The 1,153,433-nt window shown below is 37.6% G+C and overlaps 2 protein-coding genes and 1 pseudogene across 10 annotated transcripts; 2 read left to right on the forward strand and 1 right to left on the reverse strand.

Annotated features, from left to right (window-relative positions):
- Positions 1 to 16,538: 16,538 nt before the first annotated feature.
- TDRD3 (tudor domain containing 3) lies at positions 16,539 to 178,646 on the reverse strand. Of its 8 annotated transcripts, none has more exons than XM_041730866.1 (15): positions 178,523 to 178,646; positions 122,485 to 122,569; positions 116,816 to 116,877; positions 103,310 to 103,470; positions 98,074 to 98,215; positions 90,402 to 90,473; positions 88,082 to 88,231; positions 81,153 to 81,293; positions 79,119 to 79,275; positions 78,329 to 78,454; positions 56,911 to 57,755; positions 52,113 to 52,238; positions 41,076 to 41,161; positions 21,520 to 21,645; positions 16,539 to 16,787 (listed from the first exon to the last, which is right to left on the reverse strand). In XM_041730866.1, the coding sequence occupies exons 4-15, from the start codon at positions 103,381 to 103,383 to the stop codon at positions 16,715 to 16,717; spliced, it is 2,118 nt and encodes a 705-aa protein (XP_041586800.1). In that variant the 5' UTR covers positions 103,384 to 103,470; positions 116,816 to 116,877; positions 122,485 to 122,569; positions 178,523 to 178,646; the 3' UTR covers positions 16,539 to 16,714. The 8 variants fall into 8 exon arrangements, with proteins under 8 accessions (XP_041586800.1, XP_041586794.1, XP_041586799.1 ...); XM_041730860.1 differs by having other exon boundaries at positions 116,816 to 116,881; positions 178,076 to 178,602; XM_041730865.1 differs by lacking the exon at positions 178,523 to 178,646 and adding an exon at positions 176,762 to 176,885.
- On the forward strand, positions 144,000 to 144,955 carry LOC121476790 (annotated as a pseudogene).
- Positions 178,647 to 379,658: 201,012 nt separating the features above from the next.
- Positions 379,659 to 876,191, forward strand: DIAPH3 (diaphanous related formin 3). Of its 2 annotated transcripts, XM_041731170.1 has the most exons (28): positions 379,659 to 379,987; positions 407,424 to 407,456; positions 426,733 to 426,900; positions 453,459 to 453,563; positions 497,555 to 497,685; positions 525,877 to 525,951; positions 526,039 to 526,108; positions 530,497 to 530,633; positions 532,679 to 532,784; positions 545,138 to 545,248; positions 545,534 to 545,652; positions 546,481 to 546,597; positions 550,731 to 550,849; positions 553,783 to 553,847; positions 559,649 to 559,753; positions 563,141 to 563,449; positions 564,197 to 564,311; positions 601,668 to 601,763; positions 610,396 to 610,490; positions 614,753 to 614,854; positions 648,400 to 648,639; positions 664,017 to 664,146; positions 681,713 to 681,837; positions 689,953 to 690,117; positions 708,811 to 708,946; positions 743,652 to 743,747; positions 744,259 to 744,318; positions 874,979 to 876,191. In XM_041731170.1, exons 1-28 carry the CDS (start codon positions 379,796 to 379,798, stop codon positions 875,239 to 875,241), a joined length of 3,585 nt encoding a protein of 1,194 aa, XP_041587104.1. In that variant the 5' UTR covers positions 379,659 to 379,795; the 3' UTR covers positions 875,242 to 876,191. The 2 variants fall into 2 exon arrangements, with proteins under 2 accessions (XP_041587104.1, XP_041587103.1); XM_041731169.1 differs by lacking the exon at positions 407,424 to 407,456.
- The last annotated feature ends 277,242 nt before the right edge of the window (positions 876,192 to 1,153,433 follow it).

Raw genomic sequence — 1,153,433 nt, forward strand, 5'->3', positions numbered from 1 at the left:
GGAAACTGAGCTTACCCTCTTGGTGGATGTGGCCCCAAAAAGACACAACTAAGTCAAGGAATGGGAAAAGGAAGAGTTTTCCTTGTAACAAGTCAAGGAGAACACTGGGGCTATTTCCCGAAGTAGTGTCTTCCCAACAACAAAACTGGGGAAATTTAAAGCTAAGATTGTGTACATATTCATGAAGGGGCTTGCGTAATGGGGAGTAGAGCATGGAACTGGGGCAAAAGTCATCCTAAGGTGACCTGAGTCCAGGTCAAAGTCATGAGGACCTACAAGGATCAGCAACATTACTTCTCTGGCTCCAGGTGGTCCAGTATCTGAGCCCTCAAAATGGTTTCTCCTGCAAAGAAAACTCAAAAAGTGTGTGTGAGGTTGAGTTAGGGACAAATGGGGCAAGACTAGGTAGGGGGGCACAGAAACAGGCTCACAAAAACCCCAAAAATGCTGAGGTATAAGGAAACCAGAGATAAGGGAACAAGCCAGACCACACTGCCCTAGGTATGGGCCGGGAGGGTGTCTTTTTTATGGCAGTCATCTGTGACCAACAAAGAATAACCAGACCCCAAAGAAGAAGTAAGGTGTCAAAGATGTTATCACTAGTCCTTAATCAATGGTGGTATCAGTAGAAGGATTTAGGTTCTCTGGTTGGCTTCCAATAGAAGACCAAGCCTACAAGCTCTCAGTGGCAACCCAGTGGGGACCCCTCTCACTTCTGAGAGCTTTCTCTGTATCCTCACTTAATAAGCTTCTATCCCTTTACTTACTCTCCTTTCTTTGACCCCATGAGACAAGAATCAAGCTCTCCTGTGTCAAGGCCAGTGTTCACTTCTGAATAAGATCAGGCTACCTCTTGGCCTCCTAGTGGCTCTCTGCTCCCACATTCTGTCACAGGGTGGTGGGGGTGGGGGAGCCTAGCATGATTTTTCTTGGGTCAAGAAAGCTATGTGTTGTCTTTCTTTTTCTGGGGACCCCCTACCTCTGCTCATGGGGTGACTGTCTGCATTAGCTTATTAGCTTTATCTAGTGGAGAAACAAATTCTATCTTTATGACAAGAGGTATTTTGCAACTTGCAACTGGGCACCTCGCCTCTCAGGGAAGCTGGGAGATAGGGGGGCTCTATCCCTTTTTACATTTCAAAGAGATGCCTCCCAGGTCCTTGAGAGAAGCGTTCATGGGTCATCAAGCTGACAAAGGCCTATCTAGTTTTCAAAGGATTTATATACATTTCAAAGAGAGAAGAAACTACTTACAATTACAAGTTTTCTAAAGTGAAAAGTCTGAGAAAAAGGAGGGAGAAGGAATCTCTTTCCTCATTTTCAACAGGGAGAATTACACCTCTTATTTTTAATTTTCCCTTATAACACACCTCACCCCCAAGTCTTCTATTCTGAGGCCGAGAGCTGCACTTTTAAAGCTCTGCAGGCGATCCTGCTAATCAGTTCAGAAGGGCTGAGAGTTGCAGCCAGTGGGGAGCATCCCCAGGAGACCGGCTGGAATGCATATTCCCAGGGCAGGAGCCAGAACCACAGCAGCAGAATCTCGAGGGGGCAGCTAGCAGCTGCCTGTAAACCAGCCTTCTGGAGGATTCTGCGGGTCTCTAAAGGTGGCGCCTTGCTGCCCCAGGCGACAGCGCCGATTTTTCCCAAGGGGATACCTGTATCTAGGGAGACCTGATTTCCACAGGCCACACAGACTTGGTTAGTTTGAAGGCATTATTTTCTAGATCCTCAAATTTTCATTTTATTCTTTCTCAAACTGATGTTCCTGAGCATATTGCCTGTGTCTCCTCAGCCACTCCTTCCTCAACCTCCCATCTGGTCAGGGTCATCTTTCTCTCTCTCTCTCTCTCTTAACAAAGGAAACACATAAAAAGGCGGGCTGTGCATTTATGGCTGTCCAACACCCCTACCCCATCCAATATGCTTTCCATACGAACCTGGACATTTCGAAGGAGGAGAAGTAGGCGCAGAGGGGAAGGAGGAGGAGGGAGGCACACCTCTTAACTTCCATGAGGCTGAGAATGATGCTTTCCTCCTGGTTGGGGGGGTGAGGAGGGCCTGCTATGGAGACAATTCAAGAAGGAAGAACTCCTGAGGGAGAGTCCCAGAGTGGCTGAGAAGAGAACATGGCCAGGAAGTACCGAAGGCATCTTTTTTCACTGTGACAAATACACAGCAAGGCTCCATCTACCTTAGAATTCATAAGTGAGATGAATGTTTTAAAGACAGGTATTAGGGCACCTGGGTGGCTCAGTGGACTAAGCGTTCGATTCTTGATTTTAGCTCAGGTCATGATCTCAGGGTTGTGGGACTGAGCCCCACATCGGGCTCCACACTGAGCACAGAGTCTGCTTCAGATTCTCTCTCCCTCATATTCCCCCTCTGCTCTTCCTCTCATTCTCACTCGTGCTCTCTCTTTAATATAAATAAATAAAATCTTCAAAAAATTAAAAAATTAAAATTAAAAATACCCTCCAAATCCCCATGCTTTTATTTGCCTGACCAGTCTGACATGAGGACTGGCTTTGGCTAACCTATGGAAAATGTCCAAAAACTGGATGAGTTAAATGTGCAGATCCAAGGCTTTGAAGAAAATACATAAATATGCTAAAAGCACTTACACAACATGGTGGGGGTTGTATCTTTGCAACTTAATACAATTCTCATAAAATTTTTTATAACACCTTAAAAGTATGCTAGAAGTTATATAGTTGGTTTTGTTTTATATTATGGTGTTTGGGGATTATGTAGAAAAAATGTTTACAAAGCATAGCCCCCCAAAATTGGGATGCTTGAGATCTTAGGTAAACACTCCATTCAGGGCTACCCAGCCCAGAACAAGCAGAGACCAAAGAAGGAGCATCCCCCCAACTCACAGCCCACCCCCACCAGCACCACTGGTGCCAACAGCTCTGTATTTGTGGTAAGTGTAACAAAGTCTTGAAGGGTCCTAATACAAAACCCTGATGGGGATGCCTGGGTGGCTCAGCAGTTGACCACCTGCCTTCGGCCCAGGGCGTGATCCTGGAGGCCCGGGATCAAGTCCCACATCAGGCTCCCTTCATGGAGCCTGTTTCTCCCCCTGCCTGTGTCTCTGCCTCTCTCTTTCTCTCTCTCTCTGTGTCTCTCATGAATAAATAAATAAAATCTTAAAAAAAAAAACCCTGCAAACATTGCTGAAAGGAAGTCCATATGATGCTGAGTAGAAACTTAGAAAAGAACAAAAGTTAGGAAAAGAAATGCCCATGAAATTTTTCTCATAGTTAGAAATATTACCAATTCCTTGAGATGTGAAAGGTGCTTATTAACTTCCCTTAAGCGAACTGTACAGGGATTAATTGAAATCTTGGGGTATTGCAGCAGAGATAGCCCCAGACTCAGGAAATGGGCATAAACCAAGTAATGGTGAGGAACCCAGGAAATTCTCTTGCTCTTTCCCTTCTGTTTGTTGGTGAGCAGTAAATGCTTTCTACTCAGGGTGGCTCAGCTGGCTAAGCATCTGATTCTCAATTTATGTTCAGATCATGATCTCAGAGTTGTAAGATGGAGCTCTGCATTAAGTCCCCATTGGGCTCTGCACTCAGTGGGAATTCTGCTCAAAGAATCTTTCCCTCTGCCCCTCTCCACACCGCCTCAAAGAATAAATAAATCTTTTTTAAAAAATGCTTACTACTCTGTCACAGTAGATTGGCTCTAGTTCCTGAATAGAGAAAATGATAAAACAGGTTCAGTAACTTCTGAATTTGATTTGTTGCAGATCTGTTTGTCTAAAGACAAACCTCACTGGCCCACCAAGGTCCTCTCCTGGGCCAGGGAGCCATGGTGAAGGGAACTAGATCACATTTTTAATAACGTCATTGAAGTGTTCAAGCTTTTCAGTCACTGGGCTTTACAATCACTGCTCCATTTAACCTCATATTAATAGCTTCCAGCCAAAGGCCACAAAAAAACATACCTGCCATTGAATGAGTGTGGTTTATTGGCTCACTGAACTGAAAGATATCACATGCCATGGAGAACTGTGGGATGTTTTAGTAAGAGGATGCTGGAAAGAACTTACAGGTATTTTAAAACGTGCATGAATATTATACATAGAAAGCCCTAAAGACTCCACCTCAAGATTGCTAGAACTTATACAGCAATTTGACAGTGTGGCAGGATACAAAATCAATGCCCAGAAGTCAGTGGCATTTCTGTGCACTAATAATGAGACTGAAGACAGAAAAATTAAGGAGTCAATCCCATTTATAATTGCACTCTAAAGCATAAGATACCTAGGAATAATCCTAACCAAAGAGGTAAAAGATCTCTACCCTAAAAACTACAGAACACTTCTGAAAGAAATTGAGGAAGACACAAAGAGATGGAAAAATATTCCATGCTCATGGATTGGAAGAATTAATATGGTGAAAATGTCTGTGCTACCCGGGGCAATTTACACGTTGAGTGCAATCCCCATCAAAATACCATGGACTTTCTTCAGAAGTTGGAACAAATCATCTTAAGATTTGTGTGGAATCAGAAAAGACCCCCAATAGCCAGGGGAATATTGAAAAAGAAAACCAGAGCTGGGGGCACCACAATGCTGGATTTCAAGTTGTACTACAAAGCTGTGATCATCAAGACAGTGTGCTACTGGCACAAAAACAGACACATTGATCAATGGAACAGAATAGAGAACCCAGAAATGGGCTCTCAACTCTATGGTCAACTAATATTCGACAAAGCAGGAAAGACTATCCACTGGAAAAAGGACAGTCTCTTCAACAAATGGTGCTGGGAAAATTGGACAGCCACGTTCAGAAGAATGAAACTGGACCATTCTCTTAGACCATACACAAAGATTAACTCAAAATGGATAAAAGATCTAAATGCGAGACAAGAATCCATCAAAATCCTAGAGGAGGGATCCCTGGGTGGCGCAGTGGTTTGGCGCCTGCCTTTGGCCAAGGGCGCGATCCTGGAGACCGAGGATCGAATCCCACGTCGGGCTCCCGGTGCATGGAGCCTGCTTCTCCCTCTGCCTGTGTCTCTGCCTCTCTCTCTCTCTATGTGACTATCATAAATAAATAAAAATTTTAAAAAAATCCTACAGGAGAACACAGGCAACACCTTTTTTGAACTTGGCCACAGCAACTTCTTGCAAGATACATCTATGAAGGCAAGGGAAGCAAAAGCAAAAATGAACTATTGAGACTTAAGATAAAAAGCTTCTGCGCAGCAAAAGAAACAGTCAACGAAACTAAAAGACAACCTACAGAAAAGACATGAATCGAAATCTCACAGAGGAAGACATAGACATGGCCAACAAGCACATGAGAGGGACGCCTGGGTGGTTCAGCAGTTGAGCTGAACCTTCTGCCTATGTCTCTGCTTTTCTCTCTCTGTCTTTCATGAATAAATAAATAAAATCTTAAAAAAAACAAAACAAAACACCAAAAAATAAGCACATGAGAAAATGCTCCGCATCACTTGCCATCAGGGAAATACAAATCAAAACCACAATGAGATACCACCTCACACCAGTGAGAATGGGGAAAATTAACAAGACAGGAAACAACCAATGTTGGAGAGGATGTGGAGAAAGGGGAACCCTCGTGCACTGTTGGTGGGAATGTGAACTGGTGCAGCCACTCTGGAAAACTGTGTGGAGGTTCCCCAAAGAGTTAAAAATAGACCTGCCCTAGACCCAGCAATTGCACTGTTGGGTATTTACCCCAAAGATACAGATGCAGTGAAACGCCGGGACACCTGCACCCCGATGTTTCTAGCAGCAATGGCCACAATAGCCAAACTGTGGAAGGAGCCTCAGTGTCCATCGAAAGATGAATGGATAAAGAAGATGTGGTCTATGTAGACAATGGAATATTCCTCAGCCATTAGAAACAATGAACCACCATTTGCTTCAATGTGGATGGAACTGGAGGGTATTATGCTGAGTGAAGTAAGTCAGTCAGAGAAGGAAAAACATTATATGGTCTCATTCATTTGGGGAATATAAAAAATAGTGAAAGGGAATAAAGGGGAAAGGAGAGAAAATGAGTGAAAATATCAGTGAGGGAGACAGAACATGAGAGGCTCCTAACTCTGGGAAATGAACAAGGGGTAGTGGAAGGGGAGGTGGACAGGGGGTTGGGGTGACTGGGCGATAGGCACTGGGGGGGGCACTTGGTGGGATGAGCACTGGGTGTTATGCTATATGTTGGCAAATTGAACTCCAATAAAAAAATATACAAAAAAAAATAAAACGTGCATGAGATTTTGCTTTCATTCAAGTTTGATGAGGACAACAGATCACTAGATACTTGCCATTTAAAGGATAGTTTAGTATGTACAGTTCCCCCAGAGTAGGGGGCAAACCAGAGGAAAAAACTATAGATTTTTCTCTGCAGTCAGAGAGCAAGGGGAATGACTGCTTATTGTGGTTTCCCAGGAAGGAATGGGCTGACCAGGTTTAGGAGAGTTTGAATAATTTCACTGGGGGGGGGGGGGGGGTGGTTAGAAGCTGTCCTTAGTTGTCTGATGCCTGGTGCTGAGAAGATTAGCAAGTAGAGGTGGCCTTTGGATTGGTTAGTTTGCATATGAGAGGGGATCAAGGCAGCAGTGCTGGCAATCAAAACATCAGATACGGAAACTAGAAAATGTGGTTAATACAGTAAGATTTGGCCTGGTGGTAGCAGACTTTTGGGATGGTACAAGAAAAGTGGGCTTTGCTCAGCACTGGATGTTGTCAAAAAGCAACCAAATTTTGTGATTGGATGTTTATCTAGATGGTGGGACAAATGAGGTAGAACATTGAAGTGATAGCCAGAAAAAGGGGTTGGTCATTTTTGTGGTTTGGATAATATTCTTATTTTGGCTTTTTTTTTTCTTCTTATTTCTGTTGTTGAGTTTTGATATTCAGATATTATTATGGAGTGCTTTTCTTGTTTCTTGCTTCAGCATAGTCACAGTGATGTTTTCTGATGTCGGTATTCTGTGAAATTGTTTATGGGCAATGAGAGAGGTGAGGGCCGAGCCCGCCTGTCTCTCACAATAATCCTAGAAGGTAAGTACCGTTGAGCACTGGACAAAGCAGGAGTTAGGGGCACCAATCTCCACGTGTAGTCACAAATCCATATATACCTTTTGACTCCCACCCCAAAACTTAACTACTAAGAGACCACTGTTGACCAGAAGCCTCACCAATAACATAAACAGTTAGCACATACTTTGTATATGTATTATATACACTAAGTATTCTTACAATAAAGTAAGCTAGACAAAAGAGAAATGTTATTAAGAAAATCATCAGGAAGAGAAATATGTTTACAGTATTGTACTGTGCTTGCTGAAAAAAAATCTGCATGTAAATGGACCCATGCAGTTAAACTCATGTTGTTCAAGGGTCAACTGCACTACTATTATCTCTGTTTCCCAGTTGGGGAAATAGGCTTAGGGAGTTTAAGCTTATTTACTAAAGTCACAAAATCAAGAACTTTTGTTTCCAGCTACCTCATGATTCTACTTCCACCCTACTGTAAATAAATACTGTGTAAACATTATTTTTGTTTGCCAAGTTCTTCCCTCTCTGAGATTATATGCTCAAGATAGGGGGGGAATGCAATACTAAGAGGATTTTGCATCTGGATAAACAATAAAAAAGATGTCCATTCAGGGCACCTGGGTGACTCAGTCAGTTAAGTGTCTGCCTTCAGCTCAGGACATGGTCTCTGGGTTTGAGCCCCTCATTGGGCTCCCTGCTCAGCAAGGAGCCTGCTTCTCCCTCTGCCTTTCCCTCTACTTGTGCTCTCTGGCTCTCTCTCTCTCTCTCTCTGTCAAATAAATAAATACATAAATAAATAAATAATATATTTTTTTAATGTTCAGTCTTCTGAAAATGTTCTTTAAATGAATTCATAAGTAATTCCATTGGCGTATTGTAGTGTGACTCTGATAATATAAGTCACCTTCTTTTATTGGTGTCTTAAATCTAAGTAAAGAATGAGATTAAAAAAAAAAAGAATCAGATTCAGGGCTTAAAGTTGAAACATTTGAACCCAGAAAATCCCATCTCAGTAACTGGACATGACCTTCCTGAGTAGGAACCATTTGCCATGATGAATCTAAGAATTAAGTTCCAAGAAGTGATAAAAATGGAAGTTGGAAGGAACAATTCCTATTGGAATAAGCTGGTTTTATATAAGCAGCTTACCTACAGCATATGACACAATTTTATACTAAGTTGATTAAATTAATTCATGGGAGAAATTATTTTAGGAGATAACTAAACTGTAATCTGGCCAGGCCAAAATGTTTCTACGTGTGTTGTCCATGAACAAGGACATAGCTGATGGGCTGAATTGCCTGGGCCTTCCTCCTCAGCAGGACAAAACAAAAACAAAAACAAAAAAACAAAAACAAAAACAAAAAACAACCAAAAACAAAACAAAACAACTCAAAGCTTTTTTAAGGGATACAAAGAAAAATTCAGATGCAAGGGGTTGTATATATAAAGAGGATTATTGTTTTGTGCATACCATGAAGACAGGGAAAAATTTCTATGTCTCATCTCAAAATGAAATGCTTCATATAAAATGGTTATGAAAATCTTCAACCTTGTGATTATCATAGGTATCTGGATTCCTCTATTGAGTTTATGAGCGTTAGCGTGTTATAAATCCAAAGCAACAGGTTAAGACAAAATGTGCCAGTTATTTATTTCATGTACATAAACCTGAGCACAAAGAACAGAAGAGTCACAGTAAGTATGTAAATACGTCTCTAAAACTGTATTTATGTTAGCATGGAGACGTCCACACAGAGCTAGTGGGAAATCAGTGTGGGGGAAATTACTGCATGTTTGCCAAAAACCCCATGGAAAGCTTCGAAGAACCCAAAGTACTGTAAAAATGCCAGAATTATTCATCTATGAGCTGTATTTTCCCAAGAGATCTAAAAGATTTATAAAATAAAAACAAGTACCTATTAAGTAGCAAATTAAGCCTCATGTACTAGAGCTACTTCTGTCAGCACTGGAAAACTGTAGAGTAAATACAAAGAACAAAACCTGAAAGGGTTCAGACAGGCAAATGTTTATCCAAATCCCTAGTCCTTTTAAAGAAATACTGGGGTTTCTGACAGATGAAAGTTTAACAACAGAAAATGTAGGCTCACATACATATTTATGAAACCTCAGGCCATAAGAAGAGTTAGTCTAAGCAGTAGTAAGTAACACAACAAAAATATCAACAATTATAACAACCTATCTGTCCTCTGAGTATCAAGAGCTTTATAAGTAACAGCAACAATTTAGAGAGTTCCTAAAGTCATCACAAAGAATTAATACTTTTACATTAAATATTTCTTAACAGAGACAATTATGACTGTCAACATATTGTTAGTACAACCCAGTGAAGAGTGAAAAGTTAGGAGTGTTTCACTGAATGTAGCCGTAACGTCCAGTATTATTTCAGTGAGTTAGGTAAGGAGCAAAAAAATACTCACATTGGGTTCACAACTGTTTTTATTGAGGTATAATTGGAATACAGAAAAGTGAACATAACTAGATTAATTTGATAAATTTTGACAAAAAATACATACTCGTGAAACCATCACCACAATCAAGGGAATGAACACATCCATTGCCCCAGAAAGCTTCTACATGCCCTTTGGTAATTCCTCCCTCCCCCTACTCCCCACTACTCCTCCCAGCCTCAGCGAACACTCATCCATCTGCTTTCTGTCACTATGGATCACTTTGCATTTTCTATAGTTTTCTACAAATGTTATCATACAGTATGTTTGGTCTCTCATTCTCTTTCTCTCAGGAAGCGGAGAAGGATCTAGCCTCTTTCACTCAGCATAATTGTTTTGAAATATATACATGTTGATGCTTTTTATTTCTTTTTATTGCTAAGTAGTGTTTCATTTATAGATATACTACAATTGGTTAATGCCCTCACATGTTTGTTGGGGAGGAAAACTTTTGCTCTACCCTTCAAAATCCTATTGAGTGGTCTAAGAATTAAACTGACATGAGACAGATTAACATTTAGTCTTTTTCATTTTCCTATCCATAAACTGTCTCCCTTCCCTTTGAAATCCCAGACCCAAACCCACAGGCAGTCAAGCAATTGAGACTTTTATGCTATCTGGAGCTAGGGGGACTGGGGTTTGGGTCCTTCCTGGAGCAGGTCCTCTAACTAAATTCTTTGAAACAGTTAGTGAGAAGGTCAAAGATTCTTCCTATCTTCTGTTTCTTAAAAATAATCAGCCTACAATAATCCACATGCCAAAGAAAACATTTTGGGATAACAAATTTTGTTCCCTTACATGTTAATAGACATTGGGTTGTTTCCAGTTTGGGGCTACTTTAAATACACTATGAACATTCATGTACAAGTCTAAGTATGAACATATGCCTTCATTAGCATGGGTAAATTACTAGGAGTAAAATGACTGGGTAATATAATAGATATTTTTTAAGAATCTGCCAAACTGTTACCCAAACGGTACCATTTTACATTCTTACCAGTGGTGTATGAGAGTTCAAGTTCCTCCACATCTTGGTCTAGTGAGACTTTTCAATTTTGGTCATATTTATATGTGTGTAGTAGTTAACTCATTATGATTTTAGTTTGCATTTCCTTGATGTTGAGTATCTTTTCATGTGCTTACTTGTCATCTGTATATCTTCTTTGGTCAACTGTATGTTTGAGTCTTTGGCCCATTTTTTATTGGGTTGTTTTCTTACTGGGTTTTGAGAATTCTTTATTCATTCTATATAGAAGTCCTTTATTGGATATGTGGTTTGAAAATATTTTTTTTCCAAGTCTGTGTCTTTTCTTTTCATTCTCTTAACAATGTCTTTGAAACGCAGAAGTTCTTAATTTGATTAAGTACTGTTTATCAATTGTTCTTTCATGGATCATGTTTTTGGTGTTCTAGAGTTTACAATTCTGTCTAAATGCAAAGTCATAAAGATTTCCTATATTTTCTCCCAGATGTTCTATAGTTTTAGGTCTATGAGCCATTTCTGTGATATTCTGCACTGCGTAATCTACCTACCTTGTCTTTCCTCAACTCCCTCCTCCATCTCTCAACTCACAGAGAATAGGTACTGCCTGGGTTTCCCCTCCCTACACTGTGGTCTTGAAACTTGCTCCAGGGAGCAATCTGGAACAATTGCAGGGCTCACCTGGTTGCTTTCCATCTGTCAAGACTCACTGTACCTTGTTGCCTTGTGTCCAACGTCTTGAGTTTCAGTGTCTCACATATTTTGTCTAGTTCTTTAAGCATTTTAGCCTGGAAGGTAAATCCATCCTCAGTTTCTCTATCCTGACCCAAAGAAGGCCTCTAACTCTTGAACTTTAACAAAATTGCCTTTCTTTAATGACAAACAGGCAAGAGCTTGCCACTCAGAATATGTCACCACATCCCTCTAAGCTTTGTTCTTTTCCTATAAAACTCCAAAGAACTTAGCCTGTGATAATTATGGATATTTCTGTACTCCTCCAACTAATCAACATAAAAAAAAAAGTCCAGTCTGCCCTTTTTTGAGGGTATTTTTCCTAACTACAGCTGTTCTAAATTTATTAAAAACCAACCAATCAACCAACTCTACCCAGACCCCACAAGATGAGCAGTTAGTCTCTTAAAGCATTCTTGGAATTGAACTGTTATATTACTTCAGTTAAGGCCATCCTAATATGAAACAAAATATGATGTCATTATAGTTCTCTCAAGTTACAATGTTCACTACCCTGGATTATATAATGTGCACCTGACAGCACTAGCAAGCATTGTCTTGAGATTTTAACCTACATTATCAGTCTAACCATGGTCATAAACTTTGCTATCTGGAAAGAAGGCAGATGGAAAAATTAGCAAAGAAAAGAGAAAGGAGTTACCATGTGCCAGAATAATCCATCCAGTGCCGAGACCACCCTCAAACTCTCACCATAGGTGGTGATAATGCTAGGATTTCTACATCCTGGGTGGGGGCAAGAATTCTGCTTTATGCAGATGGCCTCCTCTCTTAGAGAATGAGAGCTGAAAGAGTCTGGTCTTTGTTTTCAGCTATTTCTCCAAGAGCTCTTTTGTTTATATAAAATCCTTATTTTGACTTTCCAGTTCCCCTTTGATCACTGTGTTCCTGGCACCCACTAGGCTTTGTCAAGGGAGACAGTTTCACCCTCTTGTGAGCAGGATCTCCAATAGTTATTGTAAGCACCTTTTTAAGCCCCATATTCACCAGGTAGCAAAGCCAGCTTTTCTTGGGATTTCTGTAGCCCAGAGGGGTCCCAGGTCTTTTGTAGCAGGCACTGTGCTATTGGTGCGTTTCATGCCTGTGTTCTCAAAGGACAGAAAATAAATGAGAGGAAAATAAACGTTCGCCAAATGTGTCTCTTTATCAACCCTGTCATTCCTCAAATTTGGAAACAGTTATCAGTTAGCTGTGCTTCTAGCATGGGGGTCCAAATATCCCTTTCAGGGGCCTCTTTTACTGAAGCAGTTCATGGTGGCCCTGTTTTCTTTTAAGTAATGTGCCAGGCCCTCTGCCCACACTTGTTGGCAAACCTGACAAAAGGGGAACCTAGAGGATTGAGCTCTTGTGCATGAGCCACCAAGCCTGCACCCTGTGCCCTGCATTTCTCCTAGTGTTGGATCCTGTGGGTCTTGTGGGACGTCCTGCCTGCTGTCATCCAGCCCTGAGCTTCCCCTCACCCCTCTGCTAGATGTTCCCTGGCATGGAGCAACAGAGAGCCCTGGGTTACCTCAGCCTCAGCGAGGGCCTCTCTCAGCCATATGTGGAATCTATTCCTCTGGCTGAACACCCTCTCAACTGTACTTTCTCCTTCTCATGTATGTAAAGTATATGATACCAAACTCAACATTTTCCTGCTGTAGTTAAAACAACTGAGCTAGCCCTGTTCTCTTTCCTATTTCTATTAAACCATTTTTGATGTCTGTGGCCTTGTCTTTTTCTTTATGCAAACATACTGTCTAAATGAATTTTTTATCTGCAGCATTTCACCTCAGGAAGTATTCCTGGAATGCGAGATAGACCAAAATGGTAGACAATCTGGCACATTTTACTTTTGAAAAACTGCATAAAATAGCTACCCCCAAAAGGGACAAACGACGGGGCCTATGACAGGTTTCTCTAAGCTATGCACTGACACTCTAAGTTGCTCACACATAGGACAAGATCTTGTTAGTCAGGGTAAGTGCTAGTAACAGTGGGAACACCTCTCCTAGCACCATCAGGCATTCTTCTCCTTTATTCTGTGTGGTTACTCCTTGCAGTCTGCTGAGCCACACACCAGGTTAGGGACGGTGTATTAGCGAATCACAAAGAAAGGCCAACCATAGAAACACTAGAAAAAAAATATGAGGCTGGGGGTGTGACCCATATGACCTCAGCCTGGAAAGTCAAGTAAATTACACACTCTTTAATAGGACAGAGACAGCCTCCCCATAGTGTTAGTCCTAAAAAGCTCGAAGTGTAATTAGGGAGAAAGGAAATGAAAGGGAGAGGGAGAAAGGAAGAAATAGGGAGATGATGGGAGGGAAAGAAAAGAAGATGAGAGGGGGCTCAAGGCCAAAATAGATGACAAAATTTCATGTTCTGCTTTAAAGAAGGCCTTAGAAATTTTCTCAAAGCCTACCGACTCCTTGTTTTCTTCATTTATTAGCCGATACTTGTTTCCACAGTATTTTAATAAGTGAAAGGGGCAAGGGTGGGGAAGACACAGTTAGCAGTACTGACCCAGCCCTCATGTCAGGTGTCAGGTCCAACCGGAGAAGTGCTAGAAGTCTGGAGGCAGCCTCAGGTGCTTCCCCAAACTTTGAAGACTTTTTTTTTTTCCCCAGAATATTAATACCCACAGGCCAGAGGGGGAAAACTATTTTAAAATTAAAAACATTATTAAAAAAATAATACAGAACATAAAACGTTAAAATTATAAATGAGTAATTTTTAGAAGTTTAACAAAAATAAAAGTCAATGAAAAACATTTAAGAGATGAAGTTTATAATAAAGAGAATGTGAAAAGGATGATATGCAGATAGCAAAGCAAACTGATAAAAGGAAAGGGAGTTAGACCATGAGCACCATGAGACTGGAGATCATGTCGGTCTTGCGGACATGTGCCCAAGACACTGTCAGTACTCAGGAACTATTTGCCGAACAAATACAGAAACATTAATTTTTGAACTGACATTAAAATCATTTTTTTTCTTTGAAAGGAGGAAAAAAAGAATTGGAGCTAAGAATATGGATATAGAAAGTCAAAGGGAAAGAAGGGTTTGAGACAAGAGGGAGAACCAGAAGAAGGGAGAGGGAGGGTTAGGAGGGGGAGAGAAGCTTTGGGCCACAGAACTGGGAGGAAAAGCCAGAGCTGAACAGCATCCTTTACCGTAATTATCAAACTGTAAGCATGCCTAAAGGGCTACTTAACACGACAGAAATACATCCACAATGCAAACCAAACCAAAACCAAAACAGACAATAAGGGGGGAAAAGAGGGAAAAGGCAGTCTCCTAACGCAGACTTCTAAGAGCCTCCCGTGGGGGTACTTGTCCACTGTCTGCTCTAACACTTGCACTTTGGGGCCCCGGGTGAGTGAGGTCACCTCTCGGAAGGAGCTACTTGAGCTGCAGAATGGAGATAGAAATGCGTTCCTCATAGAGTTGTTGTGAAGATTACAAAAGGCAATGAACGAGAAGTGCTTGACCCAGTGCTGGCGCCTCGGGAAACCTCGCAAAGGGTAATGATTATTTTATTATTACACACCCCATCCTCGCACCCGGGCCCGCAGTTGCCTTTAATAACACAAAATTCCAGAGAAGCTTAGCTTTTGGGATAGCTGGCCCAGTGTATCTTGCTCTGTCAGAAATGGGCGCCTTCCCCTGGGTGCTCCAGCTGCCACCAGCAATCAGGAGGACAGCTCGCCTGGTCCACTTGCTGCCCAACTCGAACTTTTCTTGAGATCTTCAGGTCAAATCACAACTAGCACATATTATCAGTCAGAACTGTTCTTAGGGACTGTTGTGCTATCAGGTAACCAGCAGTCAACACTGGTGCCATCCACTGAGTCTATTCTGGGTAACAGTGGGTATTGCTAGGTTTTGCTGTTTCCATCAGGTGAACAAGAAGCGTGGAGAACCAGGACCTTCATCTGAGCTCTTCTGCTTCTTCCCTCATTGACCTATCAGCTGTCAAATTCATCAAAACTATGACGAGCCTTCCTCCGGTTCTCAACCCAGGAGACACGTTAGCTTACTTGGAGATCTTTTTAAAACCACCATGCCCAAGCCATCCCCTTCCTAGTTGATTATGTTGCACAGCAACGGTAAAGGACAAAAAACAAAATGTGAAAAACTCAACGCTGCTGGCCATGCATTTTCACCTGTATCCTTTCACTTGTTACGATGTAGAAACAATCAACTGTGGGTTAGTAAAGAAAATGTACAATTCACAGGTCCTGAGAGAGAGCCTGAAGCCCTCTCCTTCAAAGTATGACATTCTGTCAATTACTTTGGCCAGAAGGTTCTGTTCTCTTCTTCCTTCCTTCTTTCTTTCCTCCCTCTCCTTCCCTCTATTCTTTCTTTTTTAACTGTTCTTCTGACTTCGCAGAACTAAGACTATGGGAAGACTGTCTTTGCCGTGTTACCCAAAGTTTGTAGTTCAGACATATTCCTTCTCTGTAATGGGCATCCTGGTCTCCCTCTCCTTTAGGCAAGTATCTGGGCTTGTAGACACATATCTTCTGCCTCGAAACATGCTTCCACCCCCACTGGTAATGTCGGGGCACTTGGGTCAGGCCTAAACTAATCAATCCACAGACCCTTGCTGAAGTCACTGGTTCGTAGGCAGAAAAGCAGCACAGACTGTGAGTAAACGCGGCCTCAGGGGAAAGGCTTCTTTTCTCTTCTGAGTGCACTTCTAGAAGTGACCACAAGCCCATCCCTGGACTCAATAGCTCTGGGAGTTGAAGCCGTCTCATGATCCCATGGGGCAGCTGATGCCAGAGACAGCAGAAATGAAAGATGCAAAGAATCAGGGTCTTTTGTGACAACTCTGAGTTACTGAATTAAATCAGCTGAAACCCACTGAGCTTCTGGTAGTTCAGTGAGCCAGTTAATTCCCTTTAGTGTTTTAAGCCGGTTTGAGTTGGGTTTTCCATTATCAGCAACCAGATACATCTTGAAAGATCCATTGCAAATTTTAAAAGGAAGGGAATGCCTGGTTTTGGATTGGATTACACTTGAAAAAGCTAGCAGAATGCTAAAAACAGTATATTCAAACATTAAATATGTTTTCCTATCGTACTTAGCAGCTCTCACCTTACTAAGAACTGCTATCCAGTTGCAGGTTGTTTTTGCAGGAAACGTGGCCAGCTGTGTCAGTCAGTTTATTCTCTGATAATAGTGGTGGGGAGGACTTCAGTATCCTGGGACTGCTGTTCTATTCTATACTATGGGGTTAACACCAGACCAACAAGAAAGATACTGTTCAGCAAATAAAACATACAGTAAAACAATGTATATAACAGCGCATTGGTTTTATTGATGGCAGAAGAAAAAATTCTCTTTCACTGGTAAAAGGTACTTGCTTTACTTAACTTAGTATTTTTTTTTCCCATTCTTCGCATCAGTTGGATTTTTCTCCCCTCTAAAATCTGCTTTTCGATTCTCCAATAGTAATATTCATCACGGCTGCACCTTATTCTGGAGGGAAAGTAGGAAGTCTATCAACAGGTTTTGACCAGTCAATGGCTCCTTTCTTCACAAAGACTCTATTTAAAAGAGAAGAGGAAAGTGAGATTGAATCCTCAAATTGGCTTTTCTGTAGTCATGATACACTTCTGCTGAAACATATGTGAATGTAAGCATTGGTAATAAATATTAATAGATCTCAAGTATAATCAAGTGGACACTGCTGTCTAATTATAAACATAATTTCTATAAATCAATATATAAACAAAAAGCAAATCTTTTTTTTTTTAAAGCAAATCTTTCAAAGTAATTTGTCTTCTAGAAATTCTTAAGAGTACATCTCTGTCATTGTGAGCCTCATTATTGCTGGCACGTCAACTTCAGGAATTTGAATTAACTACACGGTATTTAACACAGGATGACCTGGAAAAGCTGCAGTCTGCCAGTGGGCTGCTTCTCCCCATCCTACCTACCTCCATTTCCCCTTTGAACACTTTTGGACCAGTTTAGTCTGCATGGTAATTTATGTAAGCCTATTACCCGCTCCTGTCTGCTCCCAACCTTTACCGGGCATCACTCTAGTTGAACCACCTTGAATGGTGACAACAGAAAGAGCTAAGAGAAGGGGAGAGAAGCCTGTCTGCCATAGTCGTGTTCCAGCTGCATGCATGAACGAATGCTTGGCAGGGCCCAGCAGAGTGCCCTGGGCTGCATATAAACAGCTCATATGTCTTCAGAAGTAAATAGTCCCCTGCTAGGAAAGTGAGGAGCTCTGGGTACTGTTATCCTCACATAATGCCTATCCTGCTGGCACCAGGGGGTTCTGTGACAGCTATCTTTATAGCAATCATTTCTCTGACCTTGATTTGAAAAGTTTTACAAAGGGACGCTCGACCAGATTGTTGTTTTTTTTTTTTTAAAAAAAGACATTTAAAAAAGTATCTTTTACTAGCTGAAAATGGTGTCAAAACCTGGATTTTAGAAATAAAGTCATGACATTTATATAGTAGTCTATGCGTGGCTCTTGGTTTCAAGGTTTCACATTGATATGTGAAATTGTGAAGATGGGTCTCTCGACAAATAAGAAACTAGAACGGAATATTCAAAGCGACTCAACATTTATTAAACTGCTTTCCCCGTTGAGTCGTAACTTTGGTGGCCCCAGGGGGCTTCATGCTGATGTGTCTCACAGAGTCTTCCCACACAGGCCTCCTACTTCTCTTTTCACAGCAGGACTCCTCAACTGGGCTACAGCAATACATTCTTAGTGTCCTTCCCTCCTGGGGCTGTAATCCACTCTACATACGGCAGCAATATAGCCTAAGCTTAATTTTGATCATATTACTCTCATTCAGAAGTTTATGGCCACCAAACACACCAAACTCTTAATGCAGCTAAAGCCGCACTCTTGTGTCACCACCAGTAACTATGTTAAACATCTACTGTTTGGGTTCACATATGCTACTGTTGCCACTGGAAGCTACTTGCTGTGACCTCGGCTTCTTCCCTTCTTTAAGTGTTCCTTGGCCTTTAGAATTTCCTCAGACATCTCTACCCTACCCTGACAATGAAGCTTCAAATTGATTCCCGACGGCTGCCCCTACTAGTTGGGATCTGGTTCCCAGGACTCCAATCATGTCAGAAACCTCTTCAAATGCATGCAATTTGGGTCAGTTTCACTGATTAAAGAACTATGTATAATTCCTCTGTCCATAGCTACACATATTTCTGAGTTATCTGGGACAATTATGACAAGTGCAGGAACTAAAAGTTTGGAGTTTGGGCCCTCTCTCCTCAAGTCTCATACTGGGTCCTATTTCCCCACATTGCTCCCCGACACCTAGCTTGGACTCCCAGGTATCTCTTGCTTTTGCTAGTCACTGATGATATGCTTAGTACCAAGACCAAATAGAATCCAACTCCTTCTCCACTTCGGGTGACGTATGTACGTGCATGTGGGGAGGTGGTGGTGGGATAGAGGGCTTGTAAAGAAAACTTTTTAGGACAATCAAAGAATGTGTAAATTACACACCAAGAACTTTATGAAAATATACTTATTTAATAAACACTGACTGAACAGGTACTATGTGTCATTCATCACCTAGCAAAGTACCCAAAACATTATAAAAAAAAAAAGTATGACTATGAAATTACAGTTTTTAAGTGAGAATAAAAGTGCCTTAAGTGTTTCTTACTATCTTGAATAATTTTAGATAACAAAACCTACAAAAAATTTCAGCATATATTAGAATTCATACTTATATTTGCTGGAAGTCAAATGGCAGGCTACAATGGATATCTTCTTTTTTTAACACTTGAATTAATGGAAACCAGTAATGAGGAAACAAAAATATCTTTTCTCTCAAGAAGAAAATAACATTGGTTGTGTGACAAGAACAAGAAGAGTAATTCTTAATACTGGTGAACCTCTCATTCAAAGGCAGTATATTAAAAAAAAGAATTCTACTTCATAATTTTTGATGTTTGAATAAAAATCAAAAATTTTTTTTCAACCAAGAGCATATGTGTTTTACTTATTTATTTTTCAGAGTAAATTTTGCAGGGAGGGGTTTCCTTAGTGATAACATCACAAGACTGCCCCCCCCCACCATTTATCCCCCATGCAGTGCAGCAAAATTAATCTTCTTATCAATGTCAGGAATCCAACATCTCTGTCACACATCTCTCCCATCAACAGTACAATTTGAAGCAAGCATCTGGGAAAAATGGGATGTTTTAACTCAGAGAAAACAGAAAACCACTAATGTTGTGATGTTTCAGCTGATTGGGGGCAGCCTGCATTGTGGTATTAGATATTGATGAACTACAATTACCACGGAGCTATGGTTTCTGATTTACTTGAAGCAGTACATTCTTTTTCAGAGGAAATTTTCCATGGAAGCCTAATCTAGAAAACGTATGGAAGAAAAACCAAAGGGTGGAGAGGATGTAGTTCCAGCCTTCAGGCTGCAGCCTTACTTCCCGCTCCCCAACTCGCCTCTACTTCAGGCCCTATACGGCTTCTCTTCTGCAGCCTCACGATATCACGGACAAGTCCTAGTCCTGCATCTCCTGTTAGGCAAACACTGCCCTATAGCAATCAGGGAGCTGAGAACCTTCCCCCTTATTTTAAAACCTTGATTAACCAATTTAGACATGCTTGGAAAGCTAAGAGGGAATTTTCAGTTTTCATTCGCCCTGAGAGTGATTTAATTGTAAGCATGCTGAATATATGTTAAAAGTGAGCGTTCAGTCTGGCACAATGGAAAGTTGTGAAGGTCCCTACATGTACTTTGATTCTGCTTTGGTCAGTGCTTGCTGACCACAGAAAAATGCCCAAAGTCGTGAAGTAGTCCTTCTATAGTACTGTGGACAGTAGGTCACGTCTGTTTACATGATAGCCTTGTATTAAGCACAAAGAAAAGCCAGTTGATGAGATGAAGAAGATGCAACGCTGGCCGGCTCAGGTAAAACGGAAGTCGAGTTAACATGAGACCTCCACTCCTGGCAGGCTGCTACATAAGGAGCTAAGGACTAGAACATAGTAGAAAACATTCCTTCACTTAGGATGGCAGAGCTAATTTGCAACCAGTGAAGGAGTTTGGGGAAAACCGAAGGACATCTAAGACTCCGGGACAGTGCTGCCCAGCACAAATACAATGGGAGACACATGGGCAATTTTAAATTTTCCATTAGTCACTTAAAAAAAAATACAAATGGGGAAATTAACTTTAATAACATATTTAATCCAACTGATCAGAAATATTCTTATTTCAATACATAATACAAATTACTGATATTTTATTTTTTTTACCTAAGTCTTTAAAATCTGATATGTATTTTTCAGTTATAGCACATCTCAATTCAGACTAGCTGCATTCCAAGCACTAAAAACTTAACAGCTGGTTTGAAAAATTGAGAGGGTCACTTAGTAGGGGGAAAATACAATATGGATAACAGCCTTTGCAAAATGAATAGCTGAAATGAGAAATTGAGAACAGTTTCTTAAAAATTCTCAATTGTCTTGCTACTGAGAAGAGACTCAGAAAAAAAGAAATATTTAGGTCTAAAATACTCTCATAGTCTTTATAGTAATATATAACAAAAGCTGTAACTGGAAAACTCTGAAAATATTCAAAAGTCCGGACATAATGAAAAAATAGAAACGTTACTAAAGATGACAAAAGTATTTCCTCCTAATAACATTAAAAAAAGAAGGTCTTTGTTGATCAAAATGAGATGCTTTAGATTGGTCTCATAATATCCTGACTTCTTCGTTATATTTCTCATCCTTCCTATTGAAAATGATTTTCAGAGAGCAACTCTCTGAAACTCTAAGATGAAAGTTTCTGGATCGATAGCATAGGGCCCCCAAACCCCATCTCTGTAAGCAATCACATTATCTTCACCCAACTCCTGAAAATATAATATGAAACATTTCCTCTTTCTAAAAAGGATCGGAATTAATTAAACAATAAAAAACTCAATTATACAAGTTGGTGATTATCCTTTGTTTCCTTTTATTTTCTTCCTGCTTTCAAAGTTAAAGACATTTTACTGATTGGTATCACCTCCCATAGAAGAGCGTGGGTACAGAGAAAAAAGGGCATTACAGGTAGCATTTGTGGGGAAAGGCTTGGTGGAAAAGTAGCTTGTAACTATGGTATAATCTTACATACTTTATAATTGAAAGGTGTGAAACATCCGTTTTTTTCTATTATATTATTACAAAATATTAACAATTGGACCCACATATTCAACGTAAATAGCATTGTTCTTTATACGGAAACCATCTCACAATGCCTATTTTACCTTCTCATATTAGTTCCGGGCCCGGGGAGGTTGGTAAAACTGCTGGGTGGGCCGAGTGGATCTTCTTGGCTGGCCATCACCTCCTCTACGGAACTCAAGCGTTTGGTCATAGGTGCCTTCTTCCTCCTATTTGTAAAGAGTAGTGATTTAAACACGTTCAGAATAGCTACAAGTTTCCTAAGTTAAATACTTTATGGTGCCGATTTTGATATGCCTCTTAAGCTGCCCTGGGATTCACATCTGTCAACTTTTATAACAGAGGGAAGCAAGGGGAAGGAAAAAAAAGGGGGGACATTGTTAAAACTCTTTTGGTCCTTGATAACAGAAGAATGAACTTGACAGTGGTAAGATTAGAATCAAATTTAATTCAAGAAAAGGAAACTATTTCCACATAATAGCATGATTATCTCACCAAATGACTTGACACAAGGGGGTGAAATCACAAAAAAGCAAGCATTATAACAAAAATTTTCCTGAATATTTGGACTTCTAAATATTTCTAGGTATTTGTCATGGAAAGGGATTTTGGTAAGATACGGAAAAGGGGTTGAAGAGCCAGAGAACGTTCACCAGCTGTCTGTCCTCATCTGATGAAATCTCCAACATCGTTAAGAACCTTACATCTAGAGACAGGAAAAAATAATGGATTGGAATGAGGAGGAAATACAATTTACATATAAAGAAAGCTTCATGCAAGACATAGCAATCGGCACAGTAAGACACAAACTATTTTCTTCTCATTTTCTTTCTTACTGAGGGGATACATCTATCAGCTTGAGGAATAGCATGGAAAATTAGGATAAGCAGATTAAACAGCAGAAAGAATACAGTTAATTATAATATTTGAAAAGAACTTAGAAGCAACAGAAATGTAGCCAAAGCCACACTGGTTTCTTACTGAGTGCTGCCACCCTGTTATTTTAGTATTTTGAAATTAATGCAGCTATGAAGTATGTTCCCTTTTAAAGACAGAAAAAAATTGGCTCTCAGTTTTGTTTATGAAAGAAACAGCATCTATTTCAAAAGTAGGGTTTAAATTCCAACTGAATTATCAGAGCACAATAATTTGCATCATTTTGAAAATGTATCCCTCTTCTTCCTCCTCCTCACATTATCTCTGGGTCTTTCCCAAAAGATTGCTTTCCTTTAACCCTATTAATAACATAAGAAGTTATAAAGGACTGAGTTCTATTCTTCAAATTTTACAGATCCAACTACTGCAATTTTACCTGAGAGAAGCAGAAAGATGCTAAGATAATTTGATCAAACCCTATCATTTAGAAATGATATTTAATATTTAGCACGAACATAACTCTCATTATTAGGCATCCTCCAAGGTATTTGTAAGAAAGAATCATTATTTCAATTTTATACAAAGGACACTGAAGCCCAGGAAAACTTTGTGACTTTGCCCTGATACTTCTAAGGCAAACCTGGGTTTCGATTCAAATGCAACTGCTTAAATCTTTACATCTCAGTCTGCATGTCAAAGAAATAAACCAACAGCCCCAAATTAATGACATCCTTAAGGGGCCATCATCACTTAAATAAGAGAATGGAGAAATTTGACCATATATTGACACCACTCAATAACTGCATTTTAGAGACAAACTTCCAGATTAGCTCTCCTTTCTCTATGCCCCTTTCATTAATAACCAATCTCAAAATGGTTAGAAGTGTCAGATATTATGTCTATAATTTAGTAAAGCAATTAAATGCAGTAAGAAAAATTAAAAAGTGTTCGGGAAAGGAGAGAATTATTTTTTACTATTCTGGTCACTGTTCTGAATGATGACTGTCAAATATTATAGCTAAATTTGAAAAGGAGCTATTTAATTTTATGACATATGACAACATTTGAAGCTTTGCATATTAACTAAGAAGAATGAAAACATATTCGCTACTGTAGTAGATGAAGTAAGTATTTCAGGAATTAGAATCAAAAATTTTTTTTCTTCACACCCAGCTGCAGCACTGGTCAGAGGACATCTAAAAATCTATACTTTATCAATAAAAAAAACACTGTTAAAGGTAGGAAACTACATTTGCTGAGAGAGTGAGCTGGATTTATATAATATGACATAGCTATTTGAAAAGCTGTCTCTACTGTGTTTAAAAGATTCACAGACTATACCAGCCAGAGCCAATTAAATAGTTTTATAAAGATGACTGACCATGAGATTTCTTTCACATTATTTGATGTCTTCACAATCTTTTTATACAAAGTAGAAGCAAAAAATAAAAATGGTTCTGACAGCTTGGTTTTCAGTTATTGTCAAAGGCACAATCTTGCTTTTTTAACTTTTAAATATTCCTCTTGCAGAATACTTGAGGGCAAACCTGGTCACCCACAGAAACTACTTCCTATAGTCCACAGCTAGTAATTTTTAGCACTGAAGGAGTACCTTTCCATTTTATATAATACACAGCTCAACTTAATAGGTGAGTATATTTGGAGTCATCTTTGAACGAATGACATTTATACCTGGTTCTTCCTTCTAACTTATCTCCTTCCTTTATGTATTGCTACTCTGTAACGGATTTAAAACTAAAAAAAAAATTATTAATTTTATAGTTCATGAACATATTTTTAAAAATCTGACACTGTGTTTGAGCTGGCATAGTCCTGGAAGGCCATATGGTCTGTCCCTTGCCTTAGACCTGACAGATGAGGAATCTCTAAGCCCTGAGAGGTGAGCTCACTTTCCCATGTCACAGAGCTTATTCAAGGAAGAGTACAGACCAGGGCCATTTTGTTTCTGACTCTCAGGTAAGAGTCTTTAAAAAACTTGTGATAACTTTCATAAAATGAAACTGATCCATATTATCTTCACCCAACATTTGAGATTCAGAACTAGTTATTGGGACTCAAATTTTTGTCCACCTAAACCTGGTTCAAAAATACTAAATAACTAATATTTGAATATTTATGCACCATCTTTTCATACCAATACTTACTAGCGTATTGCTCCTTTTAATGAGATGATACAAAATGCAATAATCATTGTGACATCAAGCATGAATGAAATATTTTGAAGAAAACAAAAAAGTCCCAGCACCAATGTAAAAAGGAGATGTACAACTTCATCTATAAAACACATCTGACGGGTCACAATATCTTTTCTGTGTATCCCCTTCATTGTCTCATTAGCGTACTATACCTGGAGCGAGAACACAAATACATACTTCCTCATTTATAAATGAGCTGTGGTACAAAAGCTCATTGTAAATCAGTCACTTGGAACCTGGAGCATACCTCAGTAAAAGATATGTAACATTTAAATAGAAGCTGGGTTCTCTATTCTTCAAGGTGAAGTGCAATTAAGCATACAAACCAGTATTTTAAGGAAAGTGCTAGATCGGTGGTTCTCAACTGGGGGTGATTTTACCCCCTAAGAGACATTACCCATTGTCTGGAGACACATCTGAGGGGTGCTATTGGCATCTCGTGGGTCTAGAGATATTTTTGACTGTTACAAACTGAGGGGACAGGGAGTGGGGGAATTGCTACATCTAAGGGGTGGAGACCAGGGATGCTGCTAAGCATCAACAACGGCAACGGGACACCCCAGGCAACGGGACACCTGGGTGGCTCAGCTGTTAAGCCATCTGCCTTGAGCCCAGCGCGTGATCCTCGAGTCCCAGGATCGAGTCCCACGTCGGGTTCCCTGTACGGAGCCTGCTTCTCCCTCTGCCTGTGTCTCTGCCTCTGCCTCTCTCTCTCTCTCTCTCTCTCTCTCCCCCTGTCTCTCATGAATATATAAACAGAAATGAAATCTCTCTTTAAAAAAAAAAAAAAAGCCCAGGCAACAAAGAATTATCCAGTCCTAATGCTAACAGGGCCCCGAGTAAGGAGGATAAACCTCCTACTCTGAAGTGCCAGGGTAGATTGGAAAATAATTCTGAAATTCAAGAAGTTTGGGTTTGCCACCCTTCCACTTTTTCCTTTGGAACATTTCTTCTGCCTCTGCCTCTAAGGCCTTAAACGCTGACCCAAATCTCTATGGAACTTTTGCTGGGGGCGGGGGCCTCTATTTGTCCACAATGCTACATTTTCCTCTGTGCCAGTGACACATTCATATTATCTTGTCTTAAATTACCATTTCTTCAGGATTTTCCCACAGCTGTAACTCTGAGGAGACAATCAGAGATTATTCGGTTGCTGAGAGTAGGAAGCAGGGATGGCCATTCTCTTCACAAAAAAAAAAAAAAAAAAAAAAAAAAAAGAACTTAGAAAAAACTTAATATTGTGATACGTCCTTTAATAGCTATTTTGTGCATAATCTAGTAATGTTTCTTCTAGTCAGTTCCTTCTAACAGTTTGTAGTTATAAAAATACATGATCAAGCATATGAAATGTATATCATGTCCTCTCAACACTGGGCCTTGACATTTAGGATATTTTGAACAATGAAATACTCACGAGTAGTTATCTCCTTCAGTGACTCACAGATTAGCTACTCACTCTGAATTTTCAGGCTACCTTTTACCTGCCTGGTGAGCTTGTGTAGTCAGTTTATAGAAATATAAACTAATTTTAATACAACACCTAGGCCAAAGTGAAAGACAAACTTCTTTCCCAAAACATCATATAATAAAGGGGAAAATACGGAGGTAATGAAAAGATTAGTGGTTGCCCAAGGTTATGGGGAACAGAAGGATGAAGAGGCAGAGCAGAGGGAATTTTTAGGGCAGTGAAACCATTCTGTTATGATACTATTACGGTAAATATGTGTTATTACACATTTGCCCAAACCTGCTGAATCCTAATGTAAGCTATGGACTCCGGGCAATAAGGTGTCAACGTAGATTTATCAATGACAGCAAATGCATTGCTCTGGCAGGGATGTTGGTAATGTGGGGGCTACATGTGAGGCAGGGCAGGTAGCATATGAGAAGTCTCTGTACCCTCCTTTCAGAGGAATCTAAAACTGCTCTAAAAAAACCCACCAAAGTCTGTTAAAAAAAAAAAAACCAAAAAACAAAAAACAGGCAGTAAAATAGGCCATGTCAGTGGGATACTTTGTGCCTTGTAGAGTGCTGGTGATATGGTAGGTCCTTAGTATTTGATGAAATATTTCTTGACCTGCCTTATTTAAATTGGCACATTTTCAATCCATTCAGATTCTTCTTTCTGTGGTTATCAGTAACTAGGATATGACAATTAAGTTTCTTTCATCCTTGGGATGCCATGAGAATTAATTAATGTGTGAAAACCACTTTGAAGTTTATTGAGCTTTCTGAATTGGTTCTAGGCTGTACTTAATTTTGATTATACCTTGGATATTCATAACATTTCCTCTTTGTCCTCACTGAAAAACTTTGACCTTTGATTTTATGTTTCAGTCCAAACAGCGAAATAAAGTAACTCTGTCCCATCCAAAAACAAAAACAAAAAAATCACATAATGGACCCTAAAAGTAGAACTTAAAATATTCTTAAGTAATCTATTTTAGATAAATTATACTAATATCCTACTATATTGGAGTAACTTAAAGTTGAAAGCAAAAGCTGGATTGGCTTTTATTTTCTGTGAAGTTTATGGATAAAATCTGTGCCCAAAAGAATCATGTATTATGATCAACACTGAACTTTACCAATTTATCTTAAAAAATATGCTCCAAATGAATATTTATAGCTCTATGACAAAGTAAACCAGGCTTGTGGTAGCCTGGAACCACAAACTGTAAAACAGGAAGTTTCTGTAATGAAGAGTAATCCAAATAACTAAGAAACTATTATTTGCTCAAGTAAGTAGTACCACCACCTGAGCTAAAACAGAGGTCTTCTGATTCATAGTCCTGTCTGCCCTTCACCTTGCTTCCAAGTAATGAGGGTGAGGAATACAGTTATAACAGATTTCAAAACTGGAAGGGGAAATTGGAGATAACCTGATTGAGCAGATTAAATTTTTAAAGAATATTATTATTTGTATTTTGGGTAAATGTTCTTCTTTCATATGAAATTTTATATAGAGTTTCAATATAAAATAGGTGGGCCTAGGTTAGAGTGAGTGTATGCAAGCAGTATCACCTTGACTTGCTCTTCCTCAGTCCCTCCAGCTCTGTAACTCCCTAAACTACAAAAATTAACCCCTCCCCCCCATTTCAACCTCTGCTGTACACTAGGAACTAGCTGGATTGACTGACTTGATTAATACAAGAAAGTAAGCTGATGGAAGAATAGGAACCAGAACGTAGGCCTCTGACTGAGTTCAGAGGCCTTTTCACTTTTACTTTCTATCACAGAGAAAATCTAAACCCTTCTTTTGACTTCTATGAACTAAATGTCTCACTTGATAAAAAAAAAAACTCACCTTCCATACCTAAGTGGGAAAAAAATCTCAGGTTTCATTAACATAAGAGAAAGTCATTATGTATAACCAAAATAAGTAAATTTTATGATAGACTAATTTCCTTGTCTTTGAAACTTTGAATAAAATACCATTTGAGAATAAAATATAATGGGGAATTATAATCAGTGGATCTAAGATCATCTCTTTAATATGTACCATGTCCTAGAATATTTTATTTAAATATTTATATCAACATATTTTATAGCAGAAAAGAAAAACAATGATTCAAGACCAAAAAAAAAAAAAATCTAATTACTAAACAACTATCCTAAAATGTATGGCTGATAGAATACAATGTTTTCATTCCTGTATCATGCAGGATTTCAGGAGACATTTCAATATGGTTCTGATTTTCTCCTTTCAGAAAAAACTACATTTTCTAGAGTTACATAAAAATTGAAACTATTGGGCAGCCCCGGTGGCACAGCGGTTTAGCGCTGCCTGCAGCCCAGGGTGTGATCCTGGAGACCCAGGATCAAGTCCCACATCAGGCTCCCTGCATGGAGCCTGCTTCTTCCTCTGCCTGTGTCTCTGCCTCTCTCTCTCTTTCTTTCTGTGTCTCTATGAACAAATAAATAAAAAATCTTTAAAAAAATAAAAAATCTATAAAAAAATTGAAACTGTTGATGATTCTGGAAGATACTAGGAAATCATGTGAATACCTAGTTCAAGGATTCTACTCTATGCTCTGCCAACCAATGCAAAGCCTGAGTGACAACTTAACTTGAACATAGAAGAATGCTGGATGTTTGTTTAATTGACAGCAAAGCAAACACAGTACTATTCATCACAGTCCTTCCCCTAATATCATTAACACCATCCACTCTTCAAAACAGAGTAAACAAGCTATTTTTGGCAGCTTAGGCACTCAAGGAAATTGAACTACACTTCTTCCTTATTTTTACCACAAGAATATGAAAAAGAGACTAGTAAACATGTTACCCTTAACAAATTGCAAATGATAAAAATACAGATTGTCTCTTATGCAAAAACACACCTGAGTTTGCTTACAACTTGGAATACAGAAAAAGGGAATGAATGTTTATTCCACTATGTGTTTGGCATTTTGTATTATATCTCATTTAATCCTTCCAACGATGTTTTGAATTACTTAAGCACATCATTCTACATATGAAGAAATTAAGGCTCAGGGTAATTTACACAAAGTTATGTAAGTGGCTATGCCTGAATAAGAGCCCTGGACTGTTTGTTCCAAAATTCTTTCCATAGCATCACATAGTATATATTTACATATTTTGTTTCAGATAGTTTTAATTTTTTCTAATGGTTAGCTTAAGATCATTTTAAGTAAATGGTATGGCCTCTGCCCTGAGGCCTCTGTCCTAGCATAAACATCATTTACTGGTCATAATCTTTTTTGAAATACTATAGTAAAGTCCAAGGAACGTCATAAGAATGTATACCTCTCTCAAACTCATTGGCTGTTTTAGCTAAAGGTTAAATAGATTCTAAGGTTGCCCAGAAATCAAGGCAGGGAGCACATCCTGTTTCCAGATATGCCAATCTACTCAAAGATTTCCTTGAGAGATACATTGGTATTTGAGCCCTCAGTCTCTTTGGTCAGATCTGAGTCTGAGTTTAGACTCCACCACTTCTAGGCATGTTACTCAATTTCTCTTGGTCTCAATTTTCTTACACAGAAAACAGTAATGAACTCATAGGTTTACATGGGGAACCATATGAAGTAATACCTGAGAAGCGTTTATCAAATAAGCCTTTAAACTGCCTATTATTCTAAAGTAAGTAACTCTTTGGCAATATAATATACATGGCCCACTTTGTTAAACTACCTAGAATCACAGACTTTGCTAAAATTCAGGAAGTTTGTTGCTAGAGTACTCCTCAAATTGCTTTGGACAGATAAGGAAAGTGGAAGAGCCACTGAAAACAAATGAAAGAGTCAGTGCAAGGAGAAAGATTCTTGCCATCTGCTTTCCTCTTATTTCTATGGTAATTAAAAAAAATTATCTATACACTAAAACCAGTACTTTAATATTCTAAATCACTCTGTTGTTACCCCTGGTTTTATTTCTTTGAGAGGAAGTATTTTTGTTCAATTATAGAGAAAAAGGGCAAATAGAACCAAAAAAGGGGAGGAAATTAGCAAAGAAGCATTTTTTAAATCAATCAAAAGTTATAGACACTATTTGCATAAAATCTGAATATTTTAAGAGGAAGCCAAAAATAAGTTAACATGATCAGCCTCTTTGAATATCTATCTTGCCTTTAGATTATATCCTTGAAATTTTGGTAAATGCTATAAAAAGGGACCAGTTAGAAACACTATTTAAAAAGTGGAAGTACAGCAAAATGATTAATAACAGAAAATGCCTATCTATCCCTGTTACTATGTTTTCAGGTCAATGCCCACTAATTATCTTTGCAAAAGCAACTGCTTTCTCAAATATGCTAAATGAAGAAATATGTTTTAGAATATTTTATGGTTAAGACATATGAGCACTAATCACAAGTGGTTAATCATTTCACTTCTCATAATTTATATCATTTTTACATCTTAAATGGGCAGGCTAATATAACATAATTTAAGATAGGTTAACTCATTCTTTCTCTGAAAGTAATAATTACTGCACCATCATGCCAGACCACTTCTTACTCTAAAAGTCAGCCTGATGCACATTATGTAACTGACCACCTGAGACAAATAGTTAAGGCATGCTACAGTGACCTGTAATACAGATTTAAGAAACAAAGATAGAAAAAAATCTCCATGTCAAATTGATAAAATATAGGTCAGCTCTTTAAAAAGCACGAAGGGTTGGAGTGGGGATGGGACATGTGACTTGACATGCTTGATATAACTATAAGAAAAAGATAGTCATGCCTAATAACACAGAAACAAAATCATTGCTGATGTTTTCACCCCTTTAGTGAAAGTAAAGGAAAATAAGACTAAAAGGAAAAGAGTTAAACATTTAAATCTTAAAGCAGATAGCACCCAATGTGGTGAACATCATTTTTGCATTTGAATTCCATTCACACCTAAAAACCCATAATAACAAAGTCTGCATAACGTACTAAAAATATTTCTCTTTAGTGAAACATAATGTTAACAGATATTTAGAAACCCTAATCAATTAACAGGCTAGCTAACAAAGCCAGTTTTAGAAATGTGAAGTAGTCCAGGAGTCAGTGATCTGATGTCTGCAGTACAAGAACCACCTACCCCCTCAGAGAACTCTGTTGGAACTCAGGCTTCCTCTAGCAGCCAACTCCACCTCTGTCCTGCACAAGAAAGGACAAATCTACATTTCCACTTACATTTTCTCATTGAGCCTGTTTCTTTTGCCATATGAAAGATTTTAAGCTACTTTAAAAAAAGCATTATATCTCTCTTTCGTCTATTTTCTAGAATCCAAAGACTCAGCTCCTGGAATCACTTGTCAAATACCATTATTTCCAGAATCTCCCATCATCTTGATCGTTTTGTTCCTTTATGTATTTTAATATTTACTCTTCCATGTAACCTAGTTTTCAGAACAATATTTCAAGTAGGGTCTGCTTGGAACATAATACTATTATTTCCCATGATAAGCAAACTCTATATAAATCTATAAATGTAATCTGGGACACCTGACTGGCTCAGTGGTTGAGCCTCTGCCTTTGGCTCAGGGCATGATCCTGGTCCAGGGACCGAGTCCCACATCGGGCTCCCTGTGAGGAACCTGCTTCTCCCTCTGTCTAGTCTCTGCTTCTCTCTGTGTCTCTCAGGAATAAATAAATATTAAAAAAATAAATCTATTAATGTAATCTAACCTTGTTTTAATGTTTTTAGCAGCTGCTCAATCACTGCTTGTTCATATTGCGCTTGTCATCAAGCAAAATCCTTACAACCTACTCCTAGGTCTATGTCATTCTGTATTTGAAATAATTATTTCCCCAATCAAAATCTCAAATTTAAGTACAGTTGAAATCCATACACTAATGAAAGATATTATTTTGGCACAGATTTATCACTGGTATACTCTGAGTAACTATAATATTAAGTCAGTTTTTCTGACAAGTTATTTTATTTATTTTTTGCATACTGAAAACTAGAGGACTATCATCTAAAAGGGTAAGACCTAAATAGATGGCTAAAATATTAGTTTAATAGGGGTGGTGGAAGGGGAGGAGGGCGGGGGATGGGGGTGAATGGGTGACGGGTACTGAGGGGGGCACTTGATGGGATGAGCACTGGGTGTTATTCTGTATGTTGGCAAATTGAACATCAATAAAAAAATAAATTATTAAAAAAAATAAAATATTAGTTTAATATTGAAACTAGATTTGAGGGAATTTAGAAGATGAAAAGGGGGTCTCGGTATGAGGTTAAACTCTCTTAGCAACAGAATAGTAGGTGAAAGGAATAGGTTGATTTTTTCCCTGCCCTATGTGAAATACTGCCTAGCCTCCTCAGAAATATAAGCTGATACTTCTACCCACATACGTCTTCATCCATTTAAAATTCTCTAAATTCATGAGAATTAAAATTGAATGAGCTAAATGTTTGAAAGATACCTTAATCAAAAAAGTATACCACATACTGAGCACAAGCTTACTGCAATGCTGAATATTTTTATATACACAATTTCATTAAACTCCCATGAAAATCCTGAAGTAGTTTGGTATCATTAATCTTCATTTACAGGTAAAATGTAAAATCACGTACTGTGGTGTCAATGAGTCCAAAACTTAAATATCAGCTCTGTGACTTACTAGCTCAATGACTGTAGACAAGTTACTTCATGACTCTGAAGCTAGTATTTGTAATCTTCCTTGTGGATAAAATGGGAACACAAAAATTATTTCATAGGGTTCTTGTAGATATTACACCAATTAATGCAGGTCATTATACAAGGTACCTGTGTGTGAGTGTTCCAATTATAATCAAGTTCTAAAGAGAAGGATTCTAATCTTCACATTCTCAACCATTTCTTCCCCTTTACCTCAATACTTAGTAGAGAAATAACATATCATCTTGGTGTTATCGAAATGTAAATTACTCTCAGTATGCTTAAATTTATAGATTTCTTTTCCTCATGTTGAGATTTCAAAATGTTCAGTATATGAGGAGTTAGCTTTTTCTTTAAAAAAAAAAAAATCATTCTCTTTCCGAGTTTAGGAGACCCTCTCAGTCATTTTTGATGGTTGAAGAAAGAGAAAGGCATCACAAAGATTTTCTCCAAGAATAATAAGGGAGAGAACTTATCTCTGTCAACTCAGGTAAAGGAAAATCAGACCATATATGTCACCCAATTTAATTGAGTCTATTAAACATATTATAATTTCCCATAATACTATCTAGGTTTACTGAAATTGAGGAACCCTGTCTTAGATGTTCAAGGCAGGCTAGGGAAACTGATAATATACTTTTGAGAGTAATTTGCTTATTATCTTACACAAAGGGAGAACATAATAAATGTTTGTTTCTATTAAATATGTGTTTTGTTTTCCTTGTACAAGAATGACGCTATTCCTCTCTGTTCCATAGAGCCACAGTGGAACAATGACAAGCTAGGAAGTATTACAGTCAAAAGATTTTCTTAGGTTTTTCAAACATTTAATATGTACTTTTCTGAAAAGTATTAAGGTGAAACAACTAACTTTTTAAAAATTCTAAATTCAGCCATAAGATTACTTAAAATATACTCCCTTATGCAACTTAAAACTCTTTTCTTCTCTCCTCTACCTCATCCCTCCCCACCACAACGTAAGCTGCTTATTAAAAAACGAAAACAGGGCAGCCCCAGTGGCTTAGCGGTTTAGCGCCACCTTCAACCCAGGGCGTGATCCTGCTTCTCCCTCTGCCTGTGCCTCTGCCTCTCTCTCTCTGTGTCTTTCATGAATAAATAAATAAAATCTTAACAAAAACAAAAAACAAAACTAAGGCAAGTAGATCCTCTGGACTAGAAAAAAAGGACAGTAGACAATCAGTGATGATGTCATTATTGTACAGGAATTTGTAAAACTGAGGATAATTAAGGCTTGTTGAAAAGTAAGACTAGGAAAGTTTAGGATATTCTTAACAGTTTATAAACCCTGAAAGTTCTAAAGTGTATGATGGTAGTCAAATTCCACTTTCATTATCTATGAATAAGAACATGACAGTCTTTTAAAAGCTGAATCAAAATGAGGAGAAAAGCCCGTCCAGGGTTAAACACTAATTTATGCAATCCCTGGTTTCGACAAGAGTCCTGTCAATGTCAAGCAGCAGGTACGCTGACAGCAGGGTGGGCTGAACAGCTTTGTGTCAGAGCTAGGACGGAAGTCACCAATTTATGAAGGCTGCTACAAACAGTACTTCAAAAGTGTGAAGAAAAATGGTTTTGCATAAAGAAAGTGATGGAAATTTTTATAACTTTGCAGGCAATACTATTAGCTTGAAGGAACACAGCTCTTTCATTTTGTGGGAAAAACTCACTTACTTAAAAAGATTTATGGATTTTTATTTTACGCCTGCATTTTAAGAATCCTAATAGAGAAGTTCATTATACTAGCAACATTATAATAGAAAAGAAAGTTTTAAAAGGAAATATAAAAGAAAAAGGAATTAATTTAAAGAAAAGGATGGTGCAAAGAAGCAGTTTGGATTTCCCTGTAAGAGAGATAATTTGGGATGGATACCCAACTCTTGATTTGAAAGTTCCAATCAGCAACTGCTGATGTTGCAGTCCGGGGCCAACAAACATTACTTTGAAGAGATGGACAATAACGGAAGCTGCTCTTTCCAAAGCTCTGAAGGAAAACTAAAGAAGTGGTGCCAACAGTAATTAAGGACCTATCTGCCAAGCATTTCAATTATTTAGTGACTGAACAAAATGTTTACTGAGCAGCTACTATGATCTTTTCAATGACCCTATCAAATTGCATATTTTTTATTACTATTTTTCAGAAGAGAAAACAAAAGTGAGGTTAACAAAGGTTATATATCTTGCCCAGGTTATGTTGGTCTCTCAGCACATCCCAGTGGATGCAGAGGCTGACAGAGAGAATTAGATTGATCATGTGAAACCTCTTCGAGATTTATATAAATAGATCAAAATCAAGTGCTTTCCACCTCACTTGCATTTTAAACACATCAGGAAATTAATAAAGTAGATATAATAACATTTGGGTGCTACCATTCTTATTGTAAAACACAAATTATCCATAATGTTATCTACTCTGAAGGACTCAACTGAGGGAACAAACAGCCCTGAGATGGCTACACTCTCCATAAACAGCTACTATACTTTAAATGAATTAATGGAAGTAAAGAGCTTAGACTAATGTTGGCTGCAAAATTAAGTGTTCAATAAAGTGCACTATTATTACTACTTCACAAGTGTAAAGTTCTATTCTTTATAATGCCACATAAAGCATAAACAGTTTTTCTTCCACTGCTTTGAGTCGAGCAATTTGACTATATTATCCTAGTGATTTTGAGAGGCTGAAAACCTAACACACAATGCTAAATGAGCCTTTAGGAGGCACTTTACATTTCCAAAGTGATTCTTACAGTTATTGGTGTTAATAACCGATATAATATAAAAAGAGGCTAAGAAATCCAGTCACAATTAGCAACATGTTCATTTTTCTTCCAATGAAGAAAGAAACCCAGAAGCAATCTTCTTTACTGGGGCAAATCTTACCAGCTTCCCAAATATAGTAATTGTCTTTGTAAAATTCATTTGAGTTAACGTTCCCCATCTTGCTATCTACAGATAAGGAGTATTAACTCCCCAGAGAACATGACTACTGAGAAGGAAAGTATAACAAAGCAGTAAAATGTACCAATACAAACTATTACATGTTCCAAGATATTTATCCTCAGAAGCTTAGATTAACACAAATAATTCTGTTGTATACTTAATTGTAAATGTTCTAACTTTACCTAAGAATTGATAACTATATAATACATTTTAAACAAGAGATATTCCCTAATTTCATAATTTGATAAACCTCATAGTATTATGCTTCTCTGTTTGTTTCAGTGTTATCACATTCAGAAGCATAAACTTTCAGACAGACTATTTTTCTAAGCTGTCTCTGGTCTCAGTGAGAGACCAAATGTTGTTTAGACCCTTTTAGAAACTTTATCAATACTGTCGTGTGGTATGTCCATTAAGAGTTATCTTCTTCAATGCCAGAATAAGAGCATTCCATGATAATTGATAAATTAACTCTATGATCATGAAGAGCATATGTTCTTAACAGGATTACCTAATTTCTTATTTGGATTTTGTTTTATAGCTAGTAGGGAACAACTCTTTATAAGTGTTAAGAAAAAATTTAGAAGAGCATTGAAAAAAAAATTCCTCATTTAATAGTGTTAGGAAAATCTCTCTCCATGAATGAGTCAGTAATAGATAGGTCAACAGATAGATGAGGTCTCATGAGATTTAAGTTTTTTTTTTTTTTTTTAATTTCCTACCTTATTTTGTTCTCTAATCGAACAATTTAGTAACTATCACAGCTTTCTAAACATTGGTATCTTTCATGTGCTTCCGTGCATGGTCACACACACACACACAATGGGTCTTAGAATGTTCAAGTACCTAATTAACATTTCTATCTATCTACTATATCACTCAGTACCTGGTATGAAGTTGTCAAGAAGCTCCCAAACTTTGGTAATATTCCTAGGATTATATTAATGTTAATGGTTTAGGCATAAGTGCCCACCCTCACAGAACATTTTCTGGGACTGAATTATGCTGAAGCTGTAGGGCAATAATATAGTCATTATGTAGACTTTCAAATATCAGGTTCCTAGTGAGGCCCTCTACTGAAGACTGGCTAGGGGTTAACTATTAGTTTCTGTTTAATAAACACGGAAAATTCTTCCCATTTGTACATCCATTTAAACTTTTCTTGTAGCTACTAAAAGACTTGAAACTGAGAATGAATTCTCACAGTATGTTTTCCACATGATTTCTACTAAGGGTTGAAAACTTTTGCTGTGAAAATACATTCTTGGTCAATTCCATCTGCCATGTTCCTGGGCATTTCCTAAATCCTTACTTTTCTCTTCAAAATTCCTCTCCTATTCTTGACCTCATTTACTTTCAACTGATGACCTGCTTTTACTTCACAGAAAAAAAGAGTTCATTAGAATTATTTAGCTTCCTTCCATGAAACCCAACAATTTAACCTCACCACACCTATGTTTACTTCTTTCTCCTCCTCTCGCTAGTGTTCCTCACATACTCAAAGTCACATGTGACTGTGCCCCACTTTCTTATCATGGCCTGGGTTTTTAAAAATCTTTACTCCTATTTTCACAACCTCTCCTTCTCTCTTTGCTTCACTATGCCTTTGACGTAAATAGGCTTGAGTTTTTACCCTGAGTTCTTTTACTCTTTATTTTCATCCTCTATACTTTTCGTCTTCACAACCAAGATCTTAAAAGTAGCCTACACTTCATTTTCTTATTTCACAAGAAACCATAAGTTGCGATACACATGCAGCATTCCACTGGAAATGCATTCTATAGTTGCCAATCACCTATTGATTGCCAAACCCAACAGGTACTTTTCAGTTCTTATCTTTCTTGATGTTTCCAGCATTAGATATGGATTCAGCACCCATACCTGCTGTCCTCTCTGGCTACAGCTTCTCAGTGCCCCTTCCCACCCCTTAACTGTGAAATTCCCCCAAAGTCTGATCCCATTCCTTGGCTTTCTCTTTTTGCACACTTGCTCTAGGCAGGCTCATCTATAATCTTTACCTTTGCCTAAACTCTGATGACTCCAACATCCTTACCACTCGCCTTAACTCTTATACCTGGTCTACATGCTCTCTTTCTGAAACCCATTTTCTATATTAGGGCAATAATTTCTCTCTATCTAAAAGATTTTATTTATTTGAGGGGGGGGTGAGGGGGAAGTCTGACAAGGGGCTTGATCCCAGGACCCGGAGATCATGACCTGAGCTGAAGGCAGATGCTTAACCGACTGAGCCACTAGGGCAATTATCTCTTAAAGCAAAGATCACATCGTGACATTCTAGTGCACACAGTGTTTCAGTCTTTTCATCCCTATTGTGAGGGATGAAATTCAAACTTCTTAGCATAACCCACCTTCCTCTCCACACTTTGACCCCACCTGCCTATGCAGTCTCATCTACTGACATTTACTACACCCATCTATACTGTTGCCAAATATACCTTGTTCTACCATGCCCTCTAGAATTTCCCTGACTTCTCTCTTTCCTCCCTTTTCCCCCAAACCTAACTAACTGCCCTTCCAGACTTTCAAGACTCACATTAAACTTCAGTCATCCAGATTTAACAAATATTTAATTGAGGGTGCCTTATTTTTCAGTGCTGTTCTGAACACCCAAGTATTAGCTGAGACAGAGCTCTGTTCTCACACTGATTTCACTTAGGAGTTGGAGGCAGGAACAAGATATGCAGAAAATAAAGCAGGGCAAAGGGGTTAGAGAGTTTGTGTGATGGCTCACTGCTGCTTTTGAATAGGATGGTCAGAGAAGATATTGATTCTTCCATGAGCCAGTTCCCGACTCAGTTAGGTATTCTGTGCTCTGTTCATGATAAAGAGATGTTGGTTTACTTGCTGGGCTCCTCTGCTAGTCTGTGACTCCTTGAGAGCAGAGATTGCTCATCTATGCATTTCCATTTTCTAGCACATAATCATTATAAGGAAATGTGTCCAGCACTGTTCTGGGTGGAGAGATAAAGCCACATAATAAGTGCTCAAAAAAGGATTTTTGGAATAGACTGATACATACTTGAAATGATAATAGGAAAACCTCAAATATAAAATTTCACTTTATATTTAATATTTTAAAAATATATCAAATACTAAAAAGGGATGAAGAGTCAAACAAAATATAACTATATAGTAACATATTTCTGAAACCATGAATGGTAAGTACAGATTAAAGAAACATTTCATAGGAAAAATTTATTTTGCTCTGCATATGAAAGCACTTGGAAAAGACTAGATTCTGAAGATGTGTAAGCATTTTGGGAACAGTATAACTAAGGGAGAATATTGCAAGGAATTGGGAAATAGGTTGTATGGATAGAGTGAGAGCAGGTGATAAGACTTTGTATAGGTAACTCTATTTGTTTAGTTGTGGGGGTATTTCATTTACTAATGACAGACAGGAACAAGTTTAAGGCTCACAGTATTTTATCATGAAAAACCATAATCATGTTGCTGTTACCTTCACTGAAGGAAAAGGCAAAATTAAAATTGAAAGGTGATATTTTCTCATCTTTCTCCTCCCATATTTTCATATCTTTTTGCAAATTTTGAGGTTTTTCTTAAAGACTAAAATTCCTGAGTTATGAACAACTTTCTTCTTACTATTTTATTTTGCTTGCTTTTACTTTTTCAAGTTAAAAATGTAATACAAAATTACAGAGTTTATAAAATCGAAAAAAGTATGTATACACATACTTAAGAGTGTACATAATTCTACTACGCTAAACCACTCAGTATATTCTCATTCAAATCTATACATTACTTTCATTTAGTCATCATAAGTATTTCCCATGATATTACAGCCTTCATAATGATTTTTCAACACAGCTGTGAAATACTTCATCTAGGAGTTGGGAGATCACTTATTTTAACATTCTCTTATTGTTAGGCATTTAGGTAACTTCTAGTTTTTACTATTATCACAATGCTCCAATCATCTCTCAGAAATTAGCTTATTTCCTTTGTTCTTTCCCTAGAAGAGATTAACTGTTGGATTATTGATTTAAAGGGTATGAACACTTTTAAGGTTTAGTAAAATCAGAAGGGCCACATCAATTTACACTGCCATCATCAAAGTATGAGTACTCACATCCCTGCACCTTTGCCAGCATGAGCATTATCTAATTTTTTCCCATTAACTTATACATTTAACACTGCACTTAATTGTTTCAATTTGTATTTGAATACTACTAGAGTTCAATATTTCTCTCTCATTTTTAGTAATGAAAGATGACACTGCTACTTCAGCAAGAAACCATATTGAGCGTAAGTCAACGGTTCAAGGCTGTAAAAATAAAATAAAATAAAATAAAATAAAATAAAATAAAATAAAATAAAATAAAATAAAATAAAATAAAATAAAATAAAATAAAATAAAATAAAATAAAATAAAATAAATCTGTAAGTTAATCTAATCATGGCATGATTAACTGTTATTGTGCTCCATGATAATTAGGCATTAATGGCAAGCAGTTCACGGCTATTATTACTATTATTTACACATAGCCAGATCAAGCATTCTGAGATTATGAGGAGGGCTGGACCAAGTAGATATATAAGGTCTTTGTTATGCCCTCAAAGAGCCTTTGATCTGGAACCAGATGTGATCCAGACGCAAGTTCTCTTTCTTCCTTAGCTCCACATAGCCTCCATAAACCAAGCACCCAATAAAGATTACAGGCATTATAAATGTAGTTTGGCTGAAGGTGGGCTAGAACTTACTTTGGTGGGAAGCAAAGATGGCCTCGTCAGATATAACTCAAAGACTGGCCAAAGAAATGCCTATTAAATCCCTTGTTTCGTCTCTCTAAGATTATTTCTCAAGCTAAGGATCTTGGTTTTCAGAGAGACACCTGAAGAACTTTTAAATTCTGAACTATTTCAATCTCCTTTCCCATAGAGGAAAAAAAAGGACTAGAGGCACAATCATATTCCCATTTTCCCAGTCAACCTTATTAACTCATGCAGGAGTGATCTGGATACAGGATTTAAAGGACCTCCCTCTGCCAAAAACCTTTCTTCTCAACACTATCTGAACGTCCCATACATTAGATTTCTTGACATTTCTAAGCACATAATTCTGAGAAGATTAAAGGAGAAAGGTTGGCATGTGAAGGGTAAGAGGGGGTAGGAGTAATCCACACTTCACTGTGAAATTAATTTAACTAGACTGGTTTTATATTCTTAGAATACTTAACTCTGAAGCATGCAGAAGATAGGAATAAGAAATTCTAATATGGGGATGACATAAGGACAAGCAAAAGGAATTAAGTCATTTTGAGTTGCTTTAAAAATAATATAGCTGAGGGCACTATACTATACAAGAATAGGGAAGAAGGCCACGCTTTTAATAAAAATGTAGGTTTCTATACACCTTGTGAGTTTACAAAGCACATTTCCATTGATCATATTAATCCTCACAGCAACCCTGTACTGAAACTGAGACCCAGAGATAGTAAGTAACTTACCCAAAGTCACATAGGTAGTAAGTGGTAGAGCCGGGACTCGACCCAGGTCTTCTGATTCCTCCTGTGCATTTCCAGCTCCCCTGGAGCTGAAGCAGGGGCAAAAAGGGAGGTGGAAGTAATTTGCCCAAGACCAGCCTTGCCCTCTCCCGTTCTTTTAAAGGCCAAGCAGAGCAGACATTTAACTGTTGCAGTGACCCTTTTCCATCAATTCCCTTGGGATGCAGCACACAGAATCTGAAAATGTGTCTCAGCCTTGGACTTAAAAATGGCAATAAGTAGTAAACGATGTCAGAAGCAACTTTGGCAGTACTTTGCCACTGATGTGAAATTTACTGGAATTTCAAAGTGTAGTAAATCTCACTTCAGAAAGTAAAACTTATTTCTATAATTGAAATTATTTAAAGCAGTTTGTTTGAAATTTTTTGTGTAGCAGTTTCAGTCAAACCTTTTAAACTATACCGATATAAAAACTATTTTAAAAAATACTTAAGAACCAAGATGTCAATTCTACATTTAACCTACTCTATGGGTGTTTTTTTCTAACTTAATGATTTTCCCTCAGTGATTATTTTCACTAAAGCCATTATAATCATTAGAATGGACAGAATATTCAGTCTTTTATAGCCAATTTTAAGCATTTTCAACAAATTATTAGGAAAATTATATTCTTGAGATGTAAATCTTATGTTCATTTCTAAATTATATCTAAAATGTTTTTAATGTAGCCTTTTATAATTAATTTTCTATGACAAAATTTAGAGTTTCCAGTCTCCAGTTTCTTGAAGAGTTTCTTAGGGAATTATATATTTTAATTTCTCATCTCAATTACTTACGTTTCTAGTAAGTTTTAAACACATTTAGTGAGAAATTTTTCTCTTCTTTGCTTATTTCCTAAAAATGCAAGGATACAATTTAAATCAACTGGGCATATAATCAACTTTTCACCATTTCTAGATCTTTCTGTACTCAGCTCCAGTACATCTCAGTCTCTAACAGTCTTTGTGTTTATGAGATCTACTATCAGTAGGGCTAGGTGTTAAGTAAGCATCAATTATAATCAGGGATTATGAAAGATCAATCAGGAAAACCAATTTATTTGTGCACAAATCTTTTAGAGGCTTTTTGAACTTGAAAAGATGCTCTATTTAACCAGACTTCATTTGAGGATTAATCCTGTCTGAGGTGGAACAAATCCAACCTAATAGTTAAAAGTTATGTGAAACCTTTAAGATGAATAAAAGGCAAATATTCAGATAAAAACAAAAGAGGAAGAGAACAAGGAGGAGGAATCTGGATAAGGAGGGAGAGGAAAAGGAGAGAAGGGGAACAAAAGAAGAGAAAAAAATATTTACCTAGAATAAACAAAAAACTTCAAGTAAGTACTAATACTCTCAAGCTTTTGATATGGCTCCCTTTTCCCTTTGCTTTAAGACTTCAATTTCATATTTTAAAAATCTAATTGTCTAACATTGTTTTACATACTCATGGTCAAATTCAGAAATTCCCAATGATAATAAGACTTACATTATCTGATCACTTTATGAGATAAACAAAAAATTAGTGTACTTTTCTCCATGTTATTTTCAGCCTTATTTACATAAGTCTTTTCAAGATAAAATTATTATTATATTCTCCTAAATCATTCATTCAATCGTACCAAAAATGGTTGCCAACATTAAAAAAAGGAACACGAACCCACGAATTTTAAAATTTGAATCATATAGAAACAGAATTAAACTGACTTCTAATATTTTACTTTGTATAGTAAGTTCTTGGTTGAGCAGGACCAAGAGGGCTTACCCTAATTTCTTAATTACATGCCCTGGGGAAAAATGAGCATATTTCAGGCAAGCTAAAAATGCCAATAAAAGGTCATTAAAAAGTTACCACTGGTTTTGAAAAGTCAACATCAGACTTCCCCACTTTCTTCCTTCATTACTGGCCTTTGTTTACCATGCATAACAAAATTGTATTCAAGAACCACACCAACAACGGTTCCCAGACTTGAACCATCTCAGTCTGATGGAGGCCTTATTAATATTTATAAAGTGGCTTCTGGAAGGAAAGAAATATATCTTCGGCTTCTCTTATATTCTTTTAATCCCTTGGGTATATAGGACAATCTATTTTCTAAAGTAGCTTTGCTACAAAAAGCATTTGAAGAATATTTATTGAAAAACTATCCTATTTAAAACTGTTATGCTTGGGCTTGATGTCTGACAAAGGACTCTTCAGTAATAAAGGTGACCACCAGAACTACATAAATCATTCAACACATAATTTCTGACCTCCTTCCACTGTTCTAGTTATCAAGCCAGTTCATGTGCTCACTTAAAATTCTAATCCCCTCAAGCTCTAAAAGAGCTAGCACTTACAGTATATATCTACATCTTATTTATAGAGTTCCTATGCACTCCCACTAACTATTATCCAACCATAAATTCTGCCCTTGTTTATAATTATAAGTGCCTGGAAAGGGCAGGTTTCTTAAAATAAGAATTTTCCCCCCTCCAGATCACTCAAGTGAGCTCTGGAATTATATCCAAGATTATCAATTCATCTCACTTAACTGCTGTTACCAGGAAAACAAGAACAGGGGATCAAGAGCAGTTAAGTATAAGAGCTTACTTATTTTCCAGGAGGCTTTAACAAGCTTTTAACTAATTAAAACAATATTATTCAAGAGCTTTAGAACACAACAATGTATTAGTAAAAGAGCATTATAAATGTTGAAACAAAACTGAATTTTTGGTCTTTCGGATTCTCCATCACTTAAAAATGTTCACTTATCCAATGGAATTAACTTGCTTTGAAACTTTCTTTTGAAATGTCATCTTAACAAAAAAAGGGATTTCACATTTTGCCTTAGACTAGTTTATTGGAAAATAACAAATACAAAATCCAAATAAATGGTGAAAATACCTTACTGTTGGAACATGTAAAGATCATGTGGGTTATTAGGTGAGAATTACAAAGACAGTAATATTATAAAAGCTATGATGGTAGTCTTCACAAATGACAATTTCTAAAAGTTAACGCATAGAAGTTTTCAGAATTAGAGTTAAGTTAAAATAAAATTTAAAAACCAGTGAGTTATATATAATTCTATGTAAGATAAGATCTTAATTTTATTTTTATGTAATAAAATACTGTTACTAATGGCATAAGTACTTAGAAGGGACATAAAATTTCAGGAACATATTCTGTCCTTTATTCAAAGAAAGGTTAAGAATCTTAGAATGTGTTTGAGGACAAACTGTCTTTTATATATTTAGTCTCTATTTGTAACATAAAAATAGAATATTATGTTATAAATAAGAAGTTTAGAACAGCTAAAACCATATAATTAAAGATAAATCTTCATCCTATCTTAAAGCTGGAAAATTTGAAAACTAGAAAGAAGGTGACAAGACAGCTAAGATCTTTTCCAGAATATATCCTAATATCCTATAGGCTTTCTATAATAGACAAAAAAAAAAAAAAAGAATTCCACGAGCAAATAAGTTTGTGAAGCAATATACACTACTTCTCTCTCTTAGAGATTAAAATATGTATCACTGATGTGAATGTTCAATAGCAATTTCTAAATAAAAATAATCAAAAATAAAAGCACTCAAAGCAAATGAACATAAGCTCATAGATCTAATAAGTGATTTCAGCAAGGTTGCAGGATAACTATAAATCACTATCGAAGGAAATAACAGAAGACCCAAAAAGATAGAGAAAAACATAATAAAATAAAATAAAATACTTAGTCTTGAGAAGTCCCATAATAAAAAAGTGCACTTATTTTTTTTTAAGCCAGCATTTTCCAAATTTATTTAATCTGAGAGCAGAAGTAATGTTCTCAGAACACACTTCAGAAAACTCTGAGCTAGATGGACCAGGCATTAAAAAGTATGCACAAAAAAATTAATGATTTTTGTATTCTTATGGTGGTCTAAGATGCTTAATTAGAGCCTCTTCAGTTATGTTTACTCTTAATAAACTACATGGATTTTCTTTTTTAAGGCAAACAAAATGTACTCACTGTTGTAGTATTTCCTTTCCCTTCTGAATGGAGCTTTCAGTCAATGACAGGTGCTAGGGGAGTTATTTCAAGCCAATGTGTAAAACTCTTGCTAGTAGTTCCCAAGTTTAATGGATTTGGAAGCTCTATAACAAAGAGTATTTCTCACAAGGAGACATATCAACTCCACTCTTTCCTAGAGATGTGATAGTGAAACCTATTGCTCATGATTCTAGAGTAAACAGTCCAGGTCTAATAAAGTTCAGAAAATTAAGATCAGTAGGAAGGGTAGTCCATGTACATCAAGAGATAATATCTTCTGAAGGTACCAAAAAAGAAAAAAGAAAAAAAAAAGCCAGGTGGATACGAAGCTGTTTTGGAAATAGAGTGATAACAGAGAGAGATGTCTAATAAACAAGATAACCATGTAAAATTAAAAAAGAGAACGGACAACTCACAACTGACTATATATAGTATGCCATCAAATATATATTCTAAATCCCCTCATAGCCCATCACCATCAAGGATCACAAACATTGACTTCGAAGGAGGAAAAATGTGCTGTGGGGGCTCCATCTGAAAGCAAATAAAGTCTATGGTGCAATGAGCAACATTATTTTTCTGCTTTTTTAGATGCAGATGGAAAAGGGTCAGAAATTTACTAGAAACTAAAATAGAGCTATGTGTATCTTTTTAATTCAAGGATGCCTCTTCAGATTTATAAGTCTTCAAAATATACTGAATATGAGTGTCTAGTCAAGGCACATGTCCAATACAAGAGTAAGATCTTTGGGAACAGAGAAATAAAACAAAACAAAAATATTCCTCAGATTCATTTATTTTATTACTTTACTTCCTGTGCAGTGAGTATATTAGCAAGTCTTGTATTGTAAAAGAATGGTAAAATTCAGTGCAGTTTGAATTGCAGTTTTAAAAGTCCTGGTAAGTAAAATAAATGAAAAAAACAAAAATTTACTTTTAAAAGAAAACAAGGCTTGAGCCTACTGAATCAAAAAGGTCAAAGGGAAAAATAAGTTCACCTGACAATCCCAGCACCCTTCATTTGCAGGTCTCACTCATGATGCCTCCTTAAGACTACTTTGAAGGAAAAAGTAAATCATGTAATATTCAGCATAAACCTAAAGCATCATAATTTAATTCCCAATTAACCAACATCATAATTCAGGGCTCCACACTTTAGGTTGCTATTAATAAAGGTGAGACTTAGAAGATAAAAGATTAACATAATATCTATTAGTATTCATTTATACAAAAAGAAAATGCTGCAGATTTTTCCAACTTGATTCTTAATGTTGTTATTCAAATAATTTAAGGCTTGAATTATTTTATGAATTGTAATTAAAGTTAGAAACAAATCTGAGTAGTATGTCTATTCTAACAGAATAAAAAGACAGAAAGCATCTTAGGTAATACCCTGACATGTTGCTTTGCTTCAGAAGTTATTTCATCTTCAGAAAAAGTAACATGAAATAAAAATATAATCTGTACATTCACTGCTCAATAAAGAACAACTCAGATTACCCAGAAACCTTTTAAAGATGTTTTTATATATAGTTCCTTTGAGTAGATTACAATATATTATCAAACAGCAAAATTCAAACAATACTTTTTGTACAGGTTCTTAAAATTATTATCTAGCATATTATTCTTTTACTATTAATTTATGTAGTGAAATAAAATGTTTCTGTTGAATAATATAGCAGGGTCAAAACTAGATGTCAGTATTTTCATAATAATCTGTCAGGTTTGGCTATCACAAACGAAATATGGGCTTCAAAGGGTAGATACCAACAGTATTAAATTGACATATCCATGCATATGGCATGCATTTATGAATGAATAATCTCTCCCTCTATGTGAGCAGCTTTCATATCTCCAGTAAAATCCTTCTGTATATTCTACAACCTTTGATGGGAATTGTGAAAGGCTGGGTAATTGATGAAGAAATAAAGAATATCAAATACAACCAAGCTTCATTAAATTGAAGCTTGAAGATGTTGCATGGAATCCCCAAATTCCATCACCTGTGATTTGAAAATTATGTTCTTAAATGGAGCCAAGCCAGCTGTACAGTTTTATCTGCTTAACTCTGTTAATACTGCAACAAAACAGAACAACATGAGCACTGCCCATATGACAATGTTTGAAAGAAAGTTTCTGGAAATATGCATGGTGGAAGAAAATATATTTCAGTCTTTCAGTGACCTTGATCAACTTGTACTTTTAGTGCAGAAATTTAAGTATGGTAAATTATACCCATTAATTTATTTAAGAATTTATCAGCAAGAATGAAAAACCTCTGGACTATGATCAAATATGGGCTTGTACTTTTTATTAGATACTAATTGGCAGAACTTCACTGTTACATAATTCTAATTTTCCTTTGAAGTTAATGATTTCTATAACAATTGTCCTCTTTTTAATATCTATTATGATCTTTTGATATCAAATACAAACTAGTTATAGCCTAACTTTATCACTACATCATTAAAATTACTAACATGACCTTGTTCTAATACGTTTAGGATCTATTTTAACTCATTAATTTATGTATCCTAACTCTCAATCTCCTTCCTCATTAAATAGGTTAGAGTTTTTTGGTTATATGTTTCTTTTTAATATTTTTATTAGTGTAGAATAATTTATAGTTTTTTGTGAACATCATTTGACTTTAAAAAGATAACTTTCAAATGTGTATCCCAGGATGTCATTATAAAATATTTGTGCAAAGTTACTTTGAAAGTAAAACTTGAGATTGATAGTTCTTTTTGTAAAGTATACAAAACCTGAAAAAATATATATCATAATTATTTTAAAAAGAACCAAAAAATAAATTTTACTTTTAAAATAGATAAATAGATAAGAACTTTAAAAATAGATAAAATTCATTAGGTCATACCTTTTCCTTCCACATTAATTTCATCTTCAAACTAAGGTGGAATAAAATAAAGACCTAAACATTATTTAAATTACAACTTCAGTAAATAAGACTTTTCCACTTGTATTTTACCTTAAAGCTTCAAGAAGAAAGAATAAAGACCCTCATGAGATATTTTAGTTTGTTTCACATAACTGGACCTATAACTTTCTTCTAACTTTATGCAGTATGCAGGGATTTTTGTGTGTTTTATGCATTAACATATACCCTTCACCTAGAATAGTGCCTGGCACCTAATAGGTGTACAATGAATATTTGCTGAGTAGATGAATACAGAAAAATATTTAAAACAGGATGATTATTTAAAAGGTAATTAACAATCCATCTGTCCAGAATCAATGCCCAAGATGGTGTGTATGTTAAGGCCTTAGAACTAAACATTATCTACATAATTACAATTAATTTCATTGGAACAACAGCTGAACAAGCTCTTTTCCTGATATTAAAAAGTACTATGAATTTATAAAAAAAGGTTTAGAAACCACCAAGTTCTAAAACATTTCTTGGGATATAAAAGCCTCCATAGAATCCAGGTCATAAAAATACTTGGAAAATCAAGACTTGACAAGTGTCTCTCCAGGCTTAGGAAAGCAATTCAAAAGCAACTACACTTTAAAAACACAAAAGGTCTGTCTAAGCAGCAGTGCCAGGGTATTTTACAGTAACTCCAAATTGCCTGTGGCATCTTTTTACTGGTTTCCCGGTATTAGTTTTAGAGTTAAAAGGAACCAATTTGGAAAGGGCCTGCAGGAACACAAAAAGCAGTTTTCTCTGCCCCCCAATGTTTTCTCATACAGTCATCAGAAATATAAGATAATGTTACGCTTTTCTTCCTATATAATTTTACAAATAATATGAGACTCCCTAATGCTTCATTTACTTTGGGAAAATAAGGAAAATCGTACAATGTTTAAAGAACATTGCGGGAAACAGTAAGAGCAATTATCCAGTTAAGAGTAAGTTATGAACCCCATACTATGTGTGATAGTTGGAGAGTTCACCATAATAAAGTCACTAAAATTAAGAGAGAATATTTAATGACAGCTAAAAGAACCAGCTGAAGTCTAGCTAGAACAAAATAAATATTTAGTCTACAGAGCAAATAATTCCTAAACTTCACAAGAAAAATATTAACCTTTAGATTTAAAGTATTAAGTTGGTTTTTATTTTAATTTTCCATACAAGAGACTATTAACTTAGTCACTGTGTCTTTTAATATTTCATGCTTTTTATTCAATGATTTCTCCTTACGCCTTTAAGAGACCATACAGGCAACTGATTTCTACAAAAGCTTTTGATTTATATGCAGGCTTTTGGGTGGTTTTTCCTGCAAACTATTAGAAAAATCTTCAATGAGTGATCATTGCTACATTTAAGAAAACGAAGTTCTTCCAAAACCTTACACCAATAACAAACACCTTAATAAAAGATACAATATAATTTCACAATTAAAAATAGTGCAAGAGTGAAAAATTAAAAGTGACACAATCCATGGTGTGAGTGAACAACTGTACTAAGGCTTCTAAAAACTTCACTGTACCTTTGCAGCCCTTTAATTTTTCTAATGGGACTTATCAATTAGAGTTATCTTCTTATTCATCTGGTGAATATTTTGCTTTTGATTAATTTAAAATTTGTCACAATTCCAGTTACAAAAAGAGAAAGTGCTCATAGACTCTCAACATGGCTATTCTCAGAGGCCAAGACAATTCAACACTAACTCTACATTAAACGTATTGAGAACTGCATACATTCTTTTTCTTCAGGGGCTTTTTTTATGCATATATGCACATATGCATTTTTTTAAAATGGAGATGAATGAAGATATGTTAAGCTGGTGGCTTCTGCATATCAAGGAGATGCTTCTGCAAACTAAGTCAATTATTCATGCAGAAAATAAGAAAGAATGCTCTCATCCCCAATAACAATGTTCATGATCCAAAAATATTTGTTATATTAATGCAAAATCATAAAATATCAATAAGCACAGGAGAAAAAAATATCAGAATCACCAAAAGATTTAATGATTCTATCCTGCTTCTTTCTGTAAAATATTTCAATTATCTTATAAAAATTTTTTACATTGACTGCAAAAAAGTAAATCAGTAAAAAAATAGAATAAAGCATAGATGAATATTCACAAATGGGTAGAAAGAATATGAAAATATTGCTGTGGTTCAGAATCACTACATGGGCTGTGACAACTGATAAAACTATTGTCCAGCTAAGTTTACATAGACTTAAAATCAATGATAAAGCAATGAGGAATATTAAGGAGGAGAAAGGAAAAGTCACTGACTGTAGAAAGAAAATGATCACTCAGTACCAAACACCTTTGAATGAAAGAGCTACAGTGAGGAATGACAAATGTGCTCATCAGTTATGGCCACCCTGAAACAGAAAAAGGAAGTAGAAAAGAAGTGAAGTAAGGAAACTAAATTTTTCTCTAGGGAGAAAAGAATAAAATCAATCTCATCAAATCCTCTTAAAAAAATTTAAAAACATAAAGGTAAAAATTCCATTTTGACTCTTCGACTGTAATAGTTTAAACACATTTGGGAGCACATTATGAACAGCAAATTAGGCTTCATCTTCTAGAAATACAGACTTAAAAATAATTACTTTTACCATCAAAATAAGATTAAGATGTATTAATGGAAAAAAGACTGTAAATATAGTCGCATGAAAGTCAGAAGGGGAAAGATATGTTACATCAAGTTTCTTCAAGAAAAGAAGGACATAAACTAAATATTGATGGTATTTCAGTCTTTCGGAGAAAAAGTGGCCAGACAATGAGAGTGAGGGAAAAGAGCTCTTAATTAAACATATGAACCATTAGTAATATACTATAAAATATGAAATGATAATTTATCTAGAAAATGATAGTTTTGGGATCCCTGGGTGGCGCAGCGGTTTGGCGCTTGCCTTTGGCCCAGGGCGCGATCCTGGAGACCCGGGATCGAATCCCACATCAGGCTCCCGGTGCATGGAGCCTGCTTCTCCCTCTGCCTATGTCTCTGCCCCTCTCTCTCTCTCTCTCTCTGACTATCATAAATAAATAAATTAAAAAAAAAAAAAAAAAAAAAAAAAAAAAAAAAAAAAAAAAAAAGAAAATGATAGTTTTTCTAGAATAAAATGGTAAAGAATAAAGTTCCATGGCCCAATGCATAATTACTGGTACTAGGCTTTTTGTTATTTTATTTCTCTTGGAAAGGAGTGATGGAGGGGTAGATGACATTGAGGTGGTAAGAGAAAAATGTAAGAAGACCAAAACTAAACTAAAGCTAGCAAATGAGAAAACACTCTATACTTCAAAGATAAGGCTATCATAATTTTAGAGCGTATTTTGCTATTTTAGAGAAATAGAAACCTATCAGACTTCTAATGATAAGTATATTAACAGGTATCATAAATTGAGGAAAGGAAATAAAAAAACTATATGAAACTAATTTTAATATACCTTGCCCTCCTGTTTTTCCCTAACTATAACTGAGTATCTAAAGTCACCTAAGTCCTTTATAAAATGGACTCCCATGAGACCAATAGTTCTAAATTACATCAACAAAATTATCACAGAGCTTTGACATACATTGGCAACAAAATCAAATAATCGTTAAACAGAGATATTATAGTTAATACATACATATACATATGCAGCATGACTTCATATGTAATTCAAAGTTCTTTTCTTAATCTGATATGTAAAGAATATACACATATCCAACAGAGATTTGAATTTGACAACTGCTGGACATAATTTAGTCAAATTTAAAGTAACAAATTGGGAAAGAACAAAATATGCATAAAAACTTGCAAACGTAAATAAGGGCACCTATTTCCAAAGCAAAATATAACAAAGCATTACACAAGAAAAGTTAATTCCAATGCATTCATTTTTATTGTAGCTCAATGTAATTAATTAGAATATTACGTTAAAAGTGGCCAGTTTTAAGCAAATTCAAAATATTTTTTCACACTGGCAAATCTTGTGTTGCTATGAGTAATCGTTTAGAGTTATGTATTTTCTTCAAAATAACTTATGCCTCCGTACAGAATTTGGATCACGTACCCATGCCTCTGTCTGAATGGGCCTGATGTTGCTTAGTAGCACCTCTTCATAGTTTCCATAGTCAATGAATTTAACAACTGCTGTCATACCTGAAGAATGGAGAGCTTCAACTTCTGCTCGGTAAAACTGAGGAGATAAAAAGGAGTTTTCAATATGGCAATCGACATTGTCTACAAAGGGCAGTATTTGATAGAAACAAATACTCAAAGTGTTACAATATGCATTTTTTTGGAAGCTCGGTTTTCAGATTAATTTTTAGTGAGATATGTATATATTGTGAGATGATTACTGCAGTAAGTTTAGTTAATGTTCATCACCACACATAGTTACAAAACTTTTTTTCTATGCTGAAAACTCTTAAGATCTACTCTCTTAGTAACTTCAAGTAAGCAATATTTGAAAGGAAATTTTTAAGGGAATAATATTTTTAAGAAAGAAAAATTACCTTTAGATAATCATAAATTGGCTAAAAAAACGGGAGAAATTCTCACCTCCATATGAGTTCTGACATACACTGAGCAGTAGTAAGATTTCAGGACAGAACTAAGAAGCTCAGTAGAGAAGAATATTCACATATTAATGGGTGTAAAAAGAACTAATGTTATGTCTTGTAGTTAGCCACTGAAGCCCTTTGAGAACATTAGTTACACAATTCTTACCTACTAATCAGAAAATGTAACTATGGAGCAATCTATGTAACAAATAGAAATATATGACAAAAATAAATCTCAAAGAAGGGGACTCACTGCCAGCCACCACGGGCAGCTGGCATGAAGTAGGAATAAACACATTAGTTATATCCAAGACTTGTAGGATTTGAGACATGGCAAGACCAGACACTTTTATTTTGTCAGTTTACCTAGTGTAATTTGGCTCTGGGAAACTAATTCACGTTAACAAACACACAAGGAATTGATTTACATAACAATAACAATCTTAAATTTTTTTTCTGTTAAGGTAACTAGGAATAGGTCAACTAACTATTTGGAGTACTTCTCTACTATATGTCAACCCGTTCAGGACCCAAATTACAGGTCTGAATGTTGCTTAGTGAAGATGAAATGAAAACGAAAACTATTTATTCTTAAGGAATACTTCCTTCAAACGAGGGTAGCTGGAGGCTCTTACTACAACAATATCTACTCTAAGAGTATCTCTTTTATAAGCTCACCAGAATCAGAAAAAGCTAAAAGTAACAAGAATTCTTATTATCTATAACCTTGTAAAATATGTTATCCTGAGTATAGTAGGAGAAAAAAATCTGTTTTTACTGATCAACTAGTATATGTAACATCACAAAGGTTATTAAGTTAATCCATAGTGTTTTCTTCCTAGGTCTGGATGCTGGTAAATTCAGAGACACCATGCTGGAATTTTTCTTTCCTTTTTTTTTTTGGGGGGGGGGGGGGTGGTGGTGGTTCTTGTATTAGAGTTCTTGATATACATTCACATCTATCTATCCCTTCCTCCTTTATTTCTTAGCCTTACACTTCAGTGATCTGTGAATTACTGTGAGAATTTCTGGACGTATGCTTCAATTATAAGCTCCTCAGATAATTATATCAGTTCTGATAAGTTCAACAAATGAAAGTCATAATATAGCCTCGGAAAATAAAGAAGTTGACATCCTTTAAGAAGCTTAGAGTCTAATAAAAAACAGCCTGTGTAAAAAGAAATGACTTTTATATAATGTGGAGTATACTGTACTAATGGTGCAGTGATATGGTACTTAATAAGACTCAGGAGTTTGGGAAGAATTTGTTGGAACAGATGACAATGGATACAGCAGTCTTCAAGGATGAAGAAGGTTTAGCTAAGTAAAAAAACTGAGGAGGGTGTTCCACAGAAAGTTAATGAGACATAAAATATGGAGATGAGAGCAGAAAACTACAGTTTAGAATTAATTATGGCATGATATGAGAAGGGTCAACCAATAGGAAATTAGACAGGACAAGAAGGTAAGTGACAGAAGATAGAGGCTCTATATGCATGCTACAGGCTGTATTTGTTCCACAATGAAAGATTTTAACTAGGAAGAATGACATGGTATAAGATCAGGATCAGTAATAGTAGTCCCAATGACAAATTTAAGAGGAATAAGGTTTAAGGCAAGAAAACCATTTTGGAGGCTGTTATAGTATTCCAGTTGAGAGGGCAGAAAGAACTGAACTAAATATAGCAGTCTAGAGAAGAAGGAGAATTTTCCCAAATTCTCAAATCTTTCTATGGAAATAAAGGTTGAGAAAAGGCAAGATAGTGTGAAGAATTTTTTAAATGTTAGATTATTCTAATGAGTTGATTATCTTCATAACAGCACTATAATGCAATTAAGATTACAGTTTCTTAACGACAGTTATAACTCATGTTTTTCTTAAATCTTTATCTTGGTTGGTCTCTGGTTAAAAAATAGGAAAGTTGACTATTCTTGACAAACATTTAAAAGCTATCTTACATTAGGTGTTTTCAGAAGATAACTAATCCTATCTCTTTCAGGGGGTAAATATTGTTTATTTGTTTAATGGTGCAATGTTTAGAGAGCCCCCAGTCCCTCACTCTAAAATGAACGTACACATTCAATTAAAGTCAGAAGAGTCACCTTAGAAGATCATCCAATTCTAAGAATACTCTAAAAGCTCAAAACATTTTGGGAATTTTTAGGTACTCTCTTTCACAAACTATATGACATTATATTCAATATATTCAGAAAAGGCAACAGATGAATTTGGTATTATTGATCTTTTTGAGATAATTACACCTATAAGTAAAACTTTATTAATAATTTCATCAAGTGTTTGAAGAAATTAGGATAATAGCATATCCAGAATTATCTGATAGATCCCAAGTACCTGACACTTACCAACTACTCAATTATGGTTTTACTCAGTATTTGTTAAGGAACTCGTCTGTTAAGTCTAACATCTGAATACATATAGGTCTGTTATTATTCTCTGTTGCTTATTTGTTTCTCACTCATTTTCTCTATTTTTAACCAGGCTTCCAAATTTTTTTATAGGATACCAGACATCACAGATGAAATACTGAAGAGGTTTTAGAAAAAAAAAAAATTTTTTCCAAAAGGAAGATTATATTTTCTTTTGGCAGGCAGATGAAGTACAAACAGATATCCTTGAGCCTGTAAATGGTTGGTTGTAGGCTTTGTAATGGCTTGTATTAGTTTTGCACTTACTACTAGGGCATGATCCTTGAGGGATTTCAATGGAAAGCATGAGTCATAATACTAAGCCTTTCAAAAGTTAATGCACTTGGAAATCCTTTTACTTCCTCTGTTCATCAAGATCACCAACAATCAGACATTGTTCAATACAAAAAAAAAAAAAACATTTTTCCATTCTCAGCTTAATCAAACTTTCACAGAAGCATTTGACACAAGTACCCCTCTCCTTGCTGCTATCATCAAGGAACATCTAACACCCTGCTTATGCTTCATCATTCACTGAACACAGGAGGGCCTGGTTCCTGATTCCTGGCCCTCTCGTATCCTTTTAAAAGATCCAACCACATTCCCTAGCCTGAAATTCAGTTCCTTGAAAACTACAGTTAACTTTGTCTTCATCACTCCTTCTAGCCAAACTCTCATTGAGCATAGCCTTATTTTATCAACTGAAAACTACTCTACCTATGAAATACTTATTTCCAATATTTTTTCTTTAACTTGACCCTCACATCCAACCAGGTCTCTCACACTAGAACTCCTCTTTTTTAAAATTAAAAAAAAAATAAAAAAAAAATAAAAAAATAAAAATAAATAAATTTTTTATTATGATCTTGCTGATATCTCCAGTGCCCTACCACTCTCCTTTTTTTCTAATGTAAGTACCCACTTCAGAATTAACTAATTAACAGATCCCTCCACTGCGGGAGAAGCAGGGCAGTAGGGCTGCAGAGGAAAACTAGACAGACATAACCCTGCCTTTAAGAAACTTAAAATTATGGTAGAGGATGGAGCTATCAACCCAAGAACCAACACTAAAAATACTGACAAACTGTAGCAAGTTCTGGAAATGGCCCCAACATCACTTCCTGGAGAAGCCTTCTTTGACTTGCCCCCAAGCCCCCAAGAACGAGAAGAGCTGGTAGAGGGGGAAACATGTGCAAAGTTCCTTCTCTCTGAGGCTCCCTCTTCCCTCTTCCCCTTCTTATTCTCTGTTGGGTCTTCTCCCTCTGATCCACTGTATTCCTTCTTGACCTTATCTTCTGTCTTTCCCTTCCCCTTTCCTCATGATTTTTTGCTTTCTTTTGTAGACAGCATATAATGCAGAACTAAAGAATGCTTAAATTACTGTCTTAATTATTATCATTTATTGTTAGCTAAATAATTAGCTTTTCTGTTCTGATTTCTTTTAAGTAAGCCAATTGTATATTTTCTTTAATTTAAATGAAATCCATAGAATTTAACTCTGTGCTACTCCACTCATTTTCTTCCTTGTGAATCGGCATAACTTTACTAGAAAGAAAAGCAAACACTGACAGTTGATGATAAATGAAGTAACTGATCAACTTCACTTCATCACCTTTAAATACTGCTCTGATATACAATCTAAAATTAGAACTTACCTAACCAAATTTTGAGACTGATTCTCCCTAAACATCCATAAAACATATTAAATATTTTACTTTTCCTTTTTTATAAATTACATATCTATGAACCTGCTCAAAGACCTTAAACATGTACGGCCATAGAACCAAAGTCCCAGTCCCAAGGCAATGGCCTTCTATGGCCTCGCTAGAATGCGACATTCAGTAATATTAGTATATGATAGCTTGACAGCATGCATACCTTGTTGTCTTCCCAATAAAGTGCAAAACATTCATCTCCAGGTTTCCACAATTTTGCATACTCCATAGGAATAGATGATTCTAGTACTTTTTCTGGTTTAATGGGCCCAGATCTTCTTTTGGGCCCACTGTTGTAAAATACTTTATCATCGTAAGGTGTAGCTGTGATGGGTCCTGCCGGCTTAATCGGTCCCACTCGCCTGCCCCTCAGTGGCATGTCTGTCTCTCCATTTGGAACACCAAGGAAACTATTAGTTCGGACAGGATTCTGGAAATCGGTATTTACATTAAAATGTTTTTCAATTTTTACACCACTGAAAGTTTCGTTACTTGTTCGTGGCTTCCTGTCATAAAAATGATCAGGATTTGCTGTTTGGTTTTCTCTTTTCCCACGTTTCTGGTTATTATAATCAGTGGATTCTTGAGCAAGTGGATTTTCCTTTGCCTCTGCATAGGATGGACCTTTGCCTGATCTGCTTTGCATAGAGTTATCCCTTTTTTTAAAAGCACCGTCGTGCTGAGAACTGAAAGGGTATGAAGGCTCTTTAGTTCTGTCGTATCTAGAGTAGGGTCTATCACACTTGATTCTGTCTTCAGCCCATGCTTCAGACCCTGAAGAAGTACTGGGTCTTTCGGAACCTCTGTTTCTAGGTAATCCACTGCCTTCTAAAACTGACTTTGAATTTTGGGTGTCTCTTTGAAAACGAGGAGGTTTCTCATTTCTTGGCTGTCTGGTATCATTTCGAGGAAGATGTCTTGGTTGATTGTTATCTTTTACTCCATTTTGCTCAGTATTTGACAATCTGTGTTGTCCCTGATGAAGCTGCTGTGGCTGTGATTTAGGTTCTGAAAAGTACAAGGGTATTATATACATATTAAAATGAAGACTCTGCAGTAATATCTAGTGATTTAAAGATATCTAAAAAATTATTAATACAAATCATCAAATTATTTATTTTAACATTTTCCACTACCTTCCCACCTCATTATCTTAATCCCCCTCTACTTCCTTAGAGTTCTGTTGTTTCTAATGTCCAGTTTTCCTGGTCAGGCGCGTTAGTAAAGTAAAGCAATGATATGAACCATGAGAAAATGAGGGATGATCCAAAAGGAATTTGTCTTTGTCCTTGGATGTTTGCATTCTTATAATATAGCTATCTACATGCGCTATTCTGGTCATTCATTTCCCAAGACATTAATGAAAAAGAATTGCAAACTGCTAAGATGCTGCTATAAAGCTGCTAAGTACAACCTTTGCCCAATTCCTGGAATCTTGTTTCAATTTAAATATGTATGCCTTCAATGTCAGTCAAGTTCTAGCCTTTGCAAAAATGTTACTCCTCTAACCTGCCTGGATCTGGAGTTGCTAAGTGTTTAGATTACAAATAGATACCTTACTACAGAAGATAATTAATAATTGCTTTTGACTTATCAAAGTAATTAAGAGGAGGTACCACTTGGAAATACAGAAAAAAGTATCAAAAATATTATTAAGCACAATTGTGCAGATAATGTTCAATTAGGAATCCAAAGCAGTGACAAAGATAACTTAATGATAACTTAATGGCTGTGTTTCATGTAGGGATTTTTGTTCTATTTCAATCTGTTAACTTGTCATTTACACTTTCTTCCTCCATTGTTTTATGTAGCATGTCTATAACCCTATCACCAAACATATTGACTGGTCTTTGGTGTACATGTCTTGTTTCTCTTGTCATACACAAGGGTCACGATATTTCTCAACAGTGGCACTACTGAGATTTTGGGTGAGACTGTTTCTTGCACTGCAAGAAAATTAACCTTTCTGTCATCCAGACACTAAATACCAAAGCATATTCCCTAATCACTGGGACAACCAAAACAGTTTTCGTACATCTGCAAAAGGCACTGGAGGCAAAGGGTACCAGGTAAAATGTCTCAAGCAACAGGGATAAAGAGAAGACCTTTAAAAGTTCCTGAATGGCAAAATAAGTCACAGTCTAAAGACCAAGACTCAAAATGGCAAGAAACTTCTCAACAGAACCACTGGAAGCTAAAGCCAATCTAGGGGCTTTAAGTGTCTTTGAAATTAAAGGAAAATTATGTCCTAAGTACAATTCTATACCCAGCCAAATCACCCATTAATTTTGACAAAGAATATATATTTTTTCATATATGCAAGATCTCAAACAGTGGCCAAGACTACTTAGAGATTTTCTTTAAAAATCACCTTTTCCCAAATTTGCTTTATTACACAAATATCTTATTTTTAACAATTGTAATCAATATTGTATTTTTCTTTAGAGAGAAGAAAAATGGTCACCTTTAGTTTCTCTGGCATTATTATCCAGGAGTGATAATTTAGGGAAGCAGGAAGAGTGAACATAAGGAGGACACAAATGAGCATTTTCAGCAGAAAGCATGTACCAGCATTTGTTCCAGTCATTCTCACAGAATAAGAACAGCAGTTGCCTCTTGCTGACTATCTGTTGTGTACTAGGCCCCACATACTAGCACTTTATATACATTACCAATAGTCTCTAGGGCAGTCTCAAGATAAAGATGTTATGAGATTTATGGGATAGAAATAGGTCCCTTGTGAGTTGAAGAAGATTTTCAGCTTCCAAAATCAGTTAAATATGAAGATATTTTATTTGCTGTCAATAGGTTTGAATAGATATTTGAGAAGTGAGCATTTTAGATTTGCTACGTTTAGGAATGAAATTTTAAAGGTATTCTAGTTAGAGCCACCAATACCTCTGATGGTCAGGAAGTACAAGTAACTTAGGTCATCATGAGAGTAACTAAGTATCCTGGACTATGGATAGGGATCTGGATAATCATGTATACAGAATGTAGGTGTGAGAGAATTTGATTTTAATTCTTCTAAAAGAAAAAAAAAGGAAAAGATTTCCATAATTATTTGATGATGTACATTAGATTACAGAGTAAAACAAGTAACTTACTAATAATGAATATACTTTATCTCTATTATTATGCTGAGATAGTACAGTGAGAGAAGAATCCATAAAGAAAACTACTTTTAAAAATAAGTTTAGAGGGATCCCTGGGTGGCGCAGCGGTTTGGCGCCTGCCTTTGGCCCAGGGCGCGATCCTGGAGACCCGGGATCGAATCCCACGTCGGGCTCCTGGTGCATGGAGCCTGCTTCTCCCTCTGCCTGTGTCTCTGCCTCTCTCTCTCCCTCTGTGTGACTATCATAAATAAATAAAAAAAAAAAAAATTAAAAATAAGTTTAGAAATAAACTAAGTAAGGAGAAAATACAACTGTGATTTTTTTAAAAAAGATTTTATTTATTTATTTATTCATGAGAGACACAGAACGAGAGAGAGGCAGAGACACAGGCAGAGAGAGAAGCAGACTCCATGCAGGGAGCCAGATGTGAGACTCGACCCTGGGATCACACCCTGAGCCAAAGGCAGAGGCCCAACCACTGAGCCACTCAGTCCCTACAACTGTGATTTTAAAAAAACATAGTTTTCATATACATCCATTTTTTTCCTAAAATAAAATAACAGTAAGCCAAGAAAAAAGGTCATTAAATGTTGCATCATTCCTGAAATGTCCTTAAATCCAATATCTTTTCTTAGATTATGTAATGAAGTCAGATACCATAGTAAGAATTTTGAAAGTGAGCTATCCTATTAAATAAATACCAGAAGATGCTCAATTAATAAATTGTGGAAAATGTGATTTTAAACAAAGAAATAGCCACAGCAACTTCTTGCAAGATACATCCATGAAGGCAAAAGAAACAAAAGCAAAAATGAATTATTGGGACTTCATCAAGATAAAAAGCTTCTGCACAGCAAAAGATACCATCAACAAAACTAAAAGACAACCTACAGAATGGGAGAAGATATTTGCAAATGACGTATCAGATAAAGGGCTAGTTTCTAAGATCTATAAAGAACTTATTAAACTCAACTGCAAAGAAACAAACAATCCAATCATGAAATGGGCAAGAGACATGAACAGAAATCTCACAGAGAAAGACATAGACATGGCCAACAAGCACATGAGAAAATGCTCCACATCACTGGCCATCAGGGAAACACAAATCAAAACCACAATGAGATACCACCTCACACCAGTGAGAATAGGGAAAATTAACAAGACAGGAAACCACAAATGTTGGAGAGGATGTGGAGAAAGGGGAACCCTTCTGCACTGTTGGTGGGAATGTGAACTGGTGCAGCCACTCTGGAAAACTGTGTGGAGGTTCCTCAAAGAGTTAAAAATAGATCTGCCCTATGACCCAGCAATTGCACTGCTGGGGATTTACCCCAAAGATACAGATGCAGTGAAACGCTGGGACACCTGCACCCCGATGTTTCTAGCAGCAATGTCCACAATAGCCAAATTGTGGAAGGAGCCTCGGTGTCCATTGAAAGATGAATGGATAAAGAAGATGTGGTCTATGTATACAATGGAATATTCCTCAGCCATTAGAAATGACAAATACCCACCTTTTGCTTCGACGTGGATGGACCTGGAGGGTATTATGCTGAATGAAACAAGTCAATCGGAAAAGGACAAACATTATATGGTCTCATTCATTTGGGGAATATAAAAATTAGTGAAAGGGAATAGAGGGAAAGGAGAGAAAATGAGTGAAAATATCAGTGAGGGTGACAAAACATAAGAGACACCCAACTCTGGGAAATGAACAAGGGGTAGTGGAAAGGGAGGTGGGCAGGGGGTTGGGGTGACTGGGTGATGGGCACTGAGGGGGGCACTTGGCGGGATGAGCACTGGGTGTTATGCTATCTGTTGGCAAATCGAACTCCAATAAAAAAATAAATTAAAAAAATAAAAAATAAAATAAAGAAATAGCACCAAAATCAAATGGAAAGCTCCTCAGTTCTCCACTCAGAATCTAGTTGCTCTCTGCCACACTTCTTCAGAAGGCATGATGATTTCAAATCACCCATAATACTACTCAACACCACAGGCAGGCTACAATCACTCTAGTAATAAATATACTGAGATATTTTTCTATACAGGCAGTAGAATAAAATTGTTTTTAATGACCTGAAGAAACATGAAACAGAAATATATATAGAAATCGGTAACATTTAATATTAAATAGGAGAAAAAAGGGGCAAGATTAGCAAAAAATCATGGAAAAATTCATCAAAAACTGGATAAACTGTGAAAACCTCTAGAAGAACAAAGTGATTCCCCAAGAAGTCTCCACACCCAGTGTGAGGCTTGAACTCACAACCCTGAGTTCGGGAGTTGCATGCTCCACTAACTGAATCAGTCAGGTACCTCTAAAAGATCAAAGTGATAAAAAAGCTCATATGAAAACTAATAAAAGATTGCTGTATGAGTTCTGTCTGACTTATGAGTTTCAAATGTATGTTTATAAGATAATTGATTATGTTTTATATTCTCATGATTTGAAATGCAAGGGTCATTAAAAATGAATTTATTAATTACCACAAATTATTTGGGTTTGTATATAGGAAGGTGCTGAATTAATCAGGCATGTTAAAATATTAATACTTCTTCACTGAATATTCATTTTCCAGTTGTAGATGTACCTGAATTTTATAGCAGAAAATCAGGTACATTTTGCTTCCCAAGGTGATTCTTCAATTTATTCTGAGATATCTACCAGAAGAAGTGACTTAATATTTATTAAGATTTTACTATGTGCTTAACTCTACTCTGAAGATCTTTTGCCTACATTATTTCATGTAATTCTCACAATCATCTTGAAGGACAATATTATCTTTACTTTACAAATAAAGAAATAAAGAAGGCTAGAAGCTACAGAATGTTGATGCCAGAATTTAAAATCAAATCTAACTGAAGCCACTATTTTCCACTATGCCAACTTGCCTACCCAGAGAAACAAAACAATGCAACTAACAACATTTAGCTATAATTTTATCGCCTACATCTGTTCATTTCTGGTGAAATGCAGAAATCACAAAGGCTTTTTCCCAATCCCTGATGGGCTGAAAAAATTGGATACCAGGGAAATTTGGATACTACCAGAATCCTGACCTAAAATTAAGTCTCTATCCGTTAATGCAGAAAAAAACTAAAACCCTTATTAACAGTTGGACAGGTATTTGGAATCAGAGATAGCAGTGTGTAGGGTACAACCTCTGGAGAAGGACTGCATAGGTTATACCACAGCTCTGCCACTTAATAGGTTTGTAATCTTAGACAAGATAAAACTTTTCTGAGCCTCATCTTTAAGACAGGGATAACAATAGAGTCTACCTCAGAGGATTAACTAGGTTAATACATGCAAAGTACTTAGAACAATATCTGGCTTTAATAAGCATGCAGTAAATGTGGGATGTCACAGTTATTATTATTACTAGCATTATAATTATGCAAACAAATTTAAATAATATTGGATGATAAATTGCTTCCCTATTTACACATCTCCCCTACCACCAAACCCTAACTTTAGTTGGGATCATTCCCTTGCTTTATTTTTTTGTCTGCATTTATTTTTATTGTTGTTGTTGAAAATAGAGCAGAAAGAATGTTTTAGTAAAAACGTCACTATCATTTTGATACTGCATGCTCTTTATTTTTTAAAGGAGGGTACTTTAAATATTATTATATATTAACCATATATATAATACATAATATTATATTAACCAAATTGAGGGTGAAGTGTAAGTCTTACTCAGCATTGTTTTTTCCAGTGCCTACCTATAAAACAGCAAACAGATGGTATTCAGGAAGTATTTGCTAAAAGAAAGATATAGTTACTAAAAACAATGGGAATGGAACAAGCTTCTAAGTTCAAAATCATTACCTGTTTAACACTGTCACCTGGGCTCTGCTAAGGGAGCAACACTGAAATAGAAAATCCATTTTCTGTCTTACTTTCTCTTAGAAAGGTTTGCATCAAAGCATACTGGGACAGAGTTAGAATGAATTCAAGAGGTTACAAAGAAACACTGCACAACATAGAAACACTGAGCTCAGGCCAAATACATTCATTCTTCCACTTCTGAATACTGCGTCTTTGACAAAGCCACAAAGAGCTCCAGTTTCTTCATCTGGAAAGTGCAGATAATTAGACTTATTACAAGATTCTGGTGAAGAATCAATTAGAAATAGTTGTGAAATTGCTTTTCTCGTGGCCCATATAGGGACTTTGGAATTAGACTGACAATCAAACTTAAATCCCAGTTCTACCACACGGCAGCGGTGTGACCTTTTAAAATTGGAATAATGCTACCTACCTATTTTCTTCATTCAGTTACTCTATACTATAGTTAAGTGAGCACGGACTATGGACAAGTGTCAACACATCTAGTCACTATATACAAAGCAGCAGTAAAACTCATAATCTCTCTATCCTGTGGTGCTTTAGGTATAATGGGAAGAAGCAGACTTCTGCTTAAGTAAACAAACTAACAACACAGTTTAAAATTATGATAATGACTAAGAGGGAAATAGATAGACTTTTATATAAAACTGGGAGGAGTGGGAGTATCCATTTTAGGAGGAAAAATTCTCTGAAGAAGTGTGCTTTGGCTGTGCCCTAAAGGGAACCAATGCAATGAAAGGAAGAGTAGTCCAAGAAGAAGGTATAGCACACACGAAAGTCTTGGGCTGGAAACTTGCTTCATAAAGATAATGTGTCCCTGAAAAGAATCCTTGCAGGTAAAAACATAATCACCAATAACTATTAGTTGCAAGGGGGAAAAGTTAAATATACCAATACTCCAAAACTGGTGTCCATTATGCTAAATAAGAACAGCAAATCCCAGAATAAAAGGACACAAAAATGAACATTAGTAATCTGATGTGACATTTTTTTTTTAAGATTTTATTTATTTTTCATGAGAGACACAGAGAGAGAGAGGTAGAGACACAGGCAGGGAGAAACAGGCTCCATGCAGGGAGCCTGATGTGGGACTCGATCCAGGGTCTCCAGGATCACACCCTGGGCTGAAGGCGGCACTAAACGGCTGAGCCACCTGGGCTACCCATAATGTGACATTTTTCTTTTTTAATATTTATTTATTTATTTTTAAAGATTTTTATTTTGTTTATTCATGAGATACAGAGAGAGAGAGAGAGAGAGAGAGAGAGAGAGAGAGAGAGAGAGGCAGAGACACAGGCAGAGGGAGAAGCAGGCTTCATGCAGGGAGCCCGATGTGGGACTCGATCCCCGGACTCCAGGATCACCTCTGGGCTGAAGGCGGCGCTAAACCACTAAGCTACCCAGGGATCCCCAACATTTTTCTTTTGTTACTCAAAGATACAGTTTCTTTTTATTCTCATGATACTCTTTCATAGTTGTGACACACATTAAGCTTAAGGCTAAGCTCATAAATCAACTTATTTATGATATCAATGTTCACAGAATTAATCTTTTAGTATCCCAAACTCCCTTTAAAAACAGAGAGAGAAAAGTCCATGAAGAAAAGGGGGGCATGAAGCATAAAATCATTGCTGCTATAAATGAACAAATATGCAAACACTGAAAAAGTACACAACACCCATCAGTGATACAGCTACAAAGATGGCCATTCTCCAGTCATGCTTAACAGGCATGAAAAGTCCAAACCAGTCCTTACAAATGCAAAAGAAAAAAAAATTTGTTCGGGAGTACATAAAATTCCTCATATAGTTAAAAGACCAACTTAGCTCAGGGTACAACTATAACATTCCCATTTTACAACTAAGGAAGTTGGAGAAGCTTAACCAAGATGATACAACTAAGTAGGGCCGAGCTGGGATTAACCATCCAGTCAGTTTCCAGACATCACTATTAACTTCCCTGCTATACCTCCTCAACAAAAGATACTAATAGCATTAAATTAAAAAGTACTAATTAAATTAAAAAGTGCATTAAATTAAAAAGTACTAATTAAATTAAAAAGTACATTAAAAGTACTAATAGCATTAAATCATTCATAACCATGAGTCACTTTCAGTATTTCCCTGTGGAACACAGGTTGGGATTACCACAAAAATTTTTTGCCAGGATAAAAAAATAATTGCCTGTACAAATCAATCCACTAAATGAGAATACATATGTTTAACTTAGCTGATTTTCCCTTTTTCTTCTTTATTAAACAAATTGCAGGAATACGAATGCATCACAAATTTCATATGTAAAATATGCCACTGGATTAATTTGACTTTTCTTCTACCTGTAAACACACTAAACGCAAATTTTGTTCTCTTCAGAGGGTATTTGTAGCCACAATTTGGCCTTTTCTCTATCAGTAAGTAACAGACACTCTAAAACAGAGTTTTGCCTCCTGGTAGATGAGCAAAGTCTTGTTCTGAGTATTTTCAGTGTATTACGATCACACATGCATCCTTGCCTGCACAGTGCCAGAACATGTCCTAGTTGTCTTGCCTCTAGCCTCTCTTCACTTCTCAACTTGGATTCCACTTTTTCTGGGAGGTCCTTCTCTATACCCAGAGACTGAGCCAAGCATCCTTGCTCTGTGCACAGCAATATACACAATAACAGCACAACAGAGAAATGCCACAATCTTTCTCCTATGCTAGACTTTAAGACCTCTAAACGGTGTTCTTTTACCAGTATATCCTTTCTAACATAGTACCTGCCACATGGTAAGCCTCAAGTTAATACTGTGGAATGAATAAATAATCATTCATTATTTCCCAGACTGAATATGCATTGCTCTTACAAAGAAAAAACAATTTTAGAAAATAAAGGTTTTTTTCCTGGTAATTACTACTGTCTATTCATACCACCACGGTAGCATAATCTCTTGTAATCTGTATTTTCTAACAAGTGCAAGAAGAAAAAATACACCTCTATGGGTATAATGTTCTTTTCCTCCAGTGAAGAAGCATTAAAGAAGATGAGGTAATGGGGTACAGTGCCATTGCTTTGTGGAGCCTGACATGTTTCCTGTCGTTGCTCCATCCTTACCTGAGTCATCAGAGCTCTTAATCCTAACGCATTAAACCCTAAACTATACAGGCCCATTCCTTATTTCTTTCCTTTCAACCAACTCTAATACCTAAACTGTCAGTCACACCTCTGTGTTTCTTTCTTTTCTTTCTCTTTTTTTTTTTTAAGAAAATCTCCAAGCATTTGGAAATTTTTTTTAAAGATTTTATTTATTTATTAGAGAGAGATGGGGGCAGAGACACAGGCAGAGGGAGAAGCAGGCTCCGTGCAGGGAGCCCGACGTGGGACTCGATCCCTGGTCTCCAGGATCACGCCCTGGGCTTAAGGTGACACTAAACCGCTCAGCCACTGCGGCTGCCCACCTGTGTTTCTTATAAAACTCTTCTCAAACTGGATTATTTCATCTTCCTAGCATATCCTGGACATACAATAACACAAGAATTTTTAATCAATGTAGCACTGCAGTGTTACTATCATCCCCATACTACTCAATGTCATTAATGCCTTCAGTACAACTGCGCATTGGTGGAATTGCATAAATCAGGTAACGTTCCCTTGTTAACAGGCTGAGTGTTTATACAAGAGGTGCTAAACTGGCGAGTCGGAAACCATTCAGAAATAACAATTAAAAAAAAACAATTTATATTATTTTTGCTTTAACTCAAATATCAATGTTTACTACAGAAAATACACTGGAAACACCGACTAAAATGTCACTTATCAAACTTGTAAAAACTGAAAGGATGATGTGTCAAAACAACTAGAACTCTCATATAGGAAGCTCAGTCAAACATAAGAAACTAAACTTGAACTAAACTGATCTTTTCCTCCAAGCTGATTAATATTTCTCAGGATCATGAGTATAATTTTAGACTCCATATTATCTCTGTAACACATTTCTTACAAATCACACAGAAAACTATAGCAAAACAAAAGTGAGAACTCTTAACAACTTAAAGCCAAAATATGCGAGTGAAATTAAAACCACTATAATTTCAGGGACAAAAACAAAAAAAAAAAAAAGAAAGAGGATTTTTATGAAGAAAAAGCAAAATAATATCTGTTTATGGCTAGAATACTATTTTTATTTTATTATTATTTATTTATTTATTTTTAAATAATTTATTCATTTATTCATGAGAGACACACAGAGAGAGGCAGAGGCATAAGCAGAGGGAGAAGCAGGCTCCCTGCAGGAAGCTCTACATGGGACTCAATCCCAGGACCCCAGAATCATGACCTGAGCCAAAGGCAGACGCTCAACCACCGAGCCACCCATGTGCCCCTAGAATACTATTTTAAAAAGCCATAGTACCATGGTACAAGAGGTTACCTACTGACGTATAAAATGATTCAAGGAGAATAGCTGAAACTACTGCAGAATAATTCTCCAACAAGTAAAACAAAACAAAAATAAATTATTGAAGGTATTTGTTACAAAAAGCTGGTCTCAACTGACTAGAACATGAATTCATATCATAACTAAAGCATAACCCTTTCTAATATTTCTATGTCTATATTTCAGCCATTTTATCCCTTTTTTCTTTTTTTACCTCAAAACAATCATGATACAAATTTGGGCTTTTTGTATAAAATATGTTGTGTATATTCTGTAATGAGAACGAACTCTTTGGCTCTGAAAATTTGTCTATAATTTTCTCTACAAATTTATTCTGTATGAATGAATTCTGACTTAGATTATAAAATATAAGACCAAGGATTATGTCTCTTGCCTTGGAGGTACATATAAACACAAGTAGTTTTTAAATGATTATGCTTTCCATATATCATAAAAATAAAATGTAACCTTTTAAAAATATAGTGCGAGAGACAGGAAGAGAGATCACCCATCATCCTAAGCATATGGCTTAACTTTTTCATGCTATACTAATTATGCTTTTTTTTTTTTACCAATCTCTTTAAAATACTCATTTTAATGCCAATATAACATTTATCTGCTGGTTATCCTTCAGCTTGTATTCTTTTTTTTTATTAAAGATTTTATTTATTTATTCATGAGAGAGAGAGAGAAGCAGAGACACAGGCAGAGGGAAAAGCAGGCTCCATGCAAGGAGCCCAACGCAGGTGCTAAACCCCTGAGCCACCTGGGCTGCCCTTCAGCTTGTGTTCTAACCGCACCACTTCACTGGCACTATTTTCATCAATGTTTTTCAATCAGTGGTGTGCTGGACCCAACTTGAACACTGCTCTAGAGCTGACATCAAATTTTTAGAAAAATCTGGAAGCTGGTTGTTAAACTACTGATGGTGTGACACTGGACACAGTGGAGATATTTCTACCACAAAAATCATCCCAGAGCCTGCTGTTAAACATTCACCTGTACCCTGTTGATGCTATGTAAACTCAATGGACACTCTCACTTTCCCTCTTACTCCTCCTGCTTCTTTGGCAGCTGCTTTGTCAGTTTCCTTTACTGGCTCCTCCACCTCTACTTGATCTCTAAATTCAACTGCCTGCTTGATGTCTCTCCTTGATTTTTAAAAATTAACATGTCTTAAAATTAAACTCTTTTTTTTAAATTAATTTTTATTGGTGTTCAATTTACCAACATACAGAAAAACACCCAGTGCTCATCCCATCAAGTGACCACCTCAGTGCCCGTCACCCATTCCCCTCCAACACCCGCCCTCCTCCTCTTCCACCACCCTTAGTTCGTTTCCCCGAGTTAGGAGTCTTTATGTTCTGTCTCCCTTCCTGATATTTCCCAACACTTCTTTTCCCTCTTTCTGCCCCCCAAATCAATAGGTACTTAGAAACGGAGCACCACAGAAAGAGTTCTGAGCTGGGAATCAGACAGTGGGCCATGTTACAGTTCCTTAGTTCTTATGGGTAACATGTATTATCACTTCAAATCTATTATTTATCTGTCAAATGGAAGTAATATATATTTTGCATTTGCAGATGATTAAACAAATGACATGCAAAGCACCCAGAACAGTTCCTACCATATAACAGATGTTCAATAATGGCACCTATTATTTTATTTTTATGGTCAATAAATGCTTACATGAATGGACCATTAATTGAGGAGGAGGAAAACAGAAGAATGGCAAAAATGAAAAAGAGGCTCGTGTATTCTAGTATCCTGAGAAAAGCTATATCTATCTTCTATAGATTTAAGCCCCCCCCCAAATTAATTATATATCACACTTTGTAGCCTGGTTAACAAATCTTAAAAATATATATGCCAAATAATTTGATTTCCATACATTTGCCTGAAAAAATAACCATTGATATGTAAATAATTCAACTGAAATATTTTTGGAAGGTTATTGTTATAGCAAAGTTTAGAAACTTTTACATAACTAACAACATTAATGGAGCTACAATAAATTACTATGCAGCCATTAAAAATTATGCTGATGGGGATGGGGGGGTGGGGGGTGGGGGGGATCCCCAGGTGGCTGAAGGGTTAGCACCGCCTACAGCCCAGGATGTGATCCTGGAGACCCAGGATCAAGTCCCACATTGGGCTCCCTGCATGGAGCCTGCTTCTCCCTCTGCCTGTGTCTCTGCCTCTCTCTCTCTCTCTGTGTGTTTCTCATGAATAAATAAATAAAATCTTAAAAAAAAATTATGCTGACGGGAATATATAATCACACAGAAATATGGTTGTATTTTATTATTAGGACAGAAAAAGCAGCTTTATGTAAGTATGATCTCACACAGAAACAAAACCAGAATATGGTGATAAGATCATGGACCATTTTCCTTTTCTTTTGTTACCTATATTTTGAACTTAATTTTTCCTAGATTTATCAATTAACATCTATACAACAGGAAACAATACACTTTCTGTGGTACCTGATCATGACATTTATTAACATCAATTCTGGTTTTCTATTCTTAAAATACCCTTCTAAGATATGCTTTAAAAAGTGCATTTCAAACTTATGGTAAGCTGATTTTAACCAACTTTCTATATATTTCCTTTAAAATTTTTCCTAAAGTTATCCCTAAATCCACATATGATATTCTATATACATTAAGTTCAAATCACCACTAAATTTACATTCATAAAAGGACATTACATATGCAGCACTCTGGCATATTTTTATTTCAGTATTCTATAGATTGCATGAAATATTCAACCCTTTGTTTTAGAATAAGCTTTGTATTAGACAATTTTGTCCAACTGTAATCTAATGTCAGTGTTCTGAGCACATTTAAGTTAGGCTAGGATAAGTTATGAGATTTGGTAGGTGAGGTGTATTAAATACATTTTGACTTACAATGGGTTTACCAGGATGTAAACCTATCTTAAGTCAAGGAAGATCTATACTTGGGAGATCTTTTCTTGAGGAAATTCTTCACAAGAACATCTGGCCTAAAACATACATTTTCTCTTTTCATGACTTAGGTTCCCGCCTTTCCAATTAAGCCATTATCATTATATCTCATTTCCCTCCTACAGGCCCTTCTTCTTCAGTTTTCAAAATTTGATTCTTTCTGTTATTATGGAAGATAGTTAGGTTGGACAGAGATTGGGTAGGAATGCTTTGATGAAATTAATTAAATCAGTTAAGATGTCCTGTGCTTTCCTAAGGGATAGAAGACCTTTTTTTTGGTCTGACTTTCCAGATATGGGGACCATTTCCTTGTTTCTGACAAATATTTTTTTTATTACCTTTTATCTCATATTATGAATGGAGATTTGACACCAATAGCTACAGTGCTCATTTCTCAAAGTCTCTCTGGGCTTCTGTCCCAGCCACTCCACAAACAGCAATGCCAAAATCCCTAGGAGAACTCATTTGAGCTTGGTTAACCAATAATTTACATGATGAAAGGTATTTATCTTTGCCCCCCCCCCCCAAATTTACTTGCAGAGCTGAGTCTTTTTACCTGCATATCTTTATACATCATTATATGTTGGCTTTATGTTACACCTGGAGCTGCCTCGGTCAGTCATTGCTACCATGTGGAAACACTCTGTCAACATACAAAAATAGCAGGATGCAGAGACAAATTTTCTAGTTATTGAGCCAAAAAAAAAAAATCCCTTTTTGCTTATTTCCACTTCTGTGGCTTGCATCTTAAAGCAAACTAATTTAGAAGTTGGTTCCAGGTAATAGGGTGATAAAAGTGATAGAATCTCAAAAACTTGTTTACAAAGAAAGAGTGCAGGGCAGTGAACGTCTCATCCCCTAACAGGAAGTTGGAACTCCTTACTGTGCATTTAAACTGTAGCCTATTGTCTTGAAACAGACCACCTAAGGACGCTGATACTTTAAGAGAATACGGTATGAAAAGGTGTTGATTACTTCTTCTTCTTTTTTTTTAAGATTTTATTTATTTATTTATTTATTTATTTATTTATTTATTTATGAAAGAGAGAGATGGTAAGAGCATGAGTGGGAGGGAGGATCCCCACTGAGCAGGGAGCCCTCTGCAGGGCTTGATCCTAGGACCCTGAGATCATGACCTGAACCAAAGGCAGATGCTGAACCGAGTCACTGCCTTCAATATAACCCTACAAGAAAAAAAAACAAGTTGGCAAGTTTGAAAGTAGAAGGGACACAGATACAACTAGGTAAGAGGTGCTCTTCTCAATTATCACCAACAAGCCAAAAAGGCAAAATCAGATAATCACACATCTTGAGGAATTACAGAACTCTATGACCATGAAACAAAAGAGTTTTGGAAAGCAGAAGATAAGATTAGATCCTGGAAAGAGGAAGCTTGATCACCTATGACCATGTCCAACATTTATAAATGTTGGATGATTCTTAGTTCCTATATTTACTTAATTTAATATCCTTTTCATAAAAATGTCTCTATTTGATTTCATATTTTTCTAAGTGTTTACTCTACATATAACTAGGTTATGTTCCTTTTTTTTTAACTAGGTTATATTCTTTATTCTGCTTTCTAAAATTCTGAGGCAAACTATGAAGAAATAAAACTGGTAACATATAATTTACAGAATAAACTACACAAAAAAGGGACTGTTAGATAAATATAAGAGTTACTCTGTCCAATATTCTCATGCTTTTTGTTCCTTACTCAGAACAAATTAAGGTTATCCTGCTCTTATTTAGATATAGAAAGTTAAAACAGTCAAGTTACTGTCTCAAGGCATTCCTAACCCCATCTCTGTCCAACCTAGCTATCTTCCATAATAACAGAAAGAATCAAATCTACTCTTTCTGTCTCAAGTTGAAATTTAAAATACTATTGTTTTAATGATAGTTATGAATCACTGAGGTGATATATTGATAAAGTATATGATGGAACAAAAATGTATTTTTGAAAGTTGGCTTGATAATCTAACCACCAATTATAACAGCTAGTCTGTAAAACCAAATTCAAAAAGAAAAATCTATATACAAAAGCGTTTTGAAACACACCCCTATCAGAAGCTGATCAATTAAGTCTTCCCAAGTTGACATCAAGTCATTACATATCACATAGAAACACTTTAATTAGTGATTACTGTCAGAGCATAATATAATCCAACCTCATTTTTTTCAGAATACTGATAAAAATGTCAACTAGAATTATGTTTGATTCCAATTTAAAGATACAACAAAAAAGGTAATGTTAAGAGAAAATCTTTAAGATGAGTACATGTGATGATCAATGACCTCTGAAAGAAGTTTTAAAAAATTAGAATAAAGAAATGATAGCACACTTTTAGAGAAAATTATATGATATAATGTGAAAGTAAATGTGTTACTAACCTGCCTTAAATATGTCAAAAGTATATTCTTAAAGGACACATTTTTTTTCCCCAAGAAGCCTGACACATTACACAGAATCTATTATGATAACAACAAGTCTATCCAGGCCTACATTTACTCAGTTAAAAGATGATTTCTAAGGTGCTAAAATTAAAGAAAATTCCAAGACAGCTCATATAAAACAAAACATAGAAGCAAGAAAGATCTGGTTATTCAACTAACCTAGAAACAAAAATTTAAAAACTCCAAATATATGTATCATGACGATTTCTTTATAATCAATCTGGGACTGTAACAGACCCACATAATGACACCAATGCTATGAACATTAAAATGATTAAGATCCTAACTTTTTCCATGAGCTGTCCATGAAGCATTTAACCATTAAATATTATGGAGACTCCATCCTGAAAAGTCTCCTTAATTTTCCTCAGAAAAATGGCCAACAGTTTCTCCCATCAATGAAGACTTACTTTTAGAACTCAAGATTTATAGAACAATGACCAAATTCTGAGAGAAGACCAATTTTATGAAAGTAAAAAGTTATTTTAGGCTTTATTTCCAATTTAGGAAGAAACATAAAATCATAAAATGGGCAAAAAACAATTCAGTCTGCCTCATCCATTCACTTTCCTGTGAACCCCAGCTCACCTAAGAAAACTGCAGCAGCACTGAGTGGGTTAACAAGAGAAAGAATAACAGTGAGGGCCACCACAGGTGAGCATTCACACCTATCCTGTCACCTTCACTGTAACAGGACTGATTACATTAAGGCAGAGCCAGGACAATATAAGGAACATCTACAACCACAGTAATCTTCAGTATATACACCTATCAATTTATTGTTCAGATGTTTGTGGTTATGTGTGTTAAAATGAATCTTTTACGAGTGATGTCAACATCAGCAAAGAAAAAGTTTAGGGCCTGAAGAACTGCTCCTGACAGAATCAGCTTTTGGTCACACATTTAAAACAATGAAATATTAGCCCAAATAGTATTTTCAAGTCTGCCTGATTCAAGTATTTCCTAGCCATTCAAAATAACTAGTTGGTTTTATTTTGGCAATAAAACTTCGAAGTAAAGGATTAAATACTATTACAGATTACTGGCATACATTATTTTATTGTACTTCATAGATATTATATTTTTTTTTACAAACTGGAGGTTTGCAGCAACCCTTTGTCCAGCAAGTCTACTAGCACCATCTTTCCAATAGCATTTGCTCATTTCATGTCTCTATGTCACATTTTGGTAATTCTTACAATATTTCAAATTTATTTACCATTTTTATATTTGTTATGGTGATCTATAATCAGCGATTATGAATTTCCAAAGGCTCAGATGACAACGTTTTTTAGCAATAAAGTTTTTTTTTTTTAAAGATTTTATTTATTTATTCATGAAAGACACAGAGAGAGAGAGAGAGAGAGAGACAGAGACACAGGCAGAAGGAGAAGCAGGCTCCATGCAGGGAGCCCGACGCGGGACTTGATCCGGGGACTCCAGGATCACGCCCTGGGCTGAAGGCAGGCGCTATCCCGCTGAGCCACCCAGACTGCCCAGCAATAAAGTATTTTTAAATCAAGATATATACATTGTATTTTAGACATAATGCAATTGTACATTTAATAGTCTATAGTATGGTGTAAACATAACTTTCGTATGCATTGAAAAGCCAAAAAATTTATTTGACCCACTTTACTGTGCTATTCACTTTATTACACTATAAGCTTTACTGTGGCAGTCTGAACTGAACCTGCAATGTCTCCACGGTATGCCTGTAGAAATATAGATCATGTCTGATTGCTGTGTTCAAAACTGCTTCTGCTAAGCCTTTATATTTTTTTCAGTGTTGTTTACACTAAAGTGTATGATAAAATCCATTTTAGTAAGTATTTCAATGTCCATTTAATTTGTAATTTCTTCTATCTCACAAACTAGACAGTAAGTTTCTTTGGGGCAAGAGCTACAAGATCCCTGTATTTCTCCAAATGTTTAGAAACAGCTCTTTTATTATATCATGTCTCCCTACCACTAGCCATAGACCCGTTACAAATAAATACTACATAAAATGCATTTATAGAATGAAGAATTCCTTGTAACCCATAGAATGAAGTCTCGCTTCAGTCTCAATCCCATTTTCCACTTTGTAGACAGAGAAAAAAAATTGTTTTTCCTAAAAGCACCAAAGAAACTTCATTGGTCTTGTGCCAAGAACCCTTTCATGGCTTTGCAATGCCACTTAGCGAAAATAAAAATTCCTTAGTACACAATCCTCTTTATCTGTCCCCAGCTTCCCACTTCTATCCCTGATCCTTTCTCTCCACCTCTCTCACACTGTCTCAAAGACAGGGAACTGGTGGTGTGCTGCCTCCAAGCCTGGACACCCAGAGCTCCCCCTACTTGGACTGTCTTAATGTAACGTTGCTCCATGGACTTGTCTAAAGTGCCACCTCCTCTACGAAGCATTCTGCTCATCTCCCATCGTTTTCAGCTGGCCTTCCCTCCCAGTACTTCTAGGAAAGAAGGAAAATTTTGCTTCTCTGAAAATAGTGGACACTAAGTATGACAGAAAACAATATATGGGGCTCCTGGGGCGCTCAGTCCATTAAGTATCTGACTCGATTTCCACTCAGGTCATGATATCAGGGTCATGAGACAGAGCCCTGCACTGGGCTCTGCGCTGGGTGTGAAGCCTGCCTAAGATTCTCCCTCTTTCTCTGCCGCTCTTCTCCTGCTTATGCTCTTTCTCTTAAAAAAAAAAAAAGAAAGAAAGAAAGAAAGAAAACTAATATAAGTTGGAGGGATAATTTGTGGTGTTAGGATGATTGCAGAAATGTGATTTGAGATCAATTTAAGAGGCTGTACTGTACAAATGTTAGAAATATCTAATTTCTTGAATTTAGAATTTATGAAGGTCACAGATTATATGCCCTGTAAAAACCAAGGATCTAGAATATTATATATATATATTATACAGTGTCCATATTTTTCTCACATGCTAGCAGATTCTGTATCATATTAATAAGTGACATAAGTAAAACACATTTACTAAAACAATGCCCTGTATGGCCATATGTGCTCATGAATTTCTGTCTCCTCAGAAGCATATCTCTCTAACATTGAGTTAGTTTTTAAGTGTAGTATTTATGTCATGTATCTTAACTTTGATACCTTTTTCCAAATGGAATGCTATTATTTCGTTTTGTTGGTATAGAATATGTTCTGTAAGAACTGGAGCATTATAAGGTACATGGGTCACCATAAAATTGCTATTCTCAGTCTCAATCTCATTATGATTTGGGAGACACTGTAGGAGTCAAAAGCAAATGTACAGAGACAGAAAGATAAAAGAAAATCACATAAGTTCTGATTGGGAGAGTATAAAGGAAGTTGAAACAAAAATATCAAGAAGTCAGAGATTTGAAGAAGCAGTAGAGATTTTCTTACTGGCTTTATAGAAGCAAAGAAACATGTGAACTGCCAATGGAGGGAGTCAGGTGGCAGAACCTGAGAACTTCCAGGAGCTGAAAGCACTACCCAGGCAACAACAAGCAAGAAAATGGGGACTTTAGCCTTATCTACAAGGCAACTAAATTTTGTTAACAACCAGTGAGTATAAGAGAGGACTTCAAGCCTCAGCCAAAATCATAGCCCCAACCAAAATCATAGCCCCAAATGAAATCTTGATTTCAGGATATGAGATGTTGAGCAAATGCCCCAACTAAGTTTGCCTTGATTCCAGACCCACAGAAACTATGAAAGAATAAATTTGCAGTGTTTTAAGCCACTGGCTTTGTGGTAATTTATTAAACAGTAATGGAAGACCAATACATTATGCTTTACAACCAAGAAAATATTGCTGTTGCATGTGTCTACTTACAGATCTCGTCTACATCAAACAGGTTTCTCAAAATACACTGCCTTTTCTATATAATCTAGCAATGAACTTCCATTTTCATGAAATCTGGAAACTTCAAATTTATCAAAGAATTTTATCTCCAAGCTTTCATTTACTTAAAAATATATCTGAAAGAGAAAACTGAATTTAAAAGTGTATTTCCCTAACTTTTTAGAATTATATTTAATTTAATTTAATTTATTTTAGGGGGGGTTCAAAAAGGGACAGTGAGGGAGACAGACGATCTGAAGCAGGCTCCATACCTAGCACAGAGCCCACTGTGGGGCTTAATCTCATAACCCTGAGATGATGACCTGAGCTGAAATTAAGAGTTGGATGCTTAACCCACTGAGCCACCCAGGTGCCCCTGGAATCATATTTTAAAAACATACTATTTTAGAAAATATTTACTATATCCCATACTTAGAAAAAAGACATACATTTCACATACTTATTTATCTTTTCAGTATTTACGTTAATCACTAAAATATATCATGTTAAGGAATACATCATATTGTGAGAGCATACTGACTCATGTGAATATTTTCATATAATATGTAATATGTGGAGAAAGAAGAGAGAGAACAATTTCACAGTCAAAATTTCATATTAGATTATATAATAATAACTTCTCCAACATAACAATCTGTTTTCATAGCTAAATCTATCATCTAGTGAGGCTGGGGGAAAGAGTTTGGTGATATTATCCATCACATAGTTCAAGGGCAAAATAAACTGCCTTTAAGTATGTTCAGAATGTAACAATTAAAATTCTGTTCTGTTTCTGTCAAACAAGAAATTTGTAACTAAAATTTTTTAACACCCAGGATAAAGGTTCATATTATCAGTTGCTTTATTAAACTCTTTTTCTGAATAATTCCAAATCAAGTTTGGTCTTTTAAAAAGAAATCTACTTTAAGTTAGCCTACCTTCCACACTCAATGTCCCCATTTTAGACTCCAAGAAATCAAATAATGTGCTTGGTGCTGATGGCCTTGCATTTCCCAGTTCCTCCTCTTCTTCAGATCTTATTCTCCCCCTGCCTTTTCCTTTACCTTAAGAAGTGAAGAAATGACATAGTTATTGTACATGCAAAAACAAAAGGAGAAACCCCACTAAAATATAATCATCGGTCATCTTAAGTTTGATTTTGTATTTCTTTCTTTTCATATTTTTCTGTGTATTTTATATCTTTTAAATAAAAAAGTTTTAAAATTATTATATTAACCAACACCTTTATTTCTCTAAACGATCTATTTAGAAATTTGAATTTCTTCATGTAAATTATCTCTTAATAGAAAAAATTCATTTTTATAAAATTTTTCTTTAACCACTTATGTTTTAAAAGAACATAGGATTAAGGCTTGAATGACTAAAGAATAACATTAAGTAAAAGTCATGTGCTTGTTAATTTTAAAGTTTGTAAACTAGTTATACAAGGGGCAAAGTTCTAGAAATAATTAATAGAGCCACTTACTTTATAACAGTTTTTCTCTATTGCTTATATCAACTCTGTTAAATAAGGTATTATTAGACCTACTTTACATAAAATGAAGACAAATAGACTTGGAGTAACTTGAAAAAGTCTCCGTGGTTCCAAAATTGGGCTCCTTCCACTTACCATAAACATAAATGAAGTTATGGTGCTTCTCTCCCCCAACAAAACCCCAGCCTGAAAAGCAAACAATACTATCTGGCACATTGCTTAATGAATTCTACCTCTCAGAGGTGGTCCTGTAACAGGTTTGTGTTTATTGCTGTTAAGAAGTACATTCAGTGCTGCTTCTAAGTTGTTGCCATTATCCATTAGAGCTTGCCTGGATGCTTCTTTACTGAAGCCCATTTCTGTTATGTGTTTCAGAGCCTTCTCATCAACCTGTAAATTAAGAAATTAAGAGCAAAACTGTGCTGATGGCCATAAATAAGCAAGGTATAAGTTTTAAACTATATACTGTTTTTTAACTAAAAATTACATCTCTTGCTTATGGAAAAAATATCATACATACAACATTCACTTGCTGCTTTTTCATACCAACAGTCAAGGAAAAATATATATGATATGTGGGGTTATGCCTCAAGTACTCTCTGACTTCACAACTACCATTACAAATGCATGAAAGAAGGAAGGAAGGAAGGAAGGAAGGAAGGAAGGAAGGAAGGAAGGAAGGAAGGAAGGAAGGAAAAAAAGAAGGGAGGGAAGGAGGGAGAGAGGGAGGCAGGCGGAAAGGAAAGGAAAGGAAAGGAAAGGAAAGGAAAGGAAAGGAAAGGAAAGGAAAGGAAAGGAAAGGAAAGGAAAGGAGGAAAATGTGTCAGAATAAAGCTTCTGAAAATAATTAAGTGAAAACTATATAATGAAAATTTTCCTTGATTGATATTTCTATACTTCTATATCCTCAGTGGGATCAATTCCTGGAGCTCTCTACTCCATCATCTTTGTGATGTCACTCCCTTCATGTGTTTAATCCTTACCACAACCCCAAACTGCTGGGCTCTGATGTTCCATAGCAAGATATCCTCAGAAAAGTATTCTCAATTTACTGAAATTTAAAGGCTTTAGTTAAGGACCATATTTTTTGCAGCTCACTATATCTACTTTAACCTGAAAATTGACTTTTTTTAAAAGAATGAAATGGTCATATGTTCAAGGGAGACACAGCCTGGCCCATAGTTATAAACCCATTCTCCCTGGCCAATGACTGATTTAGAAGTGGACATGTGACTTAGCTCTAGATGATAAGACATAAATGGAATTTTCTGGACATTTCAGAAAATATTTTCTTATCTGATAAAATGGCCTATACTCTTTCCTTCCTGCCTTTGAACTTTTTGTGTGAAGATTTAACACACAGAGAATCCTGTAACCCTGAGAAGAAAGCCAAAAAAATCATAGAGATGCCCACCAGAGCTCCAACATTGTTAAACTACTGAATTTATCAGTCTTTGTAACCACCTACTTCTGAATTTCTAGTTATGTGAAATAATAATAATAAAATCATCTAAAGTCATTTAACCTCTAAAGGCAGAGAAAAATGAAGTCTTGTCATTTCACTATATCTGAGGACACTGCAGCATAGCAAAAATAATTTGACTCCCACCATTTATCTTAAAAATCAAGGTATAGGGATCCCTGGGTGGCGCAGCGGTTTGGCGCCTGCCTTTGGCCCAGGGCGCGATCCTGGAGACCCGGGATCGAATCCCACATCAGGCTCCCGGTGCATGGAGCCTGCTTCTCCCTCTGCCTGTGTCTCTGCCTCTCTCTCTTTCTCTCTGTATGACTATCATAAATAAAAAAAAAAAATAAAAATAAAAAAATCAAGGTATATTTTGCAAATGAGACCATAATATACATGTACTCATTCTAATATATTTTTCCCAAAGAGTGAAGCAAAATCACTTCTGACAAAATTTGAGAAAGATGTGGGGAAGGGGAGGGAAAGGATGTTCCTGATGCATCATCTTATAGAATATAATCACTATGAAATATTCTCTAATTTGGTGGCTTTTTATCAATCTATTCCAAAAGACATTATTTGGACATTAGAAATTTAAGAAAAATGGAAGATTTAAGTATATTATCTTTCAAATAATTTAGATTTTCCATAAATTAATTATAATCCTTATTAAAAGCCTTCTGAAAATTGTAAAATCTATCCATAATACACTGAACAAAGTCAGTGGTGGTTATGAGAAAACACAAAAATCAGCAAGGCAAGGAAGAACACATTAATTTTGTGGTTGATTCTTTACCCTTACCAGTTCTCTATAGACACCTTCGTGTTTCCCCTCAGATTTGGCTGACTTTTCTTTTTGTAAAATTTCTCTATTTCGGTTACCAGCAGCACTCATGTTGAGATTACTTCTAGCACCACCACCACCTCCTCCAAATGTCTTGGTCTTTTGATAAGGGAAAGACAAAGAGATGCAAGTAAATAACATTGAAAAATAGTTCTCAAGACTAATCTACAACTAAAACACCTAGTAAAACTGAAGCACCAAAAAGCATCTTAATTATGTTTTACATGAGAAGAATTGAATATTAACTAATTATTTTTAAACAAATATCTACTGGCCATAATCTCTTCTTTTTAATCATCAAAATAAACTTAAACAGACAACAATATAGAAGAAAATAAAATAGTACCAGTATCATGGATCAGGTGTTAAAATAATTCTAGTATACCATACTTTACTGATATGATGAGACCTGGGTTATATAACCAGCTATAAAGCAGGTCTACCTTTAGCAGGTACTAAACATGTCTAGGAATTGATTACATTATGCTCATGATCCAGTAATAAGGTTTAAAAAATATTTATTCATTCATTCATTCATTCATTCATTTATGAAACAGAGAGAGAGAGAAACTGTGAAAGCAAGTCACCAGGAGTGGGAGGGGCAGAGAGACAAGCAGAAGCTCCGCTAGCAGGAAGCTGGAATTAGGGCTCCTCCCAGGATCCTGAAATCATGACCTGAGCCAAAGTCAGGTGCTTAATCAACTGAGCCACCCAGGTTCTCCTGATTTTTTCTTCAAGATTTCATTTATTTATTCATGAGAGACACAGAGAGAGAGGCAGAGACATAGGCAGAGGGAGAAGCAGGTTCCCTGCGGGGAACCCAATGTGGAACTGGATCCCAGGGCCCTGGGATCATGCACTGAGTTGAATGCAGCCGCTCAACCACTGAGCTACTCAGGCATCCCGGGATGCTCCTGATTGTATGATCTTAAAAAGTAAACAAATCATATTAATTTTAACACTAGATTAAAATGCTCCTTACTAACTTATTATTTACCTTAATTATTTAATATGCTATCTTACCAACTACATATAAAAACTTTAAAGTCTGTGTTTCTTATTTTGCCTGATTTATTTGAATAGTTATGTTTAATCACATTTGAAAATCTGATTTGATCTTACTTTTATTAAAACTACTGTGGAAGGACTAGAATGTAAAAATGTTAGTTTGGAAAGATATAAATTCATGACTGAAAAGCAACCCACTGCTGTTACTTGTACAATATCAAATTAAACACCTGGTTATGCAATATCCTTATAGTTCTAGTAGATGTAATAAAAGAGAAAGAAGTCAAGACTTGCTTTTTTATTAGTGATAATAATAGTTTTACATGTGTTTTGAAATTATGACAGTAAGAAAACATTCTAGATATAAATTTATATAACACTGGGAAATTATTTTGAATCAGATGAAAATATAAAGAAATAGAAAAATGATATAAGCGTTAACCAGACAATACATTAAATATTGATTAGGTAGTTGATACACCACAATATTTATATTTTATTTAAATCAAAATTAAAACATCTTCAAAGACCAAAGTTGCATTATTAGATTCATTCAATTTTTGGTTTATGCAATAGATTTGGAATGTCTTGACAGTCATCACTTATAAAACCATAAAGAAAAATGGGAGTTCATATTATTGTGACATAAAGTTTATTAGACTGGGATATAGTGGAGTATAGTTAAGAACATAGGCTTTGGAACTTGACAAGACTGGGACTAAATCTTTGCTCAGCCACTTACTAGTTCCTGCCTTCAGCAAGTTACTTCCATCTCCTGTAAGACAGCTTTCTCATTCTTAAAACAGGGATGAGAAAACCTTCTTCATTGGGATGTTGTAAGAATGAAATGACATCAATAATACAAAGTGATCAATTTAGTAACTGGCACATGGTAAACACTCAGAACCCATGGCAACATTAACTGTTTCGCTGAATATATTAAAACATAATTACCTGGGAACTCTGGACACTGATGTGTTCCAAATTAAATATATTTTTGGAATTTAAATTCCATAACTCCAAAAGTACTTTTTCTTTTGGTACTAGTAAAACAGTCCCATCTTCTGGATGCTTTTCTTTCTTATTTTCTTTCCATTTTTATGGATTAAACAATAAGATAAATAAATTTTCAGAATTGCTTTTCACTGTTTTAAAAGTTGCCACTCACTAAACATAAATATCTAGAAACAACACAACTTAAACATTACCCATAAAGTAAATGGTGTCCTTTATGAGTGACACCATCTTGTCCGTACTGTATAATTTACTGGTGAAATCATCATGACCAAGAAACTCAAGTGGGTCCCTAATGCTCCATAGCAACCTCACTTTATTTCCTTACCCCATCCACCCTTCCAGTCTTCTAGACCACTGTTTTACATATTCCTCTTACTCCTCAAACCTCCAACATCTTCTCCATGTCACCGTTGACCTTGCTGACTTCCTCACTGAAAAAAGCTGAAATAATCATTACAGAACTTGCATAGATTTTCACCACATCAACCCACCCACTGATATCTGCATACTTACTTTCTCTTAACACTGTATATTTTACCATCCACAAGAATATCTAGAGGAATCTAAAGGAAATGAATTCCCCAACTCTACATTATGTCTCAGACCACATCTTACATGATCTTTCAGCAGCTTTTGACAAGTACAATACTCCTTCCTCCATGATGCAATTTCTGCATTCTTTTGTTTTGACACTAACTTCCTGGTTGCACCTTGTCTGGTTCAACCTCTTTCATCCAAACTCTAGTACAACAGGGTTCATTTGTTGCCCCCTTTTATTCTCTTCAGCACTCATTTGGTGATCTCATTTAGCTTTATGATTTTCAAAGGGCATTCATATATCTACTACTTCCAAATGTGTATCTCCTCCAAAGCTCACTTTTTAAATTACATTCTTCTGTCTCACTGCCTATGAAGCCACATGGATGCCTAACAGGCACACTTCAACATTAATATGTTCAAAACAGAATATCAAATCTTTACTCTCAAATCCATTCCACTATAGTCTTCCCCAATTCAAAATGAGCAACTCTAACCTGCCAACTTCTCAGGGCAAAACCCTTGGAATCATTCATGACACCTCTTCGCATGTACCACATTTGGTATCTCAGAAATGGTGACAGCTCTACTTTGAAAATTCCAGAATCTAACTACTTGGCACCACTTAGACAGGTGCCATCTTTATCCAAGATACCATTATTTTTCCCTCCTCGGCTTACTTTAACAATTTTCTAGCTCATCTGACTCAATTTTCTGCTCTAAAATATACTCTGAACCTAGCAGCCAGAATTAGCCTTTTAAAGTTGATGTTACTGCTGTGCTGAAAACCCTTTAAAGACTCTCATTTCTCTCTCAATAAAGGTCAGTGTTTTTAACATGGCTTACAGAGCCCTACATACACTGGCCTCCAACCTCCATTATCACTCTTGACTTTATATTCTACTTCTTGTCCCTTTGTTCTCTCTGCTTCCACTTACTACTTTCCTATTTCTTGAACATATACTCCTGCTGTTGAACCTTTGCAAAGGCTTTTTCTTCTCACATAACCATATAGCTAATTCTCTTACCTCCTTCAAGTCTTGGCTCAAATCTCATCATCCTGAGACCTAATCAAATTACAATATTTAAAACTGAAATCTGCAACTTACTTATTTAGCATGTTTATATTACTTAGTGTCCTTACTAGGATGTAAACTACACAAAATTTAAAAGAATAGTCAATTTCTGACCATCCTATTTATTTATTTTCTCCCAAAAGGTTTATTTGTCACATTTAAAGTACAAAATCAAATACACAGATCCAAATATTGAACCATGTATACTTATCTATACGTATTACTTGGACCTACACAACCCATCTGTACATTCTAATCTAGTCACCAACACTATCTTCTGAGTATAAAGCATAACCTCTAAAAAAAACAAACTTTATTATTAGTAACACTGCTAAAGGTAAACTATTTTCACTTTATCATTTGGAAAGACAGAAACAGATACTGCGCAGGAAGTGGGGAATTTCTAAGTATAAATCCAGTATGTCTACATGGGCTTCTTAAAACATATTCTATAGGAATAATCAATAGATGAATTTTGCCAAAGTCTTTGGGCATATTAAGTATAAAAGAAACATAAGTTATGAGAAAAAACTTTGTTAATTAGTTACATTCCAGAGTTTTTATTTTGATTTTTAATGCAAAGAAAGGACTTAATTTTGTCTAACAGTACAGCATTTCTAAGTCCTATTTTCTATAGAGTTGTAATGAATTTTGGGGGAGATACCTGTATCTTGACCATCCTATTTAAAAATGCACCCCATCCCCAACTGGCATTCCCAACTCTCCAACCTACTCTACATTTTTTCTTCTAATAGCACTTACCAACATCTAACCTACCACATAACTTAGTGTGCTAACAGTCTGTCTCCTTTACTAAAATATAAGATTGATAAGGGCAGAGGTCTTTCATCTTTTTGTTCACTGATTTAACCTAAGCATTTAAAACACTTCCTAGGAGGGTCCTGAGTGGCTCAGTTGGTTAAGCATCCAACTCTTGATTTTGGCTCAATTCATGATCTCAGGGTCATGAGATAGAGTCCTGTGTTGGGCTCTGCATGGGGTGTGGAGCCTGCTTAAAATTCTCTCTCTCCCTCTGCCCCTCCCTGCCCCTTCACACTCACTCTCTCTCTCAAAAATAAAAAATAAAAAAATCCACACTTCCTAGCATATAGATTTTCAAAAGATATTTGCTGAATAAAGGAAAAAAATAAACAAAAATCATGGCTTGATCATGTAGACTCTACTAAATTCATATTGTTTATATGGATAATCATAAAACATCTCTTCAGTATAATTACAGTGTTATATGATTTGGCTGTTCAGACATTTAGATTAAATATAAAACTGGGCAGCCTGCGTGGCTCAGCGGTTTAGTGCCGCCGTCAGCCCAGGGTGTGGGCCTAGACTCCCGGGATCGAGTCCCGCATCGGGCTCCCTGCATGGAGCCTGCTTCTCCTTTTGCCTGTGTCTGTGTCTCTCTCTCTCTGTATCCCTCATGAATAAATTAATAAAATCTATAAATAAATACATAAATACATAAATATCTGTGTGTGTGTGTATGTAGGTGTACTTATCTCTATAGAGAAACATATAGATACAGGGATAATCTACATAGATACAGGGATAATCTACTATAATGCATATAAGTTTAGTCCTAGATTTGCCACTGAGTAACACTAGGCAAGTTCAGTTAGTTTCGAACCAACATCAGTTCCCTCATATATAAATTGGGAAGTTTTAAGCTTCTTCAGAAAACTAGGATTCTTTACTTATCAAATATTATGTAAAATACAATGTGATCAATTATGACTTTAAAAAATGAAGCATATTACAATATAACAATATTCTAGCAAATAGCTATAACCACATCAAACAAAATTTTGGGAGGAAAGTTTGTGTGAGAAAAATGTACATCAAAGGAACCACTTTCCTATAATCATTAAGGAATTGACATATACTCAATATACTCTTTTTAAACTTCATAACTTTAATAGCTTTTTGGGAAAGAAGAAATATATTTTATGTGAACTATGCAAAATATATTAATTTCAAAAACATTAAAAATTATTTTTTAAAAATGTACCTTAGAACATAGGAAATACTAAAGAATACCAATAGTTACATTTATTGAGTGCTCTTAGTTGAAGGAAGATTTGATCTGTGTCATACAGGGTTCTAAATGTTTTAAAGATTATTGATTTAATTCTCACAGCAACCATATGAAGTGGGTACCATTATTATCCCCTTTCATAAATGAAGAAAAATAAAGCATAAAACACTAAGTAAACAACGCAAAGTTGTCAGCAGGATATGCTTCCAGGATGTCTGATTCCAGAACTTGTGCTCTTGGGCCCTACATTAGATTGATAATAGGAAGAACAATCAAAATGCAATAAGTCTCTTACTTATACTTCAAATTTAAATAGGAAAGTAGTTGCTAGCTAAGCTTCTAATGAATAAAGGAAAGTATTTCAATCTCACTGATTAAGAAAAGTCTGTCTAAGCAACTAATCAATGAACTAAAATTTCTTATCAAAGTCTAAAATCAATAAATAACTTGAAAAAACACCTATTTCAAATAAGCAGGAGAGCTTAAATAATGAAAAGAAAACCATTTGGCTGGTAATAGAACATGATGGATTACATGTATATATAAATACATATGATCCAAAGAAAAAATTATTTTTTATTTAGTAGGATGAAGAATGAAAACTAACAAAAATGTTAATCCTTGAACCATTGATTTATCCTCTGATTTTTACCTGCACTCCTCAGAAGTGGCATTTAGCCCAACTAACAAAACTAATTCTGCCATAATGCAAAGTGTCATGTTCAGTTGCCACTCTATTAAGAAGAAAAGGAAGAAGGAGAAAAGGGTAGTTTGTTAGCAAGAATTGTCAAAGAGAGGGCACCGGGGTGGCTCAGTTAAGCATCTGCCTTGGCTCACTCAGGTCATGATCCTGGAGTCCCAGAATGGAGTCTTGGATTGGGTTCCCTGCTCAGCAGGAAGTCTGCTTCTCCCTCTCCCTTAGCTCCTCCCCCCATTCATGCTCTCTCTTTCGCTCACTCTCTCTCTCACAGATAAATTACAAAAAGAAAAAAGAATTGTCAAGGAGATTAAGAAAAAGAATGTATGAGCAAAATGTGTAAGCTTAAGACTCCATAAGTTACCATGGCATTTCTACTGATGAAATATGCAAGAAGAATGTCAAAGTTACCTTCTCTAAAAAGACAATAATGATTATGAGTAACCTAAATAGAACATACTGATAAGAAATAAGAGAAATTTATAATGATTTAGTTTGTTACTTCTTTGCTCTTTGCAACTTCCGCAATAGCAGCAGTCCTTTGCTTTTCAAATTCATCATTATCATTTGTTTGTTTGGCAGGCATCGTAACTTGCAATGTCTTTCTTCGGTCAAGTTCTCTACTATCCACTTGGACGTGGGATATGCACTTCTGGTAATAATAAATAAAAATAAAACACTTCAGTATTTCCAAAAGAGATTCAAGTTTTTCATAAGAAAATAATACCTCATAAGAAATGTTTGTGTCACAACTGAGAACTCATAAAAATATTTTTTTTTCTGAAAGGTTTAAAAATAAAGTAGAAAATTAATTAAAGTAACTTTTAAATCAATATAACTGTAAATAAAATGTAAAGCTACATAAAAATGGCCATCTAATAGGACACATATTTAAAACATACAATAAACCAAGAGATTTAAGTTGCTTTTTTTTAGGATAATGACTTGAAATAATCTTAAATTTCAAACAATCTATATTATTGTACAAGAGGATCTAAGTTTAGTTTCTTTTGGGGGGGGCAGGATAAGTTTAGTTTCTTATGAAGAGTTTGATTTCCATATTATGCCACAATATGCTTGTGAGGGTTAAGGAATATGGTTATTTTAAATATAAAGAGCTCTCTCTGAATTTATAAACCAAAAACTAAACACATATCTGCTCTCTCAATCAGGCTACAAAGTTTTTGATTTTTATTTTCAGAAGACAAATTAAGAAAGTTATCACTGCTGAAAAATAAGTCCTGAATTCTGCTCTCCCTCCCAATCCTAGCAGTAAAAATCCTACAAAATGAACCTTGTCTCAACTTACTAATAAAAAAGAAAAACATGCTCTCAAACAAATATGTTACATAAATACAGATTTCTGGCAATGTAAATATATCCTGTCGATACCAGAACACATTCTGCATAATCTATCTTTAACCCATGTACAAGGCTACGATAAACATGGGAAGAATTTTTCGGAATGGACTCTTGAAAGTAATTAGATTATAAGTCTGAGCAATTCATGAAATTTTATCACCAATATGTTTAAGAAGAAAGCAAATTCTTGCAAACATATATTTATTAGATTCAAATGCAAATTATTAGACTGTTTATGCTCTGTTTCCATTCTGAAGGTTCATTATGACTTTGATAGAAGAGAGACAGTATCACCATGGATCAGACTCTAGGGCATCATGCCTCCTCTCATCTTGACTGTGTCTTGCTCCAAAGCATGGTAAAATCAACATATTTTAAAGTATTTTCAAAACAGACATGATGCAAGAATGACTTTTAATTTCGAGTTAACCCCACAAAAATATTTTTGAAAAGCATGTGTCAACTGATTCTACCCATTTATCTGCTGATCAACTAGATATCTTTTTATCACCAAAATTTTCTAAAAAAAGCTATTATGCTATAGATTTCTGTTTCCCACTTGTATCCCTAAGTCATCTTCGTTCTGAGCTAGCATTCTCAAAGAAAAATAAAGAGCAAACACAAAAAAGATTACCGACAGCTAAATGCTGGTGCCATCATGAAGCAAAGAGAAAGCTGTCACAGGGATTATTCTCAGACTCAGCAGGGATAAAGTAGGGAAAGGCTGCAGGAGACTGTCGTAAACACAGTTTGATGCTGAGTACAATCAGGAAGACCCAAGATACTCACCAGCCAAGGAATTACCTCAGTGTAACATTTTGCAGAGGGAGGATTAAAAATAGGAAGTAGAATACTTTTAGCTTTTATGAAAGAAGGATCAGAGCTGCTGTGGTTTAAAAAATAAATACCAAATAGAAATTAAATTAAGTTCTTGACTGAGATGGGTATTTGGATCAAGAGAGAAGAACAGAATCCAGGAGAGGACAGCTGGGACTGCAGGCCCTACTGGAGTGCAGTGATGCCCCTCCCTGCCTCTGTGTTCTCACCTTTATGTCTCAACCTTCTGTTGATACTTTTATTTTCTCTCTCCCTCTTTTGTTTTTACTGACAAAGTAGGAAATTAGAACATAAATTTGTCTTCTTACTTTCGAATTTTTCTCTCTCTTAAAAGAAAAAGGCCTCTCCCCATCCTATCTTAATTCATTATTAAGTTGCTTTTCAGGTGTGCCTCTTAATTGTTTCAATCTTTGTGTTAAGAGTTCTTGAGAAAAGAATCTACACCAATATTTTAATTAAAGAAAAAACTCCACAACTATTAAATTTCTGTATTTAATGTATTTCCACATAACACCCATGACCTCTAAATGAATAGTTCTGCACAAAACTAAACACTGTTTGAATACAAATGAAAAACAATTTTTTGCTGATTAAAATTCATTTGCCAACATGAAAGTCATTACCTGTCCAAAAGGCACAAAAGGAGGTGGTCCACCTTCAGTTCCAATATTACTTCTATTGTGTTTTGACAAGCTCTGTGAGAAAAGCGAGTCATGAAACAGAAATTATACAATTTACAATGTACCAGGAATCCACTTACTTTTGTAGGTTACATGGAACAGGAAAAAAAAAAAAAAGCCTTCTATAGATTATTTCAAACTACATAATACACTTCATGTAATTAGGCAAAGGTTCTTCCCCAGTTCCTGGAACAGAGCTCCTAAAAACCTTGGAATATCCTGAGAGATAGGGGTAAGAGGAGCATCTTCTGTTATTCATAATATGCTTCTTTGATAATACCTGAGTTTATGCTAATGAGGTGACTAATAATGGGCCCCCAGATAGCTCCAGGATGGGGCTAGCTGCCAGAGGCACCAATAATGTGATCAGAAGGTGGGGGAGACTGAACTAATCACCAATGTCCAATGGTTTGGTCAATCATATGCATATAATGAGCCTCCATGAAACACGTAACAATGAGGTTCTGGGAACTTCCAGGTTGGTGAACATATCCATGTGCTGCGAGGGCAGAGCACTCCCAATTCTACAGGGACAGAAGCTCCTGTGCGTGGGACCTTCTAGATCTTGTATTTCTTCATCTGGCTGTTCATTTGTATCTTTTAGAACATCCTTTATCATAAACCTGTAATAGTAAGTAAAGTGTTTTCCTGAATTCTGTGAGCCATGATAGCAAATTATTAAACTTGAGCAGGGGGTCATGGGAATCCCCAATTTGTAACCACATTGGAGAGACAATAGGTAACCTGGCAGGCCCACTATATGCACTGGCATCTGAAGTGGGAGAGCAGTCTTGTGAGACTGAGTCCTTAAGCTGCCGGGTCTGTACTAACTCTGGGTAGTGTCAGAAGTGAATTAAATTTTAAGACATCCACTTGGTGTCTATAGAGAAGGAGAGAATTGCTTGGTGTGTAAATCCCACATGTTTGGTGTCAAAATGTTGTGACTAGTAACAGTTCATAGGGATACTTATGATAAAAGTGATTTCTAATTATTTAAAGAGGTCATATTATTGTAGTTCATGATTTGGAGGTTACTTTTAATTACAGTAAAATTTCCTCAATAAAGTCTTGTTTTTCAAACCAATTTATACCTTGAAGAACTATTCAACCCCTTGCTCTTTAATAAAGTTAAGCTTTCAAACCCTACTAATTTTAGTTTCCTTTTTTCCTCTTATATTGAAGACTAGAGAGATAACAATGTATTATAAAAATGGAAAAAAGTTTCCTCCCAGCAAAATAATTTCTCACGTCATAAAATCCTTCAAAAACATAATAAGAAATCTTCTGAAGGACTTCTTTCAGTCATCTACTCCTCCTATTTGTTTCATTTTTGAGATGTTAACATGTCTATTAAGTACTAGTTGTCATTTAATACATCTTTTTACCTTAAAATTTTTTTGTGTATCCCTAATAATTATCATTAGAAAATGTTATGCTTAAAATATGCTGTTAAATAGTGGGTGGAAAGAAGTTTTAAAAAATCATGTGCACTTTTCAAACATATTCTTGGAGTTCTCGATTATGTCAAGAATACTACACATTTTAGATAACTTATATAAAGAATGCTAAGACTACAAGTGCCTGAGTGGTACAGTTGGTTTAACATCTGACTCTTGATTTTGGATTAGGTCAAGATCTCAGGGTCATGAGGCTGAGCTCTGCATCAGGCTCTGTGCTCAGCAGGGAGTCTGTTTGAGATTCTCTCTCTCTCTCCCTTCTCCTCCCCATGCTCACTCTCTCATGCTCCCTCTCTCTCTACCCCCCCACCCCCTGCTCACTCCCTCATGCTCTCTCTCTCTCTCTCAAATAAATAAATCTTAAAAAAAAAAAAAAAAGAATGTTAATACTAAAGGCAGCAATACTACTCAGTTGATTAAGCAAAGAATTATGTAAACTGTATAGGAATGTCAGATTTCTATACAAGCTACAGTTAAGATGTTAACCTATTTAAAAAAAAAAAACAGCAAATGCCTAGAGTTATCTAGGGGTCCTTTCCTCAGGTTCAGTTTAGATATAAGAAAAGGATTATTCAAAATCAATCATTTCAATTTATTCTCTAACTTCCTTAAAAAGCTCACATAAGCTACGAATAATACCATCTCTCAATACATATTATATAATTTAAAACACAGGGTTTCTACTTCTCATCCTGATGAATATATAAAAGTCAGACTTTATCTACCTCTATAAACAAATAAGAATCTGGGCAGCATATAAGAAACAACTGTTTTAAGACATAGGAGAGTAAGTGGTGCAGGCCTATAATCCCTCAAAGAGAAAAAGAATACAAAACAGATGGAGCTCTGAATTACTGCTCAGAAGCACGATGCAGGCAGGGAGCACAAGGAACCAAGTTGAGAATATCAATTTCATAGTTCAGGCAGGCTGAAGCAACTGAAAGTTGTAGGGCAGAGTTTTGTAAAAGAGGGACCCATAGAGAAGACAGACTCCAGAAACCAATAGATGAATTCCTGATGTCACTGCTGAGAACCAGAATGAGCAAAAAACAACTGCAAGGTGTAAGCTTCCATTTATAATAGCATCAAAAAGAATAAAATACTTGGGGATACTTGAGTAAAGAGATCTGTACACTGAAAGTTATAAAAAATTGCTAAAAGAAATTAAAGATGATACCAATAAATGTAAAGATATCTCATGGTCATTAATTCAAAGAATTAATACTGTTAAGATGTTAATACTCATTTTAAACATAAGAGACTCAATCACAGGAAACAAACTGAGGGTTGCTGGAGGGGAGGGCAGTGGGGGGATGGGGTAACTGGGTGCTGAGCATTAAGGAGGGCACATGATGTAATGAGCACTGGGTGTTATAGAAGACTGGTGAATCACTGACCTCTACCTCTGAAATCAATAATATATCATATGTTAATTAATTGAATTTAAATAAAATTTTTTAAAAAGATGTCAATACCATTCAATGTGGTCTAGAGATTCAACGCAATTCCTATCAAAATCCCAAGAATTTTTTTTGCAGAGATAGAAAAATTTATCCTAAAATACATATGGAATCTTAAGGGACCCTGAATAGCCGTAACTATCCTGAAAAAGCCTCACACTTCTCAATTATACAACTTACTACAAATTTCTTTAATCAAAACAGTATGGCACCAGCATAAAGACAGACATATGAAACAAGAAAATAAAGAACCCAGAAATAAACCCTTGCTTGCATATATATGGTCAAATGATTTTTGATGAGAGTGGACAAGACCACTGGAGAAAGGAGAGAAATGGTACTAGGTTAATGGATATCCACATGCAAAACAATGAAATTGGACCCTTAATTGTATCATATGCAAAAAACATTAATTTAAAGTGGATCAAATACCTAAATTTAAACCCATAAAACTCTTGGAAGAAAACACAGAAGCAATGTTTCAGGACACTAGATTTAGCAATGAATTCTTATATATGACACCCAAAAGCACAGGCAACCAAAAAACAAACAAACAAACAAAACGAAATTAAACTTCATCAAAATTAAAAACTTATGCATCAAAGGACATTATCAACAGAGTGAAAAGGCAGCCCACAGAATGTGAAAAATATTTGTAAATCATATATCTGATAAAGAATTGATATCAGAAAATATCAAGAACTCATGACAAAAAACTAAACAAACCAGTTAAAAAATGGACAAAGAACTTAAACATTTCTCCAAAGAAGATATACAAATGGCCAATGAAAGGCTACTAAATATCACTAATCATTAGGGAAATACAAATCAAAACCACAACGAGATTCCACTTCACATGTGTTAAGACGGTTATTATAAAAAATTAAATTAAATAACAAGGATTGGCAAGGATGTGGAGAAATTAGATCTCCTGTGCATTGCTGGTGGGAAATAAAATGGTGCAATCACTGTTGAAAACAATATGGCAGTTATTCAAAAAATTAAACATAGAATTAACCATGTGATCTAGCAATTCTACTTCTGGTTATATGCCCCAAAAAACCTGAAAGCAGAAAACTGAACAGGTATTTGCACAACCATGTTCATAACAGCATTGTTCACAATTAGCCAAAACGTAGAAACAACCCTAATGCCCGTCCATCAATGGATGAATGACAAAAACACTGTCTGTCTGTCTATACACACACACACACACACACACACACACACACACACATACACACAATGGAATAGTATTCAGTCTTAAAAGTCAGGCAGTTCTGACACATGCTACAATATGGATGAACGCTGAAAACATTACGCTGCATGAAATAAGGCAGACTTATATGAAGTACCTAGAGTGGCTGAATTCATAGAGACAGAAAGTAGAATGGTGACTGCCAGAGACTAAGGGTGGCTATAGGGAGATGCAAAGTTATCTCATGAGTACAGAATTTAAGTTTTGGTACACAAAAATTCCAGAGATGGATGGTTGTGATGATTGTGTTAACAATATAAGTGTACTTAATGCTACTAAATTTTCACTTAAAATGGTTACAATGTTAAATTTAATGTTACGTATATATTACCATACATACACACACAAAGAAAAAAATACAAATACAAATCTGTCATGGGAAGAGGGTGAGGGGGCACTAAAATGTTACAGAAACTACATTACTTCTCAAATTACATCTGGTTCAGAACTCTCTAGAACTTGTCTTTCTCCAACATACAAAACATTCTGAGGTTTGAGTTTTTCTTCTTTTCATCCCCTATTACCAATTCATTTAAACTGTGTGCTCAAGTGCTCACAGTTTAAATACTGCCCAATGTCCCCTTGCCCTATTTATTTTACAAAACAGTTAGGGCCCTCTTCCAAAATTAACTCTGTGGTTTATGGTTTCTGTGTGTACATCTGACTTCTATGTGTACTACCTGCCAGAGGCTTATTAAGTAATTAAACTCTCCATGGTTTCTATATCACTATGGTTACCAAATCAAAACAGCAACAACAACCATGAAACCAAGGAGAACTATAATCATATTAAGATGTTTTTAAATGCTTTTTAATGTATACTTTTATTGCCTCCTAACAAGAAATATTAACACAGCTTTCAGGAAACAAAATGCAAACGATATAATAAAACATTACAAGGACAACTATCAAACTACTAATAATCAATATGTATGTGTGTGTTTTAGGGGTGAGGAAGTTTCTAGGAATGTTTAACTGACTTTACAGTTAATGAGGTAATTTTGGCTGGGGTTAGGAAAATAATATAAGGTACTGATCTGACTTGAGATCAGATCTGACTTGCATCTTAACATATTTTTAAAAATCTCTAATAATAAAAATACAATTTATTAACTTGTGAAAAGAAAGAGCTACATGAAATGGGTGAGATTTCTCTGGGAAATTCAAAGTTCATAAACTTGGCTATTTATGTGAAACTATCAAGCCACTTCTGAATTACTTGCTTTTATGACATTTTAACTAAACAATGCCATTATGGAACATTATCTTATACTGCATAGTACTGCAGACCTAAATGTAGCTCATTAGTATCATAAGTAATGAGTACTAAGGAATAAAAATGTGCCTAAATGTCTTTATCTATTTACCTCCCAAACAGAGGCACTTTCAAACTAGGACAATAGAAAAGAATAAGGTATCATAAAATAGCAAAAGCTTCTATTGCTAGGCTCCCTTGGCTCACTGTAGATAACAGGAAAGATTTGAGAGTAGCACAAGAACATCAATTTTAGCAAAGAGTAATTAGTTTTATCTGCTTTGTAATTCACTCATTCCACCATCAATTATTATAAAGTTTTTTGGATGTAAGAATCAAGGCTTTCCTTTAGAGGTATGGAAAGTCTAAGAGCTCTCTAATCATAAAATAAGTTATTTAACAGTTCTTTAAGTCCATTTTCTGATCTATATGGACATAATACTCTTTCATAATACTGTTAGGAAGATTACATGGTATACTGATGAGAAGAGTCCAGCATAATACCTACAGATTGTTCAACAAATATTCATGCAATTAAACAAAGCCACAAACAATTCTAACCTCAAGAAGCTTATAATCTATTAAAGGAGGTAAGTAAACATAATTTTAATTCTAGGTAAAAAGAAATGTGTTTTTTGATACAAATAAAATGTTCTAAGAATTCCATAAGGTGCAACTACTTCACTTGGTGAAGAAGTAAGCATTTGACCAGGGTCAAAAAGCATGGGGGCAATTTGGCAGGTGTCAGGAGAAAGAGAATAAGATGAATGATATAAATTGGGAAAAGTTTTTTTTTTCCCAAAAAAGTATAACCGAGGAAAGCACAGAGAATCAAAGAAAGATTTGGCTAGAGCAAAATCCATGCAAAATAATTTAGAAAGTTAAAAAGGAAAATTGGAACTAGGGCTAGACTGTAAACAGCCTTGAATCCAAACTAAGGCATTTGAAATAAAAGCAGGCAGTGATGTGTTCTGCGTGATGCTGAAGGAAGGTAATCTTGAAGAAATAAATAAAATAAATCAGAAGATGAAGAAAGGAAATTTGGAGAAACCAGTGAAAAAGTCACTGCAATAATCCAAATAAGAGATGTAAAAAACTTAAACTAAAATAATCAAGTTGTGAATATTTTTAAAAATTAAAAAATAAGGGCAGCTCAGCGGTTTAGCGCTGCCTTCGGTCCAGGACACGATCCTGGAGACCCGGGATCGAGTCCCACATCAGGCTCCCTGGATGGAACCTGCTTCTCCCTCTGCCTGTGTCTCTGCCCCTCTCTCTCTCTGTGTCTCTCATGAATAAATAAAATCTTCAAAAAATAAAAAATAAAAAAATAAGCTAAAAAAGAAGAAAAGACAAACTATAGCAATAGCAATGGAACTGGAGAGCAAGGAACTGATATAAGATCTGACTCCAGTGGATGAACAGAATTCTTGTTGGAAACAAACTAGAGACATAATCACTAGATAACCTGGATAGACCAGGAGGATGAAGATATCATCAACATAAATAGGGAAAGCATAAACTAAAGTGCCTAGGAAGACAAATGCAGTTAAGAATCTCTCTGCTAGGGGCAGCCCGGGTGGCTTAGTGGTTTAGTGCTGCCTGCAGCCCAGGGCCTGATCCTGGAGTCCTGGGATCAAGTCCCACATCGGGCTCCCTGCATGGAGCCTACTTCTCCTTCTGTGTCTCTGCCTCTCTCTCTCTCTCTCTCTCCCCAATGAATAAATAAATAAAATCTTAAAAAAAAAAAAACCTCTTTGCTATTGTGAAAATCTATACATACTAATTGCTTTCAGTTGTATGTATGTGTGGTTGTACATAGGACAAATAGACATATATTCATATATGTTCACAAGCACTATTTTTTTGCAGAATTATACACAGATACATTATACACAGTTTATAACTGGTGTCTTGGGAGTTTTGAAAACTTGTCAGTAAAGAATTACTTTTTAAAATATGTAATAAAATATAGCAAATACTGAAAAATAACATCTGCTCAAAACAATATACTTAAACAAAGGTAGGTAGTTTTCTGTAAAGATCACTGTGTTCCATTTGATTCAACTCTGACACAAAAGACTGGTTTTACTGTTCATTATGGGAATATTTCCTTAAAACATAGAATGCAATAAAAGGAATATAGTTTTTTTAAAAGTTCAAGCCATTTTTCTTAGTTTACACTTACTCTCTGTAACTCCCATTTCTCAATAAGATGTTCTACTTCACCGCCAAGAACTGTGGTGTTAGAGTCATTCAAGAGCAGGAATCCATTTTTTATATCCACAATGCCTGAGAGCTTCACTTTAGTTCCAGGTGGTGTGTTCAGGCTAAAGCAAAGAAAAAGGAAAAAAAAAAAAAAAAAAAGTTAAAACACACTGAAGCTCCCTCCCCCAACTGGAATTCAGTCCTCAACCTAGTCAAGTTTTTCAAAACACACTCCTACAAAAAAATTTTTTTTTTCAGAGGAGATTGGCTATATATTGTGAATAAATCACCACGGAAGAGGTCAGAAGACCAGGTACAAGGCTATCACATTTTATCTTACTGACAAATGAGTTTCAGTTTCTCCATTAAAAAAAAAATGTGGACAATAAAAATCATATCTCACAAATTTGTACTAAGTAGAATAAGAGATAGAAAAGTACCTTCTCAACTATGCCATGCTGTGCAAATGGAATATCTGTCATGTTTTCCTCTGAGCTTTGACTATGCATGGCAAAGATACTCTATGTGCAAAATTAAATTTCAGTACAGAAAAAAGATATCTGACCAGTAATAATCCTAGAAATTTTATATCTATTTGAGCTACCATAATCCATACAGAACCATGCTCTTTTTTGTTAATTATCTGGTTAAAGATCAAAAGAGAATTATTTACTTTAAAGTTTATTAATTTTAAAAGAACCTGTCTGTTATAAGCAACTAAATATTATCAGATTTAGGGCAAATGTTAACCCATGACCCCTTTTACAAAAACCAGAGACAAAATATTTATCCTTCTACTCACTGTTTGGTAAAATAAACATGGGAAGGAATCCATTTCATTACTGAGATTTATCCTAAAGTAAAAGCACAGAGTCCTGCCCCATCTCTGCACACGCAGCAAGGGATAAAGTACTCTAAATAGGAGAAAAGATATTCTCAAACACTTAGGACAAATTAGGAAATCAGGCTGAAATGGCTTCACGTTGTTCACATTTTTAAACCTCAGGATATTCACCATGTGCTGATATATGCAACAGCAAAATCAGTGCAAGTGGTGATATCATTGGTCTATTTTGAAGAAAGATGGTTGTAAAGCAGTTATTAACAAGAAGAAATAGAATACACTTGTTTTTAAAGTCTCAAAGATCTCATAGAGAGTAAGACATTATCTGGTGAAAACTATTCTGAGGATCCCAAGCTTTGCCATCCCATGTAACTTACAGAACAAATGGTTATGAATAGCCTTGTCTAACCTAACCCTTAAGGAGAAAGCTCTGTGGTAGTAAATAACTAAGACAAGATTTATCAGACTTCAGTATCAGCAATACTTGAATATGGTTACACTAAGTGAAGTTTTTTCCCAATTTCAGGCAATTAGCAGATCCAGATTTTTATATCAACATTTAGGGATTAAAATAAAGTATAGGATACTATACTCTTTAAAGAAAGTACTATCATAACTGAATTGTATCATTTACATAAAACTTATTCTTCAAAATCATTTTTAGCCAACAATTTCTTACAAATTGGTAAAATTAGAAAAAACAATGAAAATGTAGAAACATAAATTAGCAATAAAAGAAACTACATAAGAACTTTAAAAACATGCAAATTACAGGGACATTTAAGTTGTGATAATATAACTTTAAAACTAAAAGCTAATCTGAAAACAAATGATAAACTAATTTTGTATAAAATGACTGTACCTTTCTCAAACCTCTCCCTAATAGGTTAAGAGGAAAAAGTTGCCAAGTTATTTGAAGATGTGCTTACAACTTCATTAGGATAATTGATAAAAAGTCCTACTCACCAAATTAAATGATAGTTCTATTCCCACAAAAGGATAAATAGGTACTAAAATTTTAATATAATTTTTAATACATCACCTTCAGGGCCCTAGCTAACTTTTATTCAGAGAGCATATTTTGATATAATTACTACTTTTATTGGCACCCCAAAGTGCCTCTACTTTCTATTCAATGCAATTTTTAAAAAGCTATAACCAGACAAACACAAAAACAATGAGAAGAAGGTGTTAAAAGTTGAAGCCACTTGAGAAGTAGGACAGAAGAGTTGAAAAAAGCACCACAGAGAAATGCAGTGTCCACTGAAGGCAACACAGTTCGTACCAGGGCCTGCCGTATCCTCTCCAGTGAGTTATTCTACTTTGCTTCTAAAATAACCACTAACCAATCTTACTTTCCTTCTAAGACAAACACCAACTAAGATAAAAGTCTCCCAAATGTTCACAAGTAAGAACAGTTCTGCAGGCTGTTGCTCTTACAGCAACAAAAGCAGACATGCTACTTCAATGATAAGTCAATGAGCAAGCAGTGTTTTTTTTTTTTTCAATTGTCAAACTGCAATAAACTCAACAAAAGAAGCCAGTGAACAACACAAGGGATCCTCCTTTGTAGACGATCTTGTGTTTTCATTTAGCTCAGAGAAATACACAGCAGTAAAATCAGAGAAAGGGCTATTACATGCCAAGTCTTTGAGTCATTTGTGAACTCCTTTGTAGGGAGTCTGACTGAATTTGCCAAAGGAGGAGAGGGAGTCTTTCTCCACAAAAGTAGAAACCTTTCTATTCTTCTAAAAGGCAACAGGGACACCTGGGTGGCTTAGTTGGGTAAGCATCTGACCCTGATCTCAGCTCAGGTCTTGATCTCAGGATTTTGAGTTCAAGCCTCACACTCTGCTCCATGGTGGGCATGCAGCCTATTTAAAAAAAAAAAAAAGACAACATAATCACAAAATCAACAAAACCTGCTTTGTATATGAAAGTCAGTATTTTAGACAAACCTATCTTCTACGGAAGGAAATTCCTTTACCAGAGGCACATAACAGGTTGAAGGAAGAAAAAAAAAAAAAAAGGAAAACTATTGAGCATGTCATAGAACGCCTCAACCTACCACATTTCTTCCTATATACCACCATCTCAAATCACCTAAGCTCTTCCAAATGGAACTTTTCAATCAGATGTTTTCAGGACTCTGTCTCTGCATGTGCTATTCCACCTCTCACCTTTCTCAAAACACCTATTCATATTTTAGGTCTCATTCTAGCCTCCTCCTAGTAGTTAATTTTCTAGACTCCTAATTCTTTTAGTTGATACATTCATCATAATTTGTATACCTATCTGCCTCCCTCATTAGCAGAGAGTTACTTGGGGGCAAAATCTACACTGTTTTTTTTTTGTTTGTTTGTTTGTTTTTTACCTTTGTACCTCCAGCACTGGATAAAAGGGCTGGAACACAGTGGATGCTAAACACTTGTTAAATGCTCACTTAGGAGAGAAATACAGTCTAGGAGTTTACATTAAGTGAAAAAGCTCAAAGGACCCAGAGCAGCACATGTAAGAAATATAAAACGACATTACAAATGTCCAGTGAAAATTCCCACCTTGGAAAATTGCTCAAACTGAACAATGGGGGCACTGAGGAAAAAGGGAACATTTCTCTTTCCTTCTCATTGCTTTTTTCCATTCCAACAGGAATGACTCTAAAAGCCTCTCATAAAAACACATACAGAAGAGTGAAGTTGGACCTGTCTCCCAATACTCACAAAAATTAACTTGAAATGGATCAAGGACTTACGTATAAAACCTGCTACCCTAAAGCTCCTAGAATAAGACATAGGGAAGAAGCTTATCAGTATTGGTCTTGGCAATGGTTTTTTGGACATGACACCAAGAATATAACAAAACAAAAATCAACAAATGGGACTACATCAAACTCAAAAGCTTCTGTACCACACAAAAAATAAAGAGACAATGCACAGAATGGAAAATAGTTTTTGCAAATCATATTTTGGATAAGGGGTTATTTAATATCCAAAAGAAATAAAGAACTCGGTGAACCTAACAAAAAACAGTCCGATTTAAAAATGAGAAGAACTAAACAGACATTTTTCCAAAGAGAACTGCAAAATGATCAAAAGGAAGGTGAAAGCTGTCTAACATTACTACTCATCAGGGAAATGCAAATTAAAAGCACATGAGCTATCACCTCACACCTCTAAGAATGGTTATCATTAAGAACACAAAAGATAACATGTTGGTGAGGATGTAGTGAAAAGGGAATTAATACGTTCTTGGTGGAAATGTAAACTGGCCCAACCACTATGGAAAACAATATGAAGATTCCTCAAAAAATTAAAAATAGACCTACCATATAATCCAGCAATTCTACTTCTGAGTGTATACCAAAGGAAATGAAAACAGGATTCTGACCAGAAACACACACTTCCCTGTTTACTGCAACATTATTCACAGTAACCAAGATATGGAAACAACTCGAATGAATAGATTTAAAAAAAAGATATGATACATATACACAATGGAATATTATTCAGCATGAGAAAGGAAAATATCCTGCCATTTGCAACAACATGAATGGACCTTAAACACATTATGCTAAGCAAGATAATTTAGATAAAAACTATATGATATCATTTATATGTGGAATCCAAATAAATTAAACCTGTAAGAAGAGAATAAAACGGTGGATACCATGGAATGGTGTAGAGGGATGAGATTAAAGGTGTTTAAGGGCACAACTTTATAATGAGCAGTATATAAACCATAGAGATCTAATATACAGTATAATAAACACAATGATGGTACTGTACTATTTATAATGTGATAAATACTGTTACATTAGGGATCATAATATATAAGGGTATCAAAGTACAATGCTATAAATTTAAACTTATGCAATGTTACACATAAAATTTATGCAAATAAAAATAAAAACTTCTTATAAAAATAGTCAAAAGAAGAATTCAGAAAATTGTTAGGGAGTTCCTTGTCCTCTAAGAAAGTGGAGTGATATCTCTGGTTTCATTTCCTAAGAAAACTCATTTGTCTATAAAACTTTTCTATGTGATAGACATAGCTGTCAAAGAAGAAATTGTAACATATTCAGAGAATGTGTTTGTTTGGGAAATTTTTGAGTGACCTAAAATGTATTGAAAAAACAGAAATGATTACTTTTCATACAAAAACATCTTGGATTTTTTTTTTTAATAATTAACATTTAAGGAAAGAGTAATCCCATTCTTATTTTCCTATACAGATAAAGTAGAAATATAAACTCTTTAATTTCTTCTGAAAAATTGTAACATGCACTTAACAGTTCTTTCTAAAATTCGTAAAATTCATTTTGAATAGCACCTTCACACTCTGTAACAAATATACAAAATAAAGTGTCAATCACCTTATTTTTGACATATAACTAAATTCCACAGCTGTGCAACTTATGTGCCCATCAGTCATCTGCAAACGCAGCATTCTCGGTGCAGCCTGAGATTCTTCATTGTCCTTTGGTGCAGCAACATTGCGAATTTTCTGAATTTGCAAAACACATGGACCTTCAAGCTGTCAAAACACAAGGGAATAAATATTACTTTCCAGCCATGGCTTTGTTTTTCATTTATTGTGTTTCTCTCTTAATCGTCATACTTTGTGATTTATAATAATTTCAATTAAATAAGGTAAAAAATTAAATTATGTAACATACGTCAGAGTTTGGGGGGATTTAAAGATAAAACTTCTAAAGCATGTCCTGAATTCATTAATTCTGAATGCATTTTCATAAAGTAATGGGAAAAGTTGAAGAAAACAAAGTTATATTTCTGGATTAAAGGTATATTAATAGATGTTTTTAGTGCTATAAGCTCTAAATTATTCACATACATGCCCTCCCCATCTTCTCCATGTACATTAAGGGGCAATCTGGAATTAAAGAACTCGGTAATTTTTTAAGGTACATCAACTTTACAGCACCAGTTGGAAGGAATGTTTCCTGTTTAAAAACATCAAGTTTAAAGTACACCCTCTTCTGGTATTAATGAAGAATACAATACTCCAAAATTTAAACCATATAAAGTTCAAGAAGTGTGAGCTGTACTTGATTTATTTTCACATTATCTTTTCAAGTAAATTTAAATCTAATGCTGTACTACATGCCTGGCACTAAGGAAAAGAAACACTCTCTCCAGCCACATTTCAATCAAAGACAAAAATTAAAATGATGGACTAACCAGCTATTAAAATTTTTATATAACAAAATATCTATGATATAATTGGGAAATGCTGGTAAGATCTGCTTACATGGCTGAAAAATAACATAAAGTGATATTTTTCACATTATAAAATATTTTATCTCTAAGTAGTATCATACCTACAAAGGTAGAAAAGGGCTATTTTTCTGTGACACAGTCCTAAATAAAATTTTTCTGTGCACATGAATGTAATTTATATTTTCAGCAAAGAAAAATGTAAAATGATTAACATTTACACTTAATCTCTTGAGTGAGCATGTCCCAAGTTAACAAATCTGCTACTGCATATTTACCAATATTTTGCCTATAAAGGAATAATTTTGTTATAAATTTAGTCCTAAAGAATATAATTAGAAAAAAGAGACTAAAATCTCCACCTAAAATTCAGTTACAAAAAAAATTCCAAGATAAAACAAGTCAGAACCTTTAACAAATATAGATAAGCTGCTAATTCAGGATGAACTATTTCTTTTGCTTTGTAATTCCCTTAAAATAAGGACATTTAAGTTATTATTATTATTATTTTTAAGATTTTTATTTATTTATTCATGAGAGACACAGAAAGAGAGAGGCAGAGACATAGACAGAGAGAGAAGCAAGCTCCCTGCAGGGAGCCTGGGGGGACTTGATCCCAGAACTCCAGGATCACACCCTGAGGCAAAGCAGACTCGGTTGCTTAAACCGCTTAAACCGCGGAGCCACCCAGGTGATCCAAGGACATTTAAATGAAACCACTGGAAGGTTATAGTTATTATGTTTATCATTCTCTTTATTTTCAACATGGATGAATATTCAGCTTGCAGGGTTCAATATGATCCACCAACCATATGCAACTATTAAATTTATATTTAAATTAATTAAAATTAAATTAAATTTAAAATTCAACTCTTGAGTAACATTAGCCAAATTTCATATTTCAAATGTTCTGTATCTGGACAACACAGATATAAATTATATATATCACTACAAAAAGTTCTATTAGACAATTGATTATCTAAATCCATGTGTTCCAAAGTGAGACTCAAGCATCCTAAGGAGAGTGCATCCATTGAACTATGAGAGGGAAACTCTTGCTTCTGTTTTAATTCCTGATAAATAAATTAAACTTTCCTAGTATTTCTTATCCAGCATGAGAAGGGCATCCTAACTCAGTCATTTGACATACAGATCACAATGTATCTTTATGGAATTGGGGAGTTCTACAATCCATGAGGGTTGACAGGACACTTTTGTGATTTTATTTGCTTCCAATGTGTGTGTGTGTGTGTGTGTGTGTGTGTGTTTAAAGATTTTATTTATTTACTCATAAGAGACACAGAGGGAGAGGCAGAGAGACACAGGCAGAGGGAGAAGCAGGCTTCATGCAGGGAGCCCGACTTGGGACTCGATCCCGGGTCTCCAGGATCATACCCTGGGCTGAAGGCGGCACTAAACCGCTGAGCCACCCGGGCTGCCCGCTTCCAATGTGTTGTAATAAACTGCTTTTTATTTGTGTGCAGTTAAATGGATATATAGAATATATTACCTAGTTTTAACAATTAATGCTCATAAAATAGACAAGTAGCTTTAAGTTTCTACCAAAGAAACATAAATTGAAGATAATATCGATGACAAAAACACAGGGTAGGAATACAACCATTTTGTTGATCTCCTACATCCTAGCTGACCATAGGAACAAAAGCTAGAGAATGCTAGGAAATAACACCTGCCCCTGGCTCCTAATATTTCCTAATAAGCAACAAGTTCACTTACTTAATTACTCCAACTCCTGGTCTCTCTAGCCCTTTTAGTGGATCGAATAGTGTAGTGACCCCTCAAAAAGATACATCTATCTGGAACCTGTAAAGTAACCTTATTTGGGAAAAGGGACTTTGCATACATAACTGAGGTTAGGATCTAAAGATGAGATCATCCTGAATTAGGATGGGATAGAAATCCAATGATGAGTGAACTTGTAAGATAAAGGGAAATAAACACACAGTATAAATAAACACAGAGAGATGCAGGCTAGAGAGGCCATGTGGAGATGGGGGCAAAAATTGGAGTTTCACATCTACAAGGCAAGAATGTCAAAGACTGCCCACAGCTACCAGAAACTAGGAGAGAGCCATAAAACAGATTTTCCCTAAGAGCCCCCAAGAGGAACCAAACTTGCTGATACATCGATTTTAGACTTCTGGCCTACAGAACTGTGAGAGAATACATTTCCATGTTTCATGCCACTGAGTTTGCCACTGAGTTTGCAGTAATTTGTTACAGAAACCTTGGGAAACTAATACACCCACTCATGGAATGACCTATCTGATTGGGAAGAATATATTGTATACACTGAGCTCAGCATCACCCTTCTTCTTCCTGAGATCTAGCCAGGATCCCTGAGGTATGAACTACTTACTCAGGTTCTGCACGGGACTGACACGACCACAAAGGAGTGTATGTGTGTCTACCTGGCCTGTGGTTCAGTGGGTCCATTTGGCTCTCCCACTAAACCACATCCTTCAAAGAAATTTTCATTCATGATAAAGTTGATATTTTGGCCCACATCTCCCACACTTTACTTCTCAATTGATTCAAAAGCAAAGTGGAAAAGGAGGTACTGTTTATTAGGTTCTTCTTAGAAACTCCTAAATTATACAATCTTGTCATAGTCACTTCTCAGTGTGAATCATCAGGCCTTAATATTAGTGATCCCACAATTCAGAAATGTTCTGTAAGCCCACATATATAATGATATTTCTATTATTATGTTCACAAAATTCAGTTTATTATACTCTGTAGAAAAGAAATACAGAGGTATGGGATCTAAGTAAAACACAATTTGTAGAATAAAATGCTACAGTTCTAAGATTATAAATCCTAACTTTACACTCTAAATCTAAAATCATCTAAAGATGGGGCACTTAGGTAGTTCAATTGATTGAGCATCCGAGACTCAATTTTGGCTCAGGTCATGATCTCAGGGTCATGAGATGGAGCCAGGGTTTGAGCTCCACGCTCAGCAGGGAATCTGATTTCCCCTCTCCCTCTCCCTCTGTCTGTGCCCCTACTCATGCATTCCCTTTCTCTCTCTCTCTAAAATAAATAAATCATTAAAAAATAATAAATAAAATAATCTAAAGGCATTCACAATACTGAATGTGAATTAACCTCAAAATCTGTGTCCAACTAGTGTCAACAGCAACCCCAAACTAAAAAAAATATAAATTTTAAATAATGAAAAACAAAGATTAATCTTTACTCAAAATTTCTCCTTCTTTGGGGAGGGAGCCAAAGGGAAAGAGAGAATCTTAAGCAGGCTCCACGCCCAGTGTGGATCTTGATTTAGGGGTCTATCTCATGACCGTGAAATTATGACTTGAACCAATATCAAGTTAGACTTAACCGAATGAGCCACCTAGGCACTCTTCCTAACATTTCTTTAATGTCTGATTTTCTTTTTTGCATGAGTAATAGGGGACAAGTAAAAGAAATTACTGTAAAAAGTTTAAATAGGTAAAAAAAATTCATTATTGTCTCTCCAGGTAAAGATTCCTCATCATAATAAATGATACCAAATATCTGCCAGAAATATTATCTGAGGCCAAAACAATTCATGCAGGCTTCATTCCTTCTTCTGCTTAGGACGATGGACACCTCTCTCGTGTGAACTCCTAAGCAGTCATATAAACTGATTTGGAATACCAGATTTAAATGGCTCTATTAGTTTATTACTTTATTGATATTAAGTAACACTCCTGTTTATTAATCAGACTCTCCAATGACATGGAGATGGCTGAATGACATGGAACTAGTTGTCTATAGTATGATCACACCTGGAAAACTGAGATTTTTTTCTTTAGGACTCTAGAAATCATCTAAATTTAGACAGTCTATGATTCTTACTGTGAAATATCTGGTAGCCATTTTTAAATAATCTTATCAATTTCCTTGAGAAATAAATTTCCACCATTGATACCTAACATCATAAGCACAGATTCTCCATCAAACTTAGACACAGGACCTACAAATATATTAATTATGAAAGAATCTATGAGTCTGATTAAATTCTGATCAATTTTACAAGATTATTGCAAAGTGGGTTAAAATTAACAGAATAAAAAGTTTCATCCTCCAGTCTTCTTACTTAAAATCATAATTCATTTCATTCTTTATCACTATTTTCAAAGCATTTCCAGTGGCTTCATTAAGATTTCCCGGGGTTCATTTCTTCATTCACTTATATCTAGAGAAGTTTTTGATTAGACTATTCACATCTCTATCTTAGGATCCAAGCCAACAGGACAAATGATTCCAGAAAGCTATCTTGGAAGAAGAAACAGTGGTCCTGCTTTAGCTACTTTAAAAGCCTGAAGGACAGCATTTATGATGCTCTCTTTCTTTTCCTACTTCTTTGTCTGTCAAAACAACTCAATATCATTTTAAGAAAATTTTAACAAACATGAGGATAGGGCAGGAAAAGATCACAGGAAAAAAAAGTATCATTTGTCACACCCTGTACCATTATAAGGATAATATCAGACTCAAAAAAACTAGAATGAAAGACAACTATCTATACAATGTTAGAAATTTCAGAGCATTCCTCACATCATCCATTCAAGCATCTATGCTAAATCTCAATTTGGTCGACATTTCCTCCAGAGAAGATCTATGTGTGCTTCTGGCAGTAACAACACTACAATTGAGAGAGCCTTGACTTTGGGCTAGTGTAAAAGTAACAAAAATGATCTTAGCCAAACCCTCAACTCAGTGTAAGTTAGTAGCACCCCCACTAGCTCCACGTATCCTTTTTGAACAAAGCACTGCTGATTCAGGTGCCCATGATTCCCATATAGAATGATCAAGAAAGATCAAAGCACAAGAAAACATCAAGAGACTCACAAAGAAGCCACAAAGCATGAGAATCATAAATTAAAAAAAATTTAATGTAAGTCTCTAAGGTCTAGAGAGTTTAGAATTATCAAAAGTAGACTACAAAATAATAAGCAAAGACTTGTGCTGGTTCTTTGCAAAAACTAATGAAACTGATACTGAGTAGAACCAATCAAGGAGGAGAGAGTAAAGATGCCAATCAGTGATTTAAGAGAGAATATTAATAAAAATATCAACATACTTTCATCAGCAGTGGAAAAGTAAAAGAGAACTATGCAGAGCAGCCTAAATGCCTACCAATTAGTGAATGAAAAGAAAAAGTGGTATATCCATACAATGGAATACTACTTCAGCAATAAACAGAAACAAACTACTGACACATTAACCTCAAAAACATTACACTAAGTTAAAGAAGCCAGATACAAGACAGTACATATGGTATGATTCCACTCATGCGAAATGTCAACAAAAAGCAAATTAATAAAGAAAACATAAAAGACTATAGATATAACATTAAGAATAATAAGTAAAAGGTAGAAGAATTTAAGATCAATATACAGTTACCAGAGAGAAAAACTAGTAATTTTTTTAAAACACCATTTATAGCAATAAAAATAAAATACTCCAGGAATAAAGCTTACAAAAGATACAAGACCTATATGCCTTTAATAAATTATAAAACTATGGGAAAACCAAATAAATGAAGAGATATATCTAGAAATGTGCTAGAGGCAGCTCATACCAGTTCACAAGAACCTACTGTACACATTTCTTTCCAATTCCAGCATCAATGATTTCATGGTGTAGCTTATAGTCAGCCATGTAGTAATATTTTTGCTACAAAAGGTAGGAAATGCTACATATCAGAGCTTTTTTCTTCTCTTCATAGAGGCAGCTTATAAGCATTTCACTGGTAAATATGATATCATAAGCATATCAACGGTCTTTAAGCTGTCCTGTAAATTCATTGCAATTTCAATCAAAACTCCAACAAATTTTTAGAAACTTGATCATTTGATTCTAAAATTTATATGTGTGTGGGATGGGCAGGGACAGAATAGCCTAAAGAAGAATAACATATCTTACAACCACAAGATTAGAAAAACATGACCATTTCAAGTGCCACAAATGATATAGATCAATGGTACCTCGCATGTACTACTGAAGGTGATATAAATTCGGTACAACTACTTTGAAAAATAATTTGGCATAATCTTATAAAGTTGAACACTGGCTTAGCTCTAGCATGTAACAATTCAATCCCTGGCTATTTCCCCAGAGAAACTCTTACAAAATGCATCAGGAAACATATACAAATTTATTCCTAGAAATAGTGCATCTATTATAAAAACAAAAGAAAAAGAAAAGCACTCAAAATATCCATTAGTAGGAGAATGAGTAAGTAAACTGAGGTATATTTAAACAGTTTAATATTATATGAAAGAGAAAACAAATTAATAATAGGTATATGCCACATGCACACCTATTAGATATAGAACCCTAAATGAAAAAGCAAATTACAGCAGGCAATGTGTGAACATTTTTAAAACTTCAAAACAAAACTACGTATTGTTTAGAAATAACTATGTATGTAAAATAGTTTTAAAAGTAAAGTTAAACTCTAAATTCACAGCAATCATGTTTTGGTGTGGGAGGAGGGAAGAGCCAGACATGGAGATAGGCAGAGTAGTATTGTAATGTTCTAGTTCTTATATCAAGCCTAGGCTTCACAGGTACTCACTTCATTATTAAGCTTTAAAACATATAAATTTGTATGTCTCAAATATTACATTAAAATCGTTTACATATTTTGAAATTAAAGACATTAGGTAGTTCACAGAGGTGTTAGGAGAATTAGAACTAGAACTGCCACCTACACAGTGAGGAAAAAACACTCATAATCAAACCATGGAACTGGTTTGATGGCCGTGGTGTGTTGGTAAAACAGTTCTTAGATGGGGAGAGGAGAGAAGAAGCCTTAATATTTGTAGCATGTCAACTTCCATGGCTGATTTCAATTACCAATAAGTTACTAACTCTAAACTAGGAAGAGATGCTGACAATTAGCATTCAGGAGCTGTAACAAGCTGGATCCAGCACACTGCAAGTGTCTAGCTGTACATCTTGTACCATCAGTCTCACAGGCCCTTGACTACTAATACCCTATAAACTCAATCTTGCTGTAGCTTCTACTACTAGCAGAGAGCATTCACCACAGTTCCTGCTTATTTAAGTGACTAGCCCAAGTCAATAGCAGCTACAGCTGACTAGCAGAGCTGCGGTACATATGCATGGCATTGTTGCAAAGGAGGCTGGGAAAAATGCATCCAGCATTTTCTTCTCCACCACATGACTTCTCCACTACATTCCCATACACACAGGAAGAGAACTCTGGTTCTAGGAATCACAAATGTCCACTGTACTTATCTTCCATGTATTATTATCAGTCAAGATTTTGTCAAGCTCTATTTCTTATAGTTTGTACAATAAAGTAGGTTTTTAAAATTTCTTGTAATTTTCCAAATAGACATAATAATGCTGAATATGTGTGTGTGGGTATGTGTATATATATACCTACACACACATACACTCTCCTAAGATTTTAAATATGTCCCCAAGTGGGATCTACCCACTATTACCTCATTGAGAAGCACATCTCTAAAAACTAATAGTCTAGCAGGAAAAGCAACCTCCCCACCTTACCAAGCTGAGATGGCTGTCCCTTCATCACAAGTACTTCTGACATAATATTTGTTTCACTATATGAACACTGTAAGTTTCTTGATCTCTCATTAGATTATGTGCTCCAACAAGGCAGGGGCTGTCTTGTTGATTTGCTGCATCCCTTGAACTTAGCACAAATATGGATTTGAAACTGCTTGACAAATACAGTATTTCCTTTGTCTTTATAATAATTTACTTAATTTACCTCTAGATCTATAAAGTGTGATAGAATCACTTGTGGATCTTAACTGAGAAAACTGAGAGCAGATGGTAATATACTCTGCCAGAGGTCATTCAGCTACTAAGAGGAAGAATTAGGATTTAGATTTGATCTTACACCAAAGTCTGATGTCTTTCTATTACACATTCTAAAATATGACAAAATTTGTTACATAGCAAAAGCATATATAGGTATAAAGGGCAATGGAAATATTGATGCTTAAAAATTAATTCTGCCCAAAAGAGGTCAAGAAAATTAGGAGAGAAGTAGCATATGAATGGGGATTTTCAGAATAAATAGCAGTTTGCCTGGCAGCAAAGAGAAATTTTAAGAAAGTTACAGTTCCTTCATCTCTGCAGTAAAAAAAGAGAGCAGTAATCATATTTATTTTCAGTGTTTTTCTGAAGGCCACATAGATAAATGCATATAAACTGCTTAACACAGGATCTAGCAGAGTCGATTTTCAGTAAAGAGGGGGAGGGGAAGGGGAGAAAAAGAAGAATTTGCTGGAAATCAGGGTTTTTCTAGAGAAGTTAGAAGCTTGCACAGTCAATCAGAGAAAGACAATTATCATATGGTTTCACTCATATGTGGAATATAGAAATAGTGAAAGGACCATAAGGAAAAGAGTGGAAACTGAGTGCCGGAAAATGAGAGAGGAAGATAAGCCATGAGAGACTCCTAACTCTGGGAAACAAAAAAAGGGTTGCAGAAGGCAAGGTGGGAGAGGGGATAGGATAACTGGGTGATGGACATGATGCGATGAGCGCTAGGTGTTATACTATATGTTGGCAAATTCAATTAAAAAAAAACAACAGATAGGACCTATGTATTGATAAAGGATTACCTAATAATAAATTAGTTTTCAGTTATAGAATCATTAATTCATCACTTGCTAAAAGGCTCATTTTTTGAAAGACTCTTGAAAACATGTCATTAGAGTCATATAAAATGTAAAATGTAGACACTACTTCAAAAATAAAACTTTAGGAGAAAATAAAAAATAAGAATAAAAATTATTTTAAAAAAGCTTGCACAAAAAAGATCAAGAGAAAATTAAGTCAAATTCACTTAGGATGCTGAAAAAAAAAAAAAAAAGCTTTGCAAAAGTAGTCCCTCATCCCTATCTCAAATTTCTCAAGTGATATTCACATACAGTGAGAGTGTAAATGTAAAAAAAAAAAAAAAAAATTAGTCACAGTAAAAAGAAAAACATTCTGAATCATAAATATGGTAGTACCTTTACTAGAAGATCTAAAAGTTTCTACTCCTTAGAAATTTTAAAAACAGGGTATTATAAAAGTCTATTGAGAAACAGACATAGTCTTGAATAGGTTCTCCCAAACTTGAGATCCCCTGTAAAAAGCATCAATTTATACATCAAAGTACAGCACAGAACATAATTTCTCTTATTCAATCATTCAGAACAATTACAGCAAATGAAATATGAGAAAACACTGTGGAACTTCCAGTCAAAAGTAACCCTTCTGCTAGTGTACCATTTGCCTATTTCCACACCTTTATTCTTCACCTCTTTTGCATTTTGTTCTCTAGGAGAATTAAAAAAAAAAAAAAAAAAAAAAGTAAGGTGAACAGTTTGTTTTTCAATTATCAAGAGTATTTGTTTAATATATATTGTTTTGTACAGTTGTTTTTAAACCCCACAGAAGTTCTATTAATATTTGCCAATAAACACTTATAAATAAAGCATAGTAGAATCAATATTTCAGAGTAATCCATTATTCTGAAAAATAAAAGTGCATGTTTAATTTTAATAGCCCACCAGAAGGAACACTGACAAATTGTATTATTTACCACAGAATAAATTAACATACATAAAACATGATAAAATTTTATTTAAATTAAAACTTAAAACTTTTTTCAATTATTTTTCTTTTCAAAAACATCTAATTTTCTAGACTGATGGTGAAAGGGCATTCACTTTGAATTTTAAGGCAGTGAAGCCATCTTGTGGTTGATATTGGTACTGCTAAAGCTTTGAGCCCGTCCTTTCCATTTGTAAAATTAGGTCTTTAATCAGTTTGATGCTTTTTTTGTTTTTTTTTAATCAGTTTGATATTAAAAAAAAAACATACACAACCTCTCATTTTTAAACCTTAGAAGGGAAAAATAAATACAGATCTGAAAGCCTTTGCTTTTTAGGGTTCCACAGCAATGAATAAGGTCGTCACATAGCTGGACTGGTAAAGTATTTTTACATTAACCTATATTTTATAATTCTATACTTTGGTTCAGAGGCTTAAGCTATGGAAATGACTACTGCAACATATTAAACTTAAAAAAGAATATGAAAAATACTAAACAGTATTGTAGAAAGAATAGTTTTACTTTTTTGTCATGACTTTGTTCCATGATTTTTTGCTTAAAAGCCATGAGGTTCCAAGACCTTGTAATACCTAAGATATATAAAGCCTGTCTTGAAACACTCAGAAAAGAAGTTGCAAAAGATGGTTTGTTTCCCCACCACACTTCCTTCCACTCTCACAATCTTTATGGTCTAAAACTCAAACTTCCCCCTGCCTGTGGGAAGACCTGGCTTAGGCGTGGAAGCCTGGAGAAAACAATCTTCTTCCCCCTCAGCATTTCTTTTTTCTTTTCTTTTTTTTTAAGTACCTGAGAGTGGGGGTTGAACTCACGATCCTGAGACCAAGACCTGCACTGAGATCAAGAGTCGGATGCTCAAATAACTGAAACCCAGGTACCACATTCCCCTTTAGCATTTTAAAAATTTATCTGAAACCTTTCTTTGCATTAAGGTCATGGGCAACCTTAGGGAGAAAATACAGGAACTGCAAAATAATGCTAAGAGAATGAAAGGAAAGAGAAAAGAACCTGAACGAAACTACTATATTCATTAACTATTAAGTTACTTGCATTTTTTGCTATTCTACTTTCTCCCAAATTAACAATGATAAAGCAATTACTAAGACTTCAGTCTCAAACTCCAGATGACAGTGCCTTTCTGAAGGCTCCAGATTTGTCTAAGAACAAAAAAGGTGGAAATTCAATGTATCCAGGATTAACTGTCTTCTAACCACAGACCTACAATCTTTCTTACCTGACAGATCAAATTGGCTCTCCATTCTTCGTTTCCACTCTCAAATTCCCAAATGCTAAAAATGGTATTATCCAAGACTTAGTAAATATAATAATAATGATACACACCACGTGAGCATTTACTTTTGGTCTCTCTCAGAACTCTCCATACAACTTTAATCTACTTCCAAGGAGGATTACTGCTTTGATGTTAGTCACTTTTCCTGTAAAGAAGTTGCATTCATCAGAACTATCCAAGAATGCTGCCGAATCTGGGTTCTATAATCCAGAAGGTTGCTAAGTATGCTTCCCAGAACACCAGAATCAACATCCCATGGAAACTTGTCTAAAATAGAAATTTTTGGACTCTGTCTCAGTTCAGTGGAATCAGAAACTGGGGAAATCAGGGGGTACTAGGGGAAGGGCTGGCAATCTGTGTTTTATTCAAGCTTCATGGTGATTCTGGTGTATAGTGAAGTCTGAGAACTACTACCACAACTGAAGAAAGAGAGGTACAGAAACTGGAAAAAACTCTGAGAACAATGAAGCTGATTGAAAAGTTTGAGACAGAATAAACAAAGGAATCAAGATAACTAGCTTTCGCAAAAAGAAACCTGTGGCAATGACATTTACAAGTCTTCAAGTATATGATGAATTATTCCCAAGGGAAAGTAAACAGATGTTCGCCATTTCCCCTAAGGGAAGATAAAGAAGACATTATGAACTTTAAGTGGTAGCATAAGAAATTTAGATTACAATATACTTAAAGTTTGCTGACACAAAGTGTTTTCAAACATTAAAATGAACTGCTGAGGAGTTTATAGAACCTCTGTTCTGAGTATCTGTCTCAAAAACAAGAATAGATTAGAAATTTTCTTATGGTTCTTTCCAACTAAATAATTACCATCATTTATATAAACATTAATATTTAGAAAATGTAATTAACGTTGTTACATTATAGACCTTTTACAATTATCTAAAATTTAAAATATCTAATAACTATTTTAAATAGCGGTGTGTTAAAATGGTAAGAGTATCCAATCACAAAACATACATATTGAAAGTATGTATTTAAATTACATATAATGATGTTCTTTAATACTTCATAAAGTGACTAATAGCACATAAATTTCTTGGCTGACACAATTTACATGTATCTTCAAATAAAAAGAAATTGAAATAAATAAGAAGTAAGTCTGAGTAGTTGGTATATAAAAATTATATCCCTGGATTTTAAAAAGATCACTGAAAAAATTGATAATATGAAAATATATATTTGAAATTATCTAATATATATGGCATATAAATTCACATATTACCATATTATATATAGTACACACTAATATATATATGTGGTCCAAAATGAAAGCAATAACCAAATCCACAGCTTTGACATATTGGTCCTAATATCCTCTCACAATCTTACAATTTTATTTAAATAAGTTCATGAAATAAACATGGAAATAGGTAACTAAAATTAAAAGGTACAAAAAGGTACTACTATCCTGTACTCCAGCAATATCTGGTAAGTCTCACATGTAAGTGTGCCATAATTATAATTCCTTAAACCAACATTTTTTTTAAATGTTGAAAAGTCACCAAAGTTTAAAAGTTCAAGTCAATAATTTTCCATTTGTATAGAAAGTTACTATAAGGATAACTATGACCTATTCACTTCTAAATATTTTGCAGTTGCAATCTTTATTGACAAAAAATAATTCTAGTCAGTTAGTAAATGTTCATATTTATTGTAGTTAGCATAATTTAGGAAGTTAATGTTTTTCTTTACCTTTTCTACCTTTCCACCATTGATGTCACTGGGGAGGAATTTCTTGCCAATTGTTCTTAAGTCTGTCTAAAATAAAAATATTATTATTAAAATATAATTATAGAGAAAAATAAATCTAAATCTAATCTTACTCATAAACAAAAGATGAAATTACTTAAGGTTTGTAGAATTTAAATCAGTATCTTTTAGCTGATTATGAGATCTGTACGTATAATCAACTTTTTCAAGTAACATAGTCCCATACATATGTTGTTTAAAGTACACTGGTAAGTTGAATAGTAATGTTAAAGGCCTTAATTCTGGTGATATTCCTTTTGATAACTTAACTTACTAAATCTTCTTTATTAAAACCTAATGCTTGATTTTATATAAACTGTAGTCTTACTAAAAATATAAATGCTTCAATCCCAAACCAAATGACTCATTTTAAATAAAGAAAAAATTTGATAACTGAATCCTACATAAGATTCATATGAAGAGCCATGAAAACACATTATTCTATTGATTGTGATACCCATAACAAAGCTACATATACATACAAATATCCTAGAGAACAATACATTGCAACAGCAAGAATAGAAAGACTCTATTGTAGTAAAAATTAATATTATTTGCTTAAAGTATAGAAATCAAAGTTAGTGAACAAATGATTAACTATATGAAAGTGCAGAAGAACATATTTCTCAGCAAACCAAAGGAAAACATAAGGACTAACACAAAGTTACAGCATTTCTGATGTAAAAACAAAATTTCAACTATACAGTTTACAAAAAAGCAGAACTTTTAAGGATATTGTCCTCTTTAAGGAGGTAAAAACAAAAAGGAACAATAAGAAAATCACTCACAGGAAAATTATCATTACTCATGAAGAAGGCCTAATTATTTAAGCCAAAAAATTATCCTGATGACTGAGAGTGTGAGGTTAGGTAACTAAATTTATATTGTTCTGTTATTCCTTAAAATATAATAACAGTAGCTCTTCATCTCCTCAAGAGCAAAATAAAAGAAAATAGGCTTAGAGTGCATTTAATCACATAGAGTGTAAGACAGAAATTCATGTTAGAGTTAAGGGGAAAACACCAGATGATTAAAATTACTGTGACATAAAATGAAGACATAAAGTAGGATAGTCTGCTTTGATCACCTACAATAATAGAATGTCCTCTAACATGAAATTATCAGTATGTGGTCAGCTTAAGAAATGAGCATATAAATTATATAATTCCCACAGATCTTTCCAGTCTTTTACTACCATGATTTGTATTTTACTTCTCAATGGAATGCAAGGGTCACTCCTAAGCTAAAACTCACCAAATAGTACTGCCAGACAAACTAAGCCCCAAATCCAAACAGTTGTCTAACAATGTATTAGTTTTATTGTCTTTGCAGCCTCCATCCAATAACAGAGTGAAAGAATTATAAAGCATGCCTCTAGTTGCATGTAGACTTTTCACTTTGAAAATACTGAGTAACAGACAGGGAAAAAAAATTTTTTTATATTAACTTTCCCTGTATTGTTTGTTTTAATCCTAATGTTGATATGCATAAACAACCACTCAGTGGGTGTTTAAATATGCACCGCCCACTTAGTACAACGAACTGCAGAGTAAGCACTTGATGAATGTTAGCTATCATGTTTATTTTAAAAGTGAATTTAAGGCACACATATTTTGTTACCATCTGAACATGAATAATCATCAACTTAGTAATACAACTAACAGTTCATAAAAATACAGGCATTGGTTTGAAATCAAAGGCTAAAATATTTAAATATGTATGAGAAACAGAATAGATACAAATTTTATGATATACTATGGTCCCTCATTTCTGGTTTCTAGCAATAATTATGAAATTTAACTTAAACTAAAATGAGGCATTGATGTAAGTAGGAATAATATTACACTAAAATCATAAACTTTGCATCACTACAAACTGCAGTTAACTAATAGAACCATGGACGCTGCTACAAATTCTCTAAATCCAGCTAATTCATTCCTCTACAAAACGGAAAAAATATCACCAATCCTATCTCATAAAGTTGTTATCAGGCTAAAAGGAGACAATATATTCAAAGTTTACATAACTTTTAAAGTGCTATATGCACATATAATGAATATTATTTTATTCTTCTTTTAGCAAGATTACCCACCAGATCTTTAAATGTCTTACAATCAAAGTCAATTTATAAGTACTGAAAAGGCAATTTTATGATTCAGATGTTATTATATAGGGATTATCAGTAAAACTGGGTCCAAAAATACATTTATATTGGACATAAAAAATTACACAGGAGGAATATTTAATGTATAAATACACACACATGTGTACATACATACAAAAGATTCCTATTTGTTCAAGTAAGTTCAATGGAGTCTCTATTTGGCAAATCATTTTATATCAAACAGAATCTTAAAAGGAATTTAAAAAAAATCTGTTTTTACATGTTTACTAATACATGGTAGTCAGCAATTTAAGACTGAGCTATTATTTAATTTACTTCTGAATAATTCAGGTATTTGAACCCAAAACTGCATGCTGTCATTTTTTAATATTCTTATTCCCCACTTAACCAGAGTAAAAAATTAAGAACTCTTCTTTGCAACAAAAAAGTCTATTCAGAAATGAGTTAGACAGCAGCTCTGAGGCTGCTCTTTTTAGTAGGGCCTGCTTTTATTAGGTTGGCCCTAGGCTGGCATCTGGGAACTTTGTACTCGAACTATTTCCTAACTGGAAATGTGGTTCACTAACTAGACTATTTGAATAAACAATGTAATTTATGGTGAACACCTACTTTCTGGGGGAGGAGTCTTAAAACTGTTTCATCTAGGTGGAGAGTACCTTCATAAGCAGACCAATAATTGCCTTGGGTGCTAGTCTCTAATGGATTTCCCTGGGGAGAAACACTGTACAGTTACCGTTGCTGTTTGAAAGTTCACATTATGCCATTCTGCTTTTACAAGAGACCTGCACGAGTTTTTGCTAACTGAAAGAAATTTGAAGATTTTCATTTTATAGGAAAAGGAAAAAGGCAAAAATAGTATTGAGTGTTTGTGTCACAATGAGCTTTTATAGAAACAGAGTGCATCCCAAACAGTGAGAGGGGCACTGTCAAGCTTCCTCCCCAGGAACTAGCCTCAGCAACTCAGCATCAAACTATAATAGCTTTGAACTGTGTTGTGCACATCTGTGCTTTCTCTTGATTTATTTTGTGCATACTTTAGCAAGATATGCCCTAAGGTATCCAAAAATCCGAAGAGAGGTTACATTTTGGGTTTGGGAATGCTCTAAAATCTTTCCATGTAAATTAATGGTAATTACTTCTTCACTTTATATCCTTTTGGCTTACAAAAGATTTCACAGGAATGCCTTACCCTTCCTCCCTTCCTCCCTCCCTCCCTCCCTCCCTTCATTGCTTCCTTCCTTCCTTTCTTTTTGAGGGAGAGAGAGAGCACGTGTATGTGAGCTGGAGGGCTAGGCGTGGAGGGATAGAGGGAGAGGCAGAAAGAGAATCTTAGGCAGGCTCCATGCCCAGAGCTGAAATGAAGAGTTGGTTGTTCAACCAACTGAGCCACCCAGGTGCCCCAGGAATGCTCTACTTTTGGATAACAGGGAAAACTTGTACATATATTATTGCTTTTCATTGCTGGATAAAGGGAACAAGTTCAGTGTGTCCTGCACGGGACGAGGGGGACACAAGAAAGCTTATGCATACAGTATTCTCCCAATATGTAATAAGTTATATATATTAAGAACCAATAATACAAGTCTTTTTCAACTAGTGACTATTACTCCCTAATCACTCAACACTTCAAAAAAAAAAAAAAAACTTCAACAAAAGTACTACAAATATCTGACTTTATTTAAAGGTGATAAGCTTGAAAAGTAGATTATCTGGTGTAGACTTCATCCTAATTAAAAATATTTATTTTTCCTATCATATGACCTGATAGCTTGAGTATTCCTCCATATATTTCAGGGAAAACTATAAAGACAAATAATTCATAAAATAATGGCCATCAAGTACCCCTTACATATATACAACAAATACTTCATCTTATTTTATTTAAAGTTTCACACCCAAATTACACATAGCTCATTGCTATTTACCGAAGTATATAAATAAGAAAAATAAAAAGAGCAAAAGATTGTCATAAAATCTTTTCCTCATCATCTTTAGAATTTTTTTAAATGAATAGCATTCTTTAAATACTTTTCAAAAGCAGAATTCAATTATTAGAGTGCAAGTCAAAAAAAGTTAAAGTATATAGGAAATATTTGCATTTGTAGTCATAGACAACATGCATAATTTCTAAAACTTACTTTAAAAAATTGGATAGTCTTTTACTAAAAACCTACATCCTTAGTTCAGAAACAAAAAATGATCTTGTTAGTTTTACTGAATAAAATTCAAAGAAGCTGAAAAAAATGACAATTCGAAACAAATTTTATCTGTTTAAATCCATTTAATTGTGTACAAATTAATTTTTATTTTTTTTATTATTTTTATTATTTTTAAAGATTTTATTTATTTATTCATGAGAGACACAAAGAGAGAGAGAGAGAGGCAGAGACACAGGCAGAGGGAAAAGCAGGCTCCCTGCCAGGAGCCCAATGCGGTACTCGAGCCTGGGTCTCCAGGATCACACCCTGGGTGGAAGGTGGCGCTAAACAGCTGAGCCACCCAGGGATCCCCCTTAAAGTAATTTTTAAAGAAAAAGTCATACACAGTTATATTTTATTTTTAAATGTTCTTATCAGTTGCTACCATTTAATGCTTCATGTTATACCTATTTTGCAGTGATATGATGGATCTGTCATATGATTATCTGTCAAGAGAATAATTCTCTTATGAATTTTGTCGACTATCATAATGTATAAATTTAATAGATTAAATTATAAATTTAATAGATTGTTATTATAAAGATCATATGAAAAAATACCCACTGGGGTAACTACAAGGTTGAAAAAAGAATATTCAAATAAATAAATAAATAAATAAATAAATAAATAAATAAATAAATAAATAAAATTTAAAAAAAGAAAAAATAATATTCATTTACTTACGCCCAAATGTCAAACAATTTTAGTAACTTCAAAAAAAAATCCAAAAACCAATCCCAATTATGGAAAAGATACAGCTATAGAGATAAATGGAGGGAGAGAGATTGGAAAGAAATATATATATATAACATAACTGTAATTATGGATGGCTTTAATTTTTTGTTTTTTAAAATGTTCTACAATATACATTACTTTTATCAACAGTAAATGTTAGTTTGAAACAACAGAATTGTCAAAAAGCTATAACCTAGCTAGAGTTCCTATGTTAATGATTTGTTTTGATAAATATGATTAGTATTTTCTGCTATCTACTGTAAATGTTATAAAATTCCATAACTGATCAATGGGGGGAAATGGGAATTTTAATTCTGTATTTTCCTTTTTCATTGCATTCTGTATGATAGATCTTATAAGAAACATGTATTTCTAAAAATTGGGCTGATATGAGATCACCAAATTCAACAAACATCACTGCAACTTAAATATATACTATAAAAACAAAAGATGTTCTCCATATTACTTATCTTAAAATCCAGTTAATTCTATAAGACGTTTTTCATGAAAGCCTCTAGGTTTAAAATGTTTATAAGTTAATAAACAAAACCTACATTGAGAGCAATCAGGATGATGTCATTTATATTGACTTTGTCAGGAGAACTTGTGCAAGCTTCAATGCCTTCATCTGAAAGATACCTGTTAAAATAAAATAAATGGCTTAATATTTTCTAAAATCATAATTAACCAAAATTATATTCTTAAGTCAACATGCAATTTTATTCTGTACTATAGAATTCTACTACTATAAATACTAAAGAAAAAGCCCTGGATATTCCTTATTTACTATCTGTGATAGAACAGAATAGGAAATGCATATTTTCCCTCTTTTGTATTCTTAAAGAGATATTGTGTCAATAAAATTGTCAGTATGCTTTCTAAGAAAAGCTGTTTAAATATCAAAATGCCTCTTAATGAATGTATGAGCTACTCTTACTATTATACAAATATAATATCTGACTGAAATATTTGTTAATACAGAAGTTCTTAGAGACTTGGGATGTGCTATAAAAACAGAACTAAAAACAACATAGATTTAAACTTAATCCCTGACAACTTCCTCTGTCTGCTACTTTCTCATGTTATCTTCTCAAGTCCCCTTTTTTAGACATAACATTCCGGAGAATGTGTTAGTAAATGTTACAGACTTAAAGTGGCATGAAGATAAGCACTTTGTATCTTTTACTTTTCCTGTTCTCTCTTCAGTTTTTTCACTCATTCTCTTAACTTTTGATCTTTTATCTAGTCTAAACCAATCACACATCTGTTGCAGACAATAATTAATTCAAGAGTAAAAAGATTATTGAATCTAGATGGAGAATCCTCTCTACCCATTCATTCATACCCAGTGCAGGCATTTTAAAATTCTTTGATAAATTCTAGAATTCAGGTGTCCCCCCCATCCCCCCAAAGTCTACCTGTCCAAATGCCCATTAACATCCCACATCTTTTATTTTTATATTTTTTAATATTTTATTTTTTAATTTTTTTTAAATAATTTTTATTTATTTATGATAGTCACAGAGAGAGGGAGAGTGAGAGAGGCAGAGACACAGGCAGAGGGAGAGGCAGGCTCCATGCACCGGGAGCCCGACGCGGGATTCGATCCCGGCTCCCCAAGATCGCGCCCTGGGCCAAAGGCAGGCGCCAAACCGCTGCGCCACCCAGGGATCCCAATATTTTTTAATATTTTATTTTTAAATAATTTCTATACCCAATATGGAGCTCGAACTCATGGCCCCGAGATCACACACTCTACTGACTGAGCCAGTCGGGCACCCACATCTCACATCTTTCATAATCAGTATCAACTCCTTTAACCAAAGTGCTGGTGCCAGCACTGCCGCTGCAGACATTTTCCCTCAAAAAAGGATACAGGAGTGTTAGTCAGAACTAACTAACTCAAGCTCATTCCTGATGGCCAGCAATTCCACCATCCATCCCCAATATGAATGATTCTAAGACACTTGTCAATGCAAACTCTACCTACAGACAGCAACCAAAGAGCATGTGCCTTACAAAACATAGAATGAATAATCTCTCAAAAGCTAAAGGGCAGGTGAAAAAGAAAAATAAATTGAAGAATGCAAAAGAAAAATAAGAGATTAAAGGTGATAAGCCTAAGAACAAGATCAAGGAGATAAAAGTCAAGAAAGTATACAAATGAAAGCAAGAATGAGTTTCAGATCATGGCAGTGCTAAACAACAGGGATGAATGAAGTCAAGTAATTAACTGGGTTACAGAGAAAAAGTAGAAGTGTTAAGTACGTAGATGAGTCAGTAAGAATGAATGGAGGGGAGACAGTAATAACAGTACATAAATGATGGGGGAATACAAATGTCTACAGTCAGCATAGACATCTAAAACACTGCTTTAATTCAAAATGGCTGTTAATTTCCTTATTATGCTGTTAAATTTTCATTGTTCTTTGCCACTGACTATATGTCATTAATCATCTTAGAAATTCAGTTCTAGAAATATTAAGTCCCTATTTGTGTGAAAAGTATTATATGAGTCAGTAATAGGATTAGTAAAATGATGAAAATTAAACACCTGCCTTCAAGGAGTTCACTGCCTCTACAGCACAACACAATAAATACATAAATAGTTAGCACGCAAGGCCAAAATAATTATAAATGAAACATTACAGGGGCTCAAAGTGGCTATGGGAGGGGAAAGAGTGCATAAAAGGGAACAGTATGAGCAACAACGTAAAAGTAAAAAGGGTAAAGTACATTCTAGATGTAATAACCTGGAATATTCTGGCTGGAAAATGGGGAAGAAATGAGGGATGAGCACAAATTGAGACTGATTATAGGAAGCAACAGTACACACAGAGATATGGGTGATATCTTAAATGCTGATTAAATAATTACAAAAACACAGCTTCCAAAATTCCTACACAATGTGGCAATAGTATGCAATGACTAATAAAATTCTTTGTTATTCTAGACAGGTGAGTCTTTAGAATTTAAAAGATCAGAGGAAGTGAGATGAATTGGAATAAATCTTTAAAATAATCAAAATTTACCCCTTCAATTCTACAGATGAGGAAAAGGCCCAAAGGAAAAGGCCAAACAGAACTTCCCAAAAATACAAACTTAAGTGATACAAAATTAAAACAAGAATGCCCCCTGATTCTTAGTTCATCAGTCTTTTCACTACAACACATCATTTTTAATTATCAACTATAATGGCTACTGTTAGAAATACGATCTTCTCACAAACATAAGCCAGTATCTGTACAAAACAATTTCCTGATCCACTAGACAATTTTGCCAACACACACAAAAAGGGACAACTAGGCAAACTCAATCAGTGAGCTCCAAAATACATTTAAGAAGAATAAGCCTAGGGGTGCCTGAGGGGTACACATGGTTAAGCTTCTGACTCTTGTTTCGGCTTAGATCCTGATTTCAGAGTCATAAGATTGAGCCCAACATTCAGCTCTGTGCTCAACACAGAGTCTGCTTAAGATTCTTTCCCCTTCCTCCTCTGCCCCTTGCCCACAAGCACACTCTCTCTCAAATGAATAAGTACATCTTTTTAAAAAGTCTAGTTTCATAGTAAAAGATCAGAGAACTAATACTAATAATTAGAGATTCAAAAATCATAATAACAATAAAAATACCTATCCCTACATAATATAAAAAGGGAAAGTCTAACAAAAATTGTAAAGACAGAAGCCATAAAAAGGTGAAAATCTGACTTTATACATGTGTAAGTCAAATACGTGATTCTTTCAAAAAATGCCCGTAAAAGACCTCTTGAATACAACAAATTCCAAAATGTGGCTCAGTCTTAATTTCCACATCTTACAGGTCTCCATTACTCACCCTTCATATTTTGAAAAATCAAAGGATTTGAGCCTTACAGCTATACTATCAAGGAACAGGAGACCCATTCACAGCCTTCCCTAGTAACATCTTGGCGATCTGTCTGTACCATTTTCACTGAAGGACTGAACCTAAATTAACTGTAACTTGGGATTTGCAAATTAATATTTTTGTTTTTGTAAATATTTAAAATTCCAACACTATCAATGAATAAAACAAGTAAAAAGGAATAAATCAAAGAATAAAAGTCGAATTCCCAAATTGGCTTCAAAATGCATCACAGTAATGCAGTAACTTAAAAAACAAAACACAAAATCCAGCAGCCTTAATGAAAGAAATTTGGGGAAAGAAAGGAATTGAGAAATTGGAGCAAGCATTCCAGATCTGATCACTGTACACATCCGCACTATGGACCTGGAGGAAAGAGATTATAATCCGTTCCCATGTACCATCTTTGAGCACGTAAAACTCAAAGGCATAGACCTTAAAGAAGAAACAAATCCTAGAGAGCTCTTGTTTACTAAAGTAGTAAAAGCACACATTTCTCCGTGCTAGTGGAGATTTTGGAACAGTAACATTAATAAGATCACTCATTACTATTCTGTACTAAAAATACATTGAAAGACATTTTATTGACAAGCAAGCCCCTAAGGGGCTAAATTTCTTCATGATACTCACAGAACAGACTAACACTTCTCACTAATTTTAACTTCAAATAATGCCATTTTATTTCATAGTTTAATAGGTGCTCAAATTTTTAAAAAAGATTTTAGGAACTGCTTCCTTTTTTCATAAATAGAAGATATTAAAATCCATCTTACTCAGAGTCACTTAATTTGTAATCCTGAGCAAACTCTTTTCACTATGGAAATAAAAGGTCCAAAATTAATTATTCACCACCAATTTCACACTAAGCAATAAGTGACACAGCCTTATTGCTGATAAGGAGATGGGATTTCCTATTACAAATAATAAATACATATTCAATGAGAAGGGTCACAGCCTAAGTGCTACTAGCAGAACCATCTTCAGTTCATGTTCCAAAGTCATTTGACTGAGTGGATCACCATTACACCTCTTACTACCAGGAAGGGAAAAAACAGCCAATTTCCCTTTCATTCATTCCTCTGAAAGCAGGTAAAATCATTGAGTCTAACTTATTCGCTGGCTGTGATGGACACAGAATGAGGAGGCCCCAGACAAAGTGAAGACTCCATGCCCCATCTAAAGGGGGCAAATCAAATGGCCTCATGTGGTTTTTGTGGTCTTTGATCTATACGTGCTTATTTGCTACTCCATTGGGATTACTGGCCCAAGTATGTAATCTAAATGTCAAAATGGGAATTTTAACAAGTGAAGTCCTGCTTAAACACAAAGAAAATAAAAATAACTAGCTTCCAATTAATTACCCAAGGTCATGTGGAGAAAGAAGAGAATAAAACATGAGAAAATAGGGATCCCTGGGTGGCGCAGTGGTTTGGCGCCTGCCTTTGGCCCAGGGCGCGATCCTGGAGACCCGGGATCGAATCCCACGTCAAGCTCCCGGTGCATGGAGCCTGCTTCTCCCTCTGCCTATGTCTCTGCCTCTCTCTCTCTCTCTCTCTCTCTCTCTCTGTGTGACTATCATAAATAAATAAAAATTAAAAAAAAAAAACATGAGAAAATAATAAAAAAAAAACACTTATATTAAAAGGTATCTTTGGTCCTGTCAAATATGGAAGTTGACAACCTACTGCAAATTCTCAATATATATATATATATTTTTTTTTTTTTTCAGTTAACTCTATACCCAACATAGAGTTTGAACTCCTAACCCCAAGATCAAAAGCCACATGCTCTACCAACTTAGTCAGCCAGGTGCCTCCCTAACACATTAAAAAATATTTTACAAAATTGCCTGAATAAAGCTCTCTCTATCCTCTCTACCTATCCTGTTTCCATCCCCACTGTTTAAGTGAATTGTAACATGCTTGCCAAAAAATTCCTTTTTTGCTATATTCTTATACTTCAGAGATATACTGAGATGATAACTTGCTAATTCCCTCCTTGAGGGCATGAGAAAATGACTTAAAAATTCCTGCTTATGAATATAATTTGGGAAAACATAATGCAGGGCTACCTTGTTTTATTATACTTCACTGTAACTGTGCTTTGCAGATATTGCACTTTTTACAAATTGAAAGTTTGTGGCAACCCTGTGTCAGCAAGTCTATTGGTGTCGTTTTTCCAATAGCATTTGTGCACTTTGTGTGTCACACTTTGGTAATTCTCACAACATTTCAAACCTTTACATCATTATCATATGTTATGGTAAGATCTGAGATCAATGATCTTTGATGTTACTATTGTAATTCTTTTGGGGTGCAATGAACCACACGTATAGAAGAAGGTGAACTTAATCCATAAATATGTGTGCTCTGATGGCTTCACCAACCACTGCACTGCTCTCTCATCTCTCTCCCTGCTCTGTGGGCCTTCCTATGGTCTGAGTTACAATATTGAAATCAAGCCAATTAATAGCCCTACATTGGCCTCTAAGTGCTCAAGTGAAAGGAAGAGTCATCCATTTCTCACTTTAAATCAAAAGCTAAACATTATTAAGTTTAGTGAGGAAGGCATGTAGAAAGCTGAGACAGGCTGAAAGTTAGGCCACTGTACCAGTTAGCTAAGTTGTAAATGCACAGAAACGGTTGTTAAAGGAAAAAGTGCTATTCCAGTGAACAGACAAATGATAAGAAAGTGACACAGCCTTATTGCTGATAAGGAGAAAGTTTTATTGTTTGGATAGAAGATCAAACCAGGCACAACAGTCCCTTAAGCCAAAGCCTAATCCAGAGCAAGGTCCAAACTCTCTTCAGTTCTATGAAGACTGAGAGAAGTGAGGAAGCTGCAGAATTAGTTTGAAGCTAGCAGACGTTAGTTCATGAGGTTTAAGGAAAGAGGCCATCTCCGTAACATTAAAGTGCAAGGCAAAGCAGCAAGTACTGATGTAGAAGATGCAGCAAGATATCCAGAAGATCTAGCTAAAATCATTATTGAAGGTGGCTATACCAAACAATAGATTTTCAATGTAGATGAAACCTCTTTCTATTGGAAGAAGATACCATCTAGAACTTCCATAGCTAGAGAGGAGAACTCAATGCCTGGCTTCAAAGGTTCAAGGGACAGGCTGACTCTCTTTTTACAAGCTAATGCAACTGGTGATTTTAAGTTGAAGCCAATGTTCATTTACCATTCTGAAAATCCTAGGGCCCTTAAGAATTACCCTAAGTCTACTGTGCCTGTGTTCTATAAGAAACAACAATAACAAAGCCTGGAGGACAGCACATCTGTTTACAACATGGTTTACTGAATATTTTCAGCCCAATGTTGAAACTTACTGCTCAGTAAAAAAGACTCCTTTCAAATTACCACTAATTGACAATGCACCTGGTCACCCAAGATCTTTGATGGAGATATACAACAGGATTAATGTTGTTTTCATGCCTGCTAACACAACATGTTATCCACTCTGCAGTCAAGGAATAATTTAGACTTTCAAGTCTGTTACTTAAGAAATAGATTTTGGATAAAAAAAGAAAAAGAAATACATTTTGTAAAGCTATAGCTGCCATAGATAGTGATTCCTCCGATGGATCTGGGCAAAGTAAATTGGAAGAACTTCTGGAAAGGATTCACCAATCTAGATGCCATTAAGAAGATTCCTGATTCATGGAACAGGTCAAAATACCAACATTTACAGGAGTATGGAAGAAATTGATTCCAACCCTCATGGATGACTTTGAGAGGTTCAAGACTTCAGTGAAAGAAGGAACTGAAAAGAAAGAAAGAAAGAAAGAAAGAAAGAAAGAAAGAAAGAAAGAAAGAACTGCAGGTAGGGTAGAAATGGCAAGAAAATTAAAATTAAAAGTGGAGCCTGAAGATGGGACTGAACTGCTGCAATCTCATGATAAAACTTCAATAGATGAGGAGCTGATTCTGATGGATGAGCAAAGAAAGTGGTTTCCTGAGATGGAATCTATTTCTGGTAAAGATACTGTGAAGATGATTGAAACAAAGGATTTAAAATATGGCATAAACTTAGTTGATAAAGCAGCAGCAGGTTTGGGAGGATTGATTCCAATTCTGAAAGAAGTTCTGCTGTGGGTAAAATGTTATCAAACAGCACCACATGCTACAGAGAAATTGTTGTTATAGAGGAAGTCAATTAATGAGGCAAATTTCATTGCTGTCTCATTTTATTTTTTTAAGATTTTATTTACTTATTAGAGATACAGAGAGAGAGAGAGAGAGAGAGAGAGACAGAGACAGAGACAGAGAAGCAGAGACACAGGCAGAGGGAGACGCAGGCTCCATGCAGGGAACCCGACGTGGGACTCCATCCCAGATCTCCAGGATCCCGCCCTGGACCAAAGGTGGCACTAAACTGCTGAGCCACCCGGGCTGCCCGCTGTCTCATTTTTAAAAATTACCACAGCCACCCCAACTTCAGCAACCACACCTTGATCAGTCAACAGCCATCAACACCTAGGCAAGACCTTCCACCAGCAAAAAGATGACAACTCACTGAAAGTGAGATGACAGCATTTTTTAGCAATAAAGTATTTTTAAATTATGTACATTTTGTAGACACAATGCTATTCTATCTACACCTATTGTACAATGCTACTGTAGATTATAGTTAAGACATAACTTTTATATGCACCAGGAAATAAAAAAATTTGACTTGCTTTTTGTGATATTCATTTTACTGTGGTGATATGAAATCAAACCCACAGTATCTCTGAGGTATGCCTGTATTTAACTATACTGAGTAAAAAGATTAGTAAGATAACAAAGCTAATAAAAATTGGCATAAAATTTACTTCAGATCACTTGGAACAGATTAAATCAATACATTCATTATAGTTTATAGATACATGAGGGATAAAAAAAAAATCACTGACGAGAATACAAATTGATATGCCAGTAGTAAGTTGAATGAATCCATGGGATTCTCTGTCTAAATTCCTATTAAACAGAGTAATTAGGAGGACTAAAACACTACTAAAAATAATTCAGAAGAGGACATACTATGACAGACAAAAGAGAAAAATTTTTAAAAAAGTCTTTTTGCCTTTCTGACAAAAGACTGCATTTCTCTATCACTATCATTTTCTTTCCTTCTTTAGTTAAAATGGCCATCTACTATGCCAAAATAAATGCCACTGAATTCTTGGAATCTTTATTCCAACCATTACAATAAGGACCTGAATCAACACTAGCTTAAAATTTAATTTTCTCTGTGGTTTATGTATGAATGTATCAGATGAATAAAGTTATGTTTTATTTAAAGTACACTTAAGTATAATCACTTACTGTTGATCTTAATCAATATAGTACACTATTTTTAATACTATATTTTATCCAGAAATAAACTATTTTTAAAAGTACATTAATTTTTCAGTTTTTAGTTTTTATGATTTCTTTACATACACAAATGTACATTATTTCCATTTAGCTAACTTATAACATGAAGTTTTTTCCACATGTACCATACACCTCAAGAAATCTATTTTAATTTCTTCTACACTAACTGTTCAAGTTGTTATATTATCAAAATAGAATACCAAAAGCAAAGATAGCATCATAAAAAACTTAATATTAACATTTGATATTTTAATTTTTTAAAAGATTTTATTTGAGAGAGAGAGCAAGTGAGAGAGAGCACTATCAGTGGGGCAGGGAGAGGCAGAAGCAGGCTCCCTGCTGTGCTGGGAGCTCCTCAAGGGGCTCAATCCCAGGACTCTGGGATCATAACCCAAGCTGAGGGCAGCTTGGGTTATGATCACTTAAACCAACTTAGCCACCCAGGTGCCCCAAAACCTTAACATTTAAATGCAATTTTTTCATAAAATTAACTGGCACAAAAACTGCAAAGATGAATATGCAAAAAACTAAAAAAAAAAAAGAATTTGCTTAGTACTACAGAGACATTTCTTTCTCTAAACAACTTCTGGATATGTGAAGCATTATGGAAAGCTTTGATATATACCATGATCAATATCCTAATACTCAAACATTTCAATGGCCAGACAAAAAGTTTTTGGCCCTACATTAAACTTTGAGATGGAAATTAGAAAAAATCATAAGGGAAATCATTTGAAAAGCTATTGCTAATTTAAAACACTTGAAAGTGCTTAAATTCTAAAAAACCAAAACCTTTATTTTTGTTAGGCACTTCCTTTAAAATACCGAAGACTTATTGGCAAATTCTGAAGGCTGTACTACTTGAAAACACCACTAGATGACAACCTTGCTTCACAAAGTAAAATAGTACACTCCTACTATTACTGAAAGATAAGCCTCCAAAGATGTACTAAACTAGCTTTAAAATAAAGGTTTTTGGCATTTACCGGCTTGTAAGGAGTAGGAGAGATATTGGAGAAAATAAAATAGACTATTATAATTTTAAAATTAGTGTTTGCCTATCAAGATCACTCAGGGTTTAAAAATAAACTCATTTAGTAAGCATTTAAAAGTTACCTCCTCATAAGAAAAAAAAAATTGAAGAATATCTAATTTCTCTTGTATTGTCTCTTAGGTGCATCCTTTGAAAATAGAGACTTATAAAAAGTACATATAAAGTAGAGAATAACTTTGCTGTGAAGTAGTTACAAAGAATATTTTCAACATTATTTCAATAGTTGCTTTTCTCTGACATCAAAATAAGTAAGCATGACAACTTTAAGAGAACAACCATAAGAAGATAGGTGACAATAAATTACAAACTTCTATTTTTTTATAACCCATTTTCAGATATTAAAATATTTTTCCTATACAAAAACTAACCTATAATGATATTAACCCTGGAATGCTTATTTGGTACAAAAAGTTTTAACAGCTGAGCAAATAAAAGCATATAATTCCCATGAAATCCCATAATAGATATATTACGAAGAATAGTGGCAATGGGAACCTATCTATGTTATTCATTTTTTCTAACCAAGCCTTCACAAAAATTTAAAAGTATAAAATGAAGCCTGTATATTTTTACTTTCATTGGAGGTTATAATTTATATCCTTCCTTCAATTCAACATTTTCCTAGTTTAATTCAGAAGCAGAGCTGAGGTTACGTTTTAGTGACTCATATTTTAAAATATAAGAGTTTTTAATATTTCTGTCATTTTTCCCTCAGCACAAAGGTGATTATCTATAAAACTATACATCAGGTGGAAAGCCTCACTTCAGGCCTGATGCCCTGTCCTCTGGCTACTACAATAGAGTGTTAGAAACTGCAGAATGCATGCCAAGGACCTCCCAGGATTAACCTCAGGTAACTACATACTCAGTTAAGTCTGTATAAGAAATGTTATTTAAAAATATAGCAAAAATTAGAAGGCATTTTTATGAAAAGCTTGGAGAGATTGTTATGTGATCTGTACTGTCTAGTAAGGCATAACTAGATGCTCATCTCGGCCTCACCCTTGAATACATGTGGAATCCTAGGCAATTTAATCTTTCTGCACCTCTGTTTTTCCCCCTAAGGAAAAAATGAAGATAATACTGAAAATATTGATATACAGATCTCAAGAATAAATGAGACAGCATGAAAAACCAAGCATATGCTTGATATAAAGTAGATGCTAATAAATACTAATTTTCTTCCTTTTCTCTTTTTTTAAAAAGATTTTATTTATTTATTTCACATAGAGATAGAGATAGAGTCAGAAAGTACAAGTGGGGGGAATGGCAGAGGGAGAGGGAGAAGCAGACTTTCCACTCAACAGGGAGCTGGATACAAAGCTTGATCCGAGGACTGTGGGATCATGACCTAAGCCCGAAGGCAGATGCTTAACCGACTGAGCCACCCAGGTGCCCTAATTTTCTTCCTTCTTTTTTTTTTTTTTTTCTTTTTTTTTTTTTTTTAAATTTTTATTTATTTATGATAGTCACAGAGAGATAGAGAGAGAGGCAGAGACACAGGCAGAGGGAGAAGCAGGCTCCATGCACCGGGAGCCCGACGTGGGATTCGATCCCGGGTCTCCAGGATCGCGCCCTGGGCCAAAGGCAGGCGCCAAACCGCTGCGCCACCCAGGGATCCCAATTTTCTTCCTTCTTAAACACTGTACCCTTGGTATTTGTTCTGGAAAGTATTTTCAAAACATGATACATGAAGATGCCTTCTGGGTTCTTAGAAAAAAAGAAAAAGAATGAGAATTGCCAAACAAAGGAAATTTCTACAAAGGCTACAACTAAAAGAAGCGTGTGTGTCTGTGTATGTTTCTTTATAGGAAGACTGAACTACATGTTTCTAACATATTACTTACAAGGAGTTCATTGAGAATTGAAGAAAAATGTCAGCAAAATGGAAAGAATTTCATTATTTAATTTGTGGATATCTTCCAATTTTATATCTACAGATACATTTATATAGTTTATAACAATAAAAAATAAGTTATTCCTTGAAATATTACTCAGCCATTAGAAATGACAAATACCCACCATTTGCTTCAACGTGGATGGAACTGGAGGGTATTATGCTGAGTGAAATAAGTCAATCGGAGAAGGACAAACATTATATGTTCTCATTCATTTGGGGAATATAAATAATAGTGAAAGGGAACATAAGGGAAGGGAGAAGAAATGTGTGGGAAATATCAGAAAGGGATACAGAACATAAAGACTCCTAACTCTGGGAAACGAACTAGGGGTGGTGGAAGGGGAGGAGGGCGGGGGGTGGGGGTGAATGGGTGACGGGCACTGAGGGGGGCACTTGACGGGATGAGCACTGGGTGTTATTCTGTATGTTGGCAAATTGAACACCAATAAAAAATAAATTTATTATTTTTTAAAAAAGTTATTCCTTGAAATTGTGCAACTATTTCTGCTCAAAACAAAATTTCTGATGCAAAATTCGGTGCCATCATTTTTGCCCAATCTGCTATATATGTCAAAATTTAAAACAATAATGTCAAAAAATAGCTCATGAGTAACACGCTTAAAATTCTTTAGCAAAGAATTACAGTTGTAATAACTAATTTTAAAATTTGATATTTTATAACTTAAACTAATGTCATTTATTTAAACTTTAAAAAAAAATCAATAAATATGAATTCTAATTTTCATTTCTTTAAAATGCATCTTACATACAAAATGCTTTATGTTGATAAATTTTTTGAAATTAAAATGCTGCAGATGAATTATAAAACTTTAATTTTTAGTTTAGAAGACATCATTTACTTAAGTTAAGCATCTTGAAATGATTATATAAGTAGGCCCTAAATCCAATAACAAGAATCCTTATAGGAAAGAAGCAGGGGTGTTCTCAGACAGAAACACAAAAGGAAGAGACATAGAGACACAGAGAAGGCCATGAGAAGATGAGGCAGATATGGAGTGATGAGGTCTCAAACCACAGATCACCAGCAACTCCCAGAAGTGGGAAAGAGTGAAGTAACTGATGTGGCCTCCGGGACAGCAAGAGTACATATTTCTGTTGTTTTAAGCCACCCGGTTTGAGGTACTTTGTTATAGCAGCCACAGCAAACTAATATTCTTATTAGAAAATAATTATTTGGAAAGTATTGATTCAATAAGAATAATTTTTTGAAAACTAATCCCTTAGGATCTACACAGAAGTACATTTTCTATTCAAATTAAATACCTTGATTCATTAACTATCCCTGAATAAATTCCTTCTGTGATCTTGGTTTTTTAAAGTTTATAAACAATAAAGTACAAACTGTAGAGAGGTATAATAAAAAGCTGAAAGTGGCCCTTCCCCAATTCTCCTTCTAAAAAGTAAACACTATTAACAATCTTAGGCTTTGTATACCCTTGTAATATATATACACATAAATTGGACTGGAATTTAGAGGAAAATATTTGTTTGCTCATAAAAACAATCATTTTACACAAAAGTTTCAGAAGTAAATATTTTCATTTAAGAATATACTACAGTCAACTTTCAGTTCAAGCATAGCGGTGTCCCATCTCATCCTCTTAACATGCAAAGTATTCCCTCCACCTAGGAGCTATACCATAATTCAACAATTCGGGTTGTTTCTAATTTTATAGTAAAAATACTTTCTTGATTCCTGGTTGGCTCAGTTGGTAAAGTGTTTGCCTTCACCTCAGGTCATGATCCCAGGGCCCTGGAATCTAGGCCAGCATCAGGCTCCCTGTTCAGTGGGGAGCCTGCTCCTCCCTCCTACTTGTGCACATGCTCTCTCTCTCACTTGCCCTCTCTCTCTCAAATAAATAAATAAAATCTTTTAAAAAATACTTCCTCTGGTATATCTATAGACACACAATAGAGGATTATTAATATTCTCATAAGAGATATTTTTATAAGAGATATTAATATTCTTTTAAGAGCTATTTCTAAAAGTGGTGCTGCTGTGTTAGAGAAAGAAACTTCAAACTGACATATTTTGTGCTTCTGGAAATATTTAAATGTTTTAATAAAAATGATTGTTTATAAATAATTGCTAATTTTAAGAAACCTTACTTGATGAACAAATATCTCTAGAGTTTTGCAATTAAAAAAGCACTCTCAATGACTAAATAAGAATTTAGGTAAATGACATGATTCCTCCCTACTGTCTCTCAGAATCTTGTATATTAAAGTTTACATACTTGACTTCTGGGATTCCCATACCTATTAGGGCTGTGTGTATGTGTGTGCGTGTGTGTGCGTGAGTTGTTATCACCGTTTAAAAAGACAGGAATCAATATATGATCTTGAAGTGCCAGTTCTAGTTATTATGGAGTAAGACTGTACTGGACATATGACACCTTCTGCTCCCTGCAGAAAATCACCAAAAAGGTTGAAAAAAATAGAAAAATCAACTCCAGCTCCTGCAAGCAAGCAGAAAACACTGGTGGGAAATGCATGTTCACTTGGAATGTGAAAGACCAGGAGCTACAAGTAACTTCTGTCTCCGGTGCTTTAAGTCTAGGACAGAGTGCAGTCTAAAGGGCAGACCAGTAGCAGGTGTGCACAAGGACATACTGATAATCTTTCTGCTCTGAGGAGCAGAAAAAGGAAGTAAGGGAACCAGAAGCACTGAAGAGTGTAGAAGAATCTGGTAAGAGAAAGACCCAAAGAGGGGATCTGCAGACTCTGTCTACCCATCTCTCTGATGATCTCAGAATGACCCATGTGCAGAACACTCACAACAACCCACCTAAAGACAAAAGATTTGATCAGAGAATGGAATTGCTGTACAAAATAAGACTCTACAGTTCATACCCAGAGAAAAAAGGTGCCATGTACAACTTAGGAAACAATATCATCAGTGAAAAGCAACAGAACCAAAATCTCCAACAATTAACAACTCATAATACCCAGAATATAATCCAAAATTACCTAACAGACAAGGAACCAAAAAATGAAACACATTCCCTAGAAAAAAGAAAATCAATAAAATTTGATCCCAAGATGAACCAAATGTTGGAATCAAAAGAAGAATATTAAAATAAATATTGTAACTATTCTTAATTAAGAAAAACTGCTTTCAATACATTAAGGGATGATCTTTCAGTTGAGAGACAGAAATTATTAAAAAATCAAGTGAAGGGATTCCTGGGTGGCTCAGCAGATTAGCACCTGCCTTCAGCCCAGGGTGTGATCCTGGAGTCCCGGGACTGAGTCCCACATTGGGCTCCCTGCATGGAGCCTGCTTCTCCCTCTGTCTGTGTCTCTACCTCTCTCTCTCTCCGTGACTCTCATGAATAAATAAATAAAATCTTAAAAAAAATATCAAGTGAAAGTTCTAGAATGGAAAACTATTTCTGAAATAAAATGAAATTAACAGCAAGATGAACACGTGGAAAGAGTAAGTGAATGATAAGACAAACGTTGCAATATTTCTATATTTTACATAAAGTAGTATACTATTAACAGTAAGTACACTATGAAAAGTTAAGGATATTATATAATATAATCCTTAGGAAAACCACTATAAAAATGATGCAAAAGAGAAATGACAGCATATATCTACACAAAATGTGTACATGAATATTCAAAGTATCATTATTTATAACTGCAAAAACTATAAGTAATCCAAAAGTCCATTGACTGATGAATGGACTTCATTAAGATTGTAATATAATTATATCACAATAAAAAAACCCCAAAAATACACACGATGGTATATGTGAATCTCAAAAACATGATCCCAAGTAAAAGAAGGCAACATACAAAAGACTACACAGTGTATGATTCCATTTAGATAAAATTTTGGAAAAAGCAAAACTATTTGACAGAAAGCAGATCAGCATTGGCCTGGGGTTGGAGTGAGGAAGGGCATCAAGTACAAAGGAGCTTGAAGGTGGGAAATCCATTCACACAACTAAATATATTACCAGTCCATCAAACTGTACTTTTAAAATTGGTGAATTTAATTGTAAGTAAACAATACCTTAGTAAACATAAGAAAGGAGAGAAAGAGAGGATCAGAATTTCAGAAAAGTTTGCTAATATACTAATGATACACAGTAAGTGGCAACAATGGATAAAACAAAAGCCTTTGAATCCTTACTCCAGTCTTTACAGCATGCCAGAGTTACCTTACAGCTTCTTTTTTTATATTTTTTTTAAAGATTTTATTTGTTTATTCATGAGAGACACAGAGAGAGAGTGTCAGAGACACAGGCAGAGGGAAAAGCAGGTTCCATGCAGGGACCCCAACGTGGGACTCGATTCTGGGACTCCAGGACCACGCCCAGAACTAAAGGCAGGCGCTATACCGCTGAGTCACCCAGGGATCCCTACAGCTTCTTTTTTTAATTGAAAATCATGATGAACAAATTCAAAATATAAAAACTTAATCAACAAGATACAAGCCTAAAATTAAATACAATCAGAAATGATCTACATGTTTAAAATAATAATGTAACCATGCTAAAATAAAAAAAAACTAAACCAGTAAACATTAAATTAAGCATTTACATTAAACATTAAAAACTAAACCAATCTTGAACTCTAGTAGGTTTCTTTTTCCACAGTGGTATAGACATAGCAACTCTGAAATTACTTTGAGCAAATGAATAAATACACTGATGATGTTAGGAATCAGGGTTCTCACTGTTGGAGATGGGAGAAATAAATATAGACGGTAGAAGGCTAGAAATAAACATCTGGTGTTGGACTAGAAATAGAAGTTTCAGGATAAACTCATGATTTTATATTTATATATCAACTTATTCATTCTATGTGTGGATTGTCCAGAAACAGCACTGCCTCATGTAATAGTTACATTTTCATTAATCTCATCCTGAAAGAAGCCTTGATATGACTTTTAATTTTAAAAGGGCAAGAAGACATTTTTAAAATAATATCTGGCATATAAAACTTAAGAACTGTTATAGATTACTAAAATCCGAACATTTATAAGCACAAGGCCATCACCATTTTCCAATAAAAACATTTTCACACTTTAAAGATGTACATGTCAACAAAGATGATATTTAATCAAATAATAGTCACAAATAAATATGAAACATATGTTAATAACAATCCTAAAATGAATAAAAGTAAGACTGGCAAGAAGTCAGGTTATTTGGGGAACTATTATTTTAAAAACATGCCTATACAAAAAATGTATGCTGATAAAATCGTATATTGTGAATCTATTTTTTTTAACTTTCACAATTCAGGAAATATAAAACTCGTATTTTGGCAGTACATTCATCTGGCAATAATGTTAAATAAAGAGTCAGACCTTCTCATTTTATCTGTCAAAAAATCTGAAACTTCATTGCCAATGTATATAGACACAAATAGAGTTTCTAGTGTGTGTAACAGCACTCATATGCCAATTAGGTTACAAGAATTTGGCCTTTTACAGGACCAAAAACATTAACAAATAATTTTTTTAAGTTTCCTTAAAGCTAATTCACTTTCATGAATTATTTTTTCCTTCCCTCAGCAAAATTTTTATTTGAGACTTATTTGGCACTACAAATAATGCAAAGTTAAAAGTTCAGACCCATCTTCAAGATGTCTATGTCCAGTGAACTGGCAGACATGACAGCAAAAAGCTATAATAAAAGGAAACAAAAATATTCTAATGTACCCTGTATGAATAAAATGAATTGGGTAATTAGGTCTGCAGGGTAGGCTCTAAGGAGGAAGTGTGGTATCATGGGCTGAGATTAGAAACAACATAACCAACTATCACTTATTTCTTTGAATGATAAATCTTGCATGAGGGCAAAAAGCTCAGAGTTGGGCATCTCAGGTGGATCAGCGGTTTAGTGCTGCCTTCAGCCCAGGGCGCAATCCTGGAGACCTGGGATCAAGTCCCACGTCAGCCTCCTGCATGGAGCCTACTTCTCCCTCTGCCTGTGTCTCTGCCTCTCTCTCTCTCTCATGAATAAATAAAATCTTAAAAAAAAAAAAAAAGCTCAGAGTTGTGAAATAAGCGAATTGTGCAGTCAAAAATATTTTCTATATCTAAATTGTAGCATCAGTAATACATTCTACACTGCAGTGTTAAACTGTTAAGTAGCATCATAAAGTCTTTAATAAGTCAAAAAGTTTTGTTTGTTAATTTTATACCTTTCTTAACAGGTTTTTTTTTTCTTATTTGACAAATAAGAAATGTCTTACATCATCTGTCTTAATAAAAAAAAGATCTCACTTATAATTGAGGCATGTTAATACAATTCTATGGTAGTTGATTATTATTCTACAAAAACCAGTAGATCATCATTTGCCAAAACGACCAATGTCAGAATCAAATAATTCAGGCTTCACCATTTTGCCCTTTAAGAAAGTCACAAGACAAGCTAAGTAACATATTAAATGATCTAAAGAGTCCTTCAATCAACAACCTGTTTTCTTTTCTTTTTTTAATATACAGAGTTAATTAGATGAGGGAATTTAACTTTGCCATTAACATCCTCAGAACATATTTTATATTAGCATATTAGTATGAGGATTGAACACTATTTGTAAGTAACCCTTAAAGTCTCAACATAATAATGTGTAATTTTGCTAAATCACAAATTTGAAGTCCATCCGCTGAGTGGCTGCCTTACAGGAATGAGTTACAGAAGAATTCTGCCAACCACCAGATCTCCACATCTCAGGACAGCTTTTCAGTACTTCACAGTGGTATTCACACAGAATCAGGCCACATCTTTCACCAATACCAGAGGTAGGCTATAATTCTTGTACACGTGGAAAATACATTATAAGCATCATAGCTATTTCCTTGTATCACAAAATGAAAATATTAAGTAACATGGTGTAATAAATTAGGTCACATGCATAATTAAACTCAGGATGCCTTACATTAATATATAATAATAGCAGCCAACACTGCTTATTATGTGCTAGACATCATTCTAAGTGCTTTGTTTATATTAACTTATTTAATCCTCACAACAACCCTATGAGGTATGTACTGGTATTATACATTTTACAGATGAAGAACCTCAAATACGAAGAGCTTAACTGAACTTGTTCATGGGCACACAACTTACGAAAGACAGAGCTAGCATGCTAACGCAGGAGAGTGGTCCCAGTCTATGCTCTGAGTAACTGCGCTTAAACTCAGAGTAAAAAAAAAAATGCTCACAGTTCAACAACCTGGCTTCAAAACTAACTCAGTGTGACCTGTGCTGTGCCTCAGGTCAGTCATCTATAAAATAAGAGACAATCTTAAAGTCCATCTGGGTCTGAGTCATTAAAGATTTCTAAAGTCATAATAGGCCTTTCCTAGCTTCCAACAACTATCAGTCCACCTTTCCAGGCTTGCTGATCCTTTCCCTTTGTTTCTTCAACCATTTCCCTGAAAGTACCTCATCATGCCACCCTAAAACTTGAATTTTACCAGTCAGGATAACATTGTGAGAAGCTTTGCTTTTGCAAAGAAAGTCTTTCCTCAGACCGCTTCCTTTTCTTTAACTATCTTGTGGATAAACTAGGAACATTTTGGCTGTGTACAACAGAAAACCAGACAGGAGGGGAGCAAACTGGAGGCTGAGACATGACTAGGAAGCTACTACGAGGAAGCTAAACCCAAATCAGAGATGAAAATGATCTAGAATAGGGCATTGACAAGGAGGACACAGATAAGCAGCAAGAGGCAAAGGCATTTATTTCTTAAATTATTTATTTATTTATTTATTTATTTATTTATGCAAAAGGCATTTAGAGATGAAATCCTATAGTACCTGGTAACTCAGGGGAAATGAGGGAGAGTGAGAATGCTGAGAGTTAATACTGAGAAGTAGTTTTGGAGGAAAGATGATGAGTTCAGTTTGAGGCAGGTCTGATTTGATGTGTCTGCAAGAAGGCCAAGTGGACATGCCCTGCAGGCAGCAGACTTTTAAAGAGTTGTCTGAGCTGGAGATAAACAGAAAATAAGAGGAGGGGAGAAACAGAAGAGAAAAATGGCTGATGTTCTCTTACTGGCCCCACCCCATACTCAATGGCATACACTCAAAGTCTGGCAGCCAGATATTTGCCACATAAAATAAACACAAAAACAAGAACGAAAAGGAGAAGAGAAGAGAAGAGAAGAGAAGAGAAGAGAAGAGAAGAGAAGAGAAGAGAAGAGAAGAGAACATACATGCAGGTTTTTCTTTAAAGAAGCCAAATGGTTTCTTCAGGAAGAACCAAGATGGGAGGGTTGGGGTGACTGGCACTGAGGGGGGCAGTTGAGGGGATGAGCACTGGGTGATATGCTGTATGTTGACAAATTGAACTCCAATAAAAAAAAATAAAAAAATAAAAACCAAGATGGCAAATAAGGACACTGCATACCACAAAACAAACAAACTCACCCCACTGTAACATTTACAAGTCCTAAAGTGAATTATTAAGTAATCCACTTGGTCACTCCAGAGCAAAGCTTTTTAGTATAAGAGTCCCTTCCAGGTATACAGAGTTTTTCTCCTGGCTCATTTTAATCTGTGAACTAGGGACGCCTGGGTGGCTCAGCGGTTGTGCATCTGCCTTTGGCTCAGGGCATGATCCCGGAGTTCTGGGATCGAGTTCCACATCGGGCTCTCTGCATGGAGCCTGCTTCTCCCTATGCCCGTGTCTCTGCCTCTCTCTCTCTCTCTCTCTCTCTCTCTGTGTCTCTCATAATTAAATAAATAAAATCTTTAAAAAAAATAATCTGTGAACTAATAACCAAACACCAGGGACAACTGGGAAAAGCCTATATATATATATAACATGAAACAGAGACCAAAACTAACAAACAGAAAAGAAAAAAAAAAAAGAGGAAAGAGAAATAATTCAGAAGGGGAAAGGATCTCTGATTATTTCCCCTAGAGTCAAAAGATCAAAGAAAAACAGAGCATAATGAAAAATATTAAAGCATCCACTAAAGAAGACTCCATAAAGAGAAGGGTAGGGTATCATGAAAAAATATTAAAGAAAAAGGGGGTTCCTATAAATTAAAAATATTTAGCAAAATTAAAAACCCAATAGTTAAGTTTGGAAAAAGTCAAGGAAATCATTCAGGAAGTAAAACAATAAAATACAAGATGAGAGAATAAAGTAAAAGAACTACTGAATTGTTCACTTTGAAATGGCTAACTTTATGTTATGTAAAATTTATCTCAATAAATTATTTTTTAAAAAGAAGTTAAAACTGGCTAATAACTTAAAATCAAAGGTTCACTCTTTCAAGCATCAGACATGAGTGGATCCTGGGGCTGTAGATTATGATTTTGAGAAGCTTGATAGGGGCAGTCCTGGTGGACCAGCGGTTTAGTGCCGTCTTGGCCCAGGGCATGATCCTGGAGACCCGGGTCAAGTCCCATGTCGGGCTCCCTGCATGGAGCCTGCTTCTCCCTCTGCCTGTGTCTCTGCCCCTCTCTCTCTCTCTCTGTGTGTCTCGAATGAATGAATGAATGAATGAATGAATGAATGAATAAAATCTTTAAAAAAAAAATAGAAAAGCTTGATAGTTTCAAAGAGCAAGATAAAACTATAGGTCCAGGATACAAAGTACTCAAAGGAAAACAAAATGCAAAAATATATCAAGAGAAATTGTTTTAAAATCATGATTTTAAAAGTTAAAAATTTTTAATTTATTTCCTATAACCCAATTCCAACTCTAGGTAAGCAATCTTGATACAAACCTGAAACACAAGTACAAAGAGATATATAAGGATGCTTCACAACACAACACTGTTTATAATAAATAGCATAAAAATTAGAAATGGGCTCTCTGCTCCTCCCCATTCAACAGACAGCTGCATCTTCTGGTGCAGTGCCAGCCGTGTCCCCGAGACATGATGGTGAAGGTCGGAGTGAACAGATTTGGCCGTATTGGGCACCTGGTCACCAGGGCTGCTTTTAACTCTGGCAAAGTGGATATTGTCGCCATCAATGACCCCTTCATTGATCTCAACTACATGGTGTACATGTTCCAGTATGATTCTACCCACAGCAAATTCCACGGCATAGTCAAGGCTGAGAACGGGAAACCTGTCATCAACGGGAAGTCCATCTCCATCTTCCAGGAGCGAGATCCCACCAACTTCAAATGGGGTGATGCTGGTGCTGAGTATGTTGTGGAGTCCACTGGGGTCTTCACCACCATGGAGAAGGCTGGGGCTCACTTGAAGGGTGGGGCCAAGAGGGTCATCATCTCTGCTCCTTCTGCTGATGGGCGTGAACCACGAGAAGTATGACAACTCCCTCAAGATTGTCAGCAATGCCTCCTGCACCACCAACTGCTTGGCTCCTGTAGCCAAAGTCATCCATGACCACCTTCGGCATCGTGGAGGGCCTCATGACCACCGTCCATGCCATCACTGCCACCCAGAAGACTGTGGACTGCCCCTCTGGGAAGCTGTGGCATGATGGCCAAGGGGCTGCCCAGAACATCATCCCTGCTTCCACTGGCGCCGCCAAGGCTGTGGGCAAGGTTATCCCTGAGCTGAACGGGAAGCTCATTGGCATGGCCTTCCGTGTCCTCACCCCCAATGTGTCAGTTGTGGATCTGACCTGCTGCCTGGAGAAAGCTGCCAAATATGATGACATCAAGAAGGTAGTGAAGCAGGCATCGGAGGGCCCCCTCAAGGGCATCCTGGGCTACACTGAGGACCAGGTTGTCTCCTGCGACTTCAACAGTGACACCCACTCTTCCACCTTTGACGCCGGGGCTGGCATTGCCCTCAATGACCATTTCATCAAGCTCATTTCCTGGTATGACAATGAATTCGGCTAAAGCAACTGGGTGGTGGACCTCATGGTCCACATGGCCTTCAAGGGTAAGAGCCTCCTGGACCACCAGCCCCAGCAAGAACAAGAGGAAGAGAGAGGCCCTCAGCTGCTGGGGAGTCCCTGCCCCAACTTAATCCCCCAACACACTGAGAATCTCCTGATCTCCGATTTACATCTTAGACCCCGAGGAAGGGGAGGGGCTTGGGGCTTGAGCCCTACCTTGCCATGTACCATCAATAAAGTATACTGTACCCCCAAAAGAAAAAAAAATTAGAAATGATCTAAATTGTCAATCCATATGGGAATGGATAAATAAAATGTGAATAAAGTGTGCAGTATATTCCCTCAGTTTCTACTACGTAGCAGTTAAAAACAAACTATGTTGATTCACTTAAGAAATATATATTGAGTGCCAGCTATATGTCAGATACTGTTCTAGGTGCTGGTGATTCCACAATGAGCAAGACAAAGTCCTTGCCTTAAGAGAGCTTACAAATATATCTACATATATCAACATGGACATAGAACAGAAAGAATAAGCTGTGCAATAGTAACTATATAAATTCTTAAATTATTCACTAAGTAATCCTACATATTATTTATGTACACATATAGGTAAATGTTTTTTTAAATCACCTTAGAGAATACATACAAAAATTACAGCAGGGTTCCTTCTGAAAAAGGAATGACAGATAGAGGACTGAAGATGTGAATCAAAAAGAACTATTTGAAATTTCTGTTTTTATTAGGAAAAAAAAAGTCAACGTACCAACTAATAACAGTCAATTCTGGGTATTTGCAACATCAGTAGTTATTTTATTAATCTCTGTGCTTTATTTACTGCCAAAAAGTAAGAGAAGCTAAAGAAATAATCCAGAGGGTCCTATATCTAGTTAAAATAGGTTCTAAAAAGAGAAGAGTATAGAGGAAATTAACAAGGAAAAAAAAAAGGATAATTTCCCAAAGCTAAAAATATAAATAATGACACTGGAAGAACTCAGTAAAAAAGAAAAGTTCCCAAAACAATAAATGGAAGAAAAAATACCCAGATTCTTAACTGTGAATTTTCAGGATACCAGAGATATAAAAAAGGACTCTAAAAAGGTTATAGTCAGTAAATAAGGAAGGAAAAACAAAGAACAAAGAAGAATGAGCCTGGCACCAGACTTTTTATGGTTAATGTCCTCAAAATTATGAAAAAAAATGATTTCCACTTCTAATTCTACAACTATCCAAAATATCACTCAGGTGTGAGGACAAAATAAATATAATTTCAGATATGGAATGGGCAAGAAAATTTACTTTTATCCATGCATTCATAGGAAATTAAACTACATAAGGATGTGACCTAACAAGGAAATGGAATAAACTAAAAAAGAAAATGAATCTGACACAAGAAAATGATAAATTGAAATCTCAAAAGAGAGATGTACAGCAGAACTTTTTAAAAAAATCACTTCAGATTAGAAAAAGAATGGAACACTTCAGAAGGGAGCAGCGGGGAGGGGGGCTGGGGAAGGGAGACACAAGGGGAAGAAGGCATTCCACACTTGTGATCATTTTTTTTTTCTCGATCTTACATATTAACATTTTGGGTTAGATGATTCTTATCTTAGGGGACTGCTTTGTACAGTGTAGGATGTTTAACAGCATTCTTAGGCTCTACACACTAGATGCCAGTGGCACACCCCAAGTTGTGACAACCAAAAAGGTCTCCAGACATTACCAAGTATGCAGGGGCATGGAAAGATGTTGGGAATATGAAGGTAATTGTCAGAACAGGCAGAAGGAAGGAAATAAAGTTGAGATGAGGATAAAGATGATGATGTTGATAACAAGATAACAAGGATGACAAATAAATATTGTCTTTAAATGCCAGCTATGTTAATTAGATGTCATTTAATTGTCATAATAATCCCCCATATTATTTTATCTCTATTTTACAAATAAAATGGAGATTAATTATCCTACATGAAGTTATACAGTTAGTAAACAATGGAATGGTATTTGAGAGAAATGGCAAACTAAGTAAAAAAGCGGCTAGAGGAAGTTCCACTATTCTATTAGCTTGCCCTAGGAACAATGTAAGTCTTGATTTATGATTTCAAAGCTATCTTCTATGTCATACCATAAAGGACTTGAGAGCAAAAGAAAATAAAGCAGAGAGGTAAATGAAAGAAGAAAACTGGAAGGAAATTTACAATTCCATAACTGTATTTATGGCAGATACAGAAAAAAAAAATCACATAGTTCTTCAATGTTTTTTGTAAAAGGAATAGAGACTCTAGTTATTCTAAGGCCACTTATAACTGGGTCAATATAATCCTAAGGGGGGGAAAAAAGGAAGAAAAAGGCTTACTGGGCCTGTATTTTGTTAAAATAAAATAAATAAAAAGTTTATTTTATAGTTTATTTTATAAAATTTAGTTTTTATTTAGTTTAATGGCAAATATGTACTCATTGAAAGAACTTGCTCTACTTTAATCCCATGGATTGAGCATTTTAACAGTTAGAAAAGCTTAATACCTTCTGGCAACCTAAAAATTCTTCTCCTCTCTTCCACTCTCCAGTCATTTATAAAAATATAAAAATAGCAAACAAACAAAACTTGTGCTGGCACCTATTCCTAGAAGATTGCACTTTATATTTTTTACCTTTCTCTGATTAAACAAATAGCTATTCATTGCTATTTGCCACATATCTGAAATGGTTAGCTTTTCATTTTTATAATTAAGATAAACTAAAATTTTTGTATTAGAATCTCATATCTTAAAAATTAATATCAAAGTCCAACTTTTATGAAGAAGTACAATTTTGCTGCATAAAATAACTCAAAGAAAAACATTATTCATGACTACTAATCTATGTTCTAATTAAATAACCCACTACATACACAGTATTATCAACATTTAGTTAATGTCAATGCAACATAAATTAAATCCATTTATATATGTAATCTCATTTATGTTACAGGAGAAACAAATACAAATAATTAGCACCTCAGAGAAATAATCTATCTCTCTAAACATTTTAAAATTCAAATGAAGTCTGAAAAAATAAGATAGCCAGAGCAGACTAAAAATTACAAAGTGGAAATCTAAAGACTATAAACATTGCACTAAAAACAAATAAAAGTGCAATAGCTTCAGATAACCAGGAATTACACTCAACCGAATTATGGCCAGCTAGAACACAGCCATATTTTCCCATAAGTAAAATAAAGGAGTTGGACTACATGACCATTTAGTCTCCAACTCAGCATCTCCATGTCATGATTATCAAGGTACATTCAATAGAATCTTTCTTTGCTCAGTGATATTTCAGGACAATAGAATCTTTCTTTGCTCAGTGATATTTCAGGACAATGAGTTACCTCTTATTACTTCAAGTTAAGAATAGACACAATCAATATACTACCTCAAGTGTACAAAACTTGTAATATTGGGGCGCCTAGTTGGTGAAGTCAGTTAAGCATTTGATCTCAGGGTCATGAGCCCTACATCTGGCTCCATGCTCAGTGCAGAGTCTGCTTGGGACTCTCTCGTCCTTTCCCCTGTCCCTCCCTCCCATGTGCATGCTCTATCTCTCTAAGATAAACAAATAGATCTTTTTAACATTAAAAAAAAAACTTGTAATATTAATGGAAATTATAAGGATAATTTAAAGTCAAAGAAGAATGATTCATTGGTTATTAATTCCACATTTTTCTCAGGGGAAGAGAGAAAGTTCTATAAAATTAGAAATAGCAAGAAAAGAAAGTTTTATAAAAGCAGCAAGAAACCATTATCCTCAACTGTTCAAAACAAACTGGAAAACTACAAATTCATAGGTTTTCTTTTATAATAAATTTATTTTTTATTGGTGTTCAATTTACCACCATACAGAATAACACCCAGGGCTCATCCCGTCAAGTGCCCCCCTCAGTGCCCGTCACCCATTCACCCTCACCCCCCGCCCTCCTCCCCTTCCACCACCCCTAGTTCATTTCCCAGAGTTAGGAGTCTTTATGTTCTGTCTCCCTTTCTGATATTTCCCACACATTTCTTCTCCCTTCCCTTATATTCCCTTTCACTATTATTTATATTCCCCAAATGAATGAGAACATATGCTTGTCCTTCTCCGATTTTTAAAGCCATTAGAGAACTGAGGCCACAAAGAAACTTCCATGAATAAAATTCTGGAAAATGACTAGTCCTTCATAGAAGAGAAGAGATCCACAGTAATTCCATCCTTAGTAAAAAGTAAGAGGAATTTAACACACTTTGAGTAAGGATAAATCACCCATACTTTTAACAGACTTTATAGCCACATATAGTCTAGCCTCACAGATTAGAATCCCAAGGATTTCCAGTCATAAGCAAGTCTTCAACTATATGCCATCTCACACTAGTCTTCACCAATTACTCAGGTATTGTTGGCCAAAAGCTAGAATGTGGGGGAAGGTGGGGGGAAAGACAGAGAGAGAGGGAGAAAAAGAGAGATCCATCAGATTTATTCTGGACTTTCAGCCACAGAAGGATGAGCCCAGAGTAGGGAATCTGAGAGGTACCCTCTGAACACACCAGGCTTTCAGCTACAAATGACTATAGGCAAGGAGGGAGAGAAAAAAGAACTTCTCATCTCCCCCTACCTTCCCCACTCTTGAATCTCCAGGTACTCAAAGTTTTCAACTAGAGGGAGTAAGGCAGGAGCTGAAAGTAACCATTCCAAATCACTCCAGGCTTTAACAGGAAAGACCCAACAGGGCTGAAAGAGGCATACAAAGCAGAATATGAATCATGAGTCTGACAAGTTATACAGCTAAACAGAGAGAAACAGAACTCCCACAGTTTTAAAGCTGGCAGCTTAGCTATGAAGCAAGAGTAGATTCCTGGAATTTGCCAGTGTTTGGCTTCCAGGTCCTATTAAAGAGAAAGTTGTGACCCTACCCTCACAGCACCTGAACCATTGGTGATCTGCCACAAACTAAAACTAAAAAAAAAAAAAAAAAAAAAAAAAAAAAAAGCCACAATAACCACCAACCTGATTAACTTATCTCTCCTTACCCCTACAACTCCAGATTTAGAATGGCATGAAAATGAGTATTATTTATTTCATTCTCTACAGTTGTTTTGTATAAGAACAATGCAATAAAAGATTACATGGCATACCATAAAGCAAAAGTTGATGCAACAATCAAAAGACAAAAAGAGTAGAAGCAGAGCAGAGGTGAGTGAAATGTCAAAACTGGTAGGCACTTGAAACTGGCTATGCTATAAATAAAAAGGCATGGAAGAATTAAACAACAAGCAGGAAGAGAGGAGGAAATTCAAAGAGTATGTAAATTATAAAAAAATAGAAATGTTAAAAATGAAAAAATACAGGATCAGACATAAAGAATTCAATAAATAGGCTTTATAGCAGACACAAAAGAGTAAAGGGTTAGTGAATTTGAACATAGGTTAAAAAAGAAGTAGCTAAATTAAAAAAAAAGAAATTAAAAAATAACAGAATGGAAAATCCAAGATAACCAAGTCTAACATGGAGTGTCAGTAGAGTCCTAAAAAGAAATGAGAAAGAATAAGGCAGAGAAAACATACAAAAAGATAATGTCTACATAATTTCCAAAATTGATCAAAGATACCAAACCAAAGATGCAATAGCTCAACAAACCTCACAGTAACTAAATACAAAGAAAATCACTGCAAGGCACATTACATTCAAACTGATAGTGAAAAAAATAGAAACAAATTCTAATAGCAGTGAGAGAATAAAGACACATTACGTACTGAGGAAAAATATAAGAATTTCTATTAACTTTTCTTCAGAAACAACTCATTTTAAAGCCACATCTTGGGGTACCTGGGTGGCTCAGCTGGTTGAGCTTCCAACTCTTGATTTTGCCTCACGTCATGATCCCAGGGTTGTGAGACTGAGCCCTGCGTCAGGCTCCCTGCTGGGTATGGAGTCTACTTATGATTCTGTCTCTTCCTGTCCCTCTGCCCCTCTCCCCACCACACAAAAAGGTTGAAAGAGAAAATAAAGCCACATTTAAAAAAAAAAAAAAGGAAAGAGTCAATCTATTAATCTATATCCAGAAAAAATATCCTTCAAAAAGGAAAATGAAATAAATTCCTAGATCAAAGCTGAGAGAATTCATCACACACACAATACAAGAAATGCTAACATTAATTATTAGTCATAAGCAAAATAATATAAGATGAAACCATAGGAAAGAATTAAAAGTATCTGAAATGGTAAATACAGAAAACCTTTTTTTTAAGATTTTATCTATTTATTTGACAGACAGAGAGCACACAAGAAGGGGGGAGTGGCAGGCAGAGGGAGAGGGAGAAACAGACTCTGAGGTGAGCAAGGAGCCCAACATGGGGCTCTAGCTCAGGACCCCGGGATCATGACCTAACCTGAAAGCAGAGGCTTAACCACCTGAGCCACTCAAGTGCTACCAATATAGAAAATCTTTTAAACTACCTTTGCATATATATGCAAATTTCTTTAAGACTATAGATTGTTTAAAGTGAAATTAAAAATACTACGAAAAATCAGAAGGACAACAGGCAGGCAGGAATAAATAAAATTACACTGCTGTAAAAGTCTTACATTGCTCATGAAGTATTATTATTTGAAGGCAGACTGTGATAATGTAAAGATTCACACTGTAATCTCCAGAAAAGGAGCCATTTTTAAAATGGCACTACGAAGTATAATGGAAGTCAACATAGGAGACAAAACAGTGCACTAAAAATTACATGCTGCACCAAAAAGAAGGCTGAAAAAGAAGGCACAAAGAACAAATGGAATAAAGAGTAAACAAATAAAATGGGAGACTAAAATAAGCCACACTAACAATTATATTAAATAATGAATTAAACGCTCCAGACTTTCAACTACTAAAAGCAGGAAGTGGAGCTAAAGAATTTAGAGAAGTCTGCTGAGATGCTCATGTTGCTCAGTAACCAGAACTAGGAAAAAGCACTGGAAGGCATTCTCAGCCTTCAGCCTCGCAGGCTGAAGAGAGGGAGCAGGACAAGACTGTCCTCTACCATAGTTACACCAATCTACATTCATGATAGCAACTTAGGAGAGTGTTTCATCACAATCTTGCCAACAGAATATGTCACATATTTAAAAATTTTTGCCACCCTATGGGTGTTCTAGGATATCCCAGTGTCACTTTAATTTGCATGTTTAAGAATCATTTTTCTCTTTTTGTGTGTGAATTGCCCTTCCCACATTTTCTTCTACTATGTGTATGATTTCAAGCAGACTATGTAATCAATTTGGAGTTAATTCTGTGTATGGTATGAAGACATGGATATAATTTTATCTTTCTCCAAATGGCTACCAAGTTGCCCAAGTAACAGGCTTTCATGATGAGCCTTCATTGTTCTGCTCTGAGATGTTGCCTAGGTGAGTGATCTGTTTCTCAGTCCCAAATTCATATTTTGTTGCCTGAACCGTGAAAATGCATCTGAGCCCTATATGTATTTTTTTCTTTGCCAGCCAGCACCATGTTAAGGTTGTCAGTAGAGGACACTGGGGACTGCAAGATAAAAGGGTTCTGCTTCATGATTCAGGTGTGCTTGTCCAATAGGCTCCTATAGTGCAGAGTGGCCAGCGTATCATCCAGCACCATCCCTAGGTGGTTGCCCAGTGTAATGACTGCAGGAAGATCTATCCCTTATGAACAGCTTTTCCTTACATCTTAAAGGTAAATTTCCACAAGTTGCAAGGAAGTGATTTCCAGCAAGTTTTGCTGGTGCAGAACCACAGCAACTCCACTTCCATTCACTGTCCTCTTCAAAATGGTCTGAATCTCAACACTAAAGACAGGGGGAAGTTCTTCCTCCCAAGGAGGATAATAGCTGCTCAATCTGCTACTCCTATACTCTTTGGAATTCTCTTTACTTCATACTAGATAAGCCTTCATTACTCTAATACCCTGTTACACTTCATAATTTCTATCCTAAATTTTCTCTGTTCAAATTACTACATGGGTTTCTCTCTCCTTATTGAGCTGATACATTACCTTTACCACATACTAAGTTTCCATTTGTACTTGAGTCTAATTCAGGACTTTCTGTTCAATTTACTAGTCTGCTTTTTTTATTCATGCAGCAGTACCACACTGCCACAATTACAGAGACTTTATAACTTAATGTTTGGTAGGACTATTTCCCCTCCTCCTGCATATTTTTTTCTTCTCTAAGTGTTTTCCTGGATATTTGTGCATGTTTTTAATGTAAATTTTAGTATCGACTTGCCTAATTTTATAAACTTGTTGGTATTTTTACTGCAATTTTATTGAATTTAGAAACTAACTTGGGGAGAGCTGACATCCTTATAATGTTGAGTTGTTCCATCTAAAAAACAAACATGTCTTTCAAATTTTACTTTTGTGTCTTTAATGAGTGTTTAAATTTTTTCTTCATATAGCTTTTACACATTTGTTAAATTTATTCCTATATATTCAACCTTCTTTGTCTCCATGCTAAACATGTACCATCATTTTTTTGTTTATATAATTTGTGTGTATGAAGGAATTGATTTTTGTATGTTTATATCTTATACTTCCCTAAATTATTTTATTGTTGGATTTAGTTTTATCATTGATTCTCTGGGATTTTGAAGTATATTATATCACCTGCAGATTGAGACAGTTTTAAAGCTTCTTTACCCTGACTTATCTTGTATAATACACTGGCTTAATATCTCCAGTACAATGATGAATAGTTAAAAGTAGGGGGCACTACTTGTTAATGATTTTGTATGTTTCTCCATTAAGTAAGGTAGAGGCTTTAAGACTAAGTTATACAACATCTTATCAAGTTAAAAAAAGTATCCCTTCATTCCTATTTTCTTGAGTGTTTTTATAATGAGTGAATGCTGAATTTTCTCAAAGGCTTTCAAAATCAGCATCAATGGAGATAATATAATTTGTTTCCCTTAGGCTTATTAATATGCTCTGTGATACTAAGAGATTTCTTAGTATTTACCCAAACTTGTATATTTCTTTAATGTGGTACTGAATTCTGTTTGCTATTATTTGTTCAGAAATTTTGCGTCAATGTTAATTAGCTGCATTTGCTATAGTTTTTTGTGCTGTCTATATGGCTTAAGTCTCAGTGTTATACTTCCTTCATAAAAGGAATTAGGAAGTTTTCCATCTTTTTTTCTGGAATCATTTACAAAACATTTAGGATTATATGTTACATGAAGGTTTGGTAGAATTTCCCTGAAAAACCACCTGAGCCCGAGTGCTTTGGGGATTATTCCTTTTTAACTTTCTCTGTTGCTTCTATGGTCATTGGTCAGCTCCAATAGGGTTGCCTCTAGTAATTTGTATTTCCCTAGAAAATTACTTATTTCATATAGGTTTTCAAAAGTATTTGCAAAGTGGCCTCATGATATTTTTTATTTGGTTTCAATTGGTATTTCCCCTTGTTATTTCTTATTTTATATATTTGTGTTTTCTCTTTTCCCTTGAATTAGTTGGATAATGATTTGCCTACTTTGCTAACTCTTCAAAAACATGAGAGTACAGTTCATCACGTGATGAATGGATATAAACAAAATGTGGTGAGTTCCACAAATGGAATACTATTCACCCATAAAATGGAGTGAAGTACTGATACATGTTACAACATGAGCAAACCATAAAAAGATTATGCTAAATGAAAGAAATCAAATATGTAATATCACATATTGTATAAATCTGTTTATATAAAATATCCATAGGCAAATCCACTGAGACAGAAAGCAGGTTAGAGGTTGCCAGGGGCTTGAAGAAAAAGGGGTAGGGAGAATGGTAATGGGTACAAGCTTTCTTTTTGGGTAATAAAAATATTGTAGAATTACATCGTAGTGATGACTGTACAACTTTGTGAATATGCTGAAAGTTACTGAACTGTATACTTTAAAAGGGTAAATTTTATGGTATCAATAAAGCTGACAACTTTTAAAAAGCTACTGCGTGGCCAGGGAGAAAAACATGCCAGGAATTTGGTTTATTTATTAGAGTTACTGTTTTTCTAATCTCTCTCATCAATTTTTGCCTTTATCTTCATTATTTTTCTTCCTTATGCTTTCTTTTGGCTTGCTTTGTTGTTCTTCTAGTTTTTTGTTTTGTGTTTTTAACTGGAAATTTAATTCATTTATTTTTATTTTTTCACTTTTATTGATGACAATGGTTAGTGCAATCAATTTTTCTCTGGATTAACTCCATGATTTTAATTGTATTTCTCTTTTATTAAGAAACTATTTGATGTTTTAAATTTCCAGATGGAAGAGAACATTTTACTTATATTAGCAAACTCTAGTTTTATTGCAGTATAATCAGACTGTTGTTTGTAATACTTCTACTTTATAGATGTTATTAATGCTTTCTTTGTTGCCTATGGATTCAAATTCTACCATATTTGATATCAAGATCACTATCCTTGTTCTCATACTGTTTCCATTTGACTGGTCCTTTTGTCCAACTGATACTTTTGTCCATCCTTTTACTTTTAGTCATTCTAAATCATTTCAAAGTATCTCTCTTATAAATAGAATATAGTTGGTTTTTGTTATGCAAGCCAAGTAAAAAAATAAGTAACTAAAGCCCATTTATATTAATTGTTATAACTGATCTATTTGGTCTCAATTTTAGCATATTTTATAAATTGTGTATTTCCTTATTTTTAGCATTTTGTCCACAAGATGTGTATTCTTTGCTAATTTTGTTTAAATAAATTTTTTTACCAAGTTCTGTATTTTTGTTTTAGTAGTGCCTTTGTACTTTTACCTTTTTTAATTCCTGAGTCCAGGTTCCCCATTTAACTTGTTAACATCTGGCTTATCAGGTACTTTTGGTATTCTGTAATACCTATTGCCTATTTTCCTCTTTCCCTCTCCCCTCTCTTCCTGATTTCTACTTTATTTCTAATGTTGTCACAGTATATAACATTTTTACATTGGTATTTCATCTTCATCCCCATCTTTATTTCAGTTTTATGCATATATTTATATGTTTTTAAATGTTCACCATCAAACCTTCTGGTGAAGTTTCCTAGACATCATTTGGCTGGCTAAAACTCATCTACTAGACTTCTCAAAAGGCATGATGAGTACAGAATTCCCTAAGTTATGACATATTGAAAACTATTTTTATATGGCTTTAATATTTAAAAATATCTTTAAGGCCAGCCCAGGTGGCTCTGTGGTTTAGCGCCGACTTCGGCCTGGGGCATGATCCTGGAGTCCCAGGATCAAGTTCCGCATCGGGCTCCCTGCATGGAGCCTGCTTCTCCCTCTGACTGTGCCTCTTCCCCGCCCACTCCCCCCTCTCTGTGTCTCTCATGAATAAATAAAATCTTTAAAAAAATATATCTTCAACTGCACACAGAACATTCTCCAAAACAGATCACATGTTAGGCCACAAAACAAGTCTCAATAAACTCAAAAAGAATGAAATAATGTTCTTCATCTTTTCAGACCATACTGGTATGAAATTAGAACTCAACCACAATAAAAAATCTAGAAAGAACACAAATACATGGAGGCTAAATAGCATACTACTAAACAATGAATGAGTCGACCAAGGAATCAAGGAGGAAATCAAAATTTACATGGAGATATATGAAAATGAAAATACAATGGTCCAAAACTTTGGGATACAGCAAAAGCTCTTCTAAGAGGAAAGTTTACAATACAGACCTACTTCAAGAAGCAAGAAAAATCTCAAATAAACAACCTAACCTTATCCCTAAAGGAGCTAGAAAAAGAAGAACAAAACCCAAAGCCAGTAAAACGAAGGAAAAAAATAAAGATTAGAGTAGATATAAATGAAATAGACTTAAAAAACAATAAAACAGATAAATGAAACCAGAAGCTGGTTCCGTGAAAAGATAAACAAAAATGATAAACCTTTTTTTTTTTTTTTTCTAAGATTTTATTTATTTGAGAGAGATAGTGAGAAAGAGAGTATAAGCAGGGAGGAGAGGGAGAAAGCAGGAGAAAGCCCCATGTGGGGCTCGATCCCAGAACCCTGAGATTATGACCTGAGCCAAAGGTAGCCACTTAAACAACTGAGCCACCCAGTCCCCCATAGATGAGAAGTCTTTAGTCAGACTCACAAAAGAGAGAGAGAGAAAGAAGAGAGGATTCAAATAAATAAAATCAGAAATGAAAAAGAAGAAACAACCAACACCAAAAAAAAACATAAAAGATTATAAGAAAATAATATGAAAAATTGTATGTCAGCAAACTGGACAACCCAGAAGAAATGGATAAACTGCTAGAAATATATAACCTTCCAAAACTGAATCATGAAGAAATGGAAAATTTGAACACACCAATTACTAGCAATGAAATGGAACTAGTAATAAACTCCCAACAAAAGACCCAATAACTTCATAGGTGAATCCTACCAAACTTTTAAAGAAGAGTTAATACTGATTCTTCTCAAAGTATTCCAAAAAAATTCTACAATTTATTTACTACATTGGCCAATATTACCCTGATATCAAAACAAGATATGAAAAGAAAAGAGAGAACTAGAGAACCATATCACTGATGAATATAGATGCAAAAGTCCTTAACAAAATATCAGCAAACTGCATACAATAATACATTGAAAAGATTATTCACCACAATCAAGTGAGATTTATTCCTGGTATGCAAGGGTAGTTCAATATTTGCAAATCAATCAATGTGAAACATCACATTAACTAAGATGAAAGATAAAATCATATGTTCATCTCAATAGATGCAGAAAAGCATTTGATGGAATTCAATATCCATTCATGACAAAAACTCTCAACAAAGTAGGGTTAGAGGACACATATCACTACACAATAAAGACCACATATGAAAAGCCACAGCTAACATCATACTCAGTGGGGGAAAACAGAGTTTTTCCTTAGATCAGAATAAAATAAGGATGTCCACTCTTACCACTTTTATTCAACAGAGTACTGGAAGTTCTATCCATAGCAAACAGACAACAAAAAGAAAACTGTCACTATTTGCAGAGGACATGATACAATATATAGAAAACCCTAAAGACTTCACCAGAAAACTACTAGAACTGATAAATTCAGTAAAGTTGCAGGATACAAAATTAATATGTAAGGGTAGGGGGAATGTGAATTCTCCAATTTTGTGGTTCTATTGTCTGGTAAGAGTCTAATTTTTCCCTTTTTCTTCTTTTCCTCTTCAAGACCCAAATGGCCAAAGGAAGCTTTTTCCTTTCTTTTTGTCTTTTTTCTGTCCTAGAAGCAATATATTTGAAGGATCATCCTTTAATTCCCTATTCTTTAACATTAGTCTTAATCTTTTAAATAGAGTCTGTACCTTTAAATCACAAACTTTTTCCTTTATATGGCATCTAATACTTTGTAGGTTGCATGCCTGGCTCACTGTAGGGCACCTATCTCTTTAAATCTCCCACCTGGGGCCCTCAATTGGAACCTGTTCCTTTAAGATATGCATACTTTAAAACTGCATATCTTTCCTAATATGCCAAGTTACTTTAGTATTTTCAGATTTAGGGTAGATTTCATCTTTCTGGTAGTCATTCCTATTCATTCTCAAGCCATCATTTTCATATCTCCTCTGCTTTTCCAATAGTTTTACAAGGTCTACCTTGAATCACCAAAGCCCCACATAGAACAGGGTTGGAGTGATGGTGTGTGGAAACATGGTGCTGGTTTTTATTAATGATGTCTTTCTATCCTCAGCTATTTGATAGTTTTAGAATTCTCTGTCTTCACATAATGTTGAAAGTATGTTTTTTATATAGAATTTTCACATGTGTACAGTTATTTTTATAGTTTAAGAAGATTTGGGGACCTTGTTTACTGCACCATTTTCTAGCTATCAGAAGTCTGAGGGCACTTTGTTCAATAAATAAGTAAGCTGATTCTAAAATTCATATGGAAATGCAAAAGATTGAGGATAGTCAAATTACACTGAAGCAAAGATGAGGGCTTACATTAATTGATACCATTTCTTCTTTTAAGTTTCATTAAACAAAACAGCAGATATGGGCATGGGGAAAGTCAATAGAACAATGAAACAGAATAGTATCTAAATATATAGATGCAATCTGGTTACTAGATCTTCAACCAAAATGCCAAGTCAATCCAATACGGAAAGAAAAATCTTAACAAATATTACTGAAACAACTGAATATTTGTATAAAAAAACCAAATAGGGATCCCTGGGTGGCGCAGCGGTTTGGCGCCTGCCTTTGGCCCAGGGCGCGATCCTGGAGACCCGGGATCGAATCCCACGTCGGGCTCCTGGTGCATGGACCCTGCTTCTCCCTCTGCCTGTGTCTCTGCCTCTCTCTGTGTGTGTGACTATCATAAATAAATAAAAATTTTAAAAATAAATAAATAAATAGATAAATAAATAAATAAATAAATAAATAAATAAATAAATAAAACAAATAAACCAGCCTCTTTCCTACTCCATACACCAAAATTAATTAGGCCATATAATATCTAAGTATAACCCTAAAGCTTCTGGAAGCAATCATAAAAGTATATTTTCACAAACTTTTTGAGGTAGGCAACAATTTTTAGACAAAACATAAAATGTACTAATCATAAAAGAAAGAACTGACAAAATCGATCTTCACTAAAAATAAACATTTTTTAAGACTTCATTTATTCATTTGAGACAGAGAAAGAGTGATGTGGAGGGGGAGCAATAGAGAGATAGAGAGAGAGAGAGAGAGAGAGAGAAGCAGACTCCCTACCAAGGGGAAGGCCAATGCGGGGCTTAGACTCCAGAACCCTGAGATCACAACCCAAGCCAAAGGCAGATGCCTACCCGACCAAGTCACCCAGATGCCCTCAAAATTAAACATTTCTAATATCAAAAGATACTATTAATAAAATAAACCAAAAAAAGATGGAGAAATACATTCACAGCATATGTCACTGTGAAAAGACTTATATCTTAGAACATATAAACAATTCCTACAACTCAATATCTAGAAGTCAATCCAATTTTTTTAAGAGGGCAAAAAGTTCAAATAGACATTTCATAAAATAATATATACAAATGGCCAATAAGCACACGAAAAAGGGCTCAATATCTTAATAACTTTAGTCATCAAGAAAATGCATATTAAAATTATAATGAGAACCATTTCATACAGCATAAATGGCTAAAATTAAAAGGATTGAAAACACTGAATTTTGGTGAGATAGTAGAGACGCCAGATGTCTCACACATTGTTAGAGTGTAAAATGTCACATCTGTGGAAATAAAGTGGCTATTTCTTATAAATATAAATCTACCCTATGATCCATCAACTCTACTCCTAGATATTTATTCAAGAGAAATGAAAACATAGGCCCACAAAAATACTGTCCAAGATGTTCACAATCTTATTCCTAATAACTAGACATGAAAAACAACCCAAAATGTCTATCAAAAGGAAAATGATTAAACCAACTATGGCATATTATCTTGTAATACTACTCAACAATAAAAGAATGAACTACTGATACAGGCAAGAACATGAAGGATTCTCAGAAACATGGTCACTGATCTCCAATAAATTCACTTTCAGTGAAGCTTAGGTGACTTGCAGAGACATATGAATAATAACAGCACAATGAGCTAGAGATAAAAGAAGAGTTATAGGAACTCAGAGAAAGGACACCTTCTTCCTGTTAGAGAAGACTTTCTGTAAAAGATGACGACTATGTTTTAAAATGAAAGGCAGGGCACCTGGGTGGCTCAGTCACGTAAGAGACTTGACTCTTGATTGCAGCTCAGGTCATGATCTCTGGGTCCTAGGATTGAGACCCATGTCAGGCTCACCACTCAGCAGAGAGTCTGCTTCTTTCCCTCCCCCTCTTCATCTGCTCTTCCCTTCATCTTACCCCCCACCCCCACTCACATGCTCTCTAAAATGGAAATAAATAAATCTTAAAATAAGATAAAACAAAAGGCAAGAATCAACTAATTTATTTTTTTTTAATTTTTTATTTATTTATGATAGTTACGGAGAGAGAGAGAGGCACAGACACAGGCAGAGGGAGAAGCAGGCTCCATGCACCAGGAGCCTGACGTGGGATTCGATCCTGGGTCTCCAGGATCGTGCCCCGGGCGAAAGGCAGGCGCCAAACCGCTGCGCCACCCAGGGATCCCAAGAATCAACTAATTTAAAAGGAGAAAAGCATTACAGACAGAAAGAGCAAGATGAGAAATAATACAATAATCAGATCCAATATACTGCATACAGGAGAGACCAAGGCTGATGCTGTTAGGAGCAGAAACTGTTAACTAACTGCTGTTAGGCTGATGCTGTTAGGAGCAGAAACTACAGAGAGGAAGGAGCAAGAAAGGAGGCCAGAGAGAAACAAGAGACCATACAAATCCATGTAAGGAAGACGACTTCATCCTGTAGGTGACAAAAAAATCTAAAGGTTAAACAACCATTTTAGATAACTTATCTTAACAGCGCTAGAAAAGATGGATTTGAGAGAGGAAGAAGGAGGCTCCTAATGTGCTCCAAGAATGAAGGCCTGAAGTGGAAAACTATTTAGAAGGTAAAACTGGCAGGACTGTCCCTTACTTTAAATATAAGAGAATGGTTAAGAGGCAAAACTGATTCTTAAGTGACTAGTGAGATGAGTGTATCACTGACTAAGCCAGAATAATAAAGAGAAGAATTTGGGAGACTGGGGAAGAGAAGTATGGTTAGAAGCATGGGAGTGTGAGGTGTCTGTGATACTTAGTTCAAACTGTACAGCAAGTGGTCCATATACCAGTACACATTTTGAAACACAGGTTAGACTGATTTAGGAATCATTAGCATGCAGAAATCAGCTTAAACATGACATCAAATGAGATTCATCAGTTAAAGTAAAAAGAATGAGAAGGTGGAACAAAAATAAAATTTTGGTGTACCAACAGGGAAAGTAAGAAAAGGCAAGGGAAGGGTGGGATAAGAATACTATAGAGAGAGCAAATGAATAGTAAGAAAAGGATGAAGGGAACAAGCATTCTGCAGTGTTAGGGGAGACAAGGAACAGTGAATTTCAAGAACTGCGATGACCAATATCCTCCAATGCAGCAAAGAGGTCAGTAAGGAAAGGCCTGAAATGGATCTCACCAAAACGTCATTAGTAACCTCGGCAAAAGCATTTCAGTAGTGTGGAAGAAGCATAAGTCAGATTATAGCAAACAGCAGAAGCAACAAGTAGGTAGAGGTGAGAAAGCAGAAAATCATAGTTTCATTCACATACTGACTTGGGAATCACACTAAAAAAAGAAGGGAATCAGTAGTTGATCATATCAGCTCAGTCATGAAAAAGATGAGAGCAAGTATTCCCATCTGGCAGTAGTCACTGCTTTTTTATCAATGTGTTTTTAATACTTCATTAGTCAAAAAAAATAACATTACTGCTCCTCTTCAAAAATCCAGATCTAAGAACTACATTATTAAGTCTTTCTTATCTTCCTTTAAAAATCATTACACTTCAAAATATCTTATTTTTAAAGTATTTTTATAAAAATATAAAACAAATATAAATTATATATATTGTTTTAAAAATAAGTACCTTTATTTTCAAAAGGTATTTGGTTTTGAGGCACTCAACAAACTTATGAACTCTTAAGCAAAAAATATCAAAAAACCACCAGCACTAACACTAACAGAATAAATAGTATTAACTGCTTTTATTTTTAAATTCTGGGGGAGGAAAGAAACAAGTCAAGGACATTGCAAGCAAACCAGAATTCTCCATTTCTTCGATTTCCCCTAAGAAAAAATTCACTGAAGTTTATCTCTAAAAAATGTTTGTCTTTAAATGTCCCTGCCTGAATATTGATCTTTCAACCCATCCTTGAAATAAAAGCCAGAGTGATCTTTGTAAACTCAGCAAATCTGATCTTTTCATGACCCTGATTTAAAACTCTCAATGGATCTCTGGTTCAGGGTGGTACTTGGGGAATCCATCAAGTCATCCATACAAGGTTGGGCTATTGGAGAAAAGAGAACAATTCAATTTGCAAATATGTTACAATTTGACATGCAAAATTAATCATTATTTTTACCGAAAAACTAATACACTCTTCAAAACTATTATATTTTTTAAGTGTATGGATGAGCTATGGATGGATGACCAAGATTTGCAAATCCAAATCTTGGATGACCAAGATTGCATTGGTCTATTTAATTTAGCTAAAATTCAGGGCCTGGTTTTCTCAGTAATGGCATTTGCCTATTAATGGTTACATTTGTTAAAAGGCATGTCTGTTGTCACTATATTAGTGATACCTCAATATACCACAGTGGTGAGGTGAAGTGTAAATGTTCTGGTGAAACAGTAATGTAATTTCTATGTGAGAATAATGTCAAAAAATAGAAACTGTGAGATAGAATCCCAGTGAATATGAATCCTATATGGTGGGACCGGCAACTCATCAAGTTTGAGGACTTATCTCCAAAAAGGAAAAATATGAATGAGTATAAAAATGGATATTGAGTCAACTAATATTCGACAAAGCAGGAAAGACTATCCACCGGAAAAAGGACAGTCTCTTCAATAAGTGGTGCTGGGAAAATTGGACAGCTACATGCAGAAGAATGAAACTAGACCATTCTCTTACACCACACACAAAGATAAACTCAGAATGGATGAGAGATCTAAATGTGAGACAAGAATCCATCAAAATCCTACAGGAGAACACAGGCAACACCCTTTTTGAACTTGGCCACAGTAACTTCTTGCAAGATAGTCCATGAAGGCAAGGGAAGCAAAAGCAAAAATGAACTACTGGGACTTAATCAAGATAAAAACCTTCTGCACAGCAAAAGAAACAGTCAACAAAACTAAAAGACAACCTACAGAATGGGAGAAGATATTTGCAAATGACCTATCAGAGAAATGGTTAGTATCTAAGATCTATAAAGAACCTCCTAACTCAACAGCAAAGAAACAAACAATCCAATCATGAAATGGGCAAAAGACACGAACAGAAACTTCAGAGAAAGACTTGGACATGGCCAACAAGCACATGAGAAAATGCTCCGCATCACTGGCCATCTGGGAAATACAAATCAAAACCACAATGAGATACCACTTCACACCAGGGAGAATGGGGAAAATTAACAAGACAGGTAACAACAAATGTTGGAGAGGATGTGGAGAAAGGGGAACCCTCTTGCACCGTTGGTGGGAATGTGTACTGGTGCAGCCACTCTGGAAAACTGTGTGGAAGTTCCTCAAAGAGTTAAAAACAGATCTGCCCTATGACCCAGCAATTGCACTGCTGGGGATTTACCCCAAAGATACAGATGCAGTGAAACGGCAGGACACCTGCACCCCAATGTTTATAGCAGCAATGTCCACACTGTGGGAAGGGCCTCAGTGTCCATTGACAGATGGATAAAGAAGATGTGGTCTGTGTATACAATAGAATATTCCTCAGCCATTAGAAATGACAAATACCCACCATTTGCTTCAACGTGGATGAAACTGGAGGGTATTATGCTGAGTGAAGTAAGTCATTGGAGAAGGACAAACATTATATGGTCTCATTAATTTGGGGAATATAAAAATTAGTGAAAAGGATTAAAAGGGAAAGGAGAGAAATGAGTGGGAAATATCAGTGAGGGTGACAGAACAGGAGAGACTCCTAACACTGGGAAATGAACAAGGGGTAGTGGAAGGGGAGGTGGGCGGGGGGTGGGGGTGACTGGGTGATGGGCACTGAGGGGGGCACTTGACAGGATGAGCACTAGGTGATATGCTATATGTTGGCAAATTGAACTCCAATAAAAAAAATATACCCCACCCCACAAAAAAAGAATGATACTGAGGGCTGCCCGGTGGGGGGGGGGGGGGGGGGGCTCAGCAGTTTAGCGCCACCTTCAGCCCAGGGCCTGATCCTGCAGACCCGGGATCGAGTCCCACGTTGGGCTCCCTGCAAGGAGCCTGCTTCTCTCTCTGCCTGTGTCTGTGCCTCTCTTTCTCAGTGTCTCTCATAAATAAATAAATAAAATCTTAAAAAAAAAATTAAGTGGATATTGAAACACTGGATTTTATGAGACTCTTTGTGCCTAGTCCCCTGAACACTGTTAAAAAACTTCATCTTCAATTGTTGTCCAATCAAGGCATGACATTTTTTTATGAATTCAATTTCTAATCTAAAACAACTTGTTACAAGTAAATTAGGTTAAGTATGATTGGCTACCAAATATGTTTTGTTATTTAAAGACAAGGTTCTATATTTTTCTCAGGATTGATATGTTTTAACAGGCTTTACAACCTCCTATCCACTGTTTCCTCCCCTTAAGCAGTATGATTTGATAAAAACTATCTGGAGTCTAAGTTTTCTATAAAATTCAAAAGTTGTCCAGGTGTGATAGAAATTCTCAATTGAAAGCAATGAAGGATTCCTATCTGCCCTAGGACATAATGGAAAAGTTCTATTAAAATCAGTAGACCATTTCAAAAACACCTGACAATTCTGTGCTTGATAGAAAACCCCACTGCAAGTAGTGGCACATTCCTATCAAATAGTTAGGATTTACTAATCTGTGAGGCAGCTCCATTCATATCAGTCATCACAAATAGGATATAAACAAGGATCATGGTTGTTCTGTAAAGTTTTTTTTGACAAATATTGGACAAGTAGTATATACTACTTATTCCAACCTCTTCTAAGTAATAATAGACTAATGAATCTACTTCACTAATTACTTAGGATTGAGGCAAGTAAACTCTTTCTGTAAAGGGGCAGATAGTAAAACTTGTCTTTTTTCAGGCCATAAGATTTCTGTCACAACTACTCAACTCTGCCCAGAGCACAAAAACATGGTCTAGCTGTGTATGAATAAAACTTTATTTATAAAAGTAAGCATAAGGTCAAACTGGGCCATAGCTTGCCAACTCCTTACTTACAATAAAGCTATACAATCTTTTTTCCCTAAAAACTAGACTCAAAAGATGTCTTTCTTAAAAAATGTCTTTAATCTGGAATGCCTGTGTGGCTCAGGGGTTGAGTGTCTGCTTTTGGCTCAAGGCGTGATCCCAGGATCCAGGATGGAGTCCGCATCAGGCTCCTTGCAGGGAGCCTGCTTTTTCCTCTAAGTCTTTGCCTCTCTCTCTTGAATAATTAAAGTCTTTTAAGAAATGTCTTTAATCTTTAAAAAATTATATTGTTCCATAAATTTACATATTTACTTAACTGGCTCCAAACATTTAATTTTTGAGGACATCTCATTACTGCTTAAATGCAATCTTTATTTTAAATGAAAAGGCAAATACTTGATAACACTGCAGCATTTCAACAAGAGTATTAAATTACCTGCCTTCAGCTTCTGAGACTTAGTAAATTCACATGCAAAGTAAGAGATTGAATATTGACAGTTTTCTCTCTCAAATGTCTATCTATTCTTCCTGTACAAGTAAAATAATATTATATGAAATATTCTCTCCATCTGTATCATTTATCTTTAATTTAAGGCACCAACATTTATAAGATTACCAAATGGTAAGACGTATTTATAATGAGATTCAAAACCCACAAGATACAAGGATTTTGTCTTTACCAAAGTAATCCTCTAAGAGACTATACAAGATATTCTAAAATAAAGGACAACTTTAAAATAAATAAAATATCAGAAATCCATATATGTGCAAATTACATGAGTTTACTGGCAAAAGTAAGTTATGAGAGTCCAGGCTTAATATGCAATAGAAAGACTGCAAGTATTTAGTGGGTCCTCAGCATGTGACAAGCAGTGTTCCCAACCCTTTGTGTGTATCAACTCATTAATCCTCCTAAGTATACCATAGGTTAGGTGCTACAATTGGCACCACTTAACAGATGAGCAAACTGAGGCATCAAGTAATTAATTGATATACTCAATGTTATAGTTAATCAACATCCGAACCAGGACTGACCCTGGCTCAAGGGAGTTGAACTTCAGAGTCCATGCTTTTAAGCACCAACCACATTGCTTCTCAAGAGGCAGGTATACTTGTGTGTCAAACATACTTCAATTAAACCTTAAAATTAAAAATTTTAGTAGGTATAAATTTAACTTAAAATCAAGGATACATAGAGCTGTTTTCATAACTATTTTTTTCCTCAGTAATTGCTCATGGCAACCCAGTTTTGTGATATAATTCTAATTAATTTTAATTAACTAATAATTCTAAAATAAATTAACTATTCAAAATCATGTAATATACTAATCTCAGTTCCAAACACAAATCAATTCCAGCTCATAAGCCTGCTCCTCTTCCACAGTGCTGACTTCCTGCTGACTTCTCAGATCATGTATCTTAGGCAAAAAGAAAAAAAAAATTGGTACTGCTGTGGAGCAATACAAGGCAAGCCGTAACAGCAACAAGCATGCTAAATAAAAAAAGCATTCAGTCAAACAGCCTATTTTTCCACTTTGAAAATACATTTCTTAGATACATAGAAATCTATAATCATACATTTTTTAAATACACTTTCGCTTAAGGCAGTATAGTATTACCAGTAACGATAAACAATTCAATTTACACATAAAACTTATTGTAATGAGGTAAAACATTTTAAAAGACCACCAACAGTCCAACTCAATTTTATTTTCCATGAAAACATGTTTAGGCAGGAATGATCCAAGCCATGTCAAGCAGTATTAGCCAATATGACAACGGCACAGATAAGTCTCATAACACCAATTGTAAACTAATATCAGTTTATATTAATTCATAACTAAAAGTATAAGAAAGTTACAAAATACAGTGGAAAGGTATTACCTCATAACAAACATTACCATTCTTTAGTATGTCACACTAGGTATCCACCACATGATTAACCCAAAAAGGCTTTCAATCCCCTTTTATAAGCAAACATAATATATACACACAAACTACTAATTATTATGGAGTGACATATGATTAGGGAAAGAGAGCTTTGCAAACTAAAAGATCCTTTACAAACATAAGATTATCACTCAAAATAACAAAAAATTTTAAAGTAGAATATTAACAAGTAAATTAAATCAAACATCCAAAAAAACAATGCCTCATTCATTCATACCAAATTCACACAACTTTACCATAATTTGAATAGTATCAGTAAATGAAAAGTTCAAAATGTGTTCAGGTAGAAGGGAACTACTTCAAACGTAGCGGATGGATCTGTGCCCGTCTTCAAACTCTTTGTTACTGCTTCATGATGGAATAAGTACAAAAACTGAGGTAAGCATTTAGAATCTCTTAGAGCAATTTGATATTGCTAAAGATTTTATATATTGATGTGTGAAAAACTGGAAATTTTTAAAATTGGCAGACAGCTTAAGAATCATTGAGCTAGGGGATTAGCACCTGCCTTCGGCCCAGGGCATGACCCTGGAGACCCGGGATCAAGTCCCACATCAGGCTCCCTGAATACAGCCTGCTTCTCCCTCTGCCTGTGTGTGTCTCTGCCTCTCTCTCTCTCTCTCATGAATAAATAAATAAAATCTTTTTTAAAAAAAAAAAGAGAGAGAGAGAGAGAGAGAGAATCATTGAGCTAGACCACATTTCCCAGAATCCCTCTCAGGCAGGTGAGACTAAGTTCTCCGAAACCAAGGAAGTGACGTGTGCCCCTTTTCCCATCAGGGAACTGGCTCTGGCTCTCAGCTGTCCTTTCCTTTCTGGCTACCTAAACTCAGAAGTGGCAGCTACTCTGCTACATGCATGAAAACAATGACAATACCCTAAATAGTACTTCTCAAACTTTAATGTGCAAAAAAAAAAAAAAAAAAAAAAATCACTGGGAAAATCCTGTTAAAACACAGATGTTGCTTTAGTAGCACTAAAATTCTACATTGCTAACAAGCTACTGAGAAATGCTAATGCCACTGGTTCTAGGACCATACCTGGAGTAGCATGTGTTAGGGAACAACAAAACAGTAAGATAGGGGGGAAAAAAAACAAAAAACAGTAAGGTGGAAGGAACCTGGGTCCACAAATGACAGCACAAACCAGATTCCCCATCACTATGGGTTCTTCTGTGATGAGGAGGAAAAAAAAGGCCATGATTTTTAGACCTTTGTAATATGGGGTCTTTGTACATTCCCCTAGATTATAGCCTAATACAGAGCAGTTCTGTAAATATTAGAAAGGTGTACCTCATGTCAGTTTTGCATTTTAATCAAAATAGTATCAATATAAATTCTTATTCACATAAGTATAAACTGGTAAAACTTCAAGGCCCTATGGCCTTTTCAAGATAATCAGACTTCGGAATGCACACTATGATTTCTGTTATGTATCATCTAAATATTATCACTCTACACCCATTAACGCCTACACCACTACACCGGACTATCTTTTTCAAGACATCAAATGAAAAATTAATGAGTAAAATGGCAGGTGCTCTGTGTAACAAAGAAAAGCTAGATGTGCTTACCAACAAAGTTAAATGTTATTTTGGGTGGTTACTTTGCTCCAGCAAGGATGTAAACACAGACACAAAAATGGGCACTGAAATTTCATGGTATCGATATTGCAACCATATTTTTAATATATGTATATAAAATACATATTTATCAATGATTAATTACCAAATAAACACCTAGTTAACATATGCTTATAAGGACTTCTGATAAATGCATAACTAATTAAATAAACAAATAAAAAAGGTAAAAAAGCAATCACAATCAAGAAAAAGCAGTCAAATAATTTATCAGCAGCAACCAAAATAAGGAAAAAGTACATCCTGATCCTGTAAAACTTCAAAACGTCCAAAGAAGAGTCTGATAGAGCCTAGGTACTAATCCTGTACCATCCCTCTTCTAGAAGTACAACTAAGGAAAGAAGTCAAATCAACACAGTCCTGGAGAAACCTCACTATTACTCACAACTTAGAGGGCAACAAACGGAAAGACACAGCAGGCAGCCTGGACAACAGATCATGGCAAACACCCAGGGGCAAAGCCCCTGCGTCCCAACCTAGGCTATCCACTCAGGCAGAAATGGTCAATACTATCTGCCATTCTGAATATGGTAAACTGAGGAAGGCCACTGAGAAGAAGCCTATTTTACACTCTTTGGGACCTAACTAGCAACATATCCATGGTCTTTTTTGGTGTTCATAATTGAAAGTTAAAAGAACAACTTGTGCTTAGCAGGGTCCTCCTGTTAAAACCCAATGGACTGGAACCCTGTGCCAGCTTACTAAATTGGAAAATGTCCAAGTGCCTACTGCTTTGCTTCATCAAAGGCCACAGAATGAATTACAACCTCATCATCCTAATGCCTTTCTAACCAGAGACCCTGAGGTAACAAGCAATTCTGAAACATCAAAAAGAAAAGTAAAAACGTGTAGCATCTCATAAAATATCAAATGAGTAAAGAAATAACTAGGACCTAGGACAAACATACTAAAACCAAACTTCCAAAAATAGTTTCTATTAATGCTGCTTTGAGACTCTCTTGAGACATTTCAAACTCCTACAGAAACAGCTGGTTGTCCCATGCAAAGAAATGTCATCAACATTTTTGTAAGTGTATGTGTTTGTGTTCAGTAAGTATATCAATAAGTAGAGAAAGCATTAACAGGTTATTTCCTGCATTTTTTTCATAAAACTGATTTTTTTTCATTTCATGTTCATTTCACAAGTAAAAGTTTTCTACTCTATACAAAGCTTGAATAAGTTTCATGTTCCTTGAGAACACAAAAACAGTATGATGAAACATACTGAGACTAATTACAATAGTACTAATATTCTATTCCACAAGCATCTCTGTGTCTGCTGTGGACCTTGGGCCCTGCTACATGCTAAGAATGCTATAGAAATATAAGACCAGATTTTCGTCCTACAGGAGCTTACAAAACGTCAATCAAGCTATTTTAACTAATTAGAAAAACCAAATATTTACTTATTTCTTTGGATTACACTCTAATAAGAGTATTGGAATATATTAATGAAAAAAAGGAAAAATTTCACTCACTTTATCATGACCATCTATCAACTTTCTGGACACTTAAACTTGCATACATTCCTATTTCTCCTTCAAAACAAAAGTTAAACTGAATTAATTCCAAAAGCCATTATAAAACGCTGGCTTAATTTACTTAGGAAGTTTTCCCACAAGCATTTAATATTTCACATTCTACATTTTTAAAAAATATGCCTTTATTTTCAAACTTCTTGAGGTCTTGCTTAGGAATTAGGAAAATAAAAACGTTTTTTCTTAACATCTTCACTTAATATCCATGATAGACTGTCTTCTGAAAAGCTGCAGCTGAATTTTATTTGCATTTTATATTTAGAGGAGTTTTGAGGGAATAGAGGTGGAATTTAAAAAAGGGGCCTTCAGCTACCTATATTTATTAAAAATGTCTTAAAAACTGAATCTCTAGTATCAGCAAGTCAGTAATCCAATACTGACCTAAGCAAAGAATCTTGTCACAGAGCTCTTAAAGATATGTCCATATTTTCAGAAAAGTCAATGATCCCCATATTCCAGTGCTTTTTCCTCTCTCTGGCAGCTCCTAATAGGCTAATTCTCTCTTAAAATGCTGAAATTTCTCCCAGCTTGAACCTAGCCTCTTCTTACTCCAAAGCTTTATTTTTTAGATCATAGATCAGTGCTATCTAACAAAGATAATATAAGCCGCATACTTAATAGTAAAAAGAAATGTGAAATTAATTTAATGAATTTTAATACAATATATTGACATTATTTCAATATGTAAACAATATAAAAATGAACAAGGGATATTTACATGCTTTTTTGTACTAAGTCTTCCAAACCTAGTCTGTATTTTATATTTACAGCACATCTGAATTTGAGTTAGACATATTTCAGGTATTCAACAGCCACATATGGCTAATGTCTACCACACTGGACAGTGGAGCCTTAGATGATCTCACCCATGCACTGCTTCAATCATCAACTATATTTGAATGACTCCAAATTTATATCTCTAATCCAGTCTTCTTCCTAGTACAGGATTAGTATTTCCTAATGTCTAACTGGTATCTTATTTTAGATGACATAAAGCCACCTCACACTCAAATAATGTCCAATTTCAATTCATGATCCACCCTTTGAAAGTGTTCTTTTTCTAATACTCCCTATCTAACCGTATTGTAATCAACTCAGGTATAAAAGCCAGAAACCTAGAAATCAATCCCTTAACACCACCTCTCTTTCTTTCCCATATACAATCCATCTAAAAGTTCTGTCCATTTTACCTCATAAATATCACTCAAATCAGCCTCTGCTCTTCCTCTGAATCATCACCACCACTCATGCCAAGCTCGGAGCCATTTTCTTCAATGCAAGCATTTCTCAAAATTTAACTATGATGTCATTCCTCTGTCAACCCTCCCGTCCCCTGATAAAACTTTCCAATTGATTTCCACTGCCTCCAGAATAAAAGCAAGGCCCAAGCTACATGATCTAGACCCTAAGTATCTCCCATCCCATCTCCTTATACTGTACCTATCTTATCCTCCACTCATCCCAGGCCTTCAGACCTTTGTTCTCACCATGCTCCCTACGCCCTATGAACTTTGCATATGCTTCTTTACCCTTACTTAACCAATTTAATTCTCACTCATCCTCCAGATCTCAGGGATGCATTCTTTGACCACTTCAAAGACACCAAATTTCCCTTCTACAAGCTCTTCTAGAACCATGTCCCTTTTTACTTACCTCCAGTATATTTTACAGATGCGATGTTTGAATATGTAATTAATGGCTTTCTCTCCATAAGACCACATCTGATTGTACTAAAGAAAGTGTCTGCTACAGCAAGATGTTTAATAATTATTTGTTGAATGAATGCATCAATGAATCTGCCTTGTTTTTCCCTAGACAAAGACTAGACACTGTATGAGATAGCATATACAACACATCCTGCTTACACATCATTAGTTCTGGAAAGTCTTCCAGACTTCTCAAGTTAAGCCAGTGTATAACATGTTTAAATTCTGACTGACTTGTATATCACTGCAAAAACAAATGGTGCCTCGTGTAGAAGAGGCATAAACAGTTACTACATGTATTTCAGTATACACATTACTATATAGGGTTACACACTGCTCTGCAATATTGTAAAGACTTACTGTTATAAAGATACCGTACTTTCCGCAGCACTGTCCTAAGAGGAGGGTAGCTATTTGCACTTTAAAGGCTGTAAAACTGTAGTAAGTGTAAGAAGCACTCACACATGCACACAGACACACGCCCATAGAGTAGGAGTGTGAAACCTGTAGAGGTTACACTACTAAGGTACACATAGGCTCTGTCCAGTCCCGAGTATGATGTGGTTCTTTTCTCTTTCTCTATATCACCAGGGTGCTTTTTTTCTGCTCTCCAAACCTTTGATTTGACACCCTTGTTAATATTTTACATTATCACAATGCATTTTTTACCCCTTTTCTTCTGCTTTTGTTTTTATCCTATGACTCCACAAATGTTTCTCAATTTTTACATAAAATGTTTTGCATTGCTTGGAGTACAGTCTACTTCTTCTAAAAATCATGTGGAAGTAAAGACTTTTTCAGCTACTTCCAGATTCTATACCTTACAAAAAGTCAGAATTTCTAGATAGATGGGACTTAACTGCAACATGATAAGTCAAACTACCAATATTCTTCTGTTGTCAAAAGGAGAAAACATAAGCCAAAAAAGTTGGTAGAGTTATATTTTTATGGTTCTTGAAATGTTACTATGTAATTTTTACTTGATTTAGCAAATGCTGCTGTGTGAGAGGAGAAAATTATTTTCAACTTGCTGAGGTAGCAAGTTTCTTTTTATACCCCCTTTATGCTTGAGGCAGTCAAGTCTACAGGCAGTTGAAACTAGATTTATAGGTTATTCACCAAAATATCACAGCAAACAGCACCTTGAAACCTTAAAACTTGCACAGTTTAATAGAACATCCAAGCGTTTTTAGCAGTTTATAGTATCAGTAGAAGCCACCAGGCAGTATGTAACATATTTTAAAACAGAAGGTCAACAAGGCTTATTACTGTTGAACTATAATTTCACAAACAACATAAACCAAAGAGATGGTTATAAATGCTCATTAAAGAAATGGGAAATGATTCAAAATAGGATGTCTCTGATAAGCTCCCCTGAAACCAAATATAAAGCAATTGGTTTCTTCTAGTGTTCTTCAACATCATGTATTACTATTTCAGCTAAAAAGTGTTTTAATGGTTCTAAACCTTTCCAAAACAGTGTACCAAGAGTTATGTTTACATCAAAATGGCAGTAACAAAGTATCTTACAATTCTAGATAATAAAATATCTTGCACTTAATATACAACTTATAAAAAACTACCAATATTCCTTAGAAATATACTTATGCCTAAGAGTTATGTTGGGATGAGGGAGCAACACTTCAGATACTCTTTGTGTAAACTTTTATTGTATGACTGTTACCAACAGTGTAGCACATAAAGGTAAAGTTATATTGATAGCGCTGTAAAGGTTGCTTCTCATTTGAACATAGATCACTCATCAGCAATCTCCTGAGGAAGAGGTATATCATTCAGAAAACAGAAGTCATACAAGAAAGGTGTAGAGTGAGCTACAGAACAAGAATCTGACTTTCTTGGTCTTGATCATTAATGTGTTTGGGAGGAAGCATCTACATAATGGCATCTGGAAAGAAGCTCATCTGTGGATAAGTGAAAAGTTAGAAATCAGAAATTCCAGGAAGATGTCCTGAAGTACCACTTTGGAATAGCTATTTCAGAAGAGCATTCACTTTATACTCCATACTGCCACTGTGGTTCCTATTTTATTTATCTCACAGTTGTTCTTCTCTAGTACTAAATTTTGATAAAGACCTTTAAAAAAAAAAAGATTTATTTATTCATGAGAGACACAGACTGAGAGAGAGAGAGAGAGAGGCAGAGACATAGGCAGAGAGAGAAACAGGCTCCTTGAAGGAAGCTCAACGCAGGACTCGATCCTGGATCCCGGGATCACGACCTGAGCCGAAAGCAGGCACCCAACCGCTAAGCCACCCAGGCGTCCCTTGATAAAGATTTTTATAAGCTGTAGTCTTTCTTAGTCGTTCAAAGGTAAAAGATAGGGAAAGGAGTTTGGTGGTGTACATTTGGGCCAGAGGATAGTCAGTATGGTGGGAGCATAATCAGAGAAAGAACACAAAAGAGAAGGTGAAATTCAAGGGGAACAAGGTAAGAAGACCTTTGTGTTCATCCTTCTATTTTCCCTCTAACCCTGCCCTCCTCACCAAAAACACAAAAACAAAAATCCCAGAGCACAACCTGGTTAAGCCTTGTGTGTTAGAAATCTAGAGTTTCTAAGAAAATATGTTCCTTCAGAATTAAATGGAAATGAAACATTTCTAACGCTACCTTACGGTGTCTTGGACTCCATGCTACTGGGTAAGGCAAAGACGTACCATATAGTACCTTAACTTTTCAGATACTCTTAAGACTTTGAAAAATAGAGAATTAACCATTTTCAGATAACCTTAATCAGCACTTAGGTGAGCCATTACAAGATAAAGCTTTCTTTGTTTGCAAAACCACTACTCCTCAGCCTAAGCACCTTATCTTTCCCAAAGAAGTAAATTTACACACCACAAAAAGTACTTTCATCTAATTTTCTATTTTAAAATGTGTTATTTTTTTTTATCAATAATTTATAACAGAAGTGGTCACCATGGCTTGATGGAAAAGAGTTTTTAATCTTTATTCCTTTTCAGGTCCTACAAGTAAGTAAGCATATAGAGTAAGTACTAAGAAAAATGGTTTTGTCGGTGACAATAACAGAACCCTAAGAGTTAAAGGAAGCTCAGAATGTCAGAACCGGAATGAATTGGTCAAAGCTACTCTATGGTCATAAATTCTTCCAGTGGTCTTCTCTGCCTAAACTTTTGAGAGTCTGTATTTTAACATAGTAAATCTCTACTTAAATATGGAATCTAGACAGGCTACTTGAACACACAGGAGATCCTCTTCTCTTCTTTGGCACAAACCTAATATGTTCAAGACCCATTGAGAATCACATGCAAACCTCTAGAGAAGCCTAACTAGACCCTCAGATTACTATTGCCTTTATGAGTCACTGCCATACAAAAGCAACAACGTCTGGTGGAAGAAAAAACATGTTAAATATATCACTTGCAACATAAAGTGACAAATGTTACAATATAACATTGCTGGGCGCTTATAACAAAATAACAATAAAGGGAGGTCCTATCAAAGCTTGGGTAGAGACCCCTGCTATAGAATTCTGATTCACAGGGGCATTCTAAGGTTCATTGTAACAGATTTTAATGAGAACCTACACTGTAGTGCTAGCTCCCTGGCACTACAAATACACAGAAAAATAAGTTGTCGTTTCCTACCCTTAAGGAGCTTGTATTCCAAAAAAGAAAAATTTTAGTAGGTGTTTGGAACCAACATAAATGATAGACTAGCCTTTGGAGGTGGGGTCAAGTTGGAAAGAAGTAAAAGCCCAAGTTTGTAAATGAAATCATATAACTAGGTTGAAGCACTAAGGCTCAATCCAACGAAGAATGGGGAAAAAGTAGAAGAATGATCCAAGATTATTCAAAACATCCTTGTGAGGTAAAGAAAACGAAGGTAGAGATTCCAGAACAACAATAAAACCGAGTAAGGTGAGTTTTTTAACTCCACAATCTGTTACCCTCATGGGGCTCTACACACACACTGTAGGAACCACTCCTCTCCCCAGTTAAACGCACCAGACTTGGAACCGGGCTAGGCTCCCTGTGCTCGCCTTTCAACTCCACAACGTCCTAGCTAGGTCATGAAAGCCCCTTTTTTACAGTTCTGTGCCTGTCTCCTCACCTGTAAAGTGAAACGCCTGTAGAGCCAAGAGCCTCTTCCTCAAAACACAGGTGTTACCACATCACTCCCATCAAAAACTTTGTCCACCAAATCAACTCCATTATCTCTTAGGCGCCTGCCGCCTCCGTAACCTGGGCCCAACCTTTCTCTTTGGGTACCCTCCCACTCCCCGGAACCCACAAGGATCTATGGTCAGTTCCGCAAACCAATAAGCACTTCCCTGCTTTCTGGGTCGCATCTCCAGTGGCTGTCGAGAAAGCCCGTTTCCTCACCGCCTTTCAAAACCCAACTCCCTCCAGGACGTGAACTCTCCCTCCCCTCCAATTCCGCAGCGCGTTAGCCGGGCCCTCTGTCGGGTTTGCCACACTCTTTTCCCGTTTGTGGTTTGTTGGTGGTGGTGTTTTGTTTTGGTTTTGGTTTGGGTTTGTTTTTTTGTTTTTTTGTTTTTTTTTTTTTTTGCATTACTTGTTCGTTTAAGGTCTCCCTCTCTCCTCTTTTTCACCACGACAGTGAACTTCCAGGGAGCTGGGGCAAACCTGTTCTCATCCTCCTTCCCACCGCCCCTCTTCCTCTCCTCCGACTGTGCCTTTGCAGGCCTGGAAAACCTGTTCCCTTATTAAACTGCATGTTCACAACTCTAATGGCCTGGAGTTCCAGTAACTCCTTAATGTCGCATAATTTTTATTTTTATTTTTATTATGATTTTTTCTTTTTTACTGCTTTCAGATTCTCAAATCTTCACAACAACACGTCAAGAAAAGTTTCTACGGCGCAGCCACACGCGTTGACAAGGAGGTCACTCCTAGCTCCAGAAGTTGTGTGTGTGCCATGGAGGGCGGCTGCACGGCTGCCGGGACGGGCACCAACGCGAGGCGGCCCGGCCCGGGCGGCGGCTGCACCGGGCTTGGCTGCGGCGGCTCCGCAACTTGCAGCGGGCCCGCGGGCTGCGGCCGCGCTCGGTTCCCCGCAGCCCTCGCCGCCCCCCGCCCCGCCCCGCCCGCGGCAACACTCGGCCGCTCCCGGGCCGCCCTGCCCGCCGAGCCCGCCGCCCCCGGCCCGGCCCGGCCCGGCCCCGGCCCCGGCCCGCAGCCCGCAGCCCAGGCCGCGCCGCCGCCCCGAGAGGCGCCCGGGGGACTCTCCCGCTCGGCTCCGCGTGGCGCCGGGGGCGGAGCCGGCCCGCAGGGCCCCGGGAGCGGCCGGCGGCCTCCGCCTACCCCGACACGCACCCGCCGCCCCCGACCCCAACAACCCTCCGCGGGGCCCCGGCCCGCGCCCGCGCCCGCTGCCGGGCGGCCGGCGGGACTCGCCACTTACCAACCCGCCTGGGACAACGCCGCGCCGGGGACCTCAGACATGGTAGCTGCTTAGGCCGGGGGTGGTGGTGGCGGGGCGGGGGGGCTGGGGTGGGGGTGGGGGGTAGGCCTCCTACTTGAGACCAAAAAAAAAAAAAAAAAAGAAAGGGGAAAAAAAAAAAAAAACCGAAAGAAAAGAAAAGAAAAAAAAAAAACTCCTCTGGTCGGCGCTGCAACTGGGCATGCTCAGTGCGGCCGGCGCTTCCGCGTGCGGGTTCCGCTCGCCGCGTTTTCCGAGCGGCCGCGGGGGCCGGGCCGGGCCGGGCCGGGCCGGGCGGGGGCCTGGAGCCGCGGGTCCGCCTGGGAGCGGGGGCCGCGAGACTGCTCTCCGCCGCGGGCCCGCAATTGTGTTTCTTTTTTTTTTTTCTTTTTTTTGTTCTGTTTTGTGTTACTTTTCGGAGTTGCACACCTTGGAACCTGACGAGGACGTTTTGGGTTTGTTTTTTTTTCTTTTTTGTTTTTCCCCCTTCCGGAATACACAGTAGCGTCCGCGTGTCCAGCGTCGGCAGGTGCCCCTCACCGGCGGCCGGGAGGCGCTGGACCCGAGGCGCACGGGTCGGGGGCAGCCAGGGCTTCCCGCTCGGGGACGGTAAAGCTCACCCACAAAGGCGTTGCCAGCCACTCTGCAGACAAGTTTCCTTTTTTTTAAAAAAAAAAAAAGACTCTGCGCTTCGATCTGCCCCGACGCAAAGAAAAGACGGTCGCTTTGTTTTCAAGTCCCGCGCCCCGCCCCCAGCCCCGACCGCAGGCGAATCGGCTTGTGGAGGACCCGAGAAAACCTGAAGTTAAGGAGCATGGGTAAGCCGGGCGGTGGTGTCAGTGCCGCTTTTCTCTGTCGCTCTGCCACTGGACCCGTCCAAAGTCCCCAGCGCGGCCCTGTGACGTTGGCGCCGGCATCACCGGGCCCGGCTCCCCCGCCCCCGCCCCCCCCCGGCCGCTGTCCTCTAGCTCTCCACAGGGCTGAAGCGTAGGGGCAGGTCCCCGATTGAGCATGCGCGGCGGTGGCGGCGGCGGCGACGCCGAACGGCGCGTTTGACGCTGCAACGCGATTGGACGGCTGAGACTCACGACAGCCAATCGGAGAGGAGCAGGTGGAACGGGACGCAGACACGCCCTGAAGGTTTGCCCCGCCCTCCCCGCTTTTCCGCCTCTGCGGCTGCTCGGGGTAAGGGCACGTGTGTGGGGGGCTCTGGCCCCGGCTGTCGAGCCACGGGGGGGAAATGGGGGACTGAAGCCCGGTCGCCCGTGGCTGCCTCGTCTGACACCATCATACAGAGGCTCGGAGCAGAGACTGCGGACCTGGACGGAGCCCCCTCCTGGGATCGGGGAGGAGAAGGAAGGAAATCATCGCCGTGGGGGGAGCTCAAGCTCAATACATTTGTTTCTCCTTTTAATTTTTTTTTTTTTTTTTTTTTAATTTATGATAGTCATACAGAGAGAAAGAGAGGCAGAGACACAGGCAGAGGGAGAAGCAGGCTCCATGCACCGGGAGCCCGATGTGGGATTCGATCCCGGGTCTCCAGGATCGCGCCCTGGGCCAAAGGCAAGCGCCAAACCGCTGCGCCACCCAGGGATCCCCTGTTTCTCCTTTTAATTGGGAAACTCCGTTTGGGCTTCCCAAGTCACACTTTTTTTAAAAAAAAAAAATTTGTTTATTTATTCATGAGAGACACAGAGAGAGAGAGAGAGGGGCAGAGGGAGAAGCAGGCTCCATGCAGGGAGCCGGATGCGGGACTCGATCCCAGGTCTCCGAGGTCACGCCCTGGGCTGCAGGCGGCGCTAAACCGCTGCCCCCCCCCCGCCCCCGCCGCCCCCCAAGTCACACTTTTAAAATCGCGGTGCTTTTCTAATGCTATGGAAATATGTTTTCAAGCACACTGCTTGGGAACTTATTTTAATGAAACGTATTTCCAAGGACTTGATCAGAAATCACTCCATGCTGTTGGCTGCAGTCTGGAGCGGTGTGCTGGGTTTAGGCCACACGCATGCTACAAGTGTATTTCGGTTTAAGGACACCATCCTGTCCAGGGGTCAGGAAAAGATCTGCCGTTCTGAAGGTAAACAAAGTTGGTTAATAATTTTTATTGTTTTTTTTTTTTTTTTTTAAGTAGAATCTACTCTCAACCGATTATTTATATTTTGCAATTGGTGTGAGTTGTTAACTATGAAAATGATGCGCTGCCCTGGTATCAGAATTCCTCACTGGCTAAATGGGAACCCTTACAGGTTCTCGTGGTGCAGTGTTGTAAGCACTTAAAATAATTTTAATAAAATGCGCCATGAAACACTATATCCTCTCTTACTTCAAGAAATGTTTTCAAGGGACACGTGGGTGGCTGAGGGGTTGAGCGTCTGCCTTTGGCTCAGGGCAGGATCCCAGGGTCCAGGATTGAGTCCAGCATCAGGTTCCTGTGGGAAGCCTGCTTCTCCCTCTGCCTATGTGTGTGTGTGTGTGTCTGTGTCTCTCTCTGTCTGTTATGAATAAATAAAATCTTAAAAAAAAAAATGTTTTCTAGAATGGGTTGAAGATTACCACTGGAAAAATTTTGGACAATATTAGCATCAAAAAACAATGATAATTTACTGAACTAAAAAAAAAAAATAGGTAAAACGCACGCTTTCAGACGCTTTCAGAGTGGCACTAAAAACAAGTGGTGCCTGGCTGGCTCAGTTGGTAAAGCATGTGACCCTTGGTCTTGGGACTGTAAATTCAAGCCCCACATTGGGTGTAGAGATTACTTAAAAAATAAAAATTTAAAAAAGAAATAAAAGGAGAAGTAATAAAAGTTTTTCTTTCGGAGGTATACCAGAGAATAAATGCAGAACAATTGATACGATTAGAAAAATCACCATTTTCCGAATCATTAACAGTTGATTCAGGCAAAGTTCATCAAAGGATGCTAAAAGCCACTGCTGAAAGGTGGAAGGAGTACAGGATCTTCACATGGTTTCAAGGTATCAAGCCATAATTTAATTATTGCAAAAGAAAATAAATGTACCTTTACCTTAAAAAAGAAAATCACTGCCTTAAATTACTAAAGCTAGGATCACTAATGGGACAATCTGATATTATGGGCTCACTGCTGTAGTGCAACTAGAAATACACATCATCTAAGAAATATTCTTGCAAAATTGTTTAACCTGAATTTAATCAAGCTTCCAGACAGTAGTTCCCAACCAGAAGCTGGATCCCCACCCACCCCCCCTACCGTTTACCCAAATGGGCACATTTGACAATGTCTGGAGACATTATCAGTTGTCATAACCTGGGGAGAGTTACTGCATCTTATGAGTACAGCTAAACATTACACAATAGACAGGACACCTTCCCCACAATGAAGAATTATCTGGCCCAAAATGACAATAGTGCCAAGGTTGAACAGTCCTGGTTTAGATTTAAAAACTGAAATGACATATAGAGGGTATCAGAATAAGTCAAACAGGAAGAAACAGGCAAATAAATACAAACTATGGCATATTCTATTAAAAAACAATAACAATTGACTTGGACTGTTCATTGAACCAATATAATTTTTTTTAAATCTCCATATTAAAGAGACTCAAGAGATGTAACAACAAAATGGAATTTTGGATCTTAAAAAAGGAGATATTTTGTAGTATTATACTTAATCTTGGAAATTTTATGCCAAAGCTTTTATGGCTTTTATGACTGAGGAGTTGTGGTGTCTACAACTTATTTACGTATTCAGAAAAAATAATGGATATATAATACATGTATGTAAAATATACACACATACATGTGTATGTGTAATAAAAGCAAAAGAAGGGATCCCTGGGTGGCGCAGTGGTTTAGCGCCTGCCTTTGGCCCAGGGCGCGATCCTGGAGACCCAGGATCGAATCCCACTTCGGGCTCCCGGTGCATGGAGCCTGCTTCTGCCTCTCTCTCTCTCTCTCTGTGACTATCATAAATAAAAATAAATAAATAAAAATAAAAGCAAGAGAAGGTAAATGTGGCAAAATGCTTAAAATGGGTGAATCTAATTGGAGGTGCTCACTATATTATAACTTTTCTCTAACTTTGAAATTTTTCAAAGTAAAAAGTTATAAGTATAGATTATACTAATTTCTTTCACTTCCAAATTTTTTAATCGGAATTGTTAGTTCCGTGGAAAATGGTAGCAGCTGACTAGACAAAAAAAGAAGGATTTTCATTTTTAATAAGATAAATCATTGATTCACAGAAAAATAAATGAGTTTAAAGTTGGGGGAAATCCTAAGGATGATAGGAGAGCTTTACAAGGGTAGGTTCCTGGGTGGCTCATTCAGTTAAGTATCTGCCTTCGGCTCAGATCATGAGCCCAGGATCCTGGAATTAAGCCCAGTTTGAGGCTTTCTGCTCAGCAGGAAGTCAGCTTCCTCCCTCTTCTTCCACCCACCCCTCTCCTCCCTGTGCTCTCACTCTTTCAACTGGATTTTTTTTTTTTTTTAAATAAAAGAGCTTTGCTAGGTACAAGAGGATAAAAAGGAGGAGGTAGATTTATTTGAAGTCAATGGTGTAAATTAACAGGAGTGAGAGAATTCATTCACTTCTGTTTTGTCTTTATCATTTCAGTGAAGGAAGTGGTTCAGAGTGAAAAGAGATAGAATATGGATAAATAGGGATAGGAACGACAATAAAAGGTAAGGTAATAAGAGTACCTAGTCTCTCTAAAGCACGTTAAATCTTCTGATCTTAAGCCATTAATATCCCAGAGAATACTGAAATAACCTGTGAATAACTTAGATGAGCAAATGCCAGGGAGCCCTAAAAGACTGTTGAGTTCATCTGGAAATGTAGTTGAAGCCTGGAAACAATCAGAATTATTTCCAGTTTTAAGAACAGGAAAGAAGTCTTTAAAACAAATGGTGCTGAAACAATTTTTCCATGTGCAAAAAAGTAAAGTTCTTTACATCATGCATAAAAATTAACCCAAACTAAATCATATATTTAAATGAAAGAGCTAAAAATATTAAATTCCTAGGGGAAAAAAAAAAAGTAGAACCAAATCTCCATGACTTTGGGTTAGGCAATAGATATGACATCCAAAGTACAAGCTAAAAAAAAAAAAAAAAATTAGATAAAGTGGACTTCATCAAAATTTAAGACTTCTGTGATTCAAAGGACACTGGCAAGACAATACAAAGATAATCTACAGAAAGGGAAAAAAATAGGAGTTTGTAGCAAGGATATGTAAAGAACTCTACTGACCCTAAAGTGAAAAGACAACACTAAAATGAACAAAGCATTCGAATAGACATTTTTCCAAAGAAGATATACAATGGCCCAATAAATGATAAAAAGATGCTCAATATCATTAGTCATTAGGGAAATGCAAATCAAAGCACAATAAGATGCTTCATACCCACTAAAGTGGCTATAGTTAAAAAGATGGACAGTAACAAGTGTTGATGAGAATCTGAAGAAATTGGAATCTTCAGGGTGCCTGGGTGGCTCAGTTAAGCATTTGCCTTCGGGCTCAGGTCATGACTCCGATCCCCAGACCAAGCTCCACGTTGGGCTTACTGCTCAGTGGGGAGTCTGCTTCTCTCTCTTTCTCTCTCTCTCTCTCACTCTCTCTCTCTCTCTCTCAAATAAATAAATAAATAAATAAAATCTTTAAGAAATGAATTGGAATCTTCATTTACTGTTGGTGGGAATGTAAAACTGTGCAACCATTTTGGAAAAGAGTTTGGCAGTTTCTCAAACAGTTAAACAGAGTCTCCATATGACTCAGCGATTCTATTCCTAGGTATATATAGTCTAGAGAAACGGAAATTAATTTCCACACAAAAACATGTACTTGATGTTCATAGCAGCATCATTCATTATAGCCAATAAGTGAAAACAATCCATATGTCCATCAACTGATGAATAGATAAACAAAAGGAGTGGGATTCCACAAACTAAAGACAGGGGATTTTGCAGTTAACCCACTAATCATGATTCTAGAACATAGGATTTAGGAGCTGAATTTTTGGGAGGAAGTGTAATTGAAATAGCTAACCTCTAAGGATTAACTTCTAGAATTCTATGATTGTAAATCATGTCAGACAACCTCATTATTTTATTTTATTTTTTTTTTTAGTTTCTGAACTAGTGAATACAAGCTATAGCGTGTGGCCATCAAGACAGACCAGGTCATTCCATGAGAATAAACAACCATAAAATATTAGTGGCTTTTAATTTTTTTAAGTTCATTTTTCTTAAAAAAAAAGAAAAAAATGTTCATTTTTCTTTCATGTTATATGTCCAATGTCAGTGTTTGGAGTGGGGGGAGGAAGGTTTCTGATCATAAATATAATCCTCATTCCAGAATCTTGACAGAGCATTAACCATCTGTAACATTGTTGATTGAAGTAGTAGAGAGTGAAAAGGCTCTGGAGAATCTCACACTGGAAATTAATGGTCTGCCAGAACTGGACATACGACAACACATAAAGTCAATCACCAGGTGCCAGAAGGTGAAGAGCCATAAATATTCAATGGGCAATATTAATGGCTGTGGTAGTCAATGAAGTACCAATGCTATTTGTAATAACAAAACCCTGAAGGTAACCAAAATGTCCATCAATGAGGCAATATTTAAATAAGTTGTAATGGGTGCCATGTAAACATCACCAAAAAAATTAAATAAATCACTATGTACTAAGTGGGATATGTATGTGGAGAAATAACATGAAAAGTTTTAACATGATGAATTAATACAAGTCATTAAGAAAAAGGTAAAAATCCCATGAGAAAAATGGGCAAAGTATATAAGTAGGCAATATACAAAAATGAAATCTAATCAATAAATATGTGAAAATGTTTAACCATATCAATAACCACAAAAATTAATTTTTAGAAATTTTATTGAGATGTAGCTGACATGCAATATTATATTAGTTTAAGATATACAACAGAGTGATTAAAGCAATGGGCTATCAATAAAATTCCACTTTTGGGATGCCTGGGTGGCTCGGTCAGTTAAGTGGCTGACTCTTGATTTCAGTTTAGGTTATGATCTCAGGTTGTGGGATTGAACCCCACATCAGGCTGAGTGTGAGCCTGCTTGAGGATTCTCTCTCTCCCTTTGCCCCACACCCTGCTCTCCACCTCTTTCTAAAATAAATAAATCATTTTTTAAAAAAATAAATAATAAAATAAAATTCTACTTTCATCTAACCCAGTGGCAAAAATTAGTAAAGAATAGCAAATGTTGGCAATAATATGGGGGAAGCTGATTCTTTAATATACTGCTTATAAGAATGAGATTGATAAAACCACTTTAGAGAGTATTTTGGCAATATCTAGCGCAGCTGAAAATATGCATACCTTATAGTTGAGCATTTCCGTTCCTAGATACTTATTCCAGAGAAAGATGTTCATTGATATATTGCCTTAAAATAGGAGAATGAGAACAACTCTGATGTTCAATTAAGGGTAATGAAATCCTCTATGCCAGTTTAAAGAATACATTAGATCTTTCTCTGTGTAAATTTGGTTAGATCTCAACAACATAGCATTTTGTGGAAGGAAGGAAGGAAGGAAGGAAGGAAGGAAGGAAGGAAGGAAGGAAGGAAGGAAGGAAGGAAGGAAAAGAAAAAAAAAAGAAAAAAGAAAAAAGAAAAAAGAAAAGAAAAGAAAAGAAAGTGGTTAGACCAATTCAGTGGTTTGTCAAAGGATTTTCTAAGGACTCCTAGTGGCTCTACTTGGTGCCTCAAGAACCATAGCAGGGTGCAAGGAGAAAGGTGAGGAAAATGGAATCTAGACCTCCAAGCCCTCTCAAAGCTGAACGGCACTCCTTTAACTTGCTTAATGGACTGCATTTTGATGAAAGATTTAATCTAAATGAAGGATTCAACAAATTAAAAGGAGTTATAAGAAATATGAGGTTAGATGAATAAACCAGTTATTCATTCAACAGAGGTTTATTAAACCTATACTGCCAATCATTGTGCTAGACACTGCAGGTAATATTAGCAGTCTCCAGTCTTGATCACGATGGGCTTTGTCAATTACCTCAAAATATAACAAAATATGAGCATAATTGGACATAAATTCTGCAAAATGAGGTACAAGTGATGAAAAACATTGAGGGGACATTACATAAATATTACTAATGTAGATATCTGGGTGGTCATAGAAGTATGATTTTATGTCCTTTAAATGTATGTGTATTTTCCAAAATTAGCATGTTCTACTCTTATAAAAACATACACAGGTCCAATCAGAAAATGGTAGAGTGAATTTATACGGCATCTTTTATTCTCAGAAATCTTAGTGTTTCATATCTATGTGCAGTATTGTTGGTAGTTGTATAAATTTGAAGATTCTTCTACCCTTGCCAAGGATTTTATCATCTAATATACTGCAACATTTCTTATGATATGTATTTTATATTTCTATTTATATTATTTATCTTTGTTATTTGTTATGGATGACATGGATTACGTTTATATATTTGAAATACTATTTCTCATTTAATACATCACTTGCCCTAAGTCTCCTACATATCCTTTTCACTTAATCTTTTTTTGTTATAAGTGACTGAGTACTTCAAATGTCTTTTAGATTTCACTGAACATTTCCAAATCTACACTAAGTAGTTTTGATATTCTACTGAAAGTGCAGTAGATACAGGAGATGTTGTTTCAGGCCTTTTCAGTTTCAATAAAACCTAACTTAGTAAAAATGCAAGAGCTGACAGCCACCAGAGTCCTAGGCGAAATTCCATCTCTACATCTCTGCTGCTCCTGGCACATCTTCTTTGTTCTTTCTCTTTACTTTCTAATTTGTATGGCAGTGTACGTGCTTAGCTCCTGAGTTTACATATTATAGTTCTATCCCCCAGAGAGACCCTCTCTCATCTTAACCTCAAACAGAAATATCAGGGAAGGCATCTGGCATGGCATGACATGGGTAAAGAGCCCAGCAGGGGGTTCAGTCGGTATGGTCAGAGGATGGAATCACATGTTACGCAGAGCCTGCCACAGGACCACCACCTGAGACAAGCAGGCGATTTGAAGTATTTACCTGAGCAGATGCTCCAAATCTATCTACCACAGTTGCATTCCTCCTAAATGTTTATAAATCAAAATTTTAAGAACCTACAATCTAAAAAAAAAAAAATGCTAGTTACACCCACTTATAAAATCGATCCCAATTTAGTGTATTTTCTGGATATAGTCCATTTTTCCCATAATCGTTTTTATTTAAATAAAAATCACCGACAGTCACTTTGCAACAACTTTACAATGTAAACAAGTTTCATAAGTAAGTTACAAGAGGAATTGGCCCATTTTGTTTTCTGCATGTCACAAAGTTAGGATGCATATATTCTGGTTATTTTTTCAATACACTTCAAGCACTATATTCTATCATATTCTGTGAAGCCATTGAATTTACCTTTTAAGCTGTTGGGACAGAGACCATATGTATTTGGTGTCCACACATGAGCTAAAACAGCACACAGGGTGATCTGTTTTTAAAGAGAAATGGAAATTGCCTAGCCAAATCTTTGTAGACTTTTGCTGTAATATTCATACTTAACGAAATTTGCTAAGATTACTTCCCATATTTTCTCACCTTTGATAAAACTACCATATAAATATTTTCTAAATCATTTATTCTCTTCAAAGCTTGCCAGTAACACTAGACCTAACATGCAGCTCCCCCTTCTAATCTTCCCCAGAGTTCAAACACTGCCATTTGTTCCTGCTTTTTCGTACTTAAGCCACTTTTCACCACACTGATAAGACTTATCTAAACTAATCTGAATCAATTTTAGAACTAACATTTCACAAGAAAGTACATGAAAGAACACATAAATATCCTTTATTCTTCCCCTTGTTTTCAATTGATGTTAACTCCTTGCTTTAGAATGATAAAATTCAACGTAAAATGGATGTTAGCTACATTTCTTTATGGATATTTCTTCCACTCTCCATTTCTCTTGAAGTATTGGGAAGTTTTGACCAAATATATACACATATGTATCTATCAAAAAATATATATCAAGTATATGTATATATTTATTTAGTGAACTCTTACTGACAGGTAATTCAGTTAAATTTGTAAATGATAGAGCTAGGATTCCAGAGTATTTTGACTCCAACACACACACACACACACTTAGCTCCAGCACTCCTAAGTAACTGGAAAACAGTGGGATCCTTGACAAGGAGAAGAGGATGAAACGAATGTGCTGATTTTAGATGTGTTAAATCAAAAATGACAAAACCTACCAAGTATCATTTTGAAATTTGGCTATAAACAGATGAAGGACAGATTTAGAGATGATGATTTTTTTGGAGCCATCTTCTTCCACAAAATTGTTCAAGCCTTAAAAGTAAACAGGTTGGGAGAAATAATGTAAACACTGAAGAGAGGCCCAAAGATAAAGCCTAAGGCACGACCACAGTAAAGAGCCAGAGAAAGAGGAAGGAGCAAAGAAACAACAGAAGCTGTATTCAGATGCCAGAAGAACTTGGATGAAAGAAGAGTAAATGACATGATTGGATGATTAAGCCAAATAAACTGAATTCAGTTAGAATATATTTGCTTGACAACCTGCAGACAACACTTTAATAAATAGCAAAAATATATAGTTTTATCCTGTCCATTGATATTCACATATCATTATCATCATCATCACCACAACAAAATGTATTGAAAGTGCCAAGTATTTTCTTAAATGCAAATAAGGAAATGGGATTATAATGGTAAAATGACCTTCTTGAGGTAGCTGTGCCATTAAATGACAAAGCTAGGATTTAGATCCATGTCTATCCAACATCAGATCACCTTCTTAACCAATACGCCATTCCCAAAATATGGGACAAGTAGAGAAGGAGATCATTTCTAGATTTCTACCATGAAATCTCTATTATTTCTATCATAAACATTTCTGTCATGTTTATGGACATGGTTTGAATGCCATTGACCCAATAAATATTTATTGAATCAATAACATAGTGAGAAAGTTGCTCCCCTTTCCAATTCTCTTTCAGTTTGTCTAATGGTCTCAAAAAAGTGGTGTCACTTTGAAGCAAGTATATCTAACATCCCTCCAGCATTTGCCAACCTCCATTTTTAACAAAAATGATAGCAGACCTGAAGGTCAGAATCCTCTGTAGACAATAACATCTAAGCAGAATTAGTAATGTTGCTCTGTTTTCACTGTATGTATGTATTTATTTATTTTTAGAGATTTTATTTATTCATGAGAGACACAGAGAGGCAGAGACATAGGCAGAGGGAGAAACAGGTTCCCACAGGACCCTGATGCAGGACTTGATCCCAGACCCCCAGGATCACAACCTGAGCCTGAAGCCAGACGCTCAACCACTGAGCCACCCAGGTGCCTCTGTATTAATTTTTTATAGCTAAAAAACAGCTCTTTGTGGCAAATTATTCTGGTTTTCCATTTATAACAGTGAATACAGTTTCCTGTCTGAATACACACAAGATTTTAAAAAGTAGCTCTGTTTAAAAACATATTTTAAGCAAATAATAATACAAGAAGTATGTGGAGATGAGAAAAATAGGGTAGCTTGTGGAAGGACTAAAATTAAGAAAAATTGAATTATGTGAAACATCTCTTCCCTTTCTGTGAAATCCTTAATCATAACATTGATGTCAGGAATCAGTTATTTCCCTCCCTCCACTCATTTCCATCATTCTCTCTGTAACTCTGTACCAAGCAACGCTTTCCATGTGATTGCTGTTCATATGGTAGGTATTGTCTTGACTTCTCTTCTTTTTTCTCTCCCTCTTTCCCTTCCTCCCTCTCTCTCTCTTCCTTCCTTCCTCCCTTCTTTCCTTCCTCCCTTCCTTCCTTCCTTCCTTCGTTCCTTCCTTCCTTCCTTCCTTCCTTCCTTCCTTCCTTCCTTATTCTTGCTTACCAGCTGTAGGAGCAGGAGCTAGCATACTGAGCTCAGATGGAATGTTATTAGGCCAAAAAGTTGAGCTGACCTGTGTGACTGCTCTCACAATCTAAATCCCTTCACTGGCTTTCCAGGGCTAAAAATAGTGAGAGCTCTGAATTACCTGCCAGGAGTCACCTCTGATAATTTTCGCTGTAAAGGATTAGAAGGAGAATTTTCTAAACCCAAGGGAAATAAAGCTCATTCACATTCACTTTTATGCCTAAAATGTCTCCATGAGAAATAAAAGGTTGGTGATTGCTTTTCAGAGCTTGTTTTAACCCCTCTGCTCATTTCTTCTATTACCTGTGTTCAAAACTCTTCAATTATCTGTGTTCCACTTCTCAAGAAAGATCTTTAGGCACAGATGATTTCATGTAGTAAAGGATCATGTAAGTAGAGATTAAGGGAGTTTCTGGCAGACTAGTTCTGTCTAGTTAGTGCTTTGAAAAAAACTTGGCCTATAACTCTCATATGAGTTAGGTAATGGGAGTTCTTATGTTGTGCTTTATACCTTTCTATGTATTAGCGCACTTAATCTTAATAACAAAGCTATTAGAGATAGTGTGTGTGTATAAAAATCCCCATCTTGCAGGTGAGGAAACAGGCCCGATTTATAGTTGGTCAACAGCAAAACTGAGGTTTGAGCCTAAACTTCTGATAGTAAGTTATCTATCCTCCACTACCTACTCAATCCCATTCCGCTTGCGCAAACCATTTCAACTGCATTTTTGTGATTTTTGTAAACTCCCAAAGCTACGCTGGATTTTGGGCAGCAGAAGACTTAGAAGTGAAAAAAAAGAAAGGTCAGGTTCTGAGAACAGCAAAGAATAAAACAATAATCAGGGCAGCCAATGGAAAAGGCTGTGGATCTCAACATTTCAACAAAAAAACCTATAATGATGTTTTCAAATAGTTAAATGCTTCAGTAAATGATTTTGAAAAGGGTGATAAACAGAGTAATTTTATAATGCTTCTGCTTGACTCAGAATGAAAGGAAGAGAAAGTAACAGTTCCATGTTTTAGGTATAAGTTATCCAAAACCATTCCTCCAGATACCCATCAAAATTCTGAGAAGTCAAATAAAATCATTGCTAATTAAATGTTAATTATAGATAGCTTATTAGTGGGATCCAAATTTTCACAGATCTTATCTGCCTATGGGTTCAAATGAGGCTACATTAGCATTTATATGCCAATTTTACTGTCACTCTTCACAACACAAGACTTAAGCATTACTTGACTTTGTCCCCTTCTCAGTCCCTGCAATAATTGAACCTAGTTTTGCAAGGATTACTCAGACACTGTGTAATGCACAAGGAGCAACAGTACTTCGCTGTCTTCTGTTCTGGCCTCTTATTCCTGTCTCCTGACTCCAATCCACTAGAGGAAAGAATTTGGATATTGTAATTGTCCAACAACCTCTCTGAAAATGCCAGTTCTCTGTCTAGGAGATTGTTTATTATTCCTCTAAACCTAGAAAACCTCAATATGTCAAACAGCAACTTAGTCTCTACACTGTGTCATGTACATAAAATGGAACTGCCCCTCTACCTTGAGTCTCTCAAGTAGCTCTACCTTGAGTCTTGCAGATCCCTTTGAAAAAGTTTTTCTTCAGCTCTTGGACTTCTTACAGCTCAAACTGGAAACCACATGGAACTAGGTTGAGGAACAGACAATATACTATCCTCTCTATTCTTCTGTCTTGCTGAAAACCATCCCATACATCTCATTTATGCAAGCAGATGTGAGGGAGGTCACAAGGCAGCCTGTTTGTCAGACACATTTACACCTTTTTAACCCCAGCTGGGAAACATCCTCCCCCAATATTAGTTTCAAAAATTTAGATTTCTTGCATATAAGAATTGTATTTCTTTTACATGAATGGTTTTAGAAACATTAAGCCCTTTTTCTAATCAAGGAACAAACTCAAACACGTTTGCTGGGTTCAGCAAATCTGGGTTTGACTCCTGACACTATAATAACGCATTGAGTGGCCTCACTCAGACCATTTACTTTTCAGGGACTCCAGAGAGGTTTTTTTCTACAAAGCATTGGATTTCTGGATAATTGGATTATAAAGTCCTTTAGGCCCTCCAATTATACTTGTATGGTTTCAATTTTAATTTTATTATTTCTGATGTGTTAGGTTCACAGGTTGTATTTTCAGAGATGGCTGCACCAATATGTATCCCATCCCACATGCTCTTGTTACCATGTGATATTCACATGCCTCTACTGACAGGTGGAGTTGATCATTTGCTCCTTTCTAGTCTCTATAACTTCGTTGACCATTCCAATATGGGTGAAGTAAGGCTGCTTGATTTCAGAGGCTTAATCACAGAAGACAAAACAGCTTCCATGTAGCCTCTCCCTGCCACTCCCACCCACCTGCTCCATCTATCTTATGGATGCCCTTAGGCCCCAAGCACCATATTGGGAGGAAGCTCAGGCCACATAAAGATGCCACGTGTAGATGTCAAGCTTAGGCCCCCAACAGATAATCACCAGCAGCTGCCAGACATGTGAGCAAATGAACCCTCAGATGATTCAGACTTCAGCCTTTGGCTCTTCCCACTGAGGGCTCAGACACCTGCAGTGTCCTGTCTGATTTCTAGTTCCTGACCCACAGGAACCGTGAGAAAGAATAAGTGATTATTATTATTTTAAACCATTACACTTGGGAGGTAATCTGTTAGGCAGCCACAGCAATCAGATCCTGGGATATGAGAACCTACAATTCCCTATCATGTGCCAGGCATGGTGCTTGGTCCCTGATTTGTATCCCACATCCTTTAGTCTGCACTATGACCGAGGATTTGTTTTTATACTACATTATTGGACATATCTGTATTTTATGCCAAGTTTTTGGTCGGTAATGCAACTACCTGCTATAACGCTGTCCCTTGGGAAAAATAATTAATACTTTAAGATGTTCCATTTTCTAGTGCTGTTCCCAGAAATGCCCTGTGCTGCCTGTTTGTACAAAGGAAAAACTGCTGTGAGGTAATGAAAACCCATTTCAGAGTTGATGCTCAGAGAGAAATATTTTTATGTCGAGTTCTAAAAAATATATCTTTAAAATGATTAAAAGTGAACTCTACAATGCCTTCCATCTCTAAGGCTTAATTCTGTGAAAGTATCAATATATTTATTTTTCAGGTGTCTTTCAGAAAGAGGAATTTCCATTACTATTATAAAATATGTCTTCTGCCCCTTCTCTCATAATAACTAATATCCATTTTTTCTTAAGCTTTGCTGAAGGTAAAAAGTATGAGAAAAAAGTGATCAAATTAGATAGAAGTGTTCACTCTCACAATGAAAAAAAAACATGTTTTAGATCAGACTCCAATTGTTTACAGAAATGTAGCTGGAGCTTATAGCTAGTGTTTCAGGAAGATACCTATTTTCCCCAGTCTCTATTATGCAGAAACAAAAATAGTAAATTTAGTAATATAGTAAAATTATACATGTACACATAGATATTTATATATATGATTAAATTTATGCATTAATTATGATTGGTGTTAATGAGTATCAGACAGAAGTACTATTATTATCAATTAAAAATATTTTAAATATTTATTACAAATATCATTATTCTTATTGAAATATTTGGGGCTGAAATTCCACTCGTATTGAGTTCAAAGCAGCAATTCAAACTGCTTTGTTTTATCGGTCATCAACAAATGGAACAGATGCAGTTTTTTGTTGACAGATAATATTCAGTGGTATATTGGATCTTGAGCTAGAAACACTGGTGAATATTAAAGTCATAAATAATTCAATCCTTTGTAGCGTCAGTGTATGACCTCAAAATAACCCTGTTCAATCTGAAGCCACTGGTAATGGCCCAAAGTTCGGCAAGGCCAAATCATACTCTGCCATATATAGTAACACACTGTAATATAGAGTTTCAACAAAGAAAATACAGTTAGCATAATAATGAGGCATTAGCCGAAATGCACACGGAGTTGTTGACCTGAAACAAAAAATCTACAGAAAGGATGCGTTCTGAAGGATGCTGACAAAGTAATTAAAATAACTAGAAAAAAGACCTAGCTTAAAACTTAGCAAGTCATAAGTCCTGTCTTAGTCACTTAACCTCTAACTTATGCTCCCTGATCCCTACAGACTATTTTAATATTCATTTATTCAATAGAGTAAATTCAGAACATTGCTGTATTTAATTCTAACACTCCTGCCACCAGCACCTCTACCCCAATACCAAACTTTGCACAATTTCCATAATATGATAATGTCTTTTCCTCTTTGGTGGCTCTTTACTGACTGTGCTCTTAGCCTTGAACACACCTCCCTTCCTTTGTGTGTCAGACTTCACTTCTGGAAGCTCTTACCTGAATGACCCAGACACAATTGCTGCCTCCTCTGGCTGTAGACTCACCAGTCATTTTGTATATCCATTTTCTACAGTCCTCACTGCACCACGTTGATATTAATGATGTATTTATTCATCTATTTCTCCCTTTCCACTGTGAGGTGCTTAAAGGCAGGGACCATTTTTCACTCTTTCATTACCCAGCATGGTCACAAAGCATGGTGGTCAACAGTAGGGACTTGGAAGTAAGACACCCAGGTTAGCTCCTAGCTTTACCTTTTATTAGTAGCGTGATCCAGGGAGAACTACTTAGCTTCTGACCTCATTATCTCTGAATGGACCATCCTAACAGGATTGCTTGGAAGATTAAAGGAGGGAAAATACACATACAATACCTGTTACACAGCAAGTCCTCAACAAACATGGGTTACTGAATGTAGTGTTTGCTGTCATCTGATCAACTTGAAGTGTTTATACTAGGTGAGATCACTCTAGTAGGCTCAGATTAGTGCAGTGATACCATTTGTCTTTTCTCGATTAAAAGAACTTCATGCACTTATGAATCTTACTCAACAAATCTGCAATGCATGGAGATTACTATAAAAAGAATCCATAGAGATATCATTTGACTCAATACCTTCACCTGGTCCAGGACATCCTCAAAACCACAAAACAATCACCGTCATCATAACAGTTATAAATTTATACCAAATTCAGTCCCCATAATCTTTATTAATATAGAAGTGCATTTAAATTAATTTGTCAAAATTAAATATGAAAATAAATTCAGTATTACTACTATAGAAAATATTATTTTATTATATATGAAATATTCAAAATATATAACTATTTAATATCTTTAGAAATGGTCACTAACGGTAAAGAAGTAGGAACAATAGAGGAATAGTTTTCTATTGTGTTTTCTTGTATAGTAGCACTGCCATTATGCTTAGCCCATTGAATAATGTGAAAGTCAGTGTTCCGAAATGGCCAACTACAGGCTCACATGAAACATAATCATGCAGCGGAGGCCACAATCAAGGATGTGACACGTCCAGTGTGCGGCCTCCTGCATGCTAGACACGTAGAACTGGACAAGTGAACTTGATATGGAATCTAATCGTGCTTTTGCTACAGGGCCAGAAGACTTTGAAACATTCGGTATTTTTCAGTATCAACCTCACTCTGAGAAGGAATTTAATCTGGATAATTGCCTGGGTACAAGTTAACCTTATTCATGGTCCTGGACAGTAATAATAATAATGAGCTACCAACTGCTTGAAGCTACAGTCCTGAACACAGAGCAGTGGCTGAATGAAATGGAAATGTCTGTGCAGAGTAGAGAAGCCCTTCTCAGGTAAACTGGAGAGGGTTTCTGAAATAGAGAAACAACAACAACAACAAAATACAACCCTGTCTGTCCCATCTATGCCTCTTTGTCATCTAAACACTGAAGATAATTTCCTCCTCTCCACATGAAAATGCAAAATAACACTAAAGACAGCTCCTACTACTTAAAACCAGTGTGCACAAGGTAGGAAGTGAGAACTGAGCTGAATAATAATACCGTTCAATATTTCCCTCCATTATCACTGCTCTTCATTCCTTCTTCTACTTAAGCTCTTTTCAGAAACGTCAAGCGAATAGCCAGAATGGTAATACCCCAAAACTCACACTGTATTGACAAATAGTGAGGGGTTTTGATCTTTATTATATATAAGCTATAAGGCTTTTAAAATTTAAGCTTCTTAGAAAAGCCTAAGTAAATTCATTCATTCTCACATTTAGACCTTCCAGCAGATGATAGCTTAAAAATTGATTATTCTGACTCTAACAGAGTAAAATAAGATTTCCCAGTAACTATTAGTAAGTGGAATTAAATGTAATGGATAAAAATGTAAATAGATTTTTAATGCCTTGAATTCATATAATTTTTTATTACACCTGAAATTATTTATTAAGGATAGTTTTGTCCTTGTTGCAGCATTGTATAGATAATCTTTCAATCTCCATGTTAGTCATGAAAAAAATTTATATATGCATATGCACATATATATGGGAATTTAGGTAACTGTCTCTTGATCATTTGGATGGTGAAGGAGTTAAAAGGAAAACTCAGGAATCCTGAGCAATTCAAGTCAGTAGATAAATAAGCTCTCACAAATTCTCACCCAGTAACCCTAGCTAATAACCCTGATATACTATTGACTAACTGAAAAGACAAAGGCTTTGTTTTTGTTTTTGTTTTGTTTTAACTCATTCTTGTGGTATCCATAGGTAATATCAGGTGAGGGCTCACTAGAATAGTTACTGGAATGTGAAGGACCCGTAGAGAAATATCTTTTTTATTAAAGGAGATATTCAGGGACAGGCAATCAAAAACTTAACAGGGGTGGAAGTAATTTTTGAAGCTCTCTTGGCAGCAAAACCCTGCCAAAGACTTACTTTCTCCAATTCCTAGGACTCCTCCCATTCTCACCTAAGCCCATTCTATTTTGCCCCATGACACCATTGAAAATGTTCTCATGGGGTTCATCATAGACCTCCACATTGCCAAATCCAGTGCTCACTCTACAACCTATCCAGCATTGGCATTTAGCACATTAATCTATCAGCCTTGACAATGAGCACAATTGAACACTTTTCCTCCCTGATACACATTCTTCATTTTGCTTGCAAGATGCTATCCTCTTGGTTTTTCTTCCACGAGAAAGACAAAAACTTCTTAGAAATTGACCCATTTGAAAGAAAAAGAAATCCATGCTCAGGAAGGCACTCTGCACCAATGCCCTATAATCCAAAATGACTGAGGGCCAGGGATCTGAAGGTTTGCAATATTATTAAAACAAAATTCTCTGCACCAAACCAAAGAAATACAAACAAAGCAGGAGGTGGGAAACCTAGCATGAGATGAGATTGGCACTTCAAAATGTCTAATGCTCAGATTCCTATCTGGCATCTCCTGTTATGAATTCTCTTCTTGCAAAAGGGGATAATTATTCTAATTGCAAATATTCAGTGGGCTTGCAGCTTAGGGGCTAAAGCTGCTTACTTGTTGTCTGTTCACTTGCAGACCATATGTTCATGGTGCTGTGAGACAAAGGCCAAGAGAAAGGCCTTGCCACTGAGGTCTGGGCAAATGAAAAAAACTTAAGGTAGTTGCTAAGACATACAAATTCCCTGCCCAGATTCTGAGTTGGAAGACTCTAATTTAACAAGATAAACAGATTTGGTGATTAACCCATGGAATTGCAAACTCAGAGCCAACAAAATTCGTAAATTGCATTGCTAGAGAAATCTCAAACTTCGTAAACAAAAGTTGGTGACGGTTCAACCTTTAAGTCCTAAGTCATCCTTGGACCTTCTCTCTGTGATGTTCTGATAAATGGTAAATTTGGCTAGAGGGAAGGGGATGATGATTACTGATTTCTGTACTATAAATACTCCCACCATGGCCATTTCAGACTGCCACTGTGTATCATAGAATACAGAGTTGGGATGAGATAATACATCATTGGCTCTCACACTCCTGCCTTCTTTGCCACAATGGAAAGTGGGGTGCTAAAGACATACATCCACCAGCAGAGGAGTCTTTCCTAATGCTCATTATCTGTGGAGGATAGAATCTAGAGAGATCCTTCCAGAGAAAGTACCAGCGGCAGCTAGGTTGACTAAAGATCTTCCTTTATTTCCCAAGCAAAAAGTCCATATTGGTCCTTATCTGTGAACACCCTCAGTTGTTTCCTATTCTACCCTCCTTTCTCTAAGAGTTCTAAATCAAAATTAGCCAATTTCAATTGGCAGTTGCCTTGTGAGTACATTAGAAGTGATTAGGTTTTGCATTTATCCATAGGTTCTCAGAGCATGACCTATTTGAAAACACGCATCATGCAGTTATCTTAAATTCAGAGTGTGATGCAGTAACAGGACCAAATGCTGAGTTGTCCCCCTTTGGGAATGACAAGAGTACACATGGAAGTATATGTCATTATGTGCCAAGCTAAGGCATATTTGGAAGTTTGTGTATGTAAAGAAAGATATGAATTGGTGTTGAGTCACAAAAGGGTAGATTCCACTTGATTTTCTCCAACAGTCATTCTCCCTCTTTTGCTAACTGTATCATATTTGGATTTTTTAAAGGTCTCCATTTCTCTCCCACTCTCATCCATATGGGTCAAGGTACAATTTTGTCTTTCATTCTGCAGAAAACTAGGTGACTCAGACCTGCCCTATCAAACTACTGCTTTTGTCTAGAGAGTAATATGATCTAGGATAGGCAGTAAGGTCCAGTATAAACAAAATCTAGGACTTTTGCTGGAGTTACTGGCAGAAAAAGAGATATTTTCTCTTTTCTTTTGGACTAGAATCTTGAAAGATAGAAGCCTAGAGACCCAGAAGCCACCATTTGGAGCCCTAAAATGATGTTCCACAATGGACAGCATGGTTGAAAGAGGCAAATTGATTTCAGTGCCTGGATCAAGCCAAACTGAAGAAAGTAGATTATATGAGCCAATAGGTCATTTAGCCACTATGGATTGGATTTTTTTTAACCCCTTAGGGCCATTTCAAATACTCCTCTTAGCTTACTTAAAATTAAAGAGAAAAAAATTTGTGCTAAATTAATAAAAGTTTTATCTTTTAACACTTATGCTTCTTCATATTCCCTTAGATTCCTTTAGCCACAATCTGCTTTTTTAATTAAATGGAATACTACCATTTCACAAAAAAAATCAAATCTCATTTAAGAGTGACAGAACTCTTGGGACGTCTGGGTAGCTCAGCGGTTGAATGTCTCTGCCTTCGGCTCAGGGCATGATCCTAGAGTCCTGGGATTGAGTTCTGCATCAGGCTCCCTGCAGGGAGCCTGCTTCTCCCTCTACGTCTCTGCCTCTCTCTCATGAATAAATTAAAAAAAAATCTTTTTTAAAAAAAGAAAGAGTGATAGAATCCTGATTATTTTCTTCCCTATCTGCTACCTTTTCACAAATCCCAGAAAATTAATGCATAAGACAAACATGTCCATGTTTTATGTTTACTAAATTAAGTTGAAAAATTGAGATTTCCACAGTAGTTGGTTTCTGTGACATTGCCCCAGCCCTGTCATCTATGATCAAAAATTCTGCTGCCATCAAGATCCTGTCTCTGCTGCATTCCATTCAATTTTATTGACCCTCAGTCCTGTCTCTACAGAAATCAAGGTGACAAATAGCTCATATAATTAATTTATATTATCATAATAGGAGAAGGACATGCTCCAGTAAAATATCCCTTTTGTCATCACATACAGAAATATTTTGGAACAAGATGACCTTTTGGTGTCCTTCAAATGAAAATTGTACTGGAAACCCCCACTTTGCCCAGTTATTGCAACAATCCCAGCGACTTCTTTTTAAGTCCTGAGTTAAACTAAATATGTCTTGAAAGAGCATGGGATTTTGATTATGTAAAGCTTTATTTACATAAGACAAGTATCAACTGACACCAGGAAAGTGCAATCCAAACATAAGTTAATGTGTCTATTTTTTACATTCAATGATCTATACTCCAAAATAATGCATTTGATCTTTCATTGGACAAAGATGTTACATTTTCTTTTTCTCTTTTTTAAACTATATGTTTCTGTGACATTTCATCTTTCCATTCTCATATTCATAAGGAACGCCTTGTCCCCTCTACTACATGAGGATCAGATAAATTCCCAGGTTGTTTCCTGAACTTTCAGAACTCAGTTGATGGTCTTGGAAACTAGTTTGAACAGAGGAAGGCAGAGAATTTGTGCAGGTCAAGAAGGAAAGAAATTAGGCACGAAATTTTTATCTCAAGAAAAAAATAGGTACTTAATGGGATAGAAATGTAGGGAACATTTATTCTTAATCAGTTGTGTTAGGGATAGACCTATATCTGCACAGAGAGATAAATTAACTAAGATGTTCCATCTACTCTTCTGGCTTCAATTTCCCTCTTTAGACACAAGTGGATTTATTGTGCCTGTTTTGTAAAATTGGCCAAAAAGAAAAAAAGAAAAGAAAAGAAAAAAAAAAGATATTTTAATCACAGTTGTGGTGTTTAAATGGGGTGTCTCTCTCTGTCAGATGAGGCCTTCCAAATGTAGGGCAGCTGATTGGGGGGCAGTTGGTGTTGCAGGTGGTGAAAGCATTCACCTAAGACAGAACAAAGGAGATAGAACTTGATTGCGCACAGCAAAGGAGCTGCAGGCAGGACAGCAGAGGCAAGGCAGTGGGTGCGGGCTGTTTTTAAAGGGGGGAAGATGGAGAGGTATGGCAAGGTAGTATGGATAGAGTTCTCCCTTTTTCGGCAACTGTGTCTGATTATAAATAGTGCATTGGTTAGTTAGGGCCTATGGATATTCTGAGGTAGGGAGCCTGATGGGCCTGTCTGTATTTAGCTAGGAGGCTAAATTCCTTTCTTTCTTTCTTTTTTTTATTATTTTTTTATTTTTTTTATTGGAGTTCAATTTGCCAACATATAGCGTAACACCCAGTGCTCATCCCGCCAAGTACAGGGGGCTAAATTTCTTTAAAAAAACCCTCTCTTCCAAATTGTATAAGCTTCATGAAACACAAAACCTGGATTCACACATGCCTTCAAAATAAGTATCAATAAAATTTTATCTATTTAAATGCAAAGTAAAAAATTCTGCCTATTATCCTGGAGTTTCCAAATATCTGATGATTTGCTAAATTTTTAAAAAATCTCTCATCAAAATGACTGTCTCACCAGGTAGTCATAATCAATGACTGACATTATAGGAAAAAAAAAAAAAAAACACCATCAAATCTGGTTGACAGTCTCTGCCAATTCCCCAGGCAATGAGACTTCATTTCTTTGAGGGTTGAATCCCACTGAAAATTAAAGAAAGTTTTAAATTACTCCGGTTATCATGGAAAATCATGTTCTGGCTCTTTGCCTCCTTCTCATATGGTTCTTCTCATCTAAACACAGCAAGTTCTTCCTTTACATTTTTATTCAATATCTTTTGGCTAAGCATAAAACAGTCTCTATCAATTTCTCACCAGTTCCTGAACATTCCTAAATTGAAATTATTTTAGAGTAGTTATTCATGGGGCTTGCAAGTTGAAACGAAAAAGCAGTGAAAATCAATTTCATTATAAGCTTTGAAGTAAAGGGATGTTGCATCAAAAACTTGACTGGTTGGTAGGTGGTATTTGCTTATTTTATTCTGGAATGCTACAGCACAGCAGCTTTTAAACCACTGAAAAACCCAGCTGGTGATATTCTGAAATACATTCCCTGTACATAATCAGGGAAGTCTCAGCTTGACTGGGTATTTTTGCACAAAATTCACTGAAAAGAATACATCTGTATTATTTCATGGCAGTGACTTCATTTATAACATTACGCACTTTCCTTCTCATAGTGGATGCTTTGGTTAATGATCCTGTTCCATAGCAGGTTGGGTATTTTCTCTAGTGAGTATCAAGATAGTGTGACAACAAACGGTTCTCAAAACCCTAAGGACAGTTCAAAATTCAAAATTTGCAGTACTTAATGGGCCAAAAGCCTAAGGTTTTGAAGCTATGCATACACAAGCAATGTGAAATGGAGGATATTTAAAAATTGACACTTAAACATTTTAATAGTCCAATGTGTTACTGACTTCTATGGGAAACCAGAGCTCTTCCCTGACTCCATTCACTCCAACTAGTGAAAAGAGTCAAGGGCAAAGTGGATTCCCAACTCTACACAATATAGATCTTGATATTTAAAAAAAGGATAATTTAGTGGAAATTACAAAGATATAGTCAATAGAATTTAAATGAAACCATCATCTTTCCTTCCTATGCCACTGGGCTGGCTTTCTTCACTCTCTTCCCTCACTGTGACTAAATGCATCAAGGTAGAGCCTGAGGGTATTTCCTGTATGGGGACCTTACCCTACTCCAATTTGAACAGTATAGCCCTTTGGAGTACCGGAATATCCTAGAGCTAACAGAGGTCTGTTTACCAGCAGAATCCTTATTGAACCTGCCTTAGCTTTGGAAGGTCTAGTGGATGGTTGGGTGGGGCCACAAAAAAGAAGGCATGAAAGTTCCTCTTCAGCCCTCAAAGACATGGCTCTCTTTTTCTCTGCCAGGCTTCCAAGGTGTTGTTTCAGGGGGCTAGATTCAGTGCTTTAAGCCAAACAAAGAAGATCCAAGAGCCACCCCAATCTGTCTCTGGTATAATCTGAAGGAATTCTCGTGGATCTTGTGTCCACCTACTGCACCAAGCAGATGGCCAGATAAGGATTTTGTCCAAAGCCCAGGCATTAGACTTGCATATTATAGTGCCTGTGGGTATCAGGCAGATAGCATGACTGAGCCAGGAAGGCCAGGCCTAAGGAAAATAACAGCATGAATGCCATGAAAAATGCCACTCACCTTCAAGATCAGGGGAAAGAAGTGGTGGGATTGTGGCAAACTGGAATGCTTGCTCAGTCCAAAGTGATCCACTGCTCCTCTGCTCCAGTTGATTATTGTCAGGCGTCCCTAATTTCAAGGGAAATTGGAAATCTGGATTTTTATGTGTAATATGCTGATTTCTTACGTTTTGTCAATTAATGAAATTTAAAAACAGCAACAACATGCTGGTGGATACTATGCAGATCAAGCAAATAATAGCTGCAAACAGGATATGATTAATGGGCCAACAATTTGCAGTCTCTGCCAGGTATGTATCACGTGCTGTGTGATCTTGATGTCCCTGTGACTCTGTGTGGCAGTAAGTTGTTGTTTGAGGAATCGAGATGTCTGGAATTCCTATCTCTTTTTATCAGGTGGTGAAAATAACACTACCCACTTAAAATAATAGATTCTAAAAACAAAGTGGGGAGATTAGAATTCATAGTAATATAATTACTATATTGCATTGAATTGGAATTGAGGTGATAATTTTGCTTTCATTTTCATCTCAAAAGCTTGGGTAGAAAGAGAAAAATCAATGAGATATAAGCCAAGCTACAAACTATAGAGAACTCAGAAAGATTAGAGTGCCATAAAACACTTACATTGACAAACACCGAATGTGAATGAGATTTTGAGGATTAGTTTCTATGCAATATTCAGATTAATTCTAAAAGGTGATGCTAGAGCCCAGAAAAAAATAAATTATATTTGGAAGAAAGAGTAAGAAGTTCTATCTATAGAAAATCTGAAAGTGTACCACTATTATATGAGCTATCACAATATGATTCAACTCAGGGGAAAACCCAAAAAACTATAGTACATTTACTTCATTTTACAAATGTAATAAAATAAGTGCATTTATTAGGGGAAAATTCATGGATTAATTTAAAGGAAATAAGCCACAGGCTCTCTGCAGATAATTTAAAAATAACTCACTGGAAGCTCAAGAAAATGTGTGGCATGAATTAAAAAGACCAGATTTCTGGAAGAAAAAAATTCTTCATGGTTGATTGCAATGTCTAAAATAATGCAATGTCAAAGATGCTATCACAGAAAGGGATAGAACATTTCTTTTAAAATGTAAAGATTGCTCAAGGGGAAGATCAGGTAAAAATAAAATTATGTGAGGAAAAAAATATCTAGAGCTCACCTTGACTTAATATCTCAACGATGTATAGAAGCATGCACGCACACACACACACACACACACACACACACACACCACACTCATGAGTACTAGTGAAATGGGAAATTTGAGTAAGTCAATGGACTGGTCAATGTTAATATGTAAATATCCTTTTGATATTGTAGAAATGTTTTGCAAGATGTTGCTATTGAGGAAATTGGCTAAGGGTACATGCGATCTCTGTATATTGTTTTTTACAACTGTATGTGAATCTAAAACTAGCTTAAAATAAAATTTTGAAACACTAATAATGTAAAATATCTAGGATAAATTTTTAAAATATTGAAAGGTAGGAATCTTGCTAGATAGACACTTAATAACCACAGTGTACATGTACAGAGCAGAATAGAGAGAGAATAATGAGTTGTTGGCTTCCGTCAGAGAAAGACAATTAGGAAACATCTCATTTCTGCATCGTTTTTTGAAAGAGCAAAATAGCTGGTACTATATTAAATATTGGCAACTATATGTACTAGCCTCAAGTTAGTAATAGGTTATGGTAGTTCAGTATCTGTGACTTGTTGCTGTTAGCCACTGTGAGCCCGAGAGGAGTCACATTACATTATTATCTTTGTATGCCTATTGCCCATGAGAGTACCTGGCACATAATAGGCACTCAATAAATGCTTATTTTTCTATAAAAAAGAAAGAATGAGGGAGTGAAGATCTGAGGATTTGTGAAATGCCATGGTAAGCAATGTTGTCAGGAGACAGTATAACTCAATAATTAAGTGAATGTAAGTGAATGGCCACAGAACTTGGACTGAGTTCAAATTCTGGCTCTGTCAATTAGCCAGGGAAGTGATCCAGGGTCTCTAATCCTTAGATAACCACCCTTGAAATGAGGCTGACGGCAATAACACCACTCACTTCAAGGTTTTTGAGAAGCTCAAAAAAGGTAATGCAATAAGAGCATGTCAGTGCAGAGTCTACTACACAATCAACGATCCTCTATGAATGTTAGTTGTTCCTATCCATGAGCAAGATCCCAATGTTAACTTCAAAAAGTATAGGCCAGTAATCTTTTTTTTCCACACTGGGAAAATTAGTAAAAAGTAGAATAATACTAATCACTAACAACTAAGATAAATAGAGCAAATGCAAGATAATCCTCGCACATTTACTGGAGTTCTTCACAATTACAGTTGTTTATTAAATACTTAGTAAATGGCAGGCGCTTTATAAAGTATTTAACTTAACTTTAATAATATCCCTAAGAGGTAAGTACTATTATTATACACTGTTCACACACGAGGAGAACAAAAGAAGTCAACTGATTATTCAACTAACCAAATCAAATGACTTAAAATTGGAAAAGTCAAACTGAGGGGCTACCTTGAGAGCCCCTGATTTGACAGCCACATGATAGTTGTTCCTTTTGGGGAATAAAGAAAATTAAAGTGTGATCAAGGGCCTAAAAATGAAAAGCCATACTGTAGATTATCTGGCAGTACATATTTTATTAGGTAGTAAACACCAAAAATTGTGAAAACAGGAGTCTTGATTTTTAATAAAAATTATTTCTAATGGCTATGTAACTGGTATAGAAACAGTTTTATATATAGGCAGAATCCATGATTTAACTATCTAATGCCTTGATGATTCAAGGAAGAAGCAACTAAAATGATAAAGTAATTCCTGGAAGAATAAAGAGAAAACTAGTGACATCAACTGCCTCTGAAATAATTGAATAATAGGAAGACAGAGAGGAGACCTACCTTTTACTATATACCCTTTAGACTTTTCCAACTTTTTTAACCACGTATTTACAAAAATAAATGGTTTTTTAAAAATACCATGGTCAGGACTTCAAGAGTATTTTTGAATATACAGTTTGATACTATAGAAAACTAAAGTCTTGAACAAATTATCCCTGGGTAGTTACTAGATTAGATAGAGCTTGGCTTCAAGCCAACATGGTTAATGGTTTTTCTTAAACCTAAAATCTATTAATTATTAGATTAACTCTAGACTTCACATAATCTCATTATTAAATACCTTAATAATTTTTATTTCTATACAACTTCAGTCTTTTGGTATTAAAGTTTAATTAACGTTTTAGAATCTGGTCTCAATTTTATATATTTCTTTGCTTGTCTGGTAGAACAGTAATGAACTTTGTGGTAGCCTGAATAAAGTTCTCCCCAAAGATGTCCATGTCCTAATCCCTAGCATCTGTAAATATATTACCTTACAGAGCAAAAGGGATTTTGTAGAGACGTGATTAAATAAGGATCTTGAGATGAAAGATTGTTTTGGATTCTTTGGGTGGACTCAATGTAATCACAAGGGCCCTGATATGAGCAAGGGAGAATGGTCAAAAAAGCAGATGTGAAGAAGACAAAAGCAGAGCTAAGAGTGATGTAGCCATAAACCAAGGAATAAAGGCAGTCTCTAGAAGCTGAAAATGGCAAGGAGTAGATTCTCCTACAGCCTCCAAAAGAAATGCAATCTGCTGACACATTGATATTAGCCCTGTGAGACTCATTTCAGACTTTCGACCAGCAGAACTGTAAGATAATAAATTTGTGTTGTTTGAAGCCGCTAAATTTGTGGCAACTTGTCACAGCAGCAATAGGAAACTAATGCAAATGCTAAATTTCCAGCTTGTTGAATATTGTAAGTCAGAGAACAGATATATGGATAATAGCAAAATCTAAAGATAAAATACAAGACAGTAAATCAAGATTTTACTATAAGCACCAAGTTTACCTGCAAAATTCAAGATTATTATAACAGGAAGGAACAATCAACAAAATTAATTATATCAACGGCAAATTTATAAACACTAAATAATTATCTTAGAAGTGAAAACTCATTATTAAAATTAATTCTCATTGAATAAATATTTACAGACCTAAGCTGGGTGTCTATTGAGGTCTGAGTCCCAGGTGAGTTGAACAAGTCTACAGAACTGAGCAGAGAGCAAGAGCAGAAGGGGAATGAATGGGTCAGCCCCGCAGAATAGAGTATTTGTGGAAGCAGAGCATAGAGGGTGGCTAAGATGCACTAAAGTGCAGGGTGGAGGGAATCTGTGGGTAAGAAGAAAACCTATACCTACATCCGTGGATGAGGATGAACTGTTGGGATTTTTCCAAACACCTAGAATGGTCACCGTGATTTGCCCAGTTCATGAATTCATCTTTATCTACAACTCAATCGTCTATAGAAGTCAAGTAGACTTTCCATTTAGGCCTACAGTAGCCATATGTCAGTACAACAATCAGTACTTGGGGAATCAGAACTCTTGTTCCATAAAAGAATAAAAATATTCCAGATAGTTTATTTCTGTGAGACTTACCACGTCCTTTGTTCCCTTCTTCCTCCACTATAATTTGGTTCCTGAGCCCAACAGACGGATTGCAGATCACGTATAAGAACCTATTTGACACGAGTTAGTTATAACTTTCTTTGACATGAGATTTTGTGAATATAAGTGATAGATGTTCAAACTTTGTGTTTAGTTTAGAGAAATTTACTAGTAATTACTTAAATTTATCTTCTCTTAGAAGTTAAAAATGGACAGGAGAGAGTGTTGCTCAGTAGTTATAATTCATTGGTTAAACAGAATTAACATTTATAAGGTATAAACATGGAGAGATTCGTTTCATATAGACTAATAGAATCATTTCTATTTTACTGTCTTGACTTCTCAAACAAATTCACCTAACCTTTGAAACAAAATTGGAAAAGTTGGTGTTCTTAACTCATTTAAAAGCAGGTTAAATATGTTATGATTAAATGAATAAATCTATACCTTAAGGGATAGTTCAGAGAAATACTTATATACACTGTAGGACTGTTAAAACTTAACTTGTACTAATTGTGTTCAAATTAACTGCCCTATTATCTTCATCTTACAATTCTCTACACTTAGTTAAACACATGGTTCACAATATATTAAAGGATGATGCCTGAAAATAAGAATTAGATAAGCTTATGTTATGATTGGTAAATCAAATTAAGTTGACTAGATGAAGGATAATGAGAGAAAAAACTATTCTTTTTTATTATTGAGGTAAAATTGGTATATAACATTATATAAGTTTCAAATGTACAACATTATAATTTGACATCTGTATGCACTACAAGGTGATCTCCACTAAGTCTAGTTACCATCAGTCACCATCAATTGACTCTTTTCATCTACTTTGCTCATCTCTCATCCCCCTTCTCCTCTGATAACTATAAATCTGTTCTCTGCATCTGTGAATTTGTTTTTGTTTTATTTGGTTTGTTCATTTGTTTTATTATTGTTGTTATTTGCATTTCATATGAGTGAAATCATATGGTATTTGTCTTTCTCCACCTAATGTACTTCACTCATCATAACACCTTTAAAGTCCATCAATGTTGTCACAAATGGCAAGATTTCATTCTTTTTTTAATGCTGAGTAGTATTCTATTGTGTATATATACCACATCTTCTTTATCTACTCATCTTATTGATAAATACTTAGGTTGTTTCCCATTCTTGGCTATGAGAAAAACCATTGTTACAAAGAGATGATGAATCAAGAATGTGAAGTGCTTAAACTCTCTGTGCTGTCATTTATAGAGTTTTGTATCCTAAGATTGAGATTGACCTATGACCTTGACCCATAGTTGCATATTACCTAAACTTCTACTCCTCTGAGTTGTTTTTTATTTTGTTTTATTTTGACTTGTTTTAGAAATAGAAAAAAATGTTTGCACACTTTGCATGTTGGGACGCAAGGAAGTATCTTGCTGTGGACTCGTGCTCCATGAAATGATATACCTGGGGACAGTGATGGATCCAGGCAGAAGCACTCAGTCTACACTGGGCTGTTTATGTCACCTCACCTCCCTGCTACAGTACAATGGACAAGTGACTCAAGATGACTCCCTGGAAACCTTCCCCAGGAGCTGAGGATTCCTTCCTTCAGAATGATGAAACTTAGAGGAAGTGAATTTGGGGTTGGACTTCTGCTCTCCCCACTGCCTGACACTGCCCTTATCAAAAGTCCCAATACATTCAGATTGCCAAAGGACTCACTTTTCTCTTATTTGACTTCTCAGTACATTAAAAGCAGTTGAACACTTTGGCGACAAGTTGACACTTTTATCTTCTGTGGAACTTTTCCCTTACGTTCTATGACTCTATGCTTGATTTTTTCCTACATCACTGGCCATTTCTTCTAGGGCTCCTTGGCTGACTTTTCCTCCTCTGGTGCTCTAAATATTGAATATTCTAGGGTTCTTCCCTTTGCTCCCTTCCCTTTTCTGTCTACACTCTTTCCCTAGAGGTTCTTATCTAGAACCTGGGGTTAAATATCATCTATATGATATAATGGGACCCAAATCTCTCAGTCTCCATATCCATCTTCTCACCTTTGCCTATTTGACATCACCCTTTCATGTCTCTGGAATCTCAGTCCTACCATGGTAGAGCTAATTCATGATTCTCACATTATACTCATCCTTTACCCTAAACTCTTTGCTTCCCTCTCAGGTTTTCGACCTGAGTAAATAATACAGCATCATCATCATCCAACCTGGTTGGTAGAATAAAAAATATTGGCACTATCCCCAGTCGAAAACACTATCATTTCTTACTTAGACCACTGCAGTAACCTTTCCAACTGGTCGCTCCACTTCTGCTGTCTAAGTAAATCACTTCTTGCCATAGCATCACTTGGCATCTTGTCATTCAGATTCAGTTTAAATTGCACCTCCTCAGAGAAATTTTCCATGACCAGTCATTGTTAGATAGTCAACCCACCTGTTTTAATCTTTGGCATAGCTTTTTTCTCTCCCTTTTCATCTTTCTGTCTCTGTCTCTTTCTCCTTAATTTGCAGTTTCCCACTGTTGGAATCTATGCTCCACGTCTTGCTCACCACTGTGACCCTAGCTCCTAGTACAGAGTACAGACTTGATAAACTTGTATTTATTGCCTACATGAAGGAGCAATTGTGCTCCCTGGAGCTTCTCTGAATAATTTGAAATTCTCTTAAATCCCCTGGCCACCAAAAACCTTCTATATAATTAACAACAGCTCTCTGTATTCCGTACCAAGTCATCAACCTTGCCCCCATCATAAACTTATTGAGGTGTTTCTAAAAAGCACCCGTTAACAAAACTGAGGTCTTTATCTTTTACTTATTGATCTAAAAATCTCTATATACATTAAGATATTATCTTTGTATATCAAATTGCAATATTTTACCCCCTATTTTGTTATTGGTACTTTGAATTTATCAGTGGTCTTTAATGTTATTCATTTATTTATTACTGTATAGAAGTTTAAATTTTTGTTATTGTCTTTAGTGTTAGACTTAGAAATACTTTTTATTCCTCCAGATTATATTAATATTTATTTATTCTCTGGTACATATTGGTTTTGCAAATTGTTCTAAATGATTTTCAGGGGTACACAGGTGATTTACTTGGGTGGGACATATTAAAAATTAGTACTCATACTCTTTTTTGTCTAAAAACAAGAAGTTAACAATAGTTTTATTTAATATAGGAGTGAAGATTAATGAAGATATATGATATACCTCAATACCAGTTACTCATAAGTCCATCCTTTTGCCAGTGATGTGAACTGGAGGCAGTATGTGTGGTGGCCTTGAGTTCGGATGACATGGGTTAAAACCAGGCTGATCTTCTTATTTCTATGCTAACGCTTTTTAAAGCTCACACTCTTCATCTGCAAATATGAGATAATAGTAATATCTATCTCAAAGAGTTGTGGCAGATAATTGTGAAATTCTCAATATGATCCCTGGCACGTGGTATGCATCATTACTATTCTTTACTTTTAGCCCTTCAACTTCAAATGGAATTTTCGTTGAAATTGTATTGAATGTATAGATGATTTTATAGAATTGCCATTTTTATAAAGTACAATATTTCCACTCAGGAGCATAGCATATCTCTCATTTTTCAAGACTTTCTTGAAAAGTTTTGCTTTCTTTTTTCCCATTCTTATTAGGCATCTTCCTAGGAGATAGATAGATGGATAGATAGATAGATAGATAGATAGATAGATAGATAGATAGATGATAGATTGATAGATATAATATGTTTATTATTATAAATATATATTGTTGATATTTTTAATGGAGTCTCTTTTCTCATTCTATTGTCTAATTGATTAGTACTTTGAATTCTATCATTATTTAAAGACTTTTCTCTGAATGTATGGTCATATTTCTTCTTTACTAATGATATAAATTTCTCTTCTCTTTTTTTATTGGTCAGACTTATATGATGTTTGCCTAACCTACCAGCCTTAAGATTTTACATATCAATTCTATTTTTGTTTTGTCTATTTTATCGTGCCTCTTTTTAACTTAATTTCTTTTTCCTTATTGATTTATTAATTCTGGGATCCCTGGGTGGCGCAGCGGTTTGGCGCCTGCCTTTGGCCCAGGGCGCGATCCTGGAGACCCGGGATCGAATCCCACGTCAGGCTCCCGGTGCATGGAGCCTGCTTCTCCCTCTGCCTGTATCTCTGCCTCTCTCTCTCTCTCTGTGACTATCATAAATAAAAAAAAAAAAAAAAAAAAATTTGATTTATTAATTCTTCCCACTTTCATTTTTTCAAGTTTTAATTTAAATTCTAGTTAGCTAACATACAGTGCAATATTAGTTTCAGGTATAGAATTTGGTGATCAATACCTCCATACAATACCCAGTGCTCATCACAGCAAGTACACTCTTTAATACCCATCATCCATTTAACCCATCCCCCTGCTCACTTCTCCACATGCAACCCTCGGTTTATTCTCTATAGTCAAGAGTCTGTTTTCTGATTTGCTTCTCTCCCCCTCTCTCCCCCACCATGTTTATGTTTTGTTTCTTAAATTCCACATATGAGTGAAATCATATGGTGTTTGTCTTTCTCTGACTGACTTATTTTGCTTAGCATAATACTCTCTCGCTCCACCCATACCATTACAAATGGCAATAGTTCAATGTTTATGGCTGAGTAATATTCCTGTGTGTGTGTGTGTGTGTGTGTGTGTGTGTGTGTAACCTCTTATTTATCCATTCATCACTCAATGGACACTTGGGCTAGCTCTATAATTTGACAGTAAATAATGCTGCTATAAACATCGTAGTACATATGCCTCTTCGAATCAGTATTTTTGTCTCCTTTGGGCAAATACCTAGTAGCATGATTGTTGGATCATAGGGTAGTTTTATTTTTAACTTTTTAGGAATCTCCATACTATTTTCTAGAGTGGCTGCACCAGTTTGCATTCCCACCAGCAGTGTAAAAGCATTCCTCTTTCTCTGCATCCTTACCAACATCTATTTTCTGTGTTGTTGATTTTAGCTATTCTGACTAAACTCATTATAGTTTTGATTTTTATTTCCCTGTAATGAGTGACATTGAGCATCTTTTCATGTGTCTATTTTTCTGCTTTATTTTTTTATGTTTTTGGGTTTTCCCTCTCTAATGTTTTAGTTGCATATGCTATTTATTTGAAATATAGCTTTGGTTATAATCCACAGAATTTTTTATTCTCTTGGGAGTTTCTTATTGCTAATTTCTAAATTGTCAGGGATCTTCACTTCTGGTAACTCTAGGCTAGAAAATTCAACATTCCCTGGAAAACAATAATCTCCTTAAAATGTTATTGATTATTGACATTCATATACATCTATGTCCTGTTCTACTTAATAGTTTCATTTTTCATATTTAGGAATTTAGGTTTTTAGCATGTATTTGTTATCTCTTTTTGTGTAACAAACTACCACAACTACCACAACTCAGTAGCTGTATACAACATATATTTATTATCTCACAATTTCTATGAGTCAGGATGCCAAACACAGCTTAACTGGATCCTTTGCTCCAGGTCTCATAAGGCTGAAATTAGGTGTGAAGCAGGCTGTGACCTCTTGCAGAGTTTGGGGTTCTCTTCCAAGTTTGCCTGTTTGTTGTAGAATTTATTTCCTTATATACAGGACTGAGGACCCTCTTTCTAACTATACCTATGGGTCACTCTCAACTCTGAAAGGTCCCTGCAATTCCTTACTACGTGGCTTCCCCCAGAGGACCTCCCATAAAAGAGATTTTTGCTTCTACAAGGCCAGCTGAAGACTCTCTGACGTGGGAACCTTCTATTAAAAGATTCACCTGATTAAGTCAGGCCCACCAAAGACAGCTTTCATTTTGATTCATCTTTTTTTTAAGATTTCATTTATTCATTTAAGAGAGAGAGAGAGAGAGAGAGGCACCAGCGGACAGGAGAGGCAGAGGAAGAAGGAGAGGGACAATTAGACTCCCTACTGCTCAGGGAGCCTGATGAAGGCTCGATCTTAGGATTCAGAGATTATGACCTGAGCCATAGGGAGACCTTTAACCATCTAAGCCATCCAGAGGTCCCTTCATTTTAATTAATTTAAAGCCAACTGATTAGAAACCTTAATCGCATCTGCCAAAACTACTCACTTTTTCCATCTAATCTAATCTAACTACAACAGTAACACCCATCATATTTACAGGTCCTGTCCATAGTCAGATGAAGAGGGCTATACAGGAAGTGTAAACTAAGGGACAGAAATCTTTATTATCTTGCAGGAGTAGTTTTATCTCAGTATTACTTTTTAAAGAATTTTTGTGTTTTATTTTTGCTGTTTAATGTTTCAGTGTGAAATTTAGGAACAATTTCTCTAGGTAAAAATAAATCTATTGTACTTTTATTGGGATCACATTAAATTAGCTAATTGACTTAGAAGAAACTTATTTGAAATCCTAACCAGGGATATAATATGTATTTTTATTAATTCAAGTGTTCTATATGTGTCCTTCCTTTGTGTTTAGATTTTTTTTTTCATATAGGCATTGCAAACTTGTGAAAAAGATAGACTTGGAATTTTAATTTTCTTGAAATTGTTCCAATAGCATTAGAGTTCTTTTTTTAAAAGGTTTTCAAAATTCCTGTAAAATTGCCCGGGCCTGGTAATGTTTTTAGATCACACTTTGACAACTGCTATTTTTTTCTTGGAAATTGGTCTGTTTACATATTCTATCTTCTTTATGGTAATTTATTCATTTCATCTAGGTTTTTCAATTTATTTACATAGAGTTGAACAGAGTAATCTCAGAATTCTTTGTCCTTTCTGGGGTTGCTTTCCTACTGTCATTTCTTAATCTATGTAGTTACACTTTCCCTATTTTCCCTTGATTAAGTTAACTTGTTTATGTATTCTATTTTTTTTCCTCATTCAGGTTTTGGATTTGTTTATCAGTTTTATTTTTCTGTTTTTAAAATTCATTGATTCTACTTTCACATTTATCAATACTTTCTTCTATTTTCTTTCAGCTTATTTTTTCTTTTTCAAACCTTTGAAATTGGTAGTTCAATTCATTTACTTTTGTTCCCTCTTTTTAAAATATACATATTTAGGGCTATGATACGATTTAGTACTGTGATATAGTGTTTCCATTATAATTATTATTATAGTTTTAAAGTTCTACAGTTTGAGTTTATATTTCTCCTTTGACCTGTGACCCAAATCATTTACAATTTTTTTAAATTATCAGATGAAAAGCCTTTTTATTTTCTAATTTATTTCTAGTTTTATTATATTGTAATCAAATTTATTGATTGAGGGTAACTCTAGTGTCCAATAATTATCACTTTCCATGACTGCTCCCTAGGTATTTGAAAACAAGCTGCATTTTATATTTTCAGGAACAGAGTTCAACACGCATGAAATAGATTTATTTAATAATGTTGTTTAGGTCTTTTAGAACTTATTCTTCTCAAAAAAAAAAAGTACTTACTCCTCTCCACTCATGTTTTTTTGTCTATCTCTCCTTGTAATTTCTATCATTTGTGCTTTATGAATGTCACTTCTGTTTTGATTGGTGTATAGATTTTTATAACTTTTATATTTTCACTATCAAATGTCCCCTTTGGCATTATAAAGAATATATATTATATAATCCCTTTTATCCTGAATTCCATGTTATCCGATTTTGGCTTCTCAAGACCTACTTCAGTTTCAACTCTTCTGAAAGTTTTAGATGTGTCTGTTGCATACAGAACAAAGTTTTGCTTTGATCTCTAACTTGAAAATATTTTTTCCTTTAATAGGTAAGCTAAGCACTTACATTTATCAATATAATAAGTATTTTTTATCTTAGTTCTGTCATATTGTTCTATGTGATATTATATGATCACAATTATTTTTAAAGTCTTTCCCATATATTTTGTTTAGTTTTGTGTGTATGTAGTTTTTTTGATGTTTAAAAGGGTCTAAATTTTTATTTCTCTATTTATCTTTATTTCTTTAGACACTATTAGTTGCCTATGAGGATCAATGATAATATTAAAATATTTTCTCTTCTCTTTGTTTCTTTTTGTCCTTTTGTGTTCTATTATTAATCAATAAAATTGTATCATAATGTTTGTTAAATCTTCTCTTACTTCCAGTATTTGACCACAAACTTCAAGTAATATACTTTGACTTCCAAAGACTATTGATGGGACAATCTACCTTTTCCTCCCCCTGACTCTCCCAATTTGCTTAACTACTTAATTTCTAAATTAGAAGGACATCATGGTTTATTTCTGTCATTCTAGTCTTATTTCAATCTTGATTCTACAGTTAAATATATTTAATTCTCACTGCAAGTTGTGGCTTTTGTTTCCCTAGTCTTTCTTGGCTGATCATTAATGTCCTCAATAGAAGCATGGGCATTCTTACTTTTTGAGTTCTTAAACGCTTAAAATGTTTCCCAAGGCCTTGAAGGAAAATCTGGGTGGTTATAAAATCATTAACTTAGTAACTTCACTAGGATATGTACAATTCTAGGTCAACTTTCCATGTACCAAGTTTCCATGAACCTTTTCAATAGACTGATTAAAAATTTTTATAACCTTAAGAATTTCTTGTATTATTTGCCATTGATCTGGTCACCTTTAAGCAGTCCAATAATGCATACATTGGCTCTTCTTTGCTTGACTTCTCTATTGTGTTTTTTCTATTTCTTTTAAACTTTTTTTTTTTTTTACTTTTCCCATTTCTATTTTTCTATCCCATGAATTTTCCAGTGTCTATTATCCTATCTTTTACAATTCATCTTTATTTTTGAAACGGCTTTCCCTTTTCTCTTTTATTTTTTTTTTAGTTCTGCCACCTTATGTTTTATTTCTTTCTGTTATTTCACAATACTCATATATAGTGCTTCCATGTGGTTTCTTTTTACAGAAATAATTGTTTCTTTTTTTAAGATTTATTTATTTATTTGTGAGAGAAAAAGAGAGAGAGAGAGAGAGAGACTCTAGGCATTTGAGGGGAGGGGCAAAAAGAGAGGGAGAGAGAATCCCTAGCAGACTATCTGCTTAGCAAGGAGCTGGACGTGAGGCTTGATCCCAGGACCCTGAGGTCATCCCAGGACCTCAAGATCATGACCTGAGCCAAAGGCAGGTGCTTAAACGACTGAGCCACCAGAATGATCTTACAAAAATATTGTATCTATCTCCCGCTCAATGGGCAATTAGCTGGTAATTTAACTTCATGGGTCTGTTTTTGTATCTCAAGGTGCCTAGACTTAAATATCTAAAACTAAGATTCAAAGAGTCTAACTCTCAATATCTTTTGAACAGAGACAAGACCTCTTGAATCATATATAAGATTGAATCGCAAGATGAGACTCTTATGGCTGTACTTGTCTATAGCAAAGTTAAGTACAGAGCTTCCTTAGGAGGAGACGGCATGGGAAAGGCAACAGAACATTCTACAGGCTCCTAATGTGTTTTGGTCAACCTTCACCTCCCCACAAACAGTTCAATTTTACCCAGCATCTCAATCTTACACAAACTGAAACTAATGTTCTAGGTAATTCCATTGGACAGAGAGTAGGAAAGGCTCTTCTTCCTCTATTTCTTCTACAGTTTGTCCCCATCTCTGTCTCTCCCCTCATTGCCTTTCTCTGATGTAATGTTGACTACTGTTGTACGTCTTTGACCCAACAAACACATAGTTTGTGCTTAAAACACACCAACACAGTGTTAAGTACTGGGGTTAGTGCTTGAGAAATAACTCTTATTGAAAGTTATAAAATTTTGATCTATTCTGAGGGAAAAAGCTATGGAAATTCAATCAATAAAGGAGAGAGGCTGTCATACTACAGCTTATTGTTATCTACAATCTGGAAATGTAACAACAAACATACTTTGTGGTTTGCACAGTTTTTATTTATTACATATCATTTTCTCCTTCAGCCAGATTTGTGGCTTGTAAAAATAACCAAATATTTGCTTACAAATTGTTATAATGAAAATCTGTAGCCTGCTGCAGTAAGATTCATGGTCATGGTAACTTTGAAAGCATTTGTTTGCATTTGGAGTGTGGGGGGAATAATTTAAATTTAAAATTTTTGCATAAATTATTTATATGTTGAGTCCAAGATGCAGTGCAATTACGACAACATTTTTTAGAAGCGAGGCAGAAGTTTGAAATTTATAAATACCTCTTTACATTTTGGCGGCACTAGATATAGTTTTCTAGAAAGCTGTATTTTTTGTTGTTTGAATAGCAGTTAGCTGTTTTCATTCTCTCTAACAGATGGAACCAAAGCATTGTGAACATTTTTATTAAAACAGCAAATGAAGCTATGAAAGAAGTGTCACATTGCCAAGTATTCATCTTGCAAATTAAATTCTACAACTTAGCAGGTGGTTTAAGTTCCCTTTAGAAATTTAAAATCAGCTTATTTCATTTCTCTGTGGTTTAACAGAGACACAGGTTCACTTCTGCATTCACTTACACAGAATCTGTTTGCACGTTTCTCAGAATTGACAGTTGGGAAAATATTTGCCAACTCTCACTCAAAACGACTCATGATTGCCATATTCAGATGCTTGAGTCTTCAATTTCCTTCACTATTAAAGTCTTATATCTGTCTCTGGAATCTGTTTGCAAGGCTCTGATGGATCAAAATTTTAAAGCCCAAATTCAGTATTTTTTTTTTTGCTTATTTTGATATACATTATCATTTACTGTACTGGCATGATGCTATCCAGTATGAAAAACTCCCAGTATTAAGTGGTAATTGCTATGGATTCAAAACTCATTTAATCATAATCTCCAATGTGATGGTATTTGGAGATGGGGCCTTTGGGTGGTGATTAGATCATGAGAATGGAACCCTGATGAATGGGATTAGTACCCTTATAAAAAGAGATTCCAGGGAGCATTTTCTCCCCTTCCACCATGTGAAGACACTCAAGAAAGTGTTATCAATGAACTAGGGAGCAGGTCCTTGCCAGACACTGAATCTTCCAACACCTTGATCTTGGACTTCCAAGCCGCTAGAATTATGAGAAATAAGTTTCTGTTGTTTATAAACCATCCGGTCTATGATATTGTTTCAGTAACCTAGACTGCTTCAAGTTTAGAGAATGACAATGAGTTGGCTTTTCCAAGTCTCTACAGGACTGTACTGATTAACAGTAGCAAATCAGACACATTATAGGGCTGGCTTTAGAGGGCATTTCAGAGGTGATGAATTAGAAGCACTTTTACTCCTTTTAATGTCACTACCATAAGATTAATTTCACAAAAGCATCAATTTTCCTCCAAAAAAGTTTTCAATGTTTTTCAACTACCCACAAAATAAAACTTAAGACTCATCATTCACATACTTCTGTTTCACCTTCAAACATTTTTATGACTACTTCTCAACAGATTTTCTTATTCCCTATAAACAGATCCATTGTCTCCCAAGCAAGTTGGTACTACTTTTTCTACCCCTCTGTTCACTTTTACCCTGTGCCTTCCTTCTTTTTGATTGCCTACATCCTTCTTTTCTCTGTAGGCACAACTTATATCATAATATGCCATATCATAACCCTCCTTAACCATCCTAGGTTGCTCCTATTCTCCTTTAAGCCAGTCTGGAACCACTTATTACATAGTTGCTTGTATTGTTTATTTTTCATGTGTATGTTCTATCCCCCCACCAAGTAAAATGTAAGATCCTGATAGTAGAGATGTCATTTTACACACTGAATTTCCAGCACTCCAATTCCTAGGACATAGTGATCAGCAATCTGTCAATGTTGGTAAGGTACAAGATTTCTCCAGGCCACATCAAGAAATATGCAACACAATTAGGACTAGCTCATAGTCCTTGGGATTTACAACTATGGCTAAAGCTTTGCTTGCCTGGCATGCTTTCTCATTTCCCTTCTAGCTTTTCTGAACAGTCTAGCCTTACAGTGTGTAAAGTTGTAAACTTTAGCGCTGAATTTGTCAGAACAGGCTAGTAAACAACCTCAAGGTATTAATAACTTTAAACAAAGTTTGAATTCTCATTCACACCATGTCGGTTCAGAGCCTTTCTCCACATTACCCTTACTCTGAAACCCATGTTAAGATTCCAGTCCCTATCTAGAACATTACCAATGAAGAAGCAGAGGAATCAAGTGTGGCAAATTGTGTGCTGACTCTTAAAACTATCACGTAGAAGTAACACACATGCCCTGGGAGAAAGCTAAACATACAAATCAATGAAATAGAATTAAGAATTCAGAATTAAATCTGTACATTCACAGCCAATTAATTTTTGACAAGGGTGCTGAGAAAATTCAATGGTGAAAGAATAGTCTTTACAATAAATGGTATGGGGATTAGATATCTACAGACAAGAGAATGAAATTGAATCCCTACCTCACGCTGTATAGAAAAATTAATTGAAATAGATTATATAGACTTAAATGTAAAATCTAAATGTAAAATACAAGTATAAAATGTAAATGTAAAATGTAAAGTTAAATGTAAAAGCTAAAATTATAACACATGTGACATAAGACTAAATCTCAGGCTTCTTATATATGACCCAAACAACAAAAGAAAAGACATAGATAAATTGAACTTCATTAAAATGAAAATCTTTGAGCTTTAAAGGATACTATCAAGAAAGCAAAAAGACAACCCAAGGATTGGGAAAATATATTTGCGAATTATATTTGACAAGGGATTTATATCCAAAATGTGTAGAGAACTCTTACAACTCAGCAATCAAAACACAACCCAACAAAAAATGGGCAAAGCATTTGAAAAGACATTTTTCCAGAGAAGTTGTCCAAATGACCAGTAAGCACATGAAAAGATGTTGAACATCATTTGTCATTAGAAAAATGCAAACCAAAATCATAATGAGGTACCCACAAGGATAGTTAAATTTGAAAGACAGAAAACAAGTGTTGATGGAGGAATTGAAACCATTATACATTGCTGATGGGAATGTGAAATGGTACAGCAACTTTGGAAAGCAGTTTAGCAGTTCCTCAAAAAGATATTCATAGAGTTATCATATGATCCAACAGTCCCATTCCTGGACATTTACTCAAAAGTAATGAAAACATATGTCCATGCAAAAACCTGTAAGCAAATGTTATTAGCAGCATTATTCATAATAGCCAAAAAGTAGAGACAACCCAAATGTCTGTCATGGATGAATGGATAAACAAAATGCGGTAAATCTATACAATGAAATATTATTCAACCATAAAAAAGAAATGAAGTACTCATTCATGCAACAGCTTGGATGAACCTTGACAACTTCATGCTAAGTGAAAGAAGCCATTCATGAAAGGCCACATATTTCTAGCAAACATCCAGAATAGGCAAATTTCCACAGAGACAGAAAATAGATTAGCAATGGGCAAGGGAAGGAGAAGAGGAAATGGCGAGTGACTGCTAATGGGTATGGGCTTTCTTTTTGGAGTGGTGAGAATGTTTTGGAATTAGATAATGGCAATAGTTTTACAACTTGTAAATACACTACAAACTACTGAATTGTACAATTGAAGAGGATGGATTTTATGGTATGTTAATTAAATCTCAATAAAGCTTTTTTAAGTCAGATCAAATTACTTCACTCACTTTCATTAGTCAAAGAAAGTCATATGTCCATAAGCCACTCCAATAGGACAAGGAAGTGCAATCCTACCATGTGCCTGAAAAGAAAGTGGAAATATTTGATGAACAGTATTAAGGACTAAAAAAGATAAGCTCAGTCTTGAACCATACAGGGAGTCATGAGCCGCAGGTTAGGCCAATTGTGACCCTACCCTTCTGGATATAATGATTGGTCCAGTAGTAGGCATGTAACTTAAGCAGGCCAACCAATCCTTTGATGGCATGAAGGAATGTTGCAGGCTGAGAAATCTTAGGGTTACTAAGTAGGAGGATGGAGGTCGGAAGCTGTACTACAAGATGTCACCCTTGTGAAGAGAGGCTACATCCAGCTGTGATTTCAACTCCGAGATGTTCAAGATGCAGAAGAATTCTGACTAATGAGTCATTAACAGCCAAGTGGAATCTAATCTTATAATTCTTTGCCCAGCAGAAGTCTCACATGATTTCCTGAGAAATCTTGAGACTATTTCTTCTCTGCCGTCTTCTAGAATTTGCTCTCTTCCCCCACTATTTCCAATGTCTAAAGGGAAGAATTGTTCTCCAACCCAGTCTCTCATGCTCCCCCTTACCTACAACCTCAGCTCCATCTTTAACAGTGTCCCAGAATGAATGATTTTTAATGGGGCTTATTCTTTCTGTGTTTTACTGCCTCTACGGAACAGGTTCTCAAAGCTCTCAGTGATCTCCAACTATTCACACAAATGTGTAATCCCATCCTCTCCAGAGTGGGTTGCACCTTGCGACTGGTTCTAGCAAACAGAATAAAGTAAAAGTGATTTATTACCTCCAAAATTAGGTTACGAAATGACTCTGATTTCCGATTTGCTTTCCCTCTCTCACTTTCCCCCGTGCTCACTCTGATAGAGGCTAGAACCATGCTGTGAGCTTCCCTTTGGAGAGGCCCACATTGCAAGGAATTGAGGGGGGATAACTTTATTATCCCCAAGATAATAAATCCTGTCCATATCACGTGAATGAACATGGAGATGGATATTCCCCCAGTTGAACCTTGAGTTTTCTGCAGCCCAACTGATACTCTGATTTGCATCCTGCCAGAGAACTTGAGAAAGACGACCCACCAAAGCCATGCCCACATTTTTGACATACACACTTTGTTTAACTCACTAAGTCAATTGTTTAACTCACTAAGTTTTGGGGTAACTTCTTATATAGCAAGTGATTACTAATACAGCACCCCTTCCTCAAAATCTTGACAAAAGTTCTCTAGAGGTTAGGGTAAGAACTTGTTACATGTAACTTTGTTCTAAATTGCCCTCAGAAATTATCCTTACTGACTCCTTTCTCAAGACCCGGAACCAAATCAACTCATGCTGTATTTCTTCCTTTCCGTGAGCTGCTTCCTTGCCCCAGTATGCTACCTGGGGAGGTGAAAATGAATTATGTCTCTTCCTTTGCTTGGGTGGTTTTAACCAGAGTTTCAGCCCATTGTGCCCCATAGTTTCTTCTCCCAAGGATACAGTGTTGCTTTTACACCAGTAGAGCCTCATTCTTCCTGGACAGTCAACCAAAACTGTCCAATTTGCAATGAGGATATAGTTCATCACCCACTATAGGAACCTCATTATAATAAGTTCTGGGCCTGGATAAGAATCAGGATAGTGGTGAATTATAGAACAGGCTTACATTGGCTTTTCTATATAAGCAAGTGATGGTTCAACAATCAGGATCTGATCATGTCACCACTAGCTAGCTTCAATCCCCCGCTGGCCTGTCAGTCTCCACTAATGATGCCCCAGCTCCCTAGTGTTCCCCCTCTCATGCTGTTCCCCAATATCCATCCTCACATCCTGGGGTCCAGTGATGCTGTGTTCCTTGGCATTCCCTAGACTTGGTAGGATCTCTCAAACCTGGTGTGTTTGGTATCAGGTTCCTTCTACTACTAAGAAGACTCATTTCTAGGTTTCCTCATGTTCAAAACTTAGGTCATGTAGCACTTTGAGAATCTCCAAGGAGGTCAGGCCTCCTCTCCTCACCTGTTTCTTCTCCACAGGTACAGGCATTGGTAAGACAGGTCGTTTGAAGGGCATTTCATTGATCACCATGAGAGCACAGGGGCTTTCCCTGGGCTGAGCAAAGGGCTTAAGAGGTGAAGCCATGTAAGGCAGTCCTTGAAGTGTTCTGATGTATTGCTAAGAGGAGCAGCAAGCCCAAGACTGCTCTTGTAGCCTCAGCCTGAAGGATCCTGTGGTAAGTGGGAGCCAGGGTGAAGAATGAGACGGAAGGAGGCAAAGAAGGACACTGGGGTTGCATCATCTCAAGGTAACCTAGCTTGCATGATCCTTATGGTCTGTCCTAACTCATTTCAAGTGATTTAGGGCCAAAGCTGATTATTAGTTTCTGTGTGTATGTTTCTTTATAGGACTTTGTAAGAAGGGACTACTGGTTTAAAAAGGATTTGGTGATCCAGGAGCCCTTGTCCCAACTATCTGTATCTTTTCTTTTTTTTTAAGATTTTTTTTATTCATGAGAGCCACAGAGACAGAGGCAGAGACATAAGCAGAGGGAGAATCAGGCTCCCTACAAGGATGTGAGACTCAATCCCAGGACCCTGGGATCATGACCTGAGCCAAAGGCTCAACCACTGAGCCACTCAGCTGCCCCTAGTCTTTGACTATTCTTTAACACATGTGTTTCTCCACCAGACAGGAATCTTCTTGAGAAAAGTGACTATGTTATTCATCTTCAGTAGCTATTATAGTTCTTGTTCTATGGTATTTTTCTCAACATGTACTTAATATATGAATTAATGTTCTATAGGGCCTTAGTTCTTACCTAATCTTTGTCAGATTATAGAAAATGATCATATATTATTGTGACTTTTTCTTAACAAGTTAACATTTACAAGTCTCATCCCCTCATTCAGAAATAAAAATCTGTCCACATTGATATCAGTCCCTGTCCCCTTTCCAGATAGTCTTGATGGCCCCTGCACCTGCAGGCTACTCTGCCCAGCCTCAAAATTAAATAAGAAGATATCAAATCTGCCTATCAACTTTCTCATCCAAGGAATCACTAGCATGTGAAAATATTCAAGCCTAAGCCAGCATTACTAAGTGAGCCCATGAATGCACCTAGGAGAACCCCATAAATAATTGGGGGCTAGGCTGCCTCTCCAGCTTCTTCTGTTTGGGTTTCTAGGATTCCTGTGTCCTAGCCAACATCTCCCACACAGATGCCTGCTCACACACAAGCAACCTTAACTACACTGGTCAGTGCCCGGGTTTCCCATGGAAGCTCAGCAATGTCTCCTGCCAGCAGCGGGCATCTGCCCATTATTGTGTTCCTGCCAACCCTATTCCCCCCAGGGGATTGGGTCCAGCCAGCCCTCCCTTGATTTGGTGACAATAATGACATATAAGACATAGCCGGCGACTAAAATACAATAGGCAGTGACCATTTCACTTCTCCTGCGTAACCTACTGGTCACCCCAGCCCCACTTTCCCCTCAGACCCAAGAGACATCCCTATCCACAGCTCATTTCCCTCAACTCCTCTGGGAAGGCCTTCATCTTTGCTTCCTTATGTTCTGAATATCCATCTCTACCTCGACACCAGTTCCTATAAGAAATCCAGCCAAATAACATATTTTATAATTTTATGTGCATTTTTAGTCAAATTGGGAGGATCAAGGAGCATGAGAGTTTCCAAGACAGCCTCTATCTGCCTCTCTGTGTCCATTTCACCCCCTTGATGCCCTCCCAGGTGATCAAACCTGCTGAGCACAGCCCCAGGGACATGTGTCTGGTCCCTCATAACAGCAGGGCTTCCGCCAGCAGTTTTGGTTTAAAAAGTTTCCTCTTCCTCGTTCTTCTTGTTTTGCATGCAATTTCTAGTATGATTTGGTTTGTGTCTCATAACAGTTCCTTCTGCATAAATCCCTCCATGTCTCACCTATTTGGCTACGCTCTCCCCAGGAGCAAAGCATCACCTTTGGTTCCCACACTTCTTCTGGAACTGGGCTGCCTCTGCCACGCTTGTGCTGGCCTGTTCCCCGAGATTTTGTCTCCCTCCCCCCAGCTGATCCGGCATTGTTTACCACTAAACCCCTGCTTGGGGAAAACCTCAACAATTGACTGGGACAGCAAAGCTTTTTCCATCTCATAGATGTGTGTGCTGAGCCCGAGGCGGTGTTTCCTCCTGAATCTGCATGCAGGGAAGCAGATTAATCACAAAGATCTTAAGCAGGCACTGTTTGTTTTGCATGAACAAACAGCAATTGCTCTTTGTTTAAATTTAATAGTTAAAAATGAACAGTTCTAGTGATAATTACCACATATTTATATTGGCATTTTACTTTTTAAGTTCCAGAAGAACAGCAGTTTAACTCAATTGAATCATATTTATCAAACCAAAGGTTAAATACAACTGCCTTTTAAAATTAGAGAAGACTGTGAACTTACTAAGAAAATGCCCCAAATTAACAGTTATATATAATATACACATCTTTTGTTGGAGACGGGGGTGGGTAGTGAAGAGAGAAATGAAAGGAACTAATAGTAGATCGAAGGAGGGAAATACAAGATTTGTTTACTAACATGGGGGGAAATAGAAAGTCATAGAAAGTCATCATTGCTGCTCACAGTCACACAGGCTGACTTTGGTCATTGGACCAATGAAACACGTTTGTCATAGAAGGCACCGTAGTACAAACCTAACACTAAAATCTTTTCACACCACACAACTAATCCTGTTGATGCAGCACTTACCACACTTACCACTGAGAATGTTGACAGTGGCACTTTTACCAACAATATTGTTCATGATAATTTCATGATTTATAAAATGCATTACTGGCCTATGAATCATGCTTAATTTTAATTCTGTTTCTATTCACTGCAAGGAGGAAATGGCTCTTTCTCATTGTGACAATCCATTTGCACCTCTCTTTAAAATGTGTCTTTCTGGTGTATGGAACATGGACATTTTAATTAAAATTCACCTACATGGGAGCTTCCTACCTGCTTCTAGTAAATAATTCCAAATAGGAATGTTGGAACAATGACCAAATTATGAATTGAGAGCAATCACCAATTTGGAATTAGAGTATATTTCATATAACATGTTTCTTTAAAAAGTGCCTTTAGTTATTTTACTTTCGAAACTGAAGACATAATTTAAATGATGGAATTAGAGGACTGGAAGAGCTTTACATGAGAGATCAACCTCTCCTCGGTTTCCTGGATAAGGTAACGAGAGGTTAATTATGTACCTGAGAACAACAACTGGTAGAAGGCTGGAACTAATACAAAAAGCTCCCGACTCCTAGATTCACATTCTTTCTATAGCCTCAGTCTTCCGCTAGTAAATAAAATTAATCTGAAGTATTAAGCTTCATTGTGTTTTAATAGATCAATTTTCTAAATGAAATTAAGATATCAATATTTCAACCAGTCAAACCATTGACTTTGTGTGGATATAGTTGCATGTTTATAGTATTTTTGCATATTTAATATTCAGGATGGTCTTTCCATAGACCCAATTTTCAATCCCTACAATTACTCAAGGTTGGAGGAAGGATAAGACATAGGCTTTCAATATTTGCGTCTCTTATGCCAAATGAGAATTCAAAAAATTAGTTTCAGTGAGGTTTTAATATTAAAATATGACTTGAATTGTGGAAGAATACATTAATAGGAAATATATATTCATTCTCAGATAAGTAAAATGCTTAATCCATTATTTCTAAGCTGATTTTTTTTGTTGTCTTATGAGATTAGGTTGCTGATTCCATTTTATTAGAAAAGTGCTTTACAATATTCGTTGAACAATACTTCATACAAATAATCTTTCTTGAGAATTTGTAATAAATCTGTGACTTTCTGACAATTAAAAATAGAAATAGCCTTCATATATCACTGTATCAGATAAGCTGCTTCCAGCTACAAGTAACAGAAATCCTAAATTAAACTGACTAAACAACAGGGAAATGTATTAGCTCACAAAAACAGCAAGTTCCCTTTGGCTGATCAGCAGCTCAACCATGTCACCAGGGACTTTGCTTCTTTTAATCTCTTTGCATGGGTGTCCAAAATGCCAGCTTCATCCTCTGTGAAGTAGGTTTTAGCATTATTCCCATTTTACAAATGACAAAATTTATGGCCTTGAAATGATACCTGCACGGTCCCTTCATGGTCATAAAATGCCTGCCAGTAGCAATCAGGGTTATATCATTTACATCCAATGGGAAAGGCAGATACTAGCTTCCTGTTGCTCTCCCTTAAGAGGAAAGAGGAGTTTTCACAGAAGTCTCTAGTACATTTCTTGCAACTCCTTGACCAGAACTGAGCCTCAGATTCATTTTTGTACCAAATGTTGGCAAGGGGGAGGGACAACTTTTAACTCAATGTGACTGGATTCATGAGTCAGGGCCAGTTCTTCAACAATTCATCACAGCTACATTCTGGGGCGGGGTGGTGGTGGGGCATTCTGCATTGATCAGAGGAAGCCCCAACTCCCACTGAAACGTTCTATCATCTTGATTTCCATGACATTACACTCTTAGTTCACCTTCTGGCTCTCTAGTCTCCACCATGTCTCGAACTCCTTTTCTGGCACCTCTTCTTCCTCCCTCCTAAGTGTTGGAGCTCTACATGCCTCCTTCCTAGGTCCCTCTTCTTTCTTCTTTCTCCAAATCTCTCCCTGGTTTATCTTACCCATTCCTGTGGCTTTGGATATCACCCTAAGTTGATAATCTCCAACTCAAAACTTTGTTTCTTTCTTTTAAAGATTTTTGTTTATTTATTCACGAGAGACACAGGGAGAGAAGCAGAGACATAGGCAGAGGGAGAAGTAGGCTCCCTGCGGGGAGCCCCATGTAGGACTTGATCCCAGGACCCCTAAGACCATGACCCAAGTCAAAGGCAGACACTCAACCACTGAGCCACCCAAGTACCCCTCAAAACTTTCTCCTGTGCTCAAGATTCATATAACCTATCCAGCTCTATTCCAACCAAGTGCCACATTCAGGGACTCATGTCTCTTTCATTTCACATCTCTTTTTTCTCCTACAACCAGTGGTTCTCAAACTTGAGCATGCCTCAGAGTCATGCAGAGGACTTGCTAAAACACAGGTTGCTTGGTCTGTCCTCACAGTTTCTGATTCAGTAGGTCCGGGTGAGTACTAGAGAGTCTGCATTTCTAACCAGTTTCTGGGAGATGCGGCTGCCACTGATCTCGGGCAATACTTTGAGAACAAGTGTCCCAGAGTGTTGCCCTGGGAACGTCCAAAGCTGAGTCACTGCCACAGAGAAGGTGTAGCCAGTGGTAAGGGAGGAAAAGAGAGGATGGGGAAGGTACACCCACTGCCTGAGGTATTGGCCCTAAAGTATTATTCATCATTCCCACTGACATTCTATTGGCTCCACCTCAGTGAAGGGAAACTGGGAAATATGATGCAGTCGGACAGTCATTTCCTGGCCACACACATTCTAGTGCCATGAAAGAAGAGAAGAATGGGTTTTGGTGGACCGCTAGGAGTGTTCACCTCTCTCCAGTCTTATAATACCAACTAATAAGCATCCACGCTTGCTTTCTCTTATTTTCTCCAGTGTTTACCAAGGGTTTTCACACTTGCGTCCATACTGTTCTATGCCCAGGTCTTAATTTGTGAAGGTAACTGAGTGACACCTCAGAAAAGCGAATGCCATTGAAAGAAGATTTTTGTATTACTTACATTTCTCAAGAGAAAATAGCCCGCATACATACCACACCATGCAGGGTCAAGGGGGCAGTGCTAGGTTTGGGTCATGGCAGGAGACAGGAATGAGAGAAAGGCTGGCTCAGTCTCTATTGAGGTTTCCATGGAAAGGCAAGGCAGGGCATACAGTTGAGGACTGGTTAGTCTGAATCATCCGGGCTATTAAGATCAAGATGGGCTCTAATTGGCTGGTAACCTGGTCTTGGGATGATTTAGGGTGGGAGAAACATTGGGGTAGTGTGTGAGAACTAGATAAAGTACAGTTTTTGAGAGTACAGATTTAGGTAGGTTGGTTTGCATATGAAAGGAGTGCTCCTGGCCAGGGCCCTTTGCTACCTTTAAGAATTGGCTACTGTTGGGAAGGGTGGTCTTTTCCTGTGCTTGGAAGGCCCTCAAAATGTCAAAACATCATAAGATGCAGAAAATAAAAAACATGATTAATACACCCATGCTCCTCTCCACTTTGTATATGGCTGATTTGTCCTCATTCTTTCATCTCTGTTTAAGTGTCCCCTCCATCGAGGGGTCTTCTCAGAAACACTTTTTAAAAGCAGGTATTAGTCTACTTCACAGACCCTATTTATTTCCTATTTATCACTCAGCACAATGCATTATCTTATTTTATTTTTTAAATTTAGTATCAGGAATACTAAATTCCTTGCTAGGAATCCGCTTCATCAGGACAAGAACCATGCCCTTTTGCTTACCTCTGTATTACTTACATAAAGAGACCATTTTTGTCGGTGACTCAAAACTATGTCCCTTCCCTTCTTTCTTATTAGCAGAATCCTAATTAAGTCCAGGTATTGGGACGTCCTGTTCTCAGGGAGGATAGGACTAGAGGTCTAGGGACAAGCATGTATTCTAATTCTAGCCATTGAGATGCAATGAGAAATCTGGAAAATCTTTTTTGAACTGTATGAGGATGTAATGTCTGGAATTGCAGCAGCCATATTGCAACCATGAGAGAATGACAAGAGAATTGCAGAGACACCAATCCTGAGATCTGACATCATCAAGCTGCTACACTTGCCTCGCAACCACTTATCAATTGTTGAGGGAGATAATAAAAAACACTACATTTTAAAACCACTCTCTGTTGAGGTGGTTAGATGGAGCCAAATGTATTGTGACTTAGCATACTACTTGACACATATAAGCAGTATGTGTTCAATTAATGCAGGTATTTGTTGTTGTTGAATGAATGAAAGACTACATAGCTACGGTAAAATGAAAAAGGTTGAGGTAGATATCCAGATATTTTAACTCACATAAATGACACAAATTTTGTTTTTTGGGCTTTAAATTTAGAGGGGAGGGATGTGGATGCAGGGCACATATTACAAAGACTGGCTATCTTTATTAGCCAACTTATACAAATACTCTTTTGTCCATTTAAATAAAAATTTAATGCGGACTTACTACTTTGAAAAGAACTACATTAAGGAGTCATATAGCATACTGTTTGAAAACACAGGTGACATAAATACTTAAATACAACCACTTAAAACATGGTGACCTTAAGGCAAGTCACTAAATCTCACTTAACTTTATAGTTTACTTCTCTTTAAATAAAGGAAATATTTACACTTAAAAAAGAAATATTTACACTTTTTAAATGTTAATGTGATGAAATAATAAAGTGCTCAATGTCCTCCATACCTAGAAAATAGTAAACACCTGAAAAATAGTTTTATAATTATTATTAAGCCTATTTGAAAGAAACATACAGATGAAAAATAACCCCTTTCCATATCTAAACTATCAGAGAACACTTAGGTAATAAAACAGCACAAGGAATGTGAAGGAAGGAAAGGTCTTTCTGCCCTGGATGGTCAGACAATGTTTCAGTAGAAAAGACATTTGATTGGGACCATTAAGGAAAAGTTGCATTTTAACCTGCAGAGATGAGCAGGGAAGCATGTGTGTCATGGGGGCTGGAAGAGGGACAACTGATCACGGCAACCATATCACGGGTAATAAAACATGGGGACATGTTTTATTTATTTATTTATTACTCTTCTGAGCAGACAGTAGGAGGCGGTTTAGATAGTGACTGATAGAATAGCATGGCCCCAGTATAGGGTTACAGAGGAGGCTCATGGAGATGAGCACATGGAAGGGCTACATCATGGAGGAGTCGCAGAACCTGAGAAGCTAGAGATTTTTGGGTAGTCAATGAGGTGGCAAGAAGGGTTTTGAAGCCAGGCAGGAAAGTGATATGATAAAAATATGGCACTTAATTACCTCACCATCCTTCCTTTGGTTTGCCAAGCTTTAATGGACGTTGACCACCAACTCTGATAATGTAACACAAGTCTGAGAGCAATGAGCTGTGAAGGAAACCTACTGGGTGCCTTTGGAAAATGAATTTTTTTTAAGAAAAAGATAAACAAGGAGAAACTCATTTTGCTATCTTCTTCTGCATCTGGTTCCCCTTGCTGAACTCATGTGAATTCTGTTGTGTGGGGATGTGGTGCTTAGAGCTTCAGCAGCAATCTTGAGTCCAAGAGGAAAGAACTCTCTTAAACACTGAGGATGGTTAAATGGGAAGATTAAAGAAACCTGGGTCTTTGATGACATTATTGATCTGTAGAATCAATTCTGGACCCGCCTAGTCCCAGATGACCTGTTAAGTAAGCTGTAAATATATTATGGTTTCAGCCACTAGTGGTTAGGTTTCCTGTTATTTGTGGTCACAGCGTTCTAACTAAAGCTGAGAAGGATGTTTAAGGAAGACTCATAAGAGATCAATGGAAATGGATTGAGGCAATGATGAAAATGAAGGCAGGCAGTAGAAGAAAATTACTGAGTATGTCTTGTGGGCAATTTTTAAATTAAGAGACATGTATAGCACTTAAATATACCAGGCCCTATGGAGCACTGTGCTCATCTAATTCTCATAAAACCTCTATGAGGTAAGCACATCATTATTACCATTTTCAAACAATGAAACTGTATTATAGACAGATGACACAATTTGCTCAAGGACACACAGCTAGTTGGTAGCAAACATTTATCCAAGCAGTCTAGCTCCAGAGTCTGTGCTCTTAACACGATTTATCTTTCATTTACACACAAGCCCTATGTTACTTCCATATAACAATTCTTTTTTTAAAAAAAAGATCTATTTATTTATTTGAGAGAGAGAGAGAGAGAGAGAGAGGAGGGGAAGCGAGGGGAGGGGCAGAGGGAGAGAATCTTCAAGCGGACTCTCTGCTGAGCTAAGAGCCCAATGCAGGACTCCTCCCAGAACCCTGAGATCATGACCAGAGCCAAACTCAAGTCAGATAGATGCTTAACTGACTGAGGCACCCAGGTGCTCCCATATAACAATTCTATGAGGTAAATGCCACCAGTAGTGCCATTTTACAAATAAGGAAACTGAAACAGAGAGGTCAAGAAATTTAAGGTAAAAAAAAATAATAAAAATATAATAAATAAATAAATAAATAAACAAACAAATAAATAAAAATAAAAATAAAAAAGAAATTTAAGGTCACACATATACCAAGGGATGAAGCAGAAAGTCAATCCCAGTTCCACCTGACTCCAGAGTTCTAACCTTGATGCCAAATTCCCGGTGAGAAGGTTGTTCCAGACATCTGCGTCAGAGAAGTGGCTTCAGAAATGTGAAAGGAGAACCTTATGCAAGATGGATTGGGAAGACGGGTTAAAAAGAACTAGGGATAGATGATGATATGTAAGGGGGAAGGATAGTGATTCTGTTTTTTTTTTTTTTTCAGTACTGAGTGAAAACACAGGGATATGATTTTTTAAAGAGGAAGTCTAGAAAATAAATGAAATGTATAGTCTGAGTGAACACTTAATGATTGTCAGCATATCCAGTGAGTTAGGATCAACTCCAGAAGCAGACATGAGGATGAACTGTTACTTCTTTAAGCAGCAATTTCTACAGGCACCTAAAACCGTGGTCTGGGAGAATGGGTAGATAATTCTACTTAATCATTTTACAAATTAAGATCGTTGAGTCCGTTCTCTAAACAAAGCTCCCTGACAACCCAGCTCCCCCAGAGGTAGGATGGGATTGTCTGTCCCCCCCAGCTCAGGCCTCTGCCACTGCCACATAGAGTCTCCCTTGGTGTAGGTCACAAGCCACGATTTGTTTTCAGAATACAACATATCAAACTCCTGTGGAAGTTGTTCATGACAGGAGCTATACTCACAGAGTCTCTGTGGGCTATTTCCAGGGCTGCCTTCCCAAGGGCCCAGTCGGATAGTAGCTCCAATCCTTAATCACTTTGTTCTTTCCGCTTACAGAACCCTACTTCTACCCCTTGGCCAACACAGATGATTTTCCTAGTTTCTATAGTCCCTGTAGAAGTGTAGCTCTAGGTCAAGGCTTGGTTTTGTGTCAAAAAATTACTTTTCTCATCTCCACTGGAAGCTCAATTTGGTGGCCTCCATAAATTCAACTTAATTCATTCAATAAATAAATAAAATTACGCATTAGCTAAGTGTCAGGCACCACACTAGAAGCTTAAGGCCTAGGAAAGCGGTGTCTCAATGTCTGTAGAGTGCAGGGGAAACACCTGGACAGCTTGTTAGAAATGGAGATGTGAAGGCAGCAGGTCTGGGGTGGGGTGGAGATGCTGTAGTTTTAAAAGGCTCTCAGGTGAGATCCAAGCTGCTCCCACATGAGATCCATTTTGATAACAATGAAGGAAGACAGGAATATAAATAATTAAGCTAAAGCAATAAAGATTTACAGACACAATGATACATATGTGAGAAACTGAGAAAGGAAGGGTGTTTCCCAAAACCCTCTGGTCTGCACTGCTTCCTCAGGAAACTCCCTCAGACTGCTCTTTGTTCCTTTCAGTATTTCTGATTCTACTCTAAGCCCCCACCACCAACTCCTACTCTAAACGCTTGCTAAACACCCACTCCCAACAAATGTTCTCTCCATGTCTGTAAAAGCATCCCTGCGTTTCTCCAATACTCTTCCATTGTTCCACTTTAACTTTTACCTAAATTTCTCATTTTGGCTTCTAACTCCTCATCCTTGGTCATCAGTCACTCCTTAGGAAGGTCCATTTTTCAGACTTTTCATACAATGCCACAATCTGTGATTTTATACTGTGAACATTAGTAGTGTATAAACATACACATGCTATAAGTTTACATTTATATGTTGATTCTTTATATATTATAAGAATAATGGCTAACACTTAAGGAAACGTAAAAGATGCCAAGCACTGTGATACTCATAAAAGTCTATGAGATAGGAACTATTATCACCTCATTTTGCCTATTGAATGTAATTGGGATAGAGAGGTTGAAGTCCTATTGCCATTAACTGGTCGAGTCATAATTTCAATGTTGCATCAGCAGGTAGATCTTCAGAGAATGGTGCCATTTAAAATAAAAGTAGTTACCATACAACCTACTCACTGTCATGATAAGGTTAAGAATGTGTGTTAACCATTCCTCAGGCATGAGGAATCTCCATCATATAAAAGGAACTGGGACATATTCTCTGCATGTGAGGGGATGCCTATTGGGGAGACTTGGTAATCAGCCCGCTTTCAAACCTGGTTAAGTGGCTGTACCATGGTAACTTAGAGCTCTAGATGAGTCTCTTAAACTCTTAATTCACTTCTGCCTTATATAGATGAGAGATTCACTTTTACCTGATGCTTTAGGTTCTGATCAAGCCGTTCAGTCAAGAGTCTCAAATGCAAATACAAATTTTGGTTTTATAAAATCATCTGGGTTTAGCAGGAAATTTGATCTCACTAGAGAAATGTATCATGTTGGGTTCTTTTTAGGCTGCCACTATAATTGAATTGCCTTTTGCCAAAAGGATTATTTTGAACTCATGGAAAACTCCTTAAAAAAAAAAAATGACAATGAAAGCCCAAAGGACATTCAATATAAAACCAAATTATTATAGCATTAAAGGATCTAAGTTAAATCCATGAAGGCAAGAAAATTCAAAGCAAGGTTATAGGAATAAAATTCCCTCAGTTTCATGCCTCACTGCATGTGTATGATCACTTCCTTAAACATATAGGAGGGTGGAGAGGCAGTGAAATTATTTAGCTGGCAACATCCATGGACCTTTAGTTCAGTTAAGGAACTCAAAATATTGGTAATAGGAGCAGGATCATAAGGAAATAATCCAATTTTTTTTCTTTTTCTTCCCTGAAGTGAACCCTTTCATTGTTACTATTCTCTCATCTTTTCCTTGTCATTGGTATTTTCTTCAGCATACTTCCCAGAAGCTATCTTTTGGCCATCAAAATGATACCACAAAAATGTGATTCCATTTCAACTGCTATCACCATCCCTTCACCTAATTACCTTATCATCTCCTGCCCCCAATCATTACTGCCTCCCAGATTCTATCTCCTCATGTTCATTTTCTTTCTCTCTTTTGGCTTATCCTAACCAGAACAATCTTTGTTCTTTTCATTTGGCCCCCTGTTAAACCTCAAATACAATCCATTTCCCATATTGGTGCCTTCACCAGATCTCTCTAGTGTCCTGATAACCAAATATAACTGTTTCAACATTCATACATGTGGGGTGTTCTGATATAAACAGGCAAGGGAAGAACTCCTGAATCAGGGCAAGTAGCAGCTTTTGTCTCTTGTACCAGGTCATTCAAAGAGACTTAGAACTTAGCTATAATGTGCTTCATATTGAGCCTACAAACATTTCCTGGCTCTTCCTATAACAAATTAAAATAAATATTCTGGAGTCATTTTCTTTTATACAGGATAACTCTTTTCTATAAGTGACAATAATCTCTGTCAACTCCCTGGATTCTTTTTCTATGACAACTAAATAGTGTCCCTGCCTTGTATAGGTCCTGATGAGTACACAGTGCAGTATTTATCCCGAGTTGGAAACAATTCCTTCTCCTCTCAACTGTTTGTAGCACATCTTTGGTTGAATCACATATATAGCTTTGCAATTCAGAGAATCAGACATAAGTTATTCCTCTCATTCTTTCTCCCTTTGGAATCAAAATGTTCTGAAATTTGGTAATTCTTCTTACACGGTTTCAATTCAGTGTGTTAACCTTTCCTTTCTGGCTATTATCCATACTACAGAAAAATCTGGGAGAGTAGTGAACCCACCTAGATTCTATTTCCTTAACATTAAATCTCTCTAAGTTAACAGAAATATGCTGATTGATCTTTGGTATGCACACAACTCTTTAACTCAATATCCCTTTCCCCACCTAAGTCAATTTATTCAAATGAGTTAATATAGTGCAATTCTACATCTTTTTCACAAGATGGCACTATAACTTTCTGTATTTGTTATCAAGCAGGGAAATACAAAGGAATTCTAAAATTTATAGTTTAAATTACATAAATTGTAGTTGAATATTAAAGGGATTATAATAGCACAAAACTATATGATGATCTAATTTTCTTTAAGATATTTTAAGTCCCTTAAAAAAAGTAATCAGTGAAAATCAGAATGAACGCAAGGAAATTTGTTTTTTATTTCTCCCTTGTTTTTAATATCTATTAAATCGGGAAAGGCTTTTTCTTTTCTTTAGAATAACATGATATGGTATTTCCACTGGTGTGAAGATGCTAGGCCTCTACTTAGCTTTCACTTTCTTGGTTCAATTTTTCTAATAATGTAGTAAATATTTACCTGGAGATCAACCATTCTGTTGTTATTAATATATAAGAATATCAGAATTTGTTTTTACAGAAATTTAATCTGGGGGAAAATCACAGAACTATGAGTTCAAATTGAGATCTTATTGCTATCTATGAGTGTGACCCTTTAAAGAGTAGACATCTTTTCAAAATAATATCTAGATAATGGAAGCAATAGAGGAAATAAAAAATAAAGCAAAATATAATTCTTTTAAGCAAAGGCCCTGAAATATGCATTTCATATAACTCTATGGAATTATAATAGTTAACATTTATTGAACTCTTACCCTGTGGTATACATATGCTAAATTCTTTTTTTTTTTCTAAGTTCTTTACATGCATGAACTCACTGAATTCTTAAAACCCTATGAAGTGGTTATTATTATTCATATTTTACTTGGGAAGAACTGACATTTAGTAAGATCATTCATTTATTCATTTCTTCCTTCCACAAGTGGTTGTTGAACACCTACTATGTGACTTGAACATTTGAATGGGGAATTTAAACCAAGAATCTACTGAGACCAAAATCCAAGACTCATTCACTTAATTACAGAGCTATAAAGAATCAGTTTCTCAGATAAGCTTAACGGGCAATTAAGTGCTGAAAAAGAGAAAAAAATCCACTATGAGTAAGCAATTTGTCACACCATCAACAACAGCATTAGTTTCTTGCTCTATGTGTTTTCCATAATGTTGATTTAAAGCTTCTTTATACAAGGTTCAAGTTGACCAGAATATGATATGTACTTTAATTATATAATAATTCAACAATCATCTCTTGAATACCTAATCTGTATCAGAATAAAAAACACTTTTGAGCTAAAGATAGGCCTGGCATGACTCCCAATTAAGGTGGTAGGCTAAACAGAAGGGGAAAATTCTTCTATCCCTCTAACAACAACAAAAATATATAGAAATCTTGAAAAAATACTTTAAAATAATTTAAAGTATTTAAATGTAGCCATGTAGCCATGCTCAAGACTAGGAACAAAACATCTCCAGGTTACATAAATGAAGAAAGGATTCAAAGGCTCAGAGTAAGAAGGAATTAAAGTTGCATAGCCCATAATGCACCAGGTACCATAATTGGGACCTTAATACTTTGTGGAGATAAGATGTAAGGTGCAGATCCTATAGACAGCAAGAACTCCATCTTCTGCCTAAAGAGAAAAGAGAAGAAAGAACTGTTGGGCCATAAGACCACCAGGCCTTAGAAAGACCCCAGAGGCAGCCATCTGCCTGGGGATCAAGAAGAAATAATCCACATGGAAGAGTCTAAGTTTAGCTCAAGTGAAAGGATCTAAAGTCACACTACCTGCATTAGTTAGTTGGTACCTCAGTAGAGGCGATAGGAAACAAGCCCTGAAAGGTCCTCCTAGGCCCAGGAGAAACTGCTAGGGAGGATAACTCTTATGGAAGATTAACTCAAACACAGTCATTACATGAGAAAGCTTAGTGGCAAATAAGAGACCCCCCAGTCCTAGCAAAGGGGAGATTTCACAGTCTAATAACAAAGCAATCTGAAGAGGACTTTAATATAAACATGTTTTAAATGTTTAAAGAGACAGAATGTATGTATTTTTAAACGAGCAGATCCTTAAAGCTGAAAGAAGTTGACCACCGGGGGAAAAAATCATAGAAAATAAACAACAGGGTCACTTTTAAAAATTCAACAGACTTGTTAAATGATGGTTTAGTTATAGTATAAGAGAAAATTAGTGAAATGAAAGCTAAATCTCTGGAGGTAACCCAGACCACAGAGAAATAAAAAGACAGAAACCATAAAAGAAGAGTTAAGAGAAGTAGAAGATAGAATGCAAAGATCTGAGTATGAAGAGAAAATGGAAAAAGAGATTTCCAAAGGAAATCAGGACATGAGACCTCGGACTGAGGTAACACATATTATTCTGAGCAAGATAAATAAAAACAAATTCATTCTTAGACATATAATGCAACTGCAAGATAGAGTGTTCAAACTTAAGAATAAAGTGAAAACCTTAGGAGTAACCAGAGAAAAAACTGTTTCACTTGCAAAATGGACCATCAACGTGGACATTGACTTTCCATTAGCAAGAGATTTTTTTTGTATGTTTGTTTGTTTTTTATAGGCTCCACACCCAACCCAGGCTTCAAACACATGACCCTGAGATTCGCATGAGTAAGCCAGTCAGATGCCCCAAGAGGTGTATTTTTTAAAAAAAAAGAAGTACCATAGACAAAAGGGGTGTTGAGTATATTAAATTGTATTCTAAAGTGAGGGCAAATTAAAGACACTTCCAGCTTTATTTGCTTTATTTGACATCTGAAAGAAGTGTAAGTTGGTCAACATGTTCCTCTCATACAAGCATGGCTTTCTCTTTAATGGAAAAGTTGCCCAAAGTGGAGGTGGGAACTGACAAGTACAGGAAAGCCTACTTCTGGTTAAGGGAATGTGTACCAGGTCAAACAGTGGGAAATATTTCTTTTATTTTCTGTTCTGCTAAAAAACGTTGTTAATTGCCTTCCTAAGAAACTCCCATTATGTGAGTTAAAAAACAAAACAAAACTTTTGTTTCAGTAAAAAAGAGGGTTGGACAATTTTTAGACTTCAAAATGTCAACAATAAAGGTTTTCCTTTATGAGTTTTCTTACAGCTTTTTTGTGCGTATTGCTTTTTCTCTGACTTCTATGTCTATCCTTGGGTCAGGGGTAGATCACAGAAGTACAACTTTAGGCATTTTAAATCCCGGGCAAGCTAATTCCTCCTTGTGTGGGTCTGTTCTACACATTACAGGGCATTCAGCATCTCTGGCCTCCACCCACCAATGGCCAATAAATCTCCTTCCCATGCCAGTTACTTTGGCAACTAAAAATTCTCACATATTTTCTGAGGACCAGTTTCACTGCACCACAGACTGCTTTTCTTTTTCCAGTCACCATCAGAGCTACCATCAGCTAGTACGTATCTAAAGACATACTCTTACCACCTTCATCCCCCATTGTCTTATCACCTAGCCATTCAAACAAAGCTGGTTGCAACCAGAACAGCAATTTTGTTCCAAATGATGCTAATTCCCAATCTCAATCCAATAAAATATAATGTTCTCTAATTAATCAATTGTATTAAAGTCAAATTATAAAGACTCATGTTACAGCAGAGAGGCTTGCCCCCTTATCACTGTGTACTCTTGCTGTGCCCCTGTCCATTGACAAATCCTTGAGTTTGTTCTTAATTCTGAGCCCTGAGTACAGTATCTCAACCTCTTACCCATATACACTGTTTGCAGTGAGAAATTCAACTTCAGGTTCACACTGTGTAGTACATATTAGGTCAGAAGTCTAGGAAAATTAGTATTTAGGTCCATATGAAAGTCAGTGAGAAAATCTGGGAATAGTAATATTACTTCTTTCCTGATGACAGAGCATTTTTAAAACCATAAATAAATAACAGGCAGAAAGGAGTAAAATGTTTTCTGCTGACCTCCTAATCGCAGACATAACTGAACCAGGCAAGAGAGGAAACCAGTGAGAACCTTAAAAATGATACGTTCTCTTGGTTTCTTTTCTGAATGTGGTAAAGATCTTCAAACAGGAAACCAGCCTACTTTTATAAACGAAGTATTTCCTCATGGAGATTTTATCCCATTAGAGAGCAGAGTGAGAAAATGTAATCAGTAACAAAGTGATGAGGCAAGAGGTTGGCTTATTTTAGTGGTCAGGGCTGTTTTGAGGCCTGTTGAGATTGTGTAGTCTTGGCATTGGAGGCAGACAACATAGAGGGACCCTCTGTAAATGCAAGGAGAGGAAATGCAGCAAGGTGTCAGACTAAGCCTGAGGCTTAGAAAGAATCCTACACGCAAGTGACAATGGACAAAGCAGCCACCGGGAAAGCAGCCCCTTCGTCCTGTGTAAGATAAGCATCCAGAGAAAAATGTGCAGGACAGCAAAACTGCCAAAGAAAAAAGAAAGAGGAAAGAAAATCATGCCTACATCCAGGACATTTATACCTAGGCTATTGAGGATTGAGTAAGGATCAATGATTCATTCTTTCATCTGTCCATTTATTCACTCAAGCTTTTATGGCATTATTATTATACGTTTGGTGCTGTGCAAGGTATTGCACAAAGATGACAAGATAAAATCCCTGTCCTTCAAGGTTTGGTGAGGAAGACTGACAAATAAGCCAGCAGAATCAAAAGAATGTGATCAAAAGAATGTGATCAAGTGCTATAACAGAATATAAGAGGCTGAGGGAACTTTGAGGAGAGAATGACTTTTTCCTAGGGTGATAGAGAAAGCTAAAAAATACTTCACTGGCTGTGTCTTTAAGGGGTGAAGAGAAAAGCTAAGACAGTGGCACCTGGGCAGCTCGGTCGGGTAAGCACCCTGATTTTGGCTCAGGTCATGATCTTAGGCTTATGAGATTGAGCCCCGTGTGGGGCTGGGTGTGGAGCCTGCTAGAGATTCTCTCTCCCCACCCTCTGCCCCCCAGCCCCCCTCCCCGTGTGTGCCCTCTGAGAGAAAGAAAGAAAGAAAGAAAGAAAGAAAGAAAGAAAGAAAAGAAAGAAAGAAAGAAAGAAAGAAAGAAAGAAAGAAAGAAAGAAAAGAAAGAAAGGAAGCAAGGAAAGCTAAGACATAGAAGTATAGAATAGGATGCTGTGGTGTAGGAACTGCATTTGGCTCATAATGGTCAAAACTTAGGTTGCCTATGGGATAGGGTGGAGGTGGCGGCGAGGCTAAAGAGGCAAGCAAAGGCCTATTTATGAAAGACCTGTGCCATGATAAAGAGGTTTGACTTTATGTTGTAAGAAAACCAGATAAAGGAATGGATTCCAAACACAGAAAATATGACCAACACTTATTACTGAACTATCTAATAGCCATTTTCAAATTCCTTCTTCTTGTCCATTTCTCTTTCAAGAAGCTGAAAAAAAAAACCCCAAAATATCCATCTTGCTGTTCTCCCTTGCAGCTTACTTAGCCATAGGACCCAGTTCTGGTCAAGGTGACCAGAGAGGAAGTCTTCTTGGTAGGCTTCTAGGGAAGATCTTTCCTCCCAGATAAAAGCAGACAGGCAGGAGATAGAAATGTTCTCATCACCCTGGCCATACCCTTGCTTCTTGTCTCTTAATTCTGAGGCCTGAGGACATGATGCCTGGTACTCTGGAAAGACCTAGAGAATCACAGAACCATCAACCAAATGTCATAAAATTTGGAGCTGCTGATCTGATCCCCGACCATATGCATTCAGGCTTTTGTTACATAAACAACATTCTTATTTCTGGCTTCAGCCACTGTCAGCTGGAGTTTTCTATAATATGCAGCCCAAAGCATTCCTAATTGTTACAGAGAGTAAGTTACCAAGAATTACTAAAACATGGGATTTATGAACTAAATTAAACTTACTCTAGGATTTACCAAGGACTGTAAATCAGTATTCTATTTGCTGTTAAACAGCTTTGCAAAGTGTTTATTTACTACTTATGTGTTTCAGATACTTGAAAGTTCTCCTATTTCTGAAAGTATCCTTTATCATCAGTATAACGATGTTATATCGGAGTGGTCACAGTTCTAATTCACCATGATCCTTAGTCTTTAATTATACAAGACTATTAGCTTTATCCTTATCAGTTTAGTTTGTTTTGCATTCTTTGGTTAAGTTTGCAGTGTAGGCTTCTTTTCATTTGATCTTTAATTTTCCAAATACTTGATTTGAGTGGATACACTGTGGTCAAAAGAACTCAACCATATAGCCTATTGATAAAGCAGTAACTCTCACCGAAAACTTGTTTGTACAGGGTGATTTTTAATATGGATTTGTGATTTTTAATATGCAAATACTATCGGGGTACCATAAAACTACATGTAGTTACATAAGCTTAAGTATGAAATCATATTTGTATTTTCCTAAAGTATAAGCAACTCATATATGTTATGAAATACAAATTTTCCTAGTTCCTTCCTTTCCCCACTCATAGCACTCTCTACTCTATAGGGTAGCCGGGTTTGGGCCTTACATTTCTCTAGAATGCTTCTCTACGATTGCTCCCACTGACCACCCAACAGTTCTGCCAATCGCTACTTGGAACCCTGATCCACAGTCCACTTCCCTGAGGCCACCATGTTTCTTTGGTCTCTTCAGACAAGTACATCAATACTGTGCAGGTGTCTGCAAATTTCTCTACTAGAGTGCTAGCAGGGAAAGTATAATTTTCTAGCTAACATAAAATTTTTTATTTTGGTATCAAAAGGAAGGGCACCAGAGACATCTACCTTCGCAAGGAGGTCAGTCTTCCTTCGTAGCCTGCCTCTCCAGCTTACAGGAGAAGTCGTGCCCTCTTCTTCAGTTCTCTCCACCTGCAGCTCTCCTCCTGGGAACACACCACATCTCTGCACAGTAAAAGTCCCCATTTCCTGGTCCCTTCTCCTTCCCCATTCCCAAATACATACTGACGTCAGGCGATTAGGGTTCGATTCCATTTCCGTGTGTGAAAGTGAATATAGATTTTCTATTCTGAGTACCCATTCTATTTTCTTGGTGGTGTCTTCACTTGTAACATGCGGATAATAATAGTAGCCGCTCTCAGAGAGTAGCTAGGAAGGTTAGGGTGATAGCTCACAGCTGTAACAGTGACCGACACATAGACATCACCGTAGAGGAGTTTGTACTGAAAAATAATGTGGGAGCTCCTTTGCCTGGTGCATCTAATTAAGGCGTGTATATCTCCTGATGACAAATACTAATTTCTTTCTGAAATAGAACAATCCAGTCCTGGGCCCGGCTATTAGCTTGTTTAAATTAATGAATAAATAAATAAGTACTAAGATTCAAACAGTACTATTCCAGAAAATACAAATGTAAGGAAAAACTAGGATTAGAAAAGGGCATCGGATTATTTTTAAAACAACATAAAGAGAAAATAATGAAATTCAAGGTGAACTGCAGACTAGGAAATATAGTAAGATAACATACTACGGAAACACAAAGAGAAAAGAGAAAGAAAATCAAGTTGTTTGTTCCATTAAGCAAGCCTCAGAGTTAATGAATCTAGTTTCCTGTGGATTACGGCCAGGAGAAAATGAACAGTTTAGGTAACAGCCAATCCTCACTGGATGCAGAGGTCCAGAAAATTGCCAAGGCAATAGCAGCTATTTATGACATTCTGGGAAGAAACGGATATTGGGAATTTCTTTTTATTAAGCAGCTGAGACAATGGCAGGATACTAGCAAATGATGAAGGTGAGGGACAGAGCATGTTCAAAACTCAGCAGAAATGCAGGCAGCAGCAATACACGTGTCGGGAGTGCTCTGCTCTAAGTGTTTCTTGAATTCAGTTGAGTTGAACAATGAAAGAGATGTAAAAACAGTGCAAAGAAATATGGAAACTAAAAGAAACAGAAGGAGGGGATCCCTGGGTGGCTCAGCGGTAGCAGTTTAGTGCCTGCCTTTGACCCAGGGTGTGATCCTGGAGTCCCGGGATCGAGTCCCACATCAGGCTCCCTACATGGAGCCTGCTTCTCCCTCTGCCTGTGTTTCTGCCTCTGTGTGTGTGTGTGTCTCTCATGAATAAATAAATAAAATCTTTTTAAAAAATAAAAATAAATAAAAGAAACAGAAGGAGAAATTCTGTGCTTTACAGCCTCTCTAAAGACGGGACATGGCTTTTAGTGCCCAAAAAAGTTGGCTTCTAATCTGAACCATGTGTCATCAGGCAAATTCTTAAATACTGTGAACCTCTGTTTCCTCATCTGAAAAAAAAAAGAGATAATATTAGAGAATTGTTATTAATCTGAGTGAAAATGTTATATTGTCCCTGCCTGTTTTATAGCAAGTGCTCTATAAATTATACACCTCTTCCTTTTTTTGTATTTTCACTATTTATTAGCAGAAAATTAGCATACTAAAAAATTAGAGGTCATAAAACAGAAAAAAAACATTTTTAATGGTTTGTGTTGGATACACTTAAAAATGTAAAATTGTTGAAAGAGGTCTGAGATTTACTTATGTCAGTTCTTTAAGAAATCAAAGAATTAGGGGCACCTGGGTGGTGTAGTCCACTGAGCAACAGACTCTTGGTTTCAGCTCAGGTCATGATCTTAGGGTCGTGAGACCAAGCTGTGTCAGTCTCCAAGCTCAGCAGGTAATCTGCTTGAGATTTTTTCTCCCTCTCTCTCTACCCCTCCCCTACCCCATGCTCTTTCCTTTCTTTCTAAAATCAATAAATAAAATCTTTTAAAAAAGGAAATTGAAGAATTAAATCACCAAGCATAATCTTCCATGCTGTATATATTTGTAACTGAAGCCAATCATAGAATAAAATTTGCTTTATACTTATCATATCTACCTCAAACTTCTTTTTTTAAAGTTGTTTTTGTTTTTTTTTTTAATTTTTATTTATTTATGATAGAGAGAGAGAGAGAGAGGCAGAGACACAGGCAGAGGGAGAAGCAGGCTCCATGCACCGGGAGCCCGACGTGGAACTCGATCCGGGTTGCGCCCTGGGCCAAAGGCAGGCACTAAACCCCTGCGCCACCCAGGGATCCCCTACCTCAAACTTCTATATCCCATTTCCTAAATTATATCCTTACTTGAATATCTCATAGACATCTCAAACTTTGCATGTTCAAAACTAATCTCCTGGGTATCTCAACACAGAGATCTCTTTAGAGATTTCCCAGAACAATGGCACCATGTTCACTTAATTCAAACACTGAACCAAACAGGTTCTCTTGAATCATCCTTTCCGTTAGCTCCCACACCCTTTTCATCCCGCCTCCAAAATCTGCCCATGTCTTCATGACTATTGCCACTCGCTGCTCTAAGCCAGTTCCAATCCCTAGCCTGGAATCTGGCCATGGGCCTCTACCCAGCTTCTGACATCATCTTGCTTACTTACTGTCTGTACCTTGCACAGGAAGGAATGATCTTTTGCCATAAGAATGATCTTTTGAACACATCAGATGATGCCATTTGGAGCCTAACAGCCTTCAGTGGATGCCCTTGGACCTGGAGTAAAATTGCACCCCATTCCAAAGCCTGCAGAGCCCAAAATGATCTGGCCCATGACTACTGCTCCACCTCATCTCGCTGCACTCTCTGCCACGCTCACAGACCTTTGACTGTTTCTAGAACATGCCACGCTTGGTCTTATTTCTGGGCTTTTGTACTTGCTACTTCCTTTGTCTGGAAAGCTTTCTCCCGGCTCCTGACATAGCCGACCCCACCCTTCTTTTAGATCTCAGACAAGCCTCTTCTGAACATCCAATGTAAACAATTCCTCCTTTTCACTTTCAATCACTATCACAACTTGTAATTATTTATTGATTTATTGCTTTAGCTTTTACTTATCTGTCTCTCTCACTAGAATTTAGGCTTTATCAGAGCAGAGACTGTGTTTGGCTGATTCTGCAGTGTATCTCTTACATTCAGAACTTGCCTGGCACTTAGGAGACGCTCAATAACTATTTGTGAAATGAATGCATGTTTCATGTGTTTTCTATATTTCTCTATGAATGTATATGTGTAAGTGTTTACATTTACAGTAGAGGCACTGCTTTTAAAAAAAAAAAAAAAGTGAAGTCCCTGTGAGAGGGCAATCAAGTTTTTCTTCCTTTAATTTTCCCATCATTTTAAGAATATTTGCATTTTGTTGTTTCTGTGGTTATTCAAGCCAGACATGAAGATTCCTTTCTCCCACAGTAATTAGCTCCTTCTGGGAAAACTTTTAAGAAAAATTCCTTGTGGTCTTGCCCAATCTGAGCACTGGTCTTATGTAAATCTTTTTCAAATGTTGCTCTTTATATTTCATCTCAACTGGCAAAAATACTGATTGACAGCTTAAAATCCATGTCCCTCTCTTGGAGTGGGAATTGATATAGGGATTAGGAAACCCCAGAACAGAGTCAGAAATCCAACTGGCTGCTACAAAATTGAAGTCCAACAGAACACCCAGGCCAGATGGTTTAAACGTGCCTTGTTACTAATAACTTAGTATAAAGGAGATAATAACTCCCTTGCTAGATAGCATGTTTCAAATGGTTTTAGAGATGGGAATTAAGGCAATAAAAACCAGGTGAATAAACCAATTTTTCTTGTTGAAAATGCAGGTGGTACTTTCCAGTGCAGCTCCTATGTTTTAAGGGAAGATAATAGTAATATAGTTTCCTAATTTTATTATTCTGAAACTTGATTTTTCTTTGCAAAAATCTGAAACATTACACAAATGCAAGATATTATTATAGTTAATATTATTAACATTGACACCATCATTTGTATTAGCTATCGATTGCTGTGTAACGAATTGCTCCCAAAACTTGGTTGGTCAGAGCAACAAGAGTTATTATCTCAGTTTCTGTAGGACAGGAATCTGGGCAAGACTTAACTAGGTCCTTGGCCCGGATTCTCTCACATGTCAGCTGCAGAAATCTCAAGGCTCAAGTGGGGAAGGATCCACTTCCCTGCTCACTCAGGTTGTTGGTTAGCAAGATCCAGTTCCACATTCCTGGGCTGTTCTTCATTTCCTTGCATTGTGGACCACTTCATAGGACAGCTCACTACATGGTACCCTGCTTCATCAGAGCAAGAGAGCAAAGGGGGCAAGAAAGAGCACTATTAAGACTAAATGAAGTGACAACTGGGTGGTTCAGTGGTTGAGCGTCTGCCTTTGGCTCAGTTGTGATCCTGGGGTGCTGGGATCGAGTCCCACATTGGGCTCTCCGCAGGGAGCCTGCTCCTCCCTCTATGTCTCTGCCTCTCTCTGTGTGTCTCATGAATAAATACAATCTTAAAAAAAAAAAAAAAGACTAAATGAAGTCACAGTCTTTTAAAATCTGTCCAAGTGGCAACCTATCACTTTTGCTATATCTTATCTATGTAGAAGCAAGTCGTGAGGTCTATCCCACAAGCAGAGGAAGGGGATTCTATGAGGGAGTGGACACCAAGAGGCAGGGATTGTTAGGACTATTTGAGAAGCAGAACACTCCATCATTACCACTTTCACTATGCTGAAGCAATGTCATCTTGTACTGAAGAAAACAAGTGTTGAAGTTGGAGAAAAGAGATTGAATCCCAGATCTGTTATTTATTAGCCACGTGGCCGGACAAGTGGCTTAACCTCTGTAGGTGTCCATTTCTAATCTCTAAAAATTCTTTCCATAGGATCAGGAGGATTAAAGGAGACATCAAAGTGGGCAGCCCTGGTGGCTCAGCGGTTTAGCACCGCCTTCAGCCCAGGGTGTGATCCTGGAGACCTGTGATGGAGTCCCATGTCGGACTCCCTGCAGGGAGCCTGCTTGTGTATGTCTCTGCCTCTCTCTCTCTGTGTCTCTCATGAATAAATAAATAAATAATCTTAAAGAAAAAAAAAGGAGACATCAAAGTTAAGGCACTTAGCACAATCCTTGGCAATGATAAGTGCTCAATAAGTATTATTAGTAATTATCAGTATAAGACCATACAAGTGGCAGGACCATCAATATTTAGAATTCATATGTGAAAAACCCAAAACCTGAAATGATGTTGGTTTTCTCAATATACATTTGACCCTGACAATGGGGGAGCCAGGCAGTTGACCCCTTGTGCAGTCAAAAATCACATGTAACTTTTGACCTCCCCCTCCCAAAACTTAGCTACTAGCCTCTATTGACTGGAAACCTTACTGATAACATATGTAGCCAATTAACACATATTTTGTATGTTATACATATGATATGCCATATTCTTACACTAAAGGAAGCAAGAACTGGGTGATACGCTATATGTTGGCAAATTGAACTCCAATAAAAAAAAAATAAAGGAAGCAAGAGAAAAAATGTTATTAAAAAATCATAAGGAAGAGAAAACACATTTACGATATTTATGGTATTTATCCAAAAAAAATTGTCATATAAGTGGACTTGCACAGTTTACATCCACATTGTTCAAAGGTCCACTGTTATTAGATAAATTAATCCATCTTTAGGTCCTGTGGAATCTACCTCCAAAAATATACCTTCAATTTTTAGGCCTCTTTATTTTCTCATAGATACATTCTCTTGCAACATCCTCCTAATTGGTCTCCCCATGCCTCTCTTTAAGGTCCTCCACTGAAGCTTCTGTATAGCAACCAAGGTGATCTTTAAAGTATTTTAAGAGACTAAGCCACTCCCCAGCTTTAATACCTTCCAGTGACTTCTCATTTTACATGGAATTCAAGTATTTTAATATGATCTACAAGGACCTGCCTGTTTTTCCAACCTCATCTTCTCCCACTTTACCTTGCCCTTATACTCAGACATACTGGCTTTCCTTTGAGTCCTTGTACTTGTCAAAGCCTCATCTGCCTCAGGGCCTTTGCACAAACTGTTTTCATTACCTGAAACACTCTTCCTCAGATACTTCATCTAGCTGACTCTGGTCATCCTTCAAGTCACGGCACATATTACTTTCTCACAATAGGCTCTGTTCCCTTCCTCCTCCAATCCAAATGGGGCTTTCCCATGACTATTTCTTATAGTATCTTTTGCCTTTCCTTCGCTGTTTCTAACATTATACTCTAGAAGATTATATGTTTAATGTCTGCCTCTCGTGAGAGGGCTGAAACCACATTGGTTTTATTTACCATTTCGTATTCAAGTCCAAGACAATACCTAAATCATAGTACGTATTTACTTTTTAACATCGGTTCTACGTATTTTGAGAAACACTTAAGCACACAAAGGAAGTTTGGAGGTTAGAAAGATAATGTGAACAACATCCGTGGCTTGTCTGATAGAGAATCTAGTGTCCTTTTAGGAAACAGAAGATACTCAAAAGTTGCTCCCCAGTTTCTATCAATAATTCTCTAAAAATAAACATATCCATTGGATAGAAACATACAAACTTAAAACAAGTGTGTAAACCAGAATTGCTTACCATTTTCAGATTGTTTATGTGCCAGAAAACATGCAGTCATTAAAAAAAAATCCCAGGGAGGTGGGGACAACGACTGTCTGGATCTGTACAGCAAAAATGAATATCATCACTTCAATAGGTAGCAATTCATGAAGAAAGAGGCATCCTTGGAGAGCAGTAGCATTGAAAGATGGCAGGTCACAAGTCTGGTGATGGGGGATAAGATGTATGGTATGTATGGAAAATGGTAAGGCCCATTTTCCCCAGCATCATACTCAAGGACAAAAGAACAAAATCTCAATACTTGAGCTGCAGTGTATTTCCTAATACCACATCTCCTTACTTATAACCTCACCTTACCTTCAATGAGCATCCTCAGTGAAAAGAGACACCTCTGTGGATCAGAGAACAGCTTTCTCCCTTTTCCATTCCACTTTAAGGTATTGTATTCGATTTCTTAAAACTAAGTGTTTAAAGGGGCGCCTGGCTCAGTCAGTTTAGTAATTATCAGTATAAGACCATACAAGTCTTCTACTGGCTCAGCCGGTTGAGTGGCTAACTCTTCATTTCTGCTCAGGTCATGACCTCAGGGTCCTGGGATTGGGCTCTGAGTTGGGCTCCACGCTCACTGGGCAGTCTGCTTAAGGATTCTCTCTCTCCCTCTCCTACTCCCCCTCCTCCCACTCACACACTCTCTCTCTTAAAACAAATAAATCTTTTAAAAACGATAAAAAAACATTGTTTACTCAGAGTAGTCTTGTTATTTTTTATTTTTATCTGAAATCATAATACTGAATTTTTAAAATAGCATCTTTTAGAGGTACACACAATACTTACACATGAAGTAATATTTGGGAATTGCTTCCAATGATTTAGGGCAATGGTGGGGACTGCCGATTTAGATAAAACAAGATAGATAATTATTGAACCTGGATGATGATATATGGACGTTCATTAGACTATTCTGCTTATTTTTATTCACCTGAAATTGTTAATAATCAGAAGTTAGAATCTTTACAACTTCCTAGATTCAATTCTCCCAATCCCACCTATGATTACAATGCTGACCATAGTACACATAAAATCCTCGTCGTAGAGAGTTTGGTCTGGTTCACACTGCTACTGTTGGGATCTTGATTTTGCCACTTACTAACATGTATTACTGGTATATGCCGAGAGAGGCAGCATAACTTTTCTGTGACTCAGTTTCCTTTTCTGTAAAATGGGGAGAAAAATGCCATCCTTACGCTATTGTGAAGGTACAATGAAATCATAAATGTTAAATGCACGTAAACGTGAAAGTGGCATATAATAAGTGCTTATTCAGCTAACAATGACAATCATTTATAAATTAATACAATCGATCATTAATTGAGGACTTACTCTACATTGGGCACTATTCTAAAGGGCTGCTATTATTATTCTTAGATTTAGTTATCAGCTAAAATACACAGAAATACTGAGTAAGATGAGAAATCTGCAGAAACGGAGGAGTTGGAATGAAAGAGAAAAAGCACTGAAGAACCAGAATGAGGAAATAGAAATAAATCATGGATGCTGGCTGGAGCAGCCCTGGTGGCTCAGCGGTTTAGCACCGCCTTCGGCCCAGGGCATGATCCTGGAGACCTGGGTTCAAGTCCAACATCGGGCTCCCTGCATGGAGCCTGCTTTTCCCTCTGCCTGTGTCTCTGCCTCTTTCTCTCTCTGTGTCTCTCATGAATAAATAAATAAATAAATAAATAAATAAATAAATAAGTCGTAGGTGCTGGTTTGACTGTTTTCCCCCTTTGTCCCTGTCTCATTAAGCAATAAGGGAGTGATAAGAGGACATCTTTGGTTTCTGAAGGACATAGGACTCCATGGACAGAAGATGTCCTTTGGGGGTTCTCCTTATAATGGATAAGAACACAATTGCCTGGTTAATTAAAAGAAAAAAATCTATTTGCTGGGAAGGAACCCTTATCCATTCAATAAGGACAAACCCAGGAGAATTCTTATCTCAAATTCAAAACCTAAGGGAAAAGATTCATGAGGATTTGATGTGCATTTGTTTCTGAGGCTGCATCTAAAGGAAAAGCCCCATACCTGGTCATAAGTCTGCTTTGCTTACTTACCTGTAGCCACTGTGGCTGGAGAAAGACTCAGAAGCAAGGGCAGGAAGGAAGTTTTTTCCAAGGATAAAGTTTCATTGACAGGTTGAGTGCCACGCTTCGCTTCTCCTTTTGTAGCTGCCCGGTGCTGTTCCTTGTTCCTGCCCGCTAGTTCTCCCCCACCTCTGCCTCTGGTCAGGGACCGAAGACCCCGTGGTGTCCCAGCCCTGATCTGGAGCCCCCTTATTTCCTTGTCTTCTGCTGCCTGCCCAGCCCCTGGCCCACCTGCTCCGACCCTGTAGCCCTCCCGCCCGGTGCTGTCCACCTTGCCACTCTCCAGGTCACCAGTTCCGTGCACCTGCTGCCACCTCATGCCTTGGTGCTGTCAAGAGAAAGCAAGAACAAGAACCGTGACCTTGGAGACTAAGACTCTCAACAGTAACAGAATTATTGGGAGTTGTATTACACTAGAAGGGGAGACAAGTACTGAAGAAAAAAGTTTTTTTTTTTTTTTTTTGGACAGCCTATCAGTTTTTTTTTTTTTTTTTTAATGTGGAACTTTTGTTTAGGAATTCTTTTAGAGTGTATTTGAAAGACTCAGAAAAAATTAAAACTTCAACATAAATCTCAATTACATCATCTATTTCAGGGTGAAGGTTGGGCGAGTCCGGTGTAGGTGGGGATTTGGGCCTCCTCTCGTTGACCACCATATTCTTCGAAGTCATTTCCTCTTTTATGATGTGTGTCAAGATCTGAGTTTTATTTTTAAAAATTTCGTCTTTTCTTTGTTTCCTTCCTTAAGCTAACAGCTAGGGAGAGAAGGAGAATCATCGCACGGTCTCTCCTAATGGCATTTGTAGCAATTACAGGGGAGAATTTGACACTCAGTTTGGCTGATAGGATCTTCTAAACATTGCTGTGAATTTTAGAGAATAACCGATGCTCTCCAGTGACTTTTTTTTCTTCTAATTTGGGTGTAGGGGAGTAGTGGGAGTCCACAGAACCCCCACATTGAGAATCCTGGGAGGGGGGAACTGGTGGAGTCCAGTTGGGTAAGTGCTCGGTGTTGCTTGCATGGGGACTCTTTACCCCTCCCGTGCTGGTTCCTGTGGAGGTCACCAGAGTGGCCTTCGTGTACCTTGGCCGCTCTCCTGAACATCCCCCCAACCCCCCCCCCCTTCTCTTTGAGACCATCAGGGCTATGCAAGGGAAGCTTCCTCAGCTTTCTTCCTTCCCACCAGTGACACTTGGTATCTGTATCATCTCAGCGAAAGGTAACATGTATGTGTGTTAGGGATGGCAGGCAAGAATGCTGCCAAAATGATAGCAGGGGTGTTCACTGGTAGGGAAACTATAAGCGATTGATGCTTTCTTAAAATTTCCATCCTCTGCAAATTGTCAGGAAAGAGCAGTTAATAATATTTCGATCAGAAAAAAAAAATTGTTTTGTGGGGCACCTGGGTGGCTCAGCGGTTGAGCATCTGCCTTCAGCCCAGGGCGTGATCCTGGAGACCCGGGATCGAGTCCCGCATCCGGCTCCCCGCATGGAGCCTGCTTCTCCCTCTGCCTGTGTCTCTGCCTCTCTCTCTCTCTCTGTGTCTCTCATGAATAAATAAATAAAATCTTTAAAAAGAAAAGAAAGAAAGGAAAAGAAAAGAACTGTTTTTTGTAAGCTGACTGAAAGAAATCTTTTTTTCTCTTCCCTTCAATTTTTCTCCTCTTTTCCTTCTTCTGGCACCCTCTTCTTTCCTTAGAGGAGAGCCAATATCAAGTTCAGAAAAACAGCAGAGAGAAACATTTATTTTTGAGACCTCGGAAGAAATAGTTCTTTCCCCTCAGCCCAGTATTCAGTTTGTCTCAGTTTCTTCTGTAGTCACAAGACTCTCTCCATTTTTATCCCTCACCCTGGTCTTGTTCCCTGCCCCTTTTCCAAACTCTGTCCTTCACACAGTACCTAACCTTATCATCCTTTACCCTTTCCTGACCTTTCTTGTTAGTCCTTCCCATGCCTTCTAGATCCATGATCAGCAAAATCCCTTGTATCTTCCCCCCCTCCACCCCCCCTGCCTTGAATGTATCTGCCTGTTCCCTGAGGAGGATACCGCTCCCTGGTCTCCTGTCACCTCAGGGCTGGAAGTAAAGCATAAAATGCTCCTCAATTGCATCCCTAAGCCATCTTTCTTCCTTCAAAGCCCAGATCTTCTGATTCTCTGGTCTTCTCATTTGCCACATTCACTTCCCTCTCTTGGCTGTTATCTATTAACTCCCTTTCTAGAATCCTCTCTCAGAAGATTTTTGTTCACTGTCTTCTCCATCCTTACAGTTGTCATTATTCTCAGTGATGTTTGACATCCACAAGGATGACACATCCTGGACTCTCTGGTCTTGCCCCACCCCAGTTCCAGTAAGCTTTCCTTCACCTCAGGCATCCATAGCCAGGGCGGTGACCCTGGACATCACCAGTAATGGGACACCCCTCTGACACTGCACTTTCACTACACTATTCTTAAATCCTACCTCCTGTCTTTCCAGTCTACTTGCTCCTCTGCACACGGTACTAATCCTTTGACTCCCTCCCCCACCCCCACCTGACATATTAAGTAACCATTTTCTTTCTTTCTTTTTTTTTTTTTAAGTAACCATTTTCTGCTATTCATCATTCCTTTTCTGTTTTCATATCCCTGTTTCCTGGGTAAGATGTCATGGTCCATCACTCCCTGGCAACCACCCTCAATAAACTTGCCCCTCTGATGAAGACATCACATTCCCCTGTCAGAACTCCAACTTGCTTGAACACGTGTGTGCACCAAAGTGGCTAAACATTGCTAGGAAAATGACACACAGGACTGCTGGGGTGACTGGTTGCACCCCGCTCATGATCACAAACCCCAAACGAACAGCCTAATACATTTTTCTAGCAAATGCCCTTTCCCACGGCATGGAACCACGCTTGCACCTTCTGTATCTTCCCACACACCTTCTTGATCCCTCAGGCCCACTTTCTTCACTCTTCACTGGAAAAAAAAAAAAAAGAATTAAGAACTCTTTCTTCTTACTGTTACCAAATAGAAAAACCTACCTACTACACATATTACCTCTTCTTCTTCCTACCTTCCTCTGCTTGTGTCTTGGCTGCCTTCTCTGTCCTTCTCAGACTTCACTCCTTTGACTACTTCCTCTCATCCTAACACTATCAGTCTCTCTGGTTCTACAAGATCATTCCCAGCAGCACACTGGACACACTCAGCTGCGTCCTATTTAAAACAACCATCTCCCTTTACCCTACATTTCCTTTTCACTTTCTCCTTATTTCTCATTTGCTTTACTCTGCAAAACTATTCCCGGATAGGTCCTACACTCACTGTTTCTACTTCTTTATTCTCTCTGTCTTTTTTTTTTTTTTTTTTCAAATCACATCAGTCTGACTTTTGCCTCCACTGTTGCATTCAGTGTCTGCTGTGTATCTAAAATGTATGTGTCCAAAGCATCCTCCACCCCTTGAAATCATTTGCCTTCCAGTCTTCACAGTTAGGACAGTGGGACCTCTTTCCAGAAGCTCAAGCCAAACATCTAAGGGACATTTTTTTTTCTATCTTGTTTCCTTCCCTGCCTCACTTCGACAAGCATCTGGAATCCGCCTATTTCTTTTTCTGTTTACTATTGCCACTCTCTTCCGGGACAATGTTCTCTTAAAAGGGTTTATGCTTCCACTCCTGACCAATTCCAGTCTATTTTGTACAAAACAGCCAGAAGGAGTAATCTGTTTAAATGTAAATTGCATGTTTTAGCACACCCTTTAATGGCATCCCATTATACATACAATACACCCCTAATCACCTCACCTCCAACTCTTCCCTTAGGGCCCAGCTCAGAAATCACTCTCTCCAGATAAGTGTTCTTCCTCCACTCTCAAGTCTGAACCACTTGCCCTTTCCATAGCCCCAGGGTAGCTAGCTCTTCCCCCTACTACCCTATCCCACTCTTGTCTGTTTCTCATAACGCTGTAGATTCTTTTAGAGTGGGGAATATGCTTACTGTGTTTATGATGATGTCCCAAGCTTCGAGCACAGTGTCTAGCAGATAGGATTTCCTTAATAAATATAAATAGACGAATGATTCTCCCTACTTTATATGTCTCTCCCTCATAATCATCACAGTTCATGTCTTTGTTTTTAATATCTCCCTCGTAGACCACTCTCCCCACACGTAATTCATAAAGAATCCTTTTACTGATTTAAGTGAATTTTTTAACCAATACAGGTTTATTGACACTTATCTGATGAACACAAGGCAAATAAGATAAGCTAGCAATTTCTGCAGTCTGTAGAAAATTCAGAGACATGAAAAGGTTCTGTGAGGGAACTTTCTCCTAGAGTGCCAACCACCATAATTACATGTGAAATGGTGACATATGCAGGACCTTCAGGGGCTGATCACACAAAGATCTATCCCAAGGGTCTATGTCCAGGGAAGATGAACAGCAAAAAATAAATAAAATTTTAAAAATGAGAAGAACAACTAGGATTAAGAACTTTCCAGAACAGGGGATCCCTGGGTGGCTCAATGGTTTAGTGCCTGCCTTTGGCTCAGGACATTATCCTAGAGACCCAGGATCGAGACCCAGGATCGAGTCCCAGTCGGGCTCCCTGCATGGAGCCTGCTTCTCCCCCTGCCTGTGTCTCTGCCTCTCTCTCTCTCTGTTTCTCATGAATAAATAAATAGAATCTTAAAAAAAAAATAAAAGAAAAAAGGAAAAAAAGAACTTTCCAGAACAGTTTTTCTTCTAGGTGTAGCTTAAAATCAACCCAAAGCTCAGTGTAAAGTATATTTCATTTGAATTCTTTTTGAACTTTATTGTGTTCTAAACATCTGCAATATATATTAAGGAAGATAGTTTGTTTTGTTTTAATTAATTAATTTATTCATTCAATAAATATTCATTGAGAACTTAGAGGCATAAAGCATTGGCCCAGGTACCAGAAAAGCTCAGAGGGAAAGACCCAAAGGATTAGCTGCTTTCCTTGAGTTTGCATTTGAATAGAAAGATAGACAGTAACCCATTAAGTATATAATCCATTTTTTTAGTTTTAATTGTGGCAAGAGCTATGAATAACCAAGAAACTATGAAAGCACGTAAGGTAAATAATCTTCATTGGCCCTTCCATATGCATCTCTGCTTTTTCTACTCTGCTCTGTGGCCTGGGAGGCTGACCTCTCTGGGCTACACCATGAGTTTCCATGCTATCGGACTTCCCTTTGGGTTTAGCAGAAGACAGGCAGGCAGAAGGGGATCAAGGTCATGGTAATTACCCCCCAGCTCCCTCTCAGACCCACCATGGTGAGGCAGTAGTTGCATTGCTCTCTTCAGGTCCTGGGAACCACTTCATTTTTCGGTCACTGGGGCTTGGGGATAGTCACAGCTCCCATGTGCTGGTCTGGCACTCCTCACCATCCCTGTTGGTTCCCCTTAACCCTGCATGTGTCGTTGTGAATCATCTCCACGTTGAACCCAACAGTTTCCAGTTTGTGCGTGCCACCTATATGCTTTTGGGATCCTGATGAAAAGAGCAGAGAGCTGGGGAAGCTGACTTAATTTAGACAGGAGGGATAAGGGCAAAGAAGACTTCCAGGACAAGTCATATTTAAGCTGAATGTTGGCAGATGTTGCTTTCCTGGTTGGTCCTTATGTTTCCTCTTTTCTCTCTGCATCAATCTAGAAACATCCACATGTCTGGATGTGAGTAATGGCATATTCCATCCATTATTCTCTTCTTTATCCCTTTTTTATCCACTGTCCTCCCTCAACCCTCGCAGTAGACACTTTCTCCTTCTGGTTTCTCTAGGCCTCTCCTTGAATTTCTTTTTGTCCTCTGAGATCTTTCTTCCTTCCTTGCTCTTCCTCCCCAACCTTTCATGTCCTGCCAACATCCCCAACATACATGCACCCTCCTCAATGTGCCCCACAATGTGACCAGAATGTGCCTTCTCCTCACGGCTCCTCTATATTCAGCCATGTGAGATGCTCGCTGTTTTGTGCCTTTGTTCAGTTTTTCTTCTTCTGGATCATCCTAACCTCATCTGTCCCCTCTGTTGAAATCCTATTCAGTTTAAATGCCACCACTCCACAAAGCCTTCTTAAAGGTCTCAGCAGGAAGTGTTCACTTCCATTATTTTTTGTTCCCATAAATACTTTTTAACCTTTCTTATGCTTCCCACATGATTTATAGTTTTGATATTTGTGGAAATGTCTTATTTCTCTCCCATGTTTATTAGCTGTGAGAAGGCAGGGACTAGTTTGTCTACGGAACCAACATGCAACGATGCATCTAATATGGTGTCCAGCACGTAGTAGGAGCACTATGGCACTTAGTATCCATTGCCACATATTTTATCTTCTATGTTGTAGAAAATCATTCTAAGGTTATTCCCTCATACAACAAAATAAATGAAAGCATTAGTGCGCTCTCTGTGTATGTGGTCCTTGGCACTGCTACTTTCATAATGTGCTTTTTTATTGCGATGTAATTAAATTGTACAGCTAAACAAACATAGCTAAGGGAGACAGAGCTAAGACTATTTCCTCCAGTTACAACTTGAAAGCCCTGACTTTCTCCCTCCATTTCCAGTCTTTTTACATTCGAGAATCAGTCATGCCAAAATATTTATCATCTCAGGAAAAAGAAAATAAAAATCTTTTAAGGGCCTCTAGATACCATATAGCTGCATGAAGCTAGACAAGTAGGAATGGGGCATAGACAGATTAATTGAGGAGGAAATGAAAATACGTGTCCCCTAGCTTCATGTTCCACACTTCAAATTGAGATTTCTAAAAGTTCTCTTCCAGGAGGTTTTTTTTATGTCTATTATTTGGTTTGACAAAGTTGGAAGATGAGGAATTGGGGAATTTTAACACCCAAAAGACTTCAATTCTGTGTATTCTTTGTAATTAGATCTGGTTTTAAATGATAACTTTCTTTATTCTGAAGAGATATTTAAAATAGGGCTGCCTGGGTGGCTCAGTCTGTTAAGCATCCGACTCTTGGTTTCAGCTCAGGTCATGATCTCGGGGTCCTGAGGTCAACCCTGTATCAGGCTCCATGCAAGTGTGGAGTCTGCTTGAAATTCTCTCTTTCCCTCTGCCCCTTCTGCTCCTGTCCTCTCTCTCTCTCTCAAATAAATAAATAGGGACACCTGGGTGGCTCAGTGGTTGAGCATCTGCCTTTGGCTCAGGTCATGATCTGGGGTCCCGAGATCGAGTCCTGCATCAGGATCCCCCCAGGAAGCCTGCTTCTCTCTCTTCCTATGTCTCTGCCTCTCTCTGTGTCTCTCATGAATAAATAAATAAAATCTTTAAAAATAAATAAGTCAATATTTAAAAAAGAAGATCTATTGAAAGTAAAGTGCTAATAATACCATGAATTAATCATTTAATGACTTTTTTAACCTTATCATCAGCTCCAATGCATATATTGTCCCCATTTCATTGATGAGGATACAGAGGCTCAAGATATTAATTATCTAATGGCTCTGTTCCAGGGCACAGTTGTCAGATGACAAACCTTCCTTGGTCCAGTGCTCAGGTTCTTAGACGCCATGCATACCTCCTCCTGGCACTATCACTGGAGTGAATGTACATTTGCTTGGCCGTCCTCTGTGTATGCTGCAAATGTCCTACAACTCTCTGAACCCTATATTACCATAGAAAGCCTCTTCCTTAGGCAGGAGAGCTGCACAGAGAGCTAGAGAAGAGATGGCCTGGCCAGAAACATGGCAGGGAAATGGATGCAGCCAGAATGGACCTGTCCTATTCAGAGACCTGATAGGGATTCCTTTGCCTTCTAAGCCAACCACAGCTGGGAAATGAGTCTGATAATTTTCTGGGAAGGAGTCTGTGGGAGGACAATAGAAGGACTTTCTACGCTGCACACACAAGTAAGCATGCTCTGAGAGCATATATCATCATCTATTTTAAAAATCGCTCCTGTGAAAGTGGGTTTTAAAGTGGTTGGGTGGCAGATGTTTTACATAGCTTTCTATGCATATTTAAATAAATTCCCTCCATCCCCCCCACCGTTGTTATATAAGTTGTTTAAACCTCACAAGCCTCAAAGACATAAAGACCTGAGAAAAATATTTTTTATTGAAGTGATATTTTTTTTAATCGAGAAAGCAGTCATCTAAGTGGTTTTTCCTATTTTCTATCTCACGTATAACAAAACACCTCAACAGTAACATGAGAGACAGTATTCAGAAAGCAATTCCAAACACATTAAAAGAGCTGCTTTGGAAAAATGAGTCAAGTGAGTTTTTTCCTCTTTAAAGGCCTCAAAAAAAGAAACACCCTTCTAACAGGGTGCTGGGTTGAAAAGGGGATAAGAAGGGGAACACAATATCTCATCTAAAATCTTGCAGGCAAGAGCGTTTATTACTGCAGGAAGCAGAAGGTGAGCCTAGCTTATAAATGAGATCCTGCAGACGAGGGAGATGCATCTTGCTGAAGTATTACTGTACAGAACGAACCTTTAAAGCTTGGACTCTGAAGGCATAAACCACTGTCAAATAAATCTAAACCGATGTATTCATTTTTAATAAAAGAAAATGTGACATAGCATGGCCACAATAGTATGTAATTTCATCCTTGCATTTCAATTCTCAAGGGTTATTTAATTCTCCTTAAAACATTACTGAAAACTGCAAGGGGTTAGATGAAAATAAATATTCTCACCTAGAATGATCTTCATTTCATCAGCATTTTCCCTGCCATGGAGAAACAATAGTGGAATACTCAAATATGGAGGACCATCTACAATTTATCTATATACTAATTTCAAATGCCCAGTTTGACATATTAATAGTTAGGAGAAGGGATGGCTAATTTATTTATTTATTTTTTTTTGGGGGGGGGTTGGCTAATTTAAAGAAAAAAAAGGCTTTTTAAAGGCTTTTTATTGGGATATTTAAATTTCCAACAAGGAAGGTAACTCCCACAGGGAAGGCATAAATATTAATTGTGAAAAATAAAGAGAATTGAATAGACATGGAAGTTTTTTATTAAAAATGGCTTGCAATATGAATAATCCATGGGGATAATTGCAGCCCTCAAACAAATAATTGACAAAGCTGTTTTAAAAAAATGTTTTCCTTAATGTAACATTAGGTTTTTGACCTCGGGGTTTTTTTCTTTCTTTTTCTCTTCCCTGTTTTCTTTCTTGCATTCCTCCCCTGCTATTTCCAAAGTAGGTTTGTTAGTTATATCAAAAACACACAAACAAGTTGGTAAGTGGAATAGAAATAAAAATTACTTGAAAATAAGGACTTTGCTACAATCCTCTATGAAACTATAGACTCTTTCTGTCACCAACAATGCAGCTGAGTGAATTTTATGGTGACCGAGGCAATGTTAGGCCTTCTTTTTCAATGACCAGAGTCATTAGTTACATCCCTTTTCCAATGCCCAACATACCAGAGAAAATTTTAACTTCCGTTATTTAACTGTATGTAATGTAAGGATGCCTTTCTTGAAGTTCATATCATTCAAAGGAACAGATAAAACAATCAAATAATAAGTTTGATTAAAAAAAATCTGGATACAATTTAAGAAATGGTAACTTTCAGGGATACCGTGTCTAAAACTTTAGTTTCCATGTTGAAGAGAACCTTAAAAAGTTAAAGAGGAAAAAAGTTTGGCAGGTCCTTTAAGAAGTTAAACATAGAAAAAAAAAGTTAAACATAGTCTTAACCATATCACATAGGAATTCCACTCCTAGGTATATACTCCCCAAAATTGAAATAAATATTCCAACAAATACATGTACGTGCATGTTCATAACAGCACTCCTAATAGGCAAAAGGTGGAAACAGCTGAAATGTCCATCAGTGGATGAATAGATAAACAAATTGTCTATAAATAAATACAATGGAATATTATTCAGCTATAAAAAGGACTAAAGTATGATTCATGCTATAACGTGGACAAACCTTGAAAACATGCTAAGTAAAAGAAGCCAGAAACAAAAAGTCAATATTATATGATTCCATTTATATGGAATATCTAGAAGGGGTCAATCCACAAAAACACAGGTGGACTGCTGATTGCCAGGAGCCGGGAATGAGAAGCAATTGCTTAATGGACACAGGATGATGAAAAGGTTTTGGAACTAGATATTTACCAATATTGTGAACATCCTAAATGCTACTGAAATGTTCACTTTAAAGAGGTTAATGTAATGTTGCATGAATTTCATCTCAAAAAAAAAAAAGCAAGCAGCCTTTCAAAAAAACAACAGCAAAAATGTTAAGGAATGAAAACTCAAAACCACTGAAACTATAGCTGAGAAAAATATGGACAGGAAGCATTGGACAGTCAGAATTTGATGTAAATGAATATGTGATAAGATCAGGAAACAGAAAAAATATGAGTCCAGTGGCAACTATGTTATGAACAAAAAACTTCCACAGAGGGATCCCTGGGTGGCGCAGTGGTTTGGCGCTTGCCTTTGGCCCAGGGCGCGATCCTGGAGACCCGGGATCGAATCCCACATCAGGCTCCCGGTGCATGGAGCCTGCTTCTCCCTCTGCCTGTGTCTCTGCCTCTCTCTCTCTCTCTGTGACTATCATAAATAAATAAAAATTAAAAAAAATTTAAAAAAAAAACTTCCACAGAAAAACATTCTTAACAAAAGCAAGCCCTCTCTAGAGCAAACTTAGGAAAAACTCTTTTTAAATGAAGTATTAATAGTACATGTTTTTAAAATGTATATGTTTGAACCAATTACCTAGTAAACATCCTAATTTGATTATTTTGGTTGGTAATTGATAACTCATTCATAGTTCATTAAATTATATAATAATTATCAAATATATGGTGTACTTCAAGGAGTTTAAAGTTGCTCCCTCAATCTTATTTACAGTAGAGTTTTGGTTTGTAAGCCCATTTTCTGAAAGTAACGCAAAGGAAAATTTCAGTCTATCTTTGGTCTGTTGTTTTAAAAAAATCTGGACAGGTTAGGTTTAAATAATTTTAACATACAAGGGGAACCTGGGTGGCTCAGCGGTTGAGCATCTTCCTTTGGCTCAACTTGTGATCCTGGGATCCTGGGATCGAGTCCCGCATCAGGCTTCCCACAGGGAGCCTGCTTCTCCCTCTGCCTATGGCTCTGCCTCTCTGTGTGTTTCTTGTGAATTAATCAATAAAATCTTTAAAAAAATAATTTTAGCATATGAAACAAAATTGTATCAGAATAAAGGACGAGCAATTCTTCAGCACAAAGCAAAGACTAGAGATGTCTACATGTTGGGTCTGAGTTATAGAGATGGCATGATAGACTTATTTCAAATAATTTTAATGATGAGGGTAAGTTAATCGGAGAAAAAGGAGAAAAGTAATCTGAAAAAATGGAGAGCATGTTGAGTACAATACAGCAGGATAAGAGAGCAAATAGGAAAAAGAAATGGAAAGTGTTCAGGAAGCAATTACTCGCTCTCCCAGGGTTCTGTGAGTGATCTAACAGTAGGTGCCCCATGAGTGGAAAGGGGCCACTGTGAGTGAATAGGACCTGAGGGAAGTAATCAGAGATAAGAATAACGAGTATCAGAGGCACAAGACACAGAATAGAGAGAGAGGATGACAAAGTTTACAGCCTGAACTTCAAAGACATGGCACAATAAGGAAGAAAGCTAAAGCTGAGAACTGAATAAAGGGGCTGCTCACAAATATTATGAAAATGTGAGATGATGGAATACAAGCTCGCTCAAGGAGGCAGTGAGGGCATGGGACGGAAAGCCCAGGGATGATGTGCAAAACGCAGTAACATTGTCAAAAGCATAAATGAATTTTTAGCCTTCGCGTTCCAATGTGTAGATAGGAAAGGTGAATAGGTGCTGCGGTTCAGAACAGAGTTCTCAGAAGAAACCAGTTTGGAAAAGCTCAGTCCCATTCTGACTGCAAAATACATAATTAGTCACTGGAAATCAGGGCCATGCAGGGGCGAGAGTGTCTCTTCTACAAGTTTCGAGGAGATGCAGTTAACAGAAATTGAAAAAGAGAAACTTCGAGCCTTTCTCAAACAGTGACCGTGTCCTTGGGGAAAAACCGAGTAAATAGCACAAAGTAAATCACCGAAGGGTAAGAAAATCACTAAGAAAAATCACTAAGAAAAATGATGAAAGAAATCATATGTTATCCTATATCACATTTAGAAACAAATGTGAAAATCAAGGAGTATATTTAACTATTTATTTGAGTTACACCAAAACCAGACCTACCACTTCAGAACCTGTTCAAAAATATTTATATGTATGCATACATATTGGTATCAAGCCGAGTGTTTTGTCTTAATTACTGTCAATTACGATTTCAAATGTCAAATGATAGGGTTTTACATCCAATTTCGTCTTTTCCAGCTCTGTCACTTAAGACTTCTAAGTGTCAGTTTTCTCATCTGTGAGAAGGAGCTAAGGACACCTCTAGTATATGCCACTTGCCATGGAAAGGACCACATGAGATAATGTTGTGATGCTCTCTGCAATTGGTGAAACACTATATTAATATTAACTTTTTGCTGCTATTATGATTACTTATCATTAATGGTCATATTGCCAGCATGTCTCAATCAATATGGAAAGGGGGGAAAAAGGTTATGATCAAAAACAATATAAAGCTGTTGGGTAGGGATCCCTGGGTGGCGCAGCGGTTTGGCGCTTGCTTTTGGCCCGGGGCCCGATCCTGGAGACCTGGAATCGAATCCCACGTCGGGCTCCCAGTGCATGGAGCCTGCTTCTCCCTCTGCCTGTGTCTTTGCCTCTCTGTCTCTCTCTGTGTGACTATCATGAATAAATAAATAAAATCTTTTAAAAAAAAAAAGCTGTTGGGTATAGATGTAACATGATGCTAGAGGAGATAACAAGGTCACTTTCTTCCTACAGAATTGTTTTAATTAAATGCTATATTTTATTAACAACCATATTTTTGTCATAAAAGAGGAAAGACGTCCATTAAAAAAAATGCCTCACACAGAAATTAGTCCAGCGTAATTAGTGTGAATTATCAAAATACCAGCGTATAAGGGCACATGTGCCCTATTATAAAAACCAGGTGTTTAAATAAGATAAAACTGCCTCCTGAATCAATAGGGGATTTGAGCTGAGTTATGCTTTTCAAATATAGAAAGGTTGTTTCTAATTGCTTTTTCTATAGGTACCAAATTTGTGCGTATTATAAAAATGTTTCAAAAAGAAGTTATCAATGTGATGTGAACATTTGTATGCATTTCAGCCACTCTCAATGTATCTTTGGCCCTGACTAAGAAAGAGAATTTAAATATCAATCTAGTATAGAATAATAGAAGGAGAAAATGCTAACGAAAGTGGATGGGGAAAATATTTCTTCCAGAATCTTGAGTTTAGCATAGAAATTTCTGCATGGGTTTTGAGTCCTGGGAAGGGCATGGAAAGATGGAACAAGGTCCTGAAACAGGCAGAGAGTAACCATCAAGAGACAGGTGGTGGGGCTGGCCTTAAAAGGAAGGGGACACCTGAGCCCCTGAGACAAGGTAGGGAGGAATAGAGTACAGGGGTGAATGCAGATAGTTTATAAACAGGGGGTCAGAATTTAAGAAAGGTCATACTAAATGGCCTCAATTTTCTTGATTAATTGGAAAGCAAGACTATCTTTTGAGAGTGGGGCGGGAAGGGGCAGGTGGGGGGAGCTAAAATTAAAAGCAAAACCAAATGAAGCATTAGTCATTGTCACAGATCTAGGACTGGGATTAACCCTAAGAAATGTAAAACTTTTTTTTTCTTTTTTACATCTTTTCCCAAAGATGTAAAAAAAATCACAATCTGGAATCCTAAATCTTTCACATGATTGTCAGATTATCTTTCAATAGTCTATGTTATTCCCATACTCTCTCTCATACAAGCTCTTCACTAAGCTGCTAAAGTGAATGGGGCGTCTGGGTAGTGCATTCGGTTGAGCAATCAACTCTTGATTTTGGCTCAGGTCATGATCTAAGGGTCATGGGATTGAGCCCCGAGTCGGGCTCTGCGCTGAGCCTGGAGTCTGCTTGGGATTCTCTCTGTCCTTCTCCCTCTGCTCCAGACCTCTGAGTTTGCAGGCCTGCTCTCTTTCTATCTCTCAAATAAATAAATTATTCTTAAAAAAAAAAAAAAAAAGACACACATAGTTTGTGTTTTGCTCCGGTTGAAAAAACTGATGCATTAATCTCCAATTCTCCCAGGTTTCCCATGCTTGCAAAAACTAGTTCTCTTCAGATTGATAAGAGAGGTCATTTCCAGGGCCTGATGCATGAGGCTGTCTCTTAGCAATAACATCATTATGAAACCTTAATTCCTACTAAATATCTTCATCTCTGAAGATAATATTCCAGGGGAAATGCCAGCAATCTCTACTCTAATTACTACAGGGTTTCGAGGAAGCTAAGGGTGAAGTCAGTTTGCCCTTCTACTTTTATTTGCCAAGAAATAATTTCGATATCTTGTCCCTTCCATTTTTACCAAAAAAAAAAAAAAAAAAATGTATTAGATAAAGAAAAGTTTGAGTATCTTACCAACAAAGCTCACCTGTCTGATTAGCAATAATAAGCATCTCTATACACTTCAAACATTGGCAAAGATTCTGTCCTTGGCCCAAACTCTAATCAGGCTCCTCCCCTGAGCTCTTCCTTTCAACTAAGCCTCAGCTTTTGAACTTCTGTGTTTGTCCAATCTCAGCAAGAATCCTGCTAAGTCATTTTAGTTAGAGTCCCTCACCCTTTATAACTTGTCACCCCCAGATAGCCAATTTCATTTTCCGCCCTCTCCCAGGTGAGGTCCGATTGCCCTGGCCTGCCTTCAGCAAGGATCCTGTTAGGTCGTTTTTGCCAGAATCACCTTACTCCTAAATGTTTCCTCTTAGTAATCATGAATTATTTTAAAGATTTTATTTATTTACGAAAGACGCAGAGAGAGAGAGAGGCAGAGACACAGGCAGAGGGAGAAGCAGGCTCCATGCTGGGACCCCAATGTGGGACTCAATCCCGGGACCCCAGGATCACACCCTGGGCTGAAGGCAGACGCTCAACCGCTGAGCTACCCAGGCATCCCTAATCATGAATTTTTTTTCTTTAACAACATCAACAGTTAGACGTAGACTTAGAAAGGTGACCAAAGCTTCAGTCCACATACCATAAATCTGCCAAACCACAGTGAAGTGGGACCCATAATATCTCAGCATCCAGTGAAAGAATTGCTCTTTTGGGCCAGTACCCTAAGGACTGTTCTGGTTGCATTGGTTTATGACTACATTAAAGGCGGACACAATGATGGGATCTCCAGGAAGAAGTCTGGTGCCAATTCTGTAAGGAAGCCCCCTTAAGTCTTTGATTAATCTTTATCACATCCCATCAGAGTCATTCAAAACAGCTGGTCAGGGAGGATTTTGGACTCCTGGGGCTGGAACATATGGGAAACTATTCAATGTAATACTATACATGCATAAAGAAGGCAGGAGAATGTATGTCCGCTATGCCTAACCCATACTGAAGGCACAGTTTCATCTTATCCGTAGCTGATCCACATGGAAAATCAAATTTGTGGGTTGTATACACCACAATAGTAAAGCCCTAGATGTCTGGCTCGGAGAAAGGAAATGATGAAACTGTACGATGTCCTAGAAATAGTCAGGACTGCTTCAAAGAGCTAGAGGCTCTATTACCCAGGGCACAGCCTGTCTTCCCACTAACATTCGGCCCATGAAAGGCTGTTGTTGGGACTCCCCCTACATGGGTCAAAGCATTAAGAATCTGTGGTTTGATAGAGAGCATTGAGTTGAAAATGATGCATCTCAGAGAACAGCAAAGACCCAGGAACCAATTAAATGTGCCTACCCAAGGACAGGCAAAATGGGATGGTCTGATTGGATTTAAGGACATTGGGCACCTGGGTGGCCCAGCGGTTGAGTGTCTGCCTTTGACTTAAGTCATGATACCGGGATCCTGGGAAGGAGTCTGGCATCAGGCTTCCTGTGTGGAGCCTGCTTCTCCCTCTGCCTATGTCTCTGCCTCTCCCTCTGTCTCTCTCATGAATGAATAAATAAAATCTTAAAAAAAAAAAAAAAAGATAAAGCAGTTTAAATGAAAAAAAAAAGAAAAGAAAAGATTTTTGGATATCTGTCATATATAGGGAAACAAAGTTCACAAAGCCCATGGTTTATGAGGGTACGGTGCAGCAGGGCCCAAGCTGAGAATACCCGAGCACACGATTTATGACCTACACCTGGACTGGGCCCTTGGTTTGGCCCAGGGACTGGCATCCCTCGCCAGAGTCAAGGAGGGAAGGCAGACCAGCCTGGTGGCCCTTTTACCCCTCTATTTATATCCTTTCCTTACCCGTCTCTGTGAGCGAGACAAAACAAGCCCAGGCCCAGGCCCAGGCCTAGGCTCTGCTGGCTCACCCATCTACCCAAAGGCTGACTAGAAAGTATTCTGAACTGGATAATGCAGACCACTGATGTATCCACATAATCCCCACCGCTCAGCAATGCAGCCTCACCCCTACCCATGGCCAAATCTTTCTCTAATTTCCCAGCAGGCCAAGGCAAGACCCTATTGTTAGATGGGGTCTAATTGCTCCTTTAACTTTTTAAATTTGGCTTATCTTGTTTGCAATCATTCCACTTGAAATGACTGTACCACAGTTGCTTGGATTACTTGCTGTACATGAGCAGTTCATCAAAGGCAGGTAGAAGAATGCATTAACACCATAGTCAGCTGGCTATGCACTTTGGCCAATTTGGACACTGATCCCAAGTCTCCAGAAATATACAAGAAAGATGAATAGGAGAGGTTAGGGTCCTCATCTCCATATGCATCTGACTCCCACAGTTTCTCTACTGCTTGGTTACCATGTGTGGCTGATGTGGGAAAGGTCTCAGATGAGCTATGGCTAAAGCATTGAAAGAGAGTATCATGAAATCTATTGGTCAGGCCAGTTCTTCACTGTAACAGTGGCAATGAGGAGTGATGGGTAAGTGTGAGGAATATAAACCAGAGAGGACACTAACCATGAGAAGACAGTAAGAGGCAAAACACAAGAGATGGAAGGGAAACGTACACGTAATATTATCATAGCCATTTGTGTAGATCAAAGCAAATCATCAGCAACTTCACAGTATTTAGCCTAACAAAAGGAGGCTTGGTATGGTCTCACCTATGATATACTTGAAGAAATAAATCAGCTATGCCATGTCACCGATTAGTTTATTCATTCGTGTAGTCATTCATTTGACAATAATTTATTGAGCTTCTGCTATGTGCCAGGTATTGCTCCAGGCATAGGGATTCAGCAGTGAGCAGGATATCCAAAAATCTCTGTCCTCACAGAGTTGACATCAAGATGGACAAATAACAGAAAGATGGACAAATAACAAATTATGTGTATATGTGTGCAAGCATGTGCAAAAGCAGTGAATATATATTATGTTAGTATTTACATGTACATGGAGTATTACGAGCTAACAAAAATCTAACATTTCGTGTGTGTGTGGGGGAGTATGTATTATGAAGAAAAATAGGTAGAAGTGAAAGATAGGGAGGGACAGTAGGTATGGTATGCAACTGTAAATAAGGGAAGAAGGGTTCAGATATTTGACTTTTGAGCAAAGATCTAAAGGAGATGATGGAGTAATCCATGAGAATATCTGGAAGAAGAAATTTCAGGGAGAGGGGGAACAGCAAAAACATCCAGGCAACTCAAATGGACCGAGCAAAGGAGAACATAATTAGGAGGGGAAGTCAAACCAGTAATGGGAACCATATCATACAGGGCACAGTAAAGATGTGTCTATTACTTGAAGTGGCCAGGAAGCCATTGGAGGATCTTGAGCAGAAAATGATTCTCTGACTTACATTTTTAAAGAATCACTCAGGCTGCTCTGTTGAGAAGAGACCCTGTAGGAGCAAGGGTGGGACTGGGGAGGTGGGGGGGAGTTTGACAACTATTAATCCAGGAGAATTCAGAGGAGAAGGTGAGTGATAGTGATGGACATGGGAAGGAGCCGCCAGATTTGAGGCAGAATTTTGGAGGTAGAATGAATAGGGTTTGGTGTAAGAGTGGTCCTGAGATGTGAGAGTATCAGAGGGGTAAGGAAGACTAAGTTTTGGGTCTGAAAAACTGACTGAATGGAGGAAATGGGAGAAGAAACTATGATGGGAGCAGTAACAGGGAGGTAAACTGTGAAATGCCCAGTTTAGATTGTGTTAAATTTGAGATGTCTGTTAGACATCTTAGGGCCGTATTATGATCATGTTCACTCCAGAGCCAGAGTCGTAAACATTTTCACATATGTATAATTTTTAAATCCCCTCAAATGATCATGCGGCTACATAAATACCTAGTTATTTAAAATTAACTTTATTTTTATGTTATCCCATATGTTAACATATTATTTTTCCAAATGAACGGGAATTATAACAACTGACTGTAAAGAGTGCTATACGAGAATAAACAGAAGTAGAATCTGATCCAACTTATTTAGCATATTAATCACACGATTTGGAAATCTTTGCACTAAAAAAGAAACAAACATGAACACATTCTTCTGTTCTGGCTGATGTTGACTTCACTTTCAAAGTCATCTGTGTTGTCAATACTACAAAGATTAAAATCTATTAATCCTCCTTTATCCATATGTACATGAGAAGTAAAATCTGGCTATTTCTATTTTTTTTTTAATTTATGAGCTTATATCTAGCATTCAGTCATGCAGGACTGTAATTTGCTCGTATGTTCTCTTTACTTTTTTTAAAGTTCAGCCTATATGACTCTCTGGTGTCAAAACAAACATGTCCAGAGTCTTCCAAACCTGTGCACGTTATCCCTTTTTCTTTTACAGAGTCCCAGAGAGGTCAGGGTCTGAGCCCTGGGAGCTGCGAACACAGGTTGTGCTGCCTCCAGGCTGGTGGGTCGTGACAATCACCACGACTGTGGATCAGAGGCAAATGGACATGCGAGGCAGAAATAGTTATATGCACGTCAGTATTTCTGTGATTGAACTGGTTTGACTTGAGCATTTTATCACATCTCTCATTTGTTTCAATAGCCTTTCAGTAAACACTAAAAAGACCCTGGCTTTCAATTAGCAGGAGAAATTCTTGGATGGCCAAAAGAATGAAAAGAGAAATGAGGGAAAGATGCAGTGCGGGATAAGGATAGAATTTTTTTTTTTAAGATTTTATTTATCTATTCATGAAACACACAGAGAGGCAGAGACATAGGAAGAGGGAGAAGCAGGCTTCCTGTGGGGAGCCCGATGTGGGACTTGATCCCAGGACCTGGAGATCATGACCCAAGCCAAAGGCAGATGCTCAACCACTGAGCCACCCAGGTGCCCCAGGAAAGAATCTTTTCTTGGAAAGAAAGGAAGGTAGGTGGGAGGGAAGGAGGGAAGGAAGGAAGGAAGCAAACAAGGAAGGAAGGATGGAGGGGAGGAAGTGAGGGAGAGAGGGGAGTAACCAATGACTCCCTAAATCCAGCTCTGTGCTTATCATATTTTCCCCAGTTTTTCCGTCCCTCCCATTTCCTAGCTGCTACTGTGGTAGGTAGTTTCAAAGACTCTGACGAGGCTGACTTTGTGATTTCCCTCTATTTCCTCCCTCTCCTCACCTCCCTTTTATTCTATTAACCCCCAGAGAGCTTTGACAGAGATAGGCATGCCTCTTAGCCTAAACGTGACATTTTGATCTAAATCAAAATCCAGTGTGAGTAGCTGATGATGCAATTAACAGCACACTCCGTGTTAACCTCGAGATGATCTGGGATTCCTTCCCAACACCTCCTGAGGAAAGACCAGACTCCTCGTAGTCAGCGAGAATTGCAATGCATCTGCAATCTTATGCTCAGCCTGCTATGGGAGAGAATAAAGTGGTTGAACAGGGAAGGCTGCAGACTGGTATTTTTAAATTAAATTATCCAGATAATTGCACAATTCTTGATATCATTACGCTAATATAACACACAGATGGAGCTCAGGGCTGGTCTACCGTAGTAACGTTTTGTGCAACCACTTAAGTGCTTAGGTGCCACCACTGAGCTTGCCTTCCTATGGTCTTTTTCAGTTGCTAGATTTAAAAGAAAAGTAAGCGGACCAAAAAAAAAAAAAAAAAAAAAAAAAAAGCTAGAAAGAAGAAGGAAAGATGAGTGATTTGATCATCACGAACCCCGAAGCCCTGTTAAAAAGTATTTGTACTTTAAAAAATCTTTTTTTGCTGAAAGCTTTTTCAGGAGAAATAAATTATACTGACTCTATATAAATAAAAGCAGAAAGAGCAAAGACGAACATGAACATATATTACCAATGCCATTCATCAAATATAGTTGACACTTCAATCTAATCCGGCAAATGAAAACACAGAAGTTTATAGAGTTATAGGAAGTAAGCAATTTAAACACACCAGGGCACAAGGTCATCTAACAACACAAGTAGGAAGATGTTCCCCCTTTCTTTTCTCTTTTTCTTTCTTTCTTCCATTGGAATCTCTCAAATACCGGCGGATATCCATCCTTTTCACTGGAGGAGGTGATCTTGAAATCAGATCATTAATAACAGCGGTCCAAATGCTCCTTAACAAGTCCACCTTCCTCTAATGTCATAAACTAAAAGGACATTTCGTGCATTTCATACCGTCATTATGGTGCCAGGTTTCCCTTTCCCCAATAAAGTAATACATTTCTTAACTAATTAGTTCATTAATTTTCGATGTGATTCCCAGTAAAAACTCTTCGAGATAGTTAATCTTTCTTAAAAGCGCGTGAGGTTGTAAAAAACAGCTCTTGGAGCCCTGTCACCCCCAATCGTTAACGGTCTGAAAGGGTGAGGAAATGCAGAGCTGCGAAGACACGTCTTGCTTGTTTTTGAAAGCAAACCTCCAAGGCCGCTTTATAACCAGAAATCATATCCATGTCATGCAGATGCTGTGGTAGACTTTACGGTTCCAATTAGGAACGGACAGTTTTCGATGCACTGCTCAAACACTTTGCTAGTCTATATGTAAATACTTCACTAAAACCACTGAACGGTGATGGGGTTCAATATTAATATCGCAAATTAAAGATGACATCGGAATGCCTACTATCCAGAAGAGCGATCAGAGCTCGTGGCAAGGCAATAATCAGCGGCTTAAGCAACTTTCAAGCACCATGGGGGAAAAAACAAATGTGATGGAGCTTGGAAATTGCACTGGTGCATGAAGAACATCCCATATTAAAGAGCAACTGCTGATTGACCCGGTGATGAAGTGGAGGATATGACCATATGCTTCCATAAAGGACATTTGGAAATGGCTTCCAGAGTATCCCCCGAGAACTCCTGACTATTACCTGGTGTATTCCCATTAATTGACAGTGTAAACTTTATCTTGTAACAGTGACACAAGCTGTCAAAATAATGGCCTGCCCTCCTGGGAGGGAAATATTACCTGAATAATTACCTCGCCCAGCATATTTTCCCAATAGAAATATCAAAGGGTGATGATGGCTGGATTTCCCTTAAGTATTATAGTCATTGCCTTGGAAAGAGGAATGGTTTCAACTGCCTTACTCGGCTACCTCGGGTGGGGAAAACAGGTATGTTGTTGTGGGGGATGGGAATTCACACAAGAGGTAGGAGAGGAATCAGGGCCGAGGTTATAATCCCAAGTGTGAGGCCCTCTGCTGTATGCTAAGAATCCTATTCTGGGTCTGCCTCCTCTGGTAAATCATGGTTTACTCATAGAAATTTTTTAAATAAAGATTTTATGTATTTATTCATGAGAGACAGAGAGAGAGAGAGATGCAGAGACACAGGCAGAGGGAGAAGCAGGCCCCATGCAGGGAGCCCGACGCGGGACTCGATCCCGGGACTCCAGGATCACACCCTGGGCCCAAGGCAGGAGCTAAACCTTTGAGCCACCCAGGGATCCCTACTCATAGAAATTAATAACAAAGACCATGTAAGAGAGTGTACACTGATGGCACCAGGCCTAAAACCTAAATCCAAGGATCTCCGCAGAAGAAACTCTGCAATCCTACCCAAAGCACTGTCCCTCCATTTATTTCTTCCTTGATGCTGGCACAAAGACAAGAAAGGAGGACAAACACAAACATAAATAGATGTTGTGCGCCCGTGACAGTGTGAGCAGGGGTCTCAGGAATAGACTCTGGAGAAAGGCGGCTGGACCTCAGATCCTGGCCCTGCTGCCAACCAGCTGTGCGGTATTGGGCAGGTTACTTAATCTCTGTGCTTTAGCTTTCCTCGGGGGAATGTAGCTTCCCTACAGGTCAGAGCCTGGCAAATGTGCTATATAAAGGCACCACTTTTTATTAGTGTCTCCTGGCCCTACAACAGTCTAAGGATATTTTGGGGGAGCAATGTAAGAGCCCAGTGGTTGTTCTGGCCTCAGTTCATCCTCTCTTTGCTTCAAAAGTGAGAAGACAAGTGTTGAGACTGTCTCCTGACCCCCTTCGGCTGTGCCTGCCCTGGCTCCCCTGGAGAAACCACACCCTGGGATGCTGCTCCTGAGGAAGCCAGGTCCAGGCAGGGATGATCCACCCGCCACCAGCGCCTTCTCCACCTGGGAAGGAGACCCGGGCCATAGGCCGGGGGCCACAGGCACCTTTTGCCCATACTGCCTTTCTTTGAACTACATTTTTCCACAAGCTACTCTGCTTCCAAGCATGGGACTATAGCACCATCCCCACTGGTTTCCTGAGGTCACCTCCTGAATACATAGTCTGTGTTAGAAGCCTTGCCCCAGGGTCTTCTTCTGGGGAAACCCAAACTAAGACACTCAGTTGGTGCCTTTTCTTTTCTTTTCTTTTCTTTTCTTTTTTTAAAATTTATTTATTCATGAGAGACAGAGAGAGAGAGAGAGAGAGAGAGAGAAGCAGGCTCTACGCAGGGAGCCTGACATGGGGGACTCGATCCCAGGTCTCCAGAATCATGCCCTGGGCCGAAAGCAGGCGCTAAACCACTGAGCCACCCAGGGATCCCAGTTGGTGCCTTTTCTTTTTTTTCTTTTTCTTCTTCTTTCTTTTTCTTTCTTTCTTTCTTTCTTTCTTTCTTTCTTTCTTTCTTTCTTTCTTTCTTTCTTTTTTTTTTTTTGCCTTTTCCGATGGAGAAACAGAGCCTAAAAATCGGTCAGGGAACTGCAGTGGTTGCGCTGCTTTGGGTGTTACAGATACTGTGTCAACGGCAACGACAAGGCAGGTAGCCCGTCAGCAGGTGCACAAAGTAAGACATGGCCATAAACAACGGTGTTTTATGCAAATCTGGATGGCATTTATTTACAGCCTCCTCTTTTCCCGAACATTCTTGGTTTCCAAGAGGCTTTCAGCTGGTATCAGAAGAAAAGAAACGGGATATGAAAAGGCATCAAAGAGAAGGTTGCTTTGTACTCTAATCGCTGCGAGTGGAGAGACAGGGCGTGAAGAACAGTTGCCACGTTGGGTCGAGATTTTTCCCCCCTGCCCCTTCTCCGGGAGGCTGACACAAATGAGGGGATGTGACATGGGAGCAATCTCCCTGTAACGATCATCCACCGCAACTGTACAATCCATAATGGCTGTAATAGAGAAAGCAAACAGTAATAAAGGCCCATTATCACCTTGCCTCTGTGAGATCAAACAATGCTCAGGTTGATGGAGGGTACACTTTCATGTCTCCCGAAAAGTCCATATTTCTGGATATCACTGAACTACCAAGACTTTTCCTAAGGTGAGGTTAAAAAAATAATTGTGGTTTAGGCGCCTGCTTCAAAAAGGAGAACACACTGCTTTTGAGTTCTGTGAGAGAACAACAGAGATCCTGAATATAGACAGAGTCTCTGACCCATTGTATCGCACGAGAAACATAAAGCTGGGGCTGGCCGTTAACACCTGCCTTGAATTCAGGAGTAGTCAGAGTGGGTAGGACAGGCAGGTGGTATGATGATTTTTTTAATGGCCACTTCAGCAGAGATGGTCACACTGGCATTGTTCTTGGGGAGCAAGCTTCCATTCTGTGAGATGCTTGTCACACTCCAATTAAAAAACAGATTTATTGTGAAGGTGCTGTAGATTCTGGGTCTTCCTCCAACCTGTAGTTTGTCTATTGTGGAGAATCTTACATAAAGAGAAAGTTAGAGGCCGAGAAGAGCTTTTTATAAGTGCGGAGTGGGAAAATATTGCCACTTAAAAAAATACTATTTCTGAAAGAAAGCAGAGGTGTCAGAGACAAAGAGAAAAAGAGGGAGATGTGTCAGTCAGTCAATAGTATTTATTGAGCACTCACTGTGTGGGGAGAACACAAAGGGCATAACGTACTCAGCACTTGTTCTCTGGGAGCTTGGAAGCTGATGGGAGGACGGGCATCAGCACAAGGGAACACTTGGAAGGCATATGATTAATTGCAACTTTGAAGAAGAGTGTGTGTGTGTGTCTGCGTGTGTGTGTGTGTGTGTGTGTGTGTGTGTACCTGGGCCCGTTCGTGTTTGTTTGTATTTAAAGGGAGCTTGAAAGTAAGAAACAGCCATGGTAATGAAATCAGAGACTAAACGCTGCTGAACACAGGAGAAATGATACAGGAATACAAATTATCCGGTAGCACTTTTGTCTTTCAGTTGACTCTTCTCTGAGTGTAAATCAGAAGAGGAAATACAACGCAGGGTACCTTTCTTGTCATTGGGACATCGAGTAACTGGCATCCTACCATGTCTGATAGCTAAGGCTTCAAAGATATGCATCATATGTATTACTGTGCCACCCCATGGAAGTGATCTGACTTGAAAATGCAATGACAGCGAGCCATATTGGGGAACAGAAATTGTTTACGGAATTGCTTGGTCTGTTGGTGAATCCAGGCCCTCATTCAGAATTCATTATTTTATAAACTGCACAAAGGGATTTCCAAGTTGTCAAGCTTGGTTTGTAAAAAATAAAATAAAAAGATATGATAAAATGTCTGGCACAAGCTTTTCTGACTTTAATTTTTTTTCTCTCCCCACTATTCATCTTCCCAGTCATAGCGGGTACTCCATCAGCTGTGATAGCTGCTATTTTCTCTGGATTTAGATCAAACAACCTCAGAACATCCATCAGGGCCATTTTTACATCCTTTCTCCTTTGATGCCAAACCCCAAAGATTCCCCATCATGTACAGTCTGCAAGTTGTGGGGCTGACAAGCATTAGTAACCTTGGAATGTCACCCAGACACCAGCTTTCATCCTGGAGGAGGCTAATGAATTTTGCTGCAACCAACTTGGTCTTGAAATGATTTTTCTTCAGGTCACCTTTCATAGTTAGAATAGTTTGCTTTCTTATAGTTTACTTTTCGTCCGCTGAGTGAGAGCAGCAGAGAGGATTGAGCCCGGGGACAGGAGCGTCTGGAGCACAAAATTGTGCTAACCGCTTTTAACACTGTGTATTTTTTGAGCATCTGAGCAAAAACTCTGATTTCTTAGCGTCCTCATCTGCTAAACGTCATTATGAAGGTGTAGTCCACAGTGTAGGATTTTCAACTTTCTAAGCGGAAGATTCCCTTAAAAAAATAAATACATACCATACACACATAATCTACTTTGAATATATGTGAGTCTAAGAAATTAAAGTTTGGCCCACATGCTTAATAAGTGCACAGCGTTGGAGGCAGGGATCAAAATTTCGTGCCCCAGACTCTTGTCCTCGGGTTGGATCTGTGCCATTTTCACTTGGCAGATGAGAAGTAAACTACAAGAAAGTGAATTATTTTAACTATGAAAGATGATCTTTAAAAAAAAATCATTTCACTCTCATGCGTGCATGCACACACACACACACACACACACACACACCATGTAGTGTTAATTATCCATTTGATACACCTTAAAGGAGAAAATGCAGAATGACATGAAGCGAACTTAATAAAAATTTCAATGGATCTGTGTTTTATTAAGCACCAGAGCAACTCCACATACTCCTTAACGGGCTAGTACACACACGTGTGAGGTGTGTCAAGGCTCCATGCAGCTTGGGCATGCACAAAAGTTTGCCTATTCTTCGAAATAACGGTTTCACAAGTATAAGAACCACGGCTCGGGGCACCTGGGTGGCTCAGTCAGAGCATCTGAACCCTCAGCTCAGCATCTGAGCCTTCAGCTCAGGTCGTGATCCCAGGGTCCCGGGATGGAGTCCCGCATCGAGCTCCCTGCTCAGCGGAGAGCCTGCTTCTCCCCCTCCCTCTGCGGCTCCCCCTGCTTGTGCTCCCTTGCACCCTCTGTATCTCAGCCAAGTAAATAAATTTTAAAACTCTTAAAAAAAAAAAAAACCAACAAACTACGGCTCTAGGTGTATACCAGGCGGTCCCTTATTCCTGGGTCTGTAACGTGCTCCTGGTAGAGAAGAGTTGACGGGGTGCGGGTGGGGGGGTGGGGGGGGAGTCAAGTGTTCGAACTCAGGATGCATGCATTCATGTTAACATTTGTGGAAGTGTAGCCACATGCATTCACCACCGCTTACTCCCCAGGTGCTTAGGACTGCAGAGCCCCTCAAAATTTCAAATCCTAGTAAACCTCATGGATGCATCTTTGCAAGCTAAGTTCCCTCCCCTCTCCCCAGCGTGGGGCTGCTCCTGCAGTCATCTGGATGCCCGACAGCTTCACGGGCTCCGGGCTCCCCAGCACCCACCCCCACCGCGGGTCCCCCTGGGGCACCTGCACCCCGCGCCCGGCTCGCGCTCCGCCCGGGGCGGGTGTCCCGCGCGCCGCGCCCCCAGATCCGCTAGAGGGCGCCAGAGCCCTCCCCGAGCGGGCGCGCTCCCCGGGTCCGAGCATCCCCGTGCGCTGGGAGGCCGCGCTCCTGCCCCGGGACGGGGGTGGGGGTGGGGGGAGCCCCTCCGTCCCTCTAGGCGTCACCCTTTCTCAGCGAGGATCCAAGCAGCAGGTGTCTCTCCCACCCCTCCTCCGTGAAAACAGCTCCCCGCCCCACGAGCCCACCCACAGCCTGAATGTGCCCCCTGCTGTCCTCCCGGGCTTTGCAGGCCCAGCCCTGCACGCCCACCCTCCACTTGGGGCGTCTTGGAGCAACCACCGCAGCACCTCCAAGTTTCAGGCATCCGAATCCCCTGGGGGGGGGGGGGCACCTCGTTAAAATGCAAATTCTGCTGTAGTCAGGCTGCCCTGGGCCTGCATTTATCAGCAGGGACTAGGCTCAAAATTTAAGGGGGCTACAAAACACTGAGCAATCAGGATAAATAATATTCTAATGCAATGTGAATAATACCTAATGCAATGTTTGGGATGTACTATTTATTTATAATCAAATTGTTTTAATATATTAAAATCAATGTTTATTACCATTAATTATTAATAGAATAAATATTTATAGAGATATTTAATTAACGCAATGTTGAACATATTTAATGCGCTATTTTGAAAAAAAAATGCAAATGGATACCCAAAAAATCCACGATAAACAAGATATCCAGACTTTATTTATTTATTTATAAATTTATTTTTTATTGCTGTTCAATTTGCCAACATATAGAATAACACCCAGTGCTCATCCCATCAAGTGCCCCCCTCAGTGCCCGTCACCCAGTCACCCCCACCCCCGGGCCCACCTCCCCTTCCACCACCCCTAGTTCGTTTCCCAGAGTTAGGAGTCTTTATGTTCTGCCTCCCTTTCTGATATTTCCCACTCATTTTTTCTCCTTTCCCCTTTATTCCCTTTCACTATTTTTTATATTCCCCAAATGAATGAGACCATGTAATGTTTGTCCTTCTCTGATTGACTTATTTCACTCAGCATAATACCCTCCAGTTCCATCCACGTCGAAGCAAATGATATTCCAGACTTTAAATAAAGGATTGAAGATCCTAAGTGATGTTGACCACATTTTCAGCAGCAAGGCCCCATAGCCAAAAAAACATTTTAACTTCTCTGAGAAGTTACCTCACCCCCACCCCCACCTCCCACACCATTTTACCAATTAGGCATCAGTCTGCTAATTTGGGTACCCGCTAAGACCACTGACATATATAGGATGTCTCCTCTTACCTTACAACGGCCATGTGAAGTAATTATAATTAGCCAAGGAAACATTTTAGAGCAGTGGTTCTCAACCGGACACTTAGCAGGGCCTGGAAACATTTTGGGTTGTCACAGATCTAAGTGGTCTTCTGGCATCTAGTGGGGAGGTGGCAGGGATCGCACTAACCATCACACAACACACAGGACAGCTCCTCACAGCAAAGAATTATCTGACCCAAAATGTCAGTAATGCCAAGGTCGAGAAACCATGCTATAAAAATAGGATACTATACATAGATTATTATATCACAGATAGTAGACATCATAACTGAATTTGAACTAAAGTTTCCTGACTTTCAAGTTTTTTTCTATTCATCATCTCCCCCCAGCAGAAAGCAAGCATTTCTACTTCTAACCCTGGGCATTGACTTAGTCACAATAAATACTTCCTCTTTGTGTATAAAGGTACACTATAAGAAAATTAATATTCTAGGAGTCTTTGGGGAGAAGCCCGTTGGGTGACAAATAGAAAAGGTTAGGAAGAGTTGCTAACTGTTACCAATTTAGAGCCAATTAAGGATACAAGCCCATTGTGGTTCTATAGAAAGTCAGCTTCAACTATGTATAATGAGAGTAAACCTTGAACCACATTCTCTGGTGTGAAATTTGGAAAAGCTTAACTTACCCTTAAAATTTGTAGCACCCTAGATTTTTTTTTTTAAAGATTTTTATTTATTTATTCATGAGAGACGCAGAGTGGGAGAGGCAGAGACACAGGCAGAGGGAGAAGCAGGCTCCATGCAGGGAGCCTGACGTGGGACTCGATCCCAGGCCTCCAGGATTGTGCCCTGGGCCAAAGGCAGATGCTCGCAACCGCTGAGCCACCCGGGGGGTCCCAGTCCCAGCACCCTAGATCTGAAGCCAGTGGGAACTCACCTAGTTCTCTAAAATGTTCTTATACCTGTCAGTTGATTCATGATGTCAAATGTAAACAAACAAAACAAAAACAAAACAAAATGCTTAGAAACGTGTAAATGTGTAAGTATATGAATTAATAAAACATCAATATAGATTTTCACCTCACAGTATTTTAGGAGTCTTACAAATGAGAGACAACAAACTTACTCTGTACTCCTCGCAATCACGAAAGTATAAAACAACTATGAAAGGTTTTAAAGATCTTAAGGTAAAATTTGCCTGTTCTGTACAAAAAAATAAACATAAAGGTAATATATTAGTTAATAATTATTGCAGAGGGCAGCCCGGGTGGCTCAGTGGTTTAATGTCGCCTCTTGGAGGCCTGGAATCGAGTCCCACGTTAGGCTCCCTGCATGGAGCCTGCTTCTCCCTCTGCCTGTGTCTCTGCCTCAATCTCACTCTGTGTCTCTCATGAATAAATAAATAAAATCTTTAAAAAAAAATTATTGCAGAGCTATGGATTGATGATCTGCTTTCTTTCAGCTCCAAAGCCAGTGTTCTAGGATCTGCTCTGTGACCAACTACATTTCTCAGGCCCCCCTGATGTCTACCTTGTGTTCTTCAGCAGAAGCAGAGACAGGAGACTGGAAGGCAGAAGGAAGGGAGGGTGTTTCTGTCCTGTTGCCCGGTTTCTGGACACCACTGCTCCAAGAGCCTCTGGACTCCTTTGGCACTCCCAGCACCGGACATGTCATCTCCCCTCAGGGGACTGACACCAGCTGTGGGTGACATGGGGACCTCCCATGAATTCCGAGGTTCTAATGACCTCTTCTCCTTTGCTCTCCCAGGCCCGGGATGGGGGTAGCTGCTCCCAGAAGTTACTAAAATCGGGGCTGTTTCAGGATTTCCTTCAAGCCTTCAAACTCTTGTGTAAATAATTCCCTGTATGCAATCCCCTCTGCTTAAAATACCTATTTGGGGCTTCTGTTTTCCTGACTGGAACCTACATACAGGGTATTATGACAAATAAGATACAGCAACAAAACGCATGCAAGAGTGCTAATTACACCTCTTTGCATACAGCTTATCAGTTGTGCATTTCTCAGTGACCCTATTAGAAAGAACATATGTAAAACATGACATGGCATGCTTGGAACAGAACCGGTGCTCATAATAGGGATATTTATTTATTTATTTATTTATTTATTTATTTATTATTGCCATTCATGCTTTGCTTTTCCCCCACTTTAAGAAGTTGAAGATTAGGTGGATCAAGATGATTAAAAAAAAAAATTCCAGCTGTTCAACCAAAAGAAGCAAGGTCTGGAATGTATTTCAATAATGTATCTCAACCAGATGTTAACTAGAGTTTTCTCCTCTTTAAAGAGCAATGATGCCTGTCCAAGAGAAACACTTTAATCATCCCATTTTCCCTTTGGGACTATGGAAAATTGCTGCATGCAAATGCTGCAGGCCTAATTGATCATGTGTGAGTATGGATATGTGACTGTGTATAACTTAGGTTATTCCATGTCTGGCTTGCCCGTTTAGTCTTAATGATACTTCTGCATTTTCCTATATATCCTGGCTGTTCTTAAGTCTTAAAGAAACTTGAATAGTTTGGCAGCCTGGTCTCAGTCATCTAAATTATATGGTGACATAACTGTGAATGTTTTCTCCAAAACACAGAATCCTAGAAATGTTGAGATTTTTCTGACTAGTCTGACAATCATTTTATTCTAAATAAACACAGCAGTTAGTGATTTTATGCCAATTTCCATGACATTCGGTATGTAGGTAAGAGATACATAAATGATTGTATCTTTATAAAGCCAGTTAGACATCTTATAAAATATAATACCTTCTCGTTCATGAGATTCGTGTGAGAGAAGAAGGTTTTCCTTGCCTTCAATTCGCTTGACCACCCTGAGGTCTGCAGTTGATAGAACTATTTATATGGCCACTTTCTGCAGGTTACTGGTGGTCCAACACCATCTTCACTCTCCAGTGAACGAAGAACAACATCTTGGATGCTACTAGGAGTACCCAGGAAACATAAGATATGGGTCTTGCTTTATTAATCAGCACTCTCCAGCAGAATGTGATGGGATAATCATGTGTCTTGACATTAGTGTGGTAAAATGTGTAAATGTATGCCCATGTGGAGGGCTCATTATACTGCACTTAGACACGCATAATGAGAGATAATCCACGGCAGTGAGGCCATGTGGAAGTAAGGGAAGTAATTAGAGTGACCTGGGATATTATTCTGTTTTCTTAGTCCAAGTTCCTCCCAGGAGAATAAAGCCTGAGACTTAGGCTTTTTGTAGGTAGTTTATTTTGGAAAGTGATGCCAGGGACCAGGAGTGAAGAACCAGGTTAGAGTCAAACCAGGAAGGTGGAGAAAAAGACAAATCAAGTGTGCATAATTGAGTTGGTCACCACTGTGGGCAACTGGAGGTCTACCCTGCTGGTACCCCCTGAGTGGCCACTCACAAGAAGCCATTCAGCAAGAAGCACTTACCCATTGGCTCTCCAATCTCCCTTGGATCTCCTTTGGTTGGGGATTGCCCGTGGAGAGTTAACTCCCTCCCACACCTGAGGAGTACCAACCAGAGCACAGGGAGCCCAGGGCAGGTGAGAGAATTGATATTGTCAGCATAAAATGGGTCAGAGCTTGTGCACATCTGTTCACAGTAGCCGTGGCTACAGTAGGAAGCAAGATCAAGAGGATATGGGGCAGTGTCCAAGGGCAATCTGGCAGGGCCAAAGGTCTCCCAATGGAGTTTAAGCAAGGAGGTCTTCTGCCAAAGAGATTTGGCCCTATATGCTACAATCAATGTTTTAATAAGGAAGGTCCTGTCAGGGGGTTCTGGTTTATATTTTCCTAATTTTGTAAACCATCTCATTTCCCAAGACATTTCACTACTAAGCTCTTGTGTTAACTGATAACGTCCTCAACTTTGAAGAAAGGGAAACTTTCTTGTCTTCTTTTAGTCTGGTTCAGATTGTAATCTCTATTGGTTATCAAACAACCCACAGGGCCACCCCTACTTTGCCGGTGGAGGGGGCAAATATTTTGTTTCAAAAAGCAACTGTCTATATAAACAATTTGAGTTACCTGAAATCAGTGTGTTGGTGCTACTCTGATGGTCCATACACTCCTTTAAAAGAAATACTGAGCCTTGGGTAAGAATGATTTGCTCACCAAGCTACACTCCAGGAATGGGCAGGTGACCACAGAGACCCAGGACAACACCACCGATGTGTGTGTGGAATCTCCTCAGAGCATCTAGATAACCCCCATGCCTTTGGTGGTGGGTGGGCAGGATTGCGGAGCACCCCAAAGAGGAACAATGGAGCCCAGGGCCCACACAGGATGGTCTGGGTCAAGGCAGCCTGCTGGGATGGCACTGCACCGCCACTCTAGCTGGTCCCAGCCACCAGAGGAGGACTTAGAACATTCTAAGGAAGATGCTCCAAAACACAGGGGAGAAAGAGGCCAGAGGACCTGAGATCCCCTTGGTCCGGGGTCTAAGGGCAGTACTAGCTTTCCTCCTCACCTGCTTTTTCAAAAGCATCTTTTCTAAAGACCAAATCACTGCTGTTCTGGTGGACTAAACACTTGGAGAAATGGACTTTCCTTTGTGTGCTAATGCCAAGAATTGGGTTTTACGCAGTGCAGAAATATATATATATATATATATATATATATATATATATATATATATATATATATGGAAACCAGTTTTTATCTGCAATACAACCAAGGGGCAGCTCATTAGCAGTATTAAAACACCATCTTCATGCTTTATCTATTACTCTCTAGACATTCATATACCACTTAGAATGTACTCCTGGTTTGAACAGAATGGAATGTATCTCATTTTCATTTGATCTGTAATGGAATCTATAGGCTATACCATATATTCTTTTCTTTATTTTTGAAGATGCCTCTTCATTATTTTAACAGTTGGTTGATATTTCTCACAACCTGTATTTATACCACAGATCCTACAGAAAACAACGTTGCCAAGGTCAGATGGTACAGATATCGTCACACGTGCCCTTTCTTAAGACAGCATTAAAATGCTGCTGCTACTGTTGAACTGCTCCTGTTTCCATGAGGTTAACATATAAAAATGCATTATTCATGAAAGAAAATGCATTTCATATATTTTGCCAATTGTTATTATTGTTCTAGAGGGGCAAATAAATGAAAATGGTGGTAGTTGTGGAAATGCATCCTTATTCAGAACTTAATATACAATACCAATTTAGACTACTTACCTTCTTCAACTTTAAACCTTCCATTAAACTGCAAAGCTTGATGTCAGCTAAACTCTATAAATGTTAATTTAAGGTCAAGGTGCTCCTGGGAAGCATTTGAATGCTTAGAGCAGAGCCCAAGAAAACTTCTTTTCAAAGATTTATGGGATGATATGGCTCCTTTTTGAAAAATAGGAACTCTATTTCTACTTTTTCCAATCACATTCTATTTCAAGCTCTAGGACACACTTTTCTTTATGGATCTTTCTGAGATATTTAATAGCATTCTGGAGATGTTAAAATGCAAATTTTTTCCATGCGTAATGTATAGTGTCTCTCCAATTTAAACTTCATTTAGTAATGCCAAATGCTTTGTATAGTGAGGGATGAATCATCCATAACTCGGGAGCACCTTTGTCCATAAAGTAGCCAACACAAATGCATCCTTTTAAATAGCCAAATTATCATGAGGTAGGATTTTTAGCCAATAATCACTTTTTTTGAATCCGAATCATGTACCAAAATGCATTCAAGTTTCGATTCAAGGAGGACTAGGGTTTATTTTTCTTTGTTGCCCTAGTTACTGTATAGGATAAAGCTGGCCACAAAGGAATCTGAACGTGCCCTCCCCCACCCCCTGGTAGGCTACCAAAGTCTCTTTCAACAGGGATCTGAAATCTTTTTGAGGCAGTGGTTGGGACGAGCAACACAGTTTTTTCTTCCCTGGAAGCCATGAGACCATTCCACTAGTGCAGGAACGTGAGGTGCCCTAAGGGGAGGGACAGCATCATTGCCATCTTCATACTCCTCTCTGGGTTATGGACTTGACAGGCCAAAGTTTATGACTCTCTTAGGAAGCCCCCATCCACAGCCCCTGGTCAAGGAAGGCAGGTCTAGATGGTCCCTTATGCGTTTATATAACATTGCCTATAACATACCAGCTCCTAGAGCAAGTGATGAAAACCCCAGCAAATATATAGACTATCCAGAGGTTTCGTAGGTGGTTTGACATAACAGCTTTGCTCAGAAAGGGATAATGTTCATTAGGCAGGGCAATGAAATTTTTCTCTCAGAAATTTGAAAGTGAACAACAACACAGCCCAGCGATCAGCGGAGGAGTTGAAGGTGAAGGATACAGGGGGAAGGCTGTTTGCAGAGGCCGCGTAGCAGGAAAGGTTGGGAGCGAGCAGAAGCTCTAATAATGCCAGAGTCATAAAGTGGAAACTGGGCATGAGAGAGACATTCTTCGGAATCATCAGGGGAGAGAAGTTAAGTCGTGGTAATTACAAATCACCAGAATCAAAACCATGTCCGTGAGGCTTGGTTGTAAACCTGTCCCTAGTTCCCTGAAATACTTGCTGCCTTTATTATCTGTTTTTACACATTTCCTGCTAATCAAGATAACCTGAGTTCTTGGCCAGGACCCACAAAAAAGGGGTCTGCTGGTGGCCCAGGGAGCTTCAAGTAAGGCTTTGAAATGGACTATAGAATCTTATCTTCTGAAGGAGGACTCTGGACATCCATGACTGACAAGAGGCTGAATCACACAGACTTAACAATAGTTATTGCATTCCCGAGGGAAGTCCAGTCTAAATAGTACCTCTCTGGGGGGGGGGGGGGGGTACGGATGCAGCTGGAGGTTAGTATGGTGTGATTTGCCTCAACAGGAATGCAGAGGAACTGCTGCTCTGAGGGCCTGGGGCAAGAACACCAGTCCTAGACTCACCCTAGGTGACACTGAGAGGCTTGATTGTCTGTCTGTCTGTCTTTCTTTCAAGATTTTATTTATTTATTTGAGAGAGAGTGAGCAGTGAGAGAAGGCGTAGGGGGAGGGGCGGCGGGAGAGGGAGAAGCAGCCTCCCCACTCAGCAGGGAGCCTGACATAGGGCTGGGTTCTGGGACTCCGCCTTTATGACCTCAGCCTAAGGCAGATGCTTCACCGACTGAGCCACCCAGGCACCCTGAGAGGCTTGATTTTCTAGACAAAAGCACATGATGAGGCCTCTCTCTCTCGGTTATCTGAGTGTAGAAGGAAGACTCCAAAATGAAACAGTCTCTTGGAGCTCTTGACACGACAGACTTGTTTGCAACCAGCATTGGCTACCCATTAGGAGCTCATCGTCTGAGAGGAAATCTGGTCTAAATTAGCCAGGAGAATAAGATTAAAATTACAGGGAACTCATCCAGACTTGCTTGTGTGGTGGTGGGCTGAGGTAGAAAGAATGGAACCTAGCCTGAGAGTACCTGAGTTCACTTCCCTGGGCGCCAGTTCCTTCATGGGTAAAACCAGTCGGGGGACTGGATCAACATGAAGACCATAATTTTATTTTATTATTTATTTATTCAATTTATTTTTTTTAAAGATTTTATTTATTTATTCACGAGAGACACAGAGAGAGAGGCAGAGACATAGAGGGAGAAGCAGGCTCCCTGCGGGGAGCCCAATGTGGGACTCAATCCCAGTACTCTGGGATCACTCCCTGAGCCAAAGCCAGGTGCTCAACCACCAAGCCACCCAGTTGTCCCTTTTTATTTATTTTTTAAGATTTATTTATTTTATTTCAGAGAGAGAACGAGTGGAAGGGGCAGAGGGGGAGGGAAAGTGAATCTCAAGCAGACTCCCCCAGACACAGAGGCCGACCCAACCACTCAGAGATCACGACCTAAGCCGAAACTAGGAGTTGGACGCTTAACCCACTGCACCACCCAGGCGCCGCAAAGACCATAATTTTAAAAGATGAGGGTGTCTGTTTTTACTCGGACACCTCCACAGGTTAGAGCCCTGCTCTCCCTGTCACATACTCAGGGATGGAAAGGAATATTTTTTGAAGAGCTTTGCAGTTCTTGGCTTTAATTACCAAATGGTAAGCTCTGAGATTGTGGATAGAGATGTAAATATTGAGCCATTGTCTACTCAGACTCTTAATATTCTGGCTTAATCAAATTTATAAGATGCATATGAGAAAGGGTACAATTCTGTTGAGTAAGCAGTGTCAACAATGGTCTAGAGGGCAGGATGGATGGGCCAGGGAATTGACACCCCTCTAGCTCTTGAGCCCTCAGGCAGAGACTGGCCAGGGCTGGCATATAACTGCTCCTCAGGAGGGATAACTTTTTATTTCTTAAGATTTTATTTATTCATTCTTGAAAGACACAGAGAGAGGCAGAGACACAGGCAGAGGGAGAAACAGGCTTCCCTCGTGGAGCCTGATGTGGGGACTCGATCCCAGGACCCCGTGATCACAACCTGAGCCAAAGGCAGACGCTCAGCCGCTGAGCCACCCAGGTGCCCCCAGGTGGGATAACTTTCAGGCACATGTCCCATCCCAGGTCCCAGAGTTTCCTTGGTGGGACTTGGCTCCAGCTGCCCACAGCTATAAACTATAAATCTGGCTCTCTGAACCAGCGTCCATCCTCAATCTCCCGCCTCCCAGTATAACGTCTCACAAGATGGAAAGGCCCTCATGATAGTTCCCACCTGACTTAGGCTTCTCTGACAGATTCATGCTCCTAAATAGAGAACATATGCTTGTTGGTGGTTGTCTTGGTTTGAGTTCCCCTAGAAGCAACCCCTGAGACAAGACCTTGAGTTGATGTGGATTTGGTCCTAGGAAACCTTGGAGGGAAGTAAGACAGGGATTCGGGAAGGGTGTGTTGTCAAGCCAGCTCGCACTTCCAGCTGCTGGAGCCAAATCTCACTGGAACCCCAGGGAGCCAGCACAAGACACGTGCCCTCAAGTTACCCCACCTCAGGGGCGGTGATAGACCAGCTCTGGCCAGTTTTTGCCTGAGGATTGAAGAGGAGAGTTAATGACCTCCCTGGCCCTCCCAGCCTGACTGGGAGGCTGCCAAGTGGGCTCTGGCAACAGGAGAAAGCGTGAAGCAAAGGAATATGGATGCTCACAGTTGGAAATTATTGAAGCAGTAAGGGTGAGGAAATAGGATTGGGGGGAGAGTGGGTCTGTTATGAAGATGCTAAAGTCTTCACACTTTTATGAGATTTAAAGGGAAAAACAGGAGCCCAATTCTCCTACACTCAGCTCTGGGGCCCTGTGTTCTGGCAGTCGTGCAGCCAGCTCCAAGAAGCTTGCTAGACTCGGCCGCTCTTGCTAGGGAGGGATATTTTGCTTTGTGACTGCACCTTCGGTGTTTTACCCTGAAATTAGAATTTTGCCTGATTCCGAGAAAGAATCAAGGAGTCTGATCATTGCTGCCCACAGGTAAGAAATAATCCATGGCTTATTGACTCATATGTCGCCTCTTTCTAGAAAGATCAGACGCGTTCAGGGTGGTACGGCCGTAGACGTCTGCTGCTGCCTCTGTCTGGAAAGGATCTAAGACAGGTTCATAGCATCATTGGAAATTTTTACAGAGGTTTTGAAATGATTCCTCCGCTGAGATGAGTGACATATTTGTATGCTGACAGTGACAGGGATCTTACTTCCTCACATTTTTTGGATAACATTGTTCAAAAGTTTCTTTACTCATTTATTAAAAAAAATATAGGGGCGCCTGGGTGCCTCAGTCAGTTGAACGTCCAACTCTTGGTTTTAGGTCAGGTCATGGTCTCAGGGGTCATGAAATTGAGCTCCACATTGGGCTCTGGGCTCAATGGGGTGTCTGCTTGGGATTCTCTCTCCCTCCCTTCCCCTCTGCTGGAACCCCCGTGCTTGCTCTTTCACACACAAGTAAATGAACAGCCAAGCACAATACAGTGTGGTGAGCTCCTCGATGAGGTGCATACAGAAGGCATACACAGGAGTGTACCCGCAGGAGGACAGCACTGAGTCTTGGGGTGCTATAGGCCAGAGGATTGAACATGAATGACTAGGCCGAAAGGCAGTGTGCGTATATATGGGCGTGCGTGCACACTTGTCTTTTTGGATATTTGTATGTGTGAATTTTGAGGACGGATCAGTTAGTTTCAGGCCTGAGAGCACACACATGTGTAGAGGCCCAGGGCTTAGAAACTTTGTGACTGTGACTGGAGTGTCAGCTGGGAAGCAAGGAGAGAAAAGATTAGAGGTGGAAGCAGAAACCAGTCATGCCCAGTTGGCGAGATTGCAGGTTTGGCTTTAGTCTGAATGGGCAGTTATCGAAGGTGCTTAAGGGAGGAAACGACATGATCAGGTTTCATTTTTGGAAAAGGACTCTGGCATGTGGATAAAGAGTGGAAGCAGCACACTGGAGGCGAGAGAGCGGCCCTGAGGCAGCTGTGGAAGGTGATAGGAGCTCACAGCCTTTGGGAGGAGGTGGTGGCCACGGGGAAGGGAGAACTAGGCTGCTCCCAAGCTTTCCTTGGCACCCCCGGCAGGGGCAGGAGGCCTTCCTCAGGTGTCTGGGAACTAGACTTACCTCTATGGTGCGTGTAGCGTGACCTATTATAATGTTGACGTGCATGTGTATTTCTCCACAGGATGGTAACATTCCTGCAGTGAATTAATGCTTATTTTCATCTTGTGTCCAGTCCTCCAGCTTTACTTGGCACATGGTCATTTCTTAGATGTTTGCTGAGGGAGAAATACGTATCCCTTACACAGTTCACCCATTTTTCTAGTGTTACCCCTTGGCATCTGTAGGGAACATACTTAAACCTGTTTTGTATTTAAAGTCTTGCCAGAGCTCCCCTGGCTGCTTCCAGGTTCAACAACATAATCCTTTCCAAGGTTGTGTACCCAACTTGGTTTTGAATCCTTTGCCATCCTAGTTCATCTAATGACAGTGAACTCCTAGGCCTTCGCATCACACCTCTAGATTCTTTTTTTTTTTTTTAAGATTTTATTTATTTATTCATGAGAGACAGAGAGACAGAGAGAGAGAGGCAGAGACACAGGCAGAGGGAGAAGCAGGCTCCATGCAGGGAGCCCGACGTGGGACTCGATCCCAGGTCTCCAGGATCACGGGCTGAAGGTGGTGCTAAACCGCTGAGCCATCCGGGCTGCCCACACCTCTAGATTCTTGAAAGAGAAAAGTCAAGCTCCAGAAGGGAAGTGAGACAGAAGAATCTAACCAGCTTTATACTGTTGGCCAATGTCCACTCCTATCTGCATGATCCGTTTCTCCAAAGGCCAAGCTGGAGAGACTTAAAGCAACAAGAAAGTCCTTCATAGGAGTGAACAGCTTCCCCATACTTTCTACAACGTTCTCCATGTAAAGATTGGTGAAGAGGTGGAGAGATTGGATGGAGGGCCAGGTGGGCAAGGGTGGATCCAGCCCCTAAAGCAAAGAGGACAAGGAGAAGCCATCAGTTGAAATGAGAACCCGAGAGGGTCTGCATTGCAGTTTATCCCTTAGGCTGTCAAAGCAGAGTATCAACTTCAATCCCACTCAGAGTGTACCAGCCGTCTCCTTCCCGCAAAACTAAGGCATTTAACATTCCTTGTCATTTTCCTTTAGATATACATGTATAAGCACATACTTTCTAGCAGGAGAAGGAGACGGCAATATTGAAGAATAAAAGTTCCATTGTTCTGTTGCCTCTAAAGTAAATGATGGAAATTATAAGCTAATTTACATATGGGAGATTAGCAGGGTATCCCTTTATTCCTATTAATATATTTTCCCTTCCTAATTATAAAGATTTGAATCTTTTTAAAACAACTTTATACAAAACATTTGTGTGGATATAAGAACTGCATGTTAAATGCTAATTCTGCATGAGTTATTTGCATAACCTCACAAAGGAGCTAAATTGCTTGTATTTAATAATAAATAGAGAGTTTAAAAAGGATTGAGGATATCTTGAGAGAATGTGAAACAGAGAAAAAATTTGCTTCTATTTTAAGATACGGAATTTTTTTTTTCCCACTTTGAATTTAAAACTACTTCTCCATCCTCTAGGGAAAACTTGTCCTAACTTTCCGATAAGCTTAATATTCCAGGGCTCCTCCAACATGGCAATTCAACTATATTGAAGGTGAAGAGCTAATATGTTTTTAAATGAACATGGATAATTTTCAAAAGATGATAAACTGCATCTAAAATAGTTTTACACTTGGAAAGTGGAGACTTTTGAAGATTATAGAGTCTGCATACGCTAGCAAAATGGAAAGAACTGGAGAAGTTATCCAGAGAATTCAGGGTGAATCAAAATTCATAAAGAAAGAAAGATGAAAGACTTTTCTGTAAAGGATGGGATTTAACAGTGTCCCTGACTTGGATGTCAGTTGTCATTTCTGCAGGTGAGAAGGAAAAACATGCAAGTAGGGAGAACACACGGAATAGCTTAGATGATAAACATCAAATCGAAATTAGACGTATTTCTGTTTTGTTGAAGGCTGGAACCAGTCCCTCATCAGCAGGTAGCATGGTAGCCACTTCATCCTTCTCTTTCTCCTCTTTCCCTCAGCTTCCTGCCTAACGGACTCAATATTCTCAATGCACTTTCCATCTCCTTGCTGATTCCTCTTCATTCTCTTTAGTAGGCACCTCTGTCTCCCTTTGACCTTTAACCCTTGGCCTTGTATTCAGTCCTGAGCTTGCTTTTCTTTTTCTCCTATCACCCACTTCTGGATGATCTCCTCCGTTTCCATGGCCTAAGTTCTATCTATGTGCCCCAAATGCCAAATTGACACCCCAGAACCTGCCCTCTGAGCTTGGTTTGCAGATCCATACCAGTTACCTCCTCTCCAGTGTTTCCAGCATCTCCCAAGCAGCAAGCCTATTCAAGGCTACGCTCTTGATGTGGTCCGCCACCGACACCTCCCCAGACTTCTCCACTTCAGCAACTAGTAGCACATCTGCCCATTCTAGCTGCTGGATAGCCACACAATATCTCTGTCACTACTTTAATTTTTTTTTAAAGATTTTATTTATTCTAGAGTGTGCACGAGTTGGGGGAGGGACAGAGGGAGAGAGAGCATCTCATGCAGACTCCATGCTGAGCATGGGGGTCGATCCCACAACCCATGGAATCATGACCTGAGTGGAAACCAAGAGTCAGCTGCTTAACTGACTGAGCCACCCAGGTGCCCCTCTCTGTCACTTCTATGTGGGAAAAGCATGTCGGATTCTTCCATTGTTCGTTTCCACCACTGGCACTCACTCTAGTGTAAGCCACCGTCTCACAGGGACAATTTGTTGGCCTCCCTGACAACTACTGGTACTGGCACTCCACTAACCAGTTTTTCCAGCAACAACAACAATAACATCTTTACTTCCTAAATTGTTATCAGCTTCCTGTCCTTAGAATTGAGAGTCAGATTCTATACCCTATTGCAAAACGGCTACTCTGGGTTGTTGCAAGGTTGACTTGATCTATGAACATGCCATTTAAAAAAAAAAAAAAAAAAAAACTTTCAATGGCTTCCTAGTGCCTAAGAATAAAATCTAAACTCCTTACAATGGTGTTATAGACTGAATGTTGGTGCCTTACCCTCCCCCCCCAAAATTCATATGATGAAATCCTAACCCCCAAGGTGATGGTATTAGGAGGTGGGGTCTTTGGGAAGTAATTAGGTCATGGGGTAGGGTCCCTGTGAATGTGATTAGTGCTCTTATAAAAGCGGCCCCAGATAGCTTCCACATTCCCTTTTGCCACGTGAAGACATGACAGAAAGACAGCCATCTATGACTCTTACTAAATGCGGAATCTTCTGGCACCTTGATATTGGACTTCCCACCCTCTAGAACTGTGAGAAATGAATGTTTGCTATTTAAGCCAGCTAGTCTATGGCATTCCACCATAGCAACCCAAATGCTTGAAGGCAAATGGTCCATAAGGACCCCACATGATCTGGCCCTTGCCAGAGAAAATGTGCCCATCCTCCTGCCCCTTCTGTGTTTCTGACTTCTCGGCAGCCACACTGATCTTTCAACCCCTCAAATACTCGCATACTTTTTCCAGTGTCTGAGACCTTACACATGCTTTTCCTCTACTGGAAATACCCTTTCTCCTGCTTTTTATGTAACCAGCTCTTTGAATTCTCAGCTCACATGCCGCTCCCTTAGTGAGGTCTTCCCTGCCTACCAGTTCTGAGTAAACTTTCTCCTACAGTTTATTGTATATCACTCTACTTTGTCTGTTTCCTTCAAAGCACTGATTATAGTTTGTATTTAATTTTTTTTGTTTACTTGTCTATTGACTGCTGCTTCTACTAAACTGCTAATACCCTAAGAACAGAGATTATATTTGTTTTATTATCTAAAGAGCTTAGTACAATACCTGTCACATACTAGACCTTTTTTTTTTTAAGATTTTATTTATTTATGAGTGACACACAGAGAGAGGCAGAGACATAGGCAGAGGGAGAAGCAGGCTCCCTATGCCTGATATGGAACTCGATCCCAGGACTCTGGGATCACGCCCTGAGCCAAAGGCAGATGCTCAGCCACTAAGCCACCCAGGCATCTCCATACTAGACCTCCAATAAATATTTGCAGAATGAATGAAAAAATAAGTAAATGAATTGAGGGCAGTTACAGAAGTAAAATTGTCTACAAAATTCTTGGTGAGTGAAGCTAGTCAACTGCTTAGTATCTGAAAATTCAGTGGTGAGTCGCTGTAGTTTGCTACTTGATGATTTCATACAGTTTAGGGAAGAAATTATGACCTATAGCAGTATTTCCATGTCTGAAGAATATTAAAGGTTTTGGAATATAGCCTTTCAAAATGTCAAGTGCCTATCGTTTGAGGTTTTTAATGTTTTCAAATGATTTCAGCTAAATTGCATTCTCGTTATTTACTCACAAAACACTTGCATGGCCCCAAGGAATAGAGTCAAGCCTACAAACGAAGATAGGGAAGTCAGCACACGGAGACCGAAGTGGGCGATCTTTGCACATCTCTAATTTTCCTATCATGAGACAGAAAAAATCATGGCAAAGTGACTCTAGAGTAGAACTATACACCAGTGTGGGTTGGGACTAAACAACTTCAGCTCTGACAGTATATGATTCAATGACTCTCAACATTCAATGAGTTGATATGTTTCTTTGGATTTCTATGCCATTTTTTTGGTTCTAATATAATTTTTCCTCAAGTCCTAAATATTACTTCTGGAGTTATCTGGAATAATTATCTATGCAAGGATGATATCAAACCCTTGGCATTCCCAAAACCAAAAATGAATCCCCCCCCCCCCCAAACCAAGAGCATTGTGACCTGCTAGGGAATAGCCTCTGCCCTGATGATTCCTTTGAGTGACATTTCAAAGCTGATTACTTAGGCCTATTCAGACAGATATCCCACTGCAATCAACATCCTTCTTGTGTTTGCCTCAATAGGGATTTTGCCTTAATAAGAAATATAGAATTGGGTTCTTAGTGATAATTATGATAATAATTTTCAAAGGACAAGTCTTTCCCTTAATAAATAATCCTTCTCTAAGAGCAAGCATCCTTGAATCTTATCTCTCCTGCTTTTCAAATGAACATTTCAAAAAATCAATTTTGATACTTGAGACTGATGCAAGGATAAGTGGAATTCTGAAATGACAGAATCTGCTTTTATGTGGATATGAATGTGTACCTAATGCCAACAGTAGGGGGGAAACAAGCAAATTTATTAAGGTCTTCTCTAATCTTCCAAAACCAAAGATAACATCAGATTTATATTAAATAAAATACCCCCTCTCTGTCCTAAAATAGTTAATTAAAACCGACAGAGGTTACCAGATCAGCATATTGCTACCGTTGTAGTTTAATACAAGGCAGGTGGTGTTTGGATGGCTTGAGGTGATTTAGAGCCTATTTGCATTCACCATCCCTCGGTCTACCTCCAATAATAGATAATTAAGTAAAAACAGAGTATTTTCTAGCCTATAGACATCAGTCCTCTGGCCTCCCTTAAATTCACATTGCTGCCTCTAAGCTGCTCATATGTAAGAATTCTGGACCCACCATTGGACACAGCAATATGGTGAGGTAGCTAAAATTATACAAGATTCTAAAGGAGTACAAAGTTAAAATAAATGGCTGGGAGGCAGTGGAAGTACATTATTTTCATGACATTGTCTCTATACCATCACAGTTTAAGGTAGATGCCTGAATTTCACTCTAACAATGGTAAGAGCACTGACCAAAGAGTTGAGAGAGCAGGGTTATGCCATTAGCTGTGGATCCTTATCCTAAAATTGAATGCATTGTATTTCGGCTTGTGGAAAAATAAAATAGGCACTGTTTTATATATCCTGTTAAATACAACTTAAAGACCCCAGAAAGAAAAAAAAGAAGAAGACCCTAGACATTGTATATAAAGTAAACATAAGACACTGAAAGGTGGGAGAAATTTTGGGACTTAAGACACCGTGGTGAGTTCTCTACTTTCTCTTTTAGCCTCATATGTCCCAGACTTGGAGTTAAAGAAGCCAACAATATGGGAATGCCAGTAGGAGCAAGGGAAAAGAGCCACAACAAAGACCTGCTCTCACTCTAGCCAAAGGACCAGAAAATGACAGCTTGGCAAGACAGAAAATTTTCAGACAATAAAAGCCAAGCATCACAGAAAAGACTTTGGCCCCATCCCCATCCCCACTAGCAAAGGCTGCGTAGAGTGAGGAGCTGAGACTTCCACTCACACTCTGCTGTAACAAGGTGCCACAACACCCTTCTAGGGTGATGTCGGACAAGTGGGAAGCCAGGGTATTCATTCCTGCCAAGCAGTAATGAGCCTCTCCCTCTCATATCATTGGAGATCACATGAGAGTCTGTAGTTCCAACCCCATCCAGCAGGAATAAGCTGCCCCTACCCTTGCCCTCCCAGGGTGATGTCGGAGGAGGCCTCGAGGGGAATCAGGACTTTTACCATCAACCAGCAGTAACAAGGCCAACTCCACAATGATGTAAAGACCACAAGAGGAACTGAAAGTCCCACCAGGTGGGGAAGATCCCCTACCAGGTGTCAGCCAAGGCTAAATGACTATAGAGGCTACCTCTACCTGGCAGTCAAAAGGAGGTACCCTTGCCTGTCCTTGAAAGAACAGTGTCCAAGAAAGACAGTTAAATAAAAGGCTTAAATAACATCTAGTGTCTCATTATAAAATAGTCCAGATTTCCATTAAAAACTACCCATACCAATAACAAGGAAGATCTAAAATTAAATTTAAAAAGACTCATGGAGCACGTGGATGGCTCAGGCAATAAAGTGTCTGACTCTTAATTTTGGCTCAGGTCATGATCTCCAGGTTGTGGGATCCAGCCCCAAGATGGGCTCCACACAGAGTGCAGTCTGCTTAGGATTTTCTCTCTCCCTCTGCCCCTTCCCCATTCTCTAAATTTTTTTTTTTAAAAGACTTGATAAATGCCAATACCAAGATGCAGAGATGTTAGAATTATATGACAAAGATTTTAAAGCACCCAACATAAAAATGCTTCAATGAACAATTAAAAAGTTTCGAAATGAATGAAAGAAAAGGTGTCAGCAAAGAATAGAAGGTATAAAAAGAACTAAAGGGAAACTTTAGAACTGTTACATACAAATCACTGAAATAAAATGGGCACAAAAGCAGAATGGAAAGGACAGAGGAAAGAATCAGTGAACTGGAAGATGGAACAACAGAAATTACCCAATCTGAACATCAGAGAGAAAATATACTGAAAAATAAAATGGGGCAGACTGGGTGGCTCAGCAGTTAAGCGCTGTCTTCCGCCCAGGGCATGATCCTGGAGACCCGGGATTGAGTCCCACGTCAGGCTCCCTGCATGGAGCCTGCTTCTCCCTCTGCCTGTGTCTCTGCCTCTCTCTCTCTCTCTCTCTCTCTCTCTCTCTGTAATAAATAAATGAAATCATAAATAAATAAATAAATAAATAAATAAATAAATAAATAAATAGAGTCTCACAGATCTGCAGAACTATAACAAAATATCTAACATCTGAGTTATCCAAATCCCAGAGAAGAGGAGAAAAAGGATGAGATTGAAAGAATCCTCAAAGAATTAATGACTGGAAACTGCCTAAATTTGGCAAGAGAAATAAACCTACAAATTCAAGAAGCTGAGTGAAACCCAAATAGGAAAAGCCCAATGAAATCTATGACAAGACACATCATCATTAACTTCTGAAAACAAAGGACAAAGACAAAATCTTGAAAGCAGCCAAATAAAAATGACACATTACCAATGGGAGGAAAAGAAGAATTCATAGGATCGTGGACTGCTTATCAAAAATCACAAAGGGGGCACCTGGGTGGTTCAGTCAGCTAAGCATCAGACTCTTGATTTCCACTCAGGTCATGAGCTCATGGTCATGAGATCGAGCCTCTCATCAGGCTCTCTGTTGGGTCTGGAGCCTACTAAGATTCTCTCTCTCTCTCCCTCTCCTTCTGCTCCCCCGTCCCCCCGCACTTGCTCACTCTGTCTCAGAAAACTAAAAACCAAAACAAAACACACACAAAAAAACCATGAAGATCAGAAGAAAGTGAAAATTAAAAAATGTATTGAACTGAATGAAAACGAAAACAGAACATACCAAAATCTGTGTGATGCAGCTAAAGCAGTGCTGAGAGGGAAATTTATAGCACTATTAGTATGTTAATAAGAAGAAACATTCTCAAATCAATAATATAACATCTTACCTCAAGAACCTGGAAAAAGGAGAGCAAAAATAAACAAAGCAAGCAGAAGGAAAGAAATAATAAAGAGGAAAAGTTAATGATATTCAAAACAGAAAAACTATGGAGAAAAATGAATTGAACAAAGAGTTGGTTCTTTTTTTAATTCAAGTATAATTAACATACAGTGCTATATTAGTTTCAGGTGTACAGTAAAATGATTCAACAATTCTATATATTTCTCAGTGCTCATCAAGATAAGTGTACTCTTAATCCTCTTTATCTATTTCATCCATCCCCCTCCCACCTCCCCTCTAGTAACCAGCAGTTTATTCTGTGCATTTAAAAGTGTTTTTTGGTCTCTTTTTTTTCTTTGTTCATTTGTTTGCTTCTTATATTCCACACATGAATGGAATCATACTTGTCTTTTTTTTGACTGACTTATTTCATTAGTAATATACGCTCTAGGTCCATTCTTGTTGAAAATGCCAAGATTTCATTCATTCTTATAGCTGAGTATTATTCCAGTGTCTGTGTGTGTACTACATCTTCCTTATCCATTCGTCTATCCATGAACACTTACATTGCTTCCATTCTAGGCAATTGTAAACCATATGACAACAAACAGGGGTACATACATATTTTCAAATTGTGTTTTCATTTTCTTTGGGTAAATACCCAGCAGTGGAATTAGTGGATCATATGATATTTCTATTTTTAATCTTTTCAAGAACCTCTCTACTGTTTTCCATAATGGTTGTACCAATTTGCATTATAACCAAGAGTGCAGGAGATATCCTTTTTCTTCACAACCCCACCACCACTGGTTATTTCTTGTCTTTTAGCCACCTGGCAGATATAAGATGATATCTCATTGTGGTTTTAATTTGCATTTTCCCCACCACGAGTGATGCTTAGCATCTTTTCATGTACCTTTGGCCATGTGTATGACTTCTTTGGAAAAAAGTCTATTCAGGTCCTCTGCCCATTTTTTGGCCAAATTGTTTGAGGGTTTTTTGTGTGTTGAATTGTATGCAAGTTCTTTATATAGTTTGGATGTTAACCCCTTATTGGATACATCATTTGCAAATATCTTCTCTCATTCAGTAGGTTGCCTTTGGGTTTGGTCAATGGTTTTCTTTGTTGTGCAAAGGCTTTTTTTTTTTTTTTTGTGTTGTCTCAATAGTTTGTTTTTGTTTTTATTTTTCTAGCTTGAGGAAATATATCCATAGATATGTTGCTAATGGTGATGTCCAAGAGATTATAACCTAGATTTACTTTTAGGAGTTTAGGGTTTCAGTTCTTATATTTAGGTCCATTTTGAATTTATTTTTGTGTATGGTATAAGAAAGTGGTCCGGTTTTATTCTTTTGAATGTAGCTGTCCAGTTTTCCCAGCACCATTTATTGAAAAGGCAGTCTTTTCCTAATTGTATATGCCTGCCTCCTTTTCATTGATGAATTGACCATATAAGTGTGGGGGTTTTTTTCTGGGCTCTCTTTCCTGTTTTTTTGCCAGTACCCTATAGTTTTGATTGCTGCCACTTTGAGGTATCTTGAAATCTGGGATTGTGATACCTTCAGCTTTGTTCTTTCTCAAGATTGTTTTGGCTATTTGGGGTCTTCCGTGGTTTCATATAAATTTTAGTGTAATTTGTTCTGGTTCTGTGAAAAATATTGTTGGTGTTTTTTTTTTTATTGTTGGTGTTTTGATAGAGATTGTATTAAATCTGTGGATTGCTTTGGGGAATATAGACATTTTAGCATTATTGATTCTTCTAATCCATGAGCATGGAACATCTTTCCATTTGTTTATATCAGCTTCAATTTCCTTCATCAATGTTTTATAATTTTTAGAGTATAGATCTTTTACTTTTTGGATAAGTTTATTCATAAGTATTTTATTATTTTTGGTGTAATTTGTAAATGGGATTGTTTTCTCAATTTCAAAGATCTGGTTCTTTGAAAAGATTAATAACTTTGACAAATTTCCTGTATGGCAAAGAAAAGAGATAAAAGACAGATTACTAATATTAGTAATGAAACAGTCTATTGCTAAAACCCTGAAGACATCAAATGATATTAACGGAATATTAAAAACAGGTATGCACACAAATTTGGTAACTTAGAAGAAATGGACCAATTCTTCAAAAAACACAAATTACCACAATTCACCTAATATGAAAAGCTCTGTAACTGTTAAAAAATTGAATTCATAATTTTAAACACTACTGCCAAATACTTATCTATTCTAAGTGGTTCTATGGAGAATTCTACCAAATGTTTACAAAGTTAACACTAATTTTATACACGATCTCTTCTGGAAAATAAAAGTGCAAGGAGCAGTTCCTAATTCATTTTATGAAGCTAATATTTTTCAGATACCAAAACCAGAAGAAGACAATGCAAAACAAGAAAACACCAATATCCTTCATGAATATATATGCAAAATCTTTAATAAAATATTAGCAAATAGAATTCAGCAATATATAAAACAGAATGATTATATCATGAACAAGTGAGATTCATTCCAGAGATGCAAGACTGGTTCACTATTTGAAAATTATTTAATTTAGTCAATTTATTTTTTTTTATTTGCTTTTTTTTTAAAATTTTTATTTACTTATGATAGTCACAGAGAGAGAGAGAGAGAGAGGCAGAGACACAGGCAGAGGGAGAAGCAGGCTCCATGCACCGGGAGCCTGATGTGGGATTCGATCCCAGGTCTCCAGGATCGTGCCCTGGGCCAAAGGCAGGCGCCAAACTGCTGTGCCACCCAGGGATCCCTAATTTAGTCAATTTGGTATAATTTACTATGGTAAAGAAGAAAAACATAACATTAAATCAATCAATACAGAGCAATCATTTGACAAAATTCAATATCCATTCATAAAAAATAGGAGTAGAGGGGAATTTACACAACTTGATAAAGAACATCCACAAAAAAAAAAAAAAAACCAAACCCTACAACTAACATATTAAATGGCACATTACAAGGACGTCTGCCTTTACTGATGTTATTCAACAAAGTGCTGGAATTTGTTACCAGTGCAATAAGACAATAAAAGGAAATAAAAGGCATATAGATTATAAAAGAAGAAATAGAACTATGTATTCTTCTCCAGAAGACATAATTGCCTATGTAGAAAATTTCAAAATCTACTAGAAAATCTCCTAGAACTAAGTGAATTCAGCAATGTGGCAGGATGCAAGATTTACATACAAAGGTTGATTGCATTTCCATATACTAGCAGTGAACATATGGACCTTAAAATTAAAAACACAACACCTATACAATAGTTTTGTGTGTGTGTGTGTGTGTGTGTGTAAATCTAAAGACATGTACAGGATTGTATGCTAAAACTACACATGCATGATTTATGACATCAAAGATCTAAATAAATAGAAATACAGGGTTCCTAAGTTAGAAGAGAGAAGAGTCAACATAATAAAGATACCAATTCTCTCAAAATTGACATACAAGTTTGACACAATTTCTCTAAAAATTCCAAGTTTATATATATATATAAACTATGTGTATATATATATATATATATATATAATCTAAATTTTATATGAAAAGGTACAGGAACTAAAATAGCTAAAACAATTTTGAAAAGAGAATAAAGTGGGAGGAATCAATCTACCTTGTTTACAGATGGAAGACACAGGTATGCTGTGGTATTGAAGAGGAATAGACACGCAGATTAGTGGAACAGAAGAGAGAACCCAGAAATACATCCACACAAATATGCCTAATAGATTTTTGACAAAGGTACAGAGAAAGATGGTCCATTCAACAAAAAGTGCTTCTAAGAACTAGAAATCTTAGGCTTAAAAAATCAACCACACAAAAACCCTTGACCTAGGTCTCACAACTTATTCAAAAACTTATCACAACTTATTCAAAAAAATTAGCTCAAAATGGATAACAGACATAAATGTAAAAACTATAAAACTTTTAAGAAAATTTTCAACAATAAGAGTTAAGCAAAGACTTCTTTGACTTATACCAAAAATATTTTGGTATATATTTCCTTAAAAAGGAAAAATTGATAAACTGGATTTTATCAAAAATTTTTAAATGTGTGCTTTGTGAAGGACCCTGTTAAGAAAATGAAAGGACTAAATACAGGCTGGCAGAAAATATTTGTAAATCACCTGCCAAAGGTATATTTAGAACATAAAAAGAAATCTCAAAACTGATTCAAACAAACAATCCTACTAGAAAATTGACAAAAAACATGAGAAGACATTTCACCAAAGAGGATATAAAGTGGCAAATAAATACATGAAAAAATGTGCAACAGTATTTGCCATTAGAGAAATGCAAATTAAAATGGAAATTAGGTATCACTGTATGCCTATCAGAATGGCTAAAATAAAGAATAGTGACAACGCCAAATGTTGGTGAGGATGTGGAGAAACTGAATCACTTATATGTTACTGGTGGGAATGTAAAATGGTACACCCACTCTGGAAAAGAGCTTGGCAGTTTCTTAAAAGAATAAAATAAACACGCAATACTATATGACCCAACAATTACACTCCTGGGCATTTATCCCAGGGCAATGAAAACTTACAGTCACACCAAAAAAACCTGTGCACAAGAGTAGATTGTAGTTTTCTTCATGATCCACAAAAGCTGGAAACAATCCAGATGTCCTTCAGTGAGTGAGGGAGTAAACAAACTGGGCCATCCATAGCACAGAATACTGCTCAACAATACAATGGAACAAGCTATTTATTGATCTATCTAACAACTGGATGACTCTCCAGAGAATTATGCTAAGTGGAAAAAAGCCAATCTCAAAAGGTTAGATTTCTGTAACATTATTGAAATGACAACATCATAGAAGTGACAAACAGATTGGTTGCTGCTAGCAGTTAAGGAGTGGGTGATGGTGGGAGAGAAGTGGTGTGGCTTTTACCACAACATGAAATATACTTACCGTGATGGAAGTGTTCCTTAACTTGACTCTATCAATGTTAATATCCTGATTATGACATTGCATTTTAGTTTTATAAGATGTTAGTTTTGAGGGTAAATGGATAAAGTATACACAGAACCTCTCTGAATTTTTTTTTTTTACAACTGTAAAAACATTTTTACAAATGTTTTTTTTTTGCAACTGTTTTTTTTTACAACAAGGTGGATTTACAATTGTGTCAAAAAAAAAAAAAAAAGGAGAGTATCAGCCTGGGTAGTCTCTTATACCACTTTTCAATTCTCTAACTCATTCAGTTATTATTTGAGTTGAACTGTTGTAAATACAAAAAAGTATAAAGTTAAGATACAAAGACTAATTTAAGCTAATAAATTTTTAGCATTTATGACTATAGTAGAAATAGGTCACTGAGTTGGAGATTAATAGACCATATTCAAAATGGTAACTTCTCCTTGCATAATCATCTCAGGTTGAGAATAGTAACTTTAGGGTCAGCTTCTGATAGTCTATCTGAAATAAAGTAAAAGTCTCAGGTTCATTTCATGTAATCTTGTAAAAAGCCCGTGGGAAAAAAATTCTATCACATACGTGTGGCCTGGAGTCATAATAGGAAGGAAGGAATGACAATTTCCCATGTACTACAAAATACTATTCTAAAGAACACAAGGTTAGGTAAATACCGTGTTATCTCTGGCAAAAACAAGGAGAACACAAACTGCACACATCAAAATAATACAATATGGAACAAAACCCAACAACCTATTTGCACAGTGTATCTTTTTTCTGAATGTAACTCATGCATTCATTCTGACTGAATTCTCTTGCATAAGCCAGAGTTTGGTTGAATATAGGCAAAAACAGGACAAACTTGCAATGTGCACTAGGGCTGAACTTGTGTCAAAAATCAGCTCCCAGGGGTCAACAACATGAAATAGAAAGTTAGGCAGGCAATCCAACTAACTGCATTCCAAGGAGCCTAAGATAAGAGGTGAAGTCCAGACTTGAGGCCACGGGTCAGAAACCAGGAGGAGCAGAAATTCTACCCAGAGTAGATGAAGCCTGGGGAAATTATCCACACTATTGTGGCATCACTGAGGATATGTCTCTAGAATATTTGTGTTTTCATCATAGGTGAGAGAGCTGCTAAAGATTCCAGGTTAGTTCAGACACATTTATTTGACAGATATTTCCTAAGAACGCCATATATATATCTTGGATTTTGTGCTAAGTATTGGGGGAGCAAAGGACATTAAATGCTTACAGCTCAGTTGAAGAAAAAGATAAGGTAGCAATGACCAAGACCTTGCTACTTGGATACAGATTGCCCTTGGACACTGCCCCATATCCTCTTGATCTTGCCTCCTACTGTAGCCACGGCTACTGTGAACAGATGTGCACAGGCTCTGACCCATTTTATGCTGATAATATCCATTCTCTCACCTGCCCTGGGCTCCCTGTGCTCTGGTTGGTACTCCTCAGGTGTGGGAGGGAGTTAACTCCCTGAAAAGTTGGAGGTAAGCACGGGGTGAGATGTGTGCTCCCATAGAGGCATTTGTGTTGTTCTGTGGGTTTGTGATGGTAGAGAGATGGAGAGGACGGTAGGCCTGAGAAAATGTTCCCAAGATCCTGTCACTTGAATTGAGTCTTGAAAGGACAAAAAAGAAGAGGAGGGTTGGGAAAGGAATTTCAGGCAGAGAAAAAAAGAATCTGGAAGATACTGAAGCTTGGAAAACTGTGATACCTCTAGAAAAATTACATTTCAGAAGAAATTGACCAAATAAAGCTGGGGCCTTGAGGGACACTAGATAAAGCCATTGATTAGGGGAGGCAGAGAACTGAAAGAAAGGGCACGAAATGGAAGACTGCACAAAGAAAGTTACATCTTCAGGTTGTACTCTATGCCAGTCTCCAGGTTTTCCTCCCTGAGAGAGAGATTTAGAGCCAGTGGTTCTTAAACTGTAATGTGTGTGTGATTCTCCTGGGATTTTAGCAAAAATGCCCATTCTGATGCTTTAGGTTTGGAGAGGGACCTACCTTTCTAATAGGGCTCCAGATGATGTTCTACTCCTGGAGTGAGCTCTTGGTAGCCATGTAGTGATGTCAAAACAATGATTCCCAGATCTTGAGTCCTAAGTTCGTTAAAACTAAATCAAGGGGTCCCCAGGGTGGCTCAGTGGTTTGGCACCTGCCTTTGGCCTAGGGCATGATCCTGGAGTCCCAGGATTGACTCCCACATCAGGCTCCCTGCATGGAGCCTGCTTCTCCCTCTGCCTGTGTCTCTGCCTCTCTCTCTTCTCTCTCTGTGTGTCTCTCATGAATAAATAAAATATTTAGAAAAATAAAAATAAAACAAAAATAAACAAATAAATCCTAAATCAAAATGATATTTGCGGTATGGATTTACATCTAATAGTAGCAACTTATTCAACATCTAATAGTAGCAACTTATTCAACACCAGGAGTGTGTATTGTTCCTTGGGATATCAGTGAAACCATCACAATTAGCAAGAATTTTTAAAACAACTCCATAAAGCATGCCTCTACTATTTCTCAGGTACATTTAAGACATGCAGTACTCAATCGGGGACAAAGTTTTATTAAATGATGATACATTTTTAAAAACCAGTTTTGCATTTTCTTACATAAGAGCAGAGGTAAAAAAAAAAAAATCACCTCTTAGGGGATGACTTGGTCTTTCTGGTGGAGTAAGAAATGGCTGCAAGACTCATGAAAATATGTCAACCAACCACATCAAATACCAGTGACTCAAGGACCCACAGGTCCCGGAGTCATCTCCATTGAGTGAGAAATTGAGAGTAGTACATGGGAGATTTTTGATAGGCCCGGAAGTGGCTGACATCATTTTTTCCCATATTCTGTTGGCCTGAATTCAAAACTTGACTGCAACTCACTGCGCAGAGACTGGGAAATGTCATCTGCCAATATTTTAAAAAGAGCTGAGTTTGAAGTCAATATCTCTGTCAAGTAAGACTGGAGGCTGGGAAGAAGTGGGCCAGGGAACTGTTGTATGTCTTATGGTTACATGTGTGCATGTGGGCTTTTTGAGAATTATTTTAAAAAAATAATAAGGACAATAAAATAAATGGGCATCTAGTCAGGCATTTAGAATTGGCAACTAATCTGTTTTGAGTGACTTTCTTTTTTAAGGTTTTATTTTTTTTTTTTTGAGAGTATACTTGTATTTAGACCTACTTGAAAGTGTAGATAATGAAACAGACAGGAAAAAAATGCCTAAGGTCTGTTAATATTTTATTCAAAATACATATAAATGACTTCCTACTAGATTCCTATGAAAATAATGATGACATTAATAGATTTTAGGGTGTGTTATGAAGACTAAGCATTAAAATATATGAATCTAGATGGTTTTACTTTCTTTTAAAATTAGTCTATAAACTAGTATGTAAAATACCCATTTCTGAATGCTTAATTGATATCTAATAATATTCTCTAGAATTTAGGGAATTAATCTAATTAATTTTGGTAGGCTGACAACAAAAAGCATAGAAAACAACTCAAGAAATGCAGACCATATAACAGATGACTGTTCTTATTACCTCTGGAAATAATAATTCCCAGGGAAGATAAAGCGTTCATCATACTGTTGTAAAATGAATGAAAGCTGCAATTTAAAATTCCAAATCCTGATAACATAACTGTACAAGAGGGGAAAGTCAAATTTACAAGGAACAATTAGAAAAATCATAAATACTTATATTTTCTAAAATTATTTTATAATGTATTTGATCGCTGAGCTATTAAGATTTTTCTCTCATAAAATTATAATAAATCCTAAGCAGTCTGAAAAATCCTATCAGCAGGAAGCATGTGTCTTTTTTTTAATGCAATGTGGCTTTAAAATGAGCAATCCCCAATTATTAACCTTAACGCATCTCAACAGACAGACATAGAGATAAATGCTTTGTTTTTCTGGAGCTCCACACCAGGCACTTTCATCCTTTCCCCCTTCCTTCATAGGAAGCAGTTATATCTTTGCATGGAAGATTTTTAAATCTTTGGAAAAGCAAAATTATTAGAGCAAAACCATGTAGCCACTTGAAAAAAGTACAGGTTTGCCCCACTATCCAAAAGTAGAGCCTTCTTGTAAGCTGAAATGGTGCCAAGGAAAGAAGCAATTATCATTAATTTATATGGGAAAATTTTGAGCATTCTGAGACCCAAAAAATAACCTCTCTTAGTCTTTTCTGATACCTTATGACACATCTTGCTAACAGATGCACAAAATCAATTGAGATGAAACACAGTTGCTCACAGCCACAGTTCAAAGCTGTGGTGGCTTGATGCTGAGTGCAGTTTCCAGGGAAGAAGCTTGTGGGGGGAGCCCTCTCACTGGAAAGAGTGAATGCTGCCTTTATAAAGACTCACCCCAAAACAAATGCTGAATGCTATTTTCACTTTTCACCTTTTTTTCGTAAAAGCAAAAACCCTCTTCAGATTTCTTTCTGTTAGCAAAAACACACTCGTGTAGGTCTTTTATAAAAGCAAAGTGACATAATGTGAACTTTTGAAAAAGCAGGGGATATTTGTATCAGGGTAGGTAATAACAATTGAACTTTTGAGTTATTAAAGCAATAAATTTTTTAATCAATTTGGGGAGTATGATGAGTATCTGAAATCTTTACTTGGTATTAAATGATTTTTCTCTCCTAAGACAAGAATTCTCAGACTGACCTCTTCAGGTTTCTTCAAGACCTAACTCAATTATTATATTTTTCTCTCAGACTTTGTAAAGCAATAAAGTATTTTTAAAAATCAATTTGGTATTTGTTATTTGAGGTAATTTTTTTTTGGTAGTTAGCTGGCACCCAAATCTAGCATATTTATAAACACACTTCTTTCAAGCCTGATGTGATGTCTAGAGTTTTGCTAGAAGCGATACCAGGATCCCTGCTCTAAGTAGAGTTCAGGTGCATATGTGATGATGCTTGGAGGTTGTAGTTGATGATCTCATGTTGGAATGATCCCATCAAGAAAAGAATGAAGCAAGGTGCTTGATGGATCCAGTCTGAAAGTAAGCATATTTGAGATTGCAAACAGGATTTGGGAAACTAAGATTGGAATTTGTTTTAGATCTTCTGGGAAACTCCTTCAGCTCAAGAGAGTGCAAACACCATAAAAAAATCTTTCAGTTGTCGAACAGCTGAATGCTGATGAATGTGCACCTGAAGTGCTCACACCAGCAGATTTACCAGATATGGTACTAACTTGGGGAGTCAGCATATACTGTATACTCACGACCTGCCGGAGTCCAACGACAGGCCTCAGCCTGAAGACGTAGGCAGCAAAAGACACAGTTTGGAAACACATGGTTGTGAGTCATGACCAACTCAAAAATGTCCCAGAATATTTTCAAGGGGATAGAACCATGTATTTGGTGGCTGCTGTCAACAAAACAAAAATCCTTACAATACTGCCTAAATCCTTGACTTGACCTGCTATGCGCCAAATGTTTGTATTGCCCCCAAACTCATATATTGAAATCTTAACTTCTAGAATAGATGGTATTAGGTGGTGCAGCCTTTGGGAGATGTTTAAGTCATAAGGGTGGAGCCCTTATGAATAGGATTCATCTTATGAGAGAGACAGCACAGAGCTTTCTAGCTCCTTCTACCATATGACGACACAGCCTATATGAGAAAGTGCCAGGTATAAACCAGGAAGAGTCGCTTCACCAGAATGCAGCCATGCTGGAGCCTTAAGGCTTCATAGACTTCTCAGCCTCCAGAACTGTGAGAAATCTAGTTCTACTGTTTATAAGCCACTCAGTCTGTAGCATTTTGTTAGAGTAGCCCAAATGGACTAAGACATGCCCTTCTACCTTTTATGGGGATTACTGACTCAGCTCCCTCCCCCATCTCCATCTTCCATGGAAGAAAAGTCTCTTCCATGACTTTTCACATTTGACTGTGAGCTCTTGCCAAGCTAATCTTCCTAAAAAATATTTTTATGATTTCCTTTTTTTTTTTCTCATGACTTCTGTACTTCAGTGAGGTTGGCCCATGAGAAAGATCATTTGTAAAAATGGCTGTTCCCTGTGTTCTATACCATTTGCAATGTGACTTTGCAGCTCCTTCCATTGAGAGGTGGAGTCTAATTCCCTACTACTTTAGCCTGGCATTGTAAGATGCATTGACCAAAATAATGTGGCAAAAGTAGCTGTGAGAGTGCCAGGTTCACGTCTAGGCCTCAAGGGGCCTTGGCATGCTTCTGCTCTTGCTCTCTTGTATCCTTGGCCCCTGCCAAGTGAGAAAAAAAACACACAGCAGCCAACCAGAGCATGAAAGACTGTGGAGACAAGCTTGGGCACTTTAGCCAACAAGCCAGCTGACAAATATAAGTGAGTTTTTCTAGACCAGACCCCAGCTGACCTAGTTGACTGTAGTCCAACTGACAGCAGGCCCAATTAAGATAACACGGAGCTAGCTCACTTCGGCAGATCCACCTAGCCAACCTTAGAATAATAGGCAATAGCAGATGGCCTTTGTTTAAAGTTGGGAGGTGATTTGTTACATAGCAATAACTAAGGAATGTAGCCCCTCTGCATTCGAAGCTTACTCCCAGCTCTGTGTTTATATGCTTTTCCTTATAGAATGCCTCCTTCACTTCCTCCACTTGCATCTGTTCACTTTTAAGACCCAAGTCAAGTGCTGTCTCACAAAGCCCTCTTTGACTACAATCCATATAAATATCTCTCTTCAGTTCAGTAGCACATTTTTCATTTTTCTCTGTAATATTTCATGTATCCTGTATTCAAGTACACAAACCCTGAGTTATATCAACCCCAAACACAGAGCTAGCTCATTTTGGAGGCTCCATAAAAATTTACTAGCTAAAAACAAAAAGATTTGCTGTTCTCCCCACCCATCCAACCTGTGGCATGGTTTGGGCGTCAATACCAACTGCCTCAACTGACCGTGTCTTAGAAATGATTCATAAGTGCAAAAGTTTTCCTGCTGAAGATCTTAATAAAGAGAATTGATGGATATATAAATATAGTTTACTTACACCATCAATTTCCTTTAAATAGAAGAACTGTATTGATAGATTTTTCATACATATATGAAATATATATATGTGATATATATATATATATTCTTAGGAGAATTCCCCCTTTGTAAGGGCTATCAGTTTTTGTTTCTGCTTATTAAGGATGTACTTCATACTCATTTTACTTGACACTACAGGAAATTGCGCGTGACTCAGGCTACATAATTCTGAGCTTATTTCTGAGATGCTTTGTCTATTATTTCAAATTGTCACAAGGTCCATTGACTTTTTACATGCATCAGGTAAAATAAGAAATATGTATATACATACCAATTTAAATGCCATAATAAATTCCCATATGCAGGATCATCCATGACCACCTCGTGTTCTAACATCCCTTTTTTCCCCCAGAACATATGCTACTTACACATGATACTGCAACTATTATAGCATCGGAGTTTTAGTCCAATAAACAGTTATAGCATATTTAACACTTTGAATTCCTCAATCACCTCGGTACAATTCCAACAATTATACTAATTTATTGAAAAATTAATTTCTTTTAGGTGTAGTTTTACTGGATTTTCTTTAGAAATCAAGAAATGCAAGCTCGTTTATTTTTAAAAATCTGTCAGGGGATCCCTGGGTGGCTCAGTGGTTTAGCGCCGCCTTCAGTCCAGGGCCTGATCCTGGAGACCGGGGATCGAGTCCCACATCAGGCTTCCTGCATGGAGCCTGCTTCTCCCTCTGCCTGTGTCTCTGCCTCTCTCTTTCTCTCTCTCCCTCATGAATAAATAAATAAAATCTTAAAAAATAAACAACCTCTCAGCTCAAAACTCTTAATGCTAAGATTAGTGTTAAATAATGATATTACTGAATATTACATATAGACCACTCAAGAAGCAAATTTAAGCCAACTTATAACTTGGCTCAGAAAGTTATCTGTTAGAAGTGTACTGGTTAGAAGGGATAAGAGTAGATCTTCCTTATTTAAAGGCAACCATTTACTGACTTTTTTGTTACGTATCTGGTATACATAGAGAACCTTAGCTTTATAATGTGATTAAATCTTCACAATATTTCCATGAAATAGGCATTAGTATTAGTATAAGGTATTAGTGTTTGCAAATAAGGAAATGGAGATTGTGAGCAGTATCTTGCCTATAATCACATAGATAATGAGCCATATTTTTTTTTCCTCGTTACATGCCTCCCAGGTTGCTCTTGTTTTCAAAAGACCAGATCTATCTCTAAAGTTCCTCTTGAGATCATTCTGGCGGCAAAGTTTTCCCAGCATATCGCTTTATCTAGGTAGCTGTTGACTTCTGTACATAACCAGAACAGGGGAGCGGGTGTGCTCCATGCACAGTTTCCTCACATATATAATTGTAATGCTTGTATCATGATTTAAAAGTCTGATAAACTTATTAGTGCTAAATTACTAGAAACTTGAGGATTAAATCTTTAAAAGTATTTGTGTTTCAAAAGAAGATCACCAAAAAGCAATTGCTGAATCCAAAGGAAGCAGTTACTAGTGATAGAATTTTGGGCAGCTGTGAGGTGTATTATTAGCTCAGTGGATCTCAGTTTGGGTAGCATATTGGAGTCACCTGTGGAGCTTAAAAAAAAAAAAAATCCTTACTCAGCAATCCCCAAAGGTCTGATTCAATTGCTTTGTGCCGTGAATACTGGGTATCAGTGTGTTTTATAAAAGCTGCGAATATAATGATAATGATCAACCAGGGTAGAAGGCCAATAGTTTGGATAAGGAAATCATAAAATACCTGCATATCTAAAAAAGTGGATCTAGCCTTGGTTTTCCTCAGATGGTGTGTCAATGTGTGGCACTGAACTTGCTCTTTGAATGAGACACAAATTTCTCACCAATATGCCAGTAGGTGCACTTCAAGATTTTTAAAAAACCTTTTCTGTGATACTGCTGGAAGACAACATGGGAATAAATGTTTGTAACTCTGAGGTGTGAAATGCCCAGGTTAGACATAAATTCCAGAAGCAAAAACAAAAACAATGGATAAATTGGGCTACAATAGGATCAATTATTTAGGCATAGCCCAAATCACCACAGAATCAAAAGAAAACTCCCAAATTGAATAAAGCTGTTTACTGCATTTTGCCAAATATGTCATTTTGTTAAAATATAAAGGTCTTGAAAGGGCTGAGAGAGCTGAGAGCAGCAATACCCTGATATCAATGAGCACACCTAGCAATCAAATCTTGGTTTCTAAATACCATCCTCCACTGAAAGGAACTTGGCTCGAAAGAGAAATGGTTGAGTCCATAGCCAGAACAGCAAAGAACAAGACAAGCCTGGGACATTGTTGTGTCAGAAAGTAAAGAAATGCTGAAAAAATAACGATGACACATCAAAAGGACACAGGAACACAGGAATCAGGTTCAAGAGAATTCCACTGCCTAAATCTGGGACAATTTCAGTACCCCCAAAATATAATAACTTATTATAATCCATCTAATAAATAGGAATCCATGAACTCTTGCTGATATAAATTTTAAAAATGAAAGTCAAACGAGGAACAGCATATTTACATAGTCTTGAAGCATCTCCCCACAGAATACATATTAATTAAAATAGGGAACATGTAACTTTATAAACAGGGCAGGCAGACATTAGTTGACTTGGGTGATCAAAGTTAACATCAATCAGTAAGGAGATGAATCAAAGTCACATTCCATCGGATAGGATATGGTGAGAACACAGCATCTCTTCTGTGGTACTCCTGCCACAGACACGTAACATGAATCTAATCATGAGGCGACAAAATGAAGGAGACTATTTTTTTAAAAAATTGATCTATAATCTTCATAACTGTTGATATCCTGAAAATCAGGGAAAGACTGAGGAATTATTCTGAACTGAAGGACACTAAAGATATATATAGCACAATTAAATGTAAACTTGATTTCAAACTAGATCCCTTTTCTATAAAGGACATCATTGGAAAAATTGGAAAAACCTGAATGCAGGCCAAAGCTTCAATGGTAGTAAAATGTCACTTTTGATCTCCCAATTTGGGCATTTGTTGATAAATAGGGATATGCCTTTGAACTAAATACTTGGAGATTATGGAACATCAAGTCAGTAACTTACTCTCCAATGGCTCAGAAAAAAAACTCCATATTGTATTTGCAATTTTTCTGTAAGTTTGAAATTGTTTCAAAAAATTTCAGTGCATTGGAATTTATTAGGAAAGCTCAATGAGGTAGAGACGTGCATTTACATATTTTCCCCCAAGGAAAGCAAGAAAATAACAACCCTCTAGATACTAGATATGCTAAACTATATAAGAATTTGCTAGGTAAGTATAAAAAAATCTAACCTCAAGTTTCCCATCACTGGTCTTACTTTGCTTCTAACATTTAGGACTTCTGGAAGTATAGGGAGCTCTCATAAGCAGTATGACTGTTTTATTTCCTTCTCAAAATTCAATGGAAGAAGGAAAGCATCTTTCTGAAGGATGGAAGAGAAAGATATGTAAATAAGCAGAGTCCAAATTTTCTGTGGCAGCTTTCTAACAAATTTGAACCCCAAACTGCAGTTAAAAAAATGTTTTTAAGTACAGACATTTATGAAGTTTCGACAAATATTTCACTTTTTTTTCAGAAGTACACTTTTTTTTTTTAATGCTACCTCTTCTCAGAGATAATAAAAGCATAGTGTTCATTGTATTAGACCTTAAAGAGACCTCTGGAGCTCATCTAACCCAAATACCTCCTGCTGGATTATAGCCCTATCCCCTTTGTTCTGCCCTGGTGGGTACAGAGAACAGATGGAAGTCATCCTCTGATCCTGTGAGCTCCAGGGTCTGCAGATTGAGAGCCTGACCCCTGTGAGGGTGCAGCCATGCCATTCCTGACTCCCTGTGGATCCCCTCCAGCCCGTGTGGATGTCGATATTTTGTGGTTCACAGGCTCCACGGGCAGAAAGTTCTTCAGGACAGCAATGCTTACCTCCCAGCTGGTGGTGTTAATCCTCCTGAATTGTGTCGTTTGTGGACCAAGCTAAATGCAAAAGGGCAGAGACTGCCTTTCATTTTACTCTGAGGATATCTAGGGGACACACAATGGTCATAGTTCACTGCTTCCCAGAGTGTAATCATCTTTCAAACAGAATGGCTTCTTAAAGTCTCTTCCAGACTTCACCTACCCTGAAGAAAGAACATACATTCAGTCTCATGCTCCTCCTTCCTCACCCCACCCTCCTGTAAGATGTATTAACCAGCCATCAAGTGGATTGACTGAATTATGCTTTCATTTTTTGCTGCTACCTGTTAGAAGAGGACACAATATGGAGAGCACCACAGAAGAGGAAAGCAAAAGACAGAGATGTTACTGAAAATTGAGAAATTAACGGGGAACTCTGTCCCAGGGAAATTTGAATTTAAATGTTTTATATCTGAAAGAAACCCCAGGAAATCAATGAATCTTCACAAAATCTGAGTGGGAAAAGACTGTGTAGTCATTTGTTTCAGCTGAACCCTGCTCACTATGGATATTCACAGAAGTTCTTGATCTATAATCCATACTTTTCATTTACAAAAGCTGTTGTCCTTTTTTTCCTTAAATCCAGAGGAAGTAAATTTGTGTAGTATGATCCAGTCTCTGTACTTTAAGTCCTTGTGCTCTACCTGGATAAGGATGTATAAACTCTATATTTCTGAAGCCATCCAACCTCCTTATGAGTTAGGAGCTATTATTTCCTTCATTTCTCAGATGAGAAAACTTAGAGAGTTGAGTCACTTAGTCAGGGCCACACAGCTTACTAGTGGCAGAGGCTAGATTTGAAGCCAGAACTAATTCTGACCAATTATTTCAGTGACCTCATTTTTGAAAAATCATCACTTTTTTATGTGTACAAAGGAATATATGTAACATATAATATTCTGGTTATCTATTCAAAATAGACCACCTTAAACCATGTGACTTAAAACAGCAATTAATTACTATCTCACAGTTCTAAGGATTGATTCAGCTCAGTGGGGTACATCCCACTTGGGTTTCTCAAGTCTTTACAGTTGGGTGGTGTCTGGGGCTAGAGTCATCTGAAAGCTCAGCTGTGCCGGACACTCATGATGGCTTCTCCACTCTTATATCTGGATGCCTCCACTAGGATAGCTGGCCAGACATCTCCCTATCTCCATGCAATCTGTCCATGTGGCTAGCTTGGGTTTCTTCACAGCATGGTGGGCTTGAGGTAGGTAGACTTCCTACATGGTGGCTTACTTCTCCAGAGTGTGTGTTCTAGGAGGCCATGAAGGCAGACCCAAGGCTTTTTATGACTTAAGCTTTTAAGTTGCACAGTGTCACTTCTGCTGCATCTTCTTGATTATGCTGCCAGCTTTAATGTGGGAGGAGACTCCACAAGAGCATAAATATTGGGAAGAGTGGTGCATTGGAGGACCATATTTGCAGACTGGTTGCCAAATATAAGTTGTAATGTGTAATCAAAACAACAGCAGCCATCAGTGTTTCCACCTGACTTACCCCCTTGTGCTCTAGGAGTGGTAAATACTATCCTGAATTGTATGTTTTTATACTCTCATGTGGTTGAAAAACTGTGTGTGTATACAGGCTATTTAGTTTTGCTCATTTTAAAATTCTGTTTGAATCATGTCATATAGGATGTAGTCTTCCATTATTTATATTTTTACTCTCAAAACTATTTTTAAGATTCACTTATTCTGTTGCATATAGATTTACCTACTCATTTTCACTGTTACAGAATATTCTGTTGTGAGAAAGTACCAAAATTTACCCATTCTTCTATTAGTGGATATTTGGGGTGTCCCTGTTTTTTGCAACTATACACACCACAGATGTGAACATTCTTATTTATTTCCTGAGGTTCATATATTAGAATTTTTTCAGATATATCCCCCAAGAGGGGATCCCTGTGGGTCACAGGGAAAATAGACTTTTAATTGGTCTCCCTGACTCCAGGCTCATGCCTCTCTAGTCTATTCTCTACACACTTAGTGGAGTGATCTTTCTAGAATACAAATATGGTGTTATTCCCTTACCTCAGGGCCTTTAGTGGTTCCCCACTGACTATACTAGTTGTCTTCAAACTTCTGTGTAGATTAGAAAAACCTGAGGGGTTGGTCAAAAACATTAGTGTCTTGATCCTGCCACTGGAGATTCTGATGCCATCAGTAAAGGCAGACATATATGTTTTAATAAGTTTCCCAAATAATTCTGTTGCATATCAAAATTTGAGAATCACTAGATACATGATTAAGTCTCAACTCCTTAGTATCACGGAAAATCCTCTCCACGATTTCCATGGAAATTCTTCCTATGACTCCAGCTTTATCTTTTGGCCCACCTTGTCAAATACCCTCAAAGCAAGTAAGGCCAAAGGGCTTGAGATTTTTGGAAATGCCCCCATCCCCATCCCATCCATTTCTTTTCTTTTTTTTTTTTAAGATTTTTATTTATTTATTCATGAGAGACAGAGACAGAGAGAGAGAGAGAGAGAGAGAAAGAAAGAAAGAAAGAAAGAAAGAAAGAAAGAAAGACAGAGACAGAGGCAGAGGGAGAAGCAGGCTCCAGGCAGGGAGCCCGACGTGGGACTCGATCCCGGGACTCCAGGATCACGCTCTGGGCCAAAGGTAGGCACTAAACCACTGAGCCACCCTGGGATCCCCCTGTCCATTTCTTAATGTTGCACCTGTAGTTCTTTATGCTGATTCCTTTTTTTATTGCCAGACTCTTTATACTAAGGGGAAAGAATTTGGAAGTCAAGGAGTCTTTTCCATTGCCAAGTTATCTTCGAACATCTTGCATAGTACCTAGGTGCTTGAGGAATATTTGTCAAATTCATTGATTTCCCCAAGGTCACAAAACCAGTTAATGGTGAATCTGGGACAAGAACTTGGATTTCTTCATTTCTAGCCCAATGATCTTTCTATACCATGCAGCGGGTCTAATGACTAAACAGCACATTATCGTAGTGTTCTTAGTGTCTGGACTGAAAGGAGAAGGTTGACCTTCATTCCCCACTTAAGAAAAGAACTCACATTCACTCCTGAAGGATTATGGTGAAGAGAGTGTAGAAATAAATGTAAATCCTCAGGCCTCCATTTCATCTCCAAAGGACTAAATTATTTTTCTCCAAAACATAGAAAATTTTGCTTCTATTTGCTTTGGTGAATACCTTAACTTTGAAAATCTTCCATTATTTTTAAGGTTGCCTTTGGAAAATTATATCGACCTATTTAACCACTCATCTTGTTCTTATTTGTTATGACTTTATTGGCCTTCACCTGCCTTATATATAATTGCATTATTTATACTCATTTCCATTGTTTTAATAAAAACCCAGGTGGACAATGTGGAATCTGTATAAAACTAGCCATATTTTATCACGCAATTTTGAGAGAGATATTTTGAAGATCCCCCATGGAGCAGAATGTGAATGGGTTGTTATCGTCGTGTTTTGATTTGGCTTCTAGCTTTAGAATTCTCTCCAAACGCTTTCTCAATCAGACTTTGCAGCACTACAATGTAGTGTTTTCATGCTTCTAAATTCCTGCTCTTTGTAGAAAAGCCATGCTGTATGCAACTTCAAAGAAAATATAAACAACAAAAAGATTTATCTGGAAAATCAATTAAGGTGATTATCGGTTAAATGAGGTTAATGCCATGTTGAAAGAAGCCAAGATATTTCCCTTTAGTGACAGATCCTATTTTGCTAATATAAATTCTTTGCCCTGACCGTGAGCCACGGCAGACAATTTGAGACCAGAATAATTAATTAAAAGATACATTTCATGAAACAGATGACATTGACAGAGTAAAAAATAAGCAAAGCAGAATTCACAATCTAAAGATAAAGCACTAAAAAACGTTCAGCCCTTTCAAGTGCTAGAGGTATTTTCTTCTGAGGCACAAAAATGCAGAGAGCAATTCAACCCTTTAGAGGTCTGTTTTTCATCAGCTTTGATCTGAAAATTGAGACAAGTGTTTGGAGTACTGTCGCTGATAAGGAGGAAAGTGAAGGCTGGAAGCATACTCGAACAGAATGTGGTTACTCACACCCTGAACGATTAAACACTCACTGCATTTTTTTAAAAGGCAAATTCTACAAGTCACACAGTTTCAGAAATCATTACAGAGAAAAAGAACAGCACACACAGTACTTTCATAAGAGCAAAAGCTGTCATGACCACAGAATACCAAAGCATAAGCTGTGCACATATTCCCAGTTTCATCTTTAGTTTTTCTTATTTGTTTCTAGACACTGTTTTCTCTGCCACCGACAGTGTTTACAGTCTCTGGCTGTCACATAATGAAACAGAAGCGGAAAGCCTTTATTATGGTTTTAGTGCTTGAGAAAGATACCAGCATAGCTGGGTATCAGACTTCCTTTTGTTTTATTTTGTTTTGTTTTTATTCTCTCTCCTGGGGGAAGACTATTATTTCCTTGATCTGAGAGTCCTAGGGACTCCTTGGTCAGCAGGTCGTTGGCAATTGAAAGGTCAAATTTACAGACCAGTTGTGTGGTTGAGATGCAATCCAGTTTCTCCCTAGAAGTGGGAGAGACATTCCATGAACCAACCCCTCACTGCAATCCTAAGTCTTTGGGTCCAGGCAAGAGGCAGGCCAATAAAGAGTGAAATTCCCCAAGTTGGCCTACGTTCAGCCTGTGGGAAATCTGACCATTTTCCCCAGAGCCTCTTTCAATTTTAGGGAGGTAAGTCTTCACACTCCACAGCTGAAAAATGGAAGCCTCTCACTTAACCCCTGGGCTTTAGTTTTTTCTTTGGCATTAGCCAGAATGTGTGAAATCTCTTTAGAGTTTACCTTTTTAGCACCCATGCTAAATAAGCATGGGAGACGAAGAAGTATACTTAATGGAATCACTGAAACATGACTCAGCACCCCCCTATGTGGCAGATGCCACGTGGCAGTGGAGACACGAAGAGCAGTGAGACAGATCTGCAAACACCTGATTACAGTATAAGGGCAAAATGTGGTTAAGTGCTAGAGTAGGGCCTATGCAGGTTGCTGTAGGGGCTGAGAGGGGATGAACTCATTCTGCTGGATTTTGAGGAAAAAAAGGAGCCTGGGACCATGTGACAGGGGAACGGATGTATTTATCAGCTGAACTAGAGTTCTCCAAGTAGAGAAGGCAGAGAAAACCATTACAGGGGCGCCTGGGTGGCTCAGGAGGTTCAGAGCATCTGGTTAAGTGTCTGCCTTAGCGTGTGCCCTTGGCTCAGGTCTTGATCTTGAGGTCCTGGGATCGAGTCCTGCATGGGCTTCCTGCTCAGTGGGGAGTCTGCTTCTACCTCTCTCTCTGCCCTGCTCCCAGCTCATGCTCTCTCTCTTTCTCTCTCTCTCTCTTTCTAATAAATAAATAAAATCTAAAAAAAAAAGAAGAAAGAAAGAAAAGAGAAAGCAAGCAAGCCATTACAGGAAGAGAAACCTACAAAAGTCATGGTCAGTTGAGTGTTTGAAAAGGTGTATGGAAAACAGTTTGTAAAGTTTCCTATCAAGTGACCTCTTCTGATCAGACTTTGGAAGAAAAAAATTAATCCCACCTGTAACACTGGCAGAGAGGCGAGCAGATGAGATGAATATCAGAGCTGCTTTTCAAAAGAGGTAGAGATGGCTCAGAGGCAGCGGGCAGCAAGACAGGGAAGGAGGAACAGAGGAGAGAGGAAAGCCAGCTGCGGGCCAGGGCCCTTTCCTCCCTGCTGTTCCCACACTGATCTAGTGGATTCTTATTCAGTTTTGCACACATTACCCCAGCAATCTGGTCTTTGGGACAGCACTGATCCCTTGAGTGTCTGGATTCAAAGATGTTTCCAGACTTTACAAAGTCCCAGGGAAAGTGTTGTCTAAGTCCCAGGAGGGAGAGATAGGCAAGGGGTCTTCTCAGAAAAACAAAAAAAGAAAGGGACAAACACTGCCTCCATAGAACTGGGGATCTTGGGACACCTGGGTGGCTCAACAGTTTAGCACCTGCCTTAGGCCCGGGGTGTGATCATGGAGTCCCAGGATCGAGTCCCACATCGGGCTCCCTGCATGGAGCCTGCTTCTCCCTCTGCCTTCGTCTCTGCCTCTCTCTCTGTACCTCTCATGAATAAATAAATAAAATATTAAAAAAAAAAAAAAAGAACTGGGAATCTGAAGCGGGTCAGCTCTTTGGGAGAACTGAGCCTTGACAGCAGTAAAATTGAAAAGAAAAGCAGAAGCCTGTTACCTGAGACTAGTATTAAGGACACAGAATTTCCAGTCCAGTGAGGGTCCTCAACAAGATTGGGACAGATGGAAATCTAAATGGAGAAAAGATTTCTCGGAGAAGCCTTCCCTTATCCCATAATGGGTCAAGAGTCTTTATTATATTCTCTCCAGCAATTGCTCCTCATATACCTTAGCACTTACCCCAGTGTAGGTGATTCAGTTTCATTTTTATGATTATTTCCTTAATGTATTTCTTTGGTCCTGTTAGACTATAAGCTCAATGAGAGAAAACTCTTTTTGCTCATCACCATGCCCTCAAGTGCCTGGCACAGAGCTGGGCAAGTTGTAGGTGCTCAATAAATATTTGATGAGTACATGCCAAGTTGGCTTCCATCTTTTGGGAGATTGATCCATGGTTACATACGTGACCATGACTGCACAACAAATATCAGGTGTTTGACCTATGACACCACTCATTTAAATATTGCCTATGGCTGCTTTTTTGGCTACAATGGCAGAGTTGAGTAGTTGGGCAGAACTTACAACCCATAAAACCTCAGATATTTTGCTACCTGTCTCTTTCCAGAAAAAGCTTGCCAACTGCTGTTCCAGATCTCTCTTAGAATTTTCAGGAACTATAGTGGGTATAAGATCAAGTCAAATGATACAACAATGACACAATCAGCCAAATCCAGAATGTGGCACATTCTAGCCCAGTTTCTTCAACAAATCAATTGCATTAAAAAGAAGGGAAGGATTTTATAGTCATGAGACTTAACAAACACAAATGCTCACAAGGTTACAAGGAGGAAAACAGATGGGTAAATGTGCCACGTATTTAACAAGAGGGAATGAGTAGTCGGACCTAAATGCATTCAAGTGCAGATTTAAAAAATATATATATAATGGCTCCAACTACACACGTTGACTGAGTGAATTTGGTCAAACATGACCTGTGAGTGCCTATGTGGCAGATGAATGCCCCTTTGTGCAGTTGATTGTTATTATTATTCTTTTGTTTCTTGAGATTCTTCAGATCAAATATCCGTAATTTCATTGTATTAGTTATCAACAGGGCTAATTATCACCCCTAATCCCTGTGGAATGTTATCCTCTTGGATTTCTTTTGACTTGCAATATCAATGTTTTTCCCCCGGGAATGAATACCAGTAGGTGTTTTCCCAAGATGAATCACATGTCATGATCATCTACCCACACATTTGGAACCTTGTTAGTTCCATATGTGCTGTGTTTCTATCCTTCCTTCTGTTGAAAACACCTCATTTAGTACCATCTGCAAAGTTTAATAAATTCTTTATTTGTCCCTTCGTAGAACGACCAAGAATATCAAATGAAACCTTTTAAACAGAAATCAGAAGTTGCACAGCTCAGCCTTTGACTAGGTATGTGATCTTAGTCAAGCTGTTAAATCTGGAGGGACCTTTCCATTTTGGTACTTTCCTCCATTCTTTCACTCTCTCCACTTGTTTATTACCTGGAGTACAAGTACTTATGAGGCCTTCCTGCTTTTTATAAGTGTCAGAAACATTGAATAGCCAAGTTGATATACCTTCCTTTTAAAAAATGTTTATTTGTTCTAACTAAATGTTTCGTGAAGGAATTGCATGAAGGAGTTCTCACATGAATTTGTTTCTTTGGTTCTGCTGTGTCATTTAGCCACATTGTGATAAAAAATGTGTGCTTGTACAATGCAAACAGTATAACTGATAAAATATGTGAAGTGCCCTCAATTTCTTATAAAGGAAAAGAAAAACATGGGATATGTACATTATGTGAAATTATATAAGATAAATGAAAATTTATCACATAAGCAGTAGAATGTGTATAGAATTTCAAATGACACATCTATAAAAAGACACCTAAATACCCCCTTTGCAAGTTGAGGGACAAAGAACTTAATAGAAAAATGGGAAAAGATACAAACAGCAATTCCCCTAAAAGGTATAAAAATCATCCATGGTATATGAAAATATGTTCCATAATATATTTTTTATAATTAGAGAAATGCAAATTAAGACAACATTGAGATGCAAGTTGTAACCAATGTGGTTGGTGGTGTTAAAAAGTATGACAACATATTCTGTTGGCCATGCTGTGCGGTGATAGGCACTCTCATATACTGCTGGGAGAATGTAAACTAGCATAACCATTGGGAGGATAATTTGGCAATATCTAACAAAATTACATCCCACTTATAGGAATTTACCCTGATGATATATCTAACAATATGAAGAAGTACATGCATACAGTTATTCATTTCAGCATTCTTTATAACTGTAATATATTTGAAACAATCTAAGTGCTCATGAATCAAAAGTGGTTGAATAAGTACGGTATATCCACACAGTAAAGGACCATGAGGCTATTAAAAAAAAAAAAAGTGAGGAAGATCTATATTAAGTCATTTGGATGAATTTCCAGGATATACTTTTAAGTGAAACATCCAAGTGCAAGAGATTATCATAATATATATAATACAACATGGGAAAATACATGTGTATGTTTTCATACAAACAGAAAGACAGGAAGGATAAACCAGAACTAAGAAGATTGGTCTCTAAAGGACATGAGAGGGGAATGGATGAACAGAATGCCAACAGGTATAGGGCTGAAAGAAGGGACACCTCTCTGAGTACACCTTTTATATATATATATATATATTTATATACTATATATAGAAATATTTATAGAAAGATATATTTATATATATTTATGCATTATATTATTTTTATAATTCTAATAATATAATTTATGTATTTATAAATTTATATATAATTATAAATTATATATAAAACTCTATATAAGTTTAATATTATATATATCATATATTATATAATTATTTATAGAAAAAAATATATTTCTGACTCTGGGAATCATGATAATTCCATGAGTAAGGTTAGCCATCCTCAATAAATAGATAAATCAGGAAGCAGAGAAAACTCAAAATACACACTTAACAAATTTGGAAAACAGTCATTGAACTATATATTGTAAGGCTAAAGAAAAAAATCCCAGTGGTTATTAGTTACTAAATTTGTTTTTCACTGGGGTATGGGTTAGCAATTCAATACCTATGTGTATCCTAGAATTGAGCAGATAAATAAATATACCATGGGTGATCAAAGACTGGTTTTTCCCTGCTGGGGAAAGGAATGAGGTAGGATGGAATGAACCATGGTGGGGTTTTAGAATCAGAGGTATCAGTATGAACTCATGGTCTTTAATATATTTAGAGAGATAGAGAAAAAGATAGAGGTGAGTGTATATATGTATCTACATATATACACATATACAAATTTCTTATGCCTTTTCTCTATAACAGCCCAGGAGCAGTGACACCTCAATGAACCCAACTGGCACTTGATTCTTCAATAAAAAGAGCCAGGGCTCCAGCGTTGAGGCAAGAAAAATAGAGTATCTGAAGTATCTTGTGATGCCAGAAAGTAAGAAATGCTCAAAAACAGATGGGGACATGGGAAAAGGACACAAGATTTCCTTTGAGGGAACTTCCATGGTCAAAGCTGGGAAAAGCCATAAAGTATATAATGAGATTAATAGATTATAACCTGTAGAATAAAATAGAATTCCATGAGTCCATGCTGAGAGTAGCAAATAATTAATATTTTTATGGGAGCCCTTCTTTTCCACAGTATCTTCATCTATAAAGACAGGAGTCAGTAGTATTTATCTTGCGATATCGTTGTAAGGATTCATTGAGACAGTGGATTCAAAACACCAGTTCAAAACACGTGGAAAAGTGTCTGTAAATGTTAACTTCTTTTCCCACCCCACCCCCCTTTTTTAAAACGCAATCCTTTCCCAAAAAGATCAGAGTTCATAGTCTTTGAAGTTAACTAACTGGTAGGGTTTTGATTTAGTTTTAGAAACATCATCTTAGTCATCTTAGTCTTTTTTTTTTTTTTTAGAAGCCTCCTTCAAAATGGTACCTTCTACCTCTTGTCCTGGGGGTGATGGTTAACCTAGACTAGTCACTAGAAATCCATCATCACTTCCCTATGTATTCTGCTTCTTGCTTCACCTTCCCTCCAGGTAGAAATGATGCTCAGCCTCAAATGGTCGGAATCTGTGATTTTGTGCACATCCGAGACAGCTGGCCGTTGAGGGAGCACTGCAGGCTTAGAAGAAGTGACTTGTCTCCTCCTTGGAGGACAGGGCTCTAGGTGGAGCAGCTGTCATTTGCATAAAGAGCTGCTCTCCTAAGGAGGAAGTTCACCTTGGCCCTTCAGCATTTTTCTTTTTCTTTTTTCTTTTATTTTTTTTTTTGGCTTAATATTTGGGTGGCCCCCTTTTAGGGTTGTTAAAGGGTTTGATGGACCTCTATGTGTATTGTCTTCTCTTTCAGAGAGTTAGTATGATCCTTGAAGGCAGAGAATATTTCTACTTTTTTTTGCTAATCCTTTATCATCTAATGTAATAATCTGCACACTGGACTTGATGCTATCAATCCAGCTTTGAGTGCAAACTAATCTTAGCAAACAGATATAAATCCAATTCTTCTGTAGGAAACAGATATAAATCCAATTCTTTTTCTGTTAGAAAGAGATAATACTATCTGTTTTTTACATATTATATAGAGATGTGCAGTCACTTCAGTTTTTAAGTTAGAAAAACATACTACGATGTATGTATAACTGCTTTGGATTCCTGGGCATAAAGACAGATAATTCACTGAATATACTATTACTTCATTTATTCAATAAATATTTACCAAGCATTCATGAGAGCCCTGGCACTGTGTTAAGCAGGATAAGAATGAGACTCAGAGGCCAATAAATGATAGTATCTGCCCTCACTGGGTTTGCAGTCAAATAGAACATGACAGATGTGTACATATGTGCAGCAAAGTGTCATGCCACATGTGCCATGATAACCATCTGCACAAGATACACTACGACACAAGGAAGTTTCAGTAATTCCACCAAAACTATTGAGAAAGGCTTCCCCAAGAAACTATCAGTTTAAGCCAAGTGGGAAACATCATCGAGCAGCAGCATGAAGAACAAATAGAGACTTGACTGCAGGGAGACCACTTAGGGGACAAGTGCAAGAGCCCAGGCTGGAGACCACGAGATCTGGAGCAGCAGAACGGAGAGTAGCTGGCACTATGCAGGGCTCATGGGAAGGGCTGAGTAAATATTTATGGAATATGTGCAAGAGAGAACATCTTTATTAAGATGATAAATGTTAAAGTAGATGTAATAGGAATTAATCATTCATTCACCTAACGAGTATTTATTGTGCATCTACTATATGTCAAGCACTGTTCTGGGTAATGAGGACTTAGAGTTAATACAACAGATTCTGCTGTCAAGAAATTTATATTCTGATGGGGAAGAGAGAATAAACAGAGAGGTAAGCATGTATACGTCAGGTGTGTGTAAGTGCGATGAAGAGAAATGAAGCAGGATAGGAGAACCAGAGAGTAGGAGGCCAGTGGCTTGCCGCTCTTATGTCAGGTGGTCAGGGAGGGCCTCTCGATAGACTTTTCTATCAGCAGACAGCTGACTGAAAGAAGGTGGGGAGCATGTGGGTATCTGAGAGGAGAAAGATCCAGGGAGAAATAGGAAGGCTAGTATGTGCGGCACAGAGGGAGTGCAGGAGTCAGCAGAGGGAGACAGAGAGGAACATTATGGTGGGATGACCTTGGGCAGATTGCGGTGGGATATCTTTTTAAGAGTGCAGGTATCCTAAAGGTTCTGTAAGCAGGTATCGAAGGAGAGTTCTGGGGCTTCCACTGACAGCTCCATTTTATGGTGGGGGTATCTCTGGAAGCACACAGGGCTAGAGAGCTCCAGGCCATTGACGAAGGGAAAACCAAAGAGTGACTCCAGTAAGTGCCCTTGATAAATAGACAAAACTATAACATACATTTATACATACATGCACGTGTGTGCATGAGTGCACGTGCACACATACACACACAGGAATATTATTCAGCCACAAAAACAGAAATCCTGCCATTCGCAACAACATGGATGGACCTTAAGGGCATTATGCTAGGTAAAGTAAGGCAGACAGAGAAAAGCAAATACCTTATGATTTCATTTATAATATAGAATCCAAAAAAAGCTGAGCTCATAGATATAGAGAACAGACTGGGGGGTTGCCAGAGGTGGTGGATGAGGGGTGGGTGAAATGAGTAAAGATGTTCAAAAGGTCCAAGCTTTCAGTTATAAATAAGCTTTGGGGATGTAATATATAGGATGGTGACCATAGTTAATATTGTGTTGTATATTTGAAAGTTGCTGAGGGAATAGTTCTCGAAAGTTCTTATTATGAGAAAAAAAAATTTGTAACCGTGTAGAGTGATGGATGTTAATTAAGCTTATTGTGGTGATCATTTTGATACTTGTATCAAATCATTTTGTTGTGTACCGAAAAACTAATACAATAGGTCAGTTATTTCTCAACTTAAAAGAAAAGGTGACTCCAGGCTTCCTTGTTTGGTTCCTGGTGCCATTCAACCAAATCTAGAATACAGGGAAAGCAAACTAGGGGAGCTGCAAATGATTTCAATTTGGGTATGTTGAGTTTAAGGTGTCTAGGGGACGGCCAAGAGGAGATGTTTAGCAAGTGGTTTAAGTAAACAACTCTAGCTCAGAGAGACTATGGAGCTGGAAAAGAGAGTCATGTGCTTATTTATGACGGTAATATCATGGGAGTTAATGCGGTCATCAGGGAGATGGGAAGTGGGGAGGCAACTGAGGTCAGTATTTGAGGATTAGCAACATTTTAAGAAATGACATAAGTAAATGAGCCTGCAAACAGGACTGAGAAGGAAGGCTGAGAAACAGGAAGAGAAATGATAGAAGTGTGGTATCAAAGAAGTCAATGGAGAAGAGATTTCTCAAGAAGACAGGAATAATCAGCACTGTCCGGTGTGGAAATGCCAGATGGGAGGGGAGAGCATAATGACATTGAGCATGGGTTATTTCTTCCAGAAGTTCTGGTGTGAAAGGAAAAGTGAGGGAGGTGCTAGCTAGGAGGGAATCAAGATAACTCAAGGCAGCATAGTCATCCTCGTGTTTGTTTTTTGTTTTAAAGGTGCTTGAAACTTGAGGAGTTTGTAGCCTTTGGAAAAGAAGCCTTCTTTAAGAGGAAGCTGAAAATCTAGGAGAGAGAGGAAATAGCTAACTGAGCAAGCTCATTAGTGCCAAGAGAGAATGGGAACAGGAATGCTCCTCTTGGAAGAGTGGTTTACAAGTGAAAACGCCCACCCTTTTTATTAAATTATGATCTTGTCATTATTTTAAAATTTGATATTTCAAAAATCGTGGGTTCCTTGCATGACTTGATTTTTTTAATTAAAATTTTTAATTTAATTTAAATATATATATTTTTTCTTGATTATAAAGGTTTTCGGTGCCCCTTAAACTTTGCACCAGAAGCAAAGGCCCCACTTGCCTCGCCCTAGTCCCAGCCCTCTTTTACACAGACATACACCTTATCCACCAATGAAAATGTTGTTAGGATTAATCATCCAGAATAGAGATTAATCCTAGAGTAAGCACTAGGGACTAGAATTATAGGACTTTGGCAGAGACGGACACTGAGGCTTTGGCATGTGAGGCCTGGGTTCCAGGAAGGGAGAAATGCTCAGTGACTTCCATGGAAGGACACTACACAGAAGAGCACCCACAAGGCACCCCCTCCCCCCAACAAATGGGCCTGGCTTTGAATGTAAGTGTATATAATAGTCACTAAGTGTTCACTCAGTCATTCATCTATGATCTAACTCGTATCTTCAGTAAAGTCTTCTTTCTACCAATAATATACTACTGCCCAGAAGAAATATCCCAGACTCTTGATAATGAGCTTACATTATTACAAAATTATGAACCCATGTAGTACATTTCCTTATTTCGGTACATTTCCTTTCTTTCCACTTACCACAATTTATGTCCTTCCTCTTGTGATGACTTTTTATCCATCTATGTCTGTCTGATATATTCATGCAATAGATTTATGAGTTTCATGTCTTTACTCCTTTTCTAACAGTATAAAGTGCTACCCACACAGTTGATTGGCATAGTTTTTATTTCTTGTTGAAACCTAACTTAATTCTTTATTGCTACTGACTTACAATTTTCACTGGTGATAAAGAGAGAATGAGGGAATCCACTTGTAATGATCAGAGTTCACAGCATTATAAAAATAGCTAGTTGATGGCAAAATGCCCCACTAGCCAGTCATGTAAACTTAAGTAATTGTTTTGTCAGGTATCGGCAAAGGAGTAGATTTCTATTAATTTTCTCCTTACCAGCGGTATGATAGTAAACATTTAAAAACTAGCGCTCCAGAAAATAAAAAAAGCCCCAATCTTTTGTGTTTACCAATTTCTATGCTATAAATTTATGATTGATTTCAAGCTGCCAATCTGACACAGCAGAATATGAAATAGGAAGTGTTGTACACAATTATATGATATTTCCACCATGCAGATACAAGGAATGTGTAAGGGTATAGGTAGTTATAAAATAACTAGGAAGTGATGAGTTTTGAGCATTTGCTACTCTTTTTTACAACAAATCTTATTTAGTTCCAAGTTTATACAATTTCGTTTTTAATAGTGGCTTGCAAAATTCCTGAAAATTTAACAATCTGCACTAATGAGCTTGTGCTTTACAGCTCCAGGACACCACTGCCCCTTACTGACTTTAGTGAAAAGGAGTGGGTCATGAGGAGACAGACCTGAAGCATAAAATTCCTTATTTGAAGGACTAGCAGCAGCTCTGAGGGATGGTGGCTGCGTGTGTAGAAGAAATAATGATAGAGAAACTGGAAGACTCAGGAAAAGAAACTTTCAGTGCAAGGGGTACAGGAGTAAAATGTGTTATCATGGCTGTCTTGTCCTCTGAGAAATTCATGAAACTTTGACATATCTAGTTTTGTGCTATACCAGTAGGGCCATGCTATTGGATCTGCCTCATTCCATAACTTTGTTTAGAAACTGGAATGTTTTTCATCTCTAGGTTTATAAACGCCAAGGATCTCATTCTGAAGTTGGAAAATGAGGGTTTATCATAGAGATGGTGAGTCTTCTTAAAAATAATATAAGGGGTTATTATTATTATTTGTAGAGTAATGCTTCTAGGATCAAAGGTTCATTTTCTTTCTTTCTTTCTTTCTTTCTTTCTTTCTTTCTTTCTTTCTTTCTTTCTTCTTTCTTTCTTTCTTTCTTTCTTCTTTCTCAAAATAATATTAGGCATGCCTGAATAGGAAGAAAAGTTCCATCTCTTCAGTTTTATGTCAAAGACAGAACAACTTAGGAGACTCTCTTTGTTACTGTCTCTGCTATCGGGTCTTCCAGATGGGCCATATTCTGGATATGGGCACATGCAAATTCTATTTATTGGGAGGAGAGTCATTTGGGAGAGAGGTCAGTTGATTCTGTGTTGCTCCAGAGCTCTAGCTCACCACATCTGGAGGAAAGTAGGAAGTGCAGACTTGAAAATGTAGTATTGAACCTATGGCCACTTCTGTTTCTAGTGATGAAGCATAATACTGGAATGCAACTTTTTCATGAATGTAGTTACTATACATTATTGTGTTCTATTTATGTGCAACTCAGTGAATTTCCATTCTTTGAGTAAATTACACTTTGATGCCTTCTCTATTTTGGCTGTGAACTATGCCGGTCAAACAAGGCACTTTTGGTATAGGGCAGTGCTTTTCTAAAGATCTTCTTGATAGGAGACACTTGCTGAGCAGTTCCACTCTGCTGTTAAGTTCTAAGTAAGATTCTGTTTGATATAAGAGTTTTTTCATTGCTCAGAAGTCAAGTTTGAAAACCACCGGAAAGACAGAAAAGTGGCTCTACCTATGCCACATGACAAAAATAAGAAAGAATTAATCTGGAAGCATTGGAAAATCACTGTTGGAATTTAGAATATGATACAAGCCAGTTGGTTTAAAGCGTAAAGAGATGTGAATAAAGCCCTTAATATTAAATTGAAGATTGTTGTCCTGATACCGTTTGTACTCAAGGACTATTGATTTTTTTTTAAAAAATCAAGCTGTTTAAAAATGTTGTGCTAAGGATGAAACCATATTCAATGACAAATGGACTGCATAAACTGTCTTCGTGGGGGCCTTATCAAAGCTTTTCACATGGTGCTTGGATGGTTTGTTTTGATGGGGAGAATCTGAGTCAGGCACCCTTATCTGGCTTCATTATTATGGATATGAACATGGTTCCCGAGACTCTCACTAGTTCCACAAAAGGAGATTTAGAAAAAATGCAGCCTGATAAATTCTCCATTCAATGAGAGCTAGAAAATGTTTTATTCTACTGTACTGTAGCTTAAAGACATCTGACCTGAATTTCTGCAGAAAGTTGTTTTTTTATAGGGAGAATATTGAGGTTACAATGTTCGACTATTACTCTCATTTCTTCTCTTTCTCCAAATGGGGTTTGAGTCCCCCCCTCCCCCATTTAGTAATCCAGGAGAACCTAGACATGAAAAACAGCCATCAGGAGAGATGAGAGTTCTGCCAAACATCTGGAAAAACATCTGGAACATCAAGCTCGCTTCATCACTGTATTAACTCAGATCAGTCCAATTCACTCAGAAAAAAAAAAAAAAGCAAACCAGAAAAAAGAGTCATTTTAGATCTGAGGCCCTGTAGCACCTCATTTTCTGCTACTGATGCTTCCCAAACGTTGGTACAGTTGTCTCTTCTGTTTTTTCACGACTGAAAAGCTGGAAAGAACTTAGTGTGTAGGTCGGAAGAAAAAGAAGCCTGTCTTTAGGGTGAGCAACTTCGGACTTTCCATTTACTGGCCAGAGTATTCACTCCAGGGCGGAGCATTATGCAGAAATAACCTGATTTATTTCTTATAACAATGCTGAGGAAGGAAACCTTACTATCCCTTCTTTGTAGATTGGGACATTGAAGTTTTGAGGGATTTCAAGTCTTACCCAAAGTCACTCAGCTGGTAAACGGTAGAAAACGGCTACAAATCCAGATCATGGGACCCCAAGGTCTGAGCACTGAAATGTATATTGTACAACAGTAGAGTCAGAGGAAATGGTGGGCAAGTATCCCGGCCTCAGATACCCACGCAGGGACTGAGAGACAGTGGAAGATGGTGAGCAATTGCTCTTCTCTGGGTAGGGTCTATTTTGGGCCTTGCCTCTGGGCGTTCATCTATGCCTAGACTTCTTTTTGTTTCCATACATAATGTGAAATTTTCTACATCTCTAAAATTTTATTATGTGCCTTATGTAATAATGTGTATAAGGTCAAGTTGCACAGGTCAAGTGTTGAGTAACCCAGTGAGCATCCATCTGTACATCATTATGCTGTAACTACATAGAAAGGGAAAGGAGAAAGATGGGTAGGTTTTTTTATTTGGAGACTCACAGGGCAAGTGTTACATGGCACAAAGGAGTGGGAATGGGAAGGAAAACAGAAATTATGAGAGGAATAGTGATTGGAGAGCACAAGTTAACTCTTGATAGCACACATGCTTCAACAGCATCATGGCTTTGGCTTCTTTCTGTGTATATCACAGCTTATGCTAAAAGAAAGTCTAATTTATTCATTCTTTCATTCAAAGAATGAATTTGGCTTGGATTTGTCATCTCCCTCATACGTTCCCTTAACTCTCATTTCTTCCATGTCTTGAATACTCTTTGGAACATTTGACCAGTTCACAAGAATCCGTCTAACTGTCCCTTCCTGCCCTGTAGGTGTAGACACAACAGTCATCTAGTACAACATGATCCCTCCAAGGACAGCCAAGTCCTTGTTCCTGGCTTAGTCATATACTGTCATGTTTTTCTCCAACACAGACAGAATTTGGCTCTCCCACTAGTTTCCATTAAAATTTCTGATAATCCAGAATATTTTATAATCTTTATAGTTTTTACAGTAAATTAGGTAAAGGGGAGAGGAGTCATTCAGATGTTTCCTGCGCTCTCCTTTTTAACCATCTTTTCTGGGTCACACTCCTTCTCCTTATGTCTGCATAGTAGTTTAGAGTAATCATCTTTTGCAATTTGAGCATGCCCTGAGGGCTGACCCCTTAAGCCAATCAGCTTATAAAATATTACTTCCAAGCTAGATATTCCCTCTCAGGGGAGTTCTGGTCAATATAATGATCTTCTTCAGAGAGGTTTATACTTAGAGGCTGTGACCACTTTTATAATAGCAGTGTTTGGTGAACAAAGAAGTCAATCTTCAGGAAAAAATAAAGAGAAGTAGGGAGCAGAGTGAGAAAGGGAACACTTCTTGGGTAGGTAATGGCTCTCCACAATTCCTGGTTTCTGTTTTCCCTGAGGTCTCTTCTCCCTTCTGTTCTGCCCCTGGTGTTCTGTGAAGTAGCCCATTGCCTTAATAGTTCCCTTTTTAAAGTTAGATTAGCTAGGCTATTTACTTGTCATCCAATAACCTTAATTAAAATATTTCCCTATCAAAAAGCATCACTTTTTATTTATTTTATTTTATTTATTTTTATTTTATTTTTATTTTATTATTTTATGTACTTCATCGCCAACTATCTTGTCTGTGTTTTCCACCCGACTAAAAGCTTCTTAAGGGGAAGGACAGCATTTGTCTTGCTCACTATTTTATTCTCAGCACTTAGCATCTTTCCTGGACGCTGAATAAATATATTTTGAATAACTGCCAGCCAGGTACCAAGCACTATTTTGTGTACTGCGATTATAAAGATAAAAGGTATGATCCTAGACCTTAAATTGTTCAGACTCTAAATTACTCCCAAATCAGCCCAGATCTACTGCCATTCTAATTGTCCCTTGTACTAGTTTGGAATCTTTGAGCTTCAGTCAAGGGGACACTGTTGGCTCAACTGACCAAATCTCACAAAACAGAGGGAAAAAACTGGACCTTGCGGGTAGCTGGAAATGGGGACTAATGTGGTCAGAACTCTTCTCCCTTTCTTGTCTTTATGGATTGACTTCACCATGTCAGAGTTATTTCCTTCCAGTTGCATAATAGTAACCAACAGCAGTTTTCATGTTTATGTTATTCCAGTTGTATCATGATTTTCCTTGGTTCTATTTTGGGGGAAAATCCTGGGGAAGCCCCCCGCCCCCGCCCGTTAGTCCAGCTTGTGTTAAATGTACTTCTCTGTGCCAATTACAGTTGAGGGAAGGTACTGGGATTATTCCAGCCTGGATCATGACCAGAAGGATCTGTAGGATGGTGGCAGCTTCCAATATCAGCCCCATGAATGAGACATGGCTAGAAAGTGATGGGTGCTTTTCTAGGTAGACAAAATAGTAGATATCTACCCACCCTATCCCCTCATCCTCACATCCATCAACTTTCTTCTTTGACTTATTTAACAAAGATCTCATTTAGTACAAAGCGTTGTACTAAGCTCTTGGACTAAGCACTTACATTTTATGTATCAAAATTAAGTTTTTCAAGGAAAACCTATTTTTTCTTAGCTCTTATAATCATAACCTAGTTTTTCCTGCATTTATTTTTCAGAGTCACAGTATAGCAAAACCTTCAGGCACTGGTTTATTTGGACCATCCCAGTGCACATGAATCAGGTGATTTTTATCTTTTGTTCCTATCCTTGCCATCCCTAATCTGTCAGGCAGTCCTGAATCTATACCATCAGACTTGTTTGTTCTACTTCTCTATCCTTTTATCATGGTTCCATTAACTCACATCCAAGGATGTCAAGAGAATAAATAGCCCAATAAAACAAAAGAATATACTTCCAGATTTAAAAAGAAAGAAACATACAAGAAATACATAAATCATGCTGTATGACAATAGCCTGGAAGATTGCATGGGAGGATCTTAGTGTTTTCTGTAAAAAATAAAAAAAAAAAAGAAAAGAAAAAGAAAAATGGAATTTCCATACCTACATCAGCACTTGACAGCTAGAGTTATTGTATACTGGGCACCGAAAAGAAGGGATGGTCATCAGGAATAATTATGCCTGAGTAAACATAATTCCATGAAGGATGACTATATATTTTCTCCGGTGATCATCTTATAATTGGGGATAATTTAAGTATGAATCTAACCTACTTGTTTAAGAAATTCCTAATCACATTTCTTCCTCATAAAGCATAGTTCCCTACAACATGGGTTTGGCATACCAATGTCCTATCATTTAATGTCACACCTATATAATGGAGACTCATGTCCTGATGAACTCTTCCCAGATAAACAGAAAGCGCTTGTCCAAGAGTAATAAACACCTGGCACACAGGTTGCTAAGAGCTCAAATAAAGATAAATTTGTTAGCCTGACCTAAGTGTTCTCAGGACCTCAAATTAATCTAATGTTATCTGACATTTGGTACTTTCTCTATCTAAGCCAAAAAGACCACTCTTTGATCAAGGTCTCATCACTCTTTTTCAAGAAGCAATTGTTATTTTGCCTCTTGGTACTCACCTGCTGCTCCAATCCAATACCTTGTGATTGTCAACTACAGCACCCAAACTCAAGCAGAATATAATTCTAAGGCACTCTGAGTCAAATGTTTGGTTTTTAGAGTCAATACTAATGTAAGGCTAAGCCTAACATCAAAGGGGAACTTTCTTCAAGATTCTCTCATGACTTGAATTAGAAATAAATTATATTAGCATTTAAAGATGCACTTTAGAGATCTCTTAATTTAAGCTCCTGGTTTTACAGTTGAGGAAACTCATATTCCAAGAAGTAATTTCCCCAAGGTCACACAGATCTTAGTAATAGTGCTAACTTACCCTAGAACATAATTTTGTTTTACCTTAATTATGGAGAAAGTGAAACTATTTAACTGTTCAAAATATGTTCTATACATTTTAATATGTTTAGTTATGAAAAACAAAGAATTTTTTCCCCTGTCAATAGAAAGCAGGATTGACAGGCAGCCAGCAAGCTTACCTGCCACTTTCTATAGATTCACAAGTTAGTAATTACTTTACCTTTCTAGGAAATAAGGATTCAGTACACCAAGCTCTGAGAGAAAGAAGGCAATGCGGGGTGGGAGGGTGAGGAAGGGGAACCACTGAAAAGATCATCAGCTGTCCATGCAGAAAACACCTGCCCCAAGATCCCCAGTCAGTATTGCTACCTTTACTATTATTATTTAAAGTAAACAATCTAACTTCCGGTATCATCCCAGAACCAGCTGTGAACACTCTGAATGTTTGCAAGCTCTTAGAAATTTCTTCTCCTTTCCTGACCAAAGCCTGTCTGCTCTTGTCAAAGGTTTACAGAGGCCTGAGGTCACTCCCACTGAAACCTAATCTGATGTGGTGCCTGAAACAGGGAGATGGCTTTAGGTAGGACAAGAATAAGACCACTGGAATCATACTGCATGTACCTCACACCCTAGAGTCCAAAGGGCAGTGTGATCACTGTGTTTCCTACAAACCCTTCTGGGCTTACAAATTTCCCTTGTGTACCATTTTGGCCAGTTAGTCAATTCCTCTCTTCTCTGGCTCTGCCTACTGTCTACACAGGATCACCATACAATACTACATATTTCCCCAAATATTTATCCATTTTATTTATTCAGAGGTAACAGGCCTCCAGCTGACTAGTCTGACCCATGGGGACCAACTGCATTTAAGGGAATTTAAAAATTATTATTATTTCAAACTTTCTCCTCTCAAGATAGTTGATTTAAGCGTGCATTTGTTTAACATCAGAGTGAAATTTCAATAAAAGCAAATTTGCTAACCTGTCTATGTTCTTCAGGAGGCAGATTACAGAAATTGTAAATCCAGAGACAATTCCACAAAGCAATGAAAAAGAATGAATTCTAGCTACTTGTACATCATGGATGAATCTCCCAGATATAGCGGTGAGCAAGTGAAGGGGGACACCAAAGAATACATGCTGAATAATTCCATGTTTATCATGTACAAAAGCAACAAACCTAATCTATGGCGATACAGGTCAGATAGCGGTTGCCGTTGGCAGGGCTATCAGCTGCAAGTGAGCACTGTGGTCCTGCCAGGAGAGTTCTGTCTTGATCTGGGTGGTGACAAAATTTATACTTATATAAATATTCACCCAGTTACAGACTTAAGATGTGTGTGCTTTATTATATATGAATCTATATATTTATATAAGTGTATGAACACACGCAACTATTTATTTACTTTTAATGATTTTATTTCAGAGAGAAAGAGAGCACAGGAGTACAAGCATAAGTGGGGGGGGGAGCAGAGGGAGAAGCAGACTCCCTGCTGAGCTGGGGGCCCTATGCAGGGCTAGATTCCAGGACCCCAGGATCATGACGTGAGCAGAAAGCAGATGCTTAGCTGACTGAGCCACCTAGGCACCCCACAAATATTTATATGTAATGTACACTATACTCATTTGTCTATACCATATATGTATACGTTTACTATGTAAGTGTATAGTGTGCTTTAATTTTTAAAATTGTAAAAGTGTATGATACCTCTATTTTTCAGATAAGCTTTTTAAAGATCTAGTGGCATGCTTCAGTCTCAGATTCATATAAGGTGCATTTGTAGGCTCATCATTCCTATAATTACAAATTTCATCTTCAGAGATACAGCTTATAGTCCTAGCTTCTGTCAATGGGAAGGTTCCTGGCTCACTCCCAGTGTGGTTGCTCCTCTGGGGGCGATCCCAGCCAGGTAGGTTCCCCACCTTCTCTCTCACTTGGTTTGGTCTTCCGGTGTCGCTACGATCATCTGGTGCTTTCATCTTTTAGACACCCCAGATTACCCACACATCGTTTTGGATATGCCAGGCATAGGCAAAAGAACCCTCAGAAATCCTCCTTAAATTCTTCAAATATTTAAAACTTGTTTTATTTCAATTTATTTTTCTTAGAGAGGGAGAGAAGGGCAGAGGGAGAAGGAGAAGGAGAGAATCTTAAGTAGGCTCCACACCCAGTGTGGAGGCTGATCTCACAATCCTAAGATCATGACCTGAGCCAAAATCAAGAGTCTCTTAACCGACTGAGCCACGCATGCGCCCTGAAAAATTATTTTAAATATAACACTATCATAGTAGCAAAGAACATTGTGGTGGATTCATATTCCCCACAAAACTAATATGAGAAACACAGGAATGGGATCCCAGTGATTACAGCACACTAATAAATCATTTCTTTTCCTGTGTCCCGTTTTTTTTGTTCAGCTTTTCCTATATGTATAAGTAATTTAAAATGTGTAACATGCATATCCATAACATTTTTTCTTAACAATTCATCATAGAATTTTGAAAAATATTTCATTACATTGATATATTATTAACTACTTATTCTCATTTTACAAAATGTTTGGTGTGTTTTCAGTTTTTTGGGGAAGGAGTATCTTAGAGCATGTAACTTTTTCACTGTTTTGATGCTGAGCATGGCCTAATTTCCCAGGTACAGGATTATTGTATGAGAAGACTTGTATGGCTCTTGGAACATATAGGCAAGTTTGTTTTAGAAAAGGACTATACTGGGGCACCTGAGTGGTTCAGTGGTTGCGCTTCTGCCTTCAGCTCACAGTGTGATCCCAGGGTGCTAGGATCGAGTCCCGCATCAGACCTGCTTCTCCCTCTGCCTATGTCTCCACCTCTCTTTATATGTCTCTCATGAATAAATAAACAAAACCTTAAAAAAAAGGACTGTACTAATTTCTCAGGTGCTAGCAATGTATAATATATATTATATATTGTACATATAGTATAAGACTAGTTTCACTTGTCTTGTCAACATTAAATAATTTCTTTTTTTTAAGTAACAGCTTTAATGAGATTTCATATACTACCCACACCCATTAGCAGTAACTCCCCATTTTTCCCTCCTCTCAGCCCTTGGCAACCATTAGTCTACTTGCTGTTTTTATGAGTTTGTCTATTCTGGACGTTTTCTATAACTGGAATCATACAGCATGTGATCTTTCATGTCTGGCTTCTTTCACTGAGCCTGTTCTTTAGGTTCATCCATGTTGTGGCATGAATCAGTATTTCATTCCTTTTAATGGCTACATAATATTCCATTGTATAGATATAATACACATTTTTATTAATTCATGAGTTGATGGACAATTGAATTGTTGCCACTCTGCTGCTATGAGCATTTGTGTGTAAGTTTTTGTGTGGATATACTTGAATTCTCTTGGATACATAACTAGGAATAGAATTGCTGGGTTGTAGCAACTCTGTTTTATTTAATGAAGAATTGGTAAACTGTTTTAGAAAACGTGTACCATCTTACATTACCATAGGCAATGTCTAAGGATTCCAATTTCTCCACATCCTGGCCAATGCTCATTATTATCAATCCTTTTTTTATTGTAACCATCCTAGCGTGTGTGAAGTGGTATCTTACTATGGTTTAAATTCAATTGCTGAGTGACTAAAGATAATGAGTATTTTTTCACATGTTTCTTGGCCATTTATAAATATTCTGTGGGGAAATATCTATTCAAATCCTTGTTGTTTTTGATTGGGTTATTTGTCTTTTTGTTGTTGAGTTGTAAGAGTTCTTTATATATTTTGGTTTTTTTTCTTTATATATTTTGAATACATGTCACATATGATTTGTAACTGTTTTCTTCTATTCCTTCAGTTGTTTTTTGCTTATCTTTGAAGCACACGTTTTTAATTTGGATGGAGTCCAGTTTATTTATTTTATCTTTATGTCATTTGTGCTCTTGCTCTAGTATCTAAGAAACCATTCCCTGATCCCAAGTCATGGAGATTTATGACTATGTTTTCTTTAAGAGTTTTATAGTCTTAGCTCTTAAATTTAAGTCTATGAACCATTTTGAGTTAATTTTTGTGGGAAGTAGGGTCCAACTTTATTCTTTTTACATGGATATCCAGTTGTTCCAGCTCCATTTGTTGAAAGACTATTCTTTCTCCCATTGAATTATGTTGGCTTTTTTTTCTCTTTTAGATTTTATTTACTTTTTGAGAGAGAGAGAACATGAACAGGGGAAGAGGGTGGGGAGGGGAAAAAGCAGACTCCCCTCCTGAGCAAGGAGCCTGACCTGAGGCTTGATCCCAGGACTCTGGGATCATGACCTGAGTTGAAGGCAGATGTTTAACTGACTGTGCCACACAAGTGCCCCAAATGGTCTTGGCATTCTTATTGAAATCAGTTGGCCCTAAGTGTAGGGGTTTATTTCTGGATTCTTAATTCCAATTCCATTGACCTATGTTTTCATCCTATACCAGTTATACACTGTCTTGATTACTGTATCTTTATAGTAAATTTTGAAATCAAGAAGAGTGTGTCCTGCAACTTTATCAAGATTGTTTTGGCTATTCTAGATTTCCATATTAATTTTATAATAAGCTTATCAATATCTACCCAAAAAAGGCAGATGAGGTTTTGATAGGTATTATGTTGAATATGCAGATTAATTTGGGGTGTGTTGCCATGTTAACAATATTAAGTCTTCCAATCTATGAACATAAAGTATCTTTCCATTTATTTAGGTCATCTTTATTTTCTTTTCAACAATGTTTTCTGGATTTCAGTGTGTAAGTCTTGCACATATTTTGTTAAATTTATTCCTAAGTAGTTTATTCCTTTTAATGCTATCACAAATGTGATTGCTTTGTTAATTTCATTACAGATTATTCATTGATAGTTTATAGAAATACAACTGACTTTTTAAAAGATTTTCTTTATTTATTCATGAAAGACCAAGAGAGAGAGGGACAAAGGCAGAGGGAGAAGCAGGCTCCCTGTGTGGAGCCTGATGTGGGACTCGATCCAGTACCCCAGGATCACGACCAGCCGAAGGCAGACATTCAACCACTGAGCCACCCAGGTGCCCTTGCTAAACGTAATTTATAAGTTCCAATTGTTTTTTGTGAATTCCTTTAGATTTTCTATCTATAAGATTATATGCCATGGAATACATACAATTTTACTTCTTCCTTTCCACTTCTTTTTTTGTTCTTTTTTTTGTTTTTGTTTTTGTTTTTGTTTCATTTTCTTGCCTCCTTTTTCAAACCTCTAGAATGATACCGAATGAAGGTGTTGAGAGCAAACATTCTTGTCTTGTTCCTGATCTTGGGGGAAAGAATCTAGTCTTTCATCATTGAGTATTATGTCAGCTATGGGTTTTTATAGATGGTCTTTATTAAGTTGAGGGAATTCCTTTCTATTTTTGAGTTATTAAGTTTTTTTCTCATGAAAGTCTATTGGATTTTCTCAAATGTTTTTTCTGTTTATTGTGTGGTTTTTGTTCTCCTTCATTCTATTAATGTGGTATATTACATAGATTGATTTTTATATTTTGAACTACTCATGCATTCCTAGGAGACCTACTTGATCATGGCATATAATCTTTTTTATATGTTGCAAGATTTGGTTTGCTAGGATCTTGCTGAGGATTTTTACATTTATTTTCATAAGAGATATTGGTCTATAGTTTTTTGTGATGTTTTTATGTGGTTTTAGTGTCAGGATATTGAAGCACAGAGAAGCAATTGGGAAGCATTCCCTCCTCTTCTATTTTTTAGAAGAGTTTATGAAGGATTGACATTAATTGTTTTTTAAACATTTGGTAGGATTCACCAGAATATAATTTCCTTTACACTTCTAAATATTATGGTTTTAACACAGTGTTATTTTAATTTGTATTTTTTGATAACTAGCAAGGCTAAACATTTTACCATATGTTTGCTTGCTAATTATCTCTGTTGGCATATATTGTTTGTTCATGTCCTTTGCTCATTTTCATATCAGGGTTTCAGTGTTTTTCTTATCAACTTTAATGAGCTTTTTATAATAGTAACTCTCTGACCATTATGCTTTAATCTAGTAATTCTTCATTATTCAGAAATATTAATGTATTTTAGCTGTAGGGAGGATAAGTCAGGTTTTTATAACTTTTGTTTACATTAATTTTCTCACAGTTTATCCTGTTGACACACAAAATTATTTCATATTTAAAGGAGGAAATAGGAAGTGACAAATCTAATTAACATTTTTATATTCCTTGATGCTCAGACCAATTATTAAAAATTTATTTTCTTGAATATTTATTTGTTTTTACTACATCAAGCTAGGCATATATATTAGACATATCAGATCAGTAAAGTTTTATCCTTCCTCTGAGCTCTTGTTGATAATTCCATGTGTGGGTTTGACTTACTGAGTACATGCTTACACATGCTTACATGTTCAGTTCAACATCAAACTCAACTTTCTCTGACTTTTTTACCCCAGGAAGACATCAAAATGGGAGGAAACAATTTAACCAATATGTACATTGAAAAATTAATTTTGTTCACCATGCTAATGAAGACTTGATGAGTCCTCTATAGTGTCTGTCAAACATTTAATTAACAAGACCAATTGGCATAAAGTCTAATTACAGGATTTTAAGTTACAATAGCATTCCCCACAGACCTATCACAGTGCCTAGGATATCTCCTACTAGAAATGTATTATTAACGATTAGATCTGGAAAAGTCTTATTCCACATATATTGTGTGTGTGTGTGTGTGTGCATATAAGAGAGAGAGAGAGAGAAAGGGAAGGAGGGAGGGAGGAAGGGAGGAAGAGAGAGGATATGGTTGTGTAAATTTAAATGCAGGAAAAGTAAATAACACTCAGAGTCCAAAGGTGCATTTTTGGTAGCACAGATTAGAACCAAATCACTCTTAGAGTCTGCTTTAAGAAAATAAATTAACTAGTGCAGACATTTTTGTTTGTGTGTGTGGGAGGTTGTTTTGTTTTGTTTGCTTTTTGGCTCTTTGCATTGTCACCAAAAACAAAACTGTCATTTGTGTTAGGAAATAAAGGCATGTACCCAGTTATATGTCTTTTCATTCCAGACATACAAAGATAAATGTCCATGCTGACTATATGGAAGGTGGGGAAAATTTTGTTTTAATCATTCTTATGTTTTTCCTTCCCCTTTGATACATTTCTCTTGATCATAAATGTTACTATTCCTATAAATTTTATTCCTTTAAGAAGCATCTCCACAGAATACATCTCTATATGTGCAATTTGATGAAGTATGGTAGGCACTATATTCAACAAAATTCTTTTTTCCCTAAGTTATTCTCATTCCATGTTTTGAACTAGATAAGGCTATAGGCTCTATCATTTATGTCTACATGATCTTTGTACAAGGTACCTAACCTCTCTGGGTCTCAGTTTCCTCTTTCTTAAAGGGGATAATGCCTTCCTTTTAAGATTTTTGAGAGGGTCCACCAAACATTTGCTCCAGCCCTTTTAGCACATGTTGCAAGAATAGAGGCCATTGGCCAAAGGACAAAAGGATAAAAGGCAGCATAGGACAGAGGAGCATCATCAAAGACACAACCCTGTCTTCTCTGCTGCCCAGATTATTTATAGGCCTTGCCCATTAACTGAAAAATGACTCCAAGTGAAGGGAAGGAGAAAAAAGAGAGAAAAAAACTCTTGAAATAATGTGACTATGTAAAATCATGAGTAAGCCAAGGAAACACAGGGATGCCTGAATTCACTATGAATTGGCTAGATGAACTTTTCTTCATTAATTTGAAGTTGTAAGGCTCCTTCCTTATAGTTTGATAAGTGCCTCAGTCCCCAGTATGCTCTTCAATCATAGTTGGATCCAGCTTGTGAGACTAGCTGGAAGATTTGAGGAGGAGGATTTTAAACACTGTTTTTATACCCTTTCTCCTTATTATAGCCTTCATGGATATCCTATGCATTATTATATCCTAAGTGTTGACTCAGCATTTAGGCATCTGCTTCCTTTTGAAGCAAAAAATCTGTGAGTCACTGCTTGGAAACTTTTCTCCAACCTTTCTTAAGTCACCATTTATTTTGACCTATTACTAATGGAAATATTCTGTCCAAAGTCCAGGACTAATGTAGCCTTTACTCACCTTACTCATTTAATCCTCAAATTATGAAAGTCTCTACAGTTCTGACTAAGTGTATCAACATTACAAATAATTCCAACTAGGTCATCACAACTTCAAATAGTAATAAGCATTACCATTAGCAAGAGCCCAGAGAGCAGAGGTCAGGAGTTAGGTTTTCATACAAACTAAAGGCTTCTAAAAGCTTTTACATAGGAAACTGTTTATCAGTTCTACATCCAGTCACATGGATAGGTTTTATTCATCCGGGGAAGTACATATCGATGTGTCAGAAGAAAAACTTCCCTCCCTGAAGACAACTTCTTTATTGCCATTGGTGATGATGCTTCCCGATAAGAGTCAACACTGTGCCTTCACATTATCTGTTTCTATAACTTTGAGAACCTTCCCAGCACATCAGCAAAGGAGGAAAATGAAAAGCAAATGAAAACCTGAGAACAACTTGAAGAAAACAGAGGCACCTCCTGTCTCATTACAGAGTTTAATTAAACTGAGAACTTTTTCCTAAGTTTGGATGCAAATTCATTTGGCAGTGGAAACTGAACTGATATAAAACTGTTTAAAGACTATTTATCCTACTTAGTATGAATATTCACATATTTCTCTGCCTAAATAACAATGTGCTTGATTACAGGACGCACACCCATTGCGGATGTTATATCTCCACACATGACATAAGGTATATGCATTTAATTACCTTCCTGAAACTCAAAAGCTTCTGAACTATACAAACTTCTCTAGTCTCAAAGGTTTTAGATAAAGGAGTGTGAATTAGTGCTAATTTTTCCACTTAGGTTATATAGAATTATTTTAGATATTTTTTCTTTACATGACATTATATCTCCTCATCTGTATCAATAAATTCTAACATATCTAAATGAGAGGAGTAGGTAATTAATGATAAGTAAGCACTTCAAATGATAATATATGTACATACATATAAGTAAAACAAACATATGTTTATGTGTATACAAATACACACAGAGCTCCTATGGCAAAACCCTTGGATTTAGCAAACACAAAGGTGTATCACTGATACTTTCGTTCAACAATCTGTTCTCAGAGGCAAAGCTTAAATCGAGAGCCCTGGCAGCTGGTAGGAAGGATTCCCCCTAAAATGTTTGGCTTTAGAGAAGCTATCTTCAGGCAGAGAACTCACAGATTTCTCTTCAAGTTGCTAAATATCTTAGAGGATCCTGATATTCATGGAATCTAATGTATCTACATATTATTTAAAGAGCTTATATGTGGCATCTGTGTCTACGCTGAGCAAAGCTGAGTGCCGCAAGCATTTCTTCTCGATTCTATTGCAGGAGCAGCAAAGGAGTGAAGGTTTACATTGTTTTGTTTTGTTTTGTTTTTTTTCAGAGAGCTGTAATATATATTCTCTGTATTTCATTTTGTATAATGTGGATAATAATAGTCACATCAAGTGTTGTTCTGCACATTGGATAACACATTAAATGTCAATCCCAGTGCATCCCACGGGAGACCTCTGTGCGGTAATATAGTTAGCATTATTATCCCCAGTTTTCAAATGAGGACCAGAAATTGTAGGTGGCTTGCCCAAGGTCACGTGACTAGCAAACTGGAAAAGTGACACTTGATCTCATTCGGCTGGTGACAGGTTCAGTGCTCTTTCCGTACCATCTCACCATCTAAAATAAATAACGATACCTTTTACCTGAGTTTTTGAAAATGGAAAGGGCTTTGTTATTTTTGTTGGTTATTCAAATAATACATGCTCATTATATAAGCAATTGCACAGTTCTAAAATTGGATAGATATAAAGAAAAAAAAGCACGATAAAATCACTCATCATCAAATCACCCAGAGAGAAGTATGTTTAATTGAGAGTACAACCTTTAAGACAGTTTTTCACGCATAAGCAGATGTAGATACAATGCAACAAGCAAAACAGGTAACATATATATCATGTTTGTAATGCAGTTTTTTCATATAAGATATAGACACATTTCCAATAAGTAAATGTTTTAGTTATGAATTTCAAAATATTTATTAAGATGTACAAGACTGTACTTTTTCAAACAAAACAGAAACAGAATCATAAATACAGGGAACAAACTGGTTGATGGCTGCCAAAGCGGAAGAATTCTGGGTGAGGGGGTGGATGAAATAGGTGAAGGGGATTGAGATGTACAAAATTCCAGTTATAAAATAAACAAGCCACAGGGATGAAAAGTAAAGCATAGGGAATACAGTGAATAGCATTGTAATAAATGAGTATGGTGAAAATAAACCTGTACCTTTCTGAAACTCTGCTTAATTTACTCTTAAGATCTGCAAATCAATCTGTCCAATGCACAGTGGAATCTGTCACTCCTGTGTTTTCTTGCTTATTCAGTGTTTTACATAGTTACATCACTTTATGACTTTTGTTCTCTCTCTCTTTTCCTTTCCTTCCCTGGGGGAAATTTTTCACTTAATGCACAAGAGCCATGAATCACTTAGGCAGCAGAGAAGACAAGGTTGGATACTTGATGATGCTCTCCTCTTCAATGATGCCTTTTATCTGCCTTTTGGCCAACAGTTTGATGCTCGCCACATCTGCTAAGAGGGTTGGAATCATTTTTTTGACATCTGGCTGTCAGATTGTACATTCTCTGTCCACTTTATTCCAAACACAAGGTCTTCTCAAGTTTCTCCACCATCCCATCTGTCTTAGTCTGTTCAGTCTTCTATATCCAAAATAACATAAATTGGGTAGCTTAAACAATAAATGTTTATTTCTTCTAGTTCTAGAGGCTGGGAAGTCTAAGATCAGGGACTAGCTGATGTGTCAGTGGCTGATGAGATCCCATGTCCTGGTTCATAAACAACTATTTTCTCACTCTGTCCTCACATAGTGGAAGGGTCAAGAGAGCTCTCTGGGGCCTTCTTTATAAGGGCACTAATGCCATTCATGAAAGCTCTGCCCTTAAGACCTAATCACCTCTCAAAGTCCTCACCTCCTAATACTGTCACATTTGGGGTTAGGTTTTCACATATGAATTTTGGGGGACACAATCATTTAGTCCATAACACTCCTCTCAACTGCTCTCCCCATGCCAAAAAACATTGTGCTTGGGGCCCTCTGCTGACAGTCATTGTTATTCTACTACTAGGGTACCATGTTGTGGTAGGCTGGATAATAATCCCCCTAATTATTCACATTCTTCTTTCCAGAACTTGTGAATATGTTACCTTATGTGGTAAAAAGGACTTTGCAGATGTGGTTAATTAAAGATCTGGGTAAGGAGAGATTTTAGTGGATTCTTTTGGTGGGCCCAGTAAATCACAAGGCCTTTATTAAAAAAAAAGCAGAAGGATTAGAAGCAGAAAAGGAGAAATGGTAGAAGGAGAGGAAAAGAGAGAGAGACTGGAAGATGTTATACTGCTGGCTTTGGAGATAGAGGAAGAAATCATGAGTCAATAAATGTGTGCAACCTCTGGAAGGTAGAAGAGACGAGACCAGATTCCTCCCTATAGCCTTCAAGAAGGAATGCAGCCCTCCCAACCACCTTGATTTTAGACCATTGAGACCAAGTTTAAAATTTGACCACTAGATGTATAATTTTATACAAAATAAATTTTATACAAAATAAATATATTTTGTTTTAAGCCACTAAGTTTGTGGTAATTTGTTGTAGCAGCAATAGGAAACTAATATACATATGAGGCACAGGGTTTCTTTAAATGTCCTGCAGTGTCCCTGGGCTTTATCTAGTGAAATAGCACATAGGTGTCCTCTCCATCGGTGCTCCTCCAGCCTGCTGCCAAACTCCACTGGACTTCTATATATGTGTTCTATTTGTCCTTCTCCTGAGCCAATGAATGAATTGTTTCAGTAATTTGAGGAGAGAGAAGCTGGACACATATCATTGCAATTTAACCTTGTTCATGTAGACCTCCGGCAACATTTTTAATATTTGCAGAATATTTTAGTATGTGGTTACTCCAGAACTTATTTACTTAGTTCCCCTTTGATGAGTATTTTGATTGCTGTCAAATTTTTACTACTACGAAAAATGCAGACATGAATATTCTTGTATATATATTTTTGATGAGTTATAAAATCATCTCTTTAAGGAAAAGCCCTAGAAACAGATTTTCTAGGTCAAAATTTATGCATATTTACCTTTAGAAACTTACTGCTCACTTGCTTTTCTTTTATGGTTGAAGTAAAAGACGAATCATCTTCTGGTTGTACCAATTTTTGCTTTCACTTATACTCCAGTGTGTAAGGTCCAAGTTTGTCCATACTCTGTCCACTTACGGGTGTTATTCATTTTTTCTTTATTCTCAATGGACCAAAAATATGATCAAATCGGTCTTTTACATGTCTATGTTAATTATTAGGTTTATAATTTTTTTTATGTTTCTGGGCCATTTTTATTCCTTCTCTAGATTCACCAATCATATTTTCAGCCCAATTTCCCATGTCTTTGAGATTAGCCTTTATACGGCACCAATTTTCTCCATGCTTGTCACTTACCTTTCTTCTTTGTATTTATTTCTACTTTTTTATTTTATTTTTTAATTTTTTTTAATTGAAGTATAGTTGACACACCATGTCAGTTGCAGGTGTACAACATAATGATACAATTTCTCTATCTATATTGTGCTGTGCTCACCACAAATGTAGCTACCACCTGTCACCATACCACCATTCAACCCTACTACTACACCATCAACTATATTCCCTATTCTGTGCCTTTACTTCTGTGACGTATTCATTCCATACGTGAAAGCCCAAATCTCCCACTCCTCTTCATCCATTTTGCCCATTCTCCCTTCCCCCTCACCTCTGGCAAGTGTCAGTTTGTTCTCTGTAATTCCTGGGTCTGTTTCTGCTTTGTTTTGTTTTTTAGATTCTACATATTTTTAATTTTACTTTTATGGTTTCTCTGCCACATGAGATTGTCAAGTATGTCAATCATTCGTGTAAAGTTTCTGATTTAAGGTTGAGCTTTTCATTTTAGTGCTATTTGTGATTTGCAGAATGTGATATCTGAAAGCTTGGATCAAGTAGGCATGTTGAAAAAGAAAAACTTTTCCATGACACATGTCAACAGGCTTTATTTCATAATAAATAAATAAATGTACTTTGATTTAACTGAAGATTAAGGCATAATTGAATGACTTTCATAAGTTATACAGTTACGTTTATAACGGTTTGTCCCCCAGAAAGCACAGTCATTTGATGTTATGGTTCAACTAATAAGTTATGCTTCACAATTGGCATCTTTCCCTTCTACAAACTAATAGTCTTTCTAAAGCCCATTTACCTGACACTTCTCTTCCTGCCAAGTCTATTCTTTGCAGAATTGTTTGGATTTTCAAAAGAACTTGGGACACTTCATCTCTGGACAGTTTCTCTCAATGTAGTGTCTTGCTATTCAGACTTAGGTGACAGGCATCGAATCACTGTTGAGCTTACCAGAACTACCTTTGTGCCTGCTGAGAGGTTAGACTACTTTGTTAGGTAGGGTGTATCTCACGTCTTTGAGGAAATGTCTCCTCTACAATAACCAGCAGGAAGCCTTGTGAGAGTATTTATACCAGATTATCAGATCAAACATTTTGACTAAAATGAAAGGTTAACTCAGTTAGGGTATTTACCTGAAAGTTACTGAAGCAGTTGTTTGTGTGAATTAACCGAAACAACCAGCGATTTGGTATTTTGTGAATACAAACTCTATTTTGGATTTTGAAAAATTGAAATCACTGTCCTGGCTTTCATATTTTATTTCAATACACTGTTGTTCTTGGTACTTTGGGGTATGTGTATATGTGTGTATGAGTGTGTGTGTGTGTGTGTGTGTCGGGGAGAGGCAGATGGTAAAGAGAGAAATCCATGCATATAATTGTTTTATAGGTTAGAAGTGTTTTAGCATGGGATTTTCTTAATATCAGTAACTCCTTCAAAGACATTCTTGATCAACTGACATTATTAAACAATTCTCTAAATAAACACTACTGTTACTATGTTCCAGATAACTTAAAATAAGTAAAAGATGCTGGAGTATTACACAGCCATTAAAAGGAATAAACATCAATTTAAAATTCACATTTGTTGAGGTTTTTTTCCCAAATGTGCTTCTACCAAGCGAAACCTGCTAAATCCAATTGATAAACATTTAAGACTTAAACTATGAATGGAAACAAAACCAATGCATTATTTAAAAAATTATAATTTCTGGCTCAAGAATATTATATTGAATATTTTAAAATGTCAGATAACTGGAATGCTAGAAATCTTTAATTTGATTTTGCTAAAACAGCTTGGTTAAAAATTGACTCTATAGGTACTATGTTTTTCTCCTGATAAATTCAAGTAGCTTGTATGAAAAATATCTGATATGTTTTCATCTTATAATCTTTTCTGTAGACATTCAGAAAGCTTTGGTTCCTCTTGACCACATTCTATCTAAATCAAATTCATTTTGTCCAACAAAAAGTTCAGGAAGACTGCACAGAAATATTATTAATGTTGAAATACCAGACATTTTCTAGATAATTCCATAGAAAAGATAATTCTGAATAGGATTTTTTTTATCTTGATAATGTGCTGTTATTCGTTTCTCTTGGAACTATTTTTTTCCTGATAAATACAGTTTTTCTCCTGTGGTGGTAAAACCACTATTTTGCTAATAGTTAACAATGTATCTTCCACATGGTCATTCCCTCTGCTTTGGTTCCTTGACCTTTTACTTCAACAGTGCAAAATTCTCTTCAACAGATTCTTCCTAAAGCTATCCACTAACTTTAACTATGAGATTTCCAAGGAACCCAATACACCCTCTGTCTAATTGCTTTTCATCTCTGACCAGCTTGTCAGTTTTGGCTTCTGATTTATGTGTCCAGAATACCTAAATTCCTATGCTTGTTATGAATTGTAACTTTGGCAAGATCTTTTCTATTTCTAAATTGCACAAATTCCTTTTCATTTCTCTTGTTGAAGGAAGATTTTTTAGAAACAAATTTCAGTATTGTAGACATTTAAGGGACATAATTAATTTCATGCTTGTCCTCATTTATCAGCAAGCTTGCTTCCTCTTTTTGTGTCTCCTTCCCCTGATATATTTGTTAACACTCCACTGAATAGTGTTAATCCTTTATATTATTAGAATATTTTGCTTACTTGCAAACACATATCTTTGCAATGAAAGTTGTCTTCTTATCTGATGTGTACACTTGGTTTCCTTCTTATCTCCTTATTTCCCAAACAGATTTTATTTGCCACAGTGTTTTAGTGGTGTGTATTCATGCCGCTTATTCTATAGAGTTCTTTTCCTGAAGGAGTTAAAGGTAGGTTGAGTTTTCATTGAAATCCCTCAAACTGAATAGTTTCTCCATACCTCTTGGTTCTTTTTCCCTGAGCACTTGGATTATTTGGGATTTTTTTGGTATGAATTATTATATCTCAAGTTTCTATTATTATACTGGAATCAATGATTATCTGCAGTGTATCTGCTTTTTACCCATACTATTCTATAAATACCTATTTATATTTCATCTACAAAATAGCTCTTTACTTTTTAAGTTTTTCTTTAAATTCTAGTCAGTTAACATACAGTGTAATATTAGTTTCAGTTGAACAGTATAGTGATTCCACATCTCCAGTGCTCATCACAAGTGCCCTCCTTAATCCCTATTTAACCCATTCCCCCACCCACCTTCCTTATGGTAACTATCTATGTTTGTTCTCTATAGTTAAGATTCTATTCCTTGGTCTGTTTCTCCTCTTTCGCTCTCTCTCTCTTTAACTTTTGTTCATTTGTTTTATTTCTTAAATTCACATGAGTGCAGTTATATGGTATTTGTCTTTCTCTGATTTATTTTGCTTAGCATTATATTCTCTAGCTCTGTCCATGTTGTTGCAAATGGCAAGATTTCATTCTTTTCTGTGGCTGAGTAATATTCCATTATATATATATATTATAATGGAATTTTATATATATATATATATATATATATATATATATATACATATAAACGGTGGCCGGATCAGGAGCAGATGGTGGTCAAGGGCCTGGGGGAACTGCCTCTCAGAACCACCGAGACAGTGCCCAGTCCTGAGTGGGGATGTAACTAGCTGGAGGATGAGGCCTTATCATCCCTCCTGACTTTGGGGCTCCCTTGGGGTCAGTATATATATATATACTACTTGTTCTTTATCCGCTCATAAGTAGATGGACATTGTGTTGTTTCCATAATTTGGTTATTGTAGATAATTCTGCTATAAACATTGGGGTGCATATATCCTTTTGAACTAGTATTTTTGTATTCTTTGGGTAAATACCCAGTAGTGCAATAGTTGGATCATGGGGTAGTTCTATTTTTAACTTTTTGAAGAATCTCCATACTGTTTTCCAGAGTGGCTGCACCAGTTTTCATTCTCACCAGCAGTGCACAAAGGTTCCCCTTTCTCCACCTCCGTGCCAACAATATTATTTCTTGTCTTTTTGATTTTAGCCATTCTGACAGGTATGAGGTATTATCTCATTGTAGTTTTGATTTGCATTTTCCTGGTGATTAGTGATGTTGAGCATCTTTTCAAGTGCCTGTAGCCATCGGTATGTCTTCTTTGGAAAAATGTCTATTCAGATCCTGTATTTATTTTTTAATTGGATTTTTTTACTTACTTTTATAAGCTATTGTATACTGGATATTAACCTCTTATTCTATATAGTATTTGCAAATATCTTCTCCCATTCAGTAGATTGTCTTTTCATTTTCTTGATGGTTTCCTTTGCTGTAAAAACACTCTTTAGTTTGATGTGGTCTCATTTGTTTATTTTTGCTTTTGTTGCCCTTGCCTGAGGAGACAGATCAAAAATATATATCCATCATTAAGATAAATATCAAATAGCAAACATATTGCCTATGTTGTCTTCTAGGAGTTTTATGGTTTCAGATCTTATACTTAAGTCTTTAACCTATCATAAGTTTATTTTTGTATGTTTTTGTGTAAGGCATAAGAGAAAGATCTATTTTCATTCTTTTGCATGTTGCTTACCAGTTTTTCCAGCACTATTTATTGAAAAGGTTGTCTTTTCCCCATTGTACATTCTTGCTTCATTTGTCATAGATTAATTTACTGTATAATCATGGCTTTATTTCTGGGCTCTGTATTCTGTTCCATTGACCTACGTGTCTGTTTTTTGTGCCAGTATCATACTGTTTTGATTACTACAGCTTTGTGGTACTTGTTGAAATTTGGGACTGTGATAGCTCTCTCTTTGTTCTTCTTTCTCAAGATTCTTTTGGCTATATGGGGTCTTTTGTGGTTCCACACAGATTTTAGAATTATTTGTTCTAGTTATGTGAAAAAATGCCATTGGTATATTGGTAGACATTGCATTGAATTGGTAGGTTACTTTGGGTAGTCTGTATATTTTATTTTATTTTATTTTTTTGAAGATTTTATTTATTTTTTTCATGAGAGACAGAGAGAGAGAGAGAGAGAGAGAGGGAGGGAGGGAGGGAGAGAGGCAGAGACACAGGCAGAGGGAGAAGCAGGCTCCATGCAGGGAGCCTGACGTGGGACTTGATCCCAGGTCTCCAGGATCACACCCTGGGCTGAAGGCAGCGCTAAACCGCTGAGCCACCCGGGTTGTCCAGTCTGGACATTTTAATAATATTATGTCTTCCAATGCATGAGTACAAAATATTTTTCCATTTGTGTTGTCTTCAATTTCTTTCATCAATGTCTTATGTTTTTCTGCATCTAATGGGATGATCATTATCCTTTGTTTTATTAATGTGGTCTATCATATTGATTACAAGAAGTAATTCTGAGAATAAAATAAATGCATATTATTGAAGGAATTATGTAAATATGTAAATTATAATATACTCTGCATAAAGTAATTTTTATTAAAACTCCCTCTTGTTTTTGTAAGGGATCAGAAAATGTGATGTTAATTGATTTATTGCTAAAAGTTTGATCTAGGGAAAGTATATACATTAAAATAAGATTAGGCACAGGAATTAAGGTTGGATAAAAGAAGGAAAAGAGAGGGCTTCCTATTCTCTTGGAATCTAATTCTTTTTTTTTTCTACTTCTGAGTGGTTATAGTTAATTAAAAGGGCCCCTTCTAGTTTCTCACACCATCTTTGTTTTCTACCTTCCTACCTATTCCATCAGCTCAGAAGAGCTTTGACTCTGAGCTAGACAATGCAGCCAGGTCATATCTACACTGTAAGACAATATATCATTATCACTACTCCAAGGAGTCTTTGTAGACATTTTATACCAAATCACCTCTCCCACAAAAATATTTAATACTACCGATTTAATGTATATCTGTTTCTGTACTCTGATCCTTTGGAAAGCCACAATTCATTGCAACTAGCTCTAACATTTTTGGCCCTAAGTATCAATTTTTACCCTCTAGAGGGTTATTATTATCCCCATGGAGAATATGTGTGATGAGGGACAGGTGAGAGAATTAGGATTTCAAGTTCAGCATCTTTCTCTTGTTTAATGTCATAACAAAGCTCCCATTAGCTGAAAACAACTGAAAGCCAGAAGGCAAAGGAGTTCACAGATAGTGTATTTACATCAACCTCCTAGGACACAGAGCTGGATGGAGAAGGATAAAGAGTGGATCTGGTTGGGTGGGCAGAAGATATTAACACAGACAAAAACCAATAGCCATGAAATACATTTTCTATGTGTGGTGGTTTTGAGAACAGGCAAAGTCAAAAGTCAGAAGAGCAGATATATTTAGCAGAGACAGAACAGATGGGAAATCAGGGTAATAAAGAGAGCTTAACACAGAAAACAATAACAATGGCTAGACTGATTGAAGATCTAGTTCTTCTTCTCAAATCTTAAATGCAGGAGTCCTCAAGCAGGAACTGACACTCTAGTTCATGAAGGTTCTGTTAGGGGTGTGGTTCAAAAGAATTGATTACAGCATTTCATTTGATAGATAAAAGAGCCTCAGGAGAAGAAGTGATGTGCAGGAGTTAGAACTTGTGTCTAAATCTCTAATAGACCCCAGATCTTTCCTGGTACACCTCATTATACCACTATATATCTCTTGCTAGCCCAAATTTTCCAGCTCTTCTCTGAAGGCTTCTACTTGATTCTTTCCCATTTCCCTTGCATTCTCCTTAGATTTTTATGGGTAGCAGAGTTTATTCTTGAACAATATAGATGTTAGGGGCACTGATCCCTGGCATAGTCAAAAATCCATTTATAACTTTTGACTCCCCAAATACTTACCTACTAATAACCTACTGTTGACTGGAAGATTTACCCATACCATGAATATATATTTTATATATTATGTGTATTAACATACTGTATCCTAATGATAAAGTAAGCTAAAGAAAAGAAAATGTTTTTAAGACAATCATAAGGAAGAGAAAATACATTTACAGTGCTATACTGTATCTATCCAAAATATCTGCATATAAGAGGACCCACACAATTCAAACCTATGTTGTTCAAGTGTCAACCTTATTAATAAGTTACAAGTGCTTACACTGGGAAATCACATGCAGTAAATTATTCTCAATCATTCACAAATTTGACTTTTCAGCTTGTGACTAATTATGAATGACTCCAAGTTTTCATGGCATATAGTAATTTATAATTTTGCTGAGGGTGCTAGTTTTAGTTCTTTGTGTTACAATTAGCCATCCTTTAGCTAGTGAGTAAGACTAGCTTACTGTCCTGCATTCACATTCAAATCAGCTTTGTGTTTTGCAACTTTTATGGCCATATACAAAGTGAAACATGAGCACAAAACCTTTGTGTGTAGTGATTCATATTGTAATTTTATGATAACAGTTATGCATTATGGTGGTATTTACAAATGGAGGGATTTGCAAAGATATGATGAGGGTCCACTATAATTGAAAATCTAAGGTTATGAAACATAAAAGAAAGATTTTCTCACAAGATTTTAGTTTTGTCACTGTTTTAGATAGCATATAAGAGAAGTCTTCAAAAATGCACAATTGGAAGGAAAAAAGAAGAGACTGAGTCATTATTGTTTTCCTTATAAAATCCTAGAATAAGTTGAGTTTTCTTAATTTATCTAACACCCTTTATAAGAGGCACAAAAATGAAACAAATGGTAATTTTAAGAGAATAGATACTCTGTTCTGCTTAAGATGAAATTACATATTCTCTTGTAAAAGAAAAGATGTCAGAGTTAGCACAGAAGAATGAATTCATGTTATTAAGAATTCACAATTAAAATATTAAAATTCTGACATTATAAAAATGCTCATAAACCCACAACCATCATTTGATGTCAAGATGATATTGTAGTCATTACAAAAATAATATTACCTAGAGATTCTATTCTGAACAAAGACATTAGATAGAAGAACTTTATTAAATAAAATTAGCATTCCTAAAGATGTTTGAAATCCACTTTGAGTAACTTTTGTGATTGTGAACTGTAAATATGAACATTAAGTACATATTTAAACTAGGTGAGTTACGTTGACTTTTTATTTTAATCACATATTGAGTTCTGCAATTTGTAAGAAATAGTAGCAAATTTATATTCAGGACAGCTTTCAATGTTTATGTGCATATTTAAACATTAAAAGTACATTTCTAAGTGATATGACACCTCAATAGGCACTAAATATAGTCAACTTAGCACTGCAGATGAATTGTATTCATGTATATGTTCATCAATAAAATAGAGGACATGCTTCTTTACTTTTTTTTTTTTTTTGTCTATATAGTACAACAATATTGGCAGGTGGTTAACCTTTAAATGAATGTCTGAACCTATCCCTTAGCTTCATTGTCTGGCATTAGTAGCAAGAATCAATTAGTAATGAAGTTTATATAGAGTTGGAAATGTGCACTATAACTGCAAGCTTATTTACTAATACTAATGTGTTTAATCACATGGATGATAGCATAACAATAAAGGGGCATTTTAAAACTATATTTTTCCCTATGTCATGTAAAATTACAGAAAATGCGGAAAAAATAATCTACAACCATTGTGAAAAATCAACTTTTTTAATTTGCCAAGTTTCTTTACATTCTAGGCTATATGCATTAGTAATAAAATTCTCCAAAATTCATTAACAGAGCTATTATTCTGTGGAAACACATCTTTTCCCTTCATGATGGAGAAAATGATATTTACTTGTTTGTGGAGCATGACATTTGGTGTTACCATATTGCAAATGTGAAAACAAGGATTTTATGAATGGTTTTGTTTTCAGATTTTAGGAGATAGCTAAATTTTGTGCAACAAAGTTACCATTTGAGATATACTCCAGGAAACTTATTCTCACTGTCTTCATACATATGTTGACTCTCTAAGGAAATCTATTTTGAAATCTCAAGGTTCATTATAGTTCTACTGCGTACATCCTCAGTTTAATCAGAAATGTCTTTGCAAATCATACCACATTTCTTTTTTCTGCACCTATTAGTTCACTGGAACTATACATTTCTTTGAGTTTCCCATCTCCCTTAATTTGTAAATAAGGCAAATATATAAGTTCTGCTATAAGAATATTTTAAGTAAATTTAAGTAGAATGTTCTGAGACATAGGACATTCTGACCTCAGTTACTTATTTTACTTCTATGATTAAAGATTAATATTCAGATTTTCTTTTTCACTGCTACCCATATAATACCTTGCTCTTCTTGGTCAAGTGTATTTCCTCACCTTCTTCATAGTCTTCCTGAAGTTCTGTTCTTCTTCTTCTTCTTTTTTTTGTATCATTCTTTTATAAATGTTTTCTAAATAAGTAGAATTATACAACCACTTTTCCCTGTAAATGGCAATATATACTGACCGCTATGTAGGGCAGAATAGTGGTCCACCAAAGATGTTCATGTTCTAATCCCTGGAATATGTGAATATGTTACCTTACATGGAAAAAAAAAAAAACGAAGGGTGCAGGTGGAATTGAAGTTGCTAATCTGTTGACTTCAAACTAGGGAGATTATACTTAATTATTGAGGTGGACCCTTAAAAGTAGAAAGGGAAGACTGAAGAATCAGTGAAAGATGTGATAATAATGAAGAGACAAGCAAGTTTTGAGGCATAAAAGAATCTCCTTTTCCTTCCAGAATTCTATTGAAATATTAGTAAAAAAAGTAAATAGGAAAATACATTCATTAAAGAATAAAAAGCAAGAGTGAGAACATCATCAGGTAAGAGATTTTAATAAATATGTAGAAGGTACGAAGTAGATGGGAGCCTGTGATGAATAACCTTAAGTAGAAGAATCTACAGACAAAAACCTATGTAGGAAAACGTCTAGTGGAAGTGAGCATCAGTATTCCCTGCCAAGTCCTGGGAGACTTCAGATTCTATATTTGAAAGTTTAGGAATGGGGAGTGAAAAGTGAGACAGAAATTGAGGTGATTGTGTGAAGCCAACTCTATAGATCAGCTATTCAAATTTCCTCATCTGTATCCCCAGGCTACAAATAAATGAGATAATCTGCCAGAGAAGGGCTAAGTATCCCGTGTGAGGGTTGTCCACCAGAGTAAGCCTCCCTCAAACTGAAAGATGGGAGAAAAGAATCCTGCCTATTCCTTCACTTAAAGTGAAGATAGTCAATTGATTTAATTATATTTGTCAGGTAAATGTTTACATTGTCAATGTAAACACTGTAATCTAATTGATAGAAATGGCAAGTGGTCAAGCCAAGAGAGAGGTAGAAGAAACTAATTTCCTCATTTTATGATAGTTGAGAGATTTCATCTACAGATGTTGAAATGAGAAACAAGATTAAGTATGTATATTATTTAAAATTATGAATGCAACATATTGTGGTAAGCAGCCTCTAAGATGGTCCCCAGTGATCCCTGCCTTCTGGTATTGACATCTTCACGTAATCTCCTCACTTTGAGTGTGGGTTAGATTTATTGATTAACTTCTAAGGAATAGAATACAGCAGAAATGATAGGATGTCACTTGGGATTAGGTTATAAAAAAGGACTGTGACTCTCCCCCCCTCCCGCCCCCCCCCAGTGCTTTGCTGGCCTGCTTAGCTGCCAGGTTGTGAGACAGTCATGTGGAAAGACCTGCAATGATCCTTTTTCCCCATAGGTGAGCCTTTAGGCACAACTGAAGTCCTGAATGGTAAACTCACTGCAACCTCATGAGAATTCTTGAGTCAGAGGTACTCAGCTTAGCCATACCCAGGTTCATGACCCAAAGAAAACTTGGGATAGTAAATCATGTTGTAACATTAATTTTTTTGTAGTATAAATTTATTATGTAGCAATAGTGAATATACATTTTTATATACATATTTACATATGTACACATATACACACATATATAATTTGCTATTGAGTTTATAAAAAATTTTTGCATATAAAAGTTTAATTTTTATATAATTAAATATATAAATAAATATATAAATTAAATATATAAATTAAATATATAAATGATATAAATCATTTCTTTTTTAAAAAGATTTATTCATTCATTTTAGAGAAAGAGAGCAAGCACGGGGAGGGGCAGAGGGCGCGAGAGAGAATCCCAAGCAGATTCCCCACTGAGCATGGAGTCTGACTCGGGACTTGATCCTAGGACCCTGTGATCACGACCTGAGCTGAAATCAAGTCAGTCACTTAACCAACTGAGCTATCCAGGAGCCCCTGTCTCATCATTTCTTTCAGAAATTTTACCTTCTCTATCCATAGATTGTACATATAGTCTATTACATGTTGTATACAAATGTTTTAAACATTTTATATTTTAACTTTAATCCATATGACATGTATTTTTTGTTTAAAATAGAGTCCAGGGCAGCCCGGGTGGCTCAGTTGTTCAGCGCCACCTTCTGCCCAGGGCATGATCCTGGAGACCTGGAATCAAGTCCCACGTCGGGCTCCCTCCATGGAGCCTGCTTCTCCCTCTGCCTGTGTCTCTGCCTCTCTCTCTCTCTTTCTCTCTCTCATTAATAAATAAATAAAAATAAAATATTGACTTTTCACACATGACTAGTCAGTTTTGTCTGCAAAACTTATTTAATAATCTATCATTTTCCCACTTATGTAAATAAATAATTTAATGAGTTATCATATATACTTGGATTTGTTTCTGAAAACTGTACTGTTACAGATCCATTTGTATCTTCCTGTAACAATATCTTACTGATCTGATGAATGCATACTCTAGCTAATTAGTAAAGCAAGTTCTGACTTCATCCAAATTGCTTTTCTTTTCTACATTTATGGGCAGTCAGTCTAAAATGTACAAAAAGCTCACATGGACAAGAAAAAGTTCAAGTTAAAAAATCAGCAAAGATCACAAAAAACATTATTTACAAAAGAGCAATTCTAAATGACCAACAGACATAAACCTATGAAAAAATTCAAATTCTCTAATAGTCATTATTAGCTGATTAAATCAACCATGAGATATAACCTTACCCTATCTGACTGGCAACAATTTAAGAGCTCTAATATCTATTTCTGTTGAGGCTGCAAAAGAAAAGGAACACTTTACCTTACTTTACTGATCTTACTGACGAAAAACTGAAATATGCATTGTTACTGCCTTTTGGGAATTGGTACAGCCTTTTGGTGATATCTTAAAAAATTTAAGAACAGTTCTAACTTTAACCCAGAAATTCTACTCCTGGGAATCTATATCATAGAAATAAATTAACTAGTCATTGAGAGTATTTGCACAGAATGTTAATTGAAGTAATGATCATTGAGGTACAGAACTGAAAGCATTTTTCATTCCCATTAGTAAAAGAATGGCTCAATAAATTATGGAACCTGTATATCATGAAATTTTCAACAATCTAAAAAGAATCTTTAAAATTGTTACAGTTGATTTAGAGAGATTTCCACAAAAAATTCTTGACTGAGAAGAGAAAATGCAGAAAAGTTCAGTAGCATGATCTCAATTTTGTATAATAAGTAGTGGCCAAAAATATACAGGTATTATGCCTATACAGGCATTATCTTTTGGCAAGTGGAGTAAGACCCCCCAAACAAATAAACAAGCATGCAAGCTGAAATCATGTAAATTTATCTTAATAATCAATGGATAGGGCAGCCATGGTGGCACAGCGGTTTGGCACCGCCTGCAGCCTGGGGTGTGATCCTGGAGACCCGGGATCAAGTCCCACATCGGGCTCCCTCCATGGAGTCTGCTTCTCCCTCTCCCTGTGTCTCTGCCTCTCTCTCTCTCTCTCTCTCTCTCTGTGTCTATGAATAAATAAATAAATCTTTAAAAAAATAATCAATGGATAAAACTATGATTGTTCTAAAGCCTTTAAAAATGTAGTCAAAAATTAAAACTTCTGGGTCAATTAGTCATAAATGTATGGAGAAATTAATAAATTGTAAAACTAATCTTTATTCAGTACACCGTAAACTAACATGAAGAAAATTAAGAGTTAAAGCATTTTATTTCTTTGTAAAAAATGTATTAAAACAAACTTATCAAGAATAATTGGAACTAGAACAAGCAATCTCAAAACTTGTGTAGAACCACAAAAAAAGAACCTAGAATAGCTAAAGCAACCTTGAAAAAGAAAAAAAAAAAACTGGAGGTATCATAATTCCAGATTTCAAGTTATGTTACAAAGTGGTAGTAATTAAAACAGTATGGTGCTGGCAAATAATAAACAAACAAACAAACAGGCAAACAAACAAAATTTAAAAAACCCAAACAGATCAATGGAACAGGATAGAAACCCAGAAAAAAAAACCAAACCCAATTTATATGGTCAATTAATCTTTGACAAAGGAGGAAAGATTATGCCATGAGAAAAAGACATTCTTTTCAGTGGTGTTGGGGAACCTGAACAGTTACATGCAAAAGAATGAAATTGGACCACTTGTTTATATCATACACAAAAATAAACTCAAAATGGATTAAATGCCTAAGTGTGAGACCTGAAATCATAAAAATCATTGAAGAGAACACGGGCAGGATTTTCTCTGACATTGGTTACAGCAAAATTTTTCTAGATATGTCTCCTTAGGCAAGAGAGATAGAAGCAAAAATAAACTATTGCGACTACACCAAAATAAAAAGTTTCTGCACAGCAAAGGAACAACCAACAAAACTAAAAGACAACCTGTGGAATGGGAAAAGATATTTTTAAACAATACATCCAATAAAGGGTTAGTATCCAAAATATATAAATAACTTATACAACTCAGCTTCTCCCCATTAAATAGTCCAATTAAAAAATGGCAGAAGGGCAGCCAGGGTGGCTCAGTGGTTTAGCGCCGCCTTCAGCCCAGGGCATGATCCTGGATACCCAGGATCGAGTCCCACGTCAGGCTCCCGGCATGGAGCTTGCTTCTCTCTCTGCCTGTGTCTCTGCCTCTCTCTCTCCTCTCTGTGTTTCTCATGAATAAATACATAAAATATTTTAAAAAATTTTTAAAAATGGGCAGAAGACATTTCTCCAAAGAAGATGTCCAGATAGCCAATAGACACATGAAAAGATGCTCAACATCACCCATCATCAGGGAAATGCAAATCAAAACTACAATGAGACATCACTTCACACCTGTCAGAATGGCTAAAATCAAAAACACAAGAAACACTAGTGTTGGCAAGGATGTGGAAAAAAAGGAACCCTTGGCATTGTTGGTGGGATCGCAAACTGGTGCAGCCACTCTTGAAAATAGTATGGAGGTTCCTCAGAAAGTTAAAAAATAAAACTATCCTATATCTATTAATTGTAATACTGGGTATTTATCTAAAAAAAATACACAAACACTAATTCAAAGGCATACATGCACCCCTATGTTTATAGCAGAATTATTTATTTATAACAGCCAAACTATGGAAGCAGCCCACATGTCCATCAATAGATGAATAGATAAAGAAGAGATGATATATATATGAATATTACTCAGCCATAAAAAAGAGTGAAATAGTGCCATTTGCAACAACATGGATAGAGCTAGAGACTATTATACTAAGCCAAATAAGTCAGAGAAAGACAAATGCCATATGTGATTTCACTCATATGTAGAATTTAAGAAACAAAACTAAGGGGCAAAGGAAAAAGAAAAGAAAGAGAAATCAAGAAACAGTCTCTTAACCTCAGAGAACGAACTGATGGTTACCAGAGGGAAGGTGGTGGGAGATGGATGAAATAGGTAATGAGTATTAAAGAGTACGCTTATCATAATGGGAAAAAAAAGAGTAATTGTAAAAATGCTGTCTTCTTTTCACTGGATAACTTACAAAACAGTGCAGGTATCTCTTCCATGCTTTGGGGAGTTGTCATACTTCTTTATGAGTTTGTTTCAGTTTCTGACACTTTGCCCTTTGCAATTTTTTAAAAAAAGATTTTATTTATTCATGAGAGACACACAGAGAGAGACAGAGACATAGGCAGAGGGAGAAGCAGACTCCCTGTGAGGAGTGCAATGTGGGACTCCATCCCTGAACCCCGGATAGCGCCCTGACCTGAAGGCAGGTGTTCAACCATTGAGCCACCCAGGTACCCCTATCCTTTGCACTTTCAATGTTGTGAAATATCTTCAGAGATTCCTCTAATGTGAATTTTTTGATGGTGTCACTCCCTCTGGAGCATGATTCTTTTAATCACACACTTTGCTCATTTCTGTTAAATCCACCTTGCCTAAGTTCCTCTGGGTGCATAACTAGAGTCTCCGGAATGGCTGCAGTGTCAATATTTCCATACTCAGTTATTTCTCTTAAGCTCCATTTATATTTGATTTGAATTTCACTTCCAGCATTATTACTTTTTCTATCTTTGCTGCTATTTCGTCTTTGCAGCCCATTTCTCTCTTTTGATTATTTAAATTTTGTGAAATATCGTGTGGTTTTATCACTGGCAGAGAAAAAAGGCAACCCAACTATACAGTTTTCCATCTGTGGGTGACCTGAATTAAAAATGTGCCGTGAGGGGATCCCTGGGTGGCTCAGCGGTTTAGCTCCTGCCTTTGGCCCAGGGCATGATCCTGGAGTCCCCGGATAGAATCCCATGTTGGGCTCCCTCCCTGCAGGGAGCCTGCTTCTCTCTCTGCCTGTGTCTTTGCCTCTCTCTCTCTCTGTGTCTCTCATGGATAAATACAATCTTTTTTTAAAAATGTGCAGTGACCAATCATCAACAGATTTTGAAAGAAGGGACGTGATTGGTTAGTGATCACATTTGTTACTTACATGTTGCTGTGGACTAACAAGCTAGGCCCCAAGTTTGTACTTTAGGCAATTATTCACAGCTAATACATCATGGCAACTGAAATTTGAACCATACTCTTGGGGCACTGGTATTATTTCACTGAATGCTGTGGTAAGTGAAATTGCTTTGGGTAGCACCTATGCAAAGTGAAGACTTCCTATACACCAACATACACATGTGATTATATAATCATTTATTTTAAGAAAAAGTTTAATTGTGGTAAAAACCCATAACATAAAATTTACCCATTTTAATCCTTTTTAAACGCACAGCTCATTAGTGTTAGGTATATTCACATTGTTGTGTAACAGATCTTCAGAACTTTTTCATCTTGCCAAGCTACAACTCTATACCCATTAAGCAAGATGAAAGTTTTATATGTTTACATAATCATGAAGAAATATCAAAGGATTCCTAATAGATTGTAAACATGTGCTAATGGGGAAAGACTGTGTTTCTGAATTAAGGGGGGGAGAATTAAGCAAAACATAAAAACAAAACGCAGGAAAAATTGTATTAGGACAAAACATATACCATATTAGCACATTTATGTGCTTATAAATGCAAAAATATTTGTGTGAATATATATACATAAAAATAAAGGTAACTAATCAACAGATAAAAATTAGATTAGCAAAAATTGAGAGTAGGAGATAGCAGAGGGAGTAGAAGGGAGCTAATTTTCTTTCATAATAAAGTCAGTTGATACTGTTGAGTGCTGATAAATTTAGAAAACAAGGCCTAAGTATAATATTCAGTAATATAGAGGTAATGACCAGAAGAACTTGAAATTAAAATGGCTAAATATGTTTATCTCTGCTAAATAGAACTAGGAGTAAAGAATGGGAGATTTTTGCTTAGAGTCTTAATCTTCTGTAATGTTGGATTTTTTTATTACCATATTTATTTTGTTTTTATAATTAAAAAAATGGTAAACTTAGTACATATTCTCGGTGCTTACAATCAAGTTACATACCACTCGAGAATTAAAGTACCATGGAAGGCAGTATCATTCAATGATATAATTATCTTTTTCTAAATATGTATATAATATGATCATTTCTTGTGAAGAAGTGAAGTTTTGTAGCAGCATTAATAAGGAAAAATGAGACACTACATTTAAAGCTTCTATGATCATTATGCAGACAGTAATGTCTAACACCATAAAATACTAAGATGAATTAAGGTAACAGGACAGCAGTAAGAACATTAACGTAAAATTTGAAACCAATTTAAATATCCTATGGTCAGCTATACTATATAATGGAAAAACCAAGTCGGTATCCTCCTTAAGTGGATCAAGACACTTTAGTATTACTAGTATTAGTTAGACATAATAGAAAAATGGATGCTGATCTAAAAGATTTTCTAGAACATGCTTGATGTTGAGTAATTTTAGTATAAGTCATTCATTTCTTTCAAAACTAATCACATTTAAATTATGGCTTTAAATATAATTGTGGGCAAATTTCCAGACTTCCAGGGAAGAGGTGAATGTATACGAATAGGAGGGGGGGTAGTGATCAAATTTTGCCAGGATTTGTGAGTAAAAGTCAAGTCACCTTTTATAGATGTTAAATATAGCATGATAGTGTGGTAGCAGCTGTGTTTGTCTGCTTTCCCCTGCTGTTCTTAAAAGAATGCACCTTGGCACGTTTGTATGGAGCTAAAAAATGGTATGGGATTTTAATTTGCGCATGGTGTAGGGTGGTAGTTGTAATACAAATTTTCTCTAAGTTTTGGTATTGAAAGATGACATATTAATGTGAGAAATTAGATTTTGTTTACCAAGAGGAGCAGAAGATTCGATTACACTTTCTCAATACTAATTTTCAGAATGAATCATGTAAATGGACAGAAAGAATGAAATAAATTAGCAAACCACATGTAGGAGAACATCTGTTGTCCAATCTTATACATGGTAATTAAGGCAGATAGACTATTTGTTTGGTCCCAGCTTTCTCTGAATGCATGTGAAAATCCATCTTGCGGCTATTGCTTTTCTAGGACCATTACAAAGGCTTTGACTCCTCCTAGTTGAGAGGGAGAGAGAGAGAGAAACATGGGTTGTATATTAAACACTTAGTATGCTTTCTCCATGAGAAAATAAGGATTAAATATATTACAGAGAAGGTTCCATGAATCAGTACACATAAAAAAGTCTATAGTATATTTTCAGTTATATTTTATGTTTTGCAAATATGCACGTACAAAAACCTACTAGTCATCTACCATGTTAAAATGTTTTTTACTCCTCAATTTAGTTCTGAAGGTATAATCCATATTAACAATAGTAAAAGAGTTGAGGATTAAGATAGTTAAATAATTTTCAGAATGTTTAAGGTTTTTACAAATCTGACTGTTTATACTGGTGATTGGGTAATTCTCCATGTTACTCTGTGTGGTGAAAGCAAAACGTTGCTTCTACCTTTTATGTTTTTCTTTTACCAATTCTCTTGTCTGTAATTCCCTGTTTAGCTTTTCCTAGAAATTAAACTTAATTCCTTTCTCTCTGAAGGTGCGGAGAGCTCTTTCTAATCTTCAATAAATTTTCAATAATACATGGGTTAAGGTATACTCATGTGTAAAAGAAAGGAAACTCTGGAATATAGCTCAAAAGTTGAATGAGAAAGACCCAGAAATAAAATAATCTGGATATCTGAATAGGTAATGGCAGCTGGGGAGTGTTCATAAAAGGGCCTCTTAGGATTCTTAGGAAAGTTGTATTTGGTAAATTTTAAAAATTTCCTCTTGTTATCTCCAAATCTTCAGAAGAGTTTTATTTTTTTATTATGGACTGTTCGTCTTTACTGAGGGGAACGAAAGGACACATCAAATCCTTAAAAATAATGGGCACTGGCTGTACTTATGAAAACCTGCTCTGGAAAAAAAATCATAGTCTTCATATTATCACACAGGTTTCTTGTCATCTACCCTAGACTTGTCCTCTGGCTTTCTCTCAACCATTCTATATGTCAATTTTGCAGAAAGGTTTAGAACCAGTCAATCGCTGTGCAGTTTTTCTCTCTATATATGTAACTTGAAAGGTGTATTACTATCCCAAGTTAATGATAAAATTTTTTATACCCAAGGTCCACACTAACATTAGGACATGTAAAAGAGACTAATAATTATTGAATGTTCATAGTGTAATATTAATCATCTCATTTCATCTTCATAACCATGGGCCAGAAAGATTAAAAAACTATAACCAGTTAGACCAGTTAGGGTAACAAGTCAATCCCAATGGTTATTACTAATTTTTTTTTTTAGAGACAGTGGGGAAGTAGTAGAGGGAGAAGGGGAGAGAGAATCTTAAGCAGGCTCCATGCCCACTGTGGAGTCCAATGTGGGGCTCAATCCCATGACCCTGAGATCATGACCTGAACTGAAATCAAGGGCTGGTCGCTTAACCAACTGAACCACCTAAGTGTCCAAACCCAGTGGGTTTTATGTGGTAATTTCAGTTATCTGAAATTGCCTGTTCAAGATACTGTTCTATCTCGTTTTTATTGGCTCTTATAGGAATTCCACAATTCCATGTGGCTGTATCTGTGCATCCCAGGATCCCACTTGTAGAACTCTGCTGCCCCTGCTGGGTCCCCTCAACAAAGTAAGACATTTCACTCCCGTGTGATCAGTCAAAGCTCTTTCTCAACTTAATTTGCTTGAATCAGCAAAGAAGATTGCTTGGCCATGCCACTGTAAGTAGGGTCTCAGAATGAAGAAATCATTAAAAAAGAAGGAGAGAAAAGTAGATGTGAGAGATATTAGGGAGGAAGAGAGAAAGGAGGTCCCGGTTGACTTGAATCTCTAGCAGAACAAGCTTTCTGGGCATGCAACCTGTACAGTCATACAGGATTCTGAATTTGGAAGGGCTAGCACAGAAGGTTTAATGCTTCGTTATAGCCATCCTGAAATTTTTAATGACTTTTAAATAAAGGCATCATGGTTTTGTGTTGTTTTTTTTTTTTTCATTTTGTAAATTATGTAGCCAGTTCTGGTCTCCTGTCTAGTTTCTGAAATCTAGTTCCTCCTAGAATGTGAACTTCCTTAGTATTTTTCCCTGCTTTGTAGGAAAATAAAGTCCTTCCATGCTGAAGCTAGTTTGGGTTGAGAATTTGTAACTTGCAATGGAAACACTTGTGACAAACATGTCTTCAAATCTCTACTTTCTATCAGTCCTCAGGTTGTGATACCAACAAACTCTGATTATCTCTGAAGAATAAATTATTCACTTATGAATGATTTATGACACAGTTTTATCACTAAATCTTGTTTTCCTGCCATCTGCCATGCCTTTAGTTGACTTCACAGCATCAATTAGATCGTCCATGGAATGAAAACTAATGTTAGCTACTCTTAAAATATATATATATATATATATATAGTTCATTTATATGTAATATTTTAATATATAAATACTTAAAATACATTTTTTGAAAGTAGAAATATATGATACCTATGTAGCATGTAGCAAATGCACACCAGGGAAAATTATAACATGTGTAGAGTAGTTTCCAGTTTATAAAATGCTTTTACACACAATATATTACTATAGGAAGTTCTCTTTTTTGACTAGAACCACTGGGCGATTGGTGGGTAAACCATCTCCCTGATAATGGGTACATTTTCACATTTCATTATGTTGGAAACAAATGAAAATGGTATCTTACTGCCATATAAAAGCAGGGCTTCTCTACATCTGAAATTCAGTTTGTGATACTGGTCATTCTAAGTTTGTACAGATATAGAGAGGCAGAGAAAACTCCATCTATGGTCAACTGAAACGACAGCAGAGGTCAGCTGCTGCTTTATTGAGACAGAACTCAAAGACAGGGATGCTTTTACCGGAGGAGTAAAGCCAGGTAGGATGAGGACAAGATGCAAGCAATCACGTGTACTCATTAGATGGAAAAGCCCATGTGCTTCACATTATGAAATATTAGGATGAGGCCCTGTCCTCTGCAACCTCACTGTAGTAAGTTTGCTGGAACTGGACTAATTTCAAAAAAGGCATGTGGGCAAATTTATTAAGGACAGAAATACTTGATTTTAAAAGGAAATAGGTCAGGTCTGCATGTGAAGGTTCAGCAGTGATTTGATGGAGGGCTCACACCGGTTTGCACCGGTTTTGTGGGTACCTGAACTGTCTTCCCAGCATCCTCCATAATGCTCATCATTTCTTCCTTTTCCAGATCAGTCTGTCTTTGCTCAAGACCACTGTTTGGGAAGTGAGTAAGGTGCCTCTCTTCCTTGTCACAGTGTAAATGAAGAGAGGATGTTTTGAGGATGTTTTATTTTGTTTACAACAGTTCACTCCCTCCTGTTAGTAAGAAGTGGAAATCAGGTATCGGGACTCCTATAACCAAGAGAGGTGAAGAATGGAGTAATAGAAATGGCAAGACCTTAAAATGAATTCAGGATTTAGTAACCAGCTGAAGGACAACGGCAGATGGTAAGTTTAGAGGTGTACAAATATAATGGGAGGAGGTCAGATGAATTTCGATAGCAATTGCAGGAGAACTGCGTGATAGTTTTGAGGAATAAAGAAGAGAAGACAAACCATATGGTGAGATGGTAATTAGGCTCCAGTGTTTTGCCTTTAAGAAAAGGAAAACCTTGGAAACTTACTTATGAAGACACAACCTAAGGTAAGGGAAAAGATTTATTGGAAAAGGAAAGAAAGAGAGATGGCAATCTAGGTCTAAGTTGTAGAGTTAGGGGGAGATTTTACAGTAAAATTGAAACTAGGGACAGGAAGACAGGAAATATATAGTAATTTAAGCAATACAAAACTATGAATCAGGCTTCCTTATTATAGGAATAGTCGAAGAGTACCGAGAAATGGAACAGAGTTTGCAGAGAAATTATTTGTAAAAAGTAAACAGGAACATTTTGACACTGACAATAAATGAGTAAATTCTCTGCTTATTACAATGCAAATCTGTTCTTCGTGTCCAGGAAGAAAAGTCAGCGTCTTCTTAGAGTGTGGAGAAAAATCTCTGCTGAGTACAGGTGACTAGCTAAGTGTATAAACTCAGAGGTTATTCCATTAGGTGATCCAGGCTTGGGTCTGAGTTTGTTTCTTTTAAGACAATTGAATTCCAAAGTTTCACGCTGTCAAGCAACTAGTGAAAATGCTTTTCTGCTGCTCATTCTCTAGTCAAGGCAGGATTGCCATGCTGATTTGTGGTAGCTTCTGCTTGAAAGGTTTTCCCTCCTATTCTTTTGAGGTCTTGGAGGGGTGTGGAGGCAAAATAGCTGGATTTTACTTTACTTATTTAAAGATTTTATTATTTACTTGAGAGAGAGTGAGAATGAGTGAGAATGAGGGATTGTGAATAGGAGGAGAGCAAGGAGAGAGAGAAGCAGACTCCTCACTGAGCAGGGAGCACAACTCAGGGCTCGATCCCAAGACCCTGGGATCATGACCTGAGACAAAGGTAGACCCTTAACTGACTGAACCACCCAGGTACCCAGAGTAGCTGGATTTTATTTATTTATTTATTTTAAATATTTTATTTATTTTAAATATTTTATTTATTTATTCATGAGAAACCCAAAGAGAGAGGCAGAGACACAGGCAGGGGGAGCAGCAGGCTCCATGCAGGGAGCCCGATGTGGGACTTGATCCTGGGACCCCAGGACCACGACCTGAGCCAAACGCAGACACTCAAAGCCACCCAGGTCCCCAAAGAGCTGGATTTAAAACTGAAGGAGTTAGGAGCAGATTGGATAACCTTTGCAGGGTGCTGTGGCCCTGGGCTGCAGAGTGCACAGAGGGATTAGAGGGGTATCAGGGAAAGTAGACTGAGGCTGGCTCAGTCTGGAGGAGCAGACTGATCAGCAGAGCCTGATCTGAGACAAAGGCAATAGTGTGGAGAGAATGGATTTGAGGGGGATTAAGGAGGAGGAATGGACAGGATTTAGAGGCTGAATGTGAAATGGAGCAGGCCTCTGCCTGGATAACTGGGTAGGCTGTGTGGTTATTCACTGAGGCGAGCTCAAGGGGTGAGAGGCAGGTAGAGAGAGAGATGCTGAATTCACTTTTGTTTGTGGTGCACTTTAGGTGTCTGTGGGATAGTACCATTTTTTTCCCTTCCTAATTCTGACCACCAAACTCTTGATGAATATTTTTCTTTACATTGATTAATTAATATACTCTTGAAGTCGGAGTTATCGGTCTTCTAAACCAGAAACAACAATAGCTTCCCATTATCTGCTAATTTAACTAGTTCAGTTCTTAGAGAGGCAACCTTATTTCATTTCTCCTTCCTAGATTTCAAGGTGTCGTTCACTGTTGACCCTATAACCCTTTGACTTGAGTGTAATTTATCAAAGAGAAGGAAAAGTCAAAGAGAGCTTTCAGGATTTCTGTCTGGAATCCTGAAGAACTGTGGTGGTATTGGTAAACATTGGCAGTTGGTAATGAAATTGTGAGAGGCTCAGTTTTGTTAGGTATTTAAACAAGGAATATCCAAGTAGAATTGCGATTTCATAGAATGTCGGACTAGAGGGGACTTTTTTTTTTTTTTAAGATTTTATTTATTTATTCATGAGAAACACAGAGCAAGAGGCACAGATACAGGCAGAAGGAGAAGCAGGCTCCATGCAGGGAGCCTGATGTGGGACTCGATCCCAGGACTCCAGAATCACACCCTGGGCTGAAGGCAGGTGCTAAAATGCTGAGCCACTCAGGGATCCCTGAGAGGGGACTTTTAAAGTGAAGGAATATTAACACTATTGATCATATACTATATGCCAGGCACTTTGGCAGAACTCCTTCATATATGTCACCTCAATTAATCTTGATGACATGCTTACAGATTATTACAGATTATTTTTCCTGTTTTATGAATGGACATAAAGATTCTCAGATATATATATATATAATATATTTTATCTATTTCTCTATATATTTACATGTATTATATATAACATAAATATATAGTATATCTAAGGTATTAAAATTTCATGGGGTGATTAAGGAAAAATGTCTGCAATGACTCGTTAAGGGGGTGATAATAAATAAAAGGTTGACAAACACTGATGTAGACCCATTTCATTTATAAAGTTTTTCTTTTTTTGCAGAATTCTTTTTTGTTTCATATGAAATCACATGTTAAACACTAATACATACAACAGGTAAAAACAGCGTTGGTTTAAATGCCACTGGGGAGATGGGCCAGAAACATGCCATTTCTGATGCCTTTCCCTCACCTTCTGTGGCAGCCGTTGAGGTACTGATATGAAGCTTAGAGCTCTGAGCATCTTAGTTGGAATAGCTGAGAAACACAATTTAACCTCTTTATTATACAGATGAGTCAACTGAGGCGAGCTTGTAATGTGTAAGCATGAACTCTTACGGTGATTTTATTATTCACACAAAGTGGAACTGAATCAGGCTTTCCTCTGGGGACAGACTATGGAGGAGAGACACACAGAAGATGGGAAAAGAGAGAGAAAAGCCAGAGCAGAGGGCAGGTAAAGAATGTTTAAAGAGATGATGAGAAAAATAAGTGAGATGTTCAAGAAAGATACTCATCACAAGAAAAAAAAATGGGGGGGGGGACTGTGCATAGTGACTAAATGTGGTGAACATTTCACACTATCTACAAATATCTAATCACTATGTTGTATACCTGAAACTATACAATGTGATAGGTCCGTGATATCTCAAAAGATAAATTAATTTGCAAATGGATACTGTCCTCAGCAGCCGCAAATGGAGAGGCCATGGTTTCAGGACAGTGTGTGGGTAGAGCTTGGTTTCACAGGAAACTGGATATTTCAGACACCATCAGCAAATAGGTAAGGATGTTAACTTTGCTAATTATTGCAACTAATTACCTTTCCATGATCAAATAGAAACATCAATACATTAATCACCGCAGATTGAGAAAACAATTTTTAGTCTACTGTATTAAGATGGGTTCAGCTTACGGAATTAGAACACAAAACAATGTGCAAAATGGATGCCTTGAGGACAGACCTCAAGCAAAGGCAGGTCACATGTACATTTGATTTTATATAATGTTGGAAACACAGCATTTCACCTGAGGCCAAAAAAGGAAAAACATATATGATGATGAGATAGAGACATAGATGAAAGAAAAAGAAAATTTGAAAACCTCTATTGAGCACCATGGAATTCTTCCAACAGATTTTACATGCATTTTTACCTTTGAGTGACATCATTGCTCTTTGCTATTGTCAGACAAATCGTTATCCAGGTGACTCAACAAATTATATTTGGGCCTTAGTAATTGTGCTTAGTGTGAGGGAATTAAATTGTAATCTTACAAGAGTCTTAATAATTACTTAATTCTTTTTTGCTATTTCAAATATTGGGAGTGCAATCTGGTAGTGACATCTAACACTTTCAATTGAACCTTAGTTAAGTGTCTCACACTAACAGGAATATTCCTGTTATCCTTTACACAGCTCTATCATCTACAAACATGGGCAGATTAATTTTCTAATCAAAACATTCTGGGAAACTATTAAGCATGACATTAAACTGTGTTATACTAATTATATTCCCTATGAAGAATTTCTATCTGAACTTACAGCAAAAGACCCTGGAGAAAACTTATCAGAGAACAAATTGCTTAAACGTGTTTTAAGAAGAATCACATATTCCTATAATAATTTTGCTTTTCATACCTACCTTAAATCAACTCTGTTCACAGTGATTCACTATGGTGGCAAGATCTTGTTGACCTTGCTAAACAGATTTTTTTTTTTTTAAATGTTAAATCCTGCATAAGTGTGTAACATGGCAAACAGAAGTATTTAGCTCTATTGTGAACATTTGTCCAACATTAATATTTGCTTCTTACTAGAATACTACTCTCATCAAGAAAAAAGAAATAACAGAATTAATTGTGATATACCAAGGGGTGGGTGGGGGTATGGAAATCATTTTAGCAGGGGCCAGAATTAAAATTTCTATAAAGGACCAGATAGTAAACAGCTTAAGTTTTGCAGGCCAGATGGTCTCTGTTGCAACTACTCTGGTCTACAGTTGTACAGAAAAAGGAGTTCTGGACAATATGTAAAAGAATAGGCATAGCTGTATTCTAATACCATTTTATTTATGAAAAGTAGATGGATGATCAAAACCATAATGAGATAACACTTCACACCCGCTAGCATGGCTAGATTCAAAAAGTCAGGTAAAAAAAAAATGTTAGTAAAGCTAGGGCAAAATTGGAAACCTCATGCTCTACTGGTAGGAGTGTAAAATGGTGCAGCCACTTTGGTATAGTTTGGTAGTTCTTTAGACATAGATTAACCATATGACCCTTAATTTCCACTCCTTTGCATATATCCAAGAGATATAAATACTTGTGTCCATGTGACACCGTGTCCATGAATATTTATAGTGGCATTATTTGTAACAGTCAAAAGAAACAACCCAAATGTCCATCAACTGATGAATGGCTAAACAAAAGGTGGTATATCCATACAATGGACTATTACTCAGCCCCTCAGGGATATTGGGCAGTCTTGCGAGATTTTTGGTGACATCTAGTGACTGAGGTCAGAAATGCTGCTAAACATCCTACAAGGCACAGGACAGCCTCTTCTACCCCCATCATAAGAGTTATCAAATGTCAATAGGGCTGAGATTGAGAAACCCAGGTTTACATACGTACATTATATGATTATATCAGTGAGCATTCTGTGTGTATGATTTGCTTTCTCCCCATCTTACATTATGTTGTAAAACAGCAGCAATTTAAACCAACAGAGACAAGCAGGTGGAAAATGTGGACGGAGCCAGGCCGCAAAGCCAGCAGGGTAAGCAACACTAGTATATTGTGTTTTGCTACTGAAGGTTTGAAATGAAGGTGCCAAGTCAGTGCTAATGGCCAGGTAATTATTCTGAAACCCTGTGATTAAGTACGAAGTGCTACAGAACTTTTGTAAAATGAGGTACGCCTCCACAGCAGTAAGGTGGTAAAGCAATGGAGAAAGTGGTCAAGCCACATAAATTAGGCCTTGAATTAGGCTTGCAATTATGTTTCTTTTCCTAATCCACTGACTCCTTGGAAAGTATGCACAGCAAAGCACTGAACTTGTAATTTTTTTTTGGTAGTGTTTCTGTAGAACTACAAAACTTCTTTTGTAGAACTCGGATTTGTTGAGAAAAATTTGTAGAAAGAGGGAAATGCAGTATTTTTTGTTGTTTGTTTCTGGTTCTCTGCCCCTGTATTAATTTGAGGGAGAGAAGGAAAATGCATGTGATAGGAGAGAATAAAAAAAGTGGAAGACATGTAGTGGGAAGGGAATATTTTATTAAAGTAAAAAAAATTAAAATCATCCTAAAAGAAAATTAATTATTTCACTTTTCCCTACCAGCATTTAATAGCTCATTGTGGTCTCAATGCCACTAAATTAAGATTTTTTTTGAGGAATGGAAAGAGTTAAGGGAGAGATCTCCAAAGTTCCTATATTTCTATTAATTTGTATATTTTGTTAAAAACTGAATATAAAACATATCTAACAAACAGAAAATTATAGAAAATAGTAAAATAGACACAAATATACCCACCACTGAGAGGAAATACTTGTCCTAGAAATAAAGTCCTAGATTGACTTTAGATCTTTCCCTTTTATTTTTTATTTTTTTAAAGATCTTATTTATTTATTTATTCATGACAGAGAGAGAGAGAGGCAGAAACACAGGCAGAGGGAGAAGCAGGCTCCATGCAGGGAGCCCGATGTGGGACTCGATCCCGGGTCTCTAGGATCAGGCCCTGGGCTGAAGGCAGCACTAAACCGCTGGGCCACTGGGGTTGCCCAGATCTTTCCCTTTTAATAAATAAAACATTACAGATACCTTAGCTACAAAGTTGCAGCTTCAATTACTTACCTCTTCTTCCTTCACTCTCTGGGAGTAGGTGAAGTTTTGGGGTATATTTCCTTCGTGTTTTTACACACACACACACACACACACACACACACACACACACACAAAGTGTACTTGCCACTTGATTTTCCCTTTTATTCTTGAGATAGATCTACATGTAGACCCATTATTTATTTTTATTTTTAAAATATTTTATTTATTTATTCATTAGAGACCCAGAGAGAGAGGCAGAGACACAGGCAGTGGGAGAAGCAGGCTCCCCATGGGGAACCTGATGCGGGACTCCATCCCAGGACCCTGGGATCACGACCTGAGCCAAAGGCAGCTGCACAACCACTGAACCACCCAAGCACCACAGACCCAGTTATTTGTTTTCAATACAATCTAGGATTCTATCCTATAATAAACCTCTGTGGGTTTTTATTCTTTTTGTGACTGCAGGATGGTGAAACAGTTTACTCTGTTTTGCTATTATGAAGTGTTCAAGAAGTATCTTTGTATGGATACCTTTGGGCTTCTCCAAGGAGACCTGTAGACATGGAAGTGCTGGGTCACAGGTACATGTACCTTCACCTTTACTAGATCTTACCAAGTTTGCTGTCCAAAGTGGTTGTACCACTCTAGTCATCTTTGTAGGAATCCCTACATCTTGGCCAAAACTTGGTGACGTGAGACTTTGTAATATTTGCCAATATGATAAGGGTAAAATGGTGCCTCATAAAATTGTCATAAAAAAATAGATTGGGAATGATACATCCTTTCCCTCAACTTTTCACACCATTCTCTCTTGTCATTAGGAGTGAACCCTCACAAAAATTGTATTAGTCATTGTCTGGATGTTGAGACTGAACAGAAATGGTAAAGGAAAGAAAGATATTTTTGGATTCCAAGCTTCTTCGGGCCTACCTTTTGTCTCATTAAATTTTGTCCAACCCCTGGCCCATGGGGTGTGTTTCCAAAACTATTGACTCAGTGGGGTATAACATCTTCTTGCGGGGGTATCAGAATGAGAATCAATGCATGTTACTGTAAAGTTTAAATAATAAGCAAATTAAAAATGCATTTTTAAAAATGTAAAGCTTAGACAAAAGTATTATTTTTCACAGATGCATTGCAGTTGCTAAGAATTTTTTTTTTAAAGATTTTATCTATTTGAGAGAGAGCATGAGCAGGGGGAGAAGCAGAGGGAGAGGGACACTGAGAGCCCCACACAGGCTTGGATCCCAGGACCCTGAGATCATGATCTGAGTTGAAGTTAGATGCTTAGCTGGCTGAGCCACCCAGGTGCCCCAAGAGTTTCTATAAGAAAAATTTCAGAGTAATCTATGTGAAGCTTGAAAATTAATTATAATAAATTGTTAATAACTTCTGTTAATTTATACTTAGGACATTCTATATGCCAAGGACGGGAGAAAGAAAAGAGCAACCCCCTTCACATCAGGTAGCTGGTTTGACACTTAGAGTAAAGGCTCAAGGTTTTTAAAAGCTAGCCTGACAATCACAGCTAAGCCACATTGTTCTCCTCATGGTCATAATCCCTCAGAGCACCAATATCGGATAAGGTCACTCTGTGTTGAAGTGAGACAGAACAAGACCACTTCTAAGTTTATGCACAAACAACAGCAAGGTCAAGTGCAAATCACAAAAGACCTCCCCCCACCCCCATATTATGAATGACTGTGGCTTTGTTGTCAGTTCCAACTCTAGCCTCATCCTTTTTTAAAAAAAAATTTTAAAGATTTTATTTATTTATTCATGAGAGACACAAAGACAAAGGCAGAGGGAGAAGCTGGCTCCCTGTGGGGAGCCTGATGCAGGACTCAATTCCAGGACCCAGAGATAACACCCTGAGCCAAAGGCAGATGCTCAACCACTGAGCCACCCAGGTGTTCCTCTGGCCTCATTCTTTACCTGCCATTCTCCTAGATAAAACTTATTAGGATACCCAATCATTTACTGTCCCCAATTACTGACAGCACTGAAATCCAGAGTAACCCCCTCACTTGGTTTCAGAGGAACCTTCCACGATCACGTAACCAAAGTCCAAATCCTGTGAGTCTTTTCTGATACTTCCCTACTGGGAAGCCCCACAGTTACCTATAGTGCATGATCTCATTCCCAGAGAGTAATGAACTCCACTTGTTCAACTACAAGCAGTCCTCGTGGGAAGCCCTTCCTCCTGGTGGTCTCTGGTGGGAAGGGCTTTCACAGACATTTCTGAGAACTTTACATATGCTATCTCGTGTAAGCCTGGCAACACCCCTGTTTGTTAGGTATTATTATTATTATTATCCCCTTTTGCAGGTGGAAAGGCAAAGAAAGAAAGTGTAAAACAAAGAAGAAAGAAAGAAAGAAAGAAGTTGTCATCTTCAACATCCCATAGCTAGTAAATGACAGGAAAAAAATTTATACCTGGGCCTCATGGTCATTAAGACCTAAGGAACTACTTCAGTTCTCTGGACGTTGCTGTTCGCCTGGACTTTCCCCTAAATATTATGTGCTCTTTCAAGACAAAGACTGGCACAGAAAGTCTGGAACAGTATAAACAAATAAATATTAAGCAAACAAACAACCCAATGACTATAGCCTAAAGACATACTTGGAACTAAGGACCCTTTTCTGAACCTCACCAGAGTTGCTAGAGTTGTTTCTTTCTTTCTTTTTTCTTTAAAGATTTTATTTATTTATTCATTCACGAGGGACAGAGAGAGAGACACACACACACACAGAGGCAGAGACACAGGCAGAAGGAGAAGCAGGCTCCACGCAGGGAGCCCGTTGTGGGACTTGATCCTGGGTCTCCAGGATCACGCCCTGGGTCAAAGGCAGGTGCTAAACTGCTGAGCCACCCAGGGATCCCCCTAAAGTTGTTTCTTGTACCCAAATCAGGACTGCATGTTTACCAGAGTCTTGGCCCACACCACTTGCATGTAGTCAGAAGACGGACAACTTAAGGAAATAGTTCAAAGGAAAAAGATGACTTTAAAAGAGGGAACAAGCACACTGATGTGTGGGAAAACTGCTTTAGCCTTGAGGCCTGATCTTGGCTATATACAACGAACTCTTGCATGGTTTCAGCTCCAGGCCCTTCATTGTACATCCTCAAGTTTTTTCAGCTCTATGGTCTTGAGCGCTCTAGGCCTTGCTTCTCACCCAGAATGTCTTGTATCTGATGTCCTGCCACTCTTTCCTGCCTAGTGAAAATCCATGGACTCTTCCTTTTGGCTTTCCAGATCTGCTCCTTCAGATTGGATATACCCCTTCTTTGATTTCAATGAACCTTTAAAATGACTGCTATGGGGACTCAGCGGTTGAGCGTCTGCCTTTGGCCCAGGGCGTGATCCTGTAGATCCGGGATCGAGTCCCACGTCGGGCTCCCTGCATGGAGCCTGCTTCTCCCTCTGCCTGTGTCTCTGCCTCTCTCTCTCTTCGTGTCTCTCACGAATAAATAAATAAATCTTAAAAAAATAACTGCTATATATTTATATTATTTTGTTATTTGTGTAAAGGTTTGTGAACCACAGACTGTGAGCTCCTTAGGGACGTGGCCAAGCCCCTTCTGATTTTTAGCGGACCCAGAGCAGGCCCTCAGCTCTTAGGTACTCAGCAGGTGCTCGGTAGGTCCAGAAAGCATCCTTTGGGAGCATCCTGGTTGCTGTTGTTCTCACCTGCCTACCACCTTTTCAGGTTCCAAGATGTGGGAGAGGTAGGTTCTCGTCTCATGGAGTCCAAGAACGAATCTCGGGGAGAAAGGAGAGTAAAGCAATAGTAGTGTATTAAGCAAAGACACAGAGCAAGCTCCCAGAAGTGAGAGGGGTCTGGACAGGGATGCCAATGAGGTTTTTTTTTTTTTTTTTTTTTTTTTTTTTGACTGGCCTTTTATAGAGAACCTGACTAGGGAGATTTCGGCCTTGAGATGTCTTGTGCCATCTCGAGCGAATGGCACGGTTTTGTTGTTGTTTTGGGTCTGGGGAGTCTCTGCGATTACTCTGTAGCCATCAAAGGAAGATACTCCCTAAGATTTGAGGCCCGGTGGCCGGATCTGCTTCCTTATCTCTGGTTGTGTTGCATCTCGGTGTCCTTGGGATTTATGGGAGTCTGACTCGGGGGCCTTCCCCTTATCGCCCCGGCCCGGCCCTATCTGTCCCTTTCCTCTTCCCAGCGGCCCATCCCACCAGGGCCCTCCCGAGTGTTGAGCTCTGTAAGCGCATCTGCATCCTGCCTTCCAGGAGGGCCTTACGGGGATGCTCTTCTCCGGGTTGGGGTGGTCGTCTGGGGAGTGCCCCTGATTTGGGACCACCTCTGATGGGAGTAGGACTCTTACGGGTTGGCAGATGACTTCTCCTTCCCGTGCTTCTCAGATGGTGGAGCAGAGGGTCGCGCCCGCCCTCCCGGGTTAGCAGGAACCGGTTCCCCCGATTCCCAATTCCCGGGAGGTTCTCACGCCTTCCGGGCCCGCTCGCACCCGGGCCGGGTCACAGCCGAGCGGCCAGGACCGCCAGAGCGCTTGAACGGCCAGACGGAGGGGCCGCACAGCCAATCACGTTTCGCTCTGCCCGGAAAAGGCGGGTCGTGGGCGTGGCGATATTGGCAACGCCGCGTCTGATTGGCCGGCGCGGAGCCGTCCGCGGTGGCGGGAGTTTTTGGACGTGCTGGCAGCGGCCCCGGGCAGCAGCGGTTGGGCCGTGAGTTGGGCCGGCGCGGCGGGACCGGGCGGGACCGGGCGGGACCGGGCGGGACCCGGCGGGCAGGTCCCCTCTGGCGGGCTCGCTGTGCCGCCGCCTTTTGTCCCCCACCCCGCCGCACCCCGGAGCTGCGGGGAAAGATGGATCGGCCCCGGCCGCGGCCGCACCACCCGAAGCCCGGCTCGGCCGCCGCGGGGCCGCCCTACCCCGCCTCCGCCTCCGCCTCCGCCTCGCTCCGCAGCTGCAGGGAGAGCAAGATGCCGCGCAGGAAGGGCCCCCAGCGCCCTCCGCCCGGCGCCGTCGAGGAGCCTGGAGAGAAACGCCCCAAGTTCGTGAGTGTCTCCCCGAGCTGTGCTGGGGCAGCTCCTGCCCTCCCCGAGGGCCGCGGCTCGGGTCCGGGATCCTAAAAGTTCCTTCAACTTTGACCACGGGGTGGACCCACGGTGCCTGGGGGATGGGGTGGGGATGGGGGTGGGATGGGGGTGGGATGGGGGTGGGGTGGGGATGGGGTGGGGATGGGGGTGGGGTGGGGATGGGGTGGGGATGGGGTGGGGATGGGGTGGGGAAATTTTGTTCTAGGTTTCCAGAGCTGCCAATCTCCCAGTAGATTTACGAGGCCAGGGCCTAATTCCGTTTGGCTGACACTTGCACTGATCATTGAGTCGCCCCAAGTTCCCTCTGGCCGGCAGGAAAAGCAGGTCGAGTATGTATGTATTGACGTCACCGAGGTGAACATTGCTTTTTTTTTTTTTAAGACTTTATTCATAGAGACAGAGAGAGAGAGAGAGAGGGACACAGGCAGAGGGAGAAGCAGGCTCCCTGCAGGGAGCCTGATGTGGGACCCGATCCTGGGACTCCAGGATCATGCCCTGGGCTGAAGGCAGCGCTAAACCGCTGAGCCACCCGGGCTGCCCAACATTGCATTTATTTATTTATTTTTCCAACATTGCTTTTTTTTTTTTTTTTTTTTAAGTCGAACTTCTCCCCACCTCTCTAGCGTCTTGAGGCTACCAGACATTGCAAAGTGAACTTTTAGGTATTAGGATTTCTTTTTCCGCTTAATTTTAAGGACAAGATTTTTTTTATTTTTTTATTTTTTTAAAGGCAGATGTGATTTTCCCAAGTAGGAACAACTCGTTTTTAAAAAAAAGATTTTTTTTTTAATTGGAGTTCAATTTGCCAACATTTAGCATAACACCCAGTGCTCATCCAGCCAAGTGCCCCCCTCAGTGCCCATCACCCAGTCAACCCCCCCCCCCCCCCCCCCCCCCCCCCCGCCCCGCACTCCCCTTCCACTACCCCTTGTTCGTTTCCCAGTGTTAGGTGTCTCTCATAGGAACAACTCGTTTTAAAACTTGGCGGGCTGTGTAGTCACTGCTAAGGAATGTTTTGCTTAGATGTGCAAAGAAGCCAAAGTATTTGAAACTCGCCATTCTGTTTGCTTCTCTTAGTCACTTTGTCTCCCGAGGCAGCTGTCATGATCAGAGAGGCTTGCAGATCTTTTTGTTGGTGTCAGCTAGTGAAAATAGGTGGCGATGATGGTTTTCTATATGTGTGTGTAAGTAAATTACTGAAGGGTTGATAGCTTTGGGGTGAATCAAACAATTGAAAATTTAATATTGGACCCGTCCATTTTCCTTAGGAGTATGGAAGACTTTTTAAGTTGTAGGTAAAATTATACATGTGCCTTCTGTAAACAAGACTCATTAGGAATTTAAATCAGGACACACACATTAAAGGAGTAGAGATTTGTGGAGGGGGTGTGAGTTGCTAAGCCTAACAGTTAGTTAATAATGATGGTTGAATGAAACTGGGAGCTGAGCTATAAATGTGTATCAGAATACTGAAAATGAGGGATAACATGGATTAATTTTGCTAAATTAAATATCCACATGGCCATGGGCCAGGTGAAGTTTTGCAGGAGGGTCAACTATGTTGTTACTGTTATTTTAACAGAGTTGAGGAATGAATAGGATGCAATTAAACTGGCAAATGCAGGATTCTAGCCAGTATGAGAAGAATCCTGGGGCAATGAGTTTTCTTCCTTTTAGAGGCTGCTCTCTGGGTTAATAATGTCATTCCGTTTTGTTTCTCACTCCTGTGCTCCAGAATGCATGAGGTACGATTTTCTGTGACTCTTCCAGCAAGAATGTCCTGAAAACAGAACCTACACTAATATTTAGATTTAGTTTCATTGAAGGATATATCTGGCAATTTGGATCCTAGTCTGTTCATTTCTTTAAGTACGTTAAAAGGGTTGTTGTAAAGATAAAAAGACCTCTAAAAGCAATCCTTTGAGGCTTAAAAGTTAATAAACATGTCTAACACAGTGTTTGCTTTTGTTTTTTAAGGTTTATTTATTTATTTAAGAGAGAGAGAACCTGAGCGAGTGCGTTTATAGGGGAGGGGCAGGGGAAATGGGAGAGAGAGTTCCATGGCAGACTGCTGATTGCAGCGCTTGTGGGACTCGATCTCACCACCCTGAGATCATGACCTAAGCAGAAACCAAGACTCGATCCCTTAACTGACTGTGCCACCCAAGCGCCCCCATGGTATTTGCTTTTAGATAGGAGTCTAATTTGAATCATGGCTTTATAATTCATTTAGACGTAATTTGGACTATTCCTAATCCCCGAATCTAGCTTAGATTCTTGCTTACATGGTAGTTTCTTTAGCTATATTTTCCATTTCACTAATTCTGTTAGCAGCGATATTTAATCTGCTATTTAACTTGTTTGGGATATTTAAGTTTAGCAATTACAGTTGACTCTTGAACAACATGGGTTTGAATTGTGGAGGTCTACTTATGCATGGATTTCCTACAGTACGGTACTGGAAATTTCTTTTTTCTTATGGTTTTCTTAATAACATTTTCTTTTCCCTAACTTTGTTGTAAGAATCCAGTATATAATATAGCATACAAAATATACGTTAATTGGTTTATGTTATTGGTAAGGCGTCCAGTCAACAGTAGGCTATTGATAGTAAGTTTTTGGGGAGTCAAAAGTTATACACGAATTTTCATTGCATGGGGATCGATCGGTGCCCCTAACCCCTAGGTTGTTCAAGGGTCAACTGTATTTTTTAGTTCTGTAGGTTCCATTTATTTCTTTTTCAAATCTGCCTGGTCATTCCTGACAGTTCTTTGTTTCCTATTACTTTCATTTTTTAGGCATTTCCTATGTTTGAGTCCTTTTGTTCTTTATCTGATAGTTCAGGTGCGTGCAGTTTTTGGACCATGTGCATTGTCTCACACTCACGGTGGCTTATTCCCTTCTGTGCTTGTTGAGCTTTGTAAGCGCATTGCTGTATCTTAACCTGTCTTCCAGGAGGCCTTACCAGGGATGCTGTTCTCTGGAGTGTTTTTCTGGGAGTGCCACTGATTTGGGACCACCTCTTATGGAAGTAGGACTCTTAAGAGAGCCTGGAGTTCCATCTTGAGCCCTTACTCTGTACCCAGCCTGCTTTCTGAGCTGCTCTTCTCAGTTGGCCTGGTTCCACACTGCTCTCAGTCTCAGCCTCATAACTCTTGTTTTGAGGATGGACCCCCATCTCTGGAGACTGTCCCTTGCTTGTCAGATCTCAGCAGTGCCTCTGATAGTGGAGAGCTAGATTCTTCTGTCACCAAGTCAAAGAATGGATCTCGTGGACAAGGAAGAGTGAGCAAAGCAATACAAGCTTATTAAGCAGAGATACAGAGAAAACTCTCAGAAGTGAGAGGGGTCCCGACAAGGTTGCCACTGAGGCCTTTCAGTGTCAGTCTTTTATTGAGCACCTAGCCAGGGAGCCCACCACCTTGAGATCCTTGTTCAGTCTTGGTTTGAGCAGGGACTATTGATAACACCTTAATGACTTCTTTGTGGTCTGGTGAGTTTTTGTGGTTACTTGGGAGCCATTAAAAGAAGATACTCCCTAACATTTTGGAGCTGGGGAGCCAGGTTTATTATTTTTTTCTGTTTTTTGCTGCCCTATCTCTGTTTCCTTGGAATAGGTAGGAGCCTGTCTCTGGGCCTTTTGGTGTCCTTGGGATCTATGGGAGCCCACAGATTTCTGGGAGCCTTTCCCTTATCTTTCCCTGTCTAGCCCCATCTGCCCCTAACTCCTTCCTACATCACCTATACATGTGATTCCTCTGTAGCTTGGCTTGGTTTGCTGGACTGCTACGTCTTGAGTCAGTTCTTGGCTTCCTCTTGATTTCCTATGGAGCCATATTAGCCTGTTAGTGATGTCACCCCTGTGGGCTAATTTAGGTGTTTGGTGTTTTGCATGCCCCACAAAGCTGTAAGCTGGTAGTAGAAGTGAGTAACTGGCCACTTGCTCCAGTCTTAGATTAGGAAGGCACAAAGGAGCTCTTTGTAAAGTAAAATCTTGTTTTACTTTGAGGCTTGATAAAGCAAACACATCCTTGTTTTCTACCATAGGTATAGTCATGAGTCTCAAGTTACTTTTGAATTGTATATAAAAGTTTGTAGTACAGAATTTCTCCCCATAGATCTGTATAAATAGTAGAAATTGCTCTATTGTAAATGTGTAATAGTTTGGCTGCACAGGAAATCAATGATGTGTGGGCTGTTTGTGAACTAACTGACTTGACTTCAGTAGAAAATATGGTAAGCAGCGAGTATGAGGTGCTGGCGATAGTTACTAGGGGATAGGATGCAACCATTGGAGGCTGGGGGTCAAGGCAGGTACCTGGAAGAAGGCTGTGTGAAGGTAGAAAGAGTTCAGGAGGATCATTAAACTTTGCCCTGTCCTAGGTCACACTCTCAGTACCTGAATCCAAGCCTGAGTCCAATTCCCCTCTAGAACAAAATAAAACGGTTGCCCTACTTTCATGAAATGCCTTTCAGTGATATTGGGCATTTTGTTCCTACCTTTTACTACTCCTAGAAACAAACAGTACAAGCAGTACAAACAGTGGTGGCCCCCATATCTAGATTGAGAACAGGATGTATGGCTTCTGGAGAAGTCTACATCTCAGGGCTGTGGGCCAGTTTTTTGGTAGGAGGCCTGTGCATTTGGTGATCCTAGTTGGCAGAGTAGCTCTTATGTTTAATTAGGAATATCCTTTAAAAGTTCTCACAGACTTTAGTGTAAATCTTGCATCTAATTTTATGGTTTCCATCAAACAGATTGTTAATTATTATTTAATTATGTCATTATAGTACCTTCAATTTTGGTTGTGAGAGGTTTTTCACCCTGTCCAGTAATATCTGTATGTCTCCCATCGTGGGCATCATCACTAATAACAGTTACCCTTAATGAACCAAGCTCTTTTCTAGGTGTCCTACACACACACACTCTCACATTCTCCTTTAACCCTTACAACAATCCTATGAGGTGTGTATTTTAGCTTTGTTTGCTGGTTGGGAGAAGCAGAGTGCAGAGGTTGAATTTTGAATTGCCTTAGTTCACACAGCTGCGTGTTGGTGAGGATGGGATTTGAAGCCGGGTAAGCTGTCTTCCATATTTTTAGTTGTTGTCCTGTATTACTTTCCCATGCTATTGGGAGTTTTAATCTTTACTACTTTTCTCATTCAGGAACCATTAAAAATAGTAACACCTTTAATGAATACAGAATTAGTAATTTCCTGATCCTAGGCAGATTGTGAGGTAGGAAGAGGTATGAAGTTGGAGTACTATTGTCTATTGTACTGGGAACTTGAGTGGAGTTGAAATCAGAGTAGGCTTGATGAGATTTCTTTCCATAGCAGGATGGTATTGAAATACCTTACCACTGGGAGTAATTTTTTCAAATAGCAAATCAAATAATCATTATGAACTTAGGGGAGGATTTAAGAGTTTTAATAAGTTAAAATTTGGTGCTGGAATATTTAAGTTACTAGCTTATTAATGAGAACTGTTTGGAAATGCTTGCCATAGGTTGTATTCTCCAAAAATACCCACTGCCATCCTTTCTTAACAGTTTTTTTTTTATTAGAAGAGGCATTATGAATAGCATTTATGAGCAGTAACTTGGTTGCTTTGGGTTTATTTGGAGGCAGGTGTGGCAGGCTGAATAATGAGCACCCTCCAAGGATAGTCATGTCTTAATCCCTGAAACCTGTGTTACCTTGTATCGAAAAAAAGGACTTCAAGTTAAGGTTTTTGGAATGGGGACATTGTTCTGTATTACCAGGCTGGGCCCTAAATGCAAACACAGATGTCCTTGTAAGGGGGAGGCAGGAGAGAGATTTGACCACAGAAAAGGAGAAGGTGATGTGATTCTTAAGGCAGAGATTGGCAATGTAGCCACAAGCCTAAGAATGTTGGCAGCCATCAGAACCTGGAAGAGGGAAGAACTGGTGTCCTCTAGAGCTTCCAGAGGGAGGGAGATACTGCTAACACCTTGATCTGAGCCTGGTGAAACGGATTTCTGATTTCAGGCCTCCAGCGGTGAGAGAATGCATTTTTGTTTTAAGCCATCAAGTTTGTGGTGATTTGTTTTGGCAGCTGAAGGAAACAAACACAGAGGGTAGAGGGTGTAGTTATGACGGTGATCACATTGAAAGGAGGTGTGGTCTAACAGTTTACATCAGATTCGTCTAAATCTCTTCCTTGTGGTATCATTTTGTTTTGGACTCTGTAATGTGGGTGGGTGGGGTGGTGCTGGTGTGGATAGAAGATTCACAGTTTGGTCCTCTGGAACAGTGACTAGAACTTGAGTTTATCTTGTTCTGGCATCGTTTTTGTAGTTGCTAGAAAGCTGAGAAAAGGTGGAGGTGCTCTTTTTTTTTTTGAGTTTATTTCTTCCTTGAGTCCTAAGCTAAAGTGATGCTTTCAGTTGTCCTGAATTGTCAAGACTTGGAGACAGTGTTCTTTTTTTTTTTTTTTTTTTTAATTTCCTTTCAACATGGTTAGTTATCAAATGCCTTTTATTTATTTATTTATTTATGATAGTCACACACACACACACAGAGAGGCAGAGACATAGGCAGAGGGAGAAGCAGGCTCCATACACCGGGAGCCCGACGTGGGATTCGATCCCGGGTCTCCAGGATCGCGCCCTGGGCCAAAGGCAGGCGCCAAACTGCTGCGCCACCCAGGGATCCCGGAGACAGTGTTCTTATTTGAAGGATTTAGTCACTTGAGTGTCGTTCATGCCCAAATCCACCCAATCCATCCAACATTGAAACCTTCATAAGGTAGGATCATTTATTTTATTCAGGCCAGTCTTCTAAGTCAATTGCCTGAATTGCCCCAGACTTTTTTTTTTTTTTTCCTGTTTATCCTTACTAACAAGAGAAAAGAAGTTTTTTTGTCTGTTTGTGTGTTTGTTAATATATGACTTATCAAAAGAAACAAAATATGCCAATTGGCTTTTGGGAGTATGTTTAGCTGCTGAAAATAGATGATATATGGCAATTATTACTTCTGGATCACTCTGGATCTTTTGTGTGTGTGTGTGTGTGTGTGTGTGTGTGTGTAGGTAGAAAGGGGTGGGAGTAGGGATAATTGTCTCAGATTTAAAGCAAGGCTTAATTGCTTTTTTTCAAAGACTCATGTCTTTAATTATGAAGCAAGCAAACTGACATACATTTATTACACTGTGAAACCTTGCATCTCATCTAGTCTGTCTTGTAGCAATTGCTTCTGAACAGATGTTACCTGAAACACCTTTGTGCAGTTGGTAGAATGCTAAAATTTGTCATGCTTTTATTATTGTTGTCGTGAATTAACTCTACTTTATGGCATAACTTTATTGCTGTGTCCTAGAATCTTTATATATTTATTGCCTTATAAATTGGATTTAAAATTGGCTTTTTATATAGAATGTAAATTAACATGTGTATAACTTGTTTATGCTTGCAGAATAATACAGGAAAAAAACTGCTACGTATTGTACTAATGTAATTGTCTTTAACTCAGCACATAGTATCCTCCAAACCAGGAATGAAATGAATGCTACAGAAATATGCTTACCATCACACTCTGCTTGTTTCTCCCAGAAACTAATTTGACTTTTAGATCTATAAAATATAGATTAAGCATAACCTTTTACTTCATGGGATATTAAGGATCAAAGCATGAGCTTTCTTTGAACAGGATCTACAAAGGTAACTTTTCTCTCCAAAGCAGCAGGGTGGCATTGAAATACCTTACCATTGGGAGTAATTTTCTCAAATAGCAAATCAAATAATCATTATTAACTTAGGGGAGGATTTAGGAGTTTCAATAAGTTAAATTTTGGTGCTAGAATATTTAAGTTACTAGCTAATTAATGAGAACCGTTTGGAAATGCTTGCCATTGATTGTGTTCTCCAAAAAGACCCACTGCCATGCTTTCTTAACAGTTTTTTTTTTTTTAAAATAGAAGAGACATGTGAATAGCATTTATGAGCAGTGACTTGGACCACTGTTAGGGTTTGAATCCTAGCTCTGTTATGCATTCTCTTGGGCAAGTTGCTTCTCTCTGTGCCTCAGTTTGCTCATGTGTAAAATGGGATTGTTGGGAAGATTAGAAGTTACTGTGTGATGGGCCTAGGTTAGTACCTGGCTTTTTGTAACCACTATGTAAGTATTTGCCATTTATAGGATTGTTGTTGCTGTCATCATCAGTAGTAATAGTAGTAGTACAAATTTTTCCAGTTTTTAAGGCTTCAGGGATACTACATTGGATATCTGAATGACTTTCCTAGACTGGAAACTCCTAACAGGGTCAGGCTTTTTCCTAATGGTGTGGAAGGGGCAGAGTCCTGCTGTTCTCATTCTGTTGTCCTGTTGTCATTCTGGTGTGCCAGGTGACATTCAGGTTGATGCAGGCTTGTGATTGTGATGGCCAGATGTGATTGTGATGGCCAAATGGTCAGAGCAAGTTTCTCAAGCTTTTGAGAGGTTATGTTTTTATGTGTAAAATGGGGATCATGAAACTATGACTCTTGCATACAAATGAAACTTAGAAAAGATACCTATGAAGGAGACAACCTCAGACTTAGAAAAAAAATTCTTGTGATACTTCAATGTGGACTTGAATAATAATAAAAATAATGTTTCTTATATATGTATAGATATAAAGTAAAAATATAACTCCTTATGCTTATGGCTCTTTTACAACTATAAAACTCGAAGAGATTTACACATAAAACCCAAAACAAAACTATAAAACCAATAAAATTCAAATGAACAACAATATTAATTTAATGTGATTAATGATGATGTTTTGCTGAAATTAAGTCATCGTTGTTGGATTTAATAGTGGGAAGATATGTATATGGTTTGCTGTTTTCCTTTTTGTCTGTTTGACTCTTGGATGAAAATGGAATCCCAGAGGCTGAGGAAGTAAAGGACAGTGATAAAGCAAAAGACTCAGCCCCACACTATTGGTAGAGGCCTGTCATCTACCATTACTATCTTTTTCACAAGATCTTAATGTGAGGCTCTAGATGAAGTAGTAAACTCTTATAAATCTGTTTATGATTAAAAAAAATAATCTAGCCATATGTAGATATTTTCTATTCAATTGTATGAAATTGTTGAAAAGGAGTAGAAAGAATTGGGGCCAAGACCTCCAGCATCTCATTTTCAGATTTCTTAAAATTTGACTTGCCATAGCTCTGAGTATGTGGTTCCTTGAATAGTGTCATCTTGGAATCAAGGACAATCTTTGGAATGGGATTCTTCTAAGTAGAGGAGATTACGAAAACCTATGTAGTGTGATTGTTGTTTGGCCTTCTTCTAGTGCCCTGTTGTGGTACACACACACACACACACACACACACACACACAAGTGTGACCACCACAAACACCACAGGAAGGAAGGATTACGGTTGTAGAGTGGTTTTTCAGATTTCCAGATTATGCTTATTTTACTTCAAATGTTTAAGATAATCTTAGAAAAATACAGCATTTTCTTGTGGACCTGGAGTGTCCGTGAAAGGATTGGCAGAGTCAGTTTGAGGAATCCAAGACGTGACTTAAGAAGTTAGTAGAGTACTTGAATCTGGCAAAGGTTTTGCACCTTTATCTAGCGATGCGCTCAAAGTGATTAGTCTTCGTCTAGCAATGAGCTAAAAGTGATTAGTAAGTGTTTCTCAGTTGTGAAGGGTGTATACAGTGTGCTTCAAAACAGTTTACTTCTTAATAATTTATTGAGGGTAAACATTTCCCTTGCAATTAAAAAAATATTTTGTCATAAAAAAGAAGTATAGAACACCATGTACTCGCCAACAGGCGTCAGAAATGAAGCTTTATAAATCCTATTGAAATGTCTGTTTTCTCCTTTCCTATCAATATCTCCTTGTAATCTTTGTTCTCCATTTCCTTGAGGTAAGGGCCTAGAAGGATTTTTATTTATTTCATGAGGGACCTTCATGGGTTAAAGATGGATAAATACCTGTTCAGCTCTCCAAGGAAATTATTAATTCTAGATTATTCTGAAAGTTAAAAAAGAAAAGTATATGCTTCTTTTGGAGTTATGATGTAGAATTTCTTGAAACTCTTAGACACATGGGTTAATCTAATTGTAGGATCCATAATAGTGCATTTATTTGGCTTATTTTGTTATAAAGTATCTTCCCAGGGTGTGGGGAGTTTTATCCTGTAATTGCTGCATTTTCCTGAGGTGGGTGGTTTATTTGGGCATCAGAAAATGAAACTTGGTAACATTCAGTTTTTAACTAGGATTTACAAATTGGTGACATTAATTGTGGATTCTACTATAGTATTAAACTGTTTTGTTGATCAAATCCTTGGGTAGAATGCAATTCATGAGGACAATTACAATTCATTTCTAATGAAAAATCTGACAGCCTGAGAAATGAACATAAAAACCAGAACACGCATAATCTACAATCAGAAATTCAATGCGACAGTTTCATTTCTTTATAAAAGGTGGTGGTCTCTAATTAAAGCCACACTCTTAACTTCATTCAGCCTCTCTTCCAACGGTATTATTTTGCTCTATTGATATGTTTTCTTGAACCTGTTTTCCCTTACTTTATGCATGTATTTGTGAGCTTTTGGAAGTCACTTTCTCTCTTTTCAGTGCTTGGCCTAGGCTTGAGTTTGCTAGGGTAGGTCTGTGAATGCTTGGCTAATTGAAAATCTATGCAGAATTACTCTTGTAACCTTATACCATCTGGTTCATTAATCTATTCATGATTAATTTAAATTTAAATGTTATTGATATACTCTAAATGTCTATTTCTTTTTATAAAAGATTTCAGTGGTGGTGGGGAAGGGCATGTAGAGGCTACCAGAAACATATCTGGGTCATTGGAGACCTGAACCTGCCCCTTCACTTCAGGCTCCTCCAGGGGCCCGCAGTGTGGCTTCAGAGCCCCACTGTGATTAAAAGGGCTTAGAATGGATTCAGTGGATTCAAATATGGCTGTGTATCCTTGGGCCAATTAATGAACTTCTGTGCCTCAGTTTTCTTATCTGTAAAATGGAATAGATAACTGCAGCATGTCCTCTTAGAGATTGTTGTGAGGAACAGTTGAGGTAATGCATGTTTCTGTAGCTTGGGCACAGTGCCTAGAGGTTAATACATGACAGCTATTATGAGTTTTACTCTTTTGATTCTTTCTCAGATACCAGAGTAGAGGGGGGAATCTCATCTGTAGTGTTGCATTCTGTAGGGTTGGTCATCTTGAAGGAGATGTGACAGGATCTCAGTTATTAGCTGCATTTTGACCATTCTTTTCACCTTCCTACCTCCCTTTCTCCCTGCGTTCCTGCTAGATACCTGCATTGTGTCCAGGAACCCAACCTTAATTCAAGTGGGGAACACACCAAGAGGTCTGGCTCCTGGACATAGATAGCCCCCTCCTTTCTGTTTCATCTGGCCCTCCAGCCCCTTCCTTGCCTCTTCCGCCTCTGTCAGTTTCCTGCTGACTTCTGTTCCACACTATATCTACACTCCATGAAAGTAACCCTGAAACTTTTGAACTAGGATGCCTTCACATTCCTTGCCTCCTTCAACCTACATAAGGTAGACTGGAAGTAAATAACAGAACCTCTGGTTTCCTTGTCCATTTGCCTCAGATCTCCAAGCCTGGAGCAACCCTACAGGCTCTCCTGGGTCTTGGGTCTTGAAGTGGGCTGCTGCATCAGGGTGGCAACCCTCCCAGCTCTGTGAACTGATTCCCTTACACTCAGGATCTCTGGGCCCACTGATGAGCTGGGTCCTCAAAGCTGCTAGATAATAATCATCATCACAATAGCTACATTTATTCAGCTCTCCCAGTGGGCTGGGCACCATTTTAATCAATCCTAATTCACTGCTTTGAAGTAGGCACTCTCACCACCCCTGTGCTGGACATAGTAGAACTGAGGCAGGGAGAAGGGTGTGGGGATTTTCCTGAGCTGCCCTAGCGGGGCGTAGGGAGTGATGGCTACCAGCACAGCCAGCCTAACTCCAGGGTTAGAGCTCTGAACTAGCTCTTTGGTTACCTTCTTTTCCATTTCTCGTAACATTTATGCTTAACCGTTATCAGCACTCTCTTTACCTTCGCTATGGGCCTGATTCCTTTTTGTTGCAAATAGTTTTTTAAATTGAAAAAGTAATGTATGCACCTCTTGAAAAGGCCAGCAGTGTAGCAATACAGAGCGAGATTCACCGAGACTTCCTCACGTCCCAGACCACCAATTCAGCTTTTTCCCCGAACAGAGGCCATGGTGACTTCTATTAATTTCTTTTGTATCCTTTAATGATATTCTGTGTGTATGTGTAAAATACCCACTTGTACCCACACGGGAACATTCCACAGCTTTCGCTTAAAAGATCTTAGAGATAGTTATGCCTCACTCTTAGCGCTCACCTTGACACCTTCTTCAGAGAGAAAATAAAGGCCGTTTTGCTTGAACTTGCTCAATTTCCTGCTGTCTGCACCTGTAATCTTCTATATCTGCAGCACTCCCTCCTTTCCCTTCCAATATCCACAGAAGAAATGTCTGTTTTCCTGTTCAAGGTTAATCCCTTTACCCCTGTTCTTGACCCAGTCCCATTCCATTAGGTATGCTTCATTCTTTATAGGTTGCATTCTCTAAGGATGCTTCAATGCCTCCCATTATAAAAGAAAAGGCAGAAGCAAAACCAGCCTCCCTCTCCGACTTTCTCTTGGCCCTTCTCCCCCTCTGAACGCCATGCTCTGCTTCCTTCTCTTATATTCCATTAGTTCTTTTCACTTATTCATTAAATATTTGAATGCTCTTCATACTAAATATAGCACAGATATAGCACAAGTTTGGTCCTTGTCTTCAGGAGGCTCACATTCAGTCTGGTGTGAAGAGAGGTGTGAACCAACAAATGGGAGGTGTCACCAAGGAGTCCACTTTGTGTCACTTTGAAGGACTCCGCTTCTAAAATTAACCTGGATTAAAATCTTGGCTCCATATTTGGTAGCTGTGTGACCTTGGGGAATTACTGTGTTTTTTTTTTTTGTTTGTTTGTTTCTTCATCTATGAGATGGGAACATCAGTACCTATTTTGTACATTAGATGTGATGATTTAATGTGTTAGAATAGGTGTTGACACATAAGTATTAAACAGCTCTTAGCTTGTTGCTGCTATTATGATGGCATTGGGGAAGGGTAGAGTGTTCTCATTGAGGAGGGATTCAGCGACCTCCCATTGGCTCCTCAACGTTGCCTTTGCTTCTGTTCATTCCACTGAAATTGTTTTGGCAGATCAACAGTTGCCAACCTGGTGGCTGATTTTCAAACTTCATCTTACTTGACTTCTTGACAGTTTTAGCACTGCCCTCACTTCTTGAAACCTTTGCTGTGACACGTTCTTCTCTTCTGATCTTTGCTCATCTCTCCTTGCACCCTTTTAAATTAGTGTTCCTAAATACTGTCTCAAGTAATCTTCCAGTTTACACCTCCTTTCAGCATGAGCTTGTCCATTTCTTTAGCTTTTACTACTACCTAGGTCAGTGTTTTTCAGTAGGACTTTCTGTGATGATATACTCTGTTCTTCTGTGTCCAGTTTGATAGTCACTAGCTCCATGAGGGTAATGCTACCAAAGAGCTGAATTTTTAATTTGGATTAATTTGAATTAATTTAAATAGCCATATGTAGCTGGTGGCCAGTGACAAACTTTGACCTATGTTCCTTTTTAAAGGGACTGCCTGTGGCCCTCAGTGTCTTCTCCCCTAAGTCAGACTGCCTGCTGGTGATGTGATGATTTAGTCCTGTTGGATAACATGCACATCTTATTCTGGGCAAGATGATGCACTTGCCACCATCAATGATAAGTTTATGAGCAAAACAACATCAGCCATGACAGAACCAGGTGTGGGATCACACCTGTTAGAATGGCTGTCATCAAGAAGACAAGAGATAACAAATGATGGTGAGGATATAAAGGGAACACTTTATATGCCCTGGTGGTGGGACTATAAATTGGTTCAGCCACTGTGGAAAAGAATATAGAGGTTCTTCAAAAAATTATAAATAGAACTACTATATAATTCAGCAGTCCCACAGAATATATTATCCAAAGGAAATGAAATCAAGATCTCAAAGATATATCTGCACTCCCATGTCTATTGCAGTATTATTCATAGTAGTCAAGGTATAGAAACAATCTAAATGTCTGTCAACAGATGATTGGATAAAAAAAGATGCAGTAGATATACACATACACAATTGAATATTATTCAGCTACGAGAAAGAAGGAAATCCTGACCTTTGTGACAACATGAATGGACCTGGAAGACATTATGCTTAATGAGATAAGCCAGACAGAGAAAGACATATTATATGATATCACTTTTAGTGTGGAAACTAAAAAAACCAGACTTGGACAAACAGACAGAAAAATGGTAGTTACTGGGGGCCAGGGAAGGGGAGAGGGATGGGGGAATTGGGGAGATTTTAAAGGTTATAAACTTCCAACTAGAACCTAAGTTCTAGATCTCTAATGCACAGCATAGTGATTAGAGTCAACAGGTATCGTATCATCTACTGCAAAATCGCTGAGAGACCAGATCTTAAATGTTCTCGCTACAGAAATAAGTAACAATGTGATGTGACAGAGGCATCAGCTAATGCTATGATGGTAATCACTGCAATATATAAATGTATGAAATCAACACTTTGTACACCTTAAACTTACACAATGCTGTCAATTATATTCAAAAAGAAAATAAATAGGGAGGATAATCTTCACACCCTTGCTAGATGTGCAGTCTTCAATAATTTGTACTAGGTTATTAGGATCATTGGGTACCCTGTGGCTATGGCTGTCAGCTGAGGACTTGCCCATGATCCTTGTTGTTCTGTTTTATTGGTGTCCTTGAATGGTACGATTATCAACATGAAACTATGTACTTTTAGAAGTCCTTTACAAATAGACTTGGGTTATTGTTAGAGTGTTGAATTTTGACGTTGCTGGAAGGTTGCCAAGGGCAATTTAGGCTGTAGTTGCTTGAGGTTGCAGTTTGAATGCAGAAATTGGGGTGCTGAAAACCTAACTTGTGACATAGAATGCTATGTGTTGGAATTTCACTGTGTTGTGATATGACACAGTGCAAATTTGGTGCAGTGTTGGGCTACTCTGTATTTAATCCCATTTATGGATTTATTTTTCAAAATTTCTCTGGATGACAAGTGCAAAAAGCATTAAGATGAGGATCCTCTGTATTTCAGTGTGGGCAGCCTTCGCAGGACAGTGGTAATAGTTTTTGAATCACGAGAAAGAGAAAATAAGTGACCCAGGCTCTTCATGTTTTTCTCTGGAGCCTACTGGATTAGGGTAGCAGCTTCAGGGCAGCTGTTGCGTTTCATAGGTTTTTTTTTTTTTTTTAAATAAAGATTTTGTTTGTTTATTCATGAGAGACACAGAGATAGAGGCAGAGGGAGAAGCAGGCTCCCTGTGGGGAGCCTGATGCGGGACTCCATCCTAGGACCCTGAGCCAAAGGCAGACCGCTCAATCATTGAGCCACTCAGGCGTCCCTCATAGGTTTTTTTGTGCCAGGCTTAGCATGTTGTCTGCTTCTCTTAGATCCTAACTATATCCAGCTTGGTTAATATTTCTAGAAGAAATGTACAATGAACTACATTTTATGGATAATACCAGGACTGCATGTAAGAGTTGGGATTGTGCTCTTTTTCTCTGTTTTTCAGATGTTAATTTTGTAATATACAATCATACTTTGGGCTAATTTTCAGTGACAAAACAGTGTAGAGAATAGTAACAAAAAGTAGTAATCAAATTATGCAAGAGAACTTTGCAGTGATTTAGTTTTTATAAAGAGTTCAGACTCCATCAATAATTTAAAAAAACCTTAATTTTCTTTGATTAGCTATTGCCCTGTAATTTTTTATTTGGATATGGTTTTTTTTTTGAACATGGATATATTTGTGGCTTATGTTTTAGTCTGAATTGGGAGGGCATAGTTTTATATGGCTTGTGGTATATGCTGCAGATTAAATTCTACAAATTGGAAATAAACTATTCATTCCATCTCTATTATACAGTTAAGAGAGCAACTTTAAGACATAAATGGGGAAACTCCCAAGCAAAATATATTCTTATTAGTTTGTAGAAATCACAATCCCCTACCACCCCCAGTTTCTTATATTCACTTAGCTGAACTTTTAAGATACAACTTTGTGGTCAGTGTTAAAATACTTAATAATCATCGAGTTGGGATTATGCTCATTTTTCTTGTTAAGATTTCATTTTCAAATTTCTTTCCCTCAGAAACTGCTTCATATCCACTTCCATCCCTAGATTTGATAACAGCAGCTGTCCCATCATAGCAGTGAGGACTGAGAGAAGGTGAATGAGTCTGGGTTTTGGAGTCAAGTGACCAAGGTCCCATTTCCAGCCTGGCTACTTTTCACTCAGGCAAATCACTTCTGTGACACTTCATTTTCTTATCTCTAAGATGGGGATAATGGCTAATTAAATAGGATTGTTGGGTATATCAGTAATCATGAAGAGTGCTCAGGAAGTGATGTTAGTAGTGATGAGGTGAGCTATATCATATGGGTATTGAGGGAGGTCTTGGGTTTTCTCTCAGAGGCTTTTTTGGCTTAAAGAAACAGATTATTGTACAATATCTAGTTTGAAATTGAAAAGGGCAATTGTAAAGACAAGGAGGGGTGGTATCTTCTTGGATCAAGCACAGTTAAGTGTAGCTTGTCCTCCCAAGAGTTTGGAACCAAGAACTGAAAGCTGGCAGCTTCTCTCATTCTCTTTTCTGGGGTCATACAGCCTTATTTTGCTTCCTACTAGGCATTTGCTCCATTGTTGTATCTCTGCAGAGTACAGCTTCTACTTTGATCTTCACATAGCCAAGCCCAGAGCCTACCAGTTCCAGATATACATGCTCTTGGCTCATGCAAGAACAGATTCTCGTTCTTATCTCCAAATACCGATTTCTGGTAGAGTGAGGATTTGATTGGCTCTGTTTGGATTTAAGGGTTGAGCTTTGCTCACATCTGGGGTCAGGCCCAGCTCACAAATAACAGTGAAGACTCGGGTCCATCCCTGTGACATAGAGAAGGGACTTTGTGCATGAGGCAGAGAAACCAACAATATCTATCATATCTACACATATGGGTCTTTGGAGATTCCTTGATGATAGTCTTGGTACTGGAAGACTGAGTTCAGAAGAATTTGTCCAGGTCAGTGGTTTTTAACCCTGATTGCACATTACAGTCACTTGGGGGAGCTTTATGACAGGCTCTCCTTTGAATATTCTGATATAGTTGGTTTGGAAGATTACTCAAGGAAAGAAAACAAAAACTTTTCAGCTGATTCTCTTGTGTGGTCAGGTTGAAAACCCTGACCTAAAATGTTCCCTGTAGTAGGTCTAGGGGCTCAAAGATGAGGGAAATAGGGCCCCTGGCATATTAAAAATAAAGTAAAAAAAAAAAAAAGAAAATGAAAGACATAAACTGCGAACAATGCTTGTGATTCAAGGGAATTGTAAACAAAGAGATTTGGATGAAGATAGGCGGGCTCATCATTTTTTTTTTTCATATCATTTCTTGATGATAATGAAGGGTGACCCACCCTTACCACAGGTTTATATATACCTATTCAGTATGTTTGCTTACCTCCCATCTCATTCACCCATCTAGCTTGTCCGTGTCCTGAAGTCTAGGTCCTGGGGATGGCATTGGGCAACTGTCACTGCTTGAGTTCTCAGCTCCAAAGAAAAATGACAACACGTGAGAGACCTCAGCAACTGTAAAGAGAATGGTCCAGTATAACTGACACCCAGCAAATAAGAGCTGCTGGCAAAATGACCCTGACAAACATCTCAGGAGCCCCTGCTCAGTTTGGGAGGGGGACCTGCACACATTTACATCAATAACAAATGGATTTAAGTGGATTAGAGTATGACTTCAGTGCCCAGTGGGAGGAGACTATTGGATGTGGCCTTGAGGACAATCTTGGTGACCTGAACCAAGGTGATGCTGGTGGGGTGTTAGCTAACATTTATTAAAGCCTCTTCACTACCAGGTGTCGTACGATGTGAACTTGATGTGGCCTCTCCAACTAAGGCTCCTAACAAGCCTATGGGGACAGGTGCTTTCTGTTATCCTGGTACCAGGAGAAACTGAGGCTCAGAGAGCCCAGGGTCACATAGCTGATCAGTATCCAAGCTGGATTCCAAACTGGGTGAATTTGCGTCTAGAACCCAGGCTGTTAGCCTCTACCTGGGGAACACAGGGCAGTATATGCCCCAGGAGAGGCATGCTGTGGGAAAGTTAGAGAATTTTCCTGAAGCAGGCGGCATTTGAAAGGTGAGTAGTTGAGGTGCAGGATAACAGAAACAGCCTGAGCGCAGGTATTGAGGAGCAAGGGACTAGGGTAGTGTCTCAGTCAGAACCCAGACAAGAAACAGAAACACTGGTGGGTCAATTTAACAGGGGAATTGTTTACAAAAGTGTCAGAGGGGAAAGGGCAAAGAGGAGATGCTGTCCGAGAAGGACCCTGTGGCAGGGCTTAGATGGGCACTTGACCATTTGTGGACACCTTGTGGGAAGAACCCTAGGGCTGTTGCTCAGGCTCCGGTGGGGTCTGGGGGATTATGCTGTAAGGAAACTTCTGTAATTATACTTTTTTTTCTAACTTCCTTTCTCCAAATGTGCTTGGCTGTTCCTTCGACTGCTCCCCTGCTTCTCCCCCCCCCCATAACTAATTCTACATTTAAAAAACAGTAGTTTTGTGAATACAATAGAACTAGCCGAGTTGGTCCCCAAAAATGCCTTTGTGGTCTTTACAGAGTTTTGAAAGTATTTCTAATACTTTTTAGTAAGTGAGCCAACAAGCCACTTAAAGAGCCCTGAAGGAATTGGTTGAGAGCAGCCCTGTTGCTTGTGTTTCCTCTGGGGCATTTTGCATCATGTGCGGATACAACTCTTGTTTACTGGTTAAGTTGATTATTCATAGCGTGTTTTTATACTTGTGTTTGTGACCGTTCCCTTAGGGGAATAAAAAAGCCCCTGGCCTTGACATGGTCTGGCGCCCACCTGCTGCAGTGCCCTCCCTTTCTTCTGACTTGTCTGCGCTGGTTCTCTGTTCCTTGCGCACCCTAGACTCGTTCCTGTCTGGGGGCTGTTTTTCCTCGGAGATTCCTTCCTCCAAGTCCACACAGCTGCCCTGAGTCCGCTTTCTGTTCTGCTCCAACGCCACTTTATCAGTCACACCTATGCTGGTCCCAGCTCCCCACATTGAAAATTGCAACCTGCAAACACTCCCACCTTGCTTTCTGGCCTCCCCTAACCTTGGGCTGCTCTTCTTTTTAGCGTAACAAGTGGCCCCTTCTAACACCCTCTGTAACTTGTTTATTGTGTTCTTCCCCAATGGAAGGAAAGTTCTGGGGCGTCTGGGTGGCTGGGTTAAGCAGCTGCCTTCAGCTCAGCTCGTGATCCCAGGGTACTGGGATCAAGCCCCACATGAGGCTCCCTGCTCAGTGGGGAATCTCCTTCTCCTTCTCCCTTTGCCTGCCACTCCCTCTGCTTGTGTGCTCACCTGCGCGCTCTCTCTGTCAAATAAATATAATCTTAAAAAAAGAAAAGTTCCTTTAGGACAGGAGTCCTTTTTTTATTTACTAGTGTACCTCTTATCAAGAATATAGTAATATTTAATAAACATTGGTTGAGCGCATGCCTTAGGATTCTGTTATGCTGTCAGAAGAGGAAATTTTGTGTTCCACGTTTTATCCAAATCATGCTAAAGATTAATTTGACTTTAGTCTTCAATCGTGGCTATAAGATTTGCCTGTTAATAGCATGTATGTAGTAAGCATGTGTAATTAGCAAGAAGAGATTGCATTGCCTTCTGGTCACTGTTGAACACTTCTGATACGTGCTTCTTTCAGCTGTCTCGTTGTGGTTATTATCTTGCTGCTCTTTTAGTTTTAAGCTTCTAAGGGCAGGGACCAAGTCCTCTTCATTTTTAATGTAGTGTTTTGCCCATGTTGGCAGCCTAATTGTGCAGGAAGAAGATTAGGAGTATGAGATTAGGTTTTGCTTAAAATCCTAAATCCTATTTTATTTTGGTACCATGTCCTTGTTTGCATTAAAAAGTTATCAGGTGAGTGGTATTTACCTTAACATCCTCAACATAGCATGAGATCGTTTACATTTACAATAAAGAAAAATGATAGATTTCTTTTATCTCTGCCATTAATAAGTGTCATAAAATAGAAAAATAAAGCTAAGTCAATATATTATTGCCACAGAAATTGAATTTGTGTCAAAAGGATTTGTGCTTGTGATGTAGTGATTCGTATATTTTTCTTGGAATTAAGTCTCTAGCAGGTGACAACATCAATAATTCACAAAACCAAGGAGCTTTTTGAAATTGGTTAATTTATATATGTGAATTACAAAACCAGTGAATAATGTGCTTAATGTATTCTGACATATTTGAAAATATGCATTGAAAAACCCCTATCCTATTACAGTCTGTGTTTACAGTATTAGATTTTTTAGGGTTTTTTTTTTTCTTCTTTTTTTACTTTTACTACATACATTATTATTTGAAAAGGAACTTATCTGTATTTTCTGCTTGGTGTGGAACATATTATCCATTGTGATGTAAAAAAGCTTTTCTCATTATAAAAATAAGTAAGCCTATTCTAGACAACTAGGAAAATACAGGAAAATATGGGGGGAAAATTGCTCCAAATCCCACAATCCAGGTATATAAACTTAAATGGTTCCTGCCTTTTTTTTTTTTTCATAAGAATGTATATTAATGATTAATGGAGTGGAATTATATTGCATATGCAATTTTAAAAGCAAGGTTTTTTTCCATGTAACAATTGTGAGCATTTTCCTATGTCATTATAGTTCATATGTCAGGACTATGGTTATCGAATCATTCCCACATTCTGGGAAGTTTTAGGTTGATAATTTTAGCTATTTAAGATAAACTCTATATTGACAAGTATTTGTGTACAACTCTCTGGTGTTATTTTCTAATTCTAGATTCTTCATGTAGAATTACAAGGCTAAAGAATGTGACCATAGGATTTATTTCACCAGATCACTCTCTAAAAAGATTCAACAAAACTTAATTTCCTTATGGTGATGCCAGAATGTAAAAAAACCAAAATCCTTCTTGAACAGATAGGGAATGAATGATTCATGGTGCTGTTAGCTTCACGAATATTCAGTCTACATTTGTGTCTTGGACAAGACCTCTAGGAGACTGAATCATGCTCAGAAATAACCCAGGCATGTAGGTAAGCCTCAAGGTAAATCTGGAAGCTTTAGGGCCATTTCCTATAGTGAATACTTAAAATACTTCTCCAGATGACTACAAAGGTCTTGGATTCTGGTGACCTAGAACTAAACCAACTTGTAGAGTTGTTCAGAGACTTGAATTGCCTTTCCTTGGACTTCTTGCAGAGGAGTTTTTGATCTGGGAGTAGAGGTAAAAAGAAATGGAACGGCTGAGGAGAATCTCTTAAAATAGATATTAAAATAGGTATTAAAGCTGTTACTAGAATTAGCCATTCTGTTTTCCTTTTAATTTTACCTCAGGGTTGAAGTATTTTGAAGGAAAAAGAACATTGGAGTTCTATTAGAATAAAAAAAAAAAAGACTTGTTAGGTGCTCAGCTCCTGTGATATCATCTAGGACTGAGGTCCAAGTAACAATTTGATAATTTTTCTAGGGAGGTGGTGGTTTTCTAGCAGTTATGTTGCTGCCTTTTGATCCTTTTAAAAACTTTTTCTCTTAGAAATGAATTTTTTTCACTTCTATGAATGCTTGAATGATGTCTCTGTCTGAAAGGTAATTTTTCTTGATGACTCTTCTTTCCCGAAGAAGGAATTATGGAGAAGGGAGGTTGGATTCTGCCGTGGGTAAGAGTAGAGAAGCCCGGGATTATGGCCAGGTGTCTATCTTTCTGAGGTAGGTGGGGTTTGAATAAATGAACAGATTAAAAGTAGCTATTTTCTCCTGTCTCTAATCTCTCTCACTTGTCTCTGCCTGGAACTAAAAATAGGACCACATGAAGAGCCAGTCAACTTAAAAGCTTTTTTTGTTTGTTTGTTTTACATTATCAAAGAGCCAGCTCTACTCTATCCTTGGTGCTATGAAAGCTTCAGTATTATTTTTGGACGCTTCTGAGATGTTAAATATGGAGCCCTTGAATATTTTCACATCTAGATATGTTTAGTTGCCTGGGAAATGAACCTTTAGGCTCTGTAGTTATGGTTAGTGTCATGATGAGTACTATTCCTTTACATTCCTGCCATCTTTACAATTGGTATTGACATTAAAACAAACAGGTTTCGTGGACCAGAAATAATGTTAGGATAAAGTACATGTTAGTATGTGGTGGAAAGGAATAATCTGGAATTTGAGGCAAGTGTGAGCAGTGCTTTAACATCACCTCACCCACATCTTATGATTAAAAGAATACTGATCCTTTTTTTTGGTTAAAACTTTGTGTCATTAACCTGTTACTGATTTATTTTGACAAGCAAATAGTGTCATGTCATGGCTTGATCTAATGAGCAAGCTTTGATAGTTTAGTACCAAATATATGCTATGAGGTTGAATTATTGTACCTTTAGAGATAGATTAAGCATTTGAATAAGTGATGCAGTAATTCACCCTACACACCAGAGAGTGTCAAATTGTCTTAGAACAGTACTAATTGGTGCCTGTCATTACATGGCAGTAAAACCTGTCCAGATTTTACCAGCTCAGTGTTTCTCACTTCTTTGAAAACTTCTTGTACTTCCTACCTGTACCCTTCATTTAGCTTGTTTCAGGGACACCGGTTTCCAAGCCACAAGTCAAGAAATTGGAATGTGTGCAGGCCAAGGGGATTTTAAGGGCTGGTCCCGGTGGCGGTGGCGCGTGGAGCAGGGTTTCTCACTGGTCCTGCACTGGGTGCTGCATTGCCCTCAGGGTCTCTAGTGCGCAGGCTCCTCAGCCCCCTACTGAATCAGCATCTTGAGAAGCTGAGACCTTGTCATGTTTCACAAAGAAAGTCTTGGTGTGCTTCTAGTGCACACTTAACAAGGTGAAAACCAGGTGGCTGAGAGTGTCTAGTTTATGAAAATTTAGTCTGAGTCAGGTGCCTTCAGAGGCTTTAATCTTACAGGTTTTCCTCCTGTTAGTGGTTCCTCGTAATGACCAGAAGGATGTAAATTAATGAAGTTAAATTGCAACAGCTAAAAATCTTTTTAAATATCACCATGTATTTGGCTTTGACAGTGATCAAGACTTGCTAGCTTGACACTTGATGGTAGCTTCCACACACCTCATGACATGAATGGACAAATCCTTTGCTCCTTGCTAGTTCCAATGTGCTAACCAATGAAAGAAAATATAAAATTTGCCAGAAGTCTTGGGCTACACCTTAGAATCTCTCTCTCTCTCTCTCTCTCTCTCTCTCTCTCTCTCTCTCTGTGTGTGTGTATGTATGTGGACCTTGGGTTTGTATGTTGCTTTGTATTGTATAGTTTATGTGGTCTTGTTTACGTCCTTGTAAACTAAGTTGGTTAGAGAAGGACTATTTCTTCATACCCTTGATATTTACAGCATTTCATGGAGTGCTCTGAAAGCTCTAGATCTATTTTTTGACAGCATGTATGGCCTTCAATAAAGGCTTTGATGCCTTGCTTAAATGTGAATATAGAGATCTATGTTCTGTATTTTTTTTTCTTCAAAAGAACATAGGATCTCCCCCCCCGCCCCCCCAAAAAAACCTATAAAGAACTTTTCTCTTTCAATTCCAGAGTGATCCTCTTGACCATTCATCCTAGGAACAGTCATTAGCAGAAAACATTGTTTCCTATCTATATGAGGTGCTCTTTACTTTTAGAAATAGAATTAGCAAATTGAGCAATGTAGGAACACGGGAGGAAAGAGGAGTTTTTCAGCTTGGGAAAGGAGCCCGAATGTGCTTTAGTACCACAGCTTACTCAATTACCAATGGTTCTGTATACAGAACTGTTTTTTTGAAATTACGGCCAGTTTGATTTATTCCATTACCATAAAACATTAATGACACCTAAACAATCATAGACCAGGTAACGAAACTAAAGGTCATAGAATTACATTTAGGTATGAATGTTTTAATAGGTGTAAAACTGTATGCTTTCAATTTCTGTGTGTGTCTGTAGGTACGAATATAACCCTAAAGGTTGCTATTAGGTTATTTTTCAAGTGTTCCTATCTGCTTCCCTTTAATGTTTCTCTTCCTCCCCCCCCCCTTTTTTTTAAAGATTCTATTTATTCATGAGAGACACACGCACACAGAGGCAGAGAAATAGGCAGAGGGAGAAGCAGGCTCCATGCAGAGAGCCCAATGTGGGGACGCCATCCCAGGTCCCCAGGATCACGACCTGAGCCAAAGGCAGACTCTCAACCGCTGAGTTACCCAGGCATCTCAGAACCAAATTTTTAGATTGGTTTTCCACCTGTCTGCTCTGTTAGTATCTGGTCCTGTCATGGGTCCTTGCATTCACTGTCTCTTCCTGGCCTACTGGCTTCTCTGGATCGTGGTGTGGATAGTGGGGAGAATTGATAGGCAAATGTGTTGCAGAGGAAGAATAATGAACTTGATCTTGGCTTCTTTCTTTTCTCTCAGACTGTTAAACTTCCTGCACTTGGGTCCCTTTGAGTTTTCTTACTTACCCCTGCATTATCGTTCTGTCATAATTCATCACGCTCTTTTTTGTAAAAGATTGTGTGTAATATAGTTAGTAACTGGGCGTATGTATTTGCCTACATAGTTCTTAAAAAAACAACTAAAGCATTGAACAAATGGAGTCCTTTTAAAAGCTAGATTCTCGGGATCCCTGGGTGGCGCAGTGGTTTGGCGCCTGCCTTTGGCCCAGGGTGTGATCCTGGAGACCCGGCACGTCGGGCTCCCTGCATGGAGCCTGCTTCTCCCTCTGCCTGTGTGTCTGCCTCTCTCTCTCTCTCTCTGTGACTATCGTGAATAAATAAAGAAAATCTTTAAAAAAGAAAAAATGCTTAAAAAAAATAAAAGCTATTCTCTCTCTCTCTCTCTCTCTCTTTTTTTTTTTTTTTTTTTAAAGATTTTACTTTATTCATGAGAGACAGGCAGAGACACGGGCAGAGGGCAGAGGGAGAAGCAGGCTCCATGCAGGGAGCCTGACGCAGGACCCGATCCCAGGACTCCAGGATCACGCCCTGGGCCGAAGGCAGGTGCCAAACTGCTGAGCCACCCAGGGATCCCCCTAAAAGCTAGATTCTCAGTGAGATGGTTCAAGGATCAAAAGAAGTTATGACCCCAGAAATGGATCTTACGTGTCTTGTTTCTACATGAGGGTGACTGTACCATTCTGACTTTGACTTGAAAGGGCTGCTCAGCGTTAGGCCTTCGAAGTTAGACAGAAAATGTTGTTTCTGGGTATATTTGTCTTCTGTATATTGTGTCCTGTAACCTCCACCCCCCACTTTTCCTGTCTGGTACTTTATTTTCCATATCTTTTATGTAGTTTTTAGATCATAAATCTTGCTTGGGCTCTGCTCTCATTTCCCTTAAAATTGTCTTAGTTCTCTCAACATCGCTTTTGACATTTTCCTCAAGCAACTCAAACTGATATCTGGGAATATTCCATTGGTGTAAGAAGGTGTTTTTTCTTTACCATGACATACTTTTCTAAGCAGTATTCCGGCCGGATCCTTTTTCTTTGGCCTTATTTCTTAAGTGTTCCTAGAATGCCATGAGTTCGTAGTTGGCCATATTTCTCTTGTTTCATGAGAGGAAGGTGCAATGACCACTTTCAGGTGTGATGTGTCTTGTGATGGGGGTGGAAATCTCTGCTGGCTAAAGAATAGAGAGGTGGTTAGCCACTTGCAGTGGGCTGGAAATCTCTGCTGGCAAAGCACACAGCAGGCAGTTTAGAGGGAAGGGTACCCCACCCAGCCTTTCCACTGCAACTTTTTCCGTGAACTAGAGACGTAGGTGGGCTGGGGTTTGATTTTAATAATGGTCTGTGGGAGGATACTGTGGCCCTGAGTACCTCAGAAATCTTACAGTCCTGCCCAGGAGTACACCCACTCTTACAGACTTCTGTGGTTGCTTGTTATTTTCAAGGGCTGAAGGTAACACTAAAGACAAATTCTACCCCAGAATTCAGTACTAGTTCTGTTAATTTATCCCTTCTTTGCTCTCAGTTTAACAAAGAGTTTAGGCTAGAAGCTAGTGGCATGGCTGGTAAGTGTGGTCAATTATTTAGCTTTGGTTAGACACAAAGATCGTTCTGTGCCCCTCCAGTTAGTATATTCTCTGCTCTAGAGGAAGGAATGTCTTGGTCAAAGAGGAAGAGAATCTGTGATAGTGATTTGCCCCGTACAATTTTTTAATCTGGATTGTCACTGAGATCGATTGATGAGCATAAAGGTGTTTTCCAGTATACAGACACGAATGACAAATTTCATTCCATCAATGCTGAGTTTACTGCCACTCAGGCTGTTAGAAGATGAATGCTAACACATGTCCTTTTATACTTCTAAAATCGGATCTATTTAGGAATGCACTTGACCCTTTTCTGCCCTTTTAAAAGATCTAATGCTACTGAATAAGACGAGGGAGCATTGGAAATTGATTCCAGCTCCTTGAATACAAAATCTTGCCTTGACTCTGGAATTTATAAAACTTAGATTTCTGGCCTTCTTTTTTCCCCTAAATAGTTTTTCTTTTGAACACCACTTTGTAAGAAACTAATTTATTCACTTTCTAAAGTGGCCTTATGTTTGTCTAGCAGGGAAATCAGCAAAAGGGTTCTCAAAGAAACTAGCAATGAAATTGAAAAGTGTCTACTGTCACCACTGGTGATAAATCAAACTGATGTTAAAGATGCAAATAGTCATTCCAGTACTCTCTTCGTTACTAGAATTGTTTAAGTTAATTAAGCCAGCAAAGTACTTCATTATCTACTAGGCTGCATGCTAATGGCAGATTTAAAGTTTCACTGTCTTATGGTTCACATTCCACACCCCCCCCTGCATTTTAAGTCTCCTTATCCATTGTGTTCTAACTCCATATACTTAATGGAAACTAATATTGCTAATTGGGACTATAGATTTATTGAGGCATAGGTTTCTAATTTGTCAGGTTTGCAAGTCCAAGAAATCTTGGGAAACTACCACATTCAGTGTATCTTTTGTCCATCTTTTTGAGAAGGTGATTAAAGCAATATATAATTTAAGAAACAAACAATATATGATTCATTTTTATTAGACTGTCGGGAATTTATGTTCAACGTAGCATTGTAGAATTTTAAAATATATTCTATTAACTAAAATAAAAACTTTTATAAATTACTGATATGATTGGTTTTTCTTTCATTTGCAGCATTTAAATATTAGGACATTGACGGATGATATGGTAAGGTTATGCTCAACATTTCTTTTGTTGTGAATCTTAACTAACCATGTAATGTGGATGGTGTGCTATGCTAATACCTTTGAAACTGCTTAAAAACCTGCATGTTTTGAAAATGTGCTGTTTTTTATAGTGCTAAAATAAGAGGCAGAACTGGTAGAAAAAAATACATGATATTTTTTGCTTTTAGGTTGTAAAAGGAACTAGTTGCTATGTTAATTTAAAAAATTTGTTTAATTACAAATTGTTAGTCAACTTTGAATCATTCAAATCAGCTCTCATTCTTTGGGGATGAATTGCACACTTCAAAAAGAGGTGTAAAAAAAAAAGTAGCTAAAGACCTACAGCTTTTTTGAAATATGTAGTTGCTAATTAAAGTAAACCAGACTAAAATCTCATGCATATATTAAAAAAAATATTGCTCAAAAAAGAGAGAACCAAGCATGCCTTCCTGTTCTGCCTGTTGGTAATCTTGCTTATAAGTAATTAACATGTATAAATTTTTGTCTATTCAAGTACATATTTCTGAGAAATAGATTTTTTGACTGTAACTCTTGGCTAATGGTGTAAAGGATAACAAGAACAGCAATGAGGCCCAAGTAAACAATAATATATATATAAAAGAAAGCACGATAGGACAAAGCAGAGTGTGCTATTGACCTGGTTTTGAATTCAAATTCACCTTTAATCTAAAATGAAACAGATTCTAGAACACAGCATTCAAAAAAATGTTTAGCACCCTTGTTATCCAAAGCACCATCTTGGGTACTTGGATGAAGTGGACATGCAAAGTTGAATGAGACCTAGATTTTGACATGCAGGATTGAAAAAAAATCAATTAGAATGTTCTGTTTTATTCCTCTGGATAATATCTAAGAAAAGAAGTTTGATGTGAACTATTTTGGATAATGTTTTCCATATAATAGTATTTAGAAAATTGTAGTGATATGGAACGCTTACAGAGAGGATGTAATTTCTAACCCTGCAAGGTAGATGTTGTCCTCATCTTAGCACTCAACTGCACTGAGGGTCAGCTAGGTTAAGTACGCAGTTTGCCCAAGTATGCACAGCTGGCCAGGGCTGTAGCTATGGCTTGAATCTTGTTCCACAAAGAACATACACTTCTGTGTGGACTTAGCCTTCAAATGGCTGCTTATGACTAATAATAAAACCATGTGCAATTTTTACAATTGAACATCTTTGAGAATATACAATGGCGGATTCCTTCTTAAAATATAGTTCATATGGCATCTAGTTTACCCATGTAAAGTATACAGTTGAATGGTTTTTAGTATATTCAGGGTTGTACAACCATCACTGAAATCAATTTTAGAACATTTCCATTACCCAAAGAGAAATGTCCTACTTATAAGCAGCCACTTGCCCCAACTCCACCAGCCTCGGGCAATGGCTAGGCTACTTGGTCTATAGCTTGCCTCATTGGGGCATCTCCTATGAATGGAGTCATGATAAAGAATTTAGTCACAAAAGACCACTTTGCATCATATTTTCAAGGTTAATCGTGTTGTAGCTTGCTTTACTACCTTGCTCCTTTCTATTATTGAATGCTATTCTAGGACATTTAAGACTTGATTATGTTTTCTGGGGCACTATACATCTTTTCTTCCTCTTTCTCGTCTTACCTTCATTATGACTGACCTTGCAGATTGCCAACCCACAGCCTCTACCCTAAGTTCTAAGAGTACTTTATTTGCTAAGGAGGCTTTAAGAGGTCCTTCTGGAAGACATCTTGCTCTGATTTTAAGTTAATAAATGGGTTCCTCCACTGTGAAGACTGTAGTCTTCTCTCTCCATTCTGTCTCCATTTCTCTCTCTGCTTGTCCTGGCAGTTGGGCTTGGGAAGTTACCATAGTGTCTTGTGAGGTATTTTTATCAAAGCTATATCACCATATGACATTCTCACCAGTTTAAACATCTTTAGGGAAGAGACAATGTGTTAATTACTTCTAGGTATGTTGTGTGGTACATGTTAAGCATTTTCACTAATTTTTCATTGAAGGAATAAAACAGTAAATCTCTATATTTAATTACTTGCCTAGTCATGTGGTTTTATTGGACTTGGGATGGCTTGGTCCTGGTTAGGCTTTCCAGGGATGGACCCTTGCCTTTATACAGGATAAAGAGGTTTTTTTTTTTTTTTTTTTTTTAAAAAAAAAAAAGCTTTGACAAGAACTTGCTGTCAGACTTTCTGACTACCTGTGTGGATCACTGATGACTGGCTTACCCCTGTCTTTGTCTTAGATGTACACATGACTGTTTCTTATAGATTTCTCCTTGGCCTTTTTTCTCCTTGACCGGCTGACTGAACTGCTGTCTCACTAGTTCTCACTATTCACTTCTGATCTTATGCTTTAGCTTGGCTCTTTTTTTTTTTTTTTTTAAAGATTTTATTTATTCATGAGAGACACACACTGAGAGAGGCAGAGACATAGTCAGAGGGAGAAGCAGGCTCCATGCCGATAGCCTGACGTGGGACTTGATCCCAGGACTCTAGGATCAGGCCCTGGGCTGAAGGCAGCGCTAAACCATTGAGCCACCCGGGCTGCCCTTAGCTTGGCTCTTGAGTGAGTTAGGGCTTAAGTCCGGGGAAGGATCAAGCAGGCAGTCTAGTTCAAGTGGCTAGATCCATTGTTGTGGAGCTTAGAGAAGAAGCCTGGCTATCTTGAATAGACACAGTAAAAAGCAAACCTTACTCATTGATTGATGCAGTGTGGAAAGAGCAATGGATTAGGAATCAGAAGACTTGTTGAAAGACAGAACTTCACCTCTTCTTAGCTCTTTGACTTTGGCAAATCAATTAATTTGTTCACTTGTAAAGTGGGACTAATTATACATACCTTCTCTACTTTGCTCATGGAGTTTTTGTGAGTTTCATTTAAGCTGAAGTGTGTTGGATGGCTGCATTCATTTCTGTCCCTTTTTAACCCCTTTATAAAATACTTCCCAATGCTTAGGCAGTGGAGTGATGTGATGCATTTGCAGTTGAGACTTACACGGTCTATCACAGACCAGTGCAGAATTCCAGGAGGGAGGGAGGGAAAGACAGCTGGATATCTTGGGTGCTGTGTAAACTGTTTCTGGTGAGCGAGAGCTTAGGGAAGCATTTGCCATGGATGCTTTGATGTGTGCTAGCAATATTTTCTAACTAAAGGTGGCCACGCCCACAACATATGTGTTGCATGTGTACTTAATTTAGAACGTCTTCATGTGAGAATAGCATGCTTCGGACAGAACTTGAGAGAAGGTGCATAAGAATGGTGTCAGCTTTAGTCACAGGTTTGTATAATAGTATGTTAGAAACATTTAGTCAAAACATTCTGGGAAGCATTAATGTTAAACACCCATCTCTTTAAATTTTTTTTTTTTTTTTTTTTTAATTTATTTATGATAGTCACAGAGAGAGAGAGAGAGAGGCAGAGACACAGGCTGAGGAAGAAGCAGGCTCCATGCACCGGGAGCCTGATGTGGGATTCGATCCCGGGTCTCCAGGATCGCGCCCTGGGCCAAAGGCAGGCGCCAAACCGTTGCGCCACCCAGGGATCCCTTTTTTAAATTTTTTTTTTTTTTTTTTTTAATTTATTTATGATAGTCACAGAGAGAGAGAGAGAGTAAACACCCATCTCTTTAAGTTGCTTTGATGAAGACCTACAAAAATACTTCACATTTCAAGGTTATTTCTTGAGTTATCAGAATTTCATAGGACACTGGTTGCAGGAAGTATTGCTGTAGTGTTGAGATCCCTAGGCAGAATTTATATACTTGAAACAGTGTTTATTCTACAAATATCTGAGACACCATGATGTATAAAGTACAGTCCAAGGTGAAACGTCATTTAGTTTACAACCATCCATTGTCTATACCTGGGTTGAAAGGAGTGCTTTCCTTGTGGAGACAAAAAGATTGAGACCAGGGCAGTGAAGGGAGGCCAGTTTGAAAAGGTAAACTGGAGGAAATTGAACGTGAACAACATGATGCTGAATTCTCCATCAGTGTGTCCACAGAGTGTTTTGTGGTCTAGAAGTCATTTTTGACTTGCTTATCATCCCTCACAACCATCTGTCTAAAGTGTGGTGCTCCTGCTGATTCTCTTCTTTTATCCCTCCTGCAGCCAGTTTTTACAATTAACTGTTGTAATCTCTGGTTTGGCCTGAAGCAGTGATTTTCAAACTTTCCTGGCTGGGACCCACAGTAAGAAGTACCCTTCATTTTGTAGCCCGGCACACATACGCATATAAATTCTCCCTCAGCTGAAACAATTTTATGAACGATTATTTAATGTTTCTAAGCATAATGAACTCTGATCTTTTCCACTCTTTTCTATTGCTTTTTAGTCCTCTGCCTTCCATTTTAAAAAAGGAGTGGGGGGCTTGCAGATCCAATCCACTATATCGATTTCTTGTCCCACACGTGGTTCACACCTATAGCTTGAAAACAGACATTGGCCTATATAGCAACCAGAGGAAGTCCTCGGGTCTCTCCGTAAAGTGTCTGCTCTTCACTTTATGACACATAGTTGAAAGTGGGTATCTGGGTTTGGGTGGCAGCTCTGCTACTTCCTAGCAGTGTGACTTTACGTAACTCAGATTTAGCTGTTGAGCCTTGATATATCTGGTTATGGAGATTTTTAAGGGATAAATACTGCTGAGATGCTTGGTGAACTATGCATTCACAGTAGTAGTGGTATAGTTAGGGTCATAACATGCATTTTTTTTTTTTGAGGAAAGATTTATATACAATGCACCAGTTTTATGAATGTAAAATGATGAATTTTGACAAATATACAATCATGTATATGTGATGATCATGACATAAAAGCTTTCCATCACCCTAAAAGATTCCCCCTGAGCCCTTGCAGTCAAGTTTTACCCCCTATCCTGGCTCTTGGGAATCATGAATCAGCTTTCTGAAATATATAATTCAGTTTCTAGGATTTCCAGTAAATGGAATCAGTTAGTATGTTGCCTTTGTGTCTGTAGCATAATGCTTTTGAGACCCCTCTAGTGCTTTGGGTATATCAGAAATTTGTTCTTTTTATTCCTGAGTAGTATTCCATTATTTGCTAATACTACATATTATATATTGAATATTATATATTCAATAGTTTGGGTTTCTATTTTGGGGGGATTGAGTAAATTTGTGAACATTTGGGTACAGTTCTTGTGGACCTGTTTTCATTCTGGAAGGGGAATCATCTGGTAACTATGATTAACTTTATAAGAAACTGACAGATTGTTTCCCCTACTGACAAATTATGTTGAGCATCTTTTATTATGCTTATTTGCCATTCCTGTCTTGTCCTGTCTATCACAAGATAGAGGGCCATTCAGATTATTCCTGAGTGAGCCTTGGGCTTTTAAGGAATTTTTTTGTATCTATATTCTAGAATAAGGAGTTTGTGGTGTTTCCTTATTTTTTTTTTTTTTAAATAAAGGACCTATATTTCTCCCTTTCTAACCCTGATAAATACTTGAATTCCACTCCCTCCCTCCCCCATCAGTCTGGGTAGAGGTTTGTCAATTTTATTGATCTTTTCAGAGAACCAGCTTTAGGTTTCATTAATTTCTTGATAATTTTGTTTTTATCTTTCCTTTTGTCTTAATCTTTTTATGATTTCTTAAGGTAGAAACTTACATAATTGATTTGAGCCTTTTGTTTTCTAATATAAAAAAATTACATTATAAATCTTCCTCTGAGAGCTCCTTTAGCTGTATCATTTTCTAACTATTCAAAATATTTTCTAATTTCCTGTTGATTTCTTCTTTCACCCATTGGTTATTTAGGTCTGTGTTTAACTGTTAAAAATTTGGGGTTTTTCCTGATCTCGTACTTTATTCTCTTTTGGCCAGGGACCATACTTGACTTCAGTTGTTTTCAGTTTTCTCAGTCTTGCTCTCTGTTGTAGACTGTGGTCTGTTTTTGTGAATGTCATGTGTGCATTCTGCTTGTATTAGAATTGATCTATGAATCATATTGGTTGACAGTGTTATTCACATCTTGTATTCTGGATTTTTCTGTCTGCTTGCTGTAACAATTATTGAGAGAGAAGTGGGAAGTTTCCCAACTATAACTGGATTTTTATTTCTCTTAGTTCTATCAGTTTTGCTCTGTATATTTTAAAGCTCTGCAATTAAGTGCATATATACTTGGGATTGTACTAAATCTTTCATCATTATGAAATGACTATTTTTATCCCCAGTAATATTCATTAAGTTGTAGTCGTTGGAAATTTACTAGATTTATTGGCTATACTTGATATACAGTTACTGCCATCCTCTTTGAACAAATACTTCTCAGCTCGTGGGACACAAATTTTATTGATTTTTGTATCCCTATGACCTTTCCTTTTCTATTTTGTATGGTTTTCCTTTGCCTATCTTAAACTATTACTTATCAGGTTTCTTTCCTGCAGCCAGTGCTGTATATAGTGCTGGACTGGGGTGATTACCTTAGTCCATATCTTTGTCTACGACCTTTTCTTTAAGTTGAGACCTATTACTACATTGGCCTACCTTCCTTTGGGTGTCTCATCTCTACTTGAAACTCTACTTGCTCCACATTGAATCTTTCACTTTCCTCTTAAGCTTGTTTCTGTTCCTATATTCTCATAGAAGATAGCTTCTTGACGATTATTTCTTGAATCTATTTCCTTTCCTCAGTTCCTTCTATCAGAGCGCAAGGCTTCCTATCTCTTATCAGGATTCTCAAGCAAATTTCTGTTGCTCCCTAAAAAGCCAACTTCTTGCACAGCAGGGTGACCTATCTAAATTATATATCTGACCATATTTTACCTCATTTGAAACTACTTAGGCGCACCTGTTATCTATAAGTTAAGCCTGAGCTCTTTAACATTGGCATATAATAAGGCCTTCAAGGTAGGACCCTGCCTCTCTAACTTGGTAGGCGTTTCTTAGTCCACATACAATAAAGATTCTGTAATTGTTAGCTGTGTGCTGAGTAGGGTTCTAAATGTTAGCTTTATAAATACTTAATGCTCACTTAGAAGCTTGTTGTGAAAATTATCATTCCCATTTTGAAAGATGGAGAAACTGAGGCAAGAGAGATTCAATAACTTAATGTCAGAGGGGTATGAGAAAAAAAACTATGACTCATTCCAGAGAACATGGTCTTTACTAAGAGAGTTATATTGCTATTTAAGTACTATCTCTTTCTCTGCTGAGAGTACCAGTGTGAAATCTCTAAGTATATTTTGTTTTCTGCTTTTCCTCCTGAAGCTGTCTATATGAGACTGCTGACCTTTAAATTGACTAGGAAAAATTGTATCCTAGCTACTGATCTTAATTCGGAGAATTATAAAGACCTATTTTTCTTTTTTTGAAAAGATTTTATTTATTTATTCATGAGCGATAGAGAGAGGCAGAGACTTAGGTAGAGGAAGAAGTGGGCTTCCTGTGGGGAGCCTGACGTGGGATCTTATCTGAACCCAGGATCATGCCTTGAGACATGATGCTCAACTGCTGAGTCACCCAGGCATTCCTATAAAGACCTATTCTAAGATGTTTTCTATGATTGGAAATTATTACTTATTTTTTTAGTATTTCTAGTAAACAAAACTGTTTTTGAGAAACCTTTATCCTGAAGGAATAGTGATGCAAGTGACTGAGGTATGGCAACAGGTTAAGGATAGGAGTATTTTTTTTTTTTTTCTTTAATTGTGAAGGACATGGGAAAACTCTATTGAAACCACTTCACAGATCAAGCAGCAGCAGTCTGTTCCCAGATATAAGTAGAGCTTTCCTGATTCCCCTCAAATGTCCCCTACAGGAATGAGGTCCAAGAGCCATTGGAGATACTACCTACATGTGGGTTCTAATGAGTGCTTTGGGAAGCTTTCATTGTTCTCTGTGGGCCTTGTGACTAGTTCAGTGTAACTGCTACCAGACTACTCCAGAACATTCCTGAATGTTTTTTTGTGAGACTGGTCCACTCAGAGAGGAGTTCCCCTAGATGAATATGCTTAAAGAACTGGGTTTTGTCTACCTGCAGGCTATTCCTGGAGCTACCTAGATGTGCCATCCCTTCTGGGATATATGCTAAATTGGACATGGTACTTATGAAAGGAAAGAATCATTTTATCTATGTGCCTCAATTACAGTTAATAGAACATAAATCATTAGCCTTAAAAAAGAAAAAAGGGCTTAACTTAGAAGAATTACTTAAATTATTCTTGGCCTAATAGAATATAAAATTTTCTGTACTAAAAGTTCATTTTGCATTTTTATGAACTTCTGTTTTCCTTGGTAAGTTTAAAAACCACGAATAATCAAAAAGTGAGATATTTTCCAGTTTTTCTTTGAAATGATATATTCAAAAGAAACACTTCTGTATAAAGTAGATAAACCATCATGGACTGGGACTACCAAATGTATGTGGCAAAATACATCAAAACAAGTTCTATAAGCTTAAATTATTCACTAAGTCAGGTGGGCTTTTCTGAGCCCATTAATATGAGTTAATTAGAGCTTCCTGTACTTAGGTTTTCAGTAGTAACACTTAAGTACTGTCTTAGAATCTTTAAATATTTATGGGATATTTTAGAGAGCTCCTACTCAAATCAGTAGAAACTTGGGAATAAGATCAAGAGCTCTCAGAGTTGAATACACTAAAATGTAGGGTGTACAGACTTGTTTATTCATCCTTTTATCCTTCATTCATTAAGCATTTGAGTGGTTAGTACTGTTATAGGAATACAAAGATAAATATGACTGTCTTTGCCACTTGGAACAGTGGGGAAGTAGATATGTATACAGTTTCCAGTTGTATAGGTAGGTATATACTAATACCATCCTAGGCCCATCACACTGTAGATAGTGTTCATTGGAAGTGGGAAGGTCAATTTTAATGGTGGGAGAAGACTTGGTAGAGAAGGTGACTTTTCAGCTACTTCTGAAGGACAGATTGGAATAGAAGCTGGCAGGAGTTGTAGTAATTTTTTACTCTAAGTTTACTTCCTGGATACCAGCCAAATGGATTTCTAATGCAAGTGTCAGGTTGGCAAGTAGAAAGCAACTGTTGATGTTTTCAGGGGACCTTTGTTTATGGGTATTACTCCTCTTCTAAAAAAAAGTGTAATATTTATCTATAAAACTAATTTGTATTTCCTTTCATGTATGTAGTATTAATATTTGCATACAAGAAATTAGAACTGTACTTAAAGATGTGAGTAGGCATAACTTTGGGGTTGTTTTGAATATACTTTTTAAATTATTCTTTTCTATTGAGTAGGTATTTTTCTTCCCCCCTGGTGTTGTGTTACAGAACTAATGGTTGTTTTCAGTCTAGGAGACTAATATTCAAAGAATCAGTGTTGGGGAGAGTCTAAGTTATTCTTAATGAATGTATAAAAGGCATAACATCTGGAATTCTTCCTAATATTGTTGGGAAGGAATTAGCAAAGCAAGAAGCAATGATTTGTATCCCAGACATGGACGATAGATAAAATAGATTATTCACTTAAAATTAATAGAACACCCACTATATGCCTTGAACAGTTCCAGCAGTAGGTCCAGTAGTGAATAAAATAATAACTCCTCTTCTCAAGGACTTATACCCTGGTTGGGTAAACATATGATAGAGGTAGTTTCAGAATACTGTTCGTACTACGTAGCGGCAAGTACCAGACTTGTTGGCATCTTGCCTAGTCTTGAATCAGGGAGGCTCTTACCTAAGATGTAGTTCAAATTGAGAGCTGAAGATTGAGTTGAAATGAGCTAGATTAAGGGGATGGGATAGGAGTTGTGGTTGTGGATAGGTTTGAAGCACAACATGCACATTTAAAGAGACTTTGGCTTTTTCATTAAATCTGGATCCTACAGTGTAAGAAGGGTGGAGTGGTGAAGAGATTGTCTGGAGGTTCAGATCAGGCTGGACCTTTTTGAGCCACAGTAAGATTGGAATGTCCCCAGAGTAATGGGGATGCAAAGATTGAAAGGTTTTAAGCATAGGAGCGAGGGGGCAGGATTGGATTTGCATTTCAGTAACATCAAAATGTTGTTCAGTATAGAGAATAGCTCTGAGAGTGGTTGGGGGTAAAGGGGCAGAGCACAGCTAGAGGCAAGCCAGGAGGCTGTGGCTGTTGTTCAAGTGTCCTGAAGTAGGACAGTGGCAGTCTGGCAGAGAGGAGATGATTTAAGAAGAGCTTGTCTATATGGTTTCATTTGTTTCCTTCTTAGTTTTCATTAGCTACTACAATTCACAAGACTTCTATTGATCTAAGTCAACATCAGAAGTCCTAATCAATCCATATCAGCACCTAGATGTTTCTTTCCCTATCCAGGTCCATTTATTCTTTTTCTCTGAAATCCTTTCCCAACTCCTCTGGACTTCTCAAGCCCTCCTACTTTGCCCTTTGGCAGTCAAAGCCTGTCTTTGAATGTTTGTTTTCCTTCTTGCTCTAATTGAAACCTAGATGTTCTTTGAAGGCTTTATATTCCTGTTGGCTTCTTCCTTCAAAAGCTTCCAGCTCTTTTTGAGTATTTCTGGTGCAGTTCTCCTGGTTGGTCTAAACTTTAGGTCTTGTAATTTCTGCCACTAATGCATGAAAGACATTAGAACTTGAGTTGTTTTCCTTTCCACCGCTATTTCTGTTAAACTGCAGGGGTTCTTAAACTGCGGGCCATGGACCACCAGAGGGTCTGTAGTAAAATTCATGGTATCCTTGAACTTGAATGGAAAAAAGATTAAATATTTTCATTAACCTTTATGTAAAACTTAGGTTTTTAAAATTATGAAATAGGTGAAAACAAAAAAATTCCAAACACACATATACACAGAATTTGACCTGTGACTTGATGACCACAGAAAACTGGTATGTTCTGTGAGGTAATTGAAGATACTTCAAAAGGTAGTTTGTGTTCAACAATATGTTGCAATTAGACTTACTATTACTTCACGTTATATAATGCATTCATGAAGACCTACTACTATATGATTTTAAAATATTTTCTGGGGATCCCTGGGTGGCGCAGTGGTTTGGCGCCTGCCTTTGGCCCAGGGTGCGATCCTGGAGACCCGGGATTGAATCTCACGTCGGGCTCCCGGTGAATGGAGCCTGCTTCTCCCTCTGCCTGTGTCTCTGCCTCTCTCTCTCTCTCTCTCTCTCTGTGTGTGTGACTATCATAAATAAAGAAAAAAAATATTTAAAATATTTTCTTAACACCCTTTTTTTTTGGTAATTATATCTATTTTAGGCATTTAAAACTATTCTAAGAGGAGCTCTTTATTAGTCTTCTGTTAAATCCTTATTCTAAAGCTTGATGGGTTAAAACAATAATATATAACATTACAGTTTCTTGGGTTTAAGATTTGAAAGCAGCTTAGTGGAATAGCTCTGGTTTGAGGTCTGTCATGGGATTATAAGCACAACATTGGCTCAGGCTGCAGTCATGTGAAGGCTTTGGGGCTAGAGGATCCATTGATAGGGTGTTCACTTCTTTTTTTTTTTTTTTAATTTTTTTTTATTATTATTTATTTATGATAGTCACAGAGAGAGAGAGAGAGAGAGAGAGAGAGGCAGAGACACAGGCAGAGGGAGAAGCAGGCTCCATGCACCGGGAGCCCGATGTGGGATTCGATCCCGGGTCTCCAGGATCGCGCCCTGGGCCAAAGGCAGGCGCCGAACCGCTGCGCCACCCAGGGATCCCAGGGTGTTCACTTCTGACTAGGAAGTTGGCACTGATCATTGGTGGGGGCCTCAGTTCTTTCCTATGTGGGCATCTTCACAGGCTGGTTTGCAACACTTGGCTTTAGTATATTACATACTACGTATTGTAATATATTTTCAAGGAATTTTAATAACCTGCTAAGTACACTTCTCATTTAATAAGCTACCCTATGAAATTTAAATGTGAATACACTACTGTAGGTAGGTACAGTTTTGGAGGGTGATGGTAAACTTTCTTTTCAAAGCCTCTGGCTAAAGAAGGTCTTACAATTTCGCTAAAACCTTAAAAATTTAAGGCTAGGAAGGCCATTTCTAACACTTAGGGCTATGAAAGTTGGAGTGCAATAATGGGTGGCTTGATGGGAATTGTTAATGAATGATAGGATTGTGGCCTTGACTTGGATGATTAGCTCTTCACACCTGCAATAATGAATGGGTAATTTCTTTTTTAAAAATATTTTTATTTATTTATTCATGAGGAATAGAGAGAGGCAGAGACACAGGCAGAGGGAGAAGCAGGCTCCATGCAGGGAGCCTGATGTGGAACTCGATTCTGGAACTCTAGGATCATGCCCTGAGCCAAAGGCAGACAGACGTTCAACTGCTGAGCCACCCAGGTGTCCCAAATGGCCAACTTCTTACCATGTTCTTTCTTAGTAAGACTGATGTCACCAGCATTTTAGTAAAGTCCATGGAACAGGCAGGTATACTATTGGGCTGTCAGTGTGTGCCGTGTCCTATAATTCTCCCGTCAGCCTCACCAGGTTCCCTGATGTATCCTCTTTTCAAGCATCTTTTGAGGTTTCCTCATCCCAGAGTGAAACACTCATTCCTATCTGTTGCTAATTTACTTGGCTTATGATTTTTCTTGGGGGCATCTATGTATTTTGCCTTTATTTATAGTAGCTTCTCTTATTTTTCTTTCAAGTGGTAAGCCTCTTCAGGGACAGTACAGTATCTTTTATATTTTCTCCAGTAATTGCTCATTCCCTTGTACCTTCACGTGTTGATTGCTAGCTCTCTGCTAGATTCCTCAGTGACTGTAACAGTTACCTGTTGCTATGTTAACAAATTATCCCCAAACTTATGACTTAAAACAGCAAACGTTTAACATCTTGCACTTTTTTCTGGAGGCAGGAATTTGATAGTTGCTTAGCTATGTGGTGTTGGCTTGGGATCTCATGAGGTTGTAGTGAAGATGTTGGCTAGAGCTTTTAAAAGTAGTACTCTCTGAGGAGCTATTAGTCCTCTGTTGCTATGTAATAAGTCATCTGAAGGCTCCATTGGGCTTCCAAGACAGCACTCACATGACTGTTGGCAAGAGGCTTCTCTGCCTCTTTTAGTTTCTGTAGCTTAGTTCTTTGCCGTGTGGACCTCCCCTGAGCCTTGAGTGTCTTTCTGGTGTGGCAGCTGTCATACCTAGAATGAGTGATCAAGAGGGAGCAAGATAAAAGCTGTAATGTCTTTTATGATCTAGTCTTGGGAACCAGCACTCCATAATTTCCACAGTATCCTACTGGTTATACAAGACAGGATTATCTGGGACCATGTTAGATACTGGCTACTACAGTGACTCAGACAGTTGATGGTTTGTTGAGCGTGGCACTTATATTTTAGTGGGAAAGAGACCATCAGCCTTTTCAAAATAAATGAAGAAATTCCATGTCTTCGTAAGTCTTACAAATGGAAGAACATAAAAGGGGAATAAGCTCTGTGCGGTGATAATGGGGAGTGTGAGGATCCATGTGATGTGTAGAATGGTCACCAAAGGCATTTCAGGCCATTTAACCTAAAGCTGAAAGGCAAGAAGCAGTTTCATTTCCTATTAACAACTCACCGTGATAGGTCTTATCATGGAAAGTTTAAATAGCTTTGTTAAGGTGATACTACAAGCAGGTAGCTGGGCAGGATTCAGAAGTCAAACTATGGAGCCAGTTTTTTAATCAGCAAGTTGCTTATTTAGTAATAAAGTTAATTAAAAAGCCAAGTGATTTTGGCTGTTAGGTTTTTTTTTTCTTCTGCCCCCCCCCCTTTTAAAAAATATTTATTTATTAGAGAGCAGGGGGAGGGGCAGAGGGAAAGTGAGGCGGAGAGAGAGCTAGGAGATAAGCAGACTCCCTACTGAGCACAGAGCCCAGAACTAGGATGTGGAGCTCAGTCTTACTGCCCCCTACCCTGAAATCATGGTCTGAGCTGAAATCAAGAGTTGGATGCCTAACGGACTGAGCCACCCAGGCACCCCATCTTCTTCTTAAATAGAGTACAAGATTGTGTGAAAATTGGTAGATAATTTTAAGTAACCTTTTTCCAGATTTCAGGTATGCATTCACATAGAATTGACTTAAAATTACAGTGGACTTTTATTTGCTTAATTCTCTTGGATTGCATGAAAATAGGTACTCCCTTAAAGGTTCTAAGGAAGTACATTTAGGATACTTTTTCAGGCTTTTCAAATTAAAAATGGCTAATAATTACAGTATCTTCCTTTTGTTTTAAATTAAAAAAATATCACTGCTGTTAGTATTTAAACCACTGTAATAATAGAACTTTGTCACTATTACAGTGTTATACTATAGTTTAAAATCCAGATAGTTTTTTTAAGAGCCTGTTTTTGGTTTAATTAATTTTATTTAAACTGTAATTACTGATTATCAGTGTGAGATAATACTCAGTAGGGTGCTCATTTAACTTCCTGTGAAGATAAGTGATATTAATTTATAAAATTCAGTACACCCCAGACACAGCTGAAGCCATATTAATTAAGTGTGGTGTACCACCTCCAAATAGCATTAAAATAGAATTCTCTCAGTCTTCTGTGTGTTTAACCAATTCTTCAACAAAGACAAGGCATTGGTGGAGTTTACCTCCTTAGGTTGTGTTCCTAGCTCAACTTCAAGAGCATTCACGTAAAAGGAAAAGCAGCTATGCCAGCGCACAAATTGCAAAACATGTTCCCAAATTGCCACATACAGCACAACCAACTTCTAGTCAGCATAATGGGCATTTCTATTGTGTATTTATGGACAAAAGCTTTTAAAACTTTTACTCTTAGGTTCCATTGTATCTTGCCTCGAGCAAATTGTATGAGCAATTTGATGAAAGATAAACTGGGGGTGTTACTCACCTCGCCCCCCCCCCCCCAATTTCTAGGTGGAGTCACAGCATCCTCCCTTGAAACAAAAACAACCCTCACCCCAAAACTCCCAAAACTTTAGAACATTTAAAATGATGTGATAGTAAAGTTCATTTTGCACCTAACTTGTCGGTCATGCCCAGGTTATGTGGAATCTACCTGTAGTGCTCAGTAGAGGATCACTGGGAATGCTTTTACTTCAAGCCTGAGGTCTTCAACAAATTCAATTTACTGTTGTAGCATGGGAGGATCATATGTATTTTCTTCCTATGGCTCTTTGTGCTAATTTTTCCTACCTTGCCTTTAGCTATCCTAGTGGTAATGTGTGAAATTGTTTTCCACTTGAATAAAATCCAACTTTCCCCCAGAGTTTAGGTGCTAAGCCTATGGGGGAGGTATACTAATTCTGTTTTATTGTTGTTATTGTACAAATTATGATACTGTTTATTGATACAAAAGCAGTTCTACTTCTAAAAACATAATGGAATTTTTTTCATTTATGCAGTTTTAGAAGTTAAATACTATGAAATTATTACATATAAAAGTGTGTTGGAGCTCGTCCTTTATTATTTAGACAGGCAGTTTTCTTATTTTAAGAATTAAACAGATGCATCCAGCCTGATGCTGCCTTTCAAGCTCTTAACACAGTGTGTAAAACACAGAAGAGGCTCAATGACTTTGAGAGAATCTTATTTAGAAAGTTTTGGTTTGTGGAGAAAATTAAAATTTTTTGAACTATCACTGATGGAACTATTAGGTTATATATTCACAAATTAGCTTGTGAATTGCTTAAGCTTACTATTTCCATTCATTGACATGTTTACATTTATAATATTGATGTTGCATTAATGATGTTTGCTTAATTTCACTTCATTATGAGTTTAACATATTAATTAAGTTACTTTTGTGTGTGTGTGTGTGTGTGTGTGTGTGTATGTGGTGTGTGGAGTCAGCATAGGTTTAACACTCAGGAATTGATATTTTCTGTACAGAAGTTACAACAATGAAGTAGTGATTCAGAAGACAGGTGGAGGAACCAGTCCCACTTCTTAATTTTTTTGGTGTCTCCTCATTTTTTAAAACTAATATCAAGAATTGGGGTACAAAGGTACATAGGGACACTAATTTTTGGACCTCTAATCATGTGGAGACAATTTTATGTTTCTGGCTGGTTATTTTCAAAGTAAAGAAATATGTAGATGAGTTGGATGCCCTCCCCTGGCCCCCTATAATTCATCGTGTGTACCTCTTGCTGCGTTTTTTTTTTTTAATATCTATATAGATTTGCCTCTTTATATGCTTGTCTCTGCCACTTCATTGTTATTTGACTTAAATTGAATATAGCTTTTTTTTTTTTTTTTTTTTTTTTGGTATTATAAATATCTGATAGAGTAACATCTCTGTTCTTCATTTGGTAGATCTGGGAACCTGATACCATTTTTTTTTTTTCCCCCAGCCTGAAAAACTTTCTTGACACGTTTTGTAGTACAGGTCTGCTGGAGATCAATTCTTTCAGGTTTGGCTGTCTAAAAGTGTATCCTTCTGCTTTTATTTTTGAAAGGCATTTTTACTGGATATAGAATCCCACATGACAGTAGTTTTCTTCCAGGACTTTAAAGATGCCTTTCTATTGTCTTCTGCTGTAGTTTCTGGTGAGAAATTACTTATTTGTGTCATATTTATCTTGTATGTAATGGGTCTTCATATCTCTGGCTGTGCTTTTGTGGTTTGCCCTTTTAATTTTTAGCAGCTTGACTATGAGGCACCTGGGTGAGGGCTTGTTTGTTTTGGTATTCTTAATAGTTAGCTGTGCTTCTTGTATCCAAGAATTGATTTCTGAAAAATCAATTATTTCAGTCCTTACCTCCTGAAATAGATCTTCGGTATCATTTGCTTTTTCTGGTCCTCAATTACACTTATGTTACAGTGCTTCATTTTGTATCACAGCTCTTGGTTTCTCTGGTGTTTTTTTCGTGGTGTTTCAATCTGCATGATTTTTTCAATCTAGGTTTAGGTTCACCAGTTCTTTTCTCAGCAGTGTTCAGGTTATTCTGGAGTACACCTAATGGATTCTTCATTTGTTGATACATTTTAAATTTTAATCTGTCTTTAAAAATAATCTCCATGACTCTGTTGCTGAAATTGCCCATCTTACATTGTGTCCACTCTTCTTTATGTTCTTCAGCGTTTCTATAAATATCCCTTGAAATGGTCTGACTAGTAAGTCCATCATCCAGCCCATCTCTAGTTCTGTTGCTTTTTGTCTGTGTGTGACATTTCCTTGGTCCTTTGTGAATCTAGCAGTATCTGATTATATGGTGGACATTTTATTTAAATACTGGGGAAATTAACACTTCTAAGAAAGGGTGTGCCTTTTTTTCAGGCTGCTGGACTTGGGGGCCTAGTTGGTGTCATGTCTAGTTGAACTGGGTTTGGCAAAGGTGCTGTTTTAATTTGATTAGTGTCCTCTGGGGCTTCAGGGTTTCTTAGCACTAATGAGATTCAGGCATTCTGCTTTTGGCTTTCCAACTGAACTATTCGTTTTCAAGACTGGGATAACTCTTTCTGCTTTAAAGTTCTGATGCCCTTTCCAGGGTTAATGTAGAGTTCTCTTTGTTTTCCATTCTACTTGCAGCTCTGTTTCTTCAGGAGATCTCTCTGACCTGGTATCTACCCCCCTCTTCAGGTGGCAGTTGTCATTTATTCTCTGAAGGTCCAGAATCTGTCTTTGAGGCTGCTCTCCTGTCTTTTGCCTAATTGAGAATGTTTGGGAAGACAAGGCTCTTTGCCTGGGGAGAGGCCTCCTGGGACACTTCATGCCTTGAGGCATCTTGCCCTCCCTCCCGCTTCTAGCTCATACACTGGGTAAAGGCCTGAGGGGAAGCCTGGGTAGGTGGGTGTAGACTTGCTTCATACCTGGGGCTCCCTGGAATTCTAGTCTCCTGCCAGAATCCATGCTGTCAATAGTTCATTAAAAATCTGGCTGGTTTTTCTTTATCCTTATTTAACTTACTGGTCTATAACTGTTTGTCAGGATCAAAAGCCCCTTGTCATTTCTTGGTAGTCTTTCCAGGAGTTCTGGTGAGTCCTCAGCCCCGATGGGTTGAAGACAACAGAAACTAACTCTGGAGGTTTTCTGGCTTGTTTTTGTTATGAGGATGAGAGCAGTGGTGGTATTTTGTTACTTTCTAAATCCTACTGGAAGCTGTCCTGTTCTTAGTACTTTAAGGATTACATCCTGTTTGATGGACCATGTGTGCGTGTCTTATGTGGCATTTTTCCTAGGCTTTATCTTCACCGTGAACTTAAAGATCTGTTTTGAAAGATAGTGTTTATCTTTGCATCTTACTTAAATCTTGTTTCTTCAGTGAAATAATACTGTGAAGACTTGTCCTTTTAAATTCAGTGTTTTATATCACATTTCTTTAATGGGCTATACTAGCACTATCTGATTGAATTTTTTGTGATGATGGGAATGGTTTATATGTGCTTTGACATGTGGCTCTTGACTTGACATGTGGCTAGTGCAACTGCCAGTCCAAAGAACTGGACTTTTAATTTACATTTAAATAACCACATGTGGCTAGTAGCTACCACGAATAGCACAAATTGATATATACATTATGGCAAAAATAATGTATAGTTACACTGAACAATTCAGAGTGATTTTTGAGTATACTCCTATTAAGTACTTTAAGGCATTTTTTTTGCCTTTTTGGTTGTTACCACTTGTAACTTTGAGTTTGGGTTTTATGTGAGGAATACAATTTATGAAATAAAGTAATTTTCAATGAATAAACAATTAGCTTTATAAACTAATATCTGTGCACTTTGAAATATCAGTGAACTATTTCATTTAATAGAAGAAATCCCATTATAGCAAAAACCGTGGCTTTATATTCTGAGGCTTTAGCCATCTTACTCTATAGTTGCTCATGAAATTCAAATACAGACCAGCCTGAATGAAGAGAAATGTGGTATTTATCAGATCTACAAGTTCTGGAGGTATAAGTAGAATTCAACTCTTAGAATTCCTAAATCACGGTTCATAGTATGCATTATGAAAAGGGCACTGGACAAGAGGGCTGGGAGCTAAGACACTAAATATTAGTTTGATTGCCAACTACTAAATTAGCCCAGTTACCTTTTATAAAACTGCTTAGTTTGCTAATCTGTAAAGCAAAGGTCGCCTGCCATTAGAATCTTAATTCTGTAATTTAAGATTAGAAGGAATCTTTTGGAGGTTGTCTGATTTTCTCTTCTGCCTTTAGACAGGATGGTTACCGAAAACATTTTGTTTTTAACAATTTTAGAGATTCTAAAGCTATATGGCTTCTGATGAAATCATAGTGATAATGTGATTGACCCTGTGGGTTTTTTATTTTGGCAATTAGATAAATGTTGTTGAAGGAGATATTAACATATGTGCTACTTTATCTTTGTAGCTGGATAAATTTGCCAGCATAAGAATTCCAGGGAGCAAGAAAGAGAGACCTCCACTTTCTAACCTGAAGACTGCATTTGCAAGCAATGATTGCTCTTCAGAGATGATGGAAAACATTCCAAAGTCACTGTCAGAGAATGAAGTCTTAGAACTTTTCGAAAAGATGATGGTAAGAATTCTGACATTTTTCATAAAGTGGTTGATGTAAAAACCTTAGCTTCTAATCATGTTAATGGAACAGTAAACATTTAAGACTTGTGTTCCATAGGGTGATTTCTTTTGTCATTGAAGATAGCACTTTAGGTGTACAGAGCTTTAGGATTACAAAAATAAGAACCAGAGGAAAGTTTGCATGCTAGTTTCGTTTGTTTTGTGTATATGTTTAATATATAGAGTACATAAAAAACCCCTCTCAAGTATCAAATGATAAGTTGTTTATTGGCTATATTGGACATATAGTGTATAAATATAAGCTGTATAACTTGTTAATTTGATACATTTATATATTGTAACATGACTGCCGTTGTAGCAAAACTGCATAAATGAAAAAAATTCCATTATGTTTTTAGAAGTAGAACTGCTAACCAGTCCCCCAGCCACAAATGATAATCAGAGTAAAGTGCCTAGTTCAGAAGTAGTTCTGTACAAGCTGGACCCAGGAATACTACCGCCTCTGAGTCCTCTCTCTTAGGAAGCTGATCTCTCTTGGGACACATGAACAAGAAATACATGCAGCAAAGATTATCCACTTAGGATCAGGCCAGATCCCCTGTAAGTTAAAACTAAGCTATTGTTCCATGTCTCCATAGGATTTTCTTCTCTCTTATTTTTTTAAAGATTTTATTTATTTATTCCTGAGAAACACAGAGAAAGAAGAGCAGAGACACAGGCAGAGGGAGAAGCAGGCTTCATGCAGGGAGTGCATTGCCAGACTCCATCCCAGGACTCTGGAATCATGACCTGAGTCAAAGGCAGACGCTCAACCACTGAGCCACCCAGGCATCCCTCTATGGGATTTTCTATATCCTAATCACGAAAGGAACCAAGCCCCAAAGTAACAGGGACCTTGTGATGAGAAAGATAACTTCCCCAAACTTACATGGCATAGGAGTTACGTTCGGCAATGACTTCTGGTTGTTTCTCATATCATGACATGTTCAAAGAGTGCAGATTTTAGAGTTGAAGACCGGACTTTGAAGTTTTCTTCTGTCATTAGCTTGAGCAAGCCTCTTAGCTCCCATTTTTCACTTATACTTTATCTAGTGGAAGATTGATAATGGCTCTTTTAAATGTTGCCTGTGGGGATTAACATTTAGCTGTGGAAAGCAGCACTTGGCATAGTACCTGATACTTACCCAGCTTTTAATTTTTAATTTTTAAAAATTTAAATTCAATTAATTAACATATAATTATTATTAGTTTCAGAGGTGGAGTTCAGTGATTCATTCAAATGATACATTTTGAATCTTAAAGATTACCTAAGTGCTCTGTTGGGGTTCATTTGCATTTTAGAATGATGATCATGGTGCTGTGTATGTTATGTGTGCTGAATTTGTTGATCTTTTTTTCTTGTTTGATGCCTCTCTTAGTTCTCAGGATAACCAGGTTCATGTGGTCCTAGAACATTTAAATCTGAGGAGACTAGAACTTAGTCATTTGGGGTGTGCCTTTTCTGGTGGAGCCACACAGTGTTGTTAGAAGTTGCCTTCAGTTGGTTCCAAAAAAAAATGGAGATTCTGACTCTGTTCATGGCTAACCTTATTTGATCCACAACCCACTATGTTAAGTATGTTCAAAATCATTTGTCACAAAATGAAAGCTAATTGCATCTAAATGGTTACCTATATAGTTCTTACCCTCAAGCTGCTTATCTCCTAGGAGTCAAAACAAATGTTTGAAAAATTAAATAAGAAGTGCCGGAGGGTGGTAATTAATGGTTAAGTTCTTTATAAATTCAGAGTAGGAAGAAATTAAGTTGTGAGATACCTCATTAGCTTCAGGGGAAGCCAAAATTGAAAGGTTATTATAGTAGCTTAAGGAAATTTCAGAGAGCAGATGGACTTAGAGGCAGGCATTGTCTTACAGGGTTGGAATAAGCAGAGGAAAAGGGCATTCTCTCTTAGAAGGGGAGATGACAGTGAGCCAAGACAGAGCTAGGTGCAAATAGCTCATGGGGAGAACCTGTGACAGGTTTGAAAAATGAGACTGGAATGATAATTTGGGGCCAATTAGGAGAGGATTTTGTATGCCATTCTGAAGAGTTGTATAATATTTCAACTCAGAATTTATTTTATCTCTTTTATTTCATCTGCTGGTTTTGACAGCCTAATGAGTTTTTAGGAAAATTCACTTATTTAGAGTGTAAGATGTGTTTGAAATTTGAGACTATTATTCAGCTGGAATCACCAAAATATTTACCTTTATAATGGCTTATTTTCTGTTCATCAAATACTTGTGTCCGGTGTTCTAAATGGAGCTTTAGAAGGCCATAGAGAGCATGCCTAATTTGTATCTCTATAGGATTAATTAGTGTTAGTGATTCCTAACTTTTCATCACTGAGCAATAGGTTTCATTAGTATTGTTTTACCTGAAACCTAGGCTTGGGATATTCTTACCTGTTATGTTAGTTCTTTTTTTTTTTTTTTTAAGATTTTATTTATTTATCCATGAGAGACACACAGAGGCAGAGACAGAGGCAGAGGGAGAAGCAGGCTTCCTGCGGGGAGCGTGATGTGGGGCCTGATCACTGGACTTGGGATCATGCTCTGAGACATGTGATGCTCAACCACTGAGCCACCCAGGCATCCTCTTGATAAAGGTGCTCGATTAACTACATTTAGGTTTCATTAACTACACATGTATAATTCTTTTTAACTCTTTTGTCCCTGTGGGTTGATATTATTTCAGACTTGAACAACCCCCCCCCCCCCCGCAATTTTAGCATATGAGCTGCCAAAGTGGGCACTTTTGTTTTCTTTTGGTTTATATTTTGCTAGCTTTTGCCTCTGTTAATGAGGGTTATATCTTGGTAGTTCTCTTCAATACCACCTTGGAGGACTCAAGATGATAAAGTGCCCTTAGCTACACCCTCATTTCATGTACCATATGTGGAACCACTCAATTAAATTACCTAGGAGATTCTAGAAGGATACTTTTTTTTCATTCCCTTGTGACTATTTTAAGTTTTCCTTTTTGATCATAATTGCTGGTACCATCTGAGTATGCAGAGTGAGTAGGCTATTGATGTTAGATCTTCACAAGGCCAAATCTTAACACCACAAGCCATTAAAAGTACAACTACCTTGACTACTGAATATAGTTCACGGTATTCTGTACCGACTGTGATTATTTGAGGTATTTTTCAGTTGCTCTTAGGAGAAGAGTAAGACTCTGAACCTTTTGTAGTTATGTGTAGGGCAGAGGGATATTGGCATCTTTGAAGTGTTTACACAATACATATTTAATAACTGGGCCCGATCGCCTGTTAAATCTTAAACAGATATCCCTGTTGGCAGAAAATCGTTTGGAATCAAACTCATTTTACTCAGCAGAAGTAAGATGAAATCATTGATGGGTCAGGGCTGGCCAGTTTGCTAATAAGTAAGTTTGTGAGAACTAAGGTCTTGTTTTTTTTTTTTTTTTTTTTTTTAATGAGGAATAGGTTCTTCTCTTCCCTTTTCTGATTGACCGCATGACAATATATTATAGTGGAAGACCTGCTGATGGTTCTGAGGCTGTGAGAAGGGTCTTTTCCTTTCACTAATGTTGGTAAATGATATTTCTCAGGCTTTTCAGGGTATTGCATTTTTGACAAATTTAAAGCTGTTCCTAAGTCTGTAGAGAATGCTGGATATAGGTAGCACTTTAAAAATTTTTTTATTTATTGATGGAATGAAAGAGAGTGGAGGAAGGGGCAGAGGAAGAGGGAGAGAATCTTGAGCAGAATCCCTGTTGAGCACAAAGCCCAGTGATGTGGGGCTCCATCCCACCACCGTGAGATCATGACCTCAGCCAAATTCAAGAGTAGGATGCTTAATGGACTGTGCCACCAGATGCCCTTGTTCATAGTACTTTTATTCTTTTGAAGAAGTCCCATTGAATTGCAGTTTTAATGTCTTGGCATTTGCACCTACAGGGGTTTCTTACCATTTAAAATTTGCATCTAAATTTTTAGTTTTGACATTGTGCAATTTTTTTTTTTAAGATTTTGTTTATTCATGAGAGACAGAGAGAGAGAGAGAGAGAGAGAGAGAGAGAGAGAGAGAGAGAGAAGCAGGTTCCATGCAGGGAGCCTGACATGGGGACTTGATCCCAGATCTCCAGGATCACGCTCTGGGCTGAAGGTGGAGCTAAACCGCTGAGCCACCTGGGCTGCCCGACATTGTGCAATTTTTAAAGCCTTATTTAACTTTACCAAAGGTATTGAAGTAATTTTTAGATAAAGTAAAAACTTTTTATGAACTTTTTTTAAGTCTTCAGTGTGCTGACTTGATTACTTAATGAGAGGTACAGAGTAATACTTGAATATTTGTGATCTCTTCATTTTTATTTTGGAGCTGGATTTACTTGGTCTCTGAGTAATAGTTTCAGTGGGTTTTTGGGTAAGGTTTGGGTTGGGTTTTGTTTTTTAATCAGTGACCAGCACTTAGACTTTTTTTTTTTTTTTTAAGATTTTATTTATTCATGAGGGACAGAGAGGCAGAGACATAGGCAGAGGGAGTAGCAGGTTCCTCACACAGAGCCCGATGAAGGCCTTGATCCTGGACCCTGGGATCACACCCTGAGCCGAAAGCAGATGTTCAATGGCTGAGCCAACCAGGCGTCCCAACACTTAGACTACTTAAGGGCTCTTTCTCCCATTTGTGTTTTGGTAAAAGTGAAATTATTACCCGAAAGCTCCTCTTGGTTTCTCTATTTATCTAGCTTTGTGAAATAGCTGTGGGAACATCTTGTATATACACATTTGATTTCTGGAATTCAAGTTCCAGCATTTACTATTGAATTTACTGTAGGTCTATGTTAACTGATGCTTGAACGAGTTGAATGTGGTAGGTACAAGTTGAAAGTGATTTATTTGCTGTAGCTGTTGCCTCTTTATATCAGCCCCCTTGGCTTATTCTTACCTGCCTCTAGGCGAAATCCCAGGCAGGTCCCAGGCTTTGAGATTAAATAGAAAGATCAATAAAAATAATTTTGATTCCTCCCCCCCACCCCCCAAAAAAAGCTTCTCCCTTTCCCCCTTACAAGCTGGCTCCACTTCAAGTCTCTAGTAGGGACACTTGTTGGGTAGGGAGCTTGGCCTCCTCTGTTTGTCTACCTTACTTTGCTCTGCTCTCTAGACTGCATCTGTCTGCTCCAGGACTAGATGGGAGGCAAGGAGAGGAGGAATAAGAATATGTTTCTGGCCCAGGGTAGGGACGCCCTGGGGTGGTGTTTTTGTTGTCGCTGTAACAAATTACAGCTGATTTGGTGGCTTTAAGTGTCAAAATACTGCCTCCTAGTTTTGCAAATCAAAGTCCAGGTTCTGGCTCCCCTGGTTTCTCTGGTTTCACAAGTCTAAAATCAGTGTCTGATGGTTGGGCTCTTAACACATGCTTTGGGAAGAACCTCTTCCAAGTTCAATGATGGACTTAATCTAGTTCCTCGCTGCTGTAGGACTGAGATCCTTGTTGTCATCGTAGGCTGCCTTAGCTTCCAGAGGCCTCCTTCCTATCCTTTGTGTGGGCCGCTACCTCTCAGTTACCTCAAATCGGTCTCCTGCTTAGAATCTGTATGCCTTCTCCTGTGGCATCTCTTGTCTCCATCTTTTAGAAAGTTCTCTGCTTTTAAGGGTTTATGTATTATATTAGGCTTACCCAGACAGCCCAACGTAATACATCTGCAAAGTCCCCTTTTGCCATGTAATAGAACTTATTTATAGCACCAGAGATTAGGGCATGGATGTCTTTGGGGGACCATTTTGCCTATTACAGGTATAGGAGATCACAAATGCCAGTTCTTTTCTCCTGTGCCATTTTGTGTCCTCTGCTCCCCAGTCTTGCCTATAATTCCCTTGTCACTGGTGACATCTCCTTTGGTCCTCTGCCCTGGTCTTCCATGAGCCCATTCCTTTGCTGGTGTTGCCTTCTGGATGCAGGATCTCTTAGATGGCCCAGGGCTGCTGCTTCTCTGGGATGCACCCACTATCCATGGGAAGCTAGTGTATCCTTTGCCCCTTGTTCCTGTCCTTTCTCATTCTCTTCAGAATCTGTCCTCTCTGAAGTCTAAACTACTCTGGTTCCTTCTTGCTACTCCAGATGTTTACCCTTCTAACTGTAAGTGGCTTTCTAATCATTAGATCTTACATGTAACCCTGCTGACCATTCCCTCTCATCTGCATTTCTCTTTCCTTTAGTTACCATGGCATTCCTTTTCTTCAGATTTTCCTCTTCTCTGGCCAGTCTTTACCAGTTTCCTTTCTAGATTTCCTGTTCTGATTTTCACTTCCTTCAGAGTGTTGCCTCTTGCCCTCTGGCCTTTTCTTTTATCCACTTTGGTTCCTTACAGATTTCTCATTGGGCATGGGAGCTCTTCCATGTTAGAATATCCCCAATATTTTGATGCTTAGCTGTGTCTTCAGGAGAGCAGCTATAATCAAGCTCTCTAAAAGATGCTAAACCTCAACAAACCAGAAACTGATCTTAACCTTTTTCTTTTGATATTTTCCCAGCTTTATTGAGCTATAGTTGACATTGTGTAAGCTTAAGGTATACAGTGTGATTTGATAGAAGGATATATGTATTTTTTAATGTTTTATAATGGCCCAGATATTTATTTTGTTTTATTGAGGTATAGTTGCCACACGGTATTACATTAGTTTCAGGTGTACTACATAGTGATTGGAGTGTATATATTTCTAAATGATTATCACAGTAAGGGTAGTTAACACCCCTGTCACCTCACATAGTTACTATTCCCTACCCTCAATGTCATGGTTAGAATTTTTAAGATTTAGGGGTCCTGGGTGGCTCAGTCAGTTGAGTGTCCGTCTTGATTTCGACTCACGTCATGATCTCAGGGTCCTGGGATCAAGCCCCCATCCGGCTCTGTACTTGGCAGGATGCTGGCTTGAGGATTTCTTCCCCTTTGCTCCTACCCCTACTCTCTCAAATATATATATATTAAAAAGAACTTTTAAGATTTACTCTTAGCAATTTTCAAGTATGCAATACGGAATTAATTAGATTGACCAAGCTGTACATTAGATCCTGAGAATTTACTTGTCTTAGAACTGCAAATTTGTACTCTTTGACCACCTTCATCCATTTCCTCCATTTGGCAGCTCCTGACAACCACTAATCTACTGTTTTTGGGAGTTTGTTATTTTTAGATTGCATATAAAATACTCTGTAGTATTTCTTTGATTTATTTCACCTAGCATAGTGCCCTCAGGATTTACCCACACTTTTGCAAATGGCAGGATTTCCTTTCTTATGGCTGAGTAATATTCTGTGTGTGTGTGTGTGTATGTGTGTGTATGTACACATACACTAGTTTCTTTATCCATTTATCTGAACACTTAGGTTTTTGGCATTTCTTATTATCATAAATAATACTGTGAACATGGGGATACAAGTATCTCTTCCAGAGAGTAGTTTTCATTTCCTTTGGATGTGTACCCAGAAGTGGGATCGCTAAAATCAGACAGTAGTTCTGGTTTTAATTTTTTTTGATAAATTTCCATATTATTTTCCACAGTGGTTGTAACAGTTTACATTCCCACCAATGGTGCACAAGGGTTCCCTTTTCTCCTTTCTTGCTAGCACTGGATAGCTTTTTGCTAACCAATATTTTAATAGCTATGAAGTGATATCCTCTTGTGGTTTTTGATTTGGATTTTCCTGCTCATTAGTGATGCTGAATGCCTTTTCATGAAACTGTTGGTCACTTGTTTATCCTCTTTGGAATAGAGGTTTATTCTGTTCTACTTTTTAATAAGATTTCCTTCTCTGCTTTGAGTTGTATGAGTTCCTTGTATGTTTTGTATATTACTCTTTTATCAGATGTGTGGTTTGCAAATTTTTCTACCATTCTGTAGGTTGCCTTTTCATTTTATTGATGGCTGCTTCTGTGCAAATTTGATGAAAGCCTACATGTTATTTTTATTGCTTATGATTTTTTTGTCCTGTTCAAAAAACATTGCTCAAGACAATGTCTGTGAGCTTCCCTCCTGTATTTTCTTCTCGGAATTTTATAGTTTTAGGTCTTAATTTTAAGTCTTTAATCCATTTTGAATTAATTTTTTGAGTGGTGTAAGGCAAGGGTGCAATTGCATGTGTTTTGTTTTGTTTTGTTTTTTGCTTGTGATTATCCAGTTTTCACAACACTGTTTACTGAAGAGACCATCTTTTGCATGGAGTATTCTTGGCTTTCTTGTCAGATATTAACTGACCATATATGTGTGGGTTTCTTCCTGAGCTCTTGATTCTTTTCCATTGATCTAAGTATCTGTTTTTATGCCAATATAGTATTTTGATTACTGTAGTTTTGTAATGTAGTTTGAAATCAAGAAGTATGATGCTTCCACCTTTATTTTTCAAGATTGCTTTGGTTATTCCTGGTATTCTCTGGTTCCATACGAGTCGTAAGATTGTTTTTGTTTCTATAAAAATGTGGTTGGAATCTTGATAGGGATTGCATCGACTTTATAGATGGCTCTAGGTAGGATGAATATTTTAACAATACTAATTCTTACCTATGAGCATAGAATATTTTCCATTTATTTGTGTCCTCATTTTTTTCATCAATGGCTTTAGACTTTTCAGTGTACAGATCTTTTATCTCCCTGACTAAATTTATTCCTGTTTTATTGACTTCCCATTCTATTGTAAATGAGATTAATTTCTTTTTCAGATAGTTCATTGTTAGTGTACATAAATGCAACTGATTTTTGTTTATATATATATATATATATATCCGCCACTTTACTGAATTCATCTATTCTCAGTTTTTTGATGAAGCCTTCAGGGTTTTCTATATATAATATCCTCTATAAATAGTGACAGTATTACTTCTTCCTTTCCAATTTCTTTTATTTCTTTTATTTCTTGCCTCTGCTCTGGCTAAGACTTCTAGTATTGGGTTGCTTAGGAGTGGTGAGAGTAAGCACCCTTGTCTTGTTACTGATCTTGGAGGAAAAACTTTCAGTCAGTAACCAATTGAGGACAGGTGAACTGTGGGCTTATCATGTAGCCTTTATTATGTTGAGGTATGCTCCCTCTCTTCCCAGTTTACTGAATTTTTATCATGACTGGATGTGGAATTTTGTCAAATGAATCCCACTTATTCATGGTGTATGATCACTTTTAATGTACTACTTAATTTGATTTGCTAGTATTTTGTTGAATTTCTGCATCTAATTTCATTGGTCATAGTAGCCTATAGTACTCTTGTATCCTTGTCTGGTTTTGGCATCAGGGTAATGATAGCTTGGTAGAGTTTGGGAGTGTTCTCTCCTCTTCATTCTTTTGGAAGAGTTTGAGGAAAATTGATATTAATTCTTAAGTGTTTTGCTACCCAGTGAAATTGGTCTTGGCTTTTGGGTGATTTTTGATTACTGATTAAATTTCAGTGCTCTATTGGTGTGTTCTTTGTGATTCAGTTTTGGCAAGTTGTGTGTTTCTGGTAATTTATCCATAGCTTCTAGGTTGTCCAATTTGTTGGTGTGTATATAATTGTTTGCAGTAGTCTCTTATGACGCTTTGTATATCAGTGGTAGCATTTGTAATGTTTCCTCCTTCATTTCTGATTCTGGGGGTTCTCTCTTTACCTAAGAATTGAACATTTTTTTCCTTTCGAACCCACTTCTTGGTTTCATGATAACCACCCCCCCTCTGCCATTTAAAAAACATTCTCTGTTTTTCTTCTAATCTTTATTATTTCTTTAATTTTGGGCTTAGTATTTTTTCTTCAGTTCCTTGAGCTATAAAGCTAGCTTATTAATTGGGGATATTTCTTTTCTTTTAAGGATTTATTTATTTAGAGCAAGAGCACGCATATGTGTGCACACACACATGAGAGTTGGGGGAGGGATAGAGGAGAAGAGAGTGAATCCTCAAGCTGACACCCAGCTGAGCTAGGACCTGGATGCAGTACCTTTAGATCTTGACCTGAGCTGAAACCAAGAGTCAGCTGCTCAATGAGTTGAGCCACCCAGGTGCCCTAATTTGGGATATTTCTGTTTACAGTTTATAGCAGTAAATGCCTGCATTAAACTTGCCTCATAGCACTGCTTTTACTGTATCCTACTGGTATTGGTATGTTGTGATTCTGTTCTCATTTGTCTTCAGGTATTTTTATTTTTCCCTTTTCATTTCTTCTTTGTCCCATTGATTGTGCAAGATGGTATTGTTAAATTTCCACATGTTTGAATTTTCCAGCTTTCCTCTTGTTACTGTCTTCTAGTATCTCACCATCATGATCAAAAAAGATACTTGGAATTTTATCTTGTTGAATTTTTTTTTTTTTGAGGCTTGTTTTGTGGCCTAACATGCTAAATCCTGAAAATGTTCCATGTGTGTTTGAGAAGAATTAGTATTTTGCTGCTAATAAATGGTAGGCTTTGTATATATCCATTCTATAGTATTGTTTAAATTTGGTCTTTCCTGACTGATTTTGTCTGGATAAGAGTGTGGGGTAATCGTATTGTGGTTAATTTCTCCTCAGTTCTGTAATATCTACTGGATATTTTTAAGTTCTCAGATATTGGGTGCATAAATATTTAGATTTGTTTTTTAGCTTCTGAATGAATTGACTGTATCATTACATATTTTCATCTTTTGTGACCATTTTTAGCTGGTCTATTTTTCCTGATAGAAGTGATTTCTTTCTTATTTTTAAGATTTTATTATCTATTTGAGGGTGATAATGAAAGACAGAGAACAAGCTGGTGGAGGGAGAGGGAGAAGCAGATTCCCTGCTGAGTAGGGAGCTCTGATGTGGGGCGCCATCCCAAGACTCTGGGGTCATGACCTGAACTGAAGGCTGATGTTTACCTAAGCCATTCAGGGGCCCCAAAAGTGATATCTTTTGGTTACTGTTTGTTTGGAATAGATTTTTCCGTTCCTTTACTCTTAGCCTACATATACCCCTACAGCTAAAGTGTTTCTCTTGTAGGTAGCTTATCATTGGATCTTCTTAAAATCCATTCAGCCATTTTGTATCTTTTAAGATAATTTTATTTATTTATATTTAATAATAAAGATTTACTATTCTTTTGTTCCTTCATTGTGGTGGTGGTGGTCATTTGTGATTGACTTTTTGTGGCAGTATGTTATGATACCTTATACCTTATACTAACCAAAAGATTTCCCCTGGTGGTTACCATGAGGCTTGTATTAAGATCTTAGAGTTAAAATAACCTGGTTTATGCTGACAATTTCTTTTACTTTTTAGGTTGTGTTACAATTTGCATTACTTTTAGTATTGTCTATCAGTAACAAATTATAGTTCATAGGTTTATTAACCTTTTAAAACTAGCATTGTAAGTGACTTATGCATCACCATTACAATATTACAGAATCAGAATAGGAATTTTTTAGTGAATGAGTTTTATATTTTCCTATACTTTTTGGTGATGATCAGTGTCCTTTTATTTCAGCTTGAGAATTTCTTTTAGCATTTCTTGTAAGGAAGGTTACCGGTGATGAACTCTGTCAGCTTTCAGAAAGTCCTTATCTCTCCTTTATTTATGAAGGACAGCTTTGCTGGATATGGCGTTCTTTGTTGAATTTTTTTTTTTTTCCTTTCAGCACTTTGAGTGTTTCTTTCATTTGTCCTGGAAAGTGTCCACTGGGTAATCTGCTAATAGTCTTGGGGGTCTCCCTTATATGTGACTAGTCCCTTTTCCTTTGTATGCTTTCAACATTCTCTTTGTGACTTTTGGCCATTTAATTATAATGTGTCTCAGTTGCAGCCCTTTTTGGGTCCAACCTATTTGGAAACCCTTGGAACTTTTGAATCTGGATGTCCATTTCTCATCCCAAGTTAGGGAAGTATTCAGCCATTATCACTTTAGACTTTCTGTACCTTTTTTTTTTCCTCCGGAGATTTCTACAATGGATATTTTGTTTCTCTTGTTGGTGTCCCATAGACATTTTTTACTTTCATTTTGCTCCTTTGACTAGAAAACATCAAATGACTTATCTTTGAATACCTTTTGTTTCAGAGCTCTTCAAAGAGGATTATTTGGAATTTTTTGTCAGCGGATAGACCTCTATTTATTTGGGATCAGTTATTGGAAATTTTTTACTTTAGGTGTCATGAATACCGATTTTTAATACCATCCTTACCGTCTTTTCAGTCAGGGGCATGCTTCAGCTTTATTCCTGGTTTCTGGGATTTTCATAGTGCTATCTGGCCTATGGATAGTTAATTGCCTTTGTAGGGGGTATCTGTCAACTTTGGCAATCAATGACCTATGTTGCCATCTTGTTGACTTCACCGTTCTGTCTTATTCTTTTAAACAAAATAAATTCCTCACAAAACTGCTCCTTCCTTAATTCTCTCTCAGAAGCCCACACTGAGATCTGGGAATCCTTCTTGGTCCCACTCAGGCATTAGTCACATCCATTCATTTCTGTCCTTAATAGCTCCTGGTTTTGTTTCTAATCTGTTGAAGCTTTCATTACCTCTTCCCTGGGTTATTGCACTAGTCTTCGATTCACCCTTCCATGTCTCTGCTAAAGAACTCTTACTCTTTAAGTTCTGGCCCAAACATTACTCTTCTTTGACACTTTTCCATGTTCTATCAGACCTAGCACTCTTTAAACCTGTCTCTCACAGTTGCTTGTGTGTAAATCCCTGGTAGAACTTCTCCTTTGTTATTTTGATCTCCCACTAGATTAAATTCATGCAGCAGCATCCAACTGGTTTATCTTAAATAATTGCCTGTTATTTGCATGTTCCTAACTTTTAAGATTTCTAAGATACCACATTCTTCTTACCTGCAGTTCTGCTTAGATGGAAATTACTTTAATTGCCAGTTTTCTCAGTTACATAAAAAATATTAAAATAATAGGAGAGAGATTTCATGCATTCATAGCTTTCTGTTTTGATTTCTCACTTCTCTCTGAAAGAATGAAAACTATGCAAGAAAGGTCACCTATCTCGATGTGATCACTAATAGACATTAAATGAGTGCTACTGATGATAAGATTATTTTGGCAAGGTTTTTAAATTCTGGACTTCCTGTCATCACTTCTAATAATGGAAGAAAAATGGTCTCCTAAAATTGTACAAAGTATATAAGTATGAATAGTGATGCCCTAATCTTTTCTTGGGAAGATGTTTGTCAGCTTTATCTAATATAGGAGAGAACACATTTATAAAACCCTATCATTATCTCTTAAGCATGTGCTTTAGGTGTCTACTGGTATTAAGAGCTTAGATGACCTGTTTAATACATATATCAGCTTGTAGTGTGGGGAAGCATAGATAATAGTAAAGGTGTTCACAATTTGACTTTTGAAACTATTTTCATTGTGTAATGTTGAATCTACTTTTGTTGAAAGATGCTTTTGTTAAATAGGATATTTCAAGTATACAAAAAAATAGAACATAACAAACACCACCACAGATATAATTGAAGTGCCTTGTATACTCTTTAATTCCGTTCTTCTTCCTTAATTCTTTTTTTTTCTTCCTTAATTCTTGAAGGTGAACAATACCCTGAATCTGATAGTTTCATTCCTGTGTCAAACTTTCTGTGTAATAATGTATAGAAACTTTTTAATGTATAGAAACTTTTTTCTTAACCATTGATGGTAGGTCGCTGACTTCATGTCCCATAATCTACTAGTTTTTAGTATTAGTCCCTGCAAATAAAGGACATTCTTCAGCATAACCACAATACAACCACCCAAATAAGAAAGTTAACAGTGATCAATTTCTATCACCCAATGCTCAGACCTTATTCAGGTTTTATCTGTAGTATCAAAAATGGTCTTTATAGGAAAAGAATACAGTTTAGAATCATATGTTTCATTCAACTGTCAAGTTTTTAAAATCTCCTTAATTTTGGAATAGTCCTCATACTTTCCTTTTATGTTTTGAATTTCACATTTTTGAAGATTCCACTTGGTTAATTTGTAGAATGTCCCTGAATTTTCATTGGTACTATAAAGCTTTTTAATTGTAGGTCTGTTAATTGTAAACAGGTTACCTCTTACTTTAAATAATTCATTTTGTAATGATCATAAGTTTGAACATCTCACACATTTATTAGCCCTTTGGTTTATTCTTTGATAAATTTCTTCATATCTTTTGCCTATTTTATTACTAGAGATTTTGTCTTTTTTAATATTGATTTATAGAAATTGTCACCTATTTGGATTAATATTCATGTCCATTTATAAGCTGTAAAGCATCTTGTCCCAGTCGAGGTCTTGTCTTTTTTACTTTCTTTAGGGGTAGATGGATTAAGGTACAGAACTGTAAAATTCCATGTGGACTGACTTATCCATCTCTTTAAGGTCTTGGCTTTTTGTATATTTAAGAAATCCTTCTTGATCCTGACATCATAAATCTGTTCTGTATTTTAGGATTCCATATCCGTATGTCTTGTAAGATATGGATACAGTTTTTCTCCTATGTGGATTTACTGTTTTTTTTTTTTTTTTTTCTGTTATCATTGATTTAATAGTCCTTCTTATCCTTCATTTATCATACCTCCCCTGGTAAAAGTCAAGTTCCTGCCATGTATGTGGATTTGTTTTCGAGATTTGATTTTGTCCATTAGTCTATTTGTCTAACTCTCATTTACATCCATTGTTTTAGTTACTATAGCTGTATATTAAGCCTTATTATCTAAGACCCCCTCCCTCTATTCAAAATCATCTTGACTATTCTTGAGCATTTGTGTTTTTATATTAATTTTAAAATCAGTTAAGTTCCATTATAAACCCTCTTGGGATCTTGATCGGAATTTCAATGAATTTATTGATTTATGCAAAATGAATACTTCTGTGATAAGTTTTCCCTTCTGTGAATATTGTATGTGTTATCTCTAAATTTTTTAGTTCCTTAAACAGTAAAAATTTATGGTTTTTCTCCCTAGGGGCCTTGTACATCTATTTGGTTTATTTTTTATTTCTGATATGTAACTATCTTAAAATTTTTTTAAAGGTTTTATTTATTCATGAGAGTCACAGAGAGAGAGAGAGAGACAGGCAGAGGGAGAAGCAGGCTCCATGCAGGGAGCCTGATGTGCGACTCTATCCCGGGTCTCCAGGATCAGGCCCTGGGCTGAAGACAGCGCTAAACCGCTGAGCCACCTGGGCTGCCCTTAAATTTTTTTTAAACTAAATATTGCCAATCTTTGTTATGAATTTTGGTACCTGGTAACATTACAGAATTCTCACTAGTTTTTATTTGTAGATTCCCTTATATTATTTTGTGTCCTAACAGAATATATGTGAGAAACTTATGTTTTTTACTCCTTTTCCATTGTACTGAGTAGAACTGTACAATAAAAGTTAAAACTGTCTTCTTGAAAGTGATGAGTATTTTTCAAATCTGAGATTTCATTCCAAACATAATAAACCTTGAATTAGGGGACTGAGAAGCTGTTCTTATTTCTATGTACTGCAGCTTCTTAAAAAAGTCCTCTTCTGGCTCCAAATAAGTACTCCACCTGTTTTTTTTTTTTTTTTTAAGTCCTCTCTGCTTCTGAAATGAAGATGAAACACAATCAGTTCCATAACATTTTTTCTAAAAACCCTAGACAAGAGTTAATATGTTCAATTTTTCTCTCCCTAAAGTATTTAGAAAGGTCTTTTCTCATTTTACATTTCAGTTACTTGAGTTATGGTTATTTCCTCACTAGACTGGCCTTTCCAGTAAGGTAGATTCTTGATCCTGCTAACTTTTTTTTTTTTTTTTAAACTGTGTATTTTCTGATTAAGTGAGTGACTCTGATATTTATTTTACTTGTTGATTCATTAGAACTGTAAAAACTTTTTTTTAAAAAATTTTTTTATTATTTATTTATGATAGTGAGAGAGAGACAGAGAGAGAGAGGCAGAGACACAGGCAGAGGGAGAAGCAGGCTCCATGCACCGGGAGCCCGATGTGAGATTCGATCCTGGGTCTCCAGGATCGCGCCCTGGGCCAAAGGCAGGCACCAAACCGCTGCGCCACCCAGGGATCCCGTAAATACTTTTTTTTAAAAAAGATTTTATTTATTCATAAGAGACACAGAGATAGAGACAGACAGAGACAGGCAGAGACACAGGCAGAGGGAGAAGCAGGCTCCTTGCAGGAGGCCTGACGTTTGATTTGATCCTGGGTCTCCAGGATCACCCTGAGCTGAAGGTGGCGCTAAACCGCTGAGCCACCCAGGCTGTCCAGAACTGTCCAGAACTTCTTTAATGAGAACTCTGCTATATGAACTTTTTTTCTAAGAAATGTATGTTAGTGGACAACAGATATTTAACTTCACTCATCTCTGTCTCCATAGTGACTTCACAGTGCATATTGCATGTATTGTCTAGTTATCTGTTTTTTCGGCCTTGGTAACACTGTGTTTAAGCAATCAAATGAAAAAAAAATTAGCACATGTAGAGTTAAATATTGAATGTCTTTTTTTTTTTGAATGTCTTTTTATAAACAAATCAGATGTATTTGAAGTATAAGGTCCAGAAGAAGAAGAAAAAAAAAGCTCAATGAACTTATAAAATAGAATATATGACCACATACATATGTTTTGATACTTACTGTAGTTGGTGGGAGAAGGATTGATCTTGTTAACTTCTTTTTATATTTTTAAAAACTTATTTGCGAGAGTGTGCACATGTGAGGAGGGAGGGAGGGAGAGAGAGCTCACACATGTGGAAGGTGGTGGGGTGGGGCAGAGGGAGAGAAAGAATCTCAGGGGGACTCTGGTTAGCAGGGAACCCCACCTGGGGCTGGATCTCAGGACCCTGAGAACATACCTGAACTTAAACCAAGAGTTGATCACTTAACCAGCTGAACCAGCCAGGTGCCTTACCATCTTGCTAACTTTATTCCATCTTCTCACTCTTTGGATACCTGTGAAAGACTCTATTTCCTATTTCTTTCCCTATCACTTTTTTCCTCCTTAATCCTTGGTCTTGAGGATTTATGCATGGCTATGTCTCTATTCAGATAAATGAATGAGTGCCTGTTTGTGTTGAATGTGGAGGTGATATCTTACCCATAGTTGGAATGAAAAGCTAAACCAAGAAAGATTCTTTTATGTTAATTCTGTTTATTGGTTGCTATAGATTCCCACTAGCAGTTTATTTCAAGTATTAGCATTCTTTACAAATCTGCTTTTCTGTATCATGAGTATTTTTTATTTCCTAACAACTTAAAGTATATTTAAGGTTGATCAGATAAAATGAGAGTGGTTGTGTGGGAATGGTTTGTTTTGATCTATTAGTTGTCCCTTTCCCTTTCTTTTAGGTAGAAATTGAAAAGTTTAGGGAAAGGTGGCTTAAAAGCAATCTGAATAATAATCCAAATAGGAGGAGGAGGAAAAGAGAAGTATTAAGGCAATTGTCAAGTTGATTCATGGGTTGTGTTTGTCAGGGGGGAATAATGTCAATGCCTAGTTGTTTCTCTTTAGATCCAGATAAATGAGAAAATAAATGATTTAGGAGCATTGGATTTTGCCTGGTGAGAGTTCGTTGAACCAATAAAATGGTTAGAGGAATTTTAAGAAGAATAAGTATTATGATAAAGTTTAGGCATGCTCTTTCACCAATTAGGAAGTAAGTCTCTTCTTTTCCAACTGTGTGGACTTTTTCTCAGTCTTCTTTCATCTCAGAAAAGTTGGCTTTTGTATGTTCAGTCCAATGACTATTTATTTATCGTTCGTGTAATTGGTGAAGAAATGGCTATTTGTTTAGAAGAGTTGAAAAGCAAATAAAAAGCTACTTTTATCAGTAGCTGTGTTCTTACTAAAAGATCAGATAACAATTGTTTGTGATTGTACGTTCTTATGTATATGTTTGACCAGTTCCAGTAAGATAATATTTCAAAATAAATTAGTTATGCAGCTCCCTGCATATTAATTTCATTTCTTGTCTATTCAGCTAAAACTCATATGGAAGAAAAGTGATGCTTGAGTTTCTTTTTCCTTTTGTTTTTGATACTGGCTTTGGGACAAATTGAAATTTGGTTTTAAATTGAGATACTTTACACTTCCTATAAGCTCCAGCTCTAGAGTATTTGGTCAAACATTTTATGTGAGTTCTTTATTAGTCTCTGGATAAATACTGTTTTCTGTCTGCTGTCCTGTTAATGAGCTAGCTGTCTGGATTCCTATTAATTTTAATGGGGATTGAGTAAAGATGCCATGGATAGAACAGTGAAAATCCAACATCACTATTGGCGGAACCAAAAAAAGAAAATTCTCTATAATCACATTGATAAGTACAAAGATTACTATAATATTATACATAAGAACATAGTAAAAAGTGGTCAAAAGAAAGATCAGTTATTCTGTAAGGTTAGCATATTTATGGACATGTTGAATATAAAGTAGTAATAGTGTTAATTCTGATTTTTTTCCAAGGTGTATTTATCTCTTAAAGGTTTTCTAGTTTTATGTAAACCTAACTTGAGAATAAAACAAATTACCGATCTAGATAGTAGATTCAGTTAATGTGCACGATTTGAGTGTATATAATTATCTGGAATGAGATCATGAAATCTTTCACTTTATTTGGCACTAAACTGTTCATGATAGTATAAACACTACCCTAGTGTAGGGATAAGCATTAGCAAGACTTTTTTGACATGTGGCATGGAAGATGAATTCCATTGTGATTAAGAACAGAAGAACACTTCTAGTGGAGATAGAGGCAAAATTGTGCTTCTAGGATGTTGAGATCTGAAGTCTCAGGAGAAGTAATTAGGGGATCTTGTGGACCTCTGAAAATGCTTAACCAATTTGTTGCTGTAAACAAAAGAGCAAACTAAGCAAAACAGACTATTTGCAAGAATGATTCTCTTGGTTTTAACTCATGAAACAGAAGCTTTAATACACTATTGAAATGAGAGGATTACTTTTGACTTAAGAATTAATGTTTGATTTTGATATTGCTGTGCTTCCAGTTCTTACCTTCTGATATTATGCTTATTGATCCACATGAATGTTTGGATCGAGGACTGTCCTGTCTCTCCACAAACATTTTCTAACTGGCATGCCTCTGCCTGTCTGTAGAGTTTTTCCTCTCTGGGTGAATTACCTCAAACCTGACCGTCTTCAACTTGCTGTCTGTGCATATTCACTTAATTCTCCAAATAGTCAATCATTTTAAATTTAATCTGACTCTCCATGGTGTTAACTATCCCACTCAACTTGATGTATGTAAATTTAATGAGCATGCTGTCTTGTAAAATCCACATCCGTGAATGAAAATAGTGAGACTAATGTTTGTAACTCAGTTGAAAATATGTCCATTCTGTTTGCCATTCTTTGCTTGATTGCTCCTTAGTGCTCTAACTAGTTGCATGTATTTGCAAGAGTATTAAGATTGGATCTCCCCCCACCCCCACCTCAGTTTTGCCAAGAAAATGTGGGAAATATTTGTACCAGTATTTTTTCAGTAGGATGGAGTCAGGGTGTGTAAAATATAGTAGCAAACTTGTGACTTTCTTGTTGGTGGGAACTTCTGGCCCCATCTGGCACATAGGCAAAATCTTTTGCAGTATCTTAAAAAGCTGCTAATTTGACTATATTCCTTTGACTATATTCTATATCCGGGTCAGAGCTGCTCTTGACACATATGATGTCCTTGTGCAATTTAGAAGAAGGTATAGCCCTCATTCCTCTGGGTGGACATAGTACATCACAGAAACCTAGACAGTTTGAGGGAAGTCTGTAGGATCTCCACTCTGTTCACTTCCCCCCACAGATACCACCCTTGTTCCAGCTCACTGAGGTGGTGTGGGTTTTCCAAGGTTCCGTCCTGGATTTCAGCTTGGCTCTATTTACCGGTGTCAGTACTACTGTCTGAAGAATCCATTTCTGGGGCTCGACCTTGTTTCTGTCACAGTTCTCAGCTAGGGGTGTGAGTATTATCCCTAGCTCCAGCTCCATCCTTCATCTCAATTTCATGTTTTGTCCTGAAATAGGATTAGGAAATTCTGTTTGGGAACTTTTGTTACATCATATTTATTTAGCAAATACCTGGAAGGAAATCCACTGTGGTGTATGCACTGTGAAAGTGGCAGCACGTGTGCAGAAAAAGACCTTTTAAAGGTTACTTGTGAAGGAGAATCAAGGAGGCCATATATAAAGCAGAGCTAGGGTTGAGGGAAGGCTCTTTTTCCTTTTAATTTTAAACCATTAAGGATTAGCATGTTTATATATTGAGACTCAACCAACTGAGAACAATTTAGTGAGATAGGATTGAAAAAGAATAATTGATATGCAGTGCCCTTTCAGGAGGTGAGAGGAACGAGGATCCATAAATGAATGGAATTATCTTTGGATGGATGCAAGAATTGATAAAGATTAGTGTGCAAATAAATTGGTAATATAGGAAATGGGAAATTGGAAGCTTTCTTTTCTCGGCGGAAATTGAAATTTGTTTACTGAAAATGATAGGTAGAAGTGGTAGTTTCATAGTTCTTGGGGAAGGGCAAGCTTGAAATAAGTACCTTAGGGAATTTGAGAAGGAAAAACTAGTTGGCTTTTCCATAAGGAAGCGATGGACCATGGAATTGACTTGCTTTGGGAGAAAATGGAGGAGATGAAGAAGCTAGAGGTTTTATTGAAGTGGTCAGGGTGGAAGTAGGACAAGTGAAAAGAAGATGGGGGCCAGAGAATAGGGTCATGGGGATTATGATGATACTTGAGTAGAACAGTTTTTAGATAATGAAAAAGTCTAGGTATGGTCATGATGACTGTGGTTGAGAAAAATGAAAGTAAAGACTGCTGGTGTGGGGAGGCCAAAGACTGGATGGCAAGGCATGGGATGGGAGAGGAGTCAACACAAGTTGCTGGCAACATAAATAATAAGTCTAATAGTATTAGCCACAAAGGAAATGGGATTTTAGTTGATAATGGAGATAAATACTATGGGAATAAGAATGGAGAGTTAAGGCAGACCAGAGTTCAAATCTCAGCTGTAGTACTATGGGCAACTGAAAGAATTTCCCTAAGCCTCCACTCTCTCCTCAATGAAAAGAGGCTAGTACATACCTTGGGTGGGTTATTCACGATGATTAATGAAAGAGCTTATATATGTTTAGCACTGGCCTGGCCCAAGAACTTAACCATTATTTAAGATGACAGAAATACTAAATCTTTGTGAAAAGCTGTAGAAAGAATTGTGGGAAGAGTGAGGATGGTTTGCAGAGCAGGTTTGGAACGAAAATGGGAAGAAATGTGAGCAACTTAAATTTTGTTTGGGGAAAATCCCAAAGGGTGCCTGACCTTTTAGATTTGGAATGGAATTCTGATACCTTTGTCTTAACTCTAGTCTCGGATTTATTCTGATAGTGGCTTTACTTCCTTCCCCCTCTGTCAAGTCTATATTTATTGTAGCCAAATACACTGCAAACTTTTTACTTAGACTTAAAAAAAGAGTGAGTGATGTTCCATTTTTTTCATTCTTAAATGATTTTATGGCAAAGATGTTATGAATATTTCAGTTTAGTCTTACGAGAATATGATTTTTTTTTTGAGAATATGATTTTGAAACAATCTTAGATTTACAGAAGGGTCACAAAAAGAGCACACAGTTCTTATGTAACCTTCACCCAATGTTCTCAGATGTCACCTTCTGTAACTTGAGTGCAGTTATTAAAACTGAGATATTAATGTTGGTACGATACTAACTACATTATTGAGGTTTTGCCAGTTTTTCTACCCAGGCTTTTTCTGTTCTAGGATCCAATCCAGGATCATACCTTGAGATCAGTTTGCTATATATACTTAGATTCCTTCAGTCAGTGGCATTTCCTTATCTTTCATGATCGGGGGATACTTGAGAAGAATCTTTATTTGTAGAGTACCCCTCAATTTGAGTTTCTTTTGCAGTGTTTTTTTTCTTTTACTAAAATCTATCCTTAGTTCCAGTCAGCCTCGTGTAGTAAAATAGCACAGTGGTTCAATTAAGGTAAAGTTTTTAATTAGAAAGTAATTAACTGAAGGAAAATTAGTTTTTGATGTTGCAACTCCCTGTGTCCCCAGGCAAAACTGTGTCTCAACATGTATATGAAGGTAGCACTATAAATGAGTTAACTTATAATGTATGTTAAGATATTAATAAAACATTAACCATACTCTTCAAAGTTTTGATTTGATAACTGCTTAAGTATTTTTGAGATTATTCAGCTAAATAGCCAACTAATAAATATCTATTAAGTGGGAAATTTGTACACTATACACTATATATCCTATCTCCTATATACTCTTACACTAAATATTAGCCTCACTCAAATTACTCAGCTGGTCTTTTGCAGTTATGTTCTGTGTATTTCCTGTTCAGTGCTTGATTTGTAATATCTAATGAATTACATACATCTATTCCAGTACATTGATATGTTGAAGTAAACCTCATTTCAGGGTTCTCAAAATTTGTACCTGTAGTATCATTTTGTACCTATGCAGGGTACTAGATGATGTCTCATCCTATGTTTGAATGGAAGAATTGGTTAATACAGTGGCTCATATTGCTTGTTGAGGCCGTGAATATGAGTTTCTGTATTATTAAATTCTGTTTAGAAAGAAGCCTTACTATAAAGATAAAGTTATTTTCAAAAGGTGTAGTGGGTGCTGTTGGTACCCCTACAACCCCCCCCTCCCTTTACCAGCCTGGTGCTTACAAACCTCAGGTGATAAATATTGATTCCTAGTGGCTCACAGCTGCCCTATTCAGAGATTTGGGGTTTGGTAACCAGGACCCCGAAGCTAATTGACTGATTTGGAGGTGTGAGGCTGCTCTCTCCCTCTTGGTAGTACTGATAGCTGGGCAATTCGGGTGAAGCCAGAGTCTAGCTGAGGCAACATTTTCAAATGTCTTTTGCCCTGCTCTGTCTTGTTTTTTTTTCACTCCCCTCTCCTGAGTGCATCCCCTCCATTAGTCCTCTGCACCAGAATCCCTGTCTTATACTCTATCTCTAGGGAACTTGACCTAAGACAGTAGAGATACTGTATCATCTGGAGCAGATGTAAACTGAGTAACATAAAAATTGATGACTTGCTTTCAAGGGACCTATTATAATTACCTGGAAACTGCTCTAGACTGGGAGTCTGAGCTCCAGTTCTCACATTTCGAATAGCCAGTTCCCCGTGAAAAGTCGTTTGATTTCTGGGAGTCTGTATTTTCTGTTCTGTAATTCATGGAGTTGAGACAGTGTGATACTCAAAATCTCAGGCTGAAGATTTCCCCTTAAGGCAGGGGTCATTAAATGAAGATGCTAGGCTCCTCTGGATCCCCCGCACCCAACCCTCCCACTCCAGTTTCTTTTTTTTTTTTTTTCTTTTCCCCCACTCCAGTTTCTTGGAGAGCTTTCAGAGGTGCTTAGCTTAGCTCCTATGGGATTAAACATAAAAACGCCGACAGTGTTCAGAGCAGGTTTCCCCAATATGTGCCACTTTGGCATGTGCACTATTTGTGCTGAAGGCGGTTGAGACTCTGTGGGCTCAAGAGAAACTTTTTGCCCCTCTCTGAACCACCTAGAAGAATCTAAATTGGGAGTCTATCCCAGAGAGTTATTATGAGAGAGTAATTTTATCTGAGCAACCCGTGTGTATAGGAGGACAAATATCTAATTAACAAACTTCTTACCTCTCTGTGAATTGCCCTTCTTCTCTTTGAAACCCTTAGCTTATTATGGCATATAGACCTCATTTTACCTTTCTGTCATGGAATCTTTCATGTATGTGGGCTTCTTGTATGTGTGAATCAGATTTGATTTTTCTCCCATTAATCTGCCTCCTGGCAACTTAATTCCTAGATTAATTTAGAAGAACCTATAAAGGGTAGAAGGAATTTTTTTTCTTCCCCCATAACATAGATGTGCATTTGTTAGGAAAAAGCTTCTAATACATTTACCAAGGAATTTGTACCACTGCCAACCCCTCGCCTGCCCCACCGCTAAAATCAGTGTCCAATAAGGCTTTTTTCTTTCAACCTTTTTCTTTGTAGAGGTAAAAATCATCTATTTTATACATTTTGCATTTTTTATACACGACTACATATTTTTCCTTTTCATTACTTCCGTATTTCCTTTTCTTTTGTAAATGGCAGAGCTGGCTTTTCCGGTGCCATTTCTTCCTGGCCATATAGAGATGGCCACCTGTGAGTTAGATGCCTAATGCGAAAGGTGTGTGGTACCATGTAGCTAATTCCAAACTTCTTAGTATCATTTCTTCTTTGTTTCTCTTTTTGCTTTTAAACAGGTACTGTTATGAAGCAAGTGCTATATTTGGATAAGAAAGATGGGATAAGGTAGGGTAAAGAGGTTGGGAGAACTCTGGGTTTCTTCCTTAATTCCCAATATACTACTTTTGTGTGAGCTATCCTCTTGAATATGCCTTTCAAAAAAGAAAGCAGTAGACTTTTTAAAAGCATATCCCTTAAAATTTTATTTTGATTTCAGCCACAATTAATGGACTTCTAGGTTTTTTTATATTCTGTATTTACTGCATATTTTAATTTGCTGGTTAAAGAGGCTGGGTCATGCTTGGCCATTGGACAGAAAAAAATAAAAGTGAATAATTTAATACAGAGGTTCTCAGTACTCTTACTATATCCCTTGCCCTTTTATAACAACTATTCCCATTACTTTCCCTGTAACTTCCCCATTACTTTCTTTCAGTGAAATTCTTTATAGGTAATATACGCTATCTACACTTATAATTTTTAAAATGTACTTAATGCCTTACTGTACTGCATAATACAATAATATACATTTCAATATAAGCAATTGGCTTTGACTGCTCAGGAAGGTATAATAAAGTCATTCTTGAATCTTTGCTTCATGTGAGTATAACAGCAGTGGTGCCACATCCAGTGTTGTCCAGAGATACTCATATTTCAAAAATAGAACACGATTGATGGTAAAGGTTATTTAAAACAAAAAACCCAGTGTAACTATAATTTGCAGAGTAGTTGAATTCTTAGAAAAATCAGTGTATCTTAAAAACTCACAATGCGAAGTATTTGATCTGTGACAATTTACATATTGCATTTTACATTCGATTGAATTAGTCTAGCCTTATAAGTTACGGTTTTCTTTAAGATATGTGCATTTGTCTGCGGGACGCAGGACAGTTTCTTATTGTGTAGGATTAGCCCAGGTGTTGAAGAATGTCTAGCACACCTTAATAAATGCTGGTAGCATCCTCTCAGTCACTGACACCCAAAATATCCCAAGACCTTTCTAAAATCCTAAATGGTATTAAGGCCTATTAAAAGCCCTTGGCTTAAAGGGAAAAAAAAAAAAAAAGGGAGGGGAGAAGAGGGGAACAAAACAAACCCATTATTCACATAATAGGATATTTCTAACTTGAACAGCCAGGAGTGACATTACTAATTACTACCTTTTATTAGAGTGTCAAGTGGAAGAACTTCTAAGATCTTAAATATTTATATCAAGGTGAAATGAAGGAAATTTTGACTTTTAAGTGCTTGAAGGGATTAGTAGCCAAAAACTGAGTCAGCTAAAGGCATAAACTACAGCATCTGATGAATTGTAGCACTCTTACAAAACTTAGAATAAATTTACCCTGCTGGGCTCCACAGGTGATCTAAAGTTCTGATTTTTTTTTTTATGCACCTGTTTCTGCATGGCTATGGAATTCAGGTGTGTTATATCGTACATCACAAATGACCAAGGGCTAATATCTGGAGGAAATCCATTTGTACTGCTTCCCTCAGCCTCCTTTCCCTTTGGCAGAAGAGCCTCTAGCTAAAGTACCTCTTACATAGGAATTCCCATATGTAAGTGGATATTCTTGATATGTATTTTTAGTTAGAATGCAACCTATAGCAAGATCTAGGTTACTTAACCATTTATTTTGATTGGTGCTATTGAGAAATGTTGGATTTTAGGGATGTACTCTTTTTACGAGTACAATTTTTATGTGATTTAGAACACAGAATAAACAAAGTAGTTAGTGGGTATTTTTGATATGCGTAGAGAAGAGACAACTATAGGATGCTTTGCGTTTTGCTAGGATCTAAACCAAGTATTTGATTATATGAGCTTGTAGCTACACAATCTGGAAAGTGCTTGGCTTATATATCTTCTAAATTTTATGACAGCTTGGAGCAGTTCTTTCAGAAATAGTGCAAGATGGCTTCAGGTGCAGCTGTTGTTAATTAAAAAAAAAAAAAGAACAACCTATAGTTGTATATGTGTATTTAAATTGTGAATCTAGATGACCTAATGAAAGGTAGAAGTCTTCAACTATCTAATTATCTACAGTGAAGATAATGTAATTTTACTAACTCTCTGAATTTAAAAAGATTTTCTGATAAGCATTTTAACCTGTTAGAATGATCTAGAGCATGTTTTTTTTTTTTTTTTTTCAGTATCTCCTGCTCTTTTTTCTCCAGGCAAAACTACACGTAAATCATTCCAAAACAATTAATGCTGCTTTAGTCACAAATTATTGATCCCCCTCCCCCCCATTCCTAGGGTATGTAGAATTGCTGTTCTACTTAGATTCTAAAATGAGGCTTTTTAATTGTGTTTTCCAGGAAGATATGAATTTAAATGAAGATAAGAAGGCACCATTGCGGGAAAAGGACTTCAGCATCAAAAAAGAAATGGTGATGCAGTACATTAATACTGCTTCTAAGACAGTAAGTAAAACTGTCAAGTTGAAAAATACTGCTGAACCGTGTTCTAGTGTGGAAAACAACGCATTTGTCTAACGAAGTGCTTACGTTTGTGGGCAGCTGGAATCACAGGGTTTTTGAATGTATAAAGGCCACAAGTAGGATGTTTACTTAATTTAAAAATATTTCTCAAACCTTCCAAAACTGCTTTTGCTTTTTAGCCTCTGGTGTCGGTGAGGAACACTGACTGGGTTGGTTTCCTCACTCCAAGACTTCTTTCCTTGTTAGTGGATTAAGATGGCTATTGATCTCTGATGTCACTTATAAATTGGGGTAATATTTGTATTACAGAAAAGTGAGACTGATTTTACTCTAACTACCTAAATCAGTCCACATAATAGTGGCTGAGAGGCATATCTTTAATGTGAGTTTCCCTACGGATAAAATTATCTTGTAACAAATTATAAATGTAGACATTGAAAGGAGCATTAAGCCTCCACGTGGCTGCCCGTTTTCCAGGGAAACATGAAATATGTGGGTGGAAGTAATGAGGGAATGTCTAAGAAACCATGACTGGCAGGCAGAATCAATTACATTTATTTCATGGGACAACAAATGAGCTTGACCAGTCATATAGAAATTGAATAAATGGATTAGATGAAATCTACAAAACGGGAGCTAATGAAGAAGCAATCAGGAAGACAGTGGAAAATGATTTTGGCTGAATTTAAAATAGAACTGGGTCAGAGAAAAATAACACACTGTGGTTTTCACTAGGTACTTTAACTAAAGGCCAGGTTACGAGAACATAAGTTACTTATGCTTGAGTTCAATTTATCTGAGGCCACTCAGTGACTTGGAGGCTTTTCTTTTGGAAGACAGACTCAAGTGATGTTTAATTTTTAAACATGCCTCGTGTTCAGCAGTCTGATGTTGAGTTGTAGAAATCACTGAGTACTGTACTTTTTCTGGCTCCTTATATAGATGGGTGCTCTATCCTGCTATTTTGACGAAGGTTGCTTTTTATCCCTTAATGCTACCTGGTTATTGCAAATGAGTGTTAGGGACTTGAGAGAGCACTTGTGTTGTTGATGCCCTTTGACATTGGGCATCTTATTTTACCTCTGATTCTCAATGTCCTCATTCATAAGATGGGACTAATATCTGTATCATAGGCTTGTTGTTAGAATTTGTTTATTCCATGAGTGGAACATAAAGATTTTTATAACTGGTGGCTGCCTTTTGTGGTAGCAGAGGTGGTGGTTAGCAATTCAATTGTTAGTTTCTTGTTTTTTTCTTTGTGATTTGTTTGTTCTTGCTGTTGAAATCATTGCACTGTAATTACTGATGTGAATTGACTACATTTTTGAAAATGCAGATTGACCATTAGTAAGTCTACCTCACATTTAGTAAAGTGTCTTTCTATTGGGCAATATTTTAGGCAGTGGAGTTAGAGTGCCAAAATAGGCAGTCATTGTGGCCTATGGAGCAACATAGGACACACGTAACAAACACACAAACGTTTGGTAGATGAAATAGAATGTGGAAAAAACACAGGGGGAGTGGAGATGGCATATTTCCTTTTATTGTATAGTTAACATGCAGTGTTATTAGTTTCAGATGTACAATAGGATTCACTGATTCTGTACATTAGGGCTCTTCACTGGTAAGTGTATTCTTAATCCCCTTTATTTTACCCCATCCCCTCACCCACCTCCCTCTGATGTAACTGTTGCATGGAATAATCAGGGAAGAGTCTCCTGTTAGGGAATTTTAAATCCAATAGGCATGAATTCACTTAATAAATAGAAGGGATATTACATTAGTTAGATCTGGTTTAGGGGGCGTCTGGGTGGCTCAGTTGGTTAAGCATCTTCCTTCAGCTCAGGTCAAGATCCCAGGGTGCTGGGATCCAACCCAGTCTCTGGCTCCCTGCTATACAGGGAGTCTGCTTCTCCCCCACCCTCTGCCTTCCATTCCCCCTGCTTGTGCTTTCTCTCTCTCTTTCTCTCTCTCTCTTTCAAATGAATAAATAAAAACAAAAAAATCTGGTTTAGAAAACCTTGGCATAATACTGCATTTCAATTCTTGAATTTTAGATAATAAACAGACTTTTTAATAGAAGAACAAACTGCTTTGAACTTCATTAAAGTGGATCTATTTCAGTTTGCATTCACTAATTTTAAACTTTAATCCTCTAATCGTTTTGGACTAAGGTTGGAATTTATTTACTAGAATTAGATAATTAGATTATCAGGATTGAAATAGATTAGTTATCTAAAGTATGATTAAAGCATTCACTCATTTAATTAGTGTGTGGAGGATCATGGCTTTTCCTAGGAGGGTTCTGAATAATTTGGCAGATGGTTAACATTGTGGAAAGTTCAAGCTGACCAGTCATCTATTTTTGCTCTGGAAGTAGAAGCACATTAACTCTTAGATACAGACTTTGTCATACCAGCGTATTGAGGTTAATGAGTACAAAAAAAGCTGTTCTGAAGAAAAACCATCAAAATCCATTGGTGGGTTGTTCTAGAGAGTATAAGGGGTATTTGTGTCAGATAAACTTTTATTATAAATTTAGCCTTAGACTTTGCTCTGAGATTCTCTTTTGTGGGTAAGCATTAATATTTTTGAAAATAGCACTGGATTGCCTACAGTTGATAATTTGAAAATGTTTTAGAATTAGTAACCCTCAAACCAGCCCTAAAGTAGTTAAGCTTGGTTTTTGGATTTTGGGGAAAAACAATTCCTTCATCAAGCTAGATTATTTCTAAGACCGTAAGTTTGTTTAAGTAGCCAAATAGTAATGCTGAATTTTTTCAGTTAGAAAAAGATTGTTAAAATGTAAGTAAGCAAAGAGCCTATTTTAGAGGCTGAAAATTCCAGAGTCCCATTTTTCCAGCTTCCTATTGTGTGGATATATGATCCAGATTTGGCCGGTACAGTCTGGAAGCCAGGTCTGCTGGGGTCTTCCGAGGAAGGTTTTTTCCCCCTCCCTCATAAAAAGATCCAGAGCAGAAAACCACTTTTTTTTCCCCTTCTACTTGACATGGCTGTGAGAGGGTATGGGATCCTTGGCACAAGACTCCTTAGAGCTGCTGCTCTGGCTGTGTAAAGTCCTGCCTCCAGATTCTTCCTCATGTGAGGTGATGCATTTCTTATTTAAACCACTTGAGGCTGGGATTTTGCTTTGCTGTTGTGCGTGTCTGGCTGGACTTTCCCGATAGCCTTTTGCCTATGTAGGGTCTCTATCTCTAATTCATTCTGGAAAGTACTTCCCTCGTCAAGTATACTCCAGCTACATGAGAGTGGGTACTACAAGGCCAAGCGGACATTCCTTGGTAGATGACTTGCCTCAGATGTTCAGTAGCAAGTTTATTAAAGAAAACTTCTTTCAGAAAAGAATGAATACGGTCTTGACTTTTATTTGATTACTAGGTGGATGGTAAGTATTCTGCAGTAAGTAGTAAGGACCTTGAAATTAGGATGTAACATGACAGTCCAAATGGAAGAGAATCTCTGGTTCCCAAAGAACGAAAGAAGAAAATTCTGAAATAAAGCAGAGAGGAGCTCTGAAGCCCCAAATTGTGTGAAATTTTCCCCTACTTTCTACCTGGAACTATAATTTAATAAAAATATACCTTATAAATGTATTCAGTCATGCTTACCTTGACTTTGAGTGTTGTTCTCATTCTTTATTGTGGTTTAGTTATTTTTCCCCTTAAAATTCTTAAAGCACCCCTGCAGATAATGTTAAATGATGATTTTGTTATCAGGACTCTAGTGCTTGGAGGAGACAAACCAGGCTTTGAGATAAATCCTAATAGACTTGCTGCCTTCACCCAGTTTTTCTTTCCTTGGTGTTGGTGTATCTATGTCTGTGATTCTCTGACACCGGGTTTGATGTTGGTGTTTGTTTTCTGGTGGGGGCTTGAGTTGTATTCAGGGTGAACCGGCTCTGGGTATATGATGTCTGGGTAATGTGAAAGTCACAGGAAGCCATAGATTACCTTAAAAACAACTGAAGACATGTGCTAAAAGGATACCTGTAGAGAAGAGGATTTAGATCCATAAGGATTCTTCCCTCCTGCAACCCCCACTCCTGCCCCCATCACAAAGGAGTTGCAAAAATGAAAAATATACTTTTCCCATATGTTGAGAAGAAAGAATCTTCTATGTGCTATTTCATTTTTCAACTTTTTCAGGATAAACTGTGGCAATACAAAGCTGGAGAGGAGTCCTGAGAAGTCAAAACCTGCACCCTAGGAAGTGAAAGCAAATCCCTGGAAGGAGAAAGCAGCTCAGAGGGTGTAAGAGGGAGACAGGAGGCTGAATGAATATAAGGCTTTGCATTCTGTGGACGTGAGCTTTTGCTTATCAGTGCTTCCAAGTTCACTGCCCCCCTCTGCCCAAATTATTTTTAAATGCAAGATGGTGAGACTGCCCCATCAGTTTACTTCTATATAGATTACAACTGGACTGCTACCTGTCGCCATGTAGTCTTGTCCTTTGGGTGTATCATTAGATGTGGATAAAAGGCTCTAAGAATTTCTCCAAAATTTATACCTCTTGTTCCTTCTGAATGTGTTAGCTTGGAATCCAAAATCTCTGTAGGCTCCCTGTTCCCTGACTCTCCGTGTCCCCACGCCACTGCCCCCCCCCGCCCACCCCAATCTGTATGTCATAGGAAAGATGTATCACAGCTACAAGTAAAGGGTGACTTTTTTTTTTTTTTTTTAGGGGTAGCTGATAACCAGTAAGGCCTAATTTCACATTTCTCAGCTTCTTAATTAGAACATCTATCCTTTATTTCCTGTTTATATTGAGTTTTTTCCTTTTGTGTCCCTCGCCAGCCCCCCCCCAACCCTGCCCCCCCAGGGAAAGAAGTAGACTTACTCTTTTTGCTCCTGGAAGTCTGCTAGCTTCCTTGGAGTTTTTTTCAGCTTTTCTCTTTCTTAGTCATCTGAGACTGCAGACAACTGCCTGCAATGCTCCTCTGAGGCATGTATTGGAAAAGTCTGCTTAGTGTTTGACTATACTCCTTCTACCCTTAAGTATTTCTGTAGTTCTTGCTTAGACTTTTTTAGTAAGAAGTAAATATCAAATATTACAGAGCATAACTTTAAAAGGCACATAGACTAAGATTAGTATTTTATGCAATGTGATAAAACGAGTCCAAATGGAGTTTGTAAATGTGGTATTATAGATTCTTGAATGTGTGTATGTGTACACGTGTATGTATAGTGTATTTTGAAAGGTGTTACCTTTCTACTTGTTACTAGTTCTTGTTCTAGCCCAGTAGGGTATGCAGTTCAAGTATGGAGGTCATGGTTTTGTCCAGTGTCTTCCATCTAGGCATATTTTGATCTGAAAAGAATTGTTTTAGAAAAATACTAGTGACGTTCAGATTTGTGTATTTTTCCCTAGAGTTCATTTCTTTTAGCCCTGATTTGTTAATACTATATTATTAGGGCATTTTCAGACCTTTCAGACTCTTTGTTTTGGGGTGTGTGTGTTCATTTTCATATGTTAATTTTGGAAAACATTGTCAGATACAGATAAGTTCTTTTTGTTTTTTTTCTCACTTTTGGTCATTATTACTTGAAAGGTTTATATTTTAACCACTGGAAACTTAGGTGAATCAGACAGTTCTATACATTCTTGCTAATTAAAGTTAACGGATTATTTTTTTGGCTTCCATTTCAGGTTAGAGATTTGATTCAAGCACACTTGTAACATAAAAGCTTAGGAAAAAATTGTGGCTGATCCTTCGTATTAGACGTTTACCTATTTATCAACAATGCCCTTGCTTACGATATTTTGCCTTTTTGTCTCCAGGTCTTGCTTGCTGACTAGGAGGAAATATCAGAGCCCCAGGGCAATGAACCAATTTCTTGTTAGGAGTATTTCTTAATAATCTAACTGGCACTTTAATTTCCATTTCTGCCCATATAGGACGGGTTTTATTTATACACAATTAAAATGATCTTCCAACAGCTCAAATTCATCCAGCTTCGTTATGAGTTGTTTCTGGGCAGCACCAGTGGCAGTTAATATGCTTCTGTTCTTACTGCACTGTGTTCTTGCTTAGGCAGGAGATGGTAATGAAGAAACCAGTCATCTTTTTTTTTTTTTCTTATGAGAAATTATGTTAGGTTTAAATTAGAATTGTATGTTTTTGATCCTTTAAAAACCTTAGGGGCACCTGGGTGGCTCAGTTGGTCAGGCATCTGCCTTTGGCTCAGGTCATGATCCCTGCTCAGCAGGAAATCTGTTTATTCCTCTCCCTCTGCCCCTCCCCCTAGCTTATGTTTGCAAGCCTGTGCTCTCTCTCCCGCTCTCTCTGTCTCTCAAATACGTAAATAAAATCTTAGAAAACCTTAAAGATATCTTCTCTTAAAGCAATTTTTAAAAAGACTCACCAGATATAGAAATAATGTTATTTACTGGTAAAACCTAGTATTTTAGAACCTTATGGGGTCACTGATGCTTATACCAATCGTGGCATTGGAGATCATCTGAGGTTGTTTTTATCCTGCTCACTGAGTTGTTTCTTGGTCTGAGATAATTTGCTCATGCTTTTTAGATTTTATGAATGTAATTAAACTTATCATGACCCATAACTGCAAAAGTAGTAAAAACTTTGAAAGTGCCAGAAAAAAGAGGCAGATGATTTGATGGATATGAAAGTGATGAGCAAGTAGCTCAATGGAATGAACCTTTTGAAAGAAGAACTAGTTCTGAAAGAGTATATGAAAATGAAAAAAAAATGCTATGTATCTAGAGTTGCCTTTCAGTGATGGAGGGGAGAGGTAATTCAGGAAACAAGGGGGAAAGAAAGTAGACAGGAACAATGACTCTCAACCTTCTATCCATTAGAATCTTCTGGAGAACTTAAAACTCCTTGGCTTAGACAAGTCAGGATTTAACAAGTCAAGATTCCTGCAGGTAGGACTCAGGCATCCATACTTTGTGAAACTCTCTTGGTGATTCTAGTATATAATCAAGGATGAAAACTATTAGGCTGCACAAGATGAGCCTCATCACTAGAAGTCTTATAGTGTAACATTAATTCAACATAAGACTAAGAAAGAGTTCAACAAAAGACTAAAGGCAAACATAGAGAGTATTTACTAATAAAGCCACTTAGGGTTTCACTACTTTGAATGTGCATCAGGTCAAAATGGGTGTTCAAGTGGCATACTATAGTTACTAAGAAATCCTGATGCTTGGCCACTTGGCCTTCCCCTCTGCTGATTTCATCTACTGTAACAGATGGAAGAATCTGGTCTGCTTTGGGAAAAGATGCCTGATAGATCAGCATTAGTGAGAAGGAAAAGAGTATGCCTGGTTTCAAAGCTTCAGTGGACTGATTTCTCTTCCTCGTTGGGGGTTGTAAACTTAAAACCCTCCTTATTTTAGTTTGGGCTTAAGAGACAGCCTTTTAGTCCTTAATTATTCCTAAATAGAATACATTCTCTACATACTTAAAAATCCTTCAAAGGTTAATCATTTTGATACACAAAAAGCATTATTTCCTAATTTCATGCCTCCCTGACTTATTATCAGTTTCCTAACTGGTGCAATGTAATGGTTCCCCCTACTTTGAAGAAAATAGGGTTGGTATAGCTTCTTACCTTCAATGTAATACAAAACTATTTCAAATCCTTTCAATATCAGAAAGCTTTCCAGGGATAGACCAAGTAAACTGGGAATTCTATCCTTGCGATTCGTTAAGATGTGAAAAAATAGTCCAAAAGTAAATTTAGATAACCTTAGGTTTTGACTATTTCTTGCATATCATTGTTACGCTAGATTTTTTTTTTTTTCTTTTTGGTAGATCTTTTTTTTAAACTTGGGAAAGCTGATCTGTCACTCTCGGTGTGTTAAGTCATTTTCTGGCATTGTTTTTGTAAAGAATGGCTTCATTATACTCATTTAGTAGACTTATTTGTAGTTTATTTACAGTAGGTGTGTAATAACCGTCAGTTCTCTAGTTAAGAGTCTGTTTCTTGATTTGACTTTTTTCCTTTGCTCATTTGTTTTGTTTCTTAAATTCTACATGAGTAAAATTACATGGTATTTCTCTTTTTCTGACTTGTTTTGCTTAGTTTTATACTCTCTAGCTCCATCCATGTTGTTGCAAACGGCAAGATGTAATTCTTTTCCAAGGCTGATTAATATTACATTGTATATCACCTCTTCTTTATCCATTCATCTATCTATGGACAATTGGGCTGTTTCCATAATTTGGCTGTTGTAAATAATGCTGCTATAAACATAAGGGTGCATGTATCCCATTGAATTTGTGTGTTTTTTTTTTTTTTTTTTTTTTTTTTTTTGGATAAATCCCCAGCAGTGTGATTACTGGATGGTAGAGTAGTTCCATTTTTAACTTTTTGAGGAATCTTCATACTGTTTTCCATGATGACTGCACCAGTGTGCATTACACCAATAGTGCAGGAAGGCTCCTGTCCCTCTTCATCCTTTCCAACACTTGTTTCTTGTGTTTTTGATTTTTTTTATTTTTTTATTTTTTTATTTTTTTGTGTTTTTGATTTTTAGCCATTCTGACAGGTGTGAGGTGATCGCTCCTTGTAGTTTTGATTTGCATCTCCGTGATGATGAGTGATGTTGAGTGTCGTCTTATGTGTCTGTTGGCCATCTGTATGTCATCTTTGGAGAAGTGTCTGTTTATGACTTCCCATTTTTTAATTGGATTATTTGTTTTTGTGGTGTTGAGTTGTATAAGTTCTCTAGGTGTTTTGAATACTAACCCTTTATCTAGAAAAAAGTTGTGATGTCCTATGTCAGAAATTACTACCTGTGCTCTGTTCTAGGATTTTTATAGTAACTATAGGCATATAGTTATGTCTTATATTTAGATCCTTAATCCATTTTCAATTTATCTTTGGGTATGGTATAAGCCAATTTTCCCAACACCATTTGTTGAAGAGATTGTCTTTTTCCCATTGCCCATTCTTAGTTGGAATACACTTCTGAAGAGACATTTCCTCGCAAATACTAATGACTTAATGATACAGGAATTTAAGATAATTGCTTGATCCTTTTCTTTTGCCAGTTTTCACTATATTGAATTGGTTTCCTATCAACCTCTGAAGGTAACCAATTATTTTTAATATTAAGATATTATCATTAACATAATTTATACATTATAATTACTATTCTTAGTGAAGCTTTGTTGTCCCATCTTTGACCAGTTGGCTTCTAGTTCTTTTGGCGTGACCTTAGAAGTTTTGAGTTGTTTGATTCCTACTTGGTGTAAGATATGATGATTGAGGTGGTTCTTTGACACTATGCCTAGAATTAATCTTTTCCTTCAGTGGGAAATGGTAACAGTCTGGGTAAGGATGCTTATTGCTGGTGGATTAATCACTGTTTCCAGGCCTCTTCCGTGGAGAGATAGCAAAAGAAAAACATTGGGTATATTAAACAGACTTTTTTCTTTTGCCTATGGGGTCTCTACCTGCTGCTGCTGTTGTACTATGTCTGCATGAATGGAGCATATAGACGTTACATTTTATAGTTTTTTTCTAGTCTTACGTAGCCTTTTCTTCTATGAGCAATTCCCTTCTATTTAGCCCCTGCTTCTTCTTTATTTCTAAGTTACTGTATTTTAATGCTCACCACTAGTCTTTAAGCTGGTGTTTCTCTAGACGTTTGTCTGAAGTTCTGTAGTAGATTCTCTGCAGGGCTCCTGGGAACAGCATTTCCTGAGTATTGCATATTGATAACTGTATGTGCCTTCTATCATTTAGTCAGTTTTATTGGATATAAAATCTTCGGCTCACGTGTTTCTATTTTTTTTTCTTTAGGATGTGAAATATATCATTTTCTTCTGCCATAAGGCATGACAGTATTGCAGTCAAAAGTTCTGCTTGTAACTATTTTTATCCCTTACAGATTACTGGCTCTCTATCTAGATGTCTGAGTTGGGATTATATGATAAACAGTATACTTTCATTATGTACTTTTTAAGTCTTTAAAAATTGTTTTTCTTAAATTTCATGAAAGTGTTCTGTTGTCCTGCTTTGGTTTCTTCTTCAGGGATTCTGCTATCTCTAGGTTATATTTTTGTGTATCTTCAATTTGCCACTTTGTCCCAAATTCTTTATATCTTCTTTATTTTTGTTGTTCTGATTCATTCCTTCTAGTTTCGTTTTTACTTCTGACGTGATTTTCTTATTTTAGTTACCAGCCACCCCTCTCCCCGCCCCTTCTCCCAGTTCTCTGACCTTACTTCTGAGGTTTTTGAATTCTGTTTTGATTCCCCCCAACCCCCATGTCCTATACATTGTCTTAATGTCTCTTACCTCATTTTGAAGTTGTAAGTTACTTTGCCAGGTCTGCAGTTTTGTTTTTGTGGTGACTGTTCATTTTCTGTAGGAATGTTCTGTTCAATTTTGATTCATCCTCAGTACTTGGTCAGAGTGGGGTGCTGTCCTGCAGGGGAGGTTGGGCAGCTCAGTGCTGGGAGTTCAAGGACTGCTCCAGTCTCCTTAGGTCTTTTTTTTTTTTTTTTTTTTTTTTGCCACTTGTGCTCTCCCATAAGTGAGTGGACCAGACTCTACCCAGTTTAGCCACTGTCTTCAAAATAGCCTACTGAGCTTTCTAACGACCACTTCAGGCCTCTTTTGGGCTTCTGGTGTTTTCATGTTCATCTGGCACCTTCTTGCCTCCTCTGTTTCTTCCTGCATAGACATTGATACTGTGTAGATTTTTAGTCATTAGTGGTTTGTCTCTTACTGCTTGTATTTTGAGGATCACAGAGATAAGTTGTTGCTTGGTATTGTTAAGGTTTTGGTTTTGCCCTTTAGTTGTTATTTTCTGTGGGAACCCAGTGAATTCCAAAAACTGTACTGCTGCTGCCATCTGTCCAAATCCTCTAGTTTTCTGATTGTGAGTTTTATATTCTTGACTCAATGCCAATTTATGTCTTTGGTTACAGAACAATTCTGGATTATCCGCATTTCTTCTTTCTTGTCCACACCCTCCTTGACTCAGGGCAGGAAAATGTCATCTAGTAAGGAATACCATTTCTCTATGTAACCTTACCTGAGAGCTCCGAGTTTTGCTGTTTATTCTACCCATAAACTTTCATCAAACCTCTTAATGATCCATGACCTACAAATAGATTTAAATAAAACACTAGTTTTAGTTTTAATTTCTATATTATGTTTATGCAGTGCTATCATCTTCTCATATAATTTCAATAGCTTATGCAGAATGCATCCTGTTTTATATCCCATTGATAGTTGGAAAATTCAGACTGCCCTTCAGTACTTTACCCCACCCCTGGAAAAATAGGTCTCATCTGCTTGTGTGTGTCTATAAATTAGTGAGTGTGTTAAATCTATCGCAGCATGAAATCACTTCAAGCACTGTGAAAGACTATCTTAAAGAATTTAAATTGATTGCAGATGTTGGTGCAATTAAGCAGGCCTGATGAGCTCAGAATCCTGTTTCTCAGATTTGAATATGAATGCATTTTTAAAAATTACAGTGATGTACTCCATGTAAATGGAGTTCATAGGCATCTGAGAGTTTATTTCACCTTGGATTTTAAAATGGTTCGGTGATGTGAAAAGTACGGTGTGACCCCTTTTGCAGATAACTGTATTACTATGAAAGTGTATTACTAATGAAAATGTATCACTCCTCTTAAGTATATAGTTCTGTGCCATCCTTAACCAACCAGAAGTGATTTTGAATGATTATTTCCTTTGTTATTTCATTTGTGAACTTTTTGTGCCTGTGATTCATTTTAAAATTATTCTATAGACAGAGATGTAGGATATCTCCAACTCATTTTTAAGGGGAAAAAAAAAAAGTATAGCAAGCCAAGGGATTTGGCTTAGAGAATGAAAGCCAGGGATCTTCCTTCCCCTTGAGGTCACACTTTGTGACTATTAGAACTCTACCTTCCTGTAGTTGCTTTGGCTTTAAACTGCTGAAATGTAAAAGAAATCTTCTATTTTAAAATACAGCCTACTGGGTTGCAAATTAGACAGTGAATTCTGAAACAAGACTAACAAGATTAAGTAGAGTGTACGGTGTGTTCATTTTCAATTTATTTCAAATTGATCCGTGCACATTAAGTAATTAAACTCATCAATTTCTGTAACACATTGTAAAATGTTATGGACATTAGGACTTTATTATATATACAGTAGTAAAATAAATTACAAAAATGGTAACTGTATTTAGATACTGTTTTTAAATACTAAGAAAATTGCTGAAATATTATTTGAAGTATAGTAATATTAATGACTGGAAATAGGAACAAAGACTACATTCTATCTTTTCCAGAAGGTATGAATTATTAAACTTGTGTTCTACAATATTTTATAAAAGCTTATATAAGCTTATAAAATACTTTTATAAAAGTATTTACTTTACTCATCCTTGCAGTCCATGTTTTTTTGAGGTCAGAATCCCACTTTGTTATTTGTGATATGAGAAAATTCATTATCCCTCTCTAAGGCATAACTTACTAAATAGTAAGATTTTAGGAGCTTTTGTGTTGTAACCTATAGGACGGGAAGTAGGGCAATGATTACATAAGTTTGAGTCATCAAAGTTTAAAGTGTAAAATGGCACTGGGTAAATGGATGATACAGCTGAAGCATTCTTACGTTGGATTCATAATGGAATAAAGTTAAATTAATAAAACCGGCATAAAAATTATTTTTGCTTCTACCTAAAAAATGAACATACATATTCACATGCTGGTCTTTGGATATGGGGCCAAGTCCCTTTCTTTGAGTAGGGTTTGCTCCTACTTTGGTTTGTTCTGTGTAAGGCATACTTATGAAGCACCATTGTGCTTTGTAAGTTTTAGTTTGACCAAGAATTTATACTTGTAAAGCAGTCTTAAGATCAAACTTAGATTTGTCTGATTTTTTTTTTTTAACGATATGATCTTATCTGGTATCTTCCCCCTATCTAATTTGAAAAGTTTTTTTTTTAAAGCACTCATCCTAATCTTGTCTTTTCTAAGCATTAAAGTAATTTATCACAGAAATAACTTCTTTCATTCTCATGTATGGTTATATTAACTAGAAGAGATATCACAGCTAATAAACAGTTTGGGGTACAAAAACTCTGGGTAGTCAGAAAACTCAATTCACAGGAGTAACTATGTGTGGTTACAGCATGCTTTGGGTACCGGTCACTGGAAGTTACAGCATAATAGAAAGCTTGATATTGGATATCTATGTTCAGTACCTTAAGGAAGTCACACTTCAGTGGATTTTTTTTCCTTCTCTTTCTCTCCCCAGTGGGGTCATAAAAATATACTTTTCCATATTTTATCTTTCCCCTACTTAATTGTTCTACCCTCTGTTAGAAATAATGGTCTCTGCTCAAGTGGACTCAAAGAAAATCAGGAACATATTGCCTCATGCATCCAAGAAGCTATTGGCTTCAGATGAGCCTAGATATAGGTTCAGTATATTGGGTATTATTGGCTTCTGACAGGCCTAGATCTAGGTTCTCAAATGACCTAGGGACTCAGTCTTTCTGTATCTGTTAGCTTTGTTTTACTGTGTCTTGGCTTCATTCATGCAGGCCTTTTCCATGGTATATCTAGATGGATAGCAGAAGCTTCTGGCTTAACTACTATATTTTAGATTATCTCTGAAAATTCTTGGTCAGTTACTCCATCAATTAAAAAAAAATAAGATGATCATATATGCCAATGAATGTTGGCTTATTAATAACATGTCTACTGTACTGATACTTAATATACTATTAATTTTATGTAAAAACTAATGTGTTGGGACACCTGGGTGGCTCAATGGTTGAGGGTCTGCCTTTGGCTCAGGGCCTGATCCCAGATTCCCAGAATCGAGTCTCACATTGGGCTCCTTGCATGGAGCCTGCTTCTCCTCCCTCTGCCTATGTCTCTGCCTCCCTTTCTGTGTCTCTCATGAACAAAATCTTAATAAAAAAATATCAAGTGTGTGATTATGAATTGACAATAATAAGATAGAAATGATTTCATTTGAGAATTTTGCCTCCTTCACAAATGTTTAGTTTCTCTTTTGTTTAGTTATGAACACATTTTTAGCTATGCCAGATTGATGATGTAAACTGATAAATAGGCCCTCTTTCTTCTCAAATATTTTTACACAGTCTACAAATTACTTGGTGACTTGCTGTTTTTAAGAACTATAAGATTTTCTGGACTTGGTGCCTTTTTTAAGATAAATGTTAAAATTTTTATCTGTTTTCTTCTAAATATTATACTCCTGCCCTCAATTTTAAAGGTCTTCTTAATTTTATTTTATTTTATTTATTTTATTTTTTTTTTTAAATTTTATTTATTTATGATAGTCATACAGAGAGAAAGAGAGAGAGGCAGAGACACAGGCAGAGGGAGAAGCAGGCTCCATGCACCGGGAGCCCGACGTGGGATTCGATCCCGGGTCTCCAGGATCGCGCCCTGGGCCAAAGGCAGGCGCCAAACCGCTGCGCCACCCAGGGATCCCGGTCTTCTTAATTTTAAATTACCCATTTTAGTTTTTCTAATTCAGTCAATTTTATCCATTCAGGAGTGTTCTGGGAGCATGCATAAACCTGTAGTAGCTACTGTAGTTCTCTGAAGCTCATGTTAACTTCCTTCTTGTCCACAAGAAGGTACCATGAACCAGCTCTCATTCTCTACTTAGCCACATTTGAAGACTTGTTTAAATTTGTTGTTGTGACCTGTGCTTTGCCACCTTTTATGCCTATTGTGTTAATGCCCTGAGTAAGATATGATGTGTCCTCACTCTGCCTTTATTTGTTATACTTGGAGAAAAATGACATTGAGGTCGTGTGTCACCTGGACAAGATAGATCCCTTTAAGAGAATTTTTGTGAATTTGTGATTGCCCACATGTGATGGATCTTGAAGGCTCACAAACTTGGTTTGTCAACATTGTAAGACTTAGTGTATGCATTTTGTGAACCAGGCGTATGATCTAAGCTGTACAAAAGACTGTATAAAATGCAAATGCCACTTTCATAATTTGTAATAAAAATACCATTAAGGGGAAAATTGTTTTGTCATCTCTTTGTAGGTTAGTCTACATAAGAAGTCAAATGATACCGAATTATTGGTTTGTTGAATGATGTGCTATGAAGATAGTAGGGTGTGCTACCCATAGCATTATATGCTTTTCCTACCTTAACTGTCTTCCTACTTCATATAGTTATCCACTGAATTAATGTAATAGACTAGAAGCTCCATGAAGGCAGGGAACACCGAATGCAGCACAGACTAGATATTTGTGTTAATGTGCCTGGTACTCCCTTTCCTGGAAAGACTCAGTGGAACTCTGCAAAATTTTGGGTCTTTGGGCATGTCTGCAGGTAGCCATGCAGACTACTTTCTCCTATGTTAGAATACCGGTTAGAGTACCCTGAAATTGTTAAGGTCATATTTTTTATGGTAACAAAATTCATTTTATCTTGAGGTCATACTTGAGCTTGGTGCACATGTGTAATTTCTTGACACATTTTAATAGGCTCATATTTGATAAATTTTGATTTTTCTGAATTTCAGTTTTTGAAGTTAATTGTAACTTAGTTTTTGGGGGTGTCTTAGTGTTGGCAAAATACATCTCCCTTGTGGTTCATTTCTTTTAGAATAGAATGTGACCAGACTGTTGTTTTTATTTTATTTTTCTTGATACACATTTAAGTTCTGTAGCTCATGATTTTTATTTCCCCCTGAATTCTTGAGAGTTTTCGTAGGACATCGAGTGTTTCAATAACTAAAGTGATTAGAAATTCTAAGATCAACTTGTTTAGTAATCAAGTAACATTGCAAGTGTCATTCATTTATTCAGATGTTCAAATTTAAAATTATTAAAATCAAAGATACAACTTAAAAAGATAAAGTATCACTTAATGAGATGGTCTATGACCAATATGGAAGAATTTCTTACCATCTTAATAGTGCTTTGTTCTTTGGTGAAAAATGATAGATGATTTCTAAGTACTTTTTACATTAAAAAGTTCTGGAGAAGGAATGCTTTTCTTGTAAGGTATGATCAGAATTCAAATGCCGTCTTAATGCATAATAAATAAAAAATGAATAAATGAATGGAATGGCTTGAAGTAATTACTTCTGTATAATGCTTATTTAAAATTAATAACAAAATCTAAGTTAAGAATGTGAATGACGGGAATGCACTAAAGAAAGGTATTTAAAACAGCAATTTTAAGTTTTTTTTTTTTTTAATTTCACAAAGGATGCATTGTTCCAGAAAACTTAGTAAATTTAAGACATAAAGAAGGATATTTAAAAAAAAAAAAATGCTACCAACCCAAGGAGTCAGCTAAAGTATTAAAGTGGTTTTGATTTCAAAACAGCCTGAAAATTCATTAAAACACTAAAACTGAAGTTTCTATAGCAGAAATGTTAAATGTGACTTTTTCTGTTTTGTCAGAGTTTTGGTAGGGGTCCAGAGACTGAAGATAACAGGAGCTAGACCAGTGTGGCCATGAGAAGAGATTGTGAGATTAGTCATGCTACTGTTAACTTCTCATTCAGTTCTAGGCTATATGAGAATAGGTTCATAAATACTTAAAAAAATGGAAGATTAATAGGCTTTCTTTGGAGAGAGTGTGTCAGGGTGCGATGGCATTATCTTCAATTCTTTGTGAGGGAATAAAGCTAAATGAGAGAACCTCTTTGAGAGAACCTCTCAGAAGTTGACTGTATCCCTTTCAATATCCCCCAACCTGGGGATTGGAAACTGTCCCTATTTGTAAATGGTAGATTCTAAAGGCAAAAGGCTGTGTGAGCTGCTTTGATGGCAAAGCTAAAAGAAAAAAATGTTGACCTACTGTTGGACAAGTTAGACTTGTACCAAAACATCGATTAGATATGGACCTCTCAGAAGGCAGGTGGGTTTGAGTATCCTAAGAGTTTTATCTGAGGAGACTACCTGCAACGACCCCAACAGAGTCTATGTAGGCTATACTTAGAAGTCTCAGCAAACTAGTGTCTGAGTAACCCACTTATGTAAATGCTGCCTCCTGGAATGCTTATCAGCTACAACCAGAGGTCAGAGGCACTGGGGTATGACTGCAGTACCTGATGACAACAGTTTACTGCATCTTACCTCTTTCCTTCCTACTCCCCTCAGCCCTGAATGAAGAAGATAATGGAGACAACCCAAGGAGTAGGGATAATGGAGTTGAATCAGTTGGGAAAATAGTGAAGATCTGCAGCTCTGTTCAACACTATTTCTTAGTCTGAGTGAGGGTCCCACTGAGGAAAGGGAGGAACTTTAAGATTGAAATTTGTGATACTATACTTGCCTTTTAAGGAAAAAAAGAACTCAGTCTTCCTTACTATGTTAGATAAGTGGTATGAAATGTGAATATTCTGAGTAAGATAATCTTGAGGTGAATTTTTTAAAAAAAATATTTGAGAAAGCAAGCACACAGAGAGGAGAAGCAGACTCCTCTCTGAGCAGGGAGCCAGATGTGGGCCTGGTGCCAGGACCCTGGGATCATAATCTGAGCCAAAGGCAGACACTTAACCGACTGAGCCACCCAGGTGCCCTTTGAGGTGGATATTTTTAAGTAAGTTAAATTTCAGAAATTATGAAGAAAAAGGTTGTGTATGTTTGTTAATGTAACAACTAAAAACTTCTATATGGGTGGTGATGGGGAGAGAAAGGGAGTAAATATAAAATTTAGAAGAAATAAAAAAATGGAGTAAATTATTTGCTACGTATCACTACTGGGTAAAGAAATGTACACAAATCATTAGGAAAAAGATGAATAACCCAATAGAAAAAATTTCACTTAGTATGAATAGGCAATTTACCCAAGAAGAAACATAAATGGTGAATAGCCATTTGAAAAGATGTTCAATCTCAGTATGTAAATTAAAACAGGTATGGAAAGCATTTTTCATCTGTCAAAAAAGAAAAGCTAAACAGTATTGCTGACAGTATCATTTGGTGAGGGAGTAGAAATATGTAGCAACACAGCCTTATTGGAATATAATTTGTCAGTATCTATTTAAATAAAAAACTTCCATACCCTAATGATCTAACAAGCCCCACTATTTTGAATCTATTTGTATAACAATGAGTTGAAAGTATAAAGATGTATATATGAAGCGGGTCCTTGCAGCACTATGTAAAATGCCAAGAAACTTAACCAGAATACCCACCAGTGGAAAGTGATGAATTTACAGCATATTCGGGGCACCTTGGTGGCTCAGTGGTTGAGCATCTACCTTTGGCTCGGGTCGTGGTCCGGGAATCCTGGGATCGAGTCCTCCTGTATCAGGCTTCAGGGAGCCTGCTTCTCCCACTGTGTATGTCTGCTTCTCTCTGTGTATCTCTCATGAATAAATAAATAAAATCTTAAAAAAAAATTACAGTGTATTCATGTAGTGGTGGATAATACAGCCATTAAGATGAGTGCATTAGATATGACTTGGCCAGGGGATCCCTGGGTGGCGCAGCGGTTTGGCGCCTGCCTTTGGCCCAGGGCGCGATCCTGGAGACCCGGGATCGAATCCCACATCAGGCTCCCGGTGCATGGAGCCTGCTTCTCCCTCCGCCTGTGTCTCTGCCTCTCTCTCTGTCTCTGTGACTATCATAAATAAATAAAAAATTTAAAAAAAAAAAAAAAAAAAAAGATATGACTTGGCCAGTTAGCTGATAAGAAAGAAAAAAGGGCATGTGGATGGTACAACCAGACTGTGTTTAAAGGAAGTTGGTGCTTGAGTACATACGTTTATATGTGAATGAGTAAGTGGTCTGTGTGTTCTCTACCCATTGAAAAGACGACTCTTGGTGGATTCTCCCCAAACTTGCAAAAGCATTTTCAGTGTCAGGCTGTGGTTGGAGAAACTGAGGCAAGGACTTTAATTTCCTTATATACTTAAAAAAGTCTAGTAGGACTACTGATGACTTTTAGTTTTTGGTGTTATTGTGTATTTCTTAGGATAAATAGGTTTTTGGGACTGGAAATGAAGAGGATGATGAGGGGTGAAGAGCTAGAAGGGAGAGAGGGAGGGCAACCAAGTTAGATCCCACTTCTGGATGTGGCTAGATGTGAGCAGTGAACTTACGTAACTGCCCCTTGATTTTTTTTTTAGGCTACAGTCATCCATTCTCTGCATAAAAAAATTGGGACAGCTAATGTGAACAGATCAAGGTCTTTAGGAACCTTCAAGGTGACTTCAAGGAACTCACGGTTTAGGAGAGACCACATGTGTAACAGTAAGAGGAACACTGTGGGATATATGAGCCCTAAGCAATGGTCAAGTGCAGGATTATTGCCCACAGCACTGTGCTGAGAATGCATTATACTCTGTCTTGGGGAGCTAATGGGGGAGACCCTGGACTTTCCTAAGTCTCCCAGCTGGCTGTCTAAGCAGTGCAACAGAATGCTCCTACTGTGGGTTCCTTCAGCCAAGTCTTCAGCCTTGGTCCCAGAAATTATCTTTTTAGAGTATTTTCTTAGCAGAAACAAAATCTGATGTTGTTCCGAATGGAACACCATTTTTGTCTTGTTTATGAAGTCATTTTGCCACAGTGCAGATGGCCTGATAACATGGACCACATTTCAATTACAAAAATAAAAACAAATCAGCAGAGCTAATAGTGTGCTGTTTGCAAAGCTTTTAAATGTAACTTGGAATAGCACACAGATTCATTTTATATTCTTGTAGTAAATTGGCACTCATTTAATAATTACTTTTATTTGCAGACCTTAAGTTTTGGAAACATCTGGGTAAATCTCTGAATAAATTAAATGTTCAGTTTGTGATCATTGCCAAATCGCGTTTATTAAGCATTTTACCTATGTGTGGCAATGCTGCCTGCTGTAAATACCATGCTAAATGAAAAATAGAGATAACCTGGAGACTTGATTCATGAAAGAGGTGTATAGTATTGAAATATATGGAAAGTCTTATTTATTTTTGGAGTATTTAATGATTTTTCTGGGCCTTAGAAATTATTACCTAAACTAATTTTTTCTCCCATCTTAGAAATTAGGAGAGTAGATCTGATAACCTTCAAGTTATTTTCCCTTGCTGACAGTCCTTTGATTCCTGCTTTTATCCAGAATGTCACTCATGTACAAACCCTGCTTTCACAGCCATTTAGTTGAAAACTTGATGTCTGTTTTCACTAAGCAATTAATGTTTTCATTAAGTAATATATAATCATTGTAGAAAAAAAAAACATACAGCCCAAAAAGAAGAAAATAAAAACCATAATTTCTTTGCAAGAAATAATGGTGGCTAGCATTTTTGGTTACTTTTCTTTGGATCCTGCAAAGCAAGTTGAGAGTATCAACTTCAGGGTAGTTGTGGAGAGTAAGTAAAAGTCTGCATATTGTTACTGCATGTGTGGTGTGCAGCATGTGTTAGGTTAAGCATTTAGCAGTACATACCGATGATAGGTGTGTTTTCTAGTGATTTTTAAAGTGTCGGTCTTATTTCTAATATTTCTTATTCTTATATTTCTTATTTCTGATATTTCTTCTGTCCTGATAATGTTCCAACTGATTTTATTCTGAGGCTTGAGAGAGACCCTTAGTAACTGACTTGCAGGAGGTAGTGTAAGGAACTCTTTGATAAAAATGCATTTGTCATCTAGTGTTTTCCAGTATTCTCTGTTGCAAGGAAAAATTTAATGTTCACGTATATAAAAGTGAAGTCTGACAGACCGTTTAGCTGTAGAGAACAACGGGGTGTACAGATTTTTCTCTGAAATTCATGAAATTGGTTATGGCATGCCAAAGATTAGTTCTCAGGTTAATTGGTGTCAAGACATGGTTGCAAACTTACTGGTAAAGTTAAATTAGCAAGAAGAGAAGAATAGTAGAGACACAGTGAAAGCCTCTGTTCAGTGGGTAGAAGCGGAGAAACAAAATAGAGGATTTTGAGAAGCTGCTGCAGCTGCATTTTCAGATAGGATGTACGGCAGTAGAGAAGGATTAGATGGGATTGTCTAGGAGAGGAGGGCTCAGGTGGGAAAATACAATAAAATTGTGCTTCAGGGAGATTGCTGGCTGGGCCCTGAGATGAAGCCTAGAGATGAGGAGTTCCTTGATGGTCATTTGTAAGAGAAACTCTAGGAGAGGGTCGATGGGGCAGTTCACCAAATCTTGAGGGTTTAGAAGTGGATGCAGTCAGGAGGGGGGAATAGTGAGATTACACCATGCTTGTCAGTTTTGGTGGTGGTGATAGAAAAGAAAAATAGTAGCCTGACGGGATTCAGAACCAAAGGAGTTGAAGATGGGTATGATTGAAGGATTTGTGGAAAAAGTCATTGGAGGAAAAGAGGTGCTTGGATTAGACTGATGATTTAGTGTGACAGTCTTACAAATAAGGAAGCAGACATTTTTGCTGAGTAGGAGATTGAGTAAAGCTAGAGGAATACTGATTTTCTTGATTGAAGAGGGAAATTGAGTCAATACTACCTAGTTTGGCTATTTTTAGGGGAGGTGAGGGGCAAAGTCCTGTGTCAAGATAGGGCAGAGATAGGGATAAGAGCTTCAGAAAGAGCTAATGGGTTTTAAACAGGTATTAAAGGGATGGAACATGAATAAAAATACTAATGAAGAATAATGACTTCTAAACTCTGTTTAGTGAAAGAATATTTTTTTATAAAAATGTAGTTTACCCCCCCCCCCCCCCCAATTGCAGAGAAGCACTAGTGTGTCTTAGGGGCCATGGTTAATCCTCGTGTGGTCCACTCTGAGGCTAGGCTATAGAAGCCTAGAGCTCTGAGGAACACTGTCCTAATAGGAGACAAGTAGAATACACAGGAAAGGGTGATGATCTTGATAAATTAGAACCTTGATTATCCCCTTCCTTTTGACTATGAATAGGCCAGAACATTCCTGATTGGGCAAATCACACCAATTCAAGTGACCCTGAGATTAAGACTAGGCTGAGGAGCAGATACCAGAACTAGAAGATCAAGTAAGAAGCTAGAACACATACCTAGGAAATCATACAGAGGAAGAAGCAACACATGGATCTGAAGGGTTCACGTTAAGCGAATGGTTCTACAAGTCTGGGGAGCAAAATCTGTGTAGCATAGGATGTTAATATTGCCTGGTTGATTTTCCTCTCATTTTCATCCATTGGGTATGGATAACTGAGTGTGGAGTGATAACTGTGTGTGTGTGTGTGTGTGTGTGTGTGTGTGTGTTCTCGGGGTACATGAGGTCTGCGGCTAAAGGGAAATGGTGCTTCTGGAATTGTGTATGGCTGTTGTTGGGAGGAGGGCATTGGAAGGCTTTCTCCAGATTGTACTATATAGGTGCTGCAGACAGCACCTGATGATTCAGTGACCCTGTCGCTGCATACAAGGGTGATTTTAAAGCTCACGTTGCAAGTAGCCTCATTGACTACTAGGTAAATGGGTAAGTCAAATGTGGGCTTTATTAAAACTTTATAGAACTCTCGAGAGGGGTTCATGGATTCATTTTTGTCTCAGATTCACAGAGTTATTTCATGAATCCTTTTGCTTACCTGTGTGGTGAGCTTTCTTGTCTGATGGCTTCTTTCCTCCCAGCGCGAGATGATCTTTGTACAGACTATTTGGGGCAGGACAATGTTGGTATAAATTTTCTCTTTCGTAGTTGTTACCTAATGGTTATTAGTAGTCTAATTTTTTTTCCTCTTTGTCTAAATTTTAAGAAGGTAGAAGGGCACCTGGGTGGCTCAGTTGGTTAAATGTGTGTGATTCTTGGTTTTGGCTCAGGTCGGGATCTTGGGGTTGTGAGATTGAGCCACGAGCCTGGTGTCAGCTCATTGCCCAGAGGGGAGTCCGCTTGAGATTCTCTTCCTCTCCCTTTCCACCACTTTGTGCTTTCTCTCTTTGTCTAAAATAAATAAATTTAAAGAAAAAAAAGAAAGGTAGAATTATGTAGGACTAAAGCCATTAGGAATGTAGGTTTAAAATGAGAACAAACCTGTAAAATTATATGTACTTTCTAAAATTAAGTATTAGCCATCATATCCACAGCTTTTGAACCTGGTATCTGGAAGTAAAGCTTATCTCACTTCTGGTATAAGAATTTAGAACATTTTAAAGGATAAAAATTGTGAGAAATTGTATGTTAAGAAAACGACACATTTGTCAATGGAAACTCTTAAGTGTATTATTACCATGGTTCTTAGGAGTAATTTAAATAATACTGTCAATTATACATAAATTTCAAGAGCTTTAGCTATTGTGCATTAAGAAATAATTAGATTTCATTTTCCATAAACCATGTAGTGATATTTTCTTTGTATAAACATGTGGAGACTTAGGAACACTGACATGGGTGGTAAGAATGAGAAATAATTTAAACAGTACTGAATTTTTTCTGATACCTACATGTATCAAATGTAGCAATTCATTAGGGGAGAGTACATCACAGTGTTAGTCAAACCTGTGCTAGTTCAGTGATAGAAGCCCAATTTGAGCTAACTTGAGCAAGAGAGGCAACTTATTGACTCTTCTATCTGGACGAGAATGAATAAGCAGAATGAGGGTCTGATGCCAGGACTTTGTCACCCTTCTTCCCTTACCTCTCAATGTTGGTGTCTTCCCGCCCACTTGGAAATGGAAACCTTGCAGCTGGAAAAGAAAACAAAGGCATAATTAGTTGTTAAAGCTAAAACCAGTTTAACAAACTTAGCATAGGCAAAAGACAAATAATCCGGTGTTTGTGTGTGTGTATCCTTTCTAATGTTTTTTTTTTAATTTTTTTAAATTTATTTATTTATGATAGTTAGAGAGAGAGAGAGGCAGAGACACAGGCAGAGGGAGAAGAAGGCTCCATGCACCAGGAGCCCGATGTGGGATTCGATCCCGGGTCTCCAGGATCGCGCCCTGGGCCAAAGGCAGGCGCCAAACCACTGTGCCACCCAGGGATCCCCTCTAATGGTTTTAACAAGAGATTAATACCTATATTCTGGAACAAGCTTTTATGAATTGCCTAGAAAAAGAAATCAATAGAAAAATGGGCTAAGGGTCTGAAAAGACCATTCAAGAAGAAATCTAAATAAATGCAAATAGAGGTCATTGTGGATATTCAAACTAAAGTGACTTTATACCCATTGCATATTAATTTTTTTTTAAATTTATGAGAGAGAGAGAAGGAGGAGGAGGAGGAGGAGGAGGAAGAGGAGATAGGGGAGGAGCAGAGGGAGAGGGAGAAGCAGGCTCCCCGCTGAGCAGGGTAAGCTGGATGTGGGCTCAATCCCAGGACCCTGGAATCATGACCTGAGCCGAAGGCAGATGATTGACAGACGGAGCTCCCCAGGAACAACCCCCTCCATTGAATATTTTACTATTTTAGTGGGAATGTGGGGGAAAGTACCTTCATACATGGCATTTTTAGAAAGCTATCTGAAATGTCTATGAAAAAGAAAAAATACACATGCTTTTGACTCAGGGTTCCACTCCTGGGATTCTATGGAATAGAAATAAAAACACCAATAGGTGAGGACATTGCACAAAAAGATTTGTTTCTTGGGTAGTATTTATGTTAAAATACTATGTTAAAAACCTGGAAATGGGTGCCTGGGTCCTGGGATTGAGCCCTGCATTGGGCTTCCTTGCTCAATGGGCAACCTGCTTCTCCCTCTCTACCACTTGTGCTCTCTCATATGTTCTCTGTCTCAAATAAAATCCTAAATAACAAACAAACCTGGAAACAAGGGATGATAGGTTATCTGTAACTTTGAATAGTCTGCCAATATTAAAAGGAATGAATCATTTCAGAAACTTCCCTGTGGTGTAAACTAGAAAAGATGCAGAGAATTATATAAGATGATGCCATTAAAAAAAGCAAACTCTCTAACTGTATAATTGTTTATGTGTGTGTATATTTGGATTATGTGCTCCTGGATTAAAATACAGAAAGTACATACCAGACTTTCTTACATGAATTCCTTTACAATAAGAAGAGGATATAGTAGCTAGTTCAAAGAAAAAATTCACTTTTATGGATTTTTGTTAGATTGACTTATTTATATAAATTATAGGCATCACATTTAATCTATATATTTAAAAATATATGTACATACATGAATAAAGTTGTTTTAAAAATTAGGCAAACCAGGCAGCCCTGGGGGCACAGCAGTTTAGCATTGCCTGCAGCCTGGGGTGTGATCCTGGAGACCTGGGATCCAGTCCCACATTGGGCTCCCTGCGTGGGGCCTGCTTATCCCTCTGCCTGTGTCTCTGCCTCTCTCTCGCTCTCTCTGAATGAATAAATAAATCTTTTAAAAAAAATTAGGCAAACTGTATTAAAAGGGCAATAAAGGTTTGGTTACATTAAAAAAAGACTATTAAGGGATTACAGAATATCATATTTTAAATCTGCTCAAAGTAAAGTAACTGAGAAACACAGAAAACCCTAATCTTTGGGCATAAATTGTAGATGGCAGATTGACTGGGAAGGAAATAAACTTGAGGTGATTTCTTAATCACTTTGGTGTTTCCTTCTCCCAACAAGAGATCTGCTGTGTATATATATATATATGGCATTTAATAAATATTGGTTGAATAGAGAGATGTATAATGCTTATTAAATATTGTGTGTGTGTACAGGCCATATATATTGCTTTTAACAAATACTGGTTGAGTAAATGAATGGAAAGATGTACATTGAGAGAGAAATGGACCTTCAAGAAAAAAAAATTTTAAATGTAGTTTGGAATACCAATTATATACATATAATAAGCATGTAACTCTTGAGGAAAGACCTTAAGTTCACTGACAGTTGATACACGTAGGTTAACTTGGTCTTTAATTAGAAGAATAGGGGTAAATGGGATTGGTGGTTGAACAACTGAAACGGAGTATAAGCTGTTGCCAACTGAAGATGTAAGAGATTTGTCTTAGATTTTTAAGAGTTTTGGAATACATATGGCATTATGCCATTCTAGTTTACACAAAACCTGTAATATACCCTAAAACAGTGATTGTATAGTTGTCCTCATGCCTCCACCCCAATCTGGAGCATAGTGTATGCACACAAAGTTATTGAAGGATTGATTTATGACTATAGCATGTGACCTACACAAATTAGTCTAGCACAGTGTACTTTTCATTAGTGTTCTAGAGCTGGTTTGTCTTACATTTAGTGTTATTGCATTGTTTGCTTGAAGCTGGCAATTGGGGAGTATTTATAGAGATTGGCAAATGTTACCAAAAAGTTATTTTTTTTCTGAGCAGTGGCTTTCCAGCAATATACTGTTATTTAATTATGAATCAAGACCTGTGATATGGTGACTGAAAATTGGAAAACAAATTATACATTTCAGAGTTGAGTTGTAATTTAATTTTTTTTAAATCAGGAATTAGTAAGTAGGACATACAAAATGATATTTTATAATATCATTATATATCAATATATAATGATGTTTTATAAAAGTGTTAAATTTTATTTTGATATTTAATAATTATTAGGGGATATGTAAATTTCTGCAGAGGATCTTCAGTTATCATTCTGGAATACATCATTTGAAATGATGATTAAGTAATGCCTCTAGGACCATGTATTTCCTCCTTGGTTTTTGGAATGCTATTTAGTCCCACTGTCATGCCACCCTTATACCTGAATTTGTGCAGTTCTTTATGGAGCATTTCTTTTTGTTGCTTAAAGCTGTGATGAATGGGCATTTCCCTCCTCTTGAGTTAGCAGTGATTTTAGTAGTTAATGACAGTCATTAATGACAGCCTATTTATAAACTACTCTGGAAATTTAAGATCAAATCCAGAGATGAAAAACATGTTGACAGCTTGACACAGGGCAGACCTCTGAGTCGTGATTTTTTTTTAAGATTTATTTATTTATTCATGAGAGGCACACAGAAAGAGGCAGAGACATAGGCAGAGGGAGAAGCAGGCTCCCTGTGGGATCCCAGGACCCTGGGACCCTGGGACCATGACCCAAGTCAAAGGCAGACACTCAACCACTAAGCCACCCAGTTGCCTCTGAGTCATGATCTTTATATTAAGTCCTTACACAATCAGATAAGTAGAAATAGATGAGTGGAATTGTTTAATCTCATTCTACGTGTCCATCTGTCCTTCCCATCCCATCCCACCCCCACCAGGTAAACAAGTATTTTGTGCCAGGCACTGTTCAAGGCAGCAGGGATATTGTGATGAACAAAGCTGACAGTACCCCTGCTTTAATGTAGCCTACATTTTAATGGAGGAAACAAATGGATAATAAAATTGTAAGACAAGGTCTGGGAACACAAGGAATTTGTATTACTTTTTTACTGTTAATGCTTTTGTTCAAATTCTTCCACAGAACTATGGAGCTTGAGATTTGACTCTACTAGGACAGATATCTTTATTTATTCATGTGATTCATGAGGGTACAGTGCTTGGTAGATAGAATAATGTAAAGTTTTAGGAAGTATTTGAAGAGAAATATACTGAATAACTTGGTCTAAGTAGTAATGATACTGAACCACCCTGGAAAGGAAGGAATTACCCCACAAATTGGTAAAAATCCCGAGTGCATTTCCAAAGCTTAATAGGGATTATTGCCAGTTTTGTTTATTATTTGTAATGTATGAGTCATTGCTGGCATTTAAGAGATGCTCAGCAACTATTGTTGAAGAAATGGGTTTAACTATGTTGTTTTAACCAACTGCCCTAACATGGTTTTGATCAGGATAGGATTTAAAAAAAATTTTTTTGTACTAGTTTTTGAGCTCCAGTATTTTGCAGTTCATATAAAGATGACCCCAACATTTATCTTATTCCCAAGGAGTTTTTAGGAGTCCTAAAATATATAAATGTACTGCTAAAACAAGCTAGAAGTTACTAATGCCCAATAGGAGAAATAAACCTTAAAGTGAGAATTTGGAGATTAAGATCATCTCCTGCAGAGGTGACAGAAAAAGTTTCCATGGGGAGTGGCATTTAGCAGGAATGGACAGGTAATATTTGAACCATTTGGAGGTAGGGATGTGGAAGGCTGTAGGAATTACATCAGCAAAGATGTATTTTATGTGTGAGAAACCATGATGTGCCTCTCTGCATTGGAAGTTGTTTATTTTGTCCAGAGTGAAGTTCCTTTGAAAGAGAACAGTAGGATATGAGACTGAAAAAGTAGGTTTGGAAATTTTTTTACCTCCCCTACTGGAGCACTGAATATTTTCGAGAAGAGTGGGATGGTTAGAGAGAGGCTCCTTTGTGTCTGTTAACAGGAGAACCCATTCTCCCTCTTTTGTCTTTTAAGCACCTTGGAGATGGAACATGTTAGGTTTCCTTGTGTGAGGCAAACACACTTTTGTGCCCAACTCTAGTAACACTTTCCAGCTGCTTCTTTCTTATGGTGTTTTTTTTTTTTTTTTTTTGTAGTTGTTCTCTTTGTTTCTTAAAGGTTATAATAAAACTGAGAAGATAATCTTTCTTCCAGTTTCACCTGAACTGGCCTTGTGTCTCTAACCTCAGAGGCCCCTGTTTCTGTCTTCCTCTTGCCCTGTGTCTGACACACAGCTTTTCTGTAACTTGATTTCCAATTATGCAGTGACTTCCTGTTAGCTGTGGGCTAAAGGCACCTTCCATGTTGTGGTTCCTGCGTATTTTGTGTCTTCATTCTTTTCACTCCCTGTACCATCTGTAATGTAGCCATCTAGTTCCTAAAATGCCGTATCTCTTTCACCTTATTTTGCCCATGTTGTCTGTGTAATTCTACTTTCAGCTCCCCATGTTTTAACACCCTGTTCTTGAATTACCTTTTACTGAGAGTCCTTCCTTGATTTCCTGGGTGACAGTTGGGACCTCTCTCCTCCTGCTCACCAAGGATAGATTCCTGTCCAGGCGCCCCAGCCTTGTAACTGTTCAGGTGCTCTTTCTCACCCGATGATGACTATCTCAGGGGCAGAATTTTCTCTTACTTGCTTCTGAGAGTCCCATTACTGACCATAATGGTTGGCACACAATACATTGTTCTAACTGTGTTTATTGAATGACTTATTAGTTAGATAGCTAGGTTTTACAGAACATCCTAGAAATTATGAGCTTGTAAAATTGTTACCATGGCACTATTAAAGTTTTTAAACTTAGCATTTTTCGATGGTCTTTGCAGGAGCATAGTTGTTGAGTAAATTTAGGGACATTAGCTTTTTTTATCCTCTGATTTTGTTTAATAAGTGTTTATGTAGTATCTGCTTAGAACATAATGTCAGGGATTCTGGGAAATAGAAATTGGGACAGTTTTAGCTTTTCTGTATATGTACTTTGACAAGGAAGAACACAAATGAACAATTAACTCCTTTTTGTTGGACTTCAGTTGCTTCTCTTCATTTGAATCAATTTGTTAGTTCATGTTGCTTTCTCTCTAAACAACCCTGCAGACTATGGGCCCTCCTTTGATCTGTAAACTTGCATTAAAAACTGCAAAGTAAAGAGGAATATATACTTTGTGTGACAAACATCACATAATACATAACATAATGTTACTTAAATTAAGAACAATCTGAAAAATATTAATTTTGTGCTGTTCTATATTATTTTTTTTACTAACATACAGATTACATTTGTAGGATAGTATGTGTATATGAAGAAGTTGGTTTTCTTCTATAAATTAAGAAAAAAAACACAGTCTTATACTGTAAATGTAACAATGACACTTGAAAGTACTCAGAATTGTGGAGGCAAATAATTGCAATTACCTGGAGGGACTGAAAAACAAATCGCCTAATTTTGAAGACTGAAACAGCTGGTGTTTTCTTACCTCCCTCTCTCCCCCTTCTTTTTTTGGTAAATGCCCAATGAAGTTTTGTTGTTTTTCTTCTTACATAAACATAATCAACACAATAAAGAAGATAATGAACCAATGACTAAGAGCATCAGCACATTTTTTTTCTCTCTGTTCAGATGTGCCAAATAGATCTTTATCCTTCACTGAACCATCAAATAGAGGCTGGCAAATTAGAACATCCATGTTTATTTAATCAGCTCCTCCCTCCCAACTTTTTTGCGTTTTTGTTTTGTTTTTGTTTTAAAGTACAATTTGTTGTTCAGATGGAACTACACATATTCTAATTCTAAAAGGTATACTAAAGATGGTAAATAGAAAAAAGTGGCCTCATTTGATACAGTGTAACTTGTTTCATTTAATTTCATCTTTCTTTCTTTCTTTCTTTTTTTTTTTTTAAGATTGATTTATTTGTGAGAGACACAGAGAGAGAGGCAGAGACATAGGCAGACGGAGAAGCAGGCTCCTCACAGGGAGCCCGATGTGGGACTCAATCCTGGATCCCAGGATTACACACTGAGCCAAAGGCAGATGCCCCTACGCTGAGCCACCCAGGCGTCCCTCGTTTCATTTTTCAGCAAGAAAATATGACATTTAATGTAAAACATTTTATTTTATTTTTTATTATTTTTTTAATGTAAAACATTTTAAATGGAATGCTTTAAAACCCAAAGATTTGAAAGGAATTCAATTTGAATATAACTGTGTAGCCTTAGAAATAGAATAAAGCATAAAAATTAGTCAATTTGAATATAGTTTTTAAATACTTTTGAATAAAATTTATATAATAAAGTTCATACATCTGTAGTATACTGCTGGATAAATGAATACAGAATAAATACACTAGTGTAACCAGTACCCAGCTGGAGCAATAGGACGATGTTAACCAGTGAATATCTCCTGGTCCTTATTCCTCCTTCTCTTCCAGATAACTTCTGACTTCTAAGACAACAATTTTTCTGTTCTATAAATGTTTTGTAAAACTTTTTTTTTGGTGGAAAAATCCACATAATATGAAATTCATTGTCTTAATGATTTGTAAGTGTACAGTTCATTGACATATAATATCTTTACAATCTTGGTGTGCTGCCTCTGTCTAGTTCCAGCACCTTCCCATCAGCCCCAAAGGAAACCCCTTGCCCTTGGAGCAGTCACTGTGTATCCCAGCCTCCACCCAGTAGAAACCAATAGAAACCCTTTCAGGCTGGTTCCTTTGTCCTTTGGCATATCCCCACCATTCTTTGAACACTTCTCACTGTCTTGTGGGAAGGCTCCCAAGATCATACTGTAGTGTCCTAGCCCCTGCCCTGGAATTAGTCCTTTGTCCAAGGAAGAGTTTCTTTTAGTGGAGAATGCTATTGAGAAATCAGGTCTTCTAATGGGCGGTCTTTATCTCTAGGTCCTTTCAGAGAGAGCTAGTGTGTGTGTGTGTGTGTGTGTGTGTGTGTGTGTGTGTTTATATGTATGACACAAGTATATGCATGTGTGCGTATTTAGAAATTGCATACATGTATATTAAACGTAAGTAAATCCATATATAGAAAACCTATAGTATCTGTGTGTACACATACCCATCTTATATCTATTTTTTTCCTTAGCTATATCTATCCAAATACCTCTCTTTCCATCAGACTACAAGTTTATACTTTTACCTTAGATTTTTACATTCTAGCTTATTTCTCTGAAATACTTATCTAGTTGAAATATAATTAGGTTCACTTATTTGGATTCGTCTCATTTTAGGATTTTCTTCCCATCTTCGTTGATCTGATATTTTTTTCTTTCTGAATGTATGAAAAATTATGTCAGAACTCTATAGGGGTATACTCAAAGCATTGTCACTTACCCTCTTCTCTCTTAGGCGTTCTACTCCTCTCTTACCTATCATATCCCTGTTTACTTCCTGAAGGTATACAGTCTCAGGAATGTTCCTGATTATTTCTTCCTGCCTCTTTTTTTTTTTTTTTAACATAAGCAGATGTTTATTATATCTTATATCTCTTCATAAACACAGGTAATAAATTCTCTGCTAATATTTCCACTTCAAACTTTATCATGAAAATCCTGCTCTAGGGGATCCCTTGGTGGCTCGGCGGTTTAGCGCCTGCCTTCAGCCCAGGGCGTGATTCTGGAGTCCCAGGATCGAGTCCCACATCGGGCTCCTGCATGGAGCCTGCTTCTCCCTCTGCCTGTGTCTCTGCACCTCTCTCTCTCTCTGTCTCTCTCTCATGAATAAATAAATACAATATTAAAAAAAAAGAAAATCCTGCTGTACAGTTCAGAGCTATCCTTGTTCTTTGTTATAACTGCATATTATAGTTCATGCAGTGTGTTCATGGTGTGTGGCTTACCATATTTTATTCAGCTTTTTGTTCTCTGGCTATGGATAGAAGCACTTAACTGTTAATATACATCCTTTGGGCAGCTCAGGTGGCTCAGTAGTTTAGCACCGCCTTCAGCCCAGGGTGTGATCCTGGAGACCCGGGATCGAGTCCTACGTCAGGCTCCCTGCATGGAGCCTGCTTCTCCCTCTGCCTGGGTCTCTGCCTCTCTCTCTCTCTCTGTCTCTCATGAATAAATAAATAAAATCTTAAAAAAAAAAAAAAAACAGCCCAGTACATCCTCTGAGGTTTAAAAGCTAAAAGAACAGGGGTGCCTGGGTGGCTCAGTTGGTTAAGCTTAAGACTCTTGATTTTCACTTGGGTCATGGTCTCAGGGTTGTGAGATTGAACTCTGCACTGGGCATGGAGTCTGTTTAGGATTCTCTTCCTCTGCCTGCCTGCACCTCCCCCCATACTTTGCCTTCCCTCTCTCTCCAAAAAACAAAACAAAACAAAACAAAACAAAACAAAAAACACCACCAAAACAACAATGAAACAAACCTGAAAGAACACCTCGGTTGGGCAGACCCAGTGGCCCAGCAGTTTGGCACTGCCTTTAGCCTGGGGTATGATCCTGGAGACCTGGCATCCAGTCCCATGTTGGGCTCCCTGCATGGAGCCTGCTTCTCCCTCTGCCTGTGTCTCTGCCCTCCCTCCCCCATCATGAATAAATAAAAACTTAAAAAAAAAAAACCCTCGCTTTTGGTTATGGTAACGAGGTGAAAGTTTTATAATAGTAGGATTCAGCAGTTGAAAGAACATTCCTTAAATATACAAAATAGTCTAAAAATTCAAGTGTCATATTGAAGGCAATGGGCTAAAGCTTTCCTATGAATAGCAGGGATGTCGATGCTAGTTAGGTATTGATGGATAATACGAGAGATGTAATGTGTTGAATTTCTTTTATTACTTCAAGTTAATTTCTGAGTGGCTAAAATTAGTGTTGGATCAATCTGGTTTTTTTTTTTTTTTTCCTTCTCCTGTAGAGCTATTTTAGAAACTGAAGGGGAGAACAGCAGGTTTTTCTGCATTTTTATCATGTTCCTTTGTAAACTGTATTTGATAATTCTAAACTTTAACATATGCTATTTTTAATGTATGCTAAAAGCAGCCTCCAAAATTATAGATAGAGTTCTTGGTACATAATTGTGCTCATTAAATATTTACGGAAAAAAAATAACTGCTAAAAGGAACTCTTTGCTAGACTTTTTTGTTGTTGGTGGTGGTAGTGGTGAACGCCCCTTTTGCGCTACTTTTCCTTGCTTGTAGATTCTATGAGTTTGCATAACATCATCTCTGAATAACAGATTTTATTGGTACTGGAGATCTGTTGGGGTTGTAAATGTTCTGAAAGCAAGTAATTCATACAGCAATGGCAGTTTAGTGTTTCTGTTGATCAGTGACATTAGAGATGCTAGAAATCATTTGAAAAATGCACGGAAATTGTTGCAATGCATTTTAATAGCAATATACATGATAGTAATTTAGATTATAATTACCCCCTTGGCAGCAACTGTGCTTACCCTTGTTTTGCACAGTGCTGACTCTGCGGTTTTCTTAAAATATGTCATTATCAATGCAAACTATTTCGTTAAATAGTCTGCAAGTTTCATATTATCTTATTTGTCTTCACTAGTCTCATCACCTGAATTAGGTGCCAAAAATACAGGAGTTACAATGCTAAAGAGAAACTGAGGCAGTTGACTTAGAGTTAGTGACAGACAGAAACAGTCATACAGGGGCACCTGGGTGGCTCAGTTAAGCATCTGTTTTCGGCTCAGCTCAGGATTCCAGGATCCTGGGATCAAGCCCCACCTTGGACTCTCTGCTCAGCAGGGAGTCTGCTTCTCCCTCTACTGCTACCCCTGCTTGTGCTCTCTCTCTGTCAAATAAATTAAATATTAAAAAAAAAAAAGCACACATAGGCGTACAAGACCATGTGTGCATGTACACACAAACTCATCACCATAAGAACTTAGGCTTTTTCACTCCTTTGGTTTTACATTGATGAAATTTTTTGTTGTTGTCGGTCCACTAAAAATGACAAAGTGAATGTCATGGAGAGGGATCTTGAGTCTAGTAACTGCATATAAAAACCAGTTAAGGTTTCCGTGGTTTCTTGTAGTCCTCCCCAAAATGCTAAGTTTTTACCTGCTAGAGGCTGTATGTTTTGGATCCTGTTAAAACATGCCGAGTTTTCTTTGTGCGTTTAGGTATAAGCAACCATTCTCTGTTGTTGGGGATGTAGTATGGGGAATTTGGGTGCAGGCTACATTCCAGGAGGAATAAGGTATGATTTAATGAGTTTAGTACTTGTTTATAATGATTGGAGTTGTATGTAAGAATGTAATTTCTAACTTCTGTGACATCTCAGATAGTGTAGGTAAACTTCTGTCATATGTTAGACATTCTACTAGGGACTAACAGTCATTGTCCTCACGCACATACGCCTTAGAGGGTGTCCTCTTCCTCTAAAAGTCTGTAGAACATGCAGACTTTTAGAGATAGCTCATTTTATATTTTTATTTTATTTTTTCTTTTTAAAGATTTATTTATTTATGATAGACATGAGAGAGAGAGAGAGAGAGAAAGAGAGAGAGAGAGGCAGAGACACAGGAGGAGGGAGAAGCAGGCTCCATGCCGGGAGCCCGACATGGGACTCGATCCCAGGACTCCAGGATCGCGCCTGGGGCCAAAGGCAGGTGGTAAACCGCTGAGCCACCCAGGGATCCCCTCGTTTTACTATTTTTAAAATTAAATCACTGTTAAAGGGTAGATCTCCATATTTGTATAGAAATCATTCAATTATTTGATAAATGAGAGAAAGTTCCTTAATACTTTCTACTGGTAACTGGGAATGGGATGTATTTTTAATTTATCATAGAAATGGTATTTCAAAATCTGCAAACAAGTAAATGAGATAGAATAATGGAGAAACATACTGAAAAGATCTGACACCGGCACTGAGATGAAATGCAGGCATGGACACAGGTACAGATGAAATGACTACCATTACCTTTAATAGTATATAGCAAAAGAAAGAATATTTGGTTTCAGAAATACAGAAATGGTGAAGGAAATAAGTGGTGAAAGAATGTATTACTTTTTATACCTTATTGTTGTACCTTAGAATACATTTAAATAATGAATCTGACAAGGGGAATGTTATATACATTTCTTTCTATCCTGCATTTGGTATTTCAGAATAAAATTTACTAAGGGATTAAAAAAAGATTTAAAAATTATGTTGGATAAATATCCTTCTAATTTTTGTGATGTCAGGCAGACATTCTTATCTCACTAATGTGTTTTGATACCACAGGGGATAAAGCTTTCTAAGTATTTTCATCTTCATGGCTAATGGAATCAGAGATAGGCAGACGTGAGTGTCCTTCCTCTCTCCCCCTACTTCCTGCTTCCTTTGAAGTTCTGTAAAATGAAAGAAACACAAGAAGAGCTGCGCTTAAAAGGAATATTTTTTATTATTCACGTATCCTATTTCTCTCCACAGTTTCGTGTCTTTTGTACCTTTATGTTGATAGTACTCTAATGAAAGGGGAAGTCTTGCTGAAAGCTGATCACCCAATTATCTGCTCTATTTCCTATATCTTCAATTTGAGGTCTTCCTTTCTGAGGAAGTATTCGTTCTTTCAGAAATTTTTCCTGGTAACTTAACTTCCTCTCCTTTCTGGTTTTAATCCTTAGTCTATGTATCCCTTTGATTTTATTATAACCTCATTCATTCATTGAATGCCAGGAATTTTACGAGGCAGAGTCATGAATGAGGCTGCAGCAGAGACACTGTCCTGGTAGATGCATTTCAGGGGACAAGGCTTCACACACAGGTGCTAGCAGGTATGGACGGACTCCTTATCCATAGCTCCCTTCTTGCTCAGAGGGCACCCTAGCCTTTGCTCTTCTTCCTGCTGCTACCGCTGCCCTCATCCTTACCGATGTTGTCCTCCATCCAGCGTTCCATCCTCTCATTTTCTGGACTTTCTCTGATCCACCAATCTTTATTTTTCTAACCAATCTCAACCACTCATTGCCTTGGGTTAAAACAGCACCCATAAATACGGCTTACAAACCTTCCTGAGCATTATCCATTTCTGCTTACTTCCTCTTCCCACTGTGAGAATTCCATAACCCTTCTAGAACTGCTGATCCATTGACTCCACTACTTGTGTCCATCGCCATCCAGCCGCCACACCTTCCTTCCCTTGTGGACCTTATGGACACATACTCCGTTGTTACCTTGAGTAACAATCTGTTCGTTTGCCTCTCTGTCCTTATAAACTCTGTCCTAGATTGAACTAAATAAACTTCCTACCTCTTTGGCCTTTGCACCCCCACACAGACTGCATCTGGGGGAAGCGTGTAGCCACACTAGTGTTTCCTGAGTGACTGCAGTCAACAGGTGAGTCCGTAACACATACCCTACCGCATGGGTCTTGCCAGTACACTTCGTGACTTTCTGAAAAAGATTTCATACCTTTTCTTATACTTCCACTCTGCGATGTGGTCAAACTTTCACACCTCTCTTCCTCATCACCACATCTGCCTGTCTACCTGAACCTTTTCCCTTTGACTCTGCTTTTGCTCTTCTTACAGTGATATACTTTATCAGTGACTGTTTAAAATCAGCTGCCTTCTTTGTATGTCACATCCTGTGTCATCGGCTTAAGAGTTTTTTTTGTTTCCTTGTTTGTTTTCCTGCATCTGTACCTATCTTATGCATTGTCAGTTTCTCCCCTGCTTGGTCATTCCCATCAGCACGCAAACATAGTGTGGTTCCAGCAATACTCCCTCCTCCCCAAATTGTGCTATAGGTTCCCCTCCAGCTGCTGCCCCAGTTCTTTGCTCTCCTTTATGGGAAGTTTCCTCAAGGAGTTGTCCATTCTTCTTGCATTCCCCTGGACCTTCTGACCAGGCTTAATCCCCAGTCCACCTCTCCTACCACTGTTGACCAGATCTCAATGATCAGTAGATGGCAGCACTGCTCACTTAGTTGTTAAGACCGAAAACATCTTTGAATTTAAGTTCTTTCACACCTTACTTCCAAATTATCAGCACCTCTTGTGTGACTTAACTTCATATTGAGCTGATCTCATGCCTTCCATCACTGGCTCCTTGTACCAGGCTCCTGTCAGCTCCTGACCAGACAGTATGCAAGCCTTTTTTATTTTTTTTTTAAAGATCTTATTTATTTATTCATGAGAGACACAGAGAGAGAGGCAGAGACACAGGCAAAGGAAGAAGCAGGCTCCGCGCGAGAGGCCGACATGGGACTCGATCCCGCGTCCCCAGGATCACACCTCGGGCTGAAGGTGGCACCAAACCACTGAGCCACCGGGGCTGCCCTACTCAAGCCTTTTGATTGGTTGTTTCAGGTTTTGCTACTTACAGTCTGTTGCCACACAATAGCTAGGATAATCTTTTAAAAGTGTTTGATTTTAATAGATCTAAAAAATTATCTGCTAGGTCTCTGCCAGGAGTATTCCATCCACTCAGGAAAAAAAACCCAAAGCCCTCACCTGTGGTTTGTAAGACCCCATCAGGGACCAGCAAACTTCTGTCTGAAATGGCCTGACAGTCAACATTTCAGGCTTTGTAAGTCACCCAGGGTTTTACTTACTTGTCCTGGTGCCAGTGTTTCCTCTTCCTCCTCTTCCTGTTTACAAGTTTTTAAAAATGTAAGTAACACTCTTAGCTCAAGAGTCCTACAAAAACATTTGGCATTCAGGCTACAGTTTGTTGTCCCCGGTCCCCAGGACCAGGCACCAGCTTATTGTGTCTCCATTTGTCCTCTACAACTCTGTGTCATGTTCCTTGGCATCTTGAGGTGTCTTTTTGTTGCCTTTGAATCTCCCAGTTCTTTTCTGCTTTTCTCACATCTCTTCCTCCTCTTCATTATGGTCTTTGTCAAATGCTATTTTCTTTCCTCCCTCCAACCCTTCTCCCCTCTCCCTTCTTCCTTTCTCTCTCTCTTTTCTCCTCCCTCCCCTCCTTGATTTATTTGAGGGGGAGAGAGTGCATGAGTGGGGAGAGGCGAAGAGGGAGAGAGAATTTCCAGCCAACTCTCCACTTAGTGCAGAGCCCGACACGGGGCTAGATCTCGTGACCCTGAGAACATGACCTGAGCCAACATCAAGAGTCAGATGCTTAACCAACCAGCCACCCCTCAAATGTTATTTTCTTAGGAAAATGTCATTTACTCAGACTTGGGACTCTCAAATAGCTACTTCCCCTACCACTTACTTTGCTTCTTTCATCTTCCCCGTTTAAGCAGATAGCATCACATTTTAGCTTAGGCCAAAAACCTAGATAGGAGTCATCTTTGACTTTGACTTCACCTCCATTATCTACATCATGTAAACGATGTCAGGAAAGAATGGGTGCTCAATATCCTTTAAGTAGTAAGGGGTAGTTAAAATAATTTTAATACTGAGTGGTGAACATAAAGAACAAGGAATCCATAGATGGGGGACTCAACTTTTATGGCTCACTAAGGCCTATCCCAGGAAGTTAATCTCAGCCCAGATCTGATATGTAGGAATAGGCCTGTATCGGGATGCGTGTGGTAGTGTTGGTGAGGGTTTGAGTGAGAGGGGTGTGTGTTAAGAGGAAGGAATCTCGGGTGAAAATGCAGAAGTTTTTAGATAATAAGTTGTTCAAGCTGGAAATACTTAACTATGGCTGAAATAATTATTTTTAGCCAGTGAGATTATTGTCTTTCCCAGTGTTGGTTGGTAAAACCTACTTACTGCTCCATTTAAAATGTTGTCTGTCTTTAATCCCATCTTCCATCCAAACACAACAAAAACTGTTTACAGATTTACTTCTATGTCTTGTACCAGAGAGTGTTGCTGGTCCAAAGATGGACAGGTTGGTCTTGGTCTTTCTTATGAGTTCAACCATACATTACATTGTATTTCTTGCTTGACTTAGTTTATAGATATACCACAACTTGACAAATGCTTGGGTTGTTCCCAGTCTTTTATTCTTAGGAAAAAAGCTGCTCAGAACATTGTATGAATGTTGTTTTGTTTTGTTTTTCCTCCTGCTTTATGTTTAGCTGTTCAATTGCTGAGTCTTCTGCTCTGTGTATATTTAAAAGAAACTGCCAAACTTTTTGCCAAAATGGTGATACCATTTTTATATTTCCACCAGTAGTATAGGTGAGTTTTAGGTACTTCACATCCATCCCATTCTAGGGGATGTGTAGTGATACCGCATTTGTGGTGGGTGGGTTGTGTTTTGTTTTGGTTTTAAGCTGCATTTCCTTGGTGACAGATGATCTTGAACATCATGTGATTATTGGTTTTTCATATATCTTCTTTGGTTAAGTCCTTTGATCATTTTTTATTTGGGCTGTTTGTCTTGTTACTACTGAGTTGTAGGACTTCATTAAGTGTTCTTTTTTTTTTTTTTAAGATTTTTATTTATTTATTCATGAGAGACACAGAAAGAGGCACAGACAGAGGCAGAGGGAGAAGCAGGCTCCATGCAGGGAGCCTGACGTGGGATTCGATCCTGGGTCTTCAGGATCATGCCCTGGGCTGAAGGCGGCGCTAACCACTGAGCAACCTGGGCTACCCATTAAGTGTTCTTAATATAGATCTTTCTGAGATACATTTATTGTTGGGAGAGGCTGTCTGCCATAGGCCTTGAATATCCATGTATATTTATTCTGAATACGCCAAGAATGCAAAGGCCTGAGCGCTCTTTACTCAACCATTTCTCAATGTTGTGCTTGCAGTAAGCTGCTTTGAGAAGTGATTAGGTCTCCCTGTACACAATGAGCAGACTTGTTACCAATTATTCAGCATAAAATTGGTGAGTCCCCCAAGCTGAGTGTTCTATAATTCAATGCACTGCATGTGCAAGCATCCATCAGGGAGGCCTGTGACATCCCTGTGGGACTTGGTGGGTTGGGGAACCAGTAGAGGCATAATAATTTCTAACTGAGGACTCCTCTGTTTTCTGCCAGCACTCACCAATCAGTAACAGGCTTATGTGGCTTGGCTTGTTATGTTATGTTGGGTAAAGTCTCAGACCAGACTGCACACTTCTTAGCTTGTATTGCAGACATTTTCACCTAGTCGTGGCTTACTCTACATTGTCTTAATGAAGCTTTTGTTAAGAGTTGTTTGCAAAATGGAAGGTTTAAATTTTGATGAAGTCTAATTTATCAATTTTAGTTAGTGCCTTTTGTCCTAAGAAATCTTTGCCTTCCTGAAGGTAGCAAGAAGATTTTCGTCTATGTTTTCTTGTAGATATTAAATTCTTAGCTTGTACATTTAGGTATAAGGTCTAGGTTCACTTTTTCTCTTTTGGAGGTCCAGTTGTTCTAACACCATTTGCTGAGGAGGGTGTTCTTACTCCAATGAATTACATTAATACTTTTGTTGGAAATCATTGACTATATATGTGCAGGTGTATTTCTGGACTATCTTCTATTGATGCTTATACTATTTTAACTTGATTACAGTAGCTTTATAGTAAATCTTGAAATTAGGTAACATCCCCCAACTTTATTCTTTTAAATTGTTCTATGTCAGGTTTCCTGCATTTTTATATACATTTTATTATTTTCTGCATAAATTTTAGAAACTGCTTCTCAATCTTGGCAAAACTTGCTAGGATTTTGATGATGATTATATGGAATATATAGATTATTCAGAAAATGTATTTCTTAGCAATGTCATAATATTGAGTCTTCTGACCCATGAACCTGACATCTTTATTTTGGCCATCTTTAATACCTCTTCACAATGTTTTGTAGTCCTTATAATATAGGTATTTCTCTTGTTTTATTAAACATTTTCCTAATTACTTTGTGGGGGCTCTTTTGATATTTTTTACGAAAATGTTAAATTGTAAAATTTTATTTCCTGACTGTGAGTAATATTTGGAAATGAAAACATTTTTATAGAGGTTGAGCTTTTATTCTATGATCTCACTAAATTCATGTAGATAATTTCATTTACAAATAGTTTTCCTCCTTCTTTTCTAATTTCTATTGTTGGTGCCTTACCACACTAGCTAGTACCTCCAGTACAATAATGAATAGGAATGGGAACATGCTTCCCGTGTTCCCACTTTTAGGGTGATCAATGTGTTGGTTTGACCAACATGGGAATAGAGTAGCTGGAAGACTTTATGAATGGGGGTGTATGATATTCTATTTTGTGTCATGAAACAAAGAATTATTAAGTTCAGTTATCCAAAAATCTATATCTCCTAGAGCATGGATTCAGCTTTCATTTCATGGAATTGACATCTTTTGATTCCATTGAGTTTACCTATAACTATAGTCAGATGGTGGAAGAGTACAAATTCCAGTGTTTTAAGATAACTAAATCCTTACCTTTCGTAATAGTCAAAGGTAATATTGAAAATTTATAAGTTAAAAAAGATCAGAATAAACACATTATTTAGATATAATTAAGTAGCTATCAGAAGAAATAGTTAAGGGTATTAAAATGATTGCCTCTGAAAGAGGTTAAGTGGTGGGGCAGTTGACTGCTTTTCTTAAATTTTACTTTTATATAAATGCATTTGTTGCCTTTTATTCTTAGATTTTATAAGTATTGACTATATGGGCTTACCCATTTATTGTTGAAGGGAACCAGCTGATATTTTCAGTTTCTATTTATTTTGATTCCCTTAAGCACTCCCCCCCCCCAAAATGCTCATCATAATTATTTCAATGATAAACCTAGAGAGTACTACAAAAAGAACATTTGGTTTAACTTCTTTTGTTTTATATTTGGATAAAAATATTGGCCTGATGATATGCACAGGAAACTTGCAACCTACATGCCCAATGATACCTAAATTAGGTAAGTAATAAGATGTGTTAATAGTCTGTAGGGAGGAAAAAAAATTCATTTAAGGTACTGGGATATGTTCATGAAACATGACTAAAAAGTAGCTTACCAAATAATATGCATGATAAAAGATTTTTGAAAGTAAAGTACATGTGCTTATGACTGTATAAGGAATATAATGTACATATTCTCATATGAGAAAAAAACACTTCAAGGAGAAATATCAAATTAGTAGTCATTTTGAGGCACTTTTTTCCCCTCGGTTGCTTTTCAGTTTTCCAGATTTTCTGTGTTGAACAGCCAGTTCAGAGTAATTTAAAGCAGAAAAAAAGTAATGCTATGTCAGTAAAAGTTGAATGTATTCTCTTTAAGATACATAACATAGTCACTGAATTTTTTAGAAATAGTGTTTATTTTCACTTCATTTCCCTTTTCCACTTTACTTTTTTTATTCTGAATTTTGCTTGTAAATTTTTTTCTTTCTCCCCCCCTTTTTAGTAAATTACCACTTTGCTTTTGATGAAAACCATCAGTTTTTCCAGTGCTAACTTGTTTTGCATTATTGAGAATGTTTCCCTGAACAATATTATGGCAAATTAATAATAAAGGAATGAAAAAAAGTGCATCTGATTTCCTGCCATCCCTACTAACCTACTTTTGAACATAGTATAGTCTGTAATGTAAATAGATACAGTTGTATAGTCTGTAATGTAAATAGTCTTGGTTGTATAGTCTGTAATGTAAATAGATACAGTTCTGGACTTTATTGTTTGTTCATCATGCTCATCGTTTTCCATCTGGACCATCTTTGTGTCTTCTTAACAGGTTTCCTGCTTCTGATGCTTCTAATCTGACAGCAGAAATCAAAGTTCTTTTGGTGGCCTGTGAGGATACAGTCCCTTCCATCATAACTTTTCAGTTATCAGTATGGTCACTTTTCTCTCGTTCAGATCTTTATTCTAATACTCAAGTTTGAGGCCTTCAGATTCTTCTGTGACCACCCTATCTGAAATTCATCCTTATTCCTCTTCCCTGCTTTTATGTTTTTCTGTAGCACTTTTTACTAGCTACAAAGCAACCACTTTAACTGCTTTTTTCATTTATTGTCTGCCTGGCTTTCTTCTTCTCCATGGAGAAGACAGCTCCATGCATCTAGGGATTTCTGCCTCCTGTTCACTGTTCTCTGTGTTTGTAACACTTAGAACAGTGTCTGGCACTTAGTAGGCACTAAATGTTGAATAATGAGCCAACTCCACCTCTTACAGCCTGCATTTCAAACTGCTGCCAGAGTGGTCCTTCCAAAACCACCCTGGAACATCTAATTAGATAGGCTTGCTCTGGCCGCTGTCTTTAGTTGTGCTTCCGGTTTGCTTTGCTTTTTTTACCTATGTGCCATGTTTTAGTGAAAGGAGTTCCTAATTCTTGGTCTGCTTAACTGACTGCCCTTCTACCTGTTACTCAAGCTTCCCTCATCTCTCCACCAAGTTAGGGCTTCCTTCTCTGAGTGCCTTGGGTACTGTGTTAGAGGAGTTAGATTTCACTGAAAAGCATTATTTCCTGGCTTGCATTTCTCTTTGTAGACTTAGGTTTTGATAATACCTGTGTATACTGCGCTTAGAACTGAGCATTTAATGGTAGTTGAGTCAATTAATGACTTAGTTGTTTTTTTGTGGTGCTTGAAGTATTAACTTTAATAGGGCTGTTCGTCTATTGGGTTTTGATTTTTATTTTGCATGTGCCTAAAATTACCATATTTTCAGATATATCTATGATGAATACCTCATTGTTCTCCGTGATATTTTGGATTTAAAGAAGTCATTTTAATTTGCAAACCTTTGATGTTTTTATCTTTTGTGAATATCATGGATGATTGTATTTGTGGGCAGAAGGAAATCATTCCCTCAAAATGATACTCAGAGTAGTTGTGTGCACATGCTAATATAAAAAGTGAGATTAATGTAATTGATATTACTTTAATGAAGATAAATTTATTTATTTATTTTTAATTACAGGGAAGTTTTAAGAGTAAGCGCCAGATCTCACCTCAGGAATTCATCCATGAACTGAAAATGGGGTCTGCAGATGAGAGACTTGTCACATGCCTGGAGTCCCTCCGTGTGTCTTTGACTAGTAATCCTGTGAGGTAATTCAACTCTCTGAACGTTATCAGGGCATATTAGTAAATTAAACAGATGTCCTTAATCTGTTCTTTTTATTTAATTCTTTCTTCATGGCACCTGTAAATAGGTGGTATACCTCAATGAGGTCTCAAGGTAAAAAGTGAATATGTAATATTTATATGCATGATGAAATATAGTGTCAATAGTAATTTTTGTTTTTATTACCAAGTGATACATAGCCTGTGGACTTCAAAACAAAAACTTATTATTTTTTTCTTATAGTTTTAAAAAACTGGGGCACCTAGTGTCTGACCTATAATTTCAGTTCAGGTCAAGATCTCATGGGTCATGAGATCAAGCCCCACTTTGAGCTCCATGCTTAATAAGTAGTCTGCTTGAGATTCTTTCTCTCCTTCTACCTCCCCCTACTTTGTTCTTTCTCTAAAATCTATTTTTTTTTTAAAACAGGATGTGTAACTTTTTATTTTATTTTTTTATTTTTTTAAGTTTTATTTATTTATGATAGTCACACAGAGAGAGAGAGAGAGAGGCAGAGACACAGGCAGAGGGAGAAGCAGGCTCCATGCACTGGGAGCCCGATGTGGGATTCGATCCTGGGTCTCCAGGATCGCGCCCTGGGCCAAAGGCAGGCGCCAAACCGCTGCGCCACCCAGGGATCCCTAAAATCTATTTTTTAAAAAGAGAACAATCATGATCACAAATCCATTTGACATTTTTGAGTTTCACTCTAAATTTTGGTATTGTGAATATACTTGCTGTTTTTTTGTTTGACATAGAAAGAAATACCATTAATTAACTTTTCCTTTATTGGAAATGATATAATTTAGGAGCATATAGATTAGTATTGCCAAAATTAGCAAATAAAAATACAAGATGTTGAGTAAAGTCTAAATTTCAGAGATACTAACGCTGAAAATTTTTGTTGTTTATCTGAAATCCAAATTTAACTAGATGTCCTGGATCTGGCAACACTAATACAGGTGTCTCTGTAAATCAGGTTTTAGACTTTTAAGCTCAAAATATTGTTGAAAATCTTCAAGCAGAAGTTGTTTTGAAATGTCTGAGCAGTCATAAAATCAGGATTTCAGAGCCGCAAGGGTCTAAGGTAGATCAGATTTCGCTGCTTTTGTATAATAAATGAATGCTTGTTTTTGCATGAGACTATATATCTGTATTAGGTGTGTGTGTATTCTTAGGGGTAGAGCTGACTGACTATGGAAGTTAATAATATATAATAGAATCTCTTTGATATCCTCTCTGATTAGTACTTTTCTGGACACTTCTGAAGTTTGGTGACAGTATGAAAAAACCCTTGATGGTACAACTATTTAAAACAAAATCTGTACCTGCTGAGACATGAAAGTGAGTGAGATTTAACTGAGGAGTATGAAGAGTGAACAAAGTATATTTTGGTATACTTCAACTTAATCTTTGTTTTTCCATCTACTTCCAGTCTGTTCTTTGGACTGTAAGTTTGGTGGGTAGGAGGCCAGGGACCTCCTATGTCTTATTTACCAGGCACAATGCACAGCACATAAAAAGTACTCAGAGGACCTCTGTTGATTGAAACATGAGGTTGAATTTTAGCCTCTTTCAGTTTTCCCTTGGCTATTGTTACAGACTAAGTTGAATTGGGAATTTGACAGATATAATCATATATGAAGAGCTCTGGTTTCCAGTTTACTCTGTACCTGTTTAATATATTCATTTAAAAATAATTTTTGAGCACCTGATATTTACTAAGCATTGTCTTAGATGTGGGGCTTGGGTCAATAGCAAAGCAGGCCCAGGTGCTGTTCTTAAGAAGTTTAAATGCAGGAAGAGGGTGTTTTGGGGTTGATTGGGGAGACGCACTCATGTCTTAGTTTTTCTGGCAGCCACTGAGCAATGGATTTATTTGTGGCTTTTTAATTTAATTAGAAGTAGACCCTTCCCTTTATCTTTGTAATTTGCTTAGATGAAAATGGTAGCAAAAGAAAAACTACAAAAGTATTTTATATATGAATTAATGTATATTCCAGTGGAAACAATTATGTGTGATTTTGCCTTAAACTACTGGAAAATAATGCTATGTTTTTTAACTTGAACTTTATTTAAAAAAAAAAAAAAACTTGTGGAATTGTTTTTCCAAGAAAGGCCGATTCTAGAATGTATTATCAGGAATCCACAAGCTGTGGTTGTTTCCTGTAAAGGTCTTTTTTATTGAAAATAATGGAAATCTTACCATTGGAAAAGCTTTTCTGAAATTGTGGCGCAAGATGTAGAGAGAAAATAGAGAAGAGACCCACGAATATCTCTGTGTGCTGCTACAATTTGAGGAATGACTTGCCTGGATATGCCTACATTCAAATCTTAGGACTTAGCTGTTAGTTTTGTGTCTGCTACTGTTAAAGTCAGTTTTTCTTTTCTTTTTGTGGTTTAAGATTTTATTTATTTATTTTGAGAGAGAGAGTGCCTCAGAAAGAGAGAGAGAGAGAGCATGAGAGAGGGGAAGGGTAGAGGGAGAGGGTGAAGCAGACTCCCCACTGAGCAGGGAGCCCGATGTGGGACTTGATCCCAGGACCCTGGAATCAAGGCCTGAGCCTAAGGTAGATGCTTAACCGACTGAGCCACCTGGTATCCTAAAGTCAGTTTTTCATATTTTCTTCTTCTTTTTTTTAATGTATAGTTTGTGACTCAGTTTCAAGAGAAACAGAATTTGACTTTTTGTCAACTTTTTAGATCTGTGGTATTACTGAGTAAATCAGAGTTAAGATTCTTTAACATCTGTGAATAGAGTTGAGAAAGAAACGCATTAACTAATGAATGATGATTCTCCAATGCTGGTTTGGGATTGAGTTTTATTTAACTCAAAAATGAAGGAACAAGAAGGAGACTTCCCTCCACCCTACCCCCACCCAGATATGCAATACTTTTAGAGCACTGCCTGCCAGTTACGGGCCACGTCAACCTTTTACCATCTAGACAGTGAATTATATGGAAACTAGTGCATTAAATACCATGTTGTTTGTTACCTTTCATGAAGAGTTGATTTGAAGATCACAAAGTTCTTCTGTTTTGAAGTTTTATTGATTATTCAGTATTCTTGGTGACAGTTTTAAGCTAAAAGACATAGTTGGTTTACTTTTGGAACGCAAGAAAAGACCAACTTCTTCAAATTGTCAATTACAACTTTTAGGGGATCTTGACATAGGCGACAATTAGGTGTGAGCTATGGAACACTTTGAGATGGAAACATAAAAGAGTAGACACTAACATTATTATGATTGATATCAATCATTTGAGTCCATATTCATCTATGTGTATAGCAAATTAGTTACAGAATGGATCTTCATTTTCTTACTTTGATGCAGCTGTCAAGGGCACGATTTCTTTCTCAGAAAATCCAGTCTATCAGGTCCCGTGTTTTGTGATCTTAGGCATTTTTTTCCTTAAGTTACGGTTAACACGTGCATTTTGAAGTTTACAAGACCTGTTTTCTGGCTAACATCCTTTGGTTAAATTTCTAAGGTGCCTTTGTAACTAGGTTTGATAAAGTTGATGACTAACTTCAAAAAAATGACTTTAGAAAAAATGTGCAGTAAAATGTACGTTTACTGCAAGGCAAGTGAACATTGAGGGTCATTATTCCATTTGATCAGTGTCATGTTTGAAATCTAGTTTTTCTGCATTTCTGGGCTTAAACACAAAGCTGGTAGATGAGCTTAATTTTAGAATTGGCGTATGTTGTGCCACGTACCATTTGTGTGAAGAGACCAATAGAAAAGGTTCTGGCAAGCAATGAGATCAACATACTCATTGGTATCAATATGATCTGTAGAAAAAAGTCGAGACCAATAATTTGAGGTTACTGATTCAAATTCAAAATCTTATTTTTATAAAATGTTAAACATATAAAAAAGGCTTTGCATCAGAATGAAACAAGAACCCACTTGCCTACTAATAATGCTAAGGTAGGAATACGGCTTATAACTTTGAAGCTCCCATGCACCCCTGCTAAATCCCGTGTCCCCTTCTTCCACTATACTGTGGTTTGCACTGTTTAGAATTTTGGGCTTATCTTTTTTTCTTTTCATTATGTTTTCACCACATATGTCTTCTTAATTGGTGTATTATTTGGTTTTATATCTTTTTGTGTAACTGGTGGCATATTCCGTGCATTCTTCTGGGACTTTTTCCTCTCTGTTGTATTTCATAGATTTATGTATGTTGATGTGTGCACCTACTTACATATCATCAGAATTCATTCTGTTCCATACCTTTATTGTTTTCTTGTGTTTTAGGCATATTGTAAGTAGCATGCAAATATGCTTTTTAAAAAAATTCTGATAGTCTTTGTTTTCATCTGGTAGTTTTATCATAGGCACTGTAAAAAAGTATTGGAACCTACATCTGACATTTCATTATGAATTTTCAGTTAATTTATGCTACTTTACCACATTCATCTTCCTTTCCACACCCACCTTTTGCTCTTTGTTCCTTTGCTGTATTCTTCCTTAAATTCTTTTGGATAGATTTTTGATCTTTCATTTCACTTTTTTTCCTTACTTATTGATTTGGAAGACATTCCTTTTCTGATCTAAGGAAAGAAAGTTAACTTGTACACAGTAAGGAAATTTAATATGCATATACATGAAAGGGACAAAAATAAGTAATATCCCTTATTTTAAACCTGAGAATACTTTAGCACCAATCATCCTCAGTTAATTTGCTTGCTAGTTTTGTGTGATTTTTTTTTTAAGATTTTATTTATTTATTCATGAGAGAGAGAGAGAGAGAGGCAGAGACACAGGCAGAGGGAGAAGCAGGCTCCATGCAGGAAGCCTGACGTGGGACTCGATCCAAGGACTCCAGGATCACACCCTGGACTGAAGGTGGCGCTAAACTGCTTATCCACCTGATCTGCCCTTGTGTGATATTTTATTTTTTTCTTTTAAATATCACAAATTAGCTATTACTATTGACTTAAGCTACAGATGAGTGTATATGTATATATGCTTGCACACACACATAATTATTCCTTTTTGGGTCTTATTGGTTTGCCTCTGATTTTACTTTTGATTCAGGTTATCATTAGGTCCTTTGGTGTAAATCTTTTGATGGTGAAACTTTTATTTGTCAGACAAGGACTTTCTTTGCCTCTACTTTTTTTGGGAAGAGATTTATTTATATGAGAGAGAGAAGGAGAGAGAGAATGAGAATGAGCAGGGAGGGACAGAGGGAGGAAGAGAGAGAGAGAGAGAGAGCGAGAGAGCAGGGAGCTTGCCACAGGGATCAATCTCAGAACCTGGAGATCATGTCCTGAGCCCAAGGTGGATGCTTAACTGACTGAGCCACCCAGGCATGCTTCACCCCCTGCCTTTTTTTTTTTTTTTAAGATTTTATTTAATTTTTGCCTCTACTTTTGAAGGATGGTTTTCCTAGAGCATGAAATAGACAGTTTTTAGATATGTTAGTACATCAAAAATACTGTTTCTTCTTCTGCCTTTCATTGCTGTTTTTAAGAGGATGGCTCTTGATCTAAACTTCAGTCTTTTCCAGATAATCTGCCTTTTCTTTCTATCCTGCTTTATGATGCTTTTTCTTTGGTGTTCTATAGTTTTAAGTGCCTGATTGGAATACTTCCTATTAATCCTGCTTGGGGCTTTATGTGGGGGCTCCTGAATATGTGTTGGTGTCTTTAATAAGTTCTGTGAAAATTTCCACTATTATCTCTTAAAATTTTTTTTTTCTAATTTTATCTATGTTAGAATGTGGGCCTTCTTCCTTCATGTGCCATTACTTATTACCATCTTTAAGGTTTGCATATATTTGTCTCCCTCTACCATAATTTAAAAAAATCATTTAAATTCAGTTTGTGAACATATAGTGTAATACCTAGTGCTTATCCATGCCATCAAGTGCCCTTCTTAATGCCTGTCACCCAGTCACCTACCCCCCTTCCCACCACCTCCCCTTCTGCAACTGTTTGTTTCCCAGAGTTAGGAGTCTCTAATGGTTTGGATTCCTCTCTGATTCCCCCTCCCCGCCTCAGTGTCCTTCCTTTATAGTCCCTTTCACTATTTCTTTATTCCACATATGAGTGAAACCATATGATAATTGTCTTTCTCTGATTGGCTTATTTCACTTATATGTGGAATATTTAATACCCTACAGTTCCATCCACATCGAAGCAAATGTCCTTGTCCTTTCTGATGACTGAGTAATATTCCAATGTATACATATACCACATCTTCTTTATCCATTCACCTGATGAAGGATTCACCTGATGTCGTGGCTCCTTCTGGAAGCAATTTGTAAAGATTTTCCAGTTTCCTATTTGTTTTTTCACTGATGTTAAATCTGTTGAGTTATACATTGCATTTTAAATTTCCATTTTTATAATTTCATGCCTATAATTTCTCTTTGGTTCTGTTTTAAAACCTCTTGTCTTTTTTTCATAATTGAAAAATTGTTTATTTTTAATAGTTTTATTTCTTTAAACATACTAAATATTCTTATTTTCTATGTTGGTAATTCTAGTAAAAGATTTCCCAGGCCTAATCCTGATTATTTGGTTGTTTGGTTATTTCTTTTCATCTTTATTCATATCTTATTTCTTTGTGTGCTCTGTAATTTTTAAGTGACCTCCTGTCCCTTTGAACTTTGCTAGAATGAACTAAATGATTTTTGACTACTGGGCACTTATGGGTACTAATAAGCTAGGACCAACTTAAACTAAAATTTCTGGTTTGAGGTTTTGTTTGTTTTTATCACACAGGTACCTTACATGTATCTGGCTCCTGAGTTAGAAGTTACCAGAGCATAATTGCCTTGCCCTTTCCTGGGCAGCTGGGCTGGTTTATTTCTGGTTTACTTTCTTACTGCAGATGTGACCCTTTGAGATTCTTAATTTTTGCTGTGTGTCCTAGACTTTAGCTCTTGTCCCTTTGACTCTGCATGATGATCACAAATGAAACACTGATTTCCTTTACATCTGTCCCACAGAGCAGAGCAAGTGGGGCTCAAGGCTGGCTTACCTCTCTGATTCCTCCTCCACCTCTTTAAATCTTTCTTTTAAGGAGGCTTTCCTTTTTTGTCACTTCAGATACAAATCTAAAATCATGTTTCTGTGATGTTGGTTGGTAGTGTGGTTGTAGATCTCTAGTTTAACACAGGAAAAAAAAGTATTAAATTTCTCTACCCAAAATCTAAATTTCTTCGAAAGTTATAAACAGAAAAGTAAAAGCTTTTCTCCTTTTTGTCATTTGATTGTCAGACATGCTAGTCAGGGGTGAACTCCTGTTAATAGTTTCTTGCGTACTTTTGCTCCAGATTTTTAAAGTGCATATGTTAGTATGTTTATATACTTATTTTACTTTACCTTACTGTTGCATACTTTTTTTTTTTTTTTTTTTTTAAAGATGAACCTAGGAACTACAGTTTGGTTGCTCTGCACAATATTTCTCTTGTATTTAAATTAGCTTTATTCTATCCTTTAAATCACCTTGAATCCTTTGATTTTTCTAGTTCTTTTTGAAACAGCATCATCATCTTGCTGGTTCCCTCATTAATGTGGTAAAGAAATATTTGACACTGCTCACTATATCTCTGTGAAGTGATGTGCATATCTTTTTGAAAATCATGGTTTGACATTAGAGGTTTGTGGAATGTGAGAATTCCTCAAAATTATCCTAGAAATTCATGGAGGGAGTGGATGGGTAGAAAATCTGAGTTTTCTACATCCTCTGCCTATCCCAGGGTTGGCAGAAGGGACAGTGAATATGATTAAAGGTGGGGTGTTTGTTGAGTGGAGAAGACTTAGTGTCCCACCTTAATTGTCAGTGCGGTCCTCCAGGCCATCATCCTTCCTCCCTGCCTGCAGAGCCCCTATTCTTAGTTGATCTAAATGATGTTGTGTGGGGTGAGATGTATGTGTGTATGGGGGCTTGCAGGTTCTTTAAACTGAAATATCGACAAATCAATCCTTTCTCTTACCAATGGACCTCTTCTTTTTTTAAAACTTTTATTTATTCATTTATTTTTAATTTAATTAATAAACATATGGTGTATTATTAGTTTCAGAGGTAGAGTTCAGTGATCGGTTGTATATAATACGCAGTGCTCATTATATCACATGCCCTCCTTAATGACCATCACTCCGTTACTCTATTCCCCTACCCACCTCCCCTCCAGCAACCCTCAGTTTGTTTCCAATGGTTAAGAGTCTGTTATAGTTTATCTCTTGGTTTTGTCTTATTTTTCCCTCCCTTCCTCTATGCTTCTCTGTTTTGTTTCTTAAATTCCACATCTGAGTGAAATCATGTGATAATTGTCTTTCTCTGATTGACTCCTTTTGCTTAGCATAATACCTGCTAGATCTGCATGGTTGCAAATGGCAAGATTTCATTTTTTTGATGGTTGAGTAGTATTCCATTGTGTGTGTGTTTATGTGTGTGTATAAATATATATATGAATGTGATATATATACCACATCTTCTTTATCTGGTCATCAGTTGATGGGTATCTTGGCTCTTTCCATAGTTTGGCTGTTGTGGACATTGCTGCTATGAACATTGGGGTGCAGGTGCCCCTTTGGATCACTACATTTGTATCTTTGGTGGAAGGTGGGCCTCTTCTTTTTTTTTTTTTTTTTTTTTAATTTTTATTTATTTATGATAGTCACAGAGAGAGAGAGAGAGAGGCAGAGACATAGGCAGAGGGAGAAGCAGGCTCCATGCACCGGGAGCCTGATGTGGGATTCGATCCCGGGTCTCCAGGATCGTGCCCCGGGCCAAAGGCAAGCGCCAAACCACTGCGCCACCCAGGGATCCCTTTTTTTTTTTTTTTTTTTTAAGGTGGGCCTCTTCTTAAAGCTTAATTATACCATGTTATGATCCTAGAGGAGTCTCTGTTGCTTTTGTCAGTCTTACCAGATGCTTTCCTAGGAAGGAGATGGAATGGAACCAGAATGAGATTTTATGTGTGTATATATATATATATAATATATATATACATATATATTATATATATATATAATTGTGTGTGTGTGTGCGTGCACGTGCGCGCAGTGTATAAGCTATCAGAATCTTAACAGGAAGACAGAAACCAGAGAACGCATGTAAATTTTTTTTTTTTAAGTTAATACCAAAAATTGGTTAAATAACTCATGGAGAGACTGAGAAACCAAATAGGAAACAGTGAGGCACTTGATGAGCAGTAACAGGAAGCTGCTCCCCTCCTGTACTGGAAGGAGAGAAAGAGAACTGTTCTGGAAGCTAATGGGCTGATGTTGAATGGCAGAAATTGGATCCATGGGGAAGATGCAGCTGTTGCCAGAGAAACTTCCAAGGCAGAGGGAGAGAGAGAGCATTATATTCCCTGTTTCTTTTTTCTTTCCACTGGTCATGCCTAGCAGGGAATAGCTGATTACCAACCCTGGGAGCTGAAGCTGCCAGAGTCAGCCCCTTTGAAACTAGAACAGAGCAGCAGAAGGGGAAGAAGAGAAAACCAGGACAAGAGTCAAGATTCTGTAAGTTAGTGAGTGGACACAGTATAGATCAGTACAAGTTAAATTCTTGTAGTTTCATTGGATATGTAGGTAGGTTCTTCGTCTTAACTGCCAGGGGCTTTAAGTAAGTATTTTCATAATATGCTACAGTCATATTGAGTCAGTCATAAACCTTCTAAAACTAAAAAGGACTCTCCTGCTCTGAATATCCTGAAACTACGTCAACTTGAAGGTAGTCAGTTGAGTCCTAAATAAAAGGTCGTGTGCTGAGCTCCTCTGTTGACTTCATTCCTTTTTTAATATTTCACTTTTGCCTCCCAAAGATCTTTTTCTTTTTTTTTAAGATTTTTAAAATTTATTTATTCATGAGAGATGGGGGGGTGGGGGGTGGAGAGGGGGAAGGCAGAGACACAGGCAGAGGGAGAAGCAGGTTCCATGCAGGGAGCCTGACAGGGGATTAGATCCCTGGTCTCCAGAGTCATGCCCTGGACTGAAGGCAGCACTAAACCGCTGAGCCACCTGGGCTGCCCAGATCTTTTTTCTATTTATGACTTCTCCCTTGATTCTGTTTAAAAACCAAAACACTTTATCATTTATTTCATTTTCTCTAACAGCTGCCCTGCTTCACAAACACACATGCAAACTCCTGGTTTTGTGGAGATACAAATAGACCCCGTTGGTGCCCTGGAATTCTGAATGTGTTACGGTAGATACAGAAGTGAGGTTAGGAATAACAACTTCTGTATTCCTGGCTAAGTTGCAAAGCACAGCTGGGACTTCTGAAGGTTCGGTGTAGTTCATCCCACTGAATCAAACTTGCCATGTTGTCATGAGTAACAAGAACAGACAACTCTAGGTCAAGGTCAGGATCCCTTCCCCACTTTCACCAGTTGGATAAATCAGTCTTTCTGGGTAGTGGTTGGTGGAAGAAAATCTTCACATAATGAGTTGGAAGGAGTGACTGAGGGAAGTAATCCCTCCTATTCTCTTCTGGGGAACATAGTAGTAGGCCTCTCCCTGTGTAGAAATGAGATGAGGAGGATGGATAGTAAATGTTCTCACTAATTATATGCTCTAGTTTATTTTTATTCCCCTGACATATTTTAGAATTTTAAAGTAAGACATGAGCTATACAAAAAAATTAAATAAGCCTTAGAAAAAAGTTTGAGAATTAATAATATGTACAGATGTATGGTGTTATTAATAGTGATAATTTCTGAAGTGGATGATGAGAGGAGTAAAGGTTTTCCTAGGTGACCTAATTCCTAAATTTCTTGTGTTTCAATCTTATTCTTTCTTTCCTCTAATTAGTGATACCAGAGGGGCGAGTCATTCAGGTGGTTCTATGTTTTCCTTCCTGTGCTGCTTTGATAAAGTAGCTGCTAGTTACTTGAGGTATTTAAACTAATTAAGGGGGTGTGGGGGGGGAATCCAGAACATTTCAGGTGCTCAAGAGGTACATGTGGCTAGTGGCAAATTGAACAGCACACACAAACCATTTACGTCATTGTAAAAACATTCTATTGGACATTGCACCTTGGTTCTTCATAGGTCCTTGCTTTTTTGGCATAATTATATCCTCAAAGTTAGGTTCAGGACTATGGGAATATATAAAGGAATTGAAGTCTGAAAGATTAAAGGATTTTTAAAACCTCCAAGGATGATCGAGCATTTGTATCAAAAGCACTGAGAGAAGAAATGAGTGATCTAAGGGAGACTGCCTTCATTGAAGGAGTACTGTCTTGGAAGGCTAAGGCAAAGGGAATAGGCTTCATATCAGCTGTTAAGGAATAGAAATGGAAAGGAGAGGTATGGTGTGTGTGAGAATACAAAAGCTATGATCCATGGGCAGCCTTCAGTGTGGCTGGCAGTAGCTGGGATGAGGGAATCAGCAATATGGCACATCATAGAAACATCCCCTTTGATAGGTTAAACATTATTGATTGAATATTTATTTTATGGAACTTTTCTCAGGAAGATGCACTTTTACCTCTTCAAAGTATTTTTTATAGCTTGTTTTCTAATAAAAAGTCAAAGTATAGGTAGGATGTTAATATTCTTCATTTCTTTAGACAATATCATATATCTTAGGACATGTTTTGTATTATTTATGTCTAAATTAACATTCAAGATCCATACTTTTATGGCCCTTAATATTGCTTATTAAAGAAATATTTGTTGAAAATGACCTCTAATTTTAGGTCATTTTGCAGTCTTTTCCAAAGTGTTTTAAAAGAATGAAATATTAATGAAAAATACCCTGAAAGAAAATATTAATGTTTATAAATGAATACTAACCTGATATTTTAAAGGGCATGCCAGTACATCCCAGTGCTTTCACAGTCCTTCCAAAGTTGCTGTAATTTCTTTGAGGGACCTTCCAGAAGACTGATGTTCCCACTGATAGGAGACTTTCTGTTTTGTGTATTGTCTATTCATACTACAGCTTGGTTTTGGCTTATAGATGTATTAAAATGAATTATTATTTGGTTTCAGAGTTAACTCTATCTGCGTCTGAAAAGCTTTGACTTTGAATTCAAGGTTAATAATAAAAGTACAGTACATTGAAAATATAGTAATTGCTTTTAACTGAGAAATACATATATTCTGTACATGGTGAATAAGAGCTGTGTAGCTCAATTTGTACTTGACCTGAAAGGTCCTAGAATTGTAAAGTCCTCCCAATCTACTTTATAATATATAGATGTCCTAGTCTATTTAAAATAAAATATAAATTGCCATTTGAATAGCCAAGATTAATTTTATAAAAAAAATACTCTATTCAAATGTAAAGTCAGTCACAATTAACGTAGTGTCTCAGACCTTTTTAAAATACAGCAGTTTGATATTCAGCATAAAAGAAAAAATATGTGACTGAAAACTAATTTTTCAAAAAGATTGCTGTTTAAAAGACAACAAAAGGTAGTGTTGTAAGAATTTGGGAGAAATACTGTTCTTAAAATTGTATAGTTGTTCCTTACTGTAGCAGTGAAATACAAGAAACTTTGCTTTTCAATGATAATTGTCCATGTCCTCAGAGAATGTAAGCCTTCTATGTCCAAATCTGTAACAGTTATCTGAACGATGTTATTTACTGAATACTTTGGTTTCTTTGGCAAGGATAAATATATTTAGTGGAAAAATTGCTGAACTGCAGATTCTAAAACCCCCTAGTTATTTAATATCCTACATACAAGGAGTCTACATAGTTTGTTCTTTAGACTAATTTTTTCAGCCTTGTTAGATGTTTTAAAAGTATTGCATGGTGTGGGGCTCCTGGGTGGCTCAGTTAGTTAAGTGTCCAACTCTTGATCTCAGCTCCAGTCTTGAACTTAGGATCCTGAGTTCAAGCCCCATGCTGGGTATGGAACCTTCTTCTTCTTTTTTTTTTTTTTTTTTAAATGTATTCCTTAGTGAGTAAAGAATTAAAAATAGGATTTTTGTCTTGGTATTTCCTGCTGTCTCTATACCTAAGAAGGTACATCACTAAAGTTGACCTTTGAACAACATAGGTTTGTGTGTATCCACCTACATGTAGCTATTTTCTTTTAGAATTTCTCAGTATTTTCTGTAGCTTACTGTATTATAAGAATACAGTATATAACACATATACAACATATCTGTTAATTAACTGGATATGTTATCGGTAAGACTTCTGGTCAACAGTAGACTATTAGTAGCTGAGTTTTTGGGGAGTCAAAGTGTTTACATGGATAAACTTTTCCACTGTGCCAGAGGGGATTAGTATCCCTAACACACCCAAGTTGTTCAAAGATTAACTGTATATATAAGGCCTAAATACAAAGTTAGGTAAAATAATATTGTTAAGAGGAGAAAGTTGTAATTTTTATAATTCAGAAAACCTTGTAAATTAAAACTCAACTTTATCATCCATGTTAGTCATGGATTTCCAAGTCTTTTGTTATGGGGTAATCAATATATGTGAGACAGAAGTAGGTGTAGTTTTCATTTGTTAAACATCTTTTATATGTTAAAATTCATAAAAGATAAAAGAAACACTTCAGGGTTAGATCCACTGAGGTCACTTGGAGTGCCTCTGTGGAGCTAAAAAATAGGCTCATTTGAGCAGAAGTCCAATAGAGCTTTGTATAGGAAATGTTCTTGGTCTGTGCTGTTCAGTACTCAAAACATAGGACTATTCAGCCCATGAATTGTGCTTACTGTGACTAAGGAATGGAATTTATTGTTTTTAAATATTTTATTTATTTATTCATGAGAAACAGAGAGGCAGAGACATAGGCAGAGGGAGAAGCAGGCTCCTTACGGGGAGCCCAATGAGGGACTAGATCCCGGAACCTGGGATCATGCCCTGAGCCAAAGACAGCCGCTCAGCCGCTGAGCCACCCAGGTGTCCTAGGGATGGAATTTAAATTTAAATCCACATGTTACTAGAGACTTCCCTTTTGGACAATAGTTTTACAGATGAGAAAGTCATATGATATTCTTGGTGTGCTTGTTTTGAGCCTTTGCATTCTTGAGTCTCTATAGGTATGGCTACTTTCTCTGGCATACTATGGATTTCTGAGGAGGTACACAGAATACTCTGTTGTTGTGGGACTGTAATATGGAACTCAGGAGATCAGGGTGCATGTTAAATGGAGTTGAATAGTAAAAAGAGAACAGGGAAATTAAAACATGAATTAAAATGCATGAGCTGGTATACTGCTCATTTTTCAGGATAGGGGATCAAATATTTTGAGTGTCTTTATACACCTGTCTGTTGGAAAACTAGTAGAAGTCCAAGGCCTTCTCCCTGTCCTCAAATTGCTGAGATTCCATTTGGAGCAAAATGTCTAACACAGCATAGACTAAGTAATACCACCAGCTCTTACCTAATTTAATCTTTAAGTGTGTGGTATGGGTAAAATGCCACCAGTGTACGGCAGAAGGGTATATTTGTTAATCTACTCATGCAACAAGAATTCTCAGGGGCTGTGCTAGGTATCATGATAATGAGACATAGTGAGGAGAGACTTAGACAATACATAATAAATCAAAGATACCACTTCAGTTAAGAAAAAATAAGGGACTGAGAGTAATGATAGAGGGCTTTTAGATGCAAACTGGTCAGAGAATGTCTTTGAGGTGGTAAAGTTTACGAGCATAAGTAGACAAGGAATTAGTTAAGAGAGGCTCAAGGTTTGGTGCAGGCTTGTAGTATCCCCTGGGCAGCAGAGCCCTTTGGTAGGGAAACAGTGTGGCAGGAGGGTGGAGAGAGGGAGGTGGAGTCCCAGAAGCCATGGAGTCATCAGAGAGTTGGGCAGTGCCCAGGACATGAGAGGCCTTAAAAGTGATTTGGTAGAGAGATAAGATTTTTAATCAAAATAAGTATGAGGCTGTTAATGAGTTTTACACAGGAAATGACATATTTCTAAATATACCTGTTAAAGGGACTGCTGCAGGGAGAATGGATTGAAGTGAAGGAGTAGACAGATCAAGAAGGAGACCAGGGCATAGTCACAGGGGTGATGTGTTGAGCATGGCTTGGATGAGTAGTAGTGGTGGAGCAAGTAGTTGGGTGGATTGCAAACAAATTAGAAGCAGAAACTGGAGGACATGTTTAGATTGGATGGTGTGAATGAAAACGTGAGTGAAAACGTGAATGAAAATGAAGGTATGAATGAAAATGTGAATGAAAATGAAGGTGTGAATGAAACGAAGGTGTGAATGAAAATGAAGAATCAAGAATGCCACCTAGGTTGTGTGTGACCTGAACAAATAGGCGGATAGTAATGCCATTAACTGGGACAGGGGAAGATGATTTTATGACTGGTTTCATGCATTTTAGAGAAAATAAAGATATTATTAGTCTTAACCAGGTTAAGTTTGATATGTTTGAGTTTCACAGTTTAAGATACCAAGCAAAGAGCTAAATCATGGAGTCTGGAGCTCTGTGGAGAAATGTAGAGGTATTTATGTATTGTTTGTATGTAGACTGTACATAAAGCCCTGCGAATAGCTGAGAATTCAGGTAGGACAGGTAGGGGTGCGTGCGCGCGCGCGTATGTGTGTGTGTGTGTGTGTGTGTGTATAAAGATATAGAAGAAGGCCCAGAATAAGCCCTGGGGAATCTCCAGCAATTATCCATGGTCTATCAAGGCAAAAGTGGTCATTTGGGAGGAGGAGAACCCAAAAAGACTGGTTGCCTTGAGCCTAAGAGAGGGAATGTTTCAGTAGGGAAAGTGACAAACCACAGAATCTTGAGACCTGGTGCAAGATATTACTGTCAGAATTGGCAAGATGAGGGTTGTTGGTGACCTTTGCAAAAAGCAATTTTGTGGAGTCTGGGTGGCAGAAGCCAGATGAAGTGAGATGGAATAAACGGACAGTGAAGAACTACTGACCATTCTTGTGATGAAATTGAGACCTTTTGCTATAAAAGAAAGAGAAATGGACATAACTAGAGGGATATCTGGGGCCAGGCAGGTAAAACCCAGTAAGTGAATGGAGAAACTTAAATTAATGGGAGTTCAAAGAAGAAGGACACTTGAATTGCCTCTTGAAAGATGAAATAGTTTCATTTGCAGCTGAGGATGCAGTTCTGTGGAGGGGAGCATTGTGAGGGAACATGCAATGAACTCGATCGAATCAGCAGCAGATGATAGACTTAATAATGAAGTTTATGGGACGGGTGTTGGGCAGTAGCAGCAAGTACTTAGGATGAAAACGTGATGGAAGACCTGCAATGTAATGATTTTTCCCCCATACATTGGTTGTCAAATTACTCAATTTAAAATGAATAATTCATTAATGCTTTCCTGAAGTAATGATGTTTTGATTTGATACCAAGAAACCTCCTTACTCATATTTAATACATTCCCAATGATTTCTTTTCCTACAATGTTTCTTTTAATAGTGAACTGAAATTTTGATCAGAGCACATGCTAGGATATGTTATTTTACCTCTATAGTTCTCTTACTTTCATCTAAAGACCAAGAACTCATGTTTCTTATTTTGGTGATTTGTTTTTCATCACTGCAGTTCATCTGGTTTTCTTTTCATTTTATTTTGAACACTTTCGCTAGACGTTTTATACCTTTCAGTATACTATAGTTAAAAAAGTAACCAGGAGAATAAATTTCTTAGTTTGTTACTCTACTGTTTCATCTAATGTTAGAAGTGAGAATGACTGGTTTTAAATACATAAATTCTTTAAAGTCCAATTCCTAGAAAATGCACATTAATGAGTATATTTTGAAGTTTGGAAGATTTTTAAATCAGAACGTTGTTTAGTTCTTGAATTTCTGAATTTCCTTTCTGGCTGCATAATTTAGTGTAATTTTTATGGATGGGCTATCCACTGGGATGTGGGTGTATGTTTGTTTTGCCCTACAGGGCATGTTAATTGCTTTGTGCCCCCCCCGCCCCCCCCTGTTCATTTCAAGTATTTAGTCACCTTGCTAAGAGTAGGTGAAAATGAAAGCTAAAATAAGCTATAATTATATTCAGCTTTGGTGATATATTACTCTGACAGAGGAATGTAAATTGGATTTGGATATTACACAGTATTAAAGCTGACCTTCTAAGGTTAAGGTATAAAATTTGTTACTTTGTCACATGTGACCAGTGATATTTTTTTTTCCCCTTTAAGGATGTTTCTTATATTGATTTTTTTAGCAAAATAACTTTGTGTTTCCCGAGGCATTTATGTAAGATTATTCTTTGGGGTAATTAAAAAGTTTTTTTCTTACTATGAAAAGAGTGCATTATAGGAGGACAAATAATACACAAAAGCAAAATGAAAAAAAGTGGAATATTATCTACTTAGACACTGTAACGTGGGTGGAAGTATCTATGCGTCTACTGAGGAAACCCTTTTGTTTAATGCTATTGGTTTTTTTTTGGAAAAAAAGTGGCTAAAGCGGGGCATGATAAATGATTCACATATATCCTAAACATCCTTTGGATTAAAAAGATTAAAAATCCATTTCTTTTCTCTCTAGGCTTTTGATGTGGAGACCAGGGTAGTGCCTATCTATTTCTTAGTAGAAATAGATGTGGAGGCCAGCCTGTGTCTATTCTACATCTTAAAGTAGACACAGGTTGATTATATACACCACATCTATGATGCATTAGATGATGCAAAATTTTCCTCATATTGCTATTTTAAGGTGTAATGGAAATGTAGCATCTCTTACAAAGTATAGAGTATAGAATTCTTCTTTAAGAAGTCTTTTTGATGATGTCTGTCAATTATATATACACATGTGTTCACATCTACTGTGGCACTTTTTAAAATGTCACTGAAAAAGCTTTTTCAGAGCATTAGGCTTAGTTTTCATAGAAATAGCCATTTTTTACAATGATTTGTCTGTTTATGTAATTTTAATTAAATTATCTAATTACAGTAATTAATACGACTGGCAAAAATATATTTGGAAACAAACCTCACCTCCCATTGGTTGTAGTGGAGGTTACTTGAGCATAATGAGGCAGTCCTACTTCTCCCTGCCAGGGAGGTACCATGGAGACCAGGTGGGGAACTCAGATTCCCACTCATTTCCAGCAATAACAAGAAACCTCTGCTTGGGGCACCTGGGTGGCTCAGTCGGTTACATGTCTGCCTTTAGCTCAGATCATGATCCCAGGGTTCTGGAATTGAGCTCCACATCTGCCTCCCTGCTCAGCAGGGTACCTGCTTCTCCTTTTCCCTCTGCAGCTCCCCCTGCTTGTGCTCTATCCCTCTCTCTCTAATAAATAAATAAAAATCTTAAAAAACAAAATCAAACCCAAAACCTCTTCCCAAGAAGTCAGCGAAGGCTAATTGGAGAACACGGACTTCTGTTTTCACCCAAAGCATTAAGGTGATGCTTTCCTTCATCCACTGGAGAAGTATGATAGGATGGAAGCTAAAAAAATAAGAGGTTGAAGTAAAATCTGGAGTATTATAACGTAATAACCTAAGCTTCCAGCTTTCAACATAAACACTGTCTTACTAAGAAGGAGGAAGATCACAAATTGAATGCAAAAAGACAAGTTATTAATAGATGGCAACACTGAGTTGACAGAGATATTTGAATATTCTTTTAAAAAAGATATTTATTTATTTTAGAGATAGAGAGTGAGTGGGAGGAGGAGCAGAGGAAGAGAGACAAGCCAACTCTGTGCTGAGCATGGAGTCCAGTGCCGGGTTCAATCCCACAGCCCTGCAACCATGACCTGAGCTGAAATCAAGAGTCAGATGCTTAATGGACTGAGCCATCCAGGCCTCCTGAGATATTTGAAGCATCCTTAAAGGATGCTTAAAGGAGCTATCATAAATATGTTTTAATGAACAATTAAGAATATGCTGGAAGAAAAAGAATAATCTCAGCAAATAAATAGAAGAAACTATTCTTTTATAAAGCTCAAAAGGAAATTTTAGAATTGAAAAATACAGTAACTGAAATGAAAAACTCCCTGGAGGAGTACAGCAAAAAATGTAGGAACGAGAGGAAGGAATTGGTGAACTGCAGTATAGAATAATAGAAATTACCCAGTCTAAACAGAAAATGAAAAAAATGTCTTGGTGACTTGTGGTGCTATAACCAAAGACTGAACATTTTGTTATCTAGATCCTAGAAGGACTTGAGAAAGAGGGCAAGGTGAAAGTATATGAAGAAATAATGGTTAAATATTTTCCAAATTTGGCAAAAGACAAACCTACAGATTCAAGAGACCAAATGAACCATTAAAGAAACTAATATTAAAATGTATCATAGTCAAACTTCTGGCAACTCAAAACAGAAAAAAAAATCAGGAAAGCAGCAAGAGATGCTACTTTAGTTATGGGGAGAACCAATGGAATGGCACTGGATTTCTCATTAGAAACTATGGAGGCCCAAAGCATGTAGCAAAACAGTTTTTAAATGAAGAAAACAAAGAATAGGTCAGAATCTTACATGCTGTAAAACTATCCTTCAAGAATGAAGGGGAAATCAAGACATACTCAGATGAGGGAAAACAAAGGGAACTTGTGGCCAGAAGATGCAACTTAATGGACTGGCTAGAGAGGGACACCTGGGTGGCTCAATGGTTGAGCATCTACCTTTGGCTCAGGTCGTGATCCTGGGGTCCTGGGATGGAGTCCTGTATCGGGCTCCCTGCAGGGAGCCTGCTTCTCCCTCTCTCTCTATGTTTCTGCCTCTCTCTCTGTGTCTCTCATGAGTAAGTAAATAAAATCTTAAAAAAAAAAAAAAAAAACCTGGCCAAAGAACATTTTCTAAATAAACCACAAAAGAAGACATCCTTGAAATACTAGGAAGAAAAAGTGTACAGTGTAAGTAAAAATATGGGTAGGTATACTTTTCTTGAATTTTCTAAATTATGTTTGTTAGAAGCAGAAATTATATCTGTCTCATATGGTTCTAAATCGATGTAGAAGAAACACTTAACCCAACTATACTCTAAATGGGGAGGGTAAAGGTTCATAAAGGGAGATGTGTTAGCTTGGGCTGCTATAACAAAAGGGCTACAGACTGAGTGGCTTAAATTCATTCTTCTCACAATTCTGGAGGCTGGAAGCCTTAAGATCATAGGGTAACAGCAGGGTTGGTTTCTTATGTGGCCTGTTTCTTTGGTTTGCAGATGGCCATTGCGTTGTAGTATCCTCACATGGCCTTTCCTCTGTTGGTGTGCAATCCTGGTGTCTTTTTCTCTTACAAGGATGGACAGTAGTCATATTAGATTAGGGCCCTATCCTTATGCTGTCATTTAAACTTAATTATCTTTGTAAAGGCCTTATCTCAAATACAGTCATATTGTGAGTTTGGGCTTCAACATAAGAATTTTGGGGAATACTCTTTTATTTATAACAGGAGGGAAGGTTTGTACAATTCACTCAAGCTTGTAAAATGATGATGCCAATAAACTGATATATTATGATGTACCTACAGTGACCTCTAAAAGAGCTATATGAGCTATAAATAAATACAATAAATTAATAAAAAATGGAATTCTATAACATGTTTAGTAAGCCACGGGAAGACAGGGAAAAGAAAGTAAACAAATAGAATGAACAGGATCCGAAAAATAAATACTAGAGTGAGACCTTAACATGTCAATAATTACATTAAGTGTAAGTGGTTATGCCAATTAAAGGAGATTGGCATAGTAGATTAAAAAATATCACCTGATTATATGCTTACTATCAGAAATTCACTTCAAATATATTTATATAGACAGATGGAAAGTGAAAAGGTAATAAAACATATTATGCAAACCTTAATCAAATGGCAGTTGTGGCTATTTTAATATCCAGTGCTGTAGATCTCAGAGTAAAGAAAAAGATGGATTTTTATGAGTCATTCCACCAAAAGACCTACTCTTCAAACGTCAGATGTGCACAATGTATGAAGCAAAAATCCTAGAATAGGTAAATCCACAATTAGATTTGGAGACCTGACCACTTGATTCACAACTTAGAACACCTAGATGAAAAACCATCAAAGGTGGAGGAACTCAACACTGATATCAAGCAAAAGTACATAATGTGTATTTATAGAGCATCCCATCTAACAGCAGAGTACACATTCTTTTCTTGGAACATATACCAACATAGACTGTAATCCTGGGCCACAAAGCAAACCTTATCAAATTCAGAAGAATTGAAATCCTTCCAAATGTATTCTTCCACCAAAAGACTCAAACTAGAAATCAATAACAGAAAGATAACAGGAAGATATCCAAACATTTGGAAAGTAGACAACACACTTGTATAGAATCCTTGAGTCAAAGAAAAAGTCTCAAAGGAAATAATAAAAAAAAAATACACTCAAGTTAATGAAAATACCACCTTTCAGAACCAGCGGCACACATCTAAAGTATTACTGGGAAGGTAATCTGTGGTACCGAGTGCCTATGTTAGGTAGAGAAAGAGGAAAAGGACTTAAGTCAATAATTTTAGTTAACCACTTCATCTAAAAAAGAAAAAAACAAAAAACAAAAAAACCAAAATCAAAACAATTGGAAACAGAGTAACAATAGAGGAAATCAACGAAATAAGGATGTAGTTCTTTGGGAAGATGAATAAAACAGTTAAACCTTTATTATTAATGACAAAAAGAGACAAATTGCCAGGATCAGCAGTAAAGCTTTATCTCTGCAGACCCTGTGTCACCAGGGTAAATAGGCAGTACTACAAACTTTCAACAAAATTGGACAGCTTATTTGAAAGACCGATTCTTCAAAAAGCAAAGTACTACAACACACCCAATATGAAAAAGAAAATTTGAGTTGTCCACTATTAAGGAAATTATGATCTTAATACTCCCTAAAAGACCTTCAAGTACAAATGATTTCCCTGGAAAACTACAAAGATTAGATGAAAAATTAATACCAATTCTATACAATCTCATCCAGAAAATACAAGATCAGGGAACAGCTCACAATTTATTTTATGATGCTGGTACTGCTAGCAAAACCAAATAAAGACAATAAAACAAAACCCCAAGCCCCAGATTTACAAACAAATGTCTATCATGTAGACGTGAAGATCTTCATTGTAATGGGCTTTATCACAAGGCCGAAGAAGAAAAATCTTATATCAATAGATGCAGACAAAGCTTTGACAAAACTGAACACTTATTCCTGATAAAAACTCTGGGAAAGATAGAAATGTTATGGATTGAGGTTTTTTAAATCCTGATACCTTAGAATGTGACCTTATTTGAAAAGTGGGTCATTACAGATGTAATAAGATGAGGTCATAAAGGAAGAGAGTAGGCTCTTAATCTGATTTATGTCTCTTTAAGAAGAGAGAGAGAGAGTGCCATGTGGTGAGAGGTATGGAAATCCTGGATTAGCCATTATCCCCAGAAGCTGGGAAGAGGCAAGAAAGGGTTCTACCCATGGTCCCAGAGGGAGCCTGGCCCTTCTGACTTTTGTCTTCTAGCCTCCAGAACTATGAGAATGAACTTCTCTTTTATGTCCTCTATTTTAAGGTACTTTGGTATAGCTACTCCAGGAAACTAATAGAGGAAAACTTTCTCAACCGATAACATGAATCTTCAAAAATTCTAAAGTTAACATTAAATGTTAACTGCTGAACATTTCCCCCTCAGGCAGGGGACAAGGTAAGGATGTTTGCTGTCACCCCTCTTGTTCAACATGGTGCTGGTAAAGTTCTAGCCGGAGCAATGAGGTGCAAGCAAAATGAACAAGAACATATAAATCAGAAAGGAGGAAATATTAACTGTCCCTATTTATAGATGATGTAATTGTTTATTACAGTTGAATCTGCAAAAACTAGAACCAAAAATCAGTAAGTTCAGCAACAGTGCAGGATTCAAGATAAAAATCAGTTTTTGTTTTTTTTTTTTGCAAGATGCAGAAGTTTTAGAGCTTTGTCATACCACAGTGTGCATATAGTTGATAATACTGTATACTTAAGGGGAAATTTGTTTTTCATCGGAAAAAAAGATTTCTTTTACTAACAACAAACTTTTAGAAAACACCATTTACTACTGCTTTTCCTTAACACCCCCCCCCAAAAAAAGAAACCCCAACAACTATAAAAAACAAAACCGGTGTAAAATAAACAAATCATGTACAGAACTTATGGCGAAAACTACAAAATCATAATGAAAAAAGTCAAAGTTCTGAATAAATGGAGAGAGATCCTGTGTTCTTCATGTTTGCTTGATGGTTCTTGGCAAAATTCAATTCCTTGCAGTTGTGAGACATCTCTTTTTTTTTCTAGGTGGCTCTCATGTGAGAGTTGTCTCAGCTCTAGAGCCCGCTCCCGCCCTTGCCATGTTCCTTCCTTCTTTCCTCAGTCTTCAAACACATGAAGGCAGATTGAGCCCGTCTCATACTTTTACATCTCTCTTCTTTCTTCTAGCTTCTCTTTGATCCCACTGGGAAATGCTTTCAAGTTCAAGGAACAGATAATTAGACTGGATTCACCTGCATAATTTAGGATAATCTATTTTAAAATACGCTGATTAGTAACCTCAGTTTCCTTTTTTATTTCCTCTTTTGCTATATCAGATAATCATAGCTCCTGGTGTTAGGAAATGGTCTTTTCCAGAGGACAGGGGTGGGATGACTGCCTACCACATATGCCTAATGGTTTCCCATTGCCCATAACATTGTGTAGTTTTTTTTTTTTTTTTTCCCCAGAAGCTCTTTCTTACTTTTTTGGTTTTATCTGATACAGCCACTTCTGGTAGTCAGCACAGGCCAGGCAGTCAGCACAGGCCATGTCTTTCATATTTAATACATTTGCATGTATTCCCTCCGCCTCAGAAACTGCTCTTTCTTTGACTTTTCCTTCAAGACTCAGGTCAGACCTCAGGGGCTTTGTTCTTAGGAGAAGTAGATCCTTCTCTTCCCTTAGCACCAGGATTATAATACTTATTACATTATGGAAATAATTTAGCTCAACATTTGTTTCAACTACTAGTCTGTGATCCTTTCAAGGACAGAGAACATATTTTATTCAGTTTTGTATTTGTCATACCTGCTGCTGTATGGGGCACCCAGTGAGCCCTTCCTAAAGGCTGAGTGACTTCATTAATGAACATTTGTTGTAGTAGTAATGAAATCTCACCCTTTAAGCTGCAATCAAGTCCTAAAGTGTGTTGAGAACAGGGACTCTAGATCCATCATCCTTGGTTCACTGTGGATAAGTACCAGTTCTGAAATCAGAATTGATGTTTTTGGCATGAAGTTTCAGTGATGCTATAGAGAGAGCATCACTGCTTTGTGCAGTATATAAAGTCAGGGTGTGAGCCTGGGCATCAGCAGACCTGGGTGCTATTTCTGAGTGACCTTAACCTCTGTCTGTGTGTTCTTCTCCTTATAGATAGAAATGGAAGGGAATTCAATTTTATTTTAAAACCATTATGGAAGTACTTATTCTGTCCAGGTGCTGAGGAATTTAAAGACGAAATTAGAAATGATCCCTTTCCTACAGGCATCTGTAACTGGCCAGGTTGGCCTTAGGATGTGGTAGTTTTATTCCAGCTCTGACGATCTATGATGCATTGGTCTTTCTCTTCCCTGGGGCACATTTAGGAGGAGAAGTGATAACTAACTGTAGTTTGTGGGAAACCTATGTGGGTAGTGTTCATCTGGTCAGGCAGTAAATCTAAGACCCGATTGTTGCCTCTTTTTTTTCTTTATTCTTTTTTTAATTTAAATTTATTTTGCCAACGTATAGTATAACACTCAGTGCTCATTCCATCAAGTGCCCTCCTTAGTGTTGCTTCTTCTGCTCAACAAGGTGACTGTATTTGCTTCGCAAAGCCAACAATACCTAGGAAACCACTTTGCATACCTTTGATTTCATCCTGTCTGAGGAAGCAATAACTGAATTTCAAAGCCTAAGCTGCTTTGAACATTTAAAGATAGTTTGAACGGTTAATCCTAGAGACCTGCTCTCCTTCTCTTTTTTTTCCTCCCCCTTCTGTTACCTCTTCACCTCTTTTCTCCTGTGTTGAGCCCCCTGCTAGCAGTGCTACATGGCAATATACTTAGAAGTTTTTTCTTGAAGCAATTAAAAGAGAAGAGTTTGATATTTCCTGTTATAGAATTTTAAGAGGTAGATTTTGTGTTAAATTAGTACTTAACACATTACTTTTTGCTGTTTTAAAGCAATTTTTTCCCCAATACAAATGACATACTAATCTCTATGTCATTTCTATTCATGAAGAAGAAACATTTGCACAGTGCTTATTCATCCATGAATGCAGTTTGTAGTTAAACCACATAATGCCTGATGGTACTATGCTGACAGGCACAGAATAAATAGAACAGATTTTGTTTTCTGAAGATTGATCATTTATAGATCAGTTGATAATTTTTTCTCCAGGTTGCTTCTTACATTGATGATGAGAAATTTTTTACTTTTGTAAGGAGCTATGGATTTCAATGAACCCCTGTCAGGACCACAGACCTACCTACTCAATATCACTTTTTATCTTGAACATCTTTTAGAGAAGTAATATTTGCCCCTAGTTTGAAAAATAATGTTGCTGGAAATAGTAAGGGTAGGGGCCAAGGTTTTGAAAGAATGAGTTTGTGAGTGACAGCTTATTAGTAACTATATGCTGGCCTGGCAAATTTTTAAGAAAATAGGGAGTCTTTTTTTGTATATTTAATTTGTGTTTTAAAACAACCTTTCAATAAGTACTTTTACCGGCTTTATATGCGTAAGTATTTAAGTGTTTCTTTGTCATCAAGCACCTTTACTTCCTCCCCTGTGCCCTATCTTACTTTGCTTGTTTTTGATGTTTTAGGTTGTTACCATTCTTTCTGATTTTATTGAGAAATTAATTCCTACCATGAGTTAAAAGACTGTAGTATAATTTGGTATTAATGCCTCTTTACATTCGACTTATTAAGTTTGTTTTATAGAGAATTAGTTTATATGTAATATGTATGAGTGGATGTAAGTTTTATTTTAATGACTCATATAGTCTAGTGCAGGAAAGTTATTGGTGGGTCCAGAAATAGCTGATTTGAGAACTTCTGTGGGTTCCACTAATTCTGACTATAACGTTATATTCAGGGTGATAAAAAAAAAATGGACGTGTTCTATTAATTACTCAGACCAGAAGACTTAACTTGATTTATTTGGATTGATAGCTTCTTAAATTTTATACTGGGCTCCAACATAAGCATATTAAGTGAAACAACGTTTTTTGTTTATTAACATTATTTAAAATTGTTTTGGTATAAGGCAGTTTTAGGAATAACGACTTTGTTTTCCACAGTGATTGGTGGAGATAGCAGTCTGAATAATTCTAAATCAATTATTAGCTTTAGAATATATTCATGGATATACTTTTATATATACAGATTGTAAAAATTCACTTCAAACAAAATACTGATGTCCTGTTGTAGGGTAATGACCCAGGATGGCCTGATGAACAGAATCTATCCACATGTCTCAGTGTCACCCCAAGGAACATTCTCAAATTATTATTATTTTTTAAGATTTTATATATCCATTAGAGAGAGAGAGAGAGAGAGAGCAAGAGGGAGGTGTGGGCGGGGGTGGGGGGTGGAGACAGAGAATCTCAAAGACTGTGGGCTGAGTGCAGGGCCTGACATAGGGCTCCATCTCAGAACCCTGAGATTGTGACCTGAGCCGAAATCACAAGACGGATGCTTAACCAACTGAGCCACCCAGGTTCTCCTATCAAATTACTCTTCAGATGTTTGATTTCAAGCTTCCCTGCTCCATTTGAAATAAGAATAAATATGGAATAGGATGTCAACAAGGTAAACAGTTAAGTGGATGCTGTAGGTGTTTTTAAGAAACATGAAAGTGAGATTTGAAATGCCTACAGGTAACCTGTGTGTTGCTGATAGGGGAGAATAAACTCGTTACTTTTGAAGTAGCATCCTGTTTCAAAATACTGACTTCTCTTTAAGTTGTTTTTCTCCCCTTCACTATAACAGTGATTTTTTAGGCTTTTCTTTTATAGGAGAGAATCAGAGTATGTTTTATTGCTTAAATACATTCTTGAATTAGTTACTCCATTGCTTTTACTGGACAGGAAAGAGATGAATAAAATAGTTGACAAGAGTCTGCCAATCTAAATAGCAAATTGCATTTTTTTTTTTTTTTGGTGGTGGGTAGAATCAGATTCTGAACACTTATAGATAAATAAGCGGTATTCACAAGCGTACAAAATGAGGGTGAATTTTTTTAACAATATTTTTATTTTTATTTCTTTCACTACTGCATTTGGTTTTTATCCTTGTCCTGGGAAATGATCTTAAGTAAGAAAATGGTGTTATATACTGATGGTGACTTAAACGTGGTCTTCATATTTAAGAACTTCTTTTAATTATTGGATGAAATTTTGCCCATAAGGTTCCATCTTTCAAAGGTCCACACTCAAAATCATACATATAAACATATATACAAAGAAGCAGTTACATATCCTATCTTTTCCTTTCTTCCTCTTTATTGAAGACAGCATATATTCTTTATTGTTCAAGGCTTTCTAAATCACTACTGAAAAAAATGTATTAATTTCCATTAAGGTAGCTTTTCTATAATCAAGTTGTGCTGTTGTCAGTAATGTCCTAATTACATTACAGTACTGTGGTTATATCAATGGGTTTATGAAAAGAGGTGGTTAATCAAGATGAATATATTTGTTTAAAAATAATGATGAAGCTCTTTTTTTTTAAAAAAATTGTGCAACTTGGGAAACTCGCATTTATAGGCTGCATGTCATTGGTTTGAGAGATTTTCCTAAGACTTTTCTTTTGATAATTTGATGAATTTTTTCAGCAATCTTTATGTAGATCTGAGTCTTCCCTCTTTCAGTCTTGCCCAATTTCTGCTCTTAGGAAAATTCTAAAATGAGATTTATCCAGTGATGTGCTGGTAAATGTTTTAACAGCCAGCTCTGGGTGGGGGGAGATGCTCTGATTGGCAGCATTTGTGATTCTGTGGTAGAGTACTTCCAACATGGCAGATTTTAGCTACTAACACAATATCACTGGACACAGAGAATGGAAACGATGGGCATAGTCAGCTCTCAAAAGCTGGTTTATCCCATCACTACTCCCCTTTAACTAGTAAGATTAAAACCATGAGTGATTTTGCACATGGTGTTATTCTTGTATTCATGATTAGAACATAACAAGTATAAAATGTTTGTGACTATATAGCATTATTGTGATTTTCCAAACTGGAATACTGACCGTGTATAACTACCTTTTTTTCCTGTTTATCAGTTGGGTGGAAAGCTTTGGACGCGAGGGGCTTGGATTATTACTGGACATTTTGGAAAGACTGATTAGTGGCAAAATGTAAGTATATTCATTTTTATTTTCAACTACGCTATATTTGCATGTCCAATTATAACTCCAATATGGATGTTTTTTATGCCAATGCAGGCAAGAGAAAATTGTAAAGAAGAATCAGCATAAAGTCATACAGTGTCTAAAGGCTTTGATGAATACACAGGTATGTACTTAGGTGACTATATTATATTTGTTCTTCACCAGTTCTTACAGAATTCTTACGAAATAGAGTTGCGTATTATAGAATTTGCACTAGAGAGATGTACTGCTTTGATAAGCTATTGAGTACATAATGGAAAAAATATTGAATTGCATTGATTTCTAGTTTTGTATCAAATCAACCATCTCTCAACAGGAGAAACTTACGGATGAATGGATCCTCTCCTGATGCTTAAATCCTCATGGGCACATTAATTGTCCCTTTGTACTCTTTTTTGTTCCCTTCTCTCTCCTTGCTTTCCTTTTCAATTTTCAAAAGTGTAACACAAACAAGATTTGAAATCATATCTGGTAATGAAACATGGTCTGCAGTTATACTACCAAAGCATTAAGTTGGAAAGTCTTAGTTTTTATAGTCTAGGAACTGAAATATGCAATGAAATTAACGTGAGTAGTTAGGAAACAGGCCTCAGAAATGGAGCAGTGATGCTTAATATACTTAAGTAATATTGAAACCAAAGGTAATAGGGTGGGTCTGCAGAGCTTGCATATTTGAAAAGGATACATTAGAAGAAATACTTGAAGCACCTAACTGAAGTTAGATATATCTGATAGTGTTTCCTTTTTTTTTTTTTTTAAGAATTTATACTGTTAATTTCAGAAATTAGCTCTATCCCATGCCATGTCTTTAGCTCCAACATCTAAACATATCTACCTCATGATGGGTGCAGTAATGACAGGTGTTTTAATTGCCATTAGACAGCAGGGGAGGAATTTTACCTATGGTGTTAGGATGATTTCTGTTTTAGAGCAAAAATGTCTGTATATTAACTTTAATTTTTAATATTTTTACATCTTTAAAATAAGCCTTTAGAGGACAACACACTTAAGTAAGTACTGGTACTTAAACTATTAACATTCGTATTTCTTTTTACTAAATGTAACAAATACTTGTATTTTCTAATTATTTTTATCTTGTTTTTCAGCATTTTCTTGAGCTGAGTTTTCTGTTTCTCACCAGTGACCTATTTTTCACCTCTCTGCCTTCTCTAATCAGATATGATTTTCAAGGAGCCGATCTGATGTAGAAATTCTCTCTATGTTGCTACATATTCAAGTATATTCTAGATTTGACCTGATTGCTCTGTGAGAATTAGATTTTAGGTAGATGGTCTTTTGTAGAATATGCCTTGAGTAAATGAAGAAAGGGAGAGATCTTTCCATACTGAGGAGATAATACTGCTTTTGGGAGGCTCCTTCTAGATTGAGAACATAGATGCTGATAATTTCACTGGTGATGAGACTGAGAGTAGAGAAAACCCAGGAACATAAGTCTTAAACCAAAGAGGCTCATGGATCATTCTTTGAATCTGAGAACAATACCATAATTAAAGTGAGGTGAGGTGGCATATAGGGATTAATATTTGTGCTTGGATTGAGACTGAGTTAGAGAGGGAGTAAACTTTAGGTATTTAGGTTCTAATTAATGTAGTGTGTTTTCTTACAATAGAATGCTTTTGCTTATACTTGTGGGGCTGGAATATATTGTCATTTGTGTTGATTGCTATCACCTGTACTAATAAGAGTAAAAAGTTGCTGATACTAGGAATTAGTATTATAATGTCTGAATTATAAACTTAATGTGTGAAATAATTTTTCAGGAAAGACCCCCACCCCACCAAGATTAGTTGATGGTTTTTCATTTATCTCACTGTGCAGTCTTTATAGGAATTCATAGAATGATGAAAAAAATAAAGGTTTTAAGAGAAAAGCGGTACCTTATTAGATACTAGTAATTAGTTATATCTGTAATATAATGAGCAAATCTAGCAATAGGTGAAAATGAATTTTTAATAATAAACTGGACTATATGGGATTTTCTAAATGGAAGAAGATTTTGAATATTAGGGGAAAAACAAAAGGATGGAAAGTTAAGTCAGTAGCAAGGTGATCAGAACAGGGGATTCATTTTGGTCAGTTAAAGTTTTGGGTGTTGTTTTATGGTATGCGCCCACAGCAAAGGTGCTTAGCCAGCCCTCTTACCTGTTATCTTTGCCCCTGGGACTAACTCAGCATAGATAGTTATTCAGCATCAGTGTTCATGTCCTATTGAGCATCCTACATGAGGATTTAGGGTATTCCCTTTCTCCTAACTAACACTTTTTCAGTTTCTTGAAATTCTATTAGGTAATAATACATCTCAAGTAGAATGCAAATGGATGGAACCTGGCTTTAGTCTTCAGTTTAGAACACATGAGTTTTCATATAAACCAGAGTAGGTCCTTGACATTCAGTAGAAGACATCCTTAGACCTTCCAAAAATTTGTTGCTGCCTCTAATCTTAAATAGGCTTCATTTAATGCACTTTAGATGCTAGCACTGGTAAGTTGATTATTTTTTTCAGAGTCAGCAGTTTTTGTTTTGTTTTACTTTTTTTCTTTTCTTTCTTTCTTTTCTTTTTTTTATTAATAACTGAAAAAGAGTAATTCTATCCAAGCAGGAAGCAATTCTGTCTGCATTTCTAGAAACTCAGTAGTGGTAAGCTGGCCTCATTCCAGCCTGAAAGTGAGCACTGTGTGTTCTTATGTTACCAAAGTCAGAATACTGCCTATGATGGAGCTTGGGAAGTTAGACTAGAGGGTACTAGTCAAAACTATGAAATCAGAGAATGCTCATATTTTGCTCTCCACACGTAGTAGTTTAGAGCTGGAGGGCTTCACAGAGAAGGTAGGTAGTATCATCTGGAGGAAATTGGTATGAGTTCTTTGAGTGGTTGGAAGAGCTACAGGATTCTGGTTCCAGAGATGCCAGCATTGGTTAAGGACATCCTGGTGGGTGGGAAATGAAGGGAAAAGGCATTTACTCAGTCCTCAGGTTTTTAAGGACAGAGCCAGCCCTTTGGTACTTGGTAATCATTGACTGATTGACTTTTTGAATTGGATCTAAGTGGTACTTTATAAGCTTCTGACAATTCCCTGCAATGATTATTAAAGGATATTGTGGTCCTTGGCCCCATGCCTGCTCTCTCTTTCTTTGTTTCCAGTTATGAGAAAGCCCAGGGCATCACAAAAGTGATCGTTTCCTGGCTGGTTTAGCTGTCTACTTTTAAACATTTTCCTGTCACCAATGAGAGGGAGAAGTCTCTCTAAAAAGTGTATCCTGGGGCCCTTGGCCCTTTTGCCTGTGCTTCTCCCTTTGTACCTGTGTTCCTTAGATAGCGGTTTAAAGCAAATGTGGTATTTCAACACAGTGTAACAGCTTCTTTATATAAATGGTATCTCAAGATAGGAAAATTATAAACAAGATTTCATACTCCTCACAGCATTTAGGTCTAAGCTTGTTATAGATTTAGCTTTGATTCTTATATCTAGTGTTAATTTTGAGTTAAGCCATAGTTCATAGGTCTGTTATTGGGATTAAGGTCCTTTATTGTGTTCAGTAGTAATTCTAATCAAGCAATTTCTCACTGTTTAGAAGGATCCTCTGGGATGCATGGAAGATAAATTGTATCATTTTATTGCTTCTATTTATCCTCTGTTATTTGATACTTATCTTCCATAGATTGTAAGTGGGCCCTAAGAGATGTATATATCCTTAAATCAAAACATGAAGTCATTAACATGACTCCTTATCTTCTAATTGGATGTGACATCCTAGAATTGCAAATGAACTTTATCCTTATCCAGCATCATCCCATTCCTATAATGTGTTTACAACTGCTTTGTCTTTCTGATGTGAAAATATCATTCTGATTAGAATATCTATGCTCCTTATGGCAGTTTCTACATGGTATCTGCCCAAATCATCTTTCAACTTGTGCCCATTTTATGACTCTACTGTTACTCTTTAGGTCTGCACTCTGTTATGTGGTTGCCACATGTGGCTGTTGAGCGCTTTTGAAATGTGGCTTGTCTGAATTGAGGTGTGTTGTAAATATAGACACTGGATTTTTGCATACTTAGGAAGAAAAAAGGGTACAATAGCTCATCAGTAAATGTTTTATATTGCTTATGTTGAAGCGATCATATTTTAGATATATTGGATTAATTTTATTCAAATTTTACCTTTTGCTTGAGAACTACATTGCATCTGTGGTTCTCATTCTCTTTCTGTGGGATATTTACTTGGGGTAATATGTCCCTTACCAACCTTTAGGAAGTTATTTATATTTGGTTGAACTATATTTATATAGTTCTTGATGTGACTACTTCTATGAATTTCTATTTTGTAAAATATTTCATAGGATGTTATATATTCCTTATATTTTCTGGCTTTTATTAAGTGTAAATATGTGTTATCCTCTAAACTTTTTAAATAATTATATTTCCTCTTTGGTGCTATTTTTTCCAATAAACTGCTGACATTTAACCTCTTATTTCCAAAATGTTATAGTATGGCTTGGAAAGAATTATGAGTGAAGAGAGGAGTCTTTCGCTATTAGCCAAAGCCATCGATCCTGAGCACCCAAGTATGATGACAGATGTGGTGAAACTCCTCTCTGCGGTATGCATTGTAGGAGAGGAAAGCATGTAAGTCTTCTCATTTTTCTAATGACATTACTGTTAATAAATGAAGTATTACTTAAGCAGCTGATTTAGATTCATAATTGACTGAACAGAAATGTTTGAGTAACCATTATTTCTCAGTCAATATAGAAGTTATAGGCTAACAGGTTTCTATGAAAAACTGATTTCTTCATCATACTTACACTGTTCTGTATTCAAACCCTAAATAAAATTTCTCAATGAAGACTGAAAAATAAATTCAGATGGATTCTGTTTCTTACATATTTTTGTTTTTCAGATAGAGTTAATTCAAAATCGTGTATATTCCCTTATAAAAGCAAACATCGTACTACTAGCAAATCTATTCGTAAAGTAGATTTACAAGGGCTGTATGAAATAGTAGTACTTTACTGGTTAAGGGTACATAGTCTTTGACCGTAAAGTACATCCTGAAGTTTTAAACTTTAATGACATTATCCATATATGTTAGGGTTGGAACTAAAAGACAATTGCATACATTTAAAACATAATTATAAAGATAAACCTTTTTTTTTTTTTTTGAAAGGTTGGGATACTTACTACAGGAAGCATTTATTTTTTAAAAATTTATTTTATTGTTTTTACAGGAAGCATTTAAAAATTAAATGCTTAAAATGCTTTTTTAAAAGACTAAAGATAAGGGGACTTATTTTGATGAGCACTGGGTGTTACATGCAAGTGATGAATCACTAAGTTCTACTCCTGAAACTGATATTACGCTATATGTTAACTAACTAGAATTTAAATAAAAACTTGAAATGAACAAAAAATACCCCAAAAGGATAAAGATAGAAATGCTGAACAACAAGAACAAAGAAATAGCTCTCTCATAAAGGCTAGTCAGAGATCTGCAAGCAGAACCTCCCGCACACATTTGAAAATTGTCCTGGTGGTGACCGTGCCGGGGCAGGTGACTGTTGGGCTGCTCGAAGTGGACTCGCTGGAGAGTGCCCGGGTGCTACTGGACTCGCTCCCCACCTGCAGGCACAGCTGGGGACAACGCTATCCCCAGCGGCAGTCCCAGCCTGCAAAGCCAAGGTGCACAGCTTCAGCACGTTCCCTTTCCCACTTTCAAAGACCATATTAATTTTATTTGCAGAACCCTAAGGGTGTATTAAATATTTACACATAAGATGCTCTTTATACTCCCCCCTCCATCTTTCTCCTCCTCCTCCTCCTCCTGCGTCTACCCCTCCCATTTCTTGTTTCTTCTCTTTTCCTTCTCCCTCTTCCTTCCTTAATGTCTTTTTTCTTTTCCTTCTTCTCATCCCTCTCTTTTCTCTCCTCTTTCTTTACCCTCTCTTTTCCCCCCCTGCTCCTTCACCTTCCTCTCTTTCCACTTCCATATTTATTATTTCTTGACTTCATAATTGGTTATCAAAATGATGTTGATCATGTCTTTGGACCGCATGCCTGTGTCTACAAACTGAGCTTCTACAATATGTTGGATTATGATAACACACTGAAGGAGTAGCAAGTGTAGTTCTTGTGTATCTCTTATTTTTCATGTTTGACTATAAATCCTTACCACTGTATATTCTTGGCTACCAGACTTCATTTATACTCACAAAGAAGGAGAGTGTAGTGGTTAAGAAAGCAGAGACGGTGCTGTCCACACATTGTCTGATTTCAGATGCCTCCTCCATTTGGAGATGTGAGACCTCAGACAAATTGCTGAACTTATTTCTCATTTTTTCCTAATCTATAATAAGGGATAACAAATACCTACTTCATAGAACTATATACATTAAAAAAGAATTAATATTTGTAAATTGGTTTAAATAGTGCCTGATGTGTATGAAGCACTCTATAAATGTTTGATAAATAACCATCATAGGGTTATTAGGAATAAAGGAATAAAAAAAAAGCATGTAGTAGTACTTGATACATGCTATGTACTCAGTAAACTTTCAAAATGTTGCTGTCTGCCTAGGGGTAGGGACTCTGGAGTTCAGCAGATCAAGCAGTTGTATTAAGGCTTTTGGATTATTTGCTGTTTGCAATCTAATTATTTTCAAAATTTTTGATAGCCTCGAAGAAGTTTTAGAAGCTTTAACATCAGCTGGAGAAGAAAGAAAAATTGACAGATTTTCATCCATTGTGGAAGGTCTCCGGCACGATTCAGTTCAACTGCAAGTAAGTTTCATGTATAATCCTCTGTATTGTTTTGTAACATTCAAAGATGAAGCCCTGCATCTCCTCTAGTATTTGGTAAAATTTCAAATAATGCGGAGAATTCAAATGGATAATATATCATAATGTATTTTCAGTTATAACTTGGCATGCACCTATTATTATTTCCTTAGGTTACTTTCCTAGAAGCCGACTTACTAGAGATCTCTGTAAAATATATAATTATAGTCCATGAATTGTTTATTCTTTGTTATCTCATTAGTTAATGATTACAAATTTTAAGATGTTTTGACAATTAAGTGAATTATGGCTTTTCACTGATTTATTAGTTTTTATGTTGGAAAAGTTGAGTTTACAGGAATAATAATGAGACCAAGGTACACTAAGATTTTCAAAGATATTTAAATATTTAAGCGCTCCTAGAAAGCCACTTTTAGACTTCACCATTATAGTGTTCAAGCTGCATAACTAATATTCATTTAATTTCTCCTTTTTTTAAAGAAGAGCTTTTTATTCTGAAATTGTTACAATTATTGCTAATAACCTGAATATCTTTAAGAAAATAATTGATATCTGACCCCTCACCTCCAAATATTTTTAATATTTAATTGATGTGACCCGACTGTTGGGATTTTTAAAGATTCTCAGATGATTCTACTGTGCAGCAATATTTGAAAACCAAGATGTACTAATAGCTATAAAGTTAATCTATTTCACTCTTAATTAGTAAAAAGTTAGTTTTAAATTTTATTTTAAAGCTCTGTGTAGCTTGGCCTTTGTATTGTTTCTTGTTGTGGTAGGAATAGAAAAACCAAATCTTCATGTTAAAAAAAGAAAGATGGTTTTTGTTGAACAATCAGAAAATCTTAGGGATGGTCAAATTAATAAATTTACTGTGGCATTTCCGATAATGGTGTTTGTGATGGTGACCTTTCAGATGACACTGTGAATGGCTAGTGAGGAACCCTTTAGTGATTTGTTCCCTGCCAGGAGGTGGGCCTGGAAATTCGAGTATATGGTCCCTGTTGTGTAGGTCTCCTTCCTGGAGCTTCTGGAAGAAAGCCCCTCCTGACTTATCTGGGCTTGTCAGAAAGCCTGGGAGAGGGGTCTGGGATATGTTGTCCACCTTTGATGTGGACTCTGCTCCTTCAGTATTTTGATGTGTGCTCTAAAGTCTTTTATACACCATTGCTTTCATTTTTCTTCTCCTCCTTTCTCATCTGGCCCCAGAGCTCCTATTTACCACAAGCCTTAATGAATAGTAAATTGAGATTTGTAGAGAAAAGCTGAACACTTAGTTTATCTGAATTTTCCTTTAGTACTTAGGTTACCTTTTATTCATATAATATTTGTACAAATGGTAACAAGTTATCAGATTAATTTTGGTCATTTGTGTAGCGTATTAGAGATCATGTTCAATTCTTAAAATCTCACTTAGGAAATGTAAGAGTCACATGTAAACTTTATCCCTTAAGCACTTTTTATGCTAATGTATACTTTTTATATACACACACTTTTCTAATAACACACATGTCCCAAGAGTGGGAGGAGGAGGGTGGTATCTTATGGTGCAAGGAGGAGACTTGTGAGTCAGACAGCTTGAATTTAAACCCCAGCCCTTAGCATCCTGGCTCTGTGACTCTGGGTCATGTCCCAATCACTTCTATGCTTCAGTTTTCTCACTTGTAAGAGAAGGATAATATTGATCACTATCTCATTGTTGATGTGGGGATTACATAGATTAGCGTATTTAAAATGTTTAGTTTATTTCACATTAATGTTGAGTAAGTGTTAGCCTTAGAAAGTAATTTTGTTAAACTAAAAACAAAGTCGGTGGAGAATGGAGATTGAAGAGGATCTTCCTTCTTCAGAAACATTAGCTATGTTGATGTTAAAGTTGTTATATTACTACAACTCAGCATTATACTATGAACATATCCTGAGGTGAACGAAATGCAGGTTCACACACAGACCATATGCATACTTTTATAGCAGCTTTGTCATAGGCTCAAATTGGAAACAGTCCAGATGTTCTTTAACAGGTGATTGGTTCAACTGTGGTACACTCATTCTACAGAATACTCAGTAATGAAAAAGAATGAACTATGGATTCATACAACAACTTACATGAATCTCCAGGGAATTACCTTGATTGAAAAATGCCAATCATGAAGGGTTACATACTGGATGATTCCATTTATTTAGTGTCCTTGAATGAACCAAATTTTAGAGATGGAGTGCAGTTTAGTGGTTGCCAAAGGTTTGGGATGGGGTCAAGGAAAGTATTGGATGTGGCCATAAATAAATGGCATCAGAGAATTGTGTAACAGTTGTGTTTTTTTAAAAAAATCTTGGTGGCTGGGGATCCCTGGGTGGCGCAGTGGTTTGGTGCTTGCCTTTGGCCCAGGGCGCGATCCTGGAGACCCGGGATCGAATCCCACATCGGGCTCCTGGTGCATGGAGCCTGCTTCTCCCTCTGCCTGTGTCTCTGCCTGCCTCTCTCTCTCTCTCTCTCTCTGTGACTATAATAAATAAAAATTAAAAAAAAAAAATCTTGGTGAAACAGGGGTCCCAATTTGTTGATAGCAGTATTATGGGTACTTAACATTTTAAAGCTCTGAGGAAAGGGGTAAAGAATGTCTTGTTAAGAACTAAGCCATGTTTCATCTAAGTAAATAACATGAATGACTCACTAATTGAAAGGTGATAATTACAACCTTAAAATTCTTGGTTACTTGCATATTAACTTGTTTTGGCTTTCAAACATTGAGGTAAACCTTTAGAATTATAACTGATTGCCATATGAACCTGAAGGCAAACTGCATGTATCAAAAACATTTTTGGGTGTGTTTAGTCATTTCTTTTATGGGTGATTACTCTCAATTTTCCATAGGGAAAATAGATTGGTATAGTTAAAATAAATTTATATTTAGCTAGTAAATATAAGAATTTCTGAACTCAAATGGTCAGTTAAAAATTGGGAATGTATTTATAGAATACATTACGATTTGAAGAAATTAAAATATATTTAAACATTTGGTATGATTTTTGAAATGATTCCTTTTTAAAAACACCTTTATTGAGATAAGATTCACGTATCATAAGTTACCCATGTAAAGTGGACAGTTCAGTATTTTTGTATAATCAGAATTGTATGCAACTTTCACTATAATCAAGAACATTCTCATAACCCCTAAAAGAATCCCCTCATCCCCCTCCAGCTCCTTCACCATCACCCTGCAATACCCTCATTCCTTCTAGCTCTAGGCAACTGCTAATCTACTGTGTCTATAGATTTTCGATATTCTGGATTTTTGATAAAACTCATACAACATGTGGTCTTTTCTGACTTTTGCTCTCACTTAATATTTTCAGTGTTCATTCATGTTGAGGTATTTATCACAACTTCATTTTTTCCCCTCCAAATAATTATACTATTTTATGCATATTCAACATTTTATTTATAATTTGTCATTTGGTGGACATGTGAGTTGTTTCTACTTTTTGACTTTTATAGATTATGCTACCTGTAAATATTGGTGGAGATGATTTCTTTTTTTAATGACTGCTTGTTTGCCATATTTAGTGTTAAGGGAAAAACGGTGAGGGCATCGCTAGCCAGGAACATCTCCCTTGGATAGTTGTTGAAGTCATCTGTTTGACTCAATTCTTGAAAAATTTTTTTTTTCCAAGACATAGGTGGCTGATTATATTTGCTCTTATGAAACTAATTGCCTTAGTTTTAAGTAATTATATTTTTTTTAATGGTTAGTTATTTTTTGAAACACTAAAATTGTTGAAGCTGAGTGCTTTCTAAGGCCAATGTGGTATCATTGATCACTTAAACTAAAATCAGGGGCAAATATCTTACCTCTTTTTCTGATTGGGTGGCTCCCATCATATGGATAAATGCAAACAGATATATATAAATAGTTATTTTTTTTCTCTAGGACCACTTGTAGCCTTAGTTTGGAGAGCTCTTCATGGTTATCTGATGGTGTAGTGCTAGTGTTTGCTTAGATGCTTGAATGTCTTCTATGGTGACCTCTGATGTGAAAGTCTGAATTTGGAGAGACAAACAAATTAACATCTCACTTTTTCATAACATAGATAGTCTTGATGGTCTACATGGTGCTTCTGGATGGAAAGTATTATTTGCAGTTATTTGGGGTCCCCAATTGGGACCTTTATCAAATGGGTGGCTGCTGGGTAATCATGCTTTCAATGTGGCTTCCCAGCTGGCTGATGAACTTTAGGATTCTCAGTTCAGGATAAAATTGAGTCCAATCCTTGCTTTTGGAGGGTCTGAAGATAAGGTGGAGATGCCAGGTTGTGCAACTTCTGAGTTTAGAAGACTCTAATCTTTTATAATGGATTGTAATAGTGCCTGCTTTTAACTCCAGAGAGCTATTATCATAATTATACTGGACATGAAGCATGCCTATCCATTTACTATTCAAACATCATTCAAAAGATCATCCAGAAGATGGACCACCAGTGCCTCTACTTGCAATGGGTGCAGAAATGTAAGAGACTCAGGGTGAATTGTCATGCAGTGGGGAACAGACCACTGAACCTTCTCCTGTTAGCCTCTTGACTTCTCCTTCAGTCTGATCCTCTTGGTATTTTTCCTATACATTCATGGTACCTTGTTGTAGATTGAATAGAATGAAACCTTCATTAATTTTGGTTCATGTGATCCTACAAAGTCTTTTCCTACCTTAGTTATAACTAAAGGGACATCGGGCAAGGGTGGTAGATGATACCCTTAACAGGATTCCATGGACAGGAATGATTGATAAGTCTTTCTAGGATTCTCATGGTAGATCTTGCTCTACCCCAGAAGATGTTTTTCAAAGAGGCAAAAGGCAGAAATATAATCCAAGTTTTGATATCTTTAGAACTGTTATTAGAGGAAAATCAAATTTCAGACCTATTCAGACACCTGGCATGCACATGGTCTTAAAAAATATCTCATTGTTGCATATTAAAGTGCATGAGGTGCTCGCATTAGAGAACAGGAGGAAAAGGTGAAAGTGTCCTGTCGAATATGAAGTTTCATTTATAATACTTATGAATCAGATAACTTGGAAGTGATATTCTTGCTGAAATTTGCTTTGTAGAACAAGGATGTGTTAATCTGGGTCTTTTGAGAAGCAAGATATTTAATATGCATGGGACTAGGGAAAGGCCTCTTAGAGGACCAGGAGAGAGGGCTGGAGGAGGTGGGGAGAAGTCTAACTCACTGCAGATCTGATGCCAGGTGGAGGAGAGAAAGAAAGGTGAGTTGAGGGATGTATCTTTGGCTGCTGTATAGTTCCAAGAGAACTTGGCAGGATCGTTGGGGAATCTTCAAGCTAAAGCCCCTGTGTCCCATTTTAGTATTCTTGGTGTGTTCAGACATTGGCTGGGAGAAGCCCGTGGGAGCATGGCCTCGGCTCACCTGTTGTGATGGATTTCACAGGGTAGCAGCTGGGGCTGGACTGTTGGTCATTTATACTCCCTGCAGTCAAGAGATTGAGAATTGCATTCCCCTGGCTGCTGCAAACACAGTTTTTCTTAAAAACAACAACCACCAAAAAAACCCAAAAATCAAAAACCTCTTTAATTTCTGGATTTCATTGAGCTCAATAACAGGATGGATATTTGCAAAATTGGGTCACATTTTGTTATGTCTCAGTAAGTAGGAAAAATTACCTTTGAGTTATAGTCACTGTATTTTGAAATTTGTTACTAATAATTGAGAAATATGACATTGAAATAAATCATGTTAAAATGACTCTTTAGCTACAGTCAAGTTTATTTGCTTCTGTTTCTTTTTGTTTTTTCTATCCCCCTTAAAAAACGTAGAATATTCCCAGGTTTAATTTTACTGGAGCCCAAATAAAGATATTGAATGAATAAATGAATGAATATAATATATACTATAATGAATAGTCATATTCATTAATTTACTCCTTTTTTTTTTGTTTCAAATATCTCCACCACTACCCCCAAATTACTAAACAAAGTTATTTTCAATTTCAAATAACTTGTTCTCACATTTAATGAAGAACAGAATGAAGAATAGGGATAGTAGAATGTTTTTATATTTAGGACTGTGTTGGAGCCTTCCAGAAGAATATGGAATAAATTTGTTTGAATTCCTCTGTTTTGACTACTTCTATTGAAGTTTACATCAGTAGGATTAATGTATCAATATAAATCGAAATGTTACATGTATTAAAATGGACTGGTAAATATGCCATTAAGCTAAGATGTTAAACACAGTGAAGAATAATCTAATGTGAAGTCCTGTCATAGGGAACATACATCTAAGTATAAATTAGTGGTAAAAATTTTTGTCTAGAATATACTGCCAATTTTCCGAGTTTGCATAATAAATTTCTTCACTTATGCTACAGTAGATCGTAAGAAAGATAAACTTGCCTCATGCTTCAAAGGTAACTGTACAGTTTCATAATTAAGCAGTCAATTAGTTAATTATTCAGTGACTGCTGTGAAGTGAGCTATACAAGAGCTATAAAGAAGTACACTCCTGCCCTTAAGAAGCATATACTTGGGAATCTAAAGCTAGCTTAGTTTTAGAAGTAAAATACAATAGTAGGAATTCCAGCAAAATGCATAGGGGGACACAGAAGAAATTAATGCTGTCTCAGTGGGGGTATGTGTGAATAAATATTTAAAAATCCGTTTGTTTTTTGAGTGGTCTGTTTCATATAAATTATAGCCTCTTAAATCCTACAATTTATTTCTCTGTATTTGTATGGAAATGATACAGTTACCTCAAGCTCTGATTTGTTCTCTTACTGTGTATCATTTATAGAATACTCAGTTGGAAGTCTAAATAAAATAATCTAGAACTTTACATCTGCTGATCTACTAAAGTAGATAGTAGTAAACTATTCCTGTGTTTGTCTACATCTCGTTTGATTAGTTTTTATTCTGAATTAACGCGTGTGCTTTTAAAATTCTTTGGGGTTTCTTTGCACTAGAGGCAAACTATTTCTCTGTAAGCACCATGTACTCATTTTAACTTGATAAATATGAAATTTGATTGTGCAAAGAGAAACTGATGATTTCTGCTATGAGGTGGGGAAGATGAATAACAGTCTAAGCTGTATCTTCCAGGCCCAGATAATAATTATTCACAGATTCTGATAGAATTTTTATGTAAGTACTTGACTGGTACTTGTTTATAATGTGAATTTAGATTTTAAAGCTGATATATTTTGAGTGTTGTATAGCCATCATTTTACTTGTAAAGACCTCTACTTGTATTCAGGACGAACATGTTAACCAAAGTATGAGCTTTCTAAAGAATATACTTGCTTTGGCTGTCAGATACCTTCTCGGTTCCTTCAGCACAATCATGGACACAAAGCATTTGCTCTGGTGGCCTTTGAAAAAATTGGATGGGCTTAATGTTTGAGCCTCAGGCATCACACCTGTTAGAGTACCTTGAATTTTGTGCTTCAGGTTGTTTGTCTGAAAGGGTCACAGGTTTTTGGTCAAAATTTAAAGATTCTTAATGTGTTTATTTTTTCTCATATTTTCACTGAGCATGGTGATAGTGAGCAGTAAGTTAAATTGTGTATGAGAGGAAATTTAGGTGATGGGTATTCACAGATGAAGAAACGTGACCATTTTCAAGGGCAGAAAACTACTTTGCTGATGAAGTGATGTAGATGGTGGCATGTTCCTTTCTTTGTCTTGCTGATTAACCTCTTTCTAGGTCTAATGATTTTTCCTTGATCATTTGCCTTGTTCCTCAGATTGCCTTTGACCAGCTCTGTCCCTCATATTGAATATCTCTTATGAGACTTCTGTTTACGGTTTATTTACTTGGCCCCCTGTTGTGCATCTGTGCCTTCTAGTTTCCTGCGTTGCTGACATTTGTTCCACTCTTTGTAATTACGCTTCCTGCTGCTCCTTTTCCTGGACTTCGTCTGTGGGCTTTGCTGGTCCCATCCCTTGCGGTGAACCTTTTGTTTGCTGCTGCTCTTGAGGCAATATCCCTTCAGCTATATCCTAAGCCTGAGTTGGTCACACACACACACAGCCCTCCAGCTACAGGTTAGGCTAAAAATACTTTTTCTCACGCAAGCCACCTCCTTGATAATTGAGACAAGAGTAACAAAATGAGCTTGCAATATCTGTTAGAATTGAGCCCATGATTTAACACCTAAAGAGAAACACCTTACTTGCTGAAACCAAAGGTTAATAAACTGAAGTATTAAGATGTGTTGGGAGGAAGGAGGAGAATATTCTAGTGCCAATTTTAATGATCTTGGTTGCATGTGGTATATATGAGAAAGTAAATGTTTTCCTACTTGAGACAGCAGCTCTGTCCCTTTATAGGAACTGTTCTTGTCAAGTCATCAATTTGCCAAATGCACCTGTAACTTAATAGTCATCTTAGTTGACCTATTAGAGCCCCTGACTCAATTGGTCACTCTCACTGTCAAAACACTTTCCTCCCATAATCCCTGGGCATTACAATCTTTCTTCTTCTATATCACTACATATTCTACATCAAAAGGCAAATATAAAGCCTTTTTGCTTTATTTCCCCAGCCTTTAAAGCAAAACCTGCAATTGAAATACCCTATTGGTCTTTTCTCTCTGCTACTCCCAAGTGGTTCCATGTAGACCCTGATTTTTGCTTGCAGTTGCTGTGGTAACCTCTTTCTTGAACCTGGCTCTCCTAGAGCCAGTTACCTTCTCCACTTTTTTTTTTTTTTTTTTTAATGCTAATCGCTAATAGATATTTCTAACTTAACATTTCTAAAACCCACGTCCCCTGATAGGTCTTCTCAAACCTCTTTCTCCATCTGAATCAATGATAATCCCATCCTTCGAAATGCCCAGGCCACAAACCTTGGGGTCAGTCTTGACTCTTTATCTCTCCTAGTGATTTCTGTCTTTTTCCATAGTTGTATCCCTAGCACTGAGAAGTGCTTAGTGGGTACCAATAAATAGTCTTGGAGAGAGTGAAATGGTTGAGCATGTAAACAAAGGGTGAATTCTGTATTTTGATGTTCAGAGATAGAAGCTTTAGTTAAATTAAGATGTTTCTAGCAGAGCAGAAGCTCTTTGTTTTCTTATCCTCCTCTGTTCCATAGGGAAGTTCATTTTGTCATGCTATTGAAACAATATGTTAAGTGCAAAGTAATGAAGATTATGTATGCTTCATTTTTGGAACATCAAACAGCATGGCGAATATCACAATACCATTACTTCCATGAGCTTCTTTTAATATCCTGAGCTGACATGGGCTAAGTACCCAGTAACTATTTTTTTTTTAATGAATGAATGATTTCCTAATGTATATTTATTTAATTTATTTTTATTTTTTTAGAGTGTGTGGGGGAGGGGCGGAGGGATGGGGAGAATTTTTTTTTTAAAGATTTTATTTATTTATTTGAGAGAGAGAGAGAGAGAGAGTGTGTGTGTGTGTGTACATGAACAGAGGGAGGGGGGCTGAAAGAGAAGCAGACTCCCTACTAAGCAGGAAGCCTGATGTGGGGCTTGATCCCAGGACTCTGGGATCATGACTTGAGCCAAAGGCAGATGCTTAACTGACTGAGCCACCCAGGCACCTGGGGAGAGAGGATCTTAAACAGGCTTCATGCTCAGCTAGGAGCCTGATGCAGGGCTCTATCTCATGACCAGAGATAGTCAAGAGTCAGACACTTAACGTACTGAACCACTCAGGTGCCTCTCCTAATGTACATTTCAGTCTCAGAATTTTAAAAGTGGAGATTTATCCTATTCTCTAAAACCTGTTTTTCTCCTTGAATTTTATAACTCTGTTAATGGTACTACCTGCTATCTAGTTGACTCCTAGGTGAGGAGTCTCTCGTGAATTCTTCTGAGTCAACCCCATGTCCACTCAACCCTTAAATTCTCTCAGTTTTTCTTACATTTCAAATGTTCAAGCTCTCCTTCATCAGTGCTCACTAGTTGATTCTATAGTAGTTTCTTAACTGATACTGTTACCTCTACTCTTCCCTCTCCTTTACATAGAATTCCTTGTGGTTTCCCTTATTTCCAGTTGAACCTGAATTTTCTGACTGTGCCTCACCTAGCCTGTCGTCTTGTCCAGGCTCATTTCTCATGACTTCTTGTACTGCTCTCTCCAATTCCACCCTCACTAACTACTCAGGAAATCTGAATTCCTTGTAATTAAGTGGAAGGTCCCATGGCTTCTATAACATGTTCATTCTTTAGTTGCTTAGAACATCTCAGCTTGATCCTTCACTTCATCAGGCTGCTTTCTTACTGATCCTTAAGAGCCTGTGCTGTTATCCATCTGTTTTTGTCTTTAGTTTCTCCATATTCCTTATATGTGGAACATATTCCTTCTATGATTGTATCTGTCTTCATGAGGGTAGGCAATATATCCTGTTTACCTTTATAGTTCCCAAGCCTTTCCCACTCACTGTCTGTAGGAATTGATTTTGATGACATAGATGCTATATTGGCACCTGTTTCTGCTGGTATGCTATATTGGTGTGAAATGTGTGATAAAATGGATCTATGTATGTCTGTGTACATGTTGAAAACCTAGAGCTCTTTGATCTTTACCTTGATTATAGAATTATTTTTCTGTAAGGAAGCACTGCATTTTGCTATGTACTTGCACATATTCATAGACATGTTTACATGACCTTGATTAAGAGCAGTTATAGGTTATGATAATAGCAAATTACCATTAGAATTGGGAAGGGATTTTAGATAATTAACTTAAATTCATTATTTCAGCTTTTATAGGAAATTGCCTTTTAGGATGTTTCCTGGAAAGAATTTGGATTATCCTTTTCCCTTCTTTCTCTTCCATTTCAGGCTGCTATTGTTCTGCACATATTTACATTTAGGTCATATTTTCTGCTAATTTTTATGCTGCTTATTTTTGCTGCTTTGAGTTGTCTATAATTCACATCTTTTCCAGAAACCTAGAGACTAATACTAATTTAATTGCTCTAAATGTAGAGAAACATTATTTAAATGTCCTTTGAAATCATTTAAGATTATATACTGTTGCTGAAAAACTATTTTTGTGGGTACCAGGTACCTGGCAAGGAGGTGGATAGAAAGCATTTTAAACTTTGTGACGTGAGACAGTTATAGCTGAGTGAAGTGTACTGGAAAGGTAGCCTCAGTTTTAAGTTTATTCTTTCTTTCTATTTTAAATGTTTCCCTTTTCCCTATTTATCTTCTGGCACATTTCCTTCCTCCAGTTTAAATAGTCTTAAGTTTTGACAGTAGAGGCATGCTGGTCAGATTTTAGTATTTAGACATCAAATACAATAATTACGATATATTTCAACCAGCAGGACCTGAGACCCCTGTCAGTGTCTTAATCCAAAAAAGGCTTTTTAAATTCATATAAACCTTGCCTTAAGGGATGGAGAAAGGACAATTTAGGGAACAGCATGAGGTTAAACATATTGATCAGTAAGCCAGTCATTCTTGTTAGACTCTGGTAGAATGTAGAGTTAGAAAAATAGCATCGTCATCAACAACAAAGAATGCTTTGCTTCTCTAGAGACCATCTCTTTTGCTTTCAATCTCTTTTGTTTCGATTACAGGGATTTTAGAGAATGAAAGATTTCATCCAGTAATTTAAAAAAAAAATGTAGACCCACTTTGAAATTTGGAGAGTTAAATAAGTGGAAAATACAGAGATTTTTACATTTTTATCATTTAAGGTATATAGTAAAGGATGTAATTAGCTATGTAATTTCTCTATGCCTTTGGAATAAACATGACATATATTTTGAATTCTTGCCAAAGTTTAAGAACGACTGCCTGGTTAATTTTACTAATTAAGTGTGCAGAGCTGGTAAGATAGTTTTTGTTATAACAGCCCCATTAACCAAATTCAGGACACTTGCTGACCTTGAAGTGTTTAGAACTTTGGGTTTCTCTTGATGAATGGCAAGTTATTTTACCACTCTATTTTAGGTAAGTATTACATATCCAATAGAGATAATTTCTCAACTAGGATGTTCAGTTTTGTGTTGTATGTGCGTGGAATGATATTTTTGTACAAGAAATTAAGTTTGGGCTAGAGTGAAATTTTTTATGAAATGGTACGGGGCCTAATGTTTCTCTCTCCTATTCCATGAGAACCCCCAAACAGATGAAAAATTAAAAAACAAAACTCCACTGAAATAATATTTCTTGTTTAATATGTAATTGACTAAATAATTTATACAAATCCTATTGTTTTAATAGATTCTTCTGTGAAGGAAGATATTTGATAATTCTTAGAATGAAACCTTGATATTTCAGTTCTGACTCTTTAATGTTGGAATCCGAGCCTAAGTCTCACTGCGCAATCTATTGTAGGTAGCGTGTATGCAGCTCATCAATGCCCTTGTTACATCTCCTGATGATTTGGACTTCAGGCTTCACATCAGAAATGAATTTATGCGTTGTGGATTGAAAGAGATCTTGCCAGTAAGTGCCCTGCAGTCTCCTTATTAATATTTAAATTAGAGGAGTACTTGAATAGGGGGAAATTTAGATAAATTACCTTCAAGAATAATTTATCTGTGGGGGAAAAAAGGCTTGAGTATAAAAATTTGTGAAATATAGATAAGATGTGAGTATTATTTAACACTTTAAGTGTTTGAATGCTATAAATCCAGTCAAATGGTTGATTTATTGTTTATGTTTTTCATTAACTTTTTTGCATTATTAAAAAGAAAACCGTTAATTGTCATTTCTGTTTAATGCCTGTAGGATTTAAAATGTATGAAGAATGATAGCCTGGATATCCAACTTAAAGTCTTTGATGAGCATAAGGAAGAAGATTTGCTTGAGTTCTCCCATCGCCTTGAAGATATTAGAGCTGAACTTGAATATCCTTTTGTTCTGAATTTAGTGAAATACGGAAAATTGTTGCTAAACCCCAACCAACCTTCCAAAATATTAAACTTCTGAAGCCATTTCTGTATAAACAACATAAAGTCAAACCTTTATGAATCAGATTGATTCTATATAAACTTTTCTTATTAGTTTAATGTGTGTTTTTCTGAGTAGATGCATATGTAAATAGACGTTACTGCCTACAGATGGATTCTATTAGGCCTCTCATGTATGTGTACTATCTGTTTTTCCTTCTCATGTTTGGCACCTCCCCTCTCCTAATACTTTCCAACATTAAAATGAGTAAGGTACCCTTATCCTGCTGGTTGGCTTCTGCCCTATGCCTTGGGTGCACACTCACGTGGACCTTTTTTTAACTCTGTGGGTCTGCAGATCTCTGTGCTTTTCCAGAAGTCCACCAGGTTCTCTTCCTCCCCTGGGGCTTATTTGTCCATGGTGGATAGTGCCTGGCAGCAGCTCTCTTGATAAGGGCACTCTGAAAACCTAATATAGTATTCACAACCAGCTGCCTGTTACCCTTGCCACCAGCAACAGCTTGGCTTGAGAGAGGGGAGTGGTTGGAGTTGATCATGGAGGAGAAGCCAGGGAGTCAGGTCAAATTGTCATTTGCAAAATGTTTTCCTGTACTCTGAATCCTAGATACCTGTGTTTTATTTGACATTGACTATACATGTTACATATTCTAGGCTAAGGCACATAATAATCTTTTGAAGTCTTATAGAGAGTAGTTTCTATGCCACGTGACTGCAGTTGTTTGGTGTAGAGGATAAATAAATCCATATATTCCTTAATCAGTTTACTGAAGCATATGATATATACAACATGGTGTGGAACTCAGTTAAGGAAACTAAAGCAGAGGGATATTTCATTTCTATTCTTCAGCACCTTTTGCTGATTCGAAATGATTATAGTATAAGGTAAGAGGAATTATTTTATAAGGTAAGAAGAAGTTATGTGCTTATGTTTTCTTTCGCTAATAAAATTTCTATTAATTATGAAAATCACCTGATGTTTGATTTGGGCAAACGGATAAGTTTCAGATTTTTATTTCTGTCTTAATATTGACTCATGGAATGTGGCATTTCTTCTGGGCATATATTTAGACAGGTGATGGTAAAATGATATTACCGTTATTTTTAAAGCTCCAGTGGATTCTTGGTAACAAGTTTTCATCTAATAAAAATGTGAACTAGCAACAAATTACTAATTTATCATATGATGGATAATATTTTCTGGTTAGTCTTTAGGTAGTAGGAATGATGTTGATAAGTTTCTTTTTAAAAGTTACATGAAGGGTACTAAACCTTGCTTTTATTAGTGTTTAAGTAGCTAGAAAGTGCCTTGATAATACAGTTACATTTAATGTTGCTAATGTATCAGAAAAGCTAGACAAATGACATTTCAAGTTGGATTATATCCTAGCCATCTTGAGCTTAACAGATTGTTTATCCTGTCTGTACCTTATCTATCAGTAGCTGTGTAAGGATATTAGCATCTAAGTTGCTGGGTGGTTATGAAGATGGAATATAGTAGCATGGATAAAACTCCTAGCCAAATAACTGGCACATGGTGTACCCTCAGTAAATGCTCTCTATATCCTCTTTCCACTTTGTTACTGTTTTATGAGGGAACTGAGATCCTTGAATATAAAACCATTTTTGTTGCCTTTAGTTTTGCTGAAATTTCATTCTCAAATACTTTGGGTAGTATATCATTTCTAGTTTCATGCAGAAAAATTTGCTAGACGTGTCTCATTCACTCTGGGTGACATCAGAGGGTGTAGTTCAGGCTTTTGACATACCTAACAAGTGAATAGAATAATAGTTTAAAAAAAAAAAAGTTAAAACTTGGGTTCTTTGGGATGAGTACAGATCATTTGTCTTATCTCTTTCTCTTGTAAATACTAATATAAAATACTAGTACATAGACAAAAGTATTAATAAAATACTAATACATTGATTAAAATACAAATATTAATACATTGATTAAATAATACTTTTAAATATCAGAGGTACCTCGCTGATTATGCTACTATATTTTTTCCCAAATGTTCTTAAAAATAAAATCGAAGCTTCCACTTACTCTAAAGTAACCCTTTCCTTTTCTTGATCCCTGTATGGTTGGTTCTGTCAACCTCTGTTTGATGCTGCTGGAGTTTTCAAGAATTCAAGAATATTGTTTGCTTTCAAAGTTTTCAGTCAGGGGGGTTATATCTTACTTTTGATCCCTTCATTTTACCCTAATCCCTTAATCTGTGCTCCAAGAGGGCATGCGGTTGTGTCTACCTTTAAAACAGATTGAAAAGCTCAACTCTCCTAGGACATGCTCAGGCAATCTTCTCACTTCAATGGAATTAAGAGTCTCAGAGAAAAATTAAACTTGTAGCATCACCAAAGTGACATTACTGAGGCATAGACAGTTATTTTGGTCATTTTTCAAGTACCACATTTTTAATTTGATTCTTATCTATGCTGGATTCTTCTTTGACTCTGTAAGCCCCAGGACCTTTGTCTTTGTTCCAAAAATGGTCCCTGTGAAGTTATCGTTCCTCCTATGACTACTGTAATCAAGACAATTCCATGTTTTTCCCCCATATGCCCAAATTCTCATAGGTATTTATTGTTGTTGTGATTTATTCTTATAGAGCATATATTTTTATTACAAGATTGAGTCAGATTATAGTCATTTACATAATTTGTCATATAGTTATTTAAAATTATTTAACTTTTTATATACAGTAACATTCACACTGAGAGATGTGCAGTTCTATGAATATTGTTCTTTTGGTTTTAGCTTCATTTTTTTGGTTTTTATTATCTTAAGATGGACCTAGATTTTTCCCTTAAATCTTTAATTATCTGAACATTTTTTGTTTAATGAACATTCTAAATAAATATTGATATTCTTAGAAGTTTTTATAAGTGACATTATTTTAGAATGCAAGGTATTCCCATTTAAAAGAATTAGTGGATACGAAAATTAGAAATTTAGCTTACTTTCTCATTTGGAACAAAAGGAAATTTTACTGAAATGGAACTTGATTGAGAATGTACATGAAAGGTAGCCCCTGCCCCCAAGAAAAATGAAGTGCAGAAAGATAATTGGAGGGTGGAGTAGAAGATCAAATTCAATTCTGTAACTCCATGGCTTACATATGCAAAATATTATGCTAGTTGAATGTACATGGGAGATAATTCTGATATCTGGTAAAAATACTAAAGAGAAAGTGAAGATGATTTTTAAATTTCTCCAACAAAAATGAGATATCAGTGAACTAATGACAATTTATGTTCATCCCTTAATTAGGTTATCCACCTATTTCTCTGACATATTTACTGACTTACAATATTGCTCATGGAGATTCTTTTCTAGATATATATTTCTGGAATCCAGAAGTACATTATTTATTTATTTATTTTGCTAGTGTTGCCTTGAAAGAGTTTTTGCGTGAAATTTCAGTTACTTTGTAAATGAACTTATCAGTGAGAACTGTGGAGGTGAGAAAATATTTACTGAGATTATGATTTAAAGAAAAAGCACACTAAATAGCCTATGTTATTAATTCAAAGTCTTTGTATTAAAACAACACTAGGGTAACATTCAGTAAGAGTAAAAAATAATGGAATATATCATCTCAGTTTTCAAATGTGATAGATATAAACGTGTATGCAATTTATGTACCTTAACTATAAATGGGGTTATTATGGCAAAATATTAGGAAATGGGATACTATTTTTTTTTTTGAAAAAAGTTTAGAACATTGAGGAAAGCATTGGTAATACCATCTTGCTTTGGTATGTACCCAAGATCAGTGTCTTAAACATTTTTAGTTTCTCACAATCAATGACCATTTGCATTTGCTGTCTTTGCTAATGTGAAGTTGTTGTGAATTTTATTCAGTACAATGGGTCATTTATTAGGTGTGAGGTAAGTAGATCAAGGGCAAGTGAGACACAGTTTCTAGGGAGAAGAAAAGCTCAAGTGACTAGATATGCTACATGATAAAAATGTGTAGAGGAAAAGTGGGTCAAAAGTCTTTGAGGGAAGAAATGAGTCTTAGTATTGGCTTGGGATGAAAGGCTGACCTCATTGAGATAGCACCCACCCTTTGTCACTTTAGTTTGATTTTGTCATTAAATCTGTTGAATATTTCTTTTAAATTTGTTGACTTAAGTTTTAAGGGATGTTCTTTTGCTTATTACAAACATCGGTGGACTAAAAGCTATAGTGAAAACATCCCTGTATGGAAATTTTAGTTAAACTTTAATTTTTGGACAAAAAAACTGTCATACTAAGTTTTTTCAGTTGTCTTTTGAGTAATAAATATTTATTTGGAATTGTATATAATTTACAGTATCAGTTTTTTTTTTTTTAATTTTATTTATTTATGATAGTCACAGAGAGAGAGAGAGGCAGAGACACAGGCAGAGGGAGAAGCAGGCTCCATGCACCGGGAGCCCGATGTGGGATTCGATCCCGGCTCTCCAGGATCGCGCCCTGGGCCAAAGGCAGGCGCCAAACCGCTGCGCCACCCAGGGATCCCTACAGTATCAGTTTTTAATTGAACTCCACAAGCTTTCTAAAAATAGTTTATGTAGAATTTTAAGAACCTTCCAAAGAATTTTCTTGAAAAAAAGAAATCTATATTTTGGCTTGTGTTAATGAAATGAATTAATGGTAGCTATTTTAGTATGGTAGAGTGGTAGGTTGATCTCTGTTGAGGACTGCTTTTAAGCACATATCACTTCATCTTAATTTTTTTTTTTTTAATGCTTTGTAAATAAGTCAAGGTTCTGATTTTTGTAAAACAAATTATCATTACGGCACTATATTGGCTAAAATAGTATAAAAATTTAATGTCTTAAGACCACTGGAAGGAAAGTGATGACTGTTGTATTTACTCTCACTCCTGTGTTAGATCTGACCTATCAATTGTTGGAACTATACAAAGGTGTAAATTGTTGAACTTGAAGCTTACCAAAGTACTTGATTTTGATGTTAAGTTACACTAATAAGTTGGGTATACATTTATTCTTTTTCTTGGTTTTAGGCAACAGTACTTCAAATTAATTGATGAGTGTGTATCTCAGATTGTATTGCATAGAGATGGGATGGATCCAGACTTCACATATCGGAAAAGACTGGATTTAGATTTAAGTCAGTTTGTTGGTGAGTATTTCTCTAATATTTAAATGGAAGCATTTTATTATTCCCTACTTTGTAGCATTGGTTCTCATGTTGTGACCTGTAGAGTCCTGAGGGCCCTTGATACCCTTTCAGGGCATCCAAAGAGTCAGAACTATTTTCATAACCATACTAAGACCTTATTTGCCTTTTCCGTTGTGTTGGTACTTGTGCTAGTGATGTAAACGTTTGTGGGTCAAACTGCTAGCACTTGGTTAGAAATCAAGGCAGTGACACCAAACCGTGTTAGTAGCTGTTGTATTCCTCACACCGAGTAAAACAAAACATTGAAACTGCTGTGTTTTATTTGAGTGTCCTTGATAAAGAACTGAAAAACACTATTTTATTAAAAGTCTAACCCTTGAGTACACGTTATTTTAGTATCCCCTATGACAAAACAAATTATACATGTTTAGCACTTCTGCCTACCAAAGTACAAGGAGCAAATACCTGTGTGTTTGCTTGTACTATAAGCTGAATTGGTTGTTTTTGTTTTCGTTTTGTTTACTTTTAAGGGATGATCATCATAAAAGCTGTGGCTACTCAGGTGTGACTGTTTGACACACACTTTCTTAAAAAATGAAATAGGTCTGTAATGTCAAGGAAAACAACTGATAGAATTTGTTACCAATGATCAAATTCAAGCTTTCAAGTAAAATTTGAGTTTTGGAAAACTTACATCTGCTATTGTTAGCTTGACAGCTTCCCATTACTCAAATTTTTTTCTGATGAGATCATTGGTGATTATTTTGATATTGTATAATGAGATGTCAGCATTTGGAAAATATGCATGACTCTGTAAACCACTCTTTTCCAAATTCCAATGCCTGATATAAATTCTGCATGGGTAAAGAATTCATGGATTTTAAAGTAACAGAGAAGAAAATATTCATTGATATGTGATCCTACATAGAAACTAATGTGTAAGGAATATGTATATGTCAAATTTTGGTGTAACATGAAAAAATATCCATTATTTGAGTGAGGTGTTTTTTTTTTTCTTCATAGGGTATTTGAGTCCAGGAAGATGTATGGAATATATAGAATGAGAAAGGAGCTAGATAAAATTAGTGGCACTGACAAAGAAAGTGCATATTTCTCTCCACAGGGGAGAAGCAATTAGAAGTTCCTCTTAGTAGTGGGAGGGACAGAGAAATGAGGAAAAACATACTGTAAATACAAAAACAAACTAAAATGTGAGACTATTTTGAATAGTATCTGAAAACCAAGTTTATTCCACCTGGCTATTAGGAATGTTTTTCTTGAGTAGATTAGAGATTTAGACATTGAACTCTTTTTTTTTTTTTTTTAAAGATTTTATTTATTCATGAGAGACGGAGAGAGGCAGAGGCAGAGACACAGACACAGGTAGAGGGAGAAGCAGGCTCCATGCAGGGAGCCTGATGTGGGACTCGATCCCAGGACTCCAAGATTACACCCTGGGCTGAAGGCAGTGCCAAATCATTGAGCCACCCAGGCTGCCCCTACACATTGAACTCTTCAGAAAGAAATAGACTCTATGACTCCATGAGTAAAACATATTTACATAGTTATGACAAATGTGTTGATTTTTAATGTTTACAAAAAACTTAGAGACACAGTGCAAAGGACTTAACAGAAGAGTCCATCTGCTGAGAAGGATTTGGAATCCCACTGTATCACTGTATTTACATGGATAGGTGAATGTAAGGACCTGGGGTTGGACATGAGGGTAGAGAGACATTGGAAAACATGAGGCACAGATAACTTCATATGTTAGAGTGAAAATCAGGAGATACTCTTTTCATAAGGGGAATCAGAGGTTTAAGTATTTATTTAGTGCTACAGAGCCAGCCATTTTAGAAAATAAAATTATTAAAATAAACAGGATTAGACAAGGAATGCCATTTTCATCTTCTATAATAGGAAGCTATCTATAATATATTAAACACATAAATCAAGAAATAATGGTAAATTTTATTTAGAGTTAGGAAGCTAACTGCCAGAATAATCTAATAAAAGAAGAACTGTAAGAGGCTGAATTTCAGAAGTGGAATTGAGTTTTTAGTGTAGTGATTTGGTTGTTACTTTTCATCATAAGCCTTCTCTAATGTGTTTTTTAAAATCATATTTATGTATTCCTTGTATTTAAAAAAGGGATCAAGTACGTTATGGGTAATCTATAGGAATCCCTTCTTCTGCATTGTATCCCATCATGTGCATATATATTGTAGCTTATTTAATCAAGCAGTTATTGATGGACATGTATCTCCAGATGTTGGCTAACAATATTTTAATGAACATTCTTGCTTAAAGGCAAAATCCTAACAATAGAATTGTTGAATAACAGAAAATGCATATTTTAAATTTTAGTACATGTTGCCTATTCATTGGCCAAAATTCATTAATTATACTTCCATTACATGTACTTATGTAGGCAAGTCAGTTTCTCTGTGCTATCTCCAGCACTTGGCATTATTGGATCATTTAATCTTTAATCTGCATCTCATTAAATACAGTTTATATTTTTGTATTAGGTGAAATGAAATATCTGCTCATATGTGTTAGCAACCGTTAATTTTGTGTTCCTAATTTTCGGTTCATTACCGTTGCCCATTTTCCTAACTTGTGTTGGATATTATCTTCTTCCTTCAAAATATTAATGAATTGATGATAGAAACCTTTGAATATTCCATGTTACATTTGAACATTCTCCTCCTCTTGTCTAATAGTTTGAAATTATACTTGCGTTTGTCTTTACCTTTATATCTTATGGTCTTGGTATCACACTTGGAAAATCCTTCTCCATTCCAGTATTAGGAATATATATGAAGTTACTGGCACTATTTCTCATTCTTTTCTATAGTTTTCTTTCAAAACTTTTCAAGTCATAATGATTTTAAGAAGTACTGGAATAAAAAATGTTATTGCAATTTTAGATACTTGCATAGATCAAGCAAAACTAGAAGAGTTTGAAGAGAAAGCATCAGAACTGCACAAGAAAGTAAGTAATTTTGACTAACTTCCCAAGACTACGTGAAGAGTCAGGCATGCTTCTGCCTCAGGCATTTTGCTTTTTGTGCCCACTTTCTTCTTTACCTCCTTCAGGTAGCACAAATGCCATCCTAGATGAAGATTTCCTAGACCATTATATTTAAAAATTTTAACTCTCCACTTCCAACCCTGTCTCTCTCTATGCTGTGTTTTCTTCTCTTGTGTTTATTATCAGACTTCCTACCTGTATTGTCTATTTTTCCCTCTATAATAAACTTTAGGAAGGTTTTTTGTTTGTTGTTATGTGAAGGATTTTGTTTATTCACTGTCCCTGTACCTAGAATAAACCCTGGCCCTCAGAACTTAAAGAATGTGTGAATGAATAAATGAACAAAATGTATAGCGTCAGTTTTAGGATTGGAGTATTTCTCAAGAAATCCTATAACTTAGGCTCTTATGATTGAAATTATATCTAAAAGTTTTAAGAGGTTAACTTGCTTTTTGTTTTGAGTTAAGTGGCTTCATAAGATCTAGTAGAACATATAAACCTTTAATTTTAGAGGTCAAAGGTATCAGATATTACCAGTTCTACTTGTTTCAGCCTAGTAGTATTGCTGACCATCCAGCCATTCCCTACTTTTCTTTAGGGTGATGTTCTAGGATTTCATGTCTGCTCAGCATATACCTATTAGACTTCTTTTCTGTTTTGAAAAACTTATGTTGCCATTGTGGGGTTTCTCACATCTTAAGTAGTCACTCTGCCTTAAATTCTTGTGGCTGGTTTCTCACATTGGAGGAATAAATGGTAATTACTACTACCAGCACCTGAATGAACATATACTAAATGAACATTTACTATGTGTTTGGTACCATGCCTAAGAGGCTACATTTTTTATTTATCTGAACCTAGATGAATCTTGAGAGAGCTATACATTTTTGTAATATTTTAAGATAACATAACTTGCAAATGATAGACAGTTTTTCATAAGTTACTGGGAATATATGAAAAACTTTGTATGTGTCCTGTGTAAGAAGTCCTGAGGTTCACCACTTAGTGAGAGATTAATAACTCCTGAGCCTCTGGCTACAGGCTAGGATTATAGCTATGAATATGATACTGTCCTTGCCCTGGAGCAACATAGGAAACAAATTAATGGATCATTTAAGTGTCATACGTGTTACAGTTGATAGGTGATCATGTCGTAGTGTGACCCCTCACCTGGACTTTGTATTCCAAACTCTCTACTTCGTGTTCTATTTTAACTCTTCAAGAGAAGTAGTAGAAAACTTTCAAGTACTTGATTTGGATGCATCCCAGATAGTATAAATTTTCTTTTATAATCATTTTTAGGTATATGGTATATATTAATGTTGTTAAACATGATACCTTTCTCAACATATTGTTTTGAAATTGTAAAGTTTAAGTGTAAGTAGAAGAAAGACCTTGTTCAAGGTTACTTGTCTGCTTTTAGTCAGAAGTTATATGTCTTAGGTATATTCAGAAAATATTGTTTGCTCCATAAAAGATTTCTATTGCCATACCATTTTGTATATATCAGCAAGAACTTCTTTCTGATAGCTTTATAAGGACACATGTAAATACTTTGCTTTAGGCAGGAAGCTATCATAGTTGCTAGACACATTCTTTATTTTGGTGCATAAATTTGAAAAATGAAGACCAGAAATGTCAGAAAGTACATAGAGAATATTGAATTATCAACCTTCTTGTACAGATGCACTAATACATTTACCCCAGGGAATGAAATTAAGCAGAGTCTCAGCCTTAACTGTGTTTCTTGACATTTTTGCATGTAATTTTGTAAAGCGTAATATTGCTCTAGTAACTCTTTTTGGAGAAGAAGGCTATCATATCTGTTTTTATAAAGTACGTCTTTAATGGAGATTCATTTTTATCCCCAAGGCAACTGTGATTTGACTATGGATATTATAAAAATGCTAAAGCAAAGTTTATATTTTGTTTGATCCTTTTAATAGGCTAGGATGTAGAAATTTATCTCTTTGGTAAGTAATACAGATATTTTAAATATGGCCAAACTAATTTTTTATTTTTTATTTTTTTGGCCAAACTAATTTAATAAATTATTTCAGAGTGTACTAATTATGCCTCTGGTGGTTTTGGTAGTTTTATCTTTGTTCCAGTAAATAATCCTTTTTCTTTCCAAATCTTATTCCGAGCCCTATGAGGTAGGATTGTATATATATTGATATTGTGAAAAAGACTTCATTTTTGTCCTCATAACAATTTAATTTTTTACTTCTTACTAAGCAGCAGTAAACATTGAGCAGTCATAAAAGGGAGAATAGAGAACATGACCTCTCAAAGATTTTCATGCTGGGAGACTGTGGAACTTTAATATATGATATTGACATATTTATTCACAACATATAAAGGGAGATTTGACAGGAATTGGCTCCATTTGTTCATTCAACAAATATTTATTGAGTTTAGTGATAAATGTAAGGCTTCGGAAAGGTAATGAATAAAATAGGTTTGCACTATTAATAAGCTTCCAGGTTGGTGAGTATTACTGAGGTGTGTGAATTTTGATATTTTTATATTACAGTGTAATAACTGTTATGGTAGGAGTACCCTATGTGGTATGTAACCCTATAGAAAGGATTCCTCATCTAGTCTTGGATGGCCAAGGAAAGCTTACCTGAAGAAGAGATAGCTAATGTGAGGTGTCTAGGTGAGATAGCCAAGAAGGAGGGAGATGGAAATTTATGGTGGATTTCTTATAGGCATCTCAAGGTTAATATTTCTGAAACCAAATTCAGTTTTCTTTTATCCTAAAAATGCCTTTTCAGGGGCACCTGCATGGCTCAGTTGCTCAAGTGCCTGACTCCGTGATTTTTTCCCCCACTTAAGTCACCATCTCATGGGTGAGAGCTAACCCCATGTTGTTGGGTTCCATACTCAGTGGGGAATCTACTCAGAGATTCTCTCCCACTTCCCTCCTCCCTTGCTCTCTCGTCCTCTAAAATAATCTTTAAAAAAAAAGCCTTTCCCCCATTTATTTTATATCCCTATTTCTCCCTGAAAGTTCTAATACTTAGTTTCCAGCTTGCAAAGCAATAGAACACCATACTCATCTTAGATATACTCACCTCACTCATTTCCTTCACTCAGCTGTACACTAAGTTTTTAGATTCTGTTAAAAAAAAAAAAAAGTCCCTTCATTTTTTTCCCCCCATTCCTCTGTCTCCTACCTTTGTTTGGGCAGGCCTTCAGTTCTTGCTGGGATAACTGTGGTAGCCTTGAAACTTGCTTTCGTGCCTCTGCTGTTTCTCATTCAGTCCACCTAACACCCTGCTGCACGTTGGGTTTTTCAAAGTGCAAATTTGATCATGTTAATTTCTTATTATAAGTACTCTTGATAGCTTTCCATGGTTTTCAGGCAAAAGGAAAAACATTTTGGTCTATTGTAAAATTCCTTTGAATAATTTTGTTCCTCTCTACGTCTGTGACTTAATTCCTTGCAATTTGTTTTCCTCCCTCCTATGGCCCTTAAACATGGTTGCTTGTCACGTATGCACTGGGCTAGACCTTCTGTTTGAAGTGCTAACTGCCCTTCTCAGCTAACTGGTCAGGTTCTTTAATCCTGGGGTCAAGCATCATACACTCCCATGTCTTCAATCTATTTCTCTCGCTGGTAATTTTCATAGGTTTCGGGTTACTCGCTTGCTTTTGCTTTGCCACCAGACACCACACTAAAAGCGATGGCCATATTCTATTCAACTCTGTATCACTAGCACCTACCACTTTGAGGAACAAACATCAAATGCATGCTATTATTTATTGTATAATGGGAAATAGGTAGTTTGGGGCCAAGTCCCAGGAGATTCTTAGGTAGTAGATTAATGAATGTGGCCTTTAAATGTAACCACTGACAGTTTAAGAGCAAAAGAAGTCCTGTCTTTTGGGTCATTCTTTTTCTTTTTAAAGATTTTATTTATTTATTCATGAGAGACAGAGAGAGAGTCAGAGACACAGGCAGAGGGAGAAGCAGGCTCCATGCAGGGAGCCTGACCTGGGACTTGATCCAGGGTCTCCAGGATCATGCTCTCGGCTGAAGGCAGGAGGTGCTAAACTGCTGAGCCACTCGGGCTGCCCTGGGTCATCCTTTTGAGAGAATAATAGTGTTCAAAAATGTTGGGGGGGCGGGTGATAAAAAAATACTGGTCTTGTTTTTTGCTTTGAAAAATGTTCATTGAGCATTTGAAAATACTTTTATGGACTCATTAGCAGTTTGGAATTCAGGTGAGAAGCTGGAGCTGGTGGTAGGAGTTTGGACACCATCAGTGTATGAATGGGGATTGAAGCACATGGGTGGGGAAGATGCCATTCTACCAGGCATGTGAAGTGAGGCCAACAGAGGGGTGAAGAGTCTTGTCACATGGCAATGTTAGAATATGGCACTGAGGAATGGGCACCTATAAAAGAATTGATAGGAATAGTCAAGAAGGTAACGGGAGAACCAGAACAGTGTGTTGGAATGCAGCACACTGGCGCACAAAGAATGAATATGGGAGCAGATTTGCTTACTGTAATCATGGGGGAGGCAACACATATGAGGGGGATGGGTATATGGAAAATCTTTGGAACCTTTGCCTAATTTTGGTGTAAACCTGAAACAGTTCTAAAAAATAAAATCTATGTAAAATAAACTGTAGAGCATTATCTAAATGTTAATTGGAAGAAGGTGGTATGGTTTCATCTAAACGCCAGATTGGAAGACAAAATCTGGCTTTTACTCTCACGTCTTCACTTACCGGTTCAATGATGAGGGATTAGTTAAGCATCTCTTTGAATTAAGGACAAAATAAGATTCATATATAAGTGCCTTTTGTAAACTGTTGTTTTATATTATTTTTCCCCTACCTGAGATTTGACTGTGTTTTAAAATCTAAAGGCTACTTTTGTGAAGTAGTTGCATATTTTTAGATTTATTTTATTTTTTAAGTGTCAAATAAATGTTCTTGACCATGAGACACTACCCTTTTGAAATTCACCTCTGCTAGGAGAGGTTTTTAGTCATGATGATGATGGCATGATGAAGTTATTTGAATGCAAGATGGGAATTTGCGATGAGTAGCTATATAAATTAGAAAGCTCATTGGATTCACCCAATTTTACTGTTTGCCTTCCTCCCATAAGGTAATGCACCAGGGTTTTTGAAAGATTACCATTAATCTCCCAAAGATTAATTTCCAAAAGATTAATGATCAACAACACAGATTTTATTCTCTTTAATTATTGCTGAAGGTTAGAGCCTACATCAGGGCTCTTAACTCTCCTGACAATGTAAGAGAAAGTGACACATTTACAAAATGGAGTTATTTAATAATAAAAAAAAAATACTAAAATGGGATTCTTTTAATTCCTAGTGATAAACTTCACATAAGTTTAAAGTTTTGCAGGTAGAGGTCACAGAACTCAGTACAGTCCTTTGCTCTTTATTATTGTACACAAAGTTGCAATGATATTTAGGGACTTTTAAGAAAAATGTCAATGTTGAAGATACCTCTGGGCTACTTTGCTCCACCGAGAGGAGAAGGTCACAGACTCCATCTCTGGCTTTGTCTGCTCCCTTGAAAATTGAATGGTTTTTGGTGGAATCCGTAGGGACCTAGAGAAAGGCTTTGGGTGACTTAGCAAAATCTACCATTTCTTTCATAAAATGTTTGTGTCCTACTGAAAGATCATTAGAATCATATTTCTCTATGAAGAATAGTGCTTTTCAATGCCTTCTTTCTGTCTCCTCTCTTTTTTTTTTTTGTTTCCCCCAGTTTGAAAAAGAGTTTACCGACCACCAAGAAACTCAGGCTCAATTGCAGAAAAAAGAAGCAAAGATTAATGAACTTCAAGCAGAGTTACAAGCTTTTAAGTCAGAGGTAAAATACCATCTCTCTGGATTGAATTTGGGTATTGAAAGCTTACCAGGGAAGCAAAGGTCATGTCATATCTTTGTAGCTCACAATGTTTAAACTTTAATTTTACTTGTATCTTTTCATAGAATTGTTTATAAGTGTTTCTATTTTGTAAATTAAAAAAAATTATTTTGCTACCTTTTTTTCAATTTGCATTTTTAAGGATGTCTAAACTTTTACTAATTAATCTGCTTCCTTATTTTTAATTTGGATTTTGTTCCTAATGTCACATGTTTAGTATGTAATCATAAAGGGTAAGAAAGTCTTTTTTTACTCTTAGATTTGTCATTCATCACTGATCTTTATCCCACTACAGGAAATTATTGCTCAAGCTATTTATTTTTCAAAACCTTCAGCCTATGGGTACCTTGCAGTGAAAGATAACCTCTAGCTGAATGAGAACATTTTCTGATAATTTTTCAATTTCCAAAAGTAAACAGATTTAAAACGTGACAAAAAAAGGGAGCAAATCTGGATTATGAGGCAGATAGCTCACATACACCCTCTACACATAAAACATTTAGATAGCAAGAAATACATCATCTGCATGTTATGAACGGATGACAGTAAGGAGCTGGAATATTCATAGCAAAATTTCTTCATGCAGATTTGCATATAGGATGATGAGCAATAAGTATAGTTTTGCTCATTTCCTTTCATCCTAATTTATGGTTATGTCGAAATAGTCTCAGATGTACCATTTCCTATATCGGTGTACTATTTCCTCTATTATTGGCTACTTCAGTTTTCTTTTAAATACTTAGTGGATAGTTTTGTTACAGAGGCTGTAAGAAGGTACCCAAAGAGACAGCTATCTGTTAAGTGTTCAATTTTAGGGGAAAAAAGCTCTTATCTGTAAGAAAATGACTCTCACTGATCTTTCTTTAGTGTACAAGGAGGAAGTAAAATTCATCGAAACTTTGCATCTTTCTTGTGTGCCTCCTTGTCTCTCACACCAAAAGAAATGTTTGATTATATTTCAGATTGAGTTATAGACAGTGGCTGAGAATTTATGTCCAGTTTCCCTTGGTCTGGGCTAATATAATTTTAAAAACTTTTTCTAGTTGAAGCATTACTTGTAAATCCAAACTAAAGAATTCCTGTTGATAAAAAAGAAAATAACCACCAACTTTGGATATATTATTGCTACATGTATTTTATATGAATATGGGAATAAATTTGTCTTAAAACTGAGATTAAATCCAGGAATCTCTTATACTATTTGAAAATATGGATAAGGATGACTAGAATTAGAGACTTCATATTGGCCACCATGTTAATTTTTGAAGAACAACAGGAAAATGTTTTTTTTTGTTGTTGTTGTTGTTTGGATTAGTGTGTGTTTCTCATGAAATCCATTCATTTATCTTAAGATCCTTCTCTTTGATCAAAGCTATAATGAATATGAGGGGTATGAATAAAATATATCCTATTGTCTGATTTTACTTCATTTACCTTCATTCACTTAACAACCAAGTATTGTCAGGTGCTGGGAATATAATCAAGTTAATCACAGGATAATCTGGCCTCATGAATAATATATTTAAGTCAACCATACTGTACCAAATGAACTAAAAAGATAAGAAATTCAACTATATCTTTAAGATGTTAATAATTATAAAATGTATATTGAGTGTGAAAATAACATACATCCTTAATGTTCACAGGGCATACTGTCCATCTTAACAGCAATGCAGCATAATGCTGAATAGCTTCTACTTTATAGTTAATGTTTTTGTTAATATGTTTTTTGATTTGTGGTTTCAATTTCTTTTATGACACGTTTTCGTTGTGTTGATCTCAGATGTCAATTTCAGGCTTTTATACATGATCTGTTTTCCATAAATTTGCCATAAAACTTTTAAAATGATTTATTAACATTTATTAAAGGCCACAATTTGCAAGATAGTGTGTATGTGTCTTAGAATTGAAATGAGTAATTACAGGAAAATAATCCTATCACGAAAAATTATCAACTCTGATCTTCTTTAAAATAATCAAAATGCATTTATTCTTACCATGCCATAGACACAGAACAAAAGTGACCAGTGGACCTATTTGGCTCTTTTTCACTCCTGGTTTTGCATTGCTTTTCTGTGACCCTGGACAGTGTAGAATAGCAACCCCCTTCACTTGTGATTCATCACCCTGTACTTGTCTGCTTTTTCTCTCATCTTTAATTCATTCATCCTACACCTCTTTTTTCAATGGCTGTCATTTGCCAGTTGCAACTTTAGATGCTGGAGAAAGAGGTAGTAAATTATATAGACTTAGTCACTTCCCTCATGGAGCTTATAATCCATCAAAGAGATAAATGCTAATGATTCCATAAGTACATACCACTAGGATAAGGGCAATCAGAAGAGAAGCACACAGTGCTATCAGGGTAAAAGGAGTGGTCAGATGAGGCTTTCCTGAGGAAAGGTTGTGCTAAGACTTGAAAGGATTGGCAGGAACTACCATGTGCCGAGACTTGGGTTCCAGGCAGAAGGAATAGCATGTGCAAGGGCCCTGAGGTTGTTATGAGGTTGGCATAAAGGTGGAATTATATATGAAAGCCACTTGAAAGGCCAGTTCATGAGGATTGTGATGTGCCCTTGCAGGGCCTACTTAAGAATTTCAGATTTTTTTTTTCTCTTAAGATAAAGACATGTGACAATGCTATTTAAGTCTGTTGATCTAATTATTTAACTTCTCATTTAAATGCTAGTATTCCATAGAATTCTGTATATAGAATTGACTTTATGCTGCATACTCTGTAAATACTGATTGAACTTACCTACTCTCGTGACTTTCATTATCACCTAGAAGCTGCTGATTTTCTTTTTTTTTTTTTTAAGGGTTTTTCTTTTTTTTTTTTTTAATTTTTATTTATTTATGTATGATAGTCACAGAGAAAGAGAGAGGCAGAGACACAGGCAGAGGGAGAAGCAGGCTCCATGCACCAGGAGCCCGATGTGGGATTCGATCCCGGGTCTCCAGGATCGTGCCCTGGGCCAAAGGCAGGCGCTAAACCGCTGCGCCACCCAGGGATCCGGAAGCTGCTGATTTTCAAATCTTCTAGACCCATGTACCCGTATCCTTCCTGGACACCTCTTAACTGGGTGGCCGTAACTACCAAAATAGGAAATAATATTTCTGGCAGTTATACTTTTATGAAAAAAAAATGAAATTCTTTAATTGAGGTGGGGGGGGCCCAACTTGGTTGGAATTTTGTTTTTCAGTTAACCCATGTGAAATTGCTGATACTGAATTATCTTTGATTTAAAGTAATCATGTTTGAGGAGAGTATACTTTTACATGTTTCACAGATATTTTTAGTCATGTTTCTTTTTTCCTCTTCTCTTCTAGTTTGGTGCCTTGCCAGCTGGTAGAAATAACTCTTTGCCACAGTCAAAAGAAAATGGAACTGGCCCCCCAGCACTTGCTCCTCCTCTGCCACTGCCATCTTGTGGAGGCATGCCACCTCCACCCCCTCCTCCCCCACCTCCTCCACTTCCAGGAATGCCAATGCCTTTTGGTGGTCCCGTGCCTCCACCACCACCTCTGGGATTTCTCAGTGGGCGAAACTCTCCTCCTCCACCAACCCTACCATTTGGGTTAAAACCAAAGAAAGAATTTAAACCTGAAACCAGCATGAGAAGATTGAATTGGTTAAAGGTAAAACAGAAATAGAGGGAAGAAAACATACTGCCACCTAGATTAAAATTTAATATTTACTTATATTTAATTTCTAGTGGAAATCCTAATCAAAGCGACATTAAATAGACAAGTGTTATTTGAATTCAATAAAAGTGTTAAGACAATGCCCTTTTCTCCCAACTGAGGCTTTCTGGATCAGAAGCTTGGTGAGAGTTAATAGTTGTTACAGTGGGATTTGATTTGTTATTAAATTGGCAATGCAGCATTAGCATCATTGAACCCTATATGAAGTGTTTCTTGGTGTTCTTTGGAACTTTTCTATATTGGTAGCCATTGGAAAAATTCCTGCTAATTATCACAAGTTGATATTCAGTCAGGACACAGAAATTCTGAATCCTACAGAAAGATGGTTTAATGGTCACACAACATTGGGAAATGATGTGTACTGTGCACTTGAATTGTTGGAGTGCATGCGAGCATTACCTGAGACTCTGAGAGGAATAATTAAGGAGAAACAAATTTAATTTCACTCTGCTTCAAACCCTCAACTACGTGATGGTGGAACTTTTTTGTTTTTGTTCCCTTAATAAAACCTTAGCTTCCCGGGGAATTTGTATTTTATTGAACACACTTTGGGGAAAAATATTACAGGGATTACTTCGTAAACATCTGCTGGCAGCTATGGGACCCTGGGTCTGAATGTAGTGATTGCGCTGGGACAGTTGAAACACCCAACTATTTATGAATCCATCTCTCTGACTGCAGATCAGACCTCACGAAATGACTGAAAGCTGTTTCTGGATCAAAGCAAATGAAAATAAGTATGAAAATGTGGATTTGCTCTGTAAACTTGAGAATACGTTTTGTTGCCAACAAAAAGGTAAGTTGAGCATCATGCTTATTTGTTAATTTTAGTATGTTAACACTGCCAATTTTTATATATTAACTTCTGGAGAGCTTCTTATTTTAAGAGTCCTAGACATGATATTTTTACTTCACTAGTGGCTAAGTAAATTATCTAATAAAAAGCAATGTTTAAAATCCAAATTTTGCTATTTACATTAATAGCATGCGCCATCTTTAAAATACAAATGCTTCATACAGAACTTTGTCAAATTTTCAGTATAATAGCTTTTTTGAATATGTTCTAAATTGGACTTTTGAAAAAAAGGAGGTTGTTTTCATAGAGAATTTTGGCATGAGAGTTCCTTTTTGTCAATGGGACATAGAAAAACACAAAAATGAAAGACTTCTGGTTAGAATTTTACCACCCCTTAATATTGCAGTGACTGTCAAAATAACTGGTATGAATCACATAGAAGAAATACCAAATTTATTGAAACCTTGAAAGTTAGCTTAAAATAGAAGTATATGAATAGGTTATATGATCTTTTCCTTAAAAATGATAGCATTCATTTTCTTTCCTTTTTTTTTTTTTGTGATAGTAGCTTTTCTTGTTTTTTTTTTTTTTTTTAATAATTCAAACATTCTTATCTGAAAATTGGATCTCTACCACACGTTTCAGAGTTGATATCCACTTAAGCTATTGGGTTAATTTTTAAGTTCTGTAATGCTTACATTTTAGGCCTATATTACAAGGTACTTAGATCAGTGATTACCTTTTAATTTTCAAAAGGAACCTTTTCACCATAGGCTATGCCACTTATGACTGGGCTCATTGACCACAGAAAGCTGAAGGAGAGAGATGTATTCCAGCTGGAGATGGGAAAGCTTGCTATTGAGAGGGGAGAATTAACTTCTTAAAATACATACTGGGGGGCACCTGGGTGGCACAGCGCAGTCCTTTACGTATCTGCCTTTAGCTCAGGTCATGGTCTCAGGGTCCTGTGTCGTTGGGCTCTCTGCTCAGTGGGGAGCCTGCTTCTCCCTCTCCCTCTGCACCCCTACCCCGCTTGTCCTCTTTCTCTTCTCTCTCTCTCTCTCTCTCTCAGAATCTTAAAAAAGAAGATACTATGTATTAGGCACTATACTATGTATCTGATTAAACTTGATAATCAGAGCAATGAAAGGATATTGGCAGATCCTAAAAGAAAAAAATCATTTGCATTCCTTTGAAATGCTTGTAAAATATAACTATAAATTAGAATCTCTTTCTAGAAAATAATTGTAAGTTAGAAACTCTAAAAGGTGATTTTAAATTAAGGTGGCTTTCCAGGATTTGGGATTAACCCCAAACCTTCAGCAGATATTTTTGGGTACTGTTCTTGACCAAAATGGTAAAACTTGTGTTTTGATCTTTGAAAACAGTGGGAGTTTTCCCAGCAGGCTTATCCTAGGAAAACTTGTGAAGTAAGCAGATCTTAATTTTACCTTTTGATTATGGAGAATGAACATTTTCTTTGAATAAGATTAGTGCACTCTTCAGGCAATCAAGGAAAATATATGGCAGTTAAAATGTGTATTTACATGTAAAACACTTCAGAATTTCAGATTTCATAATCTGGAATTGATTAGTTTTCCCTTTGCTTTCCTAGTAGGTACAAATGGTGGCACCTTAAAGCTATTTAAGTTATACTGCCATCCAGCTACTGTCTCTTTTTTTTCCCTCTTTACTCTGATTACTTTCTTAATTAATGAGGCCCAAAAGGGAAACTTGTTAGCATGTCTTTAATTTAGCTGTAGTGCTAGCCCTAAATGAAATAATTGGACTTTTAAAAAATTCTTAAGTCATCTAACTTTAGCCTTGAGATTCAAGGTTGGAAAAAAAAAAACAACAACAATGTATTTGCAGGATCTAATATTAGTTATAAAGGTGAAGGCGAGGGAAGGACAACCTTTTTCTGAATATTCTGTACTTCCATCCCTTTCTGCCTTTGGACAAGCTGTCCCCTCGCCCCTGAGTCTCTCATTTGACATAGTGGCTGGCCGAGCCCCACAAATTCTATCATTTCTACTCAAATGCTACCTTCTTTCTTCTGTGATGGTGGATGATTTATTGGAAAACAAAATTGATGCTTGCAGAAAAGCAGGATTTTCTATAGATATTTTGTACTAAAGATCAGAAAAGAAGGCGAGACTAAAGTATTTGGAAAGCTTAGACAAGACTAAGGGGCTGGTGGAGTCACCACCTTGCTCCTTGTCTGTTTATTCATGGCCTGGCCCCTGAGGCTTTAGGTCCAAATCTTTTGCCTGTCTCCTGTGACTCCAAAGGTTACTTTGAATCAATTTTGTAATTTCTGCAGAATTCAAAATTAAACCTTGTCACTTATTATTCAGTCCAAGGTGGCCAGACAGTTGCTCTCTGATCTCTAGCTGGCAGGGAAAAGTAGAGGCATTGCCTGCTGGTTGATTTTCATCTTTGGTTTGCATTACAGCTTCATGGAGAAGGACACAGGATTCTTGTTATTGGAGACTCTACTGGGTTTTTAGAGAAATAGAATATCTGTTTTTTTTTTTTTTTCATTGCAGTAATTCTTCTGTCTAAAAACCAGGGCATTTTGTGATAACGTGGATGGACCTTGAGGGCATTATGTTAATTGAAAATATTCAGACAGAGAAAGACAAATACTGTATGATTTCTCTTATATGTAGATTCTCAAGACAACAAAAAAAGTAAACTAAGCTCATAGATAGAACAGATTGGTGGTTGCCAGAGGCATGGGTAGGAGAAATGGGCAAAGGGGGTATAAATTGATTGAACAAACAAAAAACCCAGAGCTATTTCTCTGATTACAAAAGTGAAAGTTCCATCCCAGGAATTTAAAATGGTAAATGCCAATCAGTTGTACTCCCTAAACATTTGAAATAGGTAGAAAGAAAAAAGGAACTGAATTAAATCATTTACTCTCTATCTGTTCTAGTCACATACTCTGTATTTTTTGGTCACTAAGGTTTTTTGTTTGTTTCTATGGAAGACACTGCTTTGGGTTTTATAAACTTTCAGGTTAAGATGCCTGGGTTTTGGTGATTTTATACACTGAAAGTTGGAAAAGGAAGAGGGCCTAATAGTACCCATGGAGCATCTGTGGTATACCACTCGCTGAACTGGGCCATTTTCATGTTACCTTGTCTAATTCAGGAACACATCTCTACTGAGATTTTTCTCCTGCACAACATGCTAAGTCTCCAGAATACCACCCTGCCTCATGCTCTGGTAGAAATAGCAAGGTATTCTAGGTAGGAGCTTGGACATTTCCTCCTAACTCATGTTCTTCTTTATTATATCTTTTCTCAGTTAGATTTTAATAATGTTGTCTTTTAAACTAACCTCCCTGTGATGTTTATAACATTGCTTTAATAGGAAAGTGCCTGTGCCCTATCTTTAGGAGTACAGGAAACTGTCTTAGGCTTTTCCTGTGAAATCAACATGTTTGCCTAATTCAATTGTATTGCTTTTTCTTCTATACCTTATTTTGCTATCAAATATGACTTTGGGGGGCAGCCCAGGTGGCTCAGCGGTTTAGCGCCACCTTCGGCCTGGGGTGTGATCCTGGAGACCCAGGATCGAGTCCCGCATCTGGCTCCCTGCATGGAGCCTGTTTTTCTCTCTGCCTGTGTCTCTGCCTCTCTCTGTCTCTGTCTCTGTCTCTCTCTCCCTCCCTCTGTCTCTCTCTTCCTCTCTCCCTCCCCCCCCCCATCTCTCATCTCTCATGAATAAATAAATATTTTAAAAAATGTGACTTTGGCTTCCTTGTCTTTCTCCTACATTTTCTAGATTTTTGAGTTCTATCTTAGCTTTCTATATTTTAAATTCTTCTGAAAACAAAACGTAGGCATTTTTCCTGGTCATATTTTTCTTTTTCTCATTCTTCCTTATTCATTTCTCCCACTTTTTCTCTCTCCTGTTTTGGCTACCACTCTTCAAGCAAATATCTATTGGGTATACATTGTATGTTAGGCCTTGTGTTTGGCACTGGGGAGAGAAAGACACGTGCCCATTCACGTGTTGCTTTCACAATCTCCATCAAATGCAGTCAAGTTCCCCCTCAAGTTGAAGCACAAGAATGAGGAATGGAATGACAAATGTTGATTTTGATTCAGAAAGGACTGCCATGTTTTACTCTCTTGGGCTCCTGTTAAAACCTAACAAGATTATAAAAGAAAATTGTTTATATATCTCTTTGAAATTTAATCACAATATTCATATATTGAACATTTGGTATCATCAAAATAATGCTAATGACCTGTGTATATTTTACCAGATTGAAAGCATCTGTTGGCTAATTTTTACAGGCTGTTGGAAAATGGATTAAAGTATACTAACAGGTTATTGGTGTTGGATTTATCAACTAAAATTAATATTAATTACTTTCATTATTCACAAACTGTTAATAGGGATTAAAGGGCTTTTTGAAAGTACATGAATAGTCTAATTCACTTAGACTGATTTATTATAAAAATGTGATTCCACAATTGTTAGCTTTCTGAAGTAATCACATTTTATAACAGGTGCATCATATTTGCTAGATAAGGCCAATAAACTGGTTTATAAATAATTCCTCAACTGAACAGTTATGGCATATGGAAACAGTTAATGGATTATGCACTTAAAAACAAATCAAGCTTAGATTTCTGACATCATAGTTCAGTGGACAAAGTATTGGGGTAGGGAGTGATAAACCATGGATTATTCCAGGGACTTGGCTGTGCTCAGGGTGTCACTTTGTATTTGAAACACAATTTATTCCTCTGTATGAACAAAAGTATATAAAAAACATCCTAAACTAGCTCACAAGCCTACATGAAGATGAATAATATAATTTGTAGCAGTGTTTTTTTGGAAATATGTGTTAATAAAGAGGTGATGCCAAGATGAAGGCAATGTATCTTAAACTTTTCTGAGAAGACATTTGACAAACACTAATTTGGAAAGATTGAGGGGGAAGTCAGTGAAGAACTAAATATTTCCCTAGGGATTTTTATCCTTTGGTTCTTGTCTGTATCTGAATCTGAATCGAACTAAAGACTTAAGGAAATGATGACATAGGTCAGACATGTCTTGTTTCACCATTAGAAAGTAACTCATTGTTACCAATTATTTGTATTTTGTGTTGGGTTGCTGAAGAAACAGAAATTTATTCTGAAAGCTCTAAAGAAATAGAACTTAGTGAAAACGGCTAAAGAGAGTGGGGTTGTTTAGCCTGGAGCCACAGGCAACTTTTAAGTCCCAGAATGCTTCAGTTACACGCTTAGTTATACAGTGTATCTTTGGCATCCTGTGATGGGAATTTTAAAGGCCCTTGTAACTAGGCGCATTACTTGTGTATTGTACAAATGCTATAAACAGAAAAGGAGGAGACTTAGATGTGCGTGCATGGGGAGAAGTGCTCATAAACATAGCTTCCTCCCCCTGCTGTTTTCCTCTTCTCTCTTTTCCTTTTAACATTGGAGAGGCGAATGGTTCTAGGGAGCACTGGATGCCTAGAGTCACCTGACTAGTAGTAGATCCGGGTAAACTGTGTTCCTTTTAGATTACAAGGTCACCTTTGGTGTTTTAACTCTTGCAGTCTGTAGTGGTGCACTTGTAGCTGTCCTCTCTTGACAACATTGTAAGGTGTTAGATTTTATTGTCCTCACACATTTTTTTCACTCAGGATTTCTCTTCAGATCCCCATATCTTCTGTCTTCTCCCCATTTACCCAGGTCATCTCTTGTTGCCCTCTGGTTGCTCAAAGTACACTTCCCTATTTCAGGCATTTATTCTTTGCTTTGTCTGCATTATGTTCTCAAGACTCCCACTCATAATTAGTGTACAGTATTAGTCATCTGAAAAAATAAAGGAGACACATCCTTCTGAATGCACGGTTTTATTTTATTTTGCTTTAAAGATTTTATTTATGTCTTCATGAAAGACACAGAGATAGAGAGGCAGAGACATAGGCAGAGGGAGAAGCAAGCTCCCTGCGGGAAGCCTGATGTGGGACTCCATCCCAGGACCCCGGGATCATGACCTGAGCCAAAGGCAGATGCTCAACCATTGAGCCACCCAGGTGCCCTGAATGCGTGATTTTAATCTTAAAGCAATACTTGTAAATCTGGCTCTTCACACTGCTCCTTCCCTCTCCCTCTTCTGCATTCTTCCCTGTTCCCTCTGCCCACCTCCACAGACACTTGCCAGGCTTGGAAGAAATAGGATCATGTGGAGTTAGTATTGCAACCTGATGCCATCACTAGAGCACTAGAGAAGTGTGGGGGGTCGTGGTAGGAGTGTCATAAGGAGATAGATGTAGGAGGCTTCTTGCTGAATTGTATGCTGTTGGAATTAGAAAATAATGTAGTAAATTCTTTTGTAATAGGAAAAAACCTTTAATGAAAATAACTTTTTTAACTTTGAATTTCATAAGTTAGTTTTTGAGGTAACTATGTATTTGTGTTTTTGTGAGTTGGGTGTGTTTTGTCCCTCAAGGCTAAATCATTTAGTCACGGCTTATAATTTGTAACACGTCCTATGCATTTAACACAAGCAATCATGGATTTCTTGGCATCTAAGGAGAGCACCAGATTAGAAACCTTTGGTTATCACAGCTTTCACTTGTCTAAGTGCTTGTCTGTCTTAAAAGAATGGCTGTTTCCAAGGCAGATGCATTCTAGTTCAGGAGTTAACTTAGGGTCTTAGAACTTGGATAAGAAAAAAAAAATTACTTTCACTAATCTCTAATTGAAATTTAGCTTTTCCTTTGGTTATAAATATAAGCAACAAACACATTAGCACCTATGCCATTTCTACTTGTTCAGTTGATAATACTTTTATTTATATCCCACTAGAATTATTTCAGATATGTTAAAAATATTATTGAAACTTCTCACTACTTCAAAATGCGGGTAGCTGCGAGACTTGCAGCTGGCTTCTGTTGTTCAGTACGCTAATAAAGAAGCATATTTTGTCAGTTGGGTCCTCCAGGAGCCAATGCTGAAAGATGTTGGTGTACCAGGTTTTTTTTTTTTAGGACTTGTGCTGTGGGCAATGCAGGTGAAGCGTGAAGGTGGAGAAAGCAGGACTAGGAAGGAAGAGCCTTCAACCGTGACGGAATATGACAAATTCTCAGCCATCCTAGCTGGGAGGGTGCTCTGAGGCAGAGGGCATGTTAGGGGAGTCCCGGGTAGTGCTGCTGTCATGCTCAGCCATTGGCTCGGGTTGCCCAGGAATAACATGGCCTGGACTCAGGAGGATCCTGAGGTTGCTAACGGCTTGACTTGCCAGCCAAGTGCACTCCTTGGCAGGTATATTCCCTTCATAAAGGGAGATCTCCTATGTATTTTATTTTCTGCATTTAAGAATTATTCTGAGAAGCAGTCCACCTCTCTACCAGTGGGACCCATGGCAGCCAAGGTTATGAAGCCCGTCATAGCCTTTCTACCTTGTACAGTGCTGGGCATGAGGCCCAGGCCGGGGGCCTAGGCCTGGATTTGACTGCTGCTTATTTATATATATATATGCAATTTTATTTTTTTAAAAGATTTTATTTATTTGGGGGAGAGAGTGTGTGCACACCCACAGGGAGAGACGGAGGGAGAAGGAATCTCAGGCAGACTCCCTACTGAGCATGGAGCCTGATGAGAGCTCGATCTCACCACCCTGAGACCTGGACCCTGAGATCACCCTGGAGCCAAAGGGTTGGAAGCTTAACTGACTGAGTCACCCAGGCACCCCCTTCCCCTTCTTTTTAATTCAAGGGGCTAATACATTATCTGTAATGAGAATGAGATATTTCATCCAACTAGGAATACCTTTTTATGGTGACTTTAACATCAGGTCATTCATTTTTGGATCCTCTTTAACAGATGAATGTATTTGTTAATGAAAGTATGTCAAATCTGGCAAAACTAAGAAACTCCTTAATGAGATAATAATACAACGGTATTGATGATAATTTTTTTTTTCAGCAGTTGTGTTTACCTTATATCATTTTATTTGCTCCCAAAACAATCCTGTGGGAGAACCAAGGTGAATATTGCATAGATGTTATATGTAAGAGAAACTTGCACTCTTCAAGCCAAGTTGAGCTAAAAGGAGCTGCCCCTCTGAATGGAATATAGATCTGAGTCTAAAGCCAATGCTTCTCTGCTGTGGCATGCTGCTGCTCTGATTAAAAGAAATCCTATTATGTTTTATTTAAAGTGCTCTTCTTTGATTTAAAATAATTTCCTTCTCATCTCCTGCCACCTTACCGCTGCCCCACAGCAGTTCACCCTCAGCCCACAATTTATATTAAAGGCTTTAAAAACTTGCCATTTTTTATTAAGACCATCTTTCATCATTTGGCCCCTCTATTCATTTTTGTAAGTATTTGAGCTGTAAATACCAACACCCTGCTGTGGAGTGTGGAAGGGAGAGGGACTGTGGAGTCTCCCCCACCACACACACACATGTGTGACCCTGGCTTTTGCGGCTGTAGTTCTTTATAAAATGGGGGAGATGATACCCATCTCAGAAGGTGATGTGAGGATTATATCATGAAGATTTTAAAGCATCTTTAATGGCCAGCTCATTGTAGTTGCTCAGGAGTTATTAGCTGAACTTAAATTTTGAGAATGCAGGCTCATTTCCACTTGTAAAATTTTGTGTGCCTCCTCCGAATCTTTTGGATGACCTAGCCAGCTTTAGCCCCACCTTCCACATGAAGTCTTTCAAACCCTAGAACTGCTGCATTAGCTGCCATATGTTAGTGGCCACTTGAGAAGAATTCTGTAGCACTGATTGGTACCATCAGTTTTAGAAAGTATTAATAGATTCTGTACATCCTGTTTCTTTCATTTTTGTGTATGTCTTTGTTGTCAGATGCTTTATTAAATTCCTGTAGAAGGAGGGATCTGTTGAATCAGGAAAATCAGACTGGTTTGGTTTTTTTTTCTCATTTTTTCCCTAAGTTTGTCCATGATTTTTTTTCTTTCAGTTTATAAATCATTAATGGAGTTGAGCCAATAATTTCTGTGATATTATGAGATTTAAAAACTGAGAATTTTAACTTGGCGTGATTGAGCTAATGCTTTGAGAGTGAACTTGAAAAGCTCAATCAGCACTTGGTAAACTCCAGTTCTTGTTACTTATTCATGATTATTTTTGACAGTTATTTACAGTTTCAAAAATTAGCGAGGATGGTATGTAAGGCTTAATGTAATTATAGAACTGGGATGTATTAAGGCGTAGGGAACCTGCATTTGATAGGCCATAAGCTTTACTTGGCTCTTGTATTTGCCTAAATTCTCCCCAGGGTTTGCAGGAAGGGTGATAACTGTTAATTTTCTTATTTTCATAGAGTGCTAGCAGAAGGTTCAGAGGAGTGGTAATTTTTCAGGAATAGATTTTTCCCCCCTCCTCCTGCTTTATGGTGTAAGCTAAAGAAATTATTAGGTGAACCATATACAGTAGATTAAATTCTCCTGTTTTGACATACTAAGAACGTCCTGTGGTTTAGCTCCATTCTTGTTTCCTAAAGTGGTGACTAATTAAGGAAATACATAGAGCTGTCTTTATAACTTAGTTGATAATGAACATTGGTATTTCGGCTTTTCTAACAGCATGTCAAATAATCAATAAGGAGGGAGCGAAACCCCTGAAGTGAGAAGTCTTTATTTTGGAATGTCTTACAGCCCCAAATCTAAGATTGAGAGACACCTTTGGAATTTTCCATGCTGTATTTATAAATCAGTGTTTTCTGGTGAGTTGGTAAGGAACTTTGTCTGCAAGGAAACAATAACTGGCTAAAAGCGATTTAGACAAGAAGTCAGGTGGTTTTCTTAGATTTGGTAAATTCAGGGTCCCAATGATGTCAGGCCTCAGGATTAGCTCTTTTTTACTTTCTTAGCTTTCCTTCCATTTCTAGCATAGGTTAGCTAGTGAGGGTAGGAGGAATCATGCTCACAGATGGGGCTTTGTATTAATTTTGTATTGCTGCTATAACAAATTACTGTGAATTTGGCAATGTAATGCAAGTTCACTGTTTTACTTTTTTTTTTTTTTAAGAATATATTTTTTCATGAGAGAGAGAGGCAGAGACATAGGCAGAGGGGAAAGCAAGCTCACTGCAGGGAGCCTGATCTGGGACTCGATCCCAGGACCCCGGGATCACTATCTCAGCCAAAGACAGACTCTCAACCACTGAGCCACTCAGACACCCCACTGTTTCACATTTCTGTGGGAAGTGCCTCATGGTCTCACCTGGCTAAAATCAGCGTGTCAGAAAGGCTACATTCTGGAGAGTCTGGGGGGGACAATCTGTCTCTTCCTTGCCTTGTCCAGCTTCTAGAGCTGCCCACATATGTGGCTTCCTTAATGACATCCCTCTCAGACTCTGACCTCTGCCAGGAAAGTTTCTTTTGAAGAACTTTGTGATTCAATTGGGTATACCTGGCCAATCCATGCTAGTGTCCTAGTCTTCAGGTTTCTCACTGTCATCATATCTGCAAGGTTTGTTTTTCCACGTAAAGTAAAATATTTACAGTTCTAGGGATTAGAACATGGTCATCTTCCGCAGAGGAGGATGAGGGTGCTAGGATGAGCAGTCCAAAAATTGAAACATTTCACAAGGTACTTGGTATTTGTTTATTCCATTCATTAAAATTATGTCTGTCTTCTTTATGTGTATGTTCCTTTTACAGGAATGCCATATTAGGGTCCTGGGGCATTTTAACTCTGTAAATTTATTTGTTCTGTTCATTAAATGTTATTGAGTTTCAGATTTTTAATAATCACGTTAACATGTTTTTGTTACCACTCCTAAGCGCTTTTCTGGAGTTTTAGGAAAAATCCTTACAAAATGTCTTTCTAAGTACCAGGAAAGATTTTTTTTTCCCTTCTTTAGTCAAATATACTATATTTAATGAATGGGCAACAGGTATCACACATAGTCTATTAAGGTATTTTCTAGTTTGTAATGTACGCTATAAATTTTATTTTTCTTTCTGAGAAATTACTAAATTCTGTATATTTATACATGTATTTTCAACCCAGAAATCTAGGGTAAAGAACCATTGGCATTTAAAATCAAATGGGTGTGGCACATGGCTGGCTCAGTTGGTTAAGTGTCTGCCTTCAGCTCAGGTCGAGTCCCTAGTCAGGCTCCCTGCTCAGTGGGGAGTGTACTTCTCCTTCTCCCTCTGCCTCTCCCTCTACCACCGTGTTCTCACACACGTGCTCTCTTTCTCTCAAATGAATAAAAAAAGTCTTTTTTAAAAAAAGAAAGAAAACAAATTGATTCTTTACTCTTATTTGTTGCCTTTGTATTTTAAGAAAGAAGGAAAAAGTGGTTCTAATTTAGAAAAAGAAATGCATTATATTTTATACATTATTAATTTTTGGGAGATAACTTATGATTACATTATTAACTTTCTACACTTCCTGTTGAAAAACAATTTCCTCACTCTGTTGTTTAGTTTAATATTTAAAAATGCAGATTATGATTCTTGTTTGTGATTTTCACAACATATTTTCATCTGAATAGTGTTTGTTTTGTGATAGAGACTTTGGGAAGAGGGACGTTTCCTGGTCCAGATATTACTCAGACCTAATAAGCATCTATAAATGGATATGAACATACAATTTCATTACAACCTAGAAAATATATGTCGTTATAGTTGCATATTTCACTGGGCAATTTCAAGTACACTATATAAAAAGTTTATTTTAATTGAAAAATTTCATCACTGAGGAAATCCCATTTATTAGAAAGATCTCATGCAACCACATTTCACACAAAATAAGCAATTTATTTTAATTTAATTGTTGGCTGTTAGTCATTTGCCAGTCTACTCTTCTATCATAATAGTGCCTTAGACTCATTCTTTCTGAAGCAGAGCTCTTCTTCCTCCTTTAATCTTCTTTTCTTTTTCAATTAGAGAACCAATTATTTTTCAGGGTTTCACAGGTCACAGTGGGACAGTTTGGCGCTCTGCTCCCACAGCATAGGATTCAACCCAGAAGAGTTGAAATAGCCAGTGGAATAATTGTTTTTAAATGAGGAGTATTAGTGTTTAGAGATTTAATGTTTTTCTTTTTTAAAATTATATTTTTTTCTGAATAATACTTTTCTCAAGTTTTATTGTGCTTCATTTCAAACCTTGCCCATCTATATAAAAGTGAATATGAGCTCTCTGACCAATCATTTGTGTTTCCATTACCCACTTTAGTAGATTGCACAGTGTTTCCTGGACTGATAAGGAGTAAAGCAGCAGTCTGTGCTAGCTTCAGTGTGGTAACAATACTTTTATAATATAATTTCCTAGATGTGTGTGTGTGTGTGTGTTTCATAAACTTACATGTTTATGAAAGAATATCCTTCCATGAACCAGATAATCCAAAATTGATAATCATTTTTTACCGGCTGCTTCATTTTTTACCGGCTGTTTTTTTGCTCTGCAAGATTGTTGAGTGCAGAGAAGGCAACTGATGGGATCATCCCATGCCCATTTTTGTATCTCTGAGGTGTGCTTTATCAAAAAAGCTATTTTCGTGAATGTGTTCTTGATGAATAAGCGTAACTTACCACCTCAATAAATCAAAATTTCTCATTATTCTTGATTATATGAGGGTTGTAAGAAGTCCAGAACAGCTGTTGGAAGCAAAAAGCAATGAGAGAAAGGAGCTGACTTGAACACTAAGAGGGAAGAGGAGCACCTGCTTGGCCCCGATAACCATGCCTGATTCTTGTATTTTAAGACTTAGGCCTTCCTCCCATTTTCATGTGTAGAGGCTGAGGCTCAGAGAAGTTAAAAATCTGGCCCTTGGGGTCACATCATTATCAAGGAGCTAGCAGTCAAGAATTCACTTCTTCCGGACTCCCTACCTTGTGTTCTTTCCTCTCTCACCTGTTTAGACCAGAAAGGGAAAGAGTCCGTGGAAGTGGATGCGGACTGTTGTGGAAATGACCTTGGTATCAGCTCCCCTGACTACCTGTGTGACACACAGTGACCTCTTTTTTTTTCTTCCTTTAACCTTTGGAAGCTCTAACAGCTATTTCATTCATTACATACGTATTTCCAACTTTTTTTTCCCTCTTAAATACCTTTATATTGTTTTCTCCTGTTCTTCCTCTTCTTAAGAAAGTAATGCCAGCTGTCTTCAGATTTTTCACCCCTACAAATAGCACATTTTTCCTATCCCATGTGTGCATGTGTTCTAAAGGATTAAAAAGAAAAAGAAAATCTTCTCTGTTATTGGTAGCTTTTTTAGGGTCTGGTCCAACTTGTATTTCTAGCTGTATTCTCCTTGTTATTTTTCTGCTCTCTACACTAGACTTCAGTAACTTTGGTCTATTTTTTCACCAAGTATGGCTGTGCATTTCATTGCCTCTCCCTGGGTCTTCATCATTTACTCTTGAGTATTTTAATTTGCAGTTTCTACCCATTCCTCATCTCCTACGACAATTCCCCGTGGGAGCTACTGCTGCCTTATTGGCAGTACGTCTTCCACCAGGTTCCGTGTTGACGAGCTTGCCTGGGTTCTGCCCCTGGCTGCTACCTGCTGTGCAGTTTTCTGCTTTCACATGGTTGAACCCTTTCTCTTTCACTGGAGAGTGCCAAAGCCTCTGGAAACCCTTCCCTCTCCTGCTGCTCTGCTCTCTCTTTCATCTCCTACTACCTTCTCCTTTGTTCTTTTACTTCAGCCACACTGGAGACCCCCCCAGATTCGCTGCAGAGGTTCCCTGTCTTGGACACGGAAGGGGAAAAATTAAGTCTTACCATCTGTGACTGTTGACTCCAATGTCGCCTTCTCCGTGAGGCTCCTGCACTTGCTTTCTGACTTAGTACTGCCAGGTTTTCCCATGCGCTCCACCCCTGCATCCCCATGCCAGCTCTTTCTACCTTGTTTTTGTTTTTGTTTTTTTTTTTTTAGATCGTCTGTCAACTTCTAGCATATCATTATCTACCAAGCATGTGTTTGTCTTTTTATTTCTTTGCCCTCATTGGAATTCAAACTCTTTAGGGGAGAGATCTTTGTTTTCCTTTCCTGATGTACTGCTAACCCCTAGCAGAATGCCTGACGCATAGCAGACAGGGAATTAATGTCTGCTGAATGAATGAATGGGCTCTCATTCCTTTAAAAGAGAAATACAATAATTTCATCTTCTCCCAACAAGCTATCTGTTTCTTTTTCATTTTAAGCAAATAGGAATTTTGGATGGAGAGTAGAAATATTTAAGTGATCCAGATTCCAATGATTTCTGCCACTGATGACTTTAGCTCCAAGTGAATAACAAGCTCTTCTATAAACTAGGTTAAAAAAGTTCAGAACTGTGAAGGTGATTGAGGGTGGGATAGGTTCAGGATCTAGATGCTGAAATGATTGACCTTTCTTGCTTGGTTTAGCAGCAAGGATCTGTATAAGGAGGAGGAAAGAGTTGAGGTAAATTCTGTCTTATTGTTGGATGGACCTTGATTCCAAGTGTGCAAACCAAGAATAACTGTTAACAAATAGATTGTAACACATTTTATAGATTCCCCCCCCCCCGAAAATTGCACCTTTGTTGGATATTGATTTTTTTTTTGTAGGAGATGAAATTCATATCACATAAAAACTATTTTTAAGTGAATAATTCCATGGCATTTAGGACATTCACATTGGAGTGCAGCCACCACTTCTGTTTAGTTTTAAAACCTTTCCATCAGTCCAAAGTGAAATCCTGTACCCATTAAGCATTTTTCCCCCTTTGTTCGTTTTCTCCAGCCCTGGCAACCACCAATCTGTTTTCTGTCTGTGTGAATTTATACTGGGTGTTTCATATAAATGGGAGACCTGCAATATGTGACCTTTTTCTGTCTGACTTCTTTCACTTAGCATGGTATTTTTTAGGACCGGACACGTTGTAGCATGTACAGTGCTACATTCCTTTTATGTATATACTATGCTATGTATATATGAATTTTTTTTATTCCTTCTTTGCACATTGAAACTGTTTCCTCGGGATCCCTGGGTGGCGCAGCGGTTTGGCGCCTGCCTTTGGCCCAGGGCGCGATCCTGGAGACCCTGGATCGAATCCCACGTCGGGCTCCCAGTGCATGGAGCCTGCTTCTCCCTCTGCCTATGTCTCTGCCTCTCTCTCTCTCTCTCTCTCTGTGTGACTATCATAAATAAATAAAAAATATTTAAAAAAAAAGAAACGGTTTCCTCTTTTTCTGGGCATTTGTGAATAGTGCTGCTGTGAACATGTATTTGTTTAAATCCTTGTTTTCCATCTTTGCGTAATAGACTTAGGAGTGGAATTGCTGTGTCACATGGTAATTTGGTATTTAGCTTTTTGAGGAATTGCCAAACTGTTTTTCATTGTGGCTGAGTCTTTACATTCCTTCCATCAATGCATTAGGGTTCTAATTTTTCCACATTGTTGTAAATGCTTGTTTTTTTGTTTTTGCTTTTGTTGTTTTTTGGGGGGGATAGTTGTTGACTTTAAGCTTTTAAAAATGTCAAAATTCACTGGAACTGTTTTTATGTAAAGATTTGATTGGGCATAACAAAATCAAGTACATTAACTCTTCTTATAGAGACTAATACAAGCTTTAATCAAGTAGAGAAACTTGGGATACAAATAATAATATAGAAAATTTGAACAGTGGTAGGATTCACAGGTATTACACCTGGGAAGCTTGCAAGTTTACATGAAAGATAATGTGTTATGGGTTATTCTATATTATAACTATAAAATATTACATGTGAGTGAAGTAGACATGAAATATTACTTATGTTCCTAAAATTTTGTAAAGATGGTTAACTATTTACACTGCTATAGTTTATTATTATAAAATAATTGTTACAGAAAACTTAGAAATAGATGAAAGAAAAAAGTACCACCCTAAACTCTGCTACCTACTTTAAATCAGTGTAGGGTTTGCCTGTATTCCCTTTTATCTTTTCGAAATGTGTATAAGCAATATAATTTTGTATTATTTGCACAGATGCATTCTACGCTATTAAATAGGTTTTATAATATTTTGGCTGGCCATTTAGTATTATGTCAGTCATTATATCACAGCTGTTAGACATTTAAGAATCTATTGATTGAAACTGGATTAATTAGAAACAGCTTCATGAGGGGAGGTGGCTTCACCTTGTTGACCCCATGTGAAATTTCTTTCTTTGCTCTGGTGTCATTTCCTTTGAGGTATGCTCTCTGTGACTTTCCAGACTGGGATAGACCTCTCTGTAAGTCCCACATAGCTCTTTTTCATTCATAGCATTGGTTTGTGATTCTCATAAAATTCTTATTTGTGTATTTATTTAATGTTCTCTTTCCTTAATAGACTCAATCTTTCCATGGATAAAACTAGATCTGCCTTCTTCCCTCTCTATTCTTTTCACTGAGGCCAGTATCTGATGTTCACTGATGCTTCATAAGTTTTTTGGATGGGTTAGTGAATAAAAACACAGAGAGAAGGAGAAAAAGTGGAAGTAAAGGCATGGATATGTGCTGAGTGAGTTTGGGGAAATATGTAGGCTTCAGAGTTAAAGAGTAGTAATGGTGTGTACTTCAGTTTCTGTGGGGATGGGTGCAGAGGATAGGTGAAGCAATGAACCAGGAGAGTTGTATCCATATTATGGAGGTCTTTGTATGTAAAATTCAGGCATTTAAATTTAGTTCTATCACATCAATATTAATAATTTAAAATGTTAAATATATTAAATTTTGTCAAAAACATTGAAATGTGTTGAAGATAGATATACTGTGACATAGTGTCTGTTTTAGTATGACAGCTCTGTGTTGTAGTAGGCAAAATCCATAGGCTGGGCTACCATTCAGAGGCCACTTGAATTACTCAGGGAATTAATGATGAAGTCTGGAATCTAGGTTCCTTCCATAGGAGTAAGAGAGATAAGAGAGAGATTTTGGAAATATAGTCAACCAGGATTAGACAATTATTAGCAGGTGGACTTTGGAAAGCATTGCAGAGCCTAGGCTGATGTAAGGTTAATAGTGTGAATTAAGCTGGTGTCTATAGATTTTAGGCTGAAGATAAACAGCTTTTATTTTTACCCAGTTGACTTGAGACACTGTTATGGATCTTCATTTTAGGTTATATCATAGGTTCGCAAAGCTTTTCTGCTTATAGTAAAATATTTTAGTCTCTGTGGGTCATAGGGTCTTTGTTATAGCTACTCAGTTGCACTGCTACAGTGTAAAAGCAGCCACATACTCTATGAAAACTAATGATCATAGCTGTGTTCTAGTAATATTTTATTTACAAAAACAAGTGGCAGACCAGACTTGGCTCATGGGGTTATAGTTTATTGACTACTGAGTTATCTAATTGAAGTTTTATTTCAGATTATATTATTAAATTATACTGGATCCCAGTGTGTATTATGTGACTTCCTTTGACAGTGATCACTAACTGGAAGTAGGACTGGAGAAATGGACTGTTGTATTTAGTTAGGTTTGGCAATTCACCTCATAGACATTTGTGACTAAATGTCAGGTAAGTAAATGGAGAAAGGGCATAGTGGCAACTACCTGAAGAAGTTTGGAAAGTCTAAGTTGGGTGGTGGAAGAAATAAGGGTAGGGGATGTTAAAGGGAAACTAGTTAAAATACAAAGACTAGAGATTTTTGTGAATTTTAAGATCAGGCTTCTTGGACATTAGTGAGAAAATGTGGAATTCTAAGTGCTGTATCTTAGATAAAGACCTTTCAGGAAGAGGTTTAATTCTAAAGAGTCAAATAGTTGTATAGCCAGAATTCTGGAATAAAATGATGGAAATAGAAGCAAGATTCTGAAATAAAAAAATTAATAATGAAAAGCTTCATTTTTGGAATCGGAATGCCTGGTTGGAATCTGGTCTCTCAATTTTTTTTTTTTTTTGGAACTTGGATGAATTTGTAATATTTTTCAGATTAATTTTCTCATCTGAAAAAAGGTTGATAGCTACTCACAAGATTTTCAAGAGACCATGTCTACTGAATGCCTAGCATGATACCTGATTCACATTACTTCATAAATGGCTACTCTTATTATTGGTTCACAGACTGCCTCCCTGTGCACAGAGGGCAAGGAGAGACCACTGAAGGAGGCAGACCACTCCAGACTGATAGATGGCATGTTTAAAAAGCAAGGGAACTTAACTTACAAGACTTGTTTGGGGCAGCTGCAAGATGAGTAGATGTTTGTGCCTACCCATCAAATCTTAAAAATTTATATAGAGGCTTTAACTGGATCCAGTCATGTATACATCTGGATGGTTTCAACAAACCCTACTCTCTCGAGGCTATGTTCTTGGACCAGCCTCCACTGTGGGAATAGTAGAGCATACATTCCAAGGACAGCAGGTCAGGAGTCCCTAGTCACCTGGGTCAAGCTCAAAGATCAGCTGGTCATCATGTCCTCTTGATTATCTTTTCCAACAATTATACTAATTTCATTTGTATTCCTTTATGACAAAGAAGAGTAGCTGTTATGAATCAGGCATTTGGACTGGATATTCTCTAAGTTCCCTTCCATAGCTAAGATTCCTTTTTTTATTGCTATTTACGGTTTCTTCAGTGACAATTAATTTGAATTCATTTTTAAAAATATTTTATCTATTCATGATAGAGAGAGAGAGAGAGAGAGAGAGATAAGCAGAGACACAGGCAGAGGGAGAAGCAGGCTCCATGCAGGGAACCCAATGCGGGGCTCAATCCCAGGACTCCAGGATCAGGCCCTGGGCCAAAGGCAGACACTTAACCGCTGAGCTACCCAGGGATCCCCTTGAATTCATTTTTAAGACCTAGTATTCAATGCTACTTTTTTGAATAGTAAAGGCCTTATGAGATTTAATACAAAACAACTGTTAGAAAGATGTAAAATATTCCCTTCCCTCGTGGTGGTCTTTCAATTAGATCATAAGTTTGGTTTCTGAGTATACTATGTCAAAATTACTGCTTCCATTCATGAAATGGTATAGTAACTGGGGTCAATTTTTGTCATTGGTTTATATCAAAATAGTGAAGAGTTAAGAGAATCAGGCAGTGAGCCATGCAGAGTTAAAGTTAGAGGGGAATGCTGTTTTTGTAATGACATTTTCTTAATTTTTTTTTGAAAACTATTGAACATGAGCATACGACTCTTTATACTAATTGTAATGCATTACTGTACCCCATAATCTATGAGAGTGTTCACCTCTGCACTCTGCCTGTCCAGCTGTTGTCTTGAACAATTATCAGCGAGTTATTATTCCGGTATGAGCTGTGTCATGCTCGAAAGTGGGATAAAAAAATGTTAATGAGCATGCATGAATGTTGGTTGATGAAGGTTAAGTGCTTGCAGATATGCTCTCTGCATTCTTCCCTGTGAATGTTCAGATGGAGGCAATGGGTTCTGATGAGGGATTACAAACAAATAGTGCTGATTGACAGTTCTTGATTTAACATTAAAATGGTATCTAAAGGCAAATTCAGTGTTTCCGCTGAATAATAGACACAGTGTTGTTGACCTCTGATGCAGCTCTATACTTCATCATCAGTTTATTTTACAATTTTCCTTTTCTTTCTGTTGTACCAGATTTTCAAATTCTCTCATTTTGTATTACACATTATTTTAAAGTTGTGCCTGGTGATCGTGGTATAGTTTAGAAAGAAACACTAACATGTCCATTATGTACTTGGGTTTTTAGAATAATAACCTTTCTTTTTTTTTTTTTTTGAATAATGACTTTTCAATTTTAAGTATGACCAAATTAAAATATTATATACAATAGCTATTCAAGCTGATAAGCATGGTCCAGTACTCATCAGCAATATGTTTTTTGTCTTTGTGTCTGTTTGCATGTATTTTTAAATGATGCCCAAGTGCTTTTTCAGCATTTGTCATTTGTATACTAATTAAAATTAGCTACATATATATTCTTTAGAATTTTTGGAGTTGATTTTTACAAACATTGTGTTTCCCATGCTATATATTGAACATGAACTTGAAATAGTTTTTTTTTTTTAATGACAATGCAAGGAATAGTATTAAGTAGTCTTGATGAGGCATTTTTTCTCACTATTGTATCCATTATTAATAATACAAAACTTGGTGTTCCAACTGGAAATTGTGCTTTATATAAAGTCTAAAATATTATACAAATGTTTGTTTTTAACCAATTTTAGCTGAAAGGACTACACAGCAGGATCACAGTGCTTTGCATCTTGTAATGGAAATGGAAAAAGTGGGAATGTTGGTTAGGTAGACATAGAATTGTCAGGTTAGTAAGATCTATAGTGATAATTTTATCATTTAATAGATGAAAAGTGTGATGGCCAAACACAGGATTAAAACCTTTGCCAGTAGAATCATCATTGGATTATTTATCACTCAAATGTTTTCTATATGTGTCCCATGGAGACAGCACCCTGTAATTCAATGCCTATTTAGGAGATTTTATTTATTTTAAGATTTTATTTTATTTATTCATGAGAGGTGCAGAGAGAGAGAGAGGGAGAGAGGCAGAGACACAGTCAGAGGGAGAAGCAGGCTCCATGCAGGGAGCCCAGTGCGGGACTCAATCCTGGGTCTGCAGGATCACACCTGGGGCTGAAGGCAGTGCTAAACCGCTGGGCCACCGGGTCTGCCCCCCCTATTTAGGAGATTTTAATAATACGCTAGAGTGTTCTGTTATACATATATATATATGTATATGTATTTTATATTTTATATTTATATATATTATATATATATATATATATGCATATTTTGAGTATGTGAAGCTTATTTTGTAACAATTTATAGGTTTTTTTCCTGGAACGATAAATTCATGATTATTAGAGGAAATACCGATGTGTTAACTCTGAATTCCAAGGGAAACAGGACAGGAATACCCACCTGGACCTCTTGGCCCTGGTTCCCACATGCATTCTATAGATCGATATTCCTCCACAGAAGAGGGCCTCCTTATCTCCTAGCCCAGCAGCTTTGTACTTACGGACTATTTCTCCTTGGAGCTCCATAATCCCTATTGTATTAAGTGCTTAAGACTTAGTGTTCGTGTGGCTTTTTTTTGTCAGCAAGTGAAATTGGATATACAAATCATACTCCCTCAAGGCTAGCTACTTCTCAGTGCTATGCCTAGGATTGCAGTTATCCACCATCAATCAGCAAGCAGAGGCTCTGGTTTTGGTTATTGAATCAGTCATGGCAAATCATGCAGCACAGCCAACCAGCCAGTCAGCCAAACGACAAATATTGGGTGCCCCTCCTATGACAGGTACAGTCCTAGCTCCTGTGATGCAGTACCAAGCAAGACAAAATTCTTGCCTTTTTGTGGTGTATTTTCTTTTTTTTTTTTTTTTCTTTTTTTTTTTTTTTTTTTTAATTAACTTTTATTGGTGTTTAATTTACCAACATACAGAAAAACACCCAGTGCTCATCCCGTCAAGTGTCCACCTCAGTGCCCGTCACCCATTCCCCTCCAACACCCGCCCTCCTCCCCTTCCACCACCCCTAGTTCGTTTCCCCGAGTTAGGAGTCTTTATGTTCTGTCTCCCTTCCTGATATTTCCCAACATTTCTTTTCCCTTCCTTTATATTCCCTTTCACTATTATTCATATTCCCCAAATGAATGAGAACATACACTGTTTGTCCTTCTCCGATTGACTTATTTCACTCAGCATAATACCCTCCAGTTCCATCCACGTTGAAGCAAATGGTGGGTATTTGTCGTTTCTAATTGCTGAGTAATATTCCATTGTATACATAAACCACATCTTCTTTATCCATTCATCTTTCGATGGACACCGAGGCTCCTTCCACAGTTTGGCTATTGTGGCCACTCTGGAAAACTGTGTGGAGGTTCCTCAAAGAGTTAAAAATAGACCTGCCCTACGACCCAGCAATTGCACTGTTGGGGATTTACCCCAAAGAGTCAGATGCAATGAAACGTCGGGACACCTGCACCCCGATGTTTCTATCAGCAATGTGGTGTATTTTCAAATAGAGAAGGTATTAAATAAACAGCCAAAAATAACTACAGTTTTTTGAACGTCCTATGAAAGTAGTGAGCAAGTTATGGCAATAGCTGCGAGACTGACTAAAGAGGGTGGTCACTGAAGGCCTCTGAGGTCCCAACATTTCATTGGAGACCTGAAGGGGAATTAGGAATTTGCCAGGCAAGGAATCGAAGGACAAGCTCCACAGATATGGGAAATAGCATGTTCAAAGTCCCTTAGGTTGGGAAGAATCTGTAATCTAGTATCCTTCAGAAGCTCAGTGTGGCTGGAGCATATTATGTAAAGGGGAGAATGGTGGGAAGTGGGGTTTGAGTCCTGGATTGCTTGGAAAAGCTTCAGGCAAAAATTTGAGTTGTTTTGGAGAGTGAATATGGTTTATGAAAGCAGGAAGGAAAGGAGAAGGCTAATCCTACTGAAGGTATGATCAGGTCAGCGGAAGATTTGCCTCACTGTTGCAGTATATTCTGGCCCAGGGCATAGGACTATAGAACGGCCCTGTGGTGGTTGATGTTACAGCCTAGGAAGTGGCCTGCTGCGATCCTAGAATGATTGATACTAAAGACAAGTTCTTTCTATATGCTTTGCCACTCTGTTTTCTAAAAGAGTGTGTAAAGAAAGGACTATAGCCCCTTTTCTTTGTAACACATAAGAAAGTTGTTTGAAACAAGTTAGTGTCAAACGTAGTGGTTTTTGACTTAGCTCTGCTTTAACAAATAGTAGAGATGTATTTCAGTAAACTCTCAAAATCCCACTGCATACAAGGCATGGATGATGGTAGAAATCCAATGTGACCACTCCCCTCTTCAAATTCTGTTATTGGATTTCTGCTTCCCTGTGCGGATTGGGTTTGCCTTCCATCTCAGAGATCTGCTATTAGTTCACGAGTAATGGTAATTCTTGAAATAAACCATTCTGTTCTTCAACTGCCTGTGCAGAATGAGACTGGAAAAGACTGAAGCTCTTGCCTTTTGGACTTCTGTTTTTACTAAGAATTTTTTTTCTACATTCTCAAAAAACATAACTATTTTACTTCTTTGTGCATATGTATGTAAATTCATATATTTACATATAGAAAGTGACTCTTCAGACAGAGGGGAAAGAGATGCTTTCTAATCCTGTCTCCTATTCAGCTTTCAAGCCCCACACCTAAAACCACTTAGTCCATGAAGATTTTCCTGATTAATTTAGTCAGATACTTTGCTTCTTTAAACCTCCATGTGTCTTTTCCCTGGATTGGCCTCATTTCTTTTAGTCATTCAAAAATTCACTAACTTTTCAGTAAACTCTTTTAATGGGCTTCTGATGGGTTGTCTTTCAAAAGATGCCTGACTCCTTTAAAAATATTTCACTTTATATAAATGATTCTATGATTGTATAATTTTTATCTTCGTACATATTACTGGTCCAATTTTTTTTTAAAGATTTTATTTATTTATTCATGATAGACAGAGAGAGAGAAAGAGAGAGAGAGGCAGAGACACAGGCAGAGGGAGAAGCAGGCTCCATGCTGGGATCCTGACGTGGGACTCGATCCCAGGTCTCCAGGATCGCGCCTTGGACCAAAGGTAGGCGCCAAACTGCTGAGCCACCCAGGGATCCCCTACTGGTCCAGTTTTAATTGAAAATTTTTAAGGACCAGGATGATGTTTTACTTTCTCTATCTTTCCTTGGATATCTCTGTGCCTTGTGAATGAGTGAGTGAATGAAACTGCTTAAAATTGTTCTTTGTGGTGACAAAGAAGCCCTTGGAGGAGCTCTATATTGACAACTCTTTTTTTGTTTGTTTTTTTGACAGCTCATGTAATTTTAGTTGTTTTCATTGCTCTAACAGGGCTTTCATTGCCCTGGGTGTCTTCCTTCCAAAAACGGAGTTTGGGACTGTGAGAATAGCCTAGAATCAAGAATCTGGTTTTTAGTCTCGAATCTGCCACTGGGTAGTTCTTTGGACTTGGGGAGGGCATTTTTCTAGGCTCTATTACATATCTATAAAATGAGAGTTTCATTTTAGTTTAATATTCGGGGATTTTTTTGAAACTACTCATCTTTGTTAAAATGAAGAACTAAGCAACCAAAATAAACTTTGGGAAAACTGCTGTAAAATCCATGTATCTAGGCTCAGTAGAGGAAGAACTGTACTAATGGTGGTAAGTTTGATCATATTTCTTTTCTCAAAAGAAAATGAGATTATCACTTAGGCATGCTACACTGTAGATGCATCAAATGCTTATATACATATGGAAAAATACAAGGATGTTTATTGTAATAATACTGGTGGCAAAAATTTAGAAACCCCTTAAATAATCATTAAGGAAAGTCATTGATTATGGTAAATTAGGACATGTGGGTGACATACCGTGAAGCTCTTTCAAAGAATGTGGTTGATCCAAACATAGGAACATAGAAGAATGTCTAGTGTCTATTACCTTGTCAACAAGTAAAATGTAGAACAATATATATGGTAAAAGTTTGATTAAAAAGAAAAAAAAAACCTAAACCATATATTTGTATACATGTGTATACATCTGTTTTATATACACACTTAAATATGTATATTTATATTTTATGTGTAGCCCTTTAGAAGATGACTAGCAGGGGCTTTATTACTAGTAACTGTTGTTAACAGTAGTTTGCTTTGGAGGAATATTTACAATAACATGTAGATAAGGGAAAGGAAACTTTGCTTTATTGTTTGAATTGTTGTACAGTGATTTTTAAAAATTCTTTCTCCTAGAAAACATTTCTAGCATAACAGAACAATTAGCTGGACTAGCAGCATGCTTAGGTTTTTGTTTTTTGTTTTTTTTAAACTCTATATTTTATATGTTTAACCAGAAAGTAAAAAGGTGACTTTGCCCTAGTCAATGTAAATGAATCTCAAAAATTGTAACAAGATATGTGAGTCATTTGTTTGATTTTTTTAAACAGTCACTGCTTAGAAATGACCTTAGCTTTCCAAAGTGAAAGAAATTTTTGTCAAGTATATTACATACACAGGGTTCCATTAATTCAGTAAACTGCATTCAGAAAGCAGTATATTCGATAGTTAATTATTGCAAATGGTGCCAGTGATCAGAAGGGACACCCATTTGTAATGAAGGGAATCTGTGTAATGGTTACGCTGAAGAATGTTTGCTCAAGTGTGAGGCTAGAAGTAATTGATGAAGTGGAAGTTGCATATATCTTCCTCAGGCTTAGAAGGAGCAGCTTGTGAAAGGCTGAGAAAGCATTGTGAGTATTCAAGTAGCCAAGTAAAGAGGGCTAAGTAGAGGAATAGGATTTTAAATTTTAAATGCTTTTATGTCACATATTATGTAAGTCAATAGAAATGTGTGTGTTATAGGTGACTTTCTTTTTGGGCATTTGTACGTATACATGAAGAGAAGAGTTTTTGTGGTCCTCATTGGCATTTTAAGATTCGGAATATGATATTTGTTGCTATAGATATCCTTTCCTACTGGAATTGTAGGGGAGTTTATATCCAATATGAATTTCTCTATGAATTGAAGAATCTAATGTAATGCAGCCCATATTTTTGAAAATAACATGTCTGCTCACCTATTAGCACTTGCACGTCTCCCATTCACTGCTTACAGAGCAAGATAGTCTAGTAGACAGGTGCACTCGCTGCCTAAACATGCCATGTACCACGCTCACTTTCCAGAGCTTGCCCTGCTTTGGTTGAAGACCATCCTTCCTATGGAGTCCCAGACCGGAAGCTGGGCACAAATACCTTCTACTCTTGGGTTTCCAAACCCTATTCTGTTGTCTTTTACCTCAGACCCTCTCCCTATAAGCCATTTCTATCTGTGGGAGGAGGAGAGGAGCATAACCCTCTATGGTTGGGTCTAAATTCTGATCCTATCTCCTCTGGTCATCTGCAAGTTTTCTCTTGGTCCAAGAAGTTCTTTTTGTCGTCTTCTGCCTGAGACTCTGTCCTTACCTTCTCTTCTGCATCTTTCCTTTGCACTGTGGAAAATGGGATCCTGTCCCCTTTTAAATAAAGGAAAACCGTGAGCTCATTTAAACGTATTCTCCCTGTAAGTTCCCAGTTCTTGAACTGAACCACATAGCTTTCAAGACTCTTGTCACAGTGTGGATATTAACAGAAACCTAATTTTACACTCAGTGTTGAGGAATGACCTCTTATTCTAAGCATTATCTTTCCCCCAGAAGAAGTAAATGCCATTGATCCTGAAATGGCAAGGCTATGGGAAAAATCTCTGAATAAAAGAAAAAAAAAAAAAAACTTCAGTTATCGTCTCCATTTATTCTCTGGCTCTACTTTCTCTTCAGGGTGGAATGAATCTTAGTCATTCTGCCTTTAATTCCATTCATCTCACATGTTATCACATTTGTAGTTTCTGCTGATGGGCCAGATAGGCTCTAAATGGCCAGGATGATCAGATTTCCAGAGCAGAAAGAGCACAAAAAAGGGAGTCTAGAGTTCTGATGTGCATTTGCCAGACTGTTTTCTATTTTCTGCTACAATTTTCTTACTTATCTTACTTATAAAGTAAGATTTTTATTAGGTGATATTTTATTAATCATTTTAATAGGGGAGAAAGGATTTGAAACTTTGAGAAATTCAAGTAATCATTTGAAATACGTATTACATGTTTCTTGGATAAACAAAAAAGTAAAATAATAATAGCGATATTATTTATTAAAACATTTTAAAGACTCAGAATTTTGACATACACCAGAGTCCCCAGTTAATGGGTGTTCCTAGACGTCAAAAATGTTCTTGGTATTTCATTTTGTGTTCTACGTTAGCTTATTGGTATATGTCTTTTGAACATTAATTTTCACTGTCTGACATTTTCATGAAGCACTTAAACCAGAGATAGTTTTTAATTAGTAAGATTGGGTAGTTTACAGTAAGGGATATTTCGTTTCCTGTAAAGATTGTTCTCTGCTATGATGTTAATGCTTCTCTGCTCGAGTGTCAGGTGGCCCAATATAATGTGAAGCAATTGAGTTTAAAGGAGATTTTCTAATAAGATTTAAACTGTTGCACTCCTATTAATGAAAAGTTTCTTCCCTTTCCCTTTCACGGAATGGTTCTGTTAAGTACTTTCTTCTTTTTCATAGCACATTTGGTTAGTGTGCTAATAAGCATACGATGTTTTTGTGAGCCAGTCTGGAAGATAACTGGAAAATGATGGTTTTATAAATAGCCTGTAACTTTAAATATGGATATTAGGAGGGAGGTTATCTTAAATTCTAGAGTTTTTATGGGAGTTTGGGGGATTATAAAACATCAGGGGATTTCAGAATCCTGTCTTGGTTCAGCCCTCCTTTTTCCTTAGTAAGATATATCTATAGGGATCCACAACAAAGGAAGATAAAGTACCTTTTATTGTTAACGTGGTTATCTGCAGATACTAAGACCTAAGGCTGGCTCCTTCTCTGGGACCCAATATGGTAGTTTATCCATGTGCCAGCTGCTTATGTGACTGGAGATGGAGGGTTGGTTTCAGTGCTAGAAAATGTCAGGCTCTCCTGCCTGTGCCAGGTCTTCAGAAGGGAAGGAAATAAAGGATGAGAGGGCCACACTCCATGCTGGACCTTTTAAAGTGGAGGAGTAAGAAGAGGGTGGAAAGAGGAGCTAAGATCTGCCTTTCATGTAAAGGACCTTGCTTCCTTGCTTGTCTTCCTTAATGACTGTAGTTGACCAGGCTGACATAGTCTTAGGAATAGGAGAGCCGGGCTGTGACTTTGGAGAAGCTGGAAGAGTGATTAGGTTCTTGAAACCCTGGATTGCCCAAGAAGCAAACTCCTTGTACAGTTTGGAGAGGTAATCCAGAGGGAGGTACTAGAGGAAGGATTCTTCCATAGCTGTGTTATCTATGCCATCACCTATGCAGTCAAACCCATATCCATATTAGAGATGCCCTGTGCCATGAATAAGCACCATCTGTGTTTTTGAGCAGCCCTCGGGAAAGACTACATGTATTTTAAATAATCCCAGTTTGATCTGGTTTGAGAATTTGGGGGTCACTTAAGATTTATTGTCTTTTCATTAAAAAAAAAAAAAAAAGAATCCCCTAATCCCTCCATACATTTTTAAATCAAAAAGAGGTCAGATTCACATTATTAAAAAAGAGAATGGTTTGGAATGCAGCCTTACTTTTCCTCTCTTTTTTCATGGTTAATTAATATAAAATTTTATTGCTTAAAGCACATTTAAGTCTGCAGCTCTGTGGTGTTTTATATATTCATATTGTTATATAACCATCGCCACTGTCCATCTTCAGAACTTTTTCATCTTCTCCTGCTGACACCCTGTATCCATTAAACACCAGCTCCCCATTCCCTTCTCACTCATATAAAGATCATTTTAAAAAACATTTCCCTGATCATAGTATACACAAACCCTACTAGTCCTCCCTTACGCACTTCCCTATAGTTGGAAGGTACATGAGAGACCTTTGGGTTGCATTTAGGAAATGTGGTACCCTGGAAGAGAGAGCTGAACAGGAGCCAAGAGTTTTACATGACTATTTAGGATCTACGCAATCTGAGATCTAGTTTGAAGGGATGATAATGTAGACACCTAAGGATCAAAGGCCCAGATTTAAAAAAAAAAATCATCCTGAGTTCCAATGGTTGTGGCATGGAAAAAAGCATAGGCTAGTTGATTCTAGAAAACAGAGTAGAACTCTAGGTAGACCAGTTGGAGACCAGAATGATCTGGAATATTAGCTGGGAGCACTCTTGATCACAGAGGAATAAAGATTTAATAACTGAGAAATTGGGGAAATGACTTGAATTTTCTATTGAGCTATCAGAGATAGGAACATGATATCAGAGGGACAGAGTAACTGCTTATCAGAACATTATAATGTTCAGTTGAATTGAACAGATACCTGGAAACAAACACTCTAAAGTATTTTTGGATCAGAGAAGCTATGTATACTCCTTTCTAGGGCAATGTTAAGCCCATGATGGAGACAAGTCCATGGTTCTCATGGTAGCATGAGTGGGGTGACAACTTTATTTTTCTAATACTAAAACAAATGTTAATGTGAAATATGCATTGATGCTCCACATTCTGATTAGTTTTTTTCAAAAATACAAGATTCTAAAGAATATAAGCATGCTGTCATTGAATCTAATTAAGATAATAAAATTCTACTTCTTAAACCTGAAATTTTTTCTCATTATTTTGGAATAATGGTCATTTTTGTTTCTGATCAGATTTCTTCTATCGAAATTTCGATAACCACTCTGGCCATTTTGATAAAATTCTGTCTTTGCTTTCCCCATCCTCTGATACACCAGGGATGGTCTGCTCACAGTCTAGTACGGCATTGCTTCTTATCTGTTAGTTAATACAATTTATTGTTACTTTTTCTATTCCCTGGTTGCTTAGCACTGTGTGTACAAATACTAATAAGTTGGCTTATTAAGACTTTCCATTCTCTACAGCATGCTAGATATCCTGAATTACCTGTGTCCTCATTTGGATTTAATCCTCCTTTTAAATTAGGAATGTACACCGAGTTCTCATTCTTTTTATAATAGGTTTCCCCCCTTTAGTACATTCCCTTGTGTATGCATTAGCATGCCATGCATTAACTTTTTGAATCTTTGCTCTGTAATTTATTTTAGCAGGGATATATTTTTACTTTCTAATATCAGTTGAGGATATATGGGAATAGCTTGTACTGGCAAAAACAATAGTTAGTAGAAAAATTATATTTTATGAGTACCTGTATTATTCCAGGACTGGGAAGTAGCAGCATTCAAGAAGAATTCCTAGGGGGAGTTAGTTACAGTGGGGAGATTTTGAGGATACATAATAATAATAATAATAACCCCTGAGAGATGTTTTTATGAATTGTGATAGGCTGAGAAAGATCATGTGACAATAGGTCTCTTTTTTTTTGGACTGAATTTTTTTTAATTCTTTCCTGATTCTTTTAGTTTCCTCTCTGACACCTTTTTTGGTCTATTTAATCAAAGGTCATCTCAATTTGTGACTTAATTTAATTATAACATTTAACACTAAGGTACACATGACAAATAGACCTAACTGATTTGGTTATTTTTCTCCCCAGTGCCTGGCTTATTAAGTTAAACATTTTGTTGAATATGTGAATTTGAAAGATATTGATCTTGCCTTTGATTTGAGCTCTTGTTTTTCTATTCTTTCAATTTTGGTTAAGAAGGGGTGTTTACATACAAGGGGACCTAAAGAATGTAGTTCTTTTAGTTTGTGGTGCAAATACCTTTAAGATGAGCAAAATTGCTTAATTTCTGTGATTGTGAAGGTCCTTAGAAATCGCTTGATTGATTTGTTATTTTATATGGGAATAAAGAAAGAAGGAAACATACTTTTAGGTCAACTATGTAGAGGCCATTATAGTTTTGAAGCATAGTTTTCAAGTTTTTTGGCAGACTATATTCTCCTTACCTTAATGATCCTTTTGTATGTGTAGTAATGGTTCAAAAAAATTTTTTTAAATGATGTGACTAATTAAAGATTTATAAAATAATGAAATCCTTCTCCTTGTCCACGTAAGGTTTGAGTTGTAGAGAAAAGTCCTTGAAGACTATTTGTTTTGTGATATCGGTTACTGAAATAGGATGTCATATAAAAAGAAATATGCATTTATTGGCTGCACTTTTGATGATTGCTCTGGTTGAAATAATCTAATCCACAAAATTTTAGTTAGTGTGTTAGCCACTCTTCTTCTTATATCATTCGTAGCCTGTAATTGCCAGGCAGACATCTCTTTGCTAAGTAAAATACTCTGATTAGTAATGACAGTCATATATTAATATTTGAATAGAAAGATAGCCTATCTGTTTCTCCTCTGTTTATTTTCTGTGTAGTTAGGTGCATCGTCATTTATTTATGTGCCTAGAAATACTGAAACTGGGTTTGACAGATCAGATATGACTAAAGCTGTTTATACAATTATGGTTTTCAATACCAAAGCATTTACTTTGACATTTTGCCAAGAGGGTATTGCCAACTTAAAAAGTAATTCATTCCAAGTTTTCACTTTTTTCTATGTATTCCGTGTCTTTTACCTTCAAGCTGCCTAAATCTTCTTTGAAATAATATTCTCCTATCACAGTCATCAGTAGCGATAACTGTCAGAAATCTATTTTCCCTTCCCTGCCATTAGGTTATTCACAAATTCTGACCCTTGAGATTTCCAGGTATATTCCTTTCACAATGTATTGCTGGATAACTGAACCACATTCAGTTAACCACCATTTGGGGAGAGGTAGTGATGGGTGAAATTAAGATTTCCCTTTGGAACTATACATTCTTTCCATAGCATTAAATCCTGCTCCTTGTGCTCAAGAAACCAAGCATTGCTCTCCCTCCACCCCCACCCCCAAGTCCATTCACCTTGAATGCTGAACATGTTCAGCAAGGGAAAATCCTATCAAGTGTCAATGCAAAGCTTGAGGAGTTACCTTTCTCTTACATGCTGGGTTGCAGACCACTTTTTCTCATATGGATTCCCTGCCTCAGACACTGCTCTTGTGCGTGGTGTGACTATCAGTACCCATGTCACCCTTTGTGTGGCTGTGGACAAGAAACTCATAAACTCTGTGCTTAGGCTTCCTCATCAGTAGAATGGTTAGACTTCAAGGACAGTTCTTCTAGAATCTAGAGCCTACAAAATCCCGATACTCTTTGTTAGCCTTTTAGAACCTCAACAGTTAGAAAGCAAGAAGAAAAACAAGTGTAATTAATGCAAAGAAACTCCAATTTATGGATGTCTTCCTGTCCCTGCCTTTTACCTTATATGAAGATTGTGCTCGGCCTCAGTTGTCATTTTCTAAATGTGTGATATATGCTTGCTTTATTTCTGTAGTTGAGTTGATTTTATTGGCTTCTCTCAGTGTCACAGAGAATGCTTATTTAATCTGGTACACTTCCTTTTATCTTCTCAAGGCTGGTCTAATCTAATGAACAAAGGTAATTTATTGTGAACATCTAACGTGTAAAATTTAATAGCATTTGTGCCAAATGAATGCCAGAAAAAAATTGAAATGTTAGTATTTTAAAAACATCCTGACATGAGATACACTTAACCAGGAAGCACCAATGAAAATAGAATAAACAATTATTAGTAGCATTCTTCAATTTAGAATATTCATTATGGAAAGAGAAAACTGTGGTATTACCTTTTGTGCCTTAGCTACTAGCTACTCACACATTTAGAATTGCATATTCTAGAATTTTTGCAATGGTGAAATAATGTATGATAGAATACATTGGATCTTCTGAAAAATGTCACATTTTTAATCAATCTGATTAGAATATAATGGAAAATGAACTGGAATAAACTGCATAACCATGTACCATGGAATTATGATTTTTAATGGAAAATTTAGTATGAAAGCAAAGATTTTGAAAGGAGATTCTTTATATAATTTTGCTGCTATTTTTGAAACTTTGAAAATAGAAAAAGAATAAAGAGAAAATGTAATTAAAAAAGACTTTTTCAGTTCATGGCTCTTGGCAACATAGAAAGTTTTGTCATCTTTGACTTCATTCTGACATAAAACCCTCATAAAATGCGGCATATGCTGTGTTAGTGATCAGAACCATTTTTGAACAGTATTAATCTTCTGTTGGAAAAATGCCGTCTTACACAACATCTCTAGGAAATAAGATTAAACACAGATCTCTAATGGCAAAAAAAGCTAGATCACAAGTATAGATGGCACTAATAGTCTGACTTTATGATTCAGAGTTTCATCTTGTACTTGAGAAAATTTCGTCTTTTAGCAGAAGTGTATTTTATTAGCCTTAGAAGAAGAGCTCTACCAGTGGATGGGATGAGTCCAAAATGTCCTCTGTCAGCTTGTGAGCTGTAGTTAGGCACTCCAGTTCTTGTCCCTGATTTCCCTGAGCCCATGGAGTCTGAGGGCAGGTTACAGGAAGGTAATGATTGTCCTATCTCCTTCTCACAAGTTCTACTAGAGGTCCGGTGTCCCCAGGTCATAGATAAGGGATGTAAGCCACAGTGAGTTAAGTGGTAGGGCTCGGGATGGAGGACTTGATTGGAGATGCCAAGCTCGAGTTGCCTGCAGGACCCTGCACTCTGTTCTGACTAGTATCTCACAGAAATGACATCACCATGGGTAAATGAAATAGGATTTTGTATATGAACTTCATTTCCACTAAACATCTTCATTTGCTCTTATTCCTCTTGAATGCATTTTCAATGTTGCTGCAACATTTGGATCCTGCTTTATCAGGACCTTTGCATAAACATTTCTGTTGGTATTACACTGATTTAAGGCAATCTATTACCTAGCTTCATTTTTTTTTTTTCAATCTCACTTTTTATTAGTTTTCCATGTTGAAACCAAATCAGTCTATTTGGCTAATAAATTATCTGATTTCTAGGGTGTGTGTGTGTGTTAATCCTATTGTCTTTCTCAGAAAACTTTGCTGCTGCTTATCCCTTTATCCCTTTGTCTATATTCTCACTATTTGAAAACATGTTTTTTTTTTTTTTTTTTAAGACTTTATATACTACTTGAGAGAACAAGTGAGAGAGAGCATGAACAGTGGGGAGAGGGAGAAGCAGGCTCCCCACTGAGCAGGGAGCCCAGTGTGTGGCTCCATCCCAGGATCATGACCTGCACCGAAGGCAGATGCTTAACCTACTGAGCCACCCAGATTCCCCTCTGCTCACTATTTCACCATCCTTTGACTATATGGTAATAGGGAAGAGAGAAGAAAATGTAAATATTGTACTATGGGCATACTGATACATTAAACTCAGTAAACCTCTAATTTGTTACATCTATGAAAAGGCAGAGAATTAGTTAAAACTGTGTCAGCCTCTGATTTGAAGGTTGGTCACCACCCCCACTCCCTTTTTAATGTGACACTTGGTCACTTGGTCACCACCCCCACTCCCTTTTTAATGTGACACCTAATATATTTGAAAGCTAGTGGAAAGAATTTGGAGAGAAAGTCTTGTGATTGCTCTTTTATCAGATTCATTGCCTGAAGTTAACTTGCCCAAAGCATTCATTTTCTCATCATGATCATGAGGAGAGCAGTAGTATGACTAGTGATGAAAATTATGTGACCGGTGCAACCAAATGTGTTCAGTGGAATGCCTAGGAGATGGTCAGAGCATGTGGCTTAAAATTAAAGGTTACTAAGTTTCTTTGACTTTTTTCTTTAGACAGGCTGGAACATATTTCAGAATGTCAGAGGATATTGGTATTGAGAAATGAACGGATTAAAAAAAGACTCTGGCCTTTTTTTTATTATTATTTCTTTGCAGATAAAGATAAGAAAAATATACGTTTTCTGAAAAAAAGTAGAGAATTGCCTTTCTCCTTTGGTCTGCAGATTCATACATAAAAACATACACCCTACAGCTATTTATTGAATACCTGCCATGTATGTTCCAGGCCTTACTCTGGGATACTAAGATATAATGATGAACAAAGTTTCTTCATTTAAGAGCCTTATTTCATAGCGGAGGAAGAAAGATAAATGTCATGTTTAAAGTATGTGAAGAGTAGGTGCTTTGGAGGAGCAAAAGGGGCAGAGTGATGGTGTTAGGGGATACTGAGTGGGGGGTGCTATTCCATGTAAGGCAGTAAAGGAAAGCTCTTCCGTTAATGTTGAATAGGATTCTTTGCCCTTTGGTGAAGAGACTGCAGTTGATCAAACCAGGAAGTGGGAGATGTGTTAGAAGGAGTTGTGATGCAGGTGGGAAAGGATGGTAAGCACGAGCAGAGGAAAAGTAGTAGCCAGGGAAATGGTGAGGAATGCTTAGCTTGGGTAACATTTTGGAGTTAGAATTGCCTGGATTGAATGATGGATTGGATATGATTTTGAGGGAAATAGTGGAAAACAGGAGGACTTCAAGCTGAGTTCAGCAATTTGAACAAGAGCATCCCTGTTTTTCTTAATTAATTATTTTTTTATTATTATTTTTGAGATGAGGAAAACTGCTGGAAGAGCAGGTATGGAGGGGTTGTATGTGTCTGGTTTGGGACAATTTAAATTGAAGATTCCCATTAGACATCCAAGTAGAGATGCTGAGAGTAGGCCCTTGGGTATTCAATCTGGAATTCAGGAGACACATTTGGGCAGGATTCTACTTTTGGAAGTCATACCTTCTTTTCATCCCAGTGGCTCCTGCTCTAGATGAGGGCACCATTTATTCTCCTTTGGGTTTTTAGGACTCCCTCTGTCTTGGCCTTCTACTGTTTTACTTTTGCCACTCTTTCAATTCACTTCGAAGAGCCTGAGTTTTTTCTAAAATGCAACTTTTGTGATGTCTGTCACATACTTAAGCCTCCGTGGCTCCTCATTGCTTAGAGGATAAAATCCAGACTTCTTAACCTAGCTTAGAAGGTCTTGCATGATGTGGCACCTGCTTAGTTTCTGGTGTCATTTACTTGCACTCAATATTCTCTGCTCTTACTATTCTCACTTCTTTCTGGGCCCATCAAGTTCTTAGATCTTTAGACCTTCAAACACTGTCTTTCTGTTATCTGATCCATCCTCCTACCACCCCAAACCCTTCTCTCCTGCCTAACTCCTTTTCTCTTTCAAGCTTTTGATTAGGTATCACTTATTACATGAAGACACTCTCTCATAAGTATGGGTTATGGAGTTCTTTATTTACTGTGGTTCTTATCAAAACATTGGAGACTTATCTATATATTGTAGTTGACATTTGCTTTGTGTTCACCGTTGTTGGTCTTTAAATTCTGTTGGGCTAGGATGTTTCTATTTTGTCTAGTATTATGTCTATATCGCCTAGCATAGTCCCTTTTAATTGGTGCTTAAAACTCATTTGAATGAAAGAATAAGTAAAGTTGCTGATTATAAAACACATATGCAAAATTCAACAAAGTTTCTACATTCTAGCAGTAAGTAGTTACAAAGTATAGTGGGGAAGGGTAGAATTAACCGATCTCTCTGCCCCCCATCCCCATACTTAAGAGTATAATTTAGATATACTTAGGACACCTAACTCTAACAATGTGCAGGTTGCCTACAAAGAACACTGTGCTAATCTGAATAACTGTAAACACATGTCATGTTGATGGCTGGGAATTTTGAATATTGTCAACATATCAAATCTCCTTGAATCTATTTACAAATGCCTCATGAGTCAAATACAATTCGAATGGATTTTATTTTTGGAACTTTTGAATTACTCTAAGGTTTGCATGGAAAGATACATGAGAAAAAGGAAGAAAATTTAGAAAGGGAGGCAAAATAATTTGAACATACAATTAAGATACATCATGCAAGGCTTAAGACAGAATGATAGCAGCACAGGAACAGTACTTAGAATAATGGAAGAGAATTAGAAGCCCAGAAAAACAATTAAGGATAAAAGTGTAATATAAAATCAGTTGGGAAAGAGGACTATTAATAAAATGGTAGAGGTAATTAGTTAATAAATATTTTGAAAAATTTAAAAGTTTATCCCTGTCTCACACTATGTACCAAAACATGTGATTATGATGGTCTTTTTTTTGACATAATGTAATTATATTGTGCCATCTTATATATATGAAGATGCTTTTGGAAGCTATTTCCCCTAATATTAGTGATTTATTTGTACATATGTAACTAAACACTTTGCTCCATTATTCTTTATTATCAAGATCCTATTTTTATTAGATGAATGGCTTTGACCACAGGTGCTATCCATGGACACAAAGGAGAGGGAAGATGATAGGATCACTATTGGTTCCAGCTCTTAACCTTGACTATCATATTCTTTGCTGTAAGGACACGTCATACATAGGTTGTTGTTTACCATGATACATTTATTCTCTTTATTTTTTACTAAGGATAGGGAGGTTAGATATATTTGTTGATTTTAAAACTCTCAGATACAATAAGCTAAGTATCAAATTTTGACTGTTTTCAAAGATTTGGAAAACAAATTATAAACCACCTACTCTTCCAGTTTATTAGGAACTATATTTTTAAATAAGCATGGTATATCAGACATAAAATAGCCATGTGTATAAGTTTGCTTAGCCCTCTTAGAGCTAACTACTTAACCTACCCTAAGTGTTTAAATATATTCGTTTATGTAATCGTACATAATTGAGTCCTGTATACTGCTCAAATGTGCTAAGTGTACTCATTCTTAGACCCAATGGTATTGGTTTCTATAATGAACATCAGTTTTGTTTTTCCTATTTGACTTTCAAGCATTTACTCTTAGTTTTTCTAGCATAAAACCACCAGTGCCTATTTGAAACAGTTTAGGTCTTGAGATATCTATTCTTTTTATAACTATGTTTAAAAGAATTCTAGCTTTTTAGATTCTTTGATAATAGTTCACGACCTGTCCTTTTACTGCTGAATGTTTTACTGACATGGATCTATCCTTGGTTTTACAGAGAGAAGAGAAGAAGAAGATTTTGAAGAAAAGAAAGCTATTAAGAAAAAAATTAAAGAGCTTAAATTTTTAGATTCTAAAATTGCCCAGAATCTTTGTACGTATGAAACTTCAGTACTATTACATTAGCAAAACACTGGAGGTGGTTCCTGTAAATTACTTGATTTTCTTTATGACTTGTTTTTCGTTATTTTAATATTTTATTATTTGCATAACAACTTCAAAGGTAATTCTTTTCCTTTAGGCAATCTATGGGTTAAATTCTTCAAAAAAATTAATGCATGTTAGAAAATAAAATTGCAAAAAAATAAAATAAAACAAAATAAAATTGCTAAGGAAAGTGTTTAAAATGAAAATAAGTCTATAACTTACCCTTTGTCTAAGTATATAAATAATGAGTTAAGAAATTTAGGTGATAACATCATATTTTAAAAAATGGTAGTGGATTATTTCTTTTATACCTCTGAATCTCTATTATTTTTGATACTTGATCACACACAAAAGAGGTTGGAATATTAATGGAAATTAGGATGATGAGTAAAATGAATTCCATTATCCCATCTGAGCAGTTCAAAGCCTTTCCTCAGAAGTAATGACTGGAAATATTTTAGATTTAATTACTGTTACAGGAGCTAAATACTTAGTTTTGAATTGTCTCCCTGACTGAATTACTCTGGGAAAAGAGGGCAAAGAGTTTTGCTTCTAACTCATTTCCAACTGCAACTTAAATGCATCAAAGATAGTTTGCTTGGAACTGAGATAATACCATATGTATGTATTACTTTCTAAATTTGTGAGAGGAATATAATGTCGAGAATCTAGAGGCATGGAAAGTTAACGTGGCTTTTTAGTCTGCCTTTCAATTATTACATGCCTCAAGAGAGCTTTAGCAAGTATTGGGAACAAAATTCTTTGGTAAGAGGATAAAGATCCATGCTATCAATGGAAGAAGGAAATATGCTGGGGGCAGTAAGTATAAAAGACAGAGCTGGGGATCCCTGGATGGCTCAGCAGTTTAGTGCCTGCCTTCGGCCCAGGGCGTGCTCCTGGAGTCCCGGGATCGAGTCCTGCATCGGGCTCCTTGCGTGAAGCCTACTTCTCTCTCTGCTTCTCTCTCTCTCTCTTTCTCTCTCTCTCTGTGTCTCTGTCTCTCATGAATAAATAAATAAAATCTTTAAAAAAAAAAAAAAGAGCTGACACTCCTATGGAAGTTTTGAGACCGCCTTCCTTTCATGCTTACTATGACAGAGAACCACCCCTTTTTTGCAGTCTGGATGTGCCAAGATCCCCACGGATAGTGTGTAGACATCGATGTGCTTGGCCAATATACTGCTCTATTTCTGGGTATAAGTTGATTGCACATCCTCCACGTTCTTGAAATTAGACATCGCCATGTGACTTGTTTAGGCCAAGGACAGCGTAGGTGGAGATGAGGTAGCTTTTGCGTGGAAGCATTTATTGCTGGTGTGAGAAACTCCAGTGCTCTTTCTCCTGCACGCAGGATGGCAGTCAAAATGGTGTACATCACCGTGATGTGAAGATAGTATCAGAGCTCTTTCTGTTGTGTAATAGACATGTAGTCTGATTTAGAAATGATTTGTATATTGTATATGTACGTGTACATGCTTAGACTACTGAGATTTGGGGGACTGTTACATGATATAGATAGTTTCAGGGAATTTTCCCTTTTTTTTTTTTAATTTTTATTTATTTATGATAGTCACACAGAGAGAGAGAGAGAGAGAGAGAGAGAGAGAGAGAGAGGCAGAGACACAGGCAGAGGGAGAAGCAGGCTCCATGCACCGGGAGCCTGATGTGGGATTCGATCCCGGGTCTCCAGGATCGCGCCCTGGGCCAAAGGCAGGCGCCAAACCGCTGCGCCACCCAGGGATCCCGGAATTTTCCCTTTAAAGAAATGTTGACTTCAAAGCATTATTAACATAGATAACGTCTAAAAGTTCTGTTCTCTGTGATCTGAAAGAGAGAGTTTTTCTTGAAAAGTGTCCATGACTTGCATTACTGATTCCTAGGCTTAACTCTAAACAGCCTCGTTAAGGTCCTGAAGAAATCAAACTATTTTCTTTCTTTCTTTCTTTCTTTCTTTCTTTCTTTCTTTCTTTCTTTCTTTCTTTCTTTCTTTCTTTCTTTCTCTCTCTCTCTTTCTCTCTTTCTCTCTCTCTCTCTCTCTTTCTCCTTTCCTTTCCTTTCCTTTCCTTTCCTTTCCTTTCCTTTCCTTTCCTTTCCTTTTCTTTCTTTCCTTTCTTCTTTCAAGATGTTATTCATTTGAGAAAGAAAGAGCGCACGCACATGAGCAGGGAGGAAGGGCAGAGGAAGAGGGACAAGCCAGACTCTTGCTGAGCAGACACCTGGACTCAGGGCTTGATCCCAGGACCCTGAGATCATGACCTGAACTGAAGGCAGACCCTTAATCAACTGAGCCATGCAGGTACTCCCAAGAAATACCATTTGTAACAGAATTCTTTTCAGATGGATCAGCCATAATAAGTTAGCATAAATAGCGATCTCAAACTTGAATAATTGACGTTGATATTATTTATGTGACAAAACATGTGCTAAATGGGATTTGAAATTTAATTGTAATGGCTAATAATTATTGATTACCTTTATGTTCTAGTTCTATGTTTGGCCCTTTTTTTTTTTTTAAATTTTATTTATTTATTTATTTATTTATTTATTTATTTATTTATTTATTTATTTATGATAGTCACAGAGAGAGAGAGAGAGGCAGAGACACAGGCGGAGGGAGAAGCAGGCTCCATGCACCGGGAGCCTGATGTGGGATTCGATCCCGGGTCTCCAGGATCGCGCCCTGGGCCAAAGGCAGGCGCCAAACCGCTGCGCCACCCAGGGATCCCTATGTTTGGCCCTTTAATCTTTATTACAAGCCTATCACGTAGGTGGTAGCATTGATATTATGGGTGGGTATAGCAGTTCAGTGACTTGAATAAGGTTGCTTATTTTGAAAATGGTCAGTAGGACTACAGTATGCTATTCCTGTTTGGAAATAACAAATCATGTCTTTTTGTTTTAGCTAGAGTATATATATTCATTCATTTATTTGTTAAACATGTTTTAAAGTATAAGACCGAATAGTCTAGAATTTATACCATGTCATATTATGATGTAATCCATTTCTGGATTCTTCTTGCCCTCTTTGATTGTAGCGAGTATTATGACTTAAGCTTTAAGAAGCTTTAGCAACCTATAATCTTGACCGTAATTATAGTCTGATTCACAGCTGGTTTTTGTCTGTGAAATTCAGTCTTTTGAGATACTGAATTCTGAAAAGAGTCTTGTGGTAGTGCCAAGACTCTATGTTGTCACTTAGAAACCTGAGATACTTTCTCTGAGATTTCTCTTAACTGAAATATTTGATAGAATTTTGGGGAAAGGATCTAAAATCTACTCCTTTGTTTACCTATTTATTCAAGGATATATTAGGTTCTCCCTATATTTGAGTTCATAATTGGTTTGGCAGAGACCCTGGGCTGAGCATAAAAGGTACAGTTCCAGCCACTCTAGGCTTGAGAGATGTCTTAGGAGTTTTACAAAGTTCATATGCTTTACCAGATTTTTGGAGTATTAGAGCTATAAAGGGAAGAACCCTGGAATCTATGAATTAATGTAAAGGTTTAAATATTTATAAGTTCCCTTGAAGAAAACATGTGTGACTGGTTCCAAAATCTGCACACTTTACACTTCTTCACTGAACTCAAAGCTCCCCACTGGGATCTATATAATCACATTTTGAAGGATAAGATGCATGTTAGTAAAAATATTCACTTTAATGGGTCTTTTGGAGGCTTTAAATGAGTATCTCATTCTCAGTAACTTTTAATTTGTTTTTTAAAGGTCTAGCTTGCCTTCTGAATTGTCTGTTATGCATTAGGCCATTTTCAACTATTCTGTCACTTTTTTTGCCCTTAGAGCAACTGTTTTCCGAAAACCTTATTCATAAGCGATAAAAACAACATAGTTAAAAAAACACAACAATAACATAGTTTAGTCTTTGTAAATATAGGTGTTTGATGTGCATGTTATTTTAACTATATAATCATTAATACCTGAAAGCAGTGGATGAATTGCAAATATAGAAGAAAGTAAAGGAATAAATGATGTCCATTTGCAAAATAAACTCTTCTATTAACATTTCATTTTTTTATATGTTACTTATATTGATTATGCAAGTTGTGTAGTTTTGTTTATTCATATGGTTTGTATACTTCAGAAGTGTGTGACATCATAGAAGGTTTTTATCTGTATTTTTTTTTTATCTCCAAGATCATTTTCACTTCGGGCACCAGTTGCAAGTTTGGGGGTCCCCAAGGCCACTCTTAAGTATGATAATTTGTTACAAGATTTTCCAGAACTGACAGAAAGCTATTTGACTCACACTTAAATGGTACAGATTAAAATCAGTCAAGTAAAGAGGTACATGGAGCAGAGTTTAGGAGAATTCTGAGGGTGGAGTTTTCAGCCATGGAGAGCTCTAGCTTCTCCCAGCAATGATGCATAATAATACTCACAGATTATTGCCAACCAGGGAGGCTCACTTAAGCCCTGGTGTCCAGCATTTTTACTAGGTCTTGGTTATATGACCTGAGTTTTCAGACCCTCGAGTGGTAAGGCTAATACTGTGACCCAAAGCCCCCACCATAGGTCACATTATTAGCGTAGACTGTCTGGTGTAACCCGGTGTCTCCAGTAAATAGAGACACTCTCATCACACAGGACAAAAGCCCCGTGGCTTTTGAGAATAGCTCACAGGAAAAAAAATAAATTAAAAAAAAAAAAAAAAGAATAGCTCACAGGAACCGGACCTCACTCGAGCAAGCTGAATCCTTTACCACACAGTCAGGGTCACCTTTTTCCACCCCATGTGTTCTGTTTTCATATTATTCTTTTAAAATTATTTTAATTGCATTGTTATGACATATTATACAGGAGTGAATATATAAAATGGATGCTACAGTTTAATGATCTAAACCAAACACCTACAGCTAAAGAAATAGAACGTGACTCCTACTTTGGAGACTTAATAGGACCTTTTCCAATTTTATCTCCCTTACTATGTGAAGTATCATTATCTTAAATCTTGGTTTAAATATTTCTTTTCTTTATAGTTTTACCAACCATGTACATATTCTTAAGTAAGTTGTTTGGTTTGGGCTGACTTCAAATTGTATATGAATAAAATTATGGCATATTAATGCCTCTAACTGTAGTATGTTCATTTTTATTGTGGTTATAATACCATGTCTTTGAATGCTATACTCTATTCATTTACTCCTTCGTTGACTCTTGGGTTGTTTCCAGCTTTGGTGGTACTAAGGCAAGGTGTGGCAAACTATAGTCCTCATGCTAAATTTTGCCCTTGCCTGTTTGTTGAAACACATTCCTTTGGAACTTAGGACATTTATTCATATATTATCTATGGATGCTTCTGTGCTATGCTAGCAGAGTTGACTCGTTGTGATAGAGACTGTATGGCTTACAAAACCTAAAATATTATGTAGCTGTAACAGAAAAAATTAGGTGACTATTGCTCTAAGTTTATACTGTTCTGTGTTTGTACAAATTTATTCCTCGACAATCACTGCTTGAATATTCCTGCTTCCCTGCCTTACCAGTGCCATGTGTTTTACAAGGATCTAGTGTGGCTTTAAAAAAAATTTTCCTTGTGATTTGTTGAGCATTCTTACTGTGATGATTTGTGTGTCTCTCTGTAATTCTGGAAAATTCTAACATTTTCTCTTCAAATCAGATTTCCTTCAACTGTTCTTTTTATGATTGCCTGTTGCAACGCCAAGTTGACATTTTTAAGGTACCTTTATTCCTCTTCTAGGTCTCTTCACCTAGTATTTTCCCATCTCTTTATAATTTGTGTTTTGGATCACTTCTTTGCCTATGTCTTTGATGTTCTCAGTTTTCTCTTTATCTGATGTCTGATCCATATGTTGTTTTTAATGTCAGTAGTTTAATATATATATATATTCACATATATATATGCAAATAATTTTTTCCAAGTTTTTTTCCTCCCTCAAATCTTGTTTCTTCTTAATAATCTTTTTCTTCCTTTCCTGGCCATTATTTCAAACTTTCATTTTTTAAAATATTTTTTTCTCCCAGGATTTCTGTTTTCCTTCCTTTCAGGGCAGCTCAGTAATTCATTTAAGATATATACACACACGTGCATGCACATGTGTATGTTTTTTAGGTGTTTCAAGGTTTTTTTTTTTTTATTCTTGAAGTATAATTGATGCACAATATTAAAATTAGTTTCAGTTGTACAAGAGAGAGTGATGGGGAACTCTATACTTTTTGCTGTACTGAGGGTATTTCTTGATTAAGATAAAAAATATCCTTTCAGGATGGAGGAGATAGATATTTCAAGAGCTTTTCTCTTCTTTTCCATAATAACTAAAATATATAAAAGTATAATTTTTTTCTCTCAATGACTATATTATGCTTCAGAGTAACTTTATCCTTTGATCTTTGTATTTAATGTTGTAATCTTTTCTATATTTCTGTGTTGTATCCACAGACTAGGTTTCTTGAGTGAAATTTATTGCTTCCTAAAGGGAATTAATAATTTCAGAGTTTCTGCTTAATCTTAGGAAATTTGCAATTCAGGTGTATTTTAACAATTGCCTTTTCAATTTGCCTACTCCTAAGGTTTAACATATTATTACTTTTTTTTTCCCTTTGGTCTTTTTTTTTTTTTTCTTAATCTTTTAATTAAGTCTATATACATTTTGCTCATTTTTCTTTTTAGATCCCTGGGTATTCTAAATGAAGGAAAAACAAATGCTTTCTATCTTAAGGCAGGTTTATCCACTCAGCTTCCTTGCTTTTTAATTGTTTTGGTGCTTTGATGGTATTTCCCTTTTATGGTATCAGATATCAATCTTTTCACAGATTTTCCATCAATTTATACGATTAAGATGTTCTCTTACCGGGGCAGCCCCGGTGGCTCAGCGGTTTAGCGCCGCCTTCAGCCCAGGGCTTGATCCTGTAGACCCGGGATTGAGTCCCATGTCAGACTCCCTGCATGGAGCCTGCTTCTCCCTCTGCATATGTCTCTGCCTTGCTCTCTCTCTCTCTCTCTGTGTCTCTCATGGATAAATAAAATCTTTAAAAAAAAAAAAAAAAGATGTTCTCTTACCATACAGGAGCCAATTTGGCACATTAAATTTCTTTTAGTCTTCATTTTTGTTAATATTTACATTTAATTCTACAATCATATACAACTTGTACATGATATACAGATTTAGATTTCTCTTCCCATCAATTGTTTGATGACATCTTTGAGATCATATAGTTAATATATTTTTGTGCTTTTTTATTGTCTTCTACAGGGTTATCCTGTTATAATTTCATTAATCTCTGTTGCATTAATATTTATGTCATTTATTCTATCTTGTTGGGATACTGAGGATTATACCGATCCATAATTTCTAGTATCATTATCTCATATTTATGACTGAGTTCAGAAATGTGTCAATGAAGCTGGTGATGAGAATACAAATGGTACCCTTGTTGCTTATCTGTAGATGATCCATGGTATCCTCAGGTATATGAAATACAGCCTTCAGGAAAGAAGTAGATCATATTTTCTCAATCTTGTAAAAAATACTGTCCTTCTATGAAAATACCTACAGACAAAATGACCTAAGTTCAGCATATAAAATAAATTAGTGGGCTACTGGTAGCAGATTCTGAGTATGTTCAGGAAGTGGCATAATGCCACTGAAGAAGAGATAGAATAGTAGAGTAAGGTAGGAAACAGCAAAAGCATTACATCTAACACTGAAAATACACATATTTACCTCAGTAGAGCTTTTGAGATCATTGTGTTTTAATATTAGATATATGAGGTATTTAAAAAATGTAAATAATGTTGAAACTCTTAGTAGTAACATATTATCCATTTGGGTAGTTATCCAGGACAATTTATCTTCTAGTATTGGATATTCAAACTTTAGTTAAAAGCAAAAGCTATTTTTCTGGCATATTGTCTAATATTTTTATTTATTATTATTATTTTTAAAAGATTTTATTCGAGAGAGAGAGAGAGAGAGAGGCAGAGACACAGGCAGAGGGTGAAGCAGGCTCCACGCAGGTAGCCCAATGTGGGACTCGATCCGGAGTCTCCAGGATCATGCCCTGGGCTGAAGATGGTGCTAAACCACCAAGCCACCCTGGCTGCCCTAATATTTTTAAATGGGGAAATGCTACTATAATTTGCAGTAGTATTAATGCACTACTTATCAGTTTTCCTAAAATATTTTTTGTTAACTACTTAGTAGGGGTAGAAGATATTATACAAGCTAATAACACATGTTTAGACAAACATTACATGTACATATTGGTGTTTCATGGCTCTTTTTATTACAATGTGATATTTTTATGGCATACCAAGTATATTTCAGGGTTTTTTAAATCACATATAAGTTGGCACCATTCCATGATAGGCTAATAACGAAGTATTAAAAATCAACCTTGGAACCAACATAATAATGTAGGACCATTGCTTAAATACTAGTTCTAAAGCCATAGTAGAAAATGTGCTAATGAACGTTTCTCCCATAGTAATTATATATAATGTTTAAAGTCTCTTATTTTATGAATTATTTTTGATTTTATATATAGAACTACATCTCAAATTCTTCTCTTACTCATTATGAACCTCTCTTTTCTCCTTTTAGCCATCTTCCTGAGCTCTTTTCGGGTGCCATATGAGGAAATCAAAACGATGATATTGGAAGTGGATGAAACACAGTTGGCAGAGTCTATGATTCAGGTAAACAAACTGGCAGAGAGCTTAAATTCCAATATTTCATCACAAGCTTCTCATTAAATAGAAATCTGTAAGTGAAGCAAAATTCTTAAACCAAATCATTCAACTGGAAAATCATTGCTGCATAATTAGTTTTAGCATAACTTCTGCTTTGCCAGGAGATAAAACTCTGCATCTTCTCTTAACTGCAAACCAAATATAATGCTATCAAAATGATTGCATTTCAATTATTTTAAATGACTGTTCTGAAAGACAAATTGTTTAATTTTACATATATGTTTTTGTTTTGGTTACAGTTAAAATTAGTAATATGTTAATTAAAATTTATTTGTATAATTCTTTTAGAATATGTTTTTTTTTGACTTTTGTCTTATAAAGCTCTATTTTGATTTGCTCTAGAAGATAGAGGGAGTGTTCTCTTTATTTAAAAGTTACCTTTATTTAAACAACCCTTCCTCGAGTCATTTATGTTTGTAGGAGTGCTAGAAGTTGTAAGCATAGCATTCGGAATTCATTCAGGAGGCTGCGAGTTTTTTAATGGCTTTTACCCAGAGTAGCATGTAAGGAATACTAGTGTGGTGCCAGAGTTACTTCCTGAATTCCACATAGGCATCAATAATGCATATCTTGATAAAATATAAAATCAGAGTATCAAACCACAAATTATATAGTGAGAGAATAATATCATGTTGACTGTCTTTCATTTTTATAATGGATGGTAGTTAGAAAAATGATTTTTTTAGCAATAAAAAGAAACCAGAGATTATTAGTGTCAACATATATTTAAAACTATTTTAGGCATTTAATCCATCAGTAGATGGTACCTTGAGCAGTTTTTGGTTTTGCCTCTCCTACCTTGTCTTCTGAATGTGGTTGTAATGTAATTCCAGTAGGATTTTTTGCTGTGAATCATTGGGACTCCCAAACACCTGATCCAGTAACTCTTTAAACCTTTATTCTCTAGCACTTTCTTGTTATGAGATCTTTGTCTTTGTTACTGTTGGATTGTAAATGTGCCTTGTTGTTGGGAGTAGATTTCAAGTTCCTTAAAGAATGTTTTTCTCCTTAATACATGTTTGTATTTTTTCTAGTGCATTTGTTGGATATTTACAGAGTAGCTTTTTTTTTTTTTAATTTTTATTTATTTATGATAGTCACAGAGAGAGAGAGAGAGAGAATGAGAGGCAGAGGGAGAAGCAGGCTTCATGCACCGGGAGCCCGACATGAGATTCGATCCTGGGTCTCCAGGATCGCGCCCTGGGCCAAAGGCAGGCGCTAAACCGCTGCGCCACCCAGGGATCCCTACAGAGTAGCTTTTAACTTGATTACATGAATGTGTTGGATGTTCATTTGGATTTTGTTGTGTAGAGATGGGGAAAAATGTGGATTTTTAAAATTCATGTCCAAAGATCATCCAGTTCCATACAGTTTCTTAATATATTAGTTTTCTATTGCAGCTGTAATAATTTACCACAACTCTAGTTGCTTAAAATAACACATTTCTATTGAACAGAAATCTGGCACGTGTCTTACCATGCTAAAGTCGGATGTTGGCAGGCTTGTGTTCCTTTCTGTAGGATTTAGGGGGGAAAGATCCTTTTCTTTGTCTCTCCTGGTTTTTCATGGATGCTCACATTCCTTGGTTTAGGACAACTTTTCTTCAACTCTGGAGCAGTGCTGCCTCCCTCTTCTTTTTACTATAATCACATCTCCTTCTCGCTCCATTATTCTGCCCCTCTCTTCCACTTTTAATTACCATTGTGGTTCAGATAATCCAGGAAAATTTTCCTATTTGAAGGTCAGCTGATAATAACCTTGATTCCCTTTGCTATGTAACTTAATATTTCCACAGGTTCTTGGGATTAAGTGTGAACACCTTGGGGCGGGGAAATGTGGTTCAGGTTGTCATTCTGCCTACCACATCTACTAAATATAAAACTGGTTTTAGAAATTTAAAATCTAAAGACTTGGTTTGGGTATTTATATAGACTAAAAAATAAGAATTTCATGCTATTTGAAGTCTTGTTTTAATTTTAAAAGTATGTACCTAATTGTAAAATGAAGAACTGCTGATTTTGAACAGAGCATGAAGAAAACATTATTTTATAATAATCATCATTTTGGTAAGCTCTGTTCACACTCATGATTTTATTTTGGCATATCTAATCACTTATTCATATATAACTAGATGTCAGTAGTATGTTATTTTTGATGTCAGCTTTCTACCTCATTCTTTGCCCACTTGCCTTCATTTGTCTTTTGTTAATTAATTCAATTAGCAAATATTTTATTACACCCACCATGTTCAGGGCATTATGTCAGGCTCAAGTAGACATAGGTTTTACCTTTTTGGAACCTATAGTTTGTCAAGGAAGATGACATTTACATATAAAATTATAATACAAGATAAACATGGATAGATCAAGATTTTTTTTTTTTTTCCGAATTAGAGGGTGTGTTAGAGGAGTACTGTGCCATGTGTGAAGGTAAGGGTACTTCCATGTGTGCATGTGTGGAGGTGAGGGTTCTTTGGTGTTGAAATATGGATATAGAAAGGGCAGTAGGATTGTATGAGTTACATAGCAAGGATCAGTTATTCTGGCACGAAGAATTCCCTGTGCTGTGAGGGAAAAGCTGGAGGGTGTGTGGGCAACTGCTAAGAGTTTAGTTTGATAGGACCTCAGGATTGGTGAAAGGATGGTACCTTTGATAAAGGGAAAGACAAAGGAAGTTTGGCCTGTATTCTTACAAATCATAATAGTTTTAATACTTCACAGAGCAAAACTGATGAAGTGAAAAATTGATAAATTCATGACAAAAGATAATTATATATTAACTACAAATATTTAAGGGGATTTGATATTTATCTAAAAGGATACTGAAGAAATTCAGAGACCTGATTAGTAAATAACTCAAATAATCCAGCTGTTGGCTAGAATGGTTGAAAGAAACATAAATAACCAGGTCTTTCGGCCTCAGGCAATTTTAATTAGAGAAATTTTTCTTATATGGAAAAATCTTCTACCTGTATTGTTTTTATTCAGTTGGTAGTATTAATAGTACTTTTTTTACGGATGATCTTAAATTGCCACTTTTTTTTGTTTGTTTTTGGCCAGTCAACCAAGTTTTTGTCCAAAGGTACACAGTGAGTCCAAAACTTGTTCTTTGATCTAACTACTTTGATATGTAACATTCTCTAACACTATTTTTAACTAATGACACTTGGGGGGGAGTTTTTCCAGATATATATATATATATATATATATGTATATAGCATGGTATAGGCTTAATTATAACTTGTATTGACTTTGGGTTTGTACAGAGTATATTGATGCTATAATCTGGGGTTGTGAGCACCAACCACTCTTTTAATTTTAATACAGGGACACTAACTTGTTATAACACTATTATAGTCAATTATAATTGGATACAGTGGAAATGTATAGACTTTGTCCGCAGTATTGTGTTATCATTTAAGTTCTAACAGGGAAGATAAGTTGTGTGTTTATTTGGTCTTTCTCCATTGGGAGTATTTCTCTTGTCTAAATGTATATCTTGGGAAAGGCCATGCACAAAGAAGACAGAATAACCAAGAACCTGTGGTTTCTGGACTGCAGATGATACAGGCAAAAGGCCATAGGCACTTAAGTTCACAAAGGATTTCTTTATAAGCTTTTTATCTGCAAAGTACGTCATCCTGTGTCTTCAGTGCCTTTTCAGATTTTCTTTCCCATCAGAAAAGTTAGTTTGTCTTTGTTTTAGAAATATTTTAATTTTTATTATTAAAACTGTAATCATGTTGATTAAATCTTGCAAGCACTTTCATTAAAACTCTCTGGATTTCATTTCTTTCTCTTTCCTTTTAGTACCAATATGATAATTTCTTTTATCCCCTCAAATGAAGTGTTAAAATGTTTGGCTTTGCTGAAATTTCTGACATTTAATTCCCTAAAGCTGAAATATAATTGATCACATTTACCCAGGTGAGAAAGCTATTCCTTTGGTGTAGGTTGAGTTTTTCTTTCTCAGTTATATAGTTAATCAAATAAACATTCAGTAGTGCTTGATATGAATATATAACTCTGGAGAGAGAAGAGGGAAATTGACTCTTTCAAGATGCAGAGGCTGTCGTATAAGGCTGAGGTTACCTAGAAATAAAACTAAAGATTGACTTTTCAGTGGTTTCTTTACCATAGTTTAATAATCTTTCTAGAATTCAGGAAGCGTATATAGTGAAGATATTTTCTTGTGGTTTTCATTTTTAGAACCTAATAAAGCATCTTCCTGATCAAGAACAATTAAGCTCACTGTCTCAGTTCAAGAATGACTATAACAACCTGTGTGAACCCGAGCAATTTGCTGTTGTGGTAAGTACTGTCTCTCAGTGTTAGCTTTCCTGGGCGGGGAGTTTTAGACTCTGTCACCCAGGAAAGGAACTGTCAGGCCTTTTCACATCAGGATTGTTTCACAAATCTTTAATATCCATTCTGCCTTTTTTTTTTTAACCTAAGGATATTTATGGGAAATTATCTTGATTTCAAATATATATGTTGAAATTGTAACCTCAAAGGAAGTCCAAGGAGTTTTTTAAAAGTATAAACATGGTATTTTTGCGTGTGTTCTCTATTTCATGTCAAAAGGTAAGATGAAAACTGCACTGGCTGTGACTGAAGAGTATATTTTGATTTATTCTGGAACTACGTATTCCAGCATATTACAAGAGTAGCTTCAGTTTTTGGTTCTAATCTCTCACCTCCATTCATCTTCTATGTTAGACTCTGGAATTAGAAATATAGTCTTTTTCTGGAAAATGAGGGTGAAAAAATGAATACGTTTTAAAAAAATCTTTAAGATACCTTGATAATCATCTTGTTTCAGCCTCCAATTTTATAGAAGTTGGGGTCTAAAGGGGTGAAAATACTTGTCAATGTTATATATTAGCTGTGTTGCAACTTAAGATTTTATCAAGCTTGCTTTCTTCTATTCTTTTTTCCTATCATTAAATTATCATTTTGAAGTTGGTTACATTCAGTCATCCTGACAATACTTTAGTGTTTCATTTCTTTTTTATATGTAAGGTTATTTTTTTTTCTCTTTTATCTTCAGTTCTATTACCAATCACCAGGATATGATAGAATTGTTATTTGATATAATTTTGAAAACTAGGGTTGGGTAACTGCAGGGCTGTCTGCCTACCATATTTTGCATGTGGTTGGCATTTGTTGAAAAAAGCAAGATTTTTCCTTTTTTTTTTTTTTTTAAGATATATCCTGTTTATAGTCTTACAATTTTGATTATAAAACTTTATAACTTATTTTCTTTACAAAAATGTTTTTCTTTTTTTTACGCAGTTCTCTAGGGTTCCAATTTTTTCTCCTCTTTTTTTCTTTTCTTCTGTATTTTCTTATTTGCTTTATATTCTTTTACCTGATCAGTTTGTCTTTATTTTGATCCCTGTTTGATGCTCTACCTGTAATGTCTTCCACTGGGAATAAGTGAGTAAGGGAGAATTTGCCTTAAATTTTTAACCACAAACTACTTAGAGATTTGATTTTTGCCCATCTTTTTTGCCCTGAAGTTTACAAAATGTAAAGTTACAATTTTAAGATATTTCCCATTCACATTAGATCTGAAATACATATGTGAAAAATGCCTTTTTAGCAAGTAACTTTACATTGCACATCATCACAGGACAAATGTAAAACTCTTGGCATGTTTTAGTGATTTTCACAGAAGAATGAGCTTGAACTTGCAGTTATTTTAGGTGTATTTAAGATAGCCAAGCTATGCCCTCCTTTAAAAATCTGAAGTTTGCATCAAAGAGCCATGATTTACAAGCAGTGTTGTCATAGGGGTCAGAAAGCTAAAACAATTATATTTCTAGATACTAATGCTAGAGGTTATAGTTTTGATTTTAAGACAGAGATAGACCACTTCCATTTCAGGAGGTGTCAACTCAAACTTGACCTTGAATCTACACATTCCATGCCAGGTCATACCTGACTGCAACTGGAATTCAATGTAGAAAGATTAATGCTATTGAAAAACTTCTGCTGTGGACAATATGAACACTGCTTTATCATATGTTTGTGAATATTCTTGAACACATTTTCATAATTTCTAGTTTGTGTGGTACTAACATTTTAAGACCTAATTGCTTTGGTGAAGAAATGAGAAAGAAAGTTGAGGGGGAAAAATACCATAATACAAGCACACACACTATATATATAAAATATATATAAATATAAATATATAGGATATGTTAAAATAGAAATATATATAAATGTTTTGGTTGAATGATAATGTTTTTCAATTATACCTTCTTGCATTCCAACTTTTCTCCATTCCCAATCTGTCTCCCTCTACCTCTCAGACACCTCCCCCACCAAAAAAAGAAAGGAAACCTGCTTAAAGTTCTAAACAATACTTGAGAATTACCAAAGGAGCAAGATGGACAAAACTTGTAGAACAGTGTGGAATGCCTCAAGTTTTTGCTCTTGCTGGATTAAAAGCTCAATATTAAGTTTCTTTAAAGAGTGATATGATATATTTTCAATTTACGAGATTATATAAGGTGATTTGGTGGTTTTAGGTAACTGATTATCATATGTATTTCTATGATTCCCATTATACCGTTTCAGTTTTAAAGTAATAAATTATGTTTGTATTGAAGGTGGGCTATTACCTTGAGGAAAGATAACCTACAGATTCCTACACGACTTTGATCTTGTAGAACAACATTTACTTCTTGACTAAACTTTGGCTTAAAGTACGAATCATTTCTACCTAAAAACCATCAGTGTATCACAGACAAAGAATAGGCAAGGATTAGGATAGCCTTTGCACCCCCAAATAAGGCCAACACTTGCCTTTTCATTTTCACCCAAGACAAACATACTTTTAGTTCTGTATCATCTTCAGGCTTTGTAATCTGATAGTGATTTCTTTTTTTTTTTTTTTAAGATTTTATTTTTTTATTCATAGAGACACAGAGAGAGAATGAGAGGCAGGGACACAGGCAGAGGGAGAAGCAGGCTCCATGCAGAGAGCCTGACGTGGGACTCGATCCCGGGTCTCCAGGATCACGCCCCGGGCTGCAGGTGGCACTGAACCGCTGCGCCACCGGGGCTGCCCTGATAGTGATTTCTATATTGTTTTTATTTTAACAAAAGTCATTTAACAATAGCTCAGTTGATTAAGCATTTGACTCTTGGTCTCTGCTCAGGTCATGATCTCTGGGTCATGAGATTGAGCCCCGAATCAGGCTCTATGCTAGATGTAAAGCCTGCTTAAGATTCTCTCCCTCCCTCCCCCTCTCCTCTCTCTCTCGCTCTAACTAAAAAAATATATATGTATATATCAGTTAAAACTCTAGTTACATTGTTTACCAGTTTAACTCTTTCTTTTATCCAGTTATATAAATTTACTAATTTGATACATGTGATTTCTCAGAAAGGTGTGTTCCATTTCAACAAACCTCAAAATTTGATATGCTAAAACTTACTGTAGTTGTTTGCATTAAATAATGAACCTTAATTCCTCTAAAGAATTATGTAAAATTCAATAAACAAAAAGCATCTCCACCAGGACATTGGTATTTGTTTATTTTATTTTCTCTTTGATAGAAAGGCAGTGTGCAAAAGTAACACATCCAAAATGCTAGTAACCAATGTCAATTGAAGACCAATTAGAAAAACACGTAAATTAGAAATATGTTTTACTTTTGTCATGTATTATTTAGATAGAACTTTTTAGGACTGTATTGCCTATATAGAGTGTGGTATATAAATAGACTATGGAGAAATACTATGCCAATATTCATTAAATTGTATGTCCTTGAAGCTCTTTCAATCATTAAACCATTTGCTATGTCTGTATTCTTTCCAGGTTTCCAGTAATAAAGCGTTTCATGTGCATTTTATTTCTCCCTTGAAATTGGAAGCAAAATGTTTTAATGCAAGTACTATCATTATTCCTTTAAAAAAAAAAAGGACCTTTTAATTCATGAATACTAGATATAGGTACTTTTATGCTATGAAGGATTTAGTCACTCATGTGTTACTTTTAATAATTCAGTCTTAAGGTACCAAATCTCTTCGCAATCCTTATGTCTTGGACATTGGCCAGTATGAGCAGGAAAAGTTCTTAGGTGTTCTAGACCTGTTCTAGTCCATGCACTGTAGTCTAGTTTGCAATGGTGACATTGGTGGTAGTTGGTGGTCTTTTGGAGTTGATCTTCTGGTACTATGAATTCAAGGCCTAATAGTTTCAAGATACTGTTAATTTGTTTTTGTAGCTGGGTATAGTACACTTCTATGCCCTAGGTTTCTGGGAGTTTTTGACATATGAAAAATAATACCCCATCCAAAATCTGAAAAAGTTGTCATTTAATGCTGAGAGATGAAAGGTTCTAGTCAAATGGCATTTTATTTATTTTATTTTATTTTATTTTATTTTATTTTATTTTATTTTATTATTTTATTTTTTTATTTTTATTTATTTATATTTATATTTATTTTATTTTATTATTTTTTCTTATTTTTAAAGATTTTATTTATTCATGACACACACACACACACACACAGGTCGAGAGAGAAGCAGGCTCCATGCAGGGAGCCCGACGTGGGACTTGATCCCGGGACTCCAGGATCAGGCCCTGGGCCGAAGGTAGGCGCTAAACTGCTGAGCCACCCAGGGATCCCCTCAAATGGTATTTTATTTATTTATTTATTTATTTATTTTATTTATTTATTTATTTTCAAATGGTATTTTAAAGGAGTGCTCTGAGAGGTGGTCTGTCTCTGAATCTTTTTGTGTGACTGGAATGAGACAGTTTGCATGCTGATTTTATTTATTGGTTTAGGTTCTGGGCAAAAAACACTGAATACTGACTGATGTGCTTAATTTGAGATATTCTTTTCCCTGGGCAGTTCAGGACTCTCTCTCTGTTGTTGAGAAATTGCTTTATATTTGGTATGCCCTATCCTGGTGCTTTTATTCAACTTAATTTTCTATCAGTAAGTGAAGAAGTGAAAATATACCTGCCTGTCTCTTTGTTTGGGTTTTCACACAATCGTGGCTTAACTGTATAAGAAGTAACATAAGTGAATATTCATTGGGATCAGAAGATGAGCTAAAGTTTGGAAAAATGTCTAAAAATTTGCATTTGAAACTTGGTATAAAAGTTTTTGAGAATTTGTCTCCATATTATTAAATTCTGTTAATCTGCCTGTTCTTCAAAGGGATTAAAACATTTATAGGAAAGGTTGAATTGAACAAATGTCCTGTTTGTGTTCTGTATTTCGAGCTGCCACCATTTGGTGTCACTGTAGGGCAGGGCTTTTAAACTTTGTGCAGGAGAGACCTCCGTTGGTTCTTTTTTTTTTTTTTAATCAAAAAATGTTGTAGGAAGTTTATGCATATTTCCCTGCATTAAAAATGCCTGTTTTAAAATATATGCTAATATTCTTGTAAGACATTTAAATAATGTATAAAAATATTGAATACAATGTGAAAGTTCCTTGTATCTCACTACCTCACTCCATTCCATACAAATTATTTTTAACATTTTGTTGGACTTCCAATCCTGTTTCTTTCTATTCACAAATATATATGTGTTCATATGAACATTTAGAAAAAATACATTGTTTTGAAACTTTCGTTATAAAAAACCTATTTGGAGATCTTTATTTTCATGATGTACTGGTTTTAAATTCTTAAATGGTATTCTTTGGTCTCTCCTGTGACTTTTTTTTAAACTTTTATTATTCTAATGAAGGATGGTTAGTTGGAGGGTTTTTAAGAAGTTTGGATACATCTTCATATATGTATTTGAATATACTGTTCAGAAATATTATGCCAATACCCATTAAATTTAGGTCTCCAGCGTTTTATAAAAGAGTGATTCTACATTCATCCTGATATATGCATTTGAAGGCAGTGTATCTTAGGCATTGTAAGTGTGGTCTCTGGGTTGAAGTCCTAGACCAGTCTTATTAGCTGTGTGCTCTTGAGTAGTTACTTACTTTTCGGTACCTTAATTTTCTTATTTAGGAAATGGGACTATATTATTTCCTGTTGCTGCTATAAAAAATTACCATAAATTTAGTGAGTTCCAAACAACAAAAGATTATAATCATTTAATTCTGGAGATCAGAGGTTCAAAGTGGGTCATCAGGGCTACATTCCCTCAAAGGCTGTAGAAGGGGATTTATTTCCTTTTTCCAACTTCTAGGGGCTGCTCATATTCCTTGGCTCATGGTCCAGCATCTTAGTGGCTTTTGTCATCATGTCTCCTCTGTCTCTCTTGTCTCCTTTTATAAGAGCCCTGTGATTATATTGGGCCTATTTGGATAATCCAGGATGATCTCCTCCCTCAAAAGATTCTCTATTTAATCACATCTGCAAAGTCCCTTTGGAGTGTGAAATAATATATTTGAAAGTGTTAGGATTAGGGCAGCCCCGGTGGCTCAGCAGTTCAGCCCTGCCTGCAGCCCAGGGTGTGATCCTGGAGACCCCATTGAGTCCCACATCAGGCTCCCTGCATGGAGCCTGCTTCTCCCTCTGCCTGTGTCTCTGCCTCTCTCTTTGGGTCTCTCATGAACAAATAAATAAAATCTTAAAAAAAAAAAAAAAAGAAAAGAAAGTGCTAGGATTAGTACATGGTTATTATTTAAGGGAACATTATTCTACCAATCACAGAGACAGTAATAGTGCCTACCTCCCTTGTGTTCTCCTGAGAATTAAAAAATTGATATAGTGAATATGTATAAATCCTCTTATAATAATAAACTCTAAAGGTTAGCTTTGTTATTTTTTTTGGAAAGAGTCACAGAATTTCAATTGCTAGGTTAAAGGTACTTTTAATCTTGATAGTTACTGCCAAATTACTTTTCCAAGAGATGTGTCAGTGTATACTTTTATGAACAATGTATATGTGGACTTTTTTCTGGTGTGGTCTCCAGTATTTATTTATTTATTTTTTGTTTTTATATATTATAGTTCTTGATTATGAGATGATATTGAAGCAGTTATTATATATTTGTTATTTATTTTTCTTAAAACTGCCTGTAATATCTTTTTTCTCCTATCTGTTTTGTCCTTCATTTGTAGGAGCTCATTATATAATCTGAGTGCTACTTTGTAAATATTTGCCATTTTTCTTAATACTTCTCACTTGTCTCTTTGCTTTTATTTATGTCTATTGTATTTTTTGGCAGTTTTGAAGATTGATTTTACTCAACTATCAGAAAGGAGGAATACTTAGCATTTACATTGATGTGGATAGAACTAGAAGTTATTATAATGAGTGAAATAAGTCAGCCAGAGAAAGACAATTACCAATATGTGAAATATAAGAAACAGCACAGAGCATCATAGGGTAAGGGAGGGAAAACTGAATGGGAAATCATCAGAGAGGGAGAAAAACCTTGAGAGACTCTTGACTCTAAGAAACAACCTGAGAGTTGAAGGAGGGGAGGTGGGTAGAAGTTTGGGGTAACTGGGTGATGGGCATATTAAGGGGGGGCACATGATATGATGAGCACTGTGTGTTAATAAGACTGATGAATCATTGACCACTACATTTGAAACTAAGCATTTACTTTATGTTGGCTAATTGAATTTAAATAAAAAAAAAAGTGAGTTGAGATAAAGAAGACTCCTGTTACTTAGTGATAGGAATGTATTCTTGGTGTATGGACAAATTTGGTCCTTTGTATATAATAGGACCAATTGATTCTGTCTTTATTTTTTAAAGATTTTATTTATTCATCAGACACACAAAGAGAGAGAGAGGCAGAGACTTAGGCAGAGGGAGAAGCAGGCATCATACAAGGAGCCTGATGTGGGACTCGATCCCAGGACTCTAGGATCACACCCTGAGCTGAAGGCAGGCGCTTAACCACTGAGCCATCCAGGCATCCCTGATTCTGTCTTTAGTTTGATTGTGGGGAACACCTGTAAATATGTAAAATGAGTGTGAAATGCCACAGACTTTACTGCGTCCCTAACATCCTTCAGTTGCTTTCCATAGCTCTTACATGGATGTCTTCAGTTCTTCTAAATAGCATAGGCTTTAAAAAAAAAATCATTGAGGTATAAATGACATATGATAAAATGCACTTCTTTAGGATTTGTAGAATTTGATTAATTTTTACATATGACTATACTCTTGAAACCATCCCCATAATCAAGATAATGAGCATGTTTCCTCAGGCCTTTCTAGAAGCCCCTCCTTCCCATCCATCCAGAACTCAGTCTTTTTTTTTTTTTTTTTTTTTTAAGATTTGATGTATTTATTCATGAGAGACACAGAGAAAGAGAGAGGCAGAGATACAGGCAGAGGGAGAAGCAGGCTTCATCCAGGGAGCCCAATGTGGGACTTGATCCCGGGAGTCCAGGATCACGTCCTGGGCTGAAGGCAGGCGCTCAACCGCTTAGCCACCCAGGCATCCCAGAACTCAGTCTTTAATGAAGCATTCCTGCTGCTCCTCCTTCCTCTGGTCTCAGTTTTCACATATACTTCATCTTTCTTTAACTTGCTGAACTCTGAAGGTACCTTACTTAAGCCAATTGGTATGCTTCCCTTTCCTCCTCCTTTCCATTTTGAGAAAGACTCCTCTGAAATACTTTCTCTATAAAATTCAGTATCCCTCCTCTTTGTTACCATAATGTCCTGTGCATATCTCCAAACGGCTCTTATATCCCTAGAACATAATTGTTCTTTAACGCATGACAGTCTTCATTTATGCTCAGAACTTTCTGCAGGCTGAAGTAGCTCATGTTCATCTTCATATTCTCAGCAGATGGTATATCTTCTGGCACATGGTGACCATAGGATATTAGCTAAATGAATACGTGCAATAAAGAAGACATGAACAGAAAGTAAGGAAAATATATGGTAAGAACAATAAAATAACAAAGTTTGAAGAATTTTTTTAAAGAAGATTTTGTTGTTTTGGAGCAGTTTTTAGTTCATAACAACGGTGGGAGGAAGATAAGAGATTTCCCATATACTGTCCCGCTACCACATCTGTGGCCTCCCCTATTATCAACATCACCCCCACCTCAGAGTGGTACATTCATTACAGTTGATGAACTTGCTCTGACACGTTATTATCATCTAAATTCCATAGTTTACATTACAGTTCACTCTTGGTGTTGTACATTTTCTGGGTTTCGACAAATGTGTAATGATGTGTATCCATCTTTATGGTATCATATGAATATTGTTATTGCTCTAAAACAAATGTCTTTTGAAATCACTTTAAAATTTTTTAACTTAAATTTCAATTAGTTAACATACAGTGTAATATTAATTTCAGGTATACAATATAGTGATTCATGCTTCCATACACCTGGTGCTCATCACAACAAGGGAACTCCTTAATTCCTATTACCCATTTAAACTCTCCCTCTAACCAACTTCCTCTGGTAACCATCAGTTTGTTCTCTGTTAGTTAGGAGTGTTTATTAGTTTGCCCCCCTCTCTCTCTACTTATCCTTTTGTTCCTTTGTTTTGTTTCTTATTCATTCACTGGTCGATGGATACTTGGGCTGTTTTCATAATTTGGCTATTGCAAATAAAAGATTGGGGTGCATGTATTCCTTTGAATTAGTACTTTTATATTTGGGTAAATATCTACTAGTGCAGTTGCTGGATCATAGGGTAGTTCTGTTTTAACTTTTTGAGGAACCTCCATATTATTTTCCCGAGTGGCTGTACCAGTTTGCATTCCTATCCGCAATACAAGAGGCTGTCCGTTTCTCCACATCCTCACCAATACCTATTGTTTCTTACATTGTTGTTTTTAACCATTTTAACAGACATAAGGTGATATCTCACTGATTTGATTTGCATTTCCCTGATGATGAGTGATGTCAAAGCATCTTTTCATGTGTCTGTTGACCATCTGTATTTTGGAAAAATGTGTGTTCATGTCTTCTGCCCATTTTTTAATTGTATTATTCGTTTTGGGGGTATTGAGTTTGATAAGTTCTTTATTTTGGATACTAACCCTCTGTCTGATATATCATTTGCAAATATCTTCTCCCACTCCATAGGTTTGCCTTTCAGTTTTGTTGTTTCCTTGGCTGTGCAGAAGCTTTTCGTTTTGATATCCCATTAGTTTATTTTTGCTTTTGTTTCCCTTGCCTCAGGAAACATAAAGTCACTTTTTAAACTAAAAATCTTAAGTATTTTTGAGATAATTATTTTAATTTTTGTTAAAATTAATCTCTCTAGATAACGACTTCTCTGTGGCAAGAATGGGTGAATTCAAAAGCAAACCAATAACTTATGACATAAAAGTCTGAATTCACTCTTTTTTAAAAAAGTAGAACTTAACCACCCTGTGTAATGCTGCCATTTGTTCAACTGTCACAATGCACTACTGTTCTTTTGATATCACACCTACCTTGGACTTTTACCTTGATGCTCTTTGAACTCAGAAGGCCATTTTTTTTTTCAGTCCATTAAATATTCAGGGTAGCCTGTAGAGTATTTCTTATGATACCTAGTGATTTTATTTTATAATAGATGTTGAGGAAATTATGATTTGTTGCAAGAATCATGGCTTATTGAAACACCTTTAGGAAAAACTGAGCAAGATAGGTAAGGAATCCGAGAGAATATCTCCACTGAGCTATTGCTTTCCCAGCCTAAATATCTCCAAGTCTGTCTTTCATGCTTTAGGTGTTGATTATTTCAAGAGCTTTGCAAATGTTCTGCTACAAGATCAGTAATGTTTCACGGAGTTACCACTTTAAAACATAATAAAAGACGTGAAGTTAGTATGATACAATTTCTTTTCCGTTTTGGTTTCTGTAATTACTTCTTCCTTTTCTCCTTGATAATTCATCTTCACTCTCGCCTGTTAATGAGCGAAATCTCGCCAGTCTCTCCTCCTGGAAGATAGAGTTCTGTTTTGTCTTCTGCTTTTTGTGCCTGTCCTGGAGTCCAAGTTCTTTCAGATTCCATGATGCTTTAGACAGCGCTTTGGCAAACTCATCTGCAAATCTTTCACTACCCAGGGAGGACATTTGTTTAGAATAATAAATGATTATAACTAGATTCATAGCTATTTAAATCTTAGAGGTCTGCTTCTCTTAAGATCCTAAGCATTCAGCTGTTGTTCGGTTATTCTTGTCACTCTGCTTTGCAACCTTCTTGACATGCTTCTACCAGGATCCAGGACTTAATATAGGCTCGCCAGCACAGATGGTTTTTCTTTCACCTAGTTCAGGGCTTATTAATTTAGCTTGCTTTCGATTCTCATTGATTTGCAGCTAAAATTCTGCAGACATGTAGTACTTCCATAATTTTTCTCATGCTCTGATTTTTGTCTTCTGTCACCTTCAGTAGTTTAAGCCAAAATAGTCACAATGCTATTTGAAGTTAGAGACATTTTGTTGGTTTGAGGAGTTAAAATCAGTTGTCAGTTGGAAGGTATCTTCACCTTGCCCACTCGACTCTAATAATTTTCTCAGAAGATCTTTTTCCATTTTTCCACACAGATTTTTTTTTGTAGTTCTTCCTACACATGACACAATGGAATTAGACATTGATAAAACTTGTAAAAGTCCACTTACTTCTTCTCTATACAAGCTTAACAGGTAGTACAAAATAATGTGTAATACATGTGTCGATTCAACCAAATATACCGAAATATACAGAAAATTGGAGGTTTTCTTATGTTTGACTTAACATGGCTTCACTGCCAATAGATTGAGTATATTTAAGAACCATTCTACTATTGATTTGAGCCAGCATTAGAGTCTTATGAAATGGCTCCAGGTAGCAATTTTTCCATTAATGTAGACCCTGGCCTTTTGATGTTACAGGGGACTTAGGTTGCCAGATATTTTATGGAAGAATTGAGACCTTGAAGTTAAATTGGTAACTGCACCACCATCTGATCTTTTTATTTTAATACCTTGCTCCCAGGGTTCTGAAATGATTTATTGATTTGTGCATTTATATGACAAATATTTATGGAACACCTACTGTGCACTGGGCATTGCTCTAGGCCCTGGGTGAGTTGCAGTGGGTGTGTCTCTTATTCCTTATTGGTCTTCCATTTCTGAAGATGCTAACATTATACACATAAACAGTAAAATATCAAGTAATAATAACTACTCCTCAGGAAGTAGTGGGGTGAGGGTACATGTACGTGTGTATGTGAGATTGACAAGACTAGGGAACACTTCTGAAGAGATGATATTTAGCCAGAGCCACATAACTGTAGTTTGCTGTGTCGCTGTATTGGGGAGAGCACATCATAGACGGAGGAAACCATGAGTACCCAGGCTTTGAAGGATAAGTGAGCTTGGCACAGCCAAGGACAGTGGCTGTGGCAGAGTAAGGAGTGGTAGGGGATGAGGTTAGACTTCCTGGGCCTTGGAGCCATGAAGTGAGGCCCATGTACTTTATGATAAGAAAGCTGTCAGGGTTTTTAACAAATAAGTGAAATGATCAGACTGATGCTTTATGAGTATTGTTCTGGCAGCTATGTGTGGGGGGACAGATTGTGGGGTGGGTGCATAAACTGAAGTCAGTGGCCATTTAACATGCCATTCTAACTAATTATTAAGGTGAGGAATAGTGCTGGCTTGCCAGGCTGGATGGCATGGTCTCTGGGTTAGCACTGGTCAGATTCTGGATGTATTTGGGTAGATTGGATTGGGGATATGAGAGAAATCAGGCTGACTCCAAAGTTTGTGGCCTGTGTCACTAGAAAGATAAGCATTTCCAGTCACAGAGATGGGGAAGAAGGTGTGCCAGCGGAAGAGCCTGGGAAGGAGCCTCACTTAACATGTCTGTAAACATCCAAGTGGACACATGAAGGGTGTAGTTGGGATATAAGCTAGGAGTTCAGGGCTAGAGGCATAAATCTGGGACCATGGCATTTATAGCTGTGGCTCTGGGTGAAATCACCTAGGGAGTGACTTAGAAATGCCACACAGGAGGCAGGGAAGGGCAAGGCGAAATATGCAAACCTACTGATTTGGTTTTGTTTTGTTTTCTTCCCCCATCATCTCCCAAGAGAGGGACTCACCAACAGCAAGGTTTTGTTTTTGCAACTACCACCTCTCTGAGGAGAATTGTCGCCCCTGGTTTAGGGAATTACACCAGGTGATTTTTATGGTATGACACTATTGCAGTTTGTTTCAAAACCTAAGTGTGAGGTCTATTTGGCATTTGTAGAGTATAATTCATCAAGGACTTTTGGAAAGAAGCTACCGTTCATGAGAATATGTATCTGCAGAAAGAAAGAAAAAAACCTCTTTTGCCTCTGAACCTTCCTCTCATATGAAAGAAAATTGAATAATCTCTAATATATAATAATACTAAAGGTATAGAGACTATATCATAAACTAAGATAAAGTTAAAATGCCTAAAGTATGTAGGCATATTCCATGATACAATAACCCTCTCATTTAATCAAGGGATTGAGTTCATTTAGTTCAAATCGACATAAAAATAGTAATATCAAATCCTGCCAGTAAGGGGGGAAAAAAATCACTCACATACTACCAATTGTATTCTCCGTAGAGTGGGAGGGTAAGTTGAATTGAGCTCTAAACGAGTTCTCTTACGAGCTTTTGTTACCATCGTTCCCTTGAAATTAGTAGAATGTCAGCTATATTAAATAACTTTGCAATTCCTTAATTTATTAGAACTAATGAAAACACAGCATGATCAGAATAATAAGCTCTTTCACTGAGTTACTAACTCACAAAGTTTGAATTTTCAACTGTGATTTATCTTGATCTTCCCTCTTTATTCACTTGACGGCAAAAAGGTACAATGTTTGCTTGTGTTTTATATAACATGCAGGAAGATGTGAGAAAGATTTGATATCAAATAGTATCTACCTCAGTTTATCTTCAACTAGTCTATTTTTCACACACCAGCCAGTGATGTAAGTCAGATAATATTCTCTTTACTTATAATCCTAGAATGGTTTCCCACCTCAGGGGAAAATCTCAAATCCTTGGTAGTCAACCAAGCTCTATAGAATTTACCATTGCCTCCATATTCTTTTTTTTTTTTTTTTTTAAGATTTTATTTATTTATAATAGACATAGAGACACACACAGAGAGAGAGAGAGAGAGAGAGGGGCAGAGACACAGGCAGAGGGAGAAGCAGGTTCCAAGCTGGGAGCCCGATGTGGGACTCGATCCCGGGACTCCAGGATCGCGCCCTGGGCCAAAGGCAGGCGCTAAACTGCTGAGCCACCCAGGGATCCCTGCCTCCATATTCTTGATTCATCTTCTACTGTGTTTTCTTAGCTAACTCTGCTTTAACCACACGGCCTCTGTACTGTTCCTTGCGATGCCAATCACATTCTTGAGGGTTTTATATTTGCTGTTTGCTCTCCTTGGACCTTGCTTCCACCACATAACCAAATGAGTTATTCCTTAATGTCCTTTCAGTCTTTGTTCATATGTCAACTTCTGAACGTCTTCTCTGAGCACTCGGCTTGAAATTGCATGCCTACTTGCCCAATGCACTTCTTTTCCTCATCCCTGCTTTTTCTCCCAAGTATTTATTGTCTTCTCATTATATTATGTTCTGTCAATTAACCTATCTATTAGTCTATCATAAGAATGTCTATCACATCAAGAATCATTGTCTCTTGGTGAATTCCTAATGTCTTGAACACTACTTGGCATGTAAGAAGCACTCCATAAATATCTGATGAATGAATGAATAAATGTTCCGTAACGTACTTTATGATTTATTTTAAATACTGAAATAAAGTATGTAGGCTTAGTGAGGCTTGTTATACAACATATTCCTATCATTGAGACATGGATCTGGGTTAAAACAACTTGGTATTCCAAATTCCTTCAAATATCCTTCATTGTATTTCTAACCCAATTAGACAGGTCTGAGTTTGAATACTTAATTTACCACGTACCAGCTATGAAACTTTGAACAAGTCTCTTAACACTCCTCAATTTCATTTTCTTTATTTATAAAACATGTGAATTTAGAACTTATCTCATTAGGTTGTGGTAAGATTTAAAGGAGGACATTTGTGGGTGGTCAGTAGAGAATCAGTACCCAGTTATGTTAGCTGCTGTCCAACTCCTCCTCATACTTGTGTTTTAAATGTTTTCATGCGTTGAGGTCCAGTTGAGAACCCACTTTCTTGCTTGAGTCCTTTCCTAATTTACAGTTGGAATGCTCTCTCTCTCTCTCTCTCTCTCTCTCTCTGTTCTCTGATCCTCTTTCATGTTTTACACTGAGAGTTACTTTCAGGTTATGCACAACCTCATAATTCCAAATCCAATGTAATCCTTTTGTGTCTTGTCTGTGTACTCTCGACCTAGGGTCAGTATTTCACCCTGTTAACTCTATCTACTTGCTTGTCCTCTCCTTCAGCTCCCATGTCTGCTTGTCTGATTACTTCCTGGACTCTTTTCCCATTTCTTCTAATACTTAAACCAGCATCTTACTCAGGTTCTGTTTTCTTCTCTCTTTTCATACACTCCTCTTTCTCAATGATTTTATCCACCCCACAATTATTTATTAACTCCTTTGGACAATGTTTAGACATTCTATACTTTTTGTACTTTGTATATTTTTTAAATATGCAGAATTCAGTGTTGCACAAAGCAGCAATGGGGATAAGTAAAGGTGTGATGCAAAAGTAGCTACCGACTGATGAACATTTTGGTTGCAATCAGTTATCCTAACTCCAGGATCTTCTGTTGAGACATGGTGCCAGAATAGTTGTTTTCTGTTTGTGGGAACAACCTTCAAGAGTACAATTCTAGTTACTGAAAACCTGAGTAGGTTAAGTTCCCCTGCTGGTATTAGTTGCACATGTTAGAGTCAAATATATGAGCTATGTAGACTTGACTAGGTCTATTCAACTGAAGACCTTAGCCTTAGAAATCCCCTGAAATTAAAATCATCCAGTTGCATACAGTGACAGATTGATGGTTATTATTGAAAGCATAATCAAGGACAAAAGATACTAGAAATTGAATTTAACTCTATGAGATATTACAACACAGCAGGTTAGACTTCTGCTTATAAGGCATCCCATGCAATGGGGTAGCTAGAGATTAGAATCTGACTCAATGTTAGTTTAGTCTATTTTTTTAATATATCTGAGGTTTGTTGCGCTTAGATGAGGGTTTGAATGATAGCAGAGAGAATAAATTTTGGAGTTTCAGTTCAATGATGTAAGTGTTGCACTCAAATGAGTAACCGTAGAGCAGCCAAGTAACTACACGGCAGTTAAATTAGTTGACTTCTGTATAGTAATATACAGTTCACAAAGTGGGTTTATATACATTTGCCTGATAGATCCTTCGCGGCTGCCCTTTAAGGTTGCAGGAACTGAAACTCTCATATAGAGTAGGTGCCTTAATCTCTGTATCTTATAAACAAAAGAGAAGGACTCATATTCAGGATTTCTGTATTATCTTTTGTTTCAACCACACTATGTTGTTTCGAGATACAAGGCTCTTGACATGTTAGCAAAGAAGTAGATGTATGTATACAGGAGGTGGGCAAAAGGCAAATGAAGGGAAAGGTTTTTAAAAAGGCTTTAGCCTACATTGCGTTTCTGCTTAAGACCAGTCCTATACCTCCTTTTCTTTGCAGAAAACCAAATATCATTTTGTATCTTCAGAAACTCAGGGCCCAAGTGGGAGGGAAATCTCTGTCCTTCCTTGAAGAGCCTGATGAGTGTATGTGTTTTTGGAATGTGAACTGCCTTATTGGGCTCATTACTCCGTAAGTCTGACCACTGAACTTCATTAAGAAGCCTTTCCCTCATTTCCTGTCCTCTGGTTGACAGAAAACTGGCACTGGGATGCTAAGGATGAGAGCCCTTGAAAACTTTTCTGGGATACCCAGAATCAATTGTAAAGTTTCATTTAACTTATTTTGCACAGTGGCTCCTGAGACGGAAGATGATGGTGTTCGGTGCTGTTTTTCTGGCTCGTTATAGTACTTGTCTGAGTTTTGTTTTGTCTTTTCCTTTTCTCTCTTGGCTTATATTTTCATTTTGTGTTGAATTGTATGTTTCATTAAGCATTCTTATCTTCCATACCAGACGTGGCCTTTTTGAAAGGATAAATGTGTTTGTTTTCTTTCCTCTAACACTGGGTCAAGTTTCCTGTCCTGCAACTCAACTATTATCCATTATTAATGTTATTTTTCTTTCTTTACCAAGGATGGCAATTTTGTGTCTAAGTCCACGTATTATATTTATTTAAGGGATGGGATAGGGAACAAAGGGATTTCCTAGCCCCCTTTATTGGAAAGCAACTTTTTATATACCCTTGGCCTAATCACTACCAAATTATATGACATTATATTTGTCCAAGTTCCCGTCTGCTAGGAAAATCTAATTGTGTGTGTACTGTAGCACTCACAGTACATTAACTTATATTGATGCGTTAAATAGTCACGATTTAGCATAAATTTTAATATGTTTAAGAGTTCTCATGGTTGGTGGCTTTATGCTAAAATTGTGATTGAACCCAGTATTCTGTTGATTTTTCCCCCCCTCACCCATGTCACATTATGTGTCTTCCTGCAGTAAGCCATGTGCCATTACTAAAGTTTTATGCTGTGGGCAAGTAGAGTTTTTCTATTCTCTTTTATCAGTGTTTTCTTTGAAGGTAGCTGCCCTTGGAATGACTAGCCACAGTCAAGCCCCTAAATCATTCTGATCAATTCAGTGCTGGTATGTTCTGAAAGGATTTAAGGTTCTAGCAGCTTTGTAGTCTCTTTTTTTCTTTTTTTTTGACGTTATATTTATGCTTCGCCTAAGTTCTGACCCGGAATTTTTTTTAAAGCATTCCATAGTTTGAATGTAATTAAGAGAAAACCAGTTCACTTCATGACAGTTCTTGATTAATTTTCTATCTGTTCTCTCTCGTTCTACTACTTGACACACTTTTTTGCCTTGTTTACTTTTCTAATTTTATCTCTTAGGAGGGCTGTGTTCTTAGCCCTTTATTTCTCACTAGGTTCTTATAATCTCCTTTGGAATGATTTGTAATTCTGACTGCTGGTTTTAGTAGTTCCCTCTCTTGCCAGTTAAAGACTACCTTTTCCCAGACTTTATCCTCCCCTGAGATGCAGGTTTTCACTTTTTTTGTTTCCTAACCATGCTCTGTGCCGGAGCCTGAATCCTGCCATCAGACTGTCCTTTGTCTCACCACACCTTAATCAGTATCTCCCTAGTTCCCCCATTTCGCCTGCAATGCAGACACAGACCTGGCCCCTCCGACACCTTTGGACAAAGTACAGACATACTTTATGACTGAAGGGCAGAGATGTTGACAGAAAACCGTATCACAGTGACTTAGTTGGAATGCTCCCGAATGCACCCACCAAGTCAGTGGCTTGACTATAACCTAAACCTAAATGCTGAATGAATTTCTGAAAGGCCATTGATTTTATTTTTAGAAGCCTGTGAATGAATTTTATTTGTCCTTGTGTAGAAACAGAGAATAAGAATTGCAAACAATTGATACTAAGAGACATGGCAAGGTGTGTGTCATTCTTAATGGATTTATATTTGGAATAAATACAGAAAAACCTATGCCATTAATATTCTGGCGTCAGAGAAAGAGCAAGATTTTGTAAAATAGCATAGGAGAAATCAAAGTGAAGGCAAGGAATTGGTCATTTAAGTAAGAGTATTTGGGACACTCGTTACTTTAAAATATGAGGTAGTTAGCAAATGTCACAGGAAAAGGCCCTCTTATTCTTCATCACTTTTGAATAATCTAATCTACAACACAGAGCTTTTCCTGTGTCCCTGTCTCTTCCCTCCAGTATCCCTGACCCTGCTTCCCCTTAGTACCACCCAGAACTTGAATGTCTACTAGTGAGATCAGCTTCCAGAGATAGAGATAAAAGGGTCAGCTGGTTAGAATTACATCCAAGGATCTGACTATGTTATGTATGTACATATATTTGCAGGCAGGGGCGGGGTTGGGGGGGATCTATCAATTCCAACTTTCTCTTTTACTCTGTGACTATTTTTATCTGGTCCACTGATCAATCTTGAGCATGTAATTAATTAGCCACTTGCAAGTGTAGAGGATTTAGCCAAAGTGGCTCTTAAATATAAGTATCATGTTTATGGTATTTTGATGATTTCTCTTAATCCCTCTTTTATTAAATGAAGGCCTGCAAGCCAGGCAGAGGGATTGCCATACCTGGAATGCTTTTGTTTCATACATGTTAATGAATGGTAATGGGAAGCCAACTTTAAAGTAGAATAAAGTGTGGATTTTAAATTTAGAATGATACTACTGAGAAAATACAAACTTTCAAGGATGGTGATACTGGGCCAGTCTGTCATAACTGCAGTTTTTTTTCATTTTTACTGTTGATTATTTAGTGTGTTTCGGGTCCTGTGCCTCACACTTCAAACGTACTGTCCTTTCCCACAGAGCTGCTAGTGATCTCTTATGATAAAACTAAATGGATTAAAAAAAAAAAAAAAACAACTAAATGAGATTATGTCACCTCCAAGCTTAAAATACTCTAAAACTTTTAAAATTTACTTTGTGTTGTATTAATACAGCCACTCCAGCTTTATTTTAGTGATAACATAGCCTATCCTGTTTGTCCTTTATTTTTTAAGCTACTATTATTACAGGTAGCATATGAGTTCTTTAGTCCAATCTAATGATTTCTACTTCTTCAGTGTAGTATTGACTGTTTTCTAATGTGGTTATTGATATGGTGGGATTTGAATCCGTAATCTTGCTATATTTATTTTGTTTCTCATGTATTCTTTGGTACTCTTTCTCTTGGATTGAGTATTTTAGTGATTTTATCTTTTTCTTGACTTATTAGGTATAACTCTTTGTTTTATTGATGGTCGCATTAGTGTTTATACTATCTATTTTATAACTCCAATTGATATACTGCTTTATGTGTGGTATAAAGTCTTAGAACAGTGTACCCCTGTTTTCCAACACCTGGGGGCTTCATGCTATCGTTATCCTACATTTTCCCTCAGCAAGGGTTTAAAACTCCTAACACATGGTTATTTACTTCCAAGGATCAGTAGTCTTTTACATCTACTCACATACATATTTCCAGCGTTCTTCACTTGTCTGTGCAAATCTTTCTTGCATTTAGAATCTTCCTCCTTCTCCCTGAAGAAATGGCTATAGCATTTCTTCTAGTGCTAATGAATTCTTTCGGTTTTTGTATGTATGAGCAAGTTTCTTCCTCATGTTCATTTTGAAAAATATTCTCATGGGTATAGAATTCCAGACTGATACCTTTTTCTTTTGGTCCTTACTGTTCCTGCACAGTCTTCTTGTTTGAATTATTTTGGGCAAGCAATCTGCCATCACTCTCCTCTTTATTTTTTTGTCCATATCTCTTTTATTCTTTATTGTCTGTTTTCAAAGGTTTTCTCTTCATCACTAGTTTTGAACAATTTGATTTTGATGTACCTTGCGTGTAGTTTTCTTCATATTTGTTGTCCATGGAGTTCATTGAGTTTGTGAATCTGTAGGTTTACAGTTCTCATTGAATTTGAAGATTTTTACCATTATTATTGTTTTTTTCAAATACTTATTCTCTACCTCTCTTCTCTGTTTCAGGGACTTAAGTTGCATATATTTTATTATTACATATGTATTTAGTCCTTTTAAAGGTGTTCCATCTCACTGATGCTTTTTGTTTTCTTTTTCATCTTTTTCATTTGTGATAATGTCAATGACTGTGTATACCAGTTAATTATTTTCTTGTGTGGGGTTTAATCTGCTGTTTTTTTAATTTTCATTCATTCATCTCAGACATCATAATCTTTTTCTATACAAATTCAGGCCTGGGTATTTTTAAAAATATCTTTCATCTCTTTAAAATTCTTAATTTTTCCACAACCTTCTCAACATGTGAATAGTTTTATAATAACTTTTCTCTGTTTATACTTCTGTCATTTTTGCATTCTTGTATCAATCTTTCTCATCAATAGTTATATATTCTTATTACTTTGAGTGGCTAATAATTTGTGTTTGAGTGCCAAAGGTTTGTTTGTTTTACCATGCTGTACTCTAGATACTTTTTTGTACTCTTATAAATATTCTTGAGCTTTGTTTTCAGAGGCAGTTAAGTTACTTGCCAACACTCTTGATACTTAACATGGCTTAATTTTATTTATTATTTATGATAGGCACACAGTGAGAGAGAGAGAGAAGCAGAGACACAGGCAGAGGGAGAAGCAGGCTCCATGCACCGGGAGCCCGACGTGGGATTCGATCCCGGGTCTCCAGGATCGTGCCCTGGGCCAAAGGCAGGCGCTAAACCGCTGCGCCACCCAGGGATCCCCTTAACATGGCTTATATTTATGTTTTGTTCCATGGAATTAGAGGAGCCATCAGTCTAGAGCTTATTTAACCCCAAGATTGAGGCAATATTATTCTGAGTATTCAACTCAATGTCCCATGAATTTTGAAGTTTTCCCATTTTGGCTGATTAGAACAAGTACTCTTCCTACCCTGTGTGAGAATCAGGCATAGTGGCCTCTAGTGTTTTTAGCTGATGGTTTTCTCACATGCATGTGCGGGTCAACACCAGAGCTAAAAACATATGGGGAACCTCTCGAGATCTCCAGAGCTTTCTCTCTGTGCTGCTCTTTCTGGTACTCTGTCCCAAGAACTGCAGTTGCTTTGGCATTATCAGACTCCTCCCTGCCTCTCCTTAATTCATGGAGACTCCGTGACTCGACCTGACTTCCTTCTCCCTGTGCTGCACTTTGGAAATTCTTTCCAAAGAAGTGAATTGGCATGGTCACGGTCCTCATCTTTTTTCCCCTTTATCAGGCACCACTGTCCCATACTGCCTGGTGTCTATCATCTAAAAACTATTGCTTCACTCAGGGTGGTAAGTCTAGTCCCTGTTTTCCCATCTTTGGCCAGAAAAGGAATTTCCCTTTGGAATTGAAAATGGTTTCTAATTTTATTATAATTTGTAAGATGATGGAGTACCTATTTCTTGAAACCCGTAGTTGACTATTCCCTTCCTTATTTACCATGTTGCAGTCCTATTTATTTACTGTCCCCATCACAGATTTGCCTTTACTCTGGTAGTTCCAGCTGCCTCAGCCCAAATGCCACTTCATCATGGAAGCACACTTCCTAATGTTGTCCCGCATCATTCTCTATCTCCTGTACCCTACTTAGTCATAGCACTTGTCTTTATCTTAAAGGGTCTTGTCTATTTGTTTCTCTTTTTTGCTTCCTTTCTCTGCTTACTTAGAGTACTCTGCATTTGCACCAGGTCCTTCCTTGTCATCTTATTTTTAATATGAATTTCCAAGGCCAAAAACTGTGTTTGACACATAATAAATATTTGACACATAAATAAACAAGTAATTGTATCTGACTCCAAAAGGAGGCACTACCATTTCATAGATGAGGCAACTTGTTCACTCAACCAGTAACTATTTCTGCTCAGCTGTGCACTCATTCTTTTCTGACACTAAAAGATAATATTCCCATTTCTTGTGGTGGCCACTGCTCTTGTGTTTCTCTTTGCTGTAGGCACTCACTGTACCTGAAGTTGTTTTTAGTAGTGGTTTCGGTATGCTTCATTAGTGGAGCAATTTATTTTTAATATTTAAAGATTAACTTTGAGTTAATAATATATACAAATGCTTAGAACATTCAAGTAGGAGCTGAAATTATTGAACTTGAAATTAAGTTTTTAGAAATTTGGGACTTTAAATCTTCTAAATAGACAAATAAAAAGTGGAGCATTTAAGCCTATAATAGGAAATCTGGTTTCTTTGTTGCTTTTTGGTATGGAAACATGATGCTTTCTAGTCAGACCCTCTATGTAGTATTGAAATTTTATGGCACAATCTGCTTAATTTGTTTCATTTGCAAAAACAAAACAAAACATCATTACAGTCACATACTAATTACTAGCCATACATCATTCATTTGAAATAAAGCCTAAAGCATTTTGTGGTTATAAGCAAAAAAGGTCTCTTATGATTCATCACTTTGCAAGCAACATTGTTTTAAGGTTGCTTTTTTAGATCCAAGTATCATCTAGTGCCTGGGAAGCATTTTCTGTATTCTGCAAATCTCATTATCTAGGTTTTCGTGTTCTCTTCTTGAGCCTGTTTTGGAAATAATGGAAAGGAGAAGCTGGACTCAAGGAACTAAGTTACTATAGAGCCAGGCAGTTGCATCAAACTTGTGGCTCAAGGTGCAGTTGTGGGTATTGGCTGCTTTCTGTCTCATTCGTGAGGCCTTCAGAAAAGGTCTTAAAGTGCATTTTTAATAAAATTGTGGGAATACTACAATATTCTACTCAATGAACTGACCCCACTAATGCAAAGGTGAAAGTTTGATGAAAATATATTATATATGTACTATTTAGGTAGACTTCAAGTATCTCCCCATAAACTGCTTATTAGTTACAAAGGAAAAGTACAGTAACTTTACATTGGAAGACCTGGCGAGCATCACTTTAACCGTGTGTGTGTGTGTGTGTGTGTGTGTGTGTAAGATAGAGAGTATGATAAAACAAATGGGGCAAAATAGAAATAGCCGGTTAATGTAAAGTCTCTTTTTTTGGTGTTATTAAAACTGAAATTATAAGTTTTTAAAATTCCATTTACAGTAACATAAAAACATAAAACACTTAGTAAATTCACAAAATCTGTATAAACCACTAACAAAGATAAAAGTAGCAAAATATGCAAATCATCTGTTATAAGGCAGTAGACAAGCAGTAGAAAAAAGCTGCAAGCCTTGAGAAAAGAAACTAATCCTAACTTCATGAATGCCCAGCTTTTAGCCTGGTGAAAGTTTTACAGTTAATAGAATGGAGAGCTGGAGTTTAAACAGAAGCTGTGTTTTTCTCCAGATTTGGGATTTCACGTGCAAAGACTTTATATGGATATTATGAGTATGTTCAAAGAACTAAAGGAAATTATCTTCAAGAAATTAAAAAAAACACACACACAAAACAATATGGTCTTAATTGAGAAACCTCTGCAGGAAAATGAAAACTATAAAAATTTACCATATGGAAATTCTCAAACTGAAGTTTAATAACTGAATTGAAATATTTAGTGTGTAGGTTTAATAGTAATTGGAGATAGCAGAAGAATCAGTGAATTTGAAGGCAGCTCTATGGAGGTTATTTTATCTTAAAAGTGTAGCTAAGAAAATATTGTGTAAAAAATGAACAGAACCTTAGATTTTGCTGGATAAATACTCGTCATTCCAAAACACCTATAATTGGTGTCCCCAAAGTTGAAGAGAGTGAGATTGTGGCTCCCAAAATATTTGAAGAAATAATGGCTAAGAAATTCCAAATTGAGTAAGAAATAGAAATTTAAGGCTCAAGGAGCTCAGCATATTCCAACCAGGGTAATATAAAGGAAGACACCTTGGTACATCCTAGTCAAACTGCTAAAAGCCAGAGATAAAGAAAAAAATTATGAATGTAACTTGGTGCTAGGTGTTGGGGTGAGGGTTGATTGAGAGATTGCATAGGGAAAACGAGAGATTTTGCCGACTTTGTAGAAATAATGGAAAGCAGAAGTCAACAGAGGGGCGTTGAAATAATAATAAGAAAAACCCCTGTAAACTCAAAATTCTCTCTTTAGGAGATATGCTTCCCAAAAGAGGATATTTTAGAATAAAGACATTTTTAATGAACTGAAAATGTTAGCTTAGTATGTGGCTATCAGACCTGCCCTACCAGAAATGCTAAAGCTTGGGGCACCTGGGTGGCGCAGTGGTTGAGTGTCTGCTTTTGGCTCAGTTCGTGATCCCGGGGTCTGGGATCGAGTTCCACATCAGGTTCCTCACAGGGAACCTGCTTCTCCCTCTGCCTGTGTCTCTGAGTCTCTCTGTGTCTGTGTCTCATGAATGAATAAATAAAATCTTAAAGAAAATGCTAAAAAGGTTATCCTTCAAGCCAAAGGGAAACAATACCAGAAAGAAGCTCAGATCCACAAAAAGTAATAAAGAGCACCTGAAATAGTAAGTTGTTTTCCCTTCTCATAAATTACTTAAAAGAAAACTGATAATTAAAAAAAAAAATTACTGCAGGATGGGGTTTATAATGTACATAGAAGTAAAAGGTGAGATAATTGCACAAATGATGGGGCACAAGTGAAATTTTGCAGCTAAAACATTACACATCTGAAATGAATCACGTGGTGTGAAATGGAGGAAGGCTGAGGCAGGAAAAGCAAAGCATGTACAGGTGTCATATTTTGACTTAATAGTAACTCTAAGTAGACTGATACGTAGGGATGCATTTTACTAGTCCTAGAGCAGCCAGAAAAAATAAAATGAAAAGAGACAGGACTCAGAAGCCAGTAGAAGTAAAATGGAATGCTAAAAATTGCTTGATTACATCTCATCTTTTTCCCGCTTTTGTAGTTGAAAAGCAGAAGGGACAAACGGAAAATAGCAACAATAAGAAAAGTAGCCTAGCTATGTATATTTCAGAGAATATATACTTCAAGGCAAAGCATATTATAGAAATAGTGATATTACACAATGATAGAAGGAGTCATTTAGTAGGAATAATTGTCTTCAATATATAAGCTTCTAATAACAGCATCAAAATTCATCAAGCACAAACTGGCTGAATTAAGTGGAGAAATAGATAACTCCCTAATCTTCACCTTTAATGTCCCTTTTTCAGTAAATTCTAGAAAAAATATTTAGAAAATATATCCCCTCCAATAAATTAAATATATAGAAAATCAAGACCATTCTATGAGCTGTCTTGTTCTAGTGTTTGGGGCTTCCTCAGAACAACCGCGGAATATGCATTCTTCTCAAACAGACATGGAACCTTCACCAAAGTAGGCCATATGGGAATGTAAAATATATCTCAATAATTTTCAGAAGATTGAAATCTTAGTGAGTAGGTTTTCTGTTAAAACTAAATTGGACAATAAATAATAATGGAACATCTCTATTTGAATATCGCATAATATGGTTTTTAATTACTTGTAGGTCAAAGAGAAAGCTATTTTGAACTGAATGCAAACACTGAAAAACAAAATCAAATTCTTAAATTACTGATATCAGGAAACAGAGAATTTCAGTACAGAAAATTAGACTTGAACATCTATGCAAAAGTTAACAAAATATTTTTAAATCAAATATTTCAGGGCATAAAGAGAATATGTCATGACCAAGTGGTAGAAGGTTGACTTAGCATTTAAAAATTAATGTAGTTAACCATATTACCAGGAAAAAAAAGGGGGCAAAAATCACATTATCTAAGTAGATGCAAAATAACAAGTATTCAGAATTTAAATTTATGATAAACAAAAGTTCTTAGCAACGAGAAACAGGACAAGCTTCTTCAACCTGATAAAGGACATCTACGGAAAACCTGTAACTCTCCTCATAACTGATGGTGAAAGATTAAATGATTTGTCACTTTTGACTGGAATCCAGGCAAGATTATCTATTCTTACACTTCTATTCAGCATTATAATGCATGTTTTAAACTGTATAGTAAGAAAAGAAAAAGAAATTAAAGGCCTGTGCATTGGAAATGAGAAAGTATAAACCATATTTTGAGTGACCCAATTGTTATGAATCTCTTATGGATTCACATAAAGCAATGTGCTTAAAGTTACCAGTGAATTTAATAAGATCACAGAATAGTCAGTATACCCGAATAAGTTGTAATTTTCTCTATAAGCCATGGCATATTGGAAGCCAAAATAAAAATAGTACTATTTACTCCAGTGTCCAAAAACTTAAAATACTTATGAAAAAAATTTCACTAAAACCTGCTATGAAAACCGTAAGATATTTCTGAGAGAAATTAAAGAAATTGTAAATGGGAAATTAGGCATGCTCATCGAGTGGAAGGCTCAGTATTGTTAAGATTTCATTTTTCCCTCAAGTGATCTTAGGTTTCTAATATGATACACGTTCCCAGTCAAAATCCCAGTGGGTTTTATTATAGTAATTGACAGGAAATTACAAAAAAAAACAAAAAACAAAAAACAAAAAACCTTATGGCATGCAAAGGACCTAGATGAGTTAAAATGAGTTTTGAAAAAAGAACAGGCTTGGAAGATGTAGACAACTGATGTGATAATCAAGACAGTAACATTTTGGCTTAAAAATACACAAACTTTTTCTAGAAAGTTTAGAAGTAAATCTGCAAAGATACCATCAACTGATTTTCAACAGAGGCTTCAAGGCTAGTGAGTGGGGAAAGGATCTTTTATTTATTTAACTGTACTGCACTGCTTGGATATCTTACGAACTGAAATGAATCTCAAGTCTTGCATCATACCACACAGAATAATTAATGAGGAATGGAATATAGATCTGACATGCAAAGATAAAATATAAAATACCTATCAAGTGGTGTAAACCACAGCAAAGCAGTTTAACAATTTCCTATAAAGTACACATTCATATTCTATTTTTTAGATACTTAATTAAAATGAGAAGATTCATACAAGAATATTCATAATGTCCTGTATGAGTTTCCGCAGGCCTCCATAACAAATGCCCACAACTGTGGTGGTTTAAAACAACAAATTTATTCTCTCACATTTCTGGAGACCAGAAATCCTAAATCGAGGTGTTGGCAGGTTGGTTCCTTCTGGAGGCTTTGAGGAAGAATCTGTTCCCTGCCTCTCTTCTCACTTGTGGTAGCTGCTCACAGTCACGACTTTGTTTCCTAGCTTGTAGGATTACTCCTCCTCCCTTGCATTGCCTTCTCTTGTGTGTTTCTCTCGCCCTTCGCTTTTTTTTTTTAATTAAAATGACGTCAGTCACTTAATTTAGAGTTCCCTAAATCTAGCTTGATCTCATGTAGAGATCCCTAATTCCATCAGTAAAGATCTTATTTCCAAATAGAGTCATGTTCACAGGTACCTGGGATTAGAACTTGACATACCATCTATCCAGTTCCCTGTTTAACCCAACCCCTATGTAGCCCCAGACTAGAAAACAAGAGTCCTTCAACATGGTATATTTTGGGTATATTTTTACAATGAAATATTGCTCATTAATAAAAACGAATAAAGTACTGCATCGCACTACATATATTTGAATCTCAAAGTCCTTTTGTTCAGTGAAAGAAGTCAGACACAAGGAGTGTTTACTGAAAGTTTCATTAATATAAATTTGAAGAACAGGCAAAACTTAGTTATTGTGATAGAAATCAAAACATTGGTTTCCTATGATAGGGTGGGGATTGTCTGGAAGCAGACATGAATGAATTTAAGACACCAGAATGGTTCTGGGTTTTATGCCAGCTTTTTAATTCATCAGATATGAAACTTCTGTGTTAAGAGTATTTGCTAAGACTGCCAAATTAAATAAGTCTCTTGCTCTCTAGCTTTCCCACTTACAGATCCTAAGCATTGACAGAACTCATTTGGACCTCCTGTGAAATCCTTAGTGGTCTGGAATTGATAAGTACTTGTAAACAAAGATAAAGCAATATCTGATGGCTATAACTAATTTTCTATTTCTTGACTAGCTAGAGGAATATACATTTTATCCTTTTAATATTTTTTGTATAATTCTTGGCTTTGCTTCTACAAAAAAAAAACTGTAAGAAAACATACCATATGTACTTTGCTGTTATGTGGTCTTAAAAAAATAATTTTAGCTTCAAGCTTTAATATCATAAGGGCACATTTATTAAAACTTTTTTTGTATTCTGAGCACTACCCAGACATAAGGTACTTAAAGAGCTATGTTTTGATGCATTTCTCTCTTTTTTTAAGATTTTATTTATTTTGAAAGAGAGACCAAGTGAGTGAGTGGGGTGGGGGCAGAGGGAGAAAAATCTCAAGCAGACTCACCGCTGAGCACAGAGCCCCACATGGGGCTCCATCTCAGGACCCTGAGATCATGACCTGAGCTGCAATCAAGAGTGGATGCTCAACCAACTGAGCCACCCAGGCACCCCTTTGGATGCATCTCTTGAAAATGAAATGAACTGTCCTTTTTTCCTGAGGATTCGGGAAATCTTGAAGAAAATAGTGGCCAGCTAACAGTAAAGGATAGATATATTTTTATGTATAGTTCAGCTTAAGAAATCTAGTTAAAAACTTTTTTCTAAGAGTCTTAATTCTGCTAATACATGCGCATTGCTTTCTTAGATGTCACATTCCTCCCTCAACCCTTCCTCATTTTCTCTTGGACAATGATGCCTTTGTTTTTTCACATTCTGCTTGCTTATGGCACCTCTCCCACAGAGAACGGAAGAATTAGCTAATGAGGAAATATGAGTGGAGAGTGCAGTGTGAGCGGACAACAAACACGAATCTGGATAATACTAAAAATTCAGCACAACAGGAGGTAGTTGGGAAAGGAATGGAGTCTGAAGTAGTAGCAGGCAGTGCTCACAGCAGGGTCATCTCTATAGTGTTTTGTCTTATAACTATTTTGGTGCAATTAAAGTCCATTCCTACTCCTGGGAAAACGTAAGGGTAGTTTGAGGATCCGATGGTTTTTAAGTTGTGATTATTTATTTCCACACTGTGTTGCTCAGAGTGGCATGCACACATGATTGGCAGCAAGTTAGCTTGAGGGCCGTGTCCTACTGGCATGTGACCTCAAAAGAGTCCTTTAATCTTTGTGAAACATTATTGTGTTATTCCCCCCCCCCCTTTTTTTTAAGATTTTATTTATTTATGAGAGACACACAGAGAGAGGTAGAGACACAGGAAGAGGGAGGAGAAGCAGGCTCTATGCAGGGAGCCCAATGCGGGACTCGATCCGAGGCCTCTGGGATCATGCCCGGAGCTAAAGGCAGACACTCAACTGCTGAGCCACACAGGCACCCCTATTGTGTTACTCCTGATACATGTACAAAGTATATGAAGTAAAGGTTTAAAGCAGCCAGTTAAGACTGAAGTGAATGGCTTTTCAATCAGTTGGTTACTTGTAGTGTTAACTAAGTAAATGGTTAAAATAGTTTTAAAATGACTTTAGGGAAGGATAGCAAAGATATAGAGCATGTACTAAAATTTCTTTTGAGGTAAGGCTATGCAAGTCTGCAGGCAAGAAGGTGGGGAGGACCCAACAGGTTTTAAATAAGCTGGTTTCGGGGATCCCTGGGTGGCTCAGCGGTTTGGCACCTGCCTTTGGCCCAGGGTACGGTCCTGGAGTCCTGGGATCGAGTCCCATGTTGGGCTCCTGGCATGGAGCCTGCTTCTCCCTCCTCCTGTGTCCCTGCCTCTCTCTCTCTCTCTCTCTCTCTATGTCTATCATAAATAAATAAACAAATCTTTTAAAATAAATAAATAAGCTGGTTTCTGAATATCTCTTATCTATAAAAGAAGTAATGAGGACTAGATTTGGCATTAAACATAGTTGGTATAAAAATGCCTAATTCTATTTTCTCCCCAGTAAATCAATGGATAACATTAAAACTATATGTGAAAAACATACTCGTAATAAGGTGATGGAAGTTGACATCTTCCTGAGGACATTTTCTACTTTTTACCCTTTAAGATAGATGGAAAGACTCAGATGATCCAAGGGTGGCAGTCATGACTTAGATGACTCACAGCTCTGAGAGGGCACTGAGTCAGTACCTGTTGGTTCATTATTCTCTAAAGGTCTTTCATTTCATCTCTTTTCTGACAACACTCATGTTGCCAGCAACACAAGACTATAAAGATTACCCTTGGAGTTCTGTATATTGCTTGTGGCTTGATTTTCACCAGCTACTCTTTTAAAGGTGTTCTCATTGTGACATGGGACATCTATGGTCATGGGGTGGGGAGATTGCAGGAACGCTGCCCTCTGCTTTCAAACAATAAAATACTTGTAATCCAAGTATTTTCACTGTATTTTTCATGCCTTTAGATTGATCTTCAGATTACAACTCCTTATTGTCAGAGTTTGGTGATGTGAGTTTATATTACGAAGACTCTAACAATTGGAAGTCTACCTCTGTGAAAGCAGAATTCTGATTTCTTCTAGAATTCTAATTATTATCTCTCACCATTAAACTTTTATAACTCATTCTCCTCCTCCTCCTCCTTTTTGGTGACTTTCTGTTACCTTTGAGAGTATTGAGCACTACAGTGCTCCATTTCTGCATCCAGCCTCGCTTGTGGCAGAAAAATGAGAGTTTCCTTAGCAAGCAAACAAAATGCAAATCTTGTGTTAACACATCATGTGAAGTGACAAAGAAACATCCTTCAGGAATTTAAAGAAAATTTTTTTTTCTAATTTATAAACCTTTTTCCTTTGATCCTATGTGAAGAAAGACTTTGATTTGATTAATGACAAAAAGGACCCTGTGATTATCATAGGTCCCAAGATCTAGATCTTAGAAGGTTAGTGTTCTTTCAGGGCTTTGTTTTGTTTTTAAATAACAGGGACAGATTTCCTGGAGGATCAGAGTCGGGCCATTCAGTGGTGGACTCGAGACTATAATGAGCTCCAGGTTATTTCTCAGGTTCTTTTTCAGCTCAGTGATTCTGTTCACTAAAATAAATGTATTTCATGTTAGTCAGAATACTGTTTGAAATTTGGAAGGAAAAACAATATGAAAAGGACATCTAATTTTAAAAGATGTTGCTCAAAGATGTGTTTTTTAGGATTCCTTTCCCGACTTTGCTTTGTAAGGCATTTTCATGAACTCGGAGCATTTTGTTCTGCATTACATCATACACTTACTCTATCTTTTCAAGGTACCTGTCCCCAGTGCCAGGTACACTCATTACTCATATAAATCTAGGTTATATTTTTCTAGGAAAATTAATTACTTTATACTGGCTACATATGGTTAGCTTGTCAGCAGGAAGGCTTTAACATATTTTGGGGCAGTATAATATAACATTTAAGCAAAGTTTTTTTCTCTTTGTGCGTAAGGTAGTACGTTAATATAGATTAAAATTAACATATTTCATAATACAAATATTTTCCTGGAATGCTTCCAAGTTTACTGCAAAGTAACAAAGTATCATGAATTGAGGGCACAGGTTGAAACTATGCCATGGGTGCATCATATACCTTTTGAATGGCCATAACCATGTGTACTTAAGTGATTACTCATGTGGCTTACTATTCTAAAGGATATAGTAAATGTAATAGAGCATGATACAAAATTGACCCAGGATAATATGAATACCATTTGCAACATTTAAGGATAAAAGCGTAGGGAATTTGGCCCATTGGGAACATTTAAGACACCTGAATTAACCTTGTGAGACATAATCACTGCTTAACTTTACTTCATGTCCTGGAAAAACAGGTCCAAACAGAAGGATTCATGCCCAGTAAGAATTGGTATTCTAATAGGGCTTCATTTTATCTTTCTAACATTTTGTATTTATTTCATGAAGCCATTATTTTTGCTTTGTTTTTAAGTCTTTGTCGAGCCTACAGTCTTTCTACTTTCTTGTAGGAAGAGAAAAAAGCTTCCTCTACACAGGCATATTGGAAGACATTCCTTGAACTGTGGGAGTTTTAAAATACTTAAAAGTCTTTGTAAAGAGAAGTCATTACAATAGTCAAACTCTTAGCATCTTGGCCATGTACACTTAAACATTTAATCAGTCAAGTAGCTGGGAAGAATACTAAATGTGAATTAGCTATTTATATAATTTACTAAAATCTTTTCAGTCACTGTGTGGATTCGGTCCATTTGAAGATGTTCTCTCAGAGGTATCTGTGGAGAGCTAATCCCTTATTGCTCAGTCCTGGTTAGACGGGGATGCTGGGCTGTACCATTACATCGAGCAGTGTCTGTAATATCCTTTTGAATCGAATAAATTCAGGCTTTGGTCTATTTCATTTTAAATAACAGTCATTATATTATGAACAGATAGTCTTGTGCCTCCTGAACAGAAATCCTATAAGCTTCATGTGAAGCTCTTGTTCTTTAATTTTTTCCTTTAGGTTCTGTGACTGATGGAACTAGTCCCTATTTTAACCCTATGGTGTCTGTCACTATCTTCTTTCCCCCCCCTGAACTTGCTTCACACTGCTTTTGATATTTATAATAGTTGTTGAAGTTCAGTAGTTTTACTGTTACTGCCTCATCGAGGTGCTTCACCTCTCAAATCCCTTAGTGTACTTGGCCAAGGAATTCATAGCTTAAATGCTCTCTGTCTCCAGCCTTTAGTTAAATGGCTCTTCTCTTCCCTTGTGATAGAACTGGAGGGAGTAAGCTCCAGGCAAGAACTTGCTGACCCTCTAGCCTTTTTGTTCTTTTTAAAGATTTCAACCCCTCTCCCCCGCTCCATTCCCAACAAGGAGTCCCAAACAGGGTTAACTTGGCATAGGATGGACCAGGAGCTTTGCATGGCTTCTGTCTTTGGCTATGCCCACATCCCCTCACACCGACTCTGCTAATCCAGTGTGTGTCAGGAGTCATTCGACTTCGTGTGTTTCTCAAGAAAGTCAATTTAGTACAAATTGGGACCTATTTACTTTCCCTCCGTCTAACACATACTGTTAGTCAGCGGGGCTTCTGAGGACAGCCGTTGCTATTTGAAGAAAACAAACTCTCTTTAGACCCTTCAGAATGTTTTAAACATGACCCAACAGTTTCAATATTGAACAAAAATTAATGATAGAAATGCTTGGTGATTTGTGGCCTCTGTACCCTGTTACTTTTTTACAGTGTGGTTTCTGTTAAGAAATTATATGCACTTTATTACTCTAACATTGTCCTTTAATTAAAGCTTGCTTTTCATGGGGGCATCTAAATTGTTAATTTTTTCTTTGAGGACTGACTCTTGATTGCTTACAAAAACAAGCAGGGCTTTTCTCTCTCCCTGCTATCAGTTTGAAGGGACATATTGCTTCCTCGGCACTGTCATACCAATAAATCATCCCAGATTACTTGCAGTCGTACAGTACTAAAGTATACCATGCATTTTAAAGGAAATCTGCTATTTTCTTTTCAATCAGATGAGCAATGTGAAGAGACTACGGCCACGGCTCAGTGCTATTCTCTTTAAGCTTCAGTTTGAAGAGCAGGTGAACAACATCAAACCTGACATCATGGCTGTCAGTACTGCCTGCGAGGAGATAAAGAAGAGCAAAAGCTTCAGCAAGTTGCTGGAACTTATATTGCTAATGGGAAACTACATGAATGCTGGCTCCCGGAATGCTCAAACCTTCGGATTTAACCTTAGCTCTCTCTGTAAAGTGAGTTTGTTTTTTAAAAACACGTATTTACCTGACCACTTATTCTGAAATGTCAGCCCTGATTACATTATTTAAATATTTTTATTTTGATGTGCTCATTATCAAGAACTTGAACTAAACCAGGAACCCAAACCCAGAGTGAACTGAGCTAATTTACTCAACCTCTGAGCTAAATCCAAATACTAATTTTCTCTGATCTGCAAATCCAACTGAAGGATTTTGTTTAATAACAGAATTATGTTGTAAACCTATGCTTTCCCAAACTAATGAAATGGAACATCAAAATATTATTTAAATCTAAAATTCAATTCAGGCCCCTGCAAATGATGGTATATATGTATTGAGAGTTGCTTAGCTTTGCCACTACGATTTTTACCTTTAACTATTTGAATATTTCTTTGCTGCTTTTTTTTTTTCCGTAAGCTGTCTAAAGGGAGAAAAGAATGAGACTGCTTTATATAAAGGGAAAATCGTTTTATTAGGAATAAACATGCCTCAGATGTCATTGATGATTTTGAAAAGTTTCTATCTAAATATAATTTTAAAGGATGTGAAAATTGAGTAAGTTTAGAGATTTGTTTTTTTCCCTCCTGGGTTCTTCTACAGGTTAAATGTCCTTATAGCAAATATATTCACTGTTTTATGTAACAGAGTTCTTTCCTCAGAAGTGGGCCATGGTAATAGTGCTTTATTGATCTGCTTACAACAAATTCTTCTCCGTTACACATCACAAGAAAAGCTTTCTTTTGTTCTTGACCTGCTAACATCTATACTACCTGATTAAGGAGTTTGATGACTGGTTTTCCCTGCTATCCAGAAATCTCGCTTCATGCCACTTCGCTTGTACAAAAGACCGATGTTAGTATGAACCTGTTTCTAAACTGAAATCTGAAGAGGACTGCTTCTCTGCTTTACACCATTTGGCTTATGAAAGTTTTCATGGCAACCCTATAACTTTGGGTAGCAGGAGAAACTTGATTGCTATTGCCAGTTAGATAGGGAAGGTGAGAAACAAGTCCAGTTTAAGCCAAAGGTTTGCTCTCAGTGCTTTCATGACTTACCTTGTATAATTTTCCCGACCTACGCCACCTCTTGGTATCAACACCTTGTGAATTTGCTCTACTCCATCTCCATCTTTGTATTTTCCTCTCATTTTCTGAGTCTGATAGATCAGTTAAGATTCCTAGCATGGGGATGCAAATCCTAATACATGTGTTGAAGACTTTGCACACTTAAAGAGTGCTTACTTATTCCTGCACCAGATGCTTGACCTCATCATCTCATTGAGTGGATGCAATTATCATGTGGCATACAGAGACCCCTGTTTTTCCACTTGTAAACCATTATGATTAAAATTTTTAATAGTACAATATACAAAAAGTTATGGCAACAGAGTTGAGAGAGAAAGGCTAACTCAGTTACGGGAAGAACATTAAGCATTGAGAAGAGGAATAGGAATTTAGAGCTGGATCTGCAAGTATGAGTGGATGTTCCTGAGAGGCAAAGCCATTCTAGACTATAGCCATCAGTTTGCATAAAGGAACATATAGTGGCATACATGAGTACACCAAGTGATCAGAAGCCTAGACGGGAGAGGAGTGGAGATAATGTAAATGAAATAGTAAATTGGTCTAGATTGAAAAGCATCTCCAGTGGCATGCCTTATGGTGAAGATTTAGTCCTTTATTTCAAGAGCTGTCTCATAGCAATGTAATTCTAATAGCAGTATGGAAAGGAGTAAGCTTCACTGTCCAGTACCGTTACCATTAGCCACGTGTGGCTGTTTACATTTAAATTAATTAAACTTTAAATAAAATTAGGAAATACTTTGGTCACCCTTGCCACATTTCAAGTGACTAAGTGTCCATATGTGTTGGCAGTATAAATATAGGATATTTCCAAAACTGTAGAATATTCTGGATAGCACTGGGTGAGAAGGTTATGCTTGGGAGAGACTCGGTGACTGGCTAATGTGTAGTGAGTGACCCAGGAACTCAAGCTGAGAACATAGATGGAGAAATAATGAGGGGGGAATGAGAGAAAACAGGGAGGCATCAAAGATATCTCCTTGTTGCTGACATGTTTGAAGTGGTTGCTCCAAAGGGATTGATTTCATGCTGTTTTTAGTGTTTCCTACCCCTGGTTTACCTCAGTGTCTTAAAGTGAACCTGATGGAAGCTGCCTTCATTATTTAGCAAATATTACAGAACAGTTTGTGTCTATTATGTACTTGAGATGATGGAAATGCAATTAGGGTAGCAGTGAAAGGGTTTGGGATAGGATGGGAGAGGGGGCGAAAGGGAGTGGTGTATACATTTGAGGAACATCTAGGGAACTGTCAGAATATAGTGATGATGAACGAGGAGGTGGGAGGGCAAGGAGGCAAGTACAACTGCCAAAATCAGGCTTTCCCTGACAGGGAAGCAAAGGAAGAAAAACAAGATGAAGAGCGAAGTCAGGGAGACGTTTACATCTGCAAATCAACTGGAGTTTGTTTTTTAGTATTAAGTGTCTATTCCTCTTTAGAGCTTGCATCTCAGAACTCCAGTCAGCTCACAGAGAGTTGACCATATGCCCTCCCTCATGCCTTCTTTGCAGAGGAGCTGTGACAAGAGATTAGGTCTGATCCATGAGGTTGAATAGCCTGATACAGTGCCGGATGCATAGTAAATACTCAGTAAATCGCTGTTGTGTGAATGGCAATGCAACAGACAAAATGGACACAAAGTTGTGCCTCTTAGTTATGCAGTTGAAAGTAGGCATCCTCTCATACTGATGGACGGTGGCTGATGCACAGTAAGTTACAAATGTAATGATGCTGCTAGTACTTTAGTTAATCTGTAGACCAGTTAGTCTGTCTCCAGATAAGAGTCGACTGTATTTTCAGGCCATGATACCAGATATTTTGATCATCCCTATTAGAAGTCTTCTGTTGTGCAAGAAACAAAATAAATACTACAACTTTTTATTTTTTATTAGCCTACATGTCAAGTTGAAAGCATATATTGAACAAGATGATATCTCATCATGTTTGTTATCTGAAGTAGCAGCTTGATCTTTGACAATTGTGATTGAATTTTCACACTGAGTATAAAGCATTTGGTTTGATGATAAGCCCCCATAAAAGGAATTTCATATTTATTTGACAGTAGAAAGACAGGATGATATTTTAATCTGGTAAAACATGCTGGGTAATTATATGTCATCTAATATTCTATATTCAAAATCTTTACTTTTAAATACCCCTTATAAATTTAGGTCTGGCACAAAAAGTATATGAAAATTTGTATTACATTGTTAATTTTGCATTGTTTAAAAATAGTTATGTGAGTCATGAAATCTGCATACATTATTAATTTTAGGGGCTATACTACATCTTTGTATACATTTATAATTGAGGTAGCTAAATGCAGTAACTGAGTTCAGAGGGGAAAAGGTTTGTGCTCTCTTTTTTCCCTAAAGATTTGATGTGGTCTCTGATAAATATAAAAGTAAAATATGGGACATAAGATAAACATGAGTAAGAATCTATTAAGTTATAAAAAATTGGGGCAGCCCAGGTGGCTCAGCGGTTTAGCACTGCCTTTAGTCCAGGGCCTGATCCTGGAGACCCAGGATCGAGCCCCACGTCGGGCTCCCTGCATGGAGCCTTCTTCTCCCTCTGCCTGTGTCTCTGCCTCCCTCTCTCTCTCTGTGTCTCTCATGAATAGATGAATAAAATATTTAAAAAAATAAAAAATAAAAAATTAAAGTAGGCATTTAGGTTTGAGGCTTAGTGAAGTGCAAACACGGTAATGAAACTTTTCATGAGCTAAAGATGAGATTTCTCTTATTAGCCAAAGCTGAACTGTATAAGAAAATGTATTGTTATAAGAGAAAAATAAGATGTTGAACTATGGTCTTTAATACAGTAAGTGAAAGCATCAGTTACATTAGAATCTTTCTTTTAGAGCTATCTCCCCCGCCCCTCCCTCTTTTCTTATCCTACAAATATGAACAGAGCCTCTTAGGGCCTGACACTCCAAGAGAACCCTCAGGGTAAGATACAGATGTACTTTTCAGGTACATAATGCTATTCCTAGTTTAAGTAAAATGGTGTAACTATGCTTTCTTATGGCTTGACCATTTAAAAGTATAAACCTTAGAATATATAAAAGAGTGGATGGACTTCTTATCATTCATGAAGTCCTCCAAAGATATTGCTAGACTTTAAATAATAATTGGATAATATGCAGTTGGAGATTATATTCTCTTTTTTCAGGACCTGCTACTGATTAAATGCAAGTCCATTTCCTTAGAAATTCAGGCAGTAAATGGTAAGTGATTGCCTGACCAAAATGCCCACCTAGAAAAAATGCATATGTGGTTGTGTTGAAGTTAATTTTCTTAGAGAACCTGTTGGTAGGGCAAAGATCTTTTTCTTCAAGTAGATCAGTAGTCCAGCAAAAGAGTGAGTTGACCCCATCATCAAAGTTAAACACCATATTAAAGTATATGAGAGGATTTTAACTTGTGAGTTTAAAAAATAGATGTTATTAATCCCTACACTATGGCTATAACATGTGTTTAATATTTCTTAATGCTTAATGATAGATAATTTTGGAATAGCAAATTATCCTGATCAATACAACTGGATGATGTAGCTGTAAAATGTAGGTCTTTGTTCTAAGTAATTAAATAAACTATATCTGGAGAGTAGATAGAGATTTTGGTAGAGTTACGAATTGCAATAATTTTGTCAGTGTTTATGCTGTTTTGGGGGAAAATTGCAGAAACAAGTAATTATTGATTCCATTATAAGTGTATCGGTATTATCATTTTGTAGGAGACTTTTCTGTTCTCCGTGGTGGTCGACCACACAGTGAGTTCTTCTCAAAGATGAAGTCATCCAAAGATATGTAGTAGTAATGGGAGTGTGGAGGGCTTAGAAGTTAGGTATTAAAAGGGTAGGCAGTTGGAGGCAAGATTTGTTTTTGCTTGATTTTGATTTTTTGTCTGTTCATTTAGGTGCATGAAATTTTGATCTGATCTCCTAATATTCTCTTTACAAGTGCAGCCTAACCAAAAGTAGAATAAAGCTGACCAAAGCTGTGATGGAGAAGATTTTTATATTTATTCTTTCTTTATTTTTTAAAGATTTACTTATTTATTTGTGAGAGAAAGGGGGCTTGAGCAAGTGAGGGGAGAAGCAGAGGGAGAGAGAGTCCTGAAGCAGGCTCCCCAGTGAACATGGAGCACAACTGGGGTTCTGTCCCAGGTCCCAGCTCTGAGATCATGACCTGAGTCGAAATCAAGAGCTGGCCGCTTTACTGACTAAGCCACCCAAGTTCCCCTGGAGAAGATTTTTTAAGGAAAAAACTCCCCAAAGCAAAACTGTTTAATTTCCTTTTTTTGTATAATGCCCCCACCAACTCCAGTGAGTGATTTCTTGAAATAATGAAAAGCTCTTCTTGTAGTACGTTGATTCTCAATCTCTACAGTACCTTTAAGAAATACTGATGTGTCAGCTCCACATTGAATCAATTACTTCAGCATATATGGATATGGATGTTTAGTGGCTTTTTAAAGGTCCCCGAGGTAATTTTAGTGCACAAACCGAACTGAGAATCACTGTTTTCTACCCTACTTCATATCCCAGAATGGAAAATCCCTGATTGGTGGTGTGGAACCAGCCAACAAGCAAACATACAAAAGCAAAACCCAACCAACATAGGAACAAAAACAAAAAAGAACCAGCTCCACGTCACTGAAGGATGAGTGGTGAAAATATTTCAGAAAACTGCCTTTTTTTCTTTTTTTCCATGCCAAGCTGAGCACTACTCTGAAAGTGAAGGAAAGGAGTGAGTGGAGTGTGAATCTCAGGCACCCAGTGGAACTGAAATAAGTTGATGGCCAGTGTCCTGAGTTATTTTGCAGGGCTCTATCTTGTATAGGTAGAATTTCACTCATTATAAAAAGCAGGAGACAAATACCTCTGCCTGTCACCTGTTATAGTCATACAGGGTAATACTGTGAAGCTTTTGTGAAATTTTACTTCTGATATATCACCTTTTCCCTCGCTCTATGAAGTTATTTTAAAGAAAGACCTCTGCCAAACAAATCCATTGTTCCATCTGCATTGTGTTTTAGAAGGATTTAGAGAGGTTTTTATTCTTTATCAGATTGGCAAAATCACACCAGTGAATTTTGGCACCCTTTGAAAGTAAAGCAGTTTTTGGCCAAAGACTTGCAGATAACAAATGCCATTCTTATTTTACATCTAGCCAATTAAGTCATTGAAATATTGACTTCCAAAGTAATGTGAAGCTATTTAGGATTCTTAACCCCTTTGATTCATTCATTAACACAATTAATTTGTAGCATTTTTCAATAAATATTTGATTTTACTAAGTAATGTTTTTGATAAATTTTACATTTTTTTCAGTTGCTATTAAGCATTGTAACTTGGAATTATTCTTTTACTAGGATTAGAGTGGCTTTGCTCATAAACAGCAAATACACTGTTTGCTGTCATCTCACCATTCTCATGAAGAGCAAAGCTAATCCATCAAAATTCCTTTATCCCAAACACAGAGCCTCAGCATTGTCCTTAACACTGTACTTGTAGACAGCTACTATCCATTAGAGGTAGCACCCAAGATGAATCTTACCAACCATCTCTGTTTTAGTTCAGTCTCCTATTTTTATACATTTTAAAAATGAAAAATCAAAAGTTGAATAATATGCTCCATTCCTGATACTCTAGGAACTTATTGTTTACCTCTTCTTTGTCAAGGATCTTCATTGTACCTACGTTTTTGGGATAGAGGCAAAACGTGCACCATTATTATATCTATAGTTATAGTTAGAGAGTGGCATTTGTGAACATTTGTTCTTAGATGGCAGATGTGAGGGAGTACGATGATAAAAATGGGTGCACACCCAAGGCAAAGACATTACAAAAAAGGAAATTATTGGTTAATATCTCTTATAAACATAGATGCAAAAATTCTTAGCAAAAGGTTATAAGCCAAGACTAATGATGTATAAAAAAAATTACATGCCACACCCAAGTGGGACAGGTACAAGAGGCTAGTTAAACATTTGAAAATCAATTAACAGAATTAATTACACCCACAGGCTAAAGAAGAAAAACCATTTGATCATATCAGTATATGTAGAAAATGCATTTGATAAAAGCCAACTTCCATTCATGTAAAACACTTAAACTAGAAATATAGGGGGGACTTCCTCAAATTTATAAGAATATCTATAAAAACTACAGTTCCCATTATACCTAATGTAAGAAACTGAATGTTTATGTCTTTGGGAACAAGGAAAGGCTATCCCTGCTCACCATTCTTATTCAACGTTGTATTGGAAGTCTTAGCTGATACAGTAATACAAGAAAATTGAACAAAAGGTATTTAGATTGAGAAGGAATAAATAAAAGTGTCTTTGTTCATAAGTAAAATGATTGCCTATATAGAAAATCACCCCAAATTGACCAAAAAGAAAAAAAGTAAAATACTTCCTGGAACTAATAAGTGATTATAGCAAAGTTTTAGGATATGCCATAGACATAAAAAATTTAATTACTTTCCAAATATCAGCATTGAACAATTGGAACTTGAAAGTAAAAACAGTATCACTTATGTTAGTACACATTTACATACAAATTTAGTGTTACTAACACATTTAGTGTTAGTACACTAAAATACATACAAGATTCATATGAGAAAGACTATAGAACTTTGATGAAAGAAATCAATAAAGATCTAATAAGGAAATAGATATCCATGTTAAGGGAAAAGAATATTCCATATTAAGCTGTCTCTTCTTCCAACTTAATATGTAGATTCAATGTAATCCAAATCGTAATCCCAGTAAATTATTTTGTGAATATTGTTGAGCTGATTCTAAAGGTTATATGGATATGTAAAAGACCCATAATAGCCAACCCAACACTGAAGAACAGAGTTGGAGGACTAATACTATTGGACTTGAAGACTACGGTAGTCAAAACATTGTTGTATTGATTTAAAACATAGATAAATGGAACAAAATAGAGTGCTCAGAAAAAGCTCCATATAGTCAAATCTTTAACAAAGAAACAAAGGCAATTCAGTGGAGGAATAATACTCTCTTGAGGAAATGGTGCTGGAACAATTGCACATAAACATGCAAGAGAAAATGTGTGTACATATAGACCTCACGCCTTTCATAAGAATTCACTCAAAATAGAGGCTGAAATGTAAAAATGCAAAACTCTACAACTTCTAAAAGAGAAGAGAAAATATAGGTGACTTTGGGTTTGGCAGTGACTTTTTAGATAAGATACCAAAAGCATGAACCTTGAAAGAAAAATATTGCCAGGTTGGATTTCATTAAAATTAAAAATTTCTGCTCTGCAAAAAACACTTAAGATAGAAGACAAACCACAGACTCGGAGAAAATCTTTGCTAATACCTAACTGATAAAGGACTTGTATCCAAAATATACAGATAATTCTTAAAACTCAACAAGAAGTGGTCAAAAGACTTAACCAGACACATCACCAAAGAAGATTTACAAATGGCAGTAAATATATGAACAGATAACCAACATCATATGTCAGTAGAGAATTGCAAGCTAAAATAATGTGACAGCACTACACACCTAAGAGAAGGGCCAAAATCTGAAACACTGGCAAAGATGTGGTACAATAGGAACTGTCATTCATTACTGAAGAGAACGCAAAATGGTACATTCTACATTGGAAAATTGTTAGGCAGTTGTCAAGTTAGACACAGTTTTTTTGTTTTGTTTTGTTTTGTTTTTTAAAGATTTATTTTAGAGAGCATGAGCAGGAGGCACAGGGGGAGAGAGAGTCTCAAGTAGACTCCATACCCTGACACAGGGCTCGACTTAATGACTCTGTGATCACCACCTGAGCTGAAACCAAGACTCAGATACTTAACTGACTTCACAACCCAGGTGCCTCATGTTAAACATATATTTAACAGAGGATTCAGTGATCACACTCTTAAACTTACTCAAAGAAGTTGAAAACCTGCACAAAAGGGCAGCCCTGGTGGTGCAGCAGTTTAGCGCCGCCTGCAGCCCAGGGTGTGATCCTGGAGACCCAGGATCCAGTCCCACGTTAGGCTCCCTGCTTGGAGCCTGCTTCTCCCTCTGCCTGTGTCGCTGCCTCTCTCTCTGTGTCTCTATTAATGGATAAGTAAAATCTTCTAAAGAAAACCTGAACAAAAATATTTATAGCAGCTTTATTTGTGATTGCCAAACTATGGAAACAATCCAGATGTCCTTCGGTAGGTGAATGAGTAAACTGTGATGCCTCCATACAATAGAATATTATTCAATAATAAATGATCTCCCAAGCCTAGAAAAGACTTGGAGGAAGTAATATGCATTACTTAGATGCATATTAAGTAAAAGAAGTCAATTTGAAAAGCCTACATACTGGAAGCCATACATATATGGCTTTTTGGAAAAGAGAAAATTAGATAGTAAGCTGTGTTAGGAAGGCAAGAAGAAAGAGATGAATAGATTGAGCGCAGGAAATTTAGGGGGGAGGGAGGACGTATTCTGCATGACAGGGTAATGGTAGATACATGATATTATGCATTCTTTCTATGCGACTGTAGAAGGCAGAGTGAACCCTAATGTAAACAGTGGATCTCAAGTTGATATATCAATATCAGCACATCATTTGGGATGTACAACATACTAATAGGGGAATTTTGCTGGAGGAAAAGGTATATGGGAACTCTGTTATTTTCTGCTTATATTTTTTCTGTAAAGCTGGAGCTGCTTTAAAAAAATAAAATCCAGTGTTTAAAAAATAAAGGTAAAACATTTACTTTAAAATTAATATATTTGACCCAGTTATATTAACTGAAGAACACTGAACTGTTTTGTATGTCCTGTGGAATGAGAAGGCTGTGTAAACAGAACATTGAACAATACAGTAGATAATGTAATAAGCTAAAAGTTTTACTACAGCACAGAAATGCTGCAACACTGCAGTTTCTGTGCACCAAAATCCAAGAGAAATAAATTAAAAACATAATTCAGGTAAAGTAGAGGGGGAATATGAAAGAATTCAGCTTATAATTATAGGAATCCACATTATATAAAACATTTTCTTCCTTATTTAATGTTTCAACTCATCATTTTAAAATGAAAATTATACAATATAAATAATGTTTACTAATGAATATCACAAATTATTTGTCTAATGTTCCTTTTTAAAATCTATTATCAATTGATCTCTACTTATATTAAAAATCATTTTGAAAGTTTATGGTATTAATAGTTACAGCAATGACATAGATGACATTAAGCATCTTATTTAAATTAAGATTTTATTTCCATTGTAGAGATAACTAATCTCCTTCAAAAGTTTAACCAACATGCTGGTTATTTTGTTAATGTGGTTACACATATAAAGAAGCATTATTCATTGCATAGTTGTGATTTACACTAGTGGGTTTTTACTGGTGCATTGAGCTTCCTGACCGAGAAAATGTGTTATATTCTATGACAGTATGTGTTAACGCATCTACTTTTGTGTGAATACCTTTAACCTAAATTTAGAGATACTATTTCATAAGTACGCAAATCACTTTATTCTGCATAGGATTTAAAATGGAGTATGATATACTTGTTAGAGGATATACTTGTTCAAGGCTGTTAAAGGTTAAACTTTACAGCCATCTTTTCATCTAACCATATTCCTATAATGTTTTGTCAGCACTAATCTATCAGCAATGTTGAAAGACTTGTTTTGAGTGATAAGATTCAGGTGGCATTTTATTAAATTTATAGATATAACACTAGAAAGAATGTCATGCTCTCAGAACTAGAAAATGACTCAGGGTAGAAGGTGTCTGTTTTTAGAGGCTTTCCAGGCTAGAATTAATAGGTTACAGGACTTCAGTATTTTAAATGTCATTGTTGTTCTTTTGTTGCTTACTATTATTTTTGCCCACTATGGTTTTGAGAAATTTGTTTATTTGACACATGATAATCTCAAGATTTTTGTAGAGAGACTGTTTTGTAGTGGTTATCAACTTTGGATTCACACAGACATGTGTTCAAACCTTGGTTTTACCAGATAGAAGCTATGTTATCTGGGGTATGTTACATGATCTCTCTCCAAACTTTTTTCTCCTCCTTAGTTATGGGTATAATACTAGTTCTTCATAAAGATATTATGTGTTTTAAGCACTAAATATTTCTTTGGCTAGTTCTGGTGTCAGGATAAGTGCCACATAAGAGTTGTGGCTATTGGGCAGCCCCCGTGGCCCAGCAGTTTAGCACCGCCTTCAGCCGAGGGCGTGATCCTGGAAACCCGGGATCGAGTCCCACATCGGGGTCCCTACATGGAGCCTGCTTCTCCCTTTGCCTGTATCTCTGCCTCTCTCTGTGTTTCTCATGAATAAATAAATACAATCTTCAAAAAGAAAAAGTTGCGGCTATAATAGTATCAGTGATATTAGTGTTAATGGCATTAATATTAATATTGATTATTGATATTTATAATTAAAAATCAACATTGATCATTACCAATATTAATGGGTCTTCTAGATTCTCATAATTTTGTCATTTTATGATGTTCAACAATGTCAACAGCTAGAGAGTCTGTGCTGTTTTGATACATACTTAGATAATAGAAACACGGTAATGGGATCAAAGTTAATAATTTGGCAGTACTCTATGGCTTACGTGTCATTAGTCAAAGAGTAAGGGGCCTTTGGATTCTGAGGATCACCAAAAAGATACTCAGCTTTTATTTTAGGAATTTGCCTTGTGATTAAAACAATGGAATATTCTTTAAATGCCATCCAAGTTTGTGCTGAATGGCTTAAAAATATTTCAAAACATTGCATTGTAGCTACAAAGGAATTCTACTCCAGAGTGACAAGTAGGCCATGATTTATTACAGGATCTTCTTTTAACATTATTTGTCTGGAATGAACAGAGCAGTTGAAGAAACTCCATCCATCTTTTTGTTTATTTGACATTCATACTGCATTAAATGTACCTTAAAGAAACAATATACAAATAAGAAATTCTCCTTAACAGCCATGATTACTCATCAGCAAGATACATCTCTTGGCAATAAAACAAAAGGAAGCCTGTCAAGCAATGTCTCTTAAAATTTAAATAAAGCAGATTTTTTAAACCTAACCGAATTTTTAAAGCAAATATTTTAGCTTCATTTTCTTTCCAAGAGTTAGCATTACGAAGTGTGCTCAAGTGAACTATTCTTTCTCTTCAACAAAATTAGCACCATCCCCCAAGCTTTCCTTATTCTGCTAGCTCAGATGCTGATTATGTAGGATATGAGTAATTAGTGGAAATAGAATGCACCTTTTTGTTCATGTTTATCAAAAGTCAAAAAAAAATGAGCAAATAGGTAAAGATGTTGATAAATATCTTCTTGTGCATTCATGCTTTTAGAAGATGGTCTTCATTCTTTTTTGTAAAGCGTTTTGGGGAAAGGAGGGAAGGAATAGAATCATTGGGGGAAGAAGAATACCTTTGTGTACTTTGTCCTGAAAATGTTAGGACCTGAATGAAGATTCTCCACCCTAGAATTTAAAGCAACAAAGCAATTTATACATGAGACACCAGATGTTATTGACAGTTGGTTGCCATCTTTGTTTTTTTATCTAAACTCCTCATTTATTAGTCCTACTTTCAAATTTATTTGGAAATTTGATTTTTCTTTTGTCTTATATTTGTTAAATACAGATTCTGAAAGTATGGGAGAATGTCGCTTCCATTTACTATTCAGTAGATATTCTTTTTAATATTAGGCTGTTGACGATTCTCTCCTTGCTAACCAGTTGATGTTTTCAGTAATACAGCCAGCAGAGAACCCTCCTCTGTGAATTGCCGTCTAGCTTTGTGATGGTCTTTGAATAACTTGAATCTTTGTTTGACTTGTATACTTAACATTTACTAAACTGGTGGATGCTATAAACTATCTTAAACTCCAGAATTCTAAATCTGAATTTTTACTGCTCATGAATAAAGATCAAGATTGATCCAGCTGGTTGTTGTTAGATCAGAGTTTTCTTGATATATTAATCCTAGCAGTTGCTGACTATTTAGATATGTCGTATCTAGCACTGGAAAGCTCTTTCCAGTCTTTACAAATTATAGAGGTAGATGATGCTTGTGCTGATCAACATTCCATATGGGCTGCATGTCTAGTTTCACAAGAAAGGAGCATTGTGAAGAGGGGATGTAACCAGTGTGAGTCGGGAGCTGAGAGTCCATAGAAGCGATGCTATTCCCCACATGGTCATTGCTGTCACGGGGATGGAGGGATAGAAGAGTTCACTACTAGGGTACTTGAAAAACTAAATAAAAACAAAGCCAAAGACAGCTTTTACGTTGTCTTGGTCGTACAAGAGAAAATTATTAAATTTATGAAAGTTTGCTACTTTTACTCTGGCCTTATCCACTCAAGATGATAGTATGAAGGAAATTATGGACCAAAGGTAGCTTAATAAATCAGATTAACATTCTCAATATATGTGAATACAGACTGAAATATTCTAAATGTCCTTATTAGCATGTAAAAAATAACTGTGAACTGGGATTATCACTAGGTTATATATTTGCATGTAAATATATATATTTATATAAATATATATACACACAGGGACATTTATTTATATGTAAAAACATACATGCATGTGTATGTTTTTACATATAAAACATACATACATATATATATATACACACACACACACATGCATGTATATATATATATATATATATATACATTTTCATTCTGTGCTCCTGTTTGGGTTCATTTGATCAACTTTTAAGCTTTGGGCACTTAAGGGCTCACAAAATGGCAAGCCTAGACCATTATACTCCTCTGAGTTCTAACCAGGGCTGCTCAACGGTTTATCCACCACCAGGGGATAGGAAATTCGTTCTTGGGAAGCAAAAGTATCTGGCTGTTTTTATGTGTAAAGCATAGATATACAGTATGTGAACAGATATATGGTATACTTATGATTTTAAAATTTCATAGATGCATATGCTTAGGAAAAAAAATACCTAAAAATGCTCTTTAGCCAGCAATGATGAAAGAAAAAGATTGAGAAATACTTTTGTACACCTTTATCCATCTACATCCTTTGTGGGCATTTTTACTTGGATGCTCCTTAAAAGCTTCAACCTCAACTTGTGCAAAACTGAACCCGGGCTCTTTGCGTACCACACTGCACCCACCTCTGTTTCTCTATCTTTCCGTTAACTTTAATCCATTGCATCACCTGGGTCTCTGTGCCCCCTCTGTCCCATTGTTCCCATCCCGGAGGCTCTGCCCTGGGTCAGGCCGTTGTCTCTCCCTGCCTGGACTGTTGTTAGGGGTTTGTGAGTTACTCTTCCTTCTTCTGTTCTTTGCCTTGCTTTTTTTTTTTTTCTTTTTTCTTTTTTTGTCTTTTATCCACACTGTGCTAGAGGGAGCCTTCTAAACTGTGGGTCTCATCATCTCTTACCCAATTTAAAAACTCCCCAGTTCTTAGGGTTCAAAATCTTTCTACTACTGCATGGCATACCTTTCCTCCTGTTATCTGGTCTTTTCCTGTCTTCCCAGACTTATCTTTCTACTCTCTATTGTCTTCCTCAACACACACTTCTTTTTCAGAGTCACTCAGCCTCCTCAGATGTGTCGTTTTCTTCCTCATCTGTGGCCTTTTTCAAATACTGCTCCATCTGCTTGTGGTATAGCACTTCTAAAGTTTCTTCTTCCCTTCCTCTCTGTCCCATACAACTCCCTGTCTACCAGTGTTCAGTCCAGGTGTCTAGTCCTCTGAGGCATGCTTTGTGATTATGTTTTGGTATACTGTTGGTCACACCTGGGTAAATGTCCCTGTGTGTGTGTATGTTTATGTGTGTTGGGCATGTGTATTTTTCCCCCCACTAAACACCTTCTTGAGGAACCAAACCTGTGTCTTATTTTGTTGTATCTCCAACTCCAGCATCTACTAGGCATTCCATAAATACGTGCCAAATTTAAAAAAAAAGAAAAAAAAAGGAACAAACGCCTAGGGTTAAGTACTACTATATAGACTTTCGGGTTCTTCTGTTTTCTTAAGTGTTTGTCATGTATTTTCCCCCATAGAATGTTGCATAATAGATTGGATTAAGTTTATACTTTCTTTTCAACAAATGCTAATGACTTGAAACAACAATACTTAGAGAGTAGCTTTTCAAGTATTTAAGCATTTGCAATTCAAAAATAGAATTAACTAATTTTACAATTCATTTACTTCTTACCTACAAAATACAATATTAACATTATGTAAGTAGACATATTATCAAAATATTTTTAACTGTTTTTTTCTCCCTCTCATCTTGTCTAGCTAAAGGACACGAAATCAGCAGATCAGAAAACAACACTACTTCATTTTCTTGTGGAAGTATGTGAAGAAAAGTATCCTGATATCCTGAATTTTGTGGATGATTTGGAACATTTAGACAAAGCTAGTAAAGGTTTGTGCTTTTATAGAAAACATTTTATTGTGCTGGGTCTTCAGTTAGTACATAAAGACAGAAAATAATACCTTTTATTTGAACATACTTGATACTTTGCCACAGTGTTTTCATACTGAATCTGTCATTCTAAAAGCAGAATGTTGTAGGACATTTATTTTATGAGTTGTCATTATTGGAACTCTGAATTTAATTTTTTTATTACATAACAAGGCCCTGAATTTAAAATATAAAAATATGCTGTTGTGTAATTTAAACCTTATCGACACCTACCAGCCCTACCCCCTGCTGCTCAGCTGCTTCCACAGTAGTCATGGTGATGCTCTCTTGATTCAGTATCCTTCACTTGGGGGCTATCATTGTGTCTGGGCCACGCCCCAGTAATCAATGTCCCCACTTAGCCTGAGTTCTAAATCTATCTCTACCCACACCAAAGTTAGAGACTGCATCCTTTGTCCTAGTAGAGCCTAAAGTGCCAGAAATTCCATTCAGCCCTTTATAATGCCCAGATATCTAATCTTCTGGTTCCTACTGGATTTAGATCAGGTTGCAAAGGGTCATGATAGGTAGGACCTGTTATTAATAGCTCGTTATGAATATAATTTAAATGCAATTTTTGACCACTTGAAGAATCCAATTTTTATATATCGATTCAATGGAAAAAATTTTATTTGTTCCAACAACCAATTTATGAATACATGAATATATGCATGCATGCATACATGCATGCATCTTGGAAGACAACTCATTTGAAGTGGTGAGCTCTCTGTATTGTCATCGTGTTGAAAACTGGTCATTAGAAATGTCAGGCTATTTTTGTGATGTTTATTGTCTTAAAATTGGAATTTGTCAACTTAAGAGCACTTCCCCTCACCCCCATATTTTAGTGAATATTCATTCTTTAAAAAAGTCACCTTTGTCATTTTCTACTCCCTTTTTAAGTTGTTTCTTCTGTAAGATGGGGATTGCAGCACTCTATCTGCAGAGTGGCATTGTGGTTGGATGAGATGGTCTTTGACACTTTTTCCTGAGATGTATGTTTCTTCGAAGTATGTATCTCATACAGCCAGCTGAGGTGGGGGTGGTGGGTAGTTAGAAATACTTAGTCTGAATGTTTAAGACCAAAAATAAGCTTTATACTCTATGCTCCTGCATGCTTAATGTTGTAATGATGTTGGGATTACTTACTTTGCCCTTGTGCTACCTAACTTAGAATGTCCTAGGAATAAGAATATAGTGACCATACATATGGGTGTGAGTGTTTTAATGGAATTTAAAAAAAGGGAAAATAATTAAATTATTTTCTTAAACAATGAGGTAGGGCAAAAGTACATGAGGGGGGCAGCATTAAAAATAACTCAGTGATACTCAAAATAGCTTTTAAGTGATTGATTCTTTAATTCAGGGAAGGTAACTTCTCTAAAATGAGATTTTGGAAATTTTGGATTAAAATTTAAGTAAACAGGCCAAAAGAGAATTGAAAGTGATGAATGGTAAGCATGATAAGTAAAAGAATAGTAGATGAAAAAGTTACACTTAATACCTTGAAATATAGAGAAAGCTCTTTTTCTGGAGAAAAGATAGCAGAGTAGAGTGATAGCTTATATCAACATTAGGTCTTTGGGAAGAATTAAATATATGCGAGCATTTTATGATCATGACACTTTGCATTCTTTGACCACTTCACCATTGTTTCCTCCTGGTTCTAAAACTGAGCAGTAAGCTGGAACATACTTCTTTTCAGATGTATGTTTTAGTATAGGATTTATTTTCCAGCAGTTTTGCTCTAAATTAAGTTTTTAGAATATCATTTATCTATTTTGACTCACTTGATTGTACTAAAATTCTGTATAAGTATTTCATTATTTTGCCTTTGAAAACAAACTTTAATAAGGGCTTGTAGAGTTGTAACTTGGTAATTAGGTACTTCTGTTTGTTTTCTTTTTTAATGTTTCTGTCGGGGGCATCTAGGGCTTTGGAGGTTTTTCATTTCCATCTGTTATAGCGGAGGCATGCATATGTGTATAGGTCAGCAGATAACATGAACGTGTTTCGCCGGCAGCAATCAACTAGATATTTGAAAGAGAAAAGCCATCACTGAGATGTAGCAGATATAGAGGGATATAGATTTTTTTATATAGTATAAGTGGTTATTGAGTATAATTTCTTCATGTGATTATATTATCCTATTAATGAGTGAGATTTTAGAGGAATGAGTATAATAGTTTTCTATGAAATAAGTCTGAGTTTGCTTTGGAAAATTTCAGTGGCTTTATATTATATATCATCATTTAAAAGTTTCCATATTTGAAGTCTCCTCAGTGAGCTATCACATGAATTAAAAAGTACCTTTGTTTTTGAGACATAACAAAATCCTGGCCATTAAGTCCTCGTGGATCAGCAGGGGGATCTTTCAATGCAACTAATGAGCTTACCCGTATGACAATTTTCAAAAATCTACTTCATTAAGGCTGTTTCTTTTCTAAGAGATAATGGCTTACAGCTTTTCTGTTGTATTTCAGTGAAAATATTTTGGGTCATTATTGTATTTCTATATACCGTTGCAATATTTCTTCCTTTTTTTTTTTTCCTGGTCTTTTAAGGGTTGAATACATTGTTCTCTTGTCTAAACAGTTGAAGTTAATGGACTCTAATCTGTGAAGGTTTTATTGATTATTTCACATTAACCTGCTTCATTATTAACTTGGAATGGTATTTTATTAATGAGTAGAAAATATGACAAAACTCTGGGGATTTGGGGGAGCATATTAAAGTAAAACCAATATAAGTTTATAAGTGTGACCTTGTTCAGCCCTGTCTCTTTTAGGGTCATCGTATCTCTGCTGTATATTTATTTCTCTTCTTGCCTAGATAGTCTGAATTCTAGGAATGCCATGCAAGTCCAGTCTGTTACTCATCTCTTCATTTGATAAGCATGTGTTGTTTGATAACTCAGTGTCCCCTGACACTGTGCCCTTGTCTTGTCGCTGGTCCAAGGTTTGGTTCCTGCATTATGGTGCAACCCAGGTGACCATACTGGCATGTCCTCACTGGCTCCTCTTGCATCCTTAGGATCCTTTACTTCCTCCTCCTCTTCGATTCAGTCTCTTAGTATTGCCAAGTGTTATCAGACTAATCCTGAGCCCTTCTTTTCCTTTCTCCCATTAACTCCTTAGGTGATCTCTTCAGTTTCCAAGGGCTTAAATACTGTCATTCCATTAATGACTTACAAATCAGCACCCCAGTCTGCCCTGCTAAGCTCCCCATGTGCATACCCAGCAGGGTCTTTGCCATCTCCAGCAACACCACAACCCAGAGACCATACTACACCCCTAAAGCATGGCTCTTAATTCCTCTCCTTCCTGTAACCTCTCCTCCCCAAATTTTACTTACTTGAGAAAATCCTTCTTAGCACCCTTTCTTTTGATTTCCTTCTTCTCATTCACCTGGTCCCTTTCCAGCCTTCACGTCACCTAGAGCCCTGTGGTAAGTTCTAAGTTAGATCTATGGCAAGTGGCGGCTGCAGCCTAGAATGTTGCCTCATTGCCTCCTTCAGCAGGCAGCTTAGTGTAAATGTCACCTTCCCTCTGGTGCTTTTTCCTGGCCATTCTGAGGAGCCTTACCTAAGCTACGGTGTGCTCTACTTTTTCCTTCAAGATAGATTCATGTTTTCCAAAAAATCTGAGACCTCTCTAAGAACTCAGAGTCCAGGTTAGAGACTATTCCTGGAAGTACTGAAAGGGCTGCCAGAGAAACAGCTGCCTTCCTTGTATTGTCAGAGTGGATTTAATGTTTCCCCATTTCTGATGTTTTTCACTTTTTTCCATTTCCACATGGTTGGCTTTCAGGAGCATTCTTTGATATCCTACATTTGATATTTGTCCTCTCCATTTTATTGACTTCTCTGCTTTTAAGATGATTTGTTTGCTTTTAGCTAGTAACTCCTTGATCTGACCCAAATATTTGTCTACTCAAATACATCACCAATTCCAGTGCCTTGTGACTTTCCAACATTTGATGATAAATGGCTTACTAAATACCAAATGTTTATCTTTTATTCACCTACTGTGAGCACTTAGAATGCTTCATTTCCAGGTGGCTGCCACCTGGAAATGCGTAGTGTTTGAAAATTCAAATTCATCTGCTGTAACAAGCAAAAAGCATTTTCAAAGGCTCCCATTAACCTTCTTATACTATATGCTTCTAAAAATGCCAATTAAAATGTATTAGTTTGATGTATATATTTTCAATATTCAGGATTAATTAATTCAATTGCATTTTGTACATTAAGTATATACTGTAAATACATAAAAATACTTGTGCAATAGACTTAATAACATAAATAACATTATGTTACTTGAAACCGTTATATCAGGGAAGTCATAGGTTGGGGCCTCAAAATTTTGTGAGATAAATAATTCATCTGGTATTTCAGGTCAGTTGTAGGATATTAGAGTTTTATGAAAATACTCATTTGTGTGCATTTTCATCAATATAGTGAAATAATTTAAAAGAATAAAGTGGGGGGCGTTTATAATAAAATAATTTAGAGAAGACAGCCACATAGACTATCACTTTAATTAAATTGTCAAGAAAGAACACAAAAGTATATTCTGGTAGAAGCTGAATTCTTCTTTGTGTCCAAGCCTTTTCCTATGTGGATTCTTAATCCTTAGTCTCTCAGATTGTGATTGAATGTGGAGGTAGGTGTTTAAAGCGGCGATTAAGTAAAATGAGGCTCTTAGGGTAGAACATAATCCAGTGTGAACTGTATCCTTATAAGGAGAGGAAATTTGGACAGATAGACACCAGGGATTCACACGTACACAGACTGACAATGTGAGGACTGAGCAAGAAGGTGGCCATCTGCAAGCCAAGGAAAGAGACTTCAGAAGAAACCAAATCTACTGACACTTTGATCTTAGACTTCAGAACTATGAGAAAATAAGTTTCTGTTGTTTAAGCCACCCAGTCCATGACATTTGTGATGCAGCCCTGGCAAACTAATAGAATACCCTAAGGCACTTCTCTTGCTTAGAGTTTCTTTCTTTTTTTTTTTTCTTCTAAAGATTTTATTTATTTATTTATTTATTTATTTATTTATTTATTTATTTATTTATTTATTTATTTATAAGAGACAGAGAGAGAGACAGACAGACAGAGATAGGCAGATGGAGAAGCAGGCTCCATGCAGGGAGCCCGACATGGGACTCCTGGATCAAGCCCTGGGCTGAAGATGGTTCTAAACCGCTGAGCCATCCGGGCCCCCCTGCTTAGAGTGTCTTTTACAGTAGAATAGAGTACGTATGTGGAATGATTTTTTTTACTTGATCAGATTACTTAAAGAAATAGTTAAAGACCTGCTGTGTTAGGTGTTCACTAGTAATCAAGTTTGGGATATCAAAGGTTCTTGTACAAACCATGAATTATCACATGACTTTATGTAATTACAAGTATGCCTCAATTCCTTTTTTGAATAGACCTAACATAAATTAGTACATGTATAAGGAAATATTGAGGCAATCTAAATAAATATATTCATGAGTATTCACATTTAATTTCAGGGTTAGATCTATGGTATCTCCTAGATTTTATTTTTGGAATGAGTTTGTTTATACTGGTATATTAAGTCTTTGTTCTATTTTGCCTTTTTTTTTTTTTACTTGCTGTATCCCTCTGTATATTTCTTTACCACCTACCTCTCTTTTGCTACTTTAATAGTTGTAATTTTATTATAAGCAAGTAGTCAATAAAGGCTAGTAACATTCTGAATTATCTTTTGACTCTTTTCTGAAAGGGAGGTGTGGATGGATGGTTGTACCTTTTTTTACATTATCCTATAGAAATAGTGAAAACAGGGTACCTGGGTGGCTCAGTGGTTAAACGTCTGCCTTTGGCTCAGGTCGTGATTCTTGGGTCCTGGGATCAAGTCCTACATTGGGCTCCCCTTGAAGAGCCTCTCTCTCCCTCTTCCTATGTCTCTGTCTCTGTGTGTGTGTGTGTCTGTCATGAATAAATAAATGAAATCTTAATTAATTAAAGTTTATATTGTAGACTTGCACATAAGGTTGTATTGCATGGTTTCTCTGTGCAAATATAAACTAATTTGAAAAGCAGCATAATGGAATGTAGAAAGACCATTGCCAAAGTCCCCAGAAGGATTAAGGATTCTCTAGACTGACATTGAAGAACACTAGGCGTGAAGGAACTATACTTCCAGCTAAAGATTGCTTTTTGAGATACTGAGCTGAGAACATTTCCTGAATCGGCTGCTGCTGGGGCTGATAGATGATGATGAAGAAGAAAAACACATCAGGAAGACCCCTCTCTATCTTTTTAGAGGTTAGCAGACTGAAAATGGCATCAATACAGCATTAATCTTTTCAAGAAACTAACAGTTTACAGTGTTTGCAGATTTGGGGCCAGCTGCAGATTTGAAATAGCTACTGGAACAATTCTATCAGTGTCACCCGTGAGCCCTAGCTAACATCAAGTAACAGTACGTCAAGTAATAGGGCAGGATCAACAGTGACAACCAAGGTCTTAGAGTTCTCTTAGCCGGCTGACTGCAAAGCCATCTAAGTTTACTGCGTCTCAGTTTTGTAATAGGAAGTTGAAAATTATAAACAAGGTGGATGAAAGAAAATTTCAGAATGAGAGCTTTCTGAAGGATAGCTTCACATAACAAATCTGTACACTCTGAAGAAGCCTAAGCAGTGGATGGAACTAACTCCCTCACCGCAATCTGCTGAATGTCACTGCTCACTAGGTTGACAGGTAGCCAGCTGGTTGAAGAGGCATGGGGTGGCTCAGCTGCTGCAGGTAAAACTGCCAACTGCTCCCCAGAAACCAGGCTGTACACAGCTTGCAAAGTCTTGAAATAATAGTTGTGTTAGTTTCGTTGGGCTGCCATAACCGATTACCACCCGCTAGGTTCCTTTAAACAGTAGAAATGTAGGAATTTGTTCTCTAATTATTCAGAAGTACAGAAGTCTGAAATCAAAGTGTTGGTAGGATGAGTTCTTTCTGGAAGCCTCTCAAGGAGGAGGCATCTCATGCCTCTCTCTTAGCTTCTTCTGGTAGCTGCTAGCAATCCTTGATAGTATCTTCTCCTCCATGTCTCTCTCACCTTTCTTTGTAAAGATACTGGTCATTTGATTTAAGCCTCACCCTAAATCCAGGGTGATTTCATTTCGAGATCTTAAACTGCTTCCTTGTGCAAAGATCCTATTTCCAAATAAGTCACGTGCTGACGTGCTTTGTGGCCATGGATTTGGAGGTGAGAGGGAGGCTGATTAATTCCCTCTAGTCATCCTTGTTCTCACTCCCATAACTGCATGGAAATTAGCACCATCTGAGTGTCATGAAATGGTGAAGTGTAGTCACACAGATAGACATATATATGGAAAGCATTTAGCATTATGTTGTGAAATGTTTGGTTGTTTAAGGGTTATTGTTGATGAGCTTATGAAATACTCTTTTCTTTCATCGTTACATGCATTACATGCAAATACTAAAGCAGTTAAAACAAATCCATGGGACACCTGGGTGGCTCAGTGGTTGAACGTCTGCCTTTGGCTCAGGGTGTGATCCTGGAATCCCGGGATAGAGTCCCACATCAGGCTTCCTGTAAGGAGCCTGCTTCTCCCTCTGCCTATGTCTCTGCCTCTCTCTCTCTCTCTCTCTGTCTCTCATGAATAAATAAATAAAATCTTAAAAAACAAAAAACAAAAAACTGAAATCCATTATATGCCTCTGAATTTAAGGAATTTTTACTAACAAGTAGTGACAATTACAGTAACTCCAATAAATCATTTCAGTGGGCAAAATAAAAATGTGATCCCTAGTAGATCATGGGGGTATTATATTATGGGGGAAGCTGTTGTAGTCACAAACTCTCAATTTAGATGATTGGGAATCAAACCCCAGCTCTGCCCATTGCTAGAAGTAAAACCTTGGATGAGTTCCTTGTCCCCACTGGGTCTCAATGTTCTTACCTGTAAAATAGGGATAATAGCTGAACTTAATTCAGAAATTTGTTGTGAGTTTATAGGTTAATATGTGTAGATCATTATAAAGCTTGAATCGCATACTATAAGAACTATATAAATATTTTCTATATTTGCTATAGTTGTAGCTGTTACTTTTCAGTGATTATTTCTTGTTGACACATCTGCTTATTCTATCATTAATGATGCAGATAAACATGAGTCTCTGTGAATAATATAATTACATAATTTTAACATGTATTCTCAATAGTTACTTGAACAGATTCCAACTGTGTCTTGCCTGAAACTTATGCAAGCTTTACAGTTTCTTAGATCTATGTTATTGAAAAATTTATTTACCTTTCTAAAAATTAAAGACTGATATACATGTAGGAAACTGTACAGATCATTAATGTGCAACACAATGCATTTTCACCAGTTGAGCAGAGTAGCAAAGGGAATGGAATTTGGAAAATGAGTTCAATTTTCCTTCAGCCTGAGTCACTATTTTTATTTCCTGTTTTGAACTTTGATAATAAGATTTCTTTTGAAAGAGAGCTTCTACTATTAAAAAGCTATATAAAAAGTGGCTAGGGTCCAGCAACTCTTCAACAATTTGGAGCAGATTTTTTTCTGTAAGTGTTTGCATATTATTAAAAAAAAAAACCAAATTTACCAGCCTGGAATTGTTAAGGAATTAGTTACTTGGAAATGTTTTCCATTTCCATGTGAAAATATGAAATATGAGCTAACACTTAAGATAAATGATATGTGATAGAAACATTGAAAAAGATATTTACCTTCATAGAAAAACCTAAAGAAGATATGTTCTCAATAATCTTCCCCTCTGCTCTCAGCAGAGGTCATCTTCAAGTATAGATTTAAAATTGATCAGCAGTGAGGCTCTTTTGTCAGTAAACATGTGTATCACTATTAGGACAGTTTCTCAGCAGCTGTCTGTCAAACTATGTATTTTAAGGAAAAAAAGTACTAGTGTTCATTAATAGTTTGGGATATGTTTTGAGCCCATAAGGAAAGAAATCTTTCCAAACAGTTTATTAAATTCTCACTGTACAAACAATGTGCTAGGCACTTGTGTTAGTAAGGATCAGACTTGACTTTGACAGGTTAAAAAAAAAAAAGAAACAATGACTTAAAGAAGATTGATTCATTCATTATTTTAAGAGCCATTTAAGAGCCACAGTGAGTGCCTCTTCTGTCCAGGCACAATTTAGGATACTGTATAGAGCCATGAGGACATAAGAAATGTATCTGCCCTTTTGAAGTTTACATTTTATGGGATGTATGCCAAAGGAAGAAGCCCATATATATTATGAAGGATGGTTAGCTCTGGAGTTCCAGGACAGGGTTTTGGTTTTGTTTTGTTTTGTTTCACAATCAAGGTCACGTGGTCAGAGGACACCCCATAGAGAAGGTGGTCTTTGTGAAAAATGGTGAAGAAAGTGTGAGGGAGGAGGCAATGCAATTTGGGTGTCTGAGAGAAGCACTCTAGGCAGAGAGAAGAGCAATGTTTAAGTCCCAGGATATAGAAGTGAGACTGGAACAGAGGGAGGGAGGGCAGGTGAGGAGATAAGGTCAGAAAAGTAGTAGCAGGTTCTATAGGACAGATTCACCATTATACAGATTTTGACTTTACTCTGAGATGGGATGCCATTAGAAAGGTTTCGAGTAGAAGACTTGCATCTGACGTTTATTTTTAAAGGATTGTTTTGACTGCTGTGCTGGGGAAAAAATACAGAAGTACAAGGGCAGAAGCAGTGAAACCACTCAGATGCTGTAATAATCATCCAGGGAAGAAAGCATGTTGGCTAAGGCCAGGAGATAGCAACAGTGGTGGCAAGTATTCACGTTTTGAAGGTAGAACCAATAGTAGTGGGCGTGTTGGGTATGAGAGAAAGAGGAGTCACAACACCAATCATTTACTGAGATGTAGAAGCAGATTCAAGGAGGAAGATATGTTCCAATCTGAAAATGTGAGTTTAAGATGCCTATGAAATATTAAGGAAAGATATTTAACAGACAGTTGGAGTTTAGGGGAAAGATACAGGCAGAAAAAAAAATTTGCAATTCTTCAGGTCTAGAGATACACAGTCCAGGATTTGATATGTTCCCTCATAGTCATATGTGAAAATTTGTCTTATAATTTGCACAACATCCAGTCTGTACTTAATATTTAACCATGGGCCACAGTAAAAGTGGTGACATCTCCCACACGCATGCACACAAAACCATTATCCTGAGGGGACATTTTGAATATCGTGACAAAGTTCTCTCTGATGGACCTCTTTTGTGTAATATTTACAGTGTACTTGAACATCTTATTTGGAGAAGGAATTTTCAGATTTTTAGAGGTAAACATAGTGTGTTAACTAGGTTTGTATGTACCACTGCTACTGGTTTCTAAAAAGCTGATTTACCTTAACACCCTCTTCATAGTTGTAGAGGACAAGGCTGTAGAAGCCAAGGCTGAACTGACCTGAGGGAGACCTTCCACTGGGCTGCGTTACCCTTACTCTGCTTGTCTCCCACCTTACCTCCTTCCAGGTGCCATAGCAGATGTAGGCTATTCCTTTGCAGCATGATGTATTAAAAAAAAATAATAACCACATTATTTAAAAAATAAAAACTCTCATTGCATATAATACAGTTAATTAGGGAATGCAAGTTAGGACAATTTATTTAATATAAGGGGTCCCATTAAGAATTAGAACAATGGAATGGCAGAAAAGCTGAGCAGAGGAAAGCCAGTGCTTGGTGAGGACAACTGGCCCCTCGTTTCCCACTACTTTCAATTTACCTTTGCCTGTTATGAACCAAGCTGCAATTCATTTTGAGCTTGTGCGTTTCTGTCCTCTTGCTTCAGTTCTATACTTTTTCAAAATAATAATGGGTTTCATAATGCGCTTCTAGGACTTAGATTTTGTTATAAGCCTACTTGATGTTGAGGTTTTTAAAATGCTACTGAGATCTTCTCCATTTTGTCCATCTACTTTGCTGTTTTCTTTAAACTTGCATTTATAAAACGTTCTTAGAGTTCTATAAAATACCTTTATTTGGTTGGAAGCCTGAAATGCTATAATGCCTAGTTTGTTGCCCTTGCAAAATAACTGTTTGTGAGCACAGGAAAGTTCATTTAGGTTGCGTGTCTGAATTGTTTTAAGGTAATGTTGTTAGGGAAGCATCCTTTAAATCAATTTCCCTAGACTGTTCCATGATATGTAAGGATGAATATGACACTTCTTAGTAAGCTTGTTATAAAATAATAACCAGCACCTTCAGGAGATAGCCACAGAGGATTGTTACTTAACTGCAAAAATTACTTAAATGTATGTACTTTCTACTCTCTTTCTTAAAAATCTTAGTAGATGGTGGTGGAGGCCATCGCATTACAGAAAGCCTATATTCATGATTACTTTAAAGTTAAATATTTATGCTTGTGACTTTTAACTTTTATACTTAACACCTCTAATGCATAATTATCGTAATGACAAGGCACTTGAAGACAAATCTGTGTGTTGAATTTTAAGATTTTAGATATGTACTCTATTAACCTCAAGAGGTTAAAGCTAAATCCAAAATCCATTCCTTCAGCAAATATTTGAGTGTCTGCAGTATGTTATGTAACTGAAGATACAAAGATAAATAAAATATGGTATCTTCCCTCGAGGAATTCCTAGTCATTTGGGAGAGGAAGACAACACACAAAGATAAAAGTAATGGAGTATAGTCATTGCAAAGATAGAGATGATTACCAGGTGTGATGAGTGGGGAAGGCACCTCACTAGGGGGCTAGCCAGAGATTTTGACTCTTGTTATCATGTATGAGTAGGAGTGATGGAGGGGTATATTGGACAAGGCACATAGACGTATTTTTTCCAGCGTCAGTACCTACAGAGTGTGTGAAAAGGAGTGGGGAGAGGGAACTAGGAGGAAGATGTTGCTCTGAGAATAAAGTGTAGCAAAATGCGAAATAGTCAAGCCAGATTGTGGGTGGAGCTCCAACGTTGTCATGAGAGTGGTTTCCTAGCTGGCTTTTAGCAGAGAAAGGGCATCTTTAAATTCGTGTTTGTCTGAAAACTCCTCTACAGTGTGGAGGAGGCACTGAAGAAAAAAAAGGAGACCAGAGATCAGAGAAGAGATTAGGATCCTGATGACTTGAATGGTGCTCCAGTGAGCAAGAACTTAAGTAGCAGGCAAGAAATTAAGAACTGTTTGCCAAGTAAAATGGCTGTGATGTTGTGATTGGATCTGAGGGCTGCGAGGAGAGGGAAGAGTAAAAGCTAGCAATTTTCTACCACAGGAAACACAATTCAGGGTTCTGTTGCCCACCGGGATGTGGAAATTACAGATGGACAGTTGCCTGGGGGCAGACATACCTAGCATCTGAGGTGACAGAGAGACTTCCCATCCGACTGAATATTAACTGAGGAAAACACAAAAGTGAAAATTGCCCTTAAAATAATCTAATCTATTTCATTTGATGCTAGCTATGTTTTGTTACTTCCAAATAATGGAAAGGAATGAAAAAAATAAGATTAATTTCTTGGTCAAGGAATGTGACAACGTGGAAAGATAAAATTCATACAGGTCACATACAAAGATATCAGTAAATTAACACTTCCTTGAGAGTGTACAATTTAAAACTTTGCTGTAGTTGAGATTTTTAAAACAAAAAATGCATATAATCACTGGCTTCAAAGAACTTGACACTTACAAACAGTGTTATTAAAATTATGTTTGAAGATGTATAAAGGAATTATCTGTGGAAATAGAATTGCTGAAAAAGAAAGACCCCAATGAAATTCCTCTGTATTCTTTGGTTTTACCCATTGGTTGGCCCAGGCATGGTTAGCCTAGAATTTGCTCACATACCTTCTCTCTTCCAAGTGTGCTTTGGTCCTTATTTTAAAAACCAGTGAAAGTTGGTCACTTAACACTTAAATCCTCTTAAGCATAATGTACAAATACTATAACCAGAGACCGATGATGAAGCATAAATAATGGCTTAGTGGGATTTGTAGAGTAGCTGCAAGAAGCGTTTTTGAAGACTACCTGCTTACTCTTTATAGCATCAACATGAAATGTTTGAATATACCCCAAATGGTCTTAATATTTTATTCTTGAAATTAGCAACTTTTCTTTTTAGACTGACTTCCACAACACTGTTCCTGGCCTGATGATGATGGTGATGATTCTTTTTACTTTGTCTTTGAGTCTACCATTACTTATTTCAGCCTTTAAACTTTTCATTTCTTATTGAGTGCTAAGAATCACACTTCATCATGTACTCTCTTAAAAAAATATCCTCCTCATCGTACGTTACAGCATTTGATCTTTTATGAAATGCCTATGAAGTAAAAGTAGGAGGTAGGATTCTTCCCATTTCACTGATGCGGAAACTAAACCAGTGAGAAATTGCTTCAAATCCTAATGATAGTAGAAGATAGTTTCTGACCCACTGGGTAACAAAGAGTTGGAAAAGGCTCACAGGATAATTTCATATGTGTTTTTTTCTTAAACCTTTCTCTCATCACCCTGGGAAGTGCTCATCACTCACAGGGATGGCTCTGTGTTCAATTACAAGCATTTGGCTCTTCAGGGGGCAGCCCAGGCTGTTAGACCCCTCTGAGCAACACAGCTCATGAATCAAAAATGTACTTGTTTTACACCTCCTCACAGGTACTGGAATTTTGCCTTCTTTCCAGACATGTACTTCTGTATATCCATGTGGCATATTTAAAAATATGTACTTGGTCATTTTCCAGGTTCCTGGTATAGAGCTTGTAAAACCTTTGGAATTTCTAAAGTGATAAAAGTGTATTTTGTATGCTAATGAGATGACCCAGGCAAATGAGGGGCGGGGAGGACCCTAGATAGCTCCAGGGTAAGGGCCTGGTCCCCAGAGGCAACAACATGTGATTGGAGGGTTAGAATTATCACCTACCCCCTGACATCCAGATTGGGGAAAGGGGCTGGAGATAGAGTTGAGTCACCAACGAATGTTTATTTATTTGATCAGTCATGCCTGTCACATGAAGTTTCAGTAACTCTGAAACAATTAGGCTAAGAAGCTTCTCTTTGGAGAACACATTGAGGTGCTAGGGTATACCCATAGAAACCATGGAAACTATACTACCTCCCCACCCCCATTTGTTTTATGCATAGCTTCCCTATGGCTGTTCCTGAATTGGATCCTTTATAATAAAACTGTAATAGCAGGGATGCCTGGGTGGCTCAGCGGTTGAGTGTCTGCCTTTGGCTCAGGGCATGATCCCAGAGTCACTGATCGAGTGCCACATCGGGCTCCCTGCATGGAGCCTGCTTCTCTCTCTGCCAGTGTCTCTGCCTCTCTCTGTGTGTGTCTCTCGTGGATAAATAAATAAAATCTTAAAAAAAAAAAAAACTGTAATAGCAGGTATAGTGTTTTCTTGAGTTCTGTAAAACATCAAATTGTGGAAAATAAGTGGGGAGAGGGGCATTGAAACCCCTGAATCTATAGCCAGTTAGTCAGAAGTGTGGGTTATGGGTGGTCCCTGGGTCTTGTGATTAGCTTCTGAAGTGAGGACGGTCTCATGAGGCAAAGGCCTTAAACTCCTGGAGTCTGCATTAATTAGAGGTAGTTAGTGTCAGAATTTAACTGGAAGATGACCCAAATGGTTTCAGAGAATCGGAGAACTGATAGCTGCTGGAATGATGTTTTAGGTGTCAGGAAAAAAAAAAAAAAAAAAAAAGAATCCAACTATATTCCCTCCCAGTGTTTGCCTTGTGTTTTTTTGTTACATTGGAGTCCCCTAGACTTTTATTCGTTGTTTCTTTAGGTATTTCCCAAATACGATGTGTATGTATAATAAATTGGATTAGTACATGAAAACATAGTATTTTAAGCATGTGGTTTTGTTCCATGGTGTATTAACACATTAAGTTGAAATGTTCACTTAAAAAATATGGTAGCATATCTATCTGCCACCCAGCCATCCGTCCAGAATGCTTACATCTAGTCCCCTGGGTTTGGCCATATGTGGATTACTTGTGACTGCACCAGGCAAGATTATACAAAAAGACAGTCATTGTGTGAAAGCCACATCTGTACGTAAATATTGTTACCAACAGATAGGTGGCAGTTGTAAAAATAAAATCTCTGTAGAGCAAAATTGTTAAAAATGAAGTCTGGAATGGAATTGCCTGAGTTCAAATTCTGACGTTACTTCTTTTAGTTGTTTGACTTTTCCTTACTGAACTCTAGTTTTGTTATCTGTAAAATGGGATAATAGCAATATCTATTTTTGTGATTATCTTGTGAGGATTCTAAAAATTAATGGAAAATGCTTAAGACAGGACCTCAGGACACTCCGTACATTTTAGCCACTGCTACTTTTATCCCTACCACTACCACTGCAACTGTCACTACTAATATTAGACTACTAATGGGTTTTTTTTTAACCTGATTTATAGCATAAAGTAAAGCTGTCCAGCTTATAAACTGTTCTGAGCACATATTTACTCAAAATGATTTTATGTGTTTTTGAACTTTTATTTATTTAATGAGAAGTTTCCTAGTTTAAGGAAGTATAAAAGTGACTGAGCCAACTGTAAGATTTCTTGAGAAATGATAGAGGAAATGCTAACGAAATATTAGATAAGAGATCAAATAGACTAGCAGAGCAAAAGGAATCTTCTTGTAGTGCAGATAGAGAACTTAAAAAGAAGCAAAAAAAAAAAAAATTTGAAAACGAGAAGAGTAAATGAAACACCCCAGGCCTAATTAAATAGATGTCTTGGTTGTGAATAATTGACAAACATGTAAAATTGGAAGAACATAGCATAGGAACCATGTGTTACCATCATGAAGCACGTACAGCAAGATTTGGGCACTTGAGTTAAATAGATTGAATTACTTAATGCACTAAATGCTGCCATGATAGAAATACTTTATGTACTCTTTTATCTGCATCATTGTCTTAAACTTAAGGCTGACAGAATGGGGAAACATGAGCAGCAAAAAGCTAATGAGAAAATATGCACCCGTATAACTTCAGAAAGGCTTCACTACAGTAGGAGCCAAAGGCTAAAGTAGCATCACTTGGGCACAAACAGCTAGTAGGTTCTTTGAAGAATTCATTCATTCATTGGCCTCATGGGGCATTGATGCCTGGGTGGCTCAGTCGGTTAGACGTCTGACTGTTGATTTTAGCTCAGGTCATTATCCCAGGGGAATGAGATCCTGCTCCCTGCTGAGTGTGGAGTCTGCTTTTCCCTTTCCCTCTGCCCCTCCCTCTGCTCATGCACACTCTCCCTCCCGCCCTCTCTCTCTCCTACTCGCCCTCCCCCCGCAAATGAATTTAAAAAAAAATCAAAAACTTGTATCTGTAAAGTAGCCTGTAATTGATTTTATAACAAAATATGTCAAGGTTTTATTATCACCTATTAATATGTTAGAATAGCAAATGTTATTTTGCATACAGCTAGTTTAAAAAACAAAACTCCGTGTTCTTATGCAACATTGTTTTTCATGCTTCCCTTCTAATTCCATTTTATTGAACCAAGACTATAAACATATTTTTTTTTAACTCAGTCCCATTTCGTTGGGCATTTAGGTTGCTTTCAAAGATATTCTCGTTCTTACAAATGAAATCTGACTTATATCCAGTCCTCAGGATTAATTGGAAGCCTAAAAATGGTAGCATGGTCAGAATTATTATATGTATTTTAAACATTATTTCATATCGTTCACAGTAACGGGAAGTAAAAGAAAAAAAATTTTAATTAAAATTCAATCTGAACCCCCAAATTTGATTTGGGTCACTATATCTTTATATAGTGTCAATTTTCTTTTCTTCATGTCATTTCAAATTACACATAGATTTTAGGCAGTGAGTCTTAAACATCCTGCTGGGTGACCAATACGTTCAGATTGTGCCTTAGTGCCCTGTTTTACCATTTGCTCTTTCATGTGCACTGTGAGAGCAACTTGGAGTCAAAGAAGGGAAATTGGTGTTAGATAATAAACACAGATTGTGCTCAGGGTACCAGTAAAGCAAATGTGACATTTGTTACACATGTTGCTCAAGTAGCTTCTGATACCTTTTCATTCCTGTCGCAGATTAGCTTGGACAAGAGAGCACTCTTTTCCCCCTATCTTTTCCACATGCTCATTGTTTCTTCTCGAGATCAAGATCTGAAAAAATATTAAAATTATATTGAAATGAGTTTAATGTTTAAAGGTCTGTATTTACCCCTCTTTTTCTGAATATACTGATTATTTTGTAATGTTTATGGAGGTTAAGGGGCCTAATTTTAAACAAAACTTTATTAAGTGTGGTTTGTGTGAGCATTTCCTAAATTTCATCTTACATTTATTAAAATATGAAATTTCCTTTATTTTTGCATTTGAAAATCTAAAGGTTTAAAAACAAATCAGTGACATTTATTTTGTGTTTAGTGGAATTTTCTTACTTTATTATTGTAAGATTTTTCACAAATATTTTGTTCCTAGAGTGTTTTACCTTTTATATATTATAATTTTGTCCTTTCAAGGCATTTAATATACTCTCTTTTAGTCTCTGTAGAAACGCTGGAAAAGAATTTGAAGCAGATGGGAAGGCAGCTTCAACAGCTTGAGAAAGATTTGGAAACCTTTCCCCCTCCTGAGGACTTGCATGATAAGTTTGTGACAAAGATGTCCATATCCTTCTGATATCTAAATAACTTAAGTCACTAGTCAACTAGAGTTACAATTTATTTAATGTTGTAGGTATAATTGCATAACCAGTGGTTATTCTGTAGTGCCAAATAAGAGTTTAACTTTTGCCTTCTTGCAGGAAAATTTATCAGTGTGTTTACCTATCATGAATAATACAGAAATGTATTCTGCTTTCAATTCCTTTTTTTTTTTTCTTGGTATCAATTTGGATATTTTCTCTCCTCTCTTCCCTTCCATTTGCTTTGTATCCTTCTGATGTTCATGGTAAATTGAAAGGACATGAAAACTCAGTTTGAATCTAACATCATGATGTGATTTAGATCCTTTTGAAATGTTTCAAGAAGGAAACAAACATTTTATAAACTGGTATGACTCGTCAGCCTAATTTCAAGGGTTGGTATAAAAATTATCTCATATTCCAGAAACTTTAATATTTCCTTTAGAAATACTGCATGGTTCCAAAATTAAAATGGAATTTGTCATGATCACCACTTGTGTAGGTCTTCTCCAAACCCAAAATAAAATCCCTGTGTGTGTGTATTTATATATAAATGAGACTTGAGTCCTGCCTAATTTAAGGTTTCTTTTGAATTCGATTATCTTTGGTTTCACCAACTTTGTGGCTTAATCTCTATTGAGTAATTGAAGTAATAAACTTTTTTTTTAATTTCCTGAAATGAATGTTGAGTTGCTTTGCAAACCATTCTGTGAGATTAGAGACTGATATCTTTTGTGTTATAATAAAGTATCACTACTATGCATTATTAAAATCTCATATGGACCTCAGAATTTTATATGAAAGGATAACCCACTTCCAATGAGCTCTTATAAATAGACACTCCTAATATTTTAAACTGTGAGACTTGAAATAAAATAACTATTTTTCCTCTTTTCATATCTGTTCCCCTGAGATTTTAGCAAATCACAAAATTATTATTTGGTTTGTCATAGATTTTACTGTATATGCTTTCAGCTTAATTGTGAATTAGCTCAATTTTTAGCTTTCTTTACTGTCTCTTTTGGGAAATACCATAAAAATGTACTCAAGCAACAATCAATTCAGGCTAATGTGTTTATTTCCTTTCATATCTTTCCTACCCATTCAGTTTCTTCTTTTATTAGGCAGGGCACCCTTATTACTATGTTTGAGAAGGTGTTTTTTTGTTTTTGTTTTTTTTTTAACTAAAAGTAAAGTCTGTATTTACTCATCAAAAAAATACTTTCTCAGCACCTACTCATGTGGTGAAGTATGCTTTTTAAAACTAAATTTGTTATTGCAGAGTTACATTAGCTTCATCATTCTTAGCTTTTTTCCCCCTCAATCATTTTATCATTTTAAAATATTCATATGTGACAGTTTATTTTAATCATTAAGCACTATTAATTGAAGTACTTTCATCATTCCCTATAGAGAGAATGCATTTTAGAAAAGGGTTTACTTGGCATACAGTTTCTGGCAATACACTGTGAGCGTACTAATTAGGAGACTCAGGTTTCTGGAACCTATAACCTAAGATAAATTCCTGAGCTTAGAGAGAAGGTGATAGAATCCTGCTCAGCAGACGATCCCAGGACCTATCCATACTTGTATTCATATGACACAAGAAGCTGAATGATGTCGGTTTCTTGAAAGGTATGCAGCTCATAAAAAGCAACCAGCAGGAAATCAGAATCAGGAAGGATGAGGCTTTGTTGGAAACAATTTTTCATTCAGAGTACAATTATACTCCATGGACAAGAAAGCTACTACATCCTGTCGCTAAATATCACAACCTAGAAGCCTCTAATGAACTGATTAGCATTCATGTATCTCTTGGAAGTCAGATATATGAACAGTTGGTGCACTTTGCTATTGACAAAGCTTATAATCATAAATATTCTTTGCTGAGATTAGATTGCACTCGTTTGCTTTTCATCTTGGTTAGACATACTAGTTTCGAAGTAATTAAATTCATTCATTGCAAAGCTTTGTTTACTTTAATTAGGACTGACAACAAGTCACATTTGGAATATTAAATGGGTTTATATAGATCTTATTAACATGGCAAATTGTGAGCTTCTTATCAGATCTTAGAAAGTGAAAGAATTTGGAAACTAAAATGCACAATGAATAAAAATTATTTAACTAAAATGTGGGTTATTAATGCTGGAACTTTGTTTACGTTTTAAGTTTTAGTGCTTATTATTTGAAACACATGTCAAGTGGTTTGGTTCGTCAACCAGTTCTGAAAGAATTGATATTATCTAAGTTGTTAGGGATGCATTTTTACAAGTAGATATTTAAACAATCATAATTTAGTAACGTAAATAATCCGTTAATTGAATTGTTTCCAATTATAACGATAGAACTTTGTTATCTGAAATTTCACTATTAGCATTCAATTATACCATATTGTAATTTTACTCTTCCAGTGCATGCTTTTTATTTACATACACTACTGAGTATAAAAAGATGAATTTAGTTCATCCTTTAAAATGCATATACAATTATTTCATATATATCACATTTACTTTTTAGTAATAATTATGTTATTTTCCAATTGTTAAGCCAGGGTCAGAAATATAATTGGAGTTGACTATTTCCACTGTAAATATTTGCTTGAAAAATGTGTGACACGAATTCGAAGCAGGGCCACCGATATTGGTATATGCAAACTATTACATGTGAAATGTACATACTTAGCTCCTAAACGTGAGAAAATTTGGAAAATGCCAGGATTCGTGTCATGTGGTACCTGTTCGTTTCTTCTGAACTTTAGATTCTAGAATATTTATTTTAAGGAAACTAATAAATAGATCCTAGATTGTTGCCTTTGAAGTCCTCCTTGTGCAGGATTTGCCTTTTCTTGTCTTCCTACCCCATCTCCTGAGTTTCTTAGAAAAAAGTCATTCTGCCAAACATTTATATATTTTTCTCTTTGTCACAACTTATGTTACAATACCTTGGCTTTTTCCATGTTATAATCTTTACATTTCTTCATTGCAGTCCTACTTTATTTTCATATTTTTTTCTTGTTCTAGTATATTGCAATGTTTTAGACATTTTTGGAATTATTACATAGATGCTAAAACTATTCCAATAAATTCCTTGAAAGACTTGGGTCATATATCTATATTCCACACTGTGTAAAACACAGCATCTTTTAGGTAAAGGAATTCAGTACGTTTCTATTTAATTAAACAGTGGTTAGTAAAATAGAGGAATGGGATCTGTGGAACATAAAATGTATAATACCTGTACATTTGTAAGAGTGCAAGTTTGGGTAATTGGATGATTTGTATTAGCAGATTTTTCTTTTGAATTACCCTTCTCTCTCTTTTTCTTCCTTCTTTCGTTGTCTTCCATTTACATTCTTTTTTTTTTTTTTTTTAAAGATTTTATTTATTTGACAGCACAAGTAGGGGGAGCAGCAGAGGGAAGAGAAGCAGGCTCCCCACTGAGGAAGGAGCCCAACACTTGAGGCTTGATCCCAGGACTCCGGATCACGACCTGAGCCAAAGGTAGATGCTTAACAGACTGAGGCACCTAGGCTCCCTTTCCCTTTACATTCTTTTTTTTTTTTTTTTTTAATTTTTTTTTTATTTATTTATGATAGTCACAGAGAGAGAGAGAGAGAGAGAGAGAGAGAGAGGCAGAGACACAGGCGGAGGGAGAAGCAGGCTCCATGCACCGGGAGCCCGATGTGGGATTCGATCCCGGGCCTCCAGGATCGCGCCCTGGGCCAAAGGCAGGCGCCAAACCGCTGCGCCACCCAGGGATCCCCTCCCTTTACATTCTTAACAAACTTTTAAAACTCTGGTTAAAATATCCTGGTTCTCATCCAAATTGGTAATGATCTTTTCCTCCCCTGAGATCTCACAGTGCTTATAGAAGGTACTATACCACATGGCGCTCATCGCTCTTCATAGTTACACCCTGGTTGTTCCTAGTAATGTCACCTTAGTCGGGACTTCCCTGACAACCCAACGTAAACTGGCGTCTCTTAGTCTCTATAATATCACACACTTTTATTTTCATCATCCTACTTCTCAACTCTCTGAACATCTCATGCATTGACTTCTTTATCCTCTGTCATCACACTCCAGAACATGTGTTTCATGACATCAGGGATTCTGACTACCTCGTTAACTAGTGTTTTCTCTATTGGCCAGAAGAGTAGAATGCAGTGGAGCTTAGTGAATACTTATCAAATGGCTGGCTGGATCCTGAGTACTTAAGATGATCTATAAAAGGTATTAGACATATAGGACTGATTGAAGCTGGTCCTTGTAAGATGTGTTAATGGAAGTAATGGATATCTTTCTTGGGGGAAGCACTATAATGAGGGCGGGACATGAGACTAAATGTAGACTGTGTTTGTGCTGGGAGGTTTCACCATCTCCCATCAGTAATGATGTAGCGTGCCTCGTTAATGTAACCATTTATTCTGGCCTATCAGACAATCATTTTAAACCGAAAATTAATTTGACTATTTCCCAAATTGTTTCTGTTCAATCACAATTTTACCCATTCTTGTGGGTAATTCCAGTTATTCAAAGCTCCACTTCATTCCTTTGGAAGCAAATTGTTTCAGAGATAGCAATGATAAGAAAATTAACTTATAAAGCACTCTAGATGTTAAAACAGACCATGTCATTTCCATGGTTTTGGCTCTTGGCTTTCTTTCTCATCACATCTTTTTACTGTTTACATAGAACTGTACTTTGATTAAGAATGCTCGGGGGCGCGGGCGCCTTGGTGCCTCAGTCATTTAAGCTTCTGCCTTTGGCTCAGATCATGATCCCAGGGTCCTGGGATGGAGTCCTGCATCAGAGTCCCTGCTCAGTGGGGAGTCTGCGTCTCCCTCTGCCTCTGCTTGCCTCTCCCCCTGGCTTGTGTTCTCTCTGTCAAATAAATAAAATCTTTAAAAAAGAAAAGATGATCAGGGTGGCACCTGGGTGGAGTAGTGGGTTAAGTATCCGACTCTTGATTTTAGTTCTGATCTGATCCTCAGGGTCGTGAGATGGAGCCCTGGAACGGGCTCCACACTCAATGGGGAGTCTGCTTGAGTTCCTCTGTCACTCTCCCTCTGCCTTTGCCCCTCTCCTCAAATAAATAAATAGATCTTAAAAAAAAAAAAAAAAAACTTCTCTCTCTCCCTCTGCCCTGCCCATATGCACCTTCTCTCTCTCTCTCTCTGTCTCTCTCTCTCTCTTTCTGTGTTTCTCAAAAAAAAAAAAAAAAAAATGTTCAGGCATATTTCTGAAGTTTCACTAACTTGTGATTACTACCTGAAAATCTTAAAAAGTGTTATTGGATAATACTTACAGTTTTATTTTAACCTGTTGACCTAATTGATTCTTGAGAATGGGCATATTCCCAGGTATGAGGATAAAATTACTAGTATTTGTAAAGTGCCTATTATTAAAATGCAAAACATTAACACACAAGGAGGGGAAAGAAAAGGAGTAACTTTAGGGCCATACAATTAGAAACCCCCCTTAAAGTAGTACACTTGGTGTGTTGTCCAGTACACCTAATTTTCAGGGACACAATTAGCCCTTAGCATTACAACCAAATTGTATGTGTGTGAACGCGTAGATGTGAAGTATTTTCAGTGGAAGTTCCATGGCTTTCATCGCACTTTTGAGAAGGCCTGTTACCTATGCCACCAAAGTTTAGGAATGATGACACACTAGGGGAAAATGAATAATTGGCACCAATGTGGTGGCAGATGAGTAGACTTAATGCAGCAGAGAAGATGGAACATAGCATCCACAGACAAGGCTGACAATCAGAGGTGACCATCCTCCAGAAATGTGGCAAGAACAAAGGACAAGTAGGGAATTGAACTAGAAGAGAAAACTCAGCTGTGTTCCAGCAGAGTACAATGGATTACCAATGCTGTGTGTTCAGTGTAATGAACATAGCTGAAGAGATGAGAGGCGGCTTTGTGGAAAGGGAAGAATTGAAGGAAGCTTTGAATGATAAGATAGAAAACAGTTTCTCTTTTAAGCAAGAGTTAAGGATGTATAAATAATCCATATGGCGATAGTCTGTATCTGAGACACAAATGATTTTAGGTGAGAGTTAATAGATTGAATAAAGAAACCAATATTGATTTCTGACCTTACTATATAAATGAAGGAATGATTATTTCACATTACAAATGAATCACCATATGGTCCATTTAATGTTAGTTCCTGAGTGCGTTTCAAATGTGATTTTTAAATTTACATAAATTCACTTTATAATATTTCATAAATATGGATATTTCATAAGACAGAGTGATTGGAAATCTGTCACGTGTGACTGTATTGTTAAAATTTCTTGTGATTTTGTGATTTGAGTAATTATACAAAATCTGTTGCTATTTAACCAAGTATTAAAAAGTGATACCACACTTAAATTCATCAACCACTGCTACTCTTATGATCTAGATTCTAAAAAATGTAAGGAGGCATTTTGCTATTCAGATGATTATAAATTGAGCCACAGAATGATCTATAGATTTTTCTTAAAGGTTGTTAAAAAGTATCAACTCTTGCGTTAGAATCCAGACTTCCTACATTCTAGTTTATTCTTTTTTTCCTAAAATACTATATATAAAATAACGTAGTATGAGGGTGGGGGGAAAAGGAGGAGAAAGAAAGAACCAGCCTAGAAGGGCAAATAGGTAATCTGTAGACTGACTAGACATAGATACAAGTCAGCTGTGATTGCCTGAGATGTCTTTCCTTTTGGAGAAGTTGGGTTCTAATTATTAGAAATTTTCCATGCTCCTTGGATGTCACCACCCATCTGGCAGCAGTGCTACTTCTTTCTTTCTCAAAATGAAGGGCCCCAATCCGTTTCCTTATTTTATCTTCCACTGAGGAATACTGTGATTAGAGAAGCCCTATCTTTTGAAATTGTGGAAAACCTTTCCTTTAGATTATAAACATTCCATGTTTGGTTTCCTTTTCTTAGTCTGAATCTATTATATCTAACTTTAAAAAAAAAAGTCACACTAATATATTTTTTTACATTCAAGACAATAAGATGGCTTCGATAAGCTTAATTCTGTATGTTCCATTTCTTTTAAATGTCCCAGTTTAAAGGAGCCATAGAGGATTATGAATGATACTCTTTACAGAGTCATCTTTTCAAAATGAGGTATAGTATATCTAACTGCATTAGCAATTTGTCACACCACAAAGGAAATTCTATGGTTTGTTTAAAAATTGTTTTCTAATGCCATCACTACATTCACACTGTTAGTCTTCTGAAAATCAGTGTGTTTTGAACTGTGTTGTCATAAATAAGAATGAGAGAAGAGCATTTCTGTATGTGCACGTGTTTGTACCAGATCATAGTTGTAAATCAAGCAATGCGTAGAGTAAGGTATGTAACCACTTTTCCAAAGGAGAGTTAAAACATGAAGTTACATAATATTTGAAGTTTTTAATGTAACTCTTAATTTGTTTTTTAATAACTTTAGAAATTTAAAACTTAAAATGAGCAAGTGGGCAATAAAAATACTAAGTATTCACATTCATTGCTAAATTCTATTTATTTCTCTAAGAACTTTGCCTTTTTAATTCCTGTAGTCCTCACAACAGCCCTGTAAAATGAGTGGTATTCCATATTACAAGTGAGGAAATTATAGCACACAGAGATCGAGGCATTTGCCCATAGCCACTACCACTAGATGCAGGAACCTCAAATTGACCCCGGTTGTCCAATTTCACCTCTATGGTCAGCACCCATGTAGTTGATTTCAGTATCATTGGAATTCCTCAATTTCAACTACTGAGCTCTAATTTAAATTGTGTTGCGTGATCTGGATAACAGGCAAGTTGGAAGTAGAATCTCCTTGGACTCAAATTGTAAAAGAAAAATATTAAATAAATATTCAACTTTTCTGATAATTTGGACAAAGTTAAGAGATTGAATTTAAGATTTCACTGCTGTATAGGATAGATTGAATTATAAGAGCAGTGAAACCGGTAATTTTGGCATTTGAGAAATGTTTAACAGTGACTAACAATTCAAACATTGGACTCACAGGGTTTATTTATTTATTTTCTTCTAAAACATCACTTTGTAAACTTCAGAATCCCTTAACTGTAACATACAGCTTTGTTATCAGTGCAAAAGAACAATATGAGAAACTTCTAAAGTTACATGAAAATATGGAGAAGTTATACCAGAGTGTGATGGGATACTATGCCATTGATGTGAAGAAGATGTCCGTGGAAGACTTTTTTAATGACTTGAATAATTTCAGAACCACATTCATGGTATGTTAAAAATTTTAATTTGTTTTTTTTTAAAGTATTTGTGTCTATACTATCTCATCGATGATCATTTTAATTTCATTACTTTATTCCATTCTTCTTGTCTGCAGTAAAACCTACCTTTCTTGATGTTGAAAATTAGCTTTAAAAATTTCAGATTTTAATACTATTGAAAACTATGTGGTTTATTCTCTTGTTGGTCTTCCCAACATTAAGCTGTAATTGGAAATTTTGATTGAAAAATGTGACAAATTCCGAAGTTTTTCATAAAGATTCCCCTCCTGGCCAATTATAGAGCACTTTTGTAATATGTTTTTGGCTATGAATTTGTTTCTTTATACTTAAGATCAATATGTATTTTTGTGGTGTAATTTTACCAAATTCCATGAAGCTTTTATGAAGAGTTTTTTTCCTTTCCTTTTCTTTTCTTAATGCGTTGTACAATTAGCTACCTGCGATTTGCCTTTGAATGGATTTTACATTCCTAGGGTTTCCTTTAGATACTTTAATAGGGAGGTCAGGTCTTTGATGTGGAATCCTTTCATTTAGGCATTAAAAAGATCTTTTGAAAAGTATTAGCTGATTAGATGAGGGGGAAAAAAGCCACACACATATTAAAAGCATTGTTGCCTCCCTGGGGAAACTAGTGATACATTTCTGCAACAAAAAATTATATTATTGTAAATAGATGGGTAAATCATTTCTCTATCTCAGCAGATGTTTGTGGGGCTTAAAAGTTTAGAAGGGTAAAGAAAACTTGAATTTTAAAGAAGTGGCTCTTTTTTACTATCAGGAAAAATTTATTGCTGAATTTATTGGACTTGTTTATAATCATTTGGTTATAACGAGATAGTCCTTTAATAAAACTCAGTATTTTAAAGGAAAACTAATCTACAATAAATACATACTTGGCTTATAGCTTTAGTTTTTTCCCTCTGAAAGTTCAAAATGATTCTTTAATTTTTCACTACCAGAAGTTGAAGAAGTGGATTTGATTGATAAATATATTTACTATGTGCCTATATGTGTGATATATTGTACAATATATTTAACTTTTATATGTTACGAGGCAACGTGGCCTAGTGGAGTAGCAAAGGCCTTGCAGTCTGAGAGAGCTAAGTTTGGACTCCATACTAGTTATGTGACTGTGAACTGATGTAACCTTCCTGAGCCTCAGTTTCCATATTTATAAATAGAAATATTAATTCCTCTCTCATAAAAGTATTTATTAAGCCAGGTAATATAAAGTATCACAGTTGTTTAATAAAGTAGTGTGCAGTGAAGGATTAATTTAATAGGCTTGAGGTATTCTAACCCTGCATATATCAAAGAAAGTCCTCACCTTCTACTGGCTCTTGGCAGATCACCTGTAAGCCCTTGGAATATCTTGTCTCATAAGGATATTTTCGTATGCCTGGGGACTTGGACCAAACTACAGATAGCTTTTTGCTAGAAATGTGATTTATGATGAGCACCTGTTCTTGCTCACCTGAAGCACTGGACCCCTCTGTTCAGTTTCTCCTCCAAAGGAGGTTAGAGGCTGAGTAGCAAAGGTTGTCCATGTGGAAGGTCCACTGACCTTCTTGATAAAAAACTCTTGACACCAAGGCATGGGAGAGTTCCCTTGGTTGGCAGTACTTCCTATGTGTTATCACACATCATTGCTAGAATAATGGAACTCCTCTGGGAGAAATCAGTGGTGATTTTGATCTGTCCCCTTTCACTGTAATAAACTATAACCATGAGTACAAGAGCTTTCTAAGTTCTGGATCCTTCCAACAAATGTCAAACCAGAGGGTGGTCTTGGAGACCCCTGACAAAACTATGCATAAAAGTATAAGATAGCTCTATGAATTAACAATACCTATCATTTTTGAGTGTTCCGTGAGCCAGATATTCTTCCAAATGCCTTATGCATGTTATCTTAGTCAATCCTTTTTTTTTTTTTTTAAAGATTTTATTTATTCATAGAAATGCAGAGAGAGAGAGGCAGAGAAGCAGGCTCCATGCAGAGAGCCTGATGTGGGACTCGATCCAGGGTCTCCAGGATCATGCCCTGGGCTGCAGGCAGCGCTAAACCGCTGCACCACCGGGGCTGCCCATCTTAGTCAATCCTGATAATAATTTTTCACCTTTCACTCTTATCATCCTTCTGTGGCACAGAAGTAGAACATAACTAGCTCAATGTCATCTAGCTACGAAATTGTGGAACTAGAATTTGAACCCATACAGGCTTCTTCCAAGAAGCCTATACAATGAAATACTATGTAGTGCTCCCTCCCATGTTTTATAGCTTGTGTTCTATTTTACAAATAATATCACTGGCATAGGAAGGGTTTTCTAATGAAACCAAGGCCATACTGTTATCAGGCATTCAGATTGGCATTTGAATCAAGTCTAATTGCAAATTTTCCTAAGATCTAGTAGGATTAGAGGGCTTTGGGCATTCTCAGAGTAATTTAAGCATTGTGTTACTAGGTGGTAGGCAGAAGGAGAAAGTGTATGAATGGAAAAGCATTCAAAGGAAAAGGGTAATACAGTGACAGCTATACTTGGTCTCTTTCAGAGTTCACGTGGGTCCTAGAAATAGATTCTGTCACATACACATACATACATTGTACTAAATTAAACTCATTAAACTCATTAGGGCTAAATATTAAAATTATTTTTATTTAAATGAATAATTTGGAGAGGAAATTTGGGGGGGTGTCAAAAATAAAAACTGAGAGGAGAGTGATTCTGTCAAGGTCAAATTTTATTCTTTCTTCCTTTCTGGTAAATATGGTTATACTGCTTGAATTTTAGATAGTGTATGCTGAAAAAGACCACAGTGTCAACATTGGTGAAAACTTTTGACAAGTGTTTCTCAAATTCTCTTGATCCCTTAAGTTGCTATTTAATTCTACACTATTCAACTTTGAAAATTCAGTTAACTTACTGAATCAGTGTGAAAATATTAGCAACAGATGTGGAACTTTAATGTGTTAAAGGTCTTTTCTGGAATAGCATATTAATACAATAGGCAAAAATATATATTTCCTTTTTAAGAAATTACTGGTAAGGTACGTTTATATATTACTCATCCACTGGTATTTAGGAATACTTTTTGTCATGAATGAGCAAATCTTACCGTTAAAGTGGAGGTCCATTTTGTATTACATACAAGGAGTTGGAATCACTGTCCGCATTCCATACCTGTCCCTCACCCCCTCAACTATGGCAATTTTCCATGGAATATTTTCTCTCAAGTTTTTTTTTTTTTAAGATTTTTTATTTATTCAGAGAGACAGAGAGACAGAGAGAGAGAGAGAGAGAGAGAGAGAGGCAGAGACAGAGGCAGAGGGAGAAGCAGGCTCCATGCAGGGAGCCTGATGTGGGACTCGATCCCGGAACTGCAGGATCACACCCTGGGCTGAAGGTGGCGCTAAACCGCTGAGTCCCCCGGGGTGCCCTTCTCTCAAGTTTAAACCATTCTACTTACAGTTCCCTAGGCCTAGAACATTCTGTCCATACTTTGCTTGGCTAAATTACTATCTTCACCTTTCTGATCTCTGCTTAGACTTCACTTCATCTAGTAAGACCTGTGTCTATCTTGCTTATCTTGGTTTCTCTAGTGTAATTCATGGCATATAACAAATAAATTTGTGAAGTTATAAATATTCTCATCTACAATGGGTGCCAGGCTTTAAAAACTAATATATACAGTGCTAGCTAAGTGCCAGGTGCCCTAACAATAACCAGATGTGGTATCCATACAGTTTTTATTCCCATTTTAGAAGAGAAAACTGAGGCTTGGAAAGGTTGTGACTTGCCAGCAATTGATGGAGCTGAGGGACTAACCTGAAGGAGTTTTGCACAGTATATGCTGTATATGGCTGAAGTCTATTAATTCCTATTAAACATGGAAATTACATTTAATAGGACTAACAGGACTAATCTGAAACCTAATCCCTACCCAAAATTTAAAAAAAAATGCGGCTTTTATTTTTAATAGTGATTTGGTTTGTGAATAATTTATCCAAAAATCTTTATATTTTAGAATTGCCCCAGAATTTACTCTCAAGCAATTAAGGCCTGGCTCATTTTTATTTTGAGCCCTTACTATACCTTTTACCAACCCATGTAATCTCTTACCAGTGTTACTAGGATCTCTTAACATTTGTTTAGATATAGCTGTTCAGGTTTTTTGTTTGTTTGTTTCTCCCTTTCCTTTCTGAGAGACCTTACACAATAGCTAAAGAAGGAACATCTGTTCTAGACTGCTGCCTCAAGCCATGTAGGCCAAGGGGGAAAATGTCTATGATCATGTAGCTTCCTCTGAGGAGCACCTGTTCATTTTGACAGCAGCTTAACTCACCTCTTTTCTAGGTGGAGATTCTTAACAGGCAATTCATTTGTTGTTGTTTTAACAATATACTCTAGGTAGATGGTTTCTACTTAGAACTGCTGATCAACTTCCAAGAAATGGGGAGTAAGTTTCCATTGTCATTTTATTTAGTTCCATTTTTATTACCTTCTTCAACAAGACATATCCAAAAACAACCTCCACTAATTGAGGGCCACCTTCTTGCTAGACTCCATGCTACATGCTTTATATTTGTGTGTCATCCGACTTTGTCTTCCAGCATTCTTGTGAGGTACAGAATGTCACCCGTACGGTAAGTAGGGGTAGAGAATCTTAGTGCCTTTTTGCAGAGGGCTTCAGAATTGGTAGAGGCTAGGATTTGAATGGGAGCCTGGGTGACTCCAAAGCCTGGACTTTTGAAAATATTTCCAAGTAGACTGTTCATCAGAGAGTTTGGAAGAATTGTTGAAATGTGATTTTTTTAAAGGCATTTTTGGTAACTTATTAGAATCAGCACAAGACATACTTTATTTCCTCACTCCTTGATAGAGTAACTTTCTATTTACAGCGGTGGGTTCATGATAGAAGAATGTTTGTTGGTCTGGTTTAATTTCAAATCGTTGAATGTTTTCTTTCAAAACTAGAGGACTATTAATGTACCCCCAAAATCACAGTGAAGGTTAAGCTGAGGGATAGAGAGTCAGTATCTTTGTGTAATAGATTTTTTTTTCCTGTAGGATTCATGGGAACCATTGAGTTCTAATTGAAGATACTTGATCTTGTACTATAGGCTGAGTACATTGGTGTCTTACCAGGCATCAAGCTTCATTCACCAAGTGAAGTTCATGCCTTCAGTTGTGTACTGTTGTAAAACAATAATCATGCTTTTCCACTTCTGATTGGCTTTAGATACATTGTTACATGCAATTACCAATGTACCCATTACTCACAGAGGTGCATGCTTCTACAGGATGAAGTGAGTCCATTATGGAATTCTTGTTGGCTTTTAGTAGGACCTTCTACCTCCCCCTCTATCCTACCTAACAGCTGTAGCATGTTCATGTTGGTCCTTTGAGTTTAAACTTAATTTTCATAGGTCTCGTTGGTCACTGTGACCTTGAAGCATAATGTGTGTCCTGGCCTCACTTCTCATTTATACTTATATTGAGAATTTTGCTCAAAGTGCCTTTACTCACGCCTGAAATATGTGGTCTCTTCTTTAACATTTTAATTCCTTATCTTGGTGATACTTTCCTTTTCCATCACTGAAAATTCTTTTGCAATTCTTTCTTTAGCAGAATTATTAGCACAGTACAACAACACTCTTAACTCCTTAAGCAAATTTCATCTGACACTTTATTTTGCTTAACAACCTCATCTTAGAGAAATACTTCTGAATGCTTCCCCTCTTAGCTCTCCTTTGTTATTTGTTCCCTTATAGATAACATGTTTGAAAACAATTTTCCAATTGAATTATACTTAAGAATATGTCAATTTTCTGTTTATTTGGAGTATAATTGATACACAATGTTAATTTAATTTCAGGTGCACAACATAGTGATTGAACACCTCTATACATTATGCTGTGTTCACCACAAGTGTAGCTGTGTAGTTACCATCTATCATGACGCAATATTGTTGACTATATTCCCAATGCTGTATCTTTCATCCCCGTGATTTATTCATTCCATAACTGGAAACCTGGATCTCCCACTCCCCTTCACTCATTTGCCCTTCCTCTCAGCCCCCTCTCCTATGACAGCCACTAATATATTTTCTTTATTTACAGATCTCTTTTTGTTAATTTTCTGCTTTAATTAGACATATGTAACCACTATGATGACCCTCTGAGTTTACAATTTTATATACTCCCATACAGAATTGGTGTCATTACATGTAAAAAAGTCCGACTTTTTTGGTTCATGTAGCTATTTTTTTCTGAGCATGTGTAGGGATTTTAAAGGACTGATGAAAAAGATCACTGGGCATCCTTCTTTATCATTCCTCATAACCTGCATATCTGAGCACCCCACTTTCAGGTTAGGATTTTGATGATGAGAAGAGCAATCCCTGCCTTAAAGAGGATTACTGTTGCATACACAAAAGGTTGGGGTAGCCTCTCTTAGGTTTTTTTGTGCACTGGGTTTGGGTATATGTGCCATACTTTGCAGTTTTTCTTGTCCCTAAAGTTCAGTTGTTTCCTCCCTGAACCTCCTTCCCCACATACATACCTCTCATCTGAATTGTGTAATGACAGTCACAGAGAAAGATATCCTGTGATTTCTTCAAATCTGATGTGATTTATGAACTTGGCCTATGGTAAGCCTCACCCTTTCTGCTTGTTTTTAAGAGTGGTATTTTGCCATCTGCCTTATTTTTGGGAAGAAGGCAGTGGCTGAGAGTACAGGCTCTGGCATCAGAGCATCCGGGGTGATAGAACTATGGCAAGTTACTTAACCTTACTGAGCCTGTTTTCTGTTAATAACACCATGTGTTTCTCAGCGATGTTACATTTTGAAGATCAAACGACATAATGTACATACACCCTCAAAACACATTAGCTATCTGCAAAGAATAGAAGTAATTTTCACCATTGCCATTTCAATATAACAGAATCGATATTTTATGTATTGTGTCCCTTTTTTATTTTATACTTCCATATAGATGCTTTGAACTAAATAAATAGCTGTTTTTTATCAATAGCTCCATGTTTAGATTATTTCTACAATTTTGTTAAAGTTATGTTTCATCCAGTTAAAGATCCATTATTCATGCTACTTGAAGACTTTAAGTTAATTTTTGGTTCATATAACTGAAATACACTGTATAGTGAACAAATATAAAATCAGTTATAACTCATTTAATCTTGCTGCATGGGTTGATCAAATACAATTTAGTCTTCTACTGAATACTGAGACTAGTGATTTGCCAAACAAAAATGAAATCATCTGATGAAGGGATATTTTTAGTATAAAATGTTCTTGATAAAGAGGACAACCAGAACAAAACCGATTATTTAAGTTGTACAAATTTGATGCTTGTCAACTTTAAACATCATTTCTGATGACCATTGGTACGGACTAACTAGCTGATGAACAGAAACTCCAAAGTTCTAAAGTCCTGTGGTTGGATGTTGAGCCAACTTGTGTAATTATTGTAGGAAATCTCTTCTCTCCTCACTTGATTGGTGAGTTTTACAGCTTAAAAGATGTCTCTAGTAGCACCCTTGTTTTTCTGAGATCATACTGGGAGATATAAAGCTCCAACCTAGAACAAAACAAGTGTTTTAACTATAGGATGTTTTCTTTTTATCCTTTAGTATCTGATTATTTATGGAACTAGAACTATTCCAGGTGCTGAATATTTTGGGTTTGCAACCTTGAAAATAATTCTGTTAGATTCTTCTAATCTTTACATTTTAAATGACTTTTCACAGTAAAAACTAATTGACTTAAATTTCCTCTTTACTGATAAGATTTATTCTCAATATGCAAATACATCTGGCAGGTTCTATATGATTAAATGACTGGTAATTTGTATTTCCCTTTGACATTTTAAATATTTTGTTCACTGAAATAATATTAGCAAAACGTAAAGACTGGATTGTTCTCATAAAATGTTAAAGTCAACAATTGATAGATAATGGAGGGAAAAGAAGTAAACTAATACATAATAATAAGTATATTAACCTACGTAATTGTAAAGACAACATAAAACTAGGAGATCACAAACAAAAATAAATAAAATGGCATGTTCTATGTACATCTGATATACTGGTCTTCTACATTCTGTACTAGAGAGAATGCACACACTGTTGACTTAAGGCTACTGTTAATGTTATGTTTTAAACATGACCTGGTTTACATGGAATATTGTAGGGCTTTAGTTGAATGTTTTCCTTGAAGAGGTGATTAGCAGTAGCTCAAAAACAAAATTACCTTATCACCAAGATACCTTTAAGCATTCTACTTCATGACTACTGTCTTATGCCTTGCTACACCTTTAAGCCTCACAACTGCAGAATAAAAAGAGTATTTTTATACTACTATATCACTTCAGAGCACAAAGGAAGAAAACATACTTAATGGAAAATCAAACTGTACTTTGGGAAACCATAATTGTGAATATTCTATATGCTTTCTGTTAAAGAAGTTGTAGAATAGGTTGAACCATCTCATTGATTAGAGAATTGTGCAAAATATTTGAGAGAATCACCAACAAATTCATTACAAAGTTACAAAGGCTCAGCAATGTTAAGTCCCTGATAGGCTTATAGGGAATTTGCTATTTCATCTGAGACTGATCTTACCAAAATGAGCAATTTGCAGCTGAAATAGTTTAATCATCAGTACCCGCACATTCTTGGGATATTCACAAAGGATAGTTTCCCATTTCCGTAAGTTTTATGGTCATGAAAAGTTCAACTGACAACACCTTATATTGAATGTTAAGATGATGAATTGTTTGTGCCAGTGTATAGTATATTATGCTCTCCTTTTCTCATTGATAGCATTTCTTCATTGAATTTATTAATACCAGAGAAATTAATTATTTATTAATAAATTTTATTAATATTTATTGTCATTTTAGATTCCTCTCTAAAGCATCTACTTACAATTATTGCAAAGAGAGATTTCTAAGAATAACTCATTTTCTACAAGGTAGTTATAATTTATTGTTTATTTTTTGCATGTGGGGGAAATTTTGTATTTAGTTATAAAAGAAAATCTCAATGGAAAATGGACAAATAGGTCACATACCTTTTATATTCTTAAAGATTTTTGTGACTGGTATTATAAGAAAACTTTTTAAAAATCTTATTTATTCATGAGAAATACAGAGAGGAGAGAGAGAGAAAGGCAGGCAGAGACACAGGCAGAGGGAGAAGCAGGCTCCATGCAGGGAGCCCGACGTGGGACTGGATCCCGGGTGTCCAGGATCATCCCGTGGGCCAAAGGCGGCGCTAAACCTCTGAGCCACCCAGACTGCCCTAATTATAAGAAAAACTTACTTTCTTTCATGTTTCAGTATAGGAATAATAGGGATACATATATAAGATTTTCTTAGTTAAAATGTTCCATTTCTTCCTGAAAAATGTAATCATCAAGAATTTCTAGAAAGCAGTCATTTAGTATATTTGGACATTGCCTGTTCTCAAAATTGAGTAAACTCCTAAAAAAAGCATTTAATGGGAGTGTCTTGGACTCTTCCTTGGTTGTTTACTCTGAGAAAATTAGCCTGTGTTTTCACAGTACCTGATATTCATCCCTCTGGGAAGCACACAGATTTAAATTCAGTTTGTCTAATCTTATTTTAGGGATCTGATATAAAAATTAAATAAGAAAAGAAGATTTTGAGCCTAGTGGAAACTGAAGAGATCCCTGGTTTCCATAGTTTAAATATTCATTAATGTTGAAAGAAATATAACTCTGAACAAGAAGACATTTATAAGCATTTCAATGTTTTTCTTCATATAAGATCTCCAGTAGTTTTCAAAGTTACAGAAATATGTAGAATATTATCATATGCTGAAAATGTTGAGTAGACAAAGTTATTCAAATGAGCTAAGGGACGCCTGGGTGGCTCAGCAGTTGAGCATCTGCCTTTGGCTCAGGGCGTGATCCAGCAGTTCCAGGATCAAGTCCCGCATTGGGCTCCCTGCAGGGAGCCTGCTTCGCCCTCTGCCTCTGTCTCTGCCTCTCTCTGTGTGTCTCTCATGAATAAATAAGTAAACTTTAAAAAAAAAAAAAAAAAAAAGAAGTGAGCTAAGAGTCAGAAATGAAGATGAGGTATGATCAAAAAGTTGACATCTGTGGAAGTCCACTTGTGTTTTATATCCTTATTTTTATGTTGCAGTTTTTCTCTTATAAGACTGATTTTTTGACAAGAAAAGATATATTTGGAATATAGACTATAAAGCTTTTTTTGGAAAGAGGCAATGTGCACATTGATTTTTTAAATTTTTCTTTTGAGGGAAAAAACTGAATTGTGTCATTGGGCAAAGTTTTAAGTTAATTTGTCAAGAATGCCTAATTTCAAAACCAAGCAGTACTTTCGGGGGAAACAGGGAACTAAACCCTTTTTCAGAGTAAAATCTCTGATTTTACTTCTATAGAATTAGAAGTATTAAAAACAATGTGTCTATGAAAATATACAAATATGTAAAATTTTAGTGGTAAATAGCTAGACTTGTGGTCAAGAGTGTATCTTGTCTTTCATATTTAATTCACCTCTACCTTACCTGTCAAGTAATCCTGCTGAGTCAGATATAATGCTTTGGAGGAACTTCCATCGAGTCAGTGTACAGTCATATCCCAATTATAGGCTCATAGGAACTATGAAAATTGACACTCCACTATATGCTTGATAGAAGCATATATAATCAATGCAAGCTAGAAAATGGCTCTTGCTTAAACTGTTGCTAGATAAATAATTGTGTGGAGCATTTCACAAATGATGCAGTAACGGAAGTAATATGAATTAGTAATATTACTACTAATTACTACTATTATTGCTAATAATAATTGCTACATTTATAGAAGTTTTACTCTGTGCCAGGCACTTAATTCTTGTATCACCATAAAGTAGGTGTTATTTTGCCCATTTTACAAAAGAAGAAACTGAGACACAAGACTTTAGATTTCTTCCTCCTAACCATGTAACTGCCTTTCTAATAAGAAATAATAAACAGATTTTTAAAATACATTTCTGAAAGTAGTAAAAAGTTATACTTACTATATTTTTGATGATATTCTTGATTGTCCAGTCAACAAACTTATTTGAATGACTGCCCAGCACTTTATGGTCTTTCAATGTCAAATGGTTTACTTTTGGATCCTAAAACACACAGAAATATATATATATAGTGTATAAGAATTGCCACATTATTCAAAAGTATTTAAGAAATAAAGATCTAGGTGTCGGTCAGCCTTCTATAAGAACACACTTTTGAGAATTTCCTCACAATATAATAGACACTCAAAGATCAATTCCACCACAATACAAGTTATTTTAAAACATGGCTGTCTTGTGAGAAAGTTGGGGAAATCTTCAGGGCAAAGTATTGTTTCCCATGAACCTTTCTCTGTTAAAGAATCTCCCAAAGCAGGGTTTGACTAACCATTTAATAGGCCAGATAGTTAATATTTGCAAACCAGATGTTAACAACTACTCAGCTCTGCAGTAGCAGTGCAAAAGCAGTCATAGGCAGTATGTAAATGAATGGATGTAGCTTTGTCCAATATAACTATTTACAAAAATTGCTGACCAAGCCACAAATATAGTTTGCCAACTCCTGCCCTAAAGGATGTATTTAAAGAAGCAACACTTTTTTTCTTCAGAAAAAAATAATTGGGAGACTAGAAGGCATAGCTACTATGAAACTAAATATAAAGAAAGTATACAGTAAAATAATGTCTAACTTGTTTTGCAGAAAAGGAGGTATAGAGCTTAACTACTGCACAAGATTGTGAAATAAACTGAACCAGGTGTTTGGAGTACAGGTGTTGCATCTTTTCTGTATTGTTCAAAGGAGAGGAAGGGAGATAAAGCTATCCATGAACTTTCAGGTCTTGTTAAATTAATTTATGTGATAAAATTACAAGGATAACCAGTAAAAGGATAATATCTAGTATACATTCCAAACCACAAGGGGAAAAATGGACCAAGAAAGACATGCAAAGAAAATAATAAGGTACATAGATAAAGGAGGACAAATAAAAGGATTAATAGAAGGTGGTAAAAACATATTTTATAAATCACAGTAAAATTTTTAAAAGACTAATATTGGATAAACAGACCTAGCCTTAATGCTATTTGAGACCTACCTGTAACCCAAATACATGGAAAAGTTTGAAATAACAGAACAGTTAATGAATATTCATTATGATATTAAAGGAAAAAGGAAACTAATGTTGATAACAGAAAAAATAGACTTAAGGGAACATTACTTAATGATAGAAAGCTTAATTCATCAGAAACATACAATTCAAAATTGGCATGAGCATAATATGGCACCAAAACATGTAAAAATTTATAATTTCTAGAAATAAGTTGACAGATTTATCATCATATTGGGAAACTTCAACAAAGTTCTCTAGTTGATATGTCCTTAAAGATATGGGAGCCTTAAACGATGCAATTAATAGAGTTGATTTGATTAATAAAGAGAGAATCCAACTTAACAATTAGAAAGTACACTTCTCAATCACAAGTGGTACTTTTATCAAAGTAATCATGTACTAGAAGACCATAAGTGAAATCTTGATAAATTTCTAAGCTGCAGCTTTGTTTGATAACTACAATAATATGAAGTTAGAGATAAATTTTTTTAAAAAGATGAAATTTTAAAACCTCCTTTGAAAACTCTAAAATTACATGAAATAACTCCTCTTAAGGAAGTATTATAGAGAAAAATTAGACTTGAACAAAACTGAAAATACTCCAGAATTTATGAGATGCAGTAATGGTGGTATAAGGAAATTTACACCCTAAGTGCATATGTTAAAGAATCAGAATGATTGAAAATTAAAGTAAGCATCTGATCTCACAAGTTAAAAAGGAATTGTATAATCCTAGAAAAAATAGGAAAATAAAGGAATGAAGGAGAAAAGAGAGAATTTTTAAAAAGCTGAATTGTCATTATTTTGAAAAGACAATTAGATATATTTCTGAAAAGATTAATCAAGACAAGAGAAATATTGAGTGCATATCAAGGATTATAATTACAGAAGATAGTAAAAATAGATAAGCCAATTCTAAAGAAGAAAAACCTGTATAAGCTGTAATACTGAGGAAAGAGTTACTGATGCAAAAACATAGCTACAGTGACCAAGTAAACTAGAACGGTTCCCAAATAACACCACCACAAAAATGGCCACTCCACATCCAGAAGAGATGGCTTTGCCAATCAGTGGGCAAAGGATAGGTTAGTTGTGAAGAGTTATGGTTCAACTCTTTTTTCCATGGATAAAAGTAAATAAGGTCCCCACCTCCTACCATTCAAAAACATTGATTCTAGATAAAGTAGGTACTAAAACGTGAGTAGCATCATTTAAACTTAAGAAGAAAGTAGAGAAGAATCTCTTTGTCTTTGAAGTAGGGAAAGATCTCTTAAATAAGCTATAAAAGGTGCTAGTATTAAGAAGAGATATTTTTGGCTACATTTGAGAACTTCTGTTTACTGAAAGACTACATAATTGGATGAAATTTGACAGTTAAAATCCAAAATATATTTATAAAATAAACCAATAAAAGATCAGTATCCAGAATATATAAAGAATTGCAAATTAAGAAAAATGATAACCTAATGGAAGAGTGAATAAAAGATATGATGGGCATTTTACAGAGTAGGTAATAACAAATGTTTTATATAAACATGTGAGAAGCAACTTGAACTAATGAACAACTGCAGAAATGCAAGCTAAAAGCACCATGTGATACCATTATAAGCCTGCCAAATAGAAGACTGATGCTAAGAATTTGGTTGGTATGGAGACTATGATTATGCACTGATGATAGGTCTATGTTTCAGCACAACCACTTTGGAAACACTTTGACATCATCTAGTAAGATAGAAGAGGAACTTCTCTTATTCATCACCCACTCCACTCTTACCCAGGAAAGCAGTGGCCTTCAAACTATGTCAGTCATAACCCACATTGTCAAATATTTTATAAGGGGATCCAGCACTCCTTAGAACAAAAACAAAAAACATCAACAAAGAATATTTATCGTTACTGCTTGTGTCACATTCTAAAATGTTCTGTTCTCTTTCACTTAAAGAAACTGTCAACCATTTCTAAACAGATTAAAGAACCAACTAATGGGACCTACCATTAAAAAACCCTTACACATAGGCAAGGGAGACCTGTGCAAAAATGTTTGTATCTGCATTGTTTATCATAGCCAAAAATCCAAAGGTCCCACTGATTGACAGGTGAGTAAATAATAAAATGACAATATTAAAAGCAGTGAAAGAGAGGTGCTATTTATACATTAAAATGTGACTAAGTCTTAGAAATACAATGTTGAGTGGAAAAAGCAAGTCACAGACGTTTATAATAAAGATGATGAATTAAAAAACAAAACTCAAAGCTAGTGTTTAGGAGAGGAGCCACAGGGCAGCCTGGGTGGCTCAACGGTTTAGCGCTGCCTTCAGCCCAGGGCGTGATCCCAGAGACCCGGGATCGAGTCCCACATCGGGCTCCCTGCATGGAACCTGCTTCTCCCTCTCCCTGTGTCTCTGCCTCTCTCTTTCTCTCTGTGTCTCTCATGAATAAATAAATAAAATCTTAAAAAAAAAAAAAAGAGGAGCCACAACTTATGGAGGATTACGCTCTCCTAGACTGTTCTAAAGTTTACACACACACATACATACGCATGCATGTGCTCATTGAAATTCACTGGGTTTGGGTCATTTCGGTTTCTCTGGGACAAAATGTATGATGCTGTAATGTATATTTAAACTCGTGGCAAAGTTCTTGTTATGCAGAAAACAAATTATAGGCGGGAAATAATTGTGAGCTCATTTTCTTTCAGAATATACACACAAATATGTATACATATTTGACATAGCTATCTATATTTTTGTATACACTTGTTAACATACCTATGTATTTTTATAGTAATATTTTAGAGTCTGCTGTTAGGATAAAATGCATGTGAGCCTTAGGAGCTCAGGTAAATTATTGATTATGACTTTGAAATGAACAGTCAAAATGTGACTGAAGTTTTAAAACCCTCTGTGGTCATTGCCCACAGATCTTTCAGACAGGAGCATGTGCCAGGCTATCTATCTCTGGGACATTCTGCAAGCACCCAGAGAAAGTTTTTTGGCTTTGCATAGCTGAAAGTAGTTAGTAGCAGTACAATTTATTTGCCAATTAACTAAATAGAAAACCAGGTCAAGAATAAGGTAAATGTAGCATAATGTGTATAAACTTGTCAAATCACTAAGTCCTACACTTGAAACTAATGTAACATTTTGTATGAACTATACTAAAAATAAAAAAAAATTAAAATAAGAGGATGAAGAAAATCAATGCCTTACAGTTATCTTTATGAACAGCTCATCTTTAACTTTTCTTTCTAGCTTTGAATTGAGAATTGAAGTAACTAAGAGGCAATTGTATCTGGAATAATGTGGTTCTCTAACTGTTCATCTTTTCTGTTTTCGGCTACTTTTGCTTCTCAACATTTAGAATAAAAGAAAATTCCCAATTACTGTTTGAACTGGGATATTAGTTTCAGACTAAATACCTATTTCTATGCTGTCTGTTGATATTTTTCCAGCTAAAATTCTTCTAGTAGTTATAATGTCAGAATAAGATATGTCTTAAATGAGATTGGCTTTTAAATGAAAATCAATAGTGCATTTTCCATAAAACAAAATAGCTCTAAGAACTACTTCAGACCTTATCCCTTAAATGTAAACATTATTTTTATAGGTCCTAGGAAGTAATTTTGATTTTTTATTGCCCAAAGGAATACTAAAAGGGTGTGGCAATTATGTCTGGTAATAGGTTGTCTATTAAATGTTCTCATTGAAATGCATCCAGTCATTAAAGTAGACAATTTACATCGGAAAATTTTGTACTTTAATAAGTTTCATAAATAAGCTACATGATTTTTTTTAAATCTCTTGTAGGTTCCTCGTATTCATTTCCCTCAAGAAAGAAATACAGTTTTGATTTCTGAATTTTTGCCCATCTTTTTCTCCACCACAATGCAGTCTTCCCCAACCCCCTTACCTATACACATGCGGGTACTCATGCACATGCACACACACACACACATACGTATACACACTTGTCTTTGAAACCACACTTGTTTTCTACTTTTAGGCTGCCTTCTCCTACTTTCCTTATGTTGATTTTTATAATAGTCATTGTCTTATAGTTGGTGCTTAACATACAGCCCCATATATATGAAGCTACATAGTGGAAAGAACGTACACTACAGGTAGCTTTCCCATCTTGCCTCTGCCTCTTCCTGCACTCATTATAGTGAGCAACTATTGAACCATTCCATGCCAAATGGAGAATGCAGAATCCATTTAGAGGATTGGGAAGATTGCATAGGAAAGCACCTATTACTGCAGTTGGCATTTCGTAGCTTAGCAGTAATAGTGTTAATATATGTTGTGAACTGTGAGAAGTAGGAGTATTTACCTTATTAGCCTGCCATCATTTCATGAATGTTGGCAGAAGACACAAGACTGTGGAGTCAAAGAATTTATTACAGCAATAGCACTAGCCAGAGTAAATTGTTTTGTAGATTCCTAAGTCTAAATTCCTACAGGACAATGTGAAGAAGGCCAGATTTAATACCTACATGCCCAGTGGTTTGAATTAACTGGAGTGAAATCTTAAACCTAATCTTTTTTAAGAGGTAATGACTGCCCGACCTTTGCCCCAGTTTACATATTGGCCAGAGGACAAATCCATTTGCTAAAGAGGGAGACCCTACCTCTGTCTTCCAAGACTTTTCATAATATAAGTATCTTTAAAAAGATAGTTTGAAACATAGGTGCTTAATTAGCACTATGTCTTAGATTGCTTGGTCTTGTACACTCGCTTGAAAATCTGATTGTTTTCTAGGTCCCTTAAAAGAAAATCCAACCTCCTGATCTTGGTTGGAAGACCCTAAGTGAACAGGGTTCAGCATATCTCCTGACTTCACCTTATATCACCACACTGACCACCTCTCTCTCAAACCCACCAACAGCCTTTGTGTTTGTTCTTCCTCTAGATTATCACCGAGTTAGCTTTTTTGACATTGAAGATTCAGCTCAAATCAATCAGTGAGTGAGGCCTTATCTGACAGCCTTAATGTAAAGTAACTACCCAAGTGTCTATCACACCACTTCTTTTTTTCATCGTACAATGTTTATCAAATTTTTTATTTATCGTCTGTCTTTGCCTTCTGGCCCACCCTGTCATGCAGAATATAAACTTGTTTTAGAACTATATATACATAATACATATATAAGTCATATATATGTGTGTATATATATACACACACGTGCGCGCATATATATATGTTAAGTGCTTAGAATAATACTATTCAGTGTCTCAGTATTTATTGCATGAATGGATGGATGGATTAATATTGCTTCTACTTTAGGCTTTTTGTTCCTCCTTTTTTCCCATGTACTTCTCAATGGTTTGGTCAATTCAATTTTGCTATTTGATTTCTTTTTTTTTTTTTTTTCGTTTTTTAAAGATTTTATTTATTCATGAGACACAGAGAGAGAAAGGTAGGGACACAGGCAGGGACACAGGCAGAGAGAGAAGCAGGCTCCATGCAGGGAGCCCGATGCAGGACTCTCCTGATCCCGGGTCTCCAGGGTCACACCCTGGGCTGAAGGTGGTGCTAAACTGCTGAGCCACCTGGGCTGCCCGCTATTTGATTTCTAATGAAGACCATACACTCTCTCCAGGGTTAACAAAAACAAGACTATGACAGTAGAGAAAGTTTCCCCCCAAAATTACATAAGCCACCTACTTGTTAAAGTTTAGTTATACACTTTTCTATTTAATATTATTAGTGATAAACAAGCAATTATGTCGTCTGTTTGCATTCCTTCATACTTCATATGGAGCACACGGTCTTTATAGGAGATTGTAATATGTGCTATGCTGTTTGTTGGCTCATAGAAAAACCCTTGTCTGGCTGTCAATTCCCATTAATGCCATGTGAGAGGTGCTTCTTGATTTGTATAAAACTTACAAAGGAGGAATTAAATCGCATATCTATCAAGACCCTATAGTTCCCATATTACTGGTTTTGAGGAGAAGTCAGAGGTCTGGCTTTGAAATGCTGAATATTCTAGTCATCCTATAACACTTGTCTTCATGTGAGAGAAATTGTTAAATGATGGACTGTAATAGGAAACAATCATTGCAAAATTTCAGCTCTTTGCTATCATTTCTTTGCTTTTCTGATACTCAGTGGTTTGCCTAGCAGAGGATGTATGGAAGGCTCTAATACATTTGCTAGACCCTCTTTTGAAAATATATATATATATATATATAGGGAACAGTTTTGATTTGTAAATTAAATGCTTTTTTTTTTTTTTTTTAATTAAATGCTTTTTTATTTTTAGTTTCTGTCTCCCTTCTCTTAGTTGATTCCACTAGGATGCAGGTGCTTTAAACATAAGTTGTATTTATAGATCCATATTTAACAAGGGTTCCTGGGCTAATCTTTTAAAAGACTGTTACTAATATTAGAAGTAACCATTATCTAAAAGATATTTAATCATAGTTCTACAGATTAATAATTTTTCATTTTCTTCATGGAATCAATGTGGTTGAAATCAATCATTTTCCTAAATTTGTTTGTAACAGCAAGCAAGAAAGGAGAACATCAAAAAAAGAGAAGCAGAGGAAAGGGAAAAACGTGCCCAAATAGCCAAAGAATTGGCAGAGAAAGAAAGACTTGAACGCCAACAAAAGAAAAAGCGCTTGTTAGAAATGAAGACTGGTGAGTACTGTCAGATTTGTTATATGTACTGGTTATTAGCAGTTTAATAAAGTTTTGTGAAAAAAAGAAGATATGAAAATTTATTTGTATAGTTAAACCATAGAACTTTTCCTTTTTTTAATGGCTCTCCCCCTTTAGTTTACTACCAAGTGCTTTTATTCTAACTGGTCATTGGTTGAAGGTAATATTGGTCTCCTGGTCTATTCTTGTAGCAGCAATATATCTGCACTGTTTTGGCTGCTACTTCAATAAACAATCTGTAATAGTTTATATCAATCAGTAAATTAATGACTGTAGAAAACTGGGAAATTCTGTTGGACAGGTACCTTGTTTTTTTTCAACAAAATATTCTAAAGGAGGGAAAAAGTGATGAAGAGGAAATGTATTGATTGAAAGAACATGAAGAGACTTATCAACCAATTGCAATAAATGGAACTTACGTATATTCTTTTTTTTTTTTTTTTTAAGATTTTATTTATTTATTCATGAGAAACACAGAGAGAGAGAGGCAGAGACATAGGCAGAGGGAGAAGCAGGCTCCATGCAGGGAGCCCGATGTGGGACTAGATCCTGGAACACCAGGACCATGCCCTGAGCTGAAAAGGCAGACACTCAACTGCTGAGCCACCCAGGTGTCCCGGAACTTACGTATATTCTAATCCAAATGAATGTAGACAAAGGCAGTCTGAAAATTTTGAATACTTTTTTTTCCCCTGTAGACATGACAATGTTGTCATAAATATATTTTAAAGTATCTTAAAGAAACTTACCCTGAAATATTACAGGCAAAAATATGTTGGGGATTTCAATCAACATGGTCTAGCATGACCAGGAAAATAGGCAGTTGTGTAGATGAAACAAAATTGGCTATAAATAATAATTGCTGAACTTGAGTGATGGTGCTTGGAGGAAAGGGTATGTTCACTATGCCATTTTCTTTACATTTTATATATTTTGAAATTTTCTTTAATAAAAAGCTCTTGGAAAAAATTAAAAGAAAAAAATAGAAAAATTACAATTTTACGAAGATATATATGTATATATTCCAAAGCTTAAAGACACTACCTAATTTAGAAGCAAGAATTAAGTAAATTGTAGTTACATTTTCACTCCCTCAAAATTCTGGCTCTTCCACCTCTAAGCCACTAAGGATTGCAGAAGGCTTTAATTAAAATCCATCAACTTCACTGCTAAATTACCATAGTTTACAACTCAGGGCTGCAAATTCACCTAACATTCCCCCAGGGGTAGACAGAGATGCCTTCTTTGCCTTTTTTACTTTCACTTTTAGAGACATATTTTATCTTTAATAAAGCAAACTGAGTACCTTAATGTATCACACATGTTTCTTCCAGGACTAAAAAATAATCATCTAAGCACGGGTTCTTGTTTAGAAGAGTACATTTGAAATTCAGGAAAAGTGTTAACTAAAATGGAGATCAGAAAGGTTTAACATTGATTTTTAAAATATGTTCCTGGAAATCGTTTTAAAATAATTGACTGCTGCCTAATTTACCAAACATTCTTTTATTTGAACATTAATTCATTTAGTATTGGCCAAAGAATCATCTGGATGAGTTATTTGATAGCACGTGGGCTGTTTTGTTTGTGGGTTTTGCCCAGACCCTCTGGTCTGTCATACAGAGCCGCTTAGCAATTCTGTGTTCTATCAGCCTGGAAAGTTAAAACCTGATAGGAAACAAAAATTTTAACAAAATGTTAGATCCAGTGTAATCTCAATAATGTGTTTGTTTAAATTTACATTTCTCCTGAAGGCATTTTATTTGTAAGAATAAGTTCATTTGATTTTTCCAATTTAAAAACAATACTGTTATGTTACAGAAAAAACCTAAAAAGTAGTTGATTAGAGGCTCTTGGGTGCTTCAGTCAGTTAAGCCTCTGCCTTTGGCTCAGGTCATGGTCCCAGAATCCTGGGATGGAGCCCCACATGGGGCTCTTCTGCTCAGTGGGGAGTTTGCTTCTCTCTCTCTCCCTCTGCCTGCCTCTCTGCCTACTTGTGCTTGCTCACACTCTGTCAAATAAATAAAATCTTAAAAAAAAAAAAAAGTAGATCAAAAGACCATTACCAATAATCCTCTTATCCAAACAAGTAACTTGTAATATTTTGACACATCTTTCTTTCAGTTTCAAATTTTTCTACCTTTTAATAATAGCCATGATAGTGAATATGCAATATTTCCTGACCTTTCTGAATGTTTCCTGTTATTATTGTGATTCTTAATTTGTAATTTGCAAGACCTGTGTCATTGCCTTCTCTAGATATGCCATATTTAATTGCATTAGTCATAATGAGATCACAGAACAATAGTTATTTCCATCTTTTCAGTGTGATACACTTCTGCATAAATGGTTGACATATTTGTAATTATTATTAGAAAAGAGTAGTTTTAAGACTTTTTGATGCATGTTGCAAATTGATTTGCAAAAATATTATTCTAATTTCACCAACTTTGCATATTGGTTTATGAACATGCTTTGGTTGAATATTCTCATTTTTAAAGATTTTTGTTAATAAAGTAGAAAGTTGCTTTATCTTAATTTGCCTTTGAGTACTAATGAAGTTGGACATTTTTTCAAGTGTTTATTAGTCCATTTATATTTTCTTCTTTGTGCATTGTGTTGTCTTAATCTTTTTTATTAACTTACACATTTTAGCCCATTAAGCATTAATATTTACCTTTTAACTTTATTTTCTCACCTTGACTATGTATTTTTATATCTTGAAATATAAAAATGTTTTATTATAATAATTATTGCTTTCATGATTTTTCTCACGTTTAAGTTTAGAAAGTCATCTTTATAGGATTTTATATCCATTTTCAATTTTTTTCTAGCTTCAGTTATTCATAATACAATTCTCCACTTAATTGTAATTCTTACTTAATCATTCATATACTAAGATCTATTTCTGAAATTTACTAAAACTATTCTAATACTTACCCATCAGTTATGGTTAATAATTGGTTTATTTTGGTTTCAGATAGATAATTTTGTGTTGAGAACATTAGTTCTCTTTTCGTTCTAATATAGTTAACATACAGTGCTATATTAGTTTCAGATGTCCAATATGTGATTGAATAATTCCATGCAACACCCAGTGCTCTTCAGGACAAGTGCCCTCCTTAATCGTCCTTGCCTATTCGCCCATCCCCCACCCAGCTCCCCTCTGGTAACCATCAGTTTGTTTTCTGTAGTGAAGAGTTTGCCTATCTCCATCTGTCTGTCTGACTGTCTGTCTCTTTCTCTTTCCTTTGCTCATTTTTTTGTTGTTGCTTCTTTAATTTCACTTAGCATTATACTCTCTGGCTTCATCCATGTCCTTGCATATGGCCCGATCTTATGGCTAAATAATATTCCATTGTATATGTATGTATGTATATGACATATATATATAGATATGGCATATATGTATATATTTATATATATACACACACACCACCTCTTTTTTATCCATTCATCTGTCGATGGACCCTTGAGCTGCTTTCATAGTTCGGCTATTGTAAATATGCTGCAGTAAAAAGGTATGTATGTATCCCTTTGAATTAGTGTTTTTGTATTTTTTGGATAATTACCCAGTAGTGAGAGGACTGGATCAGATCATAGAATAGTTCTATTTTTAACTTTCTGAGGAACCTCCATACTGTTTTCTACAGAGGGTACAGCAGTGTGCATTCTCAAGAGGACAGTATTTTTCTATTCTTGTTAAAGGAGATATGAATTATTTTAAATAAAGTTTTCTTTTGCATCTTTTGTAAATCACAGAGCTTATCTTATTTGACCTATTGAATTACTTTATAAAACTTTATACTCTATCTCCCTGAACAGGATCTGGGTCTGAAGTATAGGGCTCTCACTTGATAAAAGTTCCCTCAAAACCTTAATATGCTAAGGTTCATATGTGCCAAGACATTTTGACATTTCCCCAGACAGTGTTCTTCCAAGGATAGTCAGAGTAAATTATATTAAATAAATAATTTAAGAAAATAGATCTTTAAATACTCATGTGAATATTTTAATAGATTTAATCAGGAAGTTTTTGATTATAAAAGAAAGCTCTCATGTAGGAAGATACTTTTGAAAACACTTGAAAATTTTGGAAATCAACTTTGAATTTCTTTTTTCCTGTAGCCTATGGAATTTTAAGGAATCTAGAAATGTATTCCAAATTTCAGAGCACCTAAACATGTAATATTCTCACCAAAGTGAAATATCTCTTCTAAAACCCTAATAAATGATTATTTCAAATAATCATAATAAGGGTCTTTAGTTTACCTTTAAACATCGGAAGATTGCTAATAGAGAAAAACAAAATATTCAGTCTCTTAATATAGCTGTTATAGCTAAGTTAGTCATGTAAGTATCAAATATGTTTGTTACCTTTTTTACATTTAAAAATAGTACACATATGCAATCACCTTTTCCTTTCCATATTAGATGTAGAATATGCTTTTGTCAAATTATAATTTTCATAACATTTGGAGGCTTTTTGAAGTAGAAGTCAATAAAGTATTATATCTAATTAACAATTACGGAAAATATTCTTATGCAAAGTATCAGTTTTTGACACTCAACAGATACACTGGATTTTATGCATTTCCTATACTTGACAAATACTATCTTAAAACATTGTATCATGAAAAATATAAGTTCTACTGTTTTCAACTTCATTGGTATAGAAAAAGAATTTAATAGGTCACTTTTATTTTATTTAACAAGAAATGGTTTTTGTATTTATTTGCTGGGATTATGCTGGTAAATAAGGATAAATAAAGTCCCTGGTGAAATGAAATTTGTAATTCTAAAGAGTCAACCAGACAACCACATATATAAGATAATTTCAGGTTATAATCAGTTAGATAAACTAAAACAAGGCAGGACAAAGAGATTGAAATGGAGACTGGCTGGCATGGTGGGTAGTGGTGATAAAATTTGGTCTTAGAGATCTAAGAATATTAATGTATTTGGAACTTACTAATTTAAAATATTGATTCTAAAATTCCTTAGAAATTGATAAAAGAAATGACCAGGTTCATGTTCATATCCTATGCTATGTATGCTAATATGGTTTATTTTCTAAATGTCTTATTGTGAGCTAAAAGTTGATATTATTTTTCCTTATGAGTGTTCTATTTTAGTACAGAACATAGTACTACTTCAATCTTTGTAGAAGTTGTCAGCCTGGCTTTCCTAATCTTAAAAAGAAATGTAGGCGGGCGAACTGTTGAATTACATTAGGGCTTTGTCACCTCTCCAGACCGGGAACTTTTTGTTTTATCTTATTTTTGTATGTAGGGCACGCAGCCCTGAATGATAGGGGGAGAGAAAAATGTTCACATAACCCCGTCATAAACCCACAGGGAGCTTCCTTCCATATATTTTCATGACTTTAGTATTTTTACCATGCAAATAAGAACTGTGTTTTTCACAGATGTACAAATTCTTCTATCACCTCCTAAGGTAGTAGAGTAAATTAAATCTCTACTCTTTCTTACCCGCCATAAATCATTACTTGCCCTTGGCAAAAGAGCAGGTAACTATTTTCAAGTCTACTATTTATTATCACTATCATTTCAGGATGTGATTTTTGTTAATAGAATGAACATAAAAATAGAATAGTGGGCTAAATTTCCCTAGGAAGAAAAATGAAGCATTGAAAATCCTTTTGAGCAGCAAAACTAAGCAAGCACAGAATCTCGTATTGTCATATTACAGCTTTAAAAGGTCATTTTTCTCAGTTTTGTTTTCTTTAAAAATGATGAGCCTGGAGGTCTCTTAAATATTCACACATACAGTTTTGGTTATTTCTGTTAAATGATTTGTTATTACATTAAACAAACAAAGAAATTAACTATTTTCATGATGTCTTCATTTAATCAGTATGTGAATTTTGAATATGTTTTCTGGGGTTGGTGTTTAAATTTGAATCATTTTAATTGAGAAAATATCCAAAGTATTAAACATCCGATGTAAAAACTAGAATGTATAGACACTAGTATTTGTTTGAAGTGCACAGCTATCCTTATGTGTAATCATTTCTAGTAAGACAAATAGTAATAGCAATTTTATGTGATTATGTGCAAGTTTTTCGAGACTGCATTTCTGTTTCTTAATCATGGAAACGAATAGGGCATTTGATAATAGAATTCAAATATTATGCTTTAAGACTTCCTGAGTATGTAAGTTGATTCACATAATTTTTAAATAGCACATCAGAATGGCCTTCAAATGGACCCAGTGTTGTATAATTATGTTTTGTGAGGGAAGTAAATAAGAGCTTATTTAATGGAGCAATAAAAACTATATGAGCAGCTCCTATATTTCAGTCTTTAGGTTACAATTTGTTTATTATTTATTAGACTTAAATGTCTCATTTGGTACAACTTCAGTCTATTAAATAAAGAGATAATTAGCTTTTAGAAATCTGTTGTTTACCCACATGGCCAAAACGGCTCCTTTGTTTTCCATTCTGCAATTTAGAATAACTAAGCAATTAGGCCTCCATTTTAGAGGAAATGCATATTACATAAATACTACTTGGGAATGTCTCTGCCAATCTCTACAGATAGGCAATTAATGTGTGTACTTGCTTTCATAAAGGCTTTGACAATTACCCTGTCCTCTGCAGATATCATAAAACTTAGATTATTTTCCATAATGGTGTATATTCTAGTTTTGTTCAGTGGTGCTTTTAGCTTTCTAGCATGTTTGGAAATTGATACATATAAATAGGCCAATGGTTTTAATCATTTCTCTATTTAGAAAAATATAACAGATAAAATTACACTGGCTTTGATATATTTCTCTTACCCTCATCTTTTATGGGGCAGTAATAATAGCCACGCCCGCTTCTGCCACCATTTATTAATCACATATTATTTGCCATATTCTGTGTGTCTCTTATTGCATGTAACGCTTACAGCAAATTTATGAAACCATTTTTATCAAAGGTTGCTTAATGTCGTTGTATGTGATCACAGGTTTAACAAGCACTGAAGCCAGATTTTCTGACGAGAGGACATATTTTAAACTATTCTGCTATTATGCTTGTAACACTGATGGTCTAACCATAGTGCAGGAAAAGGGGACCAAAACCAATTTTCGTAATTAATAACGAGTACTAGACCATACCTATTTATGGAGGTTGAGAATTATCTTCTCTGGAAACCTTGGGTGAGAGGGACAGGCTCCGTCTTTGGTAACATAGTCGATGATTTTAAACCATGGATACCCTCTTCCTTTGCGTTGGGAAGTTTGAGGAGGATTGTCAAATTAGGAAGACATTTCTACTCTGGTTCAGATTCTACTTTAATTCTTCTGATTTTTCAAGCATTAGATTATCCCAATGCCCAGAACCATGAGGGGAGTAACATCAGTACCACTCTTCCCCTCTGTAGAAGGGTTTTTTGATGGTCTGAAGAGTTCTGGGCCCAACCAAGTAGTCAGAGCTCAATGGTTCTGAAGGGGGTAGAAACGTCTTTAGTATTTTCATTACTTGACCCAAGTTAGAAGTGAAAGAACCAGGGAATCTTGTAGGATAGTAGTTTTTGGAAGGGGCACAAATACCTTGGTGTGCTTTATTTGAGAACAAATGCCCTTTGGCACCCTCACCCCCACCACCAGATCTACCATTTAACAATTTATTTTCTGACAGTATTAGGAGACCAATAATCTATGAATAGTATCGAGGACTGTCCGTGGGAAGTTTTCCCAAGAATATTGCTAATAGTTTGTTTTGTTTTTTAAGATTTTTTTACTTATTTATTCTTGAGAGAGGGAGTCAGAGACACAGGCAGAGGGAGAAGCAGGCTCCATGCTGGGAGCCTGACTTGGGACTCCAACCCGGGACTCCAGGATCAGGCCCTGGGCTGAAGGCAGGCGCTAAACCGCTGAGCCACCCAGGCTGCCCAAATATTGCTAATAGTCCTACAGGTTTTCATTTGTGTGCAGGAATCTCTTTCACTAGAATAATACAGTTTCATTGTGAAAACTCATTCAGAGTCCAGCCTTTGTGTGCACTGATACATGTCTGTATGGCTATGCAAAGCCCACATACCATCCTCTGTCTCTTTACAAAAAGCCTTTTAGGAGAAAAATATGGAGAGGAGGCTCTCAGACTCCCCTAGCACAACATATCTTGAAACTGTGATTTTTTTTTTCTTGAGTTGTGTGTGTCATTCTTTATTAAACATCTTTATGATGCATCCTCATACTAATTGGCTTACAGTTCATCCAATATTTAAGAATCATTTTGAAAATGGCTTTCATTGCCCTTCTGAGTATTTTGTAATATTTGCTATATGCCGAGTAAAAAAATGACTCCCAACTTTTGTTGTTGTTTAAATTCATTTTGTAATGCAAGATTAAATGCTAATTCTGCTAAACATTTTGGGGAGCAAAATAATTTCGATCTTTATAACATTGCATGGGTTGCTTCTAAGAATTTTACCAAAAAAAACTGTTTACACATATCACTTAGTTATGACTTTTCTCTTACCAAGCCCAGATTCACTCTGGGTTCATATTCGAGGGCAGAAATCCTAGCAATCTTAATCTTTGTACCACGTGGAGAACATTATAACTTCAACAACATAGGCTACAATCATGGTGCATATTTTGTGCATGTAACATTGACTACTCCTTGGGTAACTTCCCCTCCCAACCCTTTCTTACATGGTGTATACTTTCCAAACCAGTGGGCCATTGTCATGATGAGCTCTCCTATGTCACATTACCAATTCTGAGTAAAAGTAGTATTTGTATTTGAAGTTGTTTTTTTTTTTTTAATTTCAGAGACAGACTGTGAGTATTGTCTTAATTTCAGACGTAACCATAGATCTCTCCATTTTTTAAGAAACTTATCCCACTCCTATTACCTAATGCATACTCTTCATGTATTGTGTATATGTCTGTATTTAACATTTACCCTGTAGAAACACAGACATCCAGAGAGAGCAACTTTTGAACTTGATTGGTGCCTGTGTAGAGTCCAGTTCACTTCCAAAAAAAAAAAAAAAAAAATTCTATCCCAGTTGAAAAAGAGGTAAAATGTATGCCACTCTTGAAGCCTGTTACATATTGGTACCAATCAAAAAGCTAATAATGACCAGTCAGACAAAATTGTAAAAGAAACTGGATTGCTTAGGGCTTGGGGCAGCTGAATCCACTCTGTTTCTGCAACCCCTTTGCAACCCAAAACTATAAAATGCCCTGAAAACCAGAAGTTTTTAAGTAACTTCAGTGTCTAAGCTCATTTGATGCCAAACCTGGCCTGAACTGAGAGGAGTCCCCATCGAAGCAGAAATATAATGAGTTTAATTAGAGGATATTGCCCTAGGTTATTCTGGATATGTTGTTATTTTACAGCGTGTGCTTGTTCTTGACCTTCCTACAGTCTGCAAAACAGGTTCTAAAACATCTGATTGTAGAGTTAGTTGGTGGATAAGAAACTGAATATGTACTTCTCAGTGCCTGTTCTGCCTTCTGTTGAACTGGTTATAGCATCCACTCTCTCAGGCACACTCATTCCTACTTCTCCGAGCTTATTTCTGGTGTCGTCCTTGCCATAAATACCTTCCCTCTAATTCTTAACTGAATCAAACAAAATCTTGTTTGTTTTAATTCGGGCGTTCTCTAAAATGTCTTCTCTGAATATCTGTCCTTGATAATAGACAGTCTCTTTTTTGTAAACCATTATAGCCTTGCCACAAAACTTAGTGTATGGACTGTTTGGTTATACTCGTTTCATTTGCTTTAGTCTCATGCTTCTAATAGATTGTACATTTTTCAAGAACTTGGCCTTCAGCATTCTTTATCTCATAGGACCTAGCCCATGGTGTGGGCAAGTAAATACCACAGAAGACATGCATAAGATTTGTCAAACAGTTGATAAAAATGTAACTGGTCAAATGACATCTCTTCATTTTTGTGTTCGGTTTAGCATGTTGTTATTTATGTGTAAAGTAAAAATACACATCAAACTACAGAACCTTGAGCCCTATTAGCCCGTGCCTGTTTTTATAAATAAAATTTTATGGGAAGATAGCCACACTCACTCCTTCACATATTGTCCTTGACAGCCTTGGTGCTGCAGGTGGAGAGCTGAGCAATGGGACACAGTGCGTATGTCCCAGAAAGCCTAAAATATTTGCTATCTTGTGTTTTACAGAAAAAGTTTGTCAGCTCCTGATACTGATCAATAATCTATAGAGACTATTCTTTGATTTTTATGGCACAGTATGGGGAGGGGGGACCAAAAAACTACTCCATTAACTTTTTTCGTCCTCCTGTAACCAAAAGCATGCATTTGCTAAATGGCCAATATGTGTAAGAAAATGAGGATCTTGTAGTTAAGTAAACAAAAATATTGATAAAAAATAATGGTGATTGTTAGGGAAAAGTAAATCTTTCAGCACAGAAAGAGAATCATGTGATTTTTAGATTCTATTAATTTAAAATGAAAAGTTGTGCAGTTGAACTTTTGAAATGCTAGCAAGCATCTGGACTGCCAATTGTTCAAGTTACCAATCCAGCACAACTATTGTGCTGTTATCCTTTTATCCCAGCTCATAGTCCCCAGTATTGCTGTACTATTGTTTGTATATCTTTTGAGATGAAAATATCAATGTGTCAGAAGGTCATAGGGGAAGCCAGGTTTTTATTTCTTTATTAATAGGCTGTCTCTTTTCTCTTCCTATTTTTGGTCATTTTGACATTAAATTCTTAAGGTTGAAGGAAATCCATTCAGTGGTTGCTGAACTTGGACATGAAGGTTGCTAAGTCTAAAGTGATTATCTTGCCATTTTAAAAAAGGACCTCAGTAGTATTTCACTTTTGATGATGAATTTAAAAAATCCTAGGGCAGATGGGGAAAATTAAGCAGAGATACTGAATATTTATGTGTTACTTGAAAATGGTATAAATAGGCATTAATGTTTAGATGAAATTAGATGTTATTTTGTAATATGATTTTAAAATATTGTTTCCTGGATAGCTTCCTTCCTCAGCTATCTAGTGTTCCTCAAGAAAATTAGAAGCAGCATAATATTAACAGAGTTAACATTGAGGGCAGCCTTACCACAAGCTAGGATGCCCCAAGGCAGGAAGAATTTGACAGACTAGTGTAATAATAGAAAACACATGACTGACTGTTTTTGGAACAAGCAATTCTTGGGAGACCATTGCCTGGGTAGAATGAACTGTCACCGTAGAACTTCCACCAATAATTATCATTAATGGTTAAAAGTGACAGTAATTTCAGTTCAGTACAATCCTTTGAAGGTTTATTTTTAAACTTGTAGTACTATCCATGCAGTAACTCTTGCAAAGTCGAAACATTTTTTTGTCAAATTAGTGTTGAGTTAGAGGCTCCATCAGGAACTGGTAAGTGTTGTGTGAAGGTTCAGTGCCTTTAGAAGCTGGATAGTTTTCCCCCAAAGTCATCCTGACTTTGATTCTCTGACTTGCCATTAGTTCTAAGATTCTAAATGTAACGGTTCCTCTTTTTAACTGCAAAGTAGCCCTCAAATGTCGTGAAGTCAAAAAGGTTGGTGAACAAAAGGGATGATCTTAATTCCAAAGCCAAGACTTAAGAGAAAGGCAGTCTTTTTATTGTACTTCAGGTATATTTTATAAGTATTGATTCTGCTACTGCTGAATTGCAATTATGATCTCTTGTTTCTAGTGGATAGTCTTAATGCTCATTAGATTGTATTTGCCTTTGTAGTCATATATCAATAAAAGGGATTTTTTTGTTTTGTTATACTTTGCCTTTATGTAGTTTTTTTTTTTTTTTTTAAGATTTTTATTTATTCATGAGAGAGAGAGGTAGAGACCTAGGCAGAGGGAAGGGCAGGTTCCCCGCTGGGAGCCTGATGCAGAACTCCATCCCAGGACCCCAGATCACGACCTGAGCCAAAGGCAGACTCTCAACTACTGAGCCACCTAGGTGCCCCGCCTTGATGTAGTTTAATATTTATTATAGAACAATGTTGATTTTTCAAAAAAGTGTAATGTCTTTTGGTAGTCACTTGGTATTATTTCTTGAATGTGTGGAGTGTTTTTATTAAATATTAAATCAGTCAAAAAATAAATTACTAAGTATTTTAATTGATTATCCTACCAAAAAAAAAAAGATAATCCTGCCATTTTGCTGTACCTCTGTTGATTATACTCTTATTTCAACTTCAGTAGAGGAAAATATCATTTATGATCATTAGAAATACCTTTCATTCTTGCAAAAAGACCCTGCAACTTTTTTAGGGACCTTTACCCATGGATTCTAAAGTAATGTGGTCTAAGGCAACATGGCATTTGGGTTATAGTGTGTTCTGATTGACTCAGATTTTGATACTTTTAAGACACACAGCATTGCAATCTGAGGAAATGCCATTTCCTAAATCATGGTATCTGCTGAGACTGAATGTAAAATGTCTCAGTGTTACATTTGGAGGCATAATGGAGAGTTTAAAAACGGTTCTTGCTCCACTTGGAAAATTAGGGGAGCCCAAATGATGCTGAGCTCTGTTCAGAACTGCCTGATTTACTTGTGGTGTGGGAAAGCTTGGGAAGAAGTACTGTTTTTCAGCTCTTTCCACTCCCCCATGAGAAAATTTCCATTTTATGTTTGGACCATCTTATTTCTAAAGCATTACACTTGAATATAATAGAATTATAATATAATAGAATACCAACCGAGTAGCCATTCACCAACTCTAAAAAGGGGAAGGTAAGAAATGAAAATTATCTCCAGTAGTGTTTAGCAATGTTAGAATCTTAGGAACTCTTGGAGGTATAAAAATTTCCATCGGAGTATTACGACTTAGCTAGGCTAGGCTTGAATGTGCACGCATGCTTTTAGCCTGCTCCCATTTAGGCACAGTTAATACTGAAAACAGAAAATAAAACGTCTTAAGAATTTGGTGTATTCCTCCTAGAAACTTTTCAGAGGCCTCTGTGGAATAAAGGTTTAGCTAAATTCATTAATTAGATGATATTTATCTTTTATAAAATACAAGAAAAGAGGAAAGTGACTTGAAGCATTTACTATAGTTACTTTACATGATATTTCAGCTAATGTTCTAATTTGGCTATAAAAGATTTGCTTCTTTAAACATGAAAATCAAACATAATATTATTTCTCAATTAATCTTACGAAAATAAGACTCTTATACAAAATAGCCATGTCTTTAAAAAAAAGAACCTTTTAAAGTGAGCTGCTGTTTCTAATGTAGTATCTTTCTGTAGCAGGTGTTTAATAAGCACTGTTAAAATATTTATGGAATTCACGTCTGTGAAGCGGAAATTCCTCAGTTGTCCACATTCTAATTGAGCCGGCCACTTAATGGTGTACTTGGCCCAACTCTAGGACGAGATATGGCATCTGTCCAGTTTGTTTTAGGTGCTCCTTATGGTATCAGTAACAAATAGGTATTTCACTGTCAGGAGAACAAACTCAGATGTGCAAAGATATAAGGTGTTATAAATGAAGTTTAATTTCTGACTCTGAAACATCTGCCCGCATGATGGCAAACAGCTTAGTCATTTCTCTCTGTATATGTGTTTCAGCTCAGTAATTCCAGCATCAGATTCAGTTATTCTTGTTTGAAATACCCTTCCATGCTCTCGTCTTGCTGTCTTTCTCTCTAAAACAGATTCCAAGCTTGAAAGCCAGCTTGCGTGCCCTTCTACAGGTGGACACTCTTCTTGATTCAGTTCTGTCTGGGCCCAAACCAGCCTCCCTACCTTGACATACTTTCTTGTGTCTTCTTTTGGGAAGGGTGATGTCTCTTTTGCTCTTGAGGGGTAGTCCATGCGATCTGTTTGACTGCTCTTAGATGCCTCCTCCACTCCCTAATATTGGTGATTCTCAGAGATGTCTCCATGTTCTTCACGTGGACTTGTTCTTTCTATCTGCTCACTTCTTTTTCTCCCCAGCCAGTGCCCCTAGAAGTCATTCATCTGTGAGGACTTCTGTAGGCCACTTCTCTGGAGTGCATGATGCATCTGCACGGTGCATCAATGGATCTGCCCTCTCCCAGTTCCCCACGTTGGACACGAGGTGCTTCCACTCTTGGATTCCACTCCCTGTGATTCCATGTGAAATACTGCTCTGTGAGCCCCATTTCCTCCTGGAACTGGGAGCAGTGCACGGGATTCCTACACTGCAGGAAACCTCCCTTCCCAGTTTCTCTCCCAGCAGATGCGGGCTTGTTTTCCATTTACGTACAACCCAAGGATGTGATATGCATTCTCTCCTATGTGAATAGTTCCAATATTGTGAATAGTCCTGGCTTCCACATTAGGGTAGAGCTGAGGAAGGTGGGTTGGCATTTGAGCAGTCATGCCCAGACTTCCATTGGTCCTTTGAATCGCAGAATCTTGAATTAGATTACCAAATGGACACAGTAAAATGAGCCAGGACTTCCAAGTCTGGAAATCCACTGGGCTGTGTAAATTAAGACACAGAGGCATGAAATTCATATTTGGACAGCAACAAATAATGTAGTGGGCCTGAAATACTCTTTGGGTAGAGTTGTAGGGAGCGGCAAGGCTAAAGTGGAAATCAGGGTAGCATACTATGCTTTAGAGTTTTGCTTTATCCTGTAGGCACTTTCCAAGGGCATTGAGCAGAGCAGTGATATGGTCTTCTTTTAGAGAGATGGCTCTGGTGGCAACAATGCATGCAGAAGGGTTAGAGGATGTGGCTTAAGTAGAAAGAGTGAGACCAGTTAAGACACTGTTGCAATTTTTTAGGAGCTAAATGCCAACAACCTGAACTAGGATGTACTGGAGAAAGAGAAGACAGGGTGGATTTGAAAGGCTGTTTAAAGTGGTACCAAGAGGGCTTTGTAGCTGAAAAGGTGTGAGGACCCAGGGAAAAGCTTTCCTGACAGGGTAGGTGGTACCTAGATGAGCTTCAGGACATGTGGATTTTACCTCTCTAATTTAAAACCTTTTTATCTGGGGTGTAATTTCACCTGAAAGGGCCTGGCATAGGGTATGAAATATAACTACACATAAATGCTAACTTCTTTCCTAGAAGAGGAGAACGAACTTCTTAGTTAACAAAGACAGTTTGGGCATCTGTTTGTAGCTACACCAACCAAGAACATTTGAAAACAAATCACGTTCACTCGTGAGGGTAAACTGGGGGTGATCCTCATATGGAGCTGCCAACTGAGGTTTGAATGCGTGTCAGGTAAAACAATATATCCCGTTATCCCCTCGGAGGAAAGAGGGGCAATCCCACTCCTTCCTCTTCAGCAGAAACCAGCACAGGCATTCAGTTCCAAGACACTGGGATTTTCATCATTAAAGTTTGCTTTCACATTTATCTTTCTGTCCTATGTGACACTGTTCTAGTTCGTATTTTGTGAATGTTAAAAAGCATTGGTCACGCCTTACCTAGCATTCCAAAAGACATTCCCAAGGCCTCCTGTATGATTTGCTCTCATGGTTTAAAATTTCTGGCAACAAATTACAAAAACTGGCCTCAGAGTACCTCCTTTATTAATAGAACTGTTACTATAATGGTGAAAAGAAATTCTTCCCATCAAAAGGTTTTCTCCAACAAATATTTGTTGAGCACATATCATTTTATGGTACTTTCCAAGGCCCTGGGGATATAGCAGGAAACAAACCAAGCAGATAGCCCTGCCCTTGTGGATCCACATTTAAGATATCTAGTGTTAGAAGTCAGTAAGCTCTAAGCAGGATAAGGTAAAGCAAAGATGAGGGATAGGAAGTGTACAAAGGAGTAACATTTTAGATAGGGCAGTTTTTTTTTTTCCTTTGCCACAGTTCTGATCCTATGGACAGTGTTGTTATTCTCTTAGAATGCAAGCGGTGTCCTGTACTGTTGAGTGCTCCAGCCTAGGCGTTGGGGTGACCAGTATTCCAGCCCTGGCTCTACCAGTAGCTAAGTGATAGTAAGAAGGCCAGTTAGCTTCCCAGAATATAAATCTCCTTCTCTATCAAAGAAGGTTCCTTGTAACCCTGCAAATTCTATCTATACTCTGTAAGTCAATTTTTAAATCAAAACATGCCTTAGCAGTCAAAATTTGTCCAGGACCTCCACCCACTCATTCTACAACTTATCCTCTATTAAAATACAGAGTCTTTTATAAGACACTTTTCATTTAGCTGTAAATAAGAGTCTCTCTCTCCATGCAGTATTTTTTTTTCCTTTGGTTTTGCTTTCCATTTGGTTATAGGACAATTTTATTTGAAAGTACCTGTTTAGAATATAATGTGTTCGCCCCAGTTTTGATTAGTAAAAAAGGGAGACATGGGTTTAGAAGAAGTTGCTAATTTGGGGAATTTCGGCAAATGCATATGTATGCAGGTATGTAGAAGGACAAACCCTTTCATAAATGAATTCTGCTTTTGTCAATTACTACTGTGTTATCCATGGTTTCCTAATTTTCTGAATGGAATGTGTTTAGTATACATGTAGAACAGAAATGAAAATGTTATATATTACAGAATTGGCTGACCTTTTTTACAGACTGACAACTTCTCATTTTCCCTGACAAATACTCAATCAGCACTTCAGTCTATTAAGAGCAGAGCTCATTAACATGCATAAACTAGCAGCCTGATCTAGTTATAATGCATCTTTAATGTGTGACTTATACACCATAGTGTAGCTCCTTAGTCTTGTAATAAAAGGTAGAGTGGCCTCCAGTGATCAACAGGGTTCCGAGATCAATTTAACCTGGGTAAAACCTTTATCCATAACAACTGTCATTAGGAATGACTAGCATTTCAACTAATTAGCCCACCATTTACAACCCATAAGCTTCTCACAGATGGTAAATGTTTATAAACACCCACAGATGTGTGCACAGCTGACTCTCAGTTATCCGCAGGACTAGGGGACATAGATAATTTGGATTCACTTACAATACAAACCACTCATTTTAGCTAGTTTCAATCTCCTTTCTCTTTGGACTTTTTACCACAGCTGTTAATGATGTAGCAAATTAACTAATGTAATTTCAACTTCTCTTATTGATGCACATACTCTATAGTGGAAGCATTAATATGTACACATGTGGTCACAAGATGGCTGGCATGAGGATGAAAATAGGACCCACAGCTTAGATAAATATATTAAAGAATGGAGAATTGTCCCTATGTACTTATAGCTGTATGTCTCATCACTACCTGAACCCCTTGGAATGGAAGAGAATATCTCCTTATATTTGAGATAAAGGAAAAAACACCATTTCCCTTGGCACTTTGCTTCCTGTGTTAACAATTTTTTCCAGATAATTCTTTCCATAAGTTAGTCTCAATTTTTCATTAAAATGTCAGCCTGTCTACTGTCTCGTGCTGAATGAAGATGAAGAGATATAAATATAATAACCCAAACACCATGAAGTTATTTCATTGCCTTATTTCCTTCAGCCTGAAGAGTCTTGAGTCTTGCACTTCTTTCACATGTTCATAATCTAAAACTTTCATTTATTCTCCTTTGTGCACTGGATGTATTTCACTTGTCCAGGTGAGTTTAAAGGCAATATTTGATAGAGCTCACCCAGAGACAAGAGCCACCTGAAGATAATAGACTCTACAGAATGTATTGTGAATGGCGACCATTTTGTTTCCTGGCAACCTACAGACTGTATATTGTCTTCAGGCTGAGGCATCCTTAAGTTAATACAGTTGTTTTCCAGAGTTTCCTTACTGGAGGAATATTTCTTTATTTCAGCTTCCTGGAGAGGAAAATTAATCATTCTATAACTGCATGTTAGGAATATTACAAAGTGTTTAAAGAAGAAATTGTATAATACATTAATTGGTGGCCAAAATTAGTGTGAAGAACTTGAATGGTGGAAGTGTGTGGCACTAAAGAAAGAATCCTTGCACTACTGAGAGCTCACCAGTAGATCTGTAACTTTTCAGATAAGTGATATATACTAGTTTTCTACTGTTTTTCATTGATGAGGATTTGTAAGTAGTAATAGGTTATATAAGAATCCTATCGGATATTTCCCCAGAAAGAAAAGTGAGTGGGAACTCAGTGCTTTGAAATACAGAGATCCTTCTGTACATATTTGCCTTTGACAGTTTCCTCTGCTTGAATAGGTGATAACCATTCACTAAGATAAGAAATATAGGAGGAAGTGGAATTTGAGGGAAAATGGTGGTGAATTCCATTTCGTAGATGCTAACCTTTGAGGTATCTATAGAACACCTGAGTTACCTTGTCTCAGTGATTGGGTAGGAGCAAGAGTAACTCAAGCTAGTTTTCCCTGAGACTTTCCCAGCTTTTGGCACTGCAGGTGCTTTGTTCCAAGAAGCCCCTTAGTCTTCGGCAAATGTGGATTGTTGGTTGCTGTAGTTGGGACTCAGGAGTAGAGCTTGCACTCTTGATAAAAACTTGGAGTTCTTCATTTATATGCTGTGGGATTTAATAAACTGCTGATGGAGAATGTGAGGAATGGTGTACATGTGGGCAAAGGAGGAGGAGCCAAGAAAAGTGCTTGAGAAGGAGTCACCATGGAAGTTGTAGGAAACAAAAATTCTGATATCATAGAGCCCAGGGAAGAGATCATTTCAAAGGAGAAGAGGTAGTCTACATTGTCAAATGCTGCCAAGAGATCATATAATAAAGAGAATGACAATTGTCCCATTGACTTCGATTCAAAGGAGGTTAGAGGGTTTATAAATGAACATGGGAAGTGAGACTGACATGTAAGAAGGGTAGTAACTAGAGGGGACTTGGGGTTAAGAGAGGGCCAAGCAGGTGTTCAAAGTTGTTTGAATGTAGTTGGGGGAATGAGAAAAGAAGGGAGATTGGGAATGATACTCAATAGAACAAGGTCCTGGAGGCAGCAGGACCAGTGCAGAGGGTAAGATGACAGACACTTCAGGTGGAGGAAATTGTCTTGGAAAGCAAAGAACGCTCTGCTATTGTGATGGGTGGGAAGGAGGAAAGGCTGGGTCCAAGTGCAGATATATTTGTTGATTTGATGCTAGGAAGTTACACTATTTTTGTCAAGGATTTTTATTTTATATCTGAAATAGAGGAAGTCCTCTACTGAGGAAGGGCAATGGGTGGTTGAGAGGCTTGAAGAGAAAGTGGAAGCATTGAAATGACCCCTATCAGGGAGTAGGATTGAGAGCCTCCTGGTGAAACACAAGAGGAGTGTTGGGTAGCATTAAGAATTTAGTTGAGATTGGCAACTGTGATTATGTACTAGTCCTGATCCTGCAGTATTCTTTTTAACCAGGATTACTCAGCAGCTGGTATATAGTTTCAAGAAAATGGAATTTGGGGTTCATTTATGTTTTACCGGAAGTCTGAAAAAGGACCTCAATGAAAGAAGTAAGATACGGGTAGGTGATCCATGGTCAAAGCAATGAACTGGAGAGAGTGGGGCCAGGGCTTTGGAGATTTCCAGGGACATGTGTCAGGACTAGTGAAAGAGATACTATAGGAAGGGCAGGAGTCACAACAGTTTATATGAATCTAAATTATTATTAATAAAATAGTTGTGGGTGGTGGCAGAGTTCAGTTATGGATGTGAGACTGGGTAATGGACCGTTAAAGAGAAAGGATTGGTCCCGGGAGATGAGGGAGTCAAAGAACTCATTTGCTGTTAGATTAGTTGTTCACATGGGGTTGAATTCATGCAGGATAATGGCAGGCCTTGGCTGGAAAAGGAAGATTGAATCAGATGACCAAGTCTATCTTAAATAGAGGGGAGACTAGTGTATAGCCAGGTGACATTGACCCAGAGGGATGGCAGTGATATAACCAAATGACATGTTTCTCAAATAGTTCTTTTTGCATCAGGGAAAAGAAGTAAAACTCCGATATACCAGTAAAGATGAGAAAATAAATACTCCCCTCTCCACTACCTATATTCCTACACATAATGTACCAGAGGATGAGTGACATCTACTAGGAAGGGGCAGTGGAGATACCCAGTGAGAGGGTTGTAGAGAGGGACCTTGAAGCCACAGGCCAACTAGACTGATTCTAGCATTTCCAGATAGTCCTGGTCTTAGGAGAAGGAAGATGTCTCTGGCCTTTCTCTGTGGGGAGGAAGTCTTCTGTGACCTCCATTTCATTTATTGCCAGGTTCTGGAGAATGGGAGCAGGCTTCTAGTGAATTGGGGGAAACCTAACCTGTGCTTGTTGGCTGTTACCAGATTCAAAAGCCACTGTCTATCTGTACCTTGGGGCATTTCCTGAAACACCTCTGAGTACAGCTCAGCAAAACTAGGATCTGAGCACTACTCTGCGTACAACACCTCTATATTGAGAAAAGCATACAATGGAAAGAATCAGAAAGATACTGTGTCTGACCTCCCCTTAACTACCTACCCATGGTTGTGCTTTGGGAACATTACTTCACCTCCTTGAGCTTCAGTTTCCTTGGCTTTAAAATGGCTGTGATAATAGCTACTTTGCAGGGTTGGAGTGAGAATTAAATCAGAAAATTTAGGTAATAAACTCCACACAGACGTTCACACAAAGTGATGTTTCCTCGTATATCTTAATTCATATTTAGACTTTTTTTTCTCATGCATTCTTTTCTAAATAAAATTGTGCTCAAACATACCTAATAGCAGGTTTTATTGGGGGGCTTCTGTGTTCATTTTGTCAGGTTTTTTGTAGTTGAGAGGAAAATCTTCCATTGTTCTCTTGAAAGAGTTTGGCACATTTTTGCCTCCAGTTTCTTTGCAATTGTTAAGGAGTTCATCGAAAGTTCAGTTGTCTCCCACTTTCTTTTCTTTTCTGTGTTATTTGCTTTCTCCGGAAGCATATGTCAATTCCTTTCTTCCCCACTTCCCTCTCATTCCGAGTTGCCTATTGTCTTTGCTGACTTCCTTTCTTTGAATAATCTGTTGCTGCTGTTACTCTGATTAGGATTTTTGCATTTCTTCAGTGTGTACTATTAATGCCACACGTTTGTGTCTGATTGGGAAAGGAAAGGGGAAGGAATGCCATATTTGTGCAGAATAAATCTGTATTTCTCCTACGAAAAGAGCTGGGGAAAAAAAAAAAAACTTTATGAGCCACACAGTCATAATAGAAATGACACTAGAGCTTGAATCTAGTAAACTTCCTTGGCAAAGTTGGCAGCAGGGCAGTGGCATTTGAGAACATCCCTGTGCTAATACACAAAATGCTAATACACAAATTTCCACTGTTTACTGTGTCATCCGTAGAGTCTTTTTTATTTTATTTTATTTTATTTTATTTTATTTTATTTATTTTATTTTATTATTTATTTATGATATTCACACACAGAGAGAGAGGCAGAGACATAGGCAGAGGGAGAAGCAGGCTCCATGCACCGGGAGCCCGACGTGGGATTCGATTCGGGTCTCCAGGATCGTGCCCTGAGCCAAAGGCAGGCGCCAAACCGCTGCGCCACCCAGGGATCCCCCGTAGAGTCTTTTAAACTGCAGTTGAAACCTATCTTCAGAAATCTAAGTGCAAATATGGGTATTAAAGAATAACTCCTGCATCATCACTGGGCAGCCATAGCTTATTCTATCTCTACAGGAAGCAATTTCCTAGCACTCTGCTCTCTGTTTTTGGAGCATTTATCCTATAGGTAGTAACAAATGAAATTGCCCTTAGACTGTAAGTCCCATGAGAGCAAGGGCTGAGGCTGGTTTCAGTGGCTGCCACATATTCCTTGCTGTGTACATGCAGGATTGACTTGAACTACAGATTTTATAGTCATGTTATTTCCAACTACTTCTTGGACAAAGCAGTTTGACTCTTTGCCAGCACCTCAACATCAGTTCATCTAAAACCTAACTTATCATGTTCCACATAAAACCTGATTTTCATGTTCTCATTTTGGGTTAATGATACCACCAATTTCCCAGTCACCCAGGCTTGACACCTTCACACTATGCCAGCTTTAATCATGGTGAAGTACAATTTTGATTATTTCACACCTTTCAAAACCATTCTATGGCAGTTCTTCAGCCTCGACTCTCAGCTCCCTGGGCCTCACTTCCTGACCTTTCTTCCCCCCTCTTCTTGTGTGCACCATATGTTGCTGTCAGCACTTGGCTGTTGGGGCCCCTCTGGGCGCCAGTCAGTGTCCAGGTACACTCACCGAGAGCGGCCCCTCATGACCTCAAGTCCATTTATCCCAGCTTGTCCTGAAAGAAATTCCTGTGAAATGACTGCTATCCCCTAGATTACCCTTCCTTCTTTTTTTTTCATTCAGGGTATTGAATTAAACATTTTCATCTTCTGTATCTGAAATCATTCCATTCTTTGTTCAAAACCTTGAGAAGCACAGCCATTGAAAGATATTTTTCAAAATTTCTTACTCATATAGTGAGACAATATTAAGGAAATATTAAAATAGTCAAGAAAAGGGACGCCTGCGTGGTTCAGTGGTTGAGCGTCTGCCTTCGGCTCAGGGTATGATCCTAGTCTGGGGATTGAGTCCCACATCTGGCTCCCTGTGAGGAGCATGCTTCCCCCTCTGTGTCTCTGCTTCTCTCTGTGTCTCTCAGGAATAAATAAATAAAATCTTAAAAAAAAAATAGTCAAGAAAATATTAAGGAAAATATTTAAATGAGTCTAAAGTATATCCTAATATATTTTTAACAGGAAGGAAGCATTTGCCAAGTTTAAACAGGCTTATTTCTCAGAGTAAAGTGAAGCTCTTGTGGGTAACAAGTGAAGCTTCTCCTCACAAGTAGTGATGTTAGGCCATGTAATTAACCTTTTCCTATCTGGGTTACTGTGTGATGAAAGGGTCATGGGCGTTCACTGTGTGTGAGTCACATCTTGTTAAATGTCATTATCATTTCACATCTACATATATATTTAAATAGATAATTATCTTCTCTTGACATTCTGTGTTTTGCAACTGAAGACATCTGTTCAGCATCCTAGTCCCTACGTAATACACAAGGACAGCTTTGGCAACGTATTTTTTTTTTTAAACCAGAGTCAAAGCTGATTTTTAAATGTTGCTTTCTATGGTAATTGCTGGAATAGGTCACTATGAACAAGCTAATCAGAGCTGAGCACTTGAGTACTTACATGGGAGACATTTTAACAAACATTTAACACTGGAAGAATGATTACGTCATGCCTTTTTCAGTACCATGTGGTAGAGTGATGGCTAATCAAGACGTCCAAAAATATCCTCTGTGAGTGGTCATAGAAAGGTCTGTATCCAATATCTTTATTGATCAAATAAGTAATTGAGTTTTCACTTACAAGTAAGCAAGTTCACTTGGTATGTTTTGGAGATCGTCCATATGAACAATTTAAATATGCTTCAGGGTGCTCGGGTGGCTCAGTCAGTTCAGTGTTTGCCTTTGGCTCAGATGGTGATCCCAGTGTCCTGGGATCAAGCTACCCATGGGTCTCCCTGCTTGGCGGGGAGCCTACCTCTCCCTCGGCTCCCCTAACCCCCTGCTTGTGCAATGTGCTCTTGCGTGCTCTCTCTCTCTCTCTCAAATAAGTAAATGAAATCTTTAAAATAAATAAATATGCTTCATTATTTTTTCACCTCTCAATATATTTTCATATGTGAATATCGTAGTCTACATTTTTTTTTATCGTAGTCTATTTATATTTAGTCTGTCTCTTGCTGATGGGCATTTAGGTTGTTTCCAATCTCCTGGTATTATAAACAATGTTATCATGAGCATCCTTGTATTTATTACCTTGCACACATGTGAGTTATAAGTAGGATAATTTTCTTAGAAAAAATTATTTCATCAAACGGTATGTGCAATTTAATTTCTGATAGATTGCTAAATTGCATTCTAAAGATGAATTAGTTTTGTATTTCTACCAACAATGTGTGGAGTGACCTGTTTTCCAGCCTATACCAATTATCCCCATTTTTTTATTGCCATGATGATAAGTGAAAGATGATCTCTCACTGATGTATTTGGAATAGCCTGAATTATGAATGAGTTGAAGTATGATATTCTCTCTTTAAAAGCCTTGCTTATTTATTTTTATAATGAGTTTCCTGAACGTATCATTTGCTTGTTTGGAGGTTTTTTTATTGAGTTTTTTTCTGAGTCATAATTTCTTCAAGAAAACCAGTCTTAAGGAATAGGTATTCCTTAAGAATACCTAAAAAACCCTGTTTCAGGGTTTTTTTCTAGTTTCTCCTTTTATTGTTTGTGTAGACTTTGCTTTTATTTTTCTTTCAGTTTGCAGACACTTAGTGTAGTAAAATCTGTATGACATTTGGATATTTAGATTTTTCATAAGGCAATCTTCCCATTCCAGAAGTAATGAAAAATACACTTTTACATACTGTCTGCTGTACTTTTGCAATTTAATTTTTTAATGTTGAAATGTTTTACCTACGGTGCCTGGGTGGCTCAGTGGTTGAGCCATCTGCCTTTGGCCCAGGTCGTGATCCCAGAGTCCCGAGATCGAGTCTTGCATCAGGATCCCCTCTGCCTGTGTCTCTGCCTCTCTGTGTCTCTCATGAATGAATGAATAAATAAATAAATAAATAAATAAAGCTTTATCTACTTAGAATTCATGTTGATGTATGTAGCAGAGTGGGAGCTAGATAAAATATTGTCACTAGTAGTTATTGAACATTTTCTTATCCTCTACTGACTTGAAATGCCACATTTATCATAAATCATGAATTATATTTTTATGTATATTTGATATGAATTCCCATTTTTAGTATATGTGCTGCCAAAGTGAGCACTTGATATGAATTCCCAAGGTCAGTATATACAACACATTATTTTCCAAGCTTATTTGACCACAGAACCACCCTCTTTTCCCCCACAACACTCACACACAGACACATGCATTCCTCATGGGACTAGAATTCTGTGATACACACTTTGGGAAACTCTTACTGAATTTTTTTTTTTTAAGATTTTAATTATTTATTCATGAGAGAGAGAGAGAGAATGAGAGGGGCGGAGACACAGGCAGAGGAAAAAGCATGCTCCAAGTAGGGAGCCCGATGTGGGACTCCATCCTGGGACTGCAAGATCACACCTCAGGCCAAAGGCAGGCGCTAAACCACTGAGCCACCCAGGGAGCCACTGAAATTTTGTTTTTTTAATAGGGGATGTCTATCTAATGCGGCTCAGCTAAGTTTTTCTATATTATTTCTAATAACAAACTCATTCATTGATTATGTGGTTAGTTGTAAATCTTGTGCCTTAACTATGTTGACATCCTAAAAATGGTGTATTTGGTGTATTATTTGGAAGGAGAATTAAATGAGCACATACATAACTTATTTTCCTGGAATTTTGCCATTTGTTTACATTAGTTTTAAAAATAAAAGAACTCTAATAAAAGATTTCAGAAGATGATAGACTGCATATCTTCATGAGTTTAACTAAATGACTGTGATGCTAGAATCATTTTCTTACATCAGACTCTAAAATGCAAGAACTAGAAAAACAAAAATTAGTAGCAATGTAGTATGATTTGTTACAGTATATTTATATTACCTTTTTTTTGCCTGGGTGTTTACATAATTAAAATAGAATCATACTTTAGGCATGACATCCAAAATGGATTTTTTTTTTAAACTGGAGAGTTTATATGAGGAAAATACTTTATTTCACAAACACTTTCTTATTTTTATTTACTATAACCTTATTTACTATAAGACATGAAATTATTTAGATTCTGATTTGCATAAAATGCAATAAATAGTATAATAATCATGGTTTAGACATCCAAATGTACCTGTGAAATATGTTTATAGTCAAGCTTTGAAAATATAGCCTATGTTATCTCCAGAGCTACTATAAGAATGGCCCCATGGTCTGGGTTCAGAGTTATAAAATGACCGCCACAAGTCCAAGCATATTCAAGATAGCAAGAACTAGGTAGTAACATGTGATTGCAGACAGAGCTATGTCACTGCTCCAATAGATACTCAAGATAGTAAGCAGAGGTAGAGAGGTTATCAACTGTTCTATTTTTAAAAAAAATAAAAACAGTAAGAACTTACTCCTTTGTAAAAGATTCTAATTTTTTCCTTCTAACTTGCAACAGGAAATATGTTGAATTCAAGTTGTACAAATAATGAAGTAGGGAAAAATAGGTTGAAATATTGTGTGTTTTTTTAAATATAAAATTCTCCTTATGGTTGAGCCGCTTAACTATAGTATAAAAGAGAACTGTTCTAATTATCATTTTATCAGTTAAATCCCAATGAAAATTGGCTTTCTAACTCCCTTGACTCAAATTTTCAGTTTCACATCTAGATTAAGACAAGTTCAAAGACTTTAAGTTATTCCTGTCTTTTTGCTGTCTGGTTTAAGTCATATTTTGAGCTTTGTTCTAGGTTAAAGACTGAACTGGGTTACCAAGTAAAGCAGATACAATCTGGTTCCCAGAAGGTCTATAACCAGCAGCGTTGAAAAATAATTCATGTAATTTTGTAAGGGCAACTGTCACTGTTTCCTTTAGAAAGAGTTGGGTTAAACTATGAGCCTCTGAATTTTGCACATCAGCTGTGCACTTTTAACACTTCTTGGGAGACACTGAGCTTTTTCTTCCCTAGCCCCACTCCTGATCCCAGGCATTTAACATTCCATCTTTTACTGCTACTGAAACCCTATAAAATGTGGTGGGAGTTAAAAGAAGATATACAGGGGACAATGGAGTAAGAAGGGGAGCTCTCAAAGTGCATGCAGAGTAAATACAATGGAAAACACTCAGACTGCGAACACTCATTTCTTCCAAAAATCCCCTTTACACAGTAGTCTACCTTGTGGCTTACCCTCGGCACCCTTGTCACTGCGCACACTCTTCCTAAGAGCTTGCACTATGCCAATCAACAGCCTACCACAACACAGGTCAATTGATAGGAAGATCATACTGTGTGCCAGGCACTCTGCTGAGCATTGCACACCTCATATCTCTTTTAACCCTCCGATAACCTTGTGGGACAGGTACTATTCCTATATCTACATTAAAGGTGAGGGGAAAGAAAATGAGGGTTAGTTAAGGTTAAATAATTTGCCAAGCGTCATACCTATGGCTTACTGGAAAGCCAGTATTTCAGTCCAAGTCGTGTGAATTCAAAACTTGTGTTCTCTACTTGTCACTATGCTTACGCTCTTTTCCATAGCTGCAAGTGTAACCGCTATGCTTCTAGGTGAACCCTGTTCCTGTAACCAGTTCTCCTCCCCCTTGTGTTAAACCTGTGAAACCGTCAGCCTTCTGAACACCTCTAATCACAGTTGGATGTCTCCTGAACGTCCCAACACATCCAAACCTGAATTCCTCTCTGGGCTTGGCCCCATCCCCCTACCAAACAAGAATAATTCAGTACTTGGTGAATATCACTACATACCCAGTTAGCCACGCTGGATACCTAGAAATGAACCTCAACTTTATTCTTTAGTGCTCCCATCCGTGCTCACCAAGGTGTTTCTGTTCTTTCTCTCTACATTTTCACCACTTCCCTTCCTTACTTGGGCCCCTGCGATCATGTTTTGCCTAGATTTAAATCCTCAGACCTGCTCTCACCTTATTTTCCTTGCCCCCACCCCATCTTACCTCTCCTCAGAGTATTCTTTCTAAAACAGGAATTTGATCATGTTTTCAAAATAATTTGATGGGGGCACCTGGATGGCTTAGTCAATTGAGTGTCTGCCTTTGGCTTGGGTCATGATTCCTGGGTTCTGGGATCTAGCCCTACATCAGGCTCCCTGCATCAGGCTCCCTGCTCAGCGGGGAAACCTCCCTCTCCCTCTGCTCCATGCTCTCCCTCTCTCAAATAAATAAATACGAGTCTTTTAAAAATAATAAATAAAAAATAAAAAATTTTGATGGCTCCCTTAAAGATAAACCCCAAATTCCTCTGGCCTATTTAGTGCATGAAGTGCTGGCCCCTCCCTGTGCCCACAGCCCCTCTCAGTACAGCCCCACAGGTACCTTGCTTTCCACTCCCATGCACATCTGAGTCTCCCAAGTGTTTTGTGACACTCTGGAACCCCTGCCTATTCTGTGAGCTTGAGTAGGGCTTCCCTCTTCAGGAAGCTGTGACAAACAGAAAGCTCTTTAAGTCTTTGGTATCCAGGAGGCCTTCTATGACTGCTGTCCCTTCTCCCTGTGCCCCATACCAGGTGTCCTTCTGGGCTGGAAAGCTCCATCACAGTACTTGTCATGTTGCGTTATACCATTTGTTACCTCTCCTCTTCCCTTTATCTGAGGAGGGCACCCTTATTTCAAAATCAACTTCTTCCTTCATCTCTGCCTACTTGGTCATCTTTCCCTGTCATGAAATCTTTTGTTGTCATCATTTTTATCCATGTAATATCTGCAAATTCCTAAATGAAATAAGTTAAGCTCATAGCATGATAAAATGTATTTTCCCTCGCTCCTCTCAACTTCTTCCACTTCCTTCCACTTCCCAGAGGCAGCCACTTTTAATCCTTAGGGTTCTTTTTCTCTGTATTTATTTACCTCTTCTCTATTTCTAGATAATATGCTTAGACTGTTGTTAATTTATTTTAGGAATTACCAAGTTCCTGATAAGTGAAGATTTAGTTCCCTTTGTTTTCTCCCCACCTTGTAGTCCCCTTGTCCATCCCTCCTCCTCCATCCCTACTGTCCTCACACTACAATTGTATTGCAATTGATAGAAAAATAGCCAGTGTTTATAATATCACAGCCGTGGAAATATTCTTTACCCATACATTTAGTATTCTATGATTATTTCCTGTTGGGTAACAATGTCCTTTCTAGATTTATACTCAAAAAAATTTTTTTTATTTACTCAGTATTTGTGTACACCTGTCATGGTTTTATCTAGACTCTCAGGTATGTGAAATCAGGAGCAGTCATTTGTACAGATGGTTCCACACAGCAGATTTGCTCTTAGTTACTTGGCCACGGTTCTCTCTCCCAGTCCAGTTTTCTTCAATGTCATTGAACTGGCTGCTCTGGGCCTGGGACACAAGTCATCCTGGGAAATATTTTTTGCCACTTTGCTGTTTTGTCCCCTCCCCTTTCCTGGATCCTATGTTTGTTTCTTTTTCTTAACTTTCTTCCCTTCTTGACAAAGGCACCCCTTCCAGTAGCTTTCTAAGAACCAGTGCTCATAAACTTGGATGTTCCTGTTCTATCTTCCTCTTAAGACAGTGTAACCATTTCTTCATTGGAACAACTTTCTCTTCAGAATTTGAAATCCATACCTTGTTTTCTGGAACTCAGTGTTGCTCTTGAGAAAGCCATTTCCATTCTGATTCTGTACTTTGTACGTAAACTATTTGGTTTGTTTTTAATGTTCTGGGGCCTTTCAGGATCTTCTCTGTATCTGGGGTTATCTGTACTTTCTGTGTTGTACCTTGGCTTGGGAAAAGTGGAACAAGGGAAAGCATATGCCTTACTGTGTCCCCCACTGCCTCTTCCTGGTTCTCAAGGTGCTGCCTCTCCTGATCCAGGCCTATGCACTTCTAGAGTACCACTGGCATTTATGAGGCAAGGATAAAGTCAACCCTGGTATTTCCAGGACCTTTCTCAGGGTCTGGCCCCTAGTGCTGAATATCTTCTGTAATATAGAAATGATTTCTGAAAATATAACTACAATTTTTGTCTGAATTTGAGGCCAGAATTTCCAGCTTATTATCAGAAGTTATCAGGAGGTCGCTGCTAGCATCGTGCACTCACATGTCCAAAAGGAAGCTCATTATCTTCAACATTTGTTCCCCACCAAACTAAATATTATTTTAAAACATTTTCATATTTTCTACTCTTCTAGTCATAGGCCCCTGAGACCTCAGACTTCTCTGACTCCTCAGTAGGCCACCCTCTGCTTGTCTGCATGTCCTATTGATTCTTCTTTAAGAGAGCTCATCCTGAGCTCCCCCTCCTCCATTTTCCTTGACACTGTACGATTTTTGTAAATACCATTTACTAATTAAACAAGGTGAGGTGCTATTCAGGCACAGCAAAGCTTTGACTGTTAACAGCTAGTCTATTGATTTAAAAGAGTTCACAGCAGGAGAAAGCCTATAAATATTTTGGATATGAACTGACTTGTAGTTTGAGAAATTGAATTCTAGTCTACAATTAAAAAATAGTTAATTTTTGTTACTCTTTGTAGAAGAATAATGTATTAGAATGATATAAATATGAATTATTAGGTTTCTATTAGAATCATGTAAATATAAATCATTTAAATACTCGACTCAGGTTGTTTTTTATCCATATCTTTTGCCTTTGTACCTGCTATTCCTTCTCCAGGTATGCTCTTCTCTCTCTATGCTAATTCAGTAGGACACCTTACATCGCCAGTAATTCATACAAATCCCTCTCAATACCTATCACATTGTTCTGCTTTTTGAGATCAGAGAACATGTATTGTTGACTCTTGGGACCTAGGTATTTCTGGTGCCTAATAATGTCCTGGCACATAGTAAGCCCTTAGTAAACATATATTGAATTAATATTCTAAATGCACTTTTAACATTTAGAATAACATCTCCATTATGTCTTTATCTTATGCACTGGATTATTTAAATACTATTTAAAGGGCCTACTTCTGATAGATACTTCTGATGAGTTTCCCTTAGGAATGATGATAAGCACATAACAAAATACACTATACAAGTCCATTTATATTGTATCTAAAACAGTGCTTGAGGCATAATCAAATATTTCATAAGCTTCCTTTAGTGCCCTATGGAATTCATTTATGAATTTATTTTCCTACATTTTTATATCACTTAGCAATTTACCAAGTGCTCTCATTTGTATTATCTCATTTGATCCTCTCATTAACCCTAGATAGGTATTCTTTTTATTACACTTGCCAGGAACAATCATGTAAGGAGTCCAGTATCACAGGTAGTTAGTTGAGAGCTCAGACTAGAACCAGTTATCTTCTTACTTCCGTATTATATTCTTTCCATTATGCACATGGGAATGAAGGCCAAGAAAAGCCATCAGCTCTGGGAAACGGGCACAGACATTCCAGCTACATAGTGAAGGATAGGAGAGAGAAGGTGTGTGAAGAAAGTTGCCCTTAACTGAAGAACAGTTTGTGAAATTGGAAGAGATAAGATTAGAAACACAATTGGAATCAAGTGCTGGGGCAAGTGAAAGAGTTGAGACTTTATATTGTGGAAAGTGAGAGATACTGAAAATTTGTGACTGGAGGATTGAAGATCCTAGCTTGCTTTCAAGTTTACGTGCTGTGTGGGATGAATTCAAATTTGGGATTAACTAGACGCATTGTAACTCCTGGCAACTCTTGCTATATTTCAGGTAAAAAGTAACTCAGTTCTGGGCAGTGAACTTAAAAGTTAAGTCAGAAAAGGAAACAAACAATCAATTCTTGAGATATTGGGGAGTGTGCACGAATAAGGTCTGGCAACTGAATGGATGTGTGAGACAAAGGAAGAGGAAGAAACAATACTAGGCTGTTTGTAGTGGTGGTGGTGGTGTAGTACTCATACCACTTCCCTGGTCTTCCTTCCACCTGTCACCTTTATTCTCCTGCATGAGTACCCCTTCCCATTGGCCATATTAGTGCCTCCTTTGTTAATTTAGTCAACGTATATTAATAAGCACTCTCTAGGTAAGACTGTCATTTTGCTAGGTATTAAGGATAAGCAAAAGCCATAACCTGTGTCCTGCATGAACTCAGTCTAGTGGCAGGAACTGTCAAGTAAATTATATTGTAAGGGATTTATTGCTGTGGCTACCTCATGCCATTAAGACACAGAGGGGCACCCGGTTCAGCCCACATGGATCAGGGAAGGGTTCTCCTTTCTGTCTTGGAGGAGGAGTTAGCTTGCTGAAGAAAAGGGAAGGATGTTCTGTGTAAAGAGAACAGCACATTCAAGGGCAAGAAGTACAGAATGTGATACTGGGACATATGTTGCTTAGTGAGTCTCACTGTGTCAGCATCTACCTCCTGAGAACATGGGATTAACCTACCTAATGATAATATAATTATTGCACTCAGGGAACTGAACATTGGTATAATACAGTTTTGTAATATCCAGCCCATTTCTAAATTTCCCCAATTATCCCAACAGTATCATTTATAACTTTTTTTATAGTCCAAGAGCTAATCAAAGATTGTGTATTGTATTTGGGTGTCCTAGCTCTCGAATCTCCCGTAATGCCCCTAATCTTTTTTTTTCTTTCCCTCCCTCCCTCTCTCTGTCTCTCTCTCATTTTTCATAATTGATAGTCCTGAAGAACCCAGGCCAATCACTTCACAGAATGTTCTTCCCTTTGGATTTCTATCATACTTTGCTCATACTTAGATTCAAGATAAATATTTTTTTGTGAAAAGTACTACAGGTTGTGTCTTTCCCAGGGCACGCTTTCAGAAGGCAGTTGTTGTCAGTGTATACCATTACTGTTATATTTGATGTCAGATTTATTTATTTGGTTGAGGTGATATCTGCGAGATTTTTCTAAATCCTGTTCCCTCACAGCCTTATACCCAGTAGTGTTTGCACCCATTGATTTCTGCCTCAATCAATTCTTACTTTGTGAGTTGTAATATAGTAAATTTTCTATTTCCCCCTTATCTTTGGCACCTTTTGGTTGACATTCTTCTCTAAAGAGGAACTTTCTCTTCCCCCATATTAATTTTTAATTTTTTAATATCAGTATGGATGCATTATGGTTTCCCTCCCTCTGACCGTGTATAATAATCCATCCCTATTATCACTCATTTGGTGCTCAAATCCTCCCAAACCTGGTCAAGGCTAGCTTTCAGTCTGGCTCTCTTCTGCCCTTTTGACATATCCGTGTCTATCTGTGAGCACTTTCTTAAGAATTTTCTGGTGCGTCAGTACATTCCTGGCTTTTTTACACTTTTGGTCTCAGCCTCAGAATCAGCCATTTCTCTTAAGTTTTCTGGTTTTCATTAGGGTATTTAGAAACCAAGATCTGGAGACGAGGCGTGCTCATTGCTGCCACGGAGTCATTACTTCTGGGTTATTTTGGAAAGCCAGAAAAGTGGGGGGTTTTTTGTTTTGTTTTAAATCTCTGAGCTTATATGATGCTTGTAAATGCAATCCAACACTTTATGGCTCTTCCTCTCCTCCTCTTCTATATTTGTACTTCCTTTCCCTCTATGAGTTTACTTGTCTGCTCAGTCTTACAATACACACATAATGGTTTCAAAATCACACTGCCAATACCACTACCAACAGTAAACTTATGAAAGAAAGTTCAAATTTTCTTTGTAGTTCTTTGGGTTTTTTTTTCCCTTAAAGTGTATGTCATTAATCTCATACTTGCTTTCTTAACATTTTAGGTTTTTAAAATGTTGCCTTTTACTAAAATTACATACACAACCTTGAATATGTGCATTACTTGCAGTTCTTTTTTTTTTTTTTTACTTGAAGTTCTTTTTCTAAAAAAAGTTCGAGCTTAAATTTTCAAAGATAGTTACTAATTAAGGTGTCTGAAATTTTTAATGTATTTTAATTAAAATAGCCATCAAGCCACTTGAGAATTAAATTTACGTGTAAATTAACCTCCAAATACTCTACTTGTCACTCACCTTTTTTTTTTTAATTACACCTACAAAGTTTAGTACTTTTCTAAAAATATGAGATAGAACCAGATGGAAAGGGGCCAATACATATTTATATTCATATATCTGCTTATAAACTGTAAATGAGTTTGTTATCTGTACTCTACTGCATTCATTTGTCATCTGTTCCCAATCAGGGGATTGCATCTCAATAAAAAAATTTAAAATCCAAAAGAAAATAGTTTTCTATTACTTTAGATGTAACTATACCAGCCATACAAGTTCATAGAGAATCCTACAAATAACGTCTTTCTGAAGGACAAAAAAGTGTATTTCCTTGAATTGGGGTTTAGGTCAGTAGGTTCTTTGAAGCTCTCTCCCCGCCCCCTACACACACACACACACACACACACACACACTTCCTTTGAATAATATATTTAGCATTGACAATGATAAGTAACTATGAATATTACAAGATAATCTGGTTTTGGAGAAAGGATTGGCTCTATCACCACATCCTTCATTAAATATATACGGAATATCAATTTAAACTAATCATAATGGGATGAAAAATACTTTAGATATTTGAGAGCCTCTTTGGGTTTATTTTTCATTATAGAAGACAAACTTTTCATACATCCCATGAAAGTTTGTAGTGATTGTTCTGTGTCACCGAAAGTCAGGAGATGGTTATCCTCTGATATGAAAAGGCAGTTGTTGGGAGCATGTTCACAATAGTTAACCTGGAAATATAATTTTGTACAATAAGTTTAGGCAGCAGAGTCTCGATAACAGCAACAAAAACATTCTCCTGCACCTGGTCGATTTTAGAATGGAAGCTGATGCTTTGAAAATAACCCATTTCTACAAGGGAAATGTGATTTATGATAACCCGAGACACAGATATGACTAGAACCGCATCCTATTTAAAGTTATTGTGCTGCCAGACTATAAAATGCGGTCCTCTGAAGGGAATCAATGGAACCCAGTCCTCCTTAGTGGACAGTAACACAGGCACTAATGAGCCCGATTTCATTAAAAGATACTTGATTTATGAGAGAGTTAAAGTCCTATCTTGGTTTGAAATTGCTGGCTGAGTCCTGGCATCTGATCTTTCCTCCCCCTACCATCACCATCACCAGTTTCTGTGTATGCTTTGACATTGCTATGGTAACCCTGAGGGCTGATGGAATTCCCTGCATCTCTTTTCACAGAGGGTGATGAGACAGGAGTGATGGATAGTCTGCTGGAGGCTTTGCAGTCGGGCGCTGCCTTCCGCGACCGAAGAAAAAGGACGCCAAAGCCAAAAGGTGAACATTATACTTGTTTCATGTTACTTTCTAGGGAACTATCACAAAGAACAACCTTTTCCTTTTTTTTTTTCCTTCTAATTCTTTTAAAGTCCTGTGTCAAGAATGTAGTGCTCTGGGCAACAACTCTTCAGAAGTTTCATGAGTTTGCTTAATCCTTCCCTTGCAATGAAAATGTCAGAGAGAGAAGCATTCCAGTTGGCCAGTGTCAGTAGCACATTAACAAACCAAAGCACTGAACCTCGAAAATCCTGGTTAATGTGACAAGTCTCATCTAAAGAACCATATGCACCTTATCCCAGTGGAGTTTACAGTAGCATAATTAAATGGGAAGTAAAAGTCGTAACATCATGGCTTCAAGTATTTCAGGGTACTGAAGCATTGCTTTGGGTCTATCTAGATATATTTAACCTTTGAAAACAGTCTAATACTGTTAACACTTCTTGAGATGAAGAGACCTCTATATTAATCTCTCTCTCTTTCTTTCTTTCTTCTTTTTTTTTTTTAATAGATATTCGGCAAAGTCTCAGTCCCATGTCCCAGAGGCCTATTCTGAAAGTTTGTAACCATGGTAATAAACTCTATTCATAAATTGCACTTTCTTCTTATCTACTTTTATCCTGTTGATCTATTATTTTAATAGGCTGCTATGAAGGTTCTCATGTTTAGATATAACTATAGGAATAGAAATGTGCAGATGTACCTATTGCCCTGAGATTGTATTTTTATATATTCCATACATTATTGCCTGATGGTAGTATCTAGGGTTCTTCTTTCAGGTCTCAGATGAATTTTTAAAATTAGTGTTATTTGGAATTATTTGAAACCTCACATATTTTTGATCAGTGTTGTCCAATGTATCCTTTCAAAAAAGAGTTTGCTCTCAAAGTAATATTGTACATAGTGGATTTACATTTAGATACAATTTGAAATATCGAATCTGTTACCCATATTACTCTACCACATTTGCCAGTATGGTTTGAAATACTGTGACCAGCATTTTGGCAAAATCATGAATACAGATGAGCTTCATGTGCTCATTTTGTGGAAGGATGTACTAGAATCACTGTAAAGGTGAGTTAACTTAGTTTCAGATGTTTATCTGAGATTGATTGCTTTCAAAAGTCCCTAACCAATGCCTGCACACCCCTGCACTCTTTTTCTCTTCAAGGTGCCAATTCATGCTGGTTGGGTTTTATTTATGTTGATTCCCTTTCCCTCATTATTATGTTTTATGGCGTTCTGCTTACCTTCCATAGTCATAAACGAATTTATCAGTTACTATTGTCATTTATTCAGAGTGAGATTGTCACCAAAGTTAGCCAGTTTTATACATGGAAAAAGACTTGACAGATTTTCATTTAAGGATCGTTTTGGATACGGATGAGTTAAGTTCTGAAAGTGTTAATATGTGACTAGGTACAGAAACTTGTGTCAAATTTCTAGGGTAGCCTAAAAAAAACTATGATGTGAGTAAGAAAGAGAAGTGAATGTGGGTAATTAATCTTAATAGATGGGTAGATGCATATTGTTCAAGGTAAAATGTTTAAGTAGATCTTTCTGGTATTTTCAACAGTCTGTTTTTTACTATTGTTTGGCCTTTCCCTTCTCTAATAGCAAAAGAAAGGAGCTATAGTATACCACAGATATTCATTGTGGATAATTAAGTAATTCCTAACTTTGGGTTTATGATTTGGAGGCATTGTGACATGGTAAATAATGGCAAAATGTCTAGAGAATCAAGCTACCTTGAACCCGAGATTATTTTGTTTTGTAGATGAATAAATGGAAACTCAGAGAAGCTGCAAGCCTTCCCAAGAGTACAGGGCTAGTTAGTGACACAAATAGGACCATAATGCAGTTCCGATTCCCATCACATTTCTTTTTTTGATTACATATGGGTATTTAGTATTATTTTTTATTCATAAAAAATTATATAACATAAACAATACAACCCCCATGGTGTGTCATTAAAGACCCACAGCCAGCACAATGATCATGAAATGATAATAATGGCATACATATACCCATGCTATACTCAAATTAGGTATTTTAGGTATTATGTGAGGAAGATTATTTAAGATAATTTTGTGCACTGGCCTTGGGGAACCCAGTCCTTTTCTGACAGTAATGTCGGTAGAGTGACCAGACTACAAAGGCTCTTCCATAATTATAACTTATAAATTGTGCTGTTTTGATCCATTGCATAAAAGCAGATGAACCTTGCGTTTCTGTCTTTACTCAAGTTGACATGTACTATCTGAAGTTCTAAGGCTATTGTGATAATTAAACTAATAGGTTATACAGCAAACCAAAGGAGATAAATCACAAAGGTCAAATTCTTTTCTAATATAAATGTAGTGGAATAAAGTGTTTTTAACACTTATTTTCTATCAGTATTCCTGTTATGTTTTCCTTTCATATATATAACCAAGTAGGGGGAAAGTCAAATGGCCAGTTAATCTTTAAGAACTCTGTATATAAAAGTAGATTTATTAGATTAGAATTTGAAAAGTGCAGAATTTAAGGAAAGTATCATCATTGCAACAAGGATCATGATGATTGTTAGGAAAAGATGATATTTCAGAGTATTTTGTAATCTTGCTATTTCTAAAAGTTGCTTTTTGTTTTGAAAATGCTAAACTTAATAACTCAACTATGTGAGTGAAATGTAACTTGAACCTATTTTACTTTTTTATCTGTTCTCGTGTACTTAAAACTAATGTCTGATATTTTCTACCTGCTAATAGTAGTTCATATTATCTTATAAGCTGTTTTTTGAAGACATATAAGATTTCCTGCAATTATTTTAAACTTACTAATATAATAAGCTAATGTCTATTGAGTTATTTGACTTACTAGATACCAAGCACCATGCAGAAATTTTATACATATCATCCTATTTCGTCTTCACAATAATCCTATCAGATAGTCAGTATTCTTATCTCCATTTTATTGTTGAAAATAACTAAAGATTAAACAGGTCTGATAGTTTGCTTGTGGTACCTAGTTTTAAACCTGAGCTGGGGTGGCCCCGGTGGTGCAGTGGCTTAGCGCCACCTGCAGCCTGAGGTGTGATCCTGGAGACCTGGGATCGAGTCCCATGTCAAGCTCCCTGCATGGAGCCTGCTTCTCCCTCTGCCTGTGTCTCTGCCTCTCTTTCTCTCTGTGTCTCTCATGAATAAATAAATAAAATCTTAAAAAAAAAATAAAATAAACCTGAGCTGACTTCTGATTCCAAATTCTTAATCTATCTGCCATGCTGTACTCTGAATACATGGTTTAAATCAGCATCTATTTCTCTTCACACCCTTGGGCTATGAGCAATCTATGTACCTTTTTTTATCTTCTTGATATAAGGTTGACCTATTGAGATAAATCTTTTCAGAGGTTTTCTAGCCTCTGGTATATCGTGTCTCTTGTTCCCAGATTTAACCACTAGGTATCACTCTTTTCCAAGAATATACCATCTTCTGGAATTATGACCGCTTTTATTTCTTTTAATAAACTCTGTATTAAAACACCTATATTAATTTTAGCCAACTTATACTCAGAAAGACCATGGAACACTTATTTTGTATAGATTATAAGTACAGATTTAAAGTATACCTGCAGACACAAGTGTAGTTGCAGACATAGGTCATCCTTTATTTCAGAATTAGAAGATAGATCCTGGTAGAGTATCCTCTGAGACCTTGCGGCTAAAATATCCCAGTGTATATTTTGGCAAAAGATGACCTCAAGCATTCCATCAACTACGGGCTTCAGAAGCACAGAAATTTTACATGCTGAGTAATCCAGTCCTTGTGCTATGCTCCAAACCCCTACCAAAAATACTTTGGTTAAAACCGTTACTTGTTTTATCTTTTGCTTTGCCTTTTTACAGCCTCAGCCAAAATTAAATATCCAGTATTTTTCCTTGCTAAACCTTTCATTCATTCATTAATTTAGCAAAATTTATTAATCACTTCTAGGCACTTAAAATATAGAGATACTCTCTAAGAGTTCATCATCTGGTTGGGACAGATGAGTAACAATTCCTGTATATTTGGTTAATGCCAGGATAGAGGCAACAAAGCTTTGGGAATGCCTACAGGTGTGGAAGACCAGTCCAGACCTTATGAGGACAATCCAAACTTGACTTCTAGAAGGACCTGAAATCTGGTTGAGTCTTGAGGGATGAGTAGAAGTGAGACCAGAAGCCCAATGGCGAGTGTGAGCCAGGAACAGCATGTGTGCACTTTCTAGGAGGTTCTCCAATGAACCCCAGTCTGCACTCTGGAAAATTATATGTTCCTATAACCCCATGGCTTTCCCATATTGCAGTAGTTATTTCCTATAAAATACTCAATGTCTGCCACGGTACTCATGAGTCTCATCAGGGTAGGGACAAGGCAATAAAAGATACCTGACTTACTGCCGTAACCTCAGCACTAAACTGCATTGGTGCTGACACATGGATGTTTACTAAGATGTGTTGAGTGAACAGACATGTTTGTGTTTAAGTTTGAATGGAACAATTAATGTACTATATTGAGCAAAATCAGGTCGCTGGATGTCACCCAAATAAGTAGGATTTAATATTCTAATTGCTAAAGCTCCAGCTGTGAACACTGTTAACCCCCTCTCATCTCCTCCCTAAAATGTTATCTGTCATCAGAAGGAGCTATTTGATCATCAGTGGTCTGTGCTTCAAAAGGTGTTATATCAAATAGGGAGGATGCGGTTCAATCTTGATTGGATTATTCACTCCTTAGAAGTAGAGGGTTGCTTATTAATTAGATTTCTTTCCCTTGCTTAATCAAGCAGAGTTTAACAACAGTAAATAAAACAAAGGAAAGCTTCTGCTAATGAGTACAGGGGCATTATCTCATGTCTTTACTCAACACAGTGCATTACAAATCTGAAGATTTTCTGTAGTCTGTGGAAAATAGTAAGATTTCCTTTTAAGTCAAGATAATCAAAGTATTTATTAATGCATTTTTATAAAGATCATACCACATTTGGGTGTCAGTAAATCAAATGGAAAGGACCAGATAGGAAAGAAGTATATGGAGAGTCTGCAAGACGAAGAATTTGGACTGTTGAGGTTTTTGGGCAGGAAAATGATAGGTCTGAGCAGGTTTTCTGGAACCAAAGTGACAAGTGTAGAAGAGGGGTAAAAATCAAAAGGACATCATAGCCACCCTCGATGCTGACATGGATTGGCCACAAGGGATGGGGAGAGCTTTTCAAGGTTTGAGGAAAGAAGCCAGGTCTAGAGCTGTGGGTTAAGAGACCCTCACAGAGAACTGCTAACCCTATGTAGTAAGCTCATGAGTTCTCTAAAAGGAAAATCTTTAAATCTCAAGAATGGCAAGTCAAAGGTTACACCTCATGTGGGTAACAATGTGAACAAGAAGCAAGATGAAGAAATGGGGAGCCAACATTGCAAAGGTTGAAAGAAGACTTTCAAAGATTTGGTTTCCTCATTTTTCCGTCTACTTTTGTTGTTTGTTTCTTTGTTTCCAGAACTTGATGGTATACCACTGAGTGACTAATAGTTTTCAGGATATGTTACGTCCTGCTCTTTTTCAGGACATCTCTTCCTCTTCATGCCATAGAATGTTCCCAACAAAGGTTTCTCAATTATGAACGGTGTAACCACACCTTGTGCTACATCTGCCTGCAATTTGATTGCATCCTCATTAGAAGGTTCTCTTTTCATTAAGTAGTACAGTGGATTTTTTTTTCCTCAGTTAAATGGATATAGAGTAATCAGAAAGAATTCTATAAACTATATGCAATTAAAACCCCTAATGATAAAACTATTTAACTGTGACAAAATAAGATAAAACATAATCAAAATTTTAGGCAAACAAGTATTACACATTTTTAGTGAACATCCATAACCTAAACAAAATCTTGCTATATTATCTTTACACTAAATCAATTCTTAATAGCCTTAATTTGGATTTGATTATCTATTTTTACTCTTCCACTTATATATGGAGCTTTGAGAGATTTTTATAGAAATAAGATTGTATTGCCGCCAGGCACAGCTGCTCTGCTACTCTAAGATTTGAAGTCAGAATTAAATGTGAAGCTAGTTAGATATCTTTGAATTAGCATATTTCTCCACAAAATAAGGGAGGCACATAAGACAGGCTTTGTTGTTGATCTATCAAAACTTCACACATAACCACCCCACCCTTCCTAATCCACTCAGTCTTGGGTCCTCTTTATTTCTTGACCTGCCTTCCCCCAAACAAGAATTCATCTTGAGGCAGAATTATGAAATTCGTAAGGTTTTCAGTAGTGTCTACTGAACACCAGCTGCCATAAGGCTTGTTTGAAAACAATGAGGACAACAGCAGACCACTCCTTGCCTAGAAAACCTTATCTATCAAAGTGAATTTTGACAACTGCCATTTTTATTTCTTTAACTTGTATTCTGATTTAAAGTAGAAAGAGCCTAGAGAATAATAAAGTAAAATCATACGATTTTGCCAAATGTCATTGGCTCGGATTCTTGAGATTATTTTGTGTTCTCTTTCCCATGAATTTGTGCCTGCTAAATACCTAGGAAAGAAAGGAAGCTATTAAAATACTAATTGTTTTTGACACCCTTAGGCTGGAGCTTTCAAGCAGAATCAAATGCTACCTGTAACTGTCAAAGACTTAAATATTTTTTAAGATTTTTCTAGGCCAGGAGTAAAACAATTTGGGTGATTTCACATTTTCAAATATCAGTCTCTCCTATTTACTATGTAGTCAAGCAAAAGGAAGAATGGACTCAGCAGGGCTCCTGCCTAGGTAAGGATGCCCTGTGGGCATCAGGGAAAGGCCTTTCTAATTTATAGTCAAGGCAGGGACAACCTCCTAGCTTAGTCATTAGCATATAAACTCTTAAACACGAATAGGTTAAAAAAATCCTCAAGCAGTGAGGACTTCAAGTTGTTTTAAAAGGACATTTATGCAAGAAATAGCAAATGCCTTTCATTTAATGAGCATTCAGAAATGTATGCTGAAGGCTGGAACTAAATTGAGTGAAAAAGGATAAAGGACTACTGCATAAGGAAAGTAATGTCCTTGACTTCCCTGAAACAGTTGTTAGGATTAATATGTCTTTTGTTCTGTTTGTGTGCCATAGTGGACTATAATTACATGATCTTTCAAAATTTCTGGCCCACTCGAAATTTCTCCCTTTCTTCCTAACATAGGTTCAGAAGGAGTCAGTGCATGGACTTTAGAAACTTCTTGAACTCTATCCTTATGTTTTAGATTTTGTATTTGGGGATATTTTCTTCCCTGGTGACAGGATCTCTTGATCTGATCAAATTTTGTCCCACACCCCACCCCCGAAAGATTAAAGGAGAATTATTGATTTTGTTGCTTGATTACTGGCTTGTGTGTTGTTTGATCACTTTATTACTTTTCTCTGTTTCCACATGTTAAATTGTTACATGTATATCTTTAAAAGGAAGCCACTTTTACTGTAATTTTGTCACTTGAGAACTAAAGTTGCATTGACATAATCACAAATGGGGAAAACATGTCAAATCGTTGGCAGATCTACCATTTTAATGACAAATAAATTAAGATAAACATTTATGGTTCAGTGAAATGGTGCCACTACTGTGAAGCTTCCCCCAGGATCCGTAGAGGAGAAAGAAGGCAGCACTTGTGCCTAAGATGGTCACTAGGCTTCCTGGGTCTTCCAGGCAGGATGGTATGCAGGGCTCATCTGGGCTACGCTCTTGGAGGAGGAGGCAAGGGCAAGAGGAGCCAGGGAAAAGCAGTCAGCAAAGCCATACGTGTCAAGGAGGCCTGGCAAAAAAAGGGTAGGGGAGTGCCTGGATACAGATGGGCTTGAGAACATGGGGGCTGTTGTTCACCTCAGGAAGAGCAGTTTCAATAGAATGGTAGAAACTGAAGCCAGACAGCATTGGTTGGACAAGTGTCAGCTCCTCTTTCTAAAAGCCTGGATATGAAAGAAGAAAAAGAAGAGAAATAGCTAGGAATAGCTGGAACTAGAATGAGTCATGGTATAATGAGTAAGCTATGTTTCTTTGCCTTATGTGTGGCATTGGCTTTACCATCTTTGTATTCTGAAGGGAAGGGTGCTTTGGAGGGAGGGGTGAATATTTATAGCGGGGTAGTGGTTAGAGTGAGGTTCCTGGGGATGACATGAGAGAGCACAGGTGTGGAAGGATGTACAGAGAGAAGTGGATATGAATACGGAGTGAGGGGGGATCTGGAGGTCTCACCTGATGACATCTGTTTTTTCTGAGAACTAAGATAAAAGGTCTCCTCCTGAAAATCTCTGAGTGGAAAGAGAGGCAAGGGTAATGGGGAGGCCAGGTGGCACATGACCTGCATGGACAGGGAAACAAAATCATGTTTGCGTCAATGGTTCAGCTGAAGAGGAAGCCTATTAGGTAATGATAGCATTCTGTAAAGTCTGGGAAGAAGAAAAGTGGCTAAGGTGCTTCCCAGGTGCTACGATGAAGGGCGGTTGGTTTCCCAGTAGCCTAAAAGTTCTAGAGGTTCATCTCCAAATGTAACCATACTGCTCAGTGTGGTAGAAGGCAGTGTGAGCGTGCTTCAGAGTACCAGTCAAGCGAAGTCGGCCCATTTTTTAAGAGGATAAGATATTTCATCCTTTAAAACAGTGTGGTAGTTCTTTAGGAAAGTAATGGAAACTGTTGGGGCATCTTACATGATGTGTGTTTCAGCATTGTTGGGGTGCTGTGTTATGTACGAGGCAAGCCTTCATTCTAACAGAGATGGATGGTGGCTCGTCTCCTTCACAGAGCGTGTCAACCATATTACGAGTCTGAGATCCTTTCCTATGAAAACAACCCCTGGTACTAACCTAGTTATCACTAGGGTACCATTCAATTTATTTTTATATTTTATTTATCATTAAAGGTCAGTTTGGAGGAGCCAGATACAGAAACCACTTTTCAAGATGGTTGTATTAAAACTGAATCTTTTGCGTTTTGCGGGGGCACCTGGTTAGCACAGTCAGTTAAGCATCCAACTCTTGGTTTCAGCTCAGGTATAATGATCTCAGGGTCATGGGATTGAGCTCTGCATTGGGCTCTGCCCTCAGTGGCGAGTCTGCTTAAGTTTCGCACTCCCTCTGTCCTTTCCCCCATGTACCTGCTTGCTCTCTCTCTTTCTCTCAAATAAATAAATAAATCTTTTTAAAAAAAAAAATCTTTTGCAAAATGCCTGCCAGGCACATAGTAGTTACCTTAGAAAAGAGCAATAGCTGTTCTTATTCACTATGTATGAAAACATAAAACTGGCCAGATTTCTGAATTCTGTCTGTAGAAGCCTTAAATTATCTAGCCAAGCAGTCTGACCTTGAAAGACAGCTTGGAGTCAGGCTTGGGATTTAGAGACAGACAGGCCTTGATTTGACTTTTTGACTTACTAAAAGGGTGATGATAGTGGTTATTTAATCTTTGAATGCCCTCTTCCTCAGTTGTAAAACAGAGAAATTACACATTTCATAGACTATTAGGAAGATTGAGTAAAAGTATGGGAAAACTCTGTACTATATATAGTATCTAGACTGGAGTAGATGTTCAATAACTTCAATATCAGTTTTTCCTCATTCTTACCCCTTCTCTACCTATCTGCTGGGCTGCATTTGTCACTAGAAAGTTATAAATGCGTGAACAAAGTGACGGTAGTATGCAGAATGGGTGCCCTAATTAGAGAGGTTGAAATTTTCTTTCTATGAATAGTTCCTATATTGTACTTAAAATGCATTAATTGAAAAAAAAATAAAAAAAATAAAATGCATTAATTGGTATGAGCTAGTTTAGAAGGGGAAAAAAAAGAGGAAAAATTAAAAGACTATAGAGATTTTTAGTTTTAAAATGGGACAATAGAGATGTCCCCTTGGGAGTCATCACAGAACCACTAAGAGAAGGAATCACAAAAACCATTCTCAAGTCCTCTGAAACCAGGACATCTTTCACCTGGGACAACAAAAACTAATGACAGAATAGAGTAGAAAATTCTACAGAGGGCAGCCCTGGTGGCTTAGCAGTTTAGTGCCGCCTTCAGCCCAGGGTGTGATCCTGGAGACCCAGGATCGAGTCCCACGTCGGGCTCCCAGCAAGGAGCCTGCTTCTCTCTCTCTCTCTCTCTAATAAATAAAAAATTCTAAAAAAAGAAAGAAAGAAAGAAAGAAAGAAGAAAAGAAAAGAAAAGAAAAGAAAGAAAATTCTACAGGAAGAGAATGCTGGAATCCAGATGTACTCTTTTCCAAGGTTACCATGACAAATTACCACAAAATAGGTGTCAGGGTAGGGGAGAGGCCTTAATAATTCTGGAGACTGGAAGTCTGAAGGTGCTGACAAGGTTGGTTCTTTCTGGAGGCTCTGAGGGAGAACTGTCTCCATCCCCTTTGTCCTTTCATGTTGCTCGTGGTGGCCAGCAGTCCTTGGTGTTCCTTGACTTACAGCTGGGTCACTCGAATCTCTGCCTTTGTCTTCACATGACCTTCTCCCTGTCTCTGTCTCTTGACATGGCCATTGTATCAGAACATTAATCATTTTGTTACAGGCACACAAGTTTGAGCTCCTCTTAACGTGATTACATCTGCAAAGGCTGTGTTTCCAAATAAGGTCACATTCACAGGTACCAGGTGTTAGGACTTCAGTATAATTGTTGAAGTGACAATTGTAGAGTGACACAATTGCTGGAGTGACAACAATTGTGGGGTGACACAACTGAATTCAACATGGTTGTTGGGGATCCCTGGGTGGTGCAGCGGTTTAGCGCCTGCCTTTGGCCCAGGGCGTGATCCTGGAGACCCGGGATCGAATCCCACGTCGGGCTCCCGGTGCATGGAGCCTGCTTCTCCCTCTGCCTGTGTCTCTGCCTCTCTCTCTCTCTGTGTGTGACTATCATAAATAAATACAAAAAAAAAAAAATTAAAAAAAAAAAAACATGGTTGTTGACTTCGACATAATTGTTGAAGTGACTATTGTGGGGTGACAACAACTATGGGGTAACACAACAGGGGATGACACAGTTCAACCCATAACAACATGTGACCCCAATGAGAAACAGACTAATCTACTCACAGCTCCACACGAGTGTTCAGGAACCACAGGCAGGAGGAAGGAGGCATAGAGCTGAAAATGTAAGGATAGTGAGGGAGCAGTTCAGCCTCCAGCCAGACTTGTAAACAAATCCAGACTTGTAACCACTATGCTGCACTTATTCCTCCCCCACTCCCCATCTTGGCCTTTCCTCCACACCTCCCGGAAGTGAAAAGTATGCTGTTCATAAAAATTGTGCTAGAAGCTCTAGAATTAGAATACAAGCCAGAATTGACGTACTCCACCAAAAACAGATTATGTGAATATAAAGGAAGGTCTTGAGGAGAAACGAATGGCAAAATCCTCTTTTGACCCCATCCTACCACCATAGGAGCCCATGTCTCAAGTAGATGTCTGAATATCCCTTTTGAGGTAATGAACAGTCCAGAGAAAAGGCCTTTGGGCTCCCTTCCCTCAAAAAGTGCTAGCTTGCTGCAATAACATCCCATGGAGAAGCTCACTAGTTAACAAACCTATCCCTCACTCAAAATGTTTGTTTGTTCTTAAATGTTAATTTGAGCCAGGGATTCATCATCTGACATTTGAGGAAATCATTCAACATGAAAAAAGAAGAGGAAAAAACAAACCAAAGGAATTCTTAGTAGACAGACAAAATGTAGGGAATAGTACCATAATTAATATATATTAAACCATAATTATATACACACACATATATATATACATATATAAAATCCTTTTTGTCATTGAGATATAAAAGATGTGTGTATAAAAAAAGATTTAAAAAAATCTTTCAGGTATGAAAAATGTAGCAGAAAATAGTACATATTTGGAGAAGCATAAACACAGAAAGTTCTAGGGGAAGATCAAGAGGAAAATGAAGAACTTAAAGATAATCTGATCTATTTGGCTGTGTGTACAATTATATTGATGTACACACAGCCTTATTTGTATAATTGTGTATTTGTGTATAAATGTATAGTGAAATTTGGGGGGCAGGTATGGGAAGAGTAGCAGGTACTAAGAAAAAAAGGAAGAGGCAGTTTTAATTCTAGGGGAAAATATAGATATATAATCGTGGCACACTGCTTGAATTTGCCATAGCCTTGTGTGCGATTTTACAGTCTTACCAATATAAACACTGTGGTAGCCAGACTGTAAGGTGGCCCCAATGATTACTGCCTCCTGCTGTTTGTATCCTTATGTAACTCACACCACAGGTAGTTTCCAGGGTTAGTCTGTAACCAATTGAATATAGCAAAACTGATGATATGTCACATCTGAGGTCAGGTTATAAAAGATACCATGGTTTCCACCCTGGTGGCTCTGTCTTCCTCCCTCTCTCTTGGTCCTGGGGTAAGCCATGTTGTTAGCAGCCCTTTTAAGACAACCAATCTGTAAGGAAGCTAAGCTGTGGTCTGTCATAACAGGAAATCAATAAGTAATGTCTAAAATTGATTAATCAAGAGATAGCAGGGAGTCAGAAACAAAGAACTGCTAAAAGACAAGGAACTAGAGGCCTTTTGCATTTCTTTGTAAACCAAAAATTAACCTTAAAATTAAATTTGGGTATATTAAAGATCTCATGGGCAATGGGCAAGCAACTGAGATAGGAAGACATCTCCAGGAGTAGCTTAGTTTGTCCCCATTAAAATACAACCAGAAGCCAAATCTCTTCTCTCATTCATTAGTTATCTTTTCTCCTAAAAGCTGCTGCTACGCTTGTATTTTTCCTTTTTCCTTTTCCTTCTTTCAGCACTGTGCATAAACCTAAATGGAACTTCTGTTTATCCTAGCTCTTAGCTTTTCATCTTTATATGATCCAGAAATGAAAGGGACTCTTGACAGTGCATTCCTAAAGACTGGTAGGGCATGATGAAGAGTCCATAATATAGTGCCTCTAGCTCAAGATAATGAATGTGTCTCTCCACATAACATGGCCACTCTCCCTACCTTTTTGCATGTGTCCTGGAGATACCATTGGCCAGCGATTTTGTAGCATGTATCTGAATCTTCTTTCCCATGTAATTCCTAATGTGAGAGAACATGGTGATGGGAATGAGTAATGCAGAAAATCAAGTACCACTCTAGTTTGTTTCATAGAGTAAAGGTGATCTTTACTAGTGCTGCATGCTAACCTGGACCCACTGAATCCATAGAAAGCAAGAGACTGAAATGAGATCGGTATTTTGAAATAGTAGCATTGGTTATAGTCATTGGATCTTTGTAAATAAATGTCTTCATCCATTACACTGGAGCTATTTGTGCTTTGAAGGGAAATGGTGGTAGGACTACCGGTTACACAGTCCAGGTAAAGAGATAAATATTTTTTACTTTAAAAGGCTCTATAAATTTATTGAAGAAAGCATTGACATACATTAAGAAAGCTGCATGTCCCATTGATTCCCAAGTAAATTAGAAGTTATTAGCGTTAGCCATGATGTACATTATTGTGATGTGACAGCATTTGGCTTAAACAGTTTCACCATTTATTACCACTGATATTAGAATAAATGATAATGATCATTAAGTGCTATGTACATCATCATTTAACTAATCATGCTTGCAATCTCCTTCTATTAGTCAAACCTCCTTTGGTTAATTAGTCAGAGGAGCTGTCTAATCCAGATTTCTAGAGGAATAATGAAATAAGGGAATATTGAGATATAGTTTAAAAAAAGTGCATCACCATTTACCTCATATATCAATTTTATTTACCTTCACCTAGTCCATTATAACAGCCTCAAGGTTAAAAGATTCTGGCTTTTTCTTTTTTTTTTCTTTTCTTTTCTTGAAATACGATGATGAGGCCTATTAAATTATATGTACATACTTTTCTCATTAAAACACTTATGCAGCAGAAAAGTGCTAATATGATATGCAAATAAAAACAAAATCCTCGTTTACCAACATATCCACATTGAAAGATGAACCAATAAGTACTGTTTAGATTTAGCATTAAAAATGTTAATAGCATCTTATATTTTAGTCCTGACAAGCCAATAACTCAATCTATAGAACTTCAAGGCTACAAATATAAGACACAACTAAGAAACTTTTATCATCAGTCCTTTTATTACTTCTTATTAATACAGTTAGCCTGAGGAGTTCTTAAGCTGATGTTTGATAAACCATGTACTAGGTTTTATTTAATTCAAAGCATATTTTATCACTGGGTTAAAAGAAAAAAAAGCGTATTTTCATATCTTTTCCCTTAGTATTCCCCATGGCCCAAAGGAGGAGAAAAAAGAGAAAAGGATCTTTTAAAATTAATTGTGATCTGTCACCAGGCAACTGCTTAAATAAGAATGATGATGCTCCATGTTTGAATGTGCGGACACCAGTAAAGGAAGGAAGGACGGGAGCACATGAGATCCCTGGGATAGACTCACAGGGCTCAGGGCCGAGGAAGGTGTTGCCCAGAGGTATTGCCCTGGATCCTGGGCTGGCCTGGCTGCCTATGGTGGTAGCTTCACCCCCACTAAGCCTCAGGTCTCCATCACTTCTTACACTCTGTTTCCTCCCCACTTGCTGGAGACTGGACATAACCTCATTACCCTCGGTTCTATTAACCTCTTCAGTCACTGATCCCCATTCGCTTCTGTCATATAAACAAAAAGACATGATCTCAGGGTGCGAAATAAATATATTCAGTCATTGAATGAGGTAAGGAAAGTTAATAACTGTAGGTACTATGTTGTTGAAACTTGTAATATTTCCCAGAAATGAACTCTGTGTCTCCTACGTATGTGCTTGAGAGTCAGCGAAAGAGAGGGTTTTGAGAGTAATTTTTTAAATTATTCTTTGGTGATGAGGTTTTATATCCTGCTGGTATACTCTCCTTGTGGTAGATTCTGTGCCGCTGCCCCCATGCCTATCTGTTCTGAAAAGTGTAATTTATTTTTTTCTTATTTTAGACCCATATGGTTCATCACATGTTCCTCTTCTAAACAGATCCCCAGCCCTATCTAGAATCTCTTTGTAGTTTTGCTCTAAGATCTTCTTTAACCCTGTTACTATCGTTTTTCTACAAATACCAAACACTATTTCCACTTTGAAAATCAGGAATAAAAGACTATAAATGTACAAATTCATGCCTCAGCAAAGCTCTCTCTGCTTTACTTAAGTATTGCACTATGTATAGCACTGAACTGGGAGGTTTTGTTGTATTTTGTTTAAACTTTCCTTATACTCTTTTGCTTCCTCCCTCATTTTAAACGAAGACTTTATATTGGGAAAGAACATAAATAGAAGTAAGTACACAGTGCCTAAGTATATTGCTTGATGAATGCTCACAATGTGAACTTACCTCTGTAACCAACACGGATCAACAAATGTTAGAATCCCAGGAGCCCCTCTTGCTCCTCCCGTTCATAACCTCACGTCGTTGCACACATATCCTGACTCTGACAGCATCAATTCATCCTGCTTTGTCCTTTTTATAAACGGGATCTATGCTTTGTATCCACCTTGTGTGAATTTGTAATTTGTTCATTCTTATTTTGTACTCCACTCTGATTATCCCATATTCCCGCCTGCCCTTTGTTGTTTGGTATTTATGTTATTTCTTGATTTTTGGCTAATGCAAATAGTCTAAGAAAAAAAAATAGTCTTGCTAAGAACATTCTTACATGTGTCTTTGGGCTGTCAGGTGTATACCTAGGAGTGCAGTTGCTCTTTCATTGAAAATAATAAATAAATAAATAAATAAATAAATAAATAAATAAATAAATAAATATTTTATATATATATATATATATATATATAATATATATTCAGCTCTCGTAGATCCTGCACAACGCCCTTCCCTTCCAGAATGACTGTAGCAATTTATGCTTCCAGCAGCAATCAATGGGTGAGAGTTTCATTTCGACAACTTTCCTAGGGTATCTTATTGTGGTTTTAACATGCATTTTCCTCATGAGCAACTCGAACACCTTTTCATATGCTTATTGGCCTCTTGAATATCCTGCTGTGTGAAGTGCAGTTTTTTGCCTATTTCAAGTTTTTTGCCTATTTTTCTATTGGTTCACAAATGTTTTTCATATTGAGAATAGATTTTGATACAACTTAGAATTCCACCCTAAAATGTCTGTTAAACTGCCCATTAAAGGAAAGATTGTGTCATTTTATGGTTTTATAAATTTTATCGGTCCCTCAGATCTTCCTTAAAATGACAGATCTGCTCAGTATTACACAAAAAAGAGTGAGCATGTTGTAGGCTGCCACCTGCTTATCCTCTTCAGTTAACTTGGTGTGTCTGTCCTTGTTGTCATGTGATAGCAGTCCAGAGCCTTTCTACATTCTCTGAACTGCTGACACTCCAAAAACATTCTTCAAGAAAAGCTGACCAGGCCTCTCACCTGCTAAGTCTAATGTACACTCAATCACGTCTCAATATTTACTACTAATCAGGAAATACTGCTTAAGTGTAGTCAACTGTTGTCATAAAATCTTGTCCTCAGCTTGTAGCTCACCACATGAATGGGGGGTGACCTCTCCAAGTCACAAACTTAAAAGACATTTAGGTTTAACTTATGATAAAATGAGTGATTTCTTCTATAGACTACTTTTAAATACATAGTCTATAGCCAGTGAAAAAATCCTTCATATTGACTCCAAACATGTTGATGAGTTTGGTTTAGAATTAAGTGACTAAATGTTTAAGGTGTCTTAGAAGATTACTCATTTATTTCTCTCAAAAAAATATTTGCTGTTGGGCAGCCTGGGTGGCTCAGCGGTTTAGCATCGCCTTCAGCCCAGGGCCTGATCCTGGAGACCTGGGATCGAGTACCACATCGGGCTCCCTGCAGGGAGCCTGCTTCTCCCTCTGCCTGTGTCTCTGCCTCTCTCTCTCTCTCTGTGTGTCTCTCATTAATAAATAAATAAAAACTGTAAATAAATAAATGAATAAATGAGAAGATTATAAAGGAGAAAACAAAATTACTCATAACCTAACTACTCACATATAAATATTAGCATATTAGTATCACTCTTTCTAATTTTTAGCATACATATTAATTCATATATGTTGTGCATAGTAACTTTCTTAGGAGTTTTCCCATATAAAATGGATTCTCTTTGAATAATTTTTAATGGCTGTGTAATATCCCCATAGTAAGCCTGGGCCATACATTATTTAACCAGCTTCCCTAGGGTTTGACCTTTTCATGGCTTTTAAATTTTCATCATTATAATAAATAGCACCATTTCTTTAGGATAAGTTAACAGATAGGAACAATTTTAAGGCTTTTTATACATATTGCCCACACTGACCTGGGTAGAGCAAAGAGATTATATTAAGTTACACTCCTCCCAGCAGCCTATGACTATGTCCCTTGCTCAAACCCTCAACAGCACTAGATGTGTTTTAAAAAATTTAGTTGTACAAAATTATATCTTTTTCTTTTTTTTTTACATTTTTTAATTAGTGAAATTGTATATTTTTCTATTTTTTAATAAAACTGACCAAATGTGAGGAGCAGGTTGGTGAGGAACAGAGGGCAGGGGGAAAGAAACTTTCTGCATATTTTTTATCAAACTGTCATCAATTAAGGAAAAATCATAAACTTTAATATTGTTAGCTCCTGTCTTATTTCTCCACTAGGAGCAATTATTATTACTGTTTATCTGTGATGATTTTTCAGTGCTGCCAGTCTAGGGATAGGTTTTATTTATACATTTTCACCCATGATACTAATACATACAACTAATACTTGATTTACTGGAGTAATGAGGAGATGGGGGATGGAAATCAGAGAGAGACCCATCCCAGCGGCACCTAACTGATTAAGGAAGGGGTAGCTGGAATATCACCTGGACTGGTGCTTCTTTCCCAGGGATTTTGGGTCATTAGGTAGCAGCTTAACAGATCTGTAAGGATACTCATGACTAAACTTTGTCTACTCGATGCCAACAGAGCTATATAAAAAGAAACTCACCCAACCAACTAATTAACTTTTCTTCTAGTCTATTTTAACACCAATTTTAACAGACTTTTTTTTTTTCCACTGAATTTACCACATGCATCCATTTAATAAAAGCTATTGCAAAAATAAAGGTATTTGTATATTAGGATCACTGCTAAAATGGGTTTCTTTAAACTTTGAATTGATATATATATTTCTAGGTAGAATCTGAGGTGACTGACAACCAAAGGCATATAATATGCCTATGATTGTAAGAGAAAACATATACTATAAGAAAACAGAAGAAAGTTAGCTCTTTTCTTTAGAGCCTGATTATCCTCTTTAGCATGTATTAGAATCATGCAGGGGGCTCATCACAGTGCAGGTTGCTGGGCCCAACCCAGAGTTAGTAATTCAGTAGGTTTGAAGTGGTCATGAGAATTTGCATAACAAATCAATTCTCAGATGGTACTCATCCAGGAACTGCACTTTGAGTACCACAGGTCTAGATCATCTTGGTTCTGTTTGGAGTGTCTGGAATCATTATTGATATTGTGGGATTTTTATTAAATAGTTTGTAAGTCATATATCTGATCATACATAATGATAGCTATGTTATTAGTTTCATAAGGCTGTTCATATGGATATAAAAGCTAGGATTGATTATATGTCCTGGTGGTTCTGAAACGTGGCTGCATTAGAAACACCTAGGGAGTTTTTAGTAACACCAACATGGAACCTTATCTCTATATAGTCTGATTTAATTGGTTGAGGACAGGGCCCAGGCATTATATTTTTTTAAAACTCCGCTTGTGATTCCTGAATGCAGCCAGAATTGTAAGCCACCGATGGAGAGAAAAACAGCCTATACTGCCAAAAGAGAGCGTATTTCTTTGTGGCTTGGGTTTTTGTTGTGGGCTTTTTTTTTTTCATCAGTGTGGCTAGCTACTTATTCCCATGTTTTACCTGTGTGATGTCTTCTTGGTCTTAAGCACACGGTTTTGTTCTTTTCTTAATTGAACTTCATCCAGTTTTTGATGAACCATTCCTCTAATCTATCAAGGTCATTTTAAATTCTATTTCTTTCTTCTAGAATGTTTAACCCCTGCCCAACTAAGTATCATCTGCAAGTTTAATGAGATTTTCAATTTCCTAATTGAGACTGTGCTCATTAAGTTTTAATATTTTATAGTTTTATTGCAAATTATTTCTACCATGTGGGTGATGCTACCTTGACTTTGCCCTGGTCATGCACATTTTCTTCATTATCATTGTACATTTATTTAGTGCTTAGAAGTTGTATTAAGTTCTATGACTTCGAAATTGTTGAAAATAAATGCTGAATCTGATTTCATGTAGTTTTAACTCTAAGGAGAATATGTATATTACATGAGCCGCATGAGCAACACAACATACAAGCATATATATACAAAAATTGAACATTGATAATATAGTTCATAGGTCAGATGGACGTAATGAGCCTAACTATGGCTACATAGAAGAGTACCAGCTGCTACTTATTAGCTGTGTAACCTTGAGCAAATTTTGGTATCCATTAAGTAAGATCTTATTAATTCCTGCATTGGTCTGTTGTGAGGATTTAAGTCAGATAACGCATAGAAAAATCTCAACGGAGCCTACCACATAACAACAGTTCAAATAAATGGTTGTGATTGAGAGTCAGTTAGTTGAAGAATTGATAGTAGAAGGTATTTTAGGTTTGGTTGGACAAGACTGATAATAATCCAAGTGACACAAGGATGACTGGTCTGGGATCTGCCTTATTTGTTGATGAATGAGACTCATCTTGGAACCTTTGATTTTTTTTTTTTTTACAAGTTTAGGCAGGTTTTTCGTTAAACAATTAAGATTTTCATTCTCTGTGTGCTGTGTTTCTTATTGGAAATATGCTTTTGTAGATGATTATAGCTACCAAGTGGCAGAGGCAGGATTCAAACTCAGGACTTCTATCTACAAATTGATAATTACTAACTGACAGAAACAAAGGGAAGAGATTGCCCCTGACAGAAGGAGTGAGGGGAGTAGGAATCTTTTTTTATAGAAATAAGATTCCCAAAAGCATAAAGTAGCCAGTATTTGACCACTTACTGTGTGTCAGACCTTGTTGACGGCATTATTTACATTGTTGCAAACTGAGACTTAGAAAGCTTAAGGAACTTGCCCCAAATCATACAGCTGATAATGACAGAGCCAGGAATTAGACCCAGATCTGTGACAGCAAATTCCATCTCTGAGTCACTTCCATAAATTGCTTATCTTTGGATGGAATCAGGAACTTACTTTTTCCTGGAGAAGATAACACTCAAAAACACCAGTTAGACTACAGAAAGATAAGGTAGAGACAGGAGTTCTGTTTAACGTCCTAACTATATTGTGACAGAGTAAACAGGGAAAATCAGCTAAGGGATTTTTCTCTGGAGTTTAGCATGTATTTAAATGAGTTAAATGGCTAAAAAGTAAAGGTGTCCCAGAAGGAGGAGGCTGAAAATGGACCAAATGAGGGTTTATAGATTAGAAGGGGTGGGGAGGGAAGATGAGTTAGAAAGGTAGGCAATTTATATACTTCCTTTCTCCATTGATTTACTTAAAATAAGTAAACATCAAGGGTGATCTCTTTGAGCCCATAAAAGCTAACACTTTTTTTGGTGAAACACACATTTTTATAGCACTCTACAGTTTTCAGAGTGCTCTCACATGCATTATTTTGTTTGATCTTAACATATTGGTGAGCACTTTTACAATTTTGCTTCTATTATCCTAAAATATCCATAAGTACAAGAAACATGTCTATACCCAATTGGATAGAAGCCACAACTGTACTGGAGTATCTTTTCACATATCTTTTTAATGCATATATCTCATTATAAATGACAAGTTTAGTTATGATCAAAATTTAAATTTAGCTATTATTCAGAAAATAATGCCCATCACGCAGTGTCATGGAAGATCTTTGCTTTTCTTCCCTCTCATTTTAACACCTTCTTTTTCGATCTCAAAAATCTCAATACTGCCACTGCTCAAACATGTTCAAAATGAAGTAATTTTCCTTGTATAATATAGTTTTGAATCCTAAAATATCAATTTGATAAAAAAAAAAAAAAACTTTTTCAGGTCTGCATTACTATAGCAATTGGAATCCTAAAAAAGACTTTATACTGCATTGCATTTTATCTGAAGTTTCATTATTTACAAAAACTTTTCATAAATTAGAATTGTATAAATGAATAGCTGGTGATTCATGAAAGAGTAGAAACCTCCCATAATGAATTTCCTGGAAAGTCTTCCAATCTTTGCCCTTTCTCATTAGATTACTCTAAAGTTAGACTTAGTCAAATTTGTCTGCTTACAAAGAAGATAGGGGTTTTTTTTCATTAGCCCTAAAATTCTTTTTTTGTTTTCTTTCACCAAGCTTGATTACCTTTAACCCAGGAGCTCAGTAATATGGTATGCTCTTAACTATCCAGATAGCATTTAAAGAGCTGTAAAGTGGGATTATTTCTGCCAGGCAGTAAAATTCTTACCTTTCATTAATGGCTACTTCTAATAAAGTGTTTACTTTTTAAAGTAATCTTTTATGAAATGAAAATAAATATCTACATGAGTTATTAAGGGATACAATTTCTGTTCAGGCTATATGTATCTTTTCAAGCATTTTGTTCTGAAACTAGTCTAGCAAAGTGGTCAGGGAAGAGTTCAGTTCTCTGTTTTCACTACCCCCACATTCCTATCTAATTATTTAAGAAACTTGATCAAACTGAATGTCATTATGCTCATCATATATACTGCCATCATTTTTTTTTCACTTAGACCTTTCCTGTTATAGAATCTGTACTTTTACTATTATTCTGAAAAGACTGCAGCTTTAAAATGACTACATTATTACTACTTGTGGTATAACTCCTAGAACATCCTTGAAGAAAATACTAGAGGGTAGACGTGGTTTCAAATTCCAGCTGTGCTCCTTAGATGCTGGCAGTTACTGAATCTCTCTGCAGCTTGGTTTCATCGTCTGTGTATGGGCAGAAATTAGACCCACTTTTTAGTGAAAACGAAATGAAACAAGCCATGAAAAGCACTATGCATTCAGTAAGTGTGAACTATTATTACTGATGATAACATTTGGCCCTGTGCTGACAAAGTTGTTGGCTGGGAAAGAGATAATGCTCTGGAAATGTTTTGAGTTTTGGAAATTTTAGAAAAGAAGGAAAAGGAGATCGTCATCTGCCAAATTATCCCAGCTAGCCACATTGTCCTGGTGTTGCCTGAACATATCCCCCTTCTTGGCTCATTAGGAAATGCTCCCAGCTCAGATCTACAGAATGGCTTACATGACTAAGAGTGGCAATGATCCAATTATATAGCTTGACTGCAGAGGTGTTTAACGGTAACCAAGGTAGCTTATTTTTGTCATTTAGATTAATTTTTTTTCCATTTCACTTGTACTACCACCAAACAAATATCAAGATAATTTCATTTTTCTGCTTTGAAAGTTTATTTCAAAAACAGTATAATATTCTCCTGTTTGATTTTAAACAATATAGAAGACCTACAAGATTGTAGTTCCTAATATAAATTGCTCAGATATTGTTGCTCTTTCTTTCCAACAATTACAGACATCTAGAGTTTGGCTGAATATCCAAGCATAAAGAAATGTGTGTTAATTTTTCACAGGCTGTATACATCTGTATCACGGCAACTGACTGAGGCAAAAAAAATGGGTTTGTAAATAACACTTGTAGAAATAAAAGGGGCTGCTGCTTCTTAAGGTCAGTAATAGGAAAATCAAGTTAAGAGGAATCTAATTTAATCACTCTGATGATTTTACTGGATTTTAAAAGAATGGATCAATAACAGTATTTTGTTTCAGGCTATTAACAGCCAGAACCTTGGCTCCCAAAATTAAGAAATCAGTTCTTGTTAATTAAACCTAAATATGATGGCCGAGATCTTTGTGCCGTGAAGCGAGAGCCTGATTTCTGGCTATTTTGTTCAGTTCTTGGTATAATGCAGTACACTGTTCTCAGCCAAAGCCCCGTGTTGTCTGGGCAACTCCCGTTGCCATAGCAATGAAATTCTTTTGCGGGGAGCTGGGCGGATGCTAATTGTAGCCATTTGTTGTTCCTTCTGTCGATCCCTTAACTAGCACAGTTGTAGAGCAGCCAGAGACTCTGGGTGAACAGCACAGAGTGCCCCCAAAAGCATCACTGCTGAAGGCAACCGGCTGCTCTGCTTAAAAAATCATTTGAGCAGCCAACGATGCTGACAGTGCCACTATGTGGGCAGAAGCGCAGCCTGACTCAGACCCTGACAACTGTTGATCTGGGACTAAGAGGGAAAGAGAAGACTGTTTAAAACCTGTTGAGAAGGTACTGATGACATGGAGATTAATTTGACACCAATCCCTCAGAGGTAGGTGCTAGGCATATCATAACAACTGTTTATCCAGGCTCAACTCAATACTAGAATGCCCAGAGGCTGTAGGAGACAGATCAATGGTTCTTCCCTTATTTCCATCTGAAACTGCGTTCCCTTGGCCTAAGGTAAAAATATTCATTCGGTTGAAAGCAACCAGGTGTAATTCGCCTAGGTATTGGATTCAGCCTGTATTGGTAACTCCCTCCTCAAATGCCAGAGGAGCTGAAACTGAAAATCAACTCGGTGTAAATGAGAACAGGCACCCTTTGAAAAACAAAAGACAAAGTGACATCTACCTATCATATGGTCTTTCATGCTAGTTTATTTGAGAAAATGTTCTTAAACCTGGCATGCAGTAATTCATTGTAAAATCTAACCTAATTGCTACAGGTACTTGGGAAAATTATTATAAGGTGGAAGTACCATTATATTATTATATCATATCTCCCTTTAAAAAGTGTATTGACTCATAAAAACGGTCAAGTTCATGAGATTTTTAAAACCAGCTACTGTGTAAACATAGTAATAAATATCAAGGTGGTTTTTTTTTTAAGTATAAATTTAATGTACATGTCTCCTAACCGAGTAGACTAACAAAGGTGCATCCTGGCTGAAATGTTCTTAAAATTCAGAGGAACTGGTATCACACATTTGTTAGATTGAGCTGTTCTTTACTGTAGATTTATGTATGTTTGTATTCAGATAGTCAAAATTGGTCTAAAAGTGGCCCAATCATAACTACAGATTCCTCTTTTTATTGGAGAGCAGGGAAAGAAGGCCTTTCAGTTCAATATGTTTTTTTTTTTCCTTGAAAGAACTCCATGTATATTTACTGTTTTTTATCCCATGTCCTGCTTTTTCCAGGGAGATAGCCACCAGGGTATCTTTCAGTGCCCTGAAGAAATTAAGTTTCTGATGACAGTTATCATGAGTCATTAGTGTGCTTCAAACACTAAACAAATTAGTCCCATCTCATTGATTAAAATAGATACTCAACCCGTAAATTCCAAGGAGAAAAATCTTGAAATCATTGAAATTTTCTAAGATCTTTTTGTTTTCTTTTTTCCTATTTTTTAATTAAGATGAAGTATCTATAAACTATGTAACAGATACTATTACTTAAGTATTATATGTATATCTTATTTGTGAGTTTTATATGAAAGATATCTTGGATATATTCCTTAATAAGCCCTATGGAATATAATTTTAATAGGTTGTTTTTATTATATTCTCAACTTTAAAATATTTGGCTCTACTCCTACAATACTATATTCCCAGCATGATAAATAAGAGAAAAGCTCTAAAAGGTAAGAAATATTCTTAATTCCTCAGTCAAGAGAGATCAAATTACTGTCAAATTTATCACCAGTCATGGCTTCCAGCCTCCTCAAATGATGAGGTCGCCCATACGGTTCTGAGAACAAATGAAGTCTAAAATACCAATACAATGAGGCTGCACATTCATTTCTCCTTGGCAGGGAGAATTTGTGTTAACACAAAACTTAGCAGTAGACTGGATGATAACTGGCAGGATAAATTTCCATCATGATCAGGGCACAGTAGCCCTCTGGAGAAATAAGAGTAGACAGTCCATCTTCACTCTGCCAAAGTTCTTTTCCTTAATGGCCAGAGAAATGAAAGGGCTGAAACCTGAATATGGGATGAGGAGTGCTCTAATGTCAAGGAGTGTTCTGAAAGCACATAATATTAATATTAAACCTCATCAGGAAAGCAGCTCTTTGTGGTAACCCAGAGCCCCTCCTCCCAACATTCTTCTAGGAGCAGACTCCTAACCATGGCTGACTGTGTTCCACAGCCTTCCAGGGTAAAAAAGGTGCTGCCCAGTTTGTCTTACTGGATGGTTTGTAGACCTTTGCTTTTGGGGATGCAGCATGCCCACCATCTGGCTAGCTAAGTTCACCTGGACCAAGACAAACCAAAGCTTCCCCAAACAACCTCTAGTGGAAGGTGACAGCCCCTAGGCTTTTAGAATCAGATCACTTGACTGGAATGAGACTTATCCAAGGACCGTCACCTGGGAAGGAAGAGTTGACTGTGAGGAAAAGGCATCAATCCAGGGGCCAACTAGTTCTCTTGTCCTCAATCTGGTGTGGATAGTGAGATAGTCACTTCTTGAAATGAGGACAGTCACCCATTAATCAAATGTGCATCTATTGTAGGGTGTAACTCAAGAAAGCCAAGAGGAAATGTTGTCTGTCTGCTTATGAAGTTAGATTGTCCTCTTCTTTCAGCTTGAGATTCATTCGGAGGCAGGCCCCAGACAGGACCTGATGTGGCTTAAAAGAATCACTCCACTGGGAAAATGAGAGAATGAGTAACCTGAAATTTAAAACTCTATTTTAGGGCAGCCCGGGTGGTTCAGCAGTTTAGCGCCACCTTCAGCCCAGGGCGTGATCCTAGAGACACGGGATCGAGTCCGGTGTGGGGCTCCCTGCATGGAGCCTGCTTCTCCCTCTGCCTGTGTCTCTGCCTCTCTTTCTCTCTGTGTCTCTCATGAATAAATAAATAAAATCTTTAAATAAAAAATAAAACTCTATTTTTAAAAATTCTATTTTAACCCGGGCTCAAAACACACTCATTCTTTGTCCCTCCTCTTAAAGGAAGTTTGAAGGACCTGTGTCCCATTAGGTCAATGAACCATTCTAGCAATGGGTACATGGAAGCAGGCTGGTTTTTAAATCTTGCTGCAAAATCTCTATCTTATGTGAATAGAAGACCCAGTCTCCCTTTATCTTTGCCACAGTCGAGTTTTCCCAGGATGTTACCTGGAAATCCCTCCCTGAGTACATATGCCTCAAAGACAGTCCTGACTGAATAATGGTGATAATTTTTTCCCCTACATATTGGTGATTGGTGATATGGATCAACTTGTCAACCTGTTAGATTTTTTTTTAGTAGTTTGGTTCCCTTTTACAGTTATTTCCTCAATTATTTTCAGCCAAATAGGTCTTATTCACAGTTTAGCAATATTTTCTGATTTTTCAATGTGCCCAGCATTAAACAATTTGCACCTAAGAAAACTGGTCCAAAGTTTTTCCATATACTAAGTGTGTGTGTATGTATATATATTTTTTATAACTTTGGGTGATGGTAGTTCAAGCTTTAAATTTAAGCTTTTAATTTTTAAAGCTTAGATTCATTTTTCCCTTGTCAGTCAGTGCCTGAAATGACCAGTGAGGGGTGAATGGGTGGCCCAGTCAGTTAAGCATCCAACTCTTGATATCTACTCAGGTCTTGATCTCAAGGCTGTGAGTTCAAGCCCTGCATTCAGAAATAAATAAATAAAAAGACCAGTGAAGCCAGAAGCTGACACTATTTAAATTATACATAATGAGAAAAACTCTGTCCCAAACCTTACTGTGTGTCATAATCAAGTGGGCAATTTCTTTAAAAAATAGTTTTATGTACCTCATTTAAGGCCTACTGAATTAGAACTCCTGAGGGTAAGAAGCTTTTAAACAAATTTCTCCAAAAGTTATTATGTGTAGCTGAGATGTCCCTGGTTGGAAAAAGGAGCATTTTGGAAATGGTCTAGAGGAATATTACTCACCTTTTAATGCCAGGTTTAAGTGGGAAAACAAAGCTTAAAATCTTGATATCAGTTCCAGAGATATTCAAAAGTAACTAGTTTATATTTTTCTTTTTAATCCTTTATTGATATTTTTCTCTTTAAAAGGAAAATATTTCATATATTTGAATATGAAAGATATCTGCAGTAAAACGTGTTAAGTTGATCATGTAAATATTAGTGACTAAAAGTAAATTTAGAGTATAAGTAATATAGAACATAGACAGAATTGCTCTTTTTACAATGTAAAGATTTGTTTTTTTAACCCTGAAGTGGAAAGAAAGAAAAGGAAAGAAAGAAAAGGAAAGAAAGAAAAGAAAAAAAAGAAAAGAGGGAAGGGAAGGGAAGGGAAGGGAAGGGAAGGGAAGGGAAGGGAAGGGAGGAAAGGAAAGGAAAGGAAAGGAAAGGAAAGGAAAGGAAAGGAAAGGAAAGGAAAGGAAAGGAAAGGAAAAAGAAAAGAAAAGAAAAGAAAAGGAAAGGAAAGAAAAAAGAAAAGAAAGAAAAGAAAAGAAAAGAAAAGAAAAGAAAAGAAAAGCCATTGCATGAACCGGTGCTTGAAAAGATTTGTTTTCCATCCATATCCTTCCAAACTATTTACTTAGAGCTTGAAACATAGTTTCAACAGTAATGAAAACTATCAAGCAGAGCATATATAATTGGCTAAAATTTAATTAGAAAATTTGTTTGAAAAATAGTTTTTAGAAAATCCTAAAGTGTGCATTGATGTATGCATTCATTTTTGATCAGTTCGCTAGTGACAGGTCCCCTAGACCTAACGATTCTAGGTCCAGCCTGCTCTCCCCTCACTAACAGAAACTCATTGTTCCAGTAAAGTCTGGGCTGCTGGTTAGTGGGTTTATAATTAAAGCCAATTTAATTTAACCCGTATTTAGATGTGCAGCCTTGTTTCACCAGATATGTTACATGCCCTTGGGAACTAGCAACCATGGGCTCGCAGGTAATTCTCTTGACCAAGTAATAGCTCTCTGGCACACACCAGCCATTAGTGCATATTTCTTCTTTCCATCCCCTAAAATCATGAGAGAAGTCCACACCCTAAACTCACTTGATTGTGATACTTCTAAGAGATTTTGTTCCCCCACTATTGGAAGTACCCTCTCCAGATACACCAGAAGAAATCGCTAAACTTTTGGCATTCTCTTTTTAAAAGATAGCTAACCTCCAGGTTAAACAATCTTCACACTTGAAGTAGTATTGGTTCCTGCCATGTTGGGTTTTGGTCTCCCTTCTATTTTGCCTTCTCTTTCACTTTCTTAGCTTTGTTCTTGTAAAACGTGCTGACAAACCTCAGGCTGTGTGTTAAAGCTGGAGGAAAAAGAAAGACAAAAAAGTAACTAAGTTTTAAAATACTTCCTTCCCGGCAGGCTAAAGTTGTCAGTTCTTATGACAGCAACTACTTCAAGAAACCTTTCTAGAACAAAAAGGCTTTGAGTTTTACAAGTTGTCCATAAACTCCACACTAGTGATTCCTAACTAAAATGCCACAGTCCTTCCACATCTCGGGTCATTCCCTCTGATTTAGATTCTTTTCCTTCCTTGTTGCAGGCACACTCTTAGTTTCAGACTTGCCTTTTCAGATGTCACCTTCCAGCCCCACTCTTCCCCTAAGAATGATAATCCCTGCTCCTCAGGGCTGCAATAGTAGGTTCGGTCTCCACGATCACTTGGTGAGTTGTTGTTGTAGTTGTCTCTCTTGCTGGAATGTGAGCTGAAGGCAGAAGAAGAGGAACCGTCTTTATCTTTGGTTCTTTGATGCCTAGTAGAGTGCCCAGCAGGTAATATGTATTAAATGAGTTTGTTGGTTGTTATTTCTGCCCACCCATTGTCCTCTGTCCCTAATGTCAGGGATGAGAGAGTATCTGTCTGCATTGTATGTATGGAGGTCTCCATCCTTGGATTCCCCACAAGATTTACAGGGGGATCCGTGCTCAGATTAAAGACAGCCAGAAGGAAAGCAGCTTATTAAGGTAAAAGTACATTCTCAAGATGGGAGAGCGGACGGGTTCTGAGAAGTGGAACCAGCCCCTGTGTTTTTTGGAATTGGATATTACTGGGTTTCTCTGGGTTGGGAGGAGCTGTGATGTTCAGTGGGCTGAGCTCTAATGGAAGCTCCTTCTACTCCTTTGGGAAACTCCTCCAAAGGGATTTTGACTATGCAAGGTTTATACCAGAACCTTCATGTCAGCCTTTCGTATGGGGGAAGGGGGGACGTCTTACTGTCCCTGCCTCCAGCTACCTCTCTTCTCCATCATTCCTCCCTTCTAGGATTTGGGACTCTGCCTCAGGGCGCCCCTTTCAGCTGTTCACATCTAGCTTTTGCCTAACAGTAAAACCATTTTTTCAGATGATTGATATCATCAGTCTAAATATTGGATGTTACATCTTCATCTGGTATTGGACTTACTCATAATCATTTTATTTTATTTTATTTTTATTTTTATTTTTATTTTTTACTCATAATCATTTTAAAAGTTGAGTTTTTACTTTTGGTTGTTTGGGGTTTTTTTTTTAAATTTAATTATTACATACATAAAGAAAATGCACTAATCATAAGTGTGTTCAATGTATTTTCACAAAATGAATTCACATGTAACCAGCACTCATATAGTATTTCAGCAGTATAGAAGTTACCAGGAACAATAAAGAAATGGATCCATTTATAATTTCAGTGTAAGAAGAGTATGGTCCACCACCATTTTACTTAATTGTCTGTGTGCAAGCCCATGTATATTTTGAGACGAGGAAGTGACAGTGATGCCTGTGGTATACAACCTTTTCCTTCTATTAAAGTGCTTTTTTATTCTCCCTGTTGCAGTCCCTTGGCAATTTCAGAGGAAATTGAATTTAAATATGCTTTTCTAGCTGCATTTAAATGTATGTAAATGGATTGTAAATAAAAACTTTAAAGGAAATGAAAATGCTTTACAAATATCTCATTAATTCCCCAAGCATCCTTATATGACTGTGAAAAAGACAGTTGTCACAAAATCAAAAGGCTAGAAGGGACCCTTCAGTAGATCTATGAATAGCCATTACAGAAAGTTAATTGGCCACTTTTTCTGAAGTGTTCAGAAAAGAATACTTCATATATATATATATTTTTTTGACAGTCCTCAGTTTGGGATGTCATGCAGACCTCCTAAGGGATAAGACAAGGGTGAGCTTGTTCTCTCCATGGGTGATCATCCCTCAGATACCCCAACAGGATGCTTCTTATCCCAACAAGTTCCTCTTATCTTACCTCCTAACTCCAACCCAACATGTTCTTTATTTGTTCCCCACCCAAGAGACCTCCACCTCCCTGACTCACTACCACCACCACCACCACCACCACACATTCATACCACCTTAGTCACCAGTACAGTTTTTCCATTCCATAAGGTTGGGTAAGCCTGGCCTTCCCTCTGAGTGCTGCTGCCTTCTTTCTGTCCATAGTACTTTCTAACACTTCTACTGCAGTAGTCATCCTGTTCACACTCCTTTCCTCCAGTGTCCCCCCAATCCAATTCATTCCTTCATACTGCTACTATTAAAGAGATCATCCAAAAGTACAAGTGTTTTCCTGCTTTGTGTAAATTCTAGTAGTTTCCAATATAAATTCCCCAGTGACCCCTTGGGTTTCTCCCCAGGCTCGTCTTTGTATATGCCATCATTAGATTCCACCACTTGGCTGTACTTGGCCATTTGTAGTTCCCACTGTGACTCAACACTTTTCAATATGTGCAATTCTTTCATCATTTAGGAATGTTGCCCCTGTAAGTCACATTCCAACATTTCATTAGGATTAAGAATGTTAATCTTGGGGCCCCTGGGTGGCTCAGTCTGTTGAATGTTTCTTGAATTGAGCTCAGGTCATGATCTCAGGGTCATGGGATTAGGCCCAGAGTGGGACTCCACACTCAGTGCAGAGTCTACTTGTCCCTCTCCCTCCCCACCTGCCCCTCTCCCCTCACACTAGAACTCTCTCTCTCTCTCTCTCTCACTCAAATAAATAAAATCTTAAAGAATGTTAATCTTCATTAACATTATGATAATTTACATTAAGAGTTATTAATGCTCTCTTTGAGAACATCCACCCCCCCAAATCTGTCATTTCTTCAATTTTAATGAGTCTTGTTATAATTCATGAAAGGTGAATTGTCAAAGCTGCTTAAATATAAACATAAAATGTGATAGAATAAAGTAGAAACATGACCTGTGTAGAGTAGATATGTCTTGATCTGTTCTTTTTATACATTCCTTTTCTCTTTTTATCCCTTCCTTTTTGCAGCATCTATGCTTAGATCACATGCTGGTCTTTTGAGATTACTACTCATTCGTGGATTGCTGAAAATAGTATGGGGAGGAATTGAGATGGGTGGGTGGTGAGAGCGAGTTTGTATAATAATCTCAAACTGAGATCCAGATTTCTTCAAATATTTTCTTTTTGTTGCCCTCGGTCTTCTCATGCTTTTCAGTGTTCAAGTAGTTGTGGCACTTACTAGCTAGTGCCTCGTAAGTCACAGACTATTTGTGATTGAGCCTAGTGGGCTCACTTCTTTACCTATAGCTTTCTTCCTTTGTTAGGAGGGTGTATTACTTCTCCTTCAACCCCATATCCTGCATCATACTGCAGGGTGAATCTGCTCTCCCTTCCTCAGCCCTTCCCTCAGTTGGCTGTCTAATCACATGCCTTCCAGACTCTGAAACCTTTAGAAAATCTGTATTTTGCTGAAAATCAACAGAGTATGTATCAGCAATTAGCATCCCCGACTTGGGTGTTTTGCAGTATGCCTCTCAGTATATTATGATCCTTCCCATTTTTCACTGAAAATTGAGGGATTTTCACATTTTCACTTAACCCATTTTCTGATTTTAGTTTTAATAATTATGGATTTGTTCTTTCATTGTTGAACTTTTTACTGAAATATTACATACATGCAGATAAATGCATAAATTGCAAAAGCGTATAGTCCATATATTTTTTCAAAATGCACACAGCTATGTAACCCCACCCAAACCAACAAATAGCACATCACCGACACCTCCAGAGGCACCATTTTTTTGTCTTTTCCCAGTCACTAACTTCTCTCATTCCTCACCTCATCTCCCAGTGATAACCATTCTGTGCGTTTTAGAACCATCAGTTCTTTTGCTGGTTTAGTAACTTCATATAGATTAGTAACACAGTCTGTTCTCTTTGGAAGTTGCCTTCTTTCACTCAACCTGCTAGTTTCAATCATAATGTTGCACAGAACAATTGTTTGCTGGTTCTTTCTGCTGTCTAATATTCCATTATTTGAATAGTGTCTAATTTACCCAACCTCTGTTGAAGTGCATCTCGTTTGTTTCCCATTTAGAGCTGTTCTGAACAGCGCTACTCTCAACATTTTCAAACATGCCTTTCAGTGAACATAATTTGGCATTTCTGTTGAGTGTCCACATAAGAGGGGAATTGCCGGGTCTTAGTATGTGCTTATGTTTCACTTACATGAATACTACCAGAAGATGTTCCAAGGAAATCTTAACCAATTTTGCATCCATCAGCAGTGAATGAGATAACAGTTGTTTCATATTCTCAGTAACACTTGGTATCACCAGTGTTTTAAAGTTCTTTTTTCAGCCATTTTGCTGATATATATGGTATTACACTGGAGCTTTAACTTGTATTTCCTTTAATTTGTAACCTCTTTTTTGAAGTGTCATGATTTTAGTCTTTCTCCAGTTTTCTAATGAATTGTCTTTTTCTTATTAATTTGAGGAGTTCTCAATACATTCCGGATCCAGGTTATTTAGTGGATATTCAGTAATGCAAATAACTTCTTCCTCTCCGTAGCTGGTCCTTTTCACTTCTTCCTTGGTGCTTTTATGAACACCTTAATTTTAATGTATTTAAGTTAATTAACCCTTCTTTTTTTTTTAATTAATTTTTATTGGTGTTCAATTTACCAACATACAGAAAAACACCCAGTGCTCATCCCGTCAAGTGTCCACTTCAGTGCCCGTCACCCATTCCCCTCCAACACCCGCCCTCCTCCCCTTCCACCACCCCTAGTTCGTTTCCCCGAGTTAGGAGTCTTTATGTTCTGTCTCCCTTCCTGATATTTCCCAACATTTCTTTTCCCTTCCTTTATATTCCCTTTCACTATTATTTATATTCCCCAAATGAATGAGAACATACACTGTTTGTCCTTCTCCGATTGACTTATTTCACTCAACATAATACCCTCCAGTTCCATCCACATTGAAGCAAATGGTGGGTATTTGTCGTTTCTAATGGCTGAGGAATATTCCATTTTATACATAAACCACATCTTCTTTACCCATTCATCTTTCGATGGACAACCGAGGCTCCTTCCACAGTTTGGCTATTGTGGCCATTGCTGCTATAAACATCGGGGCACAGGTGTCCCGGTGTTTCACTGCATCTGAATCTTTGGGGTAAATCCCCAACAGTGCAATAGCTGGGTCGTAGGGCAGGTCTATTTTTAACTCTTTGAGGAACCTCCACACAGTTTTCCAGAGTGGCTGCACCAGTTCACATTCCCACCAACAGTGTAAGAGGGTTCCCTTTTCTCCGCATCCTCTCCAACATTTGTGGTTTCCTGCCTTGTTAATTTTCCCCATTCTCACTGGTGTGAGGTGGTATCTTATTGTTAACCCTTCTTTTTATGGTTATCACTTGTAGTGTCCTATTTAAGAAATCTTTGCCTGTCTCAAGGTCATGACTATATTCTGTTTTCTTCGAAAGTTTTTTTTTTCAACCTTCCATATTTAGTACTATTATCAAGAATATAGGGGTTTGGGGGCACCTGAGTGGCGTATTTGGTTAAGCATCCCACTCTTGGTTTTGGCCCAGGTCCTGAGATCAAGCCTATGTTTGGCTCCTTGCTCAGCTCAGTGGCTCTTAACACCTTCTCTCTCCTTCCTTTTCCTTCTTCCTTTCCCTCTCTCCCCTGCCCATGGTCACACATGTTCTCTTTCTTTCTCTAAAATAATAAAAAAAAATTAATATAGGATTTTAATTTTCTATTGTTTACAAATTTATCCTGTATTTTTCATCACTTTTTTCTTATATAAAGATTTTATTTATTTATTCATGAGAGGCAGTGAGAGGCAGAGACATAGGCAGAAGGAGAAGCAGGCTCCCTGTGGGGAGCCTGATGCGGGACTCAATCCCAGACCCCAGGATCATGCCCTGAGCCTAAGGCAGATGCTCAACCACTGAACCACCCAGGCATCCCTCTCATATTTTTTTAACATATTTTTTATTTTGAGGAAATATACATAACATAAAATTTATCATTTTGGCCATTTTTAAGTGTACGGTTCTGTGGCATTACATTCACATTGTTGTACAGCATCACCACTGTCCACCTCCAGAACTTTTTCATCGTCCACAATTAAAACTCTGTACTCATTAAACACTAATTCTCCATCTTAAATATTTTAAAGGATATTTTTAATACTTTCCACTTTTCTTGTAGCAAAGTTAACAATTCCAGATCTGAATACAAAAACATATTTTAAAATCTTACTTTTTTTTTTTTTCTAGTTCTCAAGTGTGAAGTACAAGCTGTCAGGGAAGAATATAGCTTAAATATTTGAAAATGTTTTACTCTTTGTTTTATGTATTTTTAATTTGCTTTACATAATTTTGATTTAGCACTGTTATGTTGAAACTAAATAGAGGAGGCAGAAAAATATTCTTATTTCAATTTAAGGCTTTACTCATGATGAAAAAATAAGAAACTATGAACATGATTGGTATACAAGTAATTTCCACAGATATTTTTTTTTTTTTTTTTTTTTTTTTTTTATTTTTTTTTTAACTTTTATTGGTGTTTAATTTACCAACATACAGAAAAACACCCAGTGCTCATCCCGTCAAGTGTCCACCTCAGTGCCCGTCACCCATTCCCCTCCAACACCCGCCCTCCTCCCCTTCCACCACCCCTAGTTCGTTTCCCCGAGTTAGGAGTCTTTATGTTCTGTCTCCCTTCCTGATATTTCCCAACATTTCTTTTCCCTTCCTTTATATTCCCTTTCACTATTATTCATATTCCCCAAATGAATGAGAACATACACTGTTTGTCCTTCTCCGATTGACTTATTTCACTCAGCATAATACCCTCCAGTTCCATCCACGTTGAAGCAAATGGTGGGTATTTGTCGTTTCTAATTGCTGAGTAATATTCCATTGTATACATAAACCACATCTTCTTTATCCATTCATCTTTCGATGGACACCGAGGCTCCTTCCACAGTTTGGCTATTGTGGCCATTGCTGATAGAAACATCGGGGTGCAGGTGTCCCGACGTTTCATTGCATCTGAATCTTTGGGGTAAATCCCCAACAGTGCAATTGCTGGGTCGTAGGGCAGGTCTATTTTTAACTCTTTGAGGAACCTCCACACAGTTTTCCAGAGTGGCTGCACCAGTTCACATTCCCACCAACAGTGTAAGAGGGTTCCCTTTTCTCCGCATCCTCTCCAACATTTGTTGTTTCCTGCCTTGTTAATTTTCCCCATTCTCACTGGTGTGAGGTGGTATCTCATTGTGGTTTTGATTTGTATTTCCCTGATGGCAAGTGATGCAGAGCATTTTCTCATGTGCATGTTGGCCATGTCCATGTCTTCCTCTGTGAGATTTCTCTTCATGTCTTTTGCCCATTTCATGATTGGATTGTTTGTTTCTTTGGTGTTGAGTTTAATAAGTTCTTTATAGATTTTGGAAACTAGCCCTTTATCTGATATGTCATTTGCAAATATCTTCTCCCATTCTGTAGGTTGTCTTTTAGTTTTGTTGACTGTATCCTTTGCTGTGCAAAAGCTTCTTATCTTGATGAAGTCCCAATAGTTCATTTTTGCTTTTGTTTCTTTTGCCTTCGTGGATGTATCTTGCAAGAAGTTACTGTGGCCAAGTTCAAAAAGGGTGTTGCCTGTGTTCTCCTCTAGGATTTTGATGGAATCTTGTCTCACATTTAGATCTCTCATCCATTTTGAGTTTATCTTTGTGTATGGTGAAAGAGAGTGGTCCAGTTTCATTCTTCTGCATGTGGATGTCCAATTTTCCCAGCACCATTTATTGAAGAGACTGTCTTTCTTCCAATGGATAGTCTTTCCTCCTTTATCGAATATTAGATGGCCGTACATTTCAGGGTCCACTTCTGGGTTCTCTATTCTGTTCCATTGATCTATGTGTCTGTTTTTGTGCCAGTACCACACTGTCTTGATGACCACAGCTTTGTAATACAACCTGAAATCTGGCATTGTGATGCCCCCAGCTAAGGTTTTCTTTTTTAAAATTCCCCTGGCTATTCGGGGTCTTTTCTGATTCCACACAAATCTAAAAATAATTTGTTCTAACTCTCTGAAGAAAGTCCATGGTATTTTGATAGGGATTGCATTAAACGTATAAATTGCCCTGGGTAACATTGACATTTTTACAATATTAATTCTGCCAATCCATGAGCATGGAATATTTTTCCATCTCTTTGTGTCTTCCTCAATTTCTTTCAGAAGTGTTCTATAGTTTTTAGGGTATAGATCTTTTACCTCTTTGGTTAGGTTTATTCCTAGGTATCTTATGCTTTTGGGTGCAATTGTAAATGGGATTGACTCCTTAATTTCTCTTTCTTCAGTCTCATTGTTAGTGTATAGAAATGCCATTGATTTCTGGGCATTGATTTTGTATCCTGCCACGCTACCAAATTGCTGTATGAGTTCTAGCAATCTGGGGGTGGAGGCTTTTGGGTTTTCTATGTAGAGTATCATGTCATCGGCGAAGAGGGAGAGTTTGACTTCTTCTTTGCCAATTTGAATGCCTTTAATGTCTTTTTGTTGTCTGATTGCTGAGGCGAGGACTTCCAGAACTATGTTGAACAGCAGTGGTGAGAGTGGACATCCCTGTCTTGTTCCTGATCTTAGGGGAAAGGCTCCCAGTGCTTCCCCATTGAGAATGATATTTGCTGTGGGCTTTTCGTAGATGGCTTTTAAGATGTCGAGGAAAGTTCCCTCTATCCCAACACTCTGAAGGGTTTTGATCAGGAATGGATGCTGTATTTTGTCAAATGCTTTCTCTGCATCTAATGAGAGTATCATATGGTTCTTGGTTTTTCTCTTGCTGATATGATGAATCACATTGATGGTTTTACGAGTGTTGAACCAGCCTTGTGTCCCAGGGATAAATCCTACTTGGTCATGGTGAATAATTTTCTTAATGTGTTGTTGGATCCTATTGGCTAGTATCTTGTTGAGAATTTTTGCATCCATGTTCATCAGGGATATTGGTCTGTAATTCTCCTTTTTGGTGGGGTCTTTGTCTGGTTTCGGAATTAAGGTGATGCTGGCCTCATAGAACGAATTTGGAAGTACTCCATCTCTTTCTATCTTTCCAAACAGCTTTAGTAGAATAGGTATGATTTCTTCTTTAAACGTTTGATAGAATTCCCCTGGGAAGCCATCTGGCCCTGGACTCTTGTGTCTTGGGAGGTTTTTGATGACTGCTTCAATTTCCTCCCTGGTTATTGGCCTGTTCAGGTTTTCTATTTCTTCCTGCTCCAGTTTTGGTAGTTTGTGGCTTTCCAGGAATGCGTCCATTTCTTCTAGATTGCCTAATTTATTGGCGTACAGCTGTTCATAATATGTTTTTAAAATCGTTTGTATTTCCTTGGTGTTGGTAGTGATGTCCCCTTTCTCATTCATGATTTTATTAATTTGAGTCTTCTCTCTCTTCTTTTTAATAAGGTTGGCTAATGGTTTATCTATCTTATTAATTCTTTCAAAGAACCAACTCCTGGTTCTGTTGATCTGTTCCACAGTTCTTTTGGTCTCGATATCATTGAGTTCTGCTCGAATTTTAATTAACTCTCTTCTTCTGCTGGGGGTGGGGTCTATTTGTTGCTTTTTCTCTAGTTCCTTTATGTGTAAGGTGAGCTTTTGAATTTGAGATCTTTCCAGTTTTTGAATGTATGCTTGTATTGCGATGTATTTCCCCCTCAGGACTGCTTTTGCTGCATCCCAAAGATTTTGAACGGTTGTATCTTCATTTTCATTAGTTTCCATGAATCTTTTTAATTCTTCCTTAATTTCCTGGTTGACCTTTTCATCTTTTAGCAGGATGGTCCTTAACCTCCACGTGTTTGTGGTCCTTCCATATTTCTTGTTGTGATTAAGTTCTAATTTCAAGGCATTATGGTCTGAGAATATACAGGGGACTATCCCGATCTTTTGGTATCGGTTCAGACCCGATTTGTGACCCAGTATGTGGTCTATTCTGGAGAAAGTTCCATGTGCACTTGAGAAGAATGTGTATTCAGTTGAGTTTGGATGTAAAGTTCTGTAGATATCTGTGAAATCCATCTGGTCCAGTGTATCATTTAAAGCTCTCGTTTCTTTGGAGATATTGTGCTTAGAAGACCTATCCAGGGTAGAAAGAGCTAGATTGAAGTCACCAAGTATAAGTGTATTATTATCAAGGTATTTCTTGAGTTTGGTTATTAATTGGTTTAAATATTTGGCAGCTGCCACATTCGGGGCATATATATTGAGGATTGTTAAGTCCTCTTGTTGGATAGATCCTTTGAGTATGAGATAGTGTCCCTCTTCATCTCTCACTATAGTCTTCGGGGTAAATTTTAATTTATCTGATATAAGGATGGCAACCCCTGCTTTCTTTTGAGGACCATTTGAATGGTAAATGGTTCTCCAACCTTTTATTTTCAGGTTGTAGGTGTCCTTCTGTCTAAAATGAGTCTCTTGTAGACAGCAAATAGATGGGTCCTGCTTTTTTATCCAGTCTGAAACCCTGCGCCTTTTGATGGGGTCATTAAGCCCGTTCACATTCAGAGTTACTATTGATAGATATGAGTTTAGTGTCATCATATCTATTCAGTCCTTGTTTTTGTGGATTGTTCCACTGAACTTCTTCTTAAAGGGGAATTTTAAGAGTCCCCCTTAAAATTTCTTGCAGAGCTGGTTTGGAGGTTACATATTCTTTCAGTTCCTGCCTGTCTTGGAAGCTCTTTATCTCTCCTTCCATTTTGAATGAAAGCCTTGCGGGGTAAAGTATTCTTGGTTGCATGTTCTTTTCATTTAGGACCCTGAATATATCCTGCCAGCCCTTTCTGGCCTGCCAGGTCTCTGTGGAGAGGTCTGCTGTTACCCTAATATTCCTCCCCATAAAAGTCAGGGACTTTTTTTCTCTTGCTGCTTTAAGGATCTTCTCCTTATCTTTGGAATTTGCAAGCTTCACTATTAAATGTCGAGGTGTTGAACGGTTTTTGTTGATTTTAGGGGGGGATCTCTCTATTTCCTGGATCTGAATGCCTGTTTCCCTTCCCAGATTCGGAAAGTTTTCAGCTAGGATTTGTTCAAATACATATTCTGGCCCTCTGTCCCTTTCCGCGCCCTCGGGAACCCCAATTAAACGTAGGTTTTTCTTCCTCAGGCTATCATTTATTTCCCTTAATCTATCCTCATGGTCTTTTAATTGCCTGTCTCTTTTTTCCTCAGTTTCCCTCTTTGCCATCAACTTGTCTTCTATGTCACTCACTCGTTCTTCCACCTCGTCAAGCCTCGTCGTTAGGACTTCTAGCTTGGATTGCATCTCATTTAATTGATTTTTAATTTCTGCCTGATTAGATCTAAATTCTGCAGTCATGAAGTCTCTTGAGTCCTTTATGGTTTTTTCTAGAGCCACCAGTAGCTGTAAAATAGTGCTTCTGAATTGGCTTTCTGACATTGAATTGTAATCCATATTTTGTAACTCTGTGGGAGAGTGGGCTGTTTCTGATTCCTTTTTTTGAGGGGTTTTCCTTCTAGTCATTTTGCTCAGTGCAGAGTGGCCAAAAACAAGTTGTATTGGGAAAAGGAGAAAAAGAGAGAGAAGGAAAGAAAAGAGAAAAAGAAAAAAGAGAAAGAAGAAAAAAATAGGGGAAAAGAGAAGAAAAAGAAAGAAAAAGAAAGAAAGGAGAAAAAAGAAAAAAGGGGGGGTGGGGGAAGCAATCAGAAATCAAGAAGAAAGAGAGAAAAAAAAGCACAAAACAAAACAAAAAAAAAAAAACAAAAAAAAACAAAAACAAAAACAAAAAAACAAAAAACAAAAAAAAACCACGGGGGAGTATCTTCCGATTCTGTGTAGTTTAAGTCCCTTGACTTCCCTTGGAACTGGTCCGTCTCGCTGGTCTTCTGGGGGAGGGGCCTGCTGTGCTGATTCTCAGGTGTTGGCACTTGGGGGAGCTGCTCTGCCCCTGCCTGGTGCAGGGCTCGGTGGGGGTTGTTGACCCCGTGAGGCCCCTGGAGGAAGCCACAGTGGCGGGGGCAACTCTGGGACCCTGGATCCAGCCCCCGCAGTAGCTCCGGGGCTCTCCTTCTGCAGGGCCTGGGGGCTCCGGGGCGGGGCCGCTGATCTGCTCAGTTCCAGGCAGGAGCGTCCTTGCTGTCCTGGGCCCTCCTGGCCTCTGCCTGTCCCGGGGGAGGCCGGATCCTGGGCTGTGTCCCGGCGCCCTGTGCTCCGGGGCCTGCGCTGTTGGATTCGCGCTCCCGGCGGTGCAGCCCCCTCCGCGGAGCCGCCGCCCGAGCCTCTCCGAGCTGTTCCCGGAGCCGCGCAGCCCCCTCCGCGGAGCCGCCGCCCGAGGCCCTCCGAGCTGTTCCCGGAGCCGCGCAGCCCCCTCCGCGCGGAGCTTCTTCCTCTTCGCGAGCCGCCGCCGCTGAGCTGTTCCCGGAGCCCCGCAGCCCCCTCCGCGGAGCCGCCGCCCGAGCCCCTCCGAGCTGCTCCGGGCCCCGCCGAGCGCTGCAGCCCTTAGGGAGCTCGGCGCACTCTCCGGGGCGCAGTTCCTCTGTTACTGTCCCCGGGAGCCCGAGGGCGTCCCCGCCTTTCTGGGGATCCTGCTCCAATTCCCGGGGAGCCCCTTTCCGCGGGGAAGGTCGGTGCAGCTCCTGCTCCTCCGGGACGGGGCTCTCCTGTCCTGGGGACACTCGCCCCGGCCTCAGCCCGGCTCCTCGGGGCCCCTCCCCCTTGGAGGCCTTTTGTTCCTTTATTTCTTTTTTCCCGTCTTCCTACCTTGATAGAAGCGTGAACTCTTCTCACTGTAGCGTTCCAGCTGGTCTCTCTTTAAATCTCAGGCCGAATTCGTAGGTTTTCAGGATGATTGGATGGTTTTCTAGGTAATTTGCTGAGGACCGGTGACCTGGAGACCCTACTCCTCCGCCATCTTGCCCCTCTCCTCCACAGATATTTTTTTCTATTTTAAAATCGTTTTATGTTGAATAATATTCAAACAGGTTCAATTTTAGAATTTAAGAGACTTTATAAATGTTTACTATAAATGTATTAATTATACCTGAATTGGGCCATAGATTTTATTCTGGCATAAAGTCTTTATTATCTGTCTACCTAATCATTTTTAACTTACTTAAGATTATATAAATAATTTAGCATTATAGAGTGGAATGTACCTCTGAAAACATAGCATTCTGCAACTGTTTCGCTCATTAGCAGTACTTCCAGCTTTACCTTCCATTGGTATTTTTCTCCCTGAAACACTTAAATCTGTAATATTTTTATTATGTAGATATGAGAAATTCAAGTATAATAGCAGAAGTGCTACTAGGATATCTTTTTTTCATTCCTCTTTATACATGTTTACTTACATTTTCTCTTTGTATATTTTTCTCCCCCACATATACCTTCCAAAATATCCCTGTAATGTCAATAAATTCAAGAAAAACACCTCTGTATAGATTTCCTCTTTCTTAACTACCCTATTCCTTGTACCTTGTATCCGTTCTCTTTCTTTTAAAGAGCACCTGCTTCATTTTAAAGTTTTCTTTAAGTTGATCATATTTGTCTCATCAGGGGTGGCAGCTTATTAAACTGTAAAAATGATCTGTTACTGGCTGGAGTGGGACACAGGTAATAACTAGCCACCTTGCTTTCCTACAACTCTAGGTCAGCCCTTGTTGACCAAACCTGCCCCTCATCCCCATGGCTTATTTTCTCTTCCAAGCCTTGGCCATGTATTCCTTGAGCTACTCTGCTGTTCTCAAACTTGTTTGAGAAAATGCCCTCCATACTCTCAGGGGACACCTTCTCCATTCATCTTCTTGCTCCCCCATGCCCTGTTCCTCATCCTCTTAATATAGTGTGAAGAACAAGAGGAGAGGAATAACTAATTAGGTCAAATGATTTTAACATGTAAAAGAAAAGTAGATGAGCTATTTAATTCTAGCTCACTGTAAGTTTCTTGATCCTTTATATACAAAATCGTTGAAGGTTTTCTCAAGATACCGAAGCTAGAATTTAAGCTGATTTTATTCTCCTCCATAGCATTTTTAGTCACTCCTTTACATGTCCACTCTTTGCTATTTTTACGAGCTGTGGAAGGCCTTGGTGCACAATGTTACACTTAGCATGTGAGAAATCCCAGCACATGGGCTACTTAAATGTCATCAGGACAATCATTACAATTAGTATTAGAAGTTATCATTTACAGAGCACTGTCTATGTGGCAAACACTGTGTACTTAACTCTCAGAGTGGTCCAATAAAGCAAGATAAACTATTCCTATTTCCAAGGTAGACAGAGGTGAAATCATTTGTTTTTGGTCTCATATGTAGAGTACAGTGTAGGTGAATTGACACTCAGATCTTTCTAACTCCAAAACCACTATTTCTTAAGTTCTTTGTTTAAAATGTTCCTGAATGATGCTTAGATAAAAATATATTTTCCAAGGAATTAAGGAAAGAATATTCTGAAAGAATTCTGCAACCTACCCTTGAGTAGGTAGGGAAGGTGGGCATATACGTGGTATCAAAAATGTGAATGTTGCAGGTCTGCTAAAGTGTCATGATTGGTAGTAAATACAGCCTTGTGTATTTTCTGGTGTTCTCCATTGCATTTTGTAGTGCTTAACCAGAGTCACTGTGGCACTGTAGTAAGAGGACATGCATTGGCATAAGAAGACCTGGGTCCAAATTCCAGATTTGGTATTAATTTTAATTTTATTATGCCTGTGTCCTTTTCTTTAAAATCCATAAATGAATGTAGTCTGTAGGTACTAAGTCAGTTCTGTATTTAAAAGCTTTTTGCAGAACACCTGACCCAAAGTAATATTCATAAACATGAATGAGCATGGAGGCTATTGTACTTCTGATGCCACCAGTACTGGTGGTATTGTCATTGATCCTCTAAACAACACTGTGAGGCACACATGTTGATATTAGTATTCCCAAGCAATGAATGAAGAAAGGGTAGTCAACAGTAGTTAACTGACCAGCTCACGTTACCCCATACCGAATAAAGAATTTTATTTTTCCATCTGATGTGGTTTTTCTACCATATCATGCAGCCTCCAACAGTTCAGTATTAGATTGCTAAATACATTCAAGATCCAAATTACAATTCAGTAAGTGAAGTGTGGTTAGTTTATTTTATACGGCATGTTATTCTACAGGATCACATTCTTAACAAAATGCAAATTCAAAACTTCAAATCCGTATACTAATCCCTCTACTAACAGTTGTTAATTTTGATACTTTGGACCCTGAGCCGAGGGATAGATCTTTACTGCATGGTCAGGAGAGACAAAAGGCTGGTAAGGAGCGTCTTAACCCTGCCTCTGAAACATTCTTACTACATGAAATTATATTACTTCCCTGCTGTTAAAAAAAGGAAAAAAAGAAAGGCATCATGAACTGGAAAGCCATTGGTTGTAAACATGTAAACACAATCAGATTTTGGTGGACAGATATGTTGGTGAAAATACCCCAATAGACAAAGATAGGTAATATGTACGTGGTCAAACCAAGTTTTTAAAATTTAGAAAGGTACATTTTGAGTCAGTCTGTAACTGCTCTTGGAAGAGAGGCGGAACTGACTTGATCCACAGAATTCCCTTTTGGGTGCTGCAAGCCATTATCTAAAGGACTAGATTTTTAAAGTGGTGCCACTTTTAAAATATCTTCATGGATTAATAGGATTATAGCATTTAATCATGTAATGTTGAGGAATATATTCTCATGTGCATATTTTCTTCTTGCTAGTGTTACTATATAACAATAGGTCAAATCTATCTTGACCTAGACACAATAGCCTCACCTAGACCTAGACCTGCCTCACACAATAGCCCTTTTCTCCCCCAGGAAAAATGGAAGGGAAGAAGGAAGCTAAAGAGAATCTGACCATTCTTAAGCAATTTAGGCACTGCTGTGGCTACTCTGTAGCATGCTCTGGGCAATGCGTAAAGCCCAGTCTGTGTAGAGGCTGCCCTGCTGAGCCCTTCCTTCTCCTGCAGCAAGCCATCCCTGGTTCCCCCACCCCATTCACCTGTACCTGCTTACTCCTGTGGTGCCCTCACTTTAGCAGAACACCTTCATGACCAGAATCTTTATTAAAATGACCTCAGACCATTATTGCCGGGATTTCACTCTGGTCAGGGAATTCTATAAATCAGGTAATTTTACGTTTTAAATGAAGAAGGTAGATCTTGTCTATTTCTGAGGATGGCAGCTAACTTGGAATGTGTTTTGAAGGTGAGAATTTGTATATAAAGAGTGAGGGTACTATTTATTTATTTTTTTTTTTAATTTTTTTTTTAATTTTATTTATTTATGATAGTCATACAGAGAGAAAGAGAGAGAGGCAGAGACACAGGCAGAGGGAGAAGCAGGCTCCATGCGCCGGGAGCCTGATGTGGGATTCGATCCCGGGTCTCCAGGATCGTGCCCTGGGCCAAAGGCAGGCGCCAAACCGCTGCGCTGCCCAGGGATCCCAAAGAGTGAGGGTACTATTTAACGATCATCTACCATATGCCCAATGTTTTCTTATACAGGTTCATTCATTTTGAACTCAAGTCCGTCTTTTTGGGATGAATCCATTCTTCAGATGAGAAAGAAGTAGAGTTAAGAGAGCAACTTACCCAAGGTCACCCAGCTTGCTAGCTGAATTGAGATTAAAATCGAGCTTTGAAGCACACACCTATTGGGGTTTGGAACTGTAGCATGGTTACTGCCTTAGTTACTGTGATGTTCTTTTTATATGCCATGGCTGGCATGCCACCTCCTTGGTTTTGTTGTCTGCGTTGTTTATCTGTTGCCCCAGTGTGTGAGCTTCATTCCTTTTTCTACATGTAATTCTTATCTTAGCGTACACTATATAGTAGGTTTTCAATAATAAGAATAGGTGAGTAAGTGATAAATGAACACAAAGAATATAGGCTTTAAAATCAAGCAGAACTGACTTCAAGTACAGTTGGATGGACTCTATGCCTATTTTCTACATTGAAATAAAATTGCCATTTTAGAGTTTTAAGGAGCCGATGAAATCATGTATACAAAAGCCCTGTGAGTGCCTTATACAAAGTAGATGCTTAGTATGTTTCTTCCCTTTCTGTCCCCTCTCCCCCTGTATAAATGCTTCATGTTATTATCAATTATCTTTGTTTTACTCTTACTGCACAAGATCCCTGCAAGATTCATTCATTCCTGCTTATGTTAGTATGCTACCTAATATGATATCAAATGTAGCCAAATATTTTATTAAGTATTTTTTGATGTCAAAAATTGCATAGTAAGGTGTTAAAGATTCTCAAAGTGTTTTCCAAGTTATGCAAAGTAGATCAGTGTTATTTTCTTTCCCTGCAAATGACCAAAGTGTTATTCATCTCTGTAAGATACAGTGAACTGGTCTCATCCATATGTAGCTTTTTCAGAAAATTGTCTATTTTCATATCTGCAAAGTATGTCCTTCTGCATGCAGTTAATATTAAGTGCTGATTGATTAATGCTTATAATAATGTATTGAGTTTTTACTTCGTTTTTGCAATGACTTTCCCAAATAGTAAAATAAAATCCTCTTTTTTTGAGATATTTTGAAATAGCTAAAATCATGCCATTAAACTTGAAATAATCTGAAAATAAAGGTCATCTTCCTCTACTAAATGTAACATCATCATAGGATTCCAGAGTGTACAGTTTTGTCTTTCAAAGTTTTAGAGATGTCTTAGGCGTTTGGAAATCGAATTAAACAATAGAAACGTTGAGTAGTATTAAATTATGTGATTACTTACATGTAATATCAGATACTTCAAGGAATAAACTTTTGGCATCAATATTCTTTAATAGTTACATTTTCAAAATTTGAAAATAAAGTGAGACTACATGGGCTAAGAGTGGCCGGCCCCTTTCTGCAGGGTGGAATTGCTATTGATTTATGACAAATGCCAGTAAGAGCAGGCAGGGACTAGCTTGTTGCTGTCAGATGAGAACTGAAAGCAGATAGGTTTTGTTATCAATCACTGGTTGTCGGTGTAAGACAGCAAGGGCTGTTATAATTGATTTGATGGCTTCGAATGACTTGAGCTTTAGTAGCCAAAGCGGATTGTGGCAACTCAGCCATGCAAGACATTGACATGAAGAGGAAGTGACACGACTCCTTGGAGGCAAAGTCAGATGGTTTCAAGGGGCAAATTTACTCACCAATTCAATAATTCATAAACTTTAACTTTTGATATTGAGATGATGTTGATGAGCCAAAAGGAAAATCCTGTATTTGCTTTTAACAAGCTTTAAGATGCTTTTTGTTGAATTAGACTAGTCTTGTGTGTTTTATTCTTTTTCACCCCAAGACTCTGTTGTCCATAAATAATACTTATTATATTTATTTTCATGCAGAACACCACATATTATGGGTCATTTTCATGACTAAGCCATTTGATGGGAGTGTGAGTTTTAAAGGGAAACAGCAAAAGGGTTATTCTAAGAACTAGATATCTACTTCCTTACATGACCTTGATTCTTAAGTTGGGTTTGATTAAATCAAGCAGTTTCAGGAATGAACATAATAAAAGGTTAGAGTTAATGGAGTGTATCATGACTCACCATTACCTAAATCAGACCAGATTTCTGAATGTGTGTATCTTTCAGTCAAGTGAACATACAAAGGTAGCAGTGTGTATGTAGTAGTAACTTGGTCTCCGTTATCAAAGTTTTCTGATATGAAATGGATTCTGACTGGGCCAGAAAAGGAAAACGTTTCCTCTCAACAACTTACTGACTTGCATTGGCTCCCTAGAGTACTGGCTTTGGGAAAGGTTCAGGTGGAAAGAACACTGCTCTGCTCATTTAGTGATGTCTCTGATGGCCCTATATAGGGAAATGACATGCTGTATCCCACACATTTGTCCCCTCTGAACAGCACTAGCACTTTAACCTGTTAAGATTGAAAGTGAAAAGAGATTGGAATGAACATGAGCTTAGGGTTTTCTTCTTCTGAGCAAACGTATGTCTGAAACCTAAGGACTGTAATTCTGAAGGCATAGAAGACTTAAGTATAATTAAACCCTCCTATTTTGAATATCCTTCAAATGTTATCTGTAATGAATTCATCAAGTTTATATATTTTCTTTTGATAAAGACTTCTCCCAGAAACCTTCTAGGGTATTTTTATTTCAAACTTTAGAATAAGATGATAGGACACACTAGTTACACTACCTTTTCAACAGGAGATTTTATTATTGTCTTCTCAGTAGTTATAGTTAGATGAAGGTGTTTCAAATTAAAACTTTTTAATGAAAATTAACCTCTGGCTTTGTTTGTTTTGAAAAAAGGAAATAGCTAGAAATCTATTTCCTTCGAGTTTTACTCCATAATGAACATCTTCTTATCATGAAGGTGATTATATATTGGAATTTTTCTTAATAATCTCTCCTTTGGGTAAAATTGCATGTGATTCAGTAGTAGTCCTTAATGGGCAATGATACAGGAAGAAAGGTTAACACCTAGGTGAATACCTTAGAAATTATAGAATGTAGATATTAAAGGAACCTAAAGATCTTCTATCCCCAGTGTCTTTCAAACTTTTATGATTTCAGCCCACATTTAAAAATAATAATACACCAAGAGCCAGGACCTATATCTGCATACACACCTATCAAAAAAATCTGAAAACAAAAATTTCACAATTTTTACCTTTATATGATGTAGTTGATTTTCTAATCCAATCTGCTCTAATCTATATTCCACTTAAAAAAGAATATATAATGCCAGCCTTGGTGGATAGGGGCCTGAAATGTAGGAAATATCTTTCTACTCTCTTTGTTACAAAAGGAGAAGAAGAAGAAAATGCAAAGGCCACAGTCTCCTATTCAGAACAAAAATTAAGTTCCAGACCCTCGAGGAATTTATAGACTAAAGTGTAAATGGGACAAACACAATTAAATATATTACATCATTAACAATCAGTCCCCTTAATACCAGCTGATAGCACATAGAATTGCAAATAAATGCTTCAATTATACTAATGAGAAGAATATAGATAGACTAAAAAGACTATAAACAAAATATTTGGACTAAATTTTGAAGAAATGGAAAAGCAAAAGCTATATATTTCAGAAAAGGACCTTTTTAGGAAGGTGTTTTAATAGTATTCTGTGCAGATATGGAAACATGACAAATCAGGTTTTACAGAACAATGAATGAAGGTCAAAGTTGGAGTTTACTGTACTCTGGCTATATCAAGAACTTTATACTATTGCTCTAAATTAATCTATAGCCCACAAAGATTCAGCATAGTTTAGCATTGTAGATAAGGTTTTGCAATAACAGGCTTTTAAATGTTTTCACCAATATTCTGACAGATGATCAGTAAAGACCATCTAGATGTTAAAAAAATCTTTAAATTCAAGTGAAACCAGCAGAAACCAAGCTAGAACTCTTTTTAAATTTAAGCACAAAAATTTTCATTTCAGCTATAAAAAGCTAAACCTTTTTGGTTCTTCTTGCTGTTTTCATATAACTATATTGGACTATAGATAACAAGCAGCCTTGAATGGTCTTCAAATATGGCAATTATGTCTTCTACGTTTATTTACTGGCTCATTCTCTTTCTAAGCTTTTTAACTGTAGTGATTGGTGTAATTACAGAGCTGCCTCTACTGTGTGAAGGCACAATTTGCAGGTCAAAAATGTTATACAGAAGTAGGTATGGTGGCTGTCTAATTAGATTGCTTAATATTTATCAAAATGGCATTCTTTTTTGTTGTTGTGCTTTGCTTGTCTCAGTGTTCCAAATATTCTTTCTTAATATAATTATATGATTGGATTTTCTTTTTCACTTTATGAGACATTAATCAGAGTTAAACATTTAAGCTTGAAATATGATTTGCTGTTGAACATGAAGTCTCCAGTTTCTTCATCAATATTTTGTAGTTTAATTCAAAGACATTCACACAGTAGATGTTCATTGTGTAGCTCCCAGGATAATCTCCTGTTGATACTGGGGTTCTGCTATTCCTGTCCTTATGGACCTTACAAGTTCCACCTTCTCTTGGAACAGCAAGGAGATAGAGAAAAGAAGTATCAGCTTATTATAAGTGCTGAGAAGGAAATAAAAGAGGTGTGGTGATCAGCTGGAGCCTTTCTTAGTGACATTTGAGCTCTAGCATGAAAGGAGGCCCCAAAAAGTGACAGCTAATCAAAGAGCCCGGAAGGAGCAATACTGAAGGAATAGAGGCAGGAGGGATCTGGACTTGTTAGAAGAATCAACAAGAATAATGATGAATAGGAGCACCTGGGTGGCTCAGTGGTTGAGCATCTGCCTTCTGCTCAGGTCATGATTCTGGGATCCTGGGATTGAGTCCTTCATAAAGCCTCTGCCTATCTATCTCCCTGTGTCTCTCATGAATAAATAAAATCTTAAAAAAAAAAAAAAAAGAATGATATTGAATAAGAGGTGATCATTGAGCAGTGAGAATGAATGAATGGAGAAGACAGAGAGGTAGGCTGGGACTACCTGGTCTTTGTAGGTAAGGTAAGGAACTTAGTTTTATGCTAACAGCAATAACCCTATCTGATTTTTCCTGGGTACGTACTATGTGCCAGGAACTGTACTAAGTGTTTTACACGTGTATCCCAATTAATTATCACCATATCCCTGTGGTGTAATTAAAAAGTAAGTAGAAAGCAAGTGGTAATATCTCTGCTTTATAGATGCTTTATAGGTGGCAGAAGTAAGGAACCTGCTGATATAACCTATAGTGTAACCTCTAGATTAAGGAGGAATCCCAGTGGTCAGGTTCTAGAACTCACATTCTCAGCTACCACAGTAAAACTTTCATACCAACTTCATTTTACCTTTAACTAAGGCTACATTTGCCTTCCCCTTGATATCTTTTAATACCTTACTGGGGTTGCTAAATGTATGAGCAACAAATCAAATAGCAGACTTTACCTTGATGAATTTCTGCCCTAAATTTTTCCTAAAACTAAAATTAAATATATTACATTTGTCTTCTAAAATAATTTAGAAGGTATTTCTTCCCGGCTTATCATATTTTTGTTTTATTTGCCCCTTATGTAGTCAAATGCAATGTTTTCCATTTGTAATTTTTTCAAGTGCCTCCAGATTTATGAGACCTGAGGATGTAAAACTGTCATACTGCTGGAGTAGGGACATAAACGAATATAGCACTCGAGACTGGACACAAACCAGAAAGGGGCATCCAAGCAGAGGCTGAGGGCAAGTGGAGACTTACGCCGAAGAGACAGCTGCCAGTCAGTTCAGCCACATGATTCCTGGGGTGCCAGTTCTTCTGGTTGCCATGACAAACCGGAAATCTATATTTTTATGTGAAATCCCACAATTTAAAAATTTTAGCTCTTTTTTAAAGCACTCTAACTACATGAAACTTGTCTGCAGTTATGTGTGCCCCCTGGGCTGGTCCCTTTCAACCGCTGCTGAAGAGCCCAGCTAAATTTTCCTCCGATTTTTTAAGAAGCATATTTAATTCTGTGATCTATCTTAATTTTATTTTGATTCATATAGTGTTTGCTGTAAGTTGGAAAATGTTTAAGCTATTTGGAAATAATCATACTCACAAGAAGTGGTTTTAATTTAGTATAGAGAGAATCCATGGACCCTTCACCCAGTTCCTCCCCCCCCCCCATGGAAATGTCCTATGTACGTTTAGTACAGCACTAGGAAATTGGCAAGTTAACATGGGCACGTGCCACAGACCTCATTCAGTTTTCTTTTTTTTTTTTCTCATTCAGTTTTCATACATTCATCCGTGTATGCGTGTTAGTATGTGTGTATAAGTCTGTGCAATTTTATCACATGTAAATTTGTGTAACTACTACGGCAATCAGGATATGGATTCTGTTGCTACAAAGATCTCATGCTACCCCTTTATGGCTCATTGATCTTTGTGTGTCCCCTCCCCCCCCACCTCCCCCCACACACAGAAAACTGCCTGAAACCATTATAGCATGTATTACTCAATAATTCATTTCTAATCTTTATTTAACTATTGATTACTTCTTTTCTTTCTTAAAGATTTTATTTATTCATTTGAGAGAGAGCACACAAAGAGCAGGAGAAACAGATTCACCACTGAGCAGAGAGCCTGATGTGAGGCTCGATCTGAGGACCCCGAGATCATGACCTGAGCTGAAGGCAGATGCTTAACTGACTGAGCCACCCAGGCCTCCCTGTTGATTGCTTCTATATTAGTTTTTTCTGGTTTATATTGAAGTTCCAACTCTTATCTGTCTACCTGTTCAGGCTTACTGTAATCTTCCCAGCCCAGAAAGACAGTATGTTCTCAGACCAGCTGTTCTCAGTAACTGACTGATTGATACCTGGGCTCTTGTTCCTTCGAAGGTAAGCCTATCCTGGGCCGTGTTTATTGAGCCGGTACACCTGCTACAGTTAAGTTTCCCATTCTGTGCTGGTGGAACTTCTAAAGTCCACACCTTGCCAGGAAGCCTGATGCTTCTTTTCTTCTCCACGTGAACATTTCAGGCTGTTCACCTGCATGTACTTATTGTGCCTTCTGAGCATCCTGTAATATGTGAAGTCATTCAGAGATTTCAACTTCTGGGAGCTAGGCGGGCTTCAGGATGCATGGTCAACTCTCCTCCCAAGATGTTATTTGACCTCTTATATCATTTCTCTGGAATTCTTCCTACCTCTTATAATATATCCTACTTCTGTGAAACTATTTTCCTTATTTATAGGTCCCCATGTGTATGTTTTTCTGCTTCTATAGACAGAGAAAAATCATCTACGTAAGTGTATCGGTTCTTCTCCATTAAGTATCAGTACACCCCTAAGTCTTAAATTAGTAGAAAACTGAACATCCTATTATAATATCACCTGTTTTTATGTTCATGTCCTAATATTAACATTTTTGTAAAAGCAGCATATATGCTGTAATTAACTAGTTTTATACATACCTGGTTCCAGTAAACCATGGTTATATTCATTTTATAATTTATTTTTAACAGGTACCACATTTTTAGGGTTCAAACCTTAAAATTTGCAAAAATTTGATCCCACCCTTGTCCTTTATACAGTTTCCTTTTAAAGTCAACTAATGGGGATCCCTGGGTGGCGCAGTGGTTTGGCGCCTGCCTTTGGCCCAGGGCGCGATCCTGGAGACCCGGGATCGAATCCCACGTCGGGCTCCCGGTGCATGGAGCCTGCTTCTCCCTCTGGCTGTGTCTCTGCTTCTCTCTCTCTCTCTCTCTGTGACTATCATAAATAAATAAAGAAAAAAATATTTAAAAAAAAATAATAAAGTCAACTAATGTTACCAGTATCTTTTCTTTTCTTTTCTTTTTTAAGATTTTATTTATTTATTCATGAGAGACACAGAGAGAGTGAGAGGCAGAGACATAGGCAGAGGGAGAAGCAGGCTCCATGCAGGGAGCCCGATGTGGGACTTGATCCCAGGACTCCAGAATCACATCCTGGGGCAAAGGCAGGCGCTAAACTGCTGAGCCACCCAGGAATCCCCCTATCTTTTTTTTATATCTTATGTTTCTTTACATTCATTTTCTATCTCTGTGTTATTTGGTCTTTTTCTTAATTATTTCCAGGACTTCCTTGTGTATTAATTCATAAAATTATCAGCCAACATTAAGCCATTTACAATAAAATTAGCTACAGAATTTTACCTAAAAATAGATAGGCTAATGCTAAAATTTAAATGGAAAACAAGAAGGAAAAACTTTTAAAAGTAAGAAGAAAAGCAAAAAAGAGAGTGACCAGTGGGGGTCTCGGCTTAGTAGATATTACAACATGAAGCAACAAACCAGAAAGTAGGAAAATACATTTTGTCTCACAAAGGACAAATTTCTCTTTTCTTTTTGATGTCCCAAATATCTGGCTTATCCAGTAAGAACCCTCTTCAAGTCTCTGTGTCCTTATAACACCATCCCAGGCATTTTTTTTTAGTATGTCCTTCCATTTGGGCACAAGATGTCCCAAAGTCCTTTTCACTGTTTTTTCCCCTGCTGCAGGACATGGAATCAATTACCCACCACAGACACTTCCTGTAATGGAGAAGCCTCCTAGAGAACAAAATGTGAGCCTCAGGGCTGCATGTCAAATTGTATATGAGGTTATAGGCTGGATGTGTAAGGCCACAGCCAGGCCCCTTTAATAACAACTGGACAAGGGCAGCCCGGGTGGCTCAGCAGTTTAGTGCCTGCCTTCAGTCCAGGGTGTGATCCTGGAGACCCGAGATCAAGTCCCACATCAGGCTCCCTGCATGGAGCCTGCTTCTCCCTCTACCTGTGTCTCTGCTTCTCTCTCTCTCTCTGTGTGTCTCCCTCATGAATAAATAAAATCTTTAAAAAAATAATAATAACTGGGCAAGAATTTCTTTTTATAAGTTCCTAAGTTTCCAGTGATTCATTTTCTCTACATCATATCTTCTTAATAGTAGAAAAAGCAGCCAGCATGTATGTAGCTCCTACTGTATAGAGGCAGTGTTTTGCCCTTATGTATAGTGACTCAGTCCATCATCACAAAAATCCCATAAGGCATAGGTATTATAGGTGTGTGTGTGTGTGTGTGTGTGTGTTTCCTATGCATGTATATTGGAGTGAGAAGCGCTATAGGCACAGAGAGGTTATTAATAAAAATGCGAGAGTGGGATTTGAATGTTGGTCCATATTCTTAAGATGGATGGATGAGGATAAGGTCCCCTAGGAAAGTTTCCAAATTCCTGAGTTTATTTCAGGCAGACATTTGGGAAGGAGACAGACTGTATATCAGCCCCAGACAAGTTCTAACAATCCTCTTCCCTGGATATCAAACAATTGTTTACTATGTTCTGTGTGACCTCATGGATATTGGACCTAATTATCATCCCAGTTTCCTCAACAACAGCCTATCCCCCTAAGGAACGGTAGGCTGAATTTGACCACCTAGCTGTTACCAGGGGAGAATAAACACCCCCTTTGTTCCTGTAGGTCACACTGACCTTGTAAGAAACCTGCAGGGATTGGCTTTGTTTTGAAGAGCTTTCTTCAGATAGAACTAATTCGCTGCCTCCATTGAGAGACATGGTAAGGAATAAAACATTTAATGTGAAAGAAGAAGGTCTTCGATCTTTTCATAGAAAAGATAATTTGTATGAAAGGCCTTTATCAACTGAGTAATATTTTATTATCATCATTGATTTCTAACCTCTAATCTTTACTGCATTTTCTGAGAGCCCTTAGCCAACAGTCCTACATGCTATTATTTTTAATATGCTTGTATTTACTTCTTTGTACCTAAGGCTAATTGTTATTATTATTATTATTATATTTCATTTTAACACCTACTTGCCTGTTTTTCTGAAAAGTCTAATGAAAATAGTTAACTATTAGTTGAAACTGAAATACTGCGGCAGGAAGAGTCAGCCTATCACTGCTCTTGTGAGTGAAGGGGCCACCAGGTGAGCCATCTGGGATAGGTGTTGGATCAGTGACTAAGTGGAAATGGAAGTAATATGTAAAGGATTAGGGATTGCTGAGTTGGTTAACTGGACCAGGGGTCTCAATTATCTCATGGGGTCCTGAAGGGATGTATCAGTATCTATACCCATGGTACAGAGCGTACCAATGGAAAAGACCAGGGAAATAAGAGCAGGCCCATGGACCCAGCCATTGCCTTGGGGGCTGATGGTTACCCTATCCTGAAGTGTTATGTTCAGATTAACTCATTTTATCTGTGAACAGCATAGTCACACAAATTCAGAATTATTTGATGCATTAATTCCTGTCTTATTGTATGTGCATGCTAGAGAAAACATCAGTTTCATATAAAGAATTACTAATGTGTGCACACATATGTAGGTCCATACACCCCCACACACACACTGACCCCCACATACACATCATTTTTTGTAGGGATGGAAATAATGGTTTTTCTACAAAATTCTTTCTGTAAACTTGTTTATGTAAATAATAATATATGCAAATCTATATATTTAATTCTAGAATACTCTACTTGTAAAGTTCTAATTTGTGTAATAGAATGGGCTTTACAGTCTATTAAATGTGGCAGCTATGTTTTCAAAAGAAATACTTTCTCACCAAGTTAATAATAATCAGATTTGAGTTTTAATAAGTAATTATAAACTTTTAGCAGAGAAAAGGCATCGGTCAGCAAAGCATATGATGCCATTTTTTTCTTCCCCATCTTTTACCTTTGTAATAAAGCTTTTTTCTCAAATTGCTTTCTGCCTTTCAAAATGGTAGCATTCGTGTTCTAGCAATAATTGTAAAGGTTTGAGATATTATAAACTTTGAATATCAATTCCTCCCCTTCTGTGACAGTTCTACCACTAGGGAAGCCAGGCTTGCAAGGTCTAATTACTGCCGCGTTTTGATATCCCCAGCTACAATATTGGCAGGAATTTAAGCTATGGTACAATTCATTGGTGACACCGTTGTAACTAAAAAGCACAGAATCTGTTTTCAAGCTTGTTCAGGATGGAATCAAGTATCGGATGATGTCAAATAGTCCTGCTGTAAGTTCAGAAGTGCCTTGGATGATTCTAATATGAGATGCTAATTATTTGCAATAGAATGTAAATAAGGTGGCACTAAGTCTTATTTGCAGTGACTAATGAAAGCTGTTGTACTGTAATCAGTGAGATACAGAGCAACAGGGCAATTCATTAGGAAAACCATAGTTGACAAGCAGTTAATGCATGCCAGTCCAGACCTTTCCTCTCGCTTCTGTTTGCCTCTATTATTTCTTCTTGTTGATAATAATAAGTCCCATATGGAAATCGTATAACAAGGATAAGAAGAAACTAGCAGCTAAATTTTGCCAAGCTATGCCGAATATCTACAGACCGTAAGTCTTCCTTAGCTTTTCTTTGCCTATGAAAAACAACTGCCATATTAGGCTGATTGAAAATATAGTGATTTTCTAGTCAGCAAATTGCTAGTCTGAGAGTTTTTCATGTTATCTCTCCAGACTTGAGCAAAACTTAACTATGCTGCAAATTATTTTATTTTCCAGATATATATTACATTTCAAAGTTAAGCCACATTTTCACTTCTCATACTTTAACAGCAGAACACTTTTAACAAATAAAAAACATGAAATTGCTTGATACTGCTCTCTTCTGTTATAGAGTACATTCCTTGGTAAATAAAAGTTGACTCTGGAATAGCTTTTCTGCTCTGGGGCATGCATTCTCAACAGCAACGGTGGTGCAGGGATACTACACCGCTTTTAAACTTGGATAGCCAAATTTCTAACTTCTATAACTATTAAAGTAGCATATTCATTATGTTTTATTTCCCACAGATGGAAAAATTAGGAAGATGGTTTCTGTGATGTGTAACTTTTAGAACTATTTCTTTCACTGATTATCCATGGCTACCATAGAGGAAAGCCAACTCATTTGATTTGATCAATATTATATGATCCATCTCTTGTTTTAAAAGAATCTGAGGTGGTTTGTCTATTTAAAGGATGAAGAAGAAACTGAGAAGTCAATACTGTGATTTATTTTGGAGCTTCCAGAGAGCCAGGAGATAAAAGGAAGCAGGGTGGTTATAGAATGCCAGAATGTGAGCTACATCCCCTCAGCAAGAGTGTATTTGGATCTAGGTTCAAGGAAAGAAAACCCAGGAAATAGCAAGAGTCTGAGGCCAATTAAGAATTCCATTTATTCTTTATCCCCTGTCATATAAAATGCCATGAATCACCCACACCGAGCTCTTTGCTTCGGAAGTGGGGTGCCCTAAATCCCTTAGACACTCTCTGGCACCTACACTCACCCTGAGAAGATCACTCTGCAGCAGTACTGCTTGCAAGTGGTTTTCCAGAATTAGGATCATTTACTTAAAACACAGCACGGTCAGTTAAATTTGAATTCCAGATAAACAGTGAATATACTTGTTTAATCACAGTATGTCCCATTAATAGTTTTTAAATATAGCTGTGTCCCAAATATTATGCAGGATATACTGATACTAAAAAATTATTCAGGGGATGCCTGGGTGGGCTCAGCAGTTGAGTGTCTGCCTTTGGCTCAGGCATGATCCCAGAGTCCCGGGGTTGAGCCCCACATCGGGCTCCCTGCATGGAGCCTGCTTCTCCCTCTGCCTGTGTCTCTGCCTCTCTCTCTCTCTCTGTGTCTCTCATGAATAAATAAATAAAATATTTAAAAATAAAAAAATTAAAATAATAAATTATTCATTGTTTTCCTGAAACAGTTGTTAATCTGAAATTCAGAATTAAGTGTTTTCATTTTTGTTTTGCTAAATCTGGCTCCCTTACCCACAGCCTGCAGGTAAACCTCACAAAATGTCATAGGGGATTGTCTCTTTATCTAAAAAACCAAGAGCCCACAGTGACTGTCAATCTTAGTCATGTTTTCTTTTTTCTTTTAATCTTTGTTAAAACTTTTTAACTTTTGTTAAAGTTAAGGTAAAAAATTAAAACTTTTTAACCTTTGTTTTAACCTTTGTTAAAAAAGGTTAATGGGGATAGATAGACCATTATGTTCTGGCAAAGAGAGACTTAAAGAATCTTTAAATAGTACATAATCACCAAACCAAAAAAAGAAACTTTTATCAAAAGACTTGAATATTCAAGTGAGCTATGGTTTGGTTAAGGAAGTACACATACTCATACATACACACACATCAAGTTTCCAGTCAAAATAGCCAAGGAGATAGTGGCATTGGGAAGTTAGCTGGCTGCATGGCAGGAGTGGACGTAGCATATCTCAGAGCCCCATTGCCTTTAGGAATGAATGGGGGCCTGTGGCTTCTAGGACTCTGCCCTAGAAGTAAAGTCTCACTGACTCTGAGAAGCTTGGTTCTTCTTGCACTTACTATTCTATTATTCTTAGGGTTTTAAATCTTGGATATTACTTATACCAACAATCTGAACACCTTGTGTCAAGGGAATATTTTAAACATTGGCTTCCCCTGGTCTTTGAGCACAGCTCAGTGTGACCAAGAGCACAGCTTCGTTTTGAGTTAGCACCCATTAGTCCCCCAATATCATTTCAGACTGTGCCATTCCCTGAAGACCTTTAAGCCCTGCGTTGTTCTTCATCTCCACTACAAATTGGAAAACCCATTTCTTGGAAAGGTTTGTACGCACTGTCATTAGGTAGAGATCAAGGTTCAGCTACAAAGACCAGGATCCAGTTTCAACAGGAAAGCATTTATATTGGCTGGGATATTAAACAGAATACAATCTTACAGGGATAAATGAAGGAACGATCTAGATGAGCTTTGTGAAGTAACCTCCAGAGCCAGAACACAAGCACACGGGCAGTCGCTCCCTCCTCTGTGATGCAGAACTGCCTGCTGAACTGGGCAGCCGCGGCTTCAGCTACTGGCTCTGGAACCTCAAGGCCTCCCCAACAGGAGGTCCCTGTGTGTGATCAGGAAATGGCCATCGTTCCTGCCACCTGCATGTTCCCCTCCAAAACCAGCCTGGCAGCCGTCTTCCTGCCTCGCAGCACCCTCAAAGCTAGGAAGCAGGTATTGGGAGCTTCGCTAATGCTATAAGAGAACTCCAAATGCTTTCAAAGTCACACTTTTAAGGGAAACCAGCAAAAGCATGGCCTCTACTTCACTTCCAGCTCACTAACCCTGAGCGATATGGAGACTGGCCAAGCCAGATCATATTCAAACTGCAAGAGGATCCTTAATGTGCTTTTTAGCTTTCCAGCCAATACAGTACAAGACACCCCAGTGGGTGGTTAAAATGGACTGTTGAATGTCAGCGCACCATAACCAGGATGTGTAACCTTGTTTATAAGTGATAGTTACATCATCTTAATTCATCTGCACCCTACAGAAGGGAAAAATCAATAAAGGCCATGTCATAAGGAGGTCATGTCATAAGAAGGAAGGTCCTTCCTGTAAAATCATTATTTCCATCTATAAGGTCATATACCAATTCTTGAACAATGGCAATCTTTTTTTTTCTGGCCTTAAATTCCTAAGCCCTTTGAATGCAGAACCTTTGGGGGAGATAATTCATGTCTTATTGTGTTTCACAACTGTTTGATATACAATGTAAAGCTTCTGTGTATGGTTGTATCTTTATTCCAAAGCCTTTGCCTTGCTTTTGTTATCAAGTGAAGCCTGACTCCGGAAAGGAGTCAAGCAGGCAGTGCCGTGGTGGCCACTACTCTGAATGGGGCTTAGAAACTGATTTTAGAATTAATCTACCTTAATAGTTCTACGTTGGTTCCTCCAGACACAAGCAAGTAATATGATAGGACTGGACTTCCTTCCCTTCTTCACCTAGTCTGAAGGCTGGATTGATGTCAAGTGGGGCATACTTAGATCCACTCTATTTTGTTTTGTTTATGGTACAGCCACCTTCCCCACTGTCATTACCATTATTTTGTCAGATGGATGCAGAGCGGGAAGGTTCCTCAGACAATGAGGTGAAAGGCAAACAGGTTAGAATTAGTGATCATCCAGAAATATTTATACGGCCATTACACCTGTTTTTTTTCCTTGGCATTTTCATTTTGTGGGGCATAGAGAAACCCACATCATCAGTTCACCTAGTTTTTATACAGATGTGGAAATGTTGACAAAGAACTTCAAAAGAAACATGAGTTAACAGCTCGAGTATTGAAGTATGGTTCCTCCTTTTATATTACTTGAGGAACCATTGTTGTATAAAAATCACAGTGCAATAAATGCAATAAAAATCATCTTTATTTATCAAAATAACATTTATTACCAAGACATGAAAAATGAAACTGACAAAGTAAGTTATATATTCCTATCAATCTTTTGAAATTTTCATGGATATACTCAATAAAAAGGCCTTACTTGCAAATTCCATTTGAGCTATTCTAATCAAATTTTCACATAAGCTGCTTATAATTGTTAACAGCCCCTTTTGAGAAGATGGGTGATTTTTTTTATACATATATAGAGAGAGGGACAAAAAGGTATTATAGTGTTAATGTAAAATATAAATCAAAATTCTTGATTTATATAATGTTTAGAGAGTTATTTTGGAATTTTTTGGTATGAAAATTTTGCCAAGTAAGTTCTATTCTTTTGATTTGCTATGAAAGATTTGCTGTTTTTATTTTACAAAAATAAAAATAATGATAATTGGGGCTGAGTTCCTTACCATACTTCTTTAATAGTAACTCTATGCCCCACTCCACATATTTTTAAATTTTCACTTAGGACTATTACATATATTAGTCAGTCAGTGAATACTTGCAGAGGAAAATGAGTTATTGGAGCAGATAAATCATTTGGCTTACAATGTTTGCTTACTGGCTTTTAACTACCAATAACTGTTCTGCTAAGCTTTTACTCAAAAATTCTTTTTTTTCTCTGTGTTTGGCTCAAGTCTTCCTCACACATTCAGTCTTATAGATTACTGTCAGGTACGTTCTGAAGAGAGCACTTGCAACAGTAACGTATTTTCTAGCATTTTATTCTCAACCAGCATTTTTGAACACCAGCCACATGCAGAACCCCTGACTAGCCGCTCTTGTTATAAAGATGAACATAATGGCTCCTATCTTAATATACTTAGAAGTTTTGAGAAGACTCTCTTGAGGTTTGTATCACATTGCCAATATTGCCAATATTGCCAATATTTATTAAAATATCTTATATCCAGATTTTCATGAACTTTTTCATAGACTAAAATGTTTTCATTAAACAGTAACAATTTCTAATATTTCAAAGTTTTAATTTTTTAGAATTGTTCTAATGAAGTATAACTTCATTTGATGTCAACCAAGCAATTCACATGGTTCAAATTGAGATTTTTAAGAGAAAATACAGTGAAAAATCCCTCTTTTTCCCTAGTCTTCCATCCAGCCAGTTTCTCTTCCCCAGCAAAAGCCTAACCCCAGCTGGCTTACATTAGGTTCAGGCACATATAAAAGAAAACTCACATATCTTTGACTTAAATACTCAAACAGAGAAATTCAGAGGTGTCTGTTTGATGCTTACAAGGTAGTGCTACATATCATCAGGGACTTGGATTACTTCTATCTTTTTTGGATGCAAATTTCATAACTTTATTTGATAGTCAGTGGTTGGTTCTCATCCATGGTGACTGTAAATTTTGAAAGGTGATGACAGGTAAATAGCCAACATACAGAGCTTGTTTGCTGAATCCTCATCCTCATTATCTTTTATGGACAATTGCACATGGATACAGTATAGGATATTCCTGTTCCTTTGGCCCAAACTGGTGTCAGTGTGCACATGTAGATTTTCCATCTCCTTCACGGCAGATTTCCAAGCTTCCTGAGTGTCCAAGGGGCATGCTTTCAAATGTCGATGATGTGTTTTCTCGTCACCACTAGCTGATGGCAAGCACAACCCTTCTCACCATCTTACTTCGTGGAACCACTCTGTCAGGCCCAGGTTAGAAAGGACACAAATGAGGAATTGTGCCTTTCTGTCTTTATCTTCCTCCCTTAGGTTCTAATCTCAAGGCTTCCCCTTCGTCCATTTTGGCTACTAGCTGGCCATCTGCTATTTCTGTATTCCAGGGAGAGGAAAGAAGTCAACAGGAGACAAAAGGTGTGGCTCTGTAAAGAGCTATTTCTGATACGAGGAAGGAGGAGGTGGAAGGAGAAGTTCAGATCACAGGGGACTTCATATGAAAGGATCACCTGTAGGAGGGGGCCACGAGCAGCTTGCCAGAAAGTTGTACCTGGATTGGAATGTACCAGGAACAGCGGTGGCCGAAGACAGGCTTCACATATTTAACTAGTTTGCGTAGACTCAGCTTTTTTTCATAACTTCCATGGATCCATTTATGGATTGCAATTTAACCCACTCTTCATTAAATCAGAATGTCTTATTAAGTCATATGTTACCTAAAAATATGAAAGAGAACTAATATCAAGTGTTGTATTTGATGGATTTCTTCCCTAAGTTAAAATGTAGCTCTTTATATATGCTTCAATTCAGCCCAGATTACGCATGTACCTGTGTCCCATTTCACTAATATCCTTTTTCAAGCAAAACCTTTTATGTAATGGCTTAATTTCAAGGGAAAAAAATATTCTGGAGGGAAGAAGTAATATGAGGTATCAGAGAAAAAGAGCAGTCCACTGTTTATTTGTTCTAAAAACTATGAGGGCTTTTTAGAGACCTGCATTTCCTTTCCAGAGGCTCCATGAACTAAACCTTGGGAAAAGAAATGGACTATCAGTGGTCATTACAGTATACTTATTTCAAGGCTGGATTCTGAATAAATAAATAAATATATATATATATATATATTTATATTTATCAGTAGAGTTGGGGGGAAAAGCTTTTTTGGAGATGGCAGTGTCACTAAAATATATGAATGTGAAGTATCTGTTACTTCTCATGGAAACTTTAATAAAACATATAGAAATCTGTTCCTTAATTTTTAGTAAGGGATAATTGACAAAATTGTAAGATATTTAAAGTGTATAATGTGATGATTTGATATCTATACATTATGATAGAATTCCCTCACGCAGTTAATTAAAACATCCATCAGCTCACGCATATACCCACCCCCTACGGCCCACACACCTTTTTTGGTAAATACTTTTAGGATGTGGTCTCTTAGTGAATTTCAATTCTACAATATAGTGTTATCCACTTTAGTTATCATGTTATACATTAGATTCTCAGGCCTTATTCATTCTATAAGAAAGTTTGTACCCTCTCACCAGCTGCCCACTGTATACCCCGTCCTCCAGCACCTGACAACCCCTTTTCTACTCTTTGTTTTTTTTTTTTCTGGTTTTTTTTCTTTGATTCCACACATAAGTGAGATCGTTCAGATTTGTCTTTCTCTGTCCAGCTTATTTCATTTAGCATAATGCCCTCCAGGTTGTTCACCCATGTTGTTGCAAATGACAGGATTTCCTTAATTTTTTTTTTTTTTAAGACTGACTGATAGTCCATTTTGTGTGTGGGTATATATACATTATAAGGAATATATGTATGTATATACATACCTGCATGTAAAATGGACTAATAATGTTGCAGTGAACATGAGAGTGCAGGTATCTTTTCAAGATAAGGATTCCATTTCTTCTCTACTCTTTCTGATAATTGAAAACCAGCTCAAAATGTTACTCTTTTGGAATACAGCTTACCAAAAGGATTTAACAAATAACAATTACTTTATAAAAACTGTATTACTTCTTTCTGCCTTTCTCAATATTTCCCACTAAAATATCTCAATTACACATACTGTACGGCATTAATATGTGTTCATTTTTAGGAGATATTATCAGAAGACATTACCATTTGACTTTGGAAACTTGCTTATGGTGGTCTCCTTTCTGCCTAGTATCATCCTAACAGGGACATCACACTAAGCTACTTTATTAAGCACTTAACATTCAGTAGCTATGAATAGGATTAGGTAGTCTGTTTTATTTAGGCCACTTTGGTGTTTATAACTCATAATGCTTTTCCTTGAATAAAACACTGTCACTATTTCTGCAAATTTGAATGGATTGTCAAGTGCTAAACATATTTGATTTTTTTTTTTTTGAGCTATTCAAATAGATTTCAGAACAAGAGCAATTTCACTTTGTTAATTAAAGGACATACCATAGTGCCGTCTCTAAAGGTTTAGAACCGTATTAGGGTTGTTTATGTTCTGTGACAATCTTTTTAAACAGAGGAAAGTGAAGGGTGGGGTTTTTCCTTACCACACGCAGCATGGTATCAGGAAGGTGGCCAACAGCATGACCTTGGCGTTTAAGCCCATTTCCTCCCTGTAAAACTGTAATAATAGTTCCAAGCCTGAATGGTTGTTATGAGTTTGAAAATGAATTGACATATAAAAGGACCTGGCTAGTGTCTGGTATATACTAATTCAGTAACCATTGATTTTTCTTTCTTTTTATTGTTAAAATTCCGTGTTGTGTGTTTAGTGATCTTTGTAGAGATGATTAGAGATAAAAAGTTCAGTAGTGACATATAAGAGTGTCCATTTTAATAACTTAGTCTTTTTTATTTGGAACTCTAAAGCTAGTGCTTTTGAAAGATTTATTCTCCTATACCTATAATTCTTTTGGTTGCTACCGTATCAATGGTGGCAATGGTAGGCTAGGTTGGTGGTTATGTGGGAAGTCACCAATGTTTTTCTTTCACAGATAACTGAACACATCATTATGGTTTGTTTGTTTTTTTTAGTTCTGTAAATATATTTTTACTGTATAATATCCATTTGTAACCTAATGATAGGCATGTGGCTAGAAAGTAAGATTTCTCCTGAAGAGTCTGAGTGGCTGGTCAGACTATGGACACTTGGCCTTGGTTGGACCAGGACGAGTGGGCCATTGGGTGACAAATTAATCCAGGACTTGGAACTAGACAAAACAGTAGAGACCACAAGTTCCTGCCACCGTGGATCACTGGTTGGCACTGAAGGCAACCGGCTGACAGATAGCTATCCTCTGTACAGACTGTTCAGTAGGCCCCTGAGAAAATACTTAAAAATACTTAAAGTATTTACAGCTTAAATCAATGCATATAGATTAAAAATGGAAAATTTAGAAGGTGTACCAATATGTTAAAAATTCTTAATATTTTAGTAATAAGATTTTTTTAACTGTCTCATAAAGGCAAAATAGTTATAAGATCACTGTAAACTTACTGTGTCGGGTTTTTCTTTTCCTAAAATTATACTAGCCCTCATCAGTCCTCTATCTTGATTCCTATTTCAAATATCAACTCTCCTGGATTGTTCCATTATAGATCTTTTGATGTGTTTTGAAGGTAGTGTGTGCATGTTTGACACACACTGTTCTGTGTTTCTGCTGCATCTCGTGATTGTTACCACAGGTTAGAAAATTTTAAAGACAAAATTAAATTACAATTTTTTTTATTATCATTGCCTTTTATTTTTTAATAGAAACAGCTGTCACTATAGTCACGGTCACTAAGAAGAAATGCTGGCATAATAATGTGCTTTGCAAAGCAGTCAAGTATTCCCCTGTTGATAGATAGTTCATCTCATTTAAAACAGTATTCATGGAGCAAACATATTTTATAATAATTTTGTCAGACCCACTCATTTTTATGTATTAAGGAACTTTACAGAAGGAATATAAAATCAAGGAGCAGGTTTCAAATCCAGCCTTACTCACTTATAGTGTGACCTTTTTTGAGTTATTTAAGCTAGCTTAAATTCAGTTTCATATTTGTAAGATAGAGATAATAGCTGTAATATCTATTTCAAATGGCTTTTATGAGCACTCGAAGCTATTCAGATATGAGGGTTTAGGATGTCACCTGGCACTGGGCGTATCCCCAGGAGGGGCACCTGTATTTTTATTGTTGACATCATCTTCATTATCATTTTTTTTAATTAACATTTCTTATATGCCCAAGCCTAGCGTTATTCCTGTGAATGTAAGAAAGATGGAATCATGAATATTCATTTTATTATAAACATTTTCATTAAAAGATTAATATGTCCAGGGCAGCCCAGGTGACTCAGCAGTTTAGCAACGCCTTCAGCCCTGGGCCTGATCCTGGAGACCCGGGATCAAGTCCCATGTCAGGCTCCCTGCATGGAGCCTGCTTCTCCCTCTGCCTGTGTCTCTGCCTCTCTCTCTTTCTCTGTGTCTCTCATGAATAAATAAATAAAATCTTTAAAAAAAAGATTAATAAGTCCATAACCAACTTCTTGTGATATGTAACTGGAGACATCTGTTAAATGACATTTAAATGCACTTGTGCATTTAGATTTTCATTGTAATTGGTATTCATATGCCTGGTCTACTTAAAAAAATTTTTTTAAAACTTATTCTTACCCTTTTGCAAAGTGCAGTCTTTATCAAGAGCTCAGTGATACCATTATATTCTTGCACACCCTTAAAAAATGTATGGTAAGCAAGTGCTGTGTACTTTCACTTACATATCTTATTCTCATAATGCAGCAGGTGAAGATTAGAGTATCATCATCATCTTCAAGAGAGTATGAGTCTCAGAATGCTTATGGGACTTGTTCAAGGTTATGCCTGGTCTTGTGTCACCAGGTCACTATTAATTTCATTAAACTGCCTTACTTTTTGAAAGTGCTATAATTGGGACAAACTGTGGGAATATCCTTTCCCCTGTTAACTGGGGAACAGAACTCTAAAGAACGTTCTAATAGGACTATACAATGATGGGCTGACCTGCCTTAGGACAAAATGACCTTACCGGTTTTAAGATAGCAGAAACAGAATCATTGCTTAACAGAAAAGTTAATGAAGAAATTGAGGTTTATATGAATGACTGAGTTTGTGTCTAGTATAGACCTTCCAAAACTCAAAATTAGGACTTGCTAATGAGTTGTTTTCTCATGCTCTCCTCTAATCAGATGCCATACCCAGAAGATTTTGCCTTCACAAGGTTTCTTTAGAACCCTTAAAAACATAATGCTACAGAACAAATGCATTAAACAAATATTTGATTACCTACCATGTGCTGGGAACTTTGCTAAGCAGGTAATTTGTGACTTCTTCTTGAGGTGAATTCTGAATAATTCTTTGAGGGCAGAGGAAATGATGTGCCCTCATTAACATCTAGATAATAGATGGTTCTGTAATAAACACTAAACAAATGTTCACCAAAAACATTTTTCTTATAAAATTGAGCTGTATGTTACTTGCTAGCAAATGGAATTGCATACTCTCCATACCCCCCAACCAGCTCCCTGAGCACTCATCAGCCTTTTAAAAGACAAAAAAAGCTTAAATTTCTCGATAAATGAGATAATAAATGTACCTCTTACCTAAGGCGCTTAATCACAATCTGTCACTTAAAGTGGGAGCACCCTCACCAATGGAGATGGGAGGAGTGGAAGGAGCACTCTGAAGGTGAGATTGAGGATGTGGCATCTTGTTAAAGAGGGAGAAGAAAAAAAGTAAACATTTAAATAGACTTGAGATCTTGCAATTCAAGTAAAACTTGTTTTCAGTTTTCATCGAGGGTATGACAGCATCATCAAAGTTTTGGACTCTCTTTAACCCTCCTCTTTGCTCCCCATGGCAGTTGTCCTTGGATTTGCAGATGCATGCTTGCAAAATAATTGGCATCATGTCCACACTCAGCCATGTCCAAAGACATCTGGGTCTTCCCCAGAGAGCCCTTCTGCTCTCTTCTCTTGAGTATGTGTTTTTAGTAAGGCAGATCTTTCTCAGAAGTCCTTTAACAGACTTTTTAAGTCTTAATGGCCAGAACTAGGTCACAAGGCCATATGGCCACTGGCTCTTTGACCCAAAAAGCCTCTTACCTAGAGTACTCTAACAGCCCCCCAACTACTCTTCCTTCTTCAAGTCTTAACACACTTGAGTCCATCCATGGCCACCACAGTTTTTTACTCAAGACACAGATCCAATCATGTCTTTCCAGTGTTTAAAAATTGGAGGAGGCTTCCCTTTGCATATCGTTGCCCCTACTCCTTCCCTATCTTAGATCACCCTGCAAGTGCATGCATAATCCTCAATGAAGTGGGCTAGATTTTAGTTCTATTAATTGTGAAATATTCATAAACACATTTTAGATCAGGGAATCCCTGGGTGGATCAGTGGTTTAAGTGCCTGCCTTCAGCCCAGGGTGTGATCCTGGAGTCCTGGGATCGAGTCCCACATCAGGCTCCCTCCATGGAGCCTGCTTCTTCCTTTGTCTGTGTCTCTGCTTCTATCTGTGTCTCTCATGAATAAATAAATAACATCTTTTAAAAAACACACACATAAATAAATAAAAATTTAAAAAAAAAGAAATAAATAAAAGGGATCCCTGGGTGGCGCAGCGGTTGGGCGCCTGCCTTTGGCCCAGGGCGCGATCCTGGAGACCCGGGATCGAATCCCACGTCAGGCTCCTGGTGCATGGAGCCTGCTTCTCCCTCTGCCTGTGTCTCTGCCTCTCTCTCTCTCTCTCTGTGACTATCATAAATAAATAAAAATTTTAAAAAAAAAAGAAAGAAATAAAAAACACACACATTTTAGATCAGATATTAAGGCTCTTTTTTTAAATAAAAAGATCTTCAATTTATTATAGATTGTGTATTATACAAAGAAATAGAGTTTACTGAGCAAATATTTATTACACACTTCTTATGGGCCACATACTGTACTTGGAGTCCAGGATTAAAACAGAGTATTGACTTCAAGGAGCCTGTAGTCTAGAGAGGAAGACTTATTAAAATGGATAAGTAATTTTAAGTGTGATAAATGTGAAGAAAGAAGAGGGTAACAAAAGAGCCAACAACAGGAAGAGTTTGAGCTTCTCCAAAGAAATGGTGCATTAAGTAAGAACTGAACATGTCTGTGTGCAAAAAGTGAGTATGTGGCATAGGGATTGGGAAAGGCAAGAGTGGATTGGCTAGAAGTCACTAGGGAGGAAACTGCAGTGATTCGGATAAAAGATGGCAGTGGCTTGGACTAGATTTTTCTTTTTTAAAGGTTTATTATTTGGGGGAGAGGTGGACGGAAGGGGTGGGGGTGGAGAGAATCTCAAGCAGACTCCCATCTGAGTGCCAAGCCCTACATGGGGCTTGATCCCACAACCCCAAGATAATGAGTCAAAATCAAGAGTTGGACACTCAATTGAGTAAACCACCCAGTGCTCCTTGGACTAGAATTGAAGCAGTGAGGGTAGATTAAAAAATATTGAACATGGTGAGGGGTTGTATGTGCAGAATAAACAGGGGACTCATGAGTTATTGCCTTGAGCAGATGGATGAGGCTTTTGTTTCCCAAGGAAAGGATCACGCTTGGTTAGAGAAAGAGGAGCCCGAAAACATTTGAAAAGATCACATCAGCAGCTACCCAGTCAATCACTTGGGGAACTAGAATATGTACAGGATATTGCCATTGCCACAAGGGTGCCATGCCATCCTGATGATGCACCCTCTTCCTGTCTCTGCCTCTGTTTCTGCTGTCATTGCCAGTAGATGTAATGTTTATACCTTTCTGGCATATGTTGATGCTATATTTCTTGACCCTATGGCTCTAACCCATTACTTCTTTCTGTTTCTTGATTTTAATGTCCCTATACTATTTGTGCCCTTCTATGTGTGTTTCATGGTCCCACAAGGGCAGTTCACAGGGTGAGTTCGAGAATATCAAATACACAATGTCCTGTAATGCAGCATCTCCTGGCTGCTGCCCAGGGCGCCATCACCACTGCTGTAGGACACAAAGCATGGCGACTTTATTTTAGCCATTCATACAATACATTGTTTTTAGCATTAACTCCGTCCAAGTGATACACTAGGCCATGGAATGAGCACATGCCTTGCAGTTATTAAAACGTTGATCTAACTTCAGGCTTTTCCATTCATCAAATATATGGACATAGGCCAAGAATTATTAAGTTCTCATGCCTCGATTTTCTCATACATAAATGATGTATGACATATCTCCAGTTCTGAGGATTAAAGGGAGTAATACAAGTAATGGGTTTAGTGTATTCGTATCTAGCATTAGCAGTGGCGGTGGTAGGAGTGATGGTGGTGGTCGTGATGGCGATGGAGGGAATCATTGAGGCAACAGGAATGGGATAGTAGGAATGTAGGTAATACAATTTTGTATCTTGGCTCTGTGGGGGGTGGTGACAGTAGATTGTGCACACAAAAAAACTGCCCTTGGCTCAGAAGGACTATGGATAAGAAAGACACTCAAAGCTTCAAGGACTGTCCAGTACAAAGGAGTTTTTAAATTTAGTTGTGCTCTATTGTTAGGAAACAAATCACTATGCTCACTTAAACTTGGACCTTGGAGAGTGTATTTTATGAGTTCAACGCTGAATTACTTTCACAGTTCAAGAACACTGACAAAGTGACTTAAAAGTGTACAACAATTATCTAACTATTTCAGAAAGTCAATTTAGGGGCGGAAACTCTATATTAAAATGGAAAGAACAATGCTCACTTGCATGTACTTTAAAGAGCAAGTTAAAGCCTCGCTTCTTGGCCAGGGTGCATTATAGTCATTCAATTACATCCTTTGAGCTTTTTTGTCTTTTTGACAGAACAAACTGATTTCAAAGTATAGCTCTGTTCTCTGTAATAAACTGTTTTGTATAAAAACTTGCAGGCGGAATTCAGAGCACAGTGTGAATATTCTCTTTGTTTTAATTATTTTTGATACTTGTTCATTTGAACAGTTTTAGTGGAAAAAACTTCTTAGGAATAAACAATATGTAGTAAGCAGCTTTAAGAAAGTAAATATAAGGATATTAATGGCTAACACTTGTTAAGCCCTTGCTTATAGACCAGTCAGTATGCTAAGATATTTACATATATTATCTCAGTAATCATAACAGTCAGGAGTTGGAAGTCGCTATTATCTTCATTTTACAGATAAAGAAGCTAAAACTTAGATTTCACTAGGCTCGCACGCCTCTGGAGAGACAGAGCCAGCGTTCACACCTCATGTTTTTAACCACATTGTTGATTGAGCAAGTTCTGTATTATTCCCTCTTCCTTGATTGTTTAGCAATAATTAGATTAGTAAAGATTGAGTTCAAACTCAATGGAAGTTGGATCCTCTACTTTGATAGCTGAATCACCATTTTATTAATATGCCTCCCGAGTTTACTTCCATATTTATAGTTGCATGCCTTTTTTGAAATGCATTTTAGGTTATCATTTGTTGTATTATTTTAAAGCTAAGATTAAAGGCAGAGAATACACTTAGAATAACAATAATAAAGTTTGACTTTTTTCCTTGAAATCTGTAATAATAAGTCAGTAATAATAAGATATTTGCATGGTATTTTTTTTTAAAGCACAACTTTTCTACCTTAGTTGTCTTCAATCTGTTATTCAAAAAGACCAACTTAATAAAAGTAAATCATGTTAAATTAATAATTCTATAAAATTACAGGCTCATTCAGAAATAAAAGTTACTCGTTATGAATATGAAAGAGTACAAGGTATGTGCCCATTTAAAAATTTTACTCAGGTACTATTTCATTTCAAATGGCTATGGACCTACATTTTTTTCATAGATTCTAATGAGTTTCTATGTGCCTGAATATAGTTATCTCTAGGTTGTGGGAGGACAGATGATCTTTAAATTTTCTTATTCATTTTTATATCTCTCATACCTAGCAATTAAGAAAAATCTTGTCGGGATCCCTGTGTGGCGCAGCAGTTTAGCGCCTGCCTTTGGCCCAGGGCGCGATCCTGGAGACCCGGGATCAAATCCCACGTCAGGCTCCTGGTGCATGGAGCCTGCTTCTCCCTCTGCCTATGCCTCTGCCTCTCTCTCTCTCTCTCTCTCTCTCTCTATCATAAATTAAAAAAATCTTGTCAATAATGTTTTTTTAATAAATTCATTTTTAAATTAGTTTTGATTATTCACAACGAAGAGAGTTGTGTTTTACTTTTTTTAATCCAGATGAAAAGCAAGATTTTGTTTTGTTTTGACGAGATGAGATAATTATAAAAACAACACATCTTTAAAAAAAAAACAAAACACATCTTAAAATATTCAGAAAACGCATTCTAGAAACAGGTCAGAGCTATGGAGATATAAATATGGGAATTCTCAGTAGACAAATGGTAGTCAGACAACACAAGTACAGAGATTACTTTGGAAATCAGTGTGGATAGAAAAGAGATAATTTTTAAGAACTGAGCCCTGAGACTCACTAACATTTAGGGCTCAGGATGATGAGGAGGACACATCAGAACACTGAGAAGGAAAAGCAAGCAAGGCTGATTGATATAATGGAAGCTAAAGAGAAAGACATTTCAGGAGGGACACAGTGACAACTGTGCCCAATACTGCTGAGCCGTCAAAGGAGCTGAGAACCTTGAAACAACCATTGGATTTATGAATGAGGAGACAGGTGACTGAGGAGGCTGGTTTGGGAACAGTGGGTAGGACAAATACTGAAATGTGTTCAAGAAAGTGTTCAAGAAAAATTAGAAACTGAGGTTCTAGATTAGTCTTTCAAGGCAGTTTGTTATAAAACAAGGGAGAGAAGTAGAAGGAGTCAGGTTCCAATGAGGAAATAGCATTTTGGTTTGCTGAAGAGAACAGTGACTTGGGGAGAAATTGATGTTAGGAAAAGAGTGGATTGCTGGAGCATTGTCCTCGTATGAGAGGCTGACGTCTAGGGTTGACCCTGTTAGAGTCTGCACTGTCTATGGGTAGGAATGGGAGGGAGGGTAGAGTATGGGGGCCGTAGTGAGGCAGGTGGAAAAACATCACCCCTGAAGGGGGGGTTTGTGGAAGCTCTTTTCTCTCTGGTGGAGTAACTAATTTTTGTTTCTTCTCCTGTAGTTTAAGAATTTTCTAAAAACCTTTTTCAAATGGCACAGTTTATTTAAACCATCTTTACAGAAATATTGAACCTTGCTATGAGATGTATCACCCACTCTTCTGAGTTATAAACCGGGGGGGATTTAAACTTTCCAGAAATACCAGATTTTCTACTTCAGTCCCTTTGATTCCAATTGCCTTTAATATGTTCACCCAATTTTAACTTCCTAAAACCTTATTCTGCAATTTTCTTCCTGATATGTTGTAACTGTGAGAAAGTCCATTTTATTTCTCTGCGCTTTCACATTTAACTTGAGAAAGCCCTGTTTTCCAGATATTTAACCAGTTTCTAAATTACTTAACCAGGTGCCAGAGTAGTGCATTTAATGTACCAAGTAATGATTACTGATTGCTGGTCAATCCATATTCTAATTGCTTTTCCCCTCAAGGTATTGTTCTCTTGGGGGAAATTGTCAGCTGTTCAATGTTTTGAGACCAGAAACATTTAAAAATGCATTAAAACTTAAACTTGGAGCTTGCTAGAAACACATTTAGCTGGCTTTGCTACTAGGTTCTAATCACTTCTCCCATGTAATGAATATGACTTCATTTTGTGTTGAAGTCTGTTTTCTCAGGCAGATGGATATAACCATTTTCTGAAATTATTGCCACAATAACTGCTAATAATATAATCATAATTACTTCCTTGCATTTATATGTATGTGTCAATTCTACTCAATCAAGATATTCCCCTGGAAAATATGTTACTAATATAAAATATTAACATAGCTTTGTTGGCCATTTCAATGTGAGGAAATCAACTTAACTCTATTGTCCAAAAATGCTAATATAGCTAACCTAAATTATCAATAGTAATCTGAATGACTAACAGGAGAGAAAAAGGAAAAGGAAAAAGATGACCTCTTGGGGCTACTTTATTTCCTGTTACTGGCAGCAGATCTCTCATATCCGAAGCTTATTTTGTTCAGGAATCTAGATAACAAAAGAAATAGTCTCTTAAAGTGGGGGCTTAGGGCTTATGGACACGTTTGAGTATCTCTTCATTTTGGGTCTTTTTAATAGTCAAACAAAAATGTCACAGAGATGCCTGGGTGGCTCAGCAGTTGAGCGTCTGCCTTTGGTTCAGGTCATGATCCTGGGGTCCTCAATTTGGTCCCACATCAAGTTCCCTCAGGGAGCCTGCTTTTCCCTCTGCCTGTGTCTCTGCTTCTCTCTGTCTCTCATGAATAAATAAATCTTAAAAAAAAAAAGTCACAGCATTTTGCAAAGTATATTAAGAAAATATAATGAAGTAACTTAATCACCATTGTTTGCAGCTAACGTTCTGTTTTGTACATTTTTTATTCAGGTTCTAGATGTTTCTCTTTTCTTTCTGCTTTCCAGTTTGACCTAGTAACTTCTTACCTGAAAAATGGGAAATGATGACCTGCTTCTTTACCACTGTCTTTTATTAGACATATTATTAAGTTTGCAGGTGATTCAGAATCAGAAGAAGTAAAAAATATATGTATGCATATGTCTTAAGTGGGTAACAACATATGAGGAAAACTGAAGCATTATGGGCACAGCTCAGTATGAGGAAACACAAAATAGAATTGTTAAAGACCTTACGAAGATTAGCACAGGAAAACATTGCCGCCTCAGCTGTGAAATACAAGCTTTGTGAAATCTAGAAATTTCTTTTACCATTCTTATTATACTTCCACATTCTTAATATAGGAGTTGCTCTGCTACGTATTCTTTATTTCTCCCTTTTCACCAGCATGGCATACTCTGTACATTGTTTAACCATAGACTGAAATAATGAAACAAAATACAGAATACTTATTTCAGCAATGTTTTCACCTTCACAAATGTCCCAGTTTCTTGAAATTACCCTTCGGAGCCAGTTTACAAGCCACACAAGTAAAGGCCTGTTTACTTCATAGTCTTCCCTCATTGATCAGAAATGATTTTATGAGATTCTTCTTTTTTTTTTTTTTTTTTTTTTAAGCAAACCCTCCAAAGGGCTGCTAATTATTTTTCTATGGTCAAATCTACTCTCAAGGGGAGAATTTCTTGCCACCATTGAAAACATAGATGCTATGGACAGTGAGGGCAATTACAGAAAAATCGGCAGATTGCTCTGAGCAGAGTGAGAGGGGCATCAAGGGAGGAAGTATAACTTCCCAGAGAAATTTTTGAAAAGGTTTCTTGTTAAGTAGGGTCCTCAAATATTTAAAAATCTATTGTTGCTCTTTTGTCATGAATCAAGAAAGTACATTCTGGGTTTGGGGATTTTTTTTTTTTTCTGATCTGTTTCTTTGGGGTATGGAATGTGCTGCATTCATTTTTGAATGTCCAACCCTTAACATACTGTATGGCACATAGCAGGAGCACAGTAAATGACGACAGAAAAAATATCCATTTTTTGGGCAGACATATGTTCATCTTTACTTAAGAATCACCTTTATTTAGGTTTTTCTTGTTTTAGCAATGCAGTGCTTATTTGTTCTTTCATTCTTTCCACATTTTTTGAGAACTTGAGGATACCAATATGAAAAAAGACAAAATCCCCAGTCTTTCTAGAGGATAAATTCTGAAGAAAGAAGATGATAAACTGTATAAATAAAATGCATAATATGTTAGATGGTGAAGTAGGCTATGGGGAAAAAAAAAGTCTGCTTTAGGATGGGGGTGGAGCTAATGCCTGCTGGATAACAGAGGCACTAAGTACCAGAGCAACTAACATTTGGAGAGGAGTCTACCCATTTTTCATACCTACAGCTGAGGCATGTGTACTTGCCACTGTGAGGTGATGCCAATAGCTGCTCAGGCTAGGGACTGGCAAACGGGCCATGGCCCCAGAAGTGGGGTATCAATTTCAGAGTAGTGAAACCAGCCACATTTTGGCAGTTGTGTGCAGCTGGACCAGCAGAAAGCAAGACTGAAAAGGCCTCAGCAAAGAGTCGGTTCCCCTTCATAATGTTTACTATATTCTGAAGTTGGGGGCAGTGAGGAGTTGCACAAGATTAAAAGTTAGCAGAAAAGTCTTGTTGAGGAAATAACCTGCTGGGAAGTCACTTGAAACTCTGGAAGGCTATATCCTAGGAACCAGGAATTGGGGCAAATCAGAATAGAGTAAGTCTTACTAAGTCTGCAACTTACACTAGAGTCAGTTTAGTCTCTGAATGGATTAAGGTGATCATTTACTTTTCCTAAGAGAGGAAAGTGTGAGCCCTCATGTAGAAGACTGTGTCATCTGAGGCATCCTGTGTCTTGTTATTTTGTTCTTTGCTTTTTAATATGTATATAATGTCCAGATTTCAAAACATTCCTAGGCATGTCAAAAGATAGGACATATGAACGCACAAACATACACATACAAAATAACAATATGCAGATGATCCAGACATTAGAGTTATTAGACAAGCACATTGAGATTAAAATATTCAAGAAAATAAAATAAAGATGGAATGTTTTACCAAAGAATTAGAATCTCAAAAAGAATCAGATGGAAATTCTAGAATTGAAAGATACAAAATCTGAAATTAAGTGGATGGATAAAATGATGAATAAATGTCAACTTAAACAGTAAACAAAATTGATAAGCTGGAAGACAGCTGGAAAATATCCAATAAGAAGCACAGAGAGGAAAAAGAGGAAAGAAAAAAAAAGAGTATAATAGACATGAGATACACAAAAGGGCTTAACAGCACTGTCCAGTAGATGTGTCATCGCAGGACACATATATAACTTAAACAGTTGAAATTAACCTTAATTTATTTAACCCAATGTATTCAAGAATTATTTCAACATATAATTAGCATATAAGTATCAATCAGCTACTTTGCTTTTATTCATGCACAGTCTTTGAAATTGATATGTATTTTGTACTTCACATCTTGTTTTGGACTCTCCATTTCACGTGCTCTACAGTCATATGTGGCTATGGCTACCATATTAGCTCAGATTTACATGCTCATAATTAGAATTCCAGAAGGAAGACAGGAAAGGAGTCAGAAGCAATATTTTTTTTAAAGTAGGTAGGAAAGGGGATAGAGAATGCTAAATATTGGCAGTGGGGAGGACATGAGGAGGTATATAGTTTTAAATAAAGACATGAGAGGAGGTGCCTGAGTGGGTCAATAGGTTAAGCCTTTGGCTTAGGTCATGATCTCAGGATCCTGGGATCAAGCCCCACATCAGGCTCCCTGCTCAGCAATGAGTCTGCTTCTCCCTCTTCCTCTCCCTCTGTGATCTCTCTCACTCTCATTCAAATAAATAAAATCTTAAAAAAAAAAAAAAAGAAGAAGACATAGGAGGGCCTTCTCACAGGGCAATATTTGAGGATAGACATGAGGAGAAGGGGAAATAAGTGAGCCCTGCAAATGCATAAGGGAAGAGGCCCAAGGCAAGGACCTAAGGCAGGATATGATGGCATTTTTAAAAAACATCAAGGAGCCTAGTGTATGATAGAGGGATTAACTGGAAGACAAGGAGATTAGATCAGAGAAGCACAGGAGGCCAGATCATATAAAGCCTCAATAGACTTCTTAAAATTTATCTAGAAGTAAAGAATATATTTCTATATTTTGTTTATGCACTTAATATTAAGGGAGGGGGAACTCAAGATTTAAAAATTAACTGTTTTTTCTGCTGTTGTTAATTAAAAAAAAAAAAAATGTGTCCTGAAAGTGACTAGTAAAGTCCTATATAAGTCCTTCATAAGTACACCACTATACAGGCAGTGGGAAGAGTCAGGAAAGGTGTGGTTTGTTTTGAGATTGGTTTTCAGAAATCCTTTTCCCCTAGTTCGTTAGATTATGATCAAACTCTGTTAGTGTAAATTTTTTAAATAATACTTTTTCCACACTGTGACTATATCTAACAAGAAAATACAGTTATTCATTTCCAAACTTTTTAATAAATTTATTTTTTATTGGTGTTCAATTTGCCAACATATAGAATAACACCCAGTGCTCCTCCTGTAAAGTGCCCCCCTCAGTGCCCGTCACCCAGTCTCCCCCACCCATCTCCCCTTCCACCACCCCTAGTTCGTTGCCCAGAGTTAGGAGTCTTTCATGTTCTGTCTCCCTTTCTGATATTTCCCATTCATTTTTTCTCCTTTCCCCTTTCTTCCCTTTCACTATTTTTTATATTCCCCAAATGAATGAGACCATATAATGTTTGTCCTTCTCCGATTGACTTATTTCACTCAGCATAATACCCTCCAGTTCCATCCACGTCGAAGCAAATGGTGGATATTTATCATTTCTAATGGCTGAGTAATATTCCATTGTATACATAAACCACATCTTCTTTATCCATTCATCTTTCCATGGACACCGAGGCTCCTTCCACAGTGCGGCTATTGTGGACATTGCTGCTATAAACATCGGGGTGCAGGTGTCCCAGCGTTTCATTGCATCTGTATCTTTGGGGTAAATCCCCAGCAGTGCAATTGCTGGATCGTAGGGCAGTTCTATTTTTAACTCTTTGAGGAACTTCCACACAGTTTTCCAGAGTGGCTGCACCAGTTCACATTCCCACCAACAGTGCAGTTCCAAATTTTTTATATGCACTTTTTTTTTTAAGATTGAAAATAACCACATTGAATTAGGAGTTAAGCATGGATTTTTTTTAATTTAATTTTTTTTAGTTATAAGTGGCTCAGTCTGTAGTATGTGTTAGACAGAAGGAGATATAGTTAGAAAGGTAAGACACTTCCTTATCTGACAAATGAAGCTTGTAAAATTGAGGATGCCTAGGTGTTACTATTGTCTTCTTGCTCAGAAGTATGTAACAATGTAATTCCTATAGCAAATCTGGGAAAATAAAGATGAATCTTCATTTTCTGAGGTTGGGTGAGATGATAAATTATTATAAAGGATCTGTCTTAGAAAAAGAAAAGTGGTGAGAAGAAAAGGTTGACAAGTGTGAGGACTGAGTTTCTTCGAGGATTGGTATTAGCTCTAGGTTTTTAACACTTCTACACATAATCTGGAGAAAGGGTAGGACTCAGTTAAATATCAGAGGTTTTATAGAACACAGAACTTTCTAGTAGAAAGTCAATAAATTGTTAAGAGTCCTCAGATGCGGGACGCCTGGGTGGCTCAATGGTTGAGCGTCTGCCTTTGGCTCAGGGCATGATCCTGGAGTCCCAGGATCGAGTCCCACATCAGGCTCCCTGCAAGGAGTCTGCTTCTCCCTCTGTCTCTGCCTCTCTGTGTCTCTCATGAGTGAATAAATAAAATCTTAAAAGAAAAAAAAAGAGTCCTCAGATGGGCAGCTAAATATTGAAATGGGCAAATGCAATGCTATATAGCTGGTCATTGAAAATCCAATATATGTATGATTGTGTATATGACTTTGAAGCAGTGGCTTTTTTCTTTTTCAAAGGGTACCCCAGTTCTTTTGAAAATCCAGTGAAAATTATGAACCATTTCCCTAGGAAAAACTCTTAATCCCCACAATAAAAAGTCATGTTTTAAGGTGGTGGTCTTGAATTAACTAAAAAGTTACAAAGTGATTTTCCTCAGTCCATTCATTCAGTAAGTGAACAAATACTTATTGAGCTTCAGTTATAAACTTGATCCTAAATTAAGTACTGAAATACATAAAGACCAAGACAAACTTGACAGCTGACTTCACATAGGTTACAATTTAGGGAAGGAGATAAATAAGAAAGCATTTATGTCATAATGTGATAACTGTTCCCACACTCTTGCCAGAATGCTTTCAAAGACTCTGGAGGGGCACCTAATTCAGACTGCATGATGGACAAAGGGGTTTCAGAGATAGCTGTGAGGGGCACTAATTAACATCCAATGGTTACTTTCAATCACATTTTTAAAAATTCACAGACACAGAATGTTATATCTGCATTTCAAAGATTTAGTGTCCATAGGTCTGACATACCTCAAGATGAGTAAATGCAATGAATAAAGAACGAAAATGAACAGAAGAATAAAAGCAGATTTTAAATGTATGATTTCTTTTGGACCCTAAGACAGGCTGAGAGAGACCATGATAAAATAGACATATAAATGCATATATGTATACACATATATAAAATAAGTAAATTTATTATTTATTTATTTTCAACAGGGATGGAGAAAGAGCTGATATTGTGTTAACAAAGACTTGTTTACCAAATCCCCCAATACTAGAATAAAAGATATGTATCCTTGAAGCTTAATCTAACTTCCTTTAAAAAGTAAATATTTTGGGACTCCTTATCCTAAAGATTGTACCAGAAGGAAATTAAAATTAAAATTAAAATTAAAATTAGTGGAAATGAAGATTTCTGATAAGTTTTAGAAAGACAAGAATATTAAAATAATGTATATCACGTTTGAGGTTGATTTCACAAGGATAACCAAACAATTTTTATTAGTATAACAAAGACTTCCTGTCTTAGCAGACAAGCCCTGTGGAATCTCACTGATATAACATAGTAAAGGTTGATTTCTCTCCCCGTGAGATCCAGTATGGGCTAGGCAGTTTACCTCTATCATGCAACTAAATCCTCATTCTCTTCTGAAGGGAAAGAAAAATAGAGGAGATGCTTTGGATCTTAATTGCCTGACACCAAATGGGACACATGTCACTTCAACTACTAAGAAATCTGAGGTAGCCACATGGTCCAACATAATTGCAGAGTAGTCTAGGAAGTGTTGGAAGGCCTATGGAATATTTGGTGACCACTGTGTCTATCATACCCTTCAATACTACGTTCTTTGGGGACACTTGTCAACACAAATATTATTGTGGCCTGACAAAGGAATGAATACATATGTGCCTTTATTATGCACCCCTGCATGAACATATGCATCCTTCATTTCCAGAGTTCTCCAAAACAGGAAGTATCCACCAGAGAAATATTTGATTACTATAACAAAGCTTTGTAGCCAAGTGATTGCAGGATAAGAGGGAAGGGGCAATTCACTGTTACAGTGTAGAGAGATATGCTATTATGAGAATTGCTATTTCTTCCCCTTTGTCCTTCCTCAGGATAGAAATAATGGGTTAAGTAGGAAATGGTGGCACCACTAAACAAAACAGCGAAAGAGCTGAGTTTTCTCCCCTAGGAGAAAATAAGTCTGCATTTAGACATGAGGAATTTGAAGAGGAAGAGGGAAGAGATGGAGGCAACATTCTGTACACAGATAGAAATGAGGCCTGCAACCCAAAAAAAAGTGTTTAGCATAGAGATGTAAAATTTGGAGCCAAAAGCCTAAAGTTGAAGCCATGGAGCCCCATGCACTTTATAGAGGAAATACCCACATTTAGGGTCGATAGTGTGAGAGGATGGAGGAGTAAGAGGATCACGGGGCAAAAAAAGTGAATGAGCAGTACTGCTTCAGGGCCAGCAAAGGATCTGCTAAGAAGTTTGGAAGGAGACAGAAAAAAAAAGAATAGCTCTTTCCACCCAATTTAGAGATTATAAAATCCAAGTGCGCCCATCATTCTGATTCCGCTCCAACGGCCCATGCAAGGTCACGAACAGCCAGCCCTTCCCCGGTGAGCTCTGCCTCCAACCACCAAACTGCTCACAATCCATGAACCGTGAAGAAGTCCTGGAGAAAGTCCAGCTACAAATTAAGATGGAGTAAATGACAGCATTTTCTAATAACAATCTGGAATTCAGACCAGTCTCTGCCTAAAAGTGTTTCTAGAAGACTCGGATGCAGGGAAGTAGATTAAGAAGCTAGTATTCAAATGATTGTGGTGGAATTAACCTCTCATGATCTCTGTGGATCTCTTAAGAAAGAGAACAAATTTAATCATATCATCTCTCATGCAGATTATTGGAGCTGTCTCTTAACTGGCCTCCTCACTTCTATCCTGTCCTCTGGTCTGTTCTGAACCCAGCAGCCAGGGCGAGCTTATTGGAGTGCAGGTCGGATTAGGTAACTCTTTTCAGAACCCTCCGGTGGGATAAGAGATGGACAAGGCCAAACCACCTGTCCCCATCAGGTCTCCGGCCTCAGTTCAGCTGCTACTGCCCTGGCTTCCTCCTCTTCAGCCAACCAGCCACCTTGCAGTCCCCAGAACACATGGGTCTATACTTGCAGTTCCTGCCGCCTGGAACATTTTTCCTTTAAAATATATGCACACTCACCCTAGGATCTCTGCTCCATTTTCACTTTATCAGAGAGGTTCATTCTGACCATCCTTTGTTAAATAGCAAGCCCAGTCCTCAGTGTGTCTGCCCTGCCTGTCCCTCTATTTATGCTGACCACCCTCGGACATGCGTTTGTATTTGTCTGTCTCTGGGAGCCCCCTCCTGCCTCACCCCCACAACACGGGCTCCAGGAGGACAGGCACCCTTTCGGTTTTGCTCTCTGCTCTTCCTAGAACAGAGCTTGGCTTGTGATAGTTCAGTAACTAATTGTTGAATAAAAGGATAAAGGGATAGATATAAGAGATGCTTTGAAGTCACCTACGTGTTTTTTTTTTACTAGAAAAATATATATATCTACCTATATTTCACTTTCTCTTTTTAAAGATTTTACTTTTAAGTAATCTCTACATCCAACGTGGGACTTTAGCTCACAACCCTGAGATCAAGAGTTACACTACTGACTGAGCCAACCAGGAGCTTCTATGTTTCACTTTCTTCTTCTTCTTCTTCTTCTTCTTCTTCTTCTTCTTCTTCTTCTTCTTTCTTTTTCTTCTTCTTCTTCTTCTTCTTCTTCTTCTTCTTCTTCTTCTTCTTCTTCTTCTTCTTCTTCTTCTTCTTCTTCTTCTTCTTCTTCTTCTTCTTCTTCTTCTTCTTCTTCTTCTTCTTCTTCTTCTTCTTCTTCTTCTTCTTCTTCTTCTTCTTCTTCTTCTTCTTCTTCTTCTTCTTCTTCTTCTTCTTCTTCTTCTTCTTCTTCAGATTTTATTTATTTCTTTAACAGAGAGAGCATGCATACAAGTAGAGGAGTGGCCGGCAGGGGAAGAGGGAGAAGCAGGCTCTCCGAGGAGCAGGGAGCCTGATGTGGGGCTGGATCCCAGGACCCCCGAGATCATGACCTGAGCCAAAGGCAGACACTTAACTGACTGAGCCATCCAGGCACCCCTGTTTCATATTTAATAAGAATATTTTAACAACCCCCAAAAGAGAACATAGTGTTAATTTAGATTTGTATACATTTAGCTTTAGGAATCATTATTTTGTTTCATTTCCCCTCAGCGAACACTTGGGAGCAGCTGTTAGAGACCACTGCACTCTGCCGTCCCCGTTCTCCTAGGCCTATTAATCCTTGCCATGTACTATTTGTGGTGTTCATAGGAAATAAATTACCTCAAGCTGATTTAAGGAAATAAGAATATTGCTTACTTTCTGTTTTTAGGAAGGTAGGAATATGGCTTATTGCGCTATTCCTTTTGTCAAGATACGACTACAACACTTTTTCAGGCAGGAATCTAATGACACTTGTTTTTTGCACATTTGCACCATAATGTTTGTACGACAGAGATGTTTAAAAAAAGAGGGATATTTGCTGGTGTTTTGTTATCTTTCATTTCATCAGGTATTATATTCAATTTGCTTCAAAAACTGTTCTAAAGTTCAGACTTGCAGATGTAACAGGTTGTCCTAGAAGGTTTCTTGTCACTACTTTTATTTTGTCCTCCTTTTATGGTTGTTTTGAGGCAGTAGTCCTGTGTTTCTTCATTAGAAAGACATTTTAAGTTATTTTAAGTTCTTGAGAAGACCATTTACCACAGGGAATCAGAGATAGCATACAGGAAAAGACTTTAAAACCCCACATTAAGCTCAGAGTGAAATTGTAATCAGACAACCAATTATTTAATTTTCTTAATGATGCTCTTTATAAATGTCAATGCAATAACTTGTCATAGGGAGAAAAATAATAAGAGCATGAAATGTATTGATAAATATAAAAAGCAAGAAGACAGATCTTTGAAAAGATGCTGCCCCTATTTTAGTAACCATAAAAGAGCCATTCTTTGGCTTATGCACATTTGGGCATATGTATTTTATTAGACTTTCCTGAGTGTTTAATTTTTGTCAGTACATAACAGAGTTCTCCTTTCTTTGACTACTGTAATTTAAGATATTAGAGATTTTTTTTTTAAAGGCCAGGAACACTGTTTACTTCTAAACCAAATTTTATGTAGAAGCAACCATTGTTTACAAGCACAATTAACATCTTAGAATGAAAGCATAATTATCCACTATTTCTAACCCCTTTCATGGAAATATAAAATCATTAGCACAATAAACAAGTAGCTGTTAATCAGTTCCATGATTTAAAGTTGTTTCTAAACATCATGAACACTTGTTGTTCTTTGCTTTTATCAATAGGTAGTCTTTATTCACAGCTTGTGTAGATGTGAAAACCCAGCTTTTGGTCCTCAGATTCAAGGCTGTTCCAATTATCAAACAGGAGTCACATTCACTAAAGGGAGAAATGATTCTTAGATCTGTCACATGTTTACAATCCTACATCTGTCACAGCCAGAGAAGCAGTACGGTCTCCTGGTAGCTATGATGACTAGTGGGCCTTCTCTCTCACACACACTCACTCATACGAAGAGGGAGGGAGAGATGAAATAATTAGAGATATTGCTATATAAGCCTCAATTCCTTCTTTGGAAAACCTTTCTGCCCTCTAACCTACCTTACGGACAGCGTGCTGAGTACTTTGAGGGGGTATTATTGTTTCATTTTGATGTGTCTAAATTTTTTCAACCGTCATTACGCTACACAGCTATCAATGTACCACATGCCAGTCAAGTTTTTAGTCAAGTTCAGTGATTCAGTGGTTTGGAATGAAATCATCCTAATCTCTTGGGAATGTGTAACTCCTTAAGTTATTTGTAATATAATTAAAAGTTCATTTTGCAACTAGAATGGAATTACAAGTTTACTTTGACTTTCTTTCAGGAAGTAAAAGCAAATACATCTCAATTAATACAATGAGAGTCTGTTTTTGGTTTCTTTATTAATGGTTTACACAAAATCAGGAGGCTCATCATTTACAAAATAGGGAAAATATAAAGCACTATAGAAAATTCAATTTAGCGCTACGGAGATTACTGCAACACAGCAGCTCTTTATCTGTACTAGTATATAAAAGCACTCCTAACAGTGCATCAATTTTCACAGCCATTTAGTAGATTAGAAAGCAATTGTAAACAGCGTAAAACCCACATTAACTCCTGTCAACATCCTGCCTTTTGCTCAGTTATGGATTTGTTTGAAATAACAGTGAGATCTAAAGTGATTCCATCGACATCACAGATTGTATTATAAATATGAATGAACCTGCTATAATGAGATGCATAGCACTATATGGCAGGAGTTTGTCCTCCCTGTCATGGTAACAGGTTTGTGACATAAGGGAATATGGCATTGTCTCTAAGAAATAACTCCACATGTTCCCAAATGGTAATCATATCAACTGACATGTTTTCAGATTGCCCTAAATTTTATATTCTAATATTGTACCATTAATAACCATCTGCTGTTTAATGTTCAAAAGTCAATCCAGATGATGTGAAATCCGTTGAGCGATTCCTAAAAAGTGATTATTAATTTAAATGATATTTTTGATTTTTAGTAGATTATCTTGATTGATCTCTGCCTAAAAGCATAAGATCAAATAACCCTCTCATCTGAAAAGAAACTCGTGAGTGGGATTGGGTACAGTTAAAATGGAAATTCTTTCACATGAGAAACAAGAACTGCATCCTTTCAGGCTTCTTCAGTAAGGATTTTGGAAGGCGTTTTCTTCTGTTTGGAAGATGAGGGTGTATATCTTTCTGATTTTTGTTTGTTTTTAAAGATAACCACACTGAGAGGTTTTGGTGGTGGAACAAAGAATGTTTTTAGGAGACATCTTTTCATACTATTAGAGTAGAAGAAAGGGTTACCAGTGCATATCTTTTTAATTGCTTGATTCAGCTCGAATTGTCATTCTTTTTTAGATAGGGGTCATTGTATTCTTCTGCTTAATGCCTTTCTTGTTGGAATACTCTTATTCTGGAAAAGTTTCATACTGACTTCTGAAGCACACTTTTTAGTCTTCAGCAAGTGTAAGTGCACATTTTAGTATCAAAATTGTGAATCCACTTGGATTGTGACAGCTCACTTATTAGGTGATTTACCAGGTTGTCAACCACCCTTCTTGGTTAGGAAATTTGCAGGTATGGTTTTCTGGAGCTTGGAACTGGGGGCAAGTGGTCACGTGATGTTGTTTAGTGACTTACTTGTTAAGTACTGTGCTTTGTACTTTCTAGACATTGTATTATCTCATTTAATACAGTCTCCTTCTAACTGGTAAATATATGAAAGGGGAAATCATCTGGATGTATTACAATACTTGTTTTTTCCAAATACACAGTTAACTTGCAAAAGTAGATTCCAGGAGAGAGAACATAGGATTGGCATTGTTTCCTTGGCTTTTTGGTTCTGACCAAAGCTATGGCTCAAGGTGTGGTACTGGGAAGAGGAGGAAAATACCATGGTGCACATCTTTCATGGTGCTTGCCTTCAAGTAAATAACAGCTATGCCCATGAATATTTGCCTTCACCCTTTTTTCCTATAAAGAGTATTTATGGGACTGGCCACACGGAGTGTGTATGTGTTTGTGTGTGTGTGTATGGGAATCCTGTTTTGCATGATGAAACCTAACTAGTAACCTACAAAAATATATTCACTAGAAGCTGTGGCAGTGGTTCCAAGTTAGAAAGATGATTAGTATATTCATTTTTATCAACTGTAACACTTTATGATGCTTATGGAAATATTCTTAGTAAATTATTCAATCAAATAAATTTTACATGAGGGTTTTACTAACAAGTCTAAAAAATTATTTTCAACTAAATTCAGTCAGACAGATGGATTTTGTTCTCCAGGTGGTTGCGTATTTTTTGCTTGATAACCTATTTGGCAGCACTCTTTTGAACCTGTGAATATTTATATTTCAGGGCCCTCTCAATAATTAAGAAATCCACATTCAGTACCAGATGTTTCAAATGACTAAACAACTTTGTTTCATCCTAGAACTGCAACATTTTTTTTTTGCTCTGTTTTCGTTTTTAATAACATTTTCCCAAGAATCAGAAACAAAGCAAGTATTTCCTAAAGTCTTAGGTTCACTAAGAAGCTATGTTAAGGTTAATTCACTTTATTAAGCAGAAATATAAGCATTCCAAGAGCATTATTTATTTTAACAATTAAGTATTTTAGAAGCTTTAAAATCAGCTATTTTATAATGTTTTCAGTTACTTTTCCCTTAGGTTCTTAAAGTACCCAACGAGGAAACAAATTTAACTTTAAAAACTGAAAATATGCTTTCTGACAATGTATTATATTTTTGACAGAACTTTACATGTTTCTTGTAAGAATCAGGGAATAAATGGGGCACCAGGCAGTTGAGCATCTGCCTTTGGCTCAGGTCATGATCCCAGGGTCCTGGGATTAAGTCCTACATTGGGATCCCCAAAGGGAGCCTACTTCTCCTTCTGCGTATGTCTCTCTCTTTCTCTCTGTCTCTCATGAATAAATAAACAAAATCTTAAAAAAAAAAAATTAGGCAATGAAGAAGGGCGTAGCTGCCTTTCTAGCAAGCTAGACTAAAATCAAAGTTTATCAACGTCATATACTTAGCATAAACTCTGACCTGAGAGGAGATTCTTGATTTCTATAGCCAGGAAGTCTTAAAAGTATTCTATGGAGGTCAGGGTTCATAAACAATTCTCTGAATTTTTTTTTTTCAAGCCGCCTATCTTATTTTACCTTGATTAGATCATGCCAAAAATTCTTTTCTTAATATTAGTGAGATTGGTTATTGGTTATTGGTATTAATTTCAAAGCCAAAAATACTTAATAGGATCTCATATCTGACCATAGGCAAATCAAAGGTGGAATATTTAGGGGAGTTGGTTCATAAATAGCACCACAAGAATAATTCAAGATCAAAAAAATAAAGTCCCTTATTTGAAAAGTCAGGTTTCAGGATATTACTAAGGATTTTTCTTTATGATAACTTTGGAATATTATATACCAAATCATTTCATCATTTATTTCAGAAACTATTTCCTTGAAAATTCACTTTGGGCCTTTTAGAATGAGGATTATAAAGATCATTTGAAATTCAGATTAGAAGATATAATTTCCAATATAAATTATGATTCCAATTTGATTTTACAGATGAGAAATTCAAATTTGTTATATAATTTTGTAACAATTTTCTTTGTCTTTTTATAAAAACACCATATTGTTTTCACCATTTTGAAAATGTCACTGCTTCATGAATTTTGCTACTTCATGAAAATTTGCTGCTTTTTTCTAAGTTGAGGAAGTGCACTATTGCACTGCAATTTGTTCTCATGTTGAGTTATACTAGTATATCGTATATCACGATACTATATAAAGACTGTCAAAAAGAGCATTTGCTTCATTTTGTTTTTACAAGTAGGAGAGAAGAACTTAAACTGATAATTCTCTTCTTTGTTTGGACTAATGGCCTCTCCTTTTAATTTTTTGAAAGATTTTTGTTTTCTTTTATTAGAGTGTGTGTTAGCAGGGGAAGGGGAAGAGGGAGGGGGCAACAGAATCTCAAGCAGACTCTGCACTGAGTTCAGAGCCCGTCATGGGGCTCATCTCACGACCCTGAGATCATGACCTGCTCAAAATCAAGAGCTAACTGAGCCACCCAGGGTGCCCCATCCTTTGAAAACTGAGTTCTATGACAAAGACCATGAGAGAGATGCATATCTGGCCAGGTCACACTCCCACCTAACATCTTTATAGTGGCTTCCCATGGTTCTTAGAATAAAATTTCAGGCCTCTCCAGTCTCTGCCAAGTCTCTCCTACCTTTGGTCAATACATTCCATCCAACCAAAGAGCTTTCCATACATGGGCTTCATGCTGTTCCTTCTGCCTGGAATGCTGTTCTCTTGATAAACCTGTCTCACTAACTCTCGTATTTTTTTGGTCTCAAGTATTATTTTCTTATAGGAGTGTTCCTCTCACTGCCTTGCCTCGAAAACTTAAATCAGGTCCCCCGTTACACTTCATAATTGCATCCTTTACTTTTCCTTCATTGCACTTACAAGTTATAATTACATATTTGTTTGATTATTTGTTTAATGCCTGCCTCTCCCAATAGAGTGTAAGCTGTATGATTAAAGAAAGAGTTGGAGTCAGAGGAAAGACTTTATTATAATCAGTATTTCACACTTTGACAGGTAAATTAGACCAAAATAACTCCCAGGGAGCAACCCATAGCCTGATAACCATGAAATCAGGGAGAGGCTGTATGGTATAATACAGGAGGTACACAGACTGATTTTCAGAGGCCTCAAAGAATAGAAAGGTGGTGATGGAGGAGGGGGGTCAGTTTTATGTAGACAAAGTTTACCCTTATCAGTCATTTGGGCTTGTCTTTTGACCTCTCTGGGCCTCAATTTCCTTGTCAGTAAAAGGAAACCTAAAGTTCTATGATTGTAATATTGTCAACCACAGATAGAACAGGATGAGGCTTGGGCTTCAGTATTCTTCTAGAAGGTAGGCTATAGTTGTGAATTGTACCAAGGATTCCAGATACAAGGAAGAACTTAGAGCTTCTGGGGGTTCTGGGGTGATGTTGAAAGGCCAGAGGAAAGGGTACAACTAGGGATTAATTATGACCTCTTCCTCTTTGGCTCCAAATTCACACCCTTTCTTAGCCCCCTAGTCTTTGAACCTCAGTCTTTTCTCCCACCAAATTTCGTAGATAAATTATCAGGATTCAGGAAAAGAGCTAAGGATTCAACTATGAAAGCTAATATTTTCTTTTACAAAAAATAGAAGAACCAACCAGTAAATTTCTCAAAGCTATAAGGAATCTGTACCAAGTAAGACTGGGGGGGGGGGGGAGTTTTATTTTTAGTTATCAAAAGTATAGAACAAAGAATACCATCAAGTACAGCTGTGGTATTCTACATACTAAATTCTATTCTTGGCTTTTTAAAACCCTTTTTAACTCGTCTTAGGCTGAATGAGGTATTTTAGTCCTAACATGTACATTGCATAAGCTTTATGCCAAAGGGTCAGGATTATTTTTAACTAATGTTTACAAAGGATCAATGGACTGTATCCTTTTGTTTGTGTTACACATGAAAGGAATACAGTTTACTTTGTCCTAAACACCCTCAGTCAGCCATCTGCAAGTGGATTATGTACTTGAATATTAAAAAGTTACTTGTAAATTTAAAATGTTCCTGAACTGAAATATTCTTTCCTCTTTGTTTCCATCACTTACTTCATTAATTCTACATGTGTTAATAACTAAAATTGATCTATATACAGACTGACATGTCAGATGAACTTTTATTCTGAATTTTTCTGAAGCATGTATTTACAGTGGGTCAGTTTCTTAAAGTCAGAAAGATTATACCTTTGCTAATATAAAACATATTAGGTTAACAGAAGTAAGTGTGAGGAAATGGTTAAAATATGCCAGAGTTTAAGTTCTGATCCTGTACTGTATTTTCTAAAAAACTAAATATCATTAGGCAAGCTTTATGATCTTTGACTTGATATAGTTCAACAAAAGATTGGTGAAGGTTGATGATAGAACATGAGGAGACAAAAACAAAACTGAATGAAATGAAATGACATGAAAAGCAGAAATTCCAATCTGTCGTACAAGGCACGGGTCTATATAATTTTCTCAATCTAGTCATCCTCTTTCCTTTAGAAAATCTGAGATTAGCTAATTTAAGATGACCCCATATGGATCAATTTTGTTCATATACAAAAATTGATCCTTTATCAGTCCTTTCTCCAACAATTAATGTTTTTTATAATTAAAACACATCTGACAGTTCATAGCCCAGCTTCCTTCCCCAATACTCCTGTCATTTTCCCCCCATATCTACTAGACCTTTTCACAGCTGAGTACAGATCTTCCTCATCTTAACAGTGGAATTACATCCTTACATTACATTAGCCTACAGTTAGGCTACGTCATTGCATACGAAGGCTATTTTATAATAATCTATTGAATATCTCATGTAATTTATTAAATAGTGTCTGGAAAGAGAAAAACAATGACTGTATGGGTACAGAATGGTTGTGAGTCTATTGGTCGCTGACCCTTTTAATGGCATGGATGACTGGGATGACTCCCCGCTGCTGTTGCCCAGCATCATGACAGAGTTTCCTACTGCATATTGCTGTCCCAGGAAAGAGAATAATTCAAAATAGGAAGTGTGATTACTTTTGAATGGGTATCACTTTTGCACCATCATAAAGTTGAAAATTCTAAGTCCAACCATCGTAAATTGGAGACTGTCTGTATTTTGTATCAGCTCCAACTTCTACCTGAGATGTTCTTCTACCCTTCTTTAGTTGATAGGCTTAGACTTACATATCAAGACTCAATACGAATATTATTTCTACAGTCAGTTCTTTGAAGGCTTAGTTCCTCTGTCCTGTATTCTTGCAGCATTTTTTTCTTTCATGGCTGTTTTAGCAGTTATTTATAATTTATTTGTTTTAATAATATGCATTTTCTCTTCTACATCTGAGGGCCTTAGGGTCTAAGACCTCCTTCATCTTTGCATCCCCAGCACAATGGCTGGTAGGTAGGTAGGAGGCAGTCCAGTATTGTTGCTTCAATGCATGAATTAAGTAACCAATTACATGAAATGTCTGACAGACAATCTTCTACTTTGAAACCAGTTGTATTCCCAAAGTTAATTTTTAAATCAGTTGTTTTGGAACTCACAAAGCAATTTCCCACAGAAACAATGTTATAAATGTTATAAATGGTGGTTAGGTTCCCAGGCTAGCCCTCAAGAGTCTATTTAACCCATAATGTAGCTGAAACACAATGCAGTTGTAATGAAAAATAGCAGAAAACAGCACTGTTACAAATGTGCAGTGTTTTCATTACATTAAGTAAATACAATTCCTCTTCTGTGTAAAAACTGCAATCCAGGGCAAATTATACCAATGGGCCAGCATAACATGACCTAGCAACAAGAACGTGATCGCTGAATATAAGCCAAGCGCTTTCACTAACTTGCCTTGTAGATCATTTAACTTTACTGTGCTTGAGTTTCTACATCCCCCTCTCCCAACTTGCTATTTCTTGCCTGCTCCCCCTGAAGAAAAAGCAAGATAACGTGTTTAAGCACATACACACTGAAACATTTAGAGTACTCTGCAAATGCAGTTTGTATCATAGCATATTTCACAAATGAAATAAAACTGAATTATGAACAGTGGATGAGGTGAAAAAGTAACACCTGGAGTTTAAACTTCCACTGGCCTGACCCCCGAAGCCTGGGAACTGGATAACCACCACGTTATCTTTCTTCCACCCTGACCAGTGTTGAGACACATGAGTTAATCTCTCTGGACCTTAGTTTCCTCTTGGACAAATGACATTTAGATTAGATGACTGTCCAGTTCTTTTAATCTGATTGCCTGTATTTAACATTTTTTGGACAGAGTGGTAACTTTGGTGACATCAAAAATATCCTTAAAGGGTCATAAATGTGATCTGAATTTCTTCATTTTCTCTTCTGTTTGCTTCAAGAGCCACTTAGGTACAGGATCTCTTTACTGCTTGACACACTTTCTTTCTTCCTTAGTCTGCTGATATGTCCGCCTGAAAACCAAGTGTGTTCCCCCAACATCTGCCTTCAAAATCTGCCTGTAAACCAAGTGTGTTCCCCAACATCTGCCTTCAAAATCTGCATAGAAACTAACTTCTGTCATGTAGCGTCTCCATCCAAACTTGCAGAATAGCAGTCTTCTTATTCCACTCAGAACCCTGGTTTCTCCTTTGAAGAGTCAAGTTCTCTTTCATGATTTGCCTGAGAGAGTTGATTCCTGTGCGGTAGATAGATGTTCCAGTTAACTGTCTAATCAAACTTTGTTCTCTATTAGGAGCCATCTGTTTGCCGATGACTACTGCTTTTTATTTTTGTGCAATCCATTTAGTCTGTTTTTACCATACCACCTGCACTTCCCACTTTCCTAGCCCTTCTTCCTTTTGTGTGGGTGGCAGAGGGGACAGAGTGTGGCCAGCAGGGGTCTGCTCTCCTCCAAACAAAATGCTTCATGTACAGCCCTTCCTCTCTGACCGAATACCTCCTTCCTCAGCTGTCAAGCCCTCCTATATTTAAGCTCCCCCAGAAATCTTATGAGCCTTTGAGGAGACTTTTCTGGAACAAGGGAAGAAGTTGGTAAATTCTTAGAATATTTAACTTTTTGTAACAAGAAATTCACATTAGTCCTCAGGCATTACTTTCCTTATGTGCCTGAGTACTGACTAGTAAATAATAAATATTGTAACATAATAAATATTGTTCTGTGTGAAATGTCCAATGCAGTTTGGTACTAAAAATATTATTAGGTGACCCATGTAATGTGTTCTCTTCATTGCCTTCATCTCTTCACCAGCAAAAGTGTCACTTGCTCTAAATCCTACCTACCATCTAGGAGATAGGACATCTATAGCATTTTTAGTAGATTTCCCTTTAGGTAGGGTTTCCTGCACATTATTCTGATGTATCTTAAGTCCTATTGATATTGAAAAGCTCCACTGAGACTTTGCCATTGTGAAGCTTGCCTTCACTTAAACTATCCTGGCTTAGACCTCATTCCTCTAACATCCTCTTGCATTTATTGTGTGCACATCTCATCTGGCATTTCCATAACACTAAAGATGAGCCAACATGAGCTCTTTTGTTCATGGTACTTTTCAAGTCAGCAAGAATGCCTTAAACTTCTTGGTAGTATCTAACTTTTGTAGCTAACACATATACGTGCTCAATAAACATTTATTGATTCGTTACTCAATTACTTATTGAGTTATTTGTTAAGTTGAAATTTTCAGCTGATCCGTTTTTGACCTTTTCAGTTATTAGGGTTTTTTTTTTTTTTTTTTGCCAGAGTTCTGTTTCCCCAGTGGCATTTTTACCATCAATAGGTTATGTCTATGAATAGAAGTCTAGAGACATTTTTAATGTGTTTGGGAAAATAAATTGAATAAAGAAGTTCAGATTTTAAAATTGCAGATGACTATTGTGTTAGTGATTAACTGTAGCAAACATATTTTGAAACAGTTTATCTAGCTGAGAAAAAGACAACAATAGAGCCATCCCTTGTGACCATTTTCAATGGCTTCCTTCAAAAATAGTCATTTTAAAGTTTTTGTTTCCTTCTTCCTTTAATCTCTCATGTTATGAATAATATTTAGTTGAACTCCCAAAGCAACTAGGGGAAGAAAATCTTTGGTGTTGATTTTGGATAAAATATGAGACATTTGCTTTTGTGAATTTTAATCTCAGAAGACTTTAACACAGTCTTTTGTTCTCTGGGCTCTTATGTCATTCAAAGATTTAAATTTAAACACCAATGTGTTTTTGACCACAAAAAGCCCACTGAAACACCGAAGTATGAAATTTTTAGTTGTTAATATCTATAGAATTTCAGTATTCTCTTAATTACCAGTTCAGCAATTCTCAGATGTGTAATAATGCATTTGGTTGTCCTGCCCATCCTCTGTAGGTAGTTCACAGAATAAGCACCCAAATGTTATACCACTTTGTAGTTTATTATTTCTCCAATTTTTTTACCCATATTAGCTTGGCAACCAAGTTAATTGATTAAAAATTATATTCTAATTAAATACTCAGTGAATCCTTTAGATATATCATTTCAAAGCACTAAAATATGTCAGATTTTGCCCTGATTTCATGTTGAGTTAAATAAAACTCTACTGCCTGAATTTTTGGCCTTATAACATTCTTCTTATGAATTTCCAGATCTTACTCATCACAAAGCACATTAATAGATCCAAAACTTCATGTGCTCTTTAAAAAAAAATGTATTCGTCAAGGGTGAATGCTTGTTTTAGATCAAAAGTTTGATCAGCTCTATAATACCTTTTATAATTGTTTTTTTTTTAAGTCCAGACTTAGTTATTTCTCTCTGGTTTAAACATCTTGGCTGATTTTTAGAGTTGGATGAATTTCACTGTAAATTGCTGGTCGATGTGACTCGAGTACCCAGGAGCTGTCAGGATGGCTCAGTGATTTAGCGTTGGTGTCCTGCAGCTTTGACTGTAATCAGCAGATGCTGTGGTATTACCATAAATGTTTTCCTAACTGCTTCTGTCAAAAAGAGAAAATTCTTCCTGCACCGAGTCTGCTGCTTCTGATTAAATTCAGTTTGCCTTCTTTTGCATAATTAATGTCCCATGATGATCTCTAACCTTTTGTTTTTAATATTGCCTCTTGGTCTAGACTCACTCTTTATGGGGAAGCTCAACTAAGAACAGACAAAGAGAAATGGATGGTGCGTTTACATGAACCCCCAGCACCTCCATGGCTCTGAAGTTGTTACTATTTTATACACCATCGCTTGTCAAAGATCATGAAAGGTTCTGGTCTTTGCGATGTTTTTCATTGTTGTGCCACTGCTCTGTTCTACTTCTGAAGGCTGTTTCTGCAACGCTTTGGTGCACATGGTTTTGCCTGAGGATGTGGGATGATAGGATCTGCTTCAGAATGTGCTTACCCCGGGTGTGTAAACTGTGATAAACCTCAGGCACAAACCAGGCACAGGGCTCCTATTCTTCTGGTAAACTTTCTGTACCTGTAGCCCAAAGCAAATCAGACACTACACTGGCCACAACAAAGTAAATGTATAAAGAAAACATAAATATGTTAAAAATAAATGCCCTATTTGTCAGTGAAAACATTTTTTACATTTTCCCAATGGGAAGAGATCTTTGAATTTGTTCAATAGCAGTCCCTTTTTCCTGAAAAGCCCAAAGTGCTTCATCATTTTCCTATTTATCCTTTTAGAACCTATGAGTACTCCTGCCCAGTAACCACCTGTGAGTTGATTTTTTTTTTTTCTTTTTCAAGTGGAACATTGATGTGAATAGATATCCTTTGTGATTTGATTCTTATAGTTTAACACTAAAAAAAAAAAAGTACACATGATGTCTCCTAAGGTACTAAATCAGGCCAGCAGTAACTGGCAAATTTATAGCTTAGAACTGCCCTGGAATCATATTTTCTGAAGTTAGGATTCCATCTTTTCCCTTTGTTTCAGAAGAAAGGACAAATTGCTGAGCCTTCACATTTTCTACAGCTTACCTCCTTTTTTCTGTAGGAAATTCTACTAGCAAGTATTTATCACATTATTTATAGTATTATTTTATTTTCTTCCCAGAATTGAAGAATTTTAGAGTGGAAAAAGATTTTAGAAAAGTAGTAATTTCATGATTGATGAAGCTAAGCTGAAATGAGGAAAAACCACAAATCATGGCATATTTGGTTTGCTGGGTTTAACCTTTAACTACTAATATGTGAACTTCAAATGTAAATTTTAATTTATCAGATTAAAACCAAATAAAAAGGAAACAAGAATTCTGAATTAAATATATCACTTCCTCTGGGGTGTCCCAGATCTGGGATGTCCCCAGTCAGATGGGGGCTGGCTCTGTGAGTGGTAAATGAATTCACCCAACACAGAACAAAGAAGAGAAAGAGAGAGAAGTTTGTTGATACACTGCAAGGGAGCAGCAGTCAGGACAGCAAAGGAAAGACTGTCAGCCACGAGGTGGTGGTGAGAGGCTATAGTTACAGGGCTGAGGGAGGAGCCACAGTAGCTTATGGACTTATCCCTTTTTTGGTAACTGTGCCTGTTTGTAAGGAGCCCATTGGTCATTTAGGACCTGTGGCTATTTCAGGGTTGAGCCTGTTTGCATTTCAGCTCGGGCCACTGTGGGTCCTTTTGCCTTGCTCTGGCTTCCATTGTTCAAGCCTATTGCCTAAAAGCACCTTATATACTCCCCAAACAGAGCCCACATAAAAGCAAGAGTTATGGTCAACATTAACTTTATTTTTTCTTACTCAGACTCTGTTACTGCAAACTCTTTAAGCTTATAGTTGCTTAGATCTCCTGCAGGTCCAGTATTTATACATATATTATGTATGGGTGTGTGTGTGTGTGTGTGTGTGTTTCCCCCACACACCCACCAGCCACCCACTTTTCCCCATAACCACTATACCACTTTTCCATCTCTGTTCATCATCTCTTCATATTAGCCAACTACTTCTACAGTAGAGAGTACTCCCTTCAGCAAAAGAGCTCTAATCGGTGACCCAGAGGATGATGGCAGTGTGCCAGGTAAGACAGAAAGACTGTTAAGTCTTCATTCTGCATCCCCTTTTCTTTAGCTCTGTCACTAAAATAATCCACTTAACTTCTGGTCTCAATTTCCTTGTCAATAAATGGAGATAAACAAAAACCACCTCACAGAAGGATTAAATGTGTGCTAATGTGTCCACATACCTGCTTCTTTGAGACCTGTGTATCTGATAGTCAAAAGCAGGAAGACACTTGGAAAAGGCAAGGCTACAAGAACAAGAGGGCTTATATTTAATTAAACAAGAGATTTCAATGGTTCTTTTAGTCTGTTTCCTTATTTTCAATTTATTCATGAATATAATGTGTTACAACCCACACAACAAAAAAGTCACAGATGTGTCTCCTTCAATGATATATATTTTTTTAAGATTTTATTTATTTATTCATGAGAGACACAGAGAGAGAGAGACAGAGAGAGAGACAGAGGCAGAGGGAGAAGCAGGCTCCATGCAGGGGGTCTGACGCAGAACTCGATCCCGGATCTCTAGGATCACACCCTGGACCGGAGGCAGGCGCTAATCCACTGAGCCACCCGGGCTGCCCTCCTTCAATGATATTTGAAGGTGACCGCAGAAGTCACTTGAAAAGCACCAACATTTTAGGAAAATGGGAAATGTTTTTTTGACTCATAGAAGAATGTCCTTTCTCCTCCTTCCTCCCTACCCTCCCCCCCAAAAAAGCATTTCATAATTTCTTTCTTAATAACTCTAGATGCCCTGAAATCCTCAAACTTGGTTTTAAATGTATTGTTGTCACCATGCTTTAAGGGAAAGCTGTCAGATTATTTTAAATGACAAAGAGCTTTAATGCATAAGTATTACAGCTGCCATTCTCTTCGAATATATTCAGAATCTGGATATCCACCCACTTTATCCCCAGCAAATTAACACATAAATACACATCACCGGATTTATAACTTTTACTGTGAATTTAATGATACTACATGTAAGCATAAGCCAGTTTGCTGATGAGACAGATTACATTGAAAGTATTAGAAATGATTTTTTTCTTTTATTAACTTTTCTTTTTTTTTCTCTCTCTCTCAGCATTAAAAGACATGTCTTTATTAGTTATTCCAAAAGCATCCATGGCTCTGTTTCACCCAGAATTATAGGACCTTAAGAGTGTCTGTTACTAATACTAATCCATCTGCTGTAACCATCAGAAAAGAAGCCCAAACACAGCCACTTTCAAGATTTGTGATTAGAGAACACCTTACAGAGCCTTAGAGTTTTATAATGGTCTGTATTTATCAAAGAGTTCTTGCATACACTGTTTTTGTCATAGAAATCCTTTGTAGAGTTAGTTTATTTAATCTCCAGTAAACAAAGAAACATGCTAAAGTCTACAGAGATTACACGAATTATTCCAGGGTATAAAAAAATGAATGACAGAGCTAAGAAGACACTCTTACTATTTTCTTTTAAACATAAATTAAGCCCATAATAGAGCACCTTCTCATCTACAGATGTAGAGATTGCAACAAACCAGATGAACCAGGGAAAACTGTTTTTGTTTCTCTTTCATGTAAATCCAAATAACAAATCAATGAGCATACACCCTGATAAATGAAAAGGTTGTTCCATGGCAGTAAGCTCAGTGAAAATCACATCTGTAGAGACAGCAGGGAAGGGAGTAAAGCTACACTTGCCTCCCTCCAAAGGGCCTTTAATGTGCTTGAGGAGATCATCCTAGCCCTCTCCAGGAGACCCAGAAGAGAGTCACAGCAGGAAAACCAGAAACATTGTCATGGTGTCACACAGAAGTAGCTGACCTCTCAGCCTTGACTTTTTCCCTGTATAATTGGGATATTAACAACAAATTCATAGAGTATTTGGGAATTAACTGGGGAAATGTTATTAAAGCTGTGTGTCCTTTCAGCACACAGAGAGGTACAATAACTGGTAGGATTGTCACCACCATTCAGATAAAGACCTTTATGTTATGTAAGAAAGGTATCTTGTGTAAAATGGAGGCCAATGGAAAAATGCAGTGAATGAAAGCAAAGTACAGGGTGCTATGAGAGTGGGTGCAGGTCAGAGGTCACCCAGAAGTGACTTACTGCACTGAAGCACTTTGACCTTGTTTCAGACTGACTGGAACATCACTCTCTTGAGAGACTCAGGTAGAATGATGAATTCAGATCATCCTTCTGTATTAAATACAGCATTAGCAACAAGGAAAATAATAGGTCAACTACATTGAAAGAAAGATGCCAAGGGAGCCTTTACCATCAACCGCATCTGGAGCAGAAGTGTCTCAAACTCGGGATTTACAATTGCAAGTTCGTTTCCTTTGTCATATGTTCTGTAAACCCTGTCCAGTTTACCTTTCATAAAGTAGGCCTGATTTGATCAACTCCATACCTGTACTTCTACATAGCCTCCTTTTTCCTCTTCCTGTCTCTTGTCTTTCCATCCCCCGAATTGCCTATTTCACTAGCTCGCCTTAGATGTCCTCTAATTAGGCACTGTTCTTTCTCCTCACATTGCTTGCGTTCCCTTCATGCATAGTCCACCGTTACAAATGACACCCCCACCAAACCCTAAGCATCTTCTTTTGAAATCTAGCATACCCATAGGACTTACTACACATTTGTGTTTTGTATTTACAAGGCATGGATCCTAATTTTGCTAAAAGCCATAACAGATACCAGGTTCCAGATGCATCTCTAAAAAGGTGTGACTACTCACGACACTTTGAGCGATCCTTGCCATCTCTCCTTGTTACATAGGAAAGATAATAAGTAAATACCCCATTTGCTGCCCACATATCTGCCCATTCTTTGCTACAATCCTGGCACACAGCATGGCCCCCTGTACATACTCAGCATTTAGTACTAAATGAAGCAAAGTATGTTGTTCATCCTGCAGTATGCCAAAGAATTATGAGACAAGGCCTCTGCCTCTTGAATATAGAACCTTTTATTTTATTTAAATTCAATTAATTAACGTATAATGTAGGATCTTAAGGTGAAATGCCCCCACGCGTTTTCTGCTTTTAACACCACAAGGGAGGAGAACACAGACCCTCCTCCTAGTAGTTTGAGACCTTATCACTTGACTCTCCTGTGAGGCCAGGACACAAAAAAACTATTAACACCAAGCAGACCAGGATACACAATACATGAGAGAGGTACAGTGAATGTTCATTGGAAAGTGATATCACCACCTTTTCAGGGAATGTGGAGGTAGCCTGGTGAGATCTGAGGGATCATAGGTTATTATAGACAATGGTTAGGACAGAGGAATAGAAGGGCTAGTGTTACATAGAAAGCTCACTGCCTAAATGCAGCTAAAAGAAGTTAAAATGCATGTCTTAGTTTAAGGAATTGCACCATTTCTTAAAGGAATAGTAGGTTCCATCTGTAGATTAACAGGAAATGATATGCTAAAATTAACATTTTAGATAGATTGAGGTATTGGTTGCTCATTTCTTTAATTGTTTTTAGAAGATAATTTTTTAACTCTGGGCTCTCTACTGGGCACCGATTGAGTAGTATTCAAAATGTGTTTTTTCTTTAATGTGTAATAATGTCAAAATAACTAGTTTTGAGTACTTTCTAATATACTGGGGAATCTGGGCCTTACATTTTGCTTCCTCTGTGAGTAGCTGGTTGCAATTTTAAGTATAAGCAGTACTTTATACCACACAAGCAAAGGCCCTAGAAAAAAATATATGTATTCCTGGTTCTATTTAACTAGAGAGCTCAATAGATGTTTAAGGCATTTGTCACAAACAATATTGGTAAAAATGAAATGTCTCATAAGTTACCTTTGGCTCATTGTGCTAATAGAGGAATGCTATCTGCTGCTCCTTCAGCATTTATAGTTTCTTTTTTAAAAGTTAAATATAACAGGGGCGCCTGGGTGGCTCAGCTAGTTAAGCGTCCGACTCTTGATTTTGGCCCAGGTCATGATCTCAGGGTCCTGAGATGGAGCTCCACATCTAGCTCCTCGCTCAGCAGGGAGTCTGATTGTCCCTCTCTCTGCTCCTCGCCAGCTCATGCTCATGTGCTCTCTTTCTCTCTCCCCCAAATAAATAAATAAATACAATCTTTAAAAAAATTAACTATAACAGCTATAGTTTGGTGCCTGGAGCTGAATCAGAGGTTTTGGGCTTGCATCCAAGCACCACCCTAATTTGCTTCCTGCCCTGGAGCCAGTCTCTTTGTCCCTCAAAGCTTCTCCTGGTCATTTGTGAAATGGAGAGAAGAAAAATCATCCTTCACTAGGCTTCCTGGAGGTGCTGGTAAGGCACCTCCTGTGTCTGGGACACCTAGTAAATGCTCAAACATATTCACATTGTTTCTGTTATTAGTCTTTTGTAACATAAAACTTGAAATGGGGGAGGGACTTGCAAACAGTTATCAATAAGATGAAGAAAAAGTGAATATATTTTTGTTAGAACTGAATCTGAGTTCCATCTCTTTGTGGATTGTACTGAAAATTTTGTTATTTTTTTAACAAAGTATTTTTAGTTTGTCACATGGTAAACCACATTGGACAGAATTACAAGCAATTCTTTACTCTGATACGTAGGGCCATAAACCATATGTACATGTCAGTACATAAAACATATAGGATTTGTATATTCCTAAAGAAAATAGGCGCAAGGTAGTACATGAGAAAAATAAAATGATACAGATTGGAATTCCCATGAATATTATTAGGGGAACCGAGTAGACTTGATGAAACTACAGAACACATTGCTTCCATGTTCCACACCAGAAGAGGCCTTCTCATGCCCTGGGATACCATTAGTTCAAAGGTTTCTTGATGACATTATTAATGAATTGCAATTTCTTTCCTCTTCCAATTAAATGAGAACCAGTATAGAAAGGTATTACAAAATCTTGGACCTTTAGAAACAGGATGAATTAGCAAACATATTGTTATTACAGTGTAATAGTTGTAAAAGAATGTATTATGTTCCATATTTTTAAGTCACTAAAAGTTAAGGTCCTATGTATCAGGCCAACATAAATGTCATGGTTGGTGACAGGTATAAATGTCTGACCTCTAGTGGCTCTAGCTTGTACATGCATCTCCGTTGATGGGGTTTTAAAAAGAACTAAAGCTATGGAAAGAAATCTCAGATTCTAATAACTGAGTTCAAAAGTCAAGTGTACTGTTATCTTTCCTGAAGTTCTCCTCGTCTAATTGTTTAACTACGTCAAAGAACGTAGTTCAGAACCAGCTTTGTTCATCGGTCAGTTCAGGGGCTTGAAGCATATCAGGCGGACCCTGCCCTGAGACCCAACAGCCAAGTAATGTCTGCAGCATTTTTAGTTGACATTCTGAGGTTCATAGCAAGCTTCCAGCATCAACATTCAGCATCATTTTATTGGCTTGCCTGAAATGTTTTTAAAATATCGACAGACTGGCTATGTATACTTTTGTTAGATGTCTTTGTAAGTAATATATCTTTCATAATATGTAGATGTGTGGGTTTTTATGAATCTTTTCAGATTCAAATTGAACAGGCTTTCTGTACGTCATGTACTCCATCATGAGTTAAAGACGCTATTTGTGACCAGGGAACAGATTAGAATTAAACCCTGATTATTCTGAACCGCTGAGCTAAATGGACATAGATTCTACATTTAATATGATGCCCCAAATTGAAAAAGAGTAAAAACAATTTATCCTGAGGCCGAATAATAAAAAAAAAAAAGAGTGCTCTGACATGTGATAGTAATCCATTTTCCTTTGTCTTTGACATACACCATATTGGAATATTTGAATTAATTTTTTCTATTTATACTTTGTATCTCAATTAACAAGAACTTTTATCTCAGTAGTTTAGCGAACCATAAATTGCAACGCATTTATGGCTACTGTGGATCTCTGATCATTTTTTTATTTCAAATACCATGTGGATTATAAAGTTCCATATATTTTAAGGCTTCTTCTGTGCTAACACTTGTAGCTCTTTAAAGAGGATATATGAGAAATGGAACTACTCATGATTGCTACATCTTGTCCTCAGTCCATTTTCCTGCCGTCAGCACCTTCTTGAGCTTACCAAGAGTACTGCACTTTAATTTCTTTCTTTTCTGCCTGCTGTATGATACATTTCCACTGTTTTGTGTTTCGTGTTACCATAGAGACAGGAGGTGCTCCAAAGCCCTGGGAAGACGAATAGAAGCCGGTCTTTGAGGAAACAGTCCCTGCTGGCTAGAGAAGCCTGAGGCAGGAATCTATAGCAGTAAATGGAAAGAGGGAGTTTGTGTGGTCAGATCCAACTGCGTGTCCATAGGGTCTTAGGAAGCGCACAGGCCCAGCCATGCTGCATGCAAAATGAGTTGTTTACAGAAACCAATTTTTCATAGATCTCAGGGCAGCCTGGGGTTTCTTAGGAACCAAACTTAGTGTTTTATTTGCAAGAAAACAACTGAAGTGACATTGACCTATTCCTTTTCCTGTTTCCTCATTAAAAGGGAACAGCTTCTAAGAAAGGTCCTCTTTGCCTGACTTATTTTGCCGATCAAAAATCTCACCTTTAAAACGCAGATCGATATTCTTTGACTCAGCCGAAACCATCAGAAGTCAAATTTCAGTTTGAGCACAAGAGACTCTAAAACTAGCACCCAAATCATTGATCCAGATATGCTAGTTTTAGAAATAAGTAGTTTATGTTTACCCTGAACTGTCATGCACTCCTTCCATGTTTTAGATCACAGCAAAGATTTTATGCTTTTTCCCCAATTTAATGAATTGTAATACCTCCTACTATATTAACTTATAACTACTAATATCTTTTAGATAAAACTGCTAAAAGAATTTAAAATAATATAGGTTTTTTTTCTCTTCCCTTTTCCAAACAGAGAAGTATATGGCTAGCCTTTGAAACAAAAGGGGAAGAGAAAAATTAAAAGCTTAAGGAAAAAAATATAAAACAGATTTTTAAAAGAACAAATGTTATTTTGTGAAAAAGGGATCTTACCTTTTTTTTTTTTTTTTTTTTTGGATAAGATCCATACTCAGAATGTTTGCTGGATTTTGTCACAGATCTAGTATCTAAACACAGAAAAAATCAGTGTATCTTCCCAGTTTACCAGTCCAAGGGCATACTATGCAAAATTGTACTTTGGAGCAAGAGGGCCAGTGAGGTGTAAATCTGCAAATGGAAACAAGTTTTGAGTGAAGACCTCGAAGGCCTTCATTTTCTTCCAACTGACAGTAGGAGGCAGGAGTGTACCAGCCTGAGCTACTTTCTTTAAGGTACTGCCCATGACTCATGCCAGATTTCTTTTTTTACTCATTTTCTAGAAATACATGAAACCAAAATCTTAGAGGTAGTGTCAGATTTCCTAACGAAACTTAGTACCATCAATCCGGTACAAGATAATGCTGCTGGGCTATGAATAGAATACTCAGAAAAGGCAAGTCTATCAGTTTCTGAGTGGCAACTCTGTATACCTCGGGCCCCATTACAGGCCCTATTCCAATTTGAATAAAAAGAATGGCAAGAAATAAAGGCCAGTCTCATTTTGGAAAGGAAAGTCACTTTTATTAAGTTAGATCCTTCTAATTCTCACTGATTTACTAAAATGTATACAGGACTATGAAGTAAAAGAAGAGTCCCTGAACGATAATGTGGTCTCCCTATGTATGCTTAGGTGTCTGGATAAACACATGTCAGAACACGGCCAGTAGCAACAGGAGGCACTGCCATTATTAGCATTCAACTTTAATGATTGTATTCTACGTCTCTTAGCCACTGTCTATTCTACTTTTCACGGCAGCTACATAAATCCTGATTACCTAGGAATATACAACTGTTCCTTCTTTATGTAAAACACAATCACAACGAAATGTTAAATTATGGAACATTGCATTCTTTCACTTGTTTTTCATGTAGCTACAAAATGATGTTGGAAAAGCATTTTCCTTCTTTAATAACAGATTTCATTGATAGGTCATCTCTTATTCATTGTCCTAATCTCAATATGTTACATGTTTTGTGATGTGTGTGTGTGTGTGTGTGTGTGTGTCAGCATTAGGGATGTATTTATACCTGAAATTTATTTCTCTATATAATTCAAACCATACTGTTTATTTGACAACCACAATTAGTGTACAATCTGTGACCACAGAACAAAGCCAAGTTTGCTAGTTTATACAGGGGTGGAGTGAGCTTATGATCTTGATTTTGTAACTTCTGTTCTAGCCAAATGAACTATACATCCTTATATAATGACTTATAAATAATATATAGAAGTATTTTTAGTAAATATGGAGAAATGAACAATGTTAGTTTCCATTAGGATATGGATGATTCTATTTGAACTTTAATTTTTTGTTTTGTTTGGTTGGTGGGTTTGATTTTTGGGTTTTTTTTTCTAGACTTTATTTTTTTATTAGAGAGCAAGAGAGAGAGAACACGTTGGGTAAAAGGCAGAGGGAGAAGCAGATTCCCCACCAAGCAGGGAACCTAATGTGGGGCTTGAACCCAGGACTCCAGGATCATGACCTGAGCCAAAAGAAGATGCTTATCCAACTGAGCCACTCAGGTGCCTCTGAACTTTTAAGTTTTAACTAAAGTTGAAAAAGCTTTATTTTTGTCATAATTCCTAAACCATTTTTATTAACAATTATTAGCTTTCTGATAGTAGAATATCCAACTTGAGATAAAGTCACTAAAATTTTCTATAAGGATCTGACTCAAAAATGCTACAGAAAATATAGCATTGGAGATACCCCAGGTTCTAGACTTTTGCAGTCCAGTACAGTAGCCAATAATAGCCTTTTTGACTTCTCGAGATGAGGCTAGCCTGAATTGAAATGTGTTGTAAGTATAAAATACATTTTTTATTTTGAAGACTTAGTACCTAAAACAAATAAAGCCAAGGATTTCATTAATGTATTCTACATATGCTTACATGCTGAAGTTATACTATTTGACATTTGATTAGGTAAAATATATTATTAAAATTAATTTCAGGTGATGATTTCCCACTATTTAATATAACCTCTAAAAAATTTTAAGTAGCATATGTAGCCCACGTTTGTGACTCTCATAATATTTCTATTGGATGGCATTGTTCTAGACTCAATTCTAGGTCTTCAAAGGGTCAGAAATCACAAAAATATGTATTAAACAAAAATGTTATGTCCTCAGTTTGTTACCCAGGTAATGTTATTCCAAAGTATTTTCCTTGGAAAGGACTGGTATAAAACATTAAGTGAAAGACGATAATAAAATTAGGCCCTGCTTAGGTTCAGTTAAGAAATCATGTACTGAATACTCATAAAGCAGGCACTGTCTTAAGTACTTGGAATATACCAGTAAATAAAACAAGGATCCCTACCTTCATGGAGCTTAGGTCAGAGCAAGTTAGGTCAGACTCACAAGGATAGGAGTTTTTTCTACTCTTTGAACATATTGCTATCTTTTAGATATGGCTAATATGTCTTTAATAACAGACTGGGAGCAAAGTAAAGGAACATTTCTATGTATACGATCATACATTAAATTGAGTTTAAAATGGTCTTCAACACAAATGTCTCAGGATGGAATTCTACATGAATAAAAACAGATTGTTTAAGCAGACTTTTATTGGGCACATACTGAAAACCAACCTCAGCTATTAAGTCTACATTGAAATTTGTTAAAGTTTGTATTCAAAATGATGATTCTGTGAAACATAGAATTCTATTATTTTTATGGTTTTGGATATGGTAGTTGGGTTTGTTTCCTCCCCCTCCAGAATTTTGAACTACTAAATGAATATGATTTTGTATTTTCATAATTTAAGTGACAGGATCCCAAATGTTTCAGCGACTCAGCACCTAGCATGGTGTCTAAACACTCACTGAATTAACTAATAAATTTGACATAATCATAACTTCAACTCAAGATCTCTAGAAGAACAAAGAAATATTGGCTATTAGGCTTGGCAAGGAGGCTAGGGATTATGACTATTGTCTTTAAATACCGGAAGGGCTGGTGAGTGGAAGAGGAATTGGATGCACTTACTACATCCCTAATGGAAAAAAAAAAATCAGTAGGGCCAGTGATGAAGATTTCAGGAAAATAAGCACTAGATAAATGTAAGCTAAAACATTTCATTATTAGACCTGTCCAAAAGAAGAATGTACTGTCTTTTGAGAATTTGACTAGAGATCTTCAGACTAGACAAGATGACCACTTAACAGGATGCTGAATAAATTGAATTCAACCATTCAATAGATGGTTCTACCAAGTTACTCAAGATCTTTCCAATCCTCAGATTATATGACTCCATGAATCAAAGTGAAATGGAGTCAAAATAGTATAAATTACTTGTTCAGAAGGAACATGTGTACATTGAAAATATCTAAAGGTGTTGAATTAGGAAAGATAAGAAGTAAAGGAAAATACTTGAAAACACACTGTAAGAAACTCCTTACAAATAGCTTCAGGGGGCAACTGGGTGGCTCAGTGGTTGAACCTCTGCCTTTAGCTCAGGTCATGATCCCAGTGTCCTGGGATAGAGTCCTGCATCAGGTTCCCCGCAGAGAGCCTGCTTCTCCTTCTGCTTATGTCTCTGCCTCTCTCTCTCTCTCTCTCTCTCATTAATAAATAAATAAATAAAATCGAGAAAGAGAGAAAAGAAAGAAAAGAGAAGGCCTCAGGAAAATGTTTAGGTTCCATAGTATTTCTTTAGCTGGTTCTTTTCTCAGATAGCTTCCAAGTCATGAGCACTGGAAATCAGCCTTTCCTCAAGTTTTCATTCTAGTGAAGATGTTCTTTATATCGCAGTGGGTCTATTTTCTATGGTCTAATCATGTACCCCAGAGCCATAGGGGTATAAGATTACAACTGAGCTTGCCAGAGACAAACAGCAGAGTCTCTGGGGACTTCACAGTTTATGGACTTCTTAAAACCTCAGTTTCCTCAATTATAAGACCAGGTTGTTAATACCTATCTTTTAGAGTTGCTGCAAAAATGTTTAAATAACATATAAAGGGTTTATCAGATATTTGTATGTATTCGATAACTATAATATCAAACCATATCCCTTATTATTGGTTATTATTTATAATAATATTATTATATTATTATTATTATATTATTTCTCCACCTCTTCCTCATGAAACACTAGAACAACTGATCAAGTTATTTACTATTTGGTATTGTCTGACAGGCAATTGCATACTTGAGAAATATTTTCTTAATAGTTGTTAATAAGCCTCACAATGTGACCACAAGTGCATAGTAGCATAAGACTGCTGTCAGGCACAAATAGGACTGGCAAGCAGATGCTATGGTTGGTTTTAATATGCTAGTATGAAGCAGAAGCTGCTTTGGACAGAAGTTTGGAAATGTGTCGTTTGAAGTAATGGCAAAGCATCTAAAGCAGAAATGCTTTAAGATGAACACAGGGGTGAGGCTCTGCCATTAGGGCTGCAGATGCAGATGTGAGAGTCTTATTAGCAGAGGTAGTTGGAGCTATGAGATCCTGGTGAAGGGAAAGTGGAATGGACAGAAAAGTGGGCTGAGTATCTAACCATGAGAAATGGCCACGTGGGGAAGGCATAGCGTTGTGTTTGGGAGGGGCTGGGAAGATGGAAGAAGCTACCAAAGAAGATTAAAAGTAATCATCAAAATGTGGGAGAATAAGCATGATAAAGGGCATTACCATGAGAGAATATTCTAGCAAGTGGTCTGAAGACTAGAGTTTTGTCTCTGGCTCTGCCTTAAAGTTATGTCTGCTTCAGCTTTATGTAAAACAAGGTAAATATATCACTTCTCTCATGGAAGTGTTACAAAAATCAAATGAGTAAAGTATAGGGAAAATGTTTGAGAACTACAGAATAACCATATATCAAGGTAACATGATGATTTTGATATTATCAGTGTATATGTTATTAAAAGTTATGAATAACATTCTATAATGACTTATGATACCAACTACCCAGAGTTAGTCCAAACTTTACAGATCACAGTTCTCTGAAAAACTGCCCTCACTTCAGATACCAGCTGCAAGTTTGGGGATCCCCAGGCCACCCTCACTTCTGACTAGCTGGCTATAAATTCAGGGGTTTTCACTACACCCTCTGGTTCAATAATTCACTGCAATGAGTCCTAGAATTCAGGAGCTTACTATTCAGCTCAGCTTACTATTACAGCTTTATTATAGTAAAAAAAAAAAAGACACAAGTCAGAACCAGCCAAAAAAAGACCACACATTGAGTGAGTTCCATAAGGGTGCCAAACATGAAGCTTCTATTGTCCTCACTCATATATTATTTCTCCCCAAGACATCAGTGTGTGAAAATACACATCATATTGACAACCAGGAAAACTCTGCATCAGTGTCTAGACTTTGTATTGAGGCTTCATTACTTAGGTATAATTGACTGAAGCATTGGCCACATGATTGAACTCCGTCTATACCCTCCTCCTCTCCTAGAAGATCAAGTTTATATCACTTAACTCAAAACCCTAACATTCTAATCATATGATTGGTCTTTTTGATGTAGCCACCCCCCACCCTGAATCACAATTACCAGTTTATACCTAGGGGCCTACCATGAATAGCAAAGAGACTCCTATCACACTGGAAATTCCAAAGGTTTAGAGGCTACCTCTCAGGAACCTGGATAAAGACAAACCAAAAAAATTTTTAAGGTTTTTTTTTTTTATTTGAGAGAGCGAGCAAGTGGGAGGGGGAGTGGAGGGAAAGAGAATCCTGAAGCAGATTCCCCAATGAGCACAGAGCCCAAAGATGGGCTTGATCCCAGACCCCAAGATCATGACCTGAGCCAAAATCAAGAGACAGCCACTTAAATGACTGAGCCCCTCAGAGGCCCCCAAATTCTTTATTATACATATTCAAATGTGTTGCAAATTCCATTGAGTTTAAGAATTTTGAGGTATTTAGATATCAATAAAGAGATATAGATAAAAAACAAATTAAAATTTGCTAAGAATTGAATAGAGATGTGGGAAAAAGGGAAGCAAATATAAAGAGGGACATTCAACCCAAGAAATATATTACAAACAGATTATATATCAGAAGGATAGGGAATTGAATGGAAGGTTTCACCTTACTTCACTACAGAAAAAAAGAAGCTGGACTTAACCTGAACACCCTGTAGTCAGGATCCTGCAGCATCTTGAGTTCCTTCCAGTCTTATGAGCAATTAAGAAGGCCCACTATAGGAAATTATAAAATGGAAGTGCTGTCTTGAATTTTTATTTAAAGGGCAATGATATAAGGCTGAATAGAAGTATGTATATGATGGGTTTCTGAAAAGCAAAAAAAAAAAAAAGCTATAGTTAAATTATGTTGAACAGTTCAACCAAGTAAATTTGAAGATGAAACTGGCTTTATTCAGCAATTTATAAATCAGGCAACATCTCATGTAGCACACAGAAAGGAGCTTCGATGAGCTATACAAAACAGGCAGAAAGGGGGAGAGACAAGCCATATATTGTTTTAGGCAAAATCACCTTCCTTTGAAAGGGGACAAAAAGGGGTCTATTGGGCAAACCACCTCACTAGTGCTGACCAGATAATTCCAGATTGATTGGTTAATGGTTACATTCCTGGGTGAGGCTAAGACTGCTATTAGGTTAGGTATTAAGTTTTGGTTTGCTGACTTGGGACTCACCCACCACAAGTGACTCCATTTTGGACCTTTTGTTTCCTTTTTTAATAGTTTGATTAGACTTTCAGCTAGAGAAATGTAGATTAGACTTCTCAGGCGAGAGAAATGTAGATAAAATTAAATTTCCTTACAACTTGTAGTCCATTGATAAATACCTAACACCTGCAGAGTGTGACATTCCTCAAGGGACTCTCAGCTGCCTCACTGTTAATGCTTTTCTAGAGACTAAAAGCAACTTTATCTTGACAATAGCCAGACATCCAGGATCCTATAGGTGTTCTTTAACATACAGAAATCTGAAAATCCCTTTAGAGGCTTTTGTTATCTCTACCTCCCCCCAAACTTAAAAATATATAATCAGTTGCTCCTCACAATCACAAATGCAGCTCTTTCTGCCCATGGGTCCTGCCCCTCTGATATAATAAAAGCACTCTTTTGCACCATAAAACTTCTCAAAAATTCTTTCTTGCCCCTTGCTCTGGATGATCCTGCTTAAGTGCAATCAAAATATAAAGCATTTAGTACCACTCTCTGCTACCTCTCTGTAGTTCTCACAACTTTTGTTGATCTTCTGTGTGGTATTCACAGGTCCTGATGGGTTTTGCTTAATCTTTGTGATATTCACAGGCCACAACTTCAGATTCACAATTTTTTTAAGTTTTTTAAGTTTTCTTTGTTCCTCTTCTGACATTCTTGTCTTAAGTGGATCATTTGGTTGATAGTAGGTAGCTGGGAACGTACATTGAAAGCTTTTGAGAGAAAAGAGCACTCCAGGGAGATTGCAATAATTATTTTAAGTAGGATAATTCCCAATGTCTGGAATGTACTTGAGAGCCTGATCCCCAAGACCCAAAACAGTCAAAATCAAATAAGTTAAAGAAAGAGTCTCTTGGGACACCTGAGTGACTCAGCGGTTGAGATCAGCCTTTGGCCCAGGGCATGATCCTGGAGTCCTGGGATCGAGTCCTGCATCAGGCTTCCTGCATGGAGCTACTTCTCCCTTTGCCTGTGTCTCTGCCTCTCTCTCTTTCTCTCTCTCTCTCTCTCTGTGTGTGTGTGTGTCTCATGAATAAATAAATAAAATCTTAAAAAAAAAAAAAGAAAGAAAGGGTCTATTGAGGAGTCACCTTTTTAAGCCACATGGCTTGCTCAATGATCTTATATAACTGAGTTTCAGCTTCCCCAGAAGGGTTAATCAAAGTGCAGCGTGATGGCCACAGCACAGATACCTCCTTCTTTGAAGATAATCAGGAACTATCCCAGAATCCAGATCTAGACCAAGGAGTCTAAGACTTTATTGCTTTAGCAGCAGATTCTGCAGTACTTGTCAAGAATTAAGGAGGAGTTCCAGATCATAGCCTCATTTAAATTCACTCCTAACCAGGAAAGTAGGGGACCTGTCCAAGCAAGCAAATACCTAGTCATGAACTCTTCCTGATAGGTCTTTTCTAACTTGACATTGTAAATTCAGGGGAGTTGAGCAATGAGATGTCCTACTCTGTTTATGAATGGTTAGGAGGCAGTTCAAAACCTCAGAGGCATTGCCCAGTATGTGTCAGCCACCTAAGCATTCCTAACGCCCAGGGAGAATGAGAATCCCAACAGTCAAATATAAATTCTGTAGGGGCACAAAATGTATTTAATATGTTCTAGCATCATGAACAGATTGGAGTTTTTGAGAACAAATCCAGCAGTCTGAAAAGTTACTCCTTCTTAGCAATGGCCCTGGAGGTGTGGGTGATAGTTATCTTTCAAGGCCATTGCCAGAGTAAAGGAAAGAAAAGAAGACAGCATTTTCTGTTTAAAGTAGGAAGTATTGATGTAGCATCTTTGGAAGAAGCAGGCTGACCTTGATGTGGGCTACTGCTCTTCCTCATCAAGTTGATTCAGAGGTCTCCAGCATCTGCACAGGACCACATGCCAGGTGGAGCCTGCCCTGGCTGTGAAGTTCAAGTCCCTGGAGTTCGGCTGCCATCTAGGGAGTGAAGGGGATCTAGTGTAAGCCTTTCCAAAGAGATTCAAGGACAGTCTTTGTTCTCAATTATTCCAAATCAAAAGGGTGGAAGGATAGTGATTGGCCATATAAGTTGGGGTTTTTTTTGTTTTTTTGTTTTTTGTTTTGTTTTTTTTTTTAGGACTGCTTTGATGGAACTTTTCAGAAGGAATCTCAGATAGACCTCTTAAAAGCTATTAGATTTTACCTACAAAATCTGTGGTTTGAGTGAATTCCGCTCTTCTCAAGCTCCCTGCAAATATCCCAAGGTTCCTGGGCCTGCTAGGCAGTGACCATTCTTATTGACCTGGTAAGGTAGTGCCAGGAATCCTCAAAGCAAGATACCAGGTTGATCTTTCCAGGTATTTCCTCAAAGCTGTCTAGTCATATCTCAGTCTACCCACATTTCTTTTAAATATGGCATTCCAGTCAAAGCCCTGCCAGTATAGCCAATGTTTCCAGTTGTATCCTGTTAGGAGGAGAACAGATTCTTACTGCATTTATGCAGATAAGCAGTTATATTGCCATGTAAAAAATACTCAAGAGTTTCCAAATTCAGTTAAGTGTCTGACTCTTGATTTTGGCTCAGGTCGTGATCTTAGGGTCAGGCTCCAAGCCCACCACAGAGTGCTTCAGAGGTTCTCCCTCTCCCTCCCCACAGCTTGTGCACTCTCTCCTTCTCTCTCGCAAATAAATATTTTTTTTAAAAAAAGGTACACTTTAATAAATTGCTGTCATAGGTCACTTAAGAAAAGATTTCCTTAAATTTGAAAATAGCAAAACATGATAGAACCAGCAATGTTTCAAACAAAACATCATAAAGAGTTAGAATTATCTTCCTTTAGTTCATTCAGTCCTATGTATTAATTACTTGTTCTGCTTGAATCTGATTTTTCTGTCCTGAAAATTCTTACCCAGCTCAATTTTTATGATCTTAAAGTTATCAGAAACCTGTACTTGTCAAAATGCTTTATATGAATCTCCTTGAAGACGAAGCACTTTTTCAGGAACACTTTTGCAAAAGCATCTGAGTAAAACAATAACTGTCTGCAAATGACAAAATACTTTAAAAATTCCCGTTGTTAAAGATGTGATGAGAGTTGATTATAGTGAAATTGACAAGGAAATCTGGTTATTTCTCTGACACGTTTTAAAATGATAACTGGAATTATGATAATATTGTAGCAGGACATAGGAACTTAGAAGACTTTAGGAATTTAGAAGACTCAGTTTTTCTTAGGAAATCAAAGACCTGGGACGCCTGGGTGGCTCAGCGGTTGAGCATCTGCCTTCGGCTCAGAATGTGATCCTGAAGTCCCATGATTGAGTCCCATATTGGGCTCCCTGAATGGAGCCTGCTTCTCCCTCTGCCTGTGTCTCTGCCTCTCTGTGTCTCTCATGAATAAATAAATAAAATCTTAAAAAAAAAAAAAAGAAAAGAAATCAAAGACCCAAAGATATAGTTTATCATGAAGCACACACAATAAATTATTTTAAGATATAAAATCTTTGCTTCTAATGCAGATTCCTTAAAAGATAAAGAAATTTTCACAATCCATTACCAAAAGCAGACTCAAAGTTCAGGAAAACTGTCCTTTTAGCAGAAAGCCAGTTATAATTTTGCACCAGTGTACTTTTGATATTAAAACTTCAAATTGTACAAATCTTAGCCAGCTTGACTGCCATAAAATCCCTTTCCCAAGATTCCTTTTTCCTAAGATTCAAACCTTTTACAATTTAGTCCAATTTTTTTACTCTTTCCCATTCCAAAATAACTAGTCTCACTTTAGGACAAAATTACTTTTTCTTTAGCAAAAATACATCTTCATTTTCCAGACCTTCTTTTACTGAAAACACACATCCTATTTTTCTTACATATGGAGATGTTTCCCTTATTATTTCTAGCAGCTTTAATTACATATATTGGTATTTTTAACATTAAAAACTGCAATTTTTAGTGAAAATAAAGAAGTAAGCAATTGTGAACTTTTACATGAGCATTCCGTGGCTTAACAAATTATAAAAAAAAAATTAATTTGTAGAAACATATGCTTTCTTCAGTGTGGCACAAAACATGTTTACTAATAGACCCAAATATCTTTAGTTCCTCTGTGAAAGGAAGCCAAAAGCAAGTAGACCTGTGTTCAGTATTTGTTTCAGTATTTAATCTTCTTTGGAAAAAAAATGTCAATGTCTAATGCCTATCCATCATTTAAATTAACTTAGGAAAACCTTAAGGTTTCAGGCTACCAAAAAGATTTGGGGACACTATTGAAAAGTTGACCTAAAACCTTTTTTCCCCTTTTATATCTATTTAAATCACTGTTCTCAAAAATGATGTTTAAATTACCCACAAAAACCTCCAGAGACAAACTCAACCATCATCCCTTGTTCTTTCTTGCTGACAAATTTTCTAACGGAGATAATATGACCCAGTTTGACTAATAAACCCAAGTAGAATAAAGTTATACATCTACATTAATTTTAATGCTGGTAATTCTGAAGACATATCTGTTTTAATTAATCCAACAAATTTCAACTAACTTCTATTTACCAAAGATTATCTCAGATCACATGAACTTTAAAAGCATTTGGATTAGTTTCTATTATATTTCTGGGAGTTTTAGGAGTCCTTAATGCACTTAAGTGCTTAATTCTCTTCAAGCCAATTACATAGAGCTCTTTTACAAATTAATTTTAGTAATACTATCCAGAGGTAGAAAATACCACAGCCCTATAGCACATATATAAGGAAACAAACAAAGACAAACACAGAGACCTCTACCTTCCACTTACAACCATTAGTTACAAAAAAGGTCGAATCCAAATTACGTTTCTGGCAGATAGAATAATTTGATGTCACCTGCTTAGATGGCAAAAGCCTTTTATTAATATTTGTGGGAAAGATATAAAGTTTTTCATTTGCCTAAGTTTTAGAATAGCCCTGTCCCCTTTTGTTTTTATTTTTTTCTGATAATTTCCTCCTTGAAATTGGTATGTTATTTTTATTGAAGAATAGTTGACATACAATCCGACATTAGTTTTAGCTGTTCAACAGTGATTTGACAACTCTCTAGGTTATCCTGTGCTCATCATAAGTTATCTACCATCTGTCATCCTACAACACTATTATAATACCATTAACTATATATTCCCTATGCTGTGCCTTTTATCCCTGTGACCTATTCATTCTGTAACTGGAAGCCTGTACCTTCCACTCCCCTTCACCCATTTTGCCCATCTACCCCTCCCCTCTGGCAACTCTCAGTTTGTTCTCTGTATTTATGGGTCTTTTAATACTTTTTTGTTTGTTTGTTCATTCATTTGTTTTCTAGATTCTACAGATTAGTAAAATCATATATTTGTCTTTCTCCGACTCATTTCACTTAGCATAATACCCTCCAAATCCATCTGTGTTGTTTCAAATGTCAAGATCTCTCCTTTTTTTTTTTTAATGACTGAGTAATATTCTACTGCACATATAAACCACAGCTCCTTTATCTATTCTTCTATCAGTGGACATTTAGGTTGCTTCCATATCTTGGCTATTGCATATAATGCTGCAATAAACAAAGGGATGCATAGATCTTTTTGAGTTAGTATTTTTGTTTTCTCCCATAGTGAGATTACCAGGTTATGTGCTATTTCTGATTTTAATTTTTTGAAGAAAATCCACATTGTTTTCTACTGTGGCTATACCAATTTATATTCTCCCCAACAGTGCACGTCCATGCCAATACTTGTTATTTCTTGGTTTTGGAATGAGGTGATATCTGGGTGTTTTGGCTTGCATTTTCCTGATAAATAATGATGGTGAATATATCTGTTGGCCATCTGTATATTTTCTTTCAAAAAAAATGTGTATTCAGATCCTCTACCAATTAATAATCAGGGTATTTGGGGGTTTTGGTATTGAGTTGTGAAAGTTCTATATATTTTGGATATTAACCTCTTATTGGATATATATTTACCAGTATCTTCACCTAGTCAGTAGATTGCCTTGCCATTTTATTGACAGTTTCTTTGCTGTGCAAAAGCTTATTTTGGTTTAGTCCCAATAGTTTATTTTTGCTTTTGTTTCCCTTGCCTGAGGAGACATATTTAGCTAAATGTTGCTAAGGGTGATATCCAAAAGATTACTGCTATGTTTTTTTCTGGGAGTGTTATGATTTCAGGTCTCACATTTAGGTCTTTAATTTATTCTTAGTTTATTTTTGTGTATGAAGTAAGAAAGTGGTCCAGTTTCATTCTTTTGCATATAGCTTTTCAGTTTTCTCAACACCATTTACTGAAGAGACTGTCTTTCCCACACCCTATATTCTTACCTCTTTTGTCATGGATTAATTTACCATATATGCATGGGTTTATTTGTGGGCTTCTCTTCTGTTCCATTGATCTTTGCCTATTTCTAGCCAGTGTCATACTATTTTGATTATTATAGCTTTGTAGTATATCTTGAAGTCTAGGATTGTGGTACCTCCAGCTTTGCTCTTCTTAACATTGCTTTGACTATTTGGGGTCTTTGGTGGGGCAATACAGATTTTAAGATGATTTGTTCTAGTTCTGTGAAAAATGCTATTGGCATTTTGATAGGGATTACTTTGAATATGTAGACTGCTTTAAGAAATATGGATATTTTAACAATAAATCTTCCAATCCATGAGCATGTTATGTCTTCCAATTTGCATCACTTTCCTTTTTTTTTTTTTTTTTTAAGATTGATTTATTTTAGAGAGCAAAAGCATGTGCAGGGGAAGGCCAGAAAGAAAGGGGGAAAGTAGACTCCCTGCTGAGGAGGGAGCCCTACGTGGGACTCGGTCTCAGGATCCTGAGATCTTGACCTGAACTGAAACCAAGAGTTGAGCCCTTAACCAACTGAGCCACCCAGGCACCCTATCTTCAGTTTTTTTCATCAGTGTTTTATAGTATTCAGAGTACCAGTCTCTCACCTCCTTAGTTTTTTTCCTATGTATTTCATTTTCAGTGCAATTGTAAGTGGAATTGTTTTCTTAATTTCTTTTTCTGCTACTCTATTATTAATGTATACAAACAACAGATTTCTGTATATTAAGTTTTCTGCAACTTTACTGGGTTTATTCTAATAGTTTTTGGTTGGAGTCTTTAGAGTTTTCTATGTATAGTACCATGTCATCTACAAATAGTAACAATTTTACTTTTTCCTTATGAATTTGGATCATTTTATTTATTTTTCTTGTCTGATTGTTGTGGCTAGAACTTTTATTTCCACCAATAAAAATAGAGTGGACATTCTGTCTCATTCCTGATCTTAGAGGAAAAGCCCTCAGTTTCTCACCAGTGAGTAGGATATTAGCTGTGTGTTTGTCATATATGGTCTTTATTATGTTAAGGTATGTTCACCCTAAGCCCACCTTGTTGAAAGTTTTTTTATCATAAACAGATACTGAATGTTGTTAAATGCTTCTTCTGCATTGTTTATTCTTTTTCTAGTTCCTTTAGGTGCAAAGTTAGATTGTTTATTTGAGCTTTTTCTTGTTTTTTTTTGAGGTAGGTCTGTTTATATTTCCCTCCTAGAACTGTTCCTGCTGTGTCTTAAAGATTTTAAAGCATTGTGTTTTCATTTTTATTGGCCTCTATTATTTTTATTTCCTTTATGCTTTTTTTCATTGACTCAGGTTATTTATTAGCATACTGTTTAGCCTGCCATGTTTTTCCCAGTTTTGTTTTTTGTGTTTTTGTTTGTTTGTTTGTTTGTTTTTTTCTTCTAATTGATTACTGGTTTCCTACCACTGTGGTTGGAAAAGACTTAATTTGGGTTTCAATCTTCTTGAATTATATTGAGTCTTGTTTTGTGGCCTAACATGTGATCTATCCTGGAGAATGTTCCATGTGCCTTGATTTTTCTGCCTGGATGATTTCTCCATTCATGTAAGTGGGGTGTTAAAGGCCCCTAGTATTATTGTACTGTCAATTTCTCCCTTTATTTCTATTAAAATTTGCTTTATGTATTTAGATTCTCCAATGTTGGACGCATAGATAGGTAAGCAATTGTTATATCCTCTTGTTAGATGGATCTCTATATCATTGTACAATGCCCCTCTTTTTTTTGTCTCTTGTTGTAGTCTTTGTTTTATTAAAGTCCATTTTTTTCTAAGTATTACTACCCTAACTTTTTTTCCCCCTGAGTCCATCTGCATGAAATGTATTTTTCCATCCCTTTGATATGGGAGAGCTTGGTTCTTGACTCACAGAGTCGAAGGATGAATCTCACAGACACAGGAAAGTGAGTAAAGAGATGGAAATTTATTAGGTAAAGACACAGAGAAAGCTCTCAGGAATGAGAGGGGTCCCGACAGGGTTGCCACTGAGGGCTTGTAGGGTTGGTCTTTTATTGCGAGCCCAATCAGAGAACTTAAATCCTTTTTTTTTTCAAGATTTTATTTTTTTATTCATGAGAGACACACAGAGAGAGATTGGCAGAGACATAGATAGAGGGAGAAGCAGGCTCCATGCAGAGAGCCCGATATGAGACTCCATCCTGGGACTCTGAGATCATGCCCTGAGCCAAAGGCAGATGCTCAACCTCTGAGCCATCCAGGCTTCCCAAACCTAAATCCTTTTAACATATCCACCATGGTGGATGATATCACCATCAAGTAAGGACTAGTGATAACATCTGTAATGGCTTACTTCCTTTTTAGAGACTGATGATTTTTTGTTGGTTACAAGTAGCTGTTATAACAAGACATCCTCCCAGCCTATACTTAGGGCAGGGTGGTCTGGCTTGTTCCCTTATCTCTGGTTTCTTCCACCTCAGTATTTTTGGGATTTTTGTGAACCTGCTTCCATGGCCCCCTATCTAGCCCTGCCTAGCCCCATTTGTCCCTAACTCACCTTCACTTTATCTATATGTGTCTTCAGGCCTGAAGTGAACCTTTTGTAGACAGTACATAAATGAGTCTTGGTGTTTTCCATTCCACCATGCTATGTATTTTTATTGGAACATTTAGACCATTTATAAGTAATTTGGCAGGTATATATTTATTGCCATTTTGTTAGTTATTTTCTGGTTGTTTTTGTACTTCTCTTTTTTCTTACTCTCTTTCCTTGTGATTGATGACTCTGTAATGTAATGCTTGGATTCCTTTTTATTTTGTGTATATCTATTACAGGTTTTTGGTATGTGGTTATCATAAGGTTTATGTGTAACATCCTAAGTGTATAGCAGTCTACATTTAGTTGATGGCTATTTAAGTTTGGACACATTCTAAAAGAACTTCATTTTTACTCCCTGCTTCCATGTTTTATGTATATGTTGTCATGTTTTATATATTTTTATTCTGCAAGTTCCTTTTACCAGTCGTTTACATATAATTAGTATTATTGCCTTTGTCTTTGAATATTTATGCTAGTTTTATAAGTGACTGTTGTACTATTTCTTCTGTATATTTACTTTTACTCACCAATTTTTTTTCCTTTCATAATTTTCTTCTAGTTATGACCTTTTGTTTTACATTTAAAGAAGCCCTTTTAATATTTCTTGTAAGGCTGCTTTTGTGTTGATGGCCTTCTTTAACATTTGCCTGGGAAACTCTTTATCTCTCCTTTAATTCTGAATTAATTAATTCTGAACCTTGCCATACAGATATTCTTGGATATAGGGTTTTTTTTTTCCCCTTTCAACACTTGGAATATATTATGCCACTCTCTTCTGGCCTACAAAATTTCTGCTGAAAAATCAGCTGATAGTTTTATTGGGTTTCCCTTGTACATAACTAGTTGCTTCTCTCTTGCTGCTTTTAAAATTCTGTACATTTAAGCTTTAACATATTAATTATGTGTTGTAGTATGGACCTCCTTGGGTTCACCTTGTTTGGAATTCTGATTCCTGAACATGGGTATCTGTTTCCTTCCCTGTGCTATGGAAGTTTTCAGCAATTATTTCTTCAAAAAAGTTTTCTACCCCTCTTACTCTTCACCTCTTGGGACCCCTCTAATGTATTTGTTCACTTGATCTAGATCCCTTAACCTATCCTCATTTTTTTTAATCCTCATTTTTAAATTTTTTTTTTTTTTTATTTTGCTATTCAGCTTGGGTGCTTTCCATTACCCTGTCTTAAGGCTTGCTGATCATTCTTCCACATCCTCCAATCCACTGTTGATTCTTTCATCTGTATTTTTTATTTTATTCATTGTATGTTCTGTCTCTGATTGGCTCTTTTTTTATGAATCCCACCACTTTGTTGAAGTTTTCTCTGAATTCATTCCTCTTTTCTCAAGTCTGGTGGCCATCTTTATGATCATTCTTTTTTTATGATTTTATTTATTTATTCATGAGAGACAGAGAGAGAGAGAGACTGGCAGAGATACAGGCAGAGGAAGAAATAGGCTCCATGCAGGGAGCCCGACATGGGACTCGATCCTGGGTCTCCAGGATCAGGCCCTGGGCTGAAGGCAGTGCTAAACCACTGAGCCACCTGGACTGCCCCTTTTCTTTTCTTTTCTTTTCTTTTCTTTTCTTTTCTTTTCTTTTCTCTTCTTTTCTTTTCTTTTTAAGATTTTATTTTATTTATTCATGAAAGACACAGAAAGAGAGGCAGAGACATAGGCAGAGGGAGAAGCAGGCTCCATACAGGGAGCCTGATGTGGGACTCGATCCCAGGACCCCAGGTTCACTCCCTGAGCCAAAGGCAGATGCTCAACCATTGAGCCACTCAGGCGTCCCTATGATCATTCTTTATGTTGAACTCTTTACCAGATAGATGCTTATTTCCATGTTGTTTATTTTGTCTTATGTTTTGTCGTGGTTTTTTTGTTTGGACATATTCCTCTGTCTACTCATTTTGCATGACTTTCTGTGTTTATTTTTATGAATTAGGCAGACAGTTACTTCTAAACTTGAAGAAATGATCTTGTGTGCAGTCATCCCCTGTGTAGACTATGTTTATCTGCTGACTTTGGCTGATTGGAGCTTGGGCTGCCGTGGGCTGGGGGTCCTGGGGCACTCTGCTGAGGCTGCCCTAGTAGGATGACCATAACTGAAGTGAGCATGCCAGTGCAGTCTCAGGGCTCTCTCCACAGAGGGTACCCTGGCAGGACAGCTAAAGTTGAAAGGGTGCAAGCCACAATGTCCCAGAGCCCAGGAGTGCACAAGCCAGGACATCCCAAGGTGCTCTGTACTGAGGGTGCCAAGGCACGTTATCTGGAACTAGAGTATGAGCCTGGAATGTTTCAGGGTATTTTTTACCTGTGTCACCTTGGCGAGAGGGCTAAAGCTATAGCAAGTGCTGAGCAGGGGTTTCCTAGTGTGTGCCTTGGTGGGATGGCTGGGGCTAGTGTGGACCATGGGACCCAGGGTTCACTGAGGTGGTAGGCCAGCTAGGGTGCCTGAACTCTGCTTCTGTCCACACTGTCAAAGTGGAGGAGAAATGAAAACCAAACCACTTCACAGCCCTTTTGATCTAGAGAGCTCTCCTGCTGTTTGGCCAAGTTCTAGGGCTAGATCCTTTATATTCTAGTGGCTTTTTAAGCCATGCCATTTGGGGTTGATATGGCCGGGGTACCCAGGGCTCCCTAAGATGGCAGTATGGTTACTGAGCCCGGACCCCGCTCCTATCTGCACTATCAAGGAGAAGGAAGAAGATAAACAGTGGCACTTGACAGCTTCTCCGACCTGAGAGAGTTCCAGCAGCTCTGCTACCATTTGGCAGTTCTCTAGGGCTGATTCCATTATATTCTAGTTACCTTTTTAAACTGCAGCTTGTTTTTTTCTTTTCTTTTCTTTTCTTTTCTTTTCTTTTCTTTTCTTTTCTTTTTTTCTTTTCTTTTCTTTTCTTTTCTTCTTTTCTTTTCTTTTCTTTTCTTTTCTTTTCTTTTCTTTTCTTTTCTTTTCTTTTCTTTTCTTTTCTTTTTTTTCCCCAGAGCAGATGAATCTGCACAGGTCCCTTTGTCTCCATCTCTTTCATTCTCTTTCTGGTCTCTTATGTTGTGCAGAAGCTGTCAGCCCTCAGTTCTTCAGGTGGAATTGTTCTATACAGAGGTGTAGATTTGGTGTGCTTCTGGAGGAGGTGAGTTCGGTCTTCCTACCTCCAGGATCTGTAGCCATTCTTATTCCTAAAGTTAGTATTTTAAAGAGATGACCTCGGTAAGAATTCCTGGAGGAATCAAGTAGAACATTTACATTTCAAAGGCACAGGAAAAGAATGCAAGTCCCTTCCCCTGTGCCTGACTTTTGTTTCCTAGGACTAAAATTTTTATAAGATTTACAAGCCTTTCAAGATAAATAGAGGAGGTCTGGGGAATGATTGAAGGAGTGGGTGGGTTTAAAATTTTTTTCTGGAGCTATTTTTCTGGTTTTATAAAGATTTATAAGTTAGGGACAGTTGTTTTTAATTCCTCAAGGAATTGGGTTGCTACTTAAATGACATTGTAGACTGATCCACCCATAAATCCTTTTATGAAGTGGATCTGCTAGAAAGTTTTTCTTGCCTTCTGGGTACATTTTAATTTTAGCTAAGGAGAAAAAGCCTCAAAAATGTTCCCATCAGACTCCACAATTATCAGCTTCCGACCAAAAAGCTGCTTCTTTTGAGTTGATGTTAAGAATTTGCATAGGACCTTTAAAAGTACACTTCTTTTTCCAGAGTCCCAGGTGATTACCAATGAAACATCAACCTTTGGGCTATCATTCTAATGGTGGGTACGTTAGAGGGTGTGATGTGGACAGCCAGGGTTTATCTCAAGTGCACGTTCTTGGATCTGTTGTACAGATCCACTCTCACTGGCAGACTTTTGTTTGCATTTGTGTTCCTAAGACCTCACACAGTTTTAAGCTGTGTTGGTTCCAAGTTCAGACACTGGTGATCTCCCATTCTATGTTCCACCTTTTTACCAATCCATTCAGGAGATAATGCATTTACTACTAGGGCAGCAAGAGCAGGTTGAATGATGTTTATTGTGTGGAACTCAGAATGCTGTAAGAAGACAGCTTCCAGATAAACTTTAAAGTTGGCCACAGATTTATCTTTTGTTTGTGTGTTTGAATAACAGACCAGTTCTATAAATGGTTTGTAAAAAATGAGTTATTTTGTGTGCTTTTACTGGTCCATGAGGGGGCCACACTGGAAATCAGGCATCTCAAAAATCATCCTCCGTGTTTTGCCATTTTGCCTCCACATATATTCTTGGGCTTCACCAGGTCCCACCATCATTTGTACAAGCTGATAAGGATCTGACAAATTAGGGTCATAGTCCTCAATAATGACTAAAATCTTCAGAATAATTTTGGGGATCCTCCCTTTAGGAAAATTCTCTAATTTCGAACCTATTTCAATTTTTTTACCAAGGAGGAGAGATACCTGAGAAGGATCACTCATAACTTTGGGTGGTTTTCTTGTAAAGCTAACTGTCTAATAGTCCCTGCAGAGTGGAAGGGCGGTTCAGACAGAGTTAGAATGTGAGTACTCAGGTAATGGAAGGTAGAGAACAGTAGGAGTCCTGTCGGTTTTATCGTCCTTTGTTTCGGGTACCTCTTACGTCTTTTTTTTTTTTTTTTTTTTAAGATTCATTTATTCATGAGAGACACACAGAGAGAGAGAGAGAGAGAGAGGCAGAGACACAGGCAGAGGGAGAAGCAGGCTCCATGCAGGGAGCCCGATGTGGGACTTGATCCCCCGACCCAGGATCACACCCTGAGCTGAAGGCAGACACTCAACCACTAAGCCACCCAGGTGTCCCTTGTGTCTAAATTTTCATGAGCTTTTTGCTACAGAATTTTTAATGAAACAATTTGGAATATTGAAGCCTTTTAGAAAGTACTCTGTTCTGTTTAATTCAGAAACTTTTGCTTTTGAGTGCACTTTTTGAATGAACTATCTTGGTTGCCTTTAGTAAGATTTTGCCATTTTTATAGGTATTTATACGTTCTGTAACCATAGTTCTTAGACATGAAATAAGCAAGTGTGCTGGAAGGTGGTACACCAACTTTTTAAGGATCTCATTTTTTAAAAAAAAAATTTTAAAGCTAAAACGTTAGTTCTCTTGGAGCCAAACTGATACTTAATTAGCAAACTAATACTTGGAGCCAAACTTGACTTCGAGTCAAACTAATATTTAATATACCTCTGGTTTAGGGGTTGCGTGGGGTGTGCCATATACCTCACTGCCCAGAAATTGAGGTTGGCCAGTGACCTAGGGTCAATCTGACCTGCCCCCATGACCAGTTTATCCTAACATGAGAGTCTTTGGATTAGGTGTCAAAAACTGGTAACAGCTTTTAAATGCTAGACTTTTCCCTTCCAATTTTGTGACTGCTTCACAGATTCCTTTAGCAATAACCTTTATCTACATACAAGACAGACAAACCTGTGCACCTTAACACACCAGCAGTAACCAAAAGATGTTGCTGTAGCCTGGACAAGAAAAGGCCCTGTGTGGCCCATACCACTTCCCACCATGGAACATCGGACCAGGGAAAGTACTAAAGCAGCAGACTTCAATGAATGCGGCTTGGGGGCTCCACATAATCGGGGAAGTGCAAACTCCCACTGACAGTTCCTATGTGGATTTTAAGACAGAATCAAGGGGAGAGGGAGTTTCTACCAATTAAGTAAGAAGTGTGGCCTGAACTACCAGCTGCTCTCAACGTCGGATGACTGGAAAGCCAATTAGATCAGAAGCTCAACGCAAGAGCTAAAGTCAGAACCAAGAGGAACTCACAGCCCTCAGTAGTGGCAAGGAAAAAACTCAGAAACGTTCATGAGTACCACTCCTGTGTTTCTGGTTGTTTCCAAAGCCCCAAAAAGTCTACTTCAGGTCTTTTTTTTGCCACCAATTCTGTTAGAAAACAAAATTCAACTGAGTGAATTGTAAGATCAAGCTGGCTTTACTCAGAAATTTACTAAATGGGCAGCATCCCATCTAGCACATAGTAAGGAGCTTTAAGGAGCTGTAGGAGATGGAAGACTTTTATAGGCTGAAAGGGGGTGAGATGAGGAAAGGCTTTATTATTTCTGGCAAGGTCACCTTCCTTTGAAAGAGGACAGAAAGGGTCTATTGGACAGATTACCTCACTAGTCCTGGCCAAGTAATTCCAGATTGCTTGGTAACCTTTAGTTACATTCCCGGGTGAGGCTGAAACTGCATTTAGGTTGTTATGTCTCGGCCCAAGTCATGGGGCTTAGCACAAGTGACTCCATTTTGTACATATTTCTTTAACATGTGTCAATTATCTCCTCTATTCAGAACTCTCCTTTATCATTCTCTTTGTTTTGTTCTTTAAAATGAGGGAGTAATTGTTTTGTTTTTATTTTTATGTAATGGGTTTCAATAAGAGTCTCTTGGCACTCCCAAAAGATTTTGACTATACAAAATGCCCTTTTGCTCTTTTTGTCATTTTTACACATTTTCAATACAAAAGGTAAAATAACAGCAAAATGAAACTGAGGGAAGACAATTATTTATAGCATCAGTAAATCAACAGTAAGGAAAACCACAGGGATACGGGCTGCTGGCGGCCAGCACTAACTTCAGTTATTGCATAGATTAAAAACATATATTTGCCACACACTTTACTACCATGTGCACCCAGTAGTGCTTTAAAAATTATATTTATGGGTTATTTTTTTTTCTCTCACCAAAGTAAAGGCATTTCTGGGGTGAAACAAACAGCTACTTAGTAGGTCAAAGTAATAGTTAAGAGCGAAAGGTAAAGAACTGGGAAGAGAGACCAAACTTCAGGAAAACAGAACAGAGGCAGTCAATTTAGGACATCAGAGTTTTGTGTTCTTCTTCCTGTCAAAGCTGCCACAGGCTCACCAGTGACCACAAAAGGCAGGAGCTCAATTTTATATTTCATCTGAGAGTTGGCGCTTCTAAGAAGCCAGTGCCCATTAGAACCACAATGTGATGGGGGATCAATACTGACTTAAAGGGAATAATACCTCTTTCTAAACCATAACTGATATTTCCTGCAGCTGAGAGAGTTTTCCCCCAAGGGCCATCAGCCTCACCTCAGCATAGCAGCATAACAACTGTTGGCTGAAAGATTTCCTCATTTGGAGGCCCAGTTGCATATATTTATGTTTATTCTCTTGTCAGCAACTTTCCTAGTTTTCCCTGTCTTTTGTGTTACTCCGAAAACAATGAAAAAATGAGCTCAGGATAGTGGGTGTTTTTTGTTTGGGGTTTTGTTTGTTTAGCTTTGTCATCCAAATCTATAGTCTGCCAAAGGTCCTGTGGGATCCAGCCCTAAATCTAGTTCAAGGCTTTTATTCTCATGTGTAAGTCCAGGGGGTTCTCTGTATTTAAGAGCCATTCAACTTTCCAACAGTTTTCAACTTTTTATTCAGTTTTAGGAAAAAAAGCTGTGGTGGGACTCCAGAATCAATTATTAGAGTGAGAATCATAGGAGGAATTAAATTGAAATAAGTGAGGTGGGTTTTTGTTTTGTTTTTTTGTTTTTGTTTTTGTTTTTTTGTCTTAAAGGAAAAACAGCATGTATTCTCAGTTTATTTCCACATAGAAACAAGATATGTGGATTAGATTCCCTTACTGACCTACTACTAAGAATAGCAGCTGGTCCTTGCCATCTGTACCATAATCACCAATGGCCCTGGGTATTGGCCATAGTCCTAGATATATCATACTTCCCTTCACAGACATCAACTGTAACATCTTATAAAGCCCTGGATTTGATTCATAAAATAATAGCACAGGCCTTCTCTCTTTGGAGAGTTAAGCAATGATTCCACTTTGCCTTAATAATTTTAGTTTCCATTTAAAAATGTGTACTGGTAAAGATTTGAGTTGACAGGTACAGAAAATACCTTTCTTTTTTTTTTTTTTTTTTTAATACCCCAGCCTTATCTTTCATTTGAAGAGTCCAAGCATGTCACCTTGTATTTGGAATGGTCTAATTTCATAGGAAAAGGCTATGAGTCCGTTGGCTTCAAATTATAATTTATTTTATGATTCTGAGCACACACCTACAGAGAGTTCTCTCCAACTTAAAACCATCCCCCAATGTTTGAAGTGAACCATTTAGAAACCAAGTGTCTGTTTTTGTGTGGAATTTGTATCTACAGTTCAGCCCACGTGAAGCCACCAATAGCCAACTTTTAAGATAATAGTAATGGCAAAAGACACCTGGCTTTGAACCCAACATTATAATAAACGTGTCCAACTTGGGAGCTTCCTCCACCTGTAAACATTGTCACTAGTTGCAGTGGGATGGGAGACTCCTCCCTCTCGACTTCCTCAGCTTTGCAGTTTCAGTTGAGACTTTCTCATAGTTCCACAGTTTGGGACTCCCATGACTGGGAACAAAGTAAAAAGAAAGAAACTGCAGCCCCACCTGGAGACTATTGAGGTGCTGAGAGGTAAATGTGAGGGTTGGAGTGAAGAGTTGTTATCTAAGAGCTCTAAGTTCAGTCTTAAAGAAGCCCTTGTGCACTTTCTTTTTTATTTCTTTGGTGGTTTCAGGAATGGCCACTTTCCGTTTTGTGTCATCTTGTCTGTCGCTTCTCATAAAAGATTTTCCACCTGAAACCACAGAGGAGTTAAATGCCAGCTTGGTTTTTCTCTTATCTATGGGCGTGCTATAGGAACAAAATAATATTTGGAGTTCTCTGAAAAGGGTAGAAATGCTCTTGCCTGTGTTGACCCACCCAGTGTTATCCACCTAAGCCTCCAAAGAAGTTCAAAGAGCAAACAGTTAAAGAAAAGCCCAGGCTCTGCTAGGCATTTCATCCTTGAATCTGGTATAGGTTGAGTAAAGGAGGACTAAAATATCCAAGTGGATAGACAGTCCTTGCTGTTAGCAACACAGTTTATTAGTGACCTTGACAAGAGCTGTTTCAGAAGAGTAAAGGGTCAAAAGCATGATTGGAGTGGGTTCAAGAGAAAAATAGGAAGAGAAGAACTAAGATGGGAAGAATGGGCAATTCTTCTGAGATGTTTTTGCTATAAAGGCAGTCAACAATTGAGGTAGTAAATGGAGGATGTGGAGTCAAATACATATTTTTTTTTTCCCTAAAGATTGTGGTTATGACAACATACTTGTATGCTGAGGGGAATGATCACATGAGGAGGGAAACCTTTCCAATAGAGGCCACAGCTGTCAGAAGGATGTCCTTGAATAGACAAATGACAGTAGTATGTGGTGCTCACTGTGCAGGTTTGTCCTCTGGAGGTTGGGGGGCGGGGCACAGAATACCCTAGGGAGGCTAGGAGTATATGTGCATGCAGTGAGTAGATAGATACTGGGGGCAGGCGGAAGCTCATGGGAGTTTTCTTCCGATTGCTTCTCTGAACGAGCTAAATGACAGCAAAGGAGAATATGTTGGACATTTGATAAGAACAGAGGAGGTGTGAAATATTTGTCTAGGAGAATGGAAGAATGAACGGACAAGGGAATTGCAGTAGTATTAAGGTCATCCTTGAAATTCATTGTCATGGATTTCAGTAAGACTCAGAAAGAAATGGAGCACACGTATGACCTTGGACATACTGTACTGAGGTAGTTTACATGAGTCTACAATCTGCTTTACAAAGTGATTGAGAAAATTAAATGTGACAGAAAAGCATTTTGAGGTATAAGTACAGGATATGATTATTATGAAACTTAGCTTTGAATTACTTAGCACTTTTCCTTGGCAAAAAGCTTTTCAAATTTGTTTAAGACAGCCTTAGTATCTCTAGAGACAGCATTTGGCTTCTGCCACTGATTTACTCAGTAGCTAAGTCTAAGCAAATGACTTAACCTCCTTTTGCTTTTACCTCTCAATCTATAAAATTAGGGTGGTAATGTTTAAAGTGAAAGAAATACTTTATAAATAAAGATGCCATATAAATGCAAGCTGTTAATAAAGTGATATTTGAGGCCTCACCCGTACAGTCACCAGAAAGTCAGAAAGGTCAGCCCTGGGTGGTAGATGCATCCCTTAAGAAGCTTTAATAGAGGGGGAAATAAGTATCTTGAAGCTGGTGTCACCCACGTTATTTGCATTAATTCTCACAACTTCTCTAACGTGGTTTATTAGAACCTGAGACATGAAAGGTTAACTTGTCATAACTTGTCAAAGCCAAGCAAAAATGTGGATTTCAATTCGGATTCACCTTAAAATCCCATGGTCTTTTTCATTTTGCCATATACGGAATTGGGCTTCATACATTATAGCCAGAGAAGGTATAGAATACTTACTCTGTGTTTATTTTACATCCATAGTTTACCCAATTTAATGTCATCTTTGCCATCAAAACTGGAGCTAGAGTCGCCCAGTAGCAGAATAGCAGCCACTTCATTGGTGACATCATCATGATGGAATCGTTTACAAGAAATCCAATGACAAGAAGAGATAGGAACATCTGGGGGAAAGGAACAGTAAGCTGACGAAAGACTTCCTTTTAGCTACAAATGCAGTTCTCAGACATTCTGGGGGCAGGAGGGTGGATACTATGAAAAAACTAAATAAATTTGTGTGGTCATGGGAACTACAGGGATACTATGTCCTCTGTCCTCTTTCCTGCAAACACAATATGTCCATTATAAACAGCTCTAAGAAAATCAGTACTCTGTTAGGTTTTGATTTTTGAGTAACAATTGCCCACCTGATAGAGAAGGTGATAGGAAAACTGTATTTATTTTCTTCCAACAGCTAAAAGGTGATCATACTTCTAAAATTTGTTGAGATTGTCCAAGAAAGTGTGTAAAATACTCATCCATCACTGGAAGCCCCTGGTCAGGAAATGACAGTGCAGTAAATATCTTCAGCAGCCACCTTTTAATGTACAAGCTGTTTTCGGTTGGAATTTTCAGCACTCACATAAAACACACTGTCATGAGTGACTGCTTGTGCTCCAAAGTCATTACTATTGGGATAATGGAACATCTCTCAGCGAATAACCAAAAAACTTTAAATGTCATGTCAAGTTTGTTGAAGCCATTTTCAAGCCCCGTTCAAGGTTACATGAATATTGAGGGTGTCTGTTTCTTCAAAGTTTGAGACCTAGGAGAAATACCTTATAAGATTGCATGATAGGATAGGCCAGTCAGTTAATTAAAAGAAAATCTAGCATTCCCTGTGAAAGTCAATCAGCCAGCGCCATAAGTCATTAGCTATTGCAACTGTCCCCCTTCCAGCCTTGCACGCCAGGCTCCCTGCCAGTCACCAACAAAAGGATATATGTGTGCCTATGTATACATGTCTATGAATATATGTGTGTATATCTGACAGATTATGACATAATTTTGATTTGCTAGGATGTTTTAATTTGCCTACCAAATACAATAGTTCTTTTGAAGGAAATCACTGAGTTTTTAAAGACTTATTCGAAACTTTCTTTTTTTTCTTAAAAAAAAAAAACTTTTTTTTTTTCTTAAAAAAAATCTCATTATCATTCCAACAAATGTGTGTCTTGGGTCCTAGAGCATGGAGATGATTTCTTTACCCAGTGCATATTGATTGAACACCACTTTGCCCCAGGGCCATTTTGAGGCACTGACATTAAAGCAGTACTTAGAACAACATCCCTGCAGTCTTGGAACTTACATTCTAGTAAAAAGACAGTCAGTGGACAAGTAAACAGGTTGATGTGTCTGGTGGTTAGGAGTTTTATGAAGGAAAACGTGAGGGGTGAACGTGTGATGGAAAGGGGCGGGGCTATTTCTGCTGGATGGTCCTAGAAGTGCCTCTCTAGTCATATAGCATTTGAGCAAAGACCAGAAGGAAATCAGCATGCGTGCTAATGAAAGGGTTGCCGAGTTATATTTTCATTTATTTTTAAACTCTTGTGTATTTATTTTCAATCTACCTTTCTCTGAATATTTTAATTTATCTAAGAGGACTTGAGCATAATTATTTTAAATTAATGTTTCATAATGTGCACAGTCCTTGCTTATCACAGTGATAAGTTTTCCGTTTCTTTCCTCCCTACTGCAGAAAATCAGAAAGTGCAGTTGACAGAAGGGTCACGTTCACACTACAATATCAATTGCAACTCAACGAGGACTCCAGTCGCCAAGGAGCTTAATTATAATCTAGACACTCATACGTCTACAGGGAGGATCAAGGCAGTTGAGAAGAAGGAAGCCTGTAATGTAGAAAGCAACAGAAAAAAGGAAATGGAACTTCTTGGCTCGGTTTCTAAAAACGAATCTGTTCCCGAAGTTGAAGCCCTGCTGGCAAGATTACGAGCTTTATAAATTAAACTGGTAAAAAATGATTAAGCCAAATATAAAGCCATGCTCTAAGCTATATCACTTGAAAAAAAAATTACTTTTTATATAAGTGACTTTATATAGTTTAAATTATGATATATATTAGAAAAATAAAGCTAAATAACATGATTGCAGTGCTTTTCCTATGTACGTGAGGTTTGGGCTTATTCAAGACTGTAATGGGTTTTAATGCTTTTCTTGTCTCCTGGTATTCATGTATTCTATATTTGGTGGTTAAATTATACATAATGCTTTAGAAAACAGGTAGGTGGCCATGTGTTCAGCAATGTGTCCTGAAGAAAGTACCATTTTTCTAAGTCACTGTAATTTTTACCTTTCTGTTTTCAGCATTAATGAACATCAAATCATCAATGTCAACTCTTGATATATACATACATACCCCATGCATGTTGTTTATATGGGCCCACGTTTCTCATGCACTGGGATCTTCATGCTATCAACATGGCATCAGAAACATAAAACTGAATAGAACAAAGCTGTGAGGAAATGAATGTAAGCTCGTTATTATCATTGTTGAATTCATGTTAATGAGATCCTGCAGGAGACTGGGAGGCCATTGAGCACATTTCCAAAAATGATGTACTAGGAATGCATGCATGCACCCTGTAAAACGCACATGCTTTTGCATCAAGTGGAGGTATATGGTATTACAGCGCTGCCGAAACTTAACCGAGAGAGCATTTTTCCCTTGGTGATTATGATTCTGGGATAGAACTGCCATTTTGAAACTTCCCAGGTAACAATTTTTTTTTTTTTCTGTGAACAAACTTGAAATTGCTGTTTCTTTGATCTGACAATCAATATGTTTAACAAAGGTCTAAAGTGTGTCGAGGAAGGTTTTCCTATGCAAATGTTGCAATTTTACCTCATTTGGGGCATCAAATTAACTCTTAATTCTATATTCAAGAAAATAAACTTGCTACTTGCACTAAATGAAAAACGCTGGGGCTTTTTTTTTTGTAGTTAGCATATTCTGTGAATAAGCTGTAAATAGCCTGTGCTCCGCCGTCTATCTTAGCATCTATTTTGCTTTATTACGTTCAGTAAGTAAATGACTGTTCTTTTACCTTCAGTTAAAAGGCAGTTATGTGGAACCAGTCTGGCGAGGTCCGCTGCTTTTTATTTCCTTAAGTTGCCACCTCCTTTCAGCTCCAAGTTAATAAAGTTAATTAATTAGAACTATGAGCCAGGCCCTGTTTATAGACTTTGGGGAACACTGTTATCCCCAGCCTGTGTAGGAATAAATTGTTCTCCTATGCATTGCTGAAATAGGAGTTGCAACTGGAGGGCACAAATGCATATTTTCCTGAAAACAGATCTTAAAAAATCAAGAAAGGTGAAGGACATTTACACGTTTTAGCAGACAGGATCCTAACAGCAAGAAAAGAAGTTAAATAAAAGCATTCTGACTATCGGTTCTTCACGGGCTTTTGCAAAGACTTGGGCTTTTCAGAAACAAAACTGAAATTCAACCAGATAGTTTGGACATACCAGGTGGCAGATCAACACTCCAGAAACTTGAGGCCAGGGAGCAGCCGCACGGGAGAAGCAGCCTGGCAAGTAAAGGGAAGCGAAGATGACAGAGACCCCCAGGGGCAGAGACATGCAAGCATGGCCTAAACTGGAGCCGTCAGGCCCCAGAGCATCTGTCTGCAGGAGCCCAAGGACAACCACCCAGCAGGAGGACCAGAAGCCCGAGGCTAGCAGAGCACCAGCCGGGGCTGCCCCCCACTCCCCCAGGGGTCCCAGCCCTCCCATCACTGACAGGAGTCTGAGCAGGCCCGAGTAGGGGACCGTGTTTTGGATTTCCTCTCTGCAGCTAAAGAGTTGACAGAGGCAAGAGCCAACTGAGAAACGGATCATTTTCTGCTGCACATATTTCACTGATACATGTGCCTTCAACAGCAGGCAGGAGGGTATGTGTAGGGTTTTATGAAAAACTCTTAATATTCCTTTAGCCAACTGTAGCTGGAAACTATAGTGATGACCTTTAATTTGAGGGCAGGCATTGAGGTACAATTTCATGTTTCCGAGCAAGCAGTCTATTCATTTGAATTAGGTAAACTGGAAGCCAAAACTCAGCCCAGCACCCTCGATGAGGGTGTTCCATCCAGTCTGGTGACAAACCCCAAATGGGTTCTCAGCCTCTCTCTGGTCAGTGTAGAGAATTTGGCAGAAACACATAACCAAATGATCACTGAGTTGTCCAAAAGCAAAGACCTGCTGCTAATATTCTGCAGTGATTTAAAAATAAGAGAAGCAATCTAATCATGCTAGCATATCCTGTCTCCCCCCACCACCCCCTTACTCCCCCCCTTATCCTCAGGGGATACATTCAAAGACAGCCCCCCCACCCCACCACAGGGAATGCCTGAAATTGCAGATAGTACCAAACCCTATATATATATTATGCTTTTTCCTATACAAAGCTTAATTTATAAATTAGGCGGAGTAAGAGATTAACAGCAGTAACTAAGAACTAACAATATGCTATAATAAAAATTATATGAATGTAACCTCTATTAAAATAACTTAATGTAGGGGTACCTGGCCGGCTCAGTTGGTTGAGCATCTGACTCTTGATTTTGGATCAGGGGTGTAACAATCAAGCCCTGAGTAGGACTCCATGTTCAGCACAGAGTCAGCTTGCATTTCTCTCCCTCTTCCCCTCCCCCCTCAAATAAATCTTAAAAAAAAAAAAAATCTTAATGTACTATATTCACCCTTCTTTTTGTGATGGTGTGAGATGATAAAATGCCTCCATGATTATTTGCAGTGAGCGGAATGACACAAGCATAGTGTTAAGCTACTGTTCACCTCTACATTATGCCAGAAGAAGGAGCATCTGTATCCAGACCATGGTTGACCACAGGTAACTGAAACCAAGGAGAGTAAATCAGAAATGGAGACAAGGAGGGTACCACTCTATATGCATGTATTTCCTTTGTTAACATTTAAATATTTAAACAAAATATATCAAAGTTTATATGAAGAAGTAGATATTATAATAATTTATATCAAAAATTTCCTGGTAGATCTAGAAAATGCAATTATTTATACTAAGTTGCTCCAAACTCCAATTGTTACCATATTATTTACTCAAAAAGAGGAGTTGTTAATGACTTTGAAGTGTTAGTTTGGCCACAAATGATTATTGCCTGGGTTGATTTATTGTGATTTTAAAATATCATAATCCAAAGTAGATCTGAGTTTCCTAGTTAAAAACTAAATCAGGTAGGCTATAATTTGTATCTATGCTATATTTCATCTTATTCAGCTCTCCTTTATGGGTAAGCACAGGTAGACTGGGAGCATATTTCATGGTTATTTATGTACCAACCTTTTGTGCTGACTATGTAACTTTTGGAAAGTAATAGGTCCTAAAAAATAAACTGCTAATCTGATTGAAACTCGAAAAGTGGCATTCATATTCTTTTTCTTCATATTAATTATTAAAATTTTTGAAATCCAGGAATTGTAAAGCTGGCAGTGTAACAGTACTCCATTTTCTCTAGTCAATTGTTAAAAGTAGTTACTACATGTCCGTGCCAGGCCTGAGTGTTCTTGAAATATGTCCTGGGGCCAAACTGTTAAGCTGTTTTTGCTCTAAGAGCTGCATTTGAGCAAAACTCAAGTGCTGAAGTTGCCAAAGAACCACAAAGACTAAATTGGCACGTCATAATTGAATCCAGATCTCCCCATAAAATAAAAATTATGGAACCTAAACCATAAAATTTATTATTCCTAAACAGACCTTTGCCTTTTAAAATGTGTATAAGGAGAGTATACCTTGGGATTTGGAAAGATGATGGCAGAGTGGGAGCATCCTGAACTCATCTCCTCACAGCTGCAATGACGTATAGTGTGCAACTGGCTCTGAGAACACCCTAAGCCTAGCAGAACAGCTATTCCACAGCTAAAGCTATAAAGAGCCCTGTTGAGAAGAGTAGGTGAGGCAGAGACACAGTTGTGAACCAAACTCCCAGCACAGTGACCCACAAACAAAGAGTTAAACCACAGGCAGGAGGTCCTCCCTGAGGAGCAGAGGGATCAAGCCCCACATCAGGGACACACTCACACAAATACACACACACCCAACATGGGGATCCACATTAAGAAGATGAACCCTCATAATTTCTGGCTTTGAAAATCAGCAGGGCTTAATTCTGGACAGCCTGTGAACGACAGGAAACTGAAAATCTGCTCTTAAAGGGCTAAGGCACTCTATCTCTCAAAGACCTAGCACAGAAACAGCAGTTTGAAAAGCACCTGGGTTATAACTGCAGAAAACGTATTGGCTAATTTTAGGTCACGTGTGCCCCTCTCAAGCAGATCCTGCCCCAGGGAAGTGGAAAACTAGCCTTCACAAACCAGCATACCCAAGAACTGCATCCAGGCCTCTCAGCCAGCCACACTATGGGCTACCCCTCCAATAGTGTGCCCACAATAGTCACAGTTGGCCATTGCAGTCAGCCAGGCTGGAGGTCAGCCCTACCCACCATGTACCTATAGCAGTCATGGCCCAGGCACAACAGGAAGACACACACACAACCCACACAGGAGACACCCCTAAAGAGCCTGGTTCTGGTGTCCAGGGAGATTGTGTTACTGGATCCACAGACACCATTATACAAGACCACTACTTTCAAGACCAGAAGATACAGGTGATAAACACAATACAAACAAACACAGCCAGATAAAATGAGGAGACGCAGAAGTAAGTTCCAAACAAAAGAATAAGACAAAACCTTGGAGAACTAAACAAAACAAAGATAAGCTAGTGACCTAATGAACATAAAGAGGCTTCCTAGACTTGAGAGAAAAGGGATGAATTCAGTGAACACTTCAACGAAGAGATAGAAATCGAAAAAAGAATCAGAGCTGAAAAATTAGTAGCTGAAATGAAAAATACAAATGAAGGAATCTGCAAGTTAGAGGATCCGGAAGAATAGATCAGTGATGTGGTGGAAATCATCCAAACTGAACAGAAAAAAGGATGAGAAAAAATATGTGGAGAGACCACTGGGACAATATCTAGTGCACTAAGATTCACATTAGAGGGGTCCCAGAAGGAGAAGGGGAAGGGGGGCAAAAAGTGTACTTGAAGAAACAGCTGAAGACTTTCCCAACCTAGAAAAGGAAACATATTCCAGTTCAGAAAGCACAGAGAGCTCCAAACGAGTTGAACCCAAAGAAGTCCACACCAAGATACAAGAATAAAATTGTCAAAAATTAAAGATAAAGATTCCTAAAAGCATCAAGAGAAAAAGAAATAGAAACTTTTCAGGCCAGAGGGAGTGGCATGAAATATTCAAAATCCTGAAAGGAAAAAACAACCAAGAATACTCTAACTGGCAACATATTTATGGATATGTTTCTCCAGGCAAGGGAAACGATGTCAAAAATATGCAATATGGACTACATCAAAGTAAAAAGCTTTTGTGCAGTAACGGAAAGAAAACAACAAAACAAAATGGTAACCTTCCGAATAGGAGAAGATATTTGCCAACGGTATATCTGATAAGGAGTTAATATCCAAAATCTATGAAGAACCCATGTAACTCAACACCAAAAGAACAATCTAATTCTTAAAAATTGGGGGAAAAAACTGAATAGATATTTTTTTAGAGACGACATACAGATGGCCAACAGACACATGAAAAGATGTTCAACCTCACTTATGTCAGAATAGTATCAAAAACAAGAAATAACAAGTGTTGGCAAGGATGTAGAGAAAAAGAACCCTGTTCACTGTTAGTGGAAATGTAAATTGGTACAGCCACTGCGGAAACCAATATGGAGGTCCCTCAAGACATTAAAAACAGAAATACTATACAACCCAGTAATTCCACTTCTGGGTATTTACCTGAAGAAAATAATACTAATTCAAAAAGATATATTCATCCCCACATTTATTGCAGCATTAGTCACAATAGCCAAGATACAGAAGCAGCCCAAACATCCATCTGTAGATGAATGGACAAAGATGTGAGATAGATGATAGATGATAGATGATTAGTTAGATAGATAGATAGATAGATAGATAGATAGATAGATAGATACTATGGAATATTACTCAACCATCAAAAGGAATGAGATCTTACCAATTACAACACCATGGCTAGACTTAGAAGGTATTACACAAAGTGAAATAAGTCAGAGAAAGACCAATACCATACGATTTCACTTATATGTGGACTCTTAAAAACAATGAATAAATAAAATGCTGAATTGGGCCTATAGATACAGAGAACAAATGGACAATTGCCAGAGGGAAGATGGGTGGGGGGATCAGCAAAATGGGTGAAGGGAAGTGGGAGGTACAAACTTCCAGTTATGAAACACATCACAGGAATGAAAAGTACAGCATAGGGAATATAGTCAATAATTCTGTATAGTGACAGTTGGCAACTACACTCACGATGAGCATTTCATAATAATGTAAATATGTAATCACTATGTTGTGCTCCTGGAACTAATATGATGTTGTTGCCAACTATACTTCTAAAATTTAAAACAGAAGAGGGGTGTGGCCTGGGTGGTTCAGTCGGTTCAGCGTCTGCCTTCGGCTCAGGTCATGATCTGTGGTCCTGGGATCAAGCCCCGTGTCATCGGGCCCCCTGCTCAGTGGGGAGTCTGCTTGTCCCTCTCCCATTGCCCCTCTGAATTTGTTCTCACACTTTCTCAAATAAGTGAGCAAAACCTTTAAAAAATTGTTTTAAATAAAATGGGTGTAAGGATGTTACAACTAGTATGAGAGATGGGTTTGAGGTAGAATGAAATTGAGCTGTGTCCTCTAAGGCTTGACTGTAGATGCCTCTTTGTCTTCTATTCACCTAATTAGATTTGAATGTCATGTTTGACACATCAATAGTACCCCCTTTTTTTTTCATTTTCTTTAAAGACTTTATATTTCTAGGCAATTTTTTTATTTATTTATTTATTTATTTATTTATTTATTTATTTATTTATTTTTAATTTATGATAGTCACAGAGAGAGAGAGAGAGAGAGAGGCAGAGACACAGCCAGAGGGAGAAGCAGGCTCCATGCACCGGGAGCCCGACGTGGGACTCGATCCCAGGTCTCCAGGATCGCGCCCTGGGCCAAAGGCAGGCGCCAAACCGCTGCACCACCCAGGGATCCGGCAATTTTATTTTTATAACAAAATGTGAAAGTACAGATTTCCCAAATACCTCCTATCCCCACACATGCATAATCTTCCCCACTACCATCATTATTCACAGAATAAGTACCCTCCCCATAAGCATCTTCAAGAGACAAGAACGTAAAAGGAATCTTGGTTTCTTCCAGCAAATCTTAAAATGACATTTTCCCCCCTCTACTATCCACTTTGAAACTCCAACCATTGGACAAAAAGATGTTTTAAAAAGTTCCAGATATATCCTCCTTACAATTAATATCACCAACATTCTCCATGTTCTCACAAACCTACATTATTATATTCATGTTTGAAATCTAAGTATTTTAAAGGCAATCTGATGATAGAATTAGAAGCCAAATTTATCTCCTCAGGGCAGCTTATTCATTTTCTTTTACAACATCATTCTAAAACACTTTAGTAAATCCCCAATTAATGTAACTTTTTTCTAATTGCATCTATAGTTTGTAGCTATCATTCCATGGCACTTTCATTCCATGTTATATTTAGGCTATAAACCTATTTTTAAAACTTTCTTTTTGCCTTGCTTTCTGACCATGGCTTACTAAAAAATTATTTTAATGATGAATCTCTAATTGGTGTCAATCTAATCTTAATATTTTATGTATAATCTAACCAGATGTGATTGATGGTCAAACATGAAGCTGTAATAAAATAAGCAGATTGAAGGTGCCTGGCTGCCCCAGTCCATAGAGCATGTGACTCTTGATCTCAGAGTTGTGAGTTCAAAGCCCCATAATGGGCATAGAGCTTACTTAAAAAAAGAAAAAAATGAGGTCACTTCATGGGCTGAGCACTAGGTATGATACTATATGTTGGCAAATTGAATTAAAAAAAGTAAAAAAAAAAAAAAAAAGTGAACCCCCCCAAAAAAAACTAAACAAACAAAAAAAAGTAAGTGTAAATAAAAATAATTAAACCAATTGAAACAAATAATTCTGGTGAATTATTTCTTGAGAACAGGACTAAGTCCTCAAACAGGTACATCCTAGTTAATCTCTCCCCACAAGGTCTGTTGTCAGACATGGCTACGTTCTCATGGAATAGGCATATCTTTGTATTAGAAAGACAGTAAATTAAATAACATGTATTTTTAATTTAAATCGCTTAACATGTATAAAGACAAGCACAGGTATGAATATATATTAATAATATGAAGTGTCTATTTGTATCCCTCCTAATAATTTCAAGGCTCATCATGTGTAAAACATTCCCTATTAAAATACATCAAAATTAAACAACTAAAGTTTAGATTTCCTGACTATAAGTACTCAGCCTCGGGGAGAAGATTAATTTTAAAACGAGAAATTTCTTTCTTTCCTTTGTATTAACCACAAATACTTGGCCCTTACACTGCAAAAACTACCAGTTACCTAATAAAAGCAAACAAGTGGCTTTCCATAGGAGGGGTAGTTTGCAGGGAGGGGACGGTGGCATTTCCTTTGGAGGTCTCGCCTTGATTTGCTTCTTTAATGACCCAACCAGAGCCATTGTGATGATCATAAGCCATGACTGACATCTGACACCTGTGGCCTACCCGAACATAAGAGTCCAATTTGACTGGGATAATAAATAAAATCTTGTCGTACTATTATAGGATGTTTGGCAAGGACAAGAATTAAGGCACCTTTATAACTCCCGAAGGAATCTGGTGATATTTCTAAGGTGATCTCACACATCATTCTGTCCTGCCTGACCTTCCTTGTATCACCCTCCTGAATTATAGCTTGTATCTGTTACCCTCTCCTTCTTCCATAGTCCCTCCCCAAAATAAAGGATTGCTGACCTGAGAAAACAAATTTGATTTTTTTTTTAATCTTTATAAGACAGTCCGTTAAAATGTCCTGCAAGTCACTCCATATGTTTTCCGCAGAACATTTACTGCATCCATTGGATTAAATTGTCTCACTTTATGAAATGAATACCGAAGGCCTCTGAGATTAAGAGACCTCTTTAAGAAGGGTCCTGCTTTATTCCTTAATAATTGCTGGGGTCCTAGAATGTTATAGGACACATTACGTATTCACCAAGTTCACCCATTTGCCACCCACTTTTTCAATGATTAGTTCCTGTATCCTGGCAGTCACTGGGGAGAGTTGCCTCTCAGGCACTTCCTCATGAATCCACCTAGAAAGGGAGTTTTTGATATGTTGTAATAGCTTTTCTCAGACTCTCTAGAGAAGCTTAACAGCTTCCGTCTGATGAGCCAAAAGAGAGTACACTTATATAAGAACAGACACACTTCAAGGACACCGGTAAGGATGAAGATACTAGTGTCACATGAGAATGGCAGGCATGCCCGTGGAGGCCAGATGCCCCATTCGAGTAGGATGACCTCATTTAGGATGACTGTTTGTGGGGCATGTCCCAGGTATTACACAAGGGATGTTTTTAAGAAGCTAGGCTTTCATTCTCTTTATGGCTTCTCTCTTTATATCTGAGCCTCCTTTGAGTTCTTTAAACGGATGGTAACAGCAAAGTGTTACCCTTTCATGAGAATATTTGCATTTTAACTTACACCTGATCTAAAAGGCTTGAAAGTTGGCTAATGGAGAGCTGGGAAGCCACAAAGGGAGGGAATCTGCATCCACTTATGGAGCTGAACCCTGAGCTGAAACTTCACCTTGTTCTTTCTGTCTGAATACCCTTGTCACTATGGCCTTCACTTCAAGGGAAGCTACTTCCATTTTAATGCTGGGGTCGAAGTATGGACAAAAAAATCCCCTTTTTTCCATTCTCTTTTGCAGAGTTGAGACATGATGGGGCTTGTGAAAGACTTTACAGAGTTCTGAGGAGAAAAGCGAAGAGACAGATAGAAACCACAAGGAACATAAAGATGCCATGCTAATAAACAACAGTCCTCATCCTCCACAGGAAAACAGCCCCCCTCCCCGATTCTAGACGGTGGGGAGTGTAGTCCTCCCGTAGGACAGCAGGGGATGACGGAGTCTTGTGATGCCTTCATGGACAACTCCATACTCTTCTAGCTTCAGGTGTCCTACAGAATGGCAACCATCCATTCAGTCTCAGAATGAGAGCTCACATATCCATGACGATTGTCTGGGCACTCTAACCTTTCCTGAACCTCAGAAATGAGGCACCAACCTTGCCCAAATGATATAGCATTGTCAGCCATACCAGAGTCAGTTGAACCCTTGGGGTCTTTGCTGAATACGGGTATGCAGTTCTTTTGCTCTACGCTGCATGATGCTAAATGGCAACCTCATTCAGAAGCCACACTCGCCACTGGGCCAATGCTGCTGCACTGACTGCAGGGTATGGTGTGGACAGAGACCACACACAACATGGGAAATTAGAAGAACAGAATGGGGAGAATGGGATTGGAGGAAGTTTGCTGAGTAGTCGTCCATGAAAGGAGTCCTCCATGGTGAGGACTGGAAGCAATGCTGATGCACAGCTTGTCTGACTGTGTTCAGAGAGAGGGAGGACTCAAAGGACAGGATACCTGCCTTCAGATCCTTAAAAAATTCATATGAAAAAGATACTGAACTAATTTGTGTGTCTCTAGAGACTAGAACTAGGGCCAGTACATATGAAGCAGTGTTTTAACTGTAAAGCTGCCCAGTGATGAGAGGCCATGCTTCAAGATTACGAATCATTGAATCCTAGGAGACAAGTCCTCGAGAGGGCTGCTGGGGGTCATCTGATTCAAACTCTTGATTCTCCATCTAAATGGAAAAGTGACTTGCCCACCATTAGAGCCCACACCTCCTTGCCCTCTGCACTCCCTCCCTCCTTACGGAGATCCATTAGTGAGTTACCATGTTACCTTGACAAGCAGAGGCCAGACTCTGATTGGGAGATAATAAAAGAATCTATTACTCAGGTAGAAGGTTGGCATATATGAGCTCTGAAGGACTTTATCAGTCTTAGAATCTGTGTTCTGTGATTTTTATAGAATCGTAAGTGGGCACCCTTGCCTTGGGGCTTATCACCTTCTACATGGCATCACATATTCTGCTTGCTTATCTCTTTGAGGGACATAATAACCATCTTAGTTTATTCATGTTCCAGCACCAGGTCTTACAACTGAAATAAATCAGCACCACTCTGGAAAGAAGTGATCTGAAAAGGCAGAAATCTTTGTGGGAAAGAATACCCGCTTAGGACCTGCACTGGTGCGTTGTCTCCATCTCAGTGATAAAGAGGCTCTTTTCCAGCATCTAGAAATGTAGCAAGTCATGAAAACATGAACTAATGTGAGTTCCACACGTTCACGCCAGGCACTGTTGTAAGCATGTTTCTGCGTTTAACAACCTCATGAAGGGGAATTGCTGTTAGAGCCCATTTTACCAGTGGAGAAACTAAGGGCAAAAGTAATTTACCCATGGCCAGAAACTAGCGAGGAGTGAACTTGAGACTAAAATCTAGGCATTCTCAAATTCTAGACCTCATGATCTTAAGCTATGCTGTCTCCCTGCATAATTCTAAGCTACCCCCTGGAAAAAAACACCAGGTAAAAGAATCAAACACTTTGCCTCCCCTGAAAATCTTGCTGGCACTTTTTTAGTTGCCCTTATGCAAGACTCATCACTCAGCTTCATTATTTTGGACCAGAATGTTCTGATTTCCCAGAATCTCTAATACTTGTACACTAAAGATGAAAATGGGCAAATTTTATAAAATATTTTCTCACATAAATTCTTGTCATTGCTGCTTCTCTTTGAATATGATACTGTCAAATAATCACTCATATAAATTTAAGGTGCCTACGTTTAAACACGAACATTTGCTGCCAAAGTTGGCTAAAATGACCAATAGTTCTCAGGAATTCAGGGTCCTCAGAGATTAGCCAACTTTCCATGCACTGGTCCCAGTAGGAATGCTTTTCCTGCACAGATGAGCAGCTTGTCTGTGTTTGGGAGACTCATGAGATTTCTTTAAGTATGGTATGTACAAGAGATGAGTTCTTCCCACACCGTTAGCCTCTCTGCAAAATAACAATGTTCATCATTTTTGTTTTTCCCTTGGCTTCCTATTTCTTTCCCTCTTTTCTTTCTGAACTTAGTGGGAAATAGAAGCACAATACGTAAGGAATAACTTCGACAAGATGTGTTTTTTTTTTTTTGCTAAAATAATTACTTTGTTTAGAGTGAACTTTTAAGATCTAGAAATTTGAGTGCATTAGAGTTTTTGCTTCTTTAAAAAAGAAATTCAGAATGTGTCAAGGTTTTAGATTCGTCCACTCATCAAGGTATTTCTTTGATTAGGAGTAAGCCATACATTTTGGAATAAGGTATCTTAAGAGATTTCTGAGTTTCATCGTTTGGACAAAAGGCGACTTAAGTTTCAATCATATTGAAGTTAAGACATTTATTGTGGATGGACTGAACTTGGTATTGGCCTCCCATAGGTATGCTTTTTCCATTCCATAGCCAGCAATGCTGACAAATAAATAATCAAATTTTTTAAGACAGCCTAAATGAAATGCAAATTTGCCTGCTATTACTAAAGCATTGCAGGATAAGGTTTCTATTAGTCCTTCCTTTTCATTTCCACAGTTTAATCCTTCTAAAGTTAGAAGTTGCTGACATTGTCTTTAGCACACAAATCTAGAAGCATATGTATCCATCATCTGACTTGCTTACAGGAACCAAGGACAATGTATTGTTAATCACCATATCTTCATTGTCCTATATGATACCTGCCATAAACCTCAATAAAATTTACTTCAACTCTGTTGAAAATAATTCATGAACAATCTATTTAATGAAAGAAGACCAAAGGATCCATTAGGGAATGGTCTTGGTTTATTCTTGGACAACTCTCATTCCTTTGCTAAAAGGTCCATGTACAAAAGCAAAATAACAATTATATACGAGAGTCCATCACAAACTGTTCAGATGTCAGCAGCCCATTAATCCAATAATGCCAGGGACTATGCAAAATACTGGAGATATAAAACTTGACAGACAAATATAGTCCCTGCTCTAAAGGGGTGTATAATACATCAGGGAAGATAAACACAGAATGAGGATGTTGACATAGGAACACAGGCTTTAAAGAGGCAAATATAATGGGAGGCTACATTTTGGGCTGGGGAGGAATGGATCAGCGAAGCTCTCCTAGGTAGTGACTCAAGTTGAAACAGAGAGGATGGCCAAAACTAGGCAAGCAGAGAGAGGACCGGGTAGAGGGAATAACATGTATAGAGGCTTTAAAGAGGGAAACAGCATGGAATGTGGGAGTACAATACAGATCTAAGTTTGAGGGAAAGCTAATCAAGCTAGCGTACTGTTTCCTCTATAACACAAACACTCATACTATTTTTCCTAAACCATAGGAAGAGAAATTTTTAATGGGACAGGTTTGTATAAATTTTGCTAAGCCACCTACAAAAGGAAAGTAACTAACAATTACTTGTGGTAACGAAAGTCCTTAAGTTTTGTTTTGTAAAAGCAAAATATAATGAAATTAGGAGGCTTCAACTCTTCATTAATTCTATATGCATCAAAATTTCTATATTTAAGGTATTCCAAGGTGAACATCTGGTCTATTAATTGTTGCAAAAATTATTCTGCACTAGATAACTTGATATTTAAGGCAAGCCTGTCACCTTCCTGATACATTCTCAGTATATGCTTTCATGTGTTTATTTTAGAAAATAACTGTAGAGTTGGAGATTAAGTATGTCACTCTAATTTTTAACACCACTGGTACAAAATGCCATTAGATCACCTACATCACTGTGGGATGTACATTCTTCAGAAATGATTTTTCAGAGAACTCTTTTTTTCTCCATAGATGCATACTTTTCTGAAAAATACTAACAGTGGTGTTTTGTGTGGAATCCATGCAGGCAAGGTTGTATCCACTAGGGATTTTCTTGGAGACGGTAATTTTCAAACAATAGAGCAAAAATGCATAGATCAGCCAACTAATTTATGCTACATCAATTTTACACACCCAGAAAGCATGAAACTTGAATATGATCTCACCAAAGTCAAATAAGCCAAACAGAAGCTACCAAAACAGGCCTGGCCCTTTCATCTAAACAAGCTTATGTCATGCTGCCTTTGAGAACACAATGTATTCTGTAAAGGGCAGGGCAGCCATGCTTCTAAATGCATGTTCTATTAGACAGCAAAGAACTACAAAAGACGCTCAAAGCAAAGTGTCTGGGAACCCAAGTTGATTAATGTGCAGCTTTATTTCACTTGGGGGTAAAGGACTGGAGGGATAAAAGACCATAAGCTCACTTGACAACTGTAAAGGTCACACAGGAAATGATGGTAGGTAACATGAAGTTGTCAGGGAGACCAGAGACCCAATACTCAGACATGTGTGGCAGAGGCTCCAGCAGTGAGGTTGCCAGGTGGGCTGCCAATCATCAGAGGGTTCAGTCCAAATGAAAAGGGCAATGAGAATACAAGCCCCTAGAACCCCAAGTTGCAATTCAGGGCCCTCTTCCCCAGTAAGTGAAATGAAGCAGATTAGGGGGTAGGATTCTCAGTTGCTAGCTCAGAGGACTTTGGGTCTTCACCATGGTCAGATAGCTCACATTCTGCTCTCACTGGCTCAGGGCATTCACCCTGCACAGGCTTCTGGGTCCACAGAGACACAGAAATCGCAATGCTAGGTAATCACCATCATTCCCTATTATAGAGCAAGGATGTGGACAGAACCACAGTCATTCGAGGGCTGGGGCAGGTGTTCCCACTGGTTTTCTTTAGGGAAAGCTCTGGGCAACCAGCCAGAAGGAGTGTCTATCCTCAAAGATCATATAAAGAAGAGCAAGCATTCCTTACACAACTGCTTTTTAATGAACTCCATAGAATTAGAGTCCCGGGTGGCATGGACATAAACTGAACAGTTCTCATTTGCCCCTCGACTTCGCGCCCCCCCAAAAAAAAACCTGATAACTAAGAATTATAATAGATATTGGAAGAGATCAAAGCTTCACCTTTCCTAAAGCCTTCCCAATTCAATTAGTTAAAGGCTACGGGGCTGTTGGAGGACTAAGCTTCTTTTTAAAAAGTTGAGGAAGCATTAAAAAAAAGAATCATATGATCAATAAAATCTCATGAAGTGTACATATCATTAGGATAGGGACGAAGAAAAAATTATGTAAGAATTCACATCTTCTTTCCAAGCCTGCATGCACCCTTTTACTGGACCCTTTCACCTTCATGCACCTCACCTCTCATGGAGGTGAGAATATTGAGTGAGGAGTGGGATACACGGGAGTACTGTGGGATAGAGGAACAGGGCTTACACCATGAAGAATAGAGAGATACTAGCACAAAAGGAGGGAGAGGAAGAGGGAGAAAAGCATAAAGCAATTACCATGGGAAGAAATCTTTTCGCAGCCGCTGCAGGGATTTGGTGGAGATGGGTGAGCGAAGAAGAATCTGAAGACATTCTCTCGTGCGGACCATGTGTGAAGCCCTGCAGTACTCCTTCCACAAAATCATTAAAAATTATCTCTATTATTTCTCAAGGCTTAGAGAGTCAGATTTGTGGGATGTGTATAAACGGCTCTACTATACGTGGGTAACATCTGAGACAGGTTCAAGAAAAGTGATCAAAACAGCAGGCTTATTCAAGAAGTAGAAGCTCTTCTGAAATTTCTGCAGACTATCCCAGAACAGCACATGTTAGTTTTTGTTGCAACCATCGTTTCAAACCTTTTGTTTCCTCTAAATATAAGACTTGTTGCTGCTATTTTTGTACTTTAAAAACTGCAGGTTCAGCTTCCAGATCGCATTCACCATCCGTAATTGTAACAGACCAAATGGCTCTGGTGGAAAAATGCTGCTCTGCTTAACTTTTGGCATCTGAGATGTACCCCACAGAGTGTGCCTCTGTATCACACTGAGCGAAAAGACGAACAGTTTCGCACCCAGGAGATCAAATTAACTAATGAGGTAAATCTGACATTCATGGGTGAAACAACACACAGTGTTTAAGGATTCATCTGAAAAGAACTTTACAAAAAGTCATTAAAGAAATTTCATTCTCAGGCCATTATGAGCAGCTCTAGAGAATTTGCCACTATTTCACTTAGGGTAGATGAGACGGTGGAAACAAATAGACCCAAACACTCATGATTCAACTTGATAGCAGTCAACTTCCTGCTCACTCAATAATCTAGAGAGGCAAATTGAACACCAATAAAAAATAAATTTACAAAAAAAAAAATCTAGAGAGGTTTAGGTTGGCATGAGATTATACTGATCCGCATAGCCATGCTGAGCCCAGCTGAGTGGTAGTTTTGTCATTTTAGCCTGTGGCTCTGCAGTTACTGTGGGTGGGGAGATGGGGAAGGACAGAGGACAGAAGGAAAAAGAGCATGAATGAGGGGAAATTGGAGATTTTCAAGGCGTGCTTAGAAGTAGCAGATACCATTTGTGGTCATGTTCTGTTGATGCAAACTTAGTCCCTTTGCTATAAGAAAAGCTGAGAACCACACTCTAGCTATGTGCCCATGGCAGGGAGAACAATGTATAATCTGATCATCTCTACCAAAGCCATTTCTCTGATCCTATTTTCTGCCTTGAGAATATTATTTACACGTATTCTCGTTCACCACCCTGAATGAGCCAGATCTTGTCTGATCCTGGAAGCTAAGAGTCAGGCCTGGTTAATTCTTGGATAGAGGATTATTTTTTACATGTACTAATAGTTACAGAAGGCCCATAATGTGTAGGTCCTCTGTCATAAGATGACATTGTATTATGTAACAATGTGACTTACAGACATGTTTTATTGAAATGATCTCTTGAAGGAAGAATGATTGCTAAGTACTATCAAAACAATATCGTAGTAGCACAAATACAGACACATAGATCAATAGAACAGAACAGAAAGCCTCGAAATAAACCCATACTTATATGGTCCATTAATCTATGACAAAACAGGAGAGCCTATCCAATGGGAAAAAAAAGAATTTCTTCAATAAATGGTGCTGGGAAAACTGGACAGCTCCATGAAAAACAATGAAACTGGACCACTTTCTTACACCATACACACAAAAAACCTGAAAATGGATTAAATACCTAAATATGAGTCCTGAAATCACAAAAATCCTAAAAGAAAACATAGGCAGTAATATTTTAGATATCAGCCTTAGTACCATTTATCAAAATATGTCTCCTCAGACAAGGAAAACAAAAGCAAAAATAGACTATCGGGACTATAAGAAAATTAAAAGCTTTCACACAGAAAAAAAATTTAAGAATGGCAAGGCAATCTACTGAATGAGAGAAGATATTTGCAAATGATACATCCAACAAAGAGTTAATATTCAAAACATATAAAGAACTCATACAACTCAACACCAGCATGAAAATAATCTGATTAAAAATGGGCAGAAAAAAAAAATGGGCAGAAAACTTGACTGGGTATTTTTTTCAAAAGACACATACATATGACCAACAGACACATGAAAAGATACTCAACGTCACTAATCATCGGGGAAACATAAATCAAAACCACAGTGAGACATCACCTCATGTACGTCAGAATGGCCAATATCAAAAAGACAAGAAATAGCAAGCGTTGTTGTGGATGTGGAGAAAAGGGAACCCTCCTATACTGTTGCTGGGAATGTAAATTGGTGCAGCCAATGTGGAAAATAGTATGCAGGTTCCTCAAAAAATTAAAAATAGAGGGTCTCCTGAGTATTGTAGTTGGTTAAGCATCCAACTCTTGGTTTTAGCTCAGGTCTGATTGCAGGGTCATCAGATTGAGCCCTGAGTCAGGCTCCATGGGGAGTCTGCTGGAGTTTCTCTCTCCCTCTCCCTCTACTCCTCCCCCTGTTCTCTCTGTAAAATAAATCTTTTTTTTTTTAATTAAAAATAGAAATACCATACAGTCCAGTAATTCAATTACTGGGTATTTACCCAAAGAAAATGAAGACACTAATTCAAAAAGATGCATGCACTCCTGTGTTTATTGTGGCAATATTTACATTAGCCGAGATATGGAAGCAACCTAAATGTCCATTGATAGATGAATGGTTAAAGATGTGCTACGCACGTACACGTGTACACATCACACACACACACACAGTAGGATATTACTCAGCCCTAAAAAAGAATGAGCTCTTACCATTTGCAACAACATGGGCGGACCTTGAGGCTATTATGCTCAGTAAAATAGGTCAGGAAAAGAAAAATACCATATGATTTCACTTACATGTGGAATCTAAGAAAGAAAACTACTGAACAAACAAAAAAGCAGAAACAAACCTGTGAATACGGAGAAGAAACTGATGACTGCCAGAGGGGAGGGACCAGAGGCAGGTGCAAAATGGGTGAAGGGGAGTGGGAGGTACAGGCTTCCAATTATGGAAGGGTCATGGTGTCCTTCTCAGTCCATCCTGCCAGTGTCTCCACTGACCCCAGACTAGCCACACTTAGTGTCCAGCCTCCACGGGCTTGCTGAATCCCCTCACTTTTCTTTGTGGTTTTTCCATATACGTATACATGTATATATGAATATACATGCGTACATAAATGTGCATATGAATATGTATATTCCTAAACAATGCATTCTAGTTCCACTCCACCCCACCCCTAACTTTTTTCACTTCATTTCTTTCCTCTTTAAATTGAAAAGTGACACTCTATTCTTTTAGTAGTTTCCCTAGCTATTTTGATAGTTAAACTTTAAAAGTCTAAAGCTAGTTAATTAGTTATATTACTCTTCCTAAGTGAAAAACTCAGGTTTTGGGGATGCCTGGGAGGCTCAGCGGTTAAGCACCTGCCTTCAACTGCTGGGGATTTACCCCAAAGATACAGATGCAGTGAAATGCCAGGATACCTGCACCCCAATGTTTCTAGCAGCAATGTCCACAATAGCCAAACTGTGGAAGGAGCCTCGGTGTCCATGGAAAGATGAATGGATAAAGAAGCTGTGGTCTATGTATACAATGGAATATTCCTCAGCCATTAGAAGCGACAAATACCCACCATGTGCTTCGACATGGATGGAACTGGAGGGTATTATGCTGAGTGAAGTAAGTCAATCGGAGAAGGACAAACAGTGTATGTTCTCATTCATTTGGGGAATATAAAAAATAGTGAAAGGGAATATAAAGGAAGGGAAAAGAAATGTTGGGAAATATCAGAAAGGGAGACAGAACATGAAAGACTCCTAACTCTGGGAAACGAACTAGGGGTGGTGGAAGGGGAGGTGGGCGGAGAGTGAGGGTGACTGGGTGATGGGCACTGAGGGGGGCACTTGATGGAATGAGCACTGGGTGTTATGCTACAACATAACATATATGTTATGCAACATAACATATATGTTGGCAGATTGAACTCCAATAAAAGAAATTAAAAAAAAAAAAAAAAAAAGCACCTGCCTTTGGCCCAGAGCATGATCCTGGAGTCCCTTGTATCAAGTCCCATATCGGGCTCCCTGCATGGAGCCTGCTTCTCCCTCTGCCTGTGTCTCTGCCTCTTTCTCTTTCTCTGTGTCTCTCACAAATAAATAAATAAAATCTTTAAAAAAAAAACACACACACACAGGTTTTTTCCTGCTGATGTAGAAAAAAAACCCATTTCTTCCCCCAGTATTTTATCCCACATGTCTGTCTTCTTTGTTTCTCGGGGGAACACTTCACCTCTGACACTTCCAGTCATCACATGTGTAGACTCTTTCCCCCACAACAGCTAGCCAGTCTCAGACACCAGGTAGGTTTAACTCAATTCTGTTACTATTTACCCAGAGACAGCATCAGATCCTATAGGTTAAGAGCTCAGTCCCACAAAACTTCCCTCCTACTCCCCCCCACACACACATATTTCAGACACCTGTCATAAACCCAAGTTTGGGCTTCTGATCAACAGGCTATAGGTCAGAGGTTTCAACACCCCCTCTCTGCTTTGGGTTTAATTTCCTTGAGTGGCTAACACAACTCAGGGGAAAAGGTTTACAGTTTATTAAAGGATATGATACAAGATACAGATGAACAGCCAGATGAAGAGATACAGAAGGCAAGGTGTGGAGCATCCTAAGCACCGGAGATGGTTTCCCGTGGAGATGGGCTGCATCACCCTCCTGGTGTGGATGTGTTTGCCAATCTAGAAGCTCTTGGTACCCCCTATTATTGAGACTTTATGAAGGCTTCCTCATGAAGGCATGATCAATTATTAACTCCATTTCCAGCCCCTCTCCTATCTCTGGAGGATGGGAAGTGAGATTAAAAATCCCAAGCTTCTAATTATGGTTTGATCTTTTTGGATGACTACCCGCCCCCCATCCAAAAGCTGTCCCGGAGCCCACTCAGATGCCTCATTAGAACAAAATTTGCTCCCAGTGCTCTTATCACTTAGGAATTTACAAGGGTTTTAGACGCCCTGTCAGGGATGAGGTCAAAGACCAAATATTAGAACAAGAGATATTTCTAGTGTTCTTATCATTTAGGAAATTATAAGGGTCTTAGAAGTTCTGTGCGGGGAGCTGGGAGCAGAGGCCAATATATGTATTCTTCATTCTCTCACACTTTTTCCAAATTATGTAACTCTTCAAATTTTTTAACATTAAAAATTTCAAAGCTACATGTTTATTTTATTGCAATTTCCCTTTAACTCCATAAATTAAAAGTTATCACTGTTTTTTTTTATTAAGTTATCACTGTTTTACACATTTTTTGTGTGTGTCATATACTTACTAGTATCTCCACTTATTTTTCTTTTTTGTATCATATCCTTCTGGAATTATTTGGTATCTGCCTTCAGAACTTCCTATAAGGAATTATGAGTGGTAAACTCTTTTGATTTTTGTTTAATTAGGAAGTTCTTTTTATTGCACTCTCATTCTTGAAAGATAGATTTTACATTTGTGTGTTTTCTTTAGCACAGTGATATTACTCCATGAGTTACATCATTGCTATTGAGATATCAGTTGTTGGTCTAACTGCTAATCTTTAAAGGTAATCCTGTTAAAAAAAAAAATCTGAGGATTTTTTAAATTATATATTTTTTATTAAAGATTCTATTTATTTGAGAGAGGGGGAGCACAGTGGGGAGGAACAGAGAGAGAGGGAGAAGCAGCCTCCGGGCTGAGCAGAGAGCTCAATGTAGGGCTCAATCCCAGGACCCCATGATCATGACGTGAGCCGAAGCCACCCAGGTGCCCCTTTTCTGAGTGTTTTATTTTTGGGGTTCTATAGTTTTGTTGTGACTTACCTACGTATGGCATTGTCTTTATTTATTTTCCCCAAGATTCACTGAATTTCCTGAATTTGAGCTTTGGTGTCTCCACAATTCTGGAAAATTCAGGACATTTTCTCTTTGAGTATTGCTTCTTTTCTGTTCCATAATCTTTTGGAACTCCTATTAGATTTGTACGAGACTTTGCCTATCTTCCAGGTCTCTTAACTGTGCTTTTAAATGTCCTATTTGACACTATGTGGTACTCTGGATAATTTCTTCCACTCTATCTTCTGGGACACTAATTTCTCCCCAGCTGTGTCTAATCTTCCATTTAACCCACCTACTGAGTTTTTAATATTAACTATTATATGGCTCATTTTAGAAATCCGTTTGCTTCTTTCTCAGGTCTGTTTGGTTGCTTTTAATAACCTCCTCTTCCTTTCCCTTATTTCCAAACTTCTCCTTTATTTACCTACATGTATTAAATATGTTATTTGATACTTTAGGTATCAAAATCCTCAGACACAAACACTTTGCCAGTTTGTCTGTGCTGGCTCTTGCTTCTAGTGCCTTATTTCCTTTATTTTTTTGGAACTTTATCTCTGAGAATTCACTGAGGCTTGGGGTTGAATTTTCATGCCCTCAGAGAGGATCTGCACTTGCTTCCGTCAGTTGTGTGGTGCCACTGTCAGCTTGAAGTTTCTTGGACCAACTACCACACACAAGGAGAACTCCCGATTATAGAGCCCCAAAAGTTTGCCAAATGCCAAACGCAATGGACTTCCCATCCAGCACCAAGATGGTCATAGGCAACTTTCCTTGCTCTCGCCTTCCATGCAACAGGGCTTGGTTCTTATGCATCCTTGCAATAAGGGTGTAGTCTTGGCTCGCCTTGCTTTATCTTGTCCCCCTTTCCCTGTGTGACCACCAAAAAGAGAAGATCCAGGGCAGCAAGGTTGGCAGACACCCTCAGAGTGAAAACTGCCCTTACTTAGCTCAAAGGGTCCTACTTGAATTTCTCCTTAACCTCCCCCAACTCCTTATTCTTTAATCCAAGCTTGACAATACATTTAAAGAGTTTTAAATGTTTTTAATCCAGCATTTTTAGTTCTTTTTCTTTTAAGATTTTATTTATTTATTCATGAAAGACACAGGGATGGAGGGGCAGAGACACAGGCAGAGGGAGAAGCTGGCTCCATGCCTGGAGCCTGATGTGGGACTTCATCCCAGGTCTCCAGGATCACACCCTGGGCCGAAGGCAGGTGCTAAATCGCTGAGCCACCCAGGTATCCCTTTTAGTTGTTTTCAATGGAAAAAAAAAATTCAGACTATTCCACCCAAAGTGCCAGTAGCTAAAGTTTTGGCAGTAATTTTTCCTCATATATGTACTCTTTTTTTTTTAATTAATTTTTATTGGTGTTCAATTTACCAACATAATATATGTACTCTTTTTAAGTATACGGAATTCTGTATTTTACTTAATAACAGTGCACCTTTTATTATCCTATATTTTCTTGACATACTTAGAAACACCCAGACACATTTGTTCCAAGATTACAAAAATGTTTTAATATGTGTTCTTCTAGTGTTCTTATGATCTTTTTTTCCCATTAAAATCTTTTATCTCTTTGTGATTTGTTGGGATGTAAGTAATGAACTTGAGAATCCAGTTGCATTGTTTTTTTTTTTTTTTTGACAAATGACTAGCCAGTTACCCTAACACATTTTATTAAGTAATCACTTGCCCTAATGATTAGAAATGCTACCATTTTCATAAACTATCTTCCTGAGTCACATTCCCATCTCTTCTTGTGTGGATTTCTAGGGTCTCTGTTCTCTTTAACTGATCTGTCTTCTTGCACAAGTGTTCATTTGTTTCAGTTAGTGAAGTTTTACAACCAATTGTAGTGTTTGCTAAATGGAGAGCCCTGTCATCACTTTTGCTTTTAATTTTTTTTTCCTCTGGAATGTTCCTTGAGCATATTCTTGAGGGTGTTTTCTTCCAGATGAAATTTAGAATTATTCTATCAAATTTCCCAGTGCACCTGTTAAAATTTTGGCTAGGATATGCAGAGTTCTTTCCATACTCCCCTTTACATTATTTTACAAATGGTATCATTAAAATATGGCTGTTTTTTCCTTCTGGGAGCAGTCAGAAAACAGATGGCACCCGTAAAGGGTTTCACTGAAGAGAGTTAATGAAGGAACTACTTCCAGAGGTATGGGGAGGTCTGAAGAAAGGAGCAGGGGGTGGGGAAGCACCGAGGGGCAAGCAATGGGACCTCATTAGCATCCCTGAATCTGCAGGGGCAAAGGGAGAAACCCTGTGACCGGAGCCCAAGAAGGGCCAGTTGGCATGATACCGCCACTCCCAGATCTGGGCCAGGAAGGAGGGAGTAGAAAGGAGGCAGGGGCAACAGTCTTCTGATTTGCTGGTGCCCCCCCCACCCCCCCACCCCCCACCCCCACCCGGAGGAACCTGATAGTGAAGCCAGAGAATGAGGAGCTTTGGTGGAAAGGTTTCTAAAGGTCAGCCTCCCGCAGCACAGGTAGGGCTGGAAAATGGATCCAGAGGGGTAAATGGCAAAGGACTAGCACAGCTCAATTTACGGCCTGGTGGCTTTTACACTGGCAACACTGTAGTGTTGTTAAAATTTGAAATGTATTCACAGAGAAACTCTATTGAAAGTCATTCCAGAGAAATAACTGACTCATTATCCTGTAGCCAGATGACTTTGTGAAAATCAGATGCATTGTTACCTGAATTGGTAACAGTTGTTTTTCACTTGAAGTATGACATGTTCCAGGCTGCAAACCTTCCTTGTCAGATGGTGAAGCTGAAATTTTTCTGGTGACAGAGAACAGCAGCAGGCAGATTGCCTGTTTCCTCCATCCCTTCACTCTGCAGACACAGAGCCTTATATCCCATCTATTACAGGATGATCTCTCATTAGCTTCAACTTTGAAACACAATTTTCTACTTCCTGATTGCAAAATCCCCAAAGAGGCCTCGGAAGTTTTTATTTTTTCTTCCAAGAGATGCAGAACGGTAAATCTTTCCACAAAGAAAATCCACAGAAACTAATAAACAGTAGTTTAAATTCAAGAGCACTTGGAAAGAGTGCAGAAATCAGCAGGTGAGAACAAATTGGGCCCTTTCCAGGAAAGGTTATTTGGGATCATCGCTCTCCTCCTTCCGCTAATTTCTCTGCTGGCCTACCCACACGAATCTGTGGGCAAATGCCTCTGACTCAGAGAGCAAGAATTAAAAAATATATATATATATATAGTGAAATCAGCCTTTTCAGTGCTCTACTGGATCAGCTCTTTCCCTCCTGATTTTACCTAGGGCCAAGGAAGATTTGGAGCCTTTGTTCTAAAGAACAGGCCAAGCTCACTCCTCCTGCAATGCAAGGACAGCATGGGAATGCAGGGCCCACCAGCTTCAGTGGGAGGACAGGGGTGGGCTGCGGGGAACACTCCCCCCGGCATCCACCTGTCACCTCCCTATTATATGCCAACAGGGTGGTAGGAGCCACGAGCCGTTGTTTTCCACGGAAGAAATGGCCTTCGGTCCTGCTAACGTGCTTTGGCATCGGGGCATCAAAGCAAATGCAGAGAATGCCCCCGTGCTGGCCCTGGCTGCTCTGATAAATCACCCATCAATAGAGTCGCAGAAAGAGGCTCTAGCAAACCAACAGATTATTGAATTTTTTCAGGTCATTTGAAGTATGGGAACCTGCCTAGGGTAAAGAAAGCAAATAGGTCTGTCTCTTTTCTGTGTCATGTCCTTTGTGATGCAGTTTCTTCAATAGAAAAGGGCGGTGCCAACCCTAAGACCTGGTTCGCTTTGGCTAATTTTAGTACAACATTTCTGGTTAAGGCACCACGTTGTGGATATAAGTTTGAACAATTCCAGAGATGGAATGGTTTCTTGTTTGCTTTCTGGAGATGCATTGGTTTGGGCCTGATTTCACTTTTCCTTCTTGAAACTCTGTTTGCCCCCTGTGGCCCTCTGCTATTCTGGGTCACTCACTAATGCTTCCCTTCTTTCCACTCCATGTCTAAATGAAGATCATCTCCAAGGTCTCCCCTTGGGTCCCATGCCCCCCTCTGTCCGCTGTCTTGGCCTTTCACCTAAGTCTGCGTGCACAGCAGCAATCCTTCATCTGAGCCCTGAATTCTCTTGTGGATACCCCACTGTAGGTCCTCCTCACACCTGAAACTGAGCATGTAGGGAACTCAGTTGGCCACTTCCCCCCAACGCCAAAGCTGTATCTCCTCCTCACATCCCTGCTTCTCCCCCTACCAGCCCCGTGCCATTTTCTAACACCCAGGATGAAAACAGAATTAACTTTTCCTTGCCTTGTTTCTTTCAGTCGCTTCAGGTGAAAAACTCTCATCTTTTGCCAAGATTATTACAGTGGACTCCTAAGTGCTCCTCTCTGTGTCCCTAATCTCTTCTGATTCACTTCATCAGAGGATGCTCATCAGAGGATGCTATCAGATTAATCATACCAAAGAATCACACACCGTCTTTTTCCAAAGACTTGCTCTGGCTCCCTATTACCTGTCTTAAAAGTAACTAACTCCACAGCTTAGCATTAAGGATGCTGACCAGTCTCCGATTAACCCTATCCCTCTCATTATTCCCTGAACCAGGGACTAGCAAACTGCAAACCATGAGCCAAACTTGCATTTACCAACTGTTTTTGCTAATAATATTTTGTTAGAACACAAACATACCCATTTTGTTCCCTTGGTCTTTGTCAGTTCTCACACTACAATGGCAGAACCAAGTAGTAACAAGAGACCATATGAAAAAGAGACCAGCAAAACCTGAAATATTTACTATTTGGCCCTTGTCAGAAAGTTAGCTGATCGCTGCCTTAGACATGTCCTTATATTAAAATCAAACTCTACTTTTTGCCACATTCTAAACCATGAGCTCTGAACTTCCCATTCACACATTCTTCACTTTCCCGGAATATTTTTTCCTGCCTCATCTCTACAACTGCTTCAAAATTCTCCTCAAATGTCACCTCGTTCGGGAAAATTCTCATCCAATTACTCTCATTCATTCACTGCTGAATCACTTTGTCTTTATTGCACATCCTTCATCCAGATGCTCTGGTAGGTCTTGTGGGCATTGGGAGAAATGGGCCCTAATGGCCCTTGCCATCCAATGCAGAGAACCACGTCAAACAGATAATCACACCAGAGCCTTATGATTGCAAACTACAGTAAATGGTATGATGAAAAGTCAAGGTGCATTGAGAAATAGGACAGGGGACTTGATTTAAATAAAAGAATCAAGACTCTTCTTTGAGGCTGAGATGGAAATGATGAGCAAAGAATTAAAAGTGAGACAATTTCACACTTGGGGAGAAACTGGGGAGAGAGCCGTGGTGCAGAACAGAGCTTGGCACTTCTGAGGAACTGAATGTGGGCTCATGCGGCTGGTCCAGAAAGCAAGGAGAAATGTGGAAATGTGCACATGTGTACCAGGCTGAGAGGCCGACAGGGGCCTGATCAGGGGAAGCTTTGGAGGCCATACTAGGGCTTTGATTTTTTTGTTTCGAGCCGGGGAGGACATGCTCAGTTTTGTTTGGTTTTAAACTCCATGTGGCTCCTGTGTAGAAAATCAATTGGAGGAGATGGCAAACCCCCTCTCTATGGTCTAACTCCCCCTATACCGTATTAATTCTCTAATGAGCTCCATCACCTTCTACCAGTGTTATAGTTATTTGCATAATATTGTACCTTGCACTCATACATACATATGTCCTATTGCTCTGCTAGATGGTAACTTTCTAGAGATCCTGGACTCTTAACTATTTTAGAATCTTCTGCACATTGCACAAAGGAAAGACATAATAATTGATGAATCACGTTGAATTAGTTGTCCAGATTGCCCTGTATTCACCAACTCCCACATTTCTCTGACCTATACTATTTAGGCTCAGCTTTATTCATTAGTCTCTTTGGAGAGGAATTGCATGTCCCTTGGGTATCTTTAGAGGCAGACACAGAACTGATGGGGGAAAGTGACAGAGTTGACTTGGTCACAGTATCGAGTACAAGAAGAATTATATCTCTGATGAAATTAGAGTTGAGCAAAGACGGACTCACCCATCCTGTGAGGGAAGGAGTTGCAGATCATTATAAGTTTGAGTTGTGATGGCCAGAGATGCTATGACTGATATCATGGGTTGAATGATAGCTCCCCAGAAGATATGCTTATGTCCTAACCCCAAAAATATGTGACTAAGACCTTATCTGGAAAAAGGGTCTCTGCAGATATAGTTAACCATCTCAAGATGAGATCATTTTGGATTATCTGGATGGCCCCTAAATCCAAGGAGAAGTGCTTCTGTAAAGGACAAAAGTTGAGAAGACACAAAACTGAGGGGGAAAGGCCACATGAAGACGGAGACAGAGGTTGCAGTTGTGGGGCTACATACCAGGGAATGCCTGGAGCCATCGGAAACAGGGAGAAGCAAGGATTCTCCAATAGACACTTTGGAGTAAGTATAACTCTGCCGATGCCTTGATTTTGAACTTCCAGCTCCCAAAACGCTGAAAGAATAAATTCCTCTTTTTATGTTTGTGGCAATTTCTTACAGGCGCAGTAGGAAACTAACACAGATGGGATTCCTGCATGAGGAAATAGGTTGGCCTAGATCCATGGTTTTTAAGCAATTTTGTAAGGTTTAGGTCCCATGGTTCAAGTGGAACATTGCTGATAAAACATATAGAAATTTCTCCTGCTCTCGTTGAAGGAAGTGGCCAGGGTCCTGCCTTCCTGCCCTTTCCCCCCACCGTGAAGTCTATATGGAGCTAGATGATGTGGAACATCCAGTCCAAGTACGATTCAATGGGTTAATGTTTTATAAGACAAGAGAAGACAAAGGCCGGGAAACATGAGTGTGTTAGGTTGCAGTCCCCCTAAAACAGATTGAGTTTGTTAGGGAGGTTATCCCAGGAGGTACTGGCAGGGAGAGAGAAAATGAGGCAGGGAATTGAAGGAATCCAGTGTAGGGTGCATCAGTAAGCCAGTTACTTCTGTAGGTGACAGAGTTAAATCCTGTAAAGGCCAATGGAAGAAGTTGTAGAAAATGCCTCAGAAGGGCTCTACCTGAGAGGCAAGAAACATGGAATATTGATCCACTTGTTACAATTCATCACTGGCTAGGGTTGCTCCAAGGGTGGTAATGCCCCAGTGTTTCTGACCTACCCTCTGCTCAGGCTCAACATGCACGTGGCCAGTGGATATTCTTAAAACCCTGGGTGCTGGCAGTGTGAAGCTATTCACACATACTGGAATGGTGTGAAGTGAGAGGACATGACTGGGACTCTGCTGGCATGTCTGGAAACACTCCAGTTGGCTGCAAATACCCTAAGAACCAACACCATGTAAGTCCTGTCCAAGAGGAAACAGGCTGAGTAAGTCCCTGTCTCTCCATCATTAATCTTAATCCCTGAATGGAAACTTTGCTCTAAAATGTGCTTCTGGGCAGCCTGGGTGGTTCAGCAGTTTAGTGCCACCTTCAGCCCAGGGCCTGATTCTGGAGACCAGGGATCGAGTCCCACATTGGGCTCCCTGCATGGAGCCTGCTTCTCCCTCTGCCTGTATCTCTGCCTCTCTCTCTCTCTCTGTGTGTCTCTCATGAATAAATAAATAAAATCTTTAGAAAAAAATTAAAAAATAAAATGTGCTTCTGTCCACCCATCCAATTCACTGCCCGCATAAATAAATCCTAGAACATCTGAGCATTTGCAGCACACCTGTGACACATACAACTTATAGGTGTAGGAAGGAAAGGAATAGAAAATGATAGTCATCCAAATAAATTGACCATTTTTGTTCTGAATAAGTTCCCAGGAAAAAAGACCTAAAAACCATGTTCCTAATATTTTATGGGGGATGTTGAGGATAAGAAGTCCTTAAATTAAAAGAAAAAAAGAGAAATGGACCTGCTTAGCAGGCTCAATGATGGGATACCAAAGACACAAAGAACAAACAAAGCTGCACATATCACACGTGCCAAGAGGACAGTGTCAGGCTGGCAGATTCCGTGGTCACAAAACAGTTGAAAATTCACAGAGCCTAGAATATCAAAACATAGTGTGGTAGTTAAAAGTAGATAGAGAAGTCCCAACAGACCTGGGACTGAAACCCAGTCCCCCCCGTTACCAGCCTCGAACAAATATCATTTCCTCTTGTGGTACAACAGGTGGGGCCTAAATTCCCATGAGGCCACAGGAGGGACACACGGAGACTAATGCTTCCTTGGAGTGGGTGCTCCAAACATCGCTTTATCCACCTCTATTGCGTGCAGGGTACTCAAGCCTTCAGTTCTGTGTCACCAAGGGCCACACGATCAAGAGAACAAGCAGAGGGAATGAGATTTTAAACCTCCCACTCCTGCGAGGGCACAGGGCAGGGATAAAGACTTTAGGTTACTGTAGGTTTCTATCAAGAAGGTCAAACCTGGGGTGTACCAGTTGGATGAAAGCATGTTAAGCAGAAGCTTAAGCACCAGGGCAAAATCTAGGTCTGCAGAAAAGCGGAGTAACTTCTGTGGCGAGGAATGGGACTTCCAGAAAGGCCTGGAATTCCCTGGACTGAGGGGACATGGGTGGTCTGTCCTGGGATCGAGTCCCAGGGCAGGCTCCTGAGGGGAGCTTCTGGCTTCCCCGCCAGCCCCGTTCCACCTCCCTACACCATGTCCCTGTTGGCTTCCACCTAGAGCATCCGCCTTTCCTACCAACTTTGCAAAAATGCCCCCACTCTGAACCCTTCTCTCCAACCCACCAACTGTTCATAAGTATGTTAAGCAGATGTAGTGGAATTAACAAAATCTATTTATAGGATTTTTTTAGGATTTTTTTTTTTCTTGAGGAACTCGAAGATAAAATTTGAGTGATACAGAAGTCCTCCTGGAGCTATTTCTGTACCTGCAGAAAGGTAGATTAGAAAGATGACTGTCATCTGATGAATGGCATGAATCGTCTTCAGGCTAAGAGCCTGGAGTCTCCGTGCAAGCTGTGCTGCCAAGCCCCTGGCGGCCAAGGCAAATTGCTGACACTCGCTGTGCCTCAGTTTTCCAATATGCAAAGTGGAGATAAAAATATACCTCCCCACCAGGGATGTTCTGAGGATTAACGAAACAATATCAGTGAAGCACTTTGTGATGTTACATACCCCAAAAGGTATTACCATTATAAAAATGCACAATGCAAAACTCTATTTTTTACTTTGTGACTTTGATGGCATGCACAAACTTTACCCTCCAGCTTTTTAATATGATTATAAGCCCTTTACAAGAATACAGCTTTCACTCCGCACAGCAGGATACATAATATTTCTTATAAATTTAATTTAGAAAACGGCAGGAAAATAATGTTAAGGATTTGCCTTAAACCTACTAAAGCAAGGCAATTCCATTAATACCGCCACTCCGTCTTTAACTCGACACATTGTGCTTTAAGATGACAGTCTTCTAAGATCCCTGCTTTTCTTTGGAACAATAAAGGTAAACTTGAGATACAGGACACATTTTGTCTCTGAATTTTTTCCTCCCTAATGCCGCCTCCTCAGATCCCTAACAAACCCCTTAATGTTCCTTTCTTCTTTTGAAGTGGGGGTCTGAAGAGTTCTGAGGTAAGCTTCATGTTGACTTCCAATAAGGGACGCACGTCCCTTAGCATTCCGTTGCTCACCTGGAACTTTTGAATGCCTGCAGTCACAGGCCATGCGTCTGCCTTAAGGGAATGTGGAACTGGGAAGCTTTAAGCTTTTGGTTAAAGATGCAAAGGTCCTCCCTTCAAGGATGAAAAAAAAAAAAAGATCCACTACTTTGGACAAATTGTCCCCATTGGGAGGGCCCCTGCATCTCCAAATGCAGGTCCCTTCTGAGGTGTTCTCTAGGACTACTGTAATAAATTTTCACAAATTTAGTGGCTTAAAACAGCACACATTTATTATGTTCCATTTCTGTAGATTACAAGTCCAAAATGGGTCTCACTGGGCTCAAATCAGGGTATTGGCAGGGCTGTGCTCCTTCTGGGGGTTCCCCGGGGAGAATCTGTCCTTGACTTTTCCTGCTGTCTGCATTTCCTGCCTCAGAGCCTCTTTCCTCCATCCTCGAACCCAGCAGTGGTACTAGAAGGACTTAACTATCACTGGCATACTCTGCTTCCCTCTTCTACCTTCAAGGATCTTTGTGGGGACACCTGGGTGGCTCAGTGGTTGAGTGTCTGCCTTTGGCTCAGGGTGTGATCTTAGGGTCCTGGGATCGAGTCCCATATTGGGCTCCCTGCATGGAGTCTGCTTCTCTCCCTGCCTATCTCTCTTTCTTTCTCTCTCTCTCTCTCTCTCTATCTCTCTCTCAGTGTCTCTCATGAATAAATATATAAAATTTTCAAGAAAAAAAAAAAAGGATCTTCGTGATGACATTTGGCCCACCCACATCATTGAGGAGAATCTCTGGGTAATCCAACCTTTTGACCTTAATTCTCCTTTACCATGTCATTTAACCCATTTACAGTTTCCAGGGTTAAAACATGGACATCTTTGAAGGCAGGTGCTGTTCTTCTGCCGCAACAGGATATACACATATTCCTCAGCTCTTGCTACCATGGACAGCATGGGTCCCGTCAACTCCAGGGATAGTGTGATAGGATGTCATTCCTGTGGCTGGAAGGTATGATGGACCATTGACCTTCCCTACACCTCAAGTTTCTTGTTCATGAGCGATGACTTTTTCCTTATCAGGCCTTGTATTCCCCAAATCTCCATCTCCACTCTATTCACGGGTGAGAAGCTCAGCTCATCAAACCCAGGCCAACCAGAGTATCTCATGTAGACAACAATCATCTTCCTACACTGATCTAAAAACGTTTCAAATGTTCTAAATACTGAACACTGAAGCTGAATCCTCATTCCAGGTCTCTGCCATACATTTGCTAAAATAGCAACTGATTTGTGTTTTTTGGGACCTTGACTGAAGCCAAGTCTGGCCACAGTTAAATTCAACACTGAATGGTATTTGTCTCTCTTATCTCACAGCTACATATACCCAGGCACTACGGTAAGCCCTTTGCGTAGGAGATATTGTATAATATTTCAGATGTACGTGTCTTCAGAAAAGGAACCCACCTCACCGAAGTCACATAGTTTCATCACCTCGAACAAACTCAGATTACTCTGGCTCTGGGATCATGTTGTCCCCTCAGCTGGGCACCCATGACTTATAGGAACCCACACCCTCATTGGTCTCAGGACACTCAGTCCCTTCTTCAGCATGTTTTCTCATCCTCTTCCCCTTATCCTCGCATGGAATCTGTCTTAGGGCAGACTCCTTGCTTGGATACAATCAGTTAACCATCCTAGGAATTCCTTATCCTTGCAAAGAAGCCCCAAGGAGCAATGGAAAGGGGTAGGACTTCCTACACCCTGACACTCTGACGAGAGGACACCTTTGGTCGCCAGGGGTCCTTGAATCATTCCATAGGGCAGCTGTCTAGGCTTCGGCCACAATTCATCCCACATGGAAGCAAATGAAGCCAAAGCATCCCCTCTGTGAGCTTCTATAGTATTCAAGGAGGGAAGTGAGTTAGATTGACTGGCAACCAGAGATTAATTGGGTCTGTGTGGGTAAGTGGTTGATGGGACAAGGTCAGCCTCTGCTCTGTGTCAGCTTGAAAGAGGATGTTGGGAGTGGAGTCAGAAGGCTGTGAAGGGCAGCCTCAGGGTCAGAATGACAGCAGCTCGGGGAAGGCTCTGGGCTGTGAAGTAAAACAACCACAAGTGTAAATGACCCGGGGCTCTGATGATGTGCAGCAGAGATGTTCGTGCTTTTAGACTGACATTCAAATGACTGAAATATCACCCGCCTCAGCAGCCTGATCTACGCCAAGGGAAAGTGAACTCAGATCATCAACCGAGGGTTTGCCGTTTACTAAACAGAGTGTTAAAAGGTTTCTCAGTCCCTAAGGTCTAAGGCCGTTGTGATAATGTCGCAGTAAGGTACCGTTAGTGCACCGCATGGGTGGCCCGTTTAAAATATTTACCTCCAAATGAGCCTATTAAATTTCTAAAAATATTAAGTCTCTAACAGATACAGCTCTTTCCCCCAAAGACAGATTAAAAGAAAAACACATCAAATGCATCGGCGGGCATCACTCCTGATCCATCTGAAGCTCAGTGCTGTAAAACAGCCCCAGCCATTTCTTCTTCTATGTGGATATCTGTCTTCAAGGGAAGACTTGGGAGAAGGAGGCAAAAGAAAAACAGGAAATTTTTAAGTGCTGGAAGAGCTCTCGTGTAGAATGGCTACGTCCCAAGCACAGGATTCCACGAACGGTTGTCCGGAGCAGTCTGGTGGTCAGTCTCCCAGGGGTGAGCCTCCCCCCTGCTGGAGCCACTGGGCCAGGGCCTACCCTTCAGCCTTGGAGACCCGACGTCTCACGATTTGTTGTTTTTTTCTGGAGATCAGTAAGTTCAGGGGACTGACTCGAGCTAACCAAACTTGAAAGACACTAAATAGAAACCCAGCGTTATCTTATTAATATTCATTGGAAAATATGCTTTTATTGGCAGCCAGGATACTACTCTATCAGGTGTGTAGGAAGTCAAGGTAATAATCCGAGTTTCCTGGTTTGCAGAGAATCACGTCAAAAGAGGCGAGGGCTATTGGGGCACAGTTCATCCAGGCCATGGGGTGACTTAGTAGAATTAAGAAGCCCATAATAAAGTGCAACTAAGAATAGGATGCCTGTTTATTTAGCACCTGTACTGCAACAGGTAGAGCACTAGGCAGTTTACGTGTTCACAATTATTATTCCTACTTTACAGAGAAAATTGTGGCTTAGGATTGATAACCTGTGCTAGATCACATAAACTACAGAGTGATAGATTTGAGGTTAAACCCAGGTCTGTCTGACTCCAAGCCCAGACGCTTAACCACCATTATATACTTCCTCTGCACTCACTGGAATGCTCCGATTCTCAGATTTACTGCCTCTTCCCTGACAGTGTTGGAAAAACACTGCCAAATCCTTGCTTTCTGACTCCTCTTTGTTTAAGCTGCCACACTGACCATTCCTTCCTGTTAACATAATTTTTCTTCTGTCTTCCCTCTTCTAATTCATGCTTTACACCGCAGCCATAGTGATCTTTCTAAAACACAAACCTGATCCTATCACTCCCCTGCTTAAAACTCGTAATTGGGTTCCACAGGATAGAGCACAAATACCTTTGCTTGGATTTCAGACTTCTTGATCCTCTGCTTGCTGCTCACCTCTCCATCTTCACCTTTCCGCCCTCTTCCCCACCCCACTTTATACTCCTGCCATATTTAACTTTCTGTTCTTGGAATCTCAATCTTTTTTTTTTATATATATATATTTTTAAATAAATTAATTTTTTATTGGTGTTCAATTTACCAACATACAGAATAACACCCAGTGCTCATCCCGTCAAGTGCCCCCCTCAAAAAAAAAAAAGTGCCCCCCTCAGTGCCCATCACCCATTCACCCCCACTCCCCGCCCTCCTCCCCCTCCACCACTCCTAGTTCATTTCCCAGAGTTAGGAGTCTTTATGTTCTGTCTCCCTTTCTGATATTTCCCACACATTTCTTCTCCCTTCCCTTACGTTCCCTTTCACTATTATTTATATTCCCCAAATGAATGAGAACATACACTGTTTGTCCTTCTCCGATTGACTTATTTCACTCAGCATAATACCCTCCAGTTCCATCATGTTGAAGCAAATGGTGGGTATTTGTCGTTTCTAATGGCTGAGGAATATTCCATTGTCTACATAGACCACATCTTCTTTATCCATTCATCTTTCGATGGACACCGAGGCTCCTTCCACAGTTTGGCTATTGTGGCCATTGCTGCTGTAAATGTCTGGGTGCAGGGGTCCCGACGTTTCATTGCATCTGTATCTTTGGGGTAAATCCCCAGCAGTGCAGTTGCTGGGTCGTAGGGCAGGTCTATTTTTAACTCTTTGAGGAACCTCCACACAGTTTTCCAGAGTGGCTGCACCAGTTCACATTCCCACCAACAGTGTAAGAGGGTTCCCTTTTCTCCGCATCCTCTCCAACATTTGTGGTTTCCTGCCTTGTTAATTTTCCCCATTCTCCCTAGTGTGAGGTGGTATCTCATTGTGGTTTTGATTTGTATTTCCCTGATGGCAAGTGATGCAGAGCATTTTCTCATGTGCTTGTTGGCCATGTCCATGTCTTCCTCTGTGAGATTTCTCTTCATGTCTTTTGCCCATTTCATGATTGGATTGTTTGTTTCTTTGCTGTTGAGTTTAATAAGTTCTTTATAGATCTTAGAAACTAGCCCTTTATCTGATACGTCATTTGCAAATATCTTCTCCCATCTGTAGGTTGTCTTTTAGTTTTGTTGACTGTATCCTTTGCTGTGCAAAAGCTTCTTATCTTGATAAAGTCCCAATAGTTCATTTTTGCTTTTGTTTCTTTTGCCTTTGTGGATGTATCTTGCAAGAAGTTACTGTGGCCGAGTTCAAAAAGGGTGTTGCCTGTGTTCTCCTCTAGGATTTTGACGGAATCTTGTCTCACATTTAGATCTTTCATCCATTTTGAGTTTATCTTTGTGTATGGTGTAAGAGAATGGTCTAGTTTCATTCTTCTGCATGTGGATGTCCAAATTTCCCAGCACCATTTATTGAAGAGACTGTCTTTCTTCCAATGGATAGTCTTTCCTCCTTTGTCGAATATTAGTTGACCATAAAGTTGAGGGTCCACTTCTGGGTTCTCTGTTCTGTTGCATTGATCTATGTGTCTGCTTTTGTGCCAGTACCACACTGTCTTGATGACCACAGCTTTGTAGTACAACCTGAAGTCTGGCATTGTGATGCCCCCAGCTATGGTTTTCTTTTTTAAAATTCCCCTGGCTATTCGGGGTCTTTTCTGATTCCACACAAATCTTAAAATAATTTGTTCTAACTCTCTGAAGAAAGTCCATGGTATTTTGATAGGGATTGCATTAAATGTGTAAATTGCCCTGGGTAACATTGACATTTTCACAATATTAACTCTTCCAATCCATGAGCATGGAATATTTTTCCATCTCTTTGTGTCTTTCTCAATTTCTTTCAGAAGTGTTCTATAGTTTTTAGGGTATAGATCCTTTACCTCTTTGGTTAGGTTTATTCCTGGAATCTCAATCTTAAACTCAGTTCATTTCTCTTACAGTCTCTCTGGCTCTCACAGTTCTCCCTGCTTGGTCAACATCTTTCCCCAGCCAGCTCTCAACTTTTCTCCCTCCAGCTCAGTCCACCATTCCTTTTTGTCCCCCCACATTCCCCATTCATCCCACAAATATTTGCTGTGCACCATCGTGTACTGTTGTAGGCACCATAGTTACCCAACAGACTAGACAGACATGGAGCTTCCGTTTTAGTGCTGGTAGACAAACCAACCAATATGCCAATAAAGAGGGAAAACCCCAAGGTTGTGAGAAGTGGCATGTGGGGAATTAGAGTGTTAGTGATAGGATGGTGAAGGGAGAGAACGAGGAAGAGTTTTGAGGATGTGACTCTACGTGGTGACCTGTAAAGATCAGAAGCACCAGCTTTGTACAAAGGCTCAAGTTTGGGATGGAAGTTGGTGAATTTAAGGCACCAAAAGTATGGCTTGGGGTGGACCATCATGGTAGGAGTTGAGCTAGGAGGGAAACTACAAGGCTCAAGTTCTTATGTACCTCAATAGCCCTCAAAGGAGTTTGGATTTTATTCCATATACAGGGAAGCCACTTTACACTGGGAACTGGCACAATCTGGTTTCCTTTCTTGGTTTTGTTTTTATTGAGATATGTTAAGAAATAACTGGATTTGGGCAGCCCTGGTGGCAGAGTGGTTTAGCTCCACCATCAGCCAGGGCTTGATGTTGGAGACCCAGGATCAAGTCCCATGTCCGGCTCCCTGCATGGAGCCTGCTTCTCACTCTCCCTGTGTCTCTGCCTCTCTCTGTGTCTCTCGTGAATAAATAAATAAAATCTTAAAAAAAAAAAAAGTATATTCAAAGGGAAATAAAAGCATTTCAAAAATACCTGGATTCCATTTTTAAAAGGTCACTCTGGCTGCTGAGTTGAGAATGCATGATGCATGTGTTGGGGATGGGAGAGCAGAAGTAGGGAGACGGTGGGGACTCCATCGTGTGGGTCAGCGGAGAGGCGGAGCTGGAGAAGGATGGAGACTATGGAGGTCAGAGAAATAGGTGGACTCAGGGTGTGTTTGGAGTTGGCAAAGTTTGTTTCTGGATCTTGTTGAGGATGAGAAGTCGGGGGGGGGTGGTGTTGAGGTTAAAGGAAAGAAGAATGGAGAAAGACTCTCACCATTTGGTATAGGGAACTGCAAGATATACTGGTATTTTTACAGCTGGGAAAAACTGAGGGAGAAATTGGTCAATAAGTGCTCTAAGTTTCATGAGCACAGGGAAAGGTACACAAGCAATAAATACCTGGTATGAGGAAATTCATTCAGTTAATTATTTCAGCTTCTCCTGTTCACTGCATCAGGGTTAGATAATAGCCGCGACTCGATACCAGCATGTGTGTTTATGGGCTGTGTGTTTGAACATCTGAGCCGTGTGCGGACTGTTTCATGAGACCTGTCATTTCTTTGTCTATTTCACCTCCTGGCTTTTGATTCTAATTTTACTTATAGCAGCTGCTGAGGGTCCTGTAGAGAGCAGGAGCTATGGTTTGTTTTATCACCGGCACCTTGTGCAGGACCTAGCATGTGACAGATGTTCAGTAATAACTCATTAAATGAATAAATTGACCAATGTCTAAAAAAAAAATACATGGAGACAGACTTTGTCTTTATCAAATATTTTATAATAATTGAGGTTTTAGCGATATCAATCTGTCATCCTCCAAATCTGATTTTTTTTTTTTTTTTTTAACAATAGAGATGGCTAGGTGAGGTGACATATGTTCTTATGAAGGGATATCATTTAAAGGAATGTATTATTTACAATGAAACAAAACGAAGTTTCAAACATTCCTATGACTCTATTTATCATCATCTCTTTTCTTAGGGGAAAAATCACTTGAAAACTCATACTGAGGAGGATGCCCCTGGGGAACAAAAATGATGTTCTGAACGTCCCGGGCTTAGATTTCCAAACCGATTTCAAGTAGCTCAGTTCTTCTGGGGTAAAGCAAAGGATCATATCACTTCCTACCTTCTACCTACGTATTTCATGGGGACCTTGATGTGAGGACTGAAAAATGAGTGTAAACTAAATAGCTCTGCCTTAGCAAGTACTAACTGTGACACGAGACCACCCATTGGAGCAGCACCCATATTTATCCAACAGAGTTTGCCTTCTGATAAGCACTCAGTTATTCTGTAATACCACAGCTCGAGTCATTTTGGTGGCAAGTTCTAAGGCTGAATAAATACAAACTGAACTCCAGGACAACTTTGGTCTCCATTTCAATAATCAGCCTCAAGAAAGACTCGATTACTAAACTGTCATACACTGAGGTTTGTTGCGATTATAAAATAGGTGACAAAAACCCAATAAACACTTGGGGACACAGAATAAGGCTCTTCTGGGAGGGACAGAAGTTTAAGTTCCTTCCAGGACTAATTATAGGTTTTTAACATAAAGGAAGGAAATTCCAGTCCTGACAAAATTTTCCCCGGAACAGTGACATTAGAATGGCTAAAGGATCATGTAAATAAAGCATCCAGATTACACCTTTAGTATGGGATATAAACCTGTCATTTCTGAAGTTTTTATTTGCTTCCCAGAAAGAAAACAAGACTTTCCTCTGAGCTGGAGAATGGATACCGAGACACACTAACTGGATAATTGGGGAGTTATTTTTTTTTCTTGCGGCAAAGAGAAAAAAACAACAGCAACAAAAAAGCAGGAGTTAACTTGTTTTCCCGTGTAGGAAAACAAAACAAACTTCAGTGTAGCAAAGTCTTGATGATTTTGTCTTCCAACAAACCCCCAAACATAGATAAAGTGCTTTAAGTGCCAATTTGATGTTGGCAGGCAAGTTGGGCTGCAAATGATCTAATTTATCTCAATTCAAATCAGCTTAGCAAATTTGGAAGATGCTACATGAAAATAGGTAACATGGGAGTCACAAACACATGAATTTTAAGGTCTTTAAGCAAAAGTGACTTCCCAGGACCAACCACTTCCTGTTATTTTTCCAGTAAACAGTGCCACGCGGAAACCAGAGAGACAGGACAGGCTACTGGGTTAAAAGCTTGCCTATCTAAATGCTTGGCTCAAAACTAAGAATTACAAACCACCTGCCTCCTTTTCAGAAGCAAAGAAACTTTCAAAAGGCAACAATCTAGCTGAAACCCTAGGAAGAAGTGGGAGTACAAAGAGAGGGCACAGTGGGAGAACACAGTAATTATTCAATAATTATTGGCAGTGAATAAAATGCATGAAATGCAGGTGTAAATTATAATGCAAGAATGCCATCATATTCTAATGGCAGTGCTGCCTCAGTCCAGGAAAGAGCACCCCTATGGCTTCCTTTTCCAAACCCTTTACTTTGCTTCGAGGAGCTTTAGAAAGGGCAGCAGACTGGGTTTATGAAAGTCACAGCAAATTTAGTAAGACGATTGGGGCTCAGGTCACCTGAGAATTTTGTGATTCCACCTTCCCTTTTCTGAGTTTGGCAATTCTCGTACAAAACTTAAACGGTAATGGGTGAGTTGGTTCCTTCACCTAAAAACAAGAACACAAAACAGACTAAAAAGAAATTGTCCCCCCACCCCCCACCCCAAATGAGTCTTTGAGCCATGGGCAAACGCATTGGTATTTTTTTTTTTCGCATTGGTATTTTTATGGCAATTAAGGTACTGCAAACAATCAGTGTCCTATGTGCCTTGTGTTGGCATGTTGCTTTATGGTTTGCACAATGCTTTGGTAGCCACCTCGTATGGGGCTCTCACGGAAATCCTATTCCAGAAAGGAATTATTTAATGACACAAGAAGCATATAAGGTGTCTGGCACATGCTTGGCACATAGTTGGCGCTTCATGAGTAAAAATACGGGTGCAGAGAAGTGAGGAAACCAAGGTCACAGGTCTTGTTTGTGCCGAGACCACCTCAAATCCAGGTCTCTGGATTCCCAGTACAAACCTTCTACTACCTACTTCCTGGGTTCTCAGGGCAAAGAGACAACCTGAAAACATGCGCTTAGGAAAAGGTTTCCCATTGCTTCCCTCTTCAGAAGCTGTTAACTGGTAGGAATGTCAAATGATTTACGTATCACGTCCTTATTTCTTTGTCCTCTTCCAGAGGTGATGATGGGCCAGAAAATGAGCCATCCAAAGTGGGGGAGGGAATTTCAGCCCCTCCCCCCATTCATTACTGATTCCTGCTCTACTCAAAAACTATGGAAGATTCAAACTTTTATCCATGAGTCGTTTCTCAGTACACATCCTCACTCAAGTGCACCTCTGCCGTCTGTGCATGGTGGAAACTTTGTCTTCCACCCTGCAGAATCTTGGTGCCCAGCTAGCAGAAAATGAGGATGGCAGGTGAAAAACATGAGATTGGGTTTATCGATACACAAAACGAGAAACCTCATGACTCAGATGTGTGCCTCCGCCTGCCCTTCAGGGTTGCAGGGATATGATGGCCTCCACCTGGCGCCTGGGTGAGACTTCAGTGTATGTCCTCCCCAAGGATGATGCCTTCTTCTACATGTCCCAACCAGCCAGCTTCTGAGCTCCAGATCCCAGTCCAACCAGCTCCTGGTCATCTCTACTTTAATGGGTCATAGACAATTCAACATCAACATCATAAATGAAATTCGTCATCTTTCCCTCAAAAATGGTTCTTCCCCCCATCTCTTGTGTCTTGGAGAAGGACTGAACCATTCACACATCATCCTAACTGAAACCCAGGAGGCCACAGCAGGGTCTGAGTGGACCCATGGAGATCCAAATGCCACACAGGAGAGTACCTGGCAGGATGGAGGGCCCTGAAAGAACATGAACGTCCAGTGGAAACACTATTCCTATCACCCTTCTCCTGTACCCTTCCTGTAACTACCTAAATATCAGTCCCCAGAATTCATCAACCAACTCCTCCTAAGGCAGGGGTTAGCTAACTGCCAGCTTATTCCAGTGAAGCTTTATTGGGATTCTTGTCACCCCCATCTATTTATGCATTGTCAATGGCTGCTTTTGCTCTGCAATGGCAGAGCTGACTGATCCGACAGAGAACTCAGGTTCCACACAGCCTGAAGTGTTTACTATCTTTACAGAAAACGTTTGCTGACCTCTGCCCTAAGAGAACATCAGATTAATCCCACAATTCTCTACATCTGTTATGACCACAGTCCCCACAAAAAGCCCAAGCCTCCTAGGGCATTAACCCCATTACAGCTCTGTGGAGCTCTCTCCTGGCTTAAGCTCCTACTCCTCCAAGCTCCTAAATTTTGCAGCTGTGTTCTCTAGAACTCACAGAGTGTCATCAGCGAAATCCCCTAAATCCTCAAAGTTCCTTTAATCTTCTTACTCTTATGAAAATCTGGCTGTCCTTTGAAGCCAGTGCTGTCCCTGTAGCTCTCTTTAAATGATGGCTGTTTTCTCTCCCACCACCGTATGTAGCGCCATAACTAGAGTGGTAGCGCTTTCCATTACCATTTATTACCATTATTCTCCCTGCCTCCTTCAAATGCCTTTGATTGTACTATTTGATTACCCTCCTTTAATAATCACTTACCATCCTTCCAATCTTCTGTTTTCATGTGTTGAAGAATCTCACCCTGGATTAGGGAAAGTTTCCCCATCACTCTTCTGTTATCATCCTTTGTGTTTTTAAATATCTGTGTGGATAATTCATTCAACGCCTTGGCCTTGCTCCCATTAATGTTATCTTCCATCGCACCTTAGTTATCCACATCCATGGTATGCTTAGTTGCGAGTACATATATCACCTCCAAAATCTCATTCTGAGGCATCCTGCTCTGATCACTAGCTCCTATTTTTCCAGCTCTCTCACTTTAATACCCCATACCAATAATTTTTTACCCCTCTGGGACCTTCTATCCATTGACTCTACCTCTTTCTACTGCCATATGCCCTCACTTCTCTTTTTTTCTTTTTTTTTTAAGATGTTTTATTTATTTTTCCATGAGAGACAGAGAGAAAGGCAGAGACACAGAGAGAAGGAGAAGCAGGCTCCTTGCAGGGAGCCCAATGTGGGACTCGATCCTGGGACCCCAGGGCCATGCCTTGAGCCGAAGGCAGATGCCCAATTGCTGAGCCCTCACTTCCCTTCTTTATCCAACTTAGACACCATAGTCCATACTTAAAATTGCTCCCTTGCATCAACTTCAAATCCTTTCCCTTCTCTCTCCTTTATGTTCACTCATTTGAAACTATGATCCTGATTAAATCCATCTTATTACACACTCTCCATTACTTTCCCCCAACAGCTGATCATGGCTTAGAAAAAAACCCTACACGCTGTTGGCTTTATAGTAATGACTACAATCCTTAAGCGCTTTCAGTATTGCCCAGGACATTTTCATAGTCCATGCATTCTCTCACTTTCTTGAATAAATATTTCACAATTACTTTTCTTTCTTATAGCTACCTCCCCCCTCCCCCCCTTTAGTGATGCCTTTGCATCTTGTTCCACCAGGAAAGTAGGTATAATGTACTGGTCTCTCTGCATCTGTCCTTTCCGTCTTGTTCTACCTCCCTCTCCTTGTTAACGAGGAAAGAAGGGTCTCTGTACCTACCAAAGACTAATGCCTCTACTCATGCACCGGATCCTACTGTCTTGTTGCCCAGTCGAGAACTTTGTCTCTGCTCTAACCCTTTTCCTTCCTATATCATTGGGTTTCCCCTCTTTACTACACTATTCCTGTCAGCACACAGACTTGCTAAAGTATCTCCAATTAGGGGCACCTGGGTGACTCAGTGGTTGAGCTTCTGCCTTTGGCTCAGGTCATGATCCCAGGGTCCTGGGATCAAGTCCCATATCCAGCTCCTGGCAGGGGAGCTTGCTTCTCCCTCTGCTTATTTCTCTGCCTCTCTGTCTCTCTCATGAATAAATAAAATCTTAAAAAAAAACAACAAGTATCTCCAATTAAAAAAAAAATCAAAACAGCAACAAAGATGCCTTCCTTGACCACACATTGCCTATTAGTCCCTTTTTTCTGTTTCTCTTTGGAATAAAGTTCCCTGATGTTCTCTAGACATCATTGTACCTCATTGTTAATTTTTTTCTTCCCAGTCACATTTTCTATCTGCTTATGTTGTTTTATCTTTCTTCATAGTAATCAGAACTTGAATGCAGTTGGCTGAATAATAGTCCCCAAAGATATCCACATCCTAATCCCCAGAACCTATCAATAGATTTGTTACCTTACACAGTGAAAGGAACTTCGTAGATGCGATTAAGAATATGGAGATGAAGAAATCATCCTGGATAATCTGGGTGGGATAAGAGTCCTTATAAAAGGGAAGCAGGAGGATCAGGCCAAAGAAGGAGATACGACAAGGGAAGAAGTCAGTGTGATGCCATCGTGGAAAGGGGGCTGTAAGCCAAGGAGGCCAATGATCTTGAGAAGCTGGAAAGGCAAGGAGATGGATTCTCAGAAGGAATACAGGCTTGCTGACACTTTGATTTTAACCCATGAGATCAGTTTTCAGACTTCTTAACTCCAGAACTATAACAGGTATATTGTGTTCCAAGCTACTAAGCTTATAGTATTTTGTTACGGCAGCGAAAGGAAGCTAATACATTGATACTGTGTTGTTTCTTTACCAGTTTAATTATCTATATTCTTAATTGCAATATCAGCCCCATGAGCTAAGGGGTTTTCTTTTTCTTTTTCCCTACAATATGCCCAGCAGTCAGAATGATGGATATTTACTGAATCAACAAATAATGTGCAAGATTGTAGAGAAATGAATGAAAATCACGTTCTTCCTGGCTGAGGTATGTCCTTCATGCTTCCTTTTTGCTATGTGTCACTGGATCTGGGACCAAAGACCACAATAGGCAGCCCAGGGTATTTCATTGACCGCCATGTGTCTGGATTTCCACATGGAGTCTAACAGTATCAAAAAACAAGTCTTAAACTCCCCCAAGCACCCAGATAATCTGCCTCATGGATCACCCTTAGAATATTAAATTAGGAGTTCATTTCACTTTCTGGAAAATTGTCCATTTCTCCTATATACTTCATGATAAATGAGAAGACAAATTAATAAGAAAAGCATTAACTGGAAATTGAGTTTGAAACTCACTTAAACCCATTTGTTTTTCTTCCTTACTATATAAGCTCAGGAGGGTCCCAAATGTCTTATTCACTGCTTAAACCTCAGAGCCCAGAAGCATGCATGGTGCTTAGTAGGCTCTCAATCAGAATTTAATAAATGAACGAGTTTTAATTTCTCCTCAGCTCAATCTCAAACCCAGACAATCTCCAAGTCCTATAAATTGTCTTTCTTGGCATGTTTAAACCTGCCCTCTCCCCTTCATCTCCTCTGTTCTCACCTTACTCCAGGGCCCCTATCCTCTCCTGCTGGGATGAGTGGAGTGTTCTCTATCTTCTTAATCCTTCTGCACACTGCTGTTAGAAGGGCTTCCCCAGATCTGATCATATGATAGAGTCCATACGATAGAGTCTTCCCTCCTTGATAGGGCATTAACAAGCATCCAGGAGCTGCAGCTTTATGCCACACACTCCTTTTTTCCTCTTTCATCAGTCTCCGTGAGCCTGTGATGCCCAAAGTCAGGCTGTTGTTTAGTGCTCCCTGTGCCCTTACTTGGCTTCCTCATTGTCTGTGTTCTAGTTTTCTATTGCTACATAAGAAGTCATTACAAAGTGTTAGGGCTTAAAACAACAGTGATTTACTGTAGAGGTAGATTGGGCCCAGGTAGGCGATTCTTATTTCTATTCTCTCATGCGTTTGTGGTCAGATGGTGGCTAATGCTAGACTTATCTCAAAGGTTCCCTCCTTTACAGGTTTGGCAATTAATAGTGGCTGCAGTCTGGGAGCTCAGCCAGGGCTAATCACCAGTGGCCCTGGGCTCCTCTCGACGTGGGTCCCTTTGCGGCCTGGGCTTTCTTACAACATGGTGGCTGGGTTTCAAGAGCAAGCGTCCCAAACAGACTAGGTCAAAGTGGCATGATCCTTTCTTCCCTGCTCTAGAAGTCACACAGTATAGTTGGGCCCCATTTTACTCCTTAAGAGAAGTCACTAAGGTCAGCCCATATTGAAAGGTAGGGTAACATCATGCATGTACTCATGTGAATGAATGTATGTGACACATGTACCAGGAGGGAAGGAATTGATGGTGACGGTCTTTGGAGACAAGCTACCAGTCAGGAATGATTTCTTCTCTTCTACTCTACCACCAAAAGCAAACATATCATTTACTCTTCAAGGTCCCCTTCATCCCTGACTCCCATACCACGAGGCAGAACTGTACCTACCCTCCTTTGTAGGCCTACTCTCCCCTTTTGGGGCTTCTCCCACTGGAATCTGGCATATTATTTAAAATATTGATTTACACTGATTTTACTGATTTACTTCTGCCTCTCCTAAACACTTGAGGACCTGACTGTTTTCTCATCTGTGCTTAGGAAAGAGTCAGATAGAAGTGCTTAAACACATTTGCTGAAGGAAAAAAACAAAAACAAAAACATCTGGGTCTGAGGATTAAGTTAAATCAGAAATATGCTTCACAATCAATGATTGAGAGAAGGAACTTCAGGTGGAGATTGCTGACAGGTGAGTTCCAGGAAGCACGTACCTGAGGCACACACACCTGGATCTCCATGAATATTGGTAGGATTTCATGGGATTGTGGGCATAGTCAAGACAAAAGAGAAAAAAATTATGTTTGTCAAAAGGTATTTTCAACTCATTTGAAGAGGTCGAGGGTCATAGCTGTAAATGGAACTTCAGCTGAAATAAAGGGGAATTTTGAATGTCGCTGAGCATTTCAAGTGCTCATGGGCTGGAAATGCCTTTGGAGGTAGAAAAAGCTTTAGTGCTTCCCCCAACCCCAGTGGACTCCCGCTGTTTGTGGTGAGTGCCCACGGGGCGCCAGGGCACCCACAGAGATAATGGGCAGGCTCTGGAGCTCCAGCTGACACCACCACTACAAATTATCCTCAAAGTTTACCGACTGATCAAGTGCATAATAAATTAAGAAAACGTTTAGCCAGGAGTGATAAGAAAATCTAAAATACTTCTCTGTTCAGATTTAATTTTCCAAGCAATAAAGTTTCTAACATTAACAAAGGTTGTGGAGCTCCTAAATTATTTTTTTAAATCTTTAAAAATTTCTTTGAATATCTTATTCCAATGACTAATCAGGAGATGACACCAACATAACAGGTGACTTAAATTTCCCCATCAGCATGACAAAGCCAACATTTTATGGATTCAATCCTTTTGGATTTAATTTCCTAATTAGCTTTTAAAAGAGAAGTGCAAAGGTTAAAAGCTGCTGCCTTTCTAGAATTCAAGTATTTAAAATTCCACTGCCAACCTGGAAACTTAATTTCAAAATTAAAGGAGTCTGTACAGAGCATCTAAATAAATATCTAATAAAATCTGTTTATAGATTAACCAGACTGAGACTTAGGGCAAAGCTTGCTATGATCTCCTCCTTTTTAAATTCAATGCTTTGTGGGCATAAATAGGGTCTTCATAAACCCTATATTAAGGCTTATTCTACGCTGTTGGCAAGGTGTGAAACAGCAATTTTATGCATCTGTCTGATATTCTTTCAGCTGGTGCTCTAAATCAGACTAACAAAAGGTGCTGAATTTTTCTAGCAGTGGTTAGATAAACAGGGAAGAGATGAATGGGGAACAGCAGGTTTGGAGACATAATGACTTGTATTCCTTGAGAAACATATCTAATTAGTACAATCTTATTATTGAGTTTGACTCGCTAAATTTTAAATATTTTCGTCCATCAAGTGTATTTATCTTTTCGTCTGGTTTCTTTCATGAATTTGTATTTAGAAAACTCTTCCAAATTCAGATTTTTTTTTTCCAAATTCAGATTTTTTTTTTTTCCAAATTCAGATTCTAGAGAATGTTACACCTTTATTTTTTTCTGTGATTCTATTCATGTACATTTTTACTGAGGTAAAATTCTCATAATTAAATTACCATTTTTTAAGCTTATCCACAATGGTGTATAACCATCACACCTAGTTCCAAACATGTCATCACTGCCAAAGCAGACTCCAAAATGATTAAGCAATCACTCCCCACTTCTACGGTCTCAGTCCCTGGCAACCAAGAATCTGCTTTCAATGGCTGTGGATTTACTTATTCTGGATATGTTGCACAAATGGAACAACACAATATGTGACCTTTTTCTGTCTGGCTTCTTTGACTTAATGTTTTGAGATTCATCCACCTTGGAGCATGTAAAACTACTTCAATACTTTATATGATTATATGATATGCCATATTATTTTTTATTTTTTTTTATTATTTATTTATGATAGTCATATATATAGAGAGAGGCAGAGACAAGGCAGAGACAAGGCAGAGATAAAGGCAGAGGGAGAAGCAGGCTCCATGCACCGGGAGCCCGACGTGGGATTCGATCCCGGGTCTCCAGGATCGCGCCCTGGGCCAAAGGCAGGCGCCAAACCGTTGCGCCACCCAGGGATCCCATGATATGCCATATTTTGTTTATCCATTCAACCGCTGATAGACACTTGGGTTGTTTTCACTTTTCACTATTGTGAATTGTGCTGTTTTGAACATTTGTGCACCAGTATTTGTTTGAATATCTGCTTTTAATTATTTTCGGTGTATACCTAAGAGTGTAGTTTCTGAGTCAGGGTAATTCATTTTAGCTTTTTGAGGAACTTATTTTTAGGTTTAACTTTCAAAATGTACTTGTAGTTTCTAAATAGATTATTTCTAAATTATCAATTTTGCCCAAATCACTTATTGACTAATCTCTTCCTTATCTTACAGATTTGTGTTTGTATTGTTTTGCCTGAATCTTTTTTCAGAATCAGACACTTTAAAAATTACTGCTGTGGCCCTGAAGATTTTAAATATCTGCTAAAGAAAGACTTCCGGGGATCCCTGGGTGGCGCAGCGGTTTGGCGCCTGCCTTTGGCCCAGGGCGCGATCCTGGAGACCCGAGATCGAATCCCACGTCAGGCTCCCGGTGCATGGAGCCTGCTTCTCCCTCCGCCTGTGTCTCTGCCTCTCTCTTTCTGTGACTATCATAAATAAATAAAAATTAAAAAAAAAAAAAAAAAAAAAAAGAAAGAAAGACTTCCTTCAACATTCATGTGTTTCAATATTTTCTTGGCTAGTCTTGCCTTTTATTTTTTCAGATTAAATTTGGAATCACTTCTGTCAAGGTAAAAAAAAAATCATTGCAATTTTAATTGAAATTGTACTCGAGCTCTATGTTATTTTGGAAGAAATTGAGATCGTATTCTGTTTAGTTGGTATGCCTCTCCACTTAGTTGTTTTTTCTTTGGGATCTTTCTGTAAACTTTATACTTTCCTGTTAGAGAAGGTAAAACAAAAACAAAAACAAAAACCAAACAAACGAAAAAACCTCTTTCTCTACCCTCCTAGGTTCAGTGGCTGGGGCCTGAGAATCATGCTAATAAAGACAGACTAACAAGAGAAAAAACCATCTTAGTTACTTACAATAACTGACAATTGGGATTTTATGAAGAAATGAGACTCAAAGAAGTGGTCAGATGATTGGAGCTTCTGTGCCCTCTCGCAAGAAACAAAGGCCAAGGGATTGGGGCTTTGGGGCCAAGGAGGCAAGTTATGGGAAGGGGAAGGGGGGAAATGTGGTGGTGGGGGGGTGGCAGGTAGATAAGGCTTGTCTTAGGCAAACAAGAGTCTCAGGTGGTGAGAATCATCTCAGGACTAGCTTTCTTCCAAAATATGAAGATACTTTGACAAATGGAAATTTTCTTTGTAAAAGGAGAAACTTATACTCTATTTTTAGGCAGTTAAGGGAGAGGTGAATAGTTTTTCCCACCTTTGCCAGAACTCAGTGGTCTTTAGCTAAAAATAATCCACATGCCAAAGAGGCATATTTTGGGGTGGCTTATTGTGTCACCTTCACCTGGTGTTGCATATTCCTTGATAAGATGCCTAGCTTCTTTATCTTTTTATTAATTTATGAAAAATGTTCCGAGTATTACTTTGGAGACATTTATGTTTTTAATCTCGCTTATTAATCCTAGTTCATTTTCGGTTTATTAGATATTTTCCATGTAAAGTACTATCTACATAAATGGTCTGCATAAAGAGGTAAACTGAGACCAGCTCAAAAATGTCAAAAAGATGAGCTTATTCGAGAATAGCAGAGGAATTGTAATTCTGGACATGCCAACCGCCTCTGTGGAGGGTTTGGCATTGGAGGTATTCACCGGCTGGGCATGTAAAGAGGAGAGAGTTGAGTTAGAGTCTGTTAAAATCAAAAACAAGTGAAGACCAGCTTTAAAAATTCCCTGAGCAGACAAAACCAATCCAGTCACACAAACAAAGCTCAGTTCAGTTTATTTGGTGACACCAGCCCGACCTGGGTTGTTTCTTGTTCAAGCCTCTGGAAACCATAAGTAAACCTTCCCAACGTTGATATAAGGCAACCCCTGACCAACTGTCTCATCATTTTTAAGAAAATTCCAATATTATCAGTTTTCTGTAAATCAGGTATTTAAAGGATATCTGTTTTTCAGTTCTTAAGTTTTGTTTTCATGAGGGCAACCAATGCAAGAGATTTTTAAATTTTATATCCGCTGGTTCCATCTGAGATTGAAATTCTATCACAGTAATGATTTCCTTTCTCTTTTCCAATAGCTGTGTCTTTTTATCTTTTTTGCTTGGTGAGAACTTTTAAGACAACAGACTATTTTGTTCATCTTTATACCCTCAGTGCCTGGAAAAATGTATGGGTTTAATACATATTTTTGAATGGAGAAATGAGTTCTGTGTAATAATTTTGTAGTAGGCATTCTTGCTTCATTCAGATTTTACTAGAAATGCCTATGGTATTTAACCATTGAGTATATTGCCTTTCGGTTTGAGACAGGTATTTATTGTTACAGGAAGGAAAATAGTCTTCTATTCCAAATTTTTAAAGAGATTTTAAAATTAAGAATGGGAGTCAATTTTTATTAAATATCTTTTCAGAATGTGCTATTATCTTACAGTATTTCCTACTGATTTTGACTTTTTAAATGGTGTGCTAACAAATTTCCCGTTTAAAAAAAAAATGCTTGATGGGATGCCTGGGTGGCTCAGCGGTTGAGCATCTGCCTTGGGCTCAGGGTGTGATCCTGGGATGCAGGATCGAGTCCTGCATTGAGCTCCCTGCATGGAGCCTGCTTCTCCCTCTGCCTGTGTCTCTGCCTCTCTCTCTGTCTCTCATGAATAAATAAATAAAATCTTTAAAATATATATCCTTGAGGGTGGTACTGTTGAATTTAATACATCAGTACTTTATTTAGAATTTTCACATAAAGTTTCAAAATTAGTTTGGAGGGTGGAAAGTTCAAGCGCTTGCCTCAGCTCACTTTCTCTCTTCTCTAGGGAATGTGGTCTGTGTGTTCCTGGAAGGAATGGAACTGATATCAGAACACATAGGATTAACACAGCCCCTTTAGGAAATAGGGCCCTGGTATTGCACACTGGAAATCAATCCCCATTTTCCTCCAATTCTTGGAAACCACAGACAGGCATCAGCTACAATAAAGTTTGATGTCTGTTGTTAGCTCAAAGCACTTCCACCAATCCCTAATTGCCTGCAGATTTTTCTTCTTTTTTCCATGCTCATTTCCTTGAAAGAGACTTGAGCTGTCTTACAACTTTTTTCCCGTTTCATGGGGTAGTTTTATTATTGTTGCTTCTTTGAAGATAGATTCAGCACCATTATTTACAGACATTTTGTTGGGCATTAGGTATCGAAATTCATTCATCAGAAGCCAGAATAACTGGTAGAAAGAGGATTGGACCATTCATTCATATGCAGAGCACAACCACACAGGGTAACCTAAGAAGAGTGTTACCTGGCCAGGTTAACCATCTGGTGTCCCCAGACCCAAAGCATAGTGCCAAGAATGTAAAGCACCAAGAACTCATAATGCAATTTCCCCTGCAAATTTTTGCAGCCTCCGAGTACAGAATAGTGTTCAGGGCTGGGGGAAAATCATCTAGTAACCATAGGTAAAAGAAATTTCCTGCTAAGCAGAACATTTTTGTCATCTGCCCCATCTCTGCTTTCCCACTGCTAAATCCATACGTTGAAATTCTAATGCCCAGCCCAGTATATCAGTATTAGGATGTGGGGCCTCTGCAAGTTGCTTAAGTCATGATGGTGGAGCCCTCATAAATGGAATTCACGTTCTTACAAAACAGACCTCACAGAGTTCCTTCTCTCCTACCATTTGAGGACTAAGATAGTTTCAGACATAATTTTTTGATTAATCAGTGCTATCCATGGCATCATTGAGCAGAATATATTTTTCAGAACACACCCCAAAGACAAACAGAAATGATTATTTTTAATAGTACACCAACTTGAATTATAGAAGATATTATTCCCTCCTTGTAGATAATGTAAAGTTGACTATAATCTAGGTCTGTTTTTTTTTTTTTTTTTTAAGATTTTATTTATTTAAGAGAGAGACACAGAGAGCAAGAACAGGGGGAGGGGGAGAAGGAGAGGGAGAAGCAAACTCCCGGCTGAGTAGGAAGTCCCATGGAGGACTCAATGTGGGGCTTGATCCTGGCACTCCAGGATGATGACCTCATCCCCAGGTGGACACTTAACCGACTGAGCCACCTAGATGCCCCTAGCTTTATCTCTATATGAACCATGGATTTGGAAGAGGCTAAACTAATTTGTGCTTAATAAACCTTATCTTTCAGCCATACTGTAGATGGGGTTGTTAAAAACATTTCTCCTATTCTCAAGCTGTTAAGACCTGCCTAAGCAAGCTGTCCTGACCCAAAGTTAATGCCACATCCACTTGATATGGTATTCAGAGTGTCTGGCACGTTATAAGTGTCCAAAAAATATTTGTAGACTAAATAAATTGGTAATTTTACCAAGTGCTGTAGCTGATTGTATTTGAAAAATACGAAGAAAGTGACCAATATTTTCTACCCATTTGACGAATGCTGTAACCTTTGAAATCAAAGGACTGAGGAAAAAAACCACCAATTTCTATGAAGCTTCTTAAATAAAATATCATGGCCAGAGACCCTGGTAGGAACAGCCCAAAACAATTATGCACTCAAGGTTTTTGTTAGCATATTCCCTTCCCCTTATAACATCTTATTAACTGAGATGGGGACTGGAGGGAGTGGGGGTGGGGTGGAGATTCAAAACAGGCTTCAGGAAAGAGTAATAAAAATGATGAGCTTGGTGGCTATATGATTATAAGGAAAAGTCGAAGGAATCAGGACTCAGGTGAAAAGAAGAATGAGGAAAACCTAATCTTTTTCTTCAAGGATATGAAAGGTTATAATGAAGAAGGTGCTGACCAGCTGTTCTTTACTGTCACAGAGGACAGAACTAATAAAAAGAGGGATACTTTATAGAGAACAGAACTTCCTAGCAAGGCTCCATTATGGGGGTGGGGAGGGGAGGGGAGGGAGGGGATAGTATAGAACAGTAGATCTCAAGTGTTGTTAGTGGACCAACATCATTAGCATCACCTAAAAACTTGTAAGAAATGCAAATTCTCCAACCCTGCCCCAGACATCCTGAATCAGAAACTCTGGGGCTGGGGCTCAGCCAGAGGTCTTTTAACAAACCTTTTGGTTGATTCTGATGGACATTAGGTTTAAGAATCATTAATAGATTCTAGTGGACATGTGGTTTCCAGGTATCTCTGAAAAGCAAGTGTCATGAAGAAATGAGGACTTAAGCCTCTTCCAGATTAATATCATCTGTCTCTTGTCAAGAAGACACTCCCATCAAGATACTTTATATCCGTTATATAAATCCCAAGGGATGAACTGACTGCTTTGGAAGACAAAGTTAGTGGCTGTATTGGGGTATGCAGTTTGTAATTACTAATAGTGAAAATTGCCCCAATGTAAAAGGAAATTCCTTTTGCTCCAGAAGTTATTGAAGCTACTCCACAGCATGCCACCTTAAAAAAGGAAAGTATGCCACCAAACCCAATTTTCAACATTTTCAGGATCCAGCAAGAGAAATGGACAGAGCGATGGATATGGTGAAAGGTGCTCTTATGAAGGAGAGGTAATGAAGAAATGAGTATAAAAATAATCTGTGGTAGGGAGGATGTTCTCAAGAAGGTCTTGCATACTCTTCTAGAAAGACTGAAAAGACTACACCACAATCTTTCTGGAGAAAAAGTTGGCCATGGGCATTTAGAATCTTAAAAATGTTCCACTTCATTAAATTACCTATATAACTTATAGGAATTTAACCTAACAGAACAATCAAAGGTATTATCTGGAATGTTTATTGCAGTCTTATCTATACCGCTGAAAAATTTTAGAAAAATCACCGATTGCCTACAGATTTTTTCCTTTATAGTCAAAGAAATAAAAGTGCCAAAAAATAAATAAAAGTACCAATATATAAAGGACCTATGTAAAAGGATAAGCATTTATGGATTGTTTATAAGGCCAAAAACAAAACAAAAAGCCGACCAAACAAACCTTGAAGCAATGGAAATGTCCATCAGTAAAGGGATGGTTAAATTCTGGTGATTGATACCATGGAATATTATGCTACCATTAAAGAGAATGAACAAAAGATTATGATTTTATTTCAGAGAGAGCGTAAATGAGAGAAATCATAGCAGGAGACAGAAGCAGACTCTCCCCTGAGCAGGGAGCTGGATGTGGGGCTCAATCCCAGGACCCTGAGTTCATGATCTGAGCTGAAGACTGATGACGCTTAACTGACTGAGACACCCAGGTGCCCTGAGAATGGAATTTAAACCACTGGCTAGGAGAAATTTCCATAATGCATTGTTAAGTGATAAAAGATGAAGGGAAGAATTTATAACGTTTTTGTTGAAAACGACAGCTCTCCCATATATATATTTGTGTATGATTATATTAGAATGTGGAAGTGTGGAAGCAAGCCAAAATATGTTAACAAAAAGAAATAAAGCTATGATAAAACTAACATGTTTAATAAGGTCTTGTTTGTGTAAAATTACACAAATTTGTGTATTTACATCTAGCGAGATAATTAAAAGTTTGCTAACAGTAGTTCTCTTTGGGTTGTAAGATTTAGGGTGACTATTGCTTTATGTTTTATCTTTTTATATACATTGCTGACTTCTTTGTATAATGAATCTGCAAAAAATGACTTTATTGTAACAACAACAAAGAAGACACACCAGTAGAAGTATAAAGATGAACAGAACCCACTAGCTGTCAGCCAGCTATTGCTTCTGCAGAGAAGTGATAGAGGAGGCTGGAGAGAAAGGATGGGGTGGTGAGGAGAACCTGCGGAGGAGGAGGCAGGTGAGAGCTGGTTGGTGGAGGAAGAAGGGCTCTCAGGGTGGAGAACTGCATGCGCTCTGGTGTCTAAGGACCACTGAGAGTGCTCGACAAATTCTGCTGGTCCTGGGGAAGGTATGAGCTGGGGTGTTTTCAGGAAGCTTCCCAGCTGGTCCCTGGCACTAAGGTTATCTGTCCTCTCTGACTTTCATGATTCCTATTCCCCCCACCTTCCTGAACATTCTGTGCTCTGCCCTACTGCTTATACTGCTGAACACCTGAGGCAGTAGGGCTAGGAGAAAGGAAATGGAGGAGAGATGATCCTCCACTCTCCAATCCCCTTCCCCTCATCCAGCCGTGCCCCACCCCCAACCAGAGGGAACTGGTTTGCCTTCTAATTCTGTCAAAACACCCTGTAATGGGGCTGCTTTTACAGTACTTACCATGGTTTCTATTTTCCTATTTGTTGTTGTTAGTGTCTGGAATTATCTTTTAAGGTTCTTTAACATTACAATATGATAGGATAAAAATGCAAAACTCGGGTTAAACCAATGCCCAGGGATTGATCTAGAAAGCAAGGTCAAGAGGTGATCAGCTAGTGTGCTAATTAAGTACAGCTGAGGGGTCAGATAACATTCTATCAGAAAGGATTGGACTCCGGAGGTAGCTATCACGGGCCCTCCTGTTATCCACATCTCCATCAGCAACAGATTGTTTTAATTAACATATTTGATGTCAGAAACAGATTTCTATTTACGTAAAATGTAGCCTGTTGCTTAATGCGGGGAAACAGTAGAAATGAGCTGTTAGTTGTGAAGTTAAGGCACTTAATATACATTGAATGTTTCATAAAGAGCACGGATAGGGTATGAGACTCCAACAAGCTTTTGACTGTACCCTTAGGGTTTGCACTTAAAAAAGGTCTGGTTTGTAGCCATGAACTCTAGATTGTCAGGATGTTGGGGTGACAGCATCCTGCCTCTGGAAACTTGCCATTAAACCAGAATGAGGTTTTCATGGAAGGTTAATGGTTAAAGCATCTGACAGGAAGGAGAATAGAGGCCCTCTCTCGTCTGCCATGTAAATTGTTTTTTGACACTTGCTTTGCTAATAAAATTTTAGGTAATAAACATCTATTGGTGGGGTGCCTGGCTGGCTCAGTGGGTTAAGCATCCAACTCTTGGTTTTAGTTCAGGTCATGCTCTCAGGGAGGTAAGATTGAGCCCCACGTCAGGCTCAGCGTGGAGTCTGCTTGAGATTCTCTCTCTCCCTCTGCCCCTCCCCTGCTCACTCTCTCAAGAAATAATAAAATAGATATTTATTGGTCTGAGACTTGCTTTTAGCATAAACTCTTGTCAAGATGTAGCTTATTCTACCCCCTTCAAACTTCTTTGGTGGCTACCGTAATCTATAAAAGACCCCAAGGATTGTGCATATGATCGCAATAGTTGCAATAGTTGGTATTCTTGTTGATTATCTCCCTCCTTCCTTAAACTCCTCCTCTGTTTCTATGCTGGCACCTAACACAGAGGCTCCTATAGGGAACGTGTGGAATAATTTGGTGCATGCTGTAAATCAATCAGCTGGCCTCTCCAGCTTCTTCCCTACTCTTTTCCAATCTTCCTGCTGAAAGCAATCAAACTGAAGCTTCCTCGAGTACCACCCAAAGCTTCACTGGGTTCTGACAGGAAGAAGGACTCTTTCTTCTTCCTGTCAGAGAAGGCTGAGAATGTTATTCTTGGGTCCTTGGTATTGTGCCACATGTGTACTTGAGCTTCTTTTCAGGAGTGGTGGTGATAGACTGGACAGATGGAACGCGTGGAAATGGAATAATGCAGTGCTGAAGAGTGGCGTTGAATCAAACAGCTTACTGGTCCTCCACTTACTGGTATGACTATGGGCAAGCAGGTGCCTCAGTTTCCTCATAAAAACCATAATGACTTTTAGGTCTGGTGGGAGGATTAAAAGAGATAATATATGTAAACTACTTAGAAAAGAGCCTACCAGACCTGAGGTCAGCTCTCAGGGATAATTAGCATTTATGACTACCATTATTTACACCAGGTGACACAGATTTGGGAATAAAGCATTCAGTACCAGGTGTTCATTTCTCTAAATAAGTGTTTTCAAACTGGGAGGAATATTGAATAATCTGGAATGCCTGTTAAATATGCGGATTTTTAGGTCCTGCTCCTGGAGACTGATTCCCAAAATCTGTGATCTGTAGCCAGAGTCCCCTCAGGTGATCTTTCTGAGAAGCCAAGATGGGGAAACACTGCTTTAAATGAGTTAAAAGATGAATTTCTAAGCACCTGCAATCATCTAGTTTAAAGTTGGCTTCTGATTAAGAAACCTGCCTAAGGCAGTCCTTGGTGCCTCAGGGCAGCCTTTGGTGTAGAGAGCTAATTTTCTTTCTTAAAGCACTAAGACTATGGACTTTGGTCTCCAAAACACTTGAGTTTGAATCTGTTACTGGAGTATGACCTCCGCCTTTCTCAACTTCCCTTGCCTTCCTGTAAAACGTCAACAGTGGCACTTCCTTCTCTTCTGGGATTCTTATAAGATTAAATGAGATAGAGCACGGGTCCTGTACAGAGCAAAAGCTCAGTAATTATAAATCATAATTAGGATTAGTCAGGGGTGCCCTAGCTGGTTCCGTCGGAAGAGCATGAGACTCTTGATCTCAGGGTCATGAGTTTAAGCCCCACGTTGGGTGTGGAGATTACTACTACTACTAAAATAATAATAATAATTAGGATGAGTCATAATCAGACCTCTTCGAGTATGGCTGAGTAGCTCTACTGAGCTTCATCCTCCTGCTGGTAACTGTAAGTTTTGGACAAAACAGAAAAACCAATAATTTAAAGGCACTGGAGAGTGAACAAGGGCAGACAGATTCTTGAAAGGAGTTGACACTTTATATGAGGGCACTGAATGGATGAAATACCCAGTTTTCAATAGTATTTAGTTTGTGCGCAGGCCAAAGTTGGCATCAACATGTCACTAAGATTCTGAAAGAAAATTCTCAGTTCTTTTGTGCAAAGAACCAGAAGACACTGTTGGGGACAAGCCACAGCTATTGGCAAGTGAAGGGGAAATCCCAGAGATTTCAAGAGGGAGAGCAAGTTCTATCATAAACGGTACCTAAACCTCTGGCTGTCTAACCATGCGTGCATGGGGCAGACTCTAGCTTAAAGTTAAAGAACTGACCTAACCTATAAGGTGTTGCTCAGGGAGCAATGTTTTTAGTTGAGTGCAACCAAATAATTGCTTGCTAAAATAGAAAATCTACACTCTCCACAGGAATATGAAAGAGTTCAGTGTCTAAAATATAATATTCATAATATTGAGGCTACAATCCCAAATAACTTGAAATTCAAAGCATCAGGAAAATATGACTCGTTTTCAAGAAAAAAGACAAACTCTGAGGTGAGCAAGATGTTAGAATTAGCGAAGATTTTATTTTTTTAATAAATTTATTTTTTATTGGTGTTCAATTTACCAACATACAGAATAACACCCAGTGCTCATCCCATCAAGTGCCCCCCTCAGTGCCCATCACCCATTCACCCCCACGCCCCGCCCTCCTCCCCTTCCACCACCCCTAGTTCGTTTCCCAGAGTTAGGAGTCTTCATGTTCTGTCTCCCTTTCTGATATTTCCCACACATTTCTTCTCCCTTCCCTTATATTCCCTTTCACTATTATTTATATTCCCCAAATGAATGAGAACATACACTGTTTGTCCTTCTCCGATTGACTCATTTCACTCAGCATAATACCCTCCAGTTCCATCCACGTAGAAGCAAATGGTGGGTATTTGTCGTTTCTAATGGCTGAGGAATATTCCATTGTCTACATAGACCACATCTTCTTTATCCATTCATCTTTCGATGGACACCGAGGCTCCTTCCACAGTTTGGCTATTGTGGACATTTTAGCAAAGATTTTAAAGCAACTATTTAACATGTGTAAGAACATTAAGAGTCACAAGTTTGCAATGAATGAAAATACAGGTAATCTCAGCTGCCATAGTGAAGAATTATTTGTGTATTCTAGAATTGAAAAATATAATATCTGCAAATTTAAAAAATACTAGATGAACTTAATAGCAGAATATGGATAATAGAGAAAAAGGAGTTTGAAGAGAGATTAATAAAAATGATCCAATCTGAATAATAGAAAAGATGAAAAAACTGAGTGGAGCCTCAGGGACATATGGCATGATATAAAAAGGTCTAACTTATAGGAAATTGGAGTCTTGGAAGCAGAGGAGAGAATAGAATAACTCTTAATTCTAATTGTCAGGTGAGTGAACAGAGATGGGTAAAGATGGAGGAGGAAGCGTGGAGAAATTTCCCAGGACTTGGCCCTGTGGGAAGAAACTCTTCAGGTGTCTTACTGTATTGTCTGTTAAAAGCCTTTAAGCTTTCAAAGTACAAAAGCATTTCCTATTTGAAGCGTTGATTTTTTTTTTTTTTCAAGTTCTCTTTCTTCTTCCCTCCCTCCATCCCTTCTCCTCTGTCCTCTCTCTCTTCCTGCTAGCAAATGTTTATTGAGTCCCTACTATATTTTCTGAAGAACAAAAGCTTTACTGAGTTCCCATTGCCAGCCCTCCACTGGAGAGTACCTATAAAGCTCTTTGGTTGCAGAGGCTCAATACTGCTGGAGTTGAACTGGGCAAGTGAGCTTTAGTAGTATTTTTCTCTTGAGAGACCTCGCTGAGATGTGAAAGGTTGAAGGCAAAGGACTGCCACTGGAGATGGACTCCAGCACCAGATTCTCTCTACAACTTCCATCTATCCACTTAGAACTGCTCTGGAGATTAGGCTCCCCGGCGTCATGGATGTGGTTGCTCTAGATGTTGGTCTGGTTTTGTATAGGACTGCTGGGAGGCTTGCACTTGTCCTAGCATCCATCTATCATCTTTGGTCTATTGCTGCTAGAAGCTTTCTTTCCTGTGTTCCTTACTCTCTATCAATACACCACTTGAACTTCTCTACTGGGCAACTGGAGCCTTCTCTTTTTTTAACCTTGCAGTATCATCTATTATAATGTCTGGGGCTTTTTTACAAAAGAGATTTACTTATTCATGAAAGACACAGAGAGGCAGAGGGAGAAGCAGGCTCTATGCAGGAAGACTAATATGGGACTTGATCTCAGGACTCCAGGATCATGCCCTGAGCCGAATGCAGATGCTCAACTGCTGAGCCACCCAGGCATCCCATGTCTGGATTTTAAAAAATTATTTCCTCAATCACTCCATACACAGGCAAAAGTAAGTATATCATGTTTAACATATTGGAACTTGCAAATATTGATCATTGTCTACAGGAGGGAAAATTATCCCTAAAACATGCTTATCCAGGAAGCCAACTCATCTGCTGACCTTCAAGAACATGGGGATTAACAGATAGACAGACTGTCCTCCCATCTGAGCCTTCTTTCACTGCCATTCGATAACCCTTCTCCAGGCCAAGATCAGCAGCATATTTTGTGCCAACAATCATTAAATGTCCAAGAAGACTTTCATCATCACCTTCTGTTACAGAAATCTGGGTATATGTTTCTTGGATATCACCAGAAAATGTGTTGGTGGTTTAGGGGAAATGTCATGGAAAGTAAAGCACTAGTCCTCCTCAAAAATGTTTTTGGCTGGGATTTCCTTGCAAATGATCTTCCCAGAGATCGTGTAGCTACCAGGCTGGTGGCCTGAGCCTTGATGATCTCATCTGCTGCTTTGGCCTCCCCCCTGTGTGGCTGCCTGGGGACTGGGGTGTTTTTAATCAACCTAACTCTGCTTTAACATTTTAGTTACTTATAGAGCCTGCCCAACAAAGTCTAAGCTTCTTACGTTTTTAATTAAAATATAATTAATATAGAATGTTATATTAGTTTCAGGTGTACAATATAATAATTCAACAATTCTCTATATGTATCGGTACTCCTCAAGATAAATGTACTTTTAGTCCCCTTCATCTAGTTCATCCATCCCCCCTACCCACTTTCCTTCTGGCAACTACCAGTTTGTTCTCTGTACTTCAGTGTTAGTTTTTTTTTTTTTTAATTTTTCTTTGTTCATTTATTTTCTTTCTTAGCTTCCATATATGAGTGAAATTATACAGTATTTGTCTTTATCTTTCTGACTTAATTTCACTTAACATTATGTCCTCTAGGTCCATCCATGTTGTTGCAAATGGCATGATTTCTTTCTTTTTTATGGTTGAGTAATATTCCACTACATGCATATATGGGTATATATATCCATATATATCCACAATACCATCTCTTCTTTATCCAATCATCTATTGATGGACCCTAGGAATGCTTCTATATCTTGGCTATTATAAATAATTCTGCAATAAACATATGACTGCATATATCTTTCAAGTTAGTGCTTTTTCTTTGGGTAAATACCCAGTAGTTAAATTACTGGATCATATGGTATTTCTGTTTTTCGTTTCTTAAGGAATTTTTTTTAAAGATTTTATTTATTTATTCATGAAAGACACACACACACACACACACACACACACAGAGAGAGAGAGAGAGAGAGAGAGAGAGAGAGGCAGAGACAGAAGCAGGCTCCATGCCAGGAGCCTGATGTGGGACTTGATCCCAGGTCTCCAGGATCAGGCCCTTGGCTGAAGGCAGGCACCAAACTGCTGAGCCACCCAGGGATCCCCTTCTTAAGGAATTTCTAAACTGTTTTCCACAGTGGCTGTACCAGTTTACATTCCCTCCAATGGTGCACAAGGGTTCCCTTTTCTCCACATCTTCACCAACATTTGCTATTTCTTCCCTTTTTTAATACTAGTCATTCTTATTTGTTTCAGGTGATATTTCATTGTGATTTTGATTTGCATTTCCCTGATTATTAGTGATGATGAGCATGTTTGTCATGCATCTCTTGGCCACCTGTATGTATTCTTTGGAAAAAATGTCTATTCAGGTCTTCTCATTTTTTAAAAAAGATTATTAGGGTTTTTTTTTTTTTTTGCGTGTCGAGTTGTATCAATTCTTCATATATTTTGGATATTAACTCCTTACTGGATATATCATTTGCAAATATCTTGTCCCATTCAATAGATTGCCTTTTTGTTTTGTTGATAGTTTCCTTTGCTGTGTGAAAGCTTTTTATTTTGATGTAGTTCTGATAGTTTAATTTTGCTTTTGTTTCCCTTGCCTAGGAGACATATCTAGAAAAATGTGTTTATGGCCCGTGTCAAAGAAATTACTGCCTGTATCATCTTCTAGGAATTTTATGGTATCAGGTTTCACATTTAGGCCTTAATCCTTTCTGACTTTACTTTTGTGTATGGTATAAGGAAGTAGTCTAGCTTCATTGCTTTGCATGCAGCTGTCTAGTTTCCCAACATCATTTGTTGAAGAGACTCTCTTTTCCTTATTGGATAGTCCTGCCTTCTTTTTCATAGATTAATTGACCATAAAAGTGTGGGTTTATTTCTGTACTCTATTATGTTCCATTGATCTATGTGTCCATTTGTGTAGCAGTAAGTACCATACTGTTTTGATTACTATAACTTTGTAGTGTATCTTGTCGCTCTGTTCTTTTTTTCTCAAGATTGCTTTAGATATTTGGGGTCTTTTGTGGTTCTATACAAATTTTAGGATGAATGTTCTGTTTCTATGGAAAATGTTGTTGGTATATTTTTAATAGGGATTGTATTAAATCTGTAAATTGCTTTAGGTAGTATGGACCTCTTAACAATATTAGCTCTTCCAATCCATGAGCATGGAATATCTTTCCATTTGTATCATCTTCAATTTCTTTCATCAGTATTTTATAGTTTTCAGAGTACAGATCTTTCACACCCTTGGTTAAGTTTGTCTCTAGGTGTTTTATTCTTTTCGTTGCAATTGTAAATAAGATTGTTTTCTTAATTTCCCTCTTGATACTTTGTTATTAGTACATAGAAATGCAACATATTTATATTAATTTTGTATCCTGCAACTTTATTGAATTCTTTTCATTTATCAGTTCTACTAGTTTTTTGGTGCAGTTTTTAGAGTTTTCCACATATAGTATCATGCCATGTGCAAATAGTAACAGTTTTACTTCTTATCAACTTTGGATGCCCTTTATTTCTTTTTTTATCGGCTCTGGCTGAGACTTTCAGCAGTATGTTAAAAGTGGCAAGAGTGGGCATTTTTGTGTTGTTCATGGTCTTAGAGGAAAAGCTCTCAAGTTTTTAAAAGATATTTATTTATTTATTTAGAGAGCTAGCAAAAGCAGGAGGACGGGGAGAGGGAGAGAACCTCAAGCAGACAATGTATTGAGTGTGGAAACTGACCTGGGACTTGATCTCATGACCCTAAGATCATGGCCGGAGTTGAAATCCTATGCTTAATCAACTAAGCGACCTAGGTGCCCCTGGTCCAGGACTTTTGTTTTTTGGGAGATTTTTGATTACTGATTCAATGTAATTATTAGTAATCAGCCCGTTCAAGTTTTCTATTTCTTCCTCATTCAGTCTTGGAAGGCTATATATTTATAGGAATTTATCTATTATTTATTTATGTGGTTCAAATTGTTGGCATATAATTTTTCATAATATTCTCTTATAATTCTTTTTATTTCCTTGGTGTCAATTGTTTCTCCTCCTTCACTTCTGATTTTATTTCTTTGAGTCCTCTTGCTGTCTCTCTTTTTTTTATGAGTCTGACTAAAGATTCGTTACTTTTGTTGATCTTTTCAAAGAACCAGCTCCTGGTTAGATTGATCTTTTCTACTGTTTTTTAAGTCTCTATTTCATTTATTTCTGCTCTAATTTTTATTAATTCCTTTCTTCTACTAGCTTTGGGGCTTCATTTTTCCTTTTTCTAGCTCCTTTAGGTGAAAGGTTAGATGGTTTATTTAAGATTTTTCTTGTTTCTTGAGGTAGGCCTATTGCCTTTCATCTTAGAACTGCTTTTGCTTCATCCTAAAGATTTTGGATTGTTGTGTTTTTATTTTCATTTGCCTCCATGTATTTTTTGACTTCCTCTTTGATTTCTTGGTTGACCCATTCAATGTTTAGTAGCATATTGTTTAGCCTCCATGTATTTGTGTTCTTTCCAGAATTTTTCTTGTGATTGATTTCTAGTTTCTTACAGTTATGGTCTTAAAAGATGCTTGATATGATTTCAATCATTTTGAATTTATTGCAACTTGTTTTGTGGCCTGACATATGATCTATTTTGGAGAATATTCCATGTGTGCTTAAAAAATGTGAATTCATCTATTTTTAGATGAAATGTTTTGAATATATGTGTTAGGTCCTACTTGTCCCATGTGTCTGTCATTCAAAGCCACTGCTTCAGTGTTGATTTTCTGTCTGAATGATGTATTCATGGATATGAGTGGGGTGTTAAAGTCCTCTACTATTATTGTATTACTGTCAATTACTTTATCTGGTAATAGTTGCTTTACATATTTAGGTACTGCCATGTTAAGTGCATAAATATTTACAATTGTTATCTTCTCTTGTAGGATCGTTCCTTATCATTATGTAGTATCTTCTTTGTCTCATTATAGTCTATGTTTTAAAGTCTATTTTGTTTGATACAAGTACTGCTAATTCAGCTTTTTTTCTGCTTCCATATGTGCTATAAATGTTTTTCCATCTCTTCATTTTCTTTCTTTCTTTCTTTTCTTTCTTTCTTTCTCGTCTTTTTCTTCTTCTTCTTCTTCTTCTTTTTTTTTTTTTTTTAAAGATTTCAGGTATTGATTCATGAGAGACACACAGAAAGAGAGGCAGAGACCTAGGCAGAGAGAGAGGCAGGCTCCATGCAGGGAGCTTGATGTGGGACTCGATCCCAGGACTCCAGGATCATGCCCTGAGCCAAAGGCAGATGCTCAAATGCTGAGCCACCCAGGCATCCTTCTACCAGGCATACTCCTTATCTCCATTTCATTTAGTTCTTTTGCTGTGATTTTGTCCCATTCTTTCATCTAGGCATATTCCACTGTCTCCTTATTTTTGTCTCTCTCTGTTTTTTTCTATGTATTAGGAAGTTCAGCTCTATCTCCTGATCTTGAAAGTAGTGGCCTTGTATACAAAGTCCTGTGGTGTTCTGTAGCATAATGTCTCCTGTTCACCAGAACCAGGTACTTAGGGGTATCTCTATGTGGGTTGCATGAACCCTACTCTTGTGGCTGAGCTGTGCTTGCATGTATTCCAGTTAGTAGCAATAGCCCTTTTCTAGTTGTTGGGAAGGTTTGGTACCTGTGCTGTTAATGTGTCAGTCTGGAGCTGCCATGGGCTTATAGTTGGGTGCTGTTAGCAGTCAGACAGATAGATAGATGCCTGCCTCAGCCCATCTGCTGAGGCTGCAGTAGCACCAACCAGCAGGGTGCTTGCCCTGGCTTGTCTCCTGAGAGGAGTTTGTTGGTAGGCAGGGCCAGCGGTCAGACCAGATGCCAGTCCCTAATCCATCTGTTGGGGCTCCAGTGACCCCAAGCTATGCAGTTCTCTCCCTGCGCTTCCCACTGAGAGGTTTTTGTTTTTGGGTGTGCTGGCAGCCAGATCACATCTGCTTCATCTATGTGCTGGGGCAACAGCCAAACTGGTGTTTATGGTTATCTTTCCTTCTTTCCAGGGCAGAGAGTTACTCTGGAGTGGCACTGGTCCCTGCTAGTGCTGATTGCAGGCGATGTCAGGGCAGGAGCAGCTTTGGAAAGATGCCTGTTGTGTGGGGTGGGTTAATGGGGCAGATCTGTAGAAGAATGTGGGGGCTGGGTATGCTATATTATCAAGATAGTTGGAAAGTGTTCTCGCAAGTATCTGCCTATCTAGGATGGTGGTGGTGGTGGGGATATGGCATCTCTCAGCTCTTTTGTTCTGGAAGAAATCTGAAGGATCTCCATCCCACCAGCACACGTTCTGAGGTTAGTAAATGAATCTCCTTCACATATACCCCAGGCACCTTTCAAACTGCTGCTTCTCCATTGCATCTCAGCAGGGCTTTTTGTAGTGTTGTCTCTAGATCTCCCAGGGCTAAGTGCACTAATTTTTAAAGTACCCATAGTTAAGCCCTGCTGAATGGAAAAACTTGCATAGTTAAGCCCATCTGTTTTTCAAAGCCAAATGTTATGGGGACTCAGCTTCTCAATGCAGGTCCTGTGCCTCGGGTGGCTGGCAGGGGGTCTGTTCCTCTCTCTTCTCTGTGCTGTGGTGTGCCTCCCCTTTGTGGTTGGTCTCACCAAGAGTTTGGTTCCTGTTCCGGTCTCAGCACCTCCCACCCTTTTCAATGTGGCTTCCTCTCTGTGATTAACTGCGGGGAGTCTGTGCTGCCAGTTGTTGGGTCATCTTCTAGGTTAGTTACTCTGATGTGGCTGTTGTCCAGGTGTGTCCACAGGATGAGGTGAGCTTAGGATTCTTCTATTCTGCCCTCTTTTCTAAGAACTTAAGCTTCTTATTTTGAGATCTAGGGTCCTTGTAACTTCCAGACTCATTTTAACCTCATCAACTAATTTATACCCCAGTGTGTCCTGTTGCTTCCAGTCTCCATGTTTTCTCCTTCCCTTCCCTTTACTTACTTGATGGAGACCTATCCAGCAATAAAACAAAAAACATATTCGGGTATGACCTTGCCTGAGAGTTTATCCCAGACCATCTTAGAGAAAATTAATCATTTCTTCATTCATATTATCATATTAAATCTAAAACATACTATTTGCCCCCTGTGTTTTATCATTTTTTTGAAGATTTTATTTATTTATGAGAGAGAGAATGAGAGAGAGAGAGAGAGAGAGAGAGAGAGGCAGAGACACAGGCAGAGGGAGAAGCAGGCTCCATGCAGGGAGACCAACATGGGACTCGATCCGGGGACTTCAGGATCATGCCCTGGGCTGAAGGCAGCGCTAAACTGCCGAGCCACACGGGCTGCCCTGTTTTATCATTTCTTAAATCAGGATGCCTCTATCATTGCTAGCATCTCATGATCACTGGTGGCCAGGCAGCAGTCATAGCATGCTTGTTTCATGCATGTACTCAGAGTTAGTTACAGTTTATGGAATAATAACTGAACAAATGCAAACCCTCATTGTCAACAGACTATTTAAGGAAGGCTTTCAAGGAAGGATCAGGAGTATTAATTGTTTGAAATCTTTTGTTGACAACTTCTTTATAAGGTCTAGAAAGGGTCAGCATCAAAACCTGCAGATACTTGCAGAAAGAGTATCAGCAGCTTGAAAGAAAATCCAATACTCTGTCGAAGGACACAGACTTTAAAAAAAATCTGACTCACAAAATGATATTAAAGAGATAAACTCTGAATTGGAAGAAGAGTCAGGAACACTTCAAACATTTTATTTCACTTATATTTTCCTTTTAATATATATGCAACATGATAAAGCTCTATATCTAAACAAGTTTAAAAAGTTCTTTCAGTATGTATGCAATAAAGATTCTAAGTGATAAGAAAGTATTGTGTCACAATTTGGGTGGTAGTAGTTTTCCTTAATCGTACATAAAATAATGGTACATCTTATAACCCATGATATCTTAGATTTGATAAAATACAGTGTTTCTGTATATTCTGTTATGCACCTTTCCTTCAGTATTTCATGTATTTGAAATCTATTAGCTATAAGCTTCTTGAAAGCCAAATGCTGTATGTGTGTGTGTAAAATCTTCTTGCATGAAGTACCATGTCTGGTGTATAGAAGATTTTTTATAACTAATTCTTAAACAAAATCTGTAATGGAGATCAAGAACTGAAAAAGCATTAAAAAGATCAAAAGGGGTCAGAACTAGTCCTAGGTCAAATGTGCTCCAGATAGAAAACCTTGGCAAATTCCTCCCATTTACTTTTTTTATTTTTTTTTTTAAGATTTTTCTGTTTTTTGAGAGAGATTGAGAGGGAAAGCACACAAGCAAGCACAAGTACGAGTGGGGAGGGGCAAAGGGAGAGGGAAAAGGAGAGAAGCAGACTCCCTCTGAGGTGGAGCCTGATGCCCGTGGGTTGGGGGGCTCTATCTCATAACCCGAAGATTATGACCTGAGTCGAAATCAAGAGGGGGACACTCAACTGACTGAGCCATCCAAGACACCACCCTCACACATTTACTCTTTCTTTAGATGACAATGAAAGTCTTTTGTCTCCATGCCCAGAACACCTGACTCCAAGACGGGCCCTAGGAATGGTCTAGTAGTGACTATGACAGAAGTGAAAATAGGGGAGGAGTTGAATCCTAGAAGTCCAGTGTGAGCGGCTATGGAGTCATGTGGTGGTGATGGATGGTCAGCACGCAGAATGGTCCGGGGTCAGTGGGGAAGAAGGGCAATTCCTATAGAAACTGGGCTTATGTACATGGTCTTCAAGCATTTTTTGCTTAATTGACCTCCCACACATTTTCAAATTTATTGCAGAGACTTTTAATTATAAGTTTAAATAGCTGCAAAGGATGCAATTTCTGTTACTTTGTAAATACTTGCATTTAGATATGAAACTACTACATCACTATTTTAAATGTACCCAATAGGATACATGTATCAAATCTTTAATGATTTAATACCAGTGATCATGTAATTTAAATATATATGATTAGCTCCTCTTTAAATTTGGAAACTTTTACAATCTTCCCTTGTCTTCCTGAACTTGAGTTTCTAATTTCAGGATATCACAGTAAACCAAAAAGACTCTATCAGACTTATCTAATGACAATTGTACCTATTATTTAAAAATTTATAGGCAATCTGTTTACTCAAATCCACTACGCAGAAAGGATATGGAAAATAAATATATTGTTAATTTTTATTACATTTTTCTAGTATTATGCATTTGATAAAACACTTTTATCATGTGGCTTAGTTTTTTCTACTTTAAAGTTTAGAGAATTTAGCTCATTAATGATAAACATAGAGCTTATTTAGAAGGCAATAGCACATTGTCAAACCAATCAACCAAATCAGACTTACTTCATCTCAGAAGATGTCTAACTTCATTTTTTTAATCTAAAACTAATTTTGAGATAGTTATAGATTCACAGAAAATTGCAAAAGCAGTAGAAAGGGATTTCATGTACTCTCCACCTAGTTTCCCCTAGTAGTTGCATCCTATACATCAAAACCAGGAACCTGATATTGGTATAATGTATGTTTATAGTTCCATGGCATTTTCCACTTGCATATATTTATGTAACCACTACTACAATCAAGATACAGAACCGTTCTATTGGGGCACCTGGGTGGCCCAGTGGTTGAGCGCTCTCATGAATAAATAAATAAAATCTTAAAAAAAATTTATTCATGATTGAGAGAGAGAGAGAGAGAGAGAGGCGCAGAGATACAGGCAGAGGGAGAAGCAGGCTCCATGTAGGGAGCCCGATGTGGGACTCAATCCCTGGACTCCAGGATCATGCCCTGGGCCACCCAGGTGTCCCCCTCATGAATAAATTAAAACAAAACTGTTCTATCACCACAAAGATCTTCCACATGCTACCCTTTTTTCCACTGCCATCTTTAATATTTCTGGCTAAAGTGCGTCATTTTTGTTTGGTTGGTTTTTGTTTGATCCCTCTGCAGTTTTGTTTTTCTTATTTTTCTCCTGTCTTTCTACAGGTTTCTTAATGTATTCTAGAATTCCATTTTGATTTATGTATGATGCTTATGAGTGCGTAGCTTTGTGTAGAATTTTTGTGGTGGTTATTTTAGGTGTTATATACATATACAACTTATCACAATTTCCTGCCATTGACATTTGATCAGATTGAGTGAATTGTAGAAACCTTACTTCCCTTTAAGCCCTTCTCCATTTTATTACAAATGTAATTGTCTGAAATATTTCTTCTATGTACACTGAGAACTATATCAGGGAACAATATAATTTTTGTTTTGACCATTACATAATTTAGAAAGCTCAGAGCAGGGATATCTCTTGTATTTACTCCTGTTTTTATTCTTTCCCTGTTCCTTCTTCTTTTAATAAATGTTCCAGAATTTCTTCTTTTAGCATCTCCATGCTGTTCAGGAAGTTCCTTTACTATTTTTCTAGGATAGGTTTACTGGCAACAAATCCTCTTATCCTTCCTCGTTCAGAGACCATCTTAGTTTTCATTTCATGCCTGAAGGATACTTTTGTTGCATAGAAGATTCTAGGTTGAAAATTCTTTTCTTTCAGCATTTGAAAAATATTTTACTATTTCTTTCTGGCCTCCATGTTTTCTGATGAGAGATTTTAGAATTCCACTCTTCTCCCATACATAAGATGTTTCTTTAAAAATTTTTCTTTTTCTTTAGTGCTCAGAAGTTTGATTACATTGTATCTTGGAATGAGTGTCTTTGGGTTTAATCTATGTAGGGTTTGCTCAGCTTTTTTGGGTGTGTAGATTTATATCTTTTCCCAAATTTACACAATTTTAGCCATTAATTCTTTGAATAATTTTTCTCCTTCTCTTGTTCCGAGACTTTGACAACATGAATGTAAGATCTTTTACTTTAGGCACAAATCCCCAAGGCTCAATTAATTTATTTTGCGGTCTGTTTTTCTGTTTGTTGTCCAGATTGGGTCTATTCTATTTTCCAGTTTACTGATTCTTTCCTCTGTCCTCTCTATTCTGTTGACTCCATCCATTGAGACTTTTATTTAAGCTATTACATTTTTTAAATCTAAAATTTTCATTTGGTTCTCTTTCATATCTTTTAATTCTTTGCTGAGATTTTCTATTTCTTTGCCGAGACTTCCTTTTTTTTCCCATTTGTTTAAATTATGTTCATAATTGCTCAAAGATTTTTATCATGGCTGCTTTGGAGTCTTTATCAAATAACTCTACCACCTGTGTTATCTTGGCATTGGGGTATACTAATTATCTTAACTCATTTAAGATTTTTTATTATTATTATATCCTGAATAGTTTGAGTATTGTGTAATGAGACTCTTGAGTTTTATTGAAATGTTTTGTTTTAGCAGATGTCTTCTGACACCATACTGGTAGGGAAATGTGGACATCACTCAGTTGTTCTCAAGTGGGGTATATGTTCAGGTTCCATTAAGACTCTGGGAGAGGGTGCCTCCTTGTTGGGCAGGAGTGGACATTTAGGCTCTCCATGCAGACTTTGTCACCATGGAAGAGGGACCTCTCCTTACCACTAGGTGGTAGTGAAGTCCTGGCTCCATACTTGGCCTCCTCTGCTAGCACCCTTGTCATAGGGAAGCACCCCTTGCTATATCACTTGATGAGCTGAACTCTAAGCTCTCTCTATGGCTTTTGATGCTGAGGAGTGGGAGTATGGCCTCATTTTTTTTTTCCATGGTAGTTGAAGTAGAGCAGTTGTTCCCTATGTTTTTCCTCTTGATAACAGCCCCCCCTTTTTTAAAATTTAAATTTTAATTAATTAATTAATTTTTTGGCAGCCCTTTTTGATCCTTGGATAGAAAGAGCAGGTTTTTTCCCCCCTTGTTTAGTGTTTTTGTCTTCTTTAGTGCCCTGTCCAGGGTATACAAGGCAAACAGAAAAACCAGGGAACTCATTGTTCCATAGTTCCCAAGGTCCTTCACTAGTCTGCCTTCTTCTTTGCACTTTTCAGAGTCTTCTTGTGTTTTTTTTATAATGTCCAGAGTTTTTAGCTATACTTAGTAGGAAGAATATGGAGAAGTGTGTCCTACTCTATCATTTTCTAGAATTGCAAATCTCTCTGACTTCATTTTTAAATGAAATAAATGTGCCAATAAGTAGCTTTTGAGTTATATAACAGAAACTGTGAAGAAATTAAGGAATTCATCATCTAAAACTGGTGAATAAAGCAGTTGACTCCATATTTAAATATTTTTAATCTAATATATCTAATTTATTCTGTTTGTACTAACATATATAAACAAAATATTCAATATATAGTTTCTTTACTTAATTTGTAAGAAGGTAGTGTAATATATAGGTAAAACTGAAAAGTTACCAAAAAAGTAGAGATTGTTATTTTTAAAAAGATTTTATTTATTCATGACAGACACAGAGAGAGAGAATGAGAGAGGCAGAGACACAGGCAGAGGGAGAAGAGGGCTCCATGCAGGGAGCCCGACGTGGGACTCAATCCCCGGTCTCCAGGATCACACCCCAGCCTGAAGGTGGCGTTAAACCGCTGGGCCACCAGGGCTACCCAAAAACAGAGATTATAATCAAAGTCATGCCATTTCTGGAGTGTGTGTACATGTGGATATGTGGTATATGTGTTATATTTTGGTGTCTGGATTTTAGGTATATTTCAATAATATTCAGGTATAAACATAAATAACACTATAATTTTAGTTTGACACTAAAAAAAGTTTGATAAAATCAAAGTTCTTACATATGAGACAAAAGAGAAAAATATATAAACTGCTGAAAATGGATCAGTCTGGTAGCTAGCATAATTTTATATTTTATTAATAAGGGGTAGAAATATTAAACCTTTCATAAGATAAAGATGAGACTATTTCAAGGTATGCCTAGATAAAATAGATTTAATTGCCTTGTTTAATATTAGCACAAACAAAATCCTAAAGGAAACCATACAGAAGTTTATCTGTCGGTTTTAGCTAATATACCTTAAAATATTAGAAATCTCAGAAAACATTCCAGTAACATTTAAAAGATCTACAGTACTAACTCATACCATTTCAGCTGACGGAAGGTACCTTTTCTTTTGGCTGATGGAAGCTGCTTTTTACCCAGCTAATAATATATCTTAGGGACAAGCATTGAGAATAGCTGAAAAGAAGTGCTTACATTGAAATACATAAAAAAGGGACCATTTTTGGTCTTGCTCTCAACAAATTCTACTTCCCAAATAATGAATTCTTTGATAATAGGGCATAGAAAAAGTGAAGTCATTAAATAAAAATTATCATTACTCACACTTTATTTCATTTTTATTTTTACTACCAGCACCTTTTTATTGTATATTTGCATTTAAGACATCTAAACATGGACTCATTTTTTTTTTTTTTAATGCTCACCTTCATTCTTACCAGGACTACATAAAAGAGAAAGAATGACTGGAGCCCTAATTTATAGTGTATTGAGTAGTCATTAAAGGAGGTACTTTCACTTTTCTTTGGTACCCTGACAATTTTGACACTGAAGATGGGGAGTCAGATCATGGCTCAGTTTTGGTAAAATGAGAAAGGGGCTATTGGTGAACACAATAGCTCAGCTATTGATTAGGCAAAGCTGTCTTAGGGATGGATATGAGTGGAGTTTGAGAAACTGGAAATTGGTTTTCCAGAATTATAGAGGAATTCTGGTTCAAGGTGACAGCATGGGATCCTGAACTCACCTACTCCCACAAACACACCAAATCCACAGCTACATTAGGAGTAACTTCCCTAGGGAAAAATCCAAAAACCAGCTGACTGCCTCCTATATATTGGGCAAGCAGAAGGTGGCCCCAAATGAAGCAGGTTGGATAGGCTGGGACACAATTTAGCCATGAATCTCAGCACAGCATGGTGACTACAGTTAATAATACTCTATTGCATATTTGTAAGTAGTTAGGATGATGGATCTTGAAAGTTCTTATCACAAGAAATGCAACTATGTATGGTGATAGATGTTGACTTGGTGTGGTGATCATTTTGCAATATACACAAATGTCAAAATATTCCATTGTATATCTGAACCAATATGTCAGTCCTACCTCAATTAAAAAAAAAAAGAGCGATACTTCAAAAAAATTATAGGAATTCTTATATCCTTTGGAAAGGCTTTGCATATTCCCAGATCTGTGAGTACCCCAGTTTGACCATCCTTGCACAGATCACTGCACTGGTGCATGGGCCTTGGGATGTGAGAAATAACAAGAGAATCAAGCTGATGTTACGGACCTAGGAAGAGTGACTCAATAAGGACATAACTTGTTTTATTGCACTTCACTTTATCATACTTTGCAGCCTGCCTTTTTTTTTTAAATTGAATATTTGTGGCAGCCCTGCATTAAGCATATCTATTAGCACCATTTTTCCAATGTCATTTGCTCACTTCATGTCTTCATGTCCCATTTTAGTAATTCTCACAATATTTCAAACCTTTTCATTACTATCATGTGGTGATCTGTGATCAAGTGACTGCAAATCACTGAAAGCTCAGGTGATGGTTAGCATTTTTTTTTTTTTTGCAATGAAGTAATTTTTAAGGTGTGTACATTTTTCAAGACAATTATTGCACACGTAACAGACTACAGTATAGTGCAAATTTAACTTTTATATGCCCTGGGAAGCCAAAAAATTCATTTGACTTGCTTTATTGTGATATTCACTTTATTGTGGTGGTCTAGAACCAAACCTGCAATAACTCCACCTTATTAGATTATCAGTGTGTTCAGTGACAACACTAATAGAGAAGCTGTGGAAGATACAAGGACACCTGCTGAGTTTAAAAACAGAATTGGCTTTTTTTCACATTGGTTAGAATAACTACATATTCCCTTTTTGAGAACTCTTGCTTATTTCTGAAATTTTGTCTCTCTTCATTAAAGTTATATGGGGTAATCATCCATTGATAGAGGTTTAAAATTAGCTGGAAAGGTACAAAGGTCACTAATTGGATTAATTAAATCACAGGATGAAGCTCTCTCAGGTCTAAAAATACTATATTATGCTTCCTTTCTCATAAAGGTGGTGAGTTCGACCTTTATTGATAACATTGGCATTTGTGAAGAAAAAGGACAAAAGAACTTGGCAGTTGCTTGTCCAGCAGTTAGAGAATTCTTTAGAATTTTTGCAGCTGGAATTAAAATCTATTGGTTCCAGATGATTAACACTGTAAAAATCAGAGACTGGAAGCTGATGGCGCATAACATCCTTGAGTAGGAAAGAGTGAACTGATATCATCACAGTTTCTGAAAAGCCAAAGTAAAAAACTTGCACGCCAGAACCTACAGACATTTATTTGATCAGCCTTCCAGTCCTCCAAACCCCCCACTCATTAGCTTGGTCCAGGCTCAGGGTGGTTAGTTTGCAACTTGTCATTTCCCTCCTTTGCAAAATCTTAGGAGAAACTTATCAAAACATTTGAAGAGGGCATAAGAAGGAAATTATGTGGAGTAACCACCAGGCAGCCAAGAGCAAGAGCTAGGGTGGTCATCACTAAATACGGACACTTTTGACAGAGTCAGGACTCCAACTTCCAAGGGAGGAGAAACTATTCATGGAGTATAGGATCTTCGGTTCTGGATGTCATCTATTCACCCACTTTGTTCTGTATCCAAAAAAGGAGGATTTGTTTAGGGAGCAGTATATCTACCCAGCCTGGAAGAAGAACCTTTCTAAAGCTGGGAGTAGAATGGAGTACTTGGTGCTTTTATTTAAAACATGACCAGGACTACAGTTTTGTTAGGTCCTTCATTAAAAATTCCTTTGAATAAACTATAATTAATTTATGCCAGAAGAACAAGACAACAGAAATTGTGCTTCTTTTCACATGTTATGGCTGAGTGAATTGATTCTAATCAGTGAATCTGTATATTTGAATTGTACTTTTGTGCTTTTCTCAGTAAGCCCATAGTAGTGATGAGCTTGGGATGGAGGGTTTATAGAGATATCTTTTAATGGAATTGATGTAAAGCACCAAGAAAGTTTATAATAATTTTAATTGATAATAAGGAAGCAGAGGAGCAGAACAGTAGATAGTGTCTTAGTGTTTAGAGACCTTGAATTTATTGTTGCTTTTGCAAAATCTATTAGTCACCTCTGACAAGAAGCCTGCAATTTCAGGTGCTTGCAGTTGCTTGACCCTTCAGAGATACTCTCTGTGGGCTCTTTATCTGGCCTGGCTGCTGGAGGCACTGGCTGTTTTATATCCATTATTTGATTAAAGATTTAACAACTTTATTAAGGAGATATTTTCCTCAGTTTGCATCTGGGAAGAGGGAGGTTTAGAAAGGGTTTGCCCATGGGTCACAGCTATAGTCGCTGTCAGAATTAGGATTAAACCCAGGTCTGCTCAACTCAACTTGACATTTTTGTCCTCCTGTGTTATTGTATCCACCATCCATTGAAGCAAGGGGCAGGGTGAACCCAGTCAAAGGGTTTTAGGAGCTACCTGGCACACTCTGTCAGACATGGCTGAGAGCAAGCAAATCTCAAAAACATTCCCCACTGAGCAGTGAGTCCCAACTACTTCCCGTAGTCCTGGCTTGTAGAAGAGGGTTGAACTCTAAATTAGGATTCGCTGCCCTAGCACTATGCCTCCTGCTCATCCTAGACTTGATTCAAGAAAACCTCTCTGACACCCCTCTAAAATGGGTTTCCAGATCATAATGCTTATCGAGTCAGGTCTACTCATCTGTGTCACCCATTAGATTTGTGAGTGCTTTGTTTATTGTTATTTTCTTGGTAGCGAGCAAAATGTCTGGATCTCAAATGTTTGCAGGATAAATGAAGAATGCCACTAGCTTCCCAAGATACTTTGGAAAGATATGTGTGTCCAGGTCTCAGTTTCCCGTAGTGAAAAATGAAGAGCTTGCCCTATACGACATCTAAGATCATTTCATTTTTTTAAAAAAGATTTCATTTATTTATTCATGAGAAACACAGAGAGAGGGACAGAGACATAGGCAGAGAGAGAAGCAGGCTCCTCACAGGGAGCCTGACGTGGGACTCGATCCCAGACCCTGGGATCAGGCCCTGAGCCAAAGGCAGATGCTCAACCCTTGAGCCACCCAGGCATCCCTCTAAGATCATTTCAGATGCAGAGTTTTGCAACACTAGCTGCAAGCTGTGCATTCTATTAGAGGATGTTTGAATTCCTTGATCTAAATTCCTGGAGCCTTTTCTTGCTTATTCCCGCAGGGAGGGGAAGGTGGCCTGTCTTACTCCCATTGCTTCCCAGGACCTATGGTACACACTCAATATATATCCCTTGAATGGATGGATCCTTAGTCTTTAGTTCCCAGTGTCCAAAGGCAACAAACTACTTCATTGGCATGATCACGTGGCCTCATACAGGCAGGATTTTACATCTGGCTTTTTATTTTTTTATTTATTTTTTTTTTACATCTGGCTTTGACACAAAGTCAAAATGCTCCACTGCTGCCTTCATTTAAAGAGATCTAGTGAAGAGGTGGTGGGCAAAGGCTCGATTCCACATTAAGCCATAGAAACGTAGGCCTCTAATGACTTTGAATATTGATTGGATCCACATTCATAGCCGAGGAACTCCGAGATCCTTGGAACTGGAGTGATTTGTCTAGGGTCCCACAGGCAGGGGAGGCAGAGCTACAAATCAGTGCCAGGCCTTCTGACACTAAACCTAACACATTTTTAATTTTTCATGTTGCTTATAATAAGTCAATTATTTTGGCTCACCAAGCCTAGCTTTCTGAATACGCATGTCACGGATCCCTTATGAGAGTGACTTGCTGCAAACCCATTACCATTCCTTGAATCAATGACAGACATGTACCCTGCCCCTTAAAAGGATGCCTTCAAAACAGTGACATCGAGAGGAACACATGCTTACTGGGACGGCTGTCCATATAATGTCTTTTTCTGATACCACTGAAATTCCCACTGGGAACTGGGAATTTCTTGCTTCTCTTTATCTCCTTCCAGAGGAACACTAAACTAGTTTGTTCTAGTTTAGTATAGTATAGAGATACCCAAAACTAACATTACACTGTCTGTTAACTAACTGGAATTTAAATAAAAACTTGAGACTACAAAAAAATAAATAAAATAAACTAGTGTGTTCTGGCAATCAAAATATTGTGTGTTTTCTCTGGACTGTCAGATTCCTAAAGGCAGTGGCCATGTGTATTCTCTTTGAAAATTCATGTCCATCACAATAACTATCACACTGAAACAATCAACCCATAGTTGCTGAAGGGCCTGAAGAACTGAAGTGACTTGTCTCTACTAAATTAGCAGTGAGGAAGTTAAATAGTGTGTTATTGAAACAAAGCAAAAACTGAAATAATTGCTTATTTTAAAAAAAATGCCAATTTCCTTCAGCATTTGGGACCCCCTCCAGGCTTGCCGATCTGACTCCTGAGACTGCAGTTTCATCGGCTGTGATTCTGTGGTTCAGTCTCTCCTGCTCCGTCAATTGTCACGCTGCTTCTCTTTTAATGCAGCATAACAAACTATTTTAATAATGCATTTGTTATACAATGAGATCCTCTTAAATCTAGTTCCAACGGCCATTTGGAGACACAATATGCTTATATTCTCAAATTTTACTGTTGGAGAAAACTGAAATCTGAATATTTCCCCATCATTCTGATAAATTTTCATCATGGACCCTCATGTGAATAGTACAATTTAGCCAATGGCCTCTTATAGATAATAGACCAATATATCAGAATTAAACAGAGCTGAGTCCATGCATCTTTTAAAATCATCAAATACAAAGTCCTCCTGGTCACATAAATATAAATGAAAGCTTGATTATATCATAGTCTGCAGGCATACAGCGTGTGTGATGATAGCTGGCATGCCAGCATAAGCTATTGATTATTAAAGTCAGACACGCATTTTTTTCCAGCAGGGTCTCCAAGCTTGGACTCTTTAGTTTCCTCTTGTTGGCCACATTTTGCAAATTCTGTATTTTTTCCCCCACTGTATGCAGGAAAGAGGGATCACTTTTAAGAGGCTAGGAGGATGCTTTGGATATCAGCAACAGCCCTGGTGATGTGAAGAAAATGTGTTCTCCCCTCATACTGCCATGTGCTAGCACTGCATCCTCAGCCCAACAAGGCCACCGTGGCTCTCATTGTGGGGCTCCTGGGAAGCTAGAGAAGGATTGCGTACCACTGCATTGGCCTGACACAGGCTAGATGGCAGATGGCTTTTCTTTGGTCTTTTCCAAGAAAATCTTGAAGTTCTTCAGAACTCCTTTTCATTTGTCCTACACCTCAACACAGACTTTATAGGAGGGAGAACATTCAAGTGGAGCAGGAGGTCCTAGGGATTCAGAGATGAGCAACAGGTGACACTGGCAGGGAAAGTAGTTTAGAAAGTCTTTCTTCCCTATGATCTCGAGAAGAGGCATATTCTGGATGGGAGTCCAGATTTCTGACATTAATTTGAACCATGTAGAATTATTTTCATTCAACCCTTCTTGACATATAAAAAAGGGTTATTTAACATGGTTCAACTTAACAGAAAGGGCTTAAGAAAAGTAAATTGGAGGTGGGGACTTGGGAGACTCGTAATTGTGTAAGTATGTAAGTAAATAAATATATGGCAAGGAAAGCACTAATGGAGATTATTGGGTCGGGAGTGGGGAAGCACCGACACCTTCTGTGTAGCCACCCCTTGACACCACCACCTATTCTGGGCTTGATGAAGAAAATGCAAGTGAGTGAAAGGGCCCTGATATAATCATTAGTAGTTTACACTAGTTCAGGGGACTTTCATACACATAGTACTGACCTTTCCTTTTCCTCTTTGGTTCTTATCTTTCATTGGCCAGTGACCCAAAGAAGAGAGAAAGAGGGGATTCACCAGGAATTAGAGAATATCCTCCAAGTATTTCAGCTATAAATAGAGTCAAAATTCAGTGAAGCAGAATCAGGCATCTGAGTCATAAGCTGTGATTTTTACTAGTGTAAGCACTTACAGGATTAATTTTTCAGTATGAAAGAAAGTATTTTGAAAATTAAAGAAAACATACTTTAGATGCTCAGTGGCAGAGTTCTGTGTAGTGCAAGAACCCTGGCCAAACAGACCATGTGTGCATGGCACTGATAGGGTCTTCTCTCCGCTCCTAGGGCTCGGCTTGGGTGTGTGCGCCCACACATGAGTATGTGTATGTTTGTGCGTGATTTAGGAGGCTATGAGTAGAGTATATAAACCTCTTCATGAGTCCCCTTTCTTTACCCTGCCTCCGAAATATTTCTGCTTCAGCCTTGGAAGGCACTTTGTGGAAGGAAAAGTTCTGGTGTTGTGTCCTCGGCGCAAGACAACCTAAAGCCCTCAGTGGGGTGGTCCTGGCATTAAAGCTATTCATTCTACAATTTAAATCCTCTGTAAAAACATAAGCCACAGGAAGAGTGGCATACATTGGCATTTTCACCTCCAATCTCCACTCCATTATCAAGTCCAGCTCTTTTTAATTTCCTACATGGGTTTCCTTACCCCCCCCCCCCCCCTTGCTGAGTCTAGTATCTGCTTTAGTTCAGTCGTCTATCATCTTTGTCCTGGACTCCTGAAGCCACCTCCCAGTGGTGTCTCTGCCTCGCAGATTCTGGTCTTGTCTTCCTCAAATGCATTCTCACCCTTTGACCAGGGTGATCTCTCTAACATGCAAAGCTGACCAGTTACTCAACTGTTCAAAATCCTTTCTTCACAGGGTAAAATCCAAGTGCCAGTCACTATGTACATCGGCTCGCTCACCAGCCCTGTGGAATGATCCCCTCTCTTATACTGCCCCTTCATCTTGGTAATTTGCCACACCCAGCATGGTGCTTCATACCTCCTCCCTTTGCCCAGGCCCAGAATGACCTTCTCCAAACCTGGGCCCACAGTATTTGCACATGGTTACACCAATGAGGAACTGTGCTCCCATTAATTCAATCCTTTCCTCATTCTTTCTTTCTTTGCTCGATTGTAATGGATAGAAGTTTAAACCATGGGTGGCATTGACCTTCTACCTTCTGCCTCAACCTCAGTTTCAACAAGTGGGGCTTTGGGGGTAGAAGAGGAACAAGAAGGTACTTTGACTAGGATTGTCTAATATTCTGTAGACATAGGATTTTAGAGTTCATGGACCTTGTGTGTGCCTTTCTTTCTGGGGAGAGTGTCCATAGCTTTATTTAGATTCTTAAAAGGATTCAATATCTAACAAGATTAAGAATCATGACGCTAGAGAAAAAGCGTGTGTGTTTATGTGTATGGGTATGTTTCCAACTACTCCTTTTTTTATTCTTAGAAAATTTCCTTCCATTTCAGACCATTTCTACTCACATGCTATTTGCAATAAATTGCTTTTTTTGTACCTTCCCATTTATGACTCAATTGAAAAATCCTTACTGAAATTTTAAGCCATTCTTTATCTTTTCCATAAAACCATATTATTAGTAAAAACAGATGTTTTAGAGTCAATAGAGAACATTTATGCCTGGGCTTCAAAGTTTGTGAAAGATGTCAGATTATAGAAATAATGATTACTTTTATCACAGATCTATTACTAAAATCAAAGTCACAAAATAAAATTTGTCAACACAAGTTAGAAAAGGGTAAAACAACAATAACAGCAGCAACACAAATATAGGAAAATGCTCAAAGTGGTTAAAAGTACTGCTCTTGAAAATACACGTAAAACATGATAAAACCAACAAAAGTATGCAGACAGATTAAAAGCCTATCAAATGCTCAATTAAAACAATTATCTAATAAGACTAAGGGTATGAAGGAGGATTCTAATTTTGAAAAAAAATTATCTTAGAGGTTGACACTGAGAAAATTTGTAGAGATTGTGTGAAAGAATTTGTCAACATGTCCCGTGATGATCTAAATGCATACATTTTACAGAGAAAAAATGAAAGTTTGGAATTTTAAAGACAAATGAGAGAGGTTGCTGTTTTTATGCTAGGAAGGATAATTTCATAGTCTCAAGGTTATTTTATTGTTGTTGTTTTTCTATATATGCTGAGTTTCCTCTGACCTAGTATGCCAGGAGTGGGGGACGGAGGGGTCTAGTGGGATAAAGGTTGCTCTGGGAAATTTAGGGGGATTGGGCTTCTCCCAGGATGGATAGGCAGGATATGGTTGAAACTACAAAAATGACAAAGAAGTGCAAGGTGAAGAAAGAGAAGAAAGAATTAGAAGGGGAAGGAAGAGGAAAAGAGAGAGTAAAGGAAAGAGAAAGGGTCTAGAAGCAAAGGGAACAGGGGAAGAAGAGGGAGAGAGAGAGGTGGGTGGGGAGAGAAGAAATTAGAAACTGCTGGGAACTCAGCCTCTCTGAGCCCTGTTGGTGGGCTGGAATGCCTTACTGTGATTGCTGTGTGATTCTGAGAAGTCTTGAAAATCCTGTTTTCAGGCCTCCTAAACTGTCTGGAAAATTTAAGGAGAGAACTACATAAAGGCAGGATCCCAAAAGGCTGCCCGTTTGAGAAATGCAAGATAATTGCCCTTTCATAAGGTCTGAACTGGGGCCAGAATTTACAGAACAGAACATTTATTTCAGAGCCAAAGACAAGAGCCAGTGTGCTTGGGCCATGGGATTATTGGTCCTACTGTATCCCCAACCATCCAGAAGCAGCTGACCTGATAGCTCAGTGGATTGGTCCACTGAAAACACAGTTACCGCTCTGGTTGGGTAGGTAACAGCTCCTTGTGCAGGCCGTGTGCTATTCTACAGATGTGTTTGACCGCAACCAGGGACCAATATCCAGTGTTGCTTCCTCTGTAGCCTGAACACCGGGGCCTTGAAACCAAGGAGTGAAGTGCGTGAGGCAATCCACTATTATAACTAAATCACTCTGATGGCCTTTCTCTCCTTGCATCTTTGAAATCTGGCTTAAGGGTGTTAGTAACCCTGAGAGAAATGTTTCTTTACCAGGTGATGCAACAAGGTTGGAAGCTGAGATTGCTACTTGGCCATCTAGCATTCCTCTTGCTTCTGAAAAACAGGCAGAAATAAAGGGTTCATGTTGACTGAAGAGGTTGATCCCTATTATCAATGGAAAATAGGGTTGTGCAATGGGGTGCCTGGGTGGCTCAGTTGGTTAAGCAGCTGCCTTTGGCTCAGGTCATGATCTTCGGGTCCTGGGATTGAGCACTTTGTGACTCCCTGCTTCAGTGGGGAGCTGTTTCTCTCTCTCTCTCCCCCTCTGCCCCTCCCCCTGCTTGTGCACACGCATGCTCTCTCTCAAATAAATAAATTTTTTAAAAAATTAATTAATTAAATGTTTTTAAAAAGAAGAGGTTAGCGTGGTGCAATGGAGACAAGGAAGATTTTACAGGGAACTCAGTGGGTGTGATGTCTCCTAGTTTTTCTTTATCTGGTGCCAAAGATATGAAACTCCAGCAACTCTTTACAAGCAAGATTACTAAGGATTTATCTACTTTGGGAATAAAGTTTGGGCTATCTACTGGGCAAAGAATCCTGACCAGCTGAGGTACTGGTTGATGACAATGGGAACGTGAAACAGGTAGAAGAGAAAGGAAATTTAAAAATAGTACTATAACCTTGTGACAAGTTCAGAAATAAGGACTGTTGTAGCTACTCATTTTCTTCCTCACCGTTTCGTGCATATACCTGTACATTTTAACTAAGTGTTCCTTTCCATGTTTTATTTAGTGAGTGAGGTTTACAAAGTAGTGCATAGCTTAAAGGCTCCAGACAAAATTGTGAAAGATGTAGAGGAGGAACGGGCTTGACTCAAAGAACTTAGACTTGGACCTAAAGGCAGATATCAGTCAAGACTTTGTCTCTTTGGGGATGCCTCATACAAGGGACTTATTAGGTCGCAGTATTTTGTGCTCCATAGTTGCTAAATCTGTTGCTGTTTGATTTTAAATACAGAAAAAGTATGTGTACATTAGTGTTTCAGAGCCAAGTCCTTCAGTAGATGTTTGTCATGTTTGGAGGCTGCCCAGCATCTCTTGAGAGCTTGTTTGGACTTTCTAGCAGGGGAAAGGAGCTACTCTTGACTGAAGAATGATCTTCCTCTATCGGGGAAGGTTGTCCTCTTGACCAAGGAGTGCTCAGCTTGGGTAGGGATGCACACAGAGTGATGAGGGAGGAAGGGAATACTTGGTAGCTAGCCAGATCAGATGAATCAGGATGTCACAGCCAGATTGCCCTCATATCCTACCCAGCATCTCTTGAAACTCTTATGTCAGGAGAAATATTCAGCCTCGTGAGTCCTGCCTCCCCCATGTAGAAGTCACAACACCTCTTTTCCCAGCTTCCCTTACAGTTAGAACACAGGCAGGTATCTAGGCCCTGTCAATCAGACATGGGAGACTTGGATTCAGAACTAACTGCACAAGGAAGCAGGCTGGAAGTGGAATCCATTTGATAGGAGATGACTGCCCAGGTATTTGGCTGTTGCTATAAGCAATGCTACAAGGTCATTTTGGGGCATAAAAGTGGTGAAAGTGCTAATGGCAGCCATGGTTGCTGTCAAATTGAGTTTCTGGCAGGTGCATGAATGATAGCATCTCAAGATGGCAGGAGACTTTCATATCCATGATGGACTAGTGGTTTTTACGGTGAGATTTGAGCATCCAGAAGTTTAACCCTGAGCTCATTTTTCTGTCTTGACCCCACCTCTCCCCCAATTTTTACTGATATAAAATTAACATATAACATACAAGTTTAAACTGTACAACACGATTTAAAATATGTAATATATTTTGAAATAATTACTACATGAAGTTGAATTAATGTCACCCCACATATTTACAGTTTTTATGAGAACTTTTAAGATCTATTCTCTTAGCACTATTTGAATAGTGAAATTCACTATTTGAATAGTGAATTTGGGTATTTGAAAAATATTCAATAGAGTATTATAATCATCATCCTGCACATTACATCCCCAGAACTTATTTATAACTAGATATTTTTACCTTTTGACCACCTTTACCTATTTCTCTACCCCCTGCTCTGGTTACCACCAATCTACTCTGTTTCTGTGAGTTTGACTTTATAAAATTCCATGTATAAGGATGCTAATACAATATTTATTTTTTTCTGACTTAGAGTACTTACCATGATACCCTCAAATTCTGTCCATCCATATTGTCACAAATAGCAGTATTTCCTTCTTTTTACGGGTAAATACTATTCCATTGTGTGTATGAGTGTATCTTCTATATCTTATCTATTCGTCTGTTGATGGACACTTAGGTTATTTCCATGTCTTGACTATTGCAAGTAATGCTGCAGTAAACGTGGTAGTACAAGTGTCTCTTTGAGATTGTGATTTCGTTTCCTTTGGATATATACCCAGAAGTGGGGTTGCTGGACAATATGGCAGCTCTGTTTTAAGTTTTTTGACCCTTCATACTGTTCTCCATTAGCGGCTGCACCAATTTATTTAAGACATTATTTAAGACTTTACCAACAGTACCCAAAGGATCCTTTTCCTTCATCTAGTCACCAACCCTTGTTATCTCTTGTCGTTTTTGATTAACAGTCATTCTAACAGATGTAAGGTGATAGATCACTGTGGTTTTAATTTGAATTTCCTTGATACTTAGTGATGTTGAGTACCTCTTCATGTACCTGTTGGTCACTTTAATATCTTTTTTGGAAAAATGTATGCTTGGGTCCTTTGCTTACTTTCTAATCAGATTTTGTTTTGTTATTGAGTTGTAGGAGTTCCTTATATATCTTGGATTTTAACCCTTTGTCAGGTATGTGGTTTGCAAGTATTTTCTCCCATTCTGTAGATTGACTTTTTATTTTACTGGTCATTTTTTTTTTCTTCTGTGCAGAAGCTTTTTAGTTTGATGGAATCATCCTTATTTTTGCTTTTGTTGCTTGTGATTGAGATGTTGTATCCAAAGAAATCATTGCCAAGACTTATGCCAAGGAATTTACCACCTATGTTTTCTCTAGGAGTTTTATGGCTTTAGGTCTTACATTTAAGTCCGTGGTCTATTTTAAGTTAACTTTTGTGAGTGGTGTGTGAGAGAAGTCTAGTTTAATTCATTTGAATGAGAATATCCGATTCTCCCTCTTAACCGATTCTTTTTAAAAATCCTTTTTTTTTTTTTTAAATAACCAGAGCTGGCTTTTGTTGCACGTGATCAAGAATTTTGCATGATGTGCCATCCATTGTCCACCTCCTACCTTAGGAAATTAAATTATTTACAAAATTAGTAGTTTATGAAACTATTTAGGTGCTTAGGGAGATTCCTAGCTCTTGGGAATTATAGACAAATGGTAGTTTTTAAATATTATTATGATGCCTGTTTTTATAGACGGGAAAACTGAGGCTCTCCAAGGTCAGGTAACTTAATCAAGATACCATATTCCATGGCAGAGCTGAGGCCTGCCAACGGTGTTGGGCTGCTCTGTGGTCTAATACTTTTAACTATCCAGAAGAGAGGGGAGGAGGAATTGTCAGATCTCAGTCTGTCTCAACTGCACCATAAGTTCATTGTCAGAATGTATCAATATTCACTTGAGGGCAGCCCGGGTGGCTCAGCGGTTTAGCGCTACCTTCAGCCCAGGGTGTGATCCTGGAGACCCAGGATCGAGTCCCATGTCGGGCTCCCTGCATGGAGCCTGCTTCTCCCTCTGCCTGTGTCTCTGCCTCTCCCTCTCTCGTGCTCTGTGTCTCTCATGAATAAATAAATAAATTTAAAAAAAATTTCACTTGAAAGATTTGTCTGTTCTCACTATACTTGCTGCTGTGATGGGAAAGTTACTTGCCATCACAGGAGAATTCTTAGAGGGCCCCAGGAATATGAGTCAGAGATCTCTTCTAAGCATTTCACTTATGAGTAGAGTTTTTTCAAGACTGGAAGGAAGGGTTCTGGAAATCATGAGTCTTCTTTTTCATAACGCATTCCCTGGGCTGTGTAAGCCCAGGCACACAGCTCCTCATCTCAAGGCCCCCACGGACTTACGGTTCTCCTGAGTCTTTGCTTTCCCTGCTCTTTGCTCACTGCTGAGTTAATGCTCTTCCTTAAATTACCTTACATACCTTTCCATTACTTCTCCTCTTCCCCAAAGGATGGAATGTTCTGGAAGAATGTACTTTGCACCTATTGCTTAGATCTTACAGTCTTTTTGTGGCTGAGGAAAAAGTCTCTGGATATTTCTGAAATAATGCCATACTTAACTTCGTTATTTCTAATTACAGGCCCTTTTTCCAGACTAAATAATCGCCCTCCTTCATAGTGTTGGTATCTTTCAGATAATTGCAGACTTTTTTGGTCTTGAAATTGTAAATATTTATTCCCATTAACCTTTTTTTAAAAAAGATTTTATTTATTTATTCATGAGAGACAGAGAGAGAGAGAGAGAGAGAGAGAGAGAGAGAGAGAGAGAGGCAGAGACCAGGCAGAGGGAGAAGCAGGCTCCATGCAGGGAGCCCGATGTGGGATTCAATCCCGGGCCTCCAGGACCACACCCTTGGCTGAAGGCAGGTGCTAAACCTCTGAGCCACCCAGGGATCCCCTTCCCATTAACCTTTTAATTTGCATCACACTTGGTGATTCTCAGTTCAGCTTTGTTCTCTTTCCTGACTTTTTCAGGTTGAGTTCAAGGCTCCCAATTAGACCTGTTGTTCCAAGTTCAGTTATGTTGTAAAGGAAGGGACATGGAATTTCCTCTTTCCATTAGGTACTGTCTTCATATTTACCCTAATACAAGTCTCCTTTGTGGGGGAGGGTAGCCTTCATATTACCATCACAAGATGTGCCTATTCTGTATCTTTCCCCCTTTTTCTTCCCTGTATTTTTAACCACCATGAGTTTATTTATTACTGTGTTGTCTTTACTGGTATTAGCAACAGCACTTAATTTAACATCATCTGCAAACTTCATTTAAGTACCATTTGCTGTCTCTGCAAGATCATTAATAAAGATGTCAACCATAGCAGCTTGGAAAGTTGCTACCACACTTCTTCATCTTCAGGAAAAAGTGAAGATATAGAGAAAGCTTTCCTTGACATAAAATATTGAGATCCTCCTTGTTTGCTTGACTTTTGAGGCCCTACCAAGTATCTGCTGAGAGGCAGCCTGTGCCTTTAGCAGAGCCTCTGCAGCACACTGCTTCTTGTCATGTTTTCACTGTGTTAAAACGAGTTTTCTTAAATAAAAAAAAAATCACCGGTTTGTGTTAAATCAACAGGAAAAATGTCAAATATTTCTAAAAATTTGAAATGTTGATGTTTGGGAAGTCAGGCAAACAATTGAGAAATAAGAGATTTGATTCCTGAAAAACTGATTTTGAGAGAGAGGGTTTTATTCTCTCAAGGGGTGGGTAGGGGTAGAAAGCTGCCACAAGAAAGCAAGGAGCCCATTTACCTGCCTGGGTTGTGATTTGGGTGAAAATTATATATTTTTTTTCACTTTCTTCTCATGCTCAGGTCTCCGTATGCTATTTCATATCCATCTGGTGATCTACGTTTTGGTAATAAATAAATGCTCTCCAAGCTTTATGACAGCCTCTAGATTCTTTATTTCAAACTACAGGCACACTTTGTAGTTACAGCAGTTAAATAAGTAACCTTTTCCTCTTTCACATTTTCCTCTTGCTGCTCTCCCGTTTTTATCCTCAAGAACCTCAGACACAGATATATCACTTAGGTGCAGGTTATCTGACCTTTTCAACTCTCCAATGACACGGAACCAAGTACAATGGAAAAATCTCTGTGAATTTAAAATAGTTCCTCCATAGACCTATGCATACCCACAAATGAATGCATGTAAAACCTGGTGAAGTTAAATAAGGTCTGTAGTTTAGGTAGCAGCTTTCTGCCATTGTCAATATACTGGTTTTGAAGTTATACCATAGTTTGTAAGATCTTAGCACTGGTGGAAACTGGGTGAAGGGTACATGGAATTCACTGTACTATTTTTGAGACATTCTGTATAATTACTGCAAAATTAAAAAATAATCCATATACTGAAGTATACCTTTTTTTGTAGGTGATTATTTGTGGTGTGTTTGCTATATTTTACCCTCCTTTTTCATTTTAAGTCAGTAGAAAGTTTGCAGGGTGGAAAGTAGTCCTGCTTATGGGCTAAAGCATTTTCTGTCATTTGTAACGTTAGTCTGGACTTCAGGCTTTTACAATATTTCCCTGATCGTTACTGAGGGAGAAAAGAAACTTTTACATGAAATTAAAAAGGTCAAAGCAGATGCCTAGATTGGGAGGGTGGTAAGGAAGACGGTGGAGCAGGAGCATCTGAGTTCACCTCATCCTCTGGATGCACTGAGATAACAGCTGCATTTGTACAACTCACTCTGAGAATGACCCAAAGATAAGAAGATCAGACCTTCCACAGTTAATGTAGGGAGTAGGCCACATTGGAAAGAATAAGATGGGCAGACATATGGTTGGAACCAAACTCCTGGCAAGACTAACCACAAACAGGAGGGACACCACATGCATGGAGAAGCAAGAAGATCAGACTCCACACCAGGCACCCCAGGCACTGGGGACCCACACTGGGAGGAGGAGTCTCTACAACATTTAGTTTTGAAAGCCCGGCTTAATTTCCACAAGCTTTAAATGTCAGCAGGTTTAGTTCTAGGAGAACCAGAGGGCAATGGAAACTGAGTCTCTACCATTAAAGAGCCAGTATAATAAATAAGGGGAAGGGCAGTTTAGGAGACTTCTCCAATAACAAAGTACTGGCAGGTGCCATCATTTCTCTTCCCCTCTCCCTGCCTAGGTAGCTAGACATTTGTGGCAGCCAGAGCAAACACTCTCCACTTACCTTGTTAGTACTGTGCCCCACCCTCACATTCCCCTGTGGACTAATCCCACCCAACCTGCCCACCTCTTTCCAAAGCAGCTGCTACCCTACCACATCATGCAAGCAAACCCAGCAGGGACAGGCACCACTCCAAAGTGACTCCTGCCGTGGGGAGTTGGGGAGATAACCTCACACACCAGGGTATCTGCAGTTCCAATAGCAAGCCTTTTAGCTGGCCACACAGGGAGAAAGCCCTGCTGTTTGGTATACCTGCAACCCCAGCAGCGAGACTAAGTGCAGACATCTAGTCTGACTGCCAACCTTGCCCGTCAACAAGCCCACAGTGGCCTCAAACAGGCCCCTCAACAGTGTAGGGACTTACCCTTGCCCAGTGCACTGGCAACATGCAAAACAGATGATTGCAGTGAACTGGACTGAAGGCAAATGCAAGTCATCAACAACAGTAGGACATACACAGCCCACAGAGGAGTTACCCTTGGAATGCCTGGTTCTGGCAATCAGGAGACCTTGTGCTACAGGGCATCACAGGGTCTCTTTTATACAAAATTACTATTTGCAAGACCAGGAGACATAGCTGACCCTCCTAATATCTGTAAACAAACACAGAGGGACAAAATGAGATGGAGGAATGTGTCCCAAATGAAAGAACAGGACAGAATAATAGCAAAAGAGCCAAATGAAATGAAGATCAATAATATGCCTGATAAAGAATTTAAAGTAATTGTCATAAAGAAACTTATTGGATTTGAGAAAAGAATGGAGGATCTCTCTGGGATCCCTGGGTGGCTCAGTGGTTTGGCACCTCCCTTTGGCCCAGGGTGTGATCCTGGAGTCCCGGGATCCAATCCCACATCGGGCTCCCTGCAGGGAGTCTGCTTCTCCCTCTGCCTGTGTCTCTGCCTCTCTGTCTCTCTCTGTCTCTCTCTCTCTCTCTGTGTGTCTCTCATGAATAAATAAATAAAATCTTAAAAAAAAAAAAAAGCTAAAAGAAGAATGGAGGATCTCAGAACTTTAACAAAGAGTTAGAAAATATAAAAAAGAACCAGAGATGAAGAACTCAATAACTGAAAGAAAAAAAACACTAGAGGGAATCAACAGCATATTAAAGGAATCTTAAGAACAGATCAGTGACCTGAAGATAGGGTAAAGGGAAGTAACCAAGATGAACAGCAAAAAGAAAAAAAAAATAATAGGTTCACTGAACTCAGAGACCTCATCAGGTATAATAACAGGTCACATTAAAGGGATCCCAGAAGGAGAAAAGAGAGAGAGAGAAGGGGGTATAAAATTTATCTGAAAAAATAATAGCTGAAAACCTCCCCAATCTGAGGAAGGAACAGGAGGCCCAGAGGGCTCCCAACAAAATCAACCCAAGAGGCCCATATCACATCACAATTAAAATGGAAAAAATAAAAGTAGTGAAAAAGAGAATTTTAAGAGCAGCAAGAACAAAACTTTTACATACAAGAGAAACCCCCACAAAGCTATTTGTAGATTTTTCAGCAGAAATTTTGCGGGCCAGAAGAAAGTGGTAGGATATATTCAAAGTGCTGAAAGCAAAAAACCTGCAACCAAGAATACTCTACCCAGCAAAGTTATCATTTGAAACATGAGGAGAGATAAAGAATTTTCCAAAGAAAAGTTAAAAAAGTTTATCACTACTAATCCAGTCTTAAAAGAAATGTTTATGGCAATTCTTTGGGTAGAAGAAAAGGCTATAACTAGAAATAAGAAAATTATAAAAGGGAAAAATTTCACAGGTAATTACAAACATATTAAAGATAACAGATAAATCCCTTTAACATAAAGTTAAAACATCAACTTTGACATTTAAAAAAATCAACTTTAATATAAGGTTAAAACTAGTAAAATAGTTCTATTGAAAAAAATCAAAGGATATACAAAATAAAAAGATGTAAAATAGGACATGATGTCGGTAAAATGTGGAAGAGGGTAAAAATTTAGTGCATTCAGAATGAGTTCAAACTTAAGCAACTATCAACTTAATACAGACTGCAATATTTATAAGACATTACATATAAACCTGATGATAACGACAAATAAAAAACCTGTGATAGATATGCAAAAATAATTTAAAAAAGGAATCTAAGCATAATGCTAAGGAAATTATAAAGCCACACAAGAAAAGAGCAGCAGCAGAAGAAATAAATAGAGAAGAACTATAAAAACTGAAAAAGAAGCAACAAAACGGCATTAAGTATACACGTATCAATAACTACTTTAAATGTAAATGGACTAAATGCTTCAGTTAAAAGACATAGGATGACTGAATGGATGAAAAAAGCAAGACCCCTTTATATGCTGTTTACAAGACTCTAACTTCAGACCCAAAAGATTGTAGTAGAAAGATGGAAAACATAACATGAAAATAAAAGTGAAAAAAAGCCTGGCCTGGCAATATCTATGTCAGTGAAAGTAGATTTTAAAACAAAGACTGTAGCAAGAGACAAAGAAGGGCACTACTTAATGATAAAGGGAACAATCTAACAAGGGGATATAATAGCTGTAAATATCTATGCACTGAGCATAGGAGCACCTAAATATATAAAGCAATTATTAACAGATATAAGGAGAGAAATTGCAAGTGATACAATAATAGGAGGGGAATTTAACACCTACTTTTATCAATGAATAGTTCTGCTAGATAGATTATCAAGAAAGAAACAGTGGCTTTGAATGACATATTAAACCAGATGGACCTAATAGATATATATGGAACATTCTATCCAAGAACAGTAGAATATATGTTATTTTCAAGTACACATGGTATATACTGCAGAGCAGATCACATGTTAGGTCACCAAACAAGTTTCAATAAATTTAAAAAAAGATTGAAATCATATCAAGCATCTTTTAAGACCACAATAGTATGAACTAGAAATGAATCATGAGAAAAATTCTGGAAAGAACACAAATACATGGAGGCCAAACAACATGCTATTAAACACTGATGGGCCAACCAAGAAATCAGAGAGGAAATAAAAAAAATATCTGGGGATAATGAAAATGAAAACACAACAGTCCAGGATCTTTGTGATACAGCAAAAGCAGTTCTAAGAGGGAAGTTAATTGCAATACAGGACTATCTCAAGAAGCAAGGAAAATCCCAAATCTTACACTTAAAAGAGCTAGAAAAAGAAGAACAAAGCCAAAAGCTAGTAAATAGAGGAATTAACAAAGATTAGAGAAGAAATAAATGAAAGAGACAACAACAACAAAACAATAGAAAAGATTAATCTAACCAGGGGTTGATACTTTGAAAAAATAAACAAAATTGATAAACCTTTACCCAGACTTGTCAAGAAAAAAAGAGAGAAGACTAAAAAAAAAAAATTCAGAAATGAAGGAGGAGAAATAATAACCAATACTATAGAAATAAAAAGGATTATAAGAGAATATTACAAAAAATTATATGCCAACAAATTGGGCAACGTAGGAAAATGGGTAAATTTCTAGAACCATATAATCTTCCAAAAATGAATTAGGAAGAAACAGAAAATTTGAACAGACTGATTACTAACAATGAATTTGAATCAGAAACACACACACACACACACACACACACACACACACACAGTTTCCAACAAGGGTGCCTGGGTGTCTCAGTAGGTTAAGCATTTGCCTTTGGCTCAGGTCATGATCCTGGGCTCCTAGGATTGAGTCCTGCATTGGGCTCCCTGCTTGGTGGGGAGTCTACCTCTCCTTCTGCCTCTCCCCCTGCTAACTCCCACCGAACCTCAAATAAATAAAGAAATCTTTAGAAACAAACAAAATCCTCCCAACGAACTAAAGTCCAGCTTCTAAGATGAATTCTACTAAACATTTAAGGAAGAATTAATGCTTAGTCTTCTCAAACTATTCCAAAAAATAGAAGAGGAAGGAAAACTTCTAAATTTATTTTATGAAGCCTATATTACCATAATACCAAAACCAAAGCTACTACAAACAACAACAACAACAAAAACAAAAAACAGAGGCCAATATCTCTGATGAACATAGATACAAAAATCCTCAACAAAATATTAGCAAACAAATTCAACAGTACTTTAGAAAAAAATCATTCATGACTATCAAGTAGGATTTATTCCAAGGATGCAAGGGTAGTTCAGTATTCACAAATCAGTGTGATATATCACCTTAACAGGAGACAGGAGAAAAACCATATGATTATTTCATTAGATGCAGAAAAAGCATTTGACAAAGTGCAACATACATTCATGAAAAAATAACTCAAAAAATAGGTTTGTAGAAACATACTTCAATATAGTAAAGGTCATACATGAAAATACAGCTACTGTCATACTCAGTGGTGAAAAACTAAGAGCTTTTCCTCTACATTCAGGAATAAGACAAGGATGTGTACTCTCACCACTTTTATTCAACATAATACTAGAAGTATTGGCCATAACAATCAGCTAAGAAAAAGAAATTAAAGGCATCCAAATTGGTAAGGTAGAAGTAAAATTGTCATTATTTGCCCATGACATGATACTGTATATAGAAAACCCTAGAGACCACCCCAAAACTACTGGAACTGATAAATGAATTCATTAAAGTGGTAGGATATAAAGCTAATATACAGAAATGTAATGCATCTTTGTTCACTAATAATGAAGTAGCAAAAAAAAAAAAAATCAAGGAAACAATTCTGTTTACAATTGCATCAAAAAGAATAAAATACCAAGAAACAAACTTAACCAAGGAAGTAAAAGGCCTGTACCCTGAAAACTATACATCACTGATGAAAGAAATTGAAGATGACACAAACAAATGGAAAGATATTCCATGCTAATGGATGGAAGGATCAATATTGTTAAAATGTCCAAACTACCCAAAGCTATCTACAGATTCAGCGTAATCCCTATCAAAATTTCAATAGCATTTCTCGCAGAACTAGAAGAAATAATCTTAAAATATATATGGAACCACCAAAGACCCTGAATAGCCAAAGCAATCCTGAGAAAGAACAAAGCTGGAGGTATCACAATCGCAGATTTCAAGATAGTAATCAAAACAGTATTTTACTGGCACAAAAAGAGACATACAGATCAATGGAATAGAATAGAAAGCCCAGAAATAAGCCCATGCTTATGTGGTCAATTAATCTATGACAAAGCATGAAAGTTTATAAAATGAGGAAAAAAAGAGTCTCTTCAATAAATGGTGCTGGGAAAACTGGACAGCTACATGCAAAAGAACAAAACTGGATCACTTTCTTACACCATACACAAAAGCTAAAAGTGGATTAAATATCTAAATGTGAGACATAGGTATTAAATTCCCAGAAGAAAAATAGGCATTAATCACTGACTTCGGCCATAGAAACATTTTTCTAGATATGTCTCCCAGGCAAGGGAAACAAAAGCAAAAATAAACCATTGGGACTACACCAAAATAAAAAGCCTTTGTACAGTAAAGGAAACCAACTACAAAACAAAAAGGCAACCTACTAAATGAGAGAAGATATTTGCAAATGATATATCCAGTAAGGTGTTAATATTCCAAAATATATAAAGAACTCCTACAAGTCAACATCAAAAAACAAATAATCAGATTTAAAAATGGGCTGAGGATCTTAATAGACTTTTTCCAGATGTCTTCTGGCCACAGATGTATGGAAAAGATGCTCGACATCACTAATCATCAGGAAATTGCAAATCAAAACCACAATGAGATATCACCTTACATCTGTCAGAAAGTCTAGAATCAAAAAGGCAAGAAGTAACCAATGTTGGCAAGGGTGTGGAGAAAAAGGAAATGTTTGCACGTGTTGGTGAAAATGTAAATTGGTATAGCCACTGTGGAAAACAGTATGGAGGCTCCTCAAAAAATTAAAAATAGAAATACCATATGATTCAGTAATTCAACTAGTAGATATTTACACAAATGAAGTGAAAACACAAATTGAAAAAGATATATGTACTTTTTCATGTTTATTGAAGCATTATTTATTACACACTGCAATATTACTCAGCCTTAAAAAAGAATGAGATCTTGCCATTTGCAATACTATGGATGGACCTAGAGGGTACATGCTAAGTGAAATAAGTCAGACAGAGACAGACCAACATCATTTGATTTCACTTATATGTGGAAACAAACACCCACCCACCCACCCAAAAAACAGACTCTTAAACACAGGGAACAAACTGGTGGTTGTCAGAATGGAGGTGGCTGATGGGATGGGTGAAATAAATAAGAAATAAATAAAGGGCATTATAGGTACAAACTTCCAATTCTAAAATAAAAAAACTCACAGAAATGAAAATACTGCACGGGGAATATAGTCAATAATATTGCAAAATGTTGTTTGGTGACAGATGGTGACTCTACTATGGTGGTGAGCATTGAGTAATGTATAGAATTGTTGAATCCTTATGTTGTTCAGATGAAACTAATATAACATTGTATGTTAATTATACTTCTAAAAAGAAAAAAGACAAAAAACAAAAACAGACCCAGAGGCCCTGCCTACAGGTTTCTGAGACTTGTTCCCTGACAGTGCTAGGGTTAGGGTGGGAACTGATGGCAGAAAGATCCCAGAGGTACGACCTGTGTCATGCTCCCGTGGTCTTGGAAATAATATCCCTGTCCTCTGTGCAGAGTCCAGCACTTGGAGGAACACACACCTAATGCTCATTGACAGCTGATGACCATGGGGGCTTGGAGGAAGACCTTCACACAACCCCAAGAGAAGAGTCCAGTAATATCTACGAGTGAATTTTTTGCCTGCCAGGCTGCCTGGGGTGGAAGCTAGATTTAAATAGATTTGAAGAAAATAAAGGAATATGGTTACTTTTTCCCACCTGTTTTTGATCTGAGGTTTATCCTTGCTATATATGATTATCTACTTGCTCAATTAATAGCAAACCAAAGGTGGTGGCTGGTTTACTGACAGTTTCCACTACTGACATAAAGACAAAAATAAAAACACTTTAGATTTTTGAGGAATAGTCGCTAAAGGTTTCCTGAATAGCCATTATATTCTAGCAGATATGGAAGATATTGTTCTTAATTATCCCCTCTCTTCTTCCATTAAGTCACGGAGCACATTCCTGTTGTTATATCTCTTCACCTCCTTTACAGCTAGGTGTGACCATGTGATTGAATTTTGGCTAATGGGATATGAACAGAAGTGATGCAAGCAAATTTTGCTACACATCCTTAAAAATAAAGTTGCTCAAACTTGTTCTTTTTTCCTCCTTCCTTTAGTCTAGAACATGGCACCAACTCAGCTTTCCAGAGGAAAGAAAAATAACCCAGAGGAAAGCCGAGCACAAAATAAATGAAATCTGGTTCCCTGCAAATACCTTGCAAAGTGGGGACTACCCATCAGGCCTACAGCCAGCCAGACACATGAGGTAGAAATAAACCTCTTATGGAAGCCATACTTTTTTGGTGTTTTTTGTTGACAACAACAAAAATGTTCAGCATTTACCTTAACATATATTACAGATACCAGTATTTGCTTGCTATATCTTTGTCAAAAACATAAAAAAATTAAACAATAACGTTAATATCCTCCGTTGAAGAAGTAGAGACTGAATTATCAAAACTTTGAAAGATTTAAGTTTTTGGTGGTACCATATACATAAACATTAGCTTTGTCCTTGAATTTTGAATTTAATATATGATGAGTAGCTTCACCTCCCTTCCCTCCATATCATCAAATATTCTTTGGAAACATTCTTTTTAATGATACAACATCTGGATATACATAATTTATTAATGAATCTCCATGTTGTTGGGTATTTAAATCATTTCCATATTTTTGTGTTATTTGTGCTGCCATAAATATTTTGGTACATAAATCTTGGGCTTTATCTTTTATAATTTCCTAAGGGTGGAGTCTTAGAAGTATAGTATGCTATATATTACTGTTCCTCTTTTTTCCAACCTTGGACCATCCAAGAGTCATCTTCAAATAGACCCAATACCGAAACTTCTTCCCATGTACCCAAAATAGAAAATATTTTATAACCAAGTCTTTTCCAAATTTGCCTCCAGAATCAAATCCGTTCTCTATAATAGGGAGGACCCTCCGCAATTAGCCCACAATTTACCTTTTACAATCTTCTCTTTTATTACACCCATATATTGATATTCTATTGCAGTACAAATACTCTGCTCTGTGTACCTTAATATTTACTACCTTTATGGCTTTTGGTCTGAATGGAATATCCTTTATCTTCTTTCCAAATATATATAATCATACACTATCCATTCTTCAAGATATCATTTCATATCCACCTCATCTGTTCAGACTTCCTGAAGCTTCAGCGAACATGGGTATCTGCTACCATGAATTATCAAAGGACTTCTGTTTTTACTATGTATTTGGCATATGCCTCCACCTCCAAAATAGCCCTAAATGATTGACTGCCTTTGTAGGGTTCTTGAACATTTATACATGTATGTATACATATAAAAGATATGTTTGGGGGTATTTAATTTCCCACAGCCCTATGAGGGTCAGCTGTAGATTTAAGTGTCCACAAACCTCCAGCCAAACCAATTTGACTTCTGAGCCAACAGCAAACAATGCAGATGGACTACAAGAGTAAGGAGGAGCTGCCCACCAGAAAAGAGAGACAATGCTGGACATCACAAAGTGATGGACTCCAGAGTTAAAAGCCAGGCTGTATTGGCCATGTTCAGATATTCAGGCAGGGGCAACGAGGCAATACAGAAGGGAATTTGAAGCAAAGAATCCAAAAAGGTAGCCATTAGAGAACGTATCATCATCAGAAGAAGAGATGAAGTGTCCGCCTCAATTCCCTTTTTTAAAAAAATTTAAATTTTTTTCCCACCTCAATTCCTAATGAGGAATCCCTCAATTCCTAATGAAGTTCCTAATTGCACTTTCCAATTCTAGTTGCCCTGAGATGCGTCCATATTCCTTTTCTTCTTTGAGATAGCTGTACAATAAATCACCATTTTACTTGAGTTCTCTTGAATGGGTTTCTATTTCATATGATTTAGAGAAACTTGAATAGGACAAGTACAACCAGGGGTCCAAGTGCTTTAACAGTAGGAAGAATATCTTATACTTTGTTGCCTCTCCTGCAGCACTGCCCTATAAATTAGTTCGAGCAATTTCTTAAAATTATGTTTGTCTCTTTATAATCTCTCATTTCTATCACAAATGATATTCTCTTAAAAAATGTATCATCTATACATTCTTACAACTTCAACATTTATATGGGTCTGATTGGATTGGAGTCCCAGTTCTATCATTTACTAGCTGTGAAATCTCACTCTAAAGTGAGAGGATTATGCCAGAAGACTGCCAGAAAGCCGTTTATACCGCCGGGATTAGAAACCATGATTAACCACCAGGGGAAGAATTTGAGTTAGTGGCCTAACAATTACATCCATAATTTTCCCACTGAGCAAGAGCCATGCATAGAATAAAGATATAGAGTATATGAAAATATTACTGTTTGGGGTGGGAAGATGTAGCACTCTACTCAAATACAGTGTGCATTTATATAAAGTATGATTTAAAGGAAAACAAAATAGAAGGTGATTGAGATAATGCTACCAGATGAAATAAAATAAATCCGAGACAGATAATGAGATCATTAAGGTAATGCATTACCCAGTTTGTTATAAATGTTCATATTTAACAGATATCTGCGTTTGGGGATGGGATAATGAGAGCTCAAACCTACAGAATTCTTCCTACATTTTCATCATTGTGCTTACCTATTACGTGTATTGCACAAATCGACCCTCAAGCAATCCTATGATGGGAATTTTGTAATAGTTCCCATTTTACAGAAGAGAAAAATCGACGGGTAGGCAGTTAAAATGATCTTTTCAAGGGTTTAATACAATCTCTGCCTTATATTCACGTCAAAAGATATCACTTCATCCATAACTTCCCTTTTACATGTAAGAATGAAGAACAACAAAGTCTTAGATATATCATGGTGTTTTCTTGCTCACATCCGCTAGTGGGGGACCTCCAGAGTCTGGTGAAGCTCAACCTAGTCATTTCTCGCAGTGTCCTGGGGGTGTTTTGTGTGTGTTAATGACCAAATCTGATTGGCCACCCATGGGGTACAGCAATTACTCGGGGTCAGATAATTGAAAGGACTCACAGGATTCTAACAAGGTATACTCATGAAAGATTTATGACAAGCAAAGGCCACACAGCACCTGGAGCAAGAAAGCACAAAGCAATATTATAGAGCTCTGGAACACCTGGGCACAGCTTCCAGAGTCCTCTCTGAGCTGAGCAGAATATGCTGCATCTGGGAATCATGATCCACCAACATGAGAACAAGATATCTGTTTCAAGGAAGATGAGGCACAAGTTTGCTTGGAGGTTTTTATACTGCACTGATCTCACAGTCAGAATCAGCCTGAGCGGCCAGGTAAACCAGGTGGGGATCGTCAATCTACGCATTTTCACTAAATAATGCAGACTAGCTGACACTGGGTGCCTCCAGGGGAATTTGGGGCTTTAAACAGCATATTATAATTCATTAGCTAGTTACCTTTCATTCCTATCTTGGTCAAAGGTTTATACCACGATTCTAGGCATTCCCTAGAGATGCGTGGAGATGAGCTGTAATGTAATCTTATTTCTACATATGTGAATTTATCATTTAAGAAATTTCCTCAAAGAAAAAAAAAAACTTCCCTCTCTCTAGCCCAGGCACTGTCCAATAAATTTTGTAAAGATGGAAATGCTATCTGTGGTGTACAACATGGTAGCAACTAGTGGGGTTTGTACACTTGAAGTGTAGGTACTGTGACTGAAGAACTGAATTTTAAATTTTACTTAATTTTAAAGAGCCCCCCCCCCCATGTGGATATTGGTGATCATATTGAATGAACACTGTGGCCACAGTCTCCCCTGCTCTGGGCTTGGCTATGTCTGTTGGGCTCATGGTGTCCTTGGCACCAAGGAGGCTTCCATTTGGTACTGACTTTGCTCCTGGGGAGGGTTGCTCCTGGTAGGCATGACCACCACTTCTGCTACGTATAGCTTGTCTGCCGGGGACTGCTACGCCCTCTCCAGGGCATGGTGGTGGAGGTTCTAAGGCCCTGAAGGTCAGTGGTAGGCACTGGGGATTACCTATTCAACAGCTATGCCCTCCCCCCACTTGCTTGCTCCTAGAACCTGCCTCCCACTGTAGGGATTGAAAATCGTAAATTCTTTTTCCCACCTCCCCTTGACATGTGACTGAATCCTGGTGAATACAACCTGAAAGAATGTCTGCCTTTGTTGCCAAGAAAAGTTTCCTCTGTGAGGAAATGGAGATTCATAGGATGAAAAACTTTCGTCAAGTAGACGTTGGAACTGTGGCAATCCCCATAACACTGCAAGGGGCAGATCTGAGGACAGAGTCAATGCTCTGAGGATGGCCGTGTGGAAGGAGTCTGGCTCCTGATGGCAGCATTGCATGACTGAACCCATCCTAGCAGCAGCTCCTTCTGTTTTCTCATTATGCTTAATAATACAACTGGGTTTCAAATCCCACAGTGGTTTGAGCTAAAGCTCCTGCGCTCCAAAGACATGACTGCATGGTGGGCTGGGGTAGAAAGCAATTTTAATTGGAAACACTGCATTTGACTCAGAATTACTCCTACTGAGGCCTTGTTACTTAAAACCCAGGCCACAGGCAACTTTAAAAGCAGATGGGAGTTAAGAAAATGGAGACCCTCTCAAGCAGTGTGATAGCATTGGACTGTCACCGGAGGGAGGTTTAGTCACTGCAACAGCTTGTTGGAAGGCTGATGGAAAACTCCAACACAGCACACAAAATAACATGCAAAACAGAACAGGAAGAAAGAAGTGAAAGGAAAATAAAGGGACTAAATGGAGGGCCCAAGTGTCATCAGAAAGAGGTACCTATCTCTGATTTTTTTTTTTCCTATCTCTGATTTTAATGTTATTATCGACGCTCATGTTTACCCTTCTCTTTCTTGCATCTTTAACTGCTTCCTGCTTTGTCTAAATATATTACGTCCCTCCCTTGCTTAGGAGAAATACAATATTCCAGAGTGGAAGCACTTCCGGGACCACTCTCTGCTCTCGATTGTCCTCCCTCCAAGAGGCAATCACATTCCGAATTGTTTATTCCCCCCTCCGTCCCCCCCCGCCCATGCAAGTCCGTATTCTTTAGCACATATTTATATGTATAAATAAAATGTAGTATTGCTTTCTAGGTTTTTAAACTTTTTATAAGTCTGTCATACTGTATACCTCTTTCTGCAATTTGCTGTTTTGTTTTTTTGTTCAGCATTGCTTTTGACCTTTATTGAGCCTAAAACGTAAAAGTTTCACCTGATTACCTTAAGAGTTTTACAAAATCCAGTGATTAAATATACCATTTGCTTATTTTCCTATTGATAAAATACTCTTAAAAATTAACTTGAAAAGTTAAAATGTTATACATATACAGAGTTTAAAAGAGTCAAATTATTCTACAACTCTTGTTAAATAACTTGCCGTCCCTAGTCCAGAAAACCCAGAGACAACCACGTTCAACTTTATAGCTGATTTGTTTGGCATTTATCTCCAAAACTCTCTCTATATTTTCTGGCAGTCTTTATTTTTATAATTTAGGCTATATCTGTTATCTTCTGATTTTACATTAGTGAAAGGCAAAGTTTTAACTCCCTGTTCTACAAACACCTGCCTCTACCACACACAGCCCTCCCTTCCCTCCACCTGTTCAATATAATTCTATCATAATTATGATTAGATCAATATATAATACTATGACTCAGAGTTGAATTATATAGTGACCAATGATTTTTTTTTTCTGTGCGACTTTTTGTTTCCTATGGAGTTAATACTAGTTGTTTTATTTAGTTTTCCATGTGCTTATAATTAATGCACACCCAGAACCTCCCCTAGTTTTATAAATACGCCCTGAATCCATATAAACACAGTTGGCATTCTTTCAATTTCATCTTAAAGCAGTTTCTATCAAAACCCTGTGATCTGCTCCAATGGAGAGTGGTTGCCCTCTGTGCTGAATAACTTGCGGGCTTGGTATTTTGCATTATCATAATCTGAGTTCCAAGAAATGGAACCTAATTCCTGGTTTCAGAATCCCACATCTTTTTTTCTTTCTTGATTTTCTTTCTGATTTTGATGAAGTCCACTGTTTAGTTTCCTAAGTTTCACGGAAGATTACATTTTGAGAGCTCATTCATACCTCACATTTGATAATTTCTCTGAGAATAGAATTCTGGGTGAAAAATAATTTTCCTTCAGAATTTTATCAACATTGAGCAATTGCCATCTAGTCCTCACTCTGTTTACCACAGTCTAATGTCATTCTGATTCTTGATTTTTTTATGTAAGTCAGAGGTTAACAAATCTAGTACACGGCCTGTTTTTGTTAATAAAGTTTTATTAGAACACAGCCACTCTCACTCATTTACATATTGTTTATGCTTGTTTTCACTCCATAACAGTGGAGTTGGATGGTTTTGACACTTACTTTATGGCCCTCAAATTCTAGAACATTTATCATCTGGCTCTTTACAGAAGAGTTTGCCAATCCCAGATAGGAGTCCTGGGTTTGTTTTTTCTTTACAATTTTGTAAGAGCTACACCTGGGTGGCTAAATGGTTGAGTGTCTGCCTTTGGCTCAGGTCCTGATCACAGGGTCCTAGGATCGAGTTCTGCATCAGGGTCCCTGCAGGGAGCCTGCTTCTCCCTCTACCTGTCTCTGCCTCTCTGTCTCTCATGAATAAATAAAATCTTAAAAAAAATTTTTGTATGATTTTTGTGCCCATTATTTTAAGTATCTTGGTTTATGTTCATTGTGTTGAGTACAGTGTCCTTTATTTCTAAATATTATCTTGAATTATTCCCACTAAAATTTCTTCTTTTATAATTTCTTTAAAAAAACTTTTTTTTTTTTTTGAGCTTCTATCATTTGAACCACTCTCTATCCTTTCTTTCCTCTGAGAAAAAAAACCTGTCAGTTTTTTTACTCTAATTTTTGGGATAGTAACTATTTTCTAAAGTTTCTATTAAGGCTTTTAGTTCTGCTATCATGCTTTAATTAAAAAGAAAAAAAGTTTTCTGTTCTCAATTCAATATACCCTCCTTGCTCCCCAAAGATAGTTACTGTTAGTTTTCTTTTTGACATTTTTCTTTCCTTCATAGCCTCTGTCTTCGTTGTTTTTTTTTTCTTTTTCTTTTGGACTGTGATTTTAATGATGTTTGCTACCTTCCTCAAAAGTTGGTGATCCTTGGCTCATATTTAATGTGGAAATAAATAGTTGTTTAAAACTTATGCTTGTTCTTGTGCTTGCCATTATGCATTCTCTATAAATTGATCTGACAGGCACTTTTCCTGGAGAAAGCCATGAGATTGGTATCTCTGAGGCCTTTTCACTTGGGCTGGCCAGGTTTTCTATGGAAGGCTTATCTAGTGTCTGGCCCAGAGAGCGTAAACCCAGAGTTACAAAGGTCTAATATATTCATTTTTCTCTCACCCCGCTCCCCCATGAACTATCTCCCATTCATCAGTGATGTCTGATGTTCTACTCTAAAGACCATCTGTTCTACACCTCATCTTCAGCCTAGAGAGGGCAGGGCAATGGCCCAGTTACACAAAGCAGGAATGGGATCTGGGAGTGTGGCTCTATGCTGGATTGATGGATAACAACTCAGTTCCAACTTTCCTCCTGTTCTCCTTGCCATCTTGACTTTTCTAAGCTCCTGCTTGTATTGCAGGAGCTAGAACCCAAGGAAATACATTTTCAGAATAATTTGCTAGCCAAATTCTGAATTCAAATCTGCCAGTGAGAGACACACAAGATTGGAAGGCATAACAAAGGTAGAAACCTTATTATTGTCTTCTAGCAGCTGAAGGCAATTTGTGGACTTCAAACAAATATGAGATTTTTCAGCAGCCAAGGAGCATTTCTTTGCAAATCACTCACTATAATGCTTTAGATAGCCATGATATCATTGGCAGTTTTCTGAAGTTCCTGCAATGCCTGATTCTCTGGAAACTGCCAGTAAATCTAAGAAGTAGCCGTGGCTTTCTCTGACCTGTGCCTCTCTAGTTTTTCCAACTATTTTATAAGCAGCTCGTACTCGGTATTGAATCCCCTTCTGATTGGTACGGAGTCTAAGTGCTCCTTGAATGGGCTTTCAACTACTCCTTCTATGTTTAGCCTCACCTTTACCCCAATTCTAGAGGGAACTTGGTAAATTGAGTCAGTCTTAGCTTTCCCCCACTGCAGACGTTCTTAGATTTGATAAATCAATCACCACTTGCTCACATGCTTTGTGAAGCAAAAAATTTTGATGCTAAGGACAACTTTGAATCTCTTTGTTCTTGGGGGCTTATGCCTTTTATAACAATTTTCTTTTCTGTCTGTCATTCTGTAGTGAGGTTTCAGGAGGAAGAAGAATTCAATCCTGCATTCCGCCTACTACTGCTCTATATCGACTCTTCCATTCACTCTTCACCTCTTCCAAGTGGGACACTGGCTTTCTCTCCAGCCTTATTTCATACCATTTTTTCCTTTGTTCCAGCTACACTGAACTTGGTGACCTTGAACCTAGGTCTTCCCTGCTTCAAGATCTTTTGCATATATGCTTGCTTTAGCCTGGTTCCTCTTCCTGTCTTCTTCAAGCCTAAATATGCACCTGCTCTCTACATCTTTCAGTGAGGCCTTCCCTGACTACTTTCACATATAAATTAGGTTTATCTTCTTTATCTGTCATAGAACACAATTCTTTTCCTTTATTGCACATCCATTTAAAGTCATATTTGTTTTTTTTGTTTAATGTCTATCTCTCCTATAAGAGTATAAATTTTATACCTAATATACATAATAGGATCTCCATCAAGAACCAAATAAAAATTATTTGTAAGAAAACTTATTATGTATTGCCTGGTCTGGCTGCTGGGATTGCAGCAATATTGTTCAAATAAAAGGGACACTCTAAAAGATCGATTGATTAAAAGACTCAACCTCGAAATATAGTTTTTCCCCATCCTGTTTTAATTCCATAAACTATCATAAGGAAAAAAAGAGAACAGGACCAATTTATAGGCTATGAAGCTTAGTATTCCAATAAGCCTTTTCTTCCTGTTATTTTTTTTTTAAACCAAAGAAATCCATTCATTTTCTCTTTCATCCCCTTAGGCTTAAGCCTGTTGAAAAAACTTCCTTAATAATGTTGAAATAAAAAAAAGGAAAAGTGATGAGAAAATTAATATAATGAAATAATCAATGCAAATGACATTCTATTGTCCAGGAAAAACCCTCAATCAACTCTCTTAGAATTACTGAATCTGATGGGTAATTGTGGCTTAATTTCTAATTGTAAGATCAAGGCACGCTGTCAGAAGTACTGCCAACATTAAATAGACATTTTATGGTGCTCATTTTAAGGTAGAACTTTAAAGAAATCGAAAACCATTAATCAAAAACATAAATCATCCACACCAAGTATTAACTGAAAATCCCTAAATCTGGTGAAACTAAAATTTATATTCAGCATCAAAGAACATGCATCAGTGCTGTATTTTTCTCAAGTCTTCAAAAGCAGGAAAAGTTTGGGAAAAACTTATAATTTCAAAGTATATCATTATAAGATGACTAGCTTGAAGGGCGTCTACACAGCTAAGAATCAGTTTTAGTAAGGAGGAGGAAAAGAAATTTATTTATAATATTTGTTCTATGAAAATATAGAATGATGTATCCATTGTTTAAATTCTCTTATGTTGGGGGAAAACAATATAATATTTTCTATACATACACACATAGCAGGTTATAGTTTATAAAATGTTTTCTTTCCCATGTATCATTCATTTGACAAGAAATTTTATTTTTATAATGATTTCTTAACCTCATTAGATCTTATAAAATGACATGAATGGGTTAAACAATCATTAGGGTTCTTTCCAGCTTTCATTCTATTATGTTTTCACAGTGGCTCTGCCTAATGGCAAACACAGCTCAGTAAATTCCTCTCCTCTGTGTGTTTCTGTTTGTCTCCGTCACTTTGGTGTTCTCCCAGTAGACACATAGAGGGGCATGCTGATTAAATTAGTCAAATTAACTCTTTGCCTGACTCCATCCTCATTAGGCTAATGAGCAGACTCAGGAGTACATCTGTGTGTCTCAGTCGTCTTAGGTCAGAAGTACTGTCACTAGGAGCGCCAATGAAAAGTTGTGATTGTGACACTCTAGGAGTTGTGTGGTTGTTTTTTTCTTTCTTTTTTTTCCTGGCAGCTCATTTTCCATCCTATCTCAAGAGGGAGCATGTGGCTCTGCTGAATAGAAGCTGTAACGTGTTGGGCAATCTCATTTTCTCTGCTGGATCATTGTCAAAGAAGGTGTAATTTTGTTTTCTCCCCCAGGAAAGAGTTTCGTGGGTAGGCAAGTGTGAGAGATGTTGAACAAGAATTAATCAAAGGGGGGAAATCCTATTATAACCATAAGGTGCTGTGAAGTGATAGATCTTAATGATGGAGTAGCCATGCGAGTAGCTGCTCTACAGATTTGTTTTGATTAAGTGTGTGTTTGTATGTAGGGGATGAGAGAAGGTGACTTGGAGATAGATTTGGGGGAAAGACAGATGAGGAAGGGAGAGGTAACAACCAGTTTCAAAGCTTGAGTGCCCTCTGATTCTATAAGGCATACTTCTGTCTGAATTACACAACAGAGTATGGGTTTCCTCCGCTATCTGAAGACAGAGCCTTCCTATGAAAACTTTCATAAGCCGAAATGGTGTAAAGTGAAGAAAGGATTACTATTAATTCATATGGAAAAAATTTTGAGCATTCCCAGACCCAAAAAATAACCTCTTAGCCTCCTCAGATACCTTAGGACACATCTTGCTAACAGATGCAGAGAATAAATCAAGATAAAGCACAGATGCTCACAGAGCTCAAAGCTATGGCAGCTTGAGGCTGAGATGCTGAGTGTAGCTCCCAGGGAAGCAGCAGTGGGGCCCCTTGCTGCTCTAGGGGCATGCTACCTCTAGGACTGCTTGCTGCAAAACAAATGCTAAACACTATTTTTGCTTTCTGCCTTTCGTCATACTAGTGAAAATCTCTTTGGATTTCTTTCGGTTCATGAAAACGGGTACGACTGTAGGTCTTTTGTAAAAAGAAAGTGGTGTGAAGTAAACTTTTGAGAAGGGGATACCTGTATTCGCTTGACTGACATTTCACAGACATATTAAGCATGAATCTTAATTTTTTACACTGACCAAAAGACTTTTTTGTGCTTGGATACATTTGTAAAACGTAAAACACTGAGTGTTGGTAGCAAAGTGGACTATACCTAGTAGGTGCCAAATACACGTTTTTGAACGGACAGAAGGATACCATGAGCAATAGTTAAGATAGTACAACTGGCTGAGTCCCAGTGGGAGCTGGTGGTAACCTATACAACAGCTTCTTCTGGATGAGCAAATACTGTGCTCATACAATTATATAACTGGGATTGTGGTCCATTTATGACAAAAGCCCTATTTTGGCTTTCAAGGAGGGAAAAACATTTGCAATCTCTAACCCTATGAATACCGGGTGAAGTAGAAGGTTCTTTTCTCAGGGGTACAATTTTATCACCACATAGGCTTGGGAGTAGAGAATGTGCATATATACAACCAACAAATGTCTAATATCCTGGAAATTATGAGAAAACTGAAAAATATTAGACAGTTTTTTTTGAATTATGGTGTAGTGCACAAAAACCTCTTTTTTCCTTTTCTTTTTTTTTTTTTTTTTTTAGTTCAAATCTTAATACTTCCTTGTTGTGTGACATTCTCCTGGACAGCTCAGAGCACTGATCAGTAGTATATCCCAGAGCTGTGTTTATGGTTCTGTGGCAGCTGAAAAAGTTGTCTGTTGGGAGCTATAGCTGATTCAGGGAGTACCTGGCACTATTCCTATATCAACAGAGTCTAAGTTTCTACACCTCTTGACTTTTTATTTGCCCACATCTTGCCAAGATGCTTAGCTATTGTGGAAGACCTAAATCTTCCTCTACAGAAGGGATCAGCATAGGGACAACTCTCATGGGAAAAACAAGTGTTTTTTGGTAACAGAACATTTTTTTTTTTTTTTTTTGTCACCAGACTGTTTCAGATTTCACTAGATTTATGTCCTGGCTCTACCTCCTACCACTTGTCTGTTCTTCCTGTCAGTCTCCCTATCTATACGTTGGGGTAATTAAACCCCCTACATCATAAGGTTATTGTAAGGATTAAATGAAAGAATCCATACAGGATGCTTTACACTCTGCCTAGCATGTTTAAGCACACAATAAATGTTAGCTGCAACTACAAATGTAATCCACGGGGGCTGGGCCTGTTCCTTGAATCTCAAAGTATTACAGTGATTAATGACAAAACTTTTTGATTTGATGAAATAAAATCCCCTTGACCAGGAGGAGGCCCTATAGCTACTGTGGGCCTATCAAACTTGAATGGTTCCTTGAAGATGGATTACTACATTGTCACCCTTGCAAAATGAGGAGGATGATTTTCTCTATTTTTCTCCCTTAGAGGAAGGACTATGCCAGCAAAGTGACTTAAGCCCTACAGTACAATTGAGTTTGGTAATGTAGCTCTTTTAGTGAATACTACTAGCTGATGCCTACCCCATGGGCACAGAGGAATGGACTTTTAAAGTGGTACTGAAAGTTTTGTAGGAGTTTATTGGATATGCTGAGCATTCCAGACCAAATCATGTTCATAGGCCCAGAAGTTTAAGAGCACAGAACAAGTTCAGGGACATATAAGAGTTCTTGGTAATATATAATGTGGGGCAATAGTGAGGTACAGCTGAGAACTTGGGAAGATTACCCTCCAAGTGTTTCTGTGAAGCAAACATTTAGTATAACAGAGCAAAGATACAGGGTAACTTTAAAGAGGTAGAACTCCCAGGTAAAACTGGAAGAGAAAATATTCATATGACAAAAGGAAAACAGTGTCCTACTCTGAAAGCCACTTGGCCAACAATAGGGCAGGTCAAAGGGGGCAAAGATAACAAACACCTGAGCCAATCTAGCCACTCTGTTTTCCAACTCTAGCTCTTTTTTTTTTTTTTTTAAGATTTTATTTATTTATTCATGAGAGACAGAGAGAGAGAGAGAGAGAGAGAGAGAGAGAGAGAGAGGCAGAGTCACAGGCAGAGGGAGAAGCAGGCTCCCTGCAGGGAGCCTGATGTGGGACTCGATCCTGGGTCTCCAGGATTACACCTCGGGCTGAAGGCGGCACTAAACCGCTGGGCCACCGGGCTGCCTGAACTCTAGCTCTTTTGACCAGAGTACATTACAATTAGCATTAACTGTATTGACTGGTCTCTAACCAAGCACCAACTTTCCAACTCTAGCTCTGTCTAAAAGACTGGGTTTTGTGAACTGTAGCCCAAGGCCTGGCCTGTGTCACACAGATGTCCCAAAGAACTCTGGCAACTTGAGCACCATTCAGGTTAGGCAGTAAGTTTCTGATGAGCATTTTGCTGTCCAGATCTACTCATGAAGAGTTATAGTGTTGATTATAAGTGAATAAATTGACATTTTGGATTGTTAATGTCAGATTTATGAGTTGGTATAAGTCATGTGCCAGAGCCCAACCATCTCTAAATATATTGACCCTGAATTTCCAACCTCCATATCCATGACCCAGACCCTTGACAACCATACCAATGTTCTTCCTCTCTTTGGGAACCTATCTGAGGCCAGCTGGCTTTTCCCAGGAAGTATTGCTCGGTCTTTTTTGAACTGCAATAGACATAGGACATGAGCAACAGGGAGGTCAAGGCTTTTATCAATGCAGGTAGTATATTATTGTTACCATCACCACTGAAATACTTATGGAGATTTAAAACATGTCTCTGAAGTTGAACTTCTTTCCAAAGTCCTCCAAATACTAAAAATGAAAGTCTCTACAATAGAGCTTTTTCACTTATAGCAACACAAGGATAAAAGACATGTCATCTATGATTTTTGAAATCAGATTCTGTTAAGGTGAAGTTTGAAAAACAATTAAACTAATACCAAAGCTGTCAATTGCAATGAAAGCAGAGCCTTGACCAGATGCAAGAACAATCTTTGGCACCAGTGATCAATAAAGACTATCAATTTCTTACATTTTAATCTTTTCTAAGGTTCTTTTACTTTAATTCATATCATTTGGTATTCACAATAACCCAGTAAGGTGGTAGATCAGTGACTATTATTATTCCTATATGAATGTTGAAGAAACTAAAACAGAGTTTATAGGCCTCCCCTATATAGGGCATCAAAAGGCTAGTTAGTGGAAGAGTAGAGTAAGAGGGTAAAGCCTCACCTCGATTCCCTTTGTGTTTCTCCCCTGTGCACCATACTTTTTTGCTCATGTTCACTTTGGTCGTTGACAGTACTCATGGCTGTGGAATTGACGGAAGAACAATCCTCACAGATAGCAACAATGAGTAGATTTTGCCATAATTTGTTTACTTCATTGTCTGTAGACTGTCATATAGCCTAGAAAACCTTCAGCTCTAATAATCATTCAGATTAGTTCGTGAGAATAGTTCTCAGTTAACATGATCACTATGACCCTTAATTACGTGTTGTTTTCCCACAAATTGTCATGGATCAACTGTATAATCAGTTCCATATTTCCATATTTTTTAAAGAGGGAAGTCTAGTCTGTTGTCATGGAAGAGTCTGATTCTCATAGAAGCATCAAATCTGTAATTCTGGTCTTTTCATTACAGACTTAAATAAAAAAAATATCACCTTATCCTTTCCAACACAACTCTCAAAATGGCTATGTATTCTTTTATAAACCCTTTTTACTTTGTTGCAGTTTCCTTTGGAGACTTCTGTTTTCCACTGATTCTACTCTGGTCGGTTGAAAACGCTAAAACATTTTCCTTTTTCATCAGATCTGTTCTCTTCAAATCCCTCTGCTGCCTTTCCAAACCACATTTAAACTTTGTGGGATTTTTTTTTCCCTTTAAGATTACTATCAAACTGAATTTTTAAACTAAAAGAAATAATGACTATAATACAACTCCTCCATTTTTCAGCAATAAATAATTCTGGCAAGAGAAGGAAAAGAAAATTAAACTACTGAATGTATTTCCATACTACGTTGGGAAGAATAACTACAGGAAATTATTGGATTCTCTTCTGTAAATGTCTTAGTATAGAACCTGGCATTTTGCTAAGTTTTATTTTTCCCCAAAGTGTGTGAATTATCTAGCCAAGAATTTCTATAAAGGTAAATGTGAACTAAATGGGGAAGGGGAAGGGAGAGGTGGGGGGAGAAGGAGGAAGTGGCTCTCGGCACAAGCAGGTGTTATGCAATCATCTGACACGGCACTGCCTAGTGGAGGATCGGGCAAGATTTTTTTTTTTTTTTTTTAAACATCCACAGAAGCAGGAAGCTCTGAAACTTTCCGGCTTCTTTAGAATAGCATGTGATGGATCTGGCTCCTGCAATTTCTGCATTTGTCTCAAGGCATAGGAACTGGTATATAAGGAACAACCACAGAACAGTTCACTGGAGACTTGTAATCAAATAAAAAAAATTGAATTTTCATTCTTCTTCCATTTTGTAAATGCACCGCTTACTGAACAAAATGATCAAGGCACTCCACACGCATTATAAATATTTCCATAGGCAGTCATAAAGGATATTGCCTCTGGAGACAAATGCTTATGGTGTTTTCTATAAATAGGCCTTAGGTTAAGATACGTCGATAACTGGTATTTTGAGCTATGTTACTGGAAGTCTGGGCAGGTGGGATATGATCTAGTAGACATCAGTCCACCCTGAACTAACAGCGATATGTAACTGAATATTCAGGATAAAATGATATTCAAGTCGTATCAGTCTTCCTTTAGTAGGAACTGAATGCAATAAGCTTTAAGTTTTCAGAATTACTTTATGGAAAATGACATACATCAGAAGAAATTAAGATAAAGCACATTTTTGACCAGGGTACATTACAATTAGCATTAACTGTATTGACTGGTCTCTAACCAAGCACCATTTACCAATGCAATCTAGATGCATCTGCTTTTCTGAAACTGCTTATTTCGGTGGAAGTTTATGAGTTTTCTATGCTAAATGTCTTGCTTTAAATCTTTTTCATTCATGTTAGTAAATAGAAATAAGGCTTTCCCTTACAAATTCAGACCAGAAGATCAATGGAATGCCAGTAATGTTTTTCATCATTAATAGAGGTTAATAAAACGAAGGCAATAAAATCGCTAATTAAATTCGGAAGGTAGAATTGTGACAATAAGCTTTTCAGAGGGTTTTAAAAATTACTTTTTATTCAAGAGAGGGAGGTTGGAGGACAGTCCTAATGTTGGGATCTAGAATGGCCGAATTTTCTTTGGAAAGTCTCTACTTGTTGGTTTATTGAACCCTGTATTTGTAACTTGTTTGGAGGAGGGTGCCCAGTTTTCTTAGATTTTCTTCTCTGTTGCAAAATGACAGGGCTTGGAATTACTTGATTTCGATTGATACTATTTTCTCCATAAAGCTGCAAAAGGCAGCAGGCAGTAATTATTTATGCATTTACTATTTCACTTCCTGTGTCCCATACCTTCCAACTGGAACTCCTAAAAACAAACATTTCATATAGGTCAACCTTCACAATGATGGTAATTGTAAAATTAACTACTGCTACCTTTGCAGATGTGCCTATATGCATACATATAGGTCTCTCTGAATATAGTTGGAAAAATGTAATTAAAAATGGTTAGAAAAAAAATGGTTAGAATTTTGATTTTAAGTTAGAATGCAAAGAAATACATTTTTAGCATTAGACCTACCGTCGAGATACTTTGAGGCCTAAGCATGACAAGCCTTTCATTAATATACTTACAGAAAAATTCTTCCTGAATATTTAGCAGACTAGGAATTTGGGGACAGCGAATGAGTCATATACCTTTTCATTTGCCATAGTATCGAGTAAATGTTCTGAGTATCTTACCTGGTAATCTGTTTGCTTCTTGCTTCAAAAAAGCATTTAAGGTAGATTACCACTGAAGACACATGCTTTCTCTATGGAGCAGAATTGCTAAAAATACAAGTAAAAAAATTAAAATTTGATAGGCGAGAGAATTATACCCCAAGCCTGGGCTAATATTGAATCCTGTAACTTCAGCTCTAAGCTTCCTGAGACAAGAGATAAAACATGATGGAGAAATATTTCTCATTATTGAATGCAAGTAAGTAAATCACTTTGACAAGAACAACAAAGTTTTACTAATAAAAAAATTCTGAAATTGATTCATCATATGGATTTGTATAGAGAAAGTATTAAGCTGCATAAAGTCTATCTTGAAGAGGATTTTCTTTTTCTTTTTAAGCAGGAGAGGTTCTTGGTATGATTGTTTCATGTATCAATACTTGAAAAAAAAATACATGTGCTTGTCCACTATTAACATGTAACTCAGCAGTCATCATGAACAAAAAATGCTGCTTGGAAAGACTGTCACATCCTAGATGTGAGATGTCTGCCCAGAGAGTTACATAAACAAAGAAGAGTTGGAAAGACTTCAGCGTAATAGCAACAGCAACGAAAATAAACTCTACCAAAGGGCACCAAACAAAAGCCTCACCTGGGCAAGCAGCCAAGGGAAGTTACTCAGACTGGGTGGAGCCTTTCCTGAGAGACCTCTGCTTCTGATGGGGAAAGCTTTCCCCTCAACTCTGAAGCTTTTCTGGTCCTTTTATCTAAGAATTCTGCCCAGAGCAACAATTGTTAGGCTCCACGTTGCTCACCTCATCCCATACTGACACCAGTAAAACAACTCTCTTACCTCAATTCCTTGGCCCACACAGTAACCTCTGTTAAAAACCTCCATCTTCCTCCACCCTGCCCTCACCCCCACCCTGGATGAAAACCTATTTACCACTTAGCAGTCTAGGGGTAGTCTCTGCTTAAATGCCTCTACTTCACGAAGTCTTCCTGGCAGCCCAAATCCAAATCAGGTGACCCCAGCTCAGTGATCCACATCCCTGGTTATATATTAGAGTCACCTGGTACACACTAGGAGCTCAGCAAGGCCTAGTCTCCACTTTCAGAGATTAAAACTAAAGGTTCCTTTTGAATGAGCTGGGTGAAGCATCCCGGCATGTAGAGTTTTTAAAGTTTCCCAGGTGATGACAATGAACAGGAAATGGTATGAAGTGTTCGATGTGATCTATTAGCTCTCTGGACGTCCCTATCATGACACTTGCCAATTCAATTTACTCCAATATTAATTTGTTGAGCATTTACTGTGTGTAAAGGATAACTTAGTAAATAGTAAAATGGGATCTCTATTTTCTTTTTAAAGATTTTAATTTATTTATTTGAGAGAGAGAGAGAGAAAAAGAGTGCATATGGAAGTAGGGGGAAGGGGCTGAGGGAAAGGGAAAGACAAATCTCTAGCAGACTCCATGCTCGAGTAGAGTCTGAGATGGGGCTTGATCCTGTGAACCTGCAGAAATCAAGAGTCAGGCACTCAATGGACTGCACCCAGGCACCCTCAGGATCTCTATCTTCACAGAGCTTACAAAAGAGTAGAGAGACAAGTACTGAACAAATTATTTATGACGAATAACTTAAAGGGGAGCGCTACATGGTATGATGGTCAACTGTCACAAAAACAGTGATCCAGTGTAGTAGATTGAATTACATTTTGTAATTTCCTATTGGAAATATAAATCTCACCTTTTACCATGTAACTTTGCAGTATCCTTGTACATGGGGCCCTTTCCTGCTCCATTGACATTGAGCTTGGTCATGAGGCTTGCTTTGGCTGATGGAAAATGAATGAACATCACAGAGCAGACGTTTTGTCTGCCCCTGATTCTGACATTTTGTGTTCCAGTGATCCACCATGAGGAGAACATGCTCTGAGAAGCCTGTGCCTCAGGATAAATGCAAGTGTCTTAGACTTGAACCAAAATCACAGTGAGGAATCAGTGCCAGCCATCCTTTGGCCTGATGCAGAATCTCCCACAGGAGACCAGCCTGGATTGAAATTATGGAGAACCTGCAGACTCATGTGCATGAGAATGCTTGCTTTGTAAGCCATTGAGTTTTGGAGTGGTTTGTTACACATTACTGTGGCAATGGCTAAGTAATATAACAGCCTGGGGTTCAAGTCACACTGTCCTTGCCTAAATAAGCAAAATATTGTTCATCATTGTATTTCCTGTTCCTATCACACTGTATGATATGTAGCAGGTGCTCAAAAAAAATACATGTTGAAGGAATGAAAATACGGTTCCTGACCTTGGTGATCTCATAGACTAGCATGCAAGGCAGTTCTGTGAACAAATAGTTACAGTGAGAAGTGATAAATGCAGTAATAGAAGAGCTATTATAGCATGGAAGTAGAAAGCCTTCAAGAGTGTGTTACCTACACCAAGGAAAATGTCAAAAACCAAGCACTCAGATTTGAACATAATAAGAACCACTTATTCTATCATCAGAAGCTTTTTATTAAACTTGCTGGTGCAAGCTGGGCTACTTTCAAAGTCACATAAATAGACTTATAGTTCTTACCATAATGCAATAAATTATGTGGTTAAAGATTTTCAACATATGTACTGAATAAAACGAGATATTTATAATCTATATTGCATGCAAATTAAAAGGGCAGGGGACTTGGAGGCAGGGTCTAGTGAAATGACATATCAGAGAGTAGTAGATTGGAACAGGTATTTACCCAAAAAAGGCAAGTTTTTACTTTATGAATCAAAATGAGAACTCATGAGAAACTGGACAGAGGGATGGGGAGTAAGAGTTGGAAGGAGGAAGTGAAGACCGCAGTACAGGACTACGTACTACTTCTTATGAAAAATAAAGGGCCTTCTCGAATAACCAGCGACCAGCCTGTGTATTCTCTCTTCTGACTGAGAATTCTACTTGACCTACCCACCCCTCTTTGCAGGTGGCCCTGTGAGAGTTTACTGATTCTTAACTTGATCATCACAAATGTGATGTCATTTTTTTTAAAGGTAAAAGGAAAGTAATTAATCAATCAATTATTAATTAAATCAGAATATATTTGACATGTGACACTAAATTCAAGGTGTGTTGTCATTCTTTTTTTTTAATTTTTAAATTTTTTAAAAATTTTTAAAAATTTATTTATGATAGTCACACACACACACACACACACACACACACACACACACAGAGGCAGAGACATAGGCAGAGGGAGAAGCAGGCTCCATGCACCGGGAGCCGGACATGGGATTTGATCCCGGGTCTCCAGGATCGTGTCCTGGGCCAAAGGCAGGCGCCAAACCGCTGCGCCACTCAGGGATCCCTGTGTTGTCATTCTTGCATGGGGCAGGGAGAGATGCTTAAGAAAAGTTATCTCCAGGGAAGAAATAGCGAGATATTTTCATGGGCTGAGCACATCAGCATTTGCTGGGTTCAGTTGGTTGGCTTCTCACTGGGACCTGCCCTGCAGGCCTTTAGGCCAACTCTTTGTCTTCTTCTTCTTCTTTTTATTTTTTTTTAAAGATTTTATTTATTTATTAATGATGAGAGAGAGAGAGAGAGAGAGAGAGAGAGAGAGAGAATGGCATAGAGGGAGAAGCAGGCTCCATGCAGGGAGCCCGACATGGGACTCCATCCCAGGTCTCTAGGATCAGGCCCTGGGCTGAAGGCGGCGCTAAACCGCTGAGCCACCTGGGCTGCCCAACTCTTTGTCTTCTAAGAAAGTTACTCTCCTCTATCTTCTTTCAATCTTCCAAGGAATATATTAAAATCCCTAATTTACTGAGGTCTCCTCTCATAATCTATTTTTCCTTGTGGATTAGTGCCCTCTTCCTGAAATTTTATTGGGGTTTGGGGAAGCAGAAGGCTAAAGTGTGAGTAGTCAATCTGCCATTTTTTATACCAGAAATCCATAACATTGTTCATTATGACTAACAATTGCAAGCAACATGCATTTCCCTAAACCAGGAAGTTGTTGAATAAATCAGGTGTGTGGGTATGCTGAAACAATACGCAGGCACTAAAAATCATTTCAAAGATTATTTAAGAACAAGGAGAAATGCTCAGAATAGAAAGTGATTACAAAAGTCAGGATGTAGAATTCTCTGTATTGCCTGACTCCCATATCAAAATAATAGTTGTTAATATATTTGGATAGTGGATTGTAGTGAATTTACTTTATTTATTTCATTGTTTTTGCAATTCACGATATCAGATTTTTCTCATGTGTTACTTTTGTCATCTTTAAAAAAAATAAGTTTTCCAATCTTTTCTTCATATCTACTTTTTCAGAGAGACTTTTATCTTGATTATAGATATTATTATCTCTTGGTGAGTAAAACGATTACAATTTGATTATTTTACTGTCCAATTTCCAGATGAATTGATAACATTTTTCTCAAGGCCTCAACTTCCCACAATTTATATGTTTAGAAGTCTCCAGGATACCTTTTCCTCTGGGACATTTTGCTGCTTCACACCACTCTCTAGATAAATAAGAGGTGGTAGGGTCATGGAAAGGTCTTCAAAATTATGCATTGCTAACACAAATACACTTTTTCAGTCATCTGCTCTTACGCATGTGCCTTGGCACAACTATGTATGAAAAACATTCACATTTCACCGGTATTAAATGTTATAAATTACATTCTCAAAAGTCCCTGAGGTACACTTAAGAGTCACACTAATACTTTAAAACAGCATGACCAAAGCAGGAAGATGCATCCCTAAATAAGACAAGAGGTTGTGCTTAAAGTCTCACCATGAGACATTTCATTTTTATTTTGAACCTGTGTGCAATGATTTGTTCATTTTTAGGTTTTCAGATTTCAAGCAAGTCTTCTAAATTATAGAGGTAAGAGTAGTAATGTTTTTGTCTAGGTTGTTACTTTTCACGGCTCGAGTGAGAAGTATATCTATAGTCAATTAACTTAAATGTCATGTTGGTTCTTCTTGTTCTCCTCTTCCTCCTCCTCCTTCTCCTTCACTTTCTCTTCTTCTTCCTCCTCCTCCTCCTCCTTTTCAGAGTCTATTGCCCTTTAATGCAAATCCAAGCTTCTTTCCATGTTCTTCAAGGTTCTGTGTTTCAAACTGTAAAGGTAATGTGAGAGGAATGCGCAGGGTGAGTGAGGGTCTTGGTGAGATGGCCAGAGATGGCTTCTTCCATGTGAAAGATAGGAATAATGTGGTAGTGCTTGGCTGGCTCAGTCAGTAGAGCATGAGACTCTCAATCTCAGGGTCATGAGTTCAAGTCCCACTTTGAGTGTGGAGCCTACTGAAAAAAAATAGTGTGGTGAAGAACAAGGGAGCTATGATGTGGTAGAGCTTGGCTTTTCAAGGAAAGGAGAGAAAATCACCGTGGCTGAAGCACAGGTAGTAAGGGAATGAATGGAGAATCATTCAGCCTGTGACTAGAGAGGTTGTAGCTTTTCCACATAACCAAGATCTCTGACTTGGATGTTATTTACTCCTATGTAAAGTGTCAATCCATGCCCTGTGTTCCTAAGAGCCAATGCCACATGCCTCCTCCTGCCAGCTTTGTTCCCAGTAAGTCTGCGCTGAGGCAGGTGAGCAAGAGACACTGGGGTATACTCTGGTTCCAGGACAGAGCTCCCTGTAAAAACTTTATCTGCTGGCTGAAGACAACTTTTGACTCAGAGCTACTTCTAACAAGCCTACAGGATCACCTGCTCCAGACTCTGACAAGGAGAAATTTGGAGATAACTAGAAAAAACCCTTAAGACTCATTTGGTAACTATGCAATCCAATTTGTGAGAAATTCGTGTACTTCACAACACAGGGATAGGATGAATGAGTGTAAGACACGGGGAAAGAAAATTTTAATGTCCATATCATCCACTTAACTGTAAATTCCATTAAGGAAAGGACGATGGCAAGATTTGCTTATCACTATATCAGTGAAGCCTAGAAGAGTTCCTGGTACATGGCAGATACTAAAATAATGTTTGCGAGATGAATGAATAAATAGCTCATTGCAGGGCCGAGAAGGCGCAAGATGAGTCTGGATCATCCTGCTATGCTGGAAAGTAAGGAAGTGATCTGAAAATGCATGGGCATAGTAAAAGCATACAGAAGCCAGCTTGAAGAGGCTTTTGCTGGCCAAATCGCAGACAATTTTAAGCATCAAAATAAGTAAGGTCAGTAACCCAGTGAGTAAAATAGGAACCTATGATTCTATATTGATAATAATTAGATAGTAAAAAAAATTGAGGAAAGGGAGGGTTCTTCCTTAAAGCATAATTCAGACAGATAAATGTGGGTGGAGCAGTAGAATTGGAAATTCACCATTTTTAAATTGTCGTAACAAAGATTGATTTGGGCGAGAATCATCAATGGATGCTAATTAGGGGAAAAGTGTGATGAAGACCAGGATACTTATATGTTCTTAACACGACTACCTTCAGAATGCTTATTAGTTGCAATGATAAGTACCAACTAATGACATGACTTAGATTAAATGTAATCTAAATTCGATGTGTGATCTTAGACTGGATTCTGCACCGGAGGTAAAAAAAAAAAAGTTTAATTTAAAGGACTTGATTAGCACAATTGACAAAATTGGAATATGAACTGCTTAGATAAAAAGTATAGTGTCAGTGTTAAATTTCCTGAAGTTGATTACTATTCCATGTTTCCATAAAATAATAGCTTTATTCTTAGGAAATACATGCTGAAATGTTAAGGGATAAAAGAACATGACAGATGTAACCAACCTATCCTAGGGAAGTTCAGAAGGGAAATATTATACATAAACACATGCATACAGAGACAGAGATAACAACAAATATGGCAAATGTTAAAATTTGTGTATCCAAGTGAGGGTATTATGCTCTGCATTATTTTTGCAACTTTTCTGTGAGTTTGAAATTATTTCCAAATGAAAGGTTAAGTAATATAGCAAATGCATAATGCAAAACAAAATAATGTCAGAAAGGGTACAAGTCAAGTATTACTGCTGGTCAAATAATGGGAGAAATTTTGACCAGAGGAAATGAGAGAATGAGGAGGTCTTAAAGTCAGGAACAAACAAACAATCAAAAACTCCAAAAACTTCAGAGCAAAGGTAAGGAGAAGGGATAATAAAGGTATAAGGGAGAAAAGAGTCCTGTTTAGCTAAAGGGTATGAAATTATAGAGATAAATCAACAATAGTAATTTGGAGATATTTTGTGAGAGGATATCTTTATCCAAGTGCCTATTATCAACTCAAATTCATGCAATGATATTATTAATAATGCATCCCATCTTAATGTATGACAAATTTCAATAAGAGCCATACAGTAATTTCTGCTAATAAGATTTCAGAGAAGAAAAGATTATTTCTAGCTCTTTCTAAATCTAAATAAACAATAAAATAAAGAAGTCCAAACTGCTGTTTGTGTATTTAGCTATGAAACTAAAACCGAAATAAGCCGCTCAGAAAATTAACCACCACAACAACAACACAGAGACAAATTATCACAGTGAGTTTGGAATTCAAATTCCCTCCAAAATTTCATTTTCTACAACAGTTTGTTAAATTACTGAAGAATTATTTGGAAGAAGGTCTGCATTTGCTGATCATCGACATCTCTTTTCTTTCCTCAAGTTACTTCAGCCTGCACAATCAATCCTTTATTCGGCTTTTAAATGAAAAATTAATTCTCATCTCAAGCCTCCCCTCTTTTCGCTGAAAGCTCCTTTGCAGCCTGCAAAATACTCTGGGTAGCCAGCTGCATGCTGACTCCTCCACATTCTAGGCAAGGAACACATTCAGCCTGGCCCTTGTGGGAGTTACCAATTGACCCAAGGAGAGAGTGTTTCACAAGATCAAAGGCAGCTGTGAGGTCGAGGGGGCTGAGGCCAGCACAGAGGCCGGGAGGCTTAGCCCCTCAGGAGGACGTAATTGGTAGCTTTGTGTTTCAATGGAGTGAAGTGGGTAAAAGCCGGATTAGAGAAGGTCAAAGAGAGAATTGAAGGAAAGAAACTTGGGGGAACAGGTGTGAACTTTTGCCTAAGAAGAACCACTTAACCAAAAGAACAAGGTTAAGGGGAGAAGTAATCAAAGCCCGTGGAGTCGACAGGGGATATTGTGCTCTCCCAGGATGGAGCTCAGAGTCTGGGCAAGACGAATGTAAGGGAAATGTGGTCCAACCAGATGAGGGGGTTGAAAATGAGGGCTACAGGAAAAGCTACTGATTATGAAACGGAGTTGGGAGAATCAGACCTGGGGAACTTGGATCCAACAGAGTGTAATAAGAAGGGCATTTAAATCCATATGTCAGAGTGGTTAATGGATTAGAAGCTGTGAAAAGTACAAGTGGGACAAGGATAAAAGAGGAAAGAGTGTTACTAAAGAAAAAGGAACAGAGGCTTCCAAGAGGAAATATTTTATGTTAAAAACAGTGGCTAAGCCAAAAAAGGGAGCTCAGCACAGTGTTTAGGTGCCTGGAAGATTTGTTATTCAAAAAAGTGTTAATCATAGAATGTTGGCTTCATAAAAAGACAACGTTTAACATACATATAAAAACGTAAGGTGTGTGCCCATAAACCTACCCCCTACCTAAGAACTAGAACATTATCAACACCAATGTGAAAGGAAAGCCTAAGCTCTTTCTCCTGACTCCTTGCATGAAGGTAATGCGAATTCATACATATGGGGCTTAACCATTCCCCCCCCCTTTTTTTTTTTTTAAGATTTTATTTATTTATTTGAGAGAGAGAGCACGAGCAGGGGCAGAGGGAGAGGAAGATGAAGATTCCCACTGAGCCGGGAGCCTGATGGCAGGGATTGATCCCAGGACTCTGAGGTTATGACCTGAGTTGAAGGCAGACGTTTAGCTGACAGAGCTACCCAGGCGCCCCTAACCATTCCTTTTAAAAATATTTTTTTTTCATATATATATATATACATCTCTCAACATGATAGTGTTTAGTTTTCCTTCTTTTTAAGCTTTATAAGTATGATACTGAAGTAGCACTGTTTGTAGTTTTGTATACTTTATTGCTGATGTTTATGTTTTGTATTAGTCAAGGTTCTCCACGAGGCAGACCCAGTAGGAGATATTATACATATAGATACATAAAATTTAAGGTAAAAACACATTTTTATACATATTTATATTATGTTATATTTATATCAATTGATGTTAATATTAAAAATAGATACGTTTTAAGGAATTAACTCGTATGACAGTGGGGACTGGCAAGTCGAAAATTTGTAGGCCAGGCTGGAAGGTTGGAAATGGAAACTCAGGCGGGGTTCCTATGTTGCAGTCTTGAGGCAGAATTCTTTCTTTGAGAAACCTCAATCTTTGCTCTTAAGGCCTTCTACTGATTAGTTGGGGCTCACCCACATTATAGAGGGTAATCTGCTTTATAATCAGTAGACCTTAAAGTCTACCGATTATAAATTTTCATCACATCTAAAAGGAACTTCACAGCAACATCTAGAGTAGTGTTTACACCAAATAATTGGGCATAGCCCATAGCTTAGCCAAGTTGACATGGAAAATTTACCATCACACATTTCTAAAATTCACCCTTACTGTGCGTAGCATTAGTTCATGTCCACTCAGTGACTACTTTATCATTTCCACATTCCCTTGTCAATATACCTTGGGTATTTCCATTTCTCTGGTGTTATAAAGAAAGCTGCAATAGACATTTGCATGCACGTCTCTTTGGGCACATATGCAAGAGTTCCTCAAGACTCTAGGAATGCGATTGCTGGATTGTAGGCATAGTACGTAAATTCAACCTCAAAAGACAGTGTTCAAATGTTTGATTGTATCAACCTACATTTCTCTTAATACATCTAAGTAGGCGGAGTTGTGGTTTTCAATATTCAAGTTCCAAGAATGGGTTTTGATACATGAAAATAGTCAAATTCACTTGACAATTTGATCTGTATCCACTTTCTCTGCCCCCCCCCCCCCCGCCCTTATACATCCATACTTACCCCTAGACTATTTAGAAGCTGGTGAGGCAAGCTTTGTGAGAAGATTTAATGAAGACATTGTAAGCCACTCCTTCCTGCACCAGGTATTTAGTGAGTATATGCTATGTACCCAGCACTGTGCTAGGCATTGGGCAGAGCATATAATAGGTGCCCCATCTATGGCTTCAAAACTAAAAGTCTGGAAGGTAAATGAATGTATTAATAGACAATTATAACAGTGCAAAGAAGGAGTAATACACAGTAGGGGTTCTTTCTTATGGTCTTGAGGATTGAAGGACATTTTGTAGGATAATTTAACCACTTATGGCAACTTTAATGTACAGGCACGGGTAGATGTGGGTAGTTGGCGGCATTATATCTAATAAATATTGGAATTGCTACATGTGTCCACTGGGGTTTGTACTAAGCCGGCTTTCCTTAGATTGTACATTATATAATTTCATACACATACAGAGAAGTTCAGCAAAGCAGCATTTCAGTTATTCACAGTAAGAAATCACTACGGTCAGGGTGAGAGTGATTAGAAATAGAGACCTCAAATGCCCCAGGTTATGCCAGAGCCATGTCAAAACATGCTTTCTGGATGCTTCCCCTTAACTCTTTGAGCAAAGTACCAAGAAAGCTGTGGAAATGAGTTTCACCTTGATCCTGACATAAGCCTAACTTGAACCAAGAGTCCAGAAAGAAGGCAGAAAGAACTTTCTTTGTTCCCTCCTAGTGATGGCACAAGGTAAAGCCCTCATGGGCTAAACACCTTTCATCTGCTCTAGTTGTAGGATGTCATTCACATGCGTTTGCCAAATGATACAGTTTATTTCTAAATGAACCGCTCCTTAGAATAATAAGCATTGATTTCTAGCATAGTGGTTCTCAGCCTGTTGTTTCTTTGCTGCATATTTGTTAACAACTATATTTATTAAGAATGCAAGATCTTTCCTTTGCATAATTTATTTTCTGCAGCTACTCTTCATAATCAGGTCTTTGCAGTCTGTAATAAGCATCTTTATAGGAATGCATGACTATAAAAATAGGCTAAAATTCAATACACAGAAACAGTGAGCTTTAGACCAGCTACCAGGAAGATTTATTTTAGCAATATAGCTCTATGTGAGGCTGCTGCCTGGTACTTTTTATCCAGCTTACAACATTTTATCTCCTTATGTTGGCCAGAGTTAGTCCTGAGAGTAGGATTCATCTTTAGAAAACCTTAAGTGTCAATAAACTACACCGGTCTTACAGAGACTCCAGGCCCACACATTTTGAGGAGTATGGCACACTGTCCCAGTAACATAACAGTTTCTTCAGGCTCTACACTTGACTGTCAATTTGTCTGTCTCCTTTCTGTAGTAACACGAGGTATCATAGGACTTGCAATGGCACCACAGAAGGTAGGAGGAGTGAGTGGGTAGGCCACAGAGCTGAAAGCAGGGCCATTAAAATGCACTAATCTTTGAATCTTCAGAAGGCTTCCCCTGCCCTACTATTCCAGAATACTGATAGCCAGTTGTATGATGTCTTTTCACCAAATACCCTTGCACTCACCAGAGGATTAGACAACTTTTTGAGAAACATAATCCTTCCAGGGAAGAGATCTCATACTGATAGCATTTATTTCTCACCAAAAGCCTTGTTTACTTCACAGCTAAAAATCTTCCAGTTTAGATAATAGGTGGACAAGTCATGCGCATGTGCATCATCCTTCCAACGGTGGGCAAGTCACACTCATGAACGCTGAGCTTCTAATCAGCAGCTTTGGAATTGCCAGCCTTAAATGTAAATGTTCAGCTAAGGATCACTATATTTTTGAGGAACACATCCAACATTAAAGAGAAAAACAAACAAACAAATAAAAAAAAAAAGGACCCATAAAAAAACAGAGGCAATGCAGAAGAAAACAAACAAAAATCTATATTTAATATCTTCAGAGCAATAAAAGATACTACCTCTATAAAACAAACACAAGGGGCTATAAAAAATCAAGGCATTAGAAAGAGCCCTTAACATTAGAAATATGGTAGTAGAATAAACAATTCGATAAAAGGATTGGTGGAAGAAATTGAGGAATGCTCAGAAAACAGAACAAAAAGAGACCGTAAATGGAAGAGACTGAAGGAAATTAGAAAATCAACGCAGAACATCTAACATCAAACTAATAAAAGAAAATTAAAAAGGTGAGGAAATTACCTTAAATTATTATGAGAAGTAAGAAATGATTTTCCAGATATCCAGTTAAAAAAAATTCTTCCTTTTTTTCCGTTCTTGGGAGGCTGCTGGAAGATACACTCAAGCAAAATAGGGAATAAACAAAGAAAGAGGAAGATGAAGAAAAAGGAGTGTGTATCAAACATGAGAGAAGCAGGCAAGGGAAGCCCTAGGAAGTTCTTTGAGGAGGAGTTAAACATCTGGAAACTCAGGAGAGTTATATAAAAAAGAAGCAGCAATGATTAACTCTAGGAAATATACTGTACATGAAAGGGAATGTAATAATAGTTCAGTTTTTGACTCAATCTAGTACTTGCATAGTTATACAAATAGAGAATAAAGATTGTGATATGACAAGACTGGAGGAAGAGGGGACAGGAAGTAGGGATGAGTGGGAATGATGACGCAGGAGAGTTGAAGTTTCAGCCACCATAGTAAGATCAACATACATCTAAAACTGATGAACCAAGAAGTAGCAGGATAAACATAGTATGGAAAAAAGGGGGCACCTGGGTGGCTCAGCCGGTTAAAGCATCTGCCTTCAGCTCAGGTCATGATCCCAGGTCCTCGTATCAAGGCCAGATTCAGGCTCCCTGGTTGGTGGGGAGTCTGCTTCTCCTTCTCCCTTTGTCCCCACCTTGTGCATGTGTGTATATGCACTCTCTCTCTCTAGTGCTCTCTTGCGTGCATGTTCTCTCTCAAATAAAAAAAATAAAATCTTTTTTTAAAAAAGAGAAAAATATGGAGTAACGCATCAGAAGAAACAGATCTAGAGGTGGAATCTGAGGAATGGGCTTAGGGAGATGGGAAATGTTGGAGCGGGGCCTGCTGTATTCACCATAAGCCTTATGACCTACTTCATGTTTAAACTGTGTGCATGTATTCCATTGATAAAAATAAAAATGAATTTTGAAAATAACGTGATAGTTCTTTTATATAAATTGCTTGGCACAGCTGTAATTTTTTTCACAGAAATGGAATTACTGGGTCAAAGGATTTGATCATTTTTGAGACTTTTTATATATATTAATCAGTTTTCTCCACTGCTCACTGGCAATGCAGACTACCCATTTCCTTACATCCCCCTCCATGTGGGGTACCCCCACTCAAAAAATGTATCCCCCCATTGAGTAAAACCATTTAAAAATTATTTTAGGATAAATATATATAGGGAGGTGGATGGGCAGAGGGAGAGGGAGAGAGAGAATTTCAAGCAGGCTCTACGCTTACCATGGAGCCCAACTCAGGGATCAACCTCATGACCCTGAGATCATGACCTGAGCCGAAACCAAGAGTGGGACGCTCAACCGACTGAGCCACCCAGGTGCCTCTAAACTTAATATTTCATTTTGTTTTATTTTAATTATTGGTAGTGCCTTAGACAAACGTAATATATCTGTGATAAATGATTCAAGCCTAACATAAGTATGCTGAGTGAAACAAGATGATGACCTTTTTCTATTCTCTATTCCCTTGCCCAGGAGTGAACAGAGTTAACATATTTCAGTTCTTTTCTTAGGTTTTATACACACACACACACACACACACACACATACATATATACAAATTGTGTTTATGTATATAAACATATGCAATACTTATTTTTGTATAAATGGAATCATACAATTCATGCTGTTTTGCAAATTGCTTTGTAAGCTTGACTGTATCTTGGAAATCCCCTCAGGTCAAGTTTTTCAAACACTTGCTCTTATGCATTTTAAACAATGTGCTGTGGTCAAATCATGGAGGTACCATCATGGATACCTCATATTAGGTTGTGATAATTTCACACATGCACCAAGAGGGTGTGGAAGTTTACTGTACACACATTAAGGGTCTCTGGGAGAGAACAAGACAGGCTCCCAAGCTGGTCTGACAATGGCTTGAGAAGGCAAAGAAGCGAGATTTTATGGTGGTCGTGGGGCGTGGCTGGACTAAGGTTTCCCACGCCCAGACTGTGGCTTGTATGGTTTGAATTTGCTGCTGGTGCCAAAAGATGGAGCACTGGGCTTTCGTATTAGCTTGCTCAGCCATGGGGCAGGGAGGAGGGGAGTGGTGGGCCTTGAAAACTGTCAGCAAACATCAAAAATGGAGTTAGACTCTTTATTACACAATGTTTGCTATTCCTCGAGAGCTTAGTTACACAGATCTTCTTTACTCTTGGAAAATGATCTTTACGATTTCAAAAAAGTAACTGGAGCTAAGTGACAGACTAAGGTAATGAATTTGTGTTTTTTGTTGGCTTAGTAACCTTCCATGCATGACGGCCGTGCTCCCGATGGCAAATGAATGGCAGTGATGAGCCACTGTCAGGCCGGCATGCTCAGCAGCATACAGCACCACCGAGAGTCTCCATCTGGAGAGGCCGATGCCCTTGTGCTCCTCTGGCTCTGGTCTCATTTTATTGCTTGTGCAAACCAACCCACCTCATCCCTGAGAGTCCATGTCGCCAGCCTGGTTGTGCCCAGCTTCCTAATGTGGCCAGTGTTGCTTCAAACCTGTTCTCTGTCTCTTTTATGGAAGTGAGTTATACCCTGCTTTGGTCCCAGGAGGAGGACTCATCTTTGGTCTTCCCCCCTCCGAGTTCTGTAGGCAGAGATTAAAGGTAGAAGGAGGCCTTCTATTTTTCCAATCTCAGAACCACAGGACTGACTATTGTCTACTTAGCAAGTGTGAAGGGCTAAGTAAGAGTATCCAGAAGCCATGCCGACTGAGGCCTAATCACTGAATTTTGGGTAAAAGCTTGAAAATGGCCTGTTGATAGTACATAATAGCCAGAACAATTATTCTCTCCCTTGCAAAGAATTGTAATTAACATGGAAACGTAAAAGAAAAGGCTGAGTTATGAACAGAAGGGCTAAGGCATCAAGAGCTTGGCTTCCCTAGCCCCACTAAGAGCCCTAGGAAGTGTTTAGGCCCAATTTGACATTTCAGATCAAGCAGATTAAAGCCCATGGTTTTGTCCACCTGGCATAATCCTAGCCTGTGGAAGCCACAGTTAATAATTATTTCCCTGAGCCTAGAGAGAGTTCCACAATAGAATCTCTTTTATCTTGGCAAACCGAGGATGTATTGTGGCCAGCGCTTTCAAAGCTGGCAGACAAAGGTTGGGCCTGCTCCGGGTGAAAATGTCTTCGGCATGACAAGTGCTGTTGTTCTCTTGTCCTCTACCACTGGCTGACCACCTTTGCATCACTAATCTCTCAGTTCCATTGTGCTCTTTGCACTTTAGGGTGACTTTGTGCTTGGAGGAACCTGTGGCCCTGTGGAGAAGTAAGGAGTTTTATGGCTGAATATGTTTAGGATGTATTGGCCACAGGTCCACGTTTAGCCATGTTTAAACCAAGTGTTTTGGGGACTTGAAGTGCTCATAAACTGAAGGGCAAGCATTTGACCCATCACTAATGACAACAATGCAGGGTCACTCCCCAGTCAAGAAGTTATGATCCAAGCCGACTGACAAATGAACAGAGGGCACCTGCCCTGTCCAGGGTGCTGAGCCAGGTATGAAGGGACATTCAAAGCAAAACTGACAAGATGGCAGATGATGTTCTTAGAGTAAGAAGCTCTAAGACAGAGTTTCTGCGATTGACTCACTCTTATCACACCACAGGCACTGGCTTGGCTTTGTCATCCTTTAATGATAAATCTTTGCTCAGTTATTTTTCCTAGAAGAAAGTCTTTGAAGATAGATACTAATCCACTGATTATTGCAGTTTCTTCCTGGAGTTGCAAAAAAGGTCACAAATACCACCAAAAAAGATAGCGTGTATAAAGCACACACTGTGCTGGGAACACAGTGCTTAGTTAATTGTTGTTATCATTTACTTAAAGATATCTGTCCTATCCCTTCTATTTTATCCATTTACATCTTTCTTTCCCACTCAAGTCTCTTGTTCATTTCCTTCCTCTCCCCTTTCCTCTCATTGACAGATCTTAATCTTAGTGTTGGCTATTACACAGATGTTCTCTCTCCTTTACTGAGTCATAAGCTCCTGAGGATAAGGCCTGTGTTCCTTCTCTCTACTCGAATCACCTAGGACACTAGCCTCACTGGTGATTTGATTTAGACACACGAGAAAGTGACCCAAAAAAGGGTTGCCTCTCAGTGGGAAGTGCCTACCCCTTATATTTTTAACCAGTTTAAAGTGGGGCTAGATACTGAGCCCAGAGTCCCTAAGTGTCACCACCTTGCTCCACCCAGCATGTGTAAGATATGGAGATGGAGAAGGGAGGAGGCAGGCCGAGGTGTTCCTAGGCAATCGCTACCACTCTTTTCCTGTATTTTATGGACTTCGAAACTGATCACAGCCTTCTCAAAGAAGCTTGTAGCAAATGGATGGGAGGAGGATGGTTTATTTGGGAGCTTTCTCTCTGCTGCCTGAACTCAGAAAAAGATTTTCTAAAATCATGGACTTTCTGGCTAAAGGATTGACCACCTGCAGATAATACATGCCCAGAGAAAAATCTTGGGCAGGAGTGCTTAAGAAAGATGCAGAAATGTGCTTCCTTTTTCTGAATAAGAAAGAGATGAAAAAGAAAAATGCTGCGTGGATATAGAATTTTCCTTTGGAAAAGAAAATACCAGTCATTGGTCACTATTCCTGGGTTCTGGTATGTGGGTTATCAGTCACTCACTCTACTGCTCTTTTATCAAAGCCTCTTTCCCTCCATTTCCCAACCTATTAGAAACTGCTGCCTCTCTGAAGCTTGTTTCCTATCTAGACCTTCAGATTCCAGGTACCCACCATGGTCCCCCACCGTATCCAATGTCTCCTCCCTCATGCTATCGCATCAGTTACCTCTGTCAAACATTATCTGTCTCTTGTGCCATTTGTTCAGGCCCCGATTGCTGACTTGAAATTCATGCAAAGGATTCCTTGGGCCATTTCAAGGGATAGCCTCTGTGGTATATAATGCATTATTTCTATTTTAACAAGTTTCTCCACAACTCAATGGTTTAAATACAAAAAAACAACATAAAGCCAGACTAGTGGGGGTGGTCTATCTGGGTGGGGAAGGAGACAAGACTTGAGCCTTCAGTGTTCCATTTCTCAAGTTGGGGCAAAGCTTCAGGCTTTACTTTGTACCACTCAGCTACAGTTACTGAGATGTGCTGTAGTGTATGCTGAAAATGATTTCCTAGCTTGAGCATCAGGAAACCTGAGTTCCAGTTCCAGTCTGTCTCTGGAAAGCTGTGATATTAGGAAAGTCTGGGTCTGAGCTTCTCATCTCCAAAATGACTGTGAGAGATTAGGTAATCTGCAAAGTTCCTTTCAGCTATGATTCTATGACTTTCTGATATGGAGCTTCATAGGATTTGATTTAAACATGGCAGTAGGAGATAATCAAATGGTACTTAGAGAGGAAGGATGAGTGAATATGAAATGCCACTGTAAATCTGGTAGTTTTGTCGGCTCTGTGAAAGGCAACTGCGGAGGCAGTCCTTCCCTCAGCAGCTCTAATTTGTATGGAACTTCTGTTGCTGAAGTAGAAGAACTCAGTGCGAGCACTTTCAATTAAGTTAAATGACTTCATGTTCTGTTAAGTTCAGGCTGGCTAGGAATTTCATGACTTTTCCCTGACTTTATTACAATAATGCTTAGCACTAGGTCCACATGGGTGATGTCTACGCAACAGTATTCTCGTAATTGTACAGCTATCATCAAATTATGTTGATTCATGGCTGAATGAAAAATGACAGTGAATATCATAATTGTGAAATTTCACAAGGCACTGACACTTGTGTTTAAAACACAGAAAATTTAGCAAGAATGACTACTACAATGGAAGTGCAATTGTGAAAACTTCATGGAAAAGTTCACGGATTCAAATGTAATTAAGCATGAATTAAACATGATGAGCTACAGGGCTAATTCCTGCACGGTGAAGCTACATTATGGAAATCTGCTTCAGAAATATGACCAGCTCTTTTTTTTAACATATGTCAGATGCCTAACATATGGTCTCCTAAGGCCTCCAGCATACCTTGGGTGATCCAGGGCAGCCAGCGTATGCTTGGCACTGTTGAAGGTCTAGCTTATTGAGCCAAGAAACTAGGGAACATAATGGGAAACCAACCCATGCTTGTCAGAATCTCTCTTCTCCTTTAGAACAAGTATTATAAATTCAAAGAGAAATTTGAGCCTTTGCAGGATATAGTGCTTTCTTCTGACTTTTCATGCTGGTGAAATAAACAACAAATCATGAATGTAGACTAATGCCTACTTATGATTAATTGTGAGATGATGACGAAGCAAAGGGGTAAATTTCCTAAGCCACACCCATAAACAATATAAAGTGTTTGACAGCAATATACTTTGCATAGGCTGAGGAATTCAGACAGCCAGAAAAACAGCTTCCTACACTATCTCTCATTCTCTGACTTTTATTATGTCACAGTCCTGCAACCTCCTCTGCACCGTTCCTTCAACTCCAAAGAGAAAGGGTGAGAAGGTAGGAGTCTGAAAGGCAGAATGACAGGCTCAAGTCTTTCATTGATGGCTGTGATCTGCTTCTTTTGGTGTCAGTTTCCTTATATATAGCATTAGGGTAATTCTATTACCTTTCCTGACAGACAGGGCTCCTTAGTGAATGTGATGTGATGAATGCAGAAGTCTTTCATCCATATCCATCTATCCTTCTATCTCTATCTCTACCCACATCTATTACCTGAATAGAAAATATACATGTGGTTGGCTCTGCTTTCTGGTCATATCCCCAGTGGACTAAGGGAGATGATGATCAGAATAATGAAAATAACAACATCAATGATGACCATTTATTACATTTACTCTGTGCCAGTCACTATACTAAACACCTCATATTTGCTTTGTATGTTTATGTAGAGAGTTTAATTATATGATACGATTCCTCCTGAATCCTAGAAGAGTCAAGAGTCAGAAGATTAAACATGTCTAAAATCTAATATCTCAATCTTCTTTTTATAATAATACTTTTCTGGCCATAATTACTAAAGTAAAATATGTTTCCTGTTATCAGCAGTGGTTTGTGGTCCTTGTGTTAAAAGTTGTGGCTGTATCCTGCCCCAGTGAAAGATCTGGGTAAATAATAAGTCTTTTGTTGTCAGATCTCATACTACAAAGGAAGTTTCCCCATTCAGCCCCTTTAGGTTTCTCCTCAAACCCAAGTACACCAGAATGACCCCTTTCAATTTGAAAGAGAGAAGTTTGGAGCTTGAGAAGCTCACTACTCACAAATGGTGAAGGAGACTAATAACATAAACAGCTTGTAGGCCTAGTTTAGATAAATAACAATGACAGATCATTAATGGAAGTTCAGGCATGTCTTGGAGGTTAATGTGAATGAGCACAGAGATGTCCTTTTGCAGCATAAATTTCAGTGCCTCTGACAGAGATGGGATCTGCCACCTGTGACCCTGCACAACAACTGTATTTTTAAGTAAAATCTTCCTTAAGGTTATAAGGATTATATGCTTCTTTTGGCAGCTTTATGAAATAGAGGTGGGTGGGAGAGGGGGGTTCTGTTAATTAGTGTCTTCACAGTCATCATTTGAGTGTGTTGTTATCATCATGTGTCCAGAGAACATCAGTTAGAACTTGAGTTTCCACTGTATGCAGTGTAGTTCTTACCATGTATGTGTCTAGGCCCAGAGATTTCAAATAGGTGAAAAAGAAAAAAAAAATGGAGACAAATAATTTCCAATAGAAATAAAGATAAGAAATAAAGAAAATAAAGAAGAGATGTTGTAATGTGCTTTTTAATCTCAAATTGTCTTTTGATCCTTATGTGGGTTGCAAAAACCAGAAATAAAGTTTTGAACCAGTGAGGGCCTTAACCTGGCATCATGTTAGCAGTTTTTCCCTATTAGCCTTGAATCTGAAGCCAATTGAGAACATACTTAGCTTTCTGTGTGCCTGCATAGCACTAGGATACAAATCATGAAATCCTCTGCAGATCATCTCAGTTATCATTTATTTATTGAACATTATTAAGTTCTTGCTAGAATATTATCTAATTTTTCTGAGAATTCTCTTTGTATGAGACACTCTTCTAAGCATTTTATATGTATTAACTCATGTATGCCTCACAAAAATCTTATGAAGTAGGTATTATTAATATCCAAATACTATATTAGAAGAAGCAACTGTGTTCTTGAGATTGTAAATCACTTGTATGGCATACTAGGAAGTTTTACTGTTTTCTTTACAGTATAAATTTTAAGGAATAAAAGCAGAGAAGAGCTCTGGAGGATATATTTAGGAAGGAGAGACAATGAGATAGGAGTCCAGTGCTACATTTCAGGGGAGTAATGATGAGAACATGACCGTAGCGATACAAGTGGAGACAGACAAGAGTAGAGCTGTTAAGTATTTAAGAGGCAGAATCAATAGTGTTTGGGGACCAATTGGGTGTGAAGGGCAAAGGATAGCCAGTTAACTAGGTGGATTCTCAGGCTCCTGACTTGGGTGACTAGGGGTGACCCAAGGAATGGTCAGGGACAGGTTTATCAAAGTAAGCATTTTTGTGAGGAAGCACATTCATTCAATTTGGGATGGGATGAGTTTGAGATAGTTCTGGGAAATCCAAATAGAAATGTTTACTAGATTCTTGTGCAGAGTGGCCTGGAACTAAAGGAGATCAAGGTTGCTATTCGAAAGTTCTATGTGTATAAATGGTCTGTGCTAGCTGGTGTGGGTGAGATTTTGTAACTAATAGGTGTACCGTGAGAAGAGAAAGGGGACAGAAGGACAGATGTCAGAAAAGGAGACCACAAGGAAATAAGACTAGGAGAGATTGGTTTCACGGAAGCCAAGAGAAGAGAAAGTGGCTAACATTTTCAATTGCAGTGAGTTAAATAAAGAGAGAAAAGTGTCCATTGGGTTTGATCACAAGCAGGTTGTTGTTGATCTGGTGAGAGCTGGTTCAGTTGTGCCAAGTGAACAGGAGATGACAAAGTAGAAATACCTCATGAATACAGTCATACCTCAATTTATTTTTGCCATACTTTGCCAATACTGCATTTTTTACAAATTGTAGGCTATGGTGACCCTGTACTAAGCAAGTATATGGGCACCATTTTTTCAACAGCATTTGTTCACTTTATGTCTCTGTGTCACACTTTTGTAGTGTTCACAATATTTCAAGGTATTTCATTATTATTATATTTGCTATAGTGATCTGTGATCAGTGATCTTTGATATTACTATTGTAATTGTTTTGGGGCACCACAAACCACACCCATATAAGACGGTAAACTTAATCGATAAATGTTATGTGTGCCCTGACTACTCCATCCACCAGTCACTCTGCCATCTTTCTCCTTCTCCTCAGACTTTTCTACTCCCTAAGACACAATAATGTTGAAATTAGGCCAAATAATAACCCAAATAATAACCCTACAATAATCCAAATAATTGAAATGGCCTCTAAGTGTTCAAGTGAAAGGAAAAATCATGTCTCTCACTTTAAATCAAAGGCTAGATATTATTAAACTTAGTGAGGTAGACATGTTGAAATCCAGAACAGGCCAAACCTAGGCCTTTTGCACCAAACAGCCAAGTTGTGACTGGAAAAAAAGAAAGTTCATGAAGGAAATTGAAAGGACTACTCCAGTGAACACATGAATGGTAGGTGAAACAGCCTTTTTGCTGATATGGAGAAGGTTTGAGTGATCTGGATAGAAGATCAAACCAACCACAATATTCCCTTGAGCCAAAGGCTAATCCAGAGCTGGGCCTCAAATCTCTTCAATTCTAGGAAGGCAGAAAGAGGTGAGGAAGCTGTAAGTGAAAATTTGAAGCTAGCAGGTGTTGGTTTATGAGGTTTAAGGAAAGAATCAATCTCCATAACATAAAAGTGCAAGGTGAAACAGCAAATGTTAAAATAAAAGCTGCAGCAAGTTATCCAGAAGATCTGGCTAAGATAATTAATGAAGGTGGCTACACTAAACAATGGATTTTCCATGTAGACAAAACACCCTTCTATTGTAAGAAGATGCCATCTAGAACTTTCATAGCTAGAAAGGAGAAGTCAATGCCTGGCTTCAAAGGTTCAAGGGACAGGCTGACTCATGTTAGGGGACCAATGCAGCTGGTGATTTAAATTGAAGCTATTATTCATTGACCATTCCAAAAATCTTAGGGCCTTTAAGAATTATGCTAAATCCACTCTGTCTGTGCTCTATAAATGGAACAACAAAGCCTGGATGATAGCACATCTGTTTACAACATGTTTTACTGAACATTTTAAACATGCTGTTGAGACCTACTTTCAGAAAAAAAAAATGGCTTTCAAAATATTACTGCCTCTTGACAATGCACAGATCACCCAAGAAATCTGATGGAGATGCACATAAAATTTATGTTGTTTTCATACCAGTTAATACAACATCCGTTCTGCAGCCCATAAACCAAGAAGTAAGTTAGACTTTAGAATCTTTATTTAAGAAATATATTTCATAAAGCTATAGCTGCCACAGATTCCTCTGATGGGTCTGGGCAAAGTAAATTGAAAACCTGGAAAGGATTCACCACCCTAGGTGCCATTAGGAACATTCATGATTCATGAGAGGAGGTCAAAATATTCACAGGAATGTGGAAGAAGTTGATTGCAACCCTCATGGATGACTTTGAGGGGGTTAAGACTTTAGTGGAAGAAGGAACGGCAGATGTGGTACAAATAGCAAGAAAACTAGAATTAGAAGGCGAGTCTGAAGATGTGACCGAATTGCTGCAATCTCATGATAAGACTTTAATAGATGAGAAGTTTCCTCTCGTGGAAGAGTAAAGATGGAATCTACTCCTGGTGAAGATGCTGTGAAGATTGTTGAAATACCAGTATTACACAAATTTGGTTGATAAATCAGTGGCAGGGTTTGAGAGGATTAACTCCAATTTTGAAGGGAGTTCTTTGGTGGATAAAATGCTATCAAACAGCATTGTGCACTACAGAGAAATCATTTGTGAAAGGAAGAGTCAACTGGTGTGCTAAAGTCACTTGTCTCATTTTAAAAAATTGCCATAGTCACACTACCCTTCAGCAACCACCCCTCTGACCATTCAGCAGTTATCAACATCAAGGCAAGACCCTTCCCCAGCAAAAGCATTGCAATTGCTGAAAGCTCAGATGATGGTTAGCACTTTTTAGCAATAAAGTATTTTTAAATTAAGGTATGTATGTTGTTATTTTAAGACATACTGCTATTGCACACCTATAGTGTAAGCATAACTTTTGTATGCCTAGGAAACCAAAAAATCACTTGATTCACTTTATTGCGATATTTTCTTTATTGCGGCTGTCTAGGACTGAACCTGCAATATCTTCAAGGTGTGCCTGCATAAAAGAGCCTTTTAAGTCACCTGGGAAAGTGGGGAATAAAAAGTTAAAGGGATAACTTAATTCTTTTAAATAGGGAGAGACTTATTTGCTAAGAGTATGTAGTAAGAAAGAAGTTGAAGATAGAGAAAAGGAAGGGAAAACCTTTGATGGAGCAAATTCTCTGAGGACTTGGAAAGAGTGTGATCCTGCCTGCATGTGGGGGGCTTAGCTTTAAGCAGTAGAAGAGCTGCCTCTTCTAAAGTAGAAAAAAGAAAGTAAAGATCTAGGCACCTTTTCAGGTCAAGTTGTAGGGGCAAGAGTTTGAGGTATTTCTTGCTCTATGGCTTTTATTTTCTCCATAAAATAGAAGGTGAAGTTAGCTGAGAGTCGGGGTGAGAATGGGGCCTGATGGGAGCAGAGATGGTTTAAAAGAGTCTACTTAGATATGAACATTTTTGAGTGGGATCTTGAGAAAGATGACTGTGTATACTGGGAGCTCAGATGAGAGGGAGGTCATTAACTAGTAATTGTACCATCTTGCATAGTTAGGAGAATTCTCTCTTGAAGTACATGATCACCAGGCTAGCTATATAAATGGAAAGGTAAAATAAATAAATAAATAAATAAATAAATAAATAAATAAATGGAAAGGTAGGTGGCTGCAATGATCTAATGCTGGGGGTTTTCCCAGTAGTTTCACTGGAGGATCAAAGAACAGAAAATGACCCATTAAGAGCCTGAAATCTTACAGAACCTCAGTAAGATTCAAGGACAAGTGACAAGGAGGGGGAGAGTCTGCCTTGCTGACATTCTAAACTCTGTTGCTCATTCTCCCCTTCCCGCCATTCACAAACATTTGCTTGGCTATGGACCTTGATCCCATTTGCTTAGTTCCTACTATGCTTTGCTTCAACTTTGAATTCTGCTTCTGGCATCTTTCATAGTCCACACCTCAGGAACCACCTGATATACAGACAGAACTTCTACCACTGGGAAATCTCTTGTGATGCTCAGTCAGCTCCCTGGGAACAAATCCCTACATATTGACTCCATTCCAAACCGGGCAAGCATTTACTACACACCCTGTGCGCGGTGTTTGGCCTATTGGATCCTTCCTGGAGGTGGTGTGTCTCCTCTCCAAGGGGGTCATTCTCCTGCCATCCATAGTCCACATGGTCAGGATATGATATTTTCATAGGAACTAGTAAAGAGAGGATCAGAAAGCATTATCCTCATTTTTATCTCACTAAATATGTCATGTGGAAATGGCAGAAAGAAGAAAAATCACTGTTGAAACGTGTAGTCTCCTGCTTTTTGGGATTGAAAAGATTACATCAAATTATCAGGTAATACTGAGTGGCTGACAAATGGTCATATATTCAAATATTGGTCATATATTCAAATTTTCTGGAATAATTCCAGGAAATTAGCCCATTCCTTCTCTGCATCTTTACCATGTTTTACTGGACCTGAGAGGGTCAAAGCCAGAGCTAGCCTTGTATTTTATGGATGTCAACAGGCTGCTGGCTCTCTGCCTGGAGTGTTCTGCTCTCTGCTTTGTATGCAGGTCATATCTGAGAGCCATTCTGTGAGGATGCTGCAGGGTTTCCATCTGTCTTGAGCTCAGCAGAACTTCAGGGATCGCAATAGGAGATTCACGTGCACTGACAGGATTTTTATTCCACCTGCTGTTGATGGTTGATAAAGAAGACAAAAGTGAAAATTCCATATAGTTAGACTATTCTTTTTCTATTCAGTATTTGGTCAATAAATATTTATTGATCACCTACTAAGTGCCAGGTACTTACTCTCCTTGGTGCTAAGAATGCTATAGAGAACCCAAATAGACATAATTCTTTACAGTCGCTAGAAGGACAAACATTAAACAATTTTTCTAAATAAATGCAGAATTTCAACTATAATGAATGCTATGAAGAAAATGTCCATTGTGCTTTGAGAATATGTGAGAGATAACCTGCCTTATTATGTGGAAGTTAGGGATGATTTCTTAGAGGAGGTGACAGTAGAGTTGAGATATAAATGATCAGTAGGAGCTAACCAGATGCAGCAAAGTGGGAGGGATGGGCAAAGGACCTGAGCAGAAGGAAGCCTTCCAGAAACTGAAGGATGGTTGTGGGTTTGAGTTCAGAGAGTGAGGTGAAGTGTCTCTGGTGACTCATCTTACATAGTCTCTCATCCACAAGGAAAGAGGAGGCATTTAACATTCTTAAAAAAAAAAAAAGGAATAAAATGATCAGCTTATATTTGTGAAATATCAGCCACTTGGCCTCAGTACAAAGGATGGATGGATTCAAGGTAGGAAAAATGAATATTGGGGAAAAGGGCAAGGGGCAACTGCAGTGGTCCAGCTAATTAATGATAGTAGGCTGGATAAGGGTTGTGTCAGTAAAGATGAACTCATGCTACATTTTGGAGATAGAACAAATAGGATTTATTGATTGATTAAGGTGCCCCAGGGCAGAGGGAAAGTGAGAAGTAATGGGTGATTTCTAGGCTCTGGCTTGGGTGACTATGTAGATGTTAGTGGCAGTTAGCTAGTTAGTGTTCAATCAGAAGACTAGGGGAGAAGCAACTTTGATTAGTTAGATCTTAAAATTAATAAAATATAGGGTCACCTGGGTGGCTCAGTGGTTGAATGTTTGCCTTTGGCTCAGGTCGTGATCCGGGGTCCTGGCATCGCATCCCACATCAGGCTCCCTATGGGAAGCCTGCTTCTCCCTCTGCCTATGTTTTTGCCTCTTTCTCTGTGTCTCTCATGGATAAATTAATAATTAAAATCTTTAAAAAAATAATAAAATAAAATACAATAATGTGGACCCCCCATTTTGTGTAAAATTCAGAATTCATAAATTATTACTATTAATTTTTAGAATTGGAAAAAAGTTATTTGTGAAAAGTACACTTGTGGGTCATTTGACATCATCTTTGGAAATACTTGTAGTCAGAGACAAAACAACTCCATTTACTGCAAGAGACAATATTTATATGGAAATGGGTAAAAAAAAAAAAAAAGGAAGTGGGAATTTAAGGCTTGCATGAAGGAAGGGTGTGTGTGTGTGGGTTTTTTTTTTTCCTGTGTGTAGGGGTCTATGTGGGCAGATTATAGTCAATAGATGAGCTTATTTCTTTAGCTACTACATCCATAAATTTACTATAGTCTTCCCCCACCTTAGTGTGTCATAAATATAGTAGACCTTATCCTCCTGTGTAATGATAAATTGAGACAGATTTTCTCCTTATTGGTTTTATGGATATTTCTTCTCCCTAAAATCTGGAATAATGTTTTTTCTTTAAGTTACTGTAAATAACCATTCAACTTCAATGCTGAGTATTTTGGCTCTTCTTTTTTTCCCTCTAGTTCATTGCTATTGCTATTTCATGTTAGATGGGGCACTGGGTCCAATTATAGCTTTGCATTTAATTACAAACTTTGCATATGTATGCATTAATTAGAAGATTTTATTGCTTTGTATTTTATGGCTGGAGGTTGTGAACTATAGCAATCCAATATACCACTTAAGGGGATAATACAAATTTAGAATAATAAAAAGAAATTTATAATGATCGTCTCAGACATCCAAACTATTGTATAGAAAAATAATAAAGCATAAATACAATATACACAGAAGTCAAGCCCATTCTCCTTCTTTAATTAAGAGGTTTTATCTTGTAAAGAAGACATTTAAAAATTTGGCACAATATATATTTGACACTTACTTAGGCTAAGGATCTTAGCCTAAAAGTGGGACCTTAAAAGTGTGTTTAAATGTGTCTGCCTTTTAGAAAAAAAGGGATCATGATGTTAAAACCCAAAGCTCTACATACATTTGCATAGGATAAAATGGGTCACAGGACTATGAGGAGGACTGCTGGTTGCTTGAAAAAGACTTCAGAGTCAAGAATCCTACTGGTAGCAAAGAATAAAGCTAAGTAACTTTGGAAGACTTTGGAAGACGATGTTTTGACCAAATACTATAAAACTAAATACAAAAAATAACTGTATACAAATGCTGTAATCTAGTTAATAAATGTGTTTCTCACAGGGGAATGGGTTAGAAATTCTAAAGTATTTTACATCTCCTACAGTTGAACAAATGAGATCATAAACTTACTTATATAATAAATAATAAGGCAGATAATAACCCAAGTTGTTCGCTATTGGGGAAAGACATTACAGATAAGAAAAGGGGGAAGGCTAAAATAAAACCTGTAGTGTTGGGCTGGAATTAGAGCTATTTGTTTAATCTCCTGGAGTTTTATATATATATGTATATATATATATATATATATATATACAATTATTATTTGATATATATTATATGTATAATATATATATCAAACTGTCATGTCAGTTACATTGTGTTAGGGGTTTGGAAATTTTATTTACCTAAAACATTGCCTGGCACATACTAAGTTTCTCTCTCTATTTTTAACTAAATGAATAAGTGATATCCCTTGGGCTATATTATATATATTACAAAAATACAAATATGTATGAATGTATGGATTAATATGCACACAGGTACTTCATAGCTCTGTCTGTTATGAGGGCCCAGGAGCAATGATACTACAGTAGCAGTAAGTATGCCTGATGTCCAGGTCTTGGTTCGAAAAAACCATTCTCTGAGAAGAGCAATCAGGGCTTCATAAAGAAATGATTAATTCCTGAGATGGGGCAGGAAAATACAAAATTAATCTGGATTATCTTGTGTTATAGAAAAGTGCTGAAAAAAGGAAGGGCACCTATTGTAGACACCGGAGTTGACCTGAAGGAACCCTTATTGACCAAAGCTGAAATAATTTGAGCAAAAAAAAAAAAAAAAAAGTAATGAAAACATTGGATTATAAGTAGGTGTCCTCAGAGAATGCCTAAAAAATGTCAGGCTTCATTGAGAGAAGCTGATTCTAGAGACCATAGGGAATTCCAAAAGAGAGCTTGGGATTCAGGGAAGGAGCTTGGGCAGAAGTTTTCTGTGGTTGCCTGGGAAAAAGGGGACAGAAACAGTCCCTGAAAAGCAGAATCGGAAAGGGACAATGATGACAATGGCTAAATGGGGGAAGAGACTCTTGAAATCTGAGGAAAGCCAGAATTATATAGGCAGAATGGGTTCAAATGGAAGACTCTGGGTTATGTTGGGTCATAGTGGTTGTGGCAAGACTGTCCCCCTCTCAGGATTTGGAATGGGTAGGCCAAATGGTCCCCTTGCATCTTCCCAAGGATAAAGAAGACAAGTTCTTTGGAAGGAGAGTGGGAAGGGGTTTTGGAGACTGGTGTAAACTGGGTGCCTGATCTGTACCTCTCCATGATGAAGGTATTGACTCCTCTCTGAGGGCAGGGCCTCCAGAAAGAGGCCTGAGAGATCTGATGGTCCCCTACCTTGAAGCTCCCAAGAACTCTGAGGGCAGAACATGAGGAGGAATATTATGAATTATGCTAGAGAAGTCTGATGTTAATCAGAGGAATATGGCCACCTGCTGTCTTTCTTCAAGCTCTACTCAGGTTTCCCCAGGTGGGGTAGTTTGAATAGCCAAACATCAGACTAATGGCTTTCCTTAGTTCCTTTTATTGCTTCAACTAATTGCTTTAGATTATCCTGATTATTTCCAGGAAAAAAAAAAAAAAAAAAAAGAAAAGAAACACCTCTTCTTATTACTATGTCAACTTTAGGTAAATTACCTCTTCAGAATTATAAGAGTAACTTATATAAAAATATTATAAATCTCAGAAGAACAAAGGATTAAATAAAGCCATTGGACTTGATAGCATTGGTAACCTCTCTTAGATGCCAAATGATGATAGGATGGTTGGATGAATGGATCTGTGATGACAAATTTCTAGAAGCCTGGTTCTTGGATCAAGATTCTTAGCAAGAAGACCTGAGACCAGTAATCCCCTCTAAGACTCCGTATGACCTAGTCTCTGTCTTTTCAAAGTTACCCCAGGCCAATATTAGCGACAGTGGTGGTGGGTAAGGAGAGTTGAGTGAGGATGTTGGTTGCCTATTTAGCATTCACTTCCAAGCCCCCCATTTACTTTTAACATAAACTCAGTTTTGTTCATTAACTGCAGCCATACGGGCAAGTGGATCTTACCTGTAGCTCCAAGGGCTTCATTGGTTCAAGGAGTGTCACTTAGTCACTTACTCAAAAATATTGAGAGAAACTTATTATGTGCCAGGCATTGTTTTAGATAAACAAAAAAGATCCAAATCCCTAATACAATGCAGTTGACATTATAGTGTGTGTGTAAAGAAAATGTACAAATAAAGCAAAGCATATGGCAATAAAAGCTAAGGAGGAAAACAAGGCCTTGGTGAATTCAGAAGACAATGCTGTGCTGGAAGACAAGCATTGGGGAGTGGTTGTGATTTTAAAAGAGTGATCAAGGAAGGGCTTGATGAAGTGACATGTTTTCTTTTCTTGCCTTGCTTTAAAATTAGGTCAATTCTGCTGATGAAACAAGGAGGGAAGCCTACCAGGGAACCTATAGGAAAATGTTTCCTCAAAGATAGAGGCACAGGAAGAGACAATCTCTCTTCTTCCTCCAGATGTAGTTATAATTGGATAACGACGCCAGGAAGAACTGCAGACACCTTGCTACCAGCTTGATGACAACAAGAAAGGCAGGGGAGAGAGAGAGAGAGAATGAAATTGGGACCTTGATTATTTTTCTGAGCCACAGAATTAATTAGTCTTGAAGTCTGATCTCTGTGCTCCTTGTGATGCGAAATAGTAATTTTTCATACTGTGTATGCCTGTTTAAATCAGGATTTCTTTTACTTGCAGCTGAAGGCATTCTAACTGATATAGTTAGGAAGGGTGTTGGTAGCTTTAATCAACTACAGTACACTAGTTTGAGAAATTCTAAGTAGATAGGGGTAGGAACTTGTGACATTGATTGTAACACAATTTTTCCTATATTAAGCTGAGCCACCTCAAGCTTTAAAGCAGTTGGGCTGAAAAAATGATGACTCGTTAGAGCTCATTTGCCCAAGATACTGACAAAAATCTCATGTTGAGGGAATCATGGCCCACGAACCCTAATTTACAACTAAGTATGGAGAAGAGCTGTGAGTTAAAGGGGTACACAGATGCAGGCGGAGACCACTCTGCCAGAAGTAAGACTGGTGATCCCAAATGATTCAGAAGCACCAGGGTGGGTCATGGTGGTTGTGGTGGGAAGTAGCCACATTGAGAGTCGGCATTTAGCTTTTTTAAAACAATTCTCAGTGTAACTGAGAGACACTAGGAACTAATTTTATTGCCAAGTATAGTAGACAGAATAACTGGCCTCCTCCTCACAAGATGTCTATACCCCAAGCCCTGAAACCCATGAATAGACAATGGTATGTGGCAAAATGGACTTTGCAGACATTGTAAAGGTTATGGACCTTGGATGGGGAGATTATCCTAGATTATCAGAGTGAGCCCAATCTAATCACATGAACCCTTAAAGGCAAGAAACTTTTCCTGACTGGAGTCAGAGAAATGTGATAAATGAAGATAAAGGAGAGATTCTAAGTGTGGAAGGGACTTGGCCCACCTTTGCTGGCCTTGAAGATGGAGATAGGGAACCATGAGGCAAGACACATGGGTACCTCTAAAAGTCGGCAATAGCCCTTTGCTGACAGCCAGCAAGGAAACAGGGATATCAGTCCTTTGGCAACAAGAAACTAAATTCTACTAACCACGTGGATGATCAAGGAAACAAATTATATCCTAGAGGCACTAATAAAGGAACACAGCGCTACTAGCATCTTGATCTGCCCTGGAGACATGTGCCAAACTTCTGATCTACACACTCTTTTAATAGGCGTGTCTGTGTGTTGTTGTTGTTGTTTTTTTTTTTTAATTTTAAGGATTGTATTTATTTATCCATGAGAGACACAGAGAGAGGCAGAGACATAGGCAGAGGGAGAAGCAGGCTCCCTGAAAGGAGCCTGATGTGGCACTTGATCCCGGACCCCAGGATCATGCCCTGAGCTGAAGGCAGATGCTCAGCCACTGAGCCACCCAGGCGTCCAAACTGTGGGTTGTTGTAAGCCACTAAGTTTGCAGTAATTTGTCATCACAGTGTTAGAAAATGAATACACCCACGTAGCAGAGAGTTGTGTTCAGGGTGAATGAAGTGCCTGGTTGAATTACTGGATGGTGTGGAGGGAAGAAAGGCTGGAAAAATGAAACACATCTTCAAAGCAGAAGATGGGGAAACAAAGAGGTTAGTCTGAGTGTTGAGGTGGAGAAGGCATATAAGTGGTTAGGACACGTATCTGTCGTAAATAACAAACTACCCCAAACTCAGTGGCTTAAAATAACAATTTTCTTGACTCAACAACTTGGACTGTCTCAGCTCTTTGGTCGTTCTGCTGAACTCATTTGGGCCCTTGTGCAATTGTGGTCAGCTGCCAGTCAACTAGGCAGCCAATGCTGGGGTTCACCTCGACAGGTGCAGTGATGAGCTGACTGCTCCTGTGTTTCTTACTATCCAGCAGATGAGTCCGGATTTGTTCACCAGAGGGCTCAAGAGCAGCAAGAGATACTTTTCAAGTTGCTGCTTGTGTCATAATTGCTATTGCCCCATTGGCCAAAGCAAGTTGCATGTTTGGCCCAGAGTCACTGTAAGAGCTTGGTAGGGCCACCATAACAGGATACCACAGTCTGAGTGGCTTAAAGAACAGAAATTTATTTTCTGGGGCCCCTGGGTGGCTCAGTCAGTTAAACATCTGCCTTCCACTCATGTCATGACCCTGGAGTCCTAGGATCAAGCCCTGCATTGGGCTTCCTGCTCAGTGGAGAGCCTGCTTCTCCCTCTCCTTCTGCCCCTCCCCCAGCTCATGCTCCCTCTCTCCCACTCTTGCTCACACTCTCTTTCTCTCAAATAAATAAATGAAATCTTTAAAAAGAAAAAAGAAATTTATTTCCTCACAGTTCTGGAGGCTGGAAGTTCAAGATCAAGGAGATGGCAGGCTTGGTTTCTCCTGAAGCCTCGTCTCCTGGGCCTGTAGAGGGCCTCCCTCTTGCTGCCTCTTCATTTGGCCTTTTCTGTATGTGCATCCTTGGTGTCTCTTGCTCTTCTTATAAAGACAGCAGTCATAGATGATTAGGGCTTCACCCTAAAGGTCTTATTTTTCTGTAATCACCTCTTTACAGGCCTTATCTCCAAATACAGATATACATTCTGAGGTTAATTGGGACATTAACATATGAATTTTAGAGGGACACAATTCGGTCCCTAGCAGTCCTTACAGGAGGAGACTACCCAAAGCTATTGACAGTGAAAGGCATGAAGGGCGGGGGAAGCATGACTAAGGATGGACCACTGAAGGTTATCAAAATGTGGGAAAGGAACAGAAAAGTCACGGTATTTGCCAGGATTAATTTTGCTTAAGACACAACATCTTACAGAAGGAATCTGCAGCTGTGGCATTGGACTACATCTGGCCCCCAACCTATTTTTGTAAATAAAGTTTTATTAGAACTCAGATTCCCCACTCAGTTACGCACAGTTTGTGGCTGGCTTCCTACTCTGAGGGCACAGTTAAGGAGTTGTGGCAGAGGCTATATGATCTGCAAACTTTTAGCCTCTTCACTAATCACAGGAGAAAAAAAAGTGCTGATCCAGCGTTAGAGAATTCTAAGAAGGGCATGCATCCGGGAGAAAAAGAGTAAGTAATCAGATAAGCAACAGCAGAAAACATACGGTCCAGGGGAGGGAAGGAAGGTAGCAGGTGCAATTTTCCTTGCTTACTTCAGGTAAACAAATTACCAGATAGACAACAGCTCTGGAATTGTGACAAGGCTGGGTCCAGCACCACTTAGGAAGTGCACTGAAACTCATGGAGCATTGTTTTGCACAAGCCTTGGCCACCCACCCATCTGCTGCCCACACGTCCTCGTCCTTTCAAGTATTATCTAGAGATATCCAATTGTCGTCCGCAGAGAACAAAGCAAGAGTCTCGGCTTTGATAAGGGATTCCCCCTCCTATGCTATTTCCTACTAAGCCTCATTCACACCCAGTACGAAGGCAGCGCTGCTTTTAAAACCCATTTCACATTTTAAAGCCAATTCTGTTAAGCATGACTTCAGCTGTCACTTCTTGTTATTTTTGGAGAAGCTTGACGCTCATAGGTTTGAAACATCCCATCCATTTGTTCAATGGGCTTCTGATAACTATCCCTGCCCATTGGGTATGAAGTCGACACCAATTATGCAGCTGACTGCCTTAACGATAGAGCATTTTAGAGCAGCCAGTGTCTTGTAGCTCTTACCGTGTCTGGGTGCGTGGTGCTTAAAGGCCTCCCAAACCCGTGCAGTTTTACTGGTGCTGCAAGCACAAGGTGCAGGAGACCTGGGGAGTGAATGAAAGCTGATAGTGGGCTCGGGGCTGTCTGCACGGCAGATGTGGTCTGTGACCCCACCGGCACCAAGCGAAGCAAGCTTTTCAAACCCTTGCTGCATAAGCCTTGTTATCACTGAAACACCACTTGAGATGGAAGTACAGACAGATTGCTGCTGCTGACAGCTCACTAGGACCCAGCTCTCTAGGCAGGTACACTGATAGGCATATTCACCTTACTGGAAAAAAAAAAAAAAAGTCATCTCCCCTTCTACCCTGGGACACTCCTTCCGTAGGCTCTGGATCTGCTGTCTTACACTCACCTGCTGGTACCATATAAGCAGCCTGCAATAGGCATCAAGCTCTGAAAAGCTCCGAGGAGCACTAGTGCAGTGTGAATTGCTTCCTTGCTCTGTACTGTTCGGTGATTGTAAGATGGATTGCCAGAGTAGCACAGGCACACGGTGTTTGTGTAAGGAGCAGGGAGGGTGATTTTTCCCTGCTTCTCCTACCAGCTATTTCTTACCAGTCTCATCGCTTCCTATAAAAAGCAAGATATTTGTTAGGATCATTTCTTAAGTGGAAATCCAAAGGACAGGACAATGGACTCAACCCCAGAGTGAAACTACTCTGTTTCTTTCTGCCCTCATACTGCCAAATAAGAGCTTCCGAGGCTTCCTGGCCGAACAGGCCACCGGCCTATGCAACTGCTGGCTCGTGGAAGCTTCCAGAAGAGCAATTTGCTGTCCTCTGATGTTCTATATCATGGACTAAATCAACATAGCCACCCTTCCCGAATGCAGAAAGTTGTTTCCGAACACAAAAACAAGTTGATGAAACAGAACTCCAGGCAGCCTGGAGGCTGCCTCCTTCTTGGGAAGACTTCTGCAGTCTGTGTGGGTAATCTATGTTAACATCTTGTCTTTAAGACATTGACCTCACTTTGATTCAGATATTCTAGAAAAGGATTCATTTCTTCTCCATTTCAAAGCTGTTTATCTGGCTCAGAAAATAGCTGCTTTAAACAGAAGCCTTTACACTTGTCTGGGTAAATTCTGTTCCAATTTTTGTTTTGGCCACAAGTCAAAGATAACAGCTGTGCGCTTGTGGGTTCACTGAACTCTACGTGCTTGTTGGCTGCATCACCAACCAGAGGGAATAACCAATAATTAGAACATTTCGGGTCATCTTGGGAAGAACAGAGTTTTCTCATGTTTGGAAAGGTGATGCGACCTCCCTCTGATTTTCCCAAATGTGAATCTGTCAGTGAGTATGTGTGGCGCTGAATAGACGAACTCGGACTCGTGGCCACCATGTCCCTCCACCCCCAAAATATCACCTGATAAATGGAGTTTTAAAACTATATTTAATGTTTTCCACTTCTCTCTGGCTCTGCAACAGGCCTAAACCATGATAACAAGCCAAAGTACTTGTGTATTCGTAGCACTTCAGCATTTCCGATCATAATGATTTGTGACTCAGACCTTGAAAGCTGTGGGGTTTCTTCCTAGTTGAATCAATACAAGTTTACATAAATATATGTTTCTGTTTTCCTTTTGTTCTTGCTTCAGCATTTATGTTTACTTGCTGGCAACGACAGACTATGGGAGGGTGGGGGAAAAGAGAAATGGTGCAGATAGGGAGATGATTCAGAAGAAATTACTTGGGTGGGTCCTATTTTTTTTTCCCTGATTATGACTTTTTTTGTTTGTTACGTTGGAATTTTCATTTTGAAGATATAAATTTTATCCTATGTATTTAAAGAATATAACCATTCATATATTAAATTTGGTTATCAACTAAAGCCATTCCTATAAAGTATAACAAATATTACCACCCATATGTTACATTTGATTATAAACTATAGTCATTCCTACACAAACTGCTCATGTATCAGGGTATTTGGTGTGCTAGAGCTTTTCGTATCAGTGACAGGTATTCTAAAGCATTATTAATCCAACAGCAAAGTAGAGGCTAGTTTGCTGCTGATGCAACGAGCCAAGTGAGCATTCCTTCTGCATTTAAAAATCTCTCCCAGTCAAGGAGACAAGATTGGCAGGAGATATGGTGATTATTTTTTGCTTGATTTTATGCCATGGATGGGAAAACCTTTCACTTCTGCTTGAATAACCACAAGGATAAGACAGACACCACATTTTTAAAGATTTGCCTGTAGGACAGTCCCTATTATGAAGCAACAGCCCACCACTGATTTCCTCATTCATTCTGCTATGGAATGTGCCCTGAGCACATGAAGGGCTTTCCGTGGCTGTGCTGTTTGTGAAGCATACAGCACCTGGCTGAGGTCACAGGTGAGGTCTGAAATTCAGACCCTCCCCACTGCTCAACAAACTGGGTCCACAGGGCTGCATCTGCTTAGGGTTGAAGTGAGGACACGTCCACATTTTCTTTTTTCTTTTTTAAAGATTTTATTTATTTATTCATGAGAGACACACACACACACACACACACACACACACATACACACACACACACACAGAGGCAGAGACACAGGCAGAGGGAGAAGCAGGCTCCATGCAGGGAGCCTGATGTGGGACTCGATCCTGGGTCTCCAGGATCAGGCCCTGGGCCGAAAGGGCAGGCACTAAACCGCTGAGCCACCCAGGGATCCCCCACATTTTCTTTTGACTAATGGCATCTCTGAGCATGTTTGTGCTTTCAGGAGTCAGTTTGAACCCAAGACCCTCCCCTGACTTGCCTAGCTTGATTTTTTAATTCAATTTTATTTTATGTTTATTTCACTAGCCTTAAATTCTATCCCAATAAGAAAGCAAATGAATGACTGTCATTATTGCCTAACATAGATATATTTTCTATGTCTGGGTTCATTTAGGTAAAGTCCAGCTACATATAGATATTTGGGTAGAGTATCCACATATTTCCCATTTATTTAAGAATACTTTCAATGACACATTATACTCCGGGGAAAAATTAGAACTAATTTGAAGGCTATGTGCAAATACTGTACTCACTCTGTGCACCAGCATGTGATCATTGAGATAGATTCTTGAAGTGTGACCTAGACCAGGGCTGATAGTCCTGGTTGGTAACAAGGAATCATGCCTAAAAAGCCATGATAAGAAAATAGCAGTAGCATATCCTGATCCTTGAAGATATATATTCAGAGCACAGAGCATTCCACCAAGCAGTTTATTGTCTTTGTGTCTCTGAGGGCTGTTTCCTAAAGTGGTCTTGAGAACAAAGGGCCAGGACTGTTCAAAACTTCCCTCAGAGATGGAATGTGTGAGTTCAACAGCACGAGACTGAGAAACACTCATCTTCCTGAAACAAGACACAAATGTGCTACCACACTTCTGGGTCACATTTCCTGTCTGCTTGGAGCATCCCTCTAGGATTGAAGGAACAAAGGGAGGTGGTAGGGAAAATTTATCGAATCCCAGAGATGCCTGTGCTTGCAAATTACTTCTGTACAAAGATTTAGAATCTCAGGAAAGACAGGAAAGTGTGCAGCGGGGATTTTTTCCCTCCTCAGCATTTCTAGCAACAGACTGATTGGTGTGAGAAATTAGCTGTCTTGCTGAGGGTTAGGTGTAGCATCACAAACAGTACTTCAAGTAAGCCTTTGTTTCTAGCATTTTGGTCTTGAAATGGCAGGTCCTCTCTAGTGGCTTCCCTCAGTATCTCTGTCATGTTGCTACACATGGGATATAATAAACAGATTGTGGGTCTCTCTCTACTAACATGCTTCATCTGATTAATTTTTACGCCAGTGCCTTTTCTTTTTTATTCCTCAAAGCGCCTTTATTTCTTTCACTTCTGGTAACACCACATAGGTGCTCATTTAATGATGAAAAAGGCCCTCCAGAACGTCTCCTTCTGTTGTGTGAGCTTAAATGAATTTAATGACTATGGCAGAGCACATCTCTTCCTAACACGTAGGAATAAATGATGATTTAGTTTTCTAGAGACCAAAAGAGAAAAATATAGACATATCCATTAAAGAAACAGAAGCCAATTTTCTTATATATCTAAAATTAGATATTATTGATGATCATTACTATTATTATCCTCATTTTATTCCTACGTTGAAGGCATTCTTTCATACATTATGAAAAACAAGCATTTGAGGAAGGAATAAATCAGTAGATATGGTATAGGCAGCAGTGTCTTAAGGATAGAACCAATTCCCTGCTTCTCATGGGGTCTTTTACCTTAAATCATTAGTCCCTTAACAGTGTTTAATAAGTGCTATATTTAGCTTAAGGAAAGAAACAAGGAAATATTTTTTTTTTTTTATGATTTACTACATCTCAGGCACTGTGCTGGGTGATTTTTATTTGTTAATCTCATTTAATACTCAATGATCCTGTGAGGTGGGTCATGTTTTTATTTTACGCATGTGGGAACTGAGCAAAATAGAAGTGGGGATAGAAGAAAGGGGACCTGGGGTTTTAATTGTTAATCATTTGGGTTCTGCCTTTAACAGACTTTGTGATGCTGGATTTACCGGTACTCATGTGGCATTTGGAAATGGCAGAAAAGGGTTTTGTAGCAAAGTCAAGACCTGTTCCCACTAGGAAATCACAAGTAAATTGTTGGATCCTTCCAGAATGAATAATTTCTGAGCCTTAACAGGAGGATCTGCTGGTGCAAGCACAGATGTGGGTGCAGGCGTGCACAGACTTCCACTTCGGGTGTATGATAACATAGCTCGACCCAACTCAAGAGCTCTCAAATACTGTATAAATAATAACTAAGTACATCCTCTGGGCCAGATACTGTTCTGATGGCTTAACAGGTATCAGTTCATTTAACTCTCAGAGCCCTATAAGGTAGATACTAACATTATTCCCATTTTACAGAAGAGATATCTGAGGTTGGAGTTGAGAAGCATAGATGTTAAGACACTTTTCAAAGGTCATAAAACTAGGAAGTAGTAGAATTTGGGCTTGATCCAAGGCAAACTGGCTTCAGAGTCACAGTTGTTTACCACTTTGGTTGATTGTCTTTCACCCAGGCCCTTTAGAGTTGTCCTTTGGGAAGCTGACTTTTAGAGATGAGGTTCCTGTCCCCATGACCCTTTTCGTATTCACCTCCTCTTCCAAGTCACTTCCTTCTGGCTGACTTTCACTCTGAGGGACTCCTACCTCCCCCCTTAGAGGGACTTCAACTGTCTTAAAACCCCATTTTCCTTTTCTTACAGAGCATATGGCCTATTCTTGGGCTCGGCACCCTTAGCACTCAAATTGTTAGCAACTGATAAGCTGGTTTCCCTTTCTTAGAGGGCAGGGAGGTCTCAATCCTCGAATTACCTAAGAGGTGAGTAAAAATATTTGCATTCCATCCTTTTAATGTACAGAGAAAGAGGGGGCTAACAAAATAGTTGAATTTAGACAAGGCACTACATGACCCACTACAGAGATAATCAAAGAGTAGTCCCCACCACTTTAGTAAAAACTTAGGTTCTGGTATCGGCCTGGATTTACATATCCACTCCTCTACATAACTAGCTGGCTGAGTATATAACCATTCTTAATTCTGGGCTCATCAACTATAGAACAAGTTTAATTTTTAGCTTATTGTGTGGTTGTGAGAATCAATAGATATAGTGTGTATAAAGTGCCCATCACAATGCCTGGCAGGGGTGAGCTTTAAATAAAAGACATTTTCATTAATTATGATTGTTAAAGTCCTGGATGACTAAAGACATGGTTAGGGCTTTTGTATTTTACCTCTACAGATGCCTTGAACACACACACTGTGATTTGGAATATCTGAAGTTGGTACTTCCCAAGCTCTGACAGCCCCTCTCATAGTGAACACTTGGCTGCATGGGAAGCACTGGGCAGAGCGGTGCTTTCCACACACCTTCTAATCTTTGTGAACTTCCTATGGGGCATGTGCCTCTCTAGCTGCATTTCATTCAGTGGTTATATACTTCTTCCAAAGTGCCACAGTTGGGAAGGAGCAGAGGTGAAATTTGAATCCAGCCTTCAGATCTTGACCATGTATTTCACTTAAGGCTAGAAAAGAGAAACAAGATGGCTCAGTTACTGGAACCCAGGTTTCTTGATGTAGACAGTTTAGATTCCAATTCCTGATAGCTAAGTGAGCTTAACTCCTCTGAACCTTCTGAGTCTCAGTTTCTTCAATGATAAAAAGACAGTAAGATGACCAATCCTGTAGGGCTTTTTTCAAGCAACAAATGAAGTAACAGAGTCAGGCATGGATGTTCAATGGGCCTCGTGTAGAACAAAATTCGTTTCCCAGACTACAAGGCACTTGAAGCTGGAATAGGTTGGGGTATTTTCTGTCGTCCTGCATCAGGGGAACTGAGCAGTGAGTTTACCTGAAAGCTACTAAAAAGTTATCTGCTTGCAAAATAGTAGGGCAGGTAGTATATTTCCACAAAACCCCCTTTTTAATTTACGGAAGATGACTAAGAGACTCTTCTAAATATGGCAGACAACCATCAATGACCAATTATCTTCTTGAGGGTAAACCTGATTCTTTTATGATGTGAAACTGTTAATTACTTCTAATTCAGCATATAGAATAATGTGGTCATGAAACTAAGGACAGGCTAGATCCTGAAGGCGTGAGTCTAGGGTTAAAAGATGTCAATTTAGGGCAAGTGAGAACTTGGATAAATGTATAAAATATTGCCCAAAGAGCCTGCATTTTCTACTTGTTCAGCCTTTCGATGCCATTAAATGCATCATTTTGACAACAGACATAAAAGGGTGAGTTGAGTAGGTGAAAATTTTGCTTCCTCGCAAGGAATTTTACTGGTTTGATTTCAAATATGTAGGGAAGGCTTATTCATACAATATTTAAAATTTTAAAATGTGACTAAGGTAGTAACTGAAAAAAAATCACAATTCTTTAAATGTCGCTTCATTCAGCAGCACACATTGTCTGTGTTTCTCTTCAGCAAGTGGGGAAATGGAAAATGTCATGTACACGCAAGGTTGACAAATTGATTTTTCTTTGTGAGTACACATCTTTGCGTTAAGAATCAGAAAAAAAAATATTTGTACTTTGTAGGTTTAAATGCTGAGTTTATACCATTTGGCCCACTTAAAAATTGCTAAGAAGAGCTTAGAGGTAAAACATCAATATTTCTGTGATGTTTTGATATTTACTGGTGATGCTTTCTTAAGTATCACCTGCTTCACTGAAGCTGAATTCAGAGGGTACATCATAATTTTCAGGTATTATTATTTATTTTCAGTGTTTCTAGATAGAAAATATAAAATGTTAAGAATACTTCAAAAATGACTTGATATGTAATTTTTTGCTCTTTCAAAAATGGCCTGCTATGTAATTTTTGTTCTTCTTCACTCAGAATTCCTAGATCCACATATGATTTTTGCTCTAACCCTGCTCCTGTGAAAGCCCAACAGCCCTCAGGATAAACATAAAATAAATAATTTTCCCCTGAGGCCATCCGTACCATGATTTCCCAAAAGAACAAACAAATTGCTTTTAAACAAAGGATAAACACGGAGTTTGGGAAAGTCTGATTCAACTTCTTTGGAAGTTTTAAGCCAAGGCAAAAGGGGACAAGTGAGACTGTAATAGAATTCATCTTGCCAGCAGCATCATATAGCATTTGCTCTCCTGAACGCTAACTTCAGCTGTGATTTATTAGGGGACCAAGTTCATGTCACTGCACCTGATCTTCAGAGACCTGGCTTCAAATCCTGATTTTACTCACAATTGAAAATGAGGCTGGTGGTCAGGTCCTAGCCCCTTTTGACATGATTGTCAGCCTGCACTCGGGAGAATGGCCCTCTGGAAGAACGGGGAGTGTTAACTTGCAGGTCAGGGACTCTAGAGCCTATCAGTGGAGTGTTCATCTGCTGTGAGGCTGGGAGGGGCTGTGGCTCCTGACCCTCTCTGTGGGACATTTATTAAGCTGCCCGACAAAGGAGTGTAACACAATCCTATTGTCCTCCTAGGAAGCTTCTTTCAGTCTAAAAACGTGACTAATTATTAAAATTTTGAAAAAGAAATAGCTCTGGGACTTGGAATGTCTGCGTAAAATCTTAAAGGCAGCCAATTTTGCTTCCTGGCATTTACTTGCCCTGTGCAGCTTATAAATAGTTTCCCTGTGGCTGCTGCTTCGGTACAGACCTCTGATAAGAGGATGGGGAAATTAGTTTTGTCGAAGTCTGTCAGTCCAGGGGTAATGTGTATGCCTAAGTGTAATTTTTATTTTTATTTTTTAATAAATCGCCTAGAGAAGGAAGGTTGTTTGCTACCATTTGTGGAGAACAATATAAGGAAAGCAAAAGATTTATAAAATACTAGTTTTATGATTGGAGATACGACAAAGCCAATCAATGTAATTAAATTCAATATTGAATTTAAGAGAACGTATAAAACGATATGTCTAGACAATCCGAGAAAGACAATTATTATATGGTTTAACTCATATGTGGAATTTAAGAAACAGAACAGAGGATCACAGGGGAAGGGAGGGAAAAAGAAAATAATATGAAATCTTCTTAGCATAAGAGACTCTTAACTAAAAGAAGATTTTATCTTCTTTTAGCTCTTGGAGGCTTATTAGGAAACAAACTGAGGGTTACTGGAGGGGGAGGGGTGGAAGGATGGGGTAACTGGGTGATGGACATTAAGGAGGGCATGCGATATAAAGAGCACTGGATGTTATATGCAACTGATGAATCACTGAAATCTACATCTGAAACTAATGATACACTATATGTTAACTAATTGAATTTAAATAAATAAAGTTTTTTTTTTAAAGGATATGACGAGAGTTTCATGCTAATTTGTGATCAGACCTTGAGATCTCTATAGCCTTAGTATGGGACTGCCGCTTACTCCTGGTTGAATTTTAAAGAAGAGGGGAGATCATGAGACCCACCATAGCAAGAGTCTCTTGGGAAAAATGTATCCCATTCATTATGCCCTAACTGGGAGAAAGGGGACCAAAGAGCCATTTTATTTGAATATAATATGAGTAGAACTCTTTTGATAGAGAGGGAGGCTGCTTGGAACAGATGGTCCATTTCCCTCATAGAAAGGTCATCTCATCCACAGAAAAAGCAGATGCTATCTGGAGCAAATTATGGTTCAGCTACTCTATCTTGATAGGCATTAAATGGGGGTCATGATATTGACTTTTATTTAACATAACCCCTTCAAAGTACTTTCTAAGGGCCGAGCGCTATCTTAACTCATTTACTCTTCATAACATCAACTCATTCATTCTTCATAACAACCCTATGAAGTAGGTAGTGTTTTTTACCATCCCCATTTCCCAGATGAGGAAACTAGCACAGGGAGGATGGGCTAAGGTCAAATATCTAGTTAACAAGAGAACCAGGATCTAGACCCAGGCAGTCCAAGCTCTGGAGTCTTGCTCATTCTAAGCTGCTTGGTGGTGATGCACCCCTAACTAGCTTTTCCAACTAACCCAGCCACAGACTGCCTGGCACATACTTGCTACATGAGAACTTTCTCCAGTGCTTCAGGGGTCACCCTGACTATAGATTTTAACCCTTTCTGAATTTGGCATGTGATACTGGGATAACTCATCTTCTATATGACCATGACTCTAAACTCTTTAGGTCAAGCTGTCAGAGCTGGTTAACCCTGCCTGAGCATCTACACTACCAAAAACCTCCAGCGGAATGGATTTCAAAGAACACTTAACTTTTGGAGGGATTTTTTTTCCCTCCTATAGGTCAGGAAAAGCTGCCCCAAAGCTTTTTATACTGATAAACGTATATTACATATATTTTACATATATTATATTAAACATATACATATTAAATATATTACATATATTTTTTATACTGATAAACATATATTACAATACCCTTTCCTTGATTTTCTTTCTCAAAATATGTAAGTTGTGTGAGACAGGTTTCATGCCTTGTTTGTTTTCTTATAGCCTCTGCCTAGCAAAACCCCTGATCTGTAGTAGGTACCCTTGGAGGCTTATTGGCTCCATCAGACCAGTTGAACTTTGCTGCCTGGTTTCTGTGCACTTCCAGGCTGTGCCAATGAACAAAGACGGTCTCGTCTCCACCTCAAGGGATAGAGTTTGTGACTGATTTTTACAAAGTTAGGAAGTAAATTTAACTTGTGGCATTCCTTGCCAGACAAAGTTTAATAATTATTAGAGATCTCGAAGTAGACATGGGGCAAATGGAATTTTTATTTGGGGAAACACCACAAAAGCTATTAAATACCAATTTCACAGAATTAACTAGAGGGACACTTAATTGCCTCTGGACACATTTTTCCAACTCTAAGGTGACTTAAGAAATTAAAATAGTACCAAATGCGAGGTTATCGTGAAAGTAGAAGTCATTTAAGAAGAGAAAAGCTTCCCTCATATCTGTGCTATTTGTGATTTGTGATGTCTAAATTATAGGACGTGGCATAGTAACAAACCTCCCTTGACCTAATGTCCAACATTTCCCAAATAATCTAAGTACTCTAACCTCTTAGCCCTCACCCGACGTGCTACTCACTCTAATCATCTCTGCTCTCTGCAGTCTTCCAAGTCCTGTCTCCTTTACTGTCATCTGAGGTAATTTTCAATTTTTATGTGGTTGCCCGGCTCCCTCCTACATGACTGACTATGGGCGCATGTGCGGGCACACACACACACTCACAAACACACACACACACACACACACACACAGGAGAAAGAGAGAGATTTTATCTTCTTTTAGCTCTTTCCTCTCCACAGTTTCATAGTAAAGATCAGAAGATAGCAGGGCTGTTTTGTGGATGTGGAGGGAGGAGATAATTGAGGATTAAAATTGGCTACTCACCTTCTGGATGTGTGGCATTTTCTTATCTGCTTGTAGGAGATGGTTAAGGTTTACTCAGCTAGTAAGGAGTTTTTTTCGGGAGGCCAGAGGATTTTCCAACAGGAGTGGGTTGGACTGTTTGCTGAAGCAGTGGAGATTACAAGCAACCCAGGGAGGGCATTTGTAGAGCTGACCTCCAAGCAGGGATGCTCATGGTAGCTATGGCCTTGCTCTAAGCTTTCTAAAGCTAAGCTATTTCTACATCTGGTGAGTACATCACTGTTTAAAAAATAAGCTAAAAATTTGAGAATAACCACATCCTTGACAAGATATATCCTTTTCTAAGGAGAAATGCTGCAGCTGTCTAACAAAGAATTGCAACACTCCACAGCTGTCTGGGCAGGAAATGAAGAAAATGATCCTGGCTATCTCAAAATGGGTGTTTGGGGGATGGAGGAGAGTATAAGAGTTGCCATAGACTATTCTGGAATTAGGGCTCTGAGCCTGCCTGATTAATTTTATCTCATATTACAGGATCCTTGGCTATCAGATTTCAAGTAGCATTAAAAAATTTGAACCATCTAAAATCAAGCAGCAGCATGATTACATAGATTCTAGATAAAGAATTAAAGTGAAAAAGAAATCTTTTTTTTTTCAAGCAACAACCAGGTTTACCTTCCTCATCTTCCCATCTAATGAATAAGTTACATTAAAAAACTAATATCTGAGTTACTTCAAAGTCATGAAGCTCTGACTACAGAAATATCATTTAATAATCATCATTTTAGAAGATACCTGTTCATCTTTTTGCAAAGAATGTGGTCATTGGGATGCCTGGGTGGCTCAGCAGTTGAGCGTCTGCCTTTGGCTCAGGCTGTGATCCTGGAGTCCCGGGTTCGAGTCCCACATTGGGCTCCCAGCATGGAGCCTACTTCTCTCTCTGCCTACGTCTCTGTCTCTCTCTTTGTGTCTCTCATGAATAAATAAATAAAATCTTAAAAAAAAAATGTGGTCATTGAAAACTGTTTATTGAATGGCCCTTTTGTGTGCCCCTCATGCTGCTTTACAGAAGTGCATTTCCCAATCACAGCTAAGGTCAGATTACTCCTCTACCCTAGAAATCTTCAGTGGCTCCCATTGTCTTCGGTGGTCTTTCTCAAAACATAACACACTTATGAATCACATAGCGACCAGGTAAAGATGCAGATTGTGATCCTGTTGGCCTAGGGCGAGGTCTGGGCTTTTGCTTGTCTAACAAGTTTCCAGGTGTACCTGAGGCTGCTTTTCCTTTGACCACAGTCTGAGTAGCACAGGTCTGCAGGATGGGCCTGCCAATGGCAGCAATGCTCGCTTAGCTTCCAGCCATCTTCCCAGGGTGACTGCTCTGTGTTCTCTTGACTTTTCACAGCCTCTCTACTCTCTGGCCTCCTTGGGTCATTATTGTTTTTCCAGATATACACATCTTCTTCTGTGTTTTTGAGATGTTAGTCCTATCAATGTGTTACTTGCCTTTACCAATCCAAAGGTGCTCGCTTCGGCAGCCCATACACTAAAATTGGAATGATACCAATCCAAAGAGCCCACATTTTCCACAAGCCCTTTTCAGACTATCCCTGTGTACTCTTTCGCTATCCTGCTTTCCTCCTGCATTTTATTTATTTTTTTATTTTTTTCCTCCTGCATTTTAGTTGAAAACTGATTTTGCAACATACTACTGTCTGCCAGATTATGGGTAGGGGGTGTGTATCTGTCTCTCTCAATGAACTATGAACCTATGGTGGACATCCTATACATCTTTGCCTCTTCTGCAGTATTTTGCACAATTCCTGCACAGACCAGGTGTCAATAAAAGTTTGGTGGCATGGAAAAAAATTCACAAATTGTGTAAAATCACTTCTCTAGAAGGTTTTCTCTTGAATAGCTGAACCTCACTGGCATTCAGACAAACCTCTTCAGTGTTCTTTCCTGAGAGGCTATGTCTTACTCCTTGGTAGTTAGGGACCACTCCTGGGTGTTTTTTGAAAAGGTTTTGATTTAGAGGATCTATGAATGTGACTATGTGGGCTAAGCTTCTTAAAGGGGCAACCCAGCTGAGACTCACAATAGAACGCCAAGGCTGCTTCCTTTGTCGACCATACAAGCTGGATTTTTATTACTGCTAATGAGAGGCACTTGTGTTGACAGTCTAACAGGGAGTATCTTAATCCTTTCTCATTACACTTCTAAAATTAGTCTTATTTTGCCCTGCCTGAAGAATCATGAGATGTGTCACCTTTCTAGTTTTAGTTGGGATGACTGGAGATTTGCCTATGGTCTGGGAGGACATTACTAGCTGGGCATATCAATGTATAAGCTGTCAGAGTGATCTGGGCTCTAATTTTTGTACTGCAGTGTGTTAACATTGTTATCTTGAACACATTATTTAGCCAATTTGAGCCTGAGTTTTCTCAACTCATAATGGGGTAAGTCATTCCACCTGAAGAACTGTTATCAAATGGAAGAATGTGGATCAATTGCTATGTATGTGAGTGTGCAATAAATAGTGGTGGGTGGGTGTTATTATAATTAGCTTTCTGACATCATCAGTGCTTAGGTCCTTCATCCACGTTTACCAAACATATCTCAACTATTAAAAGTTGGGGATGAGACGGGGGTTCCTGACTTAAGCATTCAAATTCTTCTCTTTATAAATCTGTGGACACTGTGTTGTGCCCTATCACTGGCCCTTTCTCATGGCAGAAGCAATATGTCACTGGTGACTTGATTACATTCCAAGTCCATTGAAATTGGGACTTTTTAATCTCCTCTGGATCATGGATTCATTTCAAAATCTCATGAAAGCTATTAACCTTCTCCTAAGGGAAAAAAAAATGCATGTATTCATGCAATTTTGCTTTTATCTTCTGGGGGTTGATGAGTTCCAGGATAAAAACCACTGGTTCCTATATCTGCTTATAAACTTCTGGTTTCTCATGAGGCAAAAAGCCAAGAATAACTAAATGAAGTTGAATTGGCACAAGAGAAGACCAGGAAGCTTAGGGAAAAATAACCTAACCATCCCTCAATTCATTTTCCCCGCTCAGGAAAACCTAGAACAAAGATGGCTACTTGAAGTGGGGAAGGGGGTGGTCTGATAACCTTTTTATTATATCTTGTGTTGAGAATTATCATTAAACATATCTGGGTTTCTGATATAAAAAGGTTTATGATGTAATGATCTCAATAAGGTTTGCAATGAAAGTGAACAATATCCCAAGTTAGAAAATATCTTCTGTTTTAGATGTGGAAGGGAAGTTGCCCAAGCAGCAAGGTATGCTGTTCACCATTTATCTTGGTCCAGGTGGTAGATCTGTGTGCAGGCTGACTTGCATTAATAAACATTAACACAGTGGATGTGGAAACATGTCCAGGCTTTGCTCATCAGTTCCCATTTTCATACTTCCTGAGTAGGTTGGGAAACGTGGAAGGACAGCATGAATTCAATTTAACAGTCCAGTAAGTGCCAAAGAAATGATCACATCTCTGAAACTAAGTGTTTCAAACGAGATTTTTCAGATGGTAAAGAAAAGACAAATCCCTTGTTTAGTAAACAGCAAACACTTTATACATTAATCATCCACCAGACATTAAGTATAATCAAAGGTTCCGTTTTAGTTCAAATACAACTTATGTTCCCTAATTAATTACTTACAGGACTATGTAGTTTGCATTTTTAAGTGAATTTTCTGCTTCCCAGATGTCTTCTTACAGGGATGCTGTGACCCTTCAATAGAGAGGCTGCCTCTCTTATCACAGTGTTTTCAAGGCCTCTTGGGGTATAAAAAATACAGTTTAAGTACCACCTGCCATGTTGGACCCAATAAGGAATTTGTGAAGTTGGAATGCAGTTCCTACACTTAAGTAGGTTATATTCTTGGCAAAGAGGCTGTGAGTTGAGATGATGTAATTCAAATTTGATTTTTTCCAGAGAAAGATTATAAGGGAGTTATCTTCCTGACCAAGTGTCAAGTCTTAGTGGATTCACAGAAATGAGGATCATACTAAGAAGGAATCTCAAAGATGATCTAGGTCAGTCCTCTTTCTTAAGTCAGAAAAGGGTTATTCTCACTCTTCAGATGAGACAAGTGAAATTTATTTAGAAGCTCAGTGTTCTGTTGATACGCCAACTAGGGGGTGCGGCTTTGGAGGGTGAGGGGAAGCTCTAGTAGGGTACTATCCAATGGCACTTTCTGCGATCATCAAAATGATCTGTATCTGCATGGCTCAATTCAGCAGCCACCAGCCACATGTGGCTATTGAGTTCTTGAAATGTAGCTAGTATGACCAGGAAAGTGAATTTCAATTTTATAAAATATTAGTTAACTTAAATGTGAATATAAGTAACATGTGTGGAAAGCACAGGTAAATTAAACTGAATTTCAGGTCTTTTGAAAGGCAAGGGCTAGGTAGCAAAGTGAAAAGTATAACCAAGAGAATAAAACCTGAGGAGATAACTACCTCTCTGACTGAATTGGTTATTTTATAATGAAGTTTAAGGATCATCAATCTGCTGGTCAATACCAAGGAATTTTAGTAGTTTATAGCATGATAAAGTCTCAGAGCCATTTAACAAATTTTATAGTACAGGGAAGAAAAGATACACGACGAATCCTCAGGGCATGGCCAAGTACCAAATCAAACATTTAGACTTAGGACAAGAAACAAATGCTGTATCTCATGATAGAGTTAAGAGCACTTTAAAGACAAATTTCCTAAGGATAATGGAGGAAGTTACCATGAAAAATTGTGGAATATATTTTGAAAAGCAAACCCAAAAAATGGTTTTGACTCTGGACATCCATAAGTCCAGAAGCAAAAACTATGCTTCTTGTAATTCTTTCCACTAATCTGATTTTGCTTTCAATTGAACATTATCTACTTTCAAAAAAAACTGTGGTAAAAAGCATGAGACTGATCTTGTGAATTTGTAAATGTACATTACAATATTGGTAACTATAAGTACAAAGGTCACTAGAATTTTTTCATTTATATGATAAACTTTATACCCATTCAATAGCGACTCCCCATTTCCCTCTCCTCCTGCCCCTGGCAGTCACCATTCTACTTTCTGCTTTGAGAGTTTGACTATTTTCATACCCCCTATAAATGGAATCATGCAGTATTTATCCTTTTGGAGCTTGCTTATTTTAATTCACATAATGTCAAGGCTCATTCATGTTGTAGTATATGACAATATTTCCTTACTTTTTAGAGCCTGAATAATATTCCATTGTATGTATAAATCACATCATTCATCAGTTGATGAAAGAAACTCCAAACCATTCTCCACAGTGGCTGTGCCATTACTCCTGCTAACAAAGTTAGGGTTCTAATCTCTCCACATCCTCATCAACACTTGTTATTTTGTGTTTTGTTTATTTATTTTTATATGGCTATTCTCATAGGTATAAGGCGATAGCTCATTGTGGGCTTGATTTGCATTTCTTTTATGATTAGTGATGTTGAACTTCTTTTCATGTAACTGTTGGCCATCTGTAGGTCTTCTTTGGAGAAATGTCCATTTCCATCTTTTGCCCATTTTTAAGTTAGTTTATTTGTTTTCTACTATTGAGTTGTGGAAGTTATTTGAATATTTTCGATATTAAACCCTTATGATATTTATACACTTTGCAAATATTTTCTCCCATTCTATAAGTTGCCTTTTAACTCTGTCAGTTTTTTTTTCCTCATTGTATACAGAGATTTCTGATTTGATATAGTCCCATCTCCTTAATTTTTGCTTATGTTGCCTATGATTTCGGTGTCATATCTAATAAATCATTGCAAGATCAATGTCATAAAGTTTTCCCCTTACGTTTTCTTCTAGGAGTTTTGCAATTTCAGGACTTGCATTTAAGTCTTTAATCCATTTTTAGTTGTTTTTTGTGTATGGTAAAAGGGTCCAATTTCATTCTTTTGCATGTGGATATAAAATTTTCCTCAACACATTTGTTGACAAGATTATGCATTCTCTATTGTGGTTTCTTGGCACTCTTGCTGAAGACCAGTTAACCATATAGGTAGGGGTTTGTTTCTGGGCTTTTTATTCTGTTCCATCAGTCTATATATCTGTCTTTATGCTATTGCCATACTATTTTAATTAATTTTACTGTAGGTTTGTAGTATGTTGAGAAATGAGGAAGTGTGGGATGCTTTCTCAAGATTGTATTGGCTAGGGCAGCCCTGGTGGCGCAGCGGTTTAGCGCCGCCTGCAGCCCAGGGTGTGATCCTGGAGACCCAGGATTGAGTCCCACATCAGGCTCCTTGCATGGAGCCTGTGTCTCGTCTCTCTCTGTGTGTCTCTCATGAATAAATAAATAAAATCTTAAAAAAAAAAAAGACTGTATTGGCTATTTGGAGGCCTTTGTTGTTCCATGTAAATTTTAGGATTGCTTTTGTTATTTTATTTCTGCAAAAAAAAAAAAAATACCACTGGGATTTTGACAGATATTGCATTGAATCTGTAGATCACTCTGGGTAATTATGGACATTTTAACAATATTTTCAATCTAAAAATACGAATATCTTCACATTGATTCGCATCCTACTTAATTTCTTTCAGCAATGTTTGTAGATTTTAGCACACAGGTCTTTCACCTGTTTTCTTAAGTTTAATCCCAAATATTTCTTCCTTTGATGCTATTGTAAATAGCCTTCTTAATTTCCTTTTGGATTATTCACCATTACTGTATAATAGACAACTGATTTTTATTTGTTAATTTTGTAGCCTACAACTTTACTGAAGTCATTTATTAGTTCTACCTTTCTGGGTGTCGAATCTTTAGGGTTTTTTGTTTGTTTGTTTTTGCTTTTTACCTATAGGATCATGTCACCTACAAACAGAGATAATTTTACTTCTTTCTGATTTGCATGACATTTGTTTTCTTGCCTCATTGCTCTGGCTAGAACTTTCAGTATTTTGAATTAAGACAGTGAGAGTGGGCATCCTTATCTTATTCCTGATTTCAGAGGAAAAGCTTTCAGTTTTTCACTGTTGGGTAGGATGTTAGCTGTGCACTTTTCATATATGTTGAGGTACATTCCTGCCATTGTTTTTATGATCAAAGGATGCTAAATTTTAACAGATGTTTTTTCTATATGTAGTGGATTTCCATTCTTTGATTTTGTGTGATTTCTGTTCTTTGTTTTCTTAATACGATGTATCACATTAATTGATTTTTGTATGTTGAACTATACTTGCATCCCAGGTATAAATCTTACTTAGTCATGGTGTATGACTTCATTTTTTTAGGTGTGTTGAATTTGGTTTGTTAGTATTTTGTTGAGGATATATATATATATATATATATATATATATATATATATATATTTAACTTGTATTCATCAGGGATATTGGCCTGTCGTTTTCTTAATAGTGTCTTTTTCTGGCTTTGTGATCAAGGTAATTTTGGCCTTATAAAATACGTTCTCAATTTTTTGGAAGAGTTTGAGAAGAACTAGCATTAATTCTTTAACTGTTTGGTAAAATCTTTCTGTGAAGTCATCTGGTCTTGGGCTTTTCTTTTTTGGGAGGATTTTGATTACTGATTCAATCTCCTTACTAGTTATGGGTATGTTTAGATTTTCTATTTCTGCCTGAGTCAGTCTTGGTAAGTTGTATGTTTCTAGGAATTTATCCATTTTTTCAAAGTTATACAATTTGTTGATTTATAATTGGTTATAGTTGTCTCATAATCCTTTTTATTTCTGTGGCATCAGTTATCAATCTCTTTTGTCTTATTTCTTTTTTATTTGAATCTTTTCTCTTTTTCTCAAAGGTTTGTCAGTTTTGTTGATATTTTTTAAAAGAACAACTCTTAGTTTTGTTGAATTTTTAAATTATTTTTCTGTTCTCTATTTCTGCTCTAATCTTAAGTATTACCTTCCTTCTACTAACTTTGGTTTCCTTTTTTAAATTCTTTGAGTTGTAAAGTTAGGCTACTTACTTGAGATCTTTTCTTCTTTTTTAATGTAGGCCTTTGTTACTATAAACATATTTTTGAGTACTGCTTTTGCTGTATCCCATACATGTTGGTATGCTGTATTTTTGTTTTCATTTGTCTCAGGATTTGTTCTAACTTCCCTTTTGATTTCTTCTTTGTCTTATTGGTTGTGCAAGAGTGTGTTGTTTAATTTCCACATATTGTGAATTTTTCAGTTTTCTTTCTGTTATTAATTTTTAGTTTCATTCCACTGTGGCTGGAAAATATGCTTGGTATGATTTCAATCTCCTTAAATTTGTTAAGACTTATTTTTTGTGTTGTGATCTACAATGTGACCTGTCCTGGAAATGTTCCATGTACGCTTAAAGAATGTATATTCTGTTGCTGTTGGTTGAAATATCCTTTATATGTCCATGAGGTCCATTTAGTTTTTCGTGTTGTCCAAGTCCTCTGTTTCCTTTTTGATCTTCTAATTGGATATTTTATACATTATTGAAAGTGGAGTATTGACATCTCCTACAATTATTGTGTTGCTGTTTCTCTTCAGTTCTGTTAGTATTTGTTTTTTTTTGTATTTATTTATTTATTTATTTATTTATTTATTTATTTATTTATTTTTTATTTATGATAGTCACACAGAGAGAGAGAGAGAGAGGCAGAGACATAGGCAGAGGGAGAAGCAGGCTCCATGCACTGGGAGCCCGAGGTGGGATTCGATCCCGGGTCTCCAGGATCGCGCCCTGGGCCAAAGGCAGGCGGTAAACTGTTGCGCCACCCAGGGATCCCTAGTATTTGTTTTATGTATTTAGTTATATATACCTCTGATGTTGGGTGTATATATAATTGTTATATATTCTTGTGAACTGACCCTTTTTATTATTATATAATGTTATGTCTTTGTCTCTTTTAACAGTTATTGTCAAAAATAAGACGGAAAAGTTCTTTTTTCCCCCTGGATATGAGTATGGCCACTCTTGCTCTCCTTGGTTACCATTCACATAAAATATGTTTTCTACCCTTTCATTATCAGCCTATGTGTGTCCTTAAATCTAGAATGAGCTGTAGTAGATACCACATAATTAGATTTTTTAAAAAATCCATTCAGCCACCCTATGTCTTTTAAGGAATTTAATCCTTTTATATTTAAAGTAATTGTTGATATGGAAAGACTTACTATTGCCATTGTTTTCATTGTTTTCTGTTTATTTTGTAGTGGTTTTTTTTTTTTTGTTGTTGTTGTTGTTTTTTGTCCCTTAGTTTGTTAAGGCTGTTACAACAAAATATCACAGACTGGGTGGCTTATAAACAACATAAATTTATTTCTCATAGTTTTTTAAGCAGCCGTTTTGATTACAAAATTAGTAGGGTAGGTTGGAAGGCTGGAAACTCAGGCAGGGTTTCTATCTCATAGTCTTGAGGCAAAATTACTTTTTTCTACGGAACTACAGTTATTCTTTTAAGGTCTTCAACTGCATGAATAAAACCCACTCACATTATTGAGGATAATCTACTTAAAGTCAACTCATTGTTAGTATTAATCACATCTAAAAGATATCTTCACTGTATAATCTAGTTTTAACCAAACAATTGGACATCATGGCCTAGCTAAGTTGACACATAAAATTGACCATCACAATAATCTACATTACATAAATTGATCAACCTAAGGTCACAGAGAATAAAAGATTGTCGGAGCAGAAAAGGACATGGGAAACCACATGCTAAAGTCTTCATTTCATAGATGACGAAACTAAGGAATAATAAGTTGGAGTGACAAATTGGAGGCAATATGAATTAGTAGATAGAGGACTTCGGAGTCAGAAAGATATTAGTAGATAGAGGACTTTGGAGTCAGAAAGATATAAATATGAGGCTCAGGTTCATCTTTTATCAGTTGTGTATCTTTTGGCAAGATATTAACCTCTCTCTGTCTCAGTTTTAACATCTGTAAGATGGGAATTATCTACAATTCTTAACAATAACATTTTGTAAAAACAGTCTGTGGTAGAGAGTAATTACTCAATAATTAGAAATTAATTATTATCATTATTGACAACATCATGGGGATTTAATATGTAGCTTTTAACTTGCTTACAAACTCAGCTAGGAAGTGAGAAACATAATCACCATCCTAGTTCTTTGTTCCTTATCACAATGGTGCTTTCAGTAATAATGTGAAATTATACTACATGTGATAGATGACCCAGTCAGCTACATATACTTTAAAATCCATATATTCCTCTCTTATATATACTGAAATAAAATCATGCAATGTTCTGTCAGTTGCAGATTCCTATCAGGGTTGGGAGATTCAGGAAAGTATTCCCAGGCAGATTTTGAAAAGTATGTTAAGACTGTTCTGGCAGAGAAGCCTGAGTCCATGTTGGATGAATTTCTGAGATGTTGATCCTGGGCTGTTTGTTTTGTGACTCTCATTTTCTCATCATGAATGCACCTTTGTAAGCATGGGCCTTAGAGATCATGGTACTGTCCAGTCTGCTTAGAATCAGAATGTCTGCTTTTGCTACCTTGAGCCATTGGCTTACCAACTTACAAGCTTCCCCATGCCTGTGGATGTTGTGTAGAGGAAACCTGTGTTGGCAGAGGCTAACCTAGCTCTTACTTGTGGAGAATTCTCCATCCTTTGATCCTTTACCATGTTGTTGCTTTACAATGTCAAGAGCCTAAAAGCTTTGGTTTGAATGGTGGCCAAGCGCATAGACATTCAGGACTGAGTTTGATCCCTAATCCACAAAATCAAAGATTCCTCTCTCAGCCACAGGTCTTGCTTGTTGCCTCATAAAATTGGATTACTACTGTCAGTAGAGCACTGCCTTTTCCTTTTATCAGTCATTCTAAAAGCTTGACTATAGGTGTGCCAATAAAATAATGAGACAGCCCCACTTCTCACAAACATAGCAGAAAATGTGCCAACTGAATTTGTCTTTGAAAGTCATTTTTCTTCAAACATTTTTGAAACTCGCTGTTTAGAACTATTTTTAAAATGTCTTATAGTGACAGTTCTAACAAAAGGAAAAAAATTAGTGTTGTTATGTTGTAGTCATAGGACATTCTTCTAGGCTCTACTGTATTTCTTCCCTTTCATTTTTTTCCTCTCTTTCTTCCATTTCTTCTTGGAGCATGGGAAGTGGAAGAAAGAATGGGAGTCAAGGCTAAGGAGTCAAAGAGAAGTTGGGGGACCTGGATGGGGAGCATTTAGCAGGACTACATAGAGTAATTCTTCTCAAACTTTAATGCGCATTGAAATCTTTGGGGAATCATGTCAAAATTTGGATCCTGATTCAGTAGGCTAGGATGCAGATTGAGGGTCTACATTTCTAACATGATTCTGAGTGATGTCACTGCTGCTGGTCCATGCTTAGTATTCTGAGTAAAGGACACAGGGAGAAAGGGAAGCCACAGTATAAGGACCACTCTCAATGAGGCATCTTACATGTTCACTCAGGTATTCCTTACAACATCCCTGCAAAGTTACTTTTTCCTTGTTACAAATAAGGTTGTAGACTCAGAGAGGTTAAGTAATGAACCAAGCTGGATGCAAATGTGGCTTTTGGTGATGTCAAGGATCCCACTCGGCCTCTCAGTGCTGCCTCTCAGTAGTGTGCTGCCCTCCTTGCTACTGATGTTCAGTCCCCAGCAGGGTGCCTACATAGATTTCTCACAGCATTTTCCATCCTCCTCTCTTATCCAGGGGGTTTAGTTTGGCTGCAGCCCCCTTCCCTGTCCCCATTCTCGTTCTGCTCCAAATACCTTACATGGTACTGCCAGAGTGATTTTTATTTATTTATTTTTCTTCTTCTTCTTCTTTTTTTTTTTAGAGATTTATTTCTTTATCTTGAAGGGGGAAGGGGAGGGACAGTGGGAGAAGGAGAGAGAATCCCAAGCAGACTCTTAGATCTGAGCATGGAGCCTGAAGTGGAGCTCAGTTTCACGACCCTGAGATCACAACTTGAGCCAAAACCGAGAGTCGTACCCTTAACTGACTATGCCACCCAGATGCCCCCAGGGTGATTTTTAACATGCAACTTTCATCAAGTTCCCCCTTATTCAAAAATCTTCTGCATATATGACATTCTTTGGCTTGACATTCAAGCCTTTCCATGATATCATCTCTGCTTCCCAGGTCTCTCCTGGTATATCTGCTGGGTTTCAACTAAATGGGCTACTCTCGTTTGCTTGAACAGACCCTGAACTTCCCTGCCTCCCAACCTTTGCTTATTGGATCTTTCTCCTGTAATCCTCAACACTCCATGTCAACACGTGAGGATCCCTTCCATGTCTTATCTATCTGCCTCAGTCAGATACCAGTGCTCCCTTCTTTGGAAATTCCCAGAGCCATTTCCTGACAAGATGTCTCTTATTCTACCTCAGGTAGTATCAACCCCATTCTAAAGCAGGATGTGTGGCAGTCTTCTTGGACATTGCCATCATTTAGTACTTGTGTAATCCCCTCTCCTTCTGGGTACCAGGGGCCCAGAGACCTGAGCAAGCTCTAAGGAATACTTTGTGAATTAAGTTGTATGATACTGTAAATTGAGAATCATGAATAGGATTAGATGGTGAGTAAATTATAAGCTAAGTACTCTCAGAATATTAGCTCTTTGGTTTTTATGTGTTATTTTTTTTTTTTGCTTTTTTTTTTGAGTCTTTAATGAGCTAACTAAAGCTCAGAATAAAACCTATACATTAAAACAATATGTAATGTGTCCAGTGCTTATTCTCATCATCACATGTAAAATGCAGCAAAGAAATCCACTATTCCCAAGATGGCAGGGGGATTCTCTGAATGTGCAGCCATAGAACAACTAGAACAGTGCCTGGCACATAGGAGAGGCTCACCAAATGTTGCTTTCCATCATTTTGCTCTCTAACTTAATTGTATAGGACTGTTGAAGGGATTTCTTTGATCTAGAAAGCTTGCACAGCAGTGAGAAGGAAGCATTTGGTTTTTAGCTTTTTTTTTTAACTGCCAGGTGTAGAAATATCTTGTGAAATGGAAAGTGGGAAGCCACATCTCCCTGGAAACCTTTTGATATTCTTAGACAAATCAGAAGAGCAATGAACAGTCACTGGTAATAACAATAACTCACTAGGCACCATGTTCCTTTGTCTTGGCAGAATGTTTTGGAATGATTGCCAGTCTTTGTAGTTCTTCCATAAAGCAATCCTCCTGCTATGATTCAGTGTAAGGGAAGACTACCACTTCTTCACCCATAGTGGAAGCTAAAGAAGGGAGATGAAATGCAGTTAGATGGCAACTTAATGAGATAATTATTCAAATCACCAGCCTCTGTGTTACTAGAACTGACCTTCATGTCACTAGTGTCGATGTTAAGAGAGAAAAGATTGTTTCCTCTGTGTATTGACAATAGAAATGTGCATAAGACTCATCTGGGAAGCTAGTTAAAAATGTAAATCTCTGAGAAATTCTGGCTTAGTAGTTACAGAATAGGACTTCCTAAGATTGTAATGTAAGTGGTTCTTGGACTACTTTCCAATTTTCATATAGAGTTGAGGAAATTGAGGATCAGATTATTAACCAGGAAAATAAAAATAGAAATGCCAAGCGATTTTCCAAAGTTCACATGGATAGGAATATAGGGGAACCAGGAATCCAGCCTAGGCTTTTCAATGCCAATCTACGGTCATTTCCTCTAACTCAAAATTGCCTCCAAATATCTAGGAATGTGTGTCTCAAAATTAATGTACATACACATCAGCTGGAAAACTTGTCAAAATGTAGATTCAGATATAGTAGGTCTGAGGAGGGGCCAGAGATTCAGCATTTCCAACAGGCTTCTGGGTGCTGCTACTGCTGTTGCTATTCTGTGGACCGCACTTTGAGTTGCCAGAATGTAGGACATCACTGGGTCTGGATTGAAACATTTAAGGAGCTGAGACCCAGCCATGAGCTAAAATAAATTGACCTTTTCTGACTCTGTAGCCTCTACTGTAGATAACACGGGACTAAGAAAATAGAAGTCTACTAGATTAATAATAATACAATTTAGTTGCTGAAAGGCCCTGGGGAATCAGGTGGTGGCCCTGAGTAAATCTTGCTTTGCCTTTTTTCCCCCTTTGGTGTAGTTTTCATGGTGATCCGTTTCCCTGGGAAGCTATTGAGCGAATCTGATGAAAGCAGATGATTGTTCCTAGAAATATGAGTGAAGTTGCAGGAAATGAAGAAGATGCATGAGAAGAAATAGAACAGGAAGCATGGTTGGCGTTAATGTGAAATTTTTTAGATTATGAAATGACCTAAAAACAAAAATGAAATGAAAAAATTTATGTATGTTCATAAGGATAGTTAACAGGGTTTCAAAAAATACCATAAAATTAGGTTATGGAGTTGAGATTATTAACCAGGAAAATAAAAATGAACACATAAAATTACCTGCTTCTTTTTCTAAGGACTTCGAGACTGGTTATTTTATACCTTTTCAGAAAAGGAAAAAGAAATAAAAATTGAAGTAGAATTACTTCTGCATTGAAGGAGAAGTATTTCATTTGGCATAACAGAGAAATTCAGAGTCTCTAAAGTCTGAAAATAGTATATTGGGGGAGGATATAGACACAACATTTTTAGAAATTTTTAGAAAGTGATGTTTCTTCTCTGAAGAACTTTAATCAATTAAGATTTGAGTTCCCATTATGTGCCAGACACTAGGCTGGGTACAGGAATACTGCAATGATAAGATACGGTACCTCCCATGAGACAGGAAACAGATGTGCAAATAGATAGCTATAATGCAATGGAATGACTGCAGTTGTGAAATTGTAATCCAAAGGCAGAAAGTCAAAAAAAGAGCTCATTTTGTTCAGGTGAGTTAGGGGAGTCTTCAAAGAAGACATAATATTTTACTATAAGCCTTTAGGGACAGTTAAGAGATGGCCTGTAGAAGTTTGTTAATATTCACTTCAGCAAGTATTATTTATATTACATAAAATGGGCAATAAAAGACTCCTTAAGAAAGCTGACAGCCCTGAGTTCAAATTCCAGCCCCACTGCTTCATGATTGCATAGCCTTAGGTATATTATGGAATCTCCTTGAACCAAGATTTTCTCTTTTGAATAACAGTATGGTATGTCCCATGAGGAAGTAAGTGAGATAAATGGGAAGATAATAAGTGCATGACTTCCAGTCTTCCAGATATACCTGTATCCCAGTGTCAAGAAATTTAGGCCCTAACTAAATTCCTGAACACATAATTCTTTGGAATGAGGCTGTTCCTTTTATAAGTGCCATACTTGTTGGTTAAATTCTCTGTTCTAAAATTTCCATTCATTTCCTGATCTAGATTTTCCTCATGACACTTGTACTGGTTCTAATAGTGTTTCCTACAAAATTCATATTCGCTAAGAACCTCAGAAAGTGACTTTATTGGGATCCCTGGGTGGCGCAGCGGTTTGGCGCCTGCCTTTGGCCCGGGGCGCGATCCTGGAGACCCGGGATCGAATCCCACGTCAGGCTCCCGGTGCATGGAGCCTGCTTCTCCCTCTGCCTGTGTCTCTGCCTCTCTCTCTCTGTGTGATTATAATAAATAAATAAAAATTTTAAAAAAAAGTGACTTTATTTAGAAACAAAGGTCTTTGCAGACATAGTTACATTACAGTGAGGTCATACTGAATTAGGATGGGCCCTAAATCCAGTACGACTGGTGCCCCTATGAGAAGAGGAAAAGGTGCACAGAAGCAGAAGGGAGAAGTCTATGCAAAGACAAGGGTAGACGTTGGAGTCATGCTGCCACAAACCAAGGGACGCTGAGGATTAGTAGCATCCACCAGAAACCAGAAGAGGCCACGGAGGATTCTTACCTAGGCTCTGAAGGGCCTTTGGAGGAAGTGTGGCCCTGACAATACTTTGATTTTGGATTTCTAGCCTCTAGTATTAGAAGAGAACATATTTCTGTGTTTTAAGCTACGCAGTTTGTGACACTTTGTTACTGCAGCTCTAAGAAACTAACACAAACCTATATGTCATCTGCCTTCCACTTAGAGTCATGAGGTTAGTTCTAAAGGCACTTGGTGGCTTTGCAACATGTTAACTTGACTAGGCTGGGCTGCATTCCCTAGAATTTTCTTCCTTATATGCTTTTGGTTAAGGTGGGCCATAAGAGACATTTTTGCACAAGCTTTGAGGGTCACAACTGTAACAACAATAGCCATACTCTTCCTTGTTCAGAAAGGCCGGGGTCACCTGGTGCTTTTGTAACTCATACATACTGATGTGGGGCAGCAGCCAGGCCCACAGCTTCTCTACCTTCTTCCCTTGGACACTCTCAGCTTTCCTGACCTCTAGGCCAAGTATGTTTATCCCTGTGAGGAAGGACCCATTTTCTCCTGTAGGAGACTATGAGTGACTCTACATGGGTTCTAGCTTGTCCTCTCTCTCCCCACGTCACGTCCTTCTTCCTTCAGAGCTTTGTGGTCTGCAGACATCAAGCTCCTGTATTAGATGCAAAGACAGTAGCCTTGCAGAAACTATTTCCCAGCAACGTCAACTTTGTAAGGTCAAATCACTATAATAAATCACTATTTTGATTGGGTCCTCACATCCTCACAGGTATAGGCACTCAGTGCCCCAAAGTTTAGTCTAAAGGTTTCAGGTCACATAATCTCTCCTATCCACAGATGAGATGGCTCTATTTATAAAATCTGTGCACCTGAGGCTCTTGAACATTCCAGGTAAAATGCCAGTGTTTTATGTGAACTTACCTTTTGGAATTTTCAGCCTCCAGGAATTTTAGTGGTTCATAATAAAGATCTCCCATTTCCTCTCCCTCATGTTTGAGGGAGACTTTTTTTTCTCCTTGCTTTGCTACCAGAGAAAAAGAAACTTATAGTCAGCTCCTACTGTTCCCTGCTTCTACTCTTGCTGGGAGCAGTAGGCTCCAGGGTTCATACCGTTTTATAATGGCTTTTTCAGCCATCATTTGGGAAGACCTTGGCTCAACTGTCAGCATGGAGCATGGCTGTCTACAGCTGGAGCCTCAGAGGAGAGCCTCTGAGTCTGTAGTGACAATCCCTTCCCCTCAACCTTGTCCTAGATCTCTTCCCTGAGAGCCAGACAATGTAATCAGAGGATCCTGATGCTGATGGGAAGAGGATGAATCATGATAATGGGTGTTGTATTTTTTTTTTTTTAAAGTTTCCATTCACTTTGTGCGTAAAAGCTGGCCATGACATTTGCAGCTGGCTCTACCAGGCAGTTCTTCTTGTGCCAGCACTGAGTATACTCTCATAATATGGCCCACAATGAAAGCTTCATGCAATTATAATGAAGATCTTGTAGCCAGAATGAATGACTCCATTCACTGCAAACATAGAACTCGCTATGGATGTTCAATTACATTTGATGCCTCCTGGATAGAGTAGAAGGGGAGGTGAATGGTGATGTCATCTTGGGAGAAAATGGGTTAGAATAAGCAAAAGGAGCCTTGCTGATCTCAATTCTAATCAGCATGCCAGTAGAATGATGTCTGCAACTTGGCACTCTGCACTTAATAAGTTATTGATAACATTCTTTGCTCTTTTTTTTTTTTTTTTTTTTTTAAAGAGAATCCTTCCGTAGCTCCCCTTTGCCCACAGAGCTAAGCCTCAATTCATTAACTTAGCATAAAGGGCCCTTCCCAACCTAGCCTCAACTTAGTGTTTCTAAACCATTGACCATTTCTTTAGAATATCACTTGTCTGAATATTTCTGTGCTTTAATTTGCCTTGATTTTTCTGTAGGGATTTTTCTTGCCTCTCTTCTACCTTGAGAACTCTTACTTAGGTTTTAAGAACTAGCTCAAACATTAGTACCTTTGACATCCTCAGACAAAATTAAGAATTCTTTCTACTGAGTTCCCCGCAGCATATTTTATAAACTTCTATTATAATCCACAGTACAAATCATGTAATTATTGATTTATATGTCTAACTTTTTAATTTTGTGGGGTTTTTTTTTGTGTGTGTGGAATTGATGGATTCATTAGAACTAGAATAGTTCCTGGAACTAGTGTGGAATTAATAGCTTTTCTTTTTGAAGAGCATTGAGCAGCATTGGGAAGAGAGCAAATACCTTTAAATTACAAATTTGGTCACCTGGGTTCCAATCTCAATTGTTCATCTCCATATGACCTTAAAATATCTTTAATAGCTGGTCAGAGCAGAGTGACACTGACAAATATGAAAGGTCTCAATTTTTTCTTGCCTTGATTTCTTCATTTGCTAATTGGTGAATGTGATATCTACTGGTGTTACCTCATAGGTACGTCTTGTGAAACAAATGAAATACAAAATATAAAAATGACAACACTTCACTACCCTTAGAGCAATGCAGGTTATTTTCAATAATGCTTTCTTTGTATCTTGAGATTTCAGTAACTCTCTGACACTAGGCTGTTAGGACAGGCTGACCCAGACTGAGGGTTTGTTCCTCTGACACCCATGACTGGAGGGAGGAAGTCCAGTGAAGGCCAGTGGCTTCTGAAACTTAGGAGAATGAACTTTGGCATGTGGTTGTTTCGTGGCAGGCTTTTCCTATTCATTCCCCAGGCAGGCTTATGCCACATATTTGTTCAAACTAGTGTTGATCAAGAGGAAGACGTGAGTTTGAAATTCCAAGTCAGTTAATGGACTGCACTCCCTATGGATAGTTGTGTAATCAATAAACATTTCTTGGGAGGTTCTGGAGATTGCTGAGGGATAGTGTGGTTCTTCCAGGGTCTTTATGGGGGAAGAGATTCTTATTGGTCCAGGATGGCCCAACACTCTTCTTAGTTGAGGTTGGCTATTTCTATTTCCCTCTCAGATGTGAGGTGGCATAACCATGTTCTTTGGCAATTAGGTTCACAACCCAGGCAAAACTTTTAAAAAGCAGATGAAAATGGTCTCTGGTGTCTTTAAAACCCTTTTAAGTACTTTCTTCAACATTCCTATAGTCTTTTATCCTTACTTGTAGCATGCAGGGGCCTCATTTTACCCCTTAGCTGTCCAAATATCACTCCTTCCCTTTCGTCTTTCCCCAAACAGTAGAAAAAGAATCAGTAGCTTATTGTTCTAATTGTAAAAGCTGATCACTGCTTTATAGATTAAGGTGCCTTTATTTTCTGGGTCTCTAGGATTTTATTGGGGTAATATAGCAATAATTTCAAAGCAGGCTATAGTGATATAAACCACAGAAGAATGTTTTTCTCTGATAATTTCAATACCTTTGCTCATTAATATTTGTGGACATCTGCACATTAGATTATGATGTGTATTGTCAGAGTTTCGGTGATTTCTCTTGTGTCTATAGAGAAAAGGTGAACTTCAAACACTCTCAAAATGGAGATTCTTAAAATCAGGAAACAGTTCATGCCTCCTGGGCAAGTCAAAATAAGATGATTACTGGATTGAGGGGGGGCAGTGGCAGACATAAGATAAAAGCAACAGATTTTGTTTTTCTTTTGTATTAATAACCCAGATGGTCACACTACTGAAGACAATCACATCTTAATAAATTATAGTTACCCTGGTAGTCATGAAGAAACTGAAACTGAAAACAAAGAGAAGGCATCATGCTTTCTCATGAAGTTTAGTAATAGGAGTTGCCATTAACATGATGTGTTTTCAACTGGTCAGGAAAAAATAAAATTTGCTAATGAGATATGACAGCCTTAAATAAGGCACATGGAGAGAATTCATATATTAGGTACAGAAAAAAAAAGAATCTTCAAGTTATAAACACAAGATATTTGTATCTCATCAGCAAAACTAAGCTTACCAATAGGTGATAGCCTTGTTATATCAGTGACATCAAGAGTGTCTTAATTCTGTAGAAGCGCTTTCTATGTATGTTAGCAAAATAGACTAAAAATATCTTCATGTGAAAATGAGTGATTTATTGCTATTCTCTAAGGGATGGTTTGTTTTAAAGTAGTAATAAACACCTGGCATTTGCTCATCTCTGTTTTTTATTTTGGTCCAGTTTCTCTCTCCATTTCATAGGTTCTTGGTTGCAAAGGAATAGTAAGAGTCACCTTGTTCATCCATTCATTGGATGCTTGGATCCTTTCCAAAGAAGAACAAACAGAAGGGCTTGAACTACTCTGACAAGTGACCTTTTGAGGTCACTCATTCTGCCTTGGAATGCCCCTGAATACCTGGGGCCTCTACTGAACCTCCTTCCACTGGCCCTGGCTCTGCTCACTGGCACTTCAAAGGATAGTGCCAAACCCTCATGAAGACAACAGCCCTTCGAGTATATCCATCAGGTGATGTGGAGCCTTTTTCTCCTACTCAGACTAAACATTTAGTGTCCTTCTATCATTCCTCTTATGACAAAGTTCAGAGTCTTTTCACCCCACAGTCCACATGCTTCTTAAATGTGGTATCAAAACAGGAATGCACCACCCTGGATGTGATCTAACAAAACAGAACAGGACTATAATTTTCCTTAATCTATTTTAAAAGAACATATATTAATGCTGTTTGAACTCAAAGAAACCCTTTTAAGGTCATATGAGACTTCACTGATCAGTGATTTTTTTTTTTTAAATTATATAGCTGCTAAGCAATGTCTTCATTCCATCCTGTTCTCATATAGTTGTTCATACGGATCCACACATCAGATCTTTCATTTATTTCTAATAAGATTAATTCTAGGTTTGATTCGTCATTCTCACCTATCACATTTAAAAAGAAATATTTTAAGACAATGAGAAACCTAGTGTAATCCCAGCTGAAGAGGTAAAGTTGTTGACCCCAAGAAGTGACAATGTCAGAGCCCCTGACATTTTATATGCATCCTCTTCCATTTCATAGTCCTTCATTTCCTGTAACAATCTCTGTGCTCTCAGCAATATTGCCTTTTCCTTTTGGGTTGTTGAATGCCCACTAACTTTAGCTTGCACAACAACGATAGAGCATTATTATGAAAGATGCTTTCTCTTTTCCTTTATAGAAGAAGTCTTGAAATGACATCCATTCCCTAAGATCTAGTCTGCTCTTGACCTTTTGGGAGACGAAGTTAATAATCATGCTGATTAGTCACTACCACTTACCTCAAAATGTAGTTGCCTTTATAATAATTATAATAGTAATTATTATAGTGTTGAGATTCAAGAAATATTAGTTCTAACCCTGGGAGCATCTCCTTGGACAAGTGAGATAATCTCTTGTCAGTGCTTTGGCTGTTTATAGAAATTCCATAGTTTTCTTATTAAGAAAACATGCTTAAAATCTCACCATTAAGAATTGTATTCTCTATGCTAAGCAAGAGTTCTCCATTCAAAACCAAATACTCCATGAGAGAGTTAGTACATCTAGATCAGTGGCTAATGCTTTAGAGTACAGCTTTTTGGAAGGTTGCCAATTAAATAGCTGAAGAAGCTTTGAACTGGATGAGAGTCATAGTAGGAAAGTATAGGTAGGAGATAGCAGAGGAGTCCCACACTCGGGAATTACCTGGAATCAGAAAGTGTAATATGCTATATGGGGGTATCTCACCAGCTAGAGATGGACTTGGAAGCTGTGAGCCCCAGTATGGACGGGATGTTGACAAATTATTGTAGGGACTGGAAGGGAATTAGGAAAGCAGCCAATTCAATCCCCTCATTTTACGGATGAGGAGACTGAGCCATAAGTGTCTTGCCCAAGGTCATACAGCTGGTTAGCGGTGGGGTCAGGTCCCTGATTCCTGCACAGTGCCTTTCCTCTATATCATGAAGACAAACTACACAATTTTGCTTAAAATGGCACTGCTCTCAGGTTCCAGCACCATGCAAAGTGAGCGAGATTGATGAGGTGGTTGAAGCAGTCTATTTGGGAGTAGAAAATACCTCTCCCTGAGGCCGCACAGCCATTCTGTCAGTAATGTTTGGGTAAATGCATCAGTGTGGTCTGTCTCTGTAGAGATTGGCAGAGAACACACAATATCCACACTCTTATATTATTCTTCAGTGGAAACAGGTCTTGCTGATTAATTGGACTCCCAAGTCCTGGTTGAGGACATTCACAGAATGATTTTGCTGCCAAACGTAGTCCCTTCATGTAGATGAAGACAAATATCACCAGTCAAATGGATCCTAGATGAGTAGAGAACATCCGTGGGATGGTGTGTGGAAGCCTTTACCTGTGGAGTCTTTGGGGAGGTGACCAGCCACATCATCTTTGCTCTCTCCTAGGGCAGATGCTGAGTACCTTTGGCATTGGCATTTTTAGAATTTATTTCTGAAGGATTGCCTTTTTAGAATTTCTCTTGAAGCATCAAGCTTGCTCATTGTGGCTGAATAATCATTGGTCGTCTCCTTTCTACCTGCCTTACTATCATTTTAACTTTCAAGGACAACCCTCACACAGACCTAGCTCTGTGGAACTTGGAGCCAAGGATGGTCTTGTGTCTTGAGCAGCCATCTAGAGAGGTCTTCTCAAATATGAAGGGTCATATGAACCACCTGGGCATCTTGTTATGACGTAGATTCTAATTCAGTACGTCTGAGATGGGGCTCAAGATTCCGCCTTTAAGACATGCTCCCCAGAAGATGCCAAAGCTGCTGATTTGCAGACCATATTTTGAGTAGCAAGGTTGAGGCTTAGCCTCGGCCTGACTTGGGGAGACGCCTCTGAGGTCTGCTTAGGCAGGCCTTTCCCCACTCCATTTCTAGAAGAGTGTTTAACCAGGACCTTCCTGGGCCCAGGGGGAAAATTATTGAGCCTATTATACACTAGCCGTGAACATGGATCTTTGCACCTAAGCCTTCTTAATCAAATCTGCAATATTTGTGGGTGGGACTGTTTGCTTGCACAAACACCCTACACTTGCCCACAGTAATTAGGTAATTGAATTGCAAACAGTAATTAGCTGCCTAACTGCCTGCTTGTTCATGCAGGTATCCAATTTGCTTTTGAAATGTGGGCTTATACTGGTGAGCATGGAGGCTGCCGTTAAAGACTGCAGACACAATTAAGAAGGCCCATTGAAAACCTGGCTCTGAGTGAGCCGGCTGTGGCATACTTTTCCCTTATTATTATTATTATTTTTGCTCCCTATTTCAGTTACTCTGATTACATTTTTTTCTCTGTGACTTGGAGAATCTCAGTTCCATTGTGTTACTTAAGAAAAATGAGAGGTGGTATTGGATGCCTGTTTTCATGTCTTCGGGATAAAATTAAAAACTAAGTGTTGTGTAATAGAGTGACAGCTGGTCTGCTGCTTTCTTAGTGAACTGACAAGCTTGTTTACTTCCTGAGAGCTTGTCTCTCTGCATAGCCCATCGTGAGAACAGGTGAGGGCTCCTGATGCTGTCTCTCCCACACAAGTAGGATGCGTGCTCCAAAACGTGGCCCCCCAAAACGCAGTTCTCTTTTAACCCGTGTTCATTTTCATAACAAAGAAGAAACAACTCGAAATCAAAAACATCTGCCTCTCTGATGAAGCGAATTCGTGTCCAGCCTTCCCAAGAAGCCTCAGGGAGAATGATAGGTGACTTCCCTCCAGCCATTTGGAACTGTTAATTCTTTTAAAACATGCTTCACAATCCACTATCCACTTACCTCTAACATCTGAGATTCAGACTCTCTCGTGTCCTGAGCTGTGGGTTCCTAAGCATCAGCCGGCCTGGCTCTGCCGAGGGCAGTGGTTATCTAATTCACATCACACCCTGGGGCTCTTCTGAAATGGCTTGAGAAGCGTGACCTTGAACCTGCTGACCCACAAAACCATGTTCACCTGAGCTGGCCCATCCCTTCTAACATGTGAAAATCTTTGGAACACACAATTATTCCTAACGTAGAACAATGGAGAGTTTTAGGTAGCATGGCGCAATCTTTGCAAATTATATTATGATAGTATTCATTTACTAATACCACATGCTGCATCATGGGTCTTTTTGGTTCTTTCATGTAACAATAGTTTTGACTCCACTGGAGCACAGAGGCTAAGTTTTGAGAAAAAAATATCTTGCAAAATCTCCCCTTCCCTTTCTTTTTTTTTTAAAGTAATTGGCACGAAGACCATTGTGTGGTCCCCAGCTTTAAAAAATGTCTATAAAAGAGGACTTAGAAACATTTAAACTAGATTGTTGAAATCCATTTAGTTTTAATTTCTTTATGAAGTGTACTAAAGGGCCAGTGGTCAAGGCTGTTACTGGAGCTTTCAGAGGTGGAAATCTGAGGCGTCATTAGGAAAAAAATTAAAAGGAACAAAAATCAAGGACATTTTTATATTCAGTGCAAAAGAAAACACTCGGATATGGAAAACTATGACCACTCAAAATAATATGGAGGCAACTTAGATGTGAAACTGAGAAATTAGAGTATCATGAGGGTTGCTCCCATTAGAAAAAAAAAGAAGTAATGTGTGTAATTTTAGGACCCCTCCTCCCTTCTTACAATAATCTGCAACAAACACACTAAAAGTCTCCTTAATATAGCTTTTTATATATTAGGACAGCAAAGGGACACCTGGGTGGCTCAACGGTTGAGCGTTTGCTCTAGGGTCAAGTCGTGATCCTGGGGTCCTGGAATCAAGTCCCACATCAGGCTCCCTGCATGGAGCCTGCTTCTCCCTCTGCCTATGTCTCTGCCTCTCTCTGTGTGTCTTTCATGAATAAATAAATAAAATATTTTTTTTTTAGAAAAAGCACGGCAAAAATCCTGAGGATTCCTCAGAGAGTTTCCTTTTGAATTGATTTTTTGAAGTGCAGGGAGGAAGCTTTCCTGGTGTCTAAATCTGACCACAAAAGTGCAAAAGTGAACCCGGTCCTTCCTCTTCACCCCTCCTTGGGGTGGCCTTCGTTTGGCCTTCAGCATTTTTCTGCCGGACCGTGATGATCTCACCGTATTAGCCATCCCCTCATCTTTTTTTCTCTTCTCACTTACGTTGTCCACACTGTCACCAGAATTATTTCTTTAAACAAAAATCAGCAAGTTACTCAAACTGTTTCCTGATGCTCCGAGAGAAAATCCTGACTGTAGCATGGAAGGCCTTTCACAGCCTGGCCCCTATCTCTAGGCAGCTCTCTCTCAGCAGGGCCCTACCCAGCCACGCACCCAGCACCCCCATCAAATCAAACCTCTCAACACTCCCTGAATGTCATGTGTCCTTGTTATACTCTGCCACTTGGCCCAGTGGTCAGGGAATCAGACTGGGATAAAAACAGGGACGAGTTGTAGGGTATGGTCAGAACTCATAGGAAGGGGAGAACTTATGGGCAGATAATTGGGAGTGATTGTACTTTAATCCTTTCAAAGGTTTATTGAGTAGAAAGAACACTTGTCTAAATAAGCTCAGTGCATAGCAGTTACCCATATCACATTGCTTTATAACCAACATTCAAGGAATTATATTAGCCTCTTGGCTACAGAGCATATGGAAGTCCAGATGGGTGTAGGTTTTTTTCCCTTTTCATTTTGTTTAACTTGTGCTGACGGTATCAGATTTTCCATCTCCAGAGTCATAGCTTATACTTGTAAACATAGTGAGTTCAGTGGAAGAGGAGAGGGAAAGGCAAAAAATGTGTTTTATGAGGAGAGGACAGCATTTACCTTCCTTCTTAATGACTAGTGATGCACAGGTACCCGTGAAGATCAGCTCCTCTCTGCAGGAAAAATTCAAGGTTTGGTGCTCTTTAGGAAAGAGACAGTTTATAACATCTGCAGCTTCATAGAGCTGAACGAATGTTTTGATTGAGCTAAATTTTTCTTTTAGACAATCTATAATCTGGGAACGAGAGTGAAACTTTTGGAAACAGCATCCAATCTTTTCATTTTGCTGCTTGCTCCGCCTTCTCTTCCCTGCTACCCTGCAGGTCAGGGGCCCTTGGTCTCCTAGCAAAGGGCAATGACCTTCATTTCCGGGAAGCTGGAGAAGAGAGAAAGTCAAGGATCAGTGCTGATACTGGGATCCTTCTTGTAGTTGGGAGATGTCTCTAACACCTGTTCCGTGCTTCTTTCCTGGGAATCTAGGCAAACAAGGGAAGTAGAGGCGTCCTTCCACTAGGAAATGGGTCCTCGCATGTGCACAGACTTTACATTTGCGTAGACGACAGTAAAAACGCGCATGGACGCAGTCTCATCAAGGTCTCACAGTGTAAGTGAGCACATGATCACCCACCAATTAGGAGGGTACTTTGGGTCACTTTTCCTGAGAAATTTATCAAAATGGGTAATGTCAGATGTTTAATTAGGAGAAATAAAAATTACCTGTACCATGTAAAATATAAAAAACACACGTACCCTTACTGCCAGCTGCCCTCTAATGAGGGCCTTCCTGTGATTGGGATTCAGATTACTCAAAACAAGCAAATTAACTCAATAGAGTCAATCGTGTTTAGAGTTGTCTCCTTTATCTAGCTAAGAGTGTGGCAACTAGACTGTGAGGAGCAATGGGAGAAAAAGTGAAATATCTGTGATTTCTCACAAAATCAAACTGCCTTTCTTCCAGCTAGAATGGGCAGAAAGTCTGAATCCAATTACTCAGAAAAGCCAAAGGCAGTAATTTGGGAAGCACATAACTTGCCTCACCTACACCTGTGCTAGCTCTAGAGCAGCCCTAAAGGAGAGGGAATGTTCACTCATTTGGCAGGTTCTACCTAGGTTCTAACTAGGTGATTGCTATGTATCTATGACCATGCCAGGAGCTGGGAAAATCTAGTGCATTTGCTAAATCTCTGTTCTTATAGGCTGTCACTGTCTGGTGAGAGATATAAACAAGGAGGAGTGTGATGGTGGCCAGTCTGCTTAAAGATACGCTACTCAGGTCGCTCCTAACTGTACCAAACACTGTGCCAGTCAGGGCTTTGAAATCCAACGGTAGATCCCATATTCTAGTTTGAGATTTCTAAAGTTTTGACTCCCATAACCCCCACTGTGTTGATATATATATAGTCATCCCATCTTTATTTCAAGAGCAGAAGAGGGATGCTGGCAACCTTCAGGTACTGAAGAAGGTAACATGGCCTTTGCAGTCTGTGTTTTGCTAATTCCTCCTTCATTCAGGCAGATCATAGTGTTGTAGCTTGGACAGTTGAATAAGATGCCATCTACAGTCATCTTTCAAGCAGGAAGAATCTGAAAACTTAATAAACAGGGGAGTCATGATCCCTGGGACTAACAAATGATTCCCACCTTGCTTGCTGTTACAGCAGAATTACTCCCCGCACCATCATAATTCATATGGCGAAATCTTAACTCCCAGTACCTCAGATTGTGACTATATTTGGAGAAAGAGCCTTTAAAGAGGTAATTAAGATAAAATGAGGGTGTTAGAGTGTGCCCTGTTCAATCCAACTGGTGTCCTTGTAAAACAAAAAGATTAGGACACACACACAGAGAGGGAGAGAGACAGTGGGGGGTGAGTGCACAAAGACCATGTGAGGACACGGTGGGAAGGTGGCCATCTGCAAGCCAAGGGGACATGCTTGGAACAGATTGTTCTCTTACAGCCCTCAGAGGAAACCAACCCTGCTGGTACCTTGATCTTGGACTTCCAGCCTCCAGAACCATAAGAAAATAAGTTTTTCTTGTTTAAGCCACTCAGCCTGCGGTATTTTGGTATGGCAGTTCTAGCAAGCCAATATACTTCCCCTCATATCTTTTGAATATTCTGTGGTTCAGTAACCTGATGGACTAACCCTTCAAAAGAAAAGAACCATACCTCTCCTTAGTTCCCATTCAGACAAGGAGAGGTGCTTAAATTATTCTAATATCTCTCATGGTCACTAAACTGGACACATCACGAACGCTATATTTACTATTTGGCAATCTCCCAAACCCAGGGGGCACTATTAACTTTGTCTCACATGGATTGAGTTCTTTAAGAGTAGAACCTGCAAAGTCTCCCAATATTTGATATTTTAATATTGACATGCTTGAAGAGAGGGCTCAGAAATAAATGACCACTTCAGATCTGTTCTGGCTCAGTGATCCACAAGTATATATACCTTGAAAGGACTTTGATCTTCTCCAAGCCTTTATATAAATTCAAAGTAGTTAGTATTTTTAAAATATCATCTGCCATTAAAATTATTTTTTTCTATTGGATGCGGTTGAAAATCACATAGATAATATTTAATAATCGAGAGATTGACATGTAAATCACCATTGTTTGAAAAAGCTCACTGATGCAAAGATGTAATTTTCTCTCTTCTCCCCAAACCAGTAAGAAAGCAAATAACAACCTTCTCGTAGTCCTGTGGTTAATAGATTGAAGATTTGTGTTGGGGGAGGGGGTGTAAAAATGCTTTTTTTCTGGTGCTTTCTGGTTGATAAAGTGTTAGATAACCCAAGCTTTTCACTGAAATTCATTTCCTCTGCTTAATGACTAATTGCGGCAAAATAGACATGGCTTCAAAATCATGTCTTTTCTATTTGCATTTTTTCCTTCTGATTCTTAGATTTAAAATTCCAGTTGTGCTAGAAATCATGATATGTCTAACACTTTTTGAAAATTATATAGATCAAAAGAGAAAGCATGTTCATAAAAAGCTTTGATAGTCTCCTTCTAATAACCCCCCCCCCCTTAGACATTTTTAATTTATACGGAAAAGCAATGTTCAGTTGGGAAACGCTCAGATATTGTGCTTTAAAGCCTTAATTTATGTGATCAGCTTGATCCACATGGTGCACATTATCCCTAACTTGTTGGCAGAGGGAAAAATTTAGCTTGATAATATTTTCTACCCTTTGTGAAAAGAGAATATGCTTATTAAGGAACCCAGGAGGCAATGTCGGGCTGCTACCAGCACAGGGATTAAGCCCAATGTGTGCAGAGTTGCTGTGGGGGTGCTGAGGAGACCTTTGCCTGTCCAATTTCCTGCTGCTCTGGTCCCTGAGAGATCACTAATTCCTTTCTTATGCTATAGCCAAATCCAATAACAACGAAGACAACATCTATGTTCGATAGGTATATTTTTGCCAGCTTACATTAAATAATTCATTAGAAATGTTTGAAGAGCTGAAATTAGCCTTTATTAAATATAGAAGTAGGCATCATCAGCATTCCCTGATGAAATTGATCAACCCCTTTAAAGATTCCTCCCTCCAAGTGGTGTTGTCAGGACTTTTAATTTTAATTTTTTTAGAGCATTTCTTATGGGTTATAGGTTATGAATCATATCCCCCACCGAAAAAGGTTTTGAAGTTCTAAACCCCAGTACCTATAAATGTGATCTTATTGAGAAATAGGAATTTTATAATGATCAAGTTAAGATGAGGCTGCTTAAGTGGACCCTAATCCAATATGACTGGTGCCATTCTAGAAAGGGGGAAATTTGGACATAGAGACAGACATGCACAGAGGTAAGATGGCATGAAGACACAGGGAGAATGCTACCAACAAGCCAAAGAAGTCCTGAGGCTACCAGATTTCCCAGCCTCCAGAGGTGTGAGCCAATGCATTTCTGTTTTTAAAGGCACCTGGTTTGTGGCACTTTATTATAGCAGCCCCAAGAAATGAAAACACCAACCAACTAAGTCTACTCTACCAGGGTGAGGATATTTCCACACATTTGAAGTCTTTGCGTGGATCCCATGTGCTCCCACATTAAATAATCACTTCATTTAAAATGGCACCACCAGACATTTCTTTTCTCTAATTTTTCTCCTCCGCATTTACTGTTAAATACTCAATATATATTATTAATTTACCCTTTTTTGTCATCTTTCCTCTTACTAGAATATGAGTTCTACAAGGGGAGTCAGTGCTGATGATTTTGCTTCACAGTTTGCCCAGAGTGTACAAAGCTGACACTCAGGTAGTTATGAAATGAGTAATTGAAACAAATAATTGCCTCCTCACCTCACTCCATTCCAAGTAAACTTCAACACCTATCTTACTCTGAACACAACCACTCTACAAAGACCACTGCAAGGGAAAAACAAAAAAGAAGGAATGAAAGAGTGTTGCCTGTCTTCATGGATGATTTTTGGGTTTGATTTGTATGTATTTTGTCAGCAAAGCATCAGGTTCAATAAATGAGATTATTTTTGCAAGATTAAAAAAAAAGAAAGAAAAGGTATTGCATAGGAGTTGCTGAGAAATCTGCCTAATCTAAGATGTGGGTCATTTGAAGTTACAAGTAGTAGGAGAGTAAGACAGATCTTTTCATCTTTCTTTTCCATTCATCCCCATACCTTGGTGTCGGCGCATTTCAAGTCTATGAGATTTCAGTAATTTTTGAATAAGTAACATTTCCTAAAGGATGGCACAGCAATTGTAAATGTTCTTGTTTTATCTGAAATCTCTGGTTTTTGATGAACTGTGCATAGGGAAAAGTCATGGGTTTGTAATCTGCTTATGTTCAGATTTTCATCCAGTACACCTAGGCACTATGTGTGAGTAGATGAGTGATTGTTTTTCATGCCTGTGACCCTACAGTCTCATGGGAGAGTGAGCAATGCTCCATGATACTGGTCCCTGGGGGCAGGCTCTTCTATTATTTGGATAAGGTTATGGTGTCCCAGGCTGAGCCCCTTCTTCAATCTCTCCTCACCTAGAAGAGCATGGTCGGGGCTGCCCAAGGGTTTTGTTTAGTTTCTCCCAGAGCTGGTTCCATATAGTTATACCTAACTGATCATCATATTTTTATGTTGCTTAAAATATAATTTTTAATTCACTTGTGAGTTTTATTTCTAACCCTAGAACAGAGAAGAGCAGTGGTCTGGGAGCAGAAAGTCTTATCACTTGTACATATGGCCTTGGGCAAATTATCTAGTCTTTTGAAGCCTATGAAAAACAATAAAAATTGTTAACCCTACAGGATTATTATTTAGAGAAAAAAATGTATATAAAGTTCTGGAACATGGTAGGTGGTCAGCAAATAACAGAGATTGCTATTTTCCCTGTAGGCTGGCAAATTCAATGATGTATTTACTTAGCCTACAGGCTCTAGGTTGCTCAGATTTCAGCAGAAATATTAACAGTGGAGCCCTTCCTCATAGGTTCAGGCAGTGAGGTTATGCCTCTGATCCAATTTGACTCTTCCATATTACAGATATGGATGTGATTCTATGCAGGAAATTTGGGTTGCAGGTGCCAAGAGAAGAAAGTATATGTGCAAATGCTCAGAAAGAGGCTTAAGAACTCTGATACAGAGTCTTCCATAAAATCCCACTTGGGCAACATCCCAGTGACCAAAACACAAACAAACAAATGAAACCAAAACCACCCCAAAACCTTTGATAATCGCTAAGGTTGTCCCAAACCCACAGTGGATTTGTGAATCCTTGGCTGTATTGCTTGGGCAGGAACAGTTAGTATGTCCTTGAGCTACAAGCTCCCCTGTTTTCTCAAACAGTACTAACTCCCAATTCCACCGAGGTGGGTATATGTTCATTAAAGCATTTCACTAGCATACAGAGAAAAAGGAAATCAACTTGAAAGATAATTTATGAGCAACCTTTTTTAGTGTTTGAAAATATGCCAGCACATCTAGCAGGAGCCACTCAGGTTTTTATGGATTTTTTGTTATTGTTGTTTGTCATTTTGGTACGATAACCACCTGTAGTCATTAACTCTCCCTATTTCTAGCACAGGGTTTCAAACATCTGCCACTGCAGCCAAAATGTCCCTCAACGGACTTCAACTTTATGTTCCTGAAATGGGAATTTCATCTCCCATCGTTGGAATTATGCATATGTCTTCTGGAGCTTGCAGCCTGATGATTCTCAACTCCAGTTCTGTGCTCCTAAAGCAGTTTGCACCACCCAACTCCTCCTCGTAACTGCTTTTGTTTTTAGGTAGTCCCATAGTATCTTCTTGCTCCTGCTGGACTTCAGGCACACTGAGGGCAAATATGGGATTTCCTGCAGTTTTATGTCTCATTCTGCACCAGCAGAGTGGGGGCTCAGTCAATTCTTATTGAATATATTTTGCAGATAGTTCTGTAGACATAACAATACTGCACAATAACAGGGGAGGAAGGAGAGGGAAGAAACGAAAGGAAATCACTTTGGTTGTTCCTTTCAATGAAATGATTTTAAATCGTCCCATATTGGTCAAGATCCTAAATTTTCACAACTATTTGAATTATCCACACTTAAAATAAAGGATGAAAACTCTATGTTTTTACAAAGGAGAGTTTTTTTTTTCTTCCACCCTAAACATACGTTCTCAAAATAGAGGATGCTAGATTAAATTTTCCCTCCTAATGGTTTATCTTGGAAATTTTTTCTTTCCTAAGCACAACACTGAGTATTTACAGCTGCTACAGCTCATCAGTCTCACCCCAGTAAATTATCCTGAGAGATCACAATATTGAGTCTCAGAGGTTTTAAAGATATTAACATTCTGGTATGATACTTTTCCCCTCCCTGCTTTGCTTTTCTTTTCTTTCTTTCTTTCTTTCTTTCTTTCTTTCTTTCTTTCTTTCTTTCTTTCTTTCTTTCTTTCTTTCCTTCTTTCTTTCCTTTTCCACTGGAAAGAAACTGATGTAATTTGACCTTAAAATATGAAAATGTGATCCTCTGCTCGGACCAAACAGAAGGTCCGTATCTCATGGACCACATTTCCTGTAAACGCCCTACGTGCATTCTAAAGGATGTATTTTTCATGGTCCCTAAGTGAAACTCAAATCATATGTGCTCATAAATGTTGTTTTCCTTTCCAGAATATCCTGAAGGCTTAAAAAATATTTACAAGTATGAACCTCAGTGCGAATGTAATTTACCATCTAGGTGGCCGATATCCTGACTAAAGAATAAATGTTTTTATTTTCTTTAAATACGGATATATTATTCGTATAAATGATGTCTGTTATACTTGTGTGTTTCTAATACAAAAAAAAAATGTAGAAAATTAGGCAAAAAGGCAATTGTATAATTAAGTCCACACATAGCTCTGTGGGATTCCCTGGCAGGCTGCAGTCACTGTCCTGATGTGTACACTGATGTTGTCCAGGCTTAACATAGGCAATTTCTAAACAGGAAACGAGATGAAGCTGGAAACCAAAATTTATTGGTTTTTCTTAATTTAAGACATAAGCGATCAGGACATCATCTGTAGTCGCCAAAGACAATGCTGCCCAAGGCCCCTTTTTAGGCCTTCTGAGATAGCCCTCCTGGCACACTTACTGAGCTTCAGAAAGATCCAAATTAATCTGGAGAATGAGAAATGTTTCTAATGTCAGGTCATTAGAAATGGAATGTAAGGGAGATTTGCACTATTCCTTTGCTGTCGGCTCAGGATTCCTGACAACGTCCCGTCTGTTCAAAGAGATAGAAAATAAAGAAGGTAAAGAAATCTTAGTGAGCATTGCCTTATGGAGCTCAATTACCTTAGGATTGAGGCCAGGGGATAAATGTGAGGGTTTTTTTTTTTTTTTTGAGAATTTATGGGAGTGTGTGTCAATATATGTGTTGTGAATGTGTGTGTGGTACCTATATGTGGTGTATATGCAGGGATACGTATACACGTGTGGCATGTTTGAGTGTATGTGTATGTAGTATACATGTGTGTGGAGAATGATGTGTATGATATATGTGTGAATGTGTATGCGTGGCATATGTGTTTTATTTTTTTAAAGATTTTTAAAGATGTGTATATGTGTGCAGGTGTAGGTGTATGTGTGTGGTTTATGTTTTCATGTGTGTTTAGAGTATGTGGTGTTTGGATGCTTATTTGTAGTGTGTATGTGTAAGTTTTGTGTGTTATATGTAAGTGTGTGGAGGGTTACTTGTAAATATGTTTTTACTGAAAGAAAAATACCTCCAATTTTTATCGCCTCCAATCCATGCTCTGCTTTGCTCCAGAGTTATCTTTCTAAAGCACCAAAGCTGAGCTTAGCTTATCCCAACTCAAAAAATAAAATAAAATAAATAATAAAATAAAATAAAATAATAAAAGAGAGAGGGAAGGAAAAGAAAAAGAAAGAAAAGTGGTTCCCTAAAGCCTAGAGAAGGCAATTGAGGGCCCTTCTCAGCCTGGCCACAAGCTGCAAGCTACTTTTCCAGCCTTCAGTGTCAGGTGCCAGTTACCTGGTCCTGCCCTAGCCCTCTGCATTTCATATGCAGTGTCCAGGGATACAGGCAAGTACAGGCGTTAGATTGCCTGAAACTTTGGGCAGTTCTTGCCATTGACAAGCTGCTTTGACTTTGGGCAAGTTACTTGATCTCTATGTTTCTTCCCTTATACAGTGGGAATGATGATAGTACCTCTTCTCACTGGAGAATGAGGATGTCTTTGTGAAGATAAAAAAGTTAATATGTAGGAAGCACTTAGAATAGTGCCAGATGCCAAGTGAGTGCTGTGAAAAGACTTAGCTATTATTTATATCACACACACTGGACTCCACATTTCTTTGGAGTGCCTTTTCCCTTCATATGCATATTAAAAATCCTTCCTGCTCCAGCTGAAATATCATCATCGAAGCCAACTATGATAGTTGAACAAGGAAGTACTAGAAGTAGTTTAGTGCTTGAGTAGGGATCAAAGAGATCTGGGATCAAATCCATTCCCTATTCTACATCACCAACTCCTTTTTATTTTATTTTTTTAAGATTTTATTTATTTATTCATGAGAGACACAGAGCGAGAGAGGCAGAGACATAGGCAGAGGGAGGAGAAGTAGGCTCCATGCTCAGGGCCCAATGTGGGACTCGACCTCAGGACTCTGGGATTACACCCTGAGCCAAAGGCACTCAGCCACTGAGCCACCCAGGCTTTCTTCAACAACTCCTCTTTACAGTACAACTTCCTCATTCCCGAACCACAAGTATTACTAGGCCCTAGTACTGGCCCAACACTGGCCAATACTAATCCTATTTTTTGGTATTGGCCATGTTAAATGAGCTAATGTATGGGAAGTGTTTAGTGGAATTATCTCCTTCATTTTGCATTCCCTTGGCATTTCTTTTTCTTTTCTGGATACATACATACATACAATATCCACTGTGTGTTATACTTGCCTGGTGCATGTCTGATTAGATCAATTATTTTTCTTTCCTTCCCTCCATTGCTTTGTCCCGTGCTATGTTCATGATATGCCACCAGAAAACGTTTGTGGAAAAAACAAATAAAGAGAATGAAAGAGGAATCAGAAAGTGAATCATGAACGTCAGGGTCAGCCTAAAAGCCATCACTGTAGGAATATATAACGATATTGATAAACATTCAAAGAGCTGCCTTTAAAAGTTTCATAGCTCAAAGATACCCTGAAGTCTTTGGAAAGCAAAAAAGACTTTTAAGAACCTACTTTAATTTGTTTTCATCCCCCATTTCTTTTGTTGTCATGTGGTGAGGAAGGCTGATTCTCAGGGTCATTGCAAATTGATTTTGTGCTGTGCACTTAAAAGAACTGAAGTAGATTCTTAGAGTTTTGTTCACTATTATTGCTCTTAAGGATTCTCATTCTGATCATTGATTTAATTTTTTTCTTTTGAACTACACAAAAAATTATTTTAGCAAAAGTATTAGCCCTGTGGATAGTTGCTATGGGATTTTTTTGGTGTTGCAAATACATGTGTAGATATATTATAATTCATACGATTCTCAAAAATCAAATTTGTTGAGTACCATAAATACGACATGTTTCTGCTGGTTATGTTTTAAAATGTCTTGAAAGATCTTTATATAATTTGTTATGGAAATTTTCATAATCTGTCATAGTAATCAAAATGTAGAAGGTACGAGGGAATGTATATAAAGTATTGTATTTTATCATTGTATTACTTATATACCTTAAAGAGAGTGTTTTTTAAACTGCTATTTTGTTCCTAATTTTTCTCATTATACTTGAAAAGGGCTTTCAGTTTGTCTGTTCTAACAGTTTATAGCAAAATCCAACAATCGCCTTTGTAAATATCAGAACTGGTGCATAAACTCCAGAGGGACCCAATCTTTAGCAGCCGGAGTTGGTCACTGGGAGATTGATTTTATGAATTGGTATTCAAAGTGTTTCTTGCCCTGATAAAATGTAGCCTCTTCCTCCACCTGAATAGGGTTCTATAATCCACCATTTTCTCAGATTCTTCAGCTGTTTTTTCAGATAATATTCTACTGGGAGGCTGTGTCCAGCCATCCTACGAAACAGTAATAAATGGACTGTTTGCCCTTTGCTGTGGTTTTAGTCAGCACCTTGGAGAGTGAGGTTAAACCTTAAAAAAGGAAGTGATGGAAAATAAAAAGAGAAATTTAGCAAGTTGATAAAAAAAAAAATCATTCCAATTATAAGTGGGAGATGTATACAAATGCTCCATTGATGAAATGGCTTTCCTTACTGTGTGAAAATTAAAGAATCCCTGGACCCAAACCCCTTTAATACCCGCAAACAAGACTCCTGCCACGGCAGGAAGTCAATTATCTCCATGGCAACCAAAACAAATAGTGAATATTGCCTTAGCAGACAAGATGGATAAAAGGTGCATCTAAAATTAATTTATGTCTTGGGATCAGACACTTGAGATGAGAGAACTGGTCCATAAAGTACCCAAGAGGAGCTATTAAAAGAGAAACAAAATAAGTCCCTTGTTGAGGTCCCAAGGGAGCTGTGGTTGGAGCATATAAATCCTTTTTGCTCTGCCTTTAAGGGGAAAAGTTGTCAATATGTCCCCATTTACATGGCAGCTTTGATGATGGCCCCCTGTAAATCTCAGGCCTGCCAAAGAATGTTTATTAAGAAGTGCCTTCAAGAGTGATCTCTTAATCCATCGTCTTGTACAGTTGGAGAATTATTATTATTATATACCTCAATTCTGAGATGCAGAGATGCCCCCAAAGATTAAAGTTCAGAAAATTTTGAGACTATAAAAATCTTGCATTAAAAAAAAAACAAAAAACAGGGAGAGATAAAAAGAGAAAACACCATCACCAGCACACAGAATCCTCAGAAGCAACCATGGAGCTGTAAATTTTTCATTAAGTGCAAAAATTAAAAACACTAATTAAACCACTGTTTGGAAAATAACTCCAAATATTAAAAGGGAATTTTCAGGAGAGAAAAAGTGTGTCTGTTCTTGTGTGCTTGGAGATGCGGCTTTTGAAGTCAGGGAGACTCCAGCAGGGTATCTGCTTTGGGGGGTGTCCATTTCTTACCCTGAGTAGAAAGATGGTGGGACAAGAAGGCTGAGCAGGATGCAGATCCCAACCATTCCCTATTAGGACAGAACTTTTCTCCCCAGGCTGGAATCACATTTAATGCTTAAGCTGACTCAAGTTTCCTCTAATAGATCCATCCCACACCCTTGTCCAAGGTCACAGTTCCTTCCTTCAGATGTAACATTTAGCTAATCCCACAGGATTTGTCTCTCCCTTTCTGGGATCTTTTGCCAATTTCCCCTCCTTTCTATTTGCCCTTATAATTGCACGGCTGGATGATTACTACAGTTCCCTAATTTACCTGGCCACCTTCTTGCTCTGCTCACTTTTATCTTTCCTGTACACTCGGATTCATTTTCCCAGAAGATCAATTTTTTTTTTCATTCCTTTACTAAAAACACAAGGACGGGACACCTGGGTGGTTTAGCGTCTGCCTTTGGCTCAGGGCATGATCCTGGATTTCCGGGATCCAGTCCCACATCAGGCTCCCTGCATGGAGCCTGCTTCTGCCTCTGCCTATGTCTCTGCCTCTCTTTCTGTGTCTCTCATGAATAAATAAATAAAATCTTTAAAAATAAATAAAAAATAAAAACACAAGGATGAAACAAAAAAACAAAACACAATGACTTCCTGTTGCTTGTAGCATGGAACCCAAATTCCTCTGTATGACATTTATGGTTCTCCACCAGCTGACCTTAGCCTGTACACTTATATATCTCCCCATCAATTGCTTCCACGAATCCATCATTCTAGTCATTATCACTTACCACAAATAAATGTCTTATGCTTTCCCATGTGTCCTTACTCCTGCAATTCTAGTTACTTACTGGAATAGCACCCCCCCCCCCACCATGGGCTTTATTTCTTTCTCCCCAACACAAAGATTACCTCTTATACATCTCTTAAAACCCAACTCATATTTTACATTTCTGAATGCCTCCTACCCTTCCAGCCCTTGTGGTCTCATTTTCCTCTGAATCCAGTGATACTTCATATCTGCGGTAGGCAGAAAAACCTCCAATCCCAGGACTCCGTGATGTGTTACCTTACAGGGCAATAGGGACTCAACAGGTGTAAATAAAGTCACAGAACTTAAAATATAGAGGTTTTGTAGATGGTCTCAACCTCACCACAAGAGATCCCTTAACAGCAGAGATGGCTGCAGTCAGAGAGATGTGATAGAAAGAAAGGGTAAAGAGATTCTTAAGTGTGAGGAGGATTTGAGGCACTGTTACTGGCTTTGAGACATAGGGCCCCACATGCAAGGAATGGAGAATGTTCTCCTAAGAAGTTAGGAGCTAGGAGTAGTCCATAGTTGGCAGCCGTAGAACTTAGCTCAGAGCCTTGTACATTAGCAATACTCAAGTATTTGTCAATGTAATTATTATCTGCTCTTTTCCTTGAATTTTTTCATATTCGATTTTTCATTAAATTAAAATTTTAATTTAATCTGGTTATAAAGAAACCAAAACATGTATTTGCAAATGGGTTTCATCATTTGGGTAAAAACAGACTAATCCTTAAACCGTATAGTCGGGATAAGGCAAGTAAGAAAGGTATCACTGAGTGTAACTGGATAAATGTGTCGGTAATATATCTTTGACTTATGCTGGTTCAGTGCAAGTCATATAGCCTCTATGAGTCTTGGCTAGCTCATCTGTAAGTTGGGAGACTTGTATTAGAAGCTCTTCAGTCTTTTCCCAACCCCACATTCCACCGTGGAACCCGCTCTTTATAGATCTCACATAGACAGCTGTGGCCAAAGGGTTAGAAGTGCTGAGTTCATTCCAAGTTTTAGGCAGTTGTCAGAGAGGAGAGACTAGCCCGTGTGGTCCAAGCCAAGACCCAGTGGTCACTGGTTTAAGCAATTCTGCATCATGATAGATTTTGTCATTTGTTGGGAAGGAAATTAATTGGTGATCTTTGTCTAGCTTCCTCTGTCCATATCATAAAGTACATCACAACTGGCAGATGGCTGGCAGCCTCAGCAGGGAGAAGAGAACATGGAATCATTTTAAGAATGAATGAGCCTCTTACACCTTGCCTCGTGGCACTTTCACATTTTTGTTGCAATAAACACATGATGCAGCAATACTAGAAGATGCTAAAACTTGTTCTACGTTTGGTCAGTAAGGGGAAGGAAGAGGATAATTTTCTTAATCTAAACTAATCTAAATAATGTCTTATACCTCTAGGGAGATAGTTTATGAATACAAATTATTTTCTGTTATATGATTACCGTGCTCTCCTAGCAAGTTCACGCTGCTGATCACAACAGAATGAAAATGATCTGTCCCTCTGGGCAAAGTATCTAAGTGCCTCCTCTTGGAGAGTCACCGAGGTGTTCCATCCATTCTCAGGTCTGAGGATATACACAGCTGCCACCTCTGGCCTCCTACTCTCTACTCTAGACCTTCTAACTGTGGCTGGCTTCTCTGGTCTCCATCCCATAGCCATGAATGTGAACCTTCCTTCTTCCTCTTCATCATTCCCACCCCCTCTTCTAATCCTACCCTAGTGATCTACAGCTTGAGAGCCACTGACCTTCCACCCCTGAGATGAGTCCAGGTTTCTGGAACTTATACCTTATCCCTGAACTGGGAAATGAAGATAAAACACCCCCCCCCCTTTTTTTTTAAAGAAAGAGTGTGGAGCAGGGAGGGGCAAGAGGAGAGGGAGAAAGAATCTGAAGCAGACTCCATGCTGAGTGCAGAGCCCCATTTGGGGCTCATCTCACCACCATGAGATCATGACCTGAGTTGAAACCAAGAATTGGACACTTAACAGACAGCCACCCAGGTGCCCCAAGATAAAACATCTTTTAAAGTTTATATAGCAAAAGAGAAAACTAAAGTAAATCTCTTAAAAGTTTTCTATATCTCCAGCATCTCTCATGCGGACAGAATATACTTCTACAAATCAGTGCAATGGAAACAATTTCAAAATCTAGCAATTTCTGGTATCTTTCATTATGAATTGTTACAAACAGTCATGTGACACACACTTGCACATTATATATAACTTCAGTTCAGTGTACTTGACATAGCAATCTTACAAGTAGTTACCAAATATTTTTAGGCTTGAAAACAGCAAAATAATTGGTCACCAGGCCATCAGCAAAATGTTAAGATATATTTAAAATAGTACTTTTAGGAACGCCTGGGTGGCTCAGTGGTTTAGTGCCTACCTTTGGCCCAGGGCATGATCCTGGAGACCCGGGATCGAGTCCCACATTGGGCTTCCTGCATGGAGTCGGTTTCTTCCTCTGCCTATGTTCTCTACCTCTCTCTCTCTCATTCTCTGTGTGTCTCTCATGAATAAATAAATAAAATATTTAAAAAAAAGAATTATAATACTTTTAGAAAAATTTTGATGACCCTCTTCCAAACCAGTGAAAATTGAAGTAGACTAAGGAGCTTGCCATGGTCACTGAACTTTAAAGATAGAAACACTAGAGTTAAAAATAGACTTCAAAACTCTTGCAAGTACTTATGCTTCCAGCAATAATGGATCCCAGGGACCGTTATTACCCTTAAACAACTAGATGACTGGATAATATGTATGAAGCAATGATATTTAACCACTGGTCCATATGTAGAACATGTGAGTGATTCCTGAGAGAAGGAAAACAACTGAAGTATTTTCTATAATTGCCCCAGTTAACTGACTGGAAAGAATTTTCAGACAATAGAGCAGGGAGGGAAAACCCAAACAGAGCCTGCAAGTCCCACCAACTTCGGGAAACATAGCTCAGAATTTCGGAAGGATAGATCAGGGCCAGGACAAGGGTGAGGAAAGTAAGCACTTGCCTTAAACACAAAACTTAGAGCAATGCCAAAAAACTGAGGAATCAAGATAATTAATACAAAAATTAAAAAATCTAAATTAATGTCAAAAATCACAATGGACAAAATATCAAACTTTTAAATAAAGACAGAATCTGACTCTGAAACTTGCATGCTTTCGCTTTGCTTGCTTCACCCTAATCCTAGCCCTGTCAGAGTTTTTAATTTCGATGAATCCAATTTATCAACTTTTTATTTATTTATTTATTTTTAAGTAGACTTCACAGTGGGCTGGTGTAGAGCCCAATGCGGGTCTAAGATCAAGACCTGAGCTGAGATCAAGAGTAAGGTGTTTAACTAAGTCACCTAGGTGCCCCTATCCAATTTTTTTTTATGCTTAATGCTTTTTGTGTGCTGTTTAAGAAATCCTTGCCAATCAAGTTTACAAAGATTGTCTTCTATATGGTCTTCTAGAAGTTTATTGTTTCCATTTTAAATTTATATAGGATTGCTATCAAATAAACTTTTATTTACAGTGTGAGACAGGGGTCAAGATTTGCTTCTTTTCATATCGACAGGTAGTGGCCAAAGACTCATGGGAAAGCCCATCTCAACCGTTTGGAGCTGCCTCTCTCCGCAGCTTCCACCTCTGGGGGCTTAGCCTATAGAATTCAGTGGCTTCAGCAGCCCCAACTCTGATCTCTGCCTTCCCAGCTCAGATCAACTGCCACGGTCTGCTGGGACTCCAGCTTACTGCACTGTAGTCAGAAATTTGTCCCCAGTCAGACAGCTGTGCAATAAAAAAGACACACATCGTGAGTTCTTTTTCTCAGGGATCCCAGCCACACACTGCTTGTGGTCCAATTCCTGAACACAGCTGCCTCATATTTGTCCCAGCGTTATGCTTGTTTATGATGACAGTGCTACTTTGGTACTAATCACTCCACCATTATAAGAAATCATCTTTATACAGTATTAATGAAAGAGCTCTTTTATGTTTATGTGAGATCATATTTTTAATCACATTGATCATCAGACATGATGATCATATATCACTCCTTTGCATACATGACAAGCAAAACATAGGTGAAGTTGAAATTCCTACAATTTCAAGGTTTTTTTTGAATTACTTAATTCAAGTTGTTGGTGCTTGTATTTTTCCATGAGGTTGTGCTTCTATGCCATTGAGATCACTGGCGATGCAACATTCCTCAAAAGACTGATCTATTGATCCTGTGATTCTCTTCCAAGTTTCTGTCACTTCTGAATTTTGATGTTGGTACTTATAGAGAGTTTAAATGTGCCAGCAGTGTCACTGTGTTATGACTGTCACCTGGTCCACTGTAATTATTAGATGTCATGGACAGCAAGAATGCAACCAGATTTCAAAGATATTAAAATGTAAAAAAAGTGCATATTTGAATCAGTGTGATACACCATGTGATGATTAAACTATATGCATCTTAATCATGAGAAAAATAGAAACCAACTATTAAAAATGTAAAAATACACTGGGTGTCATACTATATGTTGGCAAATTGAATTTAAATAAAATATTAAAAAATACTATTAAAATAGTTTAATGCTATAAATGCTATGTCCTTACTTTATTTACTTGAAGTTCTCAATCACTTAATGAATAAAAAATTTTATATCATCAAGAAAAGGTCAAAATATTTTTCTTATATCATGGGGACTATATTTAGCATAACTCTAGAATTGATTGCCAGTCTTCACTGTGGCAACAAAGACTTATTCCACTGGTAATTTTTATTAGTGTGGCTAAATGGAGAGTAAAAATGAATTTTGAATGTCAGTATGAAAAAGAAACGTGTAGAAGAAAAAAGTATTATCTACATACAAGAATCGTCTCCTGACAAGAAGTCAGGAAAAATGAGTCCTAAGCTTGTATATTAATAGCTAACATGTGTTGCCACTGTTCAGTGAGGTTTCAGCAGAAGCTTCCCTAACCACCTGCATTCACTTGTTCATTCATTCATTCATTCATTCATTCATTCATTCATTCATTCATTTGAGAGAAAAAGAGAGAGTGCACATGTGTTAGCAGGGGGATGGGCAGAGGGAGAGAGAGCGAATCTCAAACAGAGTCCTCTCTGAGCATGGAGGCTGATACAGCTGGATCTAACAAGCCTGAGATCAGGATCTGAGCCGAAATCAAGAGTCAGATGCCCAAGGTGCTCAGGTGCCCCAGGTGCCCCAACCACCTGCATTTAAAAGACTACTTGGCTTTCTGCATTCCATTTGTAAAGCACACAGACATACTTAGGGCACATCAACAGTTCCAGGGTAGGTCTGTCTCCAGGAAGTGGATCATCATTGCTTCCCCAAGTCGAGGTGTATGTTATCAAGAGTCAGAGGTGTTTGGGCCCAAATCTGATTATAACAGTTGCACCTGTTAATGCAATTGCATATTTTATTGAATACAACACTGTTCAGTGAAATAAGAATCCCAAGAGAAAAAAGGTTATTTTTATAAAAACTAAGTTGAATGCCCTGAAAAGATTCAATCAATACGATGTGTTTTAAAAAATGCTGTTGAATTAGGTACAGGTGAGACGACCACTACAAATTTGGAAACTGTAAGAAGCTGAAAGAATCCTGTGCTTAGATTAACTCATAAATGTCTTTAAAATTTTTGCTTTCTTTAGAAGGGAAGAAACCTTATGGATGGCTAGAAACCCAGAGAGCCCATACTCAAAGAAAAGATCTTGGCTCTACATAAAAGATAAGTAAATGAATACACACATGCACAAGCACACATAAAATACATATATTTTATATTTAAACATACAAAAATATATAACATATATTAAAATATACTACATAAATGTGTTAAAATATAATAATTTTATTAATATATTGGTTTGTATGCATACATTAGATTAGATATATAGAAATACATATAATAGGTTAAAATACATCATTTAGTGTTATTTTTTTTAAAGATTTTATTCATTTATTTATTTGTGAAAGATACAGAGAGAGAGAGGCAGAGACACAGGCAGAGGGAGAAGCAGGCTCCATGCAGGGAGCTGGACGTGGGACTCGATCATGCCCTGGGCCAAAGGTGGGTGCCAAACCGCTGAGCCACCCAGGGATTCCCTAGTGTTAGTATTTATAGTGAATCACTGCTTATACTGACATTTTGGTACACTTGTCTTGATTATGTTGAATATGAGGCCTTCTACACTACTGTTATTATTGATTTTATAGGTGAAGAAAGAGATCGAAACCAAAACCAAGAATGCCATTGGGTCATGACCACCAAATGATGAAGAAAGGACGCTCACCAACCAGTCCAATTTCAGAGCCCTTCACCCTCAAGCTTCACAGCCTCCCACTGACTTGCTATGTATGCTTAGAAAAAAATATCAGCTTCTCCAAACTTGATTTTTTTCCTCTGTAAAATAAGGGAGCCTTATCAGATATTCTTAGATCCCTTCTATGCTATAATTTTTAAAAATTAGCTTCTATGACCGAATTCTCTACCATGTAAGTATGGCTTGATGCTTACGTTCTTCATGAGCAGATAGGTCCCTATCAAGAGCAGATGAGGAAAACAACTTCAGTCTTTACTTGAGTTTCCTACCTCATACTGATAACAGCATAGTTACATCGAAACGATCCCACTAAGAGATTCTGAGCTTTTTTCTTTGGTGATTTTTCACTTATTCCAAGTTTCAAAATCTTTTTTTTTTTAGAGTACAAAGTCAGAACAGTGGTGGGGTAAATGCTCTGGAGTCTTACCAGTGATGGGTTTGAGATATGAATCTCTGACATAGAAAAAATGATTCCTACCCAGGATGGCCAATATTAATCTGTGGCCTCTCCTTAGGACCTTTCTCATAGTAAAGCTTGCTTTAAAATTACCCTTGTCAGATGTCCTATAACTAATGCCATTCAAATTTTTCGTACATAAATTCAAATATCTTTTTTTGAGTAATGGTCACATGCTACTCCTTTAGTGGCCTTATTAATCTTCTCTGACTTTGAGTAATGAATGTCCTTTGGTGACTGTCTAATACCACAGTCTGGTAGCACAGCACTTGTTACTGAATCTTCCAACAATCTCTCTATGTTGGTCAATATGTATTAGGCACCCTCATTCACTTTAATCATACTAAAATATTCACCATTATTTAATTTCTTCAAAGATTTAACATTGTCAGTCCCTATTGGGCAGCATATGAGGATGAAATTTTTCCATAAAACTGTGCATATTTGGGGGCACCTGTGTGGCTCAGTGGTTGAGTATCTGCCTTTGGCTCAGGTCATGATCCCAGGGTCCTGGGATCTCTCCCTCTGCCTATGTCTCTGCCTCTCTTTCTATGTCTCTCATGAATAAATAAATAACGTCTTAAAAAAAAAAAAAACCAACTGTGCATGTTAGGAATCCTAAGTATCCTTATAAGTAAAATTAGACTAAATGTATATATAAAATAAGTGATGTTGATTAGTATAGAATATCATTAAAAATGTATATAACACTATATAATAAAACAGATATCACCAGGAAAGTGCAATTTTGCAGCGTAGGAAAAAATTCTATTTTCACATAATTTATCATTTGATTTAGGTCAGAGAATTTTCTAATTAATTCCCAATCAATTTTTGGCAAAGTTTGTTGCTTCTACTTCCAGAAGATAAAGTGCATAGCAAGAATAAGCTATTTCTGAATTTTTTTCATGTTCTTGTATTCTATTACCTTAGCCCTGCATTTATCTCTAGGTGTTCATGTACAATGATCTAAATGAAATTTTTGAGATGAATATTAGTTTTTCACATCATACCAACATCTGTTCCCAGTCGAAGTAATAGGGTTATAGTCAATGGGATATAAACAACTCATGGAAACATCCATGTTGAGAAAGAATCTTCTGGGAAAATTGAAAGATAGATTTGTCGTTTCCTAGGTGAGTGCCTTCCATTCGAGGCTGGGGAAGCATTGCTACTGGAAGGCAACACAGATTAGGGCTGATACGAAGATAAATCTCAGGCAGGATCTAAGATCAGCCACCCACAGAGCTTTGTTTATTTTTAAAATGGATTGTTCAGATATGGTGTTCCTTATGTGGGAAAAATGCGGTAAATGAAAAGACAGAGGGAGAAGGGTGACTATTTTCAGATAAGCCTGAAAAATTTATTAAACATTGTTTTATCTTAAACATTTCACCAGGAGAGTATACATGTAACATAGACTTAATATCAGGATGGGGACTGAGGAGACGAAACAAGCGTGTATCAGAATATTTATCTTTAAACATGTTGTTTAGTTTTTTTTTAAAAGGAGATTTTGGATCCATATGAAGTCATAGGTTTGAGGAACAATGCAGGATGTTATTAGCAAAGAGAACTGAAATAATTATATACCGCTTTAGCTTTTTATACTTGTTAAGTTTAATTCTATTTTAAAGTGCTTTTGTGTCCAATGGCATATTGCTTATTATTTTCAGTGTAAAACCCACGTAAGGATGAGGCCATGTGTTCCTGGATGCTCTGGTGTCAGGGACATTGTTTTCTTCTGTCCTGAGACAAACACCATGGGAATGTTTTGCTGCATCCCTTTTCCCCAAACTCCTCACTCTCGGACAGAGATCACAAACTATGCCTGAGGATATTATAAGTCCTGTTGTTCCTGTTTATCTGTGAGGGTTACGTTCCAAGACCCTGAGTGGATGTCTAAAATCACCAATATACTGTGTTTTTTCCTTTCGATACACACATACCTATGATAAAGTTTAATATATAGCCTCATAAGGGGGGAGCACCTGGGTGGCTCAGCAGTTGAGCATCTGCCTTTGGCTCGGGTCATGGTCCTGGGGTCCTGGGATCAAGTCCCACATTGGGCTCCCCACAGGGAGCCTGCTTCTCCCTCTGCCTGTGTCTCTGCCTCTCTCTGTGTATCTCTCATGAATAAATAAATAAAATCTTTAAAAAAAAAGAGTTTAATATATAAATGAGGCCCATAAGCGGTTAACAACAACAACTAATAAGAAAACAGAGCAGTTACAAAAAAAGACTGTACTAAACGCTATGTGAATGTGGCCTCTCTATCAAAATTTCTTATCATACTGGACTCACCCTTCTTGTGATGATGTGAGATGATAAAATGCCCACGGGATGCGACGAAGTGAGGGGGGTGACGCAGGCACTGACTGTGATCTAGCATTAGGCTACTGTTGGCCTTCAGACGCTAAGTCAAGGAAGGAGCATCTCCTTCTGGACCAAGGTTGACAGCAGGGAACTGGAACCATGGACAAAGGGGACTGCTGTGCTCGCTCACATTCTGGTGAGCTGCCTTTGTCAGAGTTCTTCCAACAGGGTGACTGGCTCCATCTCCTCAAGAAAAAACAATGTGTAAGTCTATATTCCTAGGAGCCTGCCTAGCCTCTGGAAATATTTTTGAACAAGCACTGGCTCCCCTCAGCCCCCCATGACTTTTTCCCCCTTTACCTCTTTGTCATTCTAGGAGATTGATATCCTGATATCCCAGGAGCTTGGCTTTGAGGCTCTTCTTCTTGCTGTTTGCTCTTCTCTGCAAACAGCGCCCCCCAATTTAGGTAATCCGAGCAGGGAAAGTTCCTTGGTCACTTATTGAGATGGACTAACGTAGGCACTGCTGAGAATTCCTCCTCCTGTTTAAAGGTATCCAAGTTGGTGGAAAACACAGCCTCCTTCCCTCTGCCTTTAGTCATTCCTGTCTATTCCTGTCGTCAATGGAAATAACGTGTAGGTTCTGCGACAGTAACTTCCTGAGCTGTTCACCTTTGCATTCCTCTCTCTGCCTCAAACCAGAAAGCCCCTTTCTGAAGCCAGGATTGTCTATAACCAGAAACCTCAGAAGTGAACTCTACAAAGGAAATGTGTATGTGTGCGTGCATGTTGGGGATCGAAGGAGAATAATACCTTTTAAGAATGTCTTACAATAAACTGTTAATTAGAAAATTTCAGAGTTCACGTAGGTCCTAGGGGAAGTACAGGGACAAAGGCAGGCCCAAAATAGTTGGATTCTTCCAGGACCTAAATTATTCTTAGGGTTTTATCAAATGGCTTTATCCCTTAATTATATGAACGGTTTTTGAACATGGGGTAAGTCCTGGGAGGCACCACTTAGTTCATTGTAGTAGTAATTTCAAAAACGGCACCCAGGTGACTTGACAGATTTTATGCCATTTTTAAAAGTGCCAAGTTTATACTCAGACACAGGAAAAATCTGGAATGTTATCTGCATATACCTTAAACAGCTCCTTCCTCTCAAAGAGACTGCAATTACCAATGCACTACAAAACCAGGGTTTCTGAAGGTGTTGTCAATGCCTTTTCACTGAGCTCTCAGGAGCAGTGACCTTGGTTCACCTGAAAACTATGATGCCTTTGCTCTGTGTTTTACAAGGGTTTCACCTCCACTACGCTCTTTCACTGCCGGGCTCTTATCTCAGTGGAGAGAGTCAGTGCCAGAGCCCCACTGACATTTCGGGAGGCAAAGGAAAGAACTCTCAGCTCGGGTCAGAGGTGTCAGGATTCAGAGACCTTAACACCAGGCTCAAGGCCTGAAATCTGGTTTGAACAGGACAAGTCAAGACAAAATGGTCCAGCGTTGCCATACCTTTGCCTACCAAGTCACTGTTACTCAGAAAGCCGTTTAGAGAACACACTGGCATCACACAGAACAGGAGGATGGAGGACGTCGAGTTGAAGGGTAGAGTATAGAGAGGGTGAGTGTGGCATATTCAGAATTGTTAGCATGAGTTTAAATAACTTCACTCTCCTGAGCTCTAATCCTACCCTCAGAGCTTTCTTGTTCCTTACAACTACGTTTCCCCCAGTCGTTGTAATATCCTCCTTGCAGGATTATGATGAAAAAATAACAGAAATGTGTTTTTTTATTTTTTCCTCTGAAACAAAAACATTGCTATTTAAACATGAAATAAGGGTTTCTGGTTTCATGATTTATTTTTCTCCATCTAAGTTTGGAGAGGCTTTTGGAGACCGAAACTATCGACCCACTAAAGATCTTATTGCATCATGTTCACCGTTCAGCCTGTTGGCAAGAAGTGTTTCCAGAATGCTCCATAGGTATCCGGTAAAACTACTCATGCTTTAAAGTCTGTAACACCTGGCTAGTGATTAATTTTTTTTAAGTAACTAAAAAAAAAAATCAGTTATAGTAGATATTTTACTTCCTTACATGATATATTCATAGCAGATCTTTAGTAGATTTCTAGAAAACTAGATTTCTTCTAGATATCTAGATTTCTAGTAGATTTCTAGATTAGTAGATTTCTAGAATGAGTGGTGTACTTACCTGTGTGCGTGGGAATGAAACACACGCAGAATCAATTTCAGCCCTCAGTATAAAGGATGCATCATCACAGATTCTTCATACTTTTCTTCCCCAACTCCTATTACCACATTATACATGATAAACGTGTTTTGGGAGACTTGACTTGCTTCCCTTCACCCCAAAAGAAAGAAAGCGTAAATTTTGTAGAGTTATTACCATGCTTACGATGCTTCTGTACTTCTATTTATGGGACTTTTTGGTTATAGAACCAGCTCCCTCCAAGTCTCTGTGGCCAAGAACTTGATGATTAAATCTCTGAGGGAAACCCATTTTTGGCTGAGGCTTTGTCACAGGGCCATAGGACTCTTGGGGAGTCTAGGTATTCATGGGACCCAAGTATTGGTGGTTCCTACCACCTGAGCCCATCTTCTTCCCTGGAAAAACAGACAGCCTTGTTTAGGATGGTATTTGGGGATTAGGTTTACTACTGAGCAGGAGAATTCTTTGTTGTGGGAGACTTGTCCTGTACCCTGCAGGACACTGAGCAGCCTCCCTGGCCACTCTCCTGTAGATGCCGGTACCGCCTCTCCCCTGCTCCCAGGTGTGGCTATCAAAAATTTCTCCAGACATTGCTGAATATCTCATGGGTGGAAGAGTCACTCCTCCCACGTCCCTCACCTGAAAACCATTGGTTTCAAGGACTATTTCACAACATCCTGGTGTTAGTACTTGGATTTTCCATCTCACTGGAGTTAACACGTAGTAATAGTGTATTGCCCATATAATTTGCAAAATGCTTTTCACTTAGAGCATTATCTCTAAGTCTCCCAACAGCTCAAGACACATTTGTTGATATTCTTTTAAAACTAAGGCACTGGCTCAGGGCAGGTAAGTAAGTAAGCTCTTAAAGTGACAAGTGACAAAACACTTAAAATCGGATTTCTGGGACACTCATTTTGGCCTCAGCCCCCACATTCTCATGGTCTTGTCTAATGTGACCGTGCACTGGTTTGTCTTATTAGTTTCTCTTATGCTAGTGCTGGAAGAAATTGTAGAGTTTTTCTGGTCCATCTTCCATTTTAGGAGGAAACTGAGTTGTAGAGGAAGGAATTAAATGACTTGTCTGGGTGATGAATGTGGCAAAGTCAGGATTTAAAGCCAAGTCTCTGATCTTCCTAACCAGTGTTTTCTTTAGGTGCTGTTTGGTTAATATTGCAGAAATAAGGGAAGAAATGAGATACAAATAAATACATTTCAGGATGTGTGTGTGTGTGTGTGTGTGTGTGTGTGTGTGTACGTGTACGTGTGTGGGCGCTGATGAGGGCACAGCTACTGGCCACATTCTCCAGTGTTCAAAATAGTTGTGGCTAATCTCTTCCACTATTATTGGCATCATATTTCTGCCTTGGAATGAATATCAGAGGGGGGAGAAAACGTGGTGGGAGGAAGGGAGCCCCTTAGGGAAAGACTAATTACTGTGCTTAAGAAGACAGCCTTTCCAGTAAACCTCTTTCCACACCCCAACTCCCTAACCCCTTCCCTTATTGTCGATGAGAAATTGTCAAATCCTATAAACTCAACGGGTGTGGTGAAGGTGCCGGATTGTTTGCCAGACTGGGCTGTCTGAAAATCCGAATGCTCTATGCTAATAGCACTCTTGTCATGCACACTGATCCTTTGTTTCCGTGCCCCCAAAGTCTTTGCTATGCAAATCAAACCACAGGGGCACTTTAACATGTAAATCACATAATCTCCCTCACGTGGGATGAATTGACAGGATTTTAAGCTCCTTGACTGTTGGGAGGCAATGAATGCTACTTATTTAACCGGTATTATTGCACTGGGCACATCTCCTACACTGGGCTTTCCTTGGTGCTGCTGCCACGCCAGGGGAAAACTGGTGCGATTATGAGCATTGCTGTCAAAGGAACCAGAGGCCCTCCAACCTCAGAAATCCTGACCCCCTTTGAGGAGGAAACTAAGGCACTCCTCAAAACCGGTGCTGAGTTCTGGGTCCCCCTTGAGGGTGAGTGTTTCTTCTTTGATTAGTGAATGAACACCAACTCTTCCTGGGAATGGTTGTTTCCAGCCTATTTCACAGGTCAACGAGCCAAGGAGAGTTAAAGGGACATTTCGGCCCCAGAGCTGGCAGGGAGTGCAGGTGGAGGTGGGGAGCCAAGCCCGCGTGGAGGTTGGGGCAGGCTGTGCTTTCTCACCAGCTGCCTGCTGCTGACTTGACCCCAGGTTTGGGACTAAGTCACTTCAGCACCTCACGCCAGCTTCCTTCCCAGTAAAACAGGGATGATGCTAGGGCTAGAGGGAGCAGTGACCAGATCCTGTTTGTAATGACAGCTGAGCTGCCTGGGCAAGATGTGCTTGTTCCAGAAATGAAGTGTGATTCCATTAAAATGTGTGATCTCGAAACAGCCCACCTTGCTTTGGAGTGTGTGGTACTGGATTTATTTGTTGGGAAAGAATTGATGAGAACAATATTTTGCCCTCCAGTGTCAGTTTGTACCAGACACAGTTTAAAAGGCAACTTCAGCTTTTAATGGGCTGATGCTCTCCCTACGTGTGTTTGAAGGGCTTGACAATTGTAACATGGTCATTGCAGCCATTACCTGTGTGGCCAGCCCTACCTGGGCACCGTTCCAAGACTTCTTTCGAGCTTTTGGAACTCAATATACATTTTCTCATAGAAACAATGGCTGTAAGGCTTCTTGGACGGTGGACAAAAATCGATTGGATCCAAATGTAGCCGAAATACTGTGCATTTGCAATTAAAAGCTAGCAAGAAAAATTAGAAGCGAGTATTAGAAATTCCTTTCTTTTCTTAAAAAAAAAAAAAAGATCACACAATCTGTTTAAACCTATCAAAGCACTGCATTAAGTATTGCAAACGTAACATCACAAGACCCATGGCCTAAGCCACCTGCCTTAGTCTGACACTTTTGAAGGTGTGGAAACAGGAGTCCTTGGGAACACTCCCCTAACCCACTACCAGAATTTAGGATGGAGGAAAGGGGATGAAGGGGCTGCTGATCTAAACAGAGAGGGGAGAAAAGGGAGCTAAATCAACCACAGCCAGATTCCATCCACCCCTTGGGCTGCTCCTCATGTTACTGGGGTGAAAGGGCTTGGTGGATGCTGTGGGGCCCTGTGTCCCCCTTTGGTCCAAGACATCCATTTCCTAGGTTCTGGGGGTGTCTCTGCTGAGGCCTCACAGTTGAACCCTTCCCATGGATTGTGGAGCTGCCTTGCTCAAGGTCATGACCCTTTCCTGGAGCAGCCATCACCTGATAACCTGTCAATTTAGGAATATAAAGCCCCACCTCCTTGCCTTAATATGGGACAACTCTGAAGGGTCATTCTGGTTTCAGAGTTCTCTGTAGGATCTGCTTCTCCCATGATTCCGTATCAATTCAACTTCTTCCTCCACCTAAGCTAGTTTGCTTCACTTCCTTGCACAAGTTGGTAGAAGGGCTGCTAACTAATCATGAGGAAAGAGGAGAACCTATAAGGATGGTAGAGAGAATATAGCACTAGAAGGGATAATAGCTATTTTAGCAGGATACTCATTTAATATCATTTCTATATGAAATAGATCCAATGACTTGGTCAAAGCTACCATAGATCCTTCCACAAACACTAGTAAAGAATTCAAGTGATCTGGTCCTTTCTACCCACACTGTCTGATCTTCCTCCAGAATTTCATCTGGCTTGATTGACATGGCTCTGTCTCTGAAGCAGTTTGGGAGTCTCCTTGCTTTCTCAGGAAGGTTCTCTTGATGAGATCCAGGCCTCATATTTCGGAATAGGCTATTCAAAAATCATTGCTTCCAGAAACATCTTTTCTCCAAATGACTCCTTGGTGCTAGCTGCACTCAGTAGGGGTGCCAGGTTAGGGTGGGGTTTTTCTCACCTTGTCAACCTGAGGTTTGAGTCAGTGTTACTCATTCTATGTAGTTTGAAGTCTTAGTTTTATTCCTCTGAGTTTTTCCTTGTGCACCAGAAACCCACTATAGGAAAAGGACAGTTTGAAAAAGTATAGTGAAGCTTTCCGAGAGCTAGCCATCTTCCCCGAATGCTGAGACTAAGGTATGTCCCCCATGTAGTGGACTCCCAATAGCCGTGAGTTCGTAGTGCTGTGGGAGGATTCCGGAGGCAAGTTGAAGGATCCTGAAGTCAAAGCGTAACTATCTCACATGCTTGGGTGGCTGGAAGGATACACCTAAGAAACTGGCTGTCAGGGTCCATCAACTCTTATTTTCAAAGTCTGTTTTCCTAAAGATCAAATGTGGTACAGTGCTATTACAGGAGTTCACAAAAACAATTCAAAGGCCAAAAAAAAAAAAAAAAAAAAAAAAGGAGAATTTGACCTGACATGCTTGGTAGACCCCTGAACGAAACATTATTTCATGCTCTGATGTTTAGCTATTGTTTTCCAGAAGGACAAAAATGTAAAACTGGAGTGGTAATACTCATCCAAGGATCAGTAGCTTCCAGAAGGTACAAGAATACACAGGATTGTTCTGGAGGCCAGAGTGGATGGTTTAAACCTGATCTTCACAAATCCGGCACTGTATTGGCTGGTCTGCAAGGGTTCAGTTTTAGGAGGCAACCTGAACATAAACCGGAATGTTAGGGCAGAGTTATTATATGGATTGTGTCAGAGAAGGGCTCTCTTACCATGTCAATAACAGATCATTAAAAAAACTCTCTGATTTGGAACGGTGGGCACACTGTGATGGTAAGACGAGGATTATAATATCCTCAGAAAAGGCCTAAACCCATCATTTATTAAACAAATGTCACCGAAAGCTAACCATGTGGTGCTGAGCAAATGTTTGAAAAACTGCGAAAGTGGAAATTTCCTTCCAGATAGTTTGCAAATTACATAAAACAAATGATTCCACTTATTATTAATTTTTAATATCTTAGGAACATTATAGCATTTTTATGGATCTCAGGATAAAATACAAACTTCTTATGAAGGTTTATAAAAGACCTATTGTGACTGCCACTGCTGATCTTTTCATGTGCTGTGCTCCCCCCACCCCCCAACTTTATAATCCACTCTCACACCTGCTCTTCTCTTTCCTTGGCAAAACATCTCCACTCAGTACCTTCCCCCAATGCCTCTACCACCTCTCCCTTTGACTTGATAACTCTTATTCATCCTTTAGATCTAAGAGCAAATTTCATTTTCTCTTAGGAGGACTTTTAGGAACTCCTAAGATGGGGTCAGGTGCTCCTGTAATGCTCTGCGTTTTCCCTATTGTATTAGTCTGCTAGAGCTGCCCTAATAAAACACCACAGACTAGGCAACTTGAAGAACAGAAATTTATTTTCTCGGTTCCAGATCAAGGTCTCCCAACATTTGGATTTTCCTGAGATCTACCCCCTTAGTTTTAGACATCTGCCTTCCTGCTGTGTGCTCACATGGTGGAAAGAGATCATGAGCTCTCCCCAGTTATGGCCCTTCAGGTAAGGACACTAATCCTATCAGATTAAGGCTCTACTCTTTTAACCTCATTTGGCCTTATTCACATTCATAAAGACCCTATCTCTGAATATAGTCACATTAGGGAGTGAGGCTTCACATATGAATTTTGGGGAAACACAAATATTCAGTCCATGATACCTGTTATATTTCATATTCAGAGTACTGCTCACATTATGGTTTATATTTCAGGGAGAATGTAAATGCCTACTGACATAGAAAACAACGTGCCCTCTAAACAGTGCACTCGGCACATGATACTGTACTGCAATGGGTTGTTGACTTGTCTTTATCCTTCACTAGAATTTATGCTGCAGGCGGGCAGGATGATGCTTATCTTTTTTATCATGGTCTTCTCAATACTGCCCAAAGAGCTTCATCAATACAGACACTCAGTGAACATTTACTGAGTAAATGACCTGGACAACACACATAATGGAATCAAACCTGTTTGCAACATTTGCTCCATTCCTTTGGGGACCGTTTATTTACTTGGATCATGGGTTCTGGTACAAGGTCTTTAACTACGTCTTCCTGTCCTGTTATTTTCCTCAAATGGATGTCTTTATCAGTTGCACTTTCTCTAGAATGTACTTTACCTTCCTTCCGACATGTTATTTCCTCTCAGATGTTATCTTCCTCCACCAGCTTACTTTTTCCTTTTGTGCCTCACAGGTTCTGACTATCTTGACTTTTAATCTTGACTTCTCCAGATATTTCTGTGGGAGTTTTTATACATAGAAAGAAACCTATAGAGGTTGAGACTTCCCCCAAAGCCGTTTGGTAATGCAGAGGCAGTGCTAAAACTGGAAGCCGGGAGAGTTTTGAGCATTGCAGGACAGAAGTATTCTCAATCCTTTGGAAATTTCCAGGCCTGCTTCTCTATATTAAGTACAGGGGTGGTGGGGGTAGGGCAAGGGAGCCAGAAACAAGGTGGACAGTATGGTGTACTGGGAAGAGCACTCACTAATCAGGGGCTATTTGAATAATTACTACATACAAAGCACAGAGCTAGGGGGAATAGAGCTATTAAAAAAAGTGTAAAACCGAGATTCTTGGAGATTATAACCATTTGGAAGATGCACATTTATGAAAAGTTAATCTTTGGGGTAAGACAGGATGTATAGGACAGAATGATTATCCAGGGAACTAGAATATTAGGAGTTAGAAGGAGGAAGATCACCCTGGGCAGGGGTAGTCTAGAAGAGTAACGTATGAGATGGAGCTAGAACTTTTCCTAAAGGATGGCTTTAGAAAGGTCGATTGTAGATGTCTTTCAATTTCGTCCTTTCCATTTAAGCCCACAGAGGTGGGTCACTGGGTCATTATTTCTTTAATTTTCTTTATTTACGTTGTATAACTCAAAATTCTCATTCAAAAATAACCAGACGGAATGTATATAGTAAAATATGAAATGACACATAGGCACATAAATAATGAAGATTTAAAAACTAAAACAAGATCATATTACACAAATGATTTTACAATGAGATTTTACCCATTAAAAATATTCCTCTAAAAAATATATATAGACTATATTGACTATATTGATATACATTGACTATATATATATATATATATATATATATATATATATATTTTTTTTTTTTTTTTTTAATACTATACAGCTCTTTCTTTTGTCTTCCTTCCTTGTGTGAACTCTGGTGAAAGATTATTCTACTCACTTCTGGTCTCTCCCAGCACATTCCTTTTCCCAGTAATTACAAGTAATATTTTTATAGAACATATATACAGTTTTTTAAAAATAAAACATATATACAGTTATGGTACTTTGCTTAGAGTCTTTTGTTGGCACCTGTATCTATTAAAAATCTTTTTCTTGAAAGTAACAGAAAACAGAACTTGTTTATATAATAAATAGAATTTTATTGGTTCACATAACTGAAAATCCCGAAGTAGGTGGACTCCAGGCAAAGTTAGACCCAGAGGTTCAATATAGTCAACAGGAGCTTGGTTTCTTCCTCTCTCTGGTCTGCCTGCTAGGATGTCAACTTTATTCTAAGGCCGTTCTCCCTCTTAGCCACAAAGCTTTGTGTACAGTTGTTTCGGCATCGTTAGTAACATTATTGGGTTTCATTCTGTTTGTACAATCCCTGGAGCTACGTATATCTCCAAATGAAAACTAGGAACTGATGGAAAGAAATGAAGATATGTTAAGGCAACAACCATGTATTTGCACTAAAGTACTTTGTTGTTTTAAGAATAAAATGCAAATTGGTTGGCATGGCTTACAAGGCCATTGACCATGTGGTCTCTGTTTATCTTTTCAATTTTCATCCTGTCTTATATATACCCTGTCTACTCTAGCAGTGGCGGTCTTGCAATTCCATATTCATTTCATATATTCTCACGCAATTCTCTTTTCTGGAATGACCTAGATTCCATATGACCTCTTTGAAGCCTTAATTAACCTTGTTCTGTTACCAGCAAGATTGTGTATGGCTTCTTGGGTGGTGCATTACACACCTCTAGGGTTGTCACTACTTACACATACTGTGACATGAAGGTTGTCCCCTGGATTGTGCAGTGTAAAACCTTTACAACTATACATGGTGGCCCTGGCCTGCTTTCCTTAATACCACACTGTATTCTAATGGTTTATTTAAATTTTTACCGTCCTTCACATCTGTGAGCTTCATGAAGGCTGCCACTGTATCTTAATAGGGTAGCTATATTACTTGCCTCTTCTCGGTCTGTATTTTTCTTGTCTGTAAACTACTCAAAATAGTAAAGTATTTGTTGGATGAGTGAATGAAAAAATAGCTGTATTTTTTTAGTGCTATTATTTCTTTTAAGTTTGACTATCACATCATCCTTAAGAGGTAGGTATTATTTCCCTTATTTTGCAGCTGGGGAAACTAAGTCTCAGAGAAGTTTGGTCATTTGTTCAGGGTCACACAGCTAGTAAGTAAACAGAACTGAATCTCTTTCTGTTTCTCTCTCTCAAGTCAAGGTTTTCCAGTTGTGATGAATAGTGGACGTAAAGTTTCAGCATTGAGAATGATCATGTCTTGTTCAGTTGCTTTAACTTGATGGTGGAAAGACTAATCATGCAATCTACATCACAGAGTTCCCAGGATTAAGTGAGATTATGTCTGTGACTATGCTCTGAAGCACAGAGGTACATAACACTATGCAAATATAAGGTATTATTTCATAATGATAGCTTGGTATTAATAGCTTCCAACTTCATAATTAGCTTAGGATGCATGTTTTAAAGAGATGCATGTTTTAATATTTTTATGGATGCACAAATGAATCTCAAAATACATTTGCAGATTGGTGCTGCAGCCCCAAAGGGAAACAAGGCAGCCTAATTTTATGGCCCATGTAGGGCCAAGACCAAGCAGCCTTGCAAGAAGTCTTCCTTTGCTGTTAGTTCTCATTAGCTGAATTCAAAATCCAGTGGTGATAATACATATTTCTTCAGCTGCATATAGATTCTGCAGGATTAGAGGATTCATATTCCTCTATAAAAGGAAAAAAAATCTATAAATGTAATCATCTCTCCCTTGTCAGCTAATGTAACACAGTAGTAACTATAAAACAGTCTTCTTTAGGTTCTTTTGAGCCATTTGTTCCTCCTGGCATGGATGGGGATATGAGCAGCACTTTGTTTCAATAGAGCCTTTCTGTAGCTTTTAACCAGTTACAAAGGGTACCTGTCTGTACCTGGACACAATCTGGCCACAGAAATCAAATAGGCTTTTAAGCCTTGAAAGAAAGGAAACTAGAAGGCCAGTGGCAAATATTTCATCATTTCGTGGGGCAAATATTATATATCTGGGAAAAAGATTTTTTTTTTTTAAAGTGTATAATTTAGTAGTGTCTAAAGGTGTTTTGTTAGGTCAATTGTGTATCAGGAATTTAAAAGGAAGGGCCTATAGATCTTTAAATGCCCCCCCCCCCCCGCCCCCAGATAAGGTGAGCCTAATCTATTGTAAATTATACTTCCCACTCTCTAGTCTGGGAGAAAGCCTTTCTGTCTTGCTTTCAGTATTTAAAATCTGAAATAATATAGACCTGACTACCCAGGGGTTTGCCTCTTGGCCTGGTGCTTTGTCACCACAATTGAGACGGGCAGGTTGGAAGCAGCAGCATGTCCCCCAGTGTAATTCATGAGAGCAAGAGGCAGTGTTGTCTGCGTTTTTTCCAGAGGCTGGCTGTAACTATACTCCCCTTGAGTTTCTGCCAAGGCACATCACTAAATAAGAAGGAGGTAAAATAAGGATAAGATTTAACTGCTTCTTTCCAGGGAAGCTTGGAGACACTCTCACTTCCGTTTTTACAGTTGGAGGCAATTTTATTTGTTTAGGCAAATCCTATGGGAAATGAATAAGTAAAGTACCAACTGACATGCTTCAGTAGGCTGAAAATAGATCCCAGTACACGATTTCTTTTTTATTTATCAGCCATATGTATTTATTCCAGGTTTCCTTCTCACAGACTCCCAGATTGGGAGAATCAGAGATAGTAATAGCTAGCAAGCACAGATTTTTTTTTTTTTTTAGTTTGTTTGTTTTGGGGTTATCTCCCAGCCTTTTTTACTTTGAAAAATTACCTACTTTGAAAACCTATAGAATAGTTGAAAGAATAATACATTTTACATATTTGCTTTCTCCCTCTCTCTTTCTTTTTGCCTAAAGTATGAAAGTAAGTTCCATGCAGAATAATGATATACGTTTCTAAATACTTCAGCATATATCTTCAAAGAACAAAGACACTCTATCATGATCATACCCAAGGAACTTGAAATGGATACAATATGCAGTCCACATGCAAATTTTCCCCGGTTGTCCCAATAATGTCCTTTATAGCTATTCTTCTGTTGAATTCAAGATCCAAAGAAAGAACATACATTATATTCAGTTATCCCATCTCTTTGCTCTCTGTACATCCACTACAGTCCCCCCTCCATCACCTGCCACCTATTTAGTCAAATGCAACATTAATATTTTTGAAGATTCCAGAGCAAGTGCCCTACAGAAAGTCCCACAATTTGGAATAGTCTGCTACGTTCTCACCAAGTGAGTTATCAGACTACCGTGTTCAAAACCTACTACTTTTCTGTGTGGTTTTATCATCAAGTTGATGTGGTTAGGTTCATTTGGTTCTATCTGTATTCAATTTTAGGCTTTGCTTTTGGTCTATCTTCTTACATTTAAATTTAGTTTTTGGATATGTAAAACATTTACATGGCTCAAAAGGCAAAATTACATTAAAAATAACTACTAAGAGAAGTCTTCTTATTTCTGTCTTTCTCCCAATTCTCATCCACCCCTTATGAGCAACTATTTTCATTAGTTTCTGGTTTATCCTTACTATATTTCATTTTGTAAAAGTAAGTAAATAAGTTATATATCTATGCATGTGTATATGTTTATTTTATTTATTTTTTTTTTAAATTTATTTATTTATGATAGTCACAGAGAGAGAGAGAGAGAGAGGCAGAGACATAGGCAGAGGGAGAAGCAGGCTCCATGCACCGGGAGCCCGACGTGGGATTCGATCCTGGGTCTCCAGGATCACGCCCTGGGCCAAAGGCAGGCGCTAAACCGCTGCGCCACCCAGGGATCCCGATGTGTATATGTTTATATGCATATCTATTGTTTATATATTGTAGATATATATTTCTGATTTTCTTATGATTAAGGTTATATAGATAATATGTAGTTTTGTTGTGTACTACAAATTCCTCTCCATAGGGTCGTGTTATTCTGCACCTTCCCAAAGAATGTATGAGTGTATCTGACACAATAGGAACACCTTACATTATTGTACTTAATCCTCTTAACAATATTCTCAGGAAGATGCTTTCATTACCCTCTTTTTATATGTAGGAAGATAAAGCCCAAAGAGCTTGACAAATGTCCCCAGGTTCACATGGCTAAAAAGTGGCATGGCTAAGATTTGTACCCAGGTTCATGCAACTGACTACCTCATTGTACCATGTGTCACCTGCATTAAGCTACATGAATCATAATTTTGTGCCTTGATAAGATTAATGGGAAATCTTTAGTTTCAGAAATGGTGTTTTGAAAATGTCAAGGAATATTGGGGAATCAAGAGAACTTACAATCTCAATGGGAAGCAAAATAATAATCTTCATGTTTCTTTTTTTTTTTTTTTTAAGATTTTATTTATTTATTCACGAGAGACACAGAGAGAGAAGCACAGACACAGGCAGAGGGAGAAGCAGGCTCCATGCAGGGAGCCTGACGTGAGACTCCATCTCGGGTCTCCAGGATCAGGCCCTGGGCTGAAGGAGCTCTAAACTGCTGAGCCACCTGGGCTGCCCCAATCTTCATGTTTCTTAAGGAGGTCAGTGTTTAATGAAAATTTCTAGGTATGAGCCAAAGATTCTGACCTAGTGAGTTTAGCTCAGATGGCAAAAGTCTCTTAAAGATATGAAATATCAGAAAGACCTCTCTGTGGAGACAAGGCATGATGATAGAGGTTGCATATCTAGTTCTAAGACAGAGGGTGCTGGTAGGGGGGAAATAGGGTTCAGGACCAAACATGATTGACTCAGGCCTTTAGACAGTTTCAGTCCCAGCAAGAGAGTGAGGAAAAGACCAGAAACCTGGAGAGAATCTAGGGATCAGACTTAGATCAAGATAAAGGAGAAAGCCTCCCAAAGTGGAGAGAATGAGGCTATTCAGGGACTCATCCAAAGGCAACAATGAGTAAATAAACGATGTGAAATACAGATCAAGGCTCTGATCCAGGGCAATGGAGTAGAGAGTAGTTAGGATGCTTAGAGACTTCTTCAAGGAGATGTCCTTTGAGGTCAGATATGAATGATAAAAAGCAGCTGGCTGGGATCCCTGGGTGGCGCAGCAGTTTGGCGCCTTCCTTTGGCCCAGGGCGAGATCCTGGAGACCTGGGATCGAATCCCACGTCGGGCTCCCGGTGCATGGAGCCTGCTTCTCCTCCCTCTGCCTGTGTCTCTGCCTCTCTCTCTCTCTCTCTGTGACTATCATAAATAAAATAAAATAAAATTCTTAAAAAAAAAAAGCAGCTGGCTATCTAAAAATTTGGAGAAAACAATCTTCCCAACAGAAGGAACAACAAATGCCAAGCATTCTGGGGGTGGGGTGGGGTGGAATTAGCCTTGCAAGTCTTGTAACATAAAGACTGCTACGGCTACAAGGTATTAAATAAGGTGGTAATTATTTATGGGGGAGGGGATGCAGGAACACATCAGGCAGGATCTTATCAGTCAGTGTAAAAGAGTTTGGATTTATTCTAAGTGCATCTAGGTAAGTTTAGGGGAGGCAAGTTCCAATGGAATTCTGGAATGAGTTGCATTTTAGTTGTTAGAGACTGCATTTAAATTCAATTCTATGAGGTATAATGAGTTCCAAGGAGATAGAAATAGAAAGGAGTGCTATTGATTGCCATATATTTATTTATTTTTAAGTCAGAGTTATTTTTTTGTCAAGCAGCCTATAAAATGAAGCTGAACATGAAGTTTGGCCAACAGCGTGGGTTAAAGGACATTTACACAAACATAAATACATTGCTATTTACATTTACCACCTCCAGATGATTCATCAAGAGATGCATGCTCTTCACATTTAAGTATGAATATTTGTTTCAGAGATATATGCATAGTAAACATATTTCATTTCATGGAAATAAATAAGAATTTTAAAATATTTTGTAATGTGCCACATGTGAAGCTCAGAATGTATGCCACTGATGAAGTGAAGTAGACCGTACCACGTCCCCATCCTGTTCATCAAATCTTCATATTTTTGTGAAATCAGGTAACAGAAACTTTCTTTTGATTATATCCCTCATTTAGCACTTGGTATTTTTATAGATCCCTGAAATCAAGGAAGTGTGTAACATGAAGTAAGAAATCAAGCTAAGTTAAGGACATAAATCCTTCAGAAGTAAAGAGTGAAAAAAGTTAATGAAATGAATGGCAGTAAATATATTTAAAAAGTCATGAGACATACATCAAAAATAAGGATAATTTAGTATCGAGTCAACTTATAAAAAAACCCCAAACATAATCTTTGACATTAAAGCAAAAATCATAATTAGCCAAGTAAAAATTCAGCAGGAACACTAAAAATATATAAATATGTTTTGCATATCCTAATTATCTTTCTTTCTTCGACTGATCTATAAGATATATCAAAGATCCAGGTATTTTTATTTTTTTAAAGATTTATTTTCTTATTTGAGAGAGAGAGAGAGAGCAGAGGGAGGAACAAAGGGAGAGGGAAGAGCAGACTTGGCACCAATGCAGAGCCCGATGCGGGTCTTGCTTCCAGGACTCCGAGATCATGACTTGAGCTGAAATCAAGTTGGATGATTGACCAACTGCTTCACCCAGGCACCCCAGGTATTTTTAAGTATCTAGGTATTTGGTATCATGTAGAACAAAATGCAGACATTTGGCTGAATTTTGTATTTTCAGCTGGCTACTTAAAATCATATGGAAATAACCTGAGCCACCTCTTTAAATCTATAAATTAGGCACAAATGATTTTTCTTGTAGGTAACATATAGTGTAATGAAACCTAAAGAACAGCCATGCAATCAGCTAAAAAGTGTAACAACTGGTTGATTATGGAAGAAAGCTACCATAGATAATATTTAATAAGTATATATTTTTAAAAAGTCTTTTTTGTGGAAATGATTCTGGTAGATAAGTGTGGTTGGTGGAAATATCCACTGAGGCAAGAAAAATATTCAAGTTATTTTCAAATTATTTCAATGCAAATACAACTTATTGTATATAGATGGCCTTCTATATAGAAGTATAATAATTCTCAGGGTCAGAATAAATATTTCTTGGCCCTCAAATCCTCCTGAGGCTGCCTGATGGCTCCTGACAGCATGTAACTGGGTTGAGGATCACTTCAAAGTCTTCGAAGAGACTTTTTGGAGAGAATGCCTCTTGGCCTCTACATCTGTGGATGGCTCTCTGTCTTCTGGCTCTCTGCTTCTCTCTCCCCAGGAGAGCACCTTCCAGAGTGTTTGCTGTGAGACTGGCTGAACCATGGGTCAGCTTCCCAGGCATCTCATTCTTCTAATACATCTATTCCTACAAGCGATTACTAGTTCTTTTTAAAATAATGATCAGATCTACAAAACGAAAGTCAGTTCAAGACTATAAAATGTAGTCAGTCTAATTGGCTGAAGTCTAATGATACCCAGAATCTGAGTTAAGAGTTTAGATCTGGTGTCTGGTAAGTAATAGGGAGTCATTGTATATTCTTGAGGAAGGCAATGCTAAGATGAAAATGATGTTTGAGGAAAATACTGATGACTTTTGTGGAGTGACCTGGAGATGAGAGAAATGGAAAAGAGGGAGAATAAATGATAATCATGATATGTATATTTCTGTCTACCTATCATAACTACCTTTGGTTTCAACAATTTTTTCTGCTATGTTATAAGACTGAGTCAAGAACCTTTTACAGGTGAGATTGCAGAGTGGTAAGAAGCAAGGGGAAATGGTTGGTGGCATCCGGGGAAAAGCAAATGTGTCTGTCTCTAATAGCGTTGGCAGTCATGAGTGGAAAGATTAGATGTGGTAACAAGTGTTTCTTTGGGAGAGGGCTGTGGTTAGCATGAACAGTCATGGAGATCAAAGTTATTTGAAAAATGCCTATATCTAATGGAATGGGAAAGAACTGACTATGTTTATGCCACAAGATTATTCACAGAGGGGATCCTGGAATAGAGTATAGAGGAATCTAGGAAGGATGCATAATGTATATGAATCAGTCAGGAGGTAAAACACACATCTGTTATCTTAATAGAAAAATTTTGAAGTAAAGAATTCTTTGACATCTATTGTTAACAAGTACTAAAGAAAGGAAAAGGAAAGAAGAGAACAGGAAGCACAACTGTAGAGGTGTGGGGAGAGGGAAGGGGTTGGCATTACTGATGCTGAGTGGCTTGGAGGAGGGGCTCTGCTGAGCTCCTGCCTTTGAGGGGTGTGAGGAGGCTGGTTCTTTGCATGTTGCAGACTGGAGTCAGCTACCAATCTGGAACAAAAGCTGCTCTCAGAATGAAGAAATGTTACTAGGGTGACATGGAAGAGGAAAGTAAAGCGATAATGGAAAACTGAAATGAGAGTAGGATGCAAAGAGGAAGGAGCAACTTCCCTCCAGAGCTCCCTTGTGGCAGAGCCTAACAAGGAGCCACTGGCAAAGGCGAAGGACAGTTTTTAGTCTCAGACCTAGTATTACCAAACAGAATACAGAAAGTAGGTTTTGATGCCGAGAGACAATAATCTAATAACTAGGAAACTTGGCATAGGTACTAGTTCGTGCACTGGGTGTCATAAATAAAGTGGAGTGATCAGAGGACGCTTGCCATGGGCATTCTTTGACAGAACATGATTAAGACAAATGATGAGCTCAGGGCCCCTTCCAGAACCAAGACCTACACATCTTGAGATTAGGAGAAGCTAACGGTGAATAATCATAATGCTGTCAATAACACCCCTTCAAAAGCAACCTTTATATGCTAGGGAGAGTTGTGAATATTATCTCACTTACTTTTCATATCCACGGGATGAGGGTAAATAATATTATCCTCATTTTGCAGATGAGGAAATTGGAATCTGGAGGGATAGCCAATATGATTGGTAGATCATGATTCAAACCAAAGTCTTTCTGATTCTAAAGCCTAGGTAGTAAACTACTATTTGGGTTTGATTCATGATTTTTAGCTCTATTAAATCTCTTAAAAATAGCTATTGGCTATTGCTTTAGTAGGTTTCAACTATCAACACGGGAGAATATGTCTAGAAGAACATGGGGAGAATCAAAATTTGTCTTGAAAATGGAAACTCTAATTTTAAAAACAGTGACTATTGCACATGGGAACTTTGTGGCAATCCTGTGAATGCTCCATAATATTGTTTAAAAAAATGAAGTAATGCTTTCTTTTTTTCTATGTATATTTTTTCTTCTGGGTTATTTTGTCCTTTACCTGTTTGCTTTGGCAGGTTGTAAGCCTTCCTCGAAAGTTTGGTGATATTTGATTGATCATTCATACTTTAGTGTGAGGCACTGAAAATCTGATGAAACCTGTGTTTTGTTGATAGAGCTTGTTGACTGGGGTCTTCTGGAAATTTACTACTTTTTTATAGGGGGGGGGTCTCTAAATATCAGTAACTATAGGTATTTTCTCTGAGTACTAAAGTAGGAAAAAATTAAATGTACAGAAAAAAATTAAGAATAGTGCAAATAAACCTTTTTTTCCTCCCCTGCACCATTTGAGAGTAAGTGTCTGCCATGGTATTTTTGTATTTCCTATATATAGTATAACCAAATTGTATCCATCAAAATCAGGAAATCAACATTGCTACCATCTGATCTTTAGACCCCATTTAAGTTTCTCCATTATGTGCATTATTGGAAGAGTCTAGGAAGAATTTTGTTTTGCCTTTTGCTGTCATATCTTTTAGTCCCCTTCAGTCTAGAAAAGTTCATCAGGTCTTCCTCAACTTTTATGTTTTTTGAATTTTTTTGAATGTTAGTTATTTTGTGAAATCTTTCTGTTTTGTGTTTTGTAAATATTTCTTCATGGTTTTTTTTTTCAAGTTATCATCTTCAGCAGGAATATTGCAGTGGTAGTTTCTTCCATCTTTTCCTTGTGGTCATGCATAATTTTGATTTGTTCTATTATTAGTGATATTAAGTTTGATCACTTGAGTATGGCAGTGTCTGTCTGTTAAGGTTCTCCACAGTGATGTTACTCTTTTTCTCTGTGTAATTAAGTGTTTTGTGTGGGAGGTACTTTAAGATTTTGTCAATACCCTCTTTTTCATCAAATTAAATTAATTAACATTGGTATGACCTCACAGATTTATTTATTGTTCATTGGTTATAATTTGTTACTATATTATTTCTTTTGATGCTTAAATCATCTTAGATTATATGAGTAGGAGCCCTTACAAGATGGGCTTTGTTTCATTTTTTGAACCTCAACTGTTCTCTTCCTACTTATGTTCTAACTCCCCATGTGCTGTGGCTGTGGCTTCCCTCCTTTTTCATGCAAAGCTACCTGCCTATCTAGCCCCAACTACCAATTTGAGGTGAAATTTTCAAGGAAGGAATAGAAGAGGAAGATCTAAGACCAATATTCTATATGAAACTTTCCAACTTCTGGAAATTGGAATGGGAAGGTAGAACCACACTGTTGAGCTCCACCATGATTTCAACTTTAAGAATACATACACACATACGTATGTACAAGTATACATAGTGCATAGTCTCTAAACCAAGTCAATTATATTACCAGGTCCTCAGCCAAAAAGGAACAATTTGTTTCCATATTCATTCAATGAAAACATGGATTTATCTAAGGTGTCTTACTTTGGATTCCCCAGAAGCTGCCTCTGAGACAAGGACTAAAGTCTAACTAATGTATGTAGAAGGTCATCCCAGGAGATGCTGGGAAAGTGGAGATGTAAATCAGGAGAGGGAATGAGGACAACAAAAGGTGTGTAAATGAGGAAAGGGAACGAAGACAATAAAAGCTATGTTCTGTGCCAGTTATCTCTGAGGATATCTAGCTCAGCTTCTCAAGGGAACTCCAGAAGACAGCAAGAACACATCTACTTTATCCCGACTGATGTCAAAAGAAGCAGTGATATTTACCTTTCATCTCCTTGTTTATCATTTGTTGGGGATTCTGAGAGACATTAGCTCTCCAGACTTCTGGGTGACTCCTACCACGGGCTGAGGGTGCTCCACTGCCAGACAAAAGAAAAGTCCTTATGCAGAGAGTTGCAGGGGTTTACATGCAGTAAGTGACCTAAGACATACAGAAAGGGTATCAATGGGCAATGACAGTTTGTTGTATCTTTTCAAGACACAACACCTGAGGGAGTATATACTACTTTAGGGAGATTTTCAAGATCACATTAGATTATGCTATAATTTGTGTTATACTCTGATGAGACTCTAGTGAGCCAGAAAGAACTAATAAAATATACATAGAATATGTATAATAATAGCGTATAATATCTCATATTTCGAGTGCTTACTATAGTGTTGTCATGTTTTATACAGATTAATAGTTTTTTGTTGTTGTTTTGTTAAGGATTTTATTTATTTATTCATGAGAGACACAGAAAGAGAAAGGCAGAGACATAGGCAGAGGCAGAAGCAGGCTCCATGCAGGGAGCCCAATGTGGGACTCAATCCTGGTACCCCAGGATCATGCCCTGAGCCAAAAGCAGACAAGCTTAACCACTGAGCCACCCAGGCGTCCCTATACAGATTAGTTAATGACTACAGCAACTCCTTAAAGCCAGTACTGTTAAGCATTTACATTTAATGTAAACTATGACTTTGAGGGGATTAGCAACTCACTCAAGGTGACACTACTGGTAAGGGTGCTGTTGGCTTATAAATCAAGGCAGAGTAGCTCCAGAGTTCACATTCATAGTCTATTTCTTGGTTTATTAAAGCGAACCATCAGAGTTTCCTCAAAAGCAATAGAAAGAAGACCTCTAAGGAGGAACCTCCGAAATGCTCTCACAATCAATCATCTAGTGGAGAAACATCGATCCAGTGATGAAGAGAGCTAGGATTTAGACAGGAGGGCTCTAAATGCAAGTAATCAGCCTTAGGTTCTAATTGGAGCCCTGGTGTAAAATTTTACCCTGAAGAAAACTACTGAGTTCAAAGCATCGGTCCCTTCTGTGGAACTCATGTCCAGCTTCTGGGAACCACTAATGAGAGCATCCCAACAAACGCAACAGGGAGCTCGAGGCTGGGGGAACATTGTTTGCGGTTCCAAGACTCTGAACTGAAAGTTGGTAAGTACAAGCCATACATTTGGGATCATTCACTCATTTCTCAGTTAAAAAAAAAAAAAAGTTGCCATGTGTGTGCCTTTTGATCCGGATTCTGACAGGGTAGAAATTCTTTAGACAAGTAAGACTCTTATTTGCAACATAGAGAAATAATTCTTGTCTCCAAAAAAATCTAAAAAGAATGGAAGATGAGTATTGATTGTAAAGTCAATCTAAGTTTAATTCTGAATGGAAGTGATTGAAATCCAGGTTAAGATGCTATAGAATACAGATTGCATTTTAAATGTCTCTAAGAAATTAGCAAAATTCCTTGGCACATAGGTACGGTAAGATGTGAATATATTTTTGGTTGAAACTAGGTCACTTCCTATTTTAACTAAGAAACTTTTGTTTCAGCTTCAGTGTATTTTTAAATACTGTATTGAAAAATACAGTTGTTCCATCATTACTTATACCTGAGCTGATGATCACTTTAAGTATGTGCCCAGGAAAATGAGTACAGCTATGAATCTGATAAATATGGATCTGAATTGAAGAGGTTTAAGGAGTTTATTAATCCATCCTCAGCAGGTGCATTTATTAAGGGAGAGTAGATAAAAATTACCAGGGAGTCATGAGGAAAAAGAAAACTATGGAAAGGATGATGCTAGCCTGACATCAAAAAACTATTTCTAACATCCATACCACTGTCCACCAGACTTTTCACACTGTAAAGGTATCAAACAATTATCTAATTTTCCAGATCCTCGACTGGACTAGTCTGTAAGTCATTTATCTTTGGTCATAGCTGGGACCCAAATGGATCAGGAAGCTATTTTTTGGTTGTATTCAATCCTTTGGGGAAAAAATAATGTATACAAAAAAAAAATCAAACATATCTGCCTTTTTTTTCTTGAGGAAGATGGATATATTTTGAAGAGCAGATCTTGGCTTTACTGAGACATACACTCTAGTGATCTAAGTGAGTAAATGCTAAAAATTTCCCACTTCCCTCCATAGATTTTGATCAATTGTCTTAGCTTCTTTTTTAACCCTGTACAAGGAAACTTTCAAAGAGTAACCACTAAAATCCCAATGAAGTAAAGAGATAATAAAGAAAAGAAAAGAAAATGTTTCCATCTGTAATCTCTTCAGATTTCAGGGTGAATAAATTGGCAGATACCTGGTAAGGCCCTGAGGCCAGAAATTGAGCTTATTTTGTTTCTGTTTTCATTTCTCCTTTTTCTGCCTTGTCAGTTGAATAACATCTCCGCTGATTTTCTGGAGACTCAAGTCTTCCCGATGGCCATTTGTCACTCCCTCAGCTTCCATGGCTGCTGGCTATGGGTACTAAAAAAGCACCAAGGTGAAGAAAAAAAATCAGGGAATAATGTTTATCTGAATGTTCTCTTCCAGAATTTCTACTAAATTTGGGAACCAAAGCCAAGTGGCAAAGTAAACATTTTCTTTCCATGGATCCTCTAATTGCCCCAAAAAGGCAGCCCTTGGTAGCTTGCGGATTATAAGCATTCAAGGTATGTTGACTGTAGACTGGTAGTCATAAGGCAGATGGCAAGGAATCTGCTGGAAGGCTGAATTTTCACTGGTGCCAAATAGGGCTGAGTGCACAGTAGTTAAGTGGGGTAGCTGTCAAGGAAAGAGACGCTTTGCTTTCCCTCCCCTACAGGGACAGTTGAACCACACACTTCCCTCCTTCTCTGGTTCCCAGTTGCCCTGGGCATTTTTCTCTGTTACAGCATTTCACTCCCGAAATGAATGGCACTTAGCAGGGAAGGTGTCTTTGGTAAGTATTTTACAACAGTGCAGGAGTTAACAGTTTCTTTTTTCATTAAAAGTGAGTTTTTGGTGGCTTTGTGACTGGCAGCCTGGAAACTTCTTACTTCCCTTTGATGCAGTGATCTCATAAAGAGTCTCCTTTTCCCAGACATCTGCCAAAGAGAAGGTTATGCTCCTTTCCTCCCTTCCTTCTGCCTTTGTTCCCTGCTTCCCTTCCCTCCCAAGAGCCATATGAGAGATTTTTGTAAAATCCCTGTGAATATGCACCAGCGATGGATGCCAGATAATGCCACAAACAACACACCAAAGGATTCATTTACTAAGGGGTGTGTGTGTGTGTGTGCATGTGTGTATGGGAGAGAATTTCCAAAAAAGCTTGGGTAACATGGGAGGCAGTTATAGATCATTAAAAAAGATAACATGAAGAAGGGGAGAAGAGAAAAGTAGTATTTTGTCACCTTTACAACGTCAGTGGACATACCAATGGTAACTTTTTAAAATGTAGATCTGCTGCTGTTAATATTCCACTTACAGCCAATTAAATATTGACAAGGCAATTCTATTGCAAGGCAGATAATGTAGTGTTCCAAAGTCAGAATGTGTCCTCCTTAAGGACGGGCATTATATCACACTTATTACTGCTGCCCAGAGCTTACCACAGGGTTTGGCACAAAGAAAGCGCTAGATAAAGATTTGTTAACTTGAATTGAAAAAAAGTTAGTAGATCACTACATCATGAACTCTGCAAAAGTATTTATGAGAATTAGGATAGTGATTATGTGTAAGTGGAAGCTGATTTATCTGTTATTCTTTTGACCTACACTTCATTAGCACAATCAGTCTTCTGCACGATGATGCACCTGAGACATTACAAGGGCTTAAAGTATCATCTGAAACGTCCAAGAAAAATTTGATTATATTCTGTAGAGTTTTAGAATTTCTAGTCTAAAGGGTATTTTACTAGACTTTAATTCTTTGAAAATTAGCAATCCATTAATGATATATAGGATAAATTGCTACAATCAGAGTCTATAATTAACCAGAACGCCGAATGTGCAGCAATTAAAAAAATGTTTTTAGGTTGACAGAGCTGGGTTGGAATGTGGATTTGGCTGTCGCTAGATTTGTGATCTTGGTCAGGCCCTTTAGCCTCTCTAGACTTTGGATTCCTCATCTCTGAAAATGGGAATAACAACACCTTCTCCCTCCAGGGCTGTTGAAAGATTAAAGGAGATAATGTATGTGCTCAGCATAGTGACAGGTACTTGGCAATCCTTCACTAAGCAGTTGGAATAGGAACAAGTAGCCTCCCTGGTGTCTCTTCTGTGTTCCCCACTTGTGCTGTGTGATTATTGTATGGATCATGTACCGGGAAAGAGGAAACCCTGGGCGTATGCCATTAAGCACCCTATAGTTCTGCTCTAGAGCTTTCAGCCTTATACTAAAAAGGGAAGTGTTAGGTACTGAAAAAGCTTTTCCAGTGTTTGGCAGCATGTTATTAGTATCACAAGTGGAATTAGTCTAGATGTATATTTTCCAAATATAATTTGTTATTTTCAAGGTGGATCTATACACATACCTGTATTTTTTTTCTTCCAGTCCCACAGGCAATTTCAGATCAGTTCACGGAAAATGCCATCTGTTCTTTGTAGTCAGAAATGAAAAGAAACTGAGTTTTCGGCACCACTATGAGATTTGCATTTGAATAATAGGTGTCAGGTACGTTGGTACCCATTTCTTTTAAGTGTGAAGTTAAATGCTTGTGACTTCACTAAGTGTTGGGAAGCAAGATGTTAATATTGTAATTATCTTTCTTCTTAATGAGATGATATTGAGAAGCAGGTTTGGAAAAATTTATTGAATAAGATGCTGAGTAGGAAGGAAAGATGAGCTGGCTGATTTTCCCTTCTTTCTCTCCGTGGGGCCCAGGTTAGAGGGATGGAGAAGAATCCGTGTGTTGTTGCTTGGAAACTTGGGCCACCTTTCATGGATGCCCAGACCCCTTTCTGTGAGCCGGATAAGGACTGAAAATCTGAGGAGACTCTGTCTTCTGAAAACAGTGGTATTCTGTGGAGATAAAGCCCTCAGAAAGTCACTGCAGGCATTCTGGAGACTTACAGATTCTCTCGCATCCCTCTATCCATCTCCACCTGCAGGCTCAGGAGTCCCCAAGACCACCCTCACTTCTGACACCAAATGCAAGTTCTGAGTTCCCCAAGATCATCCTCAAGTTCAGCAATTCGCTAGATGGACTCACAGAACTCAGAAAAGCTGTTAAACTTAGGGTTTGTTTCAGTGAAAAGATGCAAATAAAAATAACAGAGGAAAGAGTTGAAATGGGCAGGATCCAGGACACAAGGTTTTCTCCCAGTAGAGTTGTGTGGACAGCATCTGTTTCTCTCAACAACAGTGTGTGGCGATACACATGAAGTATTGCCAACCAGAGGAGCTGATTTGATCCTGGGTGGCCAAAGTTTTATTGGGGCTTGGTCATAAAGCCACGGTTGACCGGATATCCATGCAGCTAACCTTAGTCTGCAGCCCTAGCCAACACCATGTGGAGCAAGGCTCTCTACCCCAAATCACTTTCTTAACATAGCCTATCTAGCATGACTCAAATCCCACTGATGAGCAAAGACATTCTTATCAGAGATGATATTTCAGAGGTTCAGAGATTACTTCCCGAGAGTTGAACGGCAAACCAAACCTTGATCTGGACAAAATTAATCCTGAACTGCACACTACCTTGTCTTTTTCCAAAACAAAGCCATAATTTAAGATCTTAATACAGAATTCAAGTGAGGTAGCTACATAAAGCAAGTCAAGAAGTATCATATCCAGTCTAGGTGCAATTTATTTCTGGCCTTGGATTTCCTCAAAGAATTTGCAATTGTCAGTGACACTTTCTATGTAGGTACGATCCTGCCGAAATTGAGGAAAAGGATAAATTATTGTAATTTCACTGTCCATTTTACTTAGACATTACCTTACCACACCATAAAAGGCAATCAGAGAATCCATGCAATTTGATCTAAGAGATTATTTATAAATACTTTTTTTCCTGATCCTTGAGCCAAGTTGAACACTGGAAAGCAACATCCTTGTGTTCGAGAGAATGTGCAAATCCCTGCTAGAGTCTACTAAAGGAGAGAATTCTTCTAAGTCTGCAGGTTTACTCATCCCAAACTCTGCAGAAGGCTCTCTTGGGAATTATCAAGAGAATAGAATGGCTTCCTTCCCTTAGGTCACCCTATTTATTCATGCATAAGAAGAAAGTGTGAAGAAGGTGTTGCATTTTCTTACTGCATTTCAAACAAACGTAGTGTTAGGATGCTTTGAGCTATTATCAAAAGCTCATGTCCCTCCATATCTCACCTCCCACTGGGGTCCAAATTTATACTCAATTTAGGAATCATAAATACAAATGCTTATGGAACTAGGTGAGTTTATCAATGTAATGTGTAATGTGTAACAATGTGTATAATGTGTAATAAGAATGTGACAGTAAGTATTGCTGGAGAGTGTAGCAAAGTGGAGATTATCAGTCTGTGTGAGAATTCGCATAAGGGCAGCCCTGGTGGCTCAGCGGCTTAGTGCCACCTTCAGCCCAGGGCGTGATCCTGGAGATTTGGGATTGAGTCCCATATCGGGCTCCCTGCATGGAGCCTGCTTCTCCCTCTGCCTGTGTCTCTGCCTCTCTCTCCCTGTGTCTCTCATGAATAAAATAAATAAAATCTTAAAAAAAAACGTTAAAAAAATAAAAACATTTTACAGGCAAATCAGACACATCTTTTGGTGGACATGGCCCATGAAGCACTGGTTTGGGACTCCTATAACAGAGGGATAGAAGAGCAAATACCCAAATATTAGTAGGATAAAAGATAGAGCTTATCCTTTGCCTTGACATTTCAAATATTTTCAGATTATGCAATCTGGCCTAATGTTGACTATAAAGATTCAGTTTTCCAATTTTCCTAAGAAATAGAAAGAAAAGAAAGTTAAACAAAGAAATGTACTCAATATCGAATGGGAACATCAAGCAAAAAGAATTACCTTTGTTATCCTATTAATCTTTTATTCTTTATGGTATGGATTTGACCCAGAAAGAAAGAGTCAATGAAGACTTTTGATTTAAACGCACTTAGCTGCTCTGTGATAGGAATAATAGAAATACACATTTTAGGGTAATAAGAAGTAAGTAATAATACCTAATCTTTAAATTAAATTCTAGACAGTGAAACAAGAGTGGTAGGGAGACTTATGCGGTATCATTTTTGACATTTCCATATAATTTAAGGTCACATGAAGTTTATAATCTGTAAAATATATTTATGGAGAGTAAATCTGGAATTATCTCACGGAGATTGAAGTCCAGCTTTTTGCATTTCCAGCACATAGTAGGCATCCAGTAAATCTTTACTGAATCAATTTTTAAAAATGCTTGTTTGTATCCTGTCTCAGAGCTCTATTGGGTTTTCTAATCATGCATAGCCCATGTCAGATGAAAGATAAACTGTGCCCAGTGAACAATGACCATTGTCTTTTCACCTTCCCCAAAGTAAGAAAAGGAAAGGCCAGTGTTTGAGGGGAAATTATTCTCTTGATAAAACTCCAAGTACTTGAACTTTTATAAGGCTGGTCTTCCCAGTAAGATTTTAGATCCAAAGAGTTTCAGTAAAGAATCAGCGTAAGCACTCACAAGTTTGGGTGCTTATCCAAACTGAAATTAATCTCTGAACCTTTTGCGGTTTTCTGAGTTCTAAAGAAAGCTGAGAAAGCCAGAAAGGGCAGAGAAATCACAGAGAAGAATGGAGGAGAGTGATCATAGGAAAAGCTGCAGAGGCCAGAAAGATCACATGGGTGAGGGGGAGCAGAGGAGGGCATGGAGAGGGGTTACTGAAATGGAGGAGGAGGAAAACAGAGGAGCAGAGGGAGCTTGGAGGGAGCCAAGGAGGCCAGAGCAATCACAGCAGAGATGTGGAGGGCAGAGGGAGCGCAAAGAAAACAGAGCTGAGTGGAGAGATTACAGAGGTGCAATCAGTACAGAGAAGGAGGGCAAGAAAGATGCCCTCAAGAAGGGCTCGATTCCAAACTCCGACTGCTTCAAGGGAAGAATGGCAAGACCTTTCATTTGGATTGTGATCGTTTGAAATCTGGAAAAAAAATTTCCTCTCCCTTCCTTTCCTGTCTTTTCTTCTCACCTCCCCCTATCCCATCTCCCTTAAAAAAAAGAGGTAGGAAAGAAAGGAGGTGGTTTGATTTTTTTCCCCTAGTTGTTTTGCAGTTTGTGGTTACCAACATGCAAGACTTAAAATGCAACTCAATATAAGGTTTAAAAGATGAAACTGACTTGAAATAGAATATAAGCTATCTTTCTTCCTTTGGAAAATTCAATGTGAATAAACTATATTTGAGAAGGTGCAAAAAAAAAAAGCATACTTTTTAATAAACAAAATACTAGTAATACTTTAGCAAACTAAATGTGTGAGTGTTTAAGTATTAAACTGTAATATTGTTTACTGGACAGACTCCCTTCATTACATGATGAGAATAATTTGAGTGGATCACCTAGGTGAGATGCAATCTGTTGCGGACTATCTAAGTGTGCCACAGTGCCTGGCATCACAGCTTTAGCTGATCTCCTTGGAGGGTATATCTTTTTCCAATTCGATCCCCTCTTTTACAGGTAGAGAAATAGACATCCAGAGAAATAGGCATATTGTCTTAAGGCCACGCCTGACTAGGAAGACTTTCAGCTCTATCTGTACTAAACGCAATTCTGACAAGATGTGTAACTTTTTACACCTTCTCAGTTTCTGAATCATGACTCATTTGTGGGTTGTGTTGAGGTAGGCTGTCAGAGGTAATTGAAATTAAAAGCAGAAAAGCAGCTATTTTAGTCTGACCCATAAAATAACCCCCTTGGCCTAGCTTCTGGGTACTCTTGGTGGGATGTCTGTTCCATTGTAACATGTTGATAAAAGCCAGCTCTCTTTCTTTTCCCCAGGTAGGTCTCACATGTACACCCTAACCCAGTCCATCAGGATTTGTTTTGTTCTGCTCTGTGATTGTAAATGTGTGATGTTTATTGAGACTTGAGGTGGGAGGAAGGGTTCAAGTAAGAGAATGCATGAATAAACCATACCTATCACCAGTATAAAAACATGCAACTGAGATCATAACAGGGAAAGGTAGTCATCTTAATATTCAAAGTACAAAAATGGAATTTTTATCATTATAAAACCTTCCTATTCTCTACCTTGTTTGGCTGCTAGATAAGAAACCAAGAGGGCACAGTCCTTACTCTTTCTGATTTCTTAGACTTTTCTGGGTAAGCACATGCCACTGTTAAACTCCATTGCTAATTCTCATTGGTCCTGAGTTAACACCATGGAAATTTTTTTTAAAAAAGATCTTGTTTCTTTTATTTTAAGGTGGGGGGGAGGCAGCACAAGGCGATGGGGGAGGAGAATAAGCAGACTCCTTGCTGAGCACCTAACCTAATGTAGGGCTCAATTCCATGATCCTGAGATCATGACCTGAGCTGAAATGGAGGGTCAGACACTTAACTGACTGACAAGTGCCCCCAACACGATGGGAACTTTTAAAATGGCTTCTAACTTCCAGCAGCAACTGGATTATAATAATTCCTGAAACTACAGCATTATTGTACTCATCAAAACAAAGCTTTTCCCATCCGTTTTAAGATTCTTCCAGTGATTTTATCATGCTATTTATTCTTCTCTCAATAATAATTAAATAATTTCTTTAGTAATAATCACATGCTAGTTACCTACTGGAGTGAAAGGATTCAAAAAGTTGGAAGGCGGTGACCATTTTCAAGTATCTTCCCAGGAAATATGATGGAACTATGTGAAACCTTGTTCTTATTTATATTGACTTACATACATCTGTCTCTTCTTCAAACTGGAACCTCTTTCAGGTTAGAGAGTTTGGTTTCTCCTCCTTATCTAACTCCCCCTAACCCGTGGTATGGCATATAGAACACAATCATTGTGATTTGCTGGCTAATAGGCTTCTGCCCAGCTTCTCCAGGATATGCCATCACTTCTGCTCAATTTGGTATGGGCAAGCCAGCCTGATCTTTTTCAGTTACTGTTCTCTTGTTTTTCTTCTTCTTATATTTCCTAGAACAGATCCTGGTGAGTATTGTCTTTGATTTTCCCATGCCTACTTCTTTGTCCTTTTGTTCTGAGAAAATAACACCTACATTACTTTGTGGACTTGCTGGGAGGACCAAACGCAATGCTGTATACGTTTGAAAGGTAGGTATAGAAAGCTTTACAAGCAGGTGTTATTTTTATAGAGCTGTTTCCTTTGGTGTGAAAGTAGAGAATATAAGCAATGTACGTGTGAAACTGGGTACAAATATATTATTCACAAATTTGGGACATAGAAATGTCAGCAATTCGATACATTTAAGAACAATTAGAAACAAATTTTTATCAGGCCACCTATCAGTAACGGGAATCATGAAAAACAATGGGTAATAGAAAAGCAATTTTGTTTTACTGTTGAGTTGACCAGAGATGTGCAATTAGATACAAGCACCACTTCAATGTGCATGATGCACGATCATGTGCACACTCAGGTATCCTTGTAGGTTCAGTAAAAATTGGCAGGTAAGAGTGTAGACTCTGGAGCAAGATTGTCCAGGTCAGAATCTGGCTCTGTCACTTGGCAGCTGAGAGATCTGTCTGCCCCTTGTTCCCTGCCTGTAAGTTGGAGGTGATGGATTTAAGAGTACCTAATGTTTCAGGCTGTTGAGTTGATTAAATGAGGTATCTATACAGTAATAATCTTAGAAAAGAGTCTGACATATAGAAAGCACTATGTAATCATTAGCTGGGTTTATTCTCATACAACGAATGGTCAGAAGTGTAGCCAACCATTCTAGGTTTTGTTCTTCAAGACATTTAACATCAGGTCAGGTGAATATGTAGATGGAGAGGCAGCACTGCTCACTCACTTCCAGCTTTGGCCAAGCTTCCCTGGGGATGGTGTCAGATTCTGGATTCCACTAAACAAGGATGAGGTTGGTAAGGAGCAGAATACAGTAGACTAATTCAATAAGTGAATGTTGTACAAGATGAAATCAATCTAGATCACCTGCCATTGCTAAATGGCTAAGAGCACAGCCATTGGAGTTACTCCTGGGTCCTGATCGTAGCTCTATCCTTGACCAGCTGTATGGATGACACACATTCCAGACTGGGAGGGTGGGTTGTTGTGGCACAGCACTGAGCGCAGAGCACGGCCACTCAGGCATCCTGTGCGGATGTTAGTTTCTGCTCAATTTGGCCCACTACACATGGTTCTGTTTTGTTTCAACTCTCTGGCTTTGCTTTAATGACTTGAGAGAAACAACAGATTTCCATTTCTTTTTGCAAATATTTTAGCACTTAAAGATTGTCATTCGCACAGTTGTTATATCGATAACAAAGCGAGCCTGAGCCCTGCATGAGCAGGGTCTGTTTCTGGGGAAATAGAGTATCTGTTTCTGCTTTGCCTCATCTGCCATGTATATTTCGGTTGTTAATTGGAGATGAAAACGTTTCCAAGTTTTCTTCTTCCCTAGGTATTGATCCTTTGGGTGAACATAAAGTCTTAACCCCTTAAGCTTTATCACCATGCTTTTTCTACCTTATCAATTCAACTGGATTTAGCATGTATTATCAGTATTTAGATCTTGACTTTCTTTCTACTTCTTTCTCCTTTAAAGCAATCTGTCTAGCTGCAAACCTCTTGTTAGAAGAGATTATATGATTGTTTTTTGGTTTTATAATCTGTTTGAAGAAGAAGTGGCTGCACACTTGAGGATTTAAAATGATGTCTCAACAGGAAACAGCTTCTCTATTGAAAACCTGATTTCTCACAGAGCTGCTTTTTCTTTCTTTATAACAAAATTTTCAGATTTGATCACACTGCTACCCGGACATTTCGTTTTATTTAAATGCAACGACACAAACATCACTAATCTGGTTTCCCCAAATTCATTTGCGTACTCCCTGTCAACAATGGTTTTATCAGCCATCAAAATCTAATTGAAATGGCAGTGCTGCATGTAGTCATCCAATAATTATAAAATAAACAGACTGAAAATTCAGATGCATTTGAACAAAAGCCATCAAAGTAACATAAACAGGAGAAAAGGTAATTAAAGAGCTTTCTCTTTTTCAGCTTTCAACATTACAGGTTTATTTAAATGCAGCTCTAGTAGGAGCCCTGAGGTGGATTGATTGGCCAAATTTGTTGGCTGACACTATTCTGAAATGTGTCCCATTAAAAATGTGGTAAAGAAAATTCAAAAAACACAATAACCGGGATCCCTGGGTGGCGCAGCGGTTTGGCGCCTGCCTTTGGCCCGGGGCGCGATCCTGGAGACCCGGGATCGAATCCCACATCAGGCTCCCGGTGCATGGAGCCTGCTTCTCCCTCCGCCTGTGTCTCTGCCTCTCTCTCTCTCTCTGTGACTATCATAAATAAATAAAAAATTTAAAAAAAAAAAAAAAAACACAATAACCAAGGCACCTCAAAAGCATTGCTTTACTTTCTCCTCTGAGAACTTCCGTGGTCATGCGCACATGTGGCAGTTAATAAGAGATGACAAAAGGCACTGCCCTTTATCATTTAAACACCAAAGCATCAGACGTTTGGGCAAATAGAGCAATCTGGTCCCTGACTATAAAACTGTGACGTCAAAGGGTTGCTCAACATAGGCTGCAAAACCTCCACTTGAATTTTTTACCTGCTGGAGACAAGCAAGCTGCCTATCAGAGGCTGTAATGCTTGAATGCAAGCAGTTTAGCAATAAGAGATTCAAACTTTTGAAAGAGAGGTAACAAAGCCCTAAGAATAAGCCCCGGTCATGAATGTATATATAGTCCTAGGGCTGGTTGGCATAGCAACTCTTTCTGAGAACCCTGGTGCTGCTTAAGTAAACAGCTGAAGCACAGAGCGTGCCTCAGCTAAGCTGGGTCCATCTGTAGTATCAGCATGTGAGGATCAGAACAGGAACATTTTCTCCAGTGAATTGATGATATTTTGGTATCTCCTCCTAATAACTCCATTGTTCTCAACACTCGGTGGCAAGCCTCTGGTTCTCTCTTTTTCCGCATGGCCATTTTGTTGAACAATCTCAACTTAGGTGAATCTGACTGAGTTGGTTTTGGGATAACTAAAAAGGATCTAAGCTCAATATCTTCCCTCTGTTACTTGTCAAGAACTTCCAAGGAAAACGAATCGATGTTTCTTTACAGCAACTCATTATAATGACCCAACAGAAATGATCGCTGCCCAAGTTTTTATTTCAAAGTTCAGCACACTGGGCAATTAACTGCAAAGGTTTGGGAATCAGACAAACCTAGCTATAGTTTCTGGTTCCACTATGAAAAGTGGTGTCACGTTGAACGTATTGGTCACGTTATCGATCCTTTCGGCAGCTCTTTTCTCAAATGTAAAATGAAGATAGTAATAAATACTTCATGGGCACTGGAGGATTAAATAAGCTACTGTATTTAAAATGCTATATGCAGTACTCAAGAAATCGTAGTACTAACACGCCTTGCTGGGTTTTTACCCAATGGCATTTTAGAAGTTGATGTGTTCAATGCCTGCTCTTTTTCATGTGATTCAGCAATAACTCCTGACTCATCTAAGCCAAGTGTTGTGGTCTAATTCCCCTCACCAGGGGCTGATTTGTGGTGGGTGTGGGGTCCTAGTTCTTGCCACTGATAAAGGGAGTTCTTGGAAGACAAGTTAGTGGTAAGTTATTAGATCCAGTTGGATGAGAGTAGTAAGAGGTCCCCATGGGTTTCAAGGTTACAGAGTAGATGAGAAAACACATTATGAGAGCTTTTAGGTACTTTTAAGTGGACACTCTTAGATAGCTAGGATTTGTGACTAACAATTGGGAAGTTCTATTTGGGCTGGGCTTCATTACATGTGATACTCTTCTGGAACTGAACTCTGCAAACCATTGTTTTATAAGGATTTTAAAAGTACAGGCTATAATGCTTTAAAAAAATATGTAGTTGAATAATTCACCTTTCTGTGGAGAAAGGGGGAAAAAAAAACAGCTCTATCTCTTGGAAACTTGAATTTTTCCCAGAAAGTTCTTTTTAGACATGTGAGAGAATGGTAGGGTCATAACTAATGGGTTTTTTCCTTCCTTGAGGCTCTATCACCCATTTCTGACAAAGGAAGAGACTTTAATGGGAAAGAATCAGTAGTAAGGTCAATTGGAGTCTCTTTTATTGATATCAAAACATCTGTGCTTCCTGAGAAAAATGAACTGAGAATCATCATAATTCTGAGTATCTGGAACAGAATTCTGAATGGCTTAACTCACACTCCCATTCCTTGGTCCCCCTTATTGATCTTTGCCCCCCAAATAGTCCTTCTCAGTCCAATGATTTTTCTCTTGCTTTTACTGGGATAACTTGAAAGTGTTGTGTTTCCAAAAATTTGTATTGTTTTCATGAATCACATCTTTTTTTTTTCTGATTATTATAAGTTAAGATTTTTCTTACTCTGTAGAACTCAGGATTCTACAAAGAAGGTTGAGATAACAAAGGATGAAAGCTGGTGTGTGTCTGTGAGCCGTTGAGTTCTTTTCCTTGGGAGTTTCACTGAATAATCTGCCACTAATATGATGCATGATATTGTCTTGGCAGTTTATTATTTTGAGGCAATAGAACATAACAGATTGGAAGGAACTATCTTGATCTATGATATCAAGAATCCACAATTTATAGCTCTGTCTATTTGCTGGTAAAAAGACACTCTCTGAGAATAGAAGGCGTGTGCATCTATGTAGTGATAAGAACGTGGTCCTTTAAATGTTTTTTGATATCCTTACATTTGTACAGTGCCTATGATTAGGGACCAAATTCCTTGTGTTTTATGTAAACACACAAAATACATGTATTTGTTCAATATATATTATTACATTGACTCTTCACAATAACCCTGTGATGTAAGTTATGTAAATTCTCAATGCAGAGATGAAGAGCCTGAGGTACAGAGGAAGTTAGATATCTTGCCTAAAGTCACATAGCAAATGAGTGGCAGAGGGACTCCACCCCAGGTCTTTTGATTCTTAATGGTATTGTTTAATTTACTTTTTTCTTCACAGCTGTTTCTACAGGTATGTGTGATTTAGCCTGGGGCGAACACTGTTTATTCATAACCCACTTGTAATATAATTTTTTGGAATGCTGTCTTTGCCTGGTTTAAAGGCCATGGCTAAAGGCTGGTCTGTTTCCCGTGATAAAGAACAACTAGTTAGGTCCACATCTCAACCTTTTCCCTTCTGGGGCCCCACACTCTGGGGCTACTGCACATCCACCTTAATCACAGGTCAGACACCAGACAATTAGGGCAGCCCCTATGCTCTGGAACCTGAGGAATTATTCAAATCATCCAATTCACAGGAAGCTCAGGAACATAGCTAACCCCACCATACCTGCTTTACTTAAGCCACTTCCTCCATCTCCAGCGGGCTGTTATTCTTTCTCAGTCCAATCGCCTACGCAACCCTCCCCAGCAGACTCCTCTCATTTGGAGTCCAACTAATAGAGTTTTGCCTTTCATCTATCCGAGTTTCATTGGGTTATGTCTTGCCCTCAAAAGAATCCTTAAATCTTATACAACACCACTTTGGAGTTTAAATTTGTCTCTAACCTTTTCTGATACACTGTGATATAACTGGAAAAGCTTTGGATAGAGAGACAGGTGTCTGAGCTTCTATCATAGGCTTTGTGTGGCCTTGAGCAGGTTTATTTAACCCCTTCAAGTCTCAGCATTCTCATCTGTAAAATGAACAATCACCCTCAATGCAGTGGTTCCTGTTCTGGGTTAATCTATCATTTTGTGGTAAAAATTGGTGGGATAAATCATTTGTGGTATGCATTTCTATTATGTTGTGGTATAAAATGGCCAAAGTACAAAGGTATCTGAGGACAAATTAAAGAGGGATATTCAGCTGGAAGGCGGTGTGTATGTCCTGTAGATGGGAATCTTTCAGTATGGTTTATTCACATTGAAGTCATGATAACATGATAAAAGATATCATGAAGAAATCCTTTTGTCAAAATGATAGAATAGCACACAAAACTGGACTGTACCTAATAAAACAATAATGACTGATATCTCTCCAGGCTGGTTGGTAGCCCATCATTATAGCACCAGAAACTTGCTTGTTACAGGATTTTGAAAGTCTCCTTTCCAGAATGTAACCTATGAATTCTGAGACCATTTGTTAAAGTTCCTTTGAGATTGTATTTTTTTTTTTTTCATTCTCTCTCTCTCTTTCTTTTTCTTTTATTTTTCTGGTCAGGAACTTCAGAAGCTGCTGAAGCTGCAGATTTTAGTGTCATTGACCTGCCTTCCTCTTTGTTTGGTGGTTGATGAATCCTTGGGGAGAGGTGTCTGCAACCCTGATGGAGAAAATAGAGCTGCTGTGAATGGCAGTTCCTGAACGCCTGATTTTTCTGAAAGATAGGCTCTTGATCAGGCAAGCAGGAACTTAATGATTTATGCCTTGATGCTCAACTCCAGATAAAGTTAGACTATATCCTAAAGTGTATATGGGAGGAAAAGTTATTACAACACTTGGCTTGTCAGGGATAAATTAAAGAAGAAAAGAAAAGAGAGAGAGAGAAAGAAAGACATTAAATAGCCTGTATTTGAAATGATCCAAATTTCAGCAAACCTAAGAATAATAATAGAAGAAAGAGTCTTAAAACACTTGCATGGCCTCATCCTCTTCCACCAGGCTTTCTTTTTATTCAAGGTTGAGCTCAGGGCTTTATGGTGCATTTATATTTTAGTACCAGTATGAATAAAAACTAGCATTTTGAAGGCTTGGAAGAAGCATGAGATTTTTTTTTTTAACCTCTCCCTATCTCTTTTCTAAAGACAAATGATTATATTTTAATAACCTAAATAAGAGATGGGTTCAAGATCCCTCATTGGGATTAGAAATAGAATTAAGTCAAAGTTATAATACCAAATCATTCTAGAGTGCCTGAGAGGTTCTGCTAGTTTTGTAATTAGTTAGTTCTCCCGTTTAGATCCTTTAAAATACTTTCTCCTTCCTGTCTATCCTAATTTTCCCTATCCTGCAAGGGTCAGTACAGGTGAAGAGCCATCTCCTTGAAAAGACGTTTCTCTAATAGAGCAGACCTTCCTTCATACTCTGTGCAGATGGTCTCACATCTCTTCACCATGTCTGTGTGTTCTCCACTGGTTTCAGTATGCTCTTCCTTCTGACCACAGAGCCTGCTTTCTTTGGAGAACTTCCCTCGAGCTATTGTAACCAGTTTGCCTGCATGCTCAAGAGGCTCTGCAGACAGCTAGAGTGCCTGGGCACCTACCTGTCCTTCAGAGGCCCTTGGACATAGGTGACTAGCATGGAAGTATGGAAGCTCATCTCCTCTGCCTCCATGTGTTCCAGACTTCCCATGTAGGATCAAGTTGAAATTATCATCTCTGAGACTTTGAAATATTACCCTGCCTTGGCTTCTTCCCCTTCCCTGTCCTGCTTTCCTCCTTCCCTTAGCAGTTTATTTTGAGAGTAGTTGCATAATGCAAATCTCATCTCAAGGTCTGCTTCTGGGGAACTTGACTTAAACCACAACTTTTCTGCGATCCATTTTCTTGGAATTCTACTAGCAATCTCTATGTGATTGAGCACTAGTATTAGACTATGTCATGTGACTTGCTCTCTTTTCACTCCAAGGAGATTGTGATCTCTCTGATGGTGGATGGAATCCTATCTGACGTCTACTATTTTTACTTTATTGTTTTATCCTGCATCTATTTCCAAAAAAAATTCTTTAGGGGCTTTATAGTAAATGAATAGGTAAAATAAAACCAAAATCAGTGCACAGAAGATAAATAATAGGAACCGAAAAATGAAAGGAGGAGGAAGGAAAAATCAACAACTTCAGTCTGAGGAAAGCAACCAAAATCAAGAATAATATTTCGCTTGTACTTCTTAGCAGCTAGGATAAAGATGGAAACATGATTTTTTTTTTTTTTGGTGGTTTTCAATGTTTAGTAGCATGAAATTGTTTTAGTTACCCATTGCTGTGTAACAAATTACCCCAAAGAAACCAGTTTGAAACAACAAACATTTATTAGCTCTCACAGTTTCTAAGGTATAGGAATTGGGGAGCATCTTAGCTGGATGGTTTTAGCTCATGGTTTCAAGCTGCAGTCAAGCTGTTGCAACAGGTGCAGTCACATCAACTCTCGACTGGGGGTGGAGAATCCATTTTGAAGCTCACTCATTTGGTTGTTGGCAGGTCTCAGTTCCTCATTGGTTGCTGTCCAGAGGCCTCCCTTCTTTCTCACATGTGCCTCCTCACAGGTGGCCTGAATATCCTCCAGACATAGTAGCTGGCTTTCCCCAAAATGAGTGATCTGAGAGAAAGCCAAAACAGAAGTTGCAGTCTTTTCTGATGTACCCTGGGAGATGATAAACCATCACTTCTGTTCTATGTCACTGGTCTCACAGACAAACCATCATATGGTGTTGGAGGGACTACACAGTGTATGAAGGCAAGGGGGTGGAAATCCTTGGGGCCATCTTGGAGGATGATGACCATAGAAGTATAGCACATGTATTCATTTCTCCCAAAAGCTGAAAGAGTGAAAAAAAATATTTCAGAGGAGGACCACGTGTGTACAATTATTTTGTATGTTCCATGTACTTGTCATATAAAGGGTTCTCAATGAATATTTATGGATACACAAAATACACTTCTTTTCCAGAATTGTTTTCTCCATAATAAAGATTAAGTCAACTAAAACTATTGAGGACAAAGTATCTGTAGTAGATACTACATTGGATGCTGTTTTGTGACTTATAAATCAATCTTTTAAAAAGTATTGTAGGTATGCCACTTCCTCTATGTTTCTAATGCTTGCACTCAAACAGGTGCTCAGGTAGCTTTCATTTGAACTTCAGCAGCCTCTCAATGCACCTTTCTTAGTCTCAATTCTCTTCATCCTATATTTCACTTTCATCATGTCGTTATTGCTTAATGACTCATTACTAATATAATAAAATCCAATCTCCTTGACTCTTCAAAAGAAGAATTCATCTACCCAAGTCTTTATTCCTTTTCTTACATCATGAGCCCTTGTCTTCAACTTGGAAGAATTGTCACTTCACCATGGAAGAAGTATTCCCAATCATGCTAATTTTTCAACTAATAACTTGTTCTTTTTGCCATTTCTTCTACTGAGAATCTCTTATTCTATTATTTGTTGTCTCCAAGTCTTTGTTGAATTGTCTTCCTCAATATTTCCTTATCTTCACCACCTCTGCCTTAGTTCAAATCCTAGTATTTCTTAGGTGGATTATTATGTGTCTTTTTTCTTTCAATTTTTAGGTACTTTCTGCTCCAATCCATTCTCCATATTGCTGCATTATTTTTACAAAACATCATACTGATTACATCATTTCCTTGCTTAAAATGAACAAAACACTTTAAGGGCTCAGTAACTGTTAATTGCGTGAATGAAAGGACCAGGTAAAGTTCCACTCTATTGTCATCAAGTTTTCCTATAATTCTGACTGTCACTTAGATCTTTTACTCTTTTAAGGTCCTGTGATTGTCTATGTTATCTCTCACTCATTTTGATGTTCTATAATGTGTTTCTGCTGTTATCACTTAAATTTCTTTTTTTTTTTTTTTTTAAAGATTTATTTACTTATTTAGAGAGACAGTGTGTGAGCAGGGGTAGAGAGAGAGGGAGAGGAAACAGCCTCTCCATGGACTACAGGGCCTTCTTTACTCAGGGCTTGAACTCAGGACCCTGAGATCATGACTTGAGTTGAAATCATGATTCTGATGCTTAAAAACTGACTGAGCCAACCAGATGCCCTAACTCTTTCTTTCATTCATTTATTCTTCATTTGCTTACTAAATCAACACATTTCTTGAGTACCTTCTATATGCCACACACCATGCTAAGTCTTGAGGGTACAATGAAGGAAAAACAGATAGGCTTTCCCCCTTCATGACCCTTAGAGTCTAGTTGCAAATGGACATAAAATTAAATAATCACATCATGGAAGGTATAATGACAGACTGAGGAAAGTGCTACAAAGGAGTGGTTGTATGAAGGCATGTAACAGAGGAACCAGTTCTAGACTCAGACTTCAGGGACGAAGTTAATTATTGATGATGATGATGATGATAATAATAACAACACTTCTGAGGAAATGACTTTTGAGCTAAGATCTGAATGATGAGTAGAAACCACATAACAAAAGTCTGGGGCAAGTAGTGAGGATAAAAGACCCTCTTTTAAACAATGCAGTGGAATACATAAAGACTGTGTGATGGGATAAAAATTTAAAAGGCTGGCTTGATTGGATCCAAAAAAGAGAAAAAGGACATTAATGGAAAGACTAGTGAAATCTGAATAACGTATAGAGTTTAGTTAATAACAATGTACTAGTGTTAATGTTAATGGTCTCTAAGGTTTGACTAACATTGCAGTAATGAAAGATGGTAATGTTAGGGGAAACAAAAACTGAGTGAGCAGCATATGGGAACTCTCTACTATCTATTTAACTTCTATATAAATCTAAGATTATTCCCAATTAAAAGTTTATTTGAAAAATAATAGGGGTGCCTGGATGGCTCAGCAGATGAGCATCTGCCTTTGGCTCAGGGCGTGATCCCAGGTTCTAGGATCAAGTCTCACATCGGGCTCCCTGCATGGAGCTTGCTTCTCCCTCTGCCTGTGTCTCTGCCTTTTTCTCTGTGTCTCTCATTAATAAATAAATACAATCTTTAAAAAATTAAATAAAATAATAAAAATAATAATAAGTCCAGAATGAAAGAAGTTCAGTGTGTAAAGGAAGAAGTGTACAAGATACTGTTGAAGATTAAGACCAGGCCAAGGTTTCCACAGACCTTGTGCACCATTTTAAGAATGTTGGTCTTTGTCTTGCAGTAAAGGGAGGGCTGTGGTGGTTTAAAACAGAAGACATCACAGCAGAGTTTCATTTGAAAGTGTCACTGTCCTGGGGGCAGTGTGGAGAGTGGATTAGAAGGATACTGGGCTGGGACATTTTTGCAGTTAATCAGACAAGAAATGAATTAAATTAAGGTAGAGCAGGCTTTTCTTAGCAACATATGTGTTTTTGGGCTTCATTTACCTCTTATTTATCTCTAATGTCTGTCACAGAATTCTCCACATTGTATCTATGGAACACATCTCTATTGAATGAATAAATGAATAAGTAAATAGATGAATTAACGAAAAAGGATTAGATCAGGTTAAGCAGCCCCTTGGCAATATCATGGTGACCCTGTCCAAAACTCAAGGGCTGGAACTGGTGATTTCTGACAGAGTCGATAGACTTTCCCTCATAGTTTCCCCTCTTGCTTTCAAAAACCTTTCTTCACTCCCGAAATGAGTGATTTCTTGTCTTATTTTTGGAACACCCCGTGCTTGCACAAAGGTTTTGGGAGGAAGATTGATGAAAAAGCAGGGGTTCAAGAACCCTTTGAAAGAGAACTTGGAAGTGTTTGACACCTGAGAATGCAAGAAGTAAGTCAAGATGTGGTGAGTCATCAGCACAATGGCTTCTTTTTTTGAGCATATTCATTCCACACATAATTTGTATTTTCCCCTTTTGGCAATAGAAGTAATCTTAGCTTTCTCAGAGACATCCTTAATTAGGAGTTCTTCACCTCCTGGGGGAAAGTTTCTAATTTCCCAATAGAATAAGGAAGCCCGGGAAACCAGGCAGTAGCGTGTGTATGAGGAAGGCACCATACCAAGAGTTCCGTTTGCTCACTTCTGGTGGGAGCCAATGGGTTAGGCAGTGGCGAGTCTGAGTTTTCTGCAAGCCTTTCTCATTTGAAAAGACAGTGCAGATTTCTGAAGAACTATCTCTTGAGCTAATTGGTTTGAAGATCAGGAGACTGCTGAGTTCTTTCAACCTAGAGGAAGAAGCGACTAAGGGTGATTAACATTCCAAGATTATTTCAGCCAGGCAACCCTCAGGATCCCAGTTCCTCTCCTAGAATCTTTGTTCTAACATTCACACTCAGTGTTTGGGGAAGGCTGTCCCTACCCATGTTTTTTGTCTAACACATGACCAATTTTAGCCAATGGAGTCTATATCATGGATCTCAGAGGTTAATCTTTTCCCTTTCTTGTCTCCTCTCCTTCCCAGACATGCATTCATTTGACTGGCAGCCTGGAAAATTGAAAAATGCCACAGGGGTTATTAAGGTTGAAATCGTTTCTGCTCTTTGAAGCTCTGCAAGCTAGTTATTGCTGCTCCTATAATATCCAGGCATCAGAATAGCACGTATTGTTCTTAAGCTTGCCTGACACAGGCCCATATCAGCTGTAACACCCAGATAGAATGAAGGGGTCTCAAGATGTCACTTCTCCACTCTGAAATATATCCCTTTAGTCAATTAAAACAGAGTCCCCGAAGTTATTAGAATGTATTCTGTGTCTTATGCACACACGTTTGATTTACTTTTGTTCTTATTAAAAGGGTAAGCCTAGAGAAAAGGAAAAAAGAGAATCTTCCATAATCCATATTTTAATAATTGTCTGAGTGCACATTTACTCTACAGAGACTTTCCTGTTTCTGTAACTATTTACTTGGCTCTTCTGCAAAATGTGTATTACTTACCTGGCCTGGTAGACCATGACACAGCTTCTGGCCTATCATGTAATCCTGCATTTGGCTCCCCCTGAGCCATTATGGTGTTTTGAGTCCGTCTGTAGGATGGAGATATTATTTTAATGGGTCTTTTTTTTTTTTTTCACAATAATGGCTCCATATTGTATAAATTGTATTGAGTCATTATGATGTTAATATATAAATATTAAAGAAACCATTGGGAAAAAGTAACTGTGTAATTGAGATAGCCTATTTTCCAATGTTAATAACTTCTTCTTTAATTTTTCTCCATAAAAATATTGAGGGAGTTTAATCCACATTAAAAACTTACAAGCATTTATTAAAAAAAAAAAAAAAAGAAATCGTTTCATACCCCACCTCAATAACAGGGAACAATACCACCTCACCCACTGGAAAACTTCTATGAATCATTTAAACAAAACCAAGAAAAGAAAAACACCCCAAAGCCAAAGTACATCATGATAACAAGAAACTTCAGAGATTCTTCAGGAGAGAGAATTTGTTTCAATTTAGTTTTAGGGCAATAATTTGTTTTTGCCATGTTGCTTCAGGCAAATGATTCAATATTAGCAGTAATACCTGCTTATGACTAAGAAAAGGAAGATATAAAATAATCTGTAATAATAAAAAACCCTAATCATGAAAGTGAACTTAAATTCATGTTCTTCAAGGATGCCTGGGTGGCTCAGTTGGTTAAGCATCCAACTCTTGGTTTCAACTCAGGTCATGATCTCAGGGTCCTGAGATTGAACCCTGTGTTGGGCTCCTTGCTCAGCAGAGAATCTGCTTGGAGATCCTCTCTCTCTCCCTCTCCCCCTTGTCCCATTCGTGCTCACTCTCTCTCTCTCAAATAAATAAATACACTTAAATTATGTTTTTTAAAAAATTCAATGCATGTAGTTGGCCTACTACTATATTGCTATATCAATCAGGGTTCTGGTAGGGAACAGAGCTCATTCCAGATGGTCCAAATAAGACTTTAATAAAAAGATAACTTACCGAGGTATGGGGCTGCAATCCACCGGGAATGCATGAAGGATAGTGAAGTGTTCCCCTCAGGGACTGAAAGTAGGAAGCTATTATCACACCCACCAGTGCTGAAGGGCAGAGAGGAGGAAACTGTATACTTGCAACCCAGTAAGCACTAGAAGTGTGTAGAGAGGGCTACTGTCATAGTAGATCAGTACACTTGCCACCATAGCTGCGGTATGAAAATGGAATGAGTGGGGAAGAAATGCTCCAATTTCTGTCCTTTTGCCACCCGTCTCCTGCTATACCTCTGTTGGACCACCTCACTCAGGAGGCAGCCAGAGAGAGATATAGAACGTAGGGGCCACCTCCTGAACATCAAAGTAAGGTAGAGCAAAGAAGGAAGGGGCACCAAAGTGGGAAATATTCAGAACAATTAGTTTTTGGATCACTAGGGTTAGCACTACTGGTGTCTAAAGAATTAAATTACTACTAAGGGATTATACTTTTTACCCTCCATGAGAAAGAAACTAGAAGTTTCACATTTTCTTTTATATGCGATAAGAATTTCAAGATGACCTTTGGCAATTTTTTCCTGCTTTTCAAAAATATTCAAAAATTTATCCAATAGTCTAATTTATATCATTATAGGAAATTGCTATTTTCAAAGGATTTTTATCACAGAGATTATCTCATTTAACCCTAATAGTAGCCCAAAAGAGGTAGAAATGATTTCTACCTCTTTTGATATCTTTGCCAGCTGAGGAGACTGGAGCTTAGAGCATCAAATGACTTTCTCAAAATCCTAAGTCAAAATGTACAGCATCAAGATGCAAACCTAGGTCTCCTGACTCCAGCCACCAGATTCTTGGCATTATACCACTCTGCCTTTCTCAAAATAAGAATGTCATACACTTGTGACAGCAGATACACTGAAAGAACAGAACTGTCTGTACCTTGCAGGAAATTGCATTTGTAGGGGAACTAGTGTCTTGACATCAGACAAGCTCGGTTTCAGGAAGTCAAGGGCAGTCTGAAGTATCCAAGCCAGTGGAAGGAAGTGGTGCAGGGAGAGATGCAAGATTTGAGGCAGAGACTGGAGGAAACAGTAAGGAGGAGTCTTTCATGAGGTGCATACATTTCTGAGAGTGGCTGGGAAGAGAATATTGAGGATGTAAAGCAAGACTTCTCAAGTGTTAAACAGACGGCTGCAACATTTCTCAAAATATTGTTCATGGACCACTTCCATCAGAATCACTGGGGTTACTTATTAAAAAAGGTCCACACTGGATCCCCTCTGACTTCCAGGGTCAGAGTCTATTTGAGAGGCGCTACATGGTATAACATTTTGACATGTCCTCCCCCTGAGCCCCCTACTCTCCCACCCTTACCGCACCCCCTCCCCAGCTACACACACAGGGGTTGAGAACTTAGAGAAAATTCAGTCAGCTTGACTAGAAAGAGCTCTGTAACAGAACTGTAAATATTTGGTCTGGTGTGGCTGAAAATAAGCCATCTGATTACCCATCTATCATACCGACTTCTGTTTCTTTGCTTCAATCATACCTTTTGAATAAGCTTTTGAAGATGTATTTTCTAATTTTATGCTTTAATAAACAAGGTCTATTAAAAACAAAATGACTTTTCAGACTCTTACAGGGCCTTAAGTTAAATATTTTAAACATTGATTATAGTAAATGTTGAAGATATTTACATCTTTGGTAAATCTGTAATAAATTAAGAAAATTGGTTGAAACTGTATGGATGCTAAGATTGCTTTTTAAAAAGGAATCCCTAAGACAGGCATGTGTTCTTGTTACTTAACCTCATTTTCATAAAAATAAGGTGAAAAATAAGCAAATGCAGGATCTCTAAGGTGAGATAATATGGCTGCTTTTTTTTTTTTTTGTAAAATTAATTATCAACAACAGATGAAGTCATCTGCAAGATGTTTTCCAATCAAGGCTAAAAGCTTCTTTTCTGTTTTTATCATCATCCTTTTGCAGGATTCAAAACATTATGTATTGTTTCAGCATCAATAACACTTCAACTTCCTGTCAGCTTGCTTTAGGACTCCAGTTTTTGGGTGCCAGATATCTGGGGTTAGAGTGTTTATGGTATGGAATGGAATATTGATTTTAATTGTTTTCAGTCAAGGTTTTGTTGTCATTTGGAACTTCATTCTGTAGAATATAGGTGCTCTACCTTCTTACCCTCTGAGAACTTCCTTGTCAGTTGGAAACCCTATAATAAGACACATGTCTCAAACAAATGTCATTTCAAATCCTGTTTAATAACAACTTTAAGACAGTGACTGAGACTGGCTATAATATAGCTTAACTGTGAATCTACAAGCCACATCTACAATCTGCCTTGCTGATTTATAGAGAAACACTGATACTTTATAACTAGCAATCTTGGGTTGAGTTTGAGCCAATTGTAGAATTTTCCTTTTTTATTGCAATTCAGAATGGCAACCATATAGTTCCACCCCCCCCGCCCCGCAAATGATGGTAACATTATTGATCAGCCACAAGAACAAGGTTTGCTGGTTGATTTTTTCTCCCATTAATGGATCATTAGGGAAGGTCTATATACTTGGAATTGATTTTAGGGAAGGTCTATATACTTGGAATTGTTCTTCCAGTGATGGTTGTGAGTTTGAGTTGATCCATTTATACTAGAGAGTAGTTCCTCTTGGACTAACATCTGTGGTTTTGAGTTGGCTGGCCTGTTGTGAAGCTACAATTTATAGTCATGGAAATAAACCAAAATAAACTTATTCCAGAATTAACTCAAGAGTTTGACCTCATTTGCAACATGCTCTACACCAGAGTTTATTGGTTTTAACCTAATGGCTATTTTTAAAATTAAAGCCCTTATCTTTGGGGACTTTTCCAGAAAATCCAGCAATTACTTTTTCAAATATCCATTATTTCTTCAGGGACATATTTGATAAGAGACAGAAGAAAATATAAGCGTTATATATTTTGGTATAAAGATAACACCGTGCAATCTCTGTAGTAATTTCCTGTAAGTTCTTATCAAAGCAATTTAGAGCAAACAATTGGAAAGTGAAAATTAAATGTGATCACCTCTTTTGGAGAGGTGTGTTCACAATACCAAATAACCAATTTTATTGATTTTTCCCCCTTGCTGAGCTGATCAGTTGTTTTGGTTCCCTATAGTAGCACCTTAGTATGTATCTCTGAGCGCTCTCTATCAATCAAGAAATCTTAACAGGTGTTACCATTGGACCAGGCCATTACATCTACGATAGCACATTTATAAGACATGACACTTACTTGAGCATTATTAATGCTTAGACTGGTACAAAAAAAAAATCACTCAGCTATTCTTTTAAGGTTTAATTACATATATGCATGGGTATATGCTGTTTCTCACACCCAATTTTCTTTGCCGTCTGTTACACTATTACAGAAAAGCAGATGTTTATTATGAATTATATTTCTTTAATATATAACAAAGTAAAGATATGGGGTTGAATTATTTATTTTTTGAACTTCTGCCTAAAACATTAAAACCATACTAATATCAACTCTGCAGAATCTGTTTAAAAATAGGAGCAACTGGGGTGCTCTATTTCATGACTGAATGCCAAAGCTTTCATACTGGAAGAAAGCCGGGAGGTAGGAACAATTGAAAGACTCCAAATGCATCATGTCTAAAAAAGCTAAAAGACAAGCTAAGTCTATAAAGACTTCTTGTCATATTCATTTCTTTTTTCCATCCATACAGTAAGAGTACTGTAAGCCTATTGAGTTCTTTCAAATCTCTTGGCTGGAAATTTATTTTCAAACGATAACAATATTTTTTGAAAATTTCATAAGTAGACATTCTTTATTCTTAATTTGGTCCTATCCTGAAATTAAATAAAATTGAAGTACACTCCAAGAGTTTCTCCCAAAGTCATCTTTCCTTGCACTATTGCATGGAAAATCAACAAAGAACTGCTGATTCCCATCCCCTTAAGTTGACAGTCATTGCTATTTTTCTTTTTTCTGTTTACCGTTTGAAATTTTGGCATTTTCCCCCTTTATATTGATATGAAACAGAAAAGCTTGACATGACAGAAATTGAAACTATTTATATATTTCTTTCCTTGTGGTTTCAAACGCGCAGGGGTCTCTGCATTCTAAAGCAGTGGCTTTCAACAGAGAGTGATTTCCTAGAACATTCCTCTTTCCCTACCCCGTCCCCCCAAGGACTCTGAGCAATGTCAGGAGACATTTTTTTATTGTGACTTTGGGGTGGGAGAGTCTACTGGCATCCAGTGAGTAGAGGCCAGGGATGCTGCTAAACATTCCACAATGCACCGAACAGCTCCTACAACAAAGAATTATCTAGGCCAAGACATCAATAGCACCCAGGTTGAGAAACCCTGTTCTAAAGCAAGCCCTCCGAAAATTTTGCTTGACCTTTGTCTGCAACTTTGCCTTTCAACTGCCAAGCTTTCACTGCTTATTCGGCCATTTTCTAGCTATCACTGGCAATTCCATTCCACCTCACTCTTGGGAGTAACCGTTTTGTGAAATTCAAAGGCTTTATTTATTTATTTATGTTTTAAAACTTCACCTTTTTTAATTGTGGAACATTCGATCCTTCCCATGGATCTTTCTCTCTGCCCCCCCCCCCCCAATTTTCTTCACACCTCCCTTACCACTCCATTTTTAGGTCCTTTCATCTCTCCATTCCCTAAACTGTTGGAATCTTTGACATCCTCTCTACTGCATTTCTTGTGTGCTGGAACACTTTTGACACTAGATTATTTATGATCTTTTCATTAGGTGGCACTGAACCCTGGATTGCCCTATTCTGGTTTGTCAGGGACCTGGGGTACTGTCCTGCTGACTCTATTTCCCCCTTGGTGTCACCCCTTGGGAGGTTTTGAACCCACAGAATATTAATCTGTGGAGACCATGGTGATAACAGAGGGCTTACCCTACTAACATTTGTTGTCCTTCGTAGAGCACCAACCATGTGTGTTAGGCACTGTGCAAAGTTCTCTTCCTAATTCTCTCCACCAGGTAGGCATTATCAACCCTATCTGTACACGAGAGGAGAAGATGACTCAGAGAACGTCAGCAAGTAGCAGAGGGCACTAGTTAGCAGTAGGTAGAGCTAAGAGTTACATCTAGGCTGTTTATTTTAAAGCTCCCACTCTTTCCATAGGGTCCTGTTGCCTCCGTGTCCTGTTAGGGACATCCTGACATCCTTGGGTTTGTCTTGATGATGTTCCCTGAACCATACATACAAAGGCTTTCAGATGACCAGAATGGCTTGAATCAAACTCACTTGGTATTCTTCAAGTTGGAAAATTTGTCATTGGTTTTACTCTCTCTGTCTCTCTCTTTTAAAGACTTTATTCATTTATTCATGAGAGACACACAGAGAGAGGCAGAGACACAGGCAGAGGGAAAAGCAGGCTCCCTGCAGGGAGCCTGATGCGGGACTCAATCCCTGGACCCCGGGATCACGCCCTGAGCCAAAGGCAGATACTCAACCACTGAGCCACCCAGGCGTCCCAGTTTTACTCTCTTTTTTGAGGCCAAAGTGGAATTGGATTCATTCACTTATTCAGTATCTAGCTTAATCCAGCAATTATGCTACTTGCTGCAGTCCTTGGCAAGTCCCTTAGAATTCCAGAGTCGGGGCAGTGCCCAGGAAGAGTCACAGACTCTGCAGTCCAGCTGGCTGGCTTGTGCACCAGGCTGCATCTTCATGATGTGCTCCTCCTCAGTCATTTAACTTTACTTCTCCACCTCTCAGGCTGCTCACCTTTCAAAGCAAAATAGTAACAGTTCAAATGACAGCATGGTAGGGAGCCTCCGAAGACCCAATGCGTAAAGACTCCAGTGACAGGGTGTAAGCAGAGGGGAGCACTCCCATCTTCTCACCCATCATTCAAGGTAACAGGACACGGGTACCAGGTAGGGCGTGCCTGCGAATAAATAAAACATCCACGAACAAGACAAAGTGCCTTGGCACCACATAAAACAGATGTCACTTGTTTGATGACAGAGCAGAGAAGGGAGAGGGTGAAATGTGGAACTTGCGCGGGAGAGTCTTTAAGTAGATATATTCTCTTCTTACAACCCATTTTTGTAGTTTTGCTCCGGTGAAAGTGGTTTCTCTCTCCCTGCTTAACGTGTGTCAGAGAATTCCTGCGTGCAGCATGGCAAATTACTGCCATACCCTGTTTCAGAGATGGCTGCTCTTCTGTCACGGGTGGAAAGTTTTCCAGTGCATAAAAGTGTGAAAGTGTAATATAAGGGTGTGAATGTTTTTGTAAACAAGATATTCTAGATGTTATTCCTACCCACAATTTACTTTTGTGCTGTGGCTGTGTGTGCTTTGCAAGATCTTTCGAAATACCATCCAGGTAGTTTCAGTCCCTCCAACTAGTCTCATTGTCTCCTGTATTTCCTATCCTGGGTGCGTCCAATTATAGCAGGCGTTGACCCTTGGTGGATCATCAGGCATTCCCAGCCTCTCCCAGCCCGCCCTTCTGGAGACTGGAAAAACTCAAGGCTCACCTTATCAGACTCTGTGTGATTGAGAAGTGAGAAATCATTCTGGCCAGTGAGCTACAAGTAGTAGCCTGCAGAGGGAATGGGGGCTCAGGGATTGTTTTTACGTTTCCTAACAACAGTGCCCTATACTACATATACCATGATTACTATTCATTCCTTCTTTCCTCACTCCCATCTTCTATCTTATTTATTTATTATTTATTTATTTATTTATTTGATTCATTCATTCATTCATTCATTCATTCATTCATGAGAGAGAGAGAGAGGCAGAGGGAGAAGCAGGCTCCATGCTGGGAGCCCGATGTGGGACTTGATCCTGGGTCTCCAGGATCACACCCTAGGCCGAAGACAGTGCTAAACCACTGAGCCACCCGGGCTGCCCTCCTATCTCCGTTTTATTCTTTCTTTCCTTTTGTTGTTTTTACCTTGAACGAAGTTATGACTGGAGCTGCAGCAGCCATCTTGTGGTCAAGAGGAAGGGCCCAGAAAGTCACAGACATTCCGGCTTTGATCTTCTGAGACTGCAAAGCTGATGCCAGCAGCTGCCCACCTCCAGACTTTCTGTGTTTTGAGACACAGGAATCTCCATGACTTTGAATTGCTGCCCATCATATTTTTCTGTTGCCTGCGGCTAAATGTATTCTCGTATAGTACCTTTGAACAGCACATTGCACTCACCTGTGAATTCTCATAGATGTTCTCCATCGATTCTTTCTCTGCTGAAAACTCCCCCTTTTCAGGGAAAGCATAAATGATTGAGTCTACATCCTCATCTCAAGTATACTCTCTTCATTTCATGGGACTTACTGAATACTACCAGTGGGCATCTCTTTACTTTTGACTTTTCACTGCTAATACATTGCACTTTGCAATATTAATACCTTCTATTTATTGCTATTTTTCCCTGAAGAGATATTTTTCTTTATATGTTTTGCTTTTTGTCTTTGAGTCATAATGTCTAGTGTGTGTTTTTTTTTAATTCCTTTAAGATGCATAATGCTGAGCTCTCTTCTTATTAGACCTGTCAGTAGGTATTTTTGATGGATGGACACACAGCACGTTGAATTTTGCCAGCTGCTACCAGGCAACCAGAAAGGGTGTCAGTGTGTGCTGAATTCACACACACAGCTAGGCCTAGACGTACTTTCATAGTGTCACTTACTTCAGCTGGGAAAGAGCCAGGCTTGAATCTAGCTTTGCACACCCCCCTCCTCTTTTGCTCAGAGCTGCTTTTCTCAATAGCTCCCCACTGCAGGATTCCTTTCAGAGCTCAAGCCCTGAACGTTTATGTGGCACGTACATTAGGAGAGTTCTTTTTTTCAAAGTACAGATCCTTTCTTCTTGATTTGGCATCTGACTGTGGTTATTTCTATTATTAAACATCAATGATTCATATTATATAACAGTAGTTATTTAGAATGAGAAGATATAATATAAAGTAATAAGGTACCTTCAGCTGTGCCTTGCTTCGTGGTACCTGGATGATTTAATTTTTTTTCAGATTTCATTTCTAGCTATACCTATCATTTCCATTGGATTGTACACATAGCATTTCCTTTTTTTTTTTTTCTTAAAGAAAAAACATTGAAAAGGGCAAGGGATTCCAACCCTTTGAATGTCGACTTTTTTTCTTTACACAATACTTGAAAACCCTTGTTAATTAGAAGCAAAACAGTACCTCCCACATTCATTTGGCTTCCCTGCGTCATCTCTGACAGTTAGGAGAGGCAAATATGTTTCCGCTCATTACAGGCACTGTTCAAGCAGTAAAGCTAGGGAGAAGAATATGCGAACAAATCAGTGAAATATGGTCATGGCTAACACACACAATGATTCAATTCTACAAGGAGACCGGAAACACCCAAGATCATCCTATTTTTCCACATCATCAAGAATTTAAAGTCTTACATAGCTTTCCTATGTCACTTCTTCAGGAACTGACTTAATATCCTTGTTTCTGATCTGCAAGTGATAAGGGCAAGACAGAGAGAGCCTGCCTTTTTCCTTTTTTAAATTCTAGAGGAATGCAAGCTGGGGAAGACCAGGTGGAATGAATTGTTCAAACCCATGATCTAGACCAGGACACATCTTTCAAAATGCTCGTGTCCTGGGGACCCTCAGCACAGGGTGGTCCCATGCTTGTCCTCACATAGATGGAAATTTGGCTTCCAGATAGTTTCCTTTTAGCAATCTTCCTGCTGGATTCCCTCTTGAAAGGCAGGAAAGCTGCTGGCCAATGCACATGATGTACAAATGTGGTACAAGTTGAGGGTGTCGTGGATCTAGCGCTGCTCTCACACCCGGCTCTGTCTTATTTTCACTTGCACCTCCACCAGCTACCTACTAGTGGCTTCCTGACAGTCCACTCTATTACCGTGTAGAAATGAGAAGGGTCAAAATCAGGCTTACGTCCTGTGGAGGTTGTTTTGCCTCCCTCTGTATTCTGCTTTGTTTTGACCTCTTTTAATTAAAGAGACCGAATCTTTTGATTTCTGGATTCCACTCCCTCTTGATGCTAACACATGGAAACATCACAGCAAAGCTGCCTGGAAACGTGTTGCTGAAGAGAAAACACTGCTGCCTGGAGCCACCTGAGCATGTCTGCCTCAGATATCCATCTGGAGATCAAAGGACCACCACCCATAGCACTCATAGCACCCATAGCCGCCACCACCACCTGTTACTGCTGAAGTGACATTTCTTTGTAACCAACCTTCTCTGCTGCATTTCCATCTCATTATACTCAACTGTCTTTGTAAGCATGGCAGGGGCACTGATTATGGGCACCGAAGCCTCCTGACCAGCTTACTTCACTTGTTGTTCCAGAAGGGGATGTTTCCTGAGAACACGGTTCCTTGAAGTGAGTGGGGACTCTTCTGAGCCAGTTGTGGGAGAAAATGTTCAAGAATTCATTAATAATAACTGCTTTCACCAACATCTAGAGCTCTTTACCATTGCAGAGTACCATTTCATAGAGCATGTCATTTGACTCCTTATACAACCCCTCACAGAAAATGCAATAATTAAGATGGTGTTATTGTCCTCACTTTAAAGATGAGAAGACTCTTTTAGATAAGTCACACAACTAGTGAAGTTAGGACTGGAATGAAGTCTATTGTTGATAATCTGCTCTCAGCCATGACATCCCATCCCATCTCATCTAGAATAGTGATTCATGACCTTTCTGAGGCCATCTGTGCCTTTGAAAATCTGATAAAAGCTATGAACATTTCTGAACAAATAGGCACATATAATTCTACACTCAACATTTTCATACATGGTTAAGCTGTCTATGGTTAACTGTACCCTATTTATGGGCCCTGAGGTGGAGAAAGACAGACACATTTTGGGATGGAGAAATGGAAACAGCAATGGGACCACCCAGGACACCAATAAAGCCTACCACAGAAGGAGAGCCATGCTAAAATAAACCAACTGCCTATGTATTTCAAGAATTTTTATGATTACATAATATTATTATTTGTATTAAGTGCTTATTTGTGTCAGATGTTCTGCTAAGGGCTTCCATGTCATGTTCATTATAACTCTGTAAGTTAGGTGCCTTTACTGTCCCATTTTTCAGAAAGAAATGAGGTTTAAGCAATGTACCCAAATGGCACAAATTCATTGAGCTTGTGGGTGACTAAGCTGGGATTTGAACCAGGTAGTTAATTTCCAGGTCCTACCTCCTCATCTACTATACAAACCTCCTCTTTGAGTTATGATATGAAGCCAATTTGTACTCATTTATGATTTAAATGCAGGTGTGCCGAGCAGAGAGCTCACTGTCTTTTGCACACAGTACCTAAATTAAGTGCTCTGTGTTCTCTAAGAAATATTGCATTATTTTATTCTCTATGGTTTCCAATTTACATCAATGCTGTTCTTCCTTTGCCCTGATATTGTTTTATAGTGCTAATCTACTGTATTTTATAACCAGGATGATTTTTCTCTTTAACTTAGATTGCAAGTCCTTTGGGTGGGAATCATATCTCCATATATATTATATATTCTAGAGTTAGAATATTCCATTTTCACCAAGTACACTAGTCATTCGAGGATCTTGATGAAATGCAAATTCGGATTTAGTAGGTCTGGGCGGGGTCCAAGATCCTGCTTTTCTAACAGGCTCCCTGGTGATGATGATCCCGCTGGTCCCTAGATCACAATCTGAGTAGCAAATGTTCTAGAGTATACAATGCTCATTGTCAAACTGCGCAAGTGGCAAAGAACACAGGAGGCAGGGGCTATCCGTATGCTAGGACCAGGTTTGTGTATTCAACAAGTATTTCTAGAGCTCCTACTCTGTGCCAGATATAAGAAGCAATAGATTTTAACTCTGATTCTCTCATCATCTAATTCAAGGATGACAGAATGAATAATCTTATCTCTGTTTTATGAATGGAGTAAGGGCATGTATCCCTGATTAACTGGGAGCTGGTATAGTAAGTACACTGGAAGAGGAGTGCCTTGGAAGTCAGATAGACTTGTGTCTTAATCCCTCCACTGCCCATGATTTCATAGCCATGTGACATTTATTTCTGGGAGTCAATAAACTTTTACTGAACACCTTCCAAGTACCAGGCATTAGGGTAAGCACTGGGAGTCTAAAGGCTTGTGGCCTTATTCCAGACTAGAGGAAAAACGCTCAAGCAAATCAAGCAGTGCAGATGAGCTTGATAAGTGCTGTGAAACAGGAATAGGCAGCCTGTTTAGAGAGACTACCGAACAGCTTCTAAATCAAATTATGGAGTAAGGAAAAATTTGTTTGAGGGTTGAGTTAGCCAAACAGAAGGTAGGGCATGGCATGATACATGATGAAATGGACTTTGGAGGCAGGTTCTCAGAGCGTTAGCCCTTAATTCAACTCACAGCTGCAAATAATTGGGCAAGTGTCTTAACTCCTTAAGCCTCAGTTTCCTTGTCTATAAAATAGTAATAATCGTTGTAGCCTTTTCATGCGGAGTATATGAGCAATTCACATTGAGCACTTGGCACAATGCCTAGCATATGTGAGAACTCATCAAACAGAGGCTCGAGTGGAAAGATGTAAGCGTGAAAGAGCATGTTGCATGTGCAGCTCTGAAATTGCTTCCATCTGGCTGGGGTGAAGAGTGAGAGCAGAGAAAAGGCAGGAGGTGATGAGAAGGAATGCACTGAGAAATCTTTTTTGTTCTAAGATAAGGCATTTGAGCAGAAATGCACAAAGATTGGAGCAATGATGGGGTGAGAGTAGGGTGACCCGGGAGCTCATGGGTGACTAAGCAAGATGGAATCTGCCTTTGGTGAGCTTCAGTTTCCCCCTCTGTGATATGAGAGCTTTCCCGAATTTAGATGAAGCACCTCTCTGCAAAGCCTGGCGGATCCAGTGGTTCCAGGGCCCAGGTTCTTTCCTCGGCTTCATGACTTTGCTCAGGCATGGCTGATCCATGTCTTTCTCCTCATTAGCCTGAATTTTGATTCCTGCTGACTGCCTCTCAGATATATCACCTTTGGCCAGCTGGATAAGGATATCTTGGAGCCACTGAAGGCAGGGCTTAAACATGGAATATTGTAGGTCCTCGCTATTTATGAATGATGAATGGGTGAGGTATGGATATTTAATAAGGTCTTGCTGATTATTTGTCTGCCCCTTGCCTTGGCTGATTTTCTTTTTTTCTTTTTCCTTATTATTATTATTATTATTATTATTTTGACTGATTTTCCTAAACTGACCACTGCTTGAATTATGCCCCTTGTTCGACCATCTCTAATTCAGCTAGACCCACACATAGCCCTACTTGGAAAGACTCCCACCCCACACCCCGCTTCCCCAATTCTAACATGAAACTCTCTGAGCCTGCCGAATCAGGTATATTATTATTTAGTAATTACTAAGTATTTGAACATTACAAAGAATGAAAAATATGTCCCATCTCTTTTGGGTTCTCTTTTTGTGGGTTTTGCTATAATTTTGTCTCTTTCACGTGAGTGTGTGTGTGGGTGGGTGTACGTGCTTATGCCAGGCCAAATGAGAAAAGTCACAAATTCAGAATTTGCTGATTAATGTGTGTGTGTGTGTTTGTTTGTGGGGGTCTACTATGTTTCCACAAAAAGAAATCCGTAATTTATTTGAACTTGGTGTCAGTGCAACACACAACAAGGAATTTGGGTTTTGTCCTCTCCAGGACTTCAAAGTGACTGGTCCCAAGGCTTCAGTTGCCTGCTTGTAAAGATTTGTTGTAAACTTTGCCCATTTAAATCGTGGGTACAGACTTCCTCACAGAAGAAAAAGTCAGAGACGAAGTTGCAGTATGGCTGCAGAGATTAGTATGTGTGAAACGAGAAAGCCCAGAGTAAGAAGGTCATGCTTATTTTTGGTTGATGTCTTCTGGCTGTTTGGCTGATGGCTGCTCCTGGGACAAGTTTACTTCCTACAGTTCCATTGCTTCACCTGTCCATGCATCCCCTCTGACAACGAGAAAGAAATGTCTCTCTACTAAAATTTCGTTGTGTCCGCTCATTGAACAGAGTTTCATGGTTTTCTCCATCCCCACGGTCTCTACAAGAAGGCCAGGTAAAAGTTTCTGTTCCTAGCTGGCTGCTGAGTTTCAAACTGAGCTTACGAGTGCAAAAAGAAAGGATCCAGGCAAACCTAAGACAACTAAAATTAAACCTTTTTTTTTTGTTTTTAAAGATTTTATTTATTCATTCATGAGACACACACACACAGAGAGAGAGAGAGAGAGAGAGAGAGAGAGAGAGAGAGAGAGGCAAGACACAGGTGGAAGAAGAAGCAGGCTCCATGCAAGGAGCCCAGCACGGGTCTTGATCTTGGGACTCCATGATCATACCCTGGGCCGAATGAAGGCTGGCGCTAAACCGCTGAGCCACCCAGGGATCCCCAATTAAACCTTTTTTTAAAAAAGATTTTATTTCTTTATTTGAAAGAGAGAGCAAGAGCAACACGAGTGGGGGTGGAGTACAGAGGGAGAGGGGGTAAGCAGACTCCCCATCCGGCAGGGAGCCCTACTTCAGGCTCTTTCCCAGGACCCTGAGATCGTGACCTGAGCTGAAAGCAGATGCTTAACCCATTGAGCCATCTAAGTGCCTCAAAATTAAACTTTAATATATATATGATTTTAGTGATTGGGTACTTGAAGTCTGCAGTGAATGACCTTTTTCTTTTTTGGGTTTGTAATAGGGTGTCCTGTTTCTTCTCACCGATCATACAAACATTAAATGAGAAATTGAGACTACTGTGACAGATTTGGCTCCTGTTATTAAAATTTTTCACTTTACATATTATTTTTGAATCCGATATACAGTAGCAACTCCTGAGACATACACCTTAGATTCCTTTATGAATGAAATGAAATAATTTCTACCTGCCACCTTTAAAGACTGTCATAGCTTCAGTACGTTTTTCCCTTCCCCATTCCTCATTTTATTCTTTTCTACCGGGCATTCCTTAAACTGGTGTTCTTTATTACATATAAAAAGAATAATCTAAATTCCAATATTTGAAAACTCTACACAAAAGTTACGCTAAAAATAAATTGTTCATAAGGAAGAGTATAAATTTTTTTCTGCATTAACTGTCAGCACAGCTTGGGGCTTTTTTTTCCCCCCTAAATACATGGTCAGTTCATACATCAGAATCTGAGGGTCCATTGAGAGTGCCCTGGTGTATGGTGTGTGTGTAGGTGTTGTTGTGTGTGTGCGTGCATTTCAATGAGATAGTGAATTTTAATTCATTCTAGGAAAATAAAGATTCTCGACTCAAAGTCAACCTAAACTTTTTATGCTTAAATCATTTTATATAATTGAGCCAAACCATTAAATCACCATATGAAATTATTTAATTTGATATTTGTGTGGCAAAGACTTAAGGGTAATGCTTATAATTTGCGAATTTAGTGTATGTAGAGTCAAGAAACCAAGGTAAAAAAGACTCCGTTGTGGATAATTGATCCCACCTTGCCCTGGAACAAAGGTCAGACTTCTGTGTCTTTGTCTTTACTGTCTGAATGAGTCGATAAATATATGCTCTTGGTAAAGATGGAGGAACGAGAGAATCATGTATAATTTTAATGCTTTCCCTGCCATTGACCAAAATGTGTTTCAAATTTTTCTGAAAATGCGTTTACTTTTCTGAATTGTAATTGCCTGTGCTTATGCAAATATTGCATAAACCTTAATTTCTTTTTTGAATACTTTCCACATCTGGTCTTTGCCCTTCTCTTTATTATTTAACTTCGCAAGGCTTAACCTTACTACAGACAATATTCTCCCCCAAAATTGCTGTGCTGAAGTAGACTGATTATCATTGCATAAATATCATCTCCAGATAAGATTTATTGACTGCCCACCCGTGGAAGGCACTGAACTAGGCCTCGCAATAAATGTTATTGAATAGCTTCCACCTCTGTTCATAAGATCTGTGCTGTTCAAAAGTAAGGCAAAAATTACCTCATATCCTATTTCCCCCGCTGTACTCTGAATATAGATTTATAGTTGGATTTCTTCTTTCTACTTTGTGATCTGGAAACTCTCATTATGAAGTAGTTGTTCTTTCCATAAACTTTTTAGATCTTTGTGAGCTCTCTTTTATTACTTTTTTATGCTGATATGCTCTGGCATCAAGGAGTCCTTACAAGGGATATCTACAGGCCTATTCCTTGGTCATTATAAAAAATAAGCTTTTTTTTTCATCAAATAAGAATCTGGTGCAAATATGAATCATAACTTAAAGTTTCCTTCATTTATTAGAAAGCTCATCACTGTCCATCTACTTGGTAATGTTTCAGGTACTTTTGATTTGAAAAATTATTTTACATCTGGGTACAAGACTTAGATTATTTGGAACAGTAAAATGAGTTGAGTTTAAAAGAAAAAAATTAAAAGTCAGGTTTGCTGACATGAAATGTTTGCGTGAGTTTAACATCATTTGGGAAGCATATTAAATGATTTGTATGAGAACACTTTGGATGGAGGTAAGTAACACATATACCATAAATTTGTTTCTTGGAGGAGGACATGGGAACATTGCCTCATTTGCTTTTTTGCTTTTAGAGAGTATTTTATTCAGTATCACACTCAGGGCATGGCACTGAACAGGCTAATTCAAATCGTGGTTTTGTCCTGCTTTATGGCATGACTTTGGACAATTCAACTTTTCTGACCCTCAATTTCCTTACCTCTAAAATTGGAGCAGTGGTATCTATTTAGCAGGGAGGTTGTTATGAATATTTATAGGTGGTGTAAAATGCCTTATAAGTAGTCAGTCTTAGATATATTGGTAACTATTAGTATAGCTTTTAGCAGCTCTTGAAATGTGTTTAAAAATCATTTAGGCCTCCAAAATTATATTTGATCTGTAAATTTTATTAAACCTATTGTGTTCAGAGTGATGTCCTTCCTGCTATTCTCTTAGTTTTCTTATTGCCCTATATTGCTTTCCCTAACCAATTAGTTTATAGAAAATATGCAGTGTGTAATCACAAATGAATTTTTTAAAAGCCTACATAGCAGGACTTAAACATCCAAATGAGTCCTTTAAAGTGCCCCCAGAGGGAAGCTCCACGTTACGCTAACATCACTGCCATTGTTTAAGATCATTTTTGAGCCTCCCTTTGAAAAATGCCTTCAAAGTCAATATGCAAGCCACCTAAGAAAATCGATGACATTGCTTTAGAGTCACTCCTTACCCGTATCGAAAAGGAAAAATGTCACCTAGCTTGACTCTTCACTTTATTAAGATAATGTTTACCCTCAATTACGTTTAGCTCTTCCTTTTATTTTTTCTTTTCTTCTTTTTGTATGTGTGATGGTGAATAGTTAAAACAGCTCGAGTAGTAAAAGGCATCAAGTACCTTAACAAGATGGAAGTCCCAACATTTTCCTGAATGGCTTGATATGCAACATAGAATGCCCAAACCTCCAAAATAACCCACAATTAGACCACCGTTCCCTTTAGGCATCAGTAATACTGGGGACTATCTGGAAATCCAGGCTTTGAAATTTTAAGTAGCACATTTAATTTCTCTGGTCTTCAGACATATGCTTGACCAGGAAGTACACATTCAACCTCTTTATTTTTCCTCAGAGCAAGAGATTGAATGAGGGTGTGTTGATACTCTTGGGGGCAGTTTTGTGGGTAGAAAAGACTAGTCAGTAGTTAACATGCTTTGAAGGAATAGTAGTCAATCTATTCAAGTTTGAGATTTAGTTCTTCTTGAAGCTTTTAGGTTCATTTTACAAAACTGACTGTATGTTTGTACGTCTACAACAAATTTTAAGGACCTTTGAACATTTGGAACTGTTTGCAAGTATATACACCTTTGAATTACTGAAACTTCACTGATAGATTTAACATTTTCTTGTCTTTTCAACTGTGTCAGTGATGATTGGAAAGTCTCTAGAATTTAATAAATTCTTATGAAACCTAATAAATTAAAATTACAAATATGGAAAGCTTTAAGTTCTTTCATAATGATCTGATGTTATATAAAAGCCAAAATATCCACTTAAAATCATCAATCTATTTAAATTCTGCTTATACATTTTAGCTCAGAATTACAAGGCTGACATATTACCCTAATAAACTAAGTCGTCTTAAATGTAACACATATTTAAAATACTAATTGTTCATCGATTCGCTGATACAAAAATAATAATGCAATGGGTGTGATTCTAGCCTGATCTTTGCCCTTCATGCTAGATGAGATATCTCAAAATTCTCTTGACTACTGAATACATGGCTCAAACTTATATTCAAAACTAAACTCTTGATCTTCTATCCTAAGTGTGTTCTAACTGCAATCTTCCTATACCTATAAATGGCAAATTTATTCTTATAGTTGCTCAAGCCTAAAACTTTGGAGTTCTTTTTGACTCTTCACAGTGACATCTGGTCCTGAAATTCTCTTGACTCCACCTATAAAATATGCCTATAAGCCTACCATTCTCATCACTTTCCTTACTAGCCCTTCTGGTCCAAACCATTATTATTTTTTTAAGTATTTTTTTTCTTTAAGATTTAAAAAAAAATCGAGATGAAGTTCATATAACACAAAATTAACCATTTTAGAGTGAATAACTTAGTGGCATTGAATACATTCCCAATGTTGTCAACCACCCTATTTATCTAGTTCTAAAATATTTTCATCATCTCAAAGTAAAACCCTATACCCATTAACATGTTATTTCCCAAATCTACTTCCACCCAACCCCTAGAATCTGATCTTTCTGTCTCTGTGGATTCACTTATTTTGGATATTTCTTATACATGAAATCATGCAGCATGCAGTCTTTAGTGTCTGGCTTTTTTCATTTATCATAATATTTTTGAGGTTCATTTATGCTGTAGCATGTCTTAGTACTTCATGCCTTTATGGCTAAATAATATTTTCTTATGTGTAAAATAGCACACTTTATTAGTCCATCCATCTATTGATGGACTGCTGCATGCATTTTTGTAAGAGATGTCTATCTGGTCTTCTTGCTTCTGTCTTTGACCTCTCGTAGTCTTCTCTCAACAGTAACTAAAGAGAAGCTTTTAAGATGTGTCAGATTATGTTACTACTCTGCTTAAATTCCTCATATCACTTAGTCTCGAATCCCAAGTCTTTATAAGACCTTATAAAATCTTTAATACCTCCCTATGTTACCTCTGTCATATCTTGTTTTCTATGACTCTCTTCTTCACACACTCTATGACAGTCACAAGTTCTCCTCCAAGGTCTTGGATTCACCAGACATACTCTACTTCAGGACTTCTACATTAGCTTTCCTTTAGACATCCTCATGGTTTAACCCTTTGTCTCCTTTGAGTCTTTGTTCAAATGCCCTCTACTACAGTGTCCCTTAGCTCCTCATCTAGATCCTTCTTAGGTGCTTTATATTTTTATTTATATTTTCTATATCTTTTATGACATCACCATTTAATATGCTATACAATTTATATATCTAGAAGTAGACAAGTTCTCTTAGAAGCAAATCCTGAGACAAAATTTGAGTGCAATCATTTACTTGGGAGATGACCTCAAGAAAAACAGGTAGGGCAGTGGGGTAGTGAGTCATGGAGAGCTAGGTAATTAAGCAGATTATCTTTGTGGACAATTAAGGCTCAACTGCTTCCCACCAAGAGATGAGGAAACCAGGGTAGGTACCTATCAGTATGCTTTCTGCCATTGGTTGAAGGCAATTTTCTTGGCTTCAACGCTCATTTCTGCCTGTCCTCTAGTGTGGGAAGAGTGTGCTCTTGGGGCTCAGGTAGCACACTGCAGTTGTTCATTCATAGAAGTTCTGGTCAGGAAACAACTGATTCTTTGTCTGTGATGTGGCTAGGATGGACTGACCCTTACATATTGTATGTGACAAGGACTTCACAGCTTTTTCTTTTTTATTGCAGGCTAGTTGACACACGATGTTACATTAGTTTCAGGTGTATAATATAGTGATTCTACAAGTCTATACATTATGCTGTGCTCACCACAAGTGGAGCTACCATTTGTCACCATACAATGCTATTAAAATACCATTGACTATACTCTCTATCCTGTACCTTTCATCTCCATGACTTACTCATTCTGTAGCTGGAAGCCCATATCTCCCACTTCCTTTCACTCCTTTGCCCACCTCCCCACCCACCTCTCCTCTGGCAACCATCAGGTCTCCGAATTTATGGGTCTGTTTCTGTTTTTTTTTTCTTCATTTATTTTTTTATTTTTAAACTTTTTAGAATCCACATGTAAGTGAAATCATATGGTAGTTGTCTTTCTCTGAGGGACTTCCTAACTCAAAGCTACAGCTAATCATATACTCCACAAGTCAGATTACTCTATAATCCTCTTGCAAGTGGCTAAACCTCTTGATTGGATTTTGCATTGCTTTGACTCTTAAAATATGCAGAATATTTTTCCTTCTAACATTAGAGACCCCTGAACTTGACAAAATTGTGCACTTTTTTCAAATACTTAAAGAATTTGATATTTCAACTCTAAGAAATATATATACATATATTTCTTCAACTCTAACATATATATATTGTTTGAATTTATATATATAAATATATATATATATATATGTAATTGTTTGAATTTTGGACACCTTTCATAAGTTTTTCTACTAAAAGAAATATTCTATCAAATAAAAGCTTATGTGGACGCCCAGTGCCCCAAACAAATAAACTCTGAGATTTGTTGGTGTAAGAAGTAGGGAGTTTGGAGCACTGTACTCTTGAAACTATCTAATCAGTAAAGAAGTCATAGAGGCACAAAGTAGGTCCATTGGAATGGAATATTGGAAGAGACCCTCCCAATCTCAACCTCCAGATTTTCTATGCAAGAATCTGCTACCTTCTTTTGGACTCTTCTGTGGCTTTCTAATGCACTTTAGACTTAATTAGGTTATAAATATAATTTTAAAAGCTATCGTTCATTGTCTATCTGCTATATACATGATGCTATAGTAATTTTGATTTGATCTCTAACCTTCAGGGTCATCATGCAACATAAGTAAAATTAAACTTGCAGAAATAGATGAAGAGTTGTCAATTTATATGGCTAGTAAGTGGAAGAATCAATATTTGAACCAGTCCTGTCTGTTCTAAACCTTGCTAGGTATGAACAATGTTTTATCAATTAGTGGATATTCAGTAAAGAACAATGAAAAAACAGCGTTAAAAAAATTTTTTTTTTTAATTTTTTTATTTATTTATGATAGTCACAGAGAGATAGAGAGAGGCAGAGACACAGGCAGAGGGAGAAGCAGGCTCCATGCACCGGGAGCCTGATGTGGGATTCGATCCCGGGTCTCCAGGATCGCGCCCTGGGCCAAAGGCAGGCGCCAAACCGCTGCGCCACCCAGGGATCCCAAAAACAGCGTTTTATATAAACAATGCTACTGTTTTGTTGAGAAGTCTCTGGATTTAGATTCCAGAGAAAGCATGCTATTCTTGACTCTGGTGTCCAATTCATAAATTCACAGTATTATATGTGAGAATTAAAAATTGCATTGGACAAAAGTTTCAAATCCCCAAAATAGGAGTTTTATTGATGAAATTCCTTGAGTAGAAAGGGAATGATCACTTGTCTATGCAATTTTATCCACAATGGGCAGATGAATGAGCCCATCACTAAATAATATGATGTTCTAGATGTCCTTCAAGATCTTGATAGAGTGGGGAAGAACAGAATAATGGGTCATGTGGGGAAACATCCTCAGTGAAATAGAGATATTGTGTACATGTTCCAAGTAGTAATGGACATGAGAGTTAAAAAATAGAAGTCCTATATCAATTGTAAGATCATTAGTTTGACCAGAAATGAAATATTCTTTCAATGATACCAGTTCAGGGAAGGGAGAACAAAAAAGAGAGAGAGCGAGAGATAGAATACCAAGGCATATTGAAATATCTGGAAGCTATATGGCAAGAGGAAATTATTTATAATCATTGGATTTTTATAAGAAGCAGTATGAACGCAATGTCTGTTTTGCAACTAGAATTCTTTCTTATATCATAAATAGATCTTTGAATAATGGTTCTGAATTTGGTGTGCTTGTACTATAAGTGATATAATTTAGGTAATTGTTATAATCATGACCATGTTCTAGATTGCTTTCCTAGTCCCATTTCTTTCTTTTTTTTTAAAGGTTTTTATTTATTTATTCATTCATGAGAGACACAGAGAGAGAGAGAGAGAGGCAGAGACACAGGCAGAGGGAGAAGCAGGCTCCATGCAGGGAGTCAGACGTGGGACTCCATCCAGGGTCTCAGGATCACACCCTGGGCTGAAGGCGGCGCTAAACCACTGAGTTACCCGGGCTGCCCCCTATTCCCATTTCTAACTGCCTGTTCTTTCAAAGGGACCCAAGAGATGCAAAATTTGGGGGTATGATTATGTAGCCAGCTGCCTCTATTAATAAGTTTAATTTATAGTAGACAGAAATTAAAAATTAAATTAATCTATATTAGACAGACATTAAATATTCCCTTAGAAGTCCCTTAGCGTGATGTTTCCAAAGCAATGCTATGATTTATGTAAATCATATGCGGTAAAGAGTTTAGGAGGATTTAATGTAATACTCTACATCCCCCCCCAAAATTTCACAGATCATCACAAAAAGATGAGAACTAAACTATTTAGAATTTTAGAAAGTCTCTAGAGAGAATATTCCTTAGCCTTTTCCAATGTGTATGCTAATGTTAATTTCATTCATTAAGCATAAAATTATCCTCATTCCTGATTATAATTTTCTTTTCTACATTGTAAGGTTATTTCTTTAGTCACCAACTATTATTAACTATGAATACTGTCCTCCTAGCCCACCCTATTTAGTTCCTTCAGAGTCTGTGGTAAATTCCTAGGTTACTGAGGGACCGTATATAGCCTTGTAGGCCTTGCAACTAGACCACCAGAGTTCAAATTTTGACCATCAGAAGTTGTGGGCAAAATTACTTAATTTCCTTATACCTCAGATTCTCCTTTGTAAAATGGAGGTAATAACAGTATATAGCTCTTATGATCGGGTACTAAATGATTTTTTTTTTTTCCAGTAAAAAATATAGGACAGTGCTTGATATATGTAAGTTCTCAGTAAAATTAGCTAATATTTTATTAATCCCTATCTTTTTATTCTGAGATAGCTGATTTTTTACAAAATGGGGATCCATTGATCCTTGGAGTGTATAACTTTAAGTTGAATTTCTCCAGCTGTTTCTTTCAGTTTTGCTCTTTTAAGTAATATGACTAGATGTCATATTACATAGACCCCAAAACAACTATAAATATTTGAAGGTATCATCAGCCATCTGCTCATTGATCCAGATCATTTTTGAAAGGTTGAGGACACTAATTATTTTGAATATATCCAATGATTGGGATCCCAGACATACCTTTAAATCATTGCATGCTCGGCTATGAGCTAGGGATTTTCTTTTCTGGTTAATGTAAATCATTGTCTGAAATAACCAGAATCCATTTGTTGTTGGTTCTACCACTGTCTGATAAAAGCAACTGGTCCCTATCTTCTTTTTGGATCTTTTTCCCTTTATGCATTCAGTTTTACAGTTATTATGTCTTCCCTTATCTGATTTTGGCTTTGTTTTTGACTGAATGGAGACTTAGTTCTCTTGATCTCTGAAAGCTGGTCTGCTTTTTTAAACTTCGTGTTTTACAGTTTGTCAGTCAGTCAATCAATCTATCAATGTATCTTAATGTATTTATTTTTCTTTGTGTTTGTTCTTTCTCTCCTGCCAAATCTATACAACCTTTTGTGCAACATTTGGGCCCCAAAGTACAGGTACTCTTTCAATTTTGGCCTAACCAATAGTGTTCAGAACTGCTGCTGCTGCTGAAAAATCACCTTGCTTGTTTTACATGATATGTCTATTAATGCAATCCAATATAGCATTTGCCTTTTGGTGACAGTGTTACACTGCTGAATCATATTCAATTTTTCATCCATTATTTCTTCCCTGGTGAATCACAGAACATTTGTCTTTATTAGCTCTCACAGTATTGATTTCCGCCCTTCCCTTCTTCTATCGATATCAAACCACATTTTAATTTTATCTTCCAAACTAGATTCTTGTGTCTTAACATAAAAAAAAATGTCCAAATGCAAAAGATTTTCTTAAATGGATTTAAGCAAGGTATGTTCTGTTGCATTCCATTGTGAAGTACTAGGTATTCATAATCTTGGAGGACCGTAGGAAGACTTCAATAAATGACTGACACTAATTTTCTTTTGCCCTGAAACGGCTTCATAGACATAAATTGCCAATGGCAACTGGTTTAAGCTAATTTACCATGGGGAAATAAGTTGAATTTCATGTTTACAAAGTTCATAGAATGGGTATAATTGTGCTTACCAGCAGCCAACATTACTGAGTGCCTACTGTATGTAGAGCTTCAACCTGGAAGTACTGTTGAAGGGAATAGTTTTCCTTTTATTATTTATTTATTTATTTATTTATTTATTTATTTATTCATTCATTCATTCATTCATTCATTCATGAGAAACACAGAGGCAGAAGCAGAGACCTAGGCAGAGGGAGAAGCAAGCTCCCTGTGGGGGACCTGATGCAGGACTCAATCCCAGGACCCCGGGATCATGACCTGAGCCAAAGGCAGATGCTCAACCACTGAGCCACCCAGATACCCTTATAAGGATTTTAAAACATACTTCTAGAGTTATTTGAATGTAATGGAAACAATTTTGAGATTTATTTTTAGCCAATTAAATGTTAAAAACTATGCAACAATTATAGAATGTAATGCCTTTTCAAAATATAAACATAATCATGCTATGTTACATACTTTATATTTCAGAAAAGAGTTCCTTTTCCATTTTTAGATGAAATAGTTGGATGTTTATAACTTGGCCATTAGAAACTTTCAAAAAAATTTTCAATGAAAAGAAAACCCTCTCATTTTGAAAAATTTTATTTGATATTAAATAACTGAGTAGGATCCAAATTACCAGCTAACAGTTTCACATCTCAATAGAAACAAAACATTAGAAAGTTTCATGACAGAGTTACTACAGAGAATGATTAATTGGATTGGGTTTCTTTGACATATGACTATGCTTTCTTCGTGGCCTCATTTATTTGTGGCCTGTAAAGGGGCGTTTCAGCCATAGTAGCTATAGGCAATTCATTATTCCTTTTAAGAAAAAAAAATCAAAATGACAACCCTTTATTTTTAAACGATCAACTGCATTGTCCTTGCTATTTCTAATGATAGCTATTTGTTGAAAGTGACTGTAAAAGCTGGCAAAACCTAAAAAGACTACTGGTTGTGTCTATTCTAGCTGTGAATATTTTTCAAAAAGGAAAAGCCTAATTTCATTTGGTTCTCCGTTTTTGATATTAAATTCATAGAACTTGACAATAGTCTCAGGTGGGCTCAATCAAGGTGCAGAAGCTGGATGCATCATTGTAAAAATCCAACACCATCTCACAGGGCAACCGCAGCGCAGTGGCTTGTACTTCACAGACAAAAAACATGAGGCAAAAATCTCCGTCTGTTTCTTCTGAGTATAATTTACTGTGCAACTTAAACTCTGGACCTGTTTAATGGTCCTAACAGCAGAGTTTCTAGGCCAACGACTAAATCAGCTGCAGTGCTCTGCATTTGCAGACAAGCCTTATGATTTACAAAATTTAATAAGCTGGGCCCTCATGACATTTCCCCCCAAGATTCTGCTTTTATAGTCACTGCCAAGAAGGTTGTCAAAGAAGCATATACCCATTGGCATAATGAAAGCTTACTTAAAAATTTTTTTTTTTTGCACAAAAGCATATAAATATACTCCTACTATTGATAATTCATTAACAATGAATACATTCTAGAGCATTCCCCTTGCCGGATACGGTAATACATTAGTGACTTTTTTGCATTGCTTTATGGGAGTGATATTTCTTGGGTAGTATTTTTGTGAATGTCTGCCAAATAGAGTACGGATGAAGGTCAGATGACTTAACAGTTTCTCATCTGCACACTGATTCTTTAAGTCAAGGTTTGCCGTAAGTCAAAGTCCCTTGTCACAACTTGAAAGCTTCTCTTTTGTATTGAGGAATATACAGTGTTTTGTTTTGATTTCTTCATCTTTATTTTCTTTAAAGTTACAACTCTTTAGCAGCTTTGCCTAAGAGGCTTCTATTCTATCAGCCTGGATTGTATTGCTTTGTTATATCAGGATGGCTCTTTGGGGTCAACTTTGATTTTCAAATATAAAACACAAAAATGCATTGGGATGATTCTGTTTTATTAAAATAGGCATTACTCTCACCAATCATGCTTTGCTGGCCTTGGGTGTCCTGGTTTGTCCATCATGTGATTTTGCTAAGTGAGAAGCTTGCAAAAATCACGACCTGATCCACCTGGAATACCTGGTTTGGTGAATAGTCTTTTGGTAACTGACATACCTGGTGATGTTATTTCCTATTAAATAAAATTATGCGATTCATCAAATTTGAATTAGAAGTAGCCCCGAGGTTACTCTTTTGAAGGGATGTTGTTCCTGTTGAGATCGCATACAAAAAAAAAAACCGTACCTTCCATTGTTTTAGGCTTAATCACCCTTCCTTTTACAGATAGATTTCCTGATACCAAAATAGGCACATACTCCAAATCTTTAAATCGGTTTGTCTTCTATGTCCTGTTTCCTGCCTCCCATTGTTCTTGTCTCTTTTATTTCTCCCAATCAACGTCTTGTTTTCTCTGTTACATGATTCACATTTATGTAGATTAGTTCTGCAGCTTTTCGCCCCCCTATTCAACTCAGTCCTGGGGGAACTGCAAACCTATTGCAAAAGTATACATTTTACACTGTTTGGGAAGACTGACTTACATATAATGATAAATGTGAGGGAAAATAGGTATATTCTATTATCATAACCTGTCTGCTCTATTTTCTTTCCACTACAGGGAGTTTTCATGGGTGCATGGCAAAACAAATTGCAATCACCTGGGTGTTTTCCACCCTGGTTCTGTCATTCTGAATGATAAATGTATTTATTCTTTAGTTGAGAATTAATATATTTTTCTATCTATCTATCTCTATGTACACACATTTATATCTTTGTATATGCATGGGCAGATGATAAGCAACAGCTAAAGAGAACAGGTTGAAATTTTTTTTCCCTGGGATCAATGAAAAAAATGTTTTATGTTCACATTTAAACGTTTAAGGCCTGGGGTAAGACAGCTTTTAAGGTCAACCAGACAGGAAGATTTTCCTCTCCTAAGCATCTATCAACAGTCCTTGGAAGAGCAGTCAGCACTAGCATAATTTAATATGCCTTCTCTGTGAAAAGAATGCCTCTTTGACATCATGTCACAACTTGTGCTTCAACTGAAGATTTTCAGGTGGTCTATGTTTTGCTGCATTGATTTCCTTTTATCATTTTAGTCACAAACAGTTTCAAATCCCCTTTTTTTTTCTTGTGTTCTAGAAACAAGGAAAATACTCATGAAAATTATGCATTCCTCTGGTGCTCCCTTTTTACACTGAAAATAAGGAACAGTGGCTACCCTGCAGAGGGTAGGCAGCCCCGTTCCAGGATCTGCTGAACCTGCAGGTTATTTGTGGCTAGACAGTGGCATGGTTTGTCAAGGATTAAGCACCAGGCTTGATGGGCACAGCTGGAAAGGGACGGATAAATTGGATGATGTCTTTTATCAGCAGGGGGCGCTGCAGAGCAATAATAGTTGGGGATGTTCAGCTGGTTAATCCAAAATAAAATGTGTAAGTATGTTCCTTCCGTTGGGGCAAGAGATGTAGGTGGGGAAAAAGGGCAGAAGATGATGATACAATTGAAACCAATCTGGGAAGTAAATGTGTGTGTGTGTGTGTGTGTGTGTAGAAATATATAATAAAATTCTTGGGAAAAGAATGAAGCAAAATATATAATAAAATTCTTGGGAAAAGAATGAAGCAAAATCAGATATAGGTGGGGAAAAAGGGCAGAAGATGATTATACAATTGAAACCAATCTGGGAAGTAAATGTGTGTGTGTGTGTGTGTGTGTGTGTGTGTGTGTAGAAATATATAATAAAATTCTTGGGAAAAGAATGAAGCAAAATCAGAAGAGTTCAACATTCATACATAGCAAAGACAACTTTAAAAAATTTTTTTTAAGAATCATAAATATTCTTGCAAATTTAACTAAAGATGCCAATGTAAGACTGCCAAGATATGACTCTCCCCTCATCCCCACCCTCTTCCTCCAAAGACAAACCACATGCCTTGAAGATATTGCAGTACATTTTCTCCAGGGGAGGTACCTACTCAGAGAAATAAATCAAACATTTGTATAGTTTTCCCATTGTTTGTTTCTATAAGACAGTTTTCTGTGAATTATGGTGCTTTAAAAATATGTGACCGTTGCACAGAGAGATAACACGAATTATGTACTTACTGAAGAAAGTTATCTGGAATATATGGACTTATGCTGGTATGACATATTCGGAAGGGGAAAATTAAGCTATATTTTCTTAGAGTAGGGTTTTCCTCTGTGTTTGGAATACTGAGAATGTATTTTGTGAATATAAAGACATGTTTCTGGAATATCTTTTCTTCTCCCAGAACCTCAGAGTTGAGTGAGGGTGTAGGAAAACAAACAAACAAACAAACAAAAACTCCACTAGGATATTATCTGACCATACATCATCCAATGCTGGGGAGAAGTTGGTCCTTAAATTTTCAGCCTGCATGTAATCCAGGAGAAACTTATTTATTTAAATAGATCCAGTCTTTATAGCAATCACAGTAAATTCTTTAATAAAGAATTCTAATTCTAGTAATAAAGCAAGTAAAGGGAAAATGTACATAGGATAAAGAAGCTGGAACACCTGTTGGGAGAATCTCGTGGGGGAATACCGGTTCTAATATAAATGCATTTGCTTTACCCAGCAGTTCAGGAATATCAGCTAAAATGTCATGCTAAATGAAGGAAAGGAAATGGAAGAAACTGTTGAGTTTAGCTTTATATAAATACTGCAAACACTTATGTATGCATTGGATTTTGTGATATCTAATTTAAACTAGTATTGATCAGAATTCTTTAAAAATGACATTTGGTACCTTGAAAATGGTCCAGAAAGTCTTTATGAAATGATATGTTATCATTCCTTCCAGGTATGGACAGGGATTAGCTGGAAACTGGCTGAAAGCTAATGCATGAGTGAATCAGGTTATAAAATTGATACCGTCTATGAAAGTCTTCAAATATCCAGTTCACTTCAACAAAAACTTATTTAGCATCTACTAAGTGCCAGATACTATGTTAAGAATTAGCAACCATTAGAAGAATAAGACCATTTCAATGGCCTAAAGGACCTTAAAGAGTGGTAGGAAAGACATCAGTAAATTTCAAAACGATAGGACGACGTGTGGTTTGAGATATTTCTGCAGTGCAGCAGAAGTTCAGAGGGTGGTATTTGTATTTGTGTTGGGGGGTGTGGTGAGTACTTCACCCAGGCTGGGGAGTCATGACCAGCTTTCTGGAGGAGATGATGCCCAAGTTGGTTTTCAAGGATGAAGTTAGAGGGTGACAAGAATTGCTATTGCAATTAACTAGGAACATAGGTCTTGAGGTTATATTAAAGGGATCTTTTGTGTGTTTTACCCTCTTAATTTTAAAAAAACCACTTCATATATGTGACTGTCTTATATTTCAGAATCTTTCAAATAAATCCCTTTAAGAGCAGTGTGACACTTCAGAGAATAGGATTCAATCATTCAACAAAGTATTCCATTAACTTAACTTATTTTAATATGAAGAGAAGCCATTTGTTCTTTGACAAACAATTAGTGAGCATCTACTACATGTCAGGCGCTGTCCTACACACTGAATTCGAATTGAAAGCCTTTCTCTTCTCTCATTAATCTTATATCCCATTATATAGACTTCACCCAAATCTGTGAACAACAGAACAGCTATTACAGCACATAAAACCCTTTCTCATGCATACTTTAAATTTTACAACAGTTCTGTGAAGTGGTAGATTGTCCTTGCTTCCTTTCTTTGAGGCACACTGCACTCACTTGCACATCTCACTTGCACATCTGTGAAATATTAAATGTGAGGTACAGAACCCTCGGACTACTTCTCCTCTTGTTTGATCCCAACCTAATCCTAAAATTTGAGTTTTAGAATTGCAGCCTCTTGATCCAATTTAACAGATCAAATTCAATAAATATTTGTTTTTACCATGGGCCAAGCCCTGTTTAATATTAGGAATACCATCTCAGGGAGCTTACAGTATAACCAGAGAGGCAAAGAGTCATATAATCTCAAATAAATGTATAGTTACAGACTCTGATAAAATTTTTAAAGAAAGTCCCATTGTGCTATGAGGAGGTATAATGGGGTAAGGGAAAGACAAAGGGAGGTATGTTAGTGAGGATTTCCAGTAAGACTTTATTCATGTGTTCAGGAAGACTGTGTTGGAGTCAACTTAGGAGAAGGTGTGTACGTGGTGTATGTGTGTGTGT

Source organism: Vulpes lagopus, chromosome 16, assembly GCF_018345385.1.
Source record: "Vulpes lagopus strain Blue_001 chromosome 16, ASM1834538v1, whole genome shotgun sequence".
Taxonomy (NCBI): domain Eukaryota; kingdom Metazoa; phylum Chordata; class Mammalia; order Carnivora; family Canidae; genus Vulpes; species Vulpes lagopus.

Excerpts from the sequence above, each read along its gene's own strand:
- TDRD3 (XM_041730860.1), bottom strand. The coding sequence starts at position 178,116 with ATGTCTGAGGTCCCCGGCGCGGCGTTGTCCCAGGCGGGTTG. Across the intron at positions 79,276-81,152 it reads AAGGTGTCTATAGAGAACTG|GTTGATGAGAAGGCTCTGAA; the intron begins GTAAGGGTAAAG and ends CTTAATTTACAG. Across the intron at positions 21,646-41,075 it reads TACTACCTATGTGACTTTGG|GAGGAAGAAGGCACCTATGA; the intron begins GTAAGTTACTTA and ends CTTTACAAATAG.
- DIAPH3 (XM_041731170.1), top strand. The coding sequence starts at position 379,796 with ATGGATCGGCCCCGGCCGCGGCCGCACCACCCGAAGCCCGGCTCGGCC. Across the intron at positions 743,748-744,258 it reads AAGGACGCCAAAGCCAAAAG|ATATTCGGCAAAGTCTCAGT; the intron begins GTGAACATTATA and ends TTTTTTTAATAG. Across the intron at positions 744,319-874,978 it reads TCTGAAAGTTTGTAACCATG|AAAATCAGAAAGTGCAGTTG; the intron begins GTAATAAACTCT and ends TCCCTACTGCAG.